At 47.6% G+C, this 1,099,353-nt stretch overlaps 1 protein-coding gene across 5 annotated transcripts; it reads left to right on the top strand.

Annotated features, from left to right (window-relative positions):
• The first annotated feature begins 128,060 nt into the window (after window positions 1–128,060).
• Window positions 128,061–1,034,927, top strand: GTF3C2 (general transcription factor IIIC subunit 2). 5 transcript variants are annotated; one of them, XM_085613286.1, is made up of 21 exons: window positions 128,096–128,199; window positions 148,557–148,666; window positions 169,193–170,865; window positions 190,046–190,466; window positions 199,968–200,346; window positions 245,481–245,578; window positions 273,665–273,742; window positions 275,478–275,576; window positions 289,280–289,507; window positions 347,823–347,934; window positions 462,931–463,048; window positions 489,090–489,182; window positions 669,990–670,021; window positions 729,095–729,224; window positions 769,304–769,448; window positions 787,925–788,086; window positions 830,530–830,617; window positions 831,079–831,207; window positions 906,263–906,436; window positions 966,649–966,756; window positions 1,031,647–1,034,927. In XM_085613286.1, exons 3-21 carry the CDS (start codon window positions 169,254–169,256, stop codon window positions 1,031,863–1,031,865), a joined length of 4,425 nt encoding a protein of 1,474 aa, XP_085469412.1. In that variant the 5' UTR covers window positions 128,096–128,199; window positions 148,557–148,666; window positions 169,193–169,253; the 3' UTR covers window positions 1,031,866–1,034,927. The 5 variants fall into 5 exon arrangements, with proteins under 5 accessions (XP_085469413.1, XP_085469411.1, XP_085469415.1 ...); XM_085613287.1 differs by lacking the exon at window positions 148,557–148,666 and having other exon boundaries at window positions 128,061–128,199; window positions 245,484–245,578; XM_085613285.1 differs by lacking the exon at window positions 148,557–148,666 and having other exon boundaries at window positions 128,061–128,199.
• Window positions 1,034,928–1,099,353: the final 64,426 nt, after the last annotated feature.

Raw genomic sequence — 1,099,353 nt, 5'->3', positions numbered from 1 at the left:
CATTAGAGTCCTCCTTTGTTCGGCTCCTCCCTGTCTCCAGTCGCCCTGAGCAGGAAGGCCTGGGCCTGCTCACTCGGTCTCCCAGGGCCCGCCTAGATATCGTCTGTGCTCTCTCATGCACTCTGTGGGTCAATGCCTCAACTTTTCCTTGATTGTCAGTAAGCACATTAAGAGCTCTGTACATCTGGCCTTCATGGACTTATCCAGTGCCTTTGATACCGTCAACCGGGACAAACTGTGGACCATGATGGAAGATATCGGTGTGGAAAAAGTGTTAGTAGTCCTCCTACGGAGGCTTCACACAAACACATCGGTCACCATAAGATATGGCAGCAAGGGGACAAAAAACACAACCCATGATCTCTACTGAAGGGGTTCGTTAAGGCTGCATCTTAGCCCGGTTTTTAATTCTCATGTATACTAAGGGGCTTGAGGCCTTTTTACTAAAAAGGGAGAGTGACTTTCCAAGAATTGGCAGGAAATTTGTACTTCTGCTTTCATATGCAGATGATACAGTTTTGTTGGCGAGGACAGCTATGGGTCTTCAGAAATCCCTTGATGCCTTCGCAGAATTTATGACATCCCTTGATTTAAAAGTTAATGCTAATAAATCGTACATCATGGTATGTGGTCCTCCTTCCACAAGAAAGAACTTTTGTGATGCAGGGAAAAATAATAGAAAAAGTTAGAAATGTTTCATAATTGGGTGATCTATTCAACACTCGGTTGAAATGGGATCCCCTCCTGGCCGTCAGAGTGCATCAGACAAGCAGGGCTGCGGATGCGCTCTTTCGGTTTGCATCTAAGTTGGGCCAAAAAACAATAAAAGAATTACTAACTCTCTATAAAGCTAAATGCCTCCCTATTGCCACCTATGGGGCTGGGGTATGGGGGTATAATAGATGCCATCAGCTTCAAGTAATGGAAAACTTTTTCATTAAAAGACTTCTGATAGTACCAAAAAGTACCTCTACAACATTCTGCCATTCAGAATTGGGCCTAGATCTTGAGAGCCGTATTGGTCTTGCCCCATTGTCCCTATGGGTTAAGATTTGGTGATCGGAGGACTTAAAGTTCTCGAGAGACATCATTATGGATTGCCTTACAGCTCATAGAACTGATCAGATCCCCTGGCTTCACTTTTTGACAGACAGGTTTTATGAGCTAGGACTAGGTCACTTTTTTTTAAAACCCCCTTAACCTTCCCCCATATGCTAAAGACATTATTAAACAGGCTTCCTTCAATATGGGCAACTTGTGTGAGTCACAGCCTTCAGCTCGTTTAGGAGCCCCCCATCCCACTATGGCCATCCCACAGTTTTATTTAACCTTTACCACTAATGTCCAGACTAGATTTTATCTTACTAGGTTTTGGGCAGGCACTTTGCACATTTTGTGGTGGCGTTCTCCTGTCCAGGAGGATGGTCGGATAAGCTCATGCCATGCCCCTGTTACAACTTATCTAAGCAAAGCAGGTTGCACTTTGTACTGTTCTGTGCACTTTACAAGTCTGTGAGAGTTAGATTTTTGCTACCATTATTGAGAAACCTTTGACCATGCGCATATAGCGAGGGTTTTAGCAATCTACTCTCCTTGGCTTCTACTGATACCTGTGTCGCAGTAGCAAAGTTTTTTTAGGGGTGCAGCTGTGATCAGAAAGCGATCTGAGTAAAATTAGTTCTAGTTTTTACTTTTTCTGTAGAGATACCTTCCCGCCTTTTAAAATTATGATGTCCCATGTGAGATGTAGGTGCAGAGCGGGCGATAAAGACTGGTTTAGCTGTTTTGACATCTAGTGATGGCCTTAAGGTCTTTTATTGGTTTAGTTGTATTATTTTATTTATTTATTAATTTTATGTACCTTAACGTCCCTTCAGAATCAGACCAGGCCAGATATCAAATAGCAACTCATGATACTGGGCGGACGCTATATTGGCCTTCTTCTGGCTTTTACTTTGAAATTCCTGTCCCCCAGGTGTTGATTGTAGTAGTAGGGTCTCATCTTGCATCATAAATAAGATGCACCTTATATCTCATGATGGTTTAACTGGTATGGAATGTCATTATGCTTAACAAGGTCTTTTCAAGCAATTGTGAACTTTATTATGTGTGCTTTTATGGTTCATTGAACCGAAATAAAGCTTATTTGACTTGACCTGGACAAGGAGGCTAAAAGACAGCTACATGAGCACTTGTAACTAAACCACCTCTTACATGACCATCAATCTGAATTCAGACCGGGTCGTGGCACAAAGTGCCCTCACCAGTATTCAAAACTGAAATACATCTGTCCCCTGATGAAAACTGAAACTTCAAATGTCTCCGCAAATTGCGAAAACATAAAACAAGACCTCTTCCTAAGAAAACTTTAAGATGTAAGTGGACAGGTCAGAGCTGAGTTCCATTTGATCAAATCTCAGCCAACAGTTGTGCTTTAGATCCCCTGAATCCTCATCAAGTGCTTTTTACTGCCTGAAGTTTAATGTGTATGCCCACCAGCATCAATTGACTTTCAAAATTATGCAAAATACGTGCATTTTTTCCAGCTAAAAAAGAAGAATCCTACTTGTTTGGATCACATTTTCCACTGGACGGAAGAGATTACTCTTCCTGAATGGAGCACTGTACAAGGTCCTAGTACTAGAAGAAACACCCCAATTCCCTTTGAATAGCCTTTAGTCTTGATGCGCCACCATGCACTGCCCTGCAAATATGGAACATGGGGATTATACTTAGCGATGTAGTTTGCTCTCAAGGTCAACAAAGTGGACAATGACATCCATCCACAGCACTCCATCTGAAAGAACCTTCCTGCAGGTCAGTGCTGACCACCAAATACAGTTAACAAGAACCCTAGTGATGGCTCACCTGTCATATTACAACAGCATCTACACCGGGCTCCCTAAAAAGCTTGTTTAGAGACTATCCGAATTCCCAAAATCAAGCAGCCAGATTGTTTACATTTACAAACAGTTGACTACATCAAACCAGCCTTAAAAGTGTTTGGCTCACTCCCAACAGACACAAGGGTCCCCTTCAAAACCATGTGTACCACACTCAAGTCCTACTGTGGAAAAGGACCAGGATACCTAAAATAATGACACCCCATTAAACTCCCAACAGAAGTCTTCAATCTTTATCAACCCACGATCATTCAAGAGAGATTGCTGAGAATCCTGAGCCCCAGACGTATGGAATACACTGAATCCGAGTCTGAAGGCTGGTTGGAACGCCATCTAGTTTCGAAAAGGAATAAAAATTGAACTGTTCCAGACCACCTTCATCTGAATTCCTTGCCACCGGGTGTAGCAGCTGAAGAGGATTGGACTGAGGACTCACTGGTGCTGACTGGACTTGGACTTCACTACAGACTCATTATCCAGACACTTACTGTCCTGCAGACTTACTCCCCTGTGTCCTCCACAGACAAGAGCAGTGAACCATCTAAATGTTGACATGCAGTGCTTTATAAAACTCCAAAAATGAATGAATCCTTCATGGATGGATTCTGAGATAGAGCTGGATATACAGAGCGAAGTGGTAGATAGACGCTAGAGCCAGCCACTACCTTTTCTCTCTTTTTTTTTTTTTTTTTTAATACCTATATTTTTTTTTTTTCTCCTTTTAAAGGCACAGTTCACAGATACACTGAACCAACTGTTATTCATTTAATAATATCTCGGCAATCCTCTCTTCCCCAATGCAGTTGCAAATATAAACTGCAACGCAAGTGTAATGAAGTATGAAGAATGCCGTTTCAGCACTTTTCACATACGTTTTATTCACGAGACAAAGAATCACCCATCCATCCATCCTGGCCAGCCGCCATCACACAATTCCATCTGCCAAAGTATGGAACGTTCCACATGTCATGGAATGCTGCCTATGTAATGGCAGTCTCAGCCTGGCTGAGACTTCCCAATAATGTACAACACATCTCCTTTCCTTTTCACTGACATGAGAACACAATTAGAATTAAAATGGTATTCATGAACAATTAATACAGTACTCAGAGTGGGTGCATAATGAAGTGAAGGAGAGCAGAACACGGCAGGTAGGTGAGCAGGGGTTGATGGGAACAAACATCAGGCAAGACAGTGTAAAGGGGACTGGGAGCTATACAGTGTTAGCTTTTAAGTTATCTATTTTTAGAAAGCAAAATGCAAGCCAATAAGAATGCGAAAACTAAAAATGCAAACTGAAAATAATGCAACATACATGACTACTCATTTTCTTTACACACAGAAAGGAGTTACTCATGCACAAGTTACGTAGATATATAATCCTTCAAGTACATAGAGGTCCTTTTCTCCCCTGCGCCCCTTTCCCTTTGCAGGGAACCTGTTGTTTTACATGGACCCTCCTTCGAGGACTTAGTAATACTGTTCTAATCACTCTTTAACACATCATTGCTTGCTGATGACCATTATGCAATTTTACCCAACTGCCACTGACAACTTTGACTTTGTAAGGACCCCTAAATTTGGACAATCTTTACTTACTCCACCTGGTTTGTCTTTCACCCAATAACCCTCTTAAACAACCCTGGCACCACCACCCTGGATTTCCGTTACATCTCTTGTGTGACTGTTTAACCACGACGGTACCAATTTGGTGCCAGGTTGCGTGCCGTGTATCAATTCAAAAGGACTCTTCTCCATTCCCTCATGCACTGTAGTGAGATATGCCCATAACATTTCCTTAATGACCTTTTGTACTGATGATCTTGCTGCAACAGCTAACTACAGTGTCCCCTTCACCAATCTGTTCACCCTCTCACACAACCCCTTCCCTTGTGGGTTTTAAAGTGAGGTACATGCGTGCCTTAAACCAACTTTCCCCAAAAACTCTTCCTTCTCCTTTGTAGTTAGCTGGGTGCCGTTGTCCATTAGAATTACTGATGGAATACCTTCTCTCCTGAAAACCTCACTCAATACATTAATGTTTGACTCTGTGGTAGTGCACTTCATGAAGACAACCTCCACCCACCATGATGCAGCATCAACCAAAATAGCTGCAAACCTTTCATCTTGCAATACATAGAACGGTCCAATAAAATCTATACAGACGTCATCCAAAAGTACAACAGCCTCAATGACTTATTGGGCACCACCGCCTCTGCCCAAACCAACACTATCTCTTTTCGGACTCTCTACAACACTCACAACTCTCAATCCATTCCTTTATCGGTTTGCCCATGCTTGGCCACCAAAACGTTTCCTTTACTCTCCTTCCTGTTAATGTCTGCGCCAGGTGACCCTCAGGACCTAACCCAATTAACCTACCTATCATGGACTCTGGTGGCACAAATCTCTCACCTCTCAACACTACCCACCAATTTTGCATGGACAACTCGGGTCTCAGACCTTCAGGTAGCGTACTTTCTCTCGCTACACCCCCTTGACCATCTTCACAACACTCTTTAGAGTATCATCCTCTTGCATGCCTACCATCCCCTCTGCCCTTGTGATGGAACTTCCCAGGCTCTCCATGATGTGATCCAGAGTTGCTTCAACCGCCTCAACTTCCAATTCCTCAAGCTCCGCCTTAGTGTTTGGTAATCTCGACAAGCAGTCTGCAACTTTTTCGCCAACTGATAACATACTCCACGTGACAGGAGAAATCTTGTAACTTCACAGCCAAACGTGCTAGCCTCTCCGAGCAATTCTGTGTCCCATTTGGACCAAGCACTTTAACAAAAATACTCTGAAAAGTCTGGTGGCCCATGAAGCTGCAAGTGCCTCATACTCATCCCAGAATAATTCCTTTTCAGCAACTGTCAGAGAACGTGAGGCAAAGGCTACAGTTTTCTATTGCTTGTCATGTATTTGTGCCAGAACAGCACCAATGCCCACTGCACTAGCATCAACAGTAAACACGGTGTGTAGCCCTGTCCTGAATGGTACAAGAATTGCTGCCTGTTGAATATCATGCTTTATCATGGTGAAAGCCTTCTGTTGCTTCAAACCCCACATGAACTTTTCCTTTCCTTGATAATTCCCTCATTGGTCCTGCCTTATAAGCAAAGTCCTGTACAAACTTCAAATAGTGCTCGACCGTTCCCATGAACGATCTAAGTTTGTCTCTATCATTGGGCACTTCCACATTCACGATGGCCCTTAATAGGTCTTATTTGGGTTGTATTCCTTCACTTGTTATGCGATAACCCCAATAGTCCACTTTCTCAACTGCAAATATTCATTTTTCCTTCTGCAGTTAGCCCAGCCCCACATAAACAAGATAATACCTTCCCCAATGTCCTGTTATGATCCTTCTCGTCAGTTCCATAGACCAAATATCGCCCTGTAAAAACACAACTGTGTCAGTATCCTGCAAGCTTTGTGGTGTAATGCTTTGAAAGGCGTGGCTGCCGAACATAACCCAAACGGAAGCTGATTGAACTAAAATGTCCCTTCTGGTGAAATGAAGGACATGTACTTCTTTGAATTAGGGTACAGTTTAACCTGGTGGGATGCGCTGCACAAATCCAGTTTTGAAAACCCCTTTCCCCCAGACATCAAAATAATATCATTTATGTTCGGAAGAGGAAAGTTGTCCATGACTACGTTTTCACTTAAGCTCCTCAAGTCTAAACAAAAACGTAACAATCCATTATGTTTCTTGGTGATGACAACCAGAGCCAACCATACAGCCGCCTCCACTGACTCTGACGTTATCATCAAGTATTTGTCTAATAGTGTCTTTAACTTTTGTTCTAGCTGCCATGGGAATTATGTTCAAGAATGTCTTGTACCCCACTATCATCAATGATCATGACTTGTTGCTCCTCCCTTGCGTCCACTCTAATGTTCAAATTGTATTGATGAGTGCACCCTAGTATGGCTAGTCCCTCTGGAGCAATGTACACTTTACCGGTGGTTTGTCTGCCCTCAAACTTTATTGATGCCTCAATATAACCCAAAAACTTTATTGATGCCTCAATATAACCCAAAACTCTGTTAGTACCCTGATATCCCTTCATGACTACATCAGATGAGAATAGCGCCATGTCTTTCCAGACCGCATCGAACATCTCCTTGGCAATAATGGTGTATAATGATCCAGTGTCTACCATTAAGGACAACACTTTACCATTAATATCAAAATCAGCCTTAGGTCGAATCCTATTCTTAGCCATATCAACAGCTTGTTCATCCCCCTTTACCACGAGCACCCTATGTTTGGTATCGTCATCTTCTATGACAGCTACTTTTTTCTTGATGGTTATGCACATGTGTGCGTAGTATCACTTCTTCAGACATTTATGACATTTCTTCCCTTGGGCAAAACAATTCTTGGAGTCTGAAAGGTGAAATGTACTTCCACACCTATGACATGCTTGTGTGGAGCCCTTTGCTGAAGTAAATGTATCTTTACTCTATTTAGCTTTACTTACGCTGGTACTCGCGCCACCTGTGTTTGTTCTTCTACGCATAACATTGACACCCTCTAAGTCACCTTGCATAGTTGCTACCTTCATCCCACTCTCCTGTTTCAAAGTCTTCACGTCCCTCATACACTTTTTAGATTCTACTACTTTCGCTATGGTAATAGCTTCCTTCAATGTTAAATTGCTTGCAGCCCATAACCGTTCTTGTGCTTCTATGCTGTTGCACTGTACAATCAGTTGATCTCGTATCTCATCCTGCATTTATGTAAATTGACATTTATTCGACAGTCCCCCTCTGTATCTTTAAGACAGGGAAAACCTGCTCAGCTTGCCGTAGGCTTCCTCGAAACACATGAGACTCTGCCCTTTGTCAAGGCTTCATGAGACTCTGCCCACGTCAAGGCTCTTCTGAGAGTGCACTGCTGTGGGCACAACACGGACACATGGACCTGGGGAAGTCAGTGTATGCACCCACATTCATGGGGCACCCAGTTCGAGTCGCTGCCCGTGGATTTATATGTACCAAGGTTGCGATGCCTCACAGGGAAATACTGCTTGGACGTAGCCTGCATGCAAGTGCTGCCTGCCACACTTGCCGAGACTGCCTAGGTGCAGCACACAAGCTGCTGCTTCCCAAATTAGTGATGTCGCATACCTTAAGGTGGATGTAAGGTACAGTACAAGAAAGCGGCGTAGAATCCTTGGTTGTTGAGTAACATTCCGGCGTCAACTCTTTCTTCTGTCAGCCTCCCTATGCTGTCAAGTGCTGCACGGTGGATCCTTCACAGTGATCCCTGTCTCGGTCTGGCGCCTGGCTAAATATTCACCAAAATGTAATGAAGAATGGTGGTTTCAACTCTTTTAACATAAGGTGTAAGTCATGGGACAAAGAATCATCCAACCGTCCTGCCTCGATTACACCATGCTAACTGCCAAAGTATGGAACGTTCTACATGTCATATGGAATGCTGTTTATGTAATGGCAGTCTCAGCCTGGTCTACAGAGACATGGATCTCTTTCTATCAAACTCTCAGGTCCGCAAGGAGCCCAAATGTGCTGGTATTTTCTCAGGCAGCCCCGGGCTTAATAGATTCCCCTGCAGTCACACAACAGTCCATTCCAGTGTGCTGCTCCTTCAACATAGTGTGATAAGCACACCTCCATTTCCTTGCTATGTCTCATTTAGCCACTAGGATTTCCACTCCTACAAAAATCCGGGAACCCCCCTCTCCCCCCCCCCCCCCCCCCCCCTTTGTCCATGATACCAAGTTTTGTTACCCTGGGATCTGGTGTCAACGGGTGTTTCACAACCCTCTCCAGCTTGTGTATTTGGTTCCAGCAGTGGGTACTGGACAGCTCCATATGGTATGCATAAATGTCACCTGTGCAGATCATAGACAATTAGGGGATAATGTTCTTCCCTTGTGCAATAATCTAGTGGGGGTCAAAACAGATGCTGTGGAGATTGAATTAGCTTGGAGTGTGAGGAGATGGCCAGGGTGCATGGGGCAATTTTTGCATCCATCCACTCTCCATGCTTAAGCTCCCGCAGATCCTTTTTCAATTTCTCCCACCGTTGAGTGAGGGCATTGGTTGTGTTGAGTAACAAAAGATCTGGAGATGCCATTCTTGAAAAATTGCTCCATTCTTATCTTTGGTTCTAAGTGGCTGAACTCGGGTACTGCTGTTTGCCTTCCTTTGTATGATTCCAGGGCATGGTTGAGCTGCAAGTATATAAATAATTGGGTTTTACACAGGGCTAAGTCATCTGACAATTGTTCCTTTGATTTAATGTGGCTCAAAGCCCAGAGGTCCCCCAATTTTGAGATGCTAATTAGATCCAAGGAGTGAAACCATAGCAATCTCCCAGCCTGCGTTAGCCACAGCCCATGCCATAAAGGAGTTTTATTAATTGGTTTCCCTTTTTGTCGGGCCTGCCATCGTCCTGATTGGAGTCTCCAGGGGCTATCTGTGGAGAAGTGTGGCTCACTGGTTAGAGTAGGCAGTCCTGGAAGCAGAGGTCAGCCTGGGACCAGGGTTCAATTCCCGGCTCGGCTGGGTCTTGAGTCCATAAATTGTCCATGGACTCGATAATTCTCGCTCCAGTGCATACTCGATTCATGGGTTCACACTCTGCGACTCTGGGCAATAGCTTGCTTAATCTCCACAATGGCCCCTCGCGGCGGGATGCCTGGCTTTCACCCTTGTGGATGCCCTGCTGGGTTATCTCACAGGGGAATACCAGGACGGGTTCCCTAAGCAAGCGCTTAGAGACCAGTTGGTGATTTGCGCTATATAAATATCTGTACATTTACATCTGTACATCTGTATCCCTAGTGCCCCTGAAGCTCGAAGTTGCATCCGCATCACATGATGTGCCTTTTTTGTTTCGGCAGGGCGCATTGGTTAGGCTCACCACGTCAGATAATAGGAGTGGCCCAATCCTGGGCCGCAAGAGAGAACCAGCATTGGCATAGCCAATAGGCCTCGCCTTTGGGACCGTATAAGTGTTTAGCCATGCAACAGTTGATGTTATTGCACCAAGGACATTGTGCTGCATAACTAAATACTTATAAGGTCCCAAAGGCGAGACCTATTGGCTATGCCAATGCTTGTTTACCTTGAGTGGTCTTGTTGTGAAACTTTTGATGTAAAACCAATAACCCTGAGTTTAAACCTGTTTTCTCCTCATTGTGTGATCCTGGGCAAACGTTTTAGCTGCCTGTTGTGAAAACTTTGCAAAAGATTGAAAAGATGTACAAGGCGTAGCAACTAGAGGTGGGCGAGCCATGAAAAACTTGAGCCACACTCGAGCCAGCTGTCCGGCTCTGGCTTAGCTAGAGATCCTCTTGGACTCCCAAGCCCACAACCAGTGGCGGCTGGCACAGATCAGGGGTGGGAGGGCAAAGGGGACTAGGGAGTTATAAAAAAACAATTACCTCCTTCCTGCCGCGTCTCTTCTCGTCGTCTCACCTGTCCTCTCTCTGCTCCAGCAGGAAGCACCCAGGCTCCCCTGAGCCAATCACAATGCTACAGTGCAGTGTTGTGATTGGTCTGAGCTCGCTCAGCCAGGGGCTGGTAACCTGGGCATGTTCTCGACCCAGGCTGTAATGCAGCCGGGAAACAGCGTTTACAAGGCTGTCATTACATCGCGTTACAATTACAATGCGGTCTTTACAATGACTGCGTTGTTAGTACACGATACTTTGCATCGCAAGTCATTAGATCGACTTGCTGTAGGGGGCACCCTAACCTAAGGAATAGTATAATTTACTATTCCAACACCTTCCCTACTGTTGCGCTTGCTAGACTTGGAAAAGTAAATTATACTATTCCTAAATCCAGCGCGCCCCCTACAGCAAGTCGATCTAATGACTTGCGATGTAAAGGTAGAGCGTTCTAACAACGTGGTTGTTGTAACCACCGCGTTGTAATAGAACACAAAGTAAAAGCATGCGTTGTAACATGCTATATTCAATGCAGCCTGCATGGGGAACATGCAAAGTGCGCATGACGGTTTGGCTCGCCTGAGACAGCGGCCAAACTGTCATGTGCACTGATAACAGTGCATACCACTCCTGTGGGTGCCTGTTATATCCCTGGCCCTGGCCCCGGCCCCAAGACTCCGGGACACAAAATAAAACGATAATAAACCAAGGTTTATTATCATTTTATTTTCTTTGGGCCGCTCCTTAGCAGATGAGCCGCCACTGCCCAAAACAAGCCACGCTTTCATGTGACTTCTGCTCTCGCGCATTCGTCAACTTCACACACTGCAAATTAAAGGCCTTGCAGTCACCTTTGATGTAAAAAAGTGAGAGAGAAGGAAATGGGCATACAGTGGCTGAATTGCACACTGTGAAGCCAGAAACCCTGGGATCAATCCTGGTTTCCCTGCTTAACCAAATTGTGTGAGCCTAGGCAAATATTTTATTTCACTGAACCTCCTTTACCTTCATTATTAAATATGAGGAGCACCTTCAAATATGCGTGTTCAGGATGTGTTCTGTAAAACAATTATTGTGTTTGATGTAATAGTCTATAATATTGCTCATTTCATAATAAGAATCTAGGCCACATGTGGGATAAGTATGACAGCTGATTTGCCTCTTAGTTTATTAGTGTCATTGTAATCATGGTGAGTTGACATGTATGATTCTATGCTCTTGTTTAAAAACTATCACTTTTAATAAATGCCTCTCGATGCTGTGATAGGAACTGATGCACTAAGGTGAAACGCTGTTGCTTGTCAGAGAAATACATTATTTTTAAAATTTCAAGACACTTTATAATATTTGTTCAATATATTTATTGATTTACAAACCTATATTTTAATGCAGCACAATATCATTGGTACAACAGCATCATCTGTTGCATGGCTAAACACTTGTAAGGTCCCAAAGGCAAGACCTATTGGCTATGCCAATGCTTGTTTTGTTATGGGGGGGCATAAATAACAGGAGGGTGAAGGTCAGTCAGTCAGTGAGAGAGTCAGTCAGTGAGAGTGAGTCAGTCAGTGAGAGAGTGAGAGTCATTCAGTGAGAGTCAGTCAGTGACGGTGAGAGTCAGTCTGAGAGTCAATGAGAGTGAGAGAGTCAGTCAGTTAGTCAGTGAGTGAAAGAGAGTGAGTCAGTGAGAGTGAGTCAGTCAGTCAGTGAGGGTGAGTCAGTCAGTGTGAGAGGGGGGAAGAGTCTCAGTGAGAGTGTCAGTCAGTGAGAGTCTGTCAGTGAGAGTGATTCACTCTCACTGACTCACTCTCACTGACTCAGTGAGTGCGTCTGTCAGTCAGCGAGAGTCTGTCAGTCAGCGAGAGTCTGTCAGTCAGCAAGAGTCTGTCAGTCAGAATCAGTCAGTGAGTCAGTCAGTGAGAGAGTGAGTCAGTCAGTGAGAGAGGGGGAGAGTTGGTGAGAGTGAGTCAGTGAGAGTGAGTCAGTCAGTGAGTGAGAGTCAGTGAATCTGTCAGGGTGAGTGGGAGAGTCTTTCAGTGATAGTTTGTCAGTGAGAGTGAGTCAGTCAGTGAGAGAGTCAGTGAGAGTCTGTCACTGAAAGTGACTCACTCTCACAGACTCAGTGAGTGAGTCTGCCTGTCAGTCAGCGAGAGTCTGTCAGTCAGCGAGAGTGAGTGAGAGAGTGAGTCAGTCAGTGAGAGAGAGTGAGTCAGTCAGTGAGAGAGTGGGAGAGTCAGTGAGTCAGTCAGGGTGAGTGGGAGAGTGTCAGTGAGTGAGTGTGAGTGGGAGAGTCTGTCAGTGATAGATTGTCAGTGAGAGTGAGTGAGTCAGTCAGTGAGAGAGAGTGGGTCAGTCAGTGAGAGTCTGTCACTGAGAGTCACTGAGTGAGTGAGTCAGTCAGTCAGTGAGACTGACTGAGTGAGTCAGTCAGTCAGTGAGAGTGAGTGGGAGAGTCTGTCAGTGGGAGTACCAGTGAGAGTCTGTCAGTGAGGGAGAGTGAGTCAATCAGTGAGTGAGAGAGAGTGGGAGAGTCTGGCAGTGAGTGAGAGAGTCTGTCAGTGAGAGTCTGTCTGTGTGAGTGAGTCAGTCAGTGTGAGTGAGTGAGTGAGTCAGTAAGAGAGAGTGGGAGAGTCTGTCTGAGATTCTGTCAGTGAGAGTGAGTGGGAGAGTCAGTCAGTGAGAGTGGGAGAGTCTGTCATTGTGAGTGAGAGAGTCAGAGTGTGAGTGAGAGTCGGTGAGAGAGTGAGAGTCTGCGAGGGTGAGAGTGTCAGTGAGAGTGAGTCACCCATTAATGAAAGGCATTTGCAGTTAGGGTGACTACTCTAAAGCTCAACTTTAATTGTGACAATGGTTCGAATATAACACCCGTACATGTTTGCAAAGTTTAATGATTTGTGGCTATTCCTAATGCTCTGAGGATACTACATTATTATATGCAAATAAATACATGCAGAACAAATAAAAGAAACAATTATAGTGAAGACTTGAATCTGCATGTTCTGAAAACCTCTAATTTCCCATCTTTCAAAAGAGCACAAGCAGCAGCTGTTTTAAAGCACTCGTGTTTGTGCTCATCATTGCTAATTTATATTAATCGATTTCATTTTAAAGTAATTCAATTAAGATAGAGACAGCACATCAGGTAAGGATAACAACGCACATGAGAAAACACGTTAAACTCTTATCAAGCCCGGGAGTGGTGCGTGCGTGCGCATGCGCGCAGACTTCACTTTTTAAAGCATTTCACTCGTGCTTGTGACGTGCCGCTGCGCGCTCCCACAAGGTGGATGCCGCCACAAGCACAGTGCTTGAAAAACGTGAAGAACGCTGGCTAAAGGCCCTCCTATGCAGCGCATGCGCGCTGCGTAGGCGAGACCTAAAAACAAGCTGCTACTGTGTATAAATGTTTAGGTAAAAACTCTGGAACAAAAGTGTTTAGACATAGCACTTGTACCAAACCTGTGGCAGAAAAGTAACCAAGTCCAGGGATGTGAATTAAACATTTCTGGAAACAGTTGTTTAATGTTTTGTGATGCATGCATAATCCTACTGCAGTCCTGCTATACTTGTGTGGCTTATGCAAACCAAATGAAAGTATCTTTGTAGGCTCATGTATTCCAGAGGAATGTATGTGTATTGACATATGCATGGTTTGAGAAGCTGACTTGGTATATGATGCACACTTATGTAAGTGAAACCAAAGGGGATGATGGACGGAGTGTTGAACATTGCAAGCACTCACCCCAAGTCAACTGATCTGGGTTTAATCCATCATCATTCTATAGCTCACTCTGCCACCCCAGTTCAGACATGGCTATATGCAAATCAGTCTGACCCTGTCCCTCATGGGACTCGTCCAGCCCAAACTGCCAAGCCATGTGTTCCCTGGACCGGAAACCAGCATCCCGGGACCGGTTTTGGGTTAATAACCCTCATCAGCCAGGCTATCTTGAATCCAGTGGCAAAGTGAGCAAGAGACCCACGTCTGGGCATACCCTGCCAACTGAGGGCGAACAAAGCAAAACCAAAGGGGATGATGGACGGAGTGTTGAAGACTGCAAGCACTCACCCCAAGTCAACTGATCTGGGTTCAATCCATCATCATTCTTTTAGCTCACTCCGCCACCCCAGTTCAGACATGGCCATATACAAATCAGCCTGACCCTGTGCCTCATGAGAACAGTCCAGCCCGAACTGTCAATCCATGTCTTCCCTGGACCGGAAACAAGCATCCTGGGACCGGTTTTGGGTTCATAACCCTCTTCAGCCAGGCTATCTTGAATCCAGTGGCAAAGTGAGCAAGGGACCCACGTCTGGGCATACCCTGCCAACTTAGGTTGAACAAAGCAAAACCAAAGGGGATGATGGACGGAGTGTTGAACATTGCAAGCACTCACCCCCAGTCAACTGATCTGGGTTTAATCCATCATCATTCTTTAGCTCACTCCGCCACCCCAGTTTACTGGGGGAGAATGTTTGCATTATCAGCATTCCGTCCATCATTTGTTTGTGGTAACTCTTTTCGCCCTAAGTGGGATGGGTATGTCCAGACGTGGGTCCCTTGTTCACTGTGCCACTGTATTCAAGCTAGCCTGGCTGAAGAAGGGTGACATACCCTGAAACCGGTCTCAGGTGGCTTGTTTCTGGTCCAGGAAAGACCTGGCCTTGCAGTTTGGTCTGGACTGTTCCCATGGGGCACAAGGTCAAGACTGATTTGCATGTGGCTGGGTACAAATTGGGGTGGTGTAGTGGGCAAAAGAACAATGGATTTAGCCCAGATCTTTTGACTGGGGGAGAATGTTTGAATTGTCGGTATTCCGTCCATCATTTGTTTGCTGTAACTCTTTTTGCCCTAAGTGGGATGGGTATGCCCAGACATGGGTCCCTTGTTCACTGTGCCACTGGATTCAAGCTAGCCTGGCTGAAGAAGGGTGACATACCCTGAAACCGGTCTCAGGATGCTTGTTTACGGTCCAGGGAGGACCAGGCTGTCTGGACTGTTCCCATGGGGCACAGGGTCAAGACTGATTTGCATGTAGCTGGGTCTAAACTGGGGTGTCGTAGTGGGCAAAAGAACGATGAATTTAACCCAGATCTATTGACTGGGGAGAATGTTTGCATTGTCAGTATTCCGTCTATCATTTGTTTGCTGTAACTCTTTTCGCCCTAAGTGGGATGGGTATGCCCAGACGTGGGTCCCTTGTTCACTGTGCCACTGGATTCAAGCTAGCCTGGCTGAAGAAGGGTGACATACCCTGAAACCTGTCCCAGGATTCTTGTTTCCGGTCCAGGGAGGAACTGGCCTGGCAGTTCGGTCTGGACTGTTCCCATGGGGCACAGGGTCAAGACTGATTTGCATGTGGCTGGGTCCAAACTGGGGTGGCGTAGTGGGAAAAAGAACTATGGATTTAACCCAGATCTTTTGACTGGGGGAGAATGTTTGCATTGTCAGCATTCCGTCCATCATTTGTTTGCTGTAACAGCAGTGCGTAATTTGAGCCGGAGCTTTCCGGTGCTGAGTACCGGCACTTAATTGGTTTCTGGTGCTCGGCACCGGCACCTAATTGTCAACACCACACTTAGGGCAGTCTGCCACAAGGTGGTGCTGCTCATGTACTTTAGAGATGAGCAGTATTACAGTTGTTTAGGAAAACTATATACATAAAAAATGACTAATACCTGCCTCTCCAGCCATTCCTTTAGCTGTGGGGACCTGGAATAATCAAAACTGTCACAGTTATATGCAAGAGGGATGGTTAGTTGTTTTGGCAGCAATGACCGGGGCGATGAGTGGTGCAACCTGCAGTGGCCTCCTGGTCAGAGCAGTAGCACTTAATATTTTACAAATTAAGCACGGTTTAACACTTATGTAAGTGGGCACCCTGCACCAATCCAGACAACCCTTATTGTGATTTTAGTGGTCTTAGACAACTTTAGAAAGCTCTCTAAATGGTAGCTGTGGAGAGCAGCCTTCACGCTTAGTCTAGAAGGAGTGTAAAGCAGCTTGTTTTACCAGAACATAAACTTATTGATATAGATTCAGTGAAAAAGAACCACACAATGGATTTATAAAAATATGAACTTATTATATAACACTCACTAACCCCACAAGCACATGAAAGTAGAAAGGCGCTTTGCCTCTTTAGTGCTCCTCCTGACCAAACGATGCATCACTATGCGTTGGAAGGCACTAGAAGGCCCCCCCTGGCGGCCTGGGTGGGCGTAGTCAAGAAATGGGGCGCAGCGGAAGAGGGAATACTCCGAGGGGAGGAAGCCCAGGGAACTCGCAAACATCCAATCTCCATGCCCTGGGCCATGCTGCTCCACTTCTTTACACAAACGCGAACAGTGGCAGGAGCACGAATGGACGGTTCTTCCAGAGCTTCTATAGCCCCTGCGGATGCCCGGGTGGACATGCAAAGGGCCCAGACACCTGACAGGCCACGTCCAATGGCCGCCAACGACCCATCACCACACCCACATACGGAGAACTTCTAACAATCCCCCTCCCCGCACCTGCGCAACTCCAATACGACATCTCGCAACAGTGCAACACTCGGGCGCTCAACTACACACGGTCGCAACATAAGACACAGTGCATTCCAGTACTATACCCCAAGTTTGTTCAAGGTTAGAATATGGCTGACTTTCCATAACCCCTACGAGAATACGTGCGAGGGGGAAAATACACCTCATCCCCAGCGCGGCACAATGATCACCCTGCATTAACGTTAAATGTATCCTGACATCGGCCTCTAAGGGCCATTACCAATCAATAGACTGAGCGGGGGGGATCTACAACTTTGTCATTCTACGCTCTTAAGTCAGTATATGATACACCCGTGCGATATCACTTGTACGCCAATACCATCGGCAATGATAGATGTGACGTATATAACCATTTCAAATGCCAATAAAAATGTTTTACAAAAAAAATAAAAATAACACTCACTAACCTACACAGGTATCTCCTAGTCGGAGATACACACAATACTTTTCAATAGAAACAGGTAAGTAGCACGTAATACACTGTGGTCACCAGGGGGGGACTAAACTATATACTAAATTAGTAAAATGCGAACCACGACTCAAGTCCAGACTGTGTCCAGAAGACGTAGAATTGTCGGGGACCCAAGGAACCACCCTAGGTAAGTAACTAGGAGCCCCACAGAGGTTGTGTGCTAAGTGGGAGCACAACTGCATGATCAATACAAGTCAATGGGTAAGTCACGGTTGCAATTTTAAAGAGGGACCCTTCCCAGCGGACCCTTAAAAAAAAAAAAACTGTGGAAGATAGAAGGTTGGAGTGCCACCCCACCCGTGGATACCTTAGGAATTTTTTTTTTTTTTTTTTTTTTTTTTTTTTTTCATAAAATTTATATAGCGCACTACATACCCAGAGGGTTTCAAGGCGCTTGGGGAGGGGAGGGGGGTTATTTGTCAAATATCCACGTTTTAAGTTGTTTTCTGAACGCTAGGTGATTCTGGGTGAGGCGAAGGTAAGCGGGGAGTGAGTTCCATGTTTTGGCAGCCAGGTATGAGAAGGATCTGCCTCCAATGGTGGTTTTGTTGATGCGAGGGACAGTGGCGAATGCTTGGCTGGAAGATCGAAGTTGGCGGGAGGGGGTGTAGAAGGACAGTCGAGAGTTGAGGCAATCTGGTCCGATGTCGTAGAGTGATTTGTGTGCGTGGGTAAGCAGTCGGAAAGTGATCCTCTTATTGACGGGTAGCCAGTGGAGGTCTTTAAGGTGACCCGAGATGTGTTCGTTGCGTGGGATGTCTAATATGAGCCTGGCTGAGGCGTTTTGGATTCGTTGTAGTTTCTTCTGTAGTTTGGCGGTGGTACCTGCGTAGAGGGTGTTTCCGTAGTCCAGTCGGCTCGTGACCAGAGCATGGGTGACTGTTTTCCTTGTTTCGGTGGGGATCCAGCGAAATGTTTTTCTGAGCATGCGAAGGATGTTGAAGCAGGATGAGGATACGGCGCTGACTTGTCTGTTCATTGAGAGTGAAGAGTCCAGGATGACGCCAAGGTTCCGTGCGTGGTCTGTCGGGATGGGTGCTTTTCCGAGGGCTTCCGGCCACCAGGAGTCGTCCCAAGCAGAGGGGGATTTACCTAAGATGAGGACTTCTGTTTTGTCTGAGTTCAGTTTCAGACGGCTTTGTTTCATCCATTCGGCGACTTCTTTCATTCCTTCGTGTAGGTTAGTTTTGGCGGTGCTGGGGTCCTTGGTGAGAGAAAGGATCAGTTGAGTGTCATCCGCGTAAGAGATGATGTTGAGGTTGTGTTGGCGGGCGATGGTCGCGAGGGGGCTCATGTATACGTTGAAGAGGGTGGGGCTGAGTGAGGATCCTTGTGGTACGCCGCAGATGATTTCAGAGGCCTCGGACTTGAATGGAGGGAGGCGGACTCTCTGGGTTCTTCCGGAGAGGAACGAGGTGATCCATTCCAGTGCCTTTCCTTGGATTCCGATGTTTTTGAGGCGCTGTAAAAGGGTGCTGTGGCAGACTGTGTCGAAGGCAGCAGAGAGGTCGAGGAGGATGAGGGCGACTGTGTCTCCAATGTCCAGTAGAGTTCGAATGTCGTCTGTTGCTGCGATGAGGGCGGTCTCAGTGCTGTGTTTTGCTCGGAAGCCAGATTGTGAGGAGTCGAGGGATTTGTTGGCTTCGAGGAAGGCGGCGAGCTGGTTGTTGACAGCTTTCTCGATGACTTTGGCCGGGAATGGAAGAAGTGAGATGGGGCGGTAGTTTTTGAGTTCGGTGGGGTCTGCTGTTGGTTTTTTCAGAAGTGCGGTGAGTTCAGCGTGTTTCCAGTCTTCTGGGAAGGTAGCGGAGTTGAAGGAGCAGTTGATGACGTCTCGGAGGTGCGGGGCTATGACGGAGTCTGCTTTGTTGAAGATGTGGTGAGGGCATGGGTCTGTGGGGGATCCAGAGTGGATGGAATTCATCAGGCGGATGGTGTCCTCAGTGGTGATTGGGTTCCAGGCGTTGAGGGTGTTAACGGGGGGAAGATAGTCAGCTGATGGTAGGGTGGGTTGGCTTCCGGGTTGGTTGTCAAAGCTGTTGTGGATGTCAGCAATCTTGTTGTGGAAAAAAGAGGCTAGGGAGTCGCAGAGAGTTTGAGAGGGGGTGATGTCGTTGGAGTTGGCCGAGGGGTTGGAAAATTCCTTGACGATGTTGAAAAGTTCCTTGCTGTTGTGGGCGTTGTTGTCGAGTCGATCCTTGAATGCTGTTTTTTTGGCTTTTCGGATCAGTTGGTGGTGAGTACGGATGGCGTTTTTGAAGGCGTCCTTGTTGCTGGTGGATGAGTCTTTTTTCCAGGCCTTTTCAAGGGAGCGGCATAGTTTCTTGGATTTCTTGAGGTCCTCGTTGAACCATGAGGCCTTCTTGATTTTGTGTAGGCGTTTTTTCAGTGGTGCTAAGGTGTCTGCGGTGTTGGATAACCAAAGGGTGAGGTTGGAGGCGGCTTCGTTGGCGTCAGAAGAGAGGGCTGGGGAGGTTTGAAGGATCGATGAGGAGATCTGTTCCGTGGTGATTTTGTTCCAGTTTCTTTGTAGAGTTGTTTGGAGGTGGATGATGGGTTTCGGCTTGTTGTAGGTGAAGTGGACGCAGCTGTGGTCAGTCCAGAGGAGCTCCGTAGTGTGGTTGAAAGAGACATGGTTGCTAGAGGTGAAGATGGGGTCGAGTGTGTGACCTGCGATGTGGGTGGGGGAAGTGACCAGTTGTTTAAGTCCGAGGTTGGCGAGGTTGTCTAAGAGGGTGGCGGTGTTGCGGTCGTTGATCTTCTCAAGGTGGAAGTTGAGGTCTCCCAGGAGGATGTAGTCTTTGGAGGGGAGCGCGTGTGGGGTGATGAAGTCCGTGATGTCTTCACTGAATCTTGCGCGGGGTCCTGGTGGTCTGTAGAGGAGGGTGCCTCTGAGTGTGGTCTTGGGGTCGATGTGGATCTGGAAGTGGAGGTGTTCGGAGTTGGCGAGGTTGGCGTCAGAGCTGGTTGAGATGTGGATTGATTTCTTGTGGACGATAGCGATTCCTCCTCCTGTTTGGTCGGTGCGGTCTTTGCGTGTAATCTTATAGTCGTCAGGGATAGCGATGGCGATGTCAGGGGCGGAGGAGGCGTTCATCCATGTTTCCGTTAGGAAGGCGACGTCTGGAGAGATGGTGTCTAGTAGGTTCCAAAGGTCAATGGCGTGCCTGTGGACCGAGCGGGTGTTGAGAAGGATGCATTCTAGGTGGTTGGGGTCGGGAATCTGTGGTGTGGTCGGAGCGGAGATGTTGACGGTGCCGCTGAATTTGCAGGAGGGGCAGGAGAACGGTCCATGGGTGCGTCCTGGAGCGGCTTGGATGCAGTAGGGGGCGCGACCGGGGTTAAGGGCTAGGAGGGTGGCGGCATCGTAGGTAACGCGGGGGGGCTGGGCAGTGCGAGGGGCAGGGGGTCTGGCGCTGGGCGCGGTCCAGGCGCGGACGGGCGTAGACGGGCTTACCTTTGGCGCACCTTCGGCGCGGGTTGGGCGCGGACGCTGCGCGCAAGAGCAACTGTCATAAGTGGGAGGGGGAAGGGGCGAGGGAGGAGCAGCTGGGAGGCGGGTGCGTGGTGGAGGGGGCGGGCTCTGGCCAACAACAACAACAACAACAGCAATGGCGGCTGGGGCGGAAGCGCCGACCGGGTCGGGTGAAACCGATCAAAGAACTACGCGGGCGGCCACACAATGCCAAAGCAGGCACAATGCCAAAGCAGGGAGCAGCTAATGCAGGAGCACAAATACAAATAATGCAGCAAAGGGCAGCAAACACGGGCACACGATCTCGGCAGGACAATACAATGTTTAAAATAAACAATAAGTGCAGCAAAGGACGATAACTATGATCAGCAGCAGGGCTGCGCAACGATACCCAGCTTGAGGCAGGAGAGAGCGGGGGCAGGAGGGAGCGACCGTAACTGACCAAGTCAGGACGGACACAGCGCTACGATGTCCGAAGTGGAGGCTATGTAGTTTAGTGGGAGGGAGGAGCAGCTGGGAGGCGGGTGCGTGGTGGAGGGGGCGGGCTCTGGCCAACAACAACAACAACAGCAATGGCGGCTGGGGCGGAAGCGCCGACCGGGTCGGGTGAAACCGATCAAAGAACTACGCAGGCGGCCACACAATGCCAAAGCAGGCACAATGCCAAAGCAGGGAGCAGCTAATGCAGGAGCACAAATACAAATAATGCAGCAAAGGGCAGCAAACACGGGCACACGATCTCGGCAGGACAATACAATGTTTAAAATAAACAATAAGTGCAGCAAAGGACGATAACTATGATCAGCAGCAGGGCTGCGCAACGATACCCAGCTTGAGGCAGGAGAGAGCGGGGGCAGGAGGGAGCGACCGTAACTGACCAAGTCAGGACGGACACAGCGCTACGATGTCCGAAGTGGAGGCTATGTAGTTTAGTGGGAGGGAGGAGCAGCTGGGAGGCGGGTGCGTGGTGGAGGGGGCGGGCTCTGGCCAACAACAACAACAACAGCAATGGCGGCTGGGGCGGAAGCGCCGACCGGGTCGGGTGAAACCGATCAAAGAACTACGCGGGTGGCCACACAATGCCAAAGCAGGCACAATGCCAAAGCAGGGAGCAGCTAATGCAGGAGCACAAATACAAATAATGCAGCAAAGGGCAGCAAACACGGGCACACGATCTCGGCAGGACAATACAATGTTTAAAATGAACAATAAGTGCAGCAAAGGACGATAACTATGATCAGCAGCAGGGCTGCGCAACGATACCCAGCTTGAGGCAGGAGAGAGCGGGGGCAGGAGGGAGCGACCGTAACTGACCAAGTCAGGACGGACTCAGGATATCAGGATCAGAATCAGGATACCTGCCCCAGGGAAGCTGGGTGCATAGGTGTGAAATGATGTCGGAAACCACCCTAGATTCCAATGGAGGACTTCAGAAAGGTGCTGCTGCTGGAGAAGGTGAAAGTGTCTGGTGGAACCCAAATGTGGATTCAAGCTGTAAAGAACCTGCAATCAGAGGGGACAGAGTCTACGCCACTCAGGAGTGACCAGGAGGCACAGAAGACGAATGCCCACCAATGTCGGGTGCTGCAGGGTAAGCGGACGGTACCCTTGTAACTACAGCTGTAGAAGACCAGAAGCCATACACGAGCTGTCCCGTGTCGGATGTCGAGAGTTGAGGGGTCAGTCTCTGACGGGAGCACCAAAAAGCCTTGGCGACTGCAAGCAATGTGGAAGTGGAGAAAGGTGCAATGTAGGGACCAACAAGGTCCAGGAGACTACCCACAAGCAGGGGATTCATGGCAGGCCCCAAGCAATCGGGGGAGCCCAAAGAATACAAAGATAACCCTCAAGAGGACCCACAGTCCAGAGGCACTGGAGTTGCAAGAGGACCTCAAGCACCAAAGATGCAAGCCCACGATGCGAGAGATGCAGTGAGGATGAAGATCTTGGTCACTGAAGATGCTTGAGGTTGGGGCTACTTGGAACTCGAAGATCTTGGTTGAAGGAAGCCAACAAGCCTTTGCAACTGCAAGTCGATGCAGTGCACAGGGGTTCGGTTCCTGCGGCTCTGATGAGGGATACTGTCCTCAAGATTGGTGAGGACTGGGCAGGCCTCGAAGGATGTGAAGAACCACCTCCTGTGTTGCTGAGCCTTTTGGGGTCCGTGGGCGCTCAGGATCAGCAGACCGGTCAACTTAGTTGCTGTGCCTGCAGATGCAGGGAAGTGACTCCTTCACTTCAAGGGAGATTCCTTAAGGTGTCTTGGACGCCTACATGCCTTGGAAGGTTCCTGTATGGTGCACAGGCACGGATGTTGCAGCAGACGAGCAGGGTGATGAGATTAGGAGCAGCAGGAGTCTTCCTAGTTGCAGCGTTGATGCCCAGAGCGAAGTGCAGAGTGCCCAGATGGTCAAAGAAGAAGTGGTGTCGGAAATTAATCTTGTCCCACGACAAATCTAGGGACCCACCCACAGGTAAGCCCTTAAATACCCTTAGGAAAGGGTTGGGACGATTCAGGTGTCCCTCCCAAAGGAGGGTCTGGAGAAGAGGGAGAATACTCCCTTGTCCTTTGTCCAGTTTCGTGCCAGAGCGGGCGCCAACAGCTCCCTGAACTGGTTTGAACTTGACTATGCATGGAGGGCACCAAGTGTGCCCTGCACGCAAACTATATGATGCTGGCAAGCGCTCCCATTCTGCCCCAATACACTAAATCCTGTCTGGGAGGTGGTCACACCTCCCTGTGACAGGATACCTATTGTTCTGCCTCCCCCTGCCAGAGCTTGGCTCAACAGCAGGAGTGCAGAAACATGTCTCTTGCCGGCACCAGCCCTGGTTTGCTGTCCGGATCTGGAAGACTGGTACCAGGAGTCTGAGGGCCTAACGGAGGGCCTTTCCTGTTCTTGAAATCATACCTCCCAAACCGTTTACGATGTGGGAGGTATGATTCATTTACAGTGTGGGGGTATGATTCCAACATGTTTGTTACAAAACATGAGAGGATTCGTTGAAGCCAGTTTCGAGATGGTCACCGTGTAATGACGCTGTGCCCCTCTATATGTCAAATGGCTGTCTAACTTACAACCCAGGAGAATGAACTCCATAGGTCGCAGGGGTGTCCTGCTCATGCAGGGGCCCCCTCATCCTTAAAACCAAGCAACCTGCCTTCAGGATTGCAAATACCTGCTGTAGGGGTGACTTATAGGTTTTAAGTGCAGTGACCTTAGATATAGGGAAACCTATATCTTTCGTAAGTGGTGCTAGCACCAGCTTACACTGCCTGCAATGGCAGGCCTGTAGTTACAAATTGAGTGGTCTCCCATGGGTGTCATAAGACATGCTTCAGCCCATGGGGGACCCCTGGTGTACCAATGGCCTGGGTAACTTAGTACCATGTACTAGGGACTGATCAGGTTGAACCAGTGTCCAATCTGAGAAGTACCAAAGTACTTACCAAACCAATTTAGGGGAGAAAGCACAGAGACTGGGGTCCTGATTAGCAGGATCCCAGTCAGACTAGTCAGAAACAGCATTATATCAAGCAAAAAGTGGGCGTAACCATAAAAGCAGATCCTACTTCCCTACACATGTTTAGTCATAACTGGTAGAGTGCATCAACACTGACTACCCGATTCTCCATGAAAGGAGTTGGTGCTAATGGTCACCTAGATAAAACCACCTCACTGAGCAAAGGTCCTGTTTTTTAATTACACTTACTTATCTGCTATCTAGATCTTATGACCAAGTAAGAACATGTACATTATTTATTCTTTTCATTTGAGGCACGGTCCATGCCACAGAAATACACAAAAGTGGGGAAGCATCAAAGGCAGGAAAGGGGACACCAGAAGGTATTGAATCTGGCTGGGTGGAAGTGGAGGGGACGTAGATCTACAGTGGGGAAATACAGGGTGGTGTGTTCAGTAGTATGGTTGTTCTCGCCCCTCCCCTTGCAGAAGGACCTAGGAAGCAGGAAGGTTCCAAAGTCATGAAGGGAATCCCGGTTGCCTGAGAACCTCTTGTTCGTCTCGCTGTCTTATCGTCCCGTTCCCCCTCTGAGGCTGCAGACCTGGATGAGTTATCTCTTGCTCAGGCCTCCGGTACTAGGGAGTAGCTGGGAACTAGCGTCTGGACTCGACTCTCCTCTGTAGGTAACCAGGTTACTGAGCCACACAAAGCATGACAGAATAGCAAGCCCACGTTTATTCACCTGCCTAAGCAACATGGAATGTCACGCTGGCATATATAGCTCACATGTCAGACAACCTACAGAGAGAGATACAAGCTTTGGTCCAGAGAGTAGATGATCTTCAGTGGAATATTCAGACTGAAAAAGATTAATGGGGGCGGGGTGGGGGGTGCTGCAGGGGGTTTGGAACTAGATCAGTCATGAGACCAGCCACCTTCTTCCCTTTACCAGTTTTTCCAATCTGGTGATCCATGTAACATCGCCTCCTGTGGTTCCATTTGCCCCTCCCGAGATGTTTACAGGTGAACCCTCAAAATTTGCTTAGTTTCTTAACCAATGTAATCTGCACTTTTTGTGTAGGCCTTCATTCTTCCCAGATGAAGAGTCTAAGCTAGCCTTTGTGTTATCCTATCTTGGGGACAGCTGTGTCTTGGTCTATATCCCTTGTGGAATGAAACAATCTACCATAATAATATTTTGAGGCCTTTCAAACTGAGATTCAAAAAATATTCGACAAGCATATGTTTAAGCAGTCTGTTGACACTGAGCTCTTGCATCTAAGGTAACGGACCAAGGATTTACTGACTTACATAACCTCATTTAATCGCTTGGTGGCGGAGTCAGATTGGCCTGAGAGAAAGAGAAGTTCCTTATTCTACAGAGGGCTAAAAGACAAATTAATTTTTTTTACTAGCTCAAGTGGTGAATCCACAAAGGAGCATATAGATGTAGGTGTTAAACTGGATCAAAGGCTCATGGACCAAAGATCTGACAAAGGGCAGTCCGAAAACAAGGTTATAGTGAAAAAAATCAGAGAATACTAGGTAATTTGAAGAATACGAACCAATGCAGATGGTAGAGGGTTGAGAGTCCCCTTAACCAAAGAGCAACAATGCCAAAGAGACCAAATGTTATGCCTTTACTGCGGAAAGAAATGACATTTTCTAAAACACTGCAGTCTTGAACCTAAAAGTAAAGGAGAGACTGATAAAAAACACAATTGGGAAACTAAGAAACCCGATAGCTTTGGGAAGTAGTCTATCGGGTGTCCAAGTTCTTGAAGTCTCCAAGACTCTGGCTCTAAGATGCTATGAAACCAGGTTTAGGCATTTTTATGTCCCTGTTCAGTTGCAGTGGGAGAATGAATCAGCTAGGATAAATACCAAAATGTTTTTAGAGTCTGGGGCTATGGGTAATTATTTCCTGGATATCCTTAGCCAAAGAATTATGAATTCCCATAATAGCTAAGGAAATCCCTAAATCAGTGCGAACCATATATGGAAGCAAGCTGTCATTAAGGCCCATTATACATATCACTCAGTTGATAACCGTGATTATACAAGATGTATATTATGAACAGGTGAAATTTGATCTAATCCAGGATCCTCAGTTCAGCGAGGTATGCCACAGATAGCGAGAACGCAGCTTCGGAACCTAACATGGGCACTAACGCTGCTCGACAGCAACTGACACATGCATTACTGTAGAAACTGCTGATACTAGAGTGGCTCCCCCGACAGACTATATGACATAGTCCTTTTAATTGAAGGTGACATACAACGTACCATAAAAGGGATTTTTTGGGAAAATCTGACCTCTACATATGACATTCTGTTAGCAAATGCAGACTGGCCCTCAGCTTTCGTTTTGGCCGCTCCTAGAGGGGAGGAGGTAATCCTCCTATCTTTCGCGCACACTGTGCCGAAGGATCAGGCTCAGAACTTTGCGGAAGAGTGGGCTCAGGAGCTTGCTCCGGCGTTGTACCGTACTCAGGTTGGGTAGGATGAGTTGTCACCTAGCCAAGAGATTCCATTAAGGTCCATGCCCCAGCCGCAACCCCAATATCCCATGCGCCGCGAAGCGAGATCTCACGCCGGAGAAATCCTTGAAAAATTGGAATATCAAGGTGTTATTGAAACGTGTGTCACCGATGAATAATCCTCTATTCACTGTAACTAAACCTGATGGGTCGTACCGCCTAGTTTTGGATTACCGGCACTTGAACTCTCATTGTCGGACCTGTGCTGTACAGAATACCAGTATGACAATTGATTTATTTTCCTGTAGGTGATGATTGCATCCTGCAAATGAAGGTTTCGCATCAAGCGAGGTTGTATGGTTCTTCTTATTACAGTGTTTAGAGATAAGAAGTAGCCTGGTTAATGTGCAGTAGCTGCGATTTGGTCCTGAAGAAAGCCTGGATCACTTCCGTTTAGGCTGAAACATGTTGACCATGTAGAAGGAGTCACAGTGTTTTCTGCTATGAGTCAGTAGCAGGGACTTTAGTTAACTCCTTTGGTTTTTACTAGGTGTGAGGAAAGAGATATTGTCAAAACATCTTTTCACATAACCTTTTTAAATTTCACTGCACTGCATCACATAGTTTTTTTCACAGTTTTTCTATGTTTTTTCAACACGCTGTGGCATCAATTGTTTGCCTTGGTGGGGAATGGCATCCACGAAGAGCGTATGAGCTCGCCACGGAGGGAATCCTTATGATCTAAAGGTTACCCTCATGGATGTGGCAGATTACCACGTGATAATAATGACCTACAGAGCTTGACAATTTAGCTCTATCACACAATACAATTTGATGGAAATCGTGCTCAGCTCGGTTTGCCAGGGATAAAAGAAGAGCTACCTTCTATCAGCATACACATCACTTATTGTGCTTTCCCTTAGACCCCCAGTCCCCTTTTTTGTAGTTGTATCTGTACAGAATACCCACAGTTCTGCCCTAGTAGATAGTCTTGTGAGAAAAAGGTTTAAAACCACACTTGACATCTCCAATTGCTTTTATAGCCATAATCTGTCCTCGATTAGTAGTCAATGGACAGCCTTTACTTCTGGCGGCAAACAAATACAGTTTAACCGATTACCCATGGGCTATAAAAACAGTCCTGGCGTCTTTGCCGCATGTGTAGTCTCTCTGTTAGAGAGTATTGACCCTGATGCGTACTCGTATGTTGATGATATCTATTTCACAGACTACGAATTATGGCCGCATCTGTGTCACGTAGACCGCATCATTGTCATGTTTGCGGACTTCGGTTACAAATTCAACTTTGCGAAGTCACACATTGCAGAGTATACAGTGTTGTTCTTGGGCTATGAACTCAACAACGAAGGCCGAGGATTAGCATCTAACTTCCTGGAGAAGCGCGCATGTTTGCGTGCTCCGACAACACTGAAGAAGCTACAATCTTTGCTGGGTTTTTTAAATTTCGGGCGTACTTACATTCCCGATTATGCCCAGCGTATCAAGCCGCTATATGCCTTGGTACAACCTAATTTTTCCAAATCGAGCTGGCTGCCAGAACATTCAGCTATCTTGCAATTTTTGCAGGTTGATCTTCTTGCTTCAAAATACTTACTGACGCGTGATAACCACACTAACCTGGTAATAAGAATTGTGCCTGGAGCAGTCGGTTTCACGTACTTAAAGTTCAATGAGGGCGACACAGTCCCCATTGCTTACAAATCACACTTGTACACTTTGGCTGAAATGCGCTTTTCCACTGTCGATAAAGTTTTGACTGCAGTGCAGGTGGCGATTCTGAAGGAGAGAGCGCTGTCACAGGGGAAACGCATGTTGGTTGTCACACCGTATCCTGCCCTAGAGGCGGTGACGAAAGCCAGTGTACCTAATTCCAAAGCTTTGCATCCACGTTGGATACAATGGGCTACTTCTTTGACATCGCCGGATGTCACCTACATCTTTGATGCCTCATTGCAGACTCAAGAGTACTTGCAGTATGAATTTGTTCATCCAGCTCCTCTGTCTTTGCGCCCGCTTGAGGATTACCATTGTGGCACTTATACTAATGGTTCGGCGCAGCCGGCGACGGAATCTAAGCATGCTTGTTCAGCGGCCTGCGCAATAGTGGCTGGTACTTTCGTGAATGGTAAATTCAAGTCTGATGTCGTACACACGCAGTCATTGGGTGATTGTACCACCCAGTTTGCAGAGCTATGTGCTCTGGTGCTTGCACTGGAGTTTGCTGATCCTCGAGTTACTACTCTTATAGTGAGTGACTCATTTTACTGTGTTCAATCTTTTAATGACAATTTATTCTTTTGGTCTCAGAATGAGTATCGTGATTCCAAAGGTAGCACAATCAAGCATAAAATGCTTTGGGTTTGAGACGCAGAACTTAAACAGCATCTGCCACTCGTGAATGTAATTCATACTCTTGGGCACCAGCGAGTAGGTGTCCACGCTGTCGGAAACAGCTTAGCTGATGAAGCAGCGAAAACAGCAGTGGCAACATATCTAGTAGCAGCAGTTACAAGATCCAAAAGTAAGATTGATGATGACATCTTGGCAGCTATTGCTGCAACAGAGAAGGGAAGTATTACCCGAGAGGTTTCCCTTCCAAATACTCTTATCAGTTAAGTCCTGATAAAGTTCCCAATGTGAGAATTAACGACATTGGTGACAGATTGATTCCCAATGCGGACTGCAAACTTTCCTTGATAACAGCAGCTCACAAAGGTATGGCTTCTGCCCATGCCGGCGTTTCAGCGACTGTTACTGTCTTACAACAACGTTACTGGTGGCGCGGATTGTATAAACAGACTTGAGCTTATGTTCTTAATTGTGACATTTGCCAGCAGATTAAGCCTTCGACTGCTGCGCGCCCACCCCAAACACAGTTGTACATATCTAATAAACTTCTTGGATGCGTTTATTTAGATCATTGCGGTCCTTTCTCCTCTGATACTGCGTGTAAGTACATCTTAGTTGCAGTGGATTTGTGCACATGTTTTCTTTGGGTATGGCCACAACGGAGTGCTGATGCTCGAACTGTCATCAGGGATTTGCGTGTCTTTGTGGGAATTTTTGCATGTGGTATCCTTCATTCTGACCAAGGTCCTGCGTTCGCCTCAAAGGCGTACAAAGAAGCCATGAGATCTTTGGGGGTCCAAGTCAAATTTTTGTCTCCATACCGGCCTGAGGACAATAGTGTTGTGGAGCGAATGAACCATGACTTAAAGCAATCCCTGACAGCTAGAGTTTTAGGTACTGGCAGGAACTGGTTGGCCCATCTGTATAGCGTTCAACGTGCACTTAATAATCTAACTAGAAGGTCTTTGGGTGGGCGGACCCCATACGAAATGCTCTTTGGCATAAAAATGTTTGTCCCGGAACTTGATGTTATAGACATGGCGGCGTCAGCCGCACCCTTTGACGTAGATGATCACTGTGCTGTATTACAGATTCTACAAGAGACCAGAGACAGCCTTGTAAAGGAACACTTTCCCTCCACAACTGATGCTGCGCTTCAGATTCCGGTAGTCGACTGGCTTCCCCGAGTTGGTGACCTGGTCCGTGAGAAGGTGGAGAACAAGAAGGAGTTCGACCCCTCTTATCTTGCACCGGCTCCAGTGCTTGGCATGCAGGGTACAAGAACAGTCCTTTTACCTCCACTTCCGGGTCGCAAGGGTAACAGGTACATCTCCATTGACAATGTCAATTTACAGCGAATGGCCGATTCTTCTTAGTATGACTCCAGCGGTCTCTTGTCCAGCAATGATAAGAAATTCTGTTTTGTCTCCGGCAACTACCAACAGGCCTGACATTGCCATCGAGATGCATACAGTTACTAATCCTTTGTTGCCTCCACCGGCTGGTGGTGCAGTTGAAAATACTGAGTATACTTATCCCACAGATGTGTTGTTGCCTGGTTTACAGTCAAGTGCAGTTGACCAGTCTCGTTTTTCATTTGACACGAACTCTATGACTTCCAACGCCCCATCGAAAATTTCTATTTTTGCTGCTTGGTTTAAAAGACATTTTTTAATTCCCACTTGGACTTACATATGGCTGGTGCTCATAACAACTTTTTTGTTTATGTCCATTGGATTTGTGGTTGTATTTTTTCGGCTAGTAAATGGACACTATCTCACCGAAAGATCTACAATTAGATTAATTGACGGAACTTTGGCCCCCCACTCCTCATCGCACATCATGAAAAGGGACCAGACTTTTGTGAATATTACTGCCTGGCCTGTGTTGGATGGGATTGTATGGGATGCAGTTAAATTTCAAATTCATGGTCCCACAGAGGTGATTAATGTCCCCAATGTACTTCGTGTTTCAATCTTGAATGTTGTTAAACGAAACATCCGCTCTGATGATTGGGATGTCCAAGCCGTAGAGGCTCTTTTTTCTGATTTGAAATATTATGCTGCTTTTGATGCTGAAGATTTGTATTTAGACACCGCTAATTATGGAGAGTTGTTTTGCTACTAACACTATGGCAATCATTTCCTGCATAAGGCAAATAAATTTAGAAATTTTGTTAATTATACACCATGGGAACATTGCCCAACACCCATTGAAGGCAGCTCCAAAACTCTTGTGAACACATTTACATATTTTACTGAGTTCAGTGTATCACACTGAAGCCTTTTATTTTAAAGTGGGCGCTGAGTCAGCTTCCAAAGTTAGGCTGACCCACACTAAATTATTGTATTCCAAGTCCTTTATGGATGAATTGGCTATAGGGGGCTATGAGCTGTGGAAAGATACCATTGATCTTAAACCTGTTTAGGGTTCTAAAGCGTGGCAGGTACAAGGTACAGAAGCACTGCATCGTGCTTGCCTTATCCCAAACCACATTTTGTTTTTGAATTCTACCATTTTTCAAACCACCTGCTTTGGATTGGCTACTTCTAAAAAGATTAATTCTCCCTCTATTCCTGAACTGGACGCTTATCCAAAATGGAATAATCTCACTGATCTGTCCCTTGATGCGTTGCAGTCCTATAGTACTAATACATCCTTCAACATTTCCACATTAGATCCTGAGGGATGGTTACTATGGCAGAAGAGCTCAGATTCCTGTCAACATCGTTTTCTGGGTCTAAACCTTGGCTATACACAGGTTAGAGTGGACCCCGATTTGAATCTTCCCATTCTGTTACTACCTATTCTGTCGGAAAGTTATGTCAGAACTGGCTACAACATTCCACCTTGGCGTCTGTTAAACTTCATTTATCAAGATTAAATGACAAAGTAGAATTGAATGATTTTGTTAAGGGTCCTGTGGGTGGCAGGTCCAAAAGGTGGGTGTATGCTATTTATAACGAAGTTTGGAAATTATCGTAAATTGAGGCTGCTTCCAGATTAAGAGCTATTGATCAAGCAAATTTAGAAAAAGTGCTAGCTGTCATCGATAATAGCATTAACACCCTTTCTTCCCGAATTTATACATTAGACAATATTGTTTCGTCTGTTGTGGATATTGTTCAGGATGATATGTCTGTTTTTTACCATGGTCAAAATCAATTGCGTTCTATAATGCAGTTTGCATGGACCTTACAAACATTGAAGGCTGGCAAAGTTCCCTGGGACTACATGAATACATCATCGTTATTCCTGCCGTTTAATCTGACTGCAAAACAACAATTCACGTCCATGAAAGATGCTACATACTCCTTACTGCATATTGAAAAGTTAGAACCTTTACCTTTCTCTGTGGCTGAATCGAACTCTGCTGTGTGGCTTATCCACGGTTTGATCACCTTGCCTTTTCCATTGTTTAAGTTCGGTTCGTGTATACAACATTATGCCCTAGGCAGATATGAACCACTGGGTACTGCTTTTCTGCATGAAGTTTGGTCACTCCCCTTTACATACAGATGCATGAGAGAGGGTAAAGAAGTTTATTTGAAAGGAGAGGAATGCACTTCCACACACGATCACTCAGTAGTCTGTAGACACATCCAATGGCATGGTGCCTGTAATGTTCAGGCACAGAATTTAGCTTGCATTCTGAAGGGAATTCCTGTGCCAGCAATTACGCCCACTTTTACATTATTAGTTATTTGCTTTTAAATAATGAGGCATGCTGCGGGATGCTAGTAGGAATTCCGTACATTGTAACTGTCTCACAACGCATAGTCTGCTGTAAAAATGTCCTTTTCCCGCCCATGCATGGGAGACTGGATGTATCCATCTGGCCTTCCATCCCAACCTTCAAAGCAGAGTTCAATAAGATGAGCAGAATAAGGGCTCTATTGTCTCAAAAAGAAGGCGCACTGACTTCCTCCCGTGAAACATTCGTCCTTCACGTGGCAAGCACCCGCACTGAGGTGCATGCGCTTTTAAATACTGATCTCCCCCTTCATTTCGGTGCTCTGATTCATACTATAGTCAATGCCTTGTCAACAACTGGCTTGGTGCATTTTTTCAAAGTTGTGGACTCCGGCCTCGTGACCTCCTTCCAAACAAACAATATTTGGTGTGATACCGGCATTTTTTCATTCTATTTTTTCCAGCGTCTTCGGCAGGCTTCCGTTGATTCTCGCCCTCACGGCTGGTGTGCTCCTGTTGGTTTGCTTGCTGCGCAATGGCTGCACAATATGTATCACACAACAGCCTGCCCCGGTTGCTTCAGCTGCGTAACCGGATGCTGGAATACTATGGAACTTTACCTCTGGCCACTTTAAGCGTGGCCTATGGATTATCCTTCCGGTTCTCCTACTTTACTTGCGTGCAACCTGTTTTCCATTGCCTCGATTGTCCATTCGAATGGGCTCAGGATTTGTGCCTGTCAAACTCGGAGTCTCCTGCCCCGGATTATGATCGACTACTGAATCCCTTAGTGGCTCATGAGTTGGACTGTTCTGGCATTGGGATTATGGCCTGTGGAGCGGCACATGGAGTCCTAGGGAATTGGGATATATATGCGGCAGCATATGATTTCTTGGAAAGAAGTTATCTTGAAGAACACGCAGATTGTCCTCTGATTGTGCTAGAGTCTCCAATTATTGAAGAACATGTATGCTTATTTACATTGCTTGACTGGATGGCGGACTCTTTTACTGAACATTATAATGACTTCCTCTTGCGCCTACACGTTGATGGATTAACTTGGGAGTTGTCCATCTTCTGCCCTCCCAAACCTTTAGATTTTTTTTCCTTTTTACTCCACACTAAGCTCTGTCATGCCTTTGCGAGATGTTTTGATATTTTTTTTGCTTTTTCCAACGAAGTTTTTCGAACTGTCACTACCAATTATATGGATTGGCAATACACAAACTTGGTTCTGTCTCAATCAAACTTGAACTCTGCGTTTCCTACTTTGCTTCCCTATTTTGTTCGTGGTCCGATCAAGGGAGGGTGTAGTGGAGACGGAGTTCCATGTATACACATTGCTATGTTAGCATAAGCGCCTTAGATGCAAAACGCCATCTTGCCACTTTTGCTGCTTTTGCACGCGATACTGCAGATAGCTGTTATTACAAGAAAAACTGCTTTAATTGAGGGCATCCGTCTCCAAAAAAGGATTGGTTCACTGTATGCGATCTTAATTGAACATAGAAACGATGACATTCAAAAATACAACCAGTATTGGATCAACCAACTGGGAGACCCTCAAATTGACATAGGGGAATCTTTGTCTCGCAAAAAAAATCTGTTTGGCAGCTAATCTAAAAGCTCAAGTTTATAAAACTATTTTTAGGTTATTTTACACTCCTAAGCGTATGGCAATTTGGGGAGATAAATACGATGGTAAATGTTTTCGGTGTGGAGAACAGGAAGCTGATATGTTACATATTTTTTATAATTGTACAAAACTGTCGCATTTTATTGCTGAGGTCGAAAGATTTATATCATTGGTATTAGCTTGTCCTTTAAAGATTTCCCCGTCACTTATGATACTGGGAAGGTGTCAAAAAATATATAGTCATCAGGTCTTGAAAGAACATGGTTATTTTCTATTTCTTGCAATGACGGTTGTCCGGTTATGTATTGCAACAGAATGGTTATCACCTGAGCCCCCGACTTTTGAATTTTGGAGAGCTAAGTTGTATCGTATGTATGAAATTGAAATGCATCTGTATGCCCTAAAAGGAACCAGGAAGAAATGTTTAGGAATGTTAATATGGGGAGCCCTTATGAATTTTCTCTCTGATAGTATAGGTACATCGTAGTATCTGTGATTTGTTTTTTCATCTTCTTCGCTTTCTGTTGTTATTTGAAGTCATGTATGTATATAAAAGTGGAACTGTCTTGGAAACAATAAAAAAATTTAAAAAACAAAAAAAGGAAAACTGCTTGCTTGCTATTTCTTCACATGAGAACGGTCTGTTGTTCACATCCCTAGACGTGCACCCCGACCTTAGTCTGAAAACTGTGTGCAGAAGCCGTCAAGGTCAAATAACAATGTATGCTTTTGAAATCATGTTGATCGGCCCACGCTCTAGCCATAACACGCACACAGCTGCAAATATCTGAAACCCGGGTGCCTTTAATATTTCATTTTGCATGCATGATACAGACACATGGAGAAAACCTTTTCCAGACACAGAGCAGAACTGATCCTGTGATGTGATTCACCTAAGCTGATATTTACAGTATGGGGTTCCCCATTCAAGCCTAGAGACCTTCTATTAGTTTCATAATACTAGTTTACTTGTGAAGGGAGGGTGATTGTTTTCCACTATCATTTGTAATATGATTTCTCCCTTCATTTTCTATGGTATTGTAACAATGCTGATGGTTTTGTTTATAATCATTTGCCTGCTTATGTTAGCCAAAGTACTGCTCCTTAGAACACGTAGTTAAAAATAAACATTTTAAACTTTACCGTGTCTCTGATTACTCTTGTTGTGGACTGATATGAGAATAATAACGAAAAGGTGTTTCTGATTCCCACCATTCCTGAGAGTACTCTAAGTCGCTTGTTCTGGGTTGTCTAATCATTGGTAGCTTCGAGATGATACGGAGAACGAATGAGACACTGATGCTAGTCGGATAGGGGTACTAGGTACTGATGTGAGTTTTTGGTACACCGCAATTCACTGAGGTCTTGGTTTCCTGCGCATAGTTCTGTGCATGAGCAGAATCCCTGCAACAGAAGGAAGTATATGTAGATTAAATATATTGATAGAGGTATAGGGTGAGAAATAGGGCAGTGCATTTTGTTTTAGGAAAGTAATAAATACATAGATCCAAGTACATGGAAGGTATATAGATGCATAAAGGAAGTAAGCATAAGTAGATTAAAGATGCATTTGATAAACTCTGGTTTTCAAGTGTTGTACTTGTAGGAGAGTAGGATCTGCTTCTTATAGTTACCCCCACTTTTTGCTGACGTTTCACTGTTTTCGACTTAGTCTGGCTGGGATCCTGCTATCCAGGATCCCAGCCTAGCTGCTTTCTCTCTAAATTGATTGCATGTACTTTAGGTACACTTCAGATTGGATTCTGGGGTACCCTTATAATTCCCAAGTATATGGTATACTATGTACCTAGGTCATCGGTACCGCAGAGGCCTCTCAGGGGCTGCAGCATGTATTATGCCACCCCTGGGAGACCATTCAAAATGAGAAAACAGGTCTGCTACAGCAGCCTGTGTAAGGTGGTGTAAGCACCCCTTACTTAGATATAGGTTCACTATAACTATCCTTATCACTGCAAATATAAATCTATCAGTCAACCCTATGGCAGGCCTTATCAATCCTAAAGGCAGGGTGCTGGGTTTTATGTGAGAGGGTCGTTTGTGATGCAGCCTACCATATACTGTTAAGTGCATTATAACCTCACGGTAAATGTTAACTTTAAAACGGCTGCATGGAAACATGTCGTGTTTGGTGTCAAACACCTTGGAATCATACCTCCACACCAGTAACTGGTGTCGGAGGTATGATTCCACCCTACTGGAGGGAGAAATATGACAGCACCGGTACACCCGGTACCAGCTTTGCAAGCCCTGGCATCACAAAATGGATGCTGCCAGCCACAGACACGAGTCTGCCCTCCTACTGCTGGATGAAACTCCGGCAGGGGACAGCTGGACAATAGGTTTCCTGTCACAGGGAGGTGTGACCACCTACCAGACAGGTTCTAGTGTATTGGGGATGGGTGGGTGCACTCAAAGAGTGCTTTTATGTCTGCACTGGGGGCACATTTGGTATCCCTGTGCATAGTCCAGCTCAAACCGGTTGCAGGGGCTATCATCCCCTGCTCTGGCACGAAACTGGACAAAGGACATTGGTGTAAACAACAAAACGAACAGTGGTAGGGAAAATCTGTGCAGGAAAGTGGTAAAGTTAGAGTAAATATCCTACTTAGAGCCACTGCTCCAGGTTAACCATACAACGACCACCTCACGTCGTAATTTATGGGCAATGCCCACCTAGTATGATTAAAATAAAGGTGAACCGAGCAAACAGCTCAAAAATCAAAGCATCAAATAAAGTCCAAGTATCAGTTCTGTATCTTATTCTTCTTTTAAGTCGTGCTTCTCAGATATTAGTCTCTTGTTCCAATACAGTTTCTTCAAATAAATGCCTTCAAGCCAAGCCAACACGTGTTTTGTCCAAAAAGCTGTTAGCCATGGACTTCATCAGGGCTAGCGACAAGAGAAATAGCTCAATTGTAGTACACAATTCCAATGTTTCACAAGGGATACATATAGGTGGGCTTACTCTAACCAGATCCCGTATGTGCACTAAAATAACTTAAAAACTGTGTGATGAGGGAAGAGCACATTGTTAGTATATTGATAGAGGGAAAAGAAAAACCTGCTAGATAGTTGTGTGACACCAAAGCAATATGTTAGACTAATAATCTCACAACAAAGGAGATTAGAAAGAAAATAACCTGAAAGGTGCACCGTGTAGCCCTAATTATAAAAGGAAAAATGAAAACCAAAATTTGGGTAAAGCTTGATATAAGATACCATACTCCATCTAAAAGAGTGAACAAAAAAGAAAAGAGGAAATCCAGTAGTTTCAAATGCGAAGAAGAGGCATCAGATAGAACAACCGTAGAAAAATACCCGTGTGTCAACAAAAGAGAAAAACACAAATCCTGATAAGTAACACTTACCAAAGCTGCAAAATCAAATTCGAAGTAAGATCAAGAGGTTCCTCTATAATCGTATCAGATCAAAAGTAAAATTTCAAAAATTACTAAACCTCCACATGGGCAACAATATTCATCAATAAATTAATATATGAAATAAATAGACTAATCCTCTAAAGTATGTTAGACAAAAGTAGCTTACAGGAGGTCTGACAGTGATAACACACATTGTGGAGCAAGGTGAAGCAGTAGATAATGATTATAACAAAATTCAGGTCATCAACCTATCCAAGACAATACTGTCTGCAGATATGATCTCAGTGCTAGGTAAGGGTATGAGTTTTTGCCCAACAGCACAATGTGATATGACTGATGTGAAAATAGATCTCTACAAATTCATTAGAAACCTTAAACTTAAAAAATATTTTGCGTCGAGTACTTTTCCCAATAAACAATGCCATTTCTGATACAATTGTTGGTGACTTGTCAATTCTAGATATTAGAGACACAGCTTTACTACTGTCAATTACAGAAGAAGAACAAGACCCAATTACTATGCATAGAGTATTACAGGGCTTGGATTGTATTACCGACTTAAGGGAGGATAGTGGCCTTAAGCCTAAATTTAAATGGGTACCACACCTTGCCTCAGGTAATAATATAGATGCGTTCCACATAGTGGTTGTGAAAGAACTAGATAAACTTGAAAATAGTATGAATCACCGCAAATGTTTCCCCTATGTTGACAATTTATCACCGAAAGGGAGACTAGCACTCAAACAACTTATGTCAGATGAGTCCAGTATTATAAGAGAGGCAGACAAAGGAGGCAACATTGTTGTGATGTCTAGAGAGTACTATGATAATGAGATCATGAGTCAACTTAATAATGTATTGTGGTATAAGAAACTTCCTAACAACCCAGTGTTTGATATCAAGAAAACGATTAATGAACAACTAAAAAAGTGGAATACAGTGGGTCTGCTTAATGATGATGAATATCGGTGCCTCCTTATAGACAGACCGAGATACCCTTGTCTTTATTCAGTACCAAAAATTCATAAGGATGCTATTGCCCCCCCCCCCCCCCCGGGAGGCCAATAGTGTCAGGTATAGGAGGTCCGACCGAACGCATCTCTGATTTTGTAGACACCTTTTTACAGCCTTATGTGAATAATCTACCTTCTACTATTAGAGACACTAAACATATTCTAAATACCATCACTGACATAACCTGGGATGAATCTATGATTCTAGTAACCCTTGATGTGGTGTCATTATACACCAACATTTTACATGAACAAGGGTTGTCAGCACTTCGTCATTTTCTTTATAAGAGACCAGTGGAATTTCTGGAACATTCTGAAATGATAATAACAATGTCACAAATGATTCTCGAACACAATGTGTTTCTGTTTGGGGGAGAGTGGTACCAGCAGACGTGCGCTACTGCGATGGGTTCCAGATTTGCGCCGTCGTTTGCCTGCCTCTTTATGGGGTGGTTCGAGGCGGCGCATATCTGGGGCCCTTCTGGAGTAGACTGGCAGAATTATATCATGTTCTTTGGCCGTTACATTGATGATTGCCTCCTAATTTGGAGTGGAAATGTGGACGAACTACACAGTTTCTTTGAACACCTTAACAACAACTTGTTCAACATGAAATTTACAATGACTTATAGTACTGAAAAAATAATGTTTCTGGATGTGGAATTGTTCATTGAAAATAAGTGCATTAATTGCAGAATGTACAGAAAGGAGACGGCCTGTAATTCTGTATTACATGCAGCAAGTGCCCACCCTACGACACAAATAAACTCAATCCCATATGGGGAATTCCATAGAGCACGTAGGAACTGTAGTAAAGATTCCGACTTTCATCAATGTGCCTCAGATATCGAACGGAGGTTTTTTGATAGGGGCTATGATGAGAAAGTTATTGATCAATCCAAAAGAAGAGCTTATGCACTTACTAGAAATGAAACACTTATTTCATGCCCTACCAAAAAAATGAGAATACAAGAACCGGTGAGAATGATCACAAACTATCACCCTTGGTCTCATAAAGTTTTTAATATTCTCAAACACCACTGGAATCTGCTTACAACTGACGCAGACTTGAATAAACACTTAACCAGTCCCAGTTTGACATATCGTAAGGGAATAACTATCCGCAACATGGTTAGTCCCAGTTATCCTAAGAAAAACAAGGACAACCTTACGTGGCTTCATAGATGTAATTTGGGTTTTCACAAGTGTGGTGATTGTAGTATGTGCAAATATGCTCTCTCTGGAATCAGAGACTTCCAGTACAATGGATCTAAGAAATTTTACATCAATCAATACATAAACTGTAATACCAAGTTTGTCATTTATGCCATTGTATGTAAATGTACTATGATCTATGTGGGAAGTACGATCAGAAATCTCAAAGCAAGAATTTCAGAACATTTTAGGGCTTTAAAAAATATGGATGAAAGATACCCTATTGTACATCATGCGTTGGAATGTTCTGAATAAAGTAAGCACTTGTCTTTTAAATTTCATGCCCTTGAAACTGTGCCAGCTGATACTAGGGGAGGAAATCGAGAATTGTAACTAACTACAGCAGGCAGAAGCACGTTGGATTTTGAAACTGCATACGGTTGATAAGGGAATTAACACCGATAATGAACTGCAATATTTTTTGGGCATGTGACCCTGAGTGTGTGTTTTTGATCATTTACTCTGCTTTGTGGACAGTATCTATACATGTTTACCCTGCCTTACATCTGTAGCAAGGCTTACTACTTAGTACTGTGAATGTAATGACAAGGGTTTCACATCTGTCTCGTAATCTTTGTTTGAGTAAGATACAAGAATAGTATCCTTCAGCCTTTGCCCTGAAATGTGGATTACGATTATGTGTAGAAATGTAGTACTGTAAACTTATTATATCAATCAAAGGGAGGGAAATAGAAGAAGCTGTGATCCATTTGGCTTCCAGCTAATGTAGTAATAATCAAAGGGAATGGATCACTTGTAGCTGGCACCAGGGTTCAGATAGTTGTTTCCGATATTTGGTAAAAAAACCCTCATTCACGTAAGATAATTCGTGGGCGGTATATCTTGGTTCTCCGCCTTGATATTTAGATACGGGACAGCATCATCATAGGGTTTTTCCAATGCTTTCTCCAACCCGGAGGGAACCACTGGACGATCCAGTAGTGATCAGGGAACAAAAGGGGGGAATAATACAAAAAAGGGGGTGAGGAGTGCTCAGGTGTTGTGATTAGATAAAAAATTCCTCTAGCTACCTATATATAATTTTATTCCGTTAGGTGCAGGGAAGAAAAGGATAAAAATAGCTAGTTGCAGAAAGGACATATTATGAATCCGCTGCAGTTGTGGTCTGAGTGGTTGGTCGACATGTTTCAGCCCCTAATGTGCCCAGAAGGGTCGGGGGGGCTTTCTTCAGGACCTCAGGTGAAAGTGAAGTGAAGTGAAGATTGAATAATATTCAATGACAGATGGAAGTTCTAGTCTTAATCACAGTAACTTCTTGAAGGTTAATACCTATGTTTGGGGGGGGGGGAGGAGGAAAGGTAGACAAAAGTCTTTAGTTAATGCAGGGAGGACGAAGTTGTTGATTAGTCTAGCTGAAAACACAATACATAAGCAAATATAAATGGCAAATCTTTTGATACATACTGGTATACATCTTCAGCAGCAAGTGGAGATACGAACCGTCTTATATTGTAGACATTTAAGTGAAAAATAAATAAATAATAATAAAGAGTGTGGTTAAAAATAGCACAGAAAATTTGGGAACATAGGTGTTCATTCGTTAAAGCCAGATGTTACTGTTGGTAAGTTGTGGTGTTGTTAGTTATAATATTAGGTGTCCCTGGGTAGTAATGATATAATGATATAAGCCCCAGGTCGTTGTTGAACAATAGTTAGTTCCAGGAAAACGGAACGAGCTTCCTCTGTTACGGAGAGCTCTCGGCGGATGTTTTATGGTGCTCTAGGTTATGTCAATCACAGTCTTTTTTAGAGCTTCGGTTAGTGCAAATAATCACGAAAATAATCACAAAAATAAAAGAAAAGCAAATGACATTAGATATAAGCCCCAGGTCGTTGTTGAGCAATAGTTAATGCCAGGATAGCGGGGTAGATGGAAAGGACTTCCTCTGTTATGGAGAGCTCTTGGCGAATGTTTTATGATGCAGGCCAGAAGGATATAAGTGTTCTCGGTTAGGTTAATCACAGTCTATTTAGAGCCTCGGTTAGTGCAAACAATCAGAAAAGAAAGATGAGCAAATAACGAGGCATAGAGAGAAGCGTGCCTCTATTGTGGTTAGTTGTTATGCATGATCTGCGATATATCACAAAGTAAATACCTTTGGGGGTTCCAACTCGGAACTCCGTAGGGCGGGACAGGCAGCGGTATTACTGTTTGGAGAAAAATACAATAAATGTGGAAAACGTCAAGAGTCTAAATAACGTTACGTGTCTTCTGTTGAGTCTTCATACCGCGGCTCCGGTGCAGTCACGACTTGTGCTGACACTGGTATCCTGTTTGCGTAGGAGACGTGGGAGGCGGGTTTAAGTACTGTGTTGGCGCCACAGAAGAGAGACTGTTCGTATTCAGATGTTGTCACAAAACGTTATTGGACTAATGGACGCGAGTGTTAAAAAAGTGATGTTTAAAGCGAGGGTCATTACCATGGTTTAGGTTGTCTGTTGATATGCAGGCAGTAAATGTAGGCAATGTTAGTATTGAGAGTAATATCTATTTAAATTATGTCTATATTGAAATGCGTGTAGTGAGGCTTATTACCATACTTAAGGTTATTTAGGTAATGGTAAATCTAACGCCATAGGAATTAGGCATAGTTGTTATTAAATATGAGAGATAGAGTACTCATATATGTCATTCTAAAGATGCATATAGCTCGTAATTAGCATATTCAGAAGAGGATGTGTACGTTAGTGTTCTCTTAATTCTGTAAGGCATCTCGCTCAAATAGAAAGGAGTGTGTGTATTCACAGTCAAGTTACTTAAATAACTATTTGTACTTATACACTCAACCAAGGGATATCGTCGTTTAATCCTTGTGAATTGGTCTTCAGACGATGGACCCATCTTTGTTCCTTCTCAAAGAGTAGTTTTTCTGCATTGAATGTTTTGGAGGCAAGGGTTTCAAGTATTAACCATCTGAGATCGTTCACTGTGTGTGGGTGGTCGATATAATGGCTGCTCATTTTTGTTGTTCCTCGTCTACACTTAACGTTGCTTCTATGCTCGCAGATTCTCTGTTTGACTTTGCGGCAGGTCATCCCGATGTATCTGAGATTACACGGGCAAGTAATCATGTAGATCGCGTGGGTCGTGTTGCAGTTGGTGTGTTGTTTCATGGACCAGGTCATTTGTGGTGATAGTACTATGGTTTTGACAGTTTCTGTGAGATGGCAAACGGAGCAATAACCACACGGGAAATGACCAGTCACTGGAGGTAGGGTCCACAGCGTATTCTGGGTCAGACTTGGCTTGAGATCTGGTGGACGTGTGTATACCAAGATGTCTTTGTAATTCCTTGTTCGTCTGTTAGCGAACAGAGGTTTGGGCCAGTTCAGGGTGCCTGAAGTGAGAATGCGCCAATTTTTGTTTATAATCTTTTTTACTGAATTGGTGACAATGTTATATGTGGTGACACAAGTCAGTTTGTCGACTGTAGTATCTTTCGGTGTTGTTTCTAAGAGACTCTCTCTTGGCTGGTTTCTTGCTCTCTTCTGGCATTTCTTGATTATTTTCTCGGGGTAGTCTCTTCTGCAAAGTTTGGAGCAAAGATCTTGTGCTTGCGTCTTGTACTCTCTGAGTTCACTACAATTTCTTTTTAGCCGGAGGAACTGACTGTATGGCAAATTTTCTCGCAGGGGGCGCGGGTGGAAACTGTTGAATGACAGTAAGCTGTTTTTAGCCGTCGGTTTGAAGTAAGTTTTTGTCTTGAGTACATTACTCTCTACATAGATAGTGAGGTCCAGAAAATCAAGCTGTTCCTTATCAGCGGTGTAGGTAAATTTGAGACAGGGGTCTTGGGTATTTATCCAATCATGGAATTCTTGTAGGTTTTCTGCTGTGCAAAGAGAGGCAAATATTAACCAGGAGCATGTCCAACATGACCAAAGAAAAACCAAGCACGAGCACGACTCACTGATATTCAATCTCTCTGACATTACCCTCTTGGAAGAACAAAAATCAGTACTTAACAAAGGCTTAGGCTTCTTCCTACTCCACCTCTAGACATCTTCAAATTACAAAGTGAAGTTGCTCAATTCTGTAGAACCCTAAAACTGAAGGCCTTCTTCCAAAATAAAGAAGATAACTTGAATACAGGAGATACCTCTTTGTGACCAAAATCGACGTTCTGTCCTGCAAACCACCAAATCCCGGTAGAGATCCAAGCCTTTGAACAGGCCATTATGAAGGAAATTAATGAGCTTGGGGAGTCAGTCAAAAAACCGCATATGAATACTACAACTTTGTAAAAGAGAGCCCTAGAATAACTCAAATCACATCCAGATATCATCATCAAACCTGCTGATAAAGGTGGAGGCATAGTGATTCTAAACAAGGAGAGCTACAATGCACAATGTCTTGAATTACTGTCTGACAACAAGTTCTACAAAGCAATAACCAATGATCCGACACCAAGATTACAAAGAACTGTCAACCTTATGGTCGAAGAAGCCGAGACCAACAGTTGGATTTCCAAGATTGAAGCTTCCTTCTTGCGTACCCCTCTCCCACGAACACCGTACTTTTACTCTCTTCCTAAAGTACATAAAGCAAGGCAACCTCCACCAGGACGCCCCATAGTTTCTGGGATCGGTTCAGTTCTTGAACCCCTATCTCAATTTGCTGATCAATTTCTAAGACCTATGGTACAACGTACATCTACGTATCTCAAAGACACTCGAGATCTCCTTAATCTCCTGAAAGACCAAAGCTTTTCCAGTGAGACGATGCTCCTCGTAGGACTCGATATTGAGAGTTTATACACGAGCCTACCACAACAAGCCACTCTGAACACCCTTGAAAATCTACTCTTTGAACATGATTGGCCATACCATACACCTAGGCATTTTGTTCTGGAATGTTGCAGAATGGCTCTAACTGAAAACTTTTTCGAATATGAAGGTACCCTCTACCAACAATGCCACGGTACTTCCATGGGGAGTACCTTCGCTCCCAGTGTGGCGGGTCTATATGTGAGCAATTTCGAGAGTACCTTCATACAAAATGACACAAACCCATTGCTCTCAAAAATCCTTTTTTGGAAAAGGTATATAGATGATGTCATCATGTTCTGGGAAGGCACAGCAGAAAACCTACAAGAATTCCATGATTGGATAAATACCCAAGACCCCTGTCTCAAATTTACCTACACCGCTGATAAGGAACAGCTTGATTTTCTGGACCTCACTATCTATGTAGAGAGTAATGTACTCAAGACAAAAACTTACTTCAAACCGACGGTTAAAAACAGCTTACTGTCATTCAACAGTTTCCACCCGCGCCCCCTGCGAGAAAATTTGCCATACAGTCAGTTCCTCCGGCTAAAAAGAAATTGTAGTGAACTCAGAGAGTACAAGACGCAAGCACAAGATCTTTGCTCCAAACTTTGCAGAAGAGACTACCCCGAGAAAATAATCAAGAAATGCCAGAAGAGAGCAAGAAACCAGCCAAGAGAGAGTCTCTTAGAAACAACACCGAAAGATACTACAATCGACAAACTGACTTGTCTCACCACATATAACATTGTCACCAATTCAGTAAAAAAGATTATAAACAAAAATTGGCGCATTCTCACTTCAGGCACCCTGAACTGGCCCAAACCTATGTTCGCTAACAGACGAACAAGGAATTACAAAGACATCTTGGTACACACACGTCCACCAGATCTCAGGCCAATCCTGACCCAGAATACCCTGTGGACCCTACCTCCAGTGACTGGTCATTTCCCGTGTGGTAATTGCTCCGTTTGCCATCTCACAGAAACTGTCAAAACCATAGTACTATCACCACAAATGACCTGGTCCATGAGACAACACACCAACTGCAACACGACCCACGCGATCTACATTATTACTTGCCCGTGTAATCTCAGATACATCGGGATGACCTGCCGCAAAGTCAAACAGAGAATCTGCGAGCATAGAAGCAACGTTAAGTGTAGACGAGGAACAACAAAAATGAGCAGCCATTATATCGACCACCCACGCACAGTGAACGATCTCAGATGGTTAATACTTGAAACCCTTGCCTCCAAAACATTCAATGCAGAAAAACTACTCTTTGAGAAGGAACAAAGATGGGTCCATCGTCTGAAGACCAATTCACAAGGATTAAACGACGACATCCCTTGGTTGAGTGTATAAGTACAAATAGTTATTTAAGTAACTTGACTGTGAATACACACACTCCTTTCTATTTGAGCGAGATGCCTTACAGAATTAAGAGAACACTAACGTACACATCCTCTTCTGAATATGCTAATTACGAGCTATATGCATCTTTAGAATGACATATATGAGTACTCTATCTCTCATATTTAATAACAACTATGCCTAATGCCTATGGCGTTAGATTTACCATTACCTAAATAACCTTAAGTATGGTAATAAGCCTCACTACACGCATTTCAATATAGACATAATTTAAATAGATATTACTCTCAATACTAACATTGCCTACATTTACTGCCTGCATATCAACAGACAACCTAAACCATGGTAATGACCCTCGCTTTAAACATCACTTTTTTAACACTCGCGTCCATTAGTCCAATAAAGTTTTGTGACAACATCTGAATACGAACAGTCTCTCTTCTGTGGCGCCAACACAGTACTTAAACCCGCCTCCCACGTCTCCTACGCAAACAGGATACCAGTGTCAGCACAAGTCGTGACTGCACCGGAGCCGCGGTATGAAGCCTCAACAGAAGACACGTAACGTTATTTAGACTCTTGACGTTTTCCACATTTATTGTATTTTTCTCCAAACAGTAATACCGCTGCCTGTCCCGCCCTACGGAGTTCCGAGTTGGAACCCCCAAAGGTATTTACTTTGTGATATATCGCAGATCATGCATAACAACTAACCACAATAGAGGCACGCTTCTCTCTATGCCTCGTTATTTGCTTATCTTTCTTTTCTGATTGTTTGCACTAACCGAGGCTCTAAATAGACTGTGATTAACCTAACCGAGAGCACTTATATCCTTCTGGCCTGCATCATAAAACATTCGCCAAGAGCTCTCCATAACAGAGGAAGTCCTTTCCATCTACCCCGCTATCCTGGCATTAACTATTGTTCAACAACGACCTGGGGCTTATATCTAATGTCATTTGCTTTTCTTTTCTTTTTGTGATTATTTTCGTGATTATTTGCACTAACCGAAGCTCTAAAAAAGACTGTGATTGACATAACCTAGAGCACCATAAAACATCCGCCGAGAGCTCTCCGTAACAGAGGAAGCTCGTTCCGTTTTCCTGGAACTAACTATTGTTCAACAACGACCTGGGGCTTATATCATTATATCATTACTACCCAGGGACACCTACTATTATAACTAACAACACCACAACTTACCAACAGTAACATCTGGCTTTAACGAATGAACACCTATGTTCCCAAATTTTCTGTGCTATTTTTAACCACACTCTTTATTATTATTTATTTATCTTTCACTTAAATGTCTATAATATAAGACGGTTCGTATCTCCACTTGCTGCTGAAGATGTATACCAGTATGTATCAAAAGATTTGCCATTTATATTTGCTTATGTATTGTGTTTTCAGCTAGACTAATCAACAACTTCGTCCTCCCTGCATTAACTAAGGACTTTTGTCTATCTTTCCTCCTCCCCCCCCCCCCCAAACATAGGTATTAACCTTCAAGAAGTTCTTGTGATTAAGACTAGAACTTCCATCTGTCATTGAATATTATTCAATCTTCACTTCACTTTCACCTGAGGTCCTGAAGAAAGCCCCCCGACCCTTCTGGGCACATTAGGGGCTGAAACATGTCGACCAACCACTCAGACCACAACTGCAGCGGATTCATAATATGTCCTTTCTGCAACTAGCTATTTTTATCCTTTTCTTCCCTGCACCTAACGGAATAAAATTATATATAGGTAGCTAGAGGAATTTTTAATCTAATTACAACACCTGAGCACTCCTCACCCCCTTTTTTGTATTATTCCCCCCTTTTTTTCCCTGATCACTACTGGATCGTCCAGTGGTTCCCTCCGGGTTGGAGGAAGCATGGGAAAAACCCTATGATGATGCTGTCACGTATCTAAATATCAAGGCGGAGAACCAAGATATACCGCCCACGAATTATCTTACGTGAATGAGGGTTTTTTTACCAAATATCGGAAACAGCTATCTGAACCCTGGTGCCAGCTACAAGTGATCCATTCCCTTTGATTATTACTACAGTACTGTAAACTTAGACATGGCATTCCGCTTTAATGCACACAACGTATTAGCTCACCTCTATTTTGTTTCGATTTACTAACCTTTTTTTATGTTTATTTTGTTACTTTATTTCGTCTTATTCTGTTTCGTCTATCGTTTTTCACCTTTTGATTATGATTATTATTCCATTTGAACTGGCCCGATTGACCAACTCAAAATGGCGCTACGTTTTGTAATTCTTTGACCGCCTACGTGGTCCGTCGTTTATTTCAGCAACTCAGCTATTTATTTCCATCACAAGATGGCGCACGCTGTACACGCCGATAATCGCGCTACGAGGTCCTGATTGTGGATCTCTGTTATGCAGCTTCAAGGTAAGCGCTATCTAATAGATATAATAGCTGCTTGATGCAACTCTTTAGGGATATATTAATATATCTTTTTGGAGAGCCATTTAGTCTTTTTCTCTCCCGCACTTTCGTAGTATTTTTAACGTTCTGGCCCTGTTTATACTCCATAGCAGTAGTGTCAGTTTTTTTCCTCCAGCCACTATTGAGCCTTCCGATTATTTTGTCAGCTTACGCTTATTCTTGATCGTTCAAGGTCCTCAGGCTCATATTGTTCGTGCTGGTGCTTTTTGCTTGTGTCCCTTTGGGTCGTTGATGTTCTTCACATCGATACAATCTAGTAACTTAATGCAATGCTTTTTGGTTGTATGGACTGGTGTTTTTAAACTAATCTATAGTCTTGAGACCAGTAGTGCCTTTTTGGACCTTCCTCCTTTTTCTTCTTCTTTCATTTGTGTCCTTGTGACTATTTAAACTTACTGTTATTAGTCTTCATTTTTTCTCTTTTCTCTCTTTATTTCTTGTGTTTTTTCAATTCTTGGTGTTTTGATTCTATTTAGATTTTTCTTTTCTTTTCTCCTTCTTTTTCTTTCATTCTTAGGATATGAGCTTATTACTTATGATCTGACTTTTCAAGGATAGAAGTTGGGACTTTCGACTTGACTTTACAGACGGAAAGAATGTGCATTACTTGTCTAGGTATGCTTCTTGCCTTTTAATTTGAACGCAACTCAGCAATAATATTTGCCTATTACCTTAAGATAAAGTATTAGTTCTCGCTCCTATTTTACTTAATTAGTGATACAGATGTACCCTGATTTGGGTCCTCGTGTTTTACACTATCCCAAGGTATATTTCGGACCTATGGGGCCTTTTGAATATGTAATTTAGCAATATTATTTGCGCTATGGTATTAGAGAAAAATAATGTTTGTCTCCTTTTAGTTAAATTAGTGACTTAGATATACCTGGCTTTGGGTTATCAAGCTCTGTTTCAATTTGAGGTCTCCTTAGGACATATGGTAATCCATTTGGAACTTCAGGGTTTGCTAGATTAACATTGTGTGTTATCACTGTCAGACCTCCTGTAAGCTACTTTTTTCCAACATACCTTAGAGGATTAGTCTATTTATTTCATATATTAATGTATTGATGAATATTGTTGCCCATGTGGAGGTTTAGTAATTTTTTAAATTTTACTTTTGATCTGATAGGATTATAGAGGAACCTCTTGATCCTACTTCGAATTTGATTTTGCAGCTTTGGTAAGTGTTACTTACCAGGATTTGTGTTTTTCTCTTTTGTTGACGCACAGGTAATTGTCTACGGTTGTTCTGTCTGATGCCTCTTCTTAGCATTTGAAACTACTGTATTTTCTCTTTTCTTTTTTGTTCACTCTTTTAGATGGAGTATGGTATCTTATATCAAGCTTTACCCAAATTTTGGTTTTCTTTTTTCCTTTTATGATTAGGGCTACACGGTGCACCTTTCAGGTTATTTTCTTTCTAATCTTCTTTGTTGTGAGATTATTAGTCTAACATATTGCTTTGGTGTCACACAACTATCTAGCAGGTTTTTCTTTTCCCTATCTCAGTATACTAACAATGTGCTCTTCCCTCATCACACAGTTTTTAAGTTATTTTAGTGCACATACGGGATCTGGTTAGAGTAAGCCCACCATATGTATCCCTTGTGAAACATTGGAATTGTGTACTACAATTGAGCTATTTCTCTTGTCTCTAGCCCTGATGAAGTCCATGGCTAACAGCTTTTTGGACGTAACACGTGTTGGCTTGGCTTGAAGGCATTTATTTGAAGAAACTGTATTGGAACAAGAGACTAATATCTGAGAAGCACGACTTAAAAGAAGAATAAAATACAGAACTGATACTTGGACTTTATTTGATGCTTTGATTTTTGAGCTGTTTGCTCTGTTCACCTTTATTTTAAAGGACATGGGTGTAGCCGCCCTTCTGTCCTGACGCTCCCATAGGTGGGTCCCCAGAGTTTGTCCCACCCCTTCCTTGGGTATAAAGTAGGAATCCCTGGCTACAGGACTTTAGATATTACCTGGACTAAACTCTGCTACAGAAACCAAGTATCCTTCAAAGATCTACGCTTTGCTCGACAACTGAAGAATCTCCCTTGGAGTAAAAAAGTTACTCCCCTGCAAGGCAGGCACCTCAACGCATCTGACCAGTTGGCATCTACGCAGCTCCCGACAGACTCCGAACATTTTGCAACACAGGAGGTGGGTTCCCAAGCTTCCCCGAGGCCGATCAGTGCTCTCAGCAACCCTGAGACCCAAAGCCCTCGTGGGGACCGTGCAACCCAAACCCCTGGACACTGTGCACATTTGCAGCAGCATATGCTTTTTGGGCGATCCCTGAGGCTGTGCTTTGGACTATGTGTAGCCCCGACCCCGAGCAGTGATTGCACAGAAGATCATTGGCCTACACTTCACGAGTGTTCTGTGGGCTGGTGTTTTGTGTTCCTCTCGAGGTCCCTTCACGATCCCTGGTCCGTCGACCTGTGGGTCCCTGAGAAGGGAACTTTAACTTTCAAAGGGCTTACCTGGTTGCTCCAGACGTACCCCGACTCTCCATCGCTTGGGGAGTCCACAGTACCTTGCTGGTCCACACCGAAGCATCTTTACTCTAACCACGTGGGTTGCAGTTGCCAAGGCTTGTTGGTCTCCAATCCAGACACCGACCCCCCCAGCACTCGACATCCTTCGTGGGACAGCTCGCCTGTGGGCTTTTGTCGTCGTCGCCGACGTCTCGTGGTCCCCGTGGCTGCAGAGTCAAGCTTCACCTCTTCGCACCTGAAACACCCGACATCGGTGGGCATTTGTCTATCGTACCCCTGGCCACTGGCAAGTGACCCAGACTCTGTCCCCTCTACTTTCAGGTTCTTCTCAGCTTTGATCCAGGCTTGTGTCACACCGGACACTTTTCCTCTTCACAGCAGCAGCACTTTGCAGCATCACACCATTGAGAACAACGAAGATTCCCGACACCATTTGATATCTATGCACACGGCTTCCCTGGGTGAGGTAACACCAGTACTCCAGTGCTCAAGTGGGTGCTGGCCTTAGAACCTTCTAAGTTAGAAAGGGTTTGCTCATAGTCCTCTCCTAAGTGTCCTGAAGATTTAAAATTCCAACCGCGACTTTCCTATAGGATTGTACGGACCTTGCGGCTGTGTTCCCACGCTACACGCGTCCCTTGTGGGTCCCCTGTGTCACTACCGTGGGTGGTTCCTTGGGGTCCCAGCGATTCTACTTACTCTAGGCACTGTGTCTAGTCAAGTCGTGGTTGTTATACCACTTTCGTAATATATGGTTTGGTCTCCCCCTGGGGCCCACTGTGTATTGTGCTATTTACTGTCGTTCTAGTGTATTAATATTGTGTGCCTTGCTCTCTAATCTCATAAAGAGGTTAGTAGAGAGTGTTTAGTAATAAATACATATATTTTATATATATATATACCTTGTGTGGTTCTCCTTTCATTTGGTCATTCAAGAGGTTATAATCTGGTAAACCAAGCTGCTTTACATTCCTTCGAGACTTAGCCTGAAGGCTGCTCTCCATAGCTACCACTAGGATAGCTTTCAATAAAGGTTGTCTTTAACCTAATCATCAATAAGGGTTGTTTGGACTGGTACAGGGTGCCCACTTTAATTAGTGGACAGCATATACCAGGCCAACTTCTCACAGTACTTAAAAATGTATTTATTTATTTGTTTTTTTTAACATAATTATTCGACATATTTATACTAAGCAATACACATGTATAGGTACATATCTATAGCCCAAATAAATGCCTAAATACACAGGGATATGCTGTATATTTCTGTTTGCGTATGGCGCTTATGTGGGGAAGAGCCAATTCTTGAGTAGTTTTCTGAAGATAAGGTGGTTGTAGGTGGATCTTATGTTGGGGGGTAAAGAGTTCCATATTTTGGCTGCTTGAACAGAGAAGGATGTGCCACCCATGTTTTTTTTCTTGTATCTTGGGATTTTGAGGCGTGGTGCCACTCTAGAGCAGAGGTTCCTATGATGAATATGTTTGGTGATTTTATTCCTGATGAAGAGCGGTCCCATTCCATGTATCGCTTTGTGGGTGATACAAAGCAGCTTGAACGTGGATCTTCTGGAAACTGGTAACCAGTGCAGGGCTTTCAAGGCAGGGGAGATGTGGTCTCGGGGTTTGATATGCAAGAGTAGTCTGGCAGCTGAGTTCTGAATCCGCTATAGTCTTTTTATAGTAGTTAAAGGTGATCCGTGGTAGAGGCTATTGGCATAATCGAGTTTGAACAGAACAAGGGAGATGGTTGCTTGGACCTTGTGTGGAATCCCCAAATACGGGAAGGTTCGTTGCAGCGTTTTTTTAGTGACAAAGCTTGATCTTGCTTATTTGTCCACTTGGGCATTCATCGATAGATTGGAGTCCATGGTCATTCCAAAGTTTCTTACTTCCTTCGATACTTTAAGCGGTGATCTCAGTTCATCAGGTCAGACGGTAAGTGGGTCATAATGTTTCCAATCGCTACACATGGGTATTTCCATTTTGGAAGCATTCAATTTGAGATGGCTCCAAATCATCCATTGACCTACGGCTCTGAGACAACTGAAGATTGGCGAGTTTCCAATGTCTTTGGGGCATTCCAGTTGAAAGAGTATTTGTGTGCCATCTGCATAGTTATAGCACGTGAGGTGAAATCAATTGTTCGGCACTGGTAAGGACTTCATGTAGATGTTGAAAAGCATGGGTGAGACGATAGAGCCTTGAGGGACCCCAGCTTTTGTGGAGTATGGTTTGGACGAGAAAGGTGGGCTATGGATGACATTAGTTTTATTTCAAAGTAAGGACGTGATCCAGTCTAAAGCAGTCCCCTCTATGCCGGCTTCGTAGAGTCTTTGTATCAGAGTGTCATGGTCAACCATGTCAAAGGCATCCGTGAGATCCAAGAGGAGTAGCGCAGCAACCCCGTTGCGGTCAACTGTGTTCTTCAGGTCATCCCAGATGGCAAGGAGGGCAGATTCTGTGCCTCTTCCCGGACGAAATCCAGTTTGGAAGTCTTAAAGTATGGCATTGTCTTCAATGAATTGTGACATCTGGGCGAACGCTGCTCTTTCTATCAGTTTGCCCAGGAAAGGTCCATTTGTAATGGGCCTGTGGTTGGCAGGGTTCATTGGGTCCAAGTTTGTTTTCTTCAGTAAAGGGCGTATGTATGACTTTTTGAGTTCTTCTTGAAATATTCCAGTAGTTAAGGAATCGTTGATGATTCTTCTTACTGGAGTGGCAGCAGAGCTTGTTAGAAGAATTGTCTTGAAAGTTTGAGGTGCACACGGGTCAGAAGGGCTCCTCCCCATGGCTCCGGTCACGACTAGACCGCTTGATGACTTCGGCTGGGTGGAAGGGATTCGCCTGTCCGTCAGCTGTATCTGATCTGCGCCGTTATCATCCTCCTCACAGACCTCCCACCTTAGGAATGGATGTTGGGGCCATTCAGTAAACGGATGTCGGGACAGGTAGTCCGCGCTGACTTGCCTGGCTCCAGGAATATGCATTGTCTGAAATGAAAAAGGTTGTAATGCTAAGAACCATCGGAGAATTCGAGGGTTGTTGTTCCTGTTCCTTACAAGCCAGGTGAGAGGGGCGTGATCCGTGAGTACAATGAATGGTCGTCCCAGCAGGTAATATTGTAGGGCTTCCACAGCCCACTTTATCGCTGGGCACTCTTTCTCTATCGTAGAGTAATGTCTCTCTCGTGGGGGACAGCTTCCTACTGATGTAAAGAAGAGGCTTGAGATCACCGTTAGAGTCAGGCTGATATAGCACGGCACCCAGCCCTAGGCCAGAAGCATCCATTTGCAAGATGAAGGTTTTATGGAAGTCAGGGCAGTGTAAAACAGGGGCTGAACAGATGGCTTCCTTCAAGGCCTGGAAACTATGCTTGTGTTTGGGGTCCCAGGTGGGTATATGGGAATGGTATTTTTTTGTTAGCAGGTCGGATAGGGGGCTGGCTAGGGAGGAAAAGTTTGGGATATACCTACGGTAATACCCTATGAAACCTAGGAAGGAACGTATGTCTCGTTTGGTAGTGGGGGCAGAGATCGCCCTGATGGCTTCCAGTTTACTAACTTGTGGCTTTATGAGACCCTCCTGTATCGTATACCCTAAATACTGGATAGAGTCAGTAACTAACAGGGACTTCTTTGGATTGATAGTGGGACCGGCGGCTCTGATGGCTGAAAACCCCGTGGCTAGGTGTTTCAAGTGGTCATCCCAAGTGGGGCTTGTGAGAAAGTGCCATCTTTCTTGCATGGTATGCCCCCACATTTTGCTGAATTGCTGAATGTACTTTGACTGAGTGTGCCCTGGGCTCCTGCCAATCAGGTGCCCAGGGCCTATGTTCCTTCCCTAAAACACACCAAACCCAAATTGGCAAACCCTGGCCACATGTCAGCCCCTGGTAAATGGTACCCTAGGTACCCAGGGCCTTGTGACCAGGGAAGGCCTCTAAGGGCTGCAGCACTCATTGTGCCACCCTTGGAGGCCCTGTACCCTAACACACACACACTGCCCTTGCAGGCTGAGTGTCTGGGTACAAGACAAAACAAAGAGTCGACATGGCACACATCCCTGTGTGCCATGCCCACCACCTACACTGCCCTGGCATACATCAGCCACCCCTCTAGCTGGGTGCCCTATGCCAGTGGTGTGGGCACAGGAGCATGAGCCCTGTGCCCCTACAGTACCCAGGTCCATTCCTGGGCACTGTAAGTGCAGTGCTGCCATTTAAGAGTACATGGTGCTGAGAACTCATCAAACACGAACTCCACAGCAGCATAATGGCAACACTGAAGACTGAGAAGTTTGGTATCAAACTTCTCAGCACATTAAACCCGCACTGATGCCAGTGTTGGATTTAATGTACCAAGCACCCCAGAGGGCATCTTAGAGATGCCCCCTGAAACCTAACCTACAATCCACGTCTGGTCTGGGAGGCTGCCTAGGCTGCCACACAACCGACATGTTGCTGGACCCCTGGGTAGGAGAGCCCCCGCTCTCCTGGGCCTGCAACAATGTGCATCCTGGGCGAGGTGCTAGATCTCCTCCCCGAGGATGGGCAGGGGGAAGCTTCAAAGGCATGCCGCCTCTGTGAGCTTCCCTAGGCCACTGGCAGCCCCCACTCTGGCAGGAAGCCTGGCCGGAAATCCCAAATAAGGACAGGGGATGTGCCAGCCTGCCAACCCCACCCCTCAGGTGGGGGAGGCGAGGTGAAGCACATCTCTGGGCGCTCGCCATCTTGAAGATGGGAGGCCCTTCCCAATTAGGACTGGGCTACTGCCCCCCCTCCCACAGGAGAGAGGCAGGATAGGGGGTGTACCCACCCCAGGACAGGGACCCATTGGTCCCTGTCCTTCACCTACCTGTAACGCCCCTAAATCTAGTATTTAGGGGCACCCTGAACCTTCCTTCCCCGGGTTCCAGATTCCGAAATACAAAGAAGAGCAAGAAGAAAGAAGACCTGACCTGCAGCTGCTAAGAAGAGGAAGACATCAACTGCTTTGGCCCCAGCCCTACCGGCCTTTCGACCCTCGACCCTGCTCCTGCAACAACCCGGCATCTCTTGTGGCCAGCAACCTCACAAACCCCGGAGGACCTGGCTACCTTTTGGCTCTAAGCACCTGGGACTCCCATGAGCAGAGGCTCTGCTCAAACTCAGCATCTACTCCCTGGCATCAGCCCGGAACAGCGAACCGTGCACACTCTGCACCCGCCAAGCCTGGCCTGTGCCGGAGTGACCAAAGACCACGAGGACGACCCCCCGGCGACTGTGACCCCGAGTCCGGCACCCAAGGACTTCCCTCGACGCTCCTGACGATGCCTGCAGCCTCAGAACCAGATACTCCCCCAACCGCGATCAACAGAGGGTAAGATTTCCCGACACCAAAAGGCACCCCTGCAACCGGCGCCCTGCGGCCCCCTGTGCCCAACTCCTGGGTACCTACCTATCCTTCAACTACCCAACTTACCTCTAGAAGTGGTGGTGGCACCTGAAGAATCTTCGTCCCCGAGCTTGCAGTCTTTTTCTAAACCGGAGCTTTCCCATTGAAAGCAATTGAGCGCACAAAGGCTCATAAGCATCCTGCACCCAGCCGCCCGAGTGGCCCTGGCAGTGTAACCTTTGCACCTTTCTACTTCCCCATTTGCCCTGAGCAAGTGACCAGGAGTCCAGCTCCCACAGCCGCGTGGCCTGCTAGTCAGCAGCCACCAACCAAGGCCCCCCTGCCTCCCCTAGGATAACATTGGGCCTAACTCACTCTGCACCCGGCTGCCCCTGTGCCGCTGAGGGTGTAACAACTGTACCTACCTGACCCTGGGAGACCCCTGAGTCTGTGCCCAGAACCTTAACGTTGCCAGTCGAGTACTTACCTGAAAGCCAATAACTCAATTTTCTCCATAGGGTGACATTGACTGATTTCTCCTGAAATTTCTTCTAAGTGTGGAGTTTTCAAAATTAAAAATATTCACCAGAAATCAGCCGAGTAACAAAAACGAAAATACTCACCTGCTATTAGGTGAGCTCCCAGTGCTGGATCTTGGTGCCCAGCACTGACCCTGAAACATATTCACAACCGTACTTACCAGTAACCCAATTTTCTTCCTTAGGAAATCATTGACTGTTTTTCTGTGAAATTTCTTCTGAGTGTTGATTTTTGAAAACTTCAAATATTCTTTAAAAATCGTACAAGCTGTGAAAACTTAATTACTTACCAGTTTTAGATAGCGGTCCCAGTACTGAGTCTAGGTACCCAGTACTGGATTACAAAAGTAACGAGAACATACTATACCTGCAAACTTGAATTTTCTTCCATAGGGAATCATTGACTGTTTTCTATGAAATATTTTCTAAGTGTCAACTTTTAAAATAGCAAAATATTGTCTAAAAATCATAACAGTAACTAAGTCGACTTTTATCGCTTGTTCCTAAGAACTGACCCAGGACTGAATCTAGGATCCAGTCCTGGAATTACAAAAGTAATCCTGAAAGTAATCTATTGCAAATAACTTGAAACTTCCATTGAACTCAATGCATTATTGTGTTTAAAATTGTCTTGCCTATTGCAACAACCTGTAACTTTCTACAAAAGCCAATTGCATATTGCAAAAGTATTTAACTAAAGCATCTCATTCTGAGAAAGTATATTTTGATACCTATTGTTGGTTCTAAAATAAAACAAGCATATATTTTTTATATATAAACCATTGGCCTAGAGTTCAGTTATTGAGTGTGTGAGACCATTTGCTGACTGGGTGTGCACAACAAATGCTTTACACAGTCCTCTGATACTGCCTTACTGCTCGACCAAGCTACCACTTTAGAGAGTAAGGTTATATCTAACTTTAGCCTCTGCCAAACCTCTGGGGACTGTGGACTCTGTACACACTGTACCTATTTGGGAACAGTAAATGCAGAGCCACTTTCTCACAGGGCTGTAAATGACAATGTCATCAAGGTACGTGGCGGCGTATTCCTGATGGGGCCTCAAAATCCTGTCCATCAGTCGTTGGAATGTCGCGGGTGCCCCGTGCAAGCCGAAGGGTAGCACTTTGAACTGATACAGACCCGAGGGGGTTGAAAAAGCCATTTTTTCTCTGGCTTGTGGGGTCAAGGGTATTTGTCAATATCCCTTGGTAAGGTCAAGGGTTGACATGTACCTAGCTTTTCATAACCGTTCGATAAGCTCATCAATTCAGGGCATAGGGTAGGTATCGAACTTGGTGATCTTGTTCACCCGCTGGAAGTCTATGCAGAAGCGCAGGCTGCAGTCGGACTTTGGCACGATCACAATAAGGGAGCTGTAATTGCTTTGGCAGGGTTCTATTATGTGGGCCTGCAGCATGGCGGTCACTTCCATTTCTACTGCTTATTTTCTTGCTGCTGGGATTCGATAAGGTTTTTGTTTTACAATGGTACGGTCTAGTGAAATAATGTTGTGTTGTACTAGAGTGGTCAACCCGGGGGTGGAAGAAAAAAGGCCTGAGAAGTCGTTTAGCAGAGAAAGCAGCTGCAGTTTTTGTGTAGGGGACAGAACATCCCCAGTCGGACCCGCCTCGGTCTTGGATTCTTGAGTATGTGCCAGGGAAATGTCTAAGTGTTTATCTGTACTCACAAGGAGGGCAGGCGTATCTGTTGTTAAGGGTGAAGAGGGTTCCTCCCATTTTTTAAGGAGGTTCACATGATATATATGTTTACCTCTGGCTCGCTGGGGTAGTAGGACGGTATAGGTGACCGGGGTTACCTTCTTTTCAATAACATAGGGGCCTTGCCACTGGGTCAACAGTTTGTTTTCAGAGGATGGTAGCAGGGGAAGCACCTAGTCACCAGGACTGAATTCCCTTAGCTGGCTATTCCGATCATAATACGTTTTTTGTGTCCTCTGTGCTTTTTCCATGTTGTCGTGTACCAAACCCCATAGTCGAGTTATTGTGGATTTAAGATCACCAGCGTAGCGTGTCAAGTTCTTTCCTTCTTCCTCCTCCCCTCCTATTGTTCTACCGCCATGTCTAGTAGTGTTCTGGGTTTTCTTCCAAAAATAGTTTGAATGGAGAGTAGCAGGTGGACCTCTGCTCTTGTGTCCGGATGGCAAAGAGGACCAGGGGTAGCTTTTGGTCCCAGTCCCTCCCTATTTCTGACATGACCTTGCAAAGCATGCTTTTAATGCTTTTAATGGTCTTATTATATCGCTCCACAAGGCCATCCTTCTGGGGGTGGTATACTGCTGTCCAGATCTGATCTATACCCAGGATTGTACAGACTTGTGCCATCAGGCGGGACATGAAAGGGATCCCTTGATCCTTTAGGATCTCGGATGGGAATCCTACTCTTGAAAAAAAAAGATATCATGGCCTGGGCTATGGTGGGAGTGGTCCTGCTGGATAAAGGGAACGCCTCTGGATACCTGCTAGCATAATCAACTATGACCAGGATGTACTTGTGTGCACAGTGTCTGGCTACGTCTCTATACACGCCTGCCCACTAAAACCTGCCCAATAGGTCCTATAAGGTATTTTCTTTGCCGTAATGTCCGCCCCCGGTTTGGTTATGTGCTAATTGCAGAACGTGCTCGCGAAAAGAAAGTGGAACTAGCAGCTGGGTGACAGTGTGTGTCCCCTTTCACAGCCCTGTATAATAAGCCCGTTTGGATACAAAAGAAGGGTCCTACCTGGTTTGGCTCTTTCACTTGGACCTGCTCCCAAGCATGCGTAAGGGTGTTGTCCTCCCGCTGGGCTGTGTGGAGACTAACCGGAGCCGTCCTACTTGTGTCTGCAAGAGAAAGAGGAAAAGCAGGGTGTGATAGCAGGGAATGTGTAAAAACCCTCTTCTCCCTCCGTTTTTAGGTCTCGGCCTGGCGAAAAGCAGCGCATGCGCTGCTCTGCCATGCAGAGGACCTTTTGGAATCGATACGATTCCAGCATGCACGCGGGGAGACAAACAAGACAGAAGATGTGCACGCGGGGATTGGCCCCTTTACTGGCGGCGTGACCCCCTGTGGACTTTTTTTTCTCGCCGCCAGTAAAGCCAGTCCCCGCATGCACATCTTCTGTCCATCCCATGACGGGCCACGCTTGTTGTTGACTTTGTCATAGCTACTGTGAAATGTGCTCATATTGTCGCTAGATGGCAGTGAAGGATAGTGTCCTGTCATAGCAACCACAAGAGCTTCTACCACGAAACGTAACATCCCTTCGGAATCGACGAATTCTGTCATGATATCGAACGCCTAGCCACGGGTATCTGTTAGACATATCTTCAAGCAACAAATGATAGACAAGTAGACGCTAAATGTCAATATCTAGAAGTCTGTGCATAAAATGTGTTTAAATATTCAGTCAGGTGTTTTCCAAAGTCCAGGTATTTCTATCTTTTCACAGTTCTTTCTTTCTGCTAGGCCTGCCACCGCTAATGATTAGTAGAATGTCATTCCGTAGACCATAACAAGAATCTCTCCCCGTCTGCTTTCAAATGGCTTGTTTACATTTCTAAATTCGCAAAATAGATGTGAGCATGTGCAAAATAAATAAAATGTGTGCGTACGCGTACGTTGGCTCAGGCACATCTCGCCCAATCGCAGATTGGAACTTCTTGTCGAGCCGGGGTGTTTGGCAGGTGCAGGACTGTGCCCTTCTCACATTCACAGTCCTAGGCACAGATCGTCTGACGCCCCGCTCGCTCCCGTGTGCGACCAGGCATGACGCAAGGCTACCACAGGAGAATGAAGGGCACGTTTGGGTCGGGTGGGAGTGGGGAGGTACAAGGTGTTTGAGTTCAGAGGCAAGTCACTGTTTTTATATAGCCAGCCAGGGATTTGGCATTTGTTTTCTAGGGCGCTATGGCTGGTAGCTGTCGTTGTCCCCGCCCATCTGCAAGGCTCTTGGAAACTGCTGAAATGTAAAGCAGTGTCCATGTTTCTTACCTTAACATAAAGGACAGCCCAGAGAAAGACAGCTGCCAGCATGACCCGGCCCCTAGATCCTTTTATGACGATGGATCTGCATGTCATCCCTACCAGGTGCATACCTCGCTACTGAGAGCCCACTACATGGAGTGAAATAAAGTGAAAGGTACAGTAAGCAACCCTGCTAGATTTATCATTGCGGTTAGGATATGCACTAGTACTGGGGACAGGTAGGAGTCCGCTTTAGATTAGGCTTGGGGTTAAAGTATGGAATAATGTTAGGATTAGAATTTCCCGGTATTAGAGATTTTGAATTTAAGATAATGTTTCGTTTTTGATATGCTGCCAAATTATCCCTGTGCTTAAGGTTAGGCTTTGGGTTAGCTCACGCAATGTCATAGTATTCTCAGTAATAGTATTGTATCACTGCCATTATCTGACCATTTTGTGTGCGTATTGGAATTGGCACCTCATGCAGATTGAGACTTGCACATTTTATATGTAGAGCTGAGCAGACTTGCTCAATAAACGAGTAGTGATTAAATGCTGTCTGGAATTTAATTCATAGAGCTGTTGTGAAGTTCATAGGCTGCATCTTTGTGACACTATGCAATCATTTAAAATCTGAGGTCTTAGGCCAGGTTTCTTAGACTGTCCCCTAAGTGAAGCAAGGCCTAGACCCCAACATTCGGAGAGATGCTCTGTTCATTGGAATACATTAGTGGTTTCGGTTTCTTGGGTGAAATGGTTTTCTTAAATGGAAACAAAACCAGCTTAAAAAATACCATCCCTGTGTGAACAATTAAGCTTAATGAAACGTGCTTTAGTGAATTTGTTACTGTACCGTATGTTGTGCCTTGTTACTAGCCAGGTATTGTGTCTCCACTTACTTGCGAGTGTGACTCCTTTCATTAGGGACGCCACAATATGTGGTGACTAGGCTCAGCCCTGCAGACTGATGCTCAGGGGTGAAGACCCAGTAGAGTGCCGAGCAGCTGCCACTCACGAGGGTAACTACAAAGTTGGATGCAGCACAGTGGGGGCTGCTTGCTACTTTGAGGAGCTTGAGAGCCATGAAAGTGAGGGTTGCACAGGTGCTGATTTTCTCAGTACAAATAGTGAACAAATCCTGTACTCCTGCGGTGGATGCTGTATTTGGAGGAGAAGTGGTTCTCGAAGCATCACCAATGGACACAATTGATTGAGCTGACATTGGGTGTGAGTTGTTGTACCCTGCAAGGAAAAACTATTGCTTAACGTTTACGTTGTATGAGGACACTTAACATATTTTTTTTGTGCTGAGGGTATGCTGTTTCATCCCTATTGTTGTGCTGACAGCAATCAAGTGTCGCTGGTGAGGAAATAGTATGACACAGCACCCAGGCACTGTGGGTGTTAGAGTTCTAAGCTGAACCAGGGAATTATGTTCTGAGAGCGAAGGGTATACTCTCATTGTATGATAAGCTGTTGCAGACGTGTTTGTACCAGATTGCTTACCAACAACGGTACATAGTACTGAATTGTCTATGGGGAGATATTCTTTTTTTTTTTTTTTTTTTAATTTTTATTGAACAGTAAAAAGGATACAAGCATGGGCCTACAACCACCAGGGCCGGCCGCTAGAATCAAAAAGGATCACACAGTGTTAAAGTCATTAACCGGCCCATGGGGCCCAGCCCATTACAGAAGCTCCGGTTACACATAAGGGAATCAGGATACATACATTTAACATAAATAACAACTAAAAAAAACAAAAGGCGAGGCGTAGTGACATGAAGTGGGCGTCAGACTACAGCAGGGGGACTTCACATCCGACCACCAGATGGCGGTCAAGGGGAAGGAGGACTAAGAGGTCAGGGGGGGTTCACGGGTGAGCCAGGTCTACACTCGGATATTCCAAATACGCAAGGAACCATCACGGGTCAGGGGGACAAGGCAACCTCGGAAGTGTCTACCAGGGGGGGAGCACAGATATTCCCCCGATACTCATTCCATTGCCCCCAGATTCTGCCCCATGCCCCCGGTTTACCACGAGCCACATACACAGTCTTCTCCCTGAACATGCACCAGTCCATGTTCTCCATCCATACAGACACGGTGGGAGGCCGCTGGGAACCCCAAAGCTGCGCTATATCTCTCTTGGCAATCATGTTCCCCAGGGCCGCCCACCGAGTCTGGGCCGCGTTATAATCATTGGGCTCCCACACATTCAGAACACAGCGACGCACCTCCGGCAACAGAGCAACCCCGGTGACTCGTCCCATAACCTCATGCACCCGGCGCCAGTATTCCGCCACCTCGCGGCACTCCCATAGGATGTGGAGAAAGGTGGCACTAAGCCCACAGCCCCGCTTACAGAGCCCGTCGTCAGAAAATCCCATCGAAACCAAACGGGGACCCGTCACGTAAACCCGGTGGAGAATCTTAAGCTGGACCAGACGGAGACGGGCCGGGATGGCCACCTCCTTAGGGGACGACAGTGCTGATTGCCAGTCCTCGTCGTCCAACTCCACCCCATCTCCCGTCCATGCCTCCCGAAGACGCACCAAGAGGTCAGCCCGATTATTAATCAGTTTTTTATAAATTAGAGAGATAGTACTGTCGGGCACGTGACCATCGAGTATGCGGTCCTCGAGGGGCGAAGAAGCCGGGACCTTGGTCCCTTCCCCAAAGACAGAGAGCAGGGCATGCCGAACCTGGGCATAACGGAAGAACTCCCTTTCAGTAAGCTCGTATTCGCTCTGGAGCGCCGCGAAGGTTTTAACCGCGCCCTTAACCCATAAGTCTCCCACTCTGCTAATACCGATCGTGTCCCAGTGCTCAAAGCCTTTCGTTGTCCAGAGGCTACCCAATCGGTCGGAGGCGAATAAAGGAGTAGCACACATTAGCTGCCTTCCAGATCCTTACCGCAATCTTAGTAGGGCCCGTAAGGGTCCTTCCAGCCAAGCGGGAGTAAAGCGCCCTATTATAGTTACCGCCGGGAAGCAGAAATTTATCCATCTCATACGCCGGGTTCAAGCCGGGCGCATACGTGGCATGGTTAATGGCCGATAGTTGGGAGGCCCAATAGTACCTTCTAATGTCGGGAAGCGCGATGCCCCCGTCGTACCAGGGGAGAGTGAGCTTTGCCAGAGCGATACGCGCCCGCCCGTCCCACACCAGTCTCCTCTGCAGGCTCTCCACCTCCCGAAAGTAGGCAACCGGAATGACATCGAAGGAGTTCTGAAGTGCATAAAGGAATCTGGGAAGGGACATCATTTTAAACAGAGCTGCGCGACCAAGCGGGGACAAGGGCAGCTTACACCACCGAGCCGTATCCTCCCTCAAACGCCGAAGTGGAAGCAGGAGGTTCTGCTCATAGCGAACCGCCGGGTCCAACGAAACGAACACCCCCAGGTATTTAAAGCCGGACAGAGATAGTTGGATCGGAAGCCGAGGCGGCAAGAGAGGAGGGCCACCGGAGATAGGATACACGCAAGATTTAGACCAGTTAATCGTCAGACCCGAATTTCTCCCAAAGGAAGTAAGGACATCAAAGAGAACATTAAGCGACTGCCGCGGCGAGGTGAGATACAAAAGAATGTCATCCGTGTACAACGAGACCCGGTCCTCGAAGCCCGGGGCCCACCGGATCCCTCTGATCGAGGGCTCCCAGCGGAGCCAGGCAGCGAGCGGTTCCAAGGCGAGAGCAAAGAGCAGAGGGGACAACGGGCACCCCTGCCTCGTACCCCTACCGAGAGCGAAAGGCTGAGAGACCCGCCCATTGACGACCACCTGAGCCATTGGTCCAGCGTAAAGAAGCTTCACCCAGCCAAGAAATCCCTCCCCAAAGCCGAATTTGGTCAGGACAGCCCAGAGGAATGGCCACTCGATGGTATCAAAGGCCATCGTGGCATCTAAAGAAACCAGTACGGCTGGTTCGGAGAGGTACTCCGCCCTAGCGAGGGCGCCGTGAAGACGCCGCAGGTTAAGAGCGGTATTACGATGAGGGATGAAGCCGCATTGATCCGGATGGATCAGATCACAGATAACGCTCAGCAAGCGAGTGGCGAGGACTTTAGCCAGTATCTTAGGCTCGGCGTTTAATAGAGAAATAGGCCTGTAGGAGGCACAGCGGTCTCGTGGCTTACCATCCTTGGGGATCACGACTATAGTAGCCAGACGCTGGTCGGCGGGAAGGGAACCCGTTTCGAGGGACTCCTGGAACATACGACGGAGGAAAGGCGCGATTTTATCCGGGCGCAATTTATACAACTCAATAGGCAGGCCGTTGGGACCCATAGCCTTGCCAGAGCGAAGGGAGCGAATCGCAGTTGCAATTTCGTCGACAGACAAGGGGGCGTCCAGCTGTTCACGGTCCTCGACGGACAAGCCGGGCAGAGCAATATCCCGCAGCAGAAGGCGAGAGTCTTCCTCATCCCTATCAGTCACCGAGGAGTACACGGCCCGGAGGTGGTCAGCAAAACACTCCACAATCTCACCAGGCTCAGTCACACACGCTCCATCCGAAACCCGAAGCTCCGGGACCACACGATTCACTCTCTCCTTCCTGTCCAGCCAAGCAATCAATTTACCCGCCTTGTCCCTGGCGTCATACAGTCTACCCTGCTGCTCCCTATACATAGTCTTGGCAGCATCGGTAACAAGAGACCTGTATTCAAACTGCTTCAAGCTGAGGGCATGGAGCCCATCCGGAGTGACACCCGCCTCCAAGGCCGACTCCAGCCCCGATATGTCAGTCTCCAGCTTCACCACTGCCTCATTCTTGAGCTTCTTAGCCACCACTATCTGGGAGAGGGCTTGTCCGCGGAGCACGGTTTTAAAAGCTTCCCACAGGGACATTGCGGACGACACCGACCCCTCGTTGTCAAGGAAATATTGGTCAATCGACTTGACCAGGCTGTCGCGAGTCGTGGGGTCTCGCAGGTACCAAGGGTTAATGGGAGCGATCCGCCCAGCAGACCGCGACCCGGTGTCAAAGAGCAGCCACAGCGGGGAATGATCAGAGATACCCCGCGCCAGGTGCCTAACCTCTCGAATCCGGGCAGTCTGGGCCGCGGGCATAAGAAAATAGTCCAATCTGGAAAGACTCCCATGCGCCCCAGAGTGAAAGGTGTACTGACATTGTGTCGGATGCATTAATCTCCAACTATCTACCAGACCAAAGGTCTCCAAGAGTCCGCCGAGCCATGCCTGGGCAGCGGGGAGGGCCCTGGGCGGGTGACGATCCAGGTCACCCGAAACCACCGAATTGAAGTCCCCGCCCATAAGCAAAAGACTGTCCGGAAGTTCAAGCAGCATTCGACCCAAGTCCGAGAAGGTGGAGTTCTGGAGGCCCGGGGGAACGTAAACTGAGACCAAGGAAAGTGACTGCCCCTCCCATCTCCCAGTCAAAGCCACATAGCGCCCTCTATCATCCGGGACTACCCTGGTGATCTCTAACGGAAGTGAGGATCGCAGGAGAATGCCCACCCCTCTAGAACCAGTGGTGAAACCAGAATGGGCCACGAGGCGGTATCCCCCCCTGTTCATTGCATGACAAACATTACCAACCAGATGCGTCTCCTGTAAAAACACCACATCAGGAGCAAGACGACGCAAATACTGCAGCACAACACCCCGCTTGATACGGTCCCCCAACCCATTGACGTTCCATGACATCAATCTCAACCCGTCCCCCCCCATCCCCTCCAGTAGATCAAAGGTCCCCCAGCCAATAGCGCAGCACCCGAAACTGGACAAAAATCAGTACCTCGCCCTGAAAACAAAAAACACACATCAAAACAACCCCTCCCACCCCCCAACCCCCCCCCAACTCCAACTCCCCCCACCCTGCACCCCTGCGGGCCAAAAAACCCCCCCAACTTGCAGTGTGCCTGTCGCCCTACAAACCCCATTCTACGAAAAGACCCCGGAGGAGGAAAGGGACCCGTCCCCGCCCGCCCCCCACACAGGTCATAATGAGACAAAATGAACAAAAGAAGTAAAACCCAGCCGAACAGTGCAAAATGGCAAAGTCAAGGACCAAAAGTCACTCCAAAGGGAACCCGTCACCTTCGGTACCGGCAGAAGGCCCCGGCCGGTCACCCCTGTCCGGCAGCGAGTCCAGCCAGTCACTCACAGTCGCGGGAGAGTCAAAAAAGACAGTCCGATCCTCGTGTTCCACTCGGAGTTTTGCGGGATAGAGCATAGAGTACTTAAGGCCCAGGTCACGGAGACGACGCTTCACCCCCTGGAAACCCATCCGCTGTTTCTGGACAAGTTGGGTGAAGTCCGGATAAAAGTTAATCGACGAGTTCTCATGACGAACCGGGCCGTGGACCCGTGAGGCCTGCAGAATCGCATCTCGGTCTCTGTAGTGGAAACGTTTGGCTACAATAGGCCTCGGGGGGGCCCGCGGCCGCGGCCGACCGCCCGGAACTCGATGGGCCCGCTCCACGGCAAAGAACTTACTTAGGCCAGCGGGGGCCAGCTGTTGGAGGATGAGTTCCTCGACCAGGAGGTCAACCGGGCGGTTGTCGGAGGACTCCGGTACGCCTATGACACGGATGTTATTGCGTCGGGCTCGTCCCTCGAAGTCCTCCAGCCGCCGGGCCAGCTGATCGTTGGCCATCTTGATGTCGCCAAGAGTGGTCTGCAGGTCCGACACATCCGCACCGAGGGTGGAAGTCCGCACATCGAGCGCTTGAACCCTCTCGTTGGTTTTAGAGAGATCCGCCCGAATTAATGTGACATCGATAGCCACCGTGTCGATTTTACGGGCCAAGGCCTCGTACTGCGTGGCGATGGTCTCCCTGATGCCATTAATGGCGCCCATGATGTCCTGCAGGGACAGCTCCGGAGAGACGGACGTGCCACCACCGGCGTCGTCTGGGGGGGCACCGGCCGCTCCAGGGGACCCTCTGCCATGAGTGTAGCGGTCCATGTTGTTCGCCTGGACCGGTCCCCCGCAGAGGGAAGCTTTAGTCTTACGCCCCTCGGGGCCCCCTTTGCCCCCCATGTGGGCCACGCTCACCGAAGGGGACCGTCGATCAAGGGTCGAGTGGGCACCGGCACCGCAGACGTGGGGGGACTGCTGGAGCAGAGTTTTCTGTTAGAAAATTCTGGGGCTTTTGAAGCTCTGGCATGTCTATGCGTTTTATTAATTTATTAATAATTAACAACTAATTATTTGTCTTGTGCAAGTGTGTTTCACTAATCAACCTGTTTGTCCTAACACAAGAGAAGGTTACACGAGGGTTAGCATGCGTGTGCTGTTTATGTATTCACAATAACGTGCAAGTTTTCATGTTTAAATGTTGCTGTGTGCTATTTATTTTGAGCACAAAACGCTGTCTGAATTAATGCTCTATATGTCGCAAAGCTAGATAAATGCATACACATAAGGGTGTTAGTGGGGTTAACACTGTTTAATCATTATGATGTAGTAATCTTTATTTTGTCTCTTTAATTAAAGATGGTCTATTGTGGCCTATGGAGGCCTTCATGAAAATAACTGAGAATAATTTGAAGCCTGGCTGAGCTCTGGTACAGGCGAAATCTGTGATGTGACAAGGGAGACCCCTGCTGGAATTCGGTTACAGACAACTGACCGTAGTCCTTATATGGAAATTTCCGGGAGGACATCAGCAAGTTTGGAGGATCTCCAAGAGAAATGATTTGTCCTTGGTAAACAAAGAGCCTCAGAAAGAACTCTGTGCTAAAGCCGGTTTGCCGAGGGAAATGAACTTTAATAGTTTCAAATCTTTGGTTCCTGTTCCGAAGTTTGCGTATTATGACTTTTCCTGAGCGGAGATTTCAAGATGTTGCAAAGTTACATCCCTTCCTTCTCGTTCTGCTCAGTGCTACAATTTTACTTGTCAGATTCATGTGGGTTTCCATTGTATTTTGCATTATAAAATGTTAGCTTAGGGAGGGCTCTCCCCACACTTTCTTTCGTCGCCTTGCTGCGTGAACTTGCGTTGCTGAGGACTGATGCTGAGGACCTTATCCTGAAAAGACTTTTGAGAGACTGGTCCAGACCCGTTCTGACACTAGTTAGAATAGGTAACTATGAGAAATGATTTATTCTGATTTACTCTGACTAATTTTAGATAAAGCAATATAACTTTTAAACATGGTGTTGGTTGTTTCTTTTCTTGTCGTTTATTGAAGACTTATGATTATTGTTTATAGATTGTTTATATTATGTTAGGCAACCACTAAACTGGTCCTATCGCCTAGATATAGATGCAGGGTGCTTTAGGAGTTTTCTTCCCACAGGTTTGCTGCTGGTAGAGTATTGGAGTGTATGTTAGTGAAATGGGCCCTAGTGTATGATGAATGTATGTGCGTGTAACTGTGAAATTACTCTATCTATGGTAGTGGGCATATTTCTGATACCCTGATCTGTATCAATTTCTCTGGTAGCAGAGGATGGTTTAGATGGTTGTCTTGATCTGATAAGATAAGATTGCTTGTAAATTAGCTTATTGATTATTGATCTATTTTGATGTTTTTGGTATATGTACTAATACTAAAAGTTGGAGTCGTAATGTTGAGTTATATGTAGTGCTTCTGGAACTTGGAAGCTGGAAGCAGTTCCGTAGTAGGGCAGAGGAAGGTGTATATGCTGCTCTCGGGAAAGACGGGATTGTAAGGAATTACGTGTGACAATAGAAGTTGCGCGTTCACATTGTCTGGGTTCGGAATCAGTGACATTGTTGTATGTTACTATTAGACATTTCTAGTATATAAGGAGTGTGAATCATAGTAAAGGTTATCTGTGAAACTCTGGTCTTAAGTCCCAGGGATCCGTAAGGATTGCCGTTAAAGCTTATTGCGGGAGGAGTAGTAGGTATTCTCTGAGCTTGTTAGCAGAACTGGGCAGAGGTAAGCTGCTTAGTTGATGTGAGTTATAATTCTGTACAGAGACAGGTTGTGCTGTTCTCGAGAAGCAGGAAACAGTTATGAGATGTATGTAAAATTGTTGACTCTTGAGAAATAGACACTCTTTTACTATTCTGTGGTTAGCGAAGCAGACAATGGAGATGTTTTTATGTTGTAACTAATAGATTTGTAGAAATTTTGACACACGAAGTCTACTGAGAGTTTTTGTAAAGGAGGAGTAGACGAGTGACAGAGACAGGAGACAGAGACTGCAGCGGCTGCTGACGTCAGAAGGTTCGCGCACTGATTGGATAGTAACTCAGAATAGGGTTCGCGCTAAGATTGGTGCGTTAGTGTGAGTCGCGCAGGGATTGGAAGAACTGTTCAGTGACGTAGACGCTCCATACGGAAAGAGTAGAGAGTTTGGTAAGCATTAAAATGTATTACCAAGAAGAGAAAAAGAAGAAAACCTTCTTTGGAAAGGTTAAGAAGTGGTTTAGCAAGGATAAAGAGGTTAAGACAAGAGAGGGTGAGTTGCTACCTCCAGCGAAAACACCTGCATCCTTCATGGTTGCGAAATATGGATTACATACCTGTATATGGTTGCAGAATTGGGTCAGGTATACTAAAGAAGATGGTGTTTTAGCATTCCCAGAACATGGTTCATTTAATCTGGCCGTGTTGAGAAATTTACGGGAAAAGATGTTATGCTTAGATCCGAAGCCGAGACCTACACAGTTTGAGGCTTTAGTGGAATGGGAAGAGGAAGTACATGACCGAGAAAAGCAAAGGTCTGGAGGGTACTACAGGTATATGTTTGGGAGGAGACATGATCGTGAGACACATCAGGATCGAATGAAAAGATGGCGAGATGCTACCATGTCAGAAGGATTATATCCTATGAGAACAGTTGAAGCTTCGGCTCCTTCAGAAGAAAGGGTTTCTGAGACAGATAGGAGAAGATATGGAGAGTATGAGGATGAGGTCTTGAATGATATGATGTACAAGAGACCACCTCCATATAGATCAGAATCGGAAGAAAGTACACCAGTTGTTTCTCCGATAAGAGATACAGTTGAGAAAGAAAAAATGACACCTGAATCAAGAAATAATAGTTCTTTCAGAGAGGAAAATGCCAGAAATGCCAGACAATTAGCGAAGACGACAACAGAACTGACTGAGAAAATTAGAGAGTTAACGATGAATATGGAAGCTGTTACAGTGCCTGTTACTATAGGTCCGGTAATTCCTATACTTGACGGACAGAGAGCAGGTGAAAATGGGCTGGTAGTTCCATATGTTGCAAATAATTCAGCTGGTCCTTCAGGAGATTCAGGTAAAAGAACAGGGAGAAATGACCTGAGACAAACAAGATATGACACAGGTAGTGAATTCATGGATATTAGTGATTCTAGTAGTTTAGGGATGCCAATTTTAGAACCGCAGAAAAAAATAGTTTCAGCGAGAAAAACTGCGGAAATAACAGTTGACGACCTAAATGACTGGATGAAGGTTCTTCAAAAAAAGGATAAAGATTCACAAGTTGTTGATGTGGTTAAATTACGTATAGAATTAGAAGAGCTTGTGACAGGAACAGTTCCGACAGAAATCCTGAAAAGTCATCATGATGGTGAATTATTGTTCATGTGCAAGAGCATAACATGGAGGGCAAGAAATACACATGATAGACTGAGAGCGATAGCAAATGAGCAAGGAGTTGACATTGATAAAGTAAAGGCTTTACAGAAAACGTACAGGATGGATCTCACAGAGAAGGACATAGAGAATTTGAATAATTCTGGTAGAACAGGACAAATTAAAGAAATGGTGGCATTATTGCGTAGATGGGGTGATGTGGAAAAGTGGAAGGATAGGTGGTATAAAAAGAAAGAGGAATCTGAGGATAGAACAACTGTTTCAGCAGCATTTCCAGTGAGAGAAAAAGAGAAACCAGTGGAGAATTATCCCATGAGAGAAATACCTGGAGGAGGGTATGTACATGTTCCATGGACCAGACAGGATATTTTATCATTTACGAATGATTTCCCTCGATTGAGAGAAAAGCCCGTCGAGTGGTATAGGCAGGTAGACAGGTTTGTGAAATTGTCAAAAGTGCTGTGGGTTGACCTGAATAGTCTGTTTGATATAATTGTTCCAGCAGACTTGTGGACAGAGTGTAAAATAGTTGTGAGTTGGCCTAGTGAGGAATATCCAAGAGATCCAAGAACAGGGGCACCAGATCCGGAAGTAATGAGGAAGTACGATCAGGTGATGGTATACTTGAAGAGTAAAGTTCCTCCAAAAGAGACAGACTGGGTTAAGATAGATCGAACACAACAGGAAGCAAAAGAATCAGTTCATGCTTTTTACGAAAGGCTAATACTGGCTTTTAAACAATTCAGTGGAGATGAACACCTGGGTGACAAGGATTTGAGTCATTTTGTATACAGATTTGTATATGATCTTAGACCTGAAATTGGTGAGAGAATTCGTGAACACGCAGTGGATTGGCAGAGTAAGAAAGTAGATGAGATTCTGAGACATGCAAAATATTTCAGTGATGAAATTGAAGCAAAACAAAGAAAGCTGAAGGAAAAAGCAATGTGGGCACAAGTGAAAGTTGCAGAAAGACAGGAAGCACAGTTAGTGGAACAGGCAAATAATCCAGGAAATAATACAGGGAATAGACCAAGGTTTGCAGGAAAAGGAAGGGGAAGTCTTGAGGAAGCAAAGAAAAAGTTCCCGTGTCACAACTGTGGCCAACTGGGACACTGGAGATCTGAATGTCCTAATCCACCATTAAATGAGGGTAAATCCTTAAATCAACAGGTGCAGAATGAAGGGAATAACCAGCAGCAACAGCAACAACAGCAGAAAGTTGTGAGACAGCAGCAGAGTCAAGAGCCAAAACCACCTTTACCGCAGAATAGAGGGGTACAAAAGTACAGTCAGGATTCGGGATTCTTCAATGATGAGCAGGTAAACAAACCAAGACGTACTAACAAGGTACAACAGTACTTGTTAAAGAGTGAAGGGAGTGAGTCTGAAGGTGATTATTGACGGTGCCGAGGAGAGGAAGAGGAGTGCATACTTGGTGCAACTCTAGAAATAGACCAGGCAGGACCATTTGTGGATGGGAAAATAAATGAAGAAGGTGTTACTTTTTTAGTAGACACAGGTGCGACAAGATCAACTGTCAGGTCAACAGATGTTAGAAATCTTCCTCTCTCGGATGAAGCAATCCAAGTAGTTGGTGTAGCTAATACACAAATCAGAACACGTCTTACTGAACCAGTGAAAGTACAGATAGGGAAATTTTCAGACATGCACAGATTTATTGTCTGTGACACAAGCCCAGTGAACCTGTTAGGTAGGGATTTATTATGCAAGATGAACTGCACAATTTTCTGTACACCAGATGGAATAGCTTTTGAGACACCAGATGATGATGTTTTCTACCGGATGACTTTAGAAAATAGAGAAAGTGAATTAATTGGTACATTTCCAGTGTTCAATCCGGAGGATCTGCCTCAGGTGCTGAGAGACACAGTGAAAGGAGCAGTTTGGGATTTTACAGGAGAGGATGTGGGATTGATGAATAATGTAGATCCAGTGAAAATTGCAGTGAAAGAGGGAATTGCATATCCTAACATTCCTCAGTACAAAATGACACCAGAGATAATTGAAGGGATAACTCCTATTATTGAGAAAATGATTCAGCAAGGAGTCCTAAGAGAACTACTGAGTAGTCCGTGTAATTCACCGATAATGGGACTGAAAAAGCCTAATGGCAAGTTCAGGATCGTGCAGGACCTGAGAAAAGTTAATCAGATTGTGGTGGCATGTTGTCCCATCGTGCCAAATCCATCGGTGATTCTGTATCAAATTCCACATGACGCTGAGTGGTATACAGTGATTGATTTGTGTCATGCATTCTTTTCAATTCCATTGCATCATGACAGCCAGCCAATTTTTGCATTTAGGTTTGGCCAGCGTATTTTAGCATGGTGTCGTATCCCACAGGGGTATACGGAGAGTCCTTCGATATTCAATCAGTTATTGAAAAAATCGTTGGAAAGTCTGATCATGCCTGAAAGCTCAGTGCTAGTGCAATACATTGATGACCTACTTGTGGCATCAAAGACACGTGAAGCTTGTGAAGTGGATACCATAGCTTTACTGAATCATCTGGCAGATGGAGGGTTAAAGGTATCCCCAGCCAAATTACAGTTTTGCAAGAAAGAGGTGCATTATCTTGGACATAATATTGAGAAAGGTCTGAGAAAAGTGACTACTGACAGGATCAAAATAATCAGAGAAATGAAAGCTCCAAAAACCCAGAGAGAAGTGAGAATGTTCCTGGGTATGGTGGGATATTGTCGTCAGTGGATAATTAATTTTTCCCTGATAGCAAAGCCATTGATTAAATTGACAAAAAGTGACATGACAGATCCATTGGATCTAGATGCAGAACAATTGGCAGCATTTGAAGAGCTCAAAACAAAAATGTGTGAAGCTCCAGCTCTGGGTATGCCAGACTATGAAAAAGAGTTTGAACTGTACTGCAGTGAGAGAAATGGATGTGCACTTTCAGTGTTAATCCAGAAACATGGACAATTGAGAAGGCCTATTGCGTACTTCTCATCGACACTTGACCCTGTAGCTGTGGGTTTACCAGGTTGTCTAAAATCTGTGGCTGCAACATGCAGAAGCCTGGAACAGAGTGAGGGAATCATAATGGGATATCCTGTAAGGGTATTCGTACCTCACAATGTGGCGATTCTTTTGACAAGAAGCAGAACTCAGCATATGTCAAATAGTCGGTTGACTAAGTATGAGAAAGTGATTTTGGGAGCATCAAATGTGACTCTTGAAAGATGTACGAATGTGAATCCAGCGACACTTTTGCCGGATATTGAGAATGTGGGTATAAAGATGGAAAATGATCATGATTGTTTGGATGTGCTTGAGTACTGTACGAAACCAAGACCAGATATCAAGGATGTTCCCTTGCATGAGAATGATCATGTGTTGTTTGTGGATGGATCATGCCTGAGAAATGATAATGGTGTGCTTTGTGCAGCATATGCAGTGTGCAAAGTTTCAGAAGTTATGGAAGCATCACCATTGAAAGGAGTAAAATCTGCGCAAGTTGCTGAATTAGTGGCATTGACAAGAGCTTGTGAGATTGGGAAAGATTTGAGAACAACTGTGTTGACTGATAGTCAGTATGGATTTGGAGTGGTGCATGATTTTGGCCAACTGTGGCTACAAAGAGGTTTCTTGACATCGAGTGGAACTCCGATAAAGAATGCTGAGCTGATTGGGAAATTGCTTGAGGCGATACAGCTGCCTAAGGAGTTAGCAGTTGTAAAATGTGCAGCACATGTTTCGGGAGAGGATTTTATCACTGTTGGCAACAGGTATGCTAACGATGTGGCACAGTATTGCGCGAAATTAAATCAATCAATTAACAGGGAAAGAGAAAAGAAAGAAATGTCTTTCCCTTCTGTGATGTTTACTAATGTCCTAGAAACGTGGGATGAAGTGAAACAGTTACAAGATGAGGCAGGAGAAGAAGAGAAACAAGATTGGGTTAAGGCAGGATGTGCTCCAAGAGAAACAGACCATGTTTGGGTCTACAGAGATGGCAGACCAGTGATGCCAAACTCAATTTTGTCGTCAATGGCAAGGATGTATCATGGTCAGGGACATCTGGGAAGAGACGCGATGATTAGGTCCTTTAAACAGACCTGGTACAATGCAAAGTTTAGAACAATTGCGGAAAGCATCTGTCAAAGGTGTTTAATTTGTCAGCAGTTTAACACTGGGAAAAAGACAGTGGTGAGTTTAGGGACAATTGGCAGAGAAGGAGGTCCTTTCACAAGAATGCAAATTGATTTCATTGAAATGCCCCAGGTGAATAGACTGAGGTATGTCCTAGTGGTAGTCTGTTTATTTTCAAGGTGGGTGGAAGCTTACCCGACAAGAAGAAATGATGGATTGACAGTGGCAAAATTACTGTTGAGGGAGTTGATTCCTAGGTTTGGGTTTCCAGTTACAGTTGAATCTGACAGAGGTAGACACTTTCAAAATGAACTCATTAGTTTGATTTGTGAAGCATTAAAAATACAGCAGAAGCTACATTGTGCATACCGACCAGAGGCTTCTGGTGTGGTTGAGCAGATTAATGGCACAATCAAAAACAGAATTGGAAAAATGTGCTTAGCCACTGGCATGAAATGGCCAGATGTTCTGCCTCTAGTCTTGATGACTATGAGATCTACTCCAGACAGAACTACAGGATTGAGTCCGCATGAAATCATTATGGGACGTGCAATGCGCCATGCATTCGTGCCTGTGAATAAATTGATGACAATAACTGATGACATGATTTTGGATTACTGCAAAGGCCTGGCTGACGCAGTTCATTCTGTGTTTCACCAGGTTGGAGAAGAAGCTACCACACTTGAGAAGAAGCAAGCCCATGATCTAAGTCCAGGAGACTGGGTGAGGATTAAGGTCCACAGAAGAAGAAATTGCTTGATTCCAAGGTGGGGAAGGCCGAGACAAGTTATTCTGACTACAACGACTGCAGTAAAGTGTGCTGGAGTAAGACACTGGGTACATGCAAGTCATACTCTGAGAATTCCAAGTCCGAAAGAGGGAACTGGTGAAGAGTATTATGAAGAGTCAGATTCCAGTGATGGTGAAGATCCTGAAGATACGGAATCAGTGAGAAAAGAAGCAGAGAGAGCTTCAAGAGATTCACTGCGAGTATCAGAAGGAAGATCAGATTCTGATTCTGTGAAAGAGCCTGAAGTTTCGAGTAGCAGTGGAGGAAAAAGAAAAGAAAAGAGAAAACACACAGAGACTACTCCTGAATCGGAAGAGGAGGAAATTGAAGAACCACTTGAGATTATTCTTGAAGAAACAGGGTCAGAAGAAGATAGAGAGGGACAGATTGCGGAAGACCCCCGAGGAGGTGTAGGGAACATTGATGAGGAGCTAGGTAAAGGGACAAATAGACAGCAAGAAGATTGCGTGTTGGAGACCCGAGGAGGGACAGAAGTAGGGAAGTCTCAAATAGTGGTGAAAGAATCTGTGAAAGAAAAGAAAACTGCTAAGAAACGAAAGCAAAGGGCAATTGAAACAGAATCGGATGATGAGAATGAACAAACAGAAGGTCGAGTTCTGAGAAAGAAAACTTCGATTGGAGAAAGGAATGTTAAGGAAAAGCTGAAAAAGGTTGTGAAAGGAGATCGTTGGCCTAACAACAGAGTGAAAAGACTGAGATACAGGATAATAAGAGCAAATACATCGGGAGCTGAACAAGTGAATGAGGTATCCAGTCAAACTTCAAAGGCTGAAGAAGAAGAATCAAGAAGAACAAAAGAACCAGTAGAAATAAAAAGAGTTAAAAGACCCAACCAAAAGTACAGATCACCGGAATGGTCTTATGTGACACTGTCTGAAGAAGGAAAAGAAGAAACAGTGACTCAAGATAATCCGGAAGTGGTCTTGAGAGAAGTGGTTGAGGAAAATACTGGTGAAATTCTGAAAGAACTCTTGACTGACATCAGAGAAGAGTCAGATACTGAGGATTCGAGTGTTGGAGATCTGATACAATTTGATGTTGTTGAAATTGGAGTGAAAAACGATGAGTATCCAAACTGAGTAAAAGAAGGATTCACTTGGACTGAGTGAACAGAAAGATCTTTGAAGAAGCTGAAGAGTTTGGAATAAACGTTGGAGATTTGAAGAGTTCTAATTTCAGTAGTGGAGTAGTAGAAGTTAAAGCAGAATGGCTAACATAGAGGATAATCAAAATAGATGTGCCTTCTTAAAAAGGTGGTGCAAGATGTGCTGCTGTTGTACTGGAATATTAATGCTTCTATGGGGTGTTTTAGTTTTATTAGTTACTTTTAAGGTTGAATTTGGGATGGACACAGAAAATATGACTAATATAGAGAAGAATTCACAAAAAGAAGTTCCAATTAGAAATAGTTACATACACAAAGATAGGTCAATTAACAATTTTTCTAGTAATGTTTTTTCTAGACTGTTATATGAATATGTGAAGACAATGGAAGTGAGGTATTGCTATGTCTGCATGCAGTTACCTGCATCCGTTTCAGAGGGCGTTACTTATCACCATTTACCAGCTACATATGGTATTTCTTGTAGTATTTTAAGTAGTGTTTTTTATTTGTTAGGGAAAATAGATTATAAGATGTCTAACAGAGATAGTATTTTTGGGCATTTGCCAATGAACAAAGAACTGAATCAAGCTAAAGAAGCTAACACTTTTGGTGAAATTTTTATTGAAGAAAAAGGACTAACATTAGATTACATTTTTAAGAATAATTTAACTTGCAGTTTGAAAGAAGAAGAGAAAGCTTTCCTGGATATGGTAGAGGAAAGGAGAGTGAACATGCATGAGAAAGCAGGGAAATATGAAGTGAGTGAGACAATTTGGGACATTGAAATGGGAAAAGAGTTGAGAAATGGGGCTAGTCCAACTTTGGCTCTAGATGCACCGCAGAAGGGTAAACTATGCATTACCAGAAGGAAATCCCAATATGATACATATTTTGTGGGGACTAGTGAATGCCATGATACATACTTCGTTGCGACTGGTTGGGGTTTCAGAGGTGGAGAAGATACAATTTTTCCAGGAGTGTACTATGTGTGTGGGAACAAGGCTTATTACAAGTTGCCTGACCATTGGTATGGCACATGTTATGTGGGTTTGGTTTTTCCTAAGATTTTTCATACAGATAAAATAAATGATGTAGACGATATTAACCTATTAAAACGTTTTAAGAGAGAAACTTGGTCTGAAATTGTGGGTGATATTTTTGGGGTTTTGATTCCAGCAGTGGGAATTTCTTTAAATGCTTATGGAATTCGGAAATTGTCCACAGTGGTTGATCGTTTATCGACAAATACCGCAGGAGGATTTCTTTTGGTAAATACGGAGTTAAGTGCCGTACGTGCCATGTCTATGCAAAATCGACTTGCCCTTGATATTCTTTTGGCTAAGGAGGGTGGAGTTTGTGGAATTTTGAAAGTTCAACATTGTTGCACTTACATTCCTGATGAAAGTAAAGACCTAAAGGTCTATATAAAAAATATTACTGATTTGCATGAAGATTTAGTACCACTTGAAACTGGGAGTTTATGGACTAAACTAGCTAATAAGATGATAGCTGTTAAGGATTTTATTGCAAAAATAGGTAGTACTATTATAGGTAGAATATTGTTTCCTTTGTCTTGTATAATTGTTGCTTTGTTGATACTGAGAATAATGTGTGTGTGTTATAAAAACAGGAGAGGGAAAGAGAAATTGAAAAATGAAAAGAAAAATAAGAATTCGAAAAATTCGAAAAGAGAACCAGAAGAGATTGAATTAGAAGAATTGAGGGAGAGTGTTTATTTAGAGACTAAGAGAGATGATGAAAGAGTGATTGGTGTTTAATGTTGTGTAAGGGGAAAAGACATTTCTGATTTCTTCTAAAAATGGGACTACATTTTCACTAAATTTTTTTTTTTAGGGTTTATTTGGTGATAAAATCACCAAAGGGGGGATTGCTGGAGCAGAGTTTTCTGTTAGAAAATTCTGGGGCTTTTGAAGCTCTGGCATGTCTATGCGTTTTATTAATTTATTAATAATTAACAACTAATTATTTGTCTTGTGCAAGTGTGTTTCACTAATCAACCTGTTTGTCCTAACACAAGAGAAGGTTACACGAGGGTTAGCATGCGTGTGCTGTTTATGTATTCACAATAACGTGCAAGTTTTCATGTTTAAATGTTGCTGTGTGCTATTTATTTTGAGCACAAAACGCTGTCTGAATTAATGCTCTATATGTCGCAAAGCTAGATAAATGCATACACATAAGGGTGTTAGTGGGGTTAACACTGTTTAATCATTATGATGTAGTAATCTTTATTTTGTCTCTTTAATTAAAGATGGTCTATTGTGGCCTATGGAGGCCTTCATGAAAATAACTGAGAATAATTTGAAGCCTGGCTGAGCTCTGGTACAGGCGAAATCTGTGATGTGACAAGGGAGACCCCTGCTGGAATTCGGTTACAGACAACTGACCGTAGTCCTTATATGGAAATTTCCGGGAGGACATCAGCAAGTTTGGAGGATCTCCAAGAGAAATGATTTGTCCTTGGTAAACAAAGAGCCTCAGAAAGAACTCTGTGCTAAAGCCGGTTTGCCGAGGGAAATGAACTTTAATAGTTTCAAATCTTTGGTTCCTGTTCCGAAGTTTGCGTATTATGACTTTTCCTGAGCGGAGATTTCAAGATGTTGCAAAGTTACATCCCTTCCTTCTCGTTCTGCTCAGTGCTACAATTTTACTTGTCAGATTCATGTGGGTTTCCATTGTATTTTGCATTATAAAATGTTAGCTTAGGGAGGGCTCTCCCCACACTTTCTTTCGTCGCCTTGCTGCGTGAACTTGCGTTGCTGAGGACTGATGCTGAGGACCTTATCCTGAAAAGACTTTTGAGAGACTGGTCCAGACCCGTTCTGACACTAGTTAGAATAGGTAACTATGAGAAATGATTTATTCTGATTTACTCTGACTAATTTTAGATAAAGCAATATAACTTTTAAACATGGTGTTGGTTGTTTCTTTTCTTGTCGTTTATTGAAGACTTATGATTATTGTTTATAGATTGTTTATATTATGTTAGGCAACCACTAAACTGGTCCTATCGCCTAGATATAGATGCAGGGTGCTTTAGGAGTTTTCTTCCCACAGGTTTGCTGCTGGTAGAGTATTGGAGTGTATGTTAGTGAAATGGGCCCTAGTGTATGATGAATGTATGTGCGTGTAACTGTGAAATTACTCTATCTATGGTAGTGGGCATATTTCTGATACCCTGATCTGTATCAGGACCAAAGGCAATGGGTACACTAGTAGCAGGCGGAGACAAAGGCCTCACGCAGAGGCCAAGGAAACACCCAGCCACTCCAAGCGATTCCGCCGTCCAGCCCCTTTGAAGTCCAAAAGTGAAACCGAAAGTGTTGGAGCGGCCACTGGCACAGCTCTGCAGCCGCTGTTGTTCGATTACGCCCCGGCTCCACAGTTCACCCTCGCACCGGGCACCGCCGTCGGGTGGGTCTCAAAAGTTCAGACCACGATAAATCAGGATTCCCAGGTCCGATTCGATTTCTGAAAGGAGATCCGTGTTCAGCCAGCCTTCATCTTCCAGCTTCCGTAAACCATATCAGGATAAAATCAGGATAAATTCCGAGGAGCAGCGAGGGTCCGGGGAGCCCTGTGCTCACGCGACCATCTTGGATGCGCGCTAGGCTCCTCCCCCTGGGGAGATATTCTTGGCAGGAAGTTAAATTGAACTGGTGGTAACTTTTTTTTTTTTTTTTTTTTAAAACAGTTTATTGTGAGAAGTTATCACTGCAATACACAGTCATTCGCCTACAACCCTGAGGCCGGCGGCACAATATGACAGGAGATTTACACAGCTTTGTAGCCAACATCCCAGTGGGAAGGCTGCGCCACACTCTCAGAATAACTGCGCTTGCCTCTCAGCGCTTTATGATTTTGTGTATCAGCAATCTGATCCTTTTTTTTAGTTAACAAACAAGTAAAACATTCCAACATAATGTGCTACCGTCAGGAACGCCTATCTTTGCCTTTGGCCAGTACCCTTTACCAAAAAGTACATTCTCCCTCTTGTTGTATGTCGCAATAAACCAAAAACCAAAGGAAATGATGGACGGAGTGTTGAACATTGCAAGCACTCACCCCCAGTCAACTGATCTGGGTTTAATCCATCACCGTTCTTTAGCCCACTCTGCCACCCCAGTTCAGACATGGCCATATGCAAATCAGTCTGACCCTGTGCCTCATGGGAACAGTCCAGCCCGAACTGCCAAGCTTGCAATGTTCAACACTCCGTCCATCATTTCCTTTGGTTTTTGCTTTGTTCGCCATAAGTTGGCAGGGTATGCTCAGACGTGAGTCCCTTGCTCACTTTGCCACTGGATTCAAGCAAGCCTGGCTGAAGACGGCTGAAATGCCAGAAAACCGGTCCTAGGAAGCTTGTTTCCGGTCCAGGGAAGACATGGCTTGGCAGTTCGGGCTGGACTGTTCCCATGAGGCACAGGGTCAGGCTGATTTGCATATGGCCATGTCTGAACTGGGGTGGCAGAGTGGGCTAAAGAACGGTGATGGATTAAACCCAGATCAGTTGACTGGGGGTGAGTTCTTGCAATATTCAACACTCCGTCCATCATTTCCTTTGGTTTTTGCTTTGTTCGCCATAAGTTGGCAGGGTATGCTCAGACGTGAGTCCCTTGCTCCCTTTGCCACTGGATTCAAGCAAGCCTGGCTGAAGACGGCTGAAATGCCAGAAACCGGTCCTAGGAAGCTTGTTTCCGGTCCAGGGAAGACATGGCTTGGCAGTTCGGGCTGGACTGTTCCCATGAGGCAAAGGGTCAGACTGATTTGCATATGGCCATGTCTGAACTGGGGTGGCAGAGTGGGCTAAAGAACGGTGATGGATTAAACCCAGATCAGTTGACTGGGGGTGAGTGCTTGCAATGTTCAACACTCCGTCCATCATTTCCTTTGGTTTTTGCTTTGTTCGCCATAAGTTGGCAGGGTATGCTCAGACGTGAGTCCCTTGCTCACTTTGCCACTGGATTCAAGCAAGCCTGGCTGAAGACGGCTGAAATGCCAGAAACCGGTCCTAGGAAGCTTGTTTCCGGTCCAGGGAAGGCATGGCTTGGCAGTTCGGGCTGGACTGTTCCCATGAGGCACAGGGTCAGACTGATTTGCATATGGCCATGTCTGAACTGGGGTGGCAGAGTCGGCTAAAGAACGGTGATGGATCAAACCCAGATCTGTTGACTGGGTGTGAGTGTTTGATTGGTTCTGATGCTCCGTCCATCACCACCCCTTTTGTACCGCTTTGTTCGCCATAAGTTGGCAGGGTATGCTCAGACGTGAGTCCCTTGCTCACTTTGCCACTGGATTCAAGCAAGCCTGGCTGAAGACGGCTGAAATGCCAGAAAACCGGTCCTAGGAAGCTTGTTTCCGGTCCAGGGAAGACATGGCTTGGCAGTTCGGGCTGGACTGTTCCCATGAGGCACAGGGTCAGACTGATTTGCATATGGCCATGTCTGAACTGGGGTGGCAGAGTGGGCTAAAGAACGGTGATGGATTAAACCCAGATCAGTTGACTGGGGGTGAGTGCTTGCAATGTTCAACACTCCGTCCATCATTTCCTTTGGTTTTTGCTTTGTCGCAATAAACACCAAGTCTTCTACCAGGGCATACTCCGCAAATTATAAGTCTGGGAATTCTCCTGTTTCTTTGATAAGTTATCGGTCAATGTATGTGTGCCCTAAACTGCCTTCTGCTGAGCGGGGGGGGGGGCAGCATTGTTGCCTGTCTCTGTCGCCGTCTCACCAGGCAAATCACTCCCCTTATTAAGCAGATAAGTGGTGTACAGCCCCCAAAAATTCTTCGGTCTGTTCCGTGGTGGAAGCAGTTCACTGAAGGTTTCCGATTGTGTGCAGCAATATAGTACATCATGCGACCATTGTTTAATCATAGGGAGGGGGCCCCTCATCCAGCACATTGCTACCCTACGTTTTGCCAGAAGGAGTCCCATGTCAACTAATCTGCGTAGGGTTTTGGGCAGTGTTTTAGAGTAGCCCAACAGCGCCACTACTGGGTCTGGGGTGATCTCTGTGGCAACTATGGTGCTCAGCTCACTAAAGACGTTTTCCCAATAGCTGTTTACACCCGGGCACCTCACGCTAGATGTATAAAATCTGCTGTCGGGAAGTGGCATCTTTCACAGACAGTGTCATCCCTCAACCCATATCTGTGCAACGTTCTGGTGTATAGTACATTCTGTTGATATATTTGAAGTGTATAAGCCTGTGCCTGCCGTGTAGTGGGATGCGTCTCCTGTTAGCACAACAGCAATGCCACATATCGTCTTCAATCGTTATTTCCAAATCCCTCTGCCAAGCCAACCTGGCTTTGGAATACTGGTTGGAACGGTATGTCGTCGCCTGTTTATAAATATTTGAGACTATCTTAAGGGGTGTCTTAGTTTTAATAACGTACAATAGTTCTTTCATCTCTGGGGGCTCATTCATGTCATCCCCCAACTGTTGGTGCAGTGCCCTGCGTACACGGTGGAACTGGAAGCTAGTTCTTCCAACGATCCTCACATCGCCTCGTCTGTTAGAAGACTTTCCGGACTCCGGCGCTGTTCTTTGGACCAACCTTTAAGTGCCTTCTGTAGTGCCTTTGGATCTGTGAAGATATGGGAGCGGCCTTGTCTGTTCACCCATAATTTGGCTGGGTACAACATTGCGTAGTCTAGGCCCAGATCACGGAGTTGTTTTTTCATGGGTGCAAATTGTTTGTGAGCATAGAGCACACGAGTCGTGAAATCCGGGAGGAGCGAGATCGTAAAACCCTCGTATGCCAACCCTTGTTTTTCCCTCGCAATTCGCAAAGCGGTGTCTCTGTCCCGGTAGTTAAGCAGTTTTGCTATAATTGGGCACGGAGGGGCTCCCGGCGATGGGCATGGGCCCAGGGAGCGATGCGCCCTCTCTAATACAAACCTATTTGAGAAGGTGTTTTCTCCCAGAAGGGTGACCAGTAGCTTCTCTACAGTGTTCCATATTTCCAGTTGGGGTGGTCTCCGGAAGGCCAGTAATTCTTAAGTTGCAGCGTCGCGAACATGCCTCCAAATCCTCCGTCTTGTCTTGTAAGAGTCGTATTTACTTCCCAAGTTGTTTATGATCCGAGTCCAGCGTGGTGTGTGCTTCTTCCACCTCTGTGAGTCTCTGCTCTGACATATCCAGCCTCTCCGCATGCTTATCCAAACGTTCCGCCATTCTGTCCATACGGTATGATAGGGCGGCCATTTTCGTGCCTAGCGAATTAATGCCGCTTTGCAAGCTCCTTTCCATTGACACAAGCATACTCCTGATGTCTGGGTCACCCTCCGTGGAAGCAGGCATCTTGGGGGAGTCTTCAGTTGTGGTGTCCTGTGATATCGAGCGTTTTCGTGAGTGTCTATGATTCTGTCGCCTCCTGCTCTCTTCTGATACAGGCGAGAATGAGTTTGCGCACTTCTTATGCTTCCCTTGTGGCAATCGGCCTTAGACTTTAAAGACAATCCATAGTGTCAATGGGCACGATAAACCCAGCAAGTCAATACCCCCTCTGTCACCTGTTGGGACTTCTCAGGACGCTTTGGCACCAGGGGGCCAATACCTGCCCGATCAAGCAAATGTGCCCCCGCTACATCACACGCCTCCTGCTTCACTCTTTGCCACTCTTTTCACCATTTGCTCCGCATTGCTCCGGCTCTGCCTCACTATACGCCTGGCTAGGACCAGTTACTTGCCTCCAATTGCTGTTCCCCGGTGCCCCTGCTCCAGGTCTATCAAACAATATCCGTTTGGCGGTCTCTTGTGGCCCACCGGTTGTCTCAGGGTCTCTGGGGGGGGGGGGGGGAGGTACGGCTCCACAAGATTGTTACTCGCAAGTTAGCTCAAGACTCCAGACCTTGCCTTCCTCAGTATAGCTTCCATGGGCTTCATGTACATTGAGCTTCGGCCCCTGTAATGGTATATCAATGCTCCCAGACTGGCCAGTTGCTCCCCGCTCCTTCCTCCTGCCGCCTCTGCCCCACCGGCCCGGATCCCCCTCACCGGTATCTCCTCCGGCGTGCTGCCGTGTGTAGATTCTTCCTCGTCACCGCTTTGAGCACCGCACTAGCGTCCGTGCGCGAGCTAAGGATCTTCGTGCCTCTACCGGGACCCGGAGTGCGAGGCGTCACATACCTTCAATTCTCACTCGCCGATTCCCGGTTACTTCGGCAGCAATCCCGCTGACTCGGGCTTCCGGCGCCCGCTTCCGTGTGAGGCAGAGATTCCAGGGCGCGAGTGCCGGCCGCAACCCTCCACCGTCCGCGGCACGTAAAATGACGTCGCTCCGCCTTTCGCTCAGCCAAGGGTTGGGGATCTCGGGCCTGGCAAGGCTTCCGCTTCCAGCGACGATATCTCAGGATCCACAGGAGTGCCTGCCCTCAGGAGCAGTTCTCCACAATGCTGGCAACTTCCTGCGCTTACTTCACCATCTGTGGGGCATTGATATTGAGTGGGCTGTCGGGTAAACGGCAATACGGAGTTCAAGGCTCAAGCGGCCATCTTGGAAGCGAGCAAGCTCCGCCCCCAACTGGTGGTAACTTTATTGGGATTAACTCTCTTTGACCACCTCACTTGTTGTTAAGAACTTTAAGGTGCTACAATTTACACAAAGGGAACGAATATTGCTGATTGACAGTGCACTTAATTCCACACCTGTGTGCTACGCAACTCTCTCATTATGCCTCCAAACCATTCCTTACTACACCTGGAGAATCCTTATTAAAGTGGCAAGAAAGGAAGAAAGACTGTTTGCATTGCAATTGATAGATTTAACTTTTTATGAGGAGAAAGCAAAATAAAACGGCGTCTAGAAGTTTAGATTTTTGATTGAGCTAATTGGGTGTCTGTAAGCGGGTTGAAAGGAGGATGCAACAAAAGGCGCTTGAGTACAAGGGGTTTTATTCGTAATCCAACACTTTTGCTGGGGCAAGGCTGGCTTAGTCTCGACTGTCTGGTCCTCGGGTGCCGGGTTCTCTTTCTCGCCGCGGTGTGGTGTTCTCCCTTGCTTCTCCGGGATCGCAGCTCGGCGAGGGTTCTCCGGGGCCGTACCAAAGAAGGAGAAAAGCGAGTGTTAGTGTTCACATCCGCTTTTAGACTTTGCTTAGGGTATGGGAGTGAGGAGACCACACGTGCACAGGTGAGGAAGGCGACCGTTCGTGAACTGGAGTGCAGTGAAGGGGGGTGGGGGGTTTATACAAGGCAAGGCGGCGAGCGCCGGCGTCTAGTAGCGCCCTCCCTTCTCCCGCTTCCCGACCCAGCCCGAGAAACGATCCCGTACCTGGGATAGCCACGCTCCTCCGTGGGCGCGGCTCGGCGAAGCGTGGTTGCGGAGTCCTCTTGTCTCCGACTTCCCGTCCTCCGTGGGGCTCCCGCTGCTCGTACGCTGTTCACTCTTTGTTTTCCCGCTCAAACTCCGACTCTCTGTGGCTCTTCTCCTCTCTCCGGTGTCACCACACACCCTGCTTCTCGTCTCCGTGATTCTTATTGGCGGGTTGTTTCCCACGTCAGTATAGAGGGCGGGGTTATCAGAAAAGGATTCCCAGTTAAAGGGACACTCTTCACCTTCTGAGGTTCCCGTAACGGAAGCTGTCCATGTATCATCCTGAGGGACACAAAGCACAGGGTCCGTCAGTTCGTGTGGTTTCCACCAGTCACCCCCTACGCCGTTATTGTCCCCGCCGTCCCTGTGACAGTGTCTATGTTGTATGATTGTGGAATTTCTGAATGGGGTATGAGTGCAGGGGACTGCAGTTGTTAGTGTTTGCGCTTATTTATTCTGTACAATACTAACTTGAAATGTAAATATGAAATTATATTGTGATTAATGCATAAAATGAAATGTTTTGCTTAAGTCAATTGGTGAATTTAGATAAATGTGTTTCTACAATATTTTAAAAAATACACAGTCCCCCCCCAAAAACAATTCTACATAAAACATGAAATAACAACTAACAAAGTTGATGTGTGGAGAGCAGTATTTGAATATGCCCCAGGTTTCGAGCTTTAATAAGCCATGGTAAAGCAATAGAGGTCGAGTGGGAGCTTGCTTTTGCAACAATATATAATTGTTTTTTCCCCCTTCTCCCAGCGCTATTGAACAGAGGGTTGCCTTTCCTGTATTGATTGTTCTTATTGCATATGATGCCATGTCAAATTGAAGCAGATTCCCCAATCCATGATGGCTGAACATAGGAGGCATTTCCTTGCTGTTGATCTAGGCCTCATTTTCAGAAATTGGTTTCGCAGCTATCCATTGGTCGGCTATGAGAAGTACCCCGCCCCACCGTGGATGCTCACTCCATGGGGGCGTGGCTGCGTATGGGTGTTGGTGATGTGGTGCTATCACGCGGGGTTGCTTTGTGTTAGTGACTGATGGCTTCTTCGGCGACCTCACCTGGTGCCCTACGCTCCGGATGTCCTGCTGCCCGCCCACATTTTCGCTCCGGAGGAGGAGGCCTCGGATGGCAGTAGCTCGGAGGGCGAGGGGGAGGGGCCTGGGAGAGGCGAACCCGACCTCAGTTCCAAGGTATTGGGGGAGGGGCATGGGGGGGCAGTTGGGGGTGAAAAGGGCGTGGGGGTGATAAAATGGGGAGGTTGGGGAAAGTCGTGGAATTACGCACATATGTGGATGGGTTGATAGCGGAGAGAAAGAGCCCTAGCGTGAGATGGTGCAGAAAAGAGCAGGGACCTAGCATGTGTTTCAATGTAATTGTGTTTATATAGCGCTAACTAACACTGATGAGGCATTGAAATGTTTAAGGGTGAGTAGCCCGCTATTCCCAAGGTTGGCAGTTAATCTAGTGGTTACTGCGATTAGTTATGTGCTCTCAAGAAAAAAAAATGCATGTATTTACTCCAGTTACTTAGTGATACATTATATTAATACCAGTTAGGTGTGATCATTAGTGAGGATATGTGGTTTCAGGTGAATGATTGGTTGACATAATTTAGGTAATATAAGGTTACAGTGATAGTATTTTGAAGATGAGGGGATGTGATCTATGAAATGTGTTATCAGCCAATTGAAGAATTATAGTAACAAGCATTGAAAATACAATAGGTCTCGCCTTTGATTAAGTTAAAGCTATTTGCTTTGCTAATGGTATTGTATAGCAAAGCAAATGGCTTTAACTTAATAAAAGGCAAGACCTATTGCATTTTCAATGCTTGTTCTTGTTTGCTCTTCTTGTCTCTTCCTTTTGTGGATTCTATGTCGCTCTTGCTAAAAGGAGCTTCGTGTAACCAGGCTGTGGTGTTCTCTTTGGTCTCGTTGAGGTACTGTTCGAATCTAGGATGGTCGGTACCAATGATGACAGCCTCAGATAGAGAGGGAATGACACCCACCTTCCGTAGGTGTGCGTCATGTGCTACGTTCAACAGGACCTCCGCTACCTGATACGTTTTGGTGTCCCCGTGTACACAAGTGACGTTCACATGTTCAGCTTCCCTTATCTGTGGTCGGGATTCCAAGGCCTGGTCTATCACCGTGACGTGACATCCTGTGTCTAGTAGAGACTGTTGTTTCTTCCCATTTAAGAGTACCTCCCTCCTGTACTGGTGTGGGCCTTACCCTGTCAGAAATATTCGCCCTCTGGAATACCCCACTTCCATAGGTTCGGCCGCCGGGATTCGATGGGGACACTGTCTGGCTATGTGCCCCCATTCTGCACAGTGGTAACATTGTGGTCCGGGTCCTCTCGGACCAGGAGAAGGGGAGGTGTATCTGTGGGGCATACGGGGAGTTGCCTGCGGTTTAGGGTCTGGTCAAGGCGTACTTCTTGGGAAGCTATAAGGGGCTTGTGGTATACCAGCCTTGAATTCAGGGGACCTGTGAAAAGCGCAGGCCAGGTCCACCGCCATTGTGGATAAGAGATTAGGGTGCTGTTTTACCCATGCGCGGGTGTTTGAGGGTAATGCCTCAAGGAACTGCTCCATGTATACTTTTTCGGTCAGTTCTTCCACAGTAGAAGCATGGGGCGTCAACCACCTATTACCCAAGTCCTTGATCCGGTAGTAGAGAGCGTGTGGATTGTCACCTGCCGTCCACTTTTCTTTTCGGAACTTGTTTCGGTAGAACTCTTGGTCGCACCCTAGGCGCTCGAGGATAGCCCTCTTAACATCTTCGTAAGCCGTAGTGCCGGTGGGATTGGCGGCCTGGTAGGCTGCCTGTAGTTCTCCTGATAGGGGGGGCGCAATGTACTGGCTCCATTGTTCTGGTGGCCAAGCATCGGTGGTTGCCACCCTTTCAAAGTTTATGAAAAAGTAGTCGGGGTCCTCTCCCTCTTTAAACTTTTATAATACTGACCCCGGGACATTGGGACGCACCTTGGTGTTCACGATGGCGTCCGTGAGCCGCATGATCACAGTGTCCTGCACCTGTTGATTGGTCGTGAGCAGGTTGGCCTGCTGCTTCAACGCATCCTGCAGGGCTTCTCTGTCTCTTTGTGCGGTCTGGACCTGTTGTTCTTGCACCAGCTGCAGGTGTCTTTCTCCCTCCGCTAGCTGAGTGATCATACTCTCTACAGGCACGGGTTGTGTCATGATGCGACACCTTGGGATTTAGATCCCACTTCTGACACCAATTTTGTAGGGTGTGGGGGTGCCCAAACGAAAGGAATGGAGGGACCACAGGACGCAGTAGTGGGATAACCGGGCTTTTATTAGAGCCTGACTTCAGGTCTTCCCTGTGGGAGACTAGTGGGCTTCACAACTGTTCGGGTGTGGTACTTCAAAACAAATGAAAATTTTAAAAAAACTGTGGCGATGTTCTCCCCTTTCCTCTTCTTCGGGGGTCTTCTCCCACTTCTCCGGGTCGTGAGGCGTCTCCTGGACTCTGGGCCTCTCGCTCTCTTGGGCAGGGGTGTGGAAAGGGAGAGAAAACAGGTCGGGGTTAGAACTGGGGTCTCTGGGTTATTAACTATTCTGTGCCACCGTCACCAGATACCATGTGGTGGGGAAAAGGGAACCGTGAGGGATTAGTGCGTGCTCGGGGTAAATCACCCGTATGCCTTAATTCCCAGTGTTTCCCCACCACCCCCACCAAAACGATCCCCTGAGCGGTACTTGCCTTGAGCCACGACCCGTCTCCAGGGCCGTGGCATAGGGACCCGGGGCGTCTTCTCCCCTCAGCAGCCCGCCGGGTTCTAGCGTTACACAACCGATGTTCCTTGAGCTCCACACTGTCCCGCTTGCTTCGTCCTTGCCGCTGTCTTCTCCGTCACTTCCTTCCGCCTTTTCCATCTGCTTCCTCCTCCGATTCTGCTTCCACGTCTCCGCTAGTCCGCCTCCTGGGATATCCCTTTCCGCTGACGTCACCGGCTCCTCCCCGTTGGCTCCGGTCGCGACTAGACCGCTCGATGACCGGCTAGGTGGGAGGGAATCGCCCATCCGTCAGCCGTATCCGATCTGTGCCGTTCTCGTCCTCCTCACAATCCTGCTGTATTTTCCAATTGCATTGGTACAGTCAAGGGATTTGAGCATAATTTGAAAACCTAATGCCGTGCCTGTTAAACACAAAGTCAAGGACGTTCCGCTATACATTAGGAATGATTTAAGAAAACACTTAGACCAACTATGTGTAAATAAAATAATTGAACCAATTAATGCAGCTGAATGGGTCAGTGCTGTGGTCATATCAAAAAAGAAAGATGGACAGATCAGTTTGTGTGTGAATTTACACTCTTTGAAGAGGAACATTGTAGTGGACTGCCATCCCCTTCCAAAAATTAAGGAATTTTTATCTACTCTGGAAGGGGCGAATGTATTTAGCAATATTGAGCTTACCACCAAATCTTGCTTAACAAAGAGTCTCAATCTTTGTGTGCTGTCATTACTCCTTTTGGAGCTTTTAAGTAAATGCGCACTTTCAATGACGAAGCACTGTGAAAGGTCATAAACAAAGTAGGTCGCACACTGCTCGTCATACCAGCAAATAGCCCCATAGAACTCTGGATAATGTAGTAGCAACGGTGAGTACGCCTATGCCACGAGTATGTCACTATAATGCCATCCCTGGACACGTGTTTCGAGGTAATTGCCTCTCGTCAGCAGGGAGCAGGTAGGTATGTGGGGTGCCAAGTAGACTGCCAAAATATTAAAGGTAAAATACCTCTCACGGCGCGCAGGTGGGGTACCAAGGCTCGTCAGCCCAAATCGCTCGAGGGAGCTTAAATACATAAACAAAGTAGGTCGCACACTGCTCGTCATACCAGCAAATAGCCCCATAGAACTCTGGATAATGTAGTAGCAACGGTGAGTACGCCTATGCCACGAGTATGTCACTATAATGCCATCCCTGGACACGTGTTTCGAGGTAATTGCCACTCGTCAGCAGGGAGCAGGTAGGTATGTGGGGTGCCAAGTAGACTGCCAAAATATTAAAGGTAAAATACCTCTCACGGCGCGCAGGTGCGGTACCAAGGCTCGTCAACCCAAATCGCTCGAGGGAGCTTAAATACATAAACAAAGTAGGTCGCACACTGCTCGTCATACCAGCAAATAGCCCCATAGAACTCTGGATAATGTAGTAGCAACGGTGAGTACGCCTATGCCACGAGTATGTCACTATAATGCCATCCCTGGACACGTGTTTCGAGGTAATTGCCTCTAGTCAGCAGGGAGCAGGTAGGTATGTGGGGTGCCAAGTAGACTGCCAAAATATTAAAGGTAAAATACCTCTCACGGCGCGCAGGTGCGGTACCAAGGCTCGTCAGCCCAAATCGCTCGAGGGAGCTTAAATACATAAACAAAGTAGGTCGCACACTGCTCGTCATACCAGCAAATAGCCCCATAGAACTCTGGATAATGTAGTAGCAACGGTGAGTACGCCTATGCCACGAGTATGTCACTATAATGCCATCCCTGGACACGTGTTTTGAGGTAATTGCCTCTCGTCAGCAGGGAGCAGGTAGGTATGTGGGGTGCCAAGTAGACTGCCAAAATATTAAAGGTAAAATACCTCTCACGGCGCGCAGGTGCGGTACCAAGGCTCGTCAGCCCAAATCGCTCGAGGGAGCTTAAATACATAAACAAAGTAGGTCGCACACTGCTCGTCATACCAGCAAATAGCCCCATAGAACTCTGGATAATGTAGTAGCAACGGTGAGTACGCCTATGCCACGAGTATGTCACTATAATGCCATCCCTGGACACGTGTTTCGAGGTAATTGCCTCTCGTCAGCAGGGAGCAGGTAGGTATGTGGGGTGCCAAGTAGACTGCCAAAATATTAAAGGTAAAATACCTCTCACGGCGCGCAGGTGCGGTACCAAGGCTCGTCAGCCCAAATCGCTCGAGCAGTGTGCGACCTACTTTGTTTATGTATTTAAGCTCCCTCGAGCGATTTGGGCTGACGAGCCTTGGTACCGCACCTGCGCGCCGTGAGAGGTATTTTACCTTTAATATTTTGGCAGGCTACTTGGCACCCCACATACCTACCTGCTCCCTGCTGACGAGAGGCAATTACCTCAAAACACGTGTCCAGGGATGGCATTATAGTGACATACTCGTGGCATAGGCGTACTTACCGTTGCTACTACATTATCCAGAGTTCTATGGGGCTATTTGCTGGTATGACGAGCAGTGTGCGACCTACTTTGTTTATGTATTTAAGCTCCCTCGAGCGATTTGGGCTGACGAGCCTTGGTACCGCACCTGCGCGCCGTGAGAGGTATTTTACCTTTAATATTTTGGCAGGCTACTTGGCACCCCACATACCTACCTGCTCCCTGCTGACGAGAGGCAATTACCTCAAAACACGTGTCCAGGGATGGCATTATAGTGACATACTCGTGGCATAGGCGTACTTACCGTTGCTACTACATTATCCAGAGTTCTATGGGGCTATTTGCTGGTATGACGAGCAGTGTGCGACCTACTTTGTTTATGTATTTAAGCTCCCTCGAGCGATTTGGGCTGACGAGCCTTGGTACCGCACCTGCGCGCCGTGAGAGGTATTTTACCTTTAATATTTTGGCAGTCTACTTGGCACCCCACATACCTACCTGCTGCCTGCTGACGAGAGGCAATTACCTCGAAACACGTGTCCAGGGATGGCATTATAGTGACATACTCGTGGCATAGGCGTACTCACCGTTGCTACTACATTATCCAGAGTTCTATGGGGCTATTTGCTGGTATGACGAGCAGTGTGCGACCTACTTTGTTTATGTATTTAAGCTCCCTCGAGCGATTTGGGCTGACGAGCCTTGGTACCGCACCTGCGCGCCGTGAGAGGTATTTTACCTTTAATATTTTGGCAGTCTTCTTGGCACCCCACATACCTACCTGCTCCCTGCTGACGAGAGGCAATTACCTCGAAACACATGTCCAGGGATGGCATTATAGTGACATACTCGTGGCATAGGCGTACTCACCGTTGCTACTACATTATCCAGAGTTCTATGGGGCTATTTGCTGGTATGACGAGCAGTGTGCGACCTACTTTGTTTATGTATTTAAGCTCCCTCGAGCGATTTGGGCTGACGAGCCTTGGTACCGCACCTGCGCGCCGTGAGAGGTATTTTACCTTCAATATTTTGGCAGTCTACTTGGCACCCCACATACCTACCTGCTCCCTGCTGACGAGAGGCAATTACCTCGAAACACGTGTCCAGGGATGGCATTATAGTGACATACTCGTGGCATAGGCGTACTCACAGTTGCTACTACAATATCCAGAGTTCTATGGGGCTATTTGCTGGTATGACGAGCAGTGTGCGACCTACTTTGTTTATGTATTTAAGCTCCCTCGAGCGATTTGGGCTGACGAGCCTTGGTACCGCACCTGCGCGCCGTGAGAGGTATTTTACCTTTAATATTTTGGCAGTCTTCTTGGCACCCCACATACCTACCTGCTCTCTGCTGACGAGAGGCAATTACCTCGAAACACGTGTCCAGGGATGGCATTATAGTGACATACTCGTGGCATAGGCGTACTCACCGTTGCTACTACATTATCCAGAGTTCTATGGGGCTATTTGCTGGTATGACGAGCAGTGTGCGACCTACTTTGTTTATGTATTTAAGCTCCCTCGAGCGATTTGGGCTGACGAGCCTTGGTACCGCACCTGCGCGCCGTGAGAGGTATTTTACCTTTAATATTTTGGCAGTCTACTTGGCACCCCACATACCTACCTGCTCCCTGCTGACGAGAGGCAATTACCTCAAAACACGTGTCCAGGGATGGCATTATAGTGACATACTCGTGGCATAGGCGTACTCACCGTTGCTACTACATTATCCAGAGTTCTATGGGGCTATTTGCTGGTATGACGAGCAGTGTGCGACCTACTTTGTTTAAGTATTTAAGCTCCCTCGAGCGATTTGGGCTGACGAGCCTTGGTACCGCACCTGCGCGCTGTGAGAGGTATTTTACCTTCAATATTTTGGCAGTCTACTTGGCACCCCACATACCTACCTGCTCCCTGCTGACGAGAGGCAATTACCTCGAAACACGTGTCCAGGGATGGCATTATAGTGACATACTCGTGGCATAGGCGTACTCACCGTTGCTACTACATTATCCAGAGTTCTATGGGGCTATTTGCTGGTATGACGAGCAGTGTGCGACCTACTTTGTTTATGTATTTAAGCTCCCTCGAGCGATTTGGGCTGACGAGCCTTGGTACCGCACCTGCGCGCCGTGAGAGGTATTTTACCTTCAATATTTTGGCAGTCTACTTGGCACCCCACATACCTACCTGCTCCCTGCTGACGAGAGGCAATTACCTCGAAACACGTGTCCAGGGATGGCATTATAGTGACATACTCGTGGCATAGGCGTACTCACCGTTGCTACTACATTATCCAGAGTTCTATGGGGCTATTTGCTGGTATGACGAGCAGTGTGCGACCTACTTTGTCACTGTGAAAGGTCCACCAAAGGAATAAAGGTCTTCAGCCAGTTAGTGAGAAAGTGCTTATTGTGTATGCCTTCTGTTTCCTACAAGATGCCCACTACCCCATCTCCACATTGCTTCCCTGAGCCCTAACTCGTATACTTCCATTGGGCGGGAGTGCTGTAGTCGCCCTCGCCCCTTTTTGCATGGGTTCGACTCTCTACTGACCTACGATAGGCCTCCTCCAGCTGCAGCAATACTGCTGTCCAGATCTAGGGGCTGTCGTATCCTATTTGCTTGACTCGTGTCAGGGTGGAGTAGACCCAAATACTAATGCTCTGTGGCCTCTGGTGCTACTGTGCTGCGACCAACTAGTACATGGGGCAGCAGGGCTGTGACTTGCCTTTGGTTCTCGTGACTGGTTGCTGGTGGTTCACCATGGCTGTGAGAGTCTGGAGCCAGTGGACAGTTCTCCCAACTTTGCTGGCAGGTGCCATTTCTGCTGGGAAGAGAGCCAAGCTAGCCTCTGGAGGGGGGGGGGGGGGGGGGGAATGTCTGTTATTGGCTATTCCACTCACCCCATTTGCCATCTTAGGCTCTGCATTGCCTCAGAGTTCATTTCTTCTTCGGGGCGGCTGCATCTGGGATTGGGGCTCTGGCGTTGTTGGGTGTTTGCTGCTTCCATCGCTCAAAGAGCCCATGTTACAGCTTGGCTAGGGTGCAGTTTTGATCAGGATGGTGACGGACAGGAAGTGCCACGACGAGACCTAATCAGGTGTCCACCATCTTGGCTAGTTAGCCATGACCCGCCACCCTGTTTCTCAGGGGCATCATGTAGATTTCAAAATATGTTTTAAATGAATGAACAGCCTTTGTTTGAGTAGAGAAAGAACGAAAAGAAGTGCCACATTGCTGACTGTATCAATGGCAGCAGAGAGATCAAGAAGGATCAGCAGGCAGGCTTCTCCACCTTCCAGCAATACACAAAGCCATCCTTGACAGGCACGACAGCTGTGTCGGTGCTACATCAAGGGAAGGATGTGTGATAGGAAAGTGACAAATTGTGTTCAGTGACGTCATTCTGGAGTTGAAGTTTATCACAAAGTTTATGAAGCATACCAAAAAACACAGGAGAGCTGTAATGGGTTCAGTATTAGCCTTATCATGAGCATACGTGTCAACCTCATGATTAAACATTGTGGGTGTGGTCAGGGGTTTAATAGGATAATCCCATTAAGGAATGGGGAACGAATATGATAAAAAGCATGTGACACACAACAAATGCCAGAAAGTACACGTCTTGCCTTCTACAAACTAGAGCAGTTCCACTGAGCAAAAATGAGTATTTATGATGGGAAGCCAGAATTTGGGTAGACATGGGAATTTTCTTTGCAAAAAAGTGTGACATATCACAAGTCATGTCAGTTCAGTTATCAGTTCTCTCTGAACGTCAAGGTTGGTTAGGCAGGTCTGCCAAAGGACCATTCCTCGAGGGACCCGAGACAAGCTGGTAGGTCGGTTTTTATTTGCTGTGGATAAAGTAGCTCCACGAACAGGGGCTGACTGTCACCGGGAGGCAACCGAACCCCCTCTTACATTCCAGAGAGAGGAAGGGGAACACAAAGGATGGTGGACTCCTACCCATGACCATCCTGATTTCTCTCGTTTACAGCCCGCATCTCCAACTCTTACGGACAGAGACGTTTGGATGCCCGGTGAAACCAGGGGAGTCTCCTGTCCCTTTAACTGGAGATCTACCTCGGGAAACCACGCCCCCGAAGGTGACGACATCGATGAGGAGCCTATCAGTGCATGGAGTGGTGGAAGAAAAGAGGGACGAGAACAACGGAGGCCGGGAAACCCGGAAGGCGAGAAGGACCACGGAGAGACGGGAACAGACGAAGCAGAAGACGAGCGAGGAGAGAAGCAGCACGGAGTCAGATGGGAGGAAGGAGAGCCGGGAGGCCAACGACCCCGTGTATCGCCCAGCCACACCTCTGGAGGGGTGTGGCTCGCTCAGGTACGGAGCCGTATGGCGGGCTGGGTCGGGAGGTAGACTAGGGGAACGCGAGGAGCAAAGAACGTCCCCCGAGTCAAAACACTGCACCCGCGCCTTGACCCTCACCTCCCTAGAGCACGAACACATCCCCAACCCCAGAGGCAGTCCGAGACACGTGGTGGTGAATCCCTCACTCACTCCCTACCCCTGAGTTCTTTAGGAGTAAGAAAAAACGAAGAGCTGAACCTTTCTTTTTGTTCTGTTCCTTTCATGCCTCCACCTCGTCGCCGCTGACACCCGAGGGAGAAGGACATCGCAATACGAGACCACGGCTTCAGAGGGCCGCTGTCCCCGTTACACCACCTGAGAGACAGCAGGGACACCCCCTCCTCGTCGAAAGCACAGAAAACGGACTAAGAACCCTCTCAACTGCAACCCTTACCTCAGATATTCAGTCTTTGTTTTTCGCTCCACACCTTCCGATCCGTCCTCTTGAGCAAAATAAAAGGACTGGATAAGCATACCATTGTGGTCCTTACTTACGTGAGCCGATCCCTGTGAACCCCCCTCCCCGTTCACACGTGGTGGAGAATGCAGGCACCCGTCCATTAGAGGTAATGGACGCCCTGATTCAACACATAGTGCAGGCCCAGGACAAACTGGGATGGGCCTTGGAACGAGAATTGAGCTCTGCCCAAGCAGACAGAGAGGTATTTCAGAGTACCATGACAGCCCAGATTGAGGGCATTCACAGACTGGCGACTGAAAAGTCAGCGGGTCCCCATCCCCTGCCCCGCACCGCAGCGCATGGTCCGGCAGGAGTAGCACTACAAAAATATATCCCCGGAGAGGATCCCAACGCCTACTTTTCGAACTTCGAACGAGCGGCCCGAGCCTGTAACTGGCCCCCGGAGAAATGGCCATTTTTTCTGGCTCCTCTTTTAACCGGAGAGGCTCAAGCCGCCTATCAGGTTGACAATCCGGTAGGCAACACACCATACGGAGAAATAAAGAGGGTGATACTCGACCACCTTGGGTTGGACGAAGAAGCATACCGCTTGCGCTTTCGAAAAGACAAGGGACACCAGGGGGAAAATCCAAAAACGCTCTTTTACAGGCTGAAGTTCGCCGCCGACAAGTGGCTGAAGTCAGAAGAGAGCTCCAAGGAAGAGATTCTGGATAAAATATATCTAGAACAATTTCTCAAGGCACTGCCATATAACACACAGTGTTGGCTTCGACAGCATGCCAACCTCAGTACAAAGGAAGCGATGGAGATGGCTGCCACGTTCTCCCGGGCCCAGCCTCGGTATGGTACAGGAGACATAGGAAGGACATTCCGACCTCTTGCAGGGAAATTCGTGAGGCCGAACAACAGACCCGTTCAGGAGCCTCACCGAAGCCGCTCTAAACCACCCGAACTACCGCACCCCAAGGGACCCCAGTGCTTCGATTGCGGGGACTGGGGGCATATATCCAGGGCTTGCCCCCACAAAAAGACGACGGAGGAACCCATGGACATCGGGTATATCCCAAGAGCAGTGCTGTACACAGCCGAGATGGGGCCGGCGTTCCATGTAAGTGTAAGGGTAAACGGACAGAAGGTACAAGCACTGCTGGACTCAGGCTGTAAACAGTCAGTCATACACAAAGATCTCATAAGAACCCAAGATATAGTACCAGGGGCTCTAGTACATATCCGCTGTGTTCACGGAGACATAAAAACATACCCCCTGGCTTCCGTGTCCTTGGCTATAACAGAATGGCCCCCTTTCACGGTTAGGGTGGGAGTAATGGGGAACTTGCCGGAGGACCTGATCATAGGGACTGACAACCCGCAATTCTTAGCCGTATTTCAAACCGTAGCCCACGTAGACCCATCCAAGAACCGATCTTCCGGCCCCGGGGTCACAACACCCTTACCAGCCCTAGCCAACCCTGAACCATGGCTCATGGATAGGAGCTTCTGTTTCGCCCAAGCAAACGATGATACCCTTAGGCATGCCTGGGTCTCCTCAGTAAAGGCGGGTCAGAACGCCCCCCCTCCTTTTCCCTACTTTGTAGTACAGGAAGGGCTATTATACCGGGTACGGGACAAAGATAGCGAGCCACAGCTGGTGGTCCCTTCAGAATTCAGGGAACAAATCCTATTCTATTCCCACTCCCACCTAACCGCTGGACACATGGGGGCAGAAAAAAACACCCAAGCCGTATTGAGACACTTCTATTGGCCGGGGATATACCGCGACCTAAGAAATACTGTCAGGAGTGCGAGACTTGCCAAAAACAAAGCTCGTATAAGCCACCAGCCGTGCCTTTACAGCCACTTCCCGTGATAGGCACTCCCTTCTCCCGCATAGGGTTAGATCTTATAGGACCCCTTCCCAGGAAACGCCGGGGACATCTATACGCCTTGGTGATTGTGGATTGCGCAACCCGGTACCCAGAGGCCTTTCCCTTACGCACCCCTACCACCTCTGCCATAGCTAACCGTATGGTAGAGCTGTTCTCGCGCGTCGGGTTTCCCAAGGAAATACTAACCGATCAAGGGTCCCCCTTTGTATCCAAACTAATGAAGGAGGTATGCAAAACTCTAAGCCTACGCCACATCAAAACCTCGGTGTATCACCCCCAGACAGACGGGCTGGTTGAGAGGTACAACGGATCTCTCAAACGCATCCTGAAAAAAATTTTAACCGTTGAAGGAAAGGAGTGGGACCAGCTCCTTCCCTTAGCCCTTTACGTCCTCCGAAGTCAGGTCCAGAGCAGCCTGAGGTGTTCTTCCTTTCAAATGTTGTATGGAAGACAGCCCAGGTCTCTCTTGGATATGACAAAGGAGGCCTGGGAGAAGCAGGAGAAGGAGGAGTCCTACCACTTCCTTGACTATACTCAAAACCTGCGCTCTAAAATAGGGAAGCTCCGAGACCTGGCATATTCCCAGCTAGAAAAACACCAAAGGAAACAAAAAGTGTTCTATGACAGAGGGAAGAAGTGGCGAAGGCTTAGCCCTGGGGACTGGGCTCTAGTTTTACTCCCTTCCTCCCCTAGCAAACTGAAAACTGAATGGTTAGGCCCTTGTAAGGTCCTTGAAGCCATTGGAAAAACCACCTACCGGTTACAGATGAAGGCCGGGAAATCACACACTTTTCACATCAATTTGCTGAAAAAATGGATAGGGCCACCTCCCAACCCCATTCAGTTCTCCAACCCCATCTCAGTTGAGGAACCCACCATCAAACACCTAGTCATAAACCCAAGTCTAGATCAAGCACAGAGGACAACCTTGGGACAGGTGATCTCCGCCTTTTCGACTACATTCTCGGACATCCCCGGAAAGACCAAGGGGATAGAATATGTCATAGAAACCGAGCCAGGGAAGATAGTGAAACAACGTCCGTATCGGATACCAGCCGCCCGAAGGGAGGCCATCCGGAGGGAGGTACAGGACATGCTACGAATGGGGGTCATTAGGGCCTCAAAAAGTGAGTGGTCCTCCCCCATAGTCATGGTACCCAAACCGGATGGCTCCATTCGGTTTTGCATGGACTTCCGTGCCCTGAATGCTATTTCCAAGTTCGATGCCTATCCGATCCCCAGGGTGGATGAAATGATCGAACGGTTAGGAGAGGCACAGTTCATAAGCACCCTCGACCTGACAAAAGTCTATTGGCAAGTACCCCTTCGAGAAGAAGATAAAGAAAAAACAGCTTTTGTCACGCCTGACGGCCTATATGAATTTACGGTTCTACCCTTCGGTCTTCACGGAGCCCTGGCCACGTTCCAACGGCTCATGAACAGGGTGCTCCGGAACCATCAAACCTGTTCGGCGGCTTAGCTGGACGACTTCGTGATATATAGCCCCTCCTGGGAGCAACTCGTCCAAGACATTGGAGAGGTCTTAGGGAGCCTCTCTCAGGCTGGGCTCCACGTAAATTCCAGGAAGTCGAGAATAGGATTCGATAGGGTGAAGTACTTAGGCTATATGCTGGGGCATGGTCTAATAGAACCCCAAGAGGAGAAAGTGAAGGCTAGACAAAGTACCCCATTCCCGGCCAATAAAATGGAGGTCTGAGCTTTTCTAGGGCTCCTTGGGTATTACAGAAGGTTCCTTCCCCATTTCGCTGAGGTGGCCACTCCTTTAACCGATCTCCTGAAAAAGGGTAACCCCGGTACGGGTCTGTCCCCCCCCCTCCACAGCAGCGGAAAAAGCATTTCGGTCCTTGAAAGACATCATCACCTCCACACCCGTACTGGCCTCCCCAAATTTTTCCCTTCCTTTCATTTTGCAGACCAACGCGTCAGAGCGTGGGCTAGGAGCGGTCCTCTCACAACTATCCTCCTCAGGGGTGGAACATCCCGTCCTCTTCATCAGCCGTAAGCTTTTCCCCCCGAGACACCCGATACTTCACTATTGAGAAGGAGTGTCTGGCAATTAAATGGGCGGTGGACAAACTACGATACTACCTCGAGGGAGTTCACTTTATCCTCTATACGGACCATGCACCCCTCAAATGGATGAGCCAGAATATGGGACATAACTCCCGGGTCCTGCGCTGGTTTTTGACTTTGCAACCCTATGACTTTGAGGTCAGACACCGTCGGGGTAGTGCTAACGGCAACGCTGACTATCTATCCAGAGTTCTGCCTCTCCCCGAGCGGGAGAAGCCAAGGGGGGAGGTGTGTCACCCGGAGGCAACCGAACCCCCTCTTACATTCCAGAGAGAGGAAGGGGAACACGAAGGATGGTGGACTCCTACACATGACCATCCTGATTTCTCTTGTTTACAGCCCGCATCTCCAACTCTTACAGACAGAGACGTTTGGATGCCCGGTGAAACCAGGGGAGTCTCCTGTCCCTTTAACTGGAGATCTACCTCAGGAATCCACGCCCCCGAAGGTGACGACATCGATGAGGAGCCTATCGGTGCATGGAGTGGTGGAAGAAAAGAGGGACGAGAACAACGGAGGCTGGGAAACCCGGAAGGCGAGAAGGACCACGGAGAGACGAGAGCAGACGATGCAGAAGACGAGCGAGGAGAGAAGCAGCACGGAGTCAGACGGGAGGAAGGAGAGCCGGGAGGCCAACGACCCCGTGTATCGCCCAGCCACACCTCTGGAGGGGTGTGGCTCGCTCGGGTACGGAGCCGTATGGCGGGCTGGGTCGGGAGGTAGACTAGGGGAACGCGAAAAGCAAAGAACGTCCCCCGAGTCAAAACACTGCACCCGCGCCTTTACCCTCACCTCCCTAGAGCACGAACACATCCCCAACCCCAGAGACAGTCCGAGACACGTGGTGGTGAATCCCTCACTCACTCCCTACCCCTGAGTTCTTTAGGAGTAAGAAAAAACGAAGAGCTGAACCTTTCTTTTTGTTCTGTTCCTTTCATGCCTCCACCTTGTCGCCGCTGACACCCGAGGGAGAAGGACATCGCAATACGAGACCACGGCTTCAGAGGGCCGCTGTCCCCGTTACACCACCCGAGAGACAGCAGGGACACCCCCTCCTCGTCGAAAGCACAGAAAACGGACTAAGAACCCTCTCAACTGCAACCCTTACTTCAGATATTCAGTCTTTGTTTTTTGCTCCACACCTTCCGAACCGTCCTCTTGAGCAAAATAAAAGGACTGGATAAGCATACCATTGTGGTCCCTGTGGTCCTTACTGACGTGAGCTGATCCCTGTGAACCCCCCCCCCCCCCCCCCCCCCCCCGTTCACACTGACTTAGCCCCAGGAGTCCTGGGGGAGCTGATGCTTTTGAGCAGCACAAATAACTATTATCCCTTGGGCGTACGGGGAGAAGGGGCTTTTGTCTCCACAGCTAAGCACAGTGATCAGACAGGCGAGCTTGTCGTGTTGTCGCCGCCAATGAAGCACGCAGGAGACCAGGTACGCTTATTTGGTACTTCTTTATCATTATTATGCTCGGCCCACAGGCATGTCCGTTATCGTGCCTTGCTCTGCTGGACTGCCCCTTCTACTCCCTGACCAGAAGTGGTGTCCAGTTGCCTCCCTGCCCTTCTTGTCCAGTGCAGGGTCCTAGTGCCCCTCACTCAGTCCACTACATCTCCCCCTTTCGTCATAAAGAAATGAGGAGAGAGAAAAGAGAAAAAGAAAATGTAGATATACTGAGAAAAGAGAAAAAGAGAGCTCACAGTGAGGAAACGACACGTAGGCATTTCTCACTGCATTTCTTCAATAAGTCTCTTTGGCCTTCTGCTCGCTCTCCTTGGACAAGTCTCTTCCTGTAGTTCTTCTGCTCGCTCTTCGTCCTTGTCTTTTCCTGTCCCGTTGTGATCCATCGCTTCATCTCCTCCAGTCGCAGTATCTTGGCCACTTTCATTTACGGTCTTCAGTCCTTTGAAGTCAGAACTGTTCCGTGTTATTCGGTTATGTTCTGATGCAGCTGTGATCATCGGGCCCTTCACTTTTATTATCGTGAGAGGTTCCTTTGAGAACACGCTGTCAGATTTCCTTTGCTGTCGCTGACGCACAACCACTGCGTCTCCTTCTTTGAGGTGTGACGGGGTGGCGTGCCGCCTGCCATCTGCATGCGCTTTCATCTTTTCTTTTGCCTCCTTGTCTTTGGCTGCGATGTTGCCGTGCTCTGGTGACTCTTTTGCTTCTATCTGTGGCAGCCTTGTCCTGCTGATCCTTCCCAGTACTAACTCAGCCGGACATTTTCCCGTCGAGCTGTGTGGTGTGTTTCTGTAGTCTCGTAGAATCTGACATAGCACTTGTCCGATGGAGATCTGCGCCAGCTCTGCTCATTGCACTGCTTTCTTGATGTTCCCCATGAACCCCTCCACCATGCCGGTCGCTTGTGGCCACAGCGGCGTCACCTTCCGGTGATGAATGCCCAGGTAAGCCATAAACTTTCTGAACTCTTCTCCTGAAAATGGAGTACCATTGTCTGTTTTTAGTGTTTCTGGGGAGCCCCAAGCCGCAAAGATGTCATCCATGATTGGCAGTGTCGGTGTTGCTGACGTTGATGACACGTGTCGTACTTGGGGGAACCAGGAGTACTAATCGATGATCACAAGAAGGTAGTCGCCCGTGTCTAGTGGCCCAAAGACAAAGCCCAAGAAAGAAGAAAGAAGCCTTTGGTAGTTCTGACATTTGTAACGGTTCAGGATTGGTTTGTTGTCCTGTTACTTGACAGATGTGGCACGTCGCGATGGTGTCTTCCACCATTTTGTCCAGGCCGGGCAATCATACCTTTTCCCTTAACATCTTTTTCGTTGCCACCATTCTGCGGTGTGACTTGTGTGCCACGTTGACAGTCTGTCTCCTTAGTGAACTTGGTATCACTATCCTTGTTCCCCGCAGCACTATTCCTGTTTCTGTCTCCGATAGTTCTTCATGTACTTTCTTTAGTGCCAGCATTTCCTCCTTGTTTAGTTTTTCTCTCCAGGTGCAGTTGCCGTTGATGTGTCTCCATCTCTGCATCCTTGTCGTTTCTTTGGTCAGCCGCAGGGTGGCATCTTTTGCCGTTTCTTGATCTAGTTCCGCAAGTGTTATTGGCGCGGGATTGTTTTGTTTCAGTACGAAATTGAGGCATTCCTCAGCCATTATTGCGATCTCTGGTGACTGTGGTAGAGGGTGTCTCGCCATGTAGTCAGCCGGGTTGTGTTCTTTTCTCGGCTTATGCACAATTTTGAAGTCGTAGTCCATCAACCTTATGCCCCAGCGCTCAATGCGTGGTGGCATCTTCGCTGATGGATTGCCATACATTGTCACCAGAGCCTGATGATCAGTGATGACGGTGAACGACTTCCCATAAATGAACATGTGATAGTGTTCACACGTCCATACCACTGCTCGGCTTTCCTTTACTGGTTGCGAGTATGCCTATGCAACAATCCTCCTTGGTGAATCTCTCCCCGGCAGGTTCTGCGCTAGTATCGCTCCTAGCCCCACTGGGCTGGCGTCTACCGTCAGTTCCGTGCATAGCAGCGGGTCAAAATAGGCAAGGTGATCTACGGTCATTACGGCCTCGCTGATCGCTTCAAATGCCCAGCTGCACTCCTGTGACCACAGGTACTTCTGCCCTTGTTTTGTTAGCTCTCGGAGCGGTGTGCTCACCGTGGCGAAGTCCTTGATGTAGCGGGCACAGTAGCCGGCAAGCCCTAGAAATGACCTTACTTCTGCAACATCCTTGGGAGGATTTGTGTTTTTCAGTGTCTCTACTTTGCTGGCATCTGGCCTCATCCCTCTCTTGGAGAAGATGTGTCCGAAGAACCCCAGTTCACTTCTCCCCAGTTCACACTTGTCAGCGTTCATTGTTAGTCCCGCTTGTTCCAGCTATAGGCATACTTGATGCAGTGCTTTATCATGTTCATCATCTAACCACCCAAATACTAGGATGTCATCACTGTAATTCAGGGTGTTCTTCACTGGCCTTATCACCTGCCTTATCTTTTCTTGAAATATTTCTGCAGACGACGAGATGTCAAAACTCAGTCTCTTGTAGCGAAACAGGCCCATGTGCATCGAGAATGTGGTGATGTAAATTGACTGTTGGTCCAGCTCTAGTTGGTGGTACCCTTTGCACAGGTCTAGCTTGGAAAATGTACAGGCTCCCGTGAGACAGCTGATCATCTCGTTTAGATGTGGCCCCGGGTGACGCTCTCGCTCTATTGCTGTATTCGGTACTCTCATGTCCACACATATGCGGATCTTTGAGGTGTTCTTTTTCAGGACTGCCACTATTAGAGACACCCATGGCGTCGGTCCTTCTGCCAGCTCAATGATGTCCTGGGCCAGTAGGCTTTGAATTTCTTCTTCTACTTGCGGTTGTAGGTGTATCGGTACTCGCCGATGATGCTGTGCTACTGGTTTGATTGCCTCGTTGATGTGCAACGTGATCCATTTCCCTTTTAACTTTCCTAAGCCCTTCAGGAGGGCCGGATGTTTCTGCAGAATGTTCCCTTTTTCCGACATGTGGTATGTCATCGCCAAAAGACCCATCACTTGCACCGTGACGTTGCTTAGTAAGCATGGTGCTGGGACGTCACCTCTCAGCACGTGTACCTCTTCTTGGCATGATCTTTCTTTGTATGTTAGCGTCTCTGTGAACTTCCCCATGTTCTCCACCGGCTTCTTGGAGCCCCACGTGAATATGTCAACTGTGGACGGTGCTAGCTGCGGCCTCACTTTCATTTTCATATACTCTGACATGCACATGATGTTGCACGTGGCCCCGCTGTCAAGCCCAAACTGAGTGCTATGCCGTCCTACTTCAATGTCCAAGGTTGCGGATTTCTTTATTTTTTCTTTCGCTATGATATGAGCGTGTTCTGGTCTTTGGTCTGCCTTGGGGGCGTCGGACATGAGGTACAGTCGTGCTACACTCACAGGTGCTGCTGTTTCTTCCGACTCGTCAGAGGAACTGCGATTCGCCGTTTCCATGTGCCGGGCATACAGGCTGTCGGTCGTCCGTGGTCTCGCCCCACTGCCTCGCTCGCTTCTGAACTGTCTGCTCATGCAGGCGCGTGTGAAGTGATTGTCTCTGTTGCATTTCCTGCATCTCTGGCCCATTCGCCGGGCACGCACCAACATGCGGAAAGTCTAGTCCGCACCTATAGCATGATGTTTGTTCATTTTTCTTTGCGGGCGAGGCCACCAGGTATTCTTTATTCTTGATATTTCCCGTGACGCGATTTGCCTGTTCCACTCTTTTCTCTTTCCCCAGCTGCATCTCTTTGGCATGTGCTGTCGCTTTCGCTTCCGCTTGAGCCATTGTTAGTATCTTCTCCAGCGTTGTCGGTTCTTTCAGGACACGTGCACGTAACTCCACAGATTGACAGCCTTCAATGATGCGCAGTCTGATTGCTTGCTCATTGTCGAACTTGTCAAACTCGCAGTATGTGACCTGTTTTCGCAGTCGTGTCGCAAAGTCATCAAGGGACTCCTCTGTTCTCTGACACGCTATGTTGAAAGTGTATCTCTCAAAGTCAATGTTCCGTTGCGGGTCAAATTTCGCTGTGAGACAGTGTATCACCCCTTTGTAGGTCGCTGTTTGCTCGCTGGGAAATGCTATGAGCAAATCCTCCACTTCATCCCCTGCGAGATTCAGAAAGAGGTCTAGGTGTTTGCTGTCTACCACATCCGTGGCGCTCATGTAGCGCTAGAACTGCCTAATCCACCTTTCCCACCGGATGCCAGCTTGTGGTTCCGATAGGCTGAATGGCAGCGGTCTTCTAAATATCGCTTGTGCACTCTTCTTTTCGCTCTCTGTGTCAACCATTTTTTCGATGTGTTGCTCTTGTGTGGGCCTTCTTTCTGTACTCCCTCTCCGTCTTATGGCGACAGCGATGCTTCTACTCTCTTTATTGCTGTATTGTTACTTTTCCATTCACTGTCTGTATTTTATTTATTTATTGTTTTTTTCCCCCCCTTTACTGCACCTTTGTTGCTCTATTTTCTTTATGCACCTTTGTGTTCTACTTTAAATCGGTCTCCTGGCCTTTTTCCTTTACTCTTTGCTTTATTTCCTGACTTCAAAATGGCCTCCCGGCCTTCCTCATTGGCTTATTTGCCTGTCTTTAAAATGGCCGCCGGATCTCGCGAGACCGAGATTTCCGGTGCCTAACTTTAAGATGGCCGCCGGTGCTTCTTGCGCGCTGATTGGCTGTTCCCGCCTGACCCCAAGATGGCCGTCGCGTTCACGTGAGATTTGGCTTTGAATCTACGCGCGAAGCGGGGTTCTTCCCACTGCAGCGGCGGCTGGACACGGTCGGGTGCACTGTGATGCCTTTCGCTTTCCTCCGTTCTCCGCTCGCTTCCAGGCGGGTGGGGGGACTTCTTACTGCGTTTCTTCTGTCTTTCGCGCTCGGACCAGGGTGGGCTCCTGGCTCCGATGTCTCCTGCGACCGGGTGGGCTCCGGCCTTCGCAGCTGTTCGCTGTGAGCACTTTCCTGTGGCGGGCGGACCAGGGTGTGCTCCTGGTTTCGTTTCTTTGTTGTTTCAAGGGACCGCGTTGCACGCGGTTGGTGATGTTTCGAACGTCCCACCACTCTCGTCGCCAGATGTCGTGTTGTTGCCGCCAATGAAGCACGCAGGAGACCCGGTACGCTTATTTGGTACTTCTTTATTATTAATATGCTCGGGTCACAGGCACGTCAGTTCTTGTGCCTTGCTCTGCTGGACTGCCCCTTCCACTCCCTGACCGGAAGTCGCTATCCCTGGGCCTGGAGGTGTCCAGTTGCCTCCCTGCCCTTCTTGTCCAGTGCAGGGTCCTAGTGCCCCTCACTCAGTCCACTACACTTCTCATGTTAGAAAACTGCAGTGACTGTGTGTCGAGTTTCATTCCAATGTTGTTCCACCTAATTACCAAATGGGGAGAGTCCTGTGGACACCCGAAGGGCAATATAAAGACATAAAGACAGAACAAACACTAAAGTAGAAGCGGAAAAAAAGAATTCACCTTTTTAAAACATATTACTATAAAAAATTCATTCACCCTCCATCCTGGGACAAAACAAGAGGGGAGGAGTGGTAAAGATAGACAAACGAAAGGAGAAAGACAAAAAGAAATGGAAGACATGAAGAGAGGAGGGCAGGCACGGGTGGAAGAGGAAGCAATTATAGAACAGAAGAGAAAAAAAGCGAAGAGGAAGGAGAAAAATGCTGCCTAAACAGAAGGAGGGATGAAGAGAGGAGGGGGACAAGCCAGAGGGTAAAGGCTCTGGAGAAGATCAAGTGGTGAACAATTGAATGGAGAGAAGTATCGAAGGAAAGATTGGTATAAAGAGAGGGATAGGTGGGAAGAAAAAGTACAGAGAATGGAGAAGGCAAAGGGATAAAGAAAGAGAACAATGACAAAACAGAATAAGGATGGAAGAGAGGAAGGAGGTTTGGTGTCAGAAATGAAATAGTTGGAAAGAACAAGGAAAGGATTGATAGTGCCTCACACAAATTACTTAGTTCTCTTACGGTTCTACTGTTTCATTTAGAGGTTGATGGGTTATCTGGAGGAAGTTCCAATTCCAGGGGGAAACCTACCAGCAAAATCTCCTTTAAGAAAGAGATAGCATGGAGGAGAACATACTGACAGTGGATTCTCGTCTGGCTTTACCACCTCCACATGACCCAACTGTACATCAGGATCTCTCCACCAGATGTACAACACGCCATTTCACTTACCTGAATCAGCTTTGGAAGCATTTAGAACTTACAACACTCACAAGGACAAAGGGACATTGAAATTCCATGAGTAATGGTCGTCCTCTTTTAAAATCAGGTAGTTACTAACTGCAGCTAAGCAATAAATGGCAGACAATGGAATAAAACATTAGGTGTAGGACAGGACGCATAGGAGTTTAAAAGGTAGAGGGAAATGAGTGGGACTAACACAACAAAACCGGATTGAAGGAGAATTTGCAAGAATGAAAAATAACAAGTAAAAGTCAAATGAGAGCTAACAAATTGAGCAAGTCGGAAATAAGGACCCGGGAGGTAGGGAAAGAAGGTTCACTACTGAATATCGCCCCCCAGAATATCGACCTACAAAATTATTGTGGACAGAACAGCGGACAAACAATCAAAACTAAGTGCATACAGTGAAACATACATTTACTATCCCTAACTACACATCTACGTACCATTTTTGTTTTGTATGCAAACATATCTTTCTTTTTTTTATATCCTTTTCATTTTAGATTAACAAGTCAGGCATAGACACAGTAAATATCACTTAAACAGTGGTATCTTGAGAACTCCTCATGAAGGCATAGTCAGCTAAATATATGTGAGTATCCGAAAGCGCAGCAAGTATCACACACAAAGTATAAAATCACAGAACCTTTGACCAATGTCTCTCACAAATCTCCTGCTCCAATCAGTCTGACCTGGTTCTCCTCCCCGTTACAGGAGATGTCATTGATAGCCATTGAACAGGCACGCAGGGGAGACCCGCTATCCCTGGGCCTGGAGGTGTTCACTGTAGACCCCTGTCAATTCCACACATGTGGTACGATCAAAGATCTACTTTGTGTATCTGGGAACAGTCTGCAATTTCCAGGGCATGGTCACCCTGCGTTTGGCAAGCAAGAGAGCCAGAGCTTCAAACTTGCTGTAAGGTTTTGGTACATCTTTTTTTTTTTTTTACTTTAGTTTTCAGTTATAGAAAAGTAGTCACATTGCATTGCAAACAGTAATCCAACATATCTATCAAATCGTTCGTGACAGCAGCATACACAGTGATGAACATTAGTGTTCCACATGGTGAACCTGTCCAGTACCAAAGCAATCCAGCCCAACCCCCCACCCTCCGCCCGCAGTCCCCGTCTCAGAGAACCAGGTCCCTATCAGCAATATTTCTAAATTATAGCCATGGAACATGACCTAAGTGAACTATCCAAGTCTGAAAGGGAAACCATAGCTCAAAGAAGGAAAAAACTTCCCCATTAGCCCACCCCCTCAGGCACCAACCCAGCATCCACCTGTGAGGCAGAAGTTCGCTTGGTAGTCTCAAAATAGAACCTCAGCGGCCCCCATATGTCCCGCGGCTGTGAGGCCGCCAGCATGAGACTGGCGTATGTTTCAGTATTAGTGTTGCAGTGTACCAGACTTCCCAGCCAATCCTGCAGTATAGGAGAAGATTTCCTACCCCAGTGAATGGCCACCTCTCGTTTAGCTAAAAGCAGCCCCAGTGACGCAAGTTTCCTGACTTAGGAATTTGTACAGTGTACCCCAACAGGGCAATCTCGTGAACGGGGACCAATGGAAGTCCAATTATCTTCCCGAGAGTCACGTGCACCTCCGACCAATAGAATTGCAATCGTGGACAGGTCCATGCCAAATGAATAAAATCGGCGTGTGGTGCAGTAAATTTCAAACAGGTGTGTGGTCGTTCAGCATCAATCCTGTGTGCCAAGGCTGGTGTAAAGTAAGCGCGGCGGAGAAACTTAAAATGTAACAGCTTATGGCGACTATTAAGTGAAATGTCTTTGATGGTCACACAGCATTTATCCCACTGCTCATCTGTGATGGTGCACCCCGTGTCTGCCTCCCAGACTTGTCTAAGGCTGGAATCGTTCGCCGGCAGCATCCCGGCGCAGGCCCTGTACATTTTATAGATAAGGCGTGTGCCGCCGGGGGACTTTAACACCAGATTCAGTGGAGGGAAAGAGTCCGGCTTTACAGGGTACGTGGGGAAGGTAGCGCGCATCGCGGATTTCATGCGGCTCAGTAGGAATCTCGTCATGAAGGTGCAATCAGTGAACCGGGCGTCCTCGTCTATTGAAAAAACATTCCCCCCCGGGAAAAAATCACCCACTTTCGTGATGTCTAGCGTAGCCAATGTGTTCTGCACCAGCCTTTCCATGGTAATCGGGAACCATCTAGCATTGGGTAAGGGCAGGGCGGAGGAGTACAACTGTGTGATGCCTGTACGCTTCTTCAACTTATCCCACACCCAGGCAGTAGGTTTTGGTACATCTTTGACATAACCTATCAATGCCATCATTGGGGTTATGTCCAAGTCCGGAGAGGTCATCTCTCGAAATTCATTAGCAAGTTTCTGCCAGCAAGAGTTAATTCCTGGGCATGACCAAGCCATGTGGAAAAGCCCCGCAGCTGGGACAGTACTTCCCCAGCATGCTGAATCCTTAGGTAGACTGTAGTGCAGCATAGATATCGCAGTATAGTACACCCTATGAATGAAACAGAATTGAATGAACCTGAAACAGCCGTTAGTGGAGATATTTTTCATCTGTTAACAACAAAATGTCCATTCTGCATTTGTTATGGTGTTTCCCGGCTCAAGTTCCCACCCTTCCTTCATTGAGAATGTTATGTTCGGCAGTGCTAGTGCAGCAGCATTATGCAAACATGTGATCAGTTTGTTCAGCATGGGACTAGTGAGAAGCATTGTGAGCAGTGGCCATGCGGGTGCTTCTGCCAGGAAGGATGGGTAGAGAGGTCCTTTAGAGAGTAGCATAGGCGATGGCAGATTAAAGTCTGCAAAGAATTGGAGGGAAAGCCCTGCAAGACATCTGTGTAGGAGATAAAGTGCCAACAACAAAATCGCCAATGGTGCTCAGTAATTTTGCTCGTAGTTGGCAGTGTACACCTGCTTCAGTCGTAAGTGAGAGTAGGGGATTATTGTGAAGTGAGATATGTAGGGAATACCTCACTTACGCCAGAGTCTGAACCAGGCCCATCCTGTGCATTGAAAAGTATCTACTTCTTCTTTAGGTCATGAATGGTGCACTAGAACTGCGTTTTGTAGGGGGACAGGGGCAATCAGACCTGCGTTCAGGTACGGGGTGTTATGTATCCAGTGGTGGGAAAGCTGAGTCTGGACCACCAGAAAGTAGAACTCAAAGTTGGGGACAGCAAACCCTCCTAGTTTAATGAGCAGTTCCATCTTGGACCAGGCTATTCTAGGGTGACTGGCAAACGATGCCAGTTTACCTGGGGAAAATCCTAGAAGCTCATGTGGCAAACTGCCTGAGCTCCTTCATCTAACAATCTCATTTCCTGGACTCCCACCAGGCAGGCTCTAGGCCCGCACATTCAACAGAGGCCATTATCCTTGCAGTTATGGATGAACTCAGAGGGGGATAGACAGAGGCCTCACCCAGGCCTTGATACTCCTGGATCTGTCAGCTGCTTTTGACATGGTCGATCATGATATTCTGATCGACCGTGTCAGTAATGCCGGGATACAGGGCCTGGCGCTGAGGTGAATCTCCTCCTTTCTCAGCAACCGTTTCCAAGCTGTTTGCCTTGCTAATTTCACCTCCCAGAAAATGAAACTAACGTGTGGGGTCCCTCAGGGGTCTTCCCTCTCGCCCCTTTTCTTTAACCTATATCTACTTCCCCTGATCTGGTCTCGGCACGAGAGAAAGGTCGTTACTTTTAACTATGCTGACGACCTTTAGCTGGTGTTTGACATCAATCCCTCCATCTCCACAGCGCTCAATCTCCAGTCCACGTTGAGCGTCATCAGTGTCAGGATGAATGTCAACTTATTGAAATTAAATCCTGACAAAACTGAGCTCATTCTCACAAGTGCACCAGCAAATCCATGGAATGCTAATTTCTGGCCTCTTATGCTGGGTAGTTCCCCACTACCAGCAACCTCTGTCAAGAGTCTAGGGATTGTGATCAGCAACTATCTGTCCATGAAGGCCCAGATACGTTCAGTAGTCTCTGCATGTTTTTCCATCTTCGCAGAATCCAGATCAGCAGATTTTTAACCACTGTGGCCTTAACCTTGGTTATTCTTGCCCTGGTAATCTCGCGTATAGATTACGCCAACTCACTTTATTCTGTTATCCCCGCATATCAATTACAACGTTTGCAGCTGGTGCAAAACCATGCGGCCAGATTAATCGCTCGCCAGCCCAGACGACACCACGTTAGACCCCTGATGAAGAGCCTTCATTGGCTTCCAATGGCTAAATGCTGTGCCTTTAAGCTGGGATGTACCACCTTCAAAGCCCTAGCGGGGAACGGCCCTACCTTCATCTCCTCCAGGATTCAGCACTATACTCCCTCTCGGTAACTGCGCTCCTCCAACTTAAATTTGCTGACCTCTCCCTTATTTAAACGCAAAAAACACGGAGGCTCAGATTCGCGGTCTTGGCTTCGCAGTTCTGGAACTCGCTCCCTGTGGAAGTGAGGTTGACAGCCCCTTATGCACAGTTCAGGAAAATGCTTAAAACCTTTCTTTTTACCCAGGCATAGCAGTAAGCCAACTGCTCCGCTGTCGCAGCTCCTCTCTTGCTCTTAGCGCCATGAAACCGCTTGGTGTACGTGCGCTGTAGAAATAATTTTAACATAACATAATCATAAGGGATTTGAGTTGAGCAAAGAACGATTTGTTTAGTGGAATTGGAATATTTTGAAATAGGTAGAGGAGTTTAGACAGGATTACCATCTTCAGGAGTTCGATCCTGCCCACCACAGTGATCGGGAGTGTGAATCATCTTTCGACAAGGATGGAAATGTTGGGGATACATAGGCCATAGTAATCCTGGAGTATAGGTGTGATGTCCGTGTGGTATCAGACGCCCGGATAACTCACCTCCTCCAACCTCCACTTTAACTGGCAGGATAGAACTGGCTGACTTGTGACCGGTGTCTGGGGCATTAAAATTGATTTCTCCCAATTTATTAGCAACCCAGACCATTTACCAAATGTAGTTATTTCGTCAATGATTGGAGCCAAGTTTGACGTTTATTGTTTACAATGAGCAGAATATCATGCACATACATCGATAAAATGTGGCGTGAACTCAGTTGCATGCCTTGGGGATGGTAAAATTCCTGAAGTATGCAAGCCAGAGTCTCCATTGCAATGGCAAAATGGGGGAGAATTCCTGGCATGTCCCTCTTCTTTCAAGCACACAAAGGTGTCCTCAGGGACGCACAAGGCGTGAGTGTGGGTGGAGCCAACTATACTAAGAAGAAGGAGGTGAATCCCTTTTCAGGAATGTTTCCCTCACACACCAGAGGTGTCATGCTTCATCACAGGGATACCTCCTTGCGTCACGAGCCTGGTCGTGATGCAGGCTACAACCTCTTTACTGCGAGGGAGGAGCTCAGGGATGTTTTTTGGTATGCAGGGTGGTCATAAAACCCAATGTGAGCATTGTGTGTGGTAAAGAGGTGCAGTGCTGGGTAAGTGGTGGTTAAAACTAGCTACAAGGTTAGCCAAACACAATTTATTGATGTTACCTGGTGCTAGGATTAAAAGCAAGTAGTAAGCAGTGCATCTGCTGATATTAGAGGCTGTTGCTCTAGAAAGTGATCGACATGTTTCAGCCTGTTAACCTACACAAGTGTCATGGCTCTCGTCAGGATCTATTATTGAAGCTAGTGTGACGTAAGTGAGGAAAAGTTAAAATCGTGTTGATGAATCTGTGTGTATATGAAGATACTTAAACCAGTGGTCCGGCTGTTCTCCAGATTCACTGGTAAGACCTGGGAAAAACATAAACAACGTACCGCGCTGTTAAAGCAGTATTCCACAGAATGGCACAGTTGGACAACACTCACGAGTCCAAATGGACAATTGCATGCAATATGTACAAAGGTGTCATACATCATGTATCAGAGCTAGTGTAGCGCTTTGCTTGCTTATTCCTAGCTTCTTTGTCACTCACCTGCAATAGTCAGATATATTACCACATCTGTCCCTGGCAGATAGCCAATGGGATCAAAAGTCTGTCCAACCTAATGAGTGATGGGTGGGGCGTTAGAGATCAGAAAGATAGTGCCCAAATACTACAAAACAAGCATAAGGGGTTCAAACGGACAGTTGGTTAACAGAGCAAAAACCAGTCTGTGTACCTCCAAATCAAGACTAAGGGGAAACCTTGAAGGGTCCCTTACATCCACAAAAATGAGGCTACTAAAGCTGTAATTGTGCGTGGCTAACCCAGAAGCTCACAAACCAGCAAGTGTATGCGGCAAGAGCAGTCTGTGAGAGAGGCTGTCACTCCCGTTTTCCGTCCAGTACTGTGATTTTTTTTAATCTCTTTTAACTCTTTTACCTGTGCATTATGCTTGCGAGTGCTGGTGCTCTGCTGTTTCTTATTTCCCGCCCCGGCAGCTAGTGCCGTTGAGCGGAGGGCGTGGAAGGTCTGAGCCTAGCACTTCAGCTTCTCCTGGGAGCCAGGTCAGCGGTCTAGTCTGGGAAGGAGTGGGGCTACAAATTGCGCATGCCTGAGCGGACGCGCAGCGGCAAGGGCAGTCTGTGAGAGAGGCTGTCACTCCCGTTTTCTGTCCAGTATGGTGATTTTTTTTAAATCTCTTTTAACTCTTTTACCTGTGTATTCTACTTGCGGGTGCTGGTGCTCTGCTGTTTCTTCCTTCCCGCCCGGTCCGACACGGCAGCTAGTGCCGTTTAGTAGAGGGCGTGGAAGGTCTGAGCCTAGCACTTCCGCTTCTCCTGGGAGCCAGGTCAGCGGTCTAGTCTGGGGAGGAGTGGGGCTACAAATTGTGCTTGCCTGAGTGGATGCGCAGCGGCAAGGGCAGTCTGTGAGAGAGGCTGTCACTCCCCTTTTCCGTCCAGTACGGTGATTTTTTAAAATCTCTTTTAACTCTTTTACCTGTGCATTCTGCTTGCAGGTGCTGGTGCTCTGCTGTTTCTTCCTTCCCGCCCCGGTCCGACACGGCAGCTAGCGCCGTTTAGCAGAGGGCGTGGAAGGTCTGAGCCTAGCACTTCCGCTTCTCCTGGGAGCCAGGTCAGCGGTCTAGTCTGGGGAGGAGTGGGGCTACAAATTGCACATGCCTGAGCGGACGCGCAGAGGGCGCGCCGCTGGCGCGCCAAAGGCAAGCCCGTCTGCGACCAGCCGGGACCCGGGGCCAGAACCCCTGCTCGGATAGGAGTAGCATGTAGGTATACCGTCAATCAGCTCACTGCTTTACGTCCCTCCATCATGGAGCAGCGTAAACACAGCATTCTGGCTGGGAACATGTGGCATAAGTGCAGCCACTGCCCTTTTATGTCTAATATATGCCTGAAAACCAGGGAGGACGATCAGCTACTTAACTGTTCTCCGATCAATTGCAGATCCCTGCGGAAACATAAACTTGAAATCTATGATTATCTGTGGGATGTCCAACCGGATGAGTTATTCCTCACTGAGACTTGGTTAAATGAAGATTCGGCTTCTGATATTCTTGAAGCCCTTCCTCATTTCTATAGTATCACCAGAGTCAACCGAACTAATAATAGGGGAGGAGGAATTGCCATTGTACATAGGCTATCCATTCAGTGCACTTTAGAACTAACGGAGATTGAGGATTGTGAAGCAGGCTTTTTTTCTATCATGGTGCCTTCAAATTGTTGTATAAAGGGGTTCCTGATTTATCGTCCTCCAGGGCCCCAGACGCGTTTTGCGCCCAGCCTGATTGAGCAAATAATACAACCCGCTCTACGTTATGCCAAATTACTGTTGGGGTATTTGAATTTACACTTTGACGATCCGTCAAATAATGGCGCACAGGAGGTTTGCCAGGCTCTGGCTGACTTCCATTTGACACTCAAATCAGCGCTTCCTACTCACCAACTCGGCCATTTATTAGATCCGATCTTTGGCAACTGGAATGCTTTACAAATGGTACCTCCGGTCCCGGTTCCATGGTCTGATCATTTTGTGGTCCCTTTAGGGATCATGTTGCCGCAGTCTGTTGTGCGTACTAAAATGGGTACCACAAAACCGTTTAGGAAATGGGCTAGGTTTTCTATACCTAGCTTTAATATGGCCCTACAAAAGGGTGGGCCGCCTGGGGGTACCGACATCAAGTCTGCATGTGATGCTCTCGATAAGCGTATCCTGGAGGCACTGGATAGTACGGCTTCCTGGTCCTCAAGAGCGCCGGGTAGGCAGCTTAAAACCGCTCCTTGGTTCAGCAATGAACTTAGAATTGCTAAATCAGCCTGTAAGCGTCTCGAGGGAGCATGGAGGAGGAAATTTGATGAGCCTACGAAAACTGAATACAAATCTAGTCAAAAAAAATATCGTGCAATGATCAGGAAGGCGCGGGCTACCTACTACAGTGATAGGATTGAGACAGCTAAAAACTCTTCGAAGGAACTCTTTACCATCTTTAAAGAGATCTCGTCGTTAGCAAGAGTGACAGCTCCTGACACAAGCTCAGCTGATTCCTGTGATAGGATAGCGGACTTCTTCACGGAGAAGGTGGAAAAGATATTTTCCACTTTCCCTGATTCAGCACAACATGGATGTGCGGGTGGTATGGGGATATCCAGGATATCAGAGGCGGAATGCCTCCGTGATTTTGTAGCCCCCAGTGGGTAATACTTAAAGGAGTAGCTCTCAGTATCAAGTCTGGCTCTCCTAGAGATCCAGCCTCCCCCAAGATCCTAAGAGGGAGTTTAGCTGTTTTAGAGCCCTATATTAGACATCTTCTTGAGCTCTCGTTCTCAACTGGAGTTGTCCCTAAAAGATGGAAAGAGGCTATCGTCATTCCCCTAAAAAAGAAATTGAAAATCAGTATGAGTCAGCTGGATAACCTTCGTCCCATCTCTCTCCTGCCTTACTTTGCTAAATTAGCAGAGAAGGTGGTAAACATCCAAATAACTGCTCACATCAATCACCATAACCTTCTTCACCCTACACAATCAGGCTTCCGTGCCACTTACTCTACTGAATCGGCACTGCTTTTATCTATTGAACCCATCCGTAGACATGTAGATGCAGGACAGAAGGTTGCTCTAGTCCTTTTAGATCTCAGTGCCGCATTCGACACTGTTGCCCATCATACGCTACTTCAGCGCCTTAGGGAAGGAGGCATGGCTGGTAGGGCGATGGAATGGTTAAGGTACTTTCTTCTTGACCGCAGTTTTCAGGTGTCGCAGAAACCTTTCCTCTCCAAAAGCGTCAAGCTGGTCAAAGGGGTCCCTCAGGGCTCCATACTTAGCCCGACTCTCTTTAATCTCTACATTACCCCCCTGGCAGAGATTGTAGGGTAGTTTGGAGTCAGTGTGATGTCATACGCTGACAACACACAACTTGTGGTGACTCTTACTCAAGCCTCTGAGGAGGCAGCAATTAATTTTTCAATGTGTCTTCAAGAACTGGCGTCACGGATGGCCTCTAATTGCCTTAAACTTAATGGCAATAAAACAGAGGTTTTAGTGATAGGTAAGGCTCCCTCGATTTGGTCCTCTGCATGGTGACCTCAGACGCTGGGTCGTACCCCATCACCTAGGGATCAGGTAAAGAATCTGGGTATGTGGCTAGATACCAGACTGTCTTTTGAAACTCATACCAGGCGAGTGACGGGAAATTGTTTTGGGGTCCTGCGCTGTCTCCGGAAGACCTTAGATGTTCTCTCTGTGTCAGCGAGGAAAGCGATGGTTCACGCCCTTGTGACATCTCGTTTGGATTACGGGAACGTTCTTTACGTGGGAGCAAATACTAAATGTGTTCAGAGACTTCAGCGCATCCAGAATGTGGCAGCGCGTCTCGTTCTAATGCTTCAGAGGAGAGCCTAGCAAGGTCCTGGCTTTCCTGCATTGGCTTCCGGTGAGGAAACATGTTCTTTTTAAAGCTATGTGCGTTAGTCATCGCATTCTGCAGAAGAAGGGCCCCTCCTATCTGCATAATCTTCTTTCCCGACATGTCCCCATGCGTTGTTTAAGATCTAGTGGGACGGGTCAGGTCAGCATCCCGCCCATCAGAAAAGCCAGGATGGGCGAGCGCTCCTTCCTCTTTTTAGCGGCCACACACTGCAACAAACTTCCGATAGGGCTCCGGCTGGAATCATCGGAGACTATCTTCCGGAGAAATCTCAAGACGTGGCTTTTCCCATCTGGTAATTCCCCTCTCTGATCCATTTTCTGCCTCACCCTACTTGCCTAGAACGGGCTCTTGTCGCAGCACGTGGACACACTAGCTAGTGTAGCTATGCGCTTTATAAATTTGCTTATTATTATGCATGTAAGATAATCAGTTGGGCTAATATTGGGAGCAAGCGCAAGAACCTGCCCAGGAGGACCGTGGCTGAAGACATCACCGTCATACAACCAGGCAGTGTACCATACATGCATAATACGAAGGAGGGGGGTGGGGGGGGGGGGGGGTCAACGCGTCGCAGTGAGGTGACAAGCCTCGTCCATAGGAGTGCTGGCTGTGGCGCGTGATTGAGGTAATGAGGGGGAAGTGAAAAGTGGAACTCGGGACCTCAATGGAATAGGAAGATCGCCTTTGGAAGGTGGTCAGAAAAACTGTGTGTACGTGCTGCGCAAGCTGACAGGCAGTGTGTGAAGAGGCGGCTAACACGGGTGTTGGAAGAGAGGTGCCTCAACATAGACGTGCTGAGTGTGACAAATCACACATAGTGAATCAGCACGGATCGCGTGCAGTGAAATCAGGGAGACACGAGTGACTAAAGGGGGCCCCTATCTCCGGTGTCAGTGGGGTGAGGTGAAACCACTCCTGGTGGTTCAGCGCAGTGTTAGCAGGAGCTGCGCAGGCTAGCGGGACGTTGTGGCAGCCACGGGTATCTAAGGGAGCGTACGCACATGCAGCACGAATCTGTGAATACAATTAGAGAGGGCCAGGGACCAGCTGAGCAAGTGCTCTCCTGGGCCCTGTGGGGAATGTGGGAACCTGAGTGCTGTTGGCCGTGGGCCGCGTGTCTAAAAGAGGGAAGAAGGCATGGACAGCACGGGGTATTGACGCAGGGGGACTTACCGCTCAAATGTAGCGTGGTGTCAGCAGCGTCTGTCTGGGGGTAGGGGCGGATGCGGGGGATCTAAATGGCTAATGTAACCAGAAAGTGAACCGCCACGGTACTGCCGGGAGCATCAAAATACTTGATGTAAAAAAGGGGGGTTCATTTAATGGTTTAGGGCAGGGGTGCAGACCACAAGTTTTTATCTCAGCGGCTAGGGCTGAAGACCGCAAGCAAAAGTGCCCAGGTATGAGTGTGTAGGCAGTAGACCCAGAGGGGTCGTCTGGAAGTAGACATCGTGGCCAGGTTATGAACACTAGTGTGAGCGTTCTGATGTCAATTGGATTCAGGAAATCATGTAAACACTGTCTCTGTGTAGGGGGTAGCTCTAGATTCGGGATTAGGCAAGTGATAGCCAAGGTATGTCATTGTTGAGCCCATTTTGAGATGTGCCCAGTCTAAACACCCATCTTGGCTCGAAGTGAAGCAATCTCTTTGTTAAGTTGGGTGTTGTCATGTAGAGGTGGGGTTTGTCCAGTACTGTCCATCTCATAGTGTCTACCTGGTGACTCATTTCAAGGAAATGTTTGGTCAGTTTAGTGGTTTAATTGGCACATCTCATCATGCTCTTGTGCTCGAGAATGCGAGTCCTTACTTTCCTGGTGGTCATCCCTACATATAACAAGATGCATAGGCAGGTGATGAGGTATAAGACCCTTTCGCTGTTGCAGTTGGTGTAGTGTCTGAGTTCCCACGGTTTGTCCATGCCGTTATCAGTAGTTTTAGTAATAGATGTCTGTAGGCATACTGCACAAGTATCACATGGAAAATGACCTTGGACTGGTGGAAGGTCCCATAAGGTGTTCTGACTGGTGGGTACCACAGGCGGTGCCTGATGTGCACTAGGCTATTTCCTGAGATTGCATCCCCGTTTGAATGCAAAGAGGGGCTTCTCTAGGGTCAATGCTCCTTTGTTCAGGATGTTCCAGTTTTTATTGATGGATTTTTTTTTACTTCATTGGACAGGGAACTGAACATGTTAACACAGACCAGCCTCGCAGGCATGAGATCTATGGGAGGATTGAAGGTGGTTTTGGAATGGAGGTTGGTGTTCGTGGTGTCCACACCTATGTTATGAGCAGTCTTGTCAGCAAAGAAGAAAGTGTAGTCGTATTTTGCGGAACAACTGGTGGACCTCTTGATATAATTGGAAAAGGTCTCCACAATACGTGGGTACAAAGCCAAGGCCTCGATTGAGTACTTTGGTTTCATCCTCTGTGAGTAGTCGTTGGCTCAAGTTCACCACTAGGTTGGCTCCCTGCTCGACCCTGGTTGTTGTAATGTCTTGGTCATGCTGCGGGTGTTCCGTGGGGATGCTGGGGGGCTCCAGTGTACTTGCTGTCGTCTCCCTCTCGATCAACCCTGCCCTAAAAAAGACTGGTTGTATCCTTGTGGTGGAGGTGGTTGGAAGCCCATCATGGGTCCTAGGGGTCCCGGCCCAAACAGATGGAAGGGGGGGTAGCCCGAGAGTGTGGGTTGCCACCACGTTAGGTGGAGGTCCCGCTCGTGCTCCGCGCCATCTTCTTTGTCCATGTTTCTGTGTGTTCTGACGGGATGCGTCAGAGCTGCAGTCCGAGTCGCTGGACCAATAGAACTGTCTAACGAGGAGTAATTAGACCCGTATCGTCTACCTCCTCTATTGAATTCAGGTGGTTTGTAGGCTTCATCAGTTTAAGGATATACTTTTTCTAGGGAGAAATACCCTGAGCTGTACATGCCTTCTTCCCTCTTTTTGGCTTCTGTATTAGCCACGCACAATTACAGCTTCAGTAGCCTCATTTTTGGGGACGTAAGGGATCCTACAAGGTTTCCCCTTAGTCTTGATTTGGAGGTAACCAGACTGGTTTTTGTGCTATTAACCTACTTTCCGTGTGAACCCCGGATGCTTGTTGTTTTGTAGTATTTGGGCACTATCTTTCCGATCTCCAACGCCCCACCCGTCACTCATTAGGTTGGACAGGTGTTTGATCCCATTGGCTATCTGCCAGGGACAGAAGTGGTAATATACCTGACTATTGCAGGTGAGTGACAAAGAAGCTAGGAATAAGCAAGCAAAGCGCTACACTAGCTCTGATACATGATGCATGACACCTTTGCACATATTGCATGGAATTGTCCATTTGGACTCGTGAGTATGGTCCAACTATGCCATTCTGTGTAATACTGCTTTAACAGCACGGTATGTTGTTTATGTTTTTCGCAGGTCTTACCGGTGAATCTGGAGAACAGCCGGATCACTGGTTTAAGTATCTTCATATACACACAGATTCATCAACACAACTTTAAATTTTCCTCACTTACGTCTCAGTAGCTTCAATAATAGATCCTGACGCAAGCCATGACATTTGTGTAGGTCAACAGGCTGAAACATGTCAATCACTTTCTAGTGCAACAGCCTCTAATGACGGCAGTTGCACTACTCACTACTTGCTCTTAATCCTAACACCAGGCAGCATCAATAAATTGTGTTTGGCTAACCTTGTAGCTAGTTTTAACCACCACTTACCCAGCACTGCACTCCCTCTACCACACACAATGCTCACATTGGGTTTTATGACTAGGCTCATGACGTGAGGAGGTATCCCTATGATGAAGCATGACACCTCTGGTGTGTGAGGGAAACCGTCCTGAAATTGGATTCCCCTCCTTCTTAGCATAGTTGGCTGCACACACACTCACGCCTTGTGCGTTCCCGGACCCGAGGGCACCTTTGTGTGCTTGATAGTCGTATATTGGGGAGTCTGCCCTCGCTGGTCCTTTAAACCTCCTCAGGCCCCCTTTTGTGTTTTATGTCCCTCTTCTCATCAGGAAAGGAGGAGTCAACATTGAATTCACTTTTATCCTGGCTTGCAGGAATTCCCATTCTCTCAAGTACTGTAAACATACAGGGCCATTCGAAAGAGTCAAATGCTTTTGCCACGTCCAAAAATGCACATCTACTTTCCTTGAAATCATATGTCCCTAGTAGGTACATATATGTGGAGTTAAGTATGGAAAATGTAGACTTTATCTTAATATTTCGGTGTTGATATTTTGTCCTCAATATTCTGCTTTCGATATTCAGGGTGCACACCACAAAAGAATATAAGAGCTTACAAGGGAGACAGAAAAGAGGGAGGATTGATATAAAATAAAGACAGAGAGAATGGGAGAGGGATTAGGGAAATGGGAGAAAATGAGAAACATGAAACCAGAGAGTCAGGGAAAGGAGTTGGAAAAGAAGAGAAAAAGAGGGGAATGAGTGGGAAAGAAAATGTTGGATGGAGAAAGAAAATTATGTGGAGTGGGAGAAAAAGGCAGAGACAGTGAATAAAAAAAGCTGGTATGATAGATGGGCAGCCACAAGGAAACAGAAATTCTGATATATGCACTAGGTTAAAATGTAAGAGTGGAAGTGAAACGGACGAAAGAAAGGGGAGAGGGTGAGTGCCGTGCCAAAGAGAGAAGAGAAGTTAGTTGATACATAGGGAGACTGAAAGAGAGAGCAAGGGCACAGATATATACAAGAGATTAAAGGAAAGTCTGCATTTAGAGTGGTTTCCTGTAGCATGTCAAGCAGATTCAGGTCACATTTGCGTTCACAATATAAAAGTCAAGTGCCAAGCTGTGTTGGACTCTCAAAAACATCACATGCAGAGAAGTTTCTGTGTAATAACCGAAGGGGGAAATCTGTGAAAGACTTGATGTGTACAGCTGATGGAGCAAGCACTCGTATAAAAGAGACTTGCTCGGAAGAAAACCTCTCATTTAACTCGTAACACTGTACTAACTGTGTATCGTATAATTAATATGCACTACATTTCATATTTTAGCAAGATGAAGCTTGCTTAAGTGTCTTACTAACAAGTAACCCGAGTGAAACTTAAAATGGCTGCTTAACGTGGGAAATTATACTGCACATGCCTCAACTGCATCTACGCAGGATGACGTTCTGTCGCTTGGAGGGAAATTTCTGCACCTGCGCAAACGCATCTAAAATGGCCGCTTGAAAGTTCACATGCTAAGCATCTGCTTTGCTGAAACTAAAACAAGCTATTTACTAAGTGCTAATGCGGGGAGAGCCTTTATAAGTAAATGGGATTAGAGTAGAGATAGGTGGTATACAGTGAAATCATTTTATTTTGAAATTAATATGTTTCTTTTTGACCTCTCTATTAGTTCGTTTTTGGGCCTGTGAGAGAAGCCGAGGTCTGTACCACACAGGACCCCCCACGCAGGCGCAGTAATAACAAGTCAGAAGCCATGATGTAATTCTTAAATCCCTTCCAAGGACGCCTTTGCAACATGTCCTGGGAACCTGCTGGACATCCTGAATATTGAATGGAACAAATGTTATGTGTATACTTTTTATGTGATAAAGATGTGAATACGGGTGGGAAATAAAGTCTATGAATACAAATTAAGGGGCTGTAACATTAAACAAAGAACCAAAGAAATGTATTAACACTTAGCATGGAGTGATTATCATTCCCCTTTGCCTGTCCAATCAGAATTAGGGGTTTCATTAAACTGAAACATTAAGGGGTTGTACATGTCATTAGTAAGGTATAATTGAGGTAGTTTAGTTAGTTAGTTTAGGCTCGAGATGCTGCGAGATCGGGATGCTGTCCGAAAACTGAGCGAATGTTGAAGAAGAATCAATTTGCAGACTTAGTATTTTAAGCCAAATAATTAGAAGATGATCGCGGAAGCATCGAGGAGGATGATAGTGTCAGAGAGGGGTGCGACGCAGGCGTCGGATCAAGAAGAGGTCATCTATCATGTCCTGAAACCTGTCCCGAAGTCTTTGTCATCTGATCTTTCCCAGGGGACCCTTCCAGCACCTTGGCCAAGGGGTTGGTTTCCACACCATTCTAGGTAAATATACTTCTGTGTAGTATGTCATTGTACTGCTCTCTCTATCCTCTCCTTCCTGAGTACTGTCATTGTGAAACTTCGTTTTAATATAGGTGACTGATTATTTAATTAAATTGACTTTTCTTTCCTTGGAGAAACGGAATTCGTACTGTATTTTTGGCTCACATGAATTTAACTTGATAAAACATTTAAACTTTTCCCGAGTCTGTGGTTATTTCAATATAGAAGGAATATAATTCTAATATCATTTCACCATCAACTAGTTCCAACTAATAGGTCCATTGACCAGAGGAAAGAACTTTTTGATCAGTGAAAGATTAGTTAGGAATGACAGGTAACTAATCTCATAAAAAGCATTTATAAAATTGACCCCAGTGGTATTTACTAGCCTATGTAAACGTGTGTGTTTATGGTCCCAGGTGAGTATATGGTGTTTGAGTGCTTGAGGCTGGTAACCCGCTGGATCACAGCCACAGATAACTGGTTTAACACAGAGTTTTCAGATGACCTATGGGTGGACAGAAACCTACGGTGACCAGGTAAGTCGGTGATTTGAAAGTATGCAAGAACTTCATAGATGTGCAATTGATGGGGATTTTCATTGACCTGAAAATGATGTAGAGCCTCAGGGGCCTACAGTGATCAGGAACTTCAATGACAAACATCCCTGAGAAAGAGCCTTCTTGGCACCTGAGCATGGCCAGGAGTCTCAAATAAATGACAGCAGGAGCATATGTACCGCAGGGTGAGCAAGAACCCTGGATCAAACACAAGCCTTGAAGACTGAAGGTAAGTAAGCGAGATGCAAAGGAAGTGAGGCTGAGCAAGGAACTTCAAGAGCCGGAAGACATAAAGGAGGCTCAGTATCCTAAATTGAGCTATGTCCTTCAAGCATGTGCTCACCCCTCCCCTCCTGATCATTGAGGGTGAGAAGCAGCTTTAGAGATCTGGTGGTGACTTTGAACCTCATAAACTTAGGGTGAACAGAGCACCAAGAGAATTAAGGGTAAAGATAAGCTATGTAAAAAATCTCAAGGTGAACATTGTTCTGCGGAAACTGAATGTGTCGGGGACCTTCGGGTAAGAGTGAGCAAGAGCTACGGGGCGTAAGAGTATTTGGCCTAACGGCTAGGGCGGTCGACCTCCAATCTGGGGAACTAGGTTTGAGTCTCGGCAATGACGATGAACATCCTGTGATTCTGGGCAAATCACCTAATCTCCCTGTGTCCTCATGTAACGCAACTGGTGCTATGTAAAGCGCTCTGGTACCCGATACCTTCGGGTCAGGTTTGCGCTATATAAAACGCCGTTAAAAAAAAAAGAGTGGCTAAAGATATCACGCCCAGACGATGAGCTGCATTCCAAAGGCACCTGAACCACAATTGGGAGAGGGAATGATCCCTACTGGTAAGTGGGCAGTTTAGAGACCTTGAATAAACAGCACGCATGGCTCCATGGTGGTAAGCAGAAGCCTCCAACCCCGAGGACGATCATGATCGCTGGGATCATATATTGATCAGTGGCAAGTGAGATTCCTAAGAATGACCACCATTAGTTTAAGGACTTGGTTGCGAACAAGGATATCCGGACATGGGTGTGTGAGCAAGTGCTTGGTGATACATGAGTGAGCAGAAGTTTTGGGAACGTGAGGATGAGGAGATTTATAGCGAGCGTCAGTCCACATGGGAGTGAGTTGCAAGGAAACCATGTCTTCAAGTCTTGGCCAATGCTACTAGCTCAGCACACTTTAAATATTGTAATTCCCCACAAACATCTCCCCAAGATAGCCTCTCTGATACTAACCAAGTAATGAAGGATGAAATTTTGATATTCGCACGTGAGTCACTTTTTAACGTTTCATCCCAATTCAACCTCGCTGAAAGTTGATGGAAAAATGCAGCAGCTGATCTGGTAAAGGGGCTTCCCATCACACGGACAAGCAAAGTCACAACAAACTGAGATGAAAATACGAGCACGGGCATGATGTTCCCTTTGGAGTCCACGCAGCTACCCACCTATGGCACACCTAAAGGGGAAGGGGTGTGGACGTCACAACGAACAATTTCATTTTCCCATTTACTTGCATTGAAGTACGGAGGAGGAAGCGAACCCCGGTTTTTACGACACTCGTACAACTGTTCAGATGGGGGAGAGGATCTTCTAGCCCTGGTACCCCCCCCCTTGCCCCCGTCACCTGTAGTACTGACACCTGCAGTCCTGTACTACAACTCTGAGGCAGGCAAGCAGCGGGAAACCACTCACTGCCTGAACTACGAAGTGCGCATGCGTAATGGGGAGGCTCGTGCGCTGCGAGGCGGCGCGCGCCTGAAGTCACTGTGACCCTCCCAATGAGGAGAGACCAGGCAGCTCGGGGCCCCATTGAGCGCAACAGCCGCTTTCAGCTCCAGCGGACTGGCGCGTGCGCTGAGGTGCGTTGAGTGACGTCAGCGCGTATCGCGCACGTCTCGCGGCCCCAGCGCCTCGTTAGTACTGGATACCTTGGCCGTTTTCTTTGCAGTTGGAGCGAACAAGTGACAGTGGCGGTGGCGGCAGGTACTGGGGGCGGAGCCACGACTGGGGTACGGGAGGGCAGGGCTGGGAGCAGAAAGGTGAGGTTTGAGGGGGCTCTGATGAAGGTGGAGCAGCCCAGAAAGAGGCAGCGGGGCAGAGTGGGAGCATTGTGGAGGGAAAGGAGGTGGGCGGAGTCTGTGTCAGGGGTAACACCCCCTAACTGGAGCAGTACCCCTCTCGGATATGAGGGGTGGCATCACCCATATATTGCTCATAGAGTTAACACGAACGTTTACGACTAACCCTCACACACAAATTTGCAGCATGTCCTGTTCCAGTTTTTCCACCGTGTCAGGGTTTGTGCATCCGTGCACTTAGAGTAGTACCACCGTGCACTGCTAGTGTTGAGCACTTGCTCACTGCCAGGGTCTTTACAACTGTGTGCAACAGCATTGTTAGCCCTGTACAAAAGCACCATGCCAAAAGTTCCACCACCTACCATCAATTGCTAGTCCTGCACACTCGATCACTACCAGGATCCGCAAACCCATGCACTGCCAGGTCCAGCACTGTTTCTACTGAGAGGATCTCTATGTCCATACACTACCTGACTAGCACTACCCTGCATTATTAGTCCTGCACACCCATTCATTGCAGGAAGTCCCATGCCCCTGCATTAATTGCTAGCACTGCATACTACCAGGATCCCTACTGTCCCACACTGACAGGACCAGCACCATGCACAGGACGTGCACGTCCATATTCGGCCTGATGCAGCACCAGTACCTCGAGTGCCAGCACACTGCATCGCGGTGCTCTGGACTCTCGGACACTATCATGGGCTTCACCTTTCCTCCATGTGCACTGTTACGTATCCATGCCTCTACCCTATCAGGATCTGCACACCCATACACTACAAGAAGAAACCCCTCGTACACAAGCGCCATCGCTCCACACACAGCTAAGAACAGTCAAAGTATCTGCATCTATTTACACTGCCATTGGTCACCCCATTACTGTTCCAACATCTGTATGCCTAGCAATGGCTTTTACAGGATCTCATCCTCTCCTCGGATAATGCCAGGTAGCGTACACTTTGCCTTTATAGAATTCCAGGGTCTCCGCTCCCTCCACACTCCCAGCAGCAATATATTTTACACTGCTAGAATATATAGATGCCCTGTGTTATGTCCAGGTCAGCACCCCATAGACCAGAGGTCTTCAAACTGGGGTGGGCGAGCCCCCCTAGGGAGGCTTTGGTTTTCCCAGGGGGGAGCGCAAGACTCTGGCCACAAGAAACACTATGCTAATAACAGTGCTTTGTTTTAAGTGGAAAACAAATGAGAGGCAGTAAGCTGCTCTGTAATGAGAGATCCCCAATATGTTTTGCCATTTATATCATAGCTGTGAGGATGTGTCAAAAGGGAAGGGACTCCAAATATCCCACCCCCAAGTCTGATAATCACATTAGGGAAACTTTTACGTTAGGCCTGGCTGACCAACATAGTATGTTTGGCAATCACGTATTTGATCCCAAACATTAGTGCAATGTTTAAATAAGTCTAGACATATTTAAACATTGTCAATTTGAAGGAATATTTGGGAATAATTGTGAGGGAGACCCGACAATATTTTGTTTACACTGAGGGGCGCGGGATTAAAAGGTTTGAATACCACTGCCGTAGACAGTCCGGAGCAGATCTCGCTGCACAGGGAGGTGTTAATATGCTCCTGCTCCCTCCTCCTATCTCAATGTAAAGTGCGAGGAGGGTGGATAGGGCTAGTTTAACAGCTCCCCCACAGCAGCATGTACTTCGCTCTGCTCTATGATGCAGGGGTTGGTGGGTAGTAGAAAGGGGAGTGGAAAGGACTGAAAAGGAAAGGACGACGCGAGCTAGGGATATATGTGGGGTCAGGGAGGGAAGGCCAGGAAGGTGCTTACCAGACAGAGTGTAGGAGGACCAGGAGAAAGACTGCCAAATGAGAGGCCGCTCAGATACATGCAGTGCCCGAATCTACTGCAGTCTTTTTCTGCCGTTTGGCAGGCATGGTACCGCTTGTTTTGAGGTTCTTGGAGACAGGCTCTGTCTCCAGGAAGCTCATAGTCATTTCCCAGGGCAGCGAAAAAGAATGAAAATACCTCTCTCCTGAGTCTTTGCAGGCGCAATAAAAAGAGGGTCAAATACAATTCCAACCTTTTTATATTTAAAAAAAAAAAAAAAGATTTTGCAGGGGCTTTTGGAAAAATCACAGAATTTTTACAAAAATCCCAACTGTGTGAATTTGTTGGAAAATAGCAAAAACCGCAAAATCCTAGCAGATGCAATGTATATGTTTATTGAAAAAAACAGGTTACCATAACTACTCAATGACCAGGGTGACGGTCTTCATTGTGTAGTTAGACTTAGATCAGAGTTTTCAGGGGAAGAGCATTGTTTTTGTTGTGCCAATAACTTTGGTGCTACTTGATTAACCTTCACAAAACTTTCCAATAAAAAAATCATCTACAACGCCTTCCTGGAAAGTTTGGGGATGATCTGTCAAGTGGGGCTGAGTAAAAAGGGAGGATGGGGGTCCCAAAACACATACACCCATTTTACCTGCTGCTGCCGCCACCCAGCACCGCTGAAGTACACTTAGATATGCTAATACAATCTTACTTTGTTAAAAAAACAATTTGCTAAGAAAAACAAAGGATATAATGGTGTTATATGTAGGTCTGTAATATTAAAACTAATGTTTAACAAGCATTGGCATAGCCAATAGGTCTCGCCTTTGGGACCTTTTAAGTGTTTAGCTATGCAACACTTGCATAACTAAATACTTATAAGGTCCCAAAAGCGAGACCTATTGGCTATGCAAAGCGGCCGTGTGGCCGCGAAAGTGAAAGTGATTGCGATCACGATCAAACATCAAAGCGGCCGTGCGGCCGCAAAAGTGATAGTAATCGTGGTAGAAAAATATACTTTTATTTGATTTCATAAAAACCTTAAAAGGGTGGAGAATACCACCATAAATAAAACTTTCAAGAATGTACATTGTGATTGGTAATATAAAAAGTATAAAAAATTAGCATTTGAACAAGAATTTCGAATGATTTCGAAACCAGTTAGTCTAATACAGCGTAAGTTAGTTAGCAGATTCTGTATTGGCCAAATCTTTTGCTGCATTTTTTAGGAAGTTTAGGACTCTGCAGGACAGTGGGATGGATGAGCCCGTAAGACAGTGAATCACTGCTGCTCTACAAGTTCTTATTTGTTCCGTCCTAAAGATCTCCCGGAGGTCCTTTTTGCGCTTTTCTGCCAGGGCAGGGCAGATGCATAGTAGATGCAGTAACGACTCATCCCAAGCTCCACACAGGCGACATTCCGTTGATTGCCATGCTTGTTTCCATTTTGGGGTCAGGTCCTTTGAGGGGTATGACCCTAGCCTTAGTAAAGTGAGAAAATGTTTTTTCTCGGCAGAGAAGTGATCCTGCAAGTAGGGTTGGGGTTGCAGCCTCTGATATGACTGAATCACGGCCCAGGCATGTTTGTTTTTTGCTAAGGCAATTTTATCTAGTGATATGGAAAGCCGTTTTGTGGCTTTATTGACCAATAGTTTGAAGCAGGAGTAGGTGGATGCTGTAAGCCATGCCTCCTCCAACTTCAGAGCGGAGAGGGAAGCCTTCAGAACTTTGAAAATTGAATTTGTGAAGCTTGCTTGCTTTTCAATTTCCGCCCAACAGTAATGTGCGAGTGTGTTTTCCTCTGCGTCGCGCATCCTCCAGTAATACTTGACTAGGGTGCCTTGTTTGTCAGGGATCTGATTTTTTAAACCATACTCGAGGCGAATTTGAGCTTGCGGGATGTGTCGGGGAATTGCGAACAGCTTCTTAAAGAGGATTGACTGTTCCAAATTCAAGCCTATAGCATCCTTGCCATTCAAGATTTCTGTGCCATATGAGATGGAGGGCAGGAATTTTGCTGCTATAACCTTTAATAAGTGCCCAGTGGAGCCCCCTGCAAGTTTGTTTTTTAAGGTTTTGAAAGCGAACTGCAGCTGTTTAGATTTCGTATGACCTTGAGACATGTGGGTCTTAAAAGTGAGTCTGCGATCAATTTGGAAGCCGAGATATTTGTATGAATCTACCTCAGTCAGAGGTCGTTTGTCCAAAATCCAGGTAAATTTTCGGTTAGCGTTATGATGTTTATTAAAGCTCATCACCTTAGTTTTTTTGTGGTTGATGGTCAGATGGACCAAGGTGGTATAGGCTCCGAGTTCAATAATTAATCGTTGCAAACCAATTGGTGTTTGCGCCAGTAAAACGATGTCATCCGCATATTGAAGGCTGGATATAGGTGTTGTACCAAGTTTTGGAGGATCACATTGGATTGACTGAAGATGCTCGTCCAAATCAGCGGTATAGATGTTAAAAAGGCATGGTGCCAACACGCACCCTTGTTTTAGCCCGTTAAGTGTGTGAATTTTCTTGGTGATGCTGAGTCCGTCTCCTGTCCTAATCTGGACCCACGTTTCGGAGTACAGGTTGATTATGGCCTCCAGCAACTTTGCTGGGACGCCCCAGTTACGCATTTTTGTCCATAGGCTGACTCTTGAGACCTTGTCAAAGGCCGCTTTGAGGTCGATGAAACAAGCGTAGAGTGGCCTTGAGGTGCTAAGGGCTTGATAGGCCATGAGGGTTACTGCGGAAATGTTTGTCAAGGTGCCCATCCCGGCCCTGAAACCGGTTTGTGTTGGGGGAATAAGGCTTGTTCGCGCCACCCAGTCCTCTAGATCTACCAGCAGGTTTGATGCGTAAATTTTAGCCTCCACATCAATTAGCGCAATCAGTCTATAGTTTGCAGGATCAGAGCGAGAACCCGATTTGTGTATTGGGTTCAGAATGCTTCCCCTCCAGGATTCAGGGATCATATTAGAGGTTAGAATGTCCAAAAAGAGGGGGGACAGATGATCTGCCCAGAATGATGGATTGTGCCGGAACAAGGCATTCGGTAGGCCATTGGGCCCAGGGGCACCCTCAGATCTAAGTTTTTTTATTGTTTTCAGTACTTGTTCTTTAGGGATCCGCAAAGGAAAATCGGAATCAGAGGGGAAGTTGTTTTTCATTGAGTCTCTTGTAGTGACTCTGTTGCTGAGTTGGGAGCCGCTGTCAGTGGAGCCTGGGGAGAAGATTTCATTGTATAGTGATTCAATGTGGGCTCTCCATGTATCCTCCATGATGTCCGAATTGTGATGGCGATGCCTGCCATTAATTAGCTGGTTGATGTTTTTCCAAAAAAGCTTGGAGTCTCTTTGTTTGCAAGAGTAGTGGAGTTTCGCCCAAAGATTTTCCTGAAATGCTTTCTTGGCCGCCTTGATATCTTTTTTAAGATCTTTTTTTAGAGTTAGAGATTAAAAGCAGTTGAACTTTAGTCGGAGGTGAGCCCTGTGTTCTTAATTTTCGTAGGTTTTTATTCAGTTGTTGTTTTTGGATTCTCAGGCTTTTGGTGAACCATGCTGCCCCCAACGATTTACCTGTTTTTTTGCCAATAGCCAATTTGGACCAATTTTGATTTAGTTCAATGGTGAATGTCTCCCAGGCCCGGATGCTGGATGGTTCGAGATTGTGTTTCTCCAAGATGCTCATGCATGTAGCCATAAAGTCACTGATATTGTCCTTTTTCCAGATGAGGCGTTTGAGGTTGTAGCATTGGAGTTCTTGAGACTTTGCGTTAGTGGGAGTTGGATTAATGTTATTACTTAGAAGTGTGAAGGATTGCGGTTGATGGTCACTCTCTGCTCTGTCCAAAATTTGGAAATTATTTATCTGAGAAACAAGATTGTGGTCTATGAAGGAGTAGTCGATGATTGAAGCTGACTTTTGAGTGACCCTTGTGTATGCCGCTGGGATGTCAGATGGACCGTGCCCGTTAAGCATACTCAGAGAAAGGTCGTACAAGTGAGCTGCGCATTGTTTGCCGAGGGTGTCATGTCGAGATTTAGCTAGAGTATGCCGCCTAGTGGCATTTGTTTCTTGCAATAAAGACATGTTAAAATCACCTGACAAAATGATATTTGCGTCGGGGTAAGCAAGTTTTAAGGTGGCAAGTGAAGCTAATAGATGATCGATGCTTGCCTGTTTTTGTTTCGATGCAGGGTGAATGTAAATGTTTATGATCAATAAGCTATTTAAAGAAGGAGTGTCAAGTTTGACGCATAACAGCCAGGGGGAATCAAGGTCTATGGACACGGCGGATCCGGAAATCTGAGTTGAAATAAAGGTGGAAAGGCCCCCTTTTGCTCTCCCTCGATTGGTCCCCTTTGAGGCCGGATTCTGGAATTCCTTGTACCCTACTAGGGGAGTGGATTTTGTTAACCAGGTTTCCTGGAAGAGGAGTATTTTGTATTGTAGAATAAACTCCACAAAGTCAGGATCTTCTAGTTTCGTCCCAAGGCCGAACACGTTCCAGGAGCAAATTTGGTAGCCTTTGGATGAATTTGTGGCGGCTTTAGGATTTTTTCATGCCCTGGTTTGGAGAATTCCAGGCTTGTTGAATTGCCGGAGTCCAATGGGCTGACTGACTTCAGGGTGAACAAAGGTGATTGTTATTGACCTTACCGTGGAGTCTATGCCTGGAAAAAGACTTTGGTTGTCCGGGCCTTTGGCGCCTTTTAACAGGCCCGCTGGTTGTTTGGGCATGTGTAAAGGACTGGGATAACGTGGGGGGTCGATCTTTTTTAACTCAATGCCCCATTTTCCAAATGAAGCCCTCTGCTGCCAGATTTGCTCAGTGACGAGGGAGTCAGTGAACGTGGCAGTGGTTGATTCTTGGAGTTCCACTGAATGCTGATTCTGGTAGAACCCTATGCTTTTGATGTCCCTAGAGTTAATGTGATTCAGGGTAGGTAAAGCCCTGAATAACTTCAACAGGACACTTCTGTTAAGGAAGTCATGGTTGCCCCTTGAGACGTAGTGGGGGATGAAATCCAGTTTTTTATTATCTGCGAAGATCTCAGACTGCAGCACACGTTCGGGGCTGTGTTCCATCTTGGGAGCTCCCTCGATAGACCCTAAAGGCATCGAAGGCAGAGGCGGGGAGGCATTAGTGTTGTCTAGTATTGGAGTTTTGTTAATCTTTGTATTAGTGATGACGATGCGTCCCGGACTCGGTTTGTCCTTTTTATTTCCAGTTTTCCCTGAGTTGCTACAGTCTTTCCGGTCGTTGTCTACAGGCATGTTTTCCGCGCTAGTGCTCGTTGTAGTTGGATGGTGCAATTCAGTCCTGGGCATAAATTTGGAGTTGACTGTTGGTTTTGGCAAAGTATCAAGGGGGTGCTTCTCTTTCTTAGGGGGTAGTTTGAATAAACTGTATAAGTTGTCTGGCAGCATTTGCTGGGTTTTAGTATAATTTGGGCTGCTTGGTGTAATGACAGACTCAAGTTGGGCAATTGGGGAATCATTGTTGCATATTGCTGCCGGAGTGTGTGGAACCTCATCGTTGGTGATTTGTTTCCTTCCCTCTGCAGGTAGGGCAGAAATTACATTGATTGAATGATTTAATTGTTTACTTTTTCTTGCTTTTCTAAGGCGTTTTTTCTCCCGCTTGGTTAATGGCTTAGTTGGTTTAATCGGCGTTCCAGGAGAATGGTGATGATTATTGGAAGATTGGGAGGCCGAGGTGTTGGAGTTATCATGAACGGGTGAGGCCAGAAGTGCTGGTGTATTTTCTAAAGTTTGCAGCGAAGATTGGCCCATGCTGCCGATTAGTTGGCCTTCCTTGAGCCTAGGATGTACCGTATCCTTTACCAGCAGATCCTCTTCAGCTTGCCCTGCCTTGGGAGAATTGTTCAAGAGGGCCTTCTTGGAGATGTCCAAAAGGTCTGTTAGTAGGATTGGGACCGCAGCAAGTTTGTCAATAATTTGAGTACAGTGGCAGTGGCGCAATTGGTAGGTAGTCTCTTGGTCTCTCTGAACCTTCATGATCCTCTTGTTAAAGCTGTGTATTTTTTGTTCTATCCCCTGGACGTGAATGGCTAAAATATTTAAAAGATCTACTTGGGTATCAAGTTTGTTGGCATGGAGGGTCATGGCTTTGCTTATAGTATCTAGGGTGTTGAGCAGGAGTGGCCAGACAGAAGATGTTGGGGAACAGCTGGTTTCTTCGTTGAAAACCTGATCATGGTGATCCGTGTTACTGGAGGGGGCTGGATGCCAATTGCTCTGACACTGACTTCTGGGTGGCGTGCAGGATTGGCCCCTTGTGCTTAAGCCCTTAGGTTGAGGAAGTAACGGGGCAGGGGTGGATCTGTTAGTGTTGGGCTGAAAAAAAGACTTCTCCAGTATTTCGAATTGGCTGGGATATTGGAATTTGTTATGTGCAACTTCCAGCTGATGTAATGATTGTACGGGCCTGTCTCTGTTATGAGTGTTATGATTATTAGGCTCATTCGCTACAAGGTGACAACTGCCAGATAGCGTAATCAAGTTACTAAGAGGACTCGTAATATTTGAAGTCGATTGAAAATGGATGGGATCATCATTGAGGCTTTTGGAGTCTTGGAAGCCTAATAGGAGTGGAGGCGAAAGTGGTGACTTCAAGCAGGGGGATACTAAGAGAGACTTAGGTGACTGGGTATGATGGTGGATTTGTGCCTCGGTTACGACAGGTATTGGTTGTGAGTGCAGGTCCGAGAAGTGAAGTACGTTAGAAGATAGAATTTGAAGACTTGGGACTGCAGTGGTTGTTTTAGATGTTACTGTCCAGCCACTCCTGTCGTCCTTGCTCCTTGTAACTCTAGCTGTTCCATCCCGTGAGGGGCCCATGAGGGCCTCACTTGTAAAGGCAATGTTAGGCTGGGTTAATTTGTTACAATGCGATGTCTTAGGGTTGTTGTAGTGTTGATTTTCCGGAGCGGTTTTAATGGCGATTTAAAAAAAATCGGTAATCAGGGCCCGTTTTCTGCTATTTTGGCCTACGTGGGACCTTGGTTGGGTCATGTGAGAAGCTGCGATATCTTTTTTCTGCTCAGTGTCCGAAGCTGGTACTATGTATTTGTTCGGGGTCGCTGTTAACACAACACTTGACTCGAAGTGGGTTGCACTCACAGGGCTTCTGAAGGGTTTCAAGAGTGCGGGCTCCCCTGTAAAGTCTGAATCTCTGCTGCTGCTTAGTGGATTGGATTCGGACGGCGGCCTGCAAAGGAGGGCTACGGTGGAAACTGGGGGTACCTCCTTAGTTTTGTGCTTTGACTTGGATGGAGGCGCACCCCTGGTTTTTCCTGAGCGCATCTCCGGCGGCTGAGTTGTAGTGCTCGGTGCTTGATGTTTTATTTTTACGTCTCTTCGTATCTCTTCGTATTTTCTTCACACTATTACTACTGCCATGTGTCGAGAGGCGCGGAGAGCTAGAACTAGAATCATGGAAGAGTTGTGGCGGGCAGCGCCATGCACCGCCTCCCAGCCAAGTAGTGATTAAGCGGGGGAAACAAGGGCAGTTAGGTAGCTACCTGCTCGTATGCTCCGGCTCCTCGCTCTCCCGCTTTCTTCCCGCTGGCAGAATCCAACGAGGCAGCAACAAGGGCGACAAGCGACAAGCACGGTCCCCCACAGTCAGGCTGCTGGATGTCCAAGAGCAATAGCTGAAACCGGGTGAACAAGGGAACTGTTCCACCGGGCAGTCGGCAGTCAGCAATCAGCGGGGCCACTTTTTCCAGCAGCGAGTGAAAGCAATATCGCAGGCGGCTGTATGATCTCTCCTCCTCGCTCAGGCTGTACAGGGACTGCAAGGGGGCCACAGGAACCGCAAATCCCTTCATCTCCCCGAGCCTGAAGGTGTAATGCAAAAACGGTGCTCGTGTAGCGCTCCAATACCTTCGGGTCGAGTTCGCGCTCTGTAAATGTAATCGTGGTAAAGCGTGGCGCGCGCGCCCGCGCACATGCACTGTAGCTCTAGGCTGGCCTGGTAGCACTTTTTGGAGCCCTCTCAATAAGTCTCGCCAGACCAGCGCATGTGCTGGGTCAGGCGAGACCTAAAAACCAATGTAACGGAAGACTTCAAAAAGTCAAATTTTTTTTTTTACTTGACCTGCAGGACTTGTAACTTGAAAAATCTAATCAACCTAAATGTAATGAACTGGACCCATAAATTGGTCTCATCATGTCATCCTAGGAAAATGTTTTTTTTTTTCTGAGTTACCTTTTTCTTCATTATCACGTATAAGAGATCACCCTCCAATATGGGAGATGAGCATTCCTGCTGTACAAAAACACCTGCTTGGTTTGATTTAATAGGCTAAACGTTTGCTCCATGCATAATAAGAATCTAGCCCACATATAGGGTACACATGACCCCTGACTTGCCTCTTAGTTCACAAATAGCGTTGCCATCAAGGTAGGGGAAGGAATGTTTCTCAGTTCATGGTAAAAAACTCACTTTTAGTAAATCTATCACTAAAGCATGAGGTGGTAGAGCACTGTCATTTACACACAGAACATTTTTAATTGACATGGCAAAAAACGTTCCCACTAACATGCAGTTTTACTTTTAACACTATATTTTGTATAAACCGTAATCTGTGGAAACTGGGCTTCAGCAAACATGTTTATCATATGGTTTATCACCAATTAGTGTTCTGATTTGTTTTCATCCTACTAAAATATTGTTTTCTTCACACAGAATTAAAAAACAAAGGCTTTCATGACTACTGAAATGTAGTTCAAGTTGTAACTATTTAAATGTGTACTAGAATAAAACCTGACATCCTAAAGCCTTTCATTTAATACTTTTTGTACAGTACGTTTGTCAGACAGTTCATTTTACAAAAACCTCAAACTTTGCAGTCAGAGAAAGAAAAGTAATTGTAAGAAGAAGTAAACTGACTTTTGACCTCTTGTCTCTGAACACAATACACGTGGCAAGACAAAAACAAGATTTAAAGGCGTTTTTAATGCTCCTTCACTTTGTGAGTGAACAGAACCCCTGTTGTCTGTCAGCCTGCCAGAAGGTGCATGCAGATCCTAACTTTAGCTTGTCCTGATAAAATCTCACTACCCTTAGATTTGTGGAGGCCTGATCTGACCCAAGTATAACTTGTACCCTCAGTGCTTATTGCCTCACATATTACATTAAGTTGTACTTTGTCTGTGCAAACCTATGAATTTGTTTGTTTTAAGGATTTTCGCCAGCTATTTTCAAATTTTTTCTTTGGCCGAGAAAGGTTAGAAATTTACTCCTGACAAAAGCAGAAGTAAAACTTCTTCTAGGGTTGGAAAGAAGTGGTTGTAGGAAAGTGAACTTGTAAACGCTCAACAGATTTTTGCATGAGCAAATCTACACCTGTGTATTTCCTAGTGCTAAAAAGCAGTTCATTAATATTTTCTAGGAGTACAATTTCCTGGCCTACTTCTGTAAATTCTTTGTGAATTCATGGAAGCTGTAAATCTGCACTGATGCAAGGACATATACCATGGTTGATATTTTGTAACTTTCTTTAAAAAATGGGCCCTTAATTAGGTCTGGAGTTAACCAAGACCTTTTTAGTATTTATTAAAATTCCCTCTCTCTCTATCTGTCTATCCATTGACTGGCTTCTGCTCTTTCACAAGAAGCATATCAGCACACAAAGTAGTTCTGTTAAGTGCCAGGGACTACTGTGGCAATTTGTGCTTTTGAAATTTTTTTTATTAACAATTTTTATTTTCAACAAAATGATATCGGTACAGAGCAATAGCAAAGCAATCGTCATGCCCATAGTACGTGACTCCACCTTCATTACCACAACATGACAGTCATCACCGGTTCCACCATTTTGCTGAATCAGAGTATTGTCCAACCACCTATGCGGTGAATCATTATGCAGAGGAAGTAAACACATCAATAAAATACAAAAGTACTGAGGACATACGAATATAACAGCTGCAGTGAGTCAGAGGTGAGAGCTCATCGTCATCAATTAATAGAGACATCAAAGTTTGTCTTTCACGCTGCAGTTCTATAGTAGGAGAGATACAGATGCCCCCTCTATGTGTGTTCCATTACCCCCATTTATGGCCCCATTTCCTGGGGCAGCCTCTACCCTTGAACACAGCCTTCTCTGCAATCATTGCTCTATTCATGTCTTTGGCCCAGTCGTGCAGAGTTGGGAACGTATCCACCCCCCATTTCGGTGCGATATTGCGCTTCGCGATGGCCCAACCCATCGATGCCCAAGCCTGCTCTGCCTGGGAAAAGTCGGTAGCCTCCCACATATTGAGGAGACAGAGCTGGGGAGAAGGCTTTAGGGACTTATCGCATGTCCTTTTCAGTTGCTTCGTGACTTTATCCCAGTAATGCTTGATTTGTGGGCATTCCCATAGTATATGAAAGAAGGTGCTAGTCTGATTGCAATGGCGGAGACAAAGGAGGTCAGGCCGTCCACCCAGTCTGAAAAGGAGTTTAGCATCAAAATGGACTCGATGAAGGATTTTCTGCTGGATGAGGCGTAGTCTCATGGGGATGGCCTCTTCTTTGGGGGAGGCCAACGCGTTGCGCCAGTCCTCATCATCGATGCTACCCAGGTCTGATTCCCACCCCTCACGTAATCGCTGCATGGGTCGGTCCGATTATTTACCAATTTTTTATAAGTAAATAATACTGCTTTTTGGTCCATGGGATACAGTATCAACCTGTCCTCTAAGGGGGAAGACTCAGGCAGGGGGAGCTCCTTGGGCATGGCCGCAGAAATGGCATGGCTAATCTGGAGGTACCTGAAAGTTTCAGTGTGTGCCAATTGATACTTAGTCTGAAGTTCGGCGAACGTGGCTAGTTTCCCCTTCACCCACATGTCCCCAACCGTGGATATACCAATTGTGTCCCGTTTATCAAACCCAGGGCATTTACTGAGCTGCCCCAAGATGTCGGGCTTCCAAAGTGGCGTAGCTTTAGTCAAGCGGTTGTGCCAACCCAGTTTCCTTGTGACTCCGTGCCAGACCTCCACCGTGCGGACTGTAGGGCCCGTCAAGGTAAGCTTACGGGGATTAGTGTATAGTGCCCTAAATTTGTGCTTTTTGAGACCAAACATATTATTGCTTTTGGCCTATGTTATAATTTTGAGGGCCTAGCAGCTCCCACGCAGTTTTACAAAAACCATATGCATTGACAAAGCCAAAAGGCTGTTCACCAATGTCAGACCTATTGGATTTGCCAATGCTTATATAATTTAATGTTTCCCATTATCTTGTTGAAACTGGGTGCACTGATTTTCCATTGTGAATATTTTTTGGAAATACTAGCATGCATTAACCCATTTTACTAAATAATGCTTCAAAAAAAATGTTACCTATAATTTCACAGTTATTTAGCAAAACATTTTTTTTCCCTAGTTGCTTATTTTTTTGTAAACATTTTTTTTTAAAGCAAAGCATCATAAATCTTGCTTTCAAGCTGCTGCAGATATTTGCATCTAATTAGAGAGCATTATGGGAACATTGTATGTAGCCTCAAATCGGTTAACTTTGCAATCGCGTGTACACGTTTTTACACTGGAACCACTGTCAGTAGTGCAGTCTGAGCTTACAACATTTCCTAAGAGTGCTCACACTAATTAGAAAGGCTTTTATTTAAAATTAATGAACCATAGGTGCAAGTTCAAACATTATTAACATATGGAGATAAATATTACCATAACGTCAGGCCATGACGTTCCCTGAACCATAATATGGTACTGTAAACTGGCAGCCACAGGGTTTATGCTGAAGGGGATTGGGCAGACATGTCCCAAGGAAAAAATATTCACGAAAACTTGTTGTCCTTGACCCAAACAATTTGTCCTGGGCGTCGGACTATAGGAATTCCACACCCCTGGCTGTTTATGGTAGATGAAATGCAGACACGCTTGAAGATCTGTTTAATTATTGAATGAAGTTTTTCTTGTAATATTGTTTTTCCTTAAGGAGATTAGATTTGGAGCAAAGATAATGAATGAAAAATAGTTGTAATCTTTTGTGGGTGCTTATTGGAGAGCTTAATTTAAAATGTTATAATTATTTATATTTATGCATTAGAGGCCTTTCTCCTGATGTCTTTTGATACTATGGCAAATGATAGCTTGTCAGATTTGTGAAAAGGTTTTTATAAGTGAATATCTGTGGTGATACAGCAAGGTCTCATTTTGGTCTAACTTGGAGTAGCTACCATGTAAAATACAAACTGCGGTCCTGCTTATCCTCTCTGAGGATATTTCTTGTTGCATGTGTAGAATAGATTTTAGATTTGCAACACTGTTCTTGGATAAGCCGTAGAGTATGGTGTTTTCTCGATTGAGGGAGTTAACTCTTTAGTGTTTGCCCTCGGAGGCAAATGGAAATTGGGGTATTTTTTTTCTGATAAAACTTACAAAATACTGTTGTGAACTTAGTTTTGGACTAAATGTGAGACTCGAATGCCCCTGAAGGACTTGGTGTTCATGTCCAGCATGGGTTACCTGCATGTAATAACCAGTTTTGGACATGAATTTATGATTCTTTATGATGAAAGAAAAGAAATTCTGTTTTCGTTACATCTGCTTAAAAAAAAGCTAAAGACATTGTTGATTTCTGGAACTTAAGGATTTGAGAGCATTTATGTCTTCACTGGATGAGGCCATTGAATCGAGCGGTAGCCAGTCTCTTGTTGATGAAGTGGAATTACAGACAAGCTACTAAGATTTCCAGCAGAACTAACTTAATAAAAATGCGAGACATGATCGGATTTTCAAAAAGTGTGCGTTAAGTTTTTTTTTTTTTTTTTTTGCAGTACTGTTTGCGAACTTGGGGTATAGTTGTATCACAGACAGACACTTTCATTCATTGTTAGGAACGGGGAAATTATGTGATTTACCCAGAATCACAAGATGTTTGAGTCTCCCGCCAAGATGCAAACCTGGTTTCCCTGCTTCAAAGTCAGCCGTCAAGCCAATCTGCCAGGAGGAATGGAGAATTGGGGAGCTGGAAGAGGGAGCCTCAGACGCACACACTCCTGGGGAAGGGGGAGGGCTTCTTACACCAAAAATTGCTTAGATTGGCCCTAACAAATTGCTTCGGGTAAAACGTAAGAGGAAAGTTACCCAACATAGCTTCGAGTGAGGATGTAAGAGGGAAGCCTTTTACAGGGTCTACGTGTTGGGAGTATCACGCCCAATCACTGCTTTAAATTGGGAAGAAGAAGGTACCAGTGCTCGCTTCAAGATGACCGAAAGGGCACACGTGGTGTAAAATACCACACACGTAAACTGACTTGCGGGTTAGAAAGAAGAGAACCCCCTCATGCTGCTTGATAGGCTGACGAAAAGCCCCCTCGCACATGAACTTAAGAGCGAGTATGAAGGGTGTCGCCGCTAAACCACTACCCCCGAAAGAAATTTTAAGTTCAGATCCCCTCGTCAACATCACATCGAGAGTGTAAAAGATGCGTTAGTTTGGTTGGATCACAAATTTAGAGAAGGAATTCTTCACGGATGTATCCAACCAACTGTACCCATGTAAAGTGTGATCGTCCATAATGATCAGCAGTGAGGCGTGGCGCACCATGAGTGTTTCATCCTTATAGTGCAGTATAGATTATCCGGAGCCAGAATGGAAGTCGCAGAGCGTAGAGTGTACGCACAAACGTGAAGGTCTTTCTATGAACAGTGTGTGGTCACAGTATATTAACAGCAGAAGGCATTACAGTGAGGCGCATTTGCGGAGCTGAGTGTTCTCTATACGGTAGAATTTTGAGGTTGTAAACTGAGGTGCTTTGGGAGCTGAGGGAACTGATTATAGGTATAAACGAAGTTACTGAAGTGAAGCGCCCGAGAAGACCTTTTTATGCCCTACGTGATGCTTATAGTGAAATGAGACATTATTTATGTGACATGCATTGAAAAAGCAGTGTTAGGATGACCACTTTTAAAATTTTTATATTTTCTTTTTTGCGTTTTTATATAGCGCGAACTCGACCCAAAGGTATTGGAGCACTTTACATGAGCACCTGTTACGTTACACATTATATAAATAGTATAAAACACTAGTGAACATTGCAAGAGAGAGCCACACTCCGTGTGAGAAATATTGGTATAACTGTAGCAATACGCAGTGGAGCGAGGTGCATTGGCGGAGCTGCCTGCGATCCCGGTTTTGCAGCAGCAAAATGTACTGTCGTCGATTGCGTTGTCTGAGACGGGGGAGGTCGCGGGGGGCGTGTTGGGTAGTGGAGGTGAGGGGTTATGATGGCTGGAGTGTTGGGAGACAGCTTCCTGCCTCTCTCTCGAGCCCATCCTGGACGTCGCTGCCCTGCACAGGGGTGGTGGTCGGGCCTGTAACTCCCCCGTCACACGTGTTTACAGTCTGCGCAGAGGGGGTTCTGGGATTCTCAGGCTCGCCCTGCTCCTAGCAGTGAGCCCAGCAGGATCCTGGGGCAGAGATCTCACCCGGCCCCGGTGCGCTGCCCGGGGACTGTGGGAAACAAGCGCTCGTCCGGCAGAGCACTTTACATGAGCACCAGTTACGTTACGCATTATATAAATAGTAGAAAACACTAGTGAACATTGCAAGAGAGAGCCACACTCCGTGTGAGAAATATTGGTGTAACTGTAGCAATACGCAGTGGAGTGAGGTGCATTGGCGGAGCTGCCTGCGATCCCGGTTTTGCAGCAGCAAAATTTACTATCGTCGGTTGCGTTGTCGGAGATGGGGGAGCTCGTGAGGGGTGTCGGGTAGTGGAGGAGAGGAGCTATGATGGCTGGAGTGCGCGCTTGCCAGGCAGCCACGGTTTAGCGAGATGCAAAAATAAACACGCGGCGGAGTTTTTCTTTATGGGGCCATGTGTTTGAAACACATGGCCCCATAAAGATAAGAAACCTTTTGCGATGGGAGGAAGTCAGACGAGCCCGTCCAAGTGGGCCGTCTTAAAAATGGAAAAGTCTACGTCACAAAGTGCTCTTTTCCAATGGCTGGCCACCGTTTAGCATAAACGGTGACGCCAGTCAATGGGAAAGAGGGGCGGGGCTTGAAGCCTTTTACAGAATTTCCTCAGAATCATTAAATCTCGCCGAGCGAGAAACTTCACAGAATGACGGAAAAGCCTGGAGAACCTGAAAACATTCAGACCGTATGATGATTGACTGTTAAATGGTGCTGAGAGATAATGATGGATTACCAGTAAAAAGGAGCGACTACCATCGCCAATATGTACAGCATCTCTCAAAACACCTAAATGGTCACTGATTGATTAACTGACTTTGATGGCGACCATGAATGAACCTTCTTCCTGATATGCCTTTGAAATGTAGGTGAGTAGGAGGGGCTGCGGAAACTGCCCAATTCAGGTGTTTTGAAAATATTGCATCATTTTCATCATTAGTCAATTTGATATTTTTGATTGTCTTGCCAGTCCTCCAGGGCCTGCACAGTTGCAGGTCAGTTAGACACCCGTTTGTATCGAGCATTGCCGTTGTCTCTGGAAAAACAGAAACCAGATACTACTGTGAGGCATTATGTTTCTGGGTATATCAAGGTAGAACAAACAGCCGGGATTTACCTTGGATGTGGTTGTTGGTTTGAATGTGTAGATCAGTCTGAACATTTATCTCTTGTAATAAAATGATTTGCAATGCAAGGTTACTATTTTCGTAAAAGATTTAAGATTTTTAATATTATTATTAAAAAGCTTTGATAATTGTTATGCAGAGGTGTGGAATTCCTGTCATCCGATGCCCAGGACATATTATTGGGGTCAAGGGCAATACGTTTTCATTTTACTTATTCCAAACGACAAACCTGAAGCATTAAGCCCTTGGCTGCCAGTTTGCAGTACCAATCTGTGAAAAGATTATCTACCACTAAAGCAGGGTTTATATTTATATATGGTAATGGTTCAAGCTTGTGCATGTGATTCATTAAAACAAAGCGTTTACTACTAGGGCCATCGCTTTAAGGAAATGCAGCAAAATCAGCTTGCATTGATGACAGATGTTCCAGGACAAAAACATGTGCACGTTTGCAGCGTTTGACGATATACGGCTGTTTACAATGCTCATAGTGCAGATTTTTTGCATTCAAAATAAAATGAACACAAAAAATTGCAACTTGAAAAAAGCGTTTTTTTAAACTGTTGCACAGCTTTCCCTGAACCATGTTTTGGTAAATTGGTTGGATGCATTCCAGTATTTAAAAAGAAATTGAGGGAAGATCTGTGTAAAACCATAATGCGCAGCGTGAAAATAGGCCAGGGACCCAGTTCTTAAAGTAAGAGACAAAAGTTCACCCACAGATGCAAATGCTTGCATTGATGCAGATTTAAGACTCAGGAATTCACTAAAGTTTTCCGAAGTATGGCTGGAAACCGTACTCCAGCCAAACCTTTGTGAATTCCATTCTTGAATGAGAAAATATACATGGACACACTTTGGTCCGTGTTGGTCCACTCAATCTTTCATCCTTATGAGATCGATTAAAATGAATACCACTGAGGTGAGTAACTAAACCTGTTTCAGTGGAAAGAGACCCTAGCTTGAAAATGTGCTTTACAAATATTTGTTCATGCAAAAATCTACCCAAATATTACAAGTTAACTTCGTTTTTGCACACCTGCAATCCTTCCTCACATCCTGGAAGAAGTTCTGTTCCTGCCTTTGTCAAGAGTAAACTTCCAAACATTTCTAATGGTGGAAGGGATTGGTGAGTAGTTAGTGAATACCCTTCAACATGCAAGTTAGTGGATGTTAAGAATCTCACAGGGCATCCTAACCCTGCCACAACAGCTTTCCACCTACTTCAGTCTCTGTATGTAGATTTGTGGGAGTGTGGAAAAATCAGAGCCTTGATTGAATCCAAACCCTGATAGAATATCATCATAATCAGAGAGGTTGTCATCAGAGCCCTCATGTGAGAACACTGCTCCAATTTATCCCCTCACTGCATGGGGCCAAAAGGGACACATTATTATTATTATTATTATTATTATTATTATTATTTTTTTTTTTTTAATTCAGGGCAAGTAGATATCTGAATCATCGTGTCCCTTGGGCAAGTAGATTATTTGTTAAAACTCGATACCCCTCTTAAGGCCTTAACGGTATTGTTTGACAGTGTATCTCTTGTTACTCTATAACTGAACTGTGTTGCAGATTTAAATACATCAACAAGGTTTACTTTTACACTGCTAAATCCCAATCCGTAGCGAGACACAGCAGCTGATTGCACATGTTTGATTTGTCTGTTGCTAAAGGTGGCGATGGCTCTACATAGGGACCCTGCTGCCGGGAGTGATTGCACATTTACTAGAGGTTACAAAATGTCGGAGCAGAGGCAGTCACAGTTAAAAAGAATATATTGCCCTGAGCCTTAATACTAAGGGTGCACATCTTGCAAGACGTACCAAAAACAGGATGTCCACTGGGTGAACCACTCCCGCTATCTGTTATGTTAACGTTAATAATTCTTATAATGCGCACTGGAACTTAAAAAAGTATTGTCGCGCAAGGTAAATAAGTATTGGCAAAACCAATGGGTCTCGCCTATGCAAGAGCTATTGGATTTGCCAATATGTTTTAGCCATGTTGTACACCATCATGGCTGTTGTTCAGCATGGCAAAAAATTAGTGGAGTGGAAGAGTGATGTGGAGTGTTGTAGAGTGGCATAGATTGGTGTTAAGTGTTGTGGTGTGGAGTTTCCTGGAGGTAGTAAAGTGGAAAACTATAGAGTGTAGCACTGATGAGTGGCGTAGTGTTGTGGAGTGGGGTAGAGACTGTTGCATAGAGTGTTGTAAAGTGGAGTAGATTATCTTCGAGTGGAGTAGTATAGGAGAGTGGAATGGCATAGAGTAGTGTTGTCGAGTGGCGTAGAGTGGAATGGCATAGAGGGGAGTGGCGTAGAGCTTCGTAGAGTAGAGCATTGTAGAAAGGAGTAGTGTTGGAGCGTCAGAGTGCAGTAGATCATCATAGAGTGGAGTATCATAGTGTGTAGTGTCATAGAGAGGAGTAGAGTGGTTGTGGAGTGAATACCGTAAAGTACAGTGGTGCATTGGTTTTGATTAAAGTGGTTTAGACTGCATTGGCATTGAGTGCAGTTACATAGACTAAAGTGGCGTAGACTGCAGGGGCTTGGAGTAGAGCAGAGAGATTGCAGTGGCATAGAGTAGGTTGTTTCAGAGTAAAGTGAAGTGGCGTGGAGTGGTGCAGAGGTGTAAAGTAGAATAGAGTGCAGTGGAGTGCAGTTGTGCAGAATAGATAAGAGTGGCGTGGAGTGATGCAGAGTGTAGTGGCATAGAAAGCATTGGCATAGAGTGTAGTACGGTGGTGGACAGTTAAGTGGTTGTAGGAAGGCGGATGGAGGGGGTTATAAGACAAACCACGAATCGCCACTGTGTTGAACAATCAGCTTTATTGTTATTAAGTCCCGGTCTCTCCTATTGTCCCGTAGGTTCTGGCGTCTTCCTGCTGGGGGGGGTCTTGGTCGAGGGTTCCTCCTCCGGAGACGTCTCCTCGTCAGTGGTGCCAAAACGAAGGGAAAAAACACACAGGGACACAAAGGTGAGAAGGCTTGAAGGGAACCTATACTACGGGAGGGGGAAGGGTAGTGAGGGGTCACCGGGGCTTCCACCGTCTCTGTTGTGCCTCAATCAAAAGAAAATCGAGAGGACCCGAGGTCCAGTGTGGTGAAGAGGAACTACAAAGAAAACACCCAACACTCGGTCTCCCCGCGGCTCTGTGACCTCCCTCACACCAATCAGACCGTCCCTCCCCGTGACAGGGAAAAACTCAGGATACGATCACGTACCTTTCCCAGCCACGCTCCTCCAGGAACGTGGCGGGGCGAGTGGTGTGTCTGTTGGCCTCCTGGCTCCGTCGACGACGTATCTCGGCTTCCGTTGTTTCCTTCACTCACTTTCTCTCCGTCTCAGCTACTTCCTCGCTTTCGTAGGGTCTCCTTCTCTCCGCTCTCGACTCTCTCTCCGGCTTTCGCGCCGTCTTCCTCTTACGTGGGAGTGTCCATCCTGACTGGCTCGGTACGCCTGACGTGGCTCCTGTGGACTCCTCTCCCAGGAATCCCCAGTTCGAGTTAAATGGGCCACGTGAGTCCTGTGGCCGGGGCGGAAAGGAACAGTCAATGATATCGCCAGCCCGTTCTTCCTCGGGGGTGACCCCGTGACAGTGGTGTAGATTTGAGTGGTGCAGAGTGCATTGGTTTTTGAGTAAAGTTGTGTTGAGTGTAGTAGTTTAGAGTAGAGTGCCAATGAGCGCAGTGGTGTAGAGTGGGTGGAGTGCTGTAGAATAGAGTGGTGCAGAATGGAGTAGAGTGCAATGGCATAGAGTAGATTGTTTCAAAGGAGAGTGATGTGGAGTGGTGCAGGGTATTAGAATATTTGTTTCCACTATACTTCAGAGTGACCAAAAATGTGTTTCATTTATGATTTTCTAATTCTGATATATACTGACATATCTGCACAGTTAATTTACAGATATTTAAACTTTGCTGTGTTCTAGAAAAAAAATAACATTGTACATCCTTCCTCAATCACACCCCCAGTAGCCAGTATGTTTGTCACATAAACCTTCACACTTTGAAGTCAGAGAAAGAAAAGTAAGCATCAAGCTCCCTGGAAGACAGATCCTGATATTTGACCTCTGTCTTTGATTACACAGAAAACGTGACAAGATGACAACAAAATTTAAAGGCCAGTTTACAGAAATCCAGTACAGGTGGAAGATTACAGTAAATAAGGTTTGGGCAATTGAAGGATGAACTCAAGCTGTACTACCTAAAAAAAAGCCAGCAAATAGAAGCCAAGCAAATGTGAGAATCAAACCACAAAGCCAATGGTAAGCAGTGGGTGGAATGCACTCCTAGGGAAGCTTTCTGAATGTCCCCAAGATGTTGTTAGCAAACCAGACAGGTAGACTTCGACCCAAAAAGGTCTAATGCCATGCTGTGGACAACCTTTTGGGTGGAAAGTAAAGTCTTTAAGACTTTCTTACTAGGCAGTTGTTGTTTCAACATTCACTAGAGAGGTTTCAAAAAATTCAAAAGCTGGGCAGCTTGAACTGAAAAAGCCCTGCTGCCTAGTCTTACACGGTGGAACTTGGGACCAGTGACCAAATGAACATCAGAGGATTTTAGTTTCCTAATGGAGAATAATGTTGGAACTGACTTTGGAAATAGTGAGGACCACAAAGCACTGGGCAAAGTGATTTTAAAGTTGCCCTGTGTGGAGACTGTGAGCCAATGCAAGGTATTCGTTCAGAGCAGCCAAAGAAAAAGATAACAGAGACAGACGATAACTGAGACTATTAAAAGGCCAGTCGTTTGGTAGCGTTTCAAATGTGCTGAAGCAGTTTGAATATTTCAGAAGATTATTAAATAAAATGGAATTACAGTAGTTCAGGTGACTAAGAATTGTCATTTGAACCACTAAAGGCCTATGGGAAAGTGGAGGAGAATTGTAGTTGGAAAATAGGATTTTGCAGCATGTCTATTTAAAGGCGGTATTACTTCATACTTTTTTTTTAGGTCTCGCCTGAGCCAGCGCTTGCGCTGCTCTGGTGAGACTTTTAGTAAGTGGCTTCAGAAAATGCTACCACACGCTTTTGCGTGTGGCATAGAGCTTGCGGTTACGTTTGCGGGCGCGCGCTTCCGTCATGGCTCATTAAGTGCATCGCTCGCGGCCACCCTTCCAGCCCGCGATCACTTTCACTTTGACGGCAGCGTCACGCGCGGCACACAACTCCCGGGCTTGTATTAGTCCAAAAGTGGAGGAACACTGACATCTGGTGGCCAAATTGCGCAAACACCTCAGACATTGTCAGGATACGATGAGGCATGTAATCATATAAGCGTATGCTTAAATTCAATACACTAAAATATTATATTTATTCAGATAAGTGACAGCCCTCACCTTCACCGGTGTATAAAATTCAATACACTAAAATATTATATTTATTCAGATAAGTGACAGTGCAATCCAAAGTATGCACACAATTGTTTCCCTTCGGTCTCCAGCTAAGAATACTAAAGCAGACAGCTCACACTGTACCCTCTGGCTGTTTCCACAGTTTCGCTTTGAAGAGCAGACTTACTTCGAATGTAAGCGGACAGTAATCAATCGGCATTTATCACAAGAGAATCTCCCTACGGCTCTGGTAAAATGTACTTACGTCGGTTCGCATGTGTACGTGAAGTTTTATGTAGCATTGGCTTATGTGTACGACAGCACGAAACCTTAGGTATTTTCTTCCACTGACACATTGGGAATTACGTCATCTCTCACATGCGAAGAGCCTTGGTAGGCGGGGGCGGAAAGTACTCTCAAGAGCAGTATGCTGGTGAGTTGAGCCAAAGCAGCACTGGCTGTACGAGAACCGTGTATCACGGAAAATATTTCACATTACTGCAAAGCAATACAACAGAAGTAACAACGAACAGAAGATACATTTTAAACACTCCCTATTACACCCACTTTTTAGAAACACATTCTATTCTGAGGTGTACGGAACCATGTCTTTGTGAGGTTTTTTGCACGGTTTTCAAAACAAACCGCGCGTTAACATTTGTTTACTTTTAGATGTCAAATAATGCCAGTGGAAAATACTTTATTGGGACATGCAGGTCTTGACTCTGAATTATGTCACCTCCCCCTTTCCTGACTACAGTTAGATTGGGTAATAGGAGCACCTCTTGTTTACGACGATTTGGCAAAAACAGCAATATTATACTCTGTATTAAAAAAAAAAAAGGTGTCACCATGTCTGAGAGCTTTTTTTCTCCCATTTGAGTCTGCAATTGTTTTCCTCTTGAAAAAACCCCTTCAAATTCAAGGAATACTCATAAATTGAATGCAAGGTCCTGCAGTTCTCTAACGAGGCGAGTCATGCAAGGGGCACATGTTGTTCATGAGGTCTCACTAATTGGTGCATAGAATACAAATATGCATAGATTATGTATAGGTATGCACCAACTAGTCCGTAAGAGATGAGCTTCCATTGAGCCTAATCAATGTTAAGGTTAAATCGACACCTCTGCGCTCAGCTCCAAAAGCTTTTCGGGCAGTAACCTCTCTGGCCTACAACATACCAACAATCAGCAAAAAGGGTACAGTTTACACCCAAAAACATGCATTCAGATCACGAATCGTGACGGTCATTCAACACACCAGGACTCCTCTGTGTATGCAAATGCACAGCTTGTGATAATGTATATTTCTAATTACTAGATGGAAATTGTGATCTGATTACTTTACTTACAAAGTTTTAGGTATGATGTGCACATCGGTGAAGAAATAGAAAAACAACCTCAAAGTTCGGCAGGAGGTTGACATCTCGTTGCGGTGACAATAGAACTTAATTATGTAGAGTACATGATCTTAGGATGGTGGCATATTTCGACCTATAACACGCCAATTGGGTAATATGCCTCTACTCACTGGAAAATGAAATTATCATCAATAACTAAATGATGTTTATTTAGGCCATTAAACAACGCAAATATTGATAAAATGTAAATAATACGTATGCTAACCAACTCTCTTAACCCCTTCAGTGCCCCGCCCTTTCCCCGCCCTGTGCCGGCCGTTGCATTAGCGGGCGGGGTTCATGACGAGATAGTCTTGTCATGGGCACAGCGCAACCGCGCTCCATGACGAGACTATCTCGTCATGGGCACTGAAGGGGTTAACTACACACATGCATACACCAGTCACCACATTTTAAAATGGCTTTCCAAGCATGCAGGTGAAGTGCATTACAATGACTCTCCTAATTCAGCCAAATGATGCCTTCACTACAGAGACAATGTGTGGCAATTCCATAAGCTCACTATGTGGGTGTCTATTAAGGAGAGAAACACCTATTAGGAGAGACCCTATATCTTTATAGTAACAAGCATTGGCATAGCCAATAGGTCTCGCCTTTGGGACCTTATAAGTGTTTAGACATGCAGCAGTTGATGTTGTTGCACCAAGGATATTGTGCTGCATAACTAAATACTTATAAGGTCCCAAAAGCGAGACCTATTGGCTATGCCAATGCTTGTTAAAGGCTGGAATGAGGAAGTGAATGCAAAGGTAGTTACTTTTACTCCTCAAGTTGACTCCGTTTCCACCAGCTATTACAATGTCATGGTCAGATCATATGGATGGGCAGTCACTCAGACTAAAAAGAGTTGTACATTTGGCGAACCCTGTACGCAGTGTAGCTCTTTGTTGGTGAGAAACACATCATTATTATGTACAGCATTGGCCAGGTAACTTGTGACCTAGATCGGTTGTATCAGGAACGTGCTAGCATGATAAAACAAGCATTGGCATAGCCAATAGGTCTCGCCTTTGGGACCTTATAAGTGTTTAGCCATGCAACAGTTGCATAACTAAATACTCATAAGGTCCCAAAAGCGAGACCTATTGGCTATGCAAATCGGCCGTGCGGCCGCGAAAGTGAAAGTGATCGCGATCAAACATCAATGCGGCCGCGAAAGTGAAAGTAATCGCGGTAAAGCGCGGTGCGCGCGCGCCCGCGCACATGCACTGTAGCTCTAGGCTGGCCTGGTAGCACTTTTTGGAGCCCTCTCAATAAGTCTCGCCAGACCAGCACATGCGCTGGGTCAGGCGAGACCTAAAAAAAAGAAGCAGGTTGTTAGGTCGTGGTTTCTCCCAGGAAATTTGCACCCTACAGTATTCTTGATTTCAGGAAGATCTGAAATATTAAATACCTCCTATAGCTGTAATGTAATCAGAATGGTTCTGTGCTGATGCTTGAACATTTGCTTGAAAGGTGGAGAGCATTTGCAACTATCTCTAGAGAACGGGGTTTTGCTAGTTAGCAGGACTCTCGCAGCACTTCTTGATTTTAAATAGGGTTCTATAATGTACCAAATATGAGTTAGTCTACGCCATAAAGTACAAGATTGTATACCTGAATGAATGTACAGTAGTCTGTTGCTTCCCTTGCTAGTTTCATGTTATATAAATACTATTACAGACAGTAGGTACTTCGAAGTCTGGTTTTGAGAATTTATCAACTGTTCTTAAATTTTTTTTAATCTTTGCCTTTTTTTGGCTCGAAAAAGGGTGTACAACATTCAAAACTCAATTATTCAACTTCTAAGGTTATATGTCCGCTTCTCCATTGCTCAGAAATGACACCACTTTTGGAACTGTTGTGTTATAATGGAGGATCACTTTACTTCCATTGAGAGGCAGTTAGTACTAATGCAGCTCTGACCATTTGGAGGGAGATTCCCCTATGCAATATACTAATTGTGCGGTATTGCCTCAGAGACCCAGTAGTATGTGCCCTGGGACTGTTGCCATCTGGTACCTCCATACCTCTTATATGTGGTTTAGGATTTCTTGCCAGAATACGGAAACCTTTTACCCCCCCCCCCCCCCCCCCCAAAACCAAATGTGCATGACTGTTTGGGTTGCATTTTTGCCTCCCGTCACCCTCCCTGTGGGTGTCTGTGTCCTCGGGGAGAATGAGGCTTTCAGGAGCCATGTACCATTGGAAGAGCATTTTATAAGTTGTGTTTCTTGGTGTGATTGCCTTAAGGGATTTAAAATACTTTTGATTACCTCTCCGTACATTTACCAAGTCTTTGCCTTTAGTTTCCCTTTGAACAATGCTATACTACTTAATCTGGTACTCCCATGTCTATTTACGCATTCTCTTACTATTCTGTAAATACCTGAGATTAGACTACTGGAGCCAAAAGGTGTAACATCATAATTTTTTAGGTCGAGCCTGAGTCAGCGCGAATGCGCGGCTCTGCAAGACTTGCTGTGGTGGAGCATGTGAGAGAAGCCCCACTCACATTTTTCATTGGCTTATGTCATTGTCCTTCGTAAAAGCTGGCTTGCGAGTTGTTCTTAGGGTTATTAGTCCCCCCTTGGTACCGCCTTGTCTGCATTTGTAAACACCTATGGCGACTGGCCCCCTTACTTCTGTTGTGACACGGCATGCCTTATTTAGTCAGTAAGCTGGCTCTCCGTGACCCCTCCATGCTCAATATGTTTAAGAGCTTTCTATTCGGTATGGTGAAAAGTTTCACACTGAACATAAAAACCGAGATAATACAGAAACTGAAAAATTCAATATCAGCAGTCAAAACAACTGAAATCCCCCGATTCCTTCCATTGGAAATTGAATGTAATAAACCAGTGTGTCTCTAGGACGCCCTTACACAAGTAATGCTGCCAGACTCAAAAGAACATCTTAGAGGCAAGTAATTGCAACATAGGGACAGACGGTCAATACAGTTTGTCAAGACCAGGGGATAACACTCGGAATATCTTATCAATGGCGCCTGAGGTGGACCGGGTGCCCAGTTTGAGTTACTTCTGTGAATACCGCTGATGGTAACGGCATCCAGTTATTGAAGCGCCCTGGAGACAATGCCGTTTGCGGTGTGCGGTCAATAGCGGGTTAATATTGTATAATGTAAGTCTTTCATCCAAAGGCACCGAGTGTAACTATTACACGAACATTGGGGGTGAAAATCACTGTTGCAATGAACGGCCCTGCTATGCATGAGTCTCTCCTGACTGCAGAAAAAGCGCAGAATTACAGGCTTCAAATCCAACTACTCAAAGAAAATTAAAAATGAATATGAGGTTCAGGAGAACATTTTTGAATGAGAGTGTTTTACTCTGTACATATTTAGTCCAAACAGCTGATTACACAAATATGAATTGTAAAATGCAGATTATGTACCAAGTAGGTAAAATAAACCTAGAGACATTTCTATTGTGCTGTATTGTGTGATTTGTATAGTGCTTACTACTCCTATGTGGAATATTGAAGCACAGAAAGCACGCTGCTCTATGTGCGGTGGACAAAGTGTTTTCTTTGCTTTCAACCTAGTTTGGAAATGTTTCCGTGAGGCGCGTGTTGACCATGTGCTGTGGGTATCGTGTTATAGGACACATCGCGAGGATGACTCGCAGTTCGACTGCCTCTTCAGATCAGAAACCACATAGCAGATCCCCTCTCGTCTCATGTTCCTGCTGTTGACAATGATTTGAATAGGATGGCATGGTGTCATAGGCGCTCAGATTTCTGCTTTCAGGGGTGGTCAGTGTGGGTATGGAAGGGCCAATCCATGCAGGATTTGCAGGATATTCACATAGCAGAAATTAACATGAAGTACATCTACATGATTCTTATTTCCAAAATAGATTCAACCGTCCTGGGACTATGTTGGACACCCCAGGCTTAGCTAATACTTCAAATATTTTTGTTGGGCGTATATTGTTACTTGCAGTTATTGTTGAAAGTACGGGCTCTCCCAGCAATCCTTGCTAGGAGTTGGGGGTGGTGGGTGGGGGATGTTGGTAGGGAGTCACTGAACCGCCTGTGTCGGGTCGTCACTGGGTGAATGTGAGAAGGGAGCCAAAGTTGTGTGACACACGGTGGCACCGTGTGAGTTGGCAGGTATGGATGCCCCAAAGGGTGCCCCCGTACCCAAAAGCCCTGAGGAGGGAAGAGTCCAGCAAGGGAAGGGGTACGCCCAGCAGTACAGGATTAGCAGACACCTCAACAACAGGGAGTGCAGCATAGCACGACTCCCCATGCAGATGTGACCGAAAGTGACATAACTGTGTGTCCGTTGAGGTTTAAAGGGGGTTGAGCTGTAAACAAACTTTGCATAAACGGCTGTTAATATCGATTTTGTTGTGTAGCTAGCGCTCCTGCAGCATCTCAAATGCTTCAAAGCATCTTTGGTAGGACTGAGAACAGGTACATCTTAAGGATTTTGGGGGCACTGGGCCAAACGTATTTTGGGGCCCTGTTTGGAACAGCTTTTAATTTAGTCAATCGGAGTGTGAATCAACAACTCTAGATCAGAGAGAGTCCACTGTGTGCTTTCCTATTTTCTCATACTGTTGTCCGTGCAAGAGGACTGATCCCAACCCAATAAAGTAGCCATGGTGCGTTGTCAATTTCCCTTCTTACATTCAGTGTGGCACAAACTCAGTGGATGAGGATGTGGGAGAATATCAAAGTATGACCACCATGTCAGACGGCAGGGAATACAATGCATGTGTCTGCTGCACATTCTTACTTTCCCACACTCCTCATTTATGTTTGCCAGCCCCAAATCCCCGTGGTTTTAGAATATTGCACTTCACATCACACAGCAGCACAGTTGGGAAAATTACAATAATACTCTATTACGTGGTTAATGCTGGCTGCGTCATAGCGCTTTCTAAACTTTTTCATTATTCATTAAGTTCCTGTTGTGCTCTTGCTACAATGCAAGAATTGTCTCCAGATCTAAATATAATTGTTCATTGGGTTATGACTCTTGGGTCTCAGTGGTCTCACAGGGAGGTGTAACAGTATCTGACACTTCAAGCATCCCTGAGGCCTTTATATATTTTTGAATATTTGTCGGTACATTTGAGCAGACCTCTTTTGGAATCTGGTTTAAAGTGTGTGATGTTCAAAACACATTATGGTGCGGCTATAATCCCATACCATCGATTACCAGATAACGGTCCTGTCACCTAGGTGTGGTAAAGCTGCAAAATCACTCGGTGTAGTGTTCCATTAATTCCTGAAATGGTAGTACATTAGTTAAGACAAATAAAAAGTCACTCTGTAAATATTATTTTTATTTGTTTATTTTGCCCCGAAATCATATAAAAGAGCCTTCAGCCACCTGTATATTTAGAAAATAAGACATATTTTTATTAAATAGGTAGTCCCTGTCACCTGCTAGATCCTTTTTCTTGGATTTGTATTCACACCCCTTTACGTTAGTATAGCTATAGCTTTACTGTACAGTTGCTATAAAAGCTTATAATATGTATGAATGAATGAATAAAACATTTCTTGAGCGCGTAGCTACCTGAAGGCATCCCAGCGCCAATAGCAGCACATAGGAGAGAACTACTTACAACATTAAGGAAAGAGCCATATTTTGAGAGATTTCCGAAAAGCCAGATAGTTTTATTCAAGACAGAAATGGGGTGTGGGGGGGGTATTCCATAACCTGGAGGCATTATAAGAAAACAAACGGCCCCCACTTCTTGCCTTTCTGATTCTAGGGACTACGGCAAGGCGGCGGTTGTCCGAGCGCAGGCCCCTGTTCGAACAGTAAGATGAGATTATGGCCCGATTAATCGGCGGTCCCTTCCCGGCTAATGTCTTGTGTGCAATACAGAGAGCCTTGAACTTAATTCTCTCCTTTATGGGGAGCCAATGGAGGGTGGCAAGAGCTGGTTTAGCTGATTGGCGAGTCCGGATCCGCCGGAGTATACGTGCTGCGCAGTTTTGTACAGTCTGTAACTTAATTATGGTGACACGCGGGGCTCCTAAGTAGAGCGCATTTGCATAGTCAAGGCGTGAGATAATCAATGCCTGGACCATAATTCTTTTGGCAAGAAAAGGTAGACGAGGGAGGATTTTTTGCAACATCCTGAGGATACCTTAGCAGCTGGCTGCAACTTTCAAGGCCCACTGCTTAAAATTCAGGTTGCGATCAAGCCAAATGCCCAGACTTTTGATCTGGTCCTTAGGCATGAGGGCTGGACCAAGACAAACTGGCCATAGCACTCCTACGTTAAAGATGGAAGAGTTGCCTAGGAGCATCAGCTCCGTCTGGTCACCATTCAGTTTCAGGTATGACTGTTGCATCCAGTTTGCAACCTTCTCCGGTGAAGAATTGGCAGAGTGGTTAAGGGCAACAACAAGTTGTATGTCGTCAGCGTAGGTGACAATCTGAACCCCTAACGGCCTCACTATCTCCCCTAGCGAGCTCATATAAACATTAAATAGAGTGGGGCTCAGAGACTACCCCTGTGAGACACCACAGCCGAGACGCATGTGTTTCGAAGTAGCATCTCCTTCAAAGATCTGGAATGACGTGTCATCCAGAAAGGATTGCTGGCACTTTAAATTAGCTACCATATCAGGGAGGGAATTACAGAAATGTCCATAGGCACCCGAAGGCCGATAGATTGCCTGAGAAAGTACAAGTTGGTGAGAATCCGATTGCAAATGAGAGGTTCTCCCAATCGGGTAGGGGTCCTACAGAGGTGCTGCATTTTAAACCAGTTTTATATATGATGGCGATGCTGCCGCCTCTCAGGACCCCGCAAGTCTTACCTTCTGCTTGTGAAGTAATCTTGCAGAGATGACATGAACAACCGCCACCGTCTCCCACCTTACCCTAGAACATGCATGTGTACTGACCAGGATGAAGATGGGACCGGGGGAGGAAGCTAGTGGTATGGAAGATATCCTCCTGAAGACCAAAATGGTAACCCCACTGTGTTCTCGGAATCCCTCTGGAAACACCGCCTGGAAAGCGAAGCACAGGGGAACACTATTACCACTGATGCATTCAAACGTGCCCGTACATAGTACACCACAGTGCTCAGTGTATTGTATAGTCACCTTATGTGTGGCACCATGAAGGATGGAAAAGAAACATCTTCAGCAGGGTCAGTGAAAGTGGCAAGCACTCCTGCGCGTGTGACTGTGGCAACTGACTAGCAAGCGCTCCTGCGCGTGTATCAGAAGCAAAGAAATTGACAAGCGCTCCTGCGCGTGTGCAAAAGGATAAGGAAATTGTCAAGCGCTCCTGCGCATGTGCAAAAGGATAAGGAAATTGTCAAGCGCTGCTGCGCGTGTGCAAAAGGATAAGGAAATGTTCAAGCCCTCCTGCGCATGTGCAAAAGGATAAGGAAATGTTAAGCGCTCCTGTGCGTGTGACTGAGACAAGGAATTGACAAGTGCTCCTGCGCGTGAGACAATGTAAACGCAAAAGAGAATAAGGCATACCTCCTCACGCAGTCAAGCTTGAAATGAAAAGATAAGCGCTCCTGCGCTTATCAATAGGTAACAAAGGACGTCTAAGTGCTCCAGCACTAGCCGTAGGCAAGTTGTGAGCAAGCGCCCCAGCGCGTGCCCCGAGCTACGGGAAGCAGCGCACACCATCGCGAGCCTGAATCAAGAAGGATTCAGGCTCGTGCACGCAAAAAACTTTGGAAGGGAATTCCGCTGGAGCTGCACGGATGTACTCTGCAGGGTGAGGCGATAATCCAAAGCGCTGATCCGCGGGCACCGCAGGCAGTTCTGCGGTTTCCCCTGGAAGTGCTCAATGTCCGTACTGGCGTCTGCTTCCGGTAGACGGAGGCTAGACCGCCAACCAGTACGAGCTTCCTGACGTCGTCGAGTGCTATTGGACGTACGCGGAAACACGGACTTGCACTCACTCGCCAGGCATGACTGCCTGTTCAGACCCATGACACCGCCTTTGCATGATTCCCGATCTTGTTTCTGGATAAGATATCCAGGAGGGAGGGCCTGAACAAGATCGGAGTCAGACTCGCTATTGAGCCAGGTCTCAGTTAAAAATAACCCCTCGGGCGCTCTTCCTCCAGTATCACAAAAATTTCATTTGAATGCTTGGGAATTGACCTTCAATTAAGTAGGAGCATTTTGAGCGATTCCTGAGAGAGGCAAATGGCATGTGATTTGACAAAAGGGCAGAATTTAAAAGAGCAATGGGAGCAGTGATAATCATCGCTGAGAACGGAAATGGAATGCAAACACTTATGAGTTCTCCCTCTAAGTTTTTGGAGCTGGTTTGATGTTTATACATACTTGTCCGTAAAAAAACCAGCAGGGTTGTGGCCCCTGGTCCCAGTCAGGCGCGGACGTGCCCTTTTGTAGCGTGGGCGTGAGCGTCAGCGTCCAACTACTGGGCTGCTTACTAAGAGTAACGAATTCCCTGTGTAAAATTCGCTAAGACTGCCCCCCCCTTTAACACAGCTTCTATCAGTATCGCAATCAATAAAGTACAGCGAGTAAGTAAAAACAAGTAAAACAGATAAAAAATACCCCCCGAGCCTTAACACAGCTCGCAATTCACCAAAATGTGCCTCTGTGTAATATGGTATAGTGTGCATTTTTTTCTTTAATAACAACTCCACTGCAAACAAAATAATATAAATAAAAAATATTGCCATTCACAATGCCAGTTGCTCCAACTCCAACAAATGCGAGACCTATTGCATTGCAAAAGCTTATTTTAAATGTGGTTGACTCCGTTGTGACAGCTTCTTTTAATATGTGGAAAAAGAGCCAAGTGTGTCTACTGCATGTACTGTCTTGCAAATTGTAGCCTGATTTACATTGTGTGAATGCTTTCATTAGCTTTTAATGAAATAAATCTGAAAGGGTTACAGTTTCCCTCTGTCCACCTCTTAAAGTGTTTCCTATGTATTTTTGTGTGCATGTTGTTGTGTATTGGAGTGTTGGATGATGGGGAAAGTGGTTAGACCTCCAGAAGTAGTGACTTAGTCCCAAATATCTAACACCGGTTTGGTGGGTATTGAGAATTATGTATTATTGAGCCTTTTGCCTTTAGCTGACCATTCAAGGTCCCCTCTATGATCCATCCACAACCACTGTGTCCGTAAGCAGACATTTTTTATCTGACTCTTTAGCTGTCCATTTGATGATTGTGGAGGTATTATACAAAGTAGTCCTAGAAGGGTTTAAGGCATTGTAGATTTTCTTTCTGCCATTAGCAATCTTTTACTAACTCATGCTTATCATTTTCCTTTGTACATTTTCTAGCTCCTTTCTCGGTTAGGGGGGTGAGGTGGGGATAGCCTGAAAGAGATATAGTAATCTAAGAAGTTACCAAAATGTTACATTTAACTATCGAGGAGATTGATAACTTAAGCCATTTTTTAAGATCTTCTAGAATGTTTTTTTTAGGGACGACCAGTTTTTCTTGGACATTTTTCCAGGTCACTCGTGATTTTGCCTTCTAAATATGTAATCGATTCTGAAGCCCATCGAAATGCGTTTAGTTTATCAATATCGTTCTGAAGTTCATTTGAGATGGAAATGGGTAACATCTCAAAATTGTGATTGGTAATCTTGAAATCTGATACTTTTTCAAAAGGTTCTAGTTTGGTCCCAACTACCCAAATCGGGTCTGTTACAGCCAACAACACATTGGCGGCGAATAAGCAGAGCTTGTACTTCTACAGAGCCAAATTAGATGCTTTGGATACCCACACTTCCTTGGAACCTAAGTGCCAGTGGATCTACCTTCAGTGCAAATAGAAGTGGACAGAAAGTGCTTCTCGGTTTTGTGCTCCTATCTCCTTCTGTTGACACTGACTTTTCCCTTTGTGCCTTTTAGTTTGACAAGATCAGTTTTTAGATGTTGCTACCAGGTAGTACAAGATGTCTGGTTTTGAAAGACCTATTATAAACTTATGAATGGGCTTACCATTGGCTTTGTGGTTCCCCTCATTTGCTTGCTACTTATTTGATGACTTGCCTTAGCCTTCTTGTGTTTGTTCCTCCTCTGAAGCATAGCCTCTTCAGAATCCTTTTGATTGACTAACTTGATATATTTTACTGTTCACATTTAGGGAACAGTTTTTTTCCTTGTTCATTCAGCCGTCCATGAGAGTGCATGTGTTTTCTAGCTCTCACCGTTGTGTACTGCCCTTCCCTTCAAATGATCTCCCCCCGCTGTGTTGCTCCCCACCCCTCTAAGCTTGACTGTAAAAGCAGAGCAGCAGAGAGATTTTTGCTGGTTTATGGCTGAGAAGCAGACTTTAAGAATTGATTTTGTTTTTCTCCCTGCATTCCACATACTGTGGGAAAATGCATGTTTTGTCACGCAAAGGCTTTTATGATGCTGGGGGAAGGGCCATATGCTCAACTCATTCACCTGGCGTCTGAGGCAGAAGTTGTACTTAGCATGACTCTTCTCGTGGTTGCCCATAAATCTAAAGATGACCAAATGGCTTAATCTTCGGAAAGTAAATTAGGCCATGGCAAGCGTATCCCCTTACATTATGACACTTTTATTCATTTTTTAAAACTCTTTTTATTAGTATATAATTGTCACATGCCTGCAACATTGGAAACACCATAACATTACAGTATGTTAGTTTACTCACGGCTCAAACATCATAGCAGCAGTTTGGAGACATTCTTCCCCATTCTCCCCCCTCCCCCCCGTCAAACGTTTTACATCTGCATATTGCCGGTGTACAGATCTGACCCCTGTTATGTATTCCAATTATCCCAGATTTGTGTTCACTTTTGAAGGCAGCTTCTGGTTTCATAGATGGTCTTTTCAGCTATCATCGACCAATCCATGTCTTTTTCCCATTCAACACTTTTTTTATTCTTGTTAAATTCTTTTCTGAGTTTCCTGTGTGAAAAGAAGTTGAAAAGTAACCCAGACCATTCATAAAGATTGAAAACATTACATTAAATTTACAGTTTTGGGATGACGTAAGTTATGCTAGCTTTTCCTCCAGCATTTTTAAGTATGTAATTCTTTTACCTTTTTTAAAACAATACACCCAAAAATTGGCAAAACAAGAAGTTTGGCATAATAAAGGCAGTCCATATTGGTTAGTGATCGCTTGCTTCTTATTAGGATGTAGTCCTGTACTTTGCCACTGGCTTCAAGCTAGCCTGGCTGTTGAGGGTGTTACCCCGAAACCGATCCCAGGATGCTTGCTTCCGGTCCAGGGAAGACCTGACTTGGCAGTTCAGGCTTGACTGTTACCATGAGACAAAGGGTCAAGACTGATTTGCAAATAGCTGGGTCTAAACTGGGGTGGCCAAGTGAGCTAAAGAACGATGATGGATTAAACCCAGATCTGTGACTGGGGATGAGTGTTCAAAAAGTTTCAGTGCTCCGTCCATCATCTTTGTGTTTGCATTGTACACTACTCTACACCACTCTTTGCCACTACACTCTACTCTGCACCCCTATAGTCTACGCCACTGCACCCTTCGCCATTGCATTATACGCCAATGCACTGTATGCCACTCTACCCAGCACCTCTACTGTACGCCACTGCACTGCCAGTCTACACGACTACAATCTACGCTGCCTACCCTGCACCACTCTATTCTACACCATTGCACTCTACACCACTCTGCCAGTGCACTCTATTCTGCACCTTGCTACTCTGCCACTTCAGTCTGCTCCACTCTTCTTTACACTACTCTATTCTACACCATTTCTCTGTACGCCATGTCACTTCACACAGTGCCACTGTACTCTACGCCACTCTACTGTACGCCACTTCACTCCATTCCACCTAGTCTATGCCATTCAAAACCACACTTTTACACCACTCTACGGCCCTCCATACCACTCTGTGCCACGCCTCTCCACTTTGTTCTATGCTACTCTAGTTTACCTCACTCCACTCTATACCACTCTATTCTGTGCCGCTCCACTCTGCTCCACTCTGTGCCATTATGTTGAGCTCCTAGCCACTCTGCCCTACTCTACACCTTGCCACTCTACGCTGTGCCACTCCACCATACTCTACTCCACGCTGCTGTGGAACATTGCTAAAAGACATTGGAAAAGACAATAGCTCTCGCCTAGGTGAAACCTATTTGCTTTGCCAATGCTTGTTTAATATGTGTATTGTGTGTACATAGATGTTTTATTTGTTGTTGTTTTTTATGTTGCCAGCTCCTCGCAACTTTTCTGAAGAAATATATCTCTGTATCTTGGAAAAGCACTTTTTAAATTAAAAAAAGATTCGATAAATTTATAGCATGTATTCTTTAGTCATTGCTCAGTGATTATTTTAGTTCCGAAGAGTAAACTACAGTGTTTCAATTACTTCTAAATTGATATGGTGGTAAAAAGTAAAACCCCTCAGGGTTATTGGGTTGTTGTTGTATGCAAAGCATTTAGGGCTTAGGCAATTTACTCTACTCCTGTTGGTCTAGTTCAGTTCGGCAGATGGGTTACTCAGTAGTTGAACTGAATCTAGCTCAGTCTTAATCTCCACTTCCATGTTAAGTTTGTGGCTTTGGGACAGTTCCTCAGTGCAGTTTTCTTCCTTGCCTTTGTATAGTTCAGTTGCTTTTATTTTACCTTTTGGGTTTCTGTGGGTTAGCCTGCTCTTGTCTGTTGCATGCCTTCCTCTACCTCCTTTAATCTATTATTTTCTGTTCTATAGACATTGAAGTCCTATTGGAAATTACTACTGATATCTTAGTTTCCGTATAAGAAGTTCTTTGGTAAGCTCGTGACCTTCCCTTCTCTGCTTGACCTCAAAGAACAGTATTCTGATTACTTGGCTGCCCTAAGGTTGCTTTCCCTTGCCTTGTGGTCTGCTACTTTTGCCACACTATCTCTTGGCCTTACACCCAGTTCTCTGAATTTTTTTGGGACCCTTTACATCCTGTTTGTGTTACTAGAGCGCTCCACATTGGCCTTTAGCTCCATTCTGAATAGATCTCTCAGATAGGTAGATATACCGTCTTTAGTTTCTTCTTTTTACGAATGTTCCCTTGCCATGGCCTGTCCTCAGGGCTTCAAATGTATCTTTAAGGGGTGCTATAGTAATGTGTACTCGCTGGTCGGCTCCATCCCTGTGTTCAGTCTTTTTTTACCGACTAGAGTCGCGCTTTCATTGCTGTCATACCGTCTTACATTTCATTCAGATGTTGGTGCATCTCCTCTCTCTAGGCATTAAACCCTACTGTCAGGGTTTTGTCTGGACTAATTTGGAGGTCCGTTATGCAGCTCTTCTATTCTCCTATGTGAGAGATGGAAGGGCTTCAGTTGGAACTTTTGTGATGCTGGACAAGGAGTCGGTGGATTGGGGGCAAAAGGGACGATATCAGAAAATAAATATTTGTATTTCCACTATAAGTACAAATGATCTGGTTTAGCATGTACAAGTTTGACTATATCAGGTGTGTGGGATACAGCAGAGTCTTTTACTCCAGGTTTAGGCGTTACGAAAGAGGTTAAGATTTGTAACTGAACTCATTACAGCTTTAACATGAACACCAGATTATGAGTTGGAATGTATCTGAATCCTGCCTTGTGGTGCCATGTCGCTTAAAAACATGCCTCATTGGCACATTTTTTGTGTTCTCTGCCACCATGGAGAATCCACAATGCAGTGTAGATCCAGTTCACCAGCTCTTGTAGTTCCTGCTCCATCCTGCACATTTTCAATGAGATTGTGTCGGCTGCAATCCTCTCCCGCCTATGGCTGCTGCAGCAACAGAGCATGCAATGAACTTTGCAATGTCTGATAGACCATAAGAAGGGGGCTATGGTGACCTCCCTCTGGTCACACTTGACATCCGGTTACACAGACACCCCCAAGGCTTGTGTCCCCAATTAATCCAGGCGGGGTTTCAAGTCCAGCATTGCCACCATCAGCCTCAGCAGTGCATTGACACCACATCGTCCTTCCCAGGAACCTCCAACATGGTAATTGAGTCTCCTCACTGGTGCAGCATTGTGCCTGCTCCTCGGGACACGCTCCCTCTTGCAGTTCCAAGTAGTCTGACGCAGCAGGCTGCAATATGACACCTATCACTCAGCCTGAGAAAGAAGCGGACCTTTTGGATGATGATAGGCTTCAAGCACCCCCTCCCTCCTGCCAGTCTGTTGGATACATGCATCTTGCTGTCATTGGTACCAGTTGACATTAGGAGAATACGGCTGAGGGGTAAAAATAAGCATTTCTCACTCCCACACTAAGCATGCTGTAGCCTGCAAGGGAGCCCTCCTGAAACTAGGTGCTCCTGGTGTGTATGTCCATAAGTGGGGAGTTTCCGAAATCCAATAGCAGCTAAACAAAGGTCGAACAATTGTTTTACGATTTTGTTCTGGGGTAAATTGTTATCCCTCACAAAACTGTTGGAAAGTGAGTCCTCCATCATTTTCTTTGTCAGCAGGAGAGTTTAGTCACTCAGAGTGTGAAACCAAGACTTATTTTGTATTCTGTGATCTCCGGTTTGTGATGGAGTATGTTGAGAGGCTCAAACCTTTTATTGAACATGATTGTTTGGGTGGGGCAAATTAGAAAAGATTCTATTTTAGGTTGATTGTTTTAGATTATGAGACGTAATTGAGGCCTGCATGATATCCAGAGCCATATTTAGATGTGTAAAATCATCTGGAGTTAACTTTCATACATGACGCGGTAACCTGGTTTCTGTCAGTATCCCTATGATGTTTGAAGTATACGTTCAAAAGAGTGGGGTCGATAATGGATCTTTAGGGGATCCCTGCTGTGAGTGGTTGCTTAAATACAAGGCAAACTTGTGTTGTACTTTCTTTAGTTATTTAACATGCATAAGGTTTCAACCAAAAAGGTTTAACAGTTTGATAATGACAGGAAATAGAACAAACCAAGGATAACGACCAAGCAGAACAGTTATGGTATGCATTATTCATAGAAGAGAGAGGGTGACAACTGAAGACAGAGGTATGTAAGAGTTGATAACATGCCTTCAAGTTTTCGGTCACCAATATTGGGTGGCTGCTGTTGTGGAATAGTAAATTTAAAAGTAAAAAGAAATAGAAGTTTCTACATCTTGTGCTTGGCTGTGTTATAGTACTGGAACTGGCCATGTACTTCTTTTTCCCCCAATGGTGCTCAGCATCTGCTAAAACCTGTTTTTGTTCTTGCTGTCAAAAGGCAATTGTACAGCTGATGCATGTAAAGAGTGAGACATAATAGCTTTGCAAATGTTAGTTTTTGTTATGGTGGCTAGGATGTTTAAAATGTTATTCATGGACTCTTATTGGGTTGTGAGGGAATTAACCTGATTGGTATATGTAAATAGAGGTCTCCTATAAATGCTCAGCAGTAAATGGTTAAGGTTGATAGTTTTTATTGTCGTCATCCACCCATGTGTGCTGCTTTTTTGGCATGACTGATCACCATATTTTTAGTTTGTAGATTTCAAAAACCAATCTGAAAGCCTACTGACCAACCTATTCGGGATTAGGATCAGGAGACTGGAGACTACCAACTTGGAAAACAATGAGATCTAGAGTGAATCTCTTCTCGAGGTTGGGTTTTGTTCGATGTTGCAAGGAGGGTGAATTTTGAGATGGAAGAGTCTTTAAGCATATCCCAGGGCATTGTCTCCGGTTCTAATGAGGAAGGGGTTTGTTAGTCAAAGGGACTAATGCTGTAAGTTTTTCCTTTGCTGGTGGCAAACATTTTTCTTACTTGGAGCTGTACCCCAACATTAAGTAATTTCTTTGTTTCGAGCTTGCCATCCATAAAGGTTCAGTGATGGGAATCCAAATGACAGGGGTGGAAGACTTGAGTAATCATTAGATTGACATCAAGTTTTCTCTTTAGAAAAATGACGTAGAGAGGGTTTTTTGATTGTGTTCTGTAAAAAAAAAAAAAATGATTCAAGCTAAGTTTAGCAGTTATATGAATTAAGAGATTTTTGCTGGTAGATCACAACACACCATACACTTTTAAAAGCCTGTATTAAGGAGCCTGTAGTATCAAGGCACCTAAAAAATGGACTCTGCATGTCCCTGTTCATGACACGTGTTGCACACCATAATCACTGTTGGGCAAACTTTGTGCACATCCATCCCATTAGTGTGTTCCACACCACAAACCGCCTTATGCACGATAGCTTTCCACTGCACGTCACCAGCTGTCCTCTCCACACCACCAGTAGTCTTCTGTTCTGTTACAGGTCAGTTTATCTGGACAGGTGTAGGTTACCAACTACTTGGAACACTGTAAGTTCCTTTCCTAATTAAAAGAATGCTCATTGAAGTAGTGTACATCCACAGAAGGTATGACCTGAATTGGACACTGCAGTGTTATGAGCTCCTGCAAACCAGCTAAATTGCAAATGCTAGTAACCTGCTGGACTAACTTGGGAGGCACACCAGGGAGCTCCACTTACAGTGTAGGAGTCAAAGGGTGCAGTACAACAGATAGTCTTAAAACCTGCCTAGTGTCCGCAGGTATGCTATGTAATGGGGGATCCTTTGATGTGCACTAATAACAGTTTCTGTGAATATCTTTTAAGATATGGACAGGTAAATCTGGACTTAAAATGTCAGTAATACTGTATGTGAGAACAAATTATGTTATGTTTTTCGGTTTAGAATGTCTATTTTGTCAATTTCTTGCCCTTAAAGTTTTGAGAAAGTTAAGAATAAGGTCTTCGTTCTGAAACATTTCACAAGTTGCTACTTTTTGTACGAATATGTAACACTTTTTTTCCCTAACTGTTCCTTTTTCTCTTGGACAGATGTTTACCAGGTGAGCTATGTGGGAAGGGGAAGCATTCCCTAGCCTCACCAGCAATTTTGATGGACCCATCTGACCAGGACGGCAGTGCAGGAGCAAATGTTTATGTCATGGGAATAGCTACTGAAATTGAGGACCCTGAGCATCCTCCTCATGGCATGCTATCTCATCCCAATGTGATGGAGGCAGGGAGCCTCCTCGAGGTGGCAGAATCCAGTGCAGGAAATGTACACAGTATCCAAGTAGCCCCATTGGACACCGTGGCTTATCAGGATGTATATTATGAAGAAGTACTAACAACATCTCCTACAATGGTTGTCCATGTGCAGCTTGAGGACCATACAATACAGACCGAGGACATAGAGTACAGCACAATACAGGCTGAGAACTACCCGTTGCGGCCAGAGGATATCGCAGTGCAAGTCAATGACCTCACTGTTGATGCTAAGGACAATGCAATACAGATAGAGGAAAATATAGAAAAGAATGAGCAGCACACAATGCAGACAGAAGATTACAACATACAGACTAGCAACCACATAATACAGGCTGAGGACAACACGATGCAAGCAGAGCTCATAATGATGCAGACTGAGGATGGAATGATGCCGGCTGGAGATGAAACAATGCAGACGGATGATGGCATGGTGCAGGCTGATGAAGGCGAGGTGTTGCAGGCTGATGAGGGCGAGGTGTTGCAGGCTGATGAGGGCAGGGCGTTGCAGGCTTATGAGGGCCTGACGATGCAGGCTGATGAGGGCCTGACGATGCAGGCTGATGAGGGCCTGACGATGCAGGCTGATGAGGGCCTGACGATGCAGGCTGATGAGGGCCTGACGATGCAGGCTGATGAGGGCCTGACGATGCAGGCTGATGAGGGCCTGACGATGCAGGCTGATGAGGGCCTGACGATGCAGGCTGATGAGGGCGTGACGATGCAGGCTGATGAGGGCGGGACGTTGCAGGGACAGACGATACAGTCTGTGGATGGGGTTATGCAGGTTGTTGATGGGGCAATGCAGGCGGAGGATGGGGCGATACGGGCAGAATATATGATACATACAGACTATGGCACCATACTAGCTGAGGGTGGAACAATAGTGGCTGAAGGCGGTACTATTTTGGCGGAAGGCGGGGCAGTGCAGGCAGATGATGGAGCAGTGACCATACTAGCTGAGTGTGGGACGATACTGTCTCATGGCGGATTAGTGCAGGCCGAGGATGGGGCATTGACGATACTGGAAAGGGTGGTACAGGATGAGGACAGAGCACTGCAGGCAGAGGATGGGATGGTGCAGCCTGAGGAGGTCGCTGTGCAGCCTGAGGAGGTCGCTGTGCAGCCTGAGGAGGTCGCTGTGCAGCCTGAGGAAATTCCTGTGCAGCCCGAGAACGTCTGTGTGGCGTCTGAGGATATTAACGTGCAGCTCAGTGATGGCAGCCTACAGACAGAGGGCAACACAACACAGACTGTGGGCAATGAAGTGGTCACTAACCTGCCTGAGAACGACACTATTCTGGCTGAGGACAATGCAATACCAGCTGAGGAAATTACAATAGAAACAGTAGACAATGTGATACAAAACAAAAGAAAACTGCCAATATCGCCTGGTGATGAGCCCACACTGAAGCGTAAGAAGGGACGGAAAAAGAAGGTTGCATCGGGTCTCTCTCATGGTAAGCGAGCTTACTTTCTTTTGATGTGCAAGCGCAATACTGCTCTGTATTTTATGCTTTTTGCGCTAATAGACTCTAAATGTAAGATTTCCTGTTGCCATCTAGAGCCTTTAAAACCGGGCTAAAGATTTCAGTGCTCTGGCCGCTAACAATGCATACAAATAATTCTGCCGTGGGATTCTTTATGATGTCCATAAGCATTTTCTTAAAGGAAAAGGCATGAGAAAATGTGACCTTTTTTGACTGCAGACATAGTCTGAAAGTAATCGTTCTTAATTAAGAATTTCAGAAGCTGGCAGCCTCGCGAGCATGCTCTACAGTGTCATTCAGCCAGATTTTTTCTCTGTTGTTTTGAGAAGGAACCCCTTAAACAGTTAGTTTTTAGGGCTCGCCTAGCGTTGCAGTGCTTGCGCTGCTCGCTTGCAATATCTATTGTCGTTGGTTTTCTGTCTGGCTTCTTTGGAAGTGGGGTTGGTGACTGCCCTATCTCCCTTAGGCCCTGCCCACCCGTCTGTTGCTCGTCATGTGTGCGTTGTCCTTGCCTCACTCTCGAGCACTCCTTCTCTCAGAGGCTTCCGTCGTGTCTCACCATCGCAGCTAGCGGCTTCCGTACAGTGTTTGTCCATTTGGGTGTTTTCAGCTAGCGCCAGCCTGCTGCTTTGATGGCTTTGGTGTGCTTAGAGACATTGTAGGGAAAAGAGCAACGCAAATGCAGCTCACACGGTGCGTTGGCCGTGACCCCGAGCAGGCTGTAAACCACTCTTCACTGGGGAAGGGATGGTTAGGTCCTCGCGCACCTTTTGCCCTAGTTTTGGAGTGCGATGCGGTTACCCAGAGACCAACAGTTTAGTGCTTGATTTCGTTCTTTGAGGCACTTTGCTACTGTCTGTATTTGATCATTTTGAATTTCCTTTAATGTAATGTTTTGAAAACTTTCCCTTACGTTTAATTACGCAGGCCCCTGCAGATAACGTACGCCAAGGACTTAAATCACAAATCAGTTTAGTGAAATAATTGAATATGTATTTACTCTGCTATTTTCCTTGCATTTTTTCGTTTTTTCGCGCTGACATTGCCGTTGTATTTATTCTAACCCCCCCACCTTGTAACATATTCTTGTCGTCCTTTGTCTCCAAGAGCCTTTCTGATAACCACGCACTGCACAATCCAAGAACGCTCACATCACTCTAGTGTTTACCAACACAGTGCCTTACTTGCCCAGCTCATAGAAGCTGCTTTCCCAAATGTTCGGCGCTGTTGGGGCAGTGGGCCCTCAATCTGGGAACGTTTTACAAATAAAAGAATGAGCGCGTGTACTCACCAAAGACCACAGACTCTCCGTCTACCTAGGCAGCAGCATGGTCGCCACCCTCGGTGCCTGGCCTGGCACTGTGGGAGGGAGTCCAGTCCTGAGGCGGCGAGGAGGGGGCACTGATGTGCTGGGAACCCCGAACCCTCAGCCTTCCAAAGCTGGCACCTTGTCAACTGGAATTGCCACTTTTCCTCCTGCCCCCCCAAAAATTGATTTGATGGGGTTTCCTTTTTTTCTGTCGGCTTGAACTAGGCCGCAAAGGAGAAAAGCCCTGGGGGATGTCGCGCTTCATGGTCTGTGAAGCGGACGCTGTTAATTAAAGACATCTGCAGAGTCTCCTTCCATGTTGCATTCCCCTGCCTTCCTCATCCATGCCCTGCGTGTGACTTCATTATTTATTTATTTTTAAACCGGGCGCGGTATCCGCTTCTAGGTGTTAGCGTTTTTATTTTTCATATTCAGACTGATCTCAGCCTTCGTTAAACTGTCCCCTTGCCTCTGCAGCACACACGGCATTACTCCTCAAGTTGCATATATTTAATAATAATTTTTGCTCAAACATACGTAGTTACTTTGAGCCCATTATTAGTGTGACGTCCACCCCCCTTTTTTTAGGTCTCGCCTATGCAGCACGCAGCGCGCAAGCGTTGCTTTGGAGTGACCTCTTGAAATCACTCCGGGCTTTTGTGGAAACTCGTGCATGTGCTCCACTGTTTCCAATGGGCCCTCGTGCATGTGCGGCGTTTGCCTTGTGGGAGCGAGCAGCAGCGCCATCTGTTAGTAATTATTGCGCCTGCCGCTGCTCGCTCCTGTAAGGTAAACGCTGTAAATGGACTGTGGGGCCGCGCTTGTCTTTCAGCGCTTGTTTAGAACTTGTGCCCTGCACTTTAACCAGATTGCCGGGCATGCGCTGCCGTGAGGAGGCTGTGTGACTTTGGGGCGGAATTGCCTTTTAAGATTCATAGGGATGGAAATGCACGAGCAGCAGGCCTGCAGCTCAGCTTCCTGTACTGTGACTTCCCCCTTTGTACACACACACACAAACACACAGTAGTGTTGAATCCTCGGTGCTTTCACACAGAGGCGACAGGTCGGGGCTGTGCTAAGCAGCCTCCCGCACCTCGCCCTGTTGGATGAACGCCTCTTCCATTCAGCCACATGTCCAACATCAGCCGCCGCCGTCTCCGTGGTCACCGGTTCCTGCTTTCTGCCCACGTTATTCTCAAAAGCGGTGGCGTGACGTGCAAGGAGGTCTTCTTCACAGACAGAGAAACAGACTTTGCTTCCAAAAAGGAAGCAAGAGTCACAGACCGACTGAAACGCAGACTCAGACCCCGAGCAGGTGGAGAAACGGGCATGAGACATTATTTTGCATCCAAGCTCCCTGACTTTGGAACGGCGACCTCTTAGTGCACAGAAACCTCCAGTGCCTGCTACTACCACAGTGTAAGGCCTCACGCAGAAAACGGCTGTTGCACTGCAACTTTTACATCCCCACTTTGGAGTGCGACCTTGTCACCCCTATGAGGGGCAGTGACGGTGCGTTGACACTTTGTACTAGTCAGTGGGTGAGCAGTAAACAGCCAGCCAGACCTTGGCACAACTAGAAGCAGGCAGGAGGGCTGGAGGCGTGGTAGTTTAACTTCATGTAGGACACCGTCGGCGAGTCCCAGATTTTATCCAATAGTACTAACGGTAGAGAGATTCTTTGGTTTGTTGCCTAAAGGGTTACAGCGCAAAACTACACGTCCCAGAATGCAACTTGCTGGTGGGCGAAGATGTCACATCAAAGAATATGAGGCATGTTTTTGCAATCAACCTTCCATCTCTCCTACTTTTAGAAGGAAACTCCTGCAGAATCATATTTTTATTAGGTGGACTCTGAAAAGCATTGAATCCCAGTTTAGGGCACTGACAGATTGGTTCAATGTTTTCTCTTATGTATGGGACAAAACCAATCGCAAGTTTCCCCTTGGTGCGTTAGTGAGAAGGGCCCCATTGTATACATTTGCACTGGTGTAAAACTATTAAAAATGCTCAGTTGGCCCCGTTATGCTGCTTGTCTCATACAATCCGTCCCAATGGGCCTACTACAGTGCATGCTGCATAAAGATGTTTTCACTCATACAAAACAATGCAACCGCCGTGGTTTGCCCTGCTCTGATGTGTTTTCATAATAAAGAATGTAGCAGGTTTTCTCCACTTCTGAAATATGAAAAATCAAGTTTGGAGCTAAATTAGTTTGCTTTATTTTTTAACAAGGGTTAATAATGGGTCACGCCTTTCCGTAGTTAAGCTATGTTACCTAAAATTATGAATAAACAAAAGAAGTATGCCATAAATATTTTTGTAATTCTTTCAGATCCGCTGTATGTGTTTTACACCAGACGCCCTTGTTTATGGGATGCAGAGCGCAGCAAGGTCTGTTTGTGACCTATTTAAAATGCACATTGAAAATGGCAGATAAGAAGCTTTTTTGCTCATTTTCTAAATGTACCTGGTCCCAAGAGCCCCTCTTTTTTTGCTGAGGAAGTGTGTTAATTGTATCATATTGTATATTTATTGATTACTCGTTCACGAAAGCCCATGTGTGTTTCTTAACCTCAGAACGATGGACTGGGTCAGAAGGCTGGGATGAATAGTTGTTTAAATGAGTGTTGCTTCTTCTGGTAGCTCTGGTCTAAATTCTGTGATTCTGGGTGCATCACTTAATTTCCCCGAGCCACAGCAGAGCCAAGGGTATGGCTCGTTTCTTAGAGCCTGTGCACGAGCCGAGTTCTGAAAATGTGTGTTATGGGAATCATAAAACAAATCCAGTAAACTGTGCTAAAGTCTCTTAAAAGTTGAAAAAAAAATGTTTTCATTACATGGAAGCTTCGACATTAATGGGGCACATTACATTACTGCGCTGAGAGGTACATATTAAATGTGATAGTTATGTACAACTGGTAGGCTGAACTCACATATTTTAAAATGCTTTCATGAAGAACAAGCATTGGCATAGCCAATAGGTCTCACCTTTGGGACCTTATAAGTGTTTAGCCATGCAACAGTTGATGTTGTTGCACCAAGGATATTGTGCTGCATAACTAGATACTTATAAGGTCCCAAAAGCGAGTCCTATTGGCTATTCCAATGCTTGTTCTTATTTGTGGCTCGCAGCACAGCTTTATTTCATATGGCGTACGGCTTGGAACTTATTTTAGTTCGTGATTCAGTTTCTCTGTGATATGCGTGTTAGACTATGACTAATCATCCTAATTAGTAACAAGCATTTGAAATGCACTAGGTCTCACATTTGCGAGGGTTTGAGCTATTAGCATTGTAAATGACAATGCCTTTTTATTTATTTATTTTTATATATATATATATATATATATATTTGTCACATAAATAAAAGACATTGTCATTAACAATGCCAATAGCCTAAACACTTGCAACTGCGAGACCTATTGCATTGCAAATGCTTGTTATGAGTCTGTTTTTTTATCCCAAACTTTATTTTTGGGGGATTTTTTTGATTTCTTACGTTTACTTGGTCAAAAGAATTTTATGTTTTAGTTAAATGGCTTTTTCCCCCCTATTTTTGCTGGAGATGTAACCTCTAACGTGCCTTTCTGATGAGCCACCATTTCATCTCTTTTTGATCACGCTTTTCGAGAGGGAAAATATATTCTGGAAATACTAGCATGACTTTATGATAGCTTGGTAAATCTTTCCATGTGGCAAATGGGATACAGATTGGATACAAAATCAGGTATGGAGTCTCCGCACCCAGCACTTTGCCAAGGGAGTCCCCGCCCCTACTCCTGGACTCGCTGGGATGGAAAGTTCATTCCTTCCTTCAGGAGATTGCTCGAAAGTTTATGACCAAATAGAAGAAGAATTATGCCATGTATGTCTCATTCTTCTAGGTATCACCCAGTTCTAGATCTAAAATATGGCAAAATTAACTTTACCGTATTATACAATCATTAGGTAGATTTAATGACCTCCATAGATCTGCTAGACACCCATTGTCACAGTCCAGTATGCAAACATTAGATGAGGTTTTGAATCGAGAGCTATCACTATAAGGTCTAGCCATATGCTGCAAGAGCAGCTGCTCTGGTATTCTATAAAGGCATGGTAGTGTTGACTGTATGGGAGATGGCATATTTATATATTTGTACCTAGATGGATGGGTGTGAAAACTCACTCCGTTCCAATGCTACAACAGGGCCTCTAACCCACTGTAGATCTACATCTGGACTTCTGTCTGCCCATCAACTCTTCAGATCGATTGTCCATCCTGTTCAGGCAGTGTGAGGAAAGTGGTTTATTATATGGTACAGTGGGGAGTCCTCACAGTGTAATGAACAAGCTACCTGTACTGCTCCAGTCAAGTTTGTTTGGAAAACCTTAGCTCAACCCTGGGTAGCAGTGGCTCTGAGAAGTTGGGCTTCATCAAAGGAACAAGAGTAATGCATCAAGAAGTACCAGAACAGTCAAACAAGAAACAATAAAAATCAGGCACCAATTTATAACAAGCATTGGCAAATCCAATAGGTTTCGCCTATGCAAAAGATATTGGTTTTGTCAATTTGTTTTTTACATGTTAGACAGCAGTTGAGCTTCTGTGCAAGATGGCTTGAAGTAAAAAAACAAAACAAAAAAAAACCCTATGACAAAAACCAGCATTGACTGCGCAATAATGCTTTTTTTCTTTCATATTGTACAAAAGCTTAGCTGCTGTGCAACATATCAAAAACATTATCTGAAAGAGACTGTAGTTATAGATTCCTTACCTTTACAATTATTCCCATAGATTTTTTTCTTTAGCAGTACTCCTGCGCGTTGGTTGGTGGCGTCGGTTGACTCTGCGTCTGTCGTTGGCGTCGTGGCCCCTGGAATGATGTCGTGATGTCTACTTAGGCGCCACCCCTGCGCACTGACGTCAGTTATATATTTTTCTGTGCCGGCCAGCACTGATCGGGAGAGAGCTACCCCTTTTTTTCGACTTTTTGTAGACTTCTTTTCTTTAGTCTGTCGCCTCCTAGTGTATGAGGGATGTTCCATCGTTGGACAAGGTTTAAACCGTGTGAGGCCTGTACCCGCCTGATGTCGGTTACGAACCCCCACCTCATGTGCCTTTGGTGCCTGGAGCGCAAACCAGGCCTAAAGTCGTGCTCCGACTGCCAGACCATGAATCTGAAGTCTTTGCGGGAGTGGTCCCGAAAGCTCTTGGAGGCCCGACATTCGGCTCCGCGTTGCTCAAGGCCCCGGTTGAGAGGAAGATCTCGGGACTGGTCACGGAGCCACCATCATCATTTGTCATCCAAGTCTTCGCACTCCTTGAGTAAGTCCAAGCACAGGAAGAAGGCAAAGAATCCTCGTCGCTCTTCGCCCCGTCCGTTGGCTGACGCAACGCAGGACCCGGAGCGTCGTTGCTCTGCTGCTCCGTCTCTGGAGCCTGCTCCTGGGACGGCTCCGCGCGTCCCTCCTTTTCCTGGAGCCGGAGTGTCCCCAACCCAGCTTCGAGCTTTCTACGAAGGGCTTTGCGGCATCTTTGGGCAGCCCGACTCCACCGGCGCACCTTCTGGCCCTGCGGACTCGGCTGGGGGCCCCTGGCCTTCGATGCCGTCAGTTCCAGCCCTGGTGCCAGAGGGCCACCGAGTATCCAGGCCTGGATCCGGTCGACCTCACGGTACCTTCTCTGGCGCCGATTCCAGTGACGACGCCTCTGGCTGTGACCCGATGGGCGTTGACCTCCGCCTCACCCACGACTTGGCCACGGCTCGGACTGACATCGGTACCGGTGCCGTAAGGTACGTTTGTGCCTCTGTTCATTCCTGGTGTTGAGGAGGCAATCAGAGGAGGTTGAGGAGGACTGGGAGGGGTCTGTGGACCCTTTGGGTGACCAGCTTGAAGAGCTGTACAGGGAAGAGGAAATGGGTGATGGCAGTGGTTTGTATACCTCACCAGACCTCGGTATGTTCTCCACCCCCCCCCCCCCACCCTCCTACCGTGGCTATGGAGGGGGGAGCTTCATACGCAGTGGTGTTGCGTAGGGCGTCTGAGGCCTTGGGCCTGGAGCTACCTATGGTGGAAGTCAGGGCTAACCTCTTGACAGAGGTCCTTAAACAAGCAGCGGCCTCATCGGAGCCCCTTCTGCCTTTTTAATGAAGCCCTCACCGACATCCTTCTGGGCACTTGGTCCAAGCCCAGCATAGGGGCTCCTGTGGACAGGATGATTGCCCGACACCACCACCTGGCCCTGAGTGACCCACTCTCCCAACACCGACCCCTAGAGCTTGGTGGTCTAAGCCTCGTCCTCTAAGGACGCATTCCCTACTGCTCCCCCAGTCACAGTGCTCGGAGAGAGGCCCGGTCTGTTCTCACCCGTGCAGTGGCAGAGAGTAGAGACGCAGCCAAGTTCACCATCGGATGTGGGCTGGATACCGCCGACTCTGAGTAGAATGGTTTCCATGTCAGTAGCCTTGAGGCACTACGCCTGGCTAAGGACGACTGGTTTCTCGGGGGATGTCCAATCCAACTTACTGAACATGCCCTTTGATGGCCGTCACCATTTCGGTGACAAGGTGGACTCTGCACTTGAGCGCTTCAAGGATTCTAGGGCTACCGCCAGATCCTTGAGCCTTGTGGCAATCTCTTGTCCCAGCTGTCTGCTTTTCGCCCTTTTCGTGGCTACGGAAGAGGTGCCCCAACATGTTCGACCCAGTCTAGCCACCGGGTCACACACTTTGCCCAACCTGTACGCAGCCGCCGACGTGGGACCGAGTGACATGGAACGGGGGGGCCAGCTGGCGGGCGAGTCCACCCATTACCCCCCTGCAGCAGCCTCCAAACCTAGTCTGAACTTTCAGGTCTAACAGAGGTCAGTGGACGGCAGGATTCGCCATCACCTCACCCACTGGCAAAACATCATGTCGGACAGGTGGGTTTTGCAGATAGTCGAAGGGCTACTCCCTCCCCTTCGAGACCCCCTCCCTCCATGCCACTAGCCTTCCATCACATGTCGGAGCATCACTTGGCCCTTCTCCGCCAGGAAGTTGCAGCTCTCCTGGCCAAGGGAGCTATTGAAAGGGTCCCTGTTCCAGAAGTAGGTCGTGGTTGCTTCTGCTACTTTCTGGTACCCAAGAAGGACAAAGGCCTGTGTTCTATCTTGGACCTCAGGGTCCTCAACTGCTTCCTCCAGAAGGAGAAGTTCAAGATGCTCACGTTGGCTCAGGTCCTGTCTGCCCTCAACCCGGAGATTGAATGGTAGCGATGAACTTGCAGGACGCATACTTCCATGTCTCCGTCCTGCCAGCCATCGGGGTTACCTACGGTTCATGGTAGGCCACAAGCATTTTTAGTTTACTGTGCTCCCCTTTGGCCTTATTAGCACCCCTTGGGTGTTCACGAAAGTGATGCTGGTGGTTGCAGCTTATCTGGGCAGATCAGGGGTTCCAGTCTTTCCGCATCTCAACGACTGGCCATTGAAGGGTGTTGTCTTCCCAACTCCCGACTACGGCGGACCACCTGCACTTGCTGAGGTTCACTATCAACGTGCCGAAGTCACACCTGACTCCCTCTCAGAAGCCCCTTTTCAACTAAGCAGTTCTGGATACAGCACAGTTTCAGGCTTATCCTCTGGAGCAGCGAGTCCAGGATATTCGGGCCATGATACCGATGTTTCAGCCTCTATCCCGGATTTCAGGGAGAATGGCCTTGAGGCTGCTGGACCTCATGGCCTCCTGCTGGTGGATCAGGCCAGGTGGCATATGCCAGCTCTGCAGTGGGACCTGAAGTTCCAGTGGGTTCAGCATCTGGGGAATCTTTCCGACTACGTCCAGATCTCGGAGGGGACTGTGTGTCAACTGCAGTGGTGGCTGACGAACCAAGCTGGGTCAGAGCAGATCCCTCTCCCTTCCCCAACCAGACCTCACAGTGGTGACAGATGCGTCACTCCTGGGATGGGGCGGCCATCTGGGAGAGGCGGAGATCAGAGGCGTCTGGTCTCCGGTGGAGTCCGAGCTCCATATCAACCTGCTGGAGCTCTGGGCGATTCACCTGGCACTCAAGGCATTCCTTTCCTCTCTCAAAGGGAAGGTAGTGCAGGTGTACACAGACAACACCACTGCCATGTGGTACTGCAACAAGCGGTGGGTTGAGTCGTGGACCGCGTGTCAAGAGGCTCTTCGTCTCTGGACATGACTGGAACATCAAGGCATGTCCTAGGTAAGTTCTCTGATCACTAGGGCAGACAAACTCCGCTGCCGGTGCCTGGTGGATCACGAATGGCGTCTTCACTCTGAGATGGTGCAAGGTCTCTTTCAGCGGTGGGGAGAGCCTCGGTTAGATCAGTTTGCCACCGAAGAGAACGTGCAATACCAGCATTTCTGCGCTTTGGAGTTTCCAAGGCGTCACTCGCTCTGCGATGCTTTTCACCGCGATTGGAACTGCGGCCTCCTGTACGCCTTTCTGTCTGTACCACTTCTGCCCAGAGTGCTGAAGAAGATCAAGCGCGACCGGGCCTAAGTCAATCTTGTGGTTTCGGACTGGGCATGAAGATTTTGCTACCCAGGGCTCTTGAGCATGGCCATCGATCCTCCGATCAGGCTGCCTCTTCGGGAGGATCTTCTGCTGCAGCAGCAGGGGAGAGTCCTCCACCTGAACCTGTCCATCCTCCACCTCCTTGCGTGGAGATTGAGCAGCGACAGTTGACAGCTTTTGACTTTTCTCCTGAAGTCTGTAATGTCATCTTGGCAGGTGTCCCTTCACTAAGACGGTATACGCCTGCAGATGAAACAAGTTTGTGGCATGGTGCACAGCAAAGACTGTGGATCCCCTTTCATCCCCTCTTTCGGAGGTTCTCTTGTATATACTTTCTTTGGCCCAGCAGGGCTCTGCCCTGGGCAGTAAAGGCTACCTTTAGGCCATATCTGCCTTTCTTCGCCTTCCTGTTCAGCCTTCTCTTTTGAAGTCCCCTATTGTAAATCTATTTCTAAAGGGCATTACTCACCTCTTTCCTCCTCTGTTCATTACGCCGCTGTGGGACTTGAACCTGGTCTTAACCTATCTTATGTGCGCTCCGTTTCGAGCCTCTTCACAACTGTCCTCTCAGACTCATTACTCTGAAGACCGCTTTCCTTGTAGCCATCATCTCTGCTTGCAGAGTGAGTCAACTTCAGGCTTTATCTTCCAAACCTCCTTTTCTTCCTATTCATGTGGACAAAGTAGTCCTTTGCACAAGGCCCTCTTTTCTTCCCAAAGTGGTTTCCTCTTTCCTTATAGGACAGACCATCACTTTGCCCACCTTCTTCCGACCTCCGCACCTTTCCAAGGAGGAGGAGAGACTCCACCGGCTGGACCTAAAACGTGCGCTGTCCTTCTATCTCGACCACACAAAAGAGTTCCTGGTGGATGATCAACTCTTTGTTGGATATGTGGGGGCCAAGAAAGGTCGGGCTGTGCAAAAATGCACCATCTCTCGATGGGTTGTCCTATGCATTAAAATCTGCTACTCCTTGGCAAAGATGGAAGCCCCATTGGGACTGCATGCCCGGTCCACCAGGGCAACGGCAGCTACTACGCCTTGGGGCGTGGAGTTCCACTCCCTGACCTCTGTCAGGCGGCCACGTGGGCATCTCTGCACACCTTCATCAAACATTATTGCATGGACAGCCAAGTCTGGAGAGACGGCTACTTTGGCTATTCTGTTCTCCAAGATTTTCTGGTGTGAACTTGGTTCGCAGACCCACCTCCGGGATTGGCATTGGTGGGGTATCTATTCTGAAGGTAAGGAATCTATAAGTACAATCTCTTTCAGATGAACAAGTTACTTACCTTCGGTAACGATGTATCTGTAAGAGACCTATGTAGTTATATATTCCTTACCGCCCCACCCATCCTCCCTGTACTGCGAACTTACTTCTAGGGATAGGGACTTTCTTCCAGAGCCCTAGTTATGTGCACCAGTGGTCAGTGTCTTGCATGGCTCTGCTCTTCTGGCGTGGAAAGTTATGTCAGTGATGTCAGCATGCAGGGGTGGCGTCTAAATAGACACTGTGACGTTATTCTGGCACCCACGATGTCAACGACCGGCGCGGATACGACCGACGCCACCTACCTACGCGCAGGGGTACTGCTAAAGAAAAAATCTCCAGATCCAGTCTGACGCTTCGGGGTAATTCTAAAGGTAAGGAATCTATAACTACATACGTCTCTTACAGATACATTGTTACCAAAGGTAAGTAACTTGTTTGACAAGCCAATTAGTTTTGCATTGGCGAAACCTATTTCTTTGCCAATGTTTTCTACAAAAACACTCCCTAAATCATGTTCCTGAATGTGTGATGTAAGGCAGCGTACGGACAGATGGCCTAGAGAAGTTGTCATCCTGCACTATTCATTTTTTCTTGTCTGCCTTAAGTTTTTTATCTAGTGAAATAGAGGATATGTAGGTCCACCGAAGGTGCTCCACATTTTGACAGATGTTCAACATGAGCTTACACTATTCCCACATGCAGATCCAAATTGTTCATATTAGTGGGAGTTGAGATTTTTTAGGGCATGGCACGAAAGAGAAAGCAAATTTGGCTCTAGTTACAACACCAAGTCAACTATGAGCACATGCACACTTCCTGGGTTTCTCTCAGTAGCACAAATCCCACTGATTGGCGGGAGCCTAAGAACCCGAAGCCTAATCTGAATCTCCTCGCAGCCCATAAAATAATATGAGAGTCTCGATCTGTGCGCAGTTGTAAAGAATGTTTTCTTAAACTGTAGATGCCACTACTTCAATGCCATTTAAACTTGCAGCCTGAAATGTTTTCTCGTCCCTGTGTTGCGTGCTTAGACATCGCGGTGAGCCGGCTGCTCGCGCACACACTTGGCCCCCAATCACCGACCCTACCCATACACATAACCCCAGCAATTAATGTTACTTCCGAGTTAGAAACGGCTTGAAGCGCAGCATAAACACAGGCAGGGAAAACAGAGCAGTGTTACAGCAGAATCAGCAGTCTGGAAACGGCAGCAAGGCAGGAGGGGTTGGGAATGGGCAAGCTAGGATGAGAGAGGGAAGGATGCATTAGCGAGAGGGAAGGGTGCCAATAACAATGTGGGAAGAGCGATGAGGAGAGATGACAGCCTGCTGATGCACTAGTAAAGAGTGCTGGATAGCAAATAAAGGAAAAAAGTACCTTCCAAGTGTGTAGCCGATGGAAGGGCACTGGCCAGTGACCTGAAGCTGTACTTCGGCCATGTTGCATGGCATGAACAGGCAAAGCAGAAAGACATGCAAAGTGAAAGCAGACAGCGTGCTGACCAATCAGAAGCATGTAAATTAGAGAGACAATGGAATTGATGAATGGTAAGTAAAGGTAAGTATTTTAAGATTTTTTTTGTGCAAGTGATTTTGCAAGTGCTCTGCAGGCGAAACCTAAAAAAAGGGTTGTATTTTTATTTTCAGATAGGCACCTCAACGGCAAAACTCCTGGAGGTTTCCGCAGATATGAATTTAAAAAAATGACAAGGAATCACAGCTTCTTCATTCAGTGCAAGAAATCATTGTAATGGGCCGCAGTTAACCTTTGCAAACTTTGGAAAACTTTATAAAGTTGTATACTACTACTTCGGGTATCTTTGGGTGACCAACTCTGGCAGGGAGCAAATCCCATAGGCCAAAGAGGCTTGTTTGAACATTTACCTGGCAGTAAAAGCAGTCTTTAATCAGGTTCCATGCTTTATGGATGAACCGCAATGAGCTTCAATGGAGTGGTCCTGCTGCAAGGGATACAGGAGGCTGACGATGCTGATCCGTTGATGGGGGCTTTCCTTAGGCTACTCCTTAGTTCACTAATACTGTGGGGCGACTTTGGCCACAGGTGTTGATGCTCCTTGAAGTACAGCCAAAAAGTAGTTGCCATTGGTCTATTGGTCTCTGTTTGAAGTGAAACCAATGGTTCGCTTTTAAATGGGGATAACTTCCATCTTGGATGACCAAACTGCACTCTGACGACTCTCCCGGGTCTGGGAGACTTGTGTGAAACTTTTGAGGGTTGGCTATTGGTCTCCCAAGCTGGATGTTGGCAGTCGGCGGCGGTCAGGTTTTCTTGGCTACCAACTCTCCAAAGCAGGCGTCTTAAGATTTTGTGGTCCTGTAGCTGTAACAGGAAGTCAACCAACTGATTTTTGGATTTACTTCTTCTTTCGGAGGCTCAGGGATGACTTTTCCTTGAGCAGGGCACCACAGCCACAGTCCTGTCTCTACAAGCCCAAGGAGCACCAAGTTGAATCCAGTCTTGGTGCAGCTTCTCTCTGCTAGGTCCAGGGAACAGCAGTGTAGTCCTTCTTCGGTCCACTCTTCAGTTCAGACTTGATATGACGTCTGGGTGGAAGGAGTGACACTTTTATGCCCAGTTTGTACCTTCGGGGGATGTGGTGAAAACTAACCAATGGGTTACCAGATCCCCTTCCACCCACTGATGACTTCTGCCTAGTGTGGCATACAGCTAGCCCAGAATGCACTATTCTACCCGCTCCCAAGATGGCAGAACCCTTCTCTTGGTGTGTGAAGCTTTAAAGCCCACCTCTGAGGGGTGACTACCTGTTGGCTACATGCCCATTGGAAAACCGGTTTGACAATGGCATGTCCCTCTCTGTCATCGACACTAACCTGTCTGCAGCCCCTTATGTGTGTCCACTATTTGCCCTTCAAAGATGACTTCCCCTTTGAAGGTCGCCTTTTGGCTCACACCTTGTTTGGCCTTCCTGCCAGGGGAAGGTCACTCCCCTTCCAATGGCAGGCTCTTTGTGTTCCTTCCTGACAATTGTTCAAACCTCCCTCCAGGAGGGCAGAAGACTGTCTCGTGGCCAGCAACTGCAAGCGGTCATTGGAAAACTTTGAGCAACAAAATGGCTACTTAGTAAAGTTGCAACTAGTGCAAAAGTTACATTAAATTCGGGTTGACCATCGAGTTGGATTTGATGCAGCGATTCCTTTGATACGTTGAAGTATTATATTTAGTAGTCCCATTCAGAAGTTAGCACTGCTGAGTTTCATATGTGTCAACCACTTCACCTATCTCGAGCCTCATTTAGGGTGTCAAACGGATTGACATGTCAATCATCAGTTGCCTAGTGCTTTGCATCTCTTTTGAAAATTCCTGTACTTTGGGGAAGCTCCATGCTAGATGCAAAAAGTCTGTTCCCTCTGCACTAAATATCACATCGGGAGTCCTTCCTATGGTCCTTTTTGTGTAGCGATACTAGCGTGTGGTGTGCTCTATGGACATTTCTAAGATGAATAGGGCGGAACCTGCTGCAGTGTATTATTTCTCCCGTCTGGGAGCTGCAGTGCTCTCGCATTTCATCAGACATTGGGGTGGCTAGGTCTTTGTCCCATTTGCCCTTGGCTGACACCAGGTAACCGTGGGTAGCGCCTTGCCTCTCACGGTACAAAGTAGTTATCAGTCGCTTAGGTGTTTTACTGGTTACCACTGTCTTGAGTAGCTTGAGGGGATGTGTCTCCAGGTAGAAGTCAGAAGTGACCTTCTTACTTGTCAAGTTGAGTCTGTGATACAGGAACTTGTCCAATGGGGCCATTGTGTTGTTGGCCGTAATTTTATTTAATGGGATACAAGTACCTTCCTCGTAGACCTATTCCCATTTTTCAAGGGGTATCCTTGTGAGTTGATTACCATCTTTATTTGTCTTGTGGGTGTTGTTAGCAGGAAAGCAGGCATGTGTACTAGCTTTAAGTAAACTTTCGTTCAAAGAAATTTCCAGGCTCTGATGGTGCACTGTACAATGTTAATGATTTTGGACTGATGAAGAGTTTCACGCTTAGAGCTGATGTGAGCAAGGGGAAGTTAGATATTAATAGGGTTCACAATTAAATGTATTCAAGCAGTGCCCGTTGCAGAGATAAAATCCAGCAATAGAAGCATGCGCTTTTCCACCCGGGTTTGTTTCATTGAAGACTTTATATCAAATATACCATTAAGCAAATTTAGTTCCTCTCTCTGTTGAATGCATACCCAAACCTGTGGAGAAATTGGTGATAGTTTAAATGTTTTTTGTTGGACAAAACACTTATTTTAGTAAAACAAACGGACATAAAAATCTCCCAAAGTAATAATATTGTCTGAGGAAAATTATTATCTTTCATGTAATGGTCTTCAAATGTATAATGGACAACTTCTTTCCTGCATCTATTTCAGACAATTATACATAAATTAATCATAGATGCATTAATATTTTCAGGAGCACTTGTTGGGACTAATGTAAAATAAATTGTTAGCATTGACTGTATTTTCATCAGCTCAGCACATTTGGAAATTTATCAAAGTAACCCAACAAGAGGTAATTCCACCACTGGTTTACTTCTTGATAACCTTTTTAAAAATATTTGTCAATAAACTTAACCAGTGAAGATTTGTTTTGTGGATGTGGTTATAGTCGTGCAGTATTCCAACACATAATTTTAAAACTAGACGGTCTTTGCCACCGCCGCTGCCACACTGCTCGTGGGTGGAGCAGGACCACAGTCCCCAGCATTCCCTGTGGCCCCTACACCACCAACAGCAATTTCAGCGCGCCAGGAGGTGCACAAAAACAGTCCAGGTCTCCCGCAGCGCGAGGCACCCATCTTTGCCGCTGCTGTTGCTACTCTGCTTGTGGGGGGGGGGGGAACAGGACCACAACCCCCAGCATTCCCTGCTGCTCCTACGCTGCCGACAGCAATTCCAGCACTCCAGGAGGCGCACAAAAGCAGTCCGGGGCTCCCGCAGCTCTGGCTGCCCGTCTTTGCCACCGCTGCTGCTACACTGCTCGTGAAGGGGAGGGGGGGGGGAGGGGGTGAGGGGGGGAGAAGGACCACAGCCACCATTATTCCCTGCGGCCCCATGACAACTTGTTGGTAAAGGCGGGCTCACCTCCAGACGATGGCCAACCTGTTGACATCCTTGGTATTTCCATTAACATGCCAAAACCACACCTTACTTTTCTCAGAGACTCCCATTTATTAGAGCCATCCTGGACACTGTGCTATTTTGTGCCTTTCCTTGGTCTCAAAGTTCAGGACATTTGGGCTGTAATCCTGATGTTCCCACTCTTGACCTCGGTCTCAATGAGAGTGGCTCTGGGGCATCTTGGCCTCCTGCATCTAGCTTGTGGATCACGCCAGGTGCACATGTGGGCTCTGCAATGGAGTCTCAGTGGGCTCAGCACTAAGGTAACCTTTCAGATTCCATCCTGGTGTTGAAGGGGACTGCAAAAGACTGCAAAGATCTGAAGTGGTGGCTGCAATTAGGCCGGTGGCAGACCCCTCTTCCTGCCCCATCCAGAGCGAACGGTCATGAAAAATGCATTGCTGCAGTGGTAATCCAAAAGAGATTGAGATGAGAGGACTCTGGTGGAAACCCACCTCCATATCAACCTGTTGGAATTGCAGGCGATTCACTTGGCACTGAAGGCCTTCCTCTCGTCCATCAAGGTGGGATGGCTGCAGGTTCCCACCATATGGTACTGCAACAAAGAGGGCTGACTCGTGGGTCCTGTGCCAGGAGCTCCTGCGCCTCTAGAACTGGTTGAATAGTTGGGGAATTTCCCTGGTCGTTCTGCACCTAACTGGATATTTAAATGCCAGAGAGGAGCAACTCAACCGGCATTGCCTACATCATGAGTGGTGGCTGCACTAGAAGGTAGTGGAGGGCGTCTTCCGGCAATGTTCAGTAACCAGGCTCAATCTATAGATACCACAGAGTACGTGCACTTTTTTGCGCTTTGCAGTTCCAAAGGCAGTTCTTTCGCCTTGAGAGTGCGCCTTCCCTCCTCTTCATGTTCTGCCCAGAGTTTTGGAGAAGATCGCAAATTATCGACTCCAACCCAGGACTCTTGGCCATGAGCATTTATCCTCCAATCAAGCTGCCCATTTGGAAAGATCTCCTGTCGCAGCAGCAGGGCTTGCCTAACTTACAACTCTTTGCTTGCAGGTTGAGCGGTAACACTTGACGGCCTTTGATCTCCTTCTCGAAGTAGTGAATGCTATGTTGGCAGCCAGGCATCACTTCACTAAGACTATCTATACGGGACGTTGGGAGAAGTTTTGTTTTTTATTGTTCTTTCCGGCATATCCCACCTTTGCAAGCTCACATGTCTGATATACTACCAATTTGTTTATACTTAGACCAACAAGGCCTTGCTGTGGCAACACTAAAAGGCCCTATTGCCCTTTCTACAGTTTCTGGTCAGCCATCTTTATCCAAATCACCTGTTGTGATGTGTTTTCTAAAATGGCCGACTCATTTTCCTGGCAACTACATGTGTGATTCCTCTATAGGACCCAGTCTGTTTCTCATGTTCCTGAAGAGCACTCAGTTAGAGCCAATGCATAGCTGTCCTCTTTGTTTACTTTGAAGACAAAGTTCCCCATAGCGATAAAACATTAGCTTGTCGCATAAGTGAGTTACTAGCGCTCTCGGTCTGGCAACGATATACTTCTTTCTTCCCAGACAAGCTAGCTCTAAGAACCAAAGCAGTGTTCCTCCCGAAATTTGTCACGCCTTTACTCACAGGACAGTCTGTTGTCCTGACCGATTTCTCCGCCTCTCCTCATTCATCCAAAGAGTAAGAGATTTCATCACCTAGAGACAAAGAGCATTCTGCGCTTTTACGGCGATCATACTAAGAACTACCTGGTGGATGAACAACTTTGTGGTGTTTCTTGGAGGCGAAGTAGGGAGCGCTGTCCAAAAGCAGACTATCTCTGTATGGATTGTCCTGCACATCAAAATCTGAAACGATTGGCCAGAAACAGCCTTCTGAAGGGCAAGTGCTCATTCTACCCGAGCAAAAGGTGCTGCCACTGCTCTAGTGCAGCATGTGGCAGGCTGTAATGTGATTCTCAGTCCATACGTTCACAAAGTTTTGTAAACATATGGACTGACAACCACTTTATAGCTTTGCAGCCAGGTCCGGGGGGAGGGACACTTTGCCCGTTCTGTGCTTCAGGATTTCCTGAAATGAGTCATTCCACAGATCCACCACCTGGGGAGGGATACTGCCTTTGTATTTATTCACAAGGTGAGCACTCTGCAGTTAGAAGTATCCTGCAGAAGACCAAGTTACTTCTCTGCAAAAACGCTCTTTATGATGAATATTCTGTCTAACCTCAGATTCACCATAGAGCCTCCTCTCCTCACTGTTCTGTGGGATGTTCTCTGATGGTCTATGTTAATAAGTTTCAATCTTGGAGATCTGCACATCGGCACAATTTGATTGCTAAAGCTCCACGCCATACTGTGCAGACAGGTATCGGAAAGAAATTGACATGTCTGCGCACAGAGATGACTGCTATGTAGGGGCCCGAAGCCCCTTCCAGGTCGGATGCCTCTGATGCAGAGCTGCACAACGCCTCCTACTGAAGTGTGAGAATTGCTGAGACAATTCTCTAGATCCAGTCTGGTGCGTGTATGGGATATTCAATAGGTGAGGCATCTGATGTTAATAGTAGCCACCAAAAAGAGTTACCAAAGGTAATTTGTTTGTTTCGGTCATCTGAAAGTGGTGCTCCTAATATAGTTTAGCGGTATCTGTAGGATGCTGGCTTAGTGCCACCCCTCATTGTGCCGGTGTTTTTCATTTTGATTTCCTGCATGTTCATTTATCTTCTACATTGGATTTCCCTGACATAGTTCTTTTTTAGCAAATGGTACGCTCAGATACCACCTTCTCTCTGTAGTTAGCGTGTGACTTCTCTTGCAAGATATATGGAGGTTTGTATTGTTTGCTAATGTTTTTCCTCATCTTGGCGATGCAAATGTTCAGCTGTTAGTAGGTGTGAAAATTGATAGAAACATTTTCCCTCTTTCTCTGTAGGTGGAGTTTCAGAAGATATCGCCTTACCTTTGGAAGCTTTAACTGATCCAGATGTAGAATTAGGATTAGTGAACCCTAAAAAGAAAGATGACCAAGCTCAAACTGTCCTATCAACGTTGTCCTCTATGTCCTTAGAAATTGGTCCACCTAATTCTCAGGAAAATCCAGCACAGGATGATGTATCAGCAGCATCTAGGACTACGGAGCTTGGCTCTGAGTCTGCTGACCCTGCTACACCTCCGCCTGTAAAAGTTTACAAGAAACGTGGAAGAAAGTCCAAAGCAGAGTTGATGATGATTCGGCTAGCACAGGGTTTGGACAATCAGCCTGAAAAGCCAACTTACATTAAGAAACTTCTGGAAGAGCCAGATGTCCTGGAGATGACGCCTGGTGGACGCCCACAAAGAAGAGCTGCTAAAGCGTGAGTTGAATAATGAACTATGCAAAGATTTCCTTTTACTACACTTGGATTTTTGGAGCTGTGCAACAAATGCTATTCCTATTTTTTTCCCCCTATATCTTTGTACGTTAATTGCCAGGTTAATCTATATCTTTTCCTCCTCTTATGTCTTGGTCAATGGTCAAGTTTAATGAATGTGTTTTTTATAATGCTTTATGCTGCACTTCTTCCGTGTCTAAGCACTGTAAATGACAGATATTACTATTAGGCACATACTGCCACTGAACTTCTCGAAGTTATCTGAACATCAGAATGAGATTTAAGAGATTATTATATTGTTTTTGTATCTCACCGATAGAGAGGTAAGTTGGGACTGCCACCCATCATTTGTATCACCTTGACCGTTGTATTAACTGTGACTCCTTGCTGGAATGTGACAGTTATTCATATTGCAGGACTTCTTCTCTCCCTCTTACCCCCCCCCCCCACCCTTTACATGTCACCACCTTCTTTGCTTCATCTGAGCATTGGAGTCCATGGTATGTGGATAACTGCCTGCTTGTTCTAAATTGGAGGATGTTTAGTACTTGGAAAGTTGTTTAAGGGATGCAATAGACTATCTTAGATTGAGCTATAAAAAGACTGGAAGCCAAATATTCACACCCCTTATTCTGTAAACTGACTAAACAGGTACTGCACATCACCAGAAGCTGTATTAAATGGCTACACCCTGAGACTTACCACCAGCTGTCGCTGCACAGTGTTTGAGACCATGCACAGCCTGTGATGTCTTGCTGCTTGAATGAGTACTGTGCCTAACTAAGGGCCAGGCCCTGTGGCCAGCAATTTGCTGCACATGATTAAAGACTTTGCACAGCAGGGGTTGCTGTACAGGACATGGTAATTTAGGTACGAATGTTTTATAAAAACACCAGAAAATGCTCAATAAGTTAAGGTTTGTTATGTTGTGAAACAAAACAAAAAAAGCACCTCCATGCTCTTTCAGTGACCTCTTGAATGGCATAACTGATGACATCACTGATGAGATCAAATATCATATTGCCACTGATTTCCCAGCATCCTTCTCCACGGGATGTGACATTACAAAACTATCTTCAAAAGAAGCCAGATAAGCAGAGTTTACTTCCTTCCGTACCTCTTGGTCGCAAGTTACATCACTGTATTTCCCAGTGTCATGCTGTACACGAAGTGATATAATTTCCTGTCCTATGGCCTTTCAGTCAACACTTCGTAGCAACCTACCACCCGGGCATTCACAGCAGCAAATGTTAAACTCTGACAAATGCATCTCCTGTTGGACCTAATACGGTCAGGCATATCCTGGAGCAGGGCTTAACAACATCCAACAAGATAACAGCTCACCATGTGCCTTTTCCAGCACACCATACTGCCATACAGTCACTTAGCATCCTCATAACTCCTAGTCCCAGTCTTAGACACATCCTGCTAGCCACCGCACACCCTCAAACTACCAAACACATTCTGTCTCAAGTTAATCAGCTCCTGCTCTGCAGTATTCCATACTCCGGGCATAGTAAACCTAATCACCCATCGCAAGTTTGATGCACTCTTCATTACAGAAACATGGCTCACTCCCACATCCTCACCCATCTTAGACATCCTTCTTCGCACAGGCTCCAGCATCCAGGATTCAAATTGCCCTTAAAAGAAGGGAGCGGGCTTTGCCTTCATCTAAAAGTCCTTTTGGTCCCGCACCACCATAAAGCCAACAACATTCAACTCCATTATGCTCCTCACTTGCAACTTCCATTTTCTGAAACTCAGGCCGCCACCTTCCCCCTCATCTACAGGCTTTGTGGACACACCAAGACTTCTTAGGCTAATTCTTGGGCCTTTTCACCACATCCATCCAAAATGCTCTCACCACCATCCTTGACAACTCAATTGTCACTGACAACTCAATCTTAAAAAACACAGGACCCCCTTCTCCACCTCCTCAACAGCGTGGTAAAACATGATACACAATCAACATGCTCCAGAGGCCCCATCCTGAATCTCCTCTTCTCGACATAACTATCCGCTGTGAGCCTCTCTCACCCCTAGACTGGACTGACCATCTCTTTCCCCATCACCTGCCCAGTGCCAGCGAACATATTGAGGTCAACCCAAAAGAGAACAACAAACCTTCTTGTCTTACAAAGATGTCTGCTTAGATATCCAGATTTGCACACTCCTCTCTTGCCTCTCCACCTCCATGTCTAACATCAACACTCTTTCAGGACTTCATCACATTTCTGGAAAAACTTGTGAATGTCTGTGCACCGAACAATGAATGTGCGAGCGGAAACCTTCAGCATCCGGTAGTCCAAAGAACCTGTCGATAACAAACACACTATACACAGACAGCAAAGCAAATGCAAGCAAAATAGGACACCTGATAACCTTCCACATAACAGACCGAAAACTAATCCCATCAGCCAAAGCCAAATACTATACCAGCACCATTAATGAAGCTGCCAACAAAAGCACAACATTGTTCAGAACAGTACAGCACTGCATTGTTCTCATTCCTGACCCTCCAATCCTTCACTCCACGGGCAAGTTCATGTCTTTGCTGAAAAAAGATAGAAGGTCCAGCAGCACGTTGTCCGTGCTAAACCTGCCGTGCTTTGATGCCTATTCTTCCCCTCTGCATCCCACAATGGTCATCCTTCAAACTGCTGTCTCTCAGAGACCTCACCAGCATCCTTAGCTCCCTTAAGAGCAACCTGCTATGAAGATGGCTGAAGCTCATTCTTCATTAAACTCCTTTCGGGGGAAAATCCTCCAACCCACCTTGCCATCGTCAACACCTTTGTCAGTTGCAGCATCTTCCATGAAGCTCCCAAGAGAGGCCAGATCCTCCCACTAGACTCTGTCAACATTGCCAACTATCGGTCCATCAAACATCTACCCTTTATTGATAAGATGATAGAAAAAGTAGATGGTGCACAATTTCAAGATCACATAATCACCAGCCATCTAATGCACAACTATCAATAACACTTTTGAACAAGCTGCAGTGCAGAGATAACTACCTTACAAATCACAGACCTACCCACTTGACCACAGATAAGAAAGCCCACTACCTCCTTATGTACCTACTCTACCTATCAGCTGCCTTCGACACGTTTGACCAATCCACGCTCAACCAGGTTCTGAAGTTTTTGAATGGTATTAGAGATAAACTGTGTTAAGATGACTCCCCTCCCTACCTATACAGCTGACACCATTTTGTTCAGATGGGTACCTTCCGGACCCAAAAGATCCTGATCACCTTTTCCTTTGGTTCCAGCTTGTTCTGTGTCATCGTCAACCTCCACTTATAGATATTCATCAATACGCTGATTACACACACACATATATCTCACCTACAGATATCCGTCACCTCAACACTGCTTGCACCTCATCCAGACCCAGCTGTCCAGCACCTACCTCATGCGTCATACCACAAAACAGAATTCTTGATGTTCACCAAGAGCAACAACTAGTCCAATCTTGGCTCAACGACTTTGCTGGATTCATTCCCCAACTTTCACCCCTGGTCAGTCCTTCGGATTCACCCCTGACACCAGTCTCAACCCCAAAAGAAAACATCACAGAGAAAGTGATTGCATACTTTTATTAACTTTCTCTACTAGAAAAAAAGAAACCAATCCTCCCTTCAGTCTACTTTTGCATCTATTTTTTTAAACATAATTTTATTGATTTTGTAATACAAGACGACGTACAAAAGGCAGTTATCAGTGTCAATAATAACTGTGCATCACTCATGACAGCAACAAAAGGCAAAACAGCTCGTGCATATAAGCTATACCTCTACAGTTTCACAGGAAATAAAAGAAGCAGTGATCTGATCAGCAGAGAAATTAAGCAATGTAGGATAAGCACAGAGTACATGATAACAGCATATGACGTAGGTAACAACCGTATACTTTTGCATCTATATTGTGTTAATGACCTTCTGCGACACCTCCAAAGCTCCACACTGGTCCCACTTAAGGGCAACCTTCTTGCAGCAGCTTGCCTCATCAAGGGCTTGAGGAAATAACCCCTATATGATTAGAACTCTATTTGTTTGCCTTGCCAGCCCACATTAATTTCAAAACCAGCTACATCATCTATAAAGCCATCATGACCGGCACCCCCTGCCTATCTGGCTGGCAAGCTCACCATGTCTGGTGGCTCTCTGCACAATAGGACATGGAAGACAAAAGTGCAAAAAAGGTAGCAGGTCTTCTCCTTCTCTGCATCTAGGATCTTGGAAGATTCCACACCATAACCAACAGGATTGCTTCAGCCCTGCTCCATTTGAGAAAAGAGCTAGAGACATACCTCTTTAAAGAACATTACATCATGATGCAGTAACAGTCCACTTTCAGTCTTAGAAACCAGCTAACCCTCCAATCCCTCATTGACTGCCCCTTATTCTTGTACAGAGCTACACCGGCAATCAGCAAGACTTCTATTATATACCACATGCATACATGCATACATACATTATTAGCAAGTGAAATTATATAGTGTTCTGTAATGCAAGACAAATATAGGCTTGCCCTTGTCTAACTAGCCCTTCCATTCTGCAGTTGAATCACAACCTCAACCGGAGTGTCAATGGAAAAAAGGCACTTTGATCAAGGCCCACCTGATAGTTGGTTATCAGTAATAGTTTGGGAGGCCATTTGGATCAAAGGCAGATGCTGTATTGTAGCACAAAGTGATTTTGGTCACGTGTGTAACAGATGTATCAATAGCAATTCGAAATAGATGAGCAAAGTGCGGCAGTAAAACATCTTCATAAATGCTATCACATGATTTCTTTGATTTCTTTGTAAAACAGGCCGATAGGCAGCTCGGTGATAAAGGCTAGCTAGGTTACTTTGCACGCATCCAGATCAGTGTGCTGGTAACAAAGTGCAAGCTATGCAATAGTATCAAATGTGTATATTGAATAAACAAACTCTGGGAGCTGAAACCATTACCACAAACCAGTAGTTTTAGTCCACATCCTAGTGCGCAGACCTTATGCCAATGCTGTAAGTAGGAGATGTTCAGAAAAAGAGAGACCTAGTAGGTATGTTTAGCTGGTTTCTGGTAGAGGATTGGACATGCATGATCCCATTTACTATGATCCCCTGACACATTCTTGATGGATATAATAACGATTGCAGCCTTTTTTGTTGTTGCTTTTTACATCATTTTATTCCCAAGCGGAGCACTCATTGCTGCTTGTTTGGTGTCCTTTTATTTCACTTATGATCTGCCCTGAAAATGCTTAGACTGCCTTGTGATAGTAGCCTTGTCTCCCTACCTTGTTGAGTAGCTCATAAGGAATCCACTTCATCAATCTGTGCGGGCAGCAGTAAACCGCTTTCATCCCTTATGTTTTGTAGTCAGTGTTGGCATGCCTAAGCTCGCTCTCCAGACTAAGATTGTCTCAATGTTGGCCTGATACTTCAATTTTCAGGCCATGTATTTGCGGCTTGGCACCGGAGTATTTAGAGCACCAGCCATGCATACATACAAGTGAGAAACTTTATTTTATGACTCTCAGAGAAGAAGTTGATTTATTGCCTTTTGGCGATGGAAACATTGGCGGGTATGACTCATTCTTAACCTTACACCAATAACATTTTACAGGCATGAATCTCTACAGTGATTTTGAGTTGCAACTAAAATGTGTCCATGTTTGGTCACCTGCTCCAGCTTGGGATTCTACTGAAGTCCTGGCAAACCGGATGTCTGATCTATTATTTTCCTCCATGGCTGTGATAAGACGTTTTTATTGTGGTAGCTAGCTTTTATGTGTGGCCGTCACCCCTAACTGCAAAGTCAGGCAGATCTAGGTATTCTCCATCAGAAAACCAGGTTTCATGCGGGACTGATGATGCTCAGAAGATATCCTGCCTTGTCCATCTATTTTGTAAAACTTAAGATTCCTTTGGGAAAAGTCCTTCACACATGGGTGGGAAAGGGTGCTATAATGTTACAAATCATTCAGCAAACAAATCAACTGTATATTCTTTGCATTTATTTAGTGGAAATGAGATCAATTTCCAAGCAAACCGGTCTTGGTGGATAACTGCTTCTATGCAGTGCCTTTATCAGAATAAACATTATGCGTACCCCTTATTCCTTTAACAAGAAGAAAGCTAGTGACTGGACCCCTTGTGAGTAACATACGCCTAGCTGCAATACCCAGAGTGTCTACAAAGACTTCGTACACCCAGGCAACCTTGCCTGGAAGCTGATGCTTGCAATTGGCATATGTCTGTTTCTTTTCACATAACAAATCCTTAGTATGCCTCTTCTCCATTTGTTTAATGTTCATTATAGACCATCTAAGAGCATCTAGATACTTTTGCTAGGCAACCATTGGTATATCCAACCAGCTGCTACTTTAATTTAACATTTGACAGGCTTTTTCGAGCATGCAGCTGTGAGAAGCTGGTCTGGTATTTGATGTCCACTTATGTAAGTGTGCACCTTGCACCAATCCAGACAACCCTAATGCTGATTTAAGAGGTGTTAGACAACCTTAGAAAGCTCTCTAAGTGGTAGCTGTGGAGAGCAGCCTTCAGGCTTAGCCCAGAAGGAGTGTAAAGCAGTTTGTTTTACCAGAATGCAGTCTTATAGTATAGATTAAGTAAAAAAGAACCACACCAAGTATTTATATATTTTTTCATTTATTATATAATACTCTTGAGTACGTTCCATTATCCCCATCATGGAGATAAACTCAATGCATACAATACTTTAGCACAGAAACACTGTAAATAGCACGAAATACACAGTGGCCCCCGGCGAAGGTGGGGAGGGACCAAACCATATACTAAAAGTGGTAAAAGGTCCACGACTAGAGTGAAGACCGTGTCGAGAGGACATAGAAGTGCTGGGACCCCAGGTAACCACCCAAGGTGAGTAAATAGGGACCCCATGGAGAATGTGTGCAGCGTGGAAACACGCTGCATGCTCCGTACAACTCTGTGCAAGTCAAAGTTGGATTTTTAAAGATTAAGGACCCTGAAGAAACCCCTTGGAAGACAGAAGGTTGGAGAGTCACCTCACCCGTGGATACCCTAGTACCCTCGTTACCTACACCAGGAAAGCCACGTGCATACGTGTGAAATGGTGTCGGAAAACGCTGTCGAACCCAATGGAGGACTTCAGGAAAGTGCCCGCTGCTGGAAGAGAAAAAAGTGTCAGTGGGAAACCAAACGTGGATTCCTGAAGAAGAGTAGGGAACAGAGTCTGGGTCATTTGGGAGTGACCCAGGGGCACGGTAGATGAATGTCCACCGATGTCGGGTGTTTCAGGGAAGATGACTATGACCTTGACTCTGCAGCTTTGAGGACCAGGAGACGCTGAGAAAGACCAGGAACCAGATACCAGCGGTCCCACGAAGGATGTAGAGTGCATAGGGTTTGGTGTCTCGCGGGAGCACCAAAAGCCTTGGCAAAGGCAAGCCACGCAGAAATTAAAGGAGCAACGTCTGGTCCAGCAAGGTCCAGGGGACTCACCAAAGGCAGGGGAGTCAGGACAGGCCTTGAGCAATCAGGGGAGCACAAAAGTGACAAGTGTGACCATCAAGTGGACCCAAAGGCCAGAGGCACTGGAGTCGTGAGAGGACCTCCAGCCGCTCACCAAAAGATGCAGGCCAAGATGCACACGATGCTGTGTGGCCGAAGATTCTGGTCATAGGAGGTGCTCGAGGTTGGGGCTACTTGGAGCCCGAAGATCTTTTTGCAAAGAAGCCAACAGGCGTTTGAAACTGCAAGTTGGATGCAGTGCACAGGGGTTCGGTTATTGCAACCCCCACGAGGGATACTGGACTCAAACTTAGTGTGAGGGTAGAGCAGGCCTCGGGAGCTGTGGAAAACCACCACCTGTGTTGCAGAGCCCACGGAGTCCGTAGGAGCTCAGGATCTGCAGACCGGTCAACTTAGTTGCGATGCCTGCAAATGCTGGGGAGTGACTCCTTCACTCCAAGGAAGATTACTTCAGGTGTCTTTGAAGCTTCACAGGCCTTGGAAGGTTCCTGTATGATGCACAGGCACAGACGATGCAGCATACTGGAAGGGGGACGAAGTCCGGCCCAAGATCTGAATCTTATCCCACAACTAATCTAGGGACCTTTACCCAGGTAAGCCCTTAAGTGCCCTAGGGAAAGGGTTGGGAAGATTCAGGGGACCCTCCCAGGGGAGGATCTTTACGGGGGGGAGGGTCTGGACATGGGGGAGGTTACTCCCATGTCCTTTGTCCAGTTTCACGCCAGAGCGGGGAGCCATTGGCTCCCAGAACTGGTTTGAACTGGACTATGCACTGGGACATCAAGTGTGCCCTGCGACTTTCTGGCGTTGGCAATCGCACCCATGCGATCCCAATACACTAAACCCTGTCTGGGAGGTGGTCACACCTCCCTGTGACAGGATGCCTATTGTTCCACCTTCCTCTGCTCGAGCTTGACTCCGCAGTAGGAGGGCAGAAATGTGTCACTGGTCGGCAGCAACCATTTTGTGCTCTCCGGGTCTAGAAGACTGGTACCGGGAACACTGAAAGCCTAACGGGGGGCTCTTCCAGTGCTTGGAATCATAACTCCCATATGATTCCAACATGTTTGATACCAAACATGATAGGATTAGTTGCAGCCATTTTCGAGATGTTCATCGCGTAATTACGCGGTATCCCTCTATATAATATATGGGTGCTTCACCGGGGAGAATGGACTCCGTAGGCTGTAGGGGTGCCCTGCTCATTCAGGGGCCCCCTCTCACTTAGAACCAAGCACCCTGCCTTCAGGATTGCAAAGGCCTGCTATAGGGGTGACTTGTAGGTTTTAAGTGCGGTGACCCTAAGATAAAGTAAACCTATATCTTTAGTAAGTGGTGCATGCACCAACTTACACAGGCTGCAATGGCAGGCCTGTAGTTTCATTTTGCATGGTCTCCAATGGGTGGCATAATGCATGCTTCAGCCCATGGGAGACCTCCGGGGTACCAATGCCCTGGCCAATGACCGTAGTACCATATACTAGGGACTGATCAGGGCACCCCAGGTGACGATCTGGAGTGGACCTAAGTACTCAACACAACAAATTAGGTAGAAAGCATATAGACCGGGGTCCTGATTAGCAGTATCCCAGTTAGACTAGTCAAAATACAGCTTAGCACCAGGCAAAAAGTGGGAGTAACCATGCAGAAGGATCCTACCTTCCTACAGTATATTACTAACATTTTTATAAGGCATTCACTCTGTTCTTATTTGATATTCAGCAGTGGTGACCTGCACGTATCTTGAGGCTTAGAACCAGTGGCTTGTGCTTAGACATAATTGTGTTTATAGGTTGAATTAAATCAAACGTAGATGGACATCTTTTTTTAACTGTTAACATTGTGCTAGCTGTGAAATGATGTACTGCGCTCGTAAAACTCACCCGTACTGTGGATTTGTGTTGGTTTCTCACTGCTTTGGCCTTAGCTTATGGTTTCTTTTTGTGAACAGGGCTATGGTGTACCTTCAAGAATTGGCGGCAGAGCTCACGTCATCATGTCCACCTCCAGCCCCTACCAGTGAACCTGACAAAGATGAGATGCCGGAGGCGGAGGTGGAGCCAGAGCCTGAAGCTGAAGCTGAGGTTGAAGCTGAGCCCGAGCCTGAGCCTGAACCAAGGAGTCCAGTCCAAAAGAAACGAGGCCGGAAGAAGAAAAAGACTGACTGGGATGAAGATGATGTGTCTCAGGACGCAGACTTTGTATTGTCCGAGGAGTTACTAAAACGGGATAATGATGAGATACTTGAGGATGAGAGTGATTTGTTTAATGATGGGCCTGATCCTGAGATGAAGAGTCTACGAAGAGGTTTGGGACGGTCTAGCCTCACAGTAAGTTATCAAACTAGCTTTTTATTTTGAGTTACGTTTTTAATTCCTTGTTTAGTAAGAGAAGTGATCTGTCCATTTCCCCTTACACTGCTTCATGTTCTATAATATACTGAAATCAGTAGTTCACCCTTCTATATTTGCTCCCACTCTTCTAATTTGATGTTCTTCCTTCTGTTTTCCATGCGGGTTGGGAATGCTTCCACCACAGTCCGTATACAAAAAGATTTCCTACTTTAAATTTTTTATCAGGGTTCCAGAAAGAACTTCCTCTTCACATGCTGGTCACACCCATGCCTTCTGTCTCATGATCTAGATGTTGCAGAGAAACAAGAGTTGCCTTTATTCCGTTAGGAGTCCAGACAAAGAAACTGGTCAGAGCTTTTACCTGTCCAGCACCAGACGTCACTACTTGTCGGAGCCTGTAAAAACTACACTATGCCTCGGTGCATCTGGTCTAGGATGTGACACACATGCATCCCAAAAAGTGGTTACAAACCACAACTATCCAAGACAAACGAAAATGACCCTGCACCCGAGATAAGCCAGTGCTCTCTAGTATTGATAAGCCAGTGCTCTCTAGTATTGATATCCTAATACATCATATTTAGTCAAAACGAAGCCGTCCACAACACAAAAGGTTAAACCTTCTCATCAGAACAACATATATTTTCTAGTGTAAATGTTCTAGTATATCATATTTAAAGAGATTTTTTCTATAGCAATATATCAAATAGATGGCTTCCCAGATGAAAATGATACAGATGGTCGTGTTATTTGATTTGGCAGTTTCTTTTATTGAAAATCAGTTAATTCTTTAAAAAGCACCACACTATTGCTTGCCAACGCGTTTCATCCCAAAGGGACTTCTTCAGGGCTTCATCATAGTCTTTATTTGCTGGCGATGTGTACAATGATTCACAATGGATTTATCATTAAAAATCAGTGAAGGCAATACAATGTATTAGTGATATGATTTAAGTAGTCAGTATTTTTCAATATGAGTCACTAGGCATCCAAGACGGGTCAACGGTGTCAATAATTTATGATACTGAGATATTTAAAATAGTCGATCCTATGTTATGTCTGTGCATTTCGCGACCTTGTCTGCTGGATAATTGCACACGGGAAGTCTGTAAACCCCTGGCTTTTCAGTAAATAATGGGCAAAATATGCTGCCCTCTGCACGACTGCGGCCGTCCTGTTCCCTTCAAATAGTGACTATTTGGAGGGAACCGGATGGCCGCATGATGTATTAGAATATCAATACTAGAGAGCACTGGCTTATCGCGGGTGCAAGGTCATTTTCGTTTATTCAATTAGGAACCTGGGCATCTATCATAAAGCAACAGCAATGGTTTACTTGGAACCCATTTCAGTAAACTATTTTTTATTCTCAGTTAAACATTTCAATGTATACAGTTAATGTAAAGCACGTAATTACTGTCTAGCCTTTGGTTTTATATGCACGGGGCATGTCAAAGATGGCAACAGTGTAAGGTGCACTATCACAGAGCCTGGGGGTTCCACCACGCCCAGCAAGAATCTGTCCGCATTCTGTATACTGGAGCAGACTAAAAGGGGGTGGCGCCATGGCTACTCACTCCTGAGGCAAGGGGAGACCCAAAAGAGCTGGCTGGAATGCAGTGCAGATAGCGCCAGGTGTCCTGAACCAAGCCAAGTGTGGATGTGAGGTCTATCGGGGCCTTAGGATAGAGCGGCCCAGGGATCCGGTAGGAAGCTGGAGATGTGCCCCTTGTGCTCCGTGGCCAATCGGATTGCGTTAGGCCCTTTACTAGTACAGAAGAATAAAGGGGCAACAGAGGGATCCCACCCCTCCTTCCAGGCCTGGCTGTGAGAAAGGGCCTTCCTAATTACCAGTGGTGGGTGGAGATATTGTGGAGGTGGTGCAGAGCGGCGCCTGCATCTAGTGTTTTGGGCACTGCTGGCAACCCAGCACCTGGAGGAGACCATGGGTTGCGGAGGAGACTTCAGAGAAATACTGTGCGCACACTCCTGTAGGGAGTGGCCGGGACCCACATGCACTGCGAGTCCCAGATCGTCCCCTGTAGAGCTACAACCCAACTGGGGCAAGATTAGGATCCCTCCCTCTCTGTATAACCACCAGTCAGGAGTACAATCATGTGGGCCACACTGAGGTCTACAGAACCTAGTCACAAGGTTTAAATGCGTAACGAACCAGGCAGCCTATTCGAAACCGTTAAGGACATGATGGAACCATGTAGGGATGCTAATTCCTCCAACAGGTTTAAAGCACTCTGTGTTGATGAGACCTCAAACACTAAATGCTCCATGAATCTTGATGTGCTTTCTGCCAAACCCTCTAAACACAGGTGTTTATTTCATGGACACCGGCTTCAATAGGGGATTTTGTGATTAATCTGTGTCATTTGAGGAGACTTGTACCTTTCTCATATGTAGTTCTGGAGATTACAGATTCTCCAGTATTGGGGTATCTTTCATCGATTCACATGCCTGAATCATTCCCCGTCGTCAGAGTGGGAGTCCCACGGTACATAAAAAAGCAATAAATATGCACATAATAAGCATACCATATGTAATATAGAAACCAGGAAGTAGAGTAGCTAGAAACTAAAAGGAAAAAACTTCCACCTCTATGACTCGTGTAAGTCATTATAAAGAGTCCAAACTACAGCCAATTAGGTGACAGCACCCTCCATAATGCTCTCCTCAGAGGCCCAAGCTCTCAGATATTCTACCGCATGTCGTATGAAGAGAGTCTCGCTGAGCTCTGCTCAGTACTTTCAAATTTCTTCAGGAATTCTTCAGTTCATGATGTCTTCTTCAATGAAATCTCTTTTTCGACCTTGTGAATCTAGTGGGAAGCTCCGGTTGTTTTCTGAGGACCCCCACAAGAAGTGTATTTACTGCTTGTATCCTGATCACCAGGTGAGAGACTGTAAGATCTGCAGAACCTTCCCTCAAAAAACTCTCAGGGACAGAGAGGGACGTCTACTTCTGTGGCTACAGAAGATTAAAGATCAAGACAACCCCTTATCTGAAGTGGGGAATAGTGCCTCTAGTAAGACTTTGTCCTTTAACAAGAGGGTTGCTGAGGAGGATTTATCTTCTCCTGGGGCTAAGGTGTTAAAACAACAGCACACCTTTAAGAGTGCTGAACTGCCTTCCACTTCAAAAAAGGCTCCTTCACCTTCAAAGAATAAACCTCTGCCTACTACGCCCCCGAGAAAAACTGAGAAGTCTCTGCCTTCAAAACGAGTTTCTGAGAAGGATTTACCTCAGAAACGGGTTCCCTCGTCGACGAGCTTGACGACGACATCTTCGTCGACGAAGCCTACCATCGACGCTACGACGACGTCGACTGTTACCTTCTCGTCGCCGAGCCCTCATATGATCATGTCGTCAGCATCCTCGCCGTCGACGCTGGTATCCGTCGCCGTGAAACCAATCTCGTCGACGAAGGAAGTGAAATCTACCGTCGACGACAAAGATTAGAAGGATCTCGGCGACGATTTCCTCGTCGTCGACGGCTGCCTCGTCGTCGAAGATTACTTCATTGACACCAGCTTCGTCGACGGCTCCCTCGTCGACGCTACATTTATCTTCATGCACAGCATTGCAGGTTTGGCCAGCGTCTACGGCCAAGACATCTTCTACATCGTCTACGACGTCTGCGCAGTTGCCTCCATTGACAACAGCACCTTCCTTGCTGCAAAGGCGTGGATCTTCAGTGGCGGCCCTCTCTCCACTTCATATTTCCCCTACTAAGGTTCCTCTGGAGTTACCTGAACAATTGCTGGATTATGGAGATGATGATGATGAGTAATCCGATGAGGACGATAGATTTTGCACTGCCAGGAGCCCTTCTGAGTTATTCATTAAATATCAGGAAGAGGATCACAATGATAATCCTTCCCCGGAGACTGTTTGTCCGGTTCCAGATACTATCCCTACGGCCCAAATGCCTTTGGCTCTACTAAATAATCTACAATTTATGTTGGATGATTATTATCGCTGTTTCCCTCCATCTGAATCGGCTTCTTCTGTACCACCTACACCTGTTCCTCAATCTTCTTCTTCTGCATTGAGGTCACCCAGTCCAACTTCTCCGTTACCTTCTCATCATTCTCATGATGCTAACACCACGGACGATGATAGGGAGGAAGGAGAATTGGATGACAGATCGCTTCTTACAGAGTGGGGCGATTACCAGATACAAGCTCCGTCTCCTTCTACTCCGGCTCCTATCGATTCTCCTCCAGTTGACATCGGAGGTTTTCATCTTTTAATGGAAAGGGCAACACAAAGGTTCCTCCTTCCTATGGAAACAAAGAAGTAGGATTGTTTCCTATATGACTTTAAAGATCAGCCAAGGAAACAAGTACGGACGATTCCAATCATGGACTTCATTTGGCAGGAAGGACTAAAGGTCATGAAGGCTCCTGCTTCTATTCTTGCGGTCCTGCCCCGCCTCGACAAGAAATACAAGGCACCAGGCAATTCGCCAGCATGCCTCATAGGTCAGCCAAAGGCTGATTCTGTTATCGCCCAAGCAGCGCAACGACAAGCGAGAAATCCCTCCTCTCTGATTGCAGCTCCCCCAGATCGGGAGGGCAGACGCTTGGACGCTATTGGTAAAAAGGTTTCCACCATGGCAGCGACAACCGTCCGTGCTGCTAACTCTCTGGCCATCTTAGGACGATACGACAGACAGATGTGGTCGGTCATTTCTCCCTACATCGACATGTTGCCTGAACCATCTAAAGCAGAAGCACTAAAGGTCCTGCAGGAAGGGGGAACGTATCTCTGGTGAGATTATAGATGCGGCTGTGGATGTTGCGTCTACGGGTTTTCGGCAATTAGCAGGGGCCGCAGTCCTACGGCGGCATGGCTGGCTGAAATCCACTTCTTTTCGCCAGGAGGTTTAGGCAAAAATATTTGATATGCCGTTTGATGGCAAATCTTTGTTTGGTCAGCATGTGGACGAGGCCCTCCAGGCCATTAAAAAGGATACCGAGACAGCAAGGTCTCTCGGAACTCTCCAGTTTCGGAAGATGCCTTTTCGTGGCGCTAAGGAGGTTATAATCAACAAAGGCAGTACCAATCCTATCAAAGTAACCAACGCTACTCTTCTCAACACCAACAATCCATCTAAAAAAAACAACTGCCACCTGTTCTACTGCCTACCATTTTAAAAGTTGGAAGAAGAATCTCCCAATTTTACTCTAATTGGTCCGCAATAACATCAGACAAGTGGGTCATGGACATTGTGGCCAGAGGCCATGTTCTAGAGTTCGTAAAGATTCCTCCAAATTCTCCTCCCCGGGGACCGCCTCCAGCTCATCTTACGGAGCTTTTTTCCCAAATAAATTTGATGTTACGAAAAGGAGCGATCAAAGTGGTTCCTCAATTACAAAGAGGAACCGGTTTTAATTCATGATTTTTCCTCATAAGGAAAATATCGGGAGAATGGCACCCCATCCTAGATCTTCGCTCCCTCAACAAATATCTAAAAAAGTTATCATTCCAGATGTTATCACTTCAAGAAATCCTTCAACTCCTCACGGCGGGGGATCACATGGCCACCCACAACCTCCAAGACTCGTATTTCCATGTACCAATCTTACCCAGACACAGAAAGTTCTTGCGGTTCAGAGTGGCTGGCAGGGACTTCCAGTTTAAAGTCCTTCCGTTCGGACTACGTTCCGCACCCCTTGTTTTTACCAAGGTTCTTGCACCGGTGGCCGCACATGTTCGTCTGGAAGGAATTCAAATTTTTCCATATCTAGACGACTACCTTATCAAGGCGAATTCTTTCACAGTCGCGAACGCCCACATTCAGAGATGTTTGTCCCTTTTCCAATCTCTAGTCCTCTCCGCCAATTTCGACAAGTCTCAACTCATTCCATCGCAAAGAAGAACATTCTTGGGAGCCACCATAGACACTCGGCTGACACAAGCCTTTGTCTCAGACGAACGGCAACAGAACATTTGCAAATTTGCCCAGCTACTGCGATCAAAAAAGTGCGTTTCAGTCCGGCAGTTCAAATTGTTTCTGGGGATGCTTTCTTCCTGCATTCCTTTAGTCCCCAACTGCCGTCTCAGAATGAGACCCCTGCAAGAGGAGCTCAACAACCAATGGTTACAGATTTCGGGGTCCCTCGACGATCTCATCCGCATCAATCCCCGGATTCTGGAAACCTTACTCTGGTGGACTTGCAAAAGGAACGTGGCAGCAGGCAGCGCATTCCTCACGGAAGATCCAAGTTTCGGCATCACCACGGATGCCTCCCTTGAAGGGTGGGGAGCACACCTTCAAGGGCTGACGGTCAGCGGTAAATGGAACGTTCAGCAGCGGAAGTGGCATATCAACCTTCTAGAATTGCTAGCTATCTTCCTGGCTCTAAAATCTTTTCGCACCATCATTCTCGGGGCATCAGTATTGATCCGGACGGACATTACAACAAGTATGCACTACTTGAAATAACAAGGAGGAATGAGGTCCGCCCTGCTGTCTCAACAAGCCCAGTAAATTTGGGATTGGGCGATCCAACACCGGATCAGCCTATCAGCGATTCATGTTCCATGAGTTACCAATGTCCTCGCGGATTCCCTCAGCAGGTCAACAGTTTCCAATCACGAGTGGGAGCTACATCAACCCACGTTGGATTGAATTTTTCAGGAGTGGGGTCAACCCGATCTGGACCTGTTTGCGACCAGTCAGAACCGCAAATGCCTATTCTTCGCAAGCTGGCTTCCCCACAAAGGGTCGTGCGGGAATGCGTTTTTGATGAATTGGTCGCAGATCTATGCTTGCGCCTTTCCACCGATACCGTTGGTTCCCAGGGTTCTCCGGAAAATGAAGGAGACTTGTCGCCTAATTCTCATTGCTCCCAGGTGGCCTCGCCAATTCTGGTTTACCGAACTCCTCCTTCTCTCCGAATGCGATCCCCTTCAGTTTCAACCAATACCGAACCTTCTATCCATTCAGAACGGACAGATCTGCCACCCGGACCCTGCATCTCTGAGATTAGTGGCATGGCCCCTGAACACCTTGAATTCGCTCATTTAGACATTCCTGCGGACTGTAAGGAATTCTTAGCCAATGCTAGAGCGCCTTCCACTATTAAGACGTACAGGCTTAAATGGAAACGATTTTGTCTGTGGTGTCAAGCCGCCAACATTCATCTCATTCGTTCAAAACTGGAGCAGATTCTGCTCTTCTTTTTACATCTGGCAAGATCAGGCCTTTCCCGTTCTACTCTTAAAGTATTTTTAGCAGCTATTTCAAGATTTCGACAAGATGGTTCCAACTCTTTACTCTGCTAGGATCATTCAGCAGTTCTTCAAGGGATTGTTTCGAATGTTTCCTCCGATCCGCCGTCCACCTCCATCCTGGCATCTTAACGTGGTGCTTGCACAGCTTATGCGACACCCCTTCGAACCTATTCATAGAGTGGACTTGAAGTTTCTGTCTTGGAAGGTGGCTCTGCTGTTGGCTTTAACATCAGCTAGGCGAGTCAGTGACATTCAAGCCTTCACTATTAATCTGCCTTTCCTTCAATTCACCTCGAACTCGGGAGTGCTACGCACTAACCCCAGTTTTATGCCTAAAGTACCTTCGGACTTCCATCTAAATGAACCTATCATTTTAAAGACTTTCTTTCCCAATCCTCAATCACCTGCGGAAAGAAGTTTGCATACCCTTGACGTCAAGAGAGGTCTGAAATTCTATTTACAACGGACTTCTTCAATCCGAAAATCTGATCAAATGTTTGTGGCCTATGGTAAGATGCGCCAGGGACACCCAATATCCAAACAGACCTTAGCTCGTTGGATTTCTGCTGCAATTTGTTTCTCATCAGCAAGCAGGAAGACCTTTACAAACAACTCGGAGAGCGCATTCTACTAGAGCAATTTGCTCTTCAACTGCTCTTTGCTGGTGTGCCTCTTCATCAAATCTGCAGGGCTGCAACGTGGTCCAGCCAGCCCACCTTTACGAAGCACTACTGTTTGGAAGCTGCCAGTAATGCAGATGCGTCTGTGGGACAAGCGGTTCTCCGTAATCTTTTTAAATAAGGTGAGCCTCTGTTCTTCCCTCCTTCTCTTTAGTATTGCTCGGATACATATCATCTATGATTGTGTATTTTTATATACAGTTATATAGGTATATCTATCCATATGTTATTGCATAATGTTTATATGTACATATGCTTTATTATGTATATGATATCACAAGCATTATTATGGATGTACTGCTTTCTACTCTGATTCAGGTATGTGAATCTATGAAAGATACCCCAATACGGGAGAATAACAAAAGTTACTTACCTGTAATCTGTGGTTCTCCAGTATTGGTATCTTTCATAGATTTACATGCAACCCACCCACCTTCCCTCAGAGGCTCTTTTATGCTCTTTTCCCTATGGATCACACTGGTGCGAGAAAATCTGAGAGCCCGAGCCTCTGAGGAGAGCATTCTGGAGGGTGCTGTTGCCTGATTGGCTGTAGTTTGGACTCTTTATAATGACTTGGACGAGTCATAGAGGTGGAAGTTTTTTCCTTTTAGTTTCTAGCTACTCTACTTCCTGGTTTCTATATTACCTATGGTATGGTTATTATGTGCATATTTATTGCTTTTTTATGTACCGTGGGACTCCCACTCCGATGGGGAATGATTCAGGCATGTAAATCTATGAAAGATACCAATACTGGAGAACCACAGATTACAGGTAAGTAACTTTTTTGTTCTTCACTTTCAAAGGTGATCATTTTTTAATCTCTTCTTGATGCTGCGACGGATCAACTTGAGTCTAACATTGCTATGGTACTGGATCTGTTCAACCTGTGGAGCAACCTGTAGGTCCACAGCACTAAAGTGGTAACAGCAACTGTGTGACGCAGACTGTGATTGTTCTAACCCAGCCAGATAGTTCCATACTTTTATGCAACCGTTTATGCAAACATTGGTAATCTCACCTTCATTCATTGACATCTTACTTCTGCCTTTCATACATGATGACTTACATTAGAGTCCTTATGTAGCACCCACGAAAACTACATGGGAAAGGAGAGACAAAGAGAGAGAGAGAGAGAGGACACCCTTGAGATGTTAGTAGTGACCCTACCTGAATTGCTTAGCACCTTAATACCTCCGACTGCAAGTCTCTACAAACATGCTTCATCATCAAAAATCCCAGGGCTTAAAAGGAAAATAGTAAAGATAGATAAAATGATTCTACAAAATGGTAGTTTGACTTGCGCCATTTGACTCTGATAAGGCAGATTTGACAGAAGTGGAAGCTACCGGTAATCTAAAAACTTCTTTAATAAAGGCGATGGTAAGAGGAAGCCCCCTTTTTTTTTTTTTTTTTTTTTTAAACGACTCATTTGCACTCGCAAGACCATGATGGATGTTCTGTAATTGAGAAGTTGCTACCCAATGAAGCTGAATCTATTTGGCACCCTAAGGCACTGAAAAGGCATGATTGGACGATTGCTGGAATCCTGCAGTATTAGGAGATATCTGCAGTAAATGCACACTACTGGAAGCCTCTATCACTGACCATTCATTACGGGTACAAGCTGACACTAGCTGGGACCCTCCAGAATTTGAATACACTCTCTGAACACTCAGCAAACCACTCTTGAGATTGTGGTATCAGTAGTTTTGTGCTTTATTTTCACATCTTGTAAATCACACTTCGCCCTTGCCAATGCGTGTTTCATCTACACTGACAATGTTGCAGCAGACTTCTTCAGTGCTGCAATTGTAAATAATAAGTCGTATTAGAGAAGAGTACTAAGATTTGTTGCTCCATTACCTGGGTAAGGGACCCAAATTACAACACGTGCCCGAAAAGTTAGCGTGCGGAATCACTCTTGTGCTACGCTGTATAAGGTCAGCTAGAAAAAACTGAGGATACCAGTCAACCCTCATTGACCTATTACTAGTGAGTTGGTAACCATCAAAAGTGATAAGCACATCATATTAAGTGCCCATGTGTCTCACATAGCTCAGTCACGCTACACATCCACCGAAACGTGCATCACCCATGTGTTGCCACACTGGACTCCCCTTGTCCAGTCTTAAAATAGTCAATACTGTATCCTGCTTGTCATAACTATTATTAAAACAATAAAGACATAGACACGTACTCCAATTATCTATAAAACGTCTATTCATAAGAGAGCTGTCATCTTGAGCTGTCATCTTAAGCTAGCTCTTACCTTACACGTGACCAGTAGATATGCATACGGTTCCGTATAAATCCAAAGAAGCAAATGTACAGCTAAAGCATATAATAGTATAAATGTGACTTCTTATCTGTAATAAGACACCTATATACAATAATTAGGAGCTGTCAAGGAACCTGCATTATTGCATATATCATTATGTCAAGTGTATATTTCCATGGTCTGCAATGTTAACTGATCATGCCAAACTCAAATATAGTCTCCCTCCAAAAGGCTATCATGGTAAGTGCAGCCTTGTGCCTCCTTCCATAATTCAACCCTGTGTAAAACAGTAACTGTAACGCGATGCATATGCTTCTGCTGTTTCAAAACTGGTATCACATCCCACACTACAGCCGCATGTCTCCTTCCTTAATTCAACCCTGTGTAAAAAGTTAATGGTAATTGTGACACGCGACACACACTCCTGCTGTTATAGCCTGGTATCACCTTCCACACAACAGCCGCGTGTTAAACGGTAGCTGTGACGCATGGCACACGCTTGTTATGTTGCATATAGGGGAGAAGCAAGTATTCAAGCACCATAAGTATATGCAATTTTTTTTAACCTATCAAATGTCGGCCACAAGACAAAAATATTCTAACTATTGACAACCATCTCACTAACTTGACAAACCAAGCTAAATCTTTCCTGGCCCATTTCCTCACCATACCTTTTCTTAGCTGGGACCCTCGTTAACACAGGGGTGCTGATGGAGAATATAAACTACCTGTTATCCTCTAGTACTAAAATCGCTTACGTAGTGGAAGATTATACGGCTGAGTTCCTATAGCAGTGACTAGACCACGCTGAAGAAGCTAATATTGCTGTAATGCTCAAGATAACAGAAGGCAATACTGGTAGAACTGGACGCCCACACTTCTGAAGCCCTCTAGTGCTGAGTAGGTACTGCTAGGGGAAACTTGAGTAGCATTAAAAAGGCACTCCTGAATAAAGATAGTATTGTGTAGTGGTCCTGCATTAAAAGATATTTTATGAGAGTTACACACCTAAAGTCGTCAGGAGCGCAGAGAACTGTACTGGAAGAAATGTGAAGCTAACACTGTGGTAATTCTCTTTCACTGAGACAGTCTTGCTTTTATCCCCCCAGCTGCTGTTAATTGTTGAGAGCTATGTTACATTACCTGTCCCTCTGCTGCAGGACCGACCTGTTTCATAATGTTTGGTATAGTCTGCATGCTTCAGCAATTGATATAAATGCAGACAGACCACAATCTTTTCTCATAATATATTTTGAGTCTAAGCTCAACGAAAAATTCTGCTTGGCTTCTTTTTTCTGCAAAAAAGGCATTACTGCATTTGATTCCATGAAGATCCTCTGTTTACCCTTTCAAGAAAAGCACAGTCTGGCCGGGTAGATCATGGCATACTTTATGCCCCTTTCCTGTAGCTTCTTTTTGACTGGAAGACATTTCCTGCGTGCATCTTGTACAGCTTGAGTAAAGTCAGGGGAGAAAATTAGGTGCATCATTTCATTTCAGATTACTTTATTTAGGACACCAGGGTCATAAAGGTACAAGCCAAATACAATAAATACAATCTATAACGTGGTAAGATCAATTGCAAAGAAGATCATATAAAAATACATCAGTTAATAGGTAAAATCTATACACCAAATAAGTTTGTAGTAGATTATCTAATAAAAAGATATAATTAAAACAAAACAGTATTAATTGCGTAAAACAAGCAAAGAAGAGATGCACTCAAATAATACATGTCAAGTCGAAGGGCAGCAGAGTGCTTTACCAATAATCACTCACATAACACCTCGAAATTTTGCTATAGAGATGGCCATTACTAGACGAGAATCTGATCTAGGATGCGCAAGACTTCCTGATACTTCCTTAAACCTACTAGCCTACAGATGGATACAAGCCAGTTATCCCAGGGAGATAAATAGCCTGGTCATGCAAACAAAACATGGAAAACACTTTCGCTTTGGTGATCACAAGTCTGGTATGAGTTGCCTCCTTTCCCAGCCCGCCCTGCTGTATACACTCAGGTAGGGTGCCTATGCAAAATTTAAAGTAAAGCTTCCTATGGAGTGGTAAAGGCACTATATCCCAAAATAGCTCCGACCCACTGATGGACTTAAAATCCATAAAATCACTGGTTTGCTTGGTGGTGGCAACCTCCGCTAATCTTCAGCCATCACAAAAGACCAGTATAACTTTTTCTCACAAGTCATGGAGCCCTAACAAGTATAGGGTTGTCTTCATATTTTTAAACCAAGAGATTTTGTTGAAATTGTCTGCCTTCATAACATGCTGCAGTCACTCAGCGTTGTGGGCAAGTTCGGGGATAGTCCACACGTCTCCAAAACAGCACAGCCTGCAAAGGTATTTTATCCGAAACCTTGGAGACACCTAGGTCGCTAAACAGAACTGCGTTCAAGGACTGTAAAATATCTATAATTTCTAACAACGGCATGGGGTTGACGTCAGTCTGGAGAGCTGAAAATCTTTTGATACTATGGTGTCATCAGGATTGTCAGAATATACATTTTCAAAGTATTTCACCCAGTCAGAAGCGGCCACATATGGGGCCAAGTTTTGAGAAACACTAGACTGATCCTGTGCCACCAGTGCCCAAAATTTAAATGAGCCACCAATGGAGCACGTATCCAAAACTGCCCTCCACCTCAGTTCGTTCCAGTCTTTTTTGGCAGGCGTAATAGCCTTTTTATATGCCTTCCTTAGAACTGGTATGCTGGCCATATCTTTGATTTTTATGGCTTTTTATGGATTTGCTGCTTGACATTCTTTGTTGTACCAGGACTACTGCTTGGTTTTGGCCTGTCGAAGTGTTGCATTTGAAATTGTAGAAAGGGATAAAACCTGTTCGAAAAAGGCCTCATGAATCAAGATCAATTGATCAGACGTTCTAGCTGGTCTCCCTCTACCTGCATGAGTACTGAGTTGAGATCTTCCTGAATCGCTGCTAGTATTTCTGGGCATGTAGCAATCTAGGGCTATTTCAGATGTCGTTTATCTGCTGTCAAAAAAGCCTCTCTAGTAAGTGACGGTAAATAAGAATAGGATTGAACTCAAAAAAGGGCTTAAACAATGCAGATAACTGGGATTGTTGTCACTATTGATTGTTTCTAATACAGTCATATCAATGACTGTAGGCCATACTCTCAAGTCAACCAAGATGTAGTCTATATGGCTTGTGTGAGAGGGCTTGTTATAGGTGTGAGCACCCATGATGTCTGATTTGGTACGATCGTTGAGTACCCACAAGCCATACTAAATGGTAAGTGCCTTTAAATAAATTGCTGAACGTACCTAGGTATGAATTACTTGAATTTCCAAAAGCGGAAATGCCCAAGTGGCGTCTTTGTCATCCGTCATGTGCACATCTTGATCATCCAGTGGCTCAAATGTGAGATTAAAATCACCCCCTAAAATAAGAAAATATTGTTGGGGGAACTAAGTCGAGGACCTGCTTGAGAGTTTGTAAAGTGCTTGAAACTGAGCCCCGTCTAGCCCCACTTACATAGATATTAACAATAGTTATCCGAGCATGGTTGCCACTGTCGAGTTGAAAGCCCAGTACGTCCATAGAGTCCATTATAAGTTGCTGAACAGTACAGTTTAAGGAATTTCTAAACCACATTACCAAAACCCCTGCGGCACTTCCCCTTGAGCTAGGAATAGTAGGGAGAAAAAAATTAAGATAGCTTGGCCTATGGACAGAGTCCACAGACCAGGTTTCTTGCAAGAGACAGATGTCGTAATTGTTTATTAAACCATTCCAATCTGGAAGGGATGTTTTAGATTTAAGTCCCGCCACGTTCCTCGAAATAATTTGCAGTTTTGTGAAATCGATATGTTCTCTTCCAGGAGATCCTCATAAGCATATGAATATTCCCGCCCATGTGCGGGTACCCCGGAAAAACATATATGGATGTGTGTGTATGTGTATATGTATATGTATATGTATATATATATATATATATATATATATATCTCTCTCTCTCTCTCTCTCTCTCTCTCTCTCTCTCCAGTATTAGAGTATCTTTCATAGATTCACATGCCTGAATCATTCCCCGTCGTCGGGATGGGAGTCCCCAGTACATAAATAAAATAATGTCTCATAAGCCATAGAAAGTAATAGGACTAAGACCTCACATTAGTAGCATATTCAGGTCCTTTTGTAATACGGCCCAAACTCTAAAGAACAACCAATCAGCTGTCGCCACCCAGCTCCAGTCCCTCAGATTTTCTACCGCATGTCGTGCTAAGGGAGTCTCCACTGAGCTCTGCTCAGGTTTTCCTTAATTCTTGAATTGCAAGGTTTTTTTTCTTCAGGATTCTCTTTCTGAGTGAAGTTCTTCCTGTCTTCATGTCAGACACTCCTAAAAAAAGGCCTTTTTAGGCCCTGTGGTACCTGCAAAAAGAGGTTACCAGTCGATGACCAACATAAATACTGCCTCTACTGTTTTTATCCGGAACACTCACCAAAAGACTGCAAGGTATGTCGTACCTTTTCTACAAAAATGTTAAAAGACCGTGAGGGAAGGCTTTTGACTTGGCTGCAGAGGCTTAAGGACAAAGAAGACCCCTTGTCCTCTGAGGAGAGTGAGACCTCATCGAAATCCTCTTCTAGAACGCCTCAGAAAATGTCATGTTTCACGGCGCTTGCCGTTCCCCGCTATTCCCGCTAAACACACACAGAGATGCCGGGATACTCACTTCCGGGCGGAAGTTGAGTCCCGGTCTAGTCCTTGGCAGCTGACCTTAGTCTACAGAAGCACTTCCGGGGGAAACGCTTAAACATCGCGTTTCCCGCCGGCTCCGTGCTTCGAATTCCTTCCAGATTCTCCTGAGACGCGATTGATGTTCCCGGAGCTGAAGAGGCGTCAAGAATCAGCTGTTCTAATCCGCGCAGGAGCGCTGTTTGTTTGCTTTCCTCGCTGCGCTGGAACGGGAGTCGAGGTATTGAACTTTTCCCCGACCTGTGAACCCTTGCCGCGCAGGAGCGCTGTTGTTTGTTCTATGTTGTACTCGCGCAGGAGCGCTTGCTTGGTTTCCTTTGGTCTCTCTGCGCTGGAGCGCTATCCAGGGCAGTTCGTTTTCTGCCTACATTAACCCTTGCCGCGCAGGTGCGCTGTACGGGGGTTAAGGGTTATTGCACAGGAGTGCTTTACTTTGGGTTTTCCTCACAGTTGTTTTGTTTCCCCATCGCGCAGGAGCGCTGCATTGGGGTATAGCTCCACAGAGCTGGAGCGTTGTTCATAGCTTACGTTTGCCTTCCAGGGATGCCACGTTTTTAGTTGTAACTAAGCATTGGTTATGCAGCACGCGCAGGAGCGCTTTGTCTTCTGGTTTGACATTTGTTTATTGAACATTGCGCAGGAGCGCTTTCCCTTGCTTTTGCTTGGGTACCTTTGCGCAGGAGCGCCTCACCTTGATTATCCTTCTTTGGAGCTGCAATGATTTCTGGGTACCGTAGTCTACAGAAGCACTGTTGGCACCGAGATACCCCGCAAGCTCCACACCACACACCAAGCCTCTACATTCTTGTCTGGCTCCCTTCCCTGCGTCCATCTCATCCCTGCTGGGTCCTACATTCCACAAGGGTCAGGTGGGTACAGGGGCGGGTGCTCTTGTCGTCTCTGCGGAATTGCTTCACAAGCAGAGGTAAGTCTTGTGGGGCACCCGACAGAAAAGGCCCAGAGATGTCTCTCCAGGTCCTTCTTCGCAGCAACCTCAAAAGAAGACGCACAAAAAGTCTTCAGAGGCTTCAAAATATAAGAGTTTGCCAGCCAGGGAGTCTCCTCCTCTTCAAAAATTGCAAACTACAGCTTCAGACCCTTTAACCCCTCCGCCGAAGGTGAAACACATCTTTAAAACAATTTCCCCAGTTTCAGTCTCGTCGGCATCTCTTTCGTCTTCGGCACATACCCCTTTGTCGTCGACTATCAAGAAATCTTCGTTGACTTTGAAGCTAGCGTCGACGGCTCGCTCGATGAGCGCGACGACCAGAGCTTCGTCGACGATGGTATGAATGTCGACAGAGTATACGGTCGACGACGACTTTGTCGACGAGAGTTCCTTCATCAACGACGGTGCCCTGTATTACCATTGATGAATCTTCGTTGACGACGAAGAGTGTACCGACGACGGTATCGTCGACGACCAATAAATCTATGACAGAAAGTGCACATTTTCAACAGAAATTCAGCAAGGATAGGCTGATGCCTTCCCTGACATCACCCAGTAGGGTCCAATCTTTGCTTCCCTCTCACCTATTGGATGAAGATGATGATTCGGACGAGGACAGTATGTTTTGGGCTGCAAGAAGTCCTTCTGAACTCAATGTTAAATATCAGGAAGACTGAGTATGAAGATCAAGATGTGGATGAACAGGCGTACTATCAAGAACAAACCCATCATCAGCAGCCTCAGATGGTTTGTCTTCCTTCAGCCCTGGTCTCTGACCTGCAGTTCATGATTTCAGACTACAAAAAGAGGTTCCCTACCTCTGCTCCGTCTCCTGCTCCAGTTCTCTCTCCACCTCAGATGGCGCAAGTTCCACCTCTACCGCCTCCTGCCATTGAACTGTCTGTGCCGCCTCCTCCCTCTACAGATGACGAGGAGGATGAGCCACATGAAGAAGGGGAAATTCAAGATGCCCAGTCTCATCATGACGAATGGGATGACTGTTATCCCTCTTCCGGCGTCGCCTTTACCTCCTCAGGCAGACTCACCTCCAGAGGATATCCGAGGATTCCACAACCTCCTGGAAAGAGCGGCACAACGTTTTCAACTGCCAATGCCTTCTCACAAACAGTACTGTTTCCTTTACGATTTCAAGGAACCTTTCAATAAATCTGTTAGATCTATACCTATCATATTATTATATCTGGGATCAAGGCTTAAAAATAATGCAAAACCCTTCTACAGTTCCTCCAGTCTTGCCATGGTTGGATACAAAATATAGAGCTCCTGACAACGCACCAGCCTGCCTTATAGGCCATCCAAATCCTGATTCGGTGATTACTCCGGCAGCTCAACGCAGATCAAAAAACCCATCTGCCCCACTGTCAGCACCTCCGGATAAAGAGGGCAGGCACTTAGACAATATTGGGAAACGTTTTTCATCCATGTCGGCGTTAACTGTAAGGGCTTCTAACTCGTTGGCGTTATTGGGACGCTATAACAGGCAGATGTGGTCATACATTGCACCCTACCTTGAGACCCTGCCGCAGGAGTCTAAAGAGGAAGCAAAAAAGGTGTTGCTAGAGGGTGAAAGATCGGCTTCTGAAATTATAGACTGTGCGAGGGACATCGTGTCCACTGGTTTCTGCCAACTGGCTGGGGCGGTGGTCCTAATGCGCCAAGGATGGCTTAAGGCAACAACATTCAGGCCTGAAATCCAGACCAAAATGTTTGGCATGTCCTATGATGGACAACTCCTTTTTGGAGCTCATATAGATTAAGCCCTCCAAGGGATCAAGAAGGATACGGATACAGCCAGAGCTTTGGGTACCCTTCAACATAAAACACCCCCTTTTCGAGGCTCAAGGGGTAAAGGACTATCTTCTTACAGAGGAGGCTACCAGCAGTATAGGTATCCTACCTATTCCTCTTCTAACCAACAATACAGACCACAATTTCAGCAAAGGCAACAGACACAGACTTCATACAACAAGTCTTCCTTTCGCGGAAGGGCCGGACGACAGAAGGATTCCGCCCAACGCCAATGACCTCTCTACCGCCGATCCCAGTTACAGCTCCACCCTCCAAAGTAGGAGGAAAGATATTCCACTATCTTCAAAATTAGAAGCAAATCATAACAGATCGTTGGGTTCTCCAACTGGTACAGTTTGGACATTCTCTAGAATTTGTGCAAACTCCTCCACCGACGCCTCCTCAACCTATGGCTCACAAACATTTGCACTTCTTTTTCCAGGAAATATCATCAATGATCCAGAAGGGAGCCATAGAAAGAGTTCCTGTTCATCAAAGAGGGCAAGGTTTTTACTCCCGATTTTTCTTGGTGCGCAAAAAGGAAAAGAAATGCAGGCCAATCCTGGATTCGAGAAGTCTAAACAAATTCTTGAAGAAACAATCGTTTTGCATGGTCACCATTCAAGAAGTCTTGCAGCTTCTCAATGCGAAAGACTACATGGTATCCTTGGATCTCCAAGATGCCTATTTTCATATTCCTATCCACAAAAGACACAACAAGTTTGAGGTTTGCCGTGGCCGGCAGGCACTACCAGTTTCGTGTTCTGCCCTTCGGACTCAAGTCAGCTCCGCGCATATTCACAAAGTGTCTTTCCCCAGTGGCTGCATACCTCAGGCAGCAGCATCACCAAGTCTTCCCTTATTTCGACGACTGGCTCGTCAAGGCGCCCTCTCTCGCCGGCGTGAGGAAGTCTTCCAGAGCCTGCTACGGCTTTTCAGAAAATTGGGTCTCACTCTCAACCCAGTCAAGTCGGTCCTGCAACCATCTCAGAGAATAACATTTCTGGGAGCTGTCCTCGATACAGTCCTGAAAAAAGCGTACCCATCACAGGAACGTCAACAAAAACTCCGGCAATTAGCAGAGCGCATAAAGAAAAGAAAGTCTCTTTCAGTGCGCCTATTCAAATCCCTCCTCGGAATGATGTCCTCCTGCATCCTCTCCAAGAGACTCTGTCCACTCAGTGGATTCAAATCAGCGGATACTTCGACGACATCATACAGGTGACTTCTCAGATGGTCGCCTCTCTAAACTGGTGGACTCATCCACAAAATCTCTCTCGAGGCCTACCTTTTCTAACTCAAGCCTCTCCTCAAGTGATAACCACGGATGCGTCTCTAGAAGGTTGGGGAGCCTTGTGAGAGAGTGACATCTTTCTTGCATGGTATGCCCCCACTTTTTGCTGAATTGCTGATTGTACTTTGACTGAGTGTGCCCTGGACTCCTTGCAATCAGGGGCCCAGGGCCTATGTTCCTTCCCTAAAACACACCAAACCCAAATTGGCAAACCCTGGCCACATGTCAGCCCCTGGTAAATGGTACCCTAGGTACCCAGGGCCTTGTGACCAGGGAAGGCCTCTAAGGGCTGCAGCACTCATTGTGCCACCCTTAGAGGCCCTGTACCCTTACACACACACACACACTGCCCTCGCAGGCTGGGTGTCTGGGTACAAGACAAAACAAAGAGTCGACATGGCACACATCCCTGTGTGCCATGCCCACCACCTACACTGCCATGGCATACATCAGCCACCCATCTAGCTGGGTGCCCTATGCCAGTGGTGTGGGCATAGGAGTAGGAGCCCTGTGCCCCTACAGTACCCAGGTCCCTTCCTGGGCACTGTAAGTGCAGTGCTGCCTTTTAAGAGTACATGGTGCTGACAGCTCTTCAAACACGAACTCCACAGCACCATAATTACAACACTGAAGACTGAGAAGTTTGGTATCCAACTTCTCAGCACATTAAACCCGCACTGATGCCAGTGTGTGATTTAATGTACCAAGCACCCCAGAGGGCATCCTAGAGATGCCCCCTAAAACCTAACCTTCAATCCACGTCTGTTCTGAGGCTGCCTAGGCTGCCACACAGCAGACATGTTGCTGGACCCCTGGGTAGGAGAGCCCCTGCTCTCCTGGACCTGCAACAATGCACATCCTGGGTTAGGTGCTTAATCTCCTCCCCCAGGATGGGCAGGGGGAAGCTTCAAAGGCATGCCGCCTCTGTGAGCTTCCCCAGGCCACGGCAACCCCCCACTCTGGCGGGAAGCTTGGCCGGAAAACCCAAATAAGGACAGGGGATGTGCCAGCCTGCCAACCCCACCCCTCAGGTGGGGGAGGCGAGGTGAAGCACATCTCCGGGCTCTCGCCATCTTGAAGTTGGGAAGCCCTGCCCAATCAGGATTGGGCTACTGCCCCCTCCCACAGGAGAGAGGCAGGATAGGGGGTGTACCCACACCAGGACAGGGACCCATTGGTCCCTGCCCTTCACCTACCTGTAATGCCCCTAAATCTAGTATTTAGGAGCACCCTGAACCTTTCTTCCCCAGATTCCAAAATCCGAAGAAGAGCTAGAAGAAAGAAGACCTGCCCTGCAGCTGCTAAGAAGAGAAAGACACCAACTGCTTTGGCCCCAGCCCTCCCGGCCTGTCGACCCTCGAACCTGCTCCTGCTCCAACCCGGCATCTCTTGTGGCCAGCAACCTCACAAACCTCGGAGGACCTGGCTACCTTTTGACTCTAAGCCCCCTGGGACTCCCATGAGTAGAGGCTCTACTCAAAAACTACCTCTAATCCCTGGCAGCAGCCCGGAACCGCGAACCCAGCACACTCTGCACCTGCCAAGCCTGGCCTGTGCCGGAATGAACAAAGACCACGAGGACGACCCCATGGCGACTGTGACCTCGAGTCCGGCACCCAAGGACCTCCATCGACACTCCTGAAGAAGCCTGCAGCCTCAGAACCAGGTGCCCCTCCAACCGCGATCAACAGGGGATAAGATTTCCCGTCTCCAAAAGGCACCCCTGCACCCGGCGCCCCGTGGCCCCCTGTGCCCAATCCCGGGGTACCTACCTATCCTCCAACTACCCAACTTACCCCTCGAAGTGGTGGTGGCACCTGAAGAATCTTCGTCCCCGAGCTTGCAGTCTTTTTCTAAACCTGAGATTTCCCATTGAAATCAATTGAGCGCCCGAAGGCTCAAAAGCACCATGCACCCAGCCGCCCGAGTGGCCCTGGCAGTGCAACCTCTACACCTATCTACTTCCCCTGAGTAAGTGACCAGGAGCCCAGCTCCCACAGCTGCGTGGCCTGCGAGTCAGCAGCCACCAACCAAGGCCCCCCTACCTCTCATAGGATAACATTGGGCCTAATTCTCTCTGCACCCGGCCGCCCTTGTGCCGCTGAGGGTGAACCAGCTGTACCTACCTGACCCTGGGAGACCCCCGAGTCTATGCCCAGAACCTTAACTCTGCCAGTCGAGTACTTACCTTTAAACCGAAAACTCAATTTTCTCCATAGGGTAACATTGACTGGCTTTTTCTGAAATTTCTTCCAAGTGTGGACTTTTCAAAACTTAAAATATTCACCAAAAATCAGCCGAGTAACGAAAACGAAAATACTCACCTGCTCTTAGGTGAGATCCCAGTGCTGGATCTTGGTGCCCAGCACTGACTCTGAAAAGTACTTACAACTGTACTTACCAGTAACCCAATTTTCTCCCATAGGAAATCATTGACTGTTTTTCTGTGAAATTTCTTCTGTCAATTTCTGCAAACTTTAAATATTCTTTAAAAATCGTATAATATCTGAAAACGTAATTACTTACCTGTTTTGGATAAAGGTCCCAGTACTGAGTCTAGGCACCCAGTACTGGATTACAAAAGTAACGAGAACATACTATACCTGCAACTTGAATATTCCGCCTTAGGGAATCATTGACTGTTTTCTATGAAATATTTTCTAAGTGTCAACTTTTAAAACCGCAAAATATTGTCTAAAAATCGTCACAGTAATTAAATCGACTTTTATCACTTTATTCCAAGTATTGACCCAGGACTGAATCTAGGATCGAGTCCTGGAACTCCAAAAGTAATCCTAAAAGTAATCTGTGGCAAATAACTTGAAACTTCCATTGAACTCAATGCATTATTGTGTTTAGAATTGTTGCCTATTGCAACCACTTGTAACTTTCTACAAAAGTCAATTGCATATTGCAAAAGTATTTATATAAAGCATCTCATTCTGAGAAAGTATATTTTAATACCTATTGTTGGTTCTAAAATAAAACAAGCATATCTTTTTTTTTTATATATATATATAAACCATTGGCCTAGAGTTCAGTTATTGAGTGTGTGAGACCATTTGCTGACTGTGTGCAACAAATGCTTTACACTGTCCTCTGATACTGCTCGACCAAGGTACCACTTTAGAGAGTAAGGTTCTATCTAACTTTAGCCTCTGCCAGACCTCTGGGGACTGTGGACTCTGTACACCCTGTACCTATTTGGAAACAGTATATACAGAGTCACTTTCTCACAAGCCTCCTTCAGGAGCTTCAGATCAGCGGGAAGTGGTCATCTTCCGAGCGAAAATGGCACATAAACCTCCTAGAGCTGAGAGCTGTATATCTTGCCCTCCTGGCTTTCCTTCCCAGGATAAAAGCTTCACTGGTGCTCGTCAGAACGTACAACGCAACGACGATGCACTACCTGAACAAACAGGGAGGAGCTCGTTCGCTCACACTCTCTCTCTCTCTAGAATCTCAAAAAATTTGGAACTGGTCACTTCAACACAAAATTTCCCTGAGAGCGGAGTATGTTCCAGGAAAAGACCATACATTGGCAGTGTCGCAGCCTTGGATCCTCAGGGTCGTATGTCGCTTTTTATGGTCCGCCTCTCGATACCACCACGGTCTGGTTTAGACTCACAGACTCAATGGAGTGATCAAGCAGGGGAAGGGAAGGATGGGGACAGCGAGGAGGGAGACCTGTAACAAAGATAAGATTCACTAAGTCACAAGGCTTGTACATAAACAGAAGTAACAACACGTATTTATCTATAAACGTGCCATACCGGCCCCTTGTGCATAGTGATTATACCTGTAACAAAGAAAAACGTCTTCTGCTTGTTTCGTCAGCAGTCCGTGATTATCAGGCTTCACTCAAATCTAAAAACAAGAACCACATGTGATTACCAAGAGCTTGCTCCCACCCCGTGGCCCTCTCACAGTCTTGCCGATATTACACTTACACCAATGTGAGCGGAGCTTGGCTTTACAAAGGTGCTGGGCTGACTGGTATGCACGTCCCCTGTAGTGAAACAATCTAAACATTGAAGCCACTCACGAGTGGTCAATTAGGTTGTGTCCTTACTGCGTTTCTTAGTGCCAATAAACGAGTAGGCAAGTTACCTCCTTAGGTACTAAAGCATAACGAATTCAATGTTAGCTGTACAGTTGTCTGATACGTCTCAGACCACAAGAAATACCGCCAGCTCAGGGCGTTCATATGAATGCAATTAACAAGGTTCCTTTCTGTCGCACCACACCCGCTCAATTAGTCTCTCAAGAGTCAATATCCAAAGACGGTATTTTCAGAGCCTGTCCTCGGGACCTGGCCCGGCTTTCCAACAACACAACAAGGAGCGCTAGGCAACGCTAATACTCCAGGTTCTTCTTAAATTCCTGGATTGGGCCCCCAGCCGGGAGCCTCTCCATGGTACCCCCACGGAGCTGAAAGGCAAGAACCCCCCAAGAAGTCAACCAACGGAAGAGACTCCGTGAATGTGCCGGAAGTTATCGTGCCACTTCCACTGAGAAGCATTTAGTCAAGATACACAAGAAAGAGATGTGGTGCATATCGCACCCTTACCAGACCTCTTGAGCTTCTGCGTCCCAGTGGCTAGAGTAACCGGCACCCGCATCGTAGTTTGGCCCCGGAAATACCGTTCTTCCGGGCGCAGTGATTCCTGGGTAGTGTAGTTGCGGGCGTTTCCGAGGCTCAGTACTTCCTGCTGCCTCGTCAGTGTCTTCAAACGTGGCCCCTGACAGGCAGATTCACTAAGCAGACTGCAGACAACCTGCCACGAGTGGGAGTTGAACCAAGATGCTCTCAACAGCATCTTCTCTCAGTGGGGCGAACCCCTGTTGGATCTGTTTGCCACACAACGCAACGCCAAATGCCAACACATCACAAGCTGGCATCCCCAACAGAGGTCCCTGGGGAATGCATTTTCAATAGCATGGTTCGGCGTATTTGCCTACGCCTTTCCACCAATTCCCCTGATTCCCAGGGTCCTCAGGAAGATGAAGGCAGAGCCTTGCACACTGATTCTAAGAGCGCCAGCATGGCCTCGCCAACATTGGTTCACGGAACTCCATCTCCTCTCCCTGCAGCCTCCGATTCAGTTGACACCGTTTCCATCTCTCCTCACAATGGACCAGGGACAAGTCCAACACCCGGATCCAGCATCTCTCAAATTATCCGCCTGGCTCCTGAGTTCCACGAGTTTCAGGGCCTAAATTTTCCTCCTGTTCTATCTCGCGCTCGAGCAGATAGTACAAATAGAACTGATTCTTTCAAATGGAAAAGATTCTGTATCTGGTGTAGATCGGCTAAGGTGCATCCCCTCACATGCTCTCCTAAAGAAATTTTACCATACCTTCTCTATCTAGTAACTTCAGGCCTCTCTCACGCTTCCATCAAAGTTCACCTGGCGGCAATTTCCTGTTTCAGGAGTTCTTCTACAGGACCTTCTCTTTGGTCAAATAGACTGATCAAACAATTTCTCAAGGGTCTATTTCGGATTTTCCCTCCTGTAAAGTCTCCGCCTCCAACATGGCAGCTCAACACAGTCCTTGCTCAACTTATGAGACATCCTTTTGATCCGATATACAGAGCTGACCTCAAGTTCCTCTCCTGCAAGACTGCACTTCTTCTGGCCCTTGCATCCGCAAGACGAGTCAGTGAGCTTCACGCATTCACGATACAAGACCCATTCCTTCAATTCAAGAACGATAGGGTAGTTCTGCGGACTAATCTGAAATATATACCCAAAGTCCCGTCGGACTTCCACCTTAACGAACCTATTGTCCTAAAGACTTTCTTTCCAAATCCCCAAACAGCAGCGGAAAGAGCCCTACATTCACTGGATTTGAAACTCTGCCTTAAATTCTACCTTGACAGGACACAAGCTTTCCGCAAGTCAAACCCGCTTTTCTTGGCTTAGTCTACCTTTGAAAGGTTTTTCCCTTACAAAACAGAGTATTTCTAGATGGATTTCTGGTGCTATTGTCTTCTGTCACCAACAAGCTGGTCAACCTTTACAATCAAGAATTTGTGCCGATTCCACTAGGGCAGTTTCTACTTCTATGGCATTGTTTGCGGGCGCGCCTATAACTGACATTTGCAGAGCGGCAACATGGAAGACGCCGCATACATTTACCAAGCATTACTGCTTGGATTCGGAGCTAATTAAGGATGCTGCGGTGGGACAGGCGGTGCTGCGTCATATATTTAAATAAAGGGGAGCCTTCCTTCCTTCCCACCAACCTCTATCTCCTCTATACGCACATTTCTCTGTTATTTCTATAACTTATGCATTCTTTACAAAAGGAAATGTGCTTATCATTGCTTTTTATTCTGATTCAGGCATGTGAATCTGTGAAAGATACCCTAATACTGGATAAGAAATGCGTTACCTGTAACTGCAGTTATCCAGTATTGGTATCTTTCATAGATTCACATGCAACCCACCCGCCTCCCTAGGAAGGGCTCACCTAGTACTCTGAGTTGTACTTCTATATAGCACTGTGCTTACGAAAATCTGAGCGACTAGAGCTCCTTCCAGGAAGGTTCCAGAGGGTGGTGACAGCTGATTGGTTGTTCTCTAGAGTTTGGTCCTTATTACAAAAGGACCTGGATATGTTGCTAATGTGAGGCCTTAGGCCTATTACTCTCTATGTCTTATGAGACATTACTTTATTTATGTACCGGGGACTCCCATCCCGACGACGGGGAATGATTCAGGCATGTGAATACTGGATAACTGCAGTTACAGGTAAGTAACGCCTTTCATATATAACAACAAATGCAGTCTTCCATAAACTAAGAGCCGAGCAATGCTATAAGAATTCTTTTTGCACGTATATACAAACAAAAAAAGCAGGGAAAAACAAAGTACATTTAAAACTGCTTTGATACACAGTAGAAACCATAATCTTGCAAAGAGGAATGAACGCATTGCCAGATCACAGGCTGCAGTGTAGAAAGCTAAAAAACTAACCCATAGGAACACATAGAAAACTGGGTCCGTGCCTTTAAGGCAGCCATGACCCCTAGCTTCCCATTACGCCGCCGAGAGAACACTGGTCGTCGTCCAAGAAGAAAGGTACATCAGACCCCCCACCGTCGTCAAGCCGGCATTGATCTGCATTGAGGAGTCGTTCTCCGTTGGTGCGGGATCGCATAATGTAGAGAAATATCTCTCCGTCGAGACGGCGTTTGACGTCTAAACATGCTTCGTCGTCACGAGAGGTGTGGCGATCGAAGTCGAAGCGGGCATCTCTGTTGATGTCGTCCAGGCGGCGGTCAATGTCGAGGGCCAGATCTTCATCAGCGACGAAGGACTCGTCGAGACCGAAGGTGAAATATTCGAGGTGGCGTTCAGTGTCGAGGCAGCGATCTCCGGCGACGCCGAGAAGACCTCTGCCGTCAAGCATCTCTCCGTTGAGTTCTGCTAGACGCTCAATATCGAGAACGAGATCTGAGAGATCAAAGGACCAGACGACGAGAAGGTTTTCTCCTTCGATACACACTCCTCCGTTGAGGTCTCCTAGGCGGACAACGTCGAGAGCGGGATCATTGAGGTCGCAGGGTTCGACGGCGAGAGGAGTTTCCCCGTCACCAGAGCATCATTCGACGTTGAGGAGGTCGACGTCGAAGCGAAGATCTCTCTCAAAAGGCTCATCAGTACTGGTGACACATAGCCGTTCGACGTTGAGGCATTGTACATCGGCATCACATCGTTCCTCACACCGTTCCACTTCCACAGACCACGCAGAGCCTTCTTTATCACCCAGGGGCTCTACTCGTGTGATCTCGACGTCGAAGCTCATCTTCTGTCTCCGGAACGGCAAGCACAAAAATCTCCGCAAAGCAGAACATCACCAACACAAGGGCATAGATCGCCTTCTGTTTATATTTCTCCAAGATGGCTTATTCCCATCCACCATGGGCAGAAAGGAACTACAGGAGCAGCACAACGGCCTGAGGAATATTCCAGTCCGCTACATAGATTGTCACTAGCACGGTTGGTGCAAGCTGTGGGCAGGTCTCCTGCTACTCTGAACAGATAACGCCATGACACATCTCCGGTGCATAGATCTTCTCATACCCATCATAAAAGACGAAGATCCCCTTCTTGGTCATCCTCCTCGACTAGATCCTCTAAGAGGGATTATTCACCTACCCTCTCGGACTGTCCTCCATCGAGAGTATCTCCTATTGATGACATCAATACCTTTCACGATGTGCTTTCCAGAGGAGCACAGAAACAGAATATAGAAATGTCCGCGCCTCAGACATCGTCGTTAGGTATATTCGAAACCCTGTGTAGGAGAGTAGTATCTGCTTCACATGGTTACCCCCACTTTTTGCTGCTGTAACACTGTTTTTCCACTTTAGTCTGGCTGGGGCCCTGCTATTCAGGACCCCAGCCTAGCTGCTTCCTCGCTAAATTGATTTCATGTACCTTGGGTACATCACAGATTGGATTCTGAGGTGCCCTTACAAGTCCCTAGTATATGGTATACTATGTACCTAGGGCATAGGTACTCCAGAGGCCTACCAGGGGCTGAAGCATGTATTATGCCATCCCTGGAAAGCCCTCCAAAATGACACCACAGGTCTGCTACTGCAGCCTGGGTAAGGGGGTGCATGCACCCCTTACTGAGATATAGGTTCACTATATCTCACCCATCACTGCACATAGAAACCTATCAGTCACCCCTATGGCAGGCCTTATCAATCCCAGGGTGCTTGTTTATATGTGAGAGGGTGCCCAGGCATGAGCTGAGGCCCTCTGCAGACTTCGGAATCTATCCTCCGGGGTTGTCAGTGGTGCAGCCTGACCATATATTCTTAAGTGCATTATAACTAAAACGGTTAATGCTAACTTTGGACTGGCTGCACGGAAACATGTCGTGTTTGGTGTCAAACACCTTGGAATCATACCCCCACATCAATTCCTGATGTGAGAATATGATCCCACCCTTCTAGAGGGAGAGACATGGCAGCACCGGTATACCCGGTACCAACTTAACAGAGCCCTGGCATCACCAAATGGATTCTGCAGCCACAGCCACAGACACGGGTCTGGCTTCCTGCTGCTGACCGAAACTCCGGCAGGGGAGGCCTGGACAATAGGTTTCCTGTCACAGGGAGGTGTAACCACCTCCCAGACAGGCTGATGCGTATTGGGGCTGGGTGGGAGCACTCTCTGAGTGCTTTGAAGTCCTGCACTGGGGGCACATTTAGTGTCCCTGTGCATAGTCTTGCTCAAACCGGTTCAGGGGCTTCCAGCCCCTGCTCTGGCGCGAAACTGGACAAAGGAAATGGGTGTAGCCACCCCTCTTTCCAAACCCTCCCATAGGTGGGTCCCCAGAGTTAGTCCAACCCCTTCCTTAGGTATAAGTAAGGAACCCCTGGCAAAAGGTCTTTAGATTTCCCTGGACGAAACTCTGCAACTGAATCATGGAACTTCGACTCTTTACTCAAGACTAGAGGACAGAAGAAATCTTCCTTGGGGTCAAGGAGTGACTACCCTGCTTGGCAGGCACCAACAAAGCAATTGCCGGTCTGCATCTCCGAAGCTCCCGCCGGACGCCGAAGACTTTGCAACACAGGAAGAGGATTTCCAGACTTCTCAGAGGCCGACCCGAGTACCCAGCAAAGCTGAGACCCGCAGCCCTCGCGAGTAACGTGGAACCGGAACTCCTGGTCACCGTACACTTTTGCAAGTGCATTGACTTCTTGACGTCTCTTGAAGTAGTGCTTGGGGTAACTTCTAGCCCCCACCTCGAGCAGAGATTCCACCGAAGATTTTTGGCCTAGTCACCCCGAGTGAGCCGTGGGCCGCCATTTTGTGATTCCTCTCGAGGTCCCTTCGCGATCCCTGGTCCATCGACTGGTGGGTCCCTGTGAAGGTAACTTTGATTTTCCTTGGGCTTCCCTGGTTGGACCTTGCTGGTCTGCACCGAAGCATCTTTCTCCTTGGGTTGCTGTTGCCAAGGCTTGTTGTGTCCAATCTGGGTACCGACGCTGCAGCACTCGACATCCTTCATGGGACAGCTCGAATCCAGCTCCTGGTTCGTCCTCGACGCCTTCTGGTCCTCGTGGCTGAAGAGTCCAGCTTCACCTTCTTCACCTGAAATCACCCGACATCGGTGGGCATTTGCCTATCGTGCCCCTGGTCAATGGCTAGTGACCCAGACTCTGTCCCCTCTGCTTTCAGGTTCTTCTCGACTTCAATCCAGGCTTGGATCTCTTCGGACACTTCGCATCTTCCCAGCAGCAGCACTTCTATGCCAGCTCCTATTGAAAACGACGACGCGACCCGACACTATTTAACACCTATGCACCCGGCTTCCCTGGGTGAGGTAACTCAAATGCTCCGGTGCTCCTGTGGGTGTTGACCCTAGAACTTCTTAAGTCCAAAAGGGTTTGGTCCTAGCTCATCTCGAAGTGTCCCTAATCTTTAAAAATCTAACTGCGACTTTCCCCATAGAAGCCAATGGGAGCTCGCGGCTGTGTTCTCACACTGCCCAGTGGGTCCCCTGTGTCACTACCTTGGGTGGTTCCTTGGGGTCCCAGCGATTCTACAGGCTCTAGGCCTCGTGTCTAGTTAAGTCGTAGTTCTTAAACCACTATTTTAGTATATGGTTTGGCTGGCCCCTAGGGCCTGACGTGTATTTGTGCTAGTTTACTGTAATATTTGAAGTGTAACTTATGTGTTTGGACCTCTAGCCTCATAAAGAGACTAGTAGGGTGTGTGTAGAAATAAATGCATATATATATATCTGGTGTGGTTGCCTTTCATTTGGTCATTCAAGAGTCTGGTAAAACAAGCTGCTTTACATTCCTTCAAGACTTAGCCTGAAGGCTGCTCTCCATAGCTACCACTTGGATAGCTTTCAATAAAGTTTGTCTTTCACCTATCATCAATAAGGGGTTGTTTGGACTGGTGCAAGGTGCCCACTATAACTAGTGGACAGCATATACCAGGCCAACTTCTCACACTCTGAACCAACGGTCTGTGTCTAGACCTTTGCTGCCACTGGTTCCTGTTATCCTTCAACCAGTGATGGACATCTTCCTCTCTCCATCATCGATCAAATCTGCTCCTGCGAGAATCCAGAAGAAATACAAACCTGGTGATCAGGATCCCCTAGTTCTAAAATCAGATCCTCCACCGGACTCCGTAATCATCGCAGCAGCGAAGAAAACGCATGCGGTCTCCTCTTCTTCCGCAGTTCCTCCAGACAAGGAGAGTAGAGCCCAAGATTCGTGGGGGAGAAAAGCATGTGGTTCAGCGGCAGCCTCTTCAAAAGTGTCTAGTGCTGCAGCACTGTTGGGCCTTTATGACAGATCTTTATGGGATTCCCTGGAGCATTTTAAAGAAAAACTGCCAAAAGAGGATCGCCAGGATTTTGCTGTGATTCTCCAGGAAGGGGTGCTGGTAGCAAATCAAGTAATCAGTACAGCAGCGGATGGGGCTTCTCTGGCTGCGCATTCATGTGCGCAAGGAGGTCTTCCTGGTTACGTTTAACGGCTTTGAATCCTGAAGTCCAGCAACACATCATAAATCTACCTTTCTCTGGCAGCTCTCTTTTTAGCACCCACACCGACGAGGAAATGGCCAGGATAGAGGCCGAGCTGGACACGCTCCAGGCAGTAGGCTTGGAAAAGAAAATAGAATTCAAGCGCCGATACAGGCCGTACAGCTACAAAAACTACCATCGGAAGGTTCAAACCCCTCAATGGTCTCAGAGGCAATTTCAACAATCCAAATCGCATTACCAAGGCTGTAGATCCTCCAGAGGCAGAGGAGGACACCAACAGCAATCCTTCATCGCAGCCAAAACCTCAGGGAGCAATGATTTTCTGCTTCCTCTAGCGCCGTTGCCCACTCCAGTGGGAGGAAGTATCTCAAGTCATGTAGCAGAGTGGCGCAACATAAACAAAGATCAGTGGGTGCTCAATATACTGAGCAATGGATTTGCACTACGTTTCTGCGCACCGCCAAAGAACATTCCTCCAGTAAGATCACACCCTCACCATATAAAATTACTATGTCAGGAGGTTTTGATCCTTCTGAAAAATGTGGCCATAGAAAAGGTTCCTCCTGCTCAACGAGGAAAAGAATGTCTACTCCAGGTATTTCCTTGTGCCAAAAAAAGACCAAACGCACACATTCAGACCTATCCTGGATCTTCGATCTCTGAATAAGGTCATCCAGAAGGAGAAGTTTCGTATGTGGGCGCTACATCAAATATATCCTCACCTGCAGAAAGGGGATTGGATGTGTTGGATAGACCTCCAAGATGCGTACTTTCACATCCCGATTGCTCCACCTCATTGCAAGTTCCTGAGATTTATGGTAGGCGCCAAACATGACCTGTTCAGAGTCTTACTGTTCGGCCTCAAATTTGCGCCGAGAGTATTCATAAAATTCATGGTAGTGGTGGCCGCAGCTTTACATCGTCAAGGCCTGTTTGTAAATCAGTATCTGGACGATTGGCTGTTGAAGGGTTCGCCCCCCCCAAATGGTGAGGAACCACTATCGGATCTGCCTAAATCTGCTGCACCGCGTGGGCCTTCATGTGAACATGGAAAAATTGGTCCATCAGCCCACTCAAACTCTCCCTTATCTGGGTGCCACCATAGACTCCAGTGTAGAAAAAAGTGTTTCCTTTGGAGGAGAGACTGTTATCAATTAAGCAGAAGTGCAATACTCTTCTTTAAACGCATCAGTACGACAAGTGGCATCACTACTGGGGTCGATGGCCTCTTCCATTTTTCTCATCCCCAACTCCAGAATGAGACCACTACAGCAGGATCTGGAGGACCAATGGGACCAATCCTCGGGACATTGGGAGGATCGAATTCTCCTTTCCCATTCAGCGAAAACGTCCATTGTCTGGTGGACTCAGCTGAAAAATCTCCTAGTGGGAGTCACGTTCCATCAACCTCTCCCAAAACAATCCCTGATCACGGACGCCTCTCTTCAAGGATGGGGGGCGCCCTTGGGTTGCCTACATACTCAGGGCAGGTGGTCTTGCAACGAGCAAACCTATCATATAAACATGTTAGAACTGTGGGCAGTTCATCTAGCCCTCAAGGCATTCCATCCATCGATTCAGTCTGAGTCGATACTAATACTAACGGACAATGCAACCACCGTGTATTACTTAACCCCTTCAGCGCGGCGCGGATTACCGCGCTTTGCTGAGGGGTTGGTGCGCGGGCGGGGCCATGACGGAGCGGTTCTGTCATCCGCACAGCGCAACCGACGCGCATGACGGAACCGCTCCGTCACACGCATCGAAGGGGTTAAAAATAAACAAGGTGGAACACGTCTTCGCCCACTGTCACTGGAATCCCAAGCGATTTGGCACTGGCACCTGGCCATGAATCTCTCAATCACAGCGGTGCATCTGCCAGGAGAACAGAACGTGCAGGCCAGTGCTTAATTTGTGCTGGTGCTTTCTGGTGCTGAATTTTTCTCCCATGCACATAGTTGGTGCACTGGAATTCCTTTAAAACGCCCCTCGGAGCGAGGCTTGTGCAGATGCATGTTCATATTTGGTGCATAAGAGTGTACTTGCTTTGGCGCGCGCTGATGCGTGGTCTTCAGGGTGGATGTGTTGTGTCATGCGCAGTTTAATCTGCACGTACGATGAACTGGGAACTTAATTTATGTGGTGCCAGTCAGCAGTCTTCGCTTGCCAGTGCCAACAAAGCTGCAAGGTTAGGCGAGTAGTGCGTGCGCCATGCGGTATATAACACACAACTGTTATCCATTAGGCAACGGAGTGAAAAAATAGTCCTTTGCTGTGGGACACGGTAGATAAATTCCGGTGCGGCCTCACCCGAAGGAAACTGCCCAGTAACTGCATGCCTCAGGAGCCCATGCAAGGCCTTGCAGGATTATAGCAAAATACGGGAAGCAGCTGAGGGTGGGCCGAAACTGAAAGAGAAAAAATGTCCTCCTGCCATTCAGCGTATTCGTACCTCGCTTATACCTGTCCAAGTACTCTCTCGTCCCTTAACATCCGTCCTCTCCTTTCCGCAGTGGCCGCCGTTGCAGCCACAAGCATCTTAAAGAACACCTCCCATCCCTGCCTCTGTGACTGTGCCCCACCGCTACCTCCGACAGTGCCCCACTCTGCACATGATCAAGCTTCTTTCGAAGTGAAGCGCGTTGTGAATAAACACGGTGGTGAATACTTACTTTCCTGAGAGCGTGCATAATTTTGCCTTTTCAAGTGGGATTTCTACAGCCGGTTTGCTTCGCCGGAGAGCACGCCACTCTCCATGGGTCTGCAGGAGTCCGGAAGGAGCGTTGTTAAAGTTGGATATATATATATATATATATTGACGCTCCAAAATTCTCTAATAGTAAAGAATAAAGCTCTCACGGGTAGCGTGTCAACGGGACTTTATTCCCAGAACAGACGCGTTTCGGCGATCTGCCTTCCTCGATATATATATATATATATATATATATATATATATATATATATATATATATATATATATATATATATATATATATATTTTCATATCAACTCGTAATATAACTCCCTTTTGGGAATCACGGGCGCAGACCTCTTGAAGTGCCAAACAGTTTTATTAATTTATTTCCCCATCGATGTCAAGACGCGTTTCGGACGTCCAAGCGGCCTTGATCACCTGACCACGCGCTTGGGCAGACCCATTTTTAAAGTGCAAGTGCTTGTAAATTTTTAACAAACATAGAAGACATACTTATTGTCAGTCAAATACAATGTAAATAAATTACGATAATACATAGTCATTTTAGCAAATGCATAAACTGTGTTACATTGTAACTGGAGATTCAGGGCCCAAATGCCAATAGTTATACAGAAAAATTATTTTGCATACATCTCTTTCCTAGGTGTCCTTTGACAGTATGTCATATGTTATATTATTTTTAAAGTGCTCACCATACTATGATAAAAAACATCATGTAAATAAATTTCATACTCCCACAGTAGTCCAACTCTAAGTTCAAATAAATAATCTATTAAAGTGCGTTAATGCGACAGTACTAGATGGACATAAAGTGACTGGTGCTACTTGGTGCAAAAAACCGTCCAACTCCAAGTTCAGATACATAGTCTATTAAAGTGCATTAATGCGACAGTACTTGATGGACATAAAGTGACTGGTGCAAAAAAGGCAATCATTCGGCAGAAGATGCCGCTCATTGGTGGAGACAAATAGTAAATGATACGGGCAGTCCAAATATGGTAGTTGGAGATATATGTATCTGTATCTTCATATGTGTTTTTGGGGTCCCCGCACATGGGCGGGAATATTCATGTGCTTATGATTTTGATGAGGATACCCCTGGAAGAGAACTAGGATTACAGGTAAGTAACTTATCCTTCTTTAGCCTGATTGGAGATTATGGGTTCGCACAGAGAGGACGTGGAACTTCCAGATAAGCCGGTAGACATGGTTTTGTTAGAGCTAGACTCGTTTGTTGTCGGGGAATCCAAGGCAAGAGTACACTGAACTTGAGTAGTGGGATAGAGAGTGGCAGTGCTCATACTCATAAGCTGACCCACAGGAGACCTAGTTTGAGTTAGATGTTTGAACCCGCCACTTTAGCCTACGGGGCTTGTTATGCTAGGGGTGGTTGTTTGCCGACGGGAAGGGGAGAAGGGAGGTACGTACTGCCTTTCAAGTCAGTCTATCTCACCAAGTCTTTGACTGAAGGGAGCTGCCGACCAAAATTGCATCCATTCATGTTAGATCTCCTTTGCCTCCCAGGCTTAGCGAAGCACCTGGTCTCTATCCCTGTAATTTAAAAACTTAATGATAAGAGGTCTAAGGTAAGCTCCAGAGATAGGTCGAGGTGCCAGAGATCTATTACCTCTTTCTATCATGAAAGACAAGAAGAAATGTTCAACCCAAAAGAGCGTAAAAAGCTGTTTTTCCACATAATAAACTCGCCCCATCGCAGTAGTTTCAGGGATTCAAGGATTCCAAGTATGCATACATTGTTCCTTTGGGATCTAGCTTCCAAATCTTCATTCATCATTTGCACTTTGCTCAGTTCTTCTTTCACCTCCTCTAGAGTTTTAGCCTGTTGGGTGTGCACATCTTCTACATCAGAAATACGCTGTTCGGCATCCGTCAACAGAGTCTGCTGTTTATCTATGCAATTATTCATGGTGTCCATATGTCTGGTCAAGAGATCTACTGTGTGTCAATAGCCGAGAGGCTTGTTTACATCTCCAGAAGGGTTGACTTATAAACGTTTATTTTCAAACATGAGACACTTGTTTGGCGTCCGTTTTATGCACTGTATGACCAGCAAAGGCTGGATATTAATTTGAAGTTAACGCTGATTATTAAGGGCTAATAATCCTGCTGATAATCCTGCCAAACAGGTCTGCATGAGATGCAGTGTTGCGGGCACTGGTGAAAGCGTGGAAAACGGCGCTCAGCAATAATGTCCAGTGACAAACAAGAGCACACCGTAGCAATGTAGGATTCTGTGTAATTTCGCCCCTTCCGCATTCGTGGTGTACATACACAAGTGTTTATTACCAGGGAGCTGGAATGGGTGGGCAGAGTCAAAGAGGGCGTGACCTAGAGTATAGTGGTACAAGGGCCTCTGACTGCAGCTCTCCCTACAAAGCAGGCCGTATATATCAGGGCGCGTTACACCCACAGTTTGAAGGCTCGTCACTACTACTGGAGAATACTTGCACAAATAGGCCGCAGTCAGGCCACAAGGCCACATGTGCGCTGGCGGGCACCCCTGGCTTTCCCTGGCTCGTCCTAAAACCTAATGCGGTTGCGCGGATGCCTCGATGGCCCCTGCCAGGTGCAGCACACACACCACCCCGGTAGGCGGGGGCCCCGGTCAGCGCCGCATCACAGGAGTAGGGAGCTCTGGGCGGTGATTGGGCAAGTGCCTGCCATACACAGGCAGTTTTCCTTCGGCTCATACCCAACAAGTGCCGGGGCGAACACCGACTACGTCCGCTTCAAACTAGGTGCTGGCCAACATTTTCCATCCCATAACTAGGCAATGTCAGGTGCCGGTAAGGGATAAATTGCCGGCGATTTACTCTAACCCGCGGAGCCGAGTTTGTGCCCCGCCATCTTAGAGCAGCCCCAGGTCACACCCCTGCTTGGCTTCTTTTTTGCCCAAGTCTTGTATTTGGCAGTACTCAATTGATTGCTTCAAGTCCGAAGCCCTGCCAGATTGAATTGTGTTCTGCAGAAAAGTACACTGAGTGTGTGTTAGATTACTTTTATCAGTTGATTGAACATGTTTCACAATGCCTCATTTGAGAACATGCACAGTACCGCCAACATATTTATTTCCATTTCCACACTCAATTGTGTATATTGCAAAGGTACTAAGACAATTCATGAACTGTTAGCGCATCATTCTTTCCTTTCTTCTCGCTATTATTTAAGTATTTTTATCGCATTCCTTGAACGCATTTCAATCAATCAGGACTTGTAAAGCGTGGCTAGGCACCTTTGAGGTTATCCAGGTGCTGCAAACTCTGCGGCAGAGGGAGGATTCATTTGAACAGTCAGGTCCTGAGTCCCTTCCTGAATTCCAGCAAAGAGGGTGAGGTTCGAGAGTGAAGAGGGAGGTCGGTTGAGCACTGGGCAGCGAGGTACGAGAGTGTCCTCCACTGTTGCTTCAGCGGTTGCGAGGGAGGTGGAGCGCAGGTGTCAGGAGGGTTGGTGGAAGTTCAGGCGGTGCTTGATGTATGCTGGTCCTTGGCTTTGTAGGGCTTAGTATGTGTCGACCAGCATCTTGAATTGACAGTGACTACACGAAAAGAAGCCATTAAGAAGAGGGGTAGCCAGGTTCTCATTTGGGTTCCTTTGTTCTCGAAATAGGTAATGCAAAAAATGTACCTTAAACTTGGTAACTTGTCATTTATCATAGCAGGATAATGATAATGGGGTACGTTTAAATACTCACTCTCAGTTAACACATGGCAATGTTTATTGATGATTTACAAAATGTCGGCGCAATGCATCCCTACATAATCCACACATCCACTTACACAAACAGTTCGCTAATAGCTAGAACATGACAGTTGTGTCCTGAGCAGCGCAAGGCTCATCAAGACCTCAGCCAGTTAGACAAAGTGACGCAGGGTAGGTAGAGGGTCAGATGACTTGCACCATGTCTCCTGTTTGGCCAGATGGTCCCATTGACTCCATCCTTCTCCCTTTGGAATGAACCTGCAGAGAAAACTTAGCTTAAGCATGCAATACATTGACACTTACTGTCTTGTGTCGGGCCTGTTTACAATCCGTCCCAGGGATGACCCTGTGAGAGTAAACCCACAATTGCAGATGCATACTCTTGTAAGGAAAGGCCAGAAGGGCCCAAGTAATAGGGTGGGTTGTGCTATATAAAAACATCATACAATTGCACTACATAATATTAAGTGCTGTTTGAAAACTGGAGAGGCTGCAAAGCATCAGAAACAAATGCCCATTTCAAATGCTAAATACTTAAACCATTATTGTTTAATTTTGAAGCAGGTATTTACACACTATGGATGAGGACTTCTATTTCCTTGCTCTCTACATTTAGCTATACATTTAACTAGGGCTTAAGACAGTCCTTGATATTGCTTTAGTTCCGGACTGTTCCTTTTACACATGGGGCAGCACATTTTCAAAACTTTCCCGTGGTTCCAGACACATAGAAGGCCAGAGCCAAATTGAAACTAATGCCCCTACCTCTTACAGCAGCCCAGACTCCAGCCTTCGGTACTAGTGAAAGCATGATACAACAGCAGCAGGCAGGATGCCTGCTCTCATAAAAACTACGGGCTTGGCATGCCAGTACCCCAGTTTCTTTAAGAGGTATTGGGCCACAAATCGGCAGCTGGCCAGTTTCAGTTGTGATTAACACCAAGTCTTCAGGCATGGCAGCAGCCCAGATCCCCAGAATCATTACAACCGAAGAGCCTACACACTGGCAATGAAACAGAAATCCATTGCTCTTGACTCTGCAAACTACAGGCCCTGTCAGCAGGCTGAATTCCACTGCCATTTACTGTTCTAATAATGTTAATACAGTTAGATGTCCTCCCAACCTTCACACTCAATGTACAGATAGGGTGCCTTTTAGAAATGGTTAAGATGGGTGGGTGCTCCTTCTTTCTAAGTGGTTACCTGCTGTTAAAAACTCTAAAATTCACAGAAATCCGAAATATATTTTTTTCTAATTCCTCTGAAAAATTCTAAATATTTCAAGAGCAAATAATGTCCAAACACAAGTTGTTTTTATTTAGTTCTCCAATTATACTATTTTAATTGGTTGAAAGTAAGTAGTTCTTTGTTAGATGGGCAGTTCTCCAGCATTCATATAGATTATCTATTGAAAGTGAAAGTAGCACTCTTTCTTCAGATAGGTGACGTTTCGGAAAGATGGAGAGATTAAAGGGTGAATTAAATCTTTCTTTGCGTCAGTCAACAGAGTGTGAAACAGTCTCTTCCTTGCTTTTCCAGATACTTTTATTGCAGTTTTCATAATGGCCTTACATACATTTTACTTGATATTAGCACACTTCTATGTGATTGGTGTACAATATATATTTTTTTATTCCGAATAGTAAGAAACTCTTGTTGGAGTGATAGGAGGAGATCTTCCCATATACAATACAATCTGCTCATTGGGGACTGGTTAAGTCTCCAGTCTTCAATGTGGTCCGGGGTTTCCCCCAGCACTTATCTAACCGAGTGCCCCCCACAAATCCTGTCTTGTTATTAGCGATAAAATCAGCAAGGTGCATCAGGTGTTTTTTATATAATGCTACCCTATCTTAATTTAGACAGTGATATGACTAAATTCATACCCAAAATACCATCATCGGTTGATCCAAAGGAAAGCATTTTTATGTTTTTTCCACAACAATCTACCTTTGCAAAGATCGCGTCTTTCTAATCGTTATTTAAAGTTCTACATTGATAAGGCAAATACCTTTTGCAAGTCTGATCAACTGTTTATTTCGTATGGAAACTCTAACCAAGGGTACCATTTGTCATAACAAGGCATAGCACACTGGATCACATGTATGTCAGTCACAGAGTATTGGCACATTCAATGAGGTGCGTTGCTGTGCAGCTGCAATATTCACTGATGTGCCTTTTCTGGACATACGTAAAACAGCCACTTAGTCTTTAACACTCACCTTGGCCAAGCATTACTATTTGGATTTCTTGTTCAAAGCTGTGTTTGCGTTGGGATGTCTGTACTGTACAGTTTATTTCATTACGGTAAGCCTAGTTTCTGCCTATGAATTTTACCTGCTGCGGTAATCGTAATTCAAGCATGTGACTCTATAAAAGATCCAGTGCTGGGAAAGATAAAATTACTTGCATGTACACACAGTTCTCCAAGCGTTGATATTTTTGATTGATTCATAGCTGCCCACCCCTCATCTATGTTCATGAGGCCACTTTTAACTTGATGATGCAATCTACAGAATTCAGACAGTTGATGCCTCTGGGAAGTGTTGTAACTCCTAACTTCTCACCTGATTGGCAGGATTTGAGTTTACCTCTGCCGAGTAAGGTCTGAACAGATCTTTAAGAAGTTAAAAACTTGAATCTTTGCTCAAACCGAAGCTCCTACCTGTGAGGACTAGTGCCGGGATACTCCTTGGAGCATCTGCGCCCTTTATAAATACTGTTTTATCATCGTCATCATAGAAGGAGGTGACTTGGCTGCTTGCAGTCTGTAACTATTTCCAGTTGGTATTCAGTGTCAGTTGATGTATTTGAATTCTGCTCTGTTAACATTGTCTATCAAGAGCTCTCTGCCTGACGTCGGGGAATATTTCAAGTTTATGAATTTATAAAAGATCCCAGTGATGGAGAATTGTATGTACAGATAAGTAACTTCTTTTCACTACATCAGATTGACATTTTCAGACAAACCCTCCTTATTTTTCCAAATACAAGACAATTTTGTTTTCTTTTATTAAAAAACTAAAATCCTTAATACCCCCTGTTCCCAATAAGTTTGCAATTGTTTCATAGTAACACCTTACTAAATTCCGGCTTCTCATTTAGTGTCTTCATGATTCCACCCTCAAATACCATATAACTAATTTGACCAAGTACTCATATCTGGTACCCGCACAAATGGACAGAGCTAGGACTCTCATACCTATGTCATGATTTTATAATAGAGAAGCTCACCATATGCCAGTAGTAGTCAACAAATCTTCGAGACTCCTACTGTATACCAGGCTGCCTTTCAGAAGCCAAGCCTGGCCACAACATGCTAGGAATAACACAATCCTGTAGGAACATAATGCTGACATAAGGAAAGTAAGTCCACTTTACTGCAGAGTAGACTACTATGGGGAAAAGGTAGGTGGTTGCCTGTTGACATTGTGTTGCAGCTACCTTACCGCCTGGGCAACACAATAAAACTCACACACACACTTTCTCAAGGCTCAACCACATGCTCACTCACTGTTCTTTTTCCTTGCTCCCTACCTCAAACACTTCCGGCCCACAAATGAACATATTGATCCAATCATGCTGTAAAACCCAAACACTGCTATCACCTCTTCCGCCTTCCTTCAAGTTGGTGAGGCCCAGGATTGCTGTAACAGGTGTCTGTATTTTCCAGACTCCAGAGCAGGCTACGATATCAGAATAGGGTCAGTGATTGTCAGACTTTCTGACCCTTGGAGGACAGGGTGGGTGGGGCAGGATCTCCCCCACCCCCAATATGCCTCCTTATGTGGCTGTAAGGGATTTTGCCACTTCATTCATCTGTAGACGTTTTGTATGCTAACAAGCATAATACCTAGAGTCTAGTGGGACTTTCCAGTTTTCTTGGGGGAAGATTGGGTTGAACTCTCTAGTATGCCCACAGAAGGACGGAAAAGTGTTTTGCCCAAAGAGATGGGGGTGCAGGTGATGCCCCATGCCAGAAATGGCTGACATCCCACTTCTTTATTTGTAATATTTTGTGATGTCTTTCAGCCCCCCCAGGAAGAAAGATATAGGATAAACACCACTCAATTGCCTCCAAGATGGCTGATGGTAGAGAGAGGAGTTGTCCCCCAGCTTAATTGATCTGACAGCTTTCCAAATATTGTAATCCCCTTTGGGGTCCTCACCCTTCAGAAATCCTGATGGTATTTCCGAGTTTTGGGGAGCTAAGTCCTTTTGAATTGGAGGCAGCTCCCCCACCAGCAAATTATCCCTGGTGGTCTGTAGCTGAATCTTGCTTTCTAATAGTCAATCCCTGAGCACAAATTATTTGCAGGCAATGTCACTGGAGAGAAGTGTATCCTCTTTCCAGCGCTACCTTTCCTTTGTCTTCCGACCAAAGCTACAGGTCAAAATGCAGCAGCACTTTTCCATCTTTCTCCAGTAGCTTGTGAGTAATCCACCTGTTGACGTCGGCACGTGGTGCACGTGTTGTGTCTTAAGTTGAAAATCAATACCAGTTGTGGCAGCAGAAGTGCTTCCTCTGCCAGTCTACCCGAGGCATTTAGTAGGGAACCTTCTGGTGAGATTAAATTGTGCGTTGAGCCACCATCAAGGGAGTGAAACGCGGTTTACTGCTACAACATAGAAAGTTTCCTTTGGGAATTTCCATTTTAAATGTAAAAACACCTTATTTGAGCCCCTTACCTTATTACTTTGTCCTCCCTCACTACTGTGCATCATCTTAGGATTTATCAAAGTCAGAATGATTTTTGGTTGTTGAGGAGTGGAAGAGACAAACCTATTAAAGTAAAACGGGCTTTCCTTGTGTGTTGTCAACCTTAAATACAGAGGCACAAATGAGACCTCTAATTGCTATACGTGAACCTTTAGGCACATCTTATGGGACATTAAGGATTTGGGAAATAAGCCTCCATTTTCCCTGATAGTCTGAGTGTTGTCCCTGTGTTGTAGAAGTGTGACTGTTTGTCTGAAGTTCATAAAATAGGATGTTAATATTGACCTAGGCAGAAACGGAAATCCTTTCGACAATCATTGTTAAGTTCCAGCTGAGCAGAGTTTGCAATTGTTTGAAGAACCTTTCTGTAACAATGGAGGCTGAAGACTCTCCTCAAGTATTTAAAGTTATCTGGATCCACTGTTTTTTCTATGTGAAAAGGTATTGTAGTATTCATGTCATCTGAGGTACTACACCGCCAGTTTATGATGCATTGAGAAGCCTAGTAGTGAAGTGAGTGATGGCTGGCTAGCACTATTCGATTGCTTTTGCGTTGCAAATATGTACATGGATTAAAGAAATGTTTAAGCCCTTATTATTTCAGTGAAAATGATAATTTGTTGTGGGAACCACTGGAAGGTAGGTCGATAAGAATTGTTGCTAGAGATCTGTTAAGGAGGATGATGATGTGAAGCCAACTCACTGTGAGGCTGTTGATTTGTACATGAATAATTTTTAAATTTTTGTGCCTAAGTTACAGTGAGCCACCTTGAAGAAGATGTAGTTTGCCATCATAGCCAGAAGAGCTCTGGTTGTTGGACAGTGGCAGCGTGTCGGGGAAGGGGTTGGGGGGGGGGGGGACAGAAGATGCTGTCTGGATTGGTAATGGATATGATCTGGTGGTTAGATGTTGATTGTGATTCAGAAGCAGTGGTCACCAATGGAAGATCTGGTTATTCTTGAGAGGGGGTAAGCAGAAGTAATGAGGGTGGGGGCATGTAGAATGGAAAACAGGCTTGTGGAGGAATCCACATCAGGAAAGGAACAAGGAGGAGAAGGGGTAACACAGTGAGATTGTGCAAGGTAGGCTTTAAAGGTAACATATGGTGGGAAGGATAAGGTGTAGGCAGTAGGGTAGTTTACAACAGGAGTGGATCAGAAACCAGTTGGAATGCAGATGGGGCTGGGATCAAGTATAACAGTGGGTGCGAACTACAGATCTGTGGGGTAGTTACTCTGTGTGTAGGGGGTGCACCTGCTCCTGTCGAATATGTTGAGAATGCTGGTGGAGATACGCTCATTTGATTAGCTTTCAGCTAATTGTCAACGACACACAATCAAACATTGGTTTTGCTTCTCTTGAACAAAACAGCTGTTACTATGGAACTCTCTATTAAAACCTGTTTGTGTAGATAAGCAGGCGTATTCTAACAGCACATTCAGGACCTTTTTGGCCTCCTGACCAAGGTCTACTCTCTCACAAACCAACCATATAGAGCAGCATCAATGAGATGTAAAGATGATGGTACCCCCAAAATTCCTCACAAAGTCCAATTAATACCACTTATTCGTATACCTATAAACTGCACTTTGGAATTTAAGAGTCTCTGTTCCTGGATGGGAGCGTGGGCACCAAATGACTGAGACATTTTTGTACTATAGCATAGTCGAGAAGAAAAACCTTATTGATACCGTTAGGGTAGTCAAGGCCCTAATGCTTCAGAGAGGACTTCAGTCATTTAAGTTTATTCTATGTACACCAGGTTTGGAAATTGTTTATCCATACTTTCACATTTATAAGCGGTTAGTAACTTTTTCTTACTCAGTTACAAGTGTTAGGTGTTTCACTATTATTTAATGTAATGTAAATACAATTTAAATAGCGCAACTCATGCCCGGAGGCGTCTTGGCGCTGTGGAGGTCCTGCTAAAGGCAGTGGCAATGTCTGCGGCGGGTTGGACGAGTGCACAGGATGCTAAGTAGGGAGGTGGCTGTTTTTAGTGTCAGTGGCAGACTGTTCCAGAGTATCGCAGTAGCCCTGAACCCCTCCCCCCCCACATGGCCTTCCTGAAACGGGGGGAACGTCATGTTCCTGGTGGAGCCCGATTGCAGTTCTCTGACTGGTACATACCATTTAAGTCTCCTCTTGAAATGGTCTGGCCCGAATCCGTGCAGGGATTTATATGCCAGGCAGAGGGCTTTGAACGTATATCGTTGTCTAATTGGTAACCAGTGCAGTTTCCTAATGGCATCTTTGTCCGATTCATATTTGGGAATTTTAAGAGTGAAGCGAGCAGCAGTGTTTTGCAAAATCTGTAATCTTTTCAAAAGACCTGATGCAAGAGTGAGGTAGAGACTATTGCAGTAGTCAATCCTTGTGAGGACCAAGGCCATGGTTACTGTTTTTAAAATTTCTTGAGGCAGAAATGTTTTGTTTTTTAATTTTTTTTATGAGCCTTAGGGAGCAGAAAGAGGCAGAGGTAATTGTATTAACTTGGTCTTTGAATTTCAGTTCGCTGTTAACCAGGAATTCCAGGTTCTTTACTTTAGTTGAAGGTGTGGGCAGTGTGCCCAGCTCAGGAGGCCACCAGTCCAGTGTCCAAAGAGAGGGTTTGTTGCCAAAGATGATAACCTCGGTTTTTGATGCATTCAATTTCATGCAGTTGCAATCCATCCAGTTGCTCACCTTGCTCATGCATAAGCTGAAGGCCTCTCCCAGGTTGTTTTCACTGTTTGCTAGTGACACCACAATTTGTGTGTCATCCTCGTAAGATGCTAAAGTAAAGCCGGAGTCTTTGATAATTGATGGATGTGGCGTAACCTAGAGGTTGAACAGCGTTGGACTTAATGCCGATCCCTAGGGGACTCCACAGGGCAAGGAAAACTGTCAGGAAACGAAATTGTCCACTGTCACATTAGGTAGTCGGTTAGCCAAAAATGATTTCAGGAGTTCCAGGGCTGTGCCCCCAATTCCCAGGCCTCGCATACGGTCAGCCAGGATCTCATGACTGACCTATCAAAAGCAGCAGAGAGATCAAACAAGATCAGTGCGGCCGTCCCTCCTCTGTCAAGAATTTCTCATATATCTTCAGTTGGTACTACTATGGCTGACTCTGTGCTATGATTTTTTTTCTAAAACCTTTGTGTCCAGCTTCAGCATCTAGCTACAGAATTTCTGATGTACAATGAAGAAGTCTCCAATAATATTTCTTAATCTTGCTTTTGTTTCTTCATTTTTTTTTTTTTAAATTGAGTTGTTGACCTTGGACTTTCCCCTCAATTGTGCTAAGAGGATGTGACAGGAAATAATAGAGTGAATCAGCTGTTTTAGTTTAACAAATAATGCAAGATAATTGCTTTGAAATTTTAAACAGAGAAAAATCCAGGTTTTGTTTTTCTTGTTTTGAAAGCAGAACTTGAAGTTCCCACAGAAAGGAACAGCTCCAAATGGTCTTCCCAACACCGTCATGCTGCCTATTTGGAAGTGTTCCAGAGTAACCATGGAGCAGTAAGTAGGCCAGACTTTGTATTTAAGTCGATTCATGTAAAGTCTGGTGTGCACACAGAATAATGGAATAATTCATGGTATGAAGCCCCTAATCCGTTGTGATGGTATGGAAGTATAACCATGGGGAACTGTCCTGTGTGTATTATTGTCCTTGGTAACGAACAGCAATAATGAAATCACGAAGCTGCTAAACTGTAATAAGTTATTTCAGAAGGGGTTGAGAGTCAGTATTTTGCGTCACAAATATTTGAACTGTGTAGAGAAGTAACTCAAACTCAGCTGCAGAGTGTGTTCCACATGTGCCCGATGCATTAGGAAGTGGATTTATCCCAGATACTTTTCAGGCCTGTCACAAGGCTGGGAGCGCAGACTCTGCCCTACCCACCAGTGACATGGGAACTTTCTTCATTGGTCACTGAATTAGAACAATATATGCTCCACATATACAATGACTATATACAAGGCATTCTTGACAGTGCCGTGGTACGAATACCATTCCTAAGAATACACTACTGCCAGTGGCTCTCTGTCCAGTAAGAACACCTTCCTCAACTATAATGTACTTTTATAGGTTCAAGTTACTAATGTTATGTAATGGCCTAAAATGTTCTGAAAGTCGTCTTGGGCTATGGATATACCAATCTATTCTTCAACTTCACAGCATTTCTGAATGTTATAATGGTTCGGATAAGATGCGGTTATTCTCAGCATTTACAATACCCCAGTTTTTAGATCTGGGACTTGCTATCACAGTTTTCCAAACAGAACTATCTTCGCTACTATACTTGCTGTGGGCCCTTTGGTCATCAGTTTTCAAGCTTTAGCTTTTTTTTGACGGGCCTCTTTCTGCTATTGGCTTGATGCTTTATCAGTCATATCTTTGCTAGACCAGAGAAGTATTTCCTCTGGGCACGGAGGGTGGTCTTAACTTCTCTAATGCAGTGCTTGCTTTGAACTGAATTAGTGACTATTATACCACAAGAGGCCTCTCTGTCAGCTCCCTAACACTTTTTCCCTGTTTGTCTCCTCTTGCTGGCATCCTACAACTATCCCTAATCCTCAAATCTCTTGCTCTTCATTTCTATTGCCTGCCAACCCTCTGTTGCTCCCTCTTGCCACTCTGACTTTCTGCAGTGTGCTTCTTGGTACCCTGTCCAAAGGTCTCTCATGTGTTCCCTTCTAGCCCTCTTTCCCATGTGTATCACTCACCTGTTCCTGTGTTCTCCTCGTTCCCAGAGCTCACATCTCCCTCTCAGGTTTGTGGGTGTGTGAAAGGCTGTATGGGTGGATGTGTAAGTGGTAGGGTGGGTGTGTGTGAGTAGGTGTGTGGGTTTGCGAGTCAGTGTATGCGTTTTTTGAAATTAGGGTATGAATCTGAAGAAACCAGGGGCGGATGCCGCTAGTCTTAAAAACTATAGACCCATCTACCAGCTTCCCTTTATGGTGAAGGTGGTAGAGCAACACATCCTAACATCACTCTCGCCATTCCTAGAGAAACACCAGCTACTCCAGGGGCGTCAGGCAGGTGTCGGGGCCCACCACAGTACAGAGCTGGTGATGCTATCGGTAGTCGACGAACTCTGAATCTGTTGTACCTCTCGGCGGCATTTGACTCGGTCAACCATGCTCAGCTCCTAACCCGTATCACCGAACTGGGTATCTGTGGGACAGCATACCAGTGACTCAAGTCCTTCCTGTCTGGACGGTCCCAGAGGGTTCAGCTAGGGGAGCTAGTGTCCGTTAAAGGCGCTCTTACGTGTGGAGTCCCCCAGGGGTCAGCGCTGGCCTCGCTTCTTTTCAACATATACCTCCAGCGTTTCATAGCTGCCCTTGCACGCATGAATTGCCACGTTTTTAATTACACGGATGACATTCAGCTTATCCTCCAAATCGATAACACTCAACAGGCCTTCCTACAAGTACAAAATGTCCTGAGATACACTGTGAATTGGATGACTAATAACTCCTTGAAAGTCAATCCTGATAAGACAGAGGTCCTGGTCATCTCGTCCAAATCTAACCCCTGGAGTGACCTCTTTTGGCCCCAGGAGCTTGGGACCACCCCTATGCCAGCCACAGGCGTGAGAAGCCTAGGCACCAAGATTGATGCAGAGTTCTCTATGGCCAACCAAGTAGCCACCATCACCCGAACTTGTACAGGCCTTCTTAGACAGATGGGAAGACTTGCCCCCCTTCTCTCTCTCCAACGGCACTACAGATGATAATATCGGCCACCATCATATCGAGACTAGACTACGGGCCTACCTGAAAAATAAACTACAAGTGACCATGAACGATGCCGCCAAGTTGATCTTTAGGCTTCCCAGAAGGGCACATGCGACCCCGCTGCTGCATAAACTTCACTGGCTTCACATCAAGCAGAGGGCTAAGTTTAAGGGCTTCTGCATTGCTCATAAAGCAATTTACGGCCAGGCCCCAACATACATCAAGGAGCGTCTGGGGAACTACGTACTGGGCCAGAAACGTCGATCTTCCGAGAGCAGATTGCTGGCGGTCCCCCGATTTAAAACCGCATCCAAGGGAGGTAGAGCCTTCTCTGTTATGCTCCCGTAACTCTGGAACAATTTGCCCGACGGCCTCTGCAAGGAAAGCGCACACCTCTTTTTCCGGAAACACCTCAAAACGCTCCTGTTCAGGGAGGCCTTGGAGGCACGCCAATAATCCGCATATAGGTACCAGATAGACAGAGACTTGTTTGTGTTCACTCTCTCGAAGTGCTAAGAGACCCCTGGGTGATTATGCGCTATAGAAATGTCAGCTTACAACAATAACAATCTGCGGATCTCCTGCAAAGCACTGAGGTGGTGGCGTTAAGCGGTGGATTCATGGACCCTTGTACACTCAAAAAAACAACCCATTTTTGGACAATTTCTTGCGCATGAGGGGTCCCTAACAGACCCTTCCATCAGCCTCATGGGGTCAAGCTGCCTCTACCCTGACCCCATCTATCACTTTTCAATATTATTTTCCCCCGTGGGAACATAGTCCGATGTTCAAAATGGTGGCCGCAACTTTTCTCTCAGGTTGTGGCCATTCAATCATGCCATTGCTATTGATGCATAGCTCTGCGGATCTGCTGTGGTAGATCTAGGTCTATAGATAATTAATCTTTTAACTTTAATAACTCCAAAACTACTGAACAGATTTTCTCCAAATTACAAAAAACACTGTTTATGGACCAAGATCTTTCTACCAAATCTGGTTCCGTTCAGCGGTTCTTGCTGTAGTTGTCTAAAATCTCTATGAAAAATTAGATGACAGTTCATCCCAAACCTTTCCAGGCCGCAGCTGAAGTGCTGGGAAACTCATTTTCAAAAATTAAGTGAAGATTCGTCAAACGGCACCAGAGTTATTAACAAAACACGTCCGTCCTGTGGAAACCAGGTACTAACATATAATTATATTTATATATATCAAACAATCTCTATTTGGAGGTAGACACATCATTGATACATAGTTTGGTGGCACCTCCTCCAGTATATTGTCAGTATATTGACAGTACAGGTTTACGGCATTTTTCGAAGAGGGAAAAGAAAATCCCATTTTAAAAGGGTTTAAAGACCACAAAGTAGCACCTAGGTGCAGGTATGTGTCACAGTATCCTAAACAACTTAACATTCTCTCTCTAATAGAGCAAAATGCAGGGAACGATTGTCTCTTCGGTCATAGAGTAAAACAGCTAACAAAAAAAAAAGTCACTGAATTTTTAAGAAATCAGCAACTTCTCTGTCCCAGTAAACACTGTACTGCTAGTTTGCATCATAGCCTCAATTCTCTTTTACGGCTTGTGCTTAGAGGATCTTAGAACATTTCAGAGTTCAAACCCCTATTTTTTTTTTTTTTAAACAATTATAATTTTTTCAATTTTGAAGTTTTATCTGTTTTATTCAACTTCTTTAAGATACTCCTGCCTGTGCTATCACTTTTCATCTGATTTGAAGAGTTTTTCACTGAAAATGGCATATCTTTTTGTCAAAATGCCCTTCATGGGTAAAGAAAAAAAAAAGGCAGCAGCAGACCCCCATGCAGCCTGTGTAGTGTTTACCACCTGCACCTTAAGTAAGAGACTAAGTTCTATCGGAGAAGAAGAAACAGAAAAAGAGAGCAGAGACTAGACTCCCTCTTCTGAAAAGGCTCCCTCTCGTTTAAAAAAAAAAAGAAAAACCTCTCCCAGTGAGGTAAGTCTGAAGAGAGGAGGTGAAGAAAATGTGGCCCATGCCAGACACACTCCATTCCAGAGAACACCAGTCAATGCTGAAACCGTCGGCACTGACATGTTTGTCATTGAAGTTCGACTGCACCACTGACGATATCATCTTGGGAACAGACTCCTATGCTACTATCAACACCTGTAAATTCGACTACTGCTCCGAAGTCCCGCCCTGCGACGTCGAAACCTCAGCGCACAATGTGGTCAAAGTCCAGACCAAAACTTACGTTGTGATCTCCATGAAGAAAGTCATCATAGAGGAAGTCTACGTCAAGAGCATCTTCGGCATCTTTTTATTCCTTATACTCTCATGAGGCTATTCTCCTGGAGGAAACGATCCATTACTAGCTCCAAGGTCCTCAGTCCCTGCAGAGGACCCCGTTCAAAAACCTTTAATATTACCTCCAAGCCCTGCAGCATCTCAATTTCCTTAGACGCCACCATGTCCTCCCATAATGGTACCAATAGCAGCATTTATGTTTCCTGGTCGGTTTAGACCGCAAGCAATAACAGACTCCTCAGGTACCACCTTGATGTAGTCCTGACCGATCCAAGAGAAGATTGTGCTGGTCTTTCTCTCCTACAACTTCAACGTCACAATATATGGAATCCTATATCTCTTATACTCCAACGGGTTGTTCAATTAGAATTTTCCCTGTTGATGTACTTACTTTCCGAGATCTCTTCATAAGAGGGGCAACAAAATTCAACATCCAAATGGAAGCCCCACAAACAGCGTTATCTGTTATCATGGAGACACGGCAACCCATAGCCTCTTAGACCTTTTCTACCTCTGTTTCCTGGCTTTAAGTTATTAGCTGATGAGAAAGTTCTAACAACAGCAGTGTTAAAATCAGCAACACCCAGGCTAACCAAGAAATACAAGCCAGTAGAACAAGATCAAAGAATTCAGACCTTTTTTGTATATAAGAGAAGCAAACAAGTGGATAAAAAAAAAAAGATTCAGAATGCTGGCCTGATCTAAATGTATCCATAACTAAGGAATGGAGTCTGGATGTGTTCTGCGGATCTACAAGATGCATTGTTACACATCCCTATAACACCAAAACGCAGACAATTCCTCAGATTCCCAAAGACATTTATCACGTTGGGGCAGAAATCAACTCCAAGGACTTTTTCGATATGAATGGCAGTAATAGCTGCTCATCTCTAAAGGAGAATCGACATTTACCTTTATCTTGACAACTGCTTGATCAAAGCACAGGCAGCATACCAGACAAAATTGGATTTCAGTGCAACAACTAATTTGTTACAACAAGTAGGGTTGCACATCAGTTTGGAAAAATCAACGTCTCCAGTAAAGATAATTGATTATTTATCAGCAACCCTAAATAGGCAAAACTGAGAGGTCTATTCTTTGGAGGGGACAGTATCTACAATTTTCCGGAAATGCCATCAGTTACTAGTCTGACCCTTTCCAACAGCTCGGTAAATCTTTCCTGTTGGGGTCAGTTGCATCATGCATTTATCTAATTCCGAATGCATGCCTCCACATACGATCTTTACAAGAATGCCAAAAGAATCAATGGTCACAATGGAAAGAAAAATGGAAGGACAATCGAACTCTGTCTGTACAGGCAAAACAATCTCTGGAATGGTGGTGCTGCAAAAAGAGCCTTCTGAAAGGAATGCCTTTCCATCATAATTCACCGAATGATTGTCACAGATGCCGCTATGACAAGTTGGGGATGTCACTTGCAAGATCGAACTATTCAGGATCTGGTTGCAGGGATTCTGCACATATACAGAACTATGCGCATGAAACCAGGACCTCAGTGTGTAGTGGTGAACCAAAATACCCACCTTGGTGCCCAGAAGCCCAATCTGACTAGCTATAGTGTGTCATTCATTCTCCGTGCTACAGTGAAGCTACCAATGATTAGACATCCTAGAACAGGCTACTCCGTCCCTCTCAGGATACCTGGGAACAAGAACACTCTTTAGTTCAAACTCTTGTACTTGTCCACAAGATGAGTAAATAGTCAAGGAATAGTTTAAAATGTTTATTTTAACTAATGTGCTCAATAATACAGTACACAAGCCAATACTAGCAGCAATATGCATAAGATCAAACAAATCATCATTGTTACAATTCCATATAGAACAGAAGGGGAAATCGTATTATAATTATGGTGGAAACACGACTATAGCGCCTTGTCACCCTCCCCATGCTAGAAGCTAGTTTATTAAAATTTATAGAAGACCTCCAGGCTTTGTCAGGGGGACCCCAGACCTCCGAGTTCAGATGCAGGAATTTATATCACCGGACGAACACCGCTCTTCTATCCTGGAAAGAGTTACTCCAACTGTCTTAACATGCATGCAAGGCAATATAAAAAGCACCAGATCTCCAGGTTTGCAGCTGTGTTCTATGTTATGGCTAGGGATATGAGACTGACCAAAGCAAATCAACAGAGCTCATTGTTTTTCGACCTTAAACACACTGTATAGACGAAGAGCTGAGTATTCAACTAACTATGTGACATGCAGACAGTTCTCATCTGAAAGCGAGCAAGCAAATTGTTTACGAGAAATGTGGCATGTAGTAACTTGAGCAAAAGTGGAAAATGGCGGCCAAGCATATACTAACCTATGCTAACTTAGCAATGTCCGCAGTTGTGTCCATATCCTCACTACAATCTGTGGTCAGAAAAACGTCTCTACAGCATAACAGTCCTAGAAAGGATCACAGTCCACCTAGCCCTCAGAGCATTCTTCCCATCACTCATGAAAGGCAGAATTTCGGTACAGACAGACAATACCACAACGATGCACTACCTTAAAAAACAAGGCAGCAACACATCCAGATTTCTATCACTGGAATCCTAATTGATTTGTGATTTGTTACTAACGAGAGGGTTGTCAGTTCAAGCAATTCACCTATGACGGAAGCAAAATTATCAGCCCGACCTTCTAGGCTTGTATTTTCAAGAAAGTCACAAATGGGAGGTATAAGAAGTCTTCTAAGATATCTTTCATGGCTGGGTCTTTTCAGAAATAGACCTTTTTACAATAAAAACAAATGCAAAATGCCCAAATTACTCCTCAACATGGGAACCAAGATCTCTGGCCATTGCCCTTTTGATCAGTTGGTCAGAAAAAATGATCTACTCTTTTTGTCTAAATCCCCTAATACCAACTGTATTAACCAAGCTGAATCACTCCGATGCGAAAATGATCGTAATAGTTCCAGAATGGCCAAGGCAGTGTTGATATCCATGCACCTATCGATCAAACCTCACAAGACGTTGCTGAGAAAATAGAACTTGCTACCCTGAATGCTAGGAAAGATTCTTCACCCCAATGTACACTCATTGAATTTGAGATCAAGGCTCCTGATGTCATACAATACAGCAGTTTGAATTTACGAGCAGACTATATAAACATTCTTAATGAAGCCAAACAAACATCCACTAGAGATTCATACGCTTTCAAGTAGAAAAGATTTGTTATATGGTGCTTAGATAAAGGATATGACCCATTCCTTGTCAGGAAATAGTAATTATACCTGACCTACTACATCTTACCAGTTCAAAATTACAACATGCTTTTATTAAAGTTCATTTAGCTGCCATTTGAGCATACTGAAAAGGACCAAATCAAAGATCTGTCTTTCAATGAATCAGTGTTCGTTCCAGGTCTTGGCTGTGAGGTAGGAGAAGGATCTACCACCTGCTTCGGCCCGGTAGATACGAGGGACGGTGGCTAGGGCGAGGTCAGCAGAGCGGAGGTCGCTCTTGGGGGGCGTCAAAGGAGATTCGTTTGTTGAGGTATTGGGGTCTGGTGTTGTGGAGGGCTTTGTAGGCATCTGTGAGCAGTATGAAGGTTATTCTTCTTTCGACAGGAAGCCAGTGGAGGTCGCGGATGTGTTTGGTGATGTGGTCATGTCGAGGATAATTCTGGCTGCGGTGTTCTGGACGGTCTGGAGTTTGCGGAGGAGTTTTTTGTTGATTCCGGCATAGAAAGCGTTTCCGTAGTCCAGTCTACTGGTGATGAGTGCGTGGGTGACATTCTTCCTGGAGTCAGGGGGGGGGGGGGGGGTAGGGGATCCACTTTACAATCTTGCAAAGTATGCGGAAGGTGTTGAAGCTTGTGGAGGAAACGGCGTTGATCTGGTGATCCATGGTGAGTGAAGAGTCGAGTATGATGCCGAGGTTGCGTGCGTGGTCCATTGGGTTGGGTGGTTTCCGAGGGCGTGGGGGTTCCCAGGTGTTGTCCCATGCGAAGGGTGTGGAGCCGAGGATGAGGACTTCTGTTTTCTCCGAGTCAAGCTTCAGGCAGCTGTTGGTCATCCAGGTTGCAACGTCTTTCATCCCTTCTTGGAAATTGTACTTGGTGATGTCTGGTTCCTTGAGAGGGAGAGGATGAGCTGGGTGTCATCGGCGTAGGATACAATGTTGAGTCAGTGGTTTCTGACGATGGTTGCGATGGAGGCCATGTAGACATTTAAGAGGGTGGGCTGAGGGAGGATCATTTGAGTACTCTGCATCTGATCTCTGTCTGTTTTGAGAGGAAGGTCGGAAGTCTTATTCTCTGTGTTCTGCCTAAGGCTGCCTGAGTTCTGTCTAAGGCTGTTCCTTGGATGGTGTCGTCGTGGAGCCTGGTGGCTAGTGTGTGGTGGGAGACGATGTTGAAAGCTGCTAGCTGCTGATAGGTCCAGGAGGATGAGGGCAGTCATGTGGCCTTGGTCGAGAAGGGTGCGGATGTCGTTGGTGGCGGCTATGAGGACGGTCTCGTGCTGTGGTTGCTGCGGAATCCGGATTGAGAGGTGGCTAGGATGCTGTTGGTTTCTATGAAGTGTGCTCGCTGGGTGTTGACAGCCTTTTCGATGACTTTGGCTGCAAAAGGGAGAAGTGAGATGGGCCTGAAGGTCTTGAGATCCGTCGTGTCTATGGAGGGCTTCTTTAGGAGGGCGTTGATTTTGTCGCATTTCCAGTCGTTGGGGAATGTGACGGTCTCGAGGGAGCAGTTGATAGTTTGGTGTCGCTGGGCCCTGTGCAAGATGTGCGGCGGGCAGGGGTCAGTAGGTGCTCCGGAGTAGATGCTCTTTATTGCCTCTATGGTGTCTTCTGTGGTGAGAGGGGTCCTGGTTAGAAGGGTCTGTTGGATGGTGTCGCTGGGGGTGGGAGTTGAGGCGGTGCCATGATCTTGGTTGTCGAAGTTGTCATAGAGCGTCTTAAGGAGGTGAGTTTATTGTAGAGGTCTTGGGAGGGAGGGACGTCGGTTGTTTTGCTGTTATTTTTGGTGAATTCTTGTATGATGGCAAAGAGTTTCTTGGAATTGTGGGCGTTGGAGAGGATTATCCAGTATTAGGGGTGTCTTTCATAGATTCACATGCCTGAATCATTCCCCGTCGTCGAGACGGGAGCCTCCGGTACATAAAAAAGTAATGTCCTATAGACATACATAGAGAAAAAAATAGGCCTAAGGGCCTCCCCTTAGTAGCCTATCCTAGTCCTTATGTAAAAAGGACCAAACTCTTAGAGCCAGCCAATCAGCTGTCGCCTCCCTCTAGAACCTTCCTGGCAGGAGCCTCAGTCCCTTAGATTTTCTACCGCACGTTGTGCTAGGGAGTCTCCAGCCTGAGTTCTCCTCAGGATTTCTTTCAAACCAGATTGTTCACTTTTTAAGTGACTTACTTCTTCAAGGACTTGAACGCAGACCACTTCAGGCCTCTTATTACTGCAGTGAGTGTTTATTTCTTCTACAACTCCTGGCATGTCTGAATCCCAGAAGAAAGCCCTTTTCAGGGCCTGCTCTTCATGTGGGAAGAAGAGGCTACATGTGGACGACAAGCATGACCTCTGCCTATATTGCCTTTATCCTGACCACGTGCCTAAGGACTGTAAAATATGTAGGTCTTTTCCTCACAAGACCTTGAGAGACAGAGAGGGTCGTCTGCTTATCTGGCTGGACAGGCTCAAGGACAGGGAGAGTGTGGTATCCTCAGAGGCAAGTTTTTCCGGAACCTCTGAAGTCTCCCTGAAGAGGCCGAGAGTGACGTCTCCTGGCCCCTCAGACGCTCCTCCTATGAAGACACACAAGAAGTCTTCAGAGGCAAGATCTTCAAAATCTTCAGTGTCTGACAAGGACTCTCTGACTTTTAAGAAGCCTACCCTGTCGGCCAGCAAAATTGCGACACCTTCCTCAGCGCAAAAAAGGGCACCAGGTCATGTCTCCACAGCGACGACAACTGTGTCCACAACGACAGCGTCGTCAGTCTTCTCGTCGACGACGACCACCCCTTCATCGTCGTCAGCAGGTACACCTATTTCGTCTGTTATACTGCTAAAACCGTCGTCGACGGCTAAGTCATCGTCGACGGCGAAGATTGTCCCGTCGACGACGACATCGTCGATGAGGAGCCCCCCGTCGACGGAAGAGTCGACGACGAAGACGTCGACGATGAGGGCGTCGACGACGAAGGCATCGACGAAGATGTCGACGTCGAAGGCATCGACGACGAAGGCGTCAACGACGAGGGCGTCGACGACAAATGAATCGTCGACAAGCGCATCGTCGACGAGGAAAATATCGTCGACGGGGCCACCGTCGGCGAAGACCATGCCGTCGACGACGGTATCGTCGACGGGAACGTCGTCGTCGTCCATGGGTGTTTCTGAGCCGGGGCAGAAATCCGAACTAGTAGGAATGTCGTCTATGGCCCTACCACCGTTACCAACAGCACGGAAGACAGCAGGGGTTCCTGTACAGGGTTCTGGATCTGGCAAACTGACCAGAACACAGATTACACCGGAAACAACTTCTCCAAGTAAGGTGCAAACCAGTTTGCCTATGGAGATTCTTCAGAGTGAGGAGTCGGAAGAAGAGCTCTTTGATCAGGCTACTTCCCCTTCTGAGCTGTACGTCAAATGTCAGAGCAAGGACGAGGAACAGGAGGAGATGAGCGGGCAGGAACGCCCCGTCCGGGAACAGGTTCGCACAGAGGTCACCCCGATGGTATGCCTTCCCCTGTCGATTGTTAACGACCTCAAATACCTTATCCGGGACTACAAGCAACGTTTCCCGGAGTCGCCAGCACTGGACACAGGGGGCCCAGTGCCTACTGCAAATCCACCAACGACCGCCCCAAAGCAATTACGACCAGCTTCTCAGGTCTGCCACGAGAAACTGCCACCTCAGGTGATAGTCATCGGATGAGGAGGCTGAGGAGATGGAAGAGGGGGAGGTCCAAGAAGACCAGATGGACCAGGATGAGGAGGAGTAGTATGTGGCATCCTCCCCAGCTTCCCCACAACCGCGCCAAGCTGATTCACCGCCAGTGGATATTGGCGGTTTTCATAAGATAGTTGAACGAGCAGCGACGCGGTTTCATATGGTCATGGAATCGACGGAGACTGAGTGCTTCTTGCATGACTTCAAGGAGCAGACGAAGAAGACGACGAAGTCAATCCCAATTATTGACTTTCTCTGGGATCAGGGAAAGAAACTAATGCTGACGCCGGCTTCCGTACCTGCGGTTGTTCCACACCTGGATAAAAAGTACAAGGCTCCATCCACGGCGCCAGCTTGCCTTAATGGACACCCGAAACCGGATTCGGTCGTGACCCAAGCGGCCCAGAAAAATTCTCGTAACCCTTCCTCTCCTCTGTCAGCCCCACCAGACAAGGAGGGCAGAAAATTGGACACAATTGGCAAAAGGTTTTCGACCACTTCGGCAATGACCATCAAGGTGGCCAACTCCATAGCCCTGTTGAGGCGTTATAACCGCCAACTTTGGGAGGATATAGCCCCATATTTAGCGGAGCTGCCAAGCGCAGTTCAGGAGGAGGTCAAGGCACTACTTTCTGAGGGCCAAACCTCGGCGGCCGAGATCATTGATTGTGCCATAGATGTGGCCATGACAGGCTTTCATCAACTGGCTGGGGCTGCAGTCCTGCGCCGGCAGGGATGGCTGAAGGCAACATCGTTCAGGCAGGAAGTGCAGACGAAGGTGCTGGACATGCCCTTCGACGGACAACATCTTTTCGGAGATAAAATTGACGAGGCGCTCCAAGCTATCAAGAAGGACACGGACACGGCTAGAGCGCTTGGAACCTTGCAGGCAAGGAATCAGTCCTTTCGGGGCAACAAATCTAGAGGCCAGTCCTCCTACAGAGGATCCTACCAGAATAGGTCCTCGTATTCCTTCCAGAATAAGACTCAGTACCAGCAGAAGCAGCAACAGGGTCGGCAGTCTTCTTATGGAAGATCTAACTTCAGGGGTAAGAACCAGAAGAGGGGCACCGGCGGACGCCAGTGACCAGTTACTCCAGCCAGTCCAGCTACTATCTCCCTCATCAAAGATTGGAGGAAAATTGACCCATTTCCTGGAAAATTGCCGCCTCATCACCACGGATCGCTGGGTACTCCAACTGCTAAGATTCGGCCATTCCCTAGAATTTACCACCATCCCACCTGCAACCCCTCCCCGCAGGTTCCCACACAAACATCTACGACTGCTACTCCGGGAAATATCGGAGATGTTGAAGAAAGGAGCGATCGAGCGGTTTCCATCGGCTCAGAGGGAGAAAGGATTCTATTCCCGCTTCTTTCTCATACGCAAGAAAGAAAAGAAGTGGAGGCCCATTCTAGATCTCAGGGCACTCAACTCTTTCCTGAACAGTCAGTCGTTCAGGATGGTGACGCTCCAAGAAATACTAGGCATTCTAGAAAAAGGAGATTTCATGACATCCTTGGATCTTCAGGATGCCTACTATCACATCCCGATACTCAGGGGGCACAGAAAGTTTCTACGTTTCGAGGTGGCAGGACAGCACTACCAATTCAAGGTCCTGCCGTTTTGCCTCAAATCCGCTCCGCGGATTTTCACCAAGTGCCTTTCTCCTGTGGCAGCTTTCCTGCGTCAAATGGGTCACCAAGTCTTCCCCTACCTCGACGACTGGCTGGTAAAGGCACCCACAGCTGCAGGCGCAACCAAATCCTCCAACGCCTGTACCAATCTTTTCCAACATCTAGGATTGACTCTCAATCTTCAGAAATCCTATTTGTCCCCAACAAGAAGCATCACCTTCCTCGGGGCGACCTTGAATACGGAATACGCGAGGGCATTTCCTTCAGAAGAAAGAAAAAACAAGATAATATCTCTGGCCACGGCGGTGGCATCAAGGAAGTCCCTAAGAGTTCGCACCTTCAAATCACTCCTAGGAATGATGTCTTCTTGTATACTCATCCCTCACTGCAGGCTTCGGATGCGTCCATTGCAAGAAGCCCTCACGAACCAATGGACTCAGAGTACGGGTTCGTTCGAAGACATTGTGAGGATAACACCGCGAATATCCAAGAGCCTCGAATGGTGGAAAGATTACAGGAATCTGTCTATGGGACTGCCGTTCCTGCTTCCAGCAGCGCCACTGGTGATCACCACCGATGCATCTCTGGCGGGCTGGGGAGCTGTCCTTCAGGACCTCCGAGTAAGTGGCAAATGGTCGGATCAGGAGCAACATCTCCACATCAATCTTCTGGAGTTGAGGGCTGTGTATCTAGCGCTGCAAGCCTTTTTACCACGCATCCAGAACTCCCAAGTGCTCGTCAGAACGGACAACACCACGACGATGCACTATCTAAACAAACAGGGAGGAACGCGTTCGCTCACTCTATCACGCGAATCGCAAAAGATCTGGAACTGGCTTGTTCTCCATGGGATCACTCTCAGAGCGGACTATGTCCCGGGCAAGGACAACACCATCGCAGACGCCCTAAGCAGACAGAAATCCCTCTCCCACGAATGGGAGCTCGACGAGAATACGCTAACGCACGTATTCTCAGAATGGGGAGTCCCAGGAATCGACCTGTTTGCCACCAGGGAGAACGCCAAATGCCCAAACTACGCAAGTTGGCATCCCCAACCAAGGTCACTCGGAAATGCCTTTTCCATAGGCTGGTTCAGCGTATTTGCGTACGCTTTTCCGCCGTTCCCGATGATTTCCAGGGTCCTCAGGAAGATGAAGGCGGAGCCCTGTACCCTGATCCTAATTGCCCCGTTCTGGCCGAGGCAGCACTGGTTCTCGGACCTTCATCGCCTCTCCATCAGGACACCGATTCGTCTGAAACAGCACCCGAACCTGCTGACAATGTCCAACGGGCAGGTGCAATTCCCGAACCTGCAATCGCTCAGGTTATCGGCCTGGCTCCTGAGCACAGAGAGTTCTGTCATTTAAACATCCCGCAGGACTGCAGGGACGTGCTGGCAAAAGCGAGGGCGGACAGTACCAACAAAACCTACTCCCTCAAATGGAAACGCTTCTGCGTATGGTGTTTAGAGAAAGGCCTGAGACCACTCCATATCACACCTGAACAGATATTGCCATATCTACTACACTTGGCACAGTCGGGATTGGCGCCTGCATCCATAAAGGTGCATCTGGCGGCCATTTCACGTTTCACCAGGACTTACAAAGGCCCGTCTCTCTGGTCCAGTAGGCTTATCAAACAGTTCCTCAAGGGACTATATAGGTCCTTCCCAAGACCTAGACGGGTCCCACCGACGTGGCACCTCAACTTGGTTCTTAACCAACTCATGAAGCACCCGTTTGAGCCCATTCATCGAGCTTCCATCAAGTACATCTCATGGAAAACGGCTCTGCTGCTCGCTCTAACATCTGCCAGGAGAGTCAGCAAGCTACAAGCTCTCTCCATTCAGGAACCCTTCATGCAGTTCAAACAGGACAGGGTGGTGCTGAGGACAAATCCCAAGTTCATACCGAAAGTACCTTCAGACTTTCACCTCAACGAGCCGGTGGTTCTACGTTCCTTCTTTGCAAACCCTACCACGGCAGCAGAAAGGACGCTCCACTCTCTGGACCTCAAAAGGTGTCTTAAGTTTTACATAGACAAAACAAAGAGCTTCAGGAAGTCATCACAGCTATTTGTGGCCTACAGTAGGCCAAGGTTGGGTATGCCTCTAACAAAACAGAGCATCTCACGGTGGATCTCCTCAGCGAAAGCGTTCTGCCATGACGGGGCCAGACGGCCTTTAAGAGACAGGGTGGAAGCGCACTCCACCAGAGCGATGTCCACATCAGCAGCGCTGTTCGCTGGAGTGCCGATTTTGGACATCTGTAGAGCGGCGACGTGGAAGTCACCGCACACCTTCTCCAGACACTACTGCCTAGATGCCGAACTTATGAAGGATGCGGCAGTGGGCCAGGCGGTGCTTCGCCATCTATTCCAGTGAGGTGAGCCTTCCAACATCCCGCCATCCTGGTATGCACATCTTTTGCTGATATACTGTTTTGATGTATGCCAATGTTTCAAACTGATATGGTAATATGTGTATTAACTAAAATAACTATATGGCATGTTACATCACAAATGTGCATAATGTATTGCTAACTACTCTGATTCAGGCATGTGAAACTATGAAAGACACCCCTAATACTGGATAAGAAACGCGTTACTTACCTGTAACAGCGGTTATCCAGTATTGGTGTCTTTCATAGATTCACATGCAACCCTCCCGCCTCCCCTGGAAGGTCTCACGTCTCTCTCTAACTATATTACGCCTACCTAGCTTGGTGCGTACGAAAATCTGAGGGACTGAGGCTCCTGCCAGGAAGGTTCTAGAGGGAGGCGACAGCTGATTGGCTGGCTCTAAGAGTTTGGTCCTTTTTACATAAGGACTAGGATAGGCTACTAAGGGGAGGCCCTTAGGCCTATTTTTTTCTCTATGTATGTCTATAGGACATTACTTTTTTATGTACCGGAGGCTCCCGTCTCGACGACGGGGAACGATTCAGGCATGTGAATCTATGAAAGACACCAATACTGGATAACCGCTGTTACAGGTAAGTAACGCGTTTCTTCTGTCTTGGAGGAAGTTTCTGTTTGTTGATTTGATGAGTTGGTGGTGTGACGTGATGGCTGCTTTGTAGGCGGAGTGTGCTTCTGGGGTTTTGCTGTTTCTCCACGTCTTCTCCAGTTGTCTGCAGGAGCGCTTGTATTCTCAGAGGTCTGTTGTGAACCAGTTGGCTTTCTTGTTGTTGTCTCGTGGTGTTCTGGAGGGGGGCTTTGGTGGAGGTTGCTTGCCGCTGTGTTGGTGTCTGTTGTAGTAAGGGGAGGATTGCGGGTGAGGGCCGAGGTGAGGTGTTCTTCGGAGACTTAGTTCCAGCTTCTGCGTAGGGGGTAGAGTGTTCGCTTGTGTGCAGTGGTTTTTGAGAAGGAGAAATGGATGTAGTGGTGGTCTGTCGAGAGCAGTTCCGTGATGTGGCTGAAGCAAATGTTGTTTCCTCCAGCGAAGATGAGGTTGTGTGTGTGTCCTGCTGTGTGAGTGGGGGTGGAGACAAGTTGCTTCAGTCCTATGTTGGTGAAGTTCTCCAGGAGGGCAGTGGTGATGGGATCGCTTTGGTTGTCCAGGTGGAAGTTCAGGTCCTGAGTAGTATGTAGTCCGTAGAAGCGAGTGCGTGGGGTGCGATGTGGTCTGCGATGACGTTGGCAAAGGTGGTGCATGGTCCGGGAGGTCTGTAGGAGAGTGTTCTGCGGAGTGTCGTTTTGGGGTTGGGCTGGATCTGGAAGTGGATGTGTTCCATGAGGGGCGAGGCGTCATCCGAGTTGGTGGTTGTGAGTCGGAGGGAGCTTTTGTAGATGATGGCGAGGCCTCCTCCTGGGCGGTTGGGGTGGTCTTTGCTCAGGATCTTGTATCTGTCGGGGATGGTGTAGGAAGCTGGCTCTGTATATGCTATACCAAAATGAGGTATAGTGTGCACAGAGTTCAGTGGAACCCCAAAGGTAGGCAGAGGTAAAGTAGATAGCACCTTACTCTCTCTTTGTGGTAGTGTGGGTGTGCAAATACTTTTTCTAATCAGTGTGATATGCCTAGATATCACACTGGGACATTTCCTGGAGAAAAAGTAAGTAAATCAGTTTTTGTACATCTGCAGTTTTTCAGTGTTTCATACAAATCAGCTCCACACAATTTTCAAGGAAAACAGTCAGTTCAATCCTATGGGAGGAAATTGAGTTATCGGTTTGTAGGTAAGTACATGTTTGTGGGAGTTGGTATTCTGGGGTTAGAACCAGGGTTGCCCCAGGGTCAAGGATGCACTCTTGAAACACCCTCAGCAGCACAATGGCGGCTGGGTGCAGAGTGCTGAGGCCCAATGTTATCCAATGAGGGATAGGGGGCCTTTGGTTAGTGGCTGCTCATGAGCAGGCCACAAGGTTGTGGGAGCATAGCTCTTGGTGTTATGCTCAGGGCAAAGGGGGGGGGGGGGGGTGTCTGAGTTAGCTCCCAAAGTACACCCGCAGGTGCGGCTGGGTGCAGGGTGCTGCTTTGGCGTTGGGGGCCCTGTAGATTTTAATGGGGATTCTCCGGTTGCAACAAAGACTGCAGGCTCAGAGATGCCTGGGGATGGTGGGACACCTTCGGTTGGGCCACCCAAGGCCGTGGGATGTCGGGTACAAGGGTGTCTTTAGGCGTTAGGTTTTTCTTACCAGCTCTGGTCATGGTCGGGGGATCCTCCAGAAAGGGGCTGCAGGCTGTGCTTCGAGATTCGAGGCAGGTCAGAGATAACTAGATCTCCAGTCCAGAACGCTGTGGAGACCTCCTCGAGGTGTTGGGCCACTCGAGCTTGGGCCGTGGGCGTCTGGTGCAGAGTGGTGCAGACTCACGGTTTTGGCTGGGGCCAGAGTCTGTTGGTGAGCAAATCCGGTGCTCACAGGAGACAAAGTCTTGGGTTTGGAAGGCATGGCATGTCCTTCGGGTTTTTGAGGCTGCTGGCTGCAGGACACACCGAGATTTTGCTGGGCCAGGTTCGAGGTGCTGACAGGCTGGTAGGGCTGGGGCCAAATCAGTGGCCGTCCTCCTCAGCATGGCTTCTTCAGTCCTCCTTCTATTCAGTTCTTGTCTCCGGAGGCAAGGTTGGGGTTGCCCCTAAATACTAGATTTAGGTGCGTTAAAGGTAAGCTAAGGTTGGGACCAAGGGGTCCCTTCCTTGGGGTGTGTACACCTCCTATTATGCCACCCTCCAGTGGGAGGGGCGCATATGCTTCTCTCTGGTTGGCTGGGTCCCCCCATAGACAAGATGTTGGGGACTGAGAGTTGTGCTTCACCTCGCCTCCCCCATCTGAGGGGTGGGGTTGGCAAAGGTGGGCACACCTCCCTTCCTCACTTGGTTTTCCTGCTGATTCTCACGCCCAAAGTGATGGTCAGAACCAGTGGGAGACAGTTGCTGGAAGCAGCAAAGGGCTGAGGTAGCTCACAAAGGCGGTAAGCCTTTGAAGCTTCCCCTTCGTGGACCCTCCCCATCCTGGGGTAGGAGGCTTGGCACCTCGTCCCAGGATGTGCATTGATTCAGACCCCCAAGAGCAGCATGCTTTCGACCGAGGGGAGGGAGAGAGGAGGAGGGGGGGGAGGGAGGAGTGGGGGGGGAGTGGGGGGAGGTGCGTGCGTGTGCGTGTGTGTGTGTGTGTGTGTGTGTGTGTGTGTGCGCGCGCACGCACGTGTACACATATACAGGGCCTCTAAAGGTGGCACAATAAGTGGTGCACCCTGTGGAGTTCTTCCCTGGTCACAGTGCCCTTGGTGCCATTTGCAATGGACTGACATGTGGCCACAGAGTGCCAATTGGGTTTTGTCTAAGTGCAGTTTTAGAGAAAGTACATAGGCCCTGGGGTACCTGTTTGGCAGGAACCCAGGGTACACGTACTCAAAGTACATCAGCAGGTTGGCAAAAAGAGGGCACTTTCTTACAGATGGCGGTTGTGACGTCGGGTGCGGAGCTGGCATTGGTCCAGGTCTTTGTGAGGAAGGCAACGTCGGGCGATTGAGTTTAGAGGAGGTCCCAGATTTCTACGGTGTGTCTGTGCATGGAACGTATGTTGAGGAGGATTCAGTTCAGTGGCTTGTGTGCGGTGGCATCCGGTGCATTGGAGGAGGCTGCCTGGGTCCAGAGGTGGGTGAAGGTGCAGCGTCAGGAGATCGAACCCAAGGTGTTGCTCGCCCTCGAGAGCTGGCAGTTGATGTTGGGTCTGGGGTTGAGTGCAGGGGCCGTAGCGGTGGGGTAACAGGGTCCCTGGCGCTGGTGGCCGTCGAGTCACGGACAGGCGCAGACTGGCTTGCCCTTGGTGTGCCAGCAGTGCGCTCGCTGCGCGCGGCCTCCGTTAAGTAGGGGTCAGTGGGAGCGCAGTCAGCTGGGAGGCGGGAGTGGTAGCAACACGCTGGGGGGAGGGGGCAGCAGCGGCTGGGAGCTCGGGAAGAGGGAGCGGGGAGGGAAGGGGCAGAATGATAAAAAGGCAGAATAGAAATAAATGAAAACAGGCAACAGAATAAAAAGGCAAAGAGAAAAAAGAATAAAAAGGCAAAGACACGAAAAGCAGAAAAAAGAGATGAAAAGACACAGAACAGAGTGGAATAGCAGAAGAGCATGGTGCTCTTAAATTAGACCACTGGGCATGAGGCGCAGGCAGGAAGAAGCCTGCGGGTGGAGGGCCTCGAACACCTACCTGAAGCTCAAGCTGCCGCTAAGGGCAGAGCCTTAACGGTAGAGCTGCGTGGGGGGAGAGCAGTGACTCCAATCAATGACTTCCTAGAAAGACTGAAGAAAACTTATTCTCTAATTAGACCACTTCCACCCTCTTGGGGTTTGAATCTGGTTTATTAAAAAATGATGGCTCCTCCATTTGAGCCTATACTTTAAGTCTCTTTGCAGCACTTTTCATGAAAGGTAGCCATTACCTCTGTGAGAAGAGTCTGTGAAATCCAAGCTCTTTCGCCAGTTTAGCCCTGCACTTTTTTCCAGAACAATAGAGTAGTTCTAATAAAAAACCCTGCTTTTTCCCCCCAAGGTTGTATCGAATTTTCATATATAAATCAGACAATGTCTTTGCCAGTATTTTTTTTTACAGTCCAACTTCATCAGTAGAGAGATCCTTGCATTTATTGGATGTTAGATTCCTCAAATTTTACTCAGATTGAACAAAAGATATACATAAATTAAATAAATTATTTGTTGACAAGGGTCTGCTCAGGACCGGTGTGGCTTATTTTAAACAGTCCATCACTAGATGGATAGTTTCTTGCATTTGTGCGTTAATAACAAATTCCAAATGAAAGACTACCAGGAAAAACAAAGCTCATTATTCTAGCAGCAAAACAACTTCTGTTGCTTGGTTAATAAATGTTCAGTAAACAAAGATTTGTAAAATCAGCTACCTGGAAATCAATACACACAATGAAACATTGTTTATAAGAAGATTCTAGGGCTGACTTAGTAGTTCAAGTAGCCTTGAAGAATTTATTTGGTGAGACTCCTATTTTGAAAGGTTACATGTTCTTGTTTGTTTAACTTATTGACAACCACGAACATGCTTGCTATTCTATTCTACGTTTATGGCCATCAGTGAGGATCATACGATGCAAAAGAAAATGTTACTTGTAATCCTGGTTCTGCTTCATAGGTATCCTCATATATGTGTCAATCTTTAGTTGCTGGTAGACACCTAATTGATATTCAGGTGGCACCTCCTCCATTATATAGACAATACATTTTGAACGTATGTGTCACAGTATCCTAAACAACGTTTTAAACTTTCCTCCTTGGTAGCGAAATATGCAGAGAAAGATTGTCAGGTCATAGAGTGAAACAACAAAAAAAGTTCACTATATCTTGAAAAAACCAGCAGCATCTTGTGAAATGATAAAATAGAAAAGTATTGACAACCTGGGGGGTGGGTGGATTATTTTATGACTTCAATGAGGATACCCAAGATATATATAGTGTTCCTGAGTCCCTGTGCATTGGTGGAAATAAGTTTATGAAGTCAGTGAGGATACTTGTGATGCAGAACGAGGATTTCAAGTAGCATTTTCTTCTGAAAAGAAGCCAGTGCTATCCGCTCGCAGACTATGCAGGATGTTTTTGATATTGCTGCTTTACAATCCTCTGCGGGTTAGATACCACTGACGCGCATTGTAGAGCCATATGATCCTGTCCACTGGATTTTCTGCAGTAGTTCATGCCAGCCTTATGAACATGCCGTTCACTTCCTGTCTGGGTGTGAAGTCGATTCGCCCAGGAGCGCTTCGAAGATAGCAGAGCCACAGGATGGATGCCTCTGTCCAATTTTAGATCTATTGCCTTATTGCGGAAGGACAAATTCAAGATATTTAGCTTGGCCCAGGTCTTGCCTGCCCTCTAACCTGGAGACTGGGTGGCAGCATTGGACTTGCAGGACGCATGCTTCCATATGCCCTGCCTGTATTCCCACAGACTCTACCTGTGAGTCACGATGGGTGAGGAGCATTTTTCATTTGCTGTGTTTCCATTTGACCTCACCATCTCCTATCGGGTGTTTGCGAAAATTTATGATGGTGCTCGCAGCCCTCTTTTGAAGGTAAGGCATCCTAGTCTTCCCCTAGCTTGTCAAGCCTGCCTAACTGTTGAAGGCAGGTTCGCCCAGGTGGTCTTCACCCACCTCCAGGTTACAATGTACCTTTTAGCCTAGCTGTAGTTCACAATCGGCATGTGGAAGTTACATGTGATTCCTTCGCAGATGCTGCTCTTCATGTGAGCCATTCTGGACATGCTGCAGTTTCGTGCCTATTCCAAGGAGCAGACAGTCCAGGACATTTGAGTTATGATCCAGATGTTTGAACCTCTGTCCTGAATCTGTGAGGACAACTCGAGTCTACTGGGACTGATGGCTTCCGGCATCCTGCTGGCCAAGGATGCCAGGTGGCATATGCAGGCTCTGCAGTGTGATCAAAAATCCCAGCGGACACAGCCCTAAGTGTACCTTTCCAGTCCGGTGCATGTTTCGGAGGAGACTGCAAGAGATCTGCAGTGGTGACTGCAGACCTGCGATTGGGTCAGCAGTAGATCCCACTACATTACCCCTCCCAGATCTCAGAGTAGTGTTGAATGCATTGCTTCTGGGTTGGGGAGACCATCTGGGAGAGGTGGAGATCAATGATGTCTGGTCTCCGGCAGAGACGCACATCCATATCAGCCTTCTGGCGCGGAGATTCTTTATTAGTAAATCTGTGTGTTTGTTGGACAACATAAACCTCAACACTGCGCAAGACTAAGTTAATGCACACCATCCGGATATGTTAACCTTAGTCCTGACTAGCTCACAGTGCACTCTGAGCCCCTAACCTAGCAAGGTAACAGGTGGAATATGCAACCTCAGAACATGACAACCCCACTCTCCAAGGAAATCATGGAAACAGATTTAAAGTCCTTTTGTTTGGTAACTCATGCATGCCCAAAGGAAGACACAAGAAATACTCAAATTGACACTTCAAATATTTATTGACGCAATAGGATTCTTGTGTAAAATACTTGCACTGCAATTATCAGTAGATGGAAACAAAAGGGAGTAATCAGCATCACAAGCATGGTAAAGAAAATGAACAGTTCAATGATTGTGCTGTTACATAGGTTATAAGCTTGCATATTAGTATAGTTAGGCTTCTACCTAGTTCCTACCTATCCTAATGTGCCGTGGATGAGTGAATTTGCCAGAGCCCCTTATTATGATCAAACTCCTCAGTTTTCTGTGGGTATGTGTCATCTGGGAGCCTCTTGCCCCATGCAGTCTGCTCTTCGCCCCTTTCGTGGCTATGCAAGGGGAGCCCCACCACGCTTGACCCAGTCTAGCCACCGTATCATGAAGCTGCCCAGCAGTGGACGTGGGACCCAGCGGCGCGGGTCTGGGGGCTGGCCAGTCCACCCATAACCCCCCCTGCAACAGCCTTAAAACCCTCCTAGTACGACCTTTCAGGGCCACCAGAGGCCAGTGGGTTACAGGATTCGCCATCACCTCCCCCCACTTGCAAAACATCACGTTGGACAGGTGGGGGTTGCAGATAGGCCAAAGGGGGTACTCCCTCCTCTTCTACACTACACCTTCCTCAATGCCACCATCCTTCCATCGCATGTCGGAGGATCACTTGGCCCTTCTCCGCCAGGAAGTTGCAGCTCTTTGCCAAGGGAGCTATCAAAAGGGTCCCTGTGCCAGAAGTAGGTCGTGGTTGCTACTCCCACTACTTTCTGATACCCAAGAAGGACAAAGGCATACGTCCTATCTTGGACCTCAGTGCCCTCAACAGATTTCCCCTGGAAGGAGAATTTCAAGATGCTCACGTTGGCTTAGGTCATGTCTTCCCTCGACCCCGGAGACTGGATGGTAGCGTTGGACTTGCAGGACACATACTTTATTCCCCTCCTGCGAGCCCACAGGCACTATCTACGGTTCACAGTAGGCCACAAGCATTTTCAGTTTACCGTGCTCCTCTTTGGCCTTACCAGCACCGCTCGGGTGTTCACAAAAGTGATGGCGGTGGTCGCAGCTTATCTGCGCAGATCAGGGGTTCCAGTCTTCCCCTATCTCAACGACTGGCTGTTGAAAACTGGATCGCCCCAGGCTGTCGTCTCCGACCTCCAGACTACGGGGGACCTCCTGCACTCGCTGGGATTCACTATCAAAGTGCCGAAGTCACACCTGACTCTCTCTCCTTTTCATTGGAGAAATTCTGGATACAGCACAGTTTTGGGCATATCCTCCCGAGCAGCGAGTCCGGTATATTCGGGCTATGATACCGATGTTTCAGCCTCTATCCCGGATTTCGGTGAGAATGACCCTAAGGCTGCTGGGCCTCATTGCCTCCTGCATGCTAGATGGCATATGCGGGCTCTGCAGTGGGACCTGAAGTTCCAGTCGGTGCAGCATCAGGGGAATCTTCCGACTACATCAAGATCTGCTGTGGTGGCTAACGAACCAAGCTTGGGTCAGAGGCAGATCCCTCTCCCTTTACCAACCAGACCTCACAGTGGTGACAGATGCGTCACTCTTGGGATTGGGCGGCAATCTGGGAGAGGTGATGATCAGAGACGTCTGATCTCTGGCGGAGTCCGGGCTCCATATCAACCTGCTGGAGCTCCGGGCGATTCGTCTGGCACTGAAGGCATTCCTTCCCTCTCTCAAAGGGAAGGTGGTGCAGGTGTTCACAGATTATACCACTGCCATGTGGTACTGCAAGAAGCAGGGTGGGGTGGGGTGTGGACCATGTGTCGAGAGGCTCTTCCTCTCTGGACATGGCTGGAACATCAAGGCATGTCCCTGGTGGTTCAACACCTGGCAGTTTCTCTGAACGCCAGGGCAGACGAACTCAGACGCCGGTGCCTGGTGGATAACGAATGGCGTCTTCACTCGCTGCTGCAAGGTCTCTTTCAGTGGTGGGGAGAGCCTGGGTTAGATCTCGCACTCGTTTGGCGGCGCTTTAATATATAAAAACACCGGCATTAATAACATGGGAAGGGCTTATTGTTTCTATCAAATAAAGCAATAACGATATGGACCTAGATAAGGAAGCAGTCAAAGATAGACCAAATAAGCATGGTAGTTTCATTTTTGTAATTTTTTTTAAATATAGCTGCCAGGATTATATTTGGTTGTTTATACCTAAACCAATAACGCTGGTTCGGTAAATGGATTTGAAATATAGCAATAATGAGGGCCATGTGAAACCAGCGAATTCAACTTACTATCTAAATATTGACAGAGAGTAACAGAATATACCTCCGTCTATACAAAAGGTCAGTAAAGAGTAAAAGAATCTTGCTTTATGTATGATGTAGGGATAGTGGCCTTATACGTATATTTTTTGCTTTTAGAATATTCCCAACAGAAAAATAAGGGAAGAAGGAAAGGAAAAGTTCCTAATTACGGGGCATTAAACACACAGAACAGGAAAAGCGTGGCCCAATCAAGTGACAATAAATTCAGTAACTCGAGAGATCCTGGTAAACAATACAGCAATGCCTAAGCAAGATAAGTAGTATAACGTGATAAAAGATAGCATATTTATACATAGAGGCCTCCTATGTTATTATGTACCCATTCTTATATTTAATACAGTGACAATACTGTCAAAACCGACTGGATTGGCTCACTTCTTGATAATATCAGGTAGAAGTGTGAATTATAATATATATGTCAATGTAGCTGACCCAAACGGATCTAAGATGATGTATGTGGATAGATTTTGGTTTATTTGGTAATTAAATCATAATAGGGGCTTCTAACTGAGGCTGCGTATCTCATTCTAGATAATAATGCTCCTAAAGACCATCTTGAATAATTTACGAAAGGTGATGGATCTTTTGAACAGACCCAAGGAAAAATGGGCTATAATATATTATAATGTGGGAACCCTTGTGTTGTTCTCCCTTGTTAGGGAGATTGGTGGGAATGACTTATGTTATGAACCTTAATTTTACCTGAGGGAGAACTAGAACTAGCTAGAAGGAGTGAGATCCTCTTTGGGGCGAATCATGTTTTGGCTAGGACTTTATGTAGATCTTGCCAGTCGACTCTGTTAAGTTCTTTCTCCGCGTCAAGTGAGAGAAGTATCCTTCTTCTCCCCATGTTCAGTAGACTACCAGTCTTGTGTTATGATTTTTTGGGGGGGCGTTTAGGAACCCCTATTGAAGTTCAGGCACCAGCAGTGGGCAGGTACTGTTTAAGTGAGCTTCAAATATAAATGTAAAGAATTTTATGTTGAAGTTTAGTAGAACTGTAGGACGATATGAGGTATAGTCTATTGGGGTTTTATCTAGTAACATGGTAATCATAGATTCTAGTATGGATTTGGTAACTGTGTAAGCGGTTAGAAATGAGTTAAAAACGGTAGTCAGTTGTATTGTTGATAGTTCACTGTATGCTTTATTAAAAGCTATTGACAAACCAGTGTGTCCTGAGGCCTTGTTGTTTACTAAACCATTTATGGCACTGTCTGCCTCTTCAAGGGTGACGGCTCTCTCAGGTTCTGCCATGATCTCTGGATTGATATGGGGGAATGTGAAATCATTTAAGCCACATCCTGTCGATCTCCACCGTGTTTGTGGGCAAGCTAAAATTATATATGCTTTATCCTCTTTTTTTTTTTTTTGCAATATTTTTGGCTAATATATTACATTTGTTCGCAGTATCCTTCATGTATAGTATTCTGATTCTCTTCTGGAATTTTTGTTCCCTGTAAATTTTCTGTGATCTTTCTGATTTGTGTTGTCTCTTATTGGTTTCAATTAGGAGTCGTGTTCAGCTTTTTTTATTGTTGGCCGTTAGTAAAAGTGGCTGTGTGTTATATCCGCTTTCCTTGAAATACAATTTTTGATGCATCCCACACCACATCCTATGAGACCGCTCCATTATTATTTTTTTCAAAGTAGTGTTACAGGCATGTTTTTATGGAGTCCCTCGATGCCAAGTCAAGGAAGGCTATCTTGAAAATATACCACAAAGTTGTTTGAGACCTCAGAGTTGGGTTGAGCTTTAATGTAAGTTTTCTCAGGATCAAGTGCCAGAATGGTAGAATAAACCATGTAACACATTATGGAAAATTATGGGGAAGTTTAACATATTCTGAATAAATAATATAGAAGGAGTACTATTTTTAAATCAAATTCATGAGCGTATTGGGTATATTGAATATCAGTGAGATTTTATATTGACCTAATTATTGAGAAGTCTGAATCTTTTTTAGCAAAATAAGTTATTGAACTATGAGGCATAACTGCTTTGATCTAACTGACTCAGTGATGCCCTTTTTAAAAAAAATGAAAAAGGCTATTCGGCGAAGTGCATCCCGCTTTGTGGCGACACAGGCACCTATTAGATAATCCAAACAACAAAAGAAATAAGGAAAAAAAATATGAATTTGCACTGCTACACTTAGTATGCATGTCAATTTAGAAATTAAAAATATGTTCTGTTTTACTGACTTAAAGAGTAAATTTCTATTAATACTCTGAATTTAATGTATTAAACAGTTTGCCCATAAATTATGTTAAAGAAATATGTAAACAAGATAGGATCTTTCAATACATAAATGTAAAAATACATTGTCACATAATAACAGACTACACCCATTACAGAAATCCCTTTTAGGATCCAAAGAGGATAGATTAAATCTTCCAGGAAATTGAAACTTAAATGAATTATCGCAGGCTCAGCATAGATAACAAAACCAGCTATGCAGAAATCAATTCAGGAATGTTATCAGCAAATCTTCTGCATCTCAAACACAAGTACATTTAAGACTCTGGGAGTGCATTTGGTCTATTAAACAGGTGACACAGTAGAAGAATGCTGTGGTGCCTAATTCTAATTTAAAACTGCTGCGCAAGATTCATCTGTTTGTACATCCGTCTGACAAAACCACCAGTGCTAGGCTGAAAATAAGCTCTGAAATATTGTAAATGGCCAATAACAGCCTATTTCAAAAAGAACGTTCAAATGTTGCAGGTAATATACAATCTTTTACTAACGTTTTCAAAAGAATGCTAATTTCTTTCACATGCCTCCTTCACTGAAGTATCTCAAAGATTGACAGAAATGACATAATTCCATACATAGATCATGTAGTATCTTGTCTTGGAACCTTCAAGAGTTAAACAGACATGTCGGAGGATGGTCGTTCACCTAGCTAAGCTCTTGATAATTGCCTTTTCGGAGAGATGAATTTGGTTGGGATTGTGCTTGTATGTGAGACACACCTAAAACCCCTCTGGTGCTAACCTTTGAGGATCTTCTGATGATACTCTAGCACGTGGTTGGCCTTCTTAATTTGTAAGCGGTATACACAAAAAGCTCTTGATTTTGCTACTTTATTGTTTTTTAATAAGTGTTTGATGTTCATTCCTGGGTTCTCGCTCACCGATTTGTCAGTGCTTTGACTTTATTAATCAGATTTACTGTGTTGCTTTAAGACCATCTTGTGTTTAATGGTATTGTGTTTTGTAAATTGTGATGTTGCATGTCTTAGTAGAGATCAGCAAGCGTCCTAATGCAGGAAAAACTTTGTTTAACAGTAGAGAAGAGCATCATTCACCTTGGGAGTTCCCAGAGTGGGTTCCTTCGTTTACAAAGTGGACGTTCTTAACTGATAGGTAAGTCGACTGTCCGCCTATTTGTAATTTTTTTTGATGTAGTGATACTAATATAAATGGTAGTAGACAGTAATTTGAAAGACCCACCGATCAATATACCTCCTTGCCTACCCAGTCAAGATCTTTGAAAAAGCCATCAATAAGCTTTTTTCTGACCACCTCGCCAAACACCTACTTCTCGATGCCACACAATCAGGATTTAGGCTCAACCACAGTAAAGAAATCACCCCAAAAGCAGCAACAGATGACATCTGAATGATCCTTGATAGAGGGGAAAATTGTAAACCTCATTCTTTTAGACCTCTCTGCAGCCTTTGACACCATACCCATCCCATTTTTATCCAAGGAGTCCACAAATCGGACATCCAAGGACACACCCTCAAATAAATCTGTTCCTTTTTCACTGGAAGAATCCAAACCGTCAACATGCCCCCTCATCTCCTCAAAAGCAATTAACCTCAGAGTCATCACAGACAACAAACTGAACATTACCGCCCAACTCAACGTAGTGGTCTCGTTCTGCTTCACCACCCTAAGGATGTTGCAGAAAACCTTCAAGTGACTATTGGACAGTACCAGGCAAATGATCACCCAAGCCCTCTTTACCAGCAAACTAGACTATGGCAATACCCTGTATGAAGGGATAGCCAACCAACTCACAAGAAGACTGCAGACTATCCAAAAGCAGCCGCCAAAGTGGTCTTCAGCCTCCAATTCCAAGCCCAAATCACACCACACCTTTGGGAACTCCACTGGCTACTGATACGCAAGTGCGCATACTTCAAACACCTCACTCACACAGCACTCTACAAAACCGGTCCTGCCTATCTAGATAGCTGCAGTCATTTCCACCGACCTCTCAGATACCTCTCCTTTGCTGGTCTCTCACTAGAAAACTCCCCAAACAGACAAAAACACAACAGGGGCTGCAACTTCTTATACCTGGCTCCTAAAGCATGCAACGACCTGCTACAACACAACCAAGCCCTCTCTCTCTTTGACTTCCGCAAGAAGCTGAAGACCTGGCTTTTCAACGAAACACTTCAGGACTGGCCTCACACACTGGTTACAGAGAGCCTGTATACCCTCATGGGTAATTAGCGCCCTATAAAAACACCAATAACATAACAAGAATGAATGTCTTTGTTCAATTTTACACCTGGTCTGAACCCCTGTAGAGTAGCCCCCACATGTCCGTTTCCTGGATTATTTAATGAGCTGCTTTGGGGTCACAGTGTATAAACAGCAGAACATTTACAATTCAGGCACATTGATAAGCCCTGACTCTAGACGTGAATGTTCCGCTTATAGTCAGAGCTTGATTCAAGGCCGATGATAGCTCTGGGCCTGCTTTGAGGTGTCCAGTACAAGAGCAGTAAGGTCTGCAAGAAGACTGTTGAACTTGCTGCTCTCTATGAACCTTACTGTCATAACTGTATCAGTTGATTGGTGATGTGAAACACTATTAATGCAGGCTGACCATAAAGTACCCTGTGGGGGGAGGGGGTTTGTCCAGTTCACAAGGTTCACAGTGGTTTATGCAGTCCACGTTCAATGAAGATGGCTTCTAATATACTTCAGTTTGCAGGTTAGGTGGACAGATGGCTTTCTTACCTGCACATGTTGGCGGTTTTGAAATACATTCTCAGAGGTCAAGTATGTGGCTCCTGGGAATGGATCATGATTATGCATGTCTGTGTGTTCCATGATACATGCCCTCTATTTCTTCCCTCAGTGAAGCCAGTGAATACATGCCACAAGAAGTGAAGTCTCCTCTGTTCACCATCAGACGGGAAGGACTCCGAGAAGAGGGCACCTTTTACAGGCTCAACAGGTATTGTGCGTGTTCCTTATGCTCACTGTTGGGAGAGGGGCTAGTTATCAGGTTATCATTTTATGTGAGTAATCATTGTTGGTATGGGCAAAAGAACAAGGGACATTGTTGGTTTCGATTTTTCAAGCATTATCGTGGTATTTTAAAATATGCACAAATCTATATGCCTCAAGGCATCAAAAAAGAAATTATGTATAAAAATATTCTCACAGGCCAACCACTAAAGTGCAACAAAGTTATTGATTCATCACAAGCAAATGTAGTATGCCTACCTGCATGCGAATACTGTTGTTTCAATAACAAAACTACAAGGATTGTTTTTTGTCCATTGTGTACTTTGATTTCCTAAAATGCTTGCGGGTGTCTGTGACATGTCTGTGTGTTTGTTAATGGAGCGCTCACCATCCACCAAGTGCTTCACAGCACCACGGTCCGTGGAGGCAGCAAAGGGAGATGAGTGCTTCTTGCTAAGCAAGTCCGGAGGCATGCTTCAGTCCCCCTTCCAAACGTCTGTCATTCTGATTCCAGTAGAAGATGGCACCGGAGAGAGTTCTGTAGGAACACGCACTTAGAATAAAATATCTCAGTCCAAAAGCTTTGTGTTGTACCTAGTGGGATATCCATTAGGTTTTGGGCAGGTGACCTTACGCAAATGATGCCCATAAATGAATGTGTCAGTAGACACAGTGGATATTTGCAGTGCAGCTTCACATTCCATCTACAAGGAAAACTCCTCTTTATTTACTTTTTTACGCATTGTGAAAAGATATAATTAAAATATATTCCAGAACAAAAACTGGACAGGGGCGGAACCAAGCTGAAACCACGGGCTTGTATAAAGAGGAAGTAGTGTGGGATTTGCTTTCGTCGGTTTTTCTTTTGGAAGTGGGGTGGAAGCTCCACCTCTGCTTTTCATTCGCGCGCGTCACACTTTATGCTAAATGCACGCTTTTCATTTGGAGTGAGGCTTTATGGTCCCCACCCTGTCTCCTTTCTGGCTCGCCCACCTGGACTGGCTATTCTGCACGCACATGGCGTCGCTTTTGCTTGCGCATGGCGTCTCTTCCTCTACCGCCTTGTTTTATTTTCGATCTGGTTTCCCCCGAGTTGAATTACTAATCGTTTGAACTGCGCTTAGAGTGTGAAGATTATAAGCGATGCCAGCAGGTCTGTCTCGCGCACACTTCTCCCAATTCTCGTTTCTTTGGTGGGTACTTCATTTGAAACCATTTAAAATTGCTGTTAGTCTTTAAGGCAGAACTACGTGAGCGCTGTTTCTCTTACGTCCTGGATGATAGTCTCGTGACAAGCCCCAAAGGGGTGCTGGTCCCAGCACAGAATATGGAGACTCCCAAACCTTATAGGAAGAGGTAATCCCCGCTGTACCACCAGACACTTTCTATTACTACTTTTTCTGGAATTGCGGCAGTTTTGCCACATGATCTTGGGACAGCAATATGCATGGCCATGAAAGCACAAAATGACATCTTTTGCAACCTGATCTTCACGCAGGTGACACTTGTCCCGAGTACATCTGCTGGCATGTATTCCTCCTCTACTCTGTACAGACCGGATCGTGAAACCAGTAGACATGCGGTCTCTCTTTAATGCCCGCACTCAAATTTGAGCCACTTTGGCCCCAGAATGTGTCCCCCCCCCCCCCCCCCCCCCTCCCGCCCCTTAGACATTGGTTTGTGTTGTGTGAAGAGGTGCCCTAGGATGTCCCATCTACCTCTGTTGACCCTGGCCTTTCTCTGAAGACCATCCTGTGACAAGCAATTACAGTCAACACCTAAACCTTTTCTAAGACTCCTAAGTGGCTTCACGTTGAAGCAGAGTACGACCCGTCCGAGTGCCAGGTGTTCAGCCTCATGCATAAGCCACTACCGTGCTTGAGTGTGCTTCAGTCCCCCACCCAATCCCCTGGGACTCTGGTCAACAAAGTAGCAAGGCATCTGAGCCAAGACTGGATCCTGCCAAGTGGCGCGACCACAGCGACCCGTATGTCTGCACCGCAGTTTTGAAGCCTACACATGGGTTGACTCAGAAACCGATGTCAAAAACTCCTGTACCCCAAAGATGACGGCAACTGACCCAGAGGAGAGGCCTATTCTCGAGAAGCTTCAACAGGAGCTGGATGAAAGTTAGTGGCACATCATCATCCACCCACACAAGGGTAAGATTTCTGCGTTCCACTTCAGGGAGGGCCTGGCAGTTTGGGCTGATCTGTTCCAATTGGAGCAGGGACAAAACTGATTTGCATTTGGCTGGGTTCAAACTGAGGTGGCATGGTGTGTAAAATAACAATGGAGTGGGATGCCGCCCTGTGTAATCACCAGTGGCTGAGATTATTTTATTTGAGTGTATTTTATTTGTATACTTTAGTAACTCCTGGTAAATGCAGTAACCTTTCGCCACTATGATAGTATCAATCAATCGGCATTTGTATAGCTCAGCACTGTCACCCCTTGGGGTATCTAGACCCTGAGGGTGCAGTGTCTCAGTCGAAAAGCCAGCTTTTGAGTTTCTTTCTGAAGTCCCCTAAGAAGGGTGACATTCAGAGGTGGAGGGGCAGGTCTCTCAAGGACCTGGCAGCGATGTAGGAGAAGGAGCAGCCCTGCAGCTGTGGTTGCGGCATGTGTGTGCGAGCACGAGTGAGGCAGAGCACAGGTGTCTTGCGGGCAGGTGGAAGTTAAGTTGATTGATGATGTAAGACGGTCCTTAGTTATGTTGGGCTTTGAGGATCTTGAACTGGCATCTGTCCTGGATGGGTTGCCGCCAGTGGATGTTTCTGAGGTGGGGGCGATGTACTGGGTGGAAATTCTGCCGAAGAGGGCGTTGCCGTAGTCGAGGCGGCTGGTGACAAGGGCCTGAGTGATGGTGTTTCTGTTGATTCTGCAGAGCATGCGAAGGGTATGGAAGCAGTAGGAGGCACCTGCGTTGACATGTAGTTTTATGGGCAGCTGGCTGTCGAGGATAATGCCCAGTTGGCTTGCATGGTCTGTTGGTGTGGTTGTTGGTCCGAGTTCTGCTAGCCACCAGCTGTGGCCCTATATGGAGGTGTTCTTCCCGAGGATCAGTACTTCTGTTTTGTCAGAGTCGAGTTCGAGACAGTTGTCTCTCATCCAATTGCCTACGGTGGTCATGGCGTTGCAGAAGTTGTTTTTGATGTTGGCGGGGTCCTCTGTGAGCAACAGGATAAGTTGAGTGTTGTCTTAGAAGGAGATTGTTGAGTCTGTGGGATCTGACAACGTCATTGAGGGGGTCATGTAGATGTAGAACAGGGTGGGGCCGAGGGATGATCCTTGGCCAGTTGAATGCTCCTTGTGCCATCCTCTGAGAAAAGATGCAATCCGCTTGAGTGCGCTCTGGTGTATGCCGATGTAGAGTCTGTCAGTGAGGCTGTGGTTGGAGATGATGTAGAACGCAGCAGAGAGATCAAGGAAGATCAGGGCCACTCTCGAGGAGAGTTCTAATGTAGTCTGAGGCTGAAATCAGTGCGGTCTCAATTCTGTGGGTGGCCCGTAATCCTGACTGTGATGCGTCAAGTAGGTGTTTTTTTTTCAGGCATTTGGTGAGCTGTTGGTTGATGACTTTCTCCAGTATTTTGGCTGGGTAGCGAAGCAGAGCGATCGGTCGGTTATTTTTGAGGTTGCTGTGGGTTGGCAGAGGGATTTTTGGGGAGGGGTCTAACCTCAACATGTTTACATCTGTCCAGGAATGTTGCTGTGGAGATGGAGGTATTGTGGATGTTGGGGAGTTCTGTGCTGATTGGGTTGGTTCTGAGGTTGAAGAGATGGTGGGGGCAGGAGTTGGAGAGCGCCCCTCAGTGGATGGGTGACATGATGATGATAGTGGTGATCGTTCGGCTGGTGTTTGCTGGTTGGTTGAAGTTGTCGAGGCTGAGGGTGGTGAGTTGGGGGTTGAAGTTGTTTTAGATGGTGGTAGGTTGGGGATCGAAGTTGATGTAAATGGTGACAGACTTGCTGTGGAAGTGGTCCGAGAGGGTGTCTCAGAGTTCTTGTGCTCTCTGTGGCTGTCGGGTTGGAGAATTCCTTCAGTATTTTCAAGCGTTCCTTCGTGTGGTTGGCCGCTGTGCCAATGCATGCAGTGATGGCTGATCTCTTTGCTTACTTGATGTGTAGGTGGTCGATGCTAAGGGGCTGCTTTGTGGGCAGCTCTGTCTGAGGGGCCCTTGGTGACGTGCCATAATTTCTCGAGTTGGTAGCTGATGTGCCTGGTGGCTCTGAGCTTTGGGGTGTACTGGCTTGTTTTGAGGTTATCCAGTATTAGGGTATCTTTCATAGATTCACATGCCTAAATCCCGATGCCTTCGCATCAACAGGACTGTTTCTTATATGACTTTAAGGAACCCTTCAAGAAGACCGTCCGGGCAATTCCGATAATAGATTATATTTGGGACCAGGGCATAAAGATAATGCAGAACCCTTCATCAATGCCACCGGTTCTACCACGCCTGGACAAGAAGTATAAAGCTCCGGACACTGCTCCGGTTTGTCTTACTTGCATGTGAATCTATGAAAGAGACCAATACTGGATAACCGCAGTTACAGGTAAGTAACGCGTTCCTTATCCAGTATTAGGGTATCTTTCATAGATTCACATGCAAGTAAGACAAACCGGAGCAGTGTCCGGAGCTTTATACTTCTTGTCCAGGCGTGGTAGAACCGGTGGCATTGATGAAGGGTTCTGCATTATCTTTATGCCCTGGTCCCAAATATAATCTATTATCGGAATTGCCCGGACGGTCTTCTTGAAGGGTTCCTTAAAGTCATATAAGAAACAGTCCTGTTGATGCGAAGGCATCGGGATTTAGGCATGTGAATCTATGAAAGATACCAATACTGGATAACCGCAGTTACAGGTAAGTAACGCGTTCCTTTTGTTGGCTTTTGCTGGTTTCAGCGATGCAACTCTGTCGGCGCACTTATCCAGGCGAAGACGTTCTGGACGGCTTGGTCAAGATCTGCTTAAGTTTCAGGTTGTGTGGCACCTAGGGGCTGTTTCCATTGAGTCTTGGTTTCCTTGCCTCAGCTGCGGTGGGTGATACTGTGGTGTTTGGTGATGGTATATTGGGCTTCGGAGATGATTAAGTGAACGATTACGTGGTTGGTCCAGGTGAATTTTGTGACCTGGGTGAATGTGATTCTGTCCCTGGAGGTGAAGACAGCGTAGAGTTTGTGTCCAGCTTTGTGCATGGGTTCGGTGACCAGTTGGGAAAGGCCAATGTTGTTCAGGTTCTCCTGGAGGGTGGTGGAGTTGGGGTTGTTAACGTAGAAGTTGAGTTCGCCAAGGAGGATGCAGTGGTGGGAGTAGATGGCTAGTGGGGGAAGAGATTGGAGATGGTGTTGCAGAAGGCTGGTCGGTTCTCGGGTCTCTGTAGGCAAGGGTGCCTCATATCATGGTCTTAGTGTTGGTCTGTAGTCTGAGGTTGAGGTGTTCCATTAGAGGTGTTGAGTTGTCGTTGATGACGGTGCATCAGATTATTTCCTTGAGGATGATGGTGATGCCCCCGCTGTGTTTCACCTTGTAGATGTCGGGAGTGGCGGTGGTGATGGGATTCAAGTAGGGGTTGTGCTACAGTTCGGTGATGAAGGCCAAGTCAGGGGAGAGTGTGGTGATGGTGCCCCAGATTGCCGTGGTGCGTTTGCAGAGGGAGTGGGCGTTGAGCAGGATGCATTGGAGCGGTTCTGGGTTTTTCTTGGTCTTCTGAGTGGAAACGTTGCGGGAAGCATCGTGGGATGTGTCCCAGGAGAAGCGGCAGGTGAAGGGTCCTTTGGTTGATCCCAGGGAGAAAGTGAAGTAGCTGTTGCTTCAGTGTCCGGGGCCAAGTTCTCCTTGGTGGTATATTGGGAGGAGGTTCAGGGGTCTTGTTGCTGGGTGCGGTCCAGGCACTGAAGTGCACAGACGAGCTTGCCTTTGGTGCTCCGGCAGTGCTGCCGCAGGGCTGCCTCCATTAGAAGTCGTGGAAGAGGCTGTCAGGGAGGCAGGAGTGCGAGGAGTGGTGAGGGAAGAAAAATGGTGGGTAAAGGTGGGAGCACCAAAAGCTTTTGACACAGTGTAACCCCCAAAAGAGGTGCCTATAATTACAAATAACCCCAATAAAGTAATGGGCAGAAATGCCCCACTAAATTAACAGGCCAGAATTAGGCCCAAACGGAAAGAAGAGCCCAACCAGCATACATGTGGACAGCGGTCTCATACTAGAAGCAGCAGGGAATAGGGTTGGAGTCCTGGTTTCGAGAAGCTGGCAGCAAGAAGAGTTACACACGACCAAAAAGATCAAGGGCTACTCACTCGGGCCGATCAGTGGCCTCCATAAGTAGTCCTGGGAGGTGGGAGGGGCTGTCAGGTTGAGCAGGAATTGCGTCTGGGCAGGAAAAGGTAGGCGCAACGAAAGTTACTGACCTAGTGTAACCCTCCCAAAAAGAAGTGCCTATAATCACAAATAACCCCAATAAAGTAATGGGCAGAAATACCCTACTAAATTACCAGGCAAGAACTAGGCCCAAACGGAAAGAAAAGCCTAACCAGAAAACCTGTATACAGCAGTCTTGAACTGGAGGCAGCAGATACTAGGGTCGAAGTCCTGGTCTCGGGGAACTGGCAGCGGGTATAGTCGAACATGACCAAAAGATCAAGGGATTCTCCTTATGCTTTGGGTGCCCCTCCTTATCTAAAAGACCGCAATCCATGAGGAAGGCCTGTGTCATAGCGCACATGTGTGATCCATGTTAGCCCATGACTGCAAAAATCAGCATTAAGATTCCAGACATGATTAGCGTTAGGACACTCATGGCAGGGTTGTACGTCCATCACCATATGGCCTAAAGTAGGAAAGGGTTTTGCCCCCTTATTTGTTTATGGAAAATGGTTTTAATTCACGTTGGCCTAAGTGTTTTGCCATTTCGGTACAAATTAGTTGATGACTTGACTTTTATTTTCAGTGTTTAGATTTTATGTTGGCTGTGCTGACTGGTAGTGGCCATTAACCAAATGCTCATTTGAACAAAAATAAATTACTGTAAGACAAACCAATGCTTAGAAACTGTGGTTTACCCCAGTATTGGAACTTTCATAGATTCTCATGCTTTGTATCATTCCCTGTCGTCGGAATGGGAGCCTCGGTAAATATATCATAACCATAGAAACAAAAGAGAAAATCGGCCTAGGCCTCATCTCATTTTGTAGTATATCACCCTCTTTGTGTAAAAGAGTCCAAACTTTTGCCAGGACCAATCAGCACAGCCTCACCCTTTGGAACCTTCCTGAGAGAGCTCAGAGCCTCAGATTTTTCTACCGCACGTTGTGCTAGGGAGTCTCCACTGAGCTCTGCTCAGTTTTTTCTCATTGTTCTTTCAGAATTTACTTTTAACATCTATAGTGACATTATGTCAGAGAAGGAGAAGAAAGCCTTATTCAGGCCCTGTGCTTCTTGTGGGAAGAAGAGGCTTTTCGTGGAAGATAAGCATGACAGTTGTATTTACTGCTTATACCCGGAGCACAAGGCCACAGACTGCAAGATTTGTCACACTCTTTCAACCAAGACTTTACGAGACAGAGAGGGTCATCTGCTGACATGGCTGCAAAAACTGAAGACCAGAAAGGAGTTTGTCTCGTCAGATGAGGAAGATTCAATTTCTGGCACTTCCTCCAGGAGATCAAGGAAGAGGGGTAGGTCATCTCCCTCCACCTCTGAAGAACCCCCTGTCAAACCCCTCATGGGATCTCTGAAAGGTCTGAGGAGGCTGGTCCCAAAAAATCTCCTCACGGAAGTGTAAAGGAGAGGCAGGGACAGGCTGCTGGTGTGGACACAGCCTCTAGGGATAAAAAGGAGGTTTCAATATCTTCGCCTCCGTCCCAAAAGGAAAAGCCTGCGAAGAAACACTCTGCAGGAAGGATTTCACAGTTGGTTCCTGTGAAGAAGCAGCGTCCGTCGACGGTGATTCAAGCAGGTACATCGACGACGATTACCACTCCAAAGACAGTTTCCTTGAGTTCGTCGACGGGACCGTAGACGATATCTATTCCTGTTTCGTCGACGACAGCTTCATTCTCGTCGTCGACGACAGTTTCCATGAAGATCCTGTCGACTACGGTTTCGACGACGAAGATGACAACGATGGCGTCGTCGTCGATGCTGCTGATGACGAGCTCGTCGACGAGACCTTCGACAGTTGTCCCGTCGACGATGAAGAAAGCTCCGTCGACGAGTGTACCGTCGACGAAGAAAAAGGCTTTGTCGACGACCCTACCATCGACGACGATTCAGGCATCTTCGACGACCGTATTATCGACGACGATTCATACTCCGTCGACGAAGATTACCGTGCCGTCGATGGGTTCGTCGTCTATTTCGTCGACGCTGGTGATCCCTCCGACGACGGGACCGTCGACGAGACCGTCGACGAGTAAAATTTCTGGATTTACGATACAGAAGTTGAGGATTACACCGGAGATGACATCTCCTAGACAAGTGACGCCTTTACCACCATCCATGCTGCTGGATGAATCGGAAGATGAGGATGTGGAGGAGCAGTATGGTGACGCCTACAGTCCCTCGGAGCTGCATGTAAAGCAGCAAGACACTGAAACGGAGAAGTACTATGAGCAAGCTGAGCAAGAGGAACAGCAATATGTTCAGCAAGAATTTCGTCCTCAGACTTTGCGACAGGACTTGATATCTCTACCAGTTGCTCTGGTTACGGACTTGCAGATGATGTTGCAGGATTACAGAGCTCGATTTCCGTCACGCCCTGAAGTTCAACCACTGCGTCCATCTACATCTGTGGTCCCGCGCGGGCCGCCAGTGGACTTACCTCCTCCTCCTGAGAATATCCCACGTACTTCACCAGTAGTGGTACCAGTAGTGGTTCCTCAAACTTCATTTACGGAACCTGCCGATGACGACGCACAGGATGTGGATACGGATGGAGACGATGAGGGGCACGTGGTCCCACTTACTGATCCAGGGGATCCAGGGGATCCGGATGTGGATCTAGATGATACGGGAATGCAAGATCCGGATGATACAGGGTGGGACACAAACGTGTCGCCGCCGGCAGATATTGGGGGGTTCCATAATCTTATGGAGCGTGCATCCACAAGATTTGGGCTGCCTCTCACAGTGAAACAGTCGGACTGTTTCCTATACGATTTTAAAGCGCAGTACAGAAAGTCAGTCAGATCAATTCCTATCATCGAGCATGTATGGAATGAGGGGATAAAGGTTATGCAGAACCCGGCAACGGTCATCCCGGTTCTTCCCCGGCTGGAGAAGAAATACAAGGCCCCTGAGGGCAGTCCTGCATGTCTCCTTGGACAACCAAAGCCTGACTCTGATATCTCAAGCCGCACAGAGCAAGTCCAAGAATCCTTCGACGCCTTTGACTACACCTCCGGATAAGGATGGCAGGCGGTTGGACAATGTGGGGAAGAGATTTTCCACCATGGCCAGTTTGTTGGTTCGGGCAGCAAATTCATTAGCCATTCTCGGCAGGTATGACCGCCAGATGTGGTGCGACATGGAACCGTTTGTGGACCTCTTAACAGACTCTAATCAAGAGGAGGCCAAACAAGTCCTTATGGAAGGGGAGAGATGTTCCTCGGAGATCGACTGTGCTATGGACATAGCCTCTACCGCTTTCAGGGCCTTGGCAGGGTCAGCGGTCTTGCGCCGTCAGGGCTGGCTAAAAGCAACCTGGTTCCGTCAGGAGGTCCAAAATAAGATCCTGGACCTTCCTTTTGATGGAGAAATGCTTTTTGGTAAGCATGTGGATGAGGCTCTGCAGAGCATAAAGAAGGACACGGGCACGGCAAGGTCCTTAGGATCCTTAAATTATCGCAAGGTTCCATTTAGAGGAGCACGTGGGCGAGGGTTTTCTACTTATAGAGGAAACCAACGTCAGTATTCCACACAGTCAGGACAGTCGTATAAGAATCAGTACTCAAACCAACGCCAAGGTCAATCGGCGTCTTTCTCTCGTCAGTCCCAGAGAGGACGTCAGAATCGTCAGGGACGAGACAATGCCAAGAGGCAATAGCGGCCTCCTGGCTCTGACTACTGTTCCTCCCCGAACAAGAACACCGGTTGGGGGCAGGATTTCCTATTGTCTGGACAGCTGGGTCCTTATAACATTGGACCGGTGGGTTTTGAATATTGTTCAGAGTGGCCATACGTTGGAATTCCAAGATCTTCCTCCAACGAGAGCTCCGGACGCCCGTCCCTCAAAACATCTCCGACTGTTACATCTCGAAGCCCACCAACTATTCATCAAGGGGGCGATAGAACCGGTACCTCTTTCGCAAAGAGGCAAGGGTTTCTATTCCAGGTTCTTCCTGGTTCGGAAGACGGAAGATACGTGGCGTCCTATACTAGACCTAAGAGAGCTCAACACCTATCTCATCAAGCTCTCCTTCAGGATGGTCACTCTCCAGGATATTCTCCATCTACTGAATCCGGGCGATTTTTTTGGCGTCCCTGGATTTAGAGGATGCGTTCTTCCACGTTCCAATCCACCCAGCTCACAGGCAATATCTACGCTTCACAGTAGACAAGAGCCATTTCCAGTTCAAGGTGCTTCCATTTGGCCTTCGGTCTGCACCTCGGATATTCACGAAGATGCTGGCACCAGTCGCGGCGTTTCTCAGGAAACAATCCTTAGAGGTTTTCCCATACTTGGACGACTGGCTCGTCAAGGCTCCGTCGCTCAAGGCAGCTTCTCAAGCAGTATCAACTTGCATTCACTTGTTCGCCCACTTGGGTCTTCAGCTCAACAGATCCAAGTCGGTGCTGATACCCTCCAGGTCCCAAAGATTCCTTGGAGCTATTCTGGACACAACACTATGCACCGCTCGTCCGTCGGAGGAGCATCAACGCAAGCTGATCACCTCCGCTCGTCAAGTGCTGCAGAGGAAAAATGTGTCGGTTCGCCGGTACAAGTCCTTATTTGGATCGATATCATCCTGCATACCATTAATACCGCATTGCAGGCTTCATATGCGTCCTCTGCAGGAGGAGTTAGACAAACAATGGCGCCAGGCAGAAGGGTCGTTCAACGACAAGGTGTGGATAACACCAGAGATGCGCAAGGCCTGCGAGTGGTGGCTGGTAAAGGAGAACATTGCAGTAGGGTTAACATTCAGGACCCCTCCTTCTCCTATGGCGGTGACCACAGATGCCTCCTTAGAAGGCTGGGGAGCGGTACTCCAGGAGCTTCAAATCAGCGGTCACTGGAGTCCAGCGCAAAGCCTAAACCACATCAACCTCTTGGAGCTGATGGCTATCCGCTTAGCCTTGCTGGCGTTCCTTCCCAGACTTCAGGATCGTGCAGTGCTGGTCCGGACAGACAACACGACAGCTATGCACTATATCAACAAGCAAGGGGGAACAAGATCACGAACTCTGTCCAAAGAGGCTCAGTCGATCTGGGATTTTGCGATTTCTCACAACATCACTCTACAGGCCAAGCACCTAGCAGGGTGTCTCAACATCACGGCGGATGCTCTGAGTCGTCAGAGGAAAGTGACTCACGAGTGGGAATTGGACCAGGCCACGCTGGAGGAAGTGTTCGAGAGATGGGGTACTCCGACAAAGACCTCTTTGCGTCCCCGGAGAACGCCAAATGTCGGTTTTACGCAAGCAAGGTTCCCCATCGAGGATCGCTGGGGAATGCCCTTTCGATTGCTTGGTTCGGCGCATTTTGCTACGCTTTTCCTCCCATTCCTCTCATTCCTCGAGTTCTCAGGAAGGTCAGGGCGGAACCATGCAAGATGATTCTCATTGCTCCAGCATGGGCCCGGCAGTTCTGGTTCACGGAACTCCTGCTGCTCTCACAGGATCACCCAATTTGTTTGCCGCTGATTCCATCTCTGTTGTCGCGGGATCAGGGACAGGTGCTCCATCCGGATCCGAAGTCGCTACACTTGACAGCGTGGCTCCTGAACACAGAGAATTCCGTCATCTGAATCTCTCCTGGGAGTGCAGGGATGTTTTGTCTCAGGCGCGGGCGCCAAGCACTAATAAGACATACAGGGCAAAATGGAAGATATTTTGTCTGTGGTGCCAGAGGAATAAACTCCATCCTTATAAATCCCGGCCACATCAGGTTTTGCCTTACATCCTGTCACTGGCGAAGTCAGGTTTGGCGCACTCTTCGGTCAAGGTACATTTGGCGGCCATATCCCGTTTTAGACGTACGACATCGGGGCCATCTCTTTGGTCCGCAAGGATTGTAAAACAGTTCCTTAAAGGGTTGTTTCGGATGTATCCTCCGGTCCGAGCACCCCCACCAATCTGGCAGCTCAACCTTGTACTGGCTCAGCTCATGAAAGCTCCTTTTTAGCCGATTAACAGGGCGGACTTGAAGTTCTTATCTTGGAAGCTAGCCCTCCTCTTAGCATTGACTTCGGCTAGGAGGGTTAGTGAACTCCAGGCTCTGTCCATAGTGGAGCCTTTTCTGCAGTTCAAAAAGGATGTGCTAATTTTGAGAACCAACCAAAAATTCATCCCGAAGGTGCCTTCGGATTTTCATCTGAATGAACCCTTGATTTTGAATTCCTTTTTTCCACGTCCTTCTACCCAGGCGGAACGAACATTGCATTCTTTGGATGTCCAGAGATGTCTGAAATTCTATCTCGAGCGCACACGATCTTTCAGGAAGTCTACACAGTTATTTATTTCCTACAGTGCACCACGGAAGGGGTTGCCTCTCGCTAAGAGTGGCATTTCCCGCTGGATCTCCAGTGCAATTCAATTCTGTCATCAGCCTGCGGGCAAACCTTTGGACAGAAGGGCCCGTGCTCATTCTACACGAGCAATGGCATCTTCAGTGGCTCTTTTTGCTGGAGTTGCTATCAAAGACATTTGCAGGGCAGCAACGTGGAGCAGTGTACACACCTTCACGAAACACTACTGCCTGGAGTCGGTGGGACGAGATGACGCGGCTGTTGGTCAAGCAGTCCTCAGGAATCTTTTTCATTGAGAAGTGAGCTTTCCCTACAATCCCTCCATCCTGGTAAGCACATTTGGTTCAGTAATGATTGTTTTTCTTGATTACCATGTACTGGTTATTACTGTAAACTGAGATGGTTATGTAAGACCAAGTGTCTACCAAAATGTGCTTTAGTATTTACTGCTAACTATTCTGATACAAAGCATGAGAATCTATGAAAGTTCCGATACTGGGGTAAGAAAACAAGTTACTTACCTGTAACTTTGGTTCCCCAGTATTGGTAACTTTCATAGATTCTCATGCGCCCACCCACCTCCCCTGGGAAAGCTCTGCCGGTTTACTGAGGTAGTGGCTGTTGGCACAACGGCTACGAAAATCTGAGGCTCTGAGCTCTCTCGGGAAGGTTCCAAAGGGTGAGGCTGTGCTGATTGGTCCTGGCAAAAGTTTGGACTCTTTTACACAAAGAGCGTGATATACTACAAAATGAGATGAGGCCTAGGCCTATTTTCTCTTTTGTTTCTATGGTTATGATATATTTTTTATTTACCGAGGCTCCCATTCTGACGACGGGGAATGATGCAAAGCATGAGAATCTATGAAAGTTACCAATACTGGGGAACCAAAGTTACAGGTAAGTAACTTGTTTTCGTCTCTAGAGATGTCACAACATAAGTTAGAACCTTTGTCCCATATATCTGATTGGCCTTATGAACACTTGTTTCTTTTCAGATTTCATTGCCTACATCCACATGATGAGCGGTGGGACATGACTTTCTTCGTTGGAGGGCCTGTTTGGTCTTTGGATTGGTGCCCCACCCCAGATGGCTCTGCTGCCTCCCAGTATGTTGCTCTGTACTGTAACATGGGGATGGATGACAAACATGAGCTGAATGAAGTTTCCCCGGGTCCAGCCCTTTTGCAGATCTGGAATCTGGGTCCATTGCAGCATGAAATCTGGTAAGTTGGGTTTTATAAACTTGCCACTTGTAAGAATGGAATAATGTTGCTGTTCTTATGTTTTGCCTTTATAAGGGTGATAAGATGTTTGTGATGTTAGCTTCTTTTTGTTTCTAAAGTTATCATTTATGGTGCGCTTCTTAACCCAATGCATGGCGTGTGGTTTAGTGGTTGTACAATGTCTCCCTTCCTTGAATGATTCCTGAGATTCCCTGTTTGGCACTTCAGCTGATGGCCTTTTTAGGTCTCGCCTGGTGTGGGCTGCGCACATGCACAGTCTCGCTGGCGAGATTTAATGACTTTGGGTATTTTCTGTTAAGGGCATTAAGCCCCACCCCTCTTTTCCATTGGCCTGCGTCACCGTTTATGCTAAACGGTGGCCAGCCTTTGGAAAAGAGCTCCTTGTGAAGTTTTTGTTCGGCTTTTTCGGCTGTCCCATTTGGACGGCCTCGCCTGCTTTGCGTGCGTCACAAAAGGTTTCATATCTTTATGGGGCCATGTGTTTCAAACACATGGCCCCATAAAGACAAGAGATCTGGCTGCAGCGCAGTCCTCCTTTCACTGTCGTTTGTTAGTGCCTCATATTGTCGATGGGGACGTGCTCACACCCTTGTTGTCACCTAGCCTGGACCCTGAGCCCGCCGTGAGGGGAACGGCCAGCGTTGGGGCATTTTGACATTCTACCATTTGCTCACCTCATTGCTGACATCGCCGCCGTGACGGGAACGGCCTTGGGAAGACTCCATCCCCCAGAGTTCATAGCGCCCGGCGCCTGCCGCAAACGTCACCAGTCAGCGCCCGGGACCCATTTAAGCCTCCCAGTTGCCCCGCTGCGCGGGACGTGCTCACACCCTTGTTGTCACCTAGCCTGGACCCTGAGCCCGCCGTGAGGGGAACGGCCAGCGTTGGGGCATTTTGACATTCTACCTTTTGCTCACCTCATTGCTGACATTGCCGCCGTGACGGGAACGGCCTTGGGAAGACTCCATCCTCCAGAGTTCATAGCGCCCGGCGCCTGCCGCAAACGTCACCAGGCAGCGCCCGGGACCCATTTAAGCCTCCCAGTTGCCCCGCTGCGCGGGACGCGCGCGGGCAGCGCCCGGGCCAAGGGCGGGCCCGTCCTTGCCCGTCGAAGCCCGGAAAAGACTGGACTGGGCTCCCTCTCTAAGTCCTACTGCAGGTTTTCCTCAAGTTTGTCAGGACGCTAAAGTTTGTCTGAAAGGTATCGTGGGGTGCTAGCAGGGGGAATCTTGTAAGTCTGCTAACTGTGCCTAACGTTTAACCGATTGCATTTCACTGTGAATAATGGGCAAACGAAAATCTATGGAAGGAGGGACCCAGCAGGCGAACACAAAGAAAGGGAAAAAAAATTAAAAATCTACCGTTGTAAGCTCTAATTGTACCCTGACTGGTGTTGAAAATCTTGTCAGCGATTGTGAGGTTATTTTAGCTGACAACACAATATATCATGAGGCGACCCCTACTCTTAATGTAGAAGAGGTAGGCCAACACAGAGGGAAGGTGATCCCAGATATGTTTAATAATAAAAAAACAGCACAATCCCTACCGATTTGCTTAGTTCATACTCAACTGGGGATTAGCTCTGTGCCAGCTGTACTTGGGTCATTGGGCCCTATAGACAATGACCTATTAATTGCAGAAAACATTAATATTGACAGGGGGACTGCACCGCTATGTTTAGGGGACATCACAATTCCATGTAGTAACAAATATGCTGTCCTGGAAGGGGAAACAGGTGATGTGCTACAACAAATCACTCAGGCGTCTCAGAGGGGCCCAGATGAAAATGTGTTGGCTACATCCGTAGAAAGACCTGTGGGCTGCCCAAATTGTTTTGGTACCAATAAGGCTATCCTGTTGAAGCTAGTGAAACTTGAACAGGAAATGGTGGATATCAGGAAATTGCTGGTGATACTATCCCAGAAAGGGAATGTACCCGTAATAAATAATACTCTGCGTTCTGGCAGCCCCACTATAATACCTTCGCCATTACCCCATTCATCGTCTCCCGTCTCTGGGCCCTCAGCTGAGGGTGAGCGCCCAAAGATCTTATTGTCGAGTACTAAACCTTGCACCAAATCTTATGCGGATATCATGAGATCGCAGGGTGCAGATTGGCGTAACAAGCCTGATCCATCATCTTTGTTATCGACTAGTCAGGGGAGGATGGAAAAAGATAGAATCACTAAGGGGAGGACATCTTCCTCATCTGTAATTAACTCCAAAAGAAGTCCGAATAATACAGTATATATGACGGGTGTCCCTAAAATAAACAATAAGCTGGGCTTCGAATCTAGGGAATCCCTACATAATAAAGCCATTCATTGGCTCAGACGCGTTAGGGGCTGTAGATCCATCATTAGAGAAGACTTGGTAAACATCAAAAGGTTGTCCCTACACAGCTCCAACAGTGACTGTATTGAAATTCAACTAATCAACCAAACTATGGCGGACGACCTGGTGAATTTGGAATTTCGGTCCTCCCCGCCTATTCACTCTAGTATACAGATTAGGCGTCTTCCCCCTTTGGTTTGCTGTAGGGGTGGATGATGATTCAGGTCTTAATAGAATAGACTGACTAATTGCTGTCAATCATAGTTTCCATCAAATCCTTGGTTCTGAGCATAACCCTATGGTGAATATCCCCACGGCATTGAATGCTTCTCCTGGTGTTTCCAGTATGGACCCGCGAAATAAGACCATGAGTGAGGAAGGCGAGGTAAGTGGGGGGCAATTCTGGAATAATCCATATACTGTCCTGGAACATTGCAGGCCTCAGGAAGAATCTGGCAATCCCTGATTGGCATGACTGTGTTAATAAATATGAGATCTGCATGTTCCAGGAGACTTGGAGCCTGGAACCCCTCTACATGTCCGGCTATTCTACCTTCTATATACCGGCCGTGACCCAGGGTGCGGGCCGCCCCTCGGGGGAGACTACACATCTGGGTTAAGGTAGCACTGAATTTGGATATTAAAGTCCATAATGACAACTCAGAAGACATTCTTCATTTATCCTTTAAAGGGCCATTGAATGGTACCAGAGTCGACCTTTTCAATGTGTATGCAAGAGGAGGCCCCCCTAATCAAAATTCTGTCACTATCTCCTCCTTGGAAAAGGTTCTAGCAGGTATCCCCCATCCTTTCTAATATTATTCTGGGAGGTGACCTAAACTGTACTTATGAACCTCTAAGTGAGGAAGATCTTTTAGGGACCAGTGAGGATGATATAAAAAATTCCATCCCTATTTTAAATTTGAGCCCCATTAAGAGATGGACAGCGAGGGCATTGCAGATCACTGCCCTAACTATGGAATTTAACCTTCGGGCATTAAATGGAAGAACTATTTCTGACCCCCATGGGGCTATGACCTTCAATAGATTAAACGGGCCATCACGTATTGATTATATAATTCTAGATACAAACTCATGGGGGTACGTGGTTGATATGAAGGTAGAGCAGATGCCAGACAGTGATCACAACCCACTCTGTGTAGACATCAAATGGCAAGCAAGGGAAAGTACTACAAATGCGTATTTAGTTTCAAAAGCAGTGATCCCTACAAATTGCAACAGAAGGCTTAAATGGCATAAAGTGTCATGTCATGAGGATATTTTATCTGGTATAGGTCTTGAAGTGGCCTCTAAGGCAGCAGAATTTGCCTTCCTTAATTCCATGCCGGCTGAGAAGAATTGTATAGATCTTAGTAATTCTTATAAAGAATTCATAGAAGGCATAGGCTCTCATTTTATATCATTGGGGTCTAAGGGTGGGACAAAACTCGCAGCTAAGAGAGGTAACCCATGGTTTACTGCAGAATGCAGAGCCCGGAGAAAGGCCATTTCATTAGCCCTACAGAAAAAAAGATCCTATAGCTGTAAGACTGGCCAGACAAGATTACAGAAAATCCATAGAAGCTGCCAAAAGGGTTTGGGAGGAGGATCATTGGCAGGAATTAAAGAAGGCAGCCTTTTTAAAAGATTCTAGTATTTTTTGGGCTTTAATAACCCAACTAACCAAAAGAGGCTCCGATCCCATCCCCAATAATAAAACTGACCAGCAGTGGTTTCTGCACTTTTCAAATGTTTACTGCAGCGAGGTAGAGCCTGACTATTCCCTGACTGCCAGTCAGACCCTAAGCTAGTACCTATACAGTCCGAACCAACAGATCTTTTCACTCTTTTAGAGGTACAGACAGCTATCAAAAGTATATCACCTGGGAAGGCGGCAGGTCCAGATGGGCTGCCAGGAGATCTGATTCTTCATGACCCTATAGCATGGGCAAACCTTATTTTTAATTTGATGAATTTACTGTTAAGGGGCCATGCAGTTCCAGATTCCTGGAAGGGCGCAGAGGTAGTCACAATTTATAAGAAGGGGGCGAGAGAGGACCCTGCCAACCACAGACCGATAAGTCTAATTGATGTTACTCAAAAGGTGGTTGGTAGGGTCCTTATCTCCCGAATGGGGACCTGGCTAGAAGAGGGAAATCTTCTAACACATTTACAAGCGGGTTTTAGAAAGAAAATGGGCACTATGGACCAAGTATTTAGATTTATAGCCACTTACTGGAAGACCGTTTTAAATGGTAAGGGGTCTTTGTACTTGGCCTTTATTGACCTCAAAACCGCTTTTGATCTTGTCCCCCGGGTCAAATTGTGGCAGGTATTGTACGATATGGGACTTCCACGATATCTGTTGGAACTCATTAAAAGATTGCATGATGGCACTTATGCGGGAATCAGATGGGGGAGCGAAGGCCAACTGACTGACAAAATACCTGTGCAGAGGGGGGGTCTGCCAGGGATGTGTGATGGCTCCGACCTTGTTCTCCCTCTTTATCAATGGGGTGGCAGACCATTTGAGGGAGGACCCAGCGGATGCCCCCGCCCCGGCGGGGGAAAAAATACCTACCCTCCTCTTCGCAGATGACACTCTTCTTATGTCTAAAACCCCCTCTGGTCTCCAGAAACTTCTAGACGGGTTCAGTGCCTTTTGCACCAATCGTGGTCTTATTGTCAATACTACTAAAACTAAACTGATGGTTCTGTCGAGAAACAAAAAACTCAAGAAAACTAATATTGCACTAAATGGCACTTTATTGGAGGAAGTTGTTGCATTTGATTACCTAGGGGTCAGGATAAACTGCAAAATGAAATGGGATTCACACATCGCTAAGATGTTGTTAAATTTTAAGAGAGTGACAGGAGCAATTGCTAGAGACCATTGCTTGACCTCTAGTAAGCCCATCAGCCCCGCTTTACCAGTTTATGAGGGTAAGGCATTGTCCGCTGCAACTTACGGCTCTGAATTGTGGGGATCAGAAAGAGTCACTGATTTAGTTACAGCGGAACATAAATTTATGAGAGAGCTAGTGGGTCTCCCAGTCTCTACCCCCATTAAACCATTATTTCATGACCTGGGACGTCGCTCAATTAAAGATATTGTCGGGCTTTGCCCTTTACTTTTTTGGGTTCGCCTTAGAAGGACGCCGGAACTCAGTAACTATGCCGCAGTCCTTGATGAACTCATTGCTTTGAATGGTTTTGGGGTGATTTCTTGGCTGAAAAATCTAAGAGAGCTGGTAATCAATTTGGGGCTAAAAGAAGAATGGCTATCACAGCAGCCCCCGACAAAAGATACCATTAACAAACTATATTGGGCAAGGATAGAAGCAAGGGACTTGGGAAATCCCAAGTGGGGCACTCTAACCGACATATTTCTGACCCATAAGCCAGTACTGAAGTTGGAACCGTTTCTCGATTTCATCTCTACACCTAGAGATAGAGCTTTGTTCCTTAAAATGAGGTTAGGCACGCTTCCCCTGAATGTTTTTACAAGCAGCTGGAAAAACGTTAAATTCCATCAACCAGTTTGCCCAGGGTGCTCTAATCCAACCGAATCACTGGGCCATTTCCTGTTTGCCTGTAAGGCATACAGGGGGCCCAGGAAAAGATGGCTAAGCCCAGTGTGTAGAAAATTGGGAACCAGGCAGTGTTTAGTGGCCCTTCGTATCCTAACAACGGATACTACATCTTTGACGGTAATCTGTGGGGTTGCTAAATATTTGGGGAAAGCGTGGCAAATACGAACTAAGCTTTTTGAATTGAATTGTAGATCGTCATAATGTGTAATTATGCCTTTTTACGAATTAGCACCTTTCAATTGATATGTATTTGCTCTGATTATATTTCTCTGGGTTCGTTGCTCTTTTTACTCATATGTATGAATTTTATGAAACCTCTTTTTTTTAAATGCTCCTTTTTTAGAGTGTATTTGTATACTGTTTTTATCAACTTATATTAATCTTCTTATGAAATTGTAGTTACTATATTTAATCTGATTTATCCTGTACTGTATTTACCTTTATGATACCTTGCTATCGAATAAAGTATTGTACTATATACCATATTGTCGATGCGTGTGTTGCCAGCGCTGTGTCAGTGTGCGTTGCAGTAGGTGCTCTACGTTGTAGTGTCAGCGTTGTGCGCGTGTTGCCCTGCTGTGGATCTTGGGGCCATAGATTTAGTTGTTATTCTTCTGGACGTCGTTGCTGGTGCTGTGTGTTTATACTAGCAGCTGGCTTGCTCCTCGCTTGTTTTCCAAGTATTGAGTTTCCTGCTGGAGGGTGCGCGTGTTTTTGACCGGGGAGGACAAGCACGTCACAGTGAGTTTAAAGGCGGAGTGCTGCGAAAGCCCGCAGAGACGGGACATTCTGTGGTGACGGAGAATGGCATGCGGGTCTCTCGACTCAGCCGGTCCAATGACGTGTCTTCTATGTGGGGGGGCTAAGCTGTAGGATTAGTGGAGTTTCTGCAAGGAAGGGGTGATCTTTGCACCGACGGTGGTCTGTAGCGTGACGTCACAGCTGGGGTCCTCCTTTCACTTTCGCGCTTGTTAACCCTCTGGCATTGTCTAACCCTGTGACTTGTTCTGACTTAAGTAACGCCATATTTGGATGAGCTGTGCGTCTGTGAGTGACAGGTGACCAATACCCGAAGGAGCATTCATGGTAGTTAAGGGGAAGAGTAATTAAAATCCATTGGTCTATTGGTAGTCAGGGCAATGCTTCCTGCTCGTGCTCACCCCTCCGTTTGCTGGCGTCCTTTGTTTTGCCTTTAAAATGCAAGGATATCAGGTTTCTACCGCACAGCTCGATCTACCCTGCCTGCCTTGGAGGAATAATGGCACGGCCCGCAAGCCAATAGAAATACTGTTTACGGCTGGAAGCCATCTGGTCTGTGCTGTGGTTTCCAACCGTTTGTTTTCTTTTCTCATACGGAGGTGCTCAAAACAAAATTCAGCCACTCCGCTTCTTCAAAAGAAAATTTGATTGTGCAGGATTTACTTGCACCATGGATTTTTATCGTATTTACATTTCATAAAATGTGTTTCATGCTAACTATTATGGATATTTCTAAGCTCAACACCGTGATAGAACACCCCCATTTGTGAACAATTATTTAGTTCCTCTTGCGATGCTCCCGCTCGGCTCTCTCCAGTCAGAGAGCCACCAGGGGGAATCATTATAGACCGCAGTAAGGCGTGTTCCTCATTTGATTAAAAGCTCGGGAACATGTCTGCAGCATATATGCCAACATTTTCCTGCCATATTCTCAATTCCCTTCGCAGACATGCCAACCCTCCTGATTCAGGCGGGAGACTACCGTTTTCAAGGGTAGTCTCCCGCCTCCCGATTCAAGCATGTAGAAACCCGATTCCTCGGGTTTCAGCTGACAGGGCTTGGTATTATATAACATGCTAATTCTTCCAGCAATAGTCAGAGTGGCGATGCAGGGGCTCTAGGAGGGGTGAAAAACCAACAAATCCTCATTAACAAGCGAATGGTCTTTTAAAGACCCGTGAAGTACTCCGGGCGGCTGTGTGGGTGCCCGGGAAGTTGTTTCATCCCGGGCTGCCACACACGAGGGGGGGGGCTGGTGTACACACTGCCAGCAACCTGCCAGGCCAGTGCACAACACTTGCATCACCCTCTCTCTGCCTGCCATTGCGCTCCATGCTTCTGAAAGGTAAGACAAAAACGTGCATTTGAGTTTCAAATGTCTGATCCTGCAGCAGCACACTTCCAAAGCCCATACATGACAGTAATCTGATTCAAGGCCCCATTCTCCCGATTTTTTTCTAAAAAATCTTCCACTTTGCTCTTCTGAAATGTTGGCATGTATGCCTTCGGAATGACTTCTTTAGTTCTCGGGCCATAGTCAAAAGGTTATTTCTGGATTTTGTTGACATTTTTTTTATTTTAAGCCATTGATATTCTGCTCACCTGTTGTAATCTGAAGTGTGTGGTTTTCAGGGGGCACAGGTAGATTACTTGCAAGTGCACCCCTTTATGTGGTGCTTTGTATAGAAAAATAGAAGTGCCGGTACTCACTGTTTAGAGTAGGTACTCTCTTTTTCAAACTGGACAGTATATGACGATTTAAAGCGATGCCTTTGTGAAGTCTTTCAAAGAGAACACGCACACCCTGGATCGGCCCCATGTTTGGCGCACCAGATTTGAAGACAAAACTTTTTCTCACGCAACATTAAGAGCTCCATTAGTTTCTATTTCCCCTCCTTTTGCACAGTGGTGACCGACCATTACCCTACATTGTGAACTATTTGTTAATGTCTGGAAGTCTGGATATGCAACATTCTGTTCTGTCTTCTAATTTTGAGCTCTCGCCTAAAGACACTTTTTTAACTTTGTGACCCTTTTATCTGTGTGTGTTATCGTAGACGTACTGTTTACAATACCAGTGGCCTATGGTCAACCCTTGGTTATCATTAGTTGGATTTGTTGTCAGCCTCATTTGCTGCTTCTTATCACATTGCACTCCCCCTGTTCTCTGTTTATCCTTCCCTTTGAGCATAGCTCTTTTGACTATCCTTTCGATTGGATGACTTCTATTTTTCCATAGTCTCACATCAGGGAACTAAGTTTTTGAGGCATAGATCGCCATCTGGTGTTGGGCTCGGATGCTTGCAGGTTGTTCTTTTCTTCGGAAGAAGTCTGGTCACGAGATAGGGGACTCCTCCCTTGGACTACAGTGCGCATGGGCATCAACTCCATCCTCACATTGTTTTTTTCCGCCATTGGGTTCGGATGCAACTTTTCCACTCCGGTTGAAAATCTCATATACAAGCTTTTCGAAGCGAAAACAACTACATCGAAGCATCTTCACTCGACATCGAATTCATCGGCTCGATTCCGGACGTCGACGCGGGCGGTTGGGCCTATCCACGCCATGAGGCCTACGGCTCATGGAAAGGACGCCGTTAAAAAAATGCCCCCAGTGTGGAGCAAAATTTCCGCACAGTGACCATCACAAAGTCTGCAACCTATGCCTATCACCGGAACATGACGAAGCCAGCTGTCCAGCCTGCGCAGTATTTCGATCCAAAAAGACCATTTGGGATCGAAGAGCTCGACGCCATATCATGGCACACAAAACAGCCCCGGAACCAGAAAACATCTTTGAGGGTCCCGATGTCTCGGAAGAAGATTCCGAGGAACTTCAAATCATCTCAGAAGCAGACGACTCAGACGACCCCATTACTCCTGGGCAACGCGTGAGTACCACTGTCCCTGCCACAACCCCTCCAAAACCAAAGGCATTGGTCAAGACTTCGCCAGCTGGCCTCAGTCGAGACCGAAAACACCCTTCAGAAGCCCCGCCTCCGGGCTCGGCTCCGAAGAAACATAAGCCTTCCGGTGGCTCGGGACCGAGTAAGCCGCATGTAATTGTACCCCCGGCACCTTCGGCACCGAAGACAAAAGACCCCTCGGCACCGAAATCTGATCCGACACCCTCGGCACCGAAAACATCGAGGTCCATAGATAAATCGGCACCGAAGCTTCCCAATCCGAAAGACTTAACTTCGGCACCGAAACCCTCATCTGCACCGAAACCCTCATCGGCACCGAAACCTTCATCGGCACCAAAACCACCGGCTAAGGACTATAATACACCTCCTAAAGCCAAAGACTCGACCAATCAACCAAAACCTCGATCAGAGCCGAAAAAATCGGCGCCAAAATCTGTTCCTGAAGAACAAGAACTTTTCCATCCAGATCCAACACAAAAAAGGATCTATATTAACCCAAAGACTGGACATGTCACTGCAGTGCCATGTAAGAAACTGAAACTGGACACAACACCTGCCCTAATAACAAAGAAGGACTATGCAACATCACCTATTCCTCCTTCCTCTCCCATACCACCTTCTACCCCACCCCCTCTACCTACACCACCCCTACCGTTACCATCTCCATCACATACACCACCACCACAAGATGATGATGATGACCTAGGGGGAGGGGGTGACCCTGGTGATCCTAATGATCCGTTCACAGATCCAGATACCGCACCATTAGACGATTGGGCATACCCTCTACCAGATATGCCTGACCCTCCACCATATCCCTCCAAACCATCACCTCCAGATGATCACCTGGGGTTTGGACAACTAGTAAACAGGGCAGCACTTTACCATGGCGTCACCATGCACTCTGATGCACCCGAGGAAGATTTCCTCTTAGACACATTTTAACAGTCTCAGAAAACAGTACAAATTCTACCTATGATTAAAGGCGTCACAAAACACGCCACAGAAGTATTTAAAGACCCCGTCCGTGCCAGGGTACTTAACCCAAGAATTGAGAAAAAATATAGACCTGCCCCAGAAGATCCTTTTTACATCAAAGGACAGCTCCCTCTTGATTCTTTGATCGTTTCCAACGCAAGAAAACGCACCAACTCCCAAACCACGAGAGATACACCACCCCCTCACAAAGAATCTAAACTATTAGAAGCCTCGGGCAAACGAGTAGCAGCACAAGCTGCTAATCATTGGCGTATTGCCAACACCCAAGCCCTACTAGCACGCTATGATAGGGCTCACTACGATCAGTTGGGAAAATCTGCTACAACACTTGCCAGACCAATACAGGACCCAGGCAAATGACCTTATAAAAGAGGGAAAACTTATCTCAAATGCGTCCATCAAATGCGCACTTGACGCCGCAGACACCGCCTCTAGAGCAATAAACACAAGTGTACTCCTCAGACGCCATACCTGGCTACGCATTTCAGGCTTTAAGCCAGAAGTACAAAGTACCATACTTAGCCAACCATTTAACCAAGAGCAACTATTAGGGCCGGCTGTAGACACTGCATTTGAAAAAATTAAAAAATGAAAAAAGACACTGTGACTGCGAAGTCCATGGGAGCATTGCAGTCTCCACAACCACGCGGCTCCTTTTGGCGCTCCTTCTACAGAGGAGCCTCCAAGAATATGGGAGCAGACACCTCCTCTACCTTCAAAACCTCTCAACAAACATCCCCCATCGAGGAGGATATAGAGGAAACAACACCAAGGGACGAGGTCGAGGTAATACCAACACTCGTACTTCCCCCGCCACAAAACAGTGACTTTCCTCCACTCCCCCCAGACCATTCGACTCCAGTCGGGGGAAGACTCAAACAGTTCCTACCTGTCTGGAACTCCATCACAACAGACAAGTGGGTAAGACAAATTATCCAGTATGGTTACTGCCTGGAACTCACCATTTCCCCCCACACATACCACCCAAGCAACGTTCCATGTCACCAGACCATCTTGTGCTCCTCAAACAAGAGGTTCTCTAATTGCTTCCAAAAAACACGAAATAGAACCAGTGCCCTTACAACATCAGGGTACAGGGGTATACTCACTGTTCTCCTAATCCCCAAAAAGGACAGGACTCTAAGACCAATACTCGACCTCAGGCCCCTAAATCTGTATATAAACTCAGATCATTTCCATATGATCACCCTTCAACAAGTGCTCCCACTACTACAACAAGGCGATTTCCTTGCCACACTAGATCTCAAGGATGCTTATTTTCCACATTCCCATACATCCTGCTCACAGGAAGTACCTAAGGTTTGTGGTGGACGGACAACACTATCAGTTTACAGTCCTTCCATTCGGGGTGACAACTGCGCCCAGAGTATTCACCAAATGTCTAGCAGTTGTAGCAGCGCATCTCAGAAGACAACAAATTCATGTCTTCCCGTACCTAGACGACTGGCTAATAAAAGCCAACTCATTCAACAAATGCGTTCTACACACTTGCCAAACTATTCAACTCTTACATAGCTTGGGATTCACAATAAATAGGCTTTCCTGTTTTCAGTTTCTATTTTTGGTAAATTCTGGTGGTGTTTTTTCAGTGTTTTCCAGTGATTTCAATACCTCAAAAAAACAGTGCTTTTCAGTGGTTACTCGTTTTCACGCCATAAAAAAATAAATGCAACAGTGTTTTACCGGTGTTAATGGAACGCTTTGCTTTTAATATTGCTTGCTTCCTTCATTGATGCATGGTATATAGACTTTGTACCTACAGTGTATATGAGGTCCAAATACATTTTTAGAAGTCACACTTATTGTAGTACACCATACAATATTTCTTCAGTGAGTCTTTGGTCATTTGCGCTCTCTCTTTCCTTCCCATGTAAACTTTTATTTGTGAAAAAGCCCTCTCGACATTGGCACTTGAGACTGGCAATGCCAAAACAACCAGTACACAATTTGTCAACTCTGGCCACTGACGTAGCTTTCCATGCCAATACTACGTACAAATTCAGGGTGTGACATGCCAGTGGGGTAACACAAAACGATGGGTCTCCCTGCATAAAATAACCCCCACCCCCTAGTCTCCCAAATTTCACAAATATTAAATGGCATTGTATTGCAATTGCATTTATATAGCGCTTACTATCCCTGATAAGGCATCAAAGTGCTTTTTAAGGGAGTGGCACGCTACTCCGGAACCCAAGGAGGATTAGTGTTGAATTAGTATAATGAAATATGAAAGTAATTTGAGTGGTGGATATTAGTCCGTTATTTGGATTGAGAAGGATAGCGGAGGGATTGGAGAGGCAAAAAGGTTAGCATTTATATAGTGCTTGCTACCCGTGTTAAAGGGAGGTGATGGAAGCGAGACAGCTCGGCCCTCTGGCATATGTACAATCTTAAAGCACGTGGCTAGCCTGTACCATCCCTCTGCGCAGGGTGAGGGGTATGAAGACAGAGATGCACCTGCCAACATAGAGCAGTGACTATGTAAGGTTGATCCTCCACGACACAGAGGTTTTTTTGGAATGAAAGGGCCCACCAGTGCAATGACACCCACCGGGTCCCCTCCTAGGCAGATTGCGGTGTAATTGCTGCAATACTCTGTCCCACCAAGCTAAAGATCATCTTAGACAGAAGTTATTCTTCTTCACAGATGCTGCAGAGGCCCTGGTGTGGATCAGACAACATGACCCAGCATAACCCCCACAAATTGCAGAACAATGGATATAAAGGAGGAGCAAGAACCAATGTCTGCAGAGGCACGGACATAGTGAACACTCTCAAATTGTCTCTATGCCCACACAGCAGGAGCCACAGAAAAGGCCCTAGTTGCTCTGGTGGCTCTCAGCCAAGGCCCGCAATTAACTCAACTGAAGTAGGTGTCTCCATAGATTAAGATAACTTTGCCAGCTCAGCTATGAGCTCCGAAGGGGGTGACCTGCCAAAAGTTACACCACAAAAAACAGAAAATATGTTCTGATCCCAGGCTCTGAAACGTACGACTGTCTGACTGACTGAGCAAAAATGTTTGCGAAGTGTCTAATACACAGGAGGTTATCACCGCTATGGGTGGGGCAGGTAATACAATGGTATCAGTGCGATCAGGGTTTAAAGAAAAGTCCTATTTGGGTACAGACTGGTCAGGCTCTGGTGTGTGAAGAAGAAGTTGGAAAGTTTTACCCTGGATGACAAAGGGTTCTGCTCCAGTGCCACACTAGTGTTGTACAAGTGTTATTGGAAAATATTAACAATCTAGAGATGCTAAGAGAAGCCCTCCATGTGAAATTTAAGAGAGACAAATGGTGGACGAGTTGGCCGCACAAACAACTGATTACTTACACCAACCTGGACGAAAACAATCAACTCTAGGCAAGAACCAAGCATGGGCAGGAAAGCAGCAGGCCACACTCTCTAAAAACAATGGTGGAGCGGTACCATTCTGGTCTCATCAATGCAAACAACAGTTATGCCCATGCTGAAGCACGAAACACAACAAAGAAACAGTTAGCAAAACAGTGGACTAGGAAAACAGTACCAGCGTATTATGGAAAGCAAACACTACACAATTTCAGAGATGCGGCGGCGCGGGATTTTGTTTTTTAGAAAACTGTATCCACTGTTGAATGCAGTTTCATAATTTCTCCTCTGTAACGCCATTTATCAAGGGCCCACAGACCATTATGCCCCGATGGAAGGTACATGCATGAAGCTTGCTTGTGTAACTCTGTACTGCAGAAGCCCCTTTAACATCAATGATTTCAAACATGAGCACAAAATAGTATCATATTACAAAGGAAGCATCACTTCAACAAGACGTTGTCAAACTAAAAAAGAAAGACACCTCTTACAGAGGTTTAACTATTAAAGATGCATTTCATGCTCTTCATGAAGGCGGCCGCTTAGACAACTATGTTGGCAATTGGGTACGGGCCACACACCAACATTACTTAATCACCCTGTGCCAAAAATAAACAAAAGCTCTGTCCTTGAGTAATGTAATCGGGTTTTCATGAAAAATGCTTTGGGCCAAGTTCACGCTATATCTTGCACTATGTAAGACGAGCAAAGGCAGCGGTGCAGTAATTATGTACAGTGTGGAGCTGCTGTCCAATCCGCCCCTCAGCTGCTGGCACGGGCGGCGGGGGCGTTGTGCTTTCCCCCGCTGGCACCCAGAGAGGAGCGGCTGGTTGATCTGATCCGTGACGGGTGCCCTAGGTGGCTAGGAGCGGACCACAGTCCTGGGCAGAGCCGGGGACGGGAGAGGGGCTCCTCCCTTCTCAGCCACACATCATCTCCCGGCACCGCCGTAGCCACCGCGTACAACAGAGGGTCATACCATGAGTGAGTAAATATACAGTTACCTGTACATAGTTTACATATTAGTATTACATGGCTCCCAGAGGTGCAACTAGACTAGTCAAAATCGGCAGAGTGTACCTGCAGGGGATCTAAGCAGGGGCGAAAGAAGAACAAAGCCTCGTTAAGTAAATGGTCTTTTTAAAGACCTGTGAAGTGCTCGGGTGCAGCCGCAGTAAAACAGATCGCAGACCACGCGAGCCAGGCAGGGGGCCTGGTGTTGCTCTGACCCTTGGGCCATTCACACCTTGGCTCCCCTGACACCTCTGCGCCAGGCCCCCAGAGGCAGGCCAATGCGGATGGGCAAGAAGTATGCGTGGACCTCGCCAACCAATGTGTCTCCTGAATTTAATGGGTGTGACTCGCATTCCGAGCTGCTTCCTTCTCGGGCCTAATTTGCTGTTGGTTTGTAATGCTTTAGCTCCATCTAGTGGCCAAAGGATTAAAAACGAACTGCAATTTAGGCCCGAGTGGTGCAACAACTATGAAAATCAGTGACACTCGGTTTAAACCAGGTCACCTGATTTTCATCCGGTAGGGTAGTGTCGGGGACAGTCGGTTTTAACCGAATTCCGGACAGCCTAACAATAAACTATCACAAATCTCATCTCCAACCCTCCCACATACATCAATATCTGGGAGCCACCATAAATACCTCCAAAGCCCTGGCATATCCCAGCCCAACCAGGATAGCCAACATACAAGCTCTAATCGCGAAATTTCAAACCCAACACTCTCTCCCAGCAAGAGTGTTCATGCAACTCATAGGCATGATGGTGTCATGCATCTTCATTGTGCCTTATGCAAGACTACAAATGCGTCCCTTGCAAGAGTGTCTAGCACGTCAGTGGAATCAGGCTCATGGACAACTAACAGATCTGGTGTTGGTGGACAGCCGCTCACATCGCTCTCTAAATGGTGGAACACTATAAACCTGTCCAAAGGGCGGCCGTTCCTCGAGCCTCTTCCACAAATGGTGCTAACAACGGACGCATCACTCACGGGATGGGGAGCCCATCTCCTAGGACACACCACTCAGGGCAAATGGACCACTCAACAGAAACTGCTCCATATCAATTACCTTGAACTACTGGCAATATTTCTAGCACTAAAATCATTCCAAATACATCTCCACAACAAGACTGTCCTCATCCGTACGGACAACAAGACAGCCATGTATTATATACAAAAACAAGGAGGCACACATTCTCTCCAGCTGTCCCAGCTTGCACAGAACATTTGGAGATGGGCCGTTCCCCAGAACATATACCTACTTGCAAGAACACCTTCCAGGGGTTCACAATCAGATTGCCGACCTGTTAAGTCGACAGACTCAACAGATCCACGAATGGGAATTACACCCACAAGTCCTACTCCCCTTTTTCGAACAATGGGGCCAACCAGACATAGATCTGTTCGCCACACACGAAAACGCAAAATGCCCAACCTTCGCCGCCAGGTTTCCCACCCACAGTCGAAGGGCAATGCGATATGGATGAACTGGTCAGGCAGATATCCGTACGCTTTTCCGCCTCTCCCACTCATTCCATTCGTGGTACGCAAGCTCTGGCAACAGTCTCTCAAACTGATCCTAGTAGCTCCCACATGGGCACGCCAACCCTGGTTCACAACGCTACTGGAACTCTCTCTAGTTCCACACCAAAAACTGCGCCTCTCCCCGCCCTTATTAACGCAGAACCATGGAGAAATCAGACGCCCAGATCCAGGTTAACTGAATCTAGCGATCTGGCTCCAGAAGTCCTAGAGTTCGGTTACCTCAACCTACCACCAGACTGCATGAATATTATAAAAGAGGCCAGACGACCTACCACTAGAGCCTGCTACGCTGCAAAATGAAAAGATTTGCCATTTACTGCACTAACAATGAAATACGCCCACTGGATGCATCCATCCAGAACATAATTTGCTACTTACTACACTTGCAAAGATGTAATTTAGTGTACTCATCCATACGTCTCCACCTAGCAGAATTAGCAGCCTACTTACAAAATCGACAACACTTGTCACTATTTAGAGTACCTGCGATCAAAGCCTTTATGGAAGGCCTTAAGATAATTATTCTGCCCAGATTACCCCCAGTGTGGAATCTAAACATTGTTCTTACAAGGCTCATGGGACCCCCATTTGAACCTATGCATAAATGCGAACTGCAGTTCCTCACATGGAAAGTGGCTTTCCTTATTGCTATCACATCCCTTAGAAGGGTAAGTGAAATCCAGGCTTTAACCATACAAGAACCATTCCTACAATTACACCGCAGCAAAGTGGTTCTTAGGACAAATCCAAAATTCCTGCCAAAAGTCATGTCTCCGTTCCATCTTAACCAATCAGTTGAGCTACCAGTGTTCTTCCCAAATCTGGACTCTGTAGCTGAAAGAGCTCTTCATACCTTAGACGTTAAAAGAGCCCTGCTTTACTACATTGACAGAACCAAATCATTCCGCAAAACCAAACAATTGTTTGTTGCTTTCTCTCCACCACATAAAGGCAACCCCATATCCAAATCCGGGATAGCCAGGTGGATAGTTAAATGTATCCAAATATGCTACCACAAGGCTAAACGCACACTATCAGTTCCCCCCAGAGCGCATTCCACACGCAAAATAGGGGCTTCCATGGCATTCTTATTAAACGTTCCCTTAGAAGATATTTGTAAGGCAGCCACATGGTCTACAACACACAGCTTCACTAAACATTATTTTGTTGACGTGCAAGCAAAGCAACAAGCTTCTGTGGGACAGGCTGTCCTTAAAACTTTATCTCAAACTGCTGCAACCGATACAGGTGACCACCGCTAGGGGAGACACTGCTATATAGTCTATCCTAAGTGTGTGATCTGCAGCTCATATGCCTCGAATGGAATATGCTACTTACCAGTATGCATCTGTTCTTGGCATGTAGAGCTGCAGAGCTACACACGCCCACCCATCTCCCCGGGACCTGTATCTGTTCCAGCAGCGTCTTACTTAGACATTACACATGGACATCCCTCTCTCTTTTCTACAAACTCCATCATTTCCCATCATGGCGAAAAACAATCTGAGGATGGAGTTGATGTCCATGCGCACTGTAGTCCAAGGGAGGAGTCCCCTATCTCGTGACCAAAGACTTCTTCCGAAGACAACAACCACCTGCAAGCATCCGAGCCCAACACCAGATGGCGATCTACTATCCTAAGTGTGTGGCTCTGCAGCTCTACATGCCAAGAACAGATGCATACTGGTAAGTAGCATATTCCTTTTATGACTTGCCTATTATACAATGCAAGCTGTCTGGCTGCCTAAGACCTTTTGTGTGCTTACTGAAAAACTTGGTGCGTTTGCAGCTCACCCATTTCTTACCATTGGTCGACTTTATTGTCACTCTCATTTGCGTGCTTCTTATCTTTTTTTATTCAATTGCTTGGCTTCATTTTCTTGTGCTTTCTCCCCCCTAGCCTATAGACTCTTTATCATCCTTTTGATTGGTTGACTTGTATCCTTCCACTACTCACTTTTTAGAAAAAACTTTTTTTTTTTGGTTAAACACTCTGACAGTGCATGTGTTTTACAGGTGTCTTCCTCGTGTGCTTCTCCCCCACACACTTGTCTCCACACTTTGTGTTGCCGTTTCCCTCATGTGCTGCTAGCCCACTCACTTTTGTATGCTTCTCAACCAGGGGAGAGGATGTGGCCTTACGGCTAGAGCGGTCGACCTCGAAGCTGGGGAACCGAGTTCGAGTCTCTGCAACAATGTTTAACATCCTGTGATTCTGGTCAAATCACTTAATCTCCCCGTCCCTAACAAACAAGCATTGGCATAACCAATAGGTCTCGCTTTTGGGACCTTATAAGTATTTAGTTAAGCAGCACTATATCCTTGGTGCAACAACACCAACTGTTGCATGGCTTAACACTTATAAGGTCCCAAAGGCGAGACCTATTGGCTATGCCAATGCTTGTTTTAGTAGACTGTCAGTGGCATACATTTGAATTCACGTGACCGCTCAGCACTAAGTGCTGGTTATTGAATTGTATGTACTACATTTCAAAATTCACAGACCACAAACCTAGCTTTTGAGAAGCAGCTGAGGACTGTACAGGGCAGAGTATTATTTATGAAATGCATAGTGACTTAGAGATAGAGTACAATAGTGGCAGGGAGTTGGAGGTACCTTTTGTACAAGCCTACTGGAGTTTGAGAATCCTAGTCGTATTCAGATGCCAGTATACATTGTAGAACTGCGGTTCTTAATCTTTTGACTTCTGTGGCCCCCAAATGAATCATTATTGGAAACTGGGGACCTCGGCCTATCCAGTGTGTACGATTTGAAAAATACAGTAAAAGGTACACACCAAACTTTCACACAATTTCGAAATATGTTATTTAAATTGAATTTTAATTATAATAGGAAGAGTGAAGCTTTTGAATTTCTGGTTTCATTTCTAAAATACTTTGTGAGATACTAGTCTCTAGCATATCCCTTTGTCTTTTTTGCTCTTAGCAAGTTCTCTGTCGGCGCATGACAGGGCTCCAAAGCTACCAATCCCCCATACTTACTTCTGTGTGTTGAACTTGATCTGCTGCCACAAATAATCCTAGGGATGCGCACATAATGCTAAATTACTTATTATTAACTTGTTGTCTTTGAAATGTTCATTTTTACATGGTGTTTTTTATATGATCCAATCAAGAAAGGGGGGAGCTAGAAGAGATAGTCATCCATTCATCTTCCAGAGCATATATCATAAATCAAGGGGGGAATGGATCACTTGTAACTAGAAGTAGGGGTTCATAAATCTTAATTTGAAACTTATAACACCTGAATAGGTGTTAATGAGAACCCTCAATAGCGTATTTTAGAGTGGTATGGGCGGTTTATCTTGATTCTCCGCCTTTGGAATACGCGTCAGCATTATCATTGGGTCTCTTGTTCGTCATGCTGCCTCCACCTGGAGGGAACCACTGCTTCTTAGTAGTGATCAGTAATAGTGGTGTAAAAGTAGTGATAGTGAGGTTAAAAATGTCACACCCACACTGCCCTCAAGAGGTAAAAATTTAATCTGGTGGGTGTGTGGGGAGACTTTTAAAAGAGAGGTGGTGCTAAGGGTTAGATTATGTAACCAGAGCACTGTAGGTGTCCATATCAAAAGGTCGACATGTTTCTGCCCATTCTGTGCCCCAGGAGGGGGTCGTGGGGCATTCTTCAGGACCTAATAGTAGTGTGAGCTGATGATGCACAGTTCTAGAGGTTGAAAATAATGCTGTCTTCAACCATATGATAGACAGCTAAGTCTCAAAATTCTTGTTGCCTGTAGAGAAACGAGTGAAAGAGAATAAAAGTCCAAGAGACAATCAATGAAACAAGCACCATTTAGTGTGGTGGTGGGCTTACAAAATAGGTGAAGAGAATCAGTGGAAAAGCAAAAAATGGCAATTCTTTTCGATACTGTCAAGCAACTTATACAATGGCAAATCTCTGATATACTGTGTGAGAATAGAGCCAAGGCAAAAAATATCTATTGGTACGGTACGAGAAACCGTACACATGTTTACGATATGTTTACCTTGGTTTGTGAACTGATTGGAATCACAAAAAATCACAAAAGACACGTTGGGATCAGTATTAGCTGTGACTACATAAACACGGTAAACAAAACAGTCATTCTGTAATCTGTACGATGTTTGAAGAAAGTATTTCGTTTAAACATTTAGCTTTCATGCAAATCTCAACGTCAGGTAAAAGATGCCAGATTACCTTGAGACGCGTCCGCTTTGCGGCTTTGCCTTGCCAGCGCTAGTGTCTTGCCTGTATTAGTGAAGAACGGGGACGGGAAGGGTAGGAAAGGGGAGGTGGGGCGAGGGAAAAGGAGAATGAGGGTGTGGGATGTTACAGATACCGTTAGTTTGTTGAGCTTCGGAGCGGCTTGTTGACCATCAGCGGGACGATTCTTCCGTACCTCAGTTGCGGGCAGAGCACGACTTGTGCTGACGCTGGCGGGCAGGGCTCGTGGAGAACGAGATCCCGTGTCTTGCCGGTTTTTAAGTCTGTGTATAAAAAAGACTGAAAAAAGTCTTCCGAATTGTTCAAAAAATGGGGAATAAATATTTTATATGGATTGAAGGGGCTATAGCCTCTAGATATGGTTATGATAAAACCGGGTTGTTTATTTAAATGGGTAAGATGCGTAAAAAGCCAAAGTGGCCTATGTGTATGTTTGATTCAGAACTGGAAGTTGAGGAGCAGGTCAGAATGACGCTCATAGGCGTGTAAGGCAATGTGCAGCAAATAAACAGATGGCTAGTACCTTATTTAAAAGTGAGCCACGGTATATTATCGTTCATGCCTTTAGTGTCTGTACTGAGGCGGTGGACCCACCTCTGTTCTCTTTCGAAGAGAATTCTTTCAGCATTGTTCTTGCACCCTACTAATGTTTCGATTATGATCCATTTGAGATCATCCACAGAGTGTCTTTGTTCAATGTAGTGACGGCTCATTTTGGTAGTTTCACGTCTGCATTTTACATTACTTCTGTGTTCACAGATTCTCACCTTTATTTTCCTACACGACATTCCGATGTACCTGAGATTACACGGACAGGTAATCATGTAGATTACAAAGGCTGTGTTGCAGTTGGTATGCTGTTTTATGGTCCATTTCAGATTCGGTGTCAACTGGATAGTTTTTGTTGGTGTTGTTAGATGACACACCGAACACTGTCCACATGGATAGTGACCTGTAACTGGTTGTAGGTCCCAGAGGGTGTTTTGCAGTTTAGGTGGAGCTGTGGGTCTTGTGTGCACCAAAATGTCTTTTAAGTTTCTGGTCCTCTTATTCGCAAACCTGGTTTTTTGCCATTTTAGATTGCCAGAGATCAAAATTCGCCAGTTTTTGTTAATTATCTTCTTGACAGCATTGCTTGCTGTACTGTAAGTGGTGACGCAGGTGGGTGTATCATCTGTGGGGTTCCTTGCTGTAGTTTGGAGGAGACATTCTCTGGGTTGGTTCCTGGCTCTTTTCTTACATTTCGAGATAATTCTGGTTGGATAGTCTCTTCTGAGTAGTTTGGAACTTAGGTCGTCTGCTTGTTTCTTGTATTCTGCTAGGTCACTGCAGTTACGTTTGAGCCGTAGGAACTGGCTGTATGGTAGGTTTTCTTTCAATGGGCGTGGATGGAAACTATTGAATGAAAGAAGACTGTTTCTAGCCGTTGGTTTGAAGAATGTTCGTGTTTTGATGATGTCATCTTCAACGTAAATGGTGAGGTCCAGAAAATCTAGCTGCAGATTGTTGGCTGTGTAAGTAAATTTAAGACATTCATCTTGTACATTCATCCATTGATGGAAGTTGTTCAGGCTTTCCTGGTCACCTTCCCAGATCACCATGATGTCATCAATGTATCGTTTCCAAAAACGGATGTTAGTGTTGTATGGGTTTATTGGATTCTGTATGTACATTTGTTCAAATGCGCTAACGTAGAGTCCAGCTACGCTAGGCGCAAAGGTACTCCCCATCGAAGTTCCGTGTCGCTGTTGGTAAAGTCTCCCCTCATATTCGAAGTAGTTTTCCGTGAGGGCCATAGTACAACATTGTAGGATGAAATGTCTGGGGGTTTGGAATGCCCAATTCTGGCCAAAGAGTATTGTCTCTAAAGTTTCGAGAGTTTTCTGTTGGGGTAGGCTGGTGTATAAACTCTCTACATCGAAACCTACTAGAAGCATTGTTTCGGGAGAGAAGTTTACATTCTGCAAGAAATTCAGTAGATCGCGAGTATCCTTTAAGTAGGTAGGTGTTTGTTGGACCAATGGTTTCAAAAAATGGTCCGCAAATTGTGAAAGCGGTTCTAGGACTGATCCTATACCCGACACAATGGGGCGACCTGGAGGTGGTCTCTTCTCCTTGTGTATTTTAGGGAGGGAATAGAAGTATGGTATTTTGGGTGAGGTAGTTTTCAAAAAATCGGCTTCATTGCGCGATATCCATCTGTTGATTTCGGCTTCTTCCACCATAATCTTAATCGTCTGTTGTAGTCTTGCTGTGGGGTCCGTAGTGACCAGGGTGTAGAATTTCTCATCTGACAATAGATCAAGGCATTGATGATTGTAGCCTTCTTTGCTCATCAGAACAATGCCTCCGCCCTTGTCTGCCGGCTTAATTATTAGGTCTTTGTTGTTTTTCAATGTCTCCAAAGCTTGTTTCTCTGCTTTGGTTAGATTCATGAATGGTTTTTTCAACACTGTTAATTCGCCGATTTCTTTCATTATGGCTTGTTCAAAAGCCAAGAGTTCAAGTGGGACCTGGTGGTTTAGTGGACAAAAAGTGGATTTTAGGCGTAGGGATGTGTCCCCCTCTTTTTGTTCTGTCTCTTTTTCAGAAAAAAAGGCTTTCAGTTTTAGTTTCCTGCAGAATTCTGAGACTTCACATTTAGTTTTGAAAATATCCAGATTTGGGGTTGGTACGTATCCCAGTCCTTTGTTCAGCACTCTTTCTTGAGCTTGTGTGAGGGCTATCTCTGTCAGGTTGATTATTAACCAGTCGCGCTCGTTCCCGGTTTGTCCTTGGTTACGTTGGACATGCTCCTTGTTTGGACTTGCCTTTCTTGGTCTGTCCACGTAACTCCTTTTCGTCGTCCCCTCTGGTTGGTTTGTCCACGTCCTAAAAAAGGCGGTTGTTGCATGTAGGGTCCCATGTATTGTCCCATCGGTGGGGGCCCTGTAGTGTAGGGATTCATCCAGCCTTGGAAGTTTGGTGTGTATGGTTGAAAAGGGATTGGATGTTGATTCTCAAATTGAGGAGTGCGCCAGAAATTGGGTCTACGTAGTTGTTGGCGTCTATAGGCGCCACGGTTCCTTCTTGATTGTCTTGTGTCAGTAGTATTCCAGTCAGAATTGTCACTTGAGGTACCGCTGTTGTCGGTATCAGACTGATAGTCCGGAATCTCATAATCATCTTTACTGTATGGATGCATCTTTTCCATGGAGAAGCGTTTCAGGTCTTTGCCTAATTTCTGTATTTTATTGTTAGTGATATAGTCTTTTGTCTCATTCATGTCCTTGTTGATTTCTTCAAGTCTTTTTTTGTAGACTGATATTTGGACCATATTCTTGATTTTGGTTTCAAGCAGTTGGATCTTGATGGTGAGAGTTTCTGTCAACCTTGTGGCTGTTTTTATTATTAGTACTAGATAGTCTCTTGTGCACTTCCACGATATCGCGGACCAGTCTTTTCGAAATGCTAGATCTTTGAGAAAGATGCGTGGTGCATTATGTACCCATAGTCCCCTCGGGGCTGCATTGGCTCGCAGGTATTCCGTCATAATAACGCCGTGAATGGCCGTCCTGACTTGCTCTTTCTTTAATTCGGATAGTTCATCCCAGTCTGAGTTTTGTTCTAAGGTTTGTGTGAGATCACTGTTGTGTAGTAGTGAAGGTAAGGAAAGAATTGCATTGATTTTGTCCACCGAATAACTGAGACCTAAATTTTTAGCCATGGTTGTTTAAGTAAACACAAAGTGATGTCTAAAAAACCAAGTCGTCGTGGACCTTGGTTCTTATTAAATACAAGAAAAGGCTCACTGAGTATTCTCAAATTTTGAGGAAATAGTTAGTGAGGGCTCCCACAGCTGTGCGCTGCGAAATATCATCCAATCAAGAAAGGGGGGAGCTAGAAGAGATAGTCATCCATTCATCTTCCAGAGCATATATCATAAATCAAGGGGGGAATGGATTTTTATATGTACATACTTTATTAAACTACAAACATTATTCAACTTTTGAAACATTTGCGGATCTCGTGAGTATGCTTCGGAACAGCGGTTCTTAGCATCAGGGAAAAATCTCTGTTCATGGGGATTACGGGTGGTGATAGAAAATGGCTCTTTCAGAGTCGACTCAATCTGTTTTGAGATTTTTTGGAAGGGTTGCTAGAAGGATAGACTGATCAAGCTTGCTTCTTAGTTTTCACAGTTTTATAGACCTAATTATTTATTAAAGCTAACATTTTGTTCCTTGTCTGGTACTTTCTTATAGAATATTGCCCAAATTAGACTCGGGAAATCTCACTTTGTTTATTTTATGTTCCAGATTTTACTAGCACTTAATTGATACATTTCTTGAAGCGGTCTACCTTTTTCTGTAGTGTTATTGTGTATATTTTTATTTTTGTTTTGGTTTATCAATCCTCTTTATTTAGTTGCATAATGTTTGTAGCATGCATGGCTGTTGTTCACATACGTTGCACACTCCTACTGTTCAATGTTGGGTGCCAGTTTTGCAAGTTGTTTTTCTTCGAATTAGAAGTTTTGGTTTCAAGATGACTCAAGATTTCTCCTTGAAACTCCCAATGCAACAGGATAAAGACTCCTGCTCAGTTTGTTTTACTGCCATTTGGATGAGATGCTCTTTCAGAGCTCCAGGGCTCTTGAGCTACAAAAGAACACTTGTTTGATTTCATACACCTCAATCTCTTCCAGTGAGAAACAAAAACACTGTACGTTGACGGCACTTAAGAATCAACCAAGACTGAGCTCTTTTCTCAGGACCTATGAGAATGGCCCACAGATGGGAGTGTTATGAAAACCCTTCTAATTTTGCCCCAAGACCAGCAGTAGGTTCCCATGCTCAGACCAACATAGGGTCAATAACCTATGCCTTGTAACGACCACAGTGAGTTGAACTGGTTGGCTTCCAGACCCTCAAAAACAAAAGAACATCCGGTACCTGAGGGAAGATCAGTGGGCGCATTGCAGAATGCAGCTGCAAAGTACTGCAGAGCAATCTACTAAACCCGGTGTTCAAAGATGTTGAATGGACATACTCGATAGAGAGAAGGGTGACTCATCTGGAGATCACAGACCAGGACTATGGAGATTAGACGTCTTGAGGGGGCCCAGTGAAACCTGCACTTGGTACACAGACTCTGCCGAAGACCTCCACTCCAAGGGAGATTATTCCTCCAGGGATCAACCTCGATTTATGAAAGTGATTTCAACTGAAAGAGCGCTGGGTTCCTGCTAGCCAGGTCCCCAGTGCTAGAGCTCCTTCCCAAAACTGTACAATTGTTTCCCCAAGTGGCAAGACCTTTAGCACCCTCTTTAATTCTCTAGTAATTGGTACCCCTAGAACCTAGGGCCTGAGCTACTGAGGTGGGTCCCTAAGGGCTGCAGCACCAACTGTGCCACCCTAAGGAACCCCTCACCAAGCACATGCAAGGCTGCTAATGCAGGCTGTGTCTTGGTGCAGACAAAAGTGAAAATATAAAATGTCAACCATAACTGTGTGCCATGTCCCCAACCACTGCATACGATATTTGTAAGTCACCCTACATCAGGCCCAACAGCCCTAAGGCAAGGTGCTTAGTATTATATATGAGGGAATATCTACTTGAGGGATATACCCCTGTGCTGGTCAGTCCTATTACTGCCATTACAAGAGACCAGGGAAGCCATCTAAAGACATGTGCTGGACATTGTTGAAAACGAGTTCCTCAGCTATATGATGGCTTCACGGAAAACAAAAGGGATGTTTGGTATCAAACATCTCGTATTGGTACATTCACACTGATGACAATGTTGGATTTAGCAATACATGCACAAAGAGGGCACCTTGGCGGTGCCCCTGAAACCTACCGCCTCTGGCGTGCTTGCTGACTGGTCTCTGCTAGCCTGCCGCTTGAGACACTCTGCTGACCTCCTAGGGTTTAGAGCCTTTGCTCTCAGGAGATCCAGAACAAAGACCTGTCCCGGAAGAGGGTGTAACACCCCACCCACAGGAGGACCTGCTTATTAGCCTCCTTGGGCTGACAAGCTTCACAGAAGCTGCCGCTTTTGAAATGCGAATCTGGCTCCCCTCGCAGGAGAGGAAGCCACCCCCCTCCCCCCCCACAGTCCAGAGCCGTCTTGGCACCTGGACAGGCGGGAAAAATAGCTAGTCAGGTATGCGTGCCACCACCAGGCTAGTAGCACCCCAAAGCTGCGAGGTGAACACACCTTTTATGGGGTAGCCATCTTTATGATGGCATACCTAGGAAGTTTGGGACATGGTTATGCCCACTCTCCACAGGGAGTGGTTAGATAGGGGTGTAGTGACCCCAAAGATCTTTAGTCCATTGGCTACTACCCTACACTCCTCTAACGCCCCTGAATTTAGTATTTAGTGGAGTTCCTGGCACCAGAGAAGCCGATCCCGACAACCGAAGAATCGAGAGGACACCAAAGAGCTGAGGAAGCAGCTGAATGCGTACCAACCCCACCGGCCTATCCACATCTTTCAAAGAAATCTGTGCCTAAGTCGACTCATCCTGCAGCTGTGACTCCAGAAACTTGGGAGGACTGCCTGCAACTCAAGACCTCCTGTGAATAGTGGATCTTCAGCAGAAACTCCAAAAAGAAGAACTCTCAGGCCTCTGGAACTGCCAAAACCTGATGCCTGAAGCCACCACTGCACCCATCGCCTCCAGCCAAAGTTAAAGTGTCAACCATGTCCCCCAGGCCTCCAGAGCTTGAGTTCATTGTGGTTTCAACCCTGCTGGACTTCCCGATGTCACCTGCAGCCTCTGCACGCAGGCCCCCTTTACCATGACTGCTGTGGTAAGGTCAAACCTGACGCCTATGGACACCTCTGCACCCGTTGCCCCAGGGCCTTGGAGAAATGGACCAAAGGTGTGTCGTCTCTGACCCCCTCCCCACCCCTGCCTGAGTCCCCCAGTTGAATCAACCCGATCACCATTGAAACTCATTGGGCTCCCCATGCTGAATTTTACCGTGCACCTGGCTGCTCTTGTGCTGCTGGTTATACTGTTGGTGCTGCCTTGGACTTTGGCACTCACCTTACCTTCCGGAGATGGCCTTGTAAGTCAATGTACTGTACCCGTTTGCAGAACTTGTTCTTCCTTCCATAGGATAAAATGGCAGAACTCAGAACTGGCACTACGTGTCCACTTTTTAAAGTGAAAAGAATTTATATTTAAAAATGTTCGAGGCATGTGGGCTGCTGAATTCATATCTGTGCATAGATCGCCGCCTAGTGTTGGGTCCGGATGTTTGCACGTTGTTGTCCTGGAAGAGTCTTCGAAGTATCCTGAGATAGGTGACTCCTCCCCTGGACCACAGTGCGCATGGGCATCCTCTCCATCCTCAGATAGTTTTTTTCCGCCATTGGGTTCGGATGTGCTTATCTTGACTCAAGTTAGGGAAAACTTTTTTCAGGCCAAAAGGCCTTTAGTTCGCGTCGGTACTGTTCCCGATCGGTATCGACAATTACTTGTTAGTTTACTGACTTCAAAAACAACTTTTTCGCATCATATCCGACCATCGACCCCACATCGACGATGGCATCGAGGACACCATTCAAGCGGTGTCCTGTTTGCAATGCGAAATATCCCCATGTCGACGTCCACCCGGTGTGCAACAAATGCCTTTCACCGGATCACGACGAATCCACATGTATGGCCTGTGCCCGATTCCGATCCAAGAAGACTCTCCGGAATCGATGAGCAGCGAGACTTGAAGCGCAGCAAGCGAAACCGGCCCCGGCCAACATCTTCAGCGCCGAGGACGAAGATGTGGAAGGCGTGGAGAACCTACCCTCCAGCCCCGCTTCCGAACACGATTCCGGATCGGAAGACATCGAATAACAACTCTTTCACAGGGATGAAGCTGACACCGAGGTAGGAGACTACAATGAGGCCTTAGGGGCCGAAGAAAGTAGCTCCGGTGACGAGCAAGGCCTACCCGTACAGACGGAGGATATCCCAGTGCGTCAGTCTATGGCTCCGGTCGAGGGATCGCCTTCGGGCCTTACCCAAGACCTATCTCGCAGTTCTTCGGCCCCGCCCTCAGGCCCGGCCTCGGACATTCAGCGTCAGCCATTAGTGCCCAAAACGACTGGTTTTCCTTCCTCGAAACCGAAACCAAAAGTCGTATCGGTTCCACAGAAACCGAAACTGACACTGGTCGGATCGAAGCCCACTACACCTTCGACGCCAGCCAAACCCGTCGGCACGAACCGCACCAAACGGGACTTCGGTGCCGAACTCGCAGCAGCCGACGTCGGCGCCGACACACGGAAAAAGGCCATCGGTAACACCAAACCGCCTCGGCACCCGGCACCGACACAATCGGCTCCGGCCACAAAGGTCAAAATGGCCGCTGCGTCGCACACCACTTCGAAAGCAGCACCTAAGGCCCACTCATCGACGCCGTCGACAGCTACTACCTCTCCTCGACTCGATGACCCCGTGGCCCCGAAGAAGTCCACGCCTGCCTCTACGGAACCGCTCGGCGCCACAGAACCGTCGGCGTTCCAGGTGCGACAAGTTGCAGCGTCCTTGCAACGCATCAAAGAAAAGGCAGCCCTCCAGGACACGTCGGGCTCCGAGCCGAAAAAAGCTCAAAAAGCTCCTCCTGCAACACCCCACATCACTTTTGGCCTGCCGCCATCCACGGCGCCCAAAATGTTTGAAATCAGAACACGTGTCACCCAAACTAGGATCACACCTGCCGACCGCTCTCCTACGGAGACGTCACCGTCCCACATCATCGATGCCGACACCGGCAGAATTATGCTCCACAAACGGAGAATATCTTCCGAGCGCCCTCTGGACTCCTACCGGATCCCGCTAAAGAAAAAGGTGCCAGCAGATTTGGAACCAGATCTTTACGAACGTCTCCATACCTCCTACCTAGATCCACAGCCCTTCTCCCCGACACCCTCCGAAACCGACGTTTTGGAGGACTACATGGGTGACGACGTCCCCTACCCCAAAGAGATGGACCCTGAAGGCCAACAGGACCCTGACCAGGCTTGGGATGACCCTGTAGACCCGGGTGCACCTATGGATACACAGGACACGCAGCTATATGGCGCTAAAACGTCTCCCACAGAGGACACTGCCGCATTCAACGCCCTCATTGAACGTGCTGCGGCCAATCATGGTGTGCAACTCCACTCTGACACAATCGAGGACGATTTTCTAATGGATACTTTCGCATCCTCAGAAAGGAATATCAAAACTCTACCCATGTTGAAAGGTGTCCTCAAACCAGCAAAGGACATTTTCAAAGAACCCACCAGGGCAAGAGTAATAAACCCCAGGATCGACAAAAAATATAGGTCGGCGCCTGGGGACCCTACGTACATTAGAGGCCAGTTGCCTCTGGACTCCATCGTAGTCGCTAATGCTCGCAAACGGGCGCACTCGCAGACAACTGGGGATGCTCCTCCCCCGGACAAAGAGTCCAAGGTGCTAGAGACCTCCGACAAACGGGTTGCAGCCCAGGCAGCTAACATATGACGTATTGCCAATACCCAGGCGCTCCTAGCTCGCTACGATCGCGCACACTATGACACATTAGAAACCCTACTCCAACATCTCCCTGACCAATACAAAGAGGGAGCAGAGATCCTCATCAGGGAGGGACAACTCCTCACAAACGCATCCATTAAGTGTGCACTGGATGCCGCAGATACAGCTCCCAGAGCAATAAACACCAGTGTCATGCTACGACGACACGCCTGGTTACGAATCTCCGGATTCAAACCTGAGGTTCAAAATAACATCCTCAATCAGCCGGTCAACCCCGACTACTTATTCGGGCCAGAAGTTGACACCACACTAGAAAAAATAAAAAAGGATACAGACACTGCAAAGTCCATGGGGGCTCTCCAAACGCAGACCTTTCGGAGTGGCTCCTTTCGTCGCCCCGGAAATAGAGGAGCAGGTAGAGGACAGGGGTCACAGCAAACCTACAACAAGGGCAACACACAAAGTACCTACGATAAAAACACCCGGGGTGGTTATCGTGGCTCCAGCACAAAGGGCAGAGGACGCGGATACGGCAATACCATGTCCTCCCCCAAGAACAAACAGTGACGCCCTCTCCCTTCCTCCCGACCACATAACACCTGTCGGGGGAAGGCTACAAAGGTTCCTGTCCACGTGGAACAACATCACCACGGACAGGTGGGTCAAAGATATTATCAAACACGGTTACTGCCTAGAATTAACCTCCACTCCCCCCACAATACCGCCAAAACACCGTCCTATGTCCTCAGAGCACTTCGCGCTATTACAGCAGGAAGTGCTAAGTATGCTGGAAAAAGGCGCAATAGAGGTCGTACCCGTCCACGAGCAAGGTACGGGGGTGTACTCCCTGTACTTCTTAATACCAAAAAAGGACGGGTCACTCAGACCTATACTAGACCTCAGACCCCTCAACCACTACATTCTCTCAGAGCATTTCCACATGCTCACCCTACAACAAGTCCTCCCGCTGCTCAAGCAGGGAGACTTCCTGGCCACACTGGACCTCAAAGATGCGTATTTCCACATACCCATCCACCCCTCACACAGAAAATATCTCAGGTTCACTATTCAAGGGCAGCACTACCAATTCAAGGTTCTTCCCTTCGGCGTGACAACAGCACCCAGAGTTTTCACAAAGTGCCTAGCTACTGTGGCTGCACATCTACGGAGGCAACACATTCACGTCTACCCTTACCTGGACGACTGGCTTGTTCAGGCAAAGTCAGCCCAACAATGTGCCAGCCACATGTCCCACACCATTCACCTTCTTCACAGTCTGGGGTTCTCACTAAATTATCCGAAATCACATCTCCAACCCGCACACGTACAACAGTACCTAGGTGCGACCATAGACACTCTGGCAGCCACAGCTCAGCCAAATTTAGTGAGGATCAACAGCATGCAACTGCTGATTTCCAAGTTCAAACCCCAACACTCCCTTCCTGCACGAGTGTTCATGCAGTTGATAGGCATGATGGCCTCCTGCATTTTCATAGTCCCACACGCGAGACTACATATGCGCCCGCTTCAGGAGTGCTTAGCACGTCAATGGAATCAGGCTCACGGGCAACTAAAAGACCTAGTGTTGGTGAGCGGTCGGGCATACAACACTCTGCATTGGTGGAATCCACAAAACCTTTGCAAGGGACGACCGTTCCAAGAGCCTGTTCCACAAATAATACTGATAGCGGACGCGTCTCTCCAGGGAGGGGGAGCTCATGTACTCAACTACACAGTGCAGGGACTATGGACAATACAACAAAAGAAGATGCACATCAACCTTCTAGAACTGATGGCAATCTTCCTGGCAATGAAAGCATTCAAAGTACATTTGTGCAACAAAGTCGTGTTGATCCGGACGGACAACATGACTGCCATGTACTACATACAGAAGCAGGGAGGAACACACTCTCCACAGTTGTCTCATCTGGCTCAGAGCATGTGGAAGTGGGCCATTCAGAGGAACATGTTCCTCATGGCGGAACACCTCCCCGGCAAGGACAACCAGATGGCGGATCTGCTCAGCAAACACAGCCACAAAATGCACGAGTGGGAGTTACACCCATCAGTACTCCAACCGTACTTCCAGCAGTGGGGTCATCCGGAGATAGACCTATTCGCCACAAGCGAAAACGCAAAATGCCAAAGCTTTGCCGCCAGGTTCCCACATCCGCAGGGCAATGCGATATGGATGAACTGGTCCGGCAGATTTGCGTACGCTTTCCCCCCAGCACCATTGATACCGCTGGTGGCACGCAAACTCAGACAACACTCACTAACACTCGTCCTGGTTGCTCCAACATGGGCACGCCAACCATGGTACACCACCTTTCTCGAACTTTCCTTGGTGCCGCATCAAAGGCTGCGGATCAAACCCGCGCATTTGACGCAGAACCATGGAGAGATTCAGCACCCAGATCCGCAACAGCTGAACCTGGCAATCTGGCTCCTGAAGTCTTAGAGTTTGGCTACCTAAACCTGCCACCTGACTGTATGGACATCATTAAGGAAGCTAGAAGACCCACTACCAGAGCTTGCTATGCAGCCAAATGGAAAAGGTTCGTCATTTATTGTAATAACAATGACATTAACCCGCTAGACGCATCCATCCAAAACATAATTTGTTACCTCTTACACCTATACCGATGCAATCTGGCATACACCTCAATACGTGTCCATTTGACCGCAATATCAGCCTATCTCCAGAACAGGCAGCACCTCTCTTTATTCAGAGTGCCTTCCATCAAAGCATTCTTGGAAGGACTCAAACGTGTAATTCCTCCAAGCCACCCACCAGCTCCAATGTGGAACCTCAACTTGGTCCTCACACGCCTGATGGGTCCACCCTTCGAACCTCTGCACTCATGCGAGATTCAATTCCTCACCTGGAAAGTAGCTTTCCTAGTAGCGATCACTTCTTTGAGGAGAGTTAGTGAACTCCAGGCACTAACCGTTCAAGAGCCATTCATACAGGTTCACGCCAACAGGGTCGTACTACGTACCAACCCCAAATTCATGCCCAAGGTGATATCGCAGTTCCCCTTGAATCAAACTATCGAACTGCCTGTTTTCTTTCAAAACCCACAAACTGTCGCGGAAAGAGCACTCCATACACTAGATGTAAAGAGAGCCCTCATGTACTATATAGACAGGACTAAAGTCTTTAGGAAAACAAAACGGCTTTTCGTTGCCTTTGCCCCACACCACAAAGGTAACGCCATCTCCAAAGCAGGTATAGCCAGATGGATCGTTAAATGTATTCAAATTTGCTATCAAAAAGCTAAACGCACATTAACGATTCCCCCACGAGCCCACTCAACACGTAAGTTAGGGGCCTCCATGGCTTTCCTGGGAAACATTCCTTTGCATGATATATGTAGAGCAGCCACCTGGTCCACTACACATACATTTACCAGACACTATTGTGTAGATGTGCAATCAAAACAGCAGGCAGCTGTAGGACAGGCTGTTCTCAAAACTCTTTTTCAGACCGCTGCAGCTGGCACTGGTAGCCGCCGCTAATAGAGGGTACTGCTATATATTCTATGCACAGATATGAATTCAGCAGCTCACATGCCTCGAACTGAATATGCTACTTCACAGTATGTATCTGTTCTTGGCATGTAGGGCTGCTGACATTCATATCGCCCACCCTCCTCCCCGGCGCCTGTAGCAGCTGCAGCTCTCAGAATTACTGTAAGCATGGTCATCACTTTCTGTATCTACTCCATCACTGCCACAATGGCGAAAAACAATCTGAGGATGGAGAGGATGCCCATGCGCACTGTGGTCCAGGGGAGGAATCACCTATCTCAGGATACTTCGAAGACTCTTCCAGGACAACAACGTGCAAACATCCGGACCCAACACTAGGCGGCGATCTATGCACAGATATGAATGTCAGCAGCCCTACATGCCAAGAACAGATGCATACTGGTAAGTAGCATATTCAATACTTACCTTAACGATTTTTCTCTGATTCCTAAACATATATAAAGGTACTTGCTATTTTTATAAATTCGTGTGGATCTCCTTCTTGAGTCTTTTGTGTCATTTTTTAACTATTGTATGTATTTTGCAAATGTTTTGCACTCCTCTGTTTTAAGCCTAAGGCTGCTCGATCACACTTGCCCCTAAAAGAGCACTTTAGGATTGCATAGCAAGCCTTGTCCACTAGCAAGGGAACCCCTGGACTATTTATACAGTATATCAGATAATTTATATACTGCATAGAGAGACCACTTCCTGCACTCAACAAGGTGACTTAGCTGAGCACAGGTCTTGAGAAAGATGGGGTTTGAGCCTTGAGAATGCACTGAAACAGCCTTGACAGGTGGCACCAACCAATGTCCTCTGAGCCCATTTTGCGCCAGCACATCTCTGCTCTGGAGAAGCCTATGGTGCAGGTCACAAGCCTCAAGGTCTAGCCATGCGCTCTCAACCCTGAGGGACCAAAGCACAGTCTTTAGCTCCAAAGTAGACTCCGAGGCCAGCATCAAAACCAGTATCAAAGCTTGCCTTAGACTTAAGTAAGCCAATGCCGACCTCAGAGCTGCCTGAAAGGCAGAGGGAGGTGCATACACATCCTCATACAGAACAAATATTTGCTTTCCCCCTGCAGCAAGACACAATTCCAATGCCATCTAGAATGGCTAATCTAACTTTTGAAGAGGCCATACCCAAGGAACCCAGAATGTTTCTAAAACCCTGGAAACATCGGCTTAGAAACACTAGCCCTGAACCTGCACCGCATTCACCAGCTCACGTGCCTTCACGCAAACATTCTCCTCACATGATTCAGATCGGAAATATGAGGGGGCACAAAAGTGAAGGTCAGAGCATAGACATCCAGCACCAGACGTTACCACAAATGACCCTGAACTCAAAATACACAAACTGTTTGTGAAAGAAATTATTGTCCATACTGTGAATGCACAAGCGAATATGAAAAATTCAATTCCAAAATGAAAGAGCAAGGAGGTTGTGTTATTGATTGTAGAAAACGATGTCTTTATTCTTTTAATCCATGTCAAGAGTACTTATATCGCGCACAACTCACTCTTACGAGTCTCATGGTGCTAGCAGACTGCTCTGAAAAGTAAGACGGAACCTAAGACTAGTTTCCAAAAAGCCAGGTCTTAAGCTTTTTACGGAAACAGCTGTGGTCTGACATGTTGCGGAGAACGTCGGGCATTTTATTCCAAGGTGCTGGAGCCAGGAAAGAAAAAGCACGCCCCCCCCTGCCTAGCAGTGTGAATTTTAAGGGGGGTAAGTAGAGCAGAGTCACTAGAGCGCAATGCCCTAGAGGGTTGATACCATCGTAGCTTTGGTGACCAATATTTTGGACCGCTACCATACATATGTTTATGTGTTAAACATAAAGTTTTAAAGAGAGTTCGTTTTCTCACAGGGAGCCAGTGAAGGGTGATTTTTTTTTTTTTTTTTTTTTTTAAAGTTCAAAAACCTTTATTAACAAAAGGAGGATACACAGGGCGGAGTCCGCCGTTCATTGAACACAGACAAAGGGCCTCCAGTCGGGCAGGACCCTGCACTGTAAATTACACAGCCGTTCAGCCGACATCCCGGGGGACCGGCGGCGTCATAATTACCCAACGTAAGACAAGGTCACTCTGTGAAGCCTGGCTGCGTAATGCAGTGATGCCCCAGCAGGCCTATGTAGTGGTCCGGGTGGAATCCGTCTTGCCGAAGGCTGTCCTCCAGAACTGGCGGACCCAACCACTCCCTCATGAGGTCTATACACAACTCAAACACTCACCCCCCACCCCACCCCACGCACGCACAATGTCGATTCTACCCTAACTACCTCGCCTGTGTGTGTCCATTGTCTCGACGGACACGATCAGCCAGTCGCAGCACTCCGCACCTGTCAGACAGCCCACCACTCTGCTCTGTATGGTTACTCGCTCGGCGCCTCCGCTACACAGACCCCTTCGGGCCTACTACCAGCCCTCTCACACGGCCATCCGAAAATCAACCAGCGCGGCACACAAACCCACACCTCTCATCCACACATTCACCCTGGGTCAAGGTCAGACGTCAATGCGCCCTCCGCAGGAGCACGCGGTAGTTGCGCCACCTCCTGGGAGCTCCCTCCAACCGCCTGCTCCAGGGCCCCAGCCGTAAGATACGTTCTGTATAATCCCCAGAAATTTTTTGGGCGAATCTTTGGCGGCAGCAATTCACTATATATCTCAGCCTGTGTGCTGCAATACAGCATGTCGCTGGCCCAACGCTTCTTGGTGGGGAGGGGCCCTCTCATCCAACAGATTGCAACAACTCTTCTAGCGACAAGTAACGCAATGTCAACCAGGCGCCGCAAGGCCACCGGGAGAGGCCGGGAGTACCCCAGCAGTGCTAAGGCTGGGTTGGGGGCCACCGCAGTGCCCAGAACACGGCTCAGCTCCAAGAACACCTCAGTCCAAAACTTAGCGACTCCCGGGCAGTGCCAAGCCATATGAATAAAGTCCGCCACTGGGAAATGGCAGAGCTCGCACTCCGCAGAAGTCCGGAGCCCATACCGATGTAGTCTTTCCGGGGTATAATACATCCTCTGAAGGAACTTAAAGTGCACCAACCTGTGCCGACCGTTGAGAGATATCGTCTTGGTGCTGAGACAGCAATACCGCCACATCTCGTCCGTAATCTCTAAATGGAGGTCTTCCTGCCAGGCCAACCGCGCCGTGACAGACTGACGCTCCGGTCGCCGGTCTACTATTCTTTTAAGGTTCGAGATCAATTTGGGCGGTGCGGTCGTTTTGATAATGTAGGTGAGTTCCGGTATCTCCTGAGGCTCCGCCATGCCAGGGCCCAGCGCCGCCGACAACGCCAGCCGGACCCTATGGAACTGAAAGCGCTGCAGGAGAGTGGGGGTGGATGGGACCGTCCCAAGCTGGTCCCACGTTTTGGCAATTCCGCCCACAAATGGGTCCTCCATCCGCGTAATACCCAGTGCATTTAATGCCTGGACAACTCCCCTCTCCCTTAACGGGGGAAGCCAAACCACCCACTCCACCAGCAGCAGCGGTGAGTAGAGCAATGCGCAGCCATGCGCCTTCATCAGCGCCCGCCATGCATGCGTCGTGGTTTTGAGGGAGTCCAGACGCCCCACCGAGCGATCCGCGGGCAGGAGGGCGACCGCAGGCAACGGAAGGGGGTCCGCGAACAGACGTTCCAAGATAACGTGGGGGACATCCGCGCTAGCATGTATCCACGCGTGTAGGTGCGCCGCCTGGGCGACCCTATAATAACTCTCCAGGTCCGGGGCCCCCAGACCCCCCCGTCATACGGAAGAGTGAGCACCTTCCACTGTACTCTAGGCTGTTTGCCCCCCCAGGCCAACTTGATCAGGGTTTGAGTTAGCTGCTTAAAGAAGGCCTTGGACAATACTATGGGGATGTTGGTGAAAAGAAACCAGAATCTCGGCAAGACGACCATCTTCATGATGGCTATTCTGCCCATCAGGGACAACGGAAGTCGATTCCACGACTCCACATCTTCCTCCAATTTGGCATACGCAACTCCATAATTTTCTCTAAGGAGCACCTCAGGGTCTTTATGTAGCCGGATCCCTAGGTACCGGACCGAGTCCGTTGTCCACTGCAGTGGATAGTCCATAGGAAACTGGGTCGTAACCGGCGTCAGCGGAAACGCCAACGACTTGTTCCAATTCACCCTAAGGCCTGACAGCGCGCCGAACCGGACCACCTCCCGTAATATTGATGAAAGGTTCTCCTCCGGGTCCCGAGCATAGAGCAGTGTGTCGTCAGCATATGTGGAAATACCAATTTGGTAAGTGGGGAAATTAATGCCCTCGTACCAATGGTACTCCCTGATAGCACACGCCAGTGGTTCCGCCACCAGGGCATAGAGGATGGGAGAGAGAGGGCAGCCCTGCCTAGTCCCTCTGCTGATCCCGAAGGCATCCGTAACCCGGTCGCCCATGCGAAGCCTGGCCGTCGGTTGATAATATAATGCTCCCAACATCTGCAGAAAGGGCTCCCCCAGTCCTACCTTCCGTAACACACGCACCATAAAGGGCCATTCCATGGAGTCAAACGCTTTTTCCATATCAAGGAATATGGCCAAAGCCTTGTTTTCCGGGTGCACATGCTGCATTGTCCCCAGTATCGTACGAATGTTATATGTGAGATTTCTGGCAGGGATAAATCCCGCCTGCTCAGGCGCCACAAGTTCCGGCACCAGCAGCGCCAAACGCGTGGCTAGCACCTTAGCATATAACTTCGCATCTACATTAAGAAGTGAGAGCGGCCGGTATGACCCACACTGGTCAGGTGGCCTGCCTGGTTTCAAAATGGTTACGAGAAGCGCTTCGCGCATAGAGTGCGGCATGCATCCCTCCTGGCATATACTATCAAATAAGGTGATCAGATGGGGGAGGAGCTTATCCTGGAAAGTTTTATAAAAAGTCACCGTTAGCCCATCAGCTCCAGGAGCGCTACCAGACTTCATTCCAGCGAGTGCTTCCAGGATCTCATCCTGCTGTATGGGGAGCGACAGGAACTCCCGCTGGGAGTCGGTTAGAAAAGGCATTTTGATATAGCCGAGGTAGTCCTCTATTTCCTCCTCCATCTGCGTTACCCTGGCGGTGTAAAGCCCCGCATAGTAGTTCTCCGCATAGTAGTTCTCCGCTTCACCTGTGACCACTGCACCATCCCCAGTCACCAAATCGTCAATGACCAGGGGTGTCCGGCTATTACGCAACATCCTCGCAAGTAGAGTGCCTGGGCGCTCACTCTCCCCATACGTGCGGGCCGTGGCATACTTGCCCATATGTTGCACCTCCCGGTCGGCTTCCGCATGATACTCCGTAACCAACGCTTGGATCTGAGTCTCTACAGCGGGGTCGGGAGACAACCGTTGTCGCTCTTCCAGCTGCCCCAACTGGGTCTCTATCACCTTAAGTCTCCCACGTATAAATTTCAGTACCCCGGAGTGCTTGGACATGGCCATGCCTCTGATGTAGGCTTTAAACGAGTCCCAGACCGTATGGAAACTCTGAACGGAGCCCAGATTGGTGGCGAAGAAGGACTCTATATCCTCCGCCAATTCGCCCCGGAACACCTCGTCTAGTAGCGAATACGGCGGAAAACGCCACGTAAACGGAGGGATACGCTGAACCGAGGTGTCTAATAGTAGGAGCAGCGGCGAGTGATCCGAAAGAGTACGGGGGAGGACCGCACAGCCCCTGACCATCGCGAGTAACGACCGTGACATTAGCCAATAATCAATTCTGGTGTGGACGTCGTAGTGCGCGGAGTAGTGTGTATACCCCCCCCCCTACCCTGGTGTCTAAGTCTCCAGACATCCACTAAATCAAGCCTGGTGAGCTCAGCCTGCATGCATAAAGCCGACGCCGCCGGGCGACGTGTCGGACCCGAGGTGCGATCCAAAGCCGGGTCAAACGTGAAATTAAAATCGCCCCCCCACACCATGCGGGCGTGGGCATAGCGGCGGCAGCTATCAGCCAGCGCTGCATAGAACTCAGGGTTGTCGTAATTAGGTCCGTACACGTTGACTACCACTAGGTCATGACCTTTCCCAACGCAACGGGCGATCAGATAACGCCCATCCGAGTCAGCCTCCAGTTCCGACAGCACCAATTTGGAGCGAGGGTTCACCCAGGTGACCACCCCCCTGGAGTGTGAGGTGAAGCCGGCCGCAACACTGGTTCCCGCCAGGCCTCTTGCCTTAAGCATGCAGCTCGTAAGAGGGAGGTGTGTCTCCTGGAGGAGCGCAAGATCTATATTATGTCTATGCAAGTAATTCAGTACTTTCCTCAATTTACGGAAATCGTTCAAACCCCTCACATTCCATGTCAATGCTCTCAGGGACGCCGCGCCTATATCACCGGTCAAGTCCCCAGGATCACCCATAGCGAAAACCCGTGCTACAGCAATGACGTCCACACAGACCAGAGTACCACGCAGCCAGCCGACCACAACCAGGCACTTCAATCTTGGTTCCAAGCAAGGCAGCAAACAACCCACAATTCCACAGTACGTGCGCCCCCCCACCTCCAACCCCAACCCACCCACAGCCGACCACCCCCAACCTGGCCAGACAGTACTCCCACACACCCCCCCGCCCCCCAGAACCACAAACACACCCCTCAAACATCACTCCAACCAAACCCCACCAGCTCCCCACTGAACTACTGCGCTAGGGCCGAGGTTACTAGGCACTGCAATAATCACAATCTGGCAAGACGCCAGGCAGTAGCTCGTCTCCGCCGCCCCGCCCCCAAGTAACCGAGCTGCATAGCGAGCTACGCTAAGTCTCCTGTTGGGTTATAAGTGGACCCCCTACGGCGCTCAGCTGTGGTCAACCTCACTGTCCACCAGGATAACACAGTTAGCTCCGCCAGGCCCGCACCCCGGGGGACGCCCCACCCAGGATCACAAATCAACAAGGCCAAACGGTAAAGCTCCCAACACAAGTTTGATGGGGGGGGTCCCCGCTCGATGACACCCAACCTGAGGGCCAGCAAACGGCAAGCCCAACCCAGTGTCAAATCGCCGGAGGGCAAATGTCCAGGGCCTCGTAAGGGCCCAACACTATGTTCAAGGCAGCCACGAACGTATCGTCAGGAGAGGCACCCCGCAACGCGCAAGTGCCGGTACCGTCAGCGGCTACAGTCAGATCAAGCGCAATTCTCCCACAGCGTAGGGAATCCCCCGCCCGGAAGTCCTGACTGAACAGTCTAAATGTGGGCCATGTACGAACTCCCCACGTATCTTAGTCTTGACCCTCCAGCCCCGAGGTCCCCTCCAAAGTGTCCCCCAAAGCTCTGGGGCTATTCTGCCGCTCCCTTGACCATACCTTCAGGGATTTCTGAAGTTCCCTCGGGTCAGTGAAGAAATGCGAGTGCTCTGCCTGTTGATCTGGAGCCTCGCCGGATAGAGCATGGCGTAGTTCAGGCCAAGGTCCCGAAGCTGTTGTTTATACGGTGCAAACTGACTCCTCTCCTCCTGGACCTTCGCAGTAAAGTCTGGGAAGATCGAGACATCCATGCCCTCGTATTGCAGCTTGCCTGTCTCCCTGGCAATCCGAAGAGCCACGTCCCTGTCCCTGTAATTCAGGAGCTTCGCGATGATCGGCCGCGCCGGCGCCCCTGGCCGAGGGCGCGGGCCGAGCGACCTGTGAGCCCTCTCGACCACGAACATCGGAGAGAACACATCCTCACCCAGCAAGGCACGCAGCAGTTTCTCAATGAAGAGCTCCATCTTCCCAGTCGAGGTCGATTCCGCAACACCCGTTATGCGAATGTTCGAGCGTCGTGAACGGGCCTCCAAGTCCTCTGACTTATCCTGAATGACCTGTAGAAGCTTGCTGAGTTGTTTACGGTCCGCGTCCCACTCTGTTTGGGCCTCTTCCACCTGCGAGACTCTCCTCTCCGCGATGTCCAACCGCTCCGCATTCTTGTCTACACGCTCCGACATCCGGTCCATACGATAGGTGAGGGCATCTAATTTAGCGTCAATTGCGGTCAGACTGCCCTGCAGGCCCTTCTCCATCGCCACCAGCATCGCCTTGATGTCCGCGTCTGCCGGGGCCTCCGCTCCTGCTCCGCCATCCGGAGTCCCCGGCGCCGCGCCAGTGCCAGCAGCCCCCTTCGGTCTGCGCGGATCAAAGGATAGCTTGGACTGTGTTTTGTCGCCTTTACCCATGGCTATGCCTCTCTGTCGCCGCTCCGCCATAACCACGGCCACCAGTCAGTGCGGCGCCTCAAGGTCTCTTCGCCAGGGGTACGCTCGCTCCTCACGGCAGTCCAGTCAGCCCCCCGGGGCGCCCTTCCATGTGCGCCTGGCACCACGACCCAGCCGGGCCAGTCAGGGCGCTACTCCCCCGGCATCAGCCCGGCGAGCAACACTGCGCCCAGCGGGCGGCGCGGCCCAGCACTCCCAGGCTCCCCCACCGGAACACTCCAGTTCCCGGGAGGCACAGCAATGCACTTGTCCAGAGTCGCCGCCCGGTCCTCCGCGCGTCGTCAGCTCCCGCGACTCCTCCGCCCCCGCCGGAGCCCAGCGGACCACCTCAAGGGCTGCACCTAAGAGCACTGTCGCACGTCGTTGCCGCCGGCCCCGAACGGCAGCACAGGACAGGGGGCACTCAGGACTCCAACGCAACTCAGGTAGGGCCGCAGTCGCCAGTCACAGCAGGGCCAAAGGGGGGAGGGGGACGGCTCGCACTCCGTAGCTCTAGCGGGGGCACCCCCGAGCTGTCCTCACCTCCGCCGATCAAGCCGCCGCCCCTCCGTCGAAGTCGCCGAGAGACCAGGTCTATGTCCCTCCGGGCAGCCGCACGTCGGCTCACGCAGCACAGGCAGCCACAGACTCCAGCCCGGGGATCGAGGCCCAGGTCGGCGTGCGCTCCGTCACCACTCGCCGGCGCTCCGGCCGTAACCCCCGTGGCCGGCAGGAAGGCACAGCTCAGGTCACCAGCTGCCGCAGGGCTTCCCCCGTCCGTAAATCACTGCAGTTCGGCAGCAAAGGATAGTTGGTCGGATAAAAACGAGGAGCGGGACGGAGAGCTCCGCGCTCACACGTCCGCCATCAACGCCAGCAGGCTCCGCCCCCCCAGTGAAGGGTGATTAAACAAGGTGCCGACGGGGATCTGTATGGGCGGTCTAGGACCAGTCTGGCGGCCGTGTTCTGAAGAACCTGGAGTCTGTTTAAAAGATCAGAATTTATTGATAGCAGAAGAGCGTTGCCATAGTCCATTCTATTGATTATTAGACCTTGTATTAAGGGTCTACGGGCCTTAAGAGGAAGCCATTTAAAAACCTTACGAAGGCCCCGCATGACACCAAAGCAGTTGCCAATAACATGATTCACATGCCCCTTCATGGACAGACAATTGTCCATGTAGAATCCTAAGTTTCGGACCACGTTCTTATGGGGGAGGGCATGGACCAAGCCTAGATGGCCACCAGTCCTGAGTCCAGTGGTCGGTCGCTTTGCCGAAGAGCATGATCTCAGACTTGGTCCCATTTAACTGGAGATGGTTAGATATCATCCATTTATCCACGTGGATCAAACAGTCTTTAAAACGTTTCTTAGTTTCGTTGGGATCAGGGCCTAAAGTGATCAGGATCTGTGTATTATCAGCGTAAGATATGACGTCAAAGCCATATAATCTGATCACTGCAGCTAGAGGGGTCATGTAAAGATTAAAAAGGGTAGGACTCAGAATGGAGCCCTGGGGGACACCCATCCTTACTGGTCGCTCACTAGAGGTGGTATTTCCCATCTGGACGATGGTTTTGCAATCCCTCAGGTAGCTACTGAACCATTTCAAGGCCTGCCCCCTGACACCAACCTCCCAGAGTCGTCGTTCAAGTATCTGATGGGAGATGGTGTCGAAGGCCGCCGACAGGTCGAGCAGAATGAGGATAACTGACTGATGTTTATCTAGGGCTAGTCTAATATTGTCAGTGATCTCAACCAGTGCAGTCTCTGTGCTGTGTGCTGCTCTAAAACCGGATTGAAAGCGATCTAGAAGTCCGTGGCTTTTGAGATAGCTCACCAACTGTTTGTTTACCAGAGACTCCAATATTTTCCCAAAATAGGGTAATAAAGAAATTGGCCGGTAATTCAGAAGTACCTCCGGATCTGCCGAAGACTTTTTTTAAATTGGTCTGATTCTGGCTGTCTTCCAACATGACGGGAAGTCGGATTCAGCCAAGGACTTATTGAATAGGCTGACCAGCCCAGTTAGGACTGTAGGGGCCATAATAGGAAAAAATTTAGAAGGGAAAGAATCAGCGGGAGAGCCAGATTTTATTTTTGTCATGGCCTTGGTGACAGACTTAAGGTTACACTCCTTAAAATCAGTCAAAAATTTGCACGAGTCAAGTGAAGGATACGGAAGTTTTTCGATGTAATTGTGGTCTGGCGAGGTGGGAAAGGTCTTGTGGATGTTCACAATTTTTTCCTCAAAAAATTCTGATAGGGAGTCCGTCCACTTTTGACAGATGGGAACAATAGGTTCATTAGCGGAAGTAGTGAACGCTTTGAGGATGTGATCTAGTTCCCTTGAGGAGTTTTCTGCTTTATTTATCTGATTACTAAGTACGATTTTTTGGCTAATTTTATTTCGTGCATATAACCATGATGCTGTTTCTTGTAGTTTTTGCGGTCTACGGAATTTTTTCGTTTCCGCCACAGTTTTTCTGCGGTATGACACAGATTTTTAGTCATTTTTAGATGATCCGTGAATCAAGGGGAGGTTCTATTCTTGGACCTAATGTTCTGTACCGGGGCAATTAGATCAAGTGTAGTTAGAATAGCGTTATTTAATTGTAGAGCATCATAGTTGACACTAGTTGCGGGGTCTAAGGAGTTAAGACAGAAATTATCTTTAAATAACGGTGAAGTTACTTTGTGCCAAGGCCTGCGGGATACAAGATCGCTGTCAAAATTAGGTTTCTTTTTAGGGATGGTTGGAATGGTAAATTTCAATAAAAAATGATCAGTCCATAATAGCTGCTCCGGGATTTCAATGACCATTTCCAATACATTTGTGAAAAGAAGATCAAGCGTATGGCCTGCGCAGTGGGTAGACCCAACCACCATTTGAACAAGACCAAGGGAGCTCATATTCGAAAATAGTTTGTCCGTGTCCGGATTAGCAAGCAATTCCGCATGATGGTTAAAATCTCCAATAAGGAGGAAGTTATCAGAAGCTAAAACATGCGGAGCAATGATTTCAACTAACTGGTCAGAGAAGTCACCCCTTATACCTGGGGGTCGATAGACCAGGGCTCCTCTCCAAGACCCATTTGAGAGACCAATGATCTTAAAAGTACAGACTTCCATCTGACTACATGATACATTTTCCAGAGCATTAATTGTTAAAACACATTTATAAGCAAGTAGTAGACCCATGAACATTTTTATTTTAAAATACAGACGCACACTGGACTAGACTGCCCCTCATGGGACTTCTTCAGGGCTCAGAAGTCCGAATTTTCTATGTTTTGTAATTTGTATATAATGTTCGCCTTTTCAAATTTCACTGAACCGGACGACCGCCTATACGCGGGGGATGATACTTATCCCATACCATAATATTGAGAGAGCTAAGACCAGTGCGCCTTGGGGATGCCTGGCTCTTTTCTGCTCAAAGAGATTTTACTTTGAATAAAAAGAACAAACGATAAATCATTCATTCACTTTCTTTGCTGATCCAAACATTATATACAAATTACAAAACATAGAAAATACGGACTTTTGAGCCCTGAAGAAGTCCCATGAGGGACGAAACGCAGATCTTTTGACTGGGGGAGAATGTTTGCATTGTCAGCATTCCGTCCATCACTTGTTTGCTGTAACACTTTTTCGCCCAAAGTGGGATGGGTATGCCCAGACGTGGGTCCCTTGCTCACTGTGCCTCTGGATTCAAGCTAGCCTAGCTGAAGAAGGGTGACATACCCTGAAACCTGTCCCAGGATGCTTGTTTCCAGTCCAGGGAGGACCTGCCCTGGCAGTTCGGTCTGGACTGTTCCCATGGGGCACAGGGTCAAGACTGATTTGCATATGGCTGGGTCCAAACTGGGGTGGCGTAGTGGGCAAAAGGACAATGGATTTAACCCAGATCTTTTGACTGGGGTAGAATGTTTGCATTGTCAGCATTCCGTTCATCACTTGTTTGCTGTAACATCTAATGTTGAGGGGGCACTCCAAAACCAAGCCAGCAGGCATGATTTTCCACAGTAGCAGTCTAGAGCAGGTGCCAAGACTGCACTAACACTGCAGCACTCTGGATTCTAACAGCAACCGTCCTTTCTGGATGTACAGCCTCCCAAAACCTACTCCAGGGGTGGCTTTAGAGGCAGCAGCCAAAGAAACTAGTGCCACTTGCAAGAAAGTGGGTTTCTTTTGCAGTAACCCCCCCCCCCCCCCTTTTTTTTTTGCCTAATAGCTGATGCACTTTTCCTTGTTGTGCCCTGGGCTCCTGCCAATCAGGTGCCCAGGGCCTGTGTTCCTTTCCTAAAAACTGCCTAACAGCCAAAACGCAAATTGGCAAACCCTGGCCACATGTCAGCCCCTGGTAAATGGTACCCTAGGTTCCCAGGGCCTTGTGACCAGGGAGGGCCTCTAAGGGCTGCAGCACTCATTGTGCCACCCTTAGGGGCCTGGTACGCTAACACACACACACTGCTCTTGCTGGCTGAGTGTCTGGATACAAGACAAAACAGAGAGTCGACATGGCACACATCCCTGTGTGCCATGCCCACAACCTACACTGCCCTGGCATACATCAGCCACCCCTCTAGCTGGGTGCCCTATGCCAGTGGTGTGGGCACAGAGGCCGGAGCCCTGTGCCCCTACAGTACCCAGGTCCATTCCTGGGTCCTGTAAGTGCAGTGCTGCCATCTAAGAGTATATGGTGCTGAGAGCTTGTCAAACACTAACTCCACAGCACCATAATGGCAACACTGAAGACTGAGAAGTTTGGTATCAAACTGCTCAGCACATTAAATCCACACTGATGCCAGTGTGGGATTTAATGTACCAAGCACCACAGAGGGCATCTTAGAGAGGCCCCCTGAAACCTAAACCTACAATCCGCGTCTGTTCTGAGGCTGCCTCATCTGCCACACAGCAGACATGTTGCTGGACCCCTGGGTAGGAGAGCCCCTGCTCTCCTGGGTCTGCAACAATGCACATCCTGGGCGAGGTGCTAAATCTCCTCCCCCAGGATGGGCAGGGGGAAGCTTCAAAGGCATGCCGCCTCTGTGAGCTTCCCCAGGCCACTGCAACCCCCCACTCTGGCGGGAAGCTTGGCCGGAAACCCCAAATAAGGACAGGGGATGTGTCAGCCTGCCAACCCCACCCCTCAGGTGGGGGAGGCGAGGTGAAGCACATCTCCGGGCTCTCGCCATCTTGAAGATGGGAAGCCCTGCCCAATCAGGACTAGGCTCCTGCATCCCTCCCTCAGGAGAGAGGCAGGATAGGGGGTGTACCCACCCCAGGACAGGGACCCATTGGCCCCTGCCCTTCACCTACCTGTAACGCCCCTAAATCTAGTATTTAGGGGCACCCTGAATCTTCCTTCCCCAGATTCCAGATTCCAAAATACAAAGAAGGGCAAGAAGAAAGAAGACCTGCCCTGCAGCTGCTAAGAAGAGGAAGACACCAACTGCTTTGGCCCCAGCCCTACCGGCCTGTCGACCCTCGAACCTGCTCCTGCTCCAACCCGGCATCTCTTGTGGCCAGCAACCTCACAAACCCTGGAGGACCTGGCTACCTTTTGGCTCTAAGCCCCTGGGACTCCCATGAGTAGAGGCTTTACTCAAAATCTACTTCTAATCCCTGGCAGCAGCCCGGAACCGCGAACCCAGCACACTCTGTACCAGCCAAGCCTGGCCAGTGGGGAGTGAACAAAGACCACTAGGACAACCCCACGGCGACTGTGACCCCGAGTCTGGCACCCAAGGACCTCCCTCGACACTCCCGAAGAAGCCTGCAGCCTCAGAACAAGGTGCCCCCCCTACCGCGATCAACAGAGGGTAAGATTTCCCGACACCAAAAAGCACCCCTGCACGCGGCGCCCGCGGCCCCCTGTGCCCAATCCCGGGGTACCTACCTATCCTCCAACTACCCAACTTACCTCTCGAAGTGGTGGTGTCACCTGAAGAATCCTCGTCCCCGAGCTTGCAGTCTTTTTCTAAACCGGAGATTTCCCATTGAAACCAATTGAGTGCCCGAAGGCTCAAAAGCACCATGCACCCAGCTGCCCGAGTGGCCCTGGAAGTACAACCTCTACACCTACCTACTTCCCCACTTGCCCTGAGTAAGTGACCAGGAGCCCAGCTCCCACAGACGCGTGGCTTGCTAGTCAGCAGCCACCAACCAAGGCCCCCCTATCCCTCATAGGATAACATTGGGCCTAACTCTCTCTGCACCCGGCCGCCCTAGAGTCGCTGAGGGTAAACCAACTGTACCTACCTGACCCTGGGGGACCCCTGAGTCTATGCCCAGAACCTCAACTCTGCCAGTTGAGTACTTACCTTTAAACCGATAACTCTATTTTCTTCATAGGGTAACATTGACTGGCTTTTTCCTGAAATTTCTTCTATGTGTGGACTTTTCAAATCTTAAAATATTCACCAAAAATCAGCCGAGTAACGAAAACACTCACCTGCTCTTAGGTGAGCTCCCAGTGCTGGATGTTGGTGCCTAGCACTGACTGAAAAATACTTACAACTGTACTTACCAGTAACCCAATTTTCTCCCATAGGAAATCATTGACTGTTTTTCTGTGAAATTTCTTTTAAGTGTCAATTTCTGCAATCTTTAAATATTCTTTAAAAATCGTATAATATCTGAAAACGTAATTACTTACCTGTTTTGGATAAAGGTCCCAGTACTGAGTCTAGGTACCCAGTACTGGATTACAAAAGTAACGAGAACATACTGTACCTGCAACTTGAATTTTCTTCCATAGGGAATCATTGACTGTTTTCCCTGAAATATTTTCTAAGTGTCAACTTTTAAAATAGCAAAATATTGTCTAAAAATCATCACAGTAATTAAGTCGACTTTTATCACTTGATTCCAAGTACTGACCCAGGACTGAATCCAGGATCTAGTCCTGGAATTCCAAAAGTAATCCTAAAAGTAATCTGTGGCAAATAACATGAAACTTCCATTGAACTCAATGCATTATTGTGTTTAAAATAGTGTTGCCTATTGCAACCACTTGTAACTGTTTACAAAAGTCAATTGCATATTGCAAAAGTATTTATATAAAGCATCTCATTCTGAGAAAGTATATTTTAATTCCAATTGTTGGTTCTAAAATAAAACAAACATATATTGTTTATATATAAACCATTGGCCTAGAGTTCAGTTATTGAGTGTGTTGAGACCATTTGCTGACTGAGTGTGTACAACAAATGCTTTACACTGTCCTCTGATACTGCCTTACTGCTCGACCAAGCTACCACTTTAGAGAGTAAGGTTATATCTAACTTTAGCCTCTGCCAAGCCTCTGGGAACTGTGGACTCTGTACACCCTGTACCTATTTGGGAACAGTATATACAGAGCCACTTTCTCACACCACTGCTTCATGAAAACAACCTGTCAGATGAAAGATGGGGTTATCCATCCAGTATTACGTATCCCCTGCCCCCCCCCCCGACCTGTCAGATGAAAGATGGGGTTATCCAGTATTGTAAACATGCTTGAATTATTTCCTTTCGTCGAGATGGGAGTCCCACAGTAACATTATCAAGCAGTAGTTAATAAATATCATAGGCTATAATGACCCTAAATCATGTTATAAGTAGCATATCTATGTCCTTTTTAAAGGACCAAATGTTGAATGCAACCAATCAGCTGCTAGCACCCTCTAGAACCCTCCAAGCAGAGGCAGTTTCCCTCAGATTTTCACTGCACGTCGTGTGTGAAGGGAGTCTCCCTGAGTTCTATTGTTTTTTTTCCCACAATTTCTGGAATTTATTCCGGAAAATCTATCTTGACTAGCATTTCAGATAAAAAAGGCCTTTTCTGACCATGTAAGACCTGTGGCAGGAAAAGATGTCATGTGAATCATCCACACAAGGACTGTATTTATTGCCACCACCCCACCCATGAGGTAAGATAGTACAACATTTTTCACACTTTCTCTTCAAAGACTGCGGGATAGAGAGGGAAGGCTGCTTTTGTGGCTTCAGTCCACAAAGTAATAGAAGTCTTCTGATGAGGGCAGTGGTGGTTCATCCAGGCCTCACAAGAGAGCCAGATACCAGGAGGACATCTATGGAGAGGGCATGAAACACCACAAACACTCCCAAGAGAGTAATAGCTCTAAAAAGGAGAAACATCCTAAAGTCTCCCCAGGGCTTACATCATCTGTACCTACCACTCCTGTCAGCAAGGAAAAGCAATGTCCTCGAGCCTCTTCCAAAGATTCTATGAGGCACAGAGACAAAAAGCGATAGTCGACGTCGGCGACAACTCCACGAATGTGGACAATGACAAGTACTACTGTGACGTCGTCTGCACCATCGATGGCAGGAACGACGACGGCAGCAGCTATCTCTGGCCCTATACTGTTGATGGGATTCTCACGATCTAAAAGCCCATAGATGGTGAGCATTCCGCCGACATTATCAGCGAAGACAACATCGGCCAGGTCAATCCCACGAAATCGATAAATACTCTGTCGGTGAAGACACTGTTGGCGAAGAATCCGTCTATGTCGGATCTCCCCACGACGAGACAGTCGCCGTTGACAGAATTCCTGTATCAATAGTTATGGTACCGTTAATGCCACCGTCGACGATGGTGAATATTGCTAGGGTGACGAAGACCTTTCTGGATCCGGATGTATCTTAATTCCTGTGAGATTTCTCCTTTGCCTCCTTCACACCAGTTGGACCTACAAGAATCTGGTGATGATGGAATGTATGGGGTGGCTCACAGCCCGTCTGAATTGCATGTTAAATGCCAGGAGTAAGAAGATGATTGAGGTGCAATATTTCAGCCCTATCTAGCTCCAACGCGCCATTACCAACCTCATAGCTATCCTCCTGAAACTGTCACACTTGCCGCCATCTCTTATCTAATGCTGGTGGACTATAGACACAGGTTTCCACCTCAGGAATTCCAAATTGAACCACCACCACCTCAGTCGGAGCTCCCAGAAACACAGGCTTTTTCGCCACCAGTGACACTTGCAATAACGCTGCGACCTCCAATACCGGCTGCTGATCGAGAAGACCCTTCGTCCTCCGGTGAGGAGAGAAAATGAGAGATCCCGGATCCTCACCAACCTGCAGATTATTAGGACGATTACATCATCCCCACTCCTTCTCCTCCACCACTTCATCCAGCAGACTCGCCATCCCAAAGACAATGGGGGGGGTGGGGGGGGAATACACAATTTAATGGAAAGGGAGTCCACCAGTTTTCAACTCCCGATGAGCGTGAAGCATACAGATTGTTTCCTGTATGATTTCAAAGAGGAAACTAGAAAATCCATTTGATCAATCACTGTAATTGACTATATTTGGCAGAAGCGAGTGAACATTATGAAGACACCGGCCACAATATCGCCTGTGCTCCCCCGAATAGATAAAAGCCCCCTGAGGATTCCCGTTATTGCCTCACAAGTCACCCGAGGCCGGAGTCCGTTATTTCACAGGCGGTGCAGGCTAGACATGATGGGGAAGCGTTTTTCCACCATGGCTTCAGTAGCAATCTGGACGGCCAATGATCTAGCTATCATCGACCACTACGATCGTCGGATGTAGTCTGACATGGCCTCCATGCTTGACCTCATCCCTGAAGATAGGAGGCTAGGAAGATCCTATTGGAAGGAGAGTGAGCGGCCTCAGAGACCATTGACTGTGCTATGGATACAACTAACACAGGTTTCCGCCAGCTGGCAAGCACAGCAGTGTTAAAGCACCAATCCAAACAAAGATTTTAGACATGGTGTTTGATGGGTACTCTTTGTTTGTTACACATTTTGACAAGGCGCTATTGTGTATCAAAACTGACACAGCAAAGGTGTTGGGCACCTTCCAATATACAAAGATGCCTTTCAGAGTAGCAAAAGGACGTATTTTCACCGCATGCTGAGGCGGTTATCAGAGAACACATCAGTACCAAGCCTATCAACTGCAATACAGGCAACCCTACCAGCCTCCTACTCACGTCAGTCTTCTACAGCTGGTTTCTCTCGTCAAGGGGGCTGCAAAAGAACACCTACCCTGGGATGAGAGGCTGTGCGAAAGCAATGATCTACACCGGGTACCAGCTCCCAATTCAAGGTCTTCCCTTTTGGCCTCAAATCGGCACCAAGAATATTTACCAAATGCCTCGCTCCAGTGTCCACAGCTTTGCTCTCTCAAGGTCACCAAGTATTCCCCTACTTGGACGACTGGTTACTGAAGGCACCAACAGCAAGTCAAGCTCCTAGAACCACAAACCCTCGTCTTCAGCTGTTCAACAAGCTAGGACTGACAATGAACTTCGAAAAGTCATAATTTCTTCCCAGCCAAATGATACCATTTCTAGAAGACAGACTAGATACAATCCAATGCAAAACCTTTCTATCGGACGAACAACAAATAAGACTTTGGCAGGATCGCCATCTCAAGAAAAAGGTCAGTTTCTGTAAGGAGGTGCACATCGCTCAAGGAATGTGCTCATCCGCAATAGACTTAGTGCCCTTAGCCGGACTTAAGACGAGACCTCTCCAGGAGGAACTTCAACAACAGTTGCTACTAACGTCTGGATCCTTTGAAGACATCCTGCGGGTCACCCCGGCTATGAAAGCAGTGGTGGTACCACAGACCAAATCTTTTGAAGGGCCTCACTTTCTTGAAAGAGATTCCGGATTACATCCTGACAACAGATCGCTCTATGGGAGGTGGGAGAGGACACTTGCAGTACCTCCAAATTCAAAGCAAATGGTCCAGTTCTCAGAAATTACAGCACATTAACAGTCTGGAATTAAAGGCCATATCCCTCTCTGTACAAGCCTTTCTACCAAAGATAACGGGTGCCCCCGTGCTAGTTCGTATGGACAATATCAGCAGTATGTTCTGCATAAACAAACAAGGGGAAACTAAGTCTCTCAAACTTTTGCAGGAAGCTCAAAAGTTATGTAACTGGACAGCGAAGCATGGAATTTCTCTCAGAGCCGAGCATGTTCCCGGCTTGCACAACACACTAGCAGATGTTCTCAGCAGAGCAACAGACAATTGCCATGAGTAGGAGATCAGCCAACACCAGCTGGACAAAGTAGTCGTGCTATGGGGGAAACCGGCGCTAGATCTATTTGCCACAGACGTCAACACCAAATGCCAGTCCTATGCTAGCAGGTTCCCTCTCCCGGGGTGTCAGGGCAATGCCCTTTCCATGCGATGGTCGGGGATACATGCCTACACCTTTCCCCCCATACCATTGATCCCCAAAGTAGTTACCAAAATGAAGCTGGAGCTTCTTGCCACCTCATACTCATAGCTCCCAGGTGGCCCAGGCAACATTGGTTCTCGGAACTTCATCTTTCAGAATCCAGACCCAGACGACTGCAACTGTCTCATTATCTCCTGACCAGGGACAATGGACAGTTGTGCAATCCGGACCCGGCGTGCCTGGCTCCTGAGTTGTTGGAGTTCAGGGACATGATGACGGGGAATGATTTAAGCATGTGAATCTATGAAAGATACCAATACTGGATAACCGTAATTACACGCAAGTAACTTAATATCTTATACCTTCCATTGTGGAAGAGAATATCCTCAGACAAGTGGGTCCTGTGAATCGGCCTGCAGGAATACTGCTTGGAATTCCATACCATACCACCAAAAATGTCACCTTTCAGTCAGTCAAGAACAACAAAGTTTACTACAGGAGGTCTCAAAAGGGGTGCAATAGAACCTGCTCCTCTGCACCAAAGTAGCTAGGGGGATATACTCTATCCTTCTTCATCCCACAGGAGGACGGGACATTAAGGCCAATACTAGACCTCATGCTTCTCAAACGTTACATAGTGTCAGAACATTTCAAGATAGATGCCCACTTTACAAGACGTCATTCTGCTGTTTTTCACAGGAGATCACTTGGCGCCCTCGTCATCCATCCACCATCATTACCTCAAGTGCGTGGTAAGTGTCCAACACCACCAGTTCAAAGTGCTACCCTTCAAGGTCACAACAGCCCCAAGTGCATTTACCAAAGGCTTAGTGGTGGTTGCAGCGTATCTGCTACACAGTGGTATTCATTTCTTTCCATTGGCTGATAAAGAGCACCAGCCAGTGCTTAATTTGCGTTGGTATTTGTATATGGGGCTCACAGACACTTATTTTTGAGGATCAGCACTTACTTTTCCTCATCAGACTTTGACCCAGAGCACGGGAGGGAAACACAAAGAAGGGGAAAATTGGTAAGTGAAAGATGGAAAAACTTTGACAAAGCAGGAACCTGTAAAAGTGAGATAAAGAGACAATGAATGTCTGGTGGTGGATTAAAGTGGCCTTAGGTGAAATCAAGTCTACAGAGCCCTGGTATTTGTTTGCCAAAATTAATAGTGCTGGATGTGGGCTTCTGAGCACAGCTCTGCGCCCAACACTTATTCTTTTACAAACTAAGCATTGGTTGCAATTATCGTAAATACCTAGCAAACACTCAGCAGGTGATGTCGTTCCTTTGATTTCCAGTGAATGTGAAAAATTCACATTCCTGCCCCAATCGACACAACTCTTTTTGTGAGCCATATTGAACACAGTGACAAAAAAAGTCTACACTAACCAAAAGAATGATGGAATTCCGAAGGATGCTTCCCCTGTACCAGACTTCATGTTCTCTGAGAGTGATCATGAAATTGTGGAGGATGATGGCATTTAGTTTTGCAATAGTTACAAATGGTTGCCTTCACATTTACCCACTATTAAATCTAGTGTTGGTAGAGTCCAGAGTTCAGCACATATCGAAATGGTGGAACAGCAAGAACTTGTTACTGGGCAGCTCGTTTGCTGGCACAAAGCTGCAGGTGATCATTACCACTTACACTTCCTTCACAGGATGGGATACCATTCAGGATACCTACACCCACACAGCATGTGCTTAGAGATGACAGCAGTGCAACTGACACTCAGTGTTTTATTTGCTAATTGACAACTAGATAGTCCTCATTGTAACAGACAATCTGACTGCAATCTATTACGTTCAGAAGCAAGGAGCACTCGTTCTTCCCACTTTTCAGCATTGGCACATGCAATAGGGCACTAGACCATCCGTCACCATATTTTGCAGAGCACCTGCTGGAGGTGGATATTGACTTTGCGGGTGCATACAAACTCACAAGTGGGATATTAATCCGTAAGTACTTCCGCAATACTTTTAAAAATGAGAGATGCCCTCCATCTATCTTTTCGCGACCACAGAAAACACAAAATGCCCAAGCTTCACCTCCAGGTGCCACATCCACAGTCTGGACTCAGTGCCTAATGGAGGAATTGGTCAGGGAATTTTTGCCTACGCTTTTCTCTACAAACTCTTGAATTATATATAGTGTAGAAAATGAGACCAACGTCTGGGACGCATTTTAACCCTCCAACATGGGGGAGACAACCATGGTATTCAGTGCTACGGGATAATATCTGTCCACCTATATGCAAAGTTACCTCTGAGAGCAGACCTTCTAACTCTGCATCAGGTATGCCAACCTTAAGACAATGAATCTTGCGATTTGGCACCTGAGATCTTATAGTTTGCATAAGTACAGCTTCCTGAAGATTGTATGCTCATTTGGCTGCAGGTTTGTAGCCTTATTACAAGCACTTGTTATGCCACAAAATGGAAAACATTTGTACACTATTGCCTCATTAGACTCACTGCTTCTTCAGACATTTGGTTCAAGAGGTCATCTGCCATTTGTTAGCATTTGAAAATATAGGTCTAGCATATACCTCTATTAGACTTCATGTAGCAACAGTGGCATCTTAACTACAGAATACACAAAAACATTTTCAGTTTTAAGATTCCAGTTATGAAAGCATCCATGGAGGGTCTCTAACGAGGACGCAAATTACACCAGCAGTCCCTTCACAGGACCTTAATGTAGTTCCTACACAACTCATGGAACCTCCTTTCGAGCCATTAAATTCTTGAAGGGGGCAGTTTCTTTCATGACAAGTAGCCTTCCTGGTGTCTATAACTTCCTTACGTAGAGCTATTGAATTGTAGGCGTTAACAGTGGAGTAACCTTTCATTCATGGTCATAAGGATTGTTGTCTTCATACAGGCATTATTTTTCTGTACTTGGAGAGAATTTACTCTTAGTTTAAGTGTTATGGAAACCTGCACATTAGCTGACTTTTTCTGTACTCATGATTGTAATCAAGATATCGTTTATCAAGCAATGGATCATTCACAGATTGACATGCTTGAGCTATTCCTGGACATTAGAGTAGGAACTCTTGGAAACACATTTTATTTGACTGCTTCAGATTGGCTCTGACCGGCCCATCACCAGTTTTACAGACCTTGGCCTTGACAGCATGTTTGTCACCTGCTCTAAAATGATAGTCTGTAGTGATGTAATCAGAGGCTGCTTAAAGTCGGGTTAAAGCCTTTCCAGGATCATTGCTGGTGAGAGGTTCCAGGTTACCCTTTTTGACCTTGGAAGCTGAATTTGGGGTAGGGGTCTCTCTTGACAGACTGTGCCCCAGGAGAGGGTGCTAAGAAGAGCATGCCTCTTCTATCCTAAAAGGTCATGAACTGAAATTCTTTCCGGAATGGCCATCTGTGTGGGAGAAGAGGTAAACACTTTGTACAAGGGTGGTCAACTAATACCTTACTTGGCCCCGCATAAATTGCGAGGAATAAATGAGATTATCATTTTACCAGTAGCTCTGTAAAAGGAGCGGTATCCCGAGTCGTCAAGCCAGCCACAAAAAGAGGCATAGCTAGTCTTCTGCATACGGAAGTGAGAAACCAAGCAATTGAAATCTGTCAGAAAAAAGATTAATGAAGAAGAAATTTGCATCGATCCCTGTATGAGCAGGTAACCTGAGCAGTGTAGCTTCTTTGAGGGAATGGAGAGGCTCCTCCCTTCACTGGATTGCCATAAGTATAGGTCATAAATTGAAGCAGGTAGACTACTTGCAGCCGATGATTGTGCATGTACACTGTTGCGATATCAGCAAAGTTATGTAGGAGGTGCAGTCCCTGACTCAGGCTGTCATTTGTGCTTGGCTATTGGTCACATATTCTGATACGCATTTTCAGGAAACAGCTCTGATGCTGGGAAGTGTATGATCTATAGATGTTGCAAAGGGGTGAATAGCTGTGTGATGGCTGCAGGAGTGGAGGTCTAATTAGTAATATTGAAATCACCTTATCATTAAGGTTACAGTTACTTTATTTACACCCCTACAGTCTGTTTGACGAGATAAGATAAAACAGAAATGTTATTGTCTTCTGCATAGACAACACCCTCCTTTGCTCATAGCATCCCTTGTGGGAGCTACTTAGTTCAGGGTATGGAAAAGGTTGAACTTTTTTGGGGGGTGGTTGAGATGGACATCTAAAGGATTGTGGTCCTTATATGAGCTATATATGATGTGTTCCAGGACCGATGCAAAGATCTAGAACGATGGCAGGTAGTGATATGTGCAGTGGTTTTCATGCTTAACAATATGCTACACCGTGAAATGTCTCTGGGAGACACAGATTATGTTTTCATGCTATTGCTTCTAATGCACTTGAATATATGTGGTTGGATACATTGAAGACAATTACTGCCATTTATCTGTGAAACACCAAAATGAGAAATTTCTTTGGTGATGTGACTTGGAAACTGCACCATGCATTATATATCTTCGTTGACTTTGAAAATGAATACAAAAGCTATTTTAAAAAACTATCATACAGCATTGCCTGAGCTGGGTGTTTCTGACCTGTGTGGTGGTTATTGCACTATAGCTCTTTTATACTTATGTTGGTGGTTTAAAATAATGCATCTTAAATTACTACATACAGAGTTACCTATGGAGGAATTCATATCCACAATTTGCCTCTGGCTACATAAAGGACTTAGGTGTGATAAGACATTCTCATAGAAACGATCAGAGGAAATGCTACTCCTATGTTTTATTTGTGGTTTTGAATTTGTTTTACTGCATGGCACCTTTGTTAATTTAGTAGTGCTTCTTCACAATCCAGGTGTAAAAATGATCTTCTGGGATGTGTTTGAAAAACCTTGCAAACTAAATTAAATTTGCGATCTTTTCCCAATGTGCAAAAAATTGATTTTGCTATAAGACAGTCCAACAAAATGAAATTGGCTCGTAATCTCTCTGAAGGGATGCAGAGCTGCTGATAATACAATTAAGCAGGCTTGTTTCAACTTTTGAGTGTTCGAAGCTGTTAATATTTGCTTCACGTTCTTGGTGGTGCCTGCCCCGGAAATCTTAGTGTCATTTGTTACTTTTTCTCTGTAGCTCTTCCACGAAAGCGACAATGACCTATGGCATTGCTCTCGACCATGGTTGCATCTGGGATCTAAAATTCTGCCCCAGTGGCGCCTGGGAGTTGCCGAGCACAAAAAGAAAGGTAATGTTTTTCACAGTTTGCAGTTCAATGGGAATTCATCATGTCTGATCTTGCGTGGAAGTTTTGGCCACATGCACTAGCCAGAATTTTTTCAGCTGGCTTCCTGATCAAAAGTATTATCTTAAACACGGTTATCCCGTGGTTATGCCTAGTTGCGAGTGAATACATTTACTTTGTCACTGACTGTAAAAACATGATCTGCATTGCCCACAAGAAAGGCAGATGTTGACCAAGAACCTCTTGTGAATGCTATCTAGTTCATTGCCCACAAGAAAGGCAGCTGTAGACCAAGAACCTCTTGTGAATGCTCTCTAGTTAATTGCCCACAAGAAAGGCACATGAAGACCAAGAGCCTCTTGTGAATGCTATCTAGTTCATTGCCCACATGAAAGGCTGATGTAGACCAAGAACCTCTTGTGAATGCTATCTAGTTTATTGCCCACAAGAAAGGCTGATGTAGACCAAGAACCTCTTGTGAATGCTATCTAGTTCATTGCCCACAAGAAAGGCTGATGTAGACCAAGAACCTCTTGTGAATGCTATCTAGATCATTGCCCACAAGAAAGGCAGATGTAGACCAAGAACCTCTTGTGAATGCTATCTAGTTCATTGCCCACAAGAAAGGCAGATGTAGACCAAGAACCTCTTGTGAATGCTATCTAGTTCATTGCCCACAAGAAAGGCAGATGTAGACCAAGAGCCTCCTGTGAATGCTATCTAGTTCATTGCCCACAAGAAAGGCAGATGTAGACCAAGAACCTCTTGTGAATGCTATCTAGTTCATTGCCCACAAGAAAGGTTGATGTAGACCAAGAACCTCTTGTGAATGCTATCTAGTTCATTGCCCACAAGAAAGGCAGATGTAGACCAAGAACCTCTTGTGAATGCTATCTAGTTCATTGCCCACAAGAAAGGCAGCTGTAGACCAAGAACCTCTTGTGAATGCTATCTAGATCATTGCCCACAAGAAAGGCAGATGTAGACCAAGAACCTCTTGTGAATGCTATCTAGTTCATTGCCCACAAGAAAGGCAGATGTAGACCAAGAACCTCTTGTGAATGCTATCTAGTTCATTGCCCACAAGAAAGGCAGCTGTAGACCAAGAACCTCTTGTGAATGCTATCTAGTTCATTGCCCACAAGAAAGGCAGCTGTAGACCAAGAACCTCTTGTGAATGCTATCTAGTTCATTGCCCACAAGAAAGGCAGCTGTAGACCAAGAACCTCTTGTGAATGCTATCTAGTTCATTGCCCACAAGAAAGGCAGCTGTAGACCAAGAACCTCTTGTGAATGCTATCTAGTTCATTGCCCACAAGAAAGGCAGCTGTAGACCAAGAACCTCTTGTGAATGCTATCTTGTTCAAGCAACAATTTCTTCCAGTAGCCTAAGGGCTCACAAGAGAAACAATTAGCAAGCATGCTGATCCACTGTGCTTTGACTTACTTAAAAAAAGAAAGAATATATAAAGCTGTTTCCGTGCTATCTTTGTGTAAATACAGGTACTCTGTGGTTGCCTGTTTAACGTTTTCGGATTTTCACATGAATCTTCAGAACGCTCACGTAACTGCATGGTTGCCGGGGGTCGTTTTGAATGTTAAAATCTGGAACCGTTGTGATGATCAAAACCCTGCATATGTCACACACCCATCTTCCTGAAACAAATATTGTAATTGACTGACTAATTGTGAGGATCAAGGGCATTATTTCAGGTGCCAGAGTGGAAGCACAGTCTGGTAACACTTTGACTAATACAGCTGTAGCGTCACACTAAGGATCTGAAGTGTGCGATGCTAAAAATATTAACGAAGGAACGTTGTTTGTTTTAACATTTTGTTAATTTCTTGGCATTTAAGTTAAACTCATAGCACAATTGTTTGTCACCTTTCCAGTGTGTAGTTAATCGGATAATTATAAACAAGCCAACATGCCGAGAGCAAAGACCCCCAATTCGTGTTATCTAGCCCTGGTGAACCACTAATAAAATCTAGAAGTAGAAGTAAGACTTTGGACATTATATAAGAGCATGTGGGGCTTCCTCGAGTGCAGAACAGAAGACCTCCTAATGCTTTGTCTTGGGCCAAACGGACAAGAGGCATTTGATCATCTTGCAGAGTTGTGGGTGGACGATGCCGCTGGTCTCAATAAATATAAAATTTGTATAAAAAAATAAGAGTTGCACCACCTTCCCAAAGTGAGCACTAGTTTACAATAATGTCATTTTTGAAAGGGATGACAAAGGAGTGGTGAAGTAGTAGAGGACTATGTCACAGATCTTCGCCAGCTGGCATCAACATGAAAATTGGTGAGCAGTCTGGAAGAAAATATTAAGGAGCAAATCATGTTAGAGTGTATTGTGGAAAAAGCTGAATATGAACTATGACAAAACGACAACCCGTCACTAAATTAAGTTTTGTTAATTGTATTGTTTGAACATTGTATGGCTTTTTTTGGAGGAAATATAAAAAATAATGGTCATGGGAATAAGGAACAAGTCGATAAAACTAAACCAAATGAGTGTGATGGATCAAAATTTCAAAGGATGTGTTCTAGATGTGGAATGGGAGGGTCCTGTAGTCAACAATGAAGATTGTTCTGGATCGAAGGTTCTATGCAAGGTTGTTAATGTAGAGAACATTATGATAAACATTGTAGGACTGAAAAAGATAAGAAAAAGGTTAGGGAAAAATGTGTTGAAGGTAAAGATGTATGTCCAGAAGTGGTACTGCAAATTGTAGAAAAGTGTCAAAATGTACCCTTTGGTATGATGAAGATTACGGGTGCAATTTTTAAACTGCTATTTGATTCTAAAGCAAAAATAATGTTAATGGCAAGGGATGTGAAATTGTTTTTATGAGGAAGCGTAAAATTGTTCAAAATAGACCCAAGCCCCTGAGGGTACAACGCAAGGCAATTAAGTTGTTACTTTACTTTATTGGGTGCATTAAATATATACATCAGTATGCTTCAGGGAACATTTATCTGTAAATGATTCAGTCATCAGTTGGTTTCATTAAAGTGATCTGGGTATACCTCAACCCTAAAAGAGAATCGGTAGTTTGGTTGAGTGAGGTATCAAATGTAAGGGGACTGAGCAGAAAAAAGCAAGGTATGAAGAGGAATTTTGATTAGTTACGTTTTTTTCCCCCAGAGTTTTATATAGCGCGAACTTGACACAAATCGGGTATCCGAGCGCTTTACATAGCACCACTTGCGTTACATGAAGACACATTCATTTTTTGTCAGGCACGGGGAGATTGTGATTTTGCCCAGAATCATAGGATGGTCAGCGTCGTTGCCGAGATTCAAACCCAGTTCCCCAGATTCGAGGACGACTGCTCTAGCCGTTAGGCCAACTCCTCTCGCCAACGCCAAGTGAGGTTATGTAACTTGTGAAGTGCAAACTATGACTTTGAAATGGTATCTTGATACTGAAAGCATAACCATATGTAATGAACAAATGTCTACAGGGTAAGTCTCATTTTCCTTTCTGTATTCCTTCGTAATACTTCGTCTGTGGTAGGTTCTCCATGCTCCTCACATCCTGTCAAACTTCCTCTGGCCCCCGCTGCTTTCAAACACCACCTTTCTGCTTCCATTCACATTCATTCCCTCTTTCCACCTAGCTGTTATCGGAACTTGTGTCTGCCGCCACCATAAACCCCAAAAGATACTTTTTAGGTTGAGCCTAGAGTCCGCTCATGCGCTGTTCTGGGAGACTTGTGGTGGAGTATGAAATAGAAGCTCCGTCTATATTTGTCATTGGCTTGTGTCATTGTCCTTTGTAAATGCTGGCTTCTGATTTGTAAAGAGGCTTGTTAGTCCCTCCTTAGTACCGCCTTGTCTTCATTTGTACCACGACTGGCCCCTTTACTTCAGTCGTTACATGGTACGCCTTCTTAAGTCTTTGAGCACTACTTTCATTAATGAGTTTCTCTTACTGCAGACAGCAAATGGGTGCCCGCTTTCAGTAACAACACAGGCGCCCACTTTCACTTCACCTCGGGCGCCTGGCGTTGTCCCCCACCCACCCGTCGCTGCCCAATCTCGCTCCGTCGCCCTCGTGTCTGTTTCCCCCAACAACCAGACCTAAGCCGCGCCTCCTCCACGAGACCGTGTTTTCTCTTTGTGGAAATTCTGTGTACGATGGTTTGTGAGGAGAAAAATAGACGTAAGAGCTCCGTGGACCACCTTCAAAACGCCGTCCAATGAGCGTGACAAGTTTTCTCATTTTCTAACCAGTTTCCTTAACTAACCAAATGTTTCATGCCTTCTTCCCATGTCATTGGTGAAATATCCAGATCAGGTAACTGACGAGGAAATTGTTTTTGGGAAAAACATTTCCTCCAGACTGTTCTTGTTTAGGTATCACCAAGGTAATAATCAAACCACAGCAACACACTCTGATTTATTAAATCTATTTGAGGGGCGATTTCGACTGGGAATTAGTGTTTTTTTACAGCGTCATAAAACTAGCTGCCTCGCTACCTTGTTTTAACTAGGCCAGGGCTAAAATTCCGTTCCGCTCGCGGAAATTGCGATAATTTGGCATTTTTGCGTTCCGCGGAGAGCGCGAAAATGTCAAAATTTCCGCAATCCTCATTTTACCGGAAATTTTTTGCTTGCTCGCGCTGTAAAATAATACATTCTCGCGTGCGTGCGATCGCCTTACCTGAATCCCCGCGTTCGCCGACAAGTTTTCCCGGTCTGGTCGCGTTCTCCACAAGATGTTGGATTGTCGGTAGCCATTTGCGCTGTCTCGTGACAGTTCGCGCCCGCAGTAACGTCATTCGTCGCGCGGTCACGTCTTTCTTCTCGCGATTATGCACCGCAAGACAAGTAAAAACAAGATGGCCGCGCCCGCGAGCAACCGCATGGGTAAGTTGGCGAGCCGCGACCACGCAGAAAATACCGCGAACGGGCGAGAAAAAAACTTCTGCATCTTTGCGATATTTCCGCGTGTTTGTGGAGATTTTTAACATTTTCGCGATAATTTGCAAAAAGTGAATTTCGCAAATTCCGCCCACCCCTAGTTTTAACACTGAGTAATAGTTGCAGTCTTTCGGGTTAGTAAGGCGTTTGTATGCATAAACCGAGGGCTTTGTGGCCATCTAGTGGTGAATTGTGAGATAGCGGTTGGATTTGTGGAGGTTTTGTGTCCGTTACCACCAATATGATTGAAAGTGAGCCCCTTCACAGGAAGGAATGCTCTGAGACCCCAAATAAAGGTAGAAATATCAAAATGTTTAAGAACGTTCCTGAACCGTCCATTAAGGAAAATTGTAAGCCACATATACAGCAAGAATCCTCAGTCCTTATTTGCATCTTCCGTTTTCTTATCACTGCTCATTTTCTTCAGGTCAAAATCAATTTTCTGTGCACCCCATGGCCGCGCATCTATACTGTGTGGCTTTCCTGCCACTCTGTATTTCAGCGAATGGACTGCATTTGCCGTTTGTTGTTTTTTAATTTAAATACCAATGCTAACAAAGGCTGCGCGCCTAAACGCCAAAGCATCCAGACTGAGCGCCAAGGTTAGCCTTCAGTTTAACGAATAATGTTCAGGTCTCGGGGGAGTGCACGGGGTTCCGGGTCTCCCTGCTGCGATGCGCACTGAGTTGAGAGGGCCATGGTTTAACTCACAAGGATTTGTGGAAGAAAACTCTGTGTTCGAGGCATATGAGCTGCAGATTACACACTGTGCATAGATCGCCATCTGGTGTTGGGCCCGGATGTTGCAGTTGTTTTTCTCTTGGAAAGTCTGTGGAAGTCATGAGGTATGCGGCGACTCCTTTGGATCATATTGCGCATGGGCTTCGGCTCCATCCTCAGATTGTTTTTTTCCGCCATCGGGCTCGGATGTGTTCTTCGCGCTCCAATTCGGAACCGTTCCAGTTTTCCTGTTCGGCGTGCAATCCTCCCTCCTTTGACGGTATTGTCTCGATCGCGTTCTCCAACACTCGACGCGGCTCTCAACAATCTTTAAGTCTTCGATTCCGGTCGTCGACGAAGGCCTTCGGGCCTACCTGGGCTCCGGTCCTGGCTGATGGAAAGAACTCCATTTAAGAAGTGTCCTCGATGTGGGTCAAAGTTTCCCCACACCGATCTCCATGAGATGTGCAACCTCTGCCTCTCCCCAGAACACGAGGCAAGGGACTGTCCAGCTTGCGCCTCCTTCCAATCGAAGAAGACGATCCAGGACCAACGAGCAAGAAGAACAATGGCTCACTCGTCTACTTCGATCCCCGACGACATCTTTGAAGAAGGCGTCGATGTCCCGGAACAACAGCACACCGAAGAAGGCCTCGTCAGCGCCTCCGAAGCTGACGACTCCGATGTCGAGGACATCACTCCGGCACAGAGGGGCGTGAGTACAGACGTTGACCCCAACCCTAAACCCCCCTCCACGCCATTGAAAAAGGCTTCGGTCACGCCTTCGGGCCTAGGTATGCACCAAAAGACTGCTTCCCATACCTCGCTTCCGGGCCCGATTAAGAAGCCCATCAAGCCTTCAGGCAGCGCGGGCTTGAGCCAGCCTACCCTCGGTGCCGAAAAAACCTCATCCGCACTGACACCGAAAAATAAAACGCCCCTTTCCTTGTCCGCGCCGAGCTTGACACCGAAGTTCTCGGCGCCGAAGACTGGCACCGGCTCCTCGGCACCGATAACACCCTCGGAGCCGAGCAAGAAGCCGAAAAGCCTCGACTCCCAAACCTGGAAGCCGAAAGCCACCTCGGAACCGAGGAAGTCAAAAGACACTGCTAAACCCCACGGTTCGAAGCCAAGAACCAGTGCCGAATCGGCACCTAAAAAACCCACGGCTCCGACACCATCGGCACCGAAGGATCTGCCCCTTACAGACTAACTGTTTCGACCTGATCCTTACCAAAAAACCCTCGTAAAAGATCCAAAGACTGGCCATTTGTCGCTTAGTACAAGAAAAAGACCACTGGACAAGCCTGCACCAGCTCCACCACCAAAAAGGAGAGACGTTGCCACTTCCCCTTTGAGGATTCCTTCACCTCCTCCTCCCCCACCTCATCATTCTCCTACACCATCTCCAGATGAGGATGATGATGATGATGACGACATTATCTACGACACAGGGGATGGGGCGGACAACCAACCAACAGGGGACCCTACTCCTACAGGCTCCCCAGACCCATGGGACGACTACATCTCAGACGTCCCTACCGCAGGACGAGCTTTACCCTTCTAGACCCCCCCCCCACCCCCGAAGGACACCATGGGCTTTAACCAACTACTCCATAGGGCTGCCCGCTACCACAGGGTTGATCTCCACACAGACCCCGTAGAGGAGGACTTCCTCTTAGATACATTCGACACTGCACACAGGTCTACCTCAATCCTGCCGATGCTTAAGGGAGTTATTAAGCACGCACCAGAAGTTTTTAAAGACCCAGTTAGGGCCAGGGTCATAATCCCACGTATTGAGAAAAAATATAAAACCTCCCCAACAGACCCACCCTATATTAAAGGCCCGCACCACTAAACTCCCTGGTAGTCTCCAATGCGAGGAAACGTGCCAATTCCCAGGCATCAGGTGAGGCACCACCGCCAGATAAGGAGTCTAAACGCCTCTGGCAAACGGACGGCTTCCCAGGCGGCCAACATCTGGCGTATCGCTAACACCCAAGCGCTCCTAGCCAGATATGACAGGGCACATTATGATGAGTTGGAGACACTCATGCAACACCTACCTGATAAATATAAACATAAAGCTAACAAATTAATTCAAGAGGGCAAAAACATTACAAACACTTCCATTCGTTGTGCCCTCGATGCAGCTGACACCGCCTCCAGGGCAATTAATACCAGCACCCTTCTGCGTAGGCATGCTTGGCTACGCATCTCAGGTTTCAAACCTGAGGTTCAAAGTTCCATCCTCAACCACCTCTTTGATGAGAAACATCTGTTTGGTCCTAATGTCGATATAGCCCTTGAAAAGATGAAGGAGGACACAGACACGGCAAAATCTATGGGAGCCTTGCAGTCGCAAGCTCCCAGGCGCTCCTTTCGCCGTTTCTCCTTTAGAAGCAATACCAGAGGTTACTCCTCCGACAGCGCCTCCACTTCCTACAAAACCCCTACCCAATCCACCTTCACTAGGGGTTATCAAAGAGGCAGTTACAGAGGTAACAATAACAAAGGAAGAGGCAAAACTAACACCTCCCGCTCTGCCTCCACCCCCACCCCGTGACTTCCCTCCACTTTCCCCAGACTATTCCACTCCAGTCGGGGGCAGACTCCACAATTTCCTTCCTGTCTGGGCTACCATCACCTCAGATAGATGGGTACAACAAATAATCCAATCAGGCTACTGTCTAGAGCCAACATCTACCCCCCCCCCCCCCACCCCCCCCAACCATTCCACCCAAACAGCGCCCAATGTCACAGGAACATTTGTCACTTCTAAAGCAGGAGGTAATCTCCCTCCTACAAAAAGATGCAATAGAACTAGTTCCTGCCCACCAACAAAACAAGGGAGTTGACTCCCTATATTTTCTCATACCAAAAAAGGACGGCTCTCTCAGGCTCATTCTGGACCTCAGACCCCTAAACCAATACATACACTCAGACCATTTTCACATGGTCACACTCCAGCAGGTGCTTCCTCTGCTCTCCCGAAATGACTTCCTAACCACCATAGACCTCAAGGACGCCGCCTATTTCCACATTCCCGTTCACACCGCTCACAGGAAGTTTCTCAGATTCGTAGTGGACGGTCACCACTACCAATTCAAAGTACTCCCCTTCGGAGTCACCACAGCCCCAAGAGTGTTTACCAAGTGCCTAGCAGTAGTGGCAGCACACCTGAGAAGACAACACATCCACCTCTTCCCATATCTAGACGACTGGCTTATAAAAGCCAGCTCATACAACCAGTGTGTACAACACACTCATGCCACGATCCAACTACTTCACGACCTGGGCTTCACAGTAAACTACGCCCATCTGCATCCCTCCCACGCACAACAATACCTCGGTGCCACCATAGACACCTCAAAAGCGTTAGCCTACCCCAGCCCTGCCCGGATAGCAAGCATACAAGCTCTTCGCGCCAAATTTCAACCTCAACACTCACTTCCAGCCCGAGTGTTTATGCAACTTATAGGGATGATGGCTTCTTGCATATTCATAGTACCTCATGCAAGACTCCAGATGCGTCCTCTCCAAGAGTGCCTTGCACGCCAATGGACCCAGGCTCAAGGTCAGCTAACATATCTGGTGTTGGTAGACGGTCGTGCCCATCGCTCTCTGCAGTGGTGAACCACCAAAAACCTTTCCAAAGGGCGACCGTTCCTAGAGCCGGTTCCTCAAATAGTTCTAACAGCGGACGCATCGCTCTCCGGCTGGGGAGCTCATCTACTACATCACACCATGCAGGGCAGGTGGACACCTCCGCAAAAGTTATTCCATATCAACCTTCTGGAGTTACTGGCCATATTTCTAGCCCTGAAAGCCTTTCAAACACACTGTGAGAAAGTGCCATCTTTCTTGTATGGTATGCCCCCACTTTTTGCTGAATTGCTGAATGTACTTTGACTGAGTGTGCCCAGGGCCTATGTTCCTTCCCTAAAACACACCAAACCCAAATTGGCAAACCCTGGCCACATGTCAGCCCCTGGTAAATGGTACCCTAGGTACCCAGGGCATTGTGACCAGGGAAGGCCTCTAAGGGCTGCAGCACTCATTGTGCCACCCTTAGAGGCACTGTACCCTTACACACACACACACACACACACACACACACACACAAACTGCCTTTGCAGGCTGGGTGTCTGGGTGCAAGACAAAACAAAGTCGACATGGCACACATCCCTGTGTGCCATACCCATCACCTACACTGCCATCGCATGCATCAGCCACCCCTCTAGCTGGGTGCCTTATGCCAATGGTGTGGGCACAGGAGCAGGAGCCCTGCGCCCCTACAGTACCCAGGTCCATTCCTGAGCACTGTAAGTGCAGTGCTGCCATTTTAAGAGTACATGGTGCTGAGAGCTCGTCAACCACGAACTCCACAGCACCATAATGGCAACACTGAAGACTGAGAAGTTTGGTATCAAACTTCTCAGCACATTAAACCCACACTGATGCCAGTGTGGGATTTAATGTACCAATCACCCCAGAGGGCATCTTAGAGATGCCCCCTTAAACCTAACCTACAATCCACGTCTGCTCTGACGCTGCCTAGGCTGCCACACAGCAGACATGTTGCTGGACCCCTGGGTGGGAGAGCCCCTGCTCTCCTGGGCCTGCAACAATGCACATCCTGGGCGAGGTGCTAAATCTCCTCCCCCAGGATGGGCAGGGGGAAGCTTCAAAGGCATGCCGCCTCTGTGAGCTTCCCCAGGTCACTGCAACCCCCCACTCTGGCGGAATGCTTGGCTGGAAACCCCAAATAAGGACAGGGGATGTGCCAGCCTGCCAACCCCACCCCTCAGGTGGGGTAAGCGAGGTGAAGCACATCTCCGGGCTCTCGCCATCTTGAAGATGGGAAGCCCTACCCTATCAGGACTAGGCTACTTCCCCCTCCCACAGGAGAGAGGCAGGATAGGGGGTGTACCCACCGCAGGACAAGGACCCATTGGTCCCTGCCCTTCACCTACCTGTAACGCCCCTTTAGGGGCACCCTGAACCTTCCTTCCCAAGATTCCAGATTCCGAAATACAAAGAAGAGCAAGAAGAAAGAAGACCTGCCCTGCAGCTGCTAAGAAGAGGAAGACACCAACTGCTTTGGCCCCAGCCATACCGGCCTGTCGACCCTCAAACCTGCTCCTGCTCCAACCCGGCATCTCTTGTGGCCAGCAACCTCACAAACCCCGGAGGACCTGGCTACCTTTTGGCTCGAAGCCCCTGGGACTCCCATGAGTAGAGGCTCTACTCACAACCTACCTCTAATCCCTGGCAGCAGCCCGGAAACGCGAACCCAGCACACTCTGCACCAGCCAAGCCTGGCCAGTGCCGGAGTGAACAAAGACCACGAGGACGACCCCACGGCGACTGTGACCCCGAGTCTGGCACCCAAGGACCTCCCTCGACACTCCTGAAGAAGCCTGCAGCCTCAGAACAAGGTGCCCCCCTACCGCGATCAACCGAGGGTAAGATTTCCCGACACCAAAAGGCACCCCTGCACGCGGCACCCCACGGTCCCCTGTGCCCAATCCCGGGGTACCTACCTATCCACCAACTACCCAACTTACCTCTCGAAGTGGTGGTGGCACCTGAAGAATCCTCGTCCCCGAGCTTGCAGTCTTTTTCTAAACCGGAGAGTTCCCATTGAAATCAATTGAGCACCCGAAGGCTCAAAAGCACCCTGCACCCAGCCGCCCGAGTGGCCCTGGCAGTGCAACCTCTACACCTACCTACTTCCCCACTTGCCCTGAGTAAGTGACCAGGAGCCCAGCTCCCACAGCCGCGTAGCTTGCTAGTCAGCAGCCACCAACCAAGGCCCCCCTATCCCTCATAGGATAACATTGGGCCTGACTCTCTCTGCACCCGGCCGCCATAGAGTCGCTGAGGGTGAACCAACTGTACCTACCTGGCCCTGGGGGGACCCCTGAGTCTATGCCCGAAACCTCAACTCTGCCAGTCGAGTACTTACCCTTAAACCGCTAACTCTATTTTCCTCTTAGGGTAACATTGACTGGCTTTTTCCTGAAATTTCTTCTAAGTGTGGACTTTTCAAATCTTAAAATATTCACCAAAAATCAGCCGAGTAACGAAAACGAAAATACTCACCTGCTCTTAGGTGAGCTCCCAGTGCTGGATCTTGGTGCCCAGCACTGACTCTGAAAAATACTTACAACTGTACTTACCAGTAACCCAATTTTCTCCCATAGGAAATCATTGACTGTTTTTCTGTGAAATTTCTTCTAAGTGTCCATTTTTGCAATCTTTAAATATTCTTTAAAAATTGTATAATATCTGAAAACTTAATTACTTACCTGTTTTGGATAAAGGTCCCAGTACTGAGTCTAGGTACCCAGTACTGGATTACAAAAGTAACGAGAACATACTGTACCTGCAACTTGAATTTTCTTCCATAGGGAATCATTGACTGTTTTCCCTGAAATATTTTCTAAGTGTCAGCTTTTAAAATAGCTAAATATTGTTTAAAAATCATCACAATAATTAAGTCGACTTTCATCACTTGATTCAGAGTACTGACCCAGGACTGAATCTAGGATCCAGTCCTGGAATTCAAAAAGTAATCCTAAAAAAAATCTGTTGCAAATAACTTGAAAATCAGCCGAGTAACGAAAACGAAAAAACTCACATGCTCTTAGGTGAGCTCCCAGTGCTGGATCTTGGTGCCCAGCACTGACTCTGAAATATACTTACAACTGTACTTACTAGTAACCCAATTTTCTCCCATAGGAAACCATTGACTGTTTTTCTGTGAAATTTCTTCTAAGTATCAATTTCTGCAATCTTTAAGTATTCTTTAAAAATCGTATAATATCTGAAAACGTAATTACTTACCTGTTTTGGATAAAGATCCCAGTACTGAGTCTAGGTACCCAGTACTGGATTACAAAAGTAACGAGAACATACTGTACCTGCAACTTGAATTTTCTTCCATAGGGAATCATTGACTGTTTTCCCTGAAATATTTTCTAAGTGTCAACTTTTAAAATAGCTAAATATTGTTTAAAAATCATCACAATAATTAAGTCGACTTTCTTCACTTGATTCAGAGTACTGACCCAGGACTGAATCTAGGATCCAGTCCTGGAATTCCAAAAGTAATCCTAAAAGTAATCTGTTGCAAATAACTTGAAATTTCCATTGAGCTCAATGCATTGTTGTGTTTAAAATAGTGTTGCCTATTGCAACCACTTGTAGCTGTTTACAAAGGTCAATTGCATATTGCAAAAGTATTTATATAAAGCATCTTATTCTGAGAAAGTATATTTTAATACCAAGTTTTGGTTCTAAAGTAAAACAAGCATATATTTTTTATATATAAACCTTTGGCCTAGAGTTCAGTTATTGATTGTGTGAGACCATTTGCTGACTGAGTGTGTACAACAAATGCTTTACACTGTCCTCTGATACTGCCTTACTGCTCGACCAAGCTACCACTTTAGAGAGTAAGGTTATATCTAACTTTAGCCTCTGTCAAACCCTTGGGGACTGTGGACTCTGTACACCCTGTACCCATTAAGGAACAGTATATACAGAGCCACTTTCTCACACACAAGTCTCAGGCAAGGCTGTCTCAGTCCGTACAGACAACATGACAGCAATGTACTACATCCAAAAACAGGACGGCACACACTCTCTGCAGCTCTCTCAGCTAGCACAGACCATATGGAGGTGGGCCATACCTCAAAACATTTTTCTCCTAGCACAACATGTCCCAGGAGTCCAAAACACCATTGCAGATCTGTTGAGCCGTCAAACTCAACAAATCCACGAGTGGGAACTTCATCCACAAGTTCTTCAACCATTCTTTCAAACGTGGGGGCAACCACAAATAGACCTCTTCGCAACCCACGAAAACGCCAAATGCCCAAGCTTCGCCGCCAGATATCCACACCCATTGTCCAAAGGCAATGCAATATGGATGAACTGGTCAGGCAAATTTGTGTACGCTTTTCCGCCTCTCCCACTCATTGCATTAGTGGTGCGCAAACTACAGCAACACTCCCTAACTCTCATCCTAGTTGCTCCAACTTGGGCCAGACAACCGTGGTACACCACATTGCTGGAACTCTCCGTAGTTCCGCACCAAAAATTACACCTCTCTCCACTCCTCTGAACCCAGAACCATGGAGAGGTCAGACACCCGGACCCAGCTCAGCTCAACCTTGCGATCTGGCTCCTGAAATCCTAGAATTTGGCACCTTAATCTTCCCCCTGACTGTATGAACGTCATTAAAGAAGCTAGACGTCCTACCACTAGAGCTTGCTACGCAGCCAAGTGGAAACTCTTCGTGATTTATTGTCACAACAATAATATCAATCACTTAGATGTGTCTATCCAACACATCATAGGCTACTTGCCACACCTACAAAGATGCAACCTAGCCTACACGTCTATTAGACTACACCTTGCTGCCATAGCAGCGTATCTACAAAATAGACCGCATCTATCCCTCTTTAGAGTAGCTGCCATAAAAGCCTTCATGGAAGGCCTCAAAAGAATAATTCCCCCTAGAGTGCCACCCTCACTGGTGTGGAACCCAAACATCGTTCTCACAAGACTAATGGGGCCTCCATTCGAACCTCTACATAAATGCGAGCTTCAATTTTTAACATGGAAAACAGCTTTCCTTGTAGCCATTACTTCCCTCAGAAGGGTCAGTGAGATACAGGCACTCGTCATTCAAGAACTTTTTCTGCAAATGCATCATAATAAGGATGTTCTCCGCACTAATCCAAAATTTGTTCCTAAAGTCATTTCTCCCTTTCACCTCAATCAATCTGTGGAACTGCCCGTATTCTTCTCGCAGACACAAACCATTGCAGAAAGAGCTCCGCACACCCTAGACGTCAAAAGAGCTTTACTCTACTACATCGAGAGAACACAACCTTTTCGCAAGACCAAACAATTATTTGTGTCTTTCTCACCACCACACAAAGGCAACCCCATCTCCAAATCTGGGATAGCTAGGTGGATTGTTAAATGCATACAGCTTTGCTACCACAAAGCAAAACGAAGGCTATCTGTTCCCCCTAAAGTCCACTCGACACGTAAGATAGGGGCTTCCATGGCATTTTTAGGGAACATCCCCTTAGATGATATCTGCAAAGCAGCTACATGGTCTACACCGCACACTTTCACTTTACACTATTGTGTAGATGTGCAAACTAAGCAACAAGCTAGTGTGGGCCAGGCTGTCCTCAAAACACTGTTTCAAACAACTGCAACAGATACTGGTGGTCGCCGCTAAGAGGGGGTACTGCTACACAATCAATGCACAGTGTATAATCTGCAGCTCATGTGCCTCGAACGGAATATGCTTCTTACCAGTATGCATCTGTTCTTGGCATGTAGAGCTGCAGATCTACACACGCCCACCCGCCCCCCCGGCTACCTTTATCTGTTCCAGTTTTATCTTATTTAAATACAGCACACATAGGCATCTTTCATGTTTCTTACAAAGCTCCATCATTTTCCTGCTGGCGATAAACAAGCTGAGGATGGAGCCGAAGCCCATGCGCAATATGATCCAAAGGAGGAGTCACATACCTTGTGACTTCCAAAGACTTTCCAAGAGAAAAAGAACTGCAACATCCGTGCCCAACACCAGATGGCGATCTATGCACAGTGTGTAGATCTGCAGCTCTACATGCCAAGAACAGATGCATACTGGTAAGTAGCATATTCCTTACAGCTTTAATATCTCCTCTAGATAACAAACAGCATGGAGATTATGGCGGGGTATCATTTCATCTGTGAAAGGTCGTTAGAAACCATTATGCACACTTATAAAATTCTGTGCAAAAGCCCTTTAAACATGGCTCTCCAGATCGACCTGTAATGTATTCTAATAAAGTGGTAAAGTGCCCATTTTAAAAAGTACAAGCGCTTTGAAGGACGACCTGCCTCAAAACAATGCCTTAAGGATAGTGCGATAATAGACAAGGAGCAATCCAAAATTACGAGCTGTAGCCCACTATGGTGAAAGCTTCCACAAAAGAGAGGAGGGGTTTACGCTTAGTAATATCACAAATGTAATCTATACGCAGGGCCCCACATCATGATATGGAGAAGACATGCCAAAGAAAGCTCAGGAAAGAGGGGGCCTGAGGAAGCGAGGGCTGTGGACTGAAATGTAGTCGTAGATGCATAAAAGTTTGGCAACAATACCACTGAAGCAAGGCCTGAAAATTAGATAGAATGTGATAAAACGCTCCACTCTCCCTTCTATTAGGGGTGGTTTTAGCAACATGGAATGGGCAGTATGCACTAGGCACCACAGCCTACCTATATCTACTATAACTCTACCAAAATAGCCAAATCAGAACACCAACCCAGGGAAAACCTGAATCTTACAATTAGGTGGATGATGTGAGTACAACAGGAAAGCTGGTACGTTAGAAGCCAGCTTAAGTATCCAACCTAAGCCAATGATGATGGCTGTCACAAAACGAGGTGCTTCACTGCAACAAATTCTTGCTGGGTTGGATCTGTGGTGATGAAAATCATTTTCAAGGCCTTGCCCCCACCAGGAGGGATAAATATTACAGTAGGAAACAAAACATCTCTTATGGGAATGGAGAAACCCCATCTGATTCAGAAACCTCTTATTTATATATTCATTTCAGGGGTTTTATATAGCTCAGACAATTGTCCCGCAAGAGATGTCGGAGCATTTTCTATTCCAGTGCATTAAAAGGAAGGGAAAGGCAGGCCTTGCTTGGCATGGGATACAGACATACCTCATAAATGAGCGGAAAACTAAAAGCAAAGGTAAAAGTCAGAAAACACTTTGTACTCTTTTTTTTCAGAGCAGCAGACATCTAAAGGTTTTGATTAGTACTTATGGCATGTCCAGTTGAAATGTAAGTATTTTTGTTTTGTTATGTCCTTGCTAACCATTTAAACAAGCATTTGCAATGCAATAGTTCTCACATTTTCGCAAGTTTGAGCTATTGGCATTGTAAATGACCATGTCTTTTATTTATGTTTAGGTTTTAAAAATGTACAATTTAAAGTTTCGTCATCATTTACAATGCTAATAGCTCAAACTTGTGCAAATGTGAGACCTATTGCATTGCAAATGCTTGTTGAACCATGTTTCCGCTCTTCATCTCTTACTTTGCCAAGGGCCCAGAGGGCTCAGTAGAGAATGGAAAGTACCAGTAGCATTAATGAAGCCACTGCTTTTGGTATGGGTGGGTGGGAAGAATGTTTCTAAGATTACCAGCGATTCCTGGATGAAGTCATTCGTCAAACATTGCCGTCAACTACTACACCTCTTGACTACAGGGCAACAATTGCCTCATTCTGTGTCCCAGGTTCTCTTTGCGTTAGTAGAGCTTTTTCCCTCCAGTCCTGCACAATCTGTCCTTCCATCTGAGAGCAAATAAGACTACTACTGAAACGGCTTCCGAGCAAGAGTTTGGAAATAGTCTCATGGCCAGTACAGAAGTTCAAAATGCTGATCTTTGCCCAAGTGTTAGCAATCAATTTGAGAATAATGACTTTATATACTCCTGTGCTCCTTTAGGATACATACTTGTATATGCCCTTCATTGGAATTTCAGACCTTTACTGCAGTTGACAATGTGGGATCAGGATTGCTTGCATAGACTGGTAATTCCACCTCAATGTAGCTCTGTCCTGATTTGCAAAACCTCTACTTTTCTTAGCTGCACAAAGTCTCTTGCTACTCCTATTTCCACATTTGTCTTGTGTGGATAATTTCTATGGAATTATCTATCTTAGTTATAGCCTTAGTTAGGTACACATCCTTTAAACTTGTAATACAGTTCCTATTCGTTTGTGGGGTGTGAATGTTTCAAAAGTACAAACAAATGCACATTTTTGTAACTTAAAGTTCTTCAGCATTGGATCTTTCATAGATACACATGTTAGAATCATTCATGTGGAAGTAGGAGTCCCAAAGTAACCTTGCAATAGCAGTACAAGACACTGTGTGCGTAAAACTGACATTTTAGGTCCTAGAGTTAGTTTACCGCAACCTACCTCAAAAATGCATGGAACGCCTCAAATATGCCTCGGGACCCACCACTCGGTCCTGCTACTAAGTGGAACAGTATTTACAAAAGACAAGAGCGACCCATATGTCCTTTCAAACTGGGTATTGCTAATCAGCAAAAAAACAGTGATCACAAGGAACTCACTTATAAAGGTAATGCAATTTCTGCAAAAAGGAGTAGCTTGCTAGAATAAATCGGAAAAACAAGGACAATTATATGTTGAGACCTTCATTAAATTCAGTCAAACTAAGTGGTATAAATTCGATTTCAGAAAGCCCACAACTTTCTAAACATGTATTAAATATTTACACTCGTAAGTGGTTTAAAGTGGACTCAGTGACCCCCAGTGAAGTGACCATAACCTAACAGTGCTGTACAAAATGTGTGAAAGAAGGGAGAATGGTTATTGGTGGTAGAAAAGGGGAGCTATTCACAATTAGGGTATAATAATTGTATATGTATTTTCTCTTTGGCTCTCCCTTATAGATAGTCGACGACGTTTCGACCCTCTCACGATATGGGGTCTTTTCAGGACAGGAAATTCTGGGGACAAGGAGTAGCACAGGGCTGTGCCAAACGATGTCTTATAGGGTGAAATCTGGTAATTTCAAATGGTCCAGAAAAGAAGGTCCACAGCAACAGTGTTGTACTCAGAACTACCCTAAGTTCTTAGCCAAGGTTTTGTCACCTTTTCATCTCAGCCGAACAATTGAACTCCAGTTGTTCTTCCCTTTTCGGACTCCGTACCTAAGAGGTCACTACATACATAAAGCGTGCACTAAGGTACTACATGGATAGGGCCCAGTCCTATAGCACCAAGCCCTATTGGAATACACCTAAGCTTTTGTTTGCCTTTGCTGAACCTCATAATGGCTGTCCTATATCGAAAGCTGGTCTAGACAGGTATATTGTCAACTGCATCCATTCCCTGCCTCAAAGCCAAGATAGTCTTACCTGCTCCCCCCAGGCCTCACTCCCTCTGTAAACAGGGTTCCTCTATAGCTTTCCTTGGGAATATTACCATTGCTGACATTTATAAAGCTGCCCCATGGTCAACTCCAGACACTTGCACAATATATTATTGCTTGGACAGCCTGGCAAGGCAACAAATTAGAGCCGGGCAAACTGTCCTAAGGACCTTTTCTGATGGATACATCCACCTGTGGGTTCCTCGCCTTTTCACTATCCTCATTCACCAGTATTCCACTGGAACTTTTTTAAAAGCTCTCCCATGTCGACCAGGGCATCCCAATGCCCATGGCTCCGCACACAGAACAACGTGACGTCACTGGAGCCATAAGAAGACCTTGTTGGCGTGCTGATGATGGTTCTCTTTCCCCCCCCCCCCTTTGAAACGCAACAGTTTCTGTTGGCTGTCCATTAGGGAATGGTCGAAGTCTTTTGACTTTTCTTGAAATTGTTGTAATTCTTGTTAAGATTGTCTCCACTGTAGAAGTCAAGGCTTAAGCCTTGTAAGGACTGCGAGGGTCAGATGTCTATTACTGACCCTCATGAAATGTATCTTTGGTGCTTGGGGTTGAATAACGATGTCTACGCCTGTTTATGCCAAAAGATGAATCTTAAAGCATTGAAGGAGAGGGACAGGGAGGTGAAGCTGTTCATGGCTAGAGCGAGGCAGGAAAAATGAGGTCACTGGAGGTCTTGCCCATGGTCCAAGTCTCTATCTCCCCATTCATCGAGGTCGGCAAAGAAAAAGCACTAGAAGAAGCGGTGTCATGGTTCTCAACGTCGTCCTTCCAAAGAGGAGTCGCCGAGGTTGGTGTCTCTGCGACTGGCTTCGGATGATGGACATCAGGAAGTCACTCCGGTGCCATTCCCGGCATTGCTTTTAGATCTAGCACCACGTCCGACTTTGTCTGAGATGCAAGAAGTGACGCCTGTCTTGAATTCAGTGCCTCAGCAAGAGCAGGTGTTCCAACTCTGCATACTTCTCACCACTCCAGTACAGTTACCGATGTTGCTGGTCCCGATGCCGCCATTACCGATTCCACGTCGTAGATCAAGAAGAGAGGCCCAAAGACTTGTTGAAGAAGAAAAGTATTTCTTTGCTGAAAATGATCCTCCAGAACTAGAAGAGGGTCAGATTGTATCTCTAAACCCAGAATTTGAAGGGTTGGATGAGGTAAGTGGTTTGGACACGTCCCCGGAATTGGAGTTGTCACCTAAAGGCATTTCACCTCCAGAAGTTCTTCCTACTACTCTGTTACAAGGAAGGCAGTGGAAATGTTATGGTCTCGTCCCATGGCAGAACTTCAGTCCATTCAGTTGACTGAGGTGCTTCACTCATCGTCAGCACCTTCAGAACCTTTGTTGACTTTAAGTGACGCTTTAATAGAGACGATTTTAGATATTTGACAAACGCCTATAACAACTCCTGCTGTGTCCAGGCCAATAGTTATGAGGTATAAGCTGGGTACTGGTGATACAACAGTTTTGTCTTCTCACCCATTACATGAGAGTTTGGCTTTTCAGGCTTCGTGTTCATCAAAGATGACTCCTGCATCCTTATCTTCTTCGCCAGCGGATAGGTGATCCAAAAAGATGGAACAATTTGCTAAGAAGGTGTTCAGGGTGCATCGCGCTGGAATCTACAAACACACCTGCTTGTTGGGTTGTTACATACATTCCTTGATCGATTCGGCTAAGACAGTGATCCCAAATCTGCCTGATGATGTTGAAGAGCACTTTTCCGAGCTTCTGAATGATGGGCAAGCTGCATCCCGGCAAGTGTTATAATCTGGGTTGGATACCGCTGATTGTGTCTCGAGCGATGGGAACTTCAGTTGCTACAAGAAGGCATGCATGGCTCAGGGGATCTGGTTTCTCTGGATGTGCAAAATGCCCTCATCGATTTGCCTTTTGATGGGTCAGGACTGTTTGAAGCCAAAGCAGATTCTGCCCTGGAAAAGGTTTAAAGACAGCAAGGCGATAGCTAGAGTTTTGGGTCTTAAGTCTCAGCCCAAGGATTACAGACAGTTTATTAAGAGCTTCCCCGGTTTTGGCAGAAACTTTGCCTTTTATGGAAGACATGCACCCCCTACATAGAAGGTACCACAGGCGTGGGAGTGGTAGATAGCAAGCAACTGCCCTTCCTCCTCAGCCTCGTCCTTCTCTGCCAACATCGCAGGAAAGCAGCCCTAATTTTCCCATCGTAGAGCAATCAGTGGTTTCAGCATAACTGGGATCTCCAGGAGTCTGTCAATCTCTCAAGCCACTGCAGTGGATCTTCATTGGGGAGGTATGTCCGGCAATGTTTCTCAAGGGAAGCCATTTCACCCTTCTCCGGGTGCCATAGTGATAACGGATGCCTCCACTCTAGTGTGGGGAGCCCATCTGGTGGATCTGGAGATCAAAGGACTTTGGTCTGCAGAGGAACAATTGTCATATCGGTGTGTTGGAATTGCGGGCGATACGTCTGCTTCTCAAGGGCCTCCTCACTTCCATTTGCAGTCAGTCAGTACAGGTCTTAACAGACACAACTACTGCAGTGTGGTATGGCAAGGGGGAGTTGGGCCGTACCCTATGTGCAGAGAAGCTCTACTACTCTAGTCCTGGGCTCAGGAACATCGGACTTGTGTAATGGCAAATCACTTGGCCAGAGTTCTCAACATGCATCTAGACAGTCTGTCAGCATTTTTTTTAGCCGACCACAAGTGGCATCTCCATCCAGAAGTGGTTGTACACATTTTCCGGTTATTGGGTACTCCTCAGACCTTTTTGCAACTCGAGATAACATGCACTGCCCGTCATGCTACATCCTCCAGCATCAGGTGCAGGGGGCTTTGGGGGGTGCCTTTTAGATGGAGTGGGGCTCCCAGCTGTTTTACGCATTCCCCCCCACACTCTTGATTCCTCTGGTTATGAGGAAGATTTACCTTGACGGAGCCCAAATCATATTAAAAGCCTCGTATTGGCCACGAAATGTGTGGTACACAGACCTTCTTCACCTCTCCCTGTGCCCTCCGCTCTGTCTCCCTCACAAGGCAGACCTCCTCTTGCAGGGCAGGTTCTACACCCGCACCTCCAGAGTCTGCACGTACATGCCTGGAGATTAAGCAGGACAACCAGAGTTCTTTTTCACTTTTCCCTGATGTGGTGTATGGTATTTTATCTTCCAGAAGACAGTTAACGAAATAGTTTTATACTGGCAGATGATCTAAATTGGTGAAGTGGTGTAATGAGAATTCCATAAACCCTATAAAGGCCCATTTGTCAGATATATTATGATTTGCTCATTCTTTGGCGCAGAAAGGTTGTGCAGTTTCCAAAGTTAAGGGTTATTTGTCTGCCCTTTCTGCATTTCTTTGTCTACCAGATCAGCCTTCTCTGTTTAAGTCTCCAATAGTTTTAAGGTTCATTAAGGGACTTACAAACAAATACCGCCCCATTCATTCATAGTGCCTTTGTGGGATCTTAATTTAGTGCTTACCTATCTAATGTGTTCTCCATTTGAACCTGTACATAGTTGTCCCATGAGATTTCGTGATTTCTTACTTTTTTTTTTTTTTTAAACAAATTTTATTTGTCAAGTTGCACATACAATGCAGGGCTCTGCACCCCAGAGACAACTGCACAATTCAACCGTACAGTGATAATGACTTTGTTTTTTATATGTAATAACCAAACACATAGTAACAAATCACCCCCCCCCCCCCCCCGATTGCGCCAATTCCATATAAACCTGTCCACCACTTAATATCACAACAGGAGAAGCTAGCCCCTCCGATCCTTCCCACAACCCGCCCCCATAGTCCAAGAGGGTGCATGTAAATTATTCCGGCAAGCGTGCCTCCACTACCGGTGGCGGGTCCAGCAACCGACCCAGATAATCTGCCCACCGCTTCCATATTTTATAGTTTTTGCGCGGGCAACCCCTAGCAATGAAAATGGGTTGTTCCAGCCCCATGCAAAAATCCAGCCCATTCTTCCATGCGGCCACCGATGGGGCCCTAGGCGCCTTCCAAGCCCTGGCAATATCCCTCTTCGCCAGTGTAAAGCCCAATTGTAAGAGGTGTCGTTTATAGATGTTACCCCCCACCTCCTCCATGACATGCAATAGGGCCAGCTTTGGTGTGCGTTGGAGCTCCCGTCCCAGAACTTCCAAGAGGCAGGAATATACCCCACTCCAAAAGCGACTAAGACGGACAGCTCCAGACCGTATGAATAAATGTGCCTTCCTCCCGATTACACCGAAGGCACATGGAGGAGGCGATCAGGCCTGCCTTCCACAGACGCACTCTGGTGAAGTAGACCCTAGGTAGGTACTTGAACTGCACCAACCGGAGGCGCATCGCTATTGCCCACCCCCCTCCCCACCCCCCCCCCCCTGCGGGGCTGCTGAGGCTTCAGCCCAATCCACCTCCTCCAATGCGCCCACATCTTCCCACCAAGCACTCCGAAGCCTCTGTAGCGTGGGGGAGCAGTGAGTGACCAGGGACTGGTAAATTCGAGGGATCTTCTGGTCAGTGAGATCACCCATGAAGACCTTCGCCTCTATGGGGCTAAATTCCGGTAGCGACTCCAGGCCCTCTAGACTAGGGGATAGGGCGTGCCTACATTGCAAATAGCGGTAAAACTGGGATCGCAGCATCGAATATTCCTTCTGCAGGTCCTGAAAGGATTTGAGCGTCTGGCCCCTCATGACATCTCCAAGAACTGAGATGCCTATCGCCTCCCATCCCCGGAAGCCCCGTAGGGCCGCTAACTGAGGCAGACGCCCGTTATCCCAGAGGGGGGTCTCACGGGTCAAGATGTTCCACCACACCATGCGGCGCAGAGCTTGCCTCCAAATCAGAAATACCACCTGCGTGACTGATGGCAGCGACCCCCGCAGCGGTCCCCAGTATAATATCGTATGCAGGGAATGACGTCTCATGATCTGCCGCTCAACTGCATATGCCGGGTCACCCTGTCACCGTACCACCACTCATTGAGTACCAGCAAGTGGGAAGCTTGATAGTACGAGAGGACATCCAAGGACGCCAGCCCCCCGCAGTAGGTAGAGAAGAAACATGTGCGCAAGGCCACCCGCACCCTTCCCCCCCTCCCACAGGAACTGACCCCGCGCTGCGTTCACTTGCCTAAACCATCGGGGTGAGATCTGGTATGGATGATTCTGCAATTGGTAGAGGAGCCGGGGAAGCGCCACCATCTTAAAGATCGCCGATCTGCCGTATAGGGACAGAGTCATGCGGGACCATGACTTAAGATCTTCCAGAGTGCGTTCCCACACTGGGACCAGATTACGTTCCCACGAAACTGCCGGTATATCTGATAGAAAAACGCCCAGGTATTTCAGCCCCCCCCCACCGCCAGCTGGACCGAGGACGCCCACACTCCCATTCCTGTCTGGCCCCCAAGAGCCCATAGCGTAGACTTATGAGGATTCATATAGAGTCCCGAGGATTCCCCAAAGATTTGTTGTGAGAAAGTAGCTCTGTATATACTGTTCCTTAATAGGTACATGGTGTACAGAGTCCACAGTCCTCCAGGGTTGACAGAGGTTAAAGTTATAACCTTACTCTCTAAAGTGGTACTTGGTCGAGCAGTAAGGCAGTATCAGAGGACAGTGTAAAGCATTTGTTGTACACACTCAGTTAGCAAATGGTCTCACACACTCAATAACTGAACTCTAGGCCAATGGTTTATATATAAAAAATATATGCTTGTTTTATTTTAGAACCAACAATTGGATTTAAAATATACTTTCTCAGAATGAGATGTTTTATATAAATACTTTTGCAATATGCAATTGACTTTTGTAAACAGTTACAAGTGGTTGCAATAGGCAACTCTATTTTAAACACAACAATGCATTGAGCTCAATGGAAATTTCAAGTTATTTGCAACAGATTATTTTTAGGATTACTTTTGGAATTCCAGGACTGGATCCTAGATTCAGTCCTGGGTCAGTACTTAGAATCAAGTGATGAAAGTCGACTTAATTACTGTAATGATTTTTAAACAATATTTAGCTATTTTAAAAGTTGACACTTAGAAAATATTTCAAAGAAAACAATCAATAATTCCCTATGGAAGAAAATTCAAGTTGCAGGTACAGTATGTTCTCGTTACTTTTGTAATCCAGTACAGGGTGCCTAGACTCAGTACTGGGACCTTTATCCAAAACAGGTAAGTAATTACGTTTTCAGATATTATACGATTTTTAAAGAATACTTAAAGATTGCAGAAATTGACACTTAGAAGAAATTTCACAGAAAAACAGTCAATGGTTTCCTATGGGAGAAAAATGGGTTACTAGTAAGTACAGTTGTAAGTATATTTCAGAGTCAGTGCTGGGCACCAAGATCCAGCACTGGGAGCTCACCTAAGAGCATGTGAGTTTTTTCGTTTTCGTTACTCGGCTGATTTTTGGTGAATATTTTAAGATTTCACCCTCAGCGACTCTAGGGCGGCCGGGTGCAGAGAGAGTTAGGCCCAATGTTATCCTATGAGGGATAGGGGAGCCTTGGATAGTGGCTGCTGACTAGCAAGCCACGCGGCTGTGGGAGCTGGGCTCCTGGTCACTTACTCAGGGCAAGTGGGGAAGTAGGTAGGTGTAGAGGTTGCACTGCCAGGGCCACTCGGGCGGCTGGGTGCAGGGTGCTTTTGAGCCTTCGGGCGCTCAATTGATTTCAATGGGAAATCTCCGGTTTAGAAAAAGACTGCAAGCTCGGGGACCAGGATTCTTCAGGTGCCACCACCACTTCGAGAGGTAAGTTGGGTAGTTGGAGGATAGGTAGGTACCCCGGGATTGGGCACAGGGGGCCGCGGGCGCCGCGTGCAGGGGTGCCTTTTGGTGTCGGGAAATCTTACCCTCTGTTGATCGCGGTAGGGGGGGCACCTTGTTCTGAGGCTGCAGGCTTCTTCGGGAGTGTCGAGGGAGGTCCTTGGGTGCCAGACTCGGGGTCACAGTCGCCGTGGGGTTGTCCTAGTGGTCTTTGTTCACTCCCCACTGGCCAGGCTTGGCTGGTTCAGAGTGTGCTGGGTTCGCGGTTCCGGGCTGCTGCCAGGGATTAGAGGTAGGTTTTGAGTAGAGCCTCTACTCATGGGAGTCCCAGGGGCTAAGAGCCAAAAGGTAGCCAGGTCCTCCGGGGTTTGTGAGGTTGCTGGCCACAAGAGGTGCCGGGTTGGAGCAGGAGCAGGTTCGAGGGTCGACAGGCCGGTAGGGCTGGGGCCAAAGCAGTTGGTGTCTTCCTCTTCTTAGCAGCTGAAGGGCAGGTCTTCTTTCTTCTTGCTCTTCTTTGTATTTTGGAATCTGGAATCTGCGGAAGGAAGGTTCAGGGTGCCCCTAAATACTAGATTTAGGGGCGTTACAGGTAGGTGAAGAGCAGGGACCAATGGGTCCTTGTCCTGGGTTGGGTACACCCCCTATCCTGCCTCTCTCCTGAGGGAGGGGGGCAGTAGCCTAGTCCTGATAGGGTAGGGCTTCCCATCTTCAAGATGGCGAGAGCCCGGAGATGTGCTTCACCTTGCCTCCCCCACCTGAGGGGTGGGGTTGGCAGGCTGGCACATCCCCTGTCCTTATTTGGAGTTTCCGGCCAAGCTTCCCGCCAGAGTGGGGGGGTTTCAGTGGCCTGCGGAAGCTCACAGAGGCGGCATGCCCCCTGCCCATCCTGGGGGAGGAGATTTAGCACCTCGCCCAGGATGTGCATTGTTGCAGGCCCAGGAGAGCAGGGACTCTCCCACCCAGGGGTCCAGCAACATGTCTGCTGTGTGGCAGCCTAGGCAGCCTCAGAGCAGACGTGGATTGTAGGTTAGGTTTAAGGGGGCATCTCTAAAATGCCCTCTGGGGTGATTGGTACATTAAATCCCACTTGCATCAGTGTGGGTTTAATGTGCTGAGAAGTTTGATACTAAACTTCTCAGTCTTCAGTGTTGCCATTATGGTGCTGTGCAGTTCGTGTTTGACGAGCTCTCAGCACCATGTACTCTTAAATGGCAGCACTGCACTTACAGTGCTCAGGAATGGACCTGGGTACTGTAGGGGCACAGGGCTCCTGCTCCTGTGCCCACACCATTGGCATAAGGCACCCAGCTAGAGGGGTGGCTGATGTATGCCATGGCAGTGTAGGTGATAGGCATGGCACACAGGGATGTGTGCCATGTCGACTTTGTTTTGTCTTGCACCCAGACACCCAGCCTGCAAAGGCAGTGTGTGTGTGTGTAAGGGTACAGGGCTTCTAAGGGTGGCACAATGAGTGCTGCAGCCCTTAGAGGCCTTCCCTGGTCACAAGGCCCTGGGTACCTAGGGTACTATTTACCAGGAGCTGACATGTGGCCAGGGTTTGCCAATTTGGGTTTTGTGGGTTTTCGGGAAGGAACATAGGCCCTGGACACCTGATTGGCAGGAGCCCAGGGCACACTCAGTCAAAGTACATTCAGCAATTCAGCAAAAAGTGGAGGCATACCATGCAAGAAAGATGGCACTTTCTCACAGTAGACATTTGTAAGGTGGGAACTTGGGCCTCCCTGCACACTTTGGCAAAGCACTACTGTTTGGACTCCGTATTGAGGAGGGATTGTCACTTTGCTTGTTCAGTTTTGCAGGATTTTTTGGTACATGCAGACATGCACCCTCTTCCGAGTTCGGACTGCCTGGGTACTCAGTTCAAAAGGTGAGGAATCCGCAGGTAGATGTATCCATCAAAAGAACAAGTTACTTACCTTCGGTAACGCTTTTTATGGTGGATAGATTATCTACCTGCGGATTCCTTGAAAGCTGTCCCACATTGACAAGGCAAAGGAAAAGCGTTATCAAAGGTAAGGGACTTGTTAGTTTCAAACATCTGCACCATCCAGTAGCTAACCACCGCTTAGGGGAGTACTGCTTTGTATTCTATGCCGAACATGAGTATCTACAGCCCCCATGCTACTAACAGAATATGTTGCTTACCCTGTAAGCATTTGTTTGTTGCATGTAGTGCTATAATTTGGACATCCGAATGCAGGCTGTTGTGCAATGAAGTGTGCAGTGCTGCTCACAAAATCAATTTTCTCCATGTGTTCCATCTCCGGAAAGAGAAGGAATATTCCTGGATTCCCTAGACAAATGGTTCTCGTCACTGGCAGCTATATCCATCCGGGCTGCTAATGAAATCCTGACCGTATGCTGCTGCGATCGTGAACTATTGGCCTTTGTCTGTAGCCTTTTCCAGTAGGGAAAAGAGAAGAGGCTCTTCTGTACTAAGGAAACGGGAGAAAGGTTCCACAGCCATTGATAAAGTAATGGAGTTGGGTAATCTTGGATTCCATCTGAGCAGCACTGCAATGTAAAGGCTGACATAAGTGTACCACCTTAGGACCAATAATGCTCACCGTATTCCGAAAATACCATCTGATGATGAATGAAAATTTCCTAGCTATCGTAATGTAAAGTTTTTACTCTATTAAGGACAAGGCGGCGAGGATTTCACTGTTCTTTCTTCACTTTATTAACAGCAGCCATTTAGATAAAAACATATGACTTCATTTCCCATAACCCTTAGGGAAAAAGTCAACAGTTCAACATTAGGCAACTTCCAATCATTAGAGTCCAGGACCATTTAAAAGTCCCTCAATGATGTCACCATCTCTTCTTTCTTCCTGCAACTGCAGATGGATAGTAGCATCCTTATTTCTGTTTAGACACATCAGATCCTGAGGAAAATGAATGGAGATGTATGAAACTGGAAACTAAAAGTTCTTTACAGAACAGATCCAGCTGAAATCTGCACAACATGCAACTAGAACCATATGCTTGTGAATATCGAAGAAGATAAAGTATACCCACCTTAACGTAAACCTTATTCAGTCTAGGGAGGGAGAATAGAATGAAGGGTGGGTTAATCCTTGCCTGTGTGTCCGTAATAGAATTTAAACTTCCTGCTATGATAGCTAAGACATTTTTCATTCTATGTCAGGACCGTAGGCGAGAATTATGCTGGTTTAAAGCTTACCCACAACCAGCGAAGCAATTCTGGGAACTGGTTTGAAATAAAACCTGTTAAAGGTCGAATCTGAAGAACAGTCCACTGCATTAAGGATATCCTCCAGGCGGACCCCAAGGGAGAACGCCTTCGATGCCGTAGCTCCTCTGGCTGAGTGAGTCCCAAGCATCTTGGTATCAATTCCCGCTTCCTGCATGGCTCACCGGCCACATCTGGTGATGATAGGTGAAGAGACTGCCTTGAACGGTTTCCTTAAGGCTATCAGGAGTTGCTTTTCTCCATAGGGGCGGATGTCAGCTTTCATAGCTTCATAACTCTTTATACACCTCACAACACATCTGGGAATCTGGAAAAGAGGGATAATTAACCAGTCGAGAAGTACAATTTGTACGTCTTGAAATACGGAAAGTGACCCCCTTCGGGGTAAATACTCTACCTGTTATGTTCAGTACTCCGAGACATGCCGACATGAAACCAGGAAAAGAAGAGTGGCTAGCTTGGCAGATAACTCCTTCTGGGAAGAGTTATTTATTGGATTGAAAAGAACAGGTTAAGAACCTTGTTGACATCTCACAAAGCAGATTGGGTTCCCGGAGGCAGAGAAAGGCGAATGCCTTGCAACAACTTTGGCACCAAGGGGTGTTCGCCCACCGGATGATCACCGACCGGTGAGTGACCTGATGAGATCGCCAATTGAAGCTATTAATGGATCTTTATGCAAGCGCCTCCGATGCCAGAGAAGCAAGGAAGTTAAAGATGTGGCCAATTTCTGTCCCCACTGAATCCAAACGTCATTGATACCAGTCCAACCTTCAAGCCCATGCGATCTAAAATGCTTGACGGTGCCATCTGCCCATGCCTTGGAGAGGAGGAATTCAACCTGTTTCGAAAGACCAGGGACTTTCCAAAATTCCCTATATTGCTACATGCCATAAGAGACAGAAACTCCTCCAACACTAGATGATGGGGATTCCCTGCTGGGTGTTTGAGGAGCTCTGGAAAGGGGTAGAAGAATTGCAAAATCCCAAGAAAGTTCCAGAAGAAATGGATACTAGACTTGCGATTTCCAGGTCAGAGTCACTAGAACGATATCCTCCTCCTGCCTTCTTACCTGAACTGAGAGGCGTAGGATCATCACAAACGGAGGGTAGGGATAATCTCATTGCCAGTTGTGGATGAAAGCGTCCGTGGCCGCCTCCTCTGGATCTGGACGCCAACTGAAGTACTTCGGGAGTTGGTGATCCAGGCGGGATTCAGGTAGGTTCACCATGAATGGGCCCCATCTGTCGCAGAGGGCTTGGAACACTGATGAATGTAAACGACAGAGGTTTGTGTCTTGGAGGTGGCGTGAGTGCCAATCGACTACTTGATGGGCTGCCCCCAGGAAATGTTCAGCCTCCACAGAGATCTGATTATCAAGGCTGCAGTCCCAGAAGTTGCTGGCCAGATCCAACAGATTCTTGGGTCGATACATCCGAAATGGTTTATACAGCGAACTGCTGCTCACGATCGATCAAATTGTTGTGCATGGATCTTTCTTGAGAGAACCATTTTTCTCTTGTGGAGAAATCACCACATCTCGCCCCCAAGCCCATGCCACTGGTGTCGAACTCTATGACTAGATCCGGAAGGGAACCAAATTTCACCCAACCATTCCATGCCTTCATATGAGCCAGCCATCATTGAATCTCCTTTCAAGCTTCCTCTGACAAGGCGACCATCTGGGAGTACATGAAACTCCTCCTTAGGTGAAAGGCTTTCAACTGTTGGAGGGCCTGATAATGAAGGGGTGCCGGGAAAATTGCCTGGATGGAGAACGACCGAAGCCCCACCATCTTTGCTATCAGGCGTAGGGAGGTGGAAGGTTTTACCGCCAGATGGCGCAGCATGTGTTTGATCTTGGTTATCTTCCTGAAGGAAAGACTCTGAGTGGGTCAGACAGAGTCCACCACAAACCCCAGGGACACCAGCGACTGAGAGGGTTTAAGAACTGACTTCTGTTGGTTTATGATGAAGCTCAGGGGCTCCATAGGAGAGACTACTATCTGTGGGTGCAGCTAGAGATTCTGAGGGCATTGATCCATAAAGATAATGTCATCTACATTGATGAGACTAGAAACGGGGGTACCCTGAGGATCTGTACCACCGAGCGCCTTGCCTTGGTAAGGCAGCACAGGGCAGACCGCAGGCCAAAGAGGAGAGTAGTGAACTTGAACGTATCCCCCTGCCATTGAAACTGGAGGAAGCCGGTGGGGAGGAAAGATTAGGATGGTTAGGTAGGCGTCCTTGATATCTAGCCACACCATCCATTTGTAAGTGAGGAGGAGACCTGATAATAGGAATAAGTGGTGGTAAACCAACTGCTTGTTGAATTCCTTCAGGTTGATCGTCTGCCTTTTGCCTCCATCCCATTAGTACACTACAAAGAGATTGCTTTAAAAAACAAGCATTAAAAATGCAATAGGTCGTGCCTTTTATTAAGTTAAAGCCATTTGCTTTGCTATACAATACCATTAGTTAAGTTAAATGGCTATAACTTAATCAAAGGCGAGACCTATTGCATTTTCAATGCTTGTTCCTCTCTGGAGGGAAAGGTGCCAATAGAATAGAGGTCATTCACCCCTCAGTCCATGTTGATTGTGCACACACATAAAATACATATCTGTAACCTGCATGTTACAGCGTGTGCTTTGGTAGGCACATGAACCCTCCATGCTATGTTATGATGAGTTATCAGACTGCAGAGCTACTGACCCTAAGATTCAAAGGATTTGTGATATGGTATTCTTATGGGCAATTTTAACTACTTACTATGTAGATCTCGCGTACTTACTAGAATCTAAGAGCTCCTTTACACAAGGGGGAGCCCATGTACCTGCATTCCGGGGGAGGCCGCGCTGATGGAACTTTCCAAAATGATGACGTGAGTGAGGGTTTTATTTTACAAAAAAAAGTTTCTGTGGGGTGTAGGCGCTCAAGGCTACTTCTCTTAGTGGCTAGGATGCAAACAGATTTCTGCCGCAAGTGCATTAACCAACAGAGCTGTCTTACTGCCAGTGCAACCTGAAAACTGGTATGTGTCTCTGGAGGGCTCTGAGGGAGTAGGGCGCTGCACCGCTGCTGCAGGTGTGGTATCAATCCTGGGTGTGTCTGTGCTTGTTTTTCATCTGTGACATGTGAACCCCCCCCCCCCCCTCTCCCCGGCTATCTCACCTCCGTGAGGATGAATTTCACAACTGCCTCTCCCGATCCCACAAAATGCCCTATTTGCAGCTCTCCCGCCTCATCGAGGTGCTTCGGCCTCCGGGTGCAGCGCCTTATGGGCACGCTCAGGCGCAGCGTATGATCACGGGTGCGTCGTGTCACACGCCCGCTCCTGCGTGTGCACGCACTAGCAGTAGGAGCGCACCAAGGTGTGCTTCGGGTTACGCTTTTGTCGGTGTGTGCCACGCTTACCCATGAAGCCTGCATGCCACCCCCGTCTGATGTTCACCCCATGTCCTATATCTTCGTCTTGCACACTCAAGGGCCTCAGGCACGTGTGTGCGTGAGTGTCTGTCAATTCTCACACACAGCAGTGCATTTGTGTTTTTATGCCGCCTCTGACTTTAAAAATGCTTTTCGATTATTATTGTTTTCAATGTTTCATTCACAGTGTTTTTGTGCACAAATGCAGGGCTTGGTGTAAGATTTAACATAGAGCATGTGGTCTATACGTTCGCCGACTTCCAGTTCAGTGAAGTAGGCAAATGCGACAGAGGAATATTTAGCAAAATGTCGCTGTCCACCCAGTTTGATGAAAGTGGAGCCGGGATTGGTGTGCATTTCTTCAGATCCTGGTGTGTACCATGTATCACTAGTCACGCCTGTGTGAAGCTGCTTTGTGTTTTTCAGTGGCCTCCTGTCTGACTTCTTGAGGTCACCTCTGTATGAGTCTCGTGCCTTTAAAAGGCGAGTGTGAATTTTGTTTGCACAAACATTATATTCTGTGTGCAGATCTGTGCGGCTCTGTTTTTCCGAATGCTGCTCAGCGTGTGACCTTGTGCGGACAGCGGAAGTGTTGCACCCCAGACACTTGCAGTCTGGGGTGCTGGATCCTTCACGGCAGAGAGCTGTGCACTACATATTGGATTTGAAATATATTGCTTTAATAACAGGTTATTAAAGTTGTTGTTGTAACCCGTGTGTGTTTACAATGAGTGTGAACCAGGGGGCACTTCACACCCTGCTGACACTCCTATTTCACCCTGGGCCTGTCTGGACCGCCGCAGGCACGTGTTAATTTGCAGCGGTGTAGTTCCCTCCCCCCTGAATTGCTATCGGGCGGGGGATGAGGGGTGGAGTGAACATGACTGAGAGGGAGAGAACTGCAATGAACACCTAGAATTTCTAATTCAAGTCTCCGTAAAACCCATGAGCCTTTGAAACTATATGAAAGTCTTTATAAAATAGAAATTTTGACCCCCCCCTCCCCCCAGTGGAAGAAGAGGTAGGGGTGGGGGCTAAAGGACCAGGTAGATGCAAAATGCCTGGGCGGGGCTACCTCATTCAGTGCAGGCCTTCCCGAGTGAGACAAGTTTCCCCTGAGCAGTGAAAGACGCTTCCTCGTTCAGTGCGATCCTCGGTCTCCACAGGGGCCCTCTATCACCACAGAGAGCCCCTGGCTCCGCTAGAGTGGCTTTCCACTCCCACACCACCCTGAGATGTCTCGCCGGTAGCCCCGGTCTGCCCAGAGAGCCCCTTGTCTCCCTCAAGAGAGCCTCCAGTCTGCCCAAGCCTCGCACCAGGCGTCTGTCTAAACATAGAGAATGCCTTATAGCCAGAGGTGCGGACTTGGAGCTAGGAATTCAGGTACGAGTCCTCACGTTGACTCAATATCTTGTGATTCTGGGCGACTCACCTAATCTCCCCATGCATGCATACAAAAACAAGCCGAGAACAGAGAAACGCAGCAATACGAAAAAGAAGTGCTTAGCGGCTAATTAATAGACACTGTCTCCCGCCGCAAGTAAAAGATCGAATCCGGGGGGCGGGGCCAAAAGCGGACAGGTGTAATGATTGCCTCTGGTGCAATCATTACACTGTGTTTTGCATCATCCATGACGCAAAACGACACGCACCAATCAAAATTGTAGGCGGAGCAGCAACACGACTTCTGGAATCTGATCGATTCCAAGAAGCCCTTGTATGGCGAGAGCAGTGCATGCACGCTGCTAACGCCAGGCGAGACCTAAAAAAACCTTGGACGAGCGGAGGTTCGCGCTATTGTCCCTTTGTGGAATAGCTCCGATACCTCTATCTCCACTAGCTTGGTGTGTGCGGGAGAGAACACCAAGGAAATAGGGAGTTTTTCCTGGACAGGGACGCCATAGAACTCTATGTGGAACCCTTGCATTGTCTGCAGGAAGCATGCATCGGAGGTAAGGGCCTCCAAATTGTGAACGAAAACCTGAAGTCTGCTCCCCAGCTGTTGCTGAGGAAAAATATTAACTCACCTTGATTGGCTCTGTGGTTTCCACTGCCTCAGTGCCCTCCTTTCGCACTCCAGTGATGGGGGTAGCCTCTGGTGGGATAAAAGTTTCTGAACTTTGAGGCATCCTGATACTGTCCACTCCTGGTGCCATATCCACTGACGGTGGCTGGCTGCTGTGTGTAGTCAGCTGAAAACCCCTTGCTTCGTCCAGCCCAGGGGAAAACTCGGGGCATAAAGATGCGCTTTATGGACGCCTGGGCTTTTTCCAAAGAATTAAAGGTCTGCACAAATATACCCAATTTTCGGATAAATGAGTCCCCAAACAACCCCCCTTGGGCAATGGAGCCTGCCTCAATTGTGGTGAGGAGACACCGTTTGGGGGTCAGAGTTAATGAGGTTTGAACGGTGCCAGTCCGTAGAAATGGCGTAGTTAGCATTCCCTAGGAAGATAATGGCCTGTTGGGCACAACTGGACAGGACCTCTGGAAATCTGAGTCCCAGAAGCCTTGGCATCTTCCGCCATATCTAAGATATATGTCAAGGGGCCTGAGATATCCAGGAGCTTGTCCTGGCAATCCCTGCATGACCAATCCATTCCCTTCTCAGGAACGCACATGTACTTCCCCTGTAAGATAGCCATGCGCTAGTCGATGCCAGGTGTGAGTGCCACCTTGTCTCTCATGGGTAGGCATGGGTATTCCGCCCGTAGGCAGTTCCTGATCTCCTTATGTTGGCTGCTTACAAAGCCGCCCTGCGAAGTAGGCCGCGACCGTATTTGCCAGGGCCCATTCTGAGGCGCGGGGGTGCATTAAGCTCTCCATGTCCAGCATATCAGAGGTAGCCTGGGGGCACCATCCTTAGGCATATCTTGTGCATGACGGGGTGAGGGGTGCCACGGAAGGGACCCTGTCTCATGCTCCGCATCAGAGCCGGAGGATAAGTCTGACCCCTGTGGGACATAGATGGGCAGGAAGGGAAAGTCTCCGGCGGTTACAACCCAGAAGGCCCGGGTTCTGGTGGGTCCAGATGCTGAGAGTGGTCGAAGGCCCTCTTCAGCCTGTCAAACGCGTCTAGCTCAACGCCTGGAGCTTGTGGAGTGGTGCTGGTGGACTAGACCCTCCCGGAGGTAAAAGGGGCATAAGCCATAGAGTGTCTTCCCTCCCAGGGAGGGGCTTAAAGCAGAGCTCTATGTAGTGCAACTGTTTACTCTCCAGGGGGCCACCCCTCAAAACCCCTTTTGAAATAAAGGCTTTTGAGACATATGAGCTGTAGATCATATGCGTTAGCCTAGATCGTCATCTGGTGTTTGGCTCGGATGTTTCGCACTTTCTTTTTCTTCGAATAAGTGTTTGTAGTCACAAGGTAGGTGACTCCTCCTTACGGTGATAGTGTTCACGGGCATCGACTACATCCCCAGATTGTTTTTCCCGCCATCGGGTTCGGATGTGTATTGCGGTGCTCCGGTTCGGTATCGTATTCGAACCTTTACGATGCGCAATCCATACCACTTGACGGTATTGTTTCCGATCGCTATTTCCCTTTCGACGTGCATCATGACATCCAACAACTTCGATCGGTGCTTCGACGCGGGCTGTGAGGCCTACCCGCGCCGACCACGCCAGCAGTCCATGGGAAGGACTCCATTTAAGAAATGCCCCGAGTGTGGTGCTAAGTTCCCACACACGGACCTGCACGAGGTCTGTAACCTCTACCTATCCCCGGAGCACGAAAAAATCAACTGCAAGGCCTGTCGATCATTCCGATCGAAGAAAACAATTTGTGACCGTCGGGCTCGATGTCACGAGATGAGACGCGGCTCTAGCCAGGTGCCAGACCTCTTCGGACAAGAGTCGGAATTTCAACCCGGCTCCGAAGAAGAACATATCTCCGTGTGTGACGCCGACGACTCCGACATGGAAGAAGACTTGAACGTCACTCCGGCTCAACGAACAGCGAGTAACGAGCCCCAGCTGCCCACAAAAACACCATAGACTCCGGTTACACCTTCGCCCTCTGGCTCAGGTGGTCACCGTGATAACATTTCAGACGCCCCGCCCTCTGGCCCAGCTATGAAACTTAAGGATAAGTCTCCCGGCTCTGGATCGAGTCCACCCCATTCAGGTGCCGAACCCACATCTTTGGCACCGAAACCCAAGACCAAGCCTGACGCTTCGCTGTCTGCACCGAAGACCTCTTCGGCACCGAAAGACTCGGATCCGAAATCACATAAAGCCAAGGCTTCGGAGCCGATACCAGCTAAACCCAAAGCTTCGGAGCCGAAACCAGCTAAAGACAATTGCATATTGACCCTGAAACAGGAAAACTTCTAGCAACACTTCCTAAAAAACGGAAGCTGGATCTTCCTGAGGACTACCATAAACCTCTAAAGAAAAAAGACATGGGTACTAACCCCTCACCCCCTTACATACCTCCTTCTCCTCCAACTTTTAACACAAACTTATTGATTTCACCATCAAATTCACTCCCACCACATTTCTCACCTGAGTCACAGGGTGATAATGATGGAGATGAGGACGAGAATGGGGATGGGGATGATAATGAGGATAACATTCCACACGACACAGACCCCTGGGATGATTATGATAAAGACCCGGATCATAATAATGACCCTGATCTATATCCCTCCAGACCATCACATGACAATATTGTTTTTGCTCAGCTTATCAGTACCACGGGGTGGAACTACATACTGATCCCTTTAAGGAGGATTTCTTAGTGGAAACATTCGCTCCCTCCCAAAAAACCACTAACACTTTGCCCATGCTCAAAGGTATGATAAAACACGCCAGCGAGGTATTCAATGACCCTGTTAGAGCTAGAATACTTACGCCAAGGGTGGATAAAAAATATAAAGCATCTCCTACTGACCCAGTTTATATCAGGGGTCAGGTACCCTTAGATTTTCTTGTCGTCTCTAATGCACGCAAAAGAGCCAATTCGCAAACTACAAGTGACGCCCATCCTCCTGACAAGGAGTCAAAACACCTTCCAGAGTAGACTATCACATTGCAGATCTGCTCAGTCGTCAACGACAACAGATCAATGAATGGGAGTTACATCCTCAAGTTCTCTTTCCATTCTTTCAAATGTGGGGCTACCCAGAAATAGATCTATTCGCCACACACCAGAACGCAAATTGCCCAAACTTCACGTCCAGGTATCCACACCCATTGTCCAAAGGCAATGTGCTATGGATGAACTGGTCAGGAACATTTGCTTACGCTTTTCCGCCCTCCCGCTCATTCCATTAGTGGTTCGGAAGCTCCAACAGCATTCACTTAAAATGATCCTGGTTGCTCCCACATGGGCTCGACAACCGTGGTTCACAACCCTGTTGTAACTATCTGTAGTTCCTCATCAAAAACTACACCTCTCACCCAAGCTTCTCGCTCAGAACCATGGAGAGACAAGACATCCAGATCCCAATCAACTCAACCTTGCGAGCTTGCAGCTGAGATCATATAGTTTGGCTACCTTAATCTCCCGCCAGACTGTATGGATGTCATTAAAGAGGCTAGACGTCCTACCACAAGAGCATGCTACGCAGCAAATTGGAAACTATTTGTAATTTACTGTACACACAATCAAATCAATCCACTAGATGCTTCCGTTCAAAACATCACTTGCTATATCTTACACCTACAACTCTGTAACTTAGCCTACACATCTATACGATTGCATCTCGCTGCAGTAGCCGCTTATCTACAAAACGGACAACATTTGTCTTTGTTTAAAGTGCCTGCTATCTTAGCATTTATGGAAAGACTCAAAAGAATCATTCCCCTTGGAGTTCCACCTTCTCCAGTTTGGAACCTTAATGTTATCCTTACAAGATTTATGGGTCCACCATTTGAGCCTCTGCACAAATGTGAACTACAGTTCCTCACTTAGAAGTTAGCCTCCCTTGTAGCCATCACATCTCTTCGAAGAGTTGGTGAGCTCCAGGCACTAACCATACAAGAACCATGTTTACAAATTCATCACAACAAAGTGGTTCTTAGGACTAATCCAAAATGTTGACCTAAAGTTGTTTCTGCCTTTCACCTCTGTTGAACTACCAGTGTTTTTCCCTCAACCAGACTCTGGCAGAACGTGCTCTTCACACACTAGATGTCAAAAGAGCAATACTTTATTACATTAAACAAACTAAATCTTTTAGGGAAACCAAACAACTCTTTGTTGCTTTTTCACCACCGCATAAAGGCAATCCCATTTCAAAAACTGGTATTGCACCATGCTACATTAAAGCTAAACGCACATTGACTATTCCCCCTAGAGCGCATTCCACACGCAAGCTAGGGGCTTCTATGGCATTCTTAGGGAATATACCCTTAGATGACATCTGCAAGGCTGCAACTTTGTCTACACCACACACATTCACAAAACACTACTGTGTCGATGTGCATGCAATACAACAAGCTAGTGTGGGCCAGGCTGTCTTAAGAAAACTTTTTTCAAACTACTGCAACAGATACAGGTCAGCCACCTCTGGGAAGATAACTGCTGTATAGTCTATAAGCCAACGCATATGATCTACAGCTCATATGCCTCGAACGGAAAATGCTACTTACCCAGTATGCATCTGTTCTTGGCATGTAGAGCTGTAGATTCATATGCCCCACCCACCTCCCAAGGTACCTTATCTGCTGCAGTATTATCTTACTTAGATACAACACACATGGACATCTCTTTCTATTCTTACTAACTCCATCATCACCCTTTATGGCGAAAACAATCTGGGGATGGAGTCGATGCCCATGCCCACTATCACCGTAAGAAGGAGTCACCTACTTCGTGACTACAAAAACACCTCTTCGAAGAAAAACAAAGTGCAAACATCCAAGCCCATCACCAGATGCCGATCTATGTTAACGCATATGAATCTACAGCTCTACATGCCGAGAACAGATAAATACTGGGTAAGTAGCATTTTCCTTCCATGACCTCTCTGAAATGGTCATCAATGGCGAGGTAGGTCATGCTATCCTCCTTCCAGACAAGGTAGAGAAAGGGGTGGGGTTACCAACCAGAATGAACAGTGAGGCTGACACAGGCAAGAGTATAAATGCTGAGATCTCCAGTCGGTAATCAAGGGTTTTTAACCAGTAATGCAGCCCAGAGGGCCAATAATAGGGGGCTAGGCCCTCAGGACACCACACGCCCACAAAACTGCACTGGGTAATTATACTCACCTGGGTCGGTGTCTGATCGCGTTAATGAACAGTGTGTTAAGCGCTTAGAATACAGACCCCTTTAGGGGCGTATGGGGCACAAAAAGACACAGAAGCTGAGCACCTGGCTGGTTGCGCTGTTTCAGGAGAATTGAAGTTGCACGCCAGCGTGGGCAGAGAGACGCGCTGAGCGCATTAATTAGATGTGACCCACTTTATTGGTCATTGGACCACACCGCAATGGCCCCAAGTGCCTTAGCGCATTGTCAGTAATGACAGCAGCCCTGGAGGAGCGACTAGCATTCCCATGGTCGTGCAGTATAGCAAATGAATAAAACACAACAAGCGGCACAAATTTAACACAAAATTATCACAGTAATAAATGAAGAAGGTCAAGAGGCCGGAGGCACTTAGCTTGGCTGCTGGAGCAGCGAAGTAGGAGGAGGCAGCAACAACAATGAGGGACTATTAAGGGGTCCTGGCCCCAACTGGTTGGACGTTGCCCATTGTTGACTTTTTGCCTATGGGTTATGGGAAATTACGTTTTTTGTTGTTCTCTAATTTGCTGCTGTTAATAAAGTGAAGAAAGAACAGCGTAATCCTCGCCTTCAGTTCTGACATAGCATCTTTGTTTGGCTGCCATGTAGTTGATGTCCTTCCAAACTTGTTATCAGGCTGGCACAGACGTCTACAACTATTTTACTGTTTTTGACCGATCACGGGGTGAATATCTGAATACATAGAGATACATTTTATCGACGCCGGAGACTAGGAGGACTATTGAGGCCTCTGGACATACCGAACACGTTAAGGCCTTTGGGATACTGGAAATTTCGGACTGAATGAGTGACGTTTCATGACGCTTCTCTCCGTTGGCGTTGCTTAATCTGGACATGTGAACCTTACCTACTCATGAATAGTTTTGCCCCGAAGAGGCCCTTTTGAAGGGGGAAACTCGTTGGCTGTATCTTAAATGTTTGAAGGATATATGTAACAAAGGATTTACATCGCACAACCAGCAGCATCTGCGAAATAACTTTTTGTGTATTAATTCATTATTGTTTTTGTCTGTATTGTCTCTCATAAACCCTTAAGCATTTTGTATTTATCTGTGGCCATGTGGCAGCTGGCCATTTGAGGTGGGTAATACGTGTGTTTACAAATATTAGTGACCAGACTAGGTGGCGCAGTTGTCGAAAACCCTGCTGCCCTTCTCTTGTGTAGATGACGTCCACAACTACCTGAAGTCCGTCCGAGCTCGACCAATATTGCGCTGCGAGAAAACAATTGAAAAACTAGTCACTATGCAGCCTGACTCTAACACTGTGCCTCTCCACTGCTCAGCTATCTTTAGAGGCTTAATTTTCTTTTTATCGATATACAAGAAACATATACGGCCCCCCAGGACACTGATAAGGAAGAGGGTGATGGATTACTCCCCCCCCCCCTCCCCTTCTTTATTTTGAGGGTACACTATTCTTGTATTTGCAAAATGCCAGTAGGCTAGATACTGCCCCTGGAGCAGTGCTTGACTTGTCACATGGGCCTCCAATGCAAGAAAGTGCATTGTTTACAGCTGTAGTCTGGTGAGCAGCTAAGGTTTTAATCTGCAGTTTCTCTCCAGTGAGACACAAAGGTTCTGACAGAAAATCTCTAACCAGTGTCGATGTCCTCTCATCCATTGATACTATTTAATGATGCCTTCAATGATGGCTTCGTAGGTAAAAAAATATTCTTGACCTCCTGTCTACAGGCAAATAGTCTGATGACCTAGCCCTAGGCCTAGTGATCAGGGCTTCCTAGCTAAGCACCCTACTGAGAACCTCACTGTGCAGGCCCATGGCTTGTAAAAATAATCCTAATTTTCCAGATTAGGAATCCATAATGATGAATTCTTTTGGCAAAAGGATATTTTCATCCACTAGCCTGGCCCTTGGTCCCATACATACTGGGCAGATACAGACATTCTTTATAGGGCATTGCCAGCTAGATCCTTTCGGTGGTTCTGGAGGTCCCACAGCTTCACACAATATCTGATGGACAGGATGCCGTGAATTATGTGATCCTTGCAGGTCTGGATACAACCAATGGCCTTGGTACGGCTATTGGGACTAGTGCTGGAGATATTTAAAGACATTTGAGCCACTGCACCTTTTTGGGACTGTTGACACAAGTCGAACAAATCCTCCATAAATTTCAGAAATTTAGAGGCTATTCTACGCGACTAGCCCAGAGTTCTGCAAAGTCGGTCCTGGATGGCCGGATCCATGCCCGATTTTTAAGATGACTACATTTATCTAAATGTGGGCATGCTAAAAATTTGTCATTTATATGACCCTCCAGGACGTACTCTGGAGAACCATGGACCAGCCTATATGCAGTGTCATTCTTCCCAGCCAGTGGTATAAAAGACTGTATTTGTTTTGAGGCTGTGGACGCTGCATCAGCAGATATCACACTCCTCTCCTCCTGCTCAAGCGGCATCCAAACAGTTTTAATTTATACTCCATATCTCATGTCAGGCTGTAAGGAGGGGGCCAGAATACGGCAATGCCGCCTTGGCTGGAGCTCAATCATGTCTTACGGATGGGTCGTACAGATCAAGGACTACAACCTGCGTTTTATTTCCTTGCCAATCGATCCTCCCCCCCCCCCGAACAAATTTCGGATGCGCTCTCGACAATCCTGATGATCCTTTTACTCTCCAAAGGGCCATCATACAGGTAGCGGACTCAGAGAAAAGAAAGAAATGCAAATCCTTGCTACTTTCACATCTCGAAAACGTATGGTAGCCTGAAGCCTATCCTGGATCTTTGCCTGTTTAATTCCTTTCTGCTCAAGATCAAATTCATAATGCTCACGCTATCTTGGAAACTGTTCGCCCTAAACCCAGGGGACTGATTGGTATCACAGGCTTTACCTGTGGTGCAGGGGGCATTGAGGGGAGAGGAGGTGAGGGGGAGGGGTAGGAATACTTTTGAGGTACTCTCCTTCAGCTTGTCTAGGCTGATGTTCTGTAATGTGATTGGGGTGGTCGCGGCACATCTTCAGAGGTCAGGTATACTTGTATACTCAATTACTCGCTGCTGGAGCCAGGCTTGCCACAGTCAATCTTGGACCACCTCCAAAAGACATCTGAACTCTTGAGTTTGTTGAGTTTCGCCATCAGTGAGCCGTAGTCCCTTCTGAGTCCCACACATAGACTACCAGTTATTGGAGCAGTTCTGGACACAATGTAATTTAAGGCCTTTCCTCCACTGCAGTGAATCGGGGACATTGAGGACATGAGCTCAATATTTCTGGATTGCTTCTGGATCACGGTGGCTTCTTGGCCCTTTGCATCCTCCTCATATGCTATGCTAGGTGGCACATGCGAGCTCTTCAGTGGAACCTCAAGTCCCTTGGGGCTAATTAGCAGGACTACCTTTCAGACTCCTTTACAGTTTCATGGTAGTTAGCTGAGGATCTGCAGTTATGTACCAACTTGATCTATGACTGGTTACTCTCCCTTACCCCCACAAAACTCACAGTTGTGACAGATGTATTACTGCTTGGTTGGGGCCTGTGCCCTAGAAGAGATGGATATTCTAGGTATCTGGTCTCCAGCAGGAAGCCTGATCCACATCAATGGGCTGGAAAATGAGGCGGTCCTCTTGGCCATCAAGGCCTTTCCTGCCATCCATTAACCCATTCGCTGCTGTTTTTTTTCCCCACTGTGCTAAGCCTTTATTTTGCTATTTGGGGTAGTTCACGCTTAGGCCCCTTTAACTTTCTGACCACATAAGGTATCCATGCCAAATTTGCGTCCTTTTCTTCCCACATCATGAAGATTTTAAACGTACCCTGGGTTAGTTGATTCCCTTGGAGGAGACCCAGAAATTAGCTAAAATACAGCCAAATGTTGTTTTTTGCGGGAAAAATTGGAATAAAGTGCTGAAGATAAGTGTCTGTTTTTCCCCCCGCAAATGGTATCAGCAAAGGGTTTGTGGTGCTGAAATCACCATCTTCCCAGCTTTCAGGGACAGACAGATGTTTGTCAGAAAACCAACATTGTTTACACAGTTTTGGCATTCTACTGGGACATAGCCTATTTTCACTACTTTTTGTGCTTTCAACCTCCTTCCAGTTAATGGTAGAAATGGGTGTGAAAGCAATAATGGATCCTGGAAGGCTATACATTTAAAAAAGTAGACAAAATTCTGAATTCAGCAACTGGTCATTTGTGAGGATCCTTCAAGGTTTTTTTTATAGAAACTAACAGTTGAAAATAGGAAAAATTGAAAATGACTTGAAAAAAACAGCTATTTGTGCCAACGTTTTCACCTGTAACTTTCTCTAAGTATGACGGATGTCTTCAAAGTAAAATACCTTTACATCCGCTGGACCTTTCTGGTTGTGGGGATATATAGATAATACAACAAAGAGGGACCCTGAAACAATGAATGGGAGGGGAAGGTGGTCAGGGAATAATCAATACAAAAAACAGAAACCCATTCCCCCCACTGACACAATATATGTAGGCAATACGTCCATAAATTAAACTGTGTCCACAGACCAAACAAAAATAATTTTTTTAATTATTTTTTGGCATTTTGATTTATTTTTCTAAAATGATGCTGTACATATTACTGTAACTGTTGTAGCAAAATTGCTACTGATATTCAATTAATACATATACATCAGGTACATTATAAAATGTACTTTAACACAATAGAAAAAAGAAAACAATCATATGCGCAAACCCAACTGTAATAAACAGCCAAACAATGTTTAAAGTTGATTCAAACCTATCAAAACAACAGCAAAAAATACAAGATTATTGAGAAAATACAACATAACCAAGACAGTGAAGCGCCGACGCGCATTTCGGAGATCCCAAGCTTGTTAGTGAGCTCCTTCTTCAGGGCGCAAATACCTTTAACAGTCTCAGTAAGTTAAACTAAGTTATTTCTTTCAGAACTGAGTAATAATTTACATGTCGGGTAAGTAGCACAAAGTACGTTGAAGGTCTGTGGAACACAAAACCAAAATTAGAGTAATATAAAATACATAAAACTACAGGCACGGATGTAATCCCAAACTCAGATAACCAATGTGAGAATAATGATCCGTCACCAGAAAACCGTGTACTATAAAAGACAATGAAAGTGACATAGTATAGATAACCCTCATTATAGATACCAAAGAATAGAGAAAAAAAGTAACCCAAGTGAAGAAATTTGTATTTTCCAGAAATTTTTGACAGCTATTAAGGCTTCCCCTTGGGGGATATTGGTATACAGGGCCTCAATATCCATTGAGACCAGGAAATCCGTGTGTGCATTAAAGGTGAGACCTTCTATGATGTTGATGAGGTGACCCGTATCCTTGATAAAGCCAACGAGTTTAGATGCCAAAGGTTGTAAATAGACATCTACAAATTTGGAAAGAGGCTCAGTTAGAGACCCAATGGTGGATACGATGGGTCTGAACGGGGGAGAGATATAATTTTTATGGGTTTTGGGAACCCCATACAAAATAGGAATTTTATGAAAAGGAACATTGAGATAATCAAATTCCTGTGTGCATATAGAACCCCTATCTAACGCTCTTTGAGTGATTTCTAGAATCTCCATTTTAATTCTCTGTTCCGGAAAGGACCTGACTTTAGTGTGATGTTCAGGTACATTGAGCATAGTCTCAATGTGTTTCTTGTAGGCCGAACTGTCTAACACTACAATACCACCCCCTTTATCAGCGGGTTTTATGGTAACCTCAGTATTGTGAGCTAGGTGTTTAAGAGCTTGGTATTCTTCATAGTCCAAGTTGTAAGGAGGCCTGGGAACATGTAAGAGAAGTTGATGGATTTTATTGCTTACCACTCTTTCAAAAATACCTACTTCAGCACCAACCTGATCAGGAGGAGGCGTGAAGGTGGATTTAGGATGTAATCCTGTTTTGTTATCGGTTTCAATACAGGGTTTCTGTTCAAAATATCTCCGGAGTCTAATTTTGCGGAAAAACGCCTGAATGTCTGTGTACATTTTGAAAAGGTCAAGGTAGGTACTAGGTACAAAGGAGAGGCCCCGTGAAAGAACTTGCATGGAAGGGTGATCAAGCACCGTTTTAGACAAATTGAAAATAGGGAAAGGTTTAATATGTTCTATCCCATCCGCTGAGGGATGAGAGAGTTCGCTTATTCCTTCCAGTACTACCAGTTATTGGAGCAGTTCTGGACACAATGTAATTTAAGGCCTTTCCTCCACTGCAGTGAATCGGGGACATTGAGGACATGAGCTCAATATTTCTGGATTGCTTCTGGATCACGGTGGCTTCTTGGCCCTGTGCATCCTCCTCATATGCTATGCTAGGTGGCACATGCGAGCTCTTCAGTGGAACCTCAAGTCCCTGGGGGCTAATTAGCAGGACTACCTTTCAGACTCCTTTACAGTTTCATGGTAGTTAGCTGAGGATCTGCAGTTATGTACCAACTTGATCTATGACGGGTTACTCTCCCTTACCCCCACAAAACTCACAGTTGTGACAGATGTATTACTGCTTGGTTGGGGCCTGTCCCCTAGAAGAGATGGATATTCTAGGTATCTGGTCTCCAGCAGGAAGCCTGATCCACATCAATGTGCTGGAAAATGAGGCGGTCCTCTTGGCCAGCAAGGCCTTTCCTGCCATCCATTAACCCATTCGCTGCTGAGCATTTTCCCCCACTGTGCTAAGCCTTTATTTTGCTATTTGGGGTAGTTCACGCTTAGGCCCCTTTAACTTTCTGACAAATTAAGGTATCCATGCCAAATTTGCGTCCTTTTCTTCCCACATCATGAAGATTTTAAACGTACCCTGGGTTTGTTGATTCCCTTGGAGGAGACCCAGAAATTAGCTAAAATACAGCCAAATGTTGTTTTTTGTGGGAAAAATTGGAATAAAGTGCTGAAGATAAGTGTCTGTGTCCCCCCCCCCCCCCCCCCCCCCCCCCCGCAAATGGTATCCGCAAAGGGTTTGTGGTGCTGAAATCACCAGCTTTCAGGGACAGACAGACATTTGTCAGAAAACCAACATTGTTTACACAGTTTTGGCATTCTACTGGGACATAGCCTATTTTCACTACTTTTTGTGCTTTCAACCTCCTTCCAGTTAATGGTAGAAATGGGTGTGAAAGCAATAATGGATCCTGGAAGGCTATACATTTAAAAAAGTAGACAAAATTCTGAATTCAGCAACGGGTCATTTGTGAGGATCCTTCAAGGTTTTTTTTTATAGAAACTAACAGTTGAAAATAGGAAAAATTGAAAATGAGTTGAAAAAAACAGCTATTTGTGCCAACGTTTTCACCTGTAACTTTCTCTAAGTATGACAGATGTCTTCAAAGTAATATACCTTTACATCCGCTGGACCTTTCTGGTTGTGGGGATATATAGGACTTGTTGTTTCACCAAGAACCCAACGAACCCAGAGCCAATAACTGAGCAGCGTCTTGCAATGGTTTTTTATTGTGTACCGGGTATATAGCAATTTGGGAAAATATAAACAGCGAAAAATTGGTATGAAAGACACCTATGTATTTCTGAAATGGGAACAAAATATATAGTTTAGAAACAGTAGCTATTTTCACATCTCCGAAATTGTGGGTACCCATACTAACGTGAATGATAGGACATTTTTCAAAGTGATTTCTTTTTTAGGTCTCACCTAACGAACGCAGTACATGCGCTGCTTTCGCGAGACGTGTTGTCGGTTTTGCTAGCGAAGGGAGACAAACCATGTGCGCGCACGGACAGGCGATGTGCACGCGCATGGCGTCTCCTCTGACTCACACGCTCACACCGTGCGCTCACACGCTCCCACCGTACGCTCCCACGCTCCCACCGTGCGCTTGATTATGGAGGGTATGATAAACACGTTCCTTCATCCTAGCTGTCCTAAAATAACTTTTAACGAGAGCATTCCAGAGCAAGACACTCAAAGACTATTTTCAGAGTAGCAAAAATTCGGAGCACCTCATCGATGCAACTTTGTAGAGAATCACAGGTGCAGAAGTTTAGGAAACTTTCAAAACTTGTTTTTGACGAAAGTAGTTACTTCCCTTTCTATGTCTCTGCACAGGGTACATAATAAGCCCAAATGTACAGCGCCAAGAAATTGCGGTATACAATCTTTTTTCTAGCACAACTGTCACTTTTTATCCCGATTTGGTACTGAATATTGGGTGCTTACAATGGTACCCTGGGGCTAGTGGTGCGGGAAGTTGGAGTTAAACACACTGCCAAAAAGCCACAATATGGAAAGAATTGTGTTTTTAAGTGACTTAGTTGGTAGAAAAATGGCGAGTGGCATTTATCCCTGAAAGCTAAATGGCACAGTCCTAAGATGTGTATCTTTTAAGCTTTCCAAACCAGGTGAAATTAGGGAAAAAACATATTTTTCTTGAGTATTATGAGCACTTTCGTAATAAGTGTCTTATGTTTTGATCCACCTGCACGTTTACTTAGGCCAAAATTTAAAAAAAGATGGAACACACACACACACCACCACCGCCGCCGAGTGTGATCTTGTGACTCTCTGAGATCTCTTCATTGGCATGCAGTCAGGAAGCAAGTGTCCTTTAAAGCACTCTGCGCCTTGACGCACGGAGTCCTCCACTCTCAGGGGGTGAGTTATCTCAGGATAACCCGGAATTGGTATGTCCCTAAGAGACCGTTGCGGTCGGCTGAACACCATAAGGTGCCACTCCCTCCCTCTGTGTGAGAAAGCTGGGTGGGGGAATGCGCCTTAACTGTGGCAACTGTCAGGCTTTGGAATTCCCTTCCGGAGCATGTCGAGAGCCTTAGTTTCCACCTGATATTCCACAAGAAAGCAACAACTTGGCTTTCTGTGGAGTCCTTCCTCCTTTTGGGGGTAGTTTGGTGCGGATCCTGTTTAGAGCTGCCACCTCCCTCACAGTTCTCTGCCCTGCATAGCGCTTTGATGCCTTTTTGGTCTAATGAGCTCTACAAGTGCAAGCCATGAGCGTAGGGTGGCCACCTCTCCATGTCATCACTGCTGCTAGGCGAAGTTCCCTGGTCTACGCATGACTAGCTAGGATAGTCCTGTTGTATGTATCTATTTATTTAAGAAATTCTGTCACTTGTAGTGTTTATTTAACCCAGAATAAAACCAAGACAACATGTCCCAGAATTTTAAGGGGAAAGAAAGAGGACTGAACTAACTAGTTAAGCATCAGCGTCGGAAACTTAGCAGCTATGTTTCCAGTCTTGGATTTTTGGGCGACTACCTGATGTACCCTGGCTTTTGGTTGGCTACTATTGAACTAATTAAATCTAACAACAATACTTAGTGAGTTAAAAGCTTGGGACTAGAAACGGTGGCCACACCCAACTTGACTCTCACAATATGCCAGACATAGCAGATAACAGTAAGCCAGATTCGGGTTCGTAAGAGCCCAGAACTGTGCAGAATTGTACTCTGAAAAATATTGGCTAGTCAATTTATGGGTGAGACAGGCGCCTGGTTTCAGTAATCGTAGTGTTCCAGATTGTGAGCGGAAGTGCAGAGAGGAGCTTTGCTGTAGGGTGACCACCTGGCTCCAGCCCATTGGGTGCACTCTCTCCAGTCACCTACAAATGATTGCTTCAGGACAGGTGTTTTCGTCTAATGAGTGCAATGGAAGCAAAACAAGATTACAGCCCCCAGAATGCACTGTGGCTATCACACAAAGTCCAGGACTGGAAATCGTGCCTTCAAGGACCTGGAGGTAGGTGGGGGCCTTGTGTTCAGTTGAGGTGGAGAGGGACTATGCAGACTATGGGCAATGTCTGCACGCGCTTTTTTATGGGATATTGGTCCAGCAGGAGCCATTGGGTACACCCCTGTCCCCTTCCCAGGTGTTTTGAGAGGGATCCTATCTCCCTCCCCGCCCTCATCACCGCTGTGCTTGCACCCTTTGTACGCCGAATACGCTGTCTAGCGACTGTTTTAATTCTTCTATTGTTCGTGCTGCGCCTCCTTCATAGCGCTTCGAAGGGGACGCGAGACAGTATGTTGGCACAGTGTTTGCTAGAGAATTTATTGGACAAGGATGGTACCTTGCGGAATACATTCGGTTGCATAAGGCATGGGGATTTTTCTAGGCTTGTGACCGAAATTTTCAAAACTAATGGGGCGCTCCGCTCAGCTCCTACCCTGAAAAATAGAAGCAGCATGACCCGGTTTCTTTTCAAACCTACCCTTATGCACTGCTTAATACGTCAGAGCTTCTGTGCCTGTCACCCGCATAAGACATCAAACAGAACATACATGGCTTCCATGAGCACCTCCTGCTAGACAGCGACCTATGCCGCAAATCCAATGCTTTATTTACTTGCCACAGCGCTACCTGAGCCATGGGTGTCTAACTGAATACTCTTCAATGAGCAATCTCTTCCTGAAGCATCATCCACCATCACTGGTCCTAGAGAGATCAGGGAGTGACACACATTTATTATCGTACATTAAACAACTCGGTCAGGAATTTGGCCCTAGCCCCTTGGGCTCTGTTTGGATCCCAGGCAGCACAAAGCACAATCTATCCAAAGCTCTTGTTATTGTTTCTTATTCCAATGACCCAGGACTTGCCGGCAAACTCACGAGCGTGACTCAATGTATGAGTCAAATGAACTCCTCGCCATGGGACGGATGCCTTCAAGATGACACACCCCGCCTCATTGGGCACAAACCCTGGAACCCAAATACAGTAACGCAACAGCGAAAACTGAGTGAACTAACTCAACAGTCTGCAGTTTTCTCTCTTGCAACACACCATGGAAAATTGGAAAAGCATCAGAGTCCACCTTTGGACAAGATTCCTTGTATTTCAACGTAGTCGTGGCTGGAGTCTGCACCGTCTGATCCAGAATAGAGGTGTGCTTTGTTTCGTTTTTGTTTCTTTTAACTTTATTTGTGAGCGCGGCGCCCGCTTCACGGATACCGTGCTCTGTGTTAAAATAAAACCCTCCTATCAAGGACCTTGTCTCTAATCCGGTGCTAGTACCGCGCCTAGCCCTATGACTTCAGTTCAAGTGTCTCATTAAACAGTGACATTCCCAATCTTACATAGATGTCTAGGAACAATTTAATTTAAAAAAAATATCACCGCTCAGACTGCCACTCCTTGGGTACTTGGGCTGAAATGGAAAGTCACCCTAGATCCCCCCAAAAATTCTGGCCCCTGGTATACCACGTGATGAAGTTGGGGGCAGTGTCCCTGGATTAGAACACATTGGTGTGTTTACACAGACAATAGCTTAGAAATGCACAGCACTTACAGAAATACCGTGCAGTGAAAATACAGTAAAAATAGAGCAAGGTACATTGGATTGTTCGATGCTAATCGCAAATGAAATGTTTAAGAACATGGCTGTAATGTTGGGGTTGGTTCATTAAGCATCAGAGCGGCATTCATTTGATACTCAAGCAACTCGCGTGACTGTCGGAGTGCTTAACACTGTAGGTTGCGAGAGATATGAGGGTGATGGGCGACCCTGCTCCTGCTCGGAGTACCTTACTCCCACTCGGAGCACATATTGGATGTACCCTACTCGGAGTACCCTACTCCCACTCTGATTACATATTGGTGTACCTTACTCCCACTCGGAGTACATATTGGTGTATCCTAGTCCCACTCGGAGCACATATTGGTGTACCCTACTCCCACTCGGAGTACATATTGGAAGTAACCTACTCTCACTCGGAGCACATATTGGATGTACCCTACTGTCACTTGGAGCACATATTGGTGTACCCTGCTGCTACTGGGAAAACATATTGGTGTACGCTACTACCACTCGAAGTACATATTGGATATACCCTACTCCCGCTCATACAATTTAAAAAAAATTTTTTTTTAGAGTTTTATATAGCGCGAACTAGACCCGAGACATCGGGTATTAGATCACTTTACATGAGCACCAGTTTTGTTACAGAAGGACACGTTCATTTTTTGGTAGGCAGGGGCAGATTAAGTGATTTGCCCAGGATCACATGATGTTGAGCGTTGTTGCCGAGACTCGAACCCGGTTCCTCCATCCAAGCTATTTATTGCCTGAGTAGTGTGCATTGATTGTGGCAGTAGGTTGGCTGTGAGGACCAGGGAAGTGTTCTTGTCGGGGCTTGCATGCATTCTCTGCTGTTTGTGTCGTTACCTGGCTGGTTGTGTACACACTCCATTGTCCACCACCTCTCCACCACCAACATCATGGAGATTGTAAAGGTACCCAGGTTTGTGGATTCCCCTGGAAGGGACCCAGAAATTAGTCAAAATACAGCTACATTTTGTTTTTTGGGGGAAAAATGGGCAAAAAGTGCTGCAAATGAAAGCGGTGTGTGAACACCGTAGTAATATCCGGTGTAGGAAGAACACTACTAAGTTGACTGAACACTTCCTCAATTCAAAGCACACAACTAATGATTTACATTGGATGGTCATAGAACATATAAAACCAGGCAACAAAATATCCCAGGTATTATTTGAGAAAGAGCAGCGATGGGTTTATCGACTTGCCACACACGCAAATGGGCTCAATGATAATATTCCCTGGGGTTCAGTGATGCGCCGTTGAATCCTTTTTCTTGACCGATGTAACTCAATAATCACTGATGATGCAATACATGCAACCTTATCTCCACGGGTGTATTTTCATGCCCTGAACCTCTTAGATCCAGGTTCACATTTGGAACCAGGCATATTGTTGGTCACTTTCACCGTTCCTGGTATTTTATTTTTATAAGGTTTCACATAATTTTCAGTAATTGTGAATACCTTAGACAGTTCCTTACAGATGATGTTGTGCCAAGTTATGGGCCAATGGACACGTTCTAGGTCTATTTGCCGTATCCTGAGAACATAAAATGAAGTTCTTTCGAGAACCTAAACGGTCTGTGCAATACCTATTTCAAACACTTGTCGCAATTGTGAATGACTAATAAAGTTCTGTTGAAGTTGTCTGACACTACTTTCAGGTTGACGCACTAGTTGTTCGAAATCTTTTGTCTCGTAAAACTCCACTAACATGTTGAGCACCCATTGGGTAATGTGCTCGCTGACGAGGCGCAGTCACATGATTAGTGATATTCCCTTGGAGTGGTTCGGTAGTTAGATATCCTTTTTACTTATGTCAGTTCTCTGGTGGGAACCCAATGATGAACCTAGTCACCAACTAGATTGGTGAGTGAGGGTTCTTTTTATAACTTCAGAGTGACCTTCTGCTGCAACCTTTTCATTTGTAACCTCCCATGGCGACTGGCCCTGTTACTTCGGTTGTTACACGTATGCTTTAATTAGAGCCTGGTTTTCTTTTGCCTGTTGCAGGCAGGACACGCTCTCTCGCTCAATGCTTTTTTTAGGTTGAGCTAGAAAGCGCAGCTGTCTCTTCGAGACCTGCTGTAATTGGTCCGTGGACATAAAGTCCATCCCCTTTCTTGACATTGCTTTTCATTTGTCTGTCAGCGTCCTTCAAAAATCCCTGCTAGCTAGTGGTCAGTCATGCCTCTTTGTCCCTCCTTTCTCTCTTCTGTTCCTCCCAAAGAGCAGGGACTTAGTACTGTCTCATTCCTTTATGGTTCTTTCTGTTCTTGAGGGACTACTTTTTTGCTTGGATTCCTGCTCAGTATTGTTTGTCTGTGTTCAACTTCAGCTCCCTACCTGCTTATTTAAATATAACAGTGTTAGTCCTATCCCCTCTCAATGCCATAGTTACATTACTGCTGCCTCCCCTGCTTCCCTCTCCGTTGCTTTAACTTTATTTAGGTTTATTTAATTTGTGGCACTTTTAGAAGTTCTCCGTTAGTTGGGCTTTGTTTTGGTAGGATAGATTGGTTTGGACTTCCTTCTACTATGGGATTTGGCTTGTATTTTTATTCTTTTTCTGCCTGCCACTGCTCACTACTTATTTGCCTGTGCACTTAATATTCCTGTGCTCTCCACCCCCAATCCCTCCCACGATAGTGCTTGTGTGGGCCCCCACCACTCCCTCCAATATTGATCTATGCTTTTTAGTTGTCTTTTAGTGCACTTTAGGGCAAAGAACATTTAAAGGATGTTGAACCGATTGCTGAGACTCAAACGCGAATCCCCAGCTCCGAAGTCAGCAGCTCTGACTGCTGAGCCATGTCCTCTCGCTCTGGGGGATCCCTGCTGGAGTCGCTCTTTGTTCGTCTCAAGGCACGCATTAGCAGCAGCTCGTTTTCGGGCTTTTTGTTTAATTCCGTAGTGCTTTGCAAAAGCACCAGCTACATTACACATTTTAGTTTCATATTTTTGGTACAGACGGGAGATTAATTGGCAGCTCAGGACATTGCTTAAATGTCTTTAACAGAGCTGCCGATTAATCTCATGTCTACAGAAAATATGAATATGTCATTGGGTAATGTTACTGGTGCTCGCTGCTAAGAGAGAATGCTCTGATTCCTTGCCAGGCTCTGTTTTTATCAGAGGGTGATGTCAGCAGCACAATCAACAACAGAGATCAGATGGCTGTTAAAATGTGTTAAAGATCAAACTGGAGCCATAGTTTAAAGATCTTCAAAGGGACTGGGGTGCTTGTTTCGAAATGTAGGGGGTTGATGGGGGAGAGGGCAAGGGAAAGTGGAGAAGACTATTGGTAATAACCCATCAGGGTTATTGGCAACGCTTATCTGTATTCTATTTTTGTTACATTTACTATTGCAAATCTGTTAAGGAGCGCCTATCACCAAGACCCAGCACTATACAAATTAGAATACAAATACAGCGATTGCTTTTTATTTTAATTTTATCAAAAGAAGATTTGCTGTCCCACTTTCACATAAAATAAATGTCTGCTACAGCTCCATTTTCTTTTTCTTGTGTGCGTTTGCTTGAAGGAAGGGTGGGTGTAGTTTCTCTTGCCTGTCAGTTGCGTGAATTCAGAGGAGGCCGCATGCTGTCACTGTTGCCTGGGCCTGGCGTGTAAAGATGGAATTCATCTCCATGGCTCTTCCTTTTAAGGTCTCGCCTAGCGAAAGCAGCGCATGCGCTGCTCTCGCTATTGCGAGTACCTTTTGGAATCGATTCTCCGAAAGCCTTACATGCACGCGCAGAGATGGACAAAGATGGCTGCTCTCACCATTTGTCCAAACCTAACAGCATGCGTGTGCACGTAAGGACAGTGGACAGCCCACCGCCATCTTGTTGAACACGCATGCTTTCACTTTAAACACGGCGTGCACGTGCACTGCGCACCAGCCCGGCCGACCTCCCTTGTTTTCTTGGTGTACTATGTGTACTGAGATAAGGGCAATCAACATTCTTTTAAGAAACTAGCAACGGGCGGCACTGTTTGCTTAATGTCTATCTGACCGAGGAGATTAAGCTAGCTGATGAACCAATTGGAGATGTGTGAGCTGGAGTGTTGCCCAATCCTCGGTTGTGTACCTCTGAGTCCAAACTGCAGTGCAGATATCTGTGTACAGATTGGAGAAGCGGCGTCTCGAGCAATAACACTGATTGGAAGCAGATTGCATAGTGCAACCTTCCCATTTTCGAGGTTACAGTACAAAGGCGAAATACTCTATCTTCAGTGATTTCCTATATGTCTGTCACCTCTCCTTCCACTTACGGTCTCATTCTTTCTTTCACACCCTCCTTGATACACTTTTTTATTCTCTGTTTCCCATTTTGTTCACAGCTGATAATCAAACACACACATATACAGGGGCTTAGGGTCAGCTCTCTTCATTCATTGGCCTGGAAAGTGTCATTTACATTTTGCTTCCTCACACGCAACATATAAAGCATGAGGCAGTGGGTTAGCCCACTTCATCCATTGCACAACGAGTGTAAGGATTATGTCTGATCGCATGTGCACAGCGCCTAAAAACAGGCGTGCACTTCAATACCAGACATGGTGTGCATGGTCTACTTGCCCACTCTATTTTTTTTATTCATGTGCCTGTTTTTTTTTGCAAATTACTTGTAAAAAAAAAAAAAGTAATTAGCAAGCACTGGCAAATGGAATTGAGGCTGGAGTCTTTTTTTTTTTTTATTGCTGGTCCGAGATGTATCGTAAATTAAAACGACTTTTTATTTATTTGTTTTTATTCACATCTTGTAAAGCCTACTAATTTGGTATCTGAAAGAAACACGTTAGTTAGATTCCTCACCTTAGAATATCCCCAGGCGTCAGACTGGATCCGGAAGATTTTTCGTCAGCAATAACCCTTGCGCGTCGCTAGGCGTCGTCTGCGGCTCCGCGTCCGTCGTCGGCGTCGTGCGCTGGAATGACGTCGTCGGAGTACTTAGACGCCGCCCTCGCGCGCTGACGTCAGTTCTTTTTTCCGCGCAGTAAGCGCAGATCCGGGAGAGCTACCCCTTTAGTCAATTTTTGACTAACTTTTTGATCCTTTTTGATCCTGTCAATCGACTCCGGTGCCGGTAGGATGCCTGGTTTTAAAGCCTGTGCTGACTGTAACCGCCTGATGTCGGTTACGGACCATCACCGCCGGTGCCTGTACTGCTTGGGCCTCGACCACGACGCGGAGTCGTGCTCGGACTGTAAGGCCCTGACCTCGAAGGCTAGACGGGAGCGGTCTCGTAAGCTTCTCGAGATTCGCCACTTAGCTCCGCATGCCTCTCGATCCCGGTCCAGGAGGAGGTCCAAGGATCGGTCGCGGAGCCGCAGCCGACGTCACCATCGGTCGTCGGGATCCAAGTCTTCGGGTAAGTCGAAGCATTCCAAGAAGTCCAAGAGGCGACATCGCTCTTCGGACTCCCCTCGCCGGTCGCGCGACTCGGCCGAGGGTCAGGGTGGTTCCACCCCCGCGGCTCCGGCGGAGCCGCAGGCGCCGCGCCCGTCCCCATACCCTCCGGTCCCTGGGACTAACGCGACGCCGGCGGAAGTCAGTGCCTTCCTCTCGGCCATGAGGAACCTGGCTCCGCCGTCGGCGCCCGCTGGTGCGCCTTCGGGCCCCGCGGACCCGACTGGGCTGCCTTGCCTGCCGGTGGCTCCGGCCCCGGCGCCATTGACGGCTCCGGCCTCGACGCCGCAAGCGCCCGAGGGACCCGTTCTCGAGTCCCCGTCGACGCCGGTCGACCTCGTCACGCCTCCTCTGCCGGCGTAGACACCGGTACCACCTTTGACGCCGACGTCAACTCCGCTCGACGTCGAGCCCCGGTTCAGTCCCACTCCGGGCCCGGCGCCGGTCCGGCGCCGGTCCGACGTCGATGGACGCCGAGATCGGCGCCGCTAGAGACACATTATGTCTACCGCCCGGCTCCGTTACTTTCTCCTCTATACCAGGAGTCGGATGATGGGGACAACTGGGAGGGATCCGAGGATCCTATGGCCGCTCAGGCCCAACTGTCCCAGGACTGGGCAGATGAACTGGGGTAGGCCAGTGGCCTGGATACCTCTCCAGACACTGGATTCGTCTCTCCTCCGACTGTGGCTTCGGAGGAGGGCGCTGCTTTCTCTGTGGTGCTGCGCAAGGCGGCCGCAGCCCTTGGGCTCGAGCTGCCTGCCGTGGCTGTGAGGACTAACGTCCTTACTGAGGTGCTTCAGTCTGCAGCAAGCTCCACTGAGCCTCTGCTGCAATTCAATAAGGCCCTCATTGACGTTCTGCAGGGCACCTGGTCCAAGCCCTCCACAGTTCTCCTGTGGACAGGAACGTCGCAGGCGCCACCGCCCTGCTCCGGGCGACCCCAGTTTCCTGTCCCAACACCCTACCCCTGAGAGCCTGGTTATCCAGGCCTCCACCTCCCAATCCTCTTTCCCGACCGCCCCGCCGGACCGGGATTCCAAGAGGCTAGAACAGTTTGGCAAGAAGCTGTTCTCTTCCCTTAGTTTGGGCCTGCGGTCTTTAAACACCGCTTGTCTCTTGGACCGTTATTCCCACTCTCTGTGGGATGCGGTGGAGGACGTGCTGCCCCTGTGTCCGGAGGAGGCCCGGACACGACTTACCCAGGCTCTGGCCGATGGGAGGGATGCAGCACGACATGCATTCCGATGTGGGCTTGACACCACGGACTCGCTGGGTTGGGCCATTTCTACCACAGTGGCGCTTCGCCGTCCCGCCTGGCTGCGGTCCACGTCATTTTCGGGTGATGTCCAGAGCACTCTCATGGACATGCCCTTTGATGGCACTCGCCTGTTTGGCGAGAAGGCAGACAGTGCGCTGAACCGCGTTAAGGACTCCCGGGCTACGGCCAAGTTCTTGGGCCTCTCGGCCCCGCGGTCGCAATCTTCCGCCTTTCGCCCCTTTCGTGGCCAAGGAAGGGGGGCCTCCTCACGTGCGCCTAGCCACCAGCCGCAGAACCAACCTGCGCGCGGTCGCGGACGTGGTTTCCGCCGTGGCGGTTCTGGAGGACGACGAGGTCAGCCCACATCCACCCCGGCAGCATCTGCCTCAAAGCCTTCCTAGTCCGAGCTTTCAGGCCCATTCCACGCCAGTGGGCGGCAGAGTTCGCCATCACCTGCTCCACTGGCGGTCCATCACATCGGACAGGTGGGTGCTGCAAATCGTCCGAAGGGGCTACTCCCTCCCCTTCGAGACGACCCCTCCAGCCATGCCACCGCAGCACCACCGTATCTCGGGGGATCATTTGAATCTTCTCCACGAGGAAGTTTCGGCCCTCTTGGCCAAGGGGGCCGTCGAGCGCGTTCCGAGCCCAGAAGTAGGTCGTGGTTGTTATTCCCACTACTTTCTGGTTCCCAAGAAGGGCAAAGGGGGCCTACGCCCTATCTTGGACCTCCGGAACGTCAATGCCTTCCTCCGGAAGGAAAGGTTCAAGATGTTGACTTTGGCTCAGGTTCTAGCTGCCCTAGACCCCGGAGACTGGATGGTAGCGTTGGACTTGCAGGACGCATATTTCCACATTCCCGTCCTGCCGGCCCACCGGCGTTACCTGCGGTTTACGGTGGGCCAAGAGCACTTTCAGTTTACCGTGCTCCCCTTCGGCCTCACCAGTGCCCCTCGGGTGTTCACGAAAGTGATGGCGGTGGTCGCAGCTCATCTGCGCAGATCAGGGGTTCCAGTCTTCCCCTATCTCGACGACTGGTTGTTGAAGGCGGGCTCGCCCCAGACAGTCGTCTCCCACCTCCAGACTACGGCGGATCTCCTGCATTTGCTGGGGTTTTCCATCAACGTGCCGAAGTCACACCTGAGTCCCTCTCAAAAGCTCCTCTTCATCGGAGCGGTTCTCGATTCGGCGCAGTTCCGGGTCCATCCACCGGAACAGCGGGTCCGGGATATACAGGCCCTGATTCCCATCTTTCGGCCTCTATCCTGGGTTTCGGTCAGGCTAGTGTTGCGGCTTCTGGGGCTGATGGCCTCCTGCATCCTACTAGTGCATCACGCCAGGCGGCGCATGCGGGCTCTGCAGTGGGACCTGAAGTTTGTGGGCCCAGCATCACGGCAACCTGTCCGACCATGTCTTGATCTCGGAGGGCACTGCACAGCAGTTGCAGTGGTGGCTCACGGACCGCGATTGGGTCAAGGGCAAGAGCCTCTCCCTTCCCCAACCGGAGCATGTCGTAGTGACGGATGCGTCCCTCCTGGGATGGGGTGGCCATATGGGAGAGGCGGAGATCAGAGGCCTCTGGTCTCCGGCGGAGTCTCGTCTCCACATCAACCTGTTGGAGTTGAGAGCGATCCGACTTGCACTGAAAGCCTTCCTTCCCTCTGTCAGGGGAAGTGTCGTGCAGGTGTTCACGGACAACACCACCGCCATGTGGTATTGCAACAAACAGGGCGGGGTGGGGTCGTGGACCCTTTGTCAGGAGGCTCTGCGCCTCTGGACATGGCTGGAACACCAGGGCGTCACCCTGGTGGTTCAACATCTGGCGGGCTCTCTGAACGCCAGAGCAGACGAACTCAGCCGCCGGTGCATGATGGATCACGAATGGCGTCTGAACTCCGAAGTGGCGCAAGGTCTCTTTCAGCAGTGGGGAGAGCCTTGGTTAGATCTATTCGCCACCGCAGAGAACGCGCAATGTCAGCAGTTCTGCACGTTGGAATTTCCAAGGCGGCACTCGCTCGGCGACGCTTTTCGTCACGAGTGGAGTTGCGGTCTGTTGTACGCCTTTCCGCCTATACCACTTCTGCCCAGAGTGCTGAAGAAGATCAGGCACGACCGGGCCCACGTCATCTTGGTGGCTCCGGATTGGGCACGAAGGTACTGGTATCCCGAGCTACTCAGTATGTTGACCGATCCTCCGATACGTCTGCCCCTTCGGGAGGATCTTCTGTCGCAGCAGCAGGGGACGGTCCTCCACCCGAACCTGTCCAGCCTCCACCTCCATGCGTGGAGATTGAGCGGCGGCAGTTGATGCCATTTGACTTGCCTCCTGAAGTCTGTGATATCATTCTGGCAGCCAGGCGTCCCTCCACAAAGACGGTATACGCCTGCCGGTGGAACAGATTTGTGGCATGGTGCACAGCAAAGGCTGTGGATCCCCTTTCCGCCCCTCTTTCTGAGGTTCTCCTCTTTCTTCTTTCCTTGGCCCGGCAGGGCTCTGCCCTGGGCACCCTGAAAGGTTATCTTGCTGCCATCTCTGCCTTCTTGCGGCTTCCTGATCAGCCTTCTCTTTTCAAGTCCCCTGTAGTTACACGCTTTCTGAAAGGCATTACTCACACGTTCCCTCCTGTCCCGTTTGTAATGCCTCAGTGGGACTTGAATCTTGTCTTGACATTCCTGATGTGCGCTCCCTTCGATCCTCTTCACAATTGTACTCTTCGTCTTCTGACTCTTAAGACTGCTTTTCTGGTAGCCATCACCTCGGCTAGCCGGGTGAGTGAGCTCCAGGCTTTATCTTCAAAGCCTCCTTTTCTCTCTGTTCATCCGGACAAGGTTGTCCTTCGGCCTCGTCCCTCCTTTCTTCCGAAAGTGGTGACTCCATTTCATCTTGGGCAGTCTGTCACCTTACCCACCTTCTTTCCGCCTCCGCATCCTTCCAAAGAGGAAGAGAGGCTCCACCGTCTGGACCCAAAACGTGCGCTCTCCTTTTATTTGGACCGCACAAAGCAGTTCCGGGTGGACGACCAACTTTTCATTGGATACGTGGGTGCTAAGAAGGGGAAAGCTGTGCACAAACGGACCATCTCTCGGTGGGTCGTTTTGTGCATCAAAATTTGTTACTCCTTGGCAAAAAAGGACCCTCATGTTGGGCTGGGACTCGGGCCACAGCGGCTACTACTGCTTTGGGACGGGGTGTCCCTTTGCAGGACATCTGTCAGGCGGCGACGTGGGCTTCGCTACACACGTTTGCCAGACATTATTGCCTTGACAGCCAAGTCCGGAGGGATGGCTTCTTTGGCCGTTCTGTCCTCCAGGACTTTCTGGTGTGATCTTGGTTCGCAGACCCACCACCGGGGATGGTATTGCTTGGGTATCTATTCTAAGGTGAGGAATCTAACTAACGTGTTTCTTTCAGATGAACAAGTTACTTACCTTCGGTAACGATGTATCTGTAAGAAACATTAGTTAGTTAGATTCCTCACCGACCCACCCATCCTCCCCGTTCTGCGAACTGACATCTAGGGTTAAGGTTATCCTTTTCAGGCCCCTAGATTTTATTTTTGGCACCAGTGTCGGTCTTTGCATGGCTCTGCGTTCCTGGCGCGGAAAGCTATGTACAAGAACTGACGTCAGCGGGCGAGGGCGGCGTCTAAGTACTCCGACGTCATTCCGGCGCACGACGCCGACGACGGACGCGGAGCCGCAGACGACGCCTAGCGACGCGCAAGGGGTATTGCTGATGAAAAATCTTCCGGATCCAGTCTGACGCCTGGGGATATTCGAAGGTGAGGAATCTAACTAACTAATGTTTCTTACAGATACATCGTTACCGAAGGTAAGTAACTTGTTCGTTTGGTATATGTTTTCATCACCCTGTACTTTGGTTTTCCAAGCGCTGGTTTTTGTTGGGACTCCTACATCCCTCTGCACAGACACAGTGACTGTTCCTGCATGAGACGGGAGGCTGTCCATAGGCCTGCACTGAGACAAAGAGCAAGAGTGACAACCGCATGACACTCTTACCATTGATGGTATTTGTTTGTCTTTTGTTAGCTTTCTCTGCCTTTTTCTTGGCGTCGCTGTTGTTGGTTCATCCAGATCCATTTGGAACGGGTTTTTGAAGTAAGAGAATAAGTTGGAAATGTGACTTCACGTTTTACAGAAGAGCTTATTTTCCTGACTTCGTTTCTTCCCTGATTCTGTGCATTTAATGTACAGCGGCTTCAAAGGACATGTTGTGGAGAGGATGATCAGTCATCTACAACAGAGCTGCACAGGCTTTTGTTTAGAGGCTTCCTCTTCCTTTTATGTGACAACCAACAGGGGAAACTCTTCGTCATGGAACAGGCGCTGTGGCTCCATGCTCAAGTGAGTTTTCAGCGACTGGGAGCAGTGTGATGTGACAGTGGATGCAATTCATCGCTTTGCCATTCCGAATAGAAGCACCAGGCAGCGACTTGCTTACTCCTGGGACGCGCTGTTCGACACTAGCAATTCAACTTTTTGCATTAGCCACTTTGTATCTTGCTCCTGGTCATACATTGCGTAAGAATTTAATCCTATGTGCACCTGTATAAGTGATGACTGAGCAAGTAGGAAGTAAGGAGCTGATATGATCCTTCTAGATTTTCTATCATTTTAGAGAGCTTACTGGTCGCTGGTGCACGAACAAAGATAACTATGTGATCAGAAGAGAACCGCTCTTGCGGCCATCCTGACCTAGCAAGGGTACTTGAATGTCTAGCACACACAAAATAATGGACTAAAACAACCAGGATTCAGCTTTTAGGGGACTGGCACCCCAATTAATTTGTGTCTTCAAAGCCTTGAATATTTCTACTCTGCTATCTGCTATATTTCACTTCGCAAACATTTCACTAAAGTAAGCTACTCACTCTCTACTACTCTCTACTACTCACTCTACTGCTCTCTACTACTCACTCTCTACTACTCTCTACCTACTACTCTCTACCTACTACCTCTCTACTACTCTCTACCTACTACCTCTCTACTACTCACTCTCTACTACTCACTCTACTACTCTACTCACTCTCTACTGCTCACTCTACTACTCTACCTACTACTCACTCTCTACTATTCACTCTACTACTCTCTACTACTCTCTACTACTCTCTACTACTCTCTACTACTCACTCTACTACTCACTCTACTACTCACTCTACTACTCACTCTACTACTCACTCTACTACTCACTCTACTACTCACTCTACTACTCACTCTCTACTACTCTTTACTACTCACTCTACTACTCTCTACTACTCACTCTCTACTACTCTCTACTCTACTCTCTACTACTCACTCTCTACTACTCACTCTCTACTACTCTCTCTCTCTACTACTCTACTACATGCGTTTTAGTCCGGGGCTTGACGACCATGTAGGGAACCCTACCAAACCCACACATTTCTGAAAACTAGACAGCCTGGGGAGTGCAGTGAGGTATGGCTTGCGTGGATCCTCCAACGTTTCCATACCCAGAATACCCTGCAAACCTCAAATTTTGCTGAAAAAAAATCACTTTTTCCATATATTTTAGCGTGGGATCACCGTGCTGGCACAAATGTGCTACCACTCAGCGTTCCCCTTGTTCTCCCGAGTAAAATAATACCTCACTTCTGTGAGGGTGGCCAAAGGCCTGTGACTGGGAAGAGTCAAAAACATTGGGATTAAAGGTATAGCACAGCAAATTCTAAGTGCTACATTTGTTTTCAAAATAAGTTTTTAATGGATTCTCTATTGGGCAGCACTCAAGTGAGGTACCATTTTACTCGGTGGACCAAGGGAAACGCTATGAGGTAGGACATGTGTCCCGGCACAGTGATCCCACACAAAAATGTGTGGAAAAAGTGATTTTTTTTTTTTAGCTAAATTTGAGGTTTGCAGGGGATTCTGGGTAAGGAAACTTTGAGGGATCCACGCAAGCCATCCCTCGCTAGACTCCCCAGGGTGTCTAGTTTTCAGAACTGTGTGGGTTTGGTAGGTTTCCCAAGATGGCTGCGAGCCCCGGTCCAAAAAACGAGGCCCCCCCCCCCGCCAAACCAGGTAGTTTTATGATGGGTAATTTTGAAGACTCCACAGTACAATTTGGGCCATTTCCTGTTGCAGCCGCTATGCTTACCCAAACAAGTGAGGTACCACTTTTATCAGGATACCTCGGGGAACGCCAGGTGGTAGGAAATTGGTGTCAGCCGGCGAACCCACTACTTTCCCCACAGAAAAGTGAGGAAAATGTGATTTTATTTTCCTGCTAAATTTGAGGTTTGCAGGGGATTCTGGGTAGGGAATTGTTGGGGGATCCACGCAAGCCATACCTCACTGGACTCCTCAGGGGTCTCGTTTTCAGAAATGAGTGGGTTTGGTAGGTTTCCCTAGATGGCTGCTGAACCCGGGGCCAAAAACCTAGGTCCCCCCCCCCCTTGCAAAACCAGGTTGTTTTGTGATAGGTTATTTTGATGTCTCCACAATATGTTTTGGGCCCTTGCCAGTAGCGGGTACTTGACCCACCCACACAAGTGAGGTACTATTTTTATCGGGAGACTTTGGAGAATGCGGGGTGGAAGGAAGTTTGTGGTCCCACGCAGATTCCAGAGCTTTCCATCACAGAAATTTGGGGAAAGTATTTTTTTTAAATATTTTTTTTTATTTTCAAAGTTTGAGGTTTGCAAGGGATACTGGGTAACAGAACCTGGTGAGAGCCACACAAGTCTCCCCATCCTGGATTCTAGTTTTAAAAAATGTATAGGTCTGCTAGGTTTCCCTGGGTGCCGGCACAGCTAGGGTTCAAAATCTACAGCTAGGCACCTGGCAAAAAAGGGGTCAGTTTTTACTGTAAAAATGTGGTGTGTCCACGTTGCGTTTTGGGCCATTTCCTGTCTCAGATAGTAAGCCTGCCCTAATAAGTGAGGTACCATTTTTATCGGAAGACTTTGGCGAATGCTGGGTGGGTGGAAGTTTGTGGATCTGCGCAGATTCCAGAACTTTCCATCACTGAAATGTGAGGAAAAAATATATATTTTATTTTTTACAAGGTTTGAGGTTTACAAGGGATTCTGGGTAACAGAACGTAGTGGGAGTCACACAAGTCACCTCATCCTGGATTCCCCTCAGTGTCTAGTTTTCAAAAATATGCAGGTTTGCTATGTTTCCCCTAGGTGTCGGCTGCGCTAGGACCCAAAATCCACAGGTAGGCAAATTCCGAAAAAATGTCCGTGCCTAGTGGGCTGTCTGCCGCCCTGGGGAGGGGGAAAATCAGTGGCTATTGCCCAGATATGACTGTGGCTATTCTTTTGGGGGGGGGGGGGGTCGGGGCATCGACTTGCCCATTCTGGCCAGCCCCCACCCCCAAATAAATGCTATAGTCTTTCTACCTATACATAAAATAAATCCCTGTCGCATAGTGGGCTTTCTGCCCCGCCCCCCCTCCAACCTGGGGGCAGATCAGGGCCTATTGCTTGGGGGGGGGGGGGCAGAAAGTCTTTTGTTTTCTTTTGGGGGGGGGGGGGTAGGGTTGGGCATTTGCCAGCCCATTCTGCCCAGCCCCCACCCCGGGCAGATTAAAAATAATGATAACTCCAGGCGTCTAGGGTGCTCTCTGTTCCCCCAGAGGGTGTGGGGGGGGAGCAGAAAGACTCGAATTCTGTGGGGGGGGGGGGGGAGGAATGGATGGGGCAATTGGCATGCCCATCTTGGGCAGCCCCCACCCCTAAATTCATCGGGGGAAAAAACTGGTGTCTAGTGGGCTTTTTGTCCCGGGGGGGGGGGGGGGGGGGGCTGCTAGTCTGTAATTTTGCAGGGGGTGGGGGGCATTGGCATGCCTATTTTGGGCAGCCCCCACCCCTAATTTGCATTTTTTTTTTAATCCCTGGTTCTAGTGGGCTTTCTGCTCCCCCCTGCCCCCACCCGGGGAGGGGCAGATTGGGGGCTACTGCCAGAGGGGGCAGAAAGGCTATACTTTTGTGGCGGGGGAGGTAGGGGCATTGGCATGCCCATATTGGGCAGCCCCCACTTGGCATGCACATATTGGGCAGCCCTCACCCGTAATTCAAATTATTTTAAAAATCCCTTGTTTCTAGTGGGTTTTCTGCCCCCCCCCCCAAGATTGTAATTTTGTGGCGGGGGAGGGGGCATTGGCATTCCCATATTGGGCAGCTCCCATCTCTAATTCAAATTAGAAACAAAACCCTGGTATCTAGTGGGCTTTCTGCCCCCTCCTTCCCTTGGGGGCCGATTAGGGGCTACAGCCCCCATCTGCCCCCAAGGGGGGGCAGATAGACTACATTTGCCAAAATTATTATGTGGGAGCAAAGGCCGTTGCTCAAGGGGCCGCTCCCCCCTTCCTGGTGCTAGTGAGTGGATCCCTGCTTCCCTCCTGGGGCGATCCCCAAGTAGAGATCCACTAGGGAGGGGTACCATTGAAAGGGGGAGATTATCCGCTTTCCAACGATACCTCTCCTGACTTTCTACGTGCTCAGGGGCTGTGATAGTCTCCTGAGCACGTAGAAAGCGAAACTGAAATGAGCCTCTTGGCTCATTTCAGTTTTGGTTTCACTGAAATGAGGTCAGCGCGACATTCACGCTGATCCTCGTTTCAGGGAAACAAAGCAGACAGCCTCGGGAGATGGCGGCTGTTGGGGGGAGGGGGGAAAAGGGAATCCCCGTGGTGCCCACATCAGAGGATTCCTTGTGCCATGTGCGAGGACGGCCGGGGGCCATCCAACACACATGAGCACTGGTGCGTCGGACGGCCCCTTGCCGTCCTATGCACCGAAGGGGTTAAAGGGAGTCTAGTGCACCTTCTTATAGACAACACTAATGCAATGTTGTATTGCAGTAAGCAGGACTGAGTAGGGTTCTGGGCCATGTGTGTGGAGGTCCTGCATCTCTTCCGGTAGCTAGAACTAAACATTTTCCCCGTCACCAACTACTTGGCATGTTTCTTGAATGGCAGAGCAGACAAACTGCTGGAGCGTCTTCTGGCAGATGACAAGTGGCGCCTCTATTCAGAGTTTTTTGCCGGGGTCTTCCAGTACTCGTGGCTAGATCTGTTTGCTATTGTCTGAAACACACATTGTCAGCAGTTTTGCATGCTGGAGGTGCTTCCAAAGTACTCTTTAGGAGATGCACTGCAGCTGCAGTGGAACAAGTCACTTGTGTGCGCCTTCACTCCAATACCTCTCCTATGTCGAGTTCTGAAGAAGATCAAGAAAGAGAAGGGCTAAAAAAAAAAATCCATGACAGAGACCATGTTGTTCACTTTATCCGTGCCTCTATCCTAGATAAGTAGTCAAAAGGGTTGCAGTAGAGGAATAGAAGGGGAAATAAATAGATTTTCTAATACTGCCCTCACCCATTATATAGTGGCATGCTTCAGCATAGGGCTGCTGATAACGCCCAGGTGCAGACCAACACAGTGGGACGAGCGCTGATTTTTTTTTTCTGAAGTAGGAAAAAAAGCAAAAGAAGAAAAGGGAAAGTTTCCCTTAATGAGGAATCACTATTGCAGAAAGAGAAGTGAGATAAAACCGCCTAAGGATGTACCATCCAAACTACTTTATTACTGGTCCACCTTGACAGAATTAAAAGTAAAAAAAAAACGGTGTATAGGAGGAGTTACCTCTCCTTTACCCATCTACATTTACCGACATTTTTCAGCCAAACTTGGGTGCCCGACTGGGTCACTGGCCTTTCTCAGCATATAGATCCCTCTCAATGATTAGTGTGATTTTAGTCACAATTTGACCAATTTTGGAGGGTGGTTGAATTAAACCTTACTTGTTCCCGTAAGCACAATATCGTCAGAGGACGCGGAGTGGCAAATTTAGGTGACATCGACCCTAGATGAATGTGTGACTATAGGGTGGTGTTCCCACAACGGTCCCGGTTTCAGAGAATAGATTACAAAACTCGGATGCTACTGCCAAATGTGCTTACGGGGAAAAAGTAAGCTTTAATTTAACCACCTCCAAAATTGGTCAAATTGTGACTAAAATCATAAAAATGTTACTAGACCCGGAGGTCTAGTAACTTCAATAATCTACTCTACCGAACTATAATGTGCTTGACCCATCAATTGGTCTTATCTCATCCTAGGTAAATAATTAATTTCACAGAACTACCTTTTTCTGAATTCTCACATATGTGAGCACCTTCCATTATGTGAGTTCAGCATTCCTGCTGTACAAAGAAACATATTTGGTTTGATTTAGGAGTCTAAATGTTTGCTCCATGCAAAATAAGAATCTAGCCCATATATGGTATGCATGCCCCCTGACTTGACGACTAGTTCACTAATAGCCTTTCCATCAGGGTAGAGGCAAGAATGTTTCACAGTTCACCTTTAAAAACTCACTTTTAATAAATATATTACTGAAGCATGAGGCAGTAGTGCACTGTCATTTACAGTCTGCACTTTTTCCATTGAAATGGCCAAAAACTTTCCTACTAACATGCAGTTTTACTTTTAAAACGATAGTGTATAAACCATAATCTGTCTAAATTGGGTTTGAGCAAACATATTAATCATTTACACATCACCAAGTAAAGTGTTCTCATTTGTTTTAAAACATTTTGTTTTCATTCACATAGAATTACAAAACCTAGAGCTTACATAGCTACTGATTTATTTTGAAATGTTTGTACAGTTTACTTTTTAGCTAATTAATTGTTTGTTAGAATACAACTTGACATCCTACAGCCTTTGTTTTCACACTTTGTCCAGCACTTGTCAGACAGTTCACCTTACAAAATCTTTGAACTTTGAAGTCAGAAACGAAAAGTAATTGTAAATGTAAACTGTCCTTTGACCTCTGAGCACAGAATAAATGCGTTAAGATAAACATAAGATTTAAAGGCATCTTTAATGCTGTTTTACTTAGTGAGTGAACACAACACCTGTTTGTCAGCTTGCCAGATGGGGAGAGTAGGCCCTAAATATAGCTCACCCACTTAAAATCTGACTTGCCATAGCGAGTGGGCCAGTAGATTTGTCGAGGCCTGCCCTTTGCTGGTTAATATCTTTTTGGTCCTCAAATGGACCAAACCTTAGAAAACATACCAAAGGATATGGAAACGGCCAAAGCGATGGGGGCACTTAAATCACCTGCTCCCTGTGGCTCCTTTCCCCGTACCTCTTGCCGTGGAGGCTCAAAGACCACCTCCCCTGAAGCCTTCATGTTGTATTAACGAATTCAGGGCCAGCTATCCTCCTCCATGGGCTATTTTTGAGTGTCTTACTGGAGAAACAATTCTAGGGGCATAGGCTAGGGTAGCTCCCCGAAAAGAGCTACTACCTTCAGGCAACCCTGACCAGCCTCTTCTTCCCCCCAACCACACAACACTGGTCGGGGCGCCTACAAGGCTTCTTTCCCACTTGGCAAATGTCTCCTCAGACCAGTGGGTGTTATACATTATCCAATATGAACACCAAAGGCTTCTCAGAGAGGAGGTCCAAGTGCTCCTTTTCAAAGGGGCTATAGAACCCGTCTCCTAACACCAGCAGGGCAAGAAAGTTTAGTGTCTGTACTTCCTAATACCCGAGAAGTATGGGACCCTCACACCCCTAAAGGAATAGATTCTTTCAGAGCACTTTCATGTGGTCACTCTCCAGGATGTCATTCCACTTCTCCAGCAATGTGACTTTATGGCCGCACTCGACCTCAGGGATGCCTATTTCCACATACCAATATATCTGGCTTATCGCGGGTATCTCAGGTTTGTGGTCAGCAGAAAGCATTACCAATTCAAAGTGCTCCCTCTGAAGGTCACTACTGCGCCTCAAGTGTTTATCAAGTGCCTTGCGGTGGTGGCCGCACACCTGTGCAGACAGGGTGTCTATGTATTCCCATACCGGGAGGTTTGGCTGATCAAAATTACTCAGCAGTGCTGCCAACACACACAGGTCGCAATAGACCTACATCGTTTAGGGTTACCACCAACGCCGCAAAATCCCACCTCCAACCCCTCCAGATCCAACCTTACCCAAGGACTATTCTCAAGTTGGAGCCAAGCATATCCTATCCAAACCCTTCTGGGATTCAGGCCTTTCTAGGATTGCTCCCTTTTGTTCCAACCAAATCAACAACTCAGTCTGAACAGTCATTTTCAGGCATGATGGCCTCCTGTGTTACCGTAGTTCTCTATGGCAGACTACGTGAACGTCTGTTGCAGAAGTGCTTAGTGGAACAGTGATCTCATGCAGAGGGTCATTGGAACGATCTAGGTTTGATTGGCCATCGTACTGGTCGCTCTCTGCAATGGTGGAACACCAACAACCTGTTGCGGGGGGGGGCTTTTTTTTTTTACCCAGTTCCACAGAGCATTGTTACAAAGGACGCCTCCCTTACCCTTTAGGGGCGCACTCTTACTAGATCTGACCATTCCGGGTCAGTGGGAACCCAGAAATCAGGGCCTCCACATCAATTACGTGGAGCTTCTAACTGTGCACCTAGCACTGAAGGCTTTTCTACCTCACCTAATTAGCAAGATTGTTCTTGTTCGGACGGACATGACAGCCATGAACTACCTAACAAGGCGGGACACGCTCTCCACAACTGTCGCAGCTATCCCAGACCATTTGGCATTGGGCACTCTGCCACAAAATCCATTTGTTGGTGGAATACCTTTTGGGCATGGACAACGATTTTGCCGACCTCCTCAGCAGGATACAGCAACAAGTCCACGAATGAGAACTCCACCGGCAAGTCCTCATCACCTAAATAGCAGCCTGGGGCTGCATTGTTTAAGCGGAGGGGCCCCTCTCTGAGCCATGATAAGCCCAGGGAACCCACCTACGTGGTCGCATTACATAAGGAGAAGGTAGTTCAAGGCCCCCCTCCGGGGGCCAATATGCCAAAAAGGGCAGGAGGTTCACGTGATCCTTTCTCCGGTATTGAATCTTTCATAGATTCACATGCTTGTATCTTCCCCTTCGTCATGGTGGGAGTCTCACGGTAACAGAATGACCATAGCAGTACTAGAAAAACTGCATAGAGCAATCCCATAGGGAATCACATTATTTGGTAACCAAACCTCATTATTATTTGGTACAAAACTCAGCCAATCAGCTGCTAGCCCTGACATCACACTCCCCAGCAGAGCCATCATACCGCAGATTTCCAACCGCCTTCGTGTGAGAAGGAGTCTCCCTGAGCCTTGCTCAGTTTGGTTTCTGAGTAAACTTTTGACCTTTTCAACTGAAAGTTCTTTCTTCTGGATTTAAGGTACTGTTTTACATCTAATACCTATTATGGCTGAAAGCTCTAAAAAGAGGCTCTTCAGGCCCTGCAGATCCTGTGGGAAACCTAAACTGTATTCTGAAGATCCCCACAAGGACTGCTTGTACTGTCTTCATCCTAAACATGTGCCAAAAGACTGCAAACACTGCAGAACCTTTTCTGCAAAAACTCTGAGACAGGGAGTCACGTTTACTGTTGTGGCTTCAAAAAAAGGTCACTTCAGATTCTGACTCTGAAGAGGAGGTTATTATTCAGTCTTCTAAGAAGAGGAAATAGTCTGCTCCTGAGGAAAAAGTGGAACCTAAAAAGCAGAAATCCAAAGACAAAGAGGCTTGTTCGTCTTCTCTTCCTCACACTCCTCTGAAGAAATCTTCAGAGTCAAGGGAGGTGTCTTCAGCTCCGTCGACGAAGGTTGGGGCGTCGCCGGCACTCATTTCTGTGAAAACGTCGACTACAATCTCGACGATGATAGCTGCGTCGACGACTAAAACAACGTCATCGAAGAAGGGTTTGTCGACGACCCCGTCGACGGGAAGGGCAGCGTTGACCTCGCTGACGACTCCGTCGACGACGATAATACGTATTTCTTCATCGGCGAGAACTCTGTCGACGGGAGCTCCGTCGACGACGTCTTTTAAGTCCACAAAGGCAAAATCATCGATTTCATTGAAGTCCCTTCGACGGTGAAGAAATCTACAGATTTCTCAGGCTGGACAAAAATGTCTCCGCTTCCTCCATCAAATCTGCTAGAATTGCAGTCAGAGGATGAAGAGTCGTCGGGAGTGGCTTATAGCCCTTCCCAGCTTCAAATAAAGAGTCAGGACACGGATGAAGAAGAATATCAGGAGGTTCAAGAGGAGTCTTTTCAGCAATCATATGATTATGAGGATGAGGAAGAAGCACAGCCTGATGTGAGAAGAGTCTGTCTCAATACCAATTTCTCTGGTGACTGACTTGCGTCTCATGATCAACGACTATTACCGTCGTTTTCCTGAAGCTAACACCCCAGCCTCGAAGTCTTCAGCTGGTCCTACTCAAGTTCAAGTAAATCAACCTCCACCTCCTTTTCCAGTGCAAAAGGTTCAATCTCCTCCAATTATTACAATCAGCGATGATTTAGCGGAGAGTGATGCAGAGCAACCAGAGGAAGGAGAACTTCTTCAGGAAAATCCAGTTGGGATAGAATGGGATCAATATATTCTACCTACTACGCTGTCTCCATCGCCAGCAAACTCTCCTCCACAGGATATTGGAGGATTCCATGATATTGTGGAAAAAGCCTCAGAGATTTGAACTCCCACTTCCAGTTCAAGAAACTGAGTGTTTTCTCTACGATTTTAAAGAGGAATCAAGAAAATCCATCAGAGCGATTCCTATTATCGATCACATTTGGGACGAGGGATTGAAAATAATGAAGAATCCGGCCTCGGTCGCTGCCTCGGTACCCAGGATAGAGAAAAAATTTAGAGCCCCAGAATCATCTCCAGCATGCTAATTGGACATCCGCCGCCAGAGTCTGTGGTGATGCAAGCCGCTCAAAGACAGTCAAAAAATCCAGTTTCAGCTTCTGCAGCTCCTCCTGATAAGGAAGGAAGAAGGATGGATCGTGCGGGGAAGCGCTTTGCTGTGATGGCAGCAGCTTCCATTAGAGCTGCAAATGCTTTAGCTCTCATCAGTAGGTATAATAGGCAGATGTGGTCAGATATAGCACCGTTATTGGCCCATCTGCCGGAAGATAAGAAGGAAGAAGCGGCCGCCATTTTACAAGATGGGGCTAGGGTGGCATCTGAATCCATAGATATTGCAATTGATATTTCTTCTGTAGCATTCAGGAAAATGGCGGGTGCAGTGGCTCTCCGAAGGCAAGGATGGCTTAAAGCCACTTCTTTTAGACCGGAAGTCCAAGTGAAAATAGTTGACATGCCGTTCGACTGAGAAAATCTCTGCGGAAAACATGTTGATGATGCTCTCCAAAGTATCAAAGCTGACACACACTGCGCAAACGTTGGGCTCTCTGCAGCAGGGCAGATTCCAGTCCTTTCGGAAGAGAGGAACTAGAGGTCAATACAATCAAAGATCCTTGTATCAGTCCAGCAGATACCAGCCATACAGTCAGCAGGGGTTTCGTCAGTTTTCAAGCAACCAACAATTTTGATCCTCCAACATCCCGTATCATCAGCAGTCCAAAGGGCAGTCTGCTGCGAGAGGTAAATCGTAACAATCTAATAGAAGACAGTGACTCTGTCAAAGCGCCCGCCACATGCTCAGACCTCAAGGATCATTACCTTTCTCTCTTTTATCAGGAATGGCTGTCGATAACAACAGACAGATGGGTACTGGACGTGATACATCAAGACCGTACCCTGGAATTTATACAGAAGCCTCTGAATCATCCTCCTGTTCACAGGAAGCAAGAACACCTCTCAGCCCTCAAGGCGGAAATTTTATCCCTTTTACAAAAAGAGGCAATAGAAGAGGTTCCGTGTCTTCAACGAGGGAAAGGCTTTTATTCGCATTTCTTTCTAATAAAGAAAAAAGACACATCGAAATGGAGACAGGTAATGGACCTGAGAAGTTTGAACAAATTCATCAAAAAGATATCTTTTCGTATGCTATCCCTGCAAGAAATACTCCTACTTCTCTGCAAAGGAGATTACATGGCATCCCTGGACCTTTTAGATGCTTATTTTCATATCCCGATTCATATAAATCACAGAAGGTTTCTACGTTTCATGGTGGCGGGGCGCCACTAGCAGTTGAGTCTTTCCATTCGTCCTGAAGTCGGCGCCAAGGGTCTTTACGAAATGTATGGCACCAGTAGCAGCACACCTGAGACTTCAAGGTCACCAAATTTTTCCATATCTGGACGATTGGCTCATGAAACGTACTTCGTTCCAGGAGACCCAGCGCTCTCTGCAATGTTGCATGGATCTCTTCAGTCGTCTGGGTCTAAGGATCAATCTAGAAAAGTCGTCCCTCATGCCATCTCAGTCCCTTCAATTTCTGGGAGCCATACTTCGCACAAAGGAAGCAAAAGCTTATCCTTCATAAGAGCGTACTCAGAAAATCATAAGCCTAGCATCGCATCTACAAACAAAAAAAGTGCATTTCTGTGAGAATCTTCAAATCCTTATTGGGGATGTCTTCTTGTATCCCCTTACTTCCCAATTACAGACTGCACATGAGGCCTCTTCAAGAGCTTCTAGACAAACAATGGATTCAGTCTCAAGGGTCCTTCGAAGATCGGATCTTGATCACTCCTCAGATCTAAAAGGCCCTGTCATGGTGGAAAATCAGAAAACATTTGACAGAAGGTCTACAATTCAAACCTCAAAATCACAGCTATGTTATGATGACAGATGCATCGCTACAAGGTTGGGGGGGCACATCTCCAAGACTTTGAAATACAGGGTCATTGGTCAGACCGTGAAGCTCAACTTCACATCAACCTGCTAGAGCTAAAGGCAATTTTCTTGGGATTACAAGCATTTTCCCCAGAATTCATGATTCGACAGTACTAGTCAAAACAGACAGTACAACATCGATGTTTTACCTATTAAAACAAGGAGGTACAAAGTCAAAACTCCTGTCGCAACAAGCGCAAGAGATTTGGCGGTGGTTACTGCTTTACAACATCTCACTTCAAGTCCAGCATGTTCCAGGTGTGAACAACACAAGAGCAGATGTCCTGAGCAGATCATCCAGTGTTTCTCACGAGTGGGAATTGTCTCAAAGTCAGCTTCTCAGAGTGTTCCGTCTATGGGACACCCCATCGTTGGATCTGTTCGCGAACCACCACAACTCAAAATGCAAACACTTTGCAAGCAGGTTTCCTCAAAAGGGATCGTGGGGCAATGCACTACAGATGCGCTGGACAGGGATGTTCGCGTACGCATTCCCTCCATTTCCTCTGATATCGAGCGTGTTACGGAAGATGAAATCGGAACCGTGCCACTTAATTCTCATAGCCCCGGCATGACCGAGACAAGCTTGGTTCTCAGAACTTCTCAAGTTATCAGTGGCACCCAGAATACAGTTCCCATTATTGCAGGACCTGATTACTATGAACGAAGGTCAAATTCTCCACCCAAATTTGAAATCGCTAAACTTGTCAGCATGGAACCTCACGAACATGAATTCCAATCTTTAAATATTTCTCAGGAATGCCGAGATATTCTTTCACGATCTCTGGCAATCTCTACAAATAAGACATATACGGCAAAATGGAAGAGATTTTGTCAATGGTGCGCATCTAAAAGTCTGCATCCCTTTAACGCCTCTTCAGAGCAAATTCTTCCATATCTTTTGCATTTTGCTAAATCAGGAATTTCACATAGGTCTATAAAAGTGCATTTGGCCCCTATCTCAAGATATAGGAGGTTTCCTAATCATCCATCTCTTTGGTCACAGAGTAATAAAATAATTTCTCAAAGGGCTCTTCAGAGTGTTTCCCCCGGTGCAACGCCCAATAGTCTCTTGGCAGCTTAATACGGTTCTTACGCAGCTCATGAAACCACCATTTGAACCAGTACATAAAGCGGATTTACAGTTTATTTCATGGAAGACAGCCTTGCTGTTAGCTCTCACGTCAGCAAGAAGGGTCAATGAAATTCAAGCCTTCTCAATTGCAGAACCCTTTCTCCAATTCCGAAAGGATAGAGTTATCCGTAGAACAAATCCAAAGTTCATTCCTAAGGTCCCGTCCATTTTTCATCTCAATGAGCCTGTAGTGTTACCTACATTCTTTAGAGATCCTTCTTCATCTGCGGAAAGAGCCCTACACACTCTAGACATTAAGCGATGTTTAAAATTCTACATTGACAAAACAAAATCTTTCAGGAAAACAAACCAACTTTTTGTGGCTTTTTCTGGTCCCAGAAAAGGTTTGGCGCTGTCCAGATCTAGCATTTCAAGATGGATAACTTCGGCCATTTCCTTGTGTCATGTCAAAGCTGGAAACCCTCTACAATCCAGGGTGCACGCGCATTCTACGAGAAATATGGCAACTTCTACGGCTCTGTTTACAGGAGTGTCTCTGCCAGACATTTGCAGGGCAGCGACGTGGAAAAATGCCCACACCTTCACTAGACACTATTGTCTAGACACAGCATGGAGAGAGGATGCAGCAGTGGGACAACCAGTTCTACGCCATTTATTTCAATAAGGTATTTATCAAGATATATATATTTATTCTTGTATACATATTACAAATATATCGATGTCTATTTAACCATTTATTTTCTTGCAATATTTGAATACTATCTTGGCATAAGTATACTTATAAGATTGTTAATATCCTGGAAATAGGAGCAGAGCCCGCAGAGAATATGGGGTTCTATCCTGGAAACGCAGTTTGGTACAAGTACTGCTCGCTATTCTGATACAAGCATGTGAATCTATGAAAGATTCAATACTGGAGAAAAAACTAGTTACTTACCTGCACACTATGGTTTTCCAGTATTATCTTTCATAGATTCACATGCGGTCCGCCCACCTCCCCGTTTCTCAGGTAGAAGCTTTTTATCTCTAGATATATCCTTGTCTCTCACTTGGGGCTGGAAATCTGGGGTATGATGGCTCTGCTGGGGAGTGTGAGGTCAGGGCTAGCAGCTGATTGGCTGAGTTTTGGACGAAATAATGATGAGGTTTGGTTACCAAATAATGTGTTTCCCTATGGGATTTTTCTAAGCAATTTTTCTAGTACCGCTATGTCCATTCTGTTACCGTGAGACCTCCACCATGACGGCGGGGAAGATACAAGCATGTGAATCTATGAAAGATAATACTGGAGAACCATAGTGTACAGGTAAGTAACTAGTCCCCCCCCTCCTCCCTGAGCCTCTGAAGGCTCCAGGGACCACATCCCTCAGGGTCGCTAAACATTTTAAAAGGGAGGCGGGCTGCCCTGCCCCCCTCCCTGAGTCTTCTATGGCGTCATGGACCCTATCCCCCTAGGCTGGCTCACATACTGTGTCCTGACGAACCCGCCAGCAATCTACCTACCGGCGTGGACAGGAAAACTTGCGTTTGCTTCCATTTTCAGGGGTATTTTTAAAACTCCTGCTAAACGGGAGTAAACACAGTCTGCTTCCAGCGGGCAGGGGCTTTGAAAATGTTCCTGACGGCTGGGAGCAGACGTTTGATCTGTTTGGGCAGGGAAACTGATCAAGATATTGCTCCTGCTCGAAAAGAGCAGTATAAATAGCTGCTCCTTGTAGGTGGGAACAGTGCCGACTCCTGTAGCATTCAGGCAGCCGGCTGGGGCCTGGGACTCCCCCCCCCCCCCCCCCCCCCCCCACCCCCCCCTCACCCACACGATCCCCAATGACTTTAAGGTGAATGCCCTGGGTGGGCACCAGAGCACCCACCCATATTAAAGGCAGGCCCGGCATGGGATATTCGGGGTCAAAAAAGTTACAAACGTTGTAAACAGATAGAACAGCATGTGCAATGATGGTTTTCTATTTAGCTGTGGTTGATTGTTAATGTGAGCTAGGCTACCCCTTAAGTGTCTGGTTTAGGTTCGATTTCTTTAAAAAAAAAAAAGATTTTTAATGAATGCAATAATAAACTTACACACATCACAATTTTCAGTGCCCTCAGTTTTTTTTACGTGTCATCATATTATTCATTTATTGATGTGTAACCCAAATCAAATATCCAACATACAAAAAGATCCCTGAGGGGGACTGGGAGGGCTTCTCTGATATGTTTTACTGTAATATAGCACGCCTATCGGATGGAGTGGCTATACGTCTCATTTTCTCTCTACTGTACCGTGGGAGTTCTCAGGACTAACAGACAATTTGTGCCCTGTCTAACCTGAATACAGATGTCTATTACCCTAAGATGCGGCGCTGGGGTCTATAAGAATGGGGTATATAGGTCCCTCGATCGTCCGCTGGCACCCAGGAGAGGAGGATGTGGATGGTTGCTTTGTCTGCCGCAGGTAGCAGCGATAAATATGCCAGATATCGTTGGGTATATCGCAATGTGACATGCTACGCAGCCACATGTCTTTGGTGGGACTGATTTTTGTTCCCCAGTGTACAGCATTTTTCCTTTTTGCTAGCAGTGCAGTGCTATAGCGATGAACCTTCGGTGACCTAGTTTTATGGTACTGACCATTCCCAGCAAGGCCAGTTTAGGAGAGGGAAGAAGCGGAGTGGCGATCACATCACAGATCATCTGAAATATGTCGACCCAAAATGTGGCTTTCCGGGGACATGTCCAAGTCATATGAGCAAAGTCTGCCTCAGAACCTTGGCATTTGGGGCAGTTGGATGGCTTTGTGAAGTCATACTTGTTCATCCGTTGCGGTGTGATATATGCCCTATGAATGAACTTAAAATGGAGGAGTTTATGCCTGTGGTTGGGAGATACCCTTTGTATTTGTTCATGACAGCAGGTCCATTCCTTATAAGTCAGTGACTGGCTCAGGTCTTCCTCCCATCGTCGTCGTACCTGGTCCAGAAGTAAAGATAGCCTGGTGAATAGCATTTTTGCCAAGATCTTGTTATCAAAGTTTATCAAGGATATGAGTCGATATGAGGCGCAGAGAGTAGGCTCCTTGTCTGGGTTCAGCAGGGGGGCGATAGCTGCCTCTCTCATGGAAGGGGGGAGTACGCCATCCTCCAGGGCCTCTGCATAGACCTTGAGTAGCTGTGGTGCCAAGGTTTCTTCAAATGTTTTCCTGACAGCCCATCCAGGCCCGGTGCCTTCCCTCCGCTTAGAGCATCTAGTGCCAAGGTGACCTCCTCCACAGTCAAAGGGTCACTGAGGAAGTCAGCCTGACCAGTTTGAGCCATACCATTCCAATCTCCTGCAGGTAAGCTAGATGTGTAAAATCCTTGGGAAATTTTGTGGTATACAGGAATTGGTAGTATGCGACAAGTTCTGAAAGGTTGTCCGCATCATCAGTAGCCACGGAGTCTTCCGCTCTTTTAATTGCTGCTATGTGCCCCGTTCCTCGAGGGGGTCTCACCAATCGCGCTAGTGTTTTACCAGGGCGCTCTCCCTCACCATACCGGCAGCAACGTGGTGTTTACCCAGTAGGGTAGCCTCCCTGTCTGCATGTTTGTTGAATTCTAATATAAGCGTGCTACGTCTACTGAGAGCACCAGGGGTAGTTGGCGATGCGTCCAGCAGCGACAGCTCCGCCTCAACCCTGGGAAGACTACCCCGTATCGAGCGCAGGACCCCTGCTTGTTTAGATATACATATACCCCGGACATACGCCTTAAAGGCATCCCTTAAGGTGGCATATTTAGCTACCGAGCCGGTATTGAAAGTGAAGTATTCTGCAATGGCCTCCTGCAGCTCAGACTTAGACAGGGCATCCAGCAGGACAGTAGCTGGGAATGACCATCTTCGTTCCCAACCGACAGCATGCGGAATGTTTAAATGAAGAAGAACTGGTGCGTGGTCCGAGAGCGTACGTGGTAACGTATCTATACCCTTCGTCCAACAACACCCCAATGCGACAGTAAGCCAGTAATCAATGCGTGTCTGGGTCGAATGTGGTGCCGAGTGGAAGGTATATCCTGAGGTTGCTGGATGATGTGTGTGCCAAATATCATGCAGGTTTCGAGAATGGATAAGGTTCATCAGCTCTCGGTGGGCATGGGGCTTGTTGATGTGTATTGGGCTCGAGGAGCCGCGTTCAGGGTCTAACCATATATTCAAGTCACCCCCTAGGAAGATTGTGTTGTATTTGTATCGATGTAGTAATGTATGATGGGTAGTGAAACAAGCATTGGCATAGCCAATAGGTCTCGCTTTTGGGACCTTATAAGTGTTTAGCCATGCAACAGTTGCATAACTAAATACTGATATGGTCCCAAAAGCGAGACCTATTGGCTATGCCAAGCGGCCGCGAAAGTGAAAGTAATCGCGGTAAAGCGCGTGCCCGTGCACATGCACTGTAGCTCTAGGCTGGCCTGGTAGCACTTTTTGTAGCCCTCTCAATAAGTCTCGCCAGACCAGCGAATGCGCTGGGTCAGGCGAGACCTAAAAAGGATTACAAGTCAAACGCAAACTGCATAATGAAGAAGTTGGGCCAAGCGAAAATCTAAAATTGCATGTGCGTAAAATGTGATTTCAGTTCACACAAGCCCAGGTGGGATGCATGAAGAGAAGCAGAAGAGCTCAATTCTAAATCTGAGGAAGGTGAAAGTGGGTGGACAGAAAAGGAGAGGTGATGGATAACGAACTATGAAAAACGGAATCAGGGTCAAATTTAACACCCGCTAAATACTACATCTATGCTACACTACTCTACTATGCTAGAGGTCATTTATAGGTGCATAATTGGCACCAGCTATCAGCATTGGCATTGTAGTCTTAGTCTTAATGTTCTCATAGGGTAAAGAACCCACAACAAATCCCTAAAATCTTGGATTTTTGGAGCCCCTGACTCTCCATGCTTCTCTCTCATTCAACACCTTGCAGTCTCCCCAAGGCAAATCGGACTACTCTTTTCATCTATGTCTGCACAGCGCCAAGATACTCCTTCAGAGCGATAGTCTCGCTTTAGAAATTCCAGATACAATACAACATGAATACTATCCTAAATGACATGCAGTATTGAATTTCGATGGTGGATTGTGACTTCGATTCCAATTCACAAATGTTTCCATGTGCACCTGGCATAAAATGACTAAGAAATGAGAAATGTATTTGATGTACAAGCATGACATGCCCAGGACACACTTCACTTATTAGACATTGTTAAAAAGATGTTATCAGTACAAAAATATCAACATCCCAGATACCATGCTCGTTGCACAAAAAGTAGGAATGTAATATTGCCATTTTATTCATCTTTGGCTCTTTTCCTCTATCTTGGACAAAGAGCACTTTGAGAATCAAAGGAACCATTTGATACACTTCCATCAACTCAACAAACATACCTTCTGCGGGTTTTGCTTCTGTTGCTAGTGTTGACTGATCCTTTCTGCACTTCAATTCTGTATCTGCAGATAATTTTCAAATATTCTGCCTATTGACCTACTTTTTGCACTTGTCCTTTTAAACTTGCGCAATGCAACAGTGCAAAGCTGATCTATCCCGTTTTCAGCTTTGTAAATTTTACACATGGACCAAATTAGCTTGTTTTCTAGGGGCAGAATATATAGGTTTGTGAATCAGACATGTGAAATTAGTAGAGTTCACAGAGTGAAGGCTGTCATGCAGGATTGGTCATAAAATAACATGTTACTATGTCACCAACTGGCAAATCATTAATCTCTTCTTTCTGAAAACACTCCTCAGAAGTTGTAAAATAATTTTATTTTTGAAAAAGCACCCGCTTAAGCTTACCCAATGCTTTTATTGATTATTGTTTTTTAATTATTGGAAGGTGAAAAAAAAACTAAAATGATCACCAGTGTAGCACGATGAACGTGTGGTTGCTGGCAAAATAGGACACATGGTGAGTGGGGTCTCAGGGAAATATATATTACCCGCCCACCAATGTCATTCATTACATAGGACCTAATTTGACAATTACACCAAGAGGACTCAAGTGTGGATGAGGAGACTAGAAATATAATGCAAGACTAACAGAGCATTATTTAAAGTTACATGCATCCCAGAAAGACCGCTCCCTCTGTTATTTTCCCAGCAACTACTACACATTCTCGGCTGTAATCTTGGAACGGATAAAAGCCATACAAGACAGCCAGTGTTTGTGTGTATGTGTCATCAAGCATGCATTATAACGGACCTGTTACCAAGCATGAATCATGACGCACCAGTGGCCATTTTGGTTGTTTTACTTTACCGTTCCAACTTTTTAAATACGCATTGAAAAAGACAATATGTTGGCAAACACTTTATAAAGAAAGAAAAGGTAATTTGGCTTTGCTAGTGCTTTATTCTTTTCTTGTAACTTCTGAGGAATAAAACTGTTGAAAGTTGTAGAAATAGTTATGTGGCAAGATTCAAACAAGACTCCACTAGACGAGTCTCCTGTAATCTCAAACAAAGGGTAAAAGTGGCTTTGTTAATGTCACCATAGTTTAGGATGTTGGTAACAGGCAGAACACAAGATATACATGTATAGATAGTTACATCCACAATACGGTTTGGGCTTATATCAGTGCCGACAGTCAAGCCGTTTAGCCCCTGCATAAAACCAGCTGCACAGACAGCTGAAAAGGGCTCTCTAATAGCCCTTTCCTGTACGTGTCTTTGTGCATGCCTAGTGTGTGTGTGATGACAATAGCTCTAGCCAGCACAAAACCTTTAAAAGAAAGAGGGAGAAAAAAACACACACCCATTGTTAAACTCACATTTTGATTGAAACCTTTGGTGTGTCTGCAATTAGAAAAGAATACAAAGATTCTAAGCTAAAAAAAAAAATGGTCTGAGTAAATCTTAGACGGGGGTACCAGGTACAGAGCACCATCGGACTATCAACAGCCCATCGAAGGCTAGCCGGCAATTTCTTGGTCATCTGTGGCTATCCGTTCTGGGATTACCTGTAGCCTCTAAAATCAACTCAAGTTAATTTAATACTCCACACCAAAACATGCATTCTGAACAATTAATTCCAGAATACATCACTTTTCATGTCCCCAAGGCATTCACCTGAGCCCAGAGTTGTAAATATGTATTCTACTCGTGTATTTTGTTTTTTGGTAACTTATAAGTATGTAAATCTCCTTATGTTACGTACTTGGTTCTATTGCAAAGCGCTCTGACACCAGTGGGTATAATAAATAAATGACAATCAGTCACACCATTCTAACGTCAAGTAGCTTAAATTGGCTTTGCGTTGTTGCAAAGGACACATTTAAAACACGATGCCTAGTCTGACTGCTACTACGCTGTTAAATGAAGAGGCAGGAAGGGAAAGCGATGTCTTTCTGGCATTGTGAACTAATTCCAGCGATGTATGCACAAAAACGAGGTAATAATTCACACAAATTGCATACTGGAGAGTGTGCCTGTTGTGAGGCTGCGCTAATGCCTCCAAGTACACTAGTTCTGCCACCATCATAGGATTGAAAACTCTGGGGCCACATCCATCACCCCCAAAACCCCTCGTGCATTAACGTAAACATGCTAGCCACGAAGAACAAGCCCGGCGGAGCGTGGCGCGCGTGCTTGGCGGGGGAGCGCATTTCAGGCGGGGGAGCGGACCCTTTGAACTGCGATGCCAAATGGATTGCATGGCGGCACGATGCGCGATTGTGCGCGTGCTCGCCATGCAATCCGCTTTTCGGAGCACTTTTAAAAGCCCCTTACTATAGTCTCCCTTTGCGATCGCTTACGCGATAGCAAGGCGAGACCTAAAAAGCAGGATTGTCCATGTTAGGTGTGTAAATATTGAGGAATGCTACTGTCTTGCTCATCAGCGTCCCCACCACCAATAGGTATCTGCCCTGTGTATCAGCCACTGTAAGTTTAAAAGGGAGGGTATGATGAACCAGGATACACACCCCACAAGAGTAGGTATTATAACTTGCAAAGAATCTGTGCGGTCGCCATGAGGAGGCAAATGAAGGGGTTTTCGGCAGGGGGGCTGTGAGTCTCTTGTAGAAATCTTATCTTGATATTGTGTCTCCGGAGGTATGCCAGAACCAGTTTACACTTCCTAGGATTGTTAAGCCTTCTCACATTCCAAGTGATAAGATTAGCTTCAACAGTGGGATCCAATTTCATGACCACCAGGAGGAGTATGGATGCACATTTACAGTAAGCGCAGGTCTACATTTCGATTGTGGAGAGAGAAGAACACGTACGGAGAGACACATCGGGATCGTAAAAAAACAAGAAAATGCAAATAACGACAGCCTTAGAAATGTTAACCACCCCCACCCGGCCTCAAAAGCCCGGTGAATATCCACCCTCCCAAACTAAAAAGAGATTCCCCAAAAACAACCGAATTGCAGTCATCCGTAGGAGGCGGGCAACGCCTCGGACGCTCGATGCCCATTACACAAATTAAGCATTTAGCAAGGTAAAAATATAGGAACATATATAGCTGTTTAAACTCTTCATGGCTCTATTCTCCGTCTCGTCATCTTACTAAACCAACTAAGTATTGTATACTGCTATATCACAGAGGCCTCTATTCTGTGGTAATCAGTTTAGCACTTGCGGCGAGTTGCCTGTCTGGGTAAGAGTGTGCAGAGGACTGGGCCTGGCTCCTGCGAGTTGTATTTTGGTGTTTACAGAAGACCACCGCGTCTGCAGCATTCTCATAGAAACGAGCCTTATTGTCCACCATTACCCGAAGCTTGGCTGGAAAAAGCATAGCATACTGCAGGCCCATCTTACAAAGCTGGAGCATTTGCTTCCACAAATTTATGACGGGCCTCTTGGACTGCAATGGTATGGTCCAGGTAGAAAGAGAGTAGCGCTTGGTACTGTATCGGTGCATTTTCGCGGGCCAGGCGGAGGACCACGTCGCAATCCCTATATTTGAGCATTAGGGCAATAATCGGCTGCTGACAGGCCCTGGGGGGGAGAGGGAGAGAGAGAAAAGAGATCTATGAGCTCTTTCCATGATAAAGGCCTTGGAAAAATTATCAGCCCCAAAAAATTTGATTAACATGGACTCAACAAATGGTTCAGGCCGCCCCATGTTTGTGGACTCCGCCTGTCCCATTATGCAAACGTTATTCCTCCTTGACCTCGCCTCCAGGTCCTCATTCTTTATCGCTACGGTCTTGAGTAGGTGTTCCACACGTTCCAGCCGACGCATTGTCCCTGTGGTTCATGCGAGGAGATACGTTTTTCAGCCTCGTTCAGTTTGTGCCGTGGCTCTCCAGGCGTTCCCCCCCCCCCCCCCATTCTGTTGAGCCGGGTAGTGAGGGAGTCGTATTTAGTCTATCGCACGGAACCCCGCTCGGAGCTCCGACATAATAGCTGCCGTGCCATCTGCCCCTTGTGGCTGGTCATAGTGTTCAGATCTATCTCCTCCCTCAAAGCTATGATCAGTTGACGTGCCTTGCTTGTCAAAATTCAATTTTCGTTGCTTAGGGTCCCCACAACCTATGTCTGCACCGTGTGGGGTATATGTTTCACCAGAGCACACAACTATGGAAGGCTGAGGTCTTCCACTACACCCGGGCGTTGAAGGAAGGATGGTGCGACCCCCACGCAAAACAAAAGGTCTCCCTCGGCCACTGCGCACCCCTGTTACGGGGCGGTCTTGGTGTTGAACTGCTGATGTAGTAGGCAAAGCCCAGGCAAGGGGGGTGGGGGGGGGGCAGGGCTACACCGCTCGAGTAGTGCCAGGCACTGAAACTCAGGCTACGTTCTTGTCCGCTTGCTGTGGATGTCCAAGGGAGTGGACCTCCCTCTACGAGGCTTGCCGAGATAACAGTAATTTTCCGCCGGGTTCAAGCCGATGCGTGTTCCCCCCCCCAGGTCTCTCAGGCCAGTTTCTGGGTCCAGGCAAGGTATTGCATGTATTGGGGGGGGCTCCTAGATGCAGGAGCGGGACAGTCACGACTTTCGCTGTACAATTCTCTACCAGCCCCGGGTCTCCTAGGAGCGTCGAGGATGGGGCAACAGTGGCGTCACACACATATAGCCATGCCCCCGGGGAAGTGTTGCACCCAGCACCGAGGGAAATGGCGACGTTCACTGTCCCTACTTGTCGTTGCGCTGGGCCCTGGGGGTATTAGACAGTCTCTCGCGCTGGTGCAGCAGCAGATGAACAGTCCTCGAGTGCTCCAAGGAGGGGGGGGAGGGAGAGGGAAGCAGCAGCGCCCCTTTGTGGCACCCGAGCTGGTGTGCGCAGCAGATTAACTCGCTAGGCCTCAACCGCCACATCCCCTCCCTCAGCACTCATCTGGTTCTCGGTGTTGCGCAGCACCGCGCTCAGGTGGGGCATCCCTCCTCATCAGCTCACCATCTTCTCCCCCTCCTGTGCGGTGCGGACAAGCGGGGGACCCAACGGATCTCCGCTGCTCCGGCCTCAGCTGACCCGTGGACCCTCTCACCACGGGGCCTCCGAGGCGAGTCAGATCTCCGGCCGGCTCCACCCGCCCTCGCCGCTTCAATTTGGGGGATCGCCGGGACGTCCATGTGATATTCATGCGGCCCGGCTCCGTAGCTGGGTCGACAGATAAAGTTTCTGCCACAATCCCGGAGGCAGAGTGCCCGAGTCATGTCCTTCCTGCCGTATTAGGGGCAGTTAGCGCTGGAGCTTAAGTGTTGTGCGGCCATTTTGGTTGATGGCTTGGCCACGCCCCAATTTTGCATATAATTCATGCTTGCTACACCCAAGGGAGTTGTATCTTTGATGGCATTAATGATGCTTCATATTATTCTGATCTATTTTTTACCTACTTTCAGCCCTCTAATGCCATGCTAGTTTATAGAGAAATAAATGCAATAGAACCCTGGATGATATCATCAGTGATGTCACAGAACCTGTCTTGAGTGGTGGAATATGTGTGGTCATAAGCAGAGCATGGCGGGGTGCAAGTTATAGTTAGCTGGTGATTTGTTGTTAGTTAGTTTTGTTTTTAGTTCAAAACGGTATTGATGTCACGAACATTGATATATATATATAAATATAAATAAATTCACTGAAAAAAACATAGGGTTCAGGGGCGTTATAGTTAGCTGGACATTTCCCTCGTACAAAACCCTAGAAATTCCCCCGTTATAGTTAGTTCATTTAACTATAACTCGTGCCCCCGCAATGCACTGCTGATGACGTCACATAGTACATCACTCATGACATGGTCAGTGACATCACTGATATCTCAAATGACATCACTGATGACATCACTAATGACATCATTCATGTGATAAATTAGTGCATCTTCTCACACCCTAATATAACCTTTGATACACCCACTCAAAATTTCAGACGGCCATTCTCAAAACCATAGATACTCCAATACCAATAACTACATACCCACTCATTGACTCTTAGGTCTACACACACATCCACTCACACACCTGCACAGTCACTCATACTTACAGTCACTCAGTACAGGACTATCATATGCATTTATACACCTATATAGCCCCAACGCCCCCACGGTCCCAGCCGGCTCCCCGCGTCCTTCGGGAGCCGGCATTGCTTTTCCACATGAGGAGCTGCTGGCATGCAGCTCTCCGTGTGGGAAAGCAATATCGTTTGGATTTTGAAAGACAGAGCAGGTTTTCCTGCTCTCTCTTTCAAAAACCAAACGAAGAGGGAGACTCCCGCCCTCTCATAGCAAACAGTGTCCTGGGGTGGGCACCCCAGGACACTGTAGGAACCGGCCCTGGGGGGTGACGGTCCCCAGGGCCCTCGAGGTCTCCAGGAGGGGGGGGGCCACGCAGCCCCCTTCCCTCAAACAATAAAGCCCTCCGGGGCTTGGGGGGGGGGGGCGATCAGCCCCCCCACCCTATCTATTTTCTAGCCCCGGGGGGTAGCGGTCCCCGGGGCTGCCCCCCCCCCCCCTCCCCCCCCCCTCCATTATCTTTTACAGATTTTGCCCCCGGGTTTTTTAGTTTTTTTTCGGCCGGATCTGCGCACCCTGCACGCATTATGCACTTTTTTTTTTCTTTTAAAGGGGGCCCGGGGGGTTCTTCCGGGACCCCCTAAGCAACACTAGAGGGTCAGAGTATTTCTCCCCTGCCCCCTTTACATCTTTCACACACTTATTTCCCTTACTTAATCAGCCTCGCTTCTACCGAGGCACAAAATGGCTGCCAACAGTTCCTGGTTTCGAATGTAGACAGACATTTGACAGCCAATTAGCATTCAGCATGTGATCGGGAGGGTGCACACACGGTTCGCAGAGGGTGCGCATAGGGTGTGCGGATCCTCCGAGGCCATAGATATATCTATACTTTTAACTCTAATTTTCTCAGGAACTACTGAACGGATTTTCACCATTTAAGCATAAGGCACGATTCTGAACTAAGGACTACCTCTTTGCCAAATTTGGTGTAATTCCGTTCAGCAGTTCGGGATGTAGCTGAGTCAACAGGTCCTATGGGAAATTGCATGGGGAAAACACGTTTTGGGACCCCCCTTTTTTCTCAGCCCCCGCTTGACGAATCACCACGAAACTTTCAGGATAGGAGCAGACCGGAGCTGGCCAAAAATTTGGAAAATTTCACGAAGATACGTCAACCAGCGCCAGACTTATTGGGAATAGAATGTTGCGGATTTCCTATGGAAAATAGGTCCTAACTATAACTACCTACTGGCGACCCAGTAGGATGGATATGGATATATATGTATATGCAGGCATTGCTGTTCTAATAACAATAAATTAAATTTCTCACCCGCATCCTGGGTCAGCGTTCGTTTGTTCCTGGTCTCCTTTGGATTTGAGGCGCACAGGAGCGCTTGAAACGAAAAACTCCGTAATGTGTATATATATATATCTATTACCTACTGGCGGTCGCCAGTAGGTAGTTATAGTTAGGACCCTGTTTCCATAGGAAATCCGCAACATTCTATTTTGAATAACTTTGGCGCCGGTCAACGAATCCTCGCGAATTTCTCAAAATAGGTGGGGCGCTACGCTCCGCTCCTACCCTGAAAGTCTCGGGGGGATTCGTCAAGCGGGGGCTGAGATAAAAGGGGGGTCCCAAAACGCGTTTTTCCCATGCATTTTTCCATAGGACCTTTAGACAGGGCTACAGCCCGAACGGCTGAACAGAATTACTAGAAATTTGGCAGAGAGGTAGTCCTCAGGTCAAGGAAGTGCCTTTTGTAGGTTTGGTGTAAATCTGTTCAGTAGATTCTGAGAAAATAGCCTTTAAATCAATATATATATCTGAGCCAGCTTACGGTACGCTTACCGTAAGCTTACCGTACGCGTACGGTGGCGTGCACGAGCGCGATTCTGATTGGCTGTTACATCTAAGTAAACATTCGAATCGGTCGAAACCAGGAAGCGGCGGCCGCCATTTTCTCTCTTGCACTCTGAGGGGGGGGGGCTGTAAACAAAGGCAAAAAACATATAAAGGGGCTGTTTAGACAGCACCCATGCACATAGCCATGTTAGTTGAGTCCTCAAAGATCCCCCAAGGCCAAAAACGGTAAATTTTTATTTTTTGAAAATTTCGCCGATTACGCTTACCGTACGTGTACGGTGCGCTTACGCTAAAAATTTTAATAAAAAAAAAAAACACTCTGTGCATGGCATATTATTGTCATCACTTACAAATTAAATTTAACAGATTACCTATCACAAGGAAGCGCATAATATGTCCTCCATGTGCGCACGGTGCGTAACGTGGGCACGCGGTGCGCGTAGCGCACTGCGTGCCCACCTTGCGTGTACGGCACTAACTGCGTAAAGTGGGCGCGCGGTGCGCGAAGCGCACCGCGCGCGCACGGAACGAACTGCGTTAAGTGGGCGTGCACGCCACGAATGGCGTAAAGTAACTTAGCATTTAAAAAACCGTACAAATTCACTGAAAAAACCATAGGTTTCACACACGTTATAGTTAGGAATTAGCATTTAAAAAACCTTGCAAATTCACTGAAAAAACCATAGGTTTCAGACATGTTATAGTTAGCGGAAATTTTACTGATAAAAAACCAATGAAATTCCCCCGTTATAGTTAGTGCAGGCAACTATAACTCACGCGACCGCAATCTTCTGCTGATGACATATGTGTCTTTATGAAAAAAAAATATTTGTAATATATGTATAGCTAAAAATGTATGGAAGAAGACATAGGCAAATAAGTGTCTAAATACAGTATTAGCATCAGCAGAGGATTGCGGTCGCGTGAGTTATAGTTGCCTGCACTAACTATAACGGGGGAATTTCATTGGTTTTTTATCAGTAAAATTTCCGCTAACTATAACATGTCTGAAACCTATGGTTTTTTCAGTGAATATATATATATATATATCCCATGCATTTTCTTTAGACTCTGAATTACACCACATTTGGCAGGAAGCTAGATCTGGTATGCAGATAGATCTTTTTGTTATTTGGTGTAGAACCGTTTGTAGGAAAGTGGGTTTCTGTTGCAGTAACCCCCCCTCCATTTTTGCCAGACTACTGATGCACTTTTCTTGGTGTGCCCTGAGTCCCTACCAATCGGGTTCCCAGGGCCTGTGTTCTTTCACCAAAACTAACCCAATTGCCATCTCTGGCCACAGGTCAGCCCCTGGTAAATGGTACCACAGGTACTAAGGGCACTGTGACCTCTAAGGGCTGCAGCACTTATTGTGCCACCCTTAGAGGCCCTGTACCTTTACACCCACACTGCCTTTGAAGGCTGCGTGTTTTGGTGCAGAACAAAGTAAAGAGTCGACATGGCGCACATCCCTGTGTGCCATGCCTACAACCCACTGCCCTGGCATAGATCAGTCACCCCTCTAGCTGGGTGCCCTGTGCCAGTGATGGGGGTACAGGTGCATGAGCCCTGTGTGAGAAAGTGCCATCTTTCTTGCATGGTATGCACCCACTTTTTGATGAATTGCTGAATGTACTTTGACTGAGTGTGCCCTGGACTCCTGCCAATCAGGTGCCCAGGGCCTATGTTCCTTCCCTAAAACACAAAACACAAATTGGCAAACCCTGGCCACATGTCAGCCCCTGGTCAATGGTACCCTAGGTACCCAGGGCCTTGTGGCCAGGGAAGGCCTCTAAGGGCTGCAGCACTCATTGTGCCACCCTTAGTGGCCCTGTACCCTTACACACACACACACACACACACACACACACACACACACTGCCCTTGCAGGCTGAGTGTCTGGGTACAAGACCAAACAAAGAGTCAACATGGCCCACATCCCTGTGTGCCATGCCCACCACCTACACTGCCATGGCATACATCAGCCACCCCTCTAGCTGGGTGCCCTATGCCAATGGTGTGTGCACAGGAGCAGGAGCCCTGTGCCCCTAAAGTACCCAGGTCCATTCCTGGGCACTGTAAGTGCAGTGCTGCCATTTAAGAGTATATGGTGCTGGGAGCTCGTCAAACACGAACTCCACAGCACCATAATGGCAACACTGAAGACTGAAGTTTGGTATCAAACTTCTCAGCACATTAAACGGATTTAATATACCAAGCACCCCAGAGGGCATCTTAGAGATGCCCCCTGAAACCTAACCTACAATCCACGTCTGTTCTGAGGCTGCCACACAGCAGACATGTTGCTGGACCCCTGGGTAGGAGAGCCCCTGCTCTCCTGGGTCTGCAACAATGCACTTCCTGGGCGAGGTGCTAAATCTCCTCCCCCAGGATGGGCAGGGGGAAGCTTCAAAGGCCTGCCGCCTCTGTGAGCTTCCCCAGGCCACTGCAACCCCCCACTCTGGCGGGAAGCTTGGCCGGAAACCCCAAATAAGGACAGGGGATGTGCCAGCCTGCCAATCCCACCCCTCAGGTGGGGAGGCGAGCTGAAGCACATCTCCGGGCTCTCGCCATCTTGAAGATGGGAAGCCGTGCCCAATCAGGACTAGGCCACTGCCCCCCTCCCACAGGAGAGAGGCAGGATAGGGGGTGTACCCACCCCAGGACAGGGACCCATTGGTCCCTGCCCTTCACCTACCTGTAACGCCCCTAAATCTAGTATTTAGGGGCACCCTGAACCTTCCTTCCCCAGATTCCAAAATCCGAAGAAGAACTAGAAGAAAGAAGACCTGCCCTGCAGCTGCTAAGAAGAGGAAGACACCAACTGCTTTGGCCCCAGCCCTACCGGCCTGTCGACCCTCGAACCTGCTCCTGCTCCAACCCAGCATATCTTGTGGCCAGCAACCTCACAAATCCCGGAGGGCCTGGCTACCTTTTGACTCTAAGCCCCCTGGGACTCCCATGGGTAGAGGCTCTACTCAAAAACTACTTCTAATCCCTGGCAGCAGCCCGGAACTGCAAACCCAGCACACTCTGCACCTGCCAAGCCTGGCCTGTGCCGGAGTGAACAAAGACCACGAGGACGACCCCACGGCGACTGTGACCCCGAGTCCGGCACCCAAGGACATCCCTCGACACTCCTGAAGAAGCCTGCAGCCTCAGAACCAGGTGACCCCCCAACCGCGATCAACAGAGGATAAGATTTCCCGACACCAAAAGGCCCCGCGGCCCCCTGTGCCCAATCCCGGGATACCTACCTATCCTCCAACTACCCAACTTATTTCTCGAAGTGGTGGTGGCACCGGGAGAATCTTCGTCCCCGAGCTTGCAGTTTTTTTCTAAACCGGAGATTTCCCATTGAAATCAATTGAGCGCCCGAAGGCTCAAAAGCACCCTGCACCCAGCCGCCCGAGTGGCCCTGGCAGTGCAACCTCTACACCTACCTACTTCCCCACTTGCCCTGAGTAAGTGACCAGGAGCCCAGCTCCCACAGCCACGTGGCCTGCTAGTCAGCAGCCACCAACCAAGGCCCCCTTACCTCTCATAGGATAACATTGGACCTAACTCTCTCCGCACCTGGCCGCCCTTGTGCCGCTGAGGGTGAACCAACTGTACCTACCTGACCCTGGGAGACCCCCGAGTCTATGCCCAGAACCTTAACTCTGCCAGTCGAGTACTTACCTTTAAACCGAAAACTCAATTTTCTCTACGGGGTAACATTGACTGGCTTTTCCTGAAATTTCTTCTAAGTGTGGACTTTTCAAAAATTAAAATATTCACCAAAAAACAGCCGAGTAACGAAAACACTCACCGGCTCTTAGGTGATATCCCAGTGCTGGATCTTGGTGCCCAGCACTGACTCTGAAAAATACTTACAACTGTACTTACCAGTAACCCAATTTTCTCCCATAGGAAACCATTGACTGTTTTTCTGTGAAATTTCTTCTAAGTGTCAATTTCAGCAAATGTTAAATATTCTTTAAAAATCGTATAATATCTGAAAACGTAATTACTTACCTGTTTTGGATAAAGGTCCCAGTACTGATCTAGGCACCCAGTACTGGGTTACAAAAGTAACGAGAACATACTATACCTGCAACTTGAATTTTATGCCATAGGGAATCATTGACTGTTTTCTATGAAATACTTTCTAAGTGTCAACATTTAAAATAGCAAAATATTGTCTAAAAATCATCACGGTAATTAAGTCGACTTTCATCACTTGATTCCAAGTATTGACCCAGGACGGAATCTAGGATCCAGTCCTGGAATTCCAAAAGTAATCCTAATAGTAATCTGTGGCAAATAACTTTGAATTTTTCATTGAACTCAATGCATTGTGTTTAGAATTGTGTTGCCTATTGCAACCACTTGTAACTTCCTACAAAAGTCAATTGCATATTGCAAAAGTATTTATATAAAGCATCTCATTCTGAGAAAGTATATTTTAATACCTATTGTTGGTTCTAAAATAAAACAAGCATATCTTTTTTATATATAAACCATTGGCCTAGAGTTCAGTTATTGAGTGTGTGAGACCATTTGCTGGCTGAGTGTGCAACAAATGCTTTACACTGTCCTCTGATACTGCCTTACTGCTCGACCAAGCTACCACTTTAGAGAGTAAGGTTATGTTCGAGGCATGTGGGCTGCTGAATTCATATCTGTGCATAGATCGCCGCCTAGTGTTGGGTCCGGATGATTGCACATTGTTGTCCTGGAAGAGTCTTCGAAGTATCACGAGATAGGTGGCTCCTCCCCTGGACTACAGTGCGCATGGGCATCCTCTCCATCCTTAGATTGTTTTTTTCCGCCATTGGGTTCGGATGTGCTATCTTAGCTCAACTTAGGAATATTCAGTTTTAGGCCAAAAGGCCTTTAGTTTTCGTCGGTACAGTTACCGTTCGGTGTCGACTACTAGCTTTAGTGCTCCGCACCTTCTTCCAACTTTCAGACAGGTTTGGTCCGAACATCGAAGTTCGATCAACGATGGAATCGAGGACTCCATTCAAGAGGTGTCCGTTATGCCACGCGAAGTACCCTCATATCGACGTCCACCCAGTCTGCAATAAATGTCTCTCGCCGGATCACGACGAATCGAAATGCATGGCCTGTGCACCAATTCCGATCTAAGAAGACTCTGCGGAATCGACGGGCAGCGAGGCTGGAGGCGCAGCAAGCAGCGCCTGCTCCCACCAACATATTCAGCACCGAGGACGCCGAGAGCGTGGAAGAAGTAGTCTCTAGCCCCGCTTCAGAACATGATTCCCGATCGGACGACGACGATGAAGTGATCTTTCAACGTCAAGAAACCATCAATGAGGTAGGAGACTTCGACGAGACCTACGGGGCCGAAGAAGACAGCTCTCCTGAGGAGCTAGGCCAATCCGTCGAAACGGAGGCCGAAACAGTACGTCGTCATCAGGCTCCGGTCGAGGGATAGCCTTCGGGCCTTACCCAAGATCAAACACATGGTTCCTCGGCCCCGCCTTCCGGTCCGGCCTCGAACACTTTGCAAGAGCCAATATTACCGAAGACGACCGGGTCCTTAAACCCCAAACCATCCATCGCTCCAGTCCCTTCGAAAACGAAAGTGAAACTGGTGGTGGTCGGATCGAAGACGTCGAAACCATCCACTACTCCGACGCCGAAAAAAGTCGTCGGCTACGACCGCGTACAAAGAGACTTCGGTGCCGAGCTCACCGCAGCGGATGCGGTTGCCACACAGAAAAGGCAAGCCCTCGGGCACCGCAAGGCACCGAGACCTTCGGCGCCGACATCGAAGGCCATAACCTCCGCAGTTAAAATGGCCGCCCCAGCTACGCCAACGTCTAGCGCGACGGCGCCGACTAAGTCCTCGACTACATCGAATGTCGATACATCCCTTCAGACCAGTGACCCCCTTCCTACAAAAAATTCGGGACTGGCCTCCACGCCTACTACTAAGGTGCCCATCAAACCACCAACTGCGTTCACTGTGCAGCAGGTCTCCGCATCTTTACAACGCATCCGTGACCGGGCAACCCTCCACTCTATCTCGGGTCCCGACACGACCAAACCCTCTCAAGTGCACTAGGAGCCAACCAACATTACGTTTGGGTTGCCACCGGCCTCGGCACCGAAACTATTCCAAATTCGGACACGTGTCCTCCACATACAGTCCACCACCTCTGGCCTTACAGAACAAGACTCTTCGGGGCCACAATTTATCGACGCCGACACTGGCAGTTTAATGCTCCACAAGCGCAAAATAACGCCAGTTAGGGAAGAGGAGCCCTACAAAATTCCTCTTAAACGCAAACTGCCAGCGGAGCATGAACCAGTTCTCCAGGAACACTTCCAACCCTTCCATCCAGATCCGCAGTCCTTTTCTCCTACCCCTTCCGAATCGGATGCAGTACAGGACTATGGCGGGGAGGATACCATCTACCCTGGGGACGTAGATCCTGATGAGCACCTACAAGACCCGGATCAGGCATGGGATGACCCCACAGACCAAAGTGTCACGCCACATACCCAAGATGCGCAACTCTATAACGTAAAAACGTCTCCTACAGAGGACACAGCTGCCTTTAATGCCCTCATCGAACGGGCTGCTGCTCATCATGGGGTGGAACTCCATTCTGATGCCATTGAGGAAGACTTCCTGCTTGACACTTTAGCATCTTCAGAAAGAACTGTCAAAACTCTGCCCATGTTAAAAGGGGTTCTCAAACCTGCCAAAGACATTTTCAAGGATACCACAAGAGCACGGGTGTTAAATCCCAGGATTGAAAAAAAGTACAAGCCTGCACCCGGTGACCCTAAATACATTAGGGGTCAGTTGCCATTAGACTCCATGGTGGTTGCCAATGCTCGCAAGAGAGCCCACTCACAAACGACTGGTGATGCTCCTCCCCCAGACAAGGAGTCAAAAGTACTAGAAACATCGGGCAAACGCATTGCAGCGCAAGCAGCGAACATCCTGCGCATTGCCAATACACAGGCACTCCTGGCACGTTATGACAGGTCACATTACGACACGCTAGAGTCACTGCTCCAACATCTACCAGATGAGTATAAAGAGTCAGCGGAGCTACTCATCAGAGAAGGACAACTCCTCACTAATGCATCCATAAAATGCGCCCTTGACGCAGCTGACACAGCAGCTAGGGCAATAAACACAAACGTCATGCTACGACGCCATGCCTGGTTACGAATCTCAGGCTTCAAACCCGAGATCCAAAACAATATCCTGAACTTACCAGTTAACACAGAATACTTATTTGGCCCAGACGTTGACACTACCCTAGAAAAAATAAAGAAAGACACTGACACTGCGAAATCAATGGGGGCTCTGCAGACGCAGCAATTTCGTAGTGGCTCCTTTCGTCGCACCGGAAATAGGGGAGCAACAAGGGGTCAGGGGTCACAACAGCAGTATGCTAAAAGTGGCACACAAAGCACCTATGACAAAAACAACAGGGGTGGATATCGTGGATCCAGCACCAAAGGCAGGGGACGTGGCTATGGCAACACCAGGTCCTCTCCAAAAAACAAACAGTGACGCCCTCTCCTTACCCCCCGACCACATAACACCTGTCGGGGGACGACTCCAGCTGTTCCTGTCCGCGTGGAAGAACATCACCACAGACAGGTGGGTCAGGGACATCATCCAGCACGGATACTGTCTAGAACTAACTTCCACTCCACCCAACATACCACCAAAGCACCGTCCTATGTCAGCCGAGCACTTAGCTTTACTCCAGCAGGAAGTGCTTGCTATGCTCGCAAAAGGGGCAATCGAAGTAGTGCCCATCGACCAGCAGGGAACAGGGGTGTACTCTCTGTACTTCTTAATCCCAAAAAAGGACGGCTCGCTCAGACCTATTCTAGACCTGCGACCCCTAAACCTATATATTCTGTCAGAGCATTTCCATATGCTCACCCTCCAGCAGGTTCTCCCAATACTCAGTCAGGGGGATTTCCTAGCCACGCTAGACCTGAAGGATGCATACTTCCACATACCCATACACCCTTCACACAGGAAATACCTCAGGTTCACTATTCAAGGGAATCACTATCAGTTCAAAGTTCTCCCCTTCGGAGTAACAACAGCACCCAGGGTCTTTACCAAGTGCCTGGCGACAGTGACCGCGCATCTGCGAAGACAAAACATTCACGTCTTCCCTTATCTGGACGACTGGCTAGTTCAAGCCAAGTCAGCACAACAATGTGCCGTCCACATGTCCCACACCATTCACCTTCTTCACAATCTGGGATTCTCACTAAATTACTCAAAATCACATCTCCAACCTGCCCACGTGCAACAATACTTAGGCGCCACAATCGACACTCTGGCTGCCACAGCTCAGCCTACTTTAGTGAGAATCAACAGCATGCAACTGCTGATCTCAAAATTCAAACCTCAACACTCCCTTCCTGCGCGAGTGTTCATGCAGTTGATAGGCATGATGGCCTCCTACATTTTCATAGTCCCGCACGCAAGACTACATATGCGCCCGCTTCAGGAGTGCTTGGCACGTCAATGGAATCAGGCTCACGGGCAACTAAAAGACCTAGTGTTGGTGAGCGGTCGGGCATACAACTCACTGCATTGGTGGAATACACAAAACTTTTGCAAGGGCTGACCGTTCCAAGAGCCTGTTCCACAAATCATACTGACAGCGGACGCGTCTCTCCAGGGATGGGGAGCGCATGTGCTCAACTACACAGTGCAGGGACTATGGACGACACAACAAAAGAAGATGCACATCAACCTTCTGGAACTGATGGCAATCTTCCTAGCCATGAAGGCATTCAAAGTACACTTGTGCAACAAGGTCGTGTTGATCCGGACGAACAACATGACTGCCATGTACTACATACAAAGGCAGGGAGGAACACACTCTCCACAGTTGTCTCATCTGGCTCAGAGCATGTGGAAGTGGGCCATTCAGAGGAACATGTTCCTCATGGCGGAACACCTCCCGGGCAAGGACAACCAGATGGCGGATCTGCTCAGCAGACAGCCACCAGATGCACAAGTGGGAGCTACACCCATCAGTTCTCCAACCGTACTTCCAACAATGGGGTCATCCAGAAATAGACCTATTCGCAACAAAAGAAAACACAAAATGCCAAAGCTTTGCCGCCAGGTTCCCACACCCACAGTCGCAGGGCAATGCGATATGGATGAACTGGTCCGACAAATTTGCGTACGCTTTTCCCCCAGCACCATTAATACTGCTGGTGGCGCGCAAACTGAGGCAACACTCACTCACCCTTATCCTAGTTGCTCCAACGTGGGCACGCCAGCCATGGTACACCACCTTTCTGGAACTCTCCGTGGTGCCTCATCAAGGACTGCGGATAAAACCAACGCTTTTAACGCAGAACCATGGCGAAATTCAGCACCCAGATCCCCAACAGCTGAACCTGGCGATCTGGCTCCTGAGGTCTTAGAGTTTGGCTACCTAAACTTACCACCTGACTGTATGACTATCATCCAAGAAGCCAGGAGACCCACTACTAGAGCCTGCTATGCGACCAAATGGAAAAGGTTTGTCATTTACTGCAACAACAATGACATTAACCCACTGGACGCGTCTATTCAAAACATCATATGCTACCTCTTACACCTGTACCGCTGTAATCTAGCATACAACTCAATACGCATCCATTTGACCGCGATAGCAGCCTACCTCCAAAACAGGCAGCACCTCTCCTTATTCAAAGTGCCTGCCGTTAAAGCGTTCTTAGAGGGACTCAAACGAGTAATTCCCCCAAGACACCCACCAGCACCAGTGTGGAACCTCAACTTGGTCCTCACCAGACTGATGGGTCCGCCCTTTGAACCTCTCCATTCATGTGAGATTTAATTCCTCACCTGGAAAGTGGCTTTCCTAGTGGCCATCACTTCCTTAAGGAGAGTTAGTGAACTCCAGGCACTAACCATTCAAGAGCCATTCATTCAGGTCCACGCAAACAGGGTTGTCCTACGCACCAACCCCAAGTTCATGCCCAAAGTCATATCACAGTTCCACATTAACCAAACTATCGAACTGTCCGTTTTCTTTCAAAATCCGCAAAATGTCGCGGAAAGAATGCTCCATACACTAGATGTAAAGCGGGCTCTCATGTACTATATTGACAGGACAAAGGATTTTAGAAAAACTAAACAACTCTTCGTTGCCTTCTCTCCACAACACAAGGGCAACGCCATTTCCAAAGCAGGAATAGCCAGATGGATCGTTAAATGCATTCAGATTTGCTATCACAAAGCTAAACGCACATTAACGGTTCCCCCACGAGCCCACTCAACACGAAAGTTAGGGGCATCCATGGCTTTCCTAGGAAACATCCCTCTACACGAAATTTGTAGAGCAGCCACATGGTCCACTATACATACATTTACCAAACACTACTGCGTAGATGTACACTCAAGACAGCAAGCAGCTGTAGGACAGGCTGTTCTCAAAACTCTTTTCCAGACTGCTGCAGCTGGCACAGGTAGCCGCCGCTAGGGGAGGTACTGCTATATATTCTATGCACAGATATGAATTCAGCAGCCCACATGCCTCGAACTGATTATGCTACTTACCAGTATGCATCTGTTCTTGGAATGTAGGGCTGCTGACATTCATATCGCCCACCCTCCTCCCCGGCGCCTGTCGCGACTGCAGCACTCAGAATTTCTGTATAGCATGGTCATCACTTCCTGTATCTACTCCATCACTGCCACAATGGCGAAAAACAATCTAAGGATGGAGAGGATGCCCATGCGCACTGTAGTCCAGGGGAGGAGCCACCTATCTCGTGATACTTCGAAGACTCTTCCAGGACAACAATGTGCAATCATCCGGACCCAACACTAGGCGGCGATCTATGCACAGATATGAATGTCAGCAGCCCTACATGCCAAGAACAGATGCATACTGGTAAGTAGCATAATCAATCTAACTTTAGCCTCTGCCAAACCTCTGGGGACTGTGGACTCTGTACACCCTGTACCTATTTGGGAACAGTATATACAGAGCCACTTTCTCACACCCTGTACCCCTACAGTGTCTAAGTCCACTCTTAGACATTGTAAGTGCAGTGCTGCCATTAAGAGTATATGGTGCTGGGAGCTTGTCATTACGAACTCCACAGCACCATAATAGCTACACTGAAAACTGAGACGGTTGGTATCAAACTTCTCAGCACATTAAACCCACACTGATGCCAGTGTGGGATTTAATGAAAAAAGCACACAGAGGGCATCTCAGAGATTCTCCCTGAAAATTAACCCACCACTAGTGTCCAGGCTGAGTGGCTGCTTTTAGCTGCCACCACCAGACATGTTTCTGGACCCCTGGGTCGAGAGCCTGCTGCTCTCGGGGGCCTGAAACAATGTACATCCTGGGACGAGGTGCCAAGTCTCCTCACCCAGGATGGGCAGGGTTCATGAAGCTTTAAAGGCAATGCGCCTTTGTGAGCCTCCCCAGACATTTGCTGCTTTCAGCAACTGGTCCCCACTGGTTCTACCCCCCACTTTGGGCGGGAGAGCCGGCGGGAAAAACAAGTGAGGGAAAGAGGTGTGCCCACCTCTGCCAACTCCACCCCTCAGGTCTGGGAGGTGAGGTGAAGCACAGCTCTAAGTCCCTACCATCTTGAGGATGGGGGGACCCTACCAACCAGGGACCTTCTCCTTCCCCACTCCCACTGGAGGGTGGCACGATAGGGGGTGTCCCCACCCCAGGGAAGGGACCCATTGGTCCATGCCCTTGACCTACGTGTAACGCCCCATAATCTAGTATTTAGAGGGCACCCTGAACCTTGCTTCCTCAGATCCAGCCTCACAACAAGAAGAAAAGAAGAAGGACCGAACAGCCGTGCAGCCATCTAACAAGAGGAAGACGCCCACTGACTTGGCCCCAGCTCTACTGGCCTGTCTCCCCTCGAACCTGCTCCTGCGAAATCCTGGTGTGTCCTGCAGCCAGGAACCTCAAAAACCCCAGAGTACTTGCCTGCCTTCACTTCCAAAGACTGCCTCTCCCGTGAACACCGGATTTGTTCAACTGCAACCTCTGGCAGCAGGCAGAGACTGCGAATCCAGCCCACTCTGCACCCGCCGAACCCAGCACGAGCTCGAGTGGAAAAACATCACGAGGTGGTCACCACGGCGATCCTGACTCGAGATCCGGCGACCCATTGCCCTGCCTCAAGCCTCCAGCTGACGCCTACAGCCTAAATCCAGAAGGCCCCCCTAACCGCGACCAGGAGCTGGTAAGAGGATCCGACCCCAAAAGGCACCCCTGCACCCGACGCCCCATGGCCTTATGTGCCCAAACCAATGGTGCCTAACCAACCCTTAACTCCCCAACTTACCTCTCCAAGTGCTGGTCGCACCCAGAAGTCCTTCGTCTCCATTCCTGCAGTGCTTTTGCAAACTGGAGGTTCTCCATGGAAAGGAGCAGGGCGCCTGACGTCGAAACAGCACTCTGCACCCAGCTGCCCTTGTGCCGCTGAGGGTGCACCTTTTGTGCTACTTTGTTTCCCCATTTGCCCTGACCTTAACCCTAGGAGCTTTGTTCCCCCAACCCAGTGGCCTGCTTGCCAGCAGCCACCAACCGTAGACTCCCTATCCCCCATTGGATAACATTGGGCCTCAACACTCTGCACCCGGCCGCCCTAGTGCCGCCGAGGGTGCAACAACAGTGAATCACTGACCCTGGGGGACCCCAAGTCTAACCTCAGAACCTTAACTCCCACAGTCGATTACTTACCTGTGAACCGATAACATGGTTTTCCTCCATAGGATAACATTGACAGGAGTTTTGAAATGTAAAAATATTCTTTAACCCCTTCGCTGCTAGGCCTTTTCCGCCCCTGTGCTAAGCCTTTTTTGGGCTATTTGGGGCAGTGCTCGCTTAGGCCCCTGTAACTTTTTGACCACATAAGGTATCCACGCCAAATTTGCGTCCTTTTCTTCCAACATCATGGGGATTCTAAAGGTACCCAGGGTTTGTGGATTCCCTTGGAGGGGTCCCAGAAATTAGCCAAAATACAGCAACATTTTGGTTTTTTGGGGAAAAACTGGAAAAACGGGCTGCAAATGAAAGCGTCTGGGATTTTCTCTGCAAATGGTATCAAAAAAGGGTTTGTGGGGCTGAAATCCCCATTTCCCCAGCTTTTAGGGAATGACAGACTTTTGTCAGAAAACCAACATTTTTCACACAGCTTTTGCATTTTTCTGGGACATAGCCTATTTTTGCTATTTTTTGTGCTTTCAACCACCTTCCAGTTAATGGTAGAAATGGGTGTGAAAGCAATAATGGCTCCTGGAAAGCTGTACATTTTAGAACAGTAGATAAAATTCTGAATTCAGCAAGGGGTCATTTGTGTAGCTCTATGAAGGTTTCTTTATAGAAACTAACAGTTAAATATAGGAAAAATTGAAAATTAGTTGAAAAAAACAGCCTTTTGTGTCAACGTTTTCACCTGTAACTTCTTCTAATTATGACAGCTCTTTGAAAGCAATATACTGTTACATCCACTGGACCTTCCTGGTTGTGGGGATATATAGGACTTGTAGGTTCACCAAGAACCTGACGAACCCAGAGGCAAAAACTGAGCAGCAATTTGCAATGGTTTTTTATTATGTCCCAAGTATATAGCAATTATTAAGGGAAAATGTATACATGGAAAAATCGGTATGAAAGACACCTATGTATTTCTGAAATGGGAACAAATTATAGAGTTTAGAAACAGTACATATTTGCACATTTTCGAAATTGGGAATACTCGTACTAGCATGAGAATTATCGATCATTTTTTAAAATGACTTCTTTTTTACACAATGTTTTTCATTTGGAAGGCAGAAATGCATCAAAAATCAATAGGTAATAACAGTTGCTTTACAAATCTGAATTACCCCAAGTCTCCCGATAAAAATGGTACCTCACTTGTGTGGGTAGGCATAGTGCCCACGACAGGAAATGGCTCAAAACCCAACGTGAACACACCGCATTTTCACAATGGAAATTTACCCTTTTTTTGCAAAGTGTCTAGCTGTAGTTTTTTAACCCTAGCTCTGCCGGCACCTAGGGAAACATAGCAAACCTATACATTTTTTAAAACTAGACACCGAGGGGAACCCAGGATGGGGTGACTTGACTGCCTCCCACCAGGTTCTGTTACCCAGAATCCCTTGCAAACCTAAAAATGTTCAAAAAAAACAATATTTTCCCCACATTTCTGTGGTGGAAAGTTCTGGAATCTGCGTGGATCCACAAATTTCCACCCACCCCGCGTTGCCCAAAGTCTTCTGAGAAAAATGGTACCTCACTTGTGCGGGTAGGCCTAGTGCCCGCAACAGGAAACGGTGCAAAACGCAACGTGGTCACACCTCAATTTCGCAGTGAAAAATTACCCTTTTTTGGCAAAGTGCCTAGCTGTAGTTTTTGAACCCTAGCTCTGCGGGCACCTTGGGAAATCTAGCAAACCTATACATTTTTTTAAACTAGACATCCAGGGGAACGCAGGATGGGGTGACTTGACTGCCTCCCACCAGGGTCTGTTACCCGGAATCCCTTGCAAACCTAAAAAATTGTCAAAAAATACACATTTTGCACACATTTCTGTGGTGAAAAGTTCTGGAATCTGCGTGGATTCACAAATTTCCACCCACCCCGCGTTCCCCAAAGTCTTATGAGAAAAATGGTACCTCACTTGTGTGGGTCGGCTTAGTGCCCGCGACAGGAAATGGCGCAAAACGCAACGTGGTCACACCTCCATTTCGCATTGAAAAATGACCCTTTTTTGGCAAAGTGCCTAGCTGTAGTTGTGAACCCTTGCTCTGCCAGCACCTAGGGAAACCTACCAAACTCACATATTTCTGAAAACTAGACACCCGGGGGCTTCCAGGGAGGTATGGCTTGTGTGGATCCCCCAACGTTTCCTTACCCCGAATTCCCTGCAATCCTCAATTTAAGCTGAAAAAATCACTTTTTTCACACATTACAACATTCACAAAAAGGGACAAGGTACACTCTGCTTCAGAAAGACACATATTACTGCACAGCCATCTAATCCTCAAGCATACACACATACTGGTTGGGTTTGGCACGAGGGTGAGTGATGGTTCAGTATATACAATTGTATTAGCAAGTTATTTCACAAAAATGAAATGCACTGTTAATAATTGAAAGGGCGAGAAACTGAACCATTGACTCACAGCTCGTGAACTGTAAAGCCACGACAAGGCACCAACCTCTTTACAGGCCATTCATACACCTTTCATATGTGTGACACATACAAAACCATTCACAGCGCCAGCCGCGGGCCCATCACATTACAACACTCACACCAGCAGACAGGGCCATTCAAGGGCCCATCACTTTCACACGCCCACATTCCTGACACAGCAACCACACAAGCTGATGGATTGCGTGGAGTGGCACTCAGCTAGCAGTGTGTGCAGTGACCAGCAGCAAGTCACTACACTCACACCGCCAGCCAAGCGCCAGTCCACGCACACCGCCAGCCAAGCGCCAGTCCACGCACACCGCCAGCCAAGCGCCAGTCCACGCACACCGCCAGCCAAGCGCCAATCCACGCACACCGCCAGCCAAGCGCCAATCCACGCACACCGCCAGCCAAGCGCCAATCCACGCACACCGCTAGCCAAGCGCCAATCCACGCACACCGCTAGCCAAGCGCCAATCCACGCACACCGCCAGCCAAGCGCCAATCCACGCACACCGCCAGCCAAGCGCCAATCCACGCACACCGCCAGCCAAGCGCCAGTCCACGCACACCGCCAGCCAAGCGCCAGTCCACGCACACCACCAGCCAAGCGCCAATCCACGCACACCGCCAGCCAAGCGCCAGTCCACGCACACCGCCAGCCAAGCGCCAGTCCACGCACACCGCCAGCCAAGCGCCAGTCCACGCACACCGCCAGCCAAGCGCCAGTCCACGCACACCGCCTGCCAAGCGCCAGTCCACGCACACTGCCTGCCAAGCGCCAGTCCACGCACACTGCCTGCCAAGCGCCAGTCCACGCACACTGCCTGCCAAGCGCCAGTCCACGCACACCGCCTGCCAAGCGCCAGTCCACGCACACCGCCTGCCAAGCGCCAGTCCACGCACACCGCCTGCCAAGCGCCAGTCCACGCACACCGCCTGCCAAGCGCCAGTCCACGCACACCGCCTGCCAAGCGCCAGTCCACGCACACCGCCTGCCAAGCGCCAGTCCACGCACACCGCCTGCCAAGCGCCAGTCCGCACACACCGCCAGAAAAGCGCCAGTCCACGCACACTGTCAGAAAAGCGGCAGTCCATGCACACTGTCAGAAAAGCGCCAGTCCACGCACACCACCAGCCAAGCGCCAGTCCACGCACACCACCAGCCAAGCGCCAGCCTACACACACCGCCATCATGTTTAGGATTTTTTTTAGACAAAGATAAACACAAACAAATTGCAAATAGATACAAATCTACTAACACAAAATCTGAAACTAAATACATTGCACTAATGCCAACCTTGAAACAGAATCACATTTTTTAAAGAATACAGACCAGGCAGTTCACTTTACCACTCATGGATGCTCCCAAAAATTATTTTGCGTGTGGTACGCTCTAAAACAAGCAGGGAGACATAGCCCAGTGTTAGAAGGACACTCTGGGTAGTACAACGAGTCTCCTTATGCGTACCTCTTCGCCAACAGACTCTACATCTCCTAGTGGAAAAGTCTTTTGAGGATGTGGGAACAATGTAATCAGGAAAGTGGCGATCTTTCAATCGAGCCACATCCTCCACCACTCCAACTCTAGGAACGCTTGCCTGTTCCACAACAACAAGGCTGCCTATCACAGATTGCTGAAACTGAACAAGTGTCAACTTTGATGCAGGAGAACACTCCTTGAACACAACAAAAGCATTGAAAGTTGCTAAATTAAAGAGATGGATGGCCAACTTCTTATACCAAACGTAAGCCTTACGAATAGCAGTGTAAGGTTCCAACCTCTGATCTACTCTATCAACACCACCCATGTGCTTATTGTAGTCTAAAATGCACACAGGTTTGCGCACTTCAGCAATCTGACCCCAAACAGCCACAGGTGAAGTACTCTTATCATGGATGGTAGTCAGCATATACACATCCCTCCTGTCCACAAATTTCACAGCTAGTAGTTCATCACTATGCAAGGAACTGCACTGTCCCCTCTGAAGTTTTCTGCAAACAAGCTCTTTTGGATAACGTTTACGGTTAGAGCGGATTGTACCACAAGCAAAAGTGTCCACTTTGAACAATGCATTAAACAGTTGCACAGCAGTGTAGAAGTTATCAAGTTACAAATGGTGGCCTCTGTTAAACAGTCCTCTAGCAAGATCCCACACAATTTTCTCCGAAACTCCAAAAGTGGACGGACAACCAGGGGGGTCAATAGTGGAATCCCTACCAGTGTACACACGGAAATTAAAAACATATCTTGTCCTACTCTCAGACAATATATACAGCTTAATTCCATAGCGTGCCCTCTTGCTAGGGATGTACTGCCTAAAAACCAAACGGCCCTTGAACAAGACCAAAGCCTCATCAATAGATATTTCTTTCCCTGGAGTATAGATCTCTGAAAATCGATGTACAAAGTGATCAAGAACAGACCGAATCTTAAAAAGACGGTCACATTCAGGGTGATCTCATGGCAACGCCAAAGAATTATCAACAAAATGCAGCATCCGTAGCAAAAGTAAATACCGATGACGAGTCATAACTGCAGGAAATATGGCCGTTGCCATCAAGGGACTGGTAGACCAATATGAAGCCACGGGTAGCTCTAGAGTGGGTCCTAAGTTTGTCACCGTTGTCCCTCAAAAACTGTTCAGCATACAAATTAGTCTGCTCAACCATCTCACCCAAAAATACATCATCCATAAATAACTTTAAAAACTGTATAGGCAAAAAAAAATCACAATCCACTCTACACCCTGCATCACCACTAAAGGCAGGCAACAGCGGCTGCACCATGTTTGGATCAACCCAGAGTCCAGCACTTCCAGTAGGAAGCCTAGCAGCCTCAGGCTGCAATCCAGATGCCTCTTGCACCATCGGCACAGCAGTATCATCCTCTAAAACAAGCACTTCATCTGCACTAAGAGTAGCTTCATCTGCACTGAGAGTACCTTCATCATCCGATGATTCCATGTGGAGAGAAAACTCACTGCCTGAATCTTCCCCTCCCTCCTCTCCCTCAGACGCACTGTCAGTCTCATAATCCTGCTCAGAGTAAGATTCAAGAAGCATACCAACCACCTGCTGAGCAGTCATTCTACGGCTAGCGATACTGCTTACTAATAAAAGTAACTTGTCAAACAAGTCAACAAAAACAAACACTTTGTAAAATAGGTAATAAACAAAAGGCACCTTTATCAGAAATACCTATATACTCCAAAACGATACCACTCACTTGCCAGAAGCAGCTAAATTCACCACCACCTACTCTGCACAGACACAGTATGGATCAACAATATCCTACTAAAAAAGAAAGAGAAAAGGAAATTACACATAAGACAATGCAAAACACATTGCAAAGAATTCCATACACAAAATACTTACTAAATAAGCTGCCATTATGACAGCACTTACAAAAATATTCATTCATACATGACAAAAATACTCATTTGGAAAAAATACAACAAAAATGTTTCTTACCAAAAGAAGGCAACTACGCCAAACTGCAGAACACCACTGTTGAAATCGCAAACAGGAATCAAAAGCTTTACACTAGAATAAAAAGGAGAAAAAAACATTGCAATCACATATGCAAATAATGCACCAGTCCACACACAATCCACCAGCCAAGCTAAGGGGTAGGTGGGCCTCAGAGTAAATAAAATACTCACCCCCGTAAAAGGGCAGCAACCCTTGCAGCCACTCCCAAACACGAACATTTAAAAAAAAAAAAAACAGGTGTTGAGTGGCTTCTGCCCCCCTTGAGGGCAGATGGGCCTAAAAACATTAAGCCACCCAAAGAGGGCGGAAAAGACATCAATCATCCTCCATAAAGGGGAGCGACCCTTGTGCAAGGGGCCGCTCCCCAACATTAAAAAAAAAACTGGGTAGCCTAGTGGCCCTACAAAAAAACAAATCAGCCGATCTGCCCCTCGGGGTGGCAGACTCAGCCAAATTAATGCTCACCAAATGGGAGCAACCGTTGCCCAAGGGGCCACGCCCCACAAAAAAATCCCTGGTGGTCTAGTGGGCCCAATTTTAAAAAAAACATGGCGATCTGGCCCCCAGTGGGGCAGACACAGCCACAAATATTGACCCCAAAGGAGAGTGACCCTTGCCCAAGGGGTCACTCTCCACAAATAACTCCCTGGTGGCCTAGTGGGCCCTACATTAAACAAGCATTTGCAATGCAATCGGTCTCGCCTTTGGGACCTTATATGTTCTTAGCTATGCAGCACATTAGCCTACGCCCTGAAACATCTGCTGTTCTTTGACATGGAGGGAAAGTAAGCACCAAACTGCCTGACGTGCCAAGTATTGGAACACACAGGGAGAAATATTGCCTTTCAGTAGGAAATGGTATAGTCCAAAGCTCTGTTTTTAATATAAAATCTGGTCTTTCGGTGGTCATATCACTGAAAATACAAGAGCAACTTCGCCACAGCACTATATTCTGTCACATAGCAAAGTCATGTACAGATTTTGATGAGAGTGGCACAATATTGGAAGAGATTGAATACTACTAAGTTGCACAGCCTTTGGGCACTGGTGGGCTCGTTCTCTTTCAATACGCACGTATTTGGGAAACATGTACGTGGAAATACCGCAATTATACTCATACAATGCTGTATGTTTTCTTCCCAATTACTTGTGTTCTTGTACAATATCTAATACATATTAGTTATTTCAACCAGAAGTGGTCCAACAAATGCCCGCCTCCCGAAACTAGCCACCAATTTGGTTTCAAATATAAAACAGATATACAGAAAGAATGGAGAGGCAATGCTATAATGACCAAAGAGTTAATCTCTTTCATTCATCACAGACGATGACAGAATAAATGATTTCTGTAGCCGGAAATGTTCTTAGTCTTTTTTTATTTCAGTTTTGTATGTATAGGAGCAAAACAGCCAATGCGTTTCACCCTTTCAGGCTTCTTCAGGGCAACTATAATGTTTCGGCTCGGAGTTTCCCAATACTCATTCTAGACACTTTCAAATTTTAGGATATACACTTTTATAATTTAGTATCAGTTACTGTAGGTACATATTCTGGTCCACGTTCCTCTTTCCAATTCAGCAGGTGCTACTACCACACCAATAAGTGAATGCGCTCAATCGCCCAATCTTTCAAAATCAAAAAGTTGTCTTTCTATGTGTTTGAGTCCACACCCATGGTAAGTCCAAGGACCTCGAGTAATAAACAGTAGTGGCGCCCTCAATCGCTACCCCTATTCAGCGTGGAGACTTCTCTTCCATACACAGGTCCGGCGCCGCTGAATAGGGGTAATATGTACCTACATCTTCCGGTCAGTTGGAGTAATTTTTCGTGACTTTATGACTTCATGTGGGAGGTGTTACTCCGACCCAGTATCCTCTCTACCCTCCAGGCATTGAAAAAGTTTTTCATGAGCCTTCATTGTGTATACACAGCTCAACCAGAGCGGCATGGTCTCAGTGTTTTGGTAGTGGGGACATACAAATCTTGACCTTTCGGGAAAAGTAGAGAACAGAAAATGCTGGACCTTTGCCAGCAGACACTAGAAACTAGGGATGAGGGGAGATGCATTTTCGATGACGTGGACCAGAATGTTCGCTTATACCTTTCGAAAGTTTATCCTCATCCATGGGTAGTTTCCAAAGTCAAATTAAAACACTGCACTATCACCTTGATCCAACCCATACTTCTACTTTGAAATCCTGAGCCTGTCAGTGATCGCTCCAATCCACCATGGCAAGAGTGCATTGCTCCTGTCACGCTCAAAAACACAAGTATAGCATCTGGACCTGAGTTCATTGACCTCAACAGTATAGCTGTTGAGCACCGTGAGTTTGCAGGATAAGGTATTTCGGACACCTGTAGCGAAGTGGAAGCATTTCTTTGTTTAGTGTGCTTCAAAAGGGCTTCACCCATTACACTCTTTACGGCACCAAGTGTCCCTTCTTTCCTACAAGTAGCCTCAAGCCACTGTTCCAACAATGTTTGTGTGCTCCCAATCTCTAGAGTCCAATATTCTAGTTTGTTCCTCTCTAGTCTCTCCTGTTGAGTCATAATGGAATTCCGAGCAGACCTTCTCAAGAAATAACTTGGAGTTAGAACATTCCCCTGGAAGTTGAACACTTTGCTTTTTTAAGTTAAGAAGCAACCTTTCAAACCCATACATAAGGTAGAATCGAAATACATTTCTTCTAAACAACAGTACTACTGGACGCTTGCGTCTGTTTCGGACAAGGGGAGAACTGTAGATGTTCACCGTTAATGAACTATATCTCACATTTAAGAAAGCCACAGTCATTTTTACATTTAAATTCATCCTTCATCTGTAACATTAGTATGTTTCATAGATTAACTTCCGGTTCTCCCTCCTCCCTTCGCCCTGCTTCGCATGTTCACTATGGATCACAGGTATTCATAACCTTTTAGAATAGTGGAGTTCATGGCCCGTAAACCTTTTTAGGTCTCGGCTAGCGAAGGCTGCCCTCGCGCAGTCTCGCTCGCGAGATTTAATGACTTGGAGAAGAGGGGCTTGAACCCGCCCCTCTTCTCTCCTCTTCTCCATTGGCTGGCCTCTTAAATGCTGGCCAGCCATTGGAGAAGAGGCTCATCTCGCAAAACAAGCCCCGTCCTTTTCGGATTCGGGGGCATGTTTTTTTTGTTACTTTTCGCTGGGCGTGTTTTTCTATCCTCCAGCCAATGGCAAGAGGAGAGAAAAGAAAAACACGCCCCCGAATCCGAAACCGCTGCTGCCTTTCTCCGAGGCATTTCTGCTTCACCTCGGAGAGAGGCGGTGGTGTTCATGGCATCATCCACTCCCCCTGCTGTCGGCGCTCCTCGGTCTAAACTACTTTCAACTGAAGCTTTGGTGCTGCGGCTGCTTTAGGGGATCATCGGCGTCCCGCTCTGCCCTCTTTTCCTCTGATTCTTTGTTTCCCTTTGTCTCATAGGAAAGAGCCCTTTCCCTTAGTTATTTAGTGATGATTTTGCTCCCATAATCTTTCAGCCTGAATCTCACCAAGGGCAGAAGTCTGCGCAGACCTCCACCCCTTCCGGTTTGCACTGTAATGATTTTTTTAAAGACAGTGTCTGCCAAAATGCTGCCCCTGGTGGGTGGCGCGGCTGGGGGTGGCTCTGTCGGGGGTGCCCGCCTTCTACTCCTCCTACGGCTCCTCCCAACTCCTTCCCCGCCCCCGGACACAGACACACCGCGGCGGCCGCACTCCAACCAGACCAGACTCCTGGCCCCCCTTACCCTATCGAAACGGCTCCAGCAGGTTTCCGGGGCCCAACCCCCCCGTCCAGCAGGTAAGAACGGCACCCCGGGAAAGAAGGAGGGAAGCGGCAGAGTGGCCTACTCCAGGCCCGGCTGCGGCCTGTTCCGGCCTTTGTACCCCTCTCGCCGGGGCCTCAGTTGGGGACGGGGTGCAGCAGGCAGGGCGCTGAGGAGGGGCAGAGAGAGGGGAGGTGGAGGTGGAGGAAGGCCGCCGTTTGTACAAGACGTGAATGGAGGATGGGGGAAATCAAGCCGTGGGTACGATAAGGGGCTGTGAGGGAAAATCATAAAGTTCCTGGTTCAGACACCGGTACTTCTATACACAGCCTAGCATCCCCTAATACATCCCTTTCCCTCCTACTGATCCATGACTCGTATACAGCTTTGCTTTTCCTTTTCCCAAATGCATTTGCTTTTCACAGTCATATTATACATGCTTATTTATGCCAACGGCGCCCCTTTAGCCACCCCATGACTCCCCTTATCTGACCCTCCCCATTTGTCCCTTCGACAGCCCGATCCAACATTCCCACAACCCCGGTACTCCTCACCCAACCCAATCACTACTATAGCCTCTGCTGTTTAAACATTTACAGGTTTGTGTCGGGTCAAGTCTGACTACCCTTACGATTTAAAAGCATTTCTTTTCATTTCCTGTCTGCTCCGTGCAGATTCTTAGTTTGTGGTGCCAGCCTCCCTCTGCACTGTACAGGTTGTAACAGGCCATGAGCTATCTGTCCTGGCATCCGCTGCACAGGTTTAAGGAGGCCTCTGGTTTCAACCCGTCTCTGCTGAGTACAGGTTCTAGGATGCATCTAACTTCAGTCCCTGTGATCTGTTCCAGTTTGTGAGATTCACCCCCCCCCCCCATTCCACATGTGCCAGCTGAGAGACTTCTGGTTTTATAATGTGCCAGTTCTGCTGGGGTTCTGAATGGCACAGAGGTGTCAGCCGCTACCATAGCTGTACAATATTTTAGGCTGCGATATTGGGTCATACTATTGAAGTCTCAAACTCGGTGCACTTAACATGGAGTCAGATTCATTGAGAACAATGAGGCGTTCAGCTTTATGTACCTTCAAGCCCACCCTAGCCAATAACATTACCACTGTATGTGGTTCATGTAAAAAAAAAAACACTTTGTGGTTGTTTCTACCTCCTGTTGGTTATCACTACTCAGTACTTTTAAACTTTGTAATAATTATGCGCCTGGTGAGCATTGAGAACCTCTATTTTCTCTGTCTAATGTATATCTCCGTTTATGTTATGTGTATTTGTAAAAAGCACGATCACCCCTGAGGGTATCCTGGTGCTGTGACTCTCATATAACTGTATATTTACTAACTAGACGTACAGAAACGTATGCAACTGTACTAAGTCCTGTCCAGGTTTTTGGGCTTGTCTGTTAAAGTTGAGTGGATGTTGTAGCGCGGGTATATCTGGCGAGTGGGTGTAGGATATTATATTGTGTTTTAGTGGTGGTTCGGTGTCCAGGTAACAACTGCAGTGTAGTGTTTAGAGCCTAGCTGTGGAATTATGGGTTGGGATATTGGTGAATCTGAGTAAATTTGTGACATATTGCATCTAAGTGGTATTTCAGTGCGATCAACAGCAGTCCGGTTTGTAGCATAGAGTCCTGGCATGATGCAGACCTGGGTTTGTGATATGGGGTGTACAGAGTTAACCTGTGTGTATTCGTAGCTAATATTGCTAGTTGAAATAGTGTCTTGTTTATGCTCTGCTTCTGAATCCGCTGCTGCCAGTCTCCAGCCCCATCTGCGCTGCCCTAGCCTGCTGCTGCTCCTCAGAGCGCCACCTCACACCTCATTTTCCCTGTCTGGGTCCCAGTCTGGGCTGTCACGTGCACCTAATTATGTACTCTTGATTGTTTTTGTACTTTCGGTGTGCACGGACCCAGTGGCTATGTGTACGTGCTTTGCATGTTTATAGTCAGTCACTCAGTGGAAAGGTATGTCGCTGGTAGAAGGGGGCCCGCAGCGTGTCGGCCGGCAGTGAGTAGGGTGCATGGAGAAGCTTTGACCTGAGTCCTCTTTTACGGAACAACCCTCCCGTTTCGTGTCTTCAAAAATACAGTGTGTCTGCCTGTTTCGTATGATTATGAGAAGAAGTGATCTGGTAACTAAACTGCACTATTCGGAACCAGAGATCTGGGTTTGCAAATTGGTTGCTTCTGTTGTGTGATCCTTCCCAAATTACCCGAGTGTCTTCCTCTGACCCGCGTCTCTTGTCTGGCAAACATAAACGGGAGTGCCTCGGTGCATTGTGTAAAGTTTGCATTGTATGTTCTCCATGAAAAACAGACTTACAGTTAAAAAATAACTTAATGATGGTAAGTGATGAGCATTATACGCGGTAGGTTGTATATGAGGCGCACTTGTTTACAAGTAGGATTCTGAACCAAACCGACACATCGGTGATTGCTGGCCATTTACTTAACCCTCAGATATCTTTAATGCGATTCAATTGTACGAATGACTCGGCGAAGGCTTGTATCAGCTGTGCTCTTCTGCTTCAGTTTCAGTTATTTGTTTGATGCTGGAGGCGAGAGTGCGTATAAACTCCTCCCCCTCGTTAATCCAATTCCGCTTTGGAATTCAGAGATTCGTGCCTGCCCCGGTCACGCTAGAAGCTGTTATTTTTAAACATTAGCATATCTACCAAGTCATCCCTGGTTATGAGATAGTTTAGTGTTTGTCCACGATTCACAAACATTTTGTGCTGGTTTTGTGTTACAAAAATGATGCATATCGGAGAAGGTAAGATTAAAATGTTTGTGGTGCACACCTGCCAACTTAATTTTTAGTGATAAATGCAAAGATCTAGAAACAACGGTGCCACTTCTGCTTTGGCTCCCAAAATCAATATGTATGTGTCTAGATCTATGTGTGTGTGTGTGGTTCTGTATGTGTGGCTGTGTGTGTATGTGGCTCTGTGTATGTGGCTCTGTGTATGTATGTGTGGCTCTGAGTGTGTGGCTCTGTGTAAGTGTGGGTGGCTCTGTGTGTGTGTGGGAGGCTCTATATGTGTGTGCCTGTGTGTGTGGCTCTGTGTGCGTGGCTTTTTTTGTAGGTGGCTCTATGCGTGGGTGGCTGTCTGTGTGTGGGTAACTGTGTGTGTGTGTAGGTGGCTCTGTGTGGGTGGCTCTATTTGTGTGTGGGTTGCTCTTTGTGGGTGGGTTGCTCTTTGTGGGTGGCTCTGTGTGTGTGGGTGGCTCTGTGTGTGTGGGTGGCTCTATTTGTGTGGGTGGCTCTATTTGTGTGTGGGTGGCTCTATTTGTGTGTGGGTGCAAATGCAATAGCTTTACCGCGATTACTTTCACTTTCGCGGCCGCTTTGATGTTTGATCGCGATCACTTTCGCGGCCGCACGGCATAGCCAATAGGTCTCGCTTTTGGGACCTTTTAAGTATTTAGTTATGCAACTGTTGCATGGTTAAACACTTATAAGGTCCCAAAGGCGAGACCTATTGGCTATGCCAATGCTTGTTTGTATTTGTTTCTATGGGAGGTTGTTCTTTTAACTGCTCGGTATGTACCAGGGTCTCATATTTTGCTGATGGGTAAGATTCAAGCGTATAAATCTAGGAAATATACCAATGCTGGAAAACTGCATTTACAGGTAAAAAATGTATGTTCATACTTATCACAGCTGCTGTCACTCATGCACTCCATTAAAGCTTGGCAGGGGTTGCTTGTATGTGGAAGAGCATGTTTCAGCAACATATCCTATTGACCAGTGCGTTCTTCTCAAGCCTCTGCCAGTGCTAATACGATGCTGTTGTGGCTGCTACTGTACCATCCTTTTTCTGCGCAAGTGTGCAAGCGCGGAAGGCATGGATTGTGCATGGTCATCCATGATTGGGCATCAGCTGTTGATAGCTGTATTGTGGACTTTGAGGTAGGCCTGCAGAAGGTATCCTGCCTTCACCGGGTGTGTTGAATTGTTGTTTGAGTATCCTAATATTATTTGGAATAAGCTACTGAGTACTTTTATTAGCAGAGAAGACTCAAAATGTCTGCCAATATGCCAGTAGATGAGACATTAAAATGGAGAGGGAGATACATTTCCACTGTGGTTTAACCGTTTCAAGAACTCATGCCGCTCCTAATCTGCCTAATGGTTAATCTTCTTTGTCTCCCTTCCTACTCACAGAATCCTCAGATGCCTAGGCTGGGGCTCCTGGCAGTTGCATTCTCAAGTGGGTTTGTGGAAATCTACAGCCTGCCCCACTCTGAATCTTTGCACGCCTACAAGCAATTGCAGGTAAAAGGTAGGAAGAGACGGACCCTATTTTAGTGCCCGGTGTGTGATGCCCTTAACTTTTGTCTTTGTAGAAAAGTTGTTCATTTATATCACGATGTGCCTTATAGAATCACAAAATGTTTATTCTTCTTAAATTCTGTATATCCTTGTCTTTTCTCATATCTTACACACTTTTTATTAGATAACTGACTTATCATATGTTTTCTTAATTCTCTCTCCACTGACAGCAATCAAAATGTTGTATGCTTTTTCTTTCGGTTCATTCTCAAGCCTGGGCCCTGGCTTCACTCTCGTCTGCCAACACACGCTCCTCTGAATTTTTACATAACAATTACCAACCTTCCTTACAGTGACTTACTTAGAGTTCCTTTAATACCTTAATATTTTCGACATGTCCACTCGTGCCTACCTACCACTCTGAAAGCTGTAGCTGCAGCTGTAAGTCACTGCAGTTTGCTCACTTTACTAACTATGACACTGTTTGACCTTGAACCATTTTAGTAATTACAATGTGATGACAATTAAAGTTGGATGAATCAGCGTAGGTGTGATAGCGTCTTATAAAATAGAAGGCCTGGCTATGTATAGGCCAGTTGCCCCTGCCCTCCTAACTCAAAGACAATTGGGCCCCTTAACTGTTGGTGTAATTGGGATGTAAGGCGCACCTTGTGACTTTTGCAGGAGGAACCCCCTCGCTCCATAACATTATGGACAATGTCTTCAGTATGTGCCTTTTCACCAACAAATCATTGAATTCTAGTGTAGGAGAGTAGGATCTGCTTCTTATAGTTAACCCCACTTTTTGTTGATGTTTCACGGTTTTCGACTTAGCCTGGCTGGGATCCTGCTATCCAGGACCCCAGCCTACCTGCTTTCTCCTCTAAATTGATTGCATGTACTTTAGGTACACTCCAGATTGGAATCTGGGGTACCCTTATAAGTCCCTAGTATATGGTATACTATATACCCAGGGCATAGGTACCCCAGAGGCCTCTCAGGGGCTGCAGCATGTATTATGCCACCCTGGGAGACCATTCAAAATGACACAACAGGTCTGCTACAGCAGCCTGTGTAAGGTGGTGCATGCACCCCTTACTTAGATATAGGTTCACTATATCTACTCCATTTCACTGCACATATAAACCTATCAGTCACCCCTATGGCAGGCCTTATCAATCCTGAAGGCAGGGTGCTGGGTTTTATGTGGGAGGGTGCACCTGCATGAGCAGAGCCCCTCTGCAGCCTTCGGAACCTCTATTCCGGGATTGTTTGTGATGCAGCCAACCATATACTCTTAAGTGCATTATAACCTCGCGTTAATGTTAACTTTGAAACGGCTGCATGGAAACATGTCATGTTTGGTGTCAAACACCTTGGAATCATATCTCCACACCAGTAACTAGTGTGGGAGGTATGATTCCACCCTCCTAGAGGGAGAAATATGACAACACCGCTACACCCGGTACAAGCTTTCTCGACCCTGGCATCACAAGATGGATGCTGCCAGCCACAGACACGAGTCTGCCCTCCTGCTGCTGGACGAAACTCCGGCAGGGGAAGGTTGGACAATAGGTTTTGTGTCACAGGGAGGTGTGACCACCTCCCAGACAGGCTTTAGTGTATTGGGGTTGGGTGGGTGCACTCCAAGAGTGCTTTGATGTCTGCACTGGGGGCACATTTGGTGTCCCTGTGCATAGTCCAGCTCAAACCGGTTGCAGGAGCCATTTGCTCCTGCTCTGGCGCGAAACTGGACAAAGGACATGGGTGTAGCCAGCCCTCTGTCCTGACCCTCCCATAGGTGGGTCCCCAGAGTTTGTCCCACCCCTTCCTTGGGTATAAAGTAGGAACCCCTGACTACAGGACTTTAGATTTACCTGGACGAAACTCTGCTACAGAAACCAAGTACTTCGACTATTTACACTACGTTGGATGACTGAAGAATCTCCTTTGGAGTAAAGGAGTTACTCCCCTGCAAGGCAGGCACCTTAAACGCATCTGACCGGTTTGCATCTCCCGAGCTCCTGAGGACTCAGAAGATTTCTGCAACACAGGAGGTGAGTTCCCAAGTGTCCCCGAGGTCGAGTAGAGCTCTCAGCAATCCTGCGACCTGCAGCCCTTGTGGGGACCGTGCAACCCGTACCCCTGTGCACCATGTCCATTTTCAGCAGCATATGCTTTTCGGCTATCCCTGAGGCTGTGCTTTGGGCTCCTTGTAGTCCTGACCCCGAGCAGTGTTTCCACAGAAGATTTCCGGCCTACACTCCACGAGTGTTCCGTGGGCTGGTATTTTGTGATTCCTCTCGAGGTCCCTTCGCCATCCCTGGTCCGTCGACCTATCGGTCCCTGTGAAGGTATCCTTAACTTTCCGTGGGCTTTCCTGGTTGCTCCAGACGTGCCCTGACTCTCCATAGCTTGGAGAGTCCCCAGGACATTGCTGGTCCTCACCGAAGCATCTTTCGTCTGACCTTGTGGTTTGCAGTTGCCAAGGCTTGTTGGTGTTCAATCCAGACCCTGACCCCCCCAGTACTCGACATCCTTCGTGGGACAGCTCACCTCTGACTTTGCTCGTCGTCGACGTCTCCTGGTCCCCGTGGCTGCAGAGTCCAGCATCACCTCTTCTCACCTGAAACACCCGACATTGGTGGGCATTCGTCTATCGTGCCCCTGGTCACTGTTAAGTGACCCAGACTCTGTCCCCGCTGCTTTCAGATTCTTCTCAGCTCCGATCCAGGCTTGGTTCACATCGGACACTTCATCTTCCCGGCAGCAGCACTTCTTCGCATCACGCCATTGAAATCAACAAGATTTTCTGACAGCACTTGACCCCTATGCACCAGGCTCGCCTGGGATAGGTAATACGGGTACCTCGGTACTCTCAAGGGTGCTGGCCTTAGAACCTTTTATGTTTGAAAAGGTTTGCTTGAAGTCCTCTCCTGAGTGTCCTTAATCTTTAAAATTCCAACTGCGACTTTCCCATACAGTTGTACGGAGCTCGCGGCTGTGTTCTCACTCTGCATCCGGCCTCCGTGGCTCCCCTGTGTCACTACCTTGGGTGGTTCCTTGGGGTCCCAGCGATTCTACGTGCTCTAGGCACTGTGTCTAGTCAAGTCGTGGTTGTTATATGACTTTCTTAGTATATGGTTCGGTCTCCCCCTGGAGCCCGCTGTGTATTGTGCTATTTATTGTCGTTCTAGTGCTTTAATATTGTGTGCCTTGTTATTTAATCTCATAGAGAGGTTAGTAGAGAGAGTTTAATAATACATACATATATTTTATATATACCTTGTGTGGTTCTCCTTTCATTTGGTCATTCAGGAGGTTATAATCTGGTAAACCAAACTGCTTTACATTCCTTCGAGACTTAGCCTGAAGGCTGCTCTCCATAGCTACCACTAGGATAGCTTTCAATAAAGGTTGTCTTTAACCTAATCATCAATAAGGGTCGTTTGGACTGGTGCAAAGTGCCCACTTTAACTAGTGGACAGCAAATACCAGCCCAACTTCTCACATCTAGTGTGTTAGCCTAATTAGGTCAGTAGAAGCAAACCATGCAATAGGCTATCACACACAAGCCAAGTAATGCAAACCTTGCCCGTAATAACCGAGAGGGTGGTGGCCACACTAGATTGTAGGAATTAAAGGATTAAAAGTATCAGTTATGTTGATTAATTTGGCCTTCTGATGGATACCTGCAGATTCCTCGTCTGTTGAATATCTCTAGGCTCCAGATTTGTTCTGAAAACTATTCCATAGCTATTCTTTGCCAGTAGAGTGCAATGGCTCTCGCTTGGTGCCGGAGCAAGTCTACGACGACGTTATTAAAGCAGTTGTTGGTTCCCTTTTACTGCATCATTTGATTCGATTCTGGAGCACACTCCATTTTTTCAATGTTTCTTTGTAGATTCATGAGAACATCGTGGCCAACAGCCTCAGTCTGCACAAACTAGACAACCGCAAGTGGCATCTCCACCCAGAGGTGATGCAGTACATGTTTGCCCTGTGGGAACCCTGCACTTGGATCTCTTTGCCATTCATGACAATGGCCACTGGATGCAGTATCCGCTGAAGGGAGCTTGTGTGGGAGAGTGAGGGCCTTTAGAGCGAAGTGAACCTTTCAGCTTTATTATGTTTTGCTCCAAATACCCTTGAACCCTTGAGTTCAGAGGAAGATTCACTAAAACCGGGCTTACGCCCTCTTCATCGCCCTGGACTGGCAGAAACCGTTGTGCTATGCCTCTCTCACTGTCCCCGCTGTGTTCCTCCCTGTGAAGGGTGGACCTCTAGCAGTTGGAGGGGTAGGTACTGCAGTTCATCTTCCAGAGCCTCTTGCCTGGAGATTGAGCAAGGGCACCTGGAATCATTCCCGCCTCCTCTCGCAGTGGTTAAAGTAATATTGTTTGTTTGCTGCCCCTCTGCGGAGATGGTGTACTCTGGAAGATGGCTACTTTCTACCCTCCCACTCATCCCACCAAAGAGGTGGATAGATTTCACCTGTTGAATCCCAGATGAGTGATTCATTTTTACTTTCTGACGTCCAGCTATTTGTGAAGTATACAGGCTGCACAAAAGGCAAGATGATCCAAAAGAAGGCTTTGTGCTAATGTGTAATGCGGCATATAGAGATGTGCTATGCTCTTCCCAAGTAGTAACTGCTTTAGGAAATTCAGACCCACTCTACCACAGCAAAGGCTTCTACCTCAGCCCTTGCCATGGGTGTTCTTGTGGCTGAGTTCTGTCATGTGGCGACACAGGTGTCCCTTCTCCCCTTTGCCAAGTATTATTGTTTCGATTCCGAGATGGGATGTCCATTTCGTGCACGATGAGCTACAGGATTTCCTTGTGTGGCCATTCCTTCAGAGCCACTACATCGATGGGTTACTACTATGGAATGTATTCAACAGGTAAGGAATCTGTAGGTAGAAGTAACCATCAGAAGAATAAGGTATTTATCTTCTGTAATAATCTTTCTGGTATATAGTTTACCTTCTATTTCTATTGTGCCCCAGTTTTTACAGCCTTATGCATAACACAAATCTCAAGTTGGCCACAGTGGGAGATGTGGGGCCCACAATTTCAAGGAAATAATCCATGCAAAGCTATTTTCAACTTTAACTAATCAAGCTGCGCATAAGCCTTGAAATTTGCATGCAGTGTGTAGTGTTTCCTGGTGGTGTGTGGGGTCTCGGATGTCCCCTTTACAGATATCAATTGGACATGATAATCCTTTGTGTGTCCAAATAAAATATGAGTGTCCTCCTAATATACTAATTCTGATGTATACTTCTTACCACAGATTCCTCACCTTTCAAATATTCACCCGTCTTCATTCCTCACCTTTTTAATATTCCCCGGCGTCAGACTAGATTTGGAAAATCTTCAGCAGTGCCTTTGCGTGCTAGCAGGTGGTGTCGGATGACTCCACACAAATGACGTTCCATGTATAACCACCACTCATGCACACTGACATCACTTCCTTTCTTTCTGCGTAATGAAACGCAGATCCAGAGCTACCCACTGGAAATGTGAGATGATTTTGGCCTTATTTTTCTTTTTCTAAAAGCCAGTATGCTAGGGAAAATGTCCTCCCCCGTAAACCTACAAGGTTCGATCCTTGCAAGGGCTGCCGCAAGCAAATGTCTGACAGATCCCCATCAGGTTTGCCTGTGGTTGGACCACAACTCGAAGGCCTGCAGCGACTGCGACTTGATGACTCCCAAGGTCACTTGGGAACGCGAAGCCAAACTCTGTCACCAAGCTCTGGAAAATTCCCTTTCATGGAAGGGAAGGTAACGGACCCGCTCCTGAAGCCTTTCCCATGGCTGACCTTTGTCACTCCCGATGTCTACCGGTCTGCTGGTGTGCAGGAGTCCTGCTGAAGATTTTTGGATCCAGTGTGACCCCTGGGAAAAATTAAAGAGGTACATGAAACTTAGCGACATAATTCTATGTTTAAAGTCTCCCGTAGAGTATTCCTGGAAGGATCCTACACACAGATTAATGTTACAACATTCTGCTTGCATGCACCAGAAGGTAGAATATCACTGACCGGTCATCATAGAGCGTCCACGTTTCTCTGTAAAGCACAATAGTGGTCACATTCTCTTCTTTGTAAGCTATGTCCTAAAGGATGATTTATTGGCATTTTGCGCATAGACTGTGTTATCTGGAAGCCATGCAAAACCTTACCATGCAATCCTGCTCAGTGAATATCGCAATCCTATGATCAAGGTGCCGTCATCCAAGAGATGCCAGTGCAATCCCTTTATTGAGTTCATGGGGATCACAGCCTAACTTAGCTGTGTTCGAGCTCCACCCCAGCAGGGGGCACCTGGTGATTAGCATTGCTTCGTGAGATGAGGGGAAACAAAGAGGAGCAACGTGTTCCCTTTCAAAGGGCTGAAACTGGTACACAGAGGAAAGTTATATACTAAGAGGAGCCCAGAATGAGGGAGCTAGATGACCACACTTCTGGGTGTGTGTACCCCACATACGTTGTCATTGTTTTCCAGGTGTTTAACTGGAATGAAGGTGTTATGTATGGTTGTACAGCGCACCAAGCACCCGTGAGGGTATCCATTCTCTTGAGAAGGTGTGCAGAGAGGGTCCCTTTAGAGTCATTCAAAGAATTGGGTCTTCAGCTTCGGAATTCAAGAAGGGAGGAGGGAGCTCTGATTTGTAGTGGGAGGTGTGAGAAGTTGGCCTGATGTATGATGTCACTAGTTCTAGTGTACACCTTATATCAGTCCAAATAACCCTTATGGTGATTGGTTGTAAAGTCAACCTTATAGACCAGCTATCCTAGTGGTAGCATGGACAAGAGCAGTCTTAGGCTAAACTCTGAATGGCATGTGAAGCCAGCCGTGATACCATATATAATCCCTTGAATACCAAATGAAAGGACACCACAACAGATATATATATAAAATAAAGTGTATTTATTCTAGTCAAACCCTCAGCACTCTTTATGAGATTAGAGGTAAGTACAACACAGGCTTATTTAAGCATACATTAAGTCACACAGGTAAGTAATACAGTTAGGCCCTAGGGGCCACGCAAACCATATACTAAGTAAGTGGTATAAGGACCACTGTCACGGAAATAGGATAGGCCTAGGCCTAGGGACTCGCTGGGGCTACACTACACTAGCAACAGTTAGGAAGTGGGAGGCCCATGGGATTCAGGTGCAGAGTGGAAACACTCACGCGTAATGCGTAAAAGTCGATAGAATTACTAGCAGTTAGAAATTAACAGTTTAAGGACACTTCTGAAGCAGCTAGAGAGTCGAGACTCGGAAACTAGACCCTAGGATAGTCACTACCCTTGTGAGCACCGAAGTACCCAAGTTACCTAGCCCACGGGCTGCGGGTGCATAGGTGTGAACTTGCGTTGGGTTTCGTCGTGGACTTCTATGGATGCCTGAAGGAAAGTTGCTGACAGGCAGGCAGTGAAGAGTGTCCGGTGGATCCCAAGACTGGGATCAAGAAGAGAGGATACCTGCAAGCAGAAGGGACAGAGTCAAGGTCACTTGCCAGTGACCACGTGGAACCAGGAAGGAACCAGGCGATGTGAAGATTGCAGGTGAAAGGTGAAGCTTGTCGCTGCAGCCACGGGTACCAGGAGGCGTCGAGGACGACCAGGACCAGGAGGCGAGCTGCCCCACGAAGGCTCTTGCTGTCGGCGGCGTCTAAGTCGAACTAGGACTCACCAAGCCTTGGCAAGCGGAACCCACGAAGAACGGAGGACTTGCTTCTGGTGCAGACCAGGAAGGTCTGGGGTGCTTCTCTTTTGCAGGGAAGCGGGAGCCAGTCTGGAGGAGCCAAACCAGCAGTGAAGATTTCAGGGTGCGTCATCACAAAGGCCACTAGCCAACGGGCAAGCAACCGGACAGACGCGGCAAGCAGGAAAATGCAGAATGGCCCCACGCAGGACTCGTGGAGTGTGGGGGGCTGATCTTCGGTGCAGATGGTGCTTGGGGTTGGGGCTTCTCAATCCCCGGTGCACAACTTCGAGGGTGCCTCAGAAGCTGCGCTGGAAGATACTCGCCACTTTTCCCAGGTAGCCGGTCCCACGTCTCTCGTCGCCTCCACGGATCTCAGCTCGGCTGTGGATGTGGATCAGGGTCGGAGAAGTCTGGAAGTCAAGGCTCTGGTCGGGCTCTGCAGTCGGTCCCTCGTAGAACTTCAGCAAAGCAAAGGGTAGTCTCTTGATGGTGCTTGTTTGCACAGGGTAGCCACTCCTTGGCAACAAGGGAGATTCTTCAGTCTTCTTCTTTCGTCGAATGTCCAGAGTTTCTGTTCAAGTTGCAGGTTCAGGATAATCTAATCTCCTGGGGCCCAGCTACCACTCTTATACTAATCTGGGGGGCTGGGTTGCCTGCTAGGTCACGCCTTATGGGTGGGACCTGGGAGGGGGGTGGTTACACCCCCTTCCCTTTGTCCAGTTTCGCGCCAGGACTGGGGCTGGAGTGCCCCAGCACCGGTTTGAACTGGACTATGCACGGGACACCTTGTGTGCCCCAGGCATGTCTCATTCTTTTCATCCCTCCCTGCCCCAATACACTAAGGCCTGTCTGGGGTGGTGCTCGCACCTCCCAAGGCAGGAAACCTATTGTCCAAGCCACCCTTGCCGGGATCACTCCCAGCAGCAGGAGGTCAGACTCGTGTCTGTGGCAGCAGCATCCATTTTGTGATGCTGGGGCTCTGGTTAACTTTAACCGGGTAAGTAGCTTACAACATGTCTTCTCCCTCTAGAAGGGAGGGATAATATCCTCATCCCCAGAAACGCGATGGGGGTATTATTCCAAAGTGTTAGACACCTTACACGACATGTTTTGATAAAGCCAAACCATAGTTTCCATAACCGTTTAAGATTATAAGGCATTTTAAGAGTATATGGTAGGCTATATCATAGAATAGCTATAAGGACATGGTTCCGAAAGCTGCAGACAGGCTCAGCTCATGCTAGAGCACCATCTCACATGTTACCAAGCACTCTGCCTCCAGGATTGTTAAGGCCTGCCATAGGAGTGGCTGATAGGTACACATGTGTCTATATGTAAGTTAGGTATAGGAATACTACACCGAAGCAAGGAGTGATTACACGACCTTGCACCAGCTGAGTGATCAGCCAGTTGTGTCATAATGGAAGGCCAGGCCAGGGGTGGCATAATACATGCTGCAGCCCCTGGTATGCCTAGGGTACACCTATGCCCTGGGTACCTAAGGTACACTGTACAGGGACCAATAAGGTGATCCTATCCAAATGGGTTATGCACCTAAAGTACATAGTATCAATTTAGAGAGAGAACAGCAGGGCTGTGGGTCTGATCAGCAGGCCCACAGCCACATCTAAGTCGAAAACCAGTAAAGCAAAAGCAAAAAGTGGGAGTGAACATAGAAAGCAGACCCTACTCTCCTACAGGAGGCCGTCTCCATGCCTTTGATGCTGTGTATGAGAACAAATTACCTCCTGTTCTGCTCTTGTGAATGCAGATGATGAGTTAGAGGAGGCTTTTTGTCTGTGCGTGAGGAGTTTGAATTGGCTGTTTCAGAAAGGGGAGCCAGTGAAGCTCTGAGGTGGGGTGTGATGTAGGCTTGTCGTGGGAGGTAGAGTATGAGTCTTGCAGCGGTGTTCTGGATGGTCTAGAGTTTGTCTGGGAGCTACTTGGAGATTCTGGTTTAGAGTGCGTTGCCGTAGTCCAGCCTACTAGTGATGAGTGTCTGCGTGACGGTACATCTGGTATTCTGTGGCAAATATTTTTTGTAGCATATGTTGGATGTAGAAGCAGGCGGCGCTCACCGCCTTGATTTGTGCTTTAATGTTGACCTTGTCATCCAGGGTGACTCCCAGATTCCTGGCGTGGTCTAGTGGGTGTTGTTCCTTGCACAGTCGGCATCCCATATGAAGTTCTTGTTTCCAAAGACCAGTACTTCCGTGCTGTCGGAGTTGATCTTCATGCAGTTAATACTCATGCATTCTGCTACCATGTGTAGGAGAGTAGGGTCTGCTTTCTATGTTCACCCCCACTTTTTGCTTTTGCTTTACTGGTTTTCGACTTAGATGTGGCTGTGGGCCTGCTAATCAGACCCACAGCCCTGCTGTTCTCTCTCTAAATTGATACTATGTACTTTAGGTGCATAACCCATTTGGATAGGATCACCTTATTGGCCCCTGTACAGTGTACCTTAGGTACCCAGGGCATAGGTGTACCCTAGGCCTACCAGGGGCTGCAGCATGTATTATTCCACCCCTGGCCTGGCCTTCCATTATGACACAACGGGCTGATCACTCAGCTGGGGCAAGGTCGTGTAATCACTCCTTGCTTAGGTGTAGTATTCCTATACCTAACTTACATATAGACACATGTGTACCTATCAGCCACTCCTATGGCAGGCCTTAACAATCCTGGAGGCAGAGTGCTTGGTAACATGTGAGATGGTGCTCTAGCATGAGCTGAGCCTGTCTGCAGCTTTCGGAACCATGTCCTTATAGCTGTTCTATGATATAGCCTACCATATACTCTTAAAGTGCCTTATAATCTTAAATGGTTATGGTAACTATGGTTTGGCTTTATCAAAACATGTCGTGTAAGGTGTCTAACACTTTGGAATAATACCCCCATCCCATTTCTGGGGATGAGGATATTATCCCTCCCTTCTAGAGGGAGAAGACATGTTGTAACCTACTTACCCGGTTAAAGTTAACCAGAGCCCCAGCATCACAAAATGGATGCTGCTGCCACAGACACGAGTCTGACCTCCTGCTGCTGGGAGTGATCCCGGCAAGGGAGGCTTGGACAATAGGTTTCCTGCCTTGGGAGGTGCGAGCACCACCCCAGACAGGCCTTAGTGTATTGGGGCAGGGAGGGATGAAAATAATGAGACATGCCTGGGGCACACAAGGTGTCCCGTGCATAGTCCAGTTCAAACCGGTGCTGGGGCACCCCAGCCCCAGTCCTGGCGCGAAACTGGACAAAGGGAAGGGGGTGTAACCACCCCCCTCCCAGGTCCCACCCATAAGGCGTGACCTAGCAGGTAACCCAGCCCCCCAGATTAGTATAAGAGTGGTAGCTGGGCCCCAGGAGATTAGATTATCCTGAACCTGCAACTTGAACAGAAACTCTGGACCTTCGACATTCGACGAAAGAAGAAGACTGAAGAATCTCCCTTGTGGCCAAGGAGTGGCTACCCTGTGCAAACAGGCACCATCAAGAGACTACCCTTTGCTTTGCTGAAGTTCTACGAGGGACCGACTGCAGAGCCCGACCAGAGCCTTGACTTCCAGACTTCTCCGACCCAGATCCACATCCACAGCCGAGCTGAGATCCGTGGAGGCGACGAGACGCGTGGGACCGGCTACCTGGGAAAAGTGGCTAGTATCTTCCAGCGCAGCTTCTGAGGCACCCTCGAAGTTGTGCACCGGGGATTGAGAAGCCCCAACCCCAAGCACCATCTTCACCGAAGATCAGCCCCCCACACTCCACGAGTCCTGCGTGGGGCCCTTCTGCAGTTTCCTGCTTGCCGCGCCTGTCCGGTTGCTTGCCCGTTGGCTAGTGGCCTCTGTGACGACGCATACTGAAATCTTCACTGCTGGTTTGGCTCCTCCAGACTGGCTCCCGCTTCCCTGCAAAAGAGAAGCACCCCAGACCTTCCTGGTCTGCACCAGAAGCAAGTCCTCAGTTTTTCGTGGGTTCCGCTTGCCAAGGCTTGGTGAGTCCTAGTTCAACTTTGACACCGCCGACAGCAAGAGCCTTCGTGGGACAGCTCGCCTCCTGGTCCTGGTCGTCCTCGACGTCTCCTGGTCCCCGTGGCTGCAGCGACAAGCTTCACCTTCACCTGCAATCTTCACGACATCGCCTGGTTCCTTCCTGGTTCCACGTGGTCACTGGCTAGTGACCTTGACTCTGTCCCTTCTGCTTGCAGGTATCCTCTCTTCTTGATCCCAGCCTTGGTATCCACCAGACACTCTTCACTGACTGCCTGTCAGCAACTTTCCTTCAGGCATCCATAGAAGTCCACGACGAAACCCGACGCAAGTTCACACCTATGCACCCGCAGCCCGTGAGCTAGGTAACTTGGGTACTTCGGTGCTCACAAGGGTAGTGACTATCCTAGGGTCTAGTTTCCGAGTCTCGACTCTCTAGCTGCTTCAGAAGTGTCCTTAAACTGTTAATTTCTAACTGCTAGTAATTCTATCGACTTTTACGCATTACGCGTGAGTGTTTCCACTCTGCACCTGAATCCCGTGGGCCTCCCACTTCCTAACTGTTGCTAGTGTAGTGTAGCCCCAGCGATTCCCTAGGCCTATCCTATTTCCGTGACAGTGGTCCTTATACCACTTCTTTAGTATATGGTTTGCGTGGCCCCTAGGGCCTAACTGTATTACTTACCTGTGTGACTTAATGTATGCTTAAATAAGACTGTGTTGTACTTACCTCTAATCTCATAAAGAGAGCTGAGGGTTTGTCTAGAATAAATACACTTTATTTTATATATATATATCTGTTGTGGTGTCCTTTCATTTGGTATTCAAGGGATTATATATGGTATCACAGATGGCTTCACATGCCATTCAGAGTTTAGCCTAAGACTGCTCTTGTCCATGCTACCACTGGGATAGCTGGTCTATAAGGTTGACTTTACAACCAATCACCATAAGGGTTGTTTGGACTGATATAAGGTGCACACTAGAACTAGTGACATCATACATCAGGCCAACTTCTCACACCATGGTCCTGCAGTTGGTGAAGTTGGTTCTGGTGCTGGTTGTCTTGTCCGTCATGGAGGGCTTGAGTTGTGTGTCGCCGGTGATGATGCCTTAGGATTGGATGATGTTTGCTAGTGGCGCCATTCTCTGCGCTCGGCCTTCCACTATGGAAGCCATGGGAGATGGTTAAAAACACATGATGATATATTCACCTTTTTGATGCATGGGAAGCTCCTCTCGTCAGTTAATGATTGCTCATGAACTCTAAACCTGGCTGTTCGATGCTGTTGCTAACAAACATTGGCAAAGTCCAGAGGTCTGGATTCATGTGCTAACGCATGAAATATTAACATATTGTTTGTGTGTAAGAACGGCGGGAGCATTTTATGCCACTGTTAAAGCACACCTTTGGGATTATAGATACACTTGGTGTTTGTTTGTCTCTTAGAATGACTGGACCATTTGCTCTGTTGTTGAAGCACACCTTTGGAATTGTAGTTAACGTTTCCTTGGTTGTTTTCTGTGTACGAATGACAGGAGCATGTGTTCCATTGCTGAAGAACACCTTTTGCGCTGGTTGTTTTTACAGGCATGTGGAGTTTGCTTCAGGCATGTGGAGTTTGCTGTTGTCTGTGCTTCCACCATTTGCGTATTATACAGTGAATCCTGTGATAAAATCTTTGTATCTGAAAGAAACACGTTAGTTAGATTCCTCACCTTATAATATCCCCAGGCGTCAGACTGGATCCGGAAGATTTTTAGTCAGCAATACCCCTTGCGCGTCGCTAGGCGTCGTCTGCGGCTCCGCGTCCGTCGTCGGCGTCGTGCGCCGGAATGACGTCGTCGGAGTACTTAGACGCCCGCCTCGCGTGCTGACTTCAGTTCTTCTTCTTTTTTCCGTGCCAGTAAGCGCTGATCTGGGAGAGCTACCCCTCTAGTCAATTTTTGACTAACTTTTTCGACTCTTTTTGGTCCCTTCTCGACTCTGGTGCCGGTAGGATGCCTGGTTTCAAGGCCTGCGACGACTGTCACCGACTGATGTCGGTGACCGATCATCACCGCCGGTGCCTGTACTGCTTGGGCCTCGACCACGACGCGGCGTCGTGCTCCGATTGTATGGCCCTGACCTCGAAAGCTAGGCGGGAGCGGTCCCGCAAGCTTCTCGAGCTTCACCACTCGGCTCCGCGCCGCTCTCGATCCCAGTCCAGGAGGAGGTCCAAGGATCGGTCGCGGAGCCGCACTCGACATCGTCACTCGTCTGGCTCGAAGTCTTCGGGTAAGTCGAGGCACTCCAAGAAGTCCAAGAGGCGATACCGCTCTTCGGACTCCCCTCGCCGGTCGCGCGACGCGGCCGAGGGTCCGGGTGGTTCCACCCCCGCGGCTCCACAGGAGCCGCGCAAGTCCCCATAAGTCCCCATAACCGACGGTCCCTGGGACTGACGCGATACCACCCCCTACGCCGGCTCCTGTCGACGTTGATTCCCGGTTCAGCCCCTGTCCGGTCCCGACGCCGATGCGGCGCCGCCCAACGCCGCTAGAGACACATATTGTCTATCGACCGGCTCCGATCATTCCTCCTGTTTACCAGGAATCGGATGACAGGGGCGACTGGGAGGGGTCTGACGACCCTATGGCCCTTCAGGGCCAACTTGCACAGGACTGGGCAGATGAACTGGGGGAGGCCAGTGGTTTGGATACCTCCCCGGACACTGGATTCATCTCTCCTCCGACTGTAGCTTCGGAGGAGGGTGCAGCTTTTTCTGTGGTGCTGCGCAAGGCGGCCGAAGCCCTTGGGCTTGAGCTGCCTGCCGTGGCTGTGAGGACTAACATCCTCACTGAGGTGCTTCAGTCTGCCGCATGCTCCACTGAGCCTCTGCTGCAATTCAATGAGGCCCTGTTGGAAACCGGGCAACCGGGTTAGCAGTCACCAGGTTCCCAGCACAGTGGTAGCTTGGCTCGAGCGGTCGAGGGTCAGGCACCGTGTTAAGCGTACGTCACACCCTCACAATAACCATGCGTTCATCTGTTCCAAAAACGACACTACACCGTAAAAATTATGAAAGAAAGTAGTTTGTCTTTATCTTATTTTCTCTTAGTTGCAGGTTTCAAAACATACATACAATACCATAAGACTTTTCTTGAAAATAGCAGGTCAAATAAATAATACCACAGTGGGGTTTCAATAAATAGGATCAGGTCATAAATAAACACGGAATAAATATAGGTGCAATAAATACAGATGGCAAATAAATACAGTCAGGCAATAAATACAGTGCAGGAATAAATTAGTGGAAGACAATAAATAAAGCACCCTCAATAACTTAAATAACACCATCAATGACAATTACAGTTCACAACCCTTTCACGAGGTAGTTTGGTTTTACTTCGCCCAAGTACAGCTTGTGGTCATTTGGATGACATGGGGGGGTGTCCCACCTAGGTTGGTCAAGGCTGGGCCTGAACTGAGGTAGAATAGGGGTAACCTAAGGATCTGGCTCTCCCAAAATACACAACCCCTCACAGAGGTCACTGCACCAGTCTCAGTTCACCCCTGGCACTCCCAGGCTGGTTCTAACACCCCTCTAGCCCTTTTAGGGCTCCACGGGGCCTCAGACGCCCCCTCTACCACTTACTGCCCTTTTCACGATGATCGGCTCCGCTCGGCGCCGGGTCGACGTCGCTGAGCGGCTCCGGTTCGATGTCGCTGGGAGGCCTCGGTTCGGTGTCGCTGGGCGGCCTCGGCTCGATGTCGCCGGGCAGCTCCGGCTCGATGGCGCTGGGCGGCTCCGGTTCGGTGTCGCTGGGCGGCTCCGGTTCGGTGTCGCTGGGCGGCTCCGGTTCGGTGTCGCTGGGCGGCTTCGGATCGATGTCGCTGGGCGGCCTCGGCTCGATGTCGCTGGGCTGCTCCGGCTCGATGTCGCCTTCCGGCGTCGCAGGGTCACGGTCTCCCCGCTTCCGGGTGTCTCCGGAGTGCGACCTCCACTCCCGACCTCCGGCGCGCTTCACCTCGACCTTAGGTGACTCCTTACTCGTCTGGTTATCCAGGCCTCTACCTCCCAATCCTCCTTCCCGTCCGCTCCTTTGGACCGGGATTCCAAGAGACTGGAACAGTTTGGTAAGAAGCTGTTCTCCTCGCTCAGTTTGGGCCTGCGGTCTTTGAACACTGCCTGTCTCTTGGACCGTTATTCCCACTCTCTGTGGGATGCGGTGGAGGACGTGCTGCCACTGTGCCCGGAGGAGGCCCGGGCGCGGCTTTCCTCGGCTCTGGCCGATGGGAGAGATGCAGCGCGCCATGCAATCCGATGTGGACTCGACACTACGGACTCGCTGGGTAGGGCGATTTTTACCACGGTGGCGCTTCGACGTCACGCCTGGCTGCGGTCCACGTCCTTTTCAGGGGATGTCCAGAGCACCCTCATGGACATGCCTTTTGATGGCGCTCGCCTTTTTGGTGAGAAAGTGGACAGTGCGCTGGCTCGCTTCAAGGACTCCCGGGCTACGGCCACGTCCTTGGGCCTCTCGGCCCCGTGGCCACAAACTTCCGCTTTTCGCTCCTTTCGTGGCCAAGGAAGGGGCACCTCCTCACGTCCGCCTAGCCACCGGCCGCAGAACCAGCCTGCACGCGGTCGCGGATGTGGTTTCCGCCAAGGCGGTACTGGAGGACGACGCGGTCAGTCCACATCCACCCCGGCAGCATCCGCCTCAAAGCCTTCCTAGTCCGAGCTTTCAGGCCCATTCCACGCCAGTGGGAGGCCGGGTTCGCCATCACCTGCTCCACTGGCGTGCCATTACTTCGGACAGGTGGGTGCTGCAAATCGTCCGAAGGGGCTACTCCTCCCCTTCGAGACGACCCCTCCAGCTATGCCACCGTAGTACCACTGTATCTCAGGGGATCATTTGAATCTTCTACACGAGGAAGTTTCAGCCCTCTTGGCCAAGGAGGCCGTCGAGCGCGTTCCGAGCCCAGAAGTAGGTCGTGGTTGTTATTATCACTACTTTCTGGTTCCCAAGAAGGGCAAAGGGGGCCTACGCCCTATCTTGGACGTCCGGAACGTCAATGCCTTCCTCCGGAAGGAACGGTTCAAAATGTTAACTTTGGCTCAGGTTCTAGCTGCCCTCGACCCTGGAGACTGGATGGTAGCGTTGGACTTGCAGGACACATATTTCCACATCCCCGTCCTGCCGGCCCACCGGCGTTACCTGCGGTTCACGGTGGGTCAGGAGCACTTTCAGTTCACCGTGCTCCGCTTTGGCCTCACCAGTGCCTCTCGGGTGTTCACGAAAGTGATGGCGGTGGTCGCAGCTCATCTGCGCAGATCAGGGGTTCCAGTCTTCCCCTATCTCGACGACTGGTTGTTGAAGGCGGGCTCGCCCCAGGCAGTCGTCTCCCACCTCCAGACTACGGCGGGTCTCCTGCATTTGCTGGGGGTTTCCATCAACGTGTCGAAGTCACACCTGAGCCCCTCTCAGAAGCTCCTTTTCATCGGAGCGGTTCTCGATTCGGCGCAGTTCCGGGTTCATCCCCCGGAACAGCGGGTCCGGGATATCCAGGCCCTGATTCCCATCTTTCAGCCTCTATCCTGGGTTTCGGTCAGGCTAGTGTTGCGGCTTCTGGGGCTGATGGCCTCCTGCATCCTACTAGTGCATCACGCCAGGCAGCGCATGCGGGCTCTGCAGTGGGACCTGAAGTTTCAGTGGGCCCAGCATCACGGCAACCTGTCCGACCATGTCTTGATCTCGGAGGGCACTGCACAGCAGTTGCAGTGGTGGCTCACGGAGCGCGATTGGGTCACGGGCAAGAGCCTCTCCCTACCGGAGCATGTCGTAGTGACGGATGCTTCCCTCCTGGGATGGGGTGGCCATATGGGAGAGGCGGAGATCAGAGGCCTCTGGTCTCCGGCGGACTCTCGCCTCCACATCAACTTGTTGGAGCTGAGAACAATCCGACTTACACTGAAAGCCTTCCTTCCCTCTGTCCGGGGAAGTGTCGTGCAGGTGTTCACAGACAACACCATCACCATGTGGTATTGCAACAAACAGGGCGGGGTGGGGTTATGGACCCTTTGTCAGGAGGCTCTGCGCCTCTGGACATGGCTGGAACACCAGGGCGTCACCCTGGTGGTTCAACATCTGGCGGGCTCTCTGAACGCCAGAGCAGACGAACTCGGCCGCCGGTGCATGATGGATCACGAATGGCGTCTGAACTCCGAGGTGGCACAAGGTCTCTTTCAGCAGTGGGGAGAGCCTTGGTTAGATCTATTCGCCACCGACGAGAACGCGCAATGTCATCAGTTCTGCACATTGGAATTTCCAAGGCGGCACTCGCTCGGCGACGCTTTTCGTCGCGAGTGGAGTTGCGGTCTGTTGTACGCCTTTCCGCCTATACCACTTCTGCCCAGAGTGCTGAAGAAGATCAGGCGCGACCGGGCCCAAGTCATCTTGGTGGCTCTGGATTGGGCACGAAGGTACTGGTATCCCGAGCTACTCAGTATGTTGACCGATCCTCCGATATGTCTGCCCCTTCGGGAGGATCTTCTGTCGCAGCAGAAGGGGACGGTCCTCCACCCGAAGCTGTCCAGCCTCCACCTCCATGCGTGGAGATTGAGCGGCGGCAGTTGATGCCATTTGACTTGCCTCCTGAAGTCTGTGATATCATTCTAGCAGCCAGGCGTCCCTCCACAAAGACGGTATACGCCTGCCGGTGGAACAAATTTGTGGCATGGTGCACAGCAAAGGCTGTGGATCCCCTTTCCGCCCCTCTTTCTGAGGTTCTCCTCTTTCTTCTTTCTTTGGCCCGGCAGGGCTCTGCCCTGGGCACCTTGAAAGGTTATCTTGCTGCCCTCTCTGCCTTCTTACGGCTTCCTGATCAGCCCTCTCTTTTCAAGACCCCTGTAGTGTCACGCTTTCTTAAAGGCATTACTCACACGTTCCCTCCTGTCCCTTTCGTAATGCCTCAGTGGGACTTGAATCTTGTCATGACATTCCTGATGTGCGCTCCCTTTGAGCCTCTTCACAATTGTCCTCTTCGTCTTCTAACTCTTAAGACTGCTTTCCTGGTAGCCATCACCTCGGCTAGACGGGTGAGTGAGCTCCAGGCTCTATCATCCAAGCCTCCTTTTCTATCTGTTCATCCGGACGAGGTTGTCCTTCGGCCTCGTCCTTCCTTTCTACCGAAAGTGGTGACCCCCTTTCATCTTGGGCAATCTGTCACCTTGCCCACCTTCTTTCCGCCTCCGCATCCTTCCAAAGAGGAAGAGCGGCTCCACCGTCTGGACCCAAAACGTGCGCTCTCCTTTTATTTGGACCGGATAAAACAGTTCCGAGTGGACGACCAGCTTTTCGTTGGCTACGTGGGTGCAAAGAAGGGAAAAGCTGTGCACAAACGGACCATCTCCCGGTGGGTAGTTTTGTGTATAAAAATCTGTTATTCCTTGGCGAAAAAGGACCCTGCTGTTGGGCTGCGAGCCCATTCTACTCTGGCCACAGCGGCTACTACTGCTTTGGGACGGGGAGTCCCTTTGCAGGACATCTGTCAGGCGGCGACGTGGGCTTCGCTGCACACGTTTGCCAGGCACTATTGCCTAGACAGCCAAGTCCGGAGGGATGGCTTCTTTGGCCGTTCTGTCCTCCAGGACTTTCTGGTGTGATCTTGGTTCGCAGACCCACCACCGGGTTGGTATTGCTTGGGTATCTATTCTAAGGTGAGGAATCTAACTAACGTGTTTCTTTCAGATGAACAAGTTACTTACCTTCGGTAACGATGTATCTGTAAGAAACATTAGGTTCGAGGCATATGAGCTGCAGATTGTACACTTAGCATAGATCGCCATCTGGTGTTGGGCCCGGATGTTTGCAGTTTGTTTTTCTTCTTGGACAGTCTTTGGAAGTCACGAGTTTGGTGACTCCTCCTTCGGTCCGTACTGCGCATGGGCTTCGGCTCCATCCTCAGATTGTTTTTTTCCGCCATCGGGCTCGGATGTGATACTTCGTGCTCCGGCTTCGAACTTCTACGGTTCCAGCCTCGACGGAAAATCCTCGTATCTTCGAGTTTCTTCATCATCATCTTCATCTCTCGAAGCCGCACTTTTCTCCATCCCGTACATCGGCACCGGCCTTCGGGCCCTCCTCGACTCCGGTCCCGGCCGATGGAAAGGACTCCGTTCAAAAAGTGCCCAAAATGTGGGTCTAAATTTCCCCACACCGACCTCCATCAGGTGTGTAATCTTTGCCTCTCTCCAGAACACGAGGCCAGAGACTGCCCCGCCTGTAAGTCTTTTCGATCGAAGAAAACCATCCAGGATCGAAAAGCTCGACGCACCATGGCGCACTCATCGTCTGCAGCTCCACCGGACATCTTCGGAGACGGCGCCGAAGCTTCGGGGCAAACACACACCGAGCAGGAAGAAGACGTCGTCAGCGCTTCCGAAGCCGACGACTCCGACGTGGAGGACATCACACCGGCGCAGCGGGCCGTGAGTACTGTGCCCCCTCCCACCCCCGCGCCTAAAACCAAAGAGACTCAGGTTACTCCCTCGCCTGCCGGCCTGGGCAAAACCAAGACCAAAGCTTCGATCACCCCACCTTCCGGCTCGGTGTCGAAGCATCCAAAGTCTCACGGCAGCTCGGGATCGAGCCAGCCGACGCCCGGTGCCGAAAAACAGCATCCGGCACCGAAGAAAGCAATATCCAGCTCGACTCCGAAGCCACCGGTGCCGAAGCCTGGACTCTCGGTGCCGACCAAACACAAACATAAATCTGTCGGCACCGACGCTCCGACGCCGAAAACTCCTTCGACGCCGAAAAAACAGGAGGCCCCAAAAAAGCATGGCGCACACAAACCATCGAAGTCCTCGGCTCCGAAATCACCGGTGCCGACGGACGATTCGACGCCACTGGCTCTGTTTACACCAGACCCTCTACAAAAGACTCTGTCCAAAGATCCAAAGACTGGACTATTGACTTTAATTATCAAGAAAAGACGCCTTGATACTCCGGCTCCTCCTCCACCACCCAAAAGGAAGGACTCTGCTACTTCTCCCCTCAGAGTGCCCTCCCCACTACCGCCTCCCCTACCTCCTCCACCACCTCCACCCCCTCCCCCTCCCAGGTCTCCGCCACCTCCACCTCACTACGATCCGGCCCCATCCCCAGATCCGGATGATGGGGACCCGGACAATTACCCGGCGGACGTCCCAATGGATCCCACTCCACCAGGGACCCCAGACCCATGGGAGGATTACAATAACCCTGATATACCAGATATACCTCAGGACGACCTATACCCATCCAGGCCGTCTCCTCCAGAGGACTCCTTAGGGTTTCATCATTTAGTGCAGAGAGCAGCACACTACCATGGGGTGGACATGCACAGTGAACCAGTGGAAGAAGACTTCCTACTGGACACATTTGACATACAAGACAAATCCACTTCTATTTTACCCATGCTTAAGGGTGTCACCAAGCACGCTACAGAGGTGTTCAAAGACCCTGTCAGGGCCAGAGTACTCAACCCTAGAATAGAGAAGAAGTACAAAGCGGCACCCACAGACCCTGCATACATTAAGGGCCCTGCTCCCCTAGATTCCCTAGTTGTCTCCACAGCTAGAAAGCGGGCTAACTCCCAATCCTCAGGAGAAGCCCCACCGCCAGACAAAGAATCTAAACTTCTGGACGCGTCTGGTAAACGCACCGCCTCCCAAGCTGCAAACATATGGCGCATTGCAAACACACAAGCACTGCTTGCGCGATATGACAGAGCACACTATGACGAACTAGAGGCTCTTATGCAGCACCTTCCAGAAAAACACAAGCGCAAGGCTCATGACCTGATACAGGAGGGTAAACTAATTACAAACACCTCCATTAAGTGTGCCCTCGATGCAGCCGACACTGCTTCTAGAGCCATAAATACAAGTGTCCTGCTTCGTCGCCATGCCTGGCTCAGGATCTCAGGGTTCAAGCCTGAAGTCCAGGCGTCCATACTCAATCACCCCTTTGACCAACAAACTCTCTTTGGGCCAAAGGTAGACGAAGCGCTGGAAAAGATGAAAAAGGACACAGACACAGCAAAGTCTATGGGGGCACTCCAAACACAAGCCTCTAAACGTTCCTTTCGACGCTCGTCCTTTCGTGGCACTGGCAGAGGCTCCTCCACCGATAACGCCTCTACCTCCTACAAGTCCCCTCCTCAAAATACCTTTTCAAAGGGCAATCAAAGGGGTGGTTACAGAGGCAACAACAATAAGGGCAGGGGCAAAACCAACAACACCCGTTCTGCCACCCCACCCGCACAATGACTCCCCTCCGCTCCCCCCAGACCATCCCACTCCGGTCGGGGGCAGACTACAAGACTTTATCCACACATGGGAGTCCATAACATCGGACAAATGGGTGACCCAAATCATTCGGTCAGGGTACTGCCTCGAACTAACATCTACCCCACCCAATATCCCACCAAGGCACCGTCCAATGTCTCAAGAACATTCCACACTGCTCAAACAAGAGGTACTCTCACTCCTCCAAAAACACGCTATAGAGCAGGTCCCCGTCAATCAACAAAATCTAGGGGTCTACTCCCTATATTTCTTAATACCAAAGAAAGACGGGACCCTCAGACCCATTCTCGACCTCCGGCCTCTAAATGCCTACATACATTCAGACCATTTTCACATGGTCACCCTACAACAAGTCCTCCCACTCCTCTGCCAGGGAGACTTTCTCACAACCTTGGATCTGAAAGACGCATACTTTCACATTCCAATACACCCCTCTCACAGGAAATACCTCAGGTTCGTGGTGGACGGGCAACATTACCAATTCACGGTTCTCCCCTTCGGGGTCACCACCGCACCACGGGTGTTTACCAAATGCCTAGCAGTAGTAGCAGCACACCTCAGACGTCAACATATTCACGTCTTCCCTTACCTAGACGACTGGCTGATATAAGCCGCGTCCTACCACCAATGTGTGCAACATACAAACAGCACCAACCAACTGCTCCACCAGCTAGGCTTCACGGTGAACTACCAAAAGTCCCACCTCATACCATCTCACACAAAGCAATATCTCGGGGCCACTATAGACACCTCCAAGGGTATTGCCTATCCAAACTCAGCGAGAATCACAAGCATTCAAGCCTTACGCAAAACATTCCTTCCTCAACACTCTCTTCCAGCAAGAGTGTTTATGAAGCTCATAGGAATGATGGCGTCTTGCATCTTCATAGTGCCCCATGCAAGACTCCACATGCGTCCACTTCAAGAGTGCCTAGCACAACAGTGGAACCAGGCCCAGGGTCAGCTGACGGATCTGGTGTTGGTGGACGGCCGCACACATCACTCTCTGCAGTGGTGGAACACCACAAACCTTTCCAAAGGGCGGCCGTTCCTGGACCCGGTTCCTCAGGTGATTCTAACAGCGGACGCATCGCTCTCCGGCTGGGGGGCGCACCTCCTACACCTCACCATGCAAGGTCTATGGACGCCACAGCAAAAATCGCTCCACATCAACCATCTGGAGCTCTTGGCGATCTTTCTAGCCCTAAAATCTTTCCAAAAACAGATTTCGGGCAAAGCAGTCCTCATTCGCACAGACAACATGACTGCGATGTATTATATACAAAAACAGGGGGGGGGACACTCTCCCCAGCTCTCCCGCTTAGCCCAGAGCATATGGAGATGGGCAATTCCCCAAAACATCTTTCTCCTGGCACAGCACGTTCGTTCCAGGCGTACAAAACACCATGGCAGATCTGCTCAGCAGACAAACGCAACAACTACACGAATGGGAACTGCATCCACAAGTTCTTCACCCATTCTTCCAACAGTGGGGGCATCCTCAGATAGACCTCTTCGCCACCCACGAAAACAAAAAATGCCCAAGCTTCGCCGCCAGATACCCACACCCATTGTCCAAGGGCAATGCGATATGGATGAACTGGTCAGGCAGATTTGCATACGCCTTTCCACCTCTCCCACTAATTCCATTAGTGGTCAGGAAGCTACAACAGCACTCCCTCACACTCATTCTGGTAGCTCCCACGTGGGCCAGGCAGCCGTGGTACACCACGCTACTACAACTATCAGTGGTGCCACATCAAAAACTGCACCTATCCCCATGCCTCCTAACCCAGAACCATGGAGAAATCAGGCACCCGGACCCAGCTCAGCTCAACCTGGCGATCTGGCTCCTGAGATCTTAGAATTCGGATACCTTAACCTTCCCCCTGATTGCATGAACATCATCATGGAAGGCAGACGTCCTACCACTAGAGCATGCTATGCCGCAAAGTGGAAAAGATTTGTAATTTACTGCCGTAATAATACAATCAACCCTCTAGATGCATCCATACAGCACATCATATGCTATCTGCTCCATCTTCACAGGTGTAACCTGGCATATTCATCCATACGCCTACACCTAGCAGCGATCGCTGCTTATCTACAAAACAGACAGCATTTATCACTCTTCAGAGTGCCCGCTATTAAAGCCTTCATGGAAGGCCTTAAACGAGTAATTCCTCCCAGGGCACCACCTTCCCCTGTATGGAATCTAAATTTAGTTCTCACACGACTAATGGGTCCGCCCTTCGAACCAATGCACAAATGTGAGCTACAGTTTCTCACCTGGAAAACAGCTTTCCTTGTAGCTATCACTTCCCTTAGAAGGGTTAGTGAAATACAAGCGTTCACCATACAGGAACCCTACATACAAATGCATCACAGCAAGGTCATACTTCGCACAAATCCGAAGTTTCTGCCCAAAGTCATTTCCCCCTTCCATCTCAATCAATCAGTGGAATTACCTGTCTTCTTTTCGCAACCCCAATCTGTTGCGGAAAGGGCCTTACACACACTTGATGTGAAAAGGGCGTTACTATACTACATACAAAGAACGCAACCCTTCAGGAAGACTAAACAATTGTTCGTTTCCTTCTCTCCACCACATAAAGGCAACCCTATTTCTAAATCAGGGATAGCTAGGTGGATTGTAAAATGCATACAGATTTGCTACCAAAAGGCTAAAAGAACATTATCTGTTCCGCCTAAAGCCCATTCTACAAGAAAGTTAGGGGCTTCTATGGCCTTTCTAGGGAATATACCCTTAGATGACATCTGCAAAGCAGCCACATGGTCTACACCGCACACCTTCACAAAACATTACTGTGTAGATGTGCATTCCAAGCAGCAAGCTAGAGTGGGCCAGGCTGTACTAAAGACACTATTTCAAACCACTGCAACGGATACCGGTGGTCGCCGCTAGGGTTGGGTACTGCTATATAATCTATGCTAAGTGTACAATCTGCAGCTCATATGCCTCGAACGGAATATGCTACTTACCAGTATGCATCTGTTCTTGGCATGTAGAGCTGCAGAGTTGTACACGCCCACCCGCCTCCCCGGCTACCTGTATCCGTTCCAGTACATCTTATTTAGATACTACAGACATGGGTTTCTCACTGTGATTACCAAGCTCCATCATTTCCCTGTTGGCGAAAAACAATCTGAGGATGGAGCCGAAGCCCATGCGCAGTACGGACCGAAGGAGGAGGCACCAAACTCGTGACTTCCAAAGACTGTCCAAGAAGAAAAACAAACTGCAAACATCCGGGCCCAACACCAGATGGCGATCTATGCTAAGTGTACAACTCTGCAGCTCTACATGCCAAGAACAGATGCATACTGGTAAGTAGCATATTCCTTAGATTCCTCACCGACCCACCCATCCTCCCCGTTCTGTGAACTGACATTTAGGGCTAAGGCTATCCCTTTCAGGGCCCTAGAATTTTTTGGCACCAGTGTCGGTCTCTTGCATGGCTCAGCGTTCCTGGCGCGGAAAGCTATGTACAAGAACTGACGTCAGCACGCGAGGGCGGCGTCTAAGTACTCCGACGTCATTCCGGCGCACGACGCCGACGACGGACGCGGAGCCGCAGACGACGCCTAGCGACGTGCAAGGGGTATTGCTGACGAAAAATCTTCCGGATCCAGTCTGACGCCTGGGGATATTCTAAGGTGAGGAATCTAACTAACTAATGTTTCTTACAGATACATAGTTACCGAAGGTAAGTAACTTGTTCACCACAACCATGATAAATGTGTTTTAAGATTTGAAATATTTTGCTGGTCTCCAAACATGTAGTGTGTGTGAAATTTGATTGACATTGGCTAAGAGATGCTAGAGAAGGGGCAAAATATTTTTCAGTGCCCTGTGAAAAGTGAGGTGTAACCTTAACTCTCTGTTGCTATTGTGCCAGTACGGGCGATATGTTTACTTTGCATTTTCACTGAAAAATCGTGTCAAGGGATCTTATTTTTTATAATCATTTTTTATTCTTTTTAAAGGCACATTCCAAAGAAAGAAGCAGAGTGTATCACTTACAAGTGGCGCAGTGTCTACTTCACTCTCATCCTTTCCCCTTTCCTCTCTGGATGCAGGTCAGCATTTCAACATTGGGCAATACACAACAGCACATTACACGCTGTTCAAACCCACAGTTTCGGATAGTTCTTCAAGCAGCCCCACACTTTGTAAACCGATGACTGGGCACTTTCACCACTCTCCCTGGATGTGGGATGCTGCAGTGTCCTTCCACCTCCCCACTAAGAGTCCCCTCCCCAGCCAGTAAGAGGGCTCCCAATAAAGATCTGGGAACTCCCTGTTTCCTCCTATTTCTCCAATGAATCCAGTGCTGCTACTTCAGGATTTGGTGTCCCCTCCCTCTTCAAGGTGTATTTGGCTCCAGCATTGAGTAATTGCCAGGCAGTGCCATATACCATGTGCACTTTTACAAGGTAGACAGCTGGCTGTGTCCCTCTCCCCGTATCCCATGACCTCCCTTGAGTAAAAGTAAACCTTGAAGAAGTACTTGAGTTGAATTTGCCTAGTCAGGGTGCGTGTGACCATATTTACGTCTGTCCACTCCTCTTTCCCCCATTCCCGAACGTCCTGTTCCATTAATTCCATCGTTTCTCTGGAGGGTCAGGTGTTTTGAGCACCAAAGATCTGTCATTCCCCATTGTTTTCTCAGGTTCTGCTCTTCGCCTCCCTCTGCATGGTTCATGGCGACGTAGTTGGGTTTTACTCTGAGCAAAGTCACCCAGCAGTTGTTTGAATGATTTAATATTGCTCTAGGATCGAGCATCGCCCCACTTTTGAGATGCTAATTAAATCTCAGGAATTAAATGTCTATCACTTTGCAGCTCCATGCCATGAACGAGTTTCATTCATCAATTTTTCCTGCCAGTTAATATGGCACAGGGCCGTATTACAACATATACCATAGGTTTGGTTGCGATATAGGTGCTAGGGTATGCCAAATTAGTTACTTCTAGCTCAGAGCACAGGCTTAACGTTCCAGAAGATCCATTTCAGCGCTCACGGCTGAGTTTTTTCTACAGAAAAGCCACCTCATACTAACCAGAAGCACCTATTTCCCAAAGAAAGAACTTTTGAGTTTCAAGAACCTTGGGACATCACCCGTGTGGCACCTAACCCTCACTGACTTGTGATTGGCGGCTTCCTTTGTCCTTCACTATGGCTGACCTGTCCGCTGCGGCCTTGTGCTGTAACTTCGGAGATACGTGGTTGCCCCTCTTGCCGGAGGTGACGCGTCGCTGGGCCTGGAGCTCAGGTCTGCTCTGCTGGTACCCGTGGCTTCGGAGAGTTGGGGCTGCTTCAGCCTGCTCTGGGTAGGGCAGGTTTGCTAGGGATGCTGACGCTTCGCTGGGCATGGAACTCAGGTCTGCTCTGCGGGTACCCATGGCTTCGGAGAGTCTGGGCTGCTTCGGCCTGCTCTGTAGGGCAAGTTTGCTACGGATGCTGACGCGTCGCTGGGCCCGGAGCTCCGATGTGCTCTGCAGGGTACCGGTGGCTTTGGAGAGTCTGGGCTGCTTCGGCCTGCTCTGGGTAGAGCAGTTTTGCTACAGATGCTGACGCTTCGCTGGGTCTGGAGCTTAGGTCTACTTTGCGGGTACCCGTGGCTTCGGAGAGTCTGGGGTGCTTCGGCCTGCTCTGGGTAGGGCAGGTGTGGTAGGGATTCTATTTTTTTTTTTATTTTTTTTTTTTATTGAGAGTTCAAATATAACAATACAGTAAAGAACACAGATAGAATTCAGTTAATGCAGTATGAGAATGAAAGTACTAAAAACAATCATGCAGATTGTCATTATAACATTAAAATTATAAAGTGCAAGGTTGTGTAAAAGCAAACAATCAAACAATCAAATGTCATTGAAAAACAAAGAATTTGAATACATTGCATTTAAATACAATGAGCGTCTTCTCAATTAATATACCAGAATTGAGTTATAAAGTGCAACGTGCGAAATCGAGACAATCGTAGTAGACTAGTAGACAAAATAGGTGTTCTCGGAAAAGTATAAATCTGATTAAATAATAACCGGACAGATTTAAAGATCAAACACACTCCAATATTTATCATATTTTTTGAGAGCCCCTAATCTGAGAGCATATTTTCTTTCCCTACCCTGGATTAGAAGTAGTTTTGTCTTCCATGCCTGAAAGGATGGAACAAGATCTGTTTTCCAGGACTGTAAAATGAGGGATTTAGCTATTAAAGAAGCTATATAAAGGGACTCATCATGTTGGGTGTGGATAGGAGAGCAACCTAGGAGGGGAATTAAATCATCAAATACAATAGTAGTTTTGAGAACAGTTGAAAGATATTTTTCTATTTCCTTCCATAAAGGCTGGATTTTTGGACACTTCCGGACAATGTGTTTCCAAGTGCCTTTTCCATCACAACGGAAGCATTTGTCGGCTACTTGCGGAAGGATTTTGTGTAGAAAGGACGGAGTTCTATAAAGTAACCATTTGTTGTAAAATTGCATACGTTTAAAATTTGCTCCACGAAAGACGGTTTTGTTGAATTTATTTATTTTGTCCCATACCTGTTGATTAAATGTAATATCTTCCCTCTTCTCCCATCTTTCAGTAATCTTGCTATAGAGGTCATGGTCCTTGCTTTCTTTTAATATTTTAATCCAGATACTCATTTTCTTTTGTATTTTATTATTAAGAATAGTGGAAATATTTTCTTTATTGAATACATTTCCTATATTGAGTTCTCTGAGTTTTGGATTTATCCTTATAAAGGACTAGTTCAGTATTAAGTGCGAGTGGATTAACTGGCTATGGATTTCGTCCCAAGATTTCCATCTATTTCCCAGCAGGAAGTCTTCAATTTTTTCAAAACCATTCTCCTTCCAAAGAGTTAGTATATTTTGGTCCATACAGCGAACATCTCGCAAACTAACAATTTTTTAAATTTGTCTTATTACTCAAAACCGATAGGTCATAAAATTTAAGAAACTGAGTTTTCATCTTGAAAATCCACTGGAGGGATTTATATCGTACTTTTTTTGGATCTTTCGTGGTTCTGACCGGGTCATAGATTTTCAATTCCAGCAACATCCTTTTCATAAAGAAATTATCTGTCTCTTGAGAGTCTAAAAAAAGAAACCTGTGACTGTAATGTGCAAAAGACGCAAAATAATACTCTTTAATATTTGGGAGGGACAGCCCTCCTTGAGTAGATGATATATATAAAGTGCTCAGTGCTAGTCTGGGAGGTTTTTTTGCCCATAAGAAAGAGGAGATCAGGGTTTCTATTTTTTAAAATAAGAGGCCTGGATTACGCAGGGAATTGCGCTAAAAAGGAAATTGAAAAGGGGTAAGACCGACATTCGAATTAGCGATGCCCGCCCCATAAGAGACAGGGGTAATAAATTCCCCCGATCTAAAAGAGAGCCCACTTTTTTTTTAATAAAGGTAAAAAATTAAGTGAGAAGAGATCATCTGGGTTATCTGATATAAGTAATCCAAGATATCTCTTTGGATCCGTATTGTATATCCGTCTAAATTCTGGAGCTAAAGTGTCTATAGTGCAGTTAAGTAGAATATTTCCGTTTTGTTTACATTAATTTTATAACTCCCAAGCCTTTGAAAGTCAGAGAAAATTTTTAAAATCTTAAATTGACTTGAGGGTTTAGAGTCTATGAAGAGGGCAATGTCGTCCGCATATAATTTTATGTTTGTCATTCCTAATATTGGGGCAGTGTCAGCTTTGATATTCCTAATGGCGATCGCTAGAGGTTCAATAAATAATGCGAATAAAATTGGCGACAGGGGACATCCTTGTCGCGTGCCTCTAGTAACCTCACAGGACCCAATATTAGTATTATTGACAATAATTTGTGCCCTGGAATTCATATACAATTGACGTAAAAGAGAAATAAAAACATTCGGGAAATTAAAACTGCGTAAAATTGCAAACATGCAATCCCAAGACACTAGATCGAAGGCTTTCTCCGCATCAAAAACCAAATTTGAGCCTTCACCTTATTAGTTTTAAAATAATCAAGTGCCTCCAGTGGAAATGTAGTGTTGGAATGGAGATGCCTGCCTGCAATAAAACCGCACTGATCATGTGCTACCAGAGATCCTACTATTTTATTTAATCGATTTGCTAAAAGTTTTGTAAAAATTTTGTAGTCTGTATTCAAAAGGCTAATCGGTCTATATGAGTTCATATTTTCCTTATCTTTTCCTTTTTTTAAAATACTGACCACCACTGCTGTATGAAAGGAGTCCGGCTGGGGGTTTCCTTGAAGTAAGTTATTCATTAATTTCAAAAGTTCCTTGCGTAATGTTCCCCCATTTTTTAAAAAAATTCAATGGGAAGGCCATCCTCGCCATTGGCCTTGCCATTGGGGAAGGCCTCTATCACTGCATCTAATTCGAATAGTGAAAAATCCTGTGTAAGGTAGTCCTTACCCTCAGCATCTATTTTAGGTATTTCAAGTGGCTGTAGGAATTCCGTGATAGTCAGGTGTAGCGCCCTCAGTTGCTTGATATATCCCCTCATAATGATTTAAAAATAACTTACCGATGGAAGTGGTGGTCTTAACTCGTATTTTAGTGATGGGATCTACTAACTGATCTATTCTATTACGCACCTGCTTTTCTTTAGATTGCCAGGCCAGCAGCTTTCCTGTATATTCACTCTCCTCATAAGTCTTTTGTGCTTGTGAATTACTATTTATGTCACCTAAATCATAATAAAAATCCTTCATCCTGCGCTTCGCCTCATACAACTTATGTCCAGAGATCATAGATCTGACCCTGTAGTGCTCTACGGTAGCCTGCGAGAGTTCATTTTGGAGTTTGGATTTCTCCTCCCTTCTTGCCTTAAGCTTGGGAATTTCTTTAGATGTAATTATTCCACGTAAAGTGGCTTTAAATGCATCCCAGATTATGATTAATGGGGCTGTACCTCTATTCTGTATAAAAAATTGCTCTATCTTTTCATTAATTTCCATGCACCATTGTTGGTCAAGAAGGTTAATTTTATTAAAAAACCATCTACTTGTACATCTTGCTTCATAACTCCCCAAATTGACCTCCATGCAGAGAGCTGCATGGTCTGAAAAAGCGTTAGGTAAATGGGCGTAATTATAAAATTCTAGGACATGGGATGACAGAAAAAAATCCAACCGTGACGCAGAATTATATTTTGCTGAATGGCATGTATACTCGCGCTTGGTAGGATTTAAAATACGCCAATAATCAGTGACATCAAGGTCAGTTTTACAACTTTGGACAGCTAAGGCAACTTGAGGTTTGTTCTGTCGACGGTCTTTCTTGGAAGAATCCATCCGGGGGATTTGTAATAGATTAAAATCGCCCCCCCCAAATTATCAGTCCAGGAAGGCTGGTTAATGCCTGCTTGACCTGTAGAATAGTTTGAGGATCGTCCAAAATTGGTGCTTAGATTGTGGCAAAAATAACATAAACGTTGTTTAATTTACCGTATGCAACTGCCCATCTCCCTCTAGGGTCTATGGACGACCCTTCGAGGATAAAACCTACATGTCTTCCTATTAATATGGAAACTCCTCTCTGGGCCATCCTGGCAGGAGCAGATATGTTATAGCCCGCCCAGCTTTTGAAGAGTTTAGCTGACTCTGCCTGGTCTTTATGGTGGGTTTATTGGAAATAAATAACATCTGGTAAAAGATTTTTCAACCAACACTAAATAGCGTTCCTTTTACGAGCGTTATTTAGGCCATTAACGTTTAAAGAGATAAATTTTACCATGTTATTTGACGTTCAAGATAATAGACGTAACCCTCAGCTAACATGCAGATGTGCAAATGGGCAAATGTGCAAATGTACAGACAGCAGCAACACCATATATAGCTAATAAATAATAAATAAATATGATTATATAACAGTAAAAAGCAAAACATGCAAAGTCTAGATTTCAATGTGCAAATATGCAAATGAGCAGCAAGAATGTGAAATGGTGTTATCTAAGAAAAACGTACCATTCAATATGGAAGACATAATCAACACATTGTAAAATCTGACCGTATGCATATGTAATATAGTCGTAAACAACGCAAAAGCAAAAATACCATTATCTGTGCAAATATGCAGATAAGCAAAAATACCATTGTCTGTGCAAATATGCAGATGAGCAGCAAAAATAGTACAATAGCAGCACGGGCTTGAAGGTTTTAAGCCCCCCCTAGAGCAAAGTAAGCAAATATACTTATAGGGTCTTGTCATCTTAACATGATCCAGGTAGACAAAAGTGACGAGTGCGAGATATATTTGTGCAAGATGAGAAAAAAAGAAAAACAACCTTGCTCATACCATAATCAATAAAGTGTGAAAAACATATCGCCTTTGAACTCTTTTTCCCCCCCTTGCAACACCCCCCTTCACACCCTTTCCCTCCCCCCTTGAGTGGACGGAAACCCCAGTGACCCACTTCCGCCCTTCTCTGTGTCTTCTTTATGGATGCCATCTCATTGCATTCTTGTGTGCTTCCTGTTTCCACCCAGTGATCGCCCTAGGCTAATGATAACTAAAGCTAGATTCAGCAATTTATTTAATTATCCCTCGAGGCCGTCGAGGAATGTCTGAGCTTCATGTAGGACCGAGAATATAACAAATTTTCCTTTAGCCAAGACCTTGAGTTTCGATTGCTGCACTATCATTGCTTGGGCTCCCTTGCTCTTAAAGGAGTCAATTAGTTTCACAAAGTCCCTGCGTCTATGGGCAGATGCTACCGACATATCGCCAAAGATTCGAAAATTATTCACCCCTCCACACTGAAAGTTCTTTTAGAAAAAGCGGTATTTAAAATTTTTTCTTTTACCCTAAAGTCTGAAAAATTAAGCAGAATTGTACGGGGGTATTTCAAGTTATTGGGTTTATGTGCAGGGACTCTGTGCGCTCTTGTGATAGTCAGGTCACCTTGTAGATCAGGGATAGCTTTTTTCAATAGAGAGTCTGACCACCTGGCTACATCTTTATCTTCAAGGCCCTCTGGTATGCCTACAAGTCGTAAATTGGATCTCCTATTATAGTTCTCGATGTCCTGTAGTTTTTCCTCTAAATGTGATTTCTCTCTATTAGCCTCCATGAGATTTTTCTGAATTATGGTTAAGGAGTCCTCTAGAGAAGATATCCGAACTTCGGCTTCAGAGACCCTCAAGGTAATATTGCAAAAGCACTCCTCCATCTTCGTAAGCCTGCTATGTAGAAGTGAAATTTCCTGAGCCTGAGAGGATTTAAAGTCTCTTAATTCCTGTAGGATGGTAACCAGGATATCTTCTATCGTATTTGCTTTTGTAGTACTCGGAAGGGCCAGCAAGCCGTCCTCTTGGGAGGTCGGGGAGGCTTCTAGGCTTGGGGCTTGACTTGGGGCATGACTTGGAACTATCATGGTTTGCTTGCTGCTTAAGCCTGGGCTTGAACTTAAAGCTGGTGGCAGAATAGGGTGGAGGGAAAGGGAAGTGTTGGAGAGTATGGCAGTTGAAGCCATTGGAGTGGGCGGCGCAGCCTCTTCTATCCTTGTCGATATCTTCTGCGTTGTGGGGCTGCATACTTGACCTCCAGTGTTGAGAACATCATGCTCCGATACAGCACTTACACCCCCCTGATTTAACCCCCCGTGTGTAGGAGTGCTTGAAGACTGCCCCTGCTGAAGAAGGGTTTTTAAAAAAAGAGGGTATTGTTTCGGGGTGGAGTGACTCTCGTGACAGGTAGTAGAGGACATAATAGCAGCTGAGGCCATTGAGACCGTTTTAACCGTTTTGACCGTTTTTTCCATACTTTTAACCCCCTGGTTCATTCTTACTCCCTTATCTTTCCCACCTTCCCCTTCTTTGTCGCCAACAGCAAGCAAGCTCAGTTCTGCAGATAGCTCAGACAAGGTCAGGCTCTCTACCTCTTCTTCTTCTTCACCCTCCTCTTGATCATTTTTCTCATTATCGTCATCCTCAGCCTGTTTCCTTAACGCATTATAACTTATTTTTCCTGTATAAATCGGTGGATTCCAGCACCTTCTGTTTTAGGGCTTCTTTTTGCTGATTTTTCCTTTTGCTTTTTCTCTCTCCTTTTATGGTGTGCTAGGGATTCTGACGCTTTGCTGGGCCTGGAGCTCGTGTCTGCTCTGTGGGTACCTGTGGCTTCGGAGAGTCGGAGCGGCATCGGCCTGCTCTGGGTAGGGCAGGTTTTCTAGGGATGCTCACGCGTCGCTGGGTCTGGAGCTCCGGTCTGCTCTGCGGGTACCCGTGGCTTTGGAGAGTCGGGCTGCTTCGACCTGCTTTAGGTAGGGAAGGTTTGCTAGGGATGCTGATGCATCGCTGGGCCTAGAGCTCGCGTCTGCTCTGCGGGTACCCGTGGCTTCGGAGAGTTGGGGCTGCTTCGGCCTGCTCTGGGTAGGGCAGGTTTGTTAGTGATGCTGACGCGTCGCTGGGCCTGGAGCTCGTGTCTGCTCTGCAGGTACCCGTGGCTTTGGATAGTCAGAGCGGCGTCTGCCTGCTCTGGGTAGGGCAGGTTTGTTAAGGATGATGTTGCGTCGCTGGGCCCTGGAGCTCACTTCTCCCACCCACCTTCTTGCCGATGGCATCTGCTCTCCTGCAGGTACCCATGTCGTCGGCCTGCTCTGGGTGGGGCAGGTCTGCTAAGGATGATGACCGATGCTGGGAATGTTGGGGAGACGCTAAACTGTGGTGTTCGAGGCATGTGGGCTGCTGAATTCATATCTGTGCATAGATCGCCGCCTAGTGTTGGGTCCGGATGTTTGCACGTTGTTGTCCTGGAAGAGTCTTCGAAGTATCACGAGATAGGTGACTCCTCCCCTGGACCACAGTGCGCATGGGCATCCTCTCCATCCTTAGATTGTTTTTTTCCGCCATTGGGTTCGGATGTGCTTATCTTAGCTCAGGATAGGAAATTTAAGTTTAAGGCCAAAAGGCCTTTAGTTTTCGTCGGTACTGTCCCCATTCGGTATCGACTGCTTTCTTTACTAGTTTAGAACCTTCTTCCAGCCTTTCGGATCCGTTTGGTCCGAACATCGAACTTACATCGACGATGGAATCGAGGACTCCATTCAAACGGTGTCCTTTATGCCACGCAAAATACCCACACATCAACGTCCACCAGGTATGCAACAAATGTCTCTCACCGGATCACGATGAGTCGAAATGTATGGCCTGTGCCTGATTCCGATCGAAGAAGACTCTCCGGAATCGACGGGCGGCGAGATTAGAAGCGCAGCAATCGGCGCCTGCCCCGGCCAACATCTTCAGCACCGAGGACGAGGACGCAGAGAGCGTGGAAGAAGTAAACTCCAGCCCCGCTTCCGAACACGATTCCCGATCGGAAGACGATGATGAAGTGCTTTTTCAAAGGGAAGAAGTCATCGACGAGGTAGGAGACTACGATGAGGCCTTTGGGGCCGAAGAAGATAGCTCTAGCGAGGAGCCAGGCCCACCCGTCGATACGGAGGCCGTCAAAGTGCGTCATTGTACGGCTCAGGTCGAGGGATCGCCTCCGGGCCTTACCCGAGATCAATCCCAAAGTTCTTCGGCCCCGGCCTCGAACATCCCGCACGAGCCATTATTAACAAAGACGACTGGATTCCCTTCAACGAAACCGAAACCAATCGTCGCACCAGTTCCACCGAAACCAAAAGTGAAACTGGCTGTAATCGGCTCGAAGGCCTCGAAGCCCTCCACTCCTTCGACGCCAGCAAAGGCCGTCGGCTCCGAACGCAGTAAAAGGGATTTCGGCGCCCAACTCACGGCAGCGGATATCGGTACCGACCCGAAGAAAAAGGCCCTCGGTCCCCCCAAAGCGCCTCGGCCTCTGGCACCGAAGCAGTCGGCCCCGACCACCAAAGTCAAAATGGCCGCTCCATCTGAGTCCACGTCGAAGACAGCAGCACACGCCAAGTCGTCGACTCCAACGACCGTTGATACCTGTCTTCGGATCGATGACCCCATGGCTCCAAAGCAGTCGACGCCTACCTCCACGGTGCCGACCGGCTCCAAAGAACCTTCGGCGTTCTCGGTGCGACAAGTCGCGGCGTCGTTGCAACGCATCAGGGAACGGGCAGCCCTCCGATCCACGTCGGGCCCCAACCCGCACAAGGCTCCAAAAGCACCCTCGGCGCCAACCAACATCACTTTTGGTTTGCCGCCGTCCACGGCGCCAAAGATGTTCGAGATCCGAACACGTGTCCGCCAGACACAGTCCCCGTCTACTGGACACACACATTCTGAGCCTTCACAGCCACAATTCATCGACACCGACACTGGTACACTGATGCTCCGCAAACGGAAGATCACGCCAGAGAGGGGATTGGACTCCTACAGAATACCTCTCAAGCACAAATTGCCAGCGGGGTCGGAACCAGTTCTGTATGAACGCTTACAAACCTCCTATCAGGATCCCCAGTACTTTTCTCCTACGCCTTCAGAAACGGACGCAGTGGAGGACTACATGGGAGATGATACCACCTACCCTGGGGATGTCGATCCTGATGAGCAGCAGGACCCAGATCAGGCATGGGATGACCCTACAGACCAGGGTACCGCGCCAGATACCCAGGACACGCAGCTTTACAGCGCCAAAACATCTCCCACAGAGGACACTGCTGCCTTCAATGCCCTCATAGAACGAGCTGCCGCCAATCATGGAGTACAACTCCATTCTGACACTGTTGAAGAAGACTTCTTAGTGGACACTTTCGCCTCCTCCGAAAGAACTGTCAAACCTCTGCCCATGTTAAAAGGAGTTCTCAAACCTGCAAAGGACATTTTCAAAGAAACATCCAGGGCACGGGTGCTACACCCCAGGATTGAAAAAAAATACAAGCCTGCGCCCGGAGACCCTATGTACATTAGAGGTCAGTTACCTCTGGACTCCATGGTGGTTGCTAACGCTCTCAAACGAGCCCATTCGCAAACAACAGGTGATGCTCCTCCCCCAGACAAGGAGTCCAAAGTGCTGGAGACATCAGGCAAAAGAATTGCAGCGCAAGCAGCAAACATCTGGCACATTGCCAATACACAGGCACTCCTGGCCCGTTATGATCGTTCACACTACAACACGCTAGAATCACTACTCCAGCATTTGCCAAATGAATACAAAGAGGCAGCGGAGCTGCTCATCAGAGAGGGACAACTCCTTACCAATGCATCCATTAAGTGTGCCCTGGATGCTGCCGACACAGCAGCAAGGGCAATCCACACCAGCGTCATGTTACGACGACACGCATGGTTGAGAATCTCAGGATTCAAACCAGAGATTCAAAACAACATCCTAAATCAGCCAGTCAACCCCGACTACTTATTCGGCCCCGAAGTTGACACTGCCCTCGAAAAAATTAAAAAAGACACTGACACTGCGTAATCAATGGGGGCTCTGCAGACGCAGCAATTTCGTAGTGGCTCCTTTCGTCGCCCCGGGAATAGAGGAGCAGCTAGAGGCCAGGGGTCACAGCAGCAATACACTAAAGGGGGCACACAGAGTACCTACGATAAAACCAACAGAGGTGGATATCGTGGCTCCAGCACCAAGGGCAGGGGACGTGGTTACGGCAACACCAGGTCCTCTCCCAAAAACAAACAGTGACGCCTTCCCCCTGACCACATAACACCTGTCGGGGGAGACTCCAGCGGTTCCTGTCCACGTGGAAAACCATCACCACAGACAGGTGGGTCAGGGACATTATCCAGCACGGTTACTGTCTCGAATTAACCTCCACTCCACCCAACATACCGCCAAAGCACCGTCCTATGTCCGTAGAGCACTTAGCATTATTGCAGCAGGAAGTGCTAAGTATGCTGCAAAAATGTGCAATAGAGGTCGTGCCCGTCAACCAGCAGGGGACAGGGGTGTACTCTCTGTACTTCTTAATCCCCAAAAAGGACGGGTCACTCAGACCTATACTAGACCTGAGACCCCTCAACCACTACATTCTCTCAGAGGATTTCCATATGCTCACCCTACAGCAGGTTCTCCCGCTGCTCAGCCAAGGAGACTTCCTAGCCACACTAGACCTCAAAGATGCGTACTTCCACATACCCATACACCCATCACACAGGAAATATCTCAGGTTCACTATTCAGGAACAACACTATCAATTCAAAGTTCTCCCCTTCAGAGTGACAACAGCACCCAGGGTTTTCACCAAGTGCCTAGCTACAGTGGCTGCACATCTACGGAGACAACACATTCACGTCTACCCTTACCTGGACGACTGGCTTGTTCAAGCAAAGTCAGCCCAGCAATGCGCCAGCCACATGTCCCTCACCATTCACCTTCTTCACAGTCTGGGATTCTCACTAAATTACCCAAAATCACATCTCCAACCCGCACACGTACGACAGTACCTGGGCGCGACCATAAACACTCTGGCAGCCACAGCTCAGCCAAATTTGGTGAGGATCAACAGCATGCAACTGCTGATCTCAAAGTTCAAACCTCAACACTCCCTTCCTGCGCGAGTGTTCATGCAGTTGATAGGCATGATGGCCTCCTGCATTTTCATAGTCCCACACGCGAAACTACATATGCGCCCGCTTCAGGAGTGCTTGGCACGTCAATGGAATCAGGCTCACGGGCAATTAAAAGACCTAGTGTTGGTGAGCGGTCGGGCATACAACTCTCTGCATTGGTGGAATCCACGAAACCTTTGCAAGGGCCGACCGTTCCAAGAGCCTGTTCCACAAACAATACTGACGGCGGACGCCTCTCTCCAGGGATGGGGAGCTCATGTACTCAATTACACAGTGCAGGGACTATGGACGACACAACAAAAGAAGATGCACGTCAACCTTCTGGAACTGATGGCAATCTTCCTAGCCATGAAGGCATTCAAAGTACACTTGTGCAACAAAGCCGTGTTGATCCGGACGGACAACATGACTGCCATGTACTACATACAGAAGCAGGGAGGAACACACTCTCCACAGTTGTCTCATCTTGCTCAGAGCATGTGGAAGTGGGCCATTCAAAGGAACATATTCCTCATGGCGGAACACCTCCCCGGCAAGGACAACCAGATGGCGGATCTGCTCAGCAGACACAGCCACCAGATGCACGAGTGGGAGCTACATCCGTCCGTTCTCCAACCGTACTTCCAACAGTGGGGTCATCCAGAGATAGACCTATTCGCCACAAACAAACGCAAAATGCCGAAGCTTTGCCGCCAGGTTCCCACATCCCCAGTCGCAGGGCAATGCGATATGGATGAACTGGTCCAGCAGATCTGCGTACGCTTTTCCCCCAGCGCCATTAATGCCGCTGGTGGCACGCAAACTGCGACAGCACTCACTGACACTCATCCTAGTTGCTCCCACATGGGCGCGCCAGCCATGGTACACCACCTTTCTAGAACTTTCCGTGGTGCCGCATCAAAGGCTGCGGATCAAACCTGCACTCTTAACGCAGAACCATGGCGAAATTCAGCACCCAGATCCGGAACAGCTGAACCTGGCAATCTGGCTCCTGAAGTCTTAGAGTTTGGCTACCTAAACCTGCCACCTGACTGTATGGAGATCATCAAGGAGGCCAGGAGACCCACTACCAGAGCTTGCTATGCGGCTAAATGGAAGAGGTTTGTCATTTACTGCAACAACTATGACATTAACCCGCTAGACGCATCCATTCAAAACATAATCTGTTACCTCTTACACCTATACAGATGCAATCTGGCATACACCTCAATACGTATCCATTTAACCGCAATAGCAGCCTATCTCCAAAACAGGCATCACCTCTCTTTATTCAGAGTGCCTGCCATCAAAGCCTTCTTGGAGGGACTTAAACGAGTAATTCCCCCAAGACACCCACGAGCACCGGTGTGGAACCTCAACTTGGTCCTCACCAGACTGATGGGTCCACCCTTCGAACCTCTCCACTCATGTGAGATTCAATTCCTCACCTGGAAAGTAGCTTTCCTAGTAGCAATCACTTCGTTAAGAAGAGTTAGTGAACTCCAGGCACTAACCATTCAAGAGCCATTCATACAGGTTCACGCAAACAGGGTCGTACTACGTACCAACCCCAAATTCATGCCTAAAGTAATATCGCAGTTCCACATGAATCAAACTATTGAACTGCCTGTTTTCTTTCAAAATCCACAAAATGTCGCTGAGAGAATGCTCCATACACTAGATGTAAAGAGGGCCCTCGTGTACTATATAGACAGAACTAAGGACTTTAGGAAGACAAAACAAATTTTCGTTGCCTTTTCTCCACAACACAAGGGGAACGCCATTTCCAAAGCAGGTATAGCCAGATGGATCGTTAAATGTGTGAGAAGTTGGCCTGATGTATGATGTCACTAGTTCTAGTGTACACCTTATATCAGTCCAAACAACCCTTATGGTGATTGGTTGTAAAGTCAACCTTATAGACCAGCTATCCTAGTGGTAGCATGGACAAGAGCAGTCTTAGGCTAAACTCTGAATGGCATGTGAAGCCAGCTGTGATACCATATATAATCCCTTGAATACCAAATGAAAGGACACCACAACAGATATATATATAAAATAAAGTGCATTTATTCTAGTCAAACCCTCAGCACTCTTTATGAGATTAGAGGTAAGTACAACACAGTCTTATTTAAGCATACATTAAGTCACACAGGTAAGTAATACAGTTAGGCCCTAGGGGCCACGCAAACCATATACTAAGTAAGTGGTATAAGGACCACTGTCACGGAAATAGGATAGGCCTAGGCCTAGGGAATCGCTGGGGCTACACTACACTAGCAACAGTTAGGAAGTGGGAGGCCCACGGGATTCAGGTGCAGAGTGGAAACACTCACGCGTAATGCGTAAAAGTCGATAGAAATAGTACTTGTTAGAAATTAACAGTTTAAGGACACTTCTGAAGCAGCTAGAGAGTCGAGACTCGGAAACTAGACCCTAGGATAGTCACTACCCTTGTGAGCACCGAAGTACCCAAGTTACCTAGCCCACAGGCTGCGGGTGCATAGGTGTGAACTTGCGTCGGGTTTCGTCGTGGACTTCTATGGATGCCTGAAGGAAAGTTGCTGACAGGCGGTCAGTGAAGAGTGTCCGGTGGATCCCAAAGCTGGAATCAAGAAGAGAGGAGACCTGCAAGCAGAAGGGACAGAGTCAAGGTCACTAGCCAGTGACCACGTGGAACCAGGAAGGAACCAGGCGATGTCGTGAAGATTGCAGGTGAAGGTGAAGCTTGTCGCTGCAGCCACGAGGACCAGGGAACGTCGAGGACGACCAGGACCAGGAGGCGAGCTGTCCCACGAAGGCTCTTGCTGTCGGCGGCATCGAAGTTGGACTAGGACTCACCAAGCCTTGGCAAGCGGAACCCACGAAGAACGGAGGACTTGCTTCTGGTGCAGACCAGGAAGGTCTGGGGTGCTTCTCTTTTTCAAAGAAGCAGGAGCCAGTCTGGAGGAGCCAAACCAGCGGTGAAGATTTCAGGATGCGTCGTCACAAAGGCCACTAGCCAGCGGGCAAGCAACCGGACAGACGCGGCAAGCAGGAAAATGCAGAAGGGCCCCACGCAGGACTCGTGGAGTGTGGGGGGCTGATCTTCGGTGCAGATGGTGCTTGGGGTTGGGGCTTGTCAATCCCCGGTGCACAACTTCGAGGGTGCCTCAGAAGCTGCGCTGGAAGATACTAGCCACTTTTCCCAGGTAGCCGGTCCCACGTCTCTCGTCGCCTCCACGGATCTCAGCTCGGCTGTGGATGTGGATCAGGGTCGGAGAAGTCTGGAAGTCAAGGCTCTGGTCGGGCTCTGCAGTCGGTCCCTCGTAGAACTTCAGCAAAGCAAAGGGTAGTCTCTTGATGGTGCCTGTTTGCACAGGGTAGCCACTCCTTGGCCACAAGGGAGATTCTTCAGTCTTCTTCTTTCGTCGAATGTCGAAGGTCCAGAGTTTCTGTTCAAGTTGCAGGTTCAGGATAATCTAATCTCCTGGGGCCCAGCTACCACTCTTATACTAATCTGGGGGGCTGGGTTATTGCTAGGTCACGCCTTATGGGTGGGACCTGGGAGGGGATTGGTTACACCCCCTTCCCTTTGTCCAGTTTCGCGCCAGGACTGGGGCTGGAGTGCCCCAGCACCGGTTTGAACTGGACTATGCATGGGACACCTTGTGTGCCCCAGGCATGTCTCATTCCTTTCAGCCCTCCCTGCCCCAATACACTAAAGTCTGTCTGGGGAGGTGCTAGCACCTCCCCAAGCAGGAAACCTATTGTCCAAGCCTCCCTTGCCGGGATCACTCCCAGCAGCAGGAGGTCAGACTTGTGTCTGTGGCAGCAGCATCCATTTTGTGATGCTGAGGCTTTGGTTAGAGTTAAACAGCAAAGTAGGATTTTAACATGTCTCTCCCTCTAGAAGAGAGGAATAATATCCTCATCACCAGAAATGGTATGGGGGTATTATTCCAAAGTGTTAGACACCTTACACGACATGTTTTGATACAGCCAAACCATAGTTACCATAACCATTTAGGGTTATAAGGCACTTTAAGAGTATATGGTAGGCTATATCATAGAACAGCTATAAGGACGTGGTTCCGAAAGCTGCAGACAGGCTCAGCTCATGCTAGAGCACCATCTCACATGTTACCAAGCACTCTGCCTCCATGATTGTTAAGGCCTGCCATAGGAGTGGCTGATAGGTACACATGTGTCTATATATAAGGTAGATATAGGTATACTATATCTAAGCAAGGGGTGATTACACGACCTTGCCCCAGCTGAGTGATCAGCCAGTTGTGTCTGATTGGAAGGCCAGACCAGGGGTGGCATAATACATGCTGCAGCCCCTGGGAGGCCTAGGGTACACCTATGCCCTGGGTACCTAGGGTACACTGTACAGGGTCCAATAAGGTGATCCTTACCAATTGTGTATGTACGTAGGGTACATGGAGTCCATTTTAAAGAGAGAGCAGACAGCCTGAGACCCTGAATGGCAGGATCTCAGGCCAACTAAGTCGAAAAACCAGCTAGACACTAGGCAAAAAGTTGGGGGTAACCATAGTCAGATATCCACCTTCCTACACAACCCCCCCCAAACGAAAGGAGATAAGGCTGGCCTTGACAAGGTAAGCCTCTATTGCCTAAGTGGCCATATAAGGAAGAACCAGCACTGGCATGGTTACCCCCTGTCTCATGGTCCACTAAGCAATCCCTCATCCTAAAGGTATCATAGGGTCTCCACCATAGGGAATCTCTGCCTTTGGTGTGTCTTTGCAAAGTAAAAGGCTGGTGTTGAGATGGAGTACTGAAGTGAGTGTCCTCAGAGTGAGGCCTCAGCTTCCTCCAATCATCCTCCACCATGGATGCCTTTCTTTCTTTCACTGAGTTGCACTGTGCTCTCAGGGTCAGCCTCTGGCTACCTAAAGCTGGAGGCTGGGTCCCTTTTGTGGGCTTACTGGAGGGACAGGTCAGGTTTGGGGCCCTAAGGTCCCATGTTTGCCTGTGCCTAACAGAATCCCTCTGGGGGAGGTCCCTAACTACCTGTAAAGGAGATCCCTCAGGAATGTTTTTAACCATCACCTGGCTAGGGCTACTAGCCAGGCAATCCTCATTCTTTTGATGGGGGGGTTCTTGTGGACAGGGGCCCTCTTGGGGTCCACTGGCCTCCCTGACCTCTGCAGCCCTGGGCTGACTGAGGCAGGGTAGAGAGAGGCAGGCTACCTGCACCAGACTGGGTCCCACCTTGGAACGGGCCACTGACATCAGAGGCTCTGCCAGACCAGGCCAGGCCTGGCTACCTCTGGGGCAGTTCCTTCACAAGGGATGAGGTCAGATCCCTGAGGAGGCTGACCTTTTCCTAATGTCTGGGGAGAGGGAGACGTTTCTTCCTCCCCACTACTCTCTGTTTGTGTGGAGTGATCCATAGTTTCAGGCTTCACTACACCTATGTCAGTCTGAGTATGGGCTGAGACCATTACAGCCTTGCCAACCTTTTCAGGGAGGCACTCAGTTTGGGTTTGAGCTGTGACTGTCACAGCTCTGCCAATCTCTACAGGGAAGTCTGTCTTTGCCTGGGCTGTGGCTACCACTGCCCTTCCAACCTTTTCAGGGAGGAAATCTACTTGGACAGGGGTTGTGGCTGGCACAACCCCACTACCCTTTTGTGAAAGGCCTACCATTTTAGAATGGGTGTCTTGTTCAACTCCAGCCCAAGCTGAGAGTTCTAAGTCATTCCCCAGTAAGCAGTCCACAGGCAAGGTTGGAGACACTGCCACCCTTTTAGGGCCAGTGACACCTCCCCAGCTGAGACATACCTCTGCCACGGGATGACTGTTCTGTTTGCCATCAATGTTAGTTACCTGGTATGAGAAACCAGGCAAAAGCTGCTCAGAGGGAACTAGCCTATGGGCCACCATAATGATGCTAGCTCCATTGTCTCTGTAGGCCTCATCTGTTCTACCATTGATGTAGGGCTCCTGTCTGTACCTACCCAAAGTGTTGGGACAGGCAGTGAAGTTGTCAAACCCCATTCCACCATCACAGACCAGAGTAGCTGCTGTAGGGGAATTGGCTAAGCCAGGGTCCCCCTGTGTTCCCCAAGAAAACCCAACCAAATTTTTGGGGGCACTCCCACCACCTGGGGGATTACTGCTGACAGTAATAGGTGGTGTGACAGGAGTAGTTTGAGGAACAGTTTTGTTTTTAGCCTTTGGGCAACTGCTGTCTTTTTTCCAATGCCCAGGAGTTTTACATTCATGGCAGTAAGGCTTTTTAACTGTGGTAGAGGAGGGAGCTTGGGACCCACCACCCTGTGTGGAGTTTTGGGGCCCTGAGGAAGATTTCTCTTTTGTTTTATCCCCACCCTTCTCTTGAGGCTTGGTGTTATCTTTCTTTTGGTCACCACCCTGATTTTTAGGCCTAATCCTGGTCCTGACCCATTTATCTGCCCTCTTTCCCAATTCTTGGGGAGAGGTCAAATCTGAGTCTACCATGTGTTGATGGAGAAGCTGGTTCTGACAATTACTAAGGATCTGCTCCCTCATAATCAAGTTGTACAATCCTGTATAGTCCTGCACCTTGCTGCCAGTTAACCATCCTTCCAAAGCCTTAGTGGCACAATCCACAAAATCAGACCAGATCTGTGTCTGTGTCTTCTGGGTGTCTCTGAACAACAACCTATATTGCTCAGTGGTTAAGCCAACCCCATCTATCAGAGCACTCTTCAGGACTTTGTAATTGTTAGCATCCTCATCACTGACTGTGAGGAGCTTGTCTCTACTTTTGTCAGAAAAGGAGAGCCACAAGATAGCTGCCCACTGACTCTGGGGTACCTGCTGTACTTTGCAGGCCCTCTCCAAAGCAGTCATCCACTTGTGGATGTCATCCCCATTCTGATATGGGGGAACTATCTTGCTTAGGTTTCTATGGTCATAAGACCTATCCCTATCTCTAGGAATGTTGCTGCCACCAGTGGGTTCTGACCCACACAATTTTTGCTCTCTAGCCAGAGCAAGCTTCTCTTTGGCAAGGGCAAGTTCTTCCCTCTGAATCCTCAGATTAGCTTCCCTCATTCTGGCTTCATGCTCCTTTCTCTCAGGGGAAGTCATTCCCGTGTGAGAGGAAGCATTAGAGATGCTAGAGACATGGGAGTGGATGGATTCCCTTGAAGGGGATCTGTCTCTCCTGCTTCTCTGGTTAAGCCTACTTGGGGGTCTGTATGGGGGGACCCCATGCAAACTCCCATGTAAGCTTAGGTTAGCCTGGCTAAGTCTTCCTACTTGGCCCTGGCTGTCTACCTCTTCATCTGAAGCCCCATCTGACTCCTCTGTGGTGGGTAGACCCTTATCTACAGCTATGGCCCCGTCCTGGGCAGCTCTTTCAGCATCATAGGCCTCCAGAAGCTCCACTAGCTGTCTAAGGGTAGGGTTGGAACCCTGTTTTAATCTCCTGGAGGTACACAGTTGTCTCATCTCCTGGAAAGTGAATGCATCATATCTAGAGGGAATCTGTCCAGGATTCTCCTCTCCTGAGGGAGTATCAGTGTGATCTCCATTCAGGGACATGATTCTAGTGTGGTTGGGGTGTGTGCACCTACCTACACTAGTTGTATCTACTAAACCTCTCTAGTAGTTGTAGTCAGGGTGTGTTACTCCCTTCAACCTACAACCACTAAGTCCAGTAGGACTTAAGTATTATAATCTATGTTATATGTACCTAAACAATATCTGTGTGATCTTTCAATTTAGTATCTCAAGATTACAATGGTATTACAACAGCAAGCTCAGATCCCAACCGCTGCTCACCAATGTGAGAAGTTGGCCTGATGTATGATGTCACTAGTTCTAGTGTACACCTTATATCAGTCCAAACAACCCTTATGGTGATTGGTTGTAAAGTCAACCTTATAGACCAGCTATCCTAGTGGTAGCATGGACAAGAGCAGTCTTAGGCTAAACTCTGAATGGCATGTGAAGCCAGCTGTGATACCATATATAATCCCTTGAATACCAAATGAAAGGACACCACAACAGATATATATATATAAAATAAAGTGTATTTATTCTAGTCAAACCCTCAGCACTCTTTATGAGATTAGAGGTAAGTACAACACAGTCTTATTTAAGCATACATTAAGTCACACAGGTAAGTAATACAGTTAGGCCCTAGGGGCCACGCAAACCATATACTAAGTAAGTGGTATAAGGACCACTGTCATGGAAATAGGATAGGCCTAGGCCTAGGGAATCGCTGGGGCTACACTACACTAGCAACAGTTAGGAAGTGGGAGGCCCACGGGATTCAGGTGCAGAGTGGAAACACTCACGCGTAATGCGTAAAAGTCGATAGAAATAGTACTTGTTAGGAATTAACAGTTTTAAGGACACTTCTGAAGCAGCTAGAGAGCCGAGACTCGGAAACTAGACCCTAGGATAGTCACTACCCTTGTGAGCACCGAAGTACCCAAGTTACCTAGCCCACAGGCTGCGGGTGCATAGGTATGAACTTGCGTCGGGTTTCGTCGTGGACTTGTATGGATGCCTGAAGGAAAGTTGCTGACAGGCGGTCAGTGAAGAGTGTCCGGTGGATCCCAAGGCTGGGATCAAGAAGAGAGGAGACCTGCAAGCAGAAGGGACAGAGTCAAGGTCACTAGCCAGTGACCACGTGGAACCAGGAAGGAACCAGGCGATGTCGTGAAGATTGCAGGTGAAGGTGAAGCTTATCGCTGCAGCCACGAGGACCAGGGAACGTCGAGGACGACCAGGACCAGGAGGCGAGCTGTCCCACGAAGGCTCTTGCTGTCGGCGGCGTCAAAGTTGGACTAGGACTCACCAAGCCTTGGCAAGCGGAACCCACGAAGAACGGAAGACTTGCTTCTGGTGCAGACCAGGAAGGTCTGGGGTGCTTCTCTTTTGCAAGGAAGCGGGAGCCAGTCTGGAGGAGCCAAACCAGCGGTGAAGATTTCTGGATGCGTCGTCACAAAGGCCACTAGCCAACGGGCAAGCAACCGGACAGACGCGGCAAGCAGGAAAATGCAGAACGGCCCCACGCAGGACTCGTGGAGTGTGGGGGGCTGATCTTCGGTGCAGATGGTGCTTGGGGTTGGGGCTTCTCAATCCCCGGTGCACAACTTCGAGGGTGCCTCAGAAGCTGTGCTGGAAGATACTAGCCACTTTTCCCAGGTAGCCGGTCCCACGTCCCACGTCTCTCGTCGCCTCCACGGATCTCGGATGTGGATCAGGGTCGGAGAAGTCTGGAAGTCAAGGCTCTGGTCGGGCTCTGCAGTCGGTCCCTCGTAGAACTTCAGCAAAGCAAAGGGTAGTCTCTTGATGGTGCCTGTTTGCACAGGGTAGCCACTCCTTGGCCACAAGGGAGATTGTTCAGTCTTCTTCTTTCGTCGAATGTCGAAGGTCCAGAGTTTCTGTTCAAGTTGCAGGTTCAGGATAATCTAATCTCCTGGGGCCCAGCTACCACTCTTATACTAATCTGGGGGGCTGGGTTACCTGCTAGGTCACGCCTTATGGGTGGGACCTGGGAGGGGGGTGGTTACACCCCCTTCCCTTTGTCCAGTTTCGCGCCAGGACTGGGGCTGGAGTGCCCCAGCACCGGTTTGAACTGGACTATGCATGGGACACCTTGTGTGCCACAGGCATGTCTCATTCATTTCAGCCCTCCCTGCCCCAATACACTGAAGTCTGTCTGGGGAGGTGCTAGCACCTCCCCAAGCAGGAAACTTATTGTCCAAGCCTCCCTTGCCGGGATCACTCCCAGCAGCAGGAGGTCAGACTTGTGTCTGTGGCAGCAGCATCCATTTTGTGATGCTGAGGCTTTGGTTAGAGTTAAACAGCAAAGTAGGATTTTAACATGTCTCTCCCTCTAGAAGGGAGGAATAATATCCTCATCACCAGAAGTGGTATGGGGGTATTATTCCAAAGTGTTAGACACCTTACACGACATGTTTTGATAAAGCCAAACCATAGTTACCATAACCGTTTAAGATTATAAGGCACTTTAAGAGTATATGGTAGGCTATATCATAGAACAGCTATAAGGACATGGTTCCGAAAGCTGCAGACAGGCTCAGCTCATGCTAGAGCACCATCTCACATGTTACCAAGCACTCTGCCTCCAGGATTGTTAAGGCCTGCCATCGGAGTGGCTGATAGGTACACATGTGTCTATATATAAGGTAGATATAGGTATACTATATCTAAGCAAGGGGTGATTACACGACCTTGCCCCAGCTGAGTGATCAGCCAGTTGTGTCTGATTTGAAGGCCAGACCAGGGGTGGCATAATACATGCTGCAGCCCCTGGGAGGCCTAGGGTACACCTATGCCCTGGGTACCTAAGGTACACTGTACAGGGTCCAATAAGGTGATCCTTACCAATTGTGTATGTACGTAGGGTACATGGAGTCCATTTTAAAGAGAGAGCAGACAGCCTGAGACCCTGAATGGCAGGATCTCAGGCCAACTAAGTCGAAAAACCAGCTAGACACTAGGCAAAAAGTTGGGGGTAACCATAGTCAGATATCCACCTTCCTACAAAATGTATTCAAATTTGCTATCAAAAAGCTAAACGCACATTAACGATTCCCCCACGAGCCCACTCAACACAAAAGTTAGGGGCGTCCATGGCTTTCCTGGGAAACATTCCTTTACAGGAAATATGTAGAGCAACCACATGGTCCACTATACATACATTTACCAAACACTACTGTGTAGATGTACACTCAAAACAGCAGGCAGCTGTAGGACAGGCTGTTCTCAAAACTCTTTTTCAGACTGCTGCAGCTGGCACTGGTAGCCGCCGCTAATAGGAGGTACTGCTATGTATTCTATGCACAGATATGAATTCAGCAGCCCACATGCCTCAAACTGAATATGCTACTTACCAGTATGCATCTGTTCTTGGCATGTAGGGCTGCTGACATTCATATCGCCCACCCTCCTCCCCGGCGCCTGTAGCAGCTGCAGCCCTCCGAATTACTGTATAGCATGGTCATCACTTACTGTATCTACTCCATCACTGCCACAATGGCGAAAAACAATCTAAGGATGGAGAGGATGCCCATGCGCACTGTGGTCCAGGGGAGGATTCACCTATCTCGTCATACTTCGAAGACTCTTCCAGGACAACAACGTGCAAACATCCGGACCCAACACTAGGCGGCGATCTATGCACAGATATGAATGTCAGCAGCCCTACATGCCAAGAACAGATGCATACTGGTAAGTAGCATATTCAATGCTAGCCGTGCTCCACCCCGCCCCAGAGGATGTCATGGTGAACTAATAACATCTTACAGAGGTCCTTGTGGTCATGGCTGTCTCCTTCACCATAACTCCTCGAAGTAAATGCTTATTCAGTCTGATCTGTTTTACAGTGCGCTATGACTCTGTTAGCTGTAACTTGGCAGTTTCAGAGTTTTTGTTGTGTTTTTTTTAATATCATCTCTTAAAGTTAGCTTGTTCGTATAACAGTTCACTGAGTCAACCAGAGACCTCTTCAAGCTGGTCGACAATCTATCAATCCCCCCATCTCAGGCCAACAGGAGATCACACAGGCTTCCTGTGATGGTTTGGCTGACTATTTTCACACTAAAATTGCTAAAATGTATTCTTCATTGGACGAAAGGAATGCCAAGGCCTCCATTGAGGACAAAAATGTTAACCCCTCATTCTCTAGCCCTTCCCAGTGTCAGGGTAGTGATCACTCCCTTTCGGCCTTTCTTCCCCTTTATCCAGTATTAGGGGTGTCTTTCATAGATTCACATGCCTGAATCATTCCCCGTCGTCGAGACGGGAGCCTCCGGTACATAAAAAAGTAATGTCCTATAGACATACATAGAGAAAAATAGGTCTAAGGGTCTCCCCTTAGTAGCCTATCCTAGTCCTTATGTAAAAGGACCAAACTCATAGAGCCAGCCTATCAGCCATCACCTCCCTCTAGAACCTTCCTGGCAGAAGCCTCAGTCCCTCAGATTTTCTACCGCACGTTGTGCTAGGGAGTCTCCAACCTGAGTTCTCCTCAGGATTTCTTTCAAGCCAGATTGTTCACTTTTTTGGTGACTTTCTTCTTCAAGGATTTCAACGCAGACTACTTCAGGCCTCTTATTGCTGCAGTGAGTCTTTATTTCATCTACAACTCCTGGCATGTCTGAATCCCAGAAGAAAGCCCTTTTCAGGGCTTCCTCTTCATGTGGGAAGAAGAGGCTTCATGTGGACGACAAGCATGACCTATGCTTGTATTGCCTTTATCCGGACCACGTCCCTAAGGACTGTAAAATATGTAGGTCTTTCCCTCATAAGACCTTGAGAGACAGGGAGGGTCGCCTGCTTATCTGGCTGGACAGGCTCAAGGACAGAGAGAGTGTGGTGTCCTCAGAGGGGAGCTTTTCCGGAACCTCTGAAGTCTCCCTTAAGAGGCCGAGAGTGACATCTCCTGGCCCCTCAGACGCTCCTCCTATGAAGACACACAAGAAGTCTTCAGAGGCAAGATCTTCAAAATCTTCAGTGTCTGACAAGGACTCTCTCACTTTTAAGAAGCCTACTCTGTCGGCCAGCAAAATTGCGACACCTTCCTCGGCGCAAAAAAGGCCATCAGGACATGTCTCCACAGCGACGACGACCGTGTCCACAACGACAGCGTCGTCAGTCTTCTCGTCGACGACGACTACCCCTTCATCATCGTCAGCAGGTACTCCTATCTCGTCTATTATACTGTTAAAACCGTCGTCGACGTCTAAGTCATCGTCGACGACTAAGATTGTCCCGTCGACGACGACATCGTCGATGAGGAGCCCACCGTCGACGGAAGAGTCGACGACGAGGGCGTCGACGACGAAAGCATCGACGATGAAGGCATCGACGACGAAGGCGTCGACGACGAAGGCGTCGACGACAAGTGAATCGTCTACGACCGCATCGTCGACGAAGACGTCGTCGACGAGGAAAATATCGTCGACGGGGACACCGTTGCTGAAAGCCATACCGTCGACGACGGTGTCGTCGACGGGAACGTCGTCGTCATCCGTGGGTATTTCTGAACCAGCGCAGAAATCCGTACTCTTAGGACTGTCAGCACGGAAGACAGCAGGGGTTCCGGTACAAGGATCTGCTTCTGGCAAATTGGCCAGACCACAGATTACACCGGAAACGACATCTCTAAGCAAGGTGCAAACCAATTTGCCTATGGAGATTCTTCAGAGTGAAGAGTCGGAAGAAGAGCTCTTTGAACAGGCTACTTCCCCTTCTGAACTGTATGTCAAATGTCAAAGCACGGACGAGGAGCAGGAAGATACGAGCGGGCAGGAGCGCCCCGTCCGGGAACAGGTTCGCACGGAGGTCACTCCGATGGTATGCCTTCCTCTGTCAATAGTTAATGACCTCAAATTCCTTATCCGGGACTACAAGCAACGTTTCCCGGAATCGCCGGCGCTGGACGCAGGGGTCCCAGTGCCAACTACAAACCCACCTACGACAACCCCAAGGCAATCACGACCGGCTTCGCAGGTCTGCCACGAGAAACCGCCACCTCAGGTGATAGTCATCGGATGAGGAGGCTGAGGAGATGGAAGAAGGAGAGGTCCAGGGAGACCAGTCGGACCAGGATGAGGAGGAGGAGTATGTGGCATCCTCACCACCTTCCCCACAACCGCGCCAAGCTGATTCACCGCCAGTGGATATTGGTGGTTTTCATAAGATAATTGAACGGGCAGCGACGCGGTTTCATATGGTCATGGAGTCGACAGAGACTGAGTGCTTCTTGCATGACTTTAAGGAGCAGACGAAGAAGACGACGAAATCGATCCCTATCATTGACTTTCTCTGGGACCAGGGAAAGAAACTAATGCTGACGCCGGCTTCCGTTCCTGCGGTTGTTCAACGCCTGGATAAGAAGTACAAGGCTCCGTCCACGGCGCCAGCTTGCCTGACTGGCCACCCGAAACCAGATTCTGTCGTGACCCAAGCGGCCCACAAAAATTCTCGTAATCCCTCCTCTCCTCTGTCAGCCCCACCGGACAACGAGGGCAGAAAATTGGACACAATTGGCAAAAGGTTTTCGACCACTTCGGCAATGACCATCAAGGTGGCCAACTCCATAGCCCTGTTAGGGCGTTATAACCGCCAACTTTGGGAGGATATAGCCCCATATTTAGCAGGACTTCCGAGCACAGTTCAGGAGGAGGTAAAGGCACTACTTTCTGAGGGCCAGACCTCTGCGGCCGAGATTATTGATTGCGCCATAGACGTGGCCATGACAGGCTTTCGTCAACTGGCTGGGGCTGCGGTCCTGCGCCGCCAGGGATGGCTGAAGGCAACATCGTTCAGGCAGGAAGTGCAGACGAAGGTGCTAGATATGCCCTTCGACGGACAACATCTGTTTGGAGATAAAATTGACGAGGCGCTCCAAGCTATTAAGAAGGACACTGACACGGCTAGAGCGCTTGGAACCTTGCAGGCAAGGAATCAGTCCTTTCGGGGCAACAAATCTAGAGGCCAGTCCTCCTACAGAGGATCCTTCCAGAATAGGTCCTCGTATTCCTTCCAGAATAAGACCCAGTACCAGCAAAAGCAGCAACAAGGTCGGCAGTCGTCTTATGGAAGATCTAACTTCAGGGGTAAGAACCAAAAGAGGGGCACCGGCGGACGCCAGTGACCAGTTACTCCAGCCAGTCCAGATACTATCTCCCTCTTCACAAATTGGAGGAGAATTGACCCATTTCCTGGCAAATTGGCGCATCATCACCACAGATCCCTGGGTACTCCAACTCCTCAGATTCGGCCATTCCCTAGAATTTACCACCATCCCGCCTGCAACCCCTCCCCGCAGGTTCCCCCACAAGCATCTACGACTGCTGCTCCGGGAAATATCTGAGATGTTGAAGAAGGGAGCGATCGAGCGGGTTCCATCGGCTCAGAGGGAGAAAGGATTCTACTCCCGCTTCTTTCTGATACGCAAGAAAGAAAAGAAGTGGAGGCCCATTCTAGATCTCAGGACACTCCACTCTTTCCTGAAGAGTCAGTCGTTCAGGATGGTGACGCTCCAAGAAATCCTAGGCATTCTAGAGGAAGGAGATTTCATAACATCCTTGGATCTTCAGGATGCCTACTATCACATCCCGATACTCAGGGGGCACAGAAAGTTTCTACGTTTCGAGGTGGCAGGACAGCACTACCAATTCAAGGTCCTACCGCTTGGCCTCCAATCCGCTCCGCGGATTTTCACCAAGTGCCTTTCTCCTGTGGCTGCTTTCCTACGTCAAATGGGTCACCAGGTTTTCCCCTACCTCGACGACTGGCTGGTCAAGGCGCCCACGGCTGTAGGCGCAACCAAATCCTCCAACGCCTGTACCAATCTTTTCCAACATCTAGGATTGACTCTCAATCTTCAGAAATCACATATGTCCCCAACAAGAAGCATCACCTTCCTCGGGGCGACCTTGAATACGGAATGCGCGAGAGCATTTCCTTCAGACGAAAGAAAAAACAAGATCATATCGCTGGCCACGGCGGTGGCATCAAGGAAATCCCTAAGAGTTCGCACCTTAAATCACTCCTGGGAATGATGTCTTCTTGTATACTACTCATCCCTCACTGCAGGCTTCGGATGCGTCCATTGCAGGAAGCTCTCACGAACCAGTGGACTCAGAGTACGGGTTCGTTCGAGGACATTGTGAGGATAACACCGCGAATATCCAAGAGCCTCGAGTGGTGGAAAGATTACAGGAACCTGTCGAGGGGACTGCCGTTCCTGCTTCCAGCAGCGCCACTTGTGATCACCACCGATGCATCTCTAGCGGGCTGGGGAGCTGTCCTTCAGGACCTCAGAGTAAGTGGCAAATGGTCAGATCAGGAGCAACGCCTCCATATCAATCTTCTGGAGTTGAGGGCTGTGTATCTAGCGCTGCAAGCCTTTTTACCACGCATCCAGAACTCCCAGGTGCTCGTCAGAACGGACAACACCACGACGATGCACTATCTAAACAAACAGGGAGGGACGCGTTCGCTCACTCTATCGCGCGAATCGCAAAAGATCTGGAACTGGCTTGTTCTCCATGGGATCACCCTCAGGGCGGACTATGTCCCGGGCAAGGACAACACCATTGCGGACGCCCTAAGCAGGCAGAAATCCCTCTCCCACGAATGGGAGCTCGACGAGAGTGCACTAACACACGTTTTCTCAGAATGGGGAGTCCCAGGAATCGACCTGTTCGCCACCAGGGAGAACGCCAAATGCCCAAGCTACGCAAGCTGGCATCCCCAACCAGAGTCGCTCGGAAATGCCTTTTCCATAGGCTGGTTCAGCGTATTTGCGTACGCTTTTCCACCGTTCCCGATGATTTCCAGGGTCCTCAGGAAGATGAAGGCGGAGCCCTGTACCCTGATCCTGATTGCCCCGTACTGGCCGAGGCAGCACTGGTTCTCGGACCTTCATCGCCTCTCCATCAGGACACCGATTCGTCTAACACAGCACCCGAACCTGCTGACAATGTCCGACGGGCAGGTGCAATTCCCGAACCTGCAATCGCTCAGGTTATCGGCCTGGCTCCTGAGCACAGAGAGTTCTGTCACGTGAACATCCCGCAGGAATGCAGGGACGTGCTAGCAAAAGCAAGGGCTGACAGTACCAACAAAATCTACTCTCTCAAATGGAAACGCTTCTGCGTATGGTGCTCGGAGAAAGGCCTGAGACCACTTCATATCACGCCTGAACAGATATTGCCATATCTACTGCTCTTGGCACAGTCCGGATTAGCGCATGCATCCATAAAGGTGCATCTGGCGGCAATTTCACGTTTTACCAGGACTTCCAAAGGCCCGTCTCTCTGGTCCAGTAGACTTATCAAACAGTTCCTTAAGGGTCTATATAGGTCCTTTCCAAGACCTCGACGGGTCCCACCGACATGGCACCGCAACTTGGTCCTTAACCAACTCATGAAGCACCCCTTTGAGCCCATTCATAGAGCTTCCATCAAGTACATCTCATGGAAAACGGCTCTGTTGCTCGCTCTAACATCTGCCAGGAGAGTCAGCGAGCTGCAAGCTCTCTCCATTCAGGAGCCCTTCATGCAGTTCAAACAGGACAGGGTGGTGCTGAGGACAAATCCCAAGTTCATACCGAAAGTACCTTCAGACTTTCACCTCAACGAGCCGGTGGTCCTACGTTCCTTCTTTGCAAACCCTACCACGGCAGCAGAGAGGACACTCCACTCTCTGGATCTCAAACAGTGTCTTAAGTTTCATATAGACAAGACAAAAACCTTCAGAAAGTCATCGCAGCTGTTTGTGGCCTACAGCAGGCCAAGGTTGGGTATGCCTCTAACAAAACAGAGCATCTCGAGGTGGATCTCCTCAGCAATAGCATTCTGCCATGACGGGGCCGGACGGCCTTTAAGAGACAGGGTGGAGGCGCACTCCACCAGAGCGATGTCCCCAACAGCAGCGTTGTTCGCTGGAGTGCCGATTTTGGACATCTGCAGAGCGGCGACGTGGAAGTCACCGCACACCTTCTCCAGACACTACTGCCTGGATGCTGAGCTTACGAAGGATGCTGCAGTGGGCCAGGATGTTCTTCGCCATCTATTCCAGTGAGGTGAGCCTTCCAACATCCCGCCATCCTGGTATGCACATTCTTTACTGATTTACTGTTTTGACATATGCCAATGTTTCAACCTGATATGGTAATATGTGTATTATCTAAATATCTATATGGCATGTTGCATCAGAAATGTGCATAATGTATTGCTAACTACTCTGATTCAGGCATGTGAATCTATGAAAGATACCCCTAATACTGGATAAGAAACGCGTTACTTACCTGTAACAGCAGTTATCCAGTATTGGTGTCTTTCATAGATTCACATGCAACCCTCCCGCCTCCCCTGGAAGGTCTCATGTCTCTCTCTATCTATATTACGCCTACCTAGCTTGGTGCGTACGAAAATCTGAGGGACTGAGGCTTCTGCCAGGAAGGTTCTAGAGGGAGGTGATGGCTGATTGGCTGGCTCTATGAGTTTGGTCCTTTTTACATAAGGACTAGGATAGGCTACTAAGGGGAGACCCTTAGACCTATTTTTCTCTATGTATGTCTATAGGACATTACTTTTTTATGTACCGGAGGCTCCCGTCTCGACGACGGGGAATGATTCAGGCATGTGAATCTATGAAAGACACCAATACTGGATAACTGCTGTTACAGGTAAGTAACGCGTTTCTTCTAATGACCAGACCGACCTTCTTTTGGAAGGGATTAAATCTGGCTCCCCATTAGAGTCCTGCTCCCCCAACTTGTTAAGGATAGGTAGGGAGATTGTCGTCCCCCTGTTAACAGAGACTATGAATCGAGCCATTACTTCTGGATGCTATCCATCTGTCTTGAAAACAGCGGTCATTAAGCCTTTATTAAAAAAAGACATTCTCACCCCACAGATGTTAAAAACTATCGACCTATCTCTCTACTCCCTGTACCGGCTAAGATTTTGGAGAAACATCTTAACTCCCAATTAAGTACTTACCTGGAGGAACATCATCATCTTGCTTCGTCCCAGTAAGGATTTAGATCATGCTATGGCGTGGAAACGGCCTTAATAACTGCAGTCAATAACATGCGCATTCTAGTCGATGCTGGACAGTCCGCGATTCTGATCCTATTGGATTTGTCTGCTGCCTTTGATACTATCGTCCCCAATAAGCTGATCAATAGACTGCAACAACTAGGTATCTCTGGATGTGCGCTGAAGCTTCTTTCCTCCTCCTTGCTTGACAGATCACAAAGGGTTAAGATGGATGAATAGATTTCTGACCCTGTCCTAAACTGTTGTGGAGTGCCTCAGGGGTCCTGCCTGAGCCCCACACTGTTTACCGTATATGTTTCCCCTCTTGCACAATTGGTCAGATCATTCGGGCTGGAGGTAATATCTTCTGCAGATGACACACAGCTAATAGTGTCAATCACTTCAGATGGAGAAGCCTCAGCCGCTCAATGGAATAACTGCATGAAGTCGGTGGCCCTCTGGATGAGGGACAACTATCTTCAATTAAACTGCGAAAAGACAGAGGTCCTGATGTTCGGTAATCACCACCCGGAATGGACCCTCTCATGGGGGCCAGAATCACTGGGGTTATGCCCCTTGCCGGTTGAATCTGCAAGAAAACGTGGTGTCACATTTGACACCAGTTTATCTTTCTCCCATCAGGTTAATAGGACGTGATCCTCCTGCTGCTGGGTCATAAAGTCCCTTAGAAAGGGATTGGCATTTCTCTCCCTTCCTGCACGGAAACAAGTTGCTGTCTCACTAATTCTGCCTAAGTGGATTATTGTAATGCCCTCCTCTGGAACCCCACAGGGCTTCTATCAATACACTCCAGCTGGTGCAGAACTCTACAGCTGGGCTCATTGTGGACATTCGGTCGCCTTAAAGAACTTGCATTGGCTTTCAGCACGAAAAACAATTCTATTCCAAACCTTGTGTATTGTGCATGAGGCACTACACAGTATAGGACCAGTAGGAATCGGGAACACCTTCCAGCGTTATGTTCCCAACAGACAATGACGATCAACCAATGAAAATCTGCTGGTGGTTCCGAGACATAGAAGAGCAGGATGGGGAGGAAGAGCCTTCTCGTCGCAGCAGCTACGCTCTGGAATCCTCTCCCTGTAGCTACATCCTTCCTTTCCCTAAAGCTCTGAACACCTCTTTGCCTTGGGAATCTGACCTTCCATGATCTGCCCCCAGGGAGCTTTAATTGCATCAGCGTCTAGATGCCTTTGGGGATTTGTACGCGCTATAGAAATTCATTCATTTATAGAAATGTCTCATTCATCCGTGCGTGTGGATTTCTTACAAAACGCCCGTTACATTATTCGGCACGCTGTGATCATGTTTAGTGGTTTTTGAGTCAGGCGAGCTGCTTTTAAACCAGTGATTCTAATGTAGACTGTAGACTGGGGTAGACTGGGGGGCATTTCCACTCCCTGCAGTCTGCTGTGATCACCACCGGGAATGCGAGATTCTCTGCTTGTACAAGTCTCTTTTTAAAGACCAGTTTTAAGACCCAGAACAGATTTTCGAACTTCAAAGAGTGTTTGCGGAGGCTCTCAGGCAGCCAATGACATGAGCGGGTTTCTTGATGTTGGAAAACGAGGCCGCATCTGTGAGGCCTGCACAAATAACATGACTACATTTGTCCTTCACTGGGAACCAAACACCCAATTGTAGCGCCTGACTCTCAGAGGGTAGCGTTGCAGAGCAGTCTGAGGCTTACTCAAGGGAGGTGGTGTGGGCTAGTAATCGCCATTTGCAGGTGCACAAAAATAACACTCAATAATTGATTGTCCAGTCTGTACTTTGCTTTATAAAAGTAAGAGTACATTTATTAAACGCACACACCACTCAATACTATGCACCAATTTACAAATATACATAAGCTGTTGGAATTACTTTATGACATTGCATAACATCTCCACCCATACCGCAGGGGGGGTGGGGTCTAGTACCACCACTCCCATGTATGCACATCAACTTGCCCCCAATGCAGTTAGTTGAACATAACCTGGAGCGAGGGCCCTGCGCACTGGCACCATCCCAGTGGCGACCCACCCCATTACCTCAACAAGGATTAAAAAGGGGTAAACCTGCCTTGGTGACACATGACCCTGACTGAGCATCTCCTACTGACCATAAAGTATGCACCTCTATATCTTAAGGGCTAGCAGTCTGGGGTCTTCACCTAAGCGCAGCAGCAAGAATCCATGTTTACGCACACTTTAGAATGACAGTACTCATCACCTTGGTTGATCATTTGAATGCATTGCAATTACAGCCCCTAAAGGCATCACAGATGAAATCACAGGATTGCGCATATACAGCCAGACACCCTAGCAGGACTGTCTGGCAACATAGCCCCACTTGGCTCATGACATCTCCATACACATGTGACTTACAGTCCCTTCAAAAGAAGTACTCCTGGTAACTACACTTCTCCTGCAGTGTGCCTCTTCACTTTAAAAGGAATCACAGGTAAAAGCATGGGATTACATAAATACAGCCAGTCCCCTAGCAGGAAGGTCCAGCAACATAACTCCATTTAGCTTAACATCACCTTACACAGGTACTTCACTTTACACATGTGACTTTCAGTCCACCTAAAAAGAAATAACCAATAGTAAATGCATTTCAGTGCAATTACACCACTTCACCTCCAGGGGATGCCCTTCATCAGACATCCCCCAACTCAGCCCTTCACTCCGTGATGCACTTCATAGTACACCCTCAGCTGTAGAACAGAAGTTCCAGCCTAGAAGGTGTTAAAGGCTGGCTGAGCCCTTGAGAGGTTATTCTTTCAGATGCCCCGTGAAACCTAGGGGTGGACTGTTCTTCTTTATGCTGGGGGAGACTGCGGTGCTCCTGCAGCCCCCCTGCACCCCTTTTCACACGTGAGGGTGGCCCCCTCCTCTGGGGGCCACCAGGCACCAAAATGGCAGATTTCTTCGTGCTGCGGGGGGGGGGGGGGGAGACTGGGCCTCTCCAACAGCTCCCCCAGCACCTGCTCCTGCAGCCCCCCTGCACCCCTTTTCACACGTGAGGGTGGCCCCCTCCTCTGGGGGCCACCAGGCACCAAAACGGCAGATTTCCAAATGCCTGGCGACGCATTATGGGGCGCTTCATGCTCCTCTTTACCAGCCCCCGCCACTGGGAACACTCTCCTCTGCCCTCTGGGACTCTGAGAGCGTAGATTCAGCAGTGTGCTGTCTTCACTGGCTCCCTGCGCCAGCCTTTCGCCAGGCTCTCTTTCTGGGCCCCTCTTGTCCCTGCGCAGAGGCCCCTGTTTCTGTGCACCAGTCCTGGGCTCTTCTTCTAGTGCTGATAGGGTCCTGGGGGCTGTCAGGGATCTCTCCTTCCAACTGCCCATTGCGCCAGGCTCCAGCACCTTCAGCCTCAGCCGAGCACACACCCTAGAGAGCTTCTCTTCCTGTGCAGGCACTTTTTAAAAGTTGAGTAGGGGGCTGGCAGGAAGTCTCTGTTGGTCCTATCAAACAGCGACACATCATGTCCCTGCCCCTGCTCCCTCCTTCTTGTCCAGCCTCTGGGCTTGTTAAAAATGGTGTCATCCAGTGTCTCTGAAGCCCCTTTCGCCCACGCTGCCTTCCCTCCTAGGTGCAGCCTGGTGCCTGGCACCCAGTGACAGCTGCTGATGGATGAGCCTGTAGCCCCTCCCATCTTCTCTTCCTGGAGAGGAGGCCCTAGCTTGTGGAAGAAAGGTTATCAATCCATCCAGCTGAGGTCAGCCCTCAGCCTGGGTCTGTTCAAGGCTGGCTCAGGGAAATATGACAGTTCTGGATGATCCAAAAGCAGTACAAATATGACTTTGGACTCTGCAGAATACTTCTTTTCACATTTGCTACATTGGACTTAAGTGCGTGTCTGGAATCTGTAGGCCTAATTGAAGTTAATCTAGCCCCTGGCTCCACATTCCCATACGGGAATAATGAAGTAAAAAAACAGTAAGACACTGACTTTCCCTGGCATGTTTCCAGTGTATAAAGCCTATTCCACCCAATACTGCATAAGTCCTGCCACACCATTCACTTTGTAGCTGCTCCTGGACTGCACACGCTAGGAATCTCCCCTGAGCTGCCCGTACACGTGTGCACACGCATGTACACATGTGTCTGCATGTAACCAGCCCGGTGTCCCTTACTCCAGCTGCTGCGCAGTGGCCTGGTCAAGCCAGGGAACACCAGTAAAATCCCCATGCAGTCTCTTACATCCTGAGTTCACTGTGGGTGAGTCCCAACTTATGAGGCTCCCCCACAGTAAAAGCTCCACAATTAGGTGCTCAAAAAGCGAAAAATCCGGGCGGTCCATAGTGTCAGAACCACCTTCTAACACTTGAATTTAAAGTACAAGTTGTACAATTGTAGGTTCCACTCAGACCTCTATACATATAGGTTGTATTTGTACAGTCCACACACTTGCACCTAATAGCGAATGGATGCTAAGTTAAACCCAGCCTCTTCCCAGGTTTGGTGCAAATCTCTGTAGTCCTTTCTCATATGCAAGTGAGAAAAACATTACTGTAGGTTTTTATTTTTAATTTACATGGAACATTGTTGTCTCTATAACGTAAGCGAATTCGTGTACCTCCCTTAATCTCCACGTCCCCATCCCTGTGCACCTTCCCACACCTGTGGACCCCGTCCCTGCCCCCCCCCGCCTCTCCCTTTCTTCCTCCGTGTCATTCGGCGTGAGACCTGGCATAATCATCTAAGGTGGCCAAACCTTTTTTCGCTTTCCTTTGGACGAACACATACGTGTAACTGCCGAGGAGCTATTCCCGCCTCTGTGGTGTATGCAGATATAAATACGTGTGCACGTGTTCGAGGAATGAGAAGGCTGCCGCCTTCCTGTCAGCATGATTCTTCTCAACAAGAGAGTGACTAGAAGATACCTACATGATCTGGAGACCCATTTATCCAATCAGCCTGTCCGCTCACGCAGCATCTTCAGTCGTGGATGCGGATACACGGTGGTGCGCACTTACTGCGTTATCCACCAGAGGGCGCCGGGTACCAGCATTGGAGGTTGCTGAAGTGGCGCTTTTGGCCTGCACTGTAAACCTTTTCAGCCCAAGCTATTTTAACTGTTAATGAAGTATGTTTTAGCGCACCCCTGTCTCAAGTCACCAGTTTGAGAATATTAGCTTTATGTGGAGAGCGTCACCTCGCGAGTGAACGCATTTTCTCTTTTCTCACCTCCTGCTTGTCTCAGGCGAAAGCTTTCACTCATTTATTATGGCCCTTTTAAACAAACTAATTAATCAAATAAACAAGGGTCTGTAAAGCCTGGTAAATCCCCTGTGAGCGTCTTAAGGCGCTGGAGTAGCTACTTGCTTCGTGGTGACCTAGTCATTCGAACAACCAGGTCTTGAGTTCTTTCCTGAATTGCTGGAGCAATGATGGTCCTGAGATTCAGAGAAAGGTCGTTCCAGGCTTTGGCCGCCAGGTTCCTACGTGGATGGGTCAACAGCTTGAGCTTCCATCTTTTCTGGAACGGGAGCCAGTGTAGCTTATTGAGTTGCTGTGTGATGTGGGTACGTCTGGGGAGGCAGAGGATAAGTCTGGCCACTGCGTCTGTAGTCTCTTTAGGAGGCGTGCGGGGATTCCTACTTAGTGTTCCCGTAGTCTAGCCTGCTGGTGACAAGGCCCTGTTTGACAGTCCTTCTGGAGTGGACTGGGAGCCACTGAAAATCTTGTGGAGTATGCAGAGGGTGTGGAAGCAGGCGGATGGGACTGCGTTTACCTGTTTAATAATGGAAAGCTTGTTGTGAAAGATGATTGAAAGGTTGTGGGCGTGGTCTGTCGGGACAGGGGCACGGCCGAGTTCAGCAGGCCACCATGTGTCGTTCCATGGAGAGAGGTGTTGTTACCAAAGATTTGTCCGTGTTGAGCTTGAGACCGTTGTCCTTCATCCAGTCGGCGATGTTCATCATACATCTGCAGAAGTTAGCTCTGGTGGTGGAGGGGTCTTTTCACAGCGAGATCCATAGCGCTTTTTCCTGGATTCAAGAGCATATGTAAAAATGTTGGGCCACATGTATATACCTTTTTTAAGGTCGCAATCGCCCTGATTAGCAGAATCGAGTCGTTTGCAACCGGAAAAAAGACTTTCCAATGTACCAGACCCTAATGTGCGATTCAGTAACATAGTACCGAATCACAAAATGGGCTAGCGATTCACTATCACTAGGTGTTTAGGGCGTCCCTTCCTAATACCGAATTGTATCGGTATGTAGGAATGTTTTGTGACTGAAATGCAGTCGCAAAACATTCGCATTTTACTCCCTACTTTAAGTAGGGAGTAACCCAGTCGCAGATGGAAAGGGGTCTTTAAGGGACCCCTTCTCCTTTGTGAATGTATGCAAGAACTTTTTGGGAGAGCAGGCAGTGGGTCCATGGACCACTGCCTACTCTTGAAAAATGAAAAGAAAACTTTCATTTTGTTTTCTAAACGCAACCAGTTTTCCTTTATGGAAAACATGCTGCAGTAAAGTAAAAGCATTCACAGACATGGTGGTCTGCTGACCCCCTCATGCCACCATCTCCATGATTTGAGTGATTCCTGGAGGGTCTCAAATTGTGACCTATCTCATTAATATTAATGAGGTAGGTCGATTTGCAACCCCCTTACGAATCGCTATATGAAACTTTTGGAGTTTCATACATTTGTAATAGCAATTACCTAATTGCGATTCGCAGAAAACCGCAATTAGGTAATTCCTATTACAAATGTTGATACATGTGGCCTTTAGTGTCTAGTGGCTGTTGTGCAATACTGTGAGCTATTCAGACGTGGACTAGCTGTGGAAGAGGAGAAGTTGAATGTAGCTTTTCACACATGTTGGGAGGGGGTCAAAGCAACGCCTCTCGGTGGCTTGTTGGCTGTCTGGGGTCATGAGCTCACATGGTGTAGCTGCTGAGTATCTGCAAAAGCAGTCACTTCTTCTAACCAATGCTTAGAGTTTTTAGTGTATCCCATGTAGACTTTATACTTTATGTGCGTATGTTGGGGAAAGGTCATGCATTTAATTTGATCTAGTTTAGATGTTGTGTAGCCTGTTAAGTCATAAGATATACAGTGCATTTAGAGGTGGTCGAGCCAACACATTAACAGGGAGAACCGAGCCAAGGGTGTGGCTCGAATCTTGGATCCCATGCACAAGCCGAGCCCTGAAAATGTTTATGTAAATCATACAACACACATCACGTAAAATATTATAAAATCTCTCCAATATTAAAAAAAATATTTTATATATGGAAGATTTGACATTCATTCATTGCACAAAAGCACTGCATTGAGAAGTACTTTTTAAAAGTGCTAGATTTTTAACATAAACCATTAGTGAACTGAGAGGCAGGACAGTTGTCATGTAAAGCCTGTTCATGTTCCACTATTAAAGAGCAATATTATAGTCAAGTACGTAAAACACAATAGGTTTTTGTGCGACAAGTATTGCGAACTCTCATATTTGAAAGTGTTTTCATATGGGATAATGAAGATAAAGGAGTTTTGGGGAAATAACATATTAGCATAAGATCACACAATTTAAGCAGATTTATCCAGATCTTCTGGTGTCACTTTGTTCAACTCAGCCACTAAATGGGTACCTAGTGGTCCTTCCTTTTTTATGTTACTGCTTAGTTCTTATCTCTTTGTGCACTTTTTACATAGTGTGAACTCGACCCAGAGGTATTGGAGCGCTTTACCTGAGCACTAGTTACATAAAGCAAAATCACATTAATTTTTATAGGTACGGGGAGATTACGTGATTTGTCTAAAATCACTGGATGTTAAGCCAAGACTCTATATTGTTCCCTAGTTAGACAGTCTGTAGCTTTGGCCCTCACATCACATCCTCTGTAGAGGGCGAGGGAGAGGTAGGGATTGCAGTCAGAAGCTACTTGAAAGCTTGGCTCATTATGGGCCTCGAGGTTCCACCTGGACCGCTAGCTAAGCCAGAGCCAGGCTCCAGGCTCGAGCCTTGCTTAAAGCTTTCAGTGCCCTGCCCACCTCTAAGTGCATTGTTATTTTTGAGGAATATGCTGTTCTGGAAATGTTTTATGACTATTAAGTTGCCTAATAAGATGGTTTTTGATGATGATAAACTAACCGTCTTTAAGTCCAGCCTCTTGCCACTTTCCCTAGATGATGTGTATCCGTACCCTTAGACAATCCGCGCCGCTCTAGCATTTTACCTTGCTCTCATATCTCTTCTTCCCCTCCGAGGGTACGGTTCCTCCTCCTCCTCCTCCTCACTTGTTCAGTGTGCTCTGTCCTTAGCTAGTGCAACGTCCCCTTACTGCAAGGAATGTCGGAATGAAGAGAAGCTCAGTCATAGATTTTTTTTTTATTTGCAGTTTTATGCAGCGCAAACTCAACCCATAGGTATTGGAGCAATTTATATGAGCACAAGTTTCATTGCACAAGGACATATTCATTTTTGGGTTTTGGGCATGGAGAGATTCAGTGATTTGCCCAGAATCATGGCATGTTGAGCTGATGCCGAGACTCGAATCTGGCTCCCCAAGTCTGCAGCTCTGACTGTTCAACCACTTCTTCTCCCACAGATCATCACTTCTATGAGACATTAATTACCATATCACCACTCCTCCATGCATTACTCCTCACATAACCTGTTCCTCCACGCTCTACCCACATAACATGCAGTTTTGGATATGAAATGAACTTTTCATGGCATTCAAGATTAGCGCCCGTACCCAAGACTTTGATTGCCATATCACTGATACTCTATTCTATTTTATAGTCTAGGTCTCGTGTTTGAAATTCATCAGAAACCACATCATTAACAGGCCTCCCGTGACTTTCCATTGAACTCTCTGGGTCCTTCCCAACCAATATAAGAACATACAAAACACACTGTGGGTAACAGGAAAATTGCCCGGCGCTTCACGTATCTCAGATACTGGTCCCCCCCAGTATTTTTTATATAAGTTATCAAAAACCATCACTGAGATAAGACATCAATAAAAATCAAATCTTCTTAGTTCATTTCTTTTTGTTGTTGTTTATTTTTCTTAAGCAGTCAAAACATAGCCGCAGTCTGTACAAAGCCAACACGTGTTTCACGCTTCACTGTGGTTCTTCAGGGCTTTTGTGGTCTCTTGATTTTGCTATTCTTTTTTCATCTTCTAAAGTTAGCACTTGTACTTCCACAAAAAGAATTCTTATAATGATTTTAATCTCCAAGTTCTAAGTTCATCATTGTCAGTATTTCTTCGTTTATTAAGTTCCCCTTGATAAGGTCTCCATTAAGGGTGGAAGCCTTCCCGTCCTTCTCCTTCTGAATCCTAGCGCGTCTAGAACATATTGACTCTTATTTGAGTTGTTGACCCTTTCGGGCAATGGAATAATTTGAGGGGTGTTTGTGTTCTAGCTGGCAAGATATTCCTCCTTCTCTGCTATGTGCCTGATGGGAGCTTGACAATTAAGGGATATGTGTGGTGCCTAAGTTTTAATTGATATGTGTGTGTGTGTGTGTGTATTCATTCACTGAAAAAAGCAAAGGTTACAGTGACGTTATAGTTAGGAAATTAAATAAAATCTTGGAAATTCACTGAAAAATCCAAACATTACAGAGACTTTATAGTTAGGCTCAGGTTTCACTCATACAAAACCAGAGAAATTCAGCAGTTCTAGTTAGCTGAGCTAACTATATCTTGCTCCCCCATAATGCACTACTTATGACCTCACATAATACATCACTCATAACATGGTCAGTGACCTTACTTATGGGATCTCAAATGACATCACTGATGACCTCATCCGGTGTATGAGTGCCTGTATGTTTGATTCAGTGGGTGTGTGACTGACTGTATAAGTGAGTGAGATTAGGTGTCTCAGTGAATGCATGGGTGAGTGATTAGGTTGTGTGAATGTCTGTATCAGTCTGTCAGTTGGTGTCCAAGTGGCGGTTTAGGTTGGTGTTTGTGTGTGTGTGCATGAGTGGCTGTATGGGTGATTGATTGTGTGGGTGGGTGAGGGCATGTGTGACTGCCTACATGGATGAGTGAGTGGGTGAGTCAGTGGCTGTATGGGTTAGTGTGTTTGTCTGTGAGGGTCTGCATGGGTGACTGTGTGTGTGTGTATGGCTGTGTCAGTTAGTGAATGGATGTGTCAGTGGCTTATGCAAAAAGTCGTATAGGTGAGTGTTGGAGTATATGACTGTGAGTGACAGATTGTGAGAGTGGTTGTATGGGTGAGCGTGTGCTTGGGTCAGTGACTGTATATGTGAGTGAGTATGTGTTAGTATCTGTATGAATAGGTGAGTAGGTGTGCATATAACTGAATAGGTGAGTAAGTGGCTGTGTAATTGACTATGGGTCAGTGAGTAGGTGTATGAGTAGCTCTATGAATGACTGACAGTGGGTGAGTAGCTGTGTGGGTGGATGAGTGGATAGATCAGTAGCTGTATTTGTGAGTGAGTGAGTGGGTGTACGAGTGGCTGTGTGGGTGACTGAGTGGATGTGTGCGTAGACCTATGAATCAGTGAGTGGGAGTGTAAGTACTGGTATGGGTGTGTCAATGGTTTTAAGAATGGTAGTTTGGAAGTTGGGGTGGGTGTATGAAAGGTGTTGCAGCGTGAATCTTTTCTGGATTCACATGCTGTGCATTATTCCGCTGTCTAGTGTTGCGTCCGGAATTGTAGTATTTCTTCTCTTTTTTTTTTCTTCATTGTTAGTGGGCGTCGACGTACCATCATTTGGTGTCCTTCTGTGACGTCGACATGCCTTTGGTCGCCATCTTCAGATTCTTTTTTTCCGCCGTTGGGTCTGGATCGATACAGAAGGAGCTCCGACGATTAGAGAGGAGAATCAACGAAAAGAGAATAAAAACCGGTAGGACGTCTTTATCGACTTTTAATTTTTAACACAAGACGACCGGAGTTCGACGAAGGGTCGAAAAACAGGATCTTCGACGATCGGTGAAAGCGCATGCAGGGGACTCCCTGTGTGCGGTAATGAACAAGACACCGTTCAAGTTTTGCAAGAACTGTCACCACAAGTACGCACAGAAGGATCAGCACCTGTTCTGCAATCTGTGCCTGCCGTTGGATCATCAGAGTGATGACTGTAACGCCTGCTCCGTCTTGACCCCGAAGACTTCGAGGGTGAGAGAAATGCAGCGACGAGCAAACTACAAGATGCAAGGCCAAGATCCACTACCTTCGCTGTGAGATCTGGGACTCTCCAGTGAGGAGGAAGATAACGTCGCCGAAGGATCAGAGGGCGACTAGGACAGAGAGGTTTTGGTCGTGGAGGTCTAGAAGAAGACTTCGAAGGAGGTAAGAGAGTCGTCGACCTTGAAAAAACTAGAAGAGTCTCGAAAATCAGACTCTAGACCTCCGAAGGGAACCTCTGCGTCGAAGCATTCAGCGACCGCAGCTGCACCCAAACAAAAACACACTGTAGGATCCTTGGATAAGAGGAATCACGTCGACGTCACAGAAGGACACCAAATGGTTGTATGTCGACACCCACCAACAACAACAAAACAAACAAGCATTGGCATAGCCAATAGGTCTCACCTTTGGGACCTTGTAAGTTTTTGGCCATGCAGCACATTATTAAGGGTGCTACAACATCTACTGATGCTTCACATGCCACTAGTGAACGGAGGAGTGAGAACCGCCAATCAAGCCAGGATGGGCTTGTATAGGCCACAAGAGAGTGAAGAAGCTGCAAGGGTCAGGTACTATACTATAGAAGGGAGGGTGGAACATGTAGTGCCCTTGTAATAGTAAGAGATATAATGGTGATGTGAGTGTGCCTGCCCACATGTTACAGGAAATTAAGAGACAAAGACAAACCCAGCATACAGCGCTAAAATGTGTGTGTGTCCATTTTAGACACGAGTATGCATTTTTCACCCAACAAAAAAAAAACACGAAAAACACAAGTACTGTGAATATCATACGCTCGTTTTGTGGTCATGCATGTTGTTTTTGCGTTCCCACTTAATTTTGCAGCAAATGTAGCAACAAAACCCTTCATATAAAAGAGTACTAGTTATCTAATACATGCTCAGTTCGCTGATAATGTGGGTTTGAGCAACTCTACAAATTAATCAAGAGACCTGTAAGCATCGAATACCAAATAGCAGCATATTAAAGTCTGTCAGACTTACTTTTACACTGAAGTTAAAACAATCATAGCGCCTCCGACAGCACGTCCGAGCCTCAGCTTATGGAGGGCACGATAAGAGAGCAATCGTGGTGGTCCCGCTCCTTGCCAGTCACTAAGTAAAGTAACAAGGCCCATTTTGGAATGAATCCAATATAATAAGATACAAGTGTGAAGTGCAGAGAATTGGACATATAGGGCAGCCTCCCATTCAAAAGATCACAACAATACAACCATAATAAGAATGTGCTCACCATTGTTGTTCTTATGTTATTGAACGCGAGGTTTCTCCTCATGTGGAGACAGGCTAGCTTGAATCTAGTGGCACAGGGAGCACAGGATCCCAGGCCTGGGCACCCAAGCCCACACTTTAGTCAGTTTTTTCGATCGTTCATTAACTGCATGGGAACCATCCATGCACTTGACCGACTGCAGAAGTACTGTCGCTCTCGGATGACGTCACTGCACCCCTCCTCACTCTTGACTTTAATTGCCAAGGCGCACTGATTGCAGCCACTGTCAAGATGTGCTTGGTAAACATATGCCTCGGCAGCCCGGCGCAGCCTACCAGCAGGGAGAGTTTTATAAACAAAAGGGGTTAATAGGCTGCATCCAAACAGGTGTCGCCTGGGAAGCGTACAGGTGTGATCTCCGACATTAACGCCAGTGGCACCTAGCTGTACGTCAGCATGGTGGCGGGGAGCAGAGATGTGACCCGGAATTACTGCAAGGGGCTAGGATGCATTGCAGCATTACTGGCAGAAAGCAAGTCTGCATCCAACATTCAGGGTGGAAGAACTTTACCCAAGCATGTCGGAAGGTCATGCTGGCACCCCTCCGTTCCTGGCATACTGGCAGTGTTCAGGCCTGCGCCACCGCATGGCGTACCTATACCCCGGCACCGAACAGGCCTGCACCCTAGCACTGTGGTCGTGGAGTAGGTCTGCATGACTGGCAGGGTATACCGGAGCACAGGTGAAACGAAGCACCGTCTGTGCCGATCAGCACTGGCAGGACTGTACCCAGCATTAGTGGCAGAAGTCGGTACGTGTAATTACCATTGCTGGCTGGTCTGTACCACTATACTGTTGTTGGTCTGTATAACTGGCAGGAGTACTAGCAGGCCTGTCCTTCAGCAGTACTAAAAAGGTGCCAGCGGGCATAAACCCTGCGATGCCCCTTCATCACAAGATGTGGGTGTGCAGTCTCAGAGAGAGGAGTGCGCAAGGTGCATCCGTTTTAAAACGTAGGGTAAAATTGCCAGATAAGAATGCGGTGGCTCAGCTGAGTGCGGGCGGGGAGAGGGGGGGGATATGTAGGAGGGGGGGAGAGGGTCCGGAGTCCACCCCAGGCCTGGATTGCAGCTACACAGCTGCATTATTCACCATCTCACGTCTAGAAGGCTTTTGGTCGCTTTAGGACCTCCCTGCTGGGGAGGGGCTGACACTTACTGAATCGCACTCACACCTGGGAACCCTTCCCAGCAGTCACCGCTCTGACCTTGAGGTTTGCATCTGGTACCCCTGTGCCAGCTCCGCCCCTCACCCCCGGCAAACACTCCATGTTGCCGGACTTGTGAAATGCAAACAGACGCAGTGCCAGACGCTCACGTATATCCAGGAAGTGCCTGTATTCAGAGCCCTGTGCATGGTTAATGATCCACTGGGCTCCTGGCGTGTAAACACCTCTATGCAAATGACTTGACGGGGAGTCGGATGGGAATAGTGTAGGGGAAATAGCAGGATAGCAGAGGGACGCTTGGAGAGCAGGATCACATCCAGTCGTGTCATGCTCAGCACAAGCGGCGGAAAAAGGATAGGGTGTCTCCTTGTCTGTACGGTGGTACATAAGACACAAACCAAGAAACGACGACACTGGGAGAAATCTGAACAGCAACAGCTCCAACTCAAAATAAACAGCCGCAAAAGTGAACGCGACCGCCATCTGTTTCCAATTAACGCGACAGTGAGACAGGCAAATGTAAACAAGCGCAATAATTGGAAACAGATGACGCTGCTGCTCGCTCCCGCAAGATAAACGCCATACATGCATGAGTGCTCATTGGAAACAGTGCAGTACATGCACGAGTTTCCGAAAAAGTCCCGAGTGATTCCAAGAGGTCATCTCCTCTTAGGCTCGACCTAAAAAAATATTGGGGGGGGGGGGGATAAAGGCAAGGACCACCCCTCTCCCTTCCAGTGAATGCTCAATGAAGCCTCATTGTCAACGGATGCGTCTGATGCACTGTAAATGGGAGGGCTTCTCTGTGTACAAGCCAATCAAAATATCCTCTCGTCTGAGTGGTGAGTTTTCAAGGGCTTACACCTTGCCGTTTGCATCTTCGAGGCACTGTATGTGCTCCCAGGCATCATTTTAACCCCACAGGATTTGAATGGCATAAACTGGTTAAGATTTACTTTGGGGGGGAAAAGACAAAACGCTCAGGGTTAGGTTGGGAAGTTTCCATGGGCTTGTGAATGTATGGAGGTGTGTGCTTGAATGGAGTTGTGTGCTTGAATGGAGTTGTGTGTGAGTGAATGGAGGTGTGTGTGAGTGAATGGAGGTGTGTGTGAGTGAATGGAGGTGTGTGTGAGTGAATGGAGGTGTGTGTGAGTGAATGGAGGTGTGTGTGAGTGAATGAAGGTGTGTGTGAGTGAATGAAGGTGTATGAGAGTGAATGAAGGTGTATGAGGGTGTGAATGGAGGTGTGTGAGTGAATGGAGGGGTATGAGGGTGTGAATGGAGGTGTGTGAAGGTGAGTGAGTGAAGAAGTGAGAGTGTTTTTTTTCCCCTCTCTCCGCACTGGGGGCTGTACAGGGCCCAGATTACTAATGTTGAGGAAACTCTGCTATCACACTTTCAACCTTTTATTTGTTAGTCTAAACTATCAGCAGTAAACTAACTATCGGTAACCCAAAAGAATGAAAACCCAGAACCGTATCAGACACTTGGCAAGGATGTCACGTTTTGTCAACAGTAGTGATGGTAAACTGCACTAGAGACAAGCACCCTTTACACCTGGAAAAACACCTGCGATCGCACAGGGTAAACAAGCACTTGCAATGCAATAGGTCTTGTATTTGCGAGAGTTCAAGCTATTGGCATTGTAAATTATAATTAATACATAAATAAAAGGCATTGTCATTTGCAATGCCAATGGCTCAAACTCTTGTAAATGCGAGACCTATTTCATTTCAAAGAAGCGACCACCATTTTCCATGTGCTTGGAAAGTGAAAGCACACATGGCGCGCTGAATGTTGCAGGAAAGCATGTCATGCCTGCAGTAGGAGAAACACATTAAAGAAAATAGTGCCTACAGACTAAATAAGACATACCATGTAACAGTAATAGTAAAAGGGCCAGTCCTCATGGGAGGTTACAAATGAAGACAATGCGGTACTAAGAAGGAACTAAAAAGCCTATTAACCAATCAGAAGCCAGCATTTACAAAGGACAATGACACAAGCTAATGAAAAATATGGGCAGGGAGTGGGCAGAGCTTTAAGTCCATACTCTAAAACAGCATGCCTCACAGAGCATCGCATGCGCTACCCAGGCTCTAAGACAGACCGGCTTGATTTCCTGGTGGCCTCTTGCTTTCATTGTGCCAGTGAGATCTGCACAGGAGGAACAGGCCCCTTGCAGTCCTCGTCTCCTTGCACACACTAGCCAGATGGCAGTAAAATGGCTCAGTGACTTACACACAGATTTAGAAGCAACCAGTGAACCGCATGCTTGAGACACGACCCACACACTCAGCCTTTCAACCTCTTGAGGTCGGTAACTTGAATTATGCGACGTTATGCACAGTTCTATGGGACATTAAAGTGCTACACAAACAAATTATGTTTTCACTCCTAAAACCGGCCTATCGTCCTGCAGAGGTGGACCATCGAACGAGTGATGAGGTGACAGTGAACATCGCTTATTAAGCTCTGAAATACACGTCATATTGACACAATTATGAATACTGAAGATTCACCGTGTGTTGTGTCAGAGCTGGGAGAAGCCGAGAAATACATCTGTAAGTGGGCCAAGCCTGAATTCAATGTATTTTGTACTGTCAGTAAGGAAATGCATGGTGGAAAATACAAGTCACATCTTCGGCAGCCTGCCACAACAGGCCAGGAGCGATTCAAGGAGAGCGGAGGGCAGACCGACGGGATCTCAAGGCCCGGGGTGCAGCAGACCTAAACTAGCAGACCTAGATAGCGCGCTGCCCAGGATCAAAGTGTGTCGAGAGGCCGAGCCAGGGGTCCACTTTGTGAGTTCCCTCGGGCCTTCAATAAGCGACGCGGCTCATCAATTCAATGTTTTTCACTGCTTGATCTCAGAAGGATGAAAGTCCGAATCATCAGTACTGGTAACCGATTTTAGGAGTCACCGTGGTATGACGTAGGAGTGGGAAGTAAGCGCCCACTACTTCCCCTGGTGCACGTCTTCCCCAGGCACTTTTAAAATCTGAGCTCGGCTGGCATGTAGGGCCGCAGAGTTCTTGTCAGCCTCACACCTGACGAGCTGGCAGGGCTGAGGCAAGCAGCCATGAGTGAGGCTTTCCTCAATGGCCGGAATCTATCCAGCCCTGCATGTTGTGGAGGGTGGGGTGGGAAGGGTGGGGGGGGATGGAGGGGTGTACGCACATCCAAGGACCACATTGTATTCAGTGAACAGACTTCATGTGCTCAAATTAACAAAACGCGTCTGGGAAGATATGGGATTTTCAGGGCGTATCCTGTGATTTAGGGCATTAAACAGCTGGGCACATGGTTTACTGCAGCGGCGAGCAGGCCCCCCGAGTCCCACCAGGCCTGGACCGAGAGATACATATATGGACACAAACAGGCCCTGGGAATCTAAACAAGAGACTGTGAGGAAACCAGATGTCCCCGGATTGAGGCCTGCTCCGAATTACCCAGCAGATGATGCAGGGCGTCTGCTGACAGTGCACACTGCACTCGCAGCCCTAGGAGACCTGCTGGGCAACCACCTGGGCACCGAACTCTGCCCCCGGCAGCAGCTTCCTGCCGAGGGCGTTCCCGGCTTCAACGGACGCATCAGCCAGGGTTCCCACAGAGCAGGCAGGAAACCCCGAAACTACAGCGCCCTCCCTCAGTGCAGCCCAGGAACGTCACAGTTCTTCAGTTGGGTTGAACATTAAAACAAGCATTGGCCGCGCGGCCGTAAAAGTAACGGCCGCGTGGCCGTGAAAGCGAAAGTAATAGCGATCGCGATCAAAGCGAAAGTGATCGCGATCGCTAGGACGGGATGCGCTGTGTGGCAAGCACGCGAGTGGTGCGCACGCAGCAGTGATTGGCGGCTGCGCGCGTGCACGCTCGCGTGCACTTAAGCTTTAGGCCACAGGCAGCACTTTAAAAATCCCAAATACAAAATGTCTCTGCGAGCCAGCGCAAGCGCTGGGGCTCAGTGAGACCTAAAAACAAAAAAGAGAAGAAATACTACCATTCCGGACCCATCCACTAGATGGCGGAATAATGCACAGCATGTGAATACAGAAAATTGTTCAAGCTGCAAAATTACACACAGGTAAGAAACTATTCACTATATTGGGGTGTGAGTGGGTGCGTCAGATTCTGTGGATGATGTCATCAGTGATGTTATTTGAGATCTAATCAGTGATGTCACTGACCATGTCATGAGTTATGTAATATGTGAAGTCATAACGAGTGCGCTGCCGGGGCAAGAGTTTTGGTTAGCTCATCAAACTATAACTGCTGAATTTCTCTGGTTTTGTATAAGTGAAACCAAAGGGGATGATGGACGAAGCGTTAGAGCAAATCAAACACTCGCCCCCAGTCACCTGATCTGGGTTTAATCCATCATTCTTTAGCTCACTCCACCACCCCAGTTCAGACATGGCCATATGCAAATCAGGCTGACCCTGTGCCTCATGGGAACAGTCCAGCCCGAACTGCCAAGCCATGTCTTCCCTGGACCGGAAACAAGCATCCTGGGACCGGTTTCGGGTTCATAACCCTCGTCAGCCAGGCTATCTTGAATCCAGTGGCAAAGTGAGCAAGGGACCCACGTCTGGGCATAGCCTGCCAACTTAGGGCGGACAAAGCGATACCAAAGGGGATGATGGACGAAGCGTTAGAGCAAATCAAACACTCACCCCCAGTCAACTAATCTGGGTTTAATCCATCATCATTCTTTAGCTCACTCCACCACCCCAGTTCAGACATGGCTTGGCAGTTCGGGCTGGACTGTTCCCATGAGGCACAGGGTCAGACTGATTTGCATATGGCCATGTCTGAACTGGGGTGGCAGAGTGGGCTAAAGAACGGTGATGGATTAAACCCAGATCAGTTGACTGGAGGTGAGTGTTTGCAATGTTCAACACTCCGTCCATCATTTCCTTTGGTTTTTGCTTTGTATAAGTGAAGCCTGAGCCTAACTTTGTAACCTTTGTTTTTTTCAGTGAATTTCTAAGGTTTTTTAAATGCTAATTCCTAACTATAACATCCCTGTCACCTTTGTTTTTTCCCAGTGAATTCTTATGTTTGTTTTAAGTAGTAGTCATGTTTGCAGAGTGGTGTAGAAAGGGGGCTGGGCCTCCGACCAGCTCTTGGAATCCCTCTGTGTAGGACTTAAAGGAGGTACCAGGAGGGCTTCTTGGCCCCCAAAGTCCCTCAGGAGTAAAGTGGACTTCATCCCCCAACCAGTAAAGTTTGCAGAGTGGTGGAAAAAGGGGTCGTTGCCTCCAAAGACCTCTTAGCAATCCCCCTCCTATTACCTCCAGTAAGTCCCACACAGCAATAGACCATGCCCCCTTTCTCCATCACTCTGCAGCGCACCTCCTGGCGCACTACTAGTAGGGGGATGAAGTCCCCTTGGCTATTGAAAGCCACTGGGGGCCATATACCCCTCCTGTTACCTCCAGCAAGTGCCACACAGTGGGTTTGCTAAGGGGTTTTCAGTGACGCCCCCTTTCATCACCACTCTGCAAATTACTAGTTGGGGGATGAAGTCCCCATGGTTCTTGAGGGTCCCCAGGGCCCAACAAGCCCCCCTGTTACCTCCAGTAGGACCCACACAGGTAGATTGTGAGAGGGCCAGGCGAGAACCCACATTGATTGCCTGGGGAGGTGGCGGTCCCCAGGGCTACGACGGGGCCGAGCGAGGACCTGCCCACCCGCATTTGTAACGTTGATTGCCCTAGCAAGGTGGCGTTCCACGAGGCGGCGGGCGTGCCCAGTGGGTCTGCCCGTATACTTATTGAAAAGTGCCATGGGGAGGTGGTGGTCTCCAGGGCTTTAATAAGCCCTAGGAGGAGGGCCCGTGCGCCCCCTCATATATTTAACATATGCCCCTGGCCTACCCTGGGATATTCAAATTTTGCAGCAGATTTGCGGACCCACCCACGAGTCCGCCCCAGAATTTTAAAAAAATGCTTTTTACCCCTGACGGGGTCCCTCCCATATCTGGGGGTTAGGGTATTTATACCCTGCCCCATTTTCTTTATTTTTCACTTTTTTTTTCTGGGACTTTGCTTCTAGCTGAGTCCCAAGATGGCTGCCAACACTTCCTTGTTGAAATTTTAGTACGATCTGCGAGTCCACTGCAAGGACTTGTGCCCCCAGTTATCTATATTTTTTAAGTTGGATATCTGAAAAACTATTGAACGGTTTTACACCAAATCCTATAAAGCTTGCTTTCCGGACCAACATCTAGCTTTCTGCCAAATGTGGTGTAATTCTGTTCAGCAGTTCGGGTTGTAGTCCTGTTAAAAAACATAAAAATTCTCCATAGACTTAACATGAGGAAAACGTGTTTTGCGACCCCCTCTCCCCCTTGACGGATCACCCTGAAACTTTCAACACAGCGGCTGAACAGCAGCAGCTGAAACATAAAAGAGAAGTTTTGGGAAAAATGTGTGGAGATTCGTTAAGTGACTTAATACCCGTGAGGGTATCCATGCGATGTCCATGGGCACTGGTAGATTAAATGATTTGCCCAGAATCACAGAATGTTGAGCAGATGCCGAGACTCGAACCTGGATCCCCAGCCTTCAAGTGGGCCGCTCTGCCCACTGCGCCACATCCTCACCATAGTTACCATTACTGCCTCAAGCATTGGTAGACTCATAGGTAGACTTACAACACACAAAGATGCAGTCGGTCATTTGACGCTTGAGGTCAAAATCTTATGACTCAAACAAAAATCTGATAACTCAAGAAAAACGTTATTTTTTTGGACAAAAGCCGTAAAACCACTCTAAAGTGCCATGCCTCCTCACACCAAGAATAATAATTCAGTGGTGTGTGCTGCGTCTCCAGCTCAATCCCAAAGGAGGCGACAGAAGGAGCTGTGTGAGGTGTTTATATGTAGGCAGGTGGTATCCCTTTGAGAGCTAGTTATGGGTGGGGTCAAATATAGGTGCAGAATGCAAAGTGAATGTGAGGAAAGAATTTACTTAAAACACTAATCCCTTTATTAGCGGTCCCCAAGAGGCGGATTAAACCTCAAAGGGGAGTGAGACCTCCAACCCAGGTCGACATGCTTATTCCTTTCTCAGGACCCAATGCGGGTTCTCGGAGCATTCATCAGGACACATGGGTAGTCACGCTGTCAAAATGTGCCAACAGGTAATACAGAATGAAAGTGATATACTTATAAAAAAGATTAAAGTTGCAAATTCACAAAAGTCCACTATTCTCAGCGCCTGAAATAAGTTATAGATGATGTAAAGAATTATGAACAAGAACCAAGACAAAAAAATGGAACACAGTTCAAGAGGGTGCAGCATGCATCTAATTAAATCCCCTCTAAAACCGTGCTTCAAAGTGTTTATTGCTGACCCGCTGCCAAGTCGCTGCTAGGCTGCAACTCCAGCCTTATTTGATTAGCATAAACAGGGCTGAAGGCCATAAATTACATAGAGACAGACACAGGTCATGAAGACGACACCAGCAGTGTGTTTATCCCATCTGTAAATTAAGCCTTAATGGGGGGAGAGGGAATCAACTCAAATTCTTTAAGCCAATCATAACGAACAATGACCAGGGTTATCATTCGGAGATTAATAAGGCTCCAAGTAAGTGCTGACTGGCGTGCACACTCAACCAATTAAGAGCGCTACAGCTGCCATATGAATCCGAAAACATGAGAATCATTGCCCTTCATATTAAGGAGTTAAAGTCCTTCACACACCTCTCTAGTGTCTGCTGTTCTCCGAGTACATCTCGGTGTGGAGACTGCGTAGACGCCAACACTGTCTTTATATCCAAAGCGACCAAATTCCAATGGTAGTTAAGCATCACGCTCAAGATGATTTAGCGAGGATTATGGGGCCTGTAGTTTGGTACTGAAGGCATGATCGCCTACACAGTAACGTTACAACTATGTTTAGACTTGGCAGCAAGGGTGCTGTATGTGGCAGCAGACCTCACAGCAATGGCTGAGCTGTGGGCGGTAAAGTTAATTCTTACAAATAATCCGCGTCATGAGTGTAAACTGGCGGGGGGGGGAGGGGGGAGGAGAGGGGGGGGGAGGAGGGGGAGGGGCGAAGTTGGTCAGGATGATCTTCTTCTTGGTGACCTTGACTTGTTTTTTCCATGGTCCATGTGTTCCGAATCATCTTTTAGGTATGTTGTACTTCCATGCTATAATCCTCTCCAGAGTTTCCTTGCGTTCAGCTGTTACCTGGTCACCATATCGGCTTGTTTCCTGTTCCGGTAGTAAGGGACTTCCATTTCCTTGTAGGTCTTTGGCAGTTGAGAAACAAGATTTGCAGGTGTTTTTCAGTGGCTCATGTATCAACCCATTCTCTTTGGCTTCTGAAGGCTTTGTGAAGAAGAGTGCTTCGCTGCCATTAATTACTTTTAAATTGGCCGGAAAAATGAGTATAAATTTTGAGTTCAGTGAGTTTAAGGCTTTGTAATTTCACAAAATGCATTGCATTGCTGCAGGACTGCAGCAGTGTAGCCTGGGAACAGGAGGACTTTCCATTCTGGAAGTTTAACTATGCAGCTGCGGTCCTTACGCGTTAAGAAGGCGGGCCACCTCCGGTGTCAGCGGGGGGCCCGGGACTGGTGGTTTCACACAGACCTTGTGTGCCTGATCTACAGACGAAGATTTTGACAGGCAGCTAGAAGCAACTTGGGGCACCAACCAATTCTCAGGGAAGAGCTCCATGAAGGGACCATCTATTTGTCCCAGGCCTATGATTCTGAAGTTATATCTTCTGGAGCTAATATCCATATTCTTTGCTCTATATTCCAGAAAGAGTATATGTTCAATCATATCAAGTACTTGGTCCTGCAAGTACCCGAGCGTGTGTGTACTTCTGAAAGGGTCAGTTGTCTTTGACTGTGTCAGACAAGTTGTACTGGTTAGCATGTAAAAGGGAAAAGTATGTGGCCACTGTGTCAATTTTATTTTCAATTGCTTCCTAAGAGTCTTTGATAGCAATTCGAAGGGATGACCTCTAATATATCTAGGTATGGCACAACCATTGGTACTTGGTTACAAACTGCACGTGGCACATCATAAAAATGAGTGGTTAGTTGCTGCAAATGTTTGAGCAGCATGGTGCTACTACAAGAAAATGAGACGAGTTTGTGAGCAAAATATTATGATTGGTTAAAGCAGTTTGGAGGGCACAAAGTTTTTGCACCAGTTTGAGGATCAATGCTGCAGCTCCTTCAGCTGACCAAGGCTAAAACCTGCATGTGCAACTGTGGTCACTACACCTGTCTAGAAAGCATTAGAGAAGCGAACCTGACTGATCCCTGCTACCGCACACACTGGCGCAAATACTGCTGAAAACGAAAAAAGAGATGCCACTCCTCCAAGCATGCGCATCAGTAGACCAGTCCATTGGCTACAAGTCGGCCAGTATCTTTGCTGTCCGCCTTATTACTTGAAACTTCAAAATTGCTTGCCCTAACGTGCCACATGCTTTCAGTTCTTTGAAACCCTCTATGGCTAGCTGGCCCCTTTCTGAACACTAGGTTTTGGCTGATTTTCTGAGACCTTGGCTGACTAGTGCCAGAGGCTGCTGGAAGAGGCGAATGTTAGAAAGGTGTTGCTGGGCTGCTGACGACGGCCACAGCAGAGCCCACTGTTTACCTAGTGTGATGCAGACTGCTGGATGTGTCCGCAAGATGACCACGGGGTCCATTGTGTTAGGTTTAGGAGTCTTTTGGGGTTGTACTACTATTGTTAATTGCTGAGGTACCATGATTGGCACTTTTTGGTAAGCTATTGCTAATAATGGGGTGATTCTCCTCCGCCCCCCATGAGCCTGTGGCTGTTGCACCCCTCTTCAAGGCCTTGCTAATGAGGTCCTGTAAACTTGCAGAGTCACTAACATCGCCTTTGGAAGGGAAAGCAGCCTCAGCAGTTGTGCTGACACCCCAAAGTACCATCGTATTACCCGGATGAGAGTGGGACGCTCCCCTGATGATGACCTCTGACCTCCTTTGTCCATTGGGATAGCTTCTGTCCCCGGTTCGACCTGCTGTGGAATGATTACTTTTTATTGGAAGACTGTGCTTATGGGGATATTCTGCTGGGGTCTTCCCCGGACTGCCCGCTTTGCCTATTTTTCATGGGTTGTAAGCTGCCCAAATTTCAACTCCAGTGCACCTAAGGCACTCCGCTAACTCTCAGAACCCCGGTCTGTCTCCTCGTTCAGATTCAAATTCATATTTATTTTTTCAGCCAGTAGCCATGCAAAAATAAAATAAGAAAAAAATAAAACGTATTTCACTTACAAATGGCAGCTTTAATTGTGCAGTGTTCTAGCGTTATCCTTTTCTTTTGTCTGGTGGAATCTTTACAGATTATCTCCTTAGCTTCCATGCCGCAAAGATGTTAGAAGCCACTGGTAAATATATTGTGAGGAAATGGGGTGTATTATATAGTGTGGTGGTGTGACCTCACCATGTAATGAACTTGCCAACCCCTTTAGGACCCTTAAGTTTCAGTTGTCAAATCTTCAGCTCACCTCTGGGTAGCTGTGGCACTGAGCAACAAGGCCTTGAGGAAGGAGCACGCGTAAAGCATTTAAACAGCACTAAAACAATTGAAGATAATGACAAAACACTCAAATCAGACACCAATTTATAAAAATAGACTGTATTTTTATAAGAACTTAGACACTAAAATTAAAAAAGATCCACTGGATCAGAGCATTTCACTCGAGCACAAACAAGCACTGGCAAGTTCAACAAATTTGTCACTTAGAAACTTTTTCCAGGAAAACTTCGGCAAGTGTCAATGCGATCAGTTAGTTACTTGGGGCTTGAAGCAGTCTTCAAGCAGTTGCAGGTACTTTATCTGTGTCGCAACGCAGTCCTTTTGAGTAGTCTTGATGCAAGGAATGAAGAATGCCACAGATGCATCACAGTCGATATCCAAAGATGGTGCGGGGTCCCGGTTGCAGGGTTGATGTCCCACTAGGTCCTGTTCGGTCTGGCCAAAGTCGCCCCCAGCCGCCCAGTGTCGCGGTCATAGGACAGTTGTTCCAGGGTCGACAGTCCATCCTCTCGGGGTCCCAGCTGCTCTCCACAGCACTGCCTGGCTCCATGAACTCTGGTGGAATTCTCTGTGTCGTGTCTTGGCTGAATGGCAGCAGTGGTAGCAGTGTAAAGACTTTGGGCCAGCACTTTGCCCAGCAGGCTTTTTCAGCTGTTGTGTCCCCGTGCTGCAAACAAGAGGCTAGTCGGCTGGCCCTTGGAGTGTCTTGGCTTTGTTAGGCTCTGGAGATGCCTTCTCCTTGAGCTGGATATGGCAGGCAGTGGCCTTCTCTTAGCTAGCCACCAGGTGCAGCAGGTGCAGTCCTCGACAGTGCAGCCTATCTTTGCTGGTACCTCAGTGCAGTAGGACAGTTCTTCTTCAGTCCCCCTCTCAAGTGATTTGAGATATGAATTCAGGGTACCAGGGGTGACCTCTTTATGCTTAGAAAATGCTCCCAGGGCAGGATGCGGTTGTTAGTCAATGAGATATCAGGCTCCCTCCCACCTGTTGATCAATTCCTGTGGAGAATGGTACCTGGCCATCTCAGGATGCACCATTCTGCCCACTTTCAAGATGGCGAGACCCCTCTCTCGTTGTGTGGACCGCAGTACCCCATCCCTGGGATGGGGTTAATTCAGAGCTACACACTCTTGGAGAAATCAATTTGGCAACTGGTTTTCCCTCTGTGCTCCCCGTGCCAGCCTGTCTGTCTAAACAATGGGACAGCCCTCCACACTAGTGTTACACATTTGTCCATCAAAGGTGGCTGCCCCTTGGAAGCCTACCTTTTGGAGACAACACCAGTGTGACTTTCTGCACCTCCCTGGCCTGCAATCCATCTTTGTTTCCTTCCTAAGATTCTTTGACATGTCTTCCAAAGAGGACAGAAAGCTGTCTCGTGAAGCGGGCTGGATGTGTGCCCGGGAAGGCACAGGCTTTTTAAAGGAAACAAAACGAAAGCTTTATAAAAGCTGCATGTGGCAACAAGTTACATTAATTTGAGCTCAGATTCAAGTTGAGCTTAATGTAATGAGTTGTTTGATACTTTTGGAGGGTCCACTTTGGTTTCACGGTTTAGAAGTTAGCACGGCTGACGGGTCAGCATGTAATCATGCACACCCTTTTTGGGTGACCAAGCATTTCCACTGTAAAAATGGCAGTTTTACATTTTTCCTGCCAGAACATGTAAACTGCATGTCCTTCTGGTGTCACATCCTGCACCCTGCCTTAGGATTTGGTAGGCCTGCCAGAGAAATGACTTACACAGATGCACTGGGGAAGTGGACGATTTGCCGCTGCTCTGCCAGTCTGCAGTGGTGGACTGGGAGATTCATTTTACTTGGGGGACCTCCAAGGTGGCAGAACCAGTGCAGCAGTCCCTGAGGTACCTCTAAAACGCCCATGCCCTGGGTACCATATACTAGGGACTTACAGGTAAGTTAGCTATATCTAATAGAGTACAGCCAGTTTGACTTACACTTTAGGGTCAGGGCACTGGCACTCAGGTCTGGTTAGCAGGCCTCGGTGCACTCAGAGTACAAAAACCAGCAGCTTCAGTTCAAAAACTTGGGGTGACCAACTTAAGAGGCATTTCCTTACATGTTTGTTCTGCGAATCTCTGCACAGACAAAGTAAATCCGGTACCTCTTTACATGTTCTTACAGTATGTGCCTAAAATATGGGTCGAAGAAATTACTTCCCGACTTGTTTTCACACACAACAGCATGGAATGTATTATTGTCTCCCCTCCATCCACAGTTGCAATGATAAAGGGCTTAAGTGCTGCGAAAAAGGTACAGACTTCTCTTCAATTCAGGTGTCAGGTGGTCTAAGTTTCAAAATTACTCAAGGTTTTTAAGTTCAGATATGTCAATGACTTTGCTGACCGAGATGATCTGGTTCTTAAAAGTAACTTCGCAGTAGCTGTTTTTGATTGAGATGCTCGTGGTAGGTGTCAATCCTGGGTTTTTCCAGAATTTGGGAAAACCTATTCTCTGTAAAAGTTTTTGATATGATCCAGCCCATCGATTTTAATTTCTTTTTCTGCGTTCCTATCATTCTTGAATTTCTGGCACCAGTTTTAGTACATACTCGGGCACAGTATGGGTTTGAGATGCACTGCAGCGTCGACGCTGGTTATGCGGTGTTCTAATGTTAGTGCGTCCATCGGATTCTGTGGACCCATGCGCAGCACCCGTCTCAGAAATCAGTTCTCCGTTTTTTTGCAGGTTACCTGTGTCCCCACAATCTAGCACCACCTTAAAGGATGGAAGCTGCTTTATACTTGAAGTATGGATTTGATTGAATCGGCTCCCAAATTGTTCTTCCAGCGTTTTGGCACGTTTGTGATCTTCCCATCTGCTTTGCTCTGGACAGTTTGTAATTGAAATGGGTGCCTATGTAGTTGAATGCGTAAAGATGCTCCAAATATTCACCCCCCACCAGCAATTGGAAATGTTTTCTTCCCTGAAGTTTTGGATTTGGTACCATAAACGTTTTCTCCATGCTGATAGTGAGTGTTTTGGCCACACAGAAGCTTTTGAAGCCCGGTAGTAAGCGATGCATTGCGATTTCTGTTTGTACCGTCATTACTGTATAGTCGCTGAATAAGACATGGGCTTTTTTGCCTCCAATTGATGGGACATCGAGATTTACGTTTTCAAGGTACTTAGCTGCATAATCTATATGCAAGTTGAGTAAGATCGGGGTTAGTGTGCAGTCTAGGCAAACGCCAATTTGTGTCAGGAACTCCTTTGGGCATCCCCCCTTTTCTCCGCATCTCACGCTTGCTGCGGTGTCTTGATGAAGAGTTTGTAGGACTCAGTACTCCTTGGTCGTCCAATGAGCTCCAGAGAAGGTTTTTATCGTCTGAGTCAACTGTCATTTTCAAGTCCACAAATGTCCAGAATAGCTATATAGTCTTCAATGTTGTGTGTTTGGTGCAGGTGTCGTAGTTTCATTGCCTGAGCTACAGTGCTGATTCCTTGTCTGAAATGGGCCTGTAGGTTGTGTATGAGCGAGTTACTATCCGCCCAGGTTCACGCAGGATTCTTTTTTGTTTTATTTCTTTTTATTGTTTTATTATAACAAAACAATAGATCGCACCGCGAGTTTGTCATTTTAGTGATGACGCAGCTAGCCTATAACCCTTCTGTATATATTAAGGAAGAGGCGTCAAATCACTGCATCCCACCTCTAGAAGTTTTGCAGTCAAAACGTTTGGGGCAGTGCATCTTGCAAATAATCTGCCTATTTACCCAATATCCTCTTCTACTTTCCCAGACAACTGCCAGATTTATAGATGGTACCTTCAGTCAAGGTCCAATGTGCCATCACTCGTAGCTACTCTACCACTGCGGATGGCACAGGTGCTTGCCAATGTTTAGTAATATCTCTCTTGTCCATCAAGCTCGCCCATGAGTCAAGATGAGTTTCATAGATTTTTCTAACACTGTCGGGTAGTGAGATTGGTCGAAATGTCATTGGGTTGACTTGTAGCCATTTTTTTTAAATATGGGGATAATTATTGCAGTTTTCCAGGGCATGAGGACCTTCCCTAATAGAAAGACAGCGTAGTACACTGTTTTTTAGAAGTGGAGCCCAAAGCTTGACATTTGACCTGAAAAAGTCGGCATGGACTGCATCTGGTCTTGGAACTTTTAGTGCTTCTTGGCTAAGAATTGCATCCGTTATTATTCATCCGCGGATTCAATAGCCAGGTCATTAATTAGCAGTGTTTTCAAAGTATTTTTTTTTTTTTTTAGTTTAGTTGGCACTGGTGGTGCTGTAGATAGAATAATAATGTACCAGCCACTTACCCAGGCCCAATGCCGATGTCCAAGTTTATTGTAGGACCTTTAACTTTGTTTTGTCTTGAGAAATCACAGAATTTTTTGAGATTTGTATGTTTTTTAGAACCTTTATAACGGGGTTGGTCCCTTGCTTTTAGCTGCAATTGTTTCTTTTTATGTTTTATCAAGAGTAAACAGCCTTTCCTTAGGTTCGTAAGTAGTTCTTCTCCTGGTGAACGTGGATGCTTTGCTCCCAGCTTGTTTCTTAGGACTCATTTTTCCTTCAGGCACTTATCATTAAACCATATCATGTTCTTCAGTTGGTCTCGAGCTGTGGCATTTTGTCTCTGATGTGAGTGTGAGGCCAAATGTGTCAAGGACTCGACGTTGAGGAGGATTTCTGCAGCCTCCCCATAACTTTCATCTAGCTTCATAACGGATTCCATTTTATTTTCTTGAGATCTTTGTTTGAGGTGCGATTCTTGTTGTGTGGCGTGGATGGGTGTTTGTGTATGCTTCCTTCAAGGTTTAACAGTCAATTTATGAGTTGACTGAAATGGATCTATTTTTTGGTAGTTGACTTTCAAGTACTGCATGATCAATTTTGCGAACACTGGATCGTGATGACTCTCCAGTCAGCTATCCACTTTCATGCCCGCCACCAGGTGCCATGCATCAGTGGGGATTCAGATCTAGTCAATTAGGGGTGCACGGTTACTAGCTCTAAGTTTCTCTCGCTGCTGTATCGAACACGGTCCTGTCATTTAGTGAGTGAAGTCCGCATGATGCCCTGACTGAGGGAAGAAGGATTCATGCTTAGAGTCTCTGAAGGTTTGTGAATTAAAGGAAGGTATGTCCCGATCGTATTCCTCATCTGTGATGTGTGGGTCCAGTAGTGGCTCAAGTTTTTTGTTATTATAGTCTCCACGTACCTACATTACTTTGGTTAATGTATTCAGATTCCCTTATTTTATTCTTGTGTGATTGATTGGTGGATGGTGGATTCTAAAGCTTTAGCCACTTGTGTGTGTTCCCTTTTTAACCGGGCCCAGATATATGTTGAACTATGTGGTAAATAATTTAAATATTGGAACTTAATTTGATGCGGAACATTAATAAGAATAGCTCAATAAAATAAGAGGCAGAATCCGTGGTATTAGAGGTTCGGAACGGGCTTTATTCCTATACAAAGGAATATAATTCGAATTATGGGCCTTCTATTCCATCACCACGAAAGTTCAGGAAGGAAGGAACATATATTATTGACAGATAGGCAGTTTTATAGAAAATACATTACAGTAAAACAGATGCAGGAGGCGTAACAGTTGATAACAGAGATAAAAGCATACATGCGTAACTAAAATGGGTGTAACTAGGCGTAACTAAAGAACGTCATTAGGTATGATGTCACAAATGGGTGGTTCCATGAAAGAATTTCGCAATGTCAGCAGAAATACTTGGCAGAGATGCGCGTGCAGCAGCATGACGTGTGATTTGACGTGCAACTAGGGGGAGAATGGAACTTGACATTTAGCTCTACATGTGGAGACAAAAGTCTGGGGTTATGTCAACCTAATCCCAAATCATATCTAATATCCTATGTTTAAAGAACTGTGTTATCCAAAAAGAGAGGTCTCTTAGGATAGAATCTTATTCTATAATGACTATACTGACTGTTAGTGCGTGTACAAGCGTCTAAGTGTCTACACTAGATGCGAGGGGGTAGGAATATTCCATGGTAACGGGGCTATGAATTACTTGCATGAGGGCAGCGAGGCCTGGCCCTTTGCACGGTAGCTGGAGGAATGTTTACTTAAACTGCTAGAAAGGAATGCATCGGATGAGGAGCGAAGGAGATAATCTCGAAGGTGAAATACAGTTTTTGGCAGGCGACGGGCTGGATCAGGCACCGTTAGCCGCGCAGGGAGTAAGACAAAGTTCATGGTCACAGATGCAGGCTCAGACTGGAGCTTTCAGAGGCAGAAGGCAAGAAAAGGCTTGGTGGCAGAATCAGGGCTTACTCGCCTGAATCTGTAGAAATGTGGGAAGTGAACCATATAAAGCCGGTGGCCTTTTATACTTAGGAATAGAATATCCGGCCCATTCATGGCGGATCTGAAAGAGGACATGTTGACGGTGGACGCACATGTATTTGCGTCTTCATAACTGGAACTGGAGGGAACATACATGTACTTGTGATTTATACATGAAACCGTTGGGGTCCAAGATAGGGGACATAACCGACCATAAAAATCCATATTTCCACATTCCCTCCTTGTCCCCTACTTGCCCTTAGGAGATATCAATCTTCATCAATCCATCGATCTGTTCATATAACATCATTTGTTCTTCTTTCTTCTTCCGGGATCTCGAACGAAAACTTGGATGTGGGATACACGAGGTGGCACACAGACCACAAATCGCTGGCCCACATTGTAGACATAAGCAGCAACTGAATAGTATGAGAAAGCCAATACCTAGGAAGGATAGAATTCTCCATCCCCAGGCTGACAACACGCCCCAGAACCAACCGGACCAAGTCCAGGTGCCTGGACTCTGGTGTATCTGGCTTACAATCTTATGAAGGCGGGTTATGGCTTTATATACTGACGGTGAATTTTCTGGTATGAAAATGCAACAACTTGATCCGATGACCCTACAAGCTCCGCCCCTATCGGCCAGGATGACGTCAAGGACAAGACGATTTTGAAGCACAACAATCCGCATAGCAGACTGTTCTTCTGTTAAATTGCCTAAGGCGGAAATAGTTTCGTTCACTACTGCTTCAAGGGTTCTGGTTAATCTACGTATCAACTTACTATTAGTAACTGTACCTATATAAGGAAAGAAACCTTTATTGAAATCTGTGTATTTTTCCCATGTTGTTTCAGTGTAATCGACGATTGGGAGATCTCTCTGCTGTCTATTGTGTACTAAATGAGTATTTCTATGATAATCAGGAGGAGCTAAGAAAACAGGTGGTAGGAGGAATGCTATATAACAGGTACCATCCCAATCTAAAGGTAGGCGTATATATGCGGTCTGGCCACATATAAAGTAGGAATGACGAGAAGCTCTAAATGTAGACTTGCCTTGATCACTGAATTTTATCACAGTGGTGCATTTACTATGGCCCATGTGTATGGAGCCATTCTTTCTTATACATAGTTCCCCTTTTACTGGGAATACCGACATGGCGGGCAATATGGGTGTAGCTTCAGATTCAACGTTCAGGATCATGAGGTTAAGTGTAAAATTACCTAATCCATATACTTCATTTTCTAGATCAGTTCCTGTTCTTTTGGGAAGTCCCTCCTTGTTAGGGTGGCAAACTTTAAGCAAAACTAAGTTCAGGTTTCCCCATACCCAGTTGTCTTGATAAACTGCGGAATTCGAGTCTAGGGAATTGATCAAACTAAACCATGCTCCACAGGAGCCATTGTGTGTGAACGGATAGGGAAAGAGGGGCAAAACTCCCTTATAGTTCTGATAGGGAGGGAGTCGGCCACATATCCAACAATTTGTAGCATTGCTAGTTTGATGGGAATGATGTAACATACTAATAAAAGTGTTGTTGCGCAGCGCAAATCTATATGACAACTCATGCGGTGGTAATTCACTAAAAGAATGTTCAGCAGTAACATTGTAAACATGTTTAGAAATAGGATAATATATGTGCAACAATATACTTGCAGCGATTATTAAAAGACATAAGAAAAACAAAATTAACAACGTCACTGTGCAATGACTACGCAGTGATTTACAGTACGCATGTTTTTTGAGCAGCATTTGATTATTTCTTTCTCTATTCCGGTCCAGAGGATACATGTCAGAGACATATTCAACCGATTCACCTTGGAGAGGACTTAAACAATCAAATTGTCTGACTGACTGGACCTCAATTTTAGTCTATATAGTTCTGAGTTCGATTTCTCAACCAAAGGGAGCTTTGAGTCTGTTTTTGAGGAAATACAGGGTTTAGTCTCTATATCGGATGGTAGTCCATAAAATTTCTTGATATGACTCGAGTGTATCCAACCTTTGCGACCTTCGATCTTCACGGCTGTCCTCGTGGTGAGCAGTACAAGTTGAGGCGATTTCCACCTAGGTTCCAGCTGAGTCTTCCGGTCAAAATTACGCACTAACACCAGGTCCCCGGGAACTACGTCATGGGGTTTCACCTCGGTGTTGTCGGGAAAGGCTGCAGCTACCTGTGAACGACAAGATTGTAGTGCAGACATCAAGGAAGCCAGGTAATCTGTCAGCATATTACAGTCAACGTCAGTTATTTTACGAGGTATAGGCGTCCCCCACATATTTGGTGGTCTACCGAAGATCACCTCATACGGGGATAGCCCTGTTCGAGAGTGCGCTACCATTCTCATGTAAAAGAGTGCAACTGGTAAGGCTACTACCCAATCGACACCTTTCTGTCTACATATTTTGGACAATCTAATTTTCAGAGTTTGATTATGTCGTTCCACGAGACCTGCTGCCTCGGGGTGTCGGACACAGTGAAATCTCCATTGATAGCCTAACAAAAGTGAAACGTGTTTCATTAGTTCGGATGAGAACGGCGGGCCGTTATCTGAGTAGACAACACGTGGTAAACCGTACCGTGGGAAGAATTCTCGAACTAACTGTTTGGCAGTAGTCGGGGCAGTGTAATCTGAAACCGGGTATGCTTCTGTCCAACGGGAAAGAGCACAGACAACTACGAGAACATATTTGAATCCTCGACATCGTTCCATCTGGATATAATCCATCTGGAGGACTTCAAAAGGGTGATCAGGAGGCTGAAATCCACCCTGTTCTACGGGAATGCTTTTACCTGGGTTAAACTGACAACAGATCATACAGGTACAAACTTTTTGTTTAGCTGCGGCTCGCAAATGTTTGTTGAACCAAATGTGTTGAATGCTGTCTAGCATAGCTTTTTCTCCTAGGTGCGCTGGACTATGTATTGTATTAATGATAACTTGGACCATTGAGTCGGGAAGAAACCATATAGATTTTTCCTTCGTCATCCATCCCTGATCTGTTTGGATCCCTCCTAATTCAGTCCATTTCTTTATTTCATCTGGTGTAGCGTGTGTCTGTATGTCGATTACGTCAAGAGCGGGATCCTTAACCGTCATGCAATGTGTTGGTGTCAGAACTATTGTCTTTGTCATGTCAGACATGTGAGTTTGAGCAGTCTGTTTAGCTGTTCTGTCAGCTAGATCATTGCCTTGGGAAATGATATCAGTGACTTTCGTATGAGCTTTACATTTCATAATTGATATTGCAGTGGGTAGATGTATTGCATCTAATAAGGCATGAATGAGGGGTCCGTGCTGAATGTGGGCACCGTGAGAAGTTAAATAACCTCTCTCTCGCCACAGCACGCCGAAGTCATGTACAACTCCGAATGCATAACGTGAATCAGTGTATATGTTGACTTTCTTATTTGTGGCTTGAATACAGGCTTGTGTCAGAGCGATGAGCTCTGCTGCTTGAGCTGACAAGGTATTTATGCAATTTGTTTCAATGACTTCAGTGTCTGTTGTGACTGCATACGCGGCCACTAGCTCTCCTGTACTTGTTCTCATACATGAACCATCTACATACAACGTCAGGTCTGGATCTGACAATGGGACGTCTGTCAAGTCTTGTCTGGGTTTCGTCGTGATAGTAATAACTTCAATACAATCGTGTGCTAGTGGGTCTGTTCCGTTTACTGGCAAAAGTGTGGCAGGATTCAATGTACTACAACGTCTGATTTCTATGTGTGGCTGAAACAATGTTAATTCGTAACCGGTAAGTCTTGCTATAGTCAAGTGTTGTGTTTGCGTTCGGTTCACAAGAACCTCTACTGCGTGTGGTACTTGTACTGTCAATGGATGTCCTAATACTATGGCATCGCTTTGTCTGATTGCTAAAGCTGTCGCTGCCACTGATTTCAGGCACGCAGGCAGAGCCTGAGCTACTGGATCTAATGTACTAGAGAAATAAGCACATGGTTTATGTGATCCTGCTTGTTCCTGAGTGAGTACTGACAAAGCAGTACCTTCGCGTTCTGTAACAAAGAGTGTAAACTGTTTACTGTAACATGGTGTTGCTAGGACTGGTGCTTGACATAAAGCTTTCTTTAGGCTTTCAAAAGCTTGTGTATGTTCCTGAGTCCAAGGGAGGACAGTCGATGTGGCCGCCTCCTGTGTTGTCAACTGAATGAGTGGTTTTGCTAGAAATGCATACTGAGGGATCCACTGCCTACAATATGAAGTGAGGCCTATAAAAGCCCGTACCTCCTTTTGTGTCTTGGGTATTGGCATGTTAGCAATTAACTGGATGCGATCTGGTGTAAGCTGCCGTCCCTCCTTGGACAGCGAGTGCCCAAGGTAAACAACTCGCTGGACACAGAATTGCAGCTTAGAAGGGGACACCTTGTGCCCCTTTTCGGCCAAAAATTGTAAAACCGTCAGTGAAGCTTTTTCACATTCAGGTTCGCTTCTAGCGGTGATCAGCAGATCATCGACATATTGAAGCAGGGCAGTGTTGACTGGCATGTGGATACTGTCAAGTTCTCGTTTCAGTGCTTGGCTATAGATGCTGGGGCTTTCTGTGAATCCTTGAGGTGCGCGTGTGAATTTAAAGCTTCGTCCATTTAAACTAAATCCGAACAAGTATTGGCTTTCCGGATCTATTGGGACGCTGAAAAAGGCATTCTTGAGATCAATTACAGTAAAGAATGTTGCTTCGGAATCAATGGCTGTCAGTAATGAAGAAATGTCTGGAACTACGGGGTATTGTGGTACAATACATTTATTTAATTCGCGCAGATCAATAACCAATCGATATACTGGCGGGGCTTTAGGATCAGTTCGTTTAAGAATCGGAATTATCGGGGAATTACATACATTGGAGTCGGTTTCCACAACCACTCCTTGGGTAATAAGCTCGTCAATGATTTGCAGTAAAGCCAATACAGCATCTGGTGGTAACTTGTATTGTCGCATACGTGGTAGTACCACTCCTGTCTTTAGTGTGACTCGATATGGTGTAATGTTCATACAACCAACATCTGTAGGGCCTTGTGCCCATAAATGTGTGGGTAAAGTCTGCAGTCGGTGATCCATGTCTCGGGACACATAGTGCCCTTTGAAATCACGTAAAAACAGTCTTACTCCTTCCGGAGAACAACATATTATAGCTCCTAGAGCTTTCAATGTTTTTATACCTAACAAGTTTTCTGGACATGATTTAGTAAGCAATAAATCTGTAGTTCGTGTCAAGGGACCAATCGTAAGTGGAAGAGGCTGTGACACTTCGTTAATGATAGGTTTTCCTGAAAAACCAAGGGAAATATTCTGTGAGCCTGAGAGGGGTGCCCCTGGAACTTCACTACGTTTTATGGTTGTTCGGCTTGCCCCTGTATCAAGTAAAAATTTTCTGTCCTGGCCTAATAGTTCACTGTGTACATAAGGTCCTTCTTGATCTACAGGGACCTCGATAAGGGGTAAGCCAACTTCCCTCTCTAGGCTGTTTCATGAGTATCGTTGATAATCAGGATAGTCATACTGTGCGGTCTGCTACATCTGTCGTGTCGCTGTTGGTGTGGCAGCAATAGGCTGCGGTGGTGGAGCTGGCATAGACTGTTGCGGAGCTGGCATGGCCTGTGCATGCTGCGGGGCTCCTTGTTGGTTCTGATCCTGTCTAAGTGGTCGTGGTCTTTCTTTTGTATTACCTATGGCGATATTATGTTTTAAAACTGGACAGTCGTGTACATAATGACCTGGCTGTTTACAATAGTTGCATGTCCCTTTTACAGAACCTGCTGAAACACTGGACTGTGTCATACCCTTTTTATGACCGTCAGCTGGAACTGTCTGGGAAACTAGCATTTTCATTTTCGTGTCTTTCATGCGTCTTTGTTCATGTTCTTGTTCCTCTCTAATTCTATTGTGATGGTACTGTAGCATTTGTAACATTTGTGACGGAGTGTTACCTTGCCAGGTACTCTCGAATTTCAATACTCTATTCTTAACTTGGGGCAGGGCATTTTCAACTAATTTTGTCACAAACCGATTTCGCTACTTGCTTTTATTCCACTATTTATACCAAAACATTTTTCGAATCGGGCATAAAAGTCACTAGTGTCTTCATCTTGCTTTTGTTTACAGGCTGAGATTGCACCCCAGTCTTCCTTTTTCGTAGTTAATAAACGTGGCAGTACCTGTACTAATAAACCTGGTAGTATTTTGGTCTTTTCCCCAAGCCCTAAACCTGGACCTCGAGCTGTTTCTTCGTTTTCTAATGCTGTCCAATCTATCTTTTGGTCTCCCACCTCCCAATCCTTTTCTTTGAGTTTTTCATAAATGCCCGCAGGCATTAATACCTTTAATATTTTCATAATGTCGGGATAGGTATACTCTCCCATGAGCAACATGTCTTTAATTTCACGGTGGAAACCCGCTGGGTCTTTGTCATGACTGGGTACCACTTTCTTCATTTCTAATAGTTCCATTTTAGATATGGGTGTGTATACAAACACACGTTTAAACTGATTATCATCACCTTTTATCGGGTGCACTTCGCACAAGGGATTCTGTCTATCCATATAATACGTCGTTCTTTCCTTGATGGGCAGTGAGACATGTTCGGGGCATACAAAAAGAATGTACTGCTTTCTGGATTCTAGTATTTCTCTAATTAACTCAGTACCTGAACCTCTCCATTTATTCGTGAGTAATTCGGTTAACATATCAGGTAAGGGACCAGGATCGGAGTGTTGGCTTTTATATAATATAAGGAGTTGTTGAATCATGTAGGTACCAGCTAAACGCTGTTCATCTGGGGTGAGGTTCAAAAACGTGTGTGCTAGTGTATCATCACTATATTTTCCGGGACTGTCAACCCAGTGAACAGCTGACCTGGCTAATTCTTGTTCGTCCATAGAATCGAGTATATGATAACCCCTTCGTTCTCGGAGTAATTTGTCAGCGGCTTGGAACGAATGTTCGGGGGACCTTATATTTATTATAGGGGTTTGGAAATTTCTGTTATTTTCTGGACGTATCGGACGTATCGGATCAGTAAAGCCTCTGGTATTATTATGGGGTCTTCCTTTACTTACATAGGCCATAGTTTCTAACTGTCCTGTGGGCAGTTCTAATTCTTCCTCCTCCTCGTTTTGTTCAGGCTGGTCTACCGCCAATCTTTCTTCGTGTATTCGTTCTACTTCTTTGCGGATCTTTCGGCACATAGCTACTATACTTAGTAGTTTATCATGTCTCCCTTCTGATATATTCCGACTCCATGTGGTAAGAATTTGCATTTCTTCCGGATTTACCCCTGGTCGATCTTGATTTCTGACCACACAATTTATGAGGAAACGTAACAGTTCCCCCTGTATCTCCACTTTCTGGTACTCCATGGCTCTATTAATACTTTCAGAATCTCGCCCTGACTGGATAAAATGATATATATTTTCTAAATGTGTAGTCATTCCTGGTAGCCTCCCTAAATATATTGCAGCTCGTCGGATACGTAATGAGGCCAGCAGCATTTCATCCTTTTTGCCGGGCACAGGGTCATATCTACAATCTACTAGAAGTTCCTTAAGCATGTCGGGAGTTACTAGTTTGGGCGTACGTTGGTGGGCTAATTCTTGAAAGGAAAGTTTATTTACTCTGGGTGGCGTGGAAAAAATGTTTGTTGTACCTCCTGTAGCACCGCCTGTGGTGCTGGATGTGAAAGGATTCGTTGAACGTGATATAGCAACCATAGGTGTGGGTACAGCTGTAGAAACAGATGTGCTTGCCGGTACTTGTATCGGAGTTTGTTGTTGCGGAGGTACAGACGGAGGGTCTTGGCGTTGAACCCCCTCGGCAGGCGGTCTATGTGGTGCAGTATTAGCATACTCGGGAGCTGCGTCGTCTAAATAAGAGGAAAGGAAAACATCTTCTGCGGTTCTGGGATGCCCTTTGGGATGTGATTTTATCGGAAACAACGGAGGTGGCAAGTCTTTTGGTATCTCCGGAGTAGCCTTAGGTAACCCTTCGGCCAGAAGAGGATACATACCATTCATAAGGGCATTTCTTTGTCTGTCTACTTGTTCTGCTTTTGCTCGGGTACCTTCTTCAATTAATAGATTTTCTCGGACTTTACTTGAATTCTCCTTACTCTTCTCTTCCTGTCTGCGTGCTTTTTCTGTACGTCTATACGATTCTTTACGCCATAATTCAATGGCATCTTTCTGTGATTGTCTAGCTTTCTTTTTCCATAATTCTTCCTCTACTTTCATGATGCAATCTGCATCCCAGGTCCCAGCTGCGGGCCACCTCTGACTTTCTGGTAATTCCTTGGTGTAGTCTACCCATAAATCAAGAAATAATATGGCGTCTAGGCCATGTTTATGATACATGAAGTACCCTGGAGGGTCCCTAGGAGGAATGGGAACAGCTTCTTCGAGTACCCCTTTTCTAGTTTTGATCTGTCTTAATTTCGAAAAGAGCGGCATATTGAGAACTGATCTGATACCTAATTTTGAACACGTTTAATACAACAAAACACAATAATGAACAGTCATTCACACCACAATATGCAGAACGTATTTAAAACATTTAACATTTAATATTTAATGAACAACAATGATGGCCATTTAGGGATCTCGTCACTAAGCATAATACTCGGCACTAACTGGGTATTCTGAATATATACTAGACATACTAGATATACTGCTAAACAGTACAGATACACTGCTGAAACAGTGCAGACCGGATTTGTGTACCCAAACCCGTCTTGACCGGCACAACCTATGTGCACGTCAGAACGCCTCCCCGGCAATGGTACTCACCGGGTAGCTCGGAACGGAAGGCCTCGGAACTGAACTTGAACTGGACTTGGACCGGACTGGACTCGACTCGATACTTCGGAACTTCGGAACTTGGTGGGCCTCTGTATACCTCGGATCTTGCTCTCTCAGCTAGGCTCTGGTCGGGATACTTCGCACTTCTCACCGCCTCGTCTGGGTGTTGATCGCAGCCTCAGTTACCCCCGCTCGGCAGGAGGGAGATACAGGAAATCCTGTGGGTACGCGTTGTTGTCCGTCCAGCTGTGGCAGGAGACCGGGCCTGCAACGCACCTCCGGCGCGAGAGATGAGAAAGTGTCCCTGTTCGGGCGCCATATATGTGGTAAATAATTTAATTACCGGAACTTAATTTGATGCGGAACATTAATAAGAATAGCTCAATAAAATAAGAGGCAGAATCCGTGGTATTAGAGGTTCGGAACGGGCTTTATTCCTATACAAAGGAATATAATTCGAATTATGGGCCTTCTATTCCATCACCACGAAAGTTCAGGAAGGAAGGAACATATATTATTGACAGATAGGCAGTTTTATAGAAAATACATTACAGTAAAACAGATGCAGGAGGCGTAACAGTTGATAACAGAGATAAAAGCATACATGCGTAACTAAAATGGGTGTAACTAGGCGTAACTAAAGAACGTCATTAGGTATGATGTCACAAATGGGTGGTTCCATGAAAGAATTTCGCAATGTCAGCAGAAATACTTGGCAGAGATGCGCGTGCAGCAGCATGACGTGTGATTTGACGTGCAACTAGGGGCAGAATGGAACTTGACATTTAGCTCTACATGTGGAGACAAAAGTCTGGGGTTATGTCAACCTAATCCCAAATCATATCTAATATCCTATGTTTAAAGAACTGTGTTATCCAAAAAGAGAGGTCTCTTAGGATAGAATCTTATTCTATACTGACTATACTGACTGTTAGTGCGTGTACAAGCGTCTAAGTGTCTACACTAGATGCGAGGGGGTAGGAATATTCCATGGTAACGGGGCTATGAATTACTTGCATGAGGGCAGCGAGGCCTGGCCCTTTGCACGGTAGCTGGAGGAATGTTTACTTAAACTGCTAGAAAGGAATGCATCGGATGAGGAGCGAAGGAGATAATCTCGAAGGTGAAATACAGTTTTTGGCAGGCGACGGGCTGGATCAGGCACCGTTAGCCCCGCAGGGAGTAAGACAAAGTTCATGGTCACAGATGCAGGCTCAGACTGGAGCTTTCAGAGGCAGAAGGCAAGAAAAGGCTTGGTGGCAGAATCAGGGCTTACTCGCCTGAATCTGTAGAAATGTGGGAAGTGAACCATATAAAGCCGGTGGCCTTTTATACTTAGGAATAGAATATCCGGCCCATTCATGGCGGATCTGAAAGAGGACATGTTGACGGTGGACGCACATGTATTTGCGTCTTCATAACTGGAACTGGAGGGAACATACATGTACTTGTGATTTATACATGAAACCGTTGGGGTCCAAGATAGGGGACATAACCGACCATAAAAATCCATATTTCCACAACTCCTCTATAATCCACAAATAGTTTCTCAAAGTGAGATGCTGTATGTTGGTGTCACATGAATTTGATCCCCGAAGGTGTGTGCAACTGAAATTCATGTAGTCGGGGCTCCTCAAACATGACGGTTTAATTCTACAGCAAATACAAACTGGTGGAAGAAGTACTTGGACTCGGTTCATCCACTGGCAACCGCTCCGGAGGCAAGCAGGCCATTGTTTTACATCCACTGTGCTATACTAGACAGAAGCTCGCCGTATGCAAATGAGGCTATGTCCAGCTCCAATACGGCCTGATTAACTCAAGCCTTCAGACCATCAACTTGTTGTTTACATCCTCCATCACCAGCAACACAAGCCAGACCAGGTTTGTTTACAATCTAATTGTATCATTGGGATTCCACAAAATATGCACAATTGATAAACGAAAAGCAGAACAACTCAAAACATTCAATCCCAGTCAAGAGATCTGCTAAATCAATCATTCTTTTGCTCACCATGCCACCCCAGTTTAGACCTGGCCATATGCAAATCAGTCTTGACCCTGTGCCACATGGGAACAGTCCAGCCCGAACTACCAAGCCAGGTCCTCCCTGGACCGGAAACAAGCATCCTAGAACTGGTTTAGGGGTTTCACCCCTCATCAGCCAGGATAGCTTGAATCCCGTGCTCTCCATGCCACTGGAGTCAAGCTAGCTTGGCAGATGAGGGGTGAAACCCCGAAACCGGTCCTAGGATGCTTGTTTCTGGTCCCGGAGGACCTGGCTTGGCAGTTCGGGCTGGACTGTTTCCATGAGGCACAGGGTCAAGACTGATTTGCATATGGCTGGGTTCAAACTGGAATGGCATGGGGAGAAAAAAAACAATGGATTTAGGTCCAGTTCTCTGTACTGGGGTGAATGTATGACATTGTTCTGCATTCTGTCCATCAGTTCTTTTTTTTCCATTAGGATTCCACAGCAGCCCTTGGTGGGGATTCAGTGGGTGGTAAATACTGAAACCACGAGGTGCAAAAGGCCTCGGGAGGTGCCCGATTATTCACTTTTACTAGCTTCGGACCTGCAGGTTACGCAGCGCCTTCTCTCCCATTCTGAAGCCAGACTTAGAGCGGACAAGGTCTGCCGTGCGAACTGATGTGGAGTTTAAGGAGTGGAAATCGTTCAGGCAAACATCAGGCACATTTGGATAGGATACTCCAGCTTCCAACTGAGATCCCCGGTATATTTGGCAGTAAATAAACGCCTCCCTGTGCTCTCGTCAGCTGGCGCTTGCTCACGAGGCCTGAGAGAAGGTAGAGTGCACGTGCCGGTGATGGCACGCGCCACTTCCTTTCTCCACCAATGGAAGACCTCCACACAGACACAAGCAGCGGCAGGCGCTGCGCAGAAGGCGCTTTTCAATAGTAATTAATTTCACTCCACTTAAGCGACCCCTGAGGAATCGTGTCTGCTCAGGATCACCGACTCCAGCGAGTGCATCAATCATGAGGGCAGCGTGGGGGCTCAGCTGCCGCCGACAGCACAAACCGAATGACGATTTACAAGGAGCTGATTAACTCTCGGTAGACCACACTGGAGGAAGACCGAGCTCAAGCACAGGGGGTGCCCAACTAGCCCTTCCGTTCCACGCCACTTGCATCCTGCTCCCCCGTGCACCCATACACCCTGCACCCGTCAGCACTCTGCACCCGACGGGCACCCTTACAACCTGCACCCGACGGGCACCCTTACAACCTGCACCCGACGGGCACCCTTACAACCTGCACCCGACGGGCACCCATACAACCTGCACCCGACGGGCACCCTTACAACCTGCACCCGACGGGCACCCATACAACCTGCACCGTACGGGCACCCTTACGACCTGCACCCTGACGGGCACCCTTACGACCTGCACCCTGACGGGCACCCTTACGACCTGCACCCTGACGGGCACCCTTACGACCTGCACCCTGACGGGCACCCTTACGACCTGCACCCTGATGGGCACCCGTACACCCTGCACCCGACGGGCACCCGTACACCCTGCACCCGACGGGCACCCTTACAACCTGAACCCGACGGGCACCCTTACGACCTGCACCCGACGAGCACCCTTACACCTTGCACCCGACGGGGACTCTTACAACCTGCACCCGACGGGCACCCTTCACCCGACTGGCACCCTTACACCCTACACCCGACGGACACCCTTACACCCTACACCCGACGGACACCCTTACACCCTGCAGCCGACGGACACCCTTACACCCTGCACCCGATGGGCACCCTTACACCTGACGGCCACCCTTCACCCAACGGGCACCCTTACACCCTCCCCTACACCCGACGAGCACCCTTACATCCTGCACCTGCTGTGCACACTTAAGGTTTGTCCCTATCATGACCATGGGAAGGAAGTTGTGATTTGATTCCAAATATGAAGCACTTGTTTCTCTCCCTGTTTGCCGCCTTGTTTCTTTTCTAGCACCTTTTCCTGTAATGCTGCTTCGTAAGTTTCTGCCTACTTTCGTTGGCCTCTGTACTCAGTCTTAAAAAAGGAGTTACCCGTAATACACGTTTTGGGGGACCTTTTGACCACATTTCTGTCTGTAATTGAGACAGAATTCATAGGCCAGTGTACCCAGTATCCAGCTGTGTAATGCAGCCATATATGGGGGAATATGGTTCCCTTTGTCCATCATGTGGCTCGATTTGAGGAGCTGTTGTGCCAGGTGTTGAATTGTAATATTAATGGTGTTTGAAGGACAGCAGGGCCCACTCTCCCTTGTGTGATTTCCTGGCAGTTAGAGGGACACACAAGCCACCCCTACCCGATGGAGGTGAATTGAAGCAGTTGTGCCCAAACCCTTCAGGTGCCTTAATAAGCGGGGATGCTGCCTGTTTCAAGTACCCTCCTGTTGCGTCCCATTCTTCGGGTGCTGTAATGAAGTGAGGATGCTGCCCGTTTTATACCCTCCAGTTGCGTCTTATCCTTTGGGTTTTGTAATGGGGCGAGGATCCTGCCCGTTTTATACCCTCCTTTTGCGTCTTATCCTTCGGGTGCTGTAATGGGGGAAGATGCTGCCCGTTTTATACCCTCCTTTTGCGTCTTATCCTTCGGGTGCTGTAATGGGGCGGGGATGCTGCCCGTTCCACATCCTCCTGTTGCTTCTTATCCTTAGGGTGCTGTAATGGGGCGGGGATGCTGCCCGTTTTATACCCTCCTTTTGCGTCTTATCCTTCGGGTGCTGTAATGGGGCGGGGATGCTGCCCATTTTATACCCTCCTTTTGAGTCTTATCCTTCGGGTGCTGTAATGGGGCGGGGATGCTGCCCATTTTATACCCTCCTTTTGCGTCTTATCCTTCCGGTGCTGTAATGGGGCGGGGATGCTGCACGTTTTATACCCTCCTTTTGCGTCTTATCCTTCGGGTGCTGTAATGGGGCGGGGATGCTGCCCGTTCCACATCCTCCTGTTGCGTCTTATCCTTTGGGTTTTGTAATGGGGCGGGGATGCTGCCCGTTTTATACCCTCCTTTTGCGTCTTAGCCTTCGGGTGCTGTAATGGGGCGGGGATGCTGCCCGTTTTATACCCTCCTTTTGCTTCTTATCCTTCGGGTGCTGTAATAGGGCGGGGATGCTGCCCGTTTCATACCCTTCTGTTGCGTCTTATCCTTCAGGTGCTGTAATGAAGCGGGGATGCTGCCCGTTTTATACCCTCCTTTTGCGTCTTATCCTTCGGGTGCTGTAATTGGCGGGGATGCTGCCCGTTCCACATCCTCCTGTTGCGTCTTATCCTTCGGGTGCTGTAATGGGGCGGGATGCTGCCCATTTTATACCCTCCTTTTGCTTCTTATCCTTCCGGTGCTGTAATGAAGCGAGCAAGCTGTCTGTTTCATACCCTTCTGTTGCGTCTTATCCTTCAGGTGCTGTAATGAAGCGGGGATGCTGCCCATTTTATACCCTCCTTTTGCGTCTTATCCTTCGGGTGCTGTAATTGGCGGGGATGCTGCCCGTTCCACATCCTCCTGTTGCGTCTTATCCTTCGGGTGCTGTAATGGGGCGGGGATGTTGCCCGTTATATACCCTGCTTTTGCGTCTTATCCTTCGGGTGCTGTAATGGGGCGGGGATGCTGCCCGTTTTATACCCTCCTTTTGCGTCTTATCCTTCGGGTGCTGTAATAGGGCGGGGATGCTGCCCGTTTTATACCCTGCTTTTGCGTCTTATCCTTCGGGTGCTGTAATGGGGCGGGGATGCTGCCCGTTTTATACCCTCCTTTTGCGTCTTATCCATCGGGTGCTGTAATGGGGCGGGGATGCGGCCCCTTTTATACCCTCCTTTTGCGTCTTATCCTTCGGGTGCTGTAATGGGGCGGGGATGCTGCCCCTTTTATACCCTCCTTTTGCGTCTTATCCTTCGGGTGCTGTAATGGGGAGGGGATGCTGCCCGTTTTATACCCAACTTTTGCGTCTTATCCTTCCGGTGCTGTAATGAAGCGAGCAAGCTGTCTGTTCCGTACCCTTCTGTTGCGTCTTATCCTTCAGGTGCTGTAATGAAGCGGGGATGCTGCCCGTTTTATACCCTCCTTTTGCGTCTTATCCTTCGGGTGCTGTAATTGGCGGGGATGCTGCCCGTTCCACATCCTCCTGTTGCGTCTTATCCTTTGGGTTTTGTAATGGGGCTGCTGCCCGTTTTATACCCTCCTTTTGCGTCTTATCCTTCGGGTGCTGTAATTGGCGGGGATGCTGCCCGTTCCACATCCTCCTGTTGTGTCTTATCCTTTGGGTTTTGTAATGGGGCGGGGATGCTGCCCGTTTTATACCCTCCTTTTGCGTCTTATCCTTCGGGTGCTATAATGAAGCGGGGACTCTGCCCTATCCATACCCTCCAGTTGTGTCTTAACCTCGGGTGCTGTAATAAAGTGGGGATGCTGCCCGTTTTATACCCTCCTGTTGCGTCTTATCCTTCGGGTGTTGTAAAGGGGCGGGATGCTGCCAGGTCCATACTCTCTAGTTGCGTCTTATCCTTCAGTTGCTGTAATGGGGCGGGTATGCTGCCCGTTTTACACCCTCCTTTTGCCTCTTATCCTTCGGGTGCTGTAATGGGGCGGGGATGCTGCCCGTTTTATACCCTCCTGTTGCGTCTTTTCCTTTGGGTGCTGGAATGAAGCGGGGACTCTGCCCATTTCATACCCTCCTGTTGCGTCTTATCCTTCGGGTGCTGTAATGGGGCTGGGACGCTTCCTGTTTCATTCCCTCCTGTTGCGTCTTATCCTTCGGGTGCTATAATGGGGTGGAGACGATGCCTGTTTCAAACCCTTCTGTTGCGTCTTATCCTTCAGGTGCTGTAATGAAGCAGGTAAGCTGTGTTTCATACCCTCCTGTTGCGTCTTATCCTTCGGGTGCTGTAATGAAACTGGTAAGCTGTCTGTCTCATACCCTTCTGTTGCATCTTATCCTTCGGGTGATACAATGGGGCGGGAATGCTGCCCATTCTATACCCAACTTTTGCGTCTTATCCTTCCGGTGCTGTAATGAAGCGAGCAAGCTGTCTGTTTCATACCCTTCTGTTGCGTCTTATCCTTCAGGTGCTGTAATGAAGCGGGTTGCTGCCCGTTTTATACCCTCCTTTTGCGTCTTATCCTTCGGGTGCTGTAATGGGGCGGGGATGCTGCCTGGTTTATACCCTCCTTTTGCGTCTTATCCTTCCGGTGCTGTAATGGGGTGGGGATGCTGCCCGTTCCACATCCTCCTGTTGCGTCTTATCCTTTGGGTGATGTAATGGGGCGGGATGCTGCCCGTTTTATACCCTCCTTTTGCGTCTTATGCTTTGGATGATGTAATGGGGCGGGGATGCTACCCGTTCCACATCCTCCTGTTGCGTCTTATCCTTTGGGTGATGTAATGGGGCGGGATGCTGCCCGTTTTATACCCTCCTTTTGCGTCTTATCCTTTGGGTGATTTAATGGGGCGGGAATGCTGCCCGTTTTATACCCAACTTTTGCGTCTTATCCTTCCGGTGCTGTAATGAAGCGAGCAAGCTGTCTGTTTCATACCCTCCTGTTCTGTCTTATCCTTCGGGTGGTATAATGGGGCGGGGATGCTGCCTGTTTCATACCCTTCTGTTGCGGCTTATCCTTCGGGTGCTGTAATGTGGTGGGGACGCTGCCTGTTTCATACCCTCCTGTTGCGTCTTATCCTTCGGGTGCTATAATGGGGCGGGGATGCTGCCTGTTTCATACCCTTCTGTTGCGGCTTATCCTTCGGGTGCTGTAATGAAGCGGGGTCTCTGCCCGTTTCATACCCCCCAGTTGCGTCTTATCCTTAGGGTGCTGTAATGTAGCGGGTGCTGCTCATTCTATACCCTCCTGTTGCGTCTTATCCTTCGGGTGCTGTAATGTGGCGGGGACGCTGCCTGTTCCATTCCCTTCTGTTGCGTCTTAGCTTTCAGGTGCTGTAATGAAGCAGGGACTCTGCCTGTTTCATACCCTACTGTTGCGTCTTATCCTTCGGGAGCTGTAATGGGACGGGGATGCTGCCCGTTTCATACCCTTCTGTTGTGTCTTATCCTTCGGGTGCTGTAATGAAGCGGGGACTCTGCCCGTTTCATACCCTCCTGTTGCGTCTTATCCTTCGGGTGCTGTAATGGGACGGGACGCTGCCTCTTTCATACCCTCCTGTTGCGTCTTATCCTTCGGGTGCTGTAATGGGGCGGGGACGCTGCCTGTTTCATATCCTCCTGTTGCGTCTTATCCTTCGGGTGCTGTAATGGGGCGGGGACGCTGCCTGTTTCATACCCTCCTGTTGCGTCTTATCCTTCGAGTGCTGTAATGGGACGGGACGCTGCCTGTTTCATACCCTCCTGTTGCGTCTTATCCTTTGGGTGATGTAATGGGGCGGGATGCTGCCCGTTTTATACCCTCCTTTTGCGTCTTATGCTTTGGATGATGTAATGGGGCGGGGATGCTACCCGTTCCACATCCTCCTGTTGCGTCTTATCCTTTGGGTGATGTAATGGGGCGGGATGCTGCCCGTTTTATACCCTCCTTTTGCGTCTTATCCTTTGGGTGATTTAATGGGGCGGGAATGCTGCCCGTTTTATACCCAACTTTTGCGTCTTATCCTTCCGGTGCTGTAATGAAGCGAGCAAGCTGTCTGTTTCATACCCTCCTGTTCTGTCTTAGCCTTCGGGTGCTGTAATGGGGCGGGGATGCTGCCCGTTTTATACCCTCCTTTTGCTTCTTATCCTTCGGGTGCTGTAATAGGGCGGGGATGCTGCCCGTTTCATACCCTTCTGTTGCGTCTTATCCTTCAGGTGCTGTAATGAAGCGGGGATGCTGCCCGTTTTATACCCTCCTTTTGCGTCTTATCCTTCGGGTGCTGTAATTGGCGGGGATGCTGCCCGTTCCACATCCTCCTGTTGCGTCTTATCCTTCGGGTGCTGTAATGGGGCGGGATGCTGCCCATTTTATACCCTCCTTTTGCTTCTTATCCTTCCGGTGCTGTAATGAAGCGAGCAAGCTGTCTGTTTCATACCCTTCTGTTGCGTCTTATCCTTCAGGTGCTGTAATGAAGCGGGGATGCTGCCCATTTTATACCCTCCTTTTGCGTCTTATCCTTCGGGTGCTGTAATTGGCGGGGATGCTGCCCGTTCCACATCCTCCTGTTGCGTCTTATCCTTCGGGTGCTGTAATGGGGCGGGGATGTTGCCCGTTATATACCCTGCTTTTGCGTCTTATCCTTCGGGTGCTGTAATGGGGCGGGGATGCTGCCCGTTTTATACCCTCCTTTTGCGTCTTATCCTTCGGGTGCTGTAATAGGGCGGGGATGCTGCCCGTTTTATACCCTGCTTTTGCGTCTTATCCTTCGGGTGCTGTAATGGGGCGGGGATGCTGCCCGTTTTATACCCTCCTTTTGCGTCTTATCCATCGGGTGCTGTAATGGGGCGGGGATGCGGCCCCTTTTATACCCTCCTTTTGCGTCTTATCCTTCGGGTGCTGTAATGGGGCGGGGATGCTGCCCCTTTTATACCCTCCTTTTGCGTCTTATCCTTCGGGTGCTGTAATGGGGAGGGGATGCTGCCCGTTTTATACCCAACTTTTGCGTCTTATCCTTCCGGTGCTGTAATGAAGCGAGCAAGCTGTCTGTTCCGTACCCTTCTGTTGCGTCTTATCCTTCAGGTGCTGTAATGAAGCGGGGATGCTGCCCGTTTTATACCCTCCTTTTGCGTCTTATCCTTCGGGTGCTGTAATTGGCGGGGATGCTGCCCGTTCCACATCCTCCTGTTGCGTCTTATCCTTTGGGTTTTGTAATGGGGCTGCTGCCCGTTTTATACCCTCCTTTTGCGTCTTATCCTTCGGGTGCTGTAATTGGCGGGGATGCTGCCCGTTCCACATCCTCCTGTTGTGTCTTATCCTTTGGGTTTTGTAATGGGGCGGGGATGCTGCCCGTTTTATACCCTCCTTTTGCGTCTTATCCTTCGGGTGCTATAATGAAGCGGGGACTCTGCCCTATCCATACCCTCCAGTTGTGTCTTAACCTCGGGTGCTGTAATAAAGTGGGGATGCTGCCCGTTTTATACCCTCCTGTTGCGTCTTATCCTTCGGGTGTTGTAAAGGGGCGGGATGCTGCCAGGTCCATACTCTCTAGTTGCGTCTTATCCTTCAGTTGCTGTAATGGGGCGGGTATGCTGCCCGTTTTACACCCTCCTTTTGCCTCTTATCCTTCGGGTGCTGTAATGGGGCGGGGATGCTGCCCGTTTTATACCCTCCTGTTGCGTCTTTTCCTTTGGGTGCTGGAATGAAGCGGGGACTCTGCCCATTTCATACCCTCCTGTTGCGTCTTATCCTTCGGGTGCTGTAATGGGGCTGGGACGCTTCCTGTTTCATTCCCTCCTGTTGCGTCTTATCCTTCGGGTGCTATAATGGGGTGGAGACGATGCCTGTTTCAAACCCTTCTGTTGCGTCTTATCCTTCAGGTGCTGTAATGAAGCAGGTAAGCTGTGTTTCATACCCTCCTGTTGCGTCTTATCCTTCGGGTGCTGTAATGAAACTGGTAAGCTGTCTGTCTCATACCCTTCTGTTGCATCTTATCCTTCGGGTGATACAATGGGGCGGGAATGCTGCCCATTCTATACCCAACTTTTGCGTCTTATCCTTCCGGTGCTGTAATGAAGCGAGCAAGCTGTCTGTTTCATACCCTTCTGTTGCGTCTTATCCTTCAGGTGCTGTAATGAAGCGGGTTGCTGCCCGTTTTATACCCTCCTTTTGCGTCTTATCCTTCGGGTGCTGTAATGGGGCGGGGATGCTGCCTGGTTTATACCCTCCTTTTGCGTCTTATCCTTCCGGTGCTGTAATGGGGTGGGGATGCTGCCCGTTCCACATCCTCCTGTTGCGTCTTATCCTTTGGGTGATGTAATGGGGCGGGATGCTGCCCGTTTTATACCCTCCTTTTGCGTCTTATGCTTTGGATGATGTAATGGGGCGGGGATGCTACCCGTTCCACATCCTCCTGTTGCGTCTTATCCTTTGGGTGATGTAATGGGGCGGGATGCTGCCCGTTTTATACCCTCCTTTTGCGTCTTATCCTTTGGGTGATTTAATGGGGCGGGAATGCTGCCCGTTTTATACCCAACTTTTGCGTCTTATCCTTCCGGTGCTGTAATGAAGCGAGCAAGCTGTCTGTTTCATACCCTCCTGTTCTGTCTTATCCTTCGGGTGGTATAATGGGGCGGGGATGCTGCCTGTTTCATACCCTTCTGTTGCGGCTTATCCTTCGGGTGCTGTAATGTGGTGGGGACGCTGCCTGTTTCATACCCTCCTGTTGCGTCTTATCCTTCGGGTGCTATAATGGGGCGGGGATGCTGCCTGTTTCATACCCTTCTGTTGCGGCTTATCCTTCGGGTGCTGTAATGAAGCGGGGTCTCTGCCCGTTTCATACCCCCCAGTTGCGTCTTATCCTTAGGGTGCTGTAATGTAGCGGGTGCTGCTCATTCTATACCCTCCTGTTGCGTCTTATCCTTCGGGTGCTGTAATGTGGCGGGGACGCTGCCTGTTCCATTCCCTTCTGTTGCGTCTTAGCTTTCAGGTGCTGTAATGAAGCAGGGACTCTGCCTGTTTCATACCCTACTGTTGCGTCTTATCCTTCGGGAGCTGTAATGGGACGGGGATGCTGCCCGTTTCATACCCTTCTGTTGTGTCTTATCCTTCGGGTGCTGTAATGAAGCGGGGACTCTGCCCGTTTCATACCCTCCTGTTGCGTCTTATCCTTCGGGTGCTGTAATGGGACGGGACGCTGCCTCTTTCATACCCTCCTGTTGCGTCTTATCCTTCGGGTGCTGTAATGGGGCGGGGACGCTGCCTGTTTCATATCCTCCTGTTGCGTCTTATCCTTCGGGTGCTGTAATGGGGCGGGGACGCTGCCTGTTTCATACCCTCCTGTTGCGTCTTATCCTTCGAGTGCTGTAATGGGACGGGACGCTGCCTGTTTCATACCCTCCTGTTGCTTCTTATCCTTCGAGTGCTGTAATGGGACGGGGATGCTGCCCGTTTCATACCCTTCTGTTGCGTCTTATCCTTCGGGTGCTGTAATGGGGCGGGGACGCTGCCTGTTTCATACCCTCCTGTTGCGTCTTATCCTTCGAGTGCTGTAATGGGACGGGACGCTGCTTGTTTCATACCCTCCTGTTGCGTCTTATCCTTCGGGTGCTGTAATGGGACGGGGACGCTGCCTGTTTCATACCCTCCTGTTGCGTCTTATCCTTCGGGTGCTGTAATGGGGCGGGGACGCTGCCTGTTTCATGCCCTTCTGCTGCATCTTATTCTTCGGGTGCTGTAATGGGGCGGGGACGCTGCCTGTTTCATACCCTCCTGTTGCGTCTTATCCTTCGGGTGCTGTAATGGGACGGGACGCTGCTTGTTTCATACCCTCCTGTTGCGTCTTATCCTTCGGGTGCTGTAATGGGACGGGGACGCTGCCTGTTTCATACCCTCCTGTTGCGTCTTATCCTTCGGGTGCTGTAATGGGACGGGGACGCTGCCTGTTTCATACCCTCCTGTTGCGTCTTATCCTTCGAGTGCTGTAATGAGACGGGACGCTTCCTGTTTCATACCCTCCTGTTGCGTCTTATCCTTCGAGTGCTGTAATGGGACGGGGACGCTGCCTGTTTCATACCCTCCTGTTGCGTCTTATCCTTCGGGTGCTGTAATGGGACGGGGACGCTGCCTGTTTCATACCCTCCTGTTGCGTCTTATCCTTCGAGTGCTGTAATGGGACGGGGACGCTGCCTGTTTCATACCCTTCTGCTGCGTCTTATCCTTAGGGTGCTGGAATGAAGGGGGTGTGGTGCTGCCCGTTTTGTACCCTCCTGCAGCGTCTTATGTGATTGGGACTAGAGAAGTTTTACCCATTCCATTTCCTCCTGATGTCTAATGCCACTGGGGGACCCACTGTCCCTGCTCTGCAGGGCTAATGGGATTTTATCAGTTGCACCTTTTCTCCTTGGTCTGTGTGTCAAGATTTCAGGATCCCCCCACCCCCTCCTCCTAATGTGGTTGATATTTGTTCAGTTGTCCCCTCCTACCGGTCTGTAATGTGGCTCGGACTTGTTCAGTTGTACCGACTCTCCATGGTCTGTAATGCGGTTGGGATTAAAGCCCCTCCAGTCTGTCGTTTACCTGTGATTTGAAGCAGTTGCAAATGCTCTCATGGTCTGCAAGTGGTTGCTAATTATTATACAGTCTCGGTCTGTAATGTGGCCAGGATGGATGTAGTTGTATGTACCCACTCTCCACTGTCTGTAATGCGTTTGGGATTGAAGTCTCTCGGCCCGTCTCGGGTCTGTAATATCCCTGATTTTAAGTAATTGTAAATGCTCCCTTGGTCTCTACTCTAGTTGAGATGTATTCAGTTGTCTGTAATGTGGCTCAGGTGGATGTAGTTCTCTGTACCCCCACTCCATGGTCTGTAATGCGGCTGGGATTTGAAGCAGTTGTAAATGCTCTCTTGGTCCGCAAGTGGTTGAGATTTATTCAGGAAGAGGATGTGGTCCGTCGGCTGCGCTGCCGCCTGTGGTGCAGGAAACCAGGGTTCGAGCCTCGGGGTCGCGTCCACATTCTGTGATTCTGGGCACATCACTTAATCTCCCGGTGCCTGAATGTGTAATGTAAATACGGTGCTATGTAAAGCGCTCCAATACCTTCGGGTCGAGTTCGCGCTATATAAATATGCACACAAAAAATATTCAGTTGCACCCTCGTCTCGGTCTGGAATGTGGCGCGGATGGATGTGTACCCACTCTCTCGTGATAGTCTGTAATGCGGCTGGGATTGAAGTCTCCCGTGCCTGTAATGCGGCTGGGATTTCGAGTAGTAAGCACTCCACGGGCCCTGGTGTGTAACGTTGCTGGGGTTCAGTAGATCCGGCCAGCCCCCCCCCCCCATCTCCCGCACAGTAATGCTGCTCGGGTCATTATTTCCTCCCACTGATGCTTATCTTGGCCGCAGTGAATGCATGGGGCCTGTCATGGGTGCAGTTGGCGGGGTTGGCTTTATTGCGGTGTTTGCTTTGTGTGCAGAGATAAGCTGGGGGTGTTCCCCGAGCAGTAACTCTCCGCCTCAGACCGGTGACAGGGCCTCTGTGCGGGCCCAGATAAGGAGGGCTCCTGGCGGAGCAGCAGAAGGGCCGCTGTAATTAATGCCTCCAGCCTTCATTATCTGCCCGGCAGCTCATTTCCTGCTGGAAAGCTTTACATTGTAATTGAAAGTAATTGCGAGCCGCACATGAAAGTGCCTCTTTGTCCTCCTCATCATATACTTTTTTGTGCTTTAAAGATATTCCAGTGCCTTCAGCCCCCAGGGGACCCCCCCCCCTTCCGTATTGGCACCTTCCTAAACAAACGAAAAGCCACTTCGAGCTGGTGACTCAAGTGTGCCCTCGCCAGTCCCACGGCCTGCTTTCATAAGAAGGTTAAAGACCCTTCGATGAAGACGCAGCTCTGTCACTGACGCTCCGGCCCCTTGGTGGTCAGCCAGCTGGCCTAGTACAGGGCAGTGCGCCCACGCCAGCCCCACGGCCTGCATAGACCTCACGATGAAGACGCAGCTCTGTCACTGACGCTCCGGCGCCTTGGTGGTCAGCCAGCTGGCCAAGTACAGGGCAGTGTGCCCGCTCCAGACCCACGGCCTGCATAGACCTCACGATGAAGACGCAGCTCTGTCACTGACGCTCCGGCGCCTTGGTGGTCAGCCAGCTGGCCAAGTACAGGGCAGTGTGCCCGCTCCAGACCCACGGCCTGCATAGACCTCACGATGAAGACGCAGCTCTGTCACTGACGCTCCGGCGCCTTGGTGGTCGGACAGCTGGCCTAGTACAGGGCAGTGCGCCCACGCCAGCCCGCCCACGCCAGCCCCACGGCCTGCATAGACCTCACGATGAAGACGCAGCTCTGTCACTGACGCTCCGGCGCCTTGGTGGTCAGCCAGCTGGCCAAGTACAGGGCAGTGAGCCCGCTCCAGCCCCACGGCCTGCATAGACCTCACGATGACGACGCAGCTCTGTCACAGATACTCCGGCGCCTTGGTGCTCGGCCAGCTGGCCAAGTACAGGGCAGTGCGCCCACGCCAGCCCCACGGCCTGCATAGACCTCACGATGAAGACGCAGCTCTGTCACTGACGCTCCGGCGCCTTGGTGGTCAGCCAGCTGGCCTAGTACAGGGCAGTGAGCCCGCTCCAGCCCCACGGCCTGCATAGACCTCACGATGACGACGCAGCTCTGTCACAGATACTCCGGCGCCTTGGTGCTCGGCCAGCTGGCCAAGTACAGGGCAGTGCGCCCACGCCAGCCCCACAGCCTGCATAGACCTCACGATGAAGACGCAGCTCTGTCACTGACGCTCCGGCGCCTTGGTGGTCAGCCAGCTGGCCTAGTACAGGGCAGTGAGCCCGCTCCAGCCCCACGGCCTGTATAGACCCCACGATGACGACGCAGCTCTGTCACTAACGCTCCGGCGCCTTGGTGGTCAGCCAGCTGGCCAAGTATAGGGCAGTGTGCCCGCTCCAGCCCCACGGCCTGTATAGACCCCACGATGACGACGCAGCTCTGTCACTGACGCTCCGGCGCCTTGGTGGTCAGCCAGCTGGCCTAGTACAGGGCAGTGTGCCCGCTCCAGCCCCACGGCCTGTATAGACCCCACGATGACGACGCAGCTCTGTCACAGACACTTCGGCGCCTTGGTGCTCGGCCAGCTGGCCTAGTACAGGGCGGTGCTCCCACGCCAGCCCCACGGCCTGTATAGACCCCACGATGACGATGCAGCTCTGTCACAGACGCTCCGGCGCCTTGGTGCTCGGCCAGCTGGCCAAGTACAGGGCAGTGTGCCCGCTCCAGCCCCACGGCCTGTATTGACCCCACGATGACGACGCAGCTCTGTCACTGACGCTCCGGCGCCTTGGTGGTCAGCCAGCTGGCCTAGTACAGGGCAGTGCGCCCACGCCAGCCCCACGGCCTGCATAGACCTCACGATGAAGACGCAGCTCTGTCACTGAAGCTCCGGCGCCTTGGTGGTCAGCCAGCTGGCCAAGTACAGGGCAGTGTGCCCGCTCCAGACCCACTGACTGCATAGACCTAACGATGACGACGCAGCTCTGTCACAGATACTCCGGCGCCTTGGTGCTCGGCCAGCTGGCCAAGTACAGGGCAGTGTGCCCACGCCAGCCCCACGGCCTGCATAGACCTCACGATGAAGACGCAGCTCTGTCACTGACGCTCCGGCGCCTTGGTGGTCAGCCAGCTGGCCTAGTACAGGGCAGTGCGCCCACGCCAGCCCCACGGCCTGCATAGACCTCACGATGAAGACGCAGCTCTGTCACTGACGCTCCGGCGCCTTGGTGGTCAGCCAGCTGGCCAAGTACAGGGCAGTGTGCCCGCTCCAGACCCACGGCCTGCATAGACCTCACGATGAAGACGCAGCTCTGTCACTGACGCTCCGGCGCCTTGGTGGTCAGCCAGCTGGCCTAATACAGGGCAGTGTGCCCGCTCCAGCCCCACGGCCTGTATAGACCCCACGATGACGACGCAGCTCTGTCACAGACACTCCGGCGCCTTGGTGCTCGGCCAGCTGGCCCAGTACAGGGCGGTGCTCCCACGCCAGCCCCACGGCCTGTATAGACCCCACGATGACGATGCAGCTCTGTCACAGACGCTCCGGCGCCTTGGTGCTCGGCCAGCTGGCCAAGTACAGGGCAGTGTGCCCGCTCCAGACCCACGGCCTGCATAGACCTCACGATGACGACGCAGCTCTGTCACAGATACTCCGGCGCCTTGGTGCTCGGCCAGCTGGCCAAGTACAGGGCAGTGTGCCCGCTCAAGCCCCACAGCCTGTATAGACCCCACGATGACGACTCAGCTCTGTCACTGACGCTCCGGCGCCTTGGTGGTCAGCCAGGTGGCCTAGTACAGGGCAGTGTGCCCGCTCCAGCCCCACGGCCTGTATAGACCCCACGATGACGACGCAGCACTGTCACAGACGCTCCGGCGCCTTGGTGCTCGGCCAGCTGGCCTAGTACAGGGCAGTGCGCCCACGCCAGCCCCACGGCCTGCATAGACCTCACGATGAAGACGCAGCTCTGTCACTGACGTTCCGGCGCCTTGGTGGTCAGCCAGCTGGCCTAGTACAGGGCAGTGTGCCCGCTCCAGCCCCACGGCCTGCATAGACCTCACGATGAAGACGCAGCTCTGTCACTGACGCTCCGGCGCCTTGGTGGTCAGCCAGCTGGCCAAGTACAGGGCAGTGTGCCCGCTCCAGCCCCACGGCCTGTATAGACCCCACGATGACGACGCAGCTCTGTCACTGACGCTCCGGCGCCTTGGTGGTCAGCCAGCTGGCCAAGTACAGGGCAGTGTGCCCGCTCCAGCCCCACGGCCTGTATAGACCCCACGATGACGACGCAGCTCTGTCACTGACGCTCCGGCGCCTTGGTGGTCAGCCAGCTGGCCTAGTACAGGGCAGTGTGCCCGCTCCAGCCCCACGGCCTGTATAGACCCCACGATGACGACGCAGCTCTGTCTCAGACGCTCCGGCGCCTTGGTGCTCGGCCAGCTGGCCTAGTACAGGGCACTGCGCCCACGCCAGCCCCACGGCCTGCATAGACCTCACGATGAAGACGCAGCTCTGTCACTGACGTTCCGGCGCCTTGGTGGTCAGCCAGCTGGCCAAGTACAGGGCAGTGTGCCCGCTCCAGACCCACGGCCTGCATAGACCTCACGATGAAGACGCAGCTCTGTCACTGACGCTCCGGCGCCTTGGTGGTCAGCCAGCTGGCCAAGTACAGGGCAGTGTGCCCGCTCCAGCCCCACGGCCTGTATAGACCCCACGATGACGACGCAGCTCTGTCACTGACGCTCCGGCGCCTTGGTGGTCAGCCAGCTGGCCTAGTACACGGCAGTGTGCCCGCTCCAGCCCCACGGCCTGTATAGACCCCACGATGACGACGCAGCTCTGTCACAGACACTTCGGCGCCTTGGTGCTCGGCCAGCTGGCCTAGTACAGGGCGGTGCTCCCACGCCAGCCCCACGGCCTGTATAGACCCCACGATGACGATGCAGCTCTGTCACAGACGCTCCGGCGCCTTGGTGCTCGGCCAGCTGGCCAAGTACAGGGCAGTGTGCCCGCTCCAGCCCCACGGCCTGTATTGACCCCACGATGACGACGCAGCTCTGTCACTGACGCTCCGGCGCCTTGGTGGTCAGCCAGCTGGCCTAGTACAGGGCAGTGCGCCCACGCCAGCCCCACGGCCTGCATAGACCTCACGATGAAGACGCAGCTCTGTCACTGAAGCTCCGGCGCCTTGGTGGTCAGCCAGCTGGCCAAGTACAGGGCAGTGTGCCCGCTCCAGACCCACTGACTGCATAGACCTAACGATGACGACGCAGCTCTGTCACAGATACTCCGGCGCCTTGGTGCTCGGCCAGCTGGCCAAGTACAGGGCAGTGTGCCCACGCCAGCCCCACGGCCTGCATAGACCTCACGATGAAGACGCAGCTCTGTCACTGACGCTCCGGCGCCTTGGTGGTCAGCCAGCTGGCCTAGTACAGGGCAGTGCGCCCACGCCAGCCCCACGGCCTGCATAGACCTCACGATGAAGACGCAGCTCTGTCACTGACGCTCCGGCGCCTTGGTGGTCAGCCAGCTGGCCAAGTACAGGGCAGTGTGCCCGCTCCAGACCCACGGCCTGCATAGACCTCACGATGAAGACGCAGCTCTGTCACTGACGCTCCGGCGCCTTGGTGGTCAGCCAGCTGGCCTAATACAGGGCAGTGTGCCCGCTCCAGCCCCACGGCCTGTATAGACCCCACGATGACGACGCAGCTCTGTCACAGACACTCCGGCGCCTTGGTGCTCGGCCAGCTGGCCCAGTACAGGGCGGTGCTCCCACGCCAGCCCCACGGCCTGTATAGACCCCACGATGACGATGCAGCTCTGTCACAGACGCTCCGGCGCCTTGGTGCTCGGCCAGCTGGCCAAGTACAGGGCAGTGTGCCCGCTCCAGACCCACGGCCTGCATAGACCTCACGATGACGACGCAGCTCTGTCACAGATACTCCGGCGCCTTGGTGCTCGGCCAGCTGGCCAAGTACAGGGCAGTGTGCCCGCTCAAGCCCCACAGCCTGTATAGACCCCACGATGACGACTCAGCTCTGTCACTGACGCTCCGGCGCATTGGTGGTCAGCCAGCTGGCCTAGTACAGGGCAGTGTGCCCGCTCCAGCCCCACGGCCTGTATAGACCCCACGATGACGACGCAGCACTGTCACAGACGCTCCGGCGCCTTGGTGCTCGGCCAGCTGGCCTAGTACAGGGCAGTGCGCCCACGCCAGCCCCACGGCCTGCATAGACCTCACGATGAAGACGCAGCTCTGTCACTGACGTTCCGGCGCCTTGGTGGTCAGCCAGCTGGCCTAGTACAGGGCAGTGTGCCCGCTCCAGCCCCACGGCCTGCATAGACCTCACGATGAAGACGCAGCTCTGTCACTGACGCTCCGGCGCCTTGGTGGTCAGCCAGCTGGCCAAGTACAGGGCAGTGTGCCCGCTCCAGCCCCACGGCCTGTATAGACCCCACGATGACGACGCAGCTCTGTCACTGACGCTCCGGCGCCTTGGTGGTCAGCCAGCTGGCCAAGTACAGGGCAGTGTGCCCGCTCCAGCCCCACGGCCTGTATAGACCCCACGATGACGACGCAGCTCTGTCACTGACGCTCCGGCGCCTTGGTGGTCAGCCAGCTGGCCTAGTACAGGGCAGTGTGCCCGCTCCAGCCCCACGGCCTGTATAGACCCCACGATGACGACGCAGCTCTGTCTCAGACGCTCCGGCGCCTTGGTGCTCGGCCAGCTGGCCTAGTACAGGGCACTGCGCCCACGCCAGCCCCACGGCCTGCATAGACCTCACGATGAAGACGCAGCTCTGTCACTGACGTTCCGGCGCCTTGGTGGTCAGCCAGCTGGCCAAGTACAGGGCAGTGTGCCCGCTCCAGACCCACGGCCTGCATAGACCTCACGATGAAGACGCAGCTCTGTCACTGACGCTCCGGCGCCTTGGTGGTCAGCCAGCTGGCCAAGTACAGGGCAGTGTGCCCGCTCCAGCCCCACGGCCTGTATAGACCCCACGATGACGACGCAGCTCTGTCACTGACGCTCCGGCGCCTTGGTGGTCAGCCAGCTGGCCTAGTACAGGGCAGTGTGCCCGCTCCAGCCCCACGGCCTGTATAGACCCCACGATGACGACGCAGCTCTGTCACAGACACTCTGGCGCCTTGGTGCTCGGCCAGCTGGCCTAGTACAGGGCGGTGCTCCCACGCCAGCCCCACGGCCTGTATAGACCCCACGATGACGATGCAGCTCTGTCACAGACGCTCCGGCGCCTTGGTGCTCGGCCAGCTGCCCAAGTACAGGGCAGTGTGCCCGCTCCAGACCCACGGCCTGCATAGACCTCACGATGAAGACGCAGACGCTCCTGCGCCTTGGTGCTCAGCCAGCTGGCCTAGTACAGGGCAGTGTGCCCACGCCAGCCCCACGGCCTGCATAGACCTCAGGATGAAGACGCAGCTCTGTCACTGACGCTCCGGCGCCTTGGTGGTCAGCCAGCTGGCCAAGTACAGGGCAGTGTGCCTGCTCCAGACCCACTGCCTGCATAGACCTCACGATGAAGACGCAGCTGTGTCACTGACGCTCCGGCGCCTTGGTGCTCGGCCAGCTGGCCTAGTACAGTGCCTTCAGCCCCCAGGGGACCCCCCCTTCCGTATTGGCACCTTCCTAAACAAACGAAAAGCCACTTACTTCGAGCTGGTGACTCAAGTGTGCCCTCGCCAGCCCCACGGCCTCCTTTCATAAGAAGGTTAAAGACCCTACGATGAAGACGCAGCTCTGTCACTGACGTTCCGGCGCCTTGGTGGTCAGCCAGCTGGCCTAGTACAGGGCAGTGTGCCCACGCCAGCCCCACGGCCTGCATAGACCTCACGATGACGACGCAGCTCTGTTACTGACGCTCCGGCGCCTTGGTGGTCAGCCAGCTGGCCAAGTACAGGGCAGTCTGCCCGCTCCAGACCCACGGCCTGCATAGACCTCAGGATAAAGACGCAGCTCTGTCACTGACGCTCCGGCGCCTTGGTGCTCGGCCAGCTGGCCTAGTACAGGGCAGTGTGCCAACACCAGCCCCACGGCCTGTATAGACCCCACGATGACGACGCAGCTCTGTCACAGATGCTCCGGCGCCTTGGTGCTCGGCCAGCTGGCCTAGTACAGGGCAGTGTGCCAACGCCAGCCCCACGGCCTGTATAGACCCCACGATGACGACGCAGCTCTGTCACAGACGCTCCGGCGCCTTTCTGCTCGGCCAGCTGGCCTAGTACAGGGCAGTGCTCCCACGGCCTGTAAAGACCCTACGATGACGACGCAGCTCTGTCACAGATGCTCCGGCGCCTTGGTGCTCGGCAAGCTGGCCTATTACAGGGCGGTGCTCCCACGCCAGCCCCACGGCCTGTATATACCCCACGATGACGACGCAGCTCTGTCAGACGCTCCGGCGCCTTGGTGCTTGGCCAGCTGGCCTAGTACAGGGCGGTGCTCCCATGCCAGCCCCACGGCCTGTAAAGACCCTACGATGACGACGCAGCTCTGTCACAGACACTCCGGCGCCTTGGTGCTCAGCCAGCTGGCCTAGTACAGGGCAGTGCGCCCACGCCAACCCCTCGGCCTGTATAGACCCCACGATGAAGACGCAGCTCTGTCACGGCCACTCGGGCGCCTAGCTGCTGAGCCGGCTAACCTAGTACAGGGAAGTGTACCTGCTACAGCCCCACGGGAGGCTCTGATGAGAAGGAATATACCCCACAATGAAGACGCAGTTCTATCACGGATGCTTGGGCGCCTTGCTGCTGAGCCAGCTGGTCTAGTACAGGACAGTGTACTCACACCAGCCCTACGGCCTGCTGTGATAAGAAGGTAAAGACCCCACGATAAAGGCACAGCTTTATCACAGACGCTTGTGCTCCCTGCCGTTAAGCCGAATTGTTTAGTACAGGGAAGCGTGCTCACGCTAGCCCCACGGCCTGCTTTTGATGAGAAGTTCTGGACCCCGTGATGAAGATGAAGCTCTGTCACAGATGCTCTGGTCCGTTGCCTATAAGCCAGGTGACCTAGTACAGGAAGCGTACCCACAGCCTACTTTGATGAGTAGGTATAGACCCTGTGATGAAGATGCAGCTCTGTCACAGATGCTCAGGTCCGTTGCCTCTGAGCCAGCTGGCCTAGTACAGGGAAGCGTCCCCACTGCTTGCTTTGAGTAGGTATAGACCCTGTGATTCAGATGCAGCTCTGTCACGGATGCTCTGGTCTGTTGCCTCTGAGCCAGCTGGCCTACTACAGGGAAGCATACCCACAGCTTGCTTTGAGTAGGTATAGACCCCGTGATGAAGATGCAGCTCTGTCACGGATGCTCTGGTCTGTTGCCTCTGAGCCAGCTGGCCTAGTACAGGGAAGCGTACCCACAACCTGCTTTGATGAGTAGGTATAGACCCTGTGATGAAGATGCAGCTCTGTCACAGATGCTCAGGTCCGTTGCCTCTGAGCCAGCTGGCCTACTACAGGGAAGCGTACCCACAACCTGCTTAGATGAGTAGGTATAGACCCCGTGATGAAGATGCAGCTCTGTCACAGATGCTCAGGTCCGTTGCCTCTGAGCCAGGTGACCTAGTACAGGGAAGCATACCCACAGCTTGCTTTGAGTAGGTATAGACCCTGTGATTCAGATGCAGCTCTGTCACGGATGCTCTGGTCTGTTGCCTCTGAGCCAGCTGGCCTAGTACAGGGAAGCGTCCCCACTGCCTGCTTTGATGAGTAGGTATAGACCCTGTGATGAAGATGAAGCTCTGTCACGGATGCGCTGGCGCTTTGCCTCTCAGCCAGCTGGCCTAGTACAGGGAAGCGTCCCCACAGCCTACTTTGATGAGTAGGTATAGACCCCGTGATGAAGATGCAGCTCTGTCACAGATGCTCTGGTCCGTTGGCTCTGAGTCAGCTGGCGTAGTACAGGGAAGCGTACCCACAGCCTGCTTTGAGTAGGTATAGACCCTGTGATGAAGATGCAGCTCTGTCACAGATGCTCAGGTCCGTTGCCTCTGAGCCAGCTGGCCTACTACAGGGAAGCGTACCCACAACCTGCTTTGATGAGTAGGTATAGACCCTGTGATGAAGATGAAGCTCTGTCACGGATGCGCTGGCGCTTTGCCTCTCAGCCAGCTGGCCTAGTACAGGGAAGCGTCCCCACAGCCTGCTTTGATGAGTAGGTATAGACCCTGTGATGAAGATGCAGCTCTGTCACAGATGCTCTGGTCCGTTGGCTCTGAGCCAGCTGGCGTAGTACAGGGAAGCGTACCCACAGCCTGCTTTGAGTAGGTATAGACCCTGTGATGAAGATGCAGCTCTGTCACAGATGCTCAGGTCCGTTGCCTCTGAGCCAGCTGGCCTACTACAGGGAAGCGTACCCACAACCTGCTTTGATGAGTAGGTATAGACCCTGTGATGAAGATGAAGCTCTGTCACGGATGCGCTGGCGCTTTGCCTCTCAGCCAGCTGGCGTAGTGCAGGGAAGCGTCCCCACAGCTTGCTTTGAGTAGGTATAGACCCTGTGATGAAGATGAAGCTCTGTCACGGATGCTCTGGTCCGTTGGCTCTGAGCCAGCTGGCGTAGTACAGGGAAGCGTCCCCACAGCCTGCTTTGAGTGGGTATAGACCCTGTGATGAAGATGAAGCTCTGTCACGGATGCTCTGGTCCGTTGGCTCTGAGCCAGCTGGCGTAGTACAGGGAAGCGTCCCCACAGCCTGCTTTGACTAGGTATAGACCCTGTGATGAAGATGAAGCTCTGTCACGGATGCTCTGGTCCGTTGGCTCTGAGCCAGCTGGCCTACTACAGGGAAGCGTCCCCACAACCTGCTTTGATGAGTAGGTATAGACCCTGTGATGCAGATGCAGCACTATCACTGATGCTTGGGTGCCTTGCTGAGAGCCAGCTGGCCTAGTACAGGGTGAAGCAGAGCTCCCCCTTCCTCATGGGATCTGACGGAAACGGAAGTGCTTCGACCCCCTACTCTGACAGGATACAGCAGTTACTAACACAAACTGCTCATCTATCACAAACAGTCATGACAGCCAAGAGAATTAGTGATTTTATTTTTACAATGCTCAAATTTATTAAACACATTACAAAACAATAACAAGAATAATATATATGCAGACTGTAATATGCTGTTTATTACCTTTGTTGATAGTGGGGAGGGACCATGCCTTACAAAAGGTTCTTACCAGGGGTGTTCCGGTGTCTCGTACTTGCTGGTCACCTTACTTGCACGCCTGGGACAAATATTACTGTGTGCCAGCTGCTGCGCCAGTGATGAACACTCTGCCATGCTTGATGTACTTGGTTAATTAGGACTACTCAGTCCCTGCTCCTCGGGGCGATTGCTTGAGGACTCATTCAAAAGGTGAGAATTCTGTGGGAAGGAGTTGCCACTAAAATAAACATTTATTTACTTTCAGGAAGTAGGGGTAGGCGAGCCACTGAAAGCACAAGCTAGATGCCAGGCTCAGCTCTAGGTTCTCCTAGATACGTGAGCCCAAAACAAGGTGAGCCTTCACAAGAGGCAATGTGACCTCAATGGTTTCAGAAGCCAACCGTTCAACATGGGGAACAGTTTTGAATCCGGCCTCAGCTCAGCATCCTGAGAGTCCCAGCAAACCTCCTCGGCTCCATTGCTGGCAAATAAAAATGTTGCATAGAAGACATATTGTCTGCTGAGAAGTGCTCTGATATTAGCAAGGTTTACGCTATGTAAAACTCCCAAAAATAAAATGTGGATTGTGCCTGTCACCCACGCTCTAATCACATGCTGACATTTGATGTCGCAAAAAGATAACCATCCAGTAGCTGAACTGCCCAGTGTGAAACTGGAAACTCTGGTAACCGTGCTAACTTCTATGCTAGACCAAATTGTGTAGTCCGAGGAAAATATTTTATTTCATGAACCCCCTATTTGATCATTATCACATATGAGTATTTTAAATACTTGAGATCAGGAAGTGCAGTGCACAAAACACCTCTCGTGTTTGAGTTGATGGGATATAATGTTGCTCTGTCTTAAAGAATCTATGACACATATATGGTAGACATGACAATTGACTTGCGTCTTAGTTTGATTGTCACCAAGGTAGAGGCATGTAATAAACTCACTTTTAAAAAACACTTCTCATTGTAGAGATAAAATTTGGTGCACTAAGGTGAAATGCTTCCACATGTTTATAAAAAATTTACTTTTTTGAATTTTGAAGACACCCTATCATATTCTACGGTGACGTTTGTTCCATTACTTATATTCCACTTATTTTCAAGGCTCTGCTTGTGCATGGGCTCTTAGAGCCTGAGCTGACCCTTAGCTTGGCTATGAGTTGGCTGTCCCTGATAATTTGTTTACCTGTCCACCGTTGTTAATAATGCAATTTCTAGTGCATACAAACTCTTTACACATATTTCTCACTTTACTTTCTGTCCCCCTTCTGAGCTCGTGAAGTTGAATAAAATCCTGAGGTATGATATTATTCTTTGATGGATACTTCTAACCGCAGATTCCACACCTTCAAAATATCCCCAGGCACCAGATTGGATCCAGAAGAGTTTTCCTCATATTACTTGCAAACCTACAGGTAGCATTGCGTCGACTCTGTTCCGCATCTGAAATGATGGCTGAAACTTCTTATAGGCGCCACTATGCATGCTGATGTCAGTTCCCTTTTTTTCAACCCCCTTGTATGTGGGCCCAGAGGTACCGCTAACTTTTTTCTTGTCATTTGAGAGACCTTTTTTCCAAAGTTCTTCCAGTATGCAAAGGAACATTGTGAGAAGTTGGCATGTTCTAAGTGGAAATATCTGGAGAGTCCATCTGCATTGGCATGGTCAGTCCCAGGTCTATGTTCCACTGTGAAGTCCATCCCCTGTAGGGAAATGAACCACCTAAGAAGTTTGGGATTTTCACCCTTCATCTGATTTAGCCACAAGAGGGGCTTATGGTCTGTCTGAATCTTGAAGTGAGTGCCAAACAAGTATGGCCTCAGCTTCTTCAGGGCCCAAACCACAGCAAAGGCCTCCCTCTCAATAGCTGACCAACGTTTCTCTCTAGGGGTCAGCCTTCTACTTATAAAAGCAATGGGCTGGTCTTGACCATCTACATTCAGTTGTGAAAGAACAGCTCCCACACCTAACTCAGAAGCATCTGTCTGGACTATGAACTCTTTGGAGTAGTCTGGACTTTTCAGAATAGGTGCACTGCACATGGCCTGCTTCAGGTCATCAAATGCTTTTTGACAGCTTACTGTCCACTGAACTTTCTTTGGCATCTTCTTGGAGGTCAAGTCATTAAGTGGTGTCACTATGGACCCAATAGTTCTTAACAAACTTTCTGTAGTACCCAGTCAGGCCCAAGAAAGCTCTGACCTGAGTCTGGGTAGTTGGAGGAGCCCAGTCCTTTATGGTCTGGATCTTGCTCTCCAGTGGTTGAACCTGACCCCCACCAACTAGGTGGCCCAGGTATACAACCTTGCTCTGCCCTATCTGGCACTTAGTGGCCTTGATAGTGAGGCCTGCCTTTTGCAGGGCCTCTAAAACATTCCTCAGGTGATCCTCCCAGGTGGAGCTAAAGACAGCAATATCATCAAGATAAGCTGCACAATAATCATCCAACCCAGTAAGGACTTGATTCACCAGCCTTTGGAAAGTGGCAGGTGCATTCTTCAAACCAAAGGGCATTACCACAAATTGGTAATGTCCTCCTGGGGTCGAGAAAGCAGTTTTGGCCTTTGCACTCTCAGCTAGTCTGATTTGCCAGTAGCCTGCTGTTAGGTCAAATGTGCTCAAAAACTTAGCAGCTGCCAGTCTGTCAATGAGCTCATCTGCCCTAGGTATTGGGTGGGCATCTGTCCTAGTGACAGCATTGAGACCTCTGTAATCCACGCAAAACCTCATCTCTCTCTTACCATCTTGGGTGTGAGGTTTTGGCACAAGAACTACAGGACTAGCCCAAGGGCTCTCTGAAGGTTCAATGACTCCCAGCTCCAACATCTTTTGTACCTCAACTTTTATGCAGTCCCTGACATGGTCAGGTTGCCTGTAGATTTTACTCTTCACAGGCAGACTGTCACCAGTGTCCACCTCATGGGTGCACCAGTTTGTCTGACTTGGGGTCAGAGAGAACATATGTCTGTAGGATTGCAGAACCTGTCTGCAGTCCTGTTGCTGATGGACAGTGAGGCTGTCAGAAAAGACCACACCATCAACTGAGCCATCATCAGGGTTCTGAGTCAACAGGTCTGGGAGAGGGTCACTCTCTTCCTCCTGCCCCTCATCTGTAGCCATGAGTAGCCCCATGTCTGCCCTGTCAACATATGCCTTTAATCTGTTGACATGAAGCACCCTGTGGGGGCTTCTGGGAGTCCCAAGGTCCACCAAGTAGGTGACTTCTCCCTTTTTCTCAACAATAGTGTGGGGTCCAGACCATTTGTCTTGGAGTGCTGCTGGGGCCACTGGCTCCAACACCCACACTTTCTGTCCTGGCTGGTAAACAGTCAGTACAGCCTTTTGGTCATGCCAAGCTTTTTGGAGTTCTTGGCTTGCCTCAAGGTTTTTAGAAGCCTTCTTCATATACTCTGCCATCCTGGAGCGGAGACCAAGTACATAGTCCACTATGTCTAGTTTGGGTTGTCTGAGAGGTCTCTCCCATCCTTCCTTCACCAAACACAGGGGTCCTCTTACAGGATGCCCAATCAAAAGCTCAAAAGGGCTGTAGCCAACCCCCTTTTGTGGGACCTCTATGTAAGCAAACAGAAGGCAGGGTAAAAGGATGTCCCATCTTCGCCTAAGCTTGTCTGGTAATCATTTTATCATTCCCTTTAGGGTCTTGTTGAATCTCTCAACAAGCCCATTGCACTGTGGGTGATAGGGTGTGGTGAACTTATAGTTAACACCACACTCCTTCCACATTGCAGTCAAGTATCCTGACATGAAGTTAGTACCTCTGTCAGAAATGACCTCCTTTGGAAAGCCCACTCTGGAGAATACTCCAAGCAGGGCCCTTGCCACAACAGGAGCTGTTGTGGTCCTCAGGGGAATTGCTTCTGGGTACCTGGTGGCATGGTCCACTATCACCAGTATGAATCTGTGCCCAGATGCTGTTTGTGGGTCCATTGGTCCTACAATATCTATGCCCACTCTTTCAAAGGGGACCCCCACCACAGGTAGTGGTATGAGGGGGGCCTTTGTGGTGCCACCTGATTTGCCACTGGCTTGGCAGGTGACACAGGAGCGACAAAACTCCTTAGTATCTTCTGACATATGGGGCCAGTGAAAGTGAGGGACAAGCCTGTCCCAAGTCTTGTTCTGGCCTAAATGTCCTGCAAGGGGAATATCATGGGCCAAGGTTAGAAGGAAGCCTCTGAACTTCAGTGGTATGACCAACCTCCTGGATGCACCAGGCTTGGGGTCTCTAGCCTCTGAATACAGTAGCCCTTCATCCCAATACACTCTATGGGTACCTTGAGCATTCCCTGCAGCCTCAGCAGCAGCCAGCTGTCTGAGGGGTTCAAGAGAGGGGCAGTCTAATTGAGCCTGCCTCAGATCTGCCCTTGAAGGTCCCCCTGTCCCAAGAAACTCAACCTGATCAGGTTCAAGTTCTTCTAGGACAGTTCCTTCAGGGCTCTCAGAATCATCCTCCTGGGAGGGCTGATCCACCACCTGAGGCAGGGGGGAAGGCACAGCCTTAACCCTACTGCTCTTTCTCTTGGGTTGTGACTGGTCCATAGTTTCAGGATCCAGCACTTGTTCAGTGGTGCACTTTTTGGCCTGTGACCTGGTCACAGCAAGGACATGTGCATCTATCCCCAGCATTTCTGCATGGGTCCTATACTCCACTTCAGACCAAACTGAAGTTTCAAGATCATTGCCCAGTAAACACTCTACAGGAAGGTCTGAACTAACAACAACTTTCTTGAGGCCAGTTACCCCTCCCCAGGAGAAGTTAACAATAGCCACACTATGGGAGGTAGTGGCATTGCTAGCGTTGGTCACTAGGTAATTCTCACCTAGTATGATCTGTCCAGGGTCCACAAAAGCAGGTGTCACCATTGTGACACTAGCTCCAGTGTCACTGTAGGCCTGAGCCATTCTTTGGTTGATAAAAGGTGTCTGTCTGTACTTGCCCAGGTTACTGGGGCCTACAGTAGAGGACAAAGCTAAGTCCCCATCACAGATCAGAACAGCCTGAGTAGGTACTCTGACTAGGCCAGAATCAACCATAGTTCCAAGGGTTAACCCTACTACACCCTTTTGCTGGGAACCACCACTTACAGCTGAACTAGGGGGTACAGTTGCCTTAGGGGCAATGGTGGCTGGGGGCTTATCCTTTTTGGTGCACTCACTAAACCAATGTGAGTTGGACTTACAATAGTTGCACCATGGTTTCTTTTGGCCATCTTTCTTTTTATCCTTTTTGGGACCACCCTCCCCCTGAGCCTTTTGGGGGCCTGGTGAAGACTTCTGGTCTTTTTGTTTCTGCTCATTACCCTTCTGGTCTGCCTTTTTCTGATCACCGCCCTGGTTCTGGTTTTTCTGCTTAACTCTAGTCCTGACCCATCTATCTGCCTTCTTTCCCAATTCTTGGGGAGAAGTCAGATCAGAATCAATCAGGTGTTGATGCAATAGCTGGTTTTGACAGTTAAGTATTTGCTCTCTCATGATCAAATTATACAATCCTGTATAGTCCTTAACCTTACTTCCCATTAGCCAGCCTTCCAGAGCCTTAGTGGCACAATCTACAAAGTCAGTCCAGTCCTGAGTCTGTGTCTTCTGGGTATCCCTGAACAACAACCTGTATTGTTCAGTGGTTAGGCCAAACCCATCAATCAGAGCACTCTTCAGGACAGTGTAATTATCTGCATCCTCATCACTAACTGTGAGGAGCTTGTCTCTGCCTTTCTCAGAGAAGGAGAGCCACAAGATAGCTGCCCACTGACTTTGGGGTACCTGCTGTACTTTGCAAGCTCTCTCCAAAGCAGTTATCCATTTGTGGATGTCATCCCCACACTTGTAGGGAGGGACAATCTTGCTCAGGTTTCTATTATCATAGTGCCTGTCTCTATCCTTAGGGATATTGCTGCCACCAGTGGGTTCTGACCCACTCAACTTTTGTTCTCTAGCCAGAGCAAGCTTCTCTTTGGCAAGGGCAAGTTCTTCCCTCTGAATCCTCAGATTAGCTTCCCTCATTCTGGCTTCATGCTCCTTTCTCTCAGGGGAAGTCATTCCCCTGTGAGAGGAAGCATTAGAGATGTTAGAGACATGGGAGTGGATGGATTCCCTTGAAGGGGATCTGTCCCTCCTGCTTCTCTGTGTAAGCCTACTTGGGGGTCTGTAAGGGGGGACCCCATGCAAACTCCCATGTAAGCTTAGGTTAGCCTGGCTAAGTCTTCCTACTTGGCCCTGGCTGTCTACCTCTTCATCTGAAGTCTCCTCTGACTCCTCTGTGGTGGGTAGACCCTCCTCTGTACCTAGGGTACCTGCCTGAGATGCCCTAATAATGTCATACTCCTCTAGGAGTTGTCTTAACTGAAGGAGGGTAGGGTTTGCACCCTGTTTTATTCCTCTGGAGGTACACAAGTGTCTCATCTCCTGGAATGTTAAGGTATCATATCTAGAGGGGGTCTATTGCAGACCTGATCCTCCTGAGGGAGCATCTACTTGATCTCCTCTGAGAGACATGATCTAGTGAGGGTGTGGTGTGCACCTACCTACACTAGTTGTATCTACTAAACCTCTCTAGTAGTTGTAGTCAGGGTGTGTTACTCCCTTCAACCTACAACTACAAAGTCCAGTAGGACTTAAGTATTATAATCTATGTTATATGTACCTAGACAATATCTGTGTGATCTTTCAATTTAGTATCTCAAGATTACAATGGTATTACAACAGCAAGCTCAGATCCCAACCGCTGCTCACCAATGTGAGAAGTTGGCCTGATGTATGATGTCACTAGTTCTAGTGTACACCTTATATCAGTCCAAATACCCTTATGGTGATTGGTTGTAAAGTCAACCTTATAGACCAGCTATCCTAGTGGTAGCATGGACAAGAGCAGTCTTAGGCTAAACTCTGAATGGCATGTGAAGCCAGCTGTGATACCATATATAATCCCTTGAATACCAAATGAAAGGACACCACAACAGATATATATATAAAATAAAGTGTATTTATTCTAGTCAAACCCTCAGCACTCTTTATGAGATTAGAGGTAAGTACAACACAGTCTTATTTAAGCATACATTAAGTCACACAGGTAAGTAATACAGTTAGGCCCTAGGGGCCACGCAAACCATATACTAAGTAAGTGGTATAAGAACCACTGTCACAGAAATAGAATAGGCCTAGGCCTAGGGAATCGCTGGGGCTACACTACACTAGCGTTAGTTAGGAAGTGGGAGGCCCACGGGATTCGTGTGCAGAGTGGAAACACTCACGCGTAATGCGTAAAAGTCAATAGCAATAGTACAGTTTAGAAAACGGTAGATTTAGGACACTTCCGGAGTACCTAGGAAGTTGAGACTTGAAAACTAGACACTAGGATAGTCGTTATCCTGATGAGCACCGGAGTACCCAAGTTACCTAGCCCACAGGCTGCGGGTGCATAGGGGTGAAGATGCGTCGTTTTCGTCGTCTACTCCTATGGATGCCTGAAGAAAGATGCTGACAGGCAGTCAGTGAAGAGTGTCCGGTGGATCCCAAGGCTGGGATCAAGAAGAGAGGAAACCTGCAAGCAGAAGGGACAGAGTCAAGGTCACTAGCCAGTGACCACGTGGAACCAGGAAGGAACCAGGCGATGTCGTGAAGATTGCAGGTGAAGGTGAAGCTTGTCGCTGCAGCCAGGAGGACCAGGAAGCGTCGAGGACGACCAGGACCAGGAGGCGAGCTGTCCCACGAAGGCTCTTGCTGTCGGCGGCGTCGAAGTTGGACTAGGACTCACCAAGCCTTGGCAAGCGGAACCCACGAAGAACGGAGGACTTGCTTCTGGTGCAGACCAGGAAGGTCTGGGGTGCTTCTTTGCAGAGAAGCGGGAGCCAGTCTGGAGGAGCCAAACCAGCGCAGAAGATTTCAGGGTGCGTCGTCACAAAGGCCACTAGCCAGCGGGCAAGCAACCGGACAGACGCGGCAAGCAGGAAAATGCTGAAGGGCCCCACGCAGGACTCGTGGAGTGTGGGGGCTGATCTTCGGTGCAGATGGTGCTTGGGGTTGGGGCTTCTCAATCCCCGGTGCACAACTTCGAGGGTACCTCAGAAGCTGCGCTTTAAGTTACTAGCCACTTTTTCCAGGTAGCCGGTCCCACGTCGCTCGTCGCCTCCACGGATCTCAGCTCTGCTGTAGATGTGGATCAGGGTCGGAGAAGTCTGGAAGTCAAGGCTCTGGTCAGGCTCTGCAGTCGGTTCCTCGTAGAACGTGGGCAAAGCAAAGGGTAGTCTCTTGATGGTGCCTGTTTGCACAGGGTAGCCACTCCTTGGCTACAAGGGAGATTCTTCAGTCTTCTTCTTTCGTCGAATGTCGAAGGTCCAGAGTTTCTGTTCAGTTTTGCAGGTTCAGGATAATCTAAAGTCTTGAGGCCCAACTCGCACTCTTATACTAATCTGGGGGGCTGGGATACCTGCTAGGTCACGCCTTATGGGTGGGACCTGGGAGGGGGTGGTTACACCCACTTCCCTTTGTCCAGTTTCGCGCCAGAGCTGGGGCTGGAGTGCCCCAGCGCCGGTTTGAACTGGACTATGCAAGGAACACCTTGTGTGCCCCAGGCATGTCTCATTCCTTTCAGCCCACCCTGCCCCAATACACTAAAGGCTGTCTGGGGAGGTGCTAGCACCTCCCCAATCAGGAAACCTATTGTCCAGGCCTCCCTGGCTGGGATCACTCCCAGCTGCAGGAGGTCAGACTTGTGTCGTGGCAGCAGCATCCATTTTGTGATGCTGAGGCTTTGGTCAGAGGCTAACAGTTGAAGTATGATTTTAACATGTCTTTCCCTCTAGAAGGGGGGAATAATATTCTCATGTCCAGAAATGGCATGGGGGTATTATTCCACAGTGTTAGACACCTTACACGACATGTTTCGATAAAGCGAAACCATAGTTACCATAACCGTCTAAGATTATAAGGTACTTTAAGAGTATATGGTAGGCTATATCATAGAACAGCTATAAGGACAAGGTTCCGAAAGCTGCAGACAGGCTCAGCTCATGCTAGAGCACCATCTCACATGTTACCAAGCACTCTGCCTCCAGGTTTGTCAAGGCCTGCCATAGGAGTGACTGATAGGTACACATGTGTCTATATGTAAGTTAGGTATAGGAATACTACACCTAAGCAAGGGGTGATTACACGACCTTGCCCCAGCTGAGTGATCAACCAGTTGTGTCAAAATGGAAGGCCAGGCCAGGGGTGGCATAATACATGCTGCAGCCCCTGGTAGGCCTAGGGTACACCTATGCCCTGGGTACCTAGGGTACACTGTACAGGGGCCAATAAGGTGATCCTATCCAAATGGGTTATGCACCTAAAGTACATAGTATAATTTAGAGAGAGAACAGCAGGGCTGTGGGTCTGATTAGCAGGCCCACAGCCACATCTAAGTCGAAAACCAGTAAAGCAAAAGCAAAAAGTGGGGGTGAACATAGAAAGCAGACCCTACTCTCCTACAAACATGGCCTTTATTAAAACAACAGAGTTTACACCTAATAGGGACTGTTGCAAACAAACATCTGTGATGGAGCCATGACTCCAAATCATGCAGGGAGTGCTTACTAACAAACCTGAAGGTGATTCATGACTGCGAAGCTACACCGTCCGCCACGTAACACTGCAAGTGGTCACATAAAGCCCATTCCCACTTAAAGTCAAGAACGCAGACTTGTTCTTTCTCCCAGGTCCAGTCCCACAACAGGTCCTCGTTGTAATCCAAGTCTTCGACTATGTCCAAGAAACACAAGAAGTCTGAACAGGTATTGTTCAAGCCTCGCTACTCTCCCTCTGAGATGTAGTGAGAACGTCAAGGTGTCCTTCCGGTCTCGCTCCTAATCTTCTACTGAGGAGTCAATTCTAAGCTGGTTTCAATACATTCTGAATTTCAGGTTCTATCAGCAATCCCACAGCAGATTGAGGCATTCAAGGAGGCCATACTCTGCATCTTTGGCACCCTACTGGATCCCTCTGGTTAGCCTTCTGCCCCTATGCATCTGAGGAGGCCTCCAGTCCGGTTAGCACGGACTTGTCTGCCCTCAGCATCTGCAGTGCCTCTCAAGCCTGATTTAGGTTCAGCTCCATCTTTAGACCGGACTCCATGCCGACACCATGATCCATGCCAGTTCCTGCTGAGTTGACACTGGCAGCAGAGGAGGACATTGAGCCCATTGTCCTATCCTACTTCAAACCGAATCAGATTTGATATTGCTGAAGCCCCAATACAGTCTGACTCTGACAAAAAAGTACCCTTGTCTAGGAGCAATCCTTCCGTGCTCTACTAGGTTTTCTGATGGGACTGTGATCGGAGTCAACCACCTTTAGGCTAAGATGGTGGTGATGAGTTTGTCCCTCAATATGGTGATGACAGTTTGATCTGGACCTACAAGAGGCCAGTAGACTGGATATTGGTAGATGAGTTCGCCTCCTGAGCTCTCCTACAAAGGAATCTGCTTTGTTCGCAATGGTCATTAGATGAGTAGCATAGGTTTTGTATCTCCAGTTACTGTCCATTGATGTAAAATCAAATGTCCTCTCAGATATTATACAGCCTGGCCAGTTCTCCTCTGAAACATTTCTGCCCGTTAACGAGGCCCTGACTGACACTCTCATTCTCACTTGGAATAAACCTTGCTTTTGAAAACCAGTAAATAGGTGGCACATTTTCACATACCTGCTTCTGGTGACTCTGCTTTTTTGATGCAGCACCCTAATGCTGAGAGTCTAAAAGAACAAGCCTCCACCAGCAGGGTTAACCCCAGTTCTTTCCCGGCTGTTGCTCCCCTGGACAGAGAGTCAAAAAGAATTGAGTATTTTGGAAAGCAGTTTTTCTCTTCCGCTAGCCTCGCCCTTTGTTTTGTCAGTGCCAGTTACTTTCTTGCCAGGTATCCAAATTCTTTATGGGACTCAGTCACTCAAATCTTGTGTGCTGCCCCAGAAGAATTATGCCCTAATATTTTCCTGAAAGAATTTGACTTGGATCTACTGTTTATTTGCTGATCAACATTGGATGAACCTGCTTTGAGAGTTTGGCTGTGCATACAGGGGACGTTACCCGGTGGGATAACGCTTTCTCAGCTAATATTTGCCAGGCCATTCAAGATGACCAGGACGCAGCCTAGTAACTCATTTTGTCAAAGATGGACACAACAGACTACTTAGGCAGAGCGGTTTTTAGGTCTCGCCTGACCCAGCGCATGTGCTGGTCTGGCGAGACTTTTTGTGAGTGCTCAAAGTGCTACCACTGTAGCCTAGAGCTACAGTGCATGTGCGCGGGCGCCTCACTTTCGCGGCCGCAGGGCCGCTTTGACCGCAATCACTTTCACTTTCGCTTTGATGTTCTCCGTGAGCTAGTTTTTTTTTCTCCAGTTTATTACTTCTATGTAGTAATGGTGGCACCAGACTACAGAGCTGTAATAAACAGAAACAAGCATTGGCATAGCCATTAGGTCTCGCTTTTGGGACCTTATAAGTATTTAGTTATGCAAATGTTGCATGGCTAAACACTTATAAGGTCCCAAAAGCGAGACCTATTGGCTATGCCAATGCTTGTTACTAGTGTTATTCTTAGGAGCCACGTGTGGATGAGAGTTACTGGCTTATCTGGTGATATTCAGGCATCACTCACTGATATGCCTTTTGATGAGTCCTCAACTCTGGTGAGAAGGCTGACTCGCCCTCAAACTCTTCAAACAAAGTAAAGTTGTTACCTGCTCCCCTGGCCTTTCTACACCTGCTAGGCAATATCTACAGTGATTTCACCCCTCTTGAGGTATCACTAAATGGTTTTGCCTACAGACACTTCAAAAGCCTACCTCCCAAACAGGCACCTGATTGTTTTGTCGTTGCTGCAGGTAATGCACAGACTTCCAAACGTTTGGTTCTTTGAGATAAGGCTAAAGAGGGGGTTCTCTAAGATAAACCTTAAGGGAAGGCAAGTCATTTTTAGTTGAGTACCCATGCCAGCGGGCATCCAATTTAGGGATATGAGGGCGTGTGTTACACATGAAAGCTTGTGGTGTCTTTAAATGTAGCACTGCTAGGAGTGGTAGAAGAAGGAATGTTTGGAACCTGATCTGTTACGCACTGCACTTGCAGTCCATGACAGAACTAAGGATTGGACAGCAGTCGGGGTAGCAAACATAAGCAGAAAAGGATTTACAGTTTGTTTAAGAGATAACTAGAATTGGTGGTTAAATGTATCTGAAAGAGACAATTAGTTATAGATTCCTTACCTTAGAATTACCCCCAGGTGTCAGACTGGATACGGAGAATTTTTTGTCAGCAGTACCACTGCGCGTCGAAAGGTGGCGTCGGTCAGCTCCGCGTTCGTCGTTGGCGTTTTGGTCGCCGGAATGACGTAGCTGCTTAGACTTCTCCCTCGCGCGCTGAGGTCAGTTTTTTTTCCCCACGACAGCCAGCCCAGATCCAGAGAGAGCGGTACCTCCAGTCACTTTTTGACGGACTTTTTGCCGACTTTTGTCGACGTTGTTTTTGAGTCTTCGACTCCTGGTGCACGTCAGGGATACCCGGTTTTAAGGCTTGCGGTTCCTGCCGACGGTTGATGTCAGTAACAGATCCGCACAGCGTGTGGCTGGTCTGTCTGGAACCCGACCACGACTCCAAGTCGTGTTCTGACTGCCGGACCATGAATCTGAAGTCTTTGCAGAACGCTCTCAAAATCGTCTCGAGGCCCGGCAATCCGCTCCGCGCCGCTCGAGGTCCCGGTCGCATCGGAGGTCGAGGGACTGGTCGCGGAGCCACCACCACCCCAATCTTCTTCCAAGTCTTCGCACTCCTCCGTTAAGTCTAAGCACAAGAAGTCATCGAAGAAGCATCGTCGTTCTTCGACTTCGCCCCGTCCGTCGGCCGACGCAACGAGGGATTCCGGTAGTGCCCCTCCTGCGCGGAGCCCATTGGGTTGACTCTGGGTTTCCCTCCCTTTCTGGGGCCCGATGCGACCTCTGCCCAGCTTTGGAGTTTGTACGAAGCAATGCATGCCATCTTTGGGCAGGGCGACTTCCCCGGCGCGCCTTCAGGCTCCGCGGACTCGGCTAGGGGCCCTGGGCCTTCGACGCCGGCAGCTTCGGCCACCGCAGGGTCCCCTTGGATCCAGACCTAGATCCGGATCGGCGCCGGTCGACCTGACTACACCTCCTCCGGCGCCGACTCCACCGGCACCACATCTGCAGCCGACGCCGATTGTGTCCCTATCCAGCGTCAACCCCGACCTCTCCCCCATGTGGACACGGAGCCAGACCAATGTCGACGGGTACTTTTGTGCCCTTGTTCCAACCTGGTTCTTTTAGGCCAGATTGGCAACCAGAGGCGGGTGAGGAGGACTGGGAGGGGTCTGGAGACCCTCTTAATGACCAGTTAGAGTATGATCCGGACTGGCGAGAGACGTTGGGGGATGCCAGTGGATTGGATACTTCTCCAGATTTTGGCATGTACTCTCCTCGTACCGTGGCTACAGAGGAGGGAGTGTCTTATGCAGTGGTGTGGTGTAGGGCGGCCGAGGCTCTCAACCTCGAACTACCTACGGTGACGGTCAGGACTAACCTCCTGACAGAGGTGCTTCAACCGGCTGCGAGCTCTTCTGAGCCCCTGCTGCCGTTTGATGAAGCCCTCACTGACATTCTTTAGGGCGCCTGGTTCAGGCCCAACACAGGTGCTCCTGTGGATAGGATGATTGCCCGACGCCACTGCCTGGCTCCGGGCGACCCCCTCTTTCCTCTTTCCTCTTCCAACACCCTTCCCCTGAGAGCTGGGTGGTCCAAGCCTCCACGTCCGAAAGGCGCATTCCCTAACCCACCACCTGATAGGGAATCCAAAAAGCTGGACCATCTAGGGAAGAAGATGTTTTCTTCCTCCAGATTGGGACTGTGGTCGGTAAACACCGCATCTCTGTTGGGCTGTTGCACCCACTCCGTATGGGATATGGTGGCGCAGGTGCTGCCCCAGTGCTCGGAGGAGGCTCGGGCCATACTTCCCTGTGCATTTGCCGAAGGGAGAGACGCAGCCAAGTTTACCATTCGCTGTGGACTGGACACTGCCGACTTGCTACGCAGGACGATTTCCACGTCGGTAGCCCTTCGACGCTACGCCTGGCTGAGGTCAACTGGTTTTTCAGGGGATGTCCAAGCTTCCCTTATGGACATTCCGTTCGATAGCCGTCGCCTGTTCGGCGACAAGGCAGACAATGAACTAGAGCGCTTTGAGGAGACTGGGGCTACGGCCAAGTCCTTGGGACTCACCACCACCCGCCCTGCGCAGTCTGCCTTTCGCCCCTTTCATGGCTACTGAAGGGGTGCCCCGCCATGTTCCGCCCAGAGCCACGGGCCGGCGCAAGCTGTTCAGCCCCTGCGCGGCCAGGGACGTGGGAACCACCGATGTGGGTCTGAGAGCCAGTGGGCGGGCCAGTCCACCACAGCCCCCTCTGCAGCAGCCTCCAAACTCTGAGTCCGACCTTTTAGGGCCATTAATCGCCAGTGGGCGGCAGGATTCGCCATCACCTCCTCTACTGGCGCACCATCACGTGTGACAGGTGGGTTTTGCAGATAGTCCGAAGGGGCTACTCCCTCCCCTTCGAGACTATCCCCCCCGCCCAGCCATGCCACCTCAGTACCATCGCATGTTGGAGGATCATCTGGCCCTTCTCCGACAGGAAGTTACAGCTATCTTGGTTGCTATTCCCACTACTTTCTGGTGCCCAAGAAGGACAAAGGCCTGCATCCTATTTTGGATCTCAGGAACGTCAACCGCTTCCTCAGGAAGGAGAAGTTCAAAATGTTGACGCTAGCTCAGGTCCTGCCTGCCCTCGACCCGAGACTGGATGGTAGCGTTGGACTTGCAGGGCGCTTATTTTCATATCCCCGTCCTGCCGGCCCACCGGCGCTACTTGCGGTTCACAGTCGGCCACAAGCACTTTGTTTACCATGCTCCCCTCTGCCCTTACCAGCGCCCCATGGGTATTCACGAAAGCGATGGCGGTGGTCACAGCTCATCTGCGCAGATCAAAGGTTCCAGTCTTCCCCTTTCTCGACGACTGGCCGTTGAATGCGGGCTCGCCCCAGGCTGTCGTCTCTCTCCTCCAGACTACGGCCGACCTCCTGCGTTCACTGGGGTTTTTGTTCGCCAAAATCACGCCTGACTTCCTCTCAGAAGGTCCTCTTCATCGGAGCGGTTCTGGACACAACGCAGGTTCGGGTATATCCTCCCGAGCAGCGAGTCCTATATATTTGGGCTATGATTCCGATCTTTGCTGGGTTTGATGCCCTCCTGCATCCTGCTGGTGGATCATGCCAGATGGCATACTCGGGCTCTGCAGTGGGACCTGAAGCTCCAGTGGGCACAGCATATGGGGAACCTGTCGGATTGTGTCCAGATCTCGGAGGGCACTGCATGCCAATTGCAGTGGTGGCTAACGAACCGAGATTGGGTCAACGGTAGATCCCTCTCCCTTCCCCAACCAGAGTACACGGTGGTGACTGATGTATCACTTCTAGGGTTGGGTGGCCACATGGGAGAGGTGGAGATCAGAGGCCTCTGGTCTCCGGCGAAGTCCGAGCTCCACATCAACCTGTTAGAGCTCCGAGTGATTCGTCTTCCACTCAAGGCATTCCTTCCCTCTGTCCGGGGAAGCGGAGTGCAAGTGTTCACGGACAACACCACTGCCATGTGATACTGCAACAAACAGGGCGAGGTGGGGTCGTGGACCCTATGTCAAGAGGCCCTTAGTCTCTGGACATGGCTGGAACATCGGGGCATATCCCTGGTGGTTCAACACGTGGCTGGTTCACTGAATGCCAGGGCCGACGAACTCAGCTGTAGGTACATGATGGATCTCGAATGGCGTCTTCACCCAGAGGTGGTGCAAGGTCTCTTTCAGCAGTGTGGAGAGCTTGGTTAGATCTATTCGCCACCAAAGAGAATGCGCAATGTCAGCAATTCTGCGCGTTGCAATTTCCAAGGCGGCACTCGCTAGGTGATGCTTTTCGTCGCAGGTGGAGTTGCGGTCTTCTATATGCCTTTCGGCCTATACCACTTCTGCCCAAAGTGCTGAAGAAGATCAAGTGCGACCGGGCCCAAGTCATCCTTGTGGCTCCGGATTGGGCATGAAAAGTCTAGTATCCCGAGCTGTTACACATGGCCATCGATCAGGAGGATCTGTCGCTGCAGCAAGGGATGGTCTTCCACCGAACCTGTCCAGTCTCCACCTCCGTGCGTGGAGATTGAGCGGCGACAGTTGATAGCCTTCGACCTTCCTCCCGAAGTCTGTGATGTTATCTTGGCAGGCAGGCGTCCCTCCACTATGCCGGTATACGCCTGCAGATGGAACAAATGTGTGGCATGGTGCGAGGCAAAGGCTGTGGATCCACTTTATGCCCCTCTTTCTGAGGTTCTATTGTTCCTCCTTTCTTTGGCCCAGCAGGGCTCTGCTCTGGGCACTCTTAAGGGCTATCTCTCAGCCATTTCAGCTTCCTGGTCAGCCTTCTCTTTTCAAGTCCCCTGTTGTAAATAGTTTCCTTAAGGGCATAACTCATCTTTTACCTCCTGCTCCCTTCGTAATGCCCTGGTGGGACTTGAACTTGTTTTTTACATATCTTATGCGTGCTCCCTTTGAGCCGCTACATAACTGTCCTCTCCGGCTTCTAACTTACAAAACTGCCTTTCTGGTGGCCATCACCTCTGCACGCAGGGTGAGTGAGCTACAAGCTCTTTCTTCCAAGCCTTTCTTTCTGGCTGTTCATCCGGACAAGGTTGTCCTCAGAACTAGACATTCCTTTCTTCCCAAGGTGGTTACTTCTTTCCACATTGGCCAAACCATCATGTTGCCCACCTTCTTTCTGCCTCCACATCCTTCAGAAGAGGACGAGAGACTCCACTGTATGTGCAGTGTCCGCTTTCCAATCTTCAGTGCAGCTCCTTTTATAGTTATCTAACATATTCCGCGCCCCTCATACATTGCTCTTAAAGAGTGAATTATTGGACCCTTTTGTAATATTTGTATTCTACGTCTAAGTTTATTTCTTTTCAATCATTCAGCTTACATTTAACCTTCAAGTATATCAGTAGCTTCTGAAAGTGCTCCTAGTACTTGCTAGTTCCCTGGCTCATTGTTTGTTTTTATTTTATCAAGGTCACTTCTTATTGTTGATTTTAATCAAAGTATTTCCCCAAAGAGAATCCTTTTCACAGATGACAGGACTACCTTTCACTTTTTCATGTGTTACTTCAGTGTATTCATTGAGTGTCAAACAGCGTAGTGTAATATCTTATTTTAGTCATCAGCCTCCTTGGCTAATTCAACAGAGCTCTTCTGTGCTGTAGTCCTATATTCTTTGTTAGTTTCTTCTTATCGGGAAGGCCCTGTAGGAGGTGTAAATGAAAACAAAGGGAGCCATTATAGAATACATTTGTTTTGTGCAAATAAATAAAACCAACTAAAATAAAAGTCCAGAAGGGTAGAGAAAGCGGGGGGAAACTGGTCTGTATATAGAAGGTATCGGGAATCGCAGCAACAGGCGCACCGCTTAAAAGCAAAGAAATTATATACAAGCAGAGCAAACTGTTGCTAATGCCATAGGGCTGAACAGGAACTATACTGTGGTTGTTTTCACGGGAAGATTGTAGGAGCAGGATCGTGAAGCCAAAGGGAGATCAAGAGAAATGCAAAGGATTGCCAGGAAAAAGCAACCCTTTTCAGTCAATAATTAGTTAAGTATTTACATAAACATATAGTCATATGAAGTGCGACAAGTCAGAGATTTGGATGCATGCATTTCATATTATTAATTAAGACATTTAACGTTGCTTCTTCGCAAACGTGTGTTCCTGAATACTGCAGAAAGATGGACATAGTCCCTCTACACAAGGGGGTCCAGTGTCTTGAATTCAGCGTCCTGCATGATCTGCAACAGCATGTTCAGGGGACGGAAGGGGGTGGGGGGCATTGCCATGAATATGATGTTTGACTGTGTGGTCTTCAAAATAGACTAAAGCGAAGTAAAGGATGTGATCAAGACGGTGCGTTTATAGTTGCGCAGCTATGGCGTATGCATTTGGAGGCAGAGGACAATAAGCAAGAGGAACAAGCATTTGCATAGGCAATAGGTCTCGCCTTTGGGACCTTATAAGTGTTTAGCCATGCAACAGTTGCATAACTAAATACTTATAAGGTCCTAAAAGCGAGACCTATGTATTGTTGGAGACCTATTGGCTATGCCAAGCGGCCGTGCGGCCGTGAAAGTAATTGCGGTAAAGCGCGGCACGTGTGCCCGCGCACATGCACTGTAGCTCTAGGCTGGCCTGGATGCACTTTTTGGAGCCCTCTCAAGAAGTCTCGCCAGACCAGCGTATGCGCTGGGTCAGGCGAGACCTAAAAACAAGCATTGGCATAGCTAATAGGTCTCGCCTTTGGGACCTTATAAGTGTTTAGCCATGCAACAGTTGCATACCTAAATACTTATAAGGTCCCAAAAGCGAGACTTATTGGCTATGCCAAGCGGCCGCGAAAGTGAAAGTGATCGCGATAAAACATCAAAGCGACCGTGCAGCCGTGAAAGTAATCGCGGTCAAGCGCGGTGCGCGCGCCCGCGCACATGCACTGTAGCTCTAGGCTGGCCTGGTAGCACTTTTTGGAGTCCTCTCAATATGTCTTGCCAGACCAGCGCATGCGCTGGGTCAGGCGAGACCTAATGAAAGATCATTAGAGGAGACCCTATTCTGTTGTTGTGTAGCATGCTGTCTTGATGCCACGGTATCCTGGATGTCTTGTAAATGATGCGGCAGGACATGGGGAGAACAAGACCAGTCTTGAAATGTACAGGGAACGGTGGAGCCAGCAGAAAGGATGCAGTTAACCATCTTCCTGAACATGGGCTATTTTAGCAGCTGGGTGCGGTTTGAGTTTTTTCTTTTGAATGTTTAGAAAGCACCCGTTAATTCAGTACAACTTTGAATGGAATAAGCAGTGTTATACCTCTCCGATCAGTGTCTGCTCTAAAACCTGAAACTCCTGTAGGCATCACCTAGCTTTGTTTAAACTAAGATCCACCAGTGTTAGTTTTCCAATTGCCACACTCCTGGTTGTGGGTCTGACCCCGTCCTGATTCGGTTATGGCCCAGTAATGTGCCCGTCCATTACTGTCATTGCCAGGCAGCTCTGCACCATCATTCTCCATTTTCTTGCGAATTACTCCAGGACCAGTAATATCTGCGGTTAATGGTGCACCACAGATGGCCTCTTACATACAGTTTCTTCCTTCCGTTGACACAGTCGGAAGAAAGTTGCCGCCCCTGAACTGACCTCTGCATTCTTCTGGGCATGGGGAAGGACCTGGCTTTTGTGTCTTACTTGAGACTCATTCTTGGTGACGGAGGAAAAATCGAGCTATTCTTCTTTAGGTTCTTCACATCTGCTTGAAAATCCAGGTCTTGCACCAGTACTCGTGCAGTTCTCAGAAAGAACAGCAGTTCACCCTCCAAATCATTAAAAAAAAATAACCCAACTTCCGTGTCATATAATTACTTCTAAAGTCTGGTGATACTGAAGTTTTCAAACCACATCGTAAAGGCCTAATCGAACTGGTCAGTTTATTAGTAATGACATACTTGAACCATAGTTCTAGTGACACCAGTGGTGTGCTATAATAAAAGTGTTAGGGGAAGATAGTTTGATTTTTTTTTTTTGATTTTTTTTAACTTGGACTACTCTACGCGATGAGCAGTTCTAGTTAAATAGTACATTAAAGGATCCTTTTGCTAACAATGTTGTAACTGAAATGTCAACCTTCCGACCCTAGTGCTAAATGGGGAGGTTTTGTTTTAGGGCATCTTATTTTTCAAAGCAATATACCTTCAATCAATTTAATCAGGAGAAGGTTGAAATATCCCCTAGCAAAGTTTAAAGATGTGGAATGGGGGAGCGAGATCTATGTATATATGTATGTGCCGAATCAGATCCCCAGTAGTGGTATCGCCATGAATACCCAAGGCCTTCTGCATTCACACTTGTCTCGCTCATGCTTCCTCATCCAGGATTCTGATTCCGTACTGATGAGTCAGTCTTTGGACATACCAGTGTTCTATAGCCGACATGGTGACAGGTCGAGGAATCTCGCTGATAGATAAGAACCAAGCGATGATTCTTCAAATCTTTACTTTCCTTGTAGACACCAGAAGCAGCAGCAGCTTGTTTCTGCTTCAGTCTTTACAAGTAAGAGAGAAATTTCAAGCTGCTATAATCCGTAATTAATTATATTTTGTTGTTTGTGTTTGCATGCGCTGAATGTATCACACACACACTTTGCCATAGTTCTATTATCCTTTTATAGTATTATTTTCCGTAGGCCCTCCTTCCACAAACTTACTTTATATGTAGAAGGACATATTTATTCATACCTGGTTTAATGGAATCCCTGATGGATGAATGACATCGCACCCGATCACTGTAATTGGGTGATTGCGTACAAATACTGCTCTGAAGGGCTTCATTTTCGGACTTGCTGCTCTGTTTGTAGGTCTTGCCTAATGCACAGAACATGCTTCTCCCCTGTTCCCTCCGGTGTTGCCCTCTCGCTCGTGCTATTTTTCCTTGCTAGAGCCACGTCCATTCTTTTGCTCGTTTGATTCTTCCACCAGTGTCCCACGTTTTGTTTCTGTGCCCCCATGTTGCTTCTGCTGCCCATCCGTATCCCCCATGTTGCTTCCACCTCCCCATGTTGCATGCCTCAGAGCTACTTTCCCCCTACTCACTTTACAAAAACAACGCTTTTGCATGTTTTTTTTTAGTTACCAATCCAAATCAGACTGGTAACTAAAGAGAAAAAAATAGAGGCACATCATTTTGTAGGCAGACACATGCGTGATTAGTGCGCCTATGAAATTATGCATCCGGCTGCGTCTTTTAAAAAAATTTTTTTCATTAACTCTTTGGTCCGACGGCACAGCATCAGCGATGCTGTGCGGCATTGCTAAAACTATTGGCAAAGGCACCAGGTCTTAAAGGCTGGACCTATTGGCTTTGCCAATGCTTGTTCTTTTACTGTTAATGTTCCTCCCGCCGTACCCCCACCCCAGTATAGGGTAGGCCATGCCTACATTCCGTGTCAGCAAAGGGGATGTTTAGACTCTTTCGGACATCTCAGCGGCATGAGTAGCACCTCAAGGTTTTGCTAGGGACAAGCGGAAAGATTGACAAAGCATCTGATATGTGCTCCAGCACCATCTCTCTGTACAGCTTGGATGAAACCAGTGCCTTACAGGTGACGCTGCAGGGTTGTCGTTTTCCCTATAGCATCCTATGAAATGTATCCGTCTGCTAGCCACTGTCTCCCTTATCATCCCGGCCGGCGGAGGTCCTTGACTCCACAGCTCCCATCGGTCTAGGATCTGTAATTGAAATGACAAGAAGATGCATGGCGGCCCTTCTGCCGCTGTCTGGCGCAGTGAATCTCTGCTCTGCAGTTTAGGACAATTCCCACTGCTCTGCCACTCTAAAGCGCTTACTGCGCATTTCTGACAGCCCTGCTCAGGGCCCCCATGAGCTCCACACTAAACGGTTATTGACTTCTGACATGATAGCAGCCCTGGCCTCACTCAGCTGGACCAGGGCCCGGATGTATATTGCACCCCAGAGGCAGAGTGATGATCCTTTCGATGCTGTGTGACTCCAGAGTGCTCGAAGAAACTGCCTGTCCCTGCCAGCAGACTGTGAACAATGTCTTTGCGCCCCTGTAGGTAGCTTGTGCCTGTTCATCTCGCACTACCCCAGTGTGCACAGATTACATACCTTCTCCTCCCGTTGGAGCAATTGTCATTCTTTTTTAAAAGATTGGCATTGTGTAGTTATTTGAATGAAAGAGTTTTTCCTTTGGCACAAATTGCTGGTAGGTCCATCTGCAGAAATGTGTGTAACTTGCAGAGCACAGCTTTAGGCTTCAGCAGGGCAGACCAGGCCTTTGTTTCTCCATTGTGGGTCAAGTGGGCACCTTTGAATTAAGTAATACAGTACATCTTTTTTGTGGAGTTTTATATAGCGCGAACTAGACCCGAAGGTATCGGAGTGCTTTACATGAGCACCAGTTAGGTTACAGACGGACAAATTCATTTTTGTTAGGCACGGGGAGATTAAGTGATTTGCCCAGAATCACAGAATGTTGAGCATCCCTGCTGAGACTCGAACCCGGTACCCCAGCTCGGAGGTAAACTTTCTAGGGTTTGCGATGTAAATGAGAAAGTAATTGCCTTTAAGTAATTTTGGGAATTTGCTGCGTGTATTCAGTGTTTCCGCACAATGTTGAATTGAAAACATTCAATAGCTTGACCACAGTGATAGATTCCCCTCTCCTGTATTTGCACCATCTTGGGAGGGTGAGAGTGAAGCTGTGACCCCCTAAATGTCTGCATTCCTTGGCCTGTGCCGAGGTCATCTGCAGTGGTTCTACCTTTGTGCTCCTTAAAAAACATTGTTTTGGAGAGTGGTTTGGGATGGTCAATGGCAGGGGGTTCTAGACAGTCAAGAAACATTAGTCATCATAGCTGGGAGGAGAAACCTGCTGCATTGGTGTTAAAAATAGGCACAAAGAAGTCTTCATTTGTAATCCCTTGATCTGAAAGAAGCAGTTGGTTATAGAATCCTTACCTTAGAATTACCCCCAGGCGTCTGACAGGATCTGGAAAGTTTTTCGTCAACAGTAACCCTGCTCGTCAAAAGGTGGCGTCGGTCGGCTCCGCGTTCGTCGTTGGCGTCGTGCTTGCCGGAATGACATTGCGGTAGCTACTTAGACGCTGCCCTCGCGCTCTGACATCAGTTTTCTTTTTCCGCGACAGCCAGCGTAGATCCGGAGAGAGCGGTACCTCCAGTCACTTTTTGACTGATTTTTTTGCGACTTTTGTCGACACCGTTTTGAGTCTTCGACTCCTGGTGCACATCAGGGATGCCCACCTTCAAGGCTTGCGGTACCTGTGGTCGACTAATGTCTGTGACAGATCCGCGTGTGCCTATTCTGCCTGGAGCGCGACCAAGACCCCAAGTCGTGCTCTGACTGCCGGACCATGAATCCGAAGTCTTTGCAGGAGCGGTCCTGAAAGCTTCTCCAGGCCCGGCAGTCGGCTCCACGCCGCTTGAGGTCGCGTAGGAGGTCGAGGGACCGGTCGCGGAGCCAACATCATTCTTATTCCAAGTCTTCGCACTCGGGGTCAGGTAAGTCGAAGCACAAGAAGAAGTCGAAGAAGCATTGTTGCTCTTCGACTTCTCCCCATCCATCGGCTGACAAGACGAGGGATGCGAGTGGTGCCCCTCCCACGGCTCCGCGTGCGGAGCCCGAAGGGTCGACTCTGGGTTTCCGGGACCTGGAGCGACCCCTGCCCAACTTGGTCAGTTTTACAAAGTGATGATGCACGCCATCTTTGGGCAGCTCGACTCCGCCGGCGCGCCTTTGGGTCCCGCAGACTCGGCTGGGGGCCCTGAGCCTTCAACGCCGGTGTCTCCGGATCGGCGCCGGTCGACCTTGTTACACCTCCCCTTGCGCCGATTCCATCGGCACCATGCCCGCAGCCGGCATCGGCTGTGTCCCCAGCCGACGTCGACCCCGGCCTTCACCTCGATGTAGATACAGAGCCGGACCAGTGCCGACCGACACCGGATCTGGTGCCGATGGGTACTTTTGTGCCCTTGTTGTACCCTGGCTCTTTTAGACCGGATTGGCAGACAGAAGAGGGTGAGGAGGACTGGAGATCCTCTAACTGATCAGTTGGGCGAACCGGAGTGGAGAGAGGAACTGGGGTAAGCCAGTGGTCTGGACACCTCACCAGATCTTGCCATGTTGTCTCCTCCTACCATGGCAACGGAGGAGGGAGCGTCTTACGTCGTGGTGTTGCGTAGGGTGGCCGAGGCTTTCCACCTCGAGCTACCTACGGTGGCAGTCAGGACTAACCTCCTGACAGAGGTGCTTCAACCGGCAGTGAGCTCTTCGGAGCCCTTGCTACCGTTTAATGAAGCCCTCACTGACATCCTTTTGGCCACCTGGTCCAGGCCCAACGCAGGGGCTCCTGTGGATAGGATGATTGCCCGACGCCACCACTTGGCCCCGGGCAACCTCACTTTACTCCCCCAGCACGCTCCCCTGAGAGGTTGGTGGTCCAAGCCTCCACCTCCAAAGGTGCATTCCCTAACGCACTACCTGATAGGGAATCCAAGAAGCTGGACCATCGTGGGAAGATGTTTTCTTTCTCCAGCTTGGGACTGCGGTCGGTAAACCCCACATGTCTGTTGGGCCGTTACACCCACTCTGTGTGGGATACGATGGCGCAAGTGCTGCCCCAGTGCCCGGAGGAGGCCCGGGCAGTACTCTCCTGTGCAGCTGCCGAAGGGAGAGATGTAGCAAAGTTTACCATCCGCTGTGGGCTGGATACCGCCGACTCTCTGGGCAGGACGATTTCCACGTCGGTAGCCCTTCGACGCTATGCCTGGTTGAAGTCGACTGGTTTTTCAGGGGATGTCCAATACACTCTTATGGACATGCCCTTTGATGGCCGTCGCCTATTCGGCGACAAGGCAGACAACGCGCTGGAGCGCTTTAAGGACTCTCGGGCTACGGGCAGTTTCTTGGGCCTCTCCACCACCCGCCCTGCGCAGTCTGCCTTTCGGACCTTTGTGGCTACGGAAGGGGTGTCCCGGCCAGAGCCACAGGCCGGCGCAAGCTGTTCAGCCCCTGCGCGGCCAGGGACGTGGGAACCACTGCCGTGGTTCTGGGGGCCAGGGGGCAGGCCAGTCCACCACAGCCCCCTCTGCGCAGCCTCCAAACCTTCCTAGTCCGACCTTTCAGGGCCATTAATCGCCAGTGGGCGGCAGGATTCGCCATCACCTTCCCCACTGGCGCACCATCACGCTGGACAGGTGGGTTTTGCAAATAGTATGAAGGGGCTACTCCCTCCCCTTCGAGACTACCCCTCCCTCCATGCCACCTCAGTACCATCGCATGTCGGAGGATCATCTGGCCCTTCTCCAACAGGAAGTTTCGGCACTCTTGGCCAAGGGAGCCATCAAGTGTGTTCCTGTCCCAGAAGTAGGTCGTGGTTGCTATTCCCACTACTTTCTGGTGCCCAACAAGGGCAAAGGCATCCTATCTTGGATCTCAGGAACGTCAACCGCTTCCTCCTGAAGGAGAAGTTCAAGATGTTGACGCTAGCTAAGGTCCTGTCTGCCCTAGACCCTGGAGACTGGATGGTAGCTTTGGACTTGCAGGACGCTTACTTTCACATCCCCCTCCTGCGGGCCCAACGGCGTTACCTATGGTTCAAGGTAGGCCACGAGCACTTTCAGTTTACCGTGATCCTTTGGCCTTACCGGCGCCCCTCTGGTGGTCACGAAAGTGATGGCGGTAGTCGCAGCTCATCTGTGCAGATCCGGGGTTCCAGTCTTCCCGCTATCTCGACGACTGGCTGATGAAGGCAGGCTCACCCCAGGCAGTCGTCTTCCACCTCCAGACTACGGCCGACCTCCTGCATTTGCTTGGGTTCTCCATCATTGTGCCAAAGTCACACCTGAATTCCTCTCAGAAGCTTCTCTTCATCGGAGCGGTCCTGGACATGACGCCGTTTCGGGTCTATCCTCCCGAACAGCAAGTTCGGGCTATGACTCGTGTCCTTCAGCCCCTATCCTGTGTTTCGGTCAGGATGACCCTCCAGCTACTGAGCCTAATGGCCTCCTGCATCCTGCTGGTGGACCATGCCAGATGGCATATGCGGGCTCTGCAGTTGGATCTGAAGTTCCAGTGGGCACAAGATCAGGGGAACCTGTCCGATAGCGTCCAGATCTCAGAGGGCACTGCACACCAATTGCAGTGGTGGCAAACAAACCAGGATTGGGTCGACAGCAGATCCCTCTCCAACCAGAGTTCACAGTGGTGACCGATGCATCACTTCTGGGATGGGGCTACCACATGGGGGAGGCGGAGATCAGAGGCCTCTGGTCTCTGGCGAATTCCGGACTCCACATCAACCTTCTGGAGCTTCGGGCGATTCGCCTTGCACTCAAAGCATTCCTTCCTTCTGTCCGGGGAAGAGTAGTGCAGGTTTTCACAGACAACACCACCGCCATGTGGTACTGCAACAAACAAGGCGGGGTGGGGTCGTGGACCCTATTTCAAGAGGCCCTCCATCTCTGGAACATCAGGGCATATCCCTGGTGGTTCAACACCTGGCAGGTTCCCTGAAAGTCAGGGCGGACTAACTCAGCCGCAGGTGCATGATGGATCACGAATGGCATCTTCACTCGGAGGTGGTGCAAGGTCTCTTTTAACAGTGGGGATAGCCTTGGTTAGATCTATTTGCCACGGAAGAGAACGCGCAATGTCAGTAATTCTGTGTGTTGGAATTTCCAAGGCGGCACTCGCTAGGCAACGCTTTTCGTCGCAAGTGGAGTTGCGGTCTTCTATACGCCTATACCACTTCTACCCAGAGTGCTGAAGAAGATCAGGCGCGACCGGGCCCAAGTCAATCTTGTGGCTCTGGATTGGGCACGAAGAGTCTGGTATCCCTAGCTGCTACACTTGGCCATCGATCCTCCAATCAGACTTCCTCTTCGGGAGGATCTTCTGTCGCAGCAGCAGGGGACGGTCCTCCACCCGAACCTGTCCAGCCTCCATCTCCTTTCGTGGAGATTGAGCGGCGGCAGTTGACGTCATTTGACTTGTCTCCTGAAGTTTGTGATGTTATCTTGGCAGCCAGGCGTCCCTCCACTAAGACGGTATACGCTTGCAGATGGAACACATTTGTGGCATGGTGCACAGCAAAGGCTGTGGATCCCCCTTCCGCCCCTCTTTCTGAGGTTCTCTTGTTCCTCCTTTCTTTGGCCCAGCAGGGTTAGGCTCTGGGCACTCTAAAGTGCTACCTCTCGGCCATTTCAGCCTTTCTTAGGCTTCCTGATCAGCCTTCTCTTTTCAAGTCCCCTGTTGTAAATCGCTTCCTTAATGTCATTACTCCTCTTTTTCTTCCTGTTCCCTTCGTTATGCCGCAGTGGGACTTGAATCTCGTTCTTACATACCTTATGTGAGCTCCCTTTGAGCCGCTACATAACTGCCCTCTCAGGCTTCTGACTTTGAAAACTGCCTTTCTGGTGGCCATCACCTCTGCGCGCATGGTGAGTGAGCTCTAAGCTCTTTCTTCTAAGCCTCCTTTTCTGACTGTTCATCCGGACAAGGTTGCCCTTAGAACTTGTCCTTCCTTTCTCCCCAAAGTGGTTACTCCTTTCCATATTGGACAGACCTTCACTTTGCCCACCTTCTTTCTGCCTCCTTCCAAATAGAGGCTCCACCGTCTGGATCCAAAGCGTGCACTTTCCTTTTACCTGGATCGCACACAACAATTCTGGGTCGATGACCAGCTCTTAGTTGGCTTCGTGGGCACCAAAAAAGGTTGGGCCATGCACAAACGGTCCATTTCTAGATGGGTCGTTTTGTGCATCAAAGCGTGTTATTCCGTGGCAAAGAAGGAGCCGCCAGTGGGGTAGCGCGCCCATTCCACCAGGGCGACTGCAGATACCACTTGTTTCAGACGTGGAGTCATCCTTAATGACATCTGTCAGGCAGCTACGTGGGCATCGCTGCACACGTTCACAAGACGCTACTGCCTGGACAGCCAAGTCCGGAGAGATGGCTTCTTTGGCCGTTCTGTTCTCCAGGACTTTCTATTGTGATCTTGGTTCGCAGACCCACCTCCGGGGTTTGTATTGCTGGGGTATCTATTCTAAGGTAAGGAATCTATAACTAACTTTCTTTCAGATGAACAAGTTACTTACCTTCGGTAACAATATATCTGTAAGAAACATAGGTTAGTTATGGATTCCTTACTGCCCCACCCATCCTCCCAGTTCTGCGAACTGACTTCTAGGGTTAAGGATTTCCTTACAGGGCCCTAGTTTTGTGCACCAGTGGTCAGTGTCTTGCATGGCTCTGCGCTTCTGGCATGGAAAGCCGTGTAGAGAACTGACGTCGGTGCGCAAGGGTGGCGTAAGTAGCTACCACGACGTCATCCCGGTGACCACGATGCCAACGATGAACGTGGAACCGGCTGACGCCACCTTTCGACGCGCAGGGGTACTGCTGCCGAAAAACTTTCTGGATCCAGTCAGACGCTTGGGGGTAATTCTAAGGTAAGGAATCTATAACTAACCCATGTTTCTTACAGATATATCGTTACCGAAGGTAAGTAATTTGTTCTTTAGTGATATGAGGAGTCGATAACTGACCTGCAGTGAGCCTGCATGGAGCAGAGTGATGAGTGATAACTAACTACATATGTTAGGGGGTAGTGCTGAGATTAGTTTGGTGACATCATGGGTTAAAAGGTAGACTCTGCGTAACAATTTGGGTTATTCTACATGAGGCATCTCTGGTCATTTCGGAGTTTCTCCTTTGATTCATAACTATTCAAAAGGTGTTCCTGCATTAGAGCTATTTTTTCCTTTGCTGCGCTGGGCCACTGGAGCTTCTTTGCTCTGATTCTGTTCTGTGAATTAGCTACAAGACGAGAATATGACGCCTCTCTTCATCTACTCAAAACAAGCTTATCTAGAATAGGGGTGGGCGATAAATTCCGCTCCCCCGGCAGAGTTGGCGAAGTTTTGGCCACTCCATATTAAACCTATTATACGAAGTTCTCACGTATTGAATCTTCCATAGATTCACATGCTTGAATCTTCCCCTTCATCTTGGTGGGAGTCCCACGGTATTTAGATAAGCAGTACTATAGTAGTACATTAGAAACCATTAAAAAAAACGAAATTTCAAAACCAATCTGCATCTTTATGCTAGATCCAAATGTTGACCAATCAGAGACAAGCCCCAGACCCCATCTCCCCTGCAGAGCCACCATACTTCAGATTTCTAACCCCACATTGTTTGTGAGGGAGTCTCCCTGAGCTCTGCTCAGTATGTCAGTTAGTGAACTTTTGACCGTGCTGAATTCAGCTCAAGGTAATGTTTTCTATCTTCTATACTTTCAAGTATGTAGGAGGGATCTAGGAAAAGGCTTTTTAGACCCTGGAGATCTTGTGGGAAGGCAAGACTTTTCTCTGAGGACCCCCACAAGGACTGTCTTTACTGCCTATTTCCCAAGCATACTGCCAAGGATTGTAAATATTGCATTACCTTTTCGGCCAAAACACTGAAGGAGAGAGGACAGATTATTATTATGGCTTCAGAAGGAAAAGTCCAGATCTGATTCTGAATCTGATGTGGAGGAAAGTCCTGGTCTTTCCTCATCTGAGAGAAAGTGTAAAAATGAGGGCTCCGCCTCATTAAAGGCAGAATCAAAGAAGACGAAGGGTGTCAAACCATCCATTTCTGATAAAGCAGCCATGAAACCGCCATCCAAAGGTTCTGACCAGAAGGAATCCTCCTCCTCTTCTGCCTCTGTGCCTGTCATGCCTCAGAAGCAGGCTTTGTCGGTGAAAAAGGCTCAGTTGACAGACCCATCGTCGAGAATGACACCCAAATTACCGTCTACGTTTGTGGCTTCTTCTATTCTGGCTTCGACGACGCCTACTCCGTCAACTACATCGTCCACAGCCTCGTTGGCAGTCACTCCGTCAACGACGGTGTTAAAGTCCCCTACAAGAATACCGGTGTTGACGACTATTACCTTTTCGACGTCTTCCTTCGTCTCTGGACCTTAAAAAGGACATTAAAAGGCATCAGTTGATCCAGAAATCTCCAGGCCTGACATCCATAACCAAGGTATCACCTCTACCCCCATCTCTTCTTCTGGATACGGAGGAATCGGGACAAGCGCTTGTTTGGTCCAGCTTAAGGTTAAATGCCAGGACACTAATGACGAGGATGACACTCATATCCAGGATACCTCAGTGTACATGGATGGGGACAACTCCTTCACGTCTCGTCACTAACCGCAACGATATGACTCTTTTCAGGAGCATTATCCGTATAAAGCATACGAGGAACATCAGGATGTATGAGGGGATGCCATGTTGGTACCAACTTATCTTGTCACCGACCTTAGGCACATGCTTCATGATTATTATAAACGATTTCTGGACTCTCACAACCCAGCTCCGCTCACGCCGGGGGGGGCGCCTGGAAAACAGGTTTCATCGCCACCGCCAGTGGTTACTCCACCCCCTCCAACACAGCAGGAGGGACCAGCTACTGGGAGTATTACAATAAGGGACGACTACATTGAAAGGGATGCTGGTGATCAGCCTGAGGAGGGAGAGTTCATTCAGGATACAGATATGATCGTCCGAGAATGACTATGTTGCTCCATCTTCACCGTCTCCATCTCCCCCTCGAGCGAGTTCTCCACCAGGGGATTGTGGAGGTTTCCATGAGTTATTGGAAAGAGCTTCCAAAAGATTTGACTTACCACTGCCCGTAAACCAGACTGAATGTTTCCTCTTTGATTTTAAAGATCCTGCCAGGAAATTTTTGCAGTCCATACCAATAATCGATTACATCTGGGAGGAAGGAATGAAGTTGAGGAAAATTCCGGCCTCTGTTATGGCTGTATTACCAAGAATGGAGAAAAAGTACAAAGCCCCTGATTCTGCTCCTTTGTGCTTGATTGGGCAGCCACTGCCGGATTTAGTGATAATGCAAGCAGCGCAGAGGCACTCCAGGAATCCAGCAGCTCCTTGTTCAGTGCCTCCAGACAGGGAGGGAAAACGACTGGACAACATCGGCATTTACTTTGCCACTGTGACGGCTACTTCCATTAAGGCCTCCAATGCCTTAGCTACGGTACGACCGCCAGTTGTGGTCAGATCTTGCACCACTTCTTGAACACCTACCTGAAGACAAGAAAAATGAGACAAAAGACATTCTGCAGGAAGGTGCCCGAGCTACTTCTGAAGTTATTGACTCTGCTTTGGATCGGTCTTCAATCGCATTCAGGCAGATGGCAGGTGTTGCCGTTCTCCGTAGGCAGGGTTGGTTGGAGGCTACTTCTTTCCTCACGTCGATCCAATCAAAAATCCTAGACATGCCCTTCTATGGAGAGAACCTGTTTGGAAAACATGTGGACAAGGCGTTACAGGGCATCAAGACAGATACGGAGACTGCTTGTTCTCTAGGTACACTACAGCAAAGGTGTTTTCAGTCCTTTCGTGTAGGAAGGGGACAGGGTCAGTTTCAGCAGAGCCTGTCCTTTCAATCGTACAGATTTCAGCCTTATTTCCAACAGAGTTATAGGCCACAGTACAGTGGTCAGCAACAGTTTCGTGCTTCCAATGCCCCGTACAACCAGCAGTCGGGTAGACACAGATCTTCGACACGAGGTAAATCCCAAGATACCTCCAGGCGGCAGTGACTTTTTTCGCCCACCAGCCACCTCTTCTCGTCACCTGCTTCAGGGGATCAATCATCTGTCCAATTTTTTCCGTCAATGGGAAGCCATCACGAAAGACAAATGGGTGTTGGATATCATCCATCGAGGTCACACCCTGGACTTAAATCAAAAGCCTCCACACCATCCACCTTCGAGGAGGACACGTCAACACATTCCTCTCCTAAAGCAAGAGATTTCTACTCTGCTGTTGAAGGGGGCAATTGAAAGAGTTCCTTTCCAACGAGGGAATAGCTTCTATTCAAATTTCTTCCTCATAAGAAAGAAATGTGGGAAATGAAGACAGTTCATGGACTCAGACAGCTTAACAAATACACCAAATACACAAATACACCAAGAAACAACCATTCAGAATGCTGTCTCTGCAAGAGATTCTCCTGTTGGTGAACAAGGGGGATTTTTCAGCGTCAGTCGATCTATTTGACGCATACTTCGACATTCTCATTCACGCCAAGCACGTCAGTTCCTGAGATTCGAGATAGCAGGGTGCCACTATCTGTTCAATGTTCTTCCTTTCTGCATTCGTTCAGCCTCCAGAGTTTTCACAAAGTACATGGTTCCGGTTGCAGCTTTCCTGAGAAGGCAGGGCCACCAGGTTTTTCCCTACCTGGACGACTGGTTGGTAAAAGGTTCCATGTTTGACTCTGCAAGAAGATCCACATGGGCCTGTCGTCCGCTTTTCAAATCTCTAGGCTTGCAACTCAATGTAGAAAAGCCATGTATTATTCCAAGCCATAAACTGATACTTCTCTGAGTGGTCTTAAACACCAGAATAATGAAAGCATTTCCCATCTCGGAGCGAAAGCACAAGATAATGCACATGGCAGCCCTGCTCCGCGCAAAAGAGTCCACTTCATGTAGAGTGTACAAATCTATGCTGGGAATGCTATCATCATGCATCCCATTGATAGCAAATTTTCATTTGCAAATGAGACCTCTTCAGGAACCACTGAATATGCAGTGGATTCAGGTATGGGTCTCTTTCGAAGACTTCATTCTCATCTCTCAGACAATGAAACAGGCCCTGTCATGGTGGGAGAAAGAACGCAATATCTCTTCAGGCCTATCATTTCAGGCGACACAACCCAGTTTCATTCTGACAACGGGTGCCTCGATAGACGGTTGGGAGTCTCCAAGACTTACAAATTCATGGAAGATGGTCTGTCCAAGAGGCGCAAATGCACATCAACTTCTTGGAATCGAGGGCAATGTTTCTGGGACTGTAGGCGTTCCTTCAAACGATTCAAGGCGCTTCTGTTCTAGTAAGAACAGACAACACCACAATGATGTTCTACCTGGCCGAGCAAGGGGGCACCAGGTCTCGCACACTATCGACTCAAGCCCAGGAAATCTGGAGATGGCTGATTGAGCACAAGATGACTATGAAAATAGAACACATTCCAGGCATGGACAACGAGTGGGCGGATTATTTAAGCAGAACCAGCTCTCAATGCCCTGAATGCGATTGGGATTGAGAACAGCTGAAGCAAGTTTTCAAACTGCGGGGCACTCTGAGCCTGGGTCCCTTCACAACCCTAAACAACAAAAACTGCAAAAAGTTTCCCAGCAGGTTTCTTCAGACCAAGTCGGGGGGGGGGGGGGGGGGGGTCTACACATGCAGTGGACAAGGATTGGATTGGGTTGGATTAGATATGGTTTTTGTAGAGCGCGATAGCTACCCGCAGGCATCCTAGCGCTTAGCCAAGTACAGGTGTGTGGGCGGGTCAATTTTATCTGCTGAAGAGAAAGGTTTTTAGTTTTTTCCGGAAGTGCCGAAGGTTGGTTTCTGAACGAATAGAGATTGGGAGGGAGTTCCAGAGCCTTGCCGTGTTTGTTGAGAACATTCTTCCTCCACTCCTTTCTCTTTTGAACCTGGGTCTGATGACTTGAAAGGTATGAGTCGGCCTAAGCTGTCTGTTGGGGTGGGCAATGCACATGCTTTTAAAATTGATCCTATCTTTTACTGGCAGCCAGTGGAGGGCTTTTAGTTCAGATTTTACTGATTGGCGGCAGGGAATGCGCAGAAGCGTGCGGGCAACGTAGTTTTGAATCACCTGGAGTCTTTTCAAGGTTGATTCAGGGGCGCCTAGATAAAGGGCGTTTCCGAAATCCAGCCGGGAGAGGATTAGGCCCTGGACCATGATCTGTCTGGCCTTGTAGGGGAGAAGCGGTAGGATTTTTCGGATGAGTCTTATAATGCCCATGCAGGTGGCAGATAATTTGGTTGCCTGGTGTCCGAAGGATAATGTGCTGTCTAGCCAAATTCCTAAGTTCTTGATGGTGTTCCTGGCTGGGGGTGCTGGGCCTAGATCTAGTGGCCACAGAGACTCGATGGATTTTTCAGGGGAGTTACCCAGTACCATTAGCTCTGTTTTGTCGCCGTTTAGTTTCAATTAAGACTGACTCATCCAGGTACTTACTGCTTCCATGCAGCCTCTGAGATCATTAGGACATGAAGAAGGATGATTTAGGGTAACCACCAGTTGCGTGTCATCCGCGTAGGACACGACTTGGACGCCGAAAGGGCGAATTATTTCTGCGAGGGAGTGCATGTATATGTTAAACAGTGTGGGGCTCAGGTACGAACCCTGGGGAACCCCACAACTGAGTGGTTTACTGGGCGAGGTGGTATCGCCTTCGCAGACTCGGAAGGAGCGTTCTGACAGAAATGATCGTATCCAGGCCGCCGCTGTAGATGTTATCCCTAGTTCTGAGATTCTGTGAAGCAGAATGTCGTGATTCACAGTGTCGAAGGCGGCACTGAGGTCCAATAAGATAATGGCTGCAGTGCCGCCCTGATCCACGATCATTCTTGCTCCTTCTGTTACAGCTAGTAAAGCGGTTTCTGTTCCGTGCATGGGGCGGAACCCAGTTTGAGATGAGTCCAGTAGTTTATTTGTTTCCAGGAATTCTGTGAGGGATTGGTTGATGTGCTTTTCCGCGATTTTGGATATCCAAGGTAGCAGGGAGATTGGGCGGTAATTTCCTGGGTTCATCTGATCTAGATTGTGTTTTTTCAGAAGGGCTTTGACTGTTGCCTGCTTCCATTTTGGGGGAACGAGTCCTGAGGAAAGTGAATTGTTGATTAAGTTCAGAATGGTGGGCAGGATGGTAGGGGTGATTGTTCTGAGAAACTGAGCTGGGGCTGGGTCGCTGGGAGATCCGGACTTTACCTGGAGTAATATGGTTTCCAGGCTGGTGGACTCCAGTGGTGGAAAGTTTTCTAGGGTGGTAAGTGGAGGTGGACTGATATCCTTCTGTTCTATTTTGGGATGAGGGGGTGGGGGGAAAGATGAGTAGATTGTGGCTATTTTATTGAAGAAGTAGTCTGCCTGTTCATTGCAGCGAGTTTGAGTAGTGAGTGGATCTGGTGGTTTATCGGGAAGTTTGAGCAGGCTCTTCGCGATTTGATATATTTCTTTGGGTTTGGATGCTGCTTCATTAATTTTGTTTTCGTAGAAGGTAGCTTGAGCTTTTTTTATGTCATTTTTATAGATTTTTATGGCGGCCCGATATTCATTTTTGCTGATTTGTGAGTAATCAATGCGCCATTTCCGTTCCAATCTTTTGCATTCTTTCTTAAGAGTGCGCAGGTCCTGTGAGTACCAAGGAGCGTTTTTTGGTCTCCGTTTGGATTTGATATCCTTAAATGGGATAGTAAGATCTAAGGAGGTGGTGATCCAGTTGTTGAAGTTGTCATTATTAATAATCGGATCGGGGTTGTTTACTGGGACAGAGGCTTCCAGAGTGGTTGTCCACAGGTTGGTGTTAAGTTGGGACCATTTGCGGTCCCTGCAAGAGGCGGTGGAAGGTTTAGGACGTGGTCCGGACGGCGCCCAGATAAATGGGATCAGAAAATGGTCCGTCCATGGAAGGGGAATGGATGGACTAACTGTGAGATGGGTACAGTTAGTAAAGATGGGGTCCAGGAGGTGACCTTTATCGTGGGTGGGTTGTAGCACTCGCTGGGAAAGTTCTAGTGCCTCCAGATTGTTGCGTAGTTCGGCGGCAGCCGAATCTAGGGGGTCATCTAGGTGCACATTCAGGTCGCCTAATAAGGTGTAGTTAGGCGAGGAGCAGACACAATTGGCTACCTCCGGTGCGAGTTGGTTTATAAAGTTAGTCGGAGTGCCCAGTGGCCGATAGATAAGAGTCACTGAGAATGTGCATGTGGGGGAGAAGTCCAGCGAGAAAGTGATGTTCGCAGCTGGATAGGGTAGTTGGAGAGGCGCGGCAGGTATAGCAATTCTTGTAAATAATGGCTATGCCGCCGCCTTTCCCAGATGGACGGTCGACCCGGAGTATTTGGTATCCTGCGGGAAGAGCTTGAATGACATCGGGGTCATATTCAGGTTGTAGCCAAGTTTTCGTGAGGAAAATGGCATTGAGTTCTTTGTCGGAGATTAACAGAGATATTTCTGCAGCATGTTTAGGGAGAGACCTGCAGTTCAGCAGGAACATAAGGGTGTTCGCTTATGATTTTCCGCCGTTCCTGCTCATCCCAAGAGTGGTGTCCAAAATGAAGAAGGAACCATGCCATCTCATTCTCATAGCCCCGGCATGGCTACAACAGTTTTGGTACTCAGAGCTTCTACTGCGGTCAATCACCCCTCACATTCTCTTTCCACCTCTGCCAAGCTTGCTGTCCATGGACCACAGTCAAATTCTTCACCCTCCGATAAAATCTCTGAGTTCATCAGCTTGGAACCTCACGACTGAGTTTAGAGATCTAGACATTTCTCCAGAGTGTAAGTCCATCCCACAGCATTTGTGAGCTTTTTCCACTTGTAAATCATACGCAGCAAAATGGAGGAGACTCTGCCACTGGTGCATTGGAAATGGTTTTCATCCTCTCCGTTCTTCACCGGAGCAAGTACTGCCCTATCTCCTCCTTTTGGCAAAATCAAAATTGGCGCATTCATCGATCAAAGTGCACCTGGCAGCAATTTCCAAGTTTCGCAGGAAGCCAGGAGAGCTCTTGCTGTGGTCTATGAGAATAGTGAACGAATTCTTGATGGGCCTTTTCAGGGCTTTTCCACCTTTGAAGCGCCCTGTGGTTCCTCAGCAGTTAAACACGGTTCTCGCTCAATTCATGAAGCCACCCTTTGAGCCGATCCATATAGCAGAGCTAAAATACGTCTCGTGGAAACCTGCACTCTTTGGCCAGAAGGGTCAGCGAAATCCAGGCCTTTACTGTTCCTAAATCTCTTCTCCAGTTTAAACAGGACAAGGTAACGTTGGGAACAAATCCACATTTTATACCAAAAGTCCCAACCTCTTTTCATCTAAATGAACTGATAATACTGGCAGCTTACTTCGGAAACCCTTCCACTCCTGCAGAAAGGGCTCTACATTCTCCTAAAACTCTACATTCACAGAACAAAGACTTTCAGGAAGTCAGAACAGCTCTTTGTATCGTTTGCATCTCCAAGGAAAGGCCACACTCTTTCAAGGAGTAATATTGCTCGTTGGATATCATCTGCGATTGCATTCTGCCATGAAAAAGCCGGAAGACCTCTGTCTGCAAAGGTTACAGCACATTCCATAAGAAAGGTGGCAGCCTCTATAGCCCTTTTTACTGTAGTATCACTTCCAGATATCTGTAAAAACGTTTCTTTTTAAACAGGCTTTCCATGCGTAATCTTCCCTTCCCGGCTCTACCACCGGTTCTCGCTTTTGTCTCTGTAGCCATTACCCTCTATTAGCGCCAAGAAACCGTTCGGTGCACGCTGCGCTTTATAAATGTTTTAAATTAGAAATTAAATTAGAGCGGCAACCTGGTCGAATGTGCATATGTTCACCAAGCACTACTGCCTGGATTCGGCATGGAAGACTGATGCGGCAGTGGCTCAGGTGGCCCTGAGGCATCTTCTCATGCGAGGTACAGTCTTTTTCGTATTCTTTATCTTGGTTGTGTAGAGGAGCTACTCTAGATATATATTATTATTAGTGATTGGATATAAGGACACGCTCACGCTCACGCTCACACACACACACACACGCACGCACACACACACACACACACACACACACACACACACTCTCTCTCTCACACACACACACAAACTCTCTCACACACACACAAACTCTCACACACACACACACTCTCTCTCTCACACACACTCTCTCTCTCTCTCTCACACACACACTCTCTCTCTCACACACACACACACTCTCACACACACACACACGCACTCTCTCTCTCACACACACACACACACACACACTCTCTCACACACACACACACACTCTCTCTCACACACACACTCTCACACACACACACTCTCACACACACTCTCTCACACACACACACACACACTCTCTCACACACACACCCGCGGGGAGAACAAAAGTATACTTTCACCTTCCCAACAGCCCTGAAGAAGTCGCTTGGGCAATCACCAGCGACAAAACACGCGTTGGCTGGGCGTTCAAATTGAATAAAAGAAACAAAGAATATGTCGCAAAATTCTTTAACAATAGAATACGTGTTGAATATAATTGTTTATTCTGATTAAATTGGCTTAACTAGGCCAGTATTTACTAAACAAATAGCGTGTGCACAGGACATGAGTGTTGAGATATATATGTTGTTGTTTATTCTTGACAAAATATATAATTCATACAGAGGTGTTTTCACCTGATCACTTTGATTTTAAGAATTGTACTGCTAACCGCTCTGATTCCAGCATGTGAATCTATGAACAATTCAATACTGGAGAAAAAAACAAGTTACTTACCTGAACACTGTGGTTCTCCAGTATTGAGATCTTTCATAGATTCACATGGGGCCCACCCACCTTCCCATTTAGGCTTGCCACGTTTTACCTCATACGACTTCACTTGGGCACACTTGTGCCTGAAATCTGAGGTATAGTGGCTCTGCAGGGGAGAGGGGGTCTGGGGCTTGTCTCTGATTGGTCAAAGATTGGATCTAGCATAAAGATGCAGATTGGTTTTAAAATGTCCTTTCTTTTTTAATGGTTTCTAATTTACTTCTATAGTACTGCTTATCTAAGTACCGTGGGACTCCCACCATGATGATGGGGAAGATTCAAGCATTTGAATCTATGAAAGATCTCAATACTGGAGAACCACAGTGTACAGGTAAGTAACTTGTTTTTTCAAGCCAAACTCCGCTAACCTCCACGTGGCATATTTTTTTTTTCTCACTTGCGGCTCACCAACAGAGAGTCGGCGAGCGAGAATTGGCATCCCCTAGCAAAGTTTTCTGGCTCTGAGGGCACCCGGTGACATGACTGCTCTCTGTGAGAAAGCTGCTGCTCAAGTTGAAAATCTACTTTAGCTACTGCAGAATCAACTCAAGCAGCAGGGCCATCTGGCATGCTGCGTGGTGCTGCTCGCACTCATCTTTCGGAACAAGCTCCCGACTATAAAAATCAGCAATAGCAAAGCGACGTGCCGGTTTCCGCCCGTTCGTGGTCCTCCATGGAATCTCTAGGAGCTTTCATGCAACTCCGTGAGTTCCACCCTCCCCTAGTCTAGAATGTTGAATACTGGATTTACTTGGTGCTGTTTATGATTAATTAGAATGGCTACATTTCTGTGCTTCAAAGTCCTACCAGGCACCTACATTCCTCTAATGAGCTTATGCCTGTTGAGGCCTGGACTTGTGTGCCTCAGCATTCCCACACTAGAGGAAGAGTGTTTGCAGAATTTCCACCCAACAACCCCACTGAAAACTGGGTCCACCATGTCCCTCCCCTCATTTCTGGGGTTTCTAATCATTGTTAGGGCGTCTTATATTTTCCGCTGTCCATAGTTAACAAATTTCCGCATAGCACCCAACTTATTTCACCCAAAAAGATATACATTTTTGATTATTCAGCCAGCATTAGGTGGAGTAGGCAGTTTTTTACAAGCGTTTATTAATCAGCAACTCTAGGGCCACCTCCGTCTAACTTGAAATGTCTTCATTGAAGTCCCATAGCAGCACACAAATTATTTAAGGTAATCAGCACCATCCACAGTGGAATCTGAAACAAGTGCTTGCCAATTTCCATGCTAGTTTTTAGATGTACCACCAGACTAGGGCCTTCGGATTCATTTCAGCCAATCAACATTGCTTTGTCAAAACAAGCCTAGAGATGTGGAACATGAATTGCCGTCCATGCCTATAAGCTCTAGAACCCTCATCGTACCACTATCAAAACTAACCTTTAGTAAGATGCTGAGGAGTCATTGTTCCCCAGTGACCTTGCCACCCTAATATTGATTGAGTGAAACTTCTCAGCACCTGCTTTCTTGATTCTAGTTCTCTTTCTAGTAGCCATCATTGCACGCAAGGCACCAGTCGGTGTCCTGTAGTTACAATTCCTGTTGGAGTTTGATTGCCTGCCGCCCCTTCCCAATGGCATTAATATTGCTGGAGTGAGCCACAAGGTCTAAACCTGCAGGAGATAACAGATTTCTGAATCCATATCCCACACCTTTGTAGATCCTATCCTTCTTTCCTGATCTTTTATCTTGCCGTAAGGACCTCTTTTCTGGAACTAGCATTACTTGTCAAAGAAATTTGAAAGAATTCATGATAGCTGCTACACCGCATAGGCTAGTATTTTGTGTGTGTACTTTCACTCGAAACCACCGAGAAGGTTTTATTGGGCCTATTTTATAGCTTATGTACATTCTTTGGAAAATGTGTGGGCTAGTACATGTACTGTAGAAAAAATGAATGGAATAAACTTAGCCCTCTATTTTTTTAACCATATTTTTCATTTTTGTAATAAATTTACTGTCCGCTGAAATTGTTGTTGTGAGTGGACCATTTTCTCCTGGCTATACACCATGGTATTTTTTGTTGGCTCTCCTGTGATTTACCTGTGAGATTTATCATACCCAATTTATGGCCATTGAGTCAATATCCCAGAATCGAGTTCCCCGAGAGGTTTCTGGTGCCACCTATTCCTGTATAGAAAGCGAGCTTTGGGTTCAGAAGCCAGAGCATGGATCGGTTGTGAATGAGGTGTAGGCATTTCATTGGGTGACTTGTGGCTTCTTGTTGCTGAAAGAAGTAAACAGTGAATTTGGCTGGAGAACTGTTTACTTTGCGCAGTTGCATGGAGATGACCGCTGAGAGCTGGACAGCATGCTAACAAATTGGCTGGCATGAGTTAGATTTATATGGAAGTGCAGGGCCAGTTAGTGATATTTCGCTGGACACACACAAATTAAAGGGAAAGCATACAAAGTTGAAGAATAGTCTGATCCCAGAGAAGAGCTGTCTCTGCTTTTCTCCAAGGCTTGGCACTCCCTTTTCAGTAAAACAAACAGTGCCTTCCTTCCTTCTTTGAAATGTGAGTGAAAGATCAGGACTGGATCATCTTCAGAATGTCTTGGTTTCCCCTGCCTTCTCTTGTTCTAACATTCATATGTATGTTATTTTGGTAATGGTAAACAATTTGATTCTGGACCTTTTTATATTTTTCTCAGCTTCCCATTCCCTGTTTAGTGCGATGAAGCACAATCTATCAACATGGGGGATTCGTTCGCATTTCCTTTCATTTGTCTGTCCCCCCTCACTCACAATTCCGCAACATGGACAACTCCATCATCGCTTCCTTACATCCGTCTGTTCCCTGCACTCACAATCTATCAACATGAAAGATTCCATGATCGCTTCCTTACAATTTTCCACCCCCCCAGTCACAATCCAGCAACATGGACAACTCCATCATCACTTCCTTACATCTGCGCTCCCCCTCACTCACAATCCATCATCTCTTCCAAAGTTCTCTGACTCCTAGCCTGATGGTCCTGCAGCACAGGCAGGCTGTTATGACCCCTAGCTCCGGTATGTTCCAAAACGTTCTAAAGGTACATCATTTTACTGTAACCAAGGACCCCTATAACCCAAGAGAAAAAGTGGACCCACCATCTTTCCTTCTGCATATTGATAACTTCATTTGGTACTGAGATGTTCATACAGTACAACACAGTGTGGGGGAATCCATGTGTCCATAGGTAGAAAGACAGCACCCGTATGTAATCTATCAAGAGTGGAGTTTTTGGGGGGGCAAAACCAACAAGCTGTTCCTGACATATTAAAAACTAGATTTCAACAGCTTGGTTGCAAAGACAGGTTAAAATGGGAAAAGGTGTAGAAAAAAATTTAACTTGTTGGCTTCTAGTTCAAAACAGAGTGAAGAGTCCTGCCCCTTTAACAACTTCAGTAGGTCCAACTACCCATACCTATGGAACAGTGCTGCAGGTCTGCGCAGACCCCAGAATATCTTTCAAATGTTTACGACTTAAGTGAAGATTCTCACAATGCAGGACTAGGAGTACAAGTAGGTACCCTTTACTCCTTGCTCTTAGGGGACCATTATTTCCAGGCAAATGTTTGTACTTTGCCTGCAATGATCACATTGCTCACTGTCTGTGCCATTTCCTGATACTCACAGAAGGGCTGTGGATGTCTTGCAAACTCAGATAGCATTCTCCATCAGTTCTTTAATTTCCACAACCTCAGCTTTTGTAGTATGGCAATAAATGGATGACGGTGTCAAGGCGCGTCTAGAAAGGACAGCGTAGGTGCCATTAACACAGTGCAAGGGGCTGGCTCTACTGCCCCTTCCTAGTAATGATTGGCACCTCCATGTTGACCTGGAGTTTCCAGGATAGCCAAGATCAAGAGAGTGTTGAATGAAGCTACTCATCCACCTGAAGCCTAGGTTTTTTTTTTTTTAAATATAGTAAAATGCGTGCTTTCAACAAGGTTATGTGGTCCAAGGTCTTTTTTTGGGGGGGGGGGGGGGGGGGGGTTGCAAATTCTGATAGTGTGCAATGCATGACAGTGAAGCATGCATTAAAGCTCATAGTACATCGCACTAGTCATGCAGTCTGGTTAGTGGCCCTTTTGACCTCTCTACTCCCAAAGATAATGTGTGCTACCACTGAGTTGAGTTGCTTCTGCTCAGTTTAATGGAACATCTGAAGGCTCACATAATCAGTCAGTATGCTGCCTCACCCTTTCCTCTTAGCATTACTCCCCTAGCTGGCAGATCCTGATTGCTCTGGCACATATGCTTCTTCACATTTACTGTGGTGATGTTCACAATAGAGTTGGCACTACCAAACCAACCCCCTCCCCCGGCCCCCCACCTGCCTCCCCAAATCTCTCAGCATGCACCCTCTTACCTGGTGGATATCCTTAGTCCTCAACGCCCCTTCATTTTTCAAATGTCAACATATGCTATCAATGTTACTGCTACCTTGGTGCTATATCAATACGGTTATGGGGCTAGAAATGGGTCATATGCCAAAGCAAAAATATCTAGTAATTGAAGGGCAAAAGAGCCACCCCCTCTCCATTCTATTTCAAAGTTGGGACATTTATTGTGGTATAATCATTATTAGGGCATCTGAAGTAGGCCACCATCACAGTACTCACGCAGATAACATCCCTTGTTTTGATACATGATATAAGTAATGTTCTGTTAAACATCTCCTTCGCGTCAACGCTGAGGCTTGCATTTAGTTGAGTTGTCACTTTCTGTGGAGAAGGTAACACCTGATATAACTAACAGTTTTGTTAGATGCAGTGCTATTAACGACACATGCATATGGAGCCCAACTCTTTTCCTGATGGGCATCCAAATAACCGCATTCGTCTATGCCTTCCGGTCTGTGCCAAAACACAGAAGATTTCGGATAGGGTAATTGGCTCAAAAACGTTAAGTATGAAATCGCTCGCATCCTGAGGGTGAAATATACAATTTATCACAACTTCAGTATCGTTTTCTGCAGATAATAGCATCTCTGAATGTAATTCTGTAATACTACGGGACTGATCAGAGAAAAATCATTCATAGCTCTCCCTCAGGAGCAGAAAGGTCAGTTCTATAATCACGAACAGCAGGCCTGCATCCCACCCCCAGTGGGGCAAAGATTTAGGTGATTTGGACGAAAGAGCACATTTTCGTCATTTTGTAGTAATACATCGTCTTAGCCATGTAATTGCAAATCCTCTTAGTTATGCAGTTGCACATCCTCTTCATTGTATCGTTTTCAATGTATATGTCTCCAGTACTTGGACCCTGGTTCTTTGTTCTTTTTTATTTTATCCGCATTTCACTTCTGGGTTTCTTGTACGGAGTATCACAGGGTCCTTACCACTGGGGATGCATAGCCATCTTTCGTTGGTGCTCTTTGTTTTAGATCCGGTCTCCAAGCTTAGTTACTGACCGGGTTCACTGGACTCCTTTGGCAGAGCCTGCAATATCTGCAAGTGAAAACTTCCAACACATGTGATTGGAGCTTGATACTAATTCAACTCAACATCATCAACCAAATGAATATTCAGTAGTGAGGAGAGCACTGGTGGAGAGGTCGGGGTTCTCACAGGCCTGCCTCTGAAAATCTCACCTGGGCTTTGGCCAGTATTTTTGTTCCTAATAAATCATATAATTATTACAGATGGGAGTAAGGCGTCTGGCCACCAGTCTCTTCGCAAATCTTAGCTATCTTGTTTTTGAGCACCCCTGTCTGTCTCTACACCACCCCTGCTGATTGTGGGTGGTAAGGAAAGTGAGCATTGTGAAGAATTCCGAGGCTTTTACAAATTTCTCTCAATATCACGTTATAGAATGACTTTCACCATCACTATTGAAACAGAGGGCAACACCAAACTGTGGAATAAAGTCTGTCAAAAATATATTTGTCACTGTTTTGTCTGTCATAGCACCGGCACAGGCCCCTATTCTCCCAGAAAACATACAAACAAGTGCATATTTGTAGTTACAGCATGTAGGCATCTGTACATTAGCAAAGGTCTCTCACATTATGAGCCTCTCTAATGGCACAGGCGATAAATGTTGTTGTGCTGCTGAGGAAACATTTGGAACAAACCATTTGATGTGATCAGCAGTGATCATCCCTCCTTTGCTCACATGCTTCATTCCAGATGCACATGAGCAAGTTAATGGAGTGAGACTCCAGACTCTACCAGACTGCCATCCTACGAATATCTTAGATGACCCATGTGTAATTTACATCCTATCTTTCTCCATTGTGTTTTCTCCCGATTTGGCGCCAAATCTTTCAATGCAGCAATGTCCTATAAGGAGGCCTTTGGGGATTTGCTTTGGGACGAGAGTGAGAGCATTTGTGTTGCAACACAAACCAAGCATTTTCATACATAACTTCATCATGGGTGTTTTGTTGGGCTGTACATTTAATAACAGTCCCACTGGGTAAGTAAAAAGCATCCAAAAGGGCTGCCTGCCACTTAGGAACCATTGGCAGACAGACCGACAGACAAACTCACGTAGTGCAAACATGACCCTTGAGGGTGTCCGAGCACTTTGCAAGTGGTCAAGAAAGGAGAAACAGGTAGAGCAAAAAAACAATATAATCTTATTTGAGACCGGTGCATGATGTAGTCACTCCCAAAGTGAGGGTAGAAACCTCCAAAAGGACCAGGCCGACAAATCCACGAACAAGGACATAACAAGCAAGTATTTACCAGTATGCCAAATTGTGGTCCCATGCATATAATTTGTGGGTTCTAGGTCAGACATTTGTTCATCACTAGCATTTTAACTTTTTTTTAATGTTACAGGAGAGGGGATTGGTCTGATTTCAGAGTGTAGAGAGTTCCAAATTTTCTGGGCAATACCAGAGAAGGCCAGTTTTGATTTCAACATTAAGGTGGTGTTGTTTCTAGAGGATCTGCAGCCAACAGAGAGCTCCAGTGTTTGTGCAAGGTACCTCAAGGTGTTGAAGTTTAGGGCTTTATCGATCATGCAGGCAATTTTTAACTGCATCCTTGCCTCGTAAGGGAGCCAGTTTAGGGATTTCAGAACAGGAGTGATGTGGTTGTATCTTTTCGATACTGTATTAAGCCTTGAAGCAGAGTTAGGAGAGGGCCTTATTGGAGCCAGCTTATATCTAGGTAGTACGCAGAGAGTTGTACTTCCATAGTCCAACCTGGAAATCATTAGGGCATGAACAGCTGACTTGAAGTCATTGAGGGGGAGGAAGGGTTTTATTTTTCTTAAGACGTTCATTTGTAAGTTCACTCCTTTAGACATAAACTGATTTGTTCTTGCATGTTCAGGTTCTTGTCTAGGGTTATTCCCAGTGATCTCTTGGTATCAGTAATGTGTGGTAAGCCATTAGGAGCTGTTGGATGCTTCATCCATTCTTCGATATGAAGGGCGAGCGATTAAGAGGAATTCAGTTTTCAGCGCTTTTAGTTTGAGGTGGTTGCAGGTTAACCATTTTTATTTTGTGTAGGGTTATGGTGAGCGACTTGATGTATTCGGGGGAAGAGATTTCCAAGTATAAAACCTAATAAAGGTGGCTATGCCCGGTATGTGCACATCCATCAATTGTATTTGGCAGTAAGATCTATACTCAATACTCATAAGCAAAACAAACTAAAGGTCTTTGCAGGGGTGCTCACGTGGTGTGGTGAGGTGCAATGCGCAGTGCAGACTGTTACTATACAAACAAAGGCACTGAAGCACACACACTGTAATATGTTTCCGCTCCTTGATAAGGGAGTCCCATTCAGTCATAGATGATGTTAGATTCTTCTTTTTAATTCATAAGATTATTCTGTACATATAATTTTCCAACAAAGCAGCCGCCGACACGTGTTTCGTCCTCCAGGACGTTTTCAAGGCTGCAAAACCATATATCTCAATGACTTTTTAGATTGTTTAAAGCTATTTAGTTTAGCCAACCGTGTGTCCATGTGCCTCCCATCAAAGAAAGGCTACAAAGGGGAAAGCAGCGTAGATAAGCCATCACCAATGCAGGCTAAGATTAGTTATGATTCCATGTTGTGTGATACTCTATGAATGATACTATGTGTGTCCGCCCATTGGACAGGACCTAATTCCGATCCAAGCTTCCCGCATCGTGAAAAACCCATTGTGCATCCAGTAGTGTCATAGGAAGCTAAAAATACCTTGATTTTTCTTTAATCACTACAAAGTCCAACGTCATCCTCAACCTCAAAAGTTAATTACCCAATGTGTAAGCATGGGTAACCGATAGTATCCAGACAAAGCCTGCTGACAATAAAGGTGTATGAATAAATCTATGGTCTGGTTTACAATTTAATAAATCAGAACGCTTATTTATATCATAGAAGATTCAAAATTATTAAATAAAGGATCAGTATAACGGTGAACTCGCCCCCGGTCTTTAGTGAAACGGGCGTATATTGTCCCAGGGTGCAGCCGTCCCTCCCTGCATCAAAATACAAGCCAGACCATATAAATTCCCAATATGTTTGTCTCGCAGGACCGTGATAAGCTTGCTATTAAAGCAAGAAATCAACACCAGCAGAAACTGGGATGCCGAAAGTGGTTTAAACAGCTTAAATGTCAAGGTACATTGCGGGCAGTACTGTTTTCTTATCTGACTTGTGTTAATATTTCCCCCGACGCTGAGCACGGAAAGCACTGATGGTGTTGGGGACTGCTTGTAAGTCGTAATGCTAGACATCAACAAGCATTGGCATAGCCAATAGGTCTTGCCTTTGGGACCTTATAAGTATTTAGTTATGCAGCACAGTATCCTTGGTGCAACAACATCAACTGTTGCATGGCTAAACTCTTATAAGGTCCCAAAGGCGAGACCTATTGGCTATGCCAATGCTTGTTCTTCTTACAGTGCATCTTTAAACATTCTTTTGAGCCTGGATTGGTCTTATTTTAAACATTCCTGTGTTATAGCAAATGATCAGAAACTTCACAGTAGAAAGAGTGTGTATATTGGTGATCTGTCCTGAGGTTCTGGTGATTTATTTGGATTGACAAGGATGGTTTGTGGAGGTTGATGGGTTTTGAGGATTCTGTCTATGGGGCGGTGGTAATGTGGAGGCTTGTGGTTTCTGTGGCACTAGTAGAGAGAGAGAGAGAGAGAGAGAGAGATTCTGTCTTTTCAACACTGACACAGGGTAACATCCCAGAATGCAGTTTGTTTTTAAATTGAAACTCTGGGCTGAAGTAGAGTGGCTCCTGCCATCTGTCATGGGGCTGGTATTCATTTTGATGGTAAAGACAGTCGTTTATGTTTGGAAATGATGGTCGTCGGGGCAAAGATGGTTTCAGGTGACAAATGTTTTTGGAGAACTACGAAATATGCTGTTTTTCCGAATCTAGAATCTGAAGGTAGACAAACTTGCGCGTATTTGAATCTGAAAGGTTTCGTCTGTAACCAGGAGGTGAGCATGCTCCCTGCTGCAGGCTGGACTTTTCTCCAGCTGGCCTGGTGCTCCCAGCAAGGATAGGGTAATGATACCTGCAGCGGAGGACACCGAGAGGGCTCTATCTATCTATTTATATGCCCTCTGTCATAAAACATACCATGTAAACAGTGAAAGGAGACCTGGCCCTGGCGATGAGGGGGTGAGAAGGAGGAAGGCAGGGAGTCAAAGGGGAGAGGGGAGTAAAGAACGGCAAAGGTGGAAGAGAGGAGAGACCGGCCAGAGTGAGACAAGTGAAAGGAGAGCTGGGATACAGGGAAGGGGCAAAGAAAGCGAAGTGAGAAGCAGAGAGTGGATGAACGGAGGGAGGGGCTGAGAGATGAGCTCGGGAAATAAGTCCGAGAAGGGTGAAGAATCAGAGTGACATGCAGCTGGGATTGGCTAATTCTCCCCTCCCCCCTGATAAATGTGTGTGTACTATTTTCAAAGTCTGTGTTTCATGTGTAGTTTTGTTCTGTTTGTTGTGAATATGTTTTTACTTTTCAATGTAAAGCACTGGCTGTATAAATATTCACCAACTTATTTGTTCGAGCTCCATATTTCTACCTCATAGTAAACCTTGGTGTAAAGAGTTTACCTGTTCAGTCTTATGTTCAACAGTCTGGGACGCGCCAGGATATCCACAGTAAAAAGCTCTCAAGCAAAGCAACCAAACTGCCCTTTGACTTACGACAAGGTTCCCACAGTAATTAAAAATCTAGGTCTGGCTGGGAATCCTCCAAGTATCTCTCATTCTTTGTTTTTAGTTTCATGAATACAAACCCAAAACGCAATGTGCTTTATGGCTTTAAAAAAAAGAAATAATCGCAGATAAAGGCTACTTAAACAGCTGTTCAACATTCATCTAGGTCAACCCTTTTGCTCAATTCTCGCTCACTTCTTCTTTTTTGTCTGTTGATGATTGGTCTGAAGGATTCGGGAAAAAAAAAAAAAAAGACACCTAGTTAGGAGTAGCCGCTCACCTAGTCGTCAATCGAACGTCACTGCGATTTCCAAGGGAGCCGGCCACGCAACAGAGCACGCGAGATGACAGGTTTCAATGTCCTCTGGCCTCGTCACATCATCGCCTTGAGGACAGAGGCCCCTGTAAACGGGGATGACCTGGGTGTTATTAAACGGGACACGCACTTCACGGAAGCAGACTAGAGGCGACACCGGCAGAATTACAAACCCGCCTGGTTTAGCCTCAGAAACCCACACGCCGCTGTTCAGCCCCTGCAAGCACCAAAAAGAGGCCATTGGGCAACCTGCTGCCGGGTAGTATGACACCTGAGGAGTTTTGTGGAGTTAAATATCCCGACAAGTGGTTACAAACTTAAGACTTCGCCGAGACAATTTCCTGCCTTTTAGTTGAATGTAGGTTTTTTCAGTCATTCCGTGTCTATGGTCTCGAGGAGCCCAAAACAAGCGGGCACAGAGACGCCTCTCAGTCACCTAGCTGACAAAAAAGTGAAAGCGCCCAGATGGAGTGCTTTGTAAAAGCAGGTTAAAACTTCAAGATGTTTCAATGTAGTTGGAGAGACACCATCGAATAACAAGCAGGATGGAGCATGCCACGGCGCGCATAAGAAGAGAAAGGCGGCACATGCTTTATGCCGATACCGCAAGCCCGGGAGTTGTGTGCGCGCGCCAAAAAAAAACCCGCGAGTGGTGGGCAAGTTGTGTGCGCGCGCAAAAAGGAAATGTAAAAAAAAGCACGCGAGTGGTGCACGCGCGGCAGCACCAAAAGTGAAAGTGATCGCACTTCAGATGGCGCCTCGGGCGCTAAAAGCTGGCGGCTGCGCGCGCGCCCATGCACGCAAGCTCTAGGCCACAGTGGTAGCTTTTTCTGGAACCCTTACTAAAAGTCTCGCCAGAGCAGCACATGCGCTGGCTCAGGCGAGACCTAAAAAGGGACAAAATATGTTTCCAAAATTGAACTATAGCCACCATGTCTGCAAGGAGAGGAGTTGGCCTAATAGCTAGGGCGATCAAATCTGGGGAGCCGGGTTAGCGTCTCGGCAATGACGCTGAACATCCTGCGATTCTGGGAAAATCACTTTATCTCCCTGTGCCTAACAAAAATGAATGTGTACTCATGTAACGCAACTGGTGCTATGTAAAGCGCTCAGATACCTGGTACCGGGTCAAATTCGTGCTACATAAAACTTTGTGTAAAAAAAAAAAAAGGTGAAAAATACCCAATCCCGGTATAGACGCTGTCTGGATAAAAAGTCCGGAAACTGTGTCTGAGGGAACATAAGTAAAAAACCCTCCATCCTCGAACGCAACACTAAATTTGTGATGCTGGGCATCGCGTTAGCAAGGTCCATATACTCTGGCAGGAGGGTATGAACAACGATTATTGCAAGAATATGAATATTCTTGGTGACAGTGTAATGTCCATTTTAAGGCCAGAGAACCTAATGTAGTGTAATATAAAAACGTGCCACGGTGCCTGTCCAGACGTCTATATATGGAATGGAAACCAGAGTGTGACGTTGTTGACCAAACGTTAAAATGCGGCATTGGAATCATAGTGTGACTTTGTTAACCAGGGTATGGGGGTGGGGCACCATGTAAATCCCTTATTTTACCCTACATGCATATACGTGTTTTTGGTAAAGCACTCCTTGGCAGGGCTTTAAGTGGGCCGGGGCTGGGCACCGGCAGTTTTTTAAAGGGGTCCTCGAAACGGGTCTCTATCGGGCTCTGTTTTGTGCCCTGGCACAGGCGGACTGCAGTGACAGCAGGCACAGCGATGTGCGTGTGCTCACACTGCTCACTTACGACATCATGCCAGGTGAGTTGTAGGGGAAGGGAAATCCTTCAAAGAGAGTAGTTTTCCCTCTGGATTTCCCTTCTCTTTTTGAAACTCAGGAGCAGCAACATTGTCGTGGTGTCACCAGGGCTTTAAGTGGAAGCTTTTTCAATATTATATACAAGCCGTAGTTGCTGTTTATTTATCTTATGCAACTAACAGCCATTGACAAAGCCAATAGTCGTGACTTGTTGTGGGTATGATGTTACTTGTATTATGTCTGGATGCAATGACTAACGGCAAACTACAAGTCGGGCGGCACACTATGCGAAGCACAGATTTTAACTTTCGTGGTAAGCCACGCCCCTAATTACATTGGCCACGCCCCTTTGAGAGACCCCCTAGTTTTTTTTATCCCACTTAAAGCCCTGCTCCTTGGCATAATGTCTACAGATAATAACAATCGATACATATTTCAAAGTTAATGGGAATTACAAATGGAGAGTCACTCTTTCTACATGACTAGAGAGATTCGTGTATGTACCAAAAATGTCTCCTGTTGGTCTCCACATCTAAGCACGTAGTCACAGATTCATCATGAGATAAAGAACATATACATTATGTATTGTAATTGCATTTATATAGCGCTTACTAACCCTGGCAAGATATCAAAGCGCTTTTTCCGCGAGTAGCACGCTACTCTGAAACCCATAGAGGATTAGTGTTGAATTAGTATAGTGAAACATGCAAGTACATTTTAAGTGGTGGATAGGTTAGTCAGTTAATTGGATCCGGGAGGATAGCAGATGGATAGAAGAGGAAAAAAAGTTTGTTTTTATATAGCGCTTGTTACCCCTGATGGGGTGTTGAAGCATGCTACTCCCGAAACCCATAAAGGATTAGTGGTGAATTAGTAGGGTGAAATATGAAAGTAATTTGAGTGGTGGATATTGTCAATTATTTGGAGTGAGAAGGACAGCGGAAGGATAGAAGGGGAAGAAAGGTTTGCATTCATATAGCACCTGTTACCCCTGATGGATGTTCAAGCGCTTTTCTGGCGAGAAGCACGCTACTCTGGAACCTATAAAGGATTAGTGTTTAAAATTAGTATAGTGAAATATGAAGTAATTTGAGTGGTGGATATGTTATTCAGTTATTTGGATAGAGAAGAGTAGGTGGGAGGATAGAAGGAGGAAAGAGGTTTGTATTTATATAGCGCTTGCTACCCCTGATGGGGTTTTGAAGCGCTTTTTTGGCGAGTAGCACGCTACTCTGGAACCCATAAGGATTAGTGTTGAATTAGTATGGTGATACATGAAATTAATTTGAGTGGTGGATATGTTAGTTATTTGGATTGAGAAGGGTTGGGGAGGGTAGAAAAGGGAAAACGGTTTGCATTTATATAGCGCTTTTAACCCTGATGGGGTGCTGAAACGCTTTATTGGCGAGTAGCACTCCACTCTGGAATCCATAAAAGATTAGTGGTGAATTAGTATAGTGGAATATTGAATTTGAGAAGTGAACATGTTGGTCTGTTATTTTGATTGAAAAAGATAGTGGAGGGATTGAAGAGTGAAGGATCTCTTATTTTTTTATTTTTTTTAGGTTATAGCAGTAGGAGGAGGCTTTTGGATGAGTAAAACGGGTTTTTGGAGGGGAAGAGTTTAGAAAGGTTTGTTTTTGGGATCGGTATAGTAAAAGGTGCAACATGATGCAAGGAAGGGCAGAGTAGGAGAGAGTCTTGAGAGGGTTATTTTGGGGATCATAGTAGTGGTATGGGGTTTGGGATAAATGAGAGAGTGGATCTAGAGAATATATTGATAGATGTATGGGGTGAGAGATAGGGTAGTGCATTGGAAAGAGTAGCAGAAAGAAGTTTGGGATGAGTCAGAAAGTTGGGCTAGAAGATATACTGAGAGAAGTATAGGCTGAGAAATGGGGTAGTACCATGGAAATGCTAAATTAGAAGAAAGTGTTAAATATATAGATCCATAAGTACATTGAAAGTATATAGATGCATAAAGGAGGTAAGTATATGTAGATTAAAGATATTGATAGAGGTATAGGATAGGATGAGAAATAGGGTAGTGCATTGGATATGCTTTTTCAGGAGAAAAGTAACAGACACAGATCCAAGTACATGTAGGTACATAGATGCACAATGGAAGCAAGTACATGTAGACCAAAGATGATTTCTTTTTTTTTCTTTTTTCTAACAACATAATTACTCTACATGTTTATACAAAGCAATACACAAGGATAGGTACATATCTATTGTGAAAATAAATGCTTATATACAGAGGGATATGCGTATGGTGCTTATGTGGAGAAGAGACAATTCTTGAGTAGTTTTTCTGAAGAGAAGGTGGTTGTCTGTAGATCTTATGTAGGGGGTAAAGAGTTCCATAGTTTGGCTGCTTGAACAGAGAAGACTATGCCACCCATGTCAGTACGTAATGTCTTTAGATATTAGTGATCAGTACATACTTGAAAATCAATGAAGAATGCAAATGTCTAGTCACTCTTTGTACATTTTCAGAGAGATAGGTGTTCGCTCTACCCGTAACTCCAATTTGTTTCTACATCCATGTTCAAAAACTGACATAATCATCATGACACATGGAGGACATACATATAAGTGCACAGGCCTAGAGATTAGAATATCTGAAAGAGACTATTAGTTATAGATTCCTTACCATTACCCCCCCCCCCCCCCCCCCCCCAAAAAAAAAGGAACAGGAGTCAACCTGTTCACCCAGCTGAGACCGGGTAGGTATAATAATAGAAAAACAATGTCTCAACTGGAAAATCATGTAAGAGGACTGCTAAATATAAAAATTAATCAAAAAGCACAAAGGGACAAGGGAGACCAAGGAGGGAGGGAGGATGAAGGTTATTATTTGTAATTAGAGGCACAACAAGTACAGACTAATTTACAGTAACCATAACAACCATATGTGCACTGAAGGTGAAGTGATAAGTGAACGGCGCAGTGACATAAGTGTTTAGACAACAACGTGGAACGGCAATGGACAATTAGAGTATAAGGATCAAACAAAGGTATTTACAGTTAAATTTACAATTATACACAAGATCATTTAATTAATTAATGACCCTTTTCAAGGCCGCAATTGGCGTTGTGAAGTCAACGACGTTTCAACCTCTTTTCATTGAGGTCATCATCAGGACTATGGTTACGATGATTCAAAAGTACTTCTGTGCGAACAAGAAGAAAGGAAAAGTAGGTGATAGGACCCATCAACCAATGAAAAAACATTTAAGGTAAGTAAAGCAGGTAAGTATAGAAATACCTGTAATGAGGGGGCAAGGGAACCAATTCCCACAGGACACGGTTGCGTCAGGAAATCATAGGACGGTAACAACGAAATGAACCTGGCCAGGGAAGGAAGGGGACCAATTAAGGTACAAGGATCCACTGTGAGCCAAAACAAGCGAAAGCCAAAAGAGGGCGAAAAAACTTCCTTACCAAGGTGACGAAATTAACTGACTCATGGAGTGTGCATCAAAGGCACTTGTAAGGATGTCATTACTTGGGTTATTTCACAATCTGAAAATTAAACGGGCAAAGTAAAAAGGCGGGAAGGGAGCAGGGATAAAACCGCATTCACCCAATGACTCGAGACTTTGGGTATCGGTCGAGAAGGTGGAATCAACCAATTGCTTACCCTCAAATTGCATTCAATTCGGAGAGAATCAGGAGTCGGGATAAGTCCAAAACGAGCAGGGTAGCAGGACGAGTAAAGCGTCTCAGCTAGAAAGCCCGGCAAAACCAGGAAGTAATGCCGGCAGAGTCGTATGACTCGGTATGGGAGGGTCCAGCCAGAAAGGGAAAAGAGACTGAAACAGGGAAGAAGTAGTAACGCACCCAAGAAAGGCAGAAATTAGCCGAGAGTACCAAGGTCTTGAAAGAATAAACAGTTTAAGAGAACATGACACATTAAACGTAAAAATTAATAACGAAAATTGTAACAAAAACATTAATCTATAGAAGAGCACGAATTCGTAATTAAATAAAAAACAAAGCAAGAATTCAACATCACAAATCACTGGAACTGTATGGTATTCAATAAATGGTATCCGATTTATGGGGTTGCACAAAGGCAAAAATACCGCTAGATAAACATTGCGGTTTAAGACAAGACAGATGTCGATAAGCCAGCAAGGCTAATGGATTATGAATGGGCATTCATAGAGTAAAAAGGATTAAAAAACCTCGATGTAAATTGCTGATCGAGGCAAAACAATGTGAAGAATTGAACAGGCAGCAAAAGCAACAATTCTAACAATTTTAACATCAGATAGCAAGACATACAATCGAGTAACAAATTAAGGTACAGACAGAATCAAAAGTGTGACAGTTAATAAAGCCCTCAAAAAGGAGGTTAGAAACTAGTGGTTCTCTAAGTCACTTGCTCTGGCACGGCGTAACTGTAAGTTAGCCGAAAGACTCTGGCGGAAGCAATATGACCAAGAAGCTAAGTCTGCCTATAAACTTTCTATTAAATCTTACCACTCTGACATTCTTGAGGCCAAAAAGAACTATTTTGCAAATAGAATTGAGTCTGCTTCAAATTCCAGTAAAGAAATTTTTGCCATTGTTAAAGAGTTTATCTCTCCTAAATCTAGCATAGTCCAGCATAAATTCTCCGAATCTTGGGTAAAGGAGCTGGCCACTTTCTTTAATACGAAAATCAAATTGATTCAAGAATCTTTTCCACCAGCTGCCCCAAGTGCCTCAGTGCATGACTCCATCTTGATGACTTTACCTCTTGATTCTTGCCCCATTTTATCGGAGTTTCCCCCTTTATTGGAATCTAATTCTCTGGATCTTTTACTCAGGATTAAATCTGGCTCTCCGCTCGATCCATGCCCGGCGAGCTTTTTAGCCAGGACTGCCAAGATTCTGAATTCCTTAATCTCTCCTGTTTTGAACCTATCTTTGTCCAGCGGCACTGTTCCGCCAGCCTGGAAGAAGGCAATGGTCGTTCCCCTTCTTAAAAAACCAGGCCTTGACCCAGAGATACATGCTAACTATAGGCCCATTTCTCTCCTGCCCAGCTTGGCTAAGATCGTCGAGAAGCACGTCCACTCTGTGCTTTCTTCCTTCCTTGAAGACCATGGGTTACTCCACTCTACCCAATCTGGCTTCCGCTCCAACTTGAGCACGGAGACCGCTCTTTTGGAAGTTAATGAAGCCATTAAGGAAGTTCTCGACTCAGGAGGAAGAGCAATGCTGGTGATGTTGGATCTGTCGGCGGCCTTCGACACCGTCCCGCATGAGGCCCTCTTGAGAAGACTTCACGAGATCGGTCTCAGAGGGACGGTGTTGAGCTGGCTGAGATCTTACCTAGCGGGTCGTCGACAAGTGGTCTGGGCCCCCCCGTACTCCGCCGAGGTGCCGCCTATGAATGTCGGAGTCCCTCAAGGATCGGTGCTGAGCCCGACCCTTTTTAACATCTTCATGACTCCATTGGCGATACTGGCGGAGTCGATGGGTGCCCAGATCATATCATACGCTGACGACACCCAGCTCCTCTTCACCTGCAAGAAGGGCATGGAGTTTGACGGGGAGAGCATCCGTGGCTGCCTTGGGGCTGTCTTCAACTGGTTTCAGCGGAGCAGCCTTAAGTGCAACCCGGATAAATCCGAGGTGCTCTTCTTCGGCTGTCAGGCAGAACCGCCCTGGCAGGAATGGTGGCCGGTTTGCATTTCCCCCCCTTCCTCTTCCTCTTTGGTCGCTAAAAACCTTGGGGTCAAAATCGATAACACCCTGGCTCTGAAAACACAGATCACAGGTCTCACGGGTACCTGTTTTGGTTTACTTAAAATGATGCGTAAATTCCTTCCTTTGCTCCCTTTAGCCCACAGGAAGCTGACAGTACAAGCTCTGATCTGTTCCAGGCTTGATTATTCGAATGTCCTCTACCTGGGTTTGCCGGACTATCTCTTGCATAAACTCCAGGTTGTACATAATTCAGCGGCAAGAGCCATCTTCGGCCTACCCCGGCAAGCCAGATCATCTGAGTTGCTTTCCTCCCTTCACTGGCTTCCGATCAAGAAGCGAATCACATTCAAAGCTCTTACACTGGCCCATAAGGCACTCCATTTGGTGGGGGCCTCCTACATTCAGAAACGGCTTTCTTTTTACAAACCCTCCAGATCTCTCCGGTCGGAAAATCTTGGCCTGGCAATGGTGCCTCCCATTAGGAAAGTCAGAATTGGTGGACGTTCCTTTAAATATCTCGCTCCCAAACTATGGAACTCCCTTCCTGTTGATCTCCGTCTTATTCCCAACCTGTTTGCCTTTAGAAAGGCCTTGAAAACCTGGCTTTTTAATCAGTAATTCTGTTATGTTTCTGTTCTCTTTTTTCTTTTCTCAGTAATGGGTCAGAAAGCGCCGGGACACTCCTTGGAGTAGCCGTGCGCTATACAAGTCACCCATTAACATAACATAACATAACATAACTGTACTCCACTCATCAAAAGAATTTAGGCCATGTGCCACAGAATTGCAGCGTGTAATCCATCGGCACTCGCATTTATTCAATAAAAATTGAAGATTGCCACCCCGGATCGGTATTTGTGGACGGTCTATGACCTGCCATATCATATCTGTTTCAGAGTGATTGTGTTCCTTATAGTGTGTCACCAATGGTGCAGTAGTCACGTTGCATCTAATGCGGCTTTTATGTTGTGAGATGCGTTGTTTCACCATCTGAGTTGTTTGGCCTATGTACAATAAATTGCACGGGCATCGAATCGCATAGATCACATTAGTGGTGCGACAATTGGAAAACTGTTTGAGCTGGTACGTGTGTGAAGTCGTTACAAAGACTTTGGTGTTGGTAGTAAGATCACACACGTTGCAATTTTGGCATTTAAAATGGCCTATTACAGGTGGAAGACCCCACAGGGTAGTAACAGAGTGATCTTGTTTCTCTTTAGTGAGCCATGTAATGTCATTGACTAATTTGTCAGATAAATTGTTACCTAGCAAAGGAGGATCCGAAAAGTGCGAAAAGGTACGTAGCAGTTTCCAGTTCCTTTTGATTATTTTGCTGACCTTGTTACTGGAGGGGCTAAAAGTCAATACAAAGGGAATACGTGTGTTGACTCGTCTAATAGACGGCGCCAGGATAACCTCTCTGACTGTACCATGCACGTTTTAGGGCCCTTTTGACCAAATGTTTGGGGTATCCTCTAGTAGTCAATTTGGCCGAAAGGATTTCAGCCTCACGAAAATAATCTTTGCGCCACTTAGTTACATCTAATACGGAGGAACTGTCCATAGGGCAGTCCATCACGTAGGCCACGAGGATGGTAACTGGAGTACAAGAGAAGAGTGTTGCGCTCGGTGGGCTTTCGATATAAAGATGTTCCAATGGAACCCTCTTCTACATGTAAAGTAAGGTCCAAAAATGGCAAATCATTCTGGCGGATGTCTTAACTGAATATAAGGTGAGGTTGGGCAGTGTTCAACCAATTAACAAAAGAGGTCAAAATTTCATGGGTACCGTGCCACAGCAAAATGATATCATCTATATATCTGCGCCACAGGGTGATGTTATTCAAAAAGGGGTTCTGAACTGTCAAAATAAGTGAAGACTCCAAATGATGAACATAAAGGACAGCAAAATTGGGCGCAAAACAAGCGCCCATCGAAACTCCTTTAATTCGGAGATAGTATGTGTCCTTGTACAAAAAATAATTATTCGTCAAGGCAATGTGTAGCAGTTGGATTACAAAATCAGTGGGAATGCGCGTAGGTCTTGGTCGTGTATTCAGAAGATGTTCCATGACCTTAAGTCCATCTGTCTGAGGGATGTTCGTATACAAAGATTCGATATCAAGACTTGCCATAAGGTCAATTTCTGAGTTGAAAGGGAGATCCTCCACGATGTTAATCAAGTGGGTACTATCCTTAACAAAGGTATCAGTAAGTGGAACAAACACCTTAAGGATGGAATCAATAAATTTACCAAAAGGTTCCAAAACAGAACCACAGCCAGAAACTATAGGGCGGCCTGGTGGAGTGGTTGGATTTTTATGAACTTTGGGTAAGGTATAAATTACCGGTGTTCTCGGATGTAGGTTGTTAAGAAAGGCATGTTCTTTCTTACTCTATGAATGCCCATTCATAATCCACTAGCCTTGCTGGCTTATTGACATAATGGTTGTCTTAAACCGCAATGTTTATCTAGCGGTATTTTTGCCTTTGTGTAACCCCATAAATCGGATACCATTTATTGAATACCATACAGTTCCAGTGATTTGTGATGTTGAATTCTTGATTTGTTTTTTATTTAATTACGAATTCGTGCTCTTCTATAGATTAATGTTTTTGCTACAATTTTCGTTATTACTTTTTACGTTTAATGTGTCATGTTCTTAAACTGTTTTTTCTTTCAAGACCTTGGTACTCTCGGCTAATTTCTGCCTTTCTTGGGTGCGTTACTACTTCTTCCCTGTTTCAGTCTCTTTTCCCTTTCTGGCCGGACCCTCCCATACCGAGTCATGTGACTCTGCCGGCATTACTTCCTGGTTTTGCCGGGCTTTCTAGCTGAGACGCTTTACTCGTCCTGCTACCCTGCTCGTTTTGGACTTATCCCGACTCCTGATTCTCTCCGAATTGAATGCAATTTGAGGGTAAGCAATTGGTTGATTCCACCTTCTCGACCGATACCCAAAGTCTCGAGTCATTGGGTGAATGCGGTTTTATCCCTGCTCCCTTCCCGCCTTTTTACTTTGCCCGTTTAATTTTCAGATTGTGAAATAACCCAAGTAATGACATCCTTACAAGTGCCTTTGATGCACACTCCATGAGCCAGTTAATTTCGTCACCTTGGTAAGGACGTTTTTTCGCCCTCTTTTGGCTTGCGCTTGTTTTGGCTCACAGTGGATCCTTGTACCTTAATTGGTCCCCTTCCTTCCCTGGCCATGTTTATTTCGTTGTTACCGTCCTGTGATTTCCTGACGCAACCGTGTCCTGTGGGAATTGGTTCCCTTGCCCCCTCATTACAGGTATTTCTATACTTACCTGCTTTACTTACCTTCTATGGTTATTCATTGGTTGATGGGTCCTATCACCTACTTTTCCTTTCTTCTTGTTCGCACAGAAGTACTTTTGAATCATCGTAACCATAGTCCTGATGATGACCTCAATGAAAAGAGGTTGAAACGTCGTCGACTTCACAACACCAATTGCGGCCTTGAAAAGGGTCATTCATTAATTTAATGATCTTGTGTATAATTGTAAATTTAACTGTAAATACCTTTGTTTGATCCTTATACTCTAATTGTCCATTGCCGTTCCACGTTGTTGTCTAAACACTTATGTCACTGCGCCGTTCACTTATCACTTCACCTTCAGTGCACATATGGTTGTTATGGTTACTGTAAATTAGTCTGTACTTGTTGTGCCTCTAATTACAAATAATAACCTTCATCCTCCCTCCTTCCTTGGTCTCCCTTGTCCCTTTGTGCTTTTTGATTAATTTTTATATTTAGCAGTCCTCTTACATGATTTTCCAGTTGAGACATTGTTTTTCTATTATTAGAATTACCCCCAGGCATCAGACTGGATCCTGAGAATTTTTCTGTTGCAGTAACCCTGCGAGTCGGTAGGTGGCGTCGGTCGACTCCGCATTCATAGTTGGCGTCGTGATCGCCGGAATGACGTCGCGGTATCTACTTAGAGGCCACCCCTGCACGCTCACGTCAGTTTTTTCCTTATCCGCGCCAGCCAGCGCAGATCCGGAGAGAGCGGTACCCTTAGTCACTTTTTGACTAAAGCTTTTTTCGACATCTTTTTCAAGTCGTTCGACTCCTGGTGCACGTAGGGATGTTCCATGGGCATACTCGCTTCAAGCCTTGTGATACCTGTCACAAATTGATGTCGGTCACGGACCCACACCTTGTGTGCCTCTTGTGTCAGGAGCGCAACCACGACCCGAAGTCGTCATCCGACTGTCAAGCCATGACCCCGAAGTCTTTGCACGAGCGGTCTCGAAAGCTTCTGGAGGCCCGGCAGTCAGCTCCGCGCCGCTCGAGGTCCCGGTCAAGAGGGAGGTCGCGGGACCGGTCGCGGAGTCACCACCATCATTCCTCCTCAAAGTCTTCATCATCCGGTAAGTCGAAGCACAAGAAGAAGGCGAAGAAGCACCGCCGCTCTTCGCTTTCTCCCTGTCTGTCAGCCGACGTGTTGCGGGACACGGAAGGTTATCGTCCTTTAGCTCCGCCCGCGGAGCCTGCTGGGACGTCTCCGAGCTTCCCTCCCTTTACAGGAGCCGGAGCGTTCCCTTCTCAGCTTTGTGCATTTTATGACGCCCTCCACTCCATCTTTGGGCAGCCGTACTTGGTTGGCGTGCCTTTGGGCCCCATGGACTCGGCTGGGGGTTCTAGGCCTTCGATGCCGGCAGCTCCGGTCCCGGCACCGCAGGGCCCCCATGGATCCAGGCCTGGATCCGGATCGGCGCCGGTTGACCTCACGACACCTCCCTCGACACTGATTCCTCTGACGACGCCTCTGACTCCGGTTGTGTCCCTGGCCGGCGTCTATCCCGGCCTCCCTCTCGACTTGGTCTTTACGCCGGGGTTTGAAGAAGACCCCGGCGTAAGAACATAACTAGCCTACTATTGTTTGGGGTTGAAACGTCGACTGTGTCACTTTGGTCAACAGTGTCACTTTGGTCAACAGTGCTTTTTCACTGTGACATTGTTTCAAACTATGGCTATGTATTTTGTCCACATAAAACTGAGAAGCTGAACAAAGCCATTTTTTAACTACAAGTAATGATGTGATGGATACATTGTCACTATCTTTTCTTCTACTCTCTCAACCCTCACTAAGTGCACATTAACTTTTTGTCTCCCCTCCTCCCCAACCACCCCCTTTTGTGGGGCACGTATGTGGTACATTGTCTCCAGATTAATTGCTGGACTGTGATTATTTCATGCCGATCGGTAAGATTAAATATTATTGATCAAAGATTCACTGAGTACAATTGTATTAATGCTTGACATTTGATTGTGTGTTCTCTAGAATTGATCTACTGGGACCCACTTTTCTACTGTACTGTCCCCCTCGACTTGGACTCGGAGCCCGACCGGCGTTGAATGATGCTGGTACCGGCGCCGGCCGGTACTTTTGTACCACTGTTCTATCCTGGCGTTCCTTTTCGGCCTGAGTGGCAGCCAGAGGTTGGTGAGTAGGACTGGAAGGGGTCTGGAAGACCAGCTAGAAGTGCCGGACTGGAGAGAAGAGTTGCGTGTGGCTAGTGATCTGTATACATCATCAGACCTTGGTATGCTTTCTCCCCCTAACGTGGCCACTGAGGAGGGAGCTTCCTACCCTGTGGTTTTGCATAGGGTGGCGGAGGACTTGGGTCTTGAGCTCCCTACGGTGGCATTCTGATGGATACATCTGCCAGTGGATTCCTCACCTTGTGAATATCCCCTGCGCCAGCAACATTCGGAATTTTTTCGTAGCTCTCCACCCCGACGAGGACGACGTCACAATAGCAGGGCTCCGCACGCAGCTCCACTGACGTCACTGGAGCCATAAGAAAGCCTCGTCGGCGTGATGACGTCAGTTCCCTTTTTTCCGCGCCGTCGACGCTAACGGTTTTCTGGGACTCTCCGTAGCTTGTCTAGTTATTTTGTATTTCTTTCTTTTTTTTTTTTTTTTTTTTTTTTTTGAAACCGTTTATTACAAAATTCAAAAAATATACAAAGATGGGCCTACAACCTTCAGGCCGGCCGCTAGCAAACAGAAGGAGCATATGGTACAAACAATAGCGCGCATGCTGCGGCAAAGGGAAATGCACAGGAGTTAGCAGCGTTGATAGCCACACCATCCGGACCCCATATAACGGTTTCTTTTTGATATAAATAACAACAGGAAACAAATCCACAAGGCAACCCACAATCGGAAACAGCAACATGTGCTCCCCTAGAAGGGGGACCCTACCAATCCATAGGAGTATCAAGGGGGGGAAAAGGTCAGGACAGGGACTAGGTGGACTCAGTGCCCGGTACCGGGGCGATAAACCGGCTAAGGGGACGGGGCCGGAGACGGATCGGGCAATAACGGCAGGGTACAGATTCCCCCGCGGTAGGCGTTCCAGGGGCCCCATACTTTCACCCATGTCCCAGGCTTACCTCTCGCAACATACACCACCTTTTCCCGAAACATGCACCAGTCCATGTTGTCCTTCCAGGCCGAGACGGTCGGCGACCTCTGGGAGCCCCACAGTTGGGCAATGTCGCGTTTGGCCACCATATATCCCAGAGTCACCCACCACGTCTGTGGCGCCGAGTAGTCGGTTGGTTCCCACACATTCAGAAGGCATCTCCTCGCTTCAGGCAGCAGCGACACACGCGTAACCACCCGCAGGACCTCATGCACACCACGCCAGAATCGCTCCACCTCCGGGCAGTCCCACAAAATATGAAGAAAGGTCCCCAAAGAACCACACCCACGCTTACACAGCCTGTCCACAGCATAGCCCATATGCAATAGCCTTGGCCCCGTGACGTAGACCCTATGGAGTATCTTGAGCTGGACGAAGCGAAGGCGGGCCGGTATGGCCACCTCTTTCGGGGAGGCCACCGCAGAGACCCAGTCCTCGTCGTCCAGCTCCAATCCATCGGCAACCCATGCCTCACGAAGGCTAGCTAGCAATCCCGCGCGGTCATTAATAAGTTTTTTATAGATTAGTGAAATCGTGCTTTCCGGTACATGTCCATCTAGCACTCTGTCCTCCAGAGGGGAATACTCCGGGATGGAGGCAACATCCGGGAAGACGGAGCATAGCGCATGACGGATCTGCATATACCGAAAGTACTCCTTGTCCTGCAACTGGAATTCCGTCTGCAGCATCTCGAACGTTTTGAATCCCCCCCCTAGTCCAGAGATCACCCACCCTGCTGATGCCTATCATGTCCCACCTCTCGAAGCCCTTCGAAGTCCACAGGGTGCCCAACTGCTCAGATGCGTATAGTGGCGACGCCCGGGTCAAACGATCTTTCCACCCCATTGCTACATTAGCCGCGTGCCACACTCGTACCATGACACGCGTGGGGCCCGTCAGACGTGCGTCGAGCGAGCTGGAGTAAAGCGCTCGGTTATAATCACCACCCGGCAGTAACATCTTATCCATTTCAAAGGCCGGGTTTAGAGCGGGCCCGTACATGCCGGGATTAATCGCAGCCAGCTGGGAGGCCCAATAATACCGTTTGATATCCGGGAGGGCAATCCCCCCGTCCTACCACGGGAGCGTCAGCTTCGCCAGGGCGATACGCGGTCTCCCCTCCCAGAACAGGCGGCGTTGCAAACTCTCCACTTCGCGGAAGTAGCGCGCCGGGACGACGTCCATTGTGTTCTGCAGAGCGTACAGGAAACGCGGCAGCGACATCATCTTAAACAATGCCGCCCGGCCGAGCGGCGAGAGCGGCAAGCGCCTCCAACGTGCAACATCCTCCTTCAGGCGCTGGAGGGGGGGAAGCAAGTTCTGACTATATCGGGCCTCCGCATCCAGGGTAATGAAGACACCCAGGTACCTAAATCCCCGCGGGGCGATCTGGATAGGACAGCCCCGCGGAAGGATAGGAGCCTCCCCGGAGAGAACATACACGCACGATTTAGCCCAGTTGATGACAAGGCCGGAGTTATGGCCAAATGAATGCAGTACATCAACCAGTACTATCAGAGATTTACGTGGGGAAGCCAGGTACAGGAGAATGTCATCAGCGTATAGGGATACGCGGTCCTCATACTCGGGGGTCCAGCGGAGACCACGGATAGAAGGATGCCACCGCAGCCACTCCGCCAGGGGCTCCAAGGCGAGCGCGAAAAGGAGCGGCGATAACGGGCAGCCCTGCCGCGTGCCTCTGCCCAGCTCGAACGGAGCCGATACTCTACCGTTCACGACCACCTGTGCCAGCGGGCCAGAGTACAACAATTTAACCCGACTGATAAACCCAGGGCCAAACCCAAATTTCGCGAGCGTCGCCCAAATATATGGCCATTCCAGTGTGTCAAACGCCATAGTGGCGTCCAAGGACGCCAAGATGGCCGGCTCCCGTATGTACGGGACACGTGCGAGCACCCCATGCAAACGCCGCAGGTTAAGCGCTGTGTTGCGATGGGGGATGAAGCCGGACTGATCCTGGTGAATCAAGTCACACACTACGCCGACCAGCCGATTGGCCAACACTTTGGCAAGAATTTTGGGCTCCGCATTCAATAACGAAATGGGCCGATAGGATGTAACTCGGTCCCGCGGCCTCCCCTCCTTGTGGATAACCACAATTGTAGCCAGACGCTGGTCTAGCGGGAGGGAACCCGTCGAGTGGGCCGCAAGGAACATAGCACGGAGATGTGGTGCCAGCGTATCCGGTCGCAGTTTATACACCTCGATGGGAAGACCATTAGGACCCATGGCCTTGCCAGAAGCGACAGAGCGTATGGCGAGGGCAATTTCTTCAGAAGTTGGAGCGGCGTCCAACGACACACTGTCCTCCTCCGAAAGGGAAGGCAGCGCGATATCTCTGAGCAGGGCATGGGAATCCTCTTCAGAGCGTGAGGACACCGGGGAATACACCCCACGGAAATAGTCTGCAAAGCAAGAAACTATTTCTTCCGGTTCAGTGACACACACACCATTCTGTTTCTCAATCAAAGGGACAACTCGACTCGCTCTCTCCTTTTTGTCCAGCCACGCAATCAATTTACCAGCCTTATCACCCACATCATACAGTCTCCCCTGTTGCTCTCTACTGAGGCCCCTGGCCGCCTCCGTGACGAGGGCCTTATAGGCCGCTTGCTTGAGTCGGAGAACATGTAATTTATCATCCGTCACCCCATATTCTAGATCACCCTCCAACTCGGTTATCTCAGCTTCAACACGGGTCACCTCCTCCTGCTCGCGCCTCCGGGAGTGGGAAATAAGGGATAGGGCCTCTCCCCGGAGTACCGTTTTGAACGCCTCCCACAGTGAGACCGCCGATGACACAGACCCCACATTCTCGTCAAAGTAGCGCTTAAGGGATTTAACCAGCTCCGCGCGAATGGTGGGGTCACGCAGGTACCAGGGATTAATCGGGGCCACCCTACCCTCTTCCCTCGGAAGAATATCAAAGCGCAACAAGTGCGGGGAGTGGTCCGAGATACCCCGTGCCAAATGGCTCACCTCTCCCACCCTCCCCACATGAGCCGCCGGAACCAGGACGTAATCTAGCCGTGAGAGACTACCATGAGCCCCGGAATGGAAAGTGTACTGTAGCTGCGTGGGATGTTTCAAACGCCAACAATCCACCAGCCCCAAGGTATCCAAGAGGCCAGGCCACCCCCCTAGGAAATCCCTAGGGGGGTGACGGTCCACCGTTCCGGAAACCACAGCATTAAAATCCCCCCCACCACTAGAATCCCCTCCGGAAGGCCAAGGAGGAGGCGCCCCAGGTCCGCAAAGGTGGTCGTCTGCAGCCCCGGCGGGACATATACTGACACAAAAACGACCACTCTGCCCTCCATTCTGCCCACCAAAACCGTGTAACGTCCCCTGTCATCATGGAGCACCTCATCAATCTCCAACGGGAGCGAGTTCTTAACCATAATGCCCACACCCCTTGAACCAGACGTGAAGCCCGAATGGGCCACAAGGCGGTAGCCCCGTCGATTCATAGCACGAAAGGAGTTGCCAATGAGGTGTGTCTCCTGCAGAAAAACTATATCGGGCGAAATTCGCTTCAAGAACTGCAGGACCACACCTCGTTTTATCCTGTCCCCCAGTCCATTAACATTCCAGGACAACAAACTCAGTCCCCTACCCCCCATCATAAACAGAAGCCATCACTCGTCCCCCAGAGAGCACTTTAGAGATAACACAATGATACATTTGCCTTGTGGTGTAAACGAACACCCCACCCCAACCCACCCGCCCCAACAAAACTCCCCCCACCCTGCACCCCTGCATGAGCCCGGACAGCCCCCCCAACTTGCAGTGTGCCTGTCGCCCCTATATAATGAAACTAGCTAGACCCCCTAGAGGTGGAAAGAGTACCCCTTCCAGACCCCACCCAACCTCCATGGGAGAGGAAAGAACAAAGACCGAAGCTTGGTCGAAAGTGGCATCATAGTCGTCCAGAGTGAGGACCAATATCAACCCCTCAGTCCCGATCCAGTGGGCCGTCTTCTCCCGCCGCCCCCCCCCCCCCGCCATCTCGATCACGATCCCCAGACAGAGTATCCAGCCAGTCCCCGGCCGCTTCGGGACGATCAAAAAAGTGCGTGCGACCATCCACCTCCACTCGCAGCTTGGCCGGGAAGAGCATGGCATATTTTAGGTTCATGTCCCGAAGTCGGCGCTTGACGCCCAGGAAGCTCAGTCTCTGCTTTTGGACCGCTTGGGTAAAATCAGGGTAAAAGTTCACCTCCATATTTTCCAGCTTAATCGGCCCTTGCAGTCTGGAGGCTTGCAAGATCGCGTCCCTGTCCCGAAAGTTAAAAATCCGGGCAATGAGAGGTCGCGGAGGGGCTCCGACCTTCGGCCTTCCCCCGGGAACTCTGTGGGCCCTCTCCACGGCAAAAAATGTACTCAGTCCCCGAGGCTGGAGATGGGTAGCGATCAGGTCTTCCACAAATAGATCCGCCGCCGCTTCCTCCCGTCCCTCGGGTACCCCGATCATGCGGATGTTGTTCCTCCGGGCCCGACTTTCGGAATCCTCAAGGCGCCGATCCATAAGTGCACTCGCCTGACGAAGTCGGCGCACCTCTGTTTGTAGGGCCGCCACCTCAGTCGTGAGGCCCGATGCGGTTTGGGCCAAAGAATCAACCCGGTCGTTGGTCTTGGAGAGATCAGCCCTCACCAGGCCAACATCCACGAGGACCGCGTCGATCTTATGTGCCAGGGTATCGAACCGCTGGCCCACCGAGGCCTTCATCTCGGCAATGGCGCCCATGACGTCTTGCAGAGTCAGATCCGTGGGCAAGTCCAGGGCATCAGAAGGGCCCTCAGAGGACTTGTGTGGTCCGCCAGGAGATCCCCTCTGGAGGGTATAGCGGTCCATGATGTTGGCCTGATGTACGGCACCACGCCGGGTTGACTTGGTCCTTGATCGATCTCCATCTTGTTTCGTGGCCATCGCCACAGTTCTCACACTCGCACCAGCGACGCCGTAGAGGGCAGGCAATCGGGGCCACGAGCTCCGGGGGGGCCACCCCAGATCGGCGGGGTGGGTCACAGCCGGCAGGCAGGCAGGGTCCCCCAGCGAGGCCACACCAACACAAAGAGCTCCGCGATCTCACTCGCAGAGAAGGCGAGGGGGTGCGAAAGTGAAAGCGAAAGTGCGGGGTACGCGACTCGCCAGGCCCAGCCCGCCGTTGTTGTTCAGTTTGCCACCAGGTCACCCCCCAGCGCAAATCCGGGGTCCGGCGAGGAGAAGGCTGCAAACTTCAATCGGTGCTCACTCCGGCACCCGAGGTCCGATTTGAGAACGGGAAACGGGTACCACCTCAGCTCAGGCTCACCAACACAGTCCCCTCAACCGAGGCAGGATGAATACAGGATAAATGTAGGAGGTTGCGGAGGTCCTCGGGAGCCTCGCACCTACGCGGCCATCTTGGTTGTGCGCTAGGCTCCTCCCCCCTATTTTGTATTTCTGGATTGTGTTTCTGGTCTTCTCTTGCTTTCTTCCTGAAGATGTTGTCGAGGAAGTCAGGGTTCAAGCCCTGTAGAGAGTGCGGAGGACATATGTCCATCACTGATCCTCACGAAGATTGTGTCTGGTGCCTGTCGTCGGATCACGACGTCGAGGGGTGCTCTTGCTGCCATAAGATGAACCCGAAGGCTTTAAAGGAGAGAGAGGCCAAGCTGTTCATGGCCAAGATGAGGAAGGGGAAGGAAGGTCGAAGGCGGTCGAGGTCGGGTTTGAAGTAGACGTCGGGTCATGCTTCAAAATCAAAGAGGCATAAGAAGAAGAAGAGGCACGGCTCTCGACGCCGTTCAGATAAGGAGACGGCTCCGAAATCGACTTCTCCAGTTCCTCGGCATCGTAAGGACTATGTTTCTCCTTCTCCTTTGGTTTCGAATCCGGCTGCACCTGTTCGTCCGGCTTCGCCTGTAGCTTCTCCGGACCGTTCTCCAGCTCCGGCTCCATCTCCGATGCCAACGCATTCTCCGGCGGAAGAGGCTCCGGTACCTGATAAGTCGTCGACTCCATTGGCTCCACCGTCGGCGCCTATTGTCCTGAGTCCGATAATGCCTCAGCCTTTATCGGGCCCTTACCCACCTTTCCCTGGCCCGGGTCAAGACCCATCGCATTACTTGAATGCCATGGATGGTGTCTTTACAAGAGCAATGTACCCCTCTGGAGCACCTTCGGGTCCCATGGGTTCAATGTCCTTTAGTTTGGGGGTTCCTCAGGCCTATGCTCAGGCTCCATTTATGCCATTTCTTCCAGCGGCGTCGTCCTGGCACTTCCCGGCGCCGAGGACGTCAATGCCGTTCCCTTCATCTCCGGCTCTGTCAGCTCGACCGTGCTCGACGCCGGCTCCATTTGGGTCGTGTGTGGCGCCGCCGATGCTGGTTCTGAGTATAAGATCCAGGCGGGAGGCGCAGAGGATTTTGGAAGAGCAGAGGTATCGGGCAGAAGAAATGGAGGAAGGTGAACTGCAAGAGTCCGATGACTGATTTGAAGACTTAAGGGAGGCAAGTGGCCTTGATATGTCCCCAGAATGGGAGCTTTCTCCTCCTTCAGATGCTCCCTCTAAGGATGTGGTTCCTTACCACACAGTCATAAGGAAGGCAGCGGAGCTCTTAGACTTGCAGCTCCCAATGGCTGAATTTAAGTCCAATATCTTGACGTAGGTTCTTCATTCTCCCTCCACTGTAGTAGAACCTTTGCTTCCTTTCAATGATGCCATCACTGAGCCAGTTATGGAGGTTTGGCGTAAGCCCTTTGCGGCTCCAGCAGTGTCAAAATCTGTTGCTAGGAGGTACAGGGCGGCTCCAGGAGATCCGGACTTCCTAACATACCATCCTTCTCCTGAGAGCCTGGTGGTTCAAGCTGCCTCTTCGAAGAAGTCTTCTGGAGCATTTACTCAAGTTCCTGGTGACAGAGAGTCAAAAAAGCTTGACCAGTCAGCCAAGAAGGTGTTCTTCTCGGCACGTATGGCCTTGAAGTCCACAAATGCCATCTGTCTTTTGGGCCGTTATACCCACGCCCTAATGGACTCTGCAAAACAGCTGGCTCCTAAATTGTCTGAGGAGGACAGGCAGAATTTTAATGAGGTCTTGTCGGACACTCAAGCAGCTGCACGACAGGTTATTCAGAGTGGTTTGGACACTGCGGACTCTGTTGCCAGGATCATGGGCTCCTCGGTTGCCAGAAGAAGTGCTTGGCTTAAGTCGTCGGAGTTCTCTCCAGATGTGCAGGCAACACTTCTAGACCTACCCGTTGATGGTTCTGGACTGTTTGGAAAGAAAGCAGATGCGGCCTTGTAAAGGTTCAAGGACAGCAAAGCCACAGCTAAGTCTCTGGGCCTGCAGGCGCAGCCTAGAGGTTCCTCTTACAGAAGGTATAGAGGTTTTGGGAGGTCGTCCTTTCGGACCTACAGGCAGCCTCAGCAGCAGCAAAATACCCTGTATAAGACCTACAGGGGCAAGAACAGAGGTCATTCACCAGGTCATCAGCCCTCCTCCTCCTCCTCCCCCTCCTCCTCCCCCCTCCCTCTTGCCACAGCAAAGCAGCCCTAGATCCACCATTCTGGATCATGTTGATTCTGTGGGGGGTCAGCTTACCCATTTTCTGCAATATTGGGAATCTGCCATTACAGACCTTTGGGTTCTAAATCTTGTGGAAAATGGGTATGCTCTTCCCTTTCGGGAATTCCCTCCAAATTACCCTCCTTGCCAAGGTGCTTGCTCGGAGGACCTCCTTCTCCTACTGGAGGAAGTCCTAGCATTACTGAAAAAAGGTGCGATAGAGGTGTTACCAGAGCAGGAAAGGGGTCTGGGATGCAACTCCCGGTATTTCCTGATACCCAAGAAGGATGGCAGGCTACGTCCAATCCTGGATCTCAGGATCTTGAACCTTTTTCTGAAGCAGGAGAAGTTCAAGATGCTCACCCTTGTGCAGGTTCTTCAAGCGCTGCAACAGGAGGACTGGATGGTGTTGATTGACTGGCAGGATGCGTATTTTCATATTCCGATCCTGAAGTCGCACAGGAAGTATCTCCGTTTTACGGTAGGGTCGCAACATTATCAGTTTGCGGTTCTCCCGTTTGGTCTTACTACTGCACCTCGAGTCTTCACCAAGGTGATGGCAGTGGTGGCAGCCCATCTCAGAAGGTTGGGGATTCCAGCTTTCCCCTATCTGGACGACTGGCTGATCAAAGTGGAGTCGCCAGAGAAGGTGCTTAATCATCTGCAGGTTACAACTCAGCTGTTGTACAAATTGGATTTCCCGATAAACGTGCCCCAATCTCACCTGGTTCCCTCTCAGCGCAACCTGTTCATAGGGGCGGGACTGGACACAACTGTGTGTCGAGCATTCCCACCTCCACAAAGGATTCTCGACATACAGGAAATGATTCCCTTGTTTTACAATGGAGCGGTCGTTCCAGTCCTGAAGGTCCTTCGTCTGCTCGGTCTGTTTGCTTCCTGCATTCTGTTGGTCAACCATGCACGCTGGCACGTGAGGGCGCTCCAGTGGTGCCTCCGCAGGCAGTGGTATCAGCACAAGGGAGATCTCAGGGAGTCTGTGAGGATCGCCAGAGAAGCTGCAGCGGATCTGTCTTGGTGGAGCGTGGAGGGCAATCTGTCTCAAGGAAAGCCCTTCCATCTACCTCCATCGGTGGCCACAGTGATAACGGATGCATCCACTTTAGGGTAGGGTGCGCATCTGGGGGATCTGGAGATCAAGGGTCTTTGGTCTCCAGAGGAAAGGTTGCTTCACATCAACCTTTTGGAATTGTGGGTGATACGTTTGGCACTCAAGGCCTTCCTCCCTTCCCTTCGCGGTCAGTTGGTTCAACTCCTGACGGACAACACTACCACAATGTGGTATGTCAACAAGCAGGGAGGAGTGGGGTTGCATTGTCTCTGCAGAGAAGCTCTGCGTCTCTGGTCCTGGCTTCAGGATCATCAGATTTGTCTGATGGCAAATCATCTGGCCGGAGTTCTGAACGTGCGTGCAGACAGTCTCAGTCGGCAGTTTTCTGCCGACTACGAGTGGAGGCTCAATCCGGAGGTGATTCGTCACGTCTTTCGGACGTGGGGAACTCCTCGGGTGGACCTGTTTGCCACTCACGAGAATGCTCACTGCCCGTCATTCTGCAGTCTCCAGTATCCGATGCAGGGAGCGTTGGGGGACGCGTTTCAGCTGAGTTGGGGCTCACGACTCCTTTACGCGTTTCCTCCCATACCCTTGATTCCTTGGGTTCTGAGGAAGATTCGCCAAGACCGGGCCCAAGTCATATTGATCGCCCTGGATTGGCCAAGAAGGGTGTGGTATACAGATCTTCTCCACCTCTCCTCGTGCCCTCCGCTCCATCTCCCTCTCAGGTCAGACCTCCTCTCGCAGTTGCAGGGGCAGGTTCTACACCCCCACCTCCAGAGCTTAAACCTTCATGCCTGGTGATTGAACGGGGCAACCTGAATTCTTTTTCTCTCCCGCCTGACGTGGTGGACGTGATTTTGTCTGCCAGGCGTCTATCTACCAAGTCTTATCTATTCCTATAGGTGGTCCAAATTTGTCCATTGGTGTGGGGAGAAGTCTATTGACCCTTTGAGGGCTCGTTTATCCAACATCCTTCAGTTTGCTCTCTCTCTAGCTCAGCAAGGTTTTTCCTGTAGCTACTGTGAAGGGTTATTTATCGGCTTTGTTGGCATTCCTTTGCTTGTTGGATCAGCCATCCTTGTTTAAATCACCTATTGTGTTACGGTTCATTAAGGGCCTTACCAACACATTTCCGCCCACTCCATTTATTGTGCTTCAATGGGACTAAAATCTTGTCTTAACTTACTTGATGGGTTCTCCCTTTGAACGCTTGCACAAGTGTCCCTTAAGGCTACTGTCTTTTAAAACCGTTTTTCTCATTGCCATTACCTCGACAAGGAGGGTAAGTGAGTTCGAAACCCCCGTTCTTGACCATTCATGCTGAAAGAATGGTACTCAGGACCAGGGCTGCTTTTCTGCCTAAGGTGGTAACTCCTTTCCATCTGGGGCAGTCCATTACCCTCCCTCCCCCTCACCCTTCCAAGGAGGAGGAGCGGCTTCACAGCTTGGACGCTAAAAGGGCGGTGAGTTTTTACCTCAATAGAACTAAAGACTTTCGAGTGGATGACCAGCTCTTCGTGGGCTTCATTGGCTGCAGGAAAGGCAGAGCGGTGCACAAGCGCACCCTTTCCAGATGGATTATCTTGTGCATCAAGATCTGTTACTCTTTGGCCGGTAAGGAACCTCCAGAGGGTATAAGGGCTCACTCTACCAGGGCAAAGTCTTCTACATCTGCCTTATCTAGAGGTGTTCCTGTAGAGGATATTTGTAGAGTGGCAACTTGGGCCTCCCTCCACACTTTCGCGCAGCATTACTGCTTAGATTCCGAGGTGAGGAGGGACGGACACTTTGCACATTCCGTCCTTCAAGACTTTTTGATATAGAAGGGTGGACACCCTCCACCGGGAGTGGGGACTGCTGTGGGACTCTATTCACAAGGTGAGGAATCCACTGGCAGATGTATCAATCAGAAGAACAAGTTACTTACCTTCGGTAACGCTTTTTCTGGTGGATACAGTATCTGCCTGTGGATTCCTCACTGACCCACCCGCCTCCCCGTTGTCCATCCTTGTATACCTACAATAGTGATAATGTGATAAAATCTTTTTTACTGTCAAAGGAAATGTGTTATTTCTATTGCTTTCATGCATTGACTGTGTGTTGGTTTGAATATTATGCACTGTGTATACAGTATATATATATATATATTGTTGTCGGTCGTCCGTGTGCCTCGCAGGCACGGAGAAATAGGGCCGAACTGACGTCATCACGCCGACGAGGCTCTCTTATGGCTCCAGTGACGTCAGCAGAGCTGCGTGCGGAGCCATGCTATTGTGACGTTGTCCTCGTCGGCGTGGAGAGCTACGAAAAATTTCCCAATGCTGCTGGCGCAGGGGATATTCACAAGATGAGGAATCCACAGGCAGATACTGTATGCACCAGAAAAAGCGTTACCGAAGGTAAGTAACTTGTTAGTCAGGACTAACCTCCTGACTGATGAGCGGCTTTGTCGGAGCTCCTGCTGCCGTTCTATGAGGCCCTCACAGACATCCTTCTGGGCACTTGGTCCAAGGCCAGCACAGGGGCTCCTGTGGATAGGATGATTGCCCGACGCCACCGCCCGGCCTCGGGTGACCCAATTTTCCTCTCCTAATACCCTACCCCTGAGAGCTTGGTGGTCCAAGCCTCAACATCTAAAGGCATGTTCACTACTGTTCCCCCAGATAGGGAATCCCAAGAAGCTGGACCGCCTTGGGAAGAAAATGTTTTCTTCTGCCAGCTCAGGAATGCGGTTGGTGAACACCCCATGACTCTTGTGCCTCTACACCTACTCTCTGTGGGATATGGTTGCGCAAGTGCTGCCACAGTGCCCGGATGAGGCCCGGACTGTACTCTCCTGTGCGATCGCATAGGGTAGAGATGCAGCGAAGTTCGCCATTTGATGTGGGCTGGATACCGCTGTCTCACTAGGTAGAACGATTTCTACGTCAGTAGCCTTGAGACGCTATGCCTGGCTATGGTCCACTGGCTTTTCCGGGGATGTCTAATCTACCCTTTTGGACATGCCCTTTGATGGCCGTCACCGGTTTGGCGACAAGGTGGACAATGCGCTCGAGCGCTTCAAGGACTCTAGGGTTACGGTCAGACCCTGTGTGTGGAGAAGTGTGGCTCAATGATTAGAGCGGCAGACCCTGATGCAGAGGTCTAGCCCGGGACCAGGGTTCAATTCCCCGCCTCGGCGGGTCTTGGGCTCAAAAATTCCACGGACCTGATAATTCTCGCCTCGGTGCCTATTCCAATCATGGAGTCCCACTCTGCAACTCTGGGCAATAGCTTGCTTAATCTCCACAACGGCCCCCACAACGCTAAGGATGCCTGGCCTCCACATTGGGGTTGCCCAGGAGTGGACGCCTCACAGGAAAAGCCAGGATGGGTTCCACAGCGGTATTCGTACAAGCGCCTTGAGACCCTTGCGGGTGAGTAGTGTGCTATACAAGTATCAAATTTATCCTTGGGCCTCCCTGCCACGTCTCACCACCTTCCACCCAGGGCCACAGGCCGGCGCAAGCCACACGGCCTCTGCGTGGCTGGGGAAGTGGGACCCAGTGCCCTGGGTCCGGGGGCCACTCCACCACTGCCCCCTCTGCATCAACCTCCAAACCTTTCTAGTCCGACATTTCAGGGCCACCAGTTGCCAGTGGGCGGCAGGATCCACCTTCACCTCCCCCACTGGCGCAACATCATGTCGGACAGGTGGATTTTGAAGATAGTCCAAAGGGTCTACTCCCTCCCCTTCGACACTACCCCTCCCTCCATGCCACCAACACTCCATCGCATGTCGGAGAATCACTTGGCCCTTCTCAGTCAGGAAGTTAAGGTTCTCTTGGCCAAGGGAGCTATAGAGCGAGTCCCTGAGCCAGAAGTAGGTTGTGGTTGTTACTCCCACTACTTCCTGGTACCCAAGAAGGAAAAAGGCATGCTTCCTAACTTGGATCTCAGGGACGGCAATCCTCTTCCTCCAGAAGGAGAAGTTCAAAATGTTGACATTGTCTCAGGTCCTGTCTGCCCTCAACCCTTGAGACTGGATGGTAGCGTTGGACGTGTAGGATGCCTATTTCCACATCCCCGTCCTGTCAGCCCACAGGCGTTACCTACGTTTCACGGTAGGCCACGAGCATTTTCAGTTTACCGTGCTCCCTTTTGGCCTTACCAGCACCCCTCAGGTATTCAGGAAAGCGATGACAGTGGTTGCAGCGCATCTACACAGATCAGGGGTTCCAGTCTTCCCCTATCTTGACGACTGGCTGTTGAAGGCAAGCTTGTCCCAGGCTGTTGTCTTCCCACCTCCAGACTATGGCGGACCTCCTGCACTCGCTGGGGTTCACTAGTGCCGAAGTCGCACCTGATTCCCTCTCAGAAGTTCCTTTTCATCGGAGCAGTTCTGGATACACCGCAGTTTCAGGCTTATCCTCCCGAGCAGTGAGTCCGGTATATTCGGGCTATGATACCGATTTTTCAGCCTCTATCCCGGATTTCGATGAGAATGACCCTGAGGCTGCTGGGCCTTATGGCTTCCTGCATCCTGCTGGTGGATCATACCAGGTGGCATATGTGGGCTTTGCAGTGGGACCTGAAGTTCCAATGGGCACAGCATCAGGGGAATCTTTCTGATTGCGTCCAGATTTCAGAGGGCACTGCACACCAATTGCAGTGGTGTCTAACGAGCCAGGATTGCGTCAATGGCAGATCCCACTCCCTTCGCCAACCAGCGTTCACAGTGGTGACAGATGCACCACTCCTGGGATGGGGCGGCGACATGGGGGAGTCCGGGCTCCACATCAGCCTTCTGGAGCTCCGGGCGATTCGTCTTGCAGTGAAGCCATTCCTTCTGTCGGAGGAAGGGTGGTGCAAGTGTTTACAGACAACACCACCGCCATGTGGTACTGCATCAAACAGGGTGGGTGGGGTCGTGGACCCTATGTCAGGAGGCTATTCGCCTTTGGAAGTGACTGGAACATCAGGGCTTGTCCCTGGTTGGCCAACACCTGGCAGTTTCTCTGAACGCCAGGACGGATGAACTCAGCCACAGGTGCATGATGGATCACGAATGGAGTCTTCACTCGGAGGTGGTGCAAGGTCTCTTTCAACTGTGGGGAGAGCCTTGGTTAGATCTGTTTGCCACCGAAGAGAACACGCAATGTCAGCAGTTCTGCATGTTGGAATTTTCAAGGCGGCACTCGCTCTGCGACACTTTTCGATGCGAGTGGAATTGTGGTCTTCTATACGCCTTTCCGCCTATACCACTTCTGCCCAGAGTGCTGAAGAAGATCAATCACGACCAGGCCCAAGTCATTCTTGTGGCTCTGGATTGGGCACGAAGAGTTTGGTATCTCGAGCTCTTCAACATGGCCATCGACCCTCTAATCAGACTGCGTCTTCGGGAGGATCTTCTGTGGCAGCAGCTTGGGACGGTCCTCCACCTGAACCTGTCCAGCCTCCACCTCCTTGCGTGGAGATTGAGTGGCGACAGTTGACGGCTTTAAACCTTCCTCCCGAAGTCTGGAACATTATCTTGGCAGCCAGGCGTCCCTCCACCAAAAAGGTATACGCCTGTAGATGGAATGAATTTGTGGCATGGTGGACAGCAAAGTCTGTGCATCCCCTTTCTGCACCTCTTTCAGAGGTTCTCCTCTTCATTCTTTCCTTGGCCCAGCAGGGCTCTGCTCTGGGCACTCTTAAAGGCAATCGTTCAGCCATTTTGGCCTTTCTTCGCCTTCCTGAAGTCTCCTATTGTAAATAGATTATTTAAGGGCATTACTCACCTTTTTCCTCCAATTCCTTTTGTAATGTCCCAGTGGGACTTGAATCTTGTATTGACCTACCTTATGTGTGCTCCTTTCGAGCCCCTACATAATTGTCCTCTCAGACTCTTGTCTTTAAAGACTGCTTTTCTGGTTGCCATCACCTTTACTCGCCGGGTGATTGAGCTTCGGGCTCTATCTTCTGAACCTCCTTTCCTTGCTGTCCATCCAGACAAGGATTTCCTAGACCTTCTTTTCTTCCCAAAGTGGTTACCGCTTTCCACATAGGACAGACCATCACTTTGCCTACCTTCTTCTCGCCCACGCATCCTTCCAAGGAGGAGGAGAGACTCAACATTCTGGATCCAAAACGTGCATTATCATTTTATCTGGATTGCACAAAACAATTCCGGGTGGACGATCAACTCTTTGTTGGCTATGAGCTCCAAGAAAGGTCGGGCCGTACAAAAACGAACCATCTCTCGATGGGTCGTCCTTTGCATTAAAATCTGCTATTCCTTGGCGAAAAAGGAGCCACCAGTAGGGCTGCGTGCCCCTGCTGCAGTTTCTACTGCTTTGGGACGTGGAGTCCCCCTCAATTACATCTGCCAGGCAGTCACGTGGGCATCACTGCACACGTTCACTAAGCATTACTGCCTGGATAGTCCAGTCCGGAGAGACTTCTTCTTTGGTGATTTAGTTGTCCAGGACTTTCTGGTGTGAACTTAGTTCGGAGATCCACCTCCGGGGTTGGTATTGCTGGGGTATCTATTCTAAGATAAGGAATCTATAACTAATAGTCTCTTTCAGATGAACATGTTACTTACCTTCGGTAGCGATATATCTGTAAGAGAAATATAAGAGACGTACCGCCCCACCCATTCTCCCCGTTCTGAGAACTGACTTCTAGAGTAAGGGATTCCCTTTCAGGGCCCTAGTTTTGTGCCGCAGAGGTCAGTGTCTTGTATGGCTCTGCGCTTCAGGCGTGTAATGTCGTGTAAAAGAACTGACGTCAGCACTCAGGGGTGGCGTCTAAGTAGATACCACAGCTTCATTCTGGCGATCACGACACTAACGACGAACGCGAAGTTGACCGACGCCACCTACCGACACGTGGGGGTACTGCTACAGAAAAATTCTCTGGATCCAATCTGACACCTGGGGATATTTTAAGGTAAGGTAAGGTATCTATCACTAACTAATGTCTCCTACAGATATATCATTACACAAGTAACTTGTGCATTAAAGCAACATACAGGGATGGATAGAAAATCTAAGCCAATAGCAATCGCTCGTACTGCATTCTTATCCTTTGTTTATTTCAAAGTTTAGGCTGTGCACCACAGTTTTGTAGTGTGAATGATGCTGTTTACATGAGCCTCTACATATCTGTTCAACACTGATTGTGCCATTTTATGTCTGTGAAGACAAGGTCTCTGACAAAGAGTCAAACTCCGATGATGAATAATGATGGGGAACAACCCTTGGCCTTATCCAGGCCCCTCCTGAAAGTTGCCAATGCATCACCACCAAGCTATAGCAAGAATGAGCTCTGAATTACTATAGTTCAGGGTGGCTTATAGTGCTGCATGAAATTCATGTTTTTCAGCTTTCATTTATCTTGGCTTAAATCCAGAAGTATGCTTTGTCTTCAAGAGTTTTACCACCAGTTAGGCTCAGTGTCAGTTAAGCTGTCTATTAATTCTAGGGCACTGCTACATCTTTGCCACCTACATCAGTTTGGCACTAGGCTCCATATGTGCCTCAAGTACAAAGTTTAGGACTAGTATTACGTCTCTAGTACATTATTAAGATCCAAGTAATTCCATCTCACATAAATATTTGTGTGCGCTTTATTGTACAATCACAAAAAATACCACAAATTAAACAACCGATTATTTGAACAGTTGAAAGAGCTCAGTGAGTTATGTATTGCAGATTCTACATTCAAGAGGAACGCTTATTGTTATCACTTGGCACGGAGAAGACAGTGATAATTCTGCAATATGATTAGCAAAAGTGCTTGACTTTGCCTTTTCCTCATTTGCCGTGAGGGGAACGGCTTACTTGTGGGGAATCCTGCCATTCGCCTACCGCTTCGAATTCCTGTGCCGTGAGGGGAACGGCTGTGCAGACTACGAATCCCAGCACCCTCAGACACCGGCGCAGCGCCTGATGACATCATAGCGCGCCGGTGTCCTACTTAAGCCAGGGAAAGCTCCCGCAGCGCGGGACGCGCCGGAGGAGCAAAAGTGCTTGACTTTGCCTTTTCCTCATTTGCCGTGAGGGGAACGGCTTACTTGTGGGGAATCCTGCCATTCGCCTACCGCTTCGAATTCCTGTGCCGTGAGGGGAACGGCTGTGCAGACTACGAATCCCAGCACCCTCAGACACCGGCGCAGCGCCTGATGACATCATAGCGCGCCGGTGTCCTACTTAAGCCAGGGAAAGCTCCCGCAGCGCGGGACGCGCCGGAGGAGCAAAAGTGCTTGACTTTGCCTTTTCCTCATTTGCCGTGAGGGGAACGGCTTACTTGTGGGGAATCCTGCCATTCGCCTACCGCTTCGAATTCCTGTGCCGTGAGGGGAACGGCTGTGCAGACTACGAATCCCAGCACCCTCAGACACCGGCGCAGCGATTGTTGACATCATAGCGCGCCGGTGTCCTACTTAAGCCAGGGAAAGCTCCCGCAGCGCGGGACGCGCCGGAGGAGCAAAAGTGCTTGACTTTGCCTTTTCCTCATTTGCCGTGAGGGGAACGGCTTACTTGTGGGGAATCCTGCCATTCGCCTACCGCTTCGAATTCCTGTGCCGTGAGGGGAACGGCTGTGCAGACTACGAATCCCAGCACCCTCAGACACCGGCGCAGCGCCTGATGACATCATAGCGCGCCGGTGTCCTACTTAAGCCAGGGAAAGCTCCCGCAGCGCGGGACGCGCCGGAGGAGCAAAAGTGCTTGACTTTGCCTTTTCCTCATTTGCCGTGAGGGGAACGGCTTACTTGTGGGGAATCCTGCCATTCGCCTACCGCTTCGAATTCCTGTGCCGTGAGGGGAACGGCTGTGCAGACTACGAATCCCAGCACCCTCAGACACCGGCGCAGCGCCTGATGACATCATAGCGCGCCGGTGTCCTACTTAAGCCAGGGAAAGCTCCCGCAGCGCGGGACGCGCGCGGGCGGAGCCCGGGCGAAGCCCGGGCCAAGGGCGGGCCCGTCCTTGCCCGTCATCGCCAGGAAGAGACTGGACTGGGCAACCCCCCTAAAGACGTACATGTGAGTGTTGCCGTCAGGTACTTCTGATTGCCTTTATAAAACCTGTGTGGCATAGAGTGTGTAAGTCTACAGTTGGGTGAAGCTATATTCCAGTTGGTACTTGTATTTGTCCCATTACCATGCCAGCTAAAGACACGAAAGGGAAAACTCCAAAAGTCCCATATTCCGGAGCAATGGACCAATTTATCACCAAAGTAAATTGTGTGATAGACCAGGAAATCACGCTCCTGGAACGTCGTGTATCCCAGGATCTCGCGGCGGCCAGGAGATCTTCGCTGGGTCATATAGCTAATGTTGGTACTCCGGCTCCACTTATCATCACTAGTCCTGCAATGCCCTGTTCTGACACTGATGTCTCGACTTATGATTTATTGCCTAGTGGAACAGTTGCAGTGTCAGCGGGTGAACAGTCTTTGGTCTCTGAATCACTGTTGAGTTCACCCCGCCCGTTACCATCTACACATAGTGCAACTACAGGACCTTGCACTAGACAACAGCGAGATAGGAATCTTGGGGCCGTCCCTAAAATTAAGCATGGTTATACCCCCACTATTGGTGGAAAGGCTAAGAAAGGAAGTAAAAAGCCAAAGCCTGCTAACCACTCGAGATGTCCCAGATCATCTAATGCCCATCTTGAGCAGCATATACCGGCTACACCGATCAGCAAAAATGCACCCCTAGTTTCCACTTCACCTGTGGTGCAAACTGTTAGTGGGGGGGCAAATGTTGTAAGTAGCGGGGAGGGATTGTGCTATGATCTGTCCAATATCTATGACGCAATTAGATCTCTTCTTCAACCTATAAAGGATAAAATAAATATGATTGAAGATCATTTGTCTAAGATTGAATTAAGGCTTAGTGGTTTTTCCCACTCTAGAAGTAATACGGACCATCCTGGCGCTTGTAACTCATCGGATAACACGCGAGTAGAAACTGTTTTGGCCGTCCCACAAAACTTGCCAGGACTGTCTATGACCTATCAGGACCTGACTACAACTAATAAACCTGTGGTCCTGCCTGACCATGAGCAACCTGCTCAATGTAAAGCGCCCCAACATAAGCATGATGCCAAGTCTACTACTCCGGTGACACCAAGGGGTAAAAATATCCCAAATCTACCACCCGAAGCTGCCCCATTTGTTGTTATCTTAACAGGGGTTCCCTTACTGGGTAAACGAGAGGTTGAGTCCCCTACAACTTTGAGAAACAGGGTTGTGCACTGGTTGAATAAAAACAGACCACTTCCACTGCACAAAGCATGTAAGATAACTATGGTTAGGAGGGCGCCATGGGTTGGGCATTTGACAAAAAATATAGAGGGGGACTGTATTTTAGTTAATTTCGATGATCCCACCATAGTCGATTACATCTGTAACTGGAATGATTCTAAAATAGATGTGTCAATTAAGGCCTTTCCTCTGACTTACTTTTACCCCCCTGGTCACTTTACCACCAAATTTGATGGGTGGGAAATGGTACGTAGAAACGGGAGGGGCCCTTTACAAGGACATTGGCATAGATACCCCCCCCCCTTATAGACCCTATCCCCTTGCAAAATCGGTTTAGTAGCCTGGAGTCCGTTGATTGACTGGGGGGTGATGAAAGTATATTGGGTTGCTGCTTATTTGACTATACAAACACCCATTTGAAGGTAACAAATGTCCAAAATAATCACACTACCAGTAATGAAGAGCCAACGGGGGCTAGATCAGATGTTGTACCTGGTATATTACACGAGGAGGAGCTTACTGTAGCATCTCCGATTACCCAACTAGAAGAAAGAAGTATTCTTGAGGAGGGTGTTGTTAAAGCTATAACAAGCCAAATAACACCTAAAAATGTAATATTACCAGAGGTAGGTCTTAACATCATGACCTGGAATATAGCTGGTCTAAGTTCAAAGTTAAATACTCCATTCTGGAATGGCTTTATTACACAAGGGTTCGACATTATTTGCCTTCAAGAGACTTGGTATAAGGAGGCAATCCATGTGGAAGGCTATATTACATATTGGGCACCGGCTGTGAATTCGGCAGCAGGAAGGGCTAAAGCCGGACTCTTAATTATGGTTTCAACTAAATTAACTCAGTTCAAACCTAACACTTATCATGAGGTGTCTTCTTATGCCCAGTATTTACGACTGGAGCATGTTGCAGGCAAGGATTTAATTATTATTAATTATTATAATAATACCTTTGATGCACGTAGGGGTCCTATTGTTTATGAAATAGGTTGTGAGATAGATAAGTTGTTGGCTGGTTCCAGGAACCAATCAATCTTATTGTGGGCAGGAAATTTTAATATACAGGCCTGTCAATATGTTGATCAAAGGATTTGTGGCTTTCTGGGGGAAATGGGTAATAATGTTGACTCTTCACATACCCATTTCCCTCATGATGATTATGGAAACTCCCTTAATAATTTGCTAGCTAAATTGAATTTAGAGTTGCTCGACTGTTCACTGAAAAAGGGCAATATTAAATGCCCAACTTTTACAGGCAGGGGTGCCCACTCTAATATTGACCACATACTTCTCTCCTGCAATACTGCCTATACTGATTTATGGGTAACAGAGCAAGCAGTAAGTGATCATAACAGTATCTCTGTAACTTTGTTGACGTGGGGTAATGTACATCCAGATACCACCACTTTTATTGGAGATATTGTTGCAGTGAGACCAAATGGGCCAAGAATTAAGTGGACCAATATTAATCCGGTCAAACTTCTGGGTGAAGTTATTATTAAATGCAAAACAGAAATTGACTACTGCCTAAGTAACGAAACAGCACCTGCCATATTGCTATCCAAATTTCATCAAATTATTTCTGTTATCGCTGGCTTATTGACAGGGAGGAGTAGGCCACCAAAAAACAGGTCTGTTGGCTGGTTCGACAATAACTGTATACAGGCTCTGTCGAGTTTAAAAGCTGCATTGGATATTAAACCCAGGGATAATACCCTTATTAAAGCTGAACGACTCAAATATAAGACCTCCCTGAAAGTCCGTAAAAAAGAAATACAGGAAGAGCTATGGCATAAATTAAATTTAGCTGCTAACACAAATAATAATGCTCTATTTTGGGAGACAATTAATTGCCCTTTTCTTAAGAATGATACCATTCCCGAAATAACATCTTATGTAAATTGCAATGATTGGATTGATCATTTTTCTAAAATTTTTAATCCCGATAGGTTGGTTTTAGATTTGCTAGACAATCACAACTCTGTATGGCCATCGTCACCCCTATCCATTAGTTTGGAGGAGGTCTATCTGGGGCTGACAAAAAGTAAAGGGGGCAAAGCCCCAGGACCAGACGCTGTCCCCGTGGATTTATATAAACAAGAGATGGATCTTTGGGCACCTATTTTAACTCGCATTTTTAATGCTGCTATCGAAGGCAAACTTCCATTGACCTGGGGTCAATCTATTATAGTCCCCCTATTTAAGAAGGGTTCTAGGTCGGAGGCACGAAATTATCGCCCTATCTCCCTCCTGGACTCATCGATTAAAATTTTGAGTAGGATACTCCTAAATAGACTGGAGATATGGGCAGAAGAAAATACCATTTTATCACCAGTGCAGTATGGATTCAGGAGGGGAATGGGTACAATGGAGCAGTGCCTGAACCTCGACCTTATAATAAGTAAATATGTCACGGTTAAAAAGGGGAATTTGTTTTTATGTTTCGCCGATCTTAGTAGTGCCTTCGATCTGGTCGAACACTCTATTTTGTGGCCAATACTACTGGAAATGGGCGCCCCAGTAGATATCGTGCACTTTTTGGCCAGATTATATGAAAGGCTCTCGTGCAAGGTTCGTTTTGGACCGGACGGGGAATCCACCCCCTTTTTTAGAGTGACCCGAGGTATCAGGCAGGGCTGTGTTCTGGCCCCACTGCTTTTTTCTTTATTTATCAACCAAATTGACTCAATTCTTAGGCAAGTTCCTGCAGATGCTCCCAGAGTAGATGGCGACTTCATCCCAATATTGTTATATGCGGATGACGCCGTCCTCTTGTCACGTACTCAAATAGGCCTTCAACGTTTAATTAATTGCTTCTGTAGGTTTATTGAGGATAGGAAACTGTTAATTAACAAAGAAAAAACTTATGTAATGACCTGCGGGAGCAAGAAAGGTGCTAAAAAGACGTTCTTCCTGGATGAGAATAAAATTCAACTCGTGACCAGTTTTTGTTACCTCGGTATCACATTTTCTGGTGATGGAAAATGGGACAAGGAATGTGAAAATGTGCGCCTTAAAATGGTAAAGAACACTAATGGAGTGTTTAGATTTGCCTCCAAGCTTGGGAACAGTAGAATTAACGACATGATTTCAATTTATAAAGCTAGATGTATCTCCTCTGCTTTATATGGTGCTGGAGTTTGGGGGCACCATACCCTTAGTGGTAAACATATCCAACTTGATGAGAACTCATTTTTGAGACGTCTACTGTGTACCCCCACATCAGCTTCCACAGAATTAATTCACAGAGAGGTGGGGCTAGACTATATTGAAGATCTTGCAGCCCTTCGCCCTCTGATTTTATGGCGTTCCATCTGGTCTAAAACCGAAACCTTATTTCACACAAAGAGTAATAAGAGATTGTCTAAGGCTGGACCATTGTCTGTATATACCTTGGCTCAGACATATCTATTACTGGTTCAAGCTCCTTTTTAATCAAGATCCCTTTTTAATTCCCGAGGAAGCTGCCAGTATATCTAAATTAGATCTCAAGGTGTCCTTCTTACGATATACGAGACAATCTAGAGATTCTGTCCATCTTAACCAGCGTACTTACGCCTTTTATGGTGAATACAATTTAAATGAAGGTTTCCAGCCATATTTGACCGAAGTCACAAGAAGATCCCATCGTTTTGTTCTCACTCGGCTAAGGCTTGGAATAGTACACCATCTTGTGTCCTTTCCTATCACCAGGCAGCCTAGTAATATTTTATGCCCATGTGATGATTTATCCAAACAGAGTTGTTGCCATTTTATGCTTTTTTGTAAATTTTATGTATTTTTAAGACGTCACTTTTTAAAACCTATCTTTTTAAAATACAATGTCCGGACTACAAAGAATGCAATGCAGTTACTGTTTAATCTGGAGAGTGCAGATATATGTTTTTATACAGCTACTTATATTCTGAATTGTATGTGTGCCAGGAAATCTATTATCATGTAATTTTCTTGGCCTTTTATTAGTTGCATTGTCACTTTAGCGAGTGAGCAATATAAGCGACTCTTTGCACATGTCCAGAATTGTGATTTGCACTTTATTTGGCATTGTTTTGCTGTATTCTTGCTGCTATGTCTGTTCTTTGACCATATAAATTGAAAGTCTATTGAACATTTTATTTGTTTTATATTGCTCATCCCATCATGCACTTGCACTTTATACGGGGATGGTAACTTGAACAACCCTTGGGGTAATTGGCCTGTATCCTGTTATTTTTTTAAAGCTTTATTGTATGATGTTGTGTGTTATTTTATGTCTGCTATGTGGCTGTTTAAACATGCCGAATAAAGCATTTTGAACTGAACTGATTAGCACCTAAATGGAAATACGGGGTGCACAATTTTTAGATAGTTCATTCATAGTAGATTATATGTTTTCTTAACTATCTGTATCAGTGTTTTGTACTCCATAAACTAAGGGACTAATTATGTAACTGAGTTGGTCACATTACGTACCATGTTTTACAAAAGCCTGCGTCAATGAAATGCATTTTATGCTATTAAATGAAAGCCAAACTGTCTATCACTCTGGCATTGATATTTTAACACAGTAATTTAAAAAGAGGCACAATGCAATAGAATTCTTCCGGTTTCTTGGCCATGTTTGCACTGACCAGTTTGTTGCATGTTAAGGGCTTTCTTTCAGAAAGCTGGTATTTGCAGGCATTACTTTGACATGCATATATGTAATATGTGTCTCTCAGACCGTGTGAAGCAGATTGTCTGTATTACTACATTTTTAGTTTTTAATTTATGTTGAATGAAATACTTAAAATTTGTTTTTTCTTTACCGTAGATCCATTCTACTCCAAATACACAATCTGCAAGGTAAGTTTTTCTTCAGTATGTTTTTTTTTTTAATTATTTGTTTTTTTTTACTTTTGATCATTCAGAGATTAATAATGCCTACTTTGGGGATTTCAAGCAGACACTTTTGGTGTATTTCTACAGTTTAAATTTAACTGGTTGATTTGAGTTGTTTTTCTAAAATTACTATTAAAAAATAGTTTCCTTATTAAATTATACAGTGTATTTAGACCTACTTGCTTTTATTACAGATTAACAGATATAATGAAGGTAATAGACATGTAGTTAAATATTTGCCGGATGATACTAGGTTCCCCCATTTAAGTGTGAGTGGTAAGTGTATTATGTAGAACTTTGAATGCTGGTGTTTGTGTTCTCCAGCATTGTATCTTCTTTCTTACATGCAAAGTAAGAAAGAAGTTACTTACCTGTTAAGCCAATTTTTCAGCGTTGATATCTTTCATAGATTTGCATGTTTGACTCATTCCCCACTTTTTAACTGGGGGCTCCATTGTTAATAAACTGTATCAGTGTGTTTAAGTTTCGAGAGAAACCCATAGAAAACATTTGCGTTAAAAGCCCCCTTACCTCATTAGAAAAGGCCTAATATCCAAACAATGAGTTGAAGACAGACCTGAACTCCAATCCTCCAAAGGCTACTGTAAGTCAGAATTTGAACCTGAAGTCCTGTTGAAGAAAGTTCTTTACAGAGTTCTGTTCACAGTCAAATTTTCTTTCTCTTCAGGTGGCTTTGTACACTTTCCATTGGTTACTTGTGCTTCATAGAGCAGTTCTCTCATGAAGTGACTGTTCTTAGATTCTAGCTCAGGTCAATTCAATTTTTGTTTCCCTCACAAAATGGATGTATCCAAAAGAACTTGTATAGATCTGTGTTCATCTAAAAGACCATTTGATACTGAAAAGAATCTCATGGTGAGGATCCATTCATGACTGCTACCAGCCCAATGTAAATCCACATACTGAAGAAGACCGGGAGGAGGAGCAGTACGAGCAAGGCAGAGATCAAGAAGACCTGCTGAACGGGTATTAGGAAAACAAAGATGTTGAGGACTCTAACTGGGGATATGGTGCCCGTGATGAATGATCCCACAACAAACATTATGAAGAGTCAGTCGGCTCATGTAAGAAAGTGGGTTTCTGTTGGAGTAACCCCCCCCCCCCCCCACCCCCCTTTTTTGCCTGATAGCTGATGCACTTTTCCTTGTTGTGCCCTGGGCTCCTGCCAATCAGGTGCCCAGGACCTGTGTTCCTCCCCTAAAAACTGCCTAACAGCTAAAACCCAATTTGGCAAACCTGGGCCACATGTCAGCCCCTGGTAAATGGTACCCTAGGTACCCAGGGCCTTGCGATCAGGGAAGGCCTCTAAGGGCTGCAGCACTCATTGTGCCACCCTTAGAGGCCCTGTACCCTAACACACACACACTGCTCTTGCAGGCTGAGTGTCTGGGGACAAGACAAAACAAAGAGTCGACATGGCACACATCCCTGTGTGCCATGCCCACCACCTACTCTGCCCTGACATACATCGGCCACCCCTCTAGCTGGGTGCCCTATGCAAATGGTGTGGGCACAGGAGCACGAGCCATGTGCCCCTACAGTACCCAGGTCCATTCCTGGGCACTGTAAGTGCAGTGCTGCCATTTAAGAGTACATGGTGCTGAGAGCTCATCAAACACGAACTCCACATCCCCATAATGGCAACACTGAAGACTGAGAAGTTTGGTATCAAACTTCTCAGCACATTAAACCCGCACTGATGCCAGTGTGGGATTTAATGTACCAAGCACCCCAGAGGGCATCTTAGAGATGCCCCCTGAAACCTAACCTACAATCCACGTCTGGTCTGGGAGGCTGCCTAGGCTGCCACGCAGCAGACATGTTGCTGGACCCCTTGGTAGGAGAGCCCCTCATCTCCTGGGCCTGCAACAATGCACATCCTGGGGAAGGTGCTAAATCTCCTCCCCCAGGATGGACAGGGGGAAGGTTCAAAGGCATGCCGCCTCTGTGAGCTTCCCCAGGCCACTGGCAACCCCCACTCTGGCGGGAAGCCTGGCCGGAAACCCCAAATAAGGACAGGGGATGTGCCAGCCTGCCAACCCCACCCCTCAGGTGGGGGAGGCGAGGTGAAGCACATCTCCGGGCGCTCGCCATCTTGAAGATGGGAGGCCGTACCCAATCAGGACTAGGCTACTGCCCCCCTCCCACAGGAGAGTGGCAGATTAGGGGGTGTACCCACCCCAGGACAGGGACCCATTGGTCCCTGCCCTTTACCTACCCGTAACGCCCCTAAATCTAGTATTTAGGGGCACCCTGAACCTTCCTTTTCCAGATTCCGAAATACAAAGAAGAGCAAGAAGAAAGAAGACCTGCCCTGCAGCTGCCAAGAAGAGGAAGACACCAACTGCTTTGGCCCCAGCCCTACCGGCCTGTCGACCCTCGAACCTGCTCCTGATCCAACCCGGCATCTCTTGTGGCCAGCAACCTCACAAACCCCGGAGGACCTGGCTACCTTTTGGCTCTAAGCACCTAGGACTCCCATGAGTAGAGGCTCTACTAAAAATCTGCTTCTGATCCCTGGCATCAGCCCGGAACCGTGAACCCTTCACACTCAGCACCCGCCAAGCCTGGCCTGTGCCGGAGTGAACAAAGACCACAAGGACGACCCCACGGCAACTGTGACCCCGAGTCCGGCACCGAAGGACTTCCCTCGACGCTCCTGACTACGCTTGCAGCCTCAGAACCAGGTGTCCCCCCAACCGCGATCAACAGAGGGTAAGATTTCCCGACACCAAAAGGCACCCCTGCACCCGGCGCCCTGCGGCCCCCTGTGCCCAACTCTGGGGTACCTACCTATTCTCCAACTACCCAACTTACCTCTCGAAGTGGTGGTGGCACCTGAAGAATCTTCGTCCCCGAGCTTGCAGTCTTTTTCTAAACCGGAGCTTTCCCATTGAAATCAATTGAGCGCCCGAAGGCTCAAAAGCACCCTGCACCCAGCTGCCCGAGTGGCCCTGGCAGTGTAACTTCTACACCTATCTACTTCCCCATTTGCCCTGAGCAAGTGACCAGGAGCCCAGCTCCCACAGCCGCGTTGCCTGCTAGTCAGCAGCCACCAACCAAGGCCGCCCTGCCTCCCATAGTATAACATTGGACCTAACTCTCTCTGCACCCGGCTGCCCCTGTGCCGCTGAGGGTGAAACAACTGTACCTACCTGACCCTGGGAGACCCCTGAGTCTATGCCCAGAACCTTAACTTTGCCAGTCGAGTACTTACCTTAAAGCCGATAATTCAATTTTCTCCATAGGGTAACATTGACTGGTTTTTCCTGAAATTTCTTCTAAGTGTGGACTTTTCAAAACTTAAAATATTCACCAAAAATCAGCCGAGTAACGAAAATACTCACCTGCTATTAGGTGAGCTCCCAGTGCTGGATCTTGGTGCCCAGCACTGACCCTGAAAAAGATTCACAACCGTACTTACCAGTAACCCAATTTTCTTCCATAGGAAACCATTGACTGTTTTTCTGTGAAATTTCTTCTAAGTGTCGATTTCTGCAAACTTTAAATATTCTTTAAAAATCGTATAAATTGTGAAAACTTAATTACTTACCTGTTTTGTATAAAGGTCCCAGTACTGAGTCTAGAAACCCAGTACTGGATTGCAAAAGTAACGAGAACATACTATACCTGCAACTTGAATTTTCTTCCATAGGGAATCATTGACTGTTTTCTATGAAATATTTTCTAAGTGTCAACTTTTAAAATAGGAAAATATTGTCTAAAAATCATAACAGTAACTAAGTAGACTTTTATCACTTGTTTCTAAGTACTGACCCAGGACTGAATCTAGGATCCAGTCCTGGAATTCCAAAAGTAATCCTAAAAGTAATCTATTGCAAATAACTTGAAACTTCGTTTGAACTCAATGCATTATTGTGTTTAAAATTGTGTTACCTATTGCAACCACTTGTAACTTTCTACAAAAGCCAATCACATATTGCAAAAGTATTTATATAAAGCATCTCATTCTGAGAAAGTATATTTTAATACCTATTGTTGGTTCTAAAATGAAACAAGCATATATTTTTTATATATAAACCATTGGTCTAGAGTTCAGTTATTGAGTGTGTGCAACAAATGCTTTACACTGTCCTCTGATACTGCCTTACTGCTCGACCAACCTACCACTTTGGAGAGTAAGGTTATATCTAACTTTAGCCTCTGCCAAACCTCTAGGGACTGTGGACTCTGTACACACTGTACCTATTGGGGAACAGTATATACAGAGCCACTTTCTCACAGCTCATGCTAAGGTTCAGTGGGAATTTGATAAGTGAATTGCATCAGTTGGTATCAGATCATTATGCCAGGTTCTCATCTGCTTCTGATCCTAAAAGATGTCCGGCTTCCCAACTGCAAATTCTTGTTGAATCCTAGAGTGGCTTATAGACCTATGCCTCAAGCTCTGCAACCTCCAGTGGAAATTAATCTGATGCTTTCCACTACGACCATGGCACATGATGTGCTGATGACGACCAAGAAGAAAGGGATCTTTTGGAGAACATTGTAGGTTATTCAGATGATGGGATGATTGCATTGCACCCACTACTTTGGAGCAATTCAACCCCATGCATATTCTCTACTTGATGACATTGTCTGATTCCAGTTTTTCAGTAGAGAGGGTGTAGAAAAAAGTTCCAGCTACTTGTCGCAGTCACAGAAATTGACTGTTTCCTGTACAGTTTCAAGGAGTCTCCAAGGAAATCAATCACGACTGTTCATCTTGTGAAATTTATATGGCAGTAAAGTAATATCAGTCACTGGTTATTATGTTGCTTTGAATGCAAGTCATGGAGTAGTAATTTTTATTAAGTGGTTGCAGACTTAAGTACTGGAAATCCATTCAGCAGATAGTCCGAGACTACTTAGCTCTCTGTGCTGTGAATGAATGTTCAAATCCAAATTAAGACTGCCATATCACCACTCATCTCCTATTTGAATTCAAGCCAGGCAAATGCTTGGTGTTTTTGCTCATCATTTACCTGTAGGAAGTAGTGTCAGGTAACTTTATCTACTAGTTTAAATCACGCTAGTTGAACTGAATTTAGGCACTTAAGAGTCTGACTGTCATTACTAGTGATAGCTGATAACAGTAATTCATAAATCAAACACATCTGTGATGATCCGTGTGTAGTGTCCTTGTGTATGCGAATACCGTGCACAATATAGCCCAATTACATGTGGCCAAAAATTATTATTCCAGCTACTATCTCTGTACTTAAATCCAGTTATTCCAAGTTTTTGTCCCCAAAATAAGAAATAGCATGTGAACTCAGACATACCAGGTCCAACTCTGGAGGTAGATTCCCAATTACTGAGACAGATGTGCTCTCATTTACCAACTGCTCTCTGCATGTGGTGAATTGGTTCGGAGCAAGGGGGGGGGTCTATGGTTTTAGAAGGGCATCACAAGGCAGGCGAGGCTGTAAGCTGGCAAAAGGGACCGTTCTGTGCTCTGCTTATGCCCTTAGAGAGGGTCAGGCAGAGACTGGTGGGCAGAGCTAGACTCTGCTTGCCACTTTACTTTGGAAAATGGACCAGGAGGGCAAACTTTTTTTTTTTTTTTTTTTTTTCTTTCAAAAACCTTTATTAAGAGTCCAAGGTACACAGCAGAGAGCCTACAACCCTTATGGGCCGGCCGCGGTAATTAACTTGCATATGTCTCGAAGCACACAGCCCATATGCCGTCAACCCGGAGGTACGGCGGCGTTGAAGGATACCGGTGTACCAAGGTGTAGCTAGTATGTGGCAAATCTAGAGGAGGGCAAACTTTAAAGTTCTCTTTAAAGCTAACATTAAAAGTACTCCGGTGTTTCCTACACATTCATTTCAGTTCTCCAGTATTGAATCTTTCATAGATTCACATGCTTGTATCTTCCCCGTCGTCATGGTGGGAGTCTCACGGTATAGAAAATAAATAGCAGTATAAAGAAAAGATTTTAAAAACTGCACTAATACCATACAAATGCATTATACTTTAGTAACCCAGTACCATTATTATATGACCCAAATATCGACCAATGAGACGACAGCTCTGAGATCACAATCCCCAGCAGAGCCACCATACCTCAGATTTCCAACCGCTGTTGTGTGAGAAGGAGTCTCCCTGAGCTGTGCTCAGTTTGTTCCTTGGAGAACTTTTGCCGTGTTTTTTCTGCAGCAGTTTTGCTCTGGAACAGAGGTATTGCCTCTTTTCTTCAGTTGTAAAATGTCTGACAGCACTAAGAAGAGGCTTTTCAGACCTTGTAGAACTTGTGGGAAGGCCAGACTGTTCTCGTAGGACCCCCACAAAGATTGCTTATACTTCCTTCATCCTAAGCATGTCCCTAAGGAGTGCAAGCATTGTAGGACATTTCCTGCAAAAACACTGAGGGTTAGAGAGGCTCGTTTGCTTTTATGGCTTCAAAAGAAGAAGGCCATATCTGTCTCTGGTTCGGAGGAGGAAGAGGCTCATTCCACTCCAAAAAGAAAAGTGGAGCCTTCTGGGTCGAAAACTGACTCTAAAAAAACCCAAAGATCAGTAAATCCAATGACAAGGAAGTCCGCATCCTCTTCAGTTCCTCACAAGAAAACTACGGAGACGAAGGCTCCGTCGTCAGACCTGCTGACGAAAGTGAAGGTGTCTACGGTGCTTACGAAGACGTCGACAACATCCACGACGAAAGCATCGTCGACTGTGACTCTAACAACGACGACAGCTTAGTCTACGTCGATTACGACGACGCCGTCGACTACGACTTTCAAGTCTCCAATTTCTCAAAGATCATTGACGACTATTTCTATTAAAAGGTATCCACCGTCGACTACCGATACCTGAAGCAGGAAAGCCTTCATCAGAGGATTTATCTTGGGCAAACATTTTACCGCTTACTCCATCCAATTTTCTAGAAATGCAGGAGTCAGAGGAGGGTGGTCCTTATGGGGTCCCTTACAGTCCATCTCAACTTAAAATAAAAAGCCACGACACAGATGAAGAGGAATACCAGGAACAATCCGAGGTGGTACAAGATGACTTCTCTTTTAAAGATCGCCCTCTGTCAAGCGCAAAGAGATGTGTATCTTTTCAGGATTCTTACGAGTATGAGGAGGAAGAGGATAGTCCCCCAACGGCCAGGGACGAGTCTATATCCCTGCCAATATCTCTGGTAACGGATCTAAGACACATGATCATAGATTACTACCGACGCTCCCCGGAGGCTAATGCTCCCTTGTCTTACACCACAAGTAAAACGCACAGCGCAGCCCAGGCTGTGAACGTACAAACACCACAAACCTCTCATAAGCTATGCCCTCCGAAGGTGATAACCATCAGAGACGACTATTTAGAGAGGGCGAGGTAGAAAATCAATCAGAGGAAAGAGAATTAATACAGGACGATCCTGTGGGCGATGAATGGGACCAATATATTGCTCCATCATCTCCCTCACCATCACCCTCTCCAGCAAACTCCACGCCATAGGACATTGGGAGATTCCACAAGCTCATGGAAAGAGCCTCAAAACGATTTGATCTCCCTATTCCAGTAAAAGAAACAGAATGTTTCTTATATGACTTCAAAGATTCAGCTAGGAAGTCAATCAGGACTATCCCTGTGGTCAATTATATATGGGAAGAATTCTTAAAAATTATGAGAAACCAAACCTCCTTTTTAACCTCGATCCAGAGAGTTGAAAAGAAATATAAAGACCCGGAATTGTACCCGGCATGCCTGATAGGTCATCCTAGACCGGAATCAGAAGTGATGCAGGCGGCTCAAAGACGTTAAAAAAAAATCCCGGCAACTGCATGCTCAGCTCCTCCAGACAAAGAAGGGAGACAGCTGGATGGCGCAGGAAAACATTTTGCGGTCATGGCGGCCGCGTTCATCAAAGCCTCTAATGCACTACCCATAGTCAGTCGATATGATAGACAAATGTGGTCAGATCTGGCACCTTTATTATCATATCTTCCGGAAGATAAGAAAGAAGAGGCCCCACAAATCCTCCAAGATGGCACCCGAGCAGCCTCTGAGATGATCGACATAGCCATGGATATATCTGCAGTGGCTTTTAGACAGATAGCAGGAGCTATTCGGGGCAGAGGAACTACCAAGTGGAGGCAGGTGATGGATCTACGAGGTTTAAACAAATTTATCAGAACACCGTCTTTCTGCATGTTATCTCTGCAAGATATATTGCTGATGCTGAACAGAGGAGAATATGACATCTTTGGATCTATTAAATGCATACTTCCATATTGCAATACACGTCAAGCACAGACGGTATCTCAGGTTTCGAGGTGGCAGGGCGCCACTACCAATTCAGAGTGTTGCCCTTTGATCTCCGGTCCGTGCCAAGAGTGTTCACGAAGTGCATGGCACCAGTGGCGGCACATTTACGTCAGCAATGTCACCAGGTATATCCATATCTGGACGATTGGCTGGTCAAGGGCCCATCGTATCAGGACACTCAATCATTGGAAAGTTGCATGAACCTTTTTGTATCCCTAGGTTTAAAGATAAACGTAGAAAAATCCTCTCTAGTTCCATCCCAGACTCTCCAGTTTCTAGGGGCTGTATTGAAAATAAAAGAAGCAAAGGCGTACCTATCGGAGGAGCGCATCCAGAAAATCTTGAAATTGAGTTCTCAGTTGAGAAAAAGAAAGTCCGCTTCAGTGAGGATATTCAAGTCCATGCTGGGAATGTTTTCCTCCTGCATCCCTCTAGTTACGAATTGCCCCCTTCACATGAGGCCTCTTCAAGAACTTCTCGACCTACAATGGGTGCAACATCAAGGATCTTTCTAAGATCTGATGGTCATCAACCCTCTGATAAAGAAAGCACTTTCGTGGTGTGGGATAAGATTTATTTTTTTCAGAAGGCCTACTCTTCGAGCCCAATCGCCCAGTTATGTAATGACAACGAACGCCTCCCTACAGGGATGGTGAGCACATTTTCAAGACCTGGAAATACAAGGCCATTGGATCAAACAGGACGCAAAGCTGCACATCAGCCTGTTAGAACTAAAAGCAGTGTTTTTAGGCCTACAGGCATTTCTGCCAAAGATTCAAGATTCCCCAGTCCTAGTCAGAAAGCACAGTACGACAACTATTTTTTATCTGCTAAAACAAGGAGGAACGAGATTGAAACCCTTATCTGCACAAGCACAAGAAATCTGGCAGTGGCTTCTAAAGCATACTTATCACTCTGCAAGTCCAGGAATTCGCAACACGCGAGCAGACTCGCTAAGCAGATCGACAACCCTATGTCACGAATGGGAAGTGGATCAAGGTCAACTACTGCAAATATTTCGCCTCTGCGGCACCCCAGGATTAGACCTGTTTGCCACTCGAAACAACAAAATATGCAGTTTGCCAGTAGATTCCCTCAACGAGGCTCATGAGGGGGAATGCTCTTCACCTCCGCTGGGCAGGGATGTTTGTGTATGCATTTCCTCCTTTCCCTTTGATTCCGAAGGTACTCAGGAAAATGAGATTGGAACCATGTCACTTGATCCTCATAGCCCCGGCATGGCAGAGACAGTTCTGGTTCTCGGAGCTTCTACAGATGTTGGTGGCTCCCCGGGTGCAGTTTTCCCTGATGCACGATCTGATTTCAATGAACAAGGGTCAGGTGCTTCATCCCCAATTGGACTCGCTAAATTTATCAGCCTGGAACCTCATGAGCACGAATTTAAACCTCTGAATATCCCTCAAGAATGCCAAGATATTCTCTCTCACTCTAGAGCAATTTCCACCAATAAGACATATGCGGCACAGTGGGAAAGGTTTTGTCAATGGTGTTTGAATCAATCTTTGCACCTCTTGCTATCATCTCCAGAACAAATTGTTCCATATCTTTCGAATTTAGCCAAAGCAGGGCATTCTCGCACATCTGTGAAGGTGCATCTTGCGGCAATCTCAAGATATCGCTGAAGACCAACTTAGCCGTCTCTTTGGTCTCGGAGAGTGATAAGAGTTCATGAAGGGTATTTTTCGGATGTTCCCTCCAATTAAACGTACGTCAGTGCCTTGGCAGCTTAACACAGACTTAACACAGCTGATGAAGCCACCTTTCAAACTAATTCACAAAGCTGACCTGAAATTCGTATCATGGAAGGTGGCTTTACTCCTGGCACTGACGTCAGCCAGAAGAGTCGGTGAGATTCAGGCTTTTTCAATAGCAGAACCTTTTTACAGCTCAAAGCAGACAGAGTAATCCTTAGAACGAATCCCAAATTTATTTCAAAAGTTCCAACGTCTTTTCATCTCAACAAACCTATTGTTTTACCTACATATTTTAAAGACCCATCTTCTACAGCAGAAAGATGTCTTCACACATTGGATATCAAAAGATGTCTAAAATGTTATATAGACAGAACAAAATCCTTTAGAAAAACAAATCAACTGTTAATCGCTTTCGCTGACCCCAGGAAAGGTTTGGCATTATCCAGAACTAGTATTTCCAGATAGATAGCCTCAGCTATTACTTTCTGTCACAAAAAGGCTGGAAGGACTCTACCCTCGGCAGTTCGAGCTCATTCAACAAGAAAGATGGCAACTTCTGGCGCATTGTTCGCGCGAGTATCGCTCCCGGACATTTGCAGAGCTGCAACGTGGTCAAATGTTCATACATTTACGAGACACTACTGTCTTGACACATCTTGGAAAACGGATTCAGCGGTGGGACAAGCGGTGCTGCGCCGACTGTTTCTTTAAGGTATTTTTATGCATTTATAAGAATGTTGTTTTTTCTGGTAGTGATAAAATACGTGATTTAATGGTGTAAATTTCATAACATGTTTATGCTTATATATGGTACTGTTGACTGTTGTACATGCTGAGACACTCAATCCACTCTATAATCTAGAAGATCTGGTAGTCTTGGAAAAAGACAGTATTTGATCCTTAGGAAATAGAAGTTTATACCGGTGAAACGCTTTTTATGAAGGAGAAACTGCTCTCTATTCTGGTCCAAGCATATAAATCAATGAAAGATTCAATACTGGAAAAGAAACAAGTTACTTACCTGTACACTGTGGTTCTCCAGTATTGATATCTTTCATAGGTTCACATGCGGCCCACCCGCCTCCCCATTTCTAAGGTAAAACACTTTTACCTCTTGATGCTTTCTTGGCTCTCACTGGGGCTAGAAATCTGAGGTATGGTGGCTCTGCTGGGGATTGTGATCTCAGGGCTGGCGTCTCATTGGTCGATATTTGGACCATATAATGATGGTACTCGTTTACTAAAGTATAATGCATTGTTTGGTATTAGTGCATTTTTTTTTTCTTTATACTGCTATATATTTTCTATACCGTGAGACTCCCATCATGACGACGGGGAAGATACAAGCATGTGAATCTATGAAAGATATCAATACTGGAGAACCACAGTGTACAGGTAAGTAACTTGTTTCTTCTCTACACTCTCTTTCGGGTTCTTTTCATAAAGAAAACTTTCATTTTCAAACCTTATTCCTTGTAAATGCTAGTTTTCTATACATACTTTGGATGTTTTCCATGCCGGAGTATTTACACCTTCCTTCACTGATTTCCTTGTGAATCAGGTGCTACAGCCAAGAGGTCTTTAGTGTGCCAAATTAAACCATTACAGTTGATGCAACTGCATATCACCCATAACATAGGTTTTATCTTTAGCTATACTGTAAAAAAAAAAAGCTTCAAGTGCACTCCTTTGCTGTACTTTCCAAAACAAATTGCATTCATTATTAGCTCATGCAACCATGCTATCACATTCGAGAAATTGCTCACCTGTTGTACACGCATGCCCTTTCGTTTGAGATATGGACACCACTGGTCCACCATAACTAAACAACCGCATTCATTTTCACCTGCCTGACAGACACATATGCTCTGTCTCATTGCACATATTCCCTGCTGCCACAAGAGCAGAACAGGAGGTAGTTAGTTCTCATACGTTGCATCAAAAACATGGAACTGCCTCCCACAACACATCAGAGCCTCCTCCTCACTTCTTGAGTTCCACAAGAAGCTGAAGACCTGGCTCTCCGAATTATTCTGAGAGGACACTCACCTACACATCTGCTCAAGTACCCAGATGCCCTCACGGGTGATTAGTGCGCTGTAAAAATATACATCACATATTAAGATGATGCAGACCCTTGCTTTTGTTCCATCCATGATGCCTGGTTTAGGCACAAACTATTGAATGGCTGATAACCCCCCAGTCTGTTTGACAGGACATCCATGTGCCTACTCTGTTGTGATGCAGGCCACGCAGCATCAGTCCTTAGTGCCACATCTCTGCATGGTTCCTCCTGACAGAAAAGGGCAGAACACATATGGTTACGATGGCGGCTACCTCCATCTAAGCTGCTAACTCCCTATTTGGATGTACTGTCTGAAGTAAAAGACAAGAGACAAAAGTCAACATGAAAGAAGTCAGACTGCAGCAGCGGCATTTGATGGAGCAAAGGCCACAGCATCCATTGGTTGTACCAGCCTATAGGAGCAACAGTTCTGAGCTGCCAGGAGTGGTTACGTGTTAAATTGTTTTGTTCTAAGGTGCAACAACAGATATTGGATATGCCCTTAGATACACAACTCCTTGAAAGGTGTCATGTGGATGACTTTTTGCAGTCAAATCTGATAAGGATGTGGCCTATCTGCCAGGATACTGCAGTACAGAAAAGAAGTTCTGTTGTGTGGTGAAAGAGGCAGTTATGCCATTTTGGAGAGCAGGCCTGCCACAAATATTTCAGCCGCAACAAAATCCTTATTTTAATTATTCCTATTATCAGCCCCAGCAACATTCAGCATCCTTCTCTTCCTGTGGCAAACAGCAGTCTTGCATGGGAGGTGTAGGTTGTGTGACCATTGACCTGCTGCAGGCCTTGGCCACTCCAATATCATTTCTGCTTCATCAAGCCTGTGAGGGGCAGAATCTCCACTTCCTGTCATCAATGGGAAACAATTACATCTGACAAGTGGGTATTAGATGTAGACCATGGCTATTAGATTTGGTCCACTCAAATGTATGCAATGACCACCACCCACCTTGCCATGGAAAACCACCCATCAAAATCTGCAGTTGCCGTAAGTAGAGAACCTTTCCATGATTGCTAAGGACGTATGAGAGCATGTCCACAGATCTCTGTAAAATACAGGATTTTAGTTAAAATTTCTTCTTTTCTTTAGAAATTCGGGACAGTTGCAAACCATTCTGGATCTCACTCACATCAGCAAAGACCTGTGAAAACAATTGCTCAGGATAGTTACCCTGCAAGAGGTGCTACATAATGGATATGCCTATGACATGATTTGCTACATGCATATTTCCACATCCTGATTTATCCAAACTTGGAAAATATCTGCACTTGGATGCAGCCTAATGCCATTGTCATTTGAAGATGTTGACCTCGACCCTCTAGCCCCCCCCTCCCACCACCACCCCCACCTTGTAGCAGCATAATTTACAAGGAAAAGAGAATCTCATTTTTCTGTACATAGACTACAAGCTTCTCCAAAGCAATCCATACCATATCCTACATCTTTTCAGTTCTCAACCTGTAGTTATACTTGCTGCCAACTGGCAGGCCCAGAAGCTGCTTCTCTTGCTATTTATTATTTTCTCTTTTAAATAATCCCAGTTGTAAGTATGCATGTGATATGCCATCATCCTTGGGCATGTCCTCACAATATCCCTTTGTCAAAGGTTGTTGATCAGAATCTGTATCCCTCACGGGCCAGAGCCCTGATTCTTTCATATTCTTTTTGTGTTTTCCTTGACTTTGACAATGATCCATAAGTATTTCGAAACTTCACTGAAATAAAACTATGAATACAGGGCTCTGAAAATCTGGTAAAAATGCTGCCATAATTCCGGTAAGAAGGGCATTTGAGGCTGCAAAGGCATGAAGTTAGAAGCAATTGCACATAAACCTCTGGGCAAAAACAATTTACGAGGCTAATCGATGTCTAAAGCATAAACGATTATTCATGGAAGGTTGTCTGCAATTGAACTAAGTACTGCTGAAACAAACATTTTGTGTAACAACCCTGATAGCAGACGTGTCTAAGTAATCATTGTCTAAAAATTAGAATAAGGCTCTCATTTTAAGCAACATGAGCAGGAAATGGCTGAATTGTGTCAAATGTTTGAAAATAGTTGTAATAAAAACACAAACCTTCCTACCAACTAGTTGACTCTGGCTCAACTTCTTTAAATACAAGTGCTGATTTGGTGATTAAGCAGAGTAGCTCTGTCAATGTTTTAAGTCCGCTCTTGGGTGTTTAAGATGTGCAGGTCTCTCAGCTGACACGTAAAATGTCTGTCTCACTCCTATTGAGGAATGTCCTATTTGAATCTGCCATTCTTAATTTGAAATCCTCTGAAGCCCTGACCTTCAATGGCTTCTCAAGTACCTTAATAGAATTAAATTAGTGTTGGTGTCTGTCAGAACCGCGTTCAGAGGGCCATGGGGCAAGCAAGAGCTACTGAGCCCAACCGTGGCGGTTGAGGCCTTTTACTCCTGATCTCCCTGGCCTGACTTACTGTGGGGCTCTGAACAACCCGGCCAAGTATCCATTCAGCACTTGACATTCGATGGTAGTGTGGATCGAGCCGTCCACTGCTTCTCGGGGAACAGGTCAGTTTAAGGTGAACAATAAATGATTGCCTAGTCTGGTCGTTTTATATAAACGAAAAAGGGAACTATGACACACCATAAATATATGCATGCCTAGTCTGGTCGTTTTATATAAACGAAAAAGGGAACTGACACACCACAAATATATGCAGTCTTCTTAAGTCAATACGTTAGTGTCACGCGGGTCTGCTCTCGAGTTCCACCTCCCCCCTTAAGGACCGATGTTATTCCCCATTCATGTAAGGCAACACTCGGTCAATATTCGGGCTAGGTCACGCTAGTGATTTCCAGTCTTAGAAGTTCCACAATGGATTTTGTAAAGTCATTGTCCTTCTACCTTGGCGCTTCAATTGGAGCAAGTCCACCCAGAGGCCTAGTGGCCCAACACTCCTTCTTACCTTCTCCCGCTGATTTGGCAGTTTGGAGAGTCCAGGCGCATGTCAGCAGCCTGTTGAGTAGAAGGCTGGAAACTGCGGTCGAGGCTGCAGATATCCACGTTCCTGTGGTAAGTCTCCCTAAGTCCGGTGACAGATCTTGGGTACTCTGGATTTGTACTGAATCAATGCTCTTCCTCCGCAGGTCGTAAGCCACAAAGTTGTCACAGCTGCATGCTGCTCTGAGTGCGACGGCCCTCTCTGCTTGCCACGGCCCCCTGCGCTTGCCACGGCCCCCTGCTGGCATACCTGGGTCACACACCCAGGCGACACACAGAGCAACAGCCCCTTAAGATTATCACTTAGCTCAGGGAGATGGCCCTCTTCAGGCCTCTCAGCCTATAGGTGCGACAGCATGATGGCCCTTAATCTTCAATTATAATCAAGTAGGCGGGAGAAAGAAGAATTCGTGATCCACTTAGCTTCTTTACTTGGATATCAAAAAATCAAATAGGGAATGGATCACTTGACCTGAATAACCAGGGTTTGCGTAATTCGTACAGTGTACCGATAAAAAACCCTCATTCACGTTAACCGGTAGGTAAAAGCGGTATATCTTGATTCTCCGCTCTGTTGTTAACAACGTGACAGCATCATCATGGGGTTAGTTATGTGCTTCCTCCACCCGGAGGTTGACCAACTGGTTATTTCAGTAGTGATCTAGAGATAAGTGATTGTGTTGAGGTGAAGTGAAGTGAAGTGTTGTAAAAAGTTACAAATCTCGTATATCCAGAACGTACTTTTAATCAGACTGGGTTCGAGATGGTTAAAAAGTTTTGACGTGCACAAGGAGACTAATTATGGTCTCCTGCACTGTATGGTGTCCGTAAAAAGGTCGACATGTTTCAGCCCTTTGGTTTGCCCCAAGGGGTAAAGTGGGCTTTCTTCAAGACCTAGAGAGTGAGGGGAGACCTTTTTTGTGGGGGTCTCCTGTGAGAAGGGGGGGGAAAAAGAAAGGTTCGAGGCATATGAGCTGCAGATCACACACTGAGGATAAGATCGCCATCTGGTGTTGGGCTCGGATGATTGCAGGTTGTTGTTGTCTTCGGAGAAGTCTTTGGTCACGAGGTTGGTGACTCCTCCCCTGGACAACAGTGCGCATGGGCATCCACTCCATCGGCAGATTGTTTTTTTCCGCCATTGGGTTCGGATGAACTTTTTTCCGCTCCAGCAGAAAACTTCCAGCAATCAATTTAACTCTTTAATCTTCATTTCATCGACGTCGACATCAACTCGGACCGGTTCCGGAAGCGGCTGATGGACAGGACACCCTTCAAAAAATGCCCCCAGTGTGGAGCGAAGTTCCCCCACAGTGACCACCACGAGGTTTGCAACCTCTGCCTGTCGCCGGAACACAACGAGTCCACCTGTCCAGCTTGTTCCGCTTTCCGTTCGAAGAAGACCCTCCGGGACCGAAGAGCTCGACGCCATATTATGGCCAAACCAGCTCCAGAACCGGAGGACATCTTTGCTCAAGATGTTCCCGAAGACGACACCGAAGATCTCGAGATCGTGTCCGAAGCCGACGATTCCGATGACCTCATCACTCCAGGGCAGCGTGTGAGTACCACCCCCCCTGCCCCTGCCCCATCCAAAAAAGCATTGGTCAAGACTCCGCCAGTTGGGCCCAGTCGCGACCGGAAATCCTCTTCAGAAGCCCCGCCCTCGGGCCCGGCTCCGAAGACAACTAAGCCTGTGGGTGGCTCGGGCTCGAGCAAACCTCACCTAATTGTGCCTTTAACACCCTCGGCACCCAAACACCCATTGTCGGCACCGAAACAGGCTCCAAGACCGAAATCTCCTTCGGCACAGAAACGTTCCTCGGCACCGAAGTCTCCACCGGCACCGAAACGTTCTTCAACATCGATGCCTGAAAGTCCATCGGCACCGAAACCTCAGTCGGCACCGAAACCTCAGTCGGCACCGAAACCTCAGTCGGCACCGAAACATCAGTCGGCACCGAAACATCAGTCGGCACCGAAACATCAGTCGGCACCGAAACATCAGTCGGCACCGAAAAATCAGTCGACACCGAAAAATCAGTCGACACCGAAAAATCAGTCGACACCGAAAAATCAGTCGACACCGAAAAATCAGTCGACACCGAAAAAATCATCGGAGCCGAAAACTGCGTCCCCGCCGAAACAAGCTCATAAAGACCCGAAGCGGACGTCACAGACACCACCTTCGGAGCCAGATGATCTTTTTCGACCAGATCCTACTCAGAAGCGGATCTATATCAATCCTAAAACGGGACATGTGACTGCCATCCCATATAAAAAGCGGAAGCTGGACACTACACCTCCCCCAGCTCCCATACGGAAAAAGGACTGTGCTACTTCACCACTTCGTCCTTCCTCTCCTGTTTTACCTCCTAACCCGTCCCCCCCCTCCTCCTCCTGATTCTCCTTTACCTTTACCTTTACCATCTCCCTATCATTCACCTCCTCCACAGGATGATAATGATGACTTAGGGGGAGGGGCGGACCCTGATTTATTTGATGATCCTGTTGACCCAAACGACCCTTTTACGTTCCCAGACCCAGCACCCATGGATGACTGGTCTTATCCTATACCTGACATGCCTGACCCCACTACCTACCCTTCCAAGCCCTCCCCTCCTGATGACCACCTAGGGTACGGCCAACTTATAAATAGGGCAGCAACATTCCACGGCGTTACTATGCACACAGACGCCATTGAAGAGGACTTCCTCCTTGATACCTTTGAGCAGTCACAAAAGACTGTTCACATACTGCCCATGATCAAAGGGGTCATAAAGCATGCTACTGAAGTCTTTAAGGACCCTGTTCGAGCTAGGGTTCTCAACCCACGCATCGAAAAAAAGTACCGACCAGCCCCGCAAGACCCTGCATACATTAAGGCCCAGCTCCCTTTAGACTCCCTAGTCGTATCAAATGCCAGGAAGCGCGCTAACTCACAGACAACTGGAGAAACGCCTCCCCCAGACAAGGAGTCTAAGCTTTTAGAAGCCTCGGGCAAACGGGTCGCCGCGCAGGCGGCTAACCATTGGCGTATTGCGAATACCCAGGCCCTGTTAGCCAGGTATGATAGAGCGCATTATGACCAACTTGAGGACCTTATGCAACATCTGCCTGAACCTTTTAAGTCCCAGGCCTCTGACCTCATCCAAGAAGGCAAATTAATATCTAATGCCTCCATTAAATGCGCCTTAGATGCAGCAGACACTGCTTCTAGAGCGGTCAATACTGGCGTCTTACTCAGACGACATGCCTGGCTCCGAATTTCCGGTTTTAAACCGGAGGTTCAAACCGCAATTCTAGCTCAACCTTTCAACCAAGAGCAGCTATTTGGCCCTGCAGTGGATACTGCATTAGAAAAAATGAAAAAGGATAATGAAACTGCCAAGTCTATGGGAGCACTGCAGTCTCATCAAAACCGGGGTTCCTTTCGTCGCTCCTTTTATAGAGGAGGCTCCAAAAACACATCAACTGAGACCACGTCCACCTTTAAAAATTCTGGACAAACATCCCCTAACAGAGGTTACTTCCGGGGAGGTTATAGGGGAAACAATAACAAAGGTCGAGGACGGGGCAACAACAACAACACCCGCACCTCACCAGCCACCAAACAGTGACTTGCCACCACTCCCCCCAGACCATTCCACTCCGGTCGGGGGGCGACTCCAACAATTCCTGCCTGTCTGGACTTCCATCACCACAGACAGGTGGGTAAGACAAATTATCCAGTCTGGCTACTGCCTCGAACTCATACAATCCCCCCCAAACATACCGCCCAAACAACGTCCAATGTCCTCGCATCATCTCTCTCTCCTCAAACAAGAAGTTCAATCCCTGTTACAAAAACATGCGATAGAACCAGTCCCCCTTCAACATCAGGGAAAAGGGGTATATTCTCTATACTTCCTCATTCCCAAAAAGGACAAAACACTAAGGCCCATACTGGATCTCAGACTTCTAAACCAGTATATACATTCGGATCATTTTCACATGACCACTCTCCAACAAGTCCTCCCACTTTTACAACAGGGAGACTTCCTCGCCACATTGGACCTCAAGGACGCATACTTTCACATCCCTATGCATCCCGCTCACAGAAAATATCTACGATTTGTGGTAGATGGGCAACACTATCAATTTACAGTTCTCCCATTCGGAGTAACAACAGCACCCAGAGTGTTCACCAAGTGCCTAGCAGTCGTGGCAGCGCATCTCAGAAGACAACAGATCCATGTCTTCCCCTATCTGGACGATTGGCTCATAAAAGCCAATACATACCAAAAATGCGTTCTCCACACTCATCACACGATTCAAACTCTCCACGATTTGGGATTCACTATCAACTACCCCAAATCCCACCTACAACCTTCCCACTTACATCAGTATCTAGGAGCAACCATAGATACATCCAAAGCCATTGCCTATCCCAGCACAGCCAGGATAGCCAGTATACAAAATCTCATCTCTCAATTTCAAACTCATCCATCTCTTCCAGCAAGAGTGTTCATGCAGCTCCTAGGCATGATGGCGTCGTGCATCTCCATAGTCCCACACGCACGACTTCAAATGCGTCCCTTACAAGAATGCTTAGCACAACAGTGGAACCAAGCTCACGGACAACTTACCGATCTGGTGTTGGTGGACAGTCGCTCACTTCGATCACTGAAATGGTGGAACACCATCAACCTGTCCAAAGGGAGACCGTTCTTAGAGCCTCTTCCACAAGTTGTGCTAACTACAGACGCATCTCTCACGGGGTGGGGAGCCCACCTCCTTCACCATACCACTCAGGGCAGATGGACCAGTCAACAAAAACTGCTCCACATCAACCACCTGGAACTCTTAGCAGTGTTCCTAGCACTAAAATCCTTTCAAATTCACCTAAAGAACAAAACTGTCCTCATACGCACAGACAACATGACGACAATGTATTATATACAGAAACAGGGAGGGACACACTCTCTCCAACTGTCCCAACTGGCACAGCAAATCTGGAGATGGGCAATTCCCCAAAACATCTACCTGTTAGCAGAACATCTCCCAGGGATCCACAACCAAGTGGCCGACCTCCTAAGTCGCCACACACAACAGATCCACGAATGGGAACTACACCCCAAGGTTCTACTCCCCTTCTTCCAAAAGTGGGGACAACCAGACATAGACCTGTTCGCCACTCCCGAAAACACAAAATGCCCAACCTTCGCCGCCAGGTTTCCACACCCACAGTCGAAGGGCAATGCCCTATGGATGAACTGGTCAGGCAGATTTGCGTACGCCTTTCCGCCTCTCCCACTAGTTCCATTTGTGGTACGCAAACTGAAACAACAGTCACTAACACTAATACTAGTGGCTCCCACTTGGGCACGTCAACCGTGGTTCACCACACTTCTGGAACTATCTTTAGTTCCACACCAAAAGCTACGCCTCTCCCCGGACCTGTTAACCCAGAACCATGGAGAAATCAGACACCCAGATCCTCAAACACTGAACCTAGCGATCTGGCTCCTGAGGTCTTAGAGTTCGGTTACCTCAATCTCCCTCCAGACTGTATGAATATCATAAAAGAAGCCAGACGCCCTACTACTAGAGCGTGTTATGCCGCTAAATGGAAACGATTTGCCATCTACTGCGCTAATAATGACATACATCCATTGGATGCTTCCATCCAAAACATCATTTGCTATCTACTACACTTGCAAAGATGCAATCTAGCGTATTCCTCTATACGATTACACCTAGCAGCCTTGGCAGCCTACTTGCAAAATAGGCAACACCTGTCCCTTTTTAAGGTACCAGCCATCAAAGCGTTTATGGAAGGTCTCAAAAGGATTCTTCCCCCAAGATTGCCACCTGCCCCAGTGTGGAATCTCAATGTGGTTCTAACAAGACTCATGGGCCCCCCATTTGAACCTATGCACAAATGTGAATTGCAATTCCTAACATGGAAGGTAGCCTTCCTTATCGCAATCACTTCCCTGCGCAGAGTAAGTGAAATACAAGCCCTTACACTTGAAGAACCTTTCTTACAACTACACCGTAACAAAGTGGTTCTTAGGACAAACCCTAAATTTCTTCCAAAAGTGATTTCCCCTTTCCACCTTAACCAATCAGTAGAACTACCGGTCTTTTTCCCAAATCCAGACTCGGTAGCTGAAAGGGCCCTACATACCTTAGATGTTAAAAGAGCATTGCTTTATTACATCGACAGAACAAAACCTTTTCGAAAGACAAAACAACTCTTTGTTGCTTTCGCGCCACCACACAAAGGCAACCCGATCTCCAAATCAGGAATAGCCAGGTGGATAGTTAAATGCATCCAAATATGCTACCTCAAGGCTAAACGTACACTCACAGTTCCCCCTAGGGCGCACTCCACGCGTAAAATAGGGGCTTCTATGGCCTTCTTAGGCAATATTCCCTTAGAAGACATTTGCAAGGCAGCCACATGGTCTACCACGCATACCTTCACTAAACACTATTGTGTTGACGTGCAGGCCAAACAACAGGCCTCCGTGGGCCAGGCTGTCCTAAAAACTTTATTTCAAACTGCTGCAACGGATACAGGCGACCACCGCTAAGGGGAGCACTGCTGTATAATCTATCCTCAGTGTGTGATCTGCAGCTCATATGCCTCGAACGGAATATGCTACTTACCAGTATGCATCTGTTCTTGGCATGTAGAGCTGCAGAGTCACACACGCCCGCCCGCCTCCCCGGGACCTGTATCTGTTCCAGCATCCGTCTTACTTAGACATTACACATGGACATCCTTTCTTTCTTTTCTATATACTTCATCTTTTCCCATCATGGCGAAAAACAATCTGCCGATGGAGTGGATGCCCATGCGCACTGTTGTCCAGGGGAGGAGTCACCAACCTCGTGACCAAAGACTTCTCCGAAGACAACAACAACCTGCAATCATCCGAGCCCAACACCAGATGGCGATCTTATCCTCAGTGTGTGACTCTGCAGCTCTACATGCCAAGAACAGATGCATACTGGTAAGTAGCATATTCCTTTCTTAATCCACCCGGTGTTGGTCCAATTGGAACCTATAATAGTTAAAAAAAAGAGGGAGGAGGGGAGATAAAAGAGAAGAGAAAACATTCATTGTTATGTGTTCGTCTGTGCTGTGTTAACGGGGAGGAAAAAAGGTAATGCTACAACTAGAAACTGGCAACTCTTTAAAGCAAGCATTTTCACTGTGTTATGGCAAACTCAACCCCCATTTTACAAGTTCACATTCAATCGTCGGATCCATTTTGTCATATTAAGACGAGTGCCTAAGGATATGGCAATGCACGTGTAAATTATAACGTTACATATTGGAGTGATCCATCATTAAAAAACATCAATGGAAATTTCTAAATGGTATTAGAAATACAATCCATGCACTGTGAGCGCTGTTCTCAAGTGTGTTTAAATATTGCGGGGGTGGCACCAGCATAGGTAAAGGATAAACGGTCTGAGAGCAGATTATCGTGGTAAAATGTGACCCGTAATAATATGCCCGTTATCGTCATGGTGGTTTTATCGCTGTTAATTTGTGTCCAAAATAGTATAGTTTCTAGCGCAATTGTTGTGGAGTGCGTAAAAATGAACTACTACTAAACGTTAGTTTGGCGCTGTTAGATATTACCGATTAAGAGCCGGTATTATTAGTCACGGCGCGTAAGGAAATAGGTACATGTGGTGTTTAAGTAATAATGCGTAATGTATATTGTGGCCATACATTGTTCAGTATAGATCGTACCTTGAATCCCTGATTGCGGGCTTCAACGGTTTTTTAGGCGGCCGTATCTGCTATTGAAACACAAAGAAATACAATTGTAAAGGCATTGTTCAAAAATACGTTACGGTTCCAGGCGTCCTCGTGATCTTCTTTCATACCTCTGTGGCAGTGAGGCACGACTTGTGCTGGCTCTTCCTCTAGTAACCCGGTTGTTTTACGGGTGAAAACTAGTGGAGTTGAAGAGAGGAGTTCATGGAAAAAGAAAGCGGACTCGTTCTGGAGCCATATTTCTCGCAGTTCTGGGCAAAGTAGAAAGATATCTATGGAATATGTTGTAAGGGGCCACATATAGTGTGATAATGAGTTACATATTCAAAAAGGGAAATAAAGAGGGTAAAGTTGTATAGTATACAATATGTGTATGTGTTCCTCTTAATTTTAGGTGGTTTTGATCTCAGTTATTAGAGGTGCAAATACAGACTTGTAGCTTAATGCTCAACCATGGGATGTTATCATTCAACTCTTGTACATTCGTTTTGAGACGGTGGACCCATCTCTGCTCTTTTTCAAAGAGTACTTGTTCTGCATTATGATTTTTTGTCGTCAGGATCTCTAGAATCACCCACTGCAGGTCAGTGACCGTGTGTCCCATTTCTAGGAAGTGGCTGCTCATTTTTGTGTTACTTTTCTTACATTTCACGTTGCTCCTATGTTCGCATATTCTCTGTTTCACTTTGCGACAGGTCATTCCTATATAGCGCAGTTTACAAGGACAGGTACTCATGTAAATTACATGTGTTGTATTGCAATTGGTGTGAGATCTGATAGTCCATTTAAAGTTTGGTGTCAGTTGTATAGTTCTTGTTGCAGTTGTTAAATGACAAACAGAGCAAGAACCACATGGAAAGTGCCCAGTCACTGGTGGATTGTTCCATAATCTTGCAAGAGGTTCGTTTCGAATTTGTGGGGGCGGTCTAGTGTGGACTGCATATCTTTAAGGTTTCTCGTTCTCTTATTAGCAACCTGGGTTTTGACCACTTTAAGGATCCAGATGTCAAGATACGCCAATTTTTGTTTACAATCATTTTGATGTTGTTTGAAGCCGTGCTGTAGGTACTGACACAGGTAACCAAGTCTTTTCTGGTTCTTTCCTCGTGGTTTCCAGGAGGCTGTCTCTTTGTTGATTTCTCACCCTTTTCTGGCATTTATTGATGGTACTTGTAGGGTAGTCACGGTTCTTCAATTTGTCACCGAGTTCCTTTGCTTAGTTTTTATAATCTTGAATGTTGCTGCATCTTCGTCTTAAGCGAAGGAACTGACTGTAAGGGAGATTTTCTCTCAATGGTCGTGGGTGAAAGCTCTTATATGAAAGCAGACTGTTTTTTGCAGTTGGTTTAAAGAAAGTTTTGGTCTGTATTGTGTCGTTTTCAATGAAAATTGTGATGTCTAGGAAATCCAATTCTTTTTTGCTTGCTGTATAAGTGAATCTCAGCCACTCATCCCTGGTGTTTAGCCATTGGTGAAAATTGGTTAGGCTATCTCTGTCGCCTTCCCATATTAAGATGATGTCGTCTATGTAGAGTTTCCAAAAAACAATCCTATGTAGATATGGGTTGGTGATGTTTTGTATGGGTGTTTCTTCAAAATCACTCACGTACAGTCCCGACACACACGGTGCGAATGTACTGCCCATTGAAGAGCCATGGCATTGTTGGTACATCGTGTTGTTACATTCGAAATGAATTTTAGTGAGGGCCAGCCTACAGCATTCGAGAACGAAGTGTCTGGGTGTCTTGTAGTCCCATTGTTTGCTGAACAGTAGTAGGCCATCTCCACCGGAAGACTCATTAGGTTTCCACCACCTACTTCAGAGGGCGGCACATTATCACGGGGTAGAGCTACACGCTGACCCAGTAGAGGAAGATTTCCTCCTCGACACCTTTGATACCGCACATAGGTCTACCTCCATACTACCTATGCTCAAGGGGGTGATAAACACATGCGCCAGAGTTTAAGGACCCAGTCAGGGCTATGGTCATTAACCCACGCATAGAAAAAAAGTACAAAGCTGCCCCCACAGATCCTACCTATATCAAAGGGCCAGCGCCACTAGATTCCCTAGTGGTTTCCACTGCACGGAAGAGGTCAAACTCCCAGGCGTCAGGCGAAGCACCACCACCTGACAAAGAGTCAATGCTACTGGACGCGTCAGGAAAGCGTACTGCGTCACAGGCAGCTAATATATGGCGTATCGCCAACACCCAAGCGCTATTGGCCAGATACGATAGGGTGCCTTATGATGAATTAGAAACCATAATGCACCACCTCCCAGAAAGATACAAAAATAGGGCCAATTAATTAATTCAAGAGGGTAAGACTATAACTAACACCTCCATACGCTGTGCCTTAGATGCAGCAGACACAGCCTCAAGGGCCATTAACACTAGCTTCCTCCTCCGTCGCCATGCTTGGCTGAGAATATCAGGTTTCAAACCTGAGGTACAGGCCTCCATCCTAAATTATCCCTTTGACCAAGAACACCTATTCGGCCCAAAGGTAGATGAGGCCCTCGAGAAAATGAAGGACACTGATAAGGCAAAATCTATGGGAGCCCTGCAGTCACACCCTCCTAGGCGCTCCTTTCTCCGCTCTTCCTTTCGGGGTACAGCTAGAGGCTACTACTCAGATAGCGCGTCCACTTCCTACAAATCCCCTGCTCAGTCCACCTTCAAAAGGGGTTATCAAAGATGCGGCTATAGGGGCAATAACAATAAAGGCAGAGGCAAAACAAATATCGCCAGCTCTGCCACACCGCCTACCCAATGACTTCCCCCACCCCCGCTCCCTCCAGACCATCCCACTCCGGTCGGGGGCAGACTACAAAATTTCCTTCAGGTCTGGGAGACCATCACCTCAGGCAAATGTGTGACCCAAATTATTCGCTCAGGGTGCTGCCTAGAATTTACATCTACCCCCCCCCCCCCCCAACATTCCACCCAGGCAACGCCCAATGTCACAAGAACATTCCACATTACTAAAACAGGAGGTAATCTCCCTCCTACAAAAACAGGCAATAGAACAAGTTCCCGTCAATCAGCAAAATTTAGGGGTCTTCTCCCTATATTTTCTAATACCAAAAAGAGACGAGACTCTACGACCTATTCTAGATCTCCGGCCCCTAAACACATACATACATTCAGACCATTTTCACATGGTAACGCTACAGCAGGTACATCCGCTCCTCTTCCAGAACGACTTCCTCACCACACTGGACTTGAAAGACGCATACTTTCACATTCTGGTACACCATGCTCACAGAAAGTACCTCAGATTTGTAGTGAACGGCAACACTACCAGTTCAAGGTGCTCCCATTCGGGGTCACAACAGCACCAAGGGTATTCACCAAGTGCCTAGCGGTAGTGGCGGCACACCTCAGAAGACAGCACATTCATGTCTTCCCATATTTGTACGACTGGCTGATAAAAGCCACGTCCTACAACCAATGTGTACACCACACCGCCACTACAATCCAACTACTTCACCAGCTAGGCTTCACGGTGAACCACCAAAAGTCCCAGCTAACCCCATCCCACATAAAGCAATACCTCGGTGCCACCATAGACACCTCAAAAGCCATAGCCTACCCCAATCCAATCAGGATTACAAGCATTCAGGCTTTGCGTCAAAGATTCATACCTCAACACTCCCTTCCAGCAAGAGTGTTTATGCAACTCATAGGGATGATGGCCTCTTGCATTTTCATAGTGCCTCACGCAAGACTCCAGATGCGTCCACTCCAAGAGTGCTTAGCGCACCAATGGAACCAGGCCTAGGGGCAACTGACAGATCTGGTGTTGGTAGACGGTCACACCCATCGCTCTCTGCAGTGGTGGAACACCACAAATCTTTCCAGAGGTCGACCGTTCCTGGACCCCGTTCCACAAATGATACTTACAACAGACGCATCGCTCTCCGGCTGGGGAGCTCATCTATTACACCTCACAGTGCAGGGCACATGGACGCCGCAACAAAAGTTACTCCATATCAACCATCTGTAGTTACTGGCAATCTTTCTAGCCCTAAAATCCTTTCAAACACAGATTTTAGGCAAGGCAGTCCTCATTCGCACAGACAACATGACGGCCATGTATTACATTAAAAAACAAGGTGGCACACACTCTCCACAGCTCTCTCAACTAGCTCAGAGCATATGGAGATGGGCAATTCCACACAAAATCTTTCTCCCACCACAGCATGTACCAGGAGTCCAAAACACCATGGCAGATCTGCTCAGCAGACAGACGCAGCAGATCCACGAGTGGGAACTTCACCCACAGGTTCTTCACCCGTTCTTTCAGATGTGGGGGCATCCGCAGATAGACCTCTTCGCCACCCACGAAAACAAAAAATGCCCAAGCTTCGCCGCTAGATACCCACACCCATTGTCCAAAGGCAATGCGATATGGATGAACTGGTCAGGCAAATTTGCGTACGCCTTTCCACCTCTCCCACTAATTCCATTAGTGGTGTGAAAGCTACAACAGCATTCCCTCACACTGATCCTAGTAGCTCCAACATGGGCCAGACAACCGTGGTACACCACACTGCTGGAACTCTCGGTAGTACTACACCAAAAGCTACACCTCTCACCATGCCTCCTAACCCAGAACCATGGAGAGATCAGGCACCCGGACCCAGCTCAGTTCAACCTTGCGATCTGGCTCCTGAGATCCTAGAATTCGGATACCTTAACCTTCCCCCTGATTGTATGAACGTCATCAGAGAAGCTAGACGCCCTACCACTAGAGCCTGCTACGCTGCCAAGTGGAAAAGATTTGTTGTTTATTGCCATAACAACACAATCAATCCTCTAGACGTGTCTATACAACACATCATATGCTATTTACTCCCATCTACAAAGGTGTAAACTAGCATATACATCCATTCGGCTTCACCTCGCAGCAATTGCCGCTTACCTACAAAACAGGCAGCACCTATCACTTTTCAGAGTGCCTGCCATTAAAGCCTTCATGGAAGGCCTAAAACGAATAATTCCCCCCAGAGTACCACCCTCACCTGTGTGGAACTTAAATATAGTTCTCACAAGGCTAATGGGACCGCTGTTCGAACCTTTGCATAAATGCGAACTGCAATTTCTCACATGGAAAACAGCCTTTCTTGTAGCTATCACTTCCCTTAGAAGGGTCAGTGAGATACAAGCACTTACCATACAAGAACCTTTTCTCCAAATGCACCAGAACAAGGTTGTTCTCCGTACCAACCCAAAATTCCTACCTAAAGTCATTTCCCCTTTTCATTTAAACCAATCGGTAGAATTACCGGTATTTTTCTCGCAACCTCAAACTGTTGCAGAAAGGGCTCTACACACGCTAGATGTCAAACGAGCCTTACTTTACTATATCCAAAGAACACAACCTTTCAGAAAGACCAAACAACTATTTGTCTCTTTCTCTCAACCACACAAAGGAAACCCTATCTCAAAATCGGGGATAGCTAGATGGATTGTAAAATGCATCCAGATTTGCTACCATAAAGCAAAACGAACGCTATCTGTTCCCCCCTAAAGCCCTCTCGACACGAAAGATAGGGGCTTCTATGTCTTTTCTAGGGAACATCCCATTAGATGATATCTGCAAAGCAGTTACATGGTCAACACCGCACAATTTCACTAAACATTACTGTGTAGATGTGCAAACCAAGCAACAAGCTAGTGTGAGCTAGGCTGCACTAAAAACACTATTTCAAACCACTGCAACAGATACCGGTCGTCACCGCTAAGGTTGGGAACTGTCAATCAATCAATCAATCAATCATAGGCATTTGTATAACGCACTGCTCACCCGGAGGGTCTCAAGGCGCTGGGGGGGGGACGCTACTGCTTGAACAGCCAGGTCTTGAGTTGCTTCCTGAAGGCGAGATGGTCTTGCGTTGTCCGGAGGTGGATGGGGAGGGAGTTCCATCTCTTGGCTGCCAGGTAGGAGAAGGATCTTCCTCCGGCGGTGGCTCTGCGGATGCGGATGCGGGGGACGGTGGCGAGAGCGAGGCTGGCGGGTGGGCTTGTGGAAGGTCAGGCGGCTGTTGAGGAACTTGGGGCCCAGGTCGTGGAGGGCCTTGTGTGCGTGGGTGAGGAGTCGGAACGTGATTCTTTTGTTGACGGGGAGCCAGTGCAGGTCTCTCAGGTGTCCGGAGATGTGGCTTTGTCGGGGGATGTCCAGGATGAGTCGTGCTAAGGCGTTCTGGATCCGTTGGAGTTTCTTCTGGAGTTTGGCGGCGGTGCCGGCGTAGAGGGCGTTCCCGTAGTCCAGCCGACTGGTGACGAGGGCCTGGGTGACCGTCTTCCTGGTCTCGGTGGGGATCCACCGGAAGATCTTTCGAAGCATGCGCAGGGTGTTGAAGCATGAAGACGAGACGGCGTTGACTTGTCTGGTCATCGAGAGGTAGGAGTCCAGGATGAAGCCTAGGTTGCGTGTGTGGTCCGTTGGCTTGGGGGTGGCTCCCACAGCGGGGGGCCACCAGGAGTCGTCCCAGGCGGAGGGTGATGATCCCAGGATGAGGACCTCCGTCTTGTCTGAGTTCAGTTTCAGGTGGCTGTTCTTCATCCATTCGGCGACGTCTTTCATCCCTTCGTGTAGGCTGGCTCTGGCGGCGTCCGGGTCGCTGGTGAGGGAGAGGATCAGCTGGGTGTCATCGGCGTAGGTGATGATCTTGAGGTTGTGTTGACGTGCGATGGTTGCGAGGGGGCTCATGTAGACGTTGAAGAGGGTGGGTGTGAGAAGTTGGCCTGATGTATGATGTCACTAGTTATAGTGTACACCTTATATCAGTCCAAATACCCTTATGGTGATTGGTTGTAAAGTCAACCTTATAGACCAGCTATCCTAGTGGTAGCATGGACAAGAGCAGTCTTAGGCTAAACTCTGAATGGCATGTGAAGCCAGCTGTGATACCATATATAATCCCTTGAATACCAAATGAAAGGACACCACAACAGATATATATATAAAATAAAGTGTATTTATTCTAAGCAAACCCTCAGCACTCTTTATGAGATTAGAGGTAAGTACAACACAGTCTTATTTATGCATACATTAAGTCACACAGGTAAGTAATACAGTTAGGCCCTAGGGGCCACGCAAACCATATACTAAGTAAGTGGTATAAGAACCACTGTCACGGAAGTAGAATAGGCCTAGGCCTAGGGAATCGCTGGGGCTACACTACACTAGCGTTAGTTAGGAAGTGGGAGGCCCACGGGATTTGTGTGCAGAGTGGAAACACTCACGCGTAATGTGTAAAAGTCAATAGCAATAGTACAGTTTAGAAAACGGTAGATTTAGGACACTTCCGGAGTAGCTAGGAAGTTGAGACTTGAAAACTAGACACTAGGATAGTCACTATCCTGATGAGCACCGGAGTAGCCAAGTTACCTAGCCCACAGGCTGCGGGTGCATAGGGGTGAAGATGCGTCGTTTTCGTCGTCGACTCCTATGGATGCCTGAAGAAAGATGCTGACAGGCAGTCAGTGAAGAGTGTCCGGTGGATCCCAAGGCTGGGATCAAGAAGAAAGGAAACCTGCAAGCAGAAGGGACAGAGTCAAGGTCACTGGCCAGTGACCACGTGGAACCAGGAAGGAACCAGGCGATGTCGTGAAGATTGCAGGTGAAGGTGAAGCTTGTCGCTGCAGCCAGGAGGACCAGGAAGCGTCGAGGACGACCAGGACCAGGAGGCGAGCTGTCCCACGAAGGCTCTTGCTGTCGGCGGCGTCGAAGTTGGACTAGGACTCACCAAGCCTTGGCAAGCGGAACCCACGAAGAACGAAGGACTTGCTTCTGGTGCAGACCAGGAAGGTCTGGGGTGCTTCTTCTTTGCAGAGAAGCGGGAGCCAGTCTGGAGGAGCCAAACCAGCGCAGAAGATTTCAGGGTGCGTCGTCACAGAGGCCACTAGCCAGCGGGCAAGCAACCGGACAGACGCGGCAAGCAGGAAAATGCTGAAGGGCCCCACGCAGGACTCGTGGAGTGTGGGGGGCTGATCTTCGGTGCAGATGGTGCTTGGGGTTGGGGCTTCTCAATCCCCGGTGCACAACTTCGAGGGTACCTCAGAAGCTGCGCTGTAAGTTACTAGCCACTTTTTCCAGGTAGCCGGTCCCACGTCGCTCGTCGCCTCCACGGATCTCAGCTCTGCTGCAGATGTGGATGAGGGTCGGAGAAGTCTGGAAGTCAAGGCTCTGGTCGGGCTCTGCAGTCGGTTCCTCGTAGAACGGTCGCAAAGCAAAGGGTAGTCTCTTGATGGTGCCTGTTTGCACAGGGTAGCCACTCCTTGGCTACAAGGGAGATTCTTCAGTCTTCTTCTTTCGTCGAATGTCGAAGGTCCAGAGTTTCTGTTCAGTTTTGCAGGTTCAGGATAATCTAAAGTCTTGAGGCCCAACTCCCACTCTTATACTAATCTGGGGGGCTGGGATACCTGCTAGGTCACGCCTTATGGGTGGGACCTGGGAGGGGGTGGTTACACCCACTTCCCTTTGTCCAGTTTCGCGCCAGAGCTGGGGCTGGAGTGCCCCAGCGCCGGTTTGAACTGGACTATGCAAGGAACACCTTGTGTGCCCCAGGCATGTCTCATTCCTTTCAGCCCACCCTGCCCCAATACACTAAAGGATGTCTGGGGAGGTGCTAGCACCTCCCCAAGCAGGAAACCTATTGTCCAGGCCTCCCTGGCTGGGATCACTCCCAGCTGCAGGAGGTCAGACTTGTGTCGTGGCAGCAGCATCCATTTTGTGATGCTGAGGCGTTGGTCAGAGGCTAACAGTTGAAGTATGATTTTAACATGTCTTTCCCTCTAGAAGGGGGGAATAATATTCTCATGTCCAGAAATGGCATGGGGGGTATTCTTCCACAGTGTTAGACACCTTACACGACATGTTTCGATAAAGCCAAACCATAGTTACCATAACCGTCTAAGATTATAAGGCACTTTAAGAGTATATGGTAGGCTATATCATAGAACAGCTATAAGGACAAGGTTCCGAAAGCTGCAGACAGGCTCAGCTCATGCTAGAGCACCATCTCACATGTTACCAAGCACTCTGCCTCCAGGATTGTCAAGGCCTGCCATAGGAGTGACTGATAGGTACACATGTGTCTATATGTAAGTTAGGTATAGGAATACTACACCTAAGCAAGGGGTGATTACACGACCTTGCCCCAGCTGAGTGATCAGCCAGTTGTGTCAAAATGGAAGGCCAGGCCAGGGGTGGCATAATACATGCTGCAGCCCCTGGTAGGCCTAGGGTACACCTATGCCCTGGGTACCTAGGGTACACTGTACAGGGGCCAATAAGGTGATCCTATCCAACTGGGTTGTGCACCTAAAGTACATAGTATTAATTTAGAGAGAGAACAGCAGGGCTGTGGGTCTGATTAGCAGGCCCACAGCCACATCTAAGTCGAAAACCAGTAAAGCAAAAGCAAAAAGTGGGGGTGAACATAGAAAGCAGACCCTACTCTCCTACAGTGGGGCTGAGCGATGACCCTTGTGGAATGCCGCAGATGACTTCGGTGGCCGCTGACCGGAACGGGGGGAGGCGGACTCTCTGGGTTCTTCCGGCGAGGAATGAGGTGATCCACTCCAGGGCCTTCTCCTGGATGCCGGTGTTGTTCAGGCGCTGTACCAGGGTGTGGTGGCAGACCGTGTCGAACGCTGCGGAGAGGTCCAGGAGGATGAGGGCCGCAGTTTCCCCGTTGTCCATGAGGGCGGTCTCCGTGCTGTGGTTGGCTCGGAAGCCGGATTGCGAGTGGTCGAGGGATCCGTTGGTCTCGAGGAAGGCGGCTAGCTGTCTGTTGACGGTTTTCTCGATGACTTTGGCTGGAAACGGGAGGAGCGAGATGGGGCGGTAGTTCTTGAGGTCAGAGGGGTCTGCAGTTTGTTTCTTCAGCAGGGCACTGATCTCGGCGTGTTTCCAGCACTCCGGGAAGGTGGCGGTGTTGAAGGAGGCGTTGATGATGTCGCGGAGGTGAGGTGCGATGATGTGGTCGGCCGTGTTGAAGATGTGGTGTGGGCAGGGGTCCGTAGGGGATCCGGAGTGGATGGTGTTCATTGTGCGTGTTGTGTCTTTGGTGCTGACTGGGGTCCAGGTGCGGAGGGTGGCGGTGGGGGGCATCTGTTCGGTGGTGGGGTTCGTGGTTGGTGGGCCGAAGCTGTTGTGAATGTTGGCGATCTTGTCGTGGAAGAAGGCTGCGAGGGAGTCGCAGAGGTCTTGCGAGGGAGTGATGTCATTGTTTCCGGCGTCGGGGTTGGAGAGCTCTTTGACGATGCTGAAGAGTTCCTTGCTGTTGTGGGTGTTGTTGTCCAGTCGTTCCTTGAAGGCTGTCTTCTTTGTGGCGCGGATCAGTTGGTGGTGTTTGCGGGTGGCGTGTTTGAGGGCCGTCATGTTGTCTGTGGTCTGGTTGGTGCGCCAGGTTTTCTCCAGGGAGCGGCAGTTCTTCTTGGAGGTGATGAGCTAGTCGGTGAACCAGGAGGCTTTCTTGCTGCCGCGTCTGCTGGGGGTTCTTCAGTGGTGCGAGGGTGTCTGCGCAGTTGGTGATCCACTGTGTGAGGTTGTTGGCTTCGTTGGGGTCCGTTGAGCTGGTGGGGGGGGGTTCTGGCTGAGGAAGGTGGTGAGCTGGTCGCCGGTGATCTTGTTCCAGCTCCTGTGGGGGGCTTGTTGAGGGTGGTGGTGGGTCATCGTTTTACTGAAGCTGAAGTGGACGCAGCTGTGGTCAGTCCACTGGAGATTGGTGGAGTGGCTGAAGGTGACGTATTTGCTGGATGAGAAGACTGGGTCAAGCGTGTGGCCGGCGTAGTGGGTGGGGGTGGTTACGGTTACCAGTTGCTTGAGTCCGAGGTTGTCCAGGTTGTCCAGCAGAGCAGTGGTGTTGCGGTCCTTGTTGTCCTCCAGGTGGAAGTTGAGGTCCCCCAGGAGGATGTAGTCGGTGGATTTGATGGCGTGCGGGCTGACTAAGTCTGTGATGTCTTCGCTGAACTGTGTGCGTGGTCCCGGTGGTCTGTAGACGAGGGTGCCTCTGAGCGTGGTCTTGGGGTCGGTGTGTATCTGGAAGTGGAGGTGTTCGGCGGAGGTGAAGGTGTCATCGGAGTTGGTCGTGATGCGGATGGTGTTCTTGTGGATGATGGCGATACCTCCTCCTGTCTGGTTTACGTGGTCCTTCCTGGTGATTTTGTAGCCTTCTGGGACGGCGATGGCGACGTTGGGCCCTGAGGAGGCGTTCATCCAGGTTTCCGTCAGGAAGGCGATGTCTGGTGCTGTCGAGTCGAGGAGGTTCCAGAGTTTGACGGCATGCCTGTGAACGGAGCGGGTGTTTGTTGCTGGGGCTCGGTTTAGCAGGTGTGGTGTTGGGTCGGAGGCCGGTGAAGCGGCAGGTCAGGCAGGTGAAGGGTCCGTGGGTGCGTCTCGGGGTGGCTCGGTAGCAGGCGGTGTTTCGGCCGGCGTTGAGTGCGTGGAGGGTTTTGGCATCGTAGATGTGCAGGGTGTGCTGGCGAGGGCGAGGACCAGGGGGTCTGGCGACGGGCGCAGACGGGCTTACCTTTGGCGCACCTTCGGCGCTCAATCGGCTCTCCCGCTGCGCGGTTGCTCTGGGGGCCTCCTAAGTAAGGAGCCTGGAGGGAGGAGAAGCTGGGTGGCGGGAGTGGGGCGGCGAATGGAATCACAGGGGGGTGGGGCTGCAGGGAGGCAGCGGCGGGAAATACCAAGAAGCAGCGGGCAGCGGGAAATTCCCAGGAGCAGCGGGAAATTCCCAGGAGCAGCGGGCAGCGAGCGAAGGAATCTGCAGGCAGTAGCGGCAGCAGTCAGTGGGGCGACCAAGCCCTGTGGAGGGCTGAGCGGTCACACTCTGTGGTCCCCTACGGTCCCCTTAAGTAAGGAGCCGGGAGGGAGGAGCAGCTGGGTGGCGGGAGCGGGGCGGCGAATGGAATCACAGGGGGGCGGGGCCGCAGGGAGGCAGCGGCGGGAAATTCCAAGAAGCAGCGGGAAATTCCCAGGAGCAGCGGGAAATTCCCAGGAGCAGCGGGCAGCGAGCGAAGGAATCTGCAGGCAGGAGGTGGCAAAGGCAGGCAGGAGCGGCAGCAGTGAGTGGGGCGACCAAGCCCTGTGGAGGGCTGAGCGGTATATATAGTCTATGCAAAAGTGTGTAATCTGCAGCTCATATGCCTCGAACGGAATATGCTACTTACCAGTATGCATCTGTTCTTGGCATGTAGAGCTGCAGATCTACACACGCCCACCCGCCTCCCGGGCTACCTGTATCGGTTCCAGTCTATCTTATTTAGATACAACACTCATGGGTTTCTTCACTGTTATTACTACGCTCCATCTTTCCCTGTTGGCGAAAAACAATCTGAGGATGGAGCTGGAGCCGAAGCCCATGCGCAATACGATCCAAGGGAGGAGTCACCGACCTCGTGACTTCCAAAGACTTTCCAAGAGGAAAAACAAACTGCAAACATCCGGGCCCAACACCAGATGGCGATCTATGCAAAAGTGTGTAGATCTGCAGCTCTACATGCCAAGAACAGATGCATACTGGTAAGTAGCATATTCCTTTTCCCCCCTCCTCACAGCAGACCCCCACAACAAAGGGTCTCCCCTCACTCTCTAGGTCCTGAAGAAAGCCCACTTGACCCCTAGGGGCAAACCAAAGGGCTGAAACATGTCGACCTTTTTACGGACACCATACAGTGCATGAGAACATAATTAGTCTCCTTGTGCACGTCAAAACTTTTTAACCATCTCGAACCCAGTCTGATTAAAAGTACGTTCTGGATATATGAGATTTTTAACTTTTTACTTCACTTCACTTCACCTCAACACAATCACTTATCTCTAGATCACTACTGAAATAACCAGTTGGTCAACCTCCGGGTGGAGGAAGCACATAACTAACCCCATGATGATGCTGTCACGTTGTTGACAACAGAGCGGAGAATCAAGATATACCGCTTTTACCTACCTGTTAACGTGAATGAGGGTTTTTTATCGGTACACTGTACGAATTTCGCAAACTCTGGTTATTCAGGTCAAGTGCTCCATTCCCTATTTGGCCCTTAATCTTCACCACCCCCCCCCCCCCCCCCCCCCCCCCTCTATCTAGCATATAGGAGTCACATTCAGGCTCCTCAAGGAGGTGTCTCTCTTCAAATCACAACACTGCATACGGTGATAGCCCTATCTTCCTCACAGTGCTGCACTATGGCGACAGCCATTAAGATTCACCGTGACTCCCACCTGGCATACAGGGCCCTTGAATAACATGAATGGACGGCCTGATCAATGTGGCGTTGCCAATAGACCAGAATGTCATACTCGGCTCCCGGAATCCCCTCTAGACCTTGATCCCTTACAGGCAGTCTCCTTCTCACAGGTTACTCTGGTCTTTGGGCAAGCAGAAGCCGGTGCATATCTCGAGTCTCCAATCCTGATCACAACAGGCAGACGGCATGCTGGGCTTCTCAACTGATGGACAGCTTTGGTTGCACAATCTTTGCAGGCTCAAGCTCTGCTCTTATAATCCATTTCTAGACCGAAAATGACATTTTGTGTTTTTCAAGTTTGGTTTATGGGAGTTGCCCACACCTTTGTCTTATCCTTCCTTCAGAGAGCAGTTTGTCACAGCAGGAGTGTCTCAAAACTTGAAAGCCTCAAAACACAGGTCGGGCGATGACTAGTGGATCACACATGGATGTCGGCCTCACTGATCAATGTTTATCAAAAGGGTGCAAAGGCTCCTAGCCCTACTCTTTGTGATTACCTTATCAGCCCCACCTCCTTCCTGAAATGTGGCCAGGTCACTTTGATCAGTGATCTTTTTTACCATCAGAGAGCCCTTTTGAAGTGTACTTCCTACCTCCAGTGTGTGTATATTTGAGAACCCCTTGTTTAATTCTAAAAATTCACTGAAGTAAATTAGGTTTATTTGGATCCATTTAGTGAGAGGTATAATTTGCTTACTGTTAACACATTTCTGATTGTGTTTTAAATAGAAGTGGGTGATACAAGGAGGATACTGTTGGGACTACAAAGCCCATCACATTGTAACAGACGTGTGCCCCTGCCCAGACTGCCCCAGCTGCGGTGATATCTAGATCCCTGGTAATACCTTGTCGATCTTGTGCGAACACGGGTAATGCTTGTGCACCTTGATCCAGGTTAGTCTCACTGATTGTGGTCTTGCTTAGATGAGGAGGGGCGCCCAAAGCATTTCCCTCGTATAGAGGACGGCTTCTCTGGGATTTCAGTATAACGAGCGTGGTAGCAGCAGCATTCTGTGTTTTAAGTAATAATGATCAGTAGCGTGAGCAGGCTTTTTTGTTGTCACTGATATGGGTACTACTGGCCCACGCGTGTAAAGTTCTGCTGCTCTGTGCTTAACTCATCCGTGACCTACATTAGGATGGATGTTGCGGTGTACAGTGCGCCCATGTTTGTGTATGATCCCTAGGATGTAAGTGAACCTGAGTGGTGCAATACATGGAAGTCACACTGTGCTCGCTGGAATGTAACTGTACCTGTGAGTGGTGTAGTACATATGAGCCTGCACACATGCCTTTGCTAGGATGTATGTTTGCTTGTGAAGGGCACAATAGATGGAAGTCTCTGGGTTCCATTTTAAGAGACCCAGGGCCTGTTGGCAAAGCATGTGGCGGTGGCAAAGCCCCCATAGACAGTTTTGTGGATTGCTGCATTCTTCAGAGCTGGGTGGGACATATTACTGTATGGTTCTGCAACAAATGATCATATGCAACATGGTGGCACTGGTATTTATCTTTTTGCAGACTTTAAAGTTCTGTTGCATTTTGGTGATTCTTTAGAAGAGACTGTTGAGGTAGAGAACTGGCCATGCTTTATTGAAAATGGTGTGTGAACGTCATTTGGATGTATGTTACAGGGTATGAAATGTTCGAGAGGGTTGACTCAAATTGTGGTTAATAATTGCTTACACCAAAATTGTATCTTGGTTACGATATTGTTTTTCTTATATTTGTTCAAATTGCCTAATTACCTGCAGCTATTCAGTAATTTCCACCTACATTTGCTGACCAACATATATTAATGTTCGAGGCATATGCGCTGCAGATTACACACTTTTGCGTAGATCGCCATCTGGTGTTGGGCCCGGATGTTTGCAGTTTGTTTTTCCTCTTGGAAAGTCTTTGGAAGTCACGAGGTCGGTGACTCCTCCTTTGGATCGTATTGCGCATGGACTTTGGCTCCATCCTCAGATTGTTTTTTTCCGCCATCGGGCTCGGATGTAATCTTCGCGCTCCGGTTCCGAACATTTTCCAGTTCGACGATCGAAGCGGAATCCTCACCTCAAATCGCGGTATTGTTTCGATCGCGATCTCCTCAATCAACGCATCTTTTCATCGACAAATCTTCGGTTCCAGTCGTCGACGGCGGCCTTCGGGCCTACCCAAGCTCTGGTCCCGGCTGATGGAAAGAACTCCATTCAAGAAGTACCCTCGATGTTGGTACAAATTCCCCCACACCGATCTTCATGAGGTATGCAACCTCTGCCTCTCCCCTGAACACGAGGCTCAAGACTGTCCGGCCTGTAAGTCTTTTAGATCGAAAAAGACTATTCGGGACCGAAGAGCAAAAAGAAACGTGGCACACTCCTCGACCTCCCTTCCAGTCGATATCTTCGGAGACGACATCGAAGATCCGGGACAGCAGCGCACCGAAGAGGACCTCGTCAGTGCTTCCGATGCCGACGTCTCAGATGTGGAAGACATCACTCCGGCGCAGAGGGTCGTGAGTACTATCTTCCCCCCCCCTGCCCCCCAAAACCCGCACCATCACGCAAAAAGGCTTCGGTCACGCCTTCGGCTCCGGGCCTAAGCAGGACCAGAGACACTGCTTGACACACCCCACCTTCGGGCCCGGAGAAGAAGCCAAGTAAGCCTTCTGGCGGCTCGGGCTCGAGCCAGCCTGCCAGCGGTGCAGAGAAACACACTTCGGCACCGAAAAAGAAACCGGCCTCTACCTCGACACCGAGCTCCGCACCGAAGCCCTCGGGGTCGAAACCCGGCGCTTTCGTACCAACACCATCTTCAGTACCGACCGAACCCCATAAGGCCCTCGGCACCGACACTTCCAAGCCGAAGCCCATCTCGGCGTCGACCAAGAAATCGGAAGTTCCCAAGCCCAGTGCTAAGCAAACTGGCACGGACAAGCCTAAAAAGTCATCGGACCGAAGCCTTCGGCGCCGACGGACCAAACACTGTCACAGGAACTATTTACACCGGATCCCTTGCAAAAAACTCTCACCAGGGATCCAAAAACGGGACATCTGGCACTCTCTTCCACAAAGAGATATTTGGACAAACTGGCTCCGCCTCCACCTCCAAAGAGGAAGGACTCTGCTACCTCTCGTTTCAGAATACCTTCCCCACCTCCTCCACCTTCGCCCCCTCCGCCTTCTCCACCCCCACCTCATCGCTCTCTGACCCCGTCTCCAGACGATGATGATCAGGGGGACCCATATCACGATATAGGGGATGTGCCTCAAGACACCACCCCTACAGGATCCCCAGACCCATGGGACGACTACAATAACCCAGATATCCCCGACGTCCCACAAGATGACCTTTACCCTTCCAGGCCATCTCCACCGGAAGACTCATTAGGGTTCCACCATCTACTTCAAAGGGCGGCACACTATCACGGGGTACAGTTGCACACTGACCAAGTGGAGGACGATTTCCTCCTCGGCACATTTGATACCACACATAGGTCTACCTCCATACTACCTATGCTTAAGGGGGTGGTAAATACCATCAAAAATACCAGTACTGATCTATATTTTTCTATTCGTACCTATTTGCGACAGGACATATTGAAAAAAACCAACATGAACCCTTTGACCACTTTTTCCGTCAATTTAATCAATCAATTTAGACAATTCTTATTTCACCATGATTTTAGTGATTTCTCAAAGACTTCAAAAGATATATCAAAAATAAAGCTGTGAACGCATAAAAACTATACAAACACATTCTTTACGCACGTCATTCATTAAAATCTTTCACAACTTTCATTCATTACCCATATCACACTGCACAGTCCAAAACATACATACTTTCAGAAAAATATCAAATGACCACTTCTAAAAAATACTCTAAACACGGCCGTAGAAAAGTTTTTAACAAAGTAAACAAAGTACAATGTTTTCCAATTATTTTTTGAGATTCATATGGCCGGAAAAACAATAGGTCGATTCGTTTCAAGCCCCTTCCACTATTGGGGCTCTCATCAGGACCTGTAGGCTAAAGAACAAAAATACCTATTTAGTACTACTAGTTATCCACAAACCTCAAAATGCTACAATTAATCTCCAGATTATGTACCTTTGTCTGACGACGGATTGATCATCCAATCGGAAACCTTTTTGATGTCTTAAGCTCTGTAAGAATACAACCACAGAAACTACATAAGGACTAGCCTTAATTCTTCAGTCAAACTGTTGTCACACATTCACTTTGGTGTTATTTATGCTTACATTGTATACATCTTCTTGGCGTTCATGTGGCTTTTATCTGAAATAGGGAAACAGGGGGATTCATCAACATCTGTGTTGTTTTACTCTAAAGCACATTATTAATTCGTGCTACACGTTATTTTGGCTGACACTTACTTAAATTGCCATTCTTGTAAGCTTACTTCGTTGTGTTCGATCAATCATTCACAATGAAGCGAAGACTGTGTTTGAACTGAAACCAAAGAAATAAATAAAGAGAGGGATGAGAGTCCATTTCTTTTAGTGGCGTCCGAATAGGATGTGATCTAACTTCAAAAAGATCGAAGAGGAGCCTACCTTAATTATGAGGGCAGAAAATATCGCTCTTCTGGTTTTGCGCGCAGTTTTTTGGCATTTGCAGTTGCTTTTCAATTCCTGGGAAAAGTTTGAGACGTACTCAGTTCTGTGACTTTTTCTGAAAGCCGAAGCCCATAGTTAAAGTACCGCGGTTTTCACATACCTGAGTTCTGCTTTCTTCTCATGTTCGCTTCATTGTGAATGATTGATCGAACACAACGAAGTAAGCTTACAAGAATGGCAATTTAAGTAAGTGTCAGCCAAAATAACGTGTAGCACGAATTAATAATGTCCTTTAGAGTAAAACAACACAGATGTTGATGAATCCCCCTGTTTCCCTATTTCAGATAAAAGCCACATGAACGCCAAGAAGATATATACAATGTAAGCATAAATAACACCAAAGTGAATGTGTGACAACAGTTTGACTGAAGAATTAAGGCTAGTCCTTATGTAGTTTCTGTGGTTGTATTCTTACAGAGCTTAAGACATCAAAAAGGTTTCCGATTGGATGATCAATCCGTCGTCAGACAAAGGTACATAATCTGGAGATTAATTGTAGCATTTTGAGGTTTGTGGATAACTAGTAGTACTAAATAGGTCTTTTTGTTCTTTAGCCTACAGGTCCTGATGAGAGCCCCAATAGTGGAAGGGGCTTGAAACGCGTCGACCCATTGTTTTTCCGGCCATATGAATCTCAAAAAATAATTGGAAAACATTGTACTTTGTTAAAAACTTTTCTACGGCCGTGTTCAGAGTATTTTTTAGAAGTGGTCATTTGATATTTTTCTGAAAGTTGAAAGTATGTATGTTTTGGACTGTGCAGTGTGATATGGGTAATGAATGAAAGTTGTGAAAGATTTGAATGAATGACGTGCGTAAAGAATGTGTTTGTAATAGTTTTTATGCGTTCACAGCTTTATTTTTGATATGTTTTGAAGTCTTTAAGAAATCACTAAAATCATGGTGAAATAAGAATTGTCTAAATTGATTGATTAAATTGACGGAAAAAGTGGTCAAAGGGTTCATGTTGGTTTTTTTCAATATGTCCTGTCGCAAATAGGTGCGAATAGAAAAATATAGATCAGTACTGGTATTTTTGATGGTATTTATGTTACAGGCTTGGCCTTACTGATAGAAGCCTAAACCCAGTTGTTCGAGGCATATGAGCTGCAGATTGTACACTTAGCATAGATCGCCATCTGGTGTTGGGCCCGGATGTTTGCAGTTTGTTTTTCTTCTTGGACAGTCTTTGGAAGTCACGAGTTTGGTGACTCCTCCTTCGGTCCGTACTGCGCATGGGCTTCGGCTCCATCCTCAGATTGTTTTTTTCCGCCATCGGGCTCGGATGTGATACTTCGTGCTCCGGCTTCGAACTTCTACGGTTCCAGCCTCGACGGAAAATCCTCGTCTCTTCGAGTTTCTTCATCATCATCTTCATCTCTCGAAGCGGCACTTTTCTACATCCCGTACATCGGCACCGGCCTTCGGGCCCTCCTCGACTCCGGTCCCGGCCGATGGAAAGGACTCCGTTCAAAAAGTGCCCAAAATGTGGGTCTAAATTTCCCCACACCGACCTCCATCAGGTGTGTAATCTTTGCCTCTCTCCAGAACACGAGGCCAGAGACTGCCCCGCCTGTAAGTCTTTTCGATCGAAGAAAACCATCTGGGATCGAAAAGCTCGACGCACCATGGCGCACTCATCGTCTGCAGCTCCACCGGACATCTTCGGAGACGGCGCCGAAGCTTCGGGGCAAACACACACCGAGCAGGAAGAAGACGTCGTCAGCGCTTCCGAGGCCGACGACTCCGACGTGGAGGACATCACACCGGCGCAGCGGGCCGTGAGTACTGTGCCCCCTCCCACCCCCGCGCCCAAAACCAAAGAGACTCAGGTTACTCCCTCGCCTGCCGGCCTGGGCAAAACCAAGACCAAAGCTTCGATCACCCCACCTTCGAGCTCGGTGTCGAAGCATCCAAAGTCTCACGGCAGCTCGGGATCGAGCCAGCCGACGCCCGGTGCCGAAAAACAGCATCCGGCACCGAAGAAAGCAATATCCAGCTCGACTCCGAAGCCACCGGTGCCGAAGCCTGGACTCTCGGTGCCGACCAAACACAAACATAAATCTGTCGGCACCGACGCTCCGGCGCCGGAAACTCCTTCGAAAACTCCTTCGACGCCGAAAAAACAGGAGGCCCCAAAAAAGCATGGTGCACACAAACCATCGAAGTCCTCGGTTCCGAAATCACCGGTGCCGACGGACGATTCGACGCCACTGGCTCTGTTTACACCAGACCCTCTACAAAAGACTCTGTCCAAAGATCCAAAGACTGGACTATTGACTTTAATTATCAAGAAAAGACGCCTTGATACTCCGGCTCCTCCTCCACCACCCAAACGGAAGGACTCTGCTACTTCTCCCCTCAGAGTGCCCTCCCCACTACCACCTCCCCTACCTCCTCCACCTCCTCCACCTCCTCCACCCCCTCCCAGGTCTCCGCCACCCTTACCTCACTACTCTCCGGCCCCGTCCCCAGATCCGGACGACGGGGACCCGGACAATTATCCGGCGGATGCCCCCATGGATCCCACTCCACCATGGACCCCAGACCCGTGGGAGGATTACAATAACCCTGATGTACCCGATATTCCTCAGGACGACCTATACCCATCCAGGCCGTCTCCTCCAGAGGACTCCTTAGGGTTCCATCATTTAGTGCAGAGAGCAGCACACTACCATGGGGTGGACATGCACACTGAACCAGTGGAAGACGACTTCTTACTGGATACATTCGACATACAGGACAAATCCACCTCCATCTTACCCATGCTTAAGGGTGTCACCAAGCATGCCGCAGAGGTGTTCAAAGACCCGGTCAGGGCCAGGGTACTAAACCCTAGAATAGAGAAAAAGTATAAGGCGGCACCCACAGACCCTGCATACATTAAGGGCCCTGCTCCCTTAGATTCCCTAGTTGTCTCTACAGCTAGAAAGCGGGCTAACTCCCAGTCCTCAGGAGAAGCCCCACCGCCAGACAAGGAATCCAAACTCCTAGACGCGTCTGGCAAGCGCACCGCCTCTCAAGCTGCAAACATGTGGCGCATTGCAAACACACAAGCGCTACTTGCGCGCTATGACAGAGCACACTACGATGAACTTGAGGCTCTTATGCAGCACCTCCCCGAGAAACACAAGCGTAGGGCTCATGAGCTAATACAGGAGGGTAAACTCATTACAAACACCTCCATTAAGTGTGCCCTCGATGCAGCCGACACTGCTTCTAGAGCCATAAATACCAGTGTCCTGCTTCGTCGCCATGCCTGGCTCAGGATCTCAGGGTTTAAGCCTGAAGTCCAGGCGTCCATACTCAATCACCCCTTTGACCAACAAACGCTCTTTGGGCCCAAGGTAGACGAAGCGTTGGAAAAGATGAAAAAGGACACAGACACAGCAAAGTCAAAGTCAAACACAAGCGTCTAAACGTTCCTTTCGACGCTCCTCCTTTCGTGGCACAGGCAGAGGCTTCTCCACCGATAGCACCTCTACCTCCTACAAATCCCCTCCTCAAAATACCTTTTCAAAGGGCAACCAAAGGGGTGGTTACAGAGGCAACAACAATAAGGGCAGGGGCAAAACTAACAACACCCGTTCTGCCACCCCGCCCACACAATGACTTCCCTCCGCTCCCCCCAGACCATTCCACTCCGGTCGGGGGCAGGCTACAAAACTTTATCCACGCATGGGAGTCCATAACATCGGACAAATGGGTGACCCAAATCATTCGGTCAGGGTACTGTCTCGAGCTAACATCTACCCCACCCAATATCCCACCAAGGCACCGCCCAATGTCTCAAGAACATTCCACACTGCTCAAACAGGAGGTACTCTCCCTCCTCCAAAAACACGCTATAGAGCAGGTCCCCACCAATCAGCAAAATCTAGGGGTTTACTCCCTATATTTCCTAATACCAAAGAAAGACGGGACCCTCAGGCCCATTCTGGACCTCCGGCCTCTAAATGCCTACATACATTCAGACCATTTCCATATGGTCACCCTACAACAAGTCCTCCCACTCCTCTGTCAGGGAGACTTTCTCACAACATTGGATCTGAAAGACGCATACTTTCACATTCCAATACACCCCTCTCACAGGAAATACCTCAGGTTCGTGGTGGACGGGCAACATTACCAATTCACGGTTCTCCCCTTCGGGGTCACCACCGCACCACGGGTGTTTACCAAATGCCTAGCGGTAGTAGCAGCACACCTCAGACGTCAACACATTCACGTCTTCCCTTACTTAGACGACTGGCTGATAAAAGCCGCGTCTTACCACCAATGCGTGCAGCATACAAACAGCACCATCCAACTACTCCACCAGCTAGGCTTCACGGTGAACTACCAAAAGTCCCACCTCATACCATCTCACACAAAGCAATATCTCGGGGCCACTATAGACACCTCCAAAGGTATTGCCTATCCAAACACAGCCAGAATCACAAGCATTCAAGCCTTACGCAAAACATTCCTTCCCCAACACTCTCTTCCAGCAAGAGTGTTCATGAAGCTCATAGGAATGATGGCGTCTTGCATCTTTATAGTGCCCCATGCAAGACTACACATGCGTCCACTTCAGGAGTGCCTAGCACAACAGTGGAACCAGGCCCAGGGTCAGCTGACGGATCTGGTGTTGGTGGACGGCCGCACACATCACTCTCTGCAGTGGTGGAACACCACAAACCTTTCCAAAGGGCGGCCGTTCCTGGACCCGGTTCCTCAGGTGATTCTAACAGCGGACGCATCGCTCTCCGGCTGGGGAGCGCACCTCCTACACCTCACAATGCAAGGTCTATGGACGCCACAGCAAAAATTGCTCCACATCAACCATCTGGAGCTCTTGGCGATCTTTCTAGCCCTAAAATCTTTCCAAAAACAGATTTCGGGCAAAGCAGTCCTCATTCGCACAGACAACATGACTGCAATGTATTATATCCAAAAACAGGGGGGGACACACTCTCCCCAGCTCTCCCGCTTAGCCCAGAGCATATGGAGATGGGCAATTCCCCAAAACATCTTTCTCCTGGCACAACACGTTCCAGGCGTACAAAACACCATGGCAGATCTGCTCAGCAGACAAACGCAACAACTACACGAATGGGAACTGCATCCGCAAGTTCTTCAGCCATTCTTCCAACAGTGGGGGCATCCTCAGATAGACCTCTTCGCCACCCACGAAAACAAAAAATGCCCAAGCTTCGCCGCCAGATACCCACACCCATTGTCCAAGGGCAATGCGATATGGATGAACTGGTCAGGCAGATTTGCATACGCCTTTCCACCTCTCCCACTAATTCCATTAGTGGTCAGGAAGCTACAACAGCACTCCCTCACACTCATTCTGGTAGCTCCGACGTGGGCCAGGCAGCCGTGGTACACCACGCTACTACAACTATCAGTGGTACCACATCAAAAACTGCACCTATCCCCATGCCTCCTAACCCAGAACCATGGAGAAATCAGGCACCCGGACCCAGCTCAGCTCAACCTGGCGATCTGGCTCCTGAAATCCTAGAATTCGGATACCTTAACCTTCCCCCTGATTGCATGAACATCATCATGGAAGCCAGACGTCCTACCACTAGAGCATGTTATGCCGCAAAGTGGAAAAGATTTGTTATTTACTGCCGTAACAATACAATCAACCCTTTAGATGCATCCATACAGCACATCATATGCTATCTGCTCCATCTTCACAGGTGTAACCTGGCATATTCATCCATACGCCTACACCTAGCAGCGATCGCTGCTTATCTACAAAACAGACAGCATTTATCTCTTTTCAGAGTGCCCGCTATTAAAGCCTTCATGGAAGGCCTTAAACGAGTAATTCCTCCCTGGGCACCACCTTCCCCTGTATGGAATCTAAATTTAGTTCTTACACGACTAATGGGTCCGCCCTTCGAACCAATGCATAAATGCGAGCTACAGTTTCTCACCTGGAAAACAGCTTTTCTCGTAGCTATCACTTCCCTTAGAAGGGTTGGTGAAATACAAGCGTTCACTATACAGGAACCCTTCATACAAATACATCACAGCAAGGTCATACTTCGCACAAATCCGAAGTTCCTGCCCAAGGTCATTTCCCCCTTCCATCTCAATCAATCGGTGGAATTACCTGTCTTCTTCTCGCAACCTCAATCTGTTGCAGAAAGAGCCTTACACACACTCGATGTAAAAAGGGCCTTGCTATACTACATACAAAGAACGCAACCCTTCAGGAAGACTAAACAATTGTTCGTCTCCTTCTCTCCACCACATAAAGGCAACCCCATTTCTAAATCAGGGATAGCTAGGTGGATTGTAAAATGCATACAGATTTGCTACCAAAAGGCTAAAAGAACATTATCTGTTCCGCCTAAAGCCCATTCTACAAGAAAGTTAGGGGCTTCTATGGCCTTTCTAGGGAATATACCCTTAGATGACATCTGCAAAGCAGCCACATGGTCTACACCGCACACCTTCACAAAACATTACTGTGTAGATGTGCATTCCAAGCAGCAAGCTAGAGTGGGCCAGGCTGTACTAAAGACACTATTTCAAACCACTGCAACGGATACCGGTGGTCGCCGCTAGGGTTGGGTACTGCTATATAATCTATGCTAAGTGTACAATCTGCAGCTCATATGCCTCGAACGGAATATGCTACTTACCAGTATGCATCTGTTCTTGGCATGTAGAGCTGCAGAGTTGTACACGCCCACCCGCCTCCCCGGCTACCTGTATCCGTTCCAGTACATCTTATTTAGATACTACACACATGGGTTTCTCACTATGATTACCAAGCTCCATCATTTCCCTGTTGGCGAAAAACAATCTGAGGATGGAGCCGAAGCCCATGCGCAGTACGGACCGAAGGAGGAGTCACCAAACTCGTGACTTCCAAAGACTGTCCAAGAAGAAAAACAAACTGCAAACATCCGGGCCCAACACCAGATGGCGATCTATGCTAAGTGTACAACTCTGCAGCTCTCCATGCCAAGAACAGATGCATACTGGTAAGTAGCATATTCCTTTTGCTTAAGGGGGTGGTAAAGCATGCGCCAGAGGTTTTTAAAGACCCAGTTAGGGCCAGGGTCATTAACCCACGCATAGACAAAAAATACAAAGCTGCCCCCACAGATCTCGCCTATATCAAAGGGCCAGCACCACTAGATTCCCTAGTGGTTTCCACTGCACGAAAACAAACAAATTCCCAGGCGTCAGGCGAAGCACCACGGCCTGACAAAGAGTCAAAGCTACTGGACGCATCAGGAAAGCGCACTGCGTAACAGGCAGCCAATATATGGCGTATCGCCAACACCCAAGCGCTATTGGCCATATATGATAGGGCACATTATGATGAATTGGAAAACATAATGCACCACCTCCCTGAAAAATATAAAACTAGGGCCAATGAATTAATTCAAGAGGGTAAGACAATCACTAACACCTCTATACGCTGTGCTTAGATGCAGCAGACACAGCCTCCAGGGCCATTAATACCTGTGTCCTCCTCTGTCGCCATGCTTGGCTAAGAATATCAGGATTTAAACCAGAGGTACAAGCCTCCATCCTTAATCATCCCTTTGACCAGGAACACCTATTCGGCCCAAAGGTAGATGAGGCCCTCGAAAAAATGAAGAAGGACACGGATACGGCGAAGTCCATGGGAGCCCTACAGTCACACCCTCCTAGGCGCTCTTTTCGCCGCTCTTCCTTTCGGAGTACATCTAGAGGCTACTCCTCAGATAACGCATCTACTTCCTACAAATCCCCCACTCAGTCCACCTTCACAAGGGGTTATCAAAGAGGCGGCTATAGGGGCAACAATAATAAAGGCAGAGGCAAAACAAATACCGCCCGCTCTGCCACACCGCCTACCCAGTGACTTCCCCCGCTCCCTCCAGACCATCCCACTCCGGTCGGGGGCAAACTTAAAAATTTCCTTCATGTTTGGGAGACCATCACCTCAGACAAATGGGTGACCCAAATTATTCGGTCAGGATACTGCTTGGAATTAACATCTACCCCCCAAACATTCCACCCAGGCAACGCCCAATGTCACAAGAACATTCCACATTACTAAAGCAGGAGGTAATCTCCCTCCTACAAAAACAGGCAATAGACCACGTTCCCGTCAATCAACAAAATTTAGGGGTCTACTCCCTAGATTTTCTAATACCAAAAAGGGACGAGACTCTGCGACCTATTCTAGATCTCCGGTTCCTAAACACATACATACACTCAGACCATTTTCACATGGTAACGCTTCAACAGGTGCTTCCGCTCCTCTCCCAGAATGACTTTCTCACCACACTGGACTTGAAAGACGCAAACTTCCACATTCCAGTACACCATGCTCACAGAATGTACCTCAGATTTGTAGTGGACGGACAACACTACCAGTTCAAGGTGCTCCCATTCGGAGTCACAACAGCACCACGGGTATTCACCAAGTGCCTAGCGGTAGTGGCGGCACACCTCAGAAGACAGCACATTCACGTCTTCCCATACTTGGACGACTGGCTGATAAAAGCCACTTCATACAACCAATGTGTACACCACACCGCCACTACAATCCAACTACTTCACCAACTAGGCTTCACGGTGAACCACCAAAAGTCCCAGCTAACACCATCCCACATAAAACAATACCTCGGTGCCACCATAGACACCTCAAAAGCAATAGCCTACCCCAATCCGGCCAGGATTGCAAGCATTCAGGCTTTGCGACAAAAATTCGTACTTCAACACTCCCTTCCAGCAAGAGTGTTTATGCAACTGATAGGGATGATGGCCTCTTGCATTTTCATAGTGCCTCACACAAGATTCCAGATGCGTCCACTCCAAGAGTGCTTAGCGCACCAATGGAACCAGGCCCAGGGGCAACTGACAGATCTGGTGTTGGTAGATGGTCGTACCCATCGCTCTCTGCAGTGGTGGACTACCACAAATCTTTCCAAAGGTCGACCGTTCCTGGACCCGTTTCCCCAGATAATACTAACAACGGACGCATCGCTCTCCGGCTGGGGAGCTCACCTATTACACCTCACAGTGCAGGCCTCAACAAAAGTTGCTCCATATCAACCAGCTGGAGTTATTAGCAATCTTTCTAGCCCTAAAATCCATCCTTTCAACCCCGGATTTCAGGCAAGGCAGTCCTCATTCGCACAGACAACATGACGGCCATGTATTATATTCAAAAACAAGGCGGCACACACTCTCCACAGCTCTCTCAATTAGCACAGAGCATATGGAGATGGGCAATTCCACACAAAATCTTTCTCCTAGCCCAACATGTCCCAGGAGTCCAAAACACCATGGCAGATCTGCTCAGCAGACACGCAACAGATCCACGAGTGGGAACTTCACCCGCAGGTTCTTCACCCGTTCTTTCAGATGTGGGGGCATCCTCAGATAAACCTCTTCGCCACCCACGAAAACAAAAAATGCCTAAGCTTCGCCGCCAGATACCCACACCCATTGTCCAAAGGCAATGCGAAATGGATGGACTGGTCAGGCAAATTTGCGTACGCCTTTCCACCTTTCCCACTAATTCCATTAGTGGTGCGAAAGCTACAACAGCATTCCCTCACACTGATCCTAGTAGCTCCAACATGGGCCAGACAACCATGGTACACCACGCTGCTGGAACTCTCGGTAGTACCACACCAAAAGCTACACCTCTCACCATGCCTCCTAACCCAGAACCATGGAGAGATCAGGCACCCGGACCCAGCTCAGCTCAACCTTGCGATCTGGCTCCTGAAATCCTAGAATTCGGATACCTAAACCTTACCCCTGACTGTATGAACGTCATCAGAGAAGCTACACGCCCTACCACTAGAGCCTGCTATGCTGCCAAGTGGAAAGATTTGTTGTTTATTGCCATAACAACACAATCAATCCTCTAGACGTGTTTATACAACACATCATATGCTACTTACTCCACCTACAAAGGTGTAATCTAGCCTATACCTCCATTCGGCTACACCTCGCAGCAATTGCAGCTTACCTACAAAACAGGCAGCACCTATCACTTTTCAGAGTACCTGCCATTAAAGCCTTCATGGAAGGCTTCAAAAGAATAATTCCCCCCAGAGTACCACCCTCACCTGTGTGGAACTTAAATATCGTTCTCACAAGGCTGATGGGGCCTCCCTTCGAACCTTTGCATAAATGCGAACTGCAATTCCTCACATGGAAAACAGCTTTCCTTGTAGCCATCACTTCCCTTAGAAGGGTCAGTGAGATACATGCACTTACTATACAAGAACCTTTACTTCAAATGCACCAGAACAAGGTTGTTCTCCGTACCAACCCCAAATTCCTACCTAAAGTCATTTCCCCTTTTCACCTAAACCAATCTGTAGAATTACCAGTATTTTTCTCGCAACCTCAGGCTGTTGCAGAAAGGGCTCTACACACGCTAGATGTCAAACGAGCCTTACTTTACTATATCCAAAGAACACAACCTTTCAGAAAGACTAAACAACTATTTGTCTCTTTCTCTCCACCACACAAGGGCAACCCCATCTCAAAATCAGGGATAGCTAGGTGGATTGAAAAATGCATCCAGATTTGCTACCATAAAGCAAAACGAACGCTATCCGTTCCCCCTAAAGCCCATTCTACACGGAAGATAGGGGCTTCCATGGCTTTTCTAGGGAACATCCCATTAGATGATATCTGCAAAGGAGCTACATGGTCAACACCGCACACTCTTGTGTAGATGTGCAAACCAAGCAACAAGCTAGTGTGGGCCAGGCTGTACTAAAAACATTATTTCAAACCACTGCAACAGATACCGGTGGTCGGCGCTAAGGTTGGGAACTGCTATATAGTCTATGCAAAAATGTGTAATCTGCAGCTCATATGCCTCGAACGGAATATGCTACTTACCAGTATGCATCTGTTCTTGGCATGTAGAGCTGCAGATTTACACACGCCCACCCGCCTCCCCGGCTACCTGTATCTGTTCCAGTCTATCTTATTTAGATACAACACACATGGGTTTCTTCACTGTTGTTACTACGCTCCATCTTTCCCTGCTGGCGAAAAACAATCTGAGGATGGAGCCGAAGCCCATGCGCAATACGATCCAAAGGAGGAGTCACCGACCTCGTGACTTGCAAAGACTTTCCAAGAGGAAAAACAAACTGCAAACATCCGGGCCTAACACCAGATGGCGATCTATGCAAAAGTGTGTAGATCTGCAGCTCTACATGCCAAGAACAGATGCATACTGGTAAGTAGCATATTCCTTCTCTCAACACAAATAGTGCTGCAAGTTATCACTTTATGTAGGATTGCAAAGATTTATGTCTAAAGTATACAAAGAAATAAGTAACATTTGGTCAAATGATGCAAAATTCAAAACATATCCTTAAGATTAAAGCTGGGATTATAGCCGGTTTATCCCAAAGTAAAACTATTAAAAACATCAGTATGTACAGAAATGAGTGCCATGCACAGTAGTGCAACAAGAAAGAAACTCTCGTAAACCATGACTGAGTGGCTTTGGAATTTTCCATTTGCACAGGGGCGGAATTCTGACTTGTGTAGTGCAATAAACCCACCCTCCAATGTACCAGAATGTAAAAGAGCGTAATATTTATTTTAACCTGCATATTTTGGTGCTTTAAGCTTAGAATGTTAGATAATTATCACATCTTGCATATTTCAAACACCTTGGTGTCAGATTTTTATTGAAGGTGATAATTATTTCATCCGACTCAGGCCCTTGGTTACCCAGATGGGCATAGAAAGGCACATTCGGGTATGTAATCTTTGAGGTGTTTCTGTTCAAAACAGATATTGACGTGGTAAGCCTGATGGTAGTGGTAAATCATTAGACAGTCTTGTGCCTACTAAAGACTACTACTACCTACTGTAGGCTGCAGAGGCTTTGTGCAGGTGAATGTCAATGCAAGCTGGTTGAAGGAGAGCAAATGGGAGCATTACGCTTAATGCATTTAAAGATATTGCCTAATTTGGGAAATCGAAAGGGATAGTGAATGTAGATTCTCCAAGTTAGGTGTAGAGAGAATCTGGATTTCATTAAGGACACGGCAGCGCTTCGTTTTCTTTACTGCGCAACGAAAACAAACTCCTCAAAATGGCCCCCAAGCCTCACCACGCAACGAGCGTGACGTCGCAAAATGGTTTCTCTCGCACTTAGGCGCGTACAGGAAACCAACCTCGCCACGAGCTACGGAAAATTTAAATCACTTGCGGCGCAACGGTAAAATACTTATTTAAATACTTTTTTTTTTAGAAACTCAACATACCTATTTACAATTACTTTCCCAACCAAAACCTAGCCCACCATTTCCCAACCCCTAAGCAACCCATAAATTGGATCTTTTACAACCTGTAACGTAAAACAATACTTAAAATATTATTTCTAAAACATAAAAATTCATTAACTGTAAACATTTTAACATATATACTCATTTAAAATGTATACATTACATTTATATAAACAATATCACTAATTAAAACGAAACATTTGAATAGTTACTTATCTGTCAAGGAGCAGCAATTAAAAGAGGAAGATGGCTGCTGTGACAGAGATTATATATGTATTGGACATTCTTTATTCTGGAATTTAAAGTTTTGTGATGTAATACTTTGAAGTGCTGCAAGGAGCTTGGCAATAAAAGTTAATGCATAATGCTAGCCTCCGGTCCTGTCATGAAATCAACAATAAGTGTTGGCAAAAGAAGTAGGCAGTTATATAAGCAGAGGTACAAAGAACCAAGCGTATATGAATCGAAAAAAAAGATTGAAGTGGAGATAGAGGATATTGCAGAAGATCTCATTATAATCGGGGCCACTGGAATTATGCGATTGTGCGGCCGCTGCATTTTTCGCATAGTTGTTGATTTGCTGCCTTTGCCTCATAATCTATCGTCTGCTGCATAATTTGTAGAATTTAACCAAAAAATTGTTTCTAGCTCAGACGGTTCAAAAGTTCGAAAGATCACCGCAGCGCCTGTTGCTGCACAGTGGAATGCCCTTTGTAAAGATTGACTAGTCACCTTTCGGTTTCTTATTTGTATATTTGGGTGTTAAACTGGTACTAATGCAGCCAATGCCCAGACCGTGTTAACAATTGCAAAAATGTCAAAATAATGAAGTAATACTATCATAAAATGTACTGAATTATGCCGCATAATTTGCCTTTTCTTGCCGCATAATTTATTCAACCCTGCCTCAAAATGTGGCCCTCCCCTGCCGAAAAATTCTAGGGGCCCTGATTATAATGAATAGTAGTAATCCAAACATGAGAAAACTACAGTTAACCAGAAAGAACCAACAAAAAGACAGGATTTTCCTTTGTTAAAAAGGAAACAATGTATGGAAAACTACATTTGTTTTTGCAAAGTAAGAGTCGAGAAGCAGTATTGCTTAGGTTATGGGCAGAGGTAGATGGAACAATAAATGAAAAAAAAATTTGACTTGTGAAAACATAGGAATTATGAGGCCATTTGTGTTAAAATATTGAGAAAACTAAAGTGCAGTAGATTGCTTCAATTTTTTAACTGCAGTAAATCTGGTTATTAGTTGCACAGTATGGGAGGTTTGCGCAAGTAATAGACTCAGTTTCTTCTTCTGGGAACCAAGCACCCCATTGTAGTGCTTGACTCTCGTGGAAAAGCAGAGCAATCCATGGCCTACTCAGGGGAGGTGGTGTGGGCTCCTAATCACCATTCGCTGGCATGCAATAACTACACTCAATAAATGATTGTTTAGTCAGTGCTTTTTCATAATGATGTTTTTTAAATCTGGGGAGGGGTACTGTGCCCCCTGCAGCCCTCCAAAGCATTGTTCGTAATGCCCCTGCCCACGTTGGAGCCAACTCAAAGCACTATTTTTAAATCGGGAAAAGCCCTGCTGGTCATTGAGGCGTTACCATCCAGGAAGCACGAATAAATGAGGAACGGCACCTGCTGCATTTCTTTACAGCTGGGTGGCTTCATGCCACGCTGCTTCTTTTTAGGTCTCGCCTGACCCAGCGCATGCGCTGGTCTGGCGAGACTTATTGAGAGGGCTCCAAAAAGTGCTACCAGGCCAGCCTAGAGCTACAGTGCATGTGTGCGGGCGCGCTTTACCGTGATTACTTTCACTTTCGCGGCCGCTTTGATGTTTGATCGCGATCACTTTCACTTTCGCGGCCGCTTTGCATACCCAATAGGTCTCGCTTTTGGGACCTTATAAGTATTTAGTTATGCAACTGTTGCATGGCTAAACACTTATAAGGTCCCAAAGGCGCGATCTATTGGCTATGCCAATGCTTGTTTGTTTTGTTGTGGTTTCCTAGTTCCACCTGGGCACCTCAACATGCTGGTGCGCAGCCGAGGGAGCCCACCCCGACTACTCCAGCCAGTATACTCCTTTTTCCAGCACAAGTGGTGGATGCCCCTCTCCCCCAGACATGGGCACAGGAAGCAGGGGCGAGCCATTCCCACCATTTGGGGGCGTGGGTGGATGGGGGGCTTGAGCACACAACAGTACTCTCACATTCGAAGCCTATGTTCACTTGTAACCAGCCCAGTGCTGTTTACGCTAAATATGTCGCAGCGGCCTTATCTTAAACAGCAGACACTAGGGGTAAACACATGCAGTCCTTTTATCATGTGATTACTATTGGTGAGACACATGTAGTGAGATTCATCCATTCTAAAAAGTACAAAACCAGGTGATTAAAAAAGCAAAAATATATGGGCGTACTAAATTGGGCAGAACCCATTTTGCAAGAGCAACCCAAAAGGGTTACTGGCTTAGCGGGTAGAAGCATCACAGGGCCCTTGTTATATGGTAACCCATAATTGATATAATGTAATTAATTAAGACCCTGGTGCATTAAGGGCCAGTGCCCGTATCATAAGCCTTATCAAATTTCATTAGCTAAAATGCGGTTGTACCTAGAAGTTCATTGACTCATGCTTATGCTACATGTAAATATCGTAATCCATTGCTGTTACTCTGCCATAGCGTAAATCCGTTTTGGTTGCTGTGAACTCAGATGAGTATCATCCTAACCACTGTGTGTGTATGTTTACTGAGGATCGGTAAGTGGGTGAATGAAAGAATGAGTCCGTGAGTTAGTTAATGGATACATGAGCGCAGAAATAAGTGACTTGACTGCACATATAGTGACATCTCAAGTCCTTAATCTCAAGAGTGACTGAAGAGACACTTCAGTTTGTAAGCCAGACCTACTAGCATTGCTAGTGCTTTTGAGGCAGTACCCACATGTACCAGAATTCTGCTTCTCATTGGAATACTTTAAACAAATCCTGAAAAAACTCTTCTGGACTTTATTGATGTGGCGTTGATTTCGTAAAAGCTTATTTGCACTCTACAAAATAGTACACCACAAATAAATCTTAATGTTATCTCTTTTTGCAGCCTAACATTTATTCCTGTCTGCCTTAGGGTGGCCTTCCACCAAATGTGCAACTTCACTCCTCTGGTTTTTGCTAATTTCATTTTTTGTTGGCCTAAGGACTCTGCACACTTTACCGCTGCTAACCAGTGCTAACGTGCCTGGGCTCTCTCCTTCAAACATGGTGAAATTGGCTTATGTCCAATTGGCACATTTAATTTACTTTTAAATCCTTATTAAAATGGTACTACCTCTACCCAGGACCTGTAAACTAAATGCTACTAGTGAGCCTGCAGCACTAATTTTGCCACCCACTTAAGTAGCCCTTTAAACAGGCCACAGGCCTTCTATTGCAGCCTGTTTGCAATTTAAAACTGTCCGTTCGACTTGGCAAAATAAACCTTTTGCCAGGCGTAAACCACCCTTTGTAATACTTATGTCACCCCTAGGTTACGCCCTCAGAAGCGCAGAGGGCAGTGTATTAAAAAATCTGGACATGTACTTTTAAGATCTGCATGTCCTGGTAGTGGAACACTCCTAAATTAGTTCATTTCTAGTGTAAAGCCTGCCTCTCCCATAGGATATCATTGGGTTATTTTATTACATTTAATAATGGATCCCTTTCTATTGGGAGCAGGTGGGAATGTTGAGTTTAGTCTTTAAAGAATTGTAATTTAAAACACTCTTTAATGGTAAAGTTGGATTTTAAGTCCCAGTTCTGAAGACGCCACTTTTAGAAAGTTGGCATTGTCTTTCCCCAACCATTTGAGGCCTGCAGCCTGTATCCTGGGTGACATGATTAGGTGTAGCTGGCAGTTGGTCTTTGTATATTGTTTCCAGACATAGAGACAAAGTGGCAATTGGTATTTGCAGGATAGGCCATTTTTGACTTGGTAGAGAGCGAAGCTGTCACCTACCACAGTTGCACATCACACACACTGCTTCAGCACACTCACAAAGCATTTCACAGCAGTCTTTTGTGCCCCCAGACAAGCTGGGGCCAGGGCAGGGAGGTAGGAAATTCCAAACACCGCTGAGGTGGGAACCCTCTAGAAACATCTCCTGCTTCAAAGCCGGCACCAAGTATAAATATTGGACCCTCAGACCCACCTCTTCAGTACACCTCTGGACCCTTGGAAGACTCAGAAGGACTGCTGTTCTACTCTGCTGCCAGAGTGAGGAAGACTGGGCCTGCATCTTGAACCCAGGACCACTAGAGTGACTCCAAGGGCTAGTTGGCTGGCTTCCTGGTCAGAATGGGCTCCAACCACCTTGAACCCAGCACCTGGACTCTGTCTGATGTGAATCGTGTCTCCCAAGTGTTGCCAACCAGTACTGAACTGGTGTGCGGCACATCCTTGACGCCTGACCTCGCAGCTCCTCTGAGCCGCCGCTGCATGATGCATCCACAACGCGGTATCTCGCATCACAGCCCCGAATCACTGCTACGCAATGCATCGCCTACGCGATACCTCGTAAAAGACTCCACAATCTGGATTCATGGCACCTTGTCAGCAGACCATACTTGGTCCCTGTGGCCGGCCTGTGCTTCATTGGGATTGGTGTAAACTTGTCACTTTGTCCTGGACCAGAGCAAACAGATAACCACAGTTGTTGCGTTGTGTTTTAAGCACAATTGGTACCTGATATTAAAATTCCCTGGTTCTACCGATTGGATTTTAGTCGTTGTTTTTTAGGGTAAAATGTATTAAATTATTCCGTTTGTCTACATCGGTGTGGGATTTTGTTTGTTGTATTTTCACTTTATTACTGTTTGTGTGCTGTATAAATGTTTATATATTGCCTACAAGTAAAGCCTAACTTCTGTCCCGAGCTACCAGAGGGTGAAGCACAGGTTAATTTGGGGGTTTGCATTTGTTTCATCTTTACAAAGATTGTGGTTGGTGCTTCAATACGGATTCCCTCTCCCCCCCTCCCCCTCCCCCCCTCTCCCCCCCCTCTCCCCCGCCCCCCCCCTCCCCCCCCTCCCCCCCCCCTCTCCCCCTCCCGGAACTAGTAACACGATTTCTCACGTTAATTTGCCACTCCTAAATTGGAGTGGTAGACGATTCTTTACTGTTGAGATGGTCTGTAAATTGTATTCATACCACTCAATTCTTTTACTTGGGCCATTTTTTGATTTACCTTTGTGATTCTATCCTGAGTCAAAGATGTGTATAGTTCATTGAAGTGCCTCTTGTATTAAATATTGCCAATCCATTATTTGTTCTTGACTCGGCTCAAACGTACCTGCAATGGACTTTTTTTCTTGACATTTCCTTCCCCTTCTAACCTACTTTTAAATAAAAAAATAATGCGCAATTCGTTCAGAGGAAGAAAATTATTCCTAACGGGTCTTTTGTATTCTTTCAAAGTTGTCATACTTCAACATAAATGAGATCACTCTATGGGAGGTGGTGGTTGTCCTGCGTGGGTGTGGCACATCTCCACTGGTCTCACATCCAGCTCAGAGATATGCACTTAAGTCCCTGCTCTTTTGAAATGTATGTCTTGTACGTGGCAGAGAAAGCGGGCTACTTCTAAAAGAGTATTGACTCAGTTTTTACCTTTATGAAAATGCAAGAAAATCTATTGTGCAAATTTAGAAGAGAAGGAAATATTGAGACTAAATGAAATATTTCCCTTTATACTTTGATAATGTACTCGAGCTACTAGTGGTAACCACAGTTGAAAGCTCTGGTTATGTTATTAACCTCTTTGGACTAAGTCAATTACAAAGATTGAAATAATAATTTTGCTCTTGATAGTTTTGTTGGGCTGGAGGGTTTTAGCACCCTTACACCCTTCTGTCTCTCTCTTTTCTGAATTTCCCCTGATATACTTGCCCGTCAGCTCGTCTCTTGCTTTTCGTAGTGTTTTCCACGGTGGATCTTTCCTCATCGTGTTTGTTCCTGTGCAGGTACAGTGCGTTGCCACGCTGAATGTGGGATCCATCCAGGCATCCAGCGCCGGCGAATGTGGTCAGTGCTTCACTGTTGCCTGGCTGCCTTCCAAACCCCATCACCACTTGGCAGCCGGCTTCTATGATGGTGAGTGTTTATCCTACGCGCTTGACTGACTTTGAGTTTGGGTTGAGACCCATATGTGTCTCCCACTGAATCTGTTAGTCATGAAACTCCTTCAGACAACTAGCTTGTGCTTCACAAAATCATCAAATGCAATTTTAACTGCTACATTCTTGCTGCTGTCTTAATTTCCTTTCCATCCCAGTCACCACCATACCTAGTGTGATGCCCGGCGTTACAATTGTTGCAATTGCCAATGACATTCTATCTTTAATTATCTGAGCAGTTAGATAATGTGATGGTTAGATTTGAGGTTTTATCCGAACTAGACGTTTCTCATAATTGACTGCATTAGAGATCATTTGAAAACTTGCCCATTACAAGTAAAATTATTCGAACATTGAGCCTTGACTGTAGTCTTCAGGTCAGTGCATTGATTCTGGATTGGCATTCCGTGCTTTGGTTTGTAATGGTTTAAAGCACGTTGATGATGCTCACAAGATTACTCAAAGTCAGGAGTTGGAATAGCCACAATTTTGGTTTTGTCTCAAAAGTGGAATTGCTTTATATGTTCGTTTGGTCGCTGTTGAGTTGAAGGGTGTTCATTGTGTTAGTGTTTGTTGATGGATTTTTATTATTGCACAGTGTGTGAGATGAAAGTATAAAGAAGTGTATAGATTCAAAATACACCGGAGCACACCCAAAGATGACATCTGTAATCCAAGGGTATAGTTAAAACCTAAGCAACATGTACAACAGTCAATTATTCAAATGTCCTTTGGCATTTTCGCATAGAAAAAAACTTTTCCATCAGGTCTTGTCGCAGAGTTTTAATGATCAGAGAAGTGCGCAGAACAGCAGCAGCCGACGCGCGTTTCGCCCACAGGGCTTTTTCAAGGCTGCCGAAAAATACATATATAACAATAATTGTACAGAAATCAGATGTGACTAATTAGAGTCGCAATGACATTTACATAAACTAAGATGCCCTTAAAAACACTTCAATTGCGAATGCATATTCGTATGTCCATAATATCCTATGTTGCATATCCCACCTCCATGTGCAGATTTAACTTAGATATGGAGGTGTACAGATATGCAGCAACAAATTTCTAATAAGTTGATTTGACAAGAAAACGCCAAATAATTTGCACTCAAGTATAACGAAACACAATTCATATTGGAACACAGAAAACCCATCCAGGTTACAGGTTAAGATAAAGAGCCATGGATGTAATCGACCATTCGCCATGAGTATATTCTCAATACTAGGACTATGCTTCATTTAAAACCTGCTAAGATCAAAAGAAACCCACATAACTGAAAGTGGTGATTGCCGAACCCCGTGTTGAGAGTCAAGCCATCATAACATGACGGATTAAGAAAGTAGAAGAATAAACTCACCACGTGAGTAGTACCACCACCAAGGCGCCAATAGTGAAACCCGGAGCAAAGTTGAAAAATTCAAAAGCATAATTTCCACAAACTTGTGGTCCGCACTCAAAGTTAAAGATATTCCTCTCACCTTAAGTTATTGAGGCTATATCTTATAAATTGATCAATGTTGAGAGTTGTATGCCAGTCATTCACTAGATTGATTCTGAGGGGAAAGGGGAAGGTTTTACATCTAAAATTGGTGAGCCATGGGGTACAATACAATAAAATTGGGTAATCCAAGTAGTAACCATGCCTATTTCTTACTCCAAGTCACAAGCGTCCAATAGATCATATTATATCACGTCAATGTGTTGAATTACGACACGTGCTAGGAAGACAGTTCGTCGTCGTTACGAATGAAAATCCCATTAATTCCTGGGAAGCGGACCTTGATAAGTCCTATGTTGCCAGGTCAGATGGATGGCATATTGGCGATACAGGTTCCAGCCAAATATAAATGAGAAAAGAAAGAAAAAAGATTTTTTTTTCCGGACATTAGTACTTGTATGCCCTCGTACTTGTGTCTAACTAAACGGTAACGGTTTAGGTTTTGAACGCATATGTCCTATAGTCATGCTATCAAATGGAAAGAAAAATAATCACCTTGTTCGTGGAATGAAATCTTGTCAAGATCGAGTGGCAATACGGAGTTCTATAAACGCGGGTGCCATTTTAGCAGTCTTTATACTCGCGGCAAATGGCCATAGAAAGCGGACTGTGAATGTGATCCAAAGAATCGCGTATTCATTCTGAAACTCTGATAAATGCATGTGCACTACAATAACTGATCCTACGAAATAGTGGAAATTAAGCTTACAACCATGATATAGATTGTTTGTCACATTTGTCCATCAAGAACATGAGAACGAAAAAAGTTACTCTCATGGAAATAGACAGAAGACTAGCTTCACTCACAGCGCATCGCGCCCAAGATATCCAAGTTGTAATATTAGTTGACCATATAGAGAGTCATTATTATTGATGGCTCGAATTGTAAAAGGTATAATTATGGGGATGATTTATTACGCACGGGGAGGTGACATTACGTCGCAATTACGTAAACTAGAGAGCACCTGGATGATCAAATTGAGGGCGGTGGAATGTGAGCTTAATTTTGATAAAGAGATGTGTGAATTCCTATAAGTCATGTCTATGTTCATGTGCCTTCTTGCTGCTATCCTTACTGTCCCTCCATCTATCCATTTCCTCTTTTACTCTCTCAAAGCTGTATATTGCTGTATGGCAATTTGTACCCATACCATCAGATACTGGGCAGGTGCTCCGTTTGGTCACATTGCTTCCGGATGGATTCACCATTTGAAAATAACTTTTTTGAGTCAGATCAAGTTTGTTTCGCCTGTGTCATGTCTTTGAGATCACTGGACCGGTCCCTACTTATATATGTGCCCTTTTAACCAGAGACACATGAACCTCACTCACAGCGACCAACCATCACCAAGATATACGACTTAGTGGTATATACTGGTATTTAGAGACCTAATTAGATAGGTTTAATTCCGTCCGCGGAATGACATATATGTGAAGTTTTGAAATTGTACAAGGGACCAATTTAGCATGCATATGGTTCTTCATGCTGATCCCCTAACTGTGCTTGTTTTTAATTGAGAAATCATTAATGATGACTTTTTCATACGGTTGACTAACATTATGCCTTGGAGATCATGGTCTCTATGCGATAGGAGTGAAATAAGTCCGTTTTCAATACCCATGTGAAGCATTGGAATACCAAAGGGACTTCCTAGCATACATATGGTTCCTATGCTCATCCCCATAATTATACCTTTTACAATTCGAGCCATCAATAATAATGACTCTCTATATGGTCATCTAATATTACAACTTGGATATCTTGGGCGCGATGCGCTGTGAGTGAAGCTAGTCTTCTGTCTATTTCCATGAGAGTAACTTTTTTCGTTCTCATGTTCTTGATGGACAAATGTGACAAACAATCTATATCATGGTTGTAAGCTTAATTTCCACTATTTCGTAGGATCAGTTATTGTAGTGCACATGCATTTATCAGAGTTTCAGAAAGAATACGCGATTCTTTGGATCACATTCACAGTCCGCTTTCTATGGCCATTTGCCGCGAGTATAAAGACTGCTAAAATGGCACCCGCGTTTATAGAACGCCGTATTGCCACTCGATCTTGACAAGATTTCATTCCATGAACAAGGTGATTAGTTTTCTTTCCATTTGATAGCATGACTATAGGACATATGCGTTCAAAACCTAAACCGTTACCGTTTAGTTAGACACATGTACGAGGGCATACAAGTACTAATGTCCGGAAAAAAAAATCTTTTTTCTTTCTTTTCTCATTTATATTTGGCTGGAACCTGTTTCGCCAATATGCCATCCATCTGACCTGGCAACATAGGACTTATCAAGGTCCACTTCCCGCTTCCCAGGAATTAATGGGATTTTCATTCGTAACGACGACAAACTGTCTTCCTAGAACGTGTCGCAATTCAACACATTGACGTGATATAATATGATCTATTGGACGCTTGTGACTTGGGGTAAGAAATAGGCATGGTTACTACTTGGATTACCCAATTTTATTGTATTGTACCCCCTGGCTCACCAATTTTAGATGTAAAACCTTCCCCTTTCCCCTCAGAATCAATCTAGTGAATGACGGGCATACAACTCTCAACATTGATCAATTTAGAAGATATAGCCTCAATAACTTAAGGTGAGAGGAATATCTTTAACTTTAAGTGCGGACCACAAGTTTGTGGAAATTATGCTTTTGAATTTTTCAACTTTGCTCCGGGTTTCACTATTGGCGCCTTGGTGGTGGTACTACTCACGTGGTGAGTTTATTCTTCTACTTTCTTAATCCGTCATGTTATGATGGCTTGACTCTCAACATGGGGTTCGGCAATCACCACTTTCAGTTATGTGGGTTTCTTTTGATCTTAGCAGGTTTTAAATGAAGCATAGTCCTAGTATTGAGGATATACTCATGGCGAATGGTCGATTACATCCATGGCTCTTTATCTTAACCTGTAACCTGGATGGGTTTTCTGTGTTCCAATATGAATTGTTTCGTTATACTTGAGTGCAAATTATTTGGCGTTTTCTTGTCAAATCAACTTATTAGAAATTTGTTGCTGCATATCTGTACACCTCCATATCTAAGTTAAATCTGCACATGGAGGTGGGATATGCAACATAGGATATTATGGACATACAAATATGCATTCGCAATTGAAGTGTTTTTAAGGGCATCTTAATTTATGTAAATGTCATTGTGACTCTAATTAGTCACATCTGATTTCTGTACAATTATTGTTATATATGTATTTTTCTGCAGCCTTGAAAAAGCCCTGTGGGCAAAACGCGCGTCGGCTGCTGCTGTTCTGCGCACTTCTCTGATCATTAAAACTCTGCGACAAGACCTGATGGAAAAGTTTTTTTCTATTCGAAAATGCCAAAGGACATTTGAATAATTGACTGCTGTACATGTTGCTTAGGTTTTAACTATACCCTTGGATTACAGATGTCATCTTTGGGTGTGCTCCGGTGTATTTTGAATCTATATGTTGCTTTAGGACTCGTCCTAACGTTTCTTATACCCTGATGGGTGGGTATTGCCAACACCATTGTAGCACCTCGATATGCGAAATTTAAGGTATTTTTGTGCCATTGACTGATTGTGTGGATGTGCAGATCCTTAATGCAAATACCCATTCAGTTGTGATTGTATAAAGAAGTGTATGAATGCTTTGACAGTCTTTCTTAATGAGTATGTATAATTGCTTTGTTGATTGGTGATGTGTGTGAACTGTACTGATGTCAAAGCAGTGATGTAATTGTGTTATTGCCTAGTTACCCAGGCTGTGATTCTATTTTAATTTGAAAACTGTGCTTGGTTTTACATGGGGGCTGATTTTGAATAGTTTGCTAAAGAGTGGGGCTTGCAGATCTTCAGACTTGACTTTCCCTAGAAATATGTTGTCTCACATGCCTGGGAGTGAAAGTAGTGCTTGTTGCAAGTTATATCGTGGGAACTTTGTGAATGACTTAGTTTTGCTTGTTGTTGGTCTGAGTTGGTCTTTTTGGTGCTTTGTGTGGGAGGCTTTGAAGTGCATATCTTGGTGAGTATGTGAGTTATGCGATGCAGGGTCATAGGGAGAGTATAGATTGCTTAATTTAGCTTGTTGCAGTTTGATTTAACGGAGTTGGTTTGGTCATGTGTGGCTTGAAAAGAAGATATCCAGAAAGCCTGCCTTCATAGTCTTGGTTTCAGTATTTCAAGTAAGATTTCTTTTACAAAATGCAAAAGAGTACCCTGAAAGTTAGTAAGAAGATCATAGAGTGTGTGGTGTGAGAGCTACGAAGACAGGTTAAACAGTGTCGTTTTGTGACCATCGGGAGGCAAGTGGAATGGCCTTGCCTTCTATGTGCATCAATTTCTGATGAAGTAGTTCATCAAGGTTTTTGTGGGTGCTGAGGTGTGCTACATTTATGTGCATCAGATTGCAGAATGAGGAATATTTTAATGTGAATACCACAGGGACACTATTATGCAAGAGGTTGAATAGGAAATTAATTTTTTTTAAAAAGTCGTACGTTTTCTTCTTTTGATAAAACGAAAATGGCCAATTTTTATAATGCTTCTTAAAGATCTGTGCTGTCGTGTTCTCGCTTTAGGAGTCATCAATAATTTAATGTTAATTGTCATTAAAAGGCTTGCATGTAAAAACGCGCTTTCACTACATGGAAACTGAACTTTGCTTAAAGTTTGTACTGGGCTACATTGTGTTTTATTTGTCCCCTTAAACAGTGCTGCCCATGTTTGCAGTTCGGCGCTTTTATTCCTGTCTTTTAAGCAAGCCTCTTAGTTGTTCATATATTTATGTTTACTTTTGCTATGGTCATTCCATTTGGCACTAATTATTATACTTGCGCTCCATTCTTTTACCTGTCCCCTGCCTTGCCCTCACACCATGATTCTGTCCACCATGTTCTGCTCATCATGCTGGTGCTTTTCCTTAATTGGCATATTCTCACCGGTTTCCCTGTCCAGGCACCCACCCGCAATCCAGCTCATGCCCTCTCTCCAGCCGCCGCAGCTGACAGCTGCACTATCTTCTAGGTTACACTTCAACCTCTGCATTTACATTAGTGATAAAAGACACGCTCTGTTGTTTCTCAATGCATTTAAAATTCCATCCATTCTTTAAGTGAGTAACTTAGAAACTGTTCCTGCCTTAAATAAAACCTGATAAGGCAGGCCCATTCCATCATGTGGACAGAGGGAGGGAGAGGGAAAGTAGGAGATAAGATGCACGCCCCACTTCCAGAGAAATCATCCGAATTAATGCACTCCCTGTAGAACCTTCCTGACAGGAGCCTCAGTCCCTCAGATTTTCGTACGCACTAAGCTAGGTAGGCGTAATACAGTTAGAGAGAGACGGGAGTCCTTCCAGGGGAGGCGCGAGGGTTGCATGTGAATCTATGAAAGACACCAATACTGGATAACTGCTGTTACAGGTAAGTAACGCGTTTCTTATCGAGTATTAGGGGTGTCTTTCATAGATTCACTTGCCTGAATCAGAATAGTCAGCAATACATTATGCACATTTCTGATGTAATCATGCCATATAGTCATTTTAGATAATACACATATTACCATGCGAGTTTGAAACATTGGCATACATCAATATATCATAGCAGTAAGAGATGTGCATACCAGGATGGCGGGATGTTGGAAGGCTCACCTCACTGGAATAGATGGCGAAGCACCGCCTGGCCCACTGCTGCATCCTTCATAAGTTCAGCATCCAGGCAGTAGTGTCTGGAGAAGGTGTGCGGTGACTTCCACGTCGCCGCTCTACATATGTCCAAAATCGGCACTCCAGCGAACAGCGCTGCTGATGTGGACATCGCTCTGGTGGAATGCGCTTCCACCCTAGCTCTCAAAGGCCGTCCGGCCCCCTCATGGCTATCGCTGAGGAGATCCACCTTGAAATGCTCTGCTTCGTTAGAGGCATACCCATCCTTGGCCTACTGTAGGCCACAAATAGCTGAGATGACTTCCTGAAGCTCTTTGTTTTGTCTATGTAAAACTTTAGACACCTTTTGAGGTCCAAGGAGTGGAGCGTCCTTTCTGCTGCGGTGGTAGGGTTTGCAAAGAAGGAACGTAGAACCACCGGTTCATTGAGGTGAAAGTCTGAAGGCCCTTTCGGTATGAACTTGGGATTTGTCCTCAGCACTACCCTGTCCTGCTTGAACTGCATGAAGGGTTCCTGAATGGATAGAGCGTGTAGCTCGCTGACTCTCCTGGCAGATGTTAGAGCGAGCAGCAGAGCCGTTTTCCATGAGATGTACTTGATGGAAGCTCGATGAATGGGCTCAAAAGGGTGCTTCATGAGTTGGTTAAGGACTAAATTGAGGTGCCACGTCGGTGGGACCCGTCTAGGTCTTGGTAAGGACCTATATAGTCCCTTTAGGAACTGCTTGATAAGCCTACTGGACCAGAGAGACGGTCCTTTGTAAGTCCTGGTGAATCGTGAAATGGCCGCCAGATGCACCTTTATGGATGCGTGTGCCAATCCTGACTGTGCCAAGTGTAGTAGATATGGCAGTATCTGCTCGGGTTTGATATGGAGTGGTCTCAGGCCTTTCTCTAAACACCATGTGCAGAATCGTTTCCATTTTAGAGAGTAGGTTTTGTTGGTACTGACCGCTCTTGCTTTTGCCAGCACGTCCCTGCATTCCTGCGGGATGTTTAAATGACAGAACTCTCTGTGCTCAGGAGCCAGGCCGATAACCTGAGCGATTGCAGGTTCGGGTACTGCACCTGCCCGTTGGACATTGTCAGCAGGTTCGGGTGCTGCCTCAGACGAATCGGTGTCCTGATGGAGAGGCGATGAAGATCCGAGAACCAGTGCTGCCTCGGCCAGAACGGGGCAATTGGGATCAGGGTACAGGGCTCCGCCTTCATCTTCCTGAGAACCCTGGAAATCATCGGAAACGGTGGAAAAGCGTACGCAAATACGCTGAACCAACCTATGGAAAAGGCATTTCCGAGTGACCTTGGTTGGGGACGTCAGCTTGCGTAGTTTGGGCATTTGGCGTTCTCCTTGGTGGCAAACAGGTCGATTCCTGGGACTCCCCATTCTGAGAATATGTGAGCCAGCGTACTCTTGTCGAGCTCCCATTCGTGGGAGAGGGATTTCCGTCTGCTTAGGGCGTCCGCAATGGTGTTGAACTTGCCCGGGACATAGTCCGTCCTGAGTGTGATCCCATGGAGTACAAGCCAGTTCCAGATCTTTTGCGATTCGCGTGATAGAGTGAGCGAACGCGTTCCTCCCTGTTTGTTGAGATAGTGCATCGTCGTGGTGTTGTCCGTTCTGACGAGCACCTGGGAGTTCTGGATGCGTGGTAAAAAGGCTTGCAGCGCCAGATACACAGCCCTCAATTCCAGAAGATTGATATGGAGATGCTTCTCCTGATCTGTCCATTTGCCGCTTATTTGGAGGTCCTGTAGGACGGCTCCCCAGCCTTCCAGGGATGCATCGGTGGTGATCACCAGCGGTGCTGCTGGAAGCAGGAATGGCAGTCCTATAGACAAATTCCTGTGATTTCTCCACCATTCCAGGCTCTTGGATATTTGCGGTGTTATCCTCACAATGTCTTCGAACGAACCTGTACTCTGTGTCCATTGGTTCGTGAGGGCTTCTGGCAATGGACGCATCCGGAGTCTGCAGTGAGGGATGAGGAGTATACAAGAAGACATCATTCCTAGGAGTGATTTGTAGGTTCGAACTCTTAGGGACTTCCTTGATGCCACAGCCGTGGCCAGAGATATTATCTTGTTTTTCCTTTCCTCTGAAGGAAATGCCCTTGCGCATTCCGTGTTCAAGGTCGCCCCGAGGAAGGTGATGCTTCTTGTTGGGGACATGTAGGATTTCTCCTGATTGAGAGTCAATCCTAGATGTTGAAAAAGATTGGTGCAGGCGTTGGAGGATTCGGTCGCGCCTGCAGCTGAAGGTGCCTTTACCAGCCAGTCGTCGAGGTAGGGGAAGACTTGGTGACCCATTTGACGCAGGAAAGCCGCCACAGGTGAAAGGCACTTGGTGAAAATCCGCGGAGCGGATTTGAGGCCAAACGGTAGGACCTTGAATTGGTAGTGTTGTCCTGCCACCTCGAATCTTAGAAACTTTCTGTGCCCCCTGAGTATCGGGATGTGGTAGTAGGCATCCTGAAGATCCAAAGATGTCATGAAATCTCCTTTTTCTAGACTGCCTAGTATTTCTTGGATCGTCACCATCCTGAACGACTGACTCTTCAGGAAAGAGTTGAGTGCCCTGAGGTCTAGAATGGGCCTCCACTTTTTCTCCTTCTTGCGTATAAGGAAGAAGCGGGAATAGAATCCTTTCTCCCTTTGAGACGATGGAACTCGCTCGATCGCTCCTTTCTTCAACATCGCAGATATTTCTCGGAGTAGCAGTCGCAGATGTTTGTGTGGAAGCCTGCGGGGAGGGGTTGCAGGTGGGATGGTGGTGAATTCCAGGGAATGGCCGAATCTTATTAATTGAAGTACCCAGCGATCTGTGGTGATGAGATGCCAATTTTCTAGGAAATGGGTCAATTTTCCTCCAATCTTTGATGAGGGAGATAGTAGCTGGACTGGCTGGAGTAATTGGTCACTGGCGTTCGCCGGTGCCCCTCTTCTGGTTTTTACCCCTGAAGTTTGATCTCCCATAAGAAGTCTGACAACCTTGTTGCTGCTTCTGTTGGTACTGGGATTTATTCTGGAAGGAATACGAGGACCTATTTTTATAGGATCCCCTGTAGGAGGACTGGCCTCTGGATTTGTTGCCTCGAAAGGACCGATTCCTTGCCTGCAAAGTACCAAGCGCTCTAGCAGTATCAATGTCTTTCTTGATTGCTTGGAGCGCCTCGTCAATCTTATCCCCGAAAAGGTGTTGGCCGTCGAAGGGCATGTCCAGCACTTTCGTCTGCACCTCCTGCCTGAATGATGTTGCCTTAAGCCATCCCTGACGGCGCAGGACTGCTGCCCCAGCTAGTTGTCAAAAGCCTGTCATGGCCACATCTATGGCACAATCAATGATCTCAGCTGCCGAGCTTTGGCCTTCCTAAGTAGTGCCTTGACCTCCTCCTGAACTGTGTTTGGCAGCTCCGCTATATATGGGGCTATATCTTCCCAAAGCTGGCGGTTATAACTCCCTAGCAGGGCTATGGAGTTGGCCACCTTGATGGTCATGGCCGATGTCGTAGAAAACCTTTTACCGATCGTGTCCAACTTCCTGCCCTCCTTGTCTGGTGGGGCTGACAGAGGAGAGGAAGGGTTGCGAGAATTCTTCTGGGCCGCCTGGGTTACGACCGAATCCGGTTTCGGGTGCCCATTAAGGCAAGCTAGCGCCGTGGTCGGAGCCTTGTATTTTTTATCCAGGCGTGGAACAACCGCAGGTACAGAGGCCGGCGTCCGCATCAGTTTCTTTCCCTGGTCCCAGAGAAAGTCAATTATTGGGATCGACTTCGTTGTCTTCTTTGTTTGCTCCTTGAAGTCATGTAAGAAGCACTCGGTCTCAGTCAATTCCATCACCATATGAAACCGCGTCGCTGCTCTTTCCACTATCCTATGGAAACCGCCAATGTCCTCTGGCGGTGAATCTGCTTGGCGCGGTTGCGGTGAAGCTGGGGAGGATGCCACATACTCTTCCTCCTCATCGTGATCCGGCTGGTCTTCCTGGACTTCCCCCTCTTCCATTTCTTCAGCCTCCTCTTCCATTTCTTCAGCCTCCTCATCTGATGATTCTATCACCTGAGGTGGCACTTTCTCCTGGCGGACCTGAGTAGTTGGCCGTGTCTGTTTTGGGGCTGTCGCTGGTGTATTTGTAGTAGGCGTCGGGCCCCCTGTCTCAATTGCCGGTGATTCCGGGAAACGTTGTTTGTAGTCTCGGATAAGGTATTTGAGGTCATTTACAATTGACACGGGAAGGCATACCATCGGGGTGACCTCCGTGCGAACCTGATCCCGGAAAGGGTGTTCCTGGTAGCTCATCTCCTCCTGTTCTTCGTCCGTGCTTTGACATTTGACGTGCAGCTCTGAAGGGGAAGTAGCCTGATCCAGGAGTTCTTCTTCAGATTCCTCACTCTGGAGAATCTCCATAGGCAAATGAGTTTGCACCTTACTTGGAGACGTTGTTTCTGGTGTAATCTGCTTCCTGGTCAGTTTGCCAGACACAGAATCTTTTGCAGGATCCCCTGCCGTCGTCCGTGGTGTTGTCGACGGTGGTAGGGTCATAAACGATGTGTCTATGAGCTTGGATTTCTTCCATGGCTCAGTAATACCTATGGTCGACGACGATTCCTCCGTCGACGATACCCTCGTCGACGGCATGGCCTTCGTCGACGGTGCGCTCGTCGACGATTCATTTGTCGTCGACGTCTTCGTCGTCGACCCTCCCGTCGACGGGGGGCTCTTCATCGACGATGTCGTCGTCGACGGGACAATCTTCGTCGTCGACGAGGTCTTGGACGTCGACGGCGGCTTTAGCAGTATTACAGATGGAATAGGTGTACCTGCTGACGACGATGAAGGAGTGGTCGTCGTCGACGAGAAGACTGACGACGCTGTCGTCGTTGACACAGTTGTCGTCGCTGTGGAGACATAACCTGGCGCCCCAACTCTTTTTTGCGCTGAGGAGGTTGTCGCAAATTTGCTGGCCGACTGGGTAGGCTTCTTAAAAGTCTGAGAATCCTTTTCAGACACTGAAGATTTTGAAGATCTTGCCTCTGAAGACTTCTTGTGTGCCTTCATAGGAGGAGTGTCTGAGGGGCCAGGAGACGCCACTCTTGGCCTCTTCAGGGAGACTTCAGAGGTCCTTGAAAAGCTTCCCTCTGAGGATACCACACTCTCCCTGTCCTTACCTGTCCAGCCAGATGAGCAGACGACCTTCTCTGTCCCTCAAGGTCTTGTGAGGGAAAGACCTACATATCTTACAGTCCTTAGGTATGTGGTCAGGATAAAGCAATATAGGCAGAGGTCATGCTTGTCGTCCACATGTAGCCTTTTCTTCCCACATGAAGAGCAGGCCCTGAAAAGGGCTTTCTTCTGGGATTCAGACATGCCAGAATTTAGAAGAAATAAATCACTCACTGCAGTGATAAGTGGCTTGAAGCAATCTCTGTTCAAGTCCTTGAAGAAATAAGTCACTTTTAAAAGTGAACAAGTTGGTTTTGAAGAGATCCTGAGGAGAACTTAGGCTGGAGACTCCCTAGCACAACGTGCGGTAGAAAATCTGAGGGACTGAGGCTCCTGTTAGGAAGGTTCTAGAGGGAGGTGATGGCTGATTGGCTGGCTCTGAGAGTTTGGTCCTTTTTACATAAGGACAAGGATAGGCCACTAAGGGGAGGCCCTTAGGCCTATTTTTCTCTATGTATGTCTATAGGACATTACTTTTTTATGTACCGGAGGCTCCCGTCTCGACGACGGGGAATGATTCAGGCATGTGAATCTATGAAAGACACCCCTAATACTGGATAATGCCATCATACAGGATATCTCTACCGTTCACTACACCTGGATTATCGAGCAGTCCCACAACATGTGGAAAAAGGTGCCCTCTCATTTGCAGCCCCTGAGGCACAGTGATGACTCCAGCCTGCCCATCGTAACCAGTGTTGTACATGCTTAGTAGGTCGTGTGTAGAATCTTAAGTTCTACCGATCTAAAAGGGTAATGGATAGCTACTTCTCAGGGAGATGTCATTGCCTCGCGCCACTCATCATCCTCCAGTTGTCCCTTGTCTTTCATCCATTTTTCGCAAACCCTTGCCTGGGTGTCAGTGGAGTTGTACAGAATTTTGCGATAGGTTGAAGAGATTGCTTTTGTCTGCATAAAGCTATCTAGCAGCATATCTTCTAATGGAGAGGATTCAGGGAGTGCCTCCCCTCTTGGTATTGCCAACCCCCCCCCCCCCCCCCCCCCTCAGTGCGCGTCTTATCTGTAGGTTTCGAAATGTCTCTCAGGATGCAATTAATATTCCCTTTGTCAACAAAGGACTTTACATTCCCGTCTGCCCACAGGTCTCCCACGCATGATAGGCTCATTAAGTCCCATTTATCGAATCCTTGGTGTTCGGTTAGGAGGCCCAACTGTACTGTGTCCCACAAAAGTGTAGCGTGGGTGATCTTGCCTCACCATCCCAGTGGCGCCATTGTTGTATGCCAGATTTTGACTGATGATGAGGTCGTGCTGTGAACCTCCCTACCCCCATATAGATGACGCTGAGATAGCCCCTGGATACACATTTCGCCTGTCACTTCTGTATACAGGTTCAGCCTGCGGGAGATGGACCCAGTGATTCACTACCGTGAGTAAGGCTGCCCAGTAGTAGTATTGGAGTGCTATTCCTCCACTGTACCATCTTCTTGTCAGTTTTGTAAAGATATTCTAGGGGCTCCCCCAATCCCAGAGGAGTGTCTGCACAACAGCATCGACCGCTCGAAAATGAGTGTGGGACCAGATATAGTGTGTTGGGGAGGATATACAGAAAATGAGGCAATGTCATCATTTTGTACTGGGATGCTTTCCCTAACAGGGATGTGGCAAGGCTCTCCAGTGCTGCACGTCTTCCAGTAGGTGTTTCAGTGGGGGCTCTAAATTACATTCATGGAAGACACTCGGGTCTCTGGTAACATAAATACCCAAAAATCGAAACCCCTCCGTCACAACCCGCGCTGTGCAATACCTAGGCAGTCGCTGATGTTTTCCATCGAGTATATAAATCATTAATTTATCCCAGTTTATGGTGTATGCCAAATATTTACGATAGAGATCGAATATATGGAGTATTCCATGTAATGTGGGATACGGACTCGCCACATAAAGAAGGAATCTCATCTGCATATAGGGAGATTCTATCCTCCCAGTCTTCGGACCATCTCAGCCCTCTAATTAATGTGTCTCCCCTTATCCAAATTGCCAATTTTCCAGCCCTAGGGCATAGATCAGCAGGGGAAGGGAGCAGTTCTGTCTCGTGCCTCGTAACTGGAAGACCGCTGATCTATCTCCGTTCAACGTCACCTGTGGTAAGGCCAAACCCACGATAAGAGCTTCTGCCCAACACCTGGTTCTCCGAGTAGACACCTCAAATTAAGTGCGGTATTCTTGCCAGGCATGAAGCCAGACTGTTCGGGGTGGATCACAGTGCCTGTTACGTGAGCCAGCCGAGTTGCAAACAGTTTGGCCAAGATCTTGACCTCCGCATTTAACAGGGAGATCGGCTTATAGGATGTTCAGAGTTCTTGCGGTTCCCCAACTTTGTGTATCACTATAATTCTTGCGAGCCTCTGGTCTGCTGGCAGCCTCTTAGCATCACGACTCTCCTGATGCATTTTCACCAGGTAGGGGGCAATTGTCGCTGCCGTGAGCTTGTACAGTTTAATGGGGAGGCCGTTCAGGTCATTTGCTTTACCGGTGTTCAAAGACCAAATGGTCTGCACGACCTCACTGTCAGTGAGATTTTGTTCCGATGGATGCATCTGCCAGTGGATTCCTCACCTTCTGAATATCCCCTGCACCAGCACTCCACAGAATTTTTTCCCCAGCTCTCCACGCCGACGTGGACGTCATAATACCACGGCTCCGCTCGCAACTCCGTATGACGTCACCGGAGCCATAAGAGAACCACGTCGGCGTGCTGACGTCAGTTCCCTTTTTTCCGCGCCATTGACGTGTAACGGTTTTCCAGCACTCTCCTGTTACTTTGTAGTCTCCTTGTGAGTTACTGTTTCTGGATTAATCATGTCTTCGTCGAGGAAGTCAGGATTCAAGCCGTGTAGGGAATGTGGGGGTCACATGTCCATCACTTACCCCTATGAGGACTGTTTATGGTGTCTTTCGTCGGACCATGATGTGGAGGACTATTCCTTCTGCAGGAAAATGAATCCTAAGGCACTGAAAGAGAGAGAAGCGAAGCTTTTCTTGGCTAAGGCGAAGAAGGCGGGCAGAGGTAGAAAAAGAGACAAGTCGAAGCCGGAGTTGTCGACTTTGCATTCCTCGAAGTCGAGAAGACACAAGAAGAAGAGGAAGCATAGCTCTCTGCGCTGATCGTCGAAGAGTAAGGCTTCGAGGTCGCCTTGACGTTGAAGTAAGGACTTCGTCTCTCCTTCGCCTTCCTCTTCTCCTCGTGTTTCTCCGGAGAAGTCACCTTCGCCCAAGTTAACTCCGGCACAGTCTCCGGCGCCGGTGGATTCTCCTGCTTCTGAGGCCGAGCCGGAGCAGGTTGTTGATCTTTCGCCAGTGCCAGAAGGTGAACCTGCGGCTCCAGTAGAGGATTCTTCGGCTCCGGCTCCGGCTCCAGCTACTCCTCGGCCGGATTCAGGTTCGAACCCATACCCGTATTTCTTGACTCCAGGTGCGGATCCGACGCATTTCCTTAATGCTATGTATGGTGTTTTCCAAAGAGCAGCCTTCCCACCCGGTGCACCTTCAGGTCCCGTGGGTCCAGTGGCGTTCAGTTTGGGCGTGCTGCAACACTATGCTCAGGCACCTTTTATGCCCTTCTTGCCGATGGCTCCATCATGGCAGTTCCCGGCACCGTCTGGAGAGGCTTTCTCCCGGCCTCGACTGGATCGCATGCCTTCATCAGAGCTTACCTCGACGCCGGCTCCAGCTGCACCGCGTCTGACGCCGCCGCCGACTCCTCCGGCACCGCAGAATCCACGTTCGTGCCACCGACTCCGCGTACGGCGCCGCCGTGGCCTCGGATCCGCTCTCGAAGAGAGGCCCAGAGGATTATAGAGGAAGAGCAATATCGGGCAGAGGAAGTGGAGGAAGGTGAAGTGAGTGACTCCACTGATGAATTGGAGGGCATTCAGGTGGCATGTGTATTGGACACTACTCCTGAATGGGAGCATTCTTCTTCCAGGTCTTCTCCTCCTCAAGAGTTGGCTCCTTACCATTTGGTCATCAGAAAGGCTGCGAAGTTGTTCGACTTAGTTGCCTTCTGCGGAATACAAGCCAAACCTTTTGACTGAAGTCCTTCATTCACCTTCTTCCATTGTTGAGCCTTTGTTGCCCTTTAAAGAGGCTATATTCTTAACCTGCGGTTTCCAGAACTGTGGCGAGGAGATATAGAGTGGCTCTTGGGGATCCGAGCTTCCTTTCCTCGCACCCTTCTCCAGAGAGTCTTGTAGTGCAGGCATCCGGTTCGAAACAATCTTCAGGTGCTTTTCCAAACGCTCCAGCTGACAGGGAATCAAAGAAGATAGAGCAGTCGGCTAAAAAGGTCTTCTCTTCTGGAAGTATGGCGCTTAAATCAACGAATGCCACTTGCTTATTGGGCCGCTACGTTCATGCTTTGATGGACTCTGTGAAGCAGTTGGCTCCTAAACTGCCTGATGAGAAGAAGGGCTCCTTTATGGAGGTTGTTGTAGACACTCAAGCTGCCGCTAGGCAAGTTGTTCAGTTGGGCCTAGATATGGCTGATTCCGTGGCCAGAATTATGGGATCTTCTATAGCCACTAGAAGGCAGGCTTGGCTTCGTTCTTCTGGCTTCTCTGCGGATGTTCAGGCCTCTTTAGTCGACTTACCCTTTGATGGGGAAAAGCTTTTGGGGGGAAAAGCGGATTCCGCCCTGCAATGATTCAAGGATAGCAGAGCTACTGTGAAATCTTTAGGTTTGCAGACGCAGTCAAAAGGGTTTGGCTTCAGGAAGTATAGGGGATTTGGGAGGTCATCCTTTCGTTCCTTCCGTCAACCTCAGCAACAGCAGCAGCAAAATCCTCTCTACAGATCCTATAGAGGAAGACAAAGGGGTCGGCGTGGTTCTGGTTGCAATCTCTCCTCTTCAGCCTCCTCTGCCATCAATGAGGCTACAGGGAAGCAGCCCGCGATCACCCATTCTGGATCATGTGAGGCCTGTTGGGGGTCGGGTGTCCCACTTTCTGCGAGGTTGGAAATACGTCACGACAGACCTTTGGGTTTTAAACCTTGTGGAGAATGGGTACGCCCTTCCTTTTCGTGATTTCCTCCCCCTTACCCTCCTTGCCAAGGTTTTTGCTCAGAGGACCATCTGCTTCTTCTGCAAAAGGAGGTTCTTGCATTGCTTCAAAAAGGTGCGATAGAGGTGGTTCCAGAGCAGGAAAGGGTTCAGGGATGCTACTCCCGGTATTTTTGATTCCCAAAAAGGACGGCAGATTGCGTCCGATCCTGGAACCTCAGAGTCTTGAATTAATACCTGAAACAGGAGAAATTCAAGATGCTAACCCTTGCACAGGTTCTTCAAGCGTTGCAGCAAGAAGACTGGATGGTGTCGATCGACTTGCAGGATGCGTACTTCCACATCCCAATCCTGAAGTCGCACAGGAAGTATCTCTGTTTTACGGTTGGGTCGCAACACTACCAGTTTGCGGTTCTCCCGTTTGGTCTTACTACTGCACCTCGAGTCTTCAGCAAGGTGATGGAGGTGGTGGCTGCCCATCTCAGGAGGTCGGGGATTCCGGTTTTCCCCTACCTGGACGACTGGCTTCTGAAGGCAGAGTCCCCAGGGATGGTGCAACATCATCTGCAGGTAACATCTCAGCTGTTACTCAACTTGGGTTTTTCGATCAATGTGCCCAAATCTCACCTGGTGCCCTCTCAGCGCAACCTGTTCATAGGGGCGGTACTGGACACTACTGTGTGTCGAGCATTTCCTCCTCCACAAAGAATTCTCGACATTCAGGAGATGATCCCTTTATTCCACAATGGAGCGGTTGTTCCAGTTCTGGAGGTCCTTCGCCTGCTCGGTCTGTTCGCCTCCTGCATTCTGTTGGTCAACCATGCACGCTGGCACATGAAGGCGCTCCAGTGGTGTCTCCGCAGGCAGTGGTATCAGTACAACGGAGATCTCAGGGAGTCAATCAGGATTTCCAGAGAAGCTGCAGCGGATCTATCTTGGTGGAGTGTGGAGGGCAACCTGTCTCAAGGAAAACCCTTTCATCTTTCTCCGACGGTGGCCACAGTGATAACGGATGCCTCCAACCTGGGGTGGGGTACTCATCTGGGGGATCTGGAGATCAAGGGTCTTTGGTCTCCAGAGGAAAGATTGTCTCATATCAATCTTCTAGAATTGCGGGTGATACGTTTGGCGCTCAAGGCCTTCCTCCCTTCCCTTCGCGGTCAGTCGGTACAAGTCCTGACGAACAACACCACCGCAATGTGGTATGTCAACAAGCAGGGAGGAGTTGGGTCGTACCATCTCTGCAGAGAGGCGTTGCGACTCTGGTCCTGAACTCAGGACCATCGGATTTGCTTGATGGCAAATCATCTGGCTGGGGTGCTAAACGTCAGTGCGGACAGTCTCAGTTGGCAATTTTCCGCCGACCACGAGTGGAGGCTTCATCCAGAGGTAGTTGAGCATGTCTTCCGGATGTTGGGGACTCCTCAGGTGGACCTGTTTGCCACTCACGAGAACGCGCATTGCCCGTCATTCTGCAGTCTCCAGTTTCCGATGTAGGGGGCGTTGGGTGATGCGTTTCAGTTGAGTTGGGGCGCACAACTCCTTTACGCGTTTCCTCCCATACCCATGATTCCTCGGGTTCTGAGGAAGATTTGCCAAGACCGGGCCCAAGTTATATTGATCGCCCCGGATTGGCCAAGAAGGGTGTGGTACACAGATCTACTTCACCTTTCATCGCGCACTCAGCTCCATCTCCCTCTCAGGGCAGACCTCCTCTCGCAGTCGCAGGGGCAGGTTCTACACCCCCACCTCCAGAGCCTGCACCTTCATGCCTGGAGATTGAACGGGGCAACCTGAGTTCTTTCTCTCTCCCGCCTGATGTGGTGGATGTTATTTTATCGGCCAGGCGACACTCCACCAAGTCTATTTACTCCTGCAGGTGGTCGAAATTTGTTAAATGGTGTGGAGAGAGATCCATTGACCCTTTAAAGCCCATCTTTCTAATGTGCTTCAGTTTGATCTTTCCTTGGCTCAGCAGGGTTGTGCTGTGGCCACAGTTAAGGGCTATTTATCAGCCTTATCGGCCTTTTTGTGTCTTCCGGATCAGCTGTCGTTATTTAAATCTCCTATTGTATTAAGATTTATCAAAGGTCTTACTAACAGGTTTCCACCTACTCCCTTTGATGGGGTCCCCTTTTGAGCCCCTTCATAGCTGTCCTTTGAGGCTATTGTCCTTTAAAACGGTCTTTCTTGTAGCCATAACCTCGGCAAGGAGGGTGAGTGAGCTTCAAGCTCTTAGTTCAAAACCCCGTTTTTATCCTTACATGCTGAAAGGATGGTCCTCAGGACCAGGGCTGCTTTCCTTCCTAAGGTAGTTACTCCCTTTCTTCTGGGGCAGTCCATTACTTTCCCTGTGTTTTATCCTCCCCCTCACCCTTCCAAGGAGGAGGAGAGACTTCACCGATTGGACCCTAAAAGAGCAGTGAGCTTTTATTTGGACAGAACAAAGGATTTTCGTTTGGATGATCAGCTCTTCGTGGGCTATATTGGACACTCTAAAGGCAAAGCTGTGCACAAGCGCACTCGGTTCTGGTGGATCATCCTAACCATCAAGATCTGCTACTCCCTTGCTGGTAAGGTTCCTCCTGAGGGTATTAAAGCTCATTCAACTAGAGCTAAGTCTTCTACCTCTGCTTTGGCCAGGGGTGTCCCAGTTGCAGACATTTGTAAGGCCGCAACTTGGGCCTCCCTCCATACTTTCGCAAAACATTATTGCTTAGACTCTGAGATGAGGAGGGAGGGCCATTTTGCACGCTCTGTCTTGCAGGACTTTTTGGTATAGGAAGGTGGACACCCACCTCCAGGAGTGGGACTGCTGTGGGAATCTATTCACAAGGTGAGGAATCCACTGGCAGATGTATCTGTCAGAAGAACAAGTTACTTACCTTCGGTAACGCTTTTTCTGGTGGATACAGTATCTGCCTGTGGATTCCTCACTGACCCACCCGCCTCCCCGTTGTCAACCTTTGTATACCTTAAAGGATGCTTTGTTTGACATGTTGTTTTATGTTGTATCTTCTTTCTATCTGGTACACTTATAGGAAATGCTGATGTTCTTTAGCTTTCCTTTTGTATATGTACTATGTATATTTGTTCGAATGTTGTATACTGTGTATACTTTGAATCTGTTCTCGGTCCACCTGTTCGCCTCGGAGGCACGGAAAAAATGGGTGGAACTGACGTCGTCATGCCGACGTGGTTCTCTTATGGCTTCGGTGATGTCATACGGAGTCGCGAGCGGAGCCGTGGTATTATGACGTCCACGTTGGCGTGGAGAGCTGGGGAAAAAATTACGTGGAATAGTGGCGCCGGGGATATTCACAAGGTGAGGAATCCACAGGCAGATACTGTATCCACTAGAAAAAGCGTTACCGAAGGTAAGTAACTTGTTCTTCAAGTTGAACCCTGTCCCCTTGGTGCAAGGTGCGGCATACCGATAGAGGTTAACAATTCCAGCACCTCCTCTAGCATGGTTTTCACAGATGGGGTATTTAACGTCTTGTAATAGGCCACAAAGGCATCTGCTATTACCTTGCCTATCTCTTACTCGATCCCATACTTCAGTGAGAACCTCAAACACCCATCTTGACGCTGCTTCTCTCCTATCTAGCCATGCCAGGAGCTTACCCTCTCTATGCCTCACCTCGTATAGGTGATGTTGTGTCGCCCGGTGTGTAGCTCAGGCCGCCTCCTCTACAATTTCTTTGTAATCCTTATGTTTGACGGCTAGTTGGTGTTGCACCTCAACGTGGTTAGCCTCCAAGGCCTGAATCTCACATTCCAGAGTCTCTAACCTTGCTCATGTTTCCTTTTTATGACCTGCAATTGAAGAGATACCCTAGCCTCTTATCCTCGCCTTAAAGGCCTCTCATAATCTTTTGGCCAAATCCACTATACTTTAGTTTTCTTTGAAATAATGGTCAGTGGGCAAATGGAGGTCAGCCCGGATTTGCTGCACATTAAAATATCTGGGATTAAGCGTAATCATGAGTCTCTCAAGTGGGGCTTGTCGACCATATGTTACACAAATTGGGGAATGGTTGGATATCCCTCTCGCTAAAAACTGGCAGTTGGTTGGCCAGACGGACTGTGTAATCTATGCGGGATAAACTCCCATGCACACTAGGAAGGTATTTTGACGGGCGATAGGTTTGAGGACCCGCCACACATCTACCAGGCCCAGTTCTGACAGGAAGTCAGCCAGGGCTCTACCAGGGGATTCTCGCTTACCTGAAGACCAACTGTCCATCTCCTCACAAGGAGCTGCATTACAGTCTCCTCCAGTCATCAAATCTCCTGCTGGGAGGCGAACAATGAGAGAGCCTAAGTCTGTGAGAGCCGAGGAATGAAGTCTCGGGGAACATAAAGTTAAATAATATTGAACAAGCAGCCATCCCAGTGTTCCGAGAGTGACACAAAGCACCTGTGCGAGTCATAGGTGATATGCTGTATACTGAACTGAAGGAGTTGCGGAGAAGGATGGCCACTCCCCTGGAGCCTTGCGAGTAGCCCACATGGGCCACCCATTTGTAGCCCTACCATTCAATGCACAATAGGTTATCCCCTGTAAGTGTGTTTCGTGGAGATGGACCACATTGGGCGAATGTTGTTTCAAATATTGTACTACCATCCCTCTTTTAATTTTGTCCCCTAAACCATTTATATTCCAGGAGAGACTTTTAAAATTATATGACGATTGTTTAGTGTCCATAAGGGATCTTCACCGGGTACCTTGGTGACTGGGTCTGGAGCCCAAAGCTCACGGGGGAATCATAACCGTCTGACCACATAGGATGGCGGAGGAAATCTAGGTCATTACGATTGCCATATCTCACCATCACTGCTAACACACACACGCTAACACACACACACACACACACACACACCACCACCACCACCACCACACACACACCCCCCTCCTTTCCCACCTGTCTCTCTGTACTGTGGGCTCAAAACTGCCCACCCCTGACATTGCAGAGCACCTGTTTACTCCATCTCTTGTAACCCATTGAAGGAGAACGTAAGCCAACCTGGTTGCCTCTCTGCTGTTCCCTTCCCACATAGTAGAGCTGGTTCTTTCTTTACCACACAGTTTGCAGTCCAGTCTGGCAACAGTGTGTCCATTGGTCGCATAGTAGACTTATCTCACAACCGGTAGTCCGGCAGGGGGAAGGGGAGGAAAAAAACCGCTCACCCATCACATTCCACCGGTGGATTTTTAGCTTCTTGACTTCAAGGAGGGACCACCTCAATTCCTGCACTGTAATTGTAAAGTTTGGGAAAAATGTGACTGTGGCATTCTCTAGTTTAAGCGGCAGGGCATTCTGTGCCATTTGCAGTATGACATCTCTGTCTTTAGAATTGAAAATTCTTGCCACAATGGGTCGTGGGGGCGCCCCAAGCCGCGGTGGGCCACCTGGGACTCGGTGAGCTCATTCCACCGAGTAGTAGTTGGAGAGGCTGCAGGTATTTTTGGATCAGTTTCTCTCCAAAGAGATCTGTTACCTGGCCTTCTGCTCGCTTTGACACCACTAGAAAACAGACATTGTATCAACGCGATAGCCCCTCAAAGTCTTCCATATAGCCTCTAGGGTGGCAGCAGTAGTTTGCAGTTCTTTGACCTGCGCCTCAAGCGCTTTTGTGGTGACTTGCATTCTGGTTATTAAATCTTTGCTAACCTTGAGGCGAGATCCTAAGTTTCAGAGGTCTGCATACATTAAGGTAACTTCAAAAGGAATTGTGTCTATTTTACTCTCTAGGGCTGTATGAATGCCCTGAATTGCCGCCATGATATCTTGCAGTGTTAGGTCACCATCCACTGTAGTTGGCAGCTGTTTTTCCCCTGTTCCACCGTGGCTGGCACAGCTGGCTTAGGCTGTGCAAATTTATCCAAGTTAGTTTGGTGAGTCACACTGGACCTCGTTGCCCCCAGACATTGCTCACCACCAGTCTCTCCCAGAGTGTAGCAGCGGTCATAGCATTAGTGAAGGCAGCCAGGGGTTGCATGGACCAGGTTGAAGGAGCAGTTGTGTCCCAAGCGGGACCGTGCAGCAAACTTTATGATCAAGGAGCTCTCGCGTCACCAGCAGGCCAATTGGGCCCCTCTTGCCTCCTTTTTGCAGTCCCAGCCATGGACAGTGTCAGATGTGTTTGTTTATTTGAGGGCTAAAAGGCCAAAGTCAGGGCCCGCCTCTCCTGGCTCGTCACCAAATATCTGCTGGGCCTCCAACCGCTCGGGTGCTGCTCAAGCACAGCGGGCCCCCTCGCAGCCATGCGGGCCCTCGCACTGCCGTCAGTTCACGGAATCAGAGAGGGCACGCCTCAATGATTCACTCACCTGCACGGTTCCGCTGCAGCCTGGGCTCCCGTGGCTCTCTGTCGGCCAGCTAATCTCTGCAGCCCCGGAGCCCGCGAGGAGTCCCCTTTCCTCATTCGGACCATCCATGCACCACTGTGCCGCATATTACAGCAGATCCAAAAAATAGCACATCTTCAAGTCTTGAAGCCTCAGACCCTCCAGTTCCATGTCCAATTTCGGTTTGTCTTACTTTACCCAGCTCTTCGTACCCTCCCACATCCGGGACACCAGCAGAATGTTCCTTAGTAAATGTCGACTTAGGGATAGTGCACATGGCATTCTGCAGCACGTACAGGCAGCGCAGCAGTAACATCATCTTGCATAGGGATATCTTGCCCATCACAGGCAAGGGCAAGACAATCCAACAGTGGATGAAAGCCTCCAGACCTTCCAGCACCATACCCATATTGAGCCTGTAGCGAGCCTCTGGACCATGAGCCACCTGTATTCCCAGGTAACGTAAAAGTTCCATCTCATACCGAAGACCTCTCATTGAGAGGTCATCCTCGTCTGCACGCACCAGTGCCAATAGGAGGAAGAGAAAAGTTTTGTTTTTGTTAACCTGTAGGTCCGCCCAACTTCTCCCCCAAAGTCCATCATAACCTGCAGCAGTACTCCCACGACCTCTCCGGGTGTGTAAGGTAGACCAATGCGTCGTCTGCATAAAGCAAGATGACGTGACTGTAGGCCCCCCCCACCTCTATTTCCCACGTGGGCATGTTTCGGTGTAGCCAAGTCGCTAGAGACTCCATCGCAAGGCAAAAATTAGTGGTGACAAGGGGGCGCCCCTGTCTTGTGTGTCTTTCGATGTTTATGCACTCCGACATCATCTGTCCTGTGCGAATACTCGCAACCGGCTGAGCATATTTAGTGCGCATCCAGGAAAGGAAAATTGGTCTGAACACTATTCTCTTAAAAACTTAACGGAGATTCTCCCAGTTAAGCTTGTCAAATGCTTTCTCAGTATCCAATGCGACCATTGTAGCTGCTAGATCCTCTTCATCCAGAGTTTAGCACATGGAACAGTCTCTGTAAGTTCATATGGGTCCCTCTACCAGGGATGAAACTGCACTGGCCCCTGTGCACCAGGCTAGTTACCTCCGCCTTCAAATGGGTCGCCAGGGCTTTCGCCAGAATCTTATTGTCCACCCCTAGCATGGATAAGGGCCTGTAGGAGCTAGAATCAGAAGGATTCCCTACCTGTCTCTAGGAGAATAATAATCTGGGTTGTATCCCATGCCCTCAAGGCCCCTGAAGTGTGTCCAATAAGTACAGGAGCAACACCCCTAAAAACACCTGATAATATTCCACCGGTAGCCCATCTGGTCTTACACCTGATAATATTCCACCGGTAGCCCATCTGGTCTTGGCGCTTTGCAGCGTGCAATCTCCTGGACTGCTGCCTCTGATTCCTTTACCTGAAGCTCCCCCTCCAGCTCCCACCTCTGCTCCTTCGTGAGTCTAGGAAGTGTCAACGCATCTTAAAAACATAATACATTATTTTTTTAATTCCAAATAGGTTATTAAATATGTTATAATTACAAAATAGATTAAGAAATATTTTACAGTTGAATAATATATGCAATTTGTATATATTTTTAACATTAATTTATATTTATTTATATTTTTGACTAATTTAAATTATTTAAATAATGTTAAGGTACATCAGGGACATGAAAGATGACCACCATCAGCCCTTAACACTGTTGACACCAGAGCAGCTACAGCTCTATCACTGGGTCCTGGCACGACCCACCAAGCAACCACCATTTCTGTGCTAGAGGCTATTACTGGCTGCACAACTCACTATCACATTAGGCCCGTGTATTTGTTCCAGTATTGGGACTCTGGTCAGCTCCAGTCCTCATAGATACAGGTGGCAGCAAGGCAGGACTTGGATTATTGATGCTTATGTGGGAGCTCTAGAAGAAGCTATCTTGCTCTGCCGACCGCTTTCTCCCACAACTTTCCTATTTTACTTCATGTACTTCACCACACAAATTCCTTTCCTAACTCTCCCAACTTCTTCCCTTATTTGCCACAGACAACTTCTACAGCAAATCTGAACTTCAATACTCTGACCTAAGCCCTGATCAAATGCAAAACTTCTCATTCTCCCACATACTTTCCACGTTACCAGTCACTCACATGTTCCTCTCACATCTGACACTTTAGCTAATCAGATCTCCAGAACAAACCACAACCCCACCCACCCATGCCTTTGACAGTCACATTCCTTATCTAACACCTAAATCATCCAACACACCACAGGAGATCGCAAACCAATGTTTTCTCTGCTCTCAACTGCTGAATTTAGGGACGCTTAAGCTCTTCCACCAGTCTTTACCCATCTTTGTTTCAGCACACTTAAAGGAATTGCAACATCACCAGGTGTGTAAAATTTATCAGCTGTACTACATATCAACAGCATTCAACTTCACTTAAACACAACAGCTATACGCAATCTTACACCAACACCAATTTCACCAATATACGCTCAAACCCCATCAAATATTTCTTTTGCCTTTTTCAGCATATTGATTATTAGGAAAGCCACAAGAATCACCAGCCCATCCACTCTGCCTAGCTCTTCACACACATATGAGAAATAAATCTTCTCCAATAATGGATCTTTCATAGATTCACATGCTTGAATCATTCCCTGTCATCTAAGTGGGAGTCCCACTGTACAATAGTGAAGCAGTATAGAATATTACAATAGCCTATAATGACAGTGAAACATTCACTTTATTAGCTTATTCACATCATTTAAAAGGAACCAAACCTCAGCCAATCAGGCAGGCAACAGGACCCTCTATAATACTCCACACTGAGGCTGATTCCCTCAGATTATCAACTGTATGTCGTGTGAAGGGAATCTCCCAGAGCTCTGACCAGTTCTTTAACTATATTGTTAACCTTTACCTACACATTCCAGATACTGACTATTATCGTGTCAGAGCCATCAAGGAAAGGACTTTTCAGACCCTGTGGAGCCTGTGGCAAAGACTTCATTCTGAAGACCTATACAATGAGTGTATCTACTGCCTATACCATGCGCAGAGGTAAAGGACTGTAGAATGTTAACATTTTCCTCCAAAACTCTTAGCAAGAGAAGGACAGCTTCTTTTTATAGCTGCATGAATTGAATTAAAAAAGTCTGTTCTTTCTGAGCAGATAGTGAGGTTTCTACTCACTCTCAGAAAAGGGAAAGATCCCCTGACCAAGGGTTATCCGAGGTGTCTAGGAAGGCCTTTAAAAAGACTTACCGCGAGTTTGCAAGAGATGATTCTCAATGGGAGAAAAGATCTCAGAAACTGAGTTCAGAGCCTACCACTCTGTCTTCCAACCTGGGGGTTCACCTGGAGAAATCCTCCTCAGAATTGTCGACGATTAAGAGTAAGCTAGGTTTAAAAACTTCGACAGCATCATCACGGTCAAAAATGCCAGCGTCTATGATAACTGTAATGTCGACATCCAAGTTCATGACAGCTTCTTCGAAGTCATTCACATCGACATCATCAAAATCGATTTTATCGACAAAGGCTCAGTCGACGACTGCAATCCAGCCGTCCACGAAAGGACCATCAACGAAAACATCACAGTCAATGTTCAAATCAGCAAAATAGCTTACATAAGCTCGGAACTCAACCACCGACTCGATGACAATACCGTCAACAAGGGAGGTAACATTTCAACAAATCTTGCTTCTAAAGCATACATCACCAAGCAAGGTCTCTCCTCTTCTATTAAATCACCTTCTTAATGAGGAGGATTCAGATGATGCAGGTCTGTTTGAAATGGCCCATAACCCCTCCAAATTACTTTTTAAGTGTCAGGCGGAAGATGAGGAAGAGTATTACGAGATTACTATGTTCCGCAACAACAGCAATACACTGAAAGGCCTAAGCAATACGTGGAACATTTCCAATACTATAGCCATTCTCCATCCCAGGAAGGCATGGTCCACATTTCACTAGTCTTGGGCCAAGACCGTCATTGTATGTTGCCAGAATATTACAAAAAATTACCGGCAAAATCTCCAATGCAGCCCATGCGTCCACCTCCAACTTCGAGAACTCCACATCCCATACCTTCATCTTTACTAACTAAAATGACTCCATATTCCAACATCGCAGTGCTTTCTAGGGGTGATCCCTCCTCCTCGGATGATGACCTAGAGGAAGGGAAAATACCCGGCAATTAATCTACTCCCAGCGAATGGGATGACTATTTAATTTCAACTCCCACTCCACCTGCACCGCAGCCGGTGGTCTTTCCACCTAATGACATTAGTTTCCATAATCTCATGGAAAGCGCTGGAAAACGATGTTGTTAAGCAATCAGACTGCTTCCTGTATAATGTTAAAGAGCCTACCAAGAGATCTGTTAGAGCTATCCCAATAGTGGATTACATTTGGGAAGAACACAAAAATCATGAAAAATCCTGCTGTAGGAGAGTAGGGTCTGCTTTCTATGTTCACCCCCACTTTTTGCTTTTGCTTCACTGGTTTTCGACTTAGATGTGGCTGTGGGCCTGCTAATCAGACCCACAGCCCAGCTGTTCTCTCTCTAAACTAATACTGTGTACTTTAGGTGCATAACCCAATTGGATAGGATCACCTTATTGGCCCCTGTACAGTGTACCTTAGGTACCCAGGGCATAGGTGTACCCTAGGCCTACCAGGGGCTGCAGCATGTATTTTGCCACCCCTGGCCTGGCCTTCCATTATGACACAACTGGCTGATCACTCAGCTGGGGCAAGGTCGTGTAATCACCCCTTGCTTAGGTGTAGTACTCCTATACCTACCTTATGTATAGACACATGTGTACCTATCAGCCACTCCTATGGCAGGCCTCAACAATCCTGGAGGCAGAGTGCTTGGTAACATGTGAGATGGTGCTCTAGCATGAGCTGAGCCTTTCTGCAGCTTTCGGAGCCATGTCCTTATAGCTGTTCTATGATATAGCCTACTATATACTCTTAAAGTGCCTTATAATCTTAAACGGTTATGGTAACTATGGTTTGGCTTTATCGAAACATGTTGTGTAAGGTGTCTAACACTTTGGAAAAATACCCCCATACCATTTCTGGCAATGAGGATATTATCCCTCCCTTCTAGAGGGAGAAGACATGTTGAAACCTACTTACCCGGTTAAAGTTAACCAGAGCCCCAGCATCACAAAATGGATGCTGCTGCCACAGACACAAGTCCGACCTCCTGCTGCTGGGAGTCCTTCCAGCGAGGGAGGCTTGTACAATAGGTTTCCTGCCTCGGGAGGTGCGAGCACCACCCTAGACAGGATTTAGTGTATTGGGGCAGGGAGGGTTGAATAAAACGAGACACTGCCTGGGGCACACAAGGTGTCCCATGCATAGTCCAGTTCAAACCGGTGCTGGGGCACTCCAGCCCCAGCTCTGGCACGAAACTGGACAAAGGAAAGGGGGTGTAGCCACTCCCCTTCCTGGTCCCACCCATAGGAGGGACCTTGCAGGTAGCCCAGCCCAGTATATTAGTAGCTAGTTGGGCCCTGCTAAATTAGATTAACCTGAATCTGCAACTTGAACAGAAACTCTGGACCTTCGACATTCGACCTCAGGAAGAAGACTGAAGAAATCTCCCTTGTGGCCAAGGAGTGACCACCCTGGGCAACCAGGAACCATCCAGCGACCGCTGCTTGCTTTGCGACTGAATCCTACGAGGGACGACTGCAGAGACTGACCAGTGCCGAGACTTCCAGACATCTCTGAACCAGATCCACATCTCCAGCGAAGCTGAGACCCGTGGAGGCGACGTGGGACCGGCGACTTGGGAAAAGTGGCTAGTAACTGACTAGCGCGACTTCCGAGGCTCCCTCGAGGCTGTGCTTGGGGAATTGAGAAGCCCCACTCCCGAGCACCATCTGCAAAGAAGATCAGCTCCCCACACTTCACGTGTTCTGCGTGGGGCCCTTCTGCACCTGTGTTGCTCGACGTGTTGTCCGGTTGCTGGCCCGCTGGCTAGTAGCCTCTGCGACGACGAACCTTTATTTTCATCTTGCTGGTCCGGCTCCTCCAGACTGGCACCCGCTCCTCTGTGAAAGAGAAGCACCCCAGACCTTCCTGGTCTGCACCAGAAGCAAGTCCTCCATCTTGCGTGGGTTCCGCTTGCCAAGGCTTGTTGGGTCCTGACTCGGCTTCGACGCCGCCGACAGCAAGAGCCTTCGTGGGACAGCTCACCTCCTGGTCCTGGTCGTCCTCGACGTCTCCTGGTACCCGTGGCTGCTGCGACAAGCTTCACCTCTTCACCTGCATCTTCACGACATCGCCTGGTTCCTTCCCGGCCCCTGGCTGGTGACCTAGACTCTGTCCCTTCTGCTTGCAGGTTCCTTCCTTCTTGATCCCCACCTTGGGATCCACCGGACACTCTTCACTGACTGCCTGTCAGCAACTTTCCTTCAGGCATCCATAGAAGTCCACAACGAAACCCGACGCAAGTTCACACCTATGCACCCACAGCCCGTGGGCTAGGTAACTTGGGTACTTCGGTGCTCTCAAGGGTATTGACTATCCTAGGGTCTAGTTTCCGAGTCTCGACTTTCTAGCTATACCAGAAGTGTCCTAAAACTGCTTATTTCTAACTGCTAGTGATTCTATCGACTTTTACGCATTATGCGTGAGTGTTTCCACTCTGCACCTGAATCCTGTGGGCCTCCCACTTCCTAACTGTTGGTAGTATAGTGTAGCCCCAGCGATTCCCTATGCCTATCCTGTGTTCGTGACAGTGGTCCTTATACCACTTACTTAGTATATGGTTTGCGTGGCCCCTAGGGCCTAACTGTATTACTTACCTGTGTGACTTAATGTATGCTTAAATAAGACTGTGTTGTACTTACCTCGAATCTCATAAAGAGTGCTGAGGGTTTGACTAGAATAAATACATTCTATTTATATATATATATCTGTTGTGGTGTCCTTTCATTTGGTATTCAAGGGATTACATATGGTATAACAGCTGGCTTCACATGCCATTCAGAGTTTAGCCTAAGACTGCTCTTGTCCATGCTACCACTAGGATAGCTGGTCTATAAGGTTGACTTTACAACCAATCACCATAAGGGTTGTTTGGACTGATACAAGGTGTACACTAGAATTAGTGACATCATATATCAGGCCAACTTCGCACACCTGCTACAGTCTCTGCTGTCCTGCCTAGGATTGACAAGAAATATATATTTGGTGATAACTCTAGCGGCTCCGCACCGGTCCAAAAATCCTTCGACACCCATATCAACTCTGCCAGACAGAGAAGACAGACGAAAAAGATTAGCCAAAATTTCGGCAACTACAGTTCAAGCGGACAATTCATTGGCGAAATTGGGCTTGTAGGACAGACAAATGTGATTGAACATCACCGCATACATAGATATTTTACCTGAAGGCAGAAGAGGGAAAGCAAAGAAACTTCTTTAGGAGGGTAAAATAACCTCTCCTGAAATAATAGACTGCACTATGGATATAGTGTCAACTGGATTCAGACAACTGGCAGGAGCTGCAGTTCTAAGGCGAAGAGGATGGCTGAAGAACACGCCATTCAGGCCTTCTGTTCTGTGCAAAATTTTAGATACGTCTTAGGGTCGGATGACATTATTTGGCAGGCATGTGTGACACCTTACAGGCAATTCAGGCAAATGCAGACACCTCAAGATCCTTGAGCACCTTGCAATTCAGGAAGACGCCTTCTCGAGGAGCTTGTGGAAGAGGTTAGTTTTCATATAGAGGGGTTACCAGAAGTACCAACAATATCAACCCATTCAGCAGCAATATCGACCATCCTGTCAACAACATTCGTTCACCATCAGCGGCCACTTACACGGAGCAAATTCCTGGAAGAAAGCAAACCTCACAGGCACGAGACACTGGTAGAAAACAGTTTACTGTCTAGAAGTACTGGTTATTCCCTTTACAAACCACCAACCTGTGGGAGCAAATATTTCCAGCTTCTCCCATCAATGTCAACAAATAACATCTGAAAGATGGGTTTTTGACCTGATCACCATGCTAAACAAAGGAGCAATAGAAAAAGTACCTGTAGAAAGCTGACTTTTTATATAGTGTACCAATGTAGGGTACCTCTTGCAAAAAATCCAGACAACCCCTATTGTTTATAGGGGCTTACTTTAATAATCCCAAGTGTTCTGTTAGTGGTTGTGTGGTCGTGCAGCTTAGGCTAATCAGAGGGGAGTGTTGAGCATTTGTTGTATACTGATTCAATAAATCACACACACTAAAAAAAACCATAGTTTTATATAATTTTAGACACCAAGATCTTCAGGATCAGGCAAGTACTTGAGGTGTTATCTTTTTTGCCGAGAAAGCAGTAAAAATAGCAGAGCTGTTAGATTTGGGGCATGAGTGTCGAACACGGTAGTGTTATCCTATGGGAGAAAAAGACTTGTACTGCAAACATATGCTTACAAGCGGTTGTATAAGGTGCCCTTTAGGACTTAAGGTGTTTTGGGACCAAGGTCCAAAGTACCACCAGCAGTTCGGGTTTACCTGCCCTAGTGTGTCACGGTACAAAGGTGCTGTTACCATTGGTAGCCTTGAGCTCAGTTAAAGTTTAAAGGGACCTATCAAAATAACAGTGGCTGCAAAAGTGGACTTGGGTTCAAGTCTGGCGGCACCCAAAGGGGGGCTGTGCTCGCAAGGGTCCTTAAAGCAAGGGGGCACAGTTGGTTTCCGTGAACCCGGGCTGTGGGGCCGGATGCATAAGTGTTGGGCAGGCTGGCCACTTGCTTTGGAGTCTCTTGCGGTTCTCGGATCCATCTCAGGTGGACCTGGAGAGAGAAAGAAAACAAGAAATCAGGGCCTTGAAGTCCTTCGACAGCAAATCAGCATTGGCGCGGTGGACACTCAACAAGTCTTGGTTGCGGCAAATGCTCCAGTATCCTTAGTATTGGTGCAGCAATGCTGCTGGAGGGTCTAAGGGTGATACTCTGTGGTTGGCGAATCGCTGGACAGTCTTCCAAAGACTTGGGAGGATGCACAACGTTTGAAAGAGCTGGGTCAGTGCAATTGTCGAAGTTCCAACTGCAATGCAGGGTTTGGCACCACGTTAATGGTAAATCCTCAGTTTCTGGCCTCTGAGCATGCGTGCTCTCACCTACCGGCCTGTTAAATAGGAACCCAGTGCATATCCAGTCAAGAACCTCAGTACCAGTGGACAAAAAGTGGGACTGACCACGTCAAAAAGAGGGACTTTACTTCAGTACACCACTCCCAAAAAGGAAAGGGTTTCAACTTCAGTTTGTTCGTAATAAAAATTAAATGGGGGAGAGGAATGGCCACCCACTTTGGATCTCTGCAAACTAAACAAATATCTGAGAAAACAATCCTTTCGCATGGTAACCCTTCAAGACATCCTTCATCTTCTCAACCACAGAGATTACAGTCTTAGATCTACGGGGAATTGGGATTAAACAAAAGTTTGTTGTAAACACCTTACTAGAAAAAACTCTTTTTCTAGAGACCCCCTCACCACCCAGGGTTTCCCCTAAGTGGCATACTTAAACTTCATCATTGGGGTTCCTCTCAATCCCCTACGGATTGAGGCATGCTGCAACTTGCGAACTACGTAGGAGCACTCAGTTATGGACTCTGTGAGGTGCAGTGATGTGGAGTGGAAGGAAGATAAGTCTTTAAAATACCTAACTAGTGAGCTACTATTTTATTTCCGCCCCTAGCTGGTATGGTTAAAATCAGGGGTTAATTCCTGGGAGAAACCTGACCTTAATGAGTTTGGTTCCCCTAGTATTGCGTCTGTGTCAACATGTTTCCAGCTGTCCCCTACAAGCTCTTCATCAGCACTACACGGGGTCCAGCCCCGTGCGTACCTCTCCTAATAAATCCTATAATGAGGATACAGAGAAGTGCACACCTAATGTGTAAACACAAGATACATACGGTTACTTAATGATACTCCATATTTCTATTTAGGCAATACTATTGCCTCATGGTCAACAACCGGGGTAGAGGGGCTTGTAGTCACACCTTCATCAAAGCACGCCTCTCGGTTCGTTACCTACTTCTGTCCTTGGAGACTAGGTTAGTTTTTTTTTTGATATACGCAAATTTTGTGAAACTATATACTGTAAGGAGGGTAAACCTAGCCTTAACCTCTACCTCCCCCGGTTTTTTGGTTGAGTCTTAGATCCACAGCATGCCTATTTTCATATCCCCATTAATTCAAGATAGCACAAATTTCTGAGATCCGGGGTAGCGGGTACTCACTTTCAAAGTCCTCCCTTTCGGGCTGAAATCACCCCCTGCATCTTTACAAAATGTCTAGCTCCAATGACAATAACTAATGCAGAAGGGCATCTAGGTATTCCCATACCTCAACGATTGGCTGATAAAACCACTAATGGCCTGTCAACTGTTAAGTTCCACAACAGCTTGTCTGGCATTATTAAAAAAATGTGGTCTGATCGTCATTCACCAAAAATCTATTTTTCCATCAATGAGGATGACTCTCCTGGAAGCAGCTTTGAATGTAACCCAAGACAAAGCATTCTTCTCACAGGGAAGGTAAAAAAGGCTCATACAGTGCACAGGCTATTAAGAAGAAACTCAGTTTCAGTATGCCTATTCAAATCGCTTCTAGGAATGCTATCCTCTGCCATCTCACTAGTACCTTTCTCCTGCCTAAGAGTGAGGCCTTCGACGATCTGATCAAGATCACTCCAGGCTTGACAGAGGTTCTACTCTGGTGGAAAGAAGCTGACATTCTCTCAGGGGGACTAACATTCTTAACCCAGATACCCAATTATGTGCTTACCACAGATGCTTCCTTAGAAGGTTGGGGTGCCCCTTTGCAAGACCTTGGTTAGAACTCAAAGCAATTTCATTAAGTCTCCAGGCATTCCTGCCAAGTATAACCGGCTCATCGGTGTTAATTCGCACAGACAATACCACTAGTATGCACTATGTGAAAAAAAACAAGGGGCACAAGATCGCTAGCCACATCCAAGGAAGCACAAGGAATGTGGAACTGGGTTATGACAAACAGAATAACACTGCCCGGAAAATATGTTCCTGATGCGAACAGCATCTTGGCGGACACGTTGAGCTGAAACAAGAATAACTGTCTCAAATGGAAGCTCGATTAGTAAATTCTGAACAAGATCTTCCACCTATGGGGCAAACAGACACTGGATCCCTTTGTAATGCAAGAGAACCGGAAATGTCAATTTTATGCAAGTGGGCATCCACATCAAGGGTTGTGGGGGAATGGGTTTTTGATCAGATGGCCAGGGATCCTTTCATACCCCCCCCCTCCCACCCACACATATACACACACACACCGATACTTCTAATACTCAGGTTTCTCAGTAAAATGCTGAGAGAACCGTGTGAATAATTTTTATTGCCACAAGATGCTCCAGACAGCACTGGTTCACTGAGCTGTTACTACTATCGGAGACAAATCGCATCCAGCGGAAACTTCTTAGGATTCTTTTGATGATGAGCCACAACCAGGTACCTTATCTGAACCTGACTTCTCTGCACTTATCTGCCTGGCTCCTGAATACCGTGAGTTTGCAGGTGTGAACATCTCTCAAAACGGCACCAACATTATTGCAAAAGACAAGATCTTACACCACTTAAAAAACATATAAATTAAAGTGGAAGCGTTTCTGTTTATGGTGCCAGAAATCGAATATTCACCTTATTTTAGCACCACCAGAACAACTGCTTTCTTATCTTTTGTCTTTGTTAAATTTGGGCTTAGTTTATGCTTCGATTAAAGTACAACTAGCAGCAATCTCAGTGCATATACGTTCATCTTTGCCACCATCTTTATTGTCTAACAGAATTAATGAACAGTTCCTTCAGGATCTTTTTAAAGTCGTCCCTTCAATAAAGGCTCCTCCTCTTACCTGGCACCCTAATACAGTTCTTGCACAGCTAATGAAGAATCCTTTTGAACCTATACATAAGGCAGAGGTCGAATTTCTTGCAAGGAAAGTGTCAATACTATTGGCCCTTACATCAGGCATAAGGGTAAGGGAAATACAAGCCTTTATGATTAATGAACCATTCTTGCAGTTTAAAGGTGAGGCTCTGATAGTCAGAACCAATCTTACATTCATCCCCGAATTCCCTTCTGATTTCCATCTTAATTAACCTATTGTATTAAAGACAAATCAACAGCCAGCAGCGGGTAAATCACTGCATACACTAGAAGTTAAAAGATGGCTGAAATGTTATTTACATTGCACCATACAGTACAGAAACACAAACCAATTGTTAATAGCATATTAGAATCATCAGAGGTTGCCCAGTTTCATGGACAAGCATTGCCTGATGGATTGTAGCTGCTATCCAATTCTGCCATTCCAAGAATGGGAGACCTATGGCACCCTTTGGTCTCCACCTCGTCGGCATTGTTTGCTGGGGTGCCTATTGAGAGTATATGTTGAGTGGCGACTTGGAAGAGCAGGCATCAGTTTATGCAATATTGTTGCCTGGAATCTGCACAACGCCGTGATGCAGCTGTGGGACAAGCAGTGTTACATCATTTATTTCAATATGGTGAGCCTTTTTGAGTACATATTTGTACCCACTATCCACTCTTGTGGTATTATTATGATTGTACAAATAATCTAACCCCTAGCTATTCTGATTCAAGCATGTGAATCTATGAAGGATCCAATACTGGAGAAGAAAATAAGTTACTTACCTGTAACTGTAGATCTCCAGTATTGGTATCTTTCATAGATTAAAATGTGACCCACCCTCCTCCCCGTCGAGGCTTCTTATTGTTGCGGAATTATGATTCCCACTAGTGCTTGAAAATCTGAGGGAATCCGCCTCTGTGAGGAGTATTCTAGAGGGTGCTGTTGCCTGGTTGGGTGAACTTTGGTTCCTTTTAAATGATGTGTATAAGTTATTAAAGGGAAAGTTTCATTACCATTATAGGCAATGGTAATATTCTATACTGCTTTACTATTGTACTGAGGGACTCCTACTTCGACCACAAGGAATGATTCAAGCATGTGAATCTATGAAAGATACCAGTACTGGAGAACTGCAGTTACAGGTAAGTAACTTACTTTCTTATACAACAATAGTGACAAATCAGCTAAGAGCTCAATAAATGAAACCAATAGCAACCCAGACACAATCCCTTCCTTCCACAAAAAAAGCTACTCCATCTAAATTGTTTACTCATGAACTCCTGTTCTGTTGGATACTTTGAACTGCAGATTCTTCACCTTTCGAATATTCCTCAGGCACCAGATTGGATCTGAAATGTATCATAACAGTGCATCATCCTATGCACTACTAAGTAGGGTTGTGCAGCTCTGCAGTAGCCTTTTTCCACCAAGAAGCACACATATAAGTGCGACCCCTGTGCCCCAACCTGAATTCCTTTCTCTTGTTCTCTTCGTATGCGCATCTGGAGCTTCACTCCCTTTCACAGGTTGACAAACTTTATTCGAAATCAGTGTGCAAGGAAATGACTTCCCCACCGAAGCCTACAGAGTTCAGATCATGGCGTGACGGTTGGGACTTGCTGTCGATGATGTACCCACACGATTCATGCCTCTCCTTTTTGGGCTCAGCGCACTACTCTAAGTCGTGTAAAGAAAGTTCCCTCACGCACCGCAGGGCGATCTGGTACAGTGAAGCAAAGCTGTATATGGCCAAACACAGAACAGTCCTAGATCTTGCAAACGTCCTACTTCAAGTCGAGGATGCAAACTCATTCCCGCTGTAGCAGTAAATAACCCCATCCTTCCAGTTTCTGTCCAAAAGAGAAGTCTGAAGTGTGTCAAGGTGCCAACCAATCTTGCTCCTGATAGCGTAACAGATTCCTCTGCTGGTCCCATTGTGCCCCAAATGTTCTGGCACTCGGCCAACTCCCTCTGGTGGAAGACCAAGAATCCTCATGGGCCTCCAGCTGAGTTACAGACGGTGGATCCATCCTCCGTGCCATCTGTGTCACTCAAACCTACCTCGGGTTCTGCACCGACTCCAGTACAGACTTCCATTCCAGCTTCAAATTCTGTCCCGGTCCTGCTACTGATGTTGCTGGCACAAGAAATCAAGCACCTGCCGGTTCAGATCTCGGACCTCAAGCCATATCTGCTTCGACCCCAACCGAGGTCGCACCTTGATTCCACACCAGCTCACCCTGTGTGTGGGTGTGAGGTGGCAGTTAAGTGTATTTATTCTGCCACATGAAATTGTGGATAAAATCCTTGTGTCCAGTAGTCTTTTTTACAAAGTCCATCCACGCAGGGCACTCAGACAAATGTGTGGCTTTGTGTGGAGTCTGTAACACAGACCCCTTCTAAGCCACCATGTTGGATTTATTACTGTTTGTTTTGTCCTTAGTCCAGCAAAGTCTTGCCGTGAGCACTATTGAAAGGTTATGTTCGATGGCATGTGTGGCTGTAGATACATATACTCTGCAAACTTCCACCATCTAGTGTTTGGTCCGGATGTGTGCAAGTTGTTTTTCGAAGACGTGTTTGGAGTCCAGAGAAAAAAGTGATTCCTCCTCCTGGTGATAGTGTGCATGGGCATCGAATCCATTTTTAGATTGTTTTCTTTCCATGCCGTCTGGTTTGGACGTGTTTTGTGGCGCCCCAGTTTGAGACTGTCTCCGGTTCCTTTCGGTTTCCTTTTTATTTCTACCCTTGACGGTATTGTTTCGTTCGCGTTTTCCATTCTTGCATCCAGAAACTCAAACAACTTGCGCACGTCCATTCAGCGTGCTTTTGAAGCGGCCCCCGGGGCTACTTTTTGTTTCAGGCAGTTTCGACTGAGAATGCGTTGCTAATGGAACGAACGCCATTCGGATTCTGCCCCAGCTGCCACGGGAAGTACCTGAGAACTGATCTCCATCAGGTTTGCAACCTAGGTCTGTCTCCTGACCATGGTGAGGCGGACTGTGAAGCGTGTCGATCTTTTCGATTGAAAAAGATATTGCAGGACCGTTTGGCGCGTTGCAGAAAAATGCAGCGCAAAGAGATCAAAGAGACACCAGTTGTCTTTGGTCAAGATGTCGAACAGGAAAAGCTTCAAGAGGCCTCTGCAGAGGAGGAGGCCTTCTCCATCCGTGACTCTGAGTCCGGTTCTGCTTCCAATTCTGACCTCGACACGGGATGCCAAATACAAGATTCTTCTTCGGAAGAGCAAACCGTGAGTACACCAGCTCCTGTTACACCTCCCAAAAATAATTGGTTTTGACTGATTCTTCGGCAACCGGGTAAGCACTGCCACCAGGCGATGGTAGGCACAGTTCATCTGCTTAGGACTCCCCACCCTCTGGCTTGGCACCGAAATCCAATTCGAAACAGAAGGCGTTCGTACCGGGTCGATCGGGCTCACCACCGAGTCGACCATCTCATTCTTTGGCGCCAAGCAAGCAGCTACCACTGCCTTCGGCTCCAAGCTCTTTGCATCCGAAAAAAAGAAGCCTGTTGTCTAGCTTTTTTCCTTCATGCATTTTTCACCTCCTGTCTGTCATGGCTGCAGGTGTGTCATAAGCCGTTGGACGTGGTGAGCTTGTCAGCCAGCGAGTGTGCTCTTTATCACGGCAATGGAGAGGGATGAACTGGCTTTGAAGGTGCTCTGCGACACCAAGGGAAGCCACAGGATCTCTACTTGGGTGGTGGGGACGTATTCATATTTCTTTCAGCCCTTGAAAAACATGCTGTTGCATGTAGGTTGCCCTTAAAGCAAAGGTGGGGGTTCAATGTGGAGCCTGGCTTCTCTAACTACCCACACAGGATCGGCAAATAATATACATGTATCCACCCTTACACTACAATTAAGAAAAGATCTGAAATGACACCGCTTTAAAATACACTACATTGTGACACAGTAAATTGGCCAACCACTCTTTCAGTACCCTGAAACCCATTTACTTTCAAACTATGATTGAATTTTGCGTTCAGTCCCAATCAGCACGCCCCTACCTTTCGACTATGTTTGAGCTATACAGATAACACCTACTAACATATAAACTATTTCTAATTTGACCAAAAAGTGGCAAAGCACCCTCAAGGTTGATAAAAGGATAAAGTCTACTAACAGTCACCACAAAGTTGACTTCATCTATCTTATATATATTTTCTAATAATTTATTGAATTCCATGGCAGCTTCATTAATTGCCTTACTTTGTCTTACAGTAGATAATATGTGAACCAAAAATAGCAATCTCTCTTATCCATATGTGTCTGAAGACAAAAAAAATGTATTGAAGTAACATTCTCTTCTCTCTTTGAATCTTAAGGCACTGTTGCCATGTGGGACCTGTCTACAAAGTCCTTGCTGCAGCGGGTGCGATACGCCGATGGCCTTATCAAGCTCTATCCTTACAATTGCTTTACCGCACATGACCATGCTGTGAAGAGCATTGAGTGGTGCAAAGTTAACCGGTAAGCTGAGTTTGCGGGATACGGAAATGATAAGATTAACTAATATCATTGGGACACATGAGCTTGTCAATGGGAAAGTTGAAATGCTAGCTTAGTGGACAAGTGATGGCCATTCTTGTGGGCAGCATGTTCACCTTGTTTTTTTTGGAGAAATTGGGTTGTGGATCATTTTAAACCTGAAAGAGTTTTAGCCTAGGGTCTTCTCTTTCTGGAGCAGGTTTCTTTAGGTTTCATCGTTGTTTTCAGTAGAGGAATCATTGGATTATGATATATGTGTGAAGCTATCCTGTGGTTGTGGATGGAGAACTATTCCTACAGCAAGAAACTGCTGACATGTTCCCTGCTGGTTCGTGGTCTTCTTTGGCACCATCTTTTAAGAAAAAATCTGGATTGGCTGATTAAGAATTACTCTCTCTCACAAATTGGCGTTTTACTGTCTGCACTTAGCAACCCTACCTCCTTTCTATTACCCCTCTGCTCGTCCATGTTGACTAGCCCCTTCCAACAAGGCATTGTTTCTTTTCTTATTTTTTTAATCTGTAAATCGTGTAACTTTGCAGAAATAATCTATAGTTAATTTTCTCCCAAACATCCTAGTGTAAATGCAGTTCCCGGGATTCAGCTCTCGCCCACTTTCTCCCTGTATATGTTTTATTGTTGCAAATAAAATGGAGTTTGGTTTTTGTTGGCTTTTTTTTTTTTTTACCAATAGTCTTCATTGACTATTTTAATACCTTAAAGCCTATGTCCGTGCTTTTTAGCCAGTGAGACATATCTTGGAAAACTTACAATTTAGAAACGTCCCTATATTGACAGAATCTGGAGTGTTTTCAGCAGTTCATACCTCTTATATTCATTTTACCACCTCTCTGAGATCTAGGCCTTCTTCAGCCAGTGCGCCATGTCAGAGGTGGCACCGTAACTGTATAAAGGTGCCACTTGTGCAGCTCCTTTTTTCCTCAAATGACCGATGCAGAGATCCAAAGCCTGACAAGTATAATTTTTGATTTTAGTTCTGGTTGATATTTCTAACCACAGATTTCTCACCTTTAGATTACCCCTAGTTGTGAGACTAGATGTGGAAAATTCTTCAGAAATGTTTCCTTCCTCTGGTGGGTGGCGCTGTGTGGCTCTGCGGTGACTACATACTGCCCTGGTAGTGACGATGCAGAACCACACACAAGCTCCACCCCTGAGCAGTGAATTCAGTTTCTTTTTTCACTGTGCCCTTCTATGTAGATCCAGAGCTAAGCTTCCAACTTTGTCAGCTGACCCTGGGCAAACGACATCGCAGGGCATGAAGAGAGATCACGGTAGAAGTATAAGCCCTGTTCCCACTCAAAGTCAGCTCAACCTCACCCGTTGCCGTCAACCTGGCAATGGGCAACGTCGATGAGTCTATCTCCGTTGGCGCAGATTCATCGCCCAACATTGAGACATCGCTCTCCGTTGTCGCTGTCGCTACGGCGTTCAATGTCGAAGTGAAGCCCTCCATTACCATGAACCCGGCGGCGGTCAAGGATGAGGAGTCGATCTCCGTTGACGCAGACTCCTCGCCCAACATCGAAATATCGCTTGGCGTCGCAAAGGCTTGCGACGTCGAGGCAAAACCCTCTATTGCCGTCAACCCAGCGGCGGTCAACGTGGAGACCTAGATCAACTCTGACTGCATCCAGAAGAGGTTCGACTTCCAGAGAATGTTCTCCATCGTTGTCTCCCTGCAAAACATTGGCACATCGGTCTCCATCGGTCTCCATTGGCCCGTTCACTCCCAACGTCAAAGCACCAGTCTCCGTTGGTGGGGCATCGCTCAACGTCAAAGCAGAAAACTCCCTCGACGTCAGCTCTTTAGTCTGTCGGCGACTCACGCCCTGCCGTCGAGAACTCCATCAGTGTCTTCTCAAACAGAGGTATTGGTGGCGCATAGCCGCTCGACGTCGAGGCATTGTCATCTGTCGATGCACCGATCACCATCGGTAAGACACACTCAGTCTATCCGCTCAACTTCAAAGGGGCACTCAGTGTCTTCAATATCACAGACAAGATCGCCTTAGGTTCCGCTCTCTATGTCGAGAAGCTCCACTTCGCCTTCTCCAGAACCGCAGGCCCAGAGGAATACACCACAAGGTACTGTTCCTCCTGTGCAACGAGAGGAAGGGCAGAGATCTCCTTCCATTCACCTGTCTCCCAGATGGCTCCTTCAGTACACCGCTGGCAGAAATCTACCACTACGCAGATTCAACAGCCTCTGGACTACTCTAGCCCTCTCCACAGATTACCTCTGGCACGTTTGGTGCAGGCAGTGGATCTTTCCCCTACCACCCCTTCCAGGGGTGGACAATGTGACCGGACTCCAACTCCATCATGATGGAGGTCCACTCCACGTAGCCACCGTAAGAGGCGTAGAACACCTTCTTGGTCTTCTACTTCTATGCACCCTTCCAAAAGAGACTATTCTCCAATGTTAACAGACAGTTCACCCTCCAGAATATCACCGGTGGATGACAATGCTTTTCACGACAAGCTTGCGAGGGTAGCGCACAAATTGAACATTGCGAAGTCTGGTCCTCAACATCTGTCATCTTTGAGACTCTTCACCAAAGGTCTGCAACAAGGCCTTTACTGCCTTTGGCTCTGGGGCTTCTTCAGCCTGTCATGGATATTTTCCTCACCCCAGTGTTGCTCAAAAGAGCTCCTGCTAGGATCCTAAAAAGTATAAGCCACCAGAGCTAGATCCTCTATTCCTCCAAGCTGATCCTCCTCACGCAGTAGCCTCTTCAATGGCGCCTCCAGACATGGAGAGCAGAGCTCAGGACTCATAGGGAAGGAAAGCTTGTGGCTCTGCAGCTGCATCATTGAAGGTATCTAGCGCTTCAGCCCTTTTGGGGCGCTATGACAGAGCACTGTGGGACTCTTTAGAGCGCTTCAAGGATAAGCTGCCCTAAGAGGATCACCAGGATTTTGGCGAGATCCTTCAGGAGGGAGGTTTAGTGGCGAACCAATGATCAGCGCCGTCAGCAGATGGGGCGTCTCTGGCTGCACACTTACTCTCAGGTGATTTGTGCTAGAAGATCATCTTGGTTACGAGTTGCTGCCCTGAAGTCTGAGGCCCAACAGCGGATTTTCAGGGAATTCCCTCTTTGGCTTGGATACGGACTAAGAGTTGGCAAGAATGAAATCTGAGCTGGACACTCTAAAGGTGGTGGGTCTGGAGAAGAAGGGATTCCGTGGCCGGTGCAGGCCTTATGACCTCAGGCCATTCCATCAGAGGGTTAAAACCCCTCAGTGGTCTCAAAGGCAGTATCACCAGACCAAAACCACTCCCGAGGGCGTCGGCCTACCCGTGGTAGAGGCACATAACGTCAACCCCCCCCCTCCACGGCCAAGAATACTACTAAACAATGACCAGTCGCTTCCCCTGTCGCCGTTGCCCACTCCAGTGGGGAGGAAGTATCGCCACCATATGCATATGCAAGAGTGGCGCAGCATTACATAAGATCAGTGGGTACTGCGTATACTGCAGATTGGATACGATCTACATTTCCGCTATCCACCACAGGCCTCTCCTCCAGTAAAATCAAGATTTCACCAACTGTTGCTGTTACAGCAAGAGATATCAACTTCTTTTACCAAAATCTGCCAAAGAGGAAAAGGGGTTTACTTACTTGAGATACTTTCTAGTACGAAAGAAAGGCCACAAAGAAGAATTCAGGCATATAATAGATCTTCACATTCTCAGCAAAGCCATCCGAAGAGAAACATTTTGCATGCTGGCTCTCCATCAAATATATCCTCATCTCTAACAAGGAGACTGGATGTTCTTGATAGATCTTTAGGATGCTTATTTCCATGTTCCAGTCACCTTGCCCCACCGGAGGTTCCTACGCTTCATGGTAAGGACCAGGCACTACCAGTTCTAAGTGCTTCCGTTTGGCTTGAAGTCTGCTCCTCGAGTGTTCACCAAGTGCATGGCTGTAGTAGCAGCTGCTCTACATCACCAAGGGCTGTATGTCTAGCTGTACCTCGATAGCTGGCTCCCGAAGAGCTCATCACCTCAGAGTGCAAAAATCCACTATAAAATCTGCCTTGACTTGTTACAGCGGGTGGGCCTTCAGATCAATCTGGAGAAATCAGTTCATCAACCCACTCAAAGAATACATTACCTTGGTGCTACTGTACTCTCCAGCGCATGAAGAGTGTATCCTTCGGAGGAGTGAATATTATCAATCACTCTGAAAATGCAAATGTCTTCATCAGGCTCATCATCCCTTGGTCCGGCAGGTTGTATCGCGTCTGGGCTCGATGGCATCTTGCATGTTCCTAGTCCCCAGTGCCAGACTGAGGATGAGGGCTCTGGAGCAGGATCTGGAGGACAAATGGGATCAGAAAACTGCTAGATGGGACGAAATGATCCTACTTTCCCAAGCTGCGAGATCATCCATCCCTTGGTGGACTCATCGGAAAAATCTCTGGGTGGGAGTTCCCTACCACCAGACTCCTCCAACAAAATCTCTGATCACAGACCCCTCCCTTCAGGGTTGGGGAGCTCACATGGGCCCTCTGCAGACTCAGGGCCAGTGGTCGAGCAAGCAACAAGCTTATCACATCAATATGCTGGAGTTACGTGCAGTACATTTAACCCTCAAGGCCTTCTACCCGTCCATACAGTCCCAGTCCATATTGGTCCAGACGGACAACACGTCCACTATGTGCTATCTGAACAAGCAAGGAGGGGACCCGCTCTCGCCCTTTGTCCCTGGAGGCTCAGGCGTTCTGGTATTGGCTTCTAGCCAGATAACTGTCAATCACAGAGGTTTATCTGTCAGGAGACCAAAATGCCCAAGACGGTGCACCAAGTCCTCACTTTGAAGATCAGCAAGACTGGGTTCTGCACGACTAGGTGGTGGCAGACAACTTCCAAGAATGGGGTCATCCAAGCATTGACCTCTTCGCAAACGAGACAAAAAATGCCAAGACTTTGCGTCAAGGTTTTACCGGCCAGGGTCAAAAGGGAATGCCCTTTTTGTACGCTTTTCCTCCTCTGCCGTTCATCTCGAAGGTCACAACCAAGCTCTCCCTCTCCAGAGCGAGGATAATACTGATAGCACCAGACTGTCCACAACACTGGTGGTACCCGGACCTTCTACACCTCTGAGTGTCCACACAGGAGTCTTCCGTGCAGGCTGGACCTGTTGTCCAAAATGAACAGGAGGATCCATCATCCCAACCTTCCCTCGCCGAACTTAGCAGCATGGATCCTGAGGTCCTCCAGTATGGACACCTAGGTCTTCCTCAGGAAGGCATAAACATTTTGAAGGAATCTAGAAGGCCTTCCACAAGGCATTCTTATGCTTTTAAATAGAAAAGGTTCTATATGGTGTGTGCAAAAGGGTTTCCAACCTACCAAAGGGCAAGAGGAGGTAATTCTGCTATATCTCATTCACTTGGCCAAGTCGGGTCTAAAATATGCCTCCATAAAGGTACACCTTGCTGCCATTACGGCATACAGAAAGTCACCTACTCAACCATCTTTCTTTCAGCTTCAGGTGGTTAAGTATTTTCTACAGGGGTTAAATAAAGTTTCCCCCCCCAGTCTGTCCTCTTTCGCCTCCTTGGGAGCTCAATCTGGTTCTTTCCAAGCTCATGGGTCCCCCCTTTGAGCCAATTCACTAAGCGACTGTAGTGATTGAGGTCGGTAGCCAAGATGTAGTTTCATGTAGATTTATTGAGATTAGTTACAAGTAGTTGAGTTGTAGAGATGCAGCCCCACCAGGAACAGTCTGCCTGATGGTCAGCCCATACTCCAACTGACAAACTCAAGCATCCAGGCACCCAGACATTCCATTCAAGACACTCACACCAACATTCCATGCATCACATTCGCACTGGCTGAGCAGCTAGGGAGAGTAAGCAGATAAATACAATACAGGTTAAAACAGCGACCCTTCAACATCTTACATGGAAAGGCTCCTTCTTGGTGGCAATCTCTTGCATTCGTAGGGTGAGTGAAATTCAGGCACTCTGCTGTAATGAACCGTACACAGTTTTTCACCACAACAGTCGTTTTGAGAACCCACCCTTCCTTACGAAGGTGGTGTCGGATTTTTATGTTAACCAATCCATCTATTTGCCTACTTTTTTTCTCAATCCTTCCTCTCCAGCTGAGAGGTCTCTCCATTCTTTAGACCTAAAGGGAGAAGTCTAAGGCTATTAGGGAAGTCTGATTACTTTTTTATAAACTGGTTCCATCAGAACAGGTTTCCCGGCCTCCAAATGTTTCATCTCCAGATGAGTAGTGTCATGTATCAAGCTGGCTTACCAATTGGCAAATAAGCCCCTCTTGTCTTCTCCCAAAGCTCATTCCAGTAAGGGAAAGGTAACTACGGTGGCATTTCTGTACAATGTACTGATTGCTGAGATCTGCAAGGCAGCCACTTGGAAGTCGATACATACATTCACATTATTGTCTTGACTCGGATGCTAGAGCAGACCCTCAAGTAGAGAAATGTATTTCAGTTTCTTATCATTTGCCCGCAGGAGTAGAGTAGAGACTTGCCATTCGTTTCAGTGCTTATGACTATAGATGAGGATCCCCTGGAAGGGAAGGGTAAGTTACTTACATGTAATCCTAGGTCTCTTCCAGGGGTATCCCCATCAAAGTCATAAGCAACCCTCCTGCCTCCCCAGGCAAATTATCCATTATTATGTCATCTTTTTGGGCCTGGACCTCAGGGTCACCTCAAAGAAAAACTGACCTATCACCCCTGAGGGATGATGGGAAGCTGGGGGTCATGGCTGCCTTAAAGACATAGTGCCAGTTTATGCTTGCAATTGCTTTCATTGTCTATGCTGTTACGTTTTTTTTTCCCTTTTAAAAAAAATTTCTTTATTATTCAGTTCATGGCAAATAACATGTATTAATCAATCAATTAAATCATAGATATAGAAATATTACACAATTGCATGTAATAGCACCAAACATAAATCACATTAAAACAAAAATAAGAGAAAAAACAATAATAATTGAAAAACAGCTGCATTTTAAGTCAACAGCTCCATATATTGTAGCATTGGCTGTCAAATCCCTAGTTGTTTCTTCCTCAAAGATCCTACACGATGGAGGCTGAATTCAAGATTAAACACGTTATAAAACTTAGCACGCCACATTTCATATGATGGCACCTCTGATTGCAGCCACATAGAAGCGACACATAATCGGGCAACAGCCATAGCTATAAATATAAAATATCGAAAAGGATAGGAAAGATGCGTGGGTTCAATATCTTCGCCCACACCTACTAACATAATCTCTCTAGAGATATGGACATCGACCCCGGTAGTTTGCAATAGAAATTCTGAGATGTCAGCTAAGAACTGTTTTAAAACTATACAATCAAAGAATATATGTACAATATCAGCTTTCTCCGCCTGACACCTAAAACATTTTCCATCGTACATCCCACCCCACTTCATCATCTTAACTGGTGTATAGTATAAATTAAACAAAGTTTTATAGTGTTGGGTGCGTAGATTTGCCGTCAATATAACTTTACTTGCCATATCAATAGATGATTGCACATATGAGCCAGTATTACCAAATCTATCCCTCCACTTCACATCATGCATCTCAATATCATCCCGCTGAGTCGCCACTAGTATGTCATACAGTGCCCCAATCTTGGCTTTTTTAGACAATGCCTCTAATAAATCATTGGTTGTTATAGACGTGTATCTGCAATGTTTGTTAATAAAGTCGCGAATTTGCAAATATTTAAAGAAATCATACTTAGATATTTTATGTCGTTCCACTAAATCAGAAAAAGGAATAATTATCCCATCCCTGTAAATATCCCCTAGACGTCGTATCCCCTTGCCCTTCCAAGTAGCCAACTTTGTGTCCCAAAACACCGAAGAAAAGATTTCCATGGAATTGAAAGGTGTGTAGTAACCTATGTGATTTATAGATACAATTTTGCGTATCATCTTCCAGGCTTTATATGCAGCAGATACAGTTTTAAATTGAGTTCTTTTGAAATAGCGTGGTTCGCAGAACTTAAGCAGGGCCTCACTTGCCTGAGTCCCCAACAGCATCTGATATATGTTAGGAGCTTCGAATGGCCTTGCTTCAGCCCCAATCACCAGATGCTGCATATTCTGCAAAAAGCAAACTAGATAATAAAAAGCAAAATTCGGCACCCCTATCATATATTTTGAAGCACGCCGATTTTTCTTCCACCCCCATATAAACCTATCTGCAATAGACTGAAGCTGCATTAATTGTACTCGTGTCAGCTCTAGCAGTACTGTCCTGCTTTCATTGTCTATGCTGTTAAGTTTTTAATGCAGCCTATGGGCTAACAATGCCAGAGTCTTTTTTTGCAGGACCACCTTCTGCTGCTCATTAAAGTGAGTTCTCCTTGTCCTCCTGTTGCAAAAGCAAGGCGTGTGTGTGTATATGTATGTATGTGTGTATGTATGTATGTATATATGTGTGTGTATATATATCTATATATCTATATTACCTACTGGCGATAGCCAGTAGGTAGTTATAGTTAGGACCACGTTTCCATAGGAAAACCTCAACATTCTATTTTGAATAACTTTGGCGCCGGTCGACGAATCCTCGCGAATTTCTCAAAATAGGTGGGGCGCTACGCTCCGCTCCTACCCTGAAAGTCTCGGGGGGATTCGTCAAGCGGGGGCTGAGATAAAAGGGGGGTCCCAAAACGCGTTTTTCCCATGCATTTTTCCATAGGACCTTTAGAACGAGCTACAGCCCGAATGGCTGAACAGAATTACTCAAAATTTGGCAGAGAGGTAGTCCCTAGGTCAAGGAAGTGCCTTTTGTAGGTTTGGTGTAAATCTGTTCAGTAGATTCTGAGAAAATAGCCTTTAAATCAATATATATATCTGAGCCAGCTTACGGTACGCTTACCGTACGCTTACGGTAAGCGTACGGTGGCGTGCGCGAGCGCGATTCTGATTGGCTCTTAGATCTTAGTAAACATTCGAATCGGCCGAAACCAGGAAGCGGCGGCCGCCATTTTGTCTCTCGCACTGAGAGAGATTTTTAAAATCGGAAGCCCAAAAACATGTAAAGGGGCTGTTTTGACAACTCCCTCCCACATAGTCATGTTGAGGGAGTCCCCAAACATCCCCCAAGTGCAAAAACGGTTTTATTTTTTTTTCGGCAATTTCGCGGGGTACGCTTACCGTACGCTTACGGTAAGCGTACGGTAAAAAAATAAAAATAAAAAAAACACTATCCACACTTACCCCACCCCCTGTGCTTTTGGTGGCCGAAGGCCACCAAATGTGCTGGGCTTATTACAATGGAAAAAAACACTATCCACACTTACCCCACCCCCTGTGCTTTTGGTGGCCGTAGGCCACCAAATGTACAGGGCTTATTATAAGGGAAAAAAACTTAGCATTTAAAAAACCGTACTAATTCACTGAAAAAACCATAGGTTTCACACACGTTATAGTTAGGAATTAGCATTTAAAAAAAACCTTGCAAATTCACTGAAAAAACCATAGGTTTCACACATGTTATAGTTAGTGGAAATTTTACTGATAAAAAACCAATGAAATTGCCCCGTTATAGTTAGCGCAGGCAACTATAACTCACGCGACCGCAATCCTCTGCTGATGACATATGTGTCTTTATGAAAAAAAAATATTTGTAATATATGTATAGCTAAAAATGTATGGAAGAAGACATGGGCAAATAAGTGTCTAAATACAGTATTAGCATCAGCAGAGGATTGCGGTCGCGTGAGTTATAGTTGCCTGCGCTAACTATAACGGGGCAATTTCATTGGTTTTTTATCAGTAAAATTTCCACTAACTATAACATGTGTGAAACCTATGGTTTTTTCAGTGAATATATATATATATATATATATATATATATATATATATATATATATATATATATATATATATATATATATATATTGCGACGCACCGCCAGCGAGAGCGCAATGACTGCCCGAAAATGAACCCTTTTGTTGATCGTGAAAACGCCAAGGGTTGTTGTTTGCCGCCGAAGATTGCTTCGGCATGGTCTCTCTGCATTCTTGAAAGTGGATATGCTAGTGAGTCAACAGTGAGTGAAAATAAACTTTATTTTTTGAATAAATCATATCAAATTGTGGCATCACCCACCGAAGGGGAGAATCATGTACCACATATCCCAGGATCCATTGCGAAGACCTATTAAAGGTTGTCCACCAGGGGGCAAAAATTTGATAAATTAAGGACATAAATGGAAATGTGGTAATAGGGTGCCAAGACTTTATCCTTTGACAAAGGTCGAAGATGACCGAAACGCGTCAGGACAACTGAAGAATGAAATAAAATGTATTTACCTTCACTGCTTAGAGTGCGGCTCATTTCTCTCCGAGGAGGGGGTTTGAAGTGATATATTCAGGAGTCCCTGTGCATCAGCAGGAATATTCAGCGCTTATTACTTTGATGAGGATACCCCTGTGAGAGCATTAGGATTACAGGTAAGAAATGTATCTTTTTAGAAACTTTGAAGCAGATTCGCCAAACGACGCCAAAGTCATTATTAAAACTAAACACCGCTTCTCAATCGAAACGTTTACTTGCTTATTACTACAGAGTTTCTTTCACCGACTCTGAAGAATATAGTCATACCATGCCAGTGAAAACGAGTGTAGTAATAAATTCAGATGTAGACATTTATCCCTACAGTGAATGGTTAAATCCCAAATTGTTACTATAGTAGAGATGCTTGTTTTGGACCATCTCACTCTAGCTGTTTACTGCTTCACGGCATGGGCAATGGGTTTGAGCTCGGTTTTTAAACATGGGTTTTGCTGGTTCTGCGTGCTTTGCATTTAGTGTGAGAGTTATGATTTGCAGGAGTCTTGTGTGATACAAGGATTGCAGAGCTAATCTTCCCAACTACACCTGTACTTTAACTGTGTTTTTCCAGTGTTTTTCGATAATTTATACATTTTTGTTGTGCCCAATCTCACTGCACTTGAGTTTCGGTTTTGTGCAGAAGGGATCTGGTAAAGGGGATACTGTTTTAACTGAAATACTTTTTAAATTGTTGATCATTTAATCCTCAGTCCTTCCATATGCTATTAAATGGTAAGACAAGCAGAGTCCATTTGGAGCACTCCTGCAATGAGTTGCAGAGGGGGTGTTGTTGTGGAAGCCAAGCAGAATAACAAGGAAGGCTTCTGGAGTTTAGGAAGCCGCACTGATGGTGACCCCCTGGGAAGTACCAGTTGGGGCAGGGCAGGCATGTTCTCTCCTCAAGCAGCCTCCGTCCCATCCTGACACCTCAGGAGCATGTGCCTGTTTTTAAGAAAATGGGCTGTACAAGCGAGGCTTTTAGCCACCCAGGGCCTATCACCTACCAGTAGGATTGCAACCTAAATGGTTTTCTACCAGCATGCCTGGTATTTTAATTCCCCAGCTGGTAGAAAAATTAGATGAGTCTCAAAGTCAGTGTTGCCCCTACTTTATCAGTGTAAACCGAATCAACACTTCTTCCTAAACTGCCAGCTTTAAAAATGGTGAATCAATTTGAAATGGCTTGTGCTGATGTTTCCTATGAGCATAATTCACAGACCATGTTTTTCATCACCAGCAATGCCCAGCAAAGCTTGTAACTTTGCAGCTTGTTTTATAACGCAGGCACACTGTTGCTCAGAGGGTGGAAATAAGTTAACATCTGTGATTCTACATTCACTGAGGATAAAGATGCCGCTCCCAACAGCCGGACATCACAATACTACCTTGTGCCTCCAGGTTGAGCAGCCAGGCACATGCGCAATCGTATCTACTCCCTCCCCCCCCCCCCCCCCCCCCCCCCCCCCTTAAAAAAAACGGTTTCAGGTTACTGCTGGACTCTGAGCACCACTGAGTTTTTCTCCAACTGGTCATATCGTCTCATAATGCTCCAGCTTACTGTGGACTTTTTGGTGGAAGAGTTTCCCATTTATTGTGTCTATGGCAGGAGCTGACCATGGATGTCTTATTCTACACCAAATAAATTCTGCCATACGATAGTTCATCCAGAACTCCACCCAGTAAAAAAGACAAATCAACAACTGACAAACGTTCGGAAGGAGATCCTGACCATGTTATACAAGGTATGGTAAATAGGGTTGTCAGATGCCAGTGGGCTAAGGAGTTCTAGTCCCCATTCTTCCTGGTGAAGATGAGTACAGGAGGCTGGTGTCACATTCCCTACCTGTATTAATTGAACAAGTTCTCAAAAAATGATCTCTCACTCTGAGGTCATACAGTACCTACTGGAGGAAATAATGTAGGTTAGTTAGACATTCAAGCCTCTTACTGGCATGTCCCTGTCCACTCCAAACATACCAAGTTTCTAAGATTTGCAGTGGCTGATGAACATTTTCAGTCCTTAGTACATCTTTTTAAGTTAAAGTAATCCCCGGGATTTTTGCAAAGCATCTATCACAGGCTGTAGTTCATCCAAGGAAACCATGGCATCAGGTGTTTCCGTATCTAAATGATTGGCTCCTCAAAGACTTATCCAAGCAGCAAGCCATGCAGTCTGAGACGTGCCTGTTACTTTTCAGTGATCTGGGGCGCACTCTCCATCAGCAGAAGAATGCTACAAGCATACACAGTTCTTGAGGCGGTTTCTCAGCATTCTCCCAACAAGGCATTCCCTTCTCAGGAGTGACTCTCAAAGCTTCCCACAACTTTATAGAAGCACTCTGTAAGACATTTGTTTATTTGCACTGCACCCAGGTGTATCGTTTCTCTCTTACCTGGGACACTTTTTATGTCTTTCAAGCGATCATTCTTTATTTACATCATGAGGTTCCGGAAAGGATTTAAACATGGCTCCAACGGCCCAAATTGCTGAAGCGTTGCAGTGTCTTACCTGGAAAACCTTGCTGCTCCATGGAAAATAATTTGCAACTCATTTGCTGCCACTGCTTCTTTGTTTGAAACTGCCTGCTTTGTGGCGGACCCCAAGAGGGAGTTCCATCTACAGCAGTTCATGTTTCCCATGTGAATTAGGTAAGCATGTATTGTACAGTTAGTTACAACTATTAGAACAGTTGTTTCCAATAAAAAAATATAAACTCAACAATACATAAACTTTGACTCTATAATTAAACGAAGTAAATAAGCTGTGCGGATAGATCGCCTATGCATATTCTTGAGACAGTCATTCAGCAGGTTAATAGGAACCCATGGGAATGGAACCATGTGAGAGAACGTCTGTGAACAGTTATGGTACCTGATTAAGCGGTCTATGTGCACTAGATTGTCAGACTAACGAATACAATTATATAGCATGCTGCACGTTTGACTAGGTTTCCGAATAATGGGAATCCCATCATACAGGAGGGTAAAAAGTTGCATTTGCTAAAAAAAAACCTCCGGTTCTAATCTAATCTGTTTATCCTTCTGGGTTCGTTAACCTAACAAGAATTAAACTTGGCAACAAAGACGCATTTTATGTCTAGCACTAGGAAATATCAAAAACTGATGTATGAAGCACCATATTAATAAACTAAGTTGATGGTATTAGCTTTATAAAGAGCTTTCAGGTTTTTCGAGTTCCATATAGGAGTAGCTCAGTCAGACCAGGTTTTTTCTTTGAGTTGTAAGAATTGTATTCTTGGTTTTCTTTTGGGATCAACATGCCACACAATGCAGAGGAAAGAAACATGAAGTGAGCTACTTGTGGGTGGAAGTGGGAAAGTTGAAATCTGTGATTACAGTAGCCATACCTTTGAGAAAGCTGCCCCAATTTTTTTTTAACCTTTATGGCAATTATTATAATTGGTGACACGTTCAGTGTCAGTTAGTGATGACTTAAAACCTAATTACATATGTAACTGTTTAATAATTCACTTATTATTTTTCTGCAATCTGAAGCATTATGAGGTGGGCCTGCTCCTACATCTACTGCTAGCTTTCGTGGAAAACACATTGACTTAGAAGACTATTATGTCCTCACATAGATGTAGTCAGGGATGTTTGGAATGGAAGCTGACTGACGAATAAGATCATAAACAAGGAGAGACGTGAGAGAGGAGTAAGACCGTTTTTTATTTTTTATTTATTTTTACAGTGGTCAGAATGGCACCACCTCTTGTACAGCTGTACCCTTTTACTTCAAATACTCTTCTAAATAAAACAGCAGCTGTCCTCCACACTTACCTATGTTTGTATCTTGCTTTTATCAAGGACAAAACAAGATTGAAGTCTGTGTTGTGTCAACAAAGTTAAGGCGCTTTGTAGGTCACAGGCAGTAATGCTATTTTTTAGGTTGGAAATTAAAACGACTCTTTAAACTGCCCGGTGGTGGTGAGCCAATGCAGATAAATCAGGAGACTGAAGGTGCGTTCAACTTACTACGGTCTTTTGTCATATTCCAGTACCACTGTCCTGAGAGCGCCCTATCCACGCTTGCAGGTTAAGCATGGAGTAACCATGGCAGACACTCTGTGTCTTGGCCGCAACGTGAATCAGTGGTGCTTAACATTGTTGTCCCTGTCACATGTCACCATTTTGGACTCTCTAGCACTCACTTGGTGGTTCTAGGCTCTTTTGATTGACTCGCAGCACACGGTCAGCAAGCAGCTGAGAGTTCAGCTGTGGCGCTGCACAGTACTGCTCTTCAAAGACGTCCTGTGTTACATGCGTTATGTGAATAGGTCAATCAGCACAGTTAGCGACTGAGTATACATGGAGGGTTCAGTCATTCCACCTGTCCACTGCCAGTGGAGAAGCCAAGCTCCAACTCTGACAGCCATACTTTTATGCACTCACAGCTGTGTCCATAATTGCTTGCCATTACATGTCTGTTACTCTTGTCTGGTCTGTTTACTATGGCTATACTTCTTAATTATTGAGAAAGCTAAGAAAAGAGCACGGAACACCCCGAGAGAGGCTCTTTTGGAAACCACGGAGAAAACTCAACCACAACAAATGATTTGTGTCACCACCTTCAACTCCTCATCTAATAGCATCACAAAAATAATCAATAAGAAATGGACAATACTCACATCCAACAAGCTAACATATGAGAAACCGATGTTTTCATTTGAGAAACAGGAGCCTTAAAGACACCCTTGTCCATACAGACACATACATTCCAAGAAGTGACAGCCAGATGACGCTGTGGAATACCGTACCAGTCACAGGCCACTTCCCATGTGGGACATGTGTAGTATGTGAATTCACTGAACCTTCCAAAAATATGGATCTAGGCCTACGCACGCCATGGTAACATAGATACCACACCAACTGTAACACAGAATCAGTCATTTACCTGATCAAATGTCCCTGTGACCTACTTTATGTAGGTATGACCAGCCGCAAGGTCAAGACCCGCATTAGCGAACACAGAAGTACTATCAGGAGGGCCATCACAGCAACCAGACTTACAGCACACTATGTGGAGAAACATCATAAAGACACTGACATAAGATGGACGGTTATTGAGAAGGTGAAGGGTAGCGGAAACCTAGAAAAAAGACTACTAGTCAGAGAACAACTGTGGGTTTACCGTTTGAAAACCCATCAGACGGGATTGAATGACAGCATCCCGTGGAGTCAACTTAACAAATGATTCATACATCAGATTCAAACATGAGTGCAATATTTCATACTAGAACGTACCACCCCCGTAAAATAAATTAACTATCTGAAGGGATGTACCAACAACTTCTTTTAACCCTGTGATGTCTACTGATCACTTGTTCTAGCACCATGGAATCTGTTGTACATATCCCCCATACCGTTTTATGTACGGCGTACATTGGGTATTTACAATCTGTATAATAATTTACGCCCGGTGCACAATCATTTCCCCACTTTCTCGTAGTTTATTCATAACTTATAGTCCACACCTTCTGGTATATAACCACCGTTTTTATTAACAACTCACTTTGGTACACGATCACAAGCGGATCATTGGCCCCACCCTTGATTTTTCTCCGCTTGAATTTTTGAGTACATGAGGTTGCCCAGGCATCTTGTTAATTTCCCTCCCCCCACTTTGGGTAGGACGCTAGTAACTATAGCTGCCGTTCACTCGGTAACCCTCAATCTGACCGCTGAGCGTTCTAACTGCAAGGTCACGGCGGCAGCATCACTTCCGGGTCATCCGGGGAAGGCGCACTCCACTCCCTTCCTCCACGCGCCAATATTTTGTTTAAATACCAGTTCTCAAGGCTCGTTATTCGCACGAGCCGAGGACCGAAACCACAACAGGTTGAAATGCTGAGTGTGATCTTCATGTGAAGTAAGTGCGTACGTAGCTTCATGACACATTCGGTGTCAGCATACTCGATCTTAGCCTCCTTAATACTCTCCAGGGGATTCCTTCCCCCAGGCTGACTCGTCCCTCACCATTACTTCTATCCTCTTTTTACAACACTAACAATAGGACTACCCACATTATCGCTCCGGTCCTATGTGAATCGCGCAGCCCTCCTGCAATTGGTGAGTCTGTATGACGGTATGAAAAGTTTGTGTACCCATTGAATGAGTGTGTTCATACATGCATGTGTTAATTTGGTTATTTACTCATGCATGATGTTTATTTAGCCTTTTTTGTAAAAAACGGTGTAATCATTACTATAGCTTGAGACTGTTTTTATACTGGTGTGACACTGATACTGGTAAAGACCTTGCGACTAACACGCAGTTAGTGTTAGAATTTGAGTAAAATCGCCACTCCACTAGATCTGTCACATATAATTAGTATGTCACAGAGTTCTACAGTATGAGTGGCACATTGAGGAGTTCTCTCCTCCACCGGAGGCATGCACATAAGTCAGCATGTAATCACCATACACCTTTAGGGTATGACTAAGATTGAACGTTCTTTAAAGATTCTTTTTAATAATTGTTGTTTTGGTGTATCTATCCACCTTTATAATTTTTCAGATGGAGACTGGCATTTTACAGATACACATACATCAAACATACAGCGAGGAGTAGCTACTCTGCCCTCGCCTCACATAAAGTATAGGGAATCCCCTTTCTGTTAGAGCTCTCACACAGGGGTTGACCTTCTGCCCTGAAGAAAGTCCGGGACCTTTACTGGCCACTCTGGACTGAAACATGTCGGCACTAGGGTCTTAGGACCATAATACTCCATTAAGACATCCCTTTTTATCCTTAACCTGCTGCAGAGTGTGTGTGTGTCTTAACAGTTTTGAATTGTGAATTCAGCTTCCCTGTACAAAATAAACTAGTGTAGTATTTTCTGTTCCAAGGATATTTCAAGTAAGCATGTTTTTCAGTACTTAAGCTAAGAGTGTGTGTCTGTGCTAATTGTAGTGATGGGCCTATCATTTACACTCTTCTTGTGATTTTTCCATCATCTATGTTAGCGCCTCATTCAATTTTTAGTTAGCCTCCCATCTCCAGAATCCCTTAACCTAAATTGGCCAGCAGTACAAAAAACTCTGTGCCTTCACGAATTGCACAAAGCACCCCTGGTGACCTGCATTTTGAAATGTATGTATTCAGTACGATCGTCTTCACTTTGCATATGTCCTGCTTCCTTTCTTCACTTTGCATTTGTCCTGCTTCCACCTCTTAAAAATTTAATTTTATCAAGGCAAAGAATGCTATTATCTTTCTGCTTTCTCCTCCACTGCACATCTACAGAACCTTTGCTGTGTTATCCTTTCTTGCTCGTCTCGAATGGCCCAGTATTATCATAGTGGTCTCTCTGTTTTAGGAGCTGAATCTTCTCACTCACGCATTCACTTTATTCATAGGGTCTTTGTCTTATCCTGAAAATAAATACTATATATATATATATATATATATAGATATATAGATATATAGATATATAGATATAGATATAGATAGATATGTTTTGTGCCTCTCCCTAGTAAACCTGTGTAAGTTTGCTGATCTTTTGTATCTATGTTGTTTTCTGGCTGCATGTGCTTGTTCAGTGGTCTGGCACATTTTCACTGGGGTTCTGAAACTGTATAATTATGTTTGGATCCCTCCTACTTCCTGGCAGTAACTTAATGAAAACCCAGGGAAGATACATATCTTATACCAGACTTGAGGCAGGGCAGATGATTCCTGTGAATTGTGACTTTTTCCTCAATGAATATCTGCTTGTTGTCTTATCTCCCAAACGTTTCTTAAAACAATTACATTGATTAGTGTGGTCAGTTAAAGGAAACCGGAGGAGTACCAGAAACATTATCTAGGAACGCGGTTTGCTTTTTCTTTGGTCAGATCCTTTGAGTCCTCTTGTTTTAGTCTTCCTTTATAAGTCAGTAACTTTTACTTGTATGGAAACGCATGCGGTCCTGTGGAGGGTGGAGTAGGACTGTAATGTCAATAATTGGTGATTATTTTTTTCCAGGTGGTTGGAGTTGGTGAGGAAATACTCTGGTGATAGTGCCTTTTTTCTTAATTCTGTTGCTTTCTTATCCAAACATGTACTTATCTCTCAACAGTAACTTTCTAGTGACGGCAGGCAAAGACCGAAAGATCAAGTTCTGGGATCTGCGTCGACTGTACGAACCACTGAATAGCATCAAGCGATTCCTGAGCACAGAGATCACGTGGATCCTACCATATAGTGGTGTCGCTGTGGCACAAGACAGCTGCTATGCATCGTAAGATCCTTTTTTAATATAACAATGATATTGCACTTGTATCATTTCACAGTTACTTCCCCTTTGAGTTAACCCATCTAGTGTCATACATTTGGGATTTTTTTTGTTTGGCAGATCCTAATTGTGTTTCTTACTCCAACTCTGGCATAAGCGTAATTCCTAGCCTCAAATGTGAGCCCAAAGTGTAGGTAACCCAACATCTTGGCTAGTATGTTTAAAATAGCTATTTATCCGCACATCTCCCCATGCTTAAAGTGCCTCGAGTGTTACGTAGCTATCTAAGTATACAGGAGCCCCTGTTGTTTCTCCTCTATTACCTTTCTTTCAAATAGATACTTCCTACTACATATTCCTCACCTTGTAAGTATTTCCCAGGCATAAGACTGAATCTGGAAACCTTTAAGCAATACCTTTGTATGCCGGTTGGCGGTGTTGTGCAATTTCTTGTCAACGTCATTCTACTCCGAAAGTGACGAGTGGAGCTGCATATAAGCGCCACCCATGCTCACTGACATCAGGTATTTTTTTTCTGGGCCTTCAGATGCAGATCTGGAGCCACTCTTTGTTGATTTCAGACCATTTATACTAAATTTCTACAGTATGCAAAAACAACAGGGTTCAAGCCATGTACCGTCACAAAGTGTATGTTTTTGGTGCCTGGAGTCATAGCACAATTCCATTGCCTGCTACAACTGTGCTCAGACAAATCCAAAGGCCACATGGGGCTGCAGGGTCAAGATGTATGTCACCAAACATTGTAAGACACCACTCCATGACCTGTCGAATTTGAAAGGAAGGTCTTGTTCCCACAGCAGATCATTGTCCCATTTGGGTAAGTAAAAAAAAAAAAGCATATCAAATTGAAGCTGGAATCAGCCCCTTCCAGAAAAGGTGCAATGGTGTCAGTGAGCCTCCCGGTCTCGCTTCTGATCTCCTCCATCAGAGCCAATTACAAGTCTAGTCCTTATGCACCTTGAATTTCCAGGTCCTTCGATGACATCACAGCAACTGGGGGCCTTTAAATAGCCCATATAATGAACACATTTGCAAACACAGCACAGGGAGTGTCAACTTGTACCGTAGGAACAGAGACAACAGCTACAAACTGCTATAACAGTAGGGGCTACAGCCAAGACCACTTATGCACCCATTGCAAAACAAACAAAAAAGTTATGAACGGATTGCTTGAATTAATCTCAGCCACTTGTAATTCTCCTGGGTCACATTTCGGTCCATTACTTTGTATCACTGTACCATTAAATACATGGCCCAACCATACACAAATCAATGTATTTTCCACTCAAGCAGGTGCTGTCAAGCCCAAGGAACATGCCCTATCCCCTTTGACAGATAAGTTGTAGTCTTGTTTTGGCCTTTTGAGGTGTATCATCAGCCCTACAGCAGTGAGCACTTAACCCACCATGGGCATACCCAATTTTGTACTGCTAGAAAATATGGTCAGTCAAATGATGAAAAAGGCTTCAGGGTTGAAAGCTCCAGCAATGCTTGTCAAAAAACCATGCTTGTCAAAAACCCAAATTACTGGTGTACATGCAGTGTGAATATGCAGCGACAGGACATCGACAACCTCTACCCTAGTTAAGCATAACTTTATACTCCTTCTGAATATAGTCTAGAGGCACAGCATTTGATGCTAGCATGCGTGAAAGACCTATGGACTAATACTTTCTTGCTGTGGGAGCAAATATATTTTTGCTTTTGGTCCATGTGGCAATCAAAGATTTATTCTCAAGGGAAGAGGCCATCACAACCAAATACTGATTGGTAGAAGAAAAAAGGCAAGAGGACAGGAGTGGGATATTTAGCAAACATGAAAATTCCATGATCCCTGTATTGTGCTGGTCAGAAACTTTGAGATAGATGGCTTGAAATGTGGCTTCTTCCGGACCTCCTGATCGTGTTTAAAGACTTTAAACTAGCTTGCATGTTTCAGCTGTGAAGATGGTTAAATACTACTTGAGTTCTTTGGCATAACAAGCTTGGAACCAAATTCTGGGTATAAGCTTTGTACTGTAGGCATCTTTCTGAGAAAAACAAGCAAACACTGGCAATATGAATAATTCTTGCTTTAGAGTGTTAACGTATGTAAATACAGGGATGCATATTACAGGCAAGCACAGACGATGGGAGGGACTCAAAGGGATTTACAGCTCTAAACCTACACTTACAGAGAAAACTAGATTCATTTGTACCTGGCAGGTGTTCCCAAAATAATTTTGTAAGTTGTGAATAGTGCTGTGGAGAAATCTGTAGTATGTGGTCCCATGCATTGGGTGGTGTAGGAAGCTGGCTCTGTATATACTATTCCAAAATTAGGTATAGTGTGCACAGAACCCAGTGGAACCCCAAAGGTAGGCAGAGGTAAAAGTAGATAGCACCTTATGCTCCATTTGTGGTAGTGTGGGTGAGCAGTAAAGCTTTATCAGTCGGTAGTGTTAAGCATTTGTTGTACACACTCAATCAACAAATAATGTCACACACTCAAAGACTGAACTCAGACCAATTTTGGTTGTATAAAAATATTAAGTTATTTTATTTCTAGATCTAAGCCAAGCCTGGCACAGGTAAGTGAACTAAATGCTTTGAAAATATTATTCATGGTTTACAAGTGAATGCAAGTTCAAATGCAGCTGTTTGAGATACAGGTTAGCCAAAGTATTGAAATTACTGCACAATTTACTTTTTAGTTACTTTTTAAATTACTTTTTTTTTTTTAAACTATTTTATTGAGTCTAGAAAGATCAATGCAAAGTTTCTAAGTGATAATGGACACATAAAACATCCACTGATTATCTAGAATGGAAATTACAGTCCATATCTTAAAGTGTAGTGTAGGATCATCATCAGTGAACAACAACAACTGGGTCGAACAAAGCTTAACTCTGCGTCTGATCACATACATTCTAGTCTTAGCAATTCGCATCACAGAAACGTGGTTGAGGTAATGGTACATACTCTCAATCCCTATTGAAATGTTATGACTTCATTTATCATTTAACTATCCACTGTGTTGTGTGTTTCAAGGGGAAATTTCCTATATGTGGCCCACCTCTTCCATATTTTAGAGTGTTTCAATGGACATCCACGAGCTATGAATACTGGTCGTTCTAGCTCCATAGCATTATCCAGACCCCTCTTCCACGTCTATACTCGAGGAGGGTTATCAGCTTTCCAATGTTTAGCTATGTCCCATTTTGCAAGGGGGATGCCCAGAAATAACAGATGTATTTTGTACTGATTACCCCAATTTCATCTGTACAATGTAGGAGTGTGAGTTTGGGAGAGCGGGGGATGTCCCATGCTAGTACTGCAGATAGACTTTGAAGCATCCCATACCAAAAACAATCAAGAGTAGGACACGTCCATACTGTGTGTAGAAAGGTGCCATCTCCTGTCTGACAGTGAAGACACTGAGGGGAGGCAATCAGCCCGCACATCATAATCTGTCTAGTAAAATACGCACAGTGCAAGTATTTGAATTGAATGTGGCTGAGATGTGTGGAAATTGCGGCACCCACATGGTGATTGGAGCGTTTCCGGCGAGTCGTCATCGTCAATAGGTCAGATGCCCACATCCCACGAGGCCCGTAGAGTATCACAATTTGTAGGGCTATGTGTCTCTAGGGTTTGATAAATTTTGGAGATTTTATGGTCCCCTAAATCCCACATGAGGAGATTACCCTCTAGTGGGCTGAATTTGGGCAAGCAGGTTAGGTCCTTAATGTAGGGGTGCAGGGAATTTCATAGTTGTAAATATTTATAGAATTGCGTGTGGGACATAGAAAACTCCTTTTGAAGGTCCTGGAAGGACCTCAGGAAGTGGCCCCTCATAACATCTCCTAAGGTAGAAACTCCAATGCAGTCCCAGCCACCAAACCCATGCAGGTCCGCTACTTGTGGGAGTAGACGGTTTCGCCATAACGGATACTCCTGTGTAAGACGCCCCCCACGTAGCGGGGGGAGACCCTTGAGGGCCGATCTGCTGTACAGGAGTGGGTGTAGGGATGGAACTTTCATAATATACCTTTCAATCTTATATCCGGGTTCGTCCCTAGGTCCGTACCACCAATCATTCAGGATCTGCAGTTGTGCTGCAGCATATTAGGAGTGTATGTTCGCGGTGGTGATGCCACCACAGTATTTAGATTGCATACACCTGCGTAGGGCAGCTCTAGCCATGTGTCTCCCCACAGGAATTGGCCCAGGGCTGCATTTATTTGCTGAAACCAAGACGTGGGGATCAAGTGAGGATGAAATTGTGGTTGATATAGTAATTTTGGTAATGAGACCATATTGAAGATGGCCGATCTTCCATAGAGTGAGAGGGGCAGCGAGGCCCATGTTTTCATCTCTGTTTTGACTTTGGCGGTCACTACTTACAGATTTTCCCCCCAAGAAAGTGCTTGGCAATCTGATACAAAGATGCCCAAATACATGAAGCCTAGTGTTACAAGCGTCAGACCATCGCCCATGCCTAATCGACCCTAGGAGCAGCCAAATTTGAGACTTGGTAGGGTTCATGTATAAGCTGGACGTCTCGCAGAAGATATGCATGACCTGGACAATTCAAGGCCCTGTCTGTTAGGGATCAGTCAGAAAAAATAGGATGTCATCTGTGTATAAAGCTATACAGTCAGATATGTCCGGAGTCCACTCAAATCCACGGTAAAGCGCATCATGTCTTATCCAGGCCGCAAGTGGCTCGATAGCAAGTGCAACAAGCATTTGCTATGCAATAGGTCTCGCATTGTTGAAAGTTAGAGCGATTGGTGTTGTTACTTTATTTAAGAAATAGACGCAGTACTTTAAAAAGCGTTGCTTGCGCATGGTCAGCTAAAATAAGAGCTTATCTGCCCTCCCTCTACTGTGTTGCCCCTGCTTCCTGCCGGGCCAAACTTTTATTTTGTTATCGGACTGCAACCGGCAACAGTGAGCGTGCGCCGGGTGTGTAATGCACAAGCACTAACCAAGGGGACTGGTGTTGTATACTGGCCAATGTGAGTAAATATAAGAACCCAAACTGCCCAAAAAGCAAACCGGTGAAACAACATTGTGGGTTAATGCTCCTGCTGCTGAGACTGATGAGAAACCTGCTGGTGAATGGTCTGAATGTGTCAGGCCCCTATATCACTTATTATTTTTCTGAGATTGATAAACTGGACTTTTAGGCTGTTGAATAATACATTTTGCACATATATTGCCTTTTAATTTAGTGCAGCTGGACAAGGTCAGCTGCGAAGATAACATCAGTCTTTGAAAACCTGCTCACAACAGCCACATCTTATAATGAGTGAATGTATTGTATTGTAAAATGTAGCAAGTTATTCCAGCCATCTCCAGGTGCATTTGGGGGGCACATTTTATAAGTTTGTAGGAGAAAATTGTGTGTTTCTTAAGGGCAGTTTGCCAGACTGGATAGCCCATGCTCCACTCCTAAAAGTAGCTCTCGCTGACCCTCTGCCAGTGGGTTTTTCCTGCGTCCTACAGTACCAATCTAGCCTTGCACCTGGAGCATGTAGCCTTTGCAAACACATTAGATACGTGCTGACTGACAAGATACCGCTCAGGAGTTTACCAACATTTTACAAGCACTGTTTCGTGCCTCCGGGACGGGCTTTCTAGGTCTTTCCACAGAGTACCGAACTTTGTCCTTGGAGGATGTAATCCTACAAGAAAGAAGACAGTGTTTGCTGAAGTACTTAAACTGCGAAATATTCATGCCTGCTGCACAACAGCAGAGAACAACTTCAGCAGGAAGATTCCTGGCTGCTCTGCTGTATAAGGGCTTAATGAAGAGGAAGAGCTGGAGCAGCCGGAAGTAAATTAAAACCACTAGTAGTGATTGTGTGTGTCTGCGCGTGTGTTGGCTTTGGTGCCTGGAATGGAGTTTGTGTATGTGACGTGGTGTGCGGGCACGTTTGTGTGCTTAGGTGTCTACAGGAAGTTTGTGTGCGTTTGCTTAGCTGTCTGTGGGGAGTTGTGCGTGTTTGGTTGTTTATAGGGAGTTTGCATGTTTCTGATGGATACATCTGCCAGTGGATTCCTCACCTTGTGAATATCCCCTGCGCCAGCATTCCACGGAACTTTTCTTCCCCAGCATTCCACGTCGACGTGGGCGACGTCACAATACATCGGCTCCGCACGCGACTCCGTACGACGTCATCGGAGCCATAAGAAGCCCACGTCGGCGTGATGACGTCAGTTCCCTTTTTTCCGCGCCGTCGACGCGCAACGGTTTTTTCCCAGTGCTCTCTAGATACTTTGTAATCTAGTGGTGTATTTTTGTTAAAATCGGTATGTCTTCGACGAGGAAGTCGGGCTTTAAGCCCTGTAGGGAGTGCGGAGGCCTGATGTCCATGACGGATCCGCATCAGAACTGTTTATGGTGTCTCTCCTCTGATCATGACGTGGATGAGTGCGGGTGCTGTAGGAGCATGAATCCTAAAGCGCTGAAGGAGAGAAAGACCAAACTCTTCATGAAGAAGATCGGTGAGGAGAAGAGAGCGAGGAAAAAGGAGAAGTCCAGGCGAGAGTCTTCGACTTCGAGGTCGTCGAAGTCGAAGAAGCACCATAAGAAGAGGAAGCATTCTTCTCGGCGTCGGTCCTCGAAGTCTAAGAGGTCGAGGTCGGCTTCGCCTCGTCGACGTCAGAGCAAGGTCTTGTCTCCTTCGCCTTCTCCTGATAAGTCTTCGAAGTCTCCCTCTCCGAAGCGGACTCCAGCTCGTTCCCCGACGCCGTCCAAGGCTTCGACTCCGGGTCGGGTGGAATCTGATGTGGAGCAGGAGCAGGAGCAGGAAGAGTCTGTTCCGGTGCCTGGTGACTCCACGGCTCCGGTGGAGGATTCTGAGGAGCCGACGCCGGTGACTCCACAGGAGGATACAGGGGCAGTTCCTTATCCCCAATTCCCGGCTCCAGGTACGGATCCTTCGGGATTTCTGAATGCCATGTATGGCATTTTTCAGAGAGCATCCTTCCCATCCGGAGCACCAGCAGGTCCCGTGGGTCCGATGGCGTTTTCTCTGGGAGTGCCGCAGCAATACGCTCAGGCTCCTTTTCTGCCTTTTATGCCGATGGCGCCTTCTTGGCAGTTTCCGGCGCCGGTTGGGAATCCGGCTCGACCTCGGATGGATGGTCAATCTTCTGAGCCTTCTTTGACGCCGAGGCCGACTCCATCGACGCCGCATCCGGCGCCGCCGACTCCACCTGTGGCGCCTCCGACGCCGGTGCCTTTGGCTCCACCGACGCCGCGTACGACGTCGACTACGCCGGCTCCCCGGATCCGATCGAGGCGGGAGGCCCAAAGGGTTTTGGAGGAGGAAAGATATCGGGCTGAGGTGGAAGAAGGTGAAGTCGACTCTTCTTCGGATGAGTTTGGAGGTATAGAGGTAGCAAGTGGTTTGGATACCACCCCGGAGTGGGAGCATGCTTCTGCAAGGTCTTCTCCACCACAGGAATTGGCGCCCTACCATGTTGTGATCAAGAAGGCCGCGGAGTTGTTAGATCTGCAGCTGCCCTCTGTGGAATACAAGTACAATCTGCTTACAGAGGTGTTGCACTCCCCGACGTCGGCTTCGGAGCCTTTGTTACCTTTCAATGAGGCTCTCTTGGAACCAGTGTTGGAGGTGTGGAAGAAGCCTCTATCAGCTCCGGCAGTTTGCAGGCAGGTGGCAAGGAGATACAGGGTTGCGCCAGGAGACCCGGATTTTTTATCCACGCATCCTTCTCCGGAGAGCCTAGTGGTGCAGGCTTCATGTTCTAAACATGCTTCGGGTGCTTTCCCCCAATCTCCTGCTGATAGGGAGTCAAAGAAAGTTGATCAGGCGGCCAAAAAGACTTTCTCCTCAGGAAGTATGGCGTTGAAGTCATCAAATGCCACATGCTTGCTGGGGCGTTATGTTCATGCCCTGATGGACTCTATAAAAACTTTGGCCCCTAGGTTACCTGAGGGGGATAAGTCGTCCTTCATGGAGGTTGTGGCGGACACTCAGGCAGCTGCCAGGCAGGTGATCCAGTCTGGGCTGGATACGGCGGACTCTGTGGCGAGGATTATGGGGTCGTCCATTGCCGCAAGGAGACAAGCTTGGCTCCGTTCCTCAGGGTGTTCTGCAGATGTCCAGGCCACGCTGGTGGATCTGCCCTTTGATGGACAAAAGTTGTTTGGGGAGAAGGCAGATTCTGCCCTTCAACGTTTTAAGGACAGTAGGTTGACGGCGAAGTCCTTGGGTCTGCAGGTTCCTGCTAAAGGTTCAACTTTCCGTAAGGCTAGGGGACTCGGAAGGTCATCCTTTCGCTCCTTCCGACAGCCACAACAGCAGCAGCAACAACAGCAGCAGAATCCCCTCTATCGCTCCTATAGAGGGAAGCAAAGGGGTCGGAGAGGTTCTGGTCGTAAGCCCTCTTCTTCCTCTTCCTCCTCTGCTTCAAATGAGGCTTCAGGGAAGCAGCCCTAGATCCCCCATCCTGGATCATGTAAGGCCTGTAGGGGGTCGGGTGTCCTACTTTCTACGGGGTTGGAAATCTGTTACAACCGACCTTTGGGTTTTGAACCTCGTAGAGACTGGGTACGCCCTTCCCTTTCGGGAGTTTCCTCCCCCTTACCCTCCTTGCCAGGGTTATTGCTCGGAGGACCACCTGCTTCTCCTGCAGAAAGAAGTTCAAGCCTTGTTTCAGAAGGGCGCAATAGAGGTGGTTCCGGAGCAGGAAAGAGGTCAGGGATGCTACTCCCGGTATTTCCTGATCCCCAAGAAGGACGGCAGATTGCGTCCGATTCTGGACCTCAGAATCTTGAATTTTTACCTGAAACAGGAGAAGTTCAAGATGCTGACCCTTGCGCAGGTTCTTCAAGCGTTGCAGCAAGGAGACTGGATGGTGTCGCTCGACTTGCAGGACGCGTACTTCCATGTCCCAATCCTGAAGTCGCACAGGAAGTATCTCCGTTTTACGGTTGGGTCGCAACATTATCAGTTTGCGGTCCTCCCGTTTGGTCTTACTACTGCACCTCGAGTCTTCACAAAGGTGATGGCAGTGGTGGCTGCTCATCTCAGGAGGTCGGGGATTCCAGTTTTTCCCTACCTGGACGACTGGCTTCTGAAGGCAGAGTCCCCGGAGATGGTGCAGCGTCATCTGCAGGTGACAGCTCAGCTGTTGTTCGACTTGGGTTTTTCAATCAATGTGCCCAAATCTCACCTGGTGCCCTCTCAACGCAACCTGTTTATAGGGGCAGTACTGGACACTACTGTGTGTCGAGCATTCCCTCCTCCTCAAAGGATTCTCGACATTCAGGAGATGGTCCCTTTATTCCACAGTGGAGCGGTTGTTCCAGTTCTGAAGGTCCTTCGCCTGCTCGGTCTGTTCGCTTCCTGCATTCTGTTGGTCAACCATGCACGCTGGCACATGAGGGCGCTCCAGTGGTGCCTCCGCAAGCAGTGGTATCAGCACAACGGGGATCTCGGGGAGTCGATCAAGATCTCCGGAGAAGCTGCAGCGGATCTGTCTTGGTGGAGCGTGGAGGGCAATCTGTCCCAAGGAAAGCCTTTCCATCTACCTCCATCGGTGGCCACAGTGATAACGGATGCCTCCACCCTAGGGTGGGGGGCTCATCTGGGGGATCTGGAGATCAAGGGTCTTTGGTCTCCAGAGGAGAGGTTGTTTCATATCAACCTTCTGGAATTGCGGGCGATTCGTTTGGCACTCAAGGCCTTCCTCCCTTCCCTTCGCGGTCAGTCAGTTCAAGTCCTGACGGACAACACGACCGCGATGTGGTATATAAACAAACAGGGAGGAGTAGGGTCTCTTTGTCTCTGCAGAGAGGCCTTACGACTATGGTCCTGGGCTCAGGACCATCAGATTTGTCTGGCAAATCATCTGGCCGGGGTGCTGAACGTGCGTGCGGACAGTCTCAGTCGGCAGTTCTCCGCCGACCACGAGTGGAGGCTCCATCCGGAGGTGGTTCGTCGCGTCTTTCGGACGTGGGGGACACCTCGGGTGGACCTGTTTGCTACTTTCGAGAACGCGCACTGCCCGTCATTCTGCAGTCTCCAGTTTCCGATGCAGGGGGCGTTGGGGGATGCGTTTCAGTTGAGTTGGGGCTCACAACTCCTTTACGCGTTTCCTCCCATACCCTTGATTCCTCGGGTTCTGAGGAAGATTCGCCAAGACCGGGCCCAAGTCATTTTGGTCGCCCCGGACTGGCCAAGAAGGGTGTGGTACACAGATCTTCTCCACCTCTCCTCGTGCCCTCCGCTCCGTCTCCCTTTGAGGGCAGACCTCCTCTCGCAGTCGGAGGGGCAGGTTCTACACCCCCACCTCCAGAGCTTACACCTTCATGCCTGGAGATTGAACGGGGCAACCTGAGTTCCTTCTCTCTCCCACCTGATGTGGTGGACGTTATTTTATCGGCCAGGCGACACTCCACCAAGTCCATATACTCCTACAGGTGGTCTAAGTTTGTAAAGTGGTGTGGAGAGAGATCCATTGACCCTTTAAAGGCTCATCTTTCTGATGTGCTTCAGTTTGCTCTTTCCTTGGCTCAGCAGGGCTGTGCTGTGGCCACGGTCAAGGGCTACCTTTCGGCCTTATCGGCATTTCTGTGCCTTCCAGATCAACCTTCGTTGTTTAAATCTCCGGTTGTTCTGAGGTTCATCAAGGGCCTTACAAACATGTTTCCTCCTACTCCATTTGTAATGCCTCAGTGGGACCTTAATCTTGTCTTAACCTTTTTAATGGGGTCCCCATTTGAGCCTCTTCATAATTGTCCTTTGAGGCTGTTGTCCTTTAAGGTGGTTTTTCTTGTAGCCATAACCTCGGCAAGGAGGGTGAGTGAGCTTCAAGCTCTTAGTTCCAAACCTCCTTTTCTTACCTTACATGCTGAAAGGATGGTTCTCAGGACCAGGGCTGCTTTCCTGCCAAAAGTTGTTACTCCTTTCCATTTGGGGCAGTCTATTACCCTCCCTGTTTTTTATCCACCCCCTCATCCTTCCAAAGAAGAAGAAAGACTCCATCGCCTTGACCCGAAGAGGGCTATGAGTTTTTATTTGGACAGGACCAAGGACTTTCGTATTGATGACCAGCTTTTTATTGGCTACGTTGGTCGTTCTAAAGGTAAAGCGGTGCACAAGCGCACGCTGTCAAGATGGATTATACTGACCATCAAGATCTGCTACGCCTTGGCTGGTAAGACTCCTCCTGAGGGTATTCGTGCTCACTCTACTAGAGCTAAGTCTTCAACATCTGCTCTGGCCCGGGGTGTTCCTGTGGCAGATATTTGTAAGGCCGCGACTTGGGCCTCCCTCCATACTTTCGCAAAGCATTATTGCTTGGACTCTGAGATGAGGAGGGAGGGCCACTTCGCGCGTTCTGTCTTGCAAGACTTTCTGGTATAGAAAGGTGGACACCCTCCTCCGGGAGTGGGGACTGCTGTGGGAATCTATTCACAAGGTGAGGAATCCACTGGCAGATGTATCCATCAGAAGAACAAGTTACTTACCTTCGGTAACGCTTTTTCTGGTGGTTACAGTATCTGCCTGTGGATTCCTCACTGACCCACCCGCCTCCCCGTTGTCCACCTTTGTATACCATGGAATAGGTCTTGTTTGAAATGTTTGTATATTCTCTTGTACATTTGTAGGAAATGCTTGTTTGATTAGCATTCCTTTGTTTTTGTATGCTATGTATATGTATTGGTATTCTGTATACTGTGTATACTTGGAGTTGTCGTTGGTTCACCTGTTCGCCTCGAAGGCACGGAAAAAATGGGTGGAACTGACGTCATCACGCCGACGTGGGCTTCTTATGGCTCCGATGACGTCGTACGGAGTCGCGTGCGGAGCCGATGTATTGTGACGTCGCCCACGTCGACGTGGAATGCTGGGGAAGAAAAGTTCCGTGGAATGCTGGCGCAGGGGATATTCACAAGGTGAGGAATCCACAGGCAGATACTGTATCCACCAGAAAAAGCGTTACCGAAGGTAAGTAACTTGTTCGTTTGTGAGTCTGCGAGCTACAGTAGGGAGGGTGTGTGTGTGTGTGTTTAGTTAGGGAGCGTGTGTTTCTATATAGCGAGTTAATGGTGTTTGTATGCAAAATATTGTGTTCTTTGTGTGAGCGTGTAAGAGTACTAGTGTGAAAAATGGGACTGTGAGTAGATGCTGGCGTGTGTGTTCGTAACAAGATGTGACTAAGTGTATAAGTTGTCAGTGGGAGTTTATTGTGTGTGTGTGTGTGTGTGTAGTGTTTCCTTTTTTTGGGGGGCATGTGTGTAAGTGTGATTGTATGCGTGGAAGGCTGCCGTTAAGGAGGTAGCACCTCACAGTGATCACTGACAGACACATTAAGGATGGAGCCACAAAACCAGCGCACTCAATGATGGGCATTGAGACATTTAGTTGTGAATGGAGGCTTTAAAGTCAAAACCCTACAGTAGAAATAAGATAACTCAATATGTCATTACCAAACTAATAAAAAATACATTCATCACAGGTACGAAGAAGCAGAATACTAATGTGACAGTCGAATACAGGCTAGCAGCATTTCTACAATCGACACTCCAAATACATACCAAGTCCACGCTGTGGATAGGTAATGCTTTCTAAATATAATAAAACACCGGTAACTACGCAGCACATGGAGTTCATTTAGTAACTGCAAAATGGATCGTATGTAGCAAGATGACAAATTCTATGAACTCCTCGGATACCATTTCATTTGCATGAAAGAAGGGGGAAAACGTGCGGTAGGTGAAACCGAACTCTACCCAGCGAGGGTGCAGAAAATGCAAAGCGCTCAGGAACCAAACATGCCGAGGGAGCTGACAATTAATTGCAGCCCTTAAAAAATCCCTCCTACCGATATGACTTCATTGACAGAAGCTGGAAGGCCAGAAGGCTCCGTGCGTTTGCTTGGCTTAACAGTTAGAATTTAAGTTAGTTTCCTGGCAGGCTCCACTACCCTACCACCGAGGAAGTACATTAAATACTTTGTTGCTTAATACCCGACAGGGAAACTGTTATGTTTGTACTTTAGAATTTAAGTTAGTTTCCTGGCAGGCTCCACTACCCCACCACCGAGGAAGTACATTAAATACTTTGTTGCTTAATACCCGACAGGGAAACTATAATGTTTTTACTTTGTCACCAGACTGAAAGGGTGCTGCGGGCTAATGAACAGAACAACAACACAGAAAGGCAGGTCCTCCAAAACCAACTGCAGCTAATTAAACAAGCATTGGCCGCGCGGCTTAGAAAGTGATGCGGCCGCGCGGCCCTGAAAGTGAAAGTGATTGTGCGATGCGCTTAATGAGCCATGACAGAAAGGAAAGCCAGATGGCGCCGCGCATAACTGTGTGCGTAACCGCAAGCTTTAGGCCACAAGCAAAAGCATGCGGTCGGACTTTTTAAAGCCCACTTACTAAATGTCTCGCCAGAGCTGCGCATGCGCTAGCTCAGGCGAGACCTAAAAAGCAATGGGGTGAAAGGGGGCACCCCTGTCGGGTGCCGTGATGGATGGGAAAGTGGGCTGATGTGGTTCCGGCTACACGCACGGATGCTGTGAGATTTGTATATAGTAATCCAATCAATGCGATGAGGCGGGGACCCATGTTTAAGTGCCTCAGTAAAATGAACATATAGGTCCAACTCACAGAGTTGAATGCCTTATCCATGTCTACCAAAAGTAAGGCAGCCGGTCTATCCAGGCGATCAATAGCGGCAATGGCATTTTGAAGTCTACGGATGTTATGTCGGGTCGATCTTTGCGGCATGAAGCTGGCCTGATCAGGGTGAATCAAGTCGGTGAGGTGCGGGTTCAATCTGTTTGTCAGCACTTTGGCTAAAAGCTTAGCTTCAGTGTTTAGCAGTGATATAGGACGAACAGAGGTCTGGGGGAGGTCCTGGTTTAAAGAGAACCACAATTTCTGTGTCTCTCCAGTCTATTGGTAAAGTTTTCTTTTGGATGGCTTCGTCAAGGGTCGCGAGGTAGTGTGTACAGAAGCGAAAGCTTTGAACAACTCACTAGGGAACCCGTTTGGTCCCGGTGATTTGCCTGAAGCAATCTTGGATGCGGAGATTAGTTCTTCGATTGAGATTGGATCATCAAGGGAGTCACGTGCAGAGTCGGATAATGCCCTAGGCGGGATATCTAGAAAATAATCTTCCATCTGGGTTTCTGATATGACCTCGTGTTTGGCATGCAAGGAACGATAGAATTCAGCAGAGGTTTTGGCAGTAGATGTGGGGTTAGATATAGTCTCCCCTGTGGATGAAGTGATTAGAGGTATTTCTGTCGGTTTCAGAGTGTATTGACACAGTATGTGTAAAAGCTTCCCAGATTTGTCCCCCCACTGGTAGATCCTGCTCTGCGTGGCCTGCTAAGCCTGTTTAGCTTCGTCAAGAAAAAGGCTTTGATATCTTTTTTGCAAAGTCGTCAGTTTTCTACGAGCACTATTTCCATCCGGCCCTTGTGTGTGCTGCTCTGATGTGATTATCTGGGCCTCAAATTGTATTTGGGTCAACTTCTTCTGGCGACCGTACAGTGGCTAATATCGAACCCGTGTTTGGTGGGTTTCATGGCCTCCCATAGGATAGTGTCGGAAGGTGCCGATTCTGCGTTCAATGAGAAGTATTCAAGTAAGGCGGCATGAAGGCTCGTTTAATAGACCGGGCTGTGGAGGTGCCAGGGCGACATACACCAGTGAAATGCAGAGCGCCCGAGGTCCATGTGAATCGGAATTTGGACCGGAGAGTGGTCGGACAAGCCTCTGGGCAAAATCTCTGTAGCAGCCACTATATGAAAGTGGGCCCTGGTTATAAAAATATAGTCCAATCTGGAGAATGACCTGTGTACCGTTGAAAAAAAGTGTAACTGGTGTCTGAGGGGTGAAAGGTCCTCCATGAGTCTTCCCGTCCCAGTGTCTTGTACTAGGGTCCCAGCCGTGACTCACTAGCGTGAAATGTTGCGCAGTGGGACGGCATCGGTCTGTAACAGGGTCCTCCACATTGTTCCAATCTCCTCCCACCAGTGACAGTACGTCGGTTAATGATCCCCAAACGTCGATGAGGTGCTCTGTAAATGCCTGGCTGAGGGGTGGAGGGGCGGTGATGCCGCCCAAGACTATGTGTTCTCCCCAGTTAGTGCCATGTATAAGCAAATATCGGCCCAGCGTGTCAGCCCATGTATGCATGTGTGTGTATGGAATTCTACGGTGAATTGCAATAGCATCCCCCCTGGACCGTCTCGTAAACCTAGAATGGAAAACTTGTGTGAAAACATAGCGGGCAAGGCTTGGGGTACGGGTCCTCAATAAGTGAGTCTCTTACAGCCGCATGACGTCCGGCCCCAGGCGCTTTGCATATTTTAGATATTCGTACATGACGGTATTGGATGTGTTTTGAGAGTGATATACGAATGTGACTCGGATACATCTAGCGAATGACATTCTGTAGGCGCATAAAACCAACTGAACAAACATTAATTGAAGTTGTAACACCCCACCCCGCCCCACCCCAATACCTAAAAGAACTCTGAAGTATCTGTCACGGAATGTATACAGGTCTTACCCCTACTGAGGATGAGGGCTGAACCAGTCCAACAGCTCACCGATGATTCCATCCCTATTATATGTCTTTGGGACCTGTAGTAAAGGATAGTTTTTGCGAAGTAGCCCTGTCGTTGCCAGTATATGATCCAGTACGTAGATAATTCTCCGCATCGTAGACCTCTCTGGTCTACTTTCCACACTGTTTTGACTTGCGAATCTGCCTTCTGAGCGCCGATTTGTTTGTCTCCGCGGGAGTGCCAGGATGATCTGGATCGGTGTTGTCGCTTGTCCTTAGGAGTTTTTTTCAGTTGTAGGAATGGATACCCAGTTGATGAGTCCGAATCACGAGGCAGCGGTGTGCCGGCCCTGATTGATAGGCGTTCATCTATCCACTGGAATACCTCCTCTGGGGTATCGAAAAACAATGTACTGTATCTGAAAGAGACACGGTGGTGAAGATTCCTTACCTTAGACTATCACCAGGCGTCAGTGACGGACGCGGAGCCGCACAACGCCACCTACTGACGTGCAGGGGTACTGCTACAAAAAACTTTCCGGATCCAGTCTGACGCCTGGGGATATGCCAAGGTAAGAAATCTATCACAAACTAATGTCTCTTACAGATATATCGTTACACAAGTAGTAACTTGTGCTTTTATAGCTGACACGGAGTCGGGCCGGAAAGAGCAGCATATAGGAGATTTGCAGTTCACAGAGGCGCGCCTTGGCGGCTGTGAATGACTGCCTCTGTTGTTTTACCAATTTAGTATAGTCCGGAAAAATCATTATCGGGTGAGACTCAAAGCCAAGAGACTTTTGACAACGGGCTTGTCGCAGGAACACGTCACGGTCATGGCAGTTAAGGATCCGTGCGATTACAGGGTGGGGGAGCTCCGGGTGGTGGCTTGGCCACAAGTGCGTGGTTGGCGCGTTCAGGACAAACCTTCCATGAGGGACCTGGGTTTCTCTAGCGACGAGGAAGAGCAGGGAGCTCCAGCTGAGTCGACGCACAAAGTATTCGGACACCGAGAGGGACTCTGAAAAAATCAGCGCCAAGAAGAAGGCGAGGGAGTCGAAAAAGAAGACGGAGAAGGTAAGACACTATAAAGATCCGTCGGAACCGAAGGGCCACAAGCATAAAACGTCCAAGGCAGCCCTGACGCTGAGCAAAAAAAAGATTTAAAGAACCCCACGGAACCCTACCAAAGGTCATCGAGGAGGGAAAATCGCCGAAACCCAGGGTGGACAACGAACCCGCAAAAAAGGGCACAACACCGCCGAAGACTAACGCCAACGCTGGGAAGAAGAGAAAATCGTCTGAGATCCAAGATTTGAGGCAATGGTCTAAAAATGTACACATGTCTGAGCCCTCAAATCCCTCGGGAACCCACGAATCGTAGAATATTACGGTGGGCTCTTCCTTTTGCATTTTCAATCCGCGTGGCTAGCCCTTGAGTGAGTCCCTCCATGGTACGGACTTTTCCTTGCAGTGTCGTGGTGGCGTCTTCTGCTCCAGATATCCTTGTTTTGGCCTGTGTCACACGTCTTACAGCATTGCGAAGGTCCTGCCGCAATAGTATGACATCCGCACCCACCGCGCCTATTTCAGCATCCAATGTATCCCTTGCTTGGGTGATCGCTGTCAGAAGCGCAGCATTATCCAGTGTAGCTATAGAGGTGTCACTTAGGGTAGTTTGACTAGTGGCTTCCCCAGTATATTTGTCTAGTGTACTCTGTTTGGATGCTTAGCCTTAAGACATGATGGCAGATTGGGTGATGTCGGGGATGGGCAATGCAGGTGTCTTGGTAAATAGTGTAGGATGCTATGGGCTCAGGCCTTATCGAGAGGAATCTAGCGCGTCGGGGGCTGATCCTACCTAGTAGGACCTCGTCCCCAGCCTCTAAAGGGTGCCTCCCTGGTGAGGTCCAGGATTCTGCTGAATAAGATGGCCCTGATCGCTTCTCACTGGCAAAGTTAATTCTGCGCCGTGGTTGGGCACCCCGATCAGGTGACGCAGATAGCAGTGACACGGGTCTTTCGCACCGTGTGTTGCCCGTATGAAGGGCACCACACATTCACCAGTGTGGCGAGCCAAGTGCGAGTTTTCCCCACATAGATATCTAGGTTTGTGTATATATTGCCTCTGCATTGGCCGTCCATGCGTATCGGACCCCTGCACTTCTCACCTGCGTCGCTCCCGTGATCAATGTCGGCTTCCTCCAGGGTAAGGTTAAGTGCACCCCGGCCGACCGCCCCAGATCATCAGCCTCAGCACTCCAAAAGAACGCAGTCCCGCGGCCCCCGGGAACACAGACAGCCACAAGACCTGTCTCGGACAGCACCTCCGCTCGACCCCAGAACGAGCGCAGCAGTTGGGATACCACCCTGCGAGGATCGAGGCCGCTCCCTACTCCAGTGGGGCCTCAGTTATCACTGAGTTTTTTTGGGTGAGGGTCGGGGTCTCCGCCTAACTCCGGTGCTCCACAGCTCCCAGGAGGCAGCGCGCTGCTCCCGGAGCAATGCGAGGCACCCTCACTGCCTTGTCGTCATGTCGTCCAAACTCCGCTGCCCTGCGGTCTGTTGTCTCCTCCGAGGGTCCGGACCGCGTTCCTAGGGAACAGGTAACAGCTCTGCAAGATTTTCAAGACACGGGAACAGGATGTAAAGGCAGGATTTTGTAGGATTATGGCAGGGCTACGAGAGCCAGGCTGAGACGCATCCGCCATGATGGACCAGTTGGCCATGCCCCTTTTAGATTACTTTTTAAGTTACTTTTTCTACTCAGGGTGATATGCCTAGATATCACACTGGGACATTTCCTAGAGAAAAGGTAAGTAAAATCAGGTTTGCGCAATTGTTATTTTTCAGATTTCCATACAATTCAACTCCACACTTTTTCAGAGAAAAACAGTCAGTGGATTCCTATGGAGAGAAATGAAGTGTGACAGCGTGAATCCTTATCTGGATTCACATGCTATGTATCATTCCGCCATCTAGTGGTTGAGTCCGGAATAGTCCTTTTTTTTTTCTTTCTTTTTTTTTTTCTGTTTTAGTCGCTGTCGCCCACCATTTGGTGCCAGGTACATCCCCTGTGTGACGTCAGAAGGTATCCTGGAGGTCGACGTTCGTGGTGGCCATCTTCAGATTCTTTTTTCCGCCGTTGGGTCTGGAAGCAAGACGGGAAGCTCAGAAGAAAGATTATTCATTTACCGAAAAAATCTCCATAAAGATTGTCACCGAAAGATCACCGACATCGTAGCAAGAGGCAGGAGCAGAGCGGCCGTTCAAACCCCTGAGAACCACTCCGGTCCACAAATGGGGAGGTAGGGATCATGGAGAATACCCCTTTCAAATTCTGCCCCAAGTGCCACCACAAATACGCACAACGCGACCCACACGACGTGTGCAACCTTTGCCTGCCGGAAGATCATCAGGACAAGGACTGTGAGGCCTGCGCAGCGTTCCTGACAAAGACACTCACGACACTCCGAAACCAAAGACAGGCCCACTACACAACAATGTTGCAGTCGACTAAGAAACCTTCCATGAGGGACCTGGGTTTCTCTAGCGACGAGGAAGAGCAGAGAGCTCTAGCCGAGTCGACTCACGAAGTATTCGGACGCAGAGAGGGACTCCGAAAAAATCCGCGCCAAGAAGAAGGCAAGGGAGTTGAAAAAGAAGATAGAGAAGGTAAGACACCATAAAGATCGTCGTAACCGAAGGGCCACGAGCATAAAACGCCCAAGGTAGCCCCGACGCTGAGCAAAAATGCGATTAAAAGAACCCCACGGAACCCTACAGAAGGTTACCGAGAAGGAAAATCGCCGAAGCCCAGGGCCGATAACAAACCCGCAAAAAAAGGGCACAACACTGCCGAAGACTGACGACGCTGGGAAGAAGAGAAAATCTCCGGCCTGCGACGCCGAGAGGGCCATCGAAGTCGAAAGGAAAAGGAGAAAGCTCGAGGAGGAGATGGCTACGCTCATACAAAAGAAAAAGGATTTCAACGCTTCACTGAAGGATTTTTGAAACCCTAAGACAATGGCTGCAGAACCAGAGAGCGTCGACTCTGAAGAGGCTGAAGACGCCGAGGAAGAGGAAGAAGGTATCTTCGAATCCCCTCCAACACCAGAACCTCAAGGTGAAGACCCCGAGGAATACAGAGACATACCTGAGGAAAAGGACAACTCCGAAACCTTCAAGGATGTATGGAACGACCTCTACATTGAGAGCCCAGAGAGGAGATTTGCTGCTATCCCTCAAAAGCTTCCCCCACAGATGACATTGCTTTCTACTATGACATTGTAAAGAGGGCAGCAAATCAGTTTGGTGTACCCTCAGAGGAAGAAAAGGGGGACACATGTTTCTTACAGGAAACCCTGGCACCTGCCACAAAAGCAACACAGTATCTACCTATGTTGCCCAGTATCCTGGATCAAGGGAAAGAAGCCTTTAAAGAACCAGCATCAAACAAGGGGGTAACCCCCAGGGTGTAAAAAGTATTAACCTTCCTCACAGGACCCTAAATACATTCAGGGAAGTACAGTACCTGACTCCATCAGTGTCACCACTGCCAGAAAGAGAGCAAATGCAGTGTCCAACACCGGGCCTCCACCAGAAAAAGAAAGTAAAAGGATGGATATGGTGGGGAGAAGAAAGGAAAAGGAGGCAGCAACGCAGTGGAGCATTGCTAACTCCAGTGCACTGTTAAATAGATATGGCAACCAGCAGTGGGATGAGATAGAAGGGTTGCTAAACAAACTCCCTGAGGAGGACGAAAAGAGGGCAAAATCTATTGTCCAGGAAGGAAAAAATGCAGCTAACACCTGCCTAAAGTCAGCTCTTGATGCAGCAGATACTGCAAGTAGGCAAATGGGCACAGGAACTATCCACAGAAGGCACGCCTGGCTCAGAATTTCTGGTTTCAAGCAGGAAGTTCAAACATCAATCATTAACAGAGACCGTTCAATGGGGAACCTCTATTTGGCAAGAAAGCGGATGAATCCCTTCAGCAAATTAAAAAGGACAACAAAACTGCAAGGGCAATGGGGTCCCTACAGCAAAGAGGTTCTTTCAAAAGAGAAGGTTTCAGTGGCAGAAAGCCTACAGGTAGAGGAACCTTTGGTCAAGGGCAGCAAATGCCACAACAATCCCAAGGACAAAACCAACAAATGGGCTAACAGTATAGCTACCAAGGTTGACAACAACAACAGAAGCAGCCCTTTCGAGGATGAGGCAATGGCAGAGGAAGAGGCCAATCCTCTAAAGGAAGAGGAAATGGGTCTAACTGACTCAATTCCGAGACACCGGGGGGGGGGGGGGGGGGAGGGGGGGGATATCCTTTTTTCCACAGACCATGGAAAAGGATCACTACAGACAATTGGATATTACATTTGATAAAATACGGATACTGCATAGAGCTCACAAGAACACCACCTGCAAATCCGCCTATAACAAAAAGATTAACAAGAGCAGAACAAACACTGTTAAATGCAGAGATCAAAGAGCTACACCTCAAGCAGGCAATAGAAAAGGTACCAACACAAGAATGGTTCAAAGGAAACTACTCGCCATACTTCCTAGTACCCAAACAGGATTAGACTCTAACACCAATCATGGACTTAAGATTCCTAAACAAGTTCATGCGAACACAACGCTTCAAATTGTGTACCCTCCGAGAAATTATCCCAAAAATTCAAAAAGGGATTACTTGGCAACAATAGACCTCAAGGATACCTACCTACATATCCCTATGAACAAAAGACACAGAAAGTACCTAAGATTCCTGCACAACGGAACACACTACCAATTCAAGGTTCTCCCCTTCTGCATAAAATCTGCTCCACGGGTGTTCACAAAGTGTCTAGCCGCAGTGGCGTCACACCTGAAAAGAGAAGGAATCCACGTCTACCCCTACTTAGACGACTGGCTAATAAGGGGACACTCAATACAGACATGTCACAATCATGTTCAAAAAACAATGTAAACGCTACAAGACCTGGGTTCTCAGTAAACCACAAGACATCTTCTACAGCACCAGAAAGAGAGAACCTTCCTAGGAGCAAGGCTAAACACAACAAACGGAAAGGCTTACCCCACACAGGCCAGGATACAAGCTGTACACAACGAAACAACCCTCTACCAGAGGGATCCGTCTGACAGTGAGGAGAGTAATGAAACTAATGCGCTTGATGGCATCATGCATCCCACTTATTCTTCACGCTCCCCTACACATGCGCCCATTCCAAGACTGGCTCACGCCACAGGAAGTTGGGAGGATCCAGTGTTTGTTACACAAAGGGTGCAAGCACAGACACAATGGTGGGCATCCAACAACATAGCACAGGGGAAACCTTTCAGGAACCCAATTCCATCTGTGACTATCGCCACAAATGCATCCCTCAATTGATGGGGTGCACACTTCAACCAGCTAAACGTTCATGGTCAATAGAGCGAACAGGACTCCACGAAACACATCAAGTTCTTGGAGATGAAAACTGTTTTTCTGGCACTCAAGGCATTCCAGAAACATATTCAGGGGAAGAACATCTTAATCCAAACAGACAATACAACAACAATGTTACACCTAAACCAACAGAGTGGAACAAAGTCTTTTTCCTTAAGCAAACTTGCACAGGAAATCTGGCAATGGGCAAAACTTCAAAAGATCAATCTACAGACAGTACATTTACCAGGAATAGATAACCTCACAGCAGATCAACTGAGCAGACAAAACAACTGCTCCCACGAATGGGAGTTGAAGCAGAGGACAGTACAATATCTATTCAACATCTGGGGAACACCAGTGATGGATCTGTTCGCACCAATGCAGAACAAGAAATGCCAATGCTTTGCCTCGAGGTTTCCACACCACCTATCAAAGGGAAATGCACTTTCACCTAATTGGTCACAGACATTTGCTTACGCCTTTCCACCAATACCCCTGATGCAAAGAGTGTTACAAAAAGCCCAGGAACAAATATGATTCTCATTGCCCCTCAATGGGCAGGACAAACATGGTACTCAACCCTCCTAGATCTATCCAAGTGAGAGATGGTCAGGATCAAAGTAGAAAAAGACCTGCTAACAATGCAGCAGGGCCAGATTTTCCAGCCAGAACCGGCGACACTACAGCTAGCAGCCTGGCGCCTGAGTACATAGAGTTTGGGCATCTCAACCTGCCTTCGCGAACTATGGAAGTTCCAAGGGAAGCAAGGAAGCACTCAACAAGAAAATGTTATACAGCAAAACAGTTATTACATACCTTACTTACCTCCTGGACAGCAAGATCAACTTTTCCAGCCTTAAAGAGCACCTTGCTGCCATAGTGGCATACACAAGAGGAAAATCATGCAAAAGCTTTTTTACAAGACCAGTCATCAAAAGGTTCTTAGAAGGAGCAAAGATAATAACTCCACCAAGAACTGCTCCCGTTCCCACATGGAGATTAAATACAGTACTTTCTCAACTAATGACAAAACCCTTTGAGCCCATGCAGCGGACCTCAAGCATATTACTCTAAAGACAGCCTTTCTCATTCCCATAACATCACTGCGAAGAGTAAGTGAACTACAAGTGTTAACAATACAAGAACCCTACTTACAAATTCATAAGGATAAAGTAATCTTAAAAACCAATCCACAGTTTTTGCCAAAAGTGGTATTTAAGTATCACTTAAATCAAAACATTCTCCTACCGGTTTTCTTCAAAGACCCAAAAACTAAAGGAGAGAGACGCCTCCATACCCTGGATGTAAGTAGGGCTTTACTATACTGTTGGCAAAAAACAGAACAAATCACGAAGACAAAGCAATTGTTTGTCGCCTGTGCACACACCAACACAGGGTCAGCGGTCACAAAAGCAACTATTGCAAGATGGATAGTACAAGCCATCCAATTATGTTATTCCAATGCCAAAAAGGAACTAACAATGCAACCAACTGCTCATTCCACTAAAGAGAAAGGAGCAATGCTAGCCTTAATGTCCAATGTACCCATTGATTCCATTTGCGCAGCAGCAACATGAGCATCACCACACACCTTTACAAAACATTATTGTGTGGACATACAAATGAATAAGGAAGCTCAAATTGGATAAAGGGTGCTTCAACACCTGTTTGCAAGGTCTTCCTTACACCACAGCCTCCCAGACACTGGAGAAACCGCTACGTAATCAGATGCACAGAAAAGGATTCACGCTGCAGAACAAAATGGTTACTTACCAGTAGGAGTAGTTTTGCAGCTTGAAGAATGTTCTGGATTCACATGCGACCCACCCGGCCTCCCCTTTAAGGAAAACAAACAGGTGGGGAAGCAAAGGATTATATCAGTATTTCTAAAACCATCTTGAGGATTACAAAGACAATAAGAACAGAAAAAAGAAACCGAAGATGGCCAGCACGCACGTCGATCTCCAGGATACCGTCTGACGTCACACAGCACCTGGCACCAAATGGTGGTCGACAGCGACCAAAACAGAAATAAAACAGACCATTCCGGACCCAACCACTAGATGGTGGAATGATGCACAGCATGTGAATCCAGAAAATTCTTCAAGCTGCAAAACTACTCCTACTGGAAAGTAACCATTTCGTTATCGGTTACCAGGTAAGTACTCAGTCTTTGGGGTTGAGTTTCTGGGGTTAGAACAAAGCTTCCCCCAGGGTCAAGGATGCACTCTTGTTACACCCTCAGTGGCACTGGGGCGGTCGGGTGCAGAGGGATGAGGCCCAATGTTATCCAACGGGGGTTAGGGGGCCTCCGTTTGGTGGCTGCTTACGAGCAAACCACTGGGCTTTGGGAGCAAAGCTCCTGGTGTTAGGCTCAGGGCAAAGGGGGATCCTGTTTAGCACAAAAAGTGCATGCTCAGCGGTGCAGGGGCGGCTGGGTGCAGGGTCCTAGTTTGGCGTCTGGTGCCTGAATGGTTTCAATGGGGATTCTCCGGTTTCAACAAAGACTGCAGGCTTGGGGACCACCTGCACCTCTGGAGGTGACCACCGGATGGAGAGGTAAGTTGGGATGCCTGGGGATGCTGGGACACCGTCAGTTGGGCCACCCAAGGCCGTGGAGCTTCTGGTGCAGGGGTGTCTTTAGGCATCGGGTTTCTCTTACCAGCTCTGGTCCTGGTCAGGGGATCCTCCAGAAAGTGACACAGGCTTCGCTGGGGGATTTGAGGCAGGTAAGAGATCACCAGATCTTGGGTCGGAACTGCCTGGGAGATCTCCTCATAATGTTGGTCCACTTAAACTTGGGCCATGGGCGACAGGTGTAGAGTGGTGCAGACTCACTGGTTTTGCAGGAGCCAGAGTCTGTGGGTGAACAAATTTGGTGTTCACTGGAGACAGTCTTTTCTTTGGAAGGCAGGGTAGGTCCTCTGGGTTCTGGAGGTTGCTGGCGGCAGGATACACCGGAGTTTCGATTCTGCAGGTTCTAGGTGGGAACAGACCAGTAGGGCTGGGGCAAGTCAGTGGGAGCCCTCCTCTTCTTAGATTCAGCATGGCTGTTCGGTCCTTATTTTTCTTTTTGGTTGTTTCTTGTCTGAGGACGCAAGGTTTGGGAGTGCCCCTAAATACTAGATTTAGGGGTGTTACTGGTAAGTAAATATTGGGTCCCTTACTTGGGGTGGGTACACCCCCTATTATGCCACCCTCCAGTGGGAGGGGGGCATATGCCTCACTCTGGTTGGCTGGGTCCCCCATCTGCAAGATGGTGGGGACTGCATCTGCAAGATGGCGAGGACTGAGAGGTGCGCTTCACCTCGCCTCCCCCACCTAAGGCGTGGGGTTGGCAAAGGTGGGCACACCGCCCTTCCTCACTTGGTTTTCCTGCTGGTTCTCCGGCCCAGAGTGGGGGTCAGAACCGGTGAGGTCCAGTTGTTGGATGCAGCAAAAGGCCTGGGGAAGCTCACAAAGGCGGCAAGCCTTTGAAGCTTCCCCTTTGTGGAAACTTCCCATCCTGGGGCAGGAGGCTTGACACCTCGTCCCAGGATGTGCATTGTTTGAGACCCCTAAGAGCAGCAAGCTCTCGACTCAGGGGTCCAGAAACATGTCTAGTGGTGGCAGCTGGTGAGCAGCCACTCAGCCTGGACACTAGTGTTAGGTCATTTTTTAGGGGGCATCTCTAGGATTCCCTCTGTGTGCATTTTTCATTAAATTCCACACTGGCATCGGTGTGGGTTTAATGTGCTGAGAAGTTTGATACCAAACTTCCCAGTTGTCAGTAAAGCCATTATGGAACTGTGGAGTTCGTAATGACAAACTCCCAGCACCATATACTCTTAATGGCATTACTGCACTTACAATGTATAAGAATTGGCTTAGACACTGTAGGGGTACAGGGCTCATGCACCTGAACCTTCACCACTGGTGTAGTGCACCCAGCTAGAGGGGTGGCTGACCCATGCCTGGGAAGTGGGTTGTAGGCATGATGCTCAGGAATGTGTGCCATGTCGACTCTTCACTTTGTTCTGCACAAACACACAGCCTGCAAAAGCAGTGTGTGTATAACGGTACAGGGCCTCTAAGGGTGTCACTATAAGTGCTGCAGCCCTTAGGGACCTTTCCTGGCCACAATGTCCTTGGCACCTGTGCTACCATTTACAAGGGACACCCCTGTCGTCAAGGAGTGCCAATTGGCTTTTGTCTTCAATGCAGTTTGGGGAAAGAACATAGGACCTGGGTACCGGTTTGGCAGGAGCCCAGGGCACACTCAGTCAAAGTACATCAGCAGTTTAGCAAAAAGTGGGGGCAACCATGTGAAAAGAGGGCACTTTCTTACAGGTGGGATATGTGCTGTAGAAGACCTGGTTAGCATTGAAAGTTTGTCAACAAACCTGTACATCTGCGGGCATTCACAGTCTCCAATCATCACATTTCCCACCCTGAAAATGGTCAGAGATTAAATTAAACAAAGAGCGGGAGCAACTCCCCTAGTGGGGTGTGGGGTGGTTGAGGGTGTGGGGGGAGAGGGGGAGGGGGGGTGGAAAACCGATTACCCCAGATGAGTTTCTACATGGTGAACTGTTTTCTCAGGAAGAACGCAAATTACATATGCACATCGGGCTGCATTTTAACACTGTTGAATTGCACTCTATACGCTTATGTACCACTGAAAATGAAAGACATAAAAATATCACCTGACATTCTCTCAAAAGCACACCTGAAATCCTATGTCTGGCAAAAAATGTAAAATGCATTTAAATGGATGTGTAAATCTCTGCTTGTTCTTTTACCGCTCTTTGTGTGAATCGGGCCCACTTGTGTACCTGGGAAACCAGCTATGTGTCCCCTACAGAGTGCTGTTTTTTATGCCCCAACTTTGCATTAAAATGCAGCAGGTTATACAGTGACAATTCACAAATAGCCAGTGCAGTTTAGTGCATTTATTGGCATATTCATATTGTAAAGCACTTACCTCAAAAATGAAAAGATTATCATCCAGGTTTAAATTTGAGTAGGTGCATGTTGCCTATATAAAGGATAGGCGACATGGTACAATATGTACTTATATTTTATAAAACATTATGCGTCGCACAGATCACGTTGTGCAGAGGAAGCTCAGCAATAGTTTACACAAATATGTAACCATGGGTTGAAGAAATCTTCAACTTCTCCTTCAATCATTATGTTATGCTTAAGATATGTTTTGCCGTAGAACAACCAGCTAACAAGCACTAGCTCAGCAAACAGGTCTTGCTTATAACAATACCTGATGCATCTAACTAGACAGTTACTCACTCTTAACCATATGAGGGGGAGAAACATTTTGTGTGTAAAACGTGTAAGACAGCTGTCAGTAGTACGAGACTGTTACCCTGTGAGCAATACAAGAGCTTTTTAGGTCTAGCCTGGGCAGCACATGCACTGCGAGTTATGCTGTAATTTGAAAGAAACTATTAGGTTTGAGGCATATGAGCTGCTGCAGTCACATTATTGCATTAGATCGCCGCCTAGTGTTGGGTCCGGATGTTGCACGTTGTTGTCTTGGAAGAGTCTTCGAGATCTCACGAGATAGGTGACTCCTCCCCTGGACTACAGTGCGCATAGACAGCTCCTCCATCGTCAGATTGTTTTTTTCCGCCATCGGGTTCGGATGTACTTCTGCGACGCCAACTTCGACTCCGAAGTTTTCAACTTTCTTCACGGCAAATCCAAGTATCTCGACGGGATTGCTCTCCGGTCGATACCCTAGAACTTTACGAGACTTTATTTCTCATATTTCCATCGATGCAGGCCTCCGGGCCTATCGACGCCACTCGGGCCTCGGAAAGGACCCCCTTCAAAAAATGTCCCCAGTGTGGTGCTAAAAACCCACACACGGATCATCACCCGGTGTGCAACAGATGCCTATCTCCGGAGCATAGAGAAGAAGACTGCTCAGCCTGCGCACTCTTCCGTTCCAAAAAGACAATCAGGAACCGAAGGGCCCATCGACAAGCGATGCATCGGCAAGCACCGGAACCGGATGATATCTTCGACGACCCCTCGGATGCCAGGGACTCGGACGATCTACAGCTCGTCACAGTCGAAGAATCGGACTCAGATGACCCAATCCCATCGGGGCAGCACGTGAGTACCGATGCCCCTGTCCCAATCACCCCACATAAGGCTCCGGTCAAGACATCGCCACAAGGCCTTCGTCACGATCGAAATATCCCTTCGGAAGCCCCACCCTCGGGCCCGGCTCCGAAGATAACCGAAAAGCATTCCGGTAGCTCGGGACCGAGCAAACCGTATCTCCCTACACCCAAAATGCCTTCGGCGCCGAGAAAAACACATCCGGCTCCGGCGCCGAAAGACTCGACCGTTCCCAAAAACGTCGAGCCGAAGCTTCTCGAGTCGAAAAAGGTCGATCCCAAGAAAAATATCGACCCGAAAAAGACTAACGACTCCAAAAAGGTCACCGAGCCTAAAAAACAGAACGAACCCAAGAAAACGGTCGATCCGAAAAAGGACGTCGAAGTCAAGAAAGCTCCCGAACCGACCAAAAAGAATGTTCCCGAGCCAGATAGGTCGAAGCCGAAGCCTACAAACCCTTCGACTCCCAGCAAAAAACACCACAAATCTTCGGTGCCGAAACCACCAAATACAGAGGAGGAGCTGTTTTTTCCGGATCCTGTCGATCCAAAACAGAAAAGAATCATCATAGACCCTAACACAGGTCATGTGGTGCTCCACAAGAGGAAAATTCATCCTACATTACCCTCTCCTATTCCTCTAAAGAGAAAGGACATTGCTACCTCTCCTATTAGGCCTGTCACCCCTCCTCCTCTCTCGCCTCCACAGCCTGTTGGAGACCCAGATGACGACACAGATAATGATCCACAGGACCCTTATGACGATCCTGAGGACCCAACCCCAACCTGGACACATGGGGAAACCCATATTCACCAGATAACACACCTCTTCTGGAACCCACACCATACCCTTCAAAACCATCCCCTCCTGATGACACCATTGCTTTTCATCAGTTAGTGGACAGGGCTGCTAGTTTCCACGGGGTAGATATGCATGCTGACCCTCTGGAAGAGGATTTCTTGCTGGACACCTTCCCAACCAGAGAAAGAAGTGCCCGCACTTTACCCATGCTCAAAGGAGTTTTAAAACATGCACCAGAAATATTCAAAGACCCCATTAGGGCTAGGATACTCAACCCTAGACTGGAAAAGAAATATAGAGCAGCACCCTCCGACCCTACATACATCAAGGGTCAACTACAGCTAGACTCTTTAGTGGTTGCCAATGCACGAAAGAGGGCAAACTCACAAACCACTGGCGATGCTGCACCACCAGAAAAAGAGTCCAAACTACTGGAGGCCTCAGGGAAAAGGGTGGCTTCACAAGCAGCCAACACCTGGAGAATAGCTAACACACAAGCATTGTTAGCTAGATATGACAGAGCACACTATGACAAACTAGAGGAGCTACTACAACATCTCCCTGACCCATATAAACAACGGGCAACTGATCTTATCCAAGAAGGAAAGTTCATCACTAATGCCTTGATAAAGTTGCTCTAGATGCAGCTGACACAGCCTCTAGAACAGTCAATACAAGTGTAATGTTACGAAGACACGCCTGGCTTCGCATATCAGGTTTCAAACCTGAGGTGCAAACCACTATTCTCAATCAACCCCTTAACCACGATTTCCTGTTTGGGCCTGAAACAGATGTCCTACTAGACAAAATGAAAAAGGACACTGACACCGCTAAATCTATGGGTACACTACAGTCTTACCAATCCAAACGTTCCTTTCGTAGATCCTCCTATAGAGGTACAGGGAGAGGGAATAACACACAAACCTCTCAAACTTTCCAAACTACCTCTCAAAACACATTTCAAAAAGGCAGAGGAGGATATAGAGGAAACAATACTAAAGGCAGAGGTAGAGGTAACAACAACAACCGTACCTCCACCACTCCCAAACAGTGACCTACACCTGCCTCCAGACCACTTAACACCAGTCGGAGGCAGATTATCACAGTTCCTACCTGTCTGGGAATCCATCACAACAGACAGGTGGGTGAAGCCAATTATCCATTCTGGTTACTGTCTGGAACTTACATCTACCCCACCCAACATACCACCCAAACACAGACCAATGTCAGAGGAACATACCATACTATTGCAACAAGAGGTCTTAGCAATGCTACAAAAGCACGCTATAGAACCGGTTCCCCTGCAGCAACAAGGAAAAGGAGTTTACTCCCTCTATTTCCTAATCCCCAAAAAAGTTGGCTCCCTCAGGCCCATTCTCGACCTTCGTCCCCTCAATCACTACATACACTCAGATCATTTCCACATGATCACACTTCAACAAGTACTACCACTACTACAGCAAGGCGATTTTCTCGCCACGCTAGATCTCAAAGACGCATACTTTCATATACTCATTCATCCCGCGCACAGGAAATACCTCAGATTCGTAGTGCAGGGACAGCACTACCAATTCAAAGTCATACCCTTCGTAGTAACAACAGCACCAAGGGTGTTCACAAAATGCTTAGCAGTAGTGGCAGCACATCTACGGAGACAACATATTCATGTGTTTCCATATCTAGACGATTGGTTGATAAAGGCCAAATCACATCACCAATGTCTGCAGCACACTGTGACCACAATCCATCTATTACACAATCTGGGATTTTCCCTCAACTACCCCAAATCCCATCTACAACCCTCTCATATACAGCAGTATCTGGGAGCAACAATAGACTCCACAGTAGCAAAGGCTTACCCAGCTCCAGCCAGGATACAGAACATTCAAGCACTGATCCAAAAATTCCAACCTCAGACTCTCTTGCCAGCAAGAGTGTTTATGCAACTCATAGGCATGATGGCATCTTGCATATTCATAGTCCCACATGCTCGGCTACAAATGCGTCCCATAGAAGAATGCCTAGCAACACAATGGAACCAGGCTCAAGGGAAACTAAAGGACCTAGTGTTGGTAGACAGTCGTACCCATCGCTCTCTGCAGTGGTGGAATACACAAAACCTTTCAAAAGGGCGACTGTTCCAAGAGCCAGTTCCACAGGTAGTGTTGACAACAGACGCATCACTCACAGGGTGGGTAGCCCATCTACTTCAACATACAGTGCAAGGTCTATGGACACCGCACCAAAAGATACACCACATAAACTACCTAGAATTACTAGCAATATTTCAGGCAATGAAGGCCTTTCAAAAACACATAGCCAACAAGACTGTCCTAGTCCGGACGGACAATATGACAGCAATGTTCTACATACGGAAACAGGGGGGGGACACACTCTCTGCAGCTTTCACGCCTAGCGCAAAGCATATGGAGATGGGCCATTCCACAAAAAATCCATCTTCTAGCAGAACATCTCCCAGGAGTGAACAACCAGATTGCAGACCTATTGAGCAGACACAGTCAACAGATCCACGAATGGGAACTTCACCCGGAAGTCCTACTCCCATTCTTCCAAGCATGGGGACACCCAGACATAGATCTGTTCGCCACAAAACAAAACGCAAAATGCCCATCCTTCGCCGCCAGGTTCCCACACCCGCAGTCGAAGGGCAATGCGATGTGGATGAACTGGTCAGGCAGATTCGCTTACGCTTTTCCGCCAACCCCACTCATTCCATTAGTGGTACGCAAACTAAAGCAGCAAACACTTACGATGATCCTGGTTGCTCCCACATGGGCACGACAACCATGGTACACAACACTCCTAGAACTCTCAGTCGTCCCTCATCAACGACTACACCTCTCTCCAAAACAACTCACACAGAACCATGGAGAGATACAACACCCAGACCCAAATCAAATGAACCTAGCAATCTGGCTCCTGAAGTCTTAGAGTTCGGATACCTTAACCTGCCTCCTGATTGTATGAATATCATCAAAGAGGCAAGACGTCCCACTACCAGAGCCTGTTATGCAAACAAATGGAAAAGATTTGTTATTTACTGCCAAAATAATCAAATCAATCCTCTGGACGCTTCTGTCCAAAACATAATTTATCTGCTACACTTACAAAGATGTAATCTAGCATATTCATCTATAAGATTACACCTAGCTGCTATTGCAGCCTACCTTCAAAACAGACAACACGTGTCTCTCTTCCGCATACCACCTATTAAGGCGTTTATGGAAGGACTCAAAAGAGTAATCCCTCCAAGAGCTCCACCTTCCCCAGTCTGGGATCTTAACATTGTACTTACTAGACTTATGGGCCCACCCTTTGAGCCTCTACATCCTTGCGAATTACAGTTCCTAACATGGAAGGTGGCCTTCCTAATAGCAATTACTTCACTCAGAAGAGTAAGTGAATTGCAGGCACTGACAATTCAAGAACTTTTCATGCAAATACACCAAAATAAGGTAGTTCTCAGGACAAACCCTAAATTCATACCTAAGGTCATAACTAGTTTTCACATTAACCAATCAATTGAGTTACCTGTCTTTTTTCAAAAACCACAGTCAGTAGCGGAAAGGGCACTCCACACAATGGATGTCAGAAGGGCCCTACTCTACTACATAGACAGAACTAAACCATTTCGAAAGACAAAACAGTTGATTGTGTCTTCCTGTCAACCTCACAAGGGTAACCCTATCTCAAAGGCAGGGATAGCCAGATGGATAGTTAAGTGCATACAAATATGTTATCAAAAAGCTAAACGCACATTAACTATTCCCCCAAGAGCACATTCCACGCGCAAAATGGGGGCATCCATGGCTTTTCTAGGGAATATCCCCTTAGAACACATTTGTAAGGCGGCTACATGGTCTACCATACATACCTACATTAAACACTATTGTGTGGATGTGCAAGCCAAACAACAAGCTTCTGTAGGTCAGGCTGTCCTTAAAACACTTTTCCAAACTACTGCAACTGCCACCGGTAACCACCACTAGAGGAGGAACTGCTATACAGTCTATGCAATAATGTGACTGCAGCAGCTCATATGCCTCGAACGGTAAATGCTACTTACCAGTATGCATCTGTTCTTGGCATGTAGAGCTGCTGCAGTCACATGCCCACCCTCCTCCCTGGTGCCGGGCACAGTTGCAGTACTATCTTATTTAGATACATTTACATGGACACCTTTTCTTTCTATTACTATCCTCCATCTTTGCCACAATGGCGAAAAAACAATCTGACGATGGAGGAGCTGTCCATGCGCACTGTAGTCCAGGGGAGGAGTCACCTATCTCGTGAGATCTCGAAGACTCTTCCAAGACAACAATGTGCAACATCCGGAACCAACACTAGGCGGCAATCTAATGCAATAATGTGACTGCAGCAGCTCTACATGCCAAGAACAGATGCATACTGGTAAGTAGCATTTACCTTATAGATTCCTTATCTTAGAATTACTCCCAAGCGTCAGACTGGATCTGGAGAATTTTTCTGTAGCAGTACCCCTGCGTGTTGGTCGACTCCCCGTTCGTTGTTGGCGTCGTGATCACCAGAATGACATCGCTGTATCTACTTAGACGCTGCCCCTGCACGCTGATGTCAATTCTTTCTTTTTCCGTGCCACCCAGCACAGATCCGGAAAGAGAGGTACTCTTAGTCACTTTTTGACTAAAGCTTTTTCAACTTTTGTTGACATCTTTTTCGAGTTGTTCGACTCCTTGTGCAGGTAGGGATGTCCATCGGCGTACGGGCTTCAAGCCCTGTGAATCCTGTCACAAACTGATGTCGGTCACGGACCCACACCTCATGTGCCTCTGGTATCTGGAGCGCGACCTCGACCCAAAGTCGTGCTCCGGCTGTCTGGCCATGAATCCGAAGTCTTTGCGGTATAGGTCCCGAAAGCTTCTGGTGGCCCGGCAGTCAGCTCTGCGCCGCTCGAGGTCCCGGTCGAGAGGGAGGTTGCGGAGTCACCATCGATCCTCCTCAAAGTCTTCGTCATCTGGTAAGACGAAGCACAAGAAGAAGGCCAAGAAGCACCGTAGCTCTTCGCCTTCCCGTCCGTCAGGCCCCGCAGACTCAGCTGGGGGTTCTAGGCCTTCGATGCCAGCGGCTCCGGTCCCGGTCCTGCAGGGATCCAGGCCTGGATCCGATTGGCACCGGTTGACCTCATGACACTTCCCTCGGTGCCAATTTCTCTGACAACACCTCAGACGCCATTTGTGTCCCTGGCCGATGTCTACCTCGGCCTCCCCCTCGACTTGGACACGAAGCCGGACCGACGCCGGTTCTGACGCCGGACGGTACTTTTGTACCACTGTTCTATCCTGGTGTTCCTTTTCGCCGTGAGTGGCATCCAGAAGAGGGTGTGGAGGACTGGGAGGGGTCTGTTGACCCTCTGGCAGACCAGCTAGAAGAGCCGGACTGGAGAGAGGAGTTGGGTGAGGCAAGTTGTCTGGATACATCACCAGACCTTGGTATGCTTTCTCCCCCTACTGTGGCCACGGAGGAGGGAGCCTCCTACGCTGTGGTGTTGCGTACGACGGCTGAGACCTTGGGCCTTGAGCTCCCTATGGTGGCAGTCAGGACTAACCTATTGACTGAGGTGCTTCAGCCGGCAGAGGCTTCTTCGGAGCCCATGCTGCCGTTCAATGAGGCATTCACAGACATTCTTCTGGCCACTTGGTCCAAGCCCAGCACAGGGGCTCCTGTGGATAGGATAATTGCCCGACGCCACCGCCCGGCCCCGGGCTATCCAATTTTCCTCTCCCAACACCCTACCCATGAGAGATTGGTGGTCCAAGCCTCAACATCTAAAGGCGCGTTCCCGACTGCTCCGCCAGATAAAGAATCCAAGAAGCTGGACCACCTTGGGAAGAAAATGTTTTCTTCCGCCAGCTTAGGACTGCGGTCGGTGAACACCTCATGTCTCTTGGGCCACTACACCCACTCTGTGAGGGACACGGTTGCGCAAGTGCTGCCTCAGTGCCCGGAGGAGGCCCGGACTGTACTCTTCAGTGCGATCGCAAAGGGTAGAGGCGCAGCAAAGTTCACCATTCGATGTGGGCTGGATACCGCCGACTCGCTAGGTAGAACGATTTCTATGTCAGTAGCTTTAAGACGCTACGCCTGGCTGAGATCCACTGGCTTTTCCGGGGATGTCCTATCTACACTTTTTGGACATGCACTTTGATGGCCGTTGCCTGTTTGGCAACAAGGAGAACAATGCGCTCGAGCTCTTCAAGGATTCTAGGGCTACGGCCAGATCCTTGGGCCTTGCTGCCACCTCTCGCCCCTTTCAGTTCGCCTTTCGCCCCTTTTGTGGGTACGGAAGGGGTGCCCCACCATGTTCCACCCAGGGCCACAGGCCGGTGTAAGCTACGCAGCCTCTGCGTGGCCGAGCACGTGGGACCCAGCTCCGTGGGTCTGGGGGCCTACGGGCAGGCCAGTCCACCAGTGCCCCCTCTGCATCAACATCCAAACCTTCCTAGTCCGACCTTTCAGGGCCACCAGTTGCCAGTGGGTGGCAGGATCCATCATCACCTTCCACACTGGCACAACATCACGTCTGACAGGTGGGTTTGCAGATCGTCCAATGGGGCTACTCCCTCCCCTTCGAACGAGTCCCTGTGCCAGAAGTAGTTTGTTGTTGGTATTCCCACTACTTCCTGGTACCCAAGAAGGACAAAGGACTGCATCCTATCTTGGATCTCAGGAATGTCAACCGCTTCCTCCGGAAGGAGAAGTTCAAAATGTTGACATTGGGTCAGGTCTTGTCTGCGCTCGACCCTGGAGACTGGATGGTAGCGTTAGACTTGCAGGACGCCTATTTCCACATCCTCGTCCGGCCAGCCCACAGGCGTTACCTACGGTTCACGGTAGGCCACGAGCATCTTCAGTTTACCGTGCTCCCTTGTGGACTTACCAGCACCCCTCAGGTGTCCACTAAAGTGATGGCAGTCATCGCAGCTCATCTGCGCAGATCAGGGGTTACAGTCTTCCCCTATCTCGACGACTGGCTGTTGAAGGCGAGCTCGCCCCAGGCTGTCGTCTCCCACTTCCAGACTACGACGGACCTCCTGCACTCGCTGGGGTTCACTATCAACGTGCGAAGTTACACCTGATCGCCTCTCAGAAGCTCCTTTCCAGCAGAACTTTTCTGGATACAGCGCAGTTTCAGGCTTATCCTCCCGAGCAGCAAGTTCGGGATATTCAGGCTATGATACCGATGTTTTGGCCTCTATCCCGGATTTCGGTGGGAATGACCCTGAGGCTGCTGGGCCTCATGGCTTCCTGCATCCTGCTGGTAGATTATGCCTAGTGGCATATGCGGGCTCTGCAGTGGGACCTGAAGTTTCATTGGGCACAGCATCAGGGGAATCTTTCCGATTGCTTCCAGATCTCGGAGGGCACTGCACACCAGTTGCAGTGGTGGCTAACGAATCAGGATTGGGTCAACTGCAGATCCCTCTCCTTTCCCCAACCACAGTGGTGACAGAAGCATCACTCCTGGGAAGGGTCGGCCACATGGGGGAGGCGGAGTACGGGCTCCACATCAACCTTCTGGAGCTGCAGACGATTCTTCTTGCACTGAAGGCATACCTTCCTTCTGTCAGAGGAAGGGTGGTGCAGGTGTTCTCGGATAACACCACCGCCATGTGGTACTGCAACAAACAGGGCGGGTGGGGTCGTGGACCATATGCCAGGAGGCTCTTTGCCTTTGGAAGTGGCTGGAACATCAGGGCATGTCCCTGGTGGTTCAATACCTGGCAGGTTTTCTGATAGCCAGGGCCGGTGCATGATGGATCACGAATGGCGTCTTCACTCAGAGGTTGTGCAAGGTCTCTCTCAGCAGTGGGGAGAGCCTTGATTAGATCTGTTCGCCACCTAAGAGATCGCACAATGTCGGCAGTTTTGCACGTTGCAATTTCCAAGGCAGCATTTGCTCGGCGATGCTTTTCGTCTCAAGTGGAATTGCTGTCTTCAGTACGCCTTTCAGCCTATACCACTTCTGCCCAGATTGCTGAAGATCAAGCGCGACGGGGCCCAAGTCATTCTTGTGGCTCTGGATTGGGCATAAAGAGTCTGGTGTTCCGAGCTCTTGAACATGGCCATCGATCCTCCGATCAGACTGCCTCTTCGGGAGGATCTTCTGTCACAGCAGCAGGGGACGGTACTCCGCCCAAACCTGTCCAGCCTTCACCTCCTTGCGTGGAGATTGAGGGGCGACAGTTGACAGCTTTCGACCTTCCTCCCGAAGTCTGTAACATTGTCTTGACAGCCAGGCGTCCCTCTACCAAAACGGTATACACCTTTAGATGGAACAAATTTGTGGCATGGTGCACAGCAAAGGCTGTGGATCCCCTTTCTGCCCCTCTTTCAGAGGTTTTCCTTTTCATTCTTTCCTTGGTCCAGCTGGGCTCTGCTCTGGGCACTCTTAAAGACTATCTTTGGGCCATTCCAGCTTTTCTTCGCCTTCCTGATCAACCTTCTCTTTTGATGTCCCCTATTGTAAATGGATTTCTTAAGGGCATTACTCACCTTTTTCCTCCTATTCCTTTCGTAATGCCCCAGTGGATCTTGAATCTTGTCTCGACCTACCTTGTGTGCTCCTTTCGAGCCACTACATAATCGTCCTCTCAGACTCTTGACATTGAAGACTGCTTTTCTGGTTGCCATCACCTCTGCTCGCAGGGTGAGTGAGCTTGAGGTTCTTCCTTCTAAAACTCCTTTCCTTGCTGTCCATCCAGACAAAGTTGTCCTCTGAACTAAACCTTATTTTCTTCCCAAAGTGGTTACCTCTTTCCACATAGGACAGACCATCGCTTTGCCCACCTTCTTCCCGTCCCGCATCCTTCCAAGGTGGAGGAGAAAACGTGTTATCATTTTATCTGGAAAGCACAAAACAATTCAGGGTGGACGATCAACTCTTTGTTAGCTATGTGGGCGCCAAGAAAGGTCAGGCCATGCAAAAACGAACCATCTCTCAATGGGTCGTCCTTTGCATTAAAATCTGTTATTCCTTGGCAAAAAAGGAACCTCCGGTAGGGATGCACACCCATTCCACCAGGGCGATGGCAGCCGCTACTGCTTTGGGACGTTGAGTCCCCCTCAGTGACACCTGCCAATCAACCACGTGGGCATCACTGTACACGTTGACTAAGCATTACTGCCTGGATAGTCAAGTCCGGAGATACGGTTTCTTTGGCCATTCAGTTCTCCAGGACTTTCTGGTGTGAATTTAGTTTCCAGTCCCACCTCCGGGGTTGGTATTGCTGGGGTATCTATTCTAAGATAAGGAATCTATAACTAATATTCTTGTTCAGATGAACAAGTTACTTAACTTCGGTAAAGATATATATGTAAGAGACATATATTAGTTATAGATCCCTTATCGCGCCACCCATCCTCCCCGTTCTGCAAACTGACTTCTAGAGTAAGGGACTCCCTTTCAGGGCCCTAGTTTTGTGTACCATTGGTCAGTGTCTTGTTTGGCTGTGCGCTTCTGGCGTGGAAAGCCGTGTAAAAGAACTGACGTCAGCGTGTAGGAGTGGCGTCTAAGATGATACCGCAACGTCATTCCGGTGATCACGACAGCCATGACGAATGCGGGGTCGACCAATGCCACCTACTGACGCGCAGGGGTACTGCTGCAGAAAAATTCAGGATCCAGTCTGATGCCTGGGGGTAATTCTAAGGTAAGAAATCTATAACTAATATATGTCTCTTACAGATATATCGTTACCGAAGGTAAGTAACTTATTCTTCAGCTATGGACTACTCCACCCATCTTTTAAATTGGCTGCTGTTACTTTCCTTTTGAAATGGTTGATTTTGATTCATAAATAGGCTTAGTAGTCCTTCCTTAGTACCGCCTTGTCTACATTAGTAACCTCCCATGAATACTGGCCCTTTTACTTATGTTGTTACTCTGTATGTTTTATTTAGTCTGTGAACACTAATTTCTTGAATGATTTTTCCTGTTCCACCCACGACATTCTTTCCTACAACGCAGCACTCCACCCGCTTTTATGTTTTTATTAGTAATAGCAGCTGCATCATATTTACAAAATGCGTGGCTCACCCAACTTGCACCTTTTTCATCAACATTATATATTTTTTGCTTTGCCAGTGCGGTCTGCTTAATAGCTGCCACTCTTTTCTGGATTTTGTTTGCCTGCACGGTCTACTTTAACTATAGCGACTACGCTCCGGAAGCACTAATTTAATTTAGCTATGTTTTTTTTTTGTGTATGAAAGTGCCCCATGCCGTGCTTTCACTTTAATGGTGGCCGCACCCCTTTCTTTAGACGCTGCTCGCCATATTCAATTTACAGCAAGCCGCTACTAAAGAATGGGGCGCGGCCACTTTTAAAGTGAAAGCACGGCATGGGGCGCTTTCACCCCAAAAAAACATTTGTTTGTAAAGTTCACAAACGTTTTTTTTTTTTATGGGGTGAAAGCGCCCCATGCTACACTTTCACTTTAATGGCGGCTGCGCCACTTTCTTTAGACGCGGCTCTTCGTATTCACCTTAACGGCGCCACATCTCCTTTTAACAAACGGGCCTCCTCAACCCCATCATTTCCCTTCCCCACCCTGTCCCTTTCAATGTGCTTTGTGTGAGGTCTCGCATTTGCGAGTGTTTGAGCTATATTCATTATAAATGACAATGCCTTTTATGTATGTGTTGGTTTTCAAAACACATAAATAAGACATTGTCATTTACAATACCATTAGCTTAAGCTCTTGCAAATACGTCACCTCGTGCATTGCAAATGCTTGTTGATATTGGTACCAGCGTAACTGCTACTATGAAAGGAGTGAGTGTTCTTGCAGAAAAGACTGTGAGGTATGCAGAGTGCTGTCAATAGTGTTTTCCTCAAAGTCTGTTAACGGTGTGAGAATGTTGCCAGTTTTATGAGACAGCTTGTGTGTGGAGTGTGAGTACTGCCGGCAGCAAGACTGCTCTATGAGAAGTTGGAGCGATGTTGGTAAAGACTGAGTCTTTACCAACTGCTAGTCTGTGAGTAATTTCAGTATTTAGTGTGGTGTTTAATGTGAGATTTTTCGTGTGTGAGGTATAAGACTGCTGTTCATAGTGTGCAACTGCTATGGTGTGAGAGAAACCTTTTTCTTGAATATTGGTCCATCATTCACACAAATTACACTCAGAGGCGCTGCTGATAAAACAAAGCACGCTGTACTGCACACTGCTTTGTAAATGCCCACATTTGGGAGCGGGAAATGTTTTTTTCCGTAAAATCATTCAGGTGAATGGAATATCCCCTATAAGTTTGAATCGTAGTGGGTGCAATTTAGCGAAGCAAACGTAAATTACAGCCTTTTTTTGCTTTAAAATTGGGTCTCGTTTTAATTAGGTGAGTTTACATGCCCCATGCCCTCCTGAGAAATTCAACTGCTATGTATGACAGAAATTCCATATTAGAGTATCATTCATATACTACATTCAAGGATTATCCATTTGTGTGTTGAAGCGTATCGCTCACATCTGCTCCTTATATTTAAAGTGAAAGCCGCACCATTTATAAATGAAGGTGCACTTAAAGTCAAAGCAGTACCGTTCATAAATAAAACAGCATCAGACATGCTACATTTTCTTGAGCAATGAAAAAACCCCCATGAATAACAAAAAAGAGCGGCCACCATATTTAATATCGCTGAAGCGTAGTGCCAATAAAGTTTTGTGCGGTGTGCTCTGCCTTCTGCAGCACAAGAGGCATCCTACAGGGGTTGTGGGGTTCCATTTTGTGGATCAAAATCTAGTTCCATTTCCACATGGGGAAGGCCCCTCCTTACAGCATAACATTGCACAGCTAGCTATGATTTTGCAACAGATATTTGGACGGTACCGCAGAGCTCCTCCACTCTTGTGCAAACACCTGACTCATGCTTTGAGGATGCCGAAGCTGCGCTTTTTTACAGAGCGTCTGGTCTTGTGAGCCCGGTCTTATCTTGGCTCACTTTGTGCAAGTAGGTTTAAATAGGGTAGTCGTATCCAAGGATGTAATGCATAAGCGCTGTCACCTACAAAATAGCACAATCTTACATTAACATCTGCAATTCTGTTACGCTGGAAACATGGTTGTTTGACATATTGATAATGCTTACCAAGTTAAAGTCTATTGGCAAAATCACCTTGATGCAGATGAGTATATATCCTACTATGGGCAAACACATAAGAATCATGTGGATTGCGGACTACAAGGTTTGTTATGATACAGGAGGTATCACACACAACCTGAATATTGAGGTAGTGACTTTTAGTGATTATGAAAAAATAAACTCCTTTTTAGAGGATGGGGATATATCAATGTGAGTACCATCTACACCGCCTATGACATTTCTGAATTGTGCACTACAGAACAATTCAGTATGGTATGTTATACGTACTGTTGGGATACAGGAAAAGTAATATAATTCTAAATTTTAGACACCATAACATCAAGAGATCTTCTTTAAAAAAAGAACTTGAAAGAGCACTTTGTGACACTGCCCTTACTACAACCAATACTTCTTGGCAACTTTTTGAGGCTAAAAAGTGCAGTGAGCAGAGTATTGGAACATGCAGTGGTATGCCATTAATTCGATCTGTTGGTGTTTATAGCAGTGGATTGAAATCTGTAATTAAATCCAAAATAACCTGACTACTTAGTCTGTACTTATCATATATCTTCTCTGTTTGGTTAAAAAGGGTTACACTTACACTCAAAATCCTTTCCTGTCTTCTCCGCTACATACCAGCCAAAATCCTTATCCTCTTCGCAAGAACATACAAAGCTGCTATATTGAAAGGACCTGATGCATTTTTTGGGTCAGTTTTTATAGGTTGCACCTTATTAACACCTGAATTAAGCTGGTGGTAAATTGCACATGTAATAAATGCATTTTGCGACTAGTCGCAGATTGTGACTGCTTCATGCATACTAATATCAGTTTGCTTTTAGGAAATTGCTAATGGCGATTCAGTATTTGTATTCACAAAAATAGTGATTCCCTATGCTTTCGGAGTAAAAAAAAAAAAAACGATCTGAATGCCTTTCGTGCATAGGAAAACATCTTGTTGCATATCTAAACGTCCCGTAATACTATTCGTACAATTTGCAAATGCAAAAAGCCTTTGTGCATCTGGCCCATGGTGAGGAATCTGTAGTTAGATTATACTCTAGCAAGAATGTTACCGAAGGTAAGTAGGGGATTATGGTGTTAGCCTGAAATAAAATATAGTATATTAAGAAGCACTTTGCCTTGTTGCTTTTTTCTTTCATAAACTCATTTATACTTGATCCATTGATAAGAATTACATTTCTTATGTAGCAGTGGCTGTGTATGGCAGTTGAATTATGTTAATGTAACCCACGCTCTAAATACTTGTTTCTTTGATATGTGAACTAAATGGGCAGATAGCTTTTTATTGAATCATTGGCATGCAGTAGAAGGCCAGTTTTAATTGCTGATGCTCTGTTCCTTCTGTCTTGTAGTTACGGTCTCTGTGGAATTCACTTTTTGGACACTGGTTGCCTTGGTTACAAGGCTTACTACATTGCCCCAAGGAAAGGAACTGTTTGGGTAAGATGTCGAGAAATTTGTATTACACAAAGCTCATGGTTTGTAAACATTGTAACTTGTGAGTTTGCACTACTAGCATAGTATCTTCCCCCACGCAAAACTTAAAAAACAAATCTACTTATTGTATAAATCCTAAGAAATTAGCTCTTATTTCGGATACGTTAACCTTGTTGCTTTAAATCAAACTCTGATATGTTCTCTGGAAAAATAGCTAAGTCTATGTGATGCAAAATAATGGTAAAAAATAATAGCATAATATGCAAGGTGATATGCAAACTTATTGTAAAAAATAATAGAATTATATTATAGATCTTTAAGTCTTCCTCTTGTACGTAGTTCCAGCAAACGCTTTAATTACTTTCTTAAGTTGCATACATAATTTGTATTGAATCTGCATTATTCTTATCACAGCTCCAAATTAAATAATTTTTTCTAATCACTGCTGAACTTTGTTTTTTCAGAGTATCTCTGGTTCAGACTGGTTAAATAGCATTGTTGCTGGAGATGTCACTGGGGAGGTGATAGCTGCTGTGTTACCTGATCTCACCAACAATCCAACCAACGTCAAGCGGCCATCCGAGCGAAGATTTGTATGTAAAAATGTTTATTTTGTTTCCTTTTGGCTCCCTCCCCTTGCCTTAATCTTCTCTCACATCACGCTTAAATAGAAGTGTTATTTGACTATCTTGCAGTTTTTGTGAATACCTGAGCAGGTGTTTGCATGGTCTGCTGGTCAGATATACTGAACGTTTTATTGCCTCTGACATGCTGTTAATCAGATTTGTAGATGATATTTTAGTAGTTGTGATAATCTGAGACCTTTTAAGACCAGCTTACTAGACAGCACATGTCGTGCTGGCTGTTGTGAAGCATATTGTGTCCATAAACATATAGGGGCTTGGAAGGCCGCCCATTCCTTACCATTGGTTGGCTTTCATTGACACTCATTTGCCTGCTTGTTATCCCTGTCCTATCTTGTCCCTTCGATAGAGCATTGCCTCTTTACATTAGTATTTTTAACCCGTGTCTGTTCCCGATGTCTGGGAACTATTTTTCTTTTTGTATAAGCAGTAAGCACTCACAGAAACTGTATGCGTTTTTGAGCTGTCTTACTTGTGTACTTTGCTCTCCTTTCGTGCTGCAGCCTGTCCCCGTGTGCTTCTCCCTGTTGCACTCTCAACACCCACCGTTCCCCATATTACTTCTATTCCTCCCTTCTATCCCATGTTGCTTCAACGTCTCCTAACCTGCCCTTGTTGCTTCCTTGACCGCCACCCTACCCTTGTTGCTGCCCACTTCCCCGACCCTTGTTGCTTGCCCTCTTTTGCTTCTGCTCCCCCACACACTTTTTAAAAAAATGTAAAAAAACGTTTTTGCCTGTGTTTTGTTTTTTAGTCCAACTTGGATCGGAAATTGCAAAGAAGAAAATAAAAGCCATGTCATTTTGTAGAATTGTGCATGCTTGCTGCATGAGTCTACAAAATGATGTAGGCGTGCACGTAAACGTTTTTTTCTTTAGCCATGCTGCACAGCATCGGGGGTTTATTTTTTTATCTAAGTCAAGATGCTTAGCCTAGGGGATGCCGTGCAGTATGGCGAACAACCATTGGCATAGCCAGTAGGGCAAAAAGGCAAGACCCATTGACTTTGCTACTGCTTGTTAGCTTTGGTGTAGGCAATGGCATTATGCTTTTAACAAGTTTACAGAGTAACCTTTGGGTTAGACCCCTTTAGATGTTTGTTTCTTTGGGTCTGCATCATTCAGCCTTATTCGGCAGTTGCTTGCTTGAAGTGTCCTTCATGCTTTGGGTCAGCACACAAGGTTTTGTGAATGGTTACATTTGACACGGTTTGTTTTTTTGCATTGGTGATTGGCAACAAAGTAGTCTATCTTCGACCATCTCTGTGCAGTAACATGGCAACTTGCTTAGGGTACCTTGATACCTGGCATAGCCCTCTAATGTGTACCTACCGAACAGTTGCCACTGTTAGTGTGACTCTGCATGCTCTGATGCTGGCCCTGTAGACTAGTGTTAAATGATGAAGTGTGATGATGCAGAGATTTTCTGGAGAGTGTGGGACCAGTATTCACTTTGGACCTGATATTTCAGCAGTCAGTGCTCCCAGACCTAATGGCTCTGCAGCTATAAGTACAAGGTTAGAGACCCACTAAAGACGCCTTAATGACTAAGATAACAATGCATTACCAACATTCCCAGTGAAGCCATAATTCCATGACCAGTTTCTATTGTGTGCCAGCTCTTTGCATGTGTGTAAAGCATTATAATGCAGTATACTACAGAATTATGCAACACATGTAAATATACTTGGTTGGCATGATGGTTATGGTAGTTTGGTGCTTGACGTAAACTAAAAATCAACTTTGCAGGTCAAGATCTTAAATGCCAGCCAAATCAACCTACAAAGCAAAGTTGTTTGAAGGGGTTGCAGAAACTGGTGCCTAGCTTGTCTAAATAATAAGCAAGAGAGCCCAATAGGCTTTACATTATCAGTTAAAAATGCACCCATCCATTTAAGAGTCCACAGTGTTACAGTGTGCAGGGGAAATATGTCACTGCCCAAAATGACTGGGTTTAAACCTTGTAGGTACTGTTTCAAGCAAATGTTTGTGATAAATCCTCATGAACGATGCCTTGGGTTGGAACACCACTCGAGAGCATGCGACAACTAGGCCCAGATGAACTGCAAGGTGAAACTCTGCAAAGCCAAACAGAAGACTCCACAGCGCAACTGGTCGATTCCTGAACAGGTCGCATCTGAACCTCTTCTGCCATTTAATGAAGCCTTTATGGAAACCCCCTTGGACACTTGGGAAAAACCATGGTCTGGACCCCAAGTGGATAGGCAAGTAGCTCATTGCCGCAGACCAGCGGTGGGCGGCTCTGATTTCCTGACTCAGCAACCAGTGTCAGAGATGTTGGTAGAGGCTTCAGCAGAGTAAACCAAAAGACCTTCCCTACCAACCCTTCAGACTGAGAATCCAAATGCATGAAGACCCTTGGCAAATACACATTCTCTTCTTCCAGTCTTTATTTACGATGTGGCAGTGCCAGCTTCCTTCTAGGGTGCTAAACCCATGCTTTGTGGGACATGGGAATTTCAGTTCCGGAGGACATGTTGGTATCTTTACCCTATACCATCCTAGACGGCCAGGATGTGGCAACATTTGTTATTAGGTCTGGCTACGACACAACTGATTACTTGGGCCCGGGCAACAGGAACGAATGTTGTGCTTTAGCTTCACAACTGGATGAGGTCTACATGCTTCTCAGGAGATGTCCAGACATCCTTAATGAATATGCCGTTTGATGGCTCTCGCCTCTTCGGTGAGAGAGTTGCCTCAGCCCTGTAACACTTTAAAGAAAGTCGCGCCACTCCGTATTCCTTGGGGTCGTTTTTCCCTAACAGGCAATTTTCGTTACAGTTCCTCCCCTTTCCAGGATATTCCAGGGGTTTTCAATATTACCAGTGCCAGACCCCTCTGCTGGCACAACAAACTTCTCAGGCATTTTGTGGCTGAGCCCACAGGTCCCAGAAACAATGTTCAGGGCATCACGGACAACGTGGAGCTCAATCTACTGTTCCTCTGGCGGCCACAAGCGCAGAACCACTTTAGGGTGTAATTTTTACAGACACCCACCCTGTAGGAGGGAAGACCAGATATTTCGCTCCAAGAGTGGCAAGATAGTTTCGACGCATGGGTTCTCTAAATTGTACAACAAGTTTGTCTTCCCATTTCCATTTTGCAGCTGTAAGTGGAGGCACTTTTTGCATTGGTAGCCAAAGAGGGAAGTCCTCCCTCGGAAGTAGGAACTCTGTGCTATTTCTGCTACTTCCTTGTGCTGAATAAGGACGGATGCCTTCGTCCTATTTTAGATCAGTGCCCTCTGAAACTCTTATTTTGGAAGGACAAATTCAGGATACTCACACTTGCCCAGGTCTGGTCTATCCTGGAGACTTCAAGGTATCTGTGGACATGCAGTACACCTATTTCTATATTCCTGTCCTGTAGGCCCACAGGTGTTTTCAGGGGTGCCCTCTTTTGGCTTACTAGTGCCCCTCTGGGGTTCATAATAGCGACTGCTGTAGTACCAGCATACTTTCGGAGGTTGGGTGTTCCAGTCTTCCCCTACCTTGACAACTGACTGTTGGAAGCAAGCTCAAAACAGGCAGTCATAGACCATCTCCAGATGACAGCCAACCTTCTGACATCATTGGGGTTCACTATCAACATGCCTAAGTCACACTTGACTCCGCAGATGCTCCTTTTCATCTGAGCCATCTTGAATATGGTGCAGTTTTGTGCCTTTCCCCGGGAGTGCAGAGTCCAGGGCATTCGGTCTATGATCCCGATGTTTTAACTTCTGTCCTGGATCTCAGTAACAATGAAGTTGAGGCTTCTGGAACTATTGGCCTCCTGCATCCTGCTAGTCAACCACACCAGATGACACGTGGGCTCTACAGTGAGTTCTGAAGTCCTAGTAGGCACATCCATAGGGTAACTAATAGGATTCCTTCCGGGATTTGGAAGAGACTGCAAAAGATCTGCAGTGTTAGCTGCTAGTCTGTGTTTGGGCCAGTGGCAGACGCCTCTCCTTGCCCCACCCAAAGCTGATGGCGATGGAAGATGCATCGCTAGTGAGCTGGGGGGGCCATCTTAGAGTGGTGGGGATCAGAGGACTCTGGTCTCTGGCGATACCTGCCCACACATCAGTTTGTTTAGAGTTGCGAGGGATCTGCTTGCTGTTGAAGCCCTTCCTACCATGCATCAGGGGTAGACTTGTACTAGCAGACAACACTACCAGCATGTGGTATTGCAACAAGTATGGTGGAGGGAAGTTTTGGGTCCTCTGACAGGAAGATCTGCGCCTCTGGAAGTTAATGTCTCACCAAGGAATTTGTCTTGTCATGAACCACCTTGCAGGATCTCTGAACTCTAGAACCAACAAACTCATTTGCCAATGCCTAGGGGATCACATTATGGCAGTTACACCCAGAGGTGGTGCAGTGGAGAGAGCCCTGGCTCGATCTTCCCACCATAGCAGAACATGCAATATTAGTGTCAGCCTAAGAAAGCTCTCTCCCGAGGCGCGAAGGCTCTCTTTCGGAGCAGCATGGAGCTGCTGTAGTCCTCCCCACCTCTATTCCCCCTGACTTAAGTTACAAAGAAGATCAAGACCAACTGGGCCACAGTTATCTAGTGGCTCCGGTTTGGGCAAGAATAGTGTGGTATCCAGAACTTCTGGGCATGAGCATTTGTCCTCCGATCAAGCTGCTTCAGGAAGATCTACTGTTGCTGCCATACGGAGGATTGCTCTACCTGCCCCCCCACAATCTGCACCTCCATGCTTGGAGATTGAGCAGTGGCAGCTAGTTTCCTTCTATCTCCTTCTCGAGGTTGTTTACTTTGTTATGGCGGACAGGTGCCCATCCACAATATTGGTGGACGCCGGGCACTGCAACAAGTTTGTGGGTTCGTGCAGCACTAGCTAGATTCACCCACTATAAACTAAACTGCCTAAAGTATTGTTGATTGTTTTGTTGTAGGCCCAGCAAGGACTGGGGTTGGGAACTGTAAAAGGCTATTTGCTGGCTCGTTTGGATTTTTTCGAAGGTTACCTGAGCTTTCACCTTCATTTAAGTCATGTTTTGTGATATTTTTTAAAGGTTTATTACATATTTCCCCAGAAGCAGTTTGTGGTTTCTAATGAGCACACCATTTAAGTCAATGCACAGTTGTCCACTATGTCTCTCTTGACCCTAAAAAGGGTCTTTCTAGTCGTGATACATCAGCTCCTCACATGAGGGTGTTGCAAACACTCTCGGTCCAGCTGCCTTACACATCAATATTTCCAGACACACTGGTGTTGAGTACTCGAGCTGCATTGAGGCCAAAAGTAGTAATATTTTTCCAAGTCAGGCAGGTTATCACCATTTCTGAGATCTTTGGCCCTCCTAATCCTTCAAAACAGAAGGAGTGACTCTTTGTTTGGACTCCAAGACACAGTCCTTAGTTTATACATTGGTCGCACCAGGGACCGGGTTGCCCCCTCAGGAAGTTTTTACCAGTATGGACAGTGTTTTTCTATCGAGGCCAGCAAAAAAAGATGGCAAACCTAACCAGGGACCATCAAGTGGACAATCAACTCTGTGGGCTTCTCAGGAGCAAAGAAAGGCAAGGCAGTACAGAAAAGATCAATCTCTAGACTTATAACTCTACATTAAAATCTGGTGAGCTCTAGGTGAGAAGCAGCCATCTGGAGGATTTAGGGCTCATTTCACTCTAGCCAAAGCTGCTGCTACTGTGTTGGCACGTAGAGTGCTTGTCCTGGGCAATTTATCAGACTTCTATGTGGTTACCAGTGCCTACGTTCACAAAGCACTATTGCCTTGACAGTCAGGCCCGTCTGGATGGGCATTTAACCCAGTCTCTCGTGCTGGACTTTTTAACCTGAGCCATTCCACAGACCCACCACCTTCAAAAAAGGTATTGCTTGAGTATCTATACACAATATGAGTAATCTGAGTTTAGAAATATCCATCAGATGAATAAGTCACTTACCTTCGGTAACTCTCTTTCTGGTGGAAACTGTATCTTATTGCATATTAATCACCCTCCCACCTTCCTTTTCTGTGTAATGGCCTCCTTTCCATCTAAAAGGTCCTAAACTAGAGATGTGCACACTGGACAAGCCAATTTGTCAACAGGGTCTGTGTCTGAGGCTACAGACAAGCTTTGAAAGCAACAGATGTCAGCACTCCTGGGTTGCACCTATATGCTGCTCAGCTCGTAATTTTCAGAATGTAACATGGTTGGCGCAGACGCACAAGACCTCACCTACACAGTTGTACTTCATTTGAGTTTCCGGATCCAGTCAGACTGGGAAACTATTCACCAGGTGCGGAATCTGCATTTAGATATTTCATCCACCAGAAAGGGTGTTATCAACTTGTTTTTTGACACTTTTTAAAAAGTTTTTTTTTCTTTTTCTTGCCTTCATTTTTTGTGAAGTGGAAGAAAAGGGCTTCTGGAGACCCACACGAAGTGTGTATATTTTGTTTACCATCTCCACACTGTGAAATTGTGTACATTTTGCACTAAAATTAACTAATGGGGTTGGAAACACTAGGAAGGCATGGGAAACTGTAAGACATGAAAGCAATAGGAAAGAAAACAGATCGGCAAGGTCTACAGGGAACCTTCAGTATTACTGTGACCAGGCCTGCAACCTCCAAGGACTCTCATAGAGGGAGGTCCAGAAAGAGAAAATCGAGGAGTAAAAAAGAAAACATTGACATGGGGACTCATAATCTTTCATAGCTGGTCATCTTCAAAGACTTTCACGTTGAAGAAAGCACCAGGCCCCAAAATGCTTGCCGTCATAAACAGTTTTGCTTTCATCGTTAATACATCATTATCGTCATGTCCTGACACTTTAGAATACATGACCGACATTGGCTATACATTTGCCACTCATAGGAAGAGATAATAGCCTTCTCCTTACCAGTCTTCACAGCCTCTCGCACCTACTCAAATTATATTGAGAAATCCACTGTAGACATCTGTAAACCCTCTTGTTCTGCCTACACTTTCTGAAATGGTTTCACGGAACACACTTTGAGGTCTCCCAAAAGAAAGATGCCATAGACCTCTCGTTTGTCTCAAGTACCCCCTTCTCCATTAAGGAATCTGGATCCACAAATACACAAAGTGAGCATCTCTCTCCGATGTAAGAGAAAGGTGTCACCCTACACACCAACATCGTTGAGGGCCTCTCCTTCGAAAGTTAAACCAATCTTGGATTTATGTCAAGCCAATATGTGGCTCAAGAGGGACAGATTTCCCATGCTAGTGCTCTTTCACATTTTTCATACTAGTTGTCTGGATGTGCACTATGACCCTATAGGATGCTTGTATCCACATTTAAGTCAAAGTGACAGTAATTTCCTGTGATTTGTAATTGGCCTTTCAATACACAGTTCTACCGTTTGTGAACTGAAGTCTGTTTCTCTGGTATTTTCCAAGCGCATGACAGTAATGGCACACAACCTCTTTCTGATGGATACTTCTGCCTGTGGATTACTCACCTTTTAAATACCCCCTGTGCCAGCATTCCACAGAAATTCTTTCCTAGCTCTCCCACGTCGACGAGGACGTCATAATAGCACGGCTCCGCTCGCGACTCCGAATGACGTCATCGGAGCTGTAAGAAGACCTCGTCGGCGTGCTGACGTCAGTTCCCTTTTTTCTGCGCCGTCGAGGCGTAACGTTTTTTTTTAGGGACTCTCCATTTTCTATGGTGATTACTTTGTTTCCTTGAAGATTTTTAATGGCTGCTTCTAGGAAGTCCTTATTTAAGCCCTGCAGGGAGTGTGGTGGTCACATGTCGATCACTGATCCCCATGATGATTGCCTTTGGTGCTTGTCAGCTGATCACCACGTCGATGAGTGCCTAAGCTGCAGGAAGATGAATCCGAAAGTCCTTAAGGAACGTGAGGCTAAACTATTAATGGCCAAAAAGAAGAAGAGGGGTCGAAAGCGTACAAAGTCGTCGTCTTCTCATACTTCGAAGTCAAGAAAACACAAGAAGTCGAAGAAGAGACATGGCTCTTGGCGCCGTTCGTCGAAGATCAGGGCTTCAAGGTCGCCTTCTCCAGCTAAACGGCTTTGAAGGAAAGACTTTGTATCTCCTTCTCCTACTCCATCTCCACGGGCGACGCCAGTTCAATCTCTGGCTCCGAGATCGCCGGCGTCGAAGGGCCCTTCGCCTGACGGTTCACCGGCTCCCAGTATGTCTCTGACGCCCAGGGAGTCGTCACCAGTTCCTGTGGCTTCACCTGTGCGGGCGCCGTCTTCTCCGGCTCCGCAGGTTCCGGATCAGCCTCGGGTGATTCCTGTTCAGGAAAGTACGTATCCATATCCTCCTTTTCCTGGTCCTGGAACGGACCCTACACATTTTTTAAATGCGCTGTTCGTCATGTTTGCCAGAGCCTCTAACCCTTCTGGTGCTCCTTCGGGCTCCGTGGGTCCTTTGGCCTTTAATTTGGGTGTACCTCACCAGTATGCCCAGGCGCCCTTCATGCCATTCTTGCCGACGACTCCGGCATGGCATTTCCCGGTGCCGAGGTCTTCCACTCCGGTTCCTCGAACTCCTTCAGCTGTCGAGTCGGCGCCACTTCGAATTTGATCGACACCGAGATTTGAATCTGAAGGCCCCTCATCGACGCCGATGCCTTCGTCACCGGCGCCGGGCACCGCCTACACCGATTCTGAAACAACGCTCTAGGAGGGATGCGCAGAGGCTCCTTGAAGGGGAGGAGTATAGACCGGATCGAGAGGAAGGAGAGAATATTGAATCTGTGGACGAGTTTGAAGGCTTACAGGAGGCCAGTGGATTGGATACTTCTCTTGAGTATGTACTCTCATCTCCAAAGGCTGGGGTATTGCAGGTTGTGGCTCCTTATCATGTCGTAATAAGGAAGGCAGCTGAGTTGCTTGATCTGCAGCTACCTTCAGCTGAGGTAAAATCTAACATCCTGACTGAGGTTCTTAATACATCTTCTGCAGCTTCTGAACCTCTGCTACCCTTCAATGAGGCTTTAACTGAGCCTATTTTGGAAATCTGGCAAAAGCCCTTGACTGCTCCTGCAGTTTCCCGGTTCATTGCAAGAAGGTACAGGCCTGCTTCTGGGGATCCCGCATTTGTGTCTTCGCACCCTTCACCTGAAACCTTGGTGGTCCAGGCTTCTTGTTCAAAGCAATCTTCTGGTTCATTCCCTACCATCCCGTGGGATAGGGATTCTAAAAAAAATGGAGCAAGCGGCTAAGAAGGTGTTTTCTTCTGCGAGTATGCCTCTAAAGTCCACTAATGTTACCTGTCTACTTGGGAGGTATATCCATGCTCTTATGGACTCAGTCAAGCATCTAGCTCCTAAGTTTCCTGAAGAGGACCGGAATAATTTCTTGGAGGCCCTTTCTGATTCTCAGGCTGCGGCCCGTCAAGTGATACAATGGAGTCTGGACACTGCTGACTCTATGGCTCGTGTAATGGGGTCTTCTGTAGCTACAAGAAGACAGACTTGGCTCACGTCGTCCGGATTTTCTCCTGATGTTCAAGCAACTCTGCTGGATTTGCCCTTTGATGGGTCGAGACTGTTTCGCGCTAAAGCTGACTCTGCCTTGCAACGCTTTAAGGATAGCATCGCGACTGCAAGATCTCTGGGCCTCCAAACGCAGTCTAGGAGATATGGCTACAAGCGATATCGTGGATTTGGAAGAGCTGCTATCTTTCGTGGCCGCTAACAGACTCAACAGAGCCAGCAGCAGAATCCTTTGTACAAATCGTACATGGGTAAAAATCGAGGACATCTTCGGGGAGCCGCCCGGCAGCAATCTTCCTCCTCCTCCTCTGCCCCCCCTCCCCTGCCACTGTTGGTGCCTCAGGAAAGCAGTTCTAGATGTTGGTCCTGTAGGGGGTCGGGTGTCCCACTTTCTACAAGATTGGAAATCGGTTACTTCTGACAGTTGGGCTTTAAATCTTGTAGAGAATGGGTACGCCCTCCCGTTGTTTAGAGTTTCCTCCTCCTTACCCTCCTCGCCAGGGTTGGTGCTCAGAGGACCACTTACAGGAGGTTCTTACCTTGTAACAGAAAGAAGCGATAGAGGTGGTTCCAGAGCAGGAGAGGGGTCAGGGTGCTACTCCCGGTATTTCCTGATCTCCAAAAAGGACGGTCGATTGAGGCCGATCTTGAACCTCAAGATTTTGAATGTCCACCTCGATGTCTCTTCTGACCGGGGGTTTGCCTCTCCCCCGCCTACTATGGAGGAGGGCGCTTCCTACACGATGGTGCTCCGTCGGGCTGCTGAGGTCCTCAACCTCCCTATGGTGGCCCTCAAAACTAATCTCCTCACTGAGGTACTCCAGACGGCGTCTACTTTGTCGTAGCCCCTGCTTCCCTTCAACGACACCCTCACCGACATCCCGTTGGTCACTTGGACGGTGGCCACCTGTGGATAAGAATGTCGCCAGGCTCCACCGCCCGGCGCCTGGTGACCCCGCGTTTCTGACCACTCATCCCACGCCTGAGAGTCTGGTCATCCAAGCCTTGGCGTCGCAGAGTGCCTTTCCCACGGCTCCGCCGGATAAGGACTCTAAGAAGCTGGAACAGTTCGGTAAGCGGTTTTTCTCTTCGGCCAGCTTGGGGCTGCGGTCGGTGAACACCGCCTGCTTATTGGGCCGCTATTCCCACGCGGTGTGGGATACCGTTGCTCAGGTGTTGCCTCAGTGTCCTGAGGAGGTCCAGGCTGTACTTTCCCAGGCGGTTGCTGAGGGTAAGGATGCAGCTAAGTTCGCCATTCGGTGTGGCTTGGACACCGCTGACTCGTTGGGCAGGACGATTTCCACGACTGTGGCGCTGCGTCGCCACGCCTGGTTGGGATCTATTGGGTCCTTGCCCGATGTCCAGAACTCGCTCATGGATATGCCCTTTGATGGCACTCGCCTGTTTGGCGATAATTCCGACAGTGCACTGGAGTGTTTTAAGGACTCACGGGCTACGGCCAAGTCCTTGGGTCTTTCCACGAAGAATCCAGCCACTCCTGGTTTTCGTTCCTTTCGTGGCCAAGGCAGGGGCGCCCAGGCATGTTCCTTCGGCAAGCCTGTGCAGAACCAGCCTCAGCGCGGACGCGGCTTCCACAGGGGCGGCTCTGGGAATCAGCGTGGGGGTCAATCCACCTCCGCCGCTTCTGCCTCCGAACCTTCCTAATCCGAATTTTGTGGAGCCAGTGGGTGGCAGAAATCGCCATCACCTCCCCCACTGGCACACTATTACATCAGACAAATGGGTGTTGCAAATTGTTTGCAAGGATTACTCCCTTCTCTTTCAGTCCGCCCCTCCAGCCATGCCAACTCGGTACCACCGCTTGTCGGGGGACCACTTGGCAACCCTCCGGAAGGAAGTTGCGTCCCTCTTGGCCAAGGGGGCCATCAAGTGCGTTCCTGGGCCAGAAGTAGGGAGTGTTTGTTATTCCCACGACTCTCTGGTCCCCAAGAAGTACAAAGAGGGTCTGCGTCCCATCTTGGACCTCTGGAACGTCAATCGCTTCCTTCGAAAGGAGAAGTTCAAAATGCTGACTCTGGCTCAGGTCTTGGCTGCCCTCGACCCTGGAGACTGGATGGTAGCGTTGGACTTGCAGGATGCATATTTTCACATCCCCGTCCTGCCGGCCCACCGGCGTTACCTGCGGTTCACGGTAGGCCAGGAGCATTTTCAGTTTGCCGTGCTCCCCTTTGGCCTTACCTGCGCCCGTCGGGTGTTCACGAAGGTGATGGCAGTGGTTGCAGCTCACCTGCGCAGGTCAGGGGTGTCAGTCTTCCCTTACCTCAACGACTGGTTGCTGAAGGCGGGCTCGCCCCAGGCAGTCGTCGACCACCTTCAGACTACGGCTGACCTCCTGCATTTGTTGGGGTACTCCATCAACGTGCCGAAGTCGCACCTGAGTACCTCTCAGAAACTCCCTTCATCAGAGCGGTTCTGGATTCGACGCTGTTTCTGGTTTATCCTCCCGAGCAGCCAGTCCGTGATATTCAGGCTCTATCCTGGGTTTCAGTCAGGATGACCCTCCGGCTCCTGGGCCTGATGGCCACCTGCATCCTGCTGGCGCCAGATGGCGTATGCGAGCTCTGCAGTGGGACCTGAAGTTCCAGTGGGCGCAGCATCAGGGCAACCTGTCTGATCATGTCCAGATCTCGGAGGCCACTGCACGGCAATTGCAGTGGTGGCTTCCGAATCGCGATCTGGTCAATGGCAGATCCCTCTCCCTTCCCCAACCGGAGCACACAGTGGTGATGGATGCGTCCCTTCTGGGATGGGGAGGCCACTTGGGAGAGGCGGACATCAGAGACCCGCGGACTCCCGGCTCCATATCAATCTGTTGGCGCTCCGGGCGATCTGACTTGCACTGAAGGCATTCCTTCCCTCTGTCCAGGGAAGTGTGGTGCAGGTGTTCACGGACAACACCACTGACGTGTGGTATTGCAGCAAACAGGGCGGGGTGGGGTCCTGGACCCTATGTCAGGAGGCTCTACGCCTCTGGAAACGGCTGGAACGTCAAGGCATTACCTTGGTGGTTCAACACCTGGCAGGTTCTCTGAACGCCAGGGCGGACGAACTCAGCCGCCAGCGCTTGATGGATCACGAATGGCGTCTGAACTCGGACGTGGTGAAAGGTCTCTTTCAGCAGTGGGGAGAGTCTTTGTTAGATCTATTGGCCACCGAAGAGAACGCGCAATGTCATCAGTTCTGCGCGTTGGAATTTCCAAGGTAGCACTCGCTCCGCGCCGCTTTTCGTCGTGAGTGGAGTTGCGGTCTGTTGTACGCCTTTCCGCCTATACCACTTCTGCCCAGAGTGCTGAAGAAGATTCGGCGTGACCGGGCCAAAGCCATCCTTGTGGCTCCGGATTCGGCACGAAGATACTGGTATCCCAAGCTACTCAGCATGGTGATCGATCCCCCGATCCGTCTGCCTCTTCGGGAGGATCTTCTGTCGCAGCAGCAGGGGACAGTCCTTCACCCGAACCTGTCCAGCCTCCACCTCCATACGTGGAGATTGAGCGGCAATAGTTGACAGCTTCCGATCTTCCTCCCGAAGTCTGTGATGTCATTCCGGCAGCCAGGCGTCCCTCCACTAAAACAGTGTTCGCCTGCAGGTGGAACAAGTTTGTGGCATGGTGCACAGCGAAGGCTGTGGATCCCCTTTCTGCCCCTCTTTCTGAAGTCCTTATGTTCCTTCTTTCTTTGGCCCTGCAGGGCTCTGCTCTGGGCACTATCAAAGGCTATTTTTCAGCCATCTCTGCCTTTTTACGGCTTCCAGATCAGCCTTCTCTTTTTAAGTCCCCGGTTGTTCACCGTTTCTTGAAAGGCATTACGCACACGTTTCCTCCGGTGCCGTTCATAATGCCTCAGTGGGACTTAAACCTTGTCTTGACATATCTGATGTGCGCTCCCTTCGAGCCACTTCATACCTGTCCTTTGCGTCTTCTCACTCTCAAGACGGCCTTCCTGGTAGCTATCACCTCTGCCAGACGAGTGAGTGAGCTCCAGGCCCTTTCTTCCAAGTCTCCTTTCCTTTCTGTTCATCCGGACAAGGTGGTTTTAAGGACCCGTCCTTCTTTCTTGCCAAAGGTTGTCACACCCTTCCACATCGGGCCGACCATCACTTTGCCCACCTTCTTTCCGCATTCTTCAAGGGAGGAGGAGTGGCTCCACCGTCTAGACCCGAAACGTGCGCTTGCATTCTATCTGAATCGTACACAGCAGTTCCGGGTGGATGACCAGCTCTTTTTTGGCTACGTGGGCACCAAGAAAGGTCGGGCTGTGCACAAACGGACTATCTCACGGTGGGTCGCTCTGTGCATCAAAGCATGTTACTCCTTGGCTAAGAAGGAACCTCCTGTGGGGCTGTGTGCCCATTCTGCCAGGGCAACTGCAGCCACTACTGCCTTGGGATGCGGCGTTGCCTTGCAGGACATTTGTCAGGCAGCTACGTGGGCCTCGCTGCAAACGTTTACCAAGCAATACTGCCTTGACAGTCCGGTCCGGAGAGACGGCTTCTTTGGACGTTCTGTCCTCCATGACTTTCTGGTGTAATCTGTTCGCAGACCCTCCACCGGGGTTGGTATTGCTGGGGTATCTATTCTAAGGTAAGGAATCTAACCCTAACTTGTCTCTTTCAGATGCACAAGTTACTACTTGTGTAACGATAGATCTGTAAGAGACATTATTAGTGATAGATTCCTTACCGCCCCACCCATCCTCCCTGTTCTGTGAACTCATTCTAGGGTTAAGGTCATCCCCTTTCAGGGCCCTAGTGTCATGGCACCAGTGGTCCGTTTCTTGCATGGCTCTGCGTTCCTGGCGCAGAAAGGCGTGTACAGAACTGACGTCCGCGCGCATGGGTGGCGCCTAAGTACTTTCCGTTACATCGTCTAGGCACTTACGATGCCAGCGACGGACACGGAGGCGCAGGAAGCCGCCTACTGACGCGCATTGGTACTGCTAGCAAAACTTTCCGAATCCAGTCTGACGCCTGGGGATTATTCTAAGGTAAGGAATCTATCACTAACTAATGTCTCTTACAGATATATCGTTACACAAGTAGTAACTTGTGCACCTAGTTCTTTCAAAATGAATGGGCCCTCCGTTTGAAACGATTGACTGTGCTTCATTGAAGCATCTGCCATGGAGACAGTCTTTAGTCACAATTACTTTATTTTGCAGGGTTTGAGATTCAGGCCTTTTCACCTGTCGATCTCTATACATTTTCCACTCTAATTTACCACTCTGACAGGGTAGTAATGAGCGCCCATCCTTCATTTCTTTCAAAGGTGTTTTTTTCATATTACGATACTATTACTCCATTTTCTTTAACAACCCATCTTCTCCAGCTGAGTGTTCTTTACACTTGCAATATGTCAGGAGGGTTTTATGTTTTTATCTGGACAAGACCAAGAGGTTATTTAAATCTAACCAATTGTTCATCAACTATGTGCTTATGAGCACAGATCTAGTCTCTTCAAAACAATCCATTTCTAGTTGGGGTGTTTCTTGTATGTCTTCCTGTTTTCAATCTACTAATAAACCACAGCCAGTAAAACCCAGAGCAAAAAGCATCTCTACAGCCATTAACAGTTATCTGTAAGTTTACTACTTGAAAATCGGTCCACACTTTCACAAAGGATTGTTGCCTAAATTTATATCTGAGGGGTGATTCTAGAGTTGGTCAGGCTACTCTGTTCATGATTTTAATATGATGCCTATTTACAATTTATACTAGCCTGTATACCTGATATGGACTTTGTTTTATCCCTTACAAGCAAGAGCTTCAACGGGTGTTGATGATTATGCTTGCTACTCCTGTCGAACATTTATAACTATTTTAGTCAGTGGCGTTTGGCAGTCTAGCACTGTTTTTGTCTACATTTTATATAAATCCTCTGGAAAGTCGTCTAGTGAGCCTGAGTGTGGCTCTCCTGCGAAGTGGGTGTCCTCAAGTTCCCGCCCTACTGCACATGGATGATGCTGTGCTTATTGCCAAGAAGCCACTTTGGCTTCAGAAGTTGCACGATCAATTTACAATTTGTATGACAGATCTAAAGCTAACATTGAATCAATCAAAGACCTGTATAATGATTTATAGCCCAAGGAGGAATAGAAACAAATCTTTTTGTGGTAAGCAGGACTAACATTATGCCCATCTTATAGAGACTTCTAGCTGCAGATTAATTACCTTGGAATATTTCCCAGGCATCAGGCTGCATCCTTACAATCTTGAGCATTACCCGTGAGTGCCAATTGGTGGCATGAAACTGCTCCACGGTGTCCGCACCAGATGTGACGTGCTTGGTGCCTATATATGCGCCAGCCCAGCACACTGACCGCATTTCTTTATTTTAATGCCAACAGTGCGGATCCGGGAGAACAAAACTAGTCACTCTTTGACCACTTTTTTGAAAAAAAATTCAGCCATTTGTTGAGCATTCTGCTGGCTCTGTATATATTATACCAACGTAAGGTATAGTGTGCACAGAGTGTGGTGAATCCCCAGGATTATAACAGAGGCTAAAGTAGATAATACCTTACTCTCTTTTGTCTTAATGTAGGACAACAGTTAGGCTTGTCAGAGGGTAATGTTAAGCATTTGTTGTACACACTCAGGCCAGAAAGGATTACACACACTCAAAGAATGAACTTGATACCGATTGTTTTGTATAAAAATATTACTTTGTTGCTTTGATTCTAGTACCAAGACTCAATTTATTCAAAACTTTATTCAGCAGCATTGTGGCAGCCATAAAGGTCATTCATGGAAAGAAATTGATAAGAACATTTTACATCATAACAATTAAAATTTAACCAATACATAAAATGCCTCGGCTAGAAAGAGAAAATCTCTTGTACACTACCAAATTGGAGAAGCATATCTCATCAGTGCATCAATGTTTGTGCCATCGCGGTGTGGAAATCTGAAATAATTTCTGTTAGCATAAGCTGAAACCATCTTGGTTATGTCATCCATTTTGTTGGCTTTGTAATTCTCCCAACCTCTGCTGCTCGTCTTTTTCCCTGCCTGTGCTGTCTATTTTAGTTGACTTCCTGACTCCGCTAAAATAAATATGCATGCTAAAGAGTTTGTAGCTGCCAGAACACCTGGTCTCAGACTCAGCTGTTAATCTCCTACTGCTGCCATAAGCACTCCTGCTCCCCCTCCCACTTTGCTGACTAAGTGATCTCCTATCTGCCCATGTTTGTCAGTATTTATTCCTGTGTATGCTTGTACCTTCTATTTGTAGCCACATGCTTACCAGTGCAGAAAAAGCTGTATATAAGGCCTGTGTTCTGTGACTTCAATGTACTACCTCAGGCAGCACTTGAGAGTGCTGTGTGGATGTAATCCCACTCATGAGTGATTAATAAACTTATTTGAATTCCAGCTTCAGTGCCAATCTCTATTTTGTTGGTCTAAGGACCTGTGGACAGAGAAGGGTGACCCCTGCACCGGTGTGCTCATTGAAAAGCACATTTCCACAGTTGGCGCCCACGCAGGGCCTCATCGGAGATGCGGCCGTCCAAAGGAGTGGTCTTAACGGAAGAGTGGACTATTGCTGAGTAGATGTCCTGCATGAGGAGACCCTTGTCTTTGCAGCCAAAGTGATTTTTCCGGTTTTCTTGATTTGACCCTCCAGGTGTTGGCCGGTCCCGACTGAGGTATCCTTTGGCGTTATTTTTGCATTGACCATATATCGACCAAGAGATTGGCAGTTTGAGGTTGGAGACTCTTGTTTGGTAAAGTTGCTGAAGTGGTACTCTTGTGTGCTTGGCCAAGATTTTGGTTTTGTTTGTTTAATTTATTTTTTGCAATAAAATAAAGGCAGGTAATGTGGAGATTTTTCACTACTTTTGAATATTTTAGAATAGTAATATTTTATTAAAACTTGGTAGCATGCCTGTTTCCAGCACACTCCCTTGGCTGTGTTACTGTCTTGGTGGTACCAAAACGGATTTAGAAAGAAGTCAGCCGGCTCCCTCAGAGGGGACACCTAATAGACATATGTATGTTAAATATGGTATTTCTTCCATAATGTATAGTACACTGTGGAACAAATATACAAAAAGGATCCTGATCTACAATGGCCAGTGAATGGGCCACTTGACTTTAAAAAGATTCAATATGTAGAGCAGTGTTTATTCAAGATAAAAAGTCGACAAGATATGTTTGATTGTGTACGAATGTGGGAGAAAGAAGTGCAAGAGAGAGTGAGGAAAGAAAAAGCTATAGCAGAAAAAGAACAGTGAAAAACGATATATCAAAAAGCGTTAGAATTAAAAAATAAAGAGATGAAGGCAATAAAAGAAAAAGAGGAAAGGGGGCGTCGTTTAGAGGTAAATCGCCAGTACCCTATTAGGCGCCCCATTTATCCCATACTTAATAAACCTCAGGCTGATTCCATCTTATTAGATCAACCTCCGCCCTGTATAAATTTCCCTCCGCCCCTGAGAATGATCTTTCTGAAGAAGAACATCTTTCTTCAGGTGATAAAGACTTAGATAAGCAAGATGAGCGTCAAACTCGCTCTACTTTGACTGTTGATGAAAAAGCCACTATCAGATCCACTGCTCGCAAAGAAGCTCTTGGGACTACTTCTGCCCCAGACCTTGTAGCAATGGTTCAGCAGTGGAAGGATTTAGAGCAGTTATATTTTGCAGAGTTTACCTGGGAGGTAATACTTGGTTTTAGAAACGTTTCTAAAAACGTAGAGCCCACTGATATCAATTCTGATTATAAACAATTAAATGATGGAACTTTTCTTTTTTCAAATATACCTGATTTAATTAGACGAGTAGTTAAATTAAGACATGATACACTACGTTTAAAGGCTGAGCAAAAATCAGCTGGTAAAGTTAAAACTGCACAAACCGTTCAGACCCAGTGCAGAAAGAAGTAGTTTTGGGGACAGACAATGACCCTAGTGATACTGTAGTTACTGTAAAACCGATGCGTGAAGCTGCGCCTTTGTATGTTCCTCCGAAGGGTGCGGGAACAAGTGCTGATAAAGATTCAGATGATGCAAAGGGATATTTTGTCTATAATTGGTGTGAGAAGTTGGCCTGATATATGATGTCACTAGTTCTAGTGTACACCTTGTATCAGTCCAAACAACCCTTATGGTGATTGGTTGTAAAGTCAACCTTATAGACCAGCTATCCTAGTGGTAGCATGGACAAGAGCAGTCTTAGGCTAAACTCTGAATGGCATGTGAAGCCAGCTGTGATACCATATATAATCCCTTGAATACCAAATGAAAGGACACCACAACAGATATATATATAAAATAAAGTGTATTTATTCTAGTCAAACCCTCAGCACTCTTTATGAGATTAGAGGCAAGTACAACACAGTCTTATTCAAGCATACATTAAGTCACACAGGTAAGTAATACAGTTAGGCCCTAGGGGCCACGCAAACCATATACTAAAGAAGTGGTATAAGGACCACTGTCACGGAAATAGGATAGGCCTAGGCCTAGGGAATCGCTGGGGCTACACTACACTAACAACAGTTAGGAAGTGGGAGGCCCACGGGATTCAGGTGCAGAGTGGAAACACTCACGGTAATGCGTAAAAGTCGATAGAATTACTAGCAGTTAGAAATTAACAGTTTAAGGACACTTCTGAAGCAGCTAGAGAGTCGAGACTCGGAAACTAGACCCTAGGATAGTCACTACCCTTGTGAGCACCGAAGTACCCAAGTTACCTAGCCCACGGGCTGCGGGTGCATAGGTGTGAACTTGCGTCGGGTTTCGTCGTGGACTTCTATGGATGCCTGAAGGAAAGTTGCTGACAGGCAGTCAGTGAAGAGTGTCCGGTGGATCCCAAGGCTGGGATCAAGAAGAGAGGAGACCTGCAAGCAGAAGGGACAGAGTCAAGGTCACTAGCCAGTGACCACGTGGAACCAGGAAGGAACCAGGCGATGTCGTGAAGATTGCAGGTGAAAGGTGAAGCTTGTCGCTGCAGCCACGGGTACCAGGAGACGTCGAGGACGACCAGGACCAGGAGGCGAGCTGTCCCACGAAGGCTCTTGCTGTCGGCGGCGTCGAAGTTGAACTAGGACTCACCAAGCCTTGGCAAGCGGAACCCACGAAGAACGGAGGACTTGCTTCTGGTGCAGACCAGGAAGGTCTGGGGTGCTTCTCTTTTGCAAGGAAGCGGGAGCCAGTCTGGAGGAGCCAAACCAGCAGGGAAGATTTCTGGATGCGTCGTCACAGAGGCCACTAGCCAACGGGCAAGCAACCGGACGGACGCGGCAAGCAGGAAAATGCAGAAGGGCCCCACGCAGGACTTGTGGAGTGTGGGGGGGCTGATCTTCGGTGCAGATGGTGCTTGGGGTTGGGGCTTCTCAATCCCCGGTGCAGAACTTCGAGGGTGCCTCAGAAGCTGCGCTGGAAGATACTAGCCACTTTTCCCAGGTAGCCGGTTCCACGTCTCTCGTCGCCTCCACGGATCTCAGCTCGGCTGTGGATGTGCATCTGGGTCGGAGAAGTCTGGAAGTCAAGGCTCTGGTCAGGCTCTGCAGTCGGTCCCTCGTAGAACTTCAGCAAAGCAAAGGGTAGTCTCTTGATGGTGCCTGTTTGCACAGGGTAGCCACTCCTTGGCCACAAGGGAGATTCTTCAGTCTTCTTCTTCTTTCGTCGAATGTCCAGAGTTTCTGTTCAAGTTGCAGGTTCAGGATAATCTAATCTCCTGGGGCCCAGCTACTGGGAGGGGGGTGGTTACACCCCCTTCCCTTTGTCCAGTTTCGTGCCAGGACTGGGGCTGGAGTGCCCCAGCACCGGTTTGAACTGGACTATGCACGGGACACCTTGTGTGCCCCAGGCATGTCTCATTCTTTTCATCCCTCCCTGCCCCAATACACTTAAGGCCTATCTGGGGTGGTGCTCGCACCTCCCCAGGCAGGAAACCTATTGTCCAAGCCTCCCTTGCCGGGATCAATCCCAGCAGCAGGAGGTCAGACTCGTGTCTGTGGCAGCAGCATCCATTTTGTGATGCTGGGGCTCTGGTTAACTTTAACCGGGTAAGTAGGTTACAACATGTCTTCTCCCTCTAGAAGGGAGGGATAATATCCTCATCCCCAGAAACGGGATGGGGGTATTATTCCAAAGTGTTAGACACCTTACACAACATGTTTTGATAAAGCCAAACCATAGTTACCATAACCGTTTAAGATTATAAGGCACCTTAAGAGTATATGGTAGGCTATATCATAGAACAGCTATAAGGACATGGTTCCGAAAGCTGCAGACAGGCTCAGCTCATGCTAGAGCACCATCTCACATGTTACCAAGCTCTCTGCCTCCAGGATTGTTAAGGCCTGCCATAGGAGTGGCTGATAGGTACACATGTGTCTATATGTAAGTTAGGTATAGGAATTACTACACCTAAGCAAGGAGTGATTACACAACCTTGCCCCAGCTGAGTGATCAGCCAGTTGTGTCATAATGGAAGGCCAGGCCAGGGGTCGCATAATACATGCTGCAGCCCCTGGTAGGCCTAGGGTACACCTATGCCCTGGGTACCTAAGGTACACTGTACAGGGGCCAATAAGGTGATCATATCCAAATGGGTTATGCACCTAAAGTACATAGTATCAATTTAGAGAGAGAACAGCAGGGCTGTGGGTCTGATTAGCAGGCCCACAGCCACATCTAAGTCGAAAACCAGTAAAGCAAAAGCAAAAAGTGGGGGTGAACATAGAAAGCAGACCCTACTCTCCTACAATTGGGTCTATACTCTTTGGAGTAGAGCAGATGTTATGGCTCTTAAAGCTGCTTTGCCTGACCCGCAGAAAAATCCGGCCCCTTTCTATGAAGAAGTGGAAGGCGCCATTAGCTCCTGCACTATGACCTTGCCAGATTTTGATATGTTTTTTGGACTTATTTTACCCCCTGATATGTGGAGAACAATTCGGACAATAGATGACAATGTAGCATATGGTGATACTTTGGTACATTTAGAAGCAATAGATGCGGCTAGAGAACCTGCGCAGAAACCACAACAGGAGATATTAGAACTTCCCAAAGCTATTGTAACTAAGTTTAAAAACTCTCATACCCCCTAAGAAAATAGATAAGACAACATTAGCATCTTGTAAACAGAAAGCGGACGAGTCAGTTTCTGATTTCTTTACGCGATTTGAAGAAACATTTCATGACTTTAGTGGACCGTCATTGACAGATGACACGGGTAAGCATTTGTTTGTTGACAAATTTGTCGCTAACAAGTTGCCAGAAATAGCTAGTCGCCTAAAGGCCAGCAAGAGTTCATAGACTGTCTTCCCCAGTCTCCTTTTAACTATGGCCCAGTATTATGAGTGTCAGGAATTGGAAGCAAAAGGCAAAGAGGATAAGAGGGTAAAGAAGTTAAAAACGAAAGTTATGTTGGGTCAAGTATATGGTCCAACATTCAGAGGTGGTGGTAGAGGCAGGCGTGCAGTATATACTCCTGGTGTACCCCCTCTCTCGCGATCAACTTTGTCTTCTGATCAGTGTGCTTATTACAAAGAGATTGGACATTGACGTTCTGAGTTCCCCCTTTTGCGAGGTCAGCAGTATCAACGGGGTAGAGGAAGTATGAGAGGACGCCCAAGGAATTCAGGACATAGGGGAGGAATAGGAACTCGCCCCCGGTCTGAGTTAGTAGAACACGGACCAAATTATTCTAATACTTTTGATAGACGAAATCAATGTAAAATGTCTGATTATTCGGCTGATGGTCTTGGCGATTCTTATTATGCATAGGAATGCCTAGGATGGGGTAAGGAACCGGTTGAGGTCCAAGTAGATCAGAAAGGTCCTTATGTTGATGCAAATGTTTTGGGCTCTACTGATCTGTTTCTGGCTGATACAGGAGCTACTCGTAGTGCTCTGTCTAAAAAAATTGGTTTCTAGGGCTCCCCTGTCTGGCGCAATGATAACATCGCTAGGATTCGATGGGACCCCTACATCTAGCCCCCTGTCACAGCCACTTGCATTTTGTCTTGATAAATTTACTGCAGAATCTCCATTTTTGCTTTCCCCTACCACGCCGGATAATATTGTGGGTATCGATATGCTTAAACATTTCTGTGCTATAACACATTGTTCCCCAGAACGTGTGCGTGTTATCTTAAATGATAACTATCCAATGGTTGAGAGGTCTTGTCATATTACAGAGGATATCGCTCTGGCATCTTTACCTAGTACATCTGAAAGAAACACGTTAGATTCCTCACCTTAGAATATCCCCAGGCGTCAGGCTGGATCCGGAAAGATTTTTCGTCAGCAATACCCTTGCGCGTCGCTAGACGTCGTCTGCGGCTCCGCGTCCATCGTCGACGTCGTGCGCCGGAATGACATAGTCGGAGTACTTAGACGCCGCCCTCGCGCGCTGACGGGAAGAGCATACCCTTTTAGTCATCTTTTGACTAAACTTTTTGGACTCTTTTGGTCTATTCTCGTCGACTCGACTCTGGGGCCGGTAGGATGCCTGGTTTTAAACCTTGTGACTCCTGTCACCGACTGGTGTCGGTTACGGACCACCACCGCCGGTGCCTCTACTGTCTTGGGGATGACCACGATGCCGAGTCGTGCCTCGACTGCCGTGCCTTGACTTCGAAGGCTAGGCGGGAGCGGTCCCGCAAGCTTCTTGAGCTCTGGCAGTCGACTGCGCGCCGTTCACGGTCCCGGTCGAGGGACCGGTTGCGGAGCCACATCCATCACTACTCGTCTGGTTCCAAGTCATCGGGTAAGTCGAAGCATAGTAAGAAGTCCAAGAGGCGACACCGCTCTTCGGGCTCCCCTCGCTGCTCGCGTGACTCGGCTGAGGGTTCGGGTGGTACCACCCACGCGGCTTCGTCGGAGCTGCAGGAGTCACGTCCGTCCCCATACCCGCCGGTCCCTGGGACTGACGCGACTCCGGCGGAGATCAGTGCCTTTCTTCTCGGCCATGAGAGGCCTGGTTCCGCCGTCGACGCCTGCCGCCGAGCCTTCGGGCCCCGCGGGCTCGACTGGGAGACCTAGCGAGCCGGCGGCTCCAGACCCGGCGTCGACTCCAGTCCCGACGCCGCAGGTCCCCGTGGAATCCATGCCTGGATCCCAGTAGGCGCCGGTCAACCTCACGACCCCTCCGCCGGCGCAGACTCCGGTGCCACCCCCGGCGCCGCCTTTGGACGACGCCGTTCCCCGGTTCAGTCCCGGTCCGGGCCCGGCGTCGGAGTGGCGCTGTCCGGCGCCGCACCCGATGCCAACGGGTGGCCATTTCATCTTCCGCCTGGCTCCGCTCATTCCACCGGTCTACCAAGAATCGGATTACGGTGATGACTGGGAGGGGGTCTGATGACCCTCTGGCCCGGCAGGGCCAGTTATCACAGGACTGGGCAGACGAGCTGGGGGATGCCAGTGGTCTTGACACCTCCCCTGACACTGGCTTCATCGCTCCTGCGACCGTGGCTTCGGAGGAGGGTGCTGCATTTTCTGTGGTGCTGCGCAAGGCGGCCGAAGCCCTTGGGTTGGAGCTACCTGCTGTGGCCGTGAGGACTAACCACCTCACTGAAGTGCTCCAACCGTCCGCAAGCTCCTCGGAGCCTCTGCTGCAGTTTAATGAAGCACTAGTGGACGTTCTGAAGGGCACCTGGTCCAAGCCCTCCAATGTACCTCCTGTGGACCGGAACGTGGCCCGGCACCACCGCCCTGCACCGGGCGACCCCAGTTTTCTGTCCATGCACCCCACGCCCGAGTGCCTGGTTATGCAGGCCTCTACTTCCCAGACCTCCTTCCCGTCCGCTCCCCCGGATCGGGTATCCATGACACTAGAACAGTTTGGTAAGAAGCTGTTCTCCTCCCTTAGTTTGGGGCTGCGGTCTATTAACACCGCTTGTCTCTTGGACCGTTATTCCCACTCCCTGTGGAATACGGTGGAGGACGTGCTGCCCCAGTGTCCGGAGAAGGCCCGGACACGGCTCGCCCAGGCTCTTGCCGAGGGGCGGGATGCAGCGCTGCACGCATTCCGATATGGACTGGACACTACGGACTCGCTGGGTCGGGCAATGTCGACCACAGTGTCGCATTGCCGCCACACCTGGCTCCGGTCCACGAGTTTTTCTGGGGATGTCCAGAGCACCCTCATGGACATGCCCTTTGATGGCAGTCGCCTTTTTGGCGACAAAGCAGATAGTGTGCTGGAGTGCTTTAAGGACTCCCAGGCTACGGCCAAGTCCTTGGGCCTCTCGGCCCCGCGCCCGCAAACTTCCGCTTTTCGCCCCTTTCGTGGCCAAGGAAGGGCCCCCCCCTCACGTCCGCCTAGCCACAGGCCGCAGAACCAACCTCCACGCGGTCCCAGACGTGGATTCCGCCGAGGTGGGACAGGGGGACAACGTGCCGGTCCGTCCACATCTACCCCGGCAGCATCCACCTCAAAGCCCTCCTAGTCCGTGCTTTCCTGCCCATTTCACGCCAGAGGGTGGCAGAGTTCGCCATCACCTGCTTCACTGGCGTTCCATCACATCGGACAGGTGGGTGCTGCAAATCGTCCGAAGGGGCTACTCCCTCCCCTTCGAGGCGACCCCTCCAGCCATGCCACCGCATGTCGGGGGATCACTTGAAACTTCTATGGGAGGAAGTTTCGGCCCTCTTGGCCAAGGGGGGCCATCGAACGCGTTCCTGGTCCAGAAGTAGGTCATGGTTGTTGTTCCCACTACTTTCTGGTTCCCAAGACGGGCAAAGGGGGCCTGCGCCCTATCTTGGACCTCAGGAGCGTCAACGCCTTCCTCCGGAAGGAGAGGTTCAAGATGCTCACCTTAGCTCAGGTTCTGGCTGCCCTAGACCTTGGAGACTGGATGGTAGGGTTGGACTTGCAGGACGCTTATTTCCACATCCCCGTCCTGCCGGCCCACCGTCGTTACCTGTGGTTCACGGTGGGCCAGGAACATTTTCAGTTTACCGTGCTCCCCTTTGGCCTCACCAGTGCCCCTCGGGTGTTCACGAAAGTGACGGCGGTGGTCGCATCTCATCTGCGCAAATTGGGGGTTCCAGTCTTCCCCTATCTCGACGACTGGTTGTTGAAGGCGGGCTCGCCCCAGGCAGTCGTCGCCCACCTCCAGACTACGGCTGACCTCCTGCATTTGCTGGGGTTCTCCATCAATGTGCCGAAGTCGCATCTGAGTCCCTCCCACAAGCTCCTCTTCATCGCAGCTGTTCTGGACTCGACGCAGTTCCGGGTCTATCCTCCGGAACAGCGGGACCGGGATATTCAGGCTCTGATTCCCACCTTTCGGCCTCTATCCCGGGTTACGGTCAGGTTGGTGCTGCAGCTTCTGGGGCTGATGGCCACCTGCATCCTGCTGGTAAATCACGTCAGGTGGGGGATGTGGGCTCTGCTGTGGGACCTGAAGTTTCAGTGGGCCCAACATCGGGGCAACCTGTCCGACCGTGTCTTGATCCCGGAGGGCACTGCAAGGCAGTTGCAGTGGTGGCTCACGGACCGCGATTGGGTCAGTGGCAGATCCCTCTCCCTACCCCAACCAGAGCATTTAGTGGTGACTGATGCGTTCCTCCTGGGATGGGGGGGGCACATGGGAGAGGTGGAGATCAGAGGACTCTGGTCTCCGGCGGAGTCTCTGCTCCTTATCAAGCTTTTGGAGCTGAGAGCGATCCGACTTGCACTGAAGGCATTCCTTCCCTCTGTCTGGGGAAGTGTAGTGCAGGTGTTCACGGACAACACCACCGCCATGTGGTATTGCAACAAACAGGGCGGGGTGGGGTCGTGGACCCTTTGTCAGGAGGCTCTGCTCCTCTGGACATGGCTGGAACATCAGGGCATCACCCTGGTGGTTCAACATCTGGCGGGCTCTCTGAACGCCAAAGCATACGAACTCAGCCGCCGGTACATGATGGATCACGAATGGCACAAGGTCTCTTTCAGCAGTGGGGAGAGCCTTGGTTAGATCTATTCGCCACCGAAGAGAATGCGCAATGTCAGCAGTTCTGCGCGTTGGAGTTTCCAAGGCGGCACTCGCTCGGGGACGCCTTTCATCGCGAGTGGAGTCGCGGTCTGTTGTACGCCTTTCTGCCTACACCAAAGTGCTGAAGAAGATCAAGCGCGACCGGGCCCAAGTCATCTTAGTGGCTCTGGATTGGGCAAGAAGGTACTGGTATCCCAAGCTACTCAGTTTGTCGATAGATCCCCCGATACGACTGCCTCTTCAGGAGGACCTTCTGTCGCAGCAGCAGGGGACGGTCATCCACCCGAACCTGTCCAGTCTCCACCTCCATGCGTGGAGATTGAGCGGCGACAGTTGATGCCATTTGACTTGCCTCCTGAAGTCTGTGATGTGATTCTGGCAGCCAGGCGTCCCTCCACAAAATTGGTATACGCCTCCAGGTGGAACAAATTTGTGGAAGGGTGCACAGCAAAGGCTGTGGATCCCCTTTACGCCCCTCTTTCTGAGGTTCTCCTCTTTCTTCTTTCCATGGCCCAGCAGGGCTCTGCTCTGGGCACTTCTAAAGGTTATCTTTCAGCTATCTCTGCTTTCTTACGGCTTCCTGATCAGCCTTCTCTTTTCAAATCCCCTGTTGTTTCTTGCTTCTTCTAGGGCATTACTCACATGTTTCCTCCTGTCCCTTTCGTAATAACTCAGTGGGATTTGAATCTGGTATTGACGTATCTGATGTGCGCTCCCTTTGAGCCACTTCATCATTGTCCCCTTCGTCTGTTGACGCTCAAGACTGATTTCCTGGTTGCCATCATCTCTGCTAGGAGGGTGAGTGAGCTCCAGGCTCTCTCTTCTAAGCCTCCTTTTCTTTCTGTCCATCCGGACAAAGTTGTTCTCAGGATTCGTCCTTCCTTTCTCCCTAAGGTGGTAACTGCCTTTCACATCGGGCAGTCTGTTACGTTGCCCACCTTCTTTCCGTCTCCGCATCCTTCGAAAGAGGAACGGGCACTGTCCTATCTGGACCGCACCAAGCAGTTCCGGGTGGACGACCAACTCTCGTGGGTCGTTTTGTGTATCAAAGCTAGTTACTCCTTAGATAAAAAGGAACCTTCTGTAGGGCTGAGGGCCCATTCCACTCAGGCCACAGCGGCGACAACTGCCCTGGGCTGGGGAGTCCCCTTGCAGGACATCTGTCGGGCAGCAACGTGGGCCTCCCTGCACACGTTTGCCAAACATTATTGCCTGGACAGCCAAGTCCGGAGAGACGGCTTCTTTGGCCGTTCTGTTCTCCAGGATTTTCTGGTGTGATCTTGGTTCGCAGACCCACCACCGGGGTTGGTATTGCTGGGGTATCTATTCTAAGGTGAGGAATCTAACTAACGTGTTTCTTTCAGATGAACAAGTTACTTACCTTCGGTAATGATATATCTGTAAGAAACATTAGTTAGTTAGATTCCTCACCGACCCACACATCCTCCCCGTTCTGCAAGCCGATATCTAGGGTTCAGGTTATCCCTTTCAGGGCCCTAGAATTTTTTGGCACCAGTGTCGGTCTCTTGCATGGCTCTGCGTTCCTGGCGCGGACAGCTATGTACAAGAACTGACGTCAGCACGCGAGGGCGGTGTCTAAGTACTCCGACGTCATTGTGGCGCACGGCGACGGACGCTGAGCCGCAGACGATGCCTAGCGACGCGCAAGGGTATTGCTGACGAAAAATCTTTCCGGATCCAGCCTGACGCCTGGGGATATTCTAAGGTGAGGAATCTAACTAACTAATGTTTCTTACAGATATATTGTTACCGAAGGTAAGTAACTTGTTCTTTATAGGCTACATGAGATACCGATGTGGGACAAATGGTTATTCCACCAGTGCATATTCAAGTGAAGGAAGTTGCTTCATTGCCTCGACTGCCCCAATATAAAATTTCTCGGGAAGGCGAGGAAGCATTGACGCACATTGTTCAGGATGTGATCAAGGTGGGGGTTGTGGAAGAAGTCCCTTCCATAACATTTGTAATAGCCATATCCTTCCTATTTTGAAAAGAGACATTGACACTAAAATTTACAGATTAATTATTGATTTACGAGAGGTTAATAAAATTGTGGTGCCCCAATACTCGGTAGTCTCTGACATCACAACACTTCTTACTATGGTTCCTTCTACTGCCACTACATTTAGTGTAATTGATTTAAAAAATGAATTTGTTTCAATACCTATTCACCCTGATAGCTGGTATTTGTTTGGCTTCGCTTTGAATAATAGATCATACAGATTCTGTAGAATTCCACAATGCTATACAGAGAGTCCTAGCATTTATAGTCGGGCATTGAAAAGGCAGCTTGATTATTTTCCTGTGCCGAAAGGGGTGGCTCCTATTCAATATGTGGATGATGTCTTATTGGCTGCCGATACCCCTGAACAGTGTAAAGAAGGAACACTGTCATTATTATCATTCCTTGCCTCTCATCATCACAAAGTCTCTCGGAAGAAACAGCAATTTTGTAGACCGCAGGTTACCTATTTAGGTCACCTCCTGTCTGAGGAGGGACGTGCACTCACACCATTTTAGACACACCTGTGCCCCGTACTCAGAAGGACGTCCATGCATTGATTGGCCTTACTTCTTTCTGTAGGCAGTGGTTCCCTACCTTTTCATACATTATTAAACCCTTGTTGGCCCTTTTGACTAAAGATTCTCCGATGCCTCTCCCATGGACTACTGAATGCCAGAATGCCTTCTAACAGCTACGTCAAGCTCTTTGTTCTGCACCTGTATTAGGAACTCCAGACTACACTAAGACTTTCACACTCTATGTACACAAGAGGGAAGGTTGTGCCCTATTGGTTTTAACACAGACACACTGTGATAAACAATGTCCTTGTGCACATTTCTCAGCTCTCCTTGATCCAGTTGCCCTCGCGCTGCCTGGTTGTTTCCGAGCGGTATAAGCAGCGGCTGTGTCCATACCTCAGAGTGAGCGAATAGTCTTGTCACATAGATTATTTGTGTTAGTACCTCATTCAGTTGATGCCTTGCTGAATCAAACAAAGACGCAGCATCTGACTAGTGCCCGCTTGACAGGATATGAATTGACACTTTTGGCCCCTCATATCACGTTGAAAAGATGTTCGACTCTGAATCCTGCTACATTATTGCCACTTCGAGCTACCCAGTCTCAGTCACAAGAGCTACATGATTGTATATCCCTTACTGTAGAACACACAAAGGGTTGTGTTGACCTACAAGATGCACATCTTTCTAGTATTGATGGAGAATTGTGGGTCGATGGATCTTGCCTGAAGTTGTCTAATGGCACTACATCTGCTGCTTATGCAATTACAACACAGACGGTAGTTGAGACAGCTCGTATCCCACAGAAGTCTGCTCAAGCAGCCGAGTTGATAGCACTATCTGAAAGAGACACGTTAGTGATAGATTCCTTACCTTAGAATATCACCAGGTGTCAGACTGGATCCGGAAATTTTTCGTCATCAGTACCTCTGTGCGTTGGTAGGTGTCGTCGTACGGCTTCGCGTACGTCGCTGGCGTCGTATCCGCCGAGATGACGTCATCGGAGCTACTTAGACGAGCCCACGCGTGCTGACGTCAGTTCTTTCTTTTTCCGCACAGCAGTGCAGATCCGAGAGAAAGCGGTACCCTTAGTTAAAAGTTTTAACTTGGTTTCTGACAACTTCTTTGACATGTACTTGACTCCTGGTGCAATAGAAATGCCTGGGTTTAAGTCCTGTAGGGCATGCCATCGAAGCATGTCGGTGTCGGACCCTCACGACGTGTCTCTTCTGCTTGGGGCACGCGCAGGACCCCGAGGCGTGCCCCGATTGCCGGGCCATGGCGCCGAAAGCTTTGTGGGAGCGTTCCCGAAAGTTGTTGGAAGTCCGGCAATCGGTTCCGTGCCAATCAAGGTCCCGATCCCATGGGAGGTCAAGGGACCGGTCGCGGAGCCATCAGCATCGCGTGTTGGAATCGGAGACAGGTAAGTCTCGGCGCCATAAAAAGTCGAAGAAGCGTCGTCGCTCTTCTTCCCCTCAACGGTCGCGGGATGCGGTGGAGGGGGCGGGCGGTAACTCCCCCGTGGCTCCGTTGGTGCCTCCGTCGTTGCCTGCGGCCTACCCTCCCTTTCCGGGGCCTCACGCGACTTCAGATGAGGTATAGGCCTTTGTCGGCCTTGCGCCATTTTTCTGATGGATACCTCTGCCAGTGGATTCCTCACCTTGTGAATATCCCCTGCGCCAGCAACATTCAGAAACTTTTGTATCAGTCCACGCCGATGAGGTCGACGACGACGTCACAGAGACACGGCTCCTCTATCGCGACTCCACTGACGTCACCGGCTCCATAAGAAGACCTCGTCGGCGTGATGACGTCAGTTCCCTTTTTTCCGCGCCGTCGAAGCCAACAGATTTCGGGAATCGCTGTTGTTAGCGTCGTTGATACTTTATGTATTTTCGTTGTTTTTCCTGTCTTCTTTGAAGATGTCGACAAAGAAGTCTGGGTTTAAGCCTTGCCGGGAGTGTGGCAAGCATATGTCCATCACTGACCCACATGAGGACTGTGTGTGGTGTTTATCCTCGGACCACGACGTGGATGGCTGTACCAGCTGCCGTAAGATGAGCACGAAGGCTCTGAAGGAACGGGAGGCAAAGCTCTTTATTGCCAGAATGAAGAAGGACAAGAGAGGGAGAAGGAGATCGAGGTCGGCGTCGAAGTCGACTTCGGGGCATGCTTCTCGAGCTAAGAAGCACAAGAAAAAGAGAAGACACTCCTCTCGGCACCATTCAGATAAGAGCACGGCGCCGAAGTCACCTGCTCGGCGTCGAAGGGACTCTATTTCTCCTTCTCCTGTGCCGGGTTCGCCTGCTGGTCCTTCATCTCCGGTGGTCTCTTTGTCTCCGGCTACTCCAGTTCCAGCCCGGACTCCGACGCCGGTTCCATCTCCGACTCCGGTTCCGTCTCCGGCTTCATCTTCGTCCCCGGAAGATCTTCAAGCCCCGGGTGAGCCTGCGACGCCGTTGATTCCACCGTCGGCGCCGGTTGGCCCGAGTCCCGTGTGGCCTGGCCAGTATCCTGCCTTCCCTGGGCCAGGTCAGGACCCCTCGCATTACTTAAATGCGATGTATGGGGTATTTGCTCGTGCCATGTATGTCCCTGGTGCACCAGCGGGTCCGACGGGTCCTTTGGCATTTAACTTAGGGGTGCCGCAAGTGTATCCTCAGGCCCCTTTCTATCCATTTTATCCAGCGACGCCGTCTTGGAATCCTCCGGCTCCGAGAACGTCGACGCCGCTTCCATCCTCGCCGGCTCCGGCTCGACCTCGTTCGACGCCGATGGCTCCGCCGGATCCACGGCCGGCGCCGGCGGAGTCGATTACGGCGCCGCCGAGGATTCGAATTCGCTCCAGAAGGGAGACTCAGAGGATTATTGAGGAGCAGAGATACCTTCAGGAGGAAGCGGAAGATGGAGAATTGGTGGAGTCGGATGAGGTTTTTGACGAGCTTAAGGAGGCTAGTGGCTTGGACCTGTCTCCTGAGTGGGAGATTACTCCACCATCAGATGAGCCATCCAAGGACGTTGCACCCTACCATGCAGTCATAAGGAGAGCTGCGGAGTTGCTTGATCTCCAACTTCCAACAACGGAGTTTAAGTCGAACATTTTGACTGAAGTGTTGCATTCTCCCACAGCGGTATCAGAGCCTTTGCTTCCCTTTAATTAGGCCATTGTGGAACCTGTGTTGGAGGTGTGGCGCAAACCTTTTTCTGCTCCTGCGGTCTCTAAGACGATCGCTAGGAGATACAGAGCGGCCCCAGGGGATCCAGAATTTTTGTCGTCTCATCCATCGCCTGAGAGCCTGGTAATTCAGGCGGCTTGTTCTGGGAAGTCTAAAGGAGCTTTTCCACAGGTCCCTGGGGACAGAGAGGCAAAAAGGCTGGACCAATCGGCAAAGAAGGTGTTTTCATCAGCCAGCATGGCTTTGAAATCGACTAACGCCGCATGTCTTTTGGGACGCTATGTACACGCGCTGATGGATTCGGCTAAGAAACTGGTGCCGAAACTACCTGATGAGGATAGATCTGGTTTTAACGACATCTTGGCTGATGCTCAGGCGGCTGCGCGGCAAGTGATCCAAAGTGGGCTGGACACTGCAGATTCTGTTGCAAGGATCATGGGGTCGTCTGTTGCAACTAGAAGAAGTGCTTGGTTGAGAACTTCGGAGTTCTCTCAAGATGTGCAATCAACCTTATTGGATCTACCGTTTGATGGGTCTGGCCTGTTTGGGAAAAAGGCAGATGCTGCTCTGGGAAGATTCAAAGAGAGCAAGGCAACTGCTAAATCTTTGGGACTCCAGTCTCAGTCGAGAGGGTCTTTTAAGAGGTACAGAGGTTTTGGAAGAACATCTTTTCGAACCTATAGGCAGACTCAGCAGCAGCAACAGCAGCAGCAGCAAGGTTCCTCGTCGAGAAGTTACAGAGGAAGAATCAGGGGTCGCACACGTGGCCGTCAGCTCTCCTCCTCCTCTTCCACTTCCTCAGCCCCTCCCACCACCGCAAAACAGCCCTAGATCCGCCATTCCGGATCATGCTGGTCCTGTGGGGGGCCGGCTTACCCATTTTCTACAAGATTGGGAATCTGTAACTACAGATCTCTGGGTTCTAGATCTTGTAGAAAATGGGTATGCCCTTCCCTTTCGGGAATTCCCTCCAAATTACCCTCCTTGCCAAGGGGTTTGCTCGGAGGACCACCGTCTTCTCCTGCAGGAAGAAGTCCTGAAGTTGTTTCAGAAAGGTGCGATAGAGGTGGTTCCAGAGCAGGAGAGGGGTCAGGGATGCTACTCCCAGTATTTCCTGATTCCGAAAAAGGACGGCAGATTGCGTCCGATATTGGACCTCAGGATCTTGAATCTCTATCTAAAACAAGAGAAGTTCAAGACTTGCAGGATGCGTATTTTCACATCCCAATCCTGAAGTCGCACAGAAAGTATCTCCGTTTCACGGTAGGGTCGCAACATTATCAGTTTGCGGTCCTCCCGTTTGGTCTTACTTCTGCACCTCGGGTCTTCACGAAGGTGATGGCAGTGGTGGCAGCCCATCTCAGAAGGTCAGGGATTTGTTTCCCCTATCTGAACGACTGACTGATCAAAGCGGAGTCTCCAGAGAAGGTGCTGCATCATCTGCGGGATACAACTCAACTGTTGTACAACTTGGGTTTTTCGATAAACGTGCCCAAATCTCACCTGGTGCCCTCTCAGCGCAGCCTGTTTATAGGTGCGGTACTGGACACTACTGTGTGTCGAGCATTCCCTCCTCCTCAAAGGATTCTCGACATGCAGGAAATGATTCCTTTATTTTACAATGGAGCGGTTGTTCCGGTTCTGAAGGTCCTTCGTCTGCTCGGTCTGTTTGCTTCTTGCATTCTGTTGGTCAACCATGCACGCTGGCACATGAGGGCGCTCCAGTGGTGCCTCCGCAGGCAGTGGTATCAGCACAAGGGAGATCTCAGGGAGTCTGTGAGGATCTCCAGAGAAGCTGCTGCGGATCTATCTTGGTGGGGCATGGAGGGCAATCTGTCTCAAGGAAAGCCCTTTCATCTTCCTCCATCGGTGGCCACAGTGATAACGGATGCATCCGCTTTAGGGTGGGGTGCTCATCTGGGGGATCTGGAGATCAAGGGTCTTTGGTCTCCAGAGGAAAGGTTGCTTCACATCAACCTTCTGGAATTGCGGGCGATACGTTTGGCGCTCAAGGCCTTCCTCCCTTCCCTTCGCGGTCAGTCTGTTCAAGTCCTGACGAACAACACTACCGCGATGTGGAATGTCAACAAGCAGGGAGGAGTGGGGTCTCATTGTCTCTGCAGAGAGGCCCTGCGTCTATGGTCCTGGGCTCAGGACCATCGGATTTGTCTGATGGCAAATCATCTGGCCGGGGTGCTGAACGTGCGTGCGGACAGTCTCAGTCGGCAGTTCTCCGCCGACCACGAGTGGAGGCTCCATCCGGAGGTGGTTCGTCACGTCTTTCGGACGTGGGGAACTCCTCGGGTGGATCTATTTGCCACCCGCGAGAACGCGCACTGTCCGTCGTTCTGCAGTCTCCAGTATCCAATGCAGGGAGCGTTGGGGGACGCAAAAAAAATCAAAGTCAAAGTTTGCTTTATTCGGTTAAAATTTTAAAACCATCAAAGCACAGAACAGTAATTCATTGTACAGGTAAATGCAATTTCAAAAAAAATTTAACACAAAAAATAAATACAATACAATTTGGCACTAAATACAATAAAAGTATGTCTTTCAATTAATTCAGCCATATTACGATCTATAAAATCATTTCTCCTTCAAAATTCCATCTTCAACAGTTTGTTAAGCACAATACTCATTGGAAAATGAGGGGAATAACTAAGTGGACTGAGCCCTATTTCTACATCTTAAAGCACCCACGATGAAGCTCGCAACCCCAAAACAAATCAGAGGAGACTCCAACATTTGTAGATAGGCCAACGCAGGCCTTACTTGCTCAAATTGACGATTCTTGAAAATCGGAAGAATATGTTTTTTACGCTGAGAAGAGTAAAATTTACAAAAAAATAACATGTGCAACGTATTTTGTTCAGAAATGATGTCACAAGGACAAGGCCCCAAAGTTCCCTCTTTGAAAAAGCCTTTGGGGTAGGCCAAGAGCCAAGGGAGCATACCATGCTTAAACCTTATTAGCAAAAACATATGGAAAGGTTTGTTAATATAGGTTAAGTAAGGCTGGATCTCACCACCTAAACTTAACATAACAAACCTCCTAACTGTCGGTTTCCCCAACTCATCTCCTTCCCTTGACAACATTGCTCTAGTCAAAAATTGGGTCTTAAGGGCCTTGATTTTCTCTTTACTCAGCGCACAAGGACTGTTAAACAGTTCAAGACAGCCAAGCGACTTCAAGTTGTTTTTAATATAGCAGATCCATGGGATAGACATAGCTTCATCTAGGGACAAGCAATCTTGAATAATTTGTTGGTTTAGATTTGGTGGCTGCTGCGCCCAAACCCTAAGCCAACCTAATAACTGGGCCACAGATATTTGGTCAGCGAGATATCCCACCCCCAGGTCCTCATGTATGTTAAAAATTGGTGCAGAAGGGGGAAGAGACAACAGTTTCCGAAAAAAAGTATTTTCTACTGTTTGGATGTCAGGTGAGGCCTTATAACCCCAGACCTCACTACCATATAGGGCCATGGGAATACACTTAGCTCTATAGATTTTCATTAGAGCAGGAAGGGGTTTACACCCCAAACGCTTTGCAAAGCCCAACAGAGCACCTCTAGCAAGGTTATTCTTTTTCTGAGCACGTTGCATGACCCAAGATATTCTATCGTCAAATACAATCCCTAAATATGGGAAGGTCTGCACTTTTGTTAATTCCTGCCCATTACAGAAAAATTTCACCCTTTTCGCTCTCCCCGTACCTATTGACATGGAATGTGATTTTTTAAAATTTATTAATAAGTCTAAAGAGACCATAAAATCCATTTAAAAGAGCTTGTAAACCTCTCGCGGTTCTTGCCAACAGAACAGTAGTAATGCAGGGATCCTTTTAGAGCCGGCTTTGGGAGTATTTTTACTAACCGAGGTTAAAACCACGCCCAAATTATTAATGTAAAGCGAGAAAAGTAGGGGGGCAAGAATGCACCCCTGTCTTACTCCACGCTTTACCTGCCAAGCATCTGTCTGACTCCCGTCTTCACTATAGCGGACAACTGCGGTAGTGTCCTCGTGGATAACAGCCAAAAAAGAAATCAGTACCGGATCAAGCCCCAAAACGGCTAATAAGGCCCATAATTTTTGCCGATTTACAAGATCGAAAGCAGTGGACAAATCCATAAAAGCTAAATGGAGGTCCCCCTGCTTAGCGATCGTGTATTTCCCAATAATGAGATGTAAATTAAGGCATTGACCTACAGTACCCTTTCCTTGTCTGAACCCATATTGTAGGTCAGAGATTATAGATTTCTCCTCCAACCACACTGTTAAGCGAGCAAGGACAACTTTACCCATTACTTTCATGGCAGAATCCAGGAGAGAAATAGGCCGATAACAAGCCGGATCTGCTCTTGAACCTTTTTTAAAAAGAGGGACAATAACAGCTTTGCCCCAAGATTTAGGAGCACCGGCCTCAGATGCAGCATTAAAAACACGAGTTAAAAGTTTTGCCCAAAACCTTGAGTCAGCCCTATAAAGGTCCGCGGGGACTCCATCCGGTCCTGGGGCTTTACCTTTTGCCATTGACTCAATGGCCTCCAGGACTTCTTCCTCCTTAAAAAGGATTCTTGAGGCTAATGTTCTATCCGCATAATTTACTGGATTAAGTTCTTGAATCTCCGAGTAAAGACCACTAAAATGAGCCACCCATCTGTCTGGCGGGATGAGACATTCTTTGTTAGTATTCTCCAGTTCGTTAAAAAGTGGGCTATTAATCACCTTCCAGAACTGGCTACTATTTTTCTGGATACTTGCGTCTGACAAATCATCCCATGCCTTATTTTTTAACTGAATTTTCCTGTCCTTTATTGCTTTTTTGTAACATCTTCTAGCCTCTGCTATCTTACTAGGGTTGTTACCGGATTCTTTCAGTGCCGATAAGAGAGCAGAATGAGCACTAGAACAAGCATGGTCAAACCAGATTTTAAATTTCTTGGGCCTTGGTCTCCCATGACTGGTAAGATTCCCCACAACTTGTTTAGTTATTCTATCAAAGGCACCCAGAATGACCCTCGGTTGTGCCACTGCCGAAAGACACAGACTAAAATCCTCTTTTTTACTTTCATATAAGTTTTCAAGGAAATCGGCCGGGGTAATAACATCCCATCTCAATCGTCTTCCCTGACTAGTAGTCTCTAGATTTGTGTTGGAGATCGAGGGCAAGGGAACATCTTTCCTCAAGGCCTTAACTTTGATTTCCAGAGTAAGAGGATTGTGATCACTTGAGGCATTTTGCGTGACACGAAAAGTACCCAGTAAGTTCATCAGAATGCGAGATACGAAGATGTAGTCAATTGTACTACAATGGCCTTGACCCGTAAACGTAGGGACGGGAACCAACAAGTCTTGAACAGGCATGTGTAAATGATAGGCCGATACCATACTCTCTAAATATATCCCATCCTTAGAGTGTTCAAAATGGATAGCCTCTTGTGGGCAAAAATCATGATGGTTATTTGCAAAACAATTAAGATGACATACATGAATATTAAAATCGCCAAAAAGTAAAAGCAAATAAGGTTTAACATTAATCGCATCATACTCGTCCAAAAATCTGAACAGTGCTTTGAGATGCTCTAACTCATCCAATCTAGTGAATGAGTTATAAAAATTAACCACCAATAATGATGGCAAATTAACACATTCCATTTTCACCGCTAAAATTTGAGAAGAATTGGTCACTAACAGCTCCATGCTATATAATAACTTTAGACTGAATAATAACAAAAGACCCCCTCGTGGTCTCCCCATGACAGAAGGCACAGCGTATTTGGTAAAGGACTGATACCCATCCAGGTAGTAAGGATCTGTAGCCTCCCATGTTTCTTGCAGAGCAATTATATGATAAGTGGAAAGAAAAGCCCTCCAGTTTTGATCACCTCTTTTAGAGCGAAGACCAGCAATATTCCATGATAAAGCAGTAATTATATCTATTGCCGGAGTGCCTCCTACACACACTCGCTCTTTTGTTAAACAATTTTCCAAATTAAATGAAAGAGGTAGTGGATCAGCTTCTACTCCGTTAATAGGCAACTCAACACCCAAATTATCAAAATTAATGATAGGAGCTATTCCGCTCCTAACTACAGAAACTTCCTCATGGCGCCTCTGCGTGACTCTTATGGCAAGCTCTGTCTGTAAAGGTAAAGTTTTAACTATTAGAGCACTGGAATTGACAATATTATCCACAGCAGGTATCCTGGGAGATAAAAACCCAAAAGAATTGGAAGAAACTGCACTGGATACGTCATTATGGGTATAAACTCTATCGACCCTGAGTCAGTCATTAACATCTAAAGTACTAAGGACTTTATATCTATTACTTAATAGCAGTGTTTTACTTGCAGGGACGTGCTGAAAGGGATGCTCTCTCATTCCAACAGGCCCCAAAAAAAGTGGTGGATAAAAAAAGCCCAATGGGAGAACATTAACATAGTCCTGTTGAATTCTAGTAGACCCTGCTTGTCTTAAAATATGGTCAACTATATCGGGGGAACTAAAATTCACAACGACAGTCACCCTTCAGAGTCTTATTGGACTTCCCCACCCAAGGAACCCTTCTCACCATTTTAAAACAATCAAAGAGGTGACTCCCCAAGACTGTCTTCCCAGCCAAATAGTGGAGGGCTTTATTTTTCAGGGAGGACCAATGCTCTTCCTTAACATCACAAATTTTCGGGACATTGGCCAAAATAACCGTGTATGGGCAGGCCTCTGGTGGCAAATTTAGTGGGCGATCCTTATGTGTAGGCTCCCCCCGAGAACTTTGTCTTTCAGTATGACCCCTCGACCCTGGGCTAACACCATTGATTCCCCGAGCAGGTGGTAAGGGGTTTATAGGGCCAGCAACAGGAGTTGACATAGACTCAACCAGTTCAGACACTCTAGAAGTGACTACACTTAGGGGATGTAGATCAGATGGATTAGGCCTTAACACCGGTGTACTTTGACCCGCTATATGACGTTCAATGAGAATAAGTCTATCGTCAATCTTACTAAGTCTATCCAAGACTGGCGATATAATCGCCCTCAATCGCTCGTCCAACAGCTTAATCAAATCAACTGAAATGTCCCTCATAGTAGCTACATCCCCTTGAGCCCTATGCTCAGTAAGCCCATTTCCCTTAACAGGAGTTGCCTCAACCACTAAACTACCTTCCGGATGAACCAACCCTTGGCCAGGATCTTTATTCCTAGGTTGTTTAGCTTGTTGGCGGTTTCCTTTGGGGGCATGAGTAGCTTTTCTCTTACCCTTGGGTACTTTAACAGGGGCAACAGAAGGGATCTTTAACTGCCTAGTGCGTAAGGCTGGGGGGGGGGAAGAGGAGGACTAGAGACATTCATTGAAAATTGGGCACTGGAAAGACAGGACTCTAAAGCAGGCCCAGAAGAGATAGAATGAGTAGCCTGTGTAGAAACAACTGAGTTAAGCTGGGTAAAAGGCTCTAATGACAACCTTCTTTCCACAATTTCAATTTCTTTTGACACGGCATTTTCAGCTTTTTTTAAATAAGCGTCTAGGGTCCCTGACCCCCCCGCTATAGAGCCCTTGTTGTAGTTTTTCGCCATAGCGTATTCTACAACAGATGCCTCAATACGTTTGTAACAACAGCTAACAAAACATGAAAGACCTTAACAGAGCAAACCTCAAAAACCGACCAGGTGTTAAAACGAACAATCCCAAAGAACGTATAGTGCCGGTTAGAGGGGTGGCCCAGCCCAGCCTTGTCCAGCCCCGGATGGCCACAGACGGCCCGCCCTTTGCCCAGGCTTAGCCCGGCGCCGCCCGTGCGCGTCCCGCGACGCGGAGGGAGCCTCCTTCTCTTAAGCGCCTCCGGGCACGAGGATTCTGAACAGCTGAGGAGCGCTCAGCCCTCTGGGAGCTGTAGTCTCCCCCTGCGATGGCTGCGCGATATCAAACAGCGGCTGCAGGGGAGACACACCGCATCAGGGACCCAGGGGCGATATGGTGAGTAGGAATGAAATGCTCGTGAGTCCTTCCAGGCAGGGCAGCGTCTGAATTGAAACCCCTCCTGTGGATTTCCCAATTCTTTCACTGGACTTACTAAGGTCCTGCGGGAGATCCTGTAGGGCTCCTGCCCCCCGATTCCTGTTAGCCAACTTATTGGCCTTTTAGCAGCTTTTACCGGTCTCTCTCCCTTGGCTCCCGTGAATCCCTCCAACTGCTCCAACTGCTCACAAAGGTGTACAAAGCTATACAACGCCGTACCTAGTTGCTTGTTGCGTCTCCTGCTGGGCCGGCCAGCGATTTCCGACGCTGCTTCAGTCCCCCTGGCTCTCGCCACTCTCGTGGTCGCTCTCGTTGCCTGCTTGTTGCCTGCTCGCACTCTAAACTCTCCGCCGCGGTGCCCCGGGGTGCAGGGAAGTCTTTTCGCCGCTTTAGCTACCACCGCCAGATTCTCGTGCTTCCCGCTGCGGCAGCTCCCGAGATTCACCAGCCGACAAGGACGAGAACGAAAACAATGCCAAAACCCGGACTGGAACGTGTACAGCCCACTGCTGAAAGTCACATGCAGCGCCCATTAATCATTCAATGTGCCTCAGTAGAACAACAGATGCACTACACCACGCGTTTCAGCTGAGTTGGGGCTCACGACTCCTTTACGCGTTTCCTCCCATACCCTTGATTCCTCGGGTTCTGAGGAAGATTCGCCAAGACCGGGCCCAAGTCATATTGATCGCCCCGGATTGGCCAAGAAGGGTGTGGTACACGGATCTTCTCCACCTCTCCTCGTGCCCTCCGCTCCGTCTCCCTCTGAGGGCAGACCTCCTCTATCAGTCGGAGGGCCAGGTTCTACACCCCCACCTCCAGAGCTTACACCTTCATGCCTGGAGATTGAACTGGGAAACCTGAATTCTTTCTCTCTCCCGCCGGATGTGGTGGATGTTATTTTATCGGCCAGGCGACACTCCACCAAATCTATTTATTCATATAGGTGGTCTAAATTTGTTCTCTGGTGTGGAGAGAGGTCCATTAATCCCTTGAAGGCTTGTCTGTCTAATATTCTACAGTTTGCCCTTTCTCTTGCTCAGCAAGGCTTGGCTGTGGCTACTGTGAAAGGATATTTATCGGCTCTATCGGCTTTCCTTTGTTTGCCGGATCAGCCGTCGCTGTTCAAGTCACCTATTGTTCTTCGTTTTATAAAGGGCCTTACAAACAAGTTTCCTCCTACTCCCTTTATTGTGCCTCAATGGGACTTAAACCTTGTACTAACCTATTTTATGGGTTCTCCCTTCGAGCCCTTACACAAATGTCCCTTGAGGCTGTTGTCCTTTAAGACAGTTTTCCTCGTTGCAATCACCTCGGCAAGGAGGGTAAGTGAGCTTCAAGCTCTAAGTTCAAAACCCCCATTCTTGACCATTCATGCTGAACGAATGGTACTCAGGACCAGGGCTGCGTTTTTACCTAAGGTGGTAACTCCCTTCCATTTGGGGCAGTCCATTACCCTTCCTTCTTTCTATCCTCCCCCTCACCATTCAAAGGAGGAGGAGAGACTTCACCGCTTGGACCCTAAGAGAGCGGTGAGCTTCTGCCAGGACAGGACAAGGAACTCCAGGATTGATGACCAGCTCTTTGTGGGCTTTGCTGGCTGCAGGAAAGGTCGAGCGGTGCACAAGCGCACCCTTTCCAGGTGGATTGTCTTGTGCATCAAGATATGCTACTCCCTAGCTGGTAAGGAGCCTCCGGGGGGTTTGAGGGCTCATTCTGCCAGAGCAAAGTCTTCCACATCTGCCTTAACTAGGGGTGTTCCGGTGGAGGACATTTGTAGGGCGGCAACTTGGGCCTCCCTCCACACCTTCGCAAAACATTATTGCTTAGACACCGAGGTGAGGAGGGACGGACACTTTGCTCGTTCCGTCCTTCAGGATTTTCTGGTATAGAATGGTGGACACCCTCCTCCGGGAGTGGGGACTGCTGTGGAATCTATTCACAAGGTGAGGAATCCACTGGCAGATGTATCCATCAGAAGAACAAGTTACTTACCTTCGGTAACGCTTTTTCTGGTGGATACAGTATCTGCCTGTGGATTCCTCACTGACCCACCCGCCTCCCCGTTGTCCATCCTTCTATACCTGTAATTCTATGCCTGTAATTCTATTGATGGGTTTCAAATGTGTTTATCACTGTCAAAGGCATTATGTTATTTCTTGTGCTTTGTTATTTATTTTCCACACTGGGTGTGTTGATATGCATATTGTGTACTGTGTATACTGTGTATATATATTGCTGTCAGTCCGTCCGTGTGCCTCGAAGGCACGGAAAAAAGGGGCGGAACTGACGTCATCATGCCGACGAGGTCTTCTTATGGAGCCGGTGACGTCAGTCGAGTCGTGAGCGGAGCCGTGTCTCTGTGACGTCGTCGTCGACCCCATCGCCGTGGACTGCTACAAAAGTTTCCGAATGTTGCTGGTGCAGGGGATATTCACAAGGTGAGGAATCCACAGGCAGATACTGTATCCACCAGAAAAAGCGTTACCGAAGGTAAGTAACTTGTTCGTTTGCCCCGCCGCGTCCCTCCGGAGAGCCTTCGGGCCCCACGGATCTGTATGAAGGGTTTGCCCCCGTGCCGCCGCCTCTGGCCCCGGCTACGCCAGCACTTTACCCAGCCCTGGATCCGGCTCCGGCGCGGCGCCGCTGCTGACACCGGGCGGCCCAGACTCAGGACTGGTATCTTACCCTCCCATTCCATTTCTTGGAGGCAAGTTTATCCTGTTTCTCAGGGCACCTTGCCCTTACCGGCCCCTTCAGCAACCGGTGGACAAAGGGGAATACTGGGAGGGGTCTGAGGACCCTCTTGCAGCTCAATGCGAGGATGAGCCTCAGTGGGAAGGCGCTGTGTAGGGTTCAGTGAATCTGGATTTCTCTCCACACCCTGGTACTTTGTCCCCTTCTACCTGGCCACGGAGGATGTTGGGACTTTTTCAGTGATTTTGCGTCGGGCAGTTGCGGCTCTTAACCTCGAGCTCTTTCCTGTCAGGACCAATCTCCTGACTGAGGTCCTGCAGCCACAGTCGTCCTCAGCGGAGCCGTTACTGCCCTTCAATGAAGCACTTACTGATATCCTGTTGGGCACCTTGATTAAACCTAACACAGGAGCCCCTGTAGACAAGGGTGTGGCGCGCCGCCATCGCCCTGCGCCGGGTGATCCCAGCTTTCTCACACAACATCTGACACCTGAGTGTCTGGTTGTCCAGGCTTCTGCCTCGCCTAGTGCGTTCTCTTCTGCTCCTCCGGACAAGGAATCTAGAAAACTGGAGCAGTTTGGGGAAAAGATTTTCACATCTGCCATACTGGGTTGCGGGCGGTGAATACTGCGTGCCTGCTAGGCCACTATTCTCATTCTGTGTGGGACACTGTGGCACAGGTGCTGCCTCAGTGCCCTGTGGAAGCACGGGCGGTTCTCTCCCAAGTCATTACCGAAGGGAGAGATGCTGCAAAATGTACTATTCGTTGTGGGCTGGACACGTCCGATTCTCTCGATAGAGCACTTTCCACAACTGTGGTGCTCCATCGTTATGCTTGGCTCTGAACGACTAGCTTCTCTGGGGATGTCCAGAACACCCCGTTGGACATGCCCTTTGACAGTACACGCCTCTTTGGTGATAAGGCGGATAGCACCCTGGAACGCTTTAAGGACTCTCGGGCTAAGGCCCCGTCATTGGGTCTCGCCACCATGCGTACTCCCTCGGGTCTGCTTTTCGGTCCTTTCGAGGTCAAGGTCGGGGCGCCCAGGCGCGTTCTTTTCAAACCCGCAAGACACCGCAGCCACAGTCTCAGTGCGGACGTGGGACTCGCCATGGTGGGTCCCGTGGACAGCGGACGGGTCAGTCCGCCACCTCCCCTCGCCTTTAAACCTTCCTAGTCCTGTGTTTCAGGCCCACCCGACCCCAGTGGGTGGCAGGATTCACCATCACCTTTTCCACTGGCGCTCTATAACCTCGGACAGGTGGGTTCTGCAAATAGTCCGCAGGTGCTATTCCCTCCCTTTCAAATCTACCCCTCCGGCCATGCCACCTCAGTACCACCGCAAGTCGGTGGGACACTTGGCACTTCTCCTGCAGGAAGTTACGGCCCTCTTGGCCAAGGGGGCCATCGAGCGCGTTCCGACGCCAGACGTAGGTCGTGGTTGTTTCTCCCACTACTTCTTGGTTCCGAAGAAGGACAACGGTCTGCGCCCTATCTTAGACCTCCAGAACGTCAATCGCTTACTCTGGGAGGAGAAGTTTCAGATGCTCACGCTAGCTCGGGTCTGGTCTTCTCTACACCCGCAAGACTAGCTGGTAGCGTTGGACTTGCAGGATGCTTATTTTCATATGCCCATCCTGCCAGCCCACTGGCGTTACCTACGGTTTACGGTGTGCCACGAGCACTTTCAGTTCACCGTGCTCCCTTTCGGCCTTACCAGTGCCCCTTGGGTGTTCACGAAAGTGATGGCGGTGGTCGCAGCTCATCTGCGCTGATCAGGGGTTTCAGTCTTCCCCTATCTTGACGACTGGCTGTTGAAGGCGGGCTCACCCCAGGCAGTCGTCTTCCCACCTCCAGACTACTGCCGACCTCCTGCATTTGCTGGGGTTTTCCATCAAAGTGCCAAAGTCGCACCGGATTCCCTCTCAGAAGCTCCTCTTCATCGGAGTGGTTCGGGATACGGCGCAGTTTCTGGTTTATTCTCCTGAACAGCGAGTCCGGGACATTCGGGCTATGATTCCGATCTTTCGGGCCTGGTCCTGGGTTTCGGTCAGGAAGACCCTGAGGCTGCTGGGCCTCATGGCCTCCTGCATCCTGCTGATTGATCATGCCAGATGGCATATGCGGGCGCTGCAGTGGGACTTGAAGTTCCAGTGGACGCAGCATCGGGGGAACCTGTCCGAGTACGTCCAGATCTCAGAGGGCACTGCACAGGACTTGCTGTGGTGGCTCACGAACCAGCGAGGGGTCAGCAGCAGATCCCTCTCCCTTCCCCAACCGTAGCACACAGTAGTGATGGACACGTCCCTCCTGGGATGGGGCGGCCACATGGGAGAAGCGGAGATCAGAGGCCTCTAACCCCACGGCGGAGTCCAAGTTCCATATCAACCTTTTGGAGCTCGGGGCGATCCTACTTGAACTCAAAGCATTCTTTCCCTCTTGTCAAGGGGAGAGTAGTGTAGGCGTTCAGACAACACCACCGCCATGTGGTACTGCAACAAACAGGGCGGGGTGGGGTCGTGGACCCTATGTCAGGAGGCTCTACGTCTCTGGACGTGGCTGGATCGTCAAGGCATTTCCTTGGGGTTTCAACACCTGGCAGGTTCACTGAACGCCAGGGCGGACGAACTCAGCCGACGGTGCATGTTGGATCACGAATGGCGTCTTCACTCGGAGGTGGTGCAATGTCTCTTTCCACAGTGGGGAGAACCTTGGTTAGATCTATTCGCCACTGAAGAGAGCGTGCAATGTCAGCAGTTCTGCGCGTTGGAGTTTCCAATGCGGCACTCGCTAGGTGACGCTTTTCGTTGCGAGTGGTTTTGCGGTCTGTTGTACGCCTTTCCGCCTATACCACTTCTGCCCAGAGTGCTGAAGAAGATCCGACGCAACCGGGCCCAAGTCATTCTTGTGGCACCGAACTGGGCTTGAAGAGTTTGGTATCCCGAGCTACTCAGTATGAGCGTGGATCCCCCGATACGACTGCCTCTTCGGGAGGATCTCCTGTCGCAGCAACAGGGGACGGTCCTCCACCCGAACCTGTCCAGCCTCCACCTCCTTGCGTGGAGATTGAGCGGCGACAGCTGATTCCATTTGACTTACCTCCAGAAGTCTGTAATGCGATTCTGGCAGCCAGGCGTCCCTCTACTAAAACGGTATGCGCCTGTCGGTGGAAAAATGTTGTGGCATGGTGCACAGCAAAATCTGTTGATCCTCTTGCTGCCCATCTTTCTGAGGTCTTATTGTTTCTCCTTTCTTTGGCCCAGCAGGGCTCTGCTTTGGGCACTATCAAGGGTTACCTCTCTGCTCCTTCAGCCTTTCTTAGGTTGCCTGATCAGCCCTCTCTTTTCATGTCCCCGGTTGTCAATATATTTCTCAAAGGCATTACTCACCTTTTCCCTACTATTCCTTTAGTGATGCCTCAATGGAACTTGAACGTGGTTCTCACATACTTGATGTGCGCTCCCTTTGAGCCTCTTTGTAGGAGAGTAGGGTCTGCTTTCTATGTTCACCCCCACTTTTTGCTTTTGCTTTACTGGTTTTCGACTTAGATGTGGCTGTGGGCCTGCTAATCAGACCCACAGCCCTGCTGTTCTCTCTCTAAATTGATACTATGTACTTTAGGTGCATAACCCATTTGGATATGATCACCTTATTGGCCCCTGTACAGTGTACCTTAGGTACCCAGGGCATAGGTGTACCCTAGGCCTACCAGGGGCTGCAGCATGTATTATGCGACCCCTGGCCTGGCCTTCCATTATGACACAACTGGCTGATCACTCAGCTGGGGCAAGGTTGTGTAATCACTCCTTGCTTAGGTGTAGTATTCCTATACCTAACTTACATATAGACACATGTGTACCTATCAGCCACTCCTATGGCAGTCCTTAACAATCCTGGAGGCAGAGTGTTTGGTAACATGTGAGATGGTGCTCTAGCATGAGCTGAGCCTGTCTGCAGCTTTCGGAACCATGTCCTTATAGCTGTTCTATGATATAGCCTACCATATACTCTTAAGGTGCCTTATAATCTTAAACGGTTATGGTAACTATGGTTTGGCTTTATCAAAACATGTTGTGTAAGGTGTCTAACACTTTGGAATAATACCCCCATCCCATTTCTGGGATGAGGATATTATCCCTCCCTTCTAGAGGGAGAAGACATGTTGTAACCTACTTACCCGGTTAAAGTTAACCAGAGCCCCAGCATCACAAAATGGATGCTGCTGCCACAGACACGAGTCTGACCTCCTGCTGCTGGGAGTGATCCCGGCAAGGGAGGCTTGGACAATAGGTTTCCTGCCTTGGGAGGTGCGAGCACCACTCCAGACAGGCCTTAGTGTATTGGGGCAGGGAGGGATGAAAAGAATGAGACATGCCTGGGGCACACAAGGTGTCCCGTGCATAGTCCACTTCAAACCGGTGCTGGGGCACACCAGCCCCAGTCCTGGCGCGAAACTGGACAAAGGGAAGGGGGTTTAACCACCCCCCTCTCAGGTCCCACCCATAAGGCGTGACCTAGCAGGTAACCCAGCCCCCCAGATTAGTATAAGAGTGGTAGCTGGGCCCCAGGAGATTAGATTATCCTGAACCTGCAACTTGAACAGAAACTCTGGACCTTCGACATTCGACGAAAGAATAAGACTGAAGAATCTCCCTTGTGGTCAAGGAGTGGCTACCCTGTGCAAACAGGCACCATCAAGAGACTACCCTTTGCTTTGCTGAAGTTCTACGAGGGACCGACTGCAGAGTCCGACCAGAGCCTTGACTTCCAGACTTCTCCGACCCTGATCCACATCCACAGCCGAGCTGAGATCCGTGGAGGCGAAGAGAGACGTGGGACCGGCTACCTGGGAAAAGTGGCTAGTATCTTCCAGCGCAGCTTCTGAGGCACCCTCGAAGTTGTGCACCGGGGATTGAGAAGCCCCAACCCCAAGCCGCATCTGCACCGAAGATCAGCCCCCCACACTCCACGAGTCCTGCGTGGGGCCCTTCTGCATTTTCCTGCTTGCCGCGCCTGTCCGGTTGCTTGCCCGTTGGCTAGTGGCCTCTGTGACGACTCATCCTGAAATCTTCACTGCTGGTTTGGCTCCTCCAGACTGGCTCCCGCTTCCCTGCAAAAGAGAAGCACCCCAGACCTTCCTGGTCTGCACCAGAAGCAAGTCCTCCGTTCTTCGTGGGTTCCGCTTGCCAAGGCTTGGTGAGTCCTAGTTCAACTTTGACACCGCCGACAGCAAGAGCCTTCGTGGGACAGCTCGCCTCCTGGTCCTGGTCGTCCTCGACGTCTCCTGGTCCCCGTGGCTGCAGCGACAAGCTTCACCTTCACCTGCAATCTTCACAACATCGCCTGGTTCCTTCCTGGTTCCACGTGGTCACTGGCTAGTGACCATGACTCTGTCCCTTCTGCTTGCAGGTCTCCTCTCTTCTTGATCCCAGCCTTGGGATCCACCGGACACTCTTCACTGACTGCCTGTCAGCAACTTTCCTTCAGGCATCCATAGAAGTCCACGACGAAACCCGACGCAAGTTCACACCTATGCACCCGCATCCCGTGGGCTAGGTAACTTGGGTACTTCGGTGCTCACAAGGGTAGTGACTATCCTAGGGTCTAGTTTCCGAGTCTCGACTCTCTAGCTGCTTCAGAAGTGTCCTTAAACTGTTAATTTCTAACTGCTAGTAATTCTATCGACTTTTACGCATTACGCGTGAGTGTTTCCACTCTGCACCTGAATCCCGTGGGCCTCCCACTTCCTAACTGTTGCTAGTGTAGTGTAGCCCCAGCGATTCCCTAGGCCTAGGCCTATTTCCGTGACAGTGGTCCTTATACCACTTCTTTAGTATATGGTTTGCGTGGCCCCTAGGGCCTAACTGTATTACTTACCTGTGTGACTTAATGTATGCTTAAATAAGACTGTGTTGTACTTACCTCTAATCTCATAAAGAGTGCTGAGGGTTTGTCTAGAATAAATACACTTTATTTTATATATATATATATATATCTGTTGTGGTGTCCTTTAATTTGGTATTCAAGGGATTATATATGGTATCACAGCTGGCTTCACATGCCATTCAGAGTTTAGCCTAAGACTGCTCTTGTCCATGCTACCACTAGGATAGCTGGTCTATAAGGTTGACTTTACAACCAATCACCATAAGGGTTGTTTGGACTGATATAAGGTGTACACTAGAACTAGTGACATCATACATCAGGCCAACTTCTCACACTCTTCATAACTGTTCTTTGCGGTTATTGACTTTTAAAACTGTCTTCCTGGTGGCCATCACCTCCGCTCGGCGGGTGAGTGAGCTCCAGGCTCTTTCCTGCAAACCTCCTTTCCTGGCGATTCATTTGGACAAGGTTGTGCTTCGACCGTGTCACTCCTTTCTACCAAAAGTAGTCTCTATCTTTCATCTCGGGCAAACTGTAACTCTGCCCACTTTCTTTCCGCCTCCGCACCCTTCAAGAGAAGAGAAGAGGCTCCACCATCTGGACCCAAAACGTGCGCTCTCGTTCTATCTCAACCGCACACAACAGTTCCGGGTGGATGACCAGCTCTTTGTTGGCTACGTGGGCGCCAAGAAAGGCCGGGCTGTGCTCAAGTGAACTATCTCCCAATGTGCATTAAAGCCTGTTACTCTCTGTCTAAAAAGAAACCTCCGGTTGGGCTGCGCGCCCATTCGACCAGGACGACAGCAGCTACCACAGCATTGGGACGTGGTGTCCCCCTGCAAGAACTCTGTCAAGCGGCCGCTTGGGCCTCATTGCATACCTTCACTAAGCACTATTGCCTTGACAGTCCGGTCCGGAGAGACTGCTTCTTTGGCCGTTCAGTTCTCCGTGACTTTCTGGTGTAATCTCACTTCGCAGACCCACCACTGGCTTTGGGATTGCTTGGGTATGTGTTCTATGGTAAGGAATCTATCACTAACATGTCTCTTTCAGATGCACAAGTTACTTACTTGTGTAATGATATATCTGTAAGAGACATTAGTTAGTGATAGATTCCTTACCGCCTGCCCATCCTCCCTGTTCTGCGAACTGTTCTCTAGGGTTCAGGTCATCCCTTTCAGGGCCCTAGTTCTATTGCACCAGTAGTCGGTCTCTGGCATAGCTCTGTGCTCCTGGCGCGGAAAAGTTGTGTACAGAACTGATGTCCGCGCGCGTGGGCGCGTCTAAGTAGCTCCGATTACGTCATCTCGGCGGATACGACGCCAGCAACGTGTACAGTCGTATGACGACGCCTACCGACGCGCAGGGGTACTGCAGACGAAAACTTTTCGTATCCAGTCTGACGTCTGGGGATATTCTAAGGTAAGGAATCTATCACAAACTAATGTAAGTAACTTGTGCGACAAGAACATGTGAGCTTAGTACAGATGTGCTTGTTAATATTTACACTGATAGCCAATACGCCTTCGGCGTGGCTCATAACTTCGGGCAGCTATGGAAAGAAAGAGGCTTTCTCACTTCACATGGGACACAAATAGTGCATGGGTAATTAGTACATAATCTCCTTAGTGCCTTGACCTATCCTAAGAAAGTGGCGATTGTTAAATGTAGCGCACACAAGAAAGTGACCGATAAAATAGGAGCAGGCTATGCCTTTGCGGATTACACAGCTCGGGAGACCGCAATGCAGTGAAGTACCACATCTATGTATGTAGTTAAATCACAGGCTGAACGTTGGCATGATGCCAGGCAAGAGGTCCTGGACATGCAACAATCTGCCTCTGTTGATGAATTAAACCAATGGTCCAAAGAGGGAGCATTGGATGATGAAGGCTGTTGAAGGAATAAAGAAATGATCAAATGGAAGTTACCCACAGCCTATTTACACCCTATGATTCACATTGCACATGGGCCGGCACATGTTGGCGCATCCTCAATAGCAAAGCAACTTATACAAGTTTGGGATCATCCAGAGATTGTCGGTACGGCTAAGAAAATAGTCCAGTCCTGTCTGATCTGTCTCCAGTATAATCCTGGAAAGGGAACGTGAACTCCAACAGGAGGGTATGCAATACCTACTGCACCTTTTGAAGTCCTGCAAATGGATTACATCCAGCTTGAGCTCTGTAACAACCTGAAGTATGTCTTGGTAGTGGTTTGTGCCTTTAGTAAATGCGTGGAGGCATACGCTACGAAAGCTAATACAGCTCTTTCTACCGCAAAGGTGCTTCTAAAGGAGTTCTTTCCCCGATTCGGCATTTGCCAAGTTTTGTGGAGTGACAACGGACCCCATTTTATTGGGCAAGTTGTTGAATATCTCATGAAAGGATTGGGAACTAAGCACAAGTTTGATGCTGCTTTTCACCCACAATCAGCAGGACTAGTGGAACGTTACAATTCTACCCTGAAACTAAAATTGGCCAAGATACAGGCTTCCACATCTTTGAAATTGCCTGATGCACTGCCTTTAGCATTGCTATCCATTAGATCAATACCACATACACGATCTGGCCTCACACCATATGAGGTGGTTTTTGGTAGGCCAATGAATAGTTGGTGGATTCCTAAGCCACGCCCTATACATGATGTACCCTATGTATTGATTAAGGACTATTTGTCTCACTTGACTGACAGTTTGTCTTCTATTTATCAACCGGTTCGGGAGACTCTTCCAGACAGGTCGCAAGGTGAGAGCCACTGCTTGCGCCCTGGGGATTACGTGGTAATAAAGTCCTTCCAGAGAACCAGCTCCCTTGCACCAAGGTGGCGAGGACCGGAGCAGGTACTATTGGCTACCAGGACTGCAGTTTGAGTGACGAACCGGAAGAACTGGGTCCATGCGACACACTGTCAAAGTGTTGCAAGACCTAGTGAGCCCAGCTACGTTGGCAGATCACCGCGATATCCTGGTCACCCAGAAAGGACAAGCCACGTCACCTGAAGGATCTGAGGAAGTTTTCCCAGACCACACGATTCCTGGTACATCTCGATATCAGTTGTGAACCAGGAAGAAAGACACTTCGTTGCTGAAAAAGACTGTTCGAGCCACTGTCCTGGGTGATTAAAGACTGACTGCAAAGGGGGGTAGTCTATTATTACTCGTCTCAACGTTACTGAAGAAATGCACGCCTGCCCAGGACCTTAAGGCACCATCTGCTTTGTTGTTTGTCGACAAAATAAATATGCCTAAGGAGAAGAAACCAACTGCTGCAACAGTTTGTAGCAAAAGAACAATAATTGCTACTGGTCTTACCTTGACTGTTGTTACTGTTGCTATAATAACATGGATTGTAGAGGAAGTAGCTCCTGTCCGAAATCTATTGACTGCTACTACTCCTGTTCCCATTGAACATCACTACTTTTCTCTTCCTTATCATGAGCAGAAGCACAGACTGTCCTACCTCAATAACACTTTCATTCAGATGTTGCATCATACACACAATGCTACGAACGTTACCAACTGCTGGGTATGTGGAATGATGTCAGCTCATCAGAAAAAGGGAGGAACACCTTTTATTCCTTTGCCGTTTTCACATAATGGCTCCTGCAGAGCCTGGTTTGCACTATTGTGGGCTTCTCATATCACTAATATTGCTAACTTAACGCTCAGTTGAATAAAGTCTGTTACCCTGATGAGGAAGGAGATCCACAAGCTAAAGGAACTGTATGGGAAATGGAGGAGTATCGTTGAGGAAATTCCTCCACACACTGTTTTCCCCAACACTCGAACCATCAAGGGAAATGGGCCTCCTATTATTGCTGTTACTGGAGCTCGAGCGGATCTTTGTGTAAGCAGTATTGGCAATATCCCTGTGGGAAAAAGTGACTGTACTATCTGAAAGAAACACGTTAGTTAGATTCCTCACCTTAGAATATCCCCAGGCGACAGGCTGGATCCGGAAAGATTTTTGTAGCAATACCCCTTGCGCGTCGCTAGGCGTGGTCTGCAGCTCCGCGTCCGTCGTCGGCGTCGTGCGCCGGAATGACGTCGTCCCTCGCGCGCTGACATCAGTTCTTCTTTTTTCCGCGCCGGTAAGCGCCGATCCGGGAAGAGCTTACCCCTAATTATTTTTTGACTAACTTTTTTGACTTTTTTTTCTATCGACTCGACTCTGGTGCCGGTAGGATGCCTGGTTTCAAAGCCTGTGACGCCTGTCATCGCCTGATGTCGGTGACGGATCACCATCGCCGGTGCCTTTATTGCCTGGGGGCCGACCATGACACAGAGTCGTGCCTCGATTGCCAGGCCTTGACATCGAAAGCTAGGCGGGAGCGGTCCCGTAAGCTTCTCGAGCTTCGGCACTCGGCTCCACGCCGCTCTCGGTCCCGGTCCTGGAGGAGGTCCAAGGACCGATCGCGGAGCCGCAGCCATAGTCATCGCTCGTCGGGGACTTCCAGTAAGTCGAAGCAGTCCAAGAGACGACATCGCTCTTCGGACTCCCCTCGCCGGTCGCGCGACTCGTCTGAGAGTCAGGGAGGTCCCACTCCGGCGGAGGTCAGTGCCTTCCTCTCTACCTCCCAATCCTCCTTCCCGACCGCTCCGCCGGACTGGGATTCCAAGAGGCTGGAACAGTTCGGCAAGAAGCTGTTCTCCTCCCTTAGCTTGGGTCTGCGGTCTTTGAACACCGCCTGCCTCTTGGACCGTTATTCCCACTCTCTGTGGGATACGGTGGAGGACGTGCTGCCCCTGTGTCCGGAGGAGGTCCAGACACGACTTACCCAGGCTCTGGCCGATGGGAGGGATGCAGCACGACATGCAATCCGATGTGGACTCGACACTACGGACTCGCTGGCTAGGGCGATTTCTACCACGGTGGCGCTTAGACGTCACGCCTGGCTGCGGTCCACGTCCTTTTCGGGCGATGTCCAGAGCACCCTCATGGACATGCCCTTTGATGGCACTCGCCTTTTCGGCGAGAAAACGGACAGTGCGCTGAATCGCTTTAAGGACTCCCGGGCTACGGCCAAGTCCTTGGGCCTCTCGGCCCCGCGGTCGCAAACTTCCGCCTTTCGCCCCTTTCGTGGCCAAGGAAGGGGTGCTTCCTCACGTGCGCCTAGCCACCAGCCGCAGAACCAACCTGCGCGCGGTCGCGGACGTGGTTTCCGCCGAGGCGGTTCTAGAGGACGACGCGGTCAGCCCACATCCACCCCGGCAGCATCCGCCTCAAAGCCTTCCTAGTCCGAGCTTTCATGCCCATTCCACGCCAGTGGACGGCAGAGTTCGCCATCACCTGCTCCACTGGTGGTCCATCACATCGGACAGGTGGGTGCTGCAAATCGTCCGAAGGGGCTACTCCCTCCCCTTCGAGACGACCCCTCCAGCCATGCCACCGCAGCACCACCGTATCTCGGGGGATCATTTGAATCTTCTCCACGAGGAAGTTTCGGCCCTCTTGGCCAAGGGGGCCGTCGAGCGCGTTCCGAGCCCAGAAGTAGGTCGTGGTTGTTATTCCCACTACTTTCTGGTTCCCAAGAAGGGCAAAGGGAGCCTACGCCCTATCTTGGACCTCCGGAACGTCAATGCCTTCCTCCGGAAGGAAAGGTTCAAGATGTTAACTTTGGCTCAGGTTCTAGCTGCCCTAGACCCTGGAGACTGGATGGTAGCGTTGGACTTGCAGGACGCATATTTCCACATCCCCGTCCTGCCGGCCCACCGGCGTTACCTGCGGTTCACGGTGGGCCAAGAGCACTTTCAGTTTACCGTGCTCCCCTTCGGCCTCACCAGTGCCCCTCGGGTGTTCACGAAAATGATGGCGGTGGTCGCAGCTCATCTGCGCAGATCAGGGGTTCCAGTCTTCCCCTATCTCGACGACTGGTTGTTGAAGGCGGGCTCGCCCCAGACAGTCGTCTCCCACCTCCAGACTACGGCGGATCTCCTGCATTTGCTGCGATTTTCCATCAACGTGCCGAAGTCGCACTTGAGTCCCTCTCAGAAGCTCCACTTCATCGGAGCGGTTCTCGATTCGGCGCAGTTCCGGGTCTATCCGCCGGAACAGCGGGTCCAGGATATTCAGGCCCTGATTCCCATCTTTCGGCCTCTATCCTGGGTTTCGGTCAGGCTAGTGTTGCGGCTTCTGGGGCTGATGGCCTCCTGCATCCTACTAGTGCATCACGCCAGGCGGCGCATGCGGGCTCTGCAGTGGGACCTGAAGTTTCAGTGGGCCCAGCATCACGGCAACCTGTCCGACCATGTCTTGATCTCGGAGGGCACTGCACGGCAGTTGCAGTGGTGGCTCACGGACCGCGATTGGGTCAAGGGCAAGAGCCTCTCCCTTCCCCAACCGGAGCATGTCGTAGTGACGGATGCGTCCCTCCTGGGATGGGGTGGCCATATGGGAGAGGCGGAGATCAGAGGCCTCTGGTCTCCGGCGGAGTCTCGTCTCCACATCAACCTGTTGGATTTGAGAGCAATCCGACTTGCACTGAAAGCCTTCCTTCCCTCTGTCAGGGGAAGTGTCGTGCAGGTGTTCACAGACAACACCACCGCCATGTGGTATTGCAACAAACAGGGCGGGGTGGGGTCGTGGACCCTTTGTCAGGAGGCTCTGCGCCTCTGGACGTGGCTGGAACACCAGGGCGTCACCCTAGTGGTTCAACATCTGGCGGGCTCACTGAACGCCAGAGCAGACGAACTCAGCCGCCGGTGCATGATAGATCACGAATGGTGTCTGAACTCCGAAGTGGCGCAAGGTCTCTTTCAGCAGTGGGGAGAGCCTTGGTTAGATCTATTCGCCACCGAAGAGAACGCGCAATGTCAGCAGTTCTGCGCGTTGGAATTTCCAAGGCGGCACTCGCTCGGCGACGCTTTTCGTCACAAGTGGAGTTGCGGTCTGTGTAGGAAGGTGGATATCTGACTATGGTTACCCCCAACTTTTTGCCTAGTATCTAGCTGGTTTTTCGACTTAGTTGGCCTGAGATCCTGCCATTCAGGGTCTCAGGCTGTCTGCTCTCTCTTTAAAATGGACTCCATGTACCCTAGGTACATTCCCAATTGGTAAGGATCACCTTATTGGACCCTGTACAGTGTACCCTAGGTACCCAGGGCATAGGTGTACCCTAGGCCTCCCAGGGGCTGCAGCATGTATTATGCCACCCCTGGTCTGGCCTTCCAATCAGACACAACTGGCTGATCACTCAGCTGGGGCAAGGTCGTGTAATCACCCCTTGCTTAGATATAGTATGCCTATATCTACCCTTATATATAGACACATGTGTACCTATCAGTCACTCCTATGGCAGGCCTTAACAATCCTGGAGGCAGAGTGCTTGGTAACATGTGAGATGGTGCTCTAGCATGAGCTGAGCCTGTCTGCAGCTTTCGGAACCATGTCCTTATAGCTGTTCTATGATATAGCCTACCATATACTCTTAAAGTGCCTTATAACCCTAAACGGTTATGGTAACTATGGTTTGGCTGTATCAAAACATGTCGTGTAAGGTGTCTAACACTTTGGAATAATACCCCTATACCATTTCTGGTGATGAGGATATTATTCCTCCCTTCTAGAGGGAGAGACATGTTAAAATCCTACTTTGCTGTTTAACTCTAACCAAAGCCTCAGCATCACAAAATGGATGCTGCTGCCACAGACACAAGTCTGACCTCCTGCTGCTGGGAGTGATCCCGGCAAGGGAGGCTTGGACAATAGGTTTCCTGCTTGGGGAGGTGCTAGCACCTCGCCAGACAGACTTTAGTGTATTGGGGCAGGGAGGGCTGAAAGGAATGAGACATGCCTGGGGCACACAAGGTGTCCCATGCATAGTCCAGTTCAAACCGGTGCTGGGGCACACCAGCCCCAGTCCTGGCGCGAAACTGGACAAAGGGAAGGGGGTGTAACCACCCCCCTCCCAGGTCCCACCCATAAGGCGTGACCTAGCAGGTAACCCAGCCCCCCCGATTAGTATAAGAGTGGTAGCTGGGCCCCAGGAGATTAGATTATCCTGAACCTGCAACTTGAACAGAAACTCTGGACCTTCGACATTCGACGAAAGAAGAAGACTGAAGAATCTCCCTTGTGACCAAGGAGTGGCTACCCTGTGCAAACAGGCACCATCAAGAGACTACCCTTTGCTTTGCTAAAGTTCTACAAGGGACCGACTGCAGAGCCCGACCAGAGCCTTGACTTCCAGACTTCTCCGACCCTGATCCACATCCACAGCCGAGCTGAGATCCGTGGAGGCGACGAGAGACGTGGGACCGGCTACCTGGGAAAAGTGGCTAGTATCTTCAAGCGCAGCTTCTGAGGCACCCTCGAAGTTCTGCACCGGGGATTGACAAGCCCCAACCCCAAGCACCATCTGCACCGAAGATCAGCCCCCCACACTCCACGAGTCCTGCGTGGGGCCCTTCTGCATTTTCCTGCTTGCCGCGTCTGTCCGGTTGCTTGCCCGCTGGCTAGTGGCCTTTGTGACGACGCATCCTGAAATCTTCACCGCTGGTTTGGCTCCTCCAGACTAGCTCCTGCTTCTTTGAAAAAGAGAAGCACCCCAGACCTTCCTGGTCTGCACCAGAAGCAAGTCCTCCGTTCTTCGTGGGTTCCGCTTGCCAAGGCTTGGTGAGTCCTAGTCCAACTTCGACGCCGCCGACAGCAAGAGCCTTCGTGGGACAGCTCGCCTCCTGGTCCTGGTCGTCCTCGACGTTCCCTGGTCCTCGTGGCTGCAGCGACAAGCTTCACCTTCACCTGCAATCTTCACGACATCGCCTGGTTCCTTCCTGGTTCCACGTGGTCACTGGCTAGTGACCTTGACTCCGTCCCTTCTGCTTGCAGGTCTCCTCTCTTCTTGATCCCAGCCTTGGGATCCACCGGACACTCTTCACTGACTGCCTGTCAGCAACTTTCCTTCAGGCATCCATAGAAGTCCACGACGAAACCCGACGCAAGTTCACACCTATGCACCCGCAGCCTGTGGGCTAGGTAACTTGGGTACTTCGGTGCTCACAAGGGTAGTGACTATCCTAGGGTCTAGTTTCTGAGTCTCGACTCTCTAGCTGCTTCAGAAGTGTCCTTAAACTGTTAATTTCTAACAACTACTATTTCTATCGACTTTTACGCATTACGCGTGAGTGTTTCCACTCTGCACCTGAATCCCGTGGGCCTCCCACTTCCTAACTGTTGCTAGTGTAGTGTAGCCCCAGCGATTCCCTAGGCCTAGGCCTATCCTATTTCCGTGACAGTGGTCCTTATACCACTTACTTAGTATATGGTTTGCGTGGCCCCTAGGGCCTTACCTGTGTGACTTAATGTATGCTTGAATAAGACTGTGTTGTACTTACCTCTAATCTCATAAAGAGTGCTGAGGGTTTGACTAGAATAAATACACTTTATTTTATATATATATCTGTTGTGGTGTCCTTTCATTTGGTATTCAAGGGATTATATATGGTATCACAGCTGGCTTCACATGCCATTCAGAGTTTAGCCTAAGACTGCTCTTGTCCATGCTACCACTAGGATAGCTGGTCTATAAGGTTGACTTTACAACCAATCACCATAAGGGTATTTGGACTGATATAAGGTGTACACTAGAACTAGTGACATCATACATCAGGCCAACTTCTCACAGTCTGTTGTACGCCTTTCCGCCTTTACCACTTCTGCCCAGAGTGCTGAAGAAGATCAGGCACGACCGGGCCCAAGTCATCTTGGTGGCTCCGGATTGGGCACGAAGGTACTGGTATCCCGAGCTACTCAGTATGTTGACCGATCCTCCGATACGTCTGCCCCTTCGGGAGGATCTTCTGTCGCAGCAGCAGGGGACGGTCCTCCACCCGAACCCGTCCAGCCTCCACCTCCATGCGTGGAGATTGAGCGGCGGCAGTTGATGCCATTTGACTTGCCTCCTGAAGTCTGTGATATCATTCTGGCAGCCAGGCGTCCCTCCACAAAGACGGTATACGCCTGCCGGTGGAACAAATTTGTGGCATGGTGCACAGCAAAGGCTGTGGATCCCCTTTCCACCCCTCTTTCTGAGGTTCTACTGTTTCTTCTTTCTTTGGCCCGGCAGGGCTCTGCCCTGGGCACCTTGAAAGGTTATCTTGCTGCCGTCTCTGCCTTCTTGCGGCTTCCTGATCAGCCTTCTCTTTTCAAGTCCCCTGTAGTTACACGCTTTCTAAAAGGCATTACTCACACGTTACCCTCCTGTCCCTTTTGTAATGCCTCAGTGGGACTTGAATCTTGTTCTCACATTTCTAATGTGTGCTCCCTTTGAGCCTCTTCATAATTGTCCTCTTCGTCTGCTGACGCTTAAGACTGCTTTTCTGGTAGCCATCACCTCGGCTAGACGGGTGAGTGAGCTCCAGGCTTTATCATCAAAGCCTCCTTATCTCTCTGTTCATCCGGACAAGGTTGTCCTTCGGCCTCGTCCCTCCTTTCTTCCGAAAGTGGTGACTCCATTTCATCTTGGGCAGTCTGTCACCTTGCCCACTTTCTTTCCGCCTCCGCATCCTTCCAAAGAGGAAGAGAGGCTCCACCGTCTGGACCCAAAACGTGCGCTCTCCTTTTATCTGGACCGCTCAAAGCAGTTCCGGGTGGACGACCAACTTTTCGTTGGATACGTGGGTGCTAAGAAGGGGAAAGCTGTGCACAAACGGACCATCTCTCGGTGGGTCGTTTTGTGCATCAAAATTTGTTATTCCTTGGCAAAAAAGGACCCTCCTGTTGGGCTGCGCGCCCATTCTACTCGGGCCACAGCGGCTACTACTGCTTTGGGACGGGGTGTCCCTTTGCAGGACATCTGTCAGGCGGCGACGTGGGCTTCGCTACACACGTTTGCCAGGCATTATTGCCTTGACAGCCAAGTCCGGAGGGATGGCTTCTTTGGTCGTTCTGTCCTCCAGGACTTTCTGGTGTGATCTTGGTTCGCAGACCCACCACCGGGGATGGTATTGCTTGGGTATCTATTCTAAGGTGAGGAATCTAACTAACGTGTTTCTTTCAGATGAACAAGTTACTTACCTTCGGTAACGATGTATCTGTAAGAAACATTAGTTAGTTAGATTCCTCACCGACCCACCCATCCTCCCCGTTCTGCGAACTGACATCTAGGGTTAAGGTTATCCTTTTCAGGCCCCTAGATTTTATTTTTGGCACCAGTGTCGGTCTTTGCATGGCTCTGCGTTCCTGGCGCGGAAAGCTATGTACAAGAACTGACGTCAGCGCGCGAGGGCGGCGTCTAAGTACTCCGACGTCATTCCGGCGCACGACGCCGACGACGGACGCGGAGCCGCAGACGACGCCTAGCGACGCGCAAGGGGTATTGCTGACGAAAAATCTTCCGGATCCAGTCTGACGCCTGGGGATATTCTAAGGTGAGGAATCTAACTAACTAATGTTTCTTACAGATACATCGTTACCGAAGGTAAGTAACTTGTTCTTTTGTGTTATACTCCTGCTGAGTACCGGGTTTTCTCTGGTGTTTGGCGGGTGGGAATTTTAAGGAGGTTCACAGTGTGTGTTTGTAGTGGTTGTGTGTGGTTGGGAGAGTGTGGGCTCGCAGAGTGCGTCGTGTGGGAAGTGTCTTGGTGTTGTGTGTGATGCCCAGAGAGCTGCTCTGTGTCCGGCTGCTTGTATGTTTGAAGCTGCACTCGAAAGATAAATACATCGGCACCCTAAGTGGCCCTGTGGGTAGATCAGAGAGCCCGGGTGCAGGTGTGTCTGGCCATGGGTAGCCAGTGGGAGCCTAGATGGCTGGGTGATGTAGTCACTTAGTCCAGGGTGTAGTACTCACCTGGCCACTGCTTTCTGTGGCATTTGAAGCCTTCAGAATCGGTGGACTGGTGCCCCCAGGTACAGCCAATCCGGCACTAGATAGGGTGGGGGGTGGCCTGACCCTTCTGTGGGAAACCCATTTGCTGGAAGACGTGAGGAGGGGCCAGTGATAAAAGCGCTCCTGGTGACAACGTTCACTTGGGGTCAAGGACAGGCTGGGCTCACTCCCAGGTTGGTTACCTGAGTGGATTTCCCTGTAGGGGGCTACAATGTCATTAACCGCAACGCCCTCGGTGAAGATGAGACCCCCCCCCCCCCCCATCCTTCGCTGTAAAGCGTTTGAGGATATTTGACCAGTGTATTCTTTGGGGGCCCGCCATTTGCTGCCCGGTTTCATTTGTTCCCCTTAAATATTTACATGTGTACCAGGTGGGTGGCTTCTCATGTATCCCTGCTGCTGGGGTTGGACAGGCGAGTTACTGCCAGGTGAGAAAATTCCTCGGGTAAGCGCTTCGGGTCCCCAAAGCCAATGATCGTGTCATATTTACTTACAGCCAACTTCTACCTGAGCCTAAATGTGAATGTCACAGCGCTTAGAGACGGCTGAACGGCGCTATGGAGCTTTCCTTAAAGGACCTAGCTACTGCCTCAGTGTGACTCAGCGCATGCGCGGTGCGGTTTCCAAAGAGTGCTTGTTCCGAGATTAGATTCTTTTGTAGATTTATATAGCATGTGAGGGTAGCCAGGCGCTGTGCATCGACACGTGGAGAGTAAGTGATTTGCCCAGAATCACAGGATGCTGTGCCGACGCCGAGACTCGAACCCGGAACCCTAACTCCCAAGTCAGCAACTCTGGCTGCTGGATTATAGTTTGAACATAAAGGAAACTGCCACAGATCACATGGAGGGTTTTCTGGCGCGAGGCTGTCTTGAATAATTAGCCTAACACAATGTAACACGTATTTGTAGACAAATGTGCCTTTCATCCTAGCCGTATTCAGAGTCGCCTTGGGCCGAATACATCCCCTGAAGTGTTAAGAGGCGAACACGACACCCATTGATAGAGAAACGCTGTATTCTTTGACAAAGAGCGCACAACGGAGGCCTCCTCTGCAGGGTGTTGCCATTGTGCTAATACAAAAAAAAAGTGCTTAGCGGCTAATTAAGAGACGCGTGTCACGCTTGGAGGTCCCTAAAATCCCTGAGGTCTTTCATTCCCCCTTGTTTTAGCGTGTTCGTAAGTTCTGTGCCCGGCTGGCTCTTGTTACCAAAGGTAGATGTTTTGTAACCCTGGAGACTTCTTGTCGGACTACTTATTGGACTGTTGGTTATCTCCAGAACAGGTCTACCTAGGGCTCTGTCCCCTAGTGAATTATTCGCCTGGGTTTTTGTTCCGATGACTGTATCTGTCTTGTCCGTATCCTTATTCTTGGCTTTGTCCATTGTAGCTGGTGGTAGTACAGTCGAGTTGGATGAATTCTTTGAGGGATATTCCCGCGCACAGGATAATTGCATGTCACTACAATCCTGCTCCCAGGTATCCAGCTTTTCTCACCCAGCACCCTACCCCTGAGAGCCTGGTGGTACAGGCCTCAATGTCCAGGATTAATCCTGGCACATTCCCTACCACTCCACCGGACATGGAATCCAATTGGCGGGATACCAGAGAAGAGGATTTTCGCTTCCATCATTCTTGCACTGTGGTCAGTGAACACCGCCTGCCTTTTGGGCCAATATAACCACACTGTGTGGGACTCGGTTACACAAGTGCTGCCTATGGTCTCAGAGGAGGCCCAAGTCATCCTGAAGCAGGTTATTGCTGTGGCAGGAACGCAGCAAAGTTCATAATCAAATGCGGGCTGCACATGATACAGTCGCTGGGCAGAGCTATTGCTTCATCGGTGGCTCAAGGCCGCCCCGCATGACTGAGGTCATGTGGCTTTTCAGGGGATGTCCAGGCATCTGTTATGAACATGCCCTTGGATGGCACCCACCACCACAAAGCTGACTCTGTGCTTGAGCACTTCAAGGAGAGTAGGATCACCTCTCCGTTGTTGCAGCTCACCATGGCCCCACGTCACCACACTTTTCTTTTCATTTCTTCCTTCTCAATAGTAGGAGCTATCAGTCGCTTCCTTTCTGCCAGAGGCATCATGGCCAACAACCTACCCAGCCTTTTCATGGCTGCAAACGCGTCTCCCACAAATATTGTGGAAACCAAGGCCAGAGATCTGTCCTCTCCGCCACCTTTCCCTACTCCCAGCACCCATAGCCTCCAAACCACTTTAGTAAGCACTTGCAACAACATAGGCACCCTGTTGGAGGCAGGATCAGGCACCACCTGCCGCACTGGCAGGCCATTACTTCAGAAAGGTGGGTGCTCCAAATTGTCTGGCTGGGCTATGCCCTCCCACTCCTAGAAACTCTGCCGCCTATGCCACAGCCCACAGGTTGGCTGCCAGAGGACCACCTCTCCTTGTTGTGCCAGGAATTGCAGGCACTTTTGGCCTAAAGAGCCATTGAGAGGGTGCCAGCATCAGATGTAGGTTTTGGGTGCTATTATTGCTACTTTCTGGTACCAAAGAAGGACTGGGGCCTTTGCTCTGTCTTAGATCTGCAACCATTTAAGGCCTTCTTGAGCAAGGAAAAATTAAATATTCTAATTATTGCTCTGGTCCTGTCTTCTTAGTCCCTGGAAACTGGATGTTGGCATTGGACCTGCAGGATATCTATTTTCACATCTCTGTCCGGCAGGACAATCTGTTACCTACAGTTCACAGAGGGACAGGAGCATTTCAAGGTCGCTGTGCTCCCCTTTGGTCTCACCAGTGCCCTTTAGTTGTTCATGAAGGTGATGGTGGTGGTTGTAGCTTATCTGTGGAAACGAGGGATCGCAGTCTTCCTCTACCTCGATGACTGGCTGCTGAAGGTGGGCTCACCCCGGGCAGTTGTTACCCACCTTCAGATTACTGAGTACCTACTGCATTCATTGAGGTTCACTATCAACATACCAAAGTCACACAGGACTCCTTCTCAGACGCTCCCGTTCATCTGAGCCATTCTGAACACAGTTCAATTCTGCACCAACCCTCAATAGATGAAAGTCCAGGACATTTGGGCTTTGATCCAGAGGTTTCATCCTCAGTCCTGGATTTTGGTGAGACTGACTCTAAAACTGCTGGAGTCCTGCATCCTGCTGATTAAGTATGCTTGTTAGCATATCCATGCTTGAGTGGGATTTGAAGTCCCAGTGGGTGAACCCCCAGGGGAATCTCCCTGATTTCATTAAGATTTCAAAGGAGACTGCAAAAGATCTACAGTGTTGGCTAACGGACTGCAGTTGGGTCAGCAGCAGATCCCTCTCTCTTCCCCCTCCCAGAGCTGACAGATGCATTGCTGTCTGATGGATTGCTCTTCAGCTGGTATGGCCATTTGGGACTGGTGGAGATCCAAGACCTATGGACTCCAGCTGAGACTTGGCTTCATATCAACCTTCAGCAGCTGAGGGAGCCTTGCTTGGCAATAAAGCTTGCCTGTGTTACATCAAAGGGAAGCTGGTACAGGTGTTCATGGACCACACTGTCTGCCTTGTGATACTGCAACAAGCAGGGTGGAGGTTGGACGCTGACCTCGTGCCAGGAGGTCTTGCGCATCTGGACATGGTTGGAACATCAGGGAATTTTCCTAGTCATGAGGCTTCTGGTGGCATCTCTAAATACCAGGTTAAAAAAACTCAGCCGTCAATGTGCTGCGGAACACAGATGGATTCTGCATCTGTAGGTGGCTCAAGGTCTCTTTCAGGACTAGGAAGAATTTTGGCTAGATCTCTTCACCACCGTCGAACATGCATGTCCTCCCTTCTGCGCTGGAGTTTCCAAAGATGCTCTTGCTTGGAGACTCATTCCGATTAGACTGTAATTCAGGACTCCATATGCCTTCCCAGCTATACCTTTCCTTCCCCACAGTTCTGAAAAAGATCATGACCCACAGGGCCCAAGTCATCCTGGTGCCTTCGGATTGGGTCAGGAAAGTATGGTATCCTGAACACCTGAGCATGAACATCTTTCCTCCAATCAGCCTGCCCTTTTATGATGATCTACTGTTGCAGCAACAGGGCAGGGTGGTAGATCCAAACCTGTGCTCCACTTTCATGTGTGGAGATTGAGCAGCAACAACAGAGTGTTCAACTTCCCTCCTTGGGTATGTTATTTCATCTTGGCAGCCAGCCGTCCATCAACAAAAACTATATACGCCTGTCAGTGGAACAAGTTAGTGGCTTGTTGCACTGAGAAACATGTTGACCCACTTACTGCGACCCTGTCCGAAGTGTTGATGTTTGTTTTGTCTTTAGCCGGACAAAGCCTTGCTCTGGTCACAGTTAAGGGGTATCTTTCAGCTGCACCTGCATTCTTGCGATTTAGACCAACCCTCCCTGTTCAAGTCTTCCATTGTGACACGTTTCAGAAAGGTCTTCTGCATATGTCTCCTCCCAAACCTTTCATTATTCACCTCTGGGATCTTAATTTGGTTTTAACTTTTTAATCCATGCATAGCTGTTCCCTCAGACTTTTGACTCTCAAGACAGTCTTCTTGGTGGCCATCACATCGAACAGGCGAGTCAATGAGCTGCATGCTCCTTCTGTTAAAACTCAAGATAAACCAGCTTCTTCCCAGACACACTGGTTGTGACACTTTTCCACGTTGGCCAAAACATCCCACTGCTGATTTTCTTTGCTCCACCTCACCCCTCCAAGGAGGAAGAGAGTCTCCATTGTCTGAACCTAAAAGGGCACTGTAATTCTATATCGATCGCATCAAAGAACACCGGGTGGATGATGAACTCTTTGTAGGATTCACTGGAATGAAGAAGAGGAAAGCAGCGCAGAAATGGACCTTCTCCAGGTGTATTGTACTCTGCATTACGATCTGCTACACATTTGCAAAATAACCACTTGTCAGGCTGCTACATTGGCATCCTTACACACATTTACCAAACACTACTCTTTTGATAGTCTGGTCCATCATGATAGGCACTTTGCCCATTTGGTACAGTAGACCTTTTGGTCTAAGCTAATTTGCAGATCCACCTCCGGGGAGGTATTGCTTTAGTATCAATTCTGAGGAAAGGAATCTTTGTCCAGAAATCTCTGTCAGATGAATATGTTACTTACCTTCGGTAATGCCTTATTTTATTATAGACTCTATGTAGTCGCAGATTCCTTACTGAGCCGCCCATCCTCCTCATTCTGGGACCTGGGCCTTTTCACCTAAAAGGTCCTATGAAGTCCTTGGAATCTGCAAACTGGTTGATCAGCCTTCTAATGTGGCTCCATGCTTCTAGCATGGAAAAAAAGAAACTGATGTCAGTGCGCTGGGGTGGGTCCTATATAGGCACTGCCCACATCACATCCGGCATGTATGATGCAGACACGGAGCCGTTCGATGCCCGTTACCGATGCGTAGGGGTACTGTTAAAGATTTTCCTGATCGAGTCTGAGGAATATTCTATGATAAGAAATCTGTGGCTAGATAGTCTCCACCAGATAAGGCGTTACCAAAGGTAAGTAACTTGTTCGTCTGACACAAGTGTGGAGTACATTAATAATGTGTTAAGTTGAAATTTTTTTAACTAGAATTTAGGATTCCTTGGGAATTAATGAACCAGCCCACACAAGTTTTGCCCCTTAGTTGGCGCGCAAGCCTGGAGCTTTTTCAATGCTAATATGAGGTAGTCGAGGGCAAAGTGGCAGGGAATAAGTGTCCATACAGCCATCTCCTCTCAGAGACCGTTAGGGGTCAGATCCTGTGTTTTTCGTGGGTACGGCCTGTTGGTGTCAAAACTATGACCGAAGAAACGGGTCTCTGTGGTCCTAGAAAGAAAGGTGGAGTGGTCATTCCGACCAGTCCACCCATTGCATGTCTTGACCCCTTCCCTTCTCTTTTAAAAGTGTGGAGGTACTTTACAAGTTTGCAATAAATCGAGGATTTAAACCTCTTTAGGAACTAGTGGAAATGTATAAAGAAAAATGCCTATCTGATAGAGACTATTCTAGCTGCTGAATCCTTAACGTAGAATTATCCCCATGTGTGAGACTGGACCCGGAAAACTTTCTTTGCCCCAGCATACCAGCGCGCCGGGGGTCGGTACCACACGACTCCACCCTGACGTCGTCCATGAGCGTGACGTCAGCGAGGTCACATAAGCCCCACCCTGGTGCGCTGACATCAGTTTCCTTCTTTTCCGTGTGCAACGCGTATCCGGAACGTGTCCCTGACCGGTTTTCAGGCCTTCTTTTCACGCTTTGCGCCGTTCTTTTGCCGACCCGACGCTGTCCCGCCCCATTCTCCTAGGGCGCAAGTGGTGGTGGAGGTCGTCTCGGCGTCCCCGCTGGTGCGGGTCAACGTCACGCAGGCACCTGTGGCGGCCTCCACGGCACAGTGCCGGCGTCGGGTCGTCAACTTGTCTCCAGAGGCCCCCTCCTCTCCGGAGGTTCGTCAGCTTTTTGTCTCTTCTTCCCCGGAGACGGGACGCCGCGTCGTGGCTTTTTCTCCGGCATCTTCCAGGAAGGGCTCTTTGTCGTCCCCGCGGCCACAGCCTTCCCCAGAGGCACCTCAGGTCCCCCACTTGTCCGTGAATCTTCCACCATTCCGTCACCCACTGAGGAATTGTTCTCCCACCCCCACGACGCCCTACGGAAGCGAGTGCACACTTTGCCCAGGCTATTTCCACGGCAGCTGACATTTTGCACATAGGCAACCCCGCCTCCACTTTACCTACGGACCATTTGCTTGAGGTTCTCCGTCAGGGCTCTGGTGGATGGGAGCTGCTTCTTCCATTCGAAGCTTCGCTCCATAATTCTCTTCTGGGGGTCTGGGGGCGTCCTCCTAGGGGGGATCCGGTGCCCCAGTCGCTCCTCCCCCGCCACCGTCCTGCTCCGCACGATCCAGTCTGCCTTTCGTTCCACCCTTCTACCCAGGGCCCTCTACTACAGACTGCTTTTCCTTCCTTACCTTTGGTGTTGTTTCCTCCATCACGGGAGGCCCGGTGGTTGGATTCATGGGGGCGTAACATCTTCGCTTCCTTTAGTGCTGCTTTGCGAGCGCCCAACACGCTTTGTGTGTTGGCCAGGGCTACTTACAGCTTGTGGGATTCCGTGGAGTCCCCTCTGTCTTGTGCCTCTCAAGAAGGTGTCTGCGCTGATATGCGGCGCCATGTGATGGAGGGTCGGGAGTTGGCTGCGTTTATTCTTTGTTCGGCCCTGGATGTTTCGGATGCTCTCGGCCGCACTATGGCAAATTCAGTAGCTCTCTGTCGCCGTGCTTGGTTGAGGGATAGCGTTTTCCATGAGAATGTTAGGGAGCGTCTGGTTGACCTGCCCTTTGATGGGGTGCTTTTGTTTAACACCCATGCGGATGCCGCCATTCAGTGGCTCCTTGCGGAGCTCTGTCCTCCTCCCCCTCAGTAAACTTGACTTGTCGATCCTCTGCGGTTTTATGGGAGGTGTTATCCCACCTTTTTTCGGGGGTCTAGTGGTTCGGTTGGACCGCCTGTGTCTTCTGTGTGGGTTGACGTGCCTTCAGGGTCCTTAGGTCAGCCCCTTTGTACTGTTGGCTGCTGGTACAGCCCCTTTGACTTTTGTGGTTCTTTAGTCATTGCTTCTGTTTGGCTGATTGACAAGCCGTCTGTGGTTCTATCTGCAGGTCCTTTATGTTCTTGTCCTCTGCTGCGGGATTTTTCCCTAAGAGGTGTTCCCATGTTTTCTTGGGGCGTATGGTACCCTATGTGGGGCACTTGTAGCTATTACATAGCTCTGTACTACGTTTGGAAGGTATGGCCGCCCTTTTTTGGTTCCCTGCCTTTCCTGGCATCACTGTATACTGCTGGTGCGGTCTCTTTTGCCTTGTACGGGCGCAGCTTGCGCTGCGCCAGGTTCTGTCATTCTCAGTGTTCGCTACATCGTTCGACCTGTCTGGCATGCTGTCTACGGTTTTGTGGCGTTTCCGCCTTCCTGTCCAGCGTTTCGGCCTGGTCCTTTGTCTTGGTGGAGTAATAGATAATGACACTTACTACAATCCTCCAAAATATGGAGCGACTGTATGATCTCAACCCAACATTAATACGCCATAATGTCTCAAGAAGCCCATGTGGTAGAATTATAGCAATTGCCTTATCACTGTTAAAATCATGAATTTTATTAAAATATAGTTAAAAACACAGTTTAAAATACACAAAAGTGCAAAGGTCCAATTTCATTAAAAAAAAAAAAGTTTTCACACACAAGACAGGCCGCAGAAATCTACAAGATTAACATCATTTGTTTAGAGAGAGACAATAAGACAATAGATTTTGTCATAAATTGACATATCCCAGTAGAACAATTCAATAACGACTCCTTGATACATTCAATTATTGCAGGGTAGACTTGTTCCACAGATTGTTATTGACAAGCGTCGACGCGTTTCGATGGTTCTATTACTTTTGCCATCTTTATCAAGACCAACATTTCTCTCTCTTTTAGGCACTGTATGGTTGCCACAGATCTCAGAACCTTATTTCAGTTGGCTCATTATTTCAGATTTTCTGTATGGTACACATTCGGATGACGATACTCCAACCCATCTGTCTCTGTTGGATGTAATCCCTATCTATACGATTCCTTCCTCAAATTTGATTTCTTCCTCCTGATTTATTGCTTCTTATAGTCCGTATTTTATTATCTGTATGATATTTGCAAAATTCGCCGCCTAGTAGCCGGTGTCTAAAAATAAAGCTATGGCGCAGGGTGTGCATATACGCGTTGAACAATATTTTCACTTTCATTCGAAAGCGTTTATGGCCTCTTTGTCACCCCCTCACGATTCCGGAACAACAGCTTTGTCTGGTGTTCCAGGGGGGCTAGGTTTCTCCTGGCTTTCCTGTGTTCTGGTTGACAGCTTGGGCCCGTCCTCCGTGTCGCTCCTCTTTCTCTTCTGGCTGGTCCCACTTCTCTTCGTGGGTCTGTGTGTGTCTATTGAACGGGGATTGTTATTCATTTCCTTGGCCTCTGCCTGCGCCTGACTTGTTCTGGGTGCCCTGCTCCATGGTACTGTCAGCTGCCGGCTGCGCACGCCTGGTCATTCTGGTCCACCGCCGTGGCCCTTAGTGTGTGCTCTTGTGCCCCTGCCTCTTGTTCTGCTGGGGCTTTGCGCACCTGTGCCTTTTTTTCTTACGCCTGTGCTTCTTGGCTGTGGGGCCGTTCCTGCCTTGTCTGCTTCCTTGCGATTGATGCCTATTCGGCTGTCCTCTATCGCTGTGTGTTTTCCTACAGCAGGCTCTGCCTCCGGTTCTACCTCTTCCCCCTTGAGTTGGGGTGGTTCTTTTCCTCCTGGGTGCTCCTCTGCGGCTGTCTGTCCCTATGAGGATTTGTGGCAGTTGTACCTTGGATGGGCTTGGGGGTCTCCTAGTCTTCCCTTCGTCTTGCTCTTGCTTCCTTCTGCTTGGTAGGGGCTGGGCCGCCCTTCTTGTCCCTGTGACACGTTCCCTACTGGGGCCATGTGTTTCTTTCTACTGGGGAGGTTCTCTCGCAGGCCCTCCTCCCCTCTGGGTATGGCTAGGGTATCTATTCTATATTAAGGAATCTACGGCTAGTAGTCTCTATCAGATGTACAAGTTACTTACTTTCGATAACGATGTATCTGGTAGAGACGATTCTAGCCGCAGATTCCTTCACTGCCTGCCCTTCCTCCCCGCTCTGCGAGGACCTTCAGTTTGGTTTTTTGCACTCGCCTCCCTTCGGGTGGCTTGTCTTCTGTGGGTGGTCGCTTCATTTCCTCCCGGACAGGATGCTTCGTTCTGCTCGATTGTTCCACCCCTTTCCTTATCATACATGGTCGGTTGGTTCATGTGTGCTTCTGCATCCCTCCACCCTGGTTTTTTCGCCAGTGTAGGGGGCCTACTTTACTCTTCTCCCTTTTACTTGTTTGGGGTTTCTGATTCCTTTACAGTGCTCTATGTTGGGGTTGTTTTTTTGGGGTTTTTTTGCCTGTACCTCAGCCTTTTCGCTCCTTTCAGGGGATACAGCCCTCCTTGTTGGTGTCATCTGGGGGTGAATTGCTGTTACTTGTCTGTTGCGGATTGTGATTGCAGTCTCTCTTTCTCTCTTCTGCTATGGCGTTTTTTACATGCTTTCTGCCTCCAGGGAGGTTGTCGCCTTAGCTTGCAAGGGTGTTCCTCAGAGCGGTGCTCTGCTCTTTCACTGCTATGGCTTTTTGTACCTTAACCCGTTCCGTGCTCATGAGGGAACCACTCCGTCATGAGCCACGGGCGCCGTGTGCTCATGACGGAGTGGTTCCGTCATTCTGCGGCTGTTGGCGGCCGCTCCGCCCATGCGGCGCTAATTCCCCGCCTGTGCGGGTGATTAGCGCAGTGGGCGGAGTCGTGACGGAACCACTCCGTCATGAGCACAGCTCGCCCGTGACTCATGACGGAGTGTTTCCGTCACGAGCACGGCGGCGCCGCACTGCCCCCAACCCCCCCCAGCGCCGCGGCGGAATTCATGCCGCGGCGAAGGGGTTAAGTGCTTGCCGCTTTTCCAACTGGTGCTGTTCCTCACCTTTCGTTTTTTAGGTCTTGCCTGAGCCAGCGCATGCGCTTCGAGACATTTAGTAAGTGGGCTTTTAAAATTGCTACCACACACTATTGCTGGCCTCAAGCATGCGGTAACAAGCGCTTGCACGCGTGAAGCCGCCATCTGGCTTTCTGTTATGGCTCATTAAGCCTTACAGCGCGCAAATCACTTTTGCTACCCCCTTCCTTCTCCCCCTCCCTCCCTCTCACTACCCCCTCCCTTCTCCCACTCTCTCCTTGTTAGTCACTGGGCTGAATCTGACGCCGGTTCTCTTATCACAAGCTTCCCGTGTCGCGCCCCTCCTTCGCTCGTCTTCCTTCTCAGCCCTGCCTTGTCCCCTATTGTTACCGTCCTATCGTCTTACCAAGGATCAAGTGACTCCCTCTCCGGCACAAATACAAGGGCTGGTGTTCCTTTCCAGGCCTTGTTTAATTTCCTTTCAGCACGCGCGCGCACACAACTTCCAGGCTTGTTGCCCTTAGACCTTTTTATCTTTTGACTACAAGTTGACTCCATGTCATGTATCCCACCAGTAAGTGCCAACATACCCACCCAGCAGTGTATTGCATTGTGGAACGTGTAGTTTCACTTCTCATCAATATGGCGATTCACTTCTACACTTGCAGGTGAAACTTACAACATTAGTTTGGCTTGTGTAATGGCCGAAGTTAAAGGGAAGGGAACGTGAAAGTTAGAAGACCGCTGAGATCAATAATAACACAGGTGAGCGTGCTACAGATCATCACCTGGATGGACGAAGAGCATTATTTATTTCAAATTTGGATAATGTTGCATGTCAACGAATTGAAATATAGCATTGCAACCTAATATCGTGCAGTACCACATGCTAAAATCTACATTACGGGAAATCTGTGTCGTCTAAAAGCTCAATCGACACCTATACTATCAGTGAAACTAACACTCTTGGCCAAACACAGGGATTTGTTTATCAAAGACGGCTTCCATTTGATCAATACTGTTCTTTCTTATTGAGATGTCAGTTCGGTTTTCTGTGCAAGGAAGCGGCAAGCATTGAAAGGGGTTGCAGAGAGATATTTGGATATTTGCTGGGAGTTTGGTTCAGTTAGGATTGTGGGGCTAGATCTGTGTTGGGTGTTTAAGTGTTGGTAGGAAGCTGAGTGCGGTGCTGGTCTGAGCTGGTATGCTTTTGGAAATCTCTACGTTGAGTTAAGCAGAACAAACAGCACGAAACCGCTACTCACTGTGGTGGTGTTGTCACTGCAGTCAGTGGGGTGCAGCACCACATGAGTGGCAGCCCGCCTAGCTCTAGTGGGGGTCACTGCTCCAGCAGTCTTGCCTGTTTATTTCCTGTCAAGGGAGTAGCCAGCAACTTAAAAATACACCCCACTTTGGTCCATACCTTGAATGCCATTGGGCAAGTGAAGCGAGTAAGCCGTACTAACTCTAGATGAGGTCCCTTATTAACGCCTTCTCTTCATCTTTAAGCCTTTCCTGTATACAACCGTCTAGCCATCTTGTCATACATTTATCCAACCTTTCACCATTTCGTCCATCCATCCTTTCATTATTAGTTTTCTATCTATCATCCTGCTGCTCACACTTCCAAACATTCATACATCTTGTTACTGATCCATTCATACAACCGTTTTTCTTCATCGATCCACCAATTTTATCAATACAGCAATCCATCCTTCCACACCTCCATCCAGGCGACCATTCACACATTCATCCAGACTTTTGTCATATCAGCCACTTTCTTTCTCTCACTCATGCAAATATGGTTTTATCCCTACATCCATCAGTCCTTTTGCCCTCGCATCCATCCTTTCATCCTTGTTGCCCTTCCTTTTCGTCAGTTTCTTCCTTATTTTCATATGAGGTTCATTTCACTCTAGTCCCTGGTATCTCAAAATTCCCAATATCCGCTGGAAACTACAGGATTCCACCGATCAATACAAAGTGGAGAATGAGGGGACGGTTTACTCTGCTGTAGTTTTGTGGGAGGCATTCAAAACCGTTATTAGGGGCCAAGGTATCTCATTGACTGTAGGCCATACAAAAAAAAGACCAGCATTGGCATAGCCAATAGGTCTCGCCTTTGGGACTTTATAAGTGTTTAGCCATGCAACAGTTGATGTTGTTGCACCAAGGATATTGTGCTGCATAACTAAATACTTATAAGGTCCCAAAAGCGAGACCTATTGGCTATGCCAATGCTTGTCTTTTTTCTGTTTCACTGCTTTTTCGCACACTGTTCCCATACTCTCCACAGTTTTGTTTGCGATGGCTCCACGTTGTGGCGCGGAAAAATACTCCGAAGAAAACTGATGGCAGCGGGTGGGGCTTATGTGACCTCGCTGATGTCACGCGCGCGGACGACATCAGGGCGGAGTCGCGTGGTACCTCCACCCGGCGCGCAGGGATGCTGGGGCAAAGAAAGTTTTCCGGGTCCAGTCTCACGCCTGGGTATAATTCTACGTTAAGGAATCTGCGGCTAGAATTGTCTCTACCATATACATCGTTACTGAAGGTAAGTAACTTGTACATCAATTGTAACTTATCGTCTGGACTTTCGGGGATTAAGAATTACCCAACCACTCAGAGAATTAAGAAAGGGTGCCTTAGTAGACTCGTGGCAGTCCACCATAGCACTATTATTTTATTATGTTTCAGTATATATTAAATTCCACCCGATTCTTTTCTGGCTGTCCATTTGGACCATACCAGAAACTTGCTTTAGTTGCAGGGTTATTGCTGGATTGTATGAAGCTTGACAAGGCAATGATGATTCCTTGCCTGGCTTATATAAAACGTGTCAACTATAGCCTAGACATACCAGAACTATACACCAACCCAGAGGCACCTTTACCTTCGAGTAAACAAACATTAAAAACGTGTTCTTGGGCATGGAGAAGGCACAATAGGGATTGCAGTGAAACTGTTAAATGCACAGTGTTACACCATAGATGCTGTCCGGGTATGGAATGGTATCACCAATAATCACCACTGGGTTTTACTTACCAGATTGTGACTGAGCACATTGCACTTTGTTCGCGTTCCCTGAACCAGTTACTCATGCTGCTAATCTCATAGTAGGCCCGTGCGATTTTTCTTACGTGAAGTCTGCATTGCATTTTTTTTTTATACAAATGCTGTACTCACATGAGGAAACAATTGTTATTACCACGTCTAAGGGATGCTAATTTTCGACACTGCAGTACAGCTGTGTGTGAGTGTCGGGTAGTGGGTCACAGTGTGCTGCGATAAGATACTTTGTAGTGATGAAAGATGGTAGTTCAGTGTAGCAGTGTTAATGTGGGGGCAGTCTAGAGCAGGCTGTGGCCCTATTGCACTAGAGATAAGGTGTGGATGGCAGTGTGGTTGTATTGGTAGTGCTAGGCTAGCAATACTGTGTTGTGGTTGATAGACTTTGTGGTCCACAGTGGTAGTATAGAGGATTAAATGTGCCAGAAAGTCTGATGATTCATTTTAGGTTAAAGATGTAAAATAGTCCCGATTTATTCTTCATGTATTTCTGTAAAAGCAGAATGATAGGCCTAACAGCCAATATAAGGTGGTTAGAGGGAAGTGCTCTTATGTTGCTTAACTTTTTCAAACACACCACAGCAGTTATGAACTTCATTTAGCTATAGTGGATCCTACCCACTGCTTCTCAATCTTTGTAAATCGTGAGATGGTGGCATTTTTTTTTAGTCATTACTGACTTGACCATATTCTTCTTTCTTGTATATTCATGCCCAACAGAATCCAGCATGTGCAGTGTGTAGAACATTAAAGCATTAGGAACAGGATAGCATGAATCTTTTAAGGTTGATTATTACATTTATTTGCTTATGATCTCAAACTTGCCTTCTTTATTTTTCGTGACCAGCCCATTTATAAAGCTGAGCTTTTGCAGTGCTCTGCATTAGCCGATCCACCCAACAGCAAGCCCACAGAAGAAGAGCAACAAGACACCAGTGAGAGTGCACAGCCTGCTCCAATCGATAGGTCGTACCAGTCAGCAATCACCAAATATTCCATCCTGTACCAGGACACAGATCTGGTAAGAAGTACTGTTTCAGGAGTATATTTATATTGAATTAAAAGTGGCCTTTGGCAATAATGGGGTCTCCAAATAATTGTTACATCACTGTTTAGAAACAGCAGTATACCTTTATACTGTTTTATTGCTGAAGTTGGTGAGCAGGGTCTTCATGCAAGATTCTGAAGCCATTCAGGTAGGAGTTAAGTTCTTTATTTCAGATTAGGCCATTGGGCTACAGTCACAGCAGGTAGGACCTATCGGGACACCGTCCTCCCGAAGTTTTGGAAAATAAGGGCACACAGGATAATACAGCTATATATTAACGCCTTCACTAACCTTAAAGATCCAAGAGACTTTACGTCAAGATGCAGGAAAAATGCAGTAACCTGGTTTAATGAAATAAAAGATAAATGTGTGTAAAGCAAAAATATGTCAACACAAAAAGATGATGGACGGAATGCTGAACATTGTCAAATATTCAGTCACAGACCTGGGTTAAATCCATTATTTTTTTGCATATGGCTGGGTCCAAACTGGAATGGTATGATGAGCAAAAAACTATAGATTTAGGCACAGTTCTCTGTACTGGGGGTGAACGTTTGACAATGTTCAGCATTTCAACCATCATCTTTTTGTGTTGCTATAAGCAGAAATACGTTCATGTTATTTTAGAGTGCCTCTTGCTGCTGAACTCTGTGGGGCAATAGGTTAAGAATTTGGATGTTGCTTTACTTATTGACAACCTAGGTAAAATCACTTTTGTCAAATTTGGCTTGCTAGGTATCTGCTTTGTTAGCAAACTTGCAAATTATGAAATTGGAATAGTTCATCCTACTGAATTTCCAAATACATGTGTTCATGAATGCATCACACTTGGGTGAGGCGCTTACCTAGAGGGAATTTATTGCCCTTATTATTAATAATTTATACATTGCACAATCCAGTGAATGCTTTTTGGTATGACAAGAATAGTTGTGCTACGTAAATCTGCTGAGTGTGATTCCATTAACTTTAGTGCCATTTTATACCCCGAATTCAAAATATCTTCATTCTGATAAACGGCACCCTCACTTTCATTGGAACGATGATGAGGAAGTTGAGCATAATTTTGATGACACTATGTCCGTACCCCAAGTGGTTGCATGAGAAAACTACTTTAAATTCAATTATATCAAAGCTTTCCTTAAGTCCTCTCACCCATTTTCAACATGTATGTAGTCAGCCATGTAGTGGTGGAACCAGAAAGTTCCAAAGCTGTTAATTCATAGCTTTGTGTGACAGAATTGTGCAAACATACGTCCATGATTTTCTGCAGGTACAAATGCCTTCTAGCATAATTTCCTGCATAAACTTTGCCTTTCTTGTTTTGAAACAGTCATCCTGTGAAACCCTGTGCGTTGTATGCTAACACGACTTAAAGTTTTTCCTTCTTTTTTGACAGTTGCCTCCACCTATTTACTCCCTTTAGACATTACTCCTACACTTCAAAGAAGTCTTTTGCGCCACGAGGGGCTGTGACTCCTCTTGCTGGTAATGTGCCTAGTTAACGACTCTATTGTTAGATTGTCTTCTTTCTGCCGTCAAATTCGGGCATGTGCTTGCATGCTCTGGGTCGACTGCGTTGCGGTGCTCTATTTCTGTCACACTGGTTCCTTCTCTCTGTTGGTATTGTAGTTCAATAGCTCCTCCCTTATTCTACTTATCGGGTCGACATTTGGTTACTTCGCTCAAGCAAGGTCCTGGTCAAACGCAGCTCCTCCTGGGTCTTTCCCTTCAGGGCTTACTCCCATCTTTCAGTCTCGTCTCTCTAGCATGCCTCGACTGTGATGAAAAGAACGCACTTCTGATATTGTCATTGCTGCCACGCGAAATATCCTCTGACCAATTTCCATCAGGTCTGCAATTTGTGCATGTCGCCTGAACACAATAAAGCTGCCTGCTGCTCCTTCTATTCCAAGAAGACTCTTTGTGACCATCGAGCACGTTGACTCGAGATGTCACGCAGCAGCGGTGATGGCACTCCAGACATCTTCGGTCCTGAGGACTTTGAGGGGAAAAATCATCCACAACCATCGACTGCAGAAACAGAGAAAGGTTTCTCCCCTGAGGAAAGCTCTGGCTCCGATCTCGAGGACCTTCCGCTAGTCCATGAGTACGGCACCCCCTCAACACCATTCTCAATCTGAGCAGCCCTCTGCCACAGGGCACACAGCCACACTGGAGCGCTAGAGACAGGCCTTTAGATCACCACTGCCTGCAGGCCATGGTCAGTACTGACAAACAACTCCGGATGCTCCGCCCAGAGCCAAAGAAACCTTTGAGACCTACCGATCCAGTGCCAGCTACTCTGACACCAGCAGTGAGCCAACCCTCGGCGTTCACCACATCCGCGTTGGCGCCAGCCAGAACATTACTACCAAAGCCACCCTCAGAGCCGAAGACTTCGCTATTGACCAGCAGGACCAAAGACAGCATGGTCAAACCGATTCTCCACAAAATGCAATAGGAGATCGGCTTAAGGCAGAATCACCTGGTCATCCATCCCCATACGAGCCAGGTCTTGCCCACCCTCTGAGGTCTACTGCTGTTTCGCACTTGCAATGCTAGCTGTCCTTGGAGGAAGTCTTGGACATTCAAATTCCAACAAAGCGGCGCAAGAATGCAGATAAGGCTACTAGCCCCTTTCTCCATGCACAACCATCCCCTCACCTTGTTCCTCAGCCTTCACCTTCCCCACCTGCTTCTGTATAGGACCCCTTGACAACACACCTGAGGAGTCTCCTCTCTCCGACACGGGTAGGCTTGGGTGAGGGGACAACACAGTTGACACCCCTCCGCAGGGTGACCCAGTTAACACCTATGTTGCAGACCCTCATCTGTACCCAGCCTGTTCCTCCCCTCTGGACGATTCCACATCCTATCAGGAACTTATTGGTGGGCCCGCCTTATTTCATAAAATGGATTTTCATACAGAGTCCCTAGAGGAGGACCTCCTTTTTTTAAACTATCTCCTTCACTCACCGCTCTACTCAGTACCTCCCCATGCTGAAGGACATGATGTGCCACACGCCCAACATCTTCAAGGACCCCTTCCAAGCCAGGCTCATACCACCTTTGGTGGATAAAAAATGTATAGCTTCCGCTCCTGACCACATTTATGTTCCTGGCTGCTCCCGCCCTACTCCCTTGTGGCCACCACTGCTCGTAAGCAAGCCAGCTCCTTGGCCAGTGGGGGTGCCTTGCCACCAGAAAAGTAGAGTACGCCCATAGATGTGACCGGCAAAAGGGTGGCAGCACATTGTCAACCAATGGCGTATAACCAATTCTATTGGCATTCTTACAAGATATGATCATGCCCTCTGTGATTAAATGGAGGAGCTCCTCCAATACCGCCCATAGGCGCTCAGAAAGAGGAGACATGAAATAGTCTCTGACGGCAAGCAGATATCGAACTCTATTATTCGCTATACTCTAGATGCCACAGACACTGCTGCCAGGGAGTCAATTCCAGCGCCCTTCTACCTGTTTAACATGCCTTTTGAAGGCCAGCATCTCTTTAGCCCACAAGCGGACCAAATGTTAAAGAAGATAACGAAAGATAGACAGCTAAGGCGATGGGATCATTTCAGACACCTGCACTGCCTTTCGCGGCACACCCTATCGTGGAGGCTCGAAGACCACCTCCCTCGAAGCCTCCACGTCCTACCAGCACACCCAGAGACATCATTCCCCTCCCAGGGGTTACTTTAAAGGGCCCTACAGGGGCAATAATTCTAGAAGAAGAGTTAAAGGTGGTGCCCCAAAAGGACGTGCATCCACCTGACCCACCCACCCCTGATTACACAACACTGGTCGAAGGACGCCTCCAAAGCTTCTTTCCCCCATAGTATATTGTCACCTCAGACCAGTGTGTGTTGGATATTATCCAACATAGTTGTTTTCTGCAGCTCACTTCCATGCCTCCCACCATTTTACTTCGTATACATAGACTCTCCTCAGCACACCAAAGGCTTCTCAGAGAGGATGTCTAAGCGCTCCTCCTCAAAGGGGCTATAGAACCCGTCCCCTACCATCTGCAGGGCATGGAAGTGTACTCTGTACTTCCTCAATCCCAAAAATGAGGAGACCCTTAGACCCATTCTGGACCTCAAGCCCCTAAATAAATAGATCATTTCACAGCACTTCATATAGTCCCTCACCAGGAGTCATTCCGCTTCTCCAGCAAGGCGACTTCATGACCGCACTCGACCTGAAGGACGCCTTATTCCACATATCAGCACATCCGGTCCATCGCTGATCTCTGGTTTGTGGTTAGTGGAAACATTACCATTTCAAAATGCTCTCCTTTGGGGTTACTACTGCACCTCAGGTGTTCATCAAGTGCCTCGCGGTGGTGGCACTTATCTGGACGACTGGCTGATCAAGAGTGCCATCCTCCAGCAATTCCGTAAACACATTCAGGTCACAAAACACCTTTTTCATGAATTACCATCAATGCCAAATCCAAACCTACCTGGGGGCTAATCACATCTTAGAGGTAGGCGTGGCCTATCTGAACTCTGCCAGGATCCAGTCCTTTTTGGCACAACTCCCTCTTTTCCAACCAGGTCAGCAGGTTCAATGTCAGAACAGTCATGCACCTCCTAGGCATGATGACTTCCTGTATTGCACATAGCACCCCATGCCAGGTAACGCAAGCCTCCGAATGGCTGGCGCAACAGTGGTCTCTGGCGGAGGTTCATTCGGACGATCTGCTGTTGATCGGCCACTGCCCTTGTTGTTCTCTGCAGTGGTGGAACACCAACACCCTGTTGCAGAGGCGGCCTTTCCTTGACTCAGTTCTGCAGAGGAATTTAACAACGGCGCCTCCCTTACGGGACGGGGTGTGCACTTACAGAACCTGACTGTACACCAGGGCCTCCAGATCAACTACCTTGAACTCCTAGCTGTCCACCTAACGTTAAAGGCTTTCCTACATCACATGATAGGCAAGCTTGTCCTTGTCCAGATGGACCCTATGACAACCATGTATTATCTTCAGAAACAGGAGTATTTAGACTATCCACAACTCTTGCAGCTGTCCCAGAGCATTTGGCAGTGGGCTCTTTTCTACAAAATCCATTTGCTAGCTGAGTACCTTCCAGTGATGTACAACAACTTTGCCAACCTCCTCAGCAGAATGCGACAACCAGTCCGTGAGGGGAAACTCCACCCACAAGTCCTCCTCCAATACTTCCAGAGATGGAGCTTTCCAGAAATAGAGCTGTTCACAATGGCAGAAAATGCCAAATGCCCAAACGTTGCCTCCTGGTTCCCACACCCGCGGTTCAATGGCAGTGCACTAGGGATCAACTGACCTGGGATATTGGCCTACACTTTTCTGTCTCTCCCTCTCCTTCCAATTGTGGTTCAGGGACTTTGGCAGAAATCCCTCACTCTCATCCTGGTGACTCCCACATGGACCCGCCAGCTCTGGTTCATGACTCTGCTCGAACTGTCCTCGGTTCTGCATGAGGGGCTCCCAAACAGGCCGGACCTTCTCACGCAGAACCATGGTGAATTCAGGCACCCAAACGTCAGGTCTCTCAACCTTGAGTGTTAGCTTCAAAGGTCATAGAATTTGGTTACCTTAATTTTCCACCTGATTGCATGAGCATTCTCAAGGAATCGCGCAGACCTACCACCTGGGCCTGCTATGCAGCCAAGTGGAAGAGATTTGTGTAGTGCTGTCACACAAAATATATTAATTCTTTTAAAGCAACAGTGCAGGACATTGTCTGCTACTTACTCCACTTGCAGGTTTCTGGTCTAGATGTTACCTCTATACGACTACACCTGGCCACCGTGGCTGCCTACCTTCAGAATAGACAACACATCTCTCCAGGATTCCGTTGATTAAAGCTTTCATGTAGGCTCTCAAGAGAATCATTCCTCCTCGAGTCCAACTGGCCGTGGCATAGATTCTCAACATTGTACTCACAAGACTCATGGGCCCTCCCCTTTGATCACCTCCACTCCTGCCCTCTTCAGTTCCTCTCTTGGAAACTAACATTTCTCCAGTATTTGGGGTGTCTTTCATAGATTCACATGCTTGAATATTCCCCGTCGTCGAAGTGGGAGTCCCACGGTATATATATAAAAAGCAATAAGTATCATGTATATATACATATACACATACCTAACCACATAAGAGTATATACATACCCAAATAAACATATATATATAGTTCAAATAACATAACAAGTTAAAAATACCATAGGATAGCATTGAGACATAGGAAAGCATAGAGAAAAAGAATCACTTTGCTAACATATCACTGTCACTTTATAGTCCAAACTCCAGCCAATCAGGCGCTAGCACCCTCTAGAACCTTCTCCTCAGAGGCTCAGGCCCTCAGATTTTCTACCGCACGTCGTGTGAAGGGAGTCTCCCTGAGCTCTGCTCAGTTCTTCATCTGGTTTGAGGTTTTTTATCTCTCATCATGTCTGCAAGTAAGAAATCTCTTTTCCGTCCTTGTTCATCTTGCGGAAAGTCAAGACTTTTCTCTGAGGATCCCCATGAGAAATGTATTTATTGTCTGTATCCTGATCATAAGGTGGCTAATTGTAAGATCTGCAGAACTTTCTCTCACAAAACTTTAAAAGATAGAGAAGGTCGCCTTTTAATATGGCTTCAAAAACTAAAGGACACAGACAACCCACTTTCTGAGGTGGAAAGTGTAGCCTCTGTCAAAACCGGAGTCTCCTCAAAGCGTGGAAGTGTCCAGGACTTGCCATCTCCTTTTCTGAAAAAGAAGAGACTTCACCTTGAGGAAGTGTCTACAGGCAAAGTCTCTGTCTCCACGTCTGCGCCCCCGAGACGTAGCTCTCAGGCGTCTGTGACTCCGTCAGCACATGTTTCCAGTCAGAAACTTTCAAAACCGTCGACGGGCCCGTCGACGGCCCCTCCGTCGACGAGATCGGCTACTTCATCAGCCTCGTCGACGACGGTGACGACGGTATCGAGTAGATATCCTTCGTCGACGACACTGACTTCGTCGACGTCTTCTCCGTCGACGATAGTATGTGTGTCTCTTAGAACTGTCTCGTCGACGATACCACTCACTTCTTCGTCGACGACTGGGAAGCTGGCGCTTCCGTCGACGTCCACAACTCCGTCGACGATGGGTAAAAAGAAGAAGAGGAAATCTTCCTCGTCGACGACAGCCTCGTCGACGACAGCCTCGTCGACGACAGCCACACCGTCGACGACAGCCACACCGTCGACGACAGCCACCCCGTCGACGACAGCCACACCATCGACGACAGCCACCCCGTCGACGGCAGCCACCCCGTCGACGACAGTCCCGTCGACGGCAACAACCTCGTCGACGGCAGCTCCGTCGACGATTGCTTCGTCGACGGTCGCCTCGACGACGGTAGGGTCAAATTTTGCGACAATGCCATTGGTGCCAATGTCAACACCAGCACCGGGGTCTGTGGACAGCTCCTTAATGCTTCGTCGTAAGGCCATGCTAGACCCAGTTATGTTACCACCTGGACCACGGCCACCTCGTCAACTATTTCCCTCAGGGGATGAGGACGATTCGGATGAAGGCGATCAGTCTCTTTTTCGGGATGCTCATAGTCCTTCGGAGCTCCATATAAAATGCCAAGAGTCTGAGGAGGATGAATTTTATGAACAGGAAGAAGAGCAAAATACCTCTGCTCCGGTTCCTATGATGCAGCTTCCTGTGCAGCTTGTTTCCAACCTCCAGTATATGTTGGAAGACTATAATCGTCGTTTTCCAGCATCCCCTAAAAATACTCCACGTGAAGCGCCATCTGAGGTTCCACCTCCTATATTGCCAACGATACCCACGCCCTCCACACCTGCACTGCCTTTCAATGCAGAGGATGATAATATGGACAATCCGGATACGGAAGACGGCGAGCTCCCAGAGGACGACACTATGGCGGACTGGGATGATTACCAAATCAATTCGCCCGCATCACCGCCAAGGTCACCAGTCAACTCGCCACCTGTCGACATAACAGGGTTCCATCAGCTGATGGAGAGAGCAGCACAACGCTTTCACCTTCCCATGGTGGTTAGGGAAGAGGACTGTTTCTTATATGACTTCAAGTCCCAGCCTCAGAAACAAGTACGAGCTGTGCCAATCATAGACTTCATATGGAATGAAGGCCTAAAATTAATGAAGACACCTAATTCTATTCCGGCGGTGCTCCCACGCCTGGAGAAAAAATATAAAGCTCCGGATTCTTCCCCAGCCTGCTTGGTGTCTCAACCTAAGCCGGACTCAGTGATCACACAAGCGGCACAGCGCCGCTCCAAGAATCCATCATCTCCAATGTCGGCGCCTCCGGACCGCGACGGCCGTCGCCTGGATGCTATAGGCAAGAAGTTTTCAACCATGGCGTCAACAACGGTCCGGGCTGCGAATTCCTTGGCTATCCTCGGCCGTTATGATAGACAGATGTGGTCGGACATGGCTGCATTGGTCAAACTTATACCGGAGGATTCAAGAGCGGAAGCTCAGAAAATCCTGCAAGAGGGAGAAAGGGCGTCATCCGAGATCATTGACTGCTCTGTTGACATCGCATCCACCGGTTTTCGCCAATTGGCGGGAGCAGCCGTCCTAAGAAGACAGGGCTGGCTTCGGTCAACCTCTTTTCGGCAAGAGGTCCAGGCTAAGATTTTGGACATGCCATATGACGGGGAGTCATTATTCGGCCAGCATGTAGAAGATGCCTTGCAAACCATTAAAAAGGATACGGATACGGCTCGTTCCCTCGGCACTCTACAGTTTAAGAAGCAGCCCTTTCGAGGTGCGCGCGGCCGCGGCACCTCCTCATCATCATCCTTTCGTGGCTCCTCGTCCCAATACCGCTCGTACAATCAGGGGCAACAGCGGTACTATTCACAACCGCAGCAGTCCTACAGACAGCAAACTAGCAAGTCATACAGAGGAAAGTCGAATTACAGAGGAAATTCAACCAAGAAGCAGTGACTCTGTACGGAAAGAACTTCCTTTTCCCAGTTGTCCTCTAGTTCTTGTTGGAGGAAAAATCTCCCAGTTCTTTTCAACCTGGTCCTTGATCACTTCGGACCGCTGGGTCCTGGATATAATTTCAAGGGGCCACGCCCTAGAGTTTGTGAAGGTTCCTCCACGCACACCTCCATCCGGGCCACCACCCGCCCATCTCAGAGAACTTTTCAAACAAATCCAAATAATGTTAAACAAGGGTGCCATCGAAGTGGTTCCGAAATATCAAAGAGGGTTGGGATTCTATTCCCGTTTTTTCCTCATACTAAAGAAATCAGGGGAATGGCGTCCGATCCTCGATCTCAGATTGCTCAACAAATTTCTCAAGACTCAGTCCTTTCGGATGCTCACATTGAAGGACATCCTCCAATTCTTTTCTCAGGAGGATTACATGACAACGATCGATCTGCAGGACGCATATTTCCATGTGCCCATTCTACCGCGCCACAGGAAATACCTACGGTTTCGAGTGGGCCACAGGGACTACCAATTCAAAGTCCTACCCTTCGGACTCTGCTCAGCCCCGCGGGTCTTTACAAAATTCCTAGCCCCGGTGGTGGCTCACTTACGACAAGAGGGTATTCAGATATACCCCTACCTGGACGATTGCCTCATCAAAGCTCAATCCTCTCACCAGGCGGCCCTCGATACCCAGCGCTGTCTCGATCTGTTTCAGTCCCTGGGGTTGTCGATCAATGTACAAAAATCTCAACTCACGCCGACTACGTGCAAGACTTTTCTCGGCGCTTGTATCAATACGAGCACAACCATGGCCTTCGCTTCAGCAGAACGTCAGGAACGGATTCAACAGCTTGCGAGCTCCATCGCAGCAAAGCAGTCAGTTTCAGTCCGCATATTAAAATCCTTTCTGGGAATGGCGTCCTCATGCATCGCTTTGATCCCTCTCTGCAGACTAAAAAGTCGCATCATCCAAGAGGAGTTAGACAAGCAGTGGCGCCAGGTTTCCGGTTCCTTCAACGATCAGGTCGTGGTGTCACCCCGCATGGCTCAAGCGCTGCATTGGTGGACTTGTCCTGCCAACATCGCAGCAGGAACATCCTTTCTGTCGTCAACCCCAGAACTCGTCCTTACCACGGACGCATCCATGGAGGGTTGGGGCGCACATTTTCAAGATCTATCCGTCAAGGGCCTATGGTCAGCGGCTCAGCGTTGCTGGCACATCAACAGACTGGAACTGATGGCCATTTTCTTGGCGTTGAAATCCTTCCGCCTGCAATTCCAAGGGAAGTCAGTCCTCATTCAGACGGACAACACCACGTGCATGCACTACCTGAACAAACAGGGCGGGACAAGATCTCCACTGCTCTCCCGTCTGGCGCAGAGGATTTGGAGTTGGGCCATACTCCATCAGATGACGTTACAAGCAATTCATCTGCCCGGCATTTCCAATACTCTGGCGGATGCACTCAGTCGGTCAGCATCATCAACCCACGAGTGGGAGTTACATCAACCGACGCTGGAATTCGTCTTCAACCTTTGGGGTCACCCGACAATCTACCTCTTCGCAACCCCGCAGAATGCAAAATGCCAGTCCTACGCAAGCTGGTTTCCCCACGAAGGGTCGTGCGGAAATGCCCTTTCGATCAATTGGTACGGGATATTTGCGTACGCTTTTCCGCCGATTCCGTTGATTCCACGAGTGCTGCGGAAGATGAGACAACAACCGTGCCATGTACTTCTAATAGCTCCACGGTGGCCTCGGCAGGCATGGTTTTCGGAGTTGCTTCTCCTATCCCAACGCGAGCCCATCCTTCTCCACCTGAAGCCGGATCTGCTCACAATGAACGATGGTCGGATATGCCATCCGAATCCCAGATCTCTCAGCTTGTCGGCTTGGAACCTGAGCACCTTGAATTTGCTCATTTGAACATTCCTCCAGCCTGCAGGGAGGTGTTAGCTAAGGCAAGAGCTCCATCCACAGTGAAAACGTATAAGCTCAAATGGAAGCGATTTTGTCATTGGTGTGCTTCTGCCCACATTCATCCTGTGCACGCTCCTCCAGAACACATTCTGCCGTTCTTCCTACAACTAGCGCAGTCTGGATTATCGCACTCTACCTTAAAGGTCTTTCTAGCGGCAATATCTCGCTTCCGACAAGATGGCTCGTCCTCTCTCTATTCATCCAGAGTCATACAACAATTTTTCAAGGGTCTCTTCCGCATGTTCCCGCCCATTCGGCGTCCTCCACCCACGTGGCGCCTGAACATCGTGCTGGCTCAGCTTATGAAGGCGCCCTTCGAACCTATCCACTCAGCGGATGTCAAATTTTTAACTTGGAAAGTGGCCCTCCTCCTTGCTCTGACCTCTTCCCGCAGAGTCAGTGACATTCACGCTTTTACAATAAAGCCTCCGTTCCTTCAATTCAGATCGGATTGTGTCATCCTCCGCACTAATCCGGTTTTTATACCTAAAGTGCCATCCGATTTCCATCTTAACGAACCAGTGCTCTTAAAGACTTTTTTCCCGCATCCACAAACCCCGGCGGAGCAAAGCTTACACTCTCTGGACTTGAAGAGATGTCTAAAATTCTACATTAGCAGGACTCAATCCTTTCGCAAATCTGACCAGTTGTTTGTGGCCTACGGGCGTGCTTGCAAAGGACAATCTGTCACCAAGCCTACTATTGCCCGTTGGGTTTCATCAGCAATCTCTTTTTGCCATCAAAAGGCTGGTAAGCCTCTGTCTTCGGGAGTGAGAGCCCATTCAACGAGGGCTATGTCATCTTCCACTGCCCTGTTCGCTGGTGTGCCCATCCATCAAATATGCCGGGCAGCTACGTGGTCCAGCAGGCACACGTTTACGAAGCACTACTGTCTGGAATCCATTAACGAAGCAGACACGGCTGTGGGACAGGCGGTTCTACGAAATCTGTTTAAATAAGGTGAGCCTCTGCTACTTCCCTCCTCCTGGGGTATTATTATTATTATTGCGCTTTAAATACATTGTTTGTATTACATGCAATATCAATACGGCTTGGTCAGCCGAATACTGTTTACTGCTTACTATTCTATTCAAGCATGTGAATCTATGAAAGACACCCCAAATACTGGAGAAGAACAAATGTTACTTACCTGTAAACTGTGGTTCTCCAGTATTGGTGTCTTTCATAGATTCACATGCGACCCACCCTCCTCCCCTCAGAGGCTCTCTTCTCCTCTTTCGGCTCTATGGTCACTCTCGTGCTCGAAAATCTGAGGGCCTGAGCCTCTGAGGAGAAGGTTCTAGAGGGTGCTAGCGCCTGATTGGCTGGAGTTTGGACTATAAAGTGACAGTGATATGTTAGCAAAGTGATTCTTTTTCTCTATGCTTTCCTATGTCTCAATGCTATCCTATGGTATTTTTAACTTGTTATGTTATTTGAACTATATATATATGTTTATTTGGGTATGTATATACTCTTATGTGGTTAGGTATGTGTATATGTATATATACATGATACTTATTGCTTTTTATATATACCGTGGGACTCCCACTTCGACGACGGGGAATATTCAAGCATGTGAATCTATGAAAGACACCAATACTGGAGAACCACAGTTTACAGGTAAGTAACATTTGTTCTTCTGGTTGCCATCACTTCACTCAGGCATGTTAGTGAGCTTCAGGCATTACCCCTGGAAGAGCCCTTCTTCCAAGTTCATAGGGATAGGGTTGTCCTTTGCACCAACCCAAAATTCCTCCAGGTGGTCTCTCACTTCCACCTTAACCAGTCCATTGAACTTTGTCTTTTTCCCACAACCTTATTTAATTGTGGAGCAGTCTCTCCATACTTGAGATGTGAAACAAGTTCTCATGGACTATGTTGTCACAACCAAACCATTTATGAAGACTCAACAACACTTTTTTTGCTTTCTCCACCCCATACACCGAAGGCTCTATCCAAGTCAGGGATTGCCAGATAGATCGTTAGATGCATCCAGACATGCTATGCTAGAGTTCATTACTGATGAATTTAAATACCTGTTTAATGACACCCCAGTTGGCCCATGCATCTTGCCCAAGTTCCAAGCGCTGCTGGGAGGAAAAGGAGCAGTTTCCTCCCGGTAGACAAATTATTTCGGGAATCGGACCCCCCACTGAGAGGACATCGGCGTACATTGATTTGTTTCTCCAACCGCTAGTGAAAAACATACCATCATATATACAGGACACTTATGACTTGTTTAGTAAACTAGCTGATGTTGAATGCGTACCAGGACATTTACTTGTGACACTAGATGTATGCTCTCTATACATGGATTCCAACCACTTTAGGTATGAGGGCGGCACAACATTTCCTGGACTCCCTTCCTGAGGAACTATTTGTGAACATACCAACTTGGTATTAGAAATGATTCTGCTGGTTCTTGAAAACAACTCTTTCACACATGATAGTAACTGGTTCCATCAAATTCAAGGTGTGGCTATGGGGATGAGATTTTCGGCCTCATATGCCAATCTTTACTTCGGCTAGTTTGAGTTCAAACACATTTGGAGAGAGAATGCCTCAGAATGGCTAGGTAATATTCTCTTTGTGGACAATATATTGATGATGTCATTCTCCTGTGGTGTGGCACAACAGAGGCGCTGGAAACGATCTTCCAGTACCTCAACAGCAACACATTCAACATTAGTTTCACCAAGGAACAGAGTACATCCAAAATTGATTACTTGGATATAAGTATAGAGGTGCGTAACAATAAGCTTGTCACATTGCCCTACAGGAAGCCCACAGCCTGTAATTCACTCCTACATGTGACCAGTGCGCATCCACCATCTGAAAGAAACACGTTAGTTAGATTCCTCACCTTAGAATATCCCCAGGCGTCAGACTGGATCCGGAAGATTTTTCGTCAGCAATACCCCTTGCGCGTCGCTAGGCGTCGTCTGCGGCTCCGCGTCCGTCGTCAGCGTCGTGCGCCGGAATGACGTCGTCGGAGTACTTAGACGCCGCCCTCGCGCGCTGACGTCAGTTCTTCTTTTTTCCGCGCCAGTAAGCGCAGATCCGGGAGAGCTACCCCTTTTAGTCTTTTTTGACTAAATCTTTTTTGATCACTTTTGATCCTTGTCTGTCGACATCTGGTGCCGGTAGGATGCCTGGGTTCAAGGCTTGCGAGGATTGCCATCGACTGATGTCGGTGACCGACCACAACCGCCGGTGCCTCTACTGTTTAGGCCCCGACCACGACGCGGAGTCGTGCTCCGTTTGCCAGGCCCTGACTTCGAAGGCTCGGCGGGAGCGGTCCCGCAAGCTTCTCGAGCTTCGCCACTCGGCTCCGCGTCGTGTGCGATCCCGGTCCAGGAGGAGGTCCAAGGATCGCTCGCGGAGCCCTAGCCGACGCCACCATCGATCGTCGGGCTCCAAGTCGTCGGGTAAGTCCAAACGCTCTAAGAAGTCCAAGCGGCGACATCGCTCTTCGGACTCCCCTCGCCGGTCGCGCGACTCGGCCGAGGGTCCAAGTGGTTCCACCCCCGCAGCTCCGGCGGCGCCGCAGGCGCCGCGCCCGTCCCCATACCCTCCGGTCCCTGGGACTAACGCGACGCCAGCGGAGGTCAGTGCCTTCCTCTCGGCCATGAGGAGCCTGGCCCCGCCGTCGACGCCCGCTGGCGCGCCTTCGGGCCCCGCGGACTTGACTGGGCGACCTTGCCTGCCGGCGGCTTCGGCCCCGGCGCCGTCGACGACTCCGGTCTCGACGCCGCAGGTCCCCGCGGGGCCCATGCCTGGGCCCCCGTCGACGCCGGTTGACCTAACCACTCCTCCACCGGCGCCGGTGGTTCATGCGCCTCCGGTGCCGCCGCCTTTGGTGCCGACTCCGGACGGCGTCCAACCCCAGTTTAGCCCTATTCCGGACCCGGCGCCGCAACGGCGTTGACCGACGCCGCGTCCGGCGCCGCTTGAGACCTATCATCTCTACAGTCCGGCTCCGATCATTCCACCTGTTTATCAGGAATCTGACGACTGGGGCGACTGGGAGGGGTTCGAGGACCCTATGGCTGTTCAGTCGCAGCTTTCACAGGACTGGGCAGATGAACTGGGGGAGGCCAGTGGTCTTGATACATCGCCAGACACTGGATTCACTTCTCCGACTGTGGCTTCGGAGGAGGGTGCAGCATTTTCTGTGGTGCTGCGCAAGGCGGCCGCAGCCCTTGGGCTCGAGCTGCCTGCCGTGGCTGTGAGGACTAACATCCTCACTGAGGTGCTTCAAACCGCAGCAAGCTCCACTGAGCCTCTGCTGCCGTTCAGTGAGGCCCTCACTGACGTTCTGCAGGGCACCTGGTCCAAGCCCTCCACAGTTCCTCCTGTGGATAGGAACGTTGCCAGGCGCCACCGCCCTGCTCCGGGCGACCCCAGTTTCCTGTCCCAACACCCCACCCCCGAGAGTCTGGTTATCCAGGCCTCTACCTCCCAATCCTCCTTCCCGACCGCTCCGCCGGACCGGGATTCCAAGAGACTCGAGCAGTTTGGCAAGAAACTGTTCTCGTCCCTTAGTTTGGGCCTGCGGTCTTTAAACACCGCCTGTCTCTTGGACCGTTATTCCCATTCTCTGTGGGATACGGTGGAGGACGTGCTGCCCCTGTGTCCGGAGGAGGTCCGGACACGTCTTACCCAGGCTTTGGCCGATGGGAGGGATGCAGCGCGGTACGCCATACGATGTGGGCTTGACACCACGGACTCACTGGGTCGGGCGATTTCCACCACGGTGGCTCTCCGCCGCCACGCCTGGATGCGGTCCACGTCATTTTCCGGGGATGTCCAGAACACCCTCATGGACATGCCTTTTGATGGCACTCGCCTGTTTGGTGAGAAGGCGGACAGTGCGCTGAACCGCTTTAAGGACTCCCGGGCTACGGCCAAGTCCTTGGGCCTCTCGGCTCCGCGGGCGCACACCTCCGCTTTTCGCCCCTTTCGTGGCCAAGGAAGGGGCGCCTCCTCACGTCCGCCCAGCCACCAGCCGCAGAACCAACCTGCGCGCGGACGTGGTTTCCGCCGTGGCGGATCTGGAGGACGACGTGGTCAGCCCACATCCACCCCGGCAGCATCCGCCTCAAAGCCTTCCTAGTCGGAGCTTTCAGGCCCATTCCACGCCAGTGGGCGGCAGAGTTCGCCATCACCTGCTCCACTGGCGGTCCATTACATCGGACAGGTGGGTGCTGCAAATCGTCCGAAGGGGCTACTCCCTCCCCTTCGAGACGACCCCTCCAGCCATGCCACCGCAGCACCACCGTATCTCGGGGGATCATTTGAATCTTCTCCGCGAGGAAGTTTCGGCCCTCTTGGCCAAGGGGGCCGTCGAGCGCGTTCCGAGTCCAGAAGTAGGTCGTGGTTGTTATTCCCACTACTTTCTGGTTCCCAAGAAGGGCAAAGGGGGCCTACGCCCCATCTTGGACCTCCGGAACGTCAATGCCTTCCTCCGAAAGGAAAGGTTCAAGATGTTAACCTTGGCTCAGGTTCTAGCTGCCCTAGACCCCGGAGACTGGATGGTAGCGTTGGACTTGCAGGACGCATATTTCCATATTCCCGTCCTGCCGGCCCACCGGCGTTACCTGCGGTTCACGGTGGGCCACGAGCATTTTCAGTTTACCGTGCTCCCCTTCGGCCTCACCAGTGCCCCTCGGGTGTTCACGAAAGTGATGGCGGTGGTCGCAGCTCATCTGCGCAGATCAGGGGTTCCAGTCTTCCCCTATCTCGACGACTGGTTGTTGAAGGCGGGCTCGCCCCAGGCAGTCGTCTCCCACCTCCAGACTACGGCGGATCTCCTGCATTTGCTGGGATTTTCCATCAACGTGCCGAAGTCACACCTGAGTCCCTCTCAGAAGCTCCTCTTCATCGGAGCAGTTCTCGATTCGGCGCAGTTCCGGGTCTACCTGACTTGGATAGAGCCTTCGGTGTATGGGGTGGAGAAAGCAAAAAAAGTGTTGTTGAGTCTTCATAAATGGTTTGGTTGTGACAACATAGTCCATGAGAACTTGTTTCACATCTCAAGTATGGAGAGACTGCTCCACAATTAAATAAGGTTGTGGGAAAAAGACAAAGTTCAATGGACTGGTTAAGGTGGAAGTGAGAGACCACCTGGAGGAATTTTGGGTTGGTGCAAAGGACAACCCTATCCCTATGAACTTGGAAGAAGGGCTCTTCCAGGGGTAATGCCTGAAGCTCACTAACATGCCTGAGTGAAGTGATGGCAACCAGAAGAACAAATGTTACTTACCTGTAAACTGTGGTTCTCCAGTATTGGTGTCTTTCATAGATTCACATGCTTGAATATTCCCCGTCGTCGAAGTGGGAGTCCCACGGTATATATAAAAAGCAATAAGTATCATGTATATATACATATACACATACCTAACCACATAAGAGTATATACATACCCAAATAAACATATATATATAGTTCAAATAACATAAGTTAAAAATACCATAGGATAGCATTGAGACATAGGAAAGCATATAGAAAAAGAATCACTTTGCTAACATATCACTGTCACTTTATAGTCCAAACTCCAGCCAATCAGGCGCTAGCACCCTCTAGAACCTTCTCCTCAGAGGCTCAGGCCCTCAGATTTTCGAGCACGAGAGTGACCATAGAGCCGAAAGAGGAGAAGAGAGCCTCTGAAGGGAGGAGGGAGGGTCGCATGTGAATCTATGAAAGACACCAATACTGGAGAACCACCTGTTTACAGGTAAGTAACAATTGTTCTTCTGTATTGTGTGTATATATATCTATATAAATCTATATATGTCCAAAGTTTGTATATATTTTAAATGGTGATGGGCCTTTTTCACCTTGAGAAAGGCTCATGGAGCCAAAACGTGTTAGGATGAATTTAATATCTGCTTAAAATAAACAGCATTTATACTGTACATACCTTGGAGTGCCCGTCGTCTTTGGCCGCTTACCGGTACCAAAGTATTGTGTGCATAATTTTGGATGGGAACCGGAGAGAGAGAATGAGAATATGAGAGAATGAATATATAACCTCGTTTTCACTATGTAGAAAAACAAGCACAGCACTCCGAACGTGGTTTCGGTTGCCGCTTGCAACCTTTTTCATGACAGAGTAGCACCAATACGCATCTGTTTTTAACATGTGATCAAACTATGAAAATAGAAACTAACAAGGGTAACACACATTCATATTGCAATAGTCGATCTGGACGCCATCTTGTAACATATTGCAATAGTCAATCTGTGTATTAATTGTAACAATCCTTTGACATTGCCAGCGCAACATGTATTCAAGCGGATATATCACAACACGCAAAGAATATCAAGGGATAAAGTGCAAGTGCTATACTTCAAATAAACAGATATTATACATCATAAATATTTAAGGCAAGTGCCGTTTTAAGCACAGAGCAGATAATATCGAAGGATAAAGTGCAAGTGCGTGTTGTGATATATCCGCTTGAATACATGTTGTGCTGGCAATGTCATTGTCTTGTAGTTCCTTTAAACCTAGATAGGATCTGTGCGTTTAGACAACATACACTGTAGGATTGGTGTCCAGACTGATTCTAGACACCCCCACCGGGTATGTTAGCCTGTATACCAGCTAGCTCACCGTGCCACTAGAATCCCCTCTTACCAAGGAGAGAATAGTTCTTGGCAACTATCGAACAAGACAAACCCTGATCCCTCAGGACCGTGGAAACAGTGCGATACTTTTTGCTCAGTCACTCGTGCTCACTTTGTCTCCGAGAGATACACAGAATAAACAGTAGGGACGTTTTTCAATAAGCATTTATTGAACCAGTGTCATTCTAGTGTAAAATAGATATGCTGAAACCATTAGACAGTAACATATATAAATGATTATAAGCACTAACAGAGTAAAAGGATGGTAGATTTCTACCATTGCGCTAAAACAATGAATACAGGCAAGTATATAAAATACATGACCGTAATAAATGCGTACTCCTACGATGCGGCCCTAACTAGATGTACCTAAGTGTACCTAGCATGTACATGGGTGTAAAGCCATGAATCCCTCTAGAATAAAGTCAACCTAAGTGAGGTCAGTCGGGAAGCGAATGTTATCCAAAAATCTTCTTTATTGGTGTAGTTTAATTAAAACCGGCACACAGCCAACGCGTTTCGTTCCCTAGTGCCACAGGAACTTCGTCAGGGCTTCTTGATAGTGTATCTGGACGTGTGTAGTCCGAGAGCAACACCGATAGTCGTCAGTGTGCAGTGTCTCAAAAATCGGATAGTCTCCAAGGTCTGATCCAATACGATCTCAAATATAGTTTACTCCTACAAACCGTAATTGTTCATGGCGTGTATCATCATGCGAACACTATATCTCTGTTCCCCTGGATTTGTTTAAAGAATGTGTCGCCAAAATCTGGAAACTCCAGACTGCGCACAGTCGTCCGCTGTTGCGAACACAGGACTATGAGAGAGATGTATATAAATGAATTCCTCATTAGATGTATGGGGGGTCCCAAATAGCAAATTAACCAAAGAACCCCAGGGCTTTCAAAATGTTTTCCTTAAAACGCAGTGTTTAACCAAAATAGCAAGGTGAAGGTCCCAAATTGGCATATTAACCACGGTGCCCCCACGCGTCGTCCTATTGTTCGCAAAGGGTCCCGGACGGCATAATAACCGGTGGATAAATAATACGGGTCTTTTTGGATAACATTCGCTTCCCGACTGACCCCACTTAGAGAGCACCTTCCTTTCTTGTGGTCCTTCTTTGTAATCGACATCTCGCAGCAGCGGATGCTGGAAAGTGGTTGCACTCGTCCAAGAATATATGAAACTGGTGGGACTCAATGTGCTTGACCTTGGTCTGCTGCTGGATGCTTTTTTGTAGTTTGATAAAGTCAACCTACCTGAAGTGAGAGACTGAGGAACCCCGTCTTGGTCTCGAGATGCACACCACGCAAGGGATGTCAGACCACTGTGAGCTGGAGTGTCTGTGTGCAGGAACCTCAGCATCTCACGTCAGTGTGTCGGCATGGAAGTCCTTTTCTCCTCAACTACCTCAGCACTATATGGTGTATATATACCCAAAGTGATACCCTCACGGGATATACCTTGCTGTGTCATATCGGACTAGGACAATGGAAGGAATGACCCTTGTACAAAGCTATTATGCAGGAGATGGTGTACTGCTGTGATTCCAAGAATCCTGATGCATAATGAATGAGGCTAGTTTTCAGCAAAAAACCCATGTCATTTAGGCATTACCGTAACTATGTAAAAGGTCAATACTAAAACCTTTATGTAGTGTAATGGTAGGGGAGAATATAGGTGAAGGGTTAGTTGACTACCTGAGCCTATATTGGAGTACCTAATTGAAACATAACACCCACTCCTCATTTGACTGGCCGACATACTAAAAATTCCAACGTACGGCTAAATGTTGTAAGCAAACTATTAATAAGTCCATTAAAAAATAATACTTAAACGTAACATTTCTAAAAAATGCTAAAAAGGACAAATATTGCATGCAATAGAAGTCTGTACTAAATATGTTCGGATATATAGTCCGAACAATGATTGACTGAAAGCCATGCAGTTTAGAAAAAGTGTCTTGTTTAAAATTCCAAATTTTGTTGTTTTTGAAAAAGCTGAATTTTCCCAGCACACGATGAGCCAAATGTTTGTGTCCTGGCTGGGTGACGCAAAATCACTGTTGCATGCAATTGCAGATGGCGTTCCCTGCAACACCTCGCAGATCAGGTCATTCGAGCACAGGTGTTACTCCCTATTCTCCACAGCCGCTGCTGGGGATGCCTGTGTGACAACCAAGGCCAGTGGAAGCCCTCCAAAAATGCTTCCGATAACGGAGTGGATGAAGTTTGTAATAACTCAGAGGATTGTCTGAAAGGTGCTTAACAGTCCAGTACCTATGGTCTTAAATAGGTGGACTATACCCGTCGTATCAGACATGTTAGAGATAAGTTGTACCGTTTCTGTGAAATGGAAAGGGCAGTTTGTCCGTGCTTTGTCATACATAATATCACTACAGCTCAATAGTCATGCAGTAAGCCGCATATTTCCAGCATTGAACTCTCTTGTAGATCGTCACATTATCAGTACATTGACTGAATCAATCCAGTGAGGCACACACTTATGACAAATTGCATGTATAAAAAACGGTACACTAATAGTATGTTTGGATCATCAGAGGCAAATTACTACTAGCAGGCAGTATTATCTCAGCCACATCTCCTGCTGACCCCAGATCCCCCATCCCGGAGTAGAAGCAACAATAACAGTGTATTTACATGAGACTGAGGAAGAAAACTAACGTAGAATGTCACATATTGATCATGCATCATCTCGTGGAGTGGAATCTATCCCATCCGAGTTCTGTGAGAGGAGATAGCCTTAGATTAGGCTTGGAGGCTCTTGGAAGCGTTTCAGCATATGTGGTAGTTTGCTCCTGACAATATACTAAGTCTGCTAGCCAGTCCTTAAATTTCGGGGCACGCCCCCTACCCCGTCTACAGGCCACCCTGCGTTTGGCCAGCAACAACGATAGGGCTAGAAATTTTCGGTTTTTTTTTGATATCTGCGCTGTATAACCCAGAATCGCCATCAATGGATCTCTCTCCAGCGTGCTGTCTGTCATTTTCTCAAGTGCTTCGAAGACCTGTCCCCAAAATTCCTGCACCGCTGGGCATTCCCATGCCAGATGCAAGAATCCTGCCCCCGATCTTCCGCATCTCTCGCACCTATCATTATCCATTAATTTAAATCTGTATTTTTTTACAGGCATGTAGTATAGGCGCTGCAAGAATTTATAATGTATTACCCGTAATCTGCAGCTGGCAGAGATTTGCGCGGTTTGAAGACAGCAGTACTGCCATTGGTCATCGGTCACCTCACCGCCTAGGTTCCTCTCCCCAATGTGTGCAGGCCGAACTAGTGGCTCCCTCTTGTTGTGTGCGTATACTGCTGTATAGGCCTGATACTAAGTGTTTCCCATCTGTAGACCTCAGCATTTGATGTAATGGGGTGAGGTTCGGGGGTTCCTGTGGGAAGTCCGGGATGACCGACCGTATCCCCTGTCTCAGTCACACGTAGAGAAATACTTCCAGAGGCGTGGATTGTATCCCTTGAAAAAAGTGATCTAGGGAGCGAAACATTCCATCATAGAAGAGGTCTCCCCATGTGGTGATGCAAGTACGCTTACATAAATTAGGAAATCACCTTTCTTGCAGTAGTGACAGACAGGGATGGTAAGACAGTGGAAGCCAAGAGGAATACAAGATAGGTGAAGCGAGGAGCTCAGTTATCCGGTTCCATGCGTCAACCGTGCTAGTGACCGCGGTGGGTGGTGTCGTACGAGTAGGACCGTGTATGATACCATTCAACGGCACAGGGTCTGCGAACCAATCCTCCGCAGCCACCTGTGGCATATAGCAAGGGGGGGTACACCCAATAATAGGCATAATGAGCTTGCGCGCTTAGAAAATAGACTTCGAAATCTGTGATGTCGAAGCCCCCCTTGATCGTATGGCCTCGTGAATATAGACCATTTGAGTCCTGGCTGCTTCCCTCCGTATAGCAATCTAAGTAGTTCAGTGCGTAAGGTTTTTAAAAAAATAAGGCCCAGGGTGGTAAGGTATATTTAAGAATAAATATAGGAACTGCAGAAGAATAATCATTTTTATGAGGGATGCGCGACCCGCAAATGAGAGGTAGCGATAGCCAGCGTGCGACATTGTTGTTCAGTCGCGTAATAACTGTACCATAATTAAGCCGTATCGTGTCCTCCCTATCTCTGGTCACCTGTATACCGAGATATCGAAGGTCCAAGTCACACTATTCCAGTGGGAAGTCAAGCTGGAACTCAGGTACTGCTGATGTAAGAGGGAAAACCTGAGATTTCCCCCAGTTAATATTGACGCCGGATAATCTACCAAACACTATGAATTCCCGTAGCAGGAGATTTATGTTCTGTTGGGGGGTCTCTAACATATAATGTCACATCATCTGCATACAAGGAGATCAGAATTGGACGCAAACAGCAGCGGAACACTTTATCTTGGTGGCACTGACGGAGCCTAGACGCCAGCGGCTGAATCGCTATGGCAAATAGGAGTGGGGATAGCGGGCCTCCCTGCCGGGTACCCCTCGAGATGGAGAATAGGGGAGAGAGATGTCCATTTATCAATATCTTGGCAGTGGGCTGGTGGTATCATAATCTAATCCAAGATATAAATAGGAGCAGGAAGCCCATACGCTATAATACTCCGTAGAGATAGTCCCATTCCACAGAATCAAATGCCTTGGTGGCATCCAAAAATACCGCGGCAAGCGGGAACTCAGGTGCCACAGTCTGGATCAAGGAGAACAGAGTATGGAGGTTATGAGTAGTAGTCCTACCCGGGACAAAACCCGACTAGTCGGGGAGTATGAGTTTGTCCATCAGAAGAGTTAGGCCGTTAGCCAAGACTTTAGCCAATATCTTTGTGTCGCAGTTTATTAGCAACAGTGGCCTATAGGAGTCGCATGACCTAGGGGTTTTTCCAGGTTTGATGAGGGACGTGACTATCGCTTCTCTCATCGAGGGCGGGAGTATCCCAACTTCCAAGGATTCCTCATACACTTCCTTAAGAACCGGTGCCATGATATCAATATAACTTTTATAAAATTCAGCGGGCAGTCCGTCTGATCCTGGTGCTTTCCCATTTTTCAATTGCATTATTGCTTCCCTGATTTCATCCATCTCAAAAGGGAGGCATAGGAATTCCCTCTGTGTATCGATGAGCCATCCGAGTGCTACATCCCCCATGAAGCTGTCTAGGTCTACTGGTCCTTGTCGTTGGGAAGTATACAGCGTTTTATAGTGCGTGGTAAACATGTCAAGTATGTTGAGTGAGTCCCGCTGCACCACCTCCCCAGGCCCTTGAATCTCTAGTATATGAGTTGTGAAACGTGGGCACCTAGTCACTGAACCCAACTCTGTACCCGACCGCTCACCTTCGCCGTATCTGCGAGCCACCCAATAGCGCCCCCTAAATTTCATCTCTTGCCGCAGCGTCCTCATACTCTTGACAGCTTCTCCCGTAAATCTTTTTTTACCTGCCCTGTTTCCCCCATCCCATCTGCCCCTCCATCACTTTCAGCTCCTGTTCCAGTTTCCTGATTGTTCCTTGTATGTCCCTATGCACCCGAAACTCTTTGAAATGCGGAAGCCCCTGATTGTTACTTTAAAAGCCTCTCATGTTACCTCAACGCTGTCCACTGACACAATATTTCTGGAGAAAATGTCCTTTATTTCATCACCCAGCTCGGCTTGAAAAACTATGTCTAGCAGAGCATTGGGTTGCAGCCTCCAGCTCGGTCTGGGTTTGTCGTATCCTGGTGGTATGAGTGGTAGTTTCACAGGGCAATGATCTGAGTAAGTCCTGGCTGGGTGTACAACATTAAGTATAGCTGATCCTAGCCCCCTTGAAAGCAGACAGTAATCGATACGTGCCCAGGACCCCGTATGGGACGTAAAATATGTTCCTTCCTGCACCTGTGGGTGTGTGTAGCGCCAGCTGTCAATTAACCCGCCCGCCTCCAGTATTCCCCGCAATGCCTTCTGGGAGTTGTTATAATGATGCATAGCGGTATTAGACCTGTCTTGAGCTGGGTTAAGTGCTACGTTGAAATCCCCTCCCCAGATTATATGGGTGGATCCTACGTTCAGTATTTTACCCCATAGATTAGTAAAGATCTCGGGGGTGTCCACATTAGGACCATAGCAGTTTGCAATTGTGATTGAGTCCCTGCCAAGCCTCCCCCATGCTATGACATATCTTCCTTGTGGATCCTCTATAGCTCCCGCCAGTTCAAAAAGTGTCTGCTTTTTGATTAGTATGGATGTGCCTCGAGCATATGAGGAATAGGAGAAGAGCGTGCAACGCACCCATTTATTGGCAAACGTTACCGGGGCTTGTGGGTTAAGGTGCGTTTCTTGTAGTAAAGCCACTTGTATCTGTTTATCGAGATAGGCCAGAACTTGTCTGCGTTTTCTCAGATCCCCAAGGCCCCTGACATTCCAGGACATCACCCTTAGTATGGACTTATCCTCCAGCGTCATTGCACCATCCTAGTGTATCATATCTAATGTGTTCCGAAATGGTATAGTTCAGCATTTGTACATGGAGAGAGTCATATTTCCTGAGAGTGTACCGCATGTTATTTTCGCTGTGACATTGAACCCCCTGTCTCCCTACCCCCCCACCACCCCCGCCCACCCACTGAAGCATCCCAATTATGACAGTTGCAATCAACCCTCCCTAGTACCCAAAAACCTAACTTTTACAATAGGTGCCTCTGCTCCATCCCGGAGTGGACCCGAAAAAGAGAAAAACAAATATAACAAGGAAAGAGTAGTGGGGTACACCCATTTGGGGAAACGCAGCTGGGTGGCCCACGGGTACCTCTCGCCAGTCCAGGTGTCTTGCGTCGTTAATCAAGTCCCTGAATAGGCTTCGAGGGTGTCCGGCTGCCTAATGTCTTTGTGTCCCATCCAGTAGCTGTGCCGTTTTCGTGGTCTTGCTTCCCGAGTGCATGGTCTCTTGTCCTGTAATCTTCTACTGTTTTGCAGACATTGCTGTGTTCATGGTGAGTGATGAGAAAAATATCAGCTAGCAGTCACTTTTCTCAGTAACTTTCACTCCACGTCCGACGATTGTGCCCTTGGCGAGTCTTCTGTAGTAGGTGGCGTCTTCTTTTGCTTCTTAAGTTGCTTTAGGAATTCTTCGACCTGTTGAGGTTTCGTGAAGAACGTTTGGGCACCCTGGTGTGTGACTCGGAGGCGGGTGGGATAAAGTAAGGCGTAGTCAATTTGGGCTTGTCTCAACTTTTGTTTTACTGAGAGGAATTTGCGTCGTTCCTCCTGGACGTGCATCATAAAGTCAGGGTGCATGGTGAAGGGCACCCCGTCATAATGCAATTGCTTTTTCTCCCTGGCCACCCGTAGAGCTACATCCCTGTCCCTATAGTTCAATAGGCGCGCGATAGTAGGTCTGGGAGTGCTTCCAGGGGGAGGTCGCGGCCCAGGGGAGCGATGAGCCCTTTCGACGATAAGGTGAGGGGATAGCAGATCCGCTCCTACCACTGCCACCAGTAACTTGTCGATATACTCCTCCATCTTGCCTGTGTTTGTACACTCCGGTATTCCCAGAACGCGAATATTGTTCCTTCTACTTCTCGCCTCTATTTCCTCATTCTTGACAGCTATGATCTTTAATAGCTTATCAATCTGTGTCGTTGCACTTTGGACCTGAGCCGTGGTATCCTCCACCTCTGAGATTCGTTGTTCCGCATCCTTTATACATGTCTTGTGGCCGTCAATTTTTCGAGCTATCTCATCCATTCGCGTCGACATCGTGTCCATCTTGTCTGCAATAGTCGCAAAGCCCTGCCGCACCTCCGAAAGAATCGATTTAACGTCATCACCTGACGTTGTTTGTTCAGCCCCGTTATCTGCCTCCGCCATTTGCTGAGGAGTGGATTTTTTTGTGTCACAAGTAAGCCGCGGTTGGCGCGCATCCAGTTTCCCATCTTGGCACACACGCCTGTGGTAGCTTATATTGTGCAGTTTGACGTGAGGACAGTGGTAGTATGTTGTCTGCGCTTGGTGGATCACCCTGGCCCACTGATCTTTGTTGCAATGTGAAGGGCTGTGTTATGTGAGCACCCAGCTGTGGGAAAAGGATCCACCTCGAGGCCCCCGGCAAAAACTGGCAGCTCCTTCACCTCTGACTTAGCAGTGTGTAGTCTGTGCCTCTGTTGTGTGGCTGCGAGTGGAGCGTCTTCTGTGGTCTGTCAGTTACCACCAATATGTCCGCCGCAGGCCTTGTCCCAGCCTTTCAGCCTGTGGTCGAGTCAGTGTGGCGCCACCTCTGTGCAGGGCCTCACTTATGTCTATGGCTTAGATTCCCCAGTCAGGTTCTGCCAAAGAAATGAATTCATCGGGTTTGTCGAGCTTCCCGCGTGGGATTAGCACACCTTCAGGGAGTTGCTGTGCTAGGTTTGACTCTCATTGCCACCCTGCCATCCGCCTGCTCTGAAGTGCCGCTACTGCTCCTGGCGTGAATTTTAGCCCCAGCCTTCCAAGCGCAGTATTTGCCATCAGCCGCCTGGTTTACCTGTGTTTTCTTCCCCCTCCTCCAGGGTCCAGGTAAGGGTGCTGCACTCCAGGGAACATTCAGCGCCCGTTCCCCGCCGCCATTACGCTGCGCCGGCCTGCCTGCCTCATGGGAGCTGCGGTGCTTGCTTACGTGGCATAGCCCGAAGCAGCACCAGGAGTGCAGCCCGGTCTCAGCTGCTCCGCTCCAATATCCGCCTCAGTTCTCCTCAAGCATTTCTGGACTCAGCACCGCTTGCTCCCTACTTGTTGGCCTGCACTGTACCGTGTTTTTTCGGGCACATCACATCATTGGGACAAGGATTAATTACGGATATCGGCGCCGAACTGCGGGAGCCTCACACAGTGACGGCTATTCCGCTCCTGCGCCACCTAGCGTCCCCAGTGTAAACAAAACTTGCATACAGCAAGTAACCCTGGAGCTTACAGTGACAAGATATGCAATGCCCGGGAGCATCCCACAACAACCATGATCATTCAGCATCAAGTAACTCCCATTTGAAAGCAACTTGAACACCGGATTAATCACAGCACCTGGGGACAAGTGACAGGATAAGTTAGCAACTGAGCCATTAGCGGCCCAGTGAGGCACGATATCCTGTCAAATGAGAAATCTACTTAAAGAATTCTCGCGGTTGGTGCCACTAAGGAACACTTCCATGTCCCCATTCCTGCATCGAAATCTGTATGGTAATTCCCAAGATTCCTTGATGATTTCCCTACCCATCGATTCATATCTGCCTGCCTGTCTGCTTGCCTGTTGTTGTTTGAGGCAATACTGAAACTAGAAAGTTGTGACCTGTAGTGTTATATGGCCATGGATTAACCATTCTGTGGTTGATGATTCTGCACAGTAAAAGATAACTGGTCTAGGTTTTTCAATACGCAGCATTGTATATTTTGCTCCCCTTTGTGCCATCGTTATAAATCGCCAAGGCATATAACCAGCGAGCAATGATTGCAGCGTCCAGCTTGATAACATAATAGAACGTGGTTGAGATTGTCCGTGTTGTAGTATGGACAAGTCCTATTCTAGTATATCAATAGCAGAAGATATAACATTGCCCAGTGAATAAATCCTGGATGTTAATGTAGTCATACCATTGTCAACTACAGCTAATGCCTTTTCTAGGTTAATTCGATCTATTTCACGGAGTCTCTCTGTGGCTTCTTGTTGAGAGATTTTCCAGATTTCATTACAGACAGCGTAATGGAAACGTTTCTGACGTGGCTTTCGAGGACCTTACAAGAAATCCCTTAGATCCACCTCATCTGAGAGTAAGGATAAGTAATGTTTCACCTGGGATAGTGTTGAGGTTTCTTGCCAATCGAGGCACAACTTCCCAACACTGTATGATGTCACTGCCCCCAGAGGTTCTCTTTGTACATAGCGTAGGTCTGGGCTCTTGATACAGAACCCTTCGTTTGTACCCCTGAATCTTGATTGACTTCTATTTGTGGCTATGGACCAAACCAACCATCCTTTCCAATTGTTGTCTGAAGTATTGTACTGCGTGATGTCATCTATTGTATCCCCGCCACGTGATGTAAAATTGATGTTTGAAGGTGTAGGAATCCGAGGTGTGTTCAAATCCTTGTTCTTGGCTAGTCCAAGACAGGAAGTCTGTTGCACAGTGTCATTCAAAAAGATGATTTACTGTGGGATGAGGCACGCTCTAAATAGTGCTTCTGTTCCCTGAACTTGCCAATTCTTTGAACCCCAGACTGATTTTGTGTCTATTGTGTCCTTTCATAAGTCGAAACCCTGCTTAGACAGTTGGGAAATAAAGGATGCAGAATAAATCCGTTTGGTGTTTAGTCAGCATATTTTTCTGTGCAGGTGTTGATGCAACCTTATAGTAATATGAGGTCGGGTTAGATGTGTTAAATCCTGAAATATATGAAAACTTATATGCAAAAGTTGTCTAACTAAGTTTCGGCGGTATTGGGCAATATTCCCACTGGATGTATGTGAAAACATTTCTTGGAAACCTGGATTTGTGTGAAAAGTGATGACCATAATGTTGGTAACAGTACATGCTATGAAAAGTCAGATGTGTCCTCTAACATTTCATTGTTTGAAAATGCAGCCGATTGTTCCTAATCGGGCAACATATTATTTACAGTTTAAAAATCTCAATCATCAGAAAATGTACTGGAGGTAATGCTATCATTTAGAGAAATTTTAAATAGATGTGGTATTTTCAAAAGTTCAGTAGGGCCAAATACATCATAATCAACCATGTCCCAAACAGTACCATCTGGAATTGGAACTGCTGTAATGTTCACGGAAAACAAGTCTTTGTTCACGATGTGGTGATGTATGAGGTTTCAGGACCAAGTTCACATTTGATACTGCAGAGCGTTCTGGGAGATATTTTCCATTTATGAGTTAGCAAAAACCAGTCACTATGTCAATCCAGAACAGAAAAAATAATATTCCAGTTATGATCCAGAGCTGGAGCCAAGGTGAAACCAAGTAAGTCTTTTTCAGAAAAGTGTACAATCCACAGATTTGTTGCTTACGTGTAACTGGAGCTGGAGTTGTCTCAAGTTCACGGGGATCAAGAGAGAAGGTATCAAAATCGATTATGTAGCCAGATGCAGTTCGCTCTAACTTTGGTAGCTCAGCAGGTTTTGTTGAACTGGCAGGTGTCTCTTGTCGAGGCATATTGTTGAAGATATCGGTGTTAGGCCAAATTGATATTTGTCTTCCATTCGTGTTTTGAAGTTCTGTTTCAAGAGGAACGAGTTCCATTTCATTGTTGGAAATTCCTTCCTTCATTTCGCATTGGTGACTCTTCGAATGTTATGAGTCTTTCTGTCTGAACTTCCTGTATGGTAGTGAGAGGAGAGCATCGGCTACCCAGGAGCCCACAAGGCCTACTATTCAGTATCGGCAACATAGTTTGATTTGATCAGATCAATGGGGACGAATCTCTGCGGGCAAGAGGTGGAAAAAGTAATGTTCTTGTTCCTTCGACAGCCAGGACAGGCACAGGCTTTCTGATGGATACATCTGCCAGTGGATTCCTCACCTTGTGAATATCCCCTGCGCCAGCATTCCACAGAATTTTTTTCCCCCGCTCTCTACGCCAACGTGGACGTCATAATACCTCGGCTCCGCTCGCGACTCCGTATGACGTCACTGGAGCCATAAGAGAGCCACGTCGGCGTGATGACGTCCGTTCCCTTTTTTCCGCGCCGTCGACGCGTAAAGGTTTTCCAGCACTCTCCTGCTACTTTGGAGTCTTGCAGTGGGTTACTGTTTCTGGATTTGCCATGTCTTCGACGAGGAAGTCAGGTTTCAAACCTTGTAGGGAATGTGGGGGTCACATGTCCATCACTGACCCCCACGAAGATTGTTTATGGTGCCTTTCATCGGACCATGATGTGGACGACTGTTCCAGCTGCAGGAAGATGAATCCCAAGGCCCTGAAAGAGAGGGAGGCAAAGCTTTTAATGGCCAAGGCGAAAAAGGAAAGGAGAGGTAGGAAGGAGAAGCCGGAGTCGTCGACTTCGCACTCTTCGAAGTCGAGGAGACACAAAAAGAAGAGGAAGCATAGCTCTCGGCGCCGATCGTCGAAGAGTAAGGCTTCGAGATCGCCGTCACCTCGACATCGAAGTAAGGAATTCATTTCTCCTTCGCCTTCCCCTTCTCCTCGTGTGTCTCCGGAAAAGACACCTTCGCCCAGGTTGACTCCGGCGCAGTCACCGGCACCAGTGGACTCTCCAGCTTCCGAAGCCGAGCCGGATCAGGTGGAAGATCTTTCTCCAGTGCCAGCTGAACCTGCCGCTCCAGTTGAGGATACTTCTGCTCCAGCTATTCCTCGACCGAATTCAGGGTCAAACCCATACCCGCATTTCCCGACTCCGGGTGCCGATCCGAGGCATTTCCTCAAAGCGATGTACGGGGTTTTCCAAAGAGCTGCCTTCCCATCCGGCGCACCTTCTGGTCCCGTGGGTCCAATGGCGTTTAGTTTGGGCGTGCCGCAACATTATGCTCAGGCACCTTTTATGCCCTTCTTGCCAATGGCTCCTTCATGGCAGTTCCCGGCGCCGTCTAGAGATCCATCTTCCCGGCCTCGACTGGATCGTTTGCCTTCTTCAGAGCCTCCCTCAACGCCGGCGCCGACTCCATCAGCGCCGCGTCCGGCAACTCCACGTTCGGTGCCGCCGACTCCACGTACGGCGACGCCGTGCCCTCGGAGCCGTTCTCGGAGAGAGGCTCAGAGGATTATGGAGGAGGAGCGATATAGGGAAGAAGTGGAAGAAGGTGAAGTTGGTGATTCCATTGATGAATTTGAGGGCATTCAGGATGCAAGTGGACTAGATACTACTCCAGAATGGGAGCATTCTTCTGCCAGATCTTCTCCTCCACAAGAGTTGGCTCCTTATCATTTAGTCATTAGGAAGGTTGCAGAGTTGTTGGACTTACAGTTGCCCTCTGCAGAGTACAGGCCAAACCTTTTAACTGAAGTCCTTCATTCACCATCTTCCATTATTGAGCCTTTGTTGCCCTTTAATGAGGCTATTTTAGAGCCTGTTATGGACGTTTGGCGCAAGCCACTTTCTTCACCTGCAGTCTCCAGACAAGTGGCAAGGAGGTATTGAGTAGCTCCGGGGGACCCGAGCTTCCTTTCCTCTCACCCTTCTCCAGAGAGCCTTGTAGTGCAAGCTTCCTGTTCGAAGCAATCTTCAGGCGCCTTCCCTCAAGCACCAGCTGACAGGTATTCTAAAAAGATCGAACAGTCAGCTAAAAAGGTCTTTTCGTCTGGAAGCATGGCACTAAAGTCAACTAATGCCACTTGCTTATTGGGGCGCTGCGTTCATGCTTTAATGGACTCGGTGAAGCAGATGGCCCCTAAACTGCCTGATGAGGAGAAGGTCTCTTTAATGGAGGTTGCTGCGGACACTCAAGCTGCCGCTAGACAAGTTATTCAGTCGGGCCTAGATACGGCTGATTCCGTGGCTAGGATTATGGGATCTTCAATAGCCACTAGAAGGCAGGCTTGGCTTCGTTCTTCCGGCGTCTCTGCTGATGTTCAGGCCACCCTAGTCGACTTACCCTTTGATGGGGAAAAGCTTTTTGGGGGAAAAGCTGCTTCCGCCTTGCAAAGATTTAAAGATAGCAGGGTTACTGCGAAATCTTTGGGTTTGCAGACGCAGGATAAGGGGTTTGGCTTCAGGAAGTATAGAGGATTTGGGAGGTCATCCTTTCGTTCTTTCCGTCAACCTCAGCAACCTCAGCAGCAGCAAAATCCTATCTATAGATCATATAGAGGAAGACAAAGGGGCCGGAGAGGTTCTGGTCGCAATCCCTCTTCATCTTCAGCCTCCTCTGCTCCCAATGAAGCTTCAGGGAAGCAGCCCTAGATCCCCCACCCTAGATCATGTGAGACCTGTGGGGGGTCGGGTGTCCCACTTTCTGCGAGGTTGGAAATCGGTCACGACGGACCTTTGGGTTTTAAACCTCGTGGAGAATGGGTACACCCTTCTCTTTCGGGAGTTTCCTCCCCCTTACCCTCCTTGCCAGGGTTTTTGCACAGAGGACCATCTACTTCTTCTGCAAAAGGTTCTTGCATTGTTACAAAAAGGTGCGATAGAGGTGGTTCCGGAGCAGGAAATGGGTCAGGGATGCTACTCCCGGTATTTCCTGATTCCAAAAAAGGACGGCAGATTGCGTCCAATCCTGGACCTCAGAGTCTTGAATTTTTACCTGAAACAGGAGAAATTCAAGATGCTAACCTTTGCACCGGTTCTTCAAGCGTTGCAGCAAGGAGACTGGATGGTGTTGATAGACTTGCAGGATGCGTATTTCCACATCCCAATCCTGAAGTCGCACAGGAAGTATCTCCGTTTTACGGTTGGGTCGCAACACTACCAGTTTGCGGCCCTCCCGTTTGGTCTTACTACTGCACCTCGAGTCTTCACCAAGGTGATGGCAGTGGTGGCTGCTCATCTCAGGAGGTTGGGGATTCCGGTCTTTCCCTACCTGGACGACTGGCTTCTGAAAGCAGAGTCCCCAGAGATGGTGCAACATCATCTGCAGGGAACATCTCAACTGTTATTCGACTTGGGTTTTTCGATCAATGTGCCCAAATCCCACCTGGTGCCCTCTCAACGCAACCTGTTCATAGGGGCGGTACTGGACACTACTGTGTGTCGAGCATTTCCTCCTCCTCAAAGAATTCTCGACATTCAGGAGATTATCCCTTTATTCCACAATGGAGCGGTTGTTCCAGTTCTGAAGGTCCTTCGCCTGCTCAGTCTGTTCGCCTCCTGCATTCTGTTGGTCAACCATGCACGCTGGCACATGAGGGCACTCCAGTGGTGTCTCCGCAGGCATTGGTATCAGCACAACGGAGATCTCAGGGAGTCGATCAGGATCTCCAGAGAAGCTGCAGCGGATCTGTCTTGGTGGAGCGTGGGGGGCAATCTGTCTCAAGGAAAGCCCTTTCATCTTCCTCCATCGGTGGCCACAGTGATAACCGGTGCCTCCACCTTAGGGTGAGGTGCTCATCTGGGGGATCTGGAGATCAAGGGTCTTTGGTCTCCAGAGGAAAGATTGTTTCATATCAATCTTCTGGAATTGCGGGCGATACGTTTGGAGCTCAAGGCCTTTCTCCCTTCCCTTCGCGGTCAGTCGGTTAAAGTCCTGACGGACAACACTACCGCGATGTGGTATGTCAACAAGCAGGGAGGAGTGGGGTCGTACCGTCTCTGCAGAGAGGCGTTGTGGCTCTGGTCCTGGGCTCAGGATCATCGGATTTGCTTGATGGTGAATCATCTGGCCGGGGTGTTGAACGTACGTGCGGACAGTCTCAGTCGACAGTTCTCCGCCGACCACGAGTGGAGGCTCCATCTGGAGGTGGTTCATCACGTCTTTCGGACATGGGGGACACCTCGGGTGGACCTGTTTGCCACTCACGAGAACGCGCATTGCCCGTCATTCTGCAGTCTCCAGTTTCCGATGCAGGGGGCGTTGGGGGACGAGTTTCAGTTGAGTTGGAGCTCACAACTCCTTTACGCGTTTCCTCCCATACCCTTGATTCCTCGGGTTCTGAGGAAGATTCGCCAAGACCGGGCCCAAGTTATTTTGATCGCCCGGGATTGGCCAAGAAGGGTGTGGTACACAGATCTACTTCACCTTTCATCGCACCCTCCGCTCCGTCTCCCTCTCCGGGCAGACCTCCTCTCGCAGTCGGAGGGGCAGGTTCTTCACCCCCACCTCCAGAGCCTGCACCTTCATGCCTGGAGATTGAACGGGACAACCTGAGTTCTTTCTCTCTCCCGCCTGATGTGGTGGATGTTATTTTATCGGCCAGGCGACACTCCACCAAGTCCATTTACTCCTACAGGTGGTCTAAGTTTGTAAAACGGTGTGGAGAGAGATCCATTGACCCTTTAAAAGCCCATCTTTCAAATGTGCCTCAGTTTGCTCTTTCCTTGTCTCAGCAGGGTTGTGCTGTGGTCACGGTTAAGGGCTATTTATCAGCCTTTTCGGCTTTTCTGTCTTCCAGATCAGCCGTCGTTATTTAAGTCTCCTATTGTTTTAAGATTTATCAACGGTCTTACTAACAGGTTTCCACCTACTCCCTTTGTAATGCCACAGTGGGACCTTAATCTAGTTTTAACTTTATTGATGGGGTCCCCTTTTGAGCCCCTTCATAGCTGTTCTTTGAGGCTGTTGTCCTTTAAAACGGTCTTTCTTGTAGCCATAACCTCGGCAAGGAGGGTGAGTGAGCTTCAAGCTCTTAGTTCAAAACCCCCGTTTTTATCCTTACATGCTGAAAGGATGGTCCTCAGGACCAGGGCTGCTTTCCTACCTAAGGTATTTACTCCCTTTCATCTGGGGCAGTCCATTACTCTCCCTGTGTTTTATCCTCCCCCTCACCCTTCCAAGGAGGAGGAGAGACTTCACCGATTGGATCCTAAAAGAGCTGTGAGCTTTTATTTGGGCAGAACGAAGGATTTTCGTTTGGATGATCAGCTCTTCGTGGGCTATATTGGACACTCTAAAGGCAAGGCTGTGCACAAGCGCACTCTGTCCAGGTGGATCATCCTAGTCATCAAGATCTGCTACGCACTTGCTGGTAAGGTTCCTCCTGAGGGTATTAGAACTCACTCAACTAGAGCTAAGTCTTCTACCGCTGCTTTGGCCAGGGGTGTTCCTGTTGCAGACATTTGTAAAGCCGCAACTTGGGCCTCCCTCCATACTTTCGCAAAGCATTATTGCTTAGACTCTGAGATGAGGAGGGAGGGCCACTTTGCGCGCTCTGTCTTGCAGGATTTTTTGGTATAGGAAGGTGGACACCCTCCTCCAAGAGTGGGACTGCTGTGGGAATCTATTCACAAGGTGGGTGAGGAATCCACTGGCAGATGTATCTATCAGAAGAACAAGTAACTTACCTTCGGTAACGCTTTTTCTGGTGGATACAATATCTGCCTGTGGATTCCTCACTGGCCCACCCGCCTCCCTGTTGTCCACCTTTGTATACCTTAAAGGATGCCTTGCTTGACATGTTATTTTACATTGTATCTTCTTTCTATCTGGTACACTTCTAGGAAATGCTTATGTTCTTTAGCTTTCCTTTTGTATATGTACTATGTATATTTGTTCGAATGTTGTATACTGTGTATACTTTGAATCTGTTGTCGGTCCACCTGTTCGCCTCGGAGGCACGGAAAAAATGGGTGGAACTGACGTCATCACGCCGACGTGGCTCTCTTATGGCTCCGGTGACGTCATACGGAGTCGCGAGCGGAGCCGAGATGTTATGACGTCCACGTCGGCGTGGAGAGCTGGGGAAAAAATTCAGTGGAATGCTGGCACAGGGGATATTCACAGGGTGAGGAATCCACAGGCAGATACTGTATCCACCAGAGAAAGCGTTACCGAAGGTAAATAACATGTTCATTAGTGCCTGTAACAGGGCTTTTAGTTCTGCCAGCTGAGCCGTGCAGTCTCCTAGAGACTGCGTCTTCGTATTGCTGGGATGGAACTTGCCATCCTGCATACGAACTTTTACTATCGTACATGCGGCGCTGTATTACTGTTTACTTTCTACGGCCGGCTGAGTAGATCCGTCAGTGTAAATAATGGATTCATACTGATCTAGAGGCATTATTTCATTTGGTAGGGGATATTCTTGTTCATATTGTAGGAATGGTTGTGTTTTTAGACTAGGGTCATATCTGTATTCAACATCCGTTGCAGTGAGAGAATTAGCCCATTGTGTCCATCTTGGATGTAAGGCTTTAGCATTAGGAACGCTTGCCTTTGTAGCAGCCTCCAAGGCTGCTACCAGAGTTACTACAATTATTTGTTTTCCCTGAGCCAGTGCTCTTTATCTAACTACAGCGGTCTGTACTGCTGTCAGTATTTTTTCTGTAGAAGCAAAGCGCATTTCAGCGTTTGTGTTCAAGTGTAATTTGTATGGTATGGGTACCGTTTCTCCTTCATTGAAGGCTAGGTAAGTGTACCCAGATAGACCCGCTATAACACGGATCACCAATTTGTGGACATTTATGCGTGTCTGCAATTGTTTTGAAGCTATCATGTCAGCTTGTAGGGAACAAAGGATATCTGTGTGCCAGGCTTTTACCTTCACTTGATAGCTCGTATCCCAAAAATAGGACATTGAGGTGGGCTATTTTAGATTATTTTTAAATTAAATTTGTAGTCTTCCAAGGCGACCTCCAAAATTATGTCCAAGTGATCCTTTAAATCATCATCCGTCAGATTAATATCATCTACATAGGACAATGCTTCTTCATCCAAATTCTGCAGTAATTCTGTTACCCTTGCCGAAATTGATGCTGGGAACCTAGTGCTGAGAATGCGCTTAGATACCTGCTTTCAGGCGCTATATTTTGGCAGAAGAATCCATTTGAGATATCCTGTGTTTTGTATTTTTTCCGCACAATGTTATTCATCAATGCGGCATTGTGTGCATTCTGTACTGCAAATGTTTTAGTGCATGTGTTCAGATGTCTGTAGTCTCAAACTAGATGGTATGAATTATCAGGTTTTATTACAGGAAACAAAGGATTATTAATTGAAGAGGTGCAAGTTTCAATTACAACCTGGTATTCAAGTTGATCTGAGATCTCCCTGACCTGTTTTTACGCTTCTTGTTTTATTGGGTACTGTCTCTGTGGAGTTGGAGTAGTTTTTACTGGATTATATGGTGAAGTGACTCAGTATCATACCCAACATGGTTGCGATAAAGTGCTGGAGCAAGGGCTACTGCCCACTTCTGCACGTATGTGAGTTTTAAGTATATTGGAACGAGGTCGGAAAAAGCTGGTAAAATTACCATTTCTCTCTTAGGGCGATCCATGACAATTGCAGGCGGCCAATCTTTCTCAGCTAAAAGGATATCATAGCCAAAAGTCAGGTTCTCCCAAAAGAGACCTTTACGTTTTTCTGGGTTTGTCCCCGTCCATTTGGAGTGTTCTCATGTAACAGATGTGGGACACCTACCCTTGTATCGGGTGTTTCCACCGTGATATGCTCATTCAACTCCACTGTCACCTGAAATTCCATCAGATTCTGGTGAGCTATTGTTTCTTTTACTGCGCTGTCAAGCATCGTCAGAGCCCATTTCCTGTTTAGAACTGGAGTCCTCAGAATTCTGGGCATGTATAACTTTAAGACCTGCTACTTTCTTCTTTTTAAAGTGAGGTTTTGATTTTGGCTTGTCTTCTTTCTTGAAAGTATAATCTGAAGTGCGTGGTGTGTCTCTGGGCTTTGTGCGCTCTTCTTGTCTTTGTTATGACCGTCCTTCCCTCTTGGAGTTTCTTGGTGAACCCTGAAAGGAACGTGCATCAGTATTCTGATACCTGTCAGGTTTTTTATTGTTATCTCTATTCCTAAGGTTATACCTCCTTTCGGAGGGCTCCTGTTGAGGAGACCTACTCCTGGACTGAGATCTATTCTTTTGTTTTTTATTGGTATCCCATTTCTTCTTGGAAGAATCAGGTGCTTGCTTGGTGCTATCCTTCTCAGGACCACCCATGAGTTGAGGTTTTATTGCTCTAGCTCCCAAACTATCTACCTAATTCAACTTAGGTGTCTTCAATAATTTTATTAATTCACGTTCCTGTTGTATAGGAGTGAAGTCACTCAGGCGTTGGTGTATTGCTAGTGCCTCCCCTTTCAGATTTGCTAATATTATAGCCGATACCTGGGCAAAATTACCTAATAATTTCATCCCTAAATTCAGAGGAGGTTCTGCTCCATACTCAGTTTGTATTTGTCTCAATACATCTGGTATTACTGCTAATGACAGGATACCATGAGTTCTGGTATATATGGCAGCGAAAGTTGTACCCCAAGTGGTACAATCCTCTATCTGAGGAGTTATTCCCATTGGCAAGCAGATTGTTATCATTCTATGTTTTTTGTGAGGGCGTGTGTGTGGAAATACTGCCTCTGGCTGTGTTATTTTCTGAGCTATCCAGAATGGCATTTGCTCACGTTTAGTTGGGATTTTACCCATAACTGTGTGTAGCGTTTGTGGTGTAATTTTAGTTGTAGATCCCTGAAGTTGTCCTGTTTGTCTAGCTCTTGCTGGCTGAAGTGTGAGTGTTCTAATCACGAACTATCAGCTTTCTGTAAAGTTTTATGATTTCTTTATGAAGTGGATGTAAGTCTGCTACTGGCATTGTGTCAATCTGGGGATGCTGTGTGTAATCCGCTAAGACTGGCCAAGTGGCTCCATCTGTTCTGAGTGGACCTAGTCTTACTTTGTCTTTTGTGTGGGGGACGGCGCCTTTAAACCAGTTTATGTGCTCCTGGTAGGTGAGCGGAACATCTGAAAGAAACACGTTAGTTTTAGATTCCTCACCTTAGAATTACCCCAAGGTGTCAGACTGGATCCGAAAAGTTTTATTTCAGCAGTAGCTCTGCGCATTGAAAGGTGGCGTCCGTCGCCTCCGCGTTCGTCGTTGGAGTCGTGTCACCGGGATGACATCGTGGGAGCTACTTCGACGCCGTCCTCGTGCGATGACTTTATTTCTTTCTTTTTCCACACCAGCCAGCTCAGATCCTGGTAGAGCGGTACCTGCAGTCACTTTTTGACGGACTTTTTTCTCAACTTTTGTCGACTTCTTTTTTTGAGTCTTCGACGCCTGGTGCCATGAGGGATGCCTGGCCTCAAGGCTTGCGGTTCCTGTATCCGACTGATGTCGGTGATGGATCCGCACCGTGTGTGCCTCTTTTGCCTTCAGCGCAACCACGACCCCAAGTCGTGCTCCGAAGGCTTTGCGGGAGCGGTCCCGAAAGCTGCTGGAGCGCCCGCAGTCGGCTCCTTGCCGATCGAGGTCCCGATAGTGAGGGAGGTCGAGGGACCGGTCGCGGAGTCATCATCATTCGTCCAAGTCAAAGTCTTCGCACTCGGGGTTGGGTAAGTCGAAGCATAAGAAAAAGTCGAAGAAGCATCGTCGCTCTTCGACTTCTCCTGGTCAGTCGGCAGACACAACGAGGGATGCGGGTGGTGCCCCTACCACGGCTCCGCGTGCGGAGCCCGAAGAATCAACTCCGTGTTTCCCTCCCTTCCTGGGACCCGGAGCGACTTCCGCCCAGCTTTGTACATTCTACGAGGCGATGCATGCCTTGGGCCCTGCGGACTCTGTTGGGGGGCCTAGGCTTTCTCCTCCGGCGCCACAGGCCCCCCTTGGATCCAGGCCTGGATCCGGATCGGTGCCGGTTGACCTGATTACACCTCCGGCACCAATACCGCATTCGTCGCCGGTCCGTCCCCCGGCTGGAGTCGACCCCGGCCTCCATCCCGACATGCCGGCGTCGCCCGATGCCAGATCCGACGCCGAGAGATATTTTTGAGCCCCTGTTCACTCCTGGGGTTCCTTTTCAACTGGAATGGTGCCCAGAGGATGAGGACTGGAAAGGGTCAGGTGACCCTCTGACGACCAGTTGGATGAACCGGACTGGAGAGAGGAACTGGGCAATGCCAGTGGCCTCGACACCTCCCCTGACCTTGGCATGTTGTCTCCTCCTACCGTGGCTACGGAGGAGGGAGCTTCGTACGCAGTGGTGTTGCGTAGGGCAGCCGAGGCTCTCAACCTCGAGCTTCCTATGGTGGCTGTCAGGACTAACCTCCTGACAGGGGTGCTTCAACCGGCTGCGAGCTCTTCAGAGCCCCTGCTTCTGTTTAATGAGGCCCTCACGGACGTCCTTTTGGGCACGTGGTCCAGGCTCAACACGGGGGCTCGCGTGGTCAGGATGATCGCCCTATGCCACCTCCCGGCGACCCCACTTTCCTCTCCCAACACCCCACCCCGGAGAGCTTGGTGGTCCAAGCCTCCACTTCCAAGAGCGCATTCCCTACCGCTCCACCGGAAAGGGAATCCAAGACGCTGGACCATCATGGTAAGAAGATTTTCTCTTCCACCAGCTTAGGACTGCGGTTGGTAAACACCGCATGTCTCATGGGCAGTTATTCCCACTCTGTGTGGGATAAGGTTGCGCAGGTGCTGCCTCAGTGTCCGGAGGAGGCCCGGACAGTGCTCTCCCAGGCTGTCGCCGCCAGGAGGAATGCGGCGACGTTTACCATCCGTTGTGGGCTGAACACTGCTGATTCTCTGGGCAGGACCATTTCAACGTCCATAGCCCTTCGTCGCTATGCCTGGATGAGATCGACTGGCTTTTCGGGTGATGTCCAGAACACCTTGATGGACATGCCCTTTGATGGCCGTCGACTTTTTGGCGATAAAGCAGATAACGCTCTAGAGCATTTCACGGTCTCACAGGATAGGGCAAAGTTCTTGAGCCTCTACCCTCACCCTGCGCAGTCTGCTTTTCGCCGTGCCCCGGTACGTCCCGCCCAGAGCCTCAGGCAGCAGCAAGTTACCCAACCTTCGCGCGGCCGGGGACAAGGGAACAACCGTTGTGGTTCCGGGGGCCAGTGGGCGGGCCAGTCCACCAACCTCCCCCCCCCCCCCCCCCCCCTCTGCAGCCACCTCCAAACCCTCCTAGTCAGACATTTCAGGCCCATCAAACTCCAGTGGGCGGCAGGATTCACCATCACCTTCCCCACTGGCGCACCATCACGTTGGACAGGTGGGTTTTGCGAATAGTCCGAAGCGGCTACTCCCTCCCCTTTGAGGCTACCCCTCCAGCCATACCACCGCATGTCAGAGGATTACCTGGTCCTTCTCCAGCAGGACGTTACGGCTCTTTTGGCCAAGGGAGCCATCGAGCGCGTTCCTGTCCCAGAAGTAGGTCACAGTTGTTATTCCCAATACTTTCTGGTCCCCAAGAAGGACAAGGGCCTGCGTACTATCTTGGATCTCAGGAACGTCAACCGCTTCCTCTGGAAGGAGAAGTTCAAGATGTTGACGCTTAGTCAGGTCTTGTCTGCCCTCGACCCGGAAGAGTGGATGTTCGCGTTGGACTTACAGGACGCTTATTTTCACATCCCCGTCCTACCGGCCCACCGGCGTTACCTGCGGTTCACGGTAGACCACGAGTATTTTCAGTTTACCGTGCTCCCCTTTGGCCTTACCAGCGCCCCTCGGGTGTTCACGAAAGTGATGGTGGTGGTCGCAGATCAGGGGTTTCAGTCTTCCCCCTATCTCGACGACTGGCTGTTGAAGGTGGGCTTGCCCCAGGGAGTCGTCTCCCACCTCCAGCCTACGGCCGACCTCCTGCATTCGCTGGGGTTCTCCATCAATGTTCCCAAGTCACACCTGATGCCCTCTCAGAAGCTCCTCTTTATCGGAGCGGTTATGGACACGATGTAGTTTCGAGTCTATCCTCCGGAATAGCGAGTCCAGGATATTCAGGCTATGATTCCGATCTTTCCGCCTCTATCTCGGGTTTCAGTCAGAATGACCCTGAGGCTGCTGGGCCTCATGGCCTCCTGCATCCTGCTGGTCGATCATGCCAGGTGGCATATGCGGGCTCTGCAGTGGGACCTGAAGTTCCAATGGGCGCTGCATCAGGGGAATCTGTCTGATTGCGTTCAGATCTCAGAGGGCACTGCACGACAATTGCAGTGGTGGCTCACGAACCAGGATTGGGTCAACGGCAGATCCCTCTCCCTTCCCCAACCAGACCACACAATGGTGACCGACACGTCTCTTCTGGGATTTGGCGACCACGTGGGGAGGCGGAGATTAGAGGCCTTTGGTCTCCGGCAACCTTCTGGAGCTTTGGACGATTCGTCTTGCACTCAAAGCATTTCTTCCCTTTATCCGGGGAAGGGTAGTTCAGGTGTTCACGGACAACACCACCGCCATGTGGTACTGCAACAAACAGGGCGGTGTGGGGTCGTGGACCCTATGTCAGGAGGCTCTCCGTCTCTGGACATGGCTGGAACATCAGGGCATATCCCCGGTGGTAAAACACCTGGTAGGTTCACTGAATGCCAGGGCCGACAAACTCAGACGCAGGTGCATGATGGATCACGCATGGCGTCTTCACTCAGAAGTGGTGCAAGGTCTCTTTCAACAGTGGGGAGAGCCTTGGTTAGATCTATTTGCCACCGAAGAGAACACGCAATATCAGCAATTCCCTGCGTGTTGGAATTTCCAAGGCGGCCCTCGCTAGCCAACGCTTCTTGTCGTGAGTGGAGTTGCGGTCTGTTGTATGCCTTTTCGCCTATACCACTTCGGCCCAGAGTGCTGAAGAAGATCAGGCGCGACCGTTCCCAAGTCATTCTTGTGGCTCCGGATTGGGCACGGGCTGCTCAACATGGCCATCGATCCTCCGACCCGTCTGCCTCTTCGGGAGGATCTTCTGTCGCAGCAACAGGGGACGGTCCTCCACCCGAACCTGTCCAGCCTCCACCTCCTTGCGTGGAGATTGAACAGCTGCAGTTGACGTCATTCGACCTGCCCCCGAAGTCTGCGATGTAATTCTGGCAGCCAGGCGTCCCTCCACTAAGACGGTATCCACCTGTCGGTGGAAAAAAATTGTGGCATGATGTACAGCAAAGCCTGTAGATCCCCTCTCTGCCCCTCTTTCTGAGGTTCTTTTGTTCCTTCTTTCTTTGACCCAGGAGGGCTGTGCTCTGGGCACTATCAAGGGCTCTCTCTCGGCCATCTCTGCCTTTCTTCGGCTTCCAGATCAGCCTTCCCTTTTCAAGTCCCCGGTGGTAAATCGTTTCTTGAAAGGCATATCTCATCTCTTTCCTCCTATTCCTTTCCTTATACCTCAGTGGGACTTGATCCTAGTTCTTACTTATTTAATGTGCGCTCCCTTTGAGCCGCTTTACAACTGTTCTTTGAGGCTCTTGACTCTCAAGACTGCTTTCCTGGTGGCCATCACCTTTGCCAGACGGGTGAATGAGCTCCAGGTGCTTTCTTCTAAGCCTCCTTTTCTATCTGTGCATCCGGACAAAGTTGTCCTCAGGACTCGTCCATCTTTCCTACCCAAGGTTGTCACAGCCTTCCACATCGGGCAGACCATCACCTTGCCCACCTTCTTTCCGCCTCCTTCAAAGAAGGAAGAGAGGCTCCACCGTCTGGACCCAAAACATGCGCTTTGCTTTTATTTGTATCGCACCAAATGGTTTTGGGTGGATGACCAGCTCTTTGTTGGGTACATGGGCGCCAAAAAAGGTTGTGGCGTACACAAACAAACTATCTCCCGATAGGTCATTTTGAGTTTCAAAGCCTGCTATTCTTTGGCAAAGAAGGAGATTTCAGTGGGGCTGCGTGCCCATTCCTCCAGGGCGACGGCGGCCACCACTGCTCTGGGAGGAGGCGTTCCTCTGCATGACATCTGTCAGGCAGATACGTGGGCTTCGTTGCACACTTTTACGAAGCACTACTGTATTGACAGTCAAGTCCGTAGAGATGGCTTCTTTGGCCGTTCTGTTCTCCAGGACTTTCTGGTGTGATCTTGGTTCGCTGACCCACCTCCGGAGTTGGTATTGCTGGGGTATCTATTCTAAGGTGAGGAATTTATAACTAACATGTTTCTTTCAGATGAACAAGTTACTTCCCTTCGGTAATGATATATCTGTAAGAACCATTAGTTAGTTATAGATACTTTACCTCCCCACCCATCCTCCCCGTTCTGCGAACTGATTTCTAGTGTTACGGTTATCCTTTCAGGGCCCTAGTTTTGTGCACCAGTGGTCAGTGTCTTGCATGGCTCTGTGTTTCGGGCGTAGAAAGTTGTGTATAGAACTGACGTCCGCACGCGAGGGCGGAGTCTAAGTAGCTGCCATGACGTCATCCCGGCAACACGACACCAACGACGAACGCGGAGCCGACCGATGCCACCTTCCGACGCGCAGAGGTACTGCTGACGAAAAACTTTCATGATCCAGTCTGACGCCTGGGGCTAATTCTAAGGTGAGGAATCTGTAACTAACTAACCTTTCTTACAGATATTTTGTTACCGAAGGTAAGTAACTTGTTCTTCAATGTCCTCATACGGATAGTATTCATCTGGTGTTTCCTCTTCAGTGTAAGAAGGAAAAGTCTTTGATATTGCATCTGCTGGTGGGAATTTAACTCATGAATAGAATACCTGTGTTCTATATGATTTGTGAGCCTCAATCACGAATATGACTGTCCCACCCTAGCTGAGACTCCATAGTCTGCTAGTAAGGGCAGTTCTAACATTTTCTGAAATGTTAATCTCCCCTTCTAGTTCTTCCTCAACTACCACATGTTGTGCTTGTACAGCGGCATCTTCTTCAGTCATTGTTGAAAAAGTTTAAATGAAACTGAGATGAGGTTTTATGCACAATAGGAACTGTTTTTCCTTCAAGCTTGATAAACCGCGGTGGTGGATAGTTCCCCTTTCACTCCAGACAAATCTGGGGAAATGTGAATAGGGATCTCTGAAAACAGCACAACGGAACTAATCAGATTTGACTGTTAAATAAGTACCAAACCATGTTGGGTGCCATGTCGTGTAGTTTCTATACACCTATATAAGATCTGCACGTTTAGTCAACATTCACTGTAGGATTGGTGTCCAGACTGATTCTGGACACCCCCACCGGGTATGTTAGCCTGTATACCAGCTAGCTCACAGTGCCACTAGAAACCCCTCTTACCAAGGAGAGAATAGCTCCTGGACACTATCGAACATGACAACTCTGATCCCTCAGGGCTGTGGAAACAGTGCAATAGTTTACGCTCAGTCACTTGTGCTCACTTCGTCTCAGAGAGATGCACAAAATAAATGGTGGGGACGTTTTTCAATAAGCATTTATTTAACCAGCGTCAATCTAGTGTAAAATAGGGGTGCTGAAACAACCATTAGACAGTTACAGATTTAAATTATTATAAGCACTAACAGAGTAAAAGGATGGTAGATTTCTACCATCGTGCTAAAACAATGAATATAGGCAAATATATAAAATACATGACATTAATAAATGCGTACTCCTACGATGCGGCCCTAACTAGATGCTCCTAAGTGTACCAAGCATGTATGTCGGTGTAAAGCCAAGAATCCCTCTAGGATAAAGTCAACCCCATTACCTGAAGTGAGAGACTATCGGACCCTGTCTTGGTCTCGAGATTGACACCCCGCAAGGGATGTCAGACCGCTGCGAACTGTAGTGCCTGCGTGCAGGAACCTCAGCGTCTCGTGTTAGTGTGTCAGCATGGAAGTCCTTTTCTCTAACTACTTCAGCAAGACATAGTATATATATACCCAAAGAGGCACCCTTGGGATATACCTTGCTGTGTCATATCGAACAAGGATGATGGAAGGAATGACCCTTGTACATAGTTATTATGCAGGAGATGGTGGTGTCCTGCTGTGATTCCAAGAATCCTCATGTATAATTAAATGAGCCTGGTTTTCACAGAAAACCCCTGGTCATTTAGGCATTACCGTAACTAGGTAAAAGGTCAGTACTAAAACCGTTACGTAGTGTAATGGTAGGGGAGACTATAGGTGAACCTATATGAAACATAACATTATAAAGGAGTGTTACTATGAATACACAGATTGACTTGCATTATGTTAGAAGATGGTGCCCAGATTGACTATTGTAATAGAATGTGTAGTACTCTTGTTAGTTTCTATTTTCATGGTTTGATCACATGTTAAAAACGGATGCGTAATGGCGCTTCTGATGGATACATCTGCCAGTGGATTCCTCACCTTGTGAATATCCCCTGCGCCAGCATTCCACGGAACTTTTCTTCCCCAGCATTCCACGTCGACGTGGGCGACGTCACAATACATCGGCTCCGCACGCGACTCCGTACGACGTCATCGGAGCCATAAGAAGCCCACGTCGGCGTGATGACGTCTGTTCCCTTTTTTCCGCGCCGTCGACGCGCAACGGTTTTTTCCCAGTGCTCTCTAGATACTTTGTAATCTAGTGGTGTATTCTTGTTAAAATCGGAATGTCTTCGACGAGGAAGTCGGGCTTTAAGCCCTGTAGGGAGTGCGGAGGCCTGATGTCCATGACGGATCCGCATCAGAATTGTTTATGGTGTCTCTCTTCTGATCATGATGTGGATGAGTGCGGGTGCTGTAGGAGCATGAATCCTAAAGCACTGAAGGAGAGGAAGACCAAACTCTTCATGAAGAAGATCGGTGAGGAGAAGAGAGGGAGGAAAAAGGAGAAGTCCAGGCGGGAGTCTTCGACTTCGAGGTCGTCGAAGTCGAAGAAGCACCATAAGAAGAGGAAGCATTCTTCTCGGCGTCGGTCCTCGAAGTCTAAGAGGTCGAGGTCGGCTTCGCCTCGTCGTCGTCAGAGCAAGATCTTGTCTCCTTCGCCTTCTCCGGATAAGTCTTCGAAGTCTCCCTCTCCGAAGCGGACTCCGGCTCGTTCCCCGACGCCGTCTCCGGCGCCGTCCAAGGCTTCGACTCCTGGTCGGGTGGAATCTGATGTGGAGCAGGAGCAGGAAGAGTCTGTCCCGGTGCCTGATGACTCCGTGGTTCCGGTGGAGGATTCGGAGGAGCCGACGCCGGTGGCTCCACAGGAGGATACAGGGGCAGTTCCTTATCCCCAATTCCCGGCTCCAGGTACGGATCCTTCGGGATTTCTGAATGCCATGTATGGCATTTTTCAGAGAGCATCCTTCCCATCCGGAGCACCAGCAGGTCCCGTGGGTCCGATGGCGTTTTCTCTGGGAGTGCCGCAGCAATATGCTCAGGCTCCTTTTATGCCTTTTATGCCGATGGCGCCTTCTTGGCAGTTTCCGGCGCCGGTTGGGAATCCGGCTCGACCTCGGATGGATGGTCAATCTTCGGAGCCTTCTTTGACGCCGAGGCCGACTCCATCGACGCCGCATCCGGCGCCGCCGACTCCACCTGTAGCGCCTCCGACGCCGATGCCTTTGGCTCCACCGACGCCGCGTACGACGTCGACGACGCCGGCTCCCCGGAATCGATCGAGGCGTGAAGCTCAAAGGGTTTTGGAGGAGGAAAGATTTCGTGCTGAGGTGGAAGAAGGTGAGGTCGACTCTTCTTCGGACGAGTTTGGAGGTATAGAGGTAGCAAGTGGTTTGGATACCACCCCGGAGTGGGAGCATGCTTCTGCAAGGTCTTCTCCACCACAGGAATTGGCGCCCTACCATGTTGTGATCAAGAAGGCCGCGGAGTTGTTAGATCTGCAGCTGCCCTCTGTGGAATACAAGTCCAATCTGCTCACAGAGGTGTTGCACTCCCCGACGTCGGCTTCTGAGCCTTTGCTACCTTTCAATGAGGCTCTCTTGGAACCAGTATTGGAGGTGTGGAAGAAGCCTCTGTCAGCTCCAGCAGTTTGCAGGCAGGTGGCAAGGAGATACAGGGTTGCGCCAGGAGACCCGGATTTTTTATCCACGCATCCTTCTCCGGAGAGCCTAGTGGTGCAGGCTTCATGTTCTAAACATGCTTCGGGTGCTTTCCCCCAATCTCCTGCTGATAGGGAGTCGAAGAAAGTTGATCAGGCGGCCAAAAAGTCTTTCTCCTCAGGAAGTATGGCGTTGAAGTCATCAAATGCTACGTGCCTGCTGGGGCGTTATGTTCATGCCCTGATGGACTCTATAAAGACTCTGGCCCCTAAGTTACCTGAGGGGGATAAGTCGTCCTTCATGGAGGTTGTGGCGGACACTCAGGCAGCTGCCAGGCAGGTGATCCAGTCTGGGCTGGATACGGCGGACTCTGTGGCGAGAATTATGGGGTCGTCCATTGCCGCAAGGAGACAAGCTTGGCTCCGTTCCTCAGGGTTTTCTGCGGATGTCCAGGCCACGCTGGTGGATCTGCCCTTTGATGGACAAAAGTTGTTTGGGGAGAAGGCAGATTCTGCTCTTCAACGTTTTAAGGACAGTAGGTTAACGGCGAAGTCCTTGGGTCTGCAGGTTCCTGTGAGAGGTTCAACTTTCCGTAAGGTTAGGGGATTCGGAAGGTCATCCTTTCGCTCCTTCCGACAGCCACAACAACAGCAGCAACAACAGCAGCAGAATCCCCTCTATCGCTCCTATAGAGGGAAGCAAAGGGGTCGGAGAGGTTCTGGTCGTAACCCCTCTTCTTCCTCCTCCTCCTCTGCTCCAAATGAGGCTTCAGGGAAGCAGCCCTAGATCCCCCATCCCGGATCATGTAAGACCTGTGGGGGGTCGGGTGTCCTACTTTCTACGGGGTTGGAAATCTGTTACAACCGACCTTTGGGTTTTGAACCTCGTAGAGACTGGGTACGCCCTTCCCTTTCGGGAGTTTCCTCCCCCTTACCCTCCTTGCCAAGGTTATTGCTCGGAGGACCACCTGCTTCTCCTGCAGAAAGAAGTTCTGGCCTTGTTTCAGAAGGGCGCAATAGAGGTGGTTCCGGAGCAGGAAAGGGGTCAGGGATGCTACTCCCGGTATTTCCTGATCCCCAAGAAGGACGGCAGATTGCGTCCGATTCTGGACCTCAGAATCTTGAATTTTTACCTGAAACAGGAGAAGTTCAAGATGCTGACCCTTGCGCAGGTTCTTCAAGCGTTGCAGCAAGGAGACTGGATGGTGTCGCTCGACTTGCAGGACGCGTACTTCCATGTCCCAATCCTGAAGTCGCACAGGAAGTATCTCCGTTTTACGGTTGGGTCGCAACATTATCAGTTTGCGGTCCTCCCGTTTGGTCTTACTACTGCACCTCGAGTCTTCACAAAGGTGATGGCAGTGGTGGCTGCTCATCTCAGGAGGTCGGGGATTCCGGTTTTCCCCTACCTGGACGACTGGCTTCTGAAGGCAGAGTCCCCAGAGATGGTGCAGCGTCATCTGCAGGTGACAACTCAGCTGTTATTCGACTTGGGTTTTTCGATCAATGTGCCCAAGTCTCACCTGGTGCCCTCTCAACGCAACCTGTTTATAGGGGCAGTACTGGACACTACTGTGTGTCGAGCATTCCCTCCTCCTCAAAGGATTCTCGACATTCAGGAGATGGTCCCTTTATTCCACAGTGGAGCGGTTGTTCCAGTTCTGAAGGTCCTTCGCCTGCTCGGTCTGTTCGCTTCCTGCATTCTGTTGGTCAACCATGCACGCTGGCACATGAGGGCGCTCCAGTGGTGTCTCCGCAAGCAGTGGTATCAGCACAACGGGGATCTCGGGGAGTCGATCAAGATCTCCGGAGAAGCTGCAGCGGATCTGTCTTGGTGGAGCGTGGAGGGCAATCTGTCCCAAGGAAAGCCTTTCCATCTACCTCCATCGGTGGCCACAGTGATAACGGATGCCTCCACCCTAGGGTGGGGTGCTCATCTGGGGGATCTGGAGATCAAGGGTCTTTGGTCTCCAGAGGAGAGGTTGTTTCATATCAACCTTCTGGAGTTGCGGGCGATTCGTTTGGCACTCAAGGCCTTTCTCCCTTCCCTTCGCGGTCGGTCAGTTCAAGTCCTGACGGACAACACGACCGCGATGTGGTATATAAACAAACAGGGAGGAGTAGGGTCTCTTTGTCTCTGCAGAGAGGCCCTGCGGCTGTGGTCCTGGGCTCAGGACCATCAGATTTGTCTGATGGCAAATCATCTGGCCGGGGTGCTGAATGTGCGTGCGGACAGTCTCAGTCGGCAGTTCTCCGCCGACCACGAGTGGAGGCTCCATCCGGAGGTGGTTCGTCACGTCTTTCGGACGTGGGGGACTCCTCGGGTGGACCTGTTTGCCACCCGAGAGAACGCGCACTGCCCGTCATTCTGCAGTCTCCAGTTTCCGATGCAGGGGGCGTTGGGGGACGCGTTTCAGTTGAGTTGGGGTTCACGACTCCTTTACGCGTTTCCTCCCATACCCTTGATTCCTCGGGTTCTGAGGAAAATTCGCCAAGACCGGGCCCAAGTCATTTTGGTCGCCCCGGACTGGCCAAGAAGGGTGTGGTACACAGATCTTCTCCACCTCTCCTCGTGCCCTCCGCTCCGTCTCCCTCTGAGGGCAGACCTCCTCTCGCAGTCGGAGGGGCAGGTTCTTCACCCCCACCTCCAGAGCTTACACCTTCATGCCTGGAGATTGAACGGGGCAACCTGAGTTCCTTCTCTCTCCCACCTGATGTGGTGGACGTTATTTTATCGGCCAGGCGACACTCCACCAAGTCCATATACTCCTACAGGTGGTCTAAGTTTGTAAAGTGGTGTGGAGAGAGATCCATTGACCCTTTAAAGGCTCATCTTTCTGATGTGCTTCAGTTTGCTCTTTCCTTGGCTCAGCAGGGCTGTGCTGTGGCCACGGTCAAGGGCTACCTTTCGGCCTTATCGGCATTTCTGTGCCTTCCAGATCAACCTTCGTTATTTAAATCTCCGGTTGTTCTGAGGTTCATCAAGGGCCTTACAAACATGTTTCCTCCTACTCCATTTGTAATGCCTCAGTGGGACCTTAATCTTGTCTTAACCTTTTTAATGGGGTCCCCATTTGAGCCTCTTCATAATTGTCCTTTGAGGCTGTTGTCCTTTAAGGTGGTTTTTCTTGTAGCCATAACCTCGGCAAGGAGGGTAAGTGAGCTTCAAGCTCTTAGTTCCAAACCTCCTTTTCTTACCTTATATGCTGAAAGGATGGTTCTCAGGACCAGGGCTGCTTTCCTGCCAAAAGTTGTTACTCCTTTCCATTTGGGGCAGTCTATTACCCTCCCTGTTTTTTATCCACCCCCTCATCCTTCCAAAGAGGAAGAAAGACTCCATCGCCTTGACCCGAAGAGGGCTATGAGTTTTTATTTGGACAGGACCAAGGACTTTCGTGTTGATGACCAGCTTTTTATTGGCTACGTTGGTCGTTCTAAAGGTAAAGCGGTGCACAAGCGCACGCTGTCAAGATGGATAATACTGACCATCAAGATCTGCTACGCCCTGGCTGGTAAGACTCCTCCTGAGGGTATTCGTGCTCACTCTACTAGAGCTAAGTCTTCAACATCTGCTCTGGCCCGGGGTGTTCCTGTGGCAGATATTTGTAAGGCCGCGACTTGGGCCTCCCTCCATACTTTCGCGAAGCATTATTGCTTGGACTCTGAGATGAGGAGGGAGGGCCACTTCGCGCGCTCTGTCTTGCAGGACTTTCTGGTATAGAAAGGTGGACACCCTCCTCCGGGAGTGGGGACTGCTGTGGGAATCTATTCACAAGGTGAGGAATCCACTGGCAGATGTATCCATCAGAAGAACAAGTTACTTACCTTCGGTAACGATTTTTCTGGTGGATACAGTATCTGCCTGTGGATTCCTCACCAACCCACCCGCCTCCCCGTTGTCCACCTTTTGTATACTATGAAATAGGTCTTGTTTGAAATGCTTATATTTTCTCTTGTACATTTGTAGGTAATGCTTGTTTGATTAGCATTCCTTTGTTTTGTATGCTATGTATATGTATTGGTTTTTCTATATACTGTGTATACTTGGGTTTGTCGTTGGTTCACCTGTTCGCCTCGAAGGCACGGAAAAAATGGGTGGAACTGACGTCATCACGCCGACGTGGGCTTCTTATGGCTCCGATGACGTCGTACGGAGTCGCGTGCGGAGCCGATGTATTGTGACGTCGCCCACGTCGACGTGGAATGCTGGGGAAGAAAAGTTCCGTGGAATGCTGGCGCAGGGGATATTCACAAGGTGAGGAATCCACAGGCAGATACTGTATCCACCAGAAAAATCGTTACCGAAGGTAAGTAACTTGTTCTTCTCTGTCATGACCCTCAGGATTGAAGAGGAATTAATTCCCCAACTTAAAACACGCCACAGGGCGTGTTTGCACACATGCTACCTCACGCCCCGCCCCCTTCCTTCACCATTGTGCAAACGCACCCCCTGGCGAGTTGTAAGTTGGGGAATTAATTCCCCTTCAATACTGAGGGTTCCAGAGGGCCAACTAGCCCACCAGGTACCTCCAGTATGCGCCAGGGAGCTGCGTTGTAGAGGAGTTCAGAGGCCACGCCCCTTTTTACACCTCTCTGCAACGCAGCTCTGTGGCACTTACTGGAGGTACCTAGTGGGCTAGTTGGACCCTAGGGACCCTCAGGATTCAAGGGGACTTAATCTCCCAACTTAAAACGGCCACAGTGCGTGTTTACACAGTGGTGAAGGGAGGGGACGGGGCCTGAGGTGACGTGTGCAAACACACCCTGTGGCGCGTTATAAGTTGGGGAAATAAGTGCCCTTCAATCCTGAGGGCTCCTGGGAGGCAACTAGACCACCAGGTGCTTCCAGTAAGCGCCACTGCATTGCGTTGCAGAGAGGTGGTCCAGGCCGTGCCCCTTTTTACACCTCTCTGCAACGCAGCTCTGTGGCACCTACTGGAGGTACCTAGTGGGCTAGTTGGACCCTAGGGACACTCAGGATTCAAGGGGACTTAATCTCCCAACTTAAAACGGCCACAGGGCGTGTTTACACGGTGGTGAAGAGAGGGGACGGGTCCTGAGGTGACGTGTGCAAACACACCCTGTGGCATGTTTTAAGTTGGGGAAATAATTCCCCTTCAATCCTGGGGGCCAACTAGACCACCAGGTGCTTCCAGTAAGCGCCACTGCGCTGCGTTGCAAAGAGGTGGTCCAGTCCGTGCCCCTTTTACAGCTCTCTGCAATGCAGCTCTGTGGCGCTTACTGGAGATACCTGGTGGGCTAGTTGGACCCAAGGGAGACTCAGGATTCAAGGGGACTTTATCCCCCAAATTAAAACGGCCACAGGGCGTGTTTGCACACGTCACCTCAGGCGCCCCCTCCCTTCACCAGTGTGCAAACACTCCCCGTGGTGCGTTTTAAGAGGTAGTTTTAATCCCCCTGCCCTATTATGTACTAGGGTTTTACAGAGGAGGTCATGCTAATCACAGGGGTACCCCAACGCATAGTGTTCCCTAGTGTATGTAGGTGTTTTCACTGTAGTCGAAGTGTCTTTTAGCATAGCACTGGCTCTAGGCCTGGTTAGTCAGAGTCAGTTATCACCAGTACCCGTCTGAAAAAGTTGTGGGCACAGGATGATTTTGCAACAAGGCCTCTTTCTGCTTCTTTGTTGGTTCTTTCGGCACATGTCTTGCTTCTTCCTGCAATTTTCATCGTCTTTGTGCACTTATGTTGCCTCTTTCTGCATTTCTTTTGCTTCTTTCTGTGTATTTTTTTTTCTTTCTTCACATGTCTTACCTCTGTAGGCATAGTTAGAAACTAGCATTTGAAAAACCTTTGAAATTCACTGAAAAAAACCATAGGTTTCAGGGGCGTTCTAGTTAGTTGGACATTTCACTCGTACAAAACCATTGAAATTCCCCCGTTCTAGTTAGTTCAGCTAACTATAACTCACACCCCCACAATGCACTGCTGATGACGTCACATATTACATCACTCATGACATGGTCAGTGACATCACTCATGACATCTCAAAGGACATCACTGATGACATCATCCATGTGATAATTTCATGCATCTTCTCACACTGTAATATAACTTTTGATACACCCACTCTAAATTACAGACTGCCATTCTCAAAACCATAGACACTCCAAGACCTATAACTACATACCCGCTCACTGATTCTTAAATCTACACACACATCCACTCACTCCCCCGTACAGTCACTCATACTTACGGTCACTCAGTACAGGACTATCATATGCACTCATACACCTATATAGACACACACTGCCACTCATCCATAGACGTACTCACACACCTAGTCAGTCATGCAAATATTTAATCACACTCCCATTTACTCACCTATACAGTTATGCACACACCAGCTCACTTACTCAAACAAATACTAGCACATTCTTATGCTCTTATACAATCACTGATACAAGCACACACTCATCCATACAGCCACTCTCACAATCACACACACTCACTTATAGCCATTTAATTACTCTAACACACATATATACTACCTTACACATATGTAGTTACTCACACATGTACCACTGAGATATACATTCACTCACTAACACACCCATGCAGTCTTATATATATTCACTGAAAAAAACATAGGTTTCACACATGTTATAGTTAGCTGGACATTTCACTCGTAAAAAACCATTGAAATTCCCCCGTTATAGTTAGTTCAGCTAAATATAACTCGCAATCCACTGCTGATGACGTTACATATTAAATCTCTAAGATACTGTTAATAAGTCAGTTATACAATTAATTTTACAAAAAAAAACATCCATTTAGACACTTATTTACCCATTTATTCTTCCATTAACCTTTAGATATACATATATAAAAAATATTTATTTCTCAGAAAGGCACATATTCACTGGATGATGTCATCAGTGATGTTATTTGAGATGTCATCAGTGATGTCATGAGTGATGTCACTGACCATGTCATGAGTGATGTAATATGTGACGTCATCAGCAGTTGATTGCGGTCGCGCGAGTTATATTTAGCTGAACTAACTATAACGGGGGAATTTCAATGGTTTTTTACGAGTGAAATGTCCAGCTAACTATAACATGTGTGAAACCTATGGTTTTTTTCAGTGAATTTGCAAGGTTTTTTAAATGCTAATTTCTAACTATAACGTGTGTGAAACCTATGTTTTTTTTTAGTGAATTTGTAAGGTTTTTTAAACGCTAATTTATGTATGAATTATTATATTTTTTATATATTTATTTTACAATGAACTACCTATGTATATAGTTATAGATTGACTGTATCCTGTAATATGGAATGGCTCGTTTAAAATGTTTTTTTTTTTAAGGGTTTTTCACCGTGCGCGCACCCCGCAATTTTTTGAAAAAAAATAAAATGTTTTTTTCATCCTTCGGGGTCCTTCAGGGACCCCCTGACAAAGGCTAGGGGTCAGGAACTCTCTAACCTGCCCCCTTTTCACGTTCTCCACCTTTCTTTTTCACTGCCACACACAAAATGGCGTCCGACACTTCCTGATTTCAACCGATTCGAATGTTGACTGACATCTAACCACCAATCAGAATTATGCTCGCGCACGGCACCGTGCGCGCACGGTGCGCGCATATAGATATTTATGTACTTTTAACTGCAATTTTCTCAGGAACTACTGAACAGATTGACACCATATATGCAAAAGGCACATCCCGGACCTGAGGACTACCTCTTTGCCAAATTTCAAGTAATTCTGTTCAGCCGTTCGGGCTGTACCTTCGACTGAAGGTCCTATGGGAAAATGCATGGGTAAAACGCGTTTTGGGACCCCCCTTTTTTCTCAGCCCCCGCTTGACGGATCACCCCGAGACTTTCAAGGTAGGAGCTGAGCAGAGTGCCCCATTCCTTTTGAAAATTTCACGAAGATAAGTCAACCGGCGCCAAAGTTATTCAAAATAGAATTTTCAGATTTCCTATGGGAACTCGGTCCTAACTATAACTATCTACTGGCGACCGCAAGTAGATAATATATGATATATCTCAACCAAAAACCCACTCTGCATTCGAGGGCCACACATGTTGTGAAAACGATTTGCAAAGTGCGTGCTGCTAGATGAATACATTGTTAATCCCTTAGTGCGTTAGCATGTTAGTCCACTGCTGCTCACCTTCACAATGTCCAATTTCCACCAACTGGAAGCACAACGTTCCCATCAGTGCTTCAAATTTCTAGCGCCAGGGACCTGCTCTTCCGCAGCTAGAGCAAGCAAGCCTTTCTTTCTGCCAACAAGATGGGAAATCGTTTTCACAACGTGTGTGGCCCTCGAATGCAGAGTGGGTTTTTGGTTGATTTATGATGGTCTGACTCAGATTGGGAGGACCCCACTGCGGAAGAGCAGGTACCTGGCGCTAGAAATTTGAAGCGCCGATGGGAACGTTGTGCTTCCAGTTGGTGGAAATTGGACATTGTGAAGGTGAGCAGCAGTGGACTAACATGCTAACCCACTAAGGGATTAACAGTGTATTCATCTGGCATCACGCACTATGCAATTAACATTGTGGATACTACATTTACAATAATGCAAAGCGAGCTAAAGCCAAGAGGGGCGTGTATTTAAGAAGGCGCAGGTGCGCTTTGAACTATTGCTGCTTCGTGAATTTGCCTACGCCAGTGACCAAGGGCAATGCTGTCCGAAACATGTTTGGAAATGAGGCATGCTGAATAAATAGGCTTGAAAGGACACTGCTAGCAAGCCTTTTTTTCTGTCAACAAGATGGGAAATCGTTTTCACAACGTGTGTGGCCCTCGAATACAGAGTGGGTTTTTGGTTGATATACATACATACATACATACATATATATATATATATATATATATATATATATATATATATATATATATATATATATATATATACACACACATACACACACACACATACATACATACATACATACATACATACATACATACATACATACATACATACATACATACATACATACATATATTCACTGAAAAAACCATAGGTTTCACACATGTTATAGTTAGCGGAAATTTTACTGATAAAAAACCAATGAAATTCCCCCGTTATAGTTAGTGCAGGCAACTATAACTCACGCGACCGCAATCCTCTGCTGATGCTAATACTGTATTTAGACACTTATTTGCCCATGTCTTCTTCCATACATTTTTAGCTATACATATATTACAAATATTTTTTTTTCATAAAGACACATATGTCATCAGCAGAAGATTGCGGTCGCGTGAGTTATAGTTGCCTGCACTAACTATAATGGGGGAATTTCATTGGTTTTTTATCAGTAAAATTTCCGCTAACTATAACATGTGTGAAACCTATGGTTTTTTCAGTGAATTTGCAAGGTTTTTTAAATGCTAATTCCTAACTATAACGTGTGTGAAACCTATGGTTTTTTCAGTGAATTTGCAAGGTTTTTTAAATGCTAAGTTACTTTACGCCATTCGTGGCGTGCGCGCCCACTTAACGCAGTTCGTTCCGTGCGCGCACGGTGCGCTTCGCGCACCGTGCGCGCACAGTGAGCACGCGGTGCGCTTTGCGCACCGCGCGCCCACTTTACGCAGTTAGTGCCGTGCACGCACGGTGGGCACGCGGTGCGATAACAAAGCAAGAAAGCACGTCAACAAATCTGTTTCTGCTTTCCTCCGTGACTATGGTATGGGTGCCATTTACCACAACAACTTGCGTTATGACATGCAAGACATTTATAGAGGAGATGGTGTGCACTTCAATGATGAAGGGAACAGAGTCTTCCTCTTGAACCTTAGACTCTGCATCGGTACTTACTTGTAGGTACCACTAAAAAATCATTTCATAAACACAACGGCTCTTTTTAGAGCCCCCTAATATCTAAACACTTAAATCTGATTTTCATTTTTTTTTTTTTTCTTTTTCTACCGTACGCTTACCGTAAGCTTACCGTACGCGTACCCCGTGATTTTTTTTAAAATCAATAAATGTTTTCTTTGTACTTTACAGTCCTTCTTTGACCCCCTCACAAATGTAAGGGGGTCTGTAACTCTCCTCATTGCCCCCTTTTCTTGTTTTCACTCTTTTTTTTCTGAGTGAAATACACAAAATGGCGGCCGCCGCTTCCTGGTTTCTGCCGATTCGAATGTTTACTAAGATCTAAGAGCCAATCAGAATCGCGCTCGCGCACGCCACCGTACGCTTACGGTAAGCGTACCGTAAGCGTACCGTAAGCGGGCTCAGATATATATATTGATTTAAAGGCTATTTTCTCAGAATCTACTGAACAGATTTACACCAAACCTACAAAAGGCACTTCCTTGACCTAGGGACTACCTCTCTGCCAAATTTCGAGTAATTCTGTTCAGCCGTTCGGGCTGTAGCTCGTTCTAAAGGTCCTATGGAAAAATGCATGGGGAAAACGCGTTTTGGGACCCCCCTTTTATCTCAGCCCCCGCTTGACGGATCCCCCCGAGACTTTCAGGGTAGGAGCGGAGCGTAGCGCCCCACCTATTTTGAGAAATTCGCGAGGATTCTTCGACCGGCGCCAAAGTTATTATATATATATATTTTTTTTTTTTTTTCACTTAAAAAAACCATAGGTTTCACACATGTTATAGTTAGCTGGACATTTCACTCGTAAAAAAACAATGAAATTTTCCCCTTTATAGTTAGTGCAGGCAACTATAACTCACGCGACCGCAATCCTCTGCTGATGACGTCAGATATTACATCACTGTATTTAGACACTTATTTACCCATGTCTTCTTCCATTAATCTTTAGCTATACATATATTACAAATATTTATTTTTCATAAAGACACATGTCATCAGTGATGTAATATCTGACGTCATCAGCAGAGTATTGCGGTCGCGTGAGTTATAGTTGCCTGCACTAACTATAACGGGGGAATTTCATTGGTTTTTTACGAGTGAAATGTCCAGCTAACTATAACATGGGTGAAACCTATGGTTTTTTAAGTGAATTTGCAAGGTTTTTTAAATGCTAATTCGTAACTATAACGTGTGTGAAACCTATGGTTTTTTCAGTGAATTTGTACGGTTTTTTAAATGCTAAGTTATGTATTTTTTTTTTGTTTTTTTGTTTCAGGTTTTTCACCGTGCGCGCACCGAGCAACCACGGTTCGCCGTGCGCGCACCGAGCAACCACGGTTCGCCGTGCGCGCACCTCGCGATTTAAAAAAAAAAAAAAAATGATTTTTAATTCTATTTTTTTAATGATTTTTTTCTGCCGTGCGAGTACGGTAAGCTTACCGTACGCGCACCCCGCGATTTAAAAAAAAATATATAAAATGTATTTTTCATACTTTTGGGTCCTTCTTGGACCCCCTGACAAACGCTAGGGGGTCTGCAACTCTCTTCGTTGCCCCCTTTTCACGTTCTCCACCTTTGTTTATCAGTGTGAGACACACAAAATGGCGGCCGACACTTCCTGATTTGGACCGATTCGAATGTTTACAGTCATGTAACCACCAATCAGAATTAAGCTCGCGCACGGCAGCGTGCGCGTACGGTAAGCTTACCGTACGCGCTCGGAGTGCGCCTATAGATATATATATTGATTTAAATGCTATTTTCTCAGGAAATACGGAACAGATTTACACCAGACCTGCAAAAGGCACATCCCTGACCTGAGGACTACCTCTCTGCCAAATTTCAAGTAATTCTGTTCAGCCGTTCGGGCTGTAGCTTGGACTAAAGGTCCTATGGAAAAATGCATGGGGAAAACGTGTTTTGGGACCCCCCCTTTTTCTCAGCCCCCGCTTGACGAATCCCCCCGAGACTTTCAGGGAAGGAGCGGAGCGCCCCACCTATTTTAAAAATTTCACGAGGATTCGTCAGTCGGCGCCAAAGTTATTCAAAATAGAATGTTGCGGATTTCCTATGGAAACACGATCCTAACTATAACTATCTACTGGCGACCGCCAGTAGATAATATAGATATATATATATATATATGTGTGTGTGTGTGTGTGTGTATATGTTGTTATATATATGTTTCAGATTTTTGCATGATTATTAACTGCAGTGTTTGACATCAATGAAGATTCAAGCAAGAGAATTAGGGCTACAATAAAGTATATCTTTCTTTTTAAAGGTGCCATGTCTACAGTCCTACACGTTAAAAGTGATGGCTATTTACCCCACTCATGCTTTTTATTTGGAGGGGGTGGCATTTAAGGTGTTTTTGTTATATTTATTTTATAGTGCCAAATTAAGCTTTAGCTTTTAAAATGTGTTCCAGCATGTCACCCCGCTCCTAGGCGGCGATATTAAAGTGGTGAAGAATTCTAAGAAGCTACTCGTAATTTAATACTATGACTGTCTTTTCATTTCTCTTTTATAGACAACTTTCAAACAATACCTCAACCGTGAGCCAATGAAACGAATGTGGCACTCTGAATCCAAAGGAGACCTCATCTTTGACCGCATGCTGCTGGAATCCGTTCATAAGGTAGGCATTTTTGATTGCCATATTGGAATTCCAAGGTGCATTAACAGTCACTATAATTGAGTGTGTCAAGTATATTTAAAATAGCTATTCTGAAGATTGATTGACTTATGTTTATCAGCAACATAGTAAAATGCCATGAATTCACTGTAAAGCAGTATGGGGTTGCCTGTTTAAACAGGCATGATTAGCCATTTTCCCACTGTATTATAATTGCTGTAATGGACTTTAATGATGTTTTCAGTTAACCCAAATGGGCATCCCATGCTTTCTGTTGTGCTTGTAATTCAAATGGAGCATTTATCAGAATAATTTTAGGTTAAAGTGGCTTTAAGAGTTTCTGAAGCGTTCCTGGTATGTGAGATGCAGGTAACTTGTTACTAAGTCAAATGGAAGCGCATCTAAACTAGTAGAAATATTTTGGCGATGTGATGTATGCTGAAGGGTATTGAAAACCTGAGGCTCAAAAATCAATTATAGAGATCAGAATCTCCCAGTAACTGAGGTTGAGGGATTTTTGTAGCTAAAGGTTGGTAAGAGCTTCTTAAATTGTTTAGCACTAGACGATGTGTCAGACCTACCAGAGACAGGATGTACCATGCAGAGCTTCAAGTCAAATTACGTTTCAGGGTGCCCCATGATTTTCTTAGCACATAATAGTGCCCAAAATAGTCTGTCCATAGAGATGAAAAAAAGTGGAATATGGGTCTTTGGCCACCCTGTGTTTGTTCCCAGTGCAATTTCTTATGTGAGATTAGACCAGGAACCCTCCCTTACTCCCCCCCTTACTTTTCCCCTTTAAAGCACTGTTACTACACCCTTCCTCTTAAACCACTGTTACTACCCCATCCCCTCACTTATCTCCAGACTTCTCTGAAGGGGGTAAAATGATGGGGCTGTGTTCCGTGAGGGGTTGGCCTCTAGCTCCATGTTGAAAGAAGAGGTTGACTTTCCAAGCCTGTAAAAAAGTAGTGAAATCAATGAGTGCTGAGAGAATAATTGGAACATGTTGGAAATGGCCCTTTTTGCAGGGTTATCCCCAAACTTTTTGCTTCTTCCTCCAATTTTTTCCTGACTTGTTTGTATTGGTTTTAGGACTCTGGGCACTTTACCACTGCTAATCAGTGCTAAAGTGCATATGCTCTCTATTTAAATTGTGCTATGGATTGGTGTTTCCATGATTGGATATTTGATTTACTTGTTAGTCCCTAGTGAAGTGCACTGAGTGTGCCAGGACCTGTGAATCAAATGCTACTCGTGGGCCTGGAGCACAGATTGTGCCACCCACGTGAGTAGCCCGGAAAAGGTACCTCTGACCTGCCATTGCAGAGTCTGCGCGCAGTTTGTAACTGTCATGTCGACTTGGCCCGTGCACACACTGGCCAGTCCCTAAACTTGCCTTTTCTTACATGTCACGCACCCCTACGGTAGGCCCAAAGTACCCCTGTGGGCAGGGTGCAGGGTATGTGAAAGGTAGGACATGCCCTGGTGTGTGTGGCATGTCCTGATAGTGAATTACAGCCCATTTCGTTTTTCACTATTGCAAGGCTAACTGTTCCCCATAGGACAGAATGGGAAGTTTTTTTATAACATCTTGTAAACATAACTGGCCCTGGGAACTAGGTAGGAAAATAAAATTTAGTATGCCTGAACACAGAATCTAACGATGCATCTTTTAATAAAGGTGATTTTTACATTCTGTGTTTGAAAATACCACTTTTAGGAAGTTGGTATTTTCTTGCTCAGTCATCACGTATGCCTCTGCTGGAATGTGGATTGCCTGTCTGGAGTTTGGACGACAGATGGCTAGGAAGCAAGGGTGGCTCCCGATAGTCTAGGTAGGTCAGGAAAGGGCTAAATAGACCTGGGCTACGATGGGGGAAGATGGAGGAGATTTCCTTGCACCTCATGGGCATACGTGCGCTTTATACATTTTTAAATTAAATCAAATCAAAGGGCCTGGTCTGCCTCTGACAATGCCGTCTCCACCCCTTGCCGTGAAATCACACCAGAGAAGGCAGAACTGGTTCTGGCTGGGCACAGACACCCTCTGCCTAGAGGATCGAAGGATTTTTGGATACAAATACTGGGGCCCAGACCCCTGAACTTCAGAACTCTTTTGGATCAAGAAGACTGCCAAGAAGAAGAGCTGGAGAAGCTGTGAGTAGGAACTGCCACTTTGCTGTGTGCTTTGCTGTGTTGGCCTGCAGTGGCTGCTTCTGTCTTGGGCAGTGAAAGGACTGGACTGAACGTTCTGCAATCTAATTTTGTGAGTTTCTCCAAGGGCTTGAGGTAGAGCTTGCCCCCTGTTCAAGAAGTCTCAGGAATAGCAAAGACTTCAAGCTTTTCTGTCCGCAGCACTAGGTACTGTGTGTTTTGTGCTGCAACAGAGGAAAAGAAACTCAACGACGTCTCCGATGCTGCTGCCGACTCTGTATCCTGACCGCGCCGCAGAAGGCACGGCCGCAACACCGCACCGCGACCCGGATCTCACTGATGCCGCCACGGAGCCGCTGCTCGCACCGGGACCTGTGGGCACCGCACCGCCTCGTTTCACGACGAAGCCTGGGCACTGCAGAGAGCGCCGCCGCACCGCGACCCTGGTCTCACCGACGACGCCTGCTGACGCCGTCACCGAGCCGTTGTTCCCACCGCGACCTGTGGGCACCGCACTCCGCACCGCCCAGCTTCACCACGACGCCTTGGCCTCCCCGACGTCGACGCTCCACGCCGAAATCGACGCCGCTGCTTGCTCCATGGTTCGAGGGCCGCTCGTAAAGTTAAATTTTGTTTTATTTTTATTTTTTATTTTTTTTGTTGTGGTCCTCGTTCTGCTAATTATCTTGTTGGCAATACTCCCTTTCCCTTAGTGAAAGCTGGACGGGAAAAGAGTCATTCCACACAAGAAATCTAACTGCTTCCATTCCAACCCTTCTCGAGCATGGCATACAGAAGAAGGGGACCAAGACCGACAGCTATTTATTGGCTTAATCATTGGACCCCATTCCTCTGACACCAATCAACCAAAATATCCCAAACTTTCCTCCGACTTCTTGGATCACATGCCATGTCCTGTTGACTGATATATATATGATGTTGTTTTTACACTCTGAGAAAAGGGGTGGAATTGCTGATTTCCAGGCTCTGCATATCTCTCTTCTTCCCAATAAAATAACATAGAATATTAATCTTGCCACTCTTTTGTTTAAAAAAACAGAATTAACATGGATTCCAAAAAATATTAGTGAGGGGGTTACTTTTATCCGAATTCCAGTTACTTCCGACAGGAATTCACATAAGTCCGACCAGTAATTAGTAATCTCTGGGCAAGTTAAAAACATATGATAATCATCTGCTAGGGGATCTTGACACCTTGAACACATATACTGATTTCCAGTGGTTTTTGTAAGTTTTACTGGGGACCAATATGCTCGATATAGGGTAAAAAGGTGGTTACGTTTTAAAAAAGCAGGTTTAACTATCTCTCGAAGCAATGCAAATGAGGTCATCCAAGTCTTAATTGGATTAATATTAACAATACCATGACTCCAGATTGTTTGAATGTCCTGGTCTATGTCATCTTCCGCTTCAAAGAGAGTTCGATACCAGAGAGCAATTTATTTTTTAATACCACCAGTTTTTATCGCTTGAATTAACCAAAAATCAACCATCTGTTCCACCCAATTTTGCCTATCCCACCAAGCAGAGAGTTGATCAAATTTAAATCTGGTTAATTGTCCCTGAGTGCATGCTTTCAAAGTCTCCCAAGTAACCAGATCCGTTCCTATTCTCAGATCTCCCTATCGTGAAATACCCGCTTGCTTCAATGGTAAACTAAGCCTATCATCTAAGCATACAGGGGTGCCGGGGGAACCCCAAAATGGAGCATGATCCGAATAATATATACACCCAATTCTTCACTGCCTGCAATAAGATCTTCAGTCTAACTTTTTTTTATTTATTTAGGGTCCCCGAACTTAAAAAGGAATTGCCCATGTTCCTCGCCTAGATCACTAAGCATTGCCCCATATAAGTAACCTAATGCAGAATCATCTGGTCTGTTTAACAACATCCTAAAGTTCTTAAAGTGGAAGACATGTAAATATAACCATAAATCCGGAAGAGCCAATCCCCCCTTCTCCTGCTGTCTCCTTAACCTCTTCCAAGATATACGAGAACCCTTTGAGGCCCAAATAAAACTACCAATCTTTCCCTGTAATTTTCCAATTTCGCCTTTATCAAATGGAAGAGGTATCGTATTAAAGAGAAAGGTAACCTTTGGAAGTACGATCATTTTAATCAAGTTGACCCTACCATATAAATTGAGAGGGAGATTTGCCCATCTGATTAGTAATTTCCCTACTTCCAGGCTAATCCTCCTCCAATTAACCCTAGGGACATCTAGTAACTTCTGGGTAATTGTGATGCCAAGATATCTCATTTGGTTTTTTGCCCCAGAGGTCGGAGAAGGTTGGTTCCACTCCATAATTTCAGTTTAATCTCTATTTACGCTATATCCCGAAACCTTCCCGAATAATTCTGCCTTAGTCATCAGACTAGGCATAGCCTCCTTAGGATTAATAGTATACAAGATAAGGTCATCTGCATATAAAGCTAGTTTAACCTCCAAATCTTTGTCTAAAATGAAAAATAGAAATATCTTGTCTGATTAGGGCTGCAAAATGTTCAATATAGATATTAAATAAAAGGGGGGGACAACGGGCATCCCTGTCTGGTTCCTCGCATTATATTAAACCAATCCGTTAACTCCCCATTTACTAAAACTAGCTCTAGGTGCACTATATAATAGCTCGACAGCTTTTATTAAATTCTTGGGAAAACCGAAAGTTCTCAGAGTCACCCAAAGATAAGGCCAGTGGACCTGATCAAACACCTTAACGGCGTCGACTGCCACTGCTGTCACAGGGAGATTTAAAGATTCAGCCAGATCAATTACGCTGAACATTGCAAAAGTCAATTCATTGAGTCGCCTTTCAGGAACAAAGCCCCTCTGATCCTTATGAACTACACTCTTAATTATCTTTGCAATCCTAGCTGCCGATATCCCTGTGAACGCTTTATAATCTGCGTTCAGCAAGGATATGGGCCTATAGGACTCTGCAAGCAACGGATCCTTATTTGGTTTTAAAATTAAAACAATCGTTGCCTCAGCCAAAGATCCTCTCCTTCCCTCAAGATAGCATTTAAAAGCTTTTTAAGCATAGGTATTATACTAACCTCGAGGGAAGAGTAGATTTCTATTGGGAGGCCATCTGGCCCGGCGGCCTTCTCTCTTGCCATCCGTCTCATTTGTATCCTAATCTCCTCTTCGCTTATCTCTAAAGCAAGGCAGTCTTTTTGATGTACACTCAATAAAGGGAGTTCAAGATTTTCTAAAAATTGCTCTATATTTACCAACCCTGGAGTAATATTGTCTTTATATAGCTTGGCCATATAAGTACGTATTTCAGCCCCTATTTGTATATTAGTGTCAACTATTTGACCAGTTGCACACTCTTTTAAGCTACTTATTTGATTTTGGGCTTTATCAGTTTTAGCTTTCCAGGCAAGAAGCCTGCCACTCTTGTCACCATATGAATAATTCTGGAGTTTACTGACCCTCCATCTATCTAATAGGATTTTATCCAGCAGACCCCGATATTGTTGAAGGTATTCTACCTCTTTAGTGATAAAAGGAAATTTACTAGGAAATTCTACTGAGGCCCTTTGGAGTTCCAACTCCTTCATTTGAATATTTTCCAGAAGATTATTCTCTCGCAGCCTAGAACTACGATTTTTACCCAACGTAATAGAAGTGCCTAGGGCTCTCAAAAAGGTCTTAAAGGCATCCCAAATTACCTGAATTTTAGCCGAGTCATTATTATCTTTAAAGAAAATCAGAGCCTCCTAACGCATCTTAGATTGAACATCTTCATCTAATAAGATTGTCCGATCAAGGGTCCATCTTATTATGGTCTTCTTTTCCAGAATTTTCAAAGAAAGACGAACCGAAGAATGGTCTGAGAGAGTGGCAGGAAAATGTTTAACCTTTTCAACTCCCTCGAGTAAGGATCGATCTATTAAAAAGTAATCGATGAGGGAGTGGTGTCCGTATTTCTTACTAAAAAAGGTATATCCTTTCTTTTCCCCCATCTTTAGTCTCCAAACATCTACTGAATTTAATTCCTGTATCATGGTTTTGAGTATAGCCGTTGATTTTAAGGGAGTGACATACTTTACTTTAGATGTTCTATCCAAGTCAGGTCTTTGAACTAAGTTAAAATCACCGCCAATTATCACTGGACTATTAATTGACACCAGGGCGGCCTCCAATTTAATTAACGCATCTGCGTTATCCTGGTTAGGACCATAGTAACTGACACACACTAATGCCTCATTTTGTATCTTGATATTAACCAATATCCACCTCCCAGTTGTGTCCGTATGATGACTTTCCAATTTGATACCACACCCTGATCTTATAATGACGGCTACTCCTTTTGTGCTCCCTCTCTGATTGGAGGAGACAACATCCTGGACCCAGGCCCATCTTTTAAACATAGTTAAACCTTCTGTATTTTCTAAATGAGTCTCCTGTAAGAGGATGACATTTGCCTCAGATTTCTTAAGAGATTCCATTATTCGGGCCAATTTTCTTGTAGATCTCACCCCATTCACATTCCATGAGGTGGGATGTACCAAGTTTTTACTCCTATATTAGATATGAAACCCCCCTCGCTCCTACTCTAAAATATATACAATTCATTGACTCGACTTTAATGAGAAAGACCAAAATTAACAAATATTTAATCCAAAGAATAAAGCTAATATATGGCAGAAAGAGGACACCATTTTTTTTCCCCAACTGCTCCCATCACCCTGTGAACCCTCCCCCTGGGGAACCCCCCTACCTATCTCTTAGGGCACGAACGCCTTCGAGAGACCCCTGTGCTAGCAAGATGAACCCAGATACCCCAAACCACTTAACTCTGCATAATCCTAAAACATAAATTGTGTTGTACAAGACATTTACACTAAATATTTGCAGAGGAGTGCAGAAATATAACATGAATCCTGATCTAAGGTCTATTCTGCTCTATTCTGATCCTCTCATCTGTTCTAATAGGGCATCTACTTCTTCCAGCTCTCGGATATTGTACAATTTATTCTGCCACATAATCCTCAACATGGCAGGGAATTTCATTTGCACTTGCGCACCCTTAGCACGAAGATCATTAATTTTTTAGCCTAAAAGCCACTGCCGCTCAGCTGTTCTTTTACCCATGTCAGAACGTATTGTGTATGTGAAATCTCCGTAAGTCAAAAAGCGTTCTTTTAATGCACGGGATAGAACAAACTCCTTAGTAGAATAAGTGAGAAAATAAATATCTTTCTCGGGGCTTTCCTACCAGTTTGCAGTCTATATGGATCTCTATGGACTCAATGGAGTTCTTTTGCCCAGTCTATATCCATTCTATCCGGGAACAAGTCCCCCAACAACTTACAAACAAAACCCTTTATATCTGCCCCTTCCGCGTTTTCGTTAATTCCTATAAGGCGAATGTTTTTTCGTCTGGCCTGAAGCTCAAGTCTTTCCAAATCCTGCTGGAGTACCTTATTCCCTTGTTTGAGCCTTTCAATTTCGCTGACATTTGTGGCAGTGGCCTCACCTAAAATTTTTACCTCCTCTTCCAAATTCTCCGTTCGTTTCACTAAACCGTCTATCTTCTGTTCAAGAATTTCCCCTTTATTTTGGATATCCTCTTGATTACTTTCAGATGTCTCAAATTTGGTTAAGATCTCCTGCCTCAGAGTATTTATCAAACCTACCAACTGATCCGCTGAGGCCATTGTAGAAGTTTCTTCCCGAACAAGATTCCTCGACTCCAAACTCATACCATCATTCGAAATTTCTCTATTTAAGCCATTCGTATCAGTTGTATCATTGTTTTCCGACCTCCTATCATTCTGGAGTACCTCGGGTAGATTTTCACGAGCCTCTGCCAGTGGAGAATATCGATTCTCCAACCTCAGTGGTATGCTCTGTGGTAGAGAAGATACCATTCTCTCCGCTAAGTTTTGTGGGCTCTCCCTTTCTCCCAACGGTTGACTGAGAACCTGCAACCTGCTCCATTATTTTAAAATAAGACCTAAGGGAAGGAGGTGGTTTAGGTACAGACCGAACCTCTTTTAACCTTCAATTTTTAACTTTAACTTTTTTCAAATTTTTCTTGACATGAGTTTTAGGAGTAACCACTAAAGAGCGTTTATCGACTCTGTCTTCCCCTGTCTTCTTCCTTATAGGAGCAGATCTAAGCAAATATCTATTCCTTGCTGGGAGAAAACTCCCCTCTTTAATATTGCTGTTGATATTCTCACACTGCGGACTCAATTCCTCCAAAGAAACTTGGTCCAATGTAAATGCTCTGACCCCCTCTCCACCTAAAGATATAGGGTGATGTACCTCAGGAGTCAGGGCATGAGGGTAGAGCTCCCTCTCCATCCACTCCTTCCCTGCTTTAAAGTGTGTATTAACTGCGCACAAGTATTGTGGAGGAGTACTTAAAGGGAAAGTTGTCTTCCAAGGATTAGTGAAAAAGTGGTTCGGAAATTCAACCCTAACAGATCCACTTTTACAGGTTTTATCTCTTTGTCCATTATATACAATGTTAATCCTACGGTCAACTGAAGAAAAAACACTCTTACCGATGTGAAGTTTTCTTTCAGCAACACGAAATCTCCTCCAACACTCTACCGCCCGACTCCAACCCACCAAAGGGGCGGAGCCACGTCTTTCAGCGGTATTAGAATCAATATTTAAGCCCATATACGACCTTACCGGGTTGCTTTTCAACTGAATAAATGATGACCCGGTATTAATCGAGTGATTAACCTCCACAGAGCTGCAGAAATACAAACGCAGGAAGGCCGGCAGACTTCAACTTTCAGCCCCGTTTCTCGTCCCTTTTCACAGTCCCAGTCTGCTCCCTCTGCTCTCTCCGACCGGAGCTTTCTCGGAAGGCTTGCTCGTCCGCCCGCACCACCTGCTCCAGTGAGTGAGATTGATAACAGCGCTCAATTCACGCTCAGTTCGCCATTACCCCTCCAATTCCATCATCCGCAGTGTTCCGCTGGATCCATCTCGCCACACAGACGGGCTCTCCAGACTGGCGTCAACCAGCTGCCATATTCCCTAACCACGTCCGCTCGTAAAGTTAAATGACACATCGCCCTCCTCCCGCACCGCAGCCATGGCCTACCGACGCCGGCACCATCGACTCCAGTTCGTCAGCCGACAACAGCGCTTCAGCAACGACGACGCTGCTGCTTGCACCGTGAAGAGCACCGCCTTCATCTCGCAACGCGACCCTGGTCTCACCGACGACGCCATCTGACACCGCCACCGAGCCGCTGTTAGCACCGCGACCTGAGGGCACCGCACCGCTGCCCTTCTCAGCACACGACGCCTGCCGACGCCAGCGCTCCTGACTCCATCAGAGAGGAGATCGACCTGCAACGCGTGTGACTTCGAGGGCCCCCGACGACTCCTGCACCGACCTCCGGAACGGATGCCTGCAGACGCCGTGCTTTCGGAAGCTCAACGAGAGGTCACCGACGCCCTGCATTTCTAAAAGGTACTGTTTGCGGGTCTTTCCGACACCGTAGCTGGCCCCCGACACCGCGGTCAGCCAGAACAATTTGGATTTGTTTGCTCACGACGCCGTGATAGCCCCGGACGGAGCTATCGATGTCAAGGAACTATTTTTAAAGCATATTTTGATAAGTGAAGATTTTGAAGCACTGTATTGTTGATTTTTATAGTTTTTGGTCTTGTCTTAAGTATATAAAAATATTGAATATTTTTCTAAACTGGTGTGGTGTCCTTTTGTAGTGCTTACACTGTATTACTGTTGCTTTTGTGCAAATGCTTTACACACTGCCTCTAAGATAAGCCTGACTGCTCGTGCCAAGCTACCAAGGGAGTGAACAGGGGTTATTTTAGGAGTGTAACTCCCTTATCCTGACTAGAGTGGTGGTTTCTGCCTGGCTTTGGCACATGCCTCCATCCCAGCAACGTCCAAGCTGGAGGCAACGACGGACAGAGCGGGGCCTCTTTGACTGAAGCTGGTGCCGAGAGAGGTGAGGTCTAGTCCTCGTAGTGCATTGATGCCCTATACATCATGTATATACAGAGGATCTGAACACTGATCACAAGGGGATAGTAACAACCCATCAGTATGTATACATTTTGGTTATTACAGTAGCAAAGATTGCTTGTGGTGAGGTCCTGAAGAAAGCCAGGGAGAGTCATCCCATTGGCTGAAACATGTCGACCATAGATACAAGCAGTGATTAGTTACAACTGCTGTCTTTCTCCTGCACTGTTTTGAAGTAGGAATGCAATTTGAGAACATAAGAAAGAGGAATACCATTTTTTGCCTCTCTTGCCTATCCTACTTTAACTACACATTTCTTTTTTCTTGCACTGCACTTTTCTAAAAGGAAAGATTTTCCTTTGTTTTTTCCTCTGGTAAGAACTCAACAAGAGGATACAACTCCTTCATTATTCCTCTATGATTGAGGAGGAAAGAAGAGTTGTTTGGAACCCCAGATGATGACACTGGGCACTTCAAGTGAAATGATGGGATACCAATAATCCTGAATGGGTTCTCTCTTTTTCACTTTCTATATGAATTTCTACTCTGCATCTTGACCTTTGTTTGCACCTTATATATTAGCACAAGTGGCGTTTTGTGACTCTAGAATTGCATCTAGTGTTATTTTGTATAGACCACGGATTATTCGGTTGTTATGTAAACATGCCCTAGCGTGCCAAAAATCCCATTTCTAACAGAACACTACCAAGGTTCATTTGGTATTGCAGATTATGCTGCACAGGGAGTTGAAGGGATGTAGAAAGGTAGATGATTGAAGGAAAGGACGCAGTTAGTGTAATGTAGTTAGATATTAATGCTGTGTCAATGGTGACCTAGTTAGACTCCTGGAATAACTTCATTAGAAAAGCTCTCTTTCCTGATCAGAAATCAGCCTTATCTTCAGAAAACTACTCAAGAATTGGCTCTCTCCCACATAGGCACCATACGCAAACGGTAATATGCAGCATATCTCCCTGTATATAAGCATTTATTTGTACTATAGATAGGTTACCTATATACGTGTATTGCCTTGTATAATCATGTTGAATTACTATGTTTAAAAAAAGAAAATGAATAAATAAATACATTTTAAGTACAACACTTGAAAACCAGAGTTTATCGAATGCATCTTTAATCTACTTATACTTACTTTATGCATCTATATACATGTACTTGGATCTATGTATGTATTACTTTCCTATTAAAAAAGCATATTCAATGCACTACCCTATTTCTCACCCTATAGCTCTATCAGTATATTTAATCTACATCTACTTACTTCCTTTATGTATCTATAAACTTTCCATGTACTTACGGATCTATATATTTCTTACTTTCTTCTAATTCAGCATAACAATGCACTACCCTATTTCTCACCCTATACCTCTCTCAATATATCTTCTACCTTAACTCTGCCTCATCTCAAACCTCTTTCTACTACTCTTTCCAATGCACTACCCTATTTCTCACCCTATACCTCTATCGATATATCCTCTACATCCACTCTCTGATTCATCTTAAACACCATACCACTACTATGACCCTCATCGCCACAACCAACGACATCAGGGCCATGATGGACAACGGAGAAACCGCGGCCCTCATCCTCCTGGACCTCTCGGCTGCCTTCGACACGGTCTGCCACCACACCCTCCGCACACGCCTCCACAACGCAGGGATCTGCGACAAAGCACTGGACTGGACCACCTCCTTCCTCACCGCCAGAACCCAGAGTGTCCGCCTCCCCCCATTCCGCTCTAAAGACACCAAGATCATCTGCGGCTTACCCCAAGGATCGTCCCTCAGCCCGACACTTCAAAATCTACATGGCACCGCTCGCCAACATCGCCAGATCGCACGACCTCAACATCGTCTCATACGCCGACGACACCCAGCTGATCCTCTCCTTCACCAAGGCCCCCATTACCGCCAAATCCAACCTCCACGAAGGAATGAAGGCCATCGCCGAATGGATGACGATCAGCCGCCTGAAACGGAACTCGGTCACGACGGAGGTCCTCATCATCGGATCCACCCCCTCGACCTGGGACGACTCATGGTGGCCGGCCGCAGTGGGAGCTGCACCGACGCCCACTTACCACGCACGCAACCTGAGAGTCATCCTGGACTCTGCATTGTCAATGACCCAGCAAGTGAAAGCCGTCTCCTCCTCCTGCTTCAACACCCTCCGCATGCTCCGCAAGATCTACAGATGGATTCCCACCGGTACCAGAAGGACAGTCACCCAGGCCCTCGTCGGCAGCAGACTGGACTACGGCATCACTCTCTACGCAGGAACATCAGCCAAACTCCAGAAACGACTACAACGCATACAGAACGCCTCTGCACGCCTTATTCTCGACATCCCCCGCCACGGCCACGTCACAGCCCACCTGAAAGACCTACACTGGCTCCCCGTCAACAAGAGGATCACCTTCAAGCTCCTCACCCACGCTCACAAAGCTCTCCACAACACCGGACCAGCGTACCTCAACGAATGACTCACCTTCTACACCCCGAACCGCCAGCTTCCCTGACCTTGCTCTCGCCACCGTCCCCCGCATCCATCGAGCGACCGCCGGCAGCAGATCTTTTTCTCACCTCGCCGCAAAAACCTGGAACACCCTCCCCATCTGCCTACGACAGACCCAGGACCTGCTGGCATTCAGGAGACTCCTCAAGACCTGGCTGTTCGAGCAGTAGCAACACCCCCCGCCCCCCACACCCCCCTTTTAATGGGTTCCGGAGTAGCGTCCTACTCGCCCAAAAAAGCGCTTCAACACCACATCTGGTAACAAGCGCTATATAAATGCAAATGTTTTCCCCTCTTCTATCCCTCCGCTATCCTTCTGAATCCAAATAACTGACTAACCTTTCCACCACTCAAATTACTTTCATATTTCATTTTACTAATCCAACACTAATCCTTCTTGGGTTCCTGAGTAGTTGGCTACGCGCTGAAAAAGCGAATCGACGCCTCATCAGGGGTAGTAAGCCCAATATATATGCAAAAATAATAAGAATAATAATTAGTCCCTAAAGTTATAACATGTTCACCGTCAAAGTAGAGAACACTGTTCCTACACTTTAGTTCAGTTTTTGGTGGAGGAAGGGCTTCTGCCTCCACACTTCCTTGTGTAAATCTTTTGTTTACAGACATGGTGTTGAAAAACAGTGAACGCATCATTGGCCAAGTTAAATGCAAGAATGCGCTTATGTATGCTGTACTCTGTGAACTTGTTTCTGCAACAAAAGCCTTTCTAAGGGTTTGTCTCTTATACATGCCGCAGCAGCTATGTTTCAGGGGAAACAGTATTACCTCTAATATCGTACAATGTTAGTGCAACCTCTCTCTCTCTCTCTTTGAACACCTACAAAGAAGCTAGTGGCGGTTGGCATCTAGTGAGAGGGAGGGAGGAGGGCTAATGGGTGGGTGTGTGTGCAGCAAATAAAATAAAAAATAAAACATTGAAAACACTTATCAGATCGTGATGAGACTACGCCCTCCTCACTCCAGACTTTTTCTGCTGCGACTACAGTGCAGGCCCCAGCAAAATCCCTCGACCAATCCTGGCCTGCTCACAAACTGTTAACCAGCATGTAAGCAGCACCCTGATTGGTGGGAGCAGCCGCTCTCAGCGTTTCCCAATGCACTGGAGGACTTCACTTGCTCTCAACCTAGCTGTCTTAAGACAGTTGGGTTGAGAGGTTTAAAGTTTGCGTGTCTGGCTGGCCGTCACAAGACTGCCGGCCAAAAAGACACGCACACTATAAACAGTACAAAGGCAGCTCTGCACCCACCATTCCTCCCTGCTGTCACTCAGCAGGCCCCGTACTGACGCTTGGTTCAGGACAGGCTGATGAAAAATAAAATGGTAATGAATTACCATTTTATTTTTCACCTCTGGGGCTTTGGGGGACACTTAAGTAGGAAGACGCTCCTCTGCGCCAATGGAGGAGCCACCTCTTCTCTGGGCGCTCAAGTGTTCACTCTGATCTGTCCGCTTTCACATGGCTGCCTTACCAACCCCCTCTATTTAAGTCCCCTATTGTACAAAGGTTTCTGAAAGGGCTTGTACGTATGTTTTCTCCCTTCGCCCTTCATCATGCTAAGTGGGATCTGAACCTGGTTTTCAATTACCTCTTGTGTGCACCCTTTGAGCCGCTACACAATTGTCCCCTCCGGCGGCTTACCATCAAGACAGCTTTTCTAGTGGTAAATAGCATCTGCCTAGTGAGTGAGCTGCAGGCTTTATCATTCAAGCCTACTGTTAGACCTGGCACCATTGTCTCCCTTCCATTTTTGCTGTTGCATCATATGTTTTTGCTGGTGTTAGATGCTTTGGGCACTGTGCCACTGCTGTCCAGTGCCACAGTGCAAGTGCTCCCTATTGTAAATGAATGTATTGATTAGTGATTCCATGATTGACTGATTTGGTTTACTTGTCAGACCCTAGTATAGTGCACTGAGTGTGCCCAGGGCTTGTAAATCCAAATGCTGCTGGTGGGCTCTCAGCACTGGTTGTGCCACCCACAGAAGCGGCCTTGTAAAATGTGTCTAAGGTCTGCCATTGCAGAGCCTGCGTGCAGTCTGGTACTGTCATGCTGACTGGGCAAGTGCACCCACTTGCCAGTCCCTAAACCTTCCCTTTTCTTCATATCAGACACCCCTATGTAGCCCTAAGGGCAGGGTGCATTGTAAGTATAAGGTAGGACATGTCCTGATGTGTGTGGCATGTCCTAATAGTGAATTACAGCCATTTTCGTTTTTCACTATTGCAAGGCTACCTGTTCTCCATAGGCCAGAATGGGCTGTTAGATTATTACATGTTTATAATATTAACTGACTCAGAGAACAGGGTAGAAATTCGAGTTTAGTATGCCTGAACTCAGAATGATAAAAATACATCTTTTAGAGAAGGTGGTTTTAACATTCTGTGTTTGGAAATACAACTTTTAGAAAGTAGGTATTTTCTTGCCTAACCTTTTCAAACCTGCCTCTGCTAGGCTGTGTATTCCTTTGTCTGGAGTTTGAGTGACAGAGCTGGGGAATTCCAGGAGACAGGGTGAGGTGTCCCAGTGGTGAATAGAGAGAGCTGCATCCAGATGGGTGGGAGGAGTTGCACCTGGGACTTGAATAGGGATGTGCCTGCCTTCCACAATGTTGGCTCCACCTCCTGGGGAGCGGCTGATGTCTCTGCCCTGCACAGTGAATGAAGAGAAGGTACCCTGTCAACAAAGTGCTCCAGGGCTGTACTTGCCTTCCACAATGCTGGCTCCACCTCCTGTGGGCCGTCTGATGTTTCTGCCCTGCACTGTGAAAGGAAAGGAGAAGTCTGGTAAACAGAGTGCTCAGGAACTGGTTTGGACGGGGCAAAGGCCCCTCTCCCCTCGGAGAACAAAGGATTTTGGGGTATAAGTAGTGGGACCCTGATCCCAAGAATTTAGATCACTTTTGGAACAAGAAGAAACCTTTACTGAGGAGCGGAACCTGAAGAAACTGAGGAGAGACTATCCCTAAGCTGAAGTGCTGCTTGGGGGATTGGCCTGCAGTGGTTTGCCTGACTGCCAAAGGAAGGAGAAGAGACTTTGTGTGCCTATTTCATCTTGTAAGGATCTCCAAGGGCTTGGAACAGAGCTTGCCTCCTGCTGAAGTCTCAGGGACAACAGACTTCAACCCCCCAGCTCCCCAGAGTTCTTTGGAAGTGCCTGCTGCTGTTTTGGGCTTTCTGTGGGACTGCGTGTCACAAGGAGCTGGAAGCGCGACTCAACGAAGCCGAAGCGTGTCGCTGCTGCTGCCGTCGCACTTTTGAACAAGGGTGTCGCCGCTGGAATTGTCGCACTGCATCGCATCGAGAGAAGCACCTCGCAACGAAGAGGATGCGTATCGCCGTCGCTGCTGCCTGCCGTCGCACTTCTGAACAAGGGTGTCGCCGCCGGTGTTGTCGCACTGCACCGCATCGAGAGAAGCGCCTCGCAACGAAGAGGAAGCGTGTCGCCGTCGCTGCTGCCTGCCGTCGCACTTCTGAACAAGGGTGTCGCAGCTGGAGTTGTCGCACTGCACCGCATCGAGAGAAGAGTCTCGCAACAAGGAAGAAGCGTGTCGCCATCGCTGTTGCTGCCGTCGCACTTCTGAACAAGGGTGTCGCCGCTGGAACTGTCGCATTGCACCGCATCAGAGAAAGCGCCTCGCATCCCCGAGAAGCGCGCCGCCGTTGGAGCTGCTGCCGTTGCATTTCTGAACAAGGATGTCGCCGCTGTAGTTGTTGCATCGTGCGGCAGCTTCACACATCGTGGGAGAAGAGTGTCGCAGTTGGAGCTGTTGCCGTCGCACTTCTGAACAAGGGTGTCGCCGCTGCAGTCCACGCATCGAACCGAGAACTTCTCGCATCCCCGGAGAAGCGTGCCGCACCTGGAAGATCTTCACGTCTTTATTTCTTTGCACCAGAACTTTGCCGCATTTCCATTGCTGCGACATTGCTTGTCGTGGAAGCGCAACGCATCGTAAGGTACATTGACGCAAAGTGTCGCATCTTAAGAACTGAACTAAGCTAAAAACTACCATCTTAAAGTAATAGTATTGTGTATTTTTGTCGTTTATGGTCTTGTGGTAAATCTATATAAAGTATATGTATTTTTGATATAAAACCTGTGTGGTGTCCATTTATAGTGTTGTCACTGGATTACTGTGCGTGGTCACAAATGCTTTACACACTACCTCTGAGATAAGCCTGTCTGCTCGTGCCAAGCTACCAAGGGGGTGAGCAGGGGTTATTTTAGGGGTGTACCCCCTTACCCTGACTAGAGGCAAGGGTCTCTATTTGTCACAAGTACCTACCTGTGCCAACTAGATACCCCCAAATCTAACACCTACCTATTTTATGGTATTACCGGACAAGGTGGTGCTTTGCACCCGAGCCTCTTTCCTACATAAAGTGGTGACCCCATTCAATTTAGGACAACCTGTCACCCTGCCCACATTTTACGCTCCTGCACAACATCACTTTAAAGAGGAGGAGTAACTCCACCTTCTGGATACAAAAAGAGTGTTGCCGTTCTACCTTGACCGCACAAAAGAGTTCTGGGTAGATGGCCAACTCTTCGTAGGCTGTGTAAGAGCTAAAAAAAAGGTCGAGCAGTTCAGAAACAGACCATTTCGCTCTGGGTCGTTCCCAGTATCAAGGTCTGCTACACCCTGGCTAAAAATTAACCTCCTGAAGGTATACAAGCCCATTCCACCAGAGGAAATGTTGCAACCACCGCGTTAGCTCGTGGTTATTCCAATCCTGGATATCTGCCAGGCTACAAGATGAGCGTCCCTGCACACATTTGTCAAACACTACTGTCTGGACAGTCTGGCTTGGGGGGGGACGGGCATTTCGCCCGTTGGGTCCTGCAGGACTTCTTAGTACAGTCAATTTGTCCGCAGCCCACCTCCAGGATATTATGACTTGGGGATCTAGTCAAAGGTAAGGAATCTGCAGCTAGAAGTATCTATCAGATGAACAAGTTACTTACCTTCGGTAACTCATTATCTGGTAGAGATAATATCTAGCTGCAGGATCCTTGCAGACCCACCGATGCCTCCCTGCTCGGCGGACACTTTTCTAGGGCTAGGATTGTTACCCTTTCAGGGCCCTAGTTTGGACATACATTAGTCCGTTTACTTCATGGTTCTACGCACCTGGCGTGGAAAGTGACGTCCGTGTACCTGGGTGGTGTACTCCTATATAGGGGACCGCCACCTCATGTCCAGCAATGGCGGCGCTGCGCAGAACCGAACGAAGGCGCGCAGGGGTACTGCTCACGTAAAGGTTTTTGGATCCAGTCTGACGCTTGGGAAATTCAAAGACAAGGAATTTGCAGCTAGATGTTGTCTCTACCAGATTATTCGTCACCGAAGATAAGTAACTTGTTCATTACTCCCTGTAATGTTGGAATAAACCCAAGTTTCCTGATCCTGTAGGTTATTTGTTCTCCTTCTGGGTGTGGAAGTGATGAGTGGAGTTCTGGGTCATCGATCGAAAGCTAGAGAAGGTGATATAAGTTACTGAACATTACTGTCAAAAGAAAACTCAACACTAATTCTTTTGAGCAGCTGCACAACATTAAACATTTCAGCATTTTCTAAATTGATATTGTTGCCGATTCCACCTCACTATGTGACAAGTTAGGAAAGATGATGCGAGGCGTTACTGATAGTCACCCCTGGGCACTTGCGGGCTTAAACCAAAAGTGCCCAGGGCAGACTATCAACGAAGCTCCCCCCTCGTCATGATGAGGAGGATTCTCTCGGGGCTTTGCTGGCCTGATGATGTCAGTGCCCTCAGGGCTGTGAGATTTTCAGCCCAGCAAACCTTGGCTCATGCTGTTAGCACATGTGAAGTTTCTGGTTGCCTGACCCTGACATGGTGAGCTTTGCCAAGCCCCACAGACACTCACCATGGTTTGGAAAATCCAGAACAGGGTGTCCTGGCACCCATAATGACTGGTCACTCCTGCACCGTGGTACTTATTCTCGGAAAGTCCTAATGCGGGTTACCTAGGAACCGCTCGCAGTACTGGTTACTCTGTGAAAGTTCAGTTTCTCTGGGTGTTCCGCACACAGGGAAAACGTGATGAGCTTCTCCCCGTTGACATTCTCTCCTTCAATAGGGCCATGCATCTCTCAGAAGACAGATAGCCTTCTAGGAACTTAAGGCGGGCCTTTAAGTCCTCCAGTAGAAAGTGCAGACTCAATGTGATGTCCCCTCACCTCTGGCACACTGGCTGCCAGTAAGGCACCACTCTGATTACACAGAAGTCCTTCCATACCTCTTAGACCACCCTTTCTGTGGTCAATACAAATGTGCAATTGGAACAAAGGTGGTGATTAGGATCCTACTTTTATACTTCTTTTACACACTGGGGATGTAGAGCCCCGTCTAATGTTTCTGAAGCAGTTTATGGTGGTTCGCTTTCAAATGTCGTTTTTTAGATACTTCTCACAAGGCCACAGCAGGTAGCAATGGGGCTGGCTCCAAGCAGGAGTATCCTAAACATAGGCACAGTGTAGTACGCGATTATGGCACCTAGCTGTCATGAAGCAGTAATCAAAGATGGAGAGAAGGGTGAGCCTTCCCTAGAGACGTCTTCACACTGAGTAACAACTCCCCTTCCACCCCATACTATCTACCAAAGGGCAGTGCTTAAGGAGTAACATTTAGCAGCCCTTTGCTAACAAGGACCTCATTAAATTGCTAAGGGGAGCCTTGTCCCCATCCTCCCTCACTTCAGCATTTGTATCTCCACCTTCCAGCCACGGCAATGCAGGAAGTTCACTTCCACTCTCTGGGGAAAGCTGTCCTCATCCTCCTTCTTATGCCATGCCAAACTAGCGACATCCCAAATGGCTCACACAGGCTCCAGTACTGCAGCTCGCGTAACATCGAGACCTTCCACCGTGCATCGAGACCTTCCACAGTGCGTCGAGACATTCCACAGTGCGTCGAGACCTTCCACAGTGCGTCGAGACCTTCCACCGTGCGTCGAGACCTTCCACCGTGCGTCGAGACCTTCCACCGTGCGTCGAGACCTTCCACCGTGCGTCGAGACCTTCCACCGTGCGTCGAGACCTTCCCCCGTGCGTCGAGACCTTCCACCGTGCGTCGAGACCTTCCACCGTGCGTCGAGACCTTCCACCGTGCGTCGAGACCTTCCACCGTGCGTCGAGACCTTCCACCGTGCGTCGAGACCTTCCACCGTGCGTCGAGACCTTCCACCGTGCGTCGAGACCTTCCACCGTGCGTCGAGACCTTCCACCGTGCGTCGAGACCTTCCACCGTGCGTCGAGACCTACCACCGTGCATCGAGACCTACCACCGTGCATCGAGATATACCATCGAGACCTTCCACCGTGCGTCGAGACCTTCCACCGTGCGTCGAGACCTTCCACCGTGCGTCGAGACCTTCCACCGTGCGTCGAGACCTTCCACCGTGCGTCGAGACCTTCCACCGTGCGTCGAGACCTACCACCGTGCGTCGAGACCTACCACCGTGCGTCGAGACCTACCACCGTGCGTCGAGACCTACCACCGTGCGTCGAGACCTACCACCGTGCGTCGAGACCTACCACCGTGCGTCGAGACCTACCACCGTGCGTCGAGACCTACCACCGCGCGTCGAGACCTACCACCGCGCGTCGAGACCTACCACCGCGCGTCGAGACCTACCACCGCGCGTCGAGACCTACCACCGCGCGTCCAGACCTACCACAGCGCGTCCAGACCTACCACCGCACATCCAGACCTACCACCGCGCATCCAGACCTACCACCGCGCATCCAGACCTACCACCGCGCATCTGCTTCACATTCCCACACTTGACTTGCACACAGAATGTCTGGGATGTTAACATGAGAAGGGCCAGTGGGCTTGCGTCTCCTTGACATACAGAAAAAGGTCTGGTCACATTATTGATTCACAAAACATGTCCAGCTACCACCACTGCTTTATGTGATGCATTACCAGTTCTCACAATGAGGACATGATTGGCACAGTGACAGCATTACCAGGGAAATGCCTTAGCCTCTGCGCATAAGCTGGATTAGTATGACACCGGGGTCTAAATTAAAGTCAGGCTACTGGTTTCACATGCAGTCAGGGCAGCGGTATTCACCCGTTTACTATAAGGGGCGTTCCCATACCAACAATCCCTTAATGACATCTATGCAGCAGCAACTTGGTCATATCAACGTGCGCTCGCTAAGCGGCAAACATGTGGAAGTACTTTCTCAAAGGGAGGCTCAAGTAGGTCAGGCAATTTTAAAACTTTTGTTTGGGAATACCTATTCTTCACACCCCTTGACCACAGAGAACAGTACAGGTACTTAAAGTTTGCACAGTGTGTGAATTTAGAATAGGTTCGCACTTCATAAGAAAGTAGTTACTCGCTGCAGTAGTGTTTCTGCTCAAACTTCTTTAGATACAGATATGACCACCCCCACCTCTCTGAAGAAGTAATGCAGTTAGTGCCTTACAAATAATGTAAACAGCAAAATGTATTTTGCAATATATCTTGCTGAAACAAGATGACTTCTGGAGTGCATGCTCAAAACTCTTTGTTTTATAGTAAGTTTCCTGTACCAACCACTAGATGGCAGGTAATTCACATTATGTAAAGTTAAGAGTTTTAACCACCAACACTACTGGTATAATTAAGTGCCTGTGTGGTTTGAATCTCACTACACAACATAAAATGGTACAATAAGTTGCAATTTGTTTTTTATGTGGCACAGACTGGGTTTTATATTCTTATGGTGCCTGGCCATGAAAATTCATAACTTTGGATTTGCACCAAGCTAGTGTCGCCCCAAAATATTTTCAGATTTCTTGCAACCTTGGCAGCTTAAAAGTGATGTGGCTGGCCAGAACCAGGGTAAAGATTGGGAGAGGAAATCTGAAAGTAGGAGTAAGTGAATGTTTGGTTTGAGGGTGCAGATTTAGCTTTGTGATCTGTGGCATTAGACAGGGAGTAAACGCTGGAAGTGTGAAAGTGGAGATTGCTGGATATTTAAGAAACGCTTTGAGTGTCCTGGAGCTCAGGGTATTCCATGGCATTGTTTCACTCTGTACATTCTGAGCTAATGCCCACTCCTACTCTGCTGATGGCACTCCAACTGTGTGATGCTTTGAGTAGACATTGTTTTGAGAAGTTGGCCTGATATATGCTGTCCACTAGTTATTGTGGGCACCTTGTATCAGTCCAAACAACCCCTTATGGTGATAGGTTAAAGATAACCTTCATTAAAAGCTATCCTAGTGGTAGCTATGGAGAGCAGCCTTCAGGCTAAGTCTTGAAGGAATATAAAGCAGCTTGTTTTACCAGTCTATAATCTCTTGACTAATCAGATGAAAGGACAACCACACCAGGTATATATTTAAAATATATGTATTTAAGATAAAACACACCCCTCTAGTCTCTTTATGAGACTGGAGTTCGAAGTACTTAAGTTACAAGTCAGTATTCAACAGTAAAAGCACAAATACACGTTTGGGCCCTAGGGGCATACCAAACCATATACCAATAAAGTGGTATAAGAACCATGACTGAGCTAGACACAAGGCCTAGAGCCTGTAGAAGTGCTTGGACCACAAGGAACCACCCAAGGTAGTGACACAGGGGACCCACGGGGGACGCATGCAGTGTGAGAACACAGCCGCGAATCGCCGTTAACTTCTATGGGGAAAGTCGCGGTTGGAAATTAAGAGTTTAAGGACACTTGGAGGATGACTACGAGCGAACCCTTTTGGACTCTGAGGCGTCTAAGGCCCAACACCCACGGGAGCACCGGAGTACTCGAGTTACCTCACCCAGGGAAGCCGGGTGCATAGGTGTCAAATGGTGTCTGGTCGCGTCCCTGTTTTCAATGGAAGTTGCTCAGGAAGTTCTGCTGCCATGAAGAGAAGTGTTCGGAGAGATCCAAGCCTGGATCTAGGATGGAAGGAACCTGAAAGAAGAAGGGACAGAGTCTGGGTCACTTACCAGTGACCAAGGGCACGATAGTCCAATGCCCACAGATGTCGGGTGCTTCAGGTGAGTTGGAGGGTGTCTTGATTCTTCAGCCATGAGGTCCAGGAGGCGTCGAAGATGACCAAGAGCTGGATTCGAGCTGTCCCACGAAGTCTGTCGAGTGCTGCGGTGTCGGCGACCAGATTGGACCCAACAAGCCTTGGCAACGGCAAATCACTTTGAAATAGTAAAAGGATGTCGGTGCAGACCAGCAAGGTCTGGGGGACTCACGCAGCGGGGTAAGTCGGGGCACGTCTGGAGCAACTAGGAAAGCCCAATCAGAAGAGGAGTCGCCTTCGTGGAGAACCACTAGCCAACGGGCTATCGATCGCAAAGGAGCCTCGAGCGGTCGCACTGGAAACTGGCCCACGGGTCACTCGTGGAGTGGAGGCCAGAAATCTTCGGTGCAGGAGGTGCTCAAGGCTGGGGCTACTCTGAGCCCAAAGCACAACTTCGAGGAAGACCAGGAAGATGATGGATCAGCAAAAGATCACGGTGTCCAGGGGTCACGGTTCCACATCAGCCACGAGCCTCAGCTTTGCCTCGGGGAAGTCTGGAAATCCACCTCTGGGGATGCAGAGACTTCGGCGTCCAGCGGGAGCTTCAGAATTGCAGACCGGACAGTTGCTTCTTTGTTGCCTGCCAAGCAGGGGAGTCACTCCTTGACCCCAAGGGAGATTTCTTCCATCTTCTAGTCGAAATAGAAAGTCGAAGGTCCAGGATATATGTTGCAGAGTTTCGTCCAGGGTAATCTAAAGTCGCATGGACTGGGTTCCCATACTTATACAAAGTTTGGGGGTTGGACATACTCTAGGGACCCACCTATGGGAGGGTTTGGAAAGAGGGGTGGTTACACCCATTTCCTTTGTCCAGTTTCGCACCTGAGCAGGGGCAGGTAGCCCCTGCAACCGGTTTGAACTGGACTATGCACAGGGACACCAAGTGTGCCCCCAGTACAGGACTTCAAAGCACCAGAGAGTGCTCCCGCCCAGCCCCAATACACATCTACCTGTCTGGGGAGGTGGTTACACCTCCCTGGGACAGAAAACCTATTGTCCAGGCCTCCCCTGCCGGAGTTTCGGTCAGCAGCAGGAGGCCAGACCCGTGTCTGTGGCAGTGGCATCCATTTTGTGATGCCAGGGCTTTAGAAAGTCTTTACCGGGTAGACCAGTGTGAACATGTCTCTCCCTCTAGAAGGGTGGAATGCTACCCCCGACGCCAGAACTGGCGGTGGGTAGTATTCCAAAGCGTTTGACACCAAACACGACATGTTTCCGTTCAGCCAGTCCAAAGTTAGTATTTACTGCGAGGTTATAATGCACTTAAGAGTGTATGGTCAGGCTGCACCACAAACAGCATCAGAGGAGGTACTCCGCTGTAGAGGGGCTCTGCTCATGCAGGGGCACCCTCTCACATAAAAACCAAGCACTCTGCCTTCAGGATTGTTAAGGCCTGCTATAGGAGTGACTTATAGGTTTTACATGTGTGTGCAATGGTAGTGATATAGGTAGCCTATCCCACTGTAAGGGGTGCAAGCACCACCTTACCCAGGCTGCAGTAGCAGACCTGTTGTGTCATTTTGGAGTGCTTCCCAGGGGTGGCATAATACATGCTTCAGCCCCTGGTAGGGCACTGAGGTACCTATGCCCCAGGTACATAGTATACCATATACTAGGGGCTTATAAGGCACTCCAGAATCCAATTAGAAATGTACTTAATGTACTTGGAAACCATTTTAGAGACGAAGCAGCTAGGCTGGGGTCCTGATTAGCAGGGCCACAGCCAGACTAAGGTCGAAAAACAGTGAAACACCAGCAAAAAGTGGGGGTTCCCATGTGAAGCAGATCCTACTCTCCTACAATTGTGGTGGCCATTTTACACTGCACCAAGTCCACGAGCCATTATGTTAGGCACGCAGGCTGGCAGCCTGAGATTTATCAAGTTGGTTTTGCAATCTGCTGTGGTATGTTAAAGGTTTTTTTGTGTGTGTTTGGGGGGGAGGGGGGCGGGGGGGTCCTGGACTTCTCCAGTAAACGTAATTATTGCCTGGTTCTTCTTTCATTCTAGTGTGGCAGCTGTCTTCCCTGCTAAGAGATACAGGCTGGTCGAAACTGTGGTCAATAATGTATATTATTGAATGAAACTACTGACCAGCTTCATTGGCGTGGCCAATTGGGGAGATGACGGGGCAGCACGCTTTAAGCCCTTGCACAAGTGAGGAAAATGGGTATGTTTAACTGCCCCTTCTCACACCGGTGGCCATGTCGCTGGGACTAGCACCTTCCGTTTCAAGTTTGCTTGTTAGCCGGCTATCTAATTGATGAAACCGACAAATTATTAAATAGATTTTTTTAAGAATAATAATAATTAAGGGAGCGATAATCTTCCCAGAACTGATTGTCATATGTAACTTATAACAAGTACCTGAACTGGGAAAAACTCTGTATCTAATTATCATTATTGCCAGCTACCCTCAATTTCTGGTGTTCTACTGAGAGGTGTGCAAGATGGCCCAGTGACCGCAGAAAGGGTAGAAGAGAGAAGCTTCAGCATAGCAATATTAATCTTTTATGGAAGCGGAAGTTGCTACAGAAGTCAGACCCGAACTGCTTCATTTGTTCTGTCCTGTGGGTGATGACTCATTGATAAATGCCTAAAATGTGGGGGTTTTAAGACATCTGATAAGGGTTTTGGAACTACCATGTCATTTTCAGGATTACATAGTGCTTTCTTTTTCGGAGCTTGAGGAGTAACAAGGCCCACCATGTGGTTTACTGGTAATGATTCTGATCGTGGTTTGCTGTGGAAGTGAGTCTTGGAAACAAAGGAATGTACGAGCTATGAAGTCAGGACCCGAGGACTGCCACCGCTGTCCTGTTGGGACTGTAGGAGCTGTGAAGTCCGAACTGTAGGACTGCGCCTGACCTTTTAGAAATGTATGAGCTGTGAAGTCGGGACTCTAGTTCTCCGCTGACCTGTTAGGAATGGATGAATTGTGAAGTCGGGACTCTGACTACCAACGCTGACCTGTTGGGACTGTATGAGCTGTGAAGTCCGGACTCTAGGACTGCCACAGCTGACCTGTTGGGACTGTATGAGCTGTGAAGTCTGGACTCTAGGACTGCCACTGCTGACCTGTTGGAAATGTATGAGCTGTGAAAGTGGGACACTAGGACTGCGCCTGACTTGTTGGAAATGTGTGAGCTGTGAAGTCGGGACTCTAGGACTGCCGCTGACCTGTTGGGACTGTATGAGCTGTGAGGTCGCGGCAGTCCTAGCGTCCCACCTTCACAGCTCATACATTTCCAACAGGTCAGCGGTGGCAATCCTAGAGTCCCAACTTCACAGTTCATACGTTACCAACAGGTCAACGGAAGTCCTAGAGTCCCACCTTCACAGCTCATACATTTCCAACAGGTCAGCGGTGGCAGTCCTAGAGTCCCGACTTCACAGCTCATACATTTCCAACAGGACAGCGGCAGGACTGCGCCTGACCTTTTGGAAATGTATGAGCTGTGAAGTTGGGATTCTAGGACTGCCCCCTCTGACCTGTTGGGAATGTATGAGCTGTAAGGTTGAGACTCTAGGACTGCGCCAGACCTTTTGGAAATGTATGAGCTGTGAAGTCGAGACTCTAGGATTGCCACCGCTGACCTGTTGGGACTGTATGAGCTGTGAGGTCGCGGCAGTCCTAGCGTCCCACCTTCACAGCTCATACATTTCCAACAGGTCAGCGGTGGCAGTCCTAGAGTCCCAACTTCACAGCTCATACATTTCCAACAGGACAGTGGCAGGACTGCGCCTGAACTTTTGGAAATGTATGAGCTGTGAAGTTGGGATTCTAGGACTGCCCCCTCTGACCTGTTGAGAATGTATGAGCTGTGAGGTTGAGACTCTAGGACTGCGCCAGACCTTTTGGAAATGTATGAGCTGTGAAGTCGGGACTCTAGGACTGCCACTGCTGACCTATTGGGATTGTATGAGCTGTGAGGTCGAGACTCTAGGACTGCTGCTGTCCTGTTGGGAATGTATGAGCTGTGAAGTCGGGACTCTAGGACTGCCACCGCTGCCCTTTTGGGGCTGTGTGAGCTGTGAGGTCGAGACTCTAGGACTGCTGCTGTCCTGTTGGAAATGTATGAGCTGTGAGGTCCGGACGCAAGGACTGCAGCTGTCCTGTTTGGACTGTATGAGCTGTGAGGTCGAGACTCAAGGAATGTGCCTGACCTGCTGGAAATGTATGAGCTGTGAGGTCGGGACTCTAGTTCTGCCAATGACCTGTTGGGAATGTGTGAGCTGTGAAGTCTGGACTCAAGGACTGCAGCTGATCTGTTGGACTGGCTGACATGAATTTGAACATGTGGGCTGGGATATTATTGTGTTAAATTGAGGAAATAATCCATCTGCCATGCTATACTATTGATGAGAACAATACACTTGTGCTTTTTTCCATTTACTTTAGAGATAATGAAACCCGATTACAAATTGTTTTTTGAGCAATCTTAATAGCCAGGCTAGTGCAGATGTTAAAAATCCTTTTCATAAATGAAGAAAATCAGCGTAAGCGAACACCCTGTGCTCTCCCATCTTGCCTGCTCGTAAGGAGTGGTACTGCCATGAAGTACTCGATCTGGCACGTTTGTTAATCTGGGACCCGATTTGCTGGGCACTGACCTCGATTTGCACATTGTAACACACACACCTACACACACACACCCCTACACACACACACACACACGCATACACACACACACACACACACACACCTACACACACACCCCTATACACACACACACACACACCCCCCTACACCCCTACCTTACGACATATACCCTGGAGATATCCCTGCAAACGCTGAAGGGATATGCTTAGCTCACCCTTACCTGGCTACCCCACCAATGACTTCCAGGCAAATAGAATAGGATCAAGCAATCTCAAGGTCCTGTTGGGAACAAACATGGGTCCAAACAGTGTCAGGGATATAGGGGGCTCACCGCAGAGTTCCGCTGTAAAACTGGCCTTTCCTTCTAGTTATCGTCCTCCTTCATGGTCTGGCTTCCAGAACCCACTGCCTCACTTAAAGCAGGGTCTTGCTGCAAACCCCTGCACAACTCCTAATCACAAGACAGCTGCCCTGATAAGTCCTCAAGCCAGACTTTCTCTTGAGAGATTCCATCCTGCAGTCTTGCTTCAATAGACAGCACTCCTTCTCCAATTGATCTTCAGCCTTCCTTGCAGGGATCCACCCTGGAAATAAAGCCAGCAGTCAAAGATCCTGAGTCTGGTACCTAGCTGCCTAAGCTACATTGGCTTTTAAATCTTATCCCTAGATGTGAGAATGCCCGGCACACTGAGCTCAGTATTGGTTTCCCATTTGACCCATTAGTACTCTGAAGTGTTCAAATTTGGGTACTTATCCAAACTGATCTTGTAGATAGAAGTGTGATTTCCAGGAGCCACGTTTCTGGAGTTGACTTTTTGCATAGTAGAGTAATACTGGTCCGGCCACAGCCATAGTTACACCGATGGGGAGAAGGGGGGTAAAGCTGTGAGTGCTCTGATTGGGAATGGCTAAACTTTTAAGGAAAATAAAAGGTATCCAATAATTCTGACTAAACTGACCATTTCGTTGCAAGGGCCAGAGAGATTTCAGCACTCATTCCCAGGTGAGGCAAAGAAAACGGTATGTCATCCCCTCCTGCCAAACTCAGCTTTATTACACTTCTCGGGAAGGTTCAGGGTGGTTCCAAGTCTGCTCTCAGATCAGACTAAGACATCTGGACAGCCTTGCCATAGCATTCCATTTTGGTTCGCAATCCACACAAAGAAATCCCAAGAGGGATTTGTGTGTCCATTCAGTAAATCACTTACATATGCTCCACACTCACATACGCTCCACACTGGTACACTTTTCACTCACATACACTCCTCCTCATCAGAAAGGTAAATATGCATTCTCAACTCAGTTTGCACATGGATAGTGAAATGGACCAGGTTGAGGGAGACTAGTCGATCTTCTAGCTTGTGAGGCCAGTTGGCATCTCTCTTAAAAGGGAAAGGCTTCCTCCCCCCCACCCCTCTTCCCCCCCATAAATGAATGCTGTTCAGCCCGGCGAGAGGACATCGATCACTCTCCAAAGGAAGTATACATGTGCATCTTATGTTCACTGTTGCAAAATTCAGAAACATTCCAGGAGTTGAGAACAGGACAAGGGTTTATGCTCTCTGGAGCACTGTATTGTCTCAATACTATGTCATGTACTAAGAGTTCATGCACAGTGGTGCTGGAGACCATAATGTCCTGAAAGTTCATGTACTCCGGAGCTCTATATTGTCTCACTACTATGTGAAGTACTGAGAGTTATCATCTCACTACTAGGTAATGTACTGATAGTTCATGCAGGGTGATGCTGTGGACTGTAAAGTACTTTTGAGTTCATACACGGTGGAGCTATAATATATCATCTTACTGCTATGTAAAGAACTGACCGCTCACGCACTCTGTAACCCTTTATCGTCTCATAACATGTAAAGCACTGGGAGTTCATGTTCGGTGATGCTGGGGACTGTAAAGTGCTGAGAGTTCATGCACTCTGGATCCCTTTATCATCTTACTACTATGTGAAGTACTGAGAGCTCATGCAGGGTGATGCTGGGGACTGTAAAGTACTGAGAGTGTATGCACTCCGGAGCCCTATTACATTGCCTCAGTACTATGTAAAGTACTGACAGCTCACGCACTCTGGAGCCCTTTATTGTCTCATAACTGTAAAGTTCTAAGAGTTCATGCAGGGTGATGCTGTGGACTATAAAGTGCTGAGAGTGTAAAGTGGGAGAGATACAGTCTCCCACCGCACCCTAATAACAAGACTTCACAACCCCGGCGACACGGCCCTGGACCGGATCCACTCCATCCTCACCGGCTGAACACAGCGAGTCAGACTATCTCTATTTCTTTCAGAACCCACAGAGATTAGCTGCGGAGTGCCCCAGGGCTCCTCCCTTAGCCCCACCCTTTTCGACAGCTACATGGCTCCCCTTGCTGCCATCGTCGGGAATCACAGACTCAACATTGTCTCCTATGCCGATGGCACCTAGGTGATCCTCTCCCTCACCAATCAACCCACAGCTGCCAGAATCAACTTCTACTTTAGGATGAATGCGGTTTTCACCTGGATGAAGGATAGTTGCCTCAAACTCAATTCGGACAAGACCGAAGTACTCATCTTTGAACCAATCCCCTCAGCTTGGGGGCGACTCCTGGTAGCTTGTCGCATTGGGGAACCCACACCGACCGCATATGTAACCTCAGCATCATACTGGATTCCTTACTCGCAATGAACCACCAGATCAACGCTGTATCCTCCTCATGCTTCCACACGCTCCACCTGCTTCAAAACACATTCAAATGAATTCCCACCAAATCCAGAAAGATGTCACCAACGCACTCATCACCAGCAGACTCAACTACTACAACGCACTCTATGCCGGCATCACCCAGAAACTCCTCGGGAAACTACAGAACATTCAAAACGTCGCAGCCAGACTGTTCCTCATCAGCCCCCGCTGCAGCCACATCACCGAACACCTTCGAGAACTATACTGGCTCCCAGTCAACAAAAGAATCACCTTCAAGCTCCTCACACATGCCTACAGAGCCCTCCACAACGCAGGACCAGCATTTCTGAACCACTGCCTCTCATGAATCCACAAGACCAGAGCAGGAGGAAGATCCATCTCCTACCTCGCTGCCACGACCTGGAACGCCCTGCCTCTCCACCTCATAATCCCCGTCGCTAACCCAATTCAGGAAGGATCTCCAGACCTGCCTCTTCAACTGAACCCCTGCACCCAGAGAGATCAGCAGCCCCCGCCCCCAGCGACTTGAGACCCTCACGGGTGAATAGCCATGCTGTATAAATCTCTGATGGATTGAGAGTTCATGCAGGGTGGTGCTGGGGACTGTAAAATACTGAGAGTTTATGCACTCTGGAGCCCTACTATATTGTCTCACTACTATGTAAAGTACTGACCGCTCTGGAGCCCTTTGTTGTCTCATAACTATGTAAAGTTCTGAGAGTTCATGCAGGGTGATGCTGTGGACTGTAAAATATTGACAGTTCATGTACTCTGGAGCCCTTTATCGTCTCACTACTATATGAAGTACTGAGAGTTCATGAAGAGTGATGCTATGGACTGTAAAGTACTGAGAGTTCATGCAATCTAGAGCCCTATATTGTCGCACTACTATGAAAAGTACCGAGAGTTCATTCAGGGTGATGCTGTGGACTGTAAAGTTTATGCACTCTGCAGCTCTATATTATCTCACTTCTATGTCAATCACTGACGGTTCACACATTCCGGAGTCCTGTGTTGTCTCACCACTATGTAAAGTACTGAGAGTTAATGCACTGTGATGCTGTGGACTGTAAAGTACTGAGAGTTCATGCAGGGTGATGCTGGGGACTGTAAAGTAGTGAGCGTTCATGCATTGTGATGCTGGGGACTGTAAAGTACTGAGCTTTCATGCAGGGTGATGCTGGGGACTGCAAAGTACTGAGAGTTTATGTACTCTTCATCCCTATATTGTCTCATAACTATGTTAAGTACTGAGTGTTCATGCAGGGTGATGCTGGGGACTGTAAAGTAGTGAGTGTTCATGCAGGGAGATGCTGGGGACTATAAAGTAGTGAGCGTTCATGCACCCTTCATCCCTATATTGTCTCATAACTATGTTAAGTACTGAGAGTTCATGCAGGGTGATGCTGGGGACTGTAAAGTAGAGAGTTCATGCACTCTGAAGCTCTGTATTGTCTCACTTCTATGTCAATCACTGACAGTTCACGCACTCCGGAGCCCTGTATCGTCTCACCACTATGTAAATGACTGGGAGTTCATGCACTCTAAAGCTCTATATTGTCTCACTTCTATGCCAATCGCTGACAGTTCACGCACTCTCGGGCCCTTTATTGTCTCACCACTATGTACAGTACTGAAAGTCACGCGCTCTGGAGCCCTTTATTGTCTCACCACTATGTACAGTACTGAGAGTCACGCGCTCTGGAGCCCTTTATTGTCTCACCACTATGTACAGTACTGAGCGTCACGCGCTCTGGAGCCCTGTATCGTCTCACCACTATGTACAGTACTGAGAGTTCACGCGCTCTGGAGCCCTTTGTCTCACCACTATGTACAGTACTGAGAGTCACGCGCTCTGGAGCCCTTTATTGTCTCACCACTATGTACACTACTGGTAGTTCGTGCTCTCTGGATCCGTTTATTGTCTCACCACTATGTACAGTACTGAGAGTCACGCGCTCTGGAGCCCTTTGTCTCACCACTATGTACAGTACTGAGAGTCACGCGCTCTGGAGGCCTTTATTGTCTCACCACTTTGTACAGTCCTGAGTCACGCGCTGTGGAGCCCTGTTTTGTCTCACCACTATGTACAGTACTGAGAGCCACGCGCCCTGGAGCCCTTTATTGTCTCACCGCTATGTACAGTACCGAGAGACACGCGGTCTGGAGCCCTTTGTCTCACCACTATCTACTGTACTGAGAGTCACACACTCCGGAGCCCTGTATTGTCTCACCACTATGTACAGTACTGAGTCACGCGCTCCGGAGCCCTGTATTGTCTCACCACTATGTACAGTACTGAGAGTCACACGCTCTGGAGCCCTTTGTCTCGCCACTATGTACAGTACTGAGAGTCACGCGCTCTAGTGCCCTTTATTGTCTCGCCACTATGTACAGTACTGATCATGCGCTCTGGAGCCCTTTATTGTCTCGCCACTATGTACAGTACTGAGTCAGGCACTCCGGAGCCCTGTATTGTCTCACCCCTATGTACAGTGCTGAGTCACGCGCTCTGGAGCCCTTTATTGTCTCGCCACTATGTACAGTACTGAGAGTCACGCGCTCTGGAGCCCTTTATTGTCTCGCCACTATGTACAGTACTGAAAGTCGCGTGCTCTGGTGCCCTTTATTGTCTCATCACTATGTACAGTACGGAGAGTCACGCGCTCTGGGGCCTTTTATCGTCTCACCACTATGTACAGTACTGAGAGTTCATGCACGGCGATGCTGGGGACTGTGCAGTGGTACAGGACCTCTGTGTCACAAATGGGTATGGGGAGATCTGACACTTGCAAAGGCCCTTCCTTACCGCAGTTGGAGCCTGTACGAGCTTTAATTAGTGTAATAATATCATGGTACTGGAATTTTTTTCGCTTTTCAGTTTTTAGGTCGAGCCTGAGCCAGCGCGCATGCGCTGCTCTGCGAGGCTTCTTGTAATCAGTCTAATCTTTTCTGTGTGGGTCTGACTCCACCCACGCATTTGGTTGGCTGTTGCCAGTGTCATTTTCTTATTGTAGCCTGCAAATTGCTAAAGGCGGGCGCATGTCCCACCTTTTTGGCACATGTTCACTCCCACAGCGTTCTGCTTGCGGGAGCGAGCAGCGGCTCGCAGGGTGGCAGCGGCATTCCTACGCGCACATCGCTGTGCTTTTGCTTTTTTGTATCTGCTCGTTTTGCAATGCAGTTGAATCTTGTTCAATATTTACATATGCAGGTAGACACCTTCTCTGCGCCTCCTGCTGCTGCCTATTGCGTGCGTGCACAGGATCGTCTGTTGCTTGCCTGTGCTGCCCCTCCCTTATCTCCGCTTGTACTGCTCCTGAGCGTGCTGGGCGTCCCTGTTCTGCCACTTAGTGCGCCTCTGCTCGTTGGGTTGTGGCCGTAGTGGTTCCGCTTCCCCCCTTCGGCTCCGCCATTGCAGCACCCATTCCGTGTGTGCGCGAGAAAGCGAATAGGTGACGGAAGGCTCAGCCCGTGACTGGGAGGAGGCCCCGGGAGCGAGACAAAAATCTTCACCGGCTGAGAGAGAATTGGTGGTAAGATTCGGTAGCGAAGCTGACGAGTGTAAACTCATACGTATTATTACCCTCACCTCTGAATCTCCCCCAAAATATCAGTACTGGAACCCCCAAATTGCCATGTGACCAACGCACTTCCCAAAACTTTGCTTTACTATTTCTCATTGACAGCTCTTACTATTGCTGCCTGTCCGTCATCATCAAGATTCTTAAAGCATCTACCCTCACATAATTCCTCTGCTAAGTTCTTACAACCAGTTACCTGATTTCACTAGTGTCTCGCCGGTGTTTCTCCTTCGCATAATCCGCGCCATCCCACGAAGTGCTCCTGTCCCGAGGCTAGATTTATTAACTCAAATATATATTAATTTACAGACAAAATATGTTGGTAGATGTTAACTTCCTAGGATTGAGCTAAACACTTGAATGTACTCAGTTTCTTCCGGTTTCCTTTACCTTGCATGTTTGGATTGTGAAGCGTGCAGCAGGGTGTGGTTTTTTGCAGAAATGTTACCACGGTATTCAACTATAAAGAAAAGAAGCACCCGCATCGGGGATGCTGTGCCAGCATGGCTAAAACATCGAGTGAATAAGTCCCAAAGGCGAGACCTACTGGCTTTGGCAATGCTTGTTTTCTTTTGTTAGCAGCAGTTTGTTTGAGTCGATATGTTCGCCCAGCTCTGGAATGCTGTAGCCGCAAGAGGCGCCTCTCGTTGCTCTCCCTAAAGAGCCCCGCGGGACCCGATAGACAGAGCCCCGTTTTACCTTGCTGTGGGGCGCAGTGCTCTCGTGTACCCCCTCTTCTAGAATGCTGTGCGACACTTGCTAAACTTCAAATGCAGCTGAGAGTGGCCGTTCATGTGTGTAGCTGAGATTGCGGTTGATTCTTTAAGTGAAGCTTAGGGGTGTTAGTCTCACTGTGTAGCGTGGCTTCCAGTTATCCGTCCATATGTGTGGCACGGGTTTGTATTTGCCCCACCTGCAGCGGAGCGTGCCAGTTCGCGTGTGCCCGTGCATTGATGCTATGTGTAGGACCCTGCGCGTGCACGTCTGTGACCGGTAATCATCTGTGGGCACAGCAGACTTGCGGTTAGTGACGGATGTGTACCGTGGCTTAAACGTATTTGTCTATATGTGACGGTATTTTTCTACTGATTAGCGGTGCTGCAGGGATGTGTACATATGTGTAGCATCGCTTTGAGGTATTTCTCCGTGTATAGCGGATTTGTCCGTTTGCGTAGCAGATCGTGCATATACGTAGCGAAGCTGCTTATATTTGTCCGTCCTGGGGAGCTGTCAGTATATTCTGTAGGGGTTGCGGTTTTTTTCGTGTGCGCGGCAGAGATTACGGTTTCTCTCGTGTGTGCAGCGGGTCGGCACATGTTCGCTGTCCTGCCGTGTCCCTGCCACAGAGATGGTCTTGTAATATGCACGTCTGGGCTCAGACCCGTCACACCCCCTCTTTCGCAGCCCCCACTCCGTTTCCTTTTGATATAAATATAACCTTGTGAGAGCGAAGGGCCTTCGCCCCCTCCTGGAGCACAGAGCCCGCCCTGCTCCGGCGCAGGAGCACGGATCGCTGCCTTTTAGTGCCAGCCTCTGCAGGAACAGGACCAGGGCTGGAAATCATTTTTAATACAATTGAAAGACAAGAAGTAATGAGGCGTCAAATTAGGAAAATGTCAGTGGAGCTTTTCAAGACCCGGCTGGAGGTAACGATTCTGCAGAGATGCAGGCGGGAAATCGAAGGCTAGGCCAGGCAGGAGCTCCCATAGGAAGCAAAGGTGGGCACTGGTACTGGAGCCAAGATTGAACCGATGGACTCTGGCAAGTGCTGGCATAGGAAGCAGAGGTGGGCGGATGATCCCTGCATGGTCCTGGAGCCAAGACTGAACCGAAGGACCCTGGCAGGAGCTGGCATGGGAAACAGAGGTGGGCGGATGAGCCCTGCGTGGTACTGGAGCCAGGACACAACCGAAGGACCCAGGCAGGAGCTGACATAGGCAGCAGAGGTGGACGGATGAGCCCTGCATGGTCCTGGAGCCAGGACACAACCGAAGGACCCAGGCAGGAGCTGGCATAGGAAGTAGAGGTGGGCGTATGAGCCCTGCTTGATACTGGAGCCAGGACACAACCGAAGGACCCAGGCAGGAGCTGACATAGGCAGCAGAGGTGGACGGATGAGCCCTGCGTGGTACTGGAGCCAGGACACAACCGAAGGACCAAGGCAGGAGCTGGCATAGGATGCAGAGGTGGGCGGATGAGCCCTGCATGGTCCTGGAGCCAAGACACAACTGAAGGACCCAGGCAAGTGCTGGCATAGGAAGTAGAGGTGGGCGTATGAGCCCTGCTTGATACTGGAGGCAGGACACAGCCGATGGACCCAGGCAGGAGCTGTCATAGGAAGCGGAGGTGGGCAGATGAGCCCTGCATGGTACTGGGGCGAAGACAGAACCAAAGGACGCGGGCAGCCATCGAAGCCTAAATCAGGCAGGAGCTGGCATAAGTAGTAGAGGCACCTAAATGAGCCCAGCAGCTGGGCTGCTTCCAATACTAACGTGATGGACCAGGCTGGCATGAAAGCCTGAACCAGGCAGGTTCCGGTATAAACTGCAGAGGCAGGCGAGCATACCCAGCACCTGTACTGACTCCAAAGAGAAACTGAAGGACCAGGCAGGTGCTAGCATAAACTGCAGAGGCAGGCGAGTGAGACCAGCACCTGTACTGACTCCAAGGAGAAACTGAAGGACCAGGCAGGTGCTAGCATAAACTGCAGAGGCAGGGGAGTGAGACCAGCACCTGTACTGACTCCAAGGAGAAACTGAAGGACCAGGCAGGTGCTAGCATAAACTGCGGAGGCAGGTGAGTGAGACCAGCACCTGTACTGACTCCAAGGAGAAACTGAAGGACCAGGCAGGTGCTAGCATAAACTGCGGAGGCAGGTGAGTGAGACCAGCACCTGTACTGACTCCAAGGAGAAACTGAAAGACCAGGCAGGTGCTAGCATAAACTGTAGAGGCAGGTGAGTGAGACCAGCACCTGTACTGACTCCAAGGAGAAACTGAAGGACCAGGCAAGTGCTAGCATAAACTGCAGAGGCAGGTGAGTGAGACCAGCACCTGTACTGTCTCCAAGGAGAAACTGAAGGACCAGGCAGGTGCTAGCATAAACTGCGGAGGCAGGTGAGCGAGACCAGCACCTGTACTGACTCCAAGGAGAAACTGAAGGACCAGGCAGGTGCTAGCATAAACTGTAGAGGCAGGTGAGTGAGACCAGCACCTGTACTGACTCCAAGGAGAAACTGAAGGACCAGGCAGGTGCTAGCATAAACTGCAGAGGCAGGCGAGTGAGACCAGCACCTGTACTGACTCCAAGGAGAAACTGAAGGACCAGGCAGGTGCTAGCATAAACTGCAGAGGCAGGCGAGTGAGACCAGCACCTGTACTGACTCCAAGGAGAAACTGAAGGACCAGGCTGGTGCTAGCATAAACTGCAGAGGCAGGCGAGTGAGACCAGCACCTGTACTGACTCCAAGGAGAAACTGAGGGACCAGGCAGGTGCTAGCATAAACTGCAGAGGCAGGGGAGTGAGACCAGCACCTGTACTGACTCCAAGGAGAAACTGAAGGACCAGGCAGGTGCTAGCATAAACTGCGGAGGCAGGTGAGTGAGACCAGCACCTGTACTGACTACAAGGAGAAACTGAAGGACCAGGCAGGTGCTAGCATAAACTGCAGAGGTAGGCGAGTGAGACCAGCAACCGTAGTGGATCAAAGGACCAGGTAGGCACCGAAGCATGAACCAGGCAGGCGCTTGCATTTACAGTAGAGATGGGCAAAATAGCCCATCACCTGTACTGGGACCAAGACAGAACTTTAGGACGAAGCCTAAGCCAGTTAGGCACTGGAACTTACAGCAGAGGCAGGCAGGCGCATACTACTCATTGAGGAATTGAAGGGTTTACCCAGCAGACCGCACACTACTCCAGAACGCAAGCTTAACAGTTAATCTAGTGGTTATTGCTGGTTAATAATGGTTGATGAGATTAGTTTTACGATATTGAAGAAACCATTTCATGAATTTACTCCATATGAATATATTGGAGTTGTGATTTGATTTGATTTGATTAAAAGGGTGGCCATTCATCAGGTGTTGTGGGCCACCCTGCCATCCATGAAGGGGATACAAAACCAGGTGGTGGCTGGGTAAGTTAGGCGCACACAACACAATCAATACAAGGTTATTCTAGTATAAAGTCCAAAAGGCAAATGTCCATGTGAACTTTGGTGCTCAGGAGGAGGGAGAGCCACTCAATCTTCCTCAGTTGGAAAAAATTATTTTTTAGAATAAATTGAAAAGAGTTCTACGAGCACTCAATAAATCACTTCTGATGTTGAGGTCGTGGTATCAACTCTCCTTTATTAGAACATCCAAACAATCATTGCCATTACTGCTTCTCTCTTTATTCCTTGCCAGCACGTGTTTCGTCTGTTACTGTTTGTTAACAGCAGACTTCATCAGGGCTAAAGAAAGTAAAGACCCATCTTTTTTTTTTTTTTACAGAGTTTTATGTAGCACAAACTCGACCCGAAGGTATCGGGTATCAGAGAGCTTTACACAAGCACTGGTTGCGTTTACACGAGGACACATTCATTTTTGAACGAGGAGATTAAGTGATTTGCCCAGAATCATGGGATGTTGCGCGTCCTTGCCGAGACTCGAACCCGAAAGGATGTCAGTCCCGGCATATCTCTGGTCCTTTGGCGTTCAGCAGAAATCTCGTGAGGTGTGAAAACGGAGTTATATGAAATTTGGCATGCGTTTCGCCCTTGGATGTATTTACGGATTAGGTTTGATATTTTTACCTTACCTATTACCATTTAAACAAAGTGGTAATAGGTAAGGGTAAAATATTTATAACTTTAGATATATATATATATATATATTTTACGGAGTACCGTGATACCAAAAAGATAGATTTTTTTTTTAAATGCCCAAGTCTCCCAAAACTGTAAAAATATATAGAAAAGTATGAATGCATTTCTTTATCTATTAACACTTTAATAACGTGGTAATAGGTAGGGTACAGCAATAAAACCTACTACTCACCCAGATCGAACACCCTAACCCAGAAAGCAGAGGAGCACAACAAAATGTCCCAAAAATGACATGGTGGGCTTTTTCATTTGGTAAACACAGCCATTAGCCAATCATATGCTGTCTTATCATGCACAGGTACCGAGGTATGCAGCGAACCTTATAAGGCACAATATATAGAAGTATTTTGAAAATTATAACTTTAAAACGACTTTCATCTTTCATTCAGACTACCAAAAATGTACATTTCCATCAAGTAATATATTTTCATGCCACATTGCATCTACATCCGTTAACACACTTTCATGCTACATCTGTTTCAATTGCCACACTCCACTATACGCCACTGCAGTCTATGCCACTCTGCGCCATGCCATTACACTCTGCGTCACTCCACTGTATCCCACTCCACTTTACACCACTGCACTGTAACCTGTTGATCTTTACTCCATTCTGTTTTAAGGCAGTCCAGTGTACGCAATACACTGTACGCTCTTCCATTCTATGCTACTCCACTGTATGCAACTCCGCTCTGCGACACTACACTCTAAGCTGTTTTACTCTATTCTGCTCCCCTGTGCACCGTTTCAGTGTACACTACTGCACTGTACACTATTCCTTTGTATGCCACTGCACGTTATGCCAATCCACTCTACGACAATCCTCTGTACGCTATTACACTGTACATTACTCTGTTCTATGGGCTATACTCGGCGCTACTCTATTCTACACCAATCCACTCTACCGTACTACATTCTTCACTATTCCTTTGTAAAACACTACACATCTAGCCGCAGATTCCTTACCTTTGAACTTCGTCGTTAGGCTGGATCTGGAAGATTTTTGATAGCAGTACCTCTAAGGACTGGTAGGTGGCATTGGTCGACTCTGCATCGTGTTTATAGTCGTGATGTCCGCGTCATCAATATAACTGGCACGCTGATGTCAGTTCTTCTCTTTCCGAGCCAGCCGGTGCCGATCCGTTGAAGAGAGCTACCCCCTATCACTTTTTGACAGTTTTTTTTAACCTTTTGTCAATTACTTTTGGTGTGTTAAGAACGTCCTGTAGGAAGACTTTGGGGTTCAAGCCGTGCAGTGCCTTTCACCGCACCATGTCTGCAACGGACCCCCATCTCTTGACTCTCTGGTGCCTAAAGCACAACCATGGCACGAAGTCTTGCTCCGATTGCCGCACGATCCGCGGAGGTCGCCTCGTCTATCGTGGTCGAGAGGAAGGTCCGAGCATCGTTCAGGGGGCTCAAATCCTCTTTGTCGAAGTCATCAGGTAAGAAGCACCACAAGAAGTGCAAGAAGTCGAAGCCCGTCTGTCACGCAACAAGACTGAGGAGTCTCGACACTCTAGGCACTGTTCCGCAGAGCAGGCACCTGGGTCAACTCCCTCCCTTTTCGGAGGCAGGGCCGATTCCCGCCCAACGTAAGGAATTTTATGACGTCATGTGCGCCATGTTTGGGCAGCCTGACCCTGCCGGTCCAGGTGAAGGAGATCCCATGGACTCTGCGCTTTCGGCTCTGGCACTGGTGCCGCAGCCTCCTGTCGGACCCGTTCCCAGGTCCGGACCGTCACCGGTCTCACCTCCACAGCGACCCTCCCCAGCACCACGTCCGACGCCGAGGTCTCCAGTGGCGCCTCTCCATTCTCATTCCAGACAACTCTGAACCGGTCTGGAGTCCACTGAGGCTGGCCCCAACTGAGCCATACAGCTTCATTCTGTCTAAACAGCCCCTTTCTGAAGGTTTAGGGTTGGAGGAAGAGGATTGGGAGGGGGAGCAGGATCCTTTAGAAATCTCTCAGCACCAGGACATGAACTGGCATGAGGAGCTGGGTGATGCAAGTGGCCTGGACAACTCCCCAGATTCTAGCATGCCGTCTCTCCCTAACCTGGCTACATAGGGGGTGAAGTCATTTGCTATAGGGGTGCTTAGCGCTGCGGAGGTCCTGAACCTGCAGCTTCCTACAGTGGTCGGTCAAGACCAATGTCTTGACAAAGGTCCTGCAGCGTGGTGTCTCCTCATCGGAACCCTTGCTGCCTTTTAACTAGACCTTAACAAACGTTCTTCAAGCACCTGGTCCAAACCCAGCACAGGGGCTCCTTTGAATAGAACAATTGCTGGCCGCCGTCGCCCTGCACCGGGGGACCCAGTTTTCCTCCCTGCCCACCATACGCCCTAAGCTTGGTGGTCCAGGCTTCCACTTCTGTGGCGTGTTCCCTTCCGCCTTTCCGGACAGGGAATCCAAACAGCTGGAGACCTTTGGGAAGAAACATTTCTCTTCTGCCAGCCTCGCACTGCGGTCAGTGAACACCGCATACCTTTTGGGCCGTTATTCCCATTCTATTTGGGATACGGTTGCACATTTGCTGCCTAAGGTCTCCGAGGAGGGCAGGATCCTGCTCTCCAAGCAATATCAGACGGGAGAGATGCAGCGAAGTGTGCCATTTGCTGTGGGTTGGACATGAGGGACTCGCTGGGCAGAGCGTTTTCCTCGACGGTGGCCATCAGGCACCACGCTGGGTTGAGGATGTCTGGCTTTTAGGGGGGTGTCCAGGCAAACCTCATGGACGAGCCTTTTGAAGGCTCATGTCTCTTCGGAGACCAGGCTGATGCAGCGAATGAGCGCTTTAAGGATTCATGGGCTACAGCCAACTCTTTGAGCCTCAGTTCTACAACCCAGCCTGCGTCTGCTTTTCGCGCATTTCGTGGCTACGGAAAGGACTTCCAATAGTGCCAATCTTATTCCAGCCAGCGGTTTCCGAAAGTTCAGCAACCTCTGCCGGGCCGGGCCCGTGGTTCATCACGTCTTCGATGGTCTGGAGGCAGAAGTCGAGTCCAGCCACCATCCCCTACTCCACCGCAAAACCTTCCTAGTCCTTTGGGGTCACGAGTGTCCAGTGGGTGGCAGGATTCATCATCAACTCCACCACTGGCGCAACATCACCTCAGACACCTCAGGCGGTTGTTGCAGATAGTCCGAAGGGGATACTCCCTCCCCTTTTGAGACTACCCCTTACTCTGTGCCTTCAACTTACGATAGGCTGACAGAGGATCATCTTGCACTACTCCTCTAGGTCAAGGTTCTCTTGACCAAAGTAGCTAAAGAGAGGGTTCCTGGGCCAGAAATAGGCTGTGGTTGCTATTCATGCTCTTTCCTGATTCCAAAGAAGGACAAAGTCCTCTGTCCTATCCTTGACCTCAGAGCCCTCAACTACTTCCTCAAGAAGGAGAAATTCAAGATGCTCAGGTGCTGTCTGCCCTAGACCCGAGAGACTGGATGGTAGCGTTGGAATAGCAGGACTTGTTTTTCCACTTTCCCATCCTGCCGGCCCATCGTCGCTATCTGCGGTTTACAGTGGGCCAGGAGAACCTTCAGTTTGCTGTGCTCCCCTTTGGCCTCAATAGTGCCCCACGGGTATTCACCAAGGTGATGACGGTGGTTGCAGCTCATCTGCGGAGATCAGGGTTTCCAGTCTTCCCCCATCGCGATGACTGGTTTGTGAAGGCGGGCTCGTCCCAGGCAGTCCTCTCATCTCCAGACAACAGCAAACCTCTTGAATTCGCTGGGGTTCACTATCAACGTACCGAAGTAACACCTGAGTACCTCTAAGACGCTCCTCTTCATCGGAGCAGTTCTGGACACAGTGCAGTTTCGGGCTTATCCTCCAGAGTGGAGAGTCCAGGATATTCGGGCTATGATACTGATATTTCAGCCTCTATCCTGGATTTCAGTGAGAGACTGAGGCTGCTGGGCCTCATGGCCTCTTGCATCCTTCTTGTGGACCATGGCACATGCGGGCTCTGCAATGGGACCTGAAGTTCCAATGGGCGCAGCATGGAAAAATGTCACCGACCTGGTCCAGATCTTGGAGGGTACTTCGAAAGACTTGCAGTGGTGGCTATCAAATCACAATTGGGTCAGAGACAGACCCCTCTCCCTTCCCCATCCAAACCTCACAGTAGTGACGGATGCGGCTCTTCTGGGATGGGAAGGCCATCTGGGAGAGGTGGAGATCAGAAGACTCTGGTCTACGGCGGAGGCCCGACTCCGTATAAACCTGTTGGAGCTTCAGGCGATCCGTTGGCACTAAAAAACCTTCTTGCAGTCCATCAAGAGGAGGCTAGTTCAGGTGTTCACGTACAAAAAGATGCCATGTGGCACTGCAACAAGAAAGGCGGGGTGGGGTCGTGGACCCTGTCTCAAGAGGCTTTGCGTCTCTGGACTAGGCTGAAACAGCAAGGCATTACCCTGGTGGTACAGCATCTGGCCAGTTCTTTGAACACCCCAGCAGACAAACTCAGCCGAAGATGATTTAGCTGATCGCAAATGGCGTCTCCATCCAGAGGTGGCACAAGGACTCTTTCAGCAGTGGGGAGAGCCTTGGTTAGATCTGTTCGCCTCCGTAGAGAACGTGCAATGTCAGCAATTTTACACGCTGGAGTTTCCAAGGCAGCTCTCACTTGGCAACGCTTTTTGTCACGAGTGGAGCTCCGGCCTCCTATATACTTTTCTGCCCATACCACTCCTACCCAGAGTGTTCAAGAAGATCAGGAGCGACCTAGCCCAAGTCATTCTTGTGGCTCCGGATTGGGCAAGCAGAGTCTGGTATCCAGAGCATCTGAAAAAGGAGCATTGATCCTCCGATCAGGCTGCCACATCTCGAGGATCTTCTGCTGCAGCAGCAGGGAAGGGTTCTTCTCTCAAACCCATCAACTTTCTGCCTTCATACGTGGAGATTGAGCTGTGGCAGAAGATGGATTTTGACCTTCCTCTTGAAGTATGCAATTTAATTTTGGCAGGCAGACGGTCATCCACTAAGACGGTATACGCCTGCCGTTGGCAAAAGTTTGTATCACATTGTACAGGAAGCTCTATTGACCCTCTTTCTGCTTCTCTTTCTACTGTTCTTCTTTTCATTCTTACCCTTGTCCAGCAGGGCTCTGCTTTGGGTACTTTTAAGGGTTATCTTTCTGCTCTATCAGCTTTTTTGAGGCTACCAGACCAACCATCACTGTTTTAAATCTCCAATTGTAAATAGGTTCTTGAAAGGGCTGGGTCACTTGTCTCCACCAGCGCCCCGTGTCATGCCTCAGTGGGACCTTAATTTGGTCCTTACGTTTCTCATGTATGCTCCTTTCAAGCCATTGCATAATTGTCCCCTCTGGCTGCTTACCATCAAGACAGCCTTTCTAATAGTAGTAACATCTACCCGAAGGGTGAGTGAATTGCAGGCTTTATCATGTAAGCCCCCTCTACATGATGACTTTCATAGATAAAGTTGTGCTTCACACCTGTGCTTAATTTCTTCCAAAGGTGGTGACCCCATTCCATCGGGGTCAATCTGTCACGCTGCCCATCTTTTTTGCTCCCCTGCATCCCTCTAAGGAAGAGGAATGTCTCCATGGTCTGGACCCAGAAAGAGCATTGGCATTCTACCTTGACCGCACAAAAAAGTTCTGGATGGATGGCCAACTCATTGTGGGGTACGTGGGAGCTAAGAACGGTCGGGCGGTGCAGAAAAGAAAAATTTCTCGCTTGGTCGTTCTCTGCATAAAGATCTGCTGGACTTTGGCTAAGAAGCAGCCCCTGAGGGATCAAGAACCCATTCCACCATGAGAAAGGCTGCCACCAAGGCCATGGCTCGGGGTGTCCCAGTCCTGGACATCTGTCAGGCAGCAACGTTGGATCTCTGCACACGTTTGCCAAGCATTACTGCCTGGACAGTCCGGTCCACAGCGACGGGCATTTTGCTCGTTCGGTCCTGCAGGAATTTCTAGTGTGAGGAATTTGTCCTCAGCCCACCACCAGGAGGGTATGACTTTGGTATCTATTCTAAGGTAAGGAATCTACAGCTAGAACTCTCGATCAGGTGATTTATTTACTTACCTTCAGTAACGCATTATCAGGTAGAGACTATATCTAGCTGCAGATTCTTTGCAGACCCACCCATGCCTCCCCGCTCTCCTTTTTCGTTAGGGCTAGCGTTACTCCATTTTTCAAGGCCCTAGTTTTGAAAAACACATCAGTCACTTCATCTCTCTGCGCTTCTGGCTTGGAAAAGTAAAAAGTACTGATGTCCTCGTGCCTGAGTGGCACCTATATAGGTGACCGCGAAATCACAACCGACGCTAACAACGCCGACGTCACGCAGAGTCCAATAGAGCCACCCGACGGCGGGTGCAAGTGATACTGCTCACACACATGTTTCCAGATCCAGCCTGATGCCTGGGAAATTCTATGGTAAGGAATCTGAAGCTAGATATTGTCTCTGACAGATAATGCGTTACCGAAGGTAAGTAACTTCTTCATCTAGCTATTTAAGTATGTACTGGACTCTTCTTGTCAGTCAGCATTATGGAATTGGGCACTATGTCTATAAATTGATTATCCTGCATTGATTCACGTTACAATGTTATTCTTTGTGAAACTTCTATTTATAGTTCTTAGTTTATCACTCTACCTTTATTGTACGTATCCCTGTAATTGAGTATCAATCTGCTTTGTAACCTAGAACATGTGCAAGCCCAAAAATGTTGTAACCAGTTTTCTTGATACGTACTACTTCCTCTCTCACTGGTACTGACCAACCTGGCTCTGTAAAGTGCCCTGCCACCTGCCGAGTCTGTCCTCCATTTACATTAACTGCTAATGAGTGATTTAATGAGAGAGTTTGTCTCTGTGGCTAATGCTGGTCTGTTACTTCCGACGTTGCTTCTGCAGTTGTGATCATTGCACGAGACACAGCTTTGTTACTTGAATTGCACTCTAAAAGTAAAATGTCACAATGCACAAGATCATGTTTAAGAAATGTTGGAACTCAGAAATAGCCTCTTCCCTACTACATATGTTTGTGAAGTCTTTGGCAGTAATGCAAAAGAAAATGAATAAGCCTCCTATATTTGCAAATGACTGGCAGTATACATTTCAGATGATTCCAGTTTTTGACACCTCATTTGTATTCTCCTTAAAGCTCTGTACTCGAGTAGCAAAATGTGCTTCACGTTGCTTCTTGTCACTTACCCAAGCATATCACAAGTTTATTGGTCATCAACTAGGTAGTTTTCCTGTGTGACCTGCAAATGTTTACATTCTCTCCCAAAAAATGCAACTCATCCAGTCCCATGTGCCGGAGGGATGGAATATTTTTCACTGTGCATATTAAACCCTTGTTAGTGTGTTCTGAGCATCCACAGGCTGATCAGAGGCGGGTTCTGTGACCTTAAATCTCTCATGTTACTGATTTTTTTTTCATCCCTGACCTGATCAGAGACTATTCCAGCCATAAGCTAAAGTGTGATTCCAAGGATGAAAATTACCCCCTGCTCCATTCTGATTGATGTAGCCCTTCTCTAGTCAATGTTTAAATATATGTGCAGCACTTGATGCAGGAAACAACATTTTTACAGGGTAACCAAACTCAAATAGTGTACATAATTGATTATTCCATAGCCTTTAATAGGCACTCCCATTGCTAGACAGATTGGCTATGCCAGTGCTTGTTTGTTTTCTTTCTGTGTAATTAGTCTGTTGAGTAATCACTTTTTTCTTCATATGTTCTTCATAAGTTTAACTTCATTGATTTAGCAGATTGAAGGCACTCAACAAAATTAGTCTTAAAAAAAAAAATACATCAGAGCGGCCAGACCATGCCCACGCCGCGGCCAAATATGGCTGCCGAGACCTGAGTAGAGGGCACAGATAAGGGCTACGGAACCCCACGCCACCGATCTCGTGGCACGCCACACCACCGCAGGAGGGTCGCCTCCCCTCTGCCGGGGACACAAAGCACAGCTCCAATCTCCACGCGTCAAACTCCTCCACTAACCTTTGATGAAGTGCAAGGTGCAATGAGGACTCTGCCATCCAGCAAGGTCCCTGGTCCTGACGGTCTCCCCCATGAATATTATACAGCCTATGCAGACCCCTCTGGGCTCCCAGCTGCTCCGGGTATACACGAAGGCACTTGAATCTCTTGCCCTCAATGACGGAGGCTACGTTGATTACACTCCCCAAACCAGGAAGGCTTTCTACCTCCATTAGGGCGTATCGTCCCCTGGCACTCCTGAACGGGGATTAAAAGATTCTAGCAGGCATCCTGGCTAGTAGATTGGGGCCGTTGGTTCCTCAACTGGTCCACCAGGACCAGAATGGATTTGAACCGGCTCGCAACACATCGCTTAACATTCGGCGATTTCTAAGGGTGATGAGCTGTACTACTGCGGACTAGCCAACGGCCGGTAGTGTCGTGCTGGACCTGGAGAAGGCCTTTGACACAGTCAAGTGGTCTTTCCTGTTTGCAGTGCTCCATCGTTACGGATTTGGACTCTATATATTAAGCCTTATTGGATTGTTGTACGGTGCCCCTATGGTTTGATTGCGGCTAGGATCTCTTTTCACCAAACCAATTTTGATTGGTTGGTTGACTCATCAGGGATGCCTCCTTTCCCCCCTGATCTTCGCTTTGGTAATCGAACCTTTAGCGATGGCACTGCGTGCCTCAGCATCAGACTGGGGGATATTATTATTATTAAATTATTACATTAAATTTATATTGCGCACAGCTACCCTTGACAGGGTTTCCCGGCGCAGGTGTGTCTACTACTGCAGACTAAGTAAATGGAGCTAGTCACTGAGAGAAGAGCCAGGTCTTAAGATCTCGACGAAACCTGAGATAGGAGGATTCATGTTTCATAAAATTTGGGAGGGAATTCCAAAGTTTAGGCCCAAGACATGCAAAAGAGTGACCACCCATTCTAGTTGGTTTAAATCTGGGTAATACCAGATTGCCTAGAGTGGAAGAACGTAAGGACCGGAGAGGGACATTTGGATGGTTCCTGCAGGTAAGCAGGGGCGGTCCCTTGTTTAATTTTAAAAACATAACACAGGGTCTTAAATTTAATGCGGCTTTCAATGCAGAGCCAGTGCAGATTCCGAAGAAAAGGAGAGAGGGAAGTTTTTCTTGGGACGTGGCATAAAAGGCGAGCTGCGGAGTTCTGGACCACCTGGAGCTTGTTCAAAAGCTCCTGACTTCCACCCAGGTAAAGTACATTACCGTAGTCCAAGCGAGAAGTGACAAGTGCCTGGACCACCATTTTTTTTGTGGAGTCATGGAGCATCCAGATGATCTTCCGCAGCCACCTTAACCCCTTCAGCGCGGCGCGGATTTCCGCGCCACGCTGAAGATTCCGTGCGCGGGCGGGGCCATGACGGAACGGTTCCGTCATAAGCACAGCCCAACCGACGTGCATGACGGAACCGTTCCGTCAAGCGCGTCGAAGGGGTTAAGATGGTAAAACAGGTGGCGGCAACGCTAACCACCTGTTGCCGCATTGAAAGATGATTATCAATGATGAACCCAAGATTGCGAACCTGGGTAACAGGCTGGGGAAGAGGACCCATTTCCTGGGGCCAATGATGAGGGCCCCAGAGTTGTTTTTGTTTACCCAAGATGACAACCTCGGTCTTGTCACCGTTTTAATTGAAAAGGTTGGAACACATCCACTCCGACGCAAGCCACTCTGAAGAGAAGATGCAGGAACTTCTTTAGTAGAAGATAGAGAGAAAATAATTTGAGTATCGTCGGCGTACGAGTAAAAGGAAAGGCCGCATCCTCTACGATGGTCGCCAGGGGTCTCACGTAGATGTTGAAGAGCAATGGGCTCAAAGTGGACCCCTGGGGAACTCCGTACGCAGATGATCGGATAGTAGATGAGGAGTTAGAGGAGAAAACCTGAAACGTACTGTTACTGAGAAAAGAGGCCAGCCAAGGTAGAGCGGGGCCTTCAACTCCTGCCGACTGGAGAGACTTTAAAAGGATGGAATGGGACACGGTGTCCAATGCTGCGCTCAGGTCGAGTAAGAGGAGCGCCATAGTCTCCCCCCGATCAAGGCAGGAGCGCAATTTCTCAGTTACCCCCAGTAAAGTGGTCTCTGTCGAAAAATGGGTCCTAAATCCTGATTGGGAAGGGTGCAAGAAGCCTGAACTTTCCATGTGAGCTGAAAGTTCACGTGTTTTTCCAAAATTTTGGAAAGCGCAGGCAGCAATGAAATTGGACGGAAGTTTGACAGGATAGAGGGGTCGGCGCTGGACTTTTTTAAAAGGGGGACCACCATCTCATGCTTCCAATCCAGGGGAACAAAGGACTCTCATAAAGAAGAGTTTAGAAGTTCTTTAAGGACTCCTAGAACAGCGGGAGACAGCTGTTGCAAGATGTTAACAGGTAAAGGATCTAAGGGAGAGCCCGATTTTACCCTGGCTAAGCAGTCAAGAAAGGAACCATCTTCAAGAAGGGGCCACTTTGAGATTTTGGCTGTTACAGGGAGATGGCTCTCGCAGGTAGTACCGAACAGAAGCCTATCGGTGTGAGCGGGAGTAGTTAATGTACTGTGTATGGTCTCGACCTTAGTAATAAAGAAATTAGCGATATTATTACATTGGGTCGCATCAAGGGCGGGTGGGAAAGGTTGAGTGTTAGATCCTGCCAGCTTCTTAACAATCGAAAATAATGCCTGAGGACGGGTCAGTGAATTATTGATGGTATTAGTAACAAAGGTAACTTTTGCGACCTTACAGGCCAAGTGGTAGGTATTGAGGGCGGCTTTGTAATCAGACTTACAACTGGGGGCATATAGTTTGCGCCATCTTCTTTCCAAGTGCTTGCACTTGGATTTCATGATCTTAAGGTCATTGTTGAACCAAGGGGCAGGAGGGTGGTGAGAAAAGCTGTGTTTCGGTACCAAAGGCAAGCAAGAATTAATGGACGTGGCTAACCAATTAGATACCGCAGAGTTTAAAGATCGAAGAGGGAGATTAGCGTCCGGGAGGTTAGCCATTAGGAGGCTATTGAGTGAAACTAAATCTAACTTGTTCCATGGTCTTCGGCTCCCTAAATTGCTCGTAAGGACAGGCGCAGTATCCCCAGGGGTGGCTAATTGGAATTGAATGGCATAATGATCAGACCACCCTAACGGAAGAGCGGGTAAACTGCAATCAAACGAAAGATTAGACAGAATAGGATCTAATAAGTGCCCCGCCTGATGCGTAGGCCCCTGGTTTCGTAATACCACATTGAGAGCTTCAAGGTCAGGTAAGAGAGTAATGCTCCCAATGTTCTGGGGGTCTTCTAGATGAAAATTCAAGTCCCCCAGAATGGTAAAGTTGGCCGCCTGCAATACAAAAGGGGCAATTAAGTCAGGGAAGGCGGACAGCCATTTCTTAGGGTTACCTGGGGGACGATAGATAAGCATACCAGATAAGGTCATTCAAGGAGAAATGGCGAGTTTGAACAAGGCAGCTTCACAGTCCGGGAGGGACTGAGGCTCTAATTTGCAGAAGTGCTTAGATTGAAAAATTATCGCAATCCCACCTCCTTTCCCAGTTCCTCTATCACTCCTAGCAATGACATAACCAGGGGGGAGGGCGCTAGCAATGTCCGGGCCTGAACTGGCGTGAAGCCGGGTTTCCGTGAGAAACAAAGCATCAGGTTTCTCTGTATTCAGAAAGTCGAATATGTGTGCTTTATTCTTGGGAAGGGAGAGGCAATTAATACTCCAAAAATGTAAGTGCTTGCCTATCTTCGGAAAGGAATTTTTTTTAAATGTAGAGGTGTCTATTCCCCTTAATGCGGCAGTTGCCCGTTTAGTATGTCTATGACCCAACACAAAGCTACAATTAGTGCATAAAAAGCTACGTAGCAAACAGTTGTGCGTAGTACAAGAAGAAGAGACATTGCCTCTAAGTAGCAAGACGTAATTAGCAGTGTACGTAAATATATTAGAGGTAGATATGGCAGTTTGAATATCGTTAGTGGCCGCTGGGTGCGTCAAGGCGCAGACTGACTTCCCTCTGGCGCGCCTCCCGCGCGCAATCGGCGCACACGCTGCGCGCTTGCATCGGGTCACTTTTAAGGCAGCGAGTGCAGCGCGAAAGGCGGCAAGAGTGTCTCACTGTCAGGCGGACCCCACGTGACTCAGGAATGAAGCAGAGCACGAAATTAGGGCAGCGCCATCTTGAGGGTGAAAATAGTGCAAGAACTAACCAATTTAAAAAGAAGTACAACAAACGTACAATGAAAGGAACAAAAGGTTCCCTAATGCTGTTAATATATTTTAATATGAGGATATGAGGGAGTGTGTGCAAGGCTTTAAGTAAACTTCGGAATAAGCTCTAAAACAATCTGCCAGCATAGTAGCTAGTCAATAACTTAGGGCTGCGCGCTTGCATCGGGTCGCTTGTAAGGCAGCGTGAAAGGCGGCAAGAGAGTCCCACTGTCAGGCGGACCCCACGTGACTCAGGAATGAAGCCGAGCACGTAATTAGGGCAGCGCCATCTTGAGGGTGGAAATAGTGCAAGAACTAACCAATTTAAAAAGAAGTACAACAAACGTACAATGAAAGGAACAATAGGTTCCCTAATGCTGTTAATATATTTTAAAATGCGGGTATGAGGATATGAGGGAGCGTGTGCAAGGCTTTAAGTAAACTTTGGAATAAGCTCTAAAACAATCTGCCAGCAGAGTAGCTAGTCAATAACTTAACCCTTGGGGATGACATACATGCCGTTTTGCTTTATGCAGACGACATCTTGTTGTATTAACAAGATATCATGGCGATTCCGCAGGTCATCCCTGACGCGTTGATATCTTGTGCATCATTGTCTGGGCTAGGGGTCCATTGGGGCAAATCTTGTCTATACCCGTTTAATCCTACTACAGTGGATCCGGGCTGGGTTGTAAATGGGGCGGCGGTAACCGGTGGCGTTCAGATACTTGGGTGTTCGTATCTACATAACACACAAGACCTTATGGATGGAAATATTCTTAGGGCGGTTAACGCACTCGAGTCCCAAATTGAATTCTGGAAGACGCTTCCCCTTTCAGTTATAGGCAAGGTGGAGTTAATCAAAATGGTAATGTTGTGTCCTTTTTCCGATCTTTGGAGAAGATTGCCTGTGATTTTATCTGGAATAACTCGTGATGCCGGGTGGCATTGACAAAGCTATATCTTCCTCATTCAAAGGGGGGGCTGGCCCTGTCCAACTTTGAGCATTACTACCTGGCGTCTCAAATCTTGTGGGTGACGAAATGGGTGGGGGAGCTCCATTTTTCGGATTCGGCGGAACAGGATCCTCAGTACTCCCTAGACAGGATTCTTTATTTATTTCATCCCTGTAATAAGCTGAGTGAACCTCTTCCCTTGCTAATATCGATAGCGCGGAAATGCTTTCGCAGGGCACTGCGTCTCACTAGAAGTATACCATACGCCCCCTGTGTACCCATAATGGGAATGCCGACCAGGCGGGGACGTGTTCGGAATATAGGCCTTGCCTCATGAGTGGACGCTGGTGTAACCACCCTAGGAGACTTGTATGACGAGGGAACATTACGGCCGTTTCTCGCTATACCGAACGAAGATGATGTACCCCCCGGTCAATTTCTGAATCATGCCTCGTGGACGGCCACTATGAGATATTGGTGGGGAGACGTAACGCAGGAACCCCGACGAACATCCTAGTCCAATATGTGCACGTTATGGGCACAAGATGCCACTTGGTGAAATGGTTCGCAGACTTGATTGGTGGACATACCTTGGTGGACTTAACGCCATTGCGAGTTTATTTAGAGAGAGTTTTATATAGCGCTGACAAGACCCAAGGGTATCAGAGCACTTTACAACATGTACACAAAGTAAACAAGAGAGAGCAGAAAAGATGGGGCAAAGCAAAAAGGAGTTAAATGGGAGGCAGACCGGGGAGTCCTTACTCGGAAAAGGAATGGTCTATGGTCCTGGAAAGCCCTAAACAAGTCCCCAGAAACGATTGTTTCAAGTTAATTCAATTTTAATATTGTGCATAGGGTATATCTCCTCCCGGATAAAGTCAATCGGTATTTTAACAGACCAGATGAGTGCTGTCCGTGCTGCTAGATGGTAGATGCAGATATTTTACACATGCTCTGGTCATGCGCCGCTCTGCACATCTACTGGAAGGGGGTGCTAGATGCGTTAAACACCTGCACCGATCGAGAAGTGCCGAGGACATGGGAGTCGTGCATCACTGGTGTGTTTTCCAGAAATAAAAAACATAAAGCATCCACCAGGTTTCTTGATCTGGGCTTTATTGTGGCCAAGCATTTGATTACTCGTAAGTGGAAGTCTGAGTAGTCCCCTCTGATGAAAGCCTGGTTCCTCTGCATGCTGAACTGGGCGAAGGCTGAAGCAGTCTCCCTGATACGGGAAGATACGCTGGGCTTGCGTAAATTTCCCATCTCCACTGAATGGAATACTATGCTGGGTGAGCTGCAGGGGCTGCTAGTGCTGGAGGCTCCGTTAGATGTTCCCCTTCCTGATGGCCAATGAAACTGGCTTTAGTAGATGCATGTCCCAAAGGTAGTGTTGATATATTGACTGTAAATCTGTTCCCTACACTAGACGATCTTTTTATCTCAGCAGTCTGATGGTGAACTTTTACAGTAGCTGTAGAGACCCTGCTCTGTCGCTAGGGGACCTTGATTCCCCTTCCTCCTTTTCTGTGGCTCTTGCTTCCCTTTCTTCCCCGATACGTTTTTTCCCAAGTATGGTGTTTCCTATAAAAGTTTGAATCTATGCACTGATCTATGTGATATGGCGAAGTGAAGCCATACAACACGTGATTATGTAAACTGTTGCATTTTGTTTAAGTTGCAGTTACGGTGCACCGCAATGCAGTCATTCGTTTCCTTGATAATGGGAGGAAAATGTTATAGTTAACGGAATATACTAAATGTTATTACCTACACTGTATATGCTTAACGATGTAACCAAGTAGCTATATTGTTTCATTACTTGGATTTTATGACCATCTATTGGTTCTGTATGGTGCTTTCCCTGAAACTGTACTATTTTGTATTCATGTATACAAAACAAAACAGAAACCACCTTTAATAAACAGATTAAAAAAGGGGGGGTTGCAGCATGGGAGAGGGAGACGGTGCCCGCTAGGGGGCGGGAAGGGGGTGCACGCTCTCGGGGTGGCCGGGCTAGGTCTTGATGCGGCTTGTGGGTGTGGTGACCTCTGCCGGCTATCGTCTCCTACCACCTTATCGGCTTGATTCAGCTGTAGTCATCGGCCTTGACACGGCCCTGGGGCTTTGGTGTGTGCCTGGTCACGCGCCCGGAGGCGATCACATGATAACTCATACAGAATGGCCAAGGATAAACTGCCCCGCGCTAATTCAAAACAAAGCACAGTGGATGAATACACCGGCGCCGTGGCCCAAGCACTCGATCCTGGGGACCCAACAGCATCCATGCCAGATAATGCAGCTTTGCTTGCAGCGATCACGCAATCCAGAGACATGCTGGAGGCCAAGGTCGGCACTGCGTGCTCAGATGTCATGGTACTCCGGAAGGACCTTCAAAACGCGGTACAGCGCATTACTGAGTCGGAGTATCGAATTTCGACAGTGGAAGACACTGTAACCACTCTCCAAAAGAAAATATCCACTCTGGAGACACTCACGAAGGGCCTATCGATGCACGTGGATAATGCGGAGGGACACGCCCGCAGGAATAACCTCCACGTTGTAGGATATCCCGAGGGCTGTAAAGGTAATAATATGGAGGACTTGCTTACCAAGTGGCTCACAGACTGGCTTCCATCCAACTCAATGTCTCCATGCTTCATAATTGAACGTGCACATCGGGCTCTACTGCAGAAACCACCACCCGGAGCGCTCCCTAGACTAGTGATAGCTAGATTTCTCAATTATAAAGATAGGGATGTCATTCTACAACAGGCCAGGCTGAAGGAAACCCTCACTTACACCTCCCATCACATGATTTTCCCGATTACACCAAGTTGGTACAACATCGCCGACAGTCTTTTGTGGAAGCTAAATCCCCCCTGCGGGGCCCAAAGATTCAGTACTTCTTGCTGTTCCCGGCCCATTTAAGGTTGTCTTATCAATCACAGACACACTCCTTCGAGACACCAGAGGAGGTTTTTAATTGGACAGATGAAGTTGGGAAACTCAAGCCTCAATCAACTCAGATTCTTCATCCGGGGGCCACAGCCATAATCTCCCCAAGGTCACTGACAAGCAATGTCGTCGGTCACGCTCTAAGAGACAATCCAAAACACACAGCAAATCTCATATGCGCTCAATGGGGGGCCAGCCAGAGCAGACCACATCCAAACCAACATCCGTAGGGCTGTACATGGATAATTGATAAACTTGACAGCAAGAACACAAGGGCTACCTTTGTACATACACTCCTTTGGTTTTACGACACTTTAATGTACAAGGGATGTTCATCGGGGATCCATTGGCAGGGAGTTGATCCCGTTGGGGGTGAGATGCTAACCGTGCCGCGATAAATGCTTCAACCTTTATGAGGTATTGGAGTGGGAGGGAGGGTTTGGGTGTTAAGGGGAAGTTGTTTGTTTCAGTGTCATAACCACTCACTTTATGCATAGTTCCCTGTTGGACCATGCCACTCATACGTCAGCTCACATCCACATGTCCTACCACCTAACATGCCATCAGCCATGAAAGAACCCAAGGGGCGGGGGCTCCATGTTATTAGCTGAAATGTCCGTGGCCTTCTAGATCAGATCACACGGGGGCATACTTCGTCAAGCTAAACGCTACAAAGCGGACATCCTGCTCTTACAAGAAACCCACCTGTTAGGCAATAAGACGCCGTGCTTGGCACGGTTTGTATATGCTCAGACCTTTCATTGTGGGTCTACTAGGGGCTCCCGTGGTGTGGCGATCCACATTCACCGTAGCATTCCATATATTCATGAAAAGACATGGTCAGATCGCCAGGGCAGATACATTGTATTGTCAGGTACACTATACGGTGAATGCCTCGTTTTCTGTAGCGTATCTGCCCCTGCCCCCTCCCCCCATCCCCTTCACACCCCACCCCCCCCAGCCTGCAACCTTGTAGAGCGCTTGATGACACTCTGGACCGAGATCCCCTCAGGCCTAACGATATCTGGGTGAGACTGGAATGATGTACTGTGCCCATTGAGAGATAGATGGCGCAGTACAGAGCGACCGGTCGACAACTGGGAGTCCAGGCTACTGTTACTGATTCAGGGGATGGTATGGGTAGACCCCTGGAGGATACTCCACCCAACAGATCACGAATTTGCATATTTCTCTGGCGTTCACAAGTCCTTCTCCTGCCTTGAGGGCTCTCCGATCATTCGCCCATATTGCTGCGTCTAGATTCCAGATGCTCTCCATTTCGCTGGCGGCTCTCGCCATGGCATTTGCAGGAGGAGCAGTACAGACTACACATGCACACAGCCATTTCAGATTATTTCTCCCACAATACAGGCATGGTTGTATCCCCTGAAACTCTGTTGGAGGAGATAAAACCTACACTCAGGGGTGGATATTGCATTCTGCACTGCACGGTGTAAGCAACGCTGTGAGAAGCTGATACAGACAGAGGCCCAACTAATTGATCTGGAGCGCAGAAGTAGAGAGGACCATGGGAGCGCGGCAGGCCGAGAATTGCTTATTATACAACAAATGTATGCCAATAAATTGTTAGATGAGGCCAAAACGTTATGGCTTGCCACCCGCAGTCGGATATATCAGTGGGGCAATAAATCTAGTGTCCTGCTCCAACACCTCTGCCAACAGACACTATGCCCCTTAACCATCCTGGGTATACGCGACCATGCCGGGTAGATAATCACTGACCCAGCACAAATTGAAGCAAGTTTTGCTGAATATTTCACAGACCTATATGCTCCTAGGGAGACCCTCCCAGCGGGTGTTATCCACCAGTTCCTGGCAGACTTACCTCTGCAGACCCTGTCTGACTCAGTGAGAGAGGGCCTAAACGCCCCACTGACTATCGAGGAGGTCCAGAGTGCCTTGTCCGACATGCGCTCGGGTAAGGCGCCCGGCCCAAATGGCTTCCCATGCGAATTTCACAAAAAGTATCAATTTCAATTGACTGCTCCACAACTAACAGCATTTAACGCCGCGGTGGATGTCGGGCACCTCCCACCAGATTGACGACACGCAGAAATAGTTGTCTTCTTAAAACCAGGTTGACCCCCTGAACTCCACTCCTCATATCGCCCAATCTCTCTTCTTAACGTCGAGGCTAAACTCCTGGCTAAAGTCATTGCTAATCGTATTGTCCCAAATATCACCGAGTTAATACACCCTGACTAGGCTGGCTTCATGCCAGGTTGTACAATTCTCACACTTGGGGGTCAAAGAGAAGTATGCAATAGAGTATTCTATCCTATACTACTTCCAACAATTGTGACTCACACAAGATATAGGGTAGCAAGGTGCAACTAGGAAAAAAGGCTGTGACAGGGAGGGAGCACAAAGCGTGTTTGGACGAAAACCCTCACTCACCCGAGGGTGACATGCTTCCTCATTGGCTTCCTCTAACACACTGGGACCGCAGGGTACACAGTGTAAGCTACAACTTACCCCAGAGTGTTTTATATAAAGCTCGTATAGTTTCAATACCTCAAGGGTGACAGTGAGGGGCAGAGTGTAACAAAAAAAGTGTGTGTATTAAAACTATCTCCGTAAGGGCAACAACTTTATTCTTGCGTCCTACGGGATAGGGGATAAAAGAAATGTGAGACAGGGTTATGGATGTGAACCCTGTAATGTGGTCAACATGTTTCTGCCTTAAATGGCAATTACGTTCGAGGCATTCATCAGGACCAAGATCTTATATCACTCTGCTGGAACCTGTCATTTACCTCTTTGCACTCCTGGGTCACCTGAATATTGGCCCCTGTCTCCTTACTTATATCCACCTCCTCTACATCGACATCACCGCTTCTGTCCTTGTGGCAGACTCTACCTCGCATACCTTCTCGACAGGGATGCCCCCTATTCCCCTACCTTTTCACACTCGCCATGATGCTGGTCACAGCTTAAGTGAAGATCGATGCTCAGGTCCGTGTTTTGAGTGGTCATGAGAGGTCTCGGACCGCATATCGCTTTATGCGGACAATGTTTTGTTCTTCTTTACACATACCAATAGATGTCAGCACGAGTAGCTCTAAGAACCAGTTTCCAATCTATTTATTGCGGAGGTATCGCGGCTCCAGATGTTCAGATATACCATGCCGCTTCGCATCTTCTCATCATTAATGATTGGTGGAGTGGGGACAGATGTGATCCAGCATACGCGGTCGAACATTGGTTAATGGACACTACCTACGTCACTACATATGATCCTATATTCGGGCCTGACACTTAAAACGTTACTGCCCGCGACCTGGACGATATTTGTTACTTTGAGGAAGGTGCTGCACAGGATGGGGTGGTGGGGTAGATTGACGAAAGAAGCCCCTCTTTGGCATTATGGCCTATTACCGCAGTTGTCTATGTTGTCCTGATTTTGGGGCTGGAAGGCCATTGGTGTGTCTACAGTCGGGTCGGTCTTACATGGTCGGACCTTAAAGTCCTTCCAGGAGCGCCAAACAGAATATGACTTGCCCGCTCGCAGTTTTACAGATACCTCCGATTCCGCCATGCATTCTCCTCCTACATAGATCGTCAAGTAGACATACCCAACTTAAATCCCATCGAGGCCAAAGTCTTTAAAATAACCAAGATATACCATACACATGACTAATCGCCCGACTACTCTGAATACAACACAGGACGCCTGGCAAGCAGATCTTGGCAGCATAGATGAAGATGATTGGGCCAAGGCACTGTGGTCCCCTTGTGGCGCGGCTATCGCGGCGCGGCTATCGCAGCACTCCTCCGACTTATACAATTTAAATATCTCCCCCGTCTATTTTACTGGACATAGCCTCTGGCGGGCAGGACTGATCGCCTCCCCTCTCTGTTTGCGTTTTAGGGTAGCAGAGGGTACTCTCATACACAGTGTGGCAATGCGTGGCATTATCGAGGTTTTGGCGGGGAGTGATCGCTTGCGTCTCGGAAGTACTGGGATGGGACATTCCATATTCACCACGACTGGCCATGCTACATATCGCAGAAGGAATAGGGGGCAATATGTACAAGCGCCATTTACTATTTCTTGGTCTTACACTGGCGAAGCGTGATATTGCCAGGGCATGGAAGGATACATCCCCGCCATCAGTGGGGGTCTGAAAGAGGGGTCTTACTTTCTCTATGGGACTGGAGATACCAATATTCAAAGCGAGAGCGTGCCCTCAGTTGCACCCTAAAATATGGATGAGGTGGGCGGACTACCGGGGACTTTATTTGGAGCCCATTCTCCCTGCATCCATGGCTGGGGAATTGGTGTGATGACAGGATGCTGAGAGAGAGATTAGACTACAGCTATGCAATTATTCGACCCAGGTGGTTGGGAACTCGGTGTTTTAGATTATATATTGGGAATATGGCACTGCTGTTTACTGTTTGGGTTTCTGCTCAGATATTCTTAACCTCTAAACTGTATTATTTTGTTACTGTAAATGTTGACATCAATACTACTACTATGTCTATTGTAAGATTGGTAACCCTAGATTTACCAGGTCCGATTCACCTGCCGACAATAACTTATTGTTGTGGGGGAAAAAAAGAAAATAAACTTTTCCTTGTGAACCAGTGGTACACCTAAGTCTTTACACTCGCACTGAACCCTCACTTTAAGCTTAATATCAAGTCTAAGCTTGGACACTAACCCTGTTCCCAACCCTAGACCTGACGCAAAGTCTAATGCTAATTATTGTAACAGTGATTTTAAATGGTCATATAAGGCGAGGTGGATAATGAAATCGACCCCAGTCGTGTAACCGAGTCTTAAGACTTACTCTCACCCAAAGTCCTGAGCTAAGCCTAGTGCTATGCTTTGTTTCGGTTTTCACAAGTACAGTACTTAAAACAAGATTTTACATGTTTCCAACATTAAATATTTCAAATATAAAGTATTGCCTCTTCACTTGATTTTAATAATAAATCTCTAATGAGTTTTAACAGTGTGGCATCCATGCGATCATACATTACTGTTCACCCTATATGACTGGTGTGCATTAAACAGTTTCCCGTCCCCAGCTCGTCCCTTGCAGCCTAAAAGTCAAATCCATATGGCAGATGAGGGATAGTTCATTTGAGAAGCTCAGTGTATTGATGTTGGATGGTTGGCATCTTTCTTCCGTGTCTCTAGGATGTCCTGTAGATGTGCATTTGGGTAATGACCGTCTTAGTGGGCCATGTTGTTCAAGTTTCCTATTGCGGTGGCCAGACTTACGTTCATTTGTCTGTCCCCGTTGATTTTTTCTTTCTGTAAGGGCAGTGTGAGCTTGTCATTTTAGTCCTGTGTGTGGGTACGCACATTCAGTGCTAGTCAAAGGGCAGTAGGTTTGTGTCCTCTCAGTCCCGTGTGTGGGTGCGCACGTTCAGTGCTAGTCTAAGGGGCAGTGTGGGTGTGTCCTCTCTGTCCTGTGTGTAGGTATGCAAGTTCAGTGCTCATCTAAGGGGAGTAGTGGTGTGTCCTCTCAGTCCTGTGTGGGTGTGCACATTTGGTGCTAGTCTAAGGGCAGTGGGGGGTGTCCTCTCAGTCCTGTGTGTGGGTGCGCACGTTCGGTGCTAGTCTAAGGGGCAGTGGGGGGTGTCCTCTCAGTCCTGTGTGTGGGTGCGCACGTTCAGTGCTAGCCTAGGGCAGTATGGGTGTGTCCTCTCAGTCCTCTCTCTGGGTGCGCAATCTAAGAGCAGTAGGGGTGTGTCCTCTCAGCCCTTGGTGGGTGTGCACATTCGGTGCTAGTCTAAGGGGCAGTAGGGGCGTTTCCTCCCAGTCCTATGTGTGGTGTGCACGTTCAGTGCCAGTCTAGGGACATTAGGGGTGTTTCCTCTTAGTCCCGTGTGTGGGTGTGCATGTTCAATGCTTGCCTAAGGGGCAGTAAGGGTGTGTCCTCTCAGTCCTGTGTGTGGGTACGCACGTTCAGTGCTAGTCTAAGGGGCAGTAGGGGTGTGTCCTCTCGGTCCTTTGTGTGGGTTCGCACGTTCAGTGCAAGCCTAAGGGGCAGTAGGGGTGTGTCCTCTCAGTCCTCTCTCTGGGTGCGCAATCTAAGAGCAGTAGGGGTGTGTCCTCTCAGCCCTTGGTGGGTGTGCACATTCGGTGCTAGTCTAAGGGGCAGTAGGGGCGTTTCCTCCCAGTCCTATGTGTGGTGTGCACGTTCAGTGCCAGTCTAGGGACATTAGGGGTGTTTCCTCTTAGTCCCGTGTGTGGGTGTGCATGTTCAATGCTTGCCTAAGGGGCAGTAAGGGTGTGTCCTCTCAGTCCTGTGTGTGGGTACGCACGTTCAGTGCTAGTCTAAGGGGCAGTAGGGGTGTGTCCTCTCGGTCCTTTGTGTGGGTTCGCACGTTCAGTGCAAGCCTAAGGGGCAGTAGGGGTCTGTCTTCTCGGGCCTGTGTGTGGGTGCACACGTTCAGTGCTAGCCTAAGGCGCAGTTGAGGTGTGTCCTCTCAGCTATGTGTGTGGGTGTGCATGTTCAATGCTAGCCTAGGGGCAGTATGGGTGTGTCCTCTCAGTCCTGTCTGTGGGTGCGCAACCTAAGGGCAGTAGGGGTGTGTCCGCTCAGTCCTGTGTGTGGGTATGGACATTCAGTCCTAGTCTAAGGGGCAGTGTGGGTGTGTCCTCTCTGTCCTGTGCGTGGGTGTTCATGTTCAGGACTAACCTTGGGGCATTAGGGGTGTTTCTTCTCAGTCCTGTGTGTGGGTATGGACATTCAGTGCTAGTCTAAGGGGCAGTGTGGGTGTGTCCTCTCTGTCCTGTGTGGGGGTGCGCACGTTCAGTGCTAGTCTAAGGGGCAGTGTGGGTGTGTCCTCTCTGTCCTGTGTGGGGGTGCGCACGTTCAGTGCTAGTCTAAGGGGCAGTAGGGGTGTGTCCTCTCGGTCCTGTGTGTGGGTTCGCACGTTCAGTGCAAGCCTAAGGGGCAGTAGGGGTGTGTCTTCTCGGGCCTGTGTGTGGGTGCACACGTTCAGTGCTAGCCTAAGGCGCAGTTGGGGTGTGTCCTCTCAGCTATGTGTGTGGGTGTGCATGTTCAATGCTACCCTAGGGGCAGTATTGGTGTGTCCTCAGTCCTGTCTGGGTGCGCAACCTAAGGGCAGTAGGGGTGTGTCCTCTCAGTCCTGTGTGTAGGTGCGCACGTTCAGGACTAACCTTGGGGCAGTAGGGGTGTGTCTTCTCAGTCCTGTGTGTGGGTATGGACATTCTGTGCTAGTCTAAGGGGCAGTGTGGGTGTGTCCTCTCTGTCCTGTGTGGGGGTGCGCTTGTTCAGTGCTCGTCTAAGGGGAGTAGTGGTGTATCCTCTCAGTCCTGTGTGTGGGTGTGCACGTTCAGTGCTAGTCTAAGGAGCAGTAAGGGTGTGTCCTCTCTGTCCTGTGTGTGGGTGTGCATGTTCAGTGCTAACCTAAGGGGCAGATGGGGTGTGTCCTCTCAGTCCTGTGTGTGGGTGTGCATGTTCAATGCTAGCCTTAGGGGCAGTGGGCGGGGGGTTCCTCTCAGTCCTGTGTTGGGGGTATGCAAGTTCAGTGCTCATCCAAGGGGAGTAGTGGTGTATCCTCTCAGTCCTGTTTTGGGTATGCATGTTCGGTGCTAATCTAAGGGGCAGTAGGGGTGTGTCCTCTCAGTCCTGTGTACGGGTGTGCATGTCCAGAGCTGGTCTAAAGTGCAGTGGTGGTGTGACCTCTCAATCCTGTGTGTGGGTATGCACGTTCAGTGCAAGCCTAATGGGCAGTAGGGGTGTGTCCTCTCAGTCCTGTGTGTGGGTATGCACGTTCGGTGCTAGTCTAAGGGGCAGTAGGGGTGTGTCCTCTCAGTCCTGTGTATGGGTGTGCATGTCCAGGGCTAATGTAAGGTGCTGTGGTGGTGTGACTTCTCAGTCCTGTGTGTGGGTACGCACTTTCATTACTAGCCTAAGGGGCAGTATGGGTGTTGCCTTCTCAGTCCTCTGTGTAGGTGCGCATGTTCAGTGCTTGCCTAGGGGTAGTAGGGGTGTGTCCTCTCAGTCCTGTGTGTGGGTATGCATGTTCAGTGCTAGTCTGAGGGGCAGAAGGGGCATGTCCTCACAGTCCTGTGTGTGGGTGTGCACGTTCAGTACTAACCTAAGGGCAGGAGTGTGTGTGAGTGCCCGTGTTCAGTACTAGTCTAGGGGCATTAGGGGTATGTCCTTTTAGGCTTGTGTGCTGGTGCGTACGTTCAGTGCTAGTATAAGGGGCGTGTCCTCTCAGTCCTATTTGTGGGCGTGCACATTCGATGGTAGTCTAAGGGGCAGTGTGGGTACGCATATGTAGTGCTAGCCTAGGGGCAGTAGGGGTGGGTCCTTTCAGTCTTGTGTGTGGGTGCGCACGCTCAGTGCTATCCTTAGGGGTAGTACGGGTGTGTCCTCTCAGTTCTGATTGTGGGTATGCACGTTCAGTGCTAGCTTTGAGGCAGTACGTGTGTGTCCTCTCAGTCCTGTGTGTGGGTGCACACTTTCAGTGATAGTCAAGGGGCATGTCCTCTTAGTCCTGTGTGTTGGTATGCACGTTCAGTGCTAGTATAAGGGGCATTAGGGGTGTATCCTCTTAGTCCTGTGTGTGGGTGCGCACGTTCAGTGCTATTATAATGGGCAGTGTGGGTCTGTCCTCTTAATCCTGTGTGTGGGTACGCACATTCAGTGATACTCTAAGGGCAGTAGGGTTGTGTCCTCAGCCCTGTGTGTGGGTTTTCATATTCAGTGCTAGCCTAAGGGTCACACATCTCATTCAGTGATACTCTAAGGGCATTAGGGGTGTGTCCTCTCAGTCCTGTGTGTGTGTGTGTACGCGCATTCAGTGCAAGTCTGTATTAGTCATCTCCTGTCCAGCCTGGTCGTGTGCGTGTTTCTTTCCCGTGGTCTGACGGTGGTGTAATCAAATCTGGTGTCCGTCCTTCTTTCAATCGAAGCAGTGTAAGTATATCGACTTCTACCTTTTAGTACTGTGAGTATATCAGCTATTACCTGTGGTAGTCTGATTATATCGGCTTCTATTTTTGTTAATGTGAGCATATCAGCTTCTACCTTTAGTGTTGTGTGTCTATCTGCTCCTACCTTTGCCCACTTCAACAAGTCTCATGTTCACAGCCTCACTTTCCAGGCCATTACAATGCATCTTTTTAATATTATGAGCGTCAGCACTACGAATCTACACAACAGACTGTTGTTTTTGAGTCTTGGCATGATCCTAGGTGGCAGAGCTCGGGTGTACACAGTTTTGAGCGGCGTACTATCGGGGGACATGATTCTCGTTACTCATACTCATGTATGTTGCAGTACCTGGCATTCCCACACCATGTGGTCAAACCGTGCATCTGTGTGTCAGCAGTTGGGACATTCTTTGGGCCCCCCATGCATATAATGGATGTAGGCGACGTGGTGTGAGGTATGTTTGATGTACATAGTTGACTTGTACCTTTTTGGTATTTCAAGTGTTTTCTAGGCTTGGGCACAGTTCCGCTGTATGGAACTTCACAAAGTGACCAGAAAACTCTGCCGCGATAAGCAGAGTTCCGCAAGCAGCGGAGTACGTTAGTTTGTGCTGATTTTCAGCACCTGGTGTTGGTCCCATGCGCACTGCAAGTGGGCGCTGCATTTTTCTGCCTCTCGAGTAGATGTCCTACTCGAGCGGCAGCTTCCTCAATGCGAACATAAGGTTTCTCAATGCAAGCGGTAGTGGCAATACACTACAGCACGCGTTGATAAATCTTGCCAGGAGTTGGCCTGGGGTAAGATTTTCCTTGCTTGTCAACTTAACATTGGTGAACGAATAAAAAACTCCACTCTGCTATGCAAAGTGGAGATTTTCGGAACTCAGCGCAGAGTGGGAAAAACTCGGCGAGCGGGTGGAGTTTCACACCCAGGCCTAGTGTTTTCCTTATCCCATTCTAACTGCATACCAGTTCTGGCTGTACGTGTTCCAGTTATTCGGAACAGTGCCTTCTGGGAGGGGTAGAACTCATGTCTTGTGAGTATGAGTACCACTAAAACATGGTAAAGGCTCACCGTTCAGAGCTGCGCTTCCCCAGTTCCCATGGCTCACCAGCACTGTGGCTCATCTACTAATTACTGAGAATGGGGATCTGTTAACACTAGATAGGCTTTGTGGACTTGTTGAATTGTAGGCCCTAGTACAGTGATGAGTGAAGAAATCAAGCATTCTTCGGTGTAAAAGCGCCCTGTAAACCAAGGTGTAACTAACTCTCTTCTTTGTTTCCCTCTTTAGGTTCGCTTCAATCCTAACCTGGACGCGCATGCCTGGTTGGTGTCTGGGGGTCAGGCTGGCCTCGTCAGAGTTCACTGTATGAGGGCGCTGAGCTCCCATGTGAGCCGGAAGCTGGTCATGGAGTGCCAGGCCCAGTTCAGTATGATGCAGGAGAATGAGATGCAGGATGAGGCCGAGTACATCCCGGAAGTGGGACACAGCGTGGTGCAGGCGGAGTAGAAAATGGAGAGAAGGCTCAAGTCTATTCATCTACTTTCACACTAGAGGAATGGACCCAGTCTCAAGCACCAACAAGACGGACCCACCCAAGAAAAGGCAGTCTAACCTTCAACAGTGATGGGGAATGCACCCACCCAAGAAAAGGCAGTCAAACTTTCAACAGTGATGGGAATGTACCAACCTTGCAAGGGGTGTGTTTGTACTTTTGTGCTAAGCATCTGTCCTCTGTTCCGCCTTGATGTGTGCATTAAGAACAAACCCTTAGAATGTGCCTGAAATTTCCCCTACGATATCCATGTGTGCTGTCTGCGTGCACTGTTGATCAATATTCTGGGATGAGCACATTTCTCTGGCTGAGAGCCACACGAGACATGCAGGCCAAGTATGAGACCTCCCCAGGCCTCCTTCGTTTTTCTTCTTGTGAAAACGGCCCTCCAGTCCATAGGTTCACTAAGTGTCAGTCTGTCCAAGGCATGTTTGTTTCTTAGGTTCATGGCCTGTGTGCGAGCAGTCGTTTTCAGGTTTCGATTGTCTTCCACGTCATGCAACATGTAGTGTTTCAGCTGTTAGGAGATGTCTCTCCGTTGCTGTTAGTAGTTGTGTATGTCATGAGGTTGTTTGTGTCAGGCCGCCACAGGAGATACTGCTCGAAGAAACTCTCCAAAGCTTGAAAGCTGCAGCAGTTCGTTCTGCTGTAGCTGTCTGCACAGTGGCAGTAGTGTTCAGATACATCTCATTGCGAGTGATAGACAATCAGAGCGAGGCTGGGTCCATGCTAGCATAGAAGTTATTGTTGGTCAGATAGCCACAGTGAAATAATTCCAGCTAGAGGTGGCAAGTAACATGCAATCAAAGCATCATTTGTGACACAGTATTTGTGCAGTCTCAGAGAGGGGACCATTCATGAAACATTAACTCTAGCACAAAACCTGTCCATTTCTATCATTCTTTTTTGTTTTTACTTTCAAAGGGCAGTGTACCTTGTTCAAGACCCCTTGTAAAGACTGATGTGCTGTGCTAGAAAGTGTCTGGACTCCTCTGCTGTCAATGGTTTGTCACTTGCTCGGCGGGCCCTTCGCACTTGGTAGTGGCGTGGTTGGATGAGTGGGCTTGGATTGGAAAAAAAGACCCTCTCACTACTGTACAAATATTTTTATTCCTGTTTGTGTACTATAACTGAACAGAGCTGCTGCACTGTCATTTCACAGACATGCGCCTAAGTGAGGCCAGGTTTACTTGCTGCATCTGCCCTTGCAGAAGGGCTCTTTCCAAGTGAAGGCTCCCAGTGCCCGTGCCCAGCTTCTCAGTCTCTGTGGTGTATTGTGAGAAGATTGTGGATAGTGGTCTCCAGAGTGCGTGTTCTTTGGGGAAGGCTGGCCACAGGTGCAGAAACTGAATACTGGAGTCAACGGTGGCCTAAATGTTACTCTTGCCCTTTTCTCTTAAACCATTCATATTTAGTACTTGCTCTGGAGTCCTAATGATATAGGCATTTGTTCTGTTTCCACCATCCTTGCATATAACACGTGACTGTAAATATATACGTATGAATATAGATACCCACACACGCTCATACAGTAATACCTTACAGAGTTGTGTGGACTGCTGAAAACATGCAGAGCTGACGACTGTTTGTCCATGCTCTCAAACTTTTAATTAAGTGGAACCAATGTCTTAATTCTCTTTTAAGCCTGAGGGCAGGTGCCATCTTTTAATCTGAAAACATTTCCCCATTCAGTGGGATTTGTCCTGAGTGAAGCGTGGAGCAGATAGATTCTGGCACCGTTTATATCCCATGTGTAAGCGTGTTAAGATGAGGCCTACAATCGACTGTAAAATACTGTACAAACTCTTAGGTAAAACCTGTGGGTTCAGTTTCCCCATTAACCTAAATCAAAATGGCTTAAGATCCTACCAGTTGTAAAATAGAGAAGAGTTTTTTCATGGTGACATTTCATTCTCCATGCAAGCGAAGAGAAGCTATCTTTATCCCTTTGATCATTGGAACACTCGTGCCTCTCTTAACATGCTTCCCTCGGCCATTCTACAAGTTCTTCAGCTTAAGATCTTCGGTAGAGTAGCAAGATTATGTCTCCACGTGTGGCTCTACAGAAGACACCCACACTGTAGAACTTTCATTGCAGGGAAGATATTTATTCTTGTCAATCTCTGGCATCGGGCGGAGAGTAGAGTTTTAGGCTTTTTTTTATAACAACATACACCTACTTTCTAATACGTGGCAGGTTCTGAACATTAGCTGCCACATATTTGTCGTGTACATAGGTATAAGTTAAATGCACTGCCCTGTTTGCTGGGGTTGGGAATATAGATATATACGTGAGGTGGCTGACAATATGTTGACACATTCTGGTTTTTCACCTTGTATGTCTGTTTTATGAAAATTGGCCAAGTGTCTCTGTCAAATTAACTTTCATCTACTTTGAGTTCTTGCTTTTGTTCATATCTCATGGATGGGTCTGTGTCCCACTAGTGAGCTCTTAAATTGGCACTCAAGGCTTGCTAAGCTTGCACACCAGAGCAAAATCCATTACTTTGTTGCTTCAACACAGTGGTACCCATCTGGACTGCTTAGTTTTAGGGGGAGTGCAATCTGCTTCCTATGTCCCCATCCCATGTGAGGGTACAGGCAGTTAGGAGCAATGTACAAAGCAAAACAGCATTGTCTTCCTGAGTTAGACCTAATCCCAGGACTGTAAGTCACCAGAAACAGTCCTGTGAGGTGGTCATCAAACATGACCCTGAAAACATCCTACATGACCTGGCACTTGTGTATGTAGCCAACTACGCCTGTACGTGTACTTTCATTGAACATACATAACCGGGCATGCATGAGAATATGTAGGCAGTGCCCTGGATTATTTGTATACGATTGTATATTTATACACCTGTGAGAATGAAATTATTGAAGTAGACACTTCTGTCCCACCCTTTGAAATTTGCAAATGTTATTTTTCTGGCTGTAAGTATTGAATGCTAAGTCGCTCACATTGAGCTCTAATGGGACACTCTGGATATCTTTGTTTAATAAAAACAGCTTTTTTAAGAACAGTCTGAAATGTTTCTTTCTTTATAGATACTTCGGCTTTGATCTAATATTCATTTTGAGTATGGTTTTTAAACTTGAACATTTGTGAGTGTCATCGACACTTAAGGGTGGAGGGTATATTTGGCCCTGATGTCACTGCCTGGGCGGGACTGGCCTGCTCAGAGCCGCACAACGCCACCTGACAGAACACGAGAGAATTGCTGAGAAAAGAAATCTCCAGATCCACACTGGGGGCATTCACAAGGTGAGGAATCTGTGGGTGGATTGAGTAGCCACCAGAAAGTGTTTTACCGGCGGTAAGTAACTTTTTCTTCATTTAGATAATACATAAGACAGCATTGGAGCATGACCGCCCTGTAGCTCAGGTGAAAAAATTATTTTAAGGAAAACAACCATTGCTAAAGCCAATTGGCCTTGAAAAACGTGCCTTTTTAATTTATTTGATTTTGCAAATGCATACAATCAAATTTATGGAATAAATCTTTTTATTGATTTAGTCAGAAGGTGCTGTTACACCTGAACACAGCCATTCGCCTACAACCACAGGGGCCCGTGGCTAAAGGACAATGCAATGTAGATCTGTATCTCGTTACTGCTTGTAGTCCAACATTCGGAAGGCTGGCAATACTCAAGGTTAGGCATATCAGGCAGGAAGAACATAACCGTCAAACAGTATAGGCTATAGTTCGCTGTCCCGCCATAATAAACAAACAGTAGATAAGAAAGTACCCCCGCAATAAAACATGAAAGAAAAAGGGAAGAAAAGCTAAACCGTACCAAAGACACTAAAAAATGTGCGATGTCCTGCAGAGCCCGTTGAATCCCACCCAAACCATACTACTCCCACATGTAGGGGTTGCTAAATCCGGAGAAGGAGGTATGAGTCACAGCACTTGGAGGAGTTTGGGGCAGGTGACCTCGCGTAGGTCCTTCGAGAGCAATGTTATAAAGGGGGCCCAGAGTTCGGCATATTATTTCTTATACTTGTGATCGTGACTCATTGTTAGCCGTTCCATGGCCAGAATCATCCAAAGCCTATGTAACCAGGCCGAGTGGTCCGGCACCGTATCAGTACCCCAGTGAATTAGGATTGCCTGGCGCGCTGCAAGCAAAGCTAGTGCCATCTGTCTGCCTCCAAGTGACCGTAGTGGAAAGGTGATTGGATTGGACAGCTCTAGCAAAGTATAGGCTGGGAAGCGGGGAATTTCAGTGTCAAATGCAGCGTCAATATCGTTAAGCACCTGGTCCCAATACCTCTCCAAGCGCGGGCAGTGCCATAGAAGGTCTGAGTGGTCCGGCACCGTATCAGTACCCCAGTGAATTAGGATTGCCTGGCGCGCTGCAAGCAAAGCTACTGCCATCTGTCTGCCTCTAAGTGACCGTAGTGGAAAGGTGATTGGATTGGACAGCTCTAGCAAAGTATAGGCTGGGAAGCGGGGAATTTCAGTGTCTAATGCAGCGTCAATATCGTTAAGCACCTGGTCCCAATACCTCTCCAAGCGCAGGCAGTGCCATAGAGGTGTGAAAAGGAGCCCGTCAGTCCACAGCCCCGCCAGCACTCCTCAGTGTGGTTCTTGTCCCAATGGTGTATCCTCGCTGGCGTGAGATACCAGTAGGATGCCACCTTGAATGCAGATTCAGTCCCCGCGGTGTTGTAAGCCGTGTGGTGAGCCCTAAAGTAAATGTTGTCCCACTCCCTGTCTGTAAAGACCCGGCCCAATTCTGCTTCCCATCAAGCCTGTCCGCAGGAGCGCTTCCCTGTTGCGCGTGGGGCAAGGAAGGTGTAGAGTTCTGAGATGAGGTACTTGTCCTCTGTCTTGTGCGCTATCCATTTCTCGAAGGGGGTGAGGCTACGAGAAACGTGTGGAAGGAGGGCCGGGGAAGTAGTCCAGTGTCGGAGCTGGAGGTAGAAGAACTCATCTGTCTGAGGTAGGGAGAGGTCCCGACAAACCCGATCAAATGGGATAATACCCTCAAGATCAAACAGGTGGCTTAAGCGCTTACATCCAGCCTCTCTCCAGCGCTGAGCAATGGCAGTCTTGCATCCCGGAGGGAAATCCGGGTTGTCCACCAGCGGCGTCATAGGAGAGGGAAAGGTAGTCAGGCCTCTCGTCAGTGCCACTGCATCCCAAACTTTCATAGTTGCTGCCGTGACTGGAGAAGAATACAGGCCCCAAGAACGGGCGCAGCAGGAGAGCCAAAGTTCACGCCATACGTTTGCCCCAGCTACAGCCTGATCCATGAAGGTCCAGTGCTTCTCAGAAAGGGGGCGATTCCCCTCAAGCACGTAGCGTAGGTGTGCAGCCTGGAGGTATCTGAGAACCATCTGTAGCTTTACCCCTCCATCATTTTTGGGACGTGATAATTGCGCTATAGATAGACGTGCTTTCTTATTACCCCAAATGAATTTGTTTAGAGTGAGCTGAATGTTGCGCAGGGATTTAGGCGACCGTGTCAGCGGGAGGGTCTGAAAGAGGTAGAGTATGCGCGGCAAAATTTTCATTTTGACCGCTGCTATGCGCCCGAACCATGATAGATTATGCTTAGTCTACCGATCCAGGTCCTTTCTCGTCTGTGTCACCAATGATGAGTAGTTTAGTTCTAATATGCGTGGAATCGAGGGGGTCAAAAGGATGCCTAAGTAGGGCACAGGGTCGTTAGACCAATGTAAAGGGAGGTACTGCTGAAGGGCCTCCGCTTGGGCTTGTGGTAGAGATAGATTAAGGACCTGGGACTTGCCATGGTTAACATTAAAGCCCAATAGAGCTGGCCAAATTATTTGAGTTTGTCTACTAGTGCAGGGAGCGAGGTGAGAGGCTGAGTGAAGGAAAGGATGACGTCATCCACGTAGAAGCCTATTATATGGATATCACCTCCAAACCTGATGCCATGGATGTTCGGATGATTGCGGATTTTCTGTCCGAGGGGTTCCATATAAAGTACAAATAAAAGAGGCGAGAGTGGGCACCCTTGCCTCGTGCCCCGGGCTATCGCAAAAGAAGATGAGGATATTCCATTAACACGAACAAATGCCCGGGGGGCACGGTAGATGCACTGCACCATTGGATAAAACGGGGGCCAAATCCAAACCTCGCAGGACGACGAAGAGATATGTGCAGCATACTCTATTGAACGCCTTTTCGGCATCTACCTCAAAGAGAATCGATGCCTTTTGGGAGCGGTGGACACTTTCAATTAGGTAGAGGAGGCGCTTGGTGTTGTCACTGCCTTGGCGCGTGGGGATTAATCCTGCCTGGTCTGGGTCTATCAGTCCTGCCATCAGGGGGCTCAAACGGGCTGCAAGTGTTCCTGTAAAAAGCTTCACGTCAACATTGAGTAGTGAAATCGGACGATAGGAGCTGCATTGCCTAGGTTCTTTATTAGGCTTGAGGATTACGGAAATCGCCGCCTCCGACATAGAATCCTTCACAGCCCCATAGTCTAACAAGGAATTGTAAAGGCGTGTTAAGAGGGGTGCTACTTCATGACCAAATGTTTTATAAAACAGGGCAGTGAAGTCGTCGGGCCTCGTGATTTGTCAGGCTTCAGCCGGGAGATAACGGAAATCACTTCATCCAACCTGATGGGGTCCTCCAGCTGCTCTGCCTGCGCGGGAGGGAGGCGAGTGAAGTTGCTGGATTCTAGGTATGCCTGTGCATCAGGGGGTTCGTGAGACTCTGCGCTGTAGAGTGTTTGGTAGAAGCAGCGGAATTCCTCTACAATCTGGGAATCCAAGTGGACTTCCTCACCATTAGACCGTGTCAGAGAGGAGATATTCCCCGCAATTAGCCTGGCACGTAGTTTTCGGGTCAACATTTTCCCACACTTGTCACTTCCCAAGTAGAATCTGTGTCGGAGGCGCAGCAGTGCAAACTCCTCTTTATCCAGGTCCAGGCGTTTGAGAAGCAACCGCTTCTTTTCCAGGGATCGCCACACCCTCTGAGCCCCTGTGCGTTTATGTATCGCCTCTAGCTCTGCTACTTCCTTCTCAAGTTCGGAGCGGGTCTCCCGACTTTTCCGATTATCAGTTGAAGAGATGGCAAGAAATTCCCCGCGGATCACCGCATTGAGGGTTTCCCAAACGGTAGCCAGGGACGCCTCCCCATTATCGTTGTGTTGGAGATATTCTAAAAGCTTGGTGCGCATACCTTCTACAATATGTGGGGAATGTAAGAGGCCTACGCGCACTTGCCAGCGGGCAGGTATACGCTCAACCCCTTCAGGACGCGGAGAAATGGAGATGTGTGCATGATCTGAAAGAGCGTGGGGCTATTGTGGTATCGCTGACCCTCGGGAGGAGCGCAGTAGAGACCCAAAACATGTCTAAGCGTGCATAGGATTTGTGTGCTGCAGAAAAGTATGTGTTATCACGGAGGCCTATATGTTGGATGCGCCATATATCATGAAGGCCATTGTCGGCCATCCATTGTTTGCCTTCTGGAGAGAGGGCTTCCACCTGAGAGTATCGTTGGCCTGATCGGTCCCAGTCACTATCCTTGACCAAATTTACATCGCCGCCTATCACTAGAGCAGCGTCTGGGGAGGAAAGACCCTCTGATATATGACGGCAAAGGAAAGCTCCTGGTGGGAATTAGGTGCATAAATGTTGAGTAATGTGAAAACAGTAGACCCCCATTGAATGCGAAGCGCTAGGACCCTACCTTTGAGCTCATACAGAGTAGACAGCACCTTACCCTCAAACTTAGCCCCAAGCAGGATAGCTACCCCATTCTTCTTCGTTGAATCAGAGGACCAATACTAACGGGGAAAGCATTTCTCTCCCCTAGGAAGGCCCACACCAGCGCGGTCCATCTGGATTTCCTACTGGCTGTCGTCTCCTAGCACATGTCTAAAGAAGGCCAAGATGTAGGATCGCAAATTGTCTCCTTCCGCTTTCCAGGGCACTGCACGAATGCAGATATTATTTCTCTGCAAGCGGTTTTCTAGATCTTCTGCATGTGCCTGTAGATCTAAGTTTTGATCCTGCAGCCTCAGCACTTCCTTCTGAAGTTGATGAAGATCTTCCTCCCCCGTAAGTTCATGTTCTTCAAGAACAGCCAACCTTTCGCCCACTTCATCAACCTCCCACCGGACTTCTTTGAGATTTGCCGTGAGCTGCCCCTTAAGGTCGAGGATATCCTCTTTTATGGCGGCTCCAATATAAAGGCTTTCGTGGCCGGTTCATTTGCGCCCTCCAGTGATTCGAGATGACCCGGAGCTTGGGAGCCTGCCTGGGTTGTATCGGAGGTGCCAGATTGTTTCAGCAGGAGATCCTTGAGGGTCTTCTCCCTTCTCGCTCTGGCCGCGGCCATATCCTTTCAATGAGGCCGAGGTGTAGGACAAGGGAGGGCCGCGGGTCGGTAGCTCCATAGGCGTAGAGTGCTCAGTATCACACTTGTTCCCAGGCCGAAGTGGCAGCTCTCCTACCCGTGCCAAGAGACTGACCTTCTATCTCACTGGAGCTGGAAGACGCTAGGGAGCAGCACGCAGATTAGCTTCTCTGCTTCGCCTCGCCCCAGTAGTGGTCAAGCTAGCCCCTGGGTTTCCGATGTCTTCGACCCCACCTTGGTGGTCCTAGTCTTCAGTCCATTGGGAGGAGTGGACTCGAGCACCTATGGGGGTCCGCACGTACAGTGGTGCCCAGGAATCTTGCTGGTCTCCCCCCAGTAAGGATATATGTCCACTCACGAGGCAGTCAGGGAGCTGCGTGCGGCCTTTGCTGGGGAAGCTGCGCTGAGGGGGCCAGGCGATCCCTACCCCGGTAGGCACTAGGGCTGGCTCAGAGTCAAGCTAGGCCGCAATTCAGGCAAGACGTCTCAAGCAGCTGTCTGGGGTATCTGAAGAAGCTGTGAGGTGCCAGTCTTGCAGCATGAACAGTCACTCTGCCGTTGGTAAACCAGGTTGGCTTTAGAGGCCTGAAGGAAAGGAGTGGTACGACATGCCCCCAGAGCCACCAACACGCTGTCCATCAGGTGCCAGGCAGAGGCCCACAGGGTCGTAAGCGGCAACTTCTATTGGGGGGGGGGGGGGGTTAGCTGGTGGGGACGGCAGTCCGTAGGTCCCAGCATGAGTTGTTGATGGCCAGGGATTATAAGCCTACTCACAAAATGGCAGATGTACAGCAAGCTCGCCCCAGTAGGGTGCAGCGCTCGTAGCGTCAGCGAGGGTAGTGCTTTCACTCCAGGCCAAGCAGGAAGAACAGTCGCGTGTGCCCTAGGATTCAAGTGAGGGGGCCCCAAAGTGCTGTTCAGGGCGGTCGGCAAGAAGGAGACTCTGCCACGGCAGGCCAGCAAGTAAAATGGCGGTCACAAACCTTGCTCTGGGCCGCTACCGTGTCCACGCGGCCCGTCCGCCACCGAGCCCCCAGTCGCAGTCTGGTCCCTGGGCTGTTATCAAGACAAAAGGCAGCCCAGCGGCGCGTAGGTGCCACTGTCCCCGCGTCAGACCCGCCAGGAGCGCAGTTGCGTCCGCCTCTTCTCTACGCTCCGGCTCGGCTCCAGTGATCACCCGGCCGGAGCACCAGCGCGGCTAAATAACACCTCAGCTGCACCGGAGGGTACACAGGGAGCTTACTGCTTGTACTCGCCAGAAGGGGACAGGGAATGGGGCAATAACAAAGCAAAGGAACGGCGGAGCCGGAGGGACAGAATAGCACGTCCTACCGAGCCGCCATCTTGGCGACGCCCCCCAATCAAATTTAAAAGTGAAATCCGGCCTTAAAAAACAAAAAAAATGCCTTTCAAATGTGGTTGCATGTGTTTGCGAAAAAAAGTAAAGAGGGCATACCTTATCAGGCGGTTATGCACATGTGATGAATCAACATATCCCTCACAGTGCAAGGGAGCCAATGCCTGAAGTAGGCTGACCCATTGCCCCAGGCTACATGCTGAGATGGGCGGAAGTAAATGTAAATGACACTTGAACCAACCAATTAATGAAGTGGTCTGTATATACTTTTTACTGTGAATGTTTGTTGGAAAACACAAGGCTAGCATGCCCCACCGTAAGCTGTGTCTAAGCTGATTCTTGGAACACCCTAATAGGCTTCAGGTACAGAAGAGTGATAAAATGCATTGTCACTTTAAGGGTACAATCCACTGTCACTTTAAAGGCATGCTGGTTTAGCAGCATCCCTAAACCAGCATGTCCTGTGCTGCCACATAGTTCATAGGCTCATTTCTTGTTTTCTGGCTCATGCTTAGAGGATCTTTGTCAGGAACCACAGCAGATATGGCAACAAGGCTCCTCAAAGTGTCAGCATAGTGTGGCAAGAGAGAAAGAACAACAGTATTGGGGTTCGTAGTGATAAAAGGAAACTCAAGGAGTTACCTTGGAAGTCTTTGGTAAGACGAGGAATCCTTAAGATGACCGCGTTCAATGACCGTCAGGTTAGTGATCTAGTTGTTCTCCTCAGTTCGTTCTTAGAATAGCATTGCAGGGTTCGTTTTCGTTGCACATGTTCGGCGGAAGATTAGGAGGGAGTAGTTTCTGGCTGTCGGTCGGAAGTTAAAGCATTCATTTTAGAATTCTTTGAGAAATATTTATGAAAAAGTATTCCAGTCAGTGAGGGAAGATAAGCCAAGAAGTATTGATGTTCCCCCTCTGCCAACTTACCAGCATTTTCGGAGAGAGCATCCTTCGCTGCGTAGCGTGAGCGAGGGTATTGATCACACGAGTACCTGAAAGAAAAGAAAATGACGAACGGTTATTAGTATTATCAGAACTTAGTATGAAATAATTGTACAGTATTTACATAGATTTACATTAGACATTGTTTCCAGAATATTAAAGCAAGTAGGAGGTCTGGGTTATTTTCTATACAGACCTTTTGATATAAAAGACGTTCAGTGCAAGTTACAGAATTGAAATCTAGCCTGAATAGTTCTCCATTTAGTTTATTTACCAAAAGTCTATACTAAGGATTAATATCTCCTTTTAGGAGACTAAGAAGAGAAGCTCTCGCCTGTCTATCAAGGGGTATGTTTAGAAGCATAAATATCTAGAGAGGAATATATGCTAGACAGTTAGGGCAGAAATATATAATATTTATTGTTGCCTTCTCTTACAGAGTGCGAATATTTCCACCAGAATAACTCATCCAAGGAAGTTTGTACTACCAAAGATAGAGGGACGAGGCAAACTCTTCTTGTTGCTTTATTTATTTTATCCAATTCTCCGTCTCCCTCCCCCCACCCCCTGGAGATTCTTAGACCCCTGTTGTTACATTCAGTGTGGGTTGAGGAGATAGTCAGGAGGGGCATTGGGACTCAGCTTCGTTCTGCTCCCGTGAATTCTGAGAACCAAGTGATTGCTCCTTGACAGAGTGAAAGGGGCACATTTTTAAAATTCACCTGAGCAGAATGGCTGAAGGTTTTGATTTTAAAAAACTTGGGCAGAATTTTAGAAGTCATCCAAAAATAACTTATGGCTGTTAGAGACGAAAACAAGAGTCTTAGATTAGATTTGGTGGCTTCCAGAAGAGAGAATACTGAGTTAGCTAATAAGATGGATGGATATTTTTCTGGGCCAAGTTTTAATACCCTACCCTCTGAAGTTCAGGGATCAGGTGCATCACCTACACACCATTCTAAGAACACAGCTCAAGTTATACATTCTCTATCTCCTGTTATTTCCTTAGCCCCCCTTGAACGTTTCAGGGGAGACCTACAGAAAGCTCAAATATTTTAGACGCAATGTTCGCTTTATTTTATGTGTCGACCAGCAACTTTCCCAGACGCACAGTCCCGAGTCGCCTTCGTATTATCCTATTTGAGTGGAGATGCGACAGCTTGGCCGTTACCATTGGTGTCAAAAGATTCTTCAATTCTGTATGATTTTGAAGAATTCAGGAGAGAGTTTTTGTGAATCTTTGACAGAAGAAGAGTTTCACATGCTACAGGTGACTAATTGCTTGAGTTGAAACAGGGAAACAAAACTAATCACTTATCTAGCACAATTTAACAAATTAGTTGTAGAAACTGATTGGCCTAAAGAGGAGCGTGCTGCCCTTTGGTTTAGATTATTAAAAGATGAGTTAAGACACCCTATCACAGATTCCTAATAGACCTACAGAAGTCTCTGCTTTAATAGATTTGGCTCTGGAATTAGATTATCGACTGACTGAGTGAAGAGGTGAGAAAAAGAGGAATTTTTGTTCCAGCGTCCCTCAATTTGATCGAATGAAGACTGAAAGTTAAAAGACAACAGAGGCAAGTCAGACAGTAGAACCTATGCAAATAGGTACTGTGCGGGGTCCTCATTCTAAAGGAGAAAAGGAGACTAAATAATATTGGTCTATATTGTGGGACAAGTGGTCATTTTGTGAAGGTCTGACCCAAGAAGCCAAGAAATTCGCTGAAGGAAAACTTGCGGCACTAACAATAGGAGGAGTTGGATTGGTGAGTGCTAAAGCAGAGACCACTCCAGAGCTTGATCAATCAGCTGATCCACATCTTACCCTTTCCGTTATGTTAAAATTTGGAAATACTACCTTGTCTAACATAACTGTAATGATTGACTCAGGAGCAACTGGTAATTTCTGTGACTTGAAATACGCTTCCAGGATAGGGTTGAAGGCAATTCGGAAAATGAAGAGTGAGGCTGTGAGAGCAGTAGATGGAACTAATCTCTCCTCGGGCCCCATTTTTTTGTCAAACCGTTTTTATTGCAGGACCAAATGTATAATTCAACCATCAGGGCACATATTTGTAATGCGGGTTTCCCGCCTTCCCTTCGACGAGTATGTCGCGCGACGTACACAGCCGTACTGCCCACATCCCGGAGGCCGGGCGGCATCACTCATTCGTATGGTACAGTGAAACAATACTAGAGAGGACAAACTGCCGGCGGGGAAACCCGCTGCCCGCTTTTGAATGTTGCTCTCTCGCGCCCCCTAGAATGTGTGGGCTAGTGTCTTACTACCATTGAGCCTGAACCTTACCAGTCTATTCCCCACCCTCCCCCTCCCCAGTGCCCCCCCCCCCCCCCCATTGCGCCCAGTTAGGAACTATCCCCGTGTGCAGTAGGCAACAGGAGAAATTCAGTAATCCCTACTCGTGTGTGCTTGGCAGGATGGCCGGTGACACCGCTCCATCTGTCGCGTCAGGGGCCTCGTCCTCCTCCCCGCTGGTCAGGCTATCCCGCAGGGCCTGCACTAATAGTTCCCACTCCATTGCCGCCGCCTGTGCCCTGTCATTCGGTCTGCGGTGAGCCAGCTGGTACCTGAGTGTGCTCTCGCTAGCCGCCCACTTGAGGAACTCGTTCAGCCAGCGTCGGTGTGTGGGGCCCACCCTCGATTTCCACCCCTTCGTCACCTCCCTCTTTGCAAGGACAAGGCCCATGTCTATAAACTTACTGGATATTTTATTCTTGGGCGTGTGCGGGAACCAGTGGCGTATGCAAACAGCCGCATCGTATTGTAATGCTCTGTCCGCTACGTCATTCAACGTGCTGCCGACCCCCTCCCAGTACTCCTGCAGGTTTGGGCAGGTCCGCAGCATATGAATCAGGTCTGCTCCCACCCTGTTACATCTAGGGCACGCAGCTTCCGCAGCCCCGAAGTATTTCCTGATTTTGTCGGGGGTGAGGTATGCTCTGTGGAGCACGTAGAAGTGAATTAATTGAAATCTCGCATTTCTCGTGCTTTTACTGGCTCTGCGCACCAATTGCGCCCAGGCGGTGTCAGGGATGTCCACCTGTAGGTCCAGCTCCCACTTGTTTTTTAGCACAGTCAGTGGCCTCCCTCACCATCCGCGAGTAAAGGCATGTCACTGCTTTAAAGGTGCCGGCTGACATCATTGTGTATTGGCACACCTGTGTCGTCGCGGGCTCAACTAAACCCTCGCCCCAATGTGCCTGCACGGCGCGCACCACCGACGCATGCAAGAGGTAGTCTCCTCTCGGGAGGTCATAGCGATCCTGCAGCGATTGAAACGGGGACAGCGCGCCGTCCTCGTACAGGTCCCCCAACACCTGCGGGCCTGCCTCCTCCCACAACTGCAGCCTCGACCAGTCGCCCCCGTGGGGGAGTGCCGTCACCATGCCCAGTGGGATCTCAGGCGCATACGGGTGTCTGACTCCTGCTCGTCTCTGCGAACTATTCCAACATAGGCGGAACGTGCGCTCCTCCTGGGTCAGGTCCCCTAATGTTAACCTCTGCTGGAGGGTGATGTAGGCCAAGACATGGCGGGGGTACCAGCGTTCCGCTCCCCCTCCGGGCCTCGGTAGACTCTCGCTACTTCCTGCGTGAATGACTGCAGTTGTGCAGCTAGGTAATAGAGCTCGAAGCTCGGGACCGCGAGTCCCCCCTCGTCCTTCGGGCGAGTCAGTGTCGTTAGCGCTATTCTGCGTCTGCCCGAGCCCCACAGGAATGACGTTATCAACGACTTGAGGTGTTTAAAGATCGTTCCGGGGACCCACACTGGGAGCGTTCGGAAGAAATATAAGAGTCGGGGCAAGGCGATCATCTTCAGCAGCGATATGCGGCCCGTTACTGACCGGGGCAGGGTGGCGCAGAAAGACATGCTCCCCTGTAGGGCGCGGATGCAACGCCCTATATTGCCCTCCAGTAGGTCCGAGGCGATCTCTCCTCGGGCCCCATTGTGAGCCATATGGAAAAGGTATAATTAATCATGATTGATGGATACAGGGAGATTTTAAAATTTAATCTGATAGACGCACCACAGTTGCAACTAATCCTTGGTCTACCATGGTTGACACAACACAATCCGATCACAGATTGGGAAAAAAGGTCCATCAAGATGAACTCGGAGTGTTGCAGAGAAAACTTTTTCTCAAGAATGATTGTCCTAAAGAGTCTAATATGGCTACTAATTAGTGTGAAATCGGAACTGCAATTTGTGTGGTACGCACAAAAAAAATTCCAGATATGTACCAAGATTTTCAAGATGTATTCAATGAGGTGGAGGTAGAGAGATTATCACCCTATCGTGCGTACAATTGCAGTATTGAGTTGGAACCCGGGGCGAACATTCCGTGCAGCAGAATTTATGCACTGACAGAGAGAGAAGGTCAACATCTGAAAGAATACATTAAAAAATATCTAAAGAACAGGTTCATGTGACCCTCACCAGTCTCGTCTCCCTTATTTTTCATCCCAAAGAAAGGAGGAGATTTGAGGATGTGCATTGATTATACAGCCTTGAATCGAATAACAATCAAGAATAGATATCAGTTACCATTGATATCTGTCCTCCTAGATCTAGTCAAAGAAGCCCAAATCTACAATAAGTTGGATTTGAGGGGAGCATATCAACTTGTTCGGGTAAGGTAAGGAGACGAATGGAAGACTGCTTTTAGGACTAAGTTTGGTCTCTATGAATACCAAGTTATGCCGTTCGGATTGTGCAATGCTCCAGCCGCTTTTCAGCACTTCATCAATGAGGTGTTGAGTAGTTTCATTGACAAGTGTGCAATTGTATATTTAGATGATATTCTAATATACTCGGCATCGGAGGATGAACATCGAGAACATGTGAGAGGGGTGCTACAGAGTTTGCGAGAGAATTGGCTATATGCCAAATTGGAGGAATGTGCTTTCAACATCAGGACAGTGGATTTCTTGGGATTCATTATTTCTCTTGTAGGAATTATTCTGGATCAGCAGAAAATCAAGGCAGTGGTGAAATTCCCTCACCTACTACTTTAAAAGAAATCCAGAGTTTTTTTGGATTTGAAAATTTTCATCAGAAAATTATCAAGGAGTTTTCTAAAAAGGTAATTCCCCTGACTCATTTGCTGAAGAAAGGTGTGCCGTTTGTTTGGTCTAAAGAAGCGGAAGGAGCCTTCCAATCTATAAAGAAGAATTTTACTTCAGCTCCAATTCTGCTTCATGCAGATCCTTCTTGAACCTTTTTTCATTGAAACTGATGCTTCAGATGAAGCTATTGGAGGCATACTGCCAACGCCATAAAGAAACTGGGCAGTTACGTCCAGTAGCTTTTAGATCCCGGAAACTGCTTCCAGCTGAAATAAATTACACTATCTCAAAAAATGAATTATTAGCAATCAAGGATGCCCTCAAAGAGTGGAGACATTATTTGATGGGAGCGAGACTTACGGTGACAGTATTCACGGATCATAAGAATTTGCAATTCCTCAAATCGGCACGCACCCTTACGCCTAGACAACTACGTTGGTCTCTTTACTTTGCTGATTACGATTTCGTAATAACGTATAGACCTGGAAACCAGAATGGTAAGGCAGATGTTTTGTCCAGAATCTACACTGATGGACAGAAGATAATCATGGAAGATCAGAAAATCATTCCAAGATCAAAAATCATTGGAGCAATTCTGAATGACACCTTGGATGAAAAGATAAAAAAGGTGTTGACTCCAGAAGAAATCTTAGACTGGGTAAAAGAGGATTCGTCAAGAGAGATTCGAAATCGCCTGCCATTTCAAAATGGAGCATTGTATCGACCCACACAAGAATTGAGGAAGAGGGCCTTACAGGATTGTCATGATAACCCCATGGCAGGTCACAAAGGAGTCAGTAAAACCAAGGAATTAATTTGAAGACAATTTTGGAGGCCTAATATGCTAAAAGACATCAAACAATACATGGATACTGTGGAATCTGTGCTTGAAAATCTAGTCGACAAGCTCCTCAAGGGTTATTAAAACTATTACAAAAGATCGCAGACATCCACAACAGCTTCAGCAACCAGGCCCCCCCTACCCCCCCCCCCCCGACAGACACAGTCACTTCAGATGCACCATCCTCCAGTCACATCAACCCCCTGCTCTCCTGGACCCACGTCAACGACGAAGACACCATCAAAATCATGAACACCATCCACTGCGGCTCACCATCTGGCCCCTGCCCGCACCACATCTTCAACAAAGCAAGCTCCACCATTGCACCACAACTCCGCAAGATCATCAACAGCTCTTTCGAGACGCCAACTTCCCGGAGAGCTTTAAGCACGCCGAGATCAACGCCCTACTCAAGAAACCCAAGGCAGACCGCAAGGACCTCAAGAACTTCAGGCCCATCTCCCTCCTCAAGTTCCCGGCGAAAGTCATCGAGAAGATTGTCAACAGGCAACTGACCTCCTTCCTCGAAAAGAACATCCTGAACCCGTCCCAATCTGGATTCCGCAGCAACCACAGCACCGAAACAGCCCTCATCGCCGCCACCGACGACATCAGGGCCATGCTGGACAACAAGAAACCGTGGCCCTCATCCTCCTGGACCTCTCGGCCGCCTTCAACACCGTCTGCCACCACACCTTCCGCAAACGCCTCCACAACGCAGGGATCCGCGACAAAGCACTGGACTGGACCACCTCCTTCCTCACCGGCAGAACCCAGAGTGTCCGCCTCCCGCCATTCTGCTCTAAAGACACCAAGATAATCTGCGGCGTACCCCAAGGATCGTCCCTCAGCCCAACACTGTTCAACGTCTACATGGCACCGCTCGCCAACATCGTTCGATCGCACGACCTCACCATCATCTCATACACTGACGACACCCAACTAATCCTCTCCCTCACCAAGGCCCCCACCACTGCCAAATCCAACCTGCACGAAGGAATGAAGGCCATCGCCGAATGGATGATGAACAGCCGCCTGAAACTGAACTCGGACAAGACGGAGGTCCTAGTCATCGGATCCACCCTCTCCGCCTGGGACAACTCATGGTGGCCGGCCGCACTGGGAGCTGCACCAACGCCCACTGACCACGCACGCAACCTGGGAGTCATCCTGGACTCTGCGCTGTCAATGACCCAGCAAGTAAACGCCGTCTCCTCCTCCTGCTTCAACACCTTCCTCCTGCTCCGCATGATCTACAGATGGATCCCCACCGGAACCAGGACGGTCACCCAGGCCTTCGTCAGCAGCAGACTATACTACGGCAACGCTCTCTATGCAGAAACCTCAGCCAAACTCCAGAAATGACTACAACGCATACAGAACGCCTCTTCACACTTCACTCTAGACATCCCCCGCCAGAGCAACATCACAGCCCACCTGAAAGACCTGCACTGGCTTCCTGACAACAAGAGGATCACCTTCAAGCTCCTCACCCACACACACAAAGCACAACACAACACCGGACCAGCGTCCCTCAACGAACGACTCATCTTCTACACCCCGACCTGCCATCTTCGCTCCACTGACCTCGCCACTGCCCCCGCATCTGTCGAGCAACCGCCGGCGGCAGATCATTCTCCCACCTCACTGCAAAAACCTGGAACACCCTCCCCATCCGCCTACGATGTTGGGTAATAAATCTTCCAGCCCTCCTCAGAGCGGCGCAAAGCAAACAGACTCCAGCAGCCCCAAAACACAGGAAATGTATTTGAACCTTCTTTTATTGGCATGCCAAGGCAGACGCAGTGTCACGTCTTGGAACAAGCTTCTTCTGCCCCACATAGATATTCAGGGGAGCATATATAGGGCAGAAAGTGCTGTCATCAGTAAAATCCTTAGATGTGGACAAGGCCAAATACGGTTGTACATATACAAATAGAATTGTCAAGACATAGAGCAAAATAAGGACACAAGGGTACAGAAAGCAAGTTTAAGCGAAAACTGCAAGAATCAGAGGCTTTTGACAGCTGTTAACCCAGGACGTGTCAGAGAGGGCAATAAAAGGTCCTTGGGTCAGGCTGAAATAGATTTGGTGATTATAGGAGCACAGAGCAAGCAGTTTGGTCAGAGACAGACATAGTTAGCTCAGTGGGTCTGAGATAGTGTGGGGGAGAATTTGAGATTGATGCACTTATTTGGCTGATGCAAACATGTAGATATATATTTTTCCTCACAATATCCCTCCTTTTTGATAGCAATATCAAATACATTGTAAGAAAAATATGAATATATATACATATGGTAGAAATATAAAGTATCGATAAAGTACATATCTTTAAATGGCATTACAGTGTTTAAATAACATGCATATATTGGTGTAGACACATCTAAGCGGTATTCATTTTTCATCATTGATAAAATTGTATACTAGTACTCCATGCATTTATATATCTATAGCCATTAATTCTAATGTTTCTTTGTGTGCTTTCTGTACATCCTGTTGTATTTGGAGATATCTGCAGGCTAGCTCCTGCTCTGTAGGAGGTAGAATTGTAACTGCAGAAATTGAATGGATGCTTTTACTACACAATTGCTGTCTCATGGAGCAACAACACTGAAGACAACACAAAAATATCACTATTGTTAAAAAGATACCCAGTAGTGCTAAAAGTAAGTGTTTTAACCATCCTGTTGGTAGACATGACCATAGCCAGGAACAGTCATCCAAATCTGTAATTTTCCCTGCTCCACAGAATATTTTAACTGCATTCTTAATTTGTGCCACATCCCTTGCTATGTTTCTACTTTTGTTTAAAAAATAACAGCATGAGGATTTTAATAAAACGCACAGTCCTCCTTGTTGTAGTGTCAGGAGGTCAAGTGCAATTCGATGTTGAATTGTCATGGCAGCTACTGAATTAATTTCCATTTGCAACTGTAGAAGTGCATCTCTTGTGGCATTGAATGCTACAGCTAGCTCAGCAGACATATTAACAGGGCCAATTCTAAATCATATACCCCATATCCAGGAATAAATATACGCATTAGTTCAAAGAATAGACCTCGTCTAGTTTCCAGAATAGGTGCATGTGTATCTCTTTTATATCTATGAGCAAAACTCCCCAAATTTAGTGGCTCATGGGCTGCAATGTGTGGCACGACTGAAATGTTTGGTGTAAGATAAGAAATAGCACACATGCCTTCCCAGTGCCGGGGAAGCACCTTGTATGCTTTAGTGCCACAAATAAAATACATTCCGCCCTGTAACTGTGTGTCCAATGTGTGATATTTACTGAGAGGAAGGCCTACCCCTTCTGGAAAAGTGTTTTGGAATTGATCACACCATTTGTAATCAATCCATGAATAATTTATAAGCGGACCATTTGCCCATGGTGCCATGTATGAACAGCGAGCTGACAATAAGGGGTATTCTAATATTTTAGAAATCACATTTGGTGCCCTAGCATGCTTATTCTTTTGCTCAATTAATGGATCATATAGAAGACCATCAGGTGTTATTAATAGTGTCTCTCCATTTACAGTGATGTTCCAGTAATGTAAGGTGTAGTTAACTTGTTTTGCTCGTACCTTAGCTGTCCAGTTCCTACTTACTGTCTGTCTCTTATGATTGATTGATTGATTGATTGATGTACTTATAGAGCGCAGCTATCACCCTACGGGCATCTTGGCGCTTGCATTGGGAACCCGTCCTGGTTTTTCCCTGTAAGATAACCCGTACTGGGCATCCCCAAGGTGAAAGCCAGGCATCCCGCCGCGGGGGGCCGTTGTGGAGATTAAGCAGGCTTGTTGCCCAGAGCTGCATAGTGTGAACTCGTGCTTAGAGTGGGCACCGAAGCGAGAATTATCGAGTCCGTGGACAATTGGGCTCTGGACCCTGCCGCGTCGGGAATCGAACCCAGGTCCTAAGTATCGGGTAGCTGGGTTACATCCTGAAACATGATGCTTTACACATACAGGAAATGCTTTTTCCTTGTCTTTGTATTTTTTATTGGCATGCCAAGGCAGACGCAGTGTCACGTCATGGAACAAGCTTCTTCTGCCCCACATAGATATTCAAGGGAGCATATATAGGGCAGAAAGTGCTGTCATCAGTAAAATCCTTAGATGTGGACAAGGCCAAATACGGTTGTACATATTCAAATAGAATTGTCAAGACATAGAGCAAAATAAGGACACAAGGGAACAGAAAGCAAGTTTAAATGAAAACTGCAAGAATTGGAGGCTTTTGACAGCTGTTAACCCAGGACGTGTCAGAGAGGGCAATAAAAGGTCTTGGGTCAGGCTGAAATAGATTTGTAAAGGAGGGGTGATTTTAGGAGCACAGAGCAAGCAGTTTGGTCACAGACAGACATAGTCAGCTCTACAAATGATTGATTCCACCTCACCCTTGGCACGCAGTAACAATGGATTTGATTGTGCATCTACCCACTAGCAAAGGTTTAAATACCATCCTGGTAATAGTAGATTCTGTCACTAAGATGGCCCATTTTGTTGCATTAAAAGACACTCCCAATGCAAAACAATTAGCAGAACAGTTTAGCTTACATCTAGTGAAGGCACACAACGTTCCTAAGGTTAAACCAGATTGGTCGCACACTGCTACACCTACCAGGCGTGTTCCCCCAATGAAAATGGTCCCTGAAGGTCAGCGTCGGCGGAAACACCTATGCTCGAGTGTGAATGCAAGTATGCGTGGCGTGTGCCATCCCTGGACACGTGTTTCGAGGTAGTTGCCTCTCGTCAGCAGGGAGTAGGAAAATGTGTGGGGTTGCTGTGTAAGCTGATAAAATCGTTATCAGGTCTAGTACCTCTCGTAGCGCGCAGGTGCGTAACCATGAGTCCGTCGACTCCACCGGCTCAAGGGAGCCTGAATATAAAGTTAAACCAGATTGGTCGCACACTGCTACACCTACCAGGCGTGTTCCCCCAATGAAAATGGTCCCTGAAGGTCCGCGTCGGCGAATACACCTATGCTCGAGTGTGAATGCAAGTATGCGTGGCGTGTGCCATCCCTGGACACGTGTTTCGAGGTAGTTGCCTCTCGTCAGCAGGGAGTAGGAAAATGTGTGAGGTTGCTGTGTAAGCTGCTAAAATCGTTATCAGGTCTAGTACCTCTCGTAGCGCGCAGGTGCGTAACCATGAGTCCGTCGACTCCACCGGCTCAAGGGAGCCTGAATATAAAGTTAAACCAGATTGGTCGCACACTGCTACACCTACCAGGCGTGTTCCCCCAATGAAAATGGTCCCTGAAGGTCAGCGTCGGCGGATACACCTATGCTCGAGTGTGAATGCAAGTATGCGTGGCGTGTGCCATCCCTGGACACGTGTTTCGAGGTAGTTGCCTCTCGTCAGCAGGGAGTAGGAAAATATGTGGGGTTGCTGTGTAAGCTGCTAAAATCGTTATCAGGTCTAGTACCTCTCGTAGCGCGCAGGTGCGTAACCATGAGTCCGTCGACTCCACCGGCTCAAGGGAGCCTGAATATAAAGTTAAACCAGATTGGTCGCACACTGCTACACCTACCAGGCGTGTTCCCCCAATGAAAATGGTCCCTGAAGGTCAGCGTCGGCGGATACACCTATGCTCGAGTGTGAATGCAAGTATGCGTGGCGTGTGCCATCCCTGGACACGTGTTTCGAGGTAGTTGCCTCTCGTCAGCAGGGAGTAGGAAAATGTGTGGGGTTGCTGTGTAAGCTGCTAAAATCGTTATCAGGTCTAGTACCTCTCGTAGCGCGCAGGTGCGTAACCATGAGTCCGTCGACTCCACCGGCTCAAGGGAGCCTGAATATAAAGTTAAACCAGATTGGTCGCACACTGCTACACCTACCAGGCATGTTCCCCCAATGAAAATGGTCCCTGAAGGTCAGCGTCGGCGGATACACCTATGCTCGAGTGTGAATGCAAGTATGCGTGGCATGTGCCATCCCTGGACACGTGTTTCGAGGTAGTTGCCTCTCGTCAGCAGGGAGTAGGAAAATGTGTGGGGTTGCTGTGTAAGCTGCTAAAATCGTTATCAGGTCTAGTACCTCTCGTAGCGCGCAGGTGCGTAACCATGAGTCCGTCGACTCCACCGGCTCAAGGGAGCCTGAATATAAAGTTAAACCAGATTGGTCGCACACTGCTACACCTACCAGGCGTGGTCCCCCAATGAAAATGGTCCCTGAAGGTCAGCGTCGGCGGATACACCTATGCTCGAGTGTGAATGCAAGTATGCGTGGCGTGTGCCATCCCTGGACACGTGTTTCGAGGTAGTTGCCTCTCGTCAGCAGGGAGTAGGAAAATATGTGGGGTTGCTGTGTAAGCTGCTAAAATCGTTATCAGGTCTAGTACCTCTCGTAGCGCGCAGGTGCGTAACCATGAGTCCGTCGACTCCACCGGCTCAAGGGAGCCTGAATATAAAGTTAAACTAGATTGGTCGCACACTGCTACACCTACCAGGCGTGTTCCCCCAATGAAAATGGTCCCTGAAGGTCAGCGTCGGCGGATACACCTATGCTCGAGTGTGAATGCGAGTATGCGTGGTGTGTGCCATCCCTGGACACGTGTTTCGAGGTAGTTGCCTCTCGTCAGCAGGGAGTAGGAAAATGTGTGGGGTTGCTGTGTAAGCTGCTAAAATCGTTATCAGGTCTAGTACCTCTCGTAGCGCGCAGGTGCGTAACCATGAGTCCGTCGACTCCACCGGCTTAAGGGAGCCTGAATATAAAGTTAAACCAGATTGGTCGCACACTGCTACACCTACCAGGCGTGTTCCCCCAATGAAAATGGTCCCTGAAGGTCAGCGTCGGCGGATACACCTATGCTCGAGTGTGAATGCAAGTATGCGTGGCGTGTGCCATCCCTGGACACGTGTTTCGAGGTAGTTGCCTCTCGTCAGCAGGGAGTAGGAAAATGTGTGGGGTTGCTGTGTAAGCTGCTAAAATAGTTATCAGGTCTAGTACCTCTCGTAGCGCGCAGGTGCGTAACCATGAGTCCGTCGACTCCACCGGCTCAAGGGAGCCTGAATATAAAGTTAAACCAGATTGGTCGCACACTGCTACACCTACCAGGCGTGTTCCCCCAATGAAAATGGTCCCTGAAGGTCAGCGTCGGCGGATACACCTATGCTCGAGTGTGAATGCAAGTATGCGTGGCGTGTGCCATCCCTGGACACGTGTTTCGAGGTAGTTGCCTCTCGTCAGCAGGGAGTAGGAAAATGTGTGGGGTTGCTGTGTAAGCTGCTAAAATCGTTATCGGGTCTAGTACCTCTCGTAGCGCGCAGGTGCGTAACCATGAGTCCGTCGACTCCACCGGCTCAAGGGAGCCTGAATATAAAGTTAAACCAGATTGGTCGCACACTGCTACACCTACCAGGCGTGTTCCCCCAATGAAAATGGTCCCTGAAGGTCAGCGTCGGCGGATACACCTATGCTCGAGTGTGAATGCAAGTATGCGTGGCGTGTGCCATCCCTGGACACGTGTTTCGAGGTAGTTGCCTCTCGTCAGCAGGGAGTAGGAAAATGTGTGGGGTTGCTGTGTAAGCTGCTAAAATCGTTATCCGGTCTAGTACCTCTCGTAGCGCGCAGGTGCGTAACCATGAGTCCGTCGACTCCACCGGCTCAAGGGAGCCTGAATATAAAGTTAAACCAGATTGGTCGCACACTGCTACACCTACCAGGCGTGTTCCCCCAATGAAAATGGTCCCTGAAGGTCAGCGTCGGCGGATACACCTATGCTCGAGTGTGAATGCAAGTATGCGTGGCGTGTGCCATCCCTGGACACGTGTTTCGAGGTAGTTGCCTCTCGTCAGCAGGGAGTAGGAAAATGTGTGGGGTTGCTGTGTAAGCTGCTAAAATCGTTATCAGGTCTAGTACCTCTCGTAGCGTGCAGGTGCGTAACCATGAGTCCGTCGACTCCACCGGCTCAAGGGAGCCTGAATATAAAGTTAAACCAGATTGGTCGCACACTGCTACACCTACCAGGCGTGTTCCCCCAATGAAAATGGTCCCTGAAGGTCAGCGTCGGCGGATACACCTATGCTCGAGTGTGAATGCAAGTATGCGTGGCGTGTGCCATCCCTGGACACGTGTTTCGAGGTAGTTGCCTCTCGTCAGCAGGGAGTAGGAAAATGTGTGGGGTTGCTGTGTAAGCTGCTAAAATCGTTATCAGGTCTAGTACCTCTCGTAGCGCGCAGGTGCGTAACCATGAGTCCGTCGACTCCACCGGCTCAAGGGAGCCTGAATATAAAGTTAAACCAGATTGGTCGCACACTGCTACACCTACCAGGCGTGTTCCCCCAATGAAAATGGTCCCTGAAGGTCAGCGTCGGCGGATACACCTATGCTCGAGTGTGAATGCAAGTATGCGTGGCGTGTGCCATCCCTGGACACGTGTTTCGAGGTAGTTGCCTCTCGTCAGCAGGGAGTAGGAAAATGTGTGGGGTTGCTGTGTAAGCTGCTAAAATCGTTATCAGGTCTAGTACCTCTCGTAGCGCGCAGGTGCGTAACCATGAGTCCGTCGACTCCACCGGCTCAAGGGAGCCTGAATATAAAGTTAAACCAGATTGGTCGCACACTGCTACACCTACCAGGCGTGTTCCCCCAATGAAAATGGTCCCTGAAGGTCAGCGTCGGCGGATACACCTATGCTCGAGTGTGAATGCAAGTATGCGTGGCGTGTGCCATCCCTGGACACGTGTTTCGAGGTAGTTGCCTCTCGTCAGCAGGGAGTAGGAAAATGTGTGGGGTTGCTGTGTAAGCTGCTAAAATCGTTATCAGGTCTAGTACCTCTCGTAGCGCGCAGGTGCGTAACCATGAGTCCGTCGACTCCACCGGCTCAAGGGAGCCTGAATATAAAGTTAAACCAGATTGGTCGCACACTGCTACACAGCTCCGGGCCCAGGGCCACTCCCCCTGGCCGTGCAGACCTGGCCTCCCAGATCACTAGGTTACATTATTCCCATTCCCAGCTGATGGATCTTAATTCAGGGACCCCTAGTGATCGGTGCCTATGCCTGCCCCCGGCTACTTGCCTAAAATCCGTACCTGCCACATGTCCAGGCTGCAAATTTGCTCCCCCTCGTCCTTCCCTTGTAAAGCATATTACTGGCCCAGGACCTATTCGCCATATGCGAGCAGCTCTCATTAATGCCCGTTCTCTCCCGAGCCATTGTTGGGAAATAAGGGAATTTATTACAACTCAGGAGCTTGATATCTTGTTTATAACTGAATCTTGGGGAGATGCCTCCTCGGGCCCGGATTTCTGTTCAACTACTCCAGAGGGGTTCTGTGTGGTGAGACAGGACAGAACTACGGGGAGAGGAGGTGGCTTAGCCATAATTCATAAAGTTAATCTAAGAGTCAAAACTGTCCCTCTAAGTCGACCAGATTGTGAAGCGTTTTTTTTCGCTATTTCACTCAACCACAATCAGGCCTTCAAAGGGATTTTGTTATATCGCCCCCCCCGGCTCTCACGCGCGCTTTCTTCTGGCCTTGGAAGAATTTGTAGAACTCACTATAAGCCATCCGGATTTCACCATTTTAGGTGACTTCAATTTCCACTTAGAGGACCTTGAGGATAAAGATACTTCCCAACTAACAGCTGATCTACACGTGGCCGGCTTATCACAACTAGTGGATGTTCCCACACATCAAGCAGGACACACGCTAGATGGGCTGTTCACCAACAACCTCAAGCTTTCCCTATCTTTAGTAAGTCCTGTGGTATGGTCGGACCATTTCGCTGTAATTTTCACCATCCAGGCGAATAATCGCAACCTCTCCAAATCCATGCCCTGCATTTCCATTAGCTCTAGAGCTTGGAAAAACGTGGACCACGTACTTCTTTCCCAGACCCTAGTAGACTCCCGTTATGAGGCTTCCCCTAATCCCAGCGTAACGTCCAGTAGATACCAGGAATGGATTTCTGACGCGGTGAACCTTGTGGTCCCAGCTAAATCTTTTAGTTCAAATAGGATATTACCATCTGCTCCATGGTTCACAGACGATCTTCGCTTACAGCGTCAATACTGCAGGATGTTGGAAAGGCGGTGGCGAAAACACTATAATCCTGTAGATAGGCAGAACTATAAAGATGCTCTGGCACTATACAAAAAATCCATTATAAAATGTAAAAGCACTTTCTTTCTGACCCAAATTGAATCAGCTCAAAACTCAGCCAAAAAGCTGTTTCAGGTAGTTGACACTCTGTCTAACCCCCCTACAGGCCCTCCAACGGAACCTTCTCAAGATCTATGCAATGCGTTGGCCAGCTTCTTTTCTACTAAGGTCTCTAAGATCTATTCATCATTTTCCCTTCCTATACGTTCCGCCGCCGCTGACTCCCTCTCTCACACGCCCAAGTTCACCAACTTTCTTCCGATTTCATATGAACACATCAGTAGGCTGGTCACTTCCATCAAGTCCGGCTCCCCTTTTGACCCATGTCCCCCTGCGATATTGAATACTCTCGCTGAGGCTATAGTTCCTCCCTTAACGGATCTTTGTAACTCCATTTTCCGTTCAGGCATCTATCCGGAAGTCTGGAAAAAGGCAGTAATCAAACCTTTACTGAAAAAACCTTCTTTAGATCCTACTGACTCAGCTAGCTATAGGCCTATTGCCTGCCTTCCCTTCCCGGCCAAAATATTTGAGTCAGTTATGAACCTGCAATTATCTGAGTTCATTGACCATCACAATCTATTAGATGATACTCAGTTTGGGTTCAGGAAATATCATGGTACAGAAACGGCCTTGGTAAAGGCTTCCGATGAGATTAGGTACATCATGGATCAGGGGGGTGCCGCGATTCTGGTGCTTCTTGATCTATCTGCCGCCTTCGACACGGTCGACCATTCCATCTTGGTCGACCGTGTCGCATCCATGGGGGTAACTCATCGTGCAAAAGAGCTCATTGCCTCGTTTCTGGCCAATCGAACTCAAACGGTGAAACTGGGTAATTTTTATTCACCCACTTTCACTCTTCCTTGCGGGGTCCCTCAGGGATCCTCGCTAAGCCCCACACTATTCAATATATATGTGGCGGATCTGGCGAGAGTTATAAAAGCTCATAGGCTGCAGCTAACCACCTATGCTGATGACACCCAACTGGTGCTGGCTGTTCAGAAAGATGGCCCCGCAGTCGCCGCTAAATTCCAAGAAGGGATGATGGCCATTAGCTCATGGATGGCGGATAACAGTTTAAAATTGAACTCGGATAAGACCGAGGTCCTGACTTTTGGTAGGCCTTCTCCTGAGTGGTCTTCGACCTAGTGGCCCAGCGACATGGGCCCCCCTCCCACTCCAGTAACCAAGGTCAGGAATCTCGGTATTATGTTCGATAATAAATTGACTTTTAAGCATCATGTCAACGCTGTGGCGACATCCTCCTTCTATATGCTGAGAAAAATCAAGAAGTTGCTACCATATCTTCCCTCAACTGCAGGAAAAACCTTAGTTACCACCCTTGTTTTTTCAAAAATGGACTATGGCAATGGCCTCTTCCTCAATGCTCAGGAGCAGGTGCTAGCCAAGCTGCAATCAGTACAAAACGCGGCAGCCAGATTACTGCTGGGCGTTCCATTTCGTCATCCTACCTCTGCAGCTATACACCATCTGCATTGGCTGAGAGTAAAGAGTCGGATAAAGTTCAAGGCTTTATGTATCGCCTATAAAGCCATTCATGATTCAGGACCTAAGTTCCTGAAGGACGCTTTCCGAATCTATGTTCCCAACAGAACTTTACGGTCAGCTTCTACGCACTTGCTCCCGGTGCCACGCACCAGAACTTCTACATGGGGAGACAGACGCTTTTTGGTAGCAACCCCCAGGCTGTGGAATTCCCTCCCATTGGCTATAAAAACTGCCCCCACCCTCATGATGTTCCGCAAGCTACTCAAGACCTGGTTATTTAATCAGTAAATGCCCCAGATGTCTTTTGTCATTGGGAAGTCCAATATGCGCCGAGACACCCTTGGGTATTAGTGCGCAATAAAAATCTCATAAACATAAACATAAACACCTACCAGGCGTGTTCCCCCAATGAAAATGGGCCCTGAAGGTCAGCGTCGGCGGATACACCTATGCTCGAGTGTGAATGCAAGTATGCGTGGCGTGTGCCATCCCTGGACACGTGTTTCGAGGTAGTTGCCTCTCGTCAGCAGGGAGTAGGAAAATGTGTGAGGTTGCTGTGTAAGCTGCTAAAATCGTTATCAGGTCTAGTACCTCTCGTAGCGCGCAGGTGCGTAACCATGAGTCTGTCGACTCCACCGGCTCAAGGGAGCCTGAATATAAAGTTAAACCAGATTGGTCGCACACTGCTACACCTACCAGGCGTGTTCCCCCAATGAAAATGGCTTGCACGCACCACTGAGCATAGGCGTACCCGCCGACGCTGACTACAGGGACCACAATTCTTCGGGGTAACACGCTAGTGGGTGGAGCAGTGTGCGACCAACTTGGTGATACATATTTAGTGGCTCTCTGAGCCCCGGAGTCGACGGGCTCATGGTTACGCACCTGCGTTCGCTACGAGAGGTACAGACCTGATATGATTTTAGCAGCCTACACAAGCAACCCTGCACTCTTCCTACTCCCTGCTGACGAGCGGCAACTACCGCGAAACACGTGTCCAGGGATGGCTAACGCTACTCTGACTTGCACGCACCACTGAGCATAGGCGTACCCGCCGACGCTGACTACAGGGACCACAATTCTTCGGGGTAACACGCTAGTGGGTGGAGCAGTGTGCGACCAACTTGGTGATACATATTTAGTGGCTCTCTGAGCCCCGGAGTCGACGGGCTCATGGTTACGCACCTGCGTTCGCTACGAGAGGTACAGACCTGATATGATTTTAGCAGCCTACACAAGCAACCCTGCACTCTTCCTACTCCCTGCTGACGAGCGGCAACTACCGCGAAACACGTGTCCAGGGATGGCTAACGCTACTCTGACTTGCACGCACCACTGAGCATAGGCGTACCCGCCGACGCTGACTACAGGGACCACAATTCTTCGGGGTAACACGCTAGTGGGTGGAGCAGTGTGCGACCAACTTGGTGATAAACGTTCCTAAGGTTATCATTTCCAATAGATTTTTTGTTTTATCAAATTCCCCCTTACCCCCCTGGAGATTCTTAGACCCCTGTTATATTCAGTGGGGGTTGAGGAGATACTCAGGAGGGGCATTGGGACTCAGCTTCGTTCTGCTCCAGTGAATTCTGGGAACTAAGAGATCGCTCCTTGACAATCTTGGAACACGTTTGTGAGGATTTGACCTCGGCTAACAAAATCAATAATTCAGAACAGTGACAAGAATGTAATACAACAACCACATAACGCAAGCATAGAAATCCAAGGAGCAACAAAGCTAAAATATAACACTATTTATAAGTAAACTGATTACTTACTGCCATAAGGGAGGGTTCGCACCAAAGTGCCCCGGGAGGGATAATCCTCGCCTCCGTGTCCTTAATAGAATTGGAACTTACCGTCATGATACTAGGCAAATTCCGATTCTATGTCCGGACCGGAGGCTTCGGATTATGCTAGTTCAAAGCTTACTTACCACTAACTGCGCCACATTTAAAACCGCTTTTAAATAAAACCTCTTAAACGTAGTGTCCGAAGACCAATCTGCTGCACGCATTAAATCCTCTAGACGCGCACCCAGCGCAAAAGCTTTCGAGGCCATCGCACCTCTTGTAGAATGGGCACCAAACTGATTTGTGTCAATACCAGCCTCTTGCATAACCCACCGTACCCACCTAGCTATGGTGGGAGAAGAGACCGCTTTGTGTGGCTTCTTGAAAGCTATAAAGAGCTGTCTCTCGCCCGGAGGGCGAAGTTCCTGCGTCAAATCCTCATACGCCTTCAGGCAATCTACCACACACAGTTTTGGAGAATCCCGAAAAGCCGGGTACGAAATTGTTCTTGTATGAGACTTAGTTCTGCGCTGTAGGAGAGTAGGGTCTGCTTTCTATGTTCACCCCCACTTTTTGCTTTTGCTTTACTGGTTTTCGACTTAGATGTGGCTGTGGACCTGCTAATCAGACCCACAGCCCTGCTGTTCTCTCTCTAAATTGATACTATGTACCTTAGGTGCATAACCCATTTGGATAGGGTCACCTTATTGGCCCCTGTACAGTGTACCTTAGGTACCCAGAGCATAGGTGTATCCTAAGCCTACTAGGGGCTGCAGCATGTATTATGCCACCCCTGGCCTGGCCTTCCATTATGACACAACTGGCTGATCACTCAGCTGGGGCAAGGTCGTGTAATCACCCTTTGCTTAGGTGTAGTATTCCTATACCTATCTTGGATATAGACACATGTGTACCTATAAGCCACTCCTATGGCAGGCCTTAACAATCCTGGAGGCAGAGTGCTTGGTAGCATGTGAGATGGTGCTCTAGCATGAGCTGAGCCTGTCTGCAGCTTTCGGAACCATGTCCTTATAGCTGTTCTATGATATAGCCTACCATATACTCTTAAAGTGCCTTATAATCTTAAACGGTTATGGTAACTATGGTTTGGCTGTATCAAAACATGTCGTGTAAGGTGTCTAACACTTTGGAATAATACCCCCATCCCATTTCTGGGGATGAGGATATTATCCCTCCCTTCTAGAGGGAGAAGACATGTTGAAACCTACTTACCCGGTTAAAGTTAACCAGAGCCCCAGCATCACAAAATGGATGCTGCTGCCACGACACAAGTCTGACCTCCTGCTGCTGGGAGTGATCCCGGCACGGGAGGCTTGGACAATAGGTTTCCTGCCTTGGGAGGTGCGAGCACCACCCCAGACAGGCCTTAGTGTATTGGGGCAGGGAGGGATGAAAGAAACGAGACACTGACTGGGGCACACAAGGTGTCCCATGCATAGTCCAGTTCAAACCTGTGCTGGGGCACTCCAGCCCCAGTCCTGGCGCGAAACTGGACAAAGGGAAGGGGGTGTAACCACCCCCCTCCCAGGTTCCACCCATAAGGCGTGACCTAGCAGGCAACCCAGCCCCCCAGATTAGTATAAGAGTGGTAGCTGGGCCCCAGGAGATTAGATTATCCTGAACCTGCAACTTGAACAGAAACTCTGGACCTTCGATATTCGACGAAAGAAGAAGACTGAAGAATCTCCCTTGTGGCCAAGGAGTGGCTACCCTGTGCAAACAGGCACCATCAAGAGACTACCGTTTGCTTTGCTGAAGTTCTACGAGGGACCGACTGCAGAGCCCGACCAGAGCCTTGACTTCCAGACTTCTCCGACCCTGATCCACATCCACAGCCGAGCTGAGATCCGTGGAGGCGACGAGAGACGTGGGACCGGCTACCTGGGAAAAGTGGCGAGTATCTTCCAGTGCAGCTTCTGAGGTACCCTCGAAGTTGTGCACCGGGGATTGAGAAGCCCCAACCCCAAGCACCATCTGCACCGAAGATCAGCCCCCCACACTCCACGAGTCCTGCGTGGGGCCCTTCTGCATTTTCCTGCTTGCCGCGTCTGTCCGGTTGCTTGCCCGTCGGCTAGCGGCCTCTTTGACGACACACCTTTAAATCTTCACTGCTGGTTTGGCTCCTCCAGACTGGCTCCAGCTTCTTTGCAAAAGAGAAGCACCCCAGACCTTCCTGGTCTGCACCAGAAGCAAGGCCTCCGTTCTTCGTGGGTTCCGCTTGCCAAGGCTTGGTGAGTCCTAGTTCGACTTCGACGCCGCCGACAGCAAGAGCCTTCGTGGGACAGCTCGCCTCCTGGTCCTGGTCGTCCTCGACGTCTCCTGGTACCCGTGGCTGCAGCGACAAGCTTCACCCTTCACCTGCAATCTTCACGACATCGCCTGGTTCCTTCCTGGTTCCACGTGGTCACTCGCTAGTGACCTTGACTCTGTCCCTTCTGCTTGCAGGTACCCTTCCTTCTTGATCCCGGCCTTGGGATCCACCGGACACTCTGCACTGACTGCCTGTCAGCAACTTTCCTTCAGGCATCCATAGAAGTCCACGACGAAACCCGACGCAAGTTCACACCTATGCAGCCGCAGCCTGTGGGCTAGGTAAATTGGGTACTTCGGTGCTCACAAGGGTAGTGACTATCCTAGGGTCTAGTTTCCAAGTCTCGACTTTCTAGTTGCTCCAGAAGTGTCCTAAAACTGCTTATTTCAGAACTGTACTATTTCTATCGATTATACGCGTGAGTGTTTCCACTCTGCACCTGAATCCCGTGGGCCTCCCACTTCCTAACTGTTGGTATTGTAGTGTAGCCCCAGCGATTCCCTAGGCCTAGGCCTATTCTATTTCCGTGACAGTGGTCCTTATACCACTTCTTTAGTATATGGTTTGCGTGGCCCCTAGGGCCTAACTGTATTACTTACCTGTGTGACTTAATGTATGCTTGAATAAGACTGTGTTGTACTTACCTCGAATCTCATAAAGAGTGCTGAGGGTTTGACTAGAATAAATACACTTTATTTTATATATATATCTGTTGTGGTGTCCTTTCATTTGGTATTCAAGGGATTATATATGGTATCACAGCTGGCTTCACATGACATTCAGAGTTTAGCCTAAGACTGCTCTTGTCCATGCTACCACTAGGATAGCTGGTCTATAAGGTTGACTTTACAACCAATCACCATAAGGGTTGTTTGGACTGATATAAGGTGTATACTAGAACTAGTGACATCATACATCAGGCCAACTTCTCACATGCGCCCTATTGTAAAAACAACCCCATCCGGGGAAAAAGTGCGCGCCGAGATATCTAGAGCTCGAACATCTGAAACTCTCCTACAGGAGACCAAACATAAGAGCATCGCAAGCTTAGAGGATAGTTCTTTCAAAGATAGGTATTTATTAGATTGCCAAGACAAAAACACGTTCAATACCAAATTAACGTCCCAAAGGACAGAATAGCGAGGTTCCGAGGGTAAAGACAACCTTATACCCCGAAGAAGTCTGCAAACCAATGGGTGTTCACCGATTGGTGCCCCGTCCAAAGGAACGTGACCGGTCGACACCGCCGATCTGAACGCGTTAATGGAGCGATACGCTAAACCCTCTGATGCCAGATCGGCGAAAAAGTTTGAGGGGAACGACTCCTGCGACCACGGGATCCAGACTCCGTCAAAGACACCAACGGACCCACCGTGTCCACGCGGATCGGTAACGCTTCGTGGTGCTATCTGCCCAAGCTTTTGACAGGAGGGCCTCAGCCTGTCCTGAAAGTCCTGGCAACGACCACCGTCGCCTGAAAGCCGCCACACCATGAGCTGGAGCGGTCCCTGAACGACTAGATGGTGAAACTCCCCGTCCGGATTCTGAAGAAGATGAGGCTACAGGGGGAGTAGGATTGGAGAATCCCAGGAAAGTTCCAGAAGAACTGGAAACCACACTTCAGACCTCCAAAGGGGAGCCACCAGGGTTACCTCCGCACACTGCCGGCGTATTTGGGCCGTCGTTCTCGTTATCATTGAGAAAGGGGGAAACGCATAGCCTGAAGGAAGGCGTCCGTGGCAAGAGCCATCGGATCCGGCCTCCAACTGAAAAATCTTGGAATTTGAGCATCCAGACGGGAGGCAAATAGGTCCGCTGAAAACAGCCCCCAAAGACTGTTCAACCACTGGAAAATCGGAGGGTCCAGCTTCCAGCGGCTGGAGTCGTAAAGATGTCTGGAATGCCAGTCGGCAACTCGATTGTGCTGGCCCGGGAGATACTCCGCCGTCACCGATATGTGATGATCCAGGCAGAACTCCCAAAAGTCCTTCGCCAGATTGGCCAGAGCTCGAGAGCGGGGACCCCCCAACCGATTGACGTATCGGACTGCGGAGATATTGTCCATTTTTAAGAGGACGCAAGATTGTACTCTGTCTTTGGTCCAACAACGTACCGCGATAGAACCCGCAAGCAGTTCTAAGCAATTGATATGAAAAACCTGCTCGTCCAGCGACCAAACTCCCCCGATGGAAAAATCCCCGCATCGAGCGCCCCAACCTAATCTGCTGGCGCCTAACTCAATGACCAAATCTGGGACGGAGCCGAAAATCGCTCGGCCGTTCCATGCCTCCATATGGGTGAGCCACCATGAAATTTCGTCTTTGGCTTCCGTTGAAAGCGGCACCACATGATCGTACGACCGGCCCCTCCTGAGATGGTATGCCTTGAGACGCTGCAGGGCCCGGTAGTGTAGGGTCCCCGGAAAAATCGCCTGGATCGAGGAAGAGAGAAGGCCCACGATTCTGGCCAAGTGACGTAAAGAGATAGTCGGCTTGGAAGCCGTCCGGCGAAGCTCGTGGCGAATCTTCGCCATCTTCCGTGACGGAAGGCTCAAGGTCGCTTGAACCGAGTTCACTACGAACCCAAGAAAGGTGACGGACTGTGCCGGTTGAAGAATTGACTTTGTGGCGTTGATAACAAATCCCAGATCCTGCAAAAGGGTCACGGTCTGTTGAAGCTGCAGCAACAAGATTTGAGGGGATTGCGCCATCAGAAAAAAGGTCGTCTAAATAGACGATCATGCGAATACCCCGTGCTCGGAGAAACTCTACTGCTGGATGAAGCACCACGGCGCCGAGGCAAGACCGAATGGAAGGGCGGTGAACTTGTACACCAGACCCCGCCCAACAGAACTGCAGGAACCGTCGGTGGGGTGGATGAATGGGAATTACCAGATAGGCATCCTTTAAATCCAGACGTGCCATCCAATCGGATGGTCGCAGAAGATCCCGCAACAGATGGATTCCCTCCATCGTGAAATGGCGGTACACCAACCAAGCATTGAATTCCTTGAGATTGATAATGGGACGACGCCCCCCATCGGCTTTGTCTATCAGGAATATATTGATGAGAAACCCGTGGGGATGCAATGTTGAACGACAAATGGCTCCCTTGCGGAGCAACTCGGAGACCTCTTCGTCGATCAACTGTGCGACTAAAGGGCTGAAATGCAGCAGACGAGGCCGCGACTCTTGATGAGAGCGGTCTAGAAATTCTACATGAAAGCCTTGAGCGGTCTGGAGGACCCAAGCATCGGAGGTTACCGCTGCACAAGCTTCTCGAAAGCAGGCAAGACGCCCCCCTATACAAATCTGATCTGCGGGCATTACACTCACCGTTGGAATTTCCGCAGCCGGAGTTGGACTTTAAACCTCCACGGCCCCGGAAATGCTGCCCTCGCATTGGATAGAAGTTGTTGTAGTTCGCAGTTCGCGCCTCCTTCTCAAGGGGTTTACGGAGACGGTTCACTAGGAAACGAACCACCTTATCCCCTGGGGCCCAAGCCGATGAGCGGGGATGCATAATCTCATCAGGGTTAAGCAAACGCCGACTTAAGGCGCGCAAAAGCGTCCACATCCACACCGTCCGATCGCTGTTTCTTAGTAGGGGGAAGACTATCTTCCTGACCATGGCTGGGGACCGGCGCGGTGCTCTGACGTACCGCCACCAACCTGCTACACTCCTGGACTATTCTGTCCGAGAGGCGCTGTTCCATAGGCCCCACCACCTCATTAACTACTCTGTAAATAGATGCATCCCCGGCTTAAAAAAAATCATAATCATAAGGTAGGTACTCTTGAACCTCCTCCTCATAATATTCGCCGTGACCGGCAAGGTAAGTATGACAGGGAATTACAGGGGACCTGAAAACCCACTGAAAACACTCCTAACACGCAGGGTAATATTATAGGGGCAGGCCGGAGGCTGCAAAATTAGGGTAGCCCCAAGGACCACAAATAGGGCCGCACCAGAACCCACCACGCGCCAAAAACCCTCAAACTATTCTGACCGGGTGTCTGCCCCCCAGCGCGTGTGTAAACAAATAATAATAGTGCCCCAAGCGGTATTTAACCTGCAAAATGCGTGCAACTATCTGGGTGCTTACAGTGCTAATAAGCGCGTTCAACGCGGAAGCAACTCCGCAATACGGACCTCTGCCGGGGCGTGAATAACTCAAGCAGGCAATACAATCCGCTTCACACGCGGACGTTAAGGTGAGGCAGACGATGGGGGACAAGGCTCAGTGCTCGCTACTCTTGCGTCGCGCTCCGGAACTGAAGACCCGCGACGCGAGAGCAATGAGATGGACGAGTCCCCCTAGCAGCCACAAGCGACGCCGCACCCACAGGGAAGCCGGCCACGTTAGGAGCGACAAGCGTTCCCGCAGCCGGTAGGAATCTGCAAAAGAATGAAGGCAGATAACAATACCAGGCGATTATCGTTTCACTCGCTACCAAATAGATTAAAAAATAGGCATCAGCAACACATTGTTTTCTGAGAGAAGTGAGAAGAGGGTACTTAACTGGATGCGAAGCAGCGAAGAAAGAGGAAGGGAGGTGTAGTGAGGACTGCTATTTATATACGTACATTGCTAAGTTAGCACAACCGCGTTAGATGTTAGAAAGCCATCTTGCCACTTTTGCTGCTTTTGCACACGACACTGCAGTTACATGTTATTATTTGAGAAATGCTTGCTCGCCTTTGCTTCACATGAGAACTGTCTGTTGTTCACATCCCTAACAGTGAGCTGCGACCTTGGTCTGAACATTGTGTAAAGAAACAGTCTGGGTCGCTAGACGGTGCATGTTGTTGGGTTCAGGTTGATCGGCCCACTATTTAGCCATAACACGCACGCAGCTGCAAATACCTGAAAGTCGAGTGCTTTTAATATTGCAGGCTGCATGCTTTATACACATTCGAAAGAAGAGCTTTCCCAGGAGAAGAGTCTACCTGATCCTGTGATGTGATTCCACTAAGCTGATCTTTACGGTATGGGTTTCCCCAGTTAAGCCTAGAGACCCTCTATTAGTCTAATAATAATAATATTAGTTTACTAGCGAAAGGAAGGTGGCTGTCATCCACTGTCCTTTTATTATGATTTCTCCTTTCATTTTCTATGGTATTGTAACTATGCTGATGGTTTTGATCTTAATCATTTGTCTGCTTATGTTCGCCAAAGTACTGCATCTTAGGACACGAGGTTTATAAAATAAACTCTTTAAACTTTACCGTGTCACTGTTTACTCTTGTTGTGGACTGATATGAGAATAATTACGAACAGGAATTTCTGATTCCCACCATTCCTGAGAATACACTAAGTCGCTTGTTCTGGGTTGTCTATACATTGGGACCGCCGAGATAAAACTCGGATAACGAATGGGACACTGATGCTGGTCGGATAAGGGGTTCTGGGTTCTGAGGTGAGTTTTTGGTACACCACAATTCACTGAGGTCCTGGTTTCCTGTGCATAGTTCTGTGCATAAGCAGAATCCCTGCAACATGGCGCACCTAACGTTTGGTCGATTGATTTGAAACGCCTTAGTAGCGCTTATATTAGTCCATGACTCCCTCACTCTTGTTTCCGGATAACGGGAGTGACGGGTTTAACCTACCTGTTTCTCGACTAATAGGTTCTTTCAAGCTTGATCATTAAAAAGGTTTCTTCTGAACCCTAGTGCTAATGTTAAAATTGTTGTTACTCTTTTGTGTGTCCTTATGGCGGTTGACATTGCTGCACATAGCAGTGCACCTCTGCGCCGTCATTTGACGATGTATGGGGTGCCGGATGATGGGATGGCTGTTATTTTTGTGGTGAGCGCTGATGCGTCCTACCCTTATGAGTTGTTTTACTCTTGGGTGACTTTTCCGGCGGTGGATGTAGACGATGATACGTTTCATTCCTTTACTCCCACGCAGCTACCTGCAGTCTATACGCCGTATAGGACACAAGAAATTCCTATTTCTGCCTGGCAGCATACCATTTGGTTTAATGGCACCCTTCCCCATGCGGTTGCACCGGCTAGAATGGGCCCGTTGTCGATTGCAGGGGCCACATGGCCAGTGCTGGCCGGATTCACGCCTCATCCCCGCTATCTCACGGTGGCGGGGGCTTTGTTGCGGGTACTACACACTGCCCTGATTACAGTGCATAGGGCTTTAGTGCAGTACGTGTCACGCAACGTGCAGGTGGGGGCACCTGCTGTTGCGGGACAACAAACGGACCACCACGCGGTGGTTATTAGTCCTGTTATGGTTAATTCGGTGATGGGCAAGTGCCCCCAAAATAAGGATGATTTGCCTTATTGGCTTGCTGAGAAATTTGACCAACTGGAGGCGGTTTTTCCGCATACCACTCCTGTGGAGAAACACAGGATTCTCACCATTAGTTGGCCGAAAGACTTGGTCCCAGATATGGCCGATTGCGCAAACTGGGGCAAGGTCTTTGCCGCGACCTGCTCGAAGTGCTTCGGCACTCCGTCTGTCTGTACTACCCTCCGTCATTAAACGTGTTCATGAGAATCACGGAGCGGAGGCTGCTGTTGAATTGGGAATGAGACTTGTCGGGGTGTTCGATGTGGTTGCTTCCATGGTAATGGGCAACCTCAAAGGCGATGCCATGCAGTTCCAAGTGGCTAATAAGCTGGACCGCGTGGACGAACTCGACAGGCCTAAGGAATTCGCTAAAATAATTGCGGAAGCCTATAGGACCATATGCCGCAGTGCCTTAGGTGTTAAACCAACTGTAATAATTCCTGATATAGTACAGCAAACTAAGGTGAGTTCGTCTGGTAAAGACGAACGCCCAAATTTTCCTAAACAAAATTGGCGGGCAAAGACACATGGGAAGCAGCAACAGAAACAGGGGTCTCGTCCTGCCTCACCCGTCCAGTCGTCTAGTGAACGCACATATGATCTGCGCGATCGATCTAGTATTAAGTCACCTGATAGGTTTCAGGTTTCTGAACAACGTTCTCGTTCTTCACAGGAAACATCGGCTTCACCGTCCGGTGGCGGAGACCGTGGGAAAGGACGGGGTGCCCAAGGTCGTGAGCAACCCCGTCAGACTGACGGCAAAGGCAAGCAGGACGAGTCTGCACGTCAACGACCCCCGTATCAGAAGAAGAAAGTTGCTGCGCTAACAGCGAGGTATGCCACAGATAGTGCGGACGCAGCTTCAGAACCTGACATGGGCACTAACGCTGCTCGACAGCGCAACGGAAGTTACAGTAGTGCGACAAGCACTGCGTCCATATCTGGTGGCGACAGCAACTGATACGTTCATAACTGTAGAAACTGCTGACACTAGAGTGGCTCCCCCTGACAGACTGTATAATATAGTCCTTTTAATTGAAGGTGACATACAACGCACGATTCAAGGGATTTTTTTGGGATAATCTGACCTCTTCGTATGATATTCTATTGGCAGAAGCAGACTGGCCCCCGGCTTTCATTTTAGATGCTCCTAGAGGGGAGGAGATGATCCTCCCGTCGTTTGCGCACACAGTGCCAAAGGACCAAGCTAAGAAGTTCGCCGAGGAGTGGGCTGTGGTGCTAGCACCGGCTTTGTATCGTAATCAGGTAGGCTGGGATAAATTGTCCCCCAGCCATGAGATTCCGTTGCGGTCCACGCCCCAGCCACAACCCCAATATCCCATGCGTCGCGAAGCAAGACCTCACTTCGCGGCTATCCTTGAACAATTGGAATATCAAGGTGTAATTGAAACGTGTGTCACCAATGAATAATCCTTTATTCACTGTGACGAAGCCTGATGGGTCGTACCGCCTGGTTTTGGATTACCGGCATTTAAACTCTCATTGCCGGACATGTGCGGTACAGAATACCCACAGTTCGGCTCTCGTCGATAGTCTCGTGAGAAAACGGTTTAAAACAACACTTGACATTTCCAACGGCTTTTACAGCCATAACCTGTCCTCTCTTAGTAGTGAATGAACAGCATTTACCTGGGGCGGCAAACAAAAACATTTCAAAAGATTACCGATGGGCTATAAGAACAGCCCTGGTGTCTTTGCCGCTCGTGTGGTCTCTCTGTTAGAGAGCATTGACCCTGATGCGTACTCGTATGTGGATGATATTTATCTCACAGATGACGAGTTGTGGCCGCATCTGTGTCGCGTTGATAGCATTATTGTTTTGTTTGCAGACTTCGGTTACAAATTAAACTTTGCGAAGTCTCACATTGCGGAATATACAGTGTTGTTTTTGGGATACCAACTCAACAATGAAGGTCGAGGATTGGCTCCGCACTTCCTAGAGAAATGCGCATGCCTACGTGCTCCTACGACACTGAAGAAATTACAATCTTTGCTGGGCTTTCTGAATTTCGGTCTCACGTACATCCCTGATTATGCCCAGCGTATCAAGCCGCTTTATGCCTTGGTACAATCTACTTTTTCCAAATCATGCTGGCTGCCGGAGCATTCAGTTTTATTGCAATCTTTGCAAGCTGATCTTCTTGCTTCAAAATACTTACTGACGCGTGATAACCACACTAACCTGGTCATAAGAATTGTGCCAGGCGCAGTGGGTTTCACGTACTTAACATTCAATGAGGGCAACACCGTCCCCATTGCCTACAAATCGCACCTGTACACTTCGGCTGAACTGCGATTTTCCGCTGTCGAACGTTTTGACGGCAGTGCAGATGGCGATTCTGAAAGAACGAGCGCTATCGCAAGGAAAACGCATGTTGGTGGTGACACCATATCCTGCCCTTGAGGCGGTGACCAAAGCGAGTGTACCAAATTCTAAAGCTTTGCATCCACGGTGGATACAATGGGCCACTTCCTTGACATCACCCGACGTCATATATCTTTGACGCAGAACTACAGACTCAGGAGTTCTTACAGTATGAATTCGTTCATCCAGCTCCTCTGTCCTTGCGCCCACTCGAGGATTACCATTGTGTCATTTACACTGACGGTTCTGCGCAACCGGCGACTGGATCGAAGCATGCCTATTTAGCGGCCTGCGCAATTGTGGTCGGTACTTTCGTGAATGGTGAATTCCAATCTGATGTCGTGCATACGCAGTCATTGGGTTATTGTACCGCACAGTTGGCGGAGCTTCGTGCTCTGGTGCTTGCACTGGAGTTTGCTGATCCTCGAGTCACTACCCTTATAGTGAGTGACTCGTTCTATTGTGTTCAATCTTACAACGACAATCTACATTTTTGGTCTCAAAATGACTACCGTGATTCCAAAGGTAGCACAATTAAGCATAAAATGCTTTGGGTTCGAGTGGCAGAACTTAAAGAACATCTGCCTTTCGTGAATGTTATTCACACTCTTGGTCACCAACGAGTTGGTGTCCATGCTGTCGGCAACAGCCTAGCTGACGAGGCAGCAAAAACAGCAGTGGCGACATACTCAGTAGCAGCAGTTACAAGATCACAAAGTAAGATCGATGATGACATCTTGGCAGCTATTGCTGCTACAGAGAAGGGAACAAATTACCCGAGAGGTTTCCCTTCTCGTTACCATTATTGCTTAAGTCCTGATAACGTCCCGTTAGTGAGGATTAACGACGTTGGTGACCGATTGATTCCCAACGCGGACTGCAGACGATCTTTGATATTAGCGGCTCACGAGGGCATGGCGTCTGCCCATGCCGGCATTGCAGCTACGGTATCTCTGTTACAACAACGTTACTGGTGGTGCGATTTATATAAACAAGCTCAAGCTTATGTTCTTAATTGTGACATTTGCCAGCAGATAAAACCTTCAACTGCGGCGCGCCCACCACAGACTCAGTTGTACATATCTAATAAACCACTAGGGTGTGTTTATTTAGATCATTGCGGTCCATTCACCTCTGATACTGCATACAAGTACATCTTGGTTGCAGTGGATTCGTGCACATGTTTTCTGTGGGTATGGCCACAAAGGAGTGCTGATGCCCGTACTGTCATCAGAGATTTGCGTGTGTTTGTTGGGAGTTTTGCATGTGGTACCTTTCATTCTGATCAGGGCCCTGCATTCGCCTCTAAGGCGTACAAAAAAGCCATGAGAAATTTGGGGGTCCAAGTCAAATTTTCGTCTCCCTACCGACCTGAGGGTAATAGTGTGGTGGAGCGAATGATCCGTGACTTAAAGCAATCTTTGACAGCTAGGGTTTTAGGTACTGGCCGGAACTGGCTAGCCCACTTGTATAACGTACAACGTGCACTTAATAATCTCCCTAGAAGGTCTCTGGGTGGGCGGACCCCATACATGATGCTCTTTGGCATACGAATGTTTGTCCCGGACCTTGATGGTCTAGACATGGCGGCGTCGGCCGCACCCTTTGACGTAGATGATCACTGTGCTGTATTACAGAATCTACAAGAAGCCAGAGACAGTCTAGCGAAGGAACACATTGTCGCAGTCCAACGTCCTCAGGCTCGCACGATGCTGTAAGGGGTCCACCTCCCGATAACCCCTTGGTCTGGTGTTTATATGACAGACACAGAAGGGTGATCAGGCGAGGGAAGGAAAGGAAGGGGACTGCGGGGAGGGAGATCTGAAAGAGAAATCACAAGCGATTTGGTTAGGACAACCCCTAAAACTCCCGTACTCAACGTTTCCCCTTTTTGCCCCTGCTGTACCTGTAAATTAAAGAAGGCACTCCTGCCTGGGAGACCTGGAGAGCCGAGGATCAAGACTGTTCAGAACCTATAGAAAGGGACACGGTTTAGCCTGCGAATACCCCCTATAGGCAACAGCCCTCTGGTCCTCTCCCAGAACAAACGGACCTACCACAAATCTGGAACCTCGGGTATAACAGGGGGAGGGGATGGACGTATGCCAGAAGTCTCCTCTCCGCCCCTGTTTAGAAGACAAAGAAACAATTGAGGTGCAGCGAAGCGTCAGACCTGAATGTTGCCTGCAGCTCCTTCCACGGATTCTGCACGAACCCACAGCGCTGTTCCCATGCTTCTGGGAGGGCGCTAACCAAAGGCAAGATCCCCTAAGCGTCTCGGGGGGCAATTCCTACGATAATCCAGCGGGTGTGCCTTGCACCGTTCCCCTGGAAGGATTCCCACTGTCGTTACGAACTAGGGGCGACTCTGCTCCTTTGAGTCGCTATTCACAACCAAACATAACCATAATCAGTAGTTACACCGCAAAGGCGATTCCGCAATGCCTCGGAAGGCTTCCAACGGAACCGCTGCGGTAAAGTCACAAACTTGCTCTTCGCAAGGACCGGGAACCTTATCACTGCAACGCACAACACGATTAGCGTAAATGCAAGGTTGGTGCTGAGCACCCCTACCAGCACGCCAATTGTCCGCACTCGAACACGTCCTCGCGGGAACCTGGAACCAAAATAACCGGCACCCGCTCGATGCCGGATGTTCCCTTTTCTTCATCTTTGCGTCGTGCGTGATGACGTCGGAGCGTCATCACGCAATGCGCATCGGGAATTGTAGTTCTTTCTCTCCCGTTTGCCACGGGCTGTCAGTGCTCTCCTGTGAGCCACAACACACATGCCCTCCACATCTGATGCTGCGCTTCAGATTCCGGTAGTCGGCTGGCTACCTCGAGTTGGTGATCTGGTCCGTGAGAAGGTGGAGAACAAGAAGGAGTTCGGCCCCTCTTATCGTGCACCAGTTCCGGTGCTTGGAGTACAGGGTACACGTACAGTCATTTTACCTCCACTTCCTGGTCGCAAGGATAACAGGTACATCTCTATTGACAATGTCAAGCTACAGCGAGTGGCCGATTCTTCTTAGTATGACTCCAGCGGTTTCTTGCCCTGCGATGCTGAGAAATTTTGTTTTGGCCCCAGCTTCTAGCACCATGCCTGATGTTGCCATCGAGATACATACAGTTACTGGTCCTTTGTTGCCACCGACAGCTGGTGGTCTACCTGAAGATATTGAGTATGCTCATCCTGCGGATGTCCCGTTGCCTGTTTTACAATCTACCACAGTTAACCGCGCTACTCCTTTGACACTAATTCAATGACTTCCATTGCCCCATCAAAAGTTTCAATTTTTGCTGTCTGGTTTAAAATACATTTTTTAATTCCCCCTTGGACTTTTGTGCTTGTTTTGTCTAGCATTTGTGCTTGTTTGAACTGCATTTTCCTCCCGTGTTAGCAGCTTTTGTCTGACTTTTGTGCCTGTATTTTTTTCTAGTCAGTTTCAGCCCTTTGCGTTCTCCTGCCTGTCTGCCCGCCTACCTCGCCGCCCTCCGCCTTCCCTCCCCGCTCCCCGCTTCCCGCCACCACTGCTGACCACGCCCCTTGTTCCTTTCTGTTCCCTCCCCGCTCCCGCCTCCCAGCTGCCCCGCCCACCCGCGCACTTGGCCTTATATGGCGACCGTGCGACGCAGGTGAGTGTGACCCACTTGTGGGACACCCCCGCGCCGCACGGCCACCAGCTGCTGTGTGTGCCCCCTCGCCTTGCCCTCTGCCTCGCTGCCTGCCTCGCTGCCGGCTGACGCCGCTGGCGTCTGTTTTTGCTCGTTTTGTCTAGCATTTGTGCTTGTTTGAACTGCATTTTCCTCCCGTGTTAGCAGCTTTTGTCTGACTTTTGTGCCTGTATTTTTTCTAGTCAGTTTCTGCATTTTCCTCCCGTGTTAGCAGCTTTTGTCTGACTTTTGTGCCTGTATTTTTTTCTAGTCAGTTTCAGCCCTTTGCGTTCTCCTGCCTGTCTGCCCGCCTACCTCGCCGCCCTCCGCCTTCCCTCCCCGCTCCCCGCTTCCCGCCACCACCGCTGACCACGCCCCTTGTTCCTTTCTGTTCCCTCCCCGCTCCCGCCTCCCAGCTGCCCCGCCCACCCGCGCACTTCGCCTTATATGGCGACCGTGCGAACGCGCAGCGGTCACGCGCAGCGGGCGCGCCGATTGTGCGCCGAAGGCGCGCCAAAGGTAAGCCCGTCTGCGCCCGTCCGCGACCGGACCGCGCCTATCGCCAGGACCCCTGGCCAACGAAGATCCCGACCGACCCGCCTGACGTACTCCGCCGCCACCCTCACCGCACTCAACACCGGCCGACTCCCAGAATGCCATCAAGCCACTCCACGACGTACCCACGGACCTTTCAGCTGCCACGCCTGCAAGTTCACCTGCATCCGGACCAGCCTCGCACCAGCACCCACCAAGTCGAACACCAGCAGCACCCACCTCAAGTGCATCCTGCTCAACACCCGCTCCGTCCACAGACACGCCATCGAACTCTGGAACCTTCTAGACGCCACAGCCCCTGACGTCGCCTTCCTCACGGAGACCTGGATGAACGCCTCTTCAGCTCCCGACATCGCCATCGCTATCCCAGAGGGCTACAAGGTCGTCCGGAGGGACCGAAACGCCAACCAGATGGGAGGAGGCATCGCCATCATCCACAGGAACACCATCCGTCTCACGACCAGCACCGACAACACCCTGACCAGCGCCGAACACCTGCATTTCCAGATCCACACCAACCCGAACACCACCCTCAGAGGCACCCTGATCTACCGACCCCCTGGACCACGCACACAATTCAGCGAGGACATCGCCGACTTCGTCAGCCCGCATGCCCTCCCCTCCGCCGACTACATCCTCCTGGGAGACCTCAACTTCCATCTGGAGAACAACAACGACCGCAACACCAGCACCCTGCTCGACAACCTCGCCAACCTGGGACTCAAGCAACTGGTGTCCACCCCCACCCACCTCGCCGGGGACACACTCGACGCAGTCTTCTCAACCAGCACAGACATAGACTTCAGCCACGCCACAGAGCTTCAATGGACGGACCACAGCTGCGTCCACTTCACCTTCAAGAGAACGACGACCCACCAACACCAGCAACAGGCAGCCCGCAGAAGCTGGAACAAGATCACAGCAGACCAGCTCGCCACCTCCCTGAACCAGCACCCTCCTGCCAGCTCAGCGAACCCCAGCCAAGCCGCCGACAACCTCACGAAGTGGATCAGCAACTGCGCGGACGAACTCGCCCCACTGAGGACCCCGCCTAGCAGACCCGGCAGCAAGAAGGCCCCATGGTTCACCGACGAACTCAAGAGCTCCAAGAAGAACTGCCGAGCCCTCGAGAAAGTCTGGAGAAGGGAACCGACACCAGACAACAGGACCTCCTTCAAACTTGCCACCCGGAAACACCACCAGCTGATCCGCGCCGCCAAGAAAACAGCATTCAAAGACCGGTTGGACAACAACGCACACAACTGCAAGGAACTCTTCAACATCGTGAAAGAGCTTTCCAACCCCAGCGCAGGAAACAACGACATCACCCCATCGCAAGACCTCTGCAACTCCCTCGCTTCATACTTCCACAACAAGATCGCGGACATACATAACAGCTTCAACAACCAACCAACGCACACCACGACCGAACAACCACCCCCCACCACCACCCTCCACGCCTGGACCCCGATCAGCACCGAAGACACCATCCGCACGATGAACTCCATCCACTCCGGATCACCGACCGACCCCTGCCCTCACCACGTCTTCAACAAGGCCGACGCTGTCATCGCACCCCACCTGCGAGACATCATCAACACTTCCTTCGACACCACCATCTTCCCTGAGAGCTGGAAGCACGCCGAACTCAGCGCCCTACTAAAGAAACCTACAGCGGACCCCACCGACCTCAAGAATTACCGCCCCATCTCGCTCCTCCCGTTTCCAGCCAAAGTCATCGAGAAGACCGTCAACAAGCAGATGGCCGCCTTCCTCGAGACAATTGGATCCCTCGACCCCTCACAGTCCGGCTTCCGAGCCAATCACAGCACCGAGACCGCCCTCATCGCCGCCACCGATGACATCCGAGCCCTGATGGACAATGGAGAAACAGCGGCCCTCATCCTCCTAGACCTCTCTGCGGCATTCGACACGGTCTGCCACCGCACCCTAGTACGGCGCCTCAGCAACATCGGAATCCAGGACAAGGCGCTGGACTGGATCATCTCCTTCCTCGACGGAAGAACACAGAGAGTCCGCCTACCACCGTACAAGTCAGAGGCCTCCGAAGTCACCTGCGGCGTCCCTCAAGGATCATCTCTGAGCCCCACCCTCTTCAACGTCTACATGAGCCCCCTCGCGGCCATCGTACGCAAACACAACCTCAGCATAATCTCCTACGCCGACGACACCCAACTGATCCTCTCCCTGACCAACGACCCCGCCGCCGCCAGATCCAACCTGCACGAAGGGATGAAAGAGGTAGCCGAGTGGATGACGACCAGCCGCCTGAAACTGAACTCGGACAAGACGGAGGTCCTCATCCTGGGCTCCTCACCCTCCGCCTGGGACGACTCCTGGTGGCCTCCCGCCCTGGGCACCGCACCCAAACCGACAGACCATGCACGCAACCTGGGCTTCCTCCTGGACTCCTCCCTCTCCATGACCAGGCAAGTCAACAACGTCTCCTCGGCGTGCTTCAACATCCTACGCATGCTACGGAAGATCTTCTGGTGGATCCCCACCGAGACCAGGAAGACCGTCACCCAGGCCCTCGTCACCAGCCGACTGGACTACGGCAACGCCCTCTACGCCGGTACCACCGCCAAGCTCCAGAAGAGACTCCAGCGGATCCAGAACGCCTCAGCCAGACTCATCCTCGACATCCCACGAACCAGCCACATCTCCGGACATCTGAGAGACCTTCACTGGCTCCCCGTCAACAAAAGAATCACCTTCCGCCTCCTCACCCACGCACACAAAGCCCTACACGACCAAGGCCCGAGCTACCTCAACAGCCGAGTCAACTTCCACGCTCCCAAACGCCACCTCCGATCAGCCAACCACGCCCTCGCCGCCGTCCCCCGCATCCGAAGAGCGACTACAGGAGGAAGGTCCTTCTCCTACCTGGCCGCCAAGACCTGGAACTCCCTCCCTACCGACCTGCGCCTGACCCAAGACCACCTCTCCTTCAGGAAGAAGCTGAAGACCTGGCTGTTCGAGCAGTAGCGGCACCCCCCCCCCAGCGCCTTGAGACCCTACGGGTATGTAGCGCGCTTTACAAGTGTCACTGATTGATTGATTGACTTACATTTGGCTGGTGCTCATATGCATTTTTCTGTTTATGTCCATTGGCTTTGTGGTAGTGTTTTTTAGACTTATAAATGGACACTACCTGATGGAAAGATCTACAATTAGACTAATTGATGGAACTTTGGCCCCCCACTCCTCATCACACATCATGAAAAGGGACCAGACTTTTGTGAACATTACTGCCTGGCCTGTACTGGATGGGAACGCCTGGGATGCTGTTAAATTTCAAATTCATGGTCCCACTGAAGTAATCAATGTGCCAAATGTATTTCGTGTTTCTATGGGTGATGTAGTTAAGCAAAACAGCCGCCCGGATGATTGGGATGTTCAAGCCATAGAAGCACTGTTTTCTGATTTGAAATATTATGCTGCATTTGATGCAGAGGATTTGTATTTAGACACTGCTAATTATGATGAGCAACTCTGCTATCAACATTATGGCACGCATTTCCTACACAAAGCAAATACGTTTATAAATTTTGTAAATTATACGCAATGGGAACACTGTCCAGCCCCTAGGCTGGGCAGCTCCACCACGTTAGTGGATAAATTCACATATTTTTCTGAGTTCAGTGTGTTGAATCCGGCCTCCTTTTATTTTAAAGTTGCGGCTGAGTCTGCCTCTAAAGTTAGACTGACACACACTAAATTGTTGTATTCCAAGTCCTTTATGGACGTGTTGGCAATCGGAGGTTATGATCTGTGGAAAGCTACTACCGATCTAAAAAATCGGTTTGGTGTTCTAAACCGTGGCAGGTACAGGGAACAGAAGCTTTGCATCGTGCCTGCCTCATCTCGAATCACATGTTATTTTTGAATTCGTCAATTTTTCAGACCACCTGTTTTGGATTGGCTACTTCTAAAAGATTGAATTCTCCCTCCACTTCGGGTCTGGGTGCTTATCCTAATTGGGATAATCGTACGCATCTGTCCCTTGCTACGTTGCAGTCATACATTTCCAACACATCCTTCAATATTTCCAAATGAAATCCGGAAGGGTGGTTAATATGGCAAACAAGCTCAGATTCCTGTCAACATCGGTTTCTGGATTTGACTCCGGGGTATACACAAGTTCGTGTAGACCCCCGTTTTGAATTCTCTCACACTGTAACTACCTACTCAGTAGGGAAGTTATGCCAATCTTGGCTGCAACATTCCATCTTAGCATCTGTTAAACTTCATTTATCACAATTGAACGACAAAATAGATTTGAATGATTTTGTTAAAGGTCCTGCGGTTGACAGGTCCAAAAGATGGGTATATGCGGTTTACAACGAAGTTTGGAAGCTATCACAGATTGAAGCTGCATCCAGATTATGAGCTATTGATCAAGCAAATATAGGGAAAGTATTGGCTGTTATAGATAATAGCATTAACACCCTGTCTTCCAGAATTTATACGTTAGATAATATTGTTTCATCTGTTGTTGACATTGTGCAGGATGATTTGTCTGTTTTGTATCATGGTCAAAATCAATTGCGTTCTATTATGCAGTTTGCATGGACATTGCAAACGTTAAAGGCTGGGAAAGTCCCTTGGGATTACATGAATACTTCATCTTTGTTCCTTCCTTTCAATTTAACTGCAAAACAACAGTTCATGTCCATGAAAGAAGCAACATACTCATTGCTGCACATTGAAAAGTTAGAACCTTTACCTTTCTCTGTTGCCGAATTAAACTCCGCTGTGTGGCTTATCCACGGGTTAATCACATTACCGTTTGCCCTGTTTAAATTCAGTTCCTGCATGAAACATTATGCGCTAGGCAGATATGAACAACTAGGTACTGCCTTCCTGCATGAAGTTTGGTCACTCCCATTCACGTACAGATGCGTGAGGGACGGAAAAGAGGTTTACTTAAAAGGTGAAGAGTGCACTTCCACTCCGGATCACTCTGTGGTGTGTCGGCACATTCAATTGCATGGTGCATGTAATGTGCACGCTCCTAATTTAGCTTGCGTCCTGAAAGGGATCCCGGTGCCAGTTATAACGCCGTCTTTTACGCTGCTGGCTAACGGTAGTTATTTGCTATTAAATAATGAAGCTTGCTGTGGGATGTTAGTGGGAATTCCCTACATAGTGACTGTATCACAGAGAGTAGTCTGCTGTAATAACGTCCTTTTCCCACCCCCGCATGGACGGCTCGATGTATCCATCTGGCCTTCCATTCCAACCTTGAAAGCAGAGTTCAACAAGATGAGCAGAATAAGGGCTCTATTGTCTCAAAAAGAAGTCGTGTTGACTTCATCCCGGGAAACATTTGTCCTTCACGTAGCAAACACGCGCACCGAGGTGCAGGCGCTTTTGAATACTGATCTCCCACTTCATTTTGGGGCCCTAATTCAGACTATCTTTAATGCCTCGTCAACAAGTGGCCTGGCACATTTTTTGAAAATTGTGGGCTCCGGCCTCGTGACCTGCTTCCAAACTATTTTTGGTGTGATCCCGGCATTTTTTCATTCTATTTTTTCCAGCGTCTTTGGAGGTCTCCCTTTGATTCTCGCCCTCGTAGCTGGGGTACTTTTGTTGATCTGCATACTACGCTATGGATGCACAACTTGCGTCACACGACAGCATGTCCCGGCTGCTCCATCTTTGTAACCGGATGCTTGAATACTATGGAACACTACCACTGGCAACCTTGAGCATAGCCTATGGATTGTCCTTCCGGTTTCCCTACTTTACTTGCGTACAGCCTGTCTTTCATTGCCTAGAGTGTCTGTTCCAATGGGCTCTGGATTTGTGCTTGTCGAACTCGGTGTCTCCCGCCCCGGATTATGATCGGCTAATGAGCCCCTTAGTGGCTCATGAGTTGGACTGTTCTGGTGTCAGGATTATGGCCTGTGGAGCAGCACATGAAGTCCTAGGGAATTGGGACATCGGAACGGCTGCAGCTGAATTCTTGGCAAGAAGTTATCTTGAAGAACACGCCAGTTGTCCTCTGATGGTACTAGAGGCTCCGGTTGTCGAGGAACATGTGTGTTCATTCCCCTTGCTAAATTGGATGGCAGATAATTTTGCAGAACGTTCCAATGATTTCCTCTTGGAAGCCGTTGCAATTTATTTTGCTTATACCTTGATGGATTAACTTGGAAGTCATCCGAAATTCCTGTGGGATGCCTTTTTTTTTTTCTCCCCTTCTCGTTGACAATCCATCGATGACATTTTTTTTCCCTTTAAATGTTTTTTTTTTCTCTCTCTGTTTTTTCTTCGAACTTTTCACTTACCTTCCATGGATTCGCAATTTGTGCCCTTGGTTCCGTTCTATCGAACTTGAACTCTGCTTTCTTGAAATTGCGCCCCTACTGGTTAGTGGTCCGATCAAGGGGAGGTGTAGTGAGGACTGCTATTTATATACGTACATTGCTAAGTTAGCACAACCGCGTTAGATGTTAGAAAGCCATCTTGCCACTTTTGCTGCTTTTGCACACGACACTGCAGTTACATGTTATTATTTGATATATGCTTGCTCGCCTTTGCTTCACATGAGAACTGTCTGTTGTTCACATCCCTAACAGTGAGCTGCGACCTTGGTCTGAACATTGTGTAAAGAAACAGTCTGGGTCGCTAGACGGTGCATGTTGTTGGGTTCAGGTTGATCGGCCCACTATTTAGCCATAACACGCACGCAGCTGCAAATACCTGAAAGTCAAGTGCTTTTAATATTGCAGGCTGCATGCTTTATACACATTCGAAAGAAGAGCTTTCCCAGGAGCAGAGTCTACCTGATCCTGTGATGTGATTCCACTAAGCTGATCTTTACGGTATGGGGTTCCCCAGTTAAGTATAGAGACCCTCTATTAGTCTAATAATAATAATATTAGTTTACTAGCGAAAGGAAGGTGGCTGTCATCCACTGTCATTTTATTATGATTTCTCCTTTCATTTTCTATGGTATTGTAACTATGCTGATGGTTTTGATCTTAATCATTTGTCTGCTTATGTTAGCCAAAGTACTGCATCTCAGGACACGAGGTTTATAAAATAAACTCTTTAAACTTTACTGTGTCTCTGTTTACTCTTGTTGTAGACTGATATGAGAATAATTGCGAACAGGTATTTCTGATTCCCACCATTCCTGAGAATACACTAAGTCGCTTGTTCTGGGTTTTTTATACATTGAGACCGCCGAGATAAAACTCGGATAACGAATGGGACACTGATGCTGGTCGGATAAGGGGTTCTGAGGTGAGTTTTTGGTACACCACAATTCACTGAGGTCCTGGTTTCCTGTGCATAGTTCTCTTCATAAGCAGAATCCCTGCAACAGAGGAAACCGACAGAGGACTTTCTATTGGGACTGATGGAAACTGTTGATGGACTATTTATCTGAGTGTCTCCCTGGTTATAGGGAGTTGTAGTTTTTATTGTTATTTTATGCATACTGTGATGACTCTCTGGCTGCTGTGTGTGTTGTTATTATAAAGCGTAGAGAGAGTTTAGCATAATCCGAAGCCTCCGGTCCTGAATCTATACATCACCAAGCACAAGAAGTATTCGTAGGCCACAAGTCCTGCTTTAAGTGGAGGGCATGGATTGCTTGTGTACCGTTTCAGGGGAGACTTGGCCGGGCAGTTCGATCTGGAGTGTGCCTATTAGATAAAGGTCAAGACAGATGTGTAGATGGCTGGGTCGAAACTGAGGTGGCATGGCAGGCAAAAGAACGATGTGCTGCAATACTACCCTAAGCGATTGCCAGTGGTTAGACTTATCACAATCCTTCCATCACCTTTTGTTTTTGATGTAACGCTTTAAGTGGCCAATAATATGCCCTGACGTGGGTCCCGTGCCACTAGAACCAAGCAACACCTTACTGAAGCGCCCCAATTAGGGCAAAATAAGTTTTGCGTTGCTAGTGTTCCTGTTCAGGGAGGCCCTGGCTTGGCAGCCTTGGCTGGACTTTTCCTATTGGAGCAGGGGCAAGACTGATTTGAATATGTGTCCTGCTTCGCACTCCCAAATAATTGAAATACAGCACTCCCACACAGAGGCACACACACAGCTAAGCAAGAAAACACCTGGAAAGGGGTTTCACTCATAAAATGAGACACATCAAAAGACAGTTTTCAGAATAAAGTGTGGGGTTTTCTTTGTGCAACACTAACAGAAAGGATTTCCCAGATGTCAAATGAAACAACATGTAAATGTATATTGAGATATATATGTGCAAGCAATAACAAGACACTTATTTGGAAGTAAATGCATGGGATAAAATACAAGCAGATAATGATAATAATACTGGACGCCCACTGAAAGAAATAGACCCTGTTAAATACAAGTAATCAGACACAAGGAATCAAAGGAAAGCATGAAAAGATATATGCAGCAGATGATTATGACCACTGGAGACTTAAATGTGCGCAAAGACACACTCGCACATCACAATGCCAATAATCAAAGAAAATACATCACCCACTGCAATAACTTCATCTTAGCCCACACCAGACTGGGGGATTCACAGCCGGTGTCAAGAGACTCAGCAAGCTGGGAACTGTCACACTGAATACGACACGTCTGTCCCTTTAGGTCAAAACAAAATCCCACTTTCCAAGTCAAGAAACATTTTATAATCTCAATGCGCTAGAAGTTTCAGAGAAAACCGCCTCTTCGCCAAGAAAACTTACTGGAGTTGGCCACTCTCCCAGTAGCATTCCAAAAGCAAAGGAGTTCTCACATATTCTTCTGCACTCCATGTTCCAGCCCCTTATCTTAGTGAAGCTTGAGAAAGTAGAAAACATCTCCAAAAGTACAGAAAACAATCTTGAATGTGAATAACCCAAACAAAATGAGTAATATGGAGGCCTGCTTGTGTGTGCAAAGCTCAAGCTACACAGAGTCAGAATTCAAAATGGCATGAGGGCATGTCAAAGGCAATTGTAAAAACTTTGTACAACTTCCCAATGTACAACATAATGCACATTTGTGCACCATTGCCTATAGCATCACACACTTAATTTAACAATGTATAACATAATACACATTTGAGCACCACTGCATATAACACTAAACTCTGAGACAGAGAAGTACATTCCACACCTTTCTCTCTTTCATGCTTTCAAACGCACATCGCACATGTTCTGTTTCTGGCAAGGCTGTGAAAAGCAAACACTCCCCCTCTGAAGCTACAAGTAAACACAAAATGAAATCACAAGGCAGAGTGCACATGCAGAAATAATGATGTTGTACATTCAAGCTAGAATAAATCAAAACACCTAAAGTCAATTAAAACGATAGTAGTCAAAGGTCATCACGTGGTCCCAGTACATGGGAGTGCCTCTGGCACTACAATATGTTGGGTCCAAACTGAAGTGGCATGCTGGGCTAAAGAACAATGAGGTGGAATGCAATCTGGAGCAATTTATGGTGGTTAGTATTATTGCAAGCATTCCTCCTATTGCGTTTTATATTTTCATGTAACTAAGGATACGCCCAGATGTGGGTTCCATGCTCACTGTGCCACAGAAACCAAGCTACACCCAACTGAAGAGCATCAATAAAGGAGAATCCAGTCTTGTTCCTGTTCAGGGAAGGCCTAGCCTGGCAGGTTCGGCTGGACTGTTCCTATTGGAGCAGTGTCAAGACTGAATTGATATGGCTGGGTCCAAACTGAGGTGGCCTGGTGGGCAAATGAAAAATGGGTTGGAATTCTATCCAGAGTGATTGCCAGTGGTTAGACTAATTGGTAGCATTCCTCCCATCACCCTTTGTGTGTTTCTTGCTCCTGAGGTTGTTCCCTCAAGAAGTCTTCTTCATGTTCAAAGATCTCTGGTGAGTCAAAGTCTACTTCCAAACAAAAACACAAGGTGAAGTGGGACTTGACCCTAGCCCACCAGTCTTGTTGAAAGAGAAGGTGTGAGGGCAGGCATCACATTGTCAGTCGGTCTTGCCATGAATTCCCCAGGCCATCGGCAACAGCGCAGCAAGTCGTGGCCTTTAAGGAGGCCCTGCTGTGTATGTTTTGCACTCTTCCTGCTCCCTCTATCATGCTTTGGGTCCCAAGTATCCACATGGGCCCTCTGTTGGATTACATCTGTCAGATCCATCCCCAGTGTCATCTGAACCCATTGGCCTGTCACAGGCTCTGGTGCAGACTTCCACACTGTGGTGCGCCAGTGCCATGGATGGATGTGTTCCATAGGTTCTTCAGGAGACATACAGGCTTCCCTTATGAATATGCTTTTCGATGGCTCACGCCTATTCACCGAGAAAGCTGATACTGCTTTAGAATGTGTCAAGGAATGTAGTGCGCCAGCAAGCTTCCTGGGCCTTTCGGCCCTTGACAGTTTCCTCACCATTTTAGGAAGTTCTGAAACTGCTCCAGGGGGTTGATTTACAGGCAGCGCCAGTCTCCTGAGCCCCATCTACAGTCACCCTGTTCTTTCTAATCCGGGGACATGGATCCTGGCAGGCAGTGCATGGGTCACCCGGCATGAGTCCTCCCAGCATCCCTCCCCTGTGTTAACTGCCCCCAAGCCTCTTAAGCTTGCCATTTGTGATGCCTAACCACTCTGGAGAGGTAGAGTATATCCCTTTCTCCCAGGGTGGCGATTCATCAAACTGTTTCTCTCTGCCTGCACCCCACTTCCCTCCCATACCAAAACAGCACTCAGAAGAGCACCTGTCCATTCTAATGAAGGAGGTGTGAGCTTTACCATCCAAAGGAGCCATTGAGAGGGCTCTGGACGCAGAAACAGGGACAGGCTGTTAGTTTTGCCATCTCCTTCTGCGGATAAAGGATGGAGGGCTTTGGCATAACTTAAATCTTTGCCCTCTGAATGGGCAAATTTAAAATGCTCACACTGACCCAAGCTGTGTCTACCCTGGATCTGGGTCACTGGATAGTGGCCTTGGACCTGGAAGACCTGTATTTTCCTATGCTCATCCTGCAGTGCCACAGATGTTACCCGTGGTTCCAGTTAGGATAGGAGCATTTTCAGTTTATTGTGCTCCCCTTTGGTATCACCGGTGCTGCTCGGGTGTTCCTGAAAGTGATGGTGGTGGTCACTCCACATCTTCAGAAGCCATTGATATACCAGATTTCACCTTCCTACAAGACTGCCATTTAAGGCATGCTCGCCTCAGTCACTCATAGACTACCTTCATATGACAGTGAACCTCTTAACATTGTTGGGCTTCACCATCAACTAACTGATCTGGCTCCTTCGCAGATGCTTCCTTTTGTTGGAGCTGTCCTGGATACAGCACAGTTCAGGGCCTTCCTTCTGTTGCAAAGAGTCCAGAACATTCAGGCTCTGATCCCAATGTTTTAGCCTCTGTCCTGGATGTCTCTTAGAGCAGTTCCGATGCTTCTTGATGTTTTAGCCTCCTGCATCCTCCTTCTTGACTATGTAAAGTTGCGTGTGCGGGTTCTGCAATGGAATCTTAAGTTCCAAAGAGCCCAGCACAAAGGAAACCTGTTACATGCCATTCAGAGTTCAGAGACTGCACATGAACTGCAGTGATGGCTGACGGACCACAATTGGACCAGCAACAGACCCCTCTTACTTCCCCACAGTGATGCAACCCTGTTTGGTTGGCCACCTGGCAGTGGTGGAAACCAGAGGACTTTCATAGCTGGCAAAAAAACAGCTCCATATAAACTTGTTGGGGTTGCTTGCCTTTCATTTGGCATTGAATGTCTTCCTGCCATCTTTCAAAGGGAGGTGTAGAAAAGAGGTCCGCCACACAAGGTGTAGAGCAGAAGAATTTATTCCAGCAGCAGTGAAGAGTACATCCAACGGGCCCAGAGGATCAGCACCAACAGACACTGAAGTCCACTGTTCCCTAACATTCATACAACAAACCACTGAGAATAGGGACATAACAACATTCTTTACCATAAATAAAGGAAGAGAAGAACACATTAATACAGTATGTATAAATACATGACAATACATAGAACACCACATATCTTCCCCTTTTAACAGAAAAAAAATACCCATAAATAAATAAACAAAAACTTTGTACAGTACTTAAACATGAAACTTGTGAGAAAACCTTATTCCTGGCATCAGAAAGAAAAAAATAATAGAATACTCCAAACTAGAAATATTGTAGAATTGAATGACTGGTCAGGCGGGGGAAACTCGACTACTGACCATTGTCAAGTAGACAGTAAATAAATTATGTACAGTAACTAATCACAAAACTTGTGAGGTATCCTTCTTACTCTACAACTTCTTTGTAAGTTGACATCAGAAGAAGGTGACAGTGAGGATTTCAACCCAGAGGCATTTGAAAGATGAGTGACCTTTGCTAGACGGGGAAAACTCCACCACTGACCATTGTCAAGTCGAACAGAATGTCCTTTAATTCAACAATATAGTGAGGTTGTATAAATTTCGACATTCTTTTTTGTAGTAATAAAGGATCTTTGACCCTAACCAAATCTCCTATAGTAAACTTGATCACCCTTCTTTTGCCAGATTGACAGAGTTTATCAAATCTAAGATGATTGGAGTTGTCAGAATTAATCTTAGCTTTAGAAGCTTCAGCAGAAATAGAAAATTGATCATTAAACACATTGAGTTTCCAGAAGGGACACAAAGAGGAAGAAACTTTTCTGCCCCTCATCAATTCAAAAGGAATGGCACCAGACACAGAATGTGTAGTGGTCCTGTGCACCCAAATCATGTTTCGTACAGCTGTTTCACAATCACCATGACTGTTGAGGGTACTCTGCACACACTCAACAAGAACCCTATTGAAACGCTCAACTTTGCCATTGGATTGAGGATGGTAAAGTGGAGTGTGTAGATGTTTCACTCCTAACTTGGCTAGAAATTTTTTGCATGGCAACAGAAGTAAATTGCACCCCATTATCTGTTAAAATCTCTTCCGGAACACCCTCTCTCTCTCGAGAAAACATCTTGCAGAAATCGAATAACAGCTTTGAAATTGGAATCAGATACACCTCTTACTTCCACCCACCTGGAAAGATTGTCAATGAGTACAATGAAATACCTCATGCAATTGGGCAAAACATGAAATGGACCAAGAAGATTAACAGAAATTCTTTGCCAAACTCTAGCTGGACACAGGCTAGGTTTGGGTATAGGGGTAATAGTAGTGAGATGCTTATCACTGTAACAACATTGTACACAATGTTTGACCAAATTACCGATATCCCGGACCATACTGGGCCACCAGAAATCATTTCTGATCCTGTACTTGGTGGTATTCATGCCCAAATGACCCGAATGGGCTGTTTCCATTATTCTCACTCGGAATACAGCAGGGGGAATATGTTTATTGTCTCTGACTAGTAAATCATTCTCAATAGAGAGTTCATTAGAGATCTTACAATATGGTTGTAGTTCCATAGAAAGAGCTTTCTCTTTGGGCCATCCTTTAACAACAAAATCCATCACCTGCCTCAAAATAGAATTGTTGGATAAAGCATCTTGACAAAGTGACATGTCAGGACAAATAACAGTATCATCCACATTGGCAATGATGCACTCTTCAATGTCATCCGGAATGTCAGAGGTTGTTAAAGGATTGTTCATAGGATGTCTAGATAGAAAATCCACCCTGACGTTTTTACCACCAGCAATATGAAGCACAGCAAAATTAAATTCAAGGAGTTTGGTGGATAACCTAGCCAGTCTGGCCGTAGATTTTTTGATTTTAGCACCAGAAAGAATATCTACTAAGGGTTTATGGTCCGTCCTCAGCCAATACTTCCTTCCCCAGCCATAAGGTTTACATTTTTCAACACCCCAAACAGAGGCAAGCATCTCTTTCTCTATCTCTGAATATCTTAATTCAACTTCCTTCATTCTCCTGAACGCAAACCCAACTGTGATTTACCTACCACCATCCATCTGGGTTAAAACTGCGTCCATACCGTAAGCACTGGAATCAATAGTAATGAAAGTGTCACGGCCCTCTCAGTAAGCTTGAAGAGCTGGAGCTGACAGAATGCACTCCTTGATTAAAATAAAATGTTCTTGACAAGTAGCAGTCCAAATGAATTCCGAACCCTTCTTCAATAGATTTCTAAAACATTCAGTGAGGCTGGAGTAATTCCTAATGAACTTAGAATAAAATTCACATAGCCCAAGAAATTATCGTAACGGATCTTTGTCCAATGGATGTGGAGCATTAACAATACCTTCAACTATGCTGGGTTTGGGTTTGACACCATCCTTAGTGAGCATGTGACCAAGATATTCGATCTCATTAACTGAGAAAATACATTTATCCTCTCTTAGAGTGACACCATGGCTCTGGAGAAATTGAAAAACAAGATCCAATACTTGGTCATGTTCAAGTTCTGTGCTCGTATGTACAAGAATATCATCTTGAAAAATGACGACATTAGGAACATGTTGAAACATCATAGTCATGACTTTCTGAAACACGGATGCGGCCGAGGCCAGTCCAAATGGCATCCGGCAAAATTGAAATGTACCATCAGGTGTTACAAAAGCAGTAAGATGACGAGAATGTTCATCAAGAACAACTTGATGGTACGCAGAACGTAAATCTAATTTGGAAAACCATTTAGACTGACCTACAGCAGTGATAAGATCGTCAATACGAGGTAATGGAAAATTCTCAACCCATATGGCTTTGTTGACAGATCTTAAATCAATGCAAAGGCGAAGTTCTCCAGACCTCTTTTTGGCTAAAACAATGGGGGGATAACCAGAGAGTGGCATTAACATGTTCGATGATACCATCATCAATCATTTTGTTAAGCCTATTGGTAAGATCACTTCTAATGCTATGAGGAATATTTCTCAATTTGTGCTTGATTGGAGGTTCATCTTCTTTAATTTTAATGGAATGCACAACATTTTTGATTTTACCAACTCTATTTTCAAACACCTGTGAGTATTTATCTTTCCATTGAAGTGAATCAGAAATAGAATTAATCAAGAAAACAGGATTTTTGTGACCAGGTCTTATGATCATATCAAATTCAGCTTGGTGCCACCATCCTAACACATTGATGCCTTTAAGAGCAACATAAACTTTGCCATGTAGTGTCTTATTTTGAAAGGCAATGTCAGCCCAGAAATAGCCTGCAAGATCAATTCTGCTGCCCTCAAATGCTGTAATGATAACATCAGGAGGTAGCAAAACCATTTTGGACCAAAATTGTTTAAATTTGTCAATAGATATAATGGTGATTCTGGCATCTGAGTCAATAAGTGATGAAATATCAAGAGACTGGATAGAAACCTGAACAAAAGGATCCCCAATTTTTTTATCTGAATGTACATTGTTAATGTTTAGATATTCAACTGAAACAACAGGTAAAGACAATTCTTCCATCTTTTATCAGTATCTTCAGAGACTTCATTGGAAGATAAATCTTGAACACTTCTGATAGGAAAGCGTTTATCCCCTCTGCACAACTTGCCAAAGTGTCCGTTTTTTTTACACTTATAACATTCTTGGGAATTGGCAGGACAATTTTTGAAATTAGAAAGATGAGACGGTGAACCATATCTATAACAATAAGAACCAGGAGGAATGCGTACAGAGGACTTGTTCTTGTCAGGAAAGTCTTTACCTTTTTTAAACTTGGAATCGCTAATGGGTTGTCGAGAGGTGAAAGAAAGACTAGTAGAACTAGTGGCAGCTACTGTCGAACAAGAGTTAGACTCCAATTGTTTAGCGTCCAACTCTGACCGCTCAATACTTTTAGCTATATCAACAATTTCATCCAAAGAAGGATTTTTGCAGGAAAGTAATTTCTGCTGAATCCTCTTGGAATGACCCCTGCAAACAATCTGATCCCTTATTAATTGAGAAGTACAATCCTCAAAATCACAATAGCTAGCTAGAACCTTAAGGGCAGTAACAAAGGTATCTATGGATTCACTAGGAAATTGAACTCGAGTAAAACATTTGTGTCTGTAGACAACTAAATTAACCCTACCTTCAAAGTACGTACTTAATTGTTTAAGAGCTAACTGATATTCATCCATGTCACCACTGTCATGACCATTATACACAGGTAAATGATCAAAAACATTTTGCCCCTCAACACCTAAATAGTAATACAGAAGACTGCGTTTTCTGTCTGGTTTAAACTTCATGCCATCAATCGTTCCAAGGTAAGCATTGAACGATCTGAACCATAATCGCCATTTTAAAGGTGGTTCTCCAGGATCCTGCAAAAAATAATTTGGAGAAGTACCTGTTTGCATGGTATAAAGAATGGAATAGCAAACAATCAGAAAAGACAAAAAAGACAGAAAAATAGATAGAATAAAAATAAGAAAAATAAAACACTCAAAAGGAGTTCCAATAGATGAATGAACTGTAGAGTTGCTAGCATTCACCAGGAAGTGTGTGGATCACCGGATACACAAGCTGAAAGAGTTAGCATGCTAGATCATTTTAGACAGAGCACTTCCTCATAAACAGGAAGGGATGTTACAAACCCAGCAATAAGGAACCAGAGACGAGTGATCGAGTAAAATGGAGTTCCAAAAACTCGCAATGAAGTGTAGCAGTGGCCGGGATGGAGTCCTACAGCTATACCAGCTGGAGGAAGTAAACGTAGACAGACGTGGCAGCCGGAGCGGTTTCCCACAGCTGTACAGGATGTGGCAGCCGGAGCAATATCCCACAGGAGCGGAATCCCGCGGCTATACCAATTGGAGGAAACAAAGGTAGAAAGGTGTGGCAGCCGGAGCGGTATCCCACGGCTGCATAAAATGAAGCAGCCGGAGCGAAATCCCACAGATGTACACACGCTGAGGCAGCGAAACGACACAAGATGAAGAGAGCAGACGCCGGTGTCCCACAGCAGAGCGCATGAATGAAGAAACTCGCTGGATTGGGTTGCCTGGACAACGGAGCGCTGTGTCATAGTAAAAGGTGTCCAGTGAGACCAGGGTGAGTAATGAGGTAAACACACACTCGAGGGAAAGCTCGAGACTGGGCAAGGGATACATTCAAAAGCAAGCAGAAGCGCGAGGAAGCGCTAACTTGAAATTGGAAATGTGACGCCAGGAGTCGCAGGGATCCAGATCTGCGGAATCCAGTGACAAAGGGGAGTGAACAATTCGGTACTGTGGTCCAAGACTCTTTGTTGTTATATTCGCATCTACTATCCGCCCCCTCGGAGGACGCACTGACTATTCCGCTTGCCCGTGACCTACAGAAGAGGAGCGCACATGGGAAGAACCATGCTTCTGTGGACGAGAACTGTACCTATGAAGGAAACATAGGCCGTTGCTGCATCATCATATAGGGGGTCTTGGGTGCTCTCGGACAGACTCTCACCCCCCACACAAGTACTTGTTTTGGGATTGAAGCACTCTGCTCAGTTGGAGAGGCGGGTAGTTTGGGATCCGCCGGGCAGGGAGGCAGGGAGGGGGGTGGGGAAAAGAAGGACGGTTTTTGGTTTTTATGTTCTTGTTCCTTCTTCGTTTCTACAATGGCACTCACATCAACGGACTAAGATAGGCACTACAAGCAATTCCATACCCCGGTACAAGTATATACGCAAATGGCACACACTGACCCACTGATGGGAACCCCAGATAACCCACTCCGCAACCCTGAGGACCCGGCCCCTCCCCTCACGGTGCTTTCATGGAACGTGAACGGACTGGGAGTTAAGATTCAAAGGGGGTTAGTCCTTTAGTATATAAAGCGTAACGGTCCAGCGATAGTCCTGATACAAGAAACACACCTAATGGACTCGGCCACCAAAGCCTTAGATAGATGGGGATACAAGATGGCGGTCCACTCAGAATTCACCTCCGGCTTCCGTGGGGTTGGAATCCTGCTCAATAAACGCTTCCCCCTCATACTCATTGACTCAAAAACGGATGACCAGGGACGCTTTGCAGCACTAACATGCTAATGGGAAGGGCGGCTTTATAATCTAATCTCGGTGTATGTCCCTCCGGCGCTGCACCAAACGGCCCTCCCAGCACTCGGTACATTTTTATTATCCCTACCGACAGGTGCACAATTATGGGGGGAGATTTCAATGCAGTGATCGAAGTATCTCTTGACAAACAACCTCCCAGGGACCCGCGTACCGCAAACGTTAAATTGACGGCTTTCATTGAAGCCATTGGTTTAATAGACGCCTGGAGAACTACCCACCCAGACGATAGGCAATACACATACCGCTCAGGAGTCCACAATAGCCTCTCTAGAATTGATTACATATTCATGTTAGCGACGGGGCTGGATCGAGTAACGGTGATCCGACACCTACCCCGCAGAATATCAGACCATTCGCCTCTATACCAAACATTCTCTTCTTATAATATTATACGACGCAGGGTATTCCCCATACACCCAGGATATCTCCAAAACCCTGAAATAAGAAAGGGACTTTGTACAGCCACGAAACACTATTTCACTAACAATGCACATTCCGTGTCCTCCACAGTAACACTCTGGGAAGCCTACAAAACAGTGCTGCGCGGACAGGCGATTTCACTGATAACCGGGCACAAGAAAACACAGATGGAAGACTTCGAGCAAGGGGTCGCAAACGCCGAGGCAAACCACGCACTTGCCTTAACTGACGATACATGCACTGAGTTTGGCACAGCCGAAATATAAAACATTCACGTGGGAGGTGGCGAAAGCAAAACTCAGGGCTACAAAACACACTATTTACGAAGCAGGCGATAAGGCAGGCAAGCTCCTTGCCTGGCTAGCCAAAAAAGATCGGGCCACCAGGTGGATAGCTCAACTCCGTATGGAAAGCGGTGAGATAACTGGGGACCCACAGCAAATAGTGGACTCCCTTGCCTCCTACTATACGGGGGGTATACACTAACCATGGACGTAGTGGGCGTAGTGGGGCTACGCGGAGCATCACGGAGTGGGGGAAAATCTACGCACACCCGCACACTCCGCGTAGCCCCACTACGCGCGACCCGCCTCCCTCCCGCCCGCTTTTAAAATGCAGTGAGAATGTTCCAAAACTTTAAAAAAACAAGTTTAAAGTAATCAAAATAACTTACCTGAGCTGCGGCGGGCCGGGGCTCCCTCTTCCTTTTCTATCGCCGACTTCTTCCTCACAAATGCGCATGCGCGGGTGGAAGAAGTCAGCGATAGAGAAGGAAGAGGGAGCCCCGGGACGGCGCAGCTCAGGTAAGTTATTTGAATTACTTTAAGCTTGTTTTTTAAAGTTTTGGATCCTTCTCACTGCATTTTAAAAGCGGGCGGGAGGGAGGCGGGTGGCGGGCAACTTCGCTCCGCCGTGGGTGTGCGTAGCCTGCCTGCCCTATGCCTACTTCGCGGATTGCGAAGTAGGCAAAACTTCGCACACTCCGCGGCCGGAGCGGAGCCCTGCGCCCAGGCTTAGTATACACGCTGACAGCCACTAACATACTAGAAAATAATCTTGCCTTCCTAAAAGATATTCGCATGCCCTCCTTAGCACGAGATGCTGTCTCGCCGCTTGCCGCGGAACTGACCGAGTCGAACTTGCCTCTGCCATCGGGGCACTCCAACCTGGGACAGCTTTAGGCCAGAACTGTCAGGAACTGGAATCCGGCAATCGCGCTAGCTGCTCTACCCGGAAACAACGTGGCGCGAAGGAGAACAGAACTACAACCCCCCCAGGCAATGGGCGGTACGTAGCGCGTGAGGCAACGGCGGTTCCGGAAGCAGGAAATAAAGACCCTGCGCTCCGGACCGCGCTGCCGATTATTTGACCTAAGCCTAGACCTAGAAGAAGCAGGAAGCTTCGTTCCCCGCTCCAAGAGCGGTAAGAGTGTCTAAGGACACAACGTTCCGACTACTGTCTGATGACAAGCGGGAGACTAATCCCGGTTTTCAGTGACTCCCCTGTTGGAGGTGACCGCGTGTAGCGAGTTCACATTGCAGGGGAGCGTAGGCGCACGTAGAGGCGCTTGGGCTGCTTTTGACCCCGTTGGCGAAACCATACCCGGTTTCATGTGGGGTGAGAATAAGCGCCCGCGATTTACATATTGACCGCCACGCTGTGAGAATGTGTGAGTGAGAACATAACTCAGCAGGCATCACGAGACTGTATTATAATACATTGTGTATGGATACTGAGGCATAGAGCAAGACAATTCTGGGCATTACATGAGTATGGATGTACATTAGCTTGTATCGTACGAATACGGCAGAGTGCCTGGGTTGCAGGGAACCGCATGGCATTATATGATCTGAAGTGCGCAACACTGAGAAGGAAAGTGATACCTAACGATTTACTTCTCTGATCCCGCATCAGCCATACTATAACCTGATACAATTATCTGTTAACGTGTCTGCCTCGCCTTCCTTTTTTGTTTGTGTTGTGTTTCTCTCTTGGTACCCACACAGGAGGAAAAGAGAAAAGATAATGAAGCCAAGTATAACCACACTGGGCTAGGGCATCGGAGCCATGCTCTGTAGGCGTTTTCCTCTCCTCTCCTCAGAAGTGTGATGGGACATCGTTCTTTTTCTTTACAGGTAGGAAAGGGAGGTGGAGGGGGTCAGGGAATAGAGTAAGAGAGGAAAGGGTTATAGTCCAATTCTCATGGTGTTTCCTTGTTTTCCACACAGGTCTCCCTCCCCGCAGTCCCCACCCTTTCCTTCCCCCGCTCAATTGCCCCAAAAGTCTGCGTGTGTTTACATGGTCCAGACTTGGGTCGATTCAGAGGTGGGCATCCATTGAGCATCGACACAGCCCCGAGGACACAGAACCGGAGAGCACGGCAAGAACGGCATACCGATAGAGCCCTACAAAAAAATGGTGACTCATCTCACGCCTCACCTCCTCAATATGTACAGGGCCAGTGCAGAGCTGGGTGAGCTCCCCAGGGACCAGCGTCTGGCGACCATAGTCGCGATTCACAAGGCAGGTAAGCCGCTGCAAGACTGTGCATCCTACAGACCAATCTCCCTCATGAATGCCGAGGCAAAAATACTGGTCAAGGCCCTAGCACTGCGCCTCCAACCATACCTCACCACATTGATCCATCCGGATCAATCGGGCTTCATGCCCCACCGTAACACAGCCCTGAATCTCCGTAGGCTCCAGGGGATCATAGCTCGCAGCCCCACTATTGCTGAGGATGCAGTCATCCTCTCATTGAACGCCCGCATGGCGTTTGTCATGGTGGAATGGCCCTTCCTCTTTGCAGTGCTCCAACACCTGGGATTCGGCCCCAAGTTCTGTGACTGGGTGCATCTTCTCTATAATAAACCTATGGCGCATGTCGTGGCGAACAGCCGCACTTCGAAGGACTTCCCTCTGGGTAAAGGTACGAGACAGGGGTGCCCACTTTCCCCTCTATTGTTCGCGATAGTGCTGGAGCCATTGGCGGCATGGATTTGTCAAGACCCTGTCATCAGGGGGCTCAAGTGAACGATGGAATGGGAAGACCGCATATCACTATATGCAGACTTTATCTTACTCTATATGGCGTCTTCCGTCCGATCGCTAAATTGCCTCCTGGACATCTGTGCGGCCTATGGCAAAGCCTCTGGCTACACCATTAATTGGTCGAAATCGCTGCTTTATATACTCCACGAACCCCCCCCCCCCAAAAAAACTACCGCAAAACTGTGATATCCAGATAGCGGAACGGGGTTTCATGTACCTCGGCATATATATCACCCCCCAGATTGCACACTTCACAGACGAAAACCTCATGAAACCCCTGGCCCGCTTCCGCCGAGATGTGAAGCACTGGCGTTCTTCCCACTTAGACTACTCGGCAGAGCGGAGCTCTTTAAAATGATGCCACTGCCCAGATTTTTGTATGTCCTACAAAAAACCCCCTTTCATATTCCCCTCTCCATTTTTACTCTGATAAATACTGAAGTAACCAAACTCCTCTGGGATGGCGGGACACCTCGCATCACCATGAATAAACTGGTTAAGGGGTGGTACGATGGCGGCATTGCTCTCCCGCATATACGGACTTATTATTGGGTATCGAAACTCACTGCAATAAACCAGTGGCTACATGTACCGCAGGATGAACCCGCGTTCCGCATGGATCGCCACCTTTTTGACGCTGAGGGGATAATGGGAGCGCTATATAACAACCCTAAAAAACTACATTACACGGGCCCCACGGCCCACACACTGCAAATCTGGCATGAGGCATGGAGAGCGTTGGGATGGGAGGGGACTTTTACACAGGCGACAC

Source organism: Triturus cristatus, chromosome 6, assembly GCF_964204655.1.
Source record: "Triturus cristatus chromosome 6, aTriCri1.1, whole genome shotgun sequence".
In the NCBI taxonomy this organism is placed as follows: Eukaryota; Metazoa; Chordata; class Amphibia; order Caudata; family Salamandridae; genus Triturus; species Triturus cristatus.
The sequence above is the reverse complement of the archived record's forward strand: the minus strand, read 5'-3'. Positions and strand labels throughout refer to the sequence as shown.

What these genes read in the sequence shown, in the direction of transcription:
- GTF3C2 (XM_085613285.1), top strand. Translation starts at nt 169,254, where the DNA reads ATGGACCCATCTGACCAGGACGGCAGTGCAGGAGCAAATGTTTATGTC. An exon ending in TGGACGTTCTTAACTGATAG is followed by an intron (nt 273,743 to 275,477) that starts GTAAGTCGACTG and finishes TTCTTCCCTCAG; the next exon opens with TGAAGCCAGTGAATACATGC. An exon ending in TGTACCAGGACACAGATCTG is followed by an intron (nt 906,437 to 966,648) that starts GTAAGAAGTACT and finishes TCTCTTTTATAG; the next exon opens with ACAACTTTCAAACAATACCT.